The 1,140,000-nt window shown below is 42.5% G+C and overlaps 7 protein-coding genes and 14 long non-coding RNA genes across 26 annotated transcripts in view; 8 read left to right on the plus strand and 13 right to left on the minus strand.

Annotated features, from left to right (window-relative positions):
- NOVA1 (NOVA alternative splicing regulator 1) overlaps positions 1–1,691 on the plus strand; it is a 151,715-nt gene extending 150,024 nt beyond the window's left edge. The window contains exon 5 of the mRNA XM_082240468.1: positions 50–1,691. Coding sequence (XP_082096594.1) covers positions 50–169 — 120 coding nt within the window. The 3' untranslated portion in view covers positions 170–1,691. The remainder of the gene's footprint in view (positions 1–49) is intronic.
- A 121,578-nt stretch (positions 1,692–123,269) lies between these two features.
- On the minus strand, positions 123,270–803,825 carry LOC309542848. 3 transcript variants are annotated; one of them, XR_014224465.1, is made up of 3 exons: positions 803,777–803,825; positions 802,371–802,460; positions 123,270–123,326 (listed from the first exon to the last, which is right to left on the minus strand). It is a non-coding gene; the product is annotated as an uncharacterized lncRNA (long non-coding RNA). The 3 variants fall into 3 exon arrangements; XR_014224466.1 differs by lacking the exon at positions 123,270–123,326 and adding an exon at positions 769,074–769,180; XR_014224467.1 differs by lacking the exon at positions 123,270–123,326 and adding an exon at positions 773,784–774,032.
- Positions 302,650–306,168, minus strand: LOC309542716. The gene is made up of 3 exons (XR_014224388.1): positions 305,689–306,168; positions 303,631–303,723; positions 302,650–302,883 (listed from the first exon to the last, which is right to left on the minus strand). It is a non-coding gene; the product is annotated as an uncharacterized lncRNA (long non-coding RNA).
- Positions 426,320–746,723, plus strand: LOC309542857. The gene is made up of 2 exons (XR_014224471.1): positions 426,320–426,611; positions 746,595–746,723. It is a non-coding gene; the product is annotated as an uncharacterized lncRNA (long non-coding RNA).
- LOC309542578 lies at positions 503,096–507,843 on the plus strand. Its single transcript, XR_014224298.1, has 3 exons — positions 503,096–503,250; positions 505,883–506,233; positions 507,581–507,843. It is a non-coding gene; the product is annotated as an uncharacterized lncRNA (long non-coding RNA).
- Positions 571,033–582,308, minus strand: LOC309542696. The gene is made up of 2 exons (XR_014224379.1): positions 582,172–582,308; positions 571,033–573,718 (listed from the first exon to the last, which is right to left on the minus strand). It is a non-coding gene; the product is annotated as an uncharacterized lncRNA (long non-coding RNA).
- On the plus strand, positions 582,417–693,685 carry STXBP6 (syntaxin binding protein 6). Of its 2 annotated transcripts, none has more exons than XM_082241169.1 (6): positions 582,417–582,609; positions 607,778–607,965; positions 663,076–663,206; positions 665,258–665,423; positions 684,623–684,780; positions 689,129–693,685. In XM_082241169.1, the coding sequence occupies exons 2-6, from the start codon at positions 607,812–607,814 to the stop codon at positions 689,150–689,152; spliced, it is 633 nt and encodes a 210-aa protein (XP_082097295.1). In that variant the 5' UTR covers positions 582,417–582,609; positions 607,778–607,811; the 3' UTR covers positions 689,153–693,685. The 2 variants fall into 2 exon arrangements, with proteins under 2 accessions (XP_082097295.1, XP_082097296.1); XM_082241170.1 differs by lacking the exon at positions 582,417–582,609 and adding an exon at positions 582,983–583,221.
- Positions 758,376–761,149, minus strand: LOC309542898. The gene is made up of 2 exons (XR_014224483.1): positions 761,083–761,149; positions 758,376–758,890 (listed from the first exon to the last, which is right to left on the minus strand). It is a non-coding gene; the product is annotated as an uncharacterized lncRNA (long non-coding RNA).
- LOC309542816 lies at positions 774,151–801,248 on the minus strand. Its single transcript, XR_014224455.1, has 3 exons — positions 801,144–801,248; positions 774,811–774,927; positions 774,151–774,288 (listed from the first exon to the last, which is right to left on the minus strand). It is a non-coding gene; the product is annotated as an uncharacterized lncRNA (long non-coding RNA).
- A 35,403-nt stretch (positions 803,826–839,228) lies between the features above and the next one.
- On the minus strand, positions 839,229–843,431 carry GJD2 (gap junction protein delta 2). Its single transcript, XM_082240950.1, has 2 exons — positions 843,314–843,431; positions 839,229–841,639 (listed from the first exon to the last, which is right to left on the minus strand). Exons 1-2 carry the CDS (start codon positions 843,382–843,384, stop codon positions 840,796–840,798), a joined length of 915 nt encoding a protein of 304 aa, XP_082097076.1. The 5' UTR covers positions 843,385–843,431; the 3' UTR covers positions 839,229–840,795.
- Positions 843,432–844,248: 817 nt separating this feature from the next.
- LOC309532586 lies at positions 844,249–859,586 on the plus strand. The gene is made up of 3 exons (XR_014219943.1): positions 844,249–844,375; positions 849,990–850,261; positions 856,221–859,586. It is a non-coding gene; the product is annotated as an uncharacterized lncRNA (long non-coding RNA).
- Positions 859,587–866,346: 6,760 nt separating this feature from the next.
- ACTC1 (actin alpha cardiac muscle 1) lies at positions 866,347–877,191 on the minus strand. The gene is made up of 7 exons (XM_082240815.1): positions 877,053–877,191; positions 875,636–875,784; positions 873,251–873,575; positions 871,711–871,872; positions 870,531–870,722; positions 866,863–867,044; positions 866,347–866,690 (listed from the first exon to the last, which is right to left on the minus strand). The coding sequence occupies exons 2-7, from the start codon at positions 875,762–875,764 to the stop codon at positions 866,547–866,549; spliced, it is 1,134 nt and encodes a 377-aa protein (XP_082096941.1). The 5' UTR covers positions 875,765–875,784; positions 877,053–877,191; the 3' UTR covers positions 866,347–866,546.
- A 6,749-nt stretch (positions 877,192–883,940) lies between these two features.
- On the minus strand, positions 883,941–895,744 carry LOC309542602. 2 transcript variants are annotated; one of them, XR_014224309.1, is made up of 3 exons: positions 895,589–895,744; positions 892,100–892,239; positions 883,941–884,306 (listed from the first exon to the last, which is right to left on the minus strand). It is a non-coding gene; the product is annotated as an uncharacterized lncRNA (long non-coding RNA). The 2 variants fall into 2 exon arrangements; XR_014224310.1 differs by lacking the exon at positions 883,941–884,306 and adding an exon at positions 885,482–885,841.
- LOC309542889 lies at positions 885,848–889,047 on the plus strand. The gene is made up of 2 exons (XR_014224480.1): positions 885,848–886,431; positions 888,523–889,047. It is a non-coding gene; the product is annotated as an uncharacterized lncRNA (long non-coding RNA).
- Positions 895,745–898,780: 3,036 nt separating the features above from the next.
- Positions 898,781–904,475, minus strand: LOC309542594. 2 transcript variants are annotated; one of them, XR_014224306.1, is made up of 3 exons: positions 904,252–904,475; positions 902,426–902,492; positions 898,781–899,518 (listed from the first exon to the last, which is right to left on the minus strand). It is a non-coding gene; the product is annotated as an uncharacterized lncRNA (long non-coding RNA). The 2 variants fall into 2 exon arrangements; XR_014224307.1 differs by lacking the exon at positions 904,252–904,475 and adding an exon at positions 903,532–903,891.
- An 815-nt stretch (positions 904,476–905,290) lies between these two features.
- On the plus strand, positions 905,291–945,181 carry LOC309542768. Its single transcript, XR_014224412.1, has 2 exons — positions 905,291–905,513; positions 944,952–945,181. It is a non-coding gene; the product is annotated as an uncharacterized lncRNA (long non-coding RNA).
- On the minus strand, positions 913,976–970,996 carry AQR (aquarius intron-binding spliceosomal factor). The gene is made up of 35 exons (XM_082239317.1): positions 970,802–970,996; positions 968,515–968,571; positions 967,976–968,016; positions 966,827–966,862; positions 964,766–964,886; positions 962,105–962,245; positions 960,934–961,002; positions 960,528–960,628; positions 960,002–960,078; positions 958,225–958,289; positions 956,218–956,334; positions 954,948–955,061; positions 953,854–953,957; positions 953,006–953,108; positions 949,972–950,092; positions 949,338–949,479; positions 948,787–948,965; positions 947,166–947,333; positions 945,762–945,931; positions 939,732–939,973; positions 938,483–938,623; positions 935,448–935,517; positions 933,912–934,022; positions 932,129–932,238; positions 930,412–930,547; positions 929,331–929,540; positions 927,944–928,081; positions 926,984–927,055; positions 923,043–923,230; positions 921,752–921,923; positions 921,101–921,271; positions 919,163–919,248; positions 918,316–918,490; positions 917,533–917,646; positions 913,976–914,446 (listed from the first exon to the last, which is right to left on the minus strand). The coding sequence occupies exons 1-35, from the start codon at positions 970,910–970,912 to the stop codon at positions 914,180–914,182; spliced, it is 4,440 nt and encodes a 1,479-aa protein (XP_082095443.1). The 5' UTR covers positions 970,913–970,996; the 3' UTR covers positions 913,976–914,179.
- An 11,459-nt stretch (positions 970,997–982,455) lies between these two features.
- ZNF770 (zinc finger protein 770) lies at positions 982,456–985,673 on the minus strand (the record flags this gene model as incomplete). The annotated part of the gene is given in 8 exon segments (XM_082239013.1): positions 982,456–982,635; positions 982,638–982,774; positions 982,777–982,792; positions 982,796–982,846; positions 983,171–983,277; positions 983,816–983,960; positions 983,964–984,085; positions 985,556–985,673. Coding segments are annotated over 8 exon segments (876 nt in total).
- A 13,578-nt stretch (positions 985,674–999,251) lies between these two features.
- Positions 999,252–1,011,831, minus strand: LOC309532072. The gene is made up of 5 exons (XR_014219582.1): positions 1,011,636–1,011,831; positions 1,010,313–1,010,472; positions 1,008,132–1,008,212; positions 1,001,972–1,002,054; positions 999,252–999,555 (listed from the first exon to the last, which is right to left on the minus strand). It is a non-coding gene; the product is annotated as an uncharacterized lncRNA (long non-coding RNA).
- A 14,038-nt stretch (positions 1,011,832–1,025,869) lies between these two features.
- Positions 1,025,870–1,140,000, minus strand: part of DPH6 (diphthamine biosynthesis 6) — a 245,867-nt gene continuing 131,736 nt past the window's right edge. The window contains exons 13-15 of the mRNA XM_082241429.1: positions 1,094,287–1,094,529; positions 1,075,063–1,075,468; positions 1,025,870–1,028,455 (exon numbers count right to left, since the gene is read on the minus strand). Coding sequence (XP_082097555.1) covers positions 1,028,337–1,028,455; positions 1,075,063–1,075,468; positions 1,094,287–1,094,529 — 768 coding nt within the window. The 3' untranslated portion in view covers positions 1,025,870–1,028,336. The remainder of the gene's footprint in view (positions 1,028,456–1,075,062; positions 1,075,469–1,094,286; positions 1,094,530–1,140,000) is intronic.
- Positions 1,063,286–1,071,029, plus strand: LOC309542835. Its single transcript, XR_014224462.1, has 4 exons — positions 1,063,286–1,063,357; positions 1,064,003–1,064,137; positions 1,069,090–1,069,196; positions 1,070,211–1,071,029. It is a non-coding gene; the product is annotated as an uncharacterized lncRNA (long non-coding RNA).

Raw genomic sequence — 1,140,000 nt, forward strand, 5'->3', positions numbered from 1 at the left:
TTAAGTATCTAAAAGTTTTCCCTCCTGGAATCTGTTTGTTTTCTCATAGGCATTAATATACATAGCTAGCTGCAGTTGTATGTCAGTGCCATTTACACGATTGGTAAGTATTATGTGCATTAAAAACAGCAAAACATATAGCATAGACGGTTCATTCACGATACTTTAAAGTACTAAATATCAATTCATAGAATACTAGCATATCACCTATATCTTACGAAAACTCAGTGCCACGAACTGAATTTGCAGAAAAGGTACAGATCAAAGCAGTTGGGTTTAGGAGGGGAAATGTCATATTCAACAAATAATATTACTGGATTGAGAAATAATTGTTTCATTGGTATTTGGGGGGGGGAGTATTCAGTCTTGTGTACTTAAAAAAACACACATGTTGTGCCATATTATTGTAGGACAGTTGTCCCCCTATTACAATTGTAAACATACACTGGGGAATTTCTAGACGGTGTTAATGTGAAAGCCTAGACATTTTAATAAATTTAAATGGGTCTGAAGCATATATAGCAATCTATTTTGAGAGTGCTCTGGAGAAATACTTATTTGTATTTGTTTTATAAATATACACATTTATTTTTTATTTAAATTATATAGAATTTGTAATATAAGGAGTATATAATACCTATTTTCACTTTTCAGTTTTATGGAAGAAAATTAAATTCTTCATAATCCAGCTCCCTGTTCTGGACACTGTGCTCCAATGTGCAGATGGAATGAGTTCATCTTGTGTGCACATTCTGTGGCATATATGTGGTCCATTGTAATGAATGGGGATGATCAAGCAGGTAAGAGCCTGCCAGTGCAGTGCTATACATGTTTAGTCGGACGTAAGTCCCATTGTATTCAGTAAGACTTACTTCCATATCTGTGCTGATAGATTGCAGGATTTATGTTTGAAATTGCATGAGCCTATGATCACAGTATCTCTTTCATAAAAATGAACAGTGAAATACGGTAAGCTTTCATATTTGTTTGAGAAATACCCTTCCATATTGCAATTAAAGTTGATTGCTCTGGAACCCAGAATGAAGAAGTATTCTTATTCTTTGGAATTCTAGAGTAATAGAGAGAAAGATAGGATCTCACATCTTCTATGACATATGCTCTGCCCATTGCTCACAAATGGTAAATAGGGATGTTCCAGTAATAAACGACATTGTTTGCAATATTATCAACACGATGCAAAATTCTCCATTACTGATTGCTGACCTTAATTTTTTAAAAGGAAAAAAAATGAATTGTTTTGCTGTTTTATTATTAGCTGCCCTGGGCTCCTTTGGGAGAAAGGGCAAGATTGAAATTTAATAAATAAATAACCCGAAAGGGACAAACCGTCCAAGACCAAGGAAGTAATGTAAATGAAAATTATACTCACTGTCAGGGGGGCATTGTGCAATATAAACCCTATTTGTAGTAAACTATGAATATAAAGGAGTCTTGCTATTTTTCTATATCATAATACTAATATGATCATAATGAATTTATTTAACATGCCATGTTGGAAGTGTTGCCATTTTAAACCATGTCTATGTTATGTAATGTGACTAAGTTTAATATTTGCCATTTGCTTGGGAAGGAAAAATTAAATGTGTAACTGATGGTGGCGGGACCATGTGGCACTTTTAAGCAGTGATCATTTGTATGAATCTACATATTAAAATAATCTTTAATACTGATGTTGCTTGTATTAACTGTTCTTTTCTTCTTTTTTCTTTTCTTTGCACAGGAAAAAAGCATGCTAAGTAATCAAATGGTTGTTATTCTAAATGAGTAGTCCTGATCTTAGAAAGATGCACAGAAGTCTTGAAATCTACTGCTCAGTATTTACTGGCAGATATATCATCTTTACAGCCCCTCAAGGAGATTTCTTTCTCTTAGAAAGCAATTGTAAAGATCAGGCATGTCATGAGAACCTATCACACCAGGGATGTGATTATCTGACCGTCATATCCCATATTGTCTCTCACACATCAAAAATTGAGCTCAGCTTCATACTTTGATTTAACAGCGCTTACAACACCTTTTTCTAGAGATTTGCTTTTAAACTTAACTGATTTTTTTTTTTAAAAAAACAACCTCATCTTAATATTAGACAATAAAGCAGTAAGAAAAGACAAGTCTAATATTCTCTCAATGTTGCATTTTTATAATCTTAATGGAAGCATGGTAAAATATACAAAATCTAGATCTGCAATATGATGGGAAATTTAGAAAACAGTATTTTCCCCATTATCACCTCAAGTTATAAAATTAGTGGCAAATTTAAGATAGAAATATGTTCATTCGTTGCATTTCTGTCCCAGCTTTTTCTGCAGGAAACTCAAGGTAGCATACATGGTTTCCCCCCTTCTCAATCTCCACAACAGCCCTGTGAGGTGGGTTAGGCTAACAGGCAGTGACTAGCCAAAGTCACCCAAAGAGCTTCATGGCCAAGTGTGAATTTGAACCCTGGCATTCCAGGTCCTAGTCTGACACTCTTAACAGCTTCACCACACTAGCTCACAGTATTAATACCACAATAATATCCAGTGTCACCCTACTAGTGAATTTCATTCCTGGGCCTGCTCCAAGGTATCTGGGGCATTCACTGGGTTTCACATACCACAGTTTTATCTCTATTCTACGTGCAAGCAAATATTAGTCATGTAGTGAAAAATTACTGTGTGTGCATGCAGCATTTTCTTTCAGACTGGAGAGTAGGAAGTCCTTATGAGATCATGTCCCAAATGACATACAGTGAAGATCACTGCATTATAAAATGATTTTTTTAAAAAATAACTTAATTGAACTAATGAACTTTTTAAAAAAAAATCTTAAAAATTAAGACATATGATTTTGTATCATTGGGCATTGCACTACATATACCATACTAGATTTAAATCAGGCTCAGAGCTGAAAGATTTGCATACAATCCCCAATTTAAAGCATTGTTTACTTTTATTTCATTTTTGGCTAGTTAATATGCATAAACTGCATTGGATCTGTGCTTTCATCCTTGCCTAATTTGTTCTTTGAGAAATATAAGTCTCTCATGCTTTTCATTTACAGGCACAGGACTGTAATTTTCAAGCTATTTATTCCAGAATGACCCTATTTGCGTGAACTGGCCTATCTGAAAGTAAAGACGTGTAGGAGTGTCACCTACTTTACAGTGTGCTAATGATGGAGACTAGAGCAGTGAAAGGAAATAGAAATGGGAGTGTGGAGTGCATGACAAAACTCTTGCCTTTTTCCTTCAGGAGATGTAATTTGGTGGTATGAGGTGGGCAGACAAGTTGGTTCTAAAATATTATCCAGAAGAAATGAAAAGATGTAAAGTATTTTTTTAAAAAAATAGTAATTTGCAGCAGATAGTGATCTCTTGTTATAATGTAATCCAGCAGTATCAGTTCAAATATCTGTTTGAACATAGTAATCATGAACCAAGGAAACAAAAACAAGTCTACTTTTCATGGCATTTTTTTATAAGCCATTGAGACATTTTTCACTGGTAAGCAAATAATAATAATTTGAGCTAATGTCAGCAATATATTCCCTTAATTATGTGTAGGGAATCCATTTTTTGAATAAAAATACTATCTACTGTAGGAAAATCTGTTGACTTATTTAGACTTCCTTCCTCATTTGTAAAAGTTGGGTTTTAAGGACCTGGAAAAGTTTACTATTCATAAACTCACAAGGCGAAATAGCCGTCGCTACATTGTCCCTTTAGGGTTTTCCCCCTAATGTGTGTGTTTGTGTGCGCATGTGCATGTGTGCAGACATTGGAGTTGCCACAAGTGCGCTAAAGCCTCCCTTTTGTTTCTTAGTTGTTCCATTTGGTCTACAACTCTGCTAGCACTCACCAACTGAGTGCAATATTCAAGGGTGAGAGACTCTTAAATGTTATATTTTTCGGGGGGAGATAATGGTTTAAAGGACCCGCTATATATTATGATTGTGCTGCAAAACAACAACAAAAAGTTAGAAGAGCATCTATGGTGGTTTTAATGAACAAAAACAAAATCTGCCATGCTTCCACAAGGATAATTTCTAGACAGAAAGAGAGGTGAAAATCTCCTGCCAGACCTGTTTCCTAAACAGCTTTTAGTAAGTCAGATCCATCTTGTTCCATGGTTATTCCAAAGATATGTCCCAGAAACAGATGTAGATGGAAAGCTGGTGTTAAAAAAATAATAATAGCAAAGCTGCTTTCATCATTCCCTTAGCTGCTTTCATCATTCCCTTCAGCTAATTGAATATTTGACAATATGCTATTCAGCGGTTGCCCTTCTAAATCTAATCTCTTAATATCAATAGATGTATCAATAAAGACAAACATTAAAAATTAAAAGCTAAATTTCTAAATTTAACCAAGATATTTTTTTCCATGAGGAAAAACAATTAAGATTTTTGGGAAAAGTTGACTGAAAGGGATTTATAGTGTTTTCCCTTTTTTCAACGTGAGTTACATTGGCATGAGCATGAAAGATTTGATGAAGTTCTATACTTTGTGTTAGTATGTACAGTTACACTGCTGAAATCTCCGTGGGTTGAAAAACAAGGGAGCAATTCACCAGGGTCCTTAAACCCCCTCCAATCAGTGCAGGCCCCATTAAAACAAATGGGAACTGTACTAGAGCACAATAGTATTTCCTTTCACATCCTCTGAGGATCTGTGCAACATTGGAATGAATGAAAGTGGTGCTGGAGAATGGTAGCACTCTTTCACCACTCTCATTCATTTTGGAGGGGTGGAGGTTGCTCAGCAGAACTTCCCAAAGGTTTCTACCTAAATTATATTCATTTCTTCTGTTTTGACAGTTGAGCTATCTTTCTACAATCTTGTATTCCTAAATGTCACTAACACTTCAGCCTTTTTTGTTTGTTATAGATCTTCAGCGGAAGACATGGTGCGCCATCTCTGAACATAACTGTTATGGTGGGATTTATGTTCACTGGGGGTGGTAGCAGTGGGTATTACGGAGTAATACTACTGTTATTTGGCTTCAGATGTTTTACTATAAGAATTAATTGAATTTTTGAATTAAAAAAGAATCCAAAGATTTAAAAAGTTGACTTATTTTCAACACTGATATTCTTACAAATAAAACCGCTATGTGTGTATTAGAATGCAATCTATGCCTATATGAGTCTTTATTTAAAAAAAAACCAATTATTTGCCCTATATTTGATTATAATATTTATTTATTATTTCCTAAATTTATATCCCACCCTTGCTTCCAAAGGAGCCAGTGAAAACAGAGGTTTAATTATAAAGCTCAGCTCTAAATCTAAACCACCCAAATTAGTTTTGAAAGATTTATTTGAAGTGAAAAATAGAAGAGCATTCCAAGGAATGGTTTAGACCACATACTCAGCTTCTTGCATTCATTCTTCTGGACCTAAAGCTAAATAAATAAATAAATAAATAAATAAATAAATAAATGGAAAGGAGAAGATCCACATTGAGCAGCAACATATTTCAAGGTCCTCAAAAACCACAACAATGTAACATCTCATGCAATTTACTACACATTTAGAAAAGTTTGGACCCATGGAAGACACAGCAGGGGTCAAGTGAAATTACTGTCTACCTAGAATGACCCAATGGAAATGCATAACAGACTCGGAGAGGCCCTTGAAGCAAGGCCTAGCACTACTTAAGTATTGTGTAGGGTCAGTCTCACGATGTGAGAACTACAAATCTGGAAGCAAAAATCTTCCCAACTTATTAATTCAATACTTTGCACTACCCTGACATTGCCATAATCAGGATACAGCAGGTACATATTCCCATGGTCTTGTCTCCTAGGCTGATTGCTCCCAAAACAAGAAAAGACTTTGCCCCCATTTGTTGTGTGGATCGGAGAGACAGAAGGAATATTCAGTTTGGTACAAGTCTTTCTACAACACTTGAGTTACGCTTGGCTTGTGAATGCCAGTGTTTTGAGTGTGTGAAGATACAACAATTGAATCAACACTTTACATATAAAGTTAAAGTACTGAATGGATGTCTGCCTGCAAGACTGAATCCCATGGGTTCTGACTGCTCAGTTTGTGTTCAGTAACCAATACACTTGTTATGGGATGTATTTGCCTTTCAGTGCATGTTTCCATTGAGCCATGTTGGGGCCCTTTCGAAGACTTTGCTATGTCTATGTTAATAATTCTCTCAGTGTCTGAAAATCAAACTGAGCATGTTTTGAAAAAGTATGAAGACACCCACTGCAATAAACAAATACAATATGCAACGCTATAACTTCACCAAGTTGCACTGTTTAGATTTAAGGAAGATGAATGTGTTAATCAGGTAGGTGTTTGCCGTCTCTGTAACCAAGGAGATAAATTGTGATCAAATATAAAGAAGATTAATTTGGAAGGCCCCTTTAAAGCATTTTATAGAAAATGGCATTCTTAATTACCTAATCAGCTATAAGGGAAATTGTAAAATTAGGTAGAAGATTAAAAATCTGCCTGATCTCAAACTATCCATGTATGTCCTGGTTTCTCACAGTGGTCTTGCTTAACAGCAAAGCGGGATTCAGTCAGAAAGCAAAAAGCAAAACATGATTTGGGGCAGCACTGTGGGCAACTACAGCACTTCTCACTAACGGGGAAACAGGTGTCTAAATTACTTGCTGGTTTCTCTAGCTGACATTATGAACACAAGTCAATCTTCTGTTAATATATATTTGATGCCCACTTTTTTCCACACAGTGGGCTGGATCTAGACTACCTATGACCCACAGGATACTTTGCTGATTCTTTTTTTTTTAATGATATTTATTGAAAAAAAGAATTTTTTTTTAAATTACAAGGAAAAAAGACGAAAAAAGAAAACCATCATTTTCAAATTCTCCACTTTCATTACCTTCTTTCCATGACCTCCTCCTCCTCCCATCTCTAGTATCTTAATTAATAATTATCACAGCAAATCCTGTTCTGTGTGTGTTTGCGGAGCGAGCAAGACAGTGTGGAGGCAGTCCACTTAAATCTTGAAAAGGTATCATGGGTAGACTCCAAAGTAGGTCTGCTGTTATTTGTGATAAATTTAAATCAAAGTTTAAAATAATTTTACATATCCATGGTTAGAAATATGAATATTGTTGTATTAATTTTATTTATTTAACTATTTATTTAATAAAAGTTACGCACCACTTGACTGTAAAGCAGTCTACCAAAATAGTCACATTTGTAATGTTGCAAAATTTGTATGTAATATTACTAATATATTTACTCATAGTACACTCATAATGTGCAACATTGGTAGGATAATTCATAGTTTTAATTATTGGCTTAAGCAAACGTTTTAGCAATTTCAAAGAGCAAATACAATGGATTGTATCCAACACTGCAGTTCTGTTCAGGCTACAGGCACAATGGAACTTCCTCTTTGTCTTGCTCTTTGTTTGTGACACCACCACCACCCCACACCAACAAAATCTGTTCCACAGAATTGGGAGACCCTTCAAAGCAGATTTTGTGGGCACACAAGAAAGGGTGACAAGAGGAAGGTCCCATTTCATGAGCAGAAATTTGTACAGTGTTGGATGCAACCATTGACCACAAATAATAGTGAAAGGCATTTAAATGGCAATGCCCCTCCATTTCATAATTGCCTTATGTTATTTTGAGGGAATAACCATAAACAAACTTGCTTCTCCTGTGCTGAGATCATCATCTGGCACTATTTTATAGGTGACCCAACCGTCTTAAGCAGCAGGAATGCTTGGCCAATGTCTTCCTTGATGCCATTTCAGTGACCCCCTGTAATAGTTGTCTGTAGTCTGTAGATCCATTGCACTTTGTTTCTAATACAATCCCTTTGTCTAGACACCTAATATTCACAACTATTCTGTGGTCAGGTCAAAATGAGACAGCAGTAGCCAATAATGAAATACAGGTGCTTTGTTTTTTATGTTTTTTTTAAAAAAAATATGTTTTATTAATTTTACAATATTGCTCCAGTAGAAGCCTCATTATAACAATACCAATTTTATCCAAGTAATACAATTATTAATGCTAATTATTCAAATGTCAAATTATACAATTTAATCAAACTGGCCTCCCCACATGCTAGATTTGATGGCTTCATTCTACATTTTTTCTGCGTTCCAAAGTCTTAATAATTTCCATTCCATTTCATTCAGATACAATAATTCCATATATAACAGCTACAATCTTCTGATTTCATTTGTGTTGGTATATTAGGTAATTTATAAAGTTTCAAGCGAGGAACTCTAACTGTAGTCCTTATTCTTTCCTCCATGTGACCATTTCCCCCCATGATGTTTTCCCATCCATATATGATGTTATATCCTTCATTCCTACAACTGTTGGTGGTTTCCTTCATGCCTCAGGAGAGGCGGTTATCTCACAATTTCCAAAAGTTACTGCGCTTTGTCCTGTGATTTGGCTTCTAGTAAACAAGCCATTTTTGCCATTTTTCCAGCCTAGTAGAACGGTCTGAATCCAGACTGCAGATAGTTAATCCAAAAGCTTCTATTCCTGCAGCTGGTAGACTCCTTTCCACCCTGCCACTGATTTATGGCCAATTGTCCTCATCTTGAACACATTCCTTTGTGGATAAACACATTCCTTTGTGGATAATGGAGGTTATGGAGGGCTTTGCTCTGTATTTTCAAAACGTAGCATCCCCTCTTCCCTCTCCGTTCCTTTCTATCATACATGCATTTCCAGTTTTGTTAACTTCCATATTTATATCCCAATTTCTTCCATCCTCACTTGTATAGCTACTTTCTTAATAAAACTTGCATTCCGGGGAGGGTTGCCATATCATAAATGTAGAGAAAAACTTTAATATAAGGAAATTGTGGGCTCCCCTCGCCCCCATCATCTCTTTCACCAAATGAAATCCCCTCTCAATCCAAACCTTTTAAATCCTTGTAGCTGGGTTGTTTTTGTAGTTTCTTATCTCATCATCTCTAGCATGAGCCTGTAGTTTAATACAATTAAAAAACCCCAATTAGCAGGATAACCTGTGCTTCCAGAAACGGGATTGGGGGGTCATGGCAGCCAGAGTGCTCCATGCACCCAGTGCCTTTGCCTGCCCTCGCATTCCATGGGGAAATGAGTGCCAGACTGCCAGGCAAACAGTGGGTGAGAGCCAGGTTCCTCTTCCAACTGAAGAGGAATGCAGAAAATGCAATTTCTCCCATCATTTTCTGATTATCTCCATCTGTCTCTCTCCACAGTGTTGGGAGAGGCATCCCTCCCCTGGCACACAGGAAACAGGAAGTGAAATACACTTGATCTGTGGCATGGTTAGAATTCAGGCATGGATTCATAGATCCCCTGCAGCCTACTCCCATTTCTAATCTCTTGGCAAAAAGGAATCGTATAACAATACTTGTGTAATTTATTTTCAAAGACTTTGAGTTTTCATCTAGAACAAGGGTAGCACCTGGACAGAAAGGCTAGAGCTATACTGGAACTAGGAGTAGAGGAATGAAAGAAGAGTTAACTAGACAGATGAAGGTGTGTATGGCAGCAAATGGTGGATACCAGCTTCTGGGTCCTGATTTCTGGAAGCTGCCAATATCTTACCAAACTTTGCCTGCAAACATGAAATCTGGATACTTGTCACATTGTTAAAGTCTCAGAATGCCATATCCTCCAATGAATGTGAAATTCAGTGTCTCTACAATGGTCCAAACTGGAAGCAATTATCAAAGTGGGCAAGGTGACTATGACAACTTACCTTTGCAAATTTCCGGGGCTGATATAACTAGTTGTTTTTGTATGTGTTACCACAACTGCTGTGTTTCTCATGCTTAAGAAAACAGGGATATACTTCAGATTTCAAAGTGTATAGAAGAAATTGATTGTATGTTCGAAAAGGAAAGTCATAAAGTGACATAATACAAAGTTTATATGATGGGGCCGCATGGCTGCATGTGCATGTTTTCTAGGCACATCCTCCTCTCAACATAAAATGGGTGGGATCATCAAATCCTAAAGAAGAAGAGGGACTTCGCAGTCCCAGTCAACATCTGAGAGAGTTATATATCCGATACACGCTGGAAATTATGGGAAACAGCTTCATTCAACCTCACACATAAGCTACAAAAACTCCCCATAGGATCACTTATTCTAGGCCAGGCATTCCCAAGCTGTGACCCTCAAACCATCAGGGGGGCACAAGCTTCATTCAGGTAGCCCACGGCATGTCTGTAAAATTACAGTTAAAAACCATACAGCACCTACCACAATGCATTACAATTGCTACAGCAGGCAGAAGCATTGTTAAGCAGTGCACCAAGACCCCCAGCAATTTTCAAGTGCTCTGTGGGGAGGGAGGAACTTGGGGAGCTAATATTGGGCTTTAGGAGTGTCAATGTGTTAACATAGCATAGTAATGCCCTCTCCTGGTAGATATGCCCCAATGTTTACATGTATAGAGTGTCTTTCTGGAAAACCATCGCCCTTTCCTTAGTTAAAGGTAAAGGGACCCCTGACCATTAGGTCCAGTCACGGACGGCTCTGGGGTTGCGGCGCTCATCTCGCTTTACTGGCCGAGGGAGCCGGCGTACAGCTTCCGGGTCATGTGGCCAGCATGACTAAGCCGCTTCTGGCAAACCAAAGCAGCGCACGGAAACGCCGTTTACCTTCCCGTCGGAGTGGTACCTGTTTATGTACTTGCACTGCATGCTTTAGAACTGCTAGGTTGGCAGGAGCAGGGACCGAGCAATAGGAGCTCACCCCGTCGGGGGATTCAAACCGCCAACCTTCTGATCGGCAAGCCCTAGGCTCTGTGGTTTAACCCACAGCGCCATCTGGTGATAAAAAGGGGCACACAATCCAATCAAAATCCAGCCCTCTTAAGTCCCACTTATTTAAATGAGGTTAGATCATATACCTAAAAGAAATGAAAACCCCCGAAATCATTAGAGTGTCCCTGGATCACTGTTTGCTTTGGCAGGATTTTGCTCTTTGTTTATTTTTTTTTTTATATAAAATTTTTTATTGGTTTTACAAGAGTTTTTATAACAAACAAACATAAAAGAAAAACAGACAAACAAACAAATATACTTTCAAAATGTCTTTTCATAAACTTCTTTCCTCGGACTTCCCCATACCTCCCCTTTCTGCATCCTCATGTCCAAATTTTATAGCAACTTATACATGTTTTTTCCGATCTTAATTCATCATAGTCCTTTCTTAATCTAGTCTTATATTACTGCAACCCTTTCTCTCTGTAAAATCTCGACATTCTAAACTTCATCAAGTTTATAATAGTTCTTAAGATAAATCTTAAATTTCTTCCAGTCTTCTTCCGCAGTCTCCTTTCCCTGGTCACGAATTCTGCTCGTCATTTCCGCCAATGTCATATAGTCAATCACTTTCATCTGCCATTCTTCCAAGGTGGGTAAATCTTGTGTCTTCCAATACTTTGCGATCAATATTCTTGCTGCTGTTGTTGCATACATGAAAAAAGTTCTATCCTTTTTTGGCACCAGTTGGCCGACAATGCCCAAGAGAAAGGCCTCTGGTTTCTTAAGGAAGGTATATTTAAATACCTTTTTCATTTCATTATATATCATCTCCCAGAAAACCTTAATCTTCGGGCATGTCCACCAAAGATGATAAAAATTACCTTCAGTTTCCTTACATTTCCAACATTTGTTATCAGGCAAATGGTAAATTTTTGCTAGCTTAACTGGAGTCATGTACCACCTATAGACCATTTTCATCACGTTTTCCTTTAAAGCACTACATGCCGTAAATTTAATACCAGTGTTCCACAACCTTTCCCAGTCAGCGGACATAATATTATGACCAATGTCCTGTGCCCACTTAATCATAACTGATTTAACTGTTTCGTCTTGTGTATTCCATTTCAACAGCAAGTTATACATTCTTGACAAATTCTTAGTATTGGGTTCTAGCAATTCTGTCTCAAGTTTTGATTTTTCCACCTGGAAGCCAATTTTCCTGTCTTGTTTAAAAACCTCCATTATTTGATAATAGTGGAGCCAATCTTGTACTTTGGGTTTTAATTTTTCATGGCTCTTTAATTTCAGTTTCTCTCCATCCTGTTCTAAGATCTCACAATACTTTGGCCATCCGACCTCCATATTAACTTTCTTGTGGGCCTTAGCCTCTAAGGGTGACAACCATCTAGGGGTTTTGTTTTCCAACAGATCTTTATATCTCATCCAAACATTAAACAACGCTTTCCTTACAATATGATTTTTAAAGGCACTATGCACTTTGATTTTGTCATACCATAGATATGCATGCCAGCCAAATGCATTATTGAAACCTTCTAAGTCCAAGATATCTGTATTCTCGAGGAGCATCCATTCTTTCAGCCAGCAAAATGCTGCTGCTTCATAGTACAATTTTAAGTCCGGCAGGGCAAATCCCCCTCTTTCTTTTGCATCTGTTAAAATTTTATATTTTATTCTGGGCTTTTTGCCCTGCCAGACAAATTTCGCAATATCTTTCTGCCACCTCTTGAAACAGTCCATCTTGTCAATAATCTGCAAAGTTTGAAATAAGAATAACATTCTAGGCAATACATTCATCTTAATCACTGCAATTCGGCCTAACATTGACAATCTCAGATTTGACCATATTTCTAAGTCTTTTTTAATTTCTGACCAACATTTTTCATAATTGTCCTTATACAGATTCAAATTTTTAGATGTTAAATTAACCCCTAGATATTTCACCTTCTTAACCACCGTCAGACCTGTCTCTTCTTGAAACTTATTCTTTTCCATATCTGTTAGGTTTTTCCCTAAGACTTTAGTTTTTTGTTTATTCAATTTAAATCCAGCCACCTGTCCAAATTGTTGGATTATTTCCAACACTCTTTTTGTACTAGTGTTTGGCTCCTGCAAGGTCAAAACAAGGTCATCTGCGAACGCTCTTAACTTATAGTGTTTGGTTCCGACCTTTACACCTTTAACCTGCTGGTCGTCTCTAATCATGTTCAGCAGCACCTCCAGGACCAAAATAAAAAGCAATGGGGAAATTGGGCACCCCTGTCGTGTTCCTTTTTCTATCTTAAGTTCCTCAGTTATTACATTATTTACAATCAACTTAGCTTTTTGTTCAGAATATATTGCACCCATACCATTCTCAAATCCTTGTCCTACCCCCATCCCATGAAGATTCTTTTTCATAAAACTCCACGAAATATTGTCAAAGGCTTTCTCCGCATCCACAAATATCAAAACTGCTTTAGTATTTATGTTCACCTCTAATTTTTCCAAAATGTCTATTATATTCCTAACATTGTCTGAGAGGTGTCTTTTTGGGAGAAAGCCTGCTTGGTCTCGATTTTGCTCTTTGTTTAGATGCTTCATGGTGGGACCCAGTTGATGCCCTCTGATCCAACAAATGCCATTGCTAACAGAAAACAAGAGAGACTTTTTGCAAATTATTTCTGCACCAAGCCTCCAGCCTGGTCTAGAAGAGCCCTCAGCTCCCTGGAGGCAATTTTCAGCTACTGCTGGGGGCTGCAGGGGGCATAGGAATCAGCAGGAATCGCCACTTCTCTTTTCATCAAATGGAGGCATCCACTGAATAAAAGCACTTCCATGAGTGCAAGGGCACTAACTGAATCCCACCCCTTGTAAAAACTTTTTCTTAAAAAAATAATGACTTCTCTATCATAACAGATACTGCAAGTCAAAATTGTACTTAGTTGCTTTTTCTGATGTTGAAATGCTTGCCAGCAAAGCATAGATGGCTAAATATGTTTTCCACCCATTTTCCTTGTCATCTGTGAGCAGAAGAAAGTAGAAGATACACACAAACAGTGTCCCACTTGTGCCACCTCATCACTGCAAGACAGTTCTGTTCACAGTTTTTGAAATGGTTCATTATTGCTTTCATCAGTCAAGGTCTTAGATTCAAAACAGGAATGGGGAACCTGTGGGCAGCCTTCCATATGGGGAATAATAATAATAATAATAATAATAATAATAATAATAATAATAGCTGGATAACAACTCTCCTCTTCCCTGATTGCCATGCTATCTGCGGATGACGGGCATTGGAGTCCAGAAATGTCTGAAGGGACACAGGTTGCCCATTCCTGATTTAAAAGCTTACGTTTTCATTTGCTTAAAACCTATTGTACACAAATATAGCACAAAATATTTGCGTACAACCTTTATTTTAAAACATACCTGCACAGCAGTTTCCTGTATTTTCCATTGTTGCAAGCCTGGAAATGCACACTGAAAAAATGCTTTTCCCCAAACCAAAAGTATGTCTCTGAGCAGTGCCATGTTGATTACTGGCAATGTATCAAAGCACCTGAAACCCCAAGAAGCAATGCTTCCTAAGCGCAATAGTTAGGAATTGTGTATTTTAAATTGGGTAAATAACTATGAGTTCATAGAATCACTTTTATCCTAATACAAGGATCTGCGGCATATGAACAGGTCCATCATGCATTTTGCAAGCCTGATTTCAACGTTTTCTGAAGGGGTCATGGATGGTAAAATACTAGGACTTGAAGATCTCATATGCCAAAATTTGGTGTTGTTTTTATTATTGGGTGGAGGGAATCTAGAGTTATATCCCAAGCTTGAATGACTGACATGTCATTAGCACAACTGATGCCCCCTCTGTACCCTCAGTTCCCTGCACCCCTTGAAACATTAAAGGAGGGAAGCTCTAGTTGCACAATAATATTATTCCCCAAATTGAAGGTTTTCCCTCTCTCACAGCTGTCCCTGTGTCATCCAAAGCTGCTCAGAAGAGGCCGTAACCTCCCTGAAAGTGGGGTGTTGTTGTTTTTTCTCCAAATGGCAGCAGCAGGGAGGAGGGGAGGGGAAAGATCAGTTGTGTACCTGGTCTTCTGCAGCCTTTGGGAACAACCCATAGTCTTTTGAGGATTGAGAGTGGGCCTTCAGATTAAGTGATGGGGCTACTACAGATGTAACTGCCCCCTGGTAAATTGCACTTCAATTCATTTCAGTAATCTTTTGAATGTTTCAGGCTTCTCTCTGTACATCATACGGCTAATTAATCCAAACTAAACATCATCTACACAAGCCCCTTGAATTGTTTCAACACTTATTGGCTGTTTAAAGATGATAAAAGAAGAGTGTGTAACAGGTTAGGGAAATTAGCAACCATATATACTGAGGATCACAACACAGTGTCCCTAGAGGGCAAGGGAGAAGGCCTTATTCCTAATTCAGGATAAAGGATGGTCAAAAATCCGTTTAAAAATATAGCTAGGGCATTTTCAAAATACAAAGGCAATAACAAAGTAAAATGTTATTGATTCCATCTCCAGACCACAGTCCTATAACACATTAAAATATTTCAAACAATAAAAACTACAGAATCTACAGTTCCTGATGGAAAATTAATTTCACTGCAAGCTCCGACATTGTGAAGTGTTTCAGAGTGCAGTGATGCGAAAAACTAACTTGGCTGATTTCAGAGGAATTGACCCAATATTCCTTGGCAGTTTACATTCAGTGCCATGGATCAGTCTAAGACAGCCTCAAAGATGAAACAAAAAACAAAAAAAGCTAGCCGTTTCCCCTTGAGGAAAACACTTGGCAGTATGGTTGAGACTACTGAAATTTAACCTACCATACATATCAGAGTCTATTCTTTCCAAGCCTTTGAAGATTTCCTTTGAGTAGGCTGGAGTAGCGTTCTATCTTCCTTTTTGTTCTTTAGATCCTGGGACTTTGCATAACATACACAAATAAAACTCGTCCGTCAAATTAAGCTGCATTTGTAGCATTTTGCTGCCTAGGCTATATAGTTCATTCTCTTCATGTTTGAAATAAAAAACTTTCAAGAACATACGTTTTTGAAAGAAATAAAGAACATTCTGAGGAACTAACCCAATAGGTTTCCTTCAGCTACTACTACCCCACCTCACAGATCTGAGCACAGAAAGTAATCCACATATCATGAATGACATCAAACCATTTTCAGTGAGAATGAAATCAATTTCAGTTAGGTTATTATTTTCATTCTACAATTGGAGCTAAATGTATTTAGATCAGAGTCTTCTAAAGAGATATTAGAAACTGGAGAGGGAGCTATGTTTAGCTGCCCTGAGCATTGTCACACCAGATGAAAGAAGCACTTAAGGATGTCTGTTGTCTTCTGGACATTTGGAAAGATTACAACCAGTGGCCTAGTTTCAAAGCACCTTCAAGACAAATAATAATATATTCTAAACCTATGTCTTAGTTACATGAAATATAACTTGCTAGGTTCTCTCATTTGTTTTGCAGCCCCTTGCTGTATAGTTTCCATTCTGATTCAAAGGCTATATTAAATGCTAACAGTCCAGGCCTTACATGTCTATTTGGCAGTAAGACCCTTTGAGTTCAATGTGGGTATAGGATTGCAATCCCCAAAGCAGTCTTTACTCTGGCCAGACAGTGATGGATGGCATAGCTACCACTGCATCTGCAGGCCCATTCCTCACACAAGCCAGGACATAAGGTGGGAGGGGCAAATAGTCATCAAGAGGCAGCAATGGGGTCAAATCCAGATCCAGTGGATCCTGGGCCAATGGGAATGCCACCCACCCACATTTTCAGAGAGTGGAGCAGGGTGCTCTGCACTAGAGAAGTGGCATTGGCATCACTATGTGGGTGAAGACTGGTAGTCCTTTTATGGGCTGGACAGAAAGAGACCTCTGCCCCACCTAGAATGACCACTCTGAGCCTGGCAGGTCAGGTGCTTGGATTGCAGCTGAAGTTCTCAGCATTTTTGTTCCATCTTGTCCCTTTTGATTCACAACTTGGCTTTCCGCTGAGTTGAAGTTTGTCCTTCCTTTGGCTCTCTGACAAAATGTCCCTTTACACTGACTGTGGCATTTGGATGATCTCCCTTAATTCTTTTCCCAATAGAGTTGATTTGCCAACTCCACCCCATATGAGACATTTTTGGCATGGCTAAAAGCCGTTTTCAAGTTCCACAAAGTGATCAGTACTACTTAGCTGACACAGAGCCCAAGACGTCTGAATGATATAAATCAAAACAGACAGGAAGATAGGGTTGCTGCATTTTAGCCCCTTGAAGGAAAATGTGCAAGGAGGAATTCAATATTGCCAGATGGAGCACTATTCTGGGGGTACTCTTGACACCCCCACAACTAATTTGGGGGCATGGGGGGAGGAGAGGGAGTCCAGCCCTTGAATAGGCTTCCAGTGATGAGACCTATTAGTTGAATCCCACATGCACACACCCTAATAACCCCTAAAAGACATTTCAATGTCTAATATAGTGAGGAAATGTGGGTTTTTTATGGCAACTTTTCCACATTTACTTCATTTCTTGGTTTGGCAGAGTGAACGGGAAGGTCATGCAAATCTTAGTTCTTCTTGCCAAACCTATTAGCTCTCTATTCTAAAGTGAGCACTAAATTCTTCGATAATGTATTTGCAAAATACTAAAGTAGGCTACGACTTTTCCCTCCACGGTGAGAACTCTTCCTTATTTGGTCATCACATTTAATATCTCAGTCTTGTATTGGAATCTGACACATTAGTTGATCAAATGTGATTGATTTCATGTCAGTCTAATAAAGTATAAGCTCTTACTCCTTCTATTCATTAGCGTAGGTAAACTCCTGCCAAACACCACTACAGCCTTTCCTTCTTGACAGCTTGCTGAACTAAGAGGTATCATGTGATGCCATTTTCCTCTCAAGAGATGATTTCACTTCTTAGTATTATACTTCATTATCTCTTCAATTACATTATCCTCCCTGGTATACATTGTGGACTTTAAGTACCCTATGTAAGTGAATTGTTAATACCATCTTGCCAGGAAAATAATTATTGACCCACTTCAGCAAAGTTCAATTTTGGAATGTTAAAAAAAGAAATGCATCTAAGTGCACAGGCAATAAAGCTGTGTTTGATTTAAAAGTAAATGTTTAAACTTTGTTCAGTTACATCTTTCAATAGGATCCTATTGGCAATCCTACACTACTCGGTTAACACTAACTGGAAGAATTTTAATTCAGTGAATTACAAAATAGGTAATAGGGTATAATTTTGGAGCAGGCTTCAAAGTAGTGTCAAGTTTTTAGATTAAAAAAAAAAGGAAAACAAATTCATATATATGACAGCCTGTGCTTCAGATGTTTAGTTCTATTTCAATGTGGATATCCTTAGTGGTTGTTTGGTTTTACAGAACGAGATTATACAGTTCTAGTGTACAGTTCTAGGACTGACTGACTGACTGGATTGGTCCCCTGCTGGACTGAGAACCAGCTCAGTGTTGCATTGATGGCTCTGGTTGGGAGATTAAAAATTATAGTCTTACAACCATATACATGGGCACTGGTTTTTTTAACACAGTTAAGAGAGGGTTGCTTCAGTTCTGATCCCTTGCAAGTACTATCAAATAGGATATAATCTACTGTTTAGTGATAAACCATATACACATACTTGCAGCCTATTTTTATGTGACTAGATCTAGGATTGGGGCTTACATGTTGTGAGACTTTTCAGGGACCAGGATGACTCAAGTATTCAATTGTGTTAGGGTGTTTGACTTCTCGCCTAGAGAATGATAATATCAACTTCACTGCTTCTGCAGCAAAGCATCTGCACGAGAGTTGACTATAAAACATATAGGTGATTCAAGTTAATAAATTCAAGAACTGCAACTGTAATTGCTAGACTATTAACATTAATACCCGCACTAATTACTGGCATTAGTCTAGTAATTATGTTAAGGAAAAACATTCACAATAAATGTTAATTTATGGTTGTGTAAAACCTGCCCATTTATTTCCACAGAGTTTCTCGGATTATGCCTCTATGCTATTGATACATGGAAAGTTCAGAGGGCATCTACAGTTGCCAATGTGAATTCTGATAGACAGTCAGACTTTGTTAATCTGCCCCCCCCCCATTCTGCTTAGTTTGCACAAGAATCTGTCCATGCAGTCTCCATTTTATCCTCATTACAGGAAGGAAATTGACAGAGTTAGGGCTTAGCAACACTTAACTTCCCTTTGCTCTGTCTAGACATGGTCTGCACTTTAACGCTCCGTGTCTGGAACTTTCCACATGAAAACCTGCCCTTTAATGCTCAATCGGAGCAAATCGGGTTCTCCCTTAAAGAGGGCAAGTATTGCAGTGAGATCTGGAAAACCGACGCCCTGTGTTGTGGGTGGGTATGATTGGTCAGCCACAATACCCAATTGATAGGTCCCTCGAAGCTGGGTGCAATCTGGCCAATGGGACGCAGTCCAAACGGTAGGTCAAGGGACCTATTTATGCCCATGCACGTGACCCAGAGCTTCCTCTTTTGGTGCATGCATTCGGAACACCCGCCACTCTCTGGGTGGCGGAGATAGCCTGTTCCTGGCTTTCCGCTTATCCAGGTGTTCACCCTTGGCTGACCTATGCAGGAACCCTGGGTCAGCACTACCTGCATGACAGGGAGCTAGTCAAACCAGAGCCTATGCAACCATTCACTTTCTGTAATCAATAAAGTTGTGGCCTAAATTCTGCCAAAAACCAAACCAAAATTTGAGTCAAGTGTGAATTTATTTAGGGGGGAGGTTTCTGGGTCTGAACACGCAAAAAGTAATCCATGGAAAACCCGAATTGACGTTTGTTCGGATTGAGTGCTAAACAGTGGGCTTTCGTGGGGGGCAAAATAACAATAACAACACTTGGACATGGAGCTTTTCAACACAGACCTGTACCTGGAAAAAGCAGGGTGAAAGCAAAGTGTGGACACTACATCCTTAGACAGAAGGAAGGTTTGGCATGATTGGTAGCAGGTCAACAGTATTGATGTCAGACCTTGCCAATTGTTATGGGTAGGAAACCTTTTTCAGCCTGAGGGCCACATCTCCTTCTGGGCAGCCATCTGGGGGCCACATGTCAGCAGTGGGTCTGGGCCAGAGGCAAAAGCAGGAAGGGCACCAAATGTAACATTAACATTTGTACGAGAGGCTAGATTCTTTGCACTCACACATTCCTCCCTATTCTACTCCCAGATAAGCAAGATCTGGAATCAGCAAGCATTATAAGAGTTTAAGGAGATACTGATGCCAGGCAAAAACCTTCAAGCAAAGCAGGGCTGGTGAGAGGTTTGGCTCAGGAGAGTATGAGGCCTGTGGAGAGTCCCAGAGGGCCAGACAGAAAAGTCTGGGGGGACCACATCTGGCTCCTAAACCTAAGATTCCCCATCCCTGTGGCTATCTTTGTGTGTTATCTATGTGGAGATTACGGGGAGCAGTGCTGCCCGACCTACCATGTGGCAACAGTCACCTCAAATATACAGTATGCAAATGAGCACCTATATGTGGCCTGGGGAGAGGAAGTGTGACTAGTCAGGACTTGTGACATGGGGAAAGTCCTGATAAGGAGCCCCCCTAATTTGTTATGATATCTGAATGTAGGCCTGGCCCACCCATGAGACAAGGTGAGGCTACTGCCTCAGGCAGCAGGATCCACAGGGCAGCAGATTCAAATGTAGATCTTGATTTATGTACAGTAGATTTTCACTCACCCCTTCTTCCTTAGTTAGGTGGGGGAAACCATTTTGTGGTTCATCTCAGGTGCCAAAAAGCCTTCATCTGGCCTTGTCTGAATGCATCTCTCTTCAAACATAAAGGCTTTCATTTCAGCAAGTGGCTTAAATAGCTGTAGAAGATTTGTTCAACCAATAAGTGGTTTGCGAAAGAATGTACAGCTTGACTCTGTTCTAGCCTTGGAAATGAGCCCACAGAAGTAAATCACTTTCCAAAATGTTTACCAGCCTGCTGAGAACTGGCTGATGAGAACCAGAGATACACATTCATTGAATTCACTGTGACCTCCACACCATCCCTACCAGGCCGCAAGCTCAGCAGGAGTCCACAAGACGTTGTGTGGGATCTGACAACTTCCAAAAATGAACCCTCAATAGTTATAGCCAAGTCTTACAAAAGTCCACAGATAGCGGCAACAGTGAGAAGCAGTTGGTCTAATCTAGCAAAATCTACCTCCTTGGACTGGTGAAAAGGGCACATCTATCCTGCCAAGTCACATGATAACATATATGGCCTAAGGTTGCACCAGGGCAACTGACACTGACAGAGCGATGGGGAACCTGCTGCTCACCAGATGTTGCTGGACTCCCTTTAGCTCCAGCCACCATATCCAAAGGGCTGGGATGATAGTTCAACAACATCTGGAGAGCTGCAGGTTCACCATCCCAGCTCTAAGGTGATGCTACTGCATTTAACTCCCATTAATAGGTCTTCGTTGTCACGCTGGCCACGTGACCCGGAAGTGTCCCCGGACAGCGCTGGCCCCCGGCCAATAAATGTGAGATGGGCGCACAAACCCCACAGTCTGTCAAGACTGGCCCGTTCGGGCAGGGGTACCTTTACCTTTACCTAATAGGTCTTCGGAGATACATTACTATCCAACATACGGTGGTAATAGTTACTGTGCCACTGAGACAGCTGGGTTTGGTTGTGATGCCAGCACAATAAAAGTGCAGCTACTATGGACCCCATTCCTTTTATGCCTTATTTGCTGGTGCAATAATTCATGCAGATTGGGCTATGATGAAGAAACACAACATTGATCAGGCAAGAAGATGAGTGCCCTTGAATCTGAGTATTGCACTGGCAAGGACTAATTCCTTTCCAACAAAGCTATTGTTGTCTTTTATTTCATTTTGTCACATATACATAATTTTACATTTTGGTTGCCTTTTATCTTCAGACATAACTAACACCACTCTGTTTATTTGTGTGCATGATCCCCACATTCGGAATAAAATAAATTGTAGAAAGAGCCAACCAGTATCCATGAAAGATGTGTTTCTACTAATTGGGTTCATTTGGACTTTCTACAGTCTACTGAGAAAACTTAATTGATAATTAACAACACTTTCAGTTTCATTGACTTGTGGGATTCTTAAAAAACATGAAAATCTGAGCTCTCAGCATCTGGCGTTAGAAGGTGAAGAAAAGTGAATACAATTAAACAGAGAAAATCTTGATTGGCTATATTAAAGCTTGCTATGTGGCACACAGATTAATGAAATCTGTTACAGGAAGATTTCTTTTAATGGCCAAATTAGAATCTAAGTACCAAATATATTAATTCTCACAGCCCTTCAGTGCAGCACTTTATGTTCCTAACTAGCAGAAAGCAAAGGGGAGTGACTGGTGCCAACTATAGTGGCAGGCTAGAATCATCACTTGGCCCTGAATTACGATTTCCAGCTGCACATTTCTGGATCTGCTGGCAACAAATCATAAACCTACTATATAAACAACCAGAGAAACATTTATTATTTGGTATTTGTCCCGTCACCACCACAAAAGTGCTCTCCCCTGTTACTTCGCCCCAGATGCAGGCATTTTTCTTTTAGAGAGAGAGAGAGATTTTCACTTTTCTACATATCAAATTAAACATTTTTACAAACTTTGAAACATTCAATGACTTCTCTTCTTCTCCTTCCATGGTTCATATTACATATCATAGTTTCCTGCATATTTTACTATAACCATTCAAATCAATCTTCCATTTTTATATCAATCAAATATTATTTACTCTGTTGAATTTATTTTAAGGCATTTTTGTTTTAAAAATATTTGCAAATGTTTCGATTGCCCCCAACCTACTTTTTCCAGCAAGAAAGCTAAACACAATACTAGTCTACTTGCTCTCCAGTGTAAATGAAAAACAGTAGTAGATGTGAAAACAACAACATTCTAATTGCTATGGTTGCTATTACCAGTAAATTGGATGTTCACAATGGGCTCAGTTGTGCAAGGATAGACAACATGGTGCTGTTCAACTGTTGGTGGAGTTCAACTCCCATCATCTCTGACCATTGGGCAAGTTGGCTTGGGCATTTGGGAATTGTAGTCCAGCAAATATCTGGAGGGACCATGTTGGCCAACCAAGGCACAGGGGTTTGCAGGGCTCCCGAACAGTTATTATGACTTATCCTTGGTGCCTTATTAATGACCATCAATCATAAAGAAGGAGCTGCAGGAAGTGCAGTGTCAGGTGACTTCCTTCTGGTGACAGAAAGAGCAGAAGGAACTCTCAGTTCTACACAGGACTGGATCCTAATATTGCTGCACAAGGCACTTGCTTGCACAAATAGGGGGTTGCTGGTTTTTCCTCAGGCAGCAACACACCCCATCTTGAATCTCTCCAGAATCTTCCCAGCCCTCTGGCATGATGCTGGGGGGTTATATAAGGCCTCCAGAATCAGAAAAAGTATACTTCTGAACACCAGTAACTGGAAATTGCAGCTGGGAAGTGCTGTTGCTTTTTTGCTTCCTGAGGGCATTTGTTGGCCACTGTGAGAACTAGGTGGCTCTTTGGCCTGATCCAGAAGGCTCTTTCTATGTTCAGCATGAAGAAATGTCTACAACGTTTTTCTCAAATTCAGGGGTCTTTGAATGCCATCCATAATTTTTAGGACTGTTGGGGACAGGTGGTGTTTTACCATGTTCAGACAGAAATGCTTAATAATAAATAAGTTTAGATTGAAGACATCTTATAGGCCTTCTACATAACTGATGTGGAGGCTTCTAGTAATATTTAAAAGAGGGGAAAGTATTGTTTCGGTGGGGGGGGAGGGAAAGCAGCCAACCTTTCTGCAGTACTGCATGTTATAATCTGAAACAAGGAAGTGAGTGTGCATATAAAGTACTTTTATGTAAAAAAATCTCAATGCACACATAAGAGAGGGAACATATATAGTGCTCAGCATAAATGTAACATTCATATGCATTCTCCATCCTCTTTTTTAATGGAAATTGGGAAATAAATTCAAACCGCACGTTCATTTTAAATTCTAGAGTCTTTGCCTGGAGAGTTTGCCCTGACTTTAGAATGGGTTACATTTCATAATACTTTTTACTAAGGTCATATTTTGCAAACACTGAAATCTGTAGCTGACACTGTGTGTGGATGTGTGAAGCGATCGTTAATGAGAGCTTAAAAGGACAGGCCCTTCAATCACCAAACCTGGTATTCTGTAAGAGTCTCAAATGCCTGTGTAACCCTAAATTGTTGCCTTGCTATTAATTTTTCAATCTGCAGATCGCATGATAGCACAGAGAGAAGAAAATGTTTCCAAGAAACCACTTGTTCTCAAGAAGGCAAAATAGCATTCAGGCTGATTACAGACACTGGAGCTGAACAGGGATGAGAGATGTAAATCCATTAGCAAGGCACTACTTGCCTTCATTTCTGTTTAATATTTCTTTAAGCTATAAAATTGCATTATGTTAATGTAACATACAGTCCAAGTGATAAAAGTAGCTAATGTGATTACCTCTTGCTGTGCTATAAACCTTTCAGTAAAGACAGCATTCAACTGTTTCTTATGATGGTGCTGTTATGAGCAGCGGATTACATGTTGACAGCCCTTTCTGGATGTCAGAACATGCCTAAATGAGACCAGATCTACCTGGGCACTGGGATAAAGCACGAGAGACAATCCTTTCTTGTATAGCATTAATTTCATAAGCTAGGCCCAGGGGACCATGCACTCCTCTCCACACAAAAGCAGAAGTGAAGGCAGCAGTTTAGCAATGAGATAATGGACGATTTAAACAGGCCTGGCATGAAATATGTGAAGAATCTTGCCGATGGACAGCCAGCCCAGAAGCACTCGGGCAAGGAAGAATGGTGATGGCCAAAGAGAGAGAAAAGGTAAGAAGCCCTCCCCTGCAATCGTGGCAGGCCTCTCGCCACCACCCAATGTCATGAGTCACTTTGCACCAACCAGCACCCTTGTCCTGGGGGGCTTGCTTGTATCTCACCATCACACAGAGTTGCTGCTTTACCACAGTTGACTGTAAACAAGCATTGCACTGGTTCACACATCATCATCATCATCATCATTTTTAATTTGTATATCATCTTTCTATCTTACAATACCCAAGGCGGTTTAAAAGCTGAAGAAACAAAAATTGTACATCTTATAACAATCTAATGCAATACAAAAATGTGATAATAAAACAAACTTTAAATAGGCAACCTATATCAAAAAGTAACATTCAACAATCATTAGAATAGTATAAAATAATATCAACATATAAAAGTTAAAAGGGACACGGGTAGCGCTGTGGGTTAAACCACAGAGACTAGGACTTGCCGATTGGAAGGTCATCGGTTCGAATCCCCACAACGGGGTGAGCTCCCGTTGCTCGGTCCCAGGTCCTGCCAACCTAGCAGTTCAAAAGCACTCCAAAAAGTGCAAGTAGATAAATAGGTACCACTCCGGCGGGAAGGTAAACGGCTTTTCCGTGCGCTGCTCTGGTTCACCAGAAGCGGCTTAGTCATGCTGGGCACATGACCCGGAAGTTGTACGCCGGCTCCCTCAGCCAGTAAAGCGTGATGAGCGCCGCAACCCCAGAGTCGGTCACAACTGGACCTAATGGTCAGGGGTTCCTTTACCTTTACCTTATAAAAGTTAAACAGAAATCCACTCAACAGTTTCAATAAATAATATTATTTTAAAGCAGAGACATCACCTTGCCAACAAAGGTCCATATAGTTAAAGCCATGGTTTTCCCAGTAGTGATGTATGGAAGTGAGAGCTGGACCATAAAGAAGGCTGTTCGCCGAAGAATTGATGCTTTTGAATTATGGTGCTGGAGGCAGTGGCGTAGGGTGGGGGGTGCAGGGGGGGCTGGCCGCACCAGGCGCAACATCTGGGGGTTAGGGTTAGGGGGCGCAAATCCACAGGTTAGGGGGCGCAAATCCATGGGTTAGGGGGCTCAAATCCATGGGTTAGGGGGCGCAAATTACTTGCCTTGCCCCGGGTGCTGACAACCCACGCTACGCCACTGGCTGGAGGAGACTCTTGAGAGTCACACGGACTGCAAGAAGATCAAATGCATCCATTCTTAAGGAAATTAGCCCTGAGTGCTCACTGGAAGGACAGATCGTGGCCACCTCATGAGAAGAGAAGACTCCCTGGAAAAGACCCTGATATTGGGAAAGATAAACTCTGGTTTATCATGATGTGCAAATGCAGGCCTTGTTTCAAAGTTCACTCAAATTTGGTGAAACACAAAGTGCAGAGGAAGGAGGCTGGAAGTCCTGAGTGGTCCAGAAGAACCAACAAGGATTTGATCCATCTGTTTCATTTCCCGGCACAGGTCATCCAACAGGATAACCAAGGCTGCTTCTGGGTCAAAAACCCTGTGAGGATACAGACTAGAAATTATCCAAATAATCGCTTTCACCCAAGGATCCCTAATGCTGGATCTTCACACATGCTCAACCACCTTGCTTAAATGGCACCTTTGGGACAGGATGGAAATTATGTTAAGCTGGCAGCACCAAGATAGGACTTCTTACCATAGACGTCTTAATAGAGAGGCCTTACCACAGGGGCTACCAGATGTAAAGTCCAAAGTCTCTATCCAAATCATCTTCAACCACACACAAAAACCGAAATAAAATACCTTCATTTCATCCAACCTGAACATTCCAGCATCTTTCAGAAAGCAAGGATTTCCCACATTTGGAAAAACTAGCATGCATAAAGAAATTAGAGGAAATTGGAGCTCTCAACCCCTGTTTTATGGACACAGATTAGAGACAAAGATTAGAAATAACTGGTCCTTTATGAGACAGACAGATTAGCTTCTTTCCTTGTTCCTGCTTTCCTGACCAAGTACACACACACTAAATGGAGCCCTCTTGGCATATAAAATGCACAAGATGCACAGCTCAGATAGTCTCAGATGTTGCCATTTGGGAGAGATCTGACATAAGAACACAAGAAGAACCAACGGTTGCTCCAGTTCAGCATCCTATTCTCACAGTGGCCAAAAGCTGATGCCTTTGGGAAGCCTGCAGGCTGCAAAGTCCAATAACATTACCTTTTTAAAGAAACATACTTTTGTGTGGCTGTGTAAATGGGAATATAATATTCTGTGGGCTAGATCAAAAGAAACACCCACAGAAGTCAGCAGGAAGTTGCCCCATCAAAGCTTCTCCTGAGGGTTGAGAGACCTTGCAGAATGTGGTCGACTGTGGTGCAGGTGGCAGAGAGGGAAGGGGGACTGGAAATCAGGGGAAGGAATCTTCCATGGGATGCCCCACAGGCCCTCTGAATCCTCTCACTGCCCTCAGGAGAGGCTTTCCAGGGACCTAGAAAGCTGTTGGGGGAGATTAGGGGAGGAAAGTTCCCTTTAGTCCACCCCTTCCATGGGCATTTCTCTGGATCCAACTCTATAAACTCACAATTTACAATATACAAGCCTGATTCTATAATGGAACGGGGAAATCCCAACCTTTTCTACATATGGTGCAGTGGTTAGAGTGCTGGACTAGGTTCTGGGTTCAAATCCCCGCTCAGCCATGGAGCTCGCGACCTTAGTCCAGTCACAATATCTCAGCTTAATTTACCTCACAGGGTTGTTGTGGGGATTAAATGAGGACGGGGAGAACCATGTATGCCACCTTGAGCTTTGTGGAGAAAATAGTGGGATGTAAATGCAATAAATAATAAATTAAAACTGCAAGTTGCATGAGCAGTCAAAAAGCTGTTTTGCATAGCGTGTGTGTTTATATATACACACAAACACATATATATCCACACACACACACATATATATGTGCCCCACAAGACAACATCTGAATCAGCCCATAGCACTCATTTTCTCTGCAATTCTTTGCTCTGTGCTTTGTATACATTGAAGACACCCCAACTGGGATATAGGATATATGGTAATGTTTTTGGACTTGGCAGGTGGAGGAGTGCTAATTTAATTATGCCTCTGGTTGAATCAGGGTGATTGCTAACAATTCCAAACCTTGAGCATTTTGCTGCTTTCTTCTCCCCTCACTCCTGTAAACACTCTGAGGTTATATTTTTCAGTAGTGCCATAGACTGCTCTATTGAGTTGCCATGGCAATGCAAGTTTTCACTTACAGTTACCTTCACTCTCGAGCCCTCTACAGCTGTCTCGCATTGCCGTATTACATGCACACAGTCTGCTTTCAGACTCTCACATTCAGCTCAACTAAGTTAGCATTTGTTAGCATTCTGTCAACAGGGACCAGAGGTTTGTGAGACTCTGCTAATGGCAGCGCCAAGTACGTGCGTGTTTTGGAAAAAAAGACGACGTTGCTAATAAAAGTGCAGAAACTCCGCTTTGCATGGTGTAAATTTCTTACAAACGAAAGAGAAGGCTGTTTTTTGATCCCTGAAGAGTGACCACTCTCACAAAATGGGAAGATTAACAGCTTATGGTTCCTGGTGGAGAAGGCAGAGGCTTCTGTGCCAGTGCTGACAAAGCAGCAGTAATTTGTCCTTCTCCTGCAGTGCTTGCTACAGTCACTCTGGCATCCAGTCAAAGCTGCTTTGATTTATTTCAAAAGTGGAGTGGCATTGTTTATAGTGGCATCCAAACTGGTGGCAGGGGTGTGTGTGTGTGTGTGTGTGTTTGCGATTCTTTCACCTGTCCCTAAACACGATGATTTGGAAATGGGATGAATGGAGAGCTATCAGATCTACTTCCATGAGCGCGTTTCTGGAAACACTTTCTGGAGCACTTTTCTCCAAGGAGGAGCTATGAGTGACCAGGTGTTAGTTTCTGACACACTTCCAGACCTCATTTAGGGACACCTCTTTAGGACCTCTTTAGGGGCACTGCCTTCTCATGTCATCCACCACACTCAACCCCCTTCCCCACCTCATTTGAATTACCTGCAATAGCGAAAGGGTCAAGAGCAGGGATGCCTGAATCTATCAATATTGATTTCTCTCCAGTCTTAAGCTCAGTTCTCCACATTAGTTTGGAATGGTTTTTGTTTTTAAATTCATCAGCATCATAGTGTTCATTTCTCTTAATATACACACATCTTTATGAATTTTTCCCTAATAAACTTTTTTTTAAAAGCAATTTAATGTAATGGTTTTTTGTAATTTCACTGATAACTGCATTTTAATGCACACATTAACCTAGTATATGCATTTTTGAACATATTATTTAGTTTAAGCAGTGCACTGCAAAATTTGGAGAAATTTGAAGGAGGACTATGTTTTTCAGAACGTGTGAGTTGGGTGTGTTCACCTTTAAATGCAAACTGAACCAAATGCCTCCTTTAGCCCTAACTAAGAGGGCGGATAGTCAACTGGAAAGCTACAAGCACCTTGCCCACATTCTCAGTCCTCAGAAGGTGAAACTAATTGCATGACACTAGACTAGACACCTCCAATGGGCATGTCTCAACTTGTGCTGCTGTGTCAAAATCTGTCCTCCAATTTCTCAAAAGTTTGGATCCCCTGACAAAGTGGCTTCTATTGTTCTGCCTTATCCTCAGAGCACTTGAGAATTTATTTAGAATTTCAGTGGGTTGGAGTTGAGGTTACTTTAGTTTTATGAGGTGGTGCTCTCTCTCTCTCTCTCTCTCTCTCTCTCTCTCTCTCTCTCTCTCTTTTCCCTCTCTCTGTGTTTTGCTTTCCAGTAAACATTACTCCAGCATTCTGCAGCCTCCCTATCTGCCTGCGCTTCCTGATCTGGAAGTGAAGAGAAACACATAGGCTTTTCCTTATGACATCTTCCCTGAAGTGCAGGCATCCAGGAAGGCTGCAAAGTGAGATAAAGGACATTCACAAACACTTTCACAAAAAGTAAAGAACATTCACAAACACTCCTTGACCACATCAAAGGTAACGTACATGCAACAAAATCCCTCCACCTCATTCATTATAATCTCATTTGCATTTTCTCTCCTTTGATAATTTTCAAATGCAATTTGTCCTCTAACTGACGGAGAACTGTATTAAATAAATAAATAAGGAAGGAAGGAAGGAAGGAAGGAAGGAAGGAAGGAAGGAAGGAGACATTTTTGGCACTAGACAACTCTAGTCTCAGGAATCCAAACCCACACAAAGGTGAGCAACTTCACCCTTAAACCGCTTCGCAAATTTGTTGGAGTTGACATCGGAGGGCACCAGACTCCCACAAGCAGCGGTAGATGTTAACGAAGCTTGAACCCCTTGGGATAACTATGCAAGAATGCAATGGACTAGCTTCTTTGCCACCCTCACCAACACACAGCAGCCATGGTTATATGCTCTAAAAATGCTGTTGTCTTCATGATGGATTATGTGGTAGCTGAGCTCTAGTCATCCAGCCTGTTTCATTGTCCATGAAAGCAGAGAGCGATGCGGGCTCCGCAGCAACAGAGAGGACATTCAGAGTGTTGTCCATTCCAAAATAAGACCACACCCTCACTAGAGTTGCCAACTCTATGCCCAGAGCATTCAGGAACCCCTCAGATTTCATAAGTCTCCATATTGAGTCCATCACACCTACCGGGGGAAAGTGCCACTTACCAGGCAATGAGGCATACCATTACTACCATGTCACTATGACTACTGCCTCCCCCAAACCCAGACCATCCATCTGGCACCTCAAGGCAAAGATTAAATCAGGGGTAAGTAATACAGTGGTACCCCGGGTTACAGACGCTTCAGGGCACAGACTCCGCTAACCCAGAAATAGTACCTCGGGTTAAGAACTTTACCTCAGGATGAGAACAGAAATCGTGCGGCGGCAGTGGGAGGCCCCATTAGCTAAAGTGGTACCTCAGGTTAAGAACAGTTTCAGGTTAAGAATGGACCTCCAGAACGAATTAAGTTCTTAATCAGAGGTACCAATGTATGTATGTCAGTTAGGGTATTCTGAAGAACTTAAGAAAGGCCTGCGGCATCAGGCCAATGTTCCATTTAGCCGAGCATCCTGTTCTCACAAGTGGCCAATCAGAAGCCTGTAGGAAACTCTCGAGCAGGACCTGATCCCAGGAACACCCTCTCCTCGTGCCGTTTCCAGCAAATGGTATTCAGAAGCATTACTGCATCCAATCATGGAGACAGAGCATAGCCATCATGGCTAGTAGCCATTGATAGCCTTATGCTCCCTGAATTTGTCCCATCCTCTTTTAAGCCATCCAATCTGGTAGCAAACACTGCCTCCTATGAGGTCGGTAATTTGGGGAGTTTAAACAGGCCACAACTTTATTGATTACAGATGCCATGAAATTGTATTGTTGGAAGGGGCCACTGGGATCATCTAGCCCAGCTCCCTGAAGTGCAGGATTCTGTCTCTCAACGTTGGGCTCAAACCCACGACCGTGAGATTAAGAGTCTTATGCTCTGCCAACTGAGCTAGTAGGCTTTGTTGCAGGCATTGGGTGTGTAGCTTGTGTCATCCAGCCTGACTGCCCCTGACACTGCTGTAGCCAGCTCCAGGCTGAAAAAGCTCCTCACTGATTATAATAAATATGATATAATAAATAATAATAAAATTTTATTTATACCCTGCTCTCCCCAGGCAGAGCCAGGCTCAGGGCGGCTAACACCAATAAAATTACATTAAAACATAGTGCAGGGGGGGGGGACAGGATGGGACAAAGAAACAAAAAAAAAACAGTTTATTAAAATATGGGCAGAACATCTCTGTCTTGCAGGCCCTGCGGAAAGATGTCAAGTCCTGCAGGGCCCTAGTCTCTTGTGACAGAGAGTTCCACCAAGTCGGGGCCAGTGCTGAAAAGGCCCTGGCCCTAGTTGAGACCAATCTAACCACCTTGCGGCTCAGGACCTCCAAAATGTTGTTATTTGTGGACCTTAAGGTCCTCCACGGGGCATACTAGGAGAGGCAGTCCCGTAGGTATGAGGGTCCTAGGCCACATAGGGCTTTAAAGGTCAAAACCAGCATCTTAAACCTGATCCTGTACTCCACTGGGAGCCAGTGCAGCTGGTATAGCACTGGATGAATGTGACCCCGCGGCAAGGACCCCGTAAGGAGCCTCGCCGCGGCATTCTGCACCTGCTGGAGTTTCTGGGTCAGCTTCAAGGGCAGCCCAGCATAGAGCGAGTTACAATAATCAAGCCTGGAGGTGACCGTCGCATGGATCACCGTGGCCAGATCAGGGCGAGAAAGGTAAGGGACCAACTGCTTGATAAGGCAGAGATGGATGTCAGCGGTCCTTATCTGTCCTGAGTCTTCCAACATTTAGCTTCACATATCCCTCAACTGTCCTGGAATTATAGAAGCTACCCCAGCTTCTGCCTGGATCCCAGGATGTCCTGTTTTGACTCCTGCTAGAGTACGGCCCCAAAAGATGGTCGGTGGGGGGGGGCGCTGCTCTTGCATGAGTCATCTGGCTCCCATGAGAATGAAGCCCCAAAAGACACATGTTTGGGGGGTGACTCAGGTGGGAACATGGCCCCAAAAAACATGCATCCCAATTTTCCTCTGTGGCATGTTGGAGGGTATGGCTTCATTGGCTGTCCTTAAGTTCTAGTTATCTAGTGTATCCAGTTTTTCCATGCCAGGTGTAACTTTATAAACTTCTAACATTTTGCCTCTTTCTCAAAACTAAAAAATCCCAAATGCTGCAACCTTTCCTCATACAGGAATCACTCCATTCCCGCAACTGCTTTGGTTGCCCTTTTCTTCCCATAGGGCTCCCCATGGGCCTCTGGTTGGGTTCGATGATCCTGCAGGACTCTTTTATGTTCTTATTTTCAGGAGATTTCTTGAAACCTCCAGCAGTAGAAACCTTATTTCATTGCTAAGCTATCTCCTAAATGTCTGTCTGCATGCTAAGGTTTAATTACTTGCCTACAGTTTAAACCTATTGATGAAGGTGATTGGAATTCAGAGGCTGGAATGACTTCACTTTTAATTCTTGCTTATTCTCTTGTATAAGACTGCATGACCAGTGGGTCTGGATCTTGTTTGTACAGTTTTGCATGCTATGGTCCTATAAGCAGAAGAGCAATGATTACTACCAGTGCTTTTTTTCTTTCTTAAAAAATGTTTCGGGGTACTCTCATTTTGTTCAAGAAAATCACCATTTTATAGTTCAAATTGGGAAAAATAAACACAGTAAATGGACAAAAGTACAAAGATTCAAAAAATGTTTAGGGGTTTGCATACCCCTGCATCCCCCCAGAAAAAAGCACTGGTTACTACCAATACTGCTGTTGCTGCTACTCTTATTGCTATTACTGCTTATTGTATTTATTGATAAGGTTTAGTTTGTGCCTGCTAAGGCTTTTTTAAAAAGACACACACAATCAAGCAGTATATAACTTTTATGAAATAAAGAATAAAGTAAGTAAGTATGTGTCGGGGAACTGACATCGGAGCCAGAGGCGGAGGCAAGGCTCTCAAGTGATGTTGGAGAGGGACCCAGCAGGGAGAGAGGTAGCTCATCAGCGGGGGGAAGGAAATCAGTGCAAAACCAGGGATAAAGGGGGGCTGATGGGGGAATCGGCGAGAGGGCTCCAGGACTCTTCGCTGGACACCAGCAGGAAGAGCACGGGTCCTCCGCTACCCACACCCTCTCTGCGCAGAAGACTTCCGCGCAGGGAGAGTTTGACTTGGCGTCAAACAGCTTTTATGCTGGAAAAGGTTTAAGAAACGCCCACTGACGGATTCTGCTAGCGACTGAGGCAGCCACGAAGTGAAGGGCTGTCCAGACAGAAAAGGTTTAACAAGCCAACTTAGCCAGGAGTGGCAGCAACTTACGCACGAGTAACCCCTATATTCATCACAGTATGGTATTCTCTTATAAGGGTGTTCACGGTCCTCTCCTCATCTGACTTCCTGAGGCATGATACACCAAGCAAGATCCAGCAAAATGTTTAGCACTTTGAAAATTACTGATTTCAAGGGGCAACTTAAGCAAGTGCTTAACTTTCACCCATTCAAGATCAATAGGACTTAAACATACAGAGTGTTGGCTGGATTGAGGCCAGTACCTTGAAACATGGGAGCAAGTCTTTTCAATATCTTATTAATGATGATTAATTTCTTTGATATTCATTCTCGTCACCGTAATCATGATGAATTCATTTGGTGGGAACGTGGACAGAGCATTTCAATTCCTTTAGCATTTCAGAAGTACCCAGTTTAGATGAATAATTGGAGAATAATGAATAATGGAATGGAAAGGAGTTAGCATGTCAGCCATAAATTGTACTATAAAATAGCATACTCTGTGAGCACTTCAGTATAATACAACTTTAATGAATAGTAGTTCCACCCAGATGCAAGTATCATGTGAATCTATAGTATTGATATATGGGCAAAGATAAGCTTCTTAGAAAGAAAAAAAAAGAAGCCTATGAATTCCTCTGTTTTCATTCTCACAATGAGCTATAGCGGCATAATAGACCAGAGGTGGTCAAAAGGTAGACCTGGATCTGCTAGTAGATTTCTGAGTACAGTCTTACCTTGGTTCTGGAACGCCTCGCGACTCGAATGTTTTGGCTCCCGAACACCGCAAACCCGGAAGTGAGTGTTCAGGTTTGCAAACATTTTTTGGAAGCCAAATGTCTGACACGGCTTCCACGGCTTACAATTGAGTGCAGGAAGCTCCTGCAGCCAATCAGAAGCCTTGCCTTGGTTTTCAAACATTTTCAGAAGTCGAACAGACTTCTGGAATGGATTCCATTCGAGAACCAAGTTATGACTGTAATTATAAGTAGCCGAGCAATGTTAAAAGTGTGGCACTTACTATAACAACTTCTTTTCTACAAAAAAGCACTGAGCAGCAGCCAAATGATTCCTCTCCCATCCTGAATAATACTGCTGAAATGAAAATTTGGGTGTGGATTTTTGAGTGGAAAAACTGCAGTCTTCATTCCAGTCTGATACTCAAAACAATTTCCTGGGCTCAGAATCTTTTCATTCTAAATATATGGCTTTCTCACCAGGCTCTAGTAGGTGGATCCCAGGGTTCTACTAATAATAATAATAATAATAATAAATTTTATTTATATCCCGCCCTCCCCAGCCGAAGCCGGGCTCAGGGCGGCTAACAACAATAAAACAGTACAAAGGTACAACATAAACAACATTCTAAAATCATTCATTATAAAAATTAATTAATTCAAGCCACTAGCAACCATTGGGCCAGAGCTCTGCGAAGATTGCCGAGGGAGGGAGTCAGGCTGTGCCCTGGCCAAAGGCCTGGTGGAACAGCTCTGTCTTGCAGGCCCTGCGGAAGGATGTCAAGTAGATTTCTAGATTTCGCAAGCTTGAAGTCTTCCCATCTCTGTAACAGACCAATAAATAAAGTATTTTACGTATATGATTAACATCATAGGACCCAACTCCTAGGGGACAATTTTCCTTCAGGCCCCCATAAAATATTTGAGCCCCCCCTCCCCCAAGTTGGTGGGCAATGCCATTCAAATGTGCACCACATCTTGTGATTGATTATGCAGGGCAAGGCTTACCCGGCCCCCCACAATATTTTATTCAAGTTGGCACCCCTGATCCAAACATCAACTGAAACCAACAGGACTAACCAAGTGTGGGCTCAGCTCTGTGTTTTTGATTAAAAAGAAAATTCCATCACTGATTTTGCATAGGGTTTGAAGAGAAGGAGTATTGAGAAACCAGCCAACAGCTTGTGTGCCCCTTATTTGATGGGCTGCCTAAACTCATATAGGTAAAAGGGTAAAGGTAAAGGATCCCTGGACGGTTAGGTCTAGTCAAAGGCAACTCTGGGGTGTGGTGCTCATTTCCCTTTCAGGCTGAGGGAGCTGGCGCTTGTCCACAGATATCTTTCCGGGTCATGTGGCCAGCATGACACAACCGCTTCCAGCACAATGGGACTCCGTGACGGAAACCAGAGCACACAGAAACACTGTTTACCTTCCTGCCACTGCAGTATCTATTTATCTACTTGCACTAGTATGCTTTCAACCTCCTAAGTTGGCAGAAGCTGGGAGAGAGCAACGGGAGCTCACCTCGTCGCAGGGATTCAAACTGCCGACCTTCCAATCGGCAAGCCCAAGAGGCTCAGTGGTTTAGATCACAGCACCAACCGCTCCTCCTTTACCTTTACCTTATAAGCCCACTCAAACTTGGTATATATCTACACAAACTGAAGCACTGGCTTGAAGGTTGCTCCGGCATGGGTCATTCATGTCATGTTATATGCAGGGGAACTCAAGTCACTATTCGGCATACAAAGCCTGCACATTTACAACCTATGCATGCATAGATTTCATTCACAGGCTTCGATGAGCATGTGGAGGACACTGGATACAATCCTACTTCCCCCTTCACACATTCATGACTGCATTCACATTATACATTCAAGACACATGGCTTTCCCCCTCCCCAAAGGATCATGGAAATTGTAGTTTGTTATGGGTGCTGGGAGCTGTGGCTCTTGTGATGGGCAAACTCTGCAATTATTTGAAGAAGTCATGTGCTTTGAATGTGCTTCCAGTGTGGCTGAGCATACACCACATATTCAAAGCATATTCAAAGCACATTGCTACCCTATAGAAGAAACCTGGGAACTGTAGTTAACCCATTGCAGAGCTACATAAAAGCATATTTAAAGCATGGCTATAGCACATAGCCACCCAGTCAACGCTTGACAGTAACAGACAAGCAGTAGTCATCAGTACTTGACGATATCTGGCCACAGAATTTAGAGAAATAATCTAATGCCAGTTACTAATTCAATCAAAAATCTCATTAGTCTTCATGTTAATCAGTGAAATTAACACAAACACCTGGATTTTGAAACCTTACTCCAAAACTGAGCATTTGCCCCATTTGAGCACCACCAGAGTCAACATTTTTATTTACTTGAAAAAAATACAGGCTTAGAAATGTAAGAATTTGGTAGATTACAAATTGGCCTATAACTTCAGAAGTTTATTGGCGACGCATTTTAATTTTATTCGGCTTCAGCACACTGTTCTGCATATGTCTGCATAGCCCAGTTCTTTGCCTGAGTCTTGACAGCATATAATCTAGGGTGGTGACTGTTCACAGCAAAATCTCCAGTTCACACAATCACGGAGAATTTGGATGGCAAAAAGATAGCTAAAGTGAGTCATTACAGCAGAAGCTAGAGACTGCTATTTCAGAAGGGGATATGAAGACTACTGGTATTTTATGTTATTGTAATTCTACTGCACAAAACATGCTACAGGGTATACCCTGTTTTAATGTTGCCATGGCAATCAGGTACTTCATATTTTATTGAAAACTGTAAGTCTGAAGTTGATTTTCTCGCCCATGGAAAGAGTCTGCAGTGCGCTTTAGCTCTTTCTGCCCTGGAACTGATAGATTGCCTGGTAGGCATGGTGAATAATTAGCTTTCATCACCTCCAAATCCATATTATGTTATTCTCCCTCCCTCCTCCCCTACATATCTCTCTCTCTCTCTCTCTCTCTCTCTCTCTCTCTCTCTCACACACACACACACACACACTCTTTAAAAGTATGCATTTGGGACTCCCTTTGTTGTTTATATTGAAAAAAGGTTGAAATAAATCCCCCCCTCCATTCGACATGCACCAAAGAAATTACCTAACAAATTCAAATTACATAAAATTATAAGATTTAAGAGAGAGAGAGAGAGAGAGAGAGATTCCCATTGTCTCTGGACAATCTGTTGAAAGATTTAATGAAGGACTTCAAAAGCTTGCCTTACTCAACTGCCAATCTGTAGATTTTTCCCCACCCACCCACCTACCCTTAATTTTGGGCAATGCTGGCTCATAAGAACAGATGCAAAATTAAATATTCTAGCTATGCAGAGGGAAGGGGAGGGGGAGAAATCACAACAACCTACATTTCCTTGCAGGATGGGGTGGGGAAACCTAAAGCAGAGTGCAAGAACAATTATTTTTGGTGCCTGTTGTTACTTAGCTCTTAAACTAAATAAGCAGTTTATATGCCACAGAACTCGTCAATTCCTAGTTTTAATCTCATATTCCATCTGCTTTCAGATTAACTGGTAAAAGCAGGCGGCAAATGAGTTCTAATCTTTTCTTCAGGCCAGATTTTGTTGGATGAGTCATTCAGAAGTAGACTGAAGAACTATTTGCAAATAATTGCTCAACTGGAGAAACACTGCAATTTCCAAAGAATCTACCGTACATAGCCTTTGTGATATGGTTACCGCTACAAAGCCACGCCTCTGCAGTTGCCTTCTCACCCCGAACTGCAGTGGGGAATTTGTATCTAGCTTTATCTTCAAAAAGTGGTTAAGAATAAGAACATTATACACACACACACACACACACACACACACACACACTGGTACCTTGGGTTACAGACGCTTCAGGTTACAGACTCCGCTAACCCAGAAATAATACCTCGGGTTAAGAACTTTGCTTCAGGATGAGAACAGAAATCGCGTAGCAGCGGCAGCAGCAGCAGGAGGCCCCATTAGCTAAAGTGGTACCTCAGGTTAAGAACAGTTTCAGGTTAAGGATGGACCTCCAGAACGAATTAAGTTCTTAACCCAAGGTACCACTGTACACACACACAAAATACATATAAAAACCAGCCATGTCATGATGTGGTAGGCTTATCGGATTGCATGGGTAACACTCACAGTCATGGCAGCCAAGTCAAAAAGAGCCATACTTCTTCACACAGTTCATAATTAAACAATGGAACTTGCTCCCATCGGAGGCAGGGAGGGGCCACCAACTTGGATGGCTTTAAAAGACAATTGGACAAATTCATGGACAATGAGGCGATCATTGTTTACTAGCCATGATGGTTATGCTACACCTCCACTCCTGGAAATAGTAATGCTTCTGACTGCCAGTTGCTGGAAACCACAGGAAGGGAATGTGCTCTCGTGCTCAGGTGATGCTTGAGGTTTTCCCACAGGCACCTGATTAGCCACTGTGAGAACAGAATACTGGATTAGATGGGCCATTGTGTCGTAGTCCAACCATGGCAGAGCTCAGTGGAGGGAGAAGCTAGCCAACCAGCCGAGTCTCAGGGGGGGGTACCTGCCTGGAGGCAGAGTCCATATACAAGGTCCAGTCCAGTCCTAAGGTCAGGAGTATCTCAGTTCATGTAGTATGATGATCTGGGGGTCAAGAAAGCCAAGGGTCCAAGGTCACAAGAAACAAGAAGCAGCAAGGTCTGGTCAGGAATGACGAATGTTGATTCCACCAAATGACTGAGGCTGGAAATCCTGCTTAAGAAAGTTGGAGCCAGCTGGTTCTCATCAGGAGCAAGAAGGCTGATCAGCAGTAGGTGGAGTCACTTCGCTTTCTGCTCTGTCAGGCTGCTGATCAGCAGGTGAAGCCGACTCCTGGCCTGATCCAGCAAGCTCTTCTTCCATTCTTTAGCAATATGGTGTAGAAGTCAACCACATGGTAGCAAAAGTTTTGCATTCCTTGCATATGACCCATAGCCTAGTATGGCCACCTTCTCACTCACAAAGCAGCATTTGCAGGGACATAAACACTAGGCTGAAGGCTGATGTTCCTGTAGCCTGCTCTATCTTGGCTGAAATGCTTTTAGTACAGTGTGAGAGTTATTTTAGCATCATGCAGCTATACCTATGGGCTCCCTTTCTCGGTTCCCTATCAATTTTGCGTGAAGTTGCGACACTGAGTTCATATTGCCCGTTACCTTCAGGAAGCAACAGAAGCATAGATCCCCCGATTACTCGGGACTCTTTGACCTGATTTTTATTTACTACTTGGCTATGTAAAGAAATCTGAGCATGAAGAGCTTGGACATCGCCTTATCACACACCAACAGTCCGCATAAACAAGCTTAAGCTCACATGGAAGAATCACCTCCAGGCCATGCAGCTGTGAAGGGCATCCGATCAATCACACAGGGAATATCAAAGGCAACTGGATGTTTAGGCTGCAAAAAGTGGTGCGTGTTAACCAAGCCGCCTTGATGAAGAGTTTGCCACCCTACCTTACATAGTCCTTTCGTCCAATAGACAACCATTTTGGGCACTACCTTTCCTTATCGATATCATCGGCTTGTCCTCAGCTTCAAAGCATCAATCACTCTTATAATTCCATGAAATATGGAGTGCGCATGAGATATATACCGTGAGACTGCGAGGTAGAAAAATCTGTGCTGTGCCAGACTCCTCTGACATCCTTATTCATTGATCTGACGGCCTTAGTGTGGGCTAAGATTGGCGCAGCCTAAGGGCAGAAACCATGCCAGGCTTCCAGATCAAAGGGTTTAGCTCTCTGCTCACATAGGTGCTGAAGCCATGGCTTACATCCAAGAGAAAGCGCCTGCAGCAATGTCAGCTAATTACAGGTTGTGTTCTGCTGTTTCCAAACAGGGTGAAAGTGACAGAAGTTTAACTGTGAATAATTACACACTTGAATAAGTATGTGATTAGCCTTATTTGTTGTGGTTGGAACTAGAGTGACAGGACAAGAATGGAATGATTGCATTATTTACAGCTTAATTGTAGACAAGTAATTACTTTTGTAAGCTGGTGTGGTGGGGTCAGGGAATACGCACACAACAGAGGAATGCAGTTTTAAGAAGAACTTTGGAGATCCGACTTCGTAACTCGTTCAGTAGAAAGATAAATTTCTTGTGCTTTGAAATCTTCTTTTCACGGTCATTCCCTCTGCCCCAAATTAAAAATGCCTCATAGAGCTCAGTGTCCTGTTCTCCCTACAATCAGGGATCCGCTGAAATATTTCCGAAGCCAGAGCTTCCAAAGTAATAAATCACAAATGCCACCTAGTGGTTTCTGCTTTCCAGTGAACGAATTATTCACACATGTACAATAAATAAATAAATAACAGCCTTACGACCAGTAGCATGTGTACATTGCTGTCCTTCCTGCACAGTGAAATCACAAAATCAAACCTCACATGATCTCAGTTTGCCTAGCTGTCTCCCAGATGTTCCTTCAGTGAGAACAGCACCAAACATTCCCAGCAAACTTGGGACTTAATTCGTTTGATAATTTCATCCATTCTTCCACCTCTAAGAGATGAGTTATATGAAGTATGGGAGCTGGCAGAGAGTTTTGAATTAATGGAAATGTGCATATGAACCTAGTAAATAATCTAGAGAGGTTTCTAAAACTATCAGGCTCCCTTTTTAGTCTCCTGAGAATCCGGCTATTAAGAGGTACAACATTTTTCAGTCTTCCAACTAATTCAAAATGTGCCATGTTGTTCTGATGATTTACATTTTTTCTGTGTGTGTACCAAGGGTGTATTGCCCTCATCCTAATGGTGAGGCACTTTTCAATATAGACGTAAAAGCAAAGGGTCAACTACCCTTCCGGAAATGCATGAAATGTTTTTGATTTTGATCCACCAAACAGAAAGAAAAGCAGAGAAGGCTACAGACCGTGAACACCAGACATGGCATCCACAAAGTTCCAGTCAAGAGACATTTCAAAAGGTTCCAGCATTACTTTTCTCCACTGGAAACAAAACAGAGAGAAAAAGGGAGATCACAATTTTAAAAGAAACTTGCTAACCTTTTAATTTCCTTATTTTGAAGGTCTGGCCCATCAGAGCCCTATGGACCATAACTCTATTCCCAACACTTCTTTGAACATAATGGGCAATCCTTGGCTATATACCAGTGGTAGTCAACCATACCCTCCAAGATGCTGTGAACTACACATCAACTCCAATGACTGGCAGTGGCTGTCCAGGCTTTCAGGGTCATCATCATCATCGTACTCCGCCCATCTGCCTGGGTTTCCCCAGCCACTCTGGGCAGCTCTCAACTGAATATTAAAAATATGATAAAACATCAAGCATTAAAAACTTCCCTAAACAGGGCTGCCTTCAAATGTCTTCTAAAAGTCAGATAGTTGTTTATTTCCTTGACATCTGATGGGAGGGCGTTCCACAGGGTGGGCACTACAACTGAGAAGGCCGTCTGCCTGGCTCCCTGTAACCTCACTTCTGGCAGTAAGGGAACTGCCAGAAGGTCCTCGGAGCTGGACCTCAGTGTCCAGGCTGAACGATGGGGGTGGAGATGCTCCTTCAGGTATACTGGGCCGAGGCCCTGTATAATTCCTAGCTCTGCTTGAAGATTCTGAGGACTGAACCAGCAACCTTTGGCATGCAAAGCTTATGAGCTGAAGAGAAAGATAAATGAATGAGCCAGCAGATTCAGGGATGCAGCAGGCCTGACACCATCTTCTAACAACAAGGTGTGGACCAGCCTGCCAACGTCCATTTGCAGGTTCAGTAGAAAAGGTGGGGACAACAAGAGTGGAACACACATATGAGTCCCAGATAGCTTGAGTTGAAAGCCAGCAGTGTATGTGTATGTGTAAGAGAATGTAAGTGTATGACTGAGGAGAAGGGGCACACCCACAGTACATAAATCTTCTCCTGCCCATCCTGCACACACACAACCACCCCAGCAGATAAAAATATCTGGTGCACCCATATTGCACAAAGACCTGAGTGGTTTGGCACCAGGTTACTTAAAGGACTCCACCTGCATCTGCACCAGGCTGTCCATGCCTTAACATCTGTCTCTAAAGCTTTACTGAAGTGCCTGCCAGCAAATCAAGGTGGGCTGGGAGGCACATTGGCCAGGACATATTTGGCAGTGGGCCCCACAATGTTTTCAAATGAACCTTAAAGACCCATCTTAAAATAAAATAAAAACATTTCAAATGGCTTCAGGATTTGGATGAGGGGCAGAGGGATAACTGAAGTCCCAGAGCAAATGCAGAAGTAAAGGAAAAAACAAGAGGCTTACTTCATTGTAAGCCAGAGATCCAACAGGACCCACCCAGACAGCCAAGTTCTCCTTCGAAACAGAGCAAATTCCTTTCAGGCCAGGAAGGCCAGGCTTTTAGCTGCCAATTCAAGGTGCGGACATCACTATGAGGTCTCTGCTTCTCATGCAAAATAAGGCAAATTGGCACTAATTGCTCTTAAACACTGAGCCATTAATTAGACTGAGGAAAGATGCCCCACAGAGTAGTCTGACAGGAATAAGAACATTGCTCTAAAGCACCCACAGGACACACCAGTGGAGAGCGCCTCAGTTAGCTAGTAAAAATGAAAGGGGGACAGGAGGCTGAGGATTTTGAGCTAAAGAGACTGATACATAAATTAAACACAAATGGGGGATGGAGAGATTTGGGTCTTTGAAACATAGAGTTGGTCTGTTTAAGTTAGGGGTTGCCAACATATGTGGCAGCACATGTGGCCTCAGATGCCCACTCTGGCACCTGCAGGACTCCCTCCCCGGCTGAAATCATTGCTAACAACAACAACAACAACAACAACAACAACAACAACAACAACAACAACAAATTTATTAGTTGCCCTTCACCAGCTGGTCATAGTGCACATGACTTTTCACTTGCCATTCTTCCCAGCTTTTGAAAAAAGCCCTCACTTCTCCAATCAAGCAGCAGAAAAATATAATGTTAATGTGTTGACTCAAAGCAGACTGTCAATAGCCAGTGCAAATGGGCTAGAAAATCCCACAGGCCCACCACTGTTTGTTCAAAATCATTATGTGAATAATTAGATAGAACAAATACACTAATAGAAATCAGACTCTATTTATGAACAAAGAACAATCAGAAATGAATAGATTAAAAAATAATAATAATCAAGAATAATGAAGGAAATAGGCCGGTTAATTTGGCCATCTCTAAATGTCATTTTCTGTTTTTATTTATTTGAAAGTTTTTAAAAGGGATTAAAAAAAAAAAAACCATTACTGAGAAAACCTTAAATTTTAAGACACTTTCTCAAGGGCTTTTCATCAATGGCCTTGGCTACAGAGAGACTCAGAGTCAAATTCTACCCTGCCCATGAAACAAACTTGGTTGCTCTGAGTCTACTCATTCTGTCTGCCTCATCATGATGCTATGAGGACAATAAACAGTAAGACTTTTGGATCACTTCGGGTATTGGGTTGTACTACACAAATGTTGAAGATCAGCGCTGGCTCTCATGTTAAGAAAAAGCATTTGGTGTTTTTGACATGAATCCATTCTGCTGAGATTCAAAACACAGATGTTTATAATCAGGCTTGGCTTATAAATGGCACAGCTGGGTCTGGGACCTGGCACTTTAATTTCCCACAGTGCCCTGGGGAAAATACTGTGCAGGTCAGCTGTGGAGCAAATGCTTTTATGAAAAAGGTCTCAGTCCCTATCATCTCCATACTGGATGAAGAAAGTCTGATGAAAGTCTGACTCTCATAGAATCATAGAATCATAGAGTTGGAAGAGACCACAAGGGCCATCGAGTCCAATCCCCTGCCAAGCAGGAAACACCATCAGAGCACTCCTGACATATGGTTGTCAAGCCTCTGCTTAAAGACCTCCAAAGTAGGAGACTCCACCACACTCCTTGGCAGCAAATTCCACTGTTGAACAGCTCTTACTGTCAGGAAGTTCTTCCTAATGTTTAGGTGGAATCTTCTTGCTTGTAGTTTGGATCCATTGCTCCGTGTCCGCTTCTCCGGAGCAGCAGAAAACAACCTTTCTTCCTCCTCTATGTGACATCCTTTTATATATTTGAACATGGCTATCATATCACCCCTTAACCTCCTCTTTTCCAGGCAAAACATGCCCAGCTCCCTTAGCCGTTCCTCATAAGGCATCGTTTCCAGGCCTTTGACCATTTTGGTTGCCCTCCTCTGGACACGTTCCAGTTTGTCAGTGTCCTTCTTGAATTGTGGTGCCCAGAACTGGACACAGTACTCCAGGTGAGGTCTGACCAGAGCAGAATACAGTGGCACTATTACTTCCCTTGATCTAGATGCTATACTCCTATTGATGCAGCCCAGAATTGCATTGGCTTTTTTAGCTGCCACGTCACACTGTTGGCTCATGTCAAGTTTGTGGTCAACCAAGACTCCTAGATCCTTTTCACATGTACTGCTCTCAAGCCAGGTGTCCCCCATCTTGTATTTGTGCCTCTCATTTTTTTTTGCCCAAGTGCAATACTTTACATTTCTCCCTGTTAAAATTCATCTTGTTTGTTTTGGCCCAGTTCTCTAATCTGTCAAGGTCGTTTTGAAGTGTGATCCTGTCCTCTGGGGTGTTAGCCACCCCTCCCAGTTTGGTGTCATCTGCAAATTTGATCAGGATGCCCTTGAGTCCATCATCCAAGTCGTTGATAAAGATGTTGAATAAGACCGGGCCCAAGACAGAACCCTGTGGCACCCCATTAGTCACTCTTCTCCAGGGTGAAGAGGAACCATTGATGAGCACCCTTTGGGTTCAGTCAGTCAGCCGGTTACAAATCCACTGAGTGGTAGCATAGTCAAGACCGCATTTTACCAGCTTCTTTACAAGAATATCATGGGGCAAATCTTTAAAAATGTAGTATAAACACTGACAACTGGGAAACACTGGCCTGCAAGCGCTCCAATTGGAGAACAGCCTTTACCAAAGGTGTCATGGACTTTGAAGACACTTGAACTCAGGACGCAAGGGTGAAACGTGCTAAGAGGAAGGCACGCTTGGCAAATCCACACCATGATCAACTCCCACCCAAAAACCTATGTCTCCACTGTGGAAGGATGTGTGGATCCAGAACTGGCCTCCACAGTCACTTACAGACTCAGTGTTAAAACCATATTCATGGAAGACAATCTTACTTGGCTACGAGTGATTGCCAAAGAAGAACGCTTGGATGAAGAAAGTCTGATGTGATTTGGCCTAAGGGAGCTTCCTATGTTCCTAGATCAAGTGTACTGTGTGAAAATAAAATGGTAACTCCTAGACCAGACTTCCTCAACCTCGGCCCTCCAGATGTTTTTGGCCTACAACTCCCATGATCCTTAGCTAGCAGAAACAGTGGTCAGGGATGATAGGAATTGTAGTCTCAAAACATCTGGAGGGCCGAGGTTGAGGAAACCTGTCCTAGAGCCAGCCCCTAAGTGCTACCTGCCAAGACCACCACCGCTACCAACTTAGCTAGAGACAGCCTATCTATGTATGAAAAGGCCCATCTGAGGGAACTTTGCTGAGGAACCCCTCATACTTGGACTAACACTTGTTCACATTTCATTACATCTATATACCACATATACCTTGAGTCTTTCCATGCTTGTGTTTAGGTAGCCAAAGCAACACCAATGATGTAAAAGGGGGAAGCACTGCCATACTCAGGATAAACCCAATGTACGGAAAAATGGAGGACAAAAAGAGCAACAACCAAACATCCCCATAATAATATCACCGAATGTTGAAAGATCATAGAATCATAGAGTTGGAAGAGACCCAAGGGTCATCTAGTCCAACACTCTGTGATGCAGGAATCACAACTAAAGCATTCATGACAGATGGCCATCCAACCTCCGCTTAAAAACCTCCAAGTAAGGAAAGTCCATTACCTCCCAAAAAGAGGGGGAAGAAACTAGGTAGGAGGAAGAAAAGAATGGAGTGGCTGGGACAGGATGTCTGAAGGCTTTTGTCCAAATCTCTCAGTCCACATCTCTCTCTGTTCATGCTAAGAAGCCATTTTTCACTGTCTCCAGGGCCGTGCTTGGAATGGTCTATTCCAGTTGAACCAAGTTCCCCGAACCAGTTCAAAAATCTCTGACCTACACTTGAAAGTAGTTCCTGTAATTCCCGGGTTGAGCTAGGTATGAATTAAGTTCATTTGGGCATAGAACTTTGATTGATTTCTAGTTAATCTTCATGCTCATTCCCTGCCATCACCTCCAGCCGTAAGTCAATCAGTTAGAAATTTAAAATGCACTCCTCTGCACTCAGGATAGGAAGTGAGCAAGTGAGCTTTCAGAAGAAGGAACGCCCCCCCTCTAGGCCAAGCACAGCAATGCAGGAGGCTGGTGCAGGAAGGATGGACCTCTCCATCCTTTCTGTGCTCCCCCTAGCAGGCTTGTGGGAGAAATAAGACCCCAGACAGGCTGCCCTATCACTACTAGACAAAGTGAGGCAGGTAGCTCAGGCAACAGTTGCCAGGGAACAGGAACAGTCCTCTCACTATTCCCAAGTCCTCTCAGCTAGCCTTGGCACAGCTTAGGCTACTGGGCTGCCTTCAGAAATGGAGGTGGTTGTTGTCCCAAAATCAATATTAAAGAAATATTCCATTGCCATTGCAGCCAGACTCTGTATGTGCAATTGTGGCCAGGGGCATCTTTTCATCCTTCCCCTCAGTTCTGTAAAAAAAAGCAGCAGCAGCAGTTGAGTAATCCTTGCGAGTTTGTTGAGAAGGCTGCCCACCTTTGTCCTGAGAGAGGTGCATCAAGCTAGATTATAGTTTTTAGAAAATGGGTGACCAATAGTTTATTCCAGCAAGCCTATGGAAATCAACTGATGCCCGGATTAATTTTCTTACTTGCCTGGGAGCTCCAATGGCTTTGGGTTGTTATAATGCCGCCACTTGCTGCTTTTTCTTTGGGGTTTTTCCCTTTGGCTGATTTTGTAGTTAGCTTTTTAATATGCTGAATTGTTTTAATATGCTGATTTCTTTTTTTAAAAAAGATAGTGGTGTTATTGTTTTACGTTTTGTAAGATTTCTCAGAGGCTTTAAAGATTTAAAATAAATATTTAATCAAATCATTTAAGCCAGTCTGGTCTGATCTGTTATTGAGGGAGGGGGAAAATATAAGCCTTTGCTTTCTATGGAAGCTAAACAAAGGAGTCAATGGAAAAGCAAAGCCAAATATGAAAGGATTCTGCCTGGAAACTTTATCTTGCTTATTGATGAATTTTAGTCCCTGGTGTGCTGTGTTTTTTGTGTGGAGAATGTGTTTCAGTTCCTTGTTGCATTTCAGCATTAGCTGTAAATAACATAAAATAAAAAGCTTTTTCTCTGGTCAATTTTCTATAATGCTGTTTTTTTCCCTCACACCTTTTGCATTCAGTGGGAACAGAACTGCACAGGTATGTCACAGTTTCCTAAGCACTGATTGACAGATATCTCTTTGTGGCATTTTTTGCCTTTATCATCGTCAACACCTTAATAACTATGTTCAAATAGAAATGCCCAAGTCTGCATTATGGATTCTCTGTATTCAATGGCATTTATCCTTTAAAAAATGCTATAGTCTAACCCAGTGATTTGCAGAAGATTCAGGGGCGAAAATATAACCAGGAAGCTTGTGTGCCTGTACACAATAAACCAGTTATTTTAATGTATTTGAGTGAGACAGACATATTGAAGGGCAGGATATTGTAATGACTTTGGGGTTAATGGGTTTTTGGGGTCCTCTCCAGCCCTGTGGTTTTATAGCCGTAAGATTGGATTCTGCAGAAAAGGAGTCTGCCAAAATGGTCACATCAGTTTCCTTGTTAAGTAAATGGCCCAGCCAGGTCTGTTAACCATCTGCTTTGGAATGTAAACCAGGGCAATGAGTTGTCCAGCAAATAAATAGATGAAGACTCTTCTGGAAGATAAACCAGAAGGGCAGCCCTCCCCTGGCTGTCTGAAAGAGAACAACATGATGTACATTTAGGGACAGGAGCTGGGAAGAGCCACAGAGCCTCATTCGCTCTCTTTGCTTGCTGGTTCCAGAGCTATGGCACTGAGGAACCACCAGAGAAGCCTATCGTGAAAGCAGGATTTGTGAGATTAGTACTATCCATATTATGCATAGCCTGCATATGTGTGTAAATAAACTCTACATCACTGAAAAAGCCAGCAGAAATCCAGTGACCTCTATTCCAATGAAACCTACCATTATTCATGTACTGTAACAGAATAATTTGCAAACCACTTTGAGGTTTTTATTCTACAATCAAGCAGTATATAAATTTTATTACCTCAATCAGTCAATAAGCACTGTTTGGCCACTGTGAAAATCTGATCCTCCTGGCCTGATCCACAAAGATTTTCTTATGTTCAAAATAAATGTCCAATAATGTCTTTCCCCCCACATGATCCTGATGTATGCTTGTGTGTGTTTAGTCTAGCAAAACTCCAACGTCCCGTTCTCTTCAGAATCTGTCATATACAGTGGTACCTCTGGTTACAAACTTAATTCGTTCCGGAGGTCCATTCTTAACCTGAAACCATTCTTAACCTGAGGTACCACTTTAGCTAATGGGGCCTCCCACTGCCGCTGCGCTGCCAGCGCACGATTTCTGTTCTCATCCTGAGGTAAAGTTCTTAACCAGAGGTACTATTTCTGGGTTAGTGGAGTCTGTAACCCGAAGTGTTTGTAACCCAAGGTGTTTGTAACCCAAGGTACCACTGTAGAGATGAGCAAAGCATGTGCACGCTTGAACTAACACAGAAAATAATACTTCCCCTTTGGGACATAGGTGGTGCTGTGATCTAAACCACCGAGCCTCCTGGGCTTGCCGGAGGTCGGCGGTTTGAATCCCCGCAATGGAGTGAGCTCCCATTGCTCTGTTCCAGCTCCTCCCAACCTAGCAGTTCCAAAGCATACCAGCGTGAGTAGGAAGGTAAACGGCTTTTCCGTGTGCTCTGGCTTCCATCACGGTGTACCGTTGAGCCAGAAGTGGATTAGTCATGCTGGCCATGTGACCCAGAAAAGCTGTCTTCAGACAAACACTGGCTTCCTCAGCCTGAAGGCAGAGATGAGTGCTGCATCCTATAGTTGAATTTGACTGAACTTAACCATCCAGGGGTCCTTTAACTTTACCAATACTTCCTCTTGGTTCCATTCTGTCTGACAGTGACCCAGGAGGAGATGATTTTAGTGACATGACAAAATAATAATAATAATATCCCACCTACCCCACTCAATGTGAAAGGAATTGCACTTGTCAGAAGGGGTGATCAATTATCAGATGGGGAGATAAAATTGTGGATGTGGAGATGGCCCCCACTGCTCTGCAAAGCTTAATGACAACTTCTAAGGAAAGATGGTTGGGAATCACATTGCTGAATCTGGCTGGAGGGATTGGTGGGCTTCAGAAGTAATATGCCCCTACTTTCAGGAAGTTTAGAAGCTCTGAATTGGTTCCAGCTTCAAAAATGAGGAAGACCCTGGAGTCGATGGTGACAACTTATTGTTAAAGAAACACATCTCAGGTAAGAGTGCTTTCCTGTCTTGCATTTATAATGGATGCATTTATTATGGGTGATGTACAGTATCACATGCGACTGAACTTTTCCTCTTTTGCATTATAACTTCAGTCCCTTCTCCCCACATCCCCAAATCTCAGGAGTAGATCTGGGACGGGTGGGGTGGAAATTGAGGGACTACATATAGGAGAGAAGGATGGGAAGTCCCACTGTGTGATATCTAAATAAAATAACTGTCATTGAAAATAAGTAACTAAGGGTCCTATGTTACTTAAACAATGAATGTATGTGTTTCACATGACAGTTGGTTAATTTTGCTATAATTTCCCATGACAATTATACTGAGAATTGGTGAAAGTGAAATGCAAATTGCCATGACCTCTTTCCCCTTTTCTTTGGTTCAACTACAGATTCTTTAATTCACTTCTTCTAAAAACGGGGGAATATTCCATTTTTCACATCATTTAGGTCACCTTCCTAAAGGAGTCACCTTAACAGTTTAGAGTCTTCTGTTTTGTTTCTGAGTTATCTCAGTGATTCAGCATAGCTAATGTGCTGAATTTTAGTATAAAACCTCCTAGTTAATCCATGAGGATTACTCGATATTTTCAGGTAGTATTAGAAATGGGACGTTTCCCCCACATTTCATTTCTTTTATTTTTACAAAGCTTTCGGAAGATATCTGTGCAGAATGTTGATAACAGTAATTGTCCCTTGTAAATCTTGGTGGTCTTTGTTGGAGTTCAGCATATTCATTTCCCTATGCTTCCTTATCGTTCACAAATCAGAACTGTAGTAATTGACGGGATAAAAATCAAGGTAGCTTCATCAAATCATGAGTAATAGTCTAAAATCTGGATCCATCCACAAATGTTTGACAATATCATCATCCTAGTGAGTCAACAGTGTGATGCAGCAGCAAAAAAGCTAACACTATTCTAGGCTGCATCAACAGAAATATAGTGTCCACATCAAGGGAAGTAATAGTACCACTCTATTCTGGCTTAGTCAGACCACACTTGGAATACTGTGTCCAATTCTGGGCACCACAATTTAAGAAGGATGTTGACAAGCTGGAACATGTGCAGAGGAGGGCAACCAAGATGATCAAGGTTCTGGAAACTAAGCTTTATGAGAAGCGCTTGAAGGATGTTTAGCCTGGGCACCCACAGTTGTAGGGGCAAGCTGGCGCCACTGCCTCCCACCCTGGGAGAACTTCTCTTACCTGTCTCTCACATAGGGTCCTTTGTCAACTATCCATCACTGTCACCTGCATGTTAGCCACTCTTTAACCCTGAATAGAGGATCACCAAAAATACAAAAGACCAGAGCTTGGCTCAATCCAAGGGGATTGGTCCCAGATAAGTATGTCTAGTGGTACCTTGGTTCTTGTCAGGGAACTGACATCGGAGCTAGAGGCGGAGGGAAGGCTCTCAAATGATGCTGGAGAAGGGCCCAGCAGGGAGAGAGGCAGCTCCGCAGATGGGGAAGCAAATCAGCGCAACACCAGGGATATAGAGGGGCTGATGGGGGAATCGGCGAGAGGGCTCCAGGACTCTTCACCGGACACCAGCGGGGAGAGCACGGGTCCTCCGCTACCCACACCCACCCTGCGCAGAAGACTTCCGCGCAGAGAGAGTAGGAGGAGACTGGGGGTCAAACAACTTTTATGTTGGAAAAGATTTAAGAAACGCCCACTGACGGATTCTGCTAGCGACTGAGGCAGCCACGAAGTGAAGGGCTGCCCAGACTGAAAGGTTTAGCAAGGCAACAAAGCCTGGAGAGGCAGCAACTTACGCACGAGCAACCCATACACATTACAGTTCTCAAACTTAATCCGTTCCGGAAGTCCATTCCAAAACCAAAGCGTTCCAAAACCAAGGCATGCTTTCCCATAGAAAGTAATGTAAAATGGATTAATCCGTTCCAGACTTTTAAAAACAACCCCTAAAATAGCAATTTAACAACTGAATTTTACTCTCTGATGAGACCATTGAACCATTAAATGAAAGCAATAAACAACGTACTGCAGTCACACAATCAATCAATCAGTAGCTGAACTGGGTTACACATATTCATAAAAACAAAACAAAAAAGAGCTACAAAAACACAAAATAAATAGCAAAAACAGAAGACCTTAGTGTAATACTCAAAACAGAAGTGTGGCACTCAAATCGGAAGCGTAACACTCAAAATGGAGCACATTTGGCTTCTGAAAAAGGTTCACAAACCAGAACACTTACTTCCGGTTTTGCGGTGTTCGGGTTCCAAGTTGTTTGAGTATCAAGGCATTTGAGAACCAAGGTACAGGATTGTCTCTCTGACTCTCTAGTTTGGTGGGGGTGAGGATCCCACACTCCTCTGCCTACACTTCTAAAGCCTTCTTGCAGCTATGAATAATAAATACATCTTAGAATCTTGGCTTAAGGGATTTTCTGATTTAAGGGAGTTTGAAGTTTTTCATCATCCCCTAATTAAACAGACAACATATAAAAAGTGCTCTTGGTTTATTCTGCTTCCCTTCATACACAACTGAAGTCAGATCCTGACCCCATTCACCCATTTTCCTGCCACAAATAGCATTTATTTTATTATTACGCTGGGGTTGTGTGTGTGTTTTAAAAAATAAGCTTCCGAACAGATTAGCAGCTCATGGATCCATTTCCATCCCTTCCAGGAGTCTTTATTCATCACAAAATTAATGAAGGGTAATTATTAAAGATTTTTTTCTTCACTCGTTGTAATTAACACTGCACCTCAAATTGGCTCAGTGCAGAGAAAGTGAGACATTTCTCATTCTGCATTTCCCTGGTGATGTAAACTGGCAGGAGAGATAACAGAATGCCTTAAACTTGTTACTGCTAAATATCCAAATCTGGATACAAATTAGACAGAGGTGCCATGAAAACCATTAAAGCTGTTGTCTCTAATATTCCATTGCATTGTCTCCTGGTTACACGTGGTTGGGTTTGCTATTAGTGTATGCAGACTTCAGGCAAGAAATTATTCATAGTCTGAATATCAATCTGAGCAAGGGTTAAGATACCTTAAGCAGAATTGCCAGATATTTAGTTCTTTATTTATAAAAAAACTGATTTGCTAGTGTTTATTGTTTTAAAATATTCATTTTAATGAATTGATGGCCTTGTTGTGTGAGCCCTGAACTTCTGTTCAGGTGGAAAGAAGGATGAACAAACCAACAAAATGGTAGTAGAAAATCTGGGAATAAAAAGCGTTATGATAGAACATAAATTATAAATGTGCCATCATAGTGGGCTTACTGATTAAAATAACTGCCAATACTTATAAGACGACTTCCTTTTGAAGGACTGAAGATATGCATTTTACTTTATAAAGTAAAGGTAAAGGTAAAGGGACCCCTGACTGTTAGGTCAAGTCGTGACCGACTCTGGGGTTGCGGCGCTCATCTCGCTTTATTGGCTGAGGGAGCCGGTGTACAGTTTCCAGGTCATGTGGCCAGCATGACTAAGCCGCTTCTGGCGAAACCAGAGCAGCGCACAGGAATGTTGTTTACCTTCCTGCTGGAGTGGTGCCTATTTATCTACTTGCACTTTGATGTGCTTTTGAACTGCTAGGTGGGCAGGAGCAGGGACCAAGCAACGGGAGCTCACCCCGTCGCCGGGATTCGAACCACTGACCTTCTGATCAGCAAGGCTTGGCTCTGTGGTTTTGACCACAGCGCCACCCACATCCCTTCTCTATTTTACTTTATAGTTTGCATTTTATTTTATAATCTGGTGTCATTTTGGAAAACATACAGCTTCCAGTATAGCACCCATTAAAAAGGTAGCCTTTTTCTTGTTTTTCATTTTTTTGATTATATCAATTATAACATTGCTTTCATCTGTAACTCTTGGAAGGTGGGATGCAGTTTCCGATGCACTCTGACCCAATACTTGAACCAGGTGGCATAGGAAATTACAATTCCCATGCATCCTAGTGGCAGTGTATGTTCCTGTGCAACACATTACTCCCAGTATTCATTGAATTGTATCAGGAACAACTAGGATTTAAGCACAAGTCTACAACTTATCTGGCCCCTCTTCCAGGGATATTTGCTTGAGGAAATAAGGAGGGGTATCAGGAAGTCCATTAGGAGATGAGGCTGAATTAAGAGGGAGTTTTGAATCAGCTCTTAATGGGCTCATGAATTCTGAACTGGAAGACTTCCTTTCTGAATGTCTGAAGAGTTGTTCAATATCCACATCACGATTAAGAGCCACCATAAAACTCTTGGGAACACTTGGACATCTGTCTTGAGGTACTTCAGGATAAAGTGTTCATTACTATTCTTCTTGGCTCGCATACTCAACAGATGCAAGCATCCCCCCCCCTGTGGTTTAAACAAGGTACAAGTCATTTACAAGTTGTGCCTCAATGAAAAGAGTTCTATAGGTTTGGCACACAAAAGAACACCATATCAAGAACGTATTTGTCTCCAGAAACCTTTCCACCATTAACTAACTAGTTTTGACCTTGAATGGATCGCCAAATTCTCTGAAGTATACTTCTTTCTTTGCATGAACTAACTTGGAATGGCTGTAATGTCCATGCAGATGACCAACTACATTTGTATTATTGATTTAATATTGAATTCCTCATTTCGTTGTTATGTAAATTCCACTGAAGGGTGACACATTTATTAGGGCTCAGTGAATTGATGTTTCTCTGGCTATCAAACCAACCCGTTTATCAATTGCTGAGTGATACTCTGTCTGGTCCACTGTTCTACTAGTAACTGTGGCATTATTTTGAGTTATACCAATCAAAGGGGTGCCACAGCCTGTCACCTTTCTCCATCGTGTTGCCCTTGTAGAACTCAGCAGGAAGGACATTGGTGACAAAATGGGAGTTAGTTGTCTCGTTGTGTCATTGGCTACAGTACCTAGGATTCTCTGGGGGAATTATATGCATTAAATATACAGTGTGCAGTGCTTTTTTTCTGGGGGTACTCAAAGGTATGCGGTACCGGCACCTTTTTTTCCTAGAAGAAAAGCACTGATGGTGTGTATGCAGCTAAAGTAATAAGGATGATGTCAAGTTCTGCAAAACTCTTCACCTGGTGGATGCTGAGCAAAACAAGGGGTGGAGTGTGGGGAGGAGGACAAAGTATTTATGGCAAGGGTCACTTATAAAGTGACTCACCTGCAGGGTGGAACCCAGAGGTTAGAAACACTGTGCCCTATTTTCAGGGATTTCTGAAATATGATGTTTAATGAATGATACCTATAAGCATTTAAACTTGTTAGTTGCTTGTTCTCCTGCACTGACTTGTCCAGCAGTTATTAGCCCTTCACTTCTTTTCTCTTCTGTAATACAATCCTGTCAACTGTTTGCAAATAGCAGCTCTACTTTAGGCCATCAGTAGCTGTTCTTTGCTATCAGTGGAAGAGATGCAGGGAGTGCCATGTATTAGGCCCTGGGTTATCCTTCCTGAAAATGAAGCCAAAGTTTATTTGTGCTGGGGAAGTGGAGTAAACGTCCAATATATTAACAGATGACAAATAACTGGCCGCTTAAATTTGATTGTCCTTCTGTCCATCAGATCGGGGCAATGCTTGATAAGAGATGCTGGAATTACTTTCCTCTTCTGTTCCTTTGTCTATAGACATGGAGTTACACGACAGCCTGCGGGCAGAAAATGAAATGCAAAGGTGAAATACGTGGACAGAAAGCAAACCTTGCATGGAGCCAGTGGAGGCTGGTGCAGCAAGGCCATTGGCTGGGATACAGTCCTCCCAAAGAGAATGCCACACATTTTTTTTTAATGTCCCCCAAATCTGAAATCCACACACTTCACTGTCCCACACACATTTTATATTTTTATTTAAATTCGGAGAAGCTCTGCAAACATTTTTGTCTAATGTTTTCTGGCCAATAAGGTCTCTGCAGCACTCGGTATCACTGCTGTTTCTACCTGATCTTTGCAACTACTTTTAACAATAATTAAATTTCAAGTGAACTGGAAATAAAATGGGGTTTGTCCCTAAAACTGACTTCAGCAGAACACCGGGTTGTGGGGTTTTTTAGCTTTCTGGTCAGCTCGCCATTTGATCTCAAAGTCAAATGGACTAAAATGTGATAAAATGGCATCTTTTCCTAATTTGTTATTGGTATAATTTTGGAATCAATCTTACCAATTCAGGCATTATTCTGTGTTTAAAGAACTTTATGGGGGTAGGGGGATGAGGCCACACATGCTGACCTCATTGACAACATCCTGTAACTTGACTTTCCTGCATTTAACACTGCCCCCACTCTGGCCCAGTATACCTGAAGGAGTGTCTCCACCCCCATCATCCAGCCCGGACACTGAGGTCCAGCACCGAGGGCCTTCTGGCAGTTCCCACACTGCAAGAAGTGAAGCTACAGGGAACCAGGCAGAGGGCCTTCTTGGTAGTGGCGCCTGCTCTGTGGAACGCCCTCCCTTCAGATGTCAAGGAAATAAACAAATATCTGACTTTTAGAAGACATCTGAAGGCAGCCCAGTTTAGGGAAGTTTTTAATGTTTGATGTTTTATCATGTTTTTAATATTCTGTTGGGAGCCACCCAGAGTGGCTGGGGAAACCCAGACAGATGGGCAGGGTATAAATAATAAATTATTATGATGTTGTTGTTGTTGTTTCACTCATTCTGGATAAATCCTTCTGCTCAATCTTCCTTGTATTTTTCTTTTTACTACCTGAAATCATTGGCTGTCATTGTCATCCACTTGAAATAGAACCGAAACAGTATTTATTTAATTTTTTTTTAATAAAACAAATAAATCTGCATAAAGTTGGATGAAAGTTGCTTATGGACTTCCTTGCATTTGTTTCTTGCCCCTTCCTTCCACAGTGGCTTCTCTTCCTATTTAACATCTGTGAGTGGCTGTGGTGTTGAATTATTAACATGTTGTTGCTCTTTTAGAGGATCCCGTCACAGTTCACTTTAGGTTAAAGGAGCCCCGAGAGCAATAACAAGACATCATAATTAGGTTGTTAATGCAACAATATCTTCATATTTCATCTGATCTTGTACATTCCCCCAGAATAAAATGACACACTTGACACTTAATTTTGAAAATAAAAGAGAGCGAGAGAGCGAGAGAGCGAGAGAGAGCCACAGTAAAAGAGGTGTAAATGCCACAAGGAGCATAATATCTAACTTTCTCCCCTTCTTATTAAGACAAAAGAGGTTTCTGATTCAGAAGGCACTTCCTAATGAAATGTGTGCGGTTTGATTTTCGATAATCCAGCCATACCTACAGGTATGATGGATTGTGTCTTAGACACAATGCATGTTTGGAAGCAGTGGGGTGAGAGAGACAGGGAAGAATATACAGATGAATTGGTACAAGGGCTCCACGCTGTGCCTTATGCATTAATCATGAAGCATCATGCTTATGCAAATGCGAAAAAGCCCAATTAGGCATACAGCACAGAGCGCTGGGAATCATGTTATGGGCTATTGGGCTTTTGAAATACACTCCTTGGCCAAATTTTTAAAAAGCCAAGCAGATTTGAGATACCTCTTTCCTCTTTGAAACAGGTGTACAATTGTCTTCTCGGTGCTTATTTCATGCCTCTGCCCTTAAAATATAGCTTTATCTCTGTTGGCATGACTTTCCCTAGTCGTTGAAGAGCGGCGGTGCAAGCTCTAAAGTCATTGACAAGAAAATAAAATGTTCTTTCAGAATGCAGGCGTGCCAAGAATCTTCCAATGTTTCCCAATATCTGGATGCTTGCGCTGTAAAAACACCCCGTGTTCAGAATATACTCCAATTCCACTAGACTATTTCCACAGTCCCTCTCCCTTTGCTACTTAATCAAAACAGTCTGATTTACCAAAATGCAAATATACTGAATATTACGAGCCACATGTTGGAATGTGCTCTTACATTAGAGGCAGACTAATTCATATTCTTGTCTAGAAAGTCCTGCTTTTAAGAAGCCTACCAGTGTGTGTTCATTTCTTTCAGAAGCTGCTTCTCGGGGCATTTTCACATTTATCAGCGGGACTTGGTTAAAAGGCCAGGCAGGCATTTGTTTATCTTTTCAGACTGCTCCTTACAAAAAAAGGCCATTTAAAAATGGTTGCTCTGGTGGAAACCAGAATTATTAATAGCTCAGCTGCTTGTCCACTGAGGCACAAATATTCTATTGGTATGAGACAAAGGAGAAATAATTAGGATTGTCTACCAATTGAATAATTTTTAGCTGAATAATCACCTGTGTTTTAACCCATTAATTGATTAACAAATTGAATTATTTATCTTATTGCAAAAGTCTCAATATAGACACTTTTGTGAGATATTGAAGAAATTGAGATAGCATGCAGTTTGTTTTTCAAAACAACTGCCACTCATTGTCAGAAAAATAATCCATATGTTCTTATTATCTTTGACATTCACTGTTGGAGATTCCTAGTGATCAGAAAACCTTCCTGATATGTTGTTAGTATAATAAGTTTCTCTGTTCTCTTGAAACTCCTTCACTGTTTCTTCCAGGCAAGAGTGTGAAAAAGCACCTCCAAATTTTGTTTTAGGAAAAAAATAGGTAGAAATCCTAATTCCGTTTTGTTCACTGGCTGGATCCCCCCCCCACCTGAAATTCCAAACAGGAAATCCATAGCTGGGGAAAAGTTGACACATACAATACAATGCCTTGGATCTCAACTACTGTAAGGAGAAGGGAGTTAATGCTGGGAGACTTCTATTCCCAATTCACACTACATTGCCCTCTGCCCCTGAAAAATCAGGAGGGTTGGCAGAATATACTATTGAACAACATGAGATAGGGCATGGGTGCCTACTGGGAGAGGGGGCGGTGCCACAAATTGGGTAAGGGCACTTTCACAAAATACAGATTGCGTTCCTTCCCTATCATCCCTGCTGCATCTCATCCCATGCTGTTTAGGAGAGCCTCCCAACCACTTGGGCCAATTCAGAGGGTTGGGAATGGACAGAAGAGGGGACTAGGAAATCTCCTTTCATGTACAGTATTTTGTTCCTTTTAGAGTAGTGAGAATCTAAGTCTGTCAGATGAACAATCTGTTTTGATGCTTTCTGTGACTCCAAAACAGATATATGTACAATGTCCATAAGAAATGTCATTAGTCTTTTGTTTTCCTTGAAATTCCTTGGGAAGATCTTCAGTATTCTCCCTCCTCCCTCCCAAAAAACACCCCTTGCCAAGAAGCCCTAAATTAGCTTCAACTTTTAGTTGTAAGTGAAATCTAGTTTGTAGGGGGGAAATTGGTGGGAGCTTCAATTATGGGTCCCTAACTCTACAGCCTACAAATTAGAATTTGTCATTATAATGGACCTCCACAGATTAACCAACAGAGTTTTAAAGGTTTGCTTTAAAGCTTGTAGCCCTAGGAAAGTACATGCTAATTATCTCGAAGTTCTGAACAGTTTCTGAGCGCTTGGCTTATTGGACTTCCGGCAAATGGATTGGTGTTTGCTTTTCTATTTCTAATTTGTTGCTTGTTCCGAAATTCAGAAGAAATCATCTGTGGACGCCGTGCTGAAATGGATGGTGTTGTTTAGGTGTGAGAAGGAGAAAGAAAGACTATAATCTCTGGTATTTGAAACAAATGTCTGAAGATCTCCTGGAGGAGCAAAGAAAAAAAATGTTGACCTTTTAACAAATGTATCTTTACACATAACTATTTCAAAATGCTCCCAGCTGTGGTGACTCATAAGTCACTGAAGCCCTGGTATATACTATAGTGGAGCCTATGTTGTAATACAGCGAGAGAGACAGTATCCCAAAATCACCAGTTCCATTAGTCAGACAAAGGCCTCTCTACCTCTTGTGTTTCATGATACTGACACCATTTGTTTGACCATGGCAGTGGTAGGGAGATAATCAATGGATGCCAATGAATGGGAACTGCAACTACATTATTTGATTTCTAAAGGGCAGGTTTCAAAAGAAGCTAGAAAAAGCTAGATAGAGTGGAAGGTTGGGTTAGGGGCTTTATGTGATTGAATACAAAGGCTAGTTAGAAGTACTCTAAGGGAGAACATCATTCATAGTTTCCCTATCAAACTCAATCAAAGGACTCCTTTTCCTCCTGGCAAGGAACAACAGCACAATCCTATGCATGCTAATTCAGAGGTGCATCCCATTAAGTTAAATGGGACTAACAGGTAAATGTGTATTGCCTTAAATGAGAGATTAAGAACAATAGAGAGGCTCGGAAGCATGTGATCCCTCCGTAGAAAAGGCGAGTAGAAAATACATGGGGGGATTCAATATTACACAGAATATAAAGGGCAAATAAATTAAGTTATAATAAATAAGAAGTAAAGAGAACAAGCAAGGCTTGGATTGTTGTTGAAGGACAGATAGGGAGGAGAACACCTGCTGTCACAATACAGGAGTCTATATTTCGGTTGATAGTTTTGGTTTGCAAATTACTTGGCCAGGTTGATCTTCCAAGCCTTGGATTCCAAGGCAATATAGATATTGTTAAAAGGGGCTGACACAACCCTGGAGAAACATATACTGACCTTATATCTATCCATTAAGAGGTTCTGCTTACAGGCAGTCCCTTCTGCTTAGCAGAAGCTGAAATATCTTGTATTCTTTATGAGTTTCACCAGACAGAGGGCTGTGTCCAACCAAGTTCTGGCCATACTGTGGAATGTTTCCTCCTTTCCTCCCCTTGTGCACCCCACATTTGCTCTGTGGGTTACTCCAACTACCTGGAGCAGATCTGGGATGGCACAATGGCAGGAGAGGAAGGGCAAGTTCCATTTCCTGAGTGGAAGTCACTCTGCACTTGTAATAGTTTTATTGGATTCAACCCAGAGACTAGAGCTATAGAAATTCTTATCTGTTCAGGTTTCTGATCACCATCATTTCAGGAGCAGGACCAATTCAAGGATTAAAGGTAAAGGGACCCCTGACCATTAGGTCCAGTCGTGCCCGACTCTGGGATTGCGGCGCTCATCTTGCTTTACTGGCTGAGGGAGCCAGTGTCCAGCTTCTGGGTCATGTGGCCAGCATGACTAAGTGGCTTCTGGCGAACCAGAGCAGCGCACGGAAACGCCGTTTACCTTCCCGCTGGAGCGGTACCTATTTATCTACTTGCACAGTGCTTTCGAACTGCTAGGTTGGCAGGAGCAGGGAGCGAGCAACGGGAGCTCACCCCGTCGCGGGGATTCAAACCGCCGACCTTCTGATCAGCAAGTCCTAGGCTCTGTGATTTAACCCACAGTGCCCCCCAAGGATTACCTGCTACCAAAAAACAGTTTCTCTGCAGTGCTTCATGTAAAAGTTTGCACTGGGGTTACACAATCAGTCACATGAGATTTCTCCATGCCAGGGCCAGCTAAATACAATGCAGTTACTAAAAACAAGGCAGGTTAAATCACAACCAGGCAAATAAACACATCAATACTGGCATCAGATTCCACTAAAAGCCTGGGCAAATCACCAGATTTTCAGCTGACATCTCAAACTTAAAAGACTGGTTGCTAGCTGCATCACAAAGGGGAAGGAGCTCCAGAACTGCATGAATTCCTGCAACACCTGGGATGTTTGCATCTTCAATGTGACAATTCAAGCTTTAGAAGTTGCTTTGGCGGCATGGCTCACAGTTCTGCCATTGCCACTTGTTTGTACATCTAAAGCAGGGCACTCTCATTTCCCATCTGGTCTGTGTCCTCTCCTCCTCACCACAGTCCTCCTCCTCGGACCCATCTCCTCTTCCTTTCATCTGAATAAACTGCCCTAAGAAGAGCAGGAAACTCTGTCCTTCCCACAACTGCTGGATGCATTCCTGCACTGGGCGGGGAGACTTTAAAACCATCCAGGGTATTACATCAGAAAAATGTCAACAAACCTAATGTGGAGCTTCATTTGCTGGCACGAGACAGAAAGGACCCCATGTTAATTAACAAATGAAATTCAAAAAAGTAACTTGGGAATAAGATAAGCAATAACTGATGGGTCGTCTTCTTTTTTCTTTTAAAGATGAGAATATTAAAGTGAAGTGTATCAAAAGCTGAGAACAAGCAAGAGAGCTTGCTCTTCCACTTCACAAGCATAATGCTTAATTATACTGAGCTAATTTAATTCTGCTCACTTAAATAATGAAAATGAACAACATAAATTTCTTGATCTGTTGAAAGTCACTCTGATTTGTTTCTTTGAACCAGTCACCAATCAGGCTTTGGAATGAAAATAGCTGGCACAGAAACTGATTCCATGACTCATATGGAGTTATATATATAAAACTTTCGCGTTTCCTGTTGAAGGAGCATCAACAAGAGGAACAAAAGAATTTCATGAATTCTGAAGATCATCTGTTTTACACACACACACGATCCTCAATACATGCAATTGCACACATTAATTCCCGTTGGGATATGTTTGGTAAATGTATAAGCAGCCCTTCAGTATAAAACTCCCAGGCTGCTATAGAAGACATAGAACAATAAAACCAGCTACAATTCTAACCATTCCTCCCCACTGCCAGCAAGGGAAAACTGCTTCCATCAGGGGTTAAGCAAGTTACATCTGAGCTCCCTTCCCTCTAAGCAGGGCCAGCCTCACCATTAGGTAGACTGAGGTGGCGGTCTCAGATGATGGATTTTGGGTGCTACAAGAGGTCAGCAAATCCTTATTCATTTAATTTATTCTTCTTTGTATTTTACTTCCAGGGAGACGTATTGGTACATGTGGGATTTTCTGCCTCAGGTGCTAAAATACCTTGGCTGACCTTGGGTTCTAGGCACCTTGACGTGTGACATTTGCTGCTCTGCCTCAGGTGGCAAAAACATACTGGACAGGTCCTGTCTGAGAAGACCTTCTGCCTGGCAACTGCCAGCAACTAGAGAATACTTCCATTACAAGCTGAATGAGTTCCACCTGCTCAGCCCCACTCTCTTAGCTCAAGGGCTCTTGATGGGAGCTGCTGCCTGGAATGACACCAGGGATGAATGAAGATGAGAACCTGAATAATCCTGGTTCTTTATGGGCACCATGTAATTTTTGTTCCTATACTAGACTAGAAAATCTTTTGCAAGACACTTTGAGAGCCTATAAAGCAGGACTGAAGGGTGCTAAATGGAAAAAAATGTCCCAATGAGTGCGCTGACCAAAGAGCTCGAGAGGTTGCCATTTGGTTTGGAACAAACCAAATTAACCATACAAAAGATGTTCAGGTAATCTGAAGGCAAAGTCTTTGCATTGAAGGATCCAAACTGAATTTTCTGAAGTTCACGTTTCTTAAGTCCATAAGGAAACTAATTGGCTGTGCCTTATTCCATAGTCATTTAATTGTCCTCTTTGACCTTCTATTACAACCTCCGATTACTTAGAACTCCTTCTAGGTCTAAACCCTGTGAGACAATGAGAAAATTAATTTACTAATGTCCACAACACTGTTTGCCAGGAATGTATCCCCAAGCATCCTCTTTTGCAAATAGTCTCTCCTTGAATATATATGTAGCACTGCAAAGATTTGGTATGCAATTTGTTGAAACACTGCCTCTTCATTTCTAACACAAGTGAGTGAGTTTAATGTTCAGGGTTTACAGAGAATGGTGCAGAGAGAAGGGACACAAAGAGGTTATTCCCTATTACAACACTAGAACTTAGGCTTGTCAAGCAAAACCGATTCTCCTGAACCTACCGTACATGTCAGAGCTGGCCCAATATATTTTGGCACCTGAGGTGAACCACAAAGCCTCTCCTCTTCCTAGAGGGGAGGTGTTGTGAGTGGGAGCTGTTTCCCGCATTAGCAGGGGGGCATGTTTGGCCCCCTGCGTCACTTCTCAGCTGTCACACCGCCCCTTTTAGGCTGGCCAATAGGGTTGACATGGGGGCAGGGTTTAACCGCTTTCGAGTGGATGCAGCAGCCCCCGAGCCTCATTTGGTTCTTTGGTGGTGACAGATCACCCTCCCTCCCTTTAGGACAGTTTTGCTCTTGACCTTGCTATGGACATCAGTTGGTTGCCCTGGTTGTCCAGGAGGACTGGTAGGAATTTTTATCCATTTGGCACATTGGCACCAGCCTCTTGGTTTTTCGCCTACCTCGTAGCAAATCATCACAACTTTTCTGGTATTGGCAGTTAGGCACTGGACTATGTGCTGTGTGTTGATGGGTGGGGTGTGGCCATCAACCCCCCCCCCACACACACACTTGTCGGGTATTCCGTTAAAGAAATCCGGTGGTTGTGGATCCTGTCCGATGCCCCCTGGTGACATCAGGGGAAGCTTCCAGTTGTATTTGCATCAACAAGCTCCTCCCACTGCTTGTTAACCAAAATACCCCCCCCCCCCCGCAGCGCGGGGTGGGCTCCTGTATAGGTTGTGTGATCCAATGCCTAAGCCAATACCACTCACATGCTGTAACCAATAAAGTTGTGGCCTTTTTTAGCCCATTAACTTTAAATACACGTGTCCTTGTGTCTCCTTTCTCTCCATGCGGGTGGCGGGTCCTCGACTCACAAAATGGTATTCCCCTCCCCACCAGGGAAGAAGGGGTGAGTGAAGAGCTACATCAGGTACAAGAGGGGGAAATATAGATACACATCAGGATCTGCTGCCCCTGTGGATCCTGCCATCTGAGGCAGTCGCCTCATCTTGCTTCATGTGTGGGTCAGTCCTGCCATAGGTAGTGGCAAACAATAGACTGGGCTTTAAGAACTTCCTGGACTGGGTGGAGAAGCCTAAGACAGAAGAGAAAAGGGCCAGTTAGGTAACACAGCCTGGCCTCTTCAGATCTAGCTCTCACAAGACCTGCGAGTCCTATGAAAACTAGAGTCTAGGAAAAGGGGGAAAATTTGATTCCGTTTGCATTTAAGTGTAAACCTGCCAAGGCTTCGGAAAGCTATTCCTTCCCCGGTTGCAGCAAGAGCAGAGAAAACAGGGAGAGTCATTTTTAATGAGTTTTATTCAATCCTAATAGCGAGAGACAAAAGAACGCAACAAGCCTTAACATGGCATTGCGCCAAACTAGACTCCTCCCTCCCTCCTTCTTTTTTATATATATATAAAATTTTTTATTAATTTTTCATTAATAACAATCCAATATAGACCACATCAATACAATACCAAACCATAATTCAATTAAAAAAGCCAATTGTCAGGGACCAGTAAGATGTGTGGGGTATAAATAGCAAAATTATCATTATGGAATGGGACATCCCTATTTTCCTCAGAGAAAATCCCCAGTCCTATCTGGACCTTCTGCACCAAAAAACGTTGTTGTTGTGTTGTTGTTGTTTTAAAAAATATAACACCCTTCATCCAAGGATCACAGGTCACGGGGCACTTGACAGTATAGCTGTACCACTAAACTATGATCCTACCCTTGTGTAGTCCCTGGCACACATACATCAGGAAGAGCCAATGTGGTGCCCTCCAGGCATTACTAGACTACAACTCCCATTGGCCATGTTGGCTGGAGCTGATGGGAGCTGCAGTCTTGCATACAGCCTGCCCCATCCTAGTGGCAGTTTGCGGTGGGGATAGATTACACTCTCCCAGCACCTAGGGCTTGCCATCGAAAGGTTGGCGGTTCGAATCCCCGCGGCGGGGTGCGCTCCCGTTGCTCGGTCCCAAGCGCCTGCCAACCTAGCAGTTCGAAAGCACCCCTGGGTGCAAGTAGATAAATAGGGACCGCTTACTGGCAGGAAGGTAAACGGCGTTTCCGTGTGCTGCGCTGGCTCGCCAGATGCAGCTTTGTCACGCGACCTGGAAGTGTCTCCGGACAGCGCTGGCCCCCAGCCTTTTAAGTGAGATGGGCGCACAACCCTAGAGTCTGTCAAGACTGGCCTGTACGGGCAGGGGTACCTTTACCTTTACCTTTAGTTTATTAAAATTTAGTCCATCAACCTGTGTTTATCTCGCAACATTTTCTTTAGAGTACTGCAACCCCTCATTATTCTATTAATACTTGAATATAATTCTGTTTTACAGAGGAATGAATTAAATGCCAGCTTTCTCCAGTAAGTCAGAGGTCCTGTGTTACGATATTTTTCTCACTCAAAGTATTTGTACAGGTCTTTTGCATTTTAAGAGACTCCACCCACCCCGACTTGGAAATTATGGAATATTCTTATATGACCTTTTGAAGGTAGTTTTTTTTAACCATCCCTGGAGGGAAAGGACATTGGCCAGTGTGCTTCATTTGTAATGTTATCAGTGCTCAATGATTTGAACAGCTGTCAAATGTACCCCACAGGTTTGTGGAATACCTGCTAAAAGGAGCTGTTTTGCACTCATCTAGCAGTTACTTAAATGTGTTTCTCACTGCATTAAGTGGGTTAATTCTTAAAACATTGATTCAAACCCTTAAGGGTAGACTCTGATGTGAATTATAGATAAGTGTGAATCTTACTAGGGGAAAACCCGCCTGTATCTGAAAAAGGAAAGCAGAGTTGGTGAAATTATGCTACTCCTGAATTTAAAATGCTTATTCTTCCCAGCACTTGACATTGATTGATTTGCCATTCATTGAAACTTCCAGCAACCCACCAAACTGGATTTAATTTTTTTGGAAGATTAGACTATTAGACAAGAGACACTAATATTAAACAAGGGAGGCTAGAGGAGCTTTACCTAACCTTGAGTCCCCAGATGCTAGACTTCCATTATCTCCAGCCAACATAGCCAGTGGTCATGAATGATGAGATATTCAACAACCTTTGGGGACATGAGTTTAAGGAAATGTAGCCTCAGAGGTCTGATATTTGCTACACCTTTCCCAGCCTGGATTGCCCCTCCCTTCTCCCCTCAAAGCCATGAATAACTACATGAGAAATATGGGGAGCAAGCCAGCTCAGGCAGCCGTGACATGAATAGAAGCATGCTGAGGCCTAATTTGTTTGGAATTGATAGATTTGGGTGAATTAATTTTGAATCTTTTAACCCATTTCAAAGTATTAATTGTGAACTGTCAAACTGCTATTGCATACATGTTTCATTTAGTTAGATAAGTGGTCTAGTGGGGGAGGGGGGATAGGACAGCACAACCCTGCAACATTTTTTTTCAGAGCAAAAGTGATGATGTAATCTGCCTGGTGTAACTGATGGACCTTCTTTGCTCTGGAAAGCCAAAGAGGTAATAACAAGGCTTTCAAAATTGTTTCTGGGAGATTGGCATAGAATAAGCTAAGGTGATGTATGGAAGTGAGAGCTGGACCATAAAGAAGGCTGATCGCCGAAGAATTGATGCTTTTGAATTATGGTGCTGGATGAGACTCTTGAGAGTCCCATGGACTGCAAGAAGATCAAACCTATCCATTCTTAAGGAAATCAGCCCTGAGTGCTCACTGGAAGGACAGATCCTGAAAGTGAGGCTCCAATACTTTGGCCACCTCATGAGAAGAGAAGACTCCCTGGAAAAGACCCTGATGTTGGGAAAGATGGAGGGCACAAGGAGAAGGGGACGACAGAGGACGAGATGGTTGGATAGTGTTCTCGAAGCTACCAGCATGAGTTTGACCAAACTGTGGGAGACAGTGGAAGACAGGAGTGCCTGGCATCCTCTGGTCCATGGGGTCACGAAGAGTCGGGCACGACTAAACGACTAAACAACAACAACAAGCTAAGGTGGGCTCATTCTTTTGTTCATATATTCGTTTATTCTCTCTTTCATTTGTTTGTTCCTTCTTTCCTGATGTGGTTTCTACTGCACGCTAGTTGTCTAAATAGCAACACTCCTTTACAAGATTATTTACATTTCTAATTAGCAGTTAAAGGTTGCATCCCAACTGCTGTAGATCTTTTGTTAAAGCTTGGTGTGGTTGACAAATGAAACTGACATTGTCAGTAGAAAACACCACTAAATTAACTGAAGATTACCCCCAGGTAACTCTGCGTAAAAGCTATCAACTCTCATTGAGGGTGCAGCTATAGGGCTGTCATAACGAGCACCCACACTTCAAAATCTACCACTACACCTCTGTGCATATGCAAAGCAGACTGAGAAGCTCCACCCTCTATCATCCCTTTTCAACCAAATTTTCCCTCAAGTCAATTTAGATCCAAAATGATGGCATCTGATATATCTAATTAATATAGCATATCCATGGCCAGATGAGAAACCATCGATGATCTTAGAGTGAAATACACTGGCAGAGCTAGGAAAACTGTCTTCAGGAGCCACCTTAATAAATCTTGCAAAAAGAAAAATCTGGAGATTGTATATGTTTAGCCCATACCAAAGAGAGAGAGGGAAAGAGGCCTATAAATGCTCCCCCTATATAGGCTGGCTTTATTATATATCTCAAAAGCAATTTCAAAAGCTTCTGAATTATGCTCCTTTTCAGCTTCTAGGAGAACTTAGAGCAATAAAAGGAGAAAAGTAGCCTCCGAAGTTCATTTTCATATAGATTTATAGGAAAACTGCTTTGATGTCTTCTGCATTCCCTTGCCAGTTAAAGGAGGAACTTCTATTAAATTTAACACCACCTCCCTCACTCCTTTTCTCTCTGCTTCTCCCGCTCGTTTTCGGCTCCCCCCCCCCTTTGTGCTTCAAACCTCATTTATCTTTTATGAGTACTGGGCATCGTGCCATAATAATGCTGTGAATAATACAAGACTCCTGTAACCATTCAGACTTTTTACTTTTCTTCCCCCAATCAACACATCGCATTATTGACTTTCTCATTCAAGGAGGTGCCATGAATGGTCCAGTGCTTATAAGCACTGCAGTGTGCTATTCAACACAGTGAATAGACAATGTGATAACGATAGCCAAACTTTTGGGGATGCATTATGTGCTATGAATGCACAAGGCAATTCCTCCCACTCCCAGTGATACCAACACAGGCATTTAAAGGTGCTGCAAACCCTCTGCTTCTGTCAACTGCAATGGAAGCCCGCTGCAAGGTTCTGAACTCCTGAAATTAGGTCACCAAGAGACACACATTTTGTTGCTACTTTCCAGAAGTTCAATGGAATTTGCATTTCTAGGGCTCCAGGAAAGAGGAGTAAGAAGTGCTGATAATGCATTCAGTCTTTCTGGTACTGTGGCCCATATCTATTCCCTTTTAAACAAAAGGAAACATGTGGCATTGCTTTCACTGAATGTGCTGCCAATTCTTCTCTATTATTATGAGTGTTGGTGTGCCCGTGTGTTGCACAGATCTGATATTTCTGTGCATGCTTTTGTGCATTTTTATCTGCACATGGATGCTTTCAGGTTAACTCTGTCTTGATGTTTCCCATCCACATTAGCAGGTGGTGCTTGGTGGGGTGTATTTGCACAGTACATTTTACCTCTCCCTCAGTTACTACTTCCCTACTCTGCCAAAAACCTGAGGTCCATTGTGGGCATGTGCCCAGGTGTTTGTTTACTTGCATGGAAGCATCTTTAAACAAAAAAAGTTAGTGGAACGGCATAATAACAAACAAATAGCAAAGCCAAAAGTTCAAGCATGTTTCACCGTGGGCAAGTTGGCCATTTTTGTGTCAGAAATAGGCTGACAACAGGAAAGCTAAAACAATATGAATATATTTTTTGACACATTTGTGTTTCTCATATGCCGAACTTAACCTGTGAAAAGAGGATAACAGTGGTGATGGTGATTATGATAATAAATTGTCACAGTGATAAGTTGTTGATGATGCATTGCAAGGTTTTAGGGTAAACAAAGGTCTTGACAGTTTTTTGCATGGAAGACTAATAGTGCAATCCTAAACCACCCTTACTAAGAGGTAAGCCACATTGTGCTAAGTGATACTTACTTCTGAGTAAACATGCTTAGGATCGTACTGTCCATCATGGAGTTTGGATGTTCAGAGGCTGGTCTGCTTTCCCACATGAACCTGGGAGTTAGAGCTTCCATCTAGGGAAGGAAGTGTAGATACATAATTTCTCTCTTTTTCTCTTTTGGAAGGCAAGGGCTGATTTACTGTTCAGTTTTCAACACCATGCAGAAAACTCTTGCTGAATGATCACCTTGTTACTATTTCTACTGAGTCAGCCCATATACTAGGTTAACTCACATTAACATTAATGGGAGTAGCGAGGCTTCAGCTGAGGGCCTCCCACAGAAAATGTATGTCACAGCCCTGAAGTATTTGCTTTGATTCTTATTTACAGCTCATACCTGTTATTTGGTGCATGCTTGTGGGCGAAATAGATGTCCTATATTTTATCTCTGGGATTTTCAACATTCCTGTTTGTTTGTTTTAAAAAAATGGGTACTTGGAAACAGAAATAATTAATGTCCAGTTTCCCAGCGATCAACACAATCCTATGCATCTCCACTTAGAAGTAGATCTCACTATTTCCAATGGAGCACATACGCACAGATAATACTTTTAAAATATTCTTTATTATTTCACTCCCTTTCATACTGCTTCATTGTTGCACATTGGATGTATAGAAAGCAATGCAGGGCTCAGACTGGGCCACAAGGCAGCTTGCCTAAAGAGCGGGTTGCAGATACATCATTGCTTGTGGTTTCCCCATGGGCAGCTGACAGAAGGAGGTACAATAAGGCTGCTGTCTGCTACATGGAGGTCGGGGGGGGCTGTCACCCTGGGTGCAGTTTTTTTTGGGGGGGAGGCGCAGGGTGTCGTGAGCCGCTGTGTCCTTCTCAGCTGCCCTCCACCTGAGAAGGATGCAGCAACCCAGGTGCTCCAAGAGCCCAGCTCCGCTCACAAAAGCAATGCAGGGCTCAGCTTGCAGGGCACCTGAGCTGCTGCCTCCCCCAGCCACCTCCAGCAGCTGAGAAGAACACAACAGGTGCACGCCAGCCCTGCAAGCGGGGCTGGGCTTGCAGGGGGGAAGAGCTGCCACCTACCCTGCTTGAAGGTCCTGTGTTATTTACCTTGGACTGTTGCTGGGCTCAGCCTCTGGATCACGTTTTGGACCTAGCTGAATCCCCTGTGCTTGAATAAAAAAATTCCTTCCAGTAGCACCTTAAAGACCAACTAAGTTAGTTCTTGGTATGAGCTTTCATGTGCATGCACACTTCTTCAGATACACAGGACGTGCATGCACACGAAAGCTCATACCAAGAACTAACTTAGTTGGTCTTTAAGGTGCTACTGGAAGGAATTTTTTTATTTTGATTATGGCAGACCAACACGGCTACCTATCTGTAACTGGAACCCCTGTGCTTGGTCTTTGCTCATTGAGGCTATGCTGTACATCAAACCACACTCTTTTGGTCCATTTTTTACCTCCCAAGACTGAGACCTGAGCTTCTGAGAACAGCCCACTGGAGCAAGGCAGCCATAGAGTGAAAGAAAAAGGAGTAAAACTGGAAAGAGGAAGAGAAGACAAAATTGCATCCCCAGTCATGGCCAGTGTGGTGGCACAGAATTGCAGATCCATTCTTCTGACCCTAGAATTATCTCGGCTGACTGGGCTGGGGGAGGCAGCAACAGCAGTTAGGATGGGGCTGTGGCACTGCTGGAAGCACAGTCCTGATGTTGCTGCAGATGCTCTGCCTCAGTCACAGCCCTGGAAGGCTAAGTTGGCGGGGGGCACCAGAGGCCTGCCAGACCTACGCTGTCATGCAAAGAACACACTGTGCTCCTAATGGGCAAAATGGCCATGGGCTAAATGCAAATCCCTGTCCGTATGCACTGCAAGGCTTCAACAGTAAAGATCTGGACCTGCATTACTGTATACTTGTGCACTAGTGTGTAGTGTCAGATCAGATTAGGCGGTGGTGCCATGGTGGCGCATCCCATGGACTGTGAGTCTGTTCAAGCCACATGCCTTGTGTCAGCATTATCTTGTTAACACAATAGGGAGTTGGACTAGATGACCCTCAGAGTCACTTTCAACTCTACAATTACATGATTCTATGATTTCCCATGTCTGAATGTAGCCTTAGTTGACAAGTCATGGGAAACCATGGCTTGCCATGCATAAGCCAGTCACCTTCACTTCACTCCTCTGTGCTCTTCCACGGTTCCTGGCTTAGCATTACATCTAAACCAGAGGTCATAGTTCATTTCACTCCATACAAACCCAAACGATACTCCTAGGTTTGTTTTTGACGTACCCATTGTGGTTTGTTTCAGTGAAAACAAACCACAATCCCTGGTCCAGCTTTGTTTCCTCTGCATGCTGGCTGTATGAAGAAAAACAGCCCAGGTGAAACTGTAAACAGTGTTTCAGCGTGAGACATGAACAGGGCCAGGGTGACAAAGTGATGCAAGTTCTAGTTACAAGAATGACACAGTACAGTGGTACCTCGGGTTAAGAACTTAATTAATTCTGGAGGTCCTTTCTTAACCTGAAACTGTTCTTAACCTGAGGTACCACTTTAGCTAATGGAGCCTCACGCTGCCGCCATGCCACTACCGTGCGATTTCTGTTCTCATCCTGAAGCAAAGTTCTTAACCCGAGGTACTATTTCTGGGTTAGGGGAGTCTGTAACCTGAAGTGTCTGTAACCCGAGGTACCACTGTATAAGCAACGCTCCATTTAGTTGTAAACTAACATGGCTTAATGGTCAGATTTGCACCATTGTGTTGGAATTAGATGGAGATGCATCAGTAGGAAACTTGGATTTCTTGCTGATTTCGATCACTATTAAAATCACCAATTTAAAGCAATCCACTGGGCTCCCTGGTGAGTAGGTATAGGATTTGCATCCCGAATCCTGCTAATTTACCACCTCATGCCATTTAGTTTGATGTTATTAACTTGCTATTGTTATGTGGAATAATTCCAGCAACTTTCTATCTTATGCTCCAGCTGCTTTCTGTCTGCCTATTCCCCCCCACCCATCCGCTCCCTGGCCTGTCTGGCACCAATCTTCGGTGTGAAATTGATGAAGGAAAATGGAAGGCACACAGCTTAGAAATCGCTTCCACTTTTAGTCCACACATTCTCCAATTTGTTTGGTTCTTACAGACATGGAGAATGCCTGTCAGCGAGCGGGTGTTTAAATGCAACAGGTGTTTGCCACCTGCAATTTCTTTTTTGCTTTGCTTTTCACAGTGATCAAAAGGGGGAAATTGTCGATGATATTTTAATTTCATCTGTTCGAGAAGAGGGAATAGTTTCTTTTTCAATGACGGGAAAAGTGTCAAATTAATGAACCAGAGAAGCTAGAAGAAGCCTCAAGGCTAGCATTCTCCAGCCAACTCTGCAACCACCTTATTTAGGTGCATGACATGATTCTGATGGGGTTTCAGCTCACTCTGATGCAAGGTCACACTATTTTAAATAGTGTGATTCTCGAGATCAAGATTCTTCTGCTGGGTGTATTTACTGTTGTATTATTTATTTCCAATATTTATATACTGCTTGATTGTAATAAAACCTCAAAACAGTTTACATAAAGAATAAAACAATGAAATCATCATTGAATAAAGGGTTTGAAACAACTATTTAATTCATTTAAAAATAATTGAAATCAATGATAAAAAACATGTCAACACTCTAAATGTCTGGATAGGCTTACCTCTACAAAAATATTTTTAACTGAAAAAGAGTACAGCAAAGGTGTTTGCCTAATATCAATAGGCAGGGAGATCCAAAGTTTGGGTGATGCCACACTAAAATATTGAATTATTACACATGTAGAATGAGAATGTTACACCTGTAACAGTGTCAATTCCACAGATCAAAGTGGTCAGTTGGGCATACATGCAGTAAAGTGATCTTGCATGTATAACCTAGCCAGAGATACATGCTTTTAAAGACCCGCTGATTTCAGTGCTGGAGAACTAAACACATGCTTAGGTCTCCTAGTTAATTTCAGAATTTTCTGGATGAAAGCAGAGACACTCCTGTGAGTGGCTAGAATCTAGCAGCGCAGAAATGTGACTTTACAATGAGCAATGCTGATGCTTCACAATCCAAACTCAAGTGTGACACAGGCACACAGCGGAAACGAACATGAAAGCAGGAGGCTCCAGATGACAAAAGCATAGCTGTCAAGTGTCCCTTATTTGAAGGGACAGTCCCTTATTCCAGCGCCATGTCCCTTAAATGATGTCCCTTAAATTTCAAAGGAAGCAGCTCCTCTCCCTCCCTCCCTGCCGGCCAGGGAGGAGGGAGGCTCCAACTGTGTTGCTTGGCTGTGTTGCTCACCCAATAAGAAGTCTAAGAACGACTGGGGGGGGGTGGAGCTTGCATGCCTTGTGTGTGGCTAGTTAATACAAGCTGAGGGGTTTTTTGAATGCTGGACGCCATTTTGTTGCACATGCTGCTGCAAACTTTGCAGTGCAAAGCCAGGCTGGGGAGCCATCTTAAGTTGAGGCTGCATAGGCCTTGTGGTGCATGTGATTCAGATTCTATTCAGTTGAAGCTCTGGTTACAAAGTTGGTTGGACAGTGTTCTCGAAGCTACCAGCATGAGTTTGACCAGACTGCAGGAGGACAGGAAGACTGGAGTGCCTGGAACAGGTGAGGCTGCAGGTCCCTTATTTTGGCTGCTGGTCCCTTATTTTCAAATCTGTAAGTTGACAGCTATGCAAAAGCAGCAGCAAGGAATGCCACACATGACATTGAGAATTAAGTTCCTAAGCTGCATATATGCACTGTACTGATTGCTCTTATTCCACCTACAGAGTATTGGCCCATTTCGCAGCTAAGGAATACTGCAGCACAGATTCTTTACAGAGCTTTTGAACAATAGATCAGACCAAAGGTCAAGACAAATATAAATAGGCTCTGTACAATTCTACTTAGAATCACAGACTTGTAGAGTTGGAAGGGACAAACGAGGGTCATCTAGCCCAAACCTCTGCAATGCAGGAATCTTTTTGCCCAACATGGGGCTCAAACCTCATTCTCTACCAGCTGAGCTATCATGTACGTAACATCAATCTTCTGTCTTCAGAATTTAAGAGATCCTGAACTTCAATATATAGTTCTAATACAGTTTCCTTTGTCAGATTTAAAAGCAATAGAAGTTAATCGTGTGCAACTTTTGTGTGTTAAAATTGCATCTTTTCTCCAGCAATGTAAGACATAGTGCATCCACAACTATAGTGCATCCACAACTAAGATCACAATCCTGTACCCACCTAGCTGGAAATAAGTTCCATTGATCTCAATGGATCTTACATCTGAATGGATGTGTTTCTTAAAAGTGTTCTTGAAGTGCCTTTCAGCAACAGATAGTGGTGATGTTGAATATATTTTGCTCTTTTGGAGTGATATCACTTTAGATCTGAAGCTAAAGAGCTTTATATCAGGATGTGCTCACTTCTGAAGTTAAGGGACTCATTTTCTGTAAAGATGTAGAGTTTCTTATCCTTTTGCATGGTCCATATAATTCTAGCCTAATCTTTCTGCTGGCCTAATGTCCCATTTGGCCAGGCCTTCTAATGGATTCATGATTTGCTTGTGGTTTGGATTAATTTCTGTTCTCTGTGTCCACATGCCAGATCAACACAAGGCAAATTGTACCAGATGCAGTTTAGGTGCTCCTCAAAGGAATACTAGTATAATGAGCAAATGGAAGCTGGTCAACTTTACCCCTGTCACGCTATTATCAGTTACAGATAGGTAGCCGTGTTGGTCTGCCATAGTCAAAATAAAAAAATTCCTTCCAGTAGCACCTTAAAGACCAACTAAGTTAGTTCTTGGTATGAGGTTTCGTGTGCATGCACACTTCTTCAGATACACTGAAACAGAAGTTGCCAGATCCTTCTATATAGTGAGAAGGTGGGGAGGGGTATTACTCAGAAGGGTGGTGCGAATAGGAGATTGGCAGATAGCTGAGATGAGCCTGTTGACGACTCTAGCTCATCTCAGCTATCTGCCAATCTCCTATTTGCACCACCCTTCTGAGTAATACCCCTCCCCACCTTCTCACTATATAGAAGGATCTGGCAACTTCTGTTTCAGTGTATCTGAAGAAGTGTGCATGCACACGAAAGCTCATACCAAGAACTAACTTAGTTGGTCTTTAAGGTGCTACTGGAAGGAATTTTTTTACGCTATTATCAGCCTCTCTTTTTGCTTGAGGGGACAACAGGTCCTGGCAGGCATGCTAGAAGAAGGTAGCAGCCTGAAGAATAAGCCAGGATGGCAATCTTTCTTCTTCTTCATCATCATCATCATCATCTGGGACAGACACAGGCCAGATCTGATCAGGCACAGCTCCCAATTTGGCCCACAAACCCGTTTCTATTTCCTAAACCATGCCCTCCTGCACCACACTTGATGCCATATGTCAATCTTGCAGAGGATTCCTACAGAAAGGTGGCTTAAAGTCAGCTGGTGGGTGGTGAATTTAATCCTGCTGGATCAACAGCACAGCCGTGGGAAATTCAACTGTGCAGGTGATCATTGGAGAAAGCAGCTTTTCCAGATGTGGTTTCTGAGTGCATGACCACCAGATGAGCATTGGTTACTTAAGAGCTGCTGTGCATGGAAATTTTATAGGTGGGTGGGGCAGCCCATCAGTCAGTCTTCTGATGATATAATGACATCAGGTGACTAACAAGGAGGCTGTCAGTCAAGTGCATCTGAAGAGGTGGTGACCAATAAGAAACTGACCCTCTAGGCTCAAAAGGTTCCTTACCCCTGCAGGTTTCTCTACAGGATAAGTACAGGCTCTACCACTGAACTTTGGTCTCTGTCTTTGTAGAAAATGTACATCCTTTTTTTTTTTAAGGTAAACAGAAATAATGCAAGATGAATCATTTTCCTGTTGTATTTATTAGCTATGTTCCCCTTATGTTCTGTGCCAAACAGCTACGGGATAAAACAAAGTTAATATCTGGTACGTAGTGTGTGTAAAAAATGATAAAGCTCTTAAGAGGCTGTTTGGCTTCTGTTTTGGGATGTTGACAGCTATTGGATTCTTCTTTAGTGGTTCCAGATTTAATAAGGCCAAATAAATCTCTAAGAAAACACTTCAAACTAGCAGCATTCTTCTGCTTTATTTTTCTGTTCAAAGTGAAAAGTCTTCCTCCTTTGCATTTTCTTCCTCTCTACAGATTTCATGGCATTACTTGGACAAATGAGAGGCATTCTGACTTAAAAGGGGCTATGGGGAAGAGTGCCTTAGCTCTGCCCCAGTTTGCTTCATGGTCCGCTAAGTGGGGGGCAATCCGGGGGAGGTTTCCGGCACATTTTAAAATCCTGATTTTATTATTTCTGTTCAAGTCTTTGACATATTATATTGTATTTCATTTTTTATCTCTTTGGAATGTTTATTCTTTATATATATATATAAACTCAAACATTTATCTGCTATTTTGTTTTATATTTCTTTATCATTTATGCATTTTCTGCTTTTAATATCTCTATAAGCTTCACTGAACAATTTGTGAAGAGGGGAGATGCACTGAATAAGCAAACTCTGCTTTAACTAGTTCAGACTTCCCAAACGGGTTCCCTCCAGATGTTTTTGGACTAAAACTCCCACCAGCCCCAACCAGCACGATTTCTAGCCCAAAACACTTGGAGGGACCAGTTTGGGGAAAGTTGAACTAGGATAGCTTCAAAATGTAGTTCTGGAATTGGGACACATGTGCAGCTTGCTGCAGCTTTTATTTATTTCAGCTCATTTGCCCACCACCACTCAGTTTATTTAAATGTGTATTGACACTGATGGTGAAACAATGCAAATGGGTTGTATGAATGTTGTATTTTAATGTTTTGTTGGAAGCTACCCAGATGGGTGGGGTATAAATAAGAAATAATAAAAGTGGCGCTGTGGGTTAAACCACAGAGCCTGGGACTTGCCGATCAGAAGGTCGGCGGTTTGAATCCTCGTGACGGGGTGAGCTCCCGTTGCTCGGTCCCTGCTCCTGCCAACCTAGCAGTTCGAAAGCACATCAAAGTGCAAGTAGATAAATAGGTACCGCTCTGGCGAGAAGGTAAATGGCGTTTACGTGCTTCTCTGGTTCACCAGAAGTGGCTTAGTCATGCTGGCCACATGACCCAGAAGCTGTACGCCGGCTCCCTCGGCCAATAAAGTGAGATGAGCGCCGCAACCCCAGAGTCCGTCACAACTGGACCTAATGGTCAGGGGTCCCTTTAACTTTACCTTTTACCCAGATGGGTGGGGGTATATTATGATGATGATGATGATGATGATGATGATGATGATGATGTAGCATCAATATTGCTTTTGTCTGGTTTTCATATGCCCTGGGAAGCACTGTGAAAGATTCTTGATACGACTATACATAGCACTACATCAAAATTGTTTTTATTTTTTTATTGTTTTATCAGTGCATATCAGGCATGTCAACAGAACACCATACTACAATAATGTTGATGGAGGTTATCAAGAAGCAGTTGACTTTATAGAAACTTGGTACCTCTCTGCTACCTGCTTGATGGACAATAGTGTGACATCCTCTGCACACTCACGTAAAACTCTGGAATAACAACATATTTCACTGGGGTATACTGTATTATAGTAACTTGTTACTCCACCTTCTTATCTGCTTCAGTTTGAAAACTATAAAAGACCATTGGTGCAACCACATGTCTGATCACAGCAACGGTGTTTTGTGCAGTATTTCACTGATACACATGTCTGCTTCTGTAAAGTGTGTGTGGGAACTGAAAACTCTTGTGCATGCAGTGTGCTGTCCAATTTTTTGAGTGGGTGGGAATCGGAACAGGGATTATTCAAAATGCTTCACTTTCACTTTGAAGACAAGACCAGGCAATACAGAATTCCCAAACCCTGGCAAGTGTTGTGAGACGTGTGGCATTGGTTACAGGGAGACAACCTTCTCAGTGCTTAGCACCCCAGCAGTGAAATGCCCTCCCCAGAGAATCCCAACCTGGGGCCTTATTTCTGCTCCTTCCGGCACCAGGGGCAGATTTTGTTTTATTCCCCCAGACCTTCTCTAGAACATCTGTGAACATTTTGCAACACTAGTTTTTTACGGACCATGTATGTTCAGTCATTGCATGAAACTAGTTTTATTTATTTTTCTCGCTCTGTTAATTTTTATGTTGAAGTTTGTTACTTTCATGCTTTTATAATTTAACCTTGTATCTTATACTATTGGGCAATCTGGAAAAAAAGAAGACTGAAAATATCCAGATGCAAAGAATATCAAAAGTGTCCCTTCGGCTAACTTATCTAGTTCTGATGACTTCTAAAGTATGAACACTTTTCTTGGCTCTGTGGTAGCTTGGGTGGAGTAAACCCACAGAAATTAATGATTAAGGCGCATTAATTCCAATGAGGAACCCTTAGCTCAATACCACTACATTTTATTCCCTTTTCTGCTTTCCTTCTTAATATGGTATTTAAAGACTTGCACGGAAGGAGAGAGAAAAAATGTTAGAGGAGGATAAAATCTTTAAATCTGGGAAGCAGTGGTGGAATCTTTACCCCTCCAGTAATAAGTTCATAGCAGTTCTCTAATTATAACAATAGTGGTGCTCACATATCCTACGGCAGTTGGGGGGGAAATAGTTTGACTGGTATTCCATCATCCCCCCTCCGACTGCTAAATCTTTAATAGCATTTGTAATCTCTCCTGTCATCAAATAAGCTTCCAATAATAATTTATCTTTAGTTCTCCTCATAGGGCTCTGCCTTGAGAAGGTAGTAAGAAATGTGCAGCACACAGCTAAATACCCGAGCAGAGCTAGCTCAAGAGATGTATCCTCTCTAGGCTTAATTATATCAAAATTAATACACCAATGCATTAAAATTAAATGAAAATTAATTTTTTATTCTAGATACGTGTGGTATAAATTAAACAAGAAATTGATGACAGAAACTCATTCTTTGTTTGAAACAGTTTCAGCAGTATTAATATGCCTTACCTTACTTCTTGAATGCTAATTCAGAACTCCTCCTGAGCAGTGTTAGATTTTTCTGAACTCGTGAGAAGCCAAGGCTCAGTATTTATATTGGAAGCTTACAATCCTGATCCTGATTCTGATGGATCATGGTCCATCTAGTCCAACAACCTGTTCTTACAGCAGCCAACCAGATGCCTGTCAGAGGTCCAGAAGCAGAAACAGAGCACCCAAGCATTCTCTCCTCCCGCAGCTTCCGGCAACTGCTATTCAGAAGCGTTACTGCCTCCAGCAATGGCCAGTGTGGTGTAGTGGTTAAGAGTGGTGGACTCATAATCTGGTGAACCGGGTTCGCGTCTCCGCTCCTCCACATGCAGCTGCTGGGTGACCTTGGGCCAGTCACACTTCTCTGAAGTCTCTCAGCCTCACTCACCTCACAGAGTGTTTGTTGTGGGGGGAGGAAGGGAAAGGAGATTGTGAGCTACTTTAAGACTCCTTAGGGTAGTGATAAAGCAGGTTATCAAATCCAAACTCTTCTTCCAACCGTAGAGGCACAGCATAGCCATCATGTCTAGGAGCCGTTGCTCAGCCTTCTCCCATCACTAACTGCTGGGGGAGAAAATACCATAGTTGAAGCATGGGCTTTGTAAATAAGTACTTTCTTTTTCTACAGGGTAGCTCAGTCAGTAGAGCATGAGACCCTTAATGTCAGGGTTGTGAGTTTGAGCCCCACATTGGTGAGATTATTGTATTTTTATTTAAATTATAGTAATCATTTATAAATAGGCATTATAATTTAGCATATTCCTTTATTTATTTATTTTTTTGCAAATCTGAACCTTCTTTTATCCACTTTTGCAATATAAAATACATGGATGAGCCTTTTCCAATGATGTCACACAGGTGCATTTTATACTCAGGGACCTCTACCAGAGGAAACCATCCTGAGCTGATTTTCTAGATTGTTTGAATCACAGAAAAAGTAATTGGATCTATACAGTATCCATTTGTTTTGTTTTGTTTTGTTTTGTTTTAAACGTTATTGAAATATACACACCCTTAATTCTACAAAAAAGAAATTGCCTATGTACAAATATTCTTCTATGAATTTACAATAATCAAGCTTAGGTTAAATTTGTGCAGTCTCCTTTTTCCTATCTTTTTACTAACATAAAATAGCCTTCTATCCTTACCCGAAGTAAAGTTCCTTTCTACTGTTGAATGTACTTCCTTGTTACCTTATTCTTTCTGTATTTTCTAATACGTTCTTACAACAGTTTGTACCCTTTACCTTAGCTGTCACTTTAAACAAGGGTCATTCGAATGCTGCCATAGATATTGCACCACTATTATATTTCTGTATGTAACTCTTATACATTTCCCATTTTTGGAAAAAAAATGATTGTTTTGTATAATAGTATTTGTTAATAGACCTCAGTCCTGAACAGGCATTTGCTTGAACACACAAGGGCTAAAAAGCGGATGGGAGCAGGGTGAACCTCCAAGCCCTGCCCTCAGTGGTGCTGGTTGTGCAGTGCTTCATTAGACCTTCATGTATTTAGCATCGATTGATTTCCCTTAAAAATCCATTGCAGCCCACTAAACCTGTGGTCTAAAGAGGAGTCCACATGCCTGGGGACACTGGGGACAGAACTTGCATGCATGGACCCTAAAGAATTGGCCAGTCAAATTACTGTGAATAGGAAACATAGGCCTTGGGTTTTACCTGAAGTGTCTAGAACAGAGGCTTTATGGTTATGTGGAAATCTAAATGGGTATTTTTCTATGAGCAACCTCACTAATATACAATATTTGTATAACACTTCCACATTTTGAAGCAATAGCAAAATATTCAATATGACATAGATTCATGCTGAAGGATGAATTTCATTAGCTATTTGTCATCATGACATCTACAAGATATCTGCTAAAAGTTACATGACAAACTGATGATAGAAAAACAATTCCATTTTCTGGGGTCTGCACCTTCGCTGCGATGTCAAAAGATTACACAGCCCTCCCCTCCTTTTTTTTGCCCTAGATTGGTTGCAAATGTTTGCCTCAGTTTAATCAGAGATGAATTATCCATGGGTTTTGCAGAAAGGCTTAGATGTAGGATGAAAGAGGAAAAGGAAAGCGGCCTGATAGAAAGCCAAATGTGCCAGTTTGGTTATGTGTTTCCGATGCCAGCCCAAGTCTCACTGTACACAGCAGCAAATGAGCTCAGCTGAGAATTGTACCTTCAGTGTTCAGCTTGTATACAGTGTATAAATCTTTTGTTTGGTATCACTGAGGGTTCTTGTTTTTAAAAAAACTGTCAGTCATAACTATCTTTCCTGTGATCCAATTCTAGCCATCTGGATAATCTTGTACAGTAAAAGAAAATATTTCCCAAGAGAGCTTGTAATTAGTGATTTAATTTTTCTTGTTTTTTGTTCTTTAAAACCCTAGATAGAAAAAGAGAAGCAAGAAAATCCAGAGGCTTTTAGTGTTTGCCACAATGAATTTTGTGGTTGTCTAAAAACACATACAAGTAGTGGCTCTTTTAGATAAAGAACTGAGACTTGGGGCTGTTAAGAGTTGTTGCGACAGAACCCCTGACTTTGGACTTTGTGCAGAGTAGGAATGAATGCTCTACACCACAAGAATGAGTTTCAAAGCTTCACTGGAAAGCGTTTTAAAATAGTTACAATTAAATTTTGTAAAATAAAAAATAGCACATTGCACCTAAACAAGCAATGTGCCCAAGTCTTCCTTTTAGTCCTTAATGCAGTTCAATTAACTTCCCTCTTTCTGATCCCAGAGAAAGATCCTATGCAAGCGTCTTGCTTGATCATCATTGCATAGTTTAGCCACTATTCTGACATGCTGGGGGCTCTTTCTCCCCACGTGCTGCAAGAACACAGAGACACTGAGTTCTTGGGTTTCATTTCCTGCTGATAGGCGCTGCAACCTGCCAACAGTTTGACCTCACTTGCAAAGGCACACTCATAGAATCATAGAATCATAGAATCATAGAGTTGGAAGAGACCACAAGGGCCATCGAGTCCAACCCCCTGCCAAGCAGGAAACACCATCAGAGCACTCCTGACATATGGTTGTCAAGCCTCTGCTTAAAGACCTCCAAAGTAGGAGACTCCACCACACTCCTTGGCAGCAAATTCCACTGTCGAACAGCTCTTACTGTCAGGAAGTTCTTCCTAATGTTTAGGTGGAATCTTCTTTCTTGTAGTTTGGATCCATTGCTCCGTGTCCGCTTCTCTGGAGCAGCAGAAAACAACCTTTCTCCCTCCTTTATGTGACATCCTTTTATATATTTGAACATGGCTATCATATCACCCCTTAACCTCCTCTTCTCCAGGCTAAACATGCCCAGCTCCCTTAGCCGTTCCTCATAAGGCATCGTTTCTCCTCCATTGTTTCCCAAGACAGATGCATGCCAGCTATATAGGGACATAGGAAACTGGTCCACATTGCTCAGTATTGCCTAGATGTTTTGTCTAGCCCTACCTGGAAATGTTGGAGATTAATGTGGTGCCATCTGCAGCCAGAGCATATTACTCTACCACGGAGCTACAGCCCTTTCTCCAAAGGACAAACATCTTTATAGTAGCAGACTTCTCATAAACATGAGCTGTGCAAAGAAGTTTGGACTGCAGAAGGAAGCAGTGCATAAACTGTTGAAATAGTCAAAGCTAACGAGTACATTTCAAAAGGTGAATATGAGCTTCTGTCATGGCCTGTTGGAACAGGTAGAGCGGAGGTATACAAAAATCCATGGAGATTTTAATAACATCAATATCCTGGTTAAGAAGAGCTCTTTCCCCCTACAATCAAGTGGTATATAAATTTTATTAAACAAAACAGATTTTTGTGTGTCTTTGTGAAAACCCATGATTAGGTTTGGCTTATTCCTAGGAATGCTATATATTAATATTCATGTTGCATTTGCCTCCGAAATGCTAGTTTGGTCTGAAACTTCTCTTCAACCCCATGAGTTGGCTTTAAGAATGCAGATAGCTTAGAGGTGTGTGTTCCTCCTCCTCATATTCATGAACCCAGCTGCTTTATTTATTGCATCCTACTTTCATATTTCCCCCCTCTTATGGTTCATCTCACTTGGGGCCCTGATTTCTAGTTTATTTTTCCAGTTCATCTCTCAGCGGATTTCCTATCAAAGCTGCTATGAAAATGACTTGGGGAAGAAAACCCTTAGGATATAGAATTGCTCAACTAAAACTATTCATTGCTCATGCTAACTGCATGAATATATGAGAAATTCAGAAAAATAAGAACCAAAAGTGTTTTTTTGGGTGGGAGGGTGTTGTTTTTCCTGAGTTGCAATGGGACTTTTTAAAAGAAACTTGTTTTGGTATAGCATGTGGGTCCTTTCTCCATCAAAAATAACAATGTTAATTTTTTAAATTATTATTTAGAAAAGTATCTATGACCTACCAAGTCATACATTGCAACATGACAGTTGCTGTAGCAATATAAACAATAAAAAAGAAAACAGCAAAAAAAAACCCCAAAAACCACCCAGCACAACAGGAGCATTAAAATGACAGAGGGTGGCGCTAGGGAAGGCATTGTCGCCGCAGCACCCCTTGGCGTGTGGAGTGCCACAGGGCGCAATCCTCTCCCTGGTGCTCTTTAACATCTTTATGCACCCTCTTGCCCAGCTTGTTCGGAGTTTCGGACTGGGTTGTCATCAATATGCTGATGACACCCAACTTTATCTGTTGACGGGCATCCTGATTCGGCCCCAGATACACTGACCAGAAGTTTGGAAGCTGTGACTGGATGGTTGCATGGGAAGCTAAATCCTTTAAAGACAGAGGTCCTCTGGTTGGGTCGAGACGACACGGGGTTGCGGGGGGTAAATTCCCATCCCTTGCAGAAGCACAATTAGTGCCAACACCTTCTGTTAAGAGTTTGGGTGTATCCCTCGATGCCTCCCTCTCTATGGAGGCGCAGGTTACAGCTACAGCAAAGGCGGCATTTTTAAAGGCGCTGTGTTAAGCAGTTGGTTCCTTATCTTTCTCGCCCTGATCTAGCCACTGTGGTCCATGCAATGGTCACCTTCAGGCTTGATTACTGTAATTTGCTCTATGCGGGGCTGCCCATGAAGCTGACCCAGAAACTCCAGCAGGTGCAGAATGCTGCAGCGAGACTACTTACGGGGTCTATACCAGCTGCACTGGCTCCTGGTGGAGTACAGGGACAGGTTTAAGGGGCTGGTTCTAATCTTTAAAGCCTATACGACCTGGGACCCTAGTAGCTACGGGACCGCCTCTCCTGGTATGCCCTGTGGAGGACCTTACGGTCTGCAAACAATAACATCTTGGAGGTCCCGGGCCTCAAGGAGGTTAGACTGGCCTTGACCAGAGCCAGGGCCTTTCCAGTACTGGTTCCGACTTGGTGGAACACTCTGTCGCAAGAGACCAGGGCCCTGCAGGACTTGACATCTTTCCACAGGGCCTGCAAGATGGAGCTGTTCCACCAGGCCTTTGGTCGGGGCTCAGTTTGACCCCTCTCCTTTTACAAGACCCTGCATATAAGTGGCCTCTCTTACTCTTCTCACCGGCTCATACAAATAGTTGAGCCTGGTGAGTACTTAAGGTTCCCAACCCCTATAGTTATAGTTATAATTTGCAGGTAGCCATGTGATCTTATTTTGATTTTAATCTGATTTTAAGCTGTATTTCAGTAGATTGCTGAATTTTATGTCTTAATGTATTGTATATTTTGATGTTAGAAGCCTTGAGCCCAGTTCCCTATTTCCCAGAGATGTCCCTGACTTAGAGAAGCCGTCCCGGTTTCTGATTTGATTCCAGAATGTTCTTCATTTCCTTAGGACACCCGTTTTTATTGGAGAAATGTTGGAGGGTATGGAGTTATCTGACCTCCCGAGCCATCTGAAGGCAACCCTGTATAGGGAACTTTTTAAATGTTTTATTATGTTTTTATATATGTTGGTAGCTGCCCAGACTGACTGGGGCAACCCAGTAAGATGTGTGGGGTATAAATAGTAAAATTATCATTATGGAATGGGACGTCCCCATTTCCATCGGAGAAATGTTAGGGGGTATGTAGTCCTTAAGGTATCCTTAATGTTGTATAAGCTTGCTCTGATTCCTAAAAGTGACATGAGTTATTGGGTGGACAAACAGCACTTTTCTTTGCTTGGGAACAGAACTGGAACATTCATTCATTCATTTAAATCACCTCTGTACTGCTTCCATTTTTTTTCCACTTAAAACAATCTCAAAGAGGTTTACAACCTATATTAAAGCATCAAATAAAGCATTATACAATATCAAAATAAAACATCACAAATCTAAAATGCACATTTAAAGCAGCACGATTAAAACAAAATATTTTAAGCTTCACTCTCATGCATTTCCACTTGTAACTAATTGCCAGCTAACCAGTTATTGAAGAGCAAACACTTGAAGAAACACACTGGAGAAATGGCAAAGAGGCTCAGCTACGAAGTGGCAAACCTTTGATTCAGTTATTGCCCATGTCGTTGGGTGCCCATACAGTTAAAGTTCCTGTCAAGTTCAGATCACCATCTGCAATGCGGGTCAGGTTCCCTGACTTATCCAAGTGATGCCATTCATTGCCTGTTACCTGTTGCTTCTTTTAAGGTATATTAACGTTCACTTTGATTGCTATGAAGGTGGGAGGCAGCTGGATTCAGTCTACTCGACTGCAGGCAGGTGAATGGTGGTGTGTGGAGTTTTATGCTTAATGTAGATCCTCCCATTGCTTAGGTGGTGTGTGTCTGTGTCTATCTGGGGGGTAGGGGTGGACTGCAATAAAAAAATTGTGAAAATAATAATACCGATCATTTACTTATCTTAAAGTAGGACTGTGTATAACTAACAACCTACCATTGTGTGTCTTTACTTGGAAGCAAGTCCCACTGAGTTCAATGGGTGTTACTTCCAAGTAAGTGTGTATAATCTTATAATCAATCCTGGGAATTTTATTCAGGGATGATGAAGGCATTCTACTTTATCTAGAGCCCTCTGTTTTCCCATTTTCTTGTGTCCCACTGTTTTATTAAGTCCATTCTGCTTCCCCTCATTTATTTTCTTATGTATTATTTCACTTTCTGATCCCCTGCCTTGCATTTCATATTCTCACTTCTTATCCCAGAAGATTTAGAAAGGGGGGGGGAGCCTCCGTGTAGCTCTGAGAAAATAGCTTGGGGAGAAGGATCCCTGGGGTGACGCCTCCGGGATGAGAAGCAAGGCAGCTTAAATATAGCAGTGAATTGGACATGGAGATGGTATGAATATAGTTAAGAGAAGAGCATTGTTTGTTTATCTGATTGTTTGCCTGAATGGTGATTCTAATTTTGCCGTGCCAAATAACATTTTGATAAGCTTATCGAAACAGGGAAATGCCAGAGAAAATGCTTCAGTCTTAAGTTAATTAAAGCTGTAATTTCACTTGAGAATCCAGATCTGTTGACTGGTCTTTCTGGCCAGATTTCAACAAACTTCGCACAAAATAATCGAGTCCTGGGGTATTACAGCAGCTCACATTATCAGGAAGATTATGGATGACAGCTGGGCTGGTTGATGATAGCTGAAGAAAAACAAGTTTTGCTAGCTGGAGAGATTATTACTGAAGGCCTCCCAGTGGTGTAGATGGTTAAAAAAATAATAATAATCAAATATAGACTATGCCTTTAGCTATTGGAGCTGAAATTCAGATGATCTGGAAATCTACATATGGAAATCTACATATGGAACCTGATGGTTTCATTTCATTAGTTCTTTCTTTCTACTTCTGAATACTGATTCCAGAGGAAATCTTTTTATGCACTGGGGGTATGTAATTGATGCAGTATTTGTGGTTTATGTTTTATTTTGTGCCTTGCTGAAATAATAGAAGATGCTATCAGTGACAATGGATGGAATGTTATGCTCCATCTCATATGTGGATTTATTACCAATGCTTAAAAAAACACTAGCAGGCTGATGGTATGTGCATACTATATGTGTTTTTAACCCATATGTATGTACTTTAGCTGTTGTGGTGCCAGCAGCAGTTTCTGCTACAGAAAGACCAACACATTGTAATCTGCCTGGCTTCCATAACAATCCCTTGTAGCTGTGCTGAAAATTTACTCACAATATTTTGATATGTCTGCTTCACCCTTATTTCAAGAAGTTCAGGATACATGGGCTTCTCCCCTCTGCCCTGCTCTGCTCCCTATGAGGTTAGCATAGATTGCGGAGAAGCATCTCGCTTGCATTCCTACTTGTTCGCATTCTAACCATTAGGCCACACTAACTCTCAATATATAGGTAGCACCTATCAGAAGCAGGTTGGCACCCAGACAGATATTCCTGATGCATTATTACATTTTCATCCCACTTTGCTCAAATGCATCCCTGTTTCTTTGTCGTAAGCCACTTTGAGAACGGTTTTTGTGCATGGAAAAATGGCATACAAATAAAATGAATGAATCAAGGTGGCATACATGGTTCTCTCCTGCTATTTTACCCTCACAAAGGTAGCTGAGGCTGAGATGTAGTAACTGGCTCACCCAGGGACCTTCACAACAGTGGAGAATTGAACCTGGGTCTCTCAAGTCCTAATACACATTCTAAAGAGTACGCCACTCTGGTCCTGTGACTGTCCAGAAGAGCTAGAGCAGCAGGAAACAAAAGAGAACACAATTGCGAAGAGAGCCTGGAAAAATCTGTTACATCAAGGGCAGATCCAGGATGGAATCAAGGCAGGCTGGCAAAAGAGGAAGAGAACCAAGTTAGAACCTAGTGAGTTATGAGAATAGCCTGGCAGAAGTTGAAGGCTAATGCAGGGAACTCTGGCACAAGCAGAACCTGAGTGCAACAGCACTCTCCCCTTGTGCAGTTTCTAACAACTGCCTCTGACATTGGAGGCAGAAAGTTAGTAGCCGTTGATAGCCTTAGCTTTCATGAATTTGTCTAACTCTTTTTTAGAGTGATCCAAATTGGTGGCCACCATCCCATGTTGTGCAAGCAATTCCGTAATTTAACTATATGCTCTTACCATGTTTTTGTCAATATTGAATCTTTCAACATGCAGCTTTTTTCAGTGTCCATGAGTTCCGGTGCTACAAGGGAGAAAAACGTTTCTGTATCTGCTTTCTCCATGCCACACATAATTATATACAGTTCTGGATGGCCATTGCAAACGCCTTGGGCGGCCATCAGTCATGGATGCTTCAGTTGAGATTCCAGCATTGCAGGGGGTTGGACCAGATGGTGCTTGAAGTATTCTCCAACTCTCCAATTCTATGATTCTATCATGTTTCCTCTTACTCTTTTCTCTAAACCGAAAAGGCCCAAATGCTGTAACCATTACACATTGGCTTTTTGGATGGTAATAATTATATCTTGATAGAACAACACTTTTGCTAGGCAGACCACTAAAATATATCCAGAGGCAGAAGCACGAACGGCAGCTAGTATGTCACCACTTTGGTCAGGGACAGCAGCCCTGCCCAAAGGAGCAGGTGGGTTTGTCCCCTTGCATGTGACTCAAGAACATTTTTGCTTACTTGTAAGTTGCTTGCAGGTGGCGCTGTGGGTTAAACCACAGAGCCTAGGATTTGCCGATCAGAAGGTCGGCGGTTCGAATCCCCGTGACGGGGTGAGCTCCCGTTGCTCAGTCCCTGCTCCTGCCAACCTAGAAGTTCGAAAGCACATCAAAGTGCAAGTAGATAAATAGGTACCACTCCGGCGGGAAGGTAAACGGCGTTTCCGTGCACTGCTCTGGTTCGCCAGAAACGGCTTAGTCATGCTGGCCACATGACCCAGAAGCTGTACGCCGGCTCCCTCAGCCAATAAAGCAAGATGAGCGCCACAACCCCAGAGTCGGCCACGACTGGACCAAACGGTCAGGGGTCCCTTTACCTTTAGTTGCTTGCAGGTGCAGCGTTGGGTCAGCTGGTACGATAACGGGGGCAAGGGAGAATAAGAATGTAACTAGGGGAAATATAATGTGAGAAGCAGTGAATGGGCTGATCCATGTCTTATACAATTGATGTTTTACCTATGCTGTATAATGAGTTAAATACTTCATCCAGTTATTTAAGTTCCTGAATTTGATTATGCTGCACAGAGTGTCCCTTACACAGGAATTTGATTCTTGGTATTATATATTTGGTGGCAATTAGCCAGTCTGGAAACAAGGTCCTATTCTATTTGCATGGTAATGAAGCATTCGTTGAATGAAATCTAAACACTAATGAGATTTTATTCACAACACCTGATGGTTGACATTAATCAGAAAATGTGGAGAAGATGTTCATTTGTTTACATCAATATTCCTGTGGGTACTAGGCCAGGGAACATGTTAGTTTGTAAAGTAAAGGACCAAGGGTGACGTGTCTTTGGGGCTTCAGGTCCTTTCGTACCGCAAATAATCAGACCCAGAAAAAGAGAAATCATAAAAGGAAAGGTATTCATAGAATCATAGAATCATAGAATCATAGAATCATAGAGTTGGAAGAGACCACAAGGGCCATCGAGTCCAACCCCCTGCCAAGCAGGAAACACCATCAGAGCACTCCTGACATATGGTTGTCAAGCCTCTGCTTAAAGACCTCCAAAGTAGGAGACTCCACCACACTCCTTGGCAGCAAATTCCACTGTCGAACAGCTCTTACTGTCAGGAAGTTCTTCCTAATGTTTAGGTGGAATCTTCTTTCTTGTAGTTTGGATCCATTGCTCCGTGTCCGCTTCTCTGGAGCAGCAGAAAACAACCTTTCTCCCTCCTTTATGTGACATCCTTTTATATATTTGAACATGGCTATCATATCACCCCTTAACCTCCTCTTTTCCAGGCAAAACATGCCCAGCTCCCTTAGCCGTTCCTCATAAGGCATCGTTTCCAGGCCTTTGACCATTTTGGTTGCCCTCCTCTGGACACGTTCCAGTTTGTCAGTGTCCTTCTTGAATTGTGGTGCCCAGAACTGGACACAGTACTCCAGGTGAGGTCTGACCAGAGCAGAATACAGTGGCACTATTACTTCCCTTGATCTAGATGCTATACTCCTATTGATGCAGCCCAGAATTGCATTGGCTTTTTTAGCTGCCGCGTCACACTGTTGGCTCATGTCAAGTTTGTGGTCAACCAAGACTCCTAGATCCTTTTCACATGTACTGCTCTCAAGCCAGGTGTCCCCCATCTTGTATTTGTGCCTCTCATTTTTTTTGCCCAAGTGCAATACTTTACATTTCTCCCTGTTATTCAGCTATTACGTATTTCATACAGATAGTGTAGAATTAAAACAAAAATATTTCCCCACTCCATGTGCATGCAATTAACGAGTGGAATTCAACATTGTGCTATTACAAACATTCTGTCTGTGCAAGCATGTCAGCTTTCCAGATGGAATGATCTCTTTTCCCTCCCTCCCGCTGCACAAAGTTTTGGGGGGTTCTTCCAAAAGAAACCCCAAGAACCAATTTTCAGAGGCATGGGGGGAGAAAATCCCAGTTGTAAGAGCAGAAACTCTTGATCAGGGCTTCCACTGGAGGGGTTTGTTAGGTGACTCCCTTCCAATGATTTGAAATCTTCAACACTTAGTGAATTTCATATCTGACTCTTCAGGAAGCATCTTGTTTTGTGGAGCGTGGAAAGTATTTGAGTCAAAAATGTCAGGATTTCCAGAACCATCATTTCATGTCTTATGCAGAAAGGAAAAGGGCAAAGAGCTTTTCATCAGATTGGACAAAACCTAGAAGAACCCAACTTACAATGAAAGTAAAGGTACTAGCATTTTCAGAGCACCAGCTTTTTCTGTGCCTGTGGCATTGCTGAAAATGCCTCATGACCCAGAGGTGTGCTTACTGTTGCAGCTCCAGGTCTCTGGAATCAATTTGCATTTATTGTATATTCTTTCACTTTTTATCTTCTTGTGCACCTCTTCAGTGGCTTCAGGCTGTGAAGTGGTTTAAACATTTGTAACATTAACTAATTAAATTAATAACAGCATGCCGTGTTCAAATAGCACTGAAGTCCCTCACGTCTGTGCTCTCCACCAAAATGCCAACTCAGTGGGGACTCACCAGTGAGTTGGCAGCATAGCCAGTACTGAAGTAAAGGACTTTACCGCTGAAGTCAAAATACGGATGTTGATAGTTCATACCGTTTATTGTCTCCTCTCGCTTGTATTGAAGCAAACAGATTTGTTCAAAATCTAGATTGGTTAGGCTGGAAGATGCTGGCCTGCTTGAAATGTAGAGAAACTAGAGGAGGAAATAGCAGGGCAGAAAGGGCAGAGCTGACACCGTAAGGATGCCCCCCAATAAAGATTTTATTGTGCCAACTCATTTTGAAATGTATTTCTTCTTCAGGGAGACTTTAAAACACAGCTCTGTATTTTATAGTATGCTCAGTACCCATGTTTATGTGTCTCTCTGTGTGTTTTCCTCCAAGTGTTCAGGGTACCTGATCATGTGGCAAAACCCACACATATCCAGCTGAAGGCACATGGCTTCCCCGGGCATAGACTTCCACCCAATGTGCAAAGTTCTTTGAGTAGAACCAGTGGGGATGGGGAGAGGTAGTGCAGCTCCACTCACCCTCTCCTCTGAAGTGCCAAATCAGAACAAGTTAATGAATACATTTATTTTGCTCCGAGCTGCTGGTTTTTTTAATATATAAATATTTATTAAATCTTCACAAATTATAAAAACACACACAATACACCATACAAACATACACAAAAAACAAACAAACACGTATAATTTCAAATCCTTTTTTTCTTAAAGCTTACTTCACCGACTTCCCCATACCTCCCCTTTCTGCATTCCAATTCCCAAATTTGTTCCAGCAAATCCTCCCCTTAATCTTTTTTTTTTAATTTTTATTGGGTTTTCACATTTTATATAAACAAAAACAAACACAAAGACAAACACAGAAAACAACAAACATGTATAATTTCAGAAGATCTTATTTTCTAACCCTAGTCCCTGACTTCCCCCACCCCCTCCCTTGCATCCCTATTCCCAAATTTATGTCAGCAAATTGGCATTTCTCCTCTTATCCATCTTAATATTAGTCCTTTTGTAGAGAAAAGCAAAAATAAATTTTTTCTAAGTTGGACCCCAATTCCCTTCCATCGATTTCCCATTTTGTCTTGAATAATAATCTTATTAACTAAACCCCATGGTCCTGAGTGTTGTTAAAATTAAATCCTTCCCTCCCTCCCATCCCCGATTTGCGTCCCTTCCCGAAACATGTCCAAAATAACAGATCTTAGCCTGGGTTCCTCACGTCTGAGGCTCTCAAGTCTCTTTCAGTCCCTCTCCGCCGGTCTTGTTGGTAATCCTTTATGTCGGTCATCGAATCTCGAAATAATTCTATCACAATCAGTCCATAGTCTCTTCCCATATTTAAAGACAGCTGCTGAAGAATTTCCACAAGGCATGAATCTTGAAAGTAGTCAAAGTCAGAGTCTATGTGGAGGCCCCAATTATATTTCTTTATTTTAAATTCCTGGATTTCATAAACTCCCAGGGCCTCCACTTTCGTCTTCTGCATCTTTCGTAGATTTGTAGTAGATTTAATCCAATAGTCTCCTTGCTTATATTCCGCAGGTGTCAGCTTCTGGTTAGTGTTTTCCAGCTTCACTTTTTTTCTTTCTTGTTTTGTCTCTTCCTCTTCTTTAGTTATCATTTCGGGTTCAGCTGTGGATTCTTTCTCATTCAGGTCCTCATTACATTCAGCAGAACTACTTGTTTCAGAAGTCAAGGTCATCAATTGTTTGCTCATAGCCGAAGTCTGCTCTTGTAAGATTTCCACCAAATAAAACATCCTTTCGATTTCCCCCAGTATCTTTCCATCCACAGCCATTGTAATTCCACAGAATTCCCCCTAGAGGGAATCTGGTTACTTAGTGTTCTTTTCTCCAACAATCCTCTATCTTATTGTTGTTTCTTTGTTTCCAACAATTTTAGTTCAATTGTAACTCCTTTTAATCCAGAGGAATTTTAAGTAGCAATTTTTCCACTATAAACTGTCTGTTTGACAGCTTTGACAGCTGTCAAACTCTGCACCTCTTACACAGGCTCCAAAACAGAACGCTCCCGGGCCCGGGAGGGAGGGTTGTTTACAGCAAAAGAAAAAACTTCCAACACTCCACTCTCCTGCTCAAAATTACTTTTCCAAATCTTGGAAGTTACTGTCTTTTTAAACTCACCCTTTACAGGGTAGGCTCTTCAGCTTAGTTCTTATATCGTTGCTCTAGATCGTCTGCAAGGGGGGGGTGCGGACTTCCTTTTAGCACACCCCCCGATCGTCTCAAATTCAGAAGGAAAAATTCTTAAAATCCAATTCCAGTTTACTCACGGGTTCTTCTTTTCAGTCCGAATTTCAAGGAAGGAAGTCAGCGCTCTCCAGTCATGGCTCGCGGCTTCACTCAGCGGAGGTAGCGATCGACTCTCAGCGCCACACCGCCCCCTGTATCCTCTCCGTAGCCTTTAAAAAGGCTCTTCGTGAATCAGGGGGGGCGCTTTAGGCGCCCACCGAGTCTTCAGTCCACAGGCTTCCGCGCCTGCGGTTTTTAAGGGTCCCCGTGTCGCCGGCACGGCAAAGACCCATCCTCCGCTGAGCCGATTCCCTCCGGAGCTTGGAGGGAATCCGCCATTTTCAGATCGCGCCAACCCCGGAAGTCTTCTCCTCCCCTTAATCTTATCCAATTTTTCCTTTCCTTTTCTTTTACTTGATCTTTTACAGTTGTAATCCCTTACTTTCTATAACCACAACATTTTAACACTCATTAATTTTACAGTTTTTCTTAAGGTAAATTTTAAATTTCTTCCATTCTTCTTCCGCCGTCTCTTTCCCCTGGTCTCAGATTCTGCCAGTCATTTCAGCCAGTCCCATATAGTCTATCACCTTCATCTGCCATTCTTCCAAGGTGGGTAGATCCTGTGTCTTCCAATACTTTGCGATAAGTATTCTTGCTGCTGTTGTAGCATACATAAAAAAGTTCTGTCTTTCTTTGACACCAATTGGCCGACAATGTCCAAGAGAAAGGCTTCTGATTTCTTAGGAAATGTACATTTAAGTACCTTTTTCATTTCATTATATATCATTTCCCAGAAGGCCTTAATCTTTGGGCACGTCCACCAAAGGTGAAAAAAAGTACCTTCAGTTTCTCCGAGCTGCTGTTTTCAATGCTTTTGTTGTAATTGTGTTTTTATTCTTTAGTAAACCAGTCTGATTGTTTCACATCTGTGTCTTGTAATTCTTACAGATGATGATGATGATTTTATTATTTATACCCCACCCATCTGGCTGGGTTACCCAGGAGGCCTAGGTGGAGTAGCCTCGGTTAGAGCTGCCTGGTGAGTTCACAGTGAGAGCTTGAATAGGAAACTTCAACTTTCATAGCTCAGACTCTTCACCACTGCATGACACCTGCCTGGATATGCAAGTTCAAAGATCCATGCGCATTTCTGACTAGTAGAGAAAATGAGACACCTATTCCTTTTCTGATCATTGCTGAAGTTGCTGGAGGGCGTGAGCTACATTTGTTGTCTCACTAGTGGCCTGATCTGTGCTCCCTGGCATATTTGCCGAATACGCCATTGTCCTTGAGGCATGAGCCATCAGGCTGTCGCGGGAAGCATGCTAGCGACTCTGATTACTTAATCGCCTCTATTCGTCCTGTCATAGGAAGACTATAATAACCATTCTAATGCTGAATCATATTCAAGACGTTTCAGCAAAGTGACACAAGGTTGCTGCTGCCTTATGCCGCTTAAGTATGGCAGGGTTTCTATGTATCTGGGGTATGATCCTTTGCCTTATTGGATCAGGGAGAGCATTGCCACAGGGTGCCTGGACAGCAGAGACTGACCCAGACTGCAGATGAACAGTGTAAACTGGGGCAAGGGGGGCATTTACATGACACTGTCTATCATCTCTTTCTGGAAGTTGCTAATGACTGCAGTTGCTTCTCAGGCAGCCTGAGGATGATGCAGTCCCAGAGATATGCTACCTTTAGCCTGATTCAGAAATGACCTTGATGAGCAATAGCCATTAGAGCCTTATAGAATGATACACTGGGGGGGGGGAGAGACTGACTAAAATTCTCTTCTCTCTATTCACAATGCTTCCTGCATTGACTCTCTGACTGCTACACTATCTTTAAAGGCATCTGAAAGCAGTAACAGCCTTACAGTACAACATGGAGTTCAAAGGGCATTAATCTCAGAAAATCTTCACTTCAGACTCAATTACAATTGGAGAATGAGTACTGATTTCTTGTCTAACAGTAGTGTGTTCCTTATTTTATATCTCTGCCTATTCTATATTGAAATTCTTTTTTTATTTTCCCCCTTATTTTTAATAATATATTATATTCTATCTTTCAGCATTTATTACAAGGCTGTTTCTCAACATTTTAAATTTTATAAAGGGGTCCTAAAATATGCATTTTAATGCATTTTGACATATATTTTTTAAAGCCGAGAACTGTATTGCAAAATTCAGAGAACTGTGAAATCCAGATGATGATTATGAGGATAATAATTGGGAGGTGTCAACTAGGTCAGTGTTAACACAAATTAACCTGCAGTATAAAGTAATAAAAAAGAGAGAGAAGCTTACCACCTCCATGGGCATCTAGAGGCCAGCAGAACTGTGCACAACATTTGTCACATACTTTACTCTGCCATATTTGATTTTTTGTCAGAAGGTACTGTGTGTGGGGGGGGGGGAGCTGAGTCAGATGAGGACTATGGGGTGGAGCTTGCCAGGATCCTGATCATGCCCACTATTCATGATAGGGTAGTCGTGCCAACAGAAGCTTTCTTACCATTATTAATAATGGGGTCAGCGATTTTAGTCAGGATCCCAGTGGGCAAATGGTTTTAGCTTCCCTCTCTTCAAGATGTGGTTGTGAGATGGGAGCTGTCATCAGTCCCTACAGTTTTGCTATTTTGACCCAACTGGACATAAGCACAGGTGGGATGGGAGAGTGACAGTGAAGCTAACAGCACACTTTCAAACACACTACAGGTGCAGAAGAGGCAAGTGATGGGAGCAGGAGAGCAAGTTGATGCTGAATGTTACAGAGAAGGGCAAGAGTGAAGCTAGCACAAAACTAGGAACAGGAATAATTAAACAAAGGAGCAAAGAAAATTCTGGGAAGGGAAATGGAGACATAAGGTAGGAAAGACAAGAGAGGTCAGGGTAAAAATGCAGTAGTAAGTCTGTGTGCTGAAATTAGAGTCATAATTCAGAGAACCCCTCCAGAAATACCCTTGGACAATAAGGATTCCCAACTTCTCAAGGACTGAGGGACCCACTAGGCAAAGCTTGAAGTAAGGTAATTGTTTTGGGCTCTCTTATTAGAGGAAACTTGACAATGGTCTTAAGTGAACCTAGACCCTCTGGGCTAATGATTCCTTTACAAACAAACAAACAAACAAACAAACAAACAAACCCCTAGTATATTAGGTGAACACCAAAACAAACATCTCATCTAGTTTGGCCTTATAGCTCTGACAAATGTTGGTGTTTTGTTTTATTTTATTGGAATCCTTGAAATTGGGGCCTGCAGTATTTTAGTCACTGTGGGTCACTTAGTTAGCTGACTGAAGCTGTTCTGAAACTTCTAGGCTTTTATATCACAGACTTAATGTTTTCTTTCTGCTTGTAATGATTCCTTAAGCTGTTTTGTTCTCGCCACAGCACTGTTTGATTTAGTTCTTCAGAGACATTTTTAATCCATGAGCAGCGCAACCAAGGCTGCATCAAGACATACGATTTCGTATTTCCTCCCTCAAATGCATGCAGCACCACAGGGAATCTCTCAAACGAGAACTGAAGGGTTACCATTTCACTGGATTTACCAAGCAAGTTGGTCTGTGTCTTGAAACCCTGAAGTAAACATCAATGCTTCTCTCTTTCTTTAAGAGAGATTCTGCTGCACTTTCAGAGAAGAAAAATTACTCTCCCCCACCCCAACCTAAGCTTTCTTGATAATGCCAAAACGTTGAAACTTTATGAGCTCTGTGTTCCCGATTCTATTTTTTGATAACTAAGAAACTGCAATTGTTGCAGCGAGGTTTCTGTGCGAAAGAATGCGAAGGCTTTGATTTGGGCCTGCACTTTTATCTCCAACTTTAATCAGTATACAGTGCAAGGTTTTCTCTGACATTTGTAGCAGCATTCCTGAGATTGATGTTGCCGCCCATTATACAGGAGAACATTTGATACTAAAGGTTCCCTGAGCTCCCATCAGCTTTCTATAGTATGTCTGCTCTCTTGACATTTAATGTCCCTAAAGCCTGATATGGTCTGATAACTTCAGCGTTGCCGTGTGCTTTTTCCGAAGGGGCAGTGGGAAAAGAAAGAGCTGAGGTATCTCTGCTATTCCATTCAGATTGTCACTATCTACATTCACACTGCTTAATTCTGTCACTACTTTATTCAATTAAAAAACACACCACACAAATCAAATACAAATGAAATACCGTATGCTGCTGAAAGAAATGTGTCTGTGAGAACAGAGATTAGAGGATCACTATTTGAAGCGAAATAAATTTGGCCCCTGAAAACTCTTCTCAAAATATAGATTAGTATTTTGTTGTTTTTAATGAAATCCTGTAAGCTGGCCTGGAAATACAGTTTATTGAACGGAAGGGCATACGTGCGTTAAACAAATAGATGAATGCATAGAAACACACGGATCTGCCTTAGTCAAAGCATTGGTCCATCTAGCTCAGAATCATCTTCAGCAGGGGTGGGGGGACCTTTTCAGCTCCATGGCTCAGATCCTTATCAATAATCCTGATTTTAAAGCTCCTCCTGCTTGCCTTTTAAGCTTGGAAACTTAATCTTGGAAACTTAAAAGTGAAGTGGGCTTGCAACAGACTTTGTGAGTCTTTCCTCCCTTCCACTTTCTTGTCCAGGATCTTGTTCCAGTCTTAAAGGGGGAGGGCGTAGGGCTGTCATACTATGGCTTTCCCTGGACATTACTGGGAATTTACTCCTGGGGGGAATTTCTAAGAGGCGACGCTTTGTCCTAGATCTTAGGCAAGTTTTTGGCATTTTTGAATAAAAAAGCTCAACAACCTTCGGGGTGTCCTGGTTTTTATTTTTTTAAATGTGGCAACCCTAGGAGGGAGAGACTCACTAAGGGTTTTGCAAACCACTTTCCTTTAAAGTTCCCACTTGATAGTGACTGGTCAACAGCTGTTCAGGGTCTCTGGCAGGCTTAGGAGCCAACTCCTAGGGGCTGGGGTCACTTCGCCTCCCTCCATAAAATATTTGAAGGGTTTGGGTCACTACCCCAAAGTTGACGGGCGTTGCCATTCAAATGGTGTGTGCGTGTGGGTGGGTGTGCCGTATCTTGTGATTGATTATGCGGGGCAGGGCTTACCTGCCTTCCACAATATTTTATTTAAGTTGGCATTCCTGCTGGCAGGGGTGGTTTGCAGCCCTACCTATGGTTCCCCAAGAATTAAACCTGAAATACAGCCCATCCCTAATAATTTTGCAAGTATGATGCAGTCTACATACTGCAGGTGTCCATTTCAATGTCATCCATTTCATCTTCCTGTTAGTGCCCAAATCCTTTCTGCAATTTAGCCTAGTACCCCCTTGCAGTGCCACACACACACACACACTGGTGGATATGTAAAACCATCTCCCTGTTTTGGTTAAACTGAACACACTGCTGCACTGTGTCTTGTGTGCTTGTCGTGTCTTCTGTATCTAGAATATTACTTACATTTGGAAACCTTTCTTCTCTCCAAAGAGCTCAAAGCAGGACTACAACAGACCTGCAAAATAAGATAAGGCCAAAAATTAGCAAAAAAAATAATAAAAAATGTTAAGCATGCATAATGTTTCATAACAAGTTCTCCACAGAAAGACTCAAGACTCTTACCACTAATTTTCTTACTGCTATTTATACTTATACACATGCACACACAATATTTAGAGAACTTGATATAAGCTTATATAACACAGTGCCCAAGTTTTCAATTCCTTGCGAATTTACTGTGCTTCCCCCACCTGCTCCCCCTTAACTTGCCTTTACAGAAGGTGGGCTGTAATAATCATTTTGGCTGTGTCTTGAGGGTTCAGCATGAGCTCATGGGTCACCGATTTCATTTATCTAACTCATCACAAAGTGCAGTGACAGCAAAGTCACCCACTGTGCCTCCTTCTACCAGAGCAAATAACATGGAAAAGCTACATTGGTGTTTTGTTTGGGAAAAGTAGTGCCAAAGTTATGAGCCGAGAGAGACTAGTTTGGCTTATTTGGCTGCTCACTGCCTTCTTGTAGTCAGGTTTTGTTTTGTTTTTTTTTTTGTTTTTTTAAAAGGACAGTTGCAAAGTTTAGTTGATCAATAAAATTTTTTGGGATTGTTTAGTCCCAGGTTATGGAACAAATTATTTTCGTGACAGAGATATGCTGAAGGTTGGGATATAGTACAGAGCAGCATCATGTTTTCAGGGTGATCATATTGTACACTTCATTCAAGTGAGAGAATTGTCCTGTACCATGAAGACAAACTAAAGTGATCAAAGTAATCTATAATGTAAGGGATCTCTGGGGAATTATTTTTTTTTAAAAAAAGGTTGTCAAAATGTCTCTTTTAGTTAGGCTGTATACATGCCTGCACATTTAAAGCACATTCTACAACAATACTGGTCACTGGAGTTTGTTAAGGTTTGCTGCTGGGAACTCTAACTCTGTGAGTTACTATAGTGCCCAGAATTCTTTGAGGAAAAGAATGTCCTTTAAAGGTACACACAGGCAGAGACTGCTGGTGCCTAAATAATATTTGCATGTGGTCTTTAAAGAGAGAAGTGAAACTTTTTGAGACTTTGGAAATGGATTGCCTCTAGATGAATGTGTATCCAAAAATACAAACCTTATCTACTAATTCATTTGGATACAACTGAAAATGAGGGTGGGTTATGCTTATAGGCCCCACCTCCAACCTCTATGTTGCTTATGTCAATTGTGTATACCATTGGCATGGATCCTAAGAGTGTACACTTCTGTCTAAAATATTTGATACCCTGACAAATAGAGGGTATACGATGGCACATACAGGATAGGAGTACACATATGTTCTGATGTTATGTGCATAGGATCCATGTGAATGCTAGATGTAGAGAATTTCTTGTCCGCTTTTCAATTAAAGCTAATTCCTAAAGGCCAGTGGCAGAGCCGTCTCAATGCATTTCTTTTGTAACCAAGTGAAAATAGAGCAACTAACATATACCCTTCATGCAGAGATTGGCCTTGTAAACATCATTAGTAAGACTTCTACCTGCTTCTGAATCATTGTTACGGAGAGAGTTCAGAGTGAAGACACCTTCATTGACATGCTGGATAAATTAAAAAGCTTTTAGCAGAAGGTGCAGGCAAATTAATTGTATAATTGCCATGCAACGGGGTGGAGAGTTGGGATCACCATATAGCAGAAAGAAATTAACTACTGCAAATTAATTAGAATGTGGAATAATGAAAAAATGCAGAACAATGCTCTAAGTGGCAAAACAAAATAAAGACCTGTTATGGAAAACATATATTGCGTAATTTAAACAACAAAATAATAATAATTGTCATGGTCCCTTCACAATTCCACAATGTTCCTGGATCAATGCTTTCCAAAATATGTCAACCTCTCTTTCAACAGTAAGGCACTTCTCCCACATGATGGCATCCATGCTGAATCTAGCTTCAGCCTTTACACCAGCACTAGCAATAGTGGAAAACTAGGCAGGGCCAGTTCAAGACATTTTGGCACCTGAGGCAGCCCACAAAATGGTGCCTCCTTCCCAGGAAGAAGTGGCAAGTGAAGATTGACAGCAAGAACAAAGGGGAAATAAAGATCTGCATTGAGATTCGCTGCCGCTGTGGATTGGGGATGGTTTGAAAAAGAGACTAATTTAATCTTCCCTATTGTTTTGTAAGCAATTGGTATGAAAACAGCATACACAAATAAGATGCCCCTGGGGAAAAAACTTGCCAAATTTCAGAAGGCTAGATATGGAACTTTTGGTGCTAGGCACCTGTCCTGTAGCCTATAGGACCGCATATTGTGTACCTTCTCAAGGAAAATATAAAGCGCAGCTGCAATTCTCTCCTCTGCTTTTAGAAGCAAAACTTCAGTTACTTTGTCCAGGCAACCTTGAGCAACTCCAGTCACTCAGGAAGTCAATAATTGACTACAACTAATGCATTTGTGTAATGAATGGTTAAAGAGACACATTTGGCTTTAATGGACCTTTTACTTCTGCAGCGAAAGATTTCAAGACTGGAGATTTACCTCTGGCATCTGGTACAGCACCTGTCTCTAATGGAAAGCTACAACTCTCTCTTAAAAAGTGTTTCTTCCTCTCATGGATGCCCTTGTAGAGCTATTGGATTCACCTGTGCCTATTAAGAAGTTTGTTCCCTCAAATCTCATTAAGTATCCACTTGTGTGTCAAACTTCCTTATGCACACCTGCCTTTCATGAAGGATAACCTTATGCTGAAAAGGAAGGTGATTTTTGTGTGTGTATGAAGTAACCTTCTGGCTGTTGAAGGTAGGTTTGTGTTCTTTAGAGGACATCAGAAAAACATACAGCCTGGCTGTAATATTTCCCCCTCACATATACTGGGTTTGTAAATTAATTATTACCAGGGCTCTCAACTATTTAAAGATTTTTTTAGTTGATTAATCACCTGCCTTTTAACCAATTAATGAACTGATTGCATTTAAACATATTTGCATATTGCCAACACCTCAGTATAGGTGCCCTTTTGAGCTATGGAAAGAAGGGTATGCTGATCTACAGTTTGCTAAATAAACATTTCCACTCACTGGAAGCAAACTCCATCTTATAGAATCAAAGAATTGATTGGTAGAAACCTCAAATGAAGGGCCCACAGTCTTCTGAGAGAGACAGTCCCACTGTCAAACAGCTCTTACCATCAGAAAGTTTTTCCTGGTGTTTAGCTGGAATCTTCTGTTTTCAGTATGTTGCTTTCTTATTATCTAGTTTCAATTATTCAATAAATAACAAGAGTGCTTTTAATTAAGCACAATCAGAAGGCTGGATGTCTAGATATAATCCTTGGCTTCTCAGCTGTGTGGAAATCAATTTGAATTTTTCTTAAGTAGATCAGACAAATGGCAAGAATAACTCGGAGAGCTAAAATAGGTATTTCACTTGCCTCATGCCACCCAAAAAAGCCTCTCTGTGGCATGTGATCCATATCCCATTTGTAAGATGGGTTCATCTTTAAATGGGAGTTGAATCTAATTTCTCCCCCATTCTTAAGCAGATCTGGATCTTTTTTGCATCTTGGTCTGCACAATGGGGCTAAAAATCCTAATTTCACATTTGCTCTAACAGGGGTCTGAGCTGGTCCTGACTGACCAGGAGAGAGATCTTGAAGTTGTGGTGGGTATCTCAGTTAAAATATTGACCTAGTGTGCAGCAGCTGTGAAAAAAAGGCAAATAAAATTCCAAGCTAAAGATCATCAGGACATTATGCAAAACCATGGTTACCTCGCTTCATAAAGAATATTGTAGAGCTGAGAGCGGTGCAGAAGAAGGCAAAACAACTGCCCAATGAGAAAAGGCTGCAGCATTTGGGGCAAGTTAGTTTAGAAAGAGAGATTGGTAGAGCTACTGTACATGGCAGAAGTGTATAAAATTATGTAGGGTGTGAAGAAAAGGATAGGAAGACCTTTCCCTCTCTCGCTCCTAATACTAGAATCTAGGGTTATCCAATAATGCTGAGAAATTAAAGATTCAGGATGCTCTTCAAGAAACACAGTTAAACCATGGAATTTGTTTCCACAACACATAGTGATGGCCTCACACCTGGATGGCTTTAAAGAAGGTTAGACAAATTTGTGGTGGACAAGGCTTTCAATGGTTATTAGCCATGATGGCTTTGTACTATAGTATGGGAAGGACTATGCCTCCCTGTAGCAGTTGGTGGGAATCCCAAGTGGGGAGAGGGCTGTTGCAATTGGGTCCCACTTGTGGACATCCCAGAGGCATCCAGCTGGCTAGTGTGGGAACAGGATGCTGGACTAGATTATCTTTGACCTGATCCAGCAGAGCTCTTCTTACATTTATATTCCATTAACTTGGTGTGTTTGTTGCTGGAGTAGTGGGACTTGATATGTATGTCTGCCTGAAATGGCATTTGTTGCTTGGGTTTCTTATGGCTTTATTTCTCTATCTTCCTAAAGCAACTTGTGTTCCATGGCATCAGCATGTTATTTTGAAACAACACGGGAGGAAGCAAGGTAAGTCTCTTTGTTAGATGCTTTGACATTCAGCAGCATGTTATGAAAAGTATTAATCAGTTCTTGAGATAAATCCAATGAAAACAATGAAATATTTAGTGCATATGCCACTCAACAAATTAATGCTGAGGGAAATCAGCTTGACTCTCATTGACCCCTCCTTTGCTGCAGATGAATTTGTGAAGCCTCATTCACAATGCTAATACCCAAGAGGCCCCAAGACTAGGTTGCAACCAAAAACACACAGCTTGTTTCTAGACCTAGTGTAGCATTTTTTATCTTCTGGACTTCATAAAAAAGTGACACACACACAGGTATGGTAAGCTGATAAATTTGTAAATAAAAGCAAAGAATCTCACAAGTGCTATAATTGGGTCTCTAGTGCAGGGATGAGGGAGGAGTGGAACAGAGAGCATTTTGAAGAATAAAAAGCCCGGCATTGAGCCCATGGGATAGAGAGAGAGATAAATAAAGTTCTAATAATAAATACACCTCACCCTGGGACTGAAAATATTCAAGGAAGAGTGGGTTATAAATACTGTGAATAAATAATAGTTGTGGTTGGCACCACTCATGAGAGGCATATTATATAATGACCACAATTCATTATTGCATTATTAAGTATTTTAAGTCCACTGAAATCAATGGGCTTCAGTGAGTTTAATTTATGTTGGAATAAGGCCAAAGTGCATTCATTTGGAAGGGCACCACTTAGCTGTTCCCTGGCCCTGTGTTTCTTATCTCATGTGGTTATTTCTCAAGAGCGTCTTATCTCTGGCTTCATGTGGTTTAAAAATTACTTCAGCTAGCTGATCAATTCTTTGCATGTTTATTTATGTGTATAGGACTGCAGCTTAATACACTGATAATAAGCAGGATTTTGTTTTTGTTTTGCCTTGTTTGCTTTACAGTTTAAACTTGACTATATATACAAGAACAGGCCTTTGGACTTTGCTGTGAATCTTGGCTCCTATCCCCCTGAAATTTCTTGCTGTCGTCATTGAAACCTGAAGTAGCACTCCTCAGTATGTGTTGCTAAATCCAAAATATTTTTTTCATACCTTTAGTTTTTTAATCGTTTTTCCAACCAGCAGTTCAAGACCATTTAAATACAGTGACCATATCTTTTTTTTTATAAATAATTTTTTATTAGTTTTCACACATATTTTCCAGCATAACATCCTTTTAAACATCATTTTGAAATTTATGGCCATCACAGCCTGAGAATTCCTTCAACCTCGACTGATGGTTTTCTAAAGTCTTTCTAATTATGCATTTTGTTACTATATTGCTATAAACTCAAATTTCCGATACATCTATTCTTAATTCTCTTCACAATAATTTATAAATTACTTCTTACAAAGCTTCTTTTAACCCTACAAGTGATGTAAATTGATTACAATTGCTTTCCAGATATGTCAAAAACCTTCCATCCCTTTAGGAAAGTCTGGTCCTGCTGGTTCTGAATTTTCCTTGTTTGTCTTGCCATCTCGGCATAGTTCATCAATTTCTCTTGCCGCTTACACTGGCCATATCTTAGCTGCCTTTTGGTTAACAGAACTAAAGGTGTTATTCATCATAGGCTAGTAGAACAAGTGATATCTACAACAAATGTTACATTGTGCTCCTGTTCAGGGTTCCAGCCATCAACTACATCCTCTTCCAGGATACCCCATTCAATCTCCCGCTGCCCTCTTTTACAGACAAGATTCAGTTAATGAGTCCCATCAACAGAAGCCATTGTGCAAGAACTTCTGCATGTGCGGCAAGGCTTTCCCATCCTCTCTTCCTCCTGTGCTCCCCACAGCCCCCCAATTGCCTCAGGGGTGGAAGATGTGCTGGGACAGCACATGGGTGGGGGGAAGAGAGTGGGGTCATTTTGCTTGGCAAATCAAAATGCTCGCCCTGGTGGAACAGTGTTTAATTCCTTTGTGTGTTCCCCTCACCTTCGAACAGTCCGAAAATATTTTGTGGCCATTGTAAATGCTGAGTCTTCAATTAGTTCTGTGTAGATTATTTTTATGCCCTCAAATATTTTTTGTACTTATGCAAACCTTAAGATTTTCTCTTCCCCGAAGCCTGCTGATGCCACCACCCTTGTAGATAGATTTTGCTATTTTGCCAGTGTGGTGTAGTGGCTAAGAGCAGTGGACTCGTAATCTGGTGAACTGGGTTCGATTCCCCACTCCTCCACATGCAGCTGCTGGGTGGCCTTGGGCCAGTCACACTTCTCTGAAGTCTCTCAGCCTCACTCACCTCACAGGGTGTTTGTTGTGGGGAAGGAAGGGAAAAGAAGATTGTTAGCCGCTTTGAGACTCCTTAGGGTAGTGATAAAGCAGGAAATCAAATCCAGACTCTTCTTCTTCATAAGAACACACACTTGGAGAATGAGTCATCTACTAATATATAGGGTGTTTTCTGAGAATAACTATTACTATGGTGCTCCTGCCATGAGAGGAGATGAATTTGCTCCAGCACCACCTGTCTTACCTAGAAGAGACTTGGAGTAGAATCTCCAAGGGTGAGCAGGGGAGGAAGTCATCTGGGACTAGGTGACCAATCATGGGGGGGGGGGGAGCGAACTGCACCAGTTTAGGGCTGATCTTCCTCCTTCTCAACATCTGACAGCTATTGCTACTGTTTGTCAAAGTTTGGGGTGGAGGGAATCTGGTGATTGCCTACTTATTCTGTGCTCTCTTATTTCTGCAGTGGAAAGCTTATAGTATGCGTCATACACTCAGTTCATTTCAAGCTTGTGCCTTTAGTTTCTTTAAAGGATCAAATTACCAGCATTACCATACTTGAATAATCTTGACACCTCTATCCCAACTGATAAACACATTTCTATGAGAAGCATAGTGTCCGTCATGGATGAGCGCAACTACATCAAGATACAATTTAGTTTGCTGAAATGGCATCGGCAGAAGCAGGAAAGATCTCACAGAAGCGATTGGAGTCTCCTGGCAGCTTTACAAACTACAACACATCTGAGAAAATGTTCATAACAAAAATCGCCAGGGGGATGTCAGATTCCCCTCTAATGCCATGATAAATGTGCAGTTCACCCGAATGAGTATTAACTGTATTATATTCATAGGAAAAAGAAAATTTGCCAAGTTGGATATAACAAGTTGACAGGATTCAGTACAATTCTTGCAAAATGATAAAGTACAAGAGGCTCAGACTATAAACATGTTTTGCACATTTACATCTTCAGTCTCAAAATGTTACTTTTATATTTATCCATGTGGAATCCATTTCAATCAATGCTACAAGCAGGTTAGAACTAAGACTGACTGAAAATGGACTCCTAAAATTCTCCATGCTACTTGTTGGTGGTGAAATGGGGTGGGATTTTGCTGAATATTATCCAGGGAAGGGCTGAAATTTTGGGACAGTTTGGGAAGAGCTAAACTGGAAGGGATTCCCCCCAATATTTTTATCAGATTTTTTTTTTGAGGATTTTCAGCTTTCATAATACCGATTGAAATGCTGTTGTTAATTCATATTGGTGGTTTAAGAGAAGGGCTGGAAGATGTGCTCCTATGGGGAAAAAACAAACCCAAGCCTTCTTAAAATGTATTGCACTCTCTTGCTGATTTAACTCACAGATGACAACTAAAGACAAGTGTGTATAGAATAACAGCTGGAAAGTGCAAATAATGAGCTTAACCTTGATTATTTGAAATGTTTGAAAAACATTAGAATAATATTTATCTTAAGAGTGTTCTCTTTACTTAGTTTATCCGGAATTGGATGGTAAAGGTACCCCTGCCCGAACGGGCCAGTCTTGACAGACTCTGGGGTTTGTGCGCCCATCTCACATCTATTGGCCGGGGGCCAGCGCTGTCCGGAGACACTCCCGGGTCACGTGGCCAGCGTGACAACGCTGCTCTGGCGAGCCAGAGCCGCACACGGAACGCCGTTTACCTTCCCGCTGGTAAGCGGTACCTATTTATCTACTTGCCCCCGGGGGTGCTTTCGAACTGCTAGGTTGGCAGGCGCTGGGACCGAGCAGCGGGAGCGCACCCCGCCGCGGGGATTCGAACCGCCGACCTTTCGATCGGCAAGCCCTAGGTGCTGAGGCTTTAACCCACAGCGCCACCCGCGTCCCTGGAATTGGATGGACCAAATGTCAAATGAAAACCTTGTGTGAAAGGAATTTGGATTCAATGGTGCAGTTTAGGACTGATTCTCACTTTGCATCTTGGAATCCAAATCTTTGTTCTGCTACAAATATACACATCGTGAAGTCAAGTATACACTGACTTCCTGATGTGACAGAATAACTACATGGCTATTCCTTGAGGTTCTGCAGTCAGCCATGAGGAAAAATAGCAGCTGGTGGAAACACCAGTAAGTGAGCCTTGAGGTAAATCAAACCTAGCCCAAGATCTTTAAATGAAACCTAACAAGAAAGGGAAAAGCAGTGCATGATGGGAAACGTAGCTTGTGGTGAGCACTGACTAAACTAAAAAATAAAAAATAAAACAATACTTAAGATGACACAAAGTCAGTTAAATTGAATCTTGTAAATGACAGGAAGAAATATGAAAAAATCTATGAATTTTCCTCCCTTCGGAGGCTCCTATTTTCCTCATGAAATTCAGAATTTAGTCTTTATTTGTGTTGCAGATACATTTTCACATAGCCTTCTATGAAAGTACATTGCAGTATCAGTGAATATGGTTTTAATAGTGTCAAATAACTGAGGAACTGGATTTCCTAGTTGTTTAAATTGGGGATAAATTAAAAGTGTTGTATTTAGGTTTTCACTCACTCAGAACGAGTTCTCCCTATCTCACTCCCTATCTCCCAACCTGAAACCTGTCTAACATCTCAAATCAAATCCTATCCCTCTTCTCAAATCCAGCCCTATCTAACTCCCTCAGAAAGCTGGTCATTTTTTCCCACTCCCCCAAAGTGCTGTCCTGTGGTTAGCTGACTCCATAGCCAATCAGAGAGAGTTTCCAGCATTCTGGTGGAATTTCAGAGAAACTGCATCACAAGACTCTGGTCTGGCTCTACTATCCATCACAGAACGCTATAGAGTACAGTGGTACCTCGGGTTACATTCACTTCAGGTTACATATGCTTCAGGTTACAGACTCTGCTAACCCAGAAATAGTGCTTCAGGATAAGAACAGAAATCGTGCTCCGGCGGCGCGGCGGCAGCAGGAGGCCCCATTAGCTAAAGTGGAGCTTCAGTTTAAGAACAGTTTCAGGTTAAGAACAGACCTCCAGAACGAATTAAGTACTTAACCCGAGGTACCGCTGTACTGCAAATTCTGGATCCAGCAGATGTCTCTGACCCATTTTACTTCAGCTTTCCCTCGTTCAAAATCTAAGTGACTAGGCAGCATTTAATATCTGAGATTGTGTAATGCTTTCACTTTGTTTTTCCAGCATCTGAGAAATATTTGTCAGTTTTCGTTCTTTTTCCTCTCTCTCCAAGTCATACTCCAATAAAATAAGAAAATACAGATTGCATCATACCCTATTACTCACTGAAGTGCTGGTTTTTCAGTAAATATTATGGTGGAAAAACACATTCCAGAACTTAGCACAGAAATGAATTTGGTTGAAATTTCAGCCTCATTCTTCGTGGCAAAACAGTAACACAATAGTCACTGATGTATGCCTTACACACTCAGATCTGTTGGAAAACTCATCTTCTGTAATAAATACAATGAAGGATCCAGAAAAGTTCACACATTCACACACATCTAAAAGGTTCTTCAACTGCCCAAGGATTAGTATTCCTTTGGAACACATTAAAATGTATCCATCTCATTGTGAAAATAAATAATATACAGCAGTACCTCGGGTCACATACACTTCAGGTTACAGACACTTCAGGGTACAGACTCTACTAACCCAGAAATATTACCTCGGGTTAAGAACTTTGCTTCAGGATGAGAACAGAAATCGTGCTCGGGCGGCACAGAGGCAGCAGGAGGCCCCATTAGCTAAAGTGGTGCTTCAGGTTAAGAACAGTTTCAGGTTAAGAACGGACCTCCAGAACAAATTAAGTACTTAACCTGAGGTACCACTGTACAAAGAAAAGATCATTAAGCTTCTAAGGAATTTTTTTATGTACTCTATGCTACTTTAGAAACAAAATGTAGTAAGGACAGGAGGTGTCAGGTTATCGACCCTCCGTGGTTTCTCCAGTGAACTACCAAGCTGGGCTGGAACTAGTGGAAAGATGGCATAGGTAAACTGGAAACCTTTCATTAAGCAATTGGTAAGAGGCAAAAGTGTTGGCTAGTGAGGATTTCTGAACAGGAGAGAGAGGAGAAACTGCAGGTACAGAACTGGAGACAGGAAGCCTGAGTCATGCTTGGCGAGCAACATTCCAGCTTCCACTTAAGGGCCAGAGCTGGCCTCCTGGAAGGAATATCTTTAGGTGACTTCCATTTTGCACCATTGATGTAGACCTCCCAGTAGCAATATTATCTGATAAGCTCACAAAATAATAAAATATAGTATTAAAATACAATGAACATAAAAACAGACAAACTTGTAGTATAAGAGTGCCTGCAAGCCAGTTTCATAGCATAGCTAAAAATACAGAAAAGCCAAGCAGTGGGTTAAAATTAAGACCAGAGATTTGAGAAGGCATGGGTGATTTTTTTTTGATTTTTTTTAGTATTCACCTGGCACAGAAATGGGCTTAAATAATGTGTCAGATCTCTGGGGAAGATTTCCAGAACTGGGGTGCCATTCTGAAAAGGCCCTTGCCCTAGTACTGGTTCTGTGATTGTCTTTGTACTTGCTGTTATTGCCCTGGCTATTTTATTGCTCATTTTTTACAAATGGGGGAAATACACAGTTTTAAAGGTCTGCAAATATAATTATAACACAATATTATAGCAAAACTGCAAAAGAATAGCTTGGCATATCATTCACAAAAACACAAGTTCATCTCTAACATTTCTGAATTAGACATTCTCAGCCAAATACCTGACTCAACTTCCAACTTTTTTACGGCAGCTTCATGCTTTTGCAAACTCTCCATTAAATCACTTAATTCTACCAATTCCAACTGTCCCCAGGTTTACTTTTAACAAATCCTTCTTACCTGACCTTTAATTGTTTGATGTATTATAGTATTTTAATATTCTTTTGGAAGCCGCCCAGAGTGGCTGGGGAAGCTCAGCCAGATGGGCGGGGTATAAATAATAAATTATTATTATTATTATTATTATTATTATTATTATTATTATTATTATTATTATTGCTTTCTCATGTCTTAGCAAACAAAATCTGCTTAAGTGTGTACAGGTTCTGTTCTTGTTTCTCCTTTGGGACATGCATCTGGGACATTTTAAACTGAAGAGCAATATAGTGCTTTAAATATTTATTAATAAATATCTCAACATATTGCTGGCAGTGACTGACTGTGGTTTTCTGGAAGCAATATTATAACGGAAGTCATTCTTCAGATATCACTTGTAATATATGCAAAAATTAGCTGATTGTTGAATGCTTTCAATAATAAGAAACAAGTGTTTAAAAATATGAGCTGGGAAAGCAAACTGAATTGCTCTCAGCAGTTTTTCAGGGCATCTCTGGTCCTTTCTTCCCTGTTTTATATTTCTGGCATGGCATCTGCATTATCTTTCTTTCTTAGTGCTCCCAAGCAGACACAGATTGTTGTGCCAAAGTCCCAGAAGTATCAGATGTGATTGCTATCCAGTCTGAACACCTTTTCATTGTATCAAGGTGTGATGCAAAGGGCATAATTCATGTATTAAGGATGGGTGCTAGCACAATACCACAAGGTAAATTGATATTGATTCATCTTCTCTGAGCAAACATTTTTCTGACAGTGCAGAGCAAAGCTAGGGAGAGATGTGATTCTAAATACAAAGGCTAAAGTTGAACAGATTTGCATTTAAATTAAAAAGTGTTGGTGGTTGAAATCAATAATAATAATCAAGGCATTTAGTTTTCAAAACAGTATGACATTATGAAATTATTCAAATTCAAAACTGCTGCCCTTAAAGTACATGAAACGACCATAGAGAAGATGCATATTATCAGGATTTTAAAAATACCACCAGCACCATCTCTCTCTATATATACACACACAGTGCTTTCTTTGTGATGGTACTCACTAGCATGAAATACCATCCTCTCTTTCCACTCATGGCAGCTAATTTGTGATGGCAACCATAGCATTTTTTACTGGGTACCAGCATCTCATTTTTCCAAAACAAACAAACAAACCTTGAAAATAAACCCAAAAGCATATGCCTGCTTTAACTTGCCCAGTTTAAGTTTTAGCCACCTATTCTAAGTTTGATTTTTGTTTGATAGCTTCTGCTATGGCATCCCTAATTTGTGATAATGTCAAGGCCTGAGTGAAGTGGTTCGTCTTTAACTCCAAATAAAAATGGACAAAAGATTATGAATGATGGACCTCCAGGGGCAGGGAGTTCCACAGGGTTGGTGTCAACACAGGACCCACCCAGCATCCTAAGATTTCCTTCTGATGATCTAAGTGGCTGGGCTGCACTGCCCCCCTTTTAAAATGCTAGGAGTAGACTGGAGTGAAGCCTCATGAAACAGTCCGCTCCTATTGCCCACCCCCCAGCCGCCGTGGATTGGCTGAATTTGAATCTGGGTTCAGCAGGAAAGCAGAACCCACTCTGACAGCTGTAGGAGCACAGCAACAGCTCAAAGAAAATGGTGCGGCCCCAGGAAGATGGGGAAGCTCCGTGCTGGGTCGCAACCTTTGCCCACCATGGGAATAGGTGAGCAGCCATTTTGGCCAAGAGCCATTTAGTGCTTTAAAAGCGAATGACTCCTTAGATGGAGTTTGGAATTGCATAGGCTGAAGTGGAGATGGAAGAAAATAATATAGTGGTTGCTGCCGCTATATAATTAGGCAGCACCAGTTGCAGCTTCCTAAACATCTTTCAAAAGACTTCAAAAGGCTATAAAGTAGATATGAACCATATAGATTGCCATGCCCTGTCTCCTGCAAGAATACTGTGATTAAATATCCTTGAATATATGATAGCTTGTATCTGTAGAGATAGTTGTTCTATTTAAACTTGATTGAAGCAAATGTTTGTGCAACAAAGTCTTGACTGTGCACCCCATGCACTTTAAGTTTAGTGGGGGGAGTGTATCATCAGCTATGGATGGTCATTCATTAAGCAAGCGCTTTAAAAAACCCCATGTATTTTATACAGGTTGTATGCACATACAAGACAGCAAAACTCAGTAGTGTGTATGCACCTGATTCACACACACATACCCCCCATAGATACATAGACACATAAATGTATATTGGACTTCCATCTACTTCCTTGAAGGTACAGTTTCATTCATAGAGTAATCTGGAAAGTTATCAATGTACTGGAGGAGGAATGAAACCATCTGAAAAAGAATGTCAGATCTTCTCAAACAATGCCGGTCTGACACATTTCAGAAAGAGTCTCTGTAGTTCAGATGCCCCATTTCTACTCTCTTCCACAGTAGATTGTTGAGATACAGCCCCACAGTGGGCCTTCAACCTGAGGTGACCAAGCAGAGATTTCTCTAATGCCAAGTACAGTAGATTTTCCTTCTGCATCATATTCCCACTGTCCTGCTCATACAGCTATAACAGCCACAGTGGGTGGCAGCTAAGAGGACATTCCCCACACAATGCTTATAATTTTAGGTTTATTTTTTAAAAACTCAGATTCTGGATCTGGACATTACCATTTTCATTTAATTCTCATCCTTTCCAACTTTCCCCTCTATGCTTTCAATTTGATGAGTTAATTTTGGATTAGGATATGGTGCTAAAAACAAACAAGCCCTGTCAGTCTTCAGTTTAATATTGTATAATCATGTGGGGGGAATCTTTGGCTGTCCTGATGTTGCTTCCTTCACACCTGGCCGTTGATCATGCTTGCTGGGACCAGTGGAAGTTGTCATTCAGCAACTTCTGGAGGGCCAAAAAAGTTCCCCCACACCTGATATAAAACTATAGAGGTGTACTTTCTAATCCTCTATTTCTATTCCTGTTGAATATATTACAGGCTAAGTAGAGAGCTCTTTGGAACCCCCATCTGTTACATCATCCAGCTTGCTGTGGGAACTGTGGATTGCCAGGAAGTAATCAACATGCATTGTGTCCATTACTTTCTTCCAGTACTATAAGCCCAGGTGTGTTTCAATTAACTAATCATTGTACAGTAGGGCCATTTGGGGTTGGATTCCAACTTAGTCATGAAATCAATGGTCCTTAAAGTAGTTGTTATGTACTTAAACTCTTTGATTTCAGTGGAATATCATACACGACTAAGGCTGCAATCCATATTCTACCTACCTGGGACTAAGCCCCACTGAATCCAAAAAGATTTCTGAATCTGGATCCTGCTTATATTATTTTCTGATTTAACTGCACACCAGAACTCAAACTGCAAATTTAGGCAGAACTGGCCAGTTTCACTCCTCCTTCTTTTAATTTTTCATACACTATTGAGTTGACTTTGCTGATTTTTTAAAAAGCCATTATATTTTATCGGTGATAAAGCAACAAAGGTTTTACAAAATGTGTTCCACATAATCATCTGGTTTAGCAACAGTAGCTACAAAAATTTAGACAAACCTGTGATGTAAAATGGAAAATGAAACTTGTGAAACATGCTCTCAAGTATTATATCAAATGCTTGAACATGCTCTTAATTGGCAGAGCTTTAATGCCATTAGGAGTTATGCATATGCTTCAGCTACTTTTTATGCAGAGGAGAACAAATATCAATATCCATCTGTCAAGTAAGTGGAGCCCATATGGTACCACAAGAGCTTCATATAAGTCAGGTATGGCTTATATGAATCAACTTGCTGTTGCCAGCTATTGCATGATAAGCAGGTTGAGGGATTTGTTCACTCTGAAGTAGTTCCTTTATAGAATACCCAATACGACAAAACTTTACTTGAGTTTTGATCCAGATAATAAGCTTGAAAAGTAAGACCTTTTCTACATCTCAGAAGTAAGCAGACCCCTTGAATAGAAACAAGTGAATTCAGTAAGAGGAATACTTTAATTGGATCAAATGACTGGATCAAGTCTACTGAAATTTGCATGGAAATAACTCAGTACTACAGTACACTTATACAGATCTACTCAGAGAGTTTGGTTGGGCAGAAACTAAAATGTTTGCTTGTTTGCTTCTTACTTAGTTGGTCCAATAAATGGTGGCATGCTACCTTCTTTGGATTGTTAATGACTTTTTCTGAGAGATCCTCAAACATAGGTTTTATGGGTGTGAAGTCAGGATAAATATGGATAAGGAAATTCAGAAACTTATTTCTGACTTATAGACTACCTCTCTAAAAAAGAAATTGGATAACTTGTTAAAGGGTCACAAAGATTGGCAGGTGTGTGTGGGTATTCATACCAAGTTCCACAAATTGGAATTTGGGGGCATTTGAAATACAAGATTAATCTTCAAAAAGCAATGTCCGAATGCATTAGTCTTATATACTTTAATCTATGACACTGGAATGAAATGGAATGAGTGTACCTCTGACTATTTAAACAATAATGTTCAAGGATGGGAGATGAAGAGCTCTTGCTGGATGAACATAGCAAACAGTGGGTCAGATAGCAAATATCTGAAGATATTTGGGGTAGCTTTTGGCAGTACAGCCACTTGTATACAACTTTTTAGATGCCACTTATACATGGCATTGGCCCTCTTTTACATTACACATATATGGAAGTTAACCTTGGTCTTTAGTACCATGGATGCTCTCCCATAAATTTCAGAAGCCTGATTTTCCAGAATCCCAATATGTGAAGGGAATTACTACGAATGGACAAGGTTCCAACTTCAGACAGTTGCCTTCTGTGCGTTGGCAAGCAACCAAAACAGGGACAGGGGGCACAGACGAAGTATACTTGTTTCCACTTTCCACCATCACATGCTCACTTTCTCATGAGTATACTGCCTGACTTTTCTAAGAATGTATAAAATGTTCTACATTCAAAAATACATGAGCAGTGTACACATATAGAATATAGCAAGGGAAAGTACCGCAGGATGGTTAAGTTCAGTCAAAGGTGACTATGGGGTACAGGACTCACTACACTTTTCAGGCCGAGAGGGCCAGCATTTGTCCACAGACAGCTCTCCATGTCATGTGGCCAGAATGACTAAACAGCTACTGGCGCATGGAGGACCATAACGAGTGCCAGAGTGCACAGAAATACTGTTTAGTTTAGTTTAGTGCCACATGCACTGGTATATAGAATATATATAGAATTATATTTAGAATATAAAACACAGTGCAAATAATAAAAACAGTGTTTAGAACACTGAGATTACAAAGCCACACACAATAATTAAATACTGCAGGGGGGGGATGAGCTAATTCAAGAAGGCTTGGGTGGGAGGGGAGAAAAGCTTTCAATAATGGATTGAAAACATAACAATATGGGGGCTTGCTTCATTTCTAGAAGAGAATTCCGAAGAACTGGTGCAAACAATGGTAAATTCATGTGCTCTATTGCAGATCAGCAATATGGTTCAGAGGGGTTCAAGGCTCTTCAGGAAGGCTGGCTCCAACCATGTGCTTTATATAAGCACCGTGTAGTGAATGTTTCCACATATTTTATTGTGTGTTCAGTGCAAGAGCCATCCAGTGATCAAAACTTTCAGGCCCATCATGGAATCAAAATAATGCTCAACATGGTGGCACTCGGGGCCAGTTCTTTATTCTTTTCAACATGTGTTGGGGTGGGGGGATATGCATGGAAGTAAATGGAGAAATACGCTTAGTAAATTGTGACCTAGTGAAGACTCCTTCATTTCATGATTCTCTGTATGCATATCCATTAGACTGATGGGCTGGCAAACACACAGCATCATGTAACTGGTCCTTAATTCTAATATTTTTTCCTTCTACTAAAAAAGGGTTTTTCTAAGCCATCATTATTTTCTTCTTCAGAGAGCAGATTTAGTCTTTCAGAACCACATCTGCAGTCTTGGGGGCCAAAATGGCAAGGGCTATTAATTGTGCTGGAGGACATAAATTAATCATCTGCTGGAGTCTAGAAGAATTTTCCCTGTGTAGTATTTTTGTGTGTGGTTTGCAAGCTTCTTCAGGATTTTCCTCTTTGCTTTTCTCTGAAGCATATGGTGCAAGTCTCTGCCAAATGCAGGATTTTGTGTAACATGGAATCCACTTTAGGAAGGCAATTGCTATGTTGAAATAGGATGATGGGCATCGGGCAGCCCTTAATCTGTTTCCATTGCAAAAACACAGAGGTAGCAGCAGATGCTGCCATGGCTAAAATGAGATTCCATGTCTTGCAAGTAGACAGGGTCACCCAACTCTGCCCCACTTATCAGGCAACTGTCCCAGGTAATTAAAAAAGGTTTTGTGTTTTGTGTTTGTTTGTTTTTTTAAATGCTTTCACAGTTATAATGTTGCAAGGAAAATCCATCTTTTGACATTATATATATGTGGAAGTTAACCTTGGCCTTTGGTATCATGGATGCTCTCCCAGTCATGTTTTTGCCAGCTGCCTGCATCTCTGTTAAACTGAACCTTTTAAGAGACAGAGGTGTAATCTAGACACATATAAAAAAACGTTGTGAAAATGCTTTTTAAAAAAGTTTTTTAAAATGTATTGAATTTGCCATAAGCTCACAATAGCCATCTAGTGTCACAGTTGTATAATGCACTTAAACGTTATATTTGCAGCTGTATAGCTGACTCCAGAGACTCCAAGTTACCAAGAGTGACCAAGGCAGGAATCAAGAGGTAAAGCTTTTCCCAGCATGATATTTCCATGCTGCACCTGCTGAACTTCTGCCTCTGATATCGCTGCCAGGTGCGCTCCCTCCCTCCCTCCCTCCCTCCCTCCCTCTCTCTCTCTCTCTCTCTCTCTCTCTCACACACACACACACACACATATACTTACTCACCATCCTTCTCCAAGCCTGCCTAAACTAATTGTCAAAAGCTGATCAGATTTGCTTGCTATGTCGTTAATAGTGCGAGTGCCATTTAGGGACAGCAATCCTCCCTCCTCTCACGTCTCGAGCCGCAAGCGATTATTCCGTCCAGCCAGTGCTACACACTGAGAGACCATTATTAAAAGCAATTAAATGGAGCCATGTGCGAGGTGTGCATGTCAAAGGGATAAACCCCGGTGCTTGAAACATGTTGCTATAGCTATAATAGGCATAACAAAGTAGAGGCTCACAAAATAATATGCACCTTTTTTCTATTTTAACTTTAAATGTAATCTTGCCCCTCGCTGAAATCCGAAATGGCATCATTGCTGCATTGTTGTTGTTTTTTTTTAAAAAAAGAACAGATATACACACGTGTATGAAATGTACATGTGTGATGCATGAACTAACAAAGAAAGAAATTGAGCAGGCTGGTTTAAGACACTTTTCATTGCTGACATGACCTCAAGCTCTTTTCCTCTCTCTCTAACCAGAGGGAAAGTTGCTGTTTTATTATAATGATCTATAGACTTCTCCCTCTGCCTTTGCACTCAGGGTTTGTTTCATGTTCCCAATACTTCATTCATAAAGAGTTCTTCTGAGAGGGCTGCAAGCTTTAGCAAACATGTCCCTTTTGGGTAGTCTTCCCTGCCTGACTTTGCTGCAGTGGACTAGAATTGCAGAAGAATGAACTGTCAGCAGCCACTGATTTATAAGAGTGATTTACCTTCTGGAGAGTGTAATTATGTTCATAGTTAAGAATTAATCAGGTGAGAGAATTATGGAATAATCACACTCCTGACTTTGGAAGGACAAAGTAAAGGGAGACCGTTTCAGCACCAGAGGGCCCACTCCCTAGACAGGTTGTGCCTTGCTCTTGAATGCATACAGGAGGACAGTTTTCTATAGGCTGAAGACTATCATCTTCATTTTCAAAGAGAGAAAATGGTTGTGAAGGAGCAGGTGAGAAAGGACAGTTTGCAGAAGCATAGCTGTCAACATTTCCCTTTTTTTAAGGGAAAGTCCCTTATTCTGAATAGGATTCCTCGCAAGAAAAGGGAAAAGTTGAGAGCTCTGTGCAGAAGTAATAAATAAATTAAAAAATAAATAAAGCCATATTTTGTTAGCCAATTTTGGCATCTTGAACAGAGGAAAATCTGGATGTTTCTAATAAGTAATTATTGTAATGAGTAAGTATTCTAACAAGTAATTATAAGTATTCTAATAAGTAATTATGGTTGGATAGTGTTCTCAAAGCTACAAACATGAGTCTGACCAAACTGCGGGAGGCGGTGAAAGACAGGAGTGCCTGGCGTGCTCTGGTCCATGGGGTCACGAAGAGTCGGACACGACTAAACGACTAAACAACAGACAACAATAAGTAATAGGGGAAGTGTTCAGTTCTTATTTAATATAAGACAGGGTTAACACACTTTGTAAGCCAGAACAAGTGGTTATTCATTGATAAATGAGTTCACATGCAACTAGATAGGAAAGTGAAAGTAACCACAAGAAACCTCAATTTCTGGGGCTAATGGTTAATGTTATACCACAGGAAGGACTGTCATTCAGTGGTAAAGCACATGTTGGGTAAGCAAAGGGTACCAGGTTCAATTCTCCACATCTTCAGGTATGGCTGGGAGAGAACCCTGCCTGAAACCTTGGAGAGCCACAACCAGTTAATTGTCCAGTGGTTTGATTCAATATGAAGCAGCTTCTTTTGTTCCTAAGCGTTTGAGATACATTCTTTGCTGAGGCTATGGGTGTTTCCAATTAAAATAAAGCGACTGAAGCTGCTCATCATCAAAGTACCCCCTCTCTCCTTGTTGCCATATTGATTAGACTGATGCCGATCATAGTTAGGTAATAGGTCTTTTAACTTGCAGGAAGACCCATTACAAGGCTTCCATTTTGGTTTATCGGCATCTTAATTCCCAGAGTGTAGGTGGTAATGAAAAACAGGATAATGTTTGTATGACAATGATGATGCCACTTTCCTCACAAAAATGACCTGAAGCAATTTACCAAAAAAACAAACAAAAACAAAACAGCACCAAGTAGAGCAACCAATAAAAAACTAACCTAACCTAACTTAATGTAGAGCAGGTCTAGGTGTTTTGTGGCTCTCCAACTCCCTGAAAGTCCAGGCAGCAGGGCTGATAGTCAGGGATGATAAGAGTTGTAGGCCAGCAACACCTGGAGGCCAGCAGGTTCCTCTGCTTTAGCAAGTGATCTAGGATTGAAGCTCACCTTCAAGGTGCATTGAGCCATTCCATTCCCAGCCTGTGCTGCAGCAACCCTGGGGTCTCCCTTTGCAGCTGAGGCTCTGTGATCCAAAGGGTGTGGTCTGAAGGCAAATGAAACCAGCACCTAGCTAAAGTTAAATGAGGACCTGGGTCTGGTCAGTTTATGGGTGGGAGACCACCTGCAACTACCTGTACGGTTCCATAATGGAAGAAAGGCAGGATAACAATGTAAGCAAATGAGTAAACAAACCCAGTCTGTCCCTCTGTTGGATTTGAAATCGCTTTTATATGTGGAATTGTTTTTATTTATTTTTTTATTCCTGAGTCCCCCCCTCCCCATGAAATCACTTCAAGATGTTTTATGGGAAGTGATTCATAAATTGGATCAAATATATAATGGCCCTAATGACCCTGTCTCTGATAATATCCCTTCTGAGACAGGCTTTAGGAGAGCAAGGAATTTGACACTAATATTACTAATGTTAAAGTCCTTATTATTGATCAGGACTGCTTGTTTGATTCTCAGATTAAGCCTTGTTTGATTAATCAGATTAATTAAACCTATCAGATTAATCTGCATTCATTAATCTAAGCAGATTCTGGCACAGGAAATAATCACTTCATTCACCCTCCCTACACTTGTACAGTCATAGCAAATATAATGTGAGATCGAATTTTGCTGATGGAACTCTTACACCGCAGTGGGAAACAAGGATCCGTCCCTAAGTCTAGGGAAATACATTGCTTTTTTCTGGCACACCATGAGTTTTAACTTTTTACCGATATCCTTATCTGTTTCCGTGTGGGACATGCATTATGTACTAAATCCCATTTAATTTTAAACTGTGTCTAGCCTTCAGCAGTTTTGCATAGTTATGAATTTTATGTAACTGCAACAGATATTCTGTTTTTCATATATTCCCGTCAGCAAATCTAATGGGTGAAGCTTCTGTGTACTGCAGCCAGTCGCAAGATTTGTAATGGAGAAATGAAAAGGCACATGACTGGCACACAAATTTTGCTAGCTAACTGAAAATCTGAAAAGACAAGGAGGTATTCACCGAGAAGAGAAGAGGTTTGCAGTTTCTTGATTGCTTCTTGTAAATTACTAGGTGATGAAGGTCAATAGTCACTGTCATTAATAAGGGAACTTGGTTGGTTGCTGAGCTGGGAGTTAGGGAACAGCAAAAGCAGAACCTTCTTTGCTTAATTAATTTTTATTGGTAAGCCACTATTCAGCTCATATACTTAGTATTACCTTTTCCTCTCCCCCCCCCCCAAGAGCTGTGATCCAAGGCTACACAATCATGATAGAATAACCCCTCCAAAACCCCTCCAAAATGACTAACTCATGGATCATAATTGACTGAAGTAGGAGGTCTCCAAACATCACACAATTCGGCCCAGAAGCTAAATTACTCCAGGAATATCATACACAATCTCTCTATTCCAGCAACCTTTACATCTTCCAGGCAGTATACATTCTGAATATTTGGAGGGGATTGTGCCCAGAGGCCCCACCCACTCTCAGCAGCTGTAGAGTCCATGCAATCCACAATCCTAAGCAATCAGGGTTGATACCCACATGGGGGACCTACGTACGCACACAGAACCTCTTTCAGGACCTCAGCTGAATAGCAGAGGTTGTGGGTGGTGCTACTAGGCATGAGCCCACTGTCCCTCTGCATATTTAGTCTACATGTGGTGGGAGGCAATAAAGGGGCTTCTCATTCCCATTCTCACTGGCCAGGTTTCTATCTGTACCAGTGGCAGTTCAGCCATCCACCAGCCTTGCTTACCATTTTGCTGGGTGCAATCAAAGGAAAGGCTGAACGGGGGTTCATTAAAGAAGAAGAAGAAGAGTTTGGATTTGATATCCTGCTTTATCAGTACCCGAAGGAGTCTCAAAGTGGCTCACAATCTCCTTTCCCTTCCTCCCCCACAACAGACACCCTGTGAGGTGAGTGGGGCTGAGAGACTTCAAAGAAGTGTGCCTAGCCCAAGGTCACCCAGCAGCTGCATGTGGAGGAGTGGGGACGCGAACCCGGTTCACCAGATTACGAGTCTACCACTCCTAACCACTACACCACACTGGCTCTCAGTATAGTATATGATGGGGAGCTATGGTTAATAATCCCCAGAACAGAGCTTTCCAAACTCTGTGTCTCGACACATTACTGTGTCGCCTGCAGGGTGTAGGTGTGTCGTGTGAATGCCCCCTGCGCTACACCCAGAGCTGGGAAGGGGTTAGTTTAACCTCTGGTTTGCTAATAAAACTGTGTCGTGAAATGATGCATGTCTAAAACGTGTGTCCCCAACATGAAACGTTTGGAAAGCTCTGCCCATGAAAGTTGAATTAGAGCTGAATGACTTCTGCACTAGGCAGCAGTGTTTTGGGACACTTCAGATAGGAATGGCTATGACTGAGTAATGGTTAGGGGATAGGGAGAAAGAACCAGAGATGGCAGCATGGTTTCCATGATGGAGATTGGGGAGCAGCTAGGTTCTAAGTAGGACCACAAAAGAATGACCTCATTTACCTTTATAAGGGGACAGGAATGAGCACAAAAGTGGGCACTTACACATTACCTCCTCGGCACACTGTTCCGGTGCAAACTATTGGTGGGCAATTTCAAGCCCGCTGCTTCCCTTTCTTGTGGATTTTAAGCTTTAAACCAAGCAGCCTTTCAAATTTGAGGACTCCTTCAAACAGAGGACTGTCCTTCCATAGCCCTTCAAATAGAGATCTCTCTGCTGTAAAGTAGGACGCGTGACCCATCCTTATTGGGACATCAATGCATCAAGTAAGGCTGGTCATGTTCAATGTCTGGGGGGGAAATACATTTGCTTTTCAGCCAGGACAAAGAGTTCTAAATTCTAAAAAACCTGCCAGAAACTTGCATGATTTTAAGCCTAGAGTTTATGCATTGATGCAGTTGTCATGACAGTTAGGGATGGGATGAGAACCGAAATAAGGGATGCTCATCTATTTGAGTAGCCCCATGGAAAACACAACTCAGCAGGGCACAGTGAGCAGGCTACCCATCTGGATTCTGCTCATGCCACACTGCACTCTGCCACCTGCCCTTTGGGGACGTGATATCAGGCAGTGGAGGACTGACAAAGACAGGATTGTTGACGTTTAGTCGTGTCTGACTCTTCGTGACCGCATGGACCAGAGCACGCCAGGCACTTCTGTCTTCCACTGCCTCCTGCAGTTTGGTCAAACTCATGCCTGGTAGCTTCGAGAACACTGTCCAACCATCTCGTCCTCTGTCGTCCCCTTCTCCTTGTGCCCTCAATCTTTCCCAACATCAGGGTCTTTTCCAGGGAGTCTTCTCTTCTCATGAGGTGGCCAAAGTATTGGAGCCTCAGCTTCACGATCTGTCCTTCCAGTGAGCAAAGACAGGATATTTCTCCTTTATATCAAATCAAATCCTTTGGGAAATAATGGTCACAGCGTTTTCTACCACCCCAAGGGAAATGATGCTCAGAGCATCATTTGCAGCCTATGAGAGAGCAGAAGTCTTCATTGGACCCCTCAGCCACTTGTGCTGTCTGCTGATTGGTGGCTACAGCAAGCCCATTTGAAGATGTGCAATCAGCCAAGGACTTTACTAACTGCCCCATCCCACGCAATACCCTGCTTTCAGGTCACCAGCACCTCTCAAAGGGCTAAAATGATTTTGGAGAAAGCACCAAGCTTCTCACCTATCCTGGATAACATTTGCAATATTGCCTATAATTTGAACATCCTAAAACATTGGCATTACATAAGAAGGGCTGTTGTCCAGCGTTTTTCTTATATAAATTGTCCCCAGCATCTTCAGTTAATACAACTAATGGATTTTGTGGATTGGACAAGGAAGGTATCAACGATGGTTTTCTAGAGATTTCTAGAATAATAAGCAAATATGGGTTGCAGCAATTCTTTCCCTATGTTGCAAAAACATGAGGGGGAAAGATACAAATTCTTCATATTGCTTGCTGGTTTGCTTGTTCTCTTTGTCTGTTGTGTCCTGTTTTGAGTGACCCTGCCCCCCTGGCATGTGTTGTAAGTGTTGGAGGTTTTTTTGTATTTTGTTAAAAGGATAAAAGATACTAGATTTTATAAAAGGAGAATTCTCTGGATGCCTAGAGCTAAGTTTGGGACAAGGACTCTGGTGAGGGAGCCCCAACAGAGATTTGAAATCACAAAACATGCAGCAAAGTAAAGCCAACCTTTAAAATAACCTCTTCTAAGTTGCTTCCAACCTTCTCCACTTCCCTTAGCATAGAAAGAGACCACATGTTTGGTAAGTTAAAAATGATTTACTTATGAACCATTCAACTGTCAGATTCATGCTTTTCCATACAGCAGAAAGAGGTTCCAAAATAGTGAATGTTTCAAAATTATTCGTATAGAAACATAGAGAGGTTCACTTAAGCCATACACTTCCTTATTTGCTGGGTTCACATGATGGAAGTGAGCAGTGCCTTTTGCGATGGCACAGGGGTATGCATACCCCTAAACATTTTGTGAATCTAAGTTTGGCTTCATTGAGGGACAGTATTTCAATATGAGTAGGAAAATGAGAGTACCCGTAAACATTTTTTTTTAAAGAAAAAAAGCACTGGTAGTAAGAGAACAAAGAGTTTGGTAACCCTTTCTCCTAAGGTGAGGGGGAATGACCTATCTGAGGCTGGCAGGACAGCTTACTCTGTGATCTTAACCCCTCTGCATTAACTCTTTCATGCATTAATTAGACATAAGCACGTTGATTATATGAGGCTGATTTATCCTACTAATTTACTGATAGGTAAGTTTTGATATTGCTTTGGTCTAAATGAGATATTATAAAAGCTTACTGAATAATCATGAGAAATGTAAGGGCCATAGCCGTTGTTAGTCATATTCAAGCAAGGCCCACTTTGTCTGATATCATCCTAAGACTGAGATCAAAAGTGATATACAGTATTAGCCATATTAATATAAGACTTGCTTGAATCTAAAATGTTTTATGTTTAATGGGTTTTAAGGTTTCTAAGATACTAATGTTGTCATTTTTAATATGTTTAGATATTGTTTATGATGTGACTGTGTCATTGTGATTGTGGTGGTGTATTATTGATTATCTGCAGAATAAATCCATATTTTAAAATGCATCAAAAGCGCTGGGGGAAAGGCCTTCAATCTGTCCTATGGAGCAGCACTGGGCTAAGTAAACCAATGGTTTTATTCAGTATAAAGCGGCTTCACTATTCCTGGGACAAACACGTAAATCTGATGTAATTCACAGTCCTTACTGTGGCCATGATTTGGGCATCTAGAAATCAAATATTTATTTAGCTTCACTGTAATCGCCTTCCCTTGGAGAAATTGTTTCAACATGGAGAAACAGTTTTGGAACTTGCTTCCATTTTAAGCTGAGATAGAGAAGGGGAAAGAAAAAAAAGAATTTCCATAAATCCACCCGTATAATTTCCATAAGACAGAGCTGCTGACAGGGAAGGTGAAATTTCTTTTTCTCTATCAAACAGGCTGAACTTCATTTGCCTTCCCTGCCTTGTTATGTCTCCTTATCCCCACAGCAGATTATTTTAAAACAGTGTTTGAAAAGTCACCTTTGGGAACAGACAAATTATCCATTCTGTTATGTCATGTTCTCAAGGAGACTCCGCTACAGCACTTCATTTGGGCAAGAGAAGAAGCCCTGTGCCAAAATAAATGGTCTGTTATTTACAGACATATTTCCCTAGTGCTCCTCAAAGGGCTCATTGAAGCTGAAATTCCATCTGTCCCAGAGGTTGCAAAGGTGCAGCATCCCATTTGCAGAATGACGCAGATGAGTATTAAAGTAACAGCCTGCATATCATTATATATAATTGTTAACTATAATTATAATACTTTATTTCTCTATCTCTCCAAATTGCCACCTGCTATAATTTTTATTCTGGCACAATTTTAGTCATTTTAGAGGTGCAGATCACCTGTGCAGAATAATGCATATGCCTGCGGCAGGGGGGCGGGGGCTGGGGGGGGCTGGGGAACCACCCCAGGAAGACTGTAATAATGGTTGCCCATTCAGTACACTCATATTGGGAAGTCACCCCTGCCTGCATAAGCTAGTGTGAATTGCTGTAAAAATGGCTTCCAGGTACTTACAGCTGAGTGTGCTTTTAAAAGAAGAAGCTGCAGAAGGAAATTATTATACAGTGGTACCTCAGGTTACAGGCACTTCAGGTTACAGACTCCGCTAATCCAGAAATAGTACCTCAGGTTAATAACTTTGCTTCAGAACAGAAATCACGTGGTGGCAGACCGGCGGCAGTGGGAGGCCCTATTAGCTAAAGTGGTACCTCAGCTTAAGAACAGTTTCAGATTAAGAATGGACCTCCAGAATGAATTAAGTTCTAAACCCTAGGTACCACTGTATAAAATATTACGGGACAAACAGCTCCACATCAATTTCAGAATTGCCTGAAACCTCCAGCGGTGAGGAACCCTTTTGGCCTGAGAGCCAGTGTGGTGTAGTGGTTAAGAGCGGTAGTCACGTAATCTGGGAAACCGGGTTCGTGTCTCCGCTCCTCCACATGCAGCTGCTGGGTGACCTTGGGCCAGTCACACTTTGAAGTCTCTCAGCCCCACTCACCTCACAGAGTGTTTGTTGTGGGGGAGGAAGGGAAAGGAGAATGTTAGCCGCTTTGAGACTCCTGAAAGGGAGTGAAAGGCGGGATATCAAATCCAAACTCTTCTTCTTCTGAGGGTTGCAGTCATTGGAGACCTTCTAGTGGTTCCATGCCAGCTGTGGGTGGGACCAGAGGCAAAAGTGGGTGCTATAACCCATGCAAATTTTATCTTTGCACAATAGTTGACATTCCAGTCCAAGGTTTCAGCATGCACACCCACACAGCCCTCTTCATTCTCCATCCAGGTGTGCAAGAGCCATTGTGACAGTTCAGTGACATGTTCCAGCCAGGCCAAATGCCTTGAAGATTGCAGAGCAGGGCTGGTAAGAGATGGGCTTTGGGAGTGGACGAGTGGCCTTGGGAAGGAGCAGGGCTGGGGAGTCCTGAGGTGCCAAACAGAGAGGCCTGGAGAGCTACGGTTGTTGCATGGGCCTGAGGTTCCCCAACACGCTATGCATTTAAGGCACTATGATGTCACGTGAAACTGTCATGGCTTCCCCCAGAGAATCCTGGGAGCTGTAGCTTGCTAATGATGCTGAGGGTTGCTAGGAGGCCCCTATTCCCTTCCCAGAGCTAGAATTATCAGATTTAACAACCAGATTGGTTTAACAATCTTTCTTCACAGAAAACTTCTGGAATTGGAGCTCTGTGAGGGGAATAGAGGTATCCTAAAAACTCTTAGCAAACTAAAGCTCCCACAATTCATTGGGGGAGCCATGACTGTTTAAAGTGGTACCACAGTGCTTTAAATGTGTGGTATGGATGTGGCAAGTCAGTCAGTTGCTAGGCAACATTTGGAGCTCGCAGCATAAAATTATCAGCATCCAGTTGCCCTTCAGTGTTACAAGTTACTTTAGTTACTAGCATGCTGGTTAACGGATGCTTGTGCCTACTCAGGGCTGTTTGATATTTGGCGCTAGGTCAGGTTTGTATCATAGAGGAAGGGAAGCTTTAACCTTTTGCCCCTGCCACAAACTGAATCAAAATTTCCTCCTCCCCCCCCCCACCTGTTATTTGCAAGTTAGATACATCCCTTAATATACAAACTGTTCCTAACTGCAAAATGGCTACCCATTCTTTCTCTGCATATATGGATTCATTTTATTTTTGGACAGAATCTTCCACTCCCCCCCCCACTGTACCCTCCCCACATCTTGAGCAAGCTCCATCCTGTCCATCTATGTAAATCTTACAGCAGGAATCTCAACCATTTCTGTCTCTCTTCTGCATTTGTTAATTAAATCTCTCAGTCTTTTCTTTTCTTTTTCTTTTTTCATTTCCCCCCGCCAGTTTTAAGCTCTGCTGGCTGCGTGTGAGGCTCTTGTTGTCAAATGTAGAGAAAGAGGAGGGATGGGTAAATGTGGAGAGCTGGGATAAATGCAGACCCCTTTTGTGGCTTTTAATGGTCTGCACAAATAACTGCAAAATATGTCCATGGGACTAACACAAGGCAAGCTTTCAACATAGAGATTCTTCCCCCCTCACACAACACATGACAGATGTGAAATCATCTGTCATGTGGCATCGTCAGTGTGCATGGTGTGTAACAGAATACAAGAGGAGAGGCCCCTACCCCAAGGAGCTTACAGTATGGCATTTGATGCTTGGGAAACAATAGAAGGCGGGGAGGTAAGTGGACACGGGGCAAAGGGGAAAGCAATAGGCAGTTGTTTCAGCTCTCTGTTCTCAGGTTTACTTCAGGCTGCAATTCAGCAAGGCATGCCTGCACACTTTATGCTTCTGAGCAGAGCAGTCCTATCGTTCTGCTGCCACCACTGAGACTCTGTGGAGTGGCTGAAATACCACCACACCCACAGCCCAGCTGCTCATGGAGGCAGCAGGAGTACGTGGGTGGGGCAGGTAGATAGCACTAGTTTCAGGCTGGGCCCAGATCAGGCCCCCTGTCTGCCAGCAGTGGCAGTGAGAACAGCTAGGGATCCAGTGGATCCCAGGCCAGCTCAGCCCCGCTGTTGGGTTGCCCTCTTGTAGGGACCAAGCAGCCTCCACTGGCAGGGATACCACTTTTGTTGGGTGGGAGACTGCAGTCGAGGCTCCTGCTTGCCTGTCTGGTGGCCGGCCAATTGACCTGGCTGGAGAGAGCGAAGAGATGGATACCTTTGTTCAATCCAAAACCCTGACGACCTTGTTTAAGGGGGGACTGGATTGCAGCTAGGCAGTGAGCAGTACTCTGTTTGAGATGCATCCTAACAAGGCTTCTGTATCAAAGAAATAAATACCTAATGATTTCAGGCTGCACATATAAGCAACTATGATATTAGTCATCCCTTTGCTTTTTGGAAATGTGTTTGCAGATCATTACACCCAACTGAAACACCAAAATGTGAATAAGGCAGGCTCATTTATGAGGTTCCTACTACTCTGCGGGAACAAATAGACAGCTAAACTAATAGAAGACATGGAGAAGGATGAAGAAGCACCTCCTGGTACTGTTCTATTTTCACATCTGGAAGACAACATGTTTATCATCATTATAGTCAGAAAATTCCACAGCTTAACATCTCAAGACCGGCGTTCCTGTTCTTTCGTTGGAAAAGTGAGAGAAAGATGAAGAACCACAGTGGAAAACTTGACTGCCTAGAAGCAAATGTCTCAAAGACCATCAAGCCACCGCCAAGGTCTCTGTTTCTGCAGGAGAGCCACCTTGCAGACCCTGACGGTGTTATCCCCATGGCTTTTAATTTTCCACTTTGGATGACTTGATTAATCTCTCAGCTGGTCATCCTTGGACACAAACTGTGCAGAGATCAGCAAAGATTGTCTTAGTCTGTTAATACTGAAAAGTTTCTAGATATTAATTATGCTCCTCAGAACCAGCACTGCTGGGCTCCAAAAGCTCACCCTACTGCTTTTCAGCCCCTTTCTTTCTTTCTTTCTTTCTTTCTTTCTTTCTTTCTTTCTTTCCCTTCCTCCCTTATTTCTTAAGTCACCCCCTAAGGAAGTTAATAAACAATTCTATTTGGAAAGAATTGTCCAATATTTTCAGAAGTCAAGCCATCCAGTTTTTCCCCACTAAGGCAAAGCCTGCAGATGCCAAGTAAATGAAACCTCCACTATTGAAAGGAAGGCAGAACAGGGAGGAATAAAAATGCAAGAAATAACAAGCAAAGCACAGTTGCTGGTTCCCTTGATGCAGTTCCTTCAGCTACTACCAGGAGCAACATGGATGCAGTCAATACCATACAAGAGGAACTTCCAAACTGTGGCTAGCAAGGCATGAACCGGCTAACAGCCCCTCCTGTAACAGTGGTGGGAATATATAGAGGATGAAGTACAGTACTTTTCTATGCACTGTGAAACTTCATTCATTCATTCATTGCATTTCATAAATTACAGAATTGTAGAGTTGGAAGGGACCATGAGAGCCATCTAGTCCAACCCCCTACAATGAAGGAATGTTTTGTCCAACATGGGGCTCGAACCTATAACCCTGAGATTAAGAGTCCCAGTCTCTACTAACTGAGCTATTCATTTCTCATCTGTTTCTCCAAGGACCTCAAGATGGCAGGCATGGTTCCCCTCCTGCTCATGTAATCTCCACAACAGCCCTGTAAAGTAAGTTAGGCTTGCAGGCAGTGATTGGCCCAGTGTCACCCAGCAAGCTCCATGGCCGAGTGGGGATTTCAACTCTGGTCTCCCAAATCCTAGTCTGATGCTCTAACCACTACACCACTACTAGGGCTTATTATGACCTAATGGATTGACAGAGCCATGTATTGGTTATCATAGAGATCCATGGGTAGGTGGACTGATTAGAGCAGGCTTTCCCAAACTTGGGTCTCCAGCTGTTTTTGGACTACAATTCACATCATCTGACCGCTGTCGTGCTAGCTAGGAATGATGGGAGTTGTAGTCCAAAAATAGTTGGATCCTCACATTTGGAAAACCCTGGAATAGAATGTGGGATGTGGTAATTTTTTTGATATGTCAGGGGTCTAGCCAGATGGTGGACACTGGGACATCAGGGTGGAGGGAGTCAATAAATCCCCCCTCCCCAAAAAACCCACAAATTCCTGACTCAAAATGACTATTTTGGTTTTTTAGGAAGATAGTTTGAATTGGAAGCCCCAAAAACAAATTCCACCCCATACACTTCTACAATAAGACAGAAAGCTTTTTGTATTTCAGCATGTGTTTGGCTGGACCATTAAGGTGTCTGCTGCTGTGATTTGTTTTATAGAACTGTATTTTCTTATATTCCTTATTACTCTTGATAGCCTTCTATTGCTATCAGTGCCTCTACTATCCCTCCCTCCCCTGTGTTATTTTTCTTCATTGCTAGCCATAGTTAAGATTGAAGCACTTTCTCCTGTAGTGCAAATACCTTGGAACTGCAGTGGAAGTTCTCCATGCTATTATTAGGAGGTTGAGAGACCTCTCGCTTTACACTAAAGTTGTAAAAGTGGTCATAATAGATGTTGAGTCCATTTGTCTGGATTGTCCGGCATGATTTGTAATCCTTTGGCAGGAATTGTTATTATATAAAATGGTTGTATAAATCTGTTCCATGACTTAGGGAAATAAGAAATGTAAAAATACGTCCAGCTTCTTAGTTCTTGACAGAAGCCCAGGAACAAAATTAGTTTGGGGGGGGCGTTTTCTCAGCTGGCTTTGCATCCAGATCACAGTGTGAATCTACAAATCTATGCCAGTTCTGCCTGTGGGATGACTCCATGCCCATAGATTGAGAAGTGCACAGGCAGTTTTATTGGCCTGAACCATTTTTTATTCTTTTGATGTAATTGTCAAGTGCAACCAAAAGATCCAAGTAGTGCAGCCCAGTCTAGAACCCATCAGGGGTTCCTGGTAGCCCCTAAATTTAGGGAACAGGGTTTCTGTTTTTGGAAATCTGACCATGTCCCAGTATGTGGAGTGTTTCACACCATCCGACCACATGGCGATCACCACTCAAGTTTGCTGCTGCAAACTTTGTAGAACGATGCCACAAGAAATGGAAGTGTGGAGCAAACAAACTTTGTTTAATCCTTGTTTAATCCTGAGCAATGTTTAGTACAACTGGGGGGTGGGATCTCAAAACGCTACTCCCCCAACTCATGACTGCTTATATAATAGAATTTATAAAAGCAGAAAATGACCACTAACAGCTGATTTGTTTGTTACTTCAGAATTGCTTGCACTGTTTCCAATTCTTGTCAAAACTTTGTATGATTCCCAGACTAGCTTGAAAAGCTCAAGCTAATTAATTCAGGATGGCCATATCCACAATCTGATGTACCATTCTCTTGAGCCTAGGTATATGATTTGTTTTCCAATACTTTGTGCAAACAATTCTAGCTGTCATGATCATATAAAAGTGGAGAGTCTCTTTATCCCTTTGCCACCTGTCTTTTATCATACATTTGCAACAATACCTTGGGGGCAATGGAAATTTCTTATTAACTTTCTTGTTTATTGCTGTTAGAATTTATTTCCAGGAATTATTTTGGTTTGTTGACATCACCACCAACAGAGGTGTCACATTTTCAACAGCTGTCAGAATAAGCATGCAAAGTCTTCAGTTTCTTACTGGAGTTCTATACCATTGTACCATAAGTGTTTCCCCCCTACATGTGGTGGCCATTTCACATAGGTTCAGTGTGACCTGGGAAGGCGTTAAGTGTATGTATGTTCTGTTGAGCATCCTGATGTATCTTTAATAATGAACTTACTCAACCACTATCCACAGCCATCTTGCTTGAGGCAATATTGCAACGGAGCTACCCTTGGATTTTTGTGGTTTCATTCCTTGTGGAAATGGGAAAACAATGTCCCTCCAGCTCCCTCCAGTCCCAGCTAGCATGGCCTCTGCGAAAGGATGATGGGAACTGTAGTCTACCAACATCTGGAGGGCCACAGATGAGTCTTTGAAACATGGGGGATTGGGTGGGGCTTGGCAGCACACTCTGGCTGCCCCCTCACACGAGTGCTATCACGCACAGAAATGAAACAACCAAACAAGGCTAGTGAATCGTAAGAAGGACTCTATGAGATCAGACCAAAGATCTATCCAGTTCAGCATTCTTTTCTCACAGTGGCCAATTGGAAACCCACCATCTAGACATAGGCACAATAGCATTCCTTCTCAGGCAACAGGAAATTCTGAACCGTCTGCTTGGAGTGCCAGTAAGTCTGTCACAAAATTTTGTATCTAATCTCCTTTACTAAACAAGGGGATTGCTGTAAATTATTTTCACTTCCTGCAGTTTTGTTGGCGTTGCATGTAATGGAACAAAATGAAACACAACGACCCCGAATCTCATCTTTGTCTTAGCTAAACCTCCCTGGAATATAGATGATTTCCTCTGACACATCCTTTTACTATTACAGAAAGTAAGATTAAGGATAATTTATGTTCATTTTTGAAATAAGTAAAACTCGTCTGTAAAATTGTAGATGCCTCTGAATGTACCTCAAGGAATGTGACACCAGCAGTTATATAATTTTATTGCTGATGTTAACTCTGTGACAAACTCTCAGCTACAGTTTGTAGAGAACGTCAGAAAATGAACCTTATGAATTTTAATGTCTTTTAACTTTGGACATTGATGTATGTTTTGTACAGCTGCACTCTTCTTTGTGCTGACATAAATAAAAGGTATCCTTAATCAAACATTTAAAGAGTGTTGTATTTTCAGAATGTTATTTTTTAAAGAAAAAATCAGCTAGAGGTTGCAATCAGCCATAAATATTTAGTGTGCCTGCTCTAATCTCAATCATTTAAAAAAATATCAAAGAGGCCAACTAAAAATGCTTGTATGTCTGGCTGGCAGGTCAGAACTGGTGTGAAAGCAACTCTTGAAAGCTGAACATAATGAAAGCAAATTGCATCTTCCCAGCTAGTAGGTAAGTCTCCCTAACGATAATGCTCAAACTGCTTAGAGGTTATTCAGACAACTGAATTGGACTGTTGAGAATTTGAGCAGAGTACATCCATTCTGATTTCTATACAAGGTGAAGTGGTCATAGCGAGCTTACAACTTCACTGACATTTTTTGCTCAAGTGACCTTTGGGAACTCTTTGATAAATGATCTGCAAACCAGGTTTAAAAAACCCCCAAAAGCACAAAGCTACTACTTTACCACATGCCAAACACAGCATAGTCCCATGCACTCAACATGCCCATTTTACCAAGTGAATTATCACCTTTAAATTAGAGTAAGTCATGTGCTTCTTTGAAGTAAGTGGCCGGAGAACTGTAGGTGCGGGCTGCATATGGGTTTGTGGTATTTTTTGCAGCTAAAAAATGAAAAGGACATTATAGGGTATTCCCCTCACAATAAGAGGCTTCTCCATGAATACACCGCTCAATAGTATTTGACGTTTCCCTAAACAGAAGATGTAAGCCTACTAAATATAGACTGTAATGCTATGCATTCCTTCTTGAACTGAACCGGACTTAAAAAGGTAAAGGGACCCCTGACCATTAGGTCTAGTCGTGACCGATTCTGGGGTTGTGGCACTTATCTCGCTTTATTGGCCGAGGGAGCCAGCGTACAGTTTCCGGGTCATGTGGCCAGCATGACTAAGCCGCTTCTGGTGAACCAGAGCAGCGCACGGAAACGCCATTTATCTTCCCGCCGGAGTGGTACCTATTTATCTACTTACACTTTGGCGTGCTTTCGAACTGCTAGGTGGGCAGGAGCAGGAACCGAGCAACGGGAGCTCACCCTGTGGCGGGGATTCGAACTGCCAACCTTCTGATTGGCAAGTCCTAGGCTCTGTGGTTTAACCCACAGCGCCACCCCGTATCCAAATAGAACTTACTTCTGCATAAATGTGAAAGGTAATCTGAGCCTTTCTTAATCTTATGTGAATTTACAATCTGCCCTTAAACTTATTGTTGGTTAAGATGCTGCTGTCTCGTGAAATAAATGAATAAAAACAAGTAGGACTCTGGGAAAAGAATCATAGAGGGAAGGGGCAGGTTCCAGGGTAGCTAGGAAGGGATTCTGAGACTCTTGACTCCAAATTTGTTGGCATATATTTGTCTTGAATGACAATGGGATGCACCTCTGGGGGCAACATCCAACCTATCCTGTACTTTGTTACAAAATCCAACTGTTTGATGCATTGTTTCTCGATCGAACTGGAGTTCTTAAGCTGCTCCTAATGCATTTGTAGGTAAGGGGTAAACAACTTTGCACAGGGTAAAGATATCCTGGCTGGTCAACACTCCTTGGGGTGAACCCAAACAGAAACTAATCTGACACTAACAAAGCTGTGCTGATGTGAACAGCTGGAGAGGAAAGAATTGTACAATGCCTGAGCTGAGAAGAACAACTGCACTGTAAGGTGGTAATGTGAACAGACCCTAAGACCCCAAGAGAATAGCAAGAAGGTAGACTGGACCCACCGTTTAAAACAAGTAGGTAGGTTGGGCCTGCCACAGTGGCCTCTCCAGAATTCCAACCCTGCCTATATGCTTCTCTATCAAGTAAGTTACATCAAGATCTGTGTGTTAAGGGTAGAGACACTGGCCCCGCCTGCCCCAGCACAAAATTCTTCCCTTTGCTAATTCGGAGTTGGGACAAAAGCTGTGTTGCTCTTGCTTGCTGTGGTGGCTCCTGAATTATTGGGGTATGATAATGGACCACACCAAATTTTCCAGGGAGGGGAGAAAGGCTCTCAAAGTGTCATCTTGGCCCAAGAGGGCTCCTTTCACAGCTAGATCTTTTTCAAGTCCCATTTTAGGCCTCTGTTAAACTGCAGAATAAGTATTTTTGCACAACTTCCTTGGCTGGAAAGTAAAAAAAAAGACCCTCTATAGGACCGGGCAGTATGGGTTGTTCCTCTCCTTGTTCATTTACAGCATGACACTTTCAGTCTGAAATGGAAACTTTTTAAAGGATTTTAAACTAGATTTTTTAATTATTATTTTAAAAACATTTTAAAATATCTAATATAGGAAGCTGAAAGATGCCATAAGTCATTGGGATTTTAAGTAAGGGGAGGGGTGTAAACCATGTAATTTTTTCCCCTTCCAAGAAAGACTCGTTCTTGCAGTTTCTCTATATGGCATTTTAATTTAGGTGTCTTTTTGTGTAGTTTCAAAGAAACTGCTTTCATCTAAAGATAAGGCAAAGAAGAAAAGTGTATTCATTGAACAAGCACCCAATTCTTGTTATTACTAGAAAGGAAGCATTATCAAAATCTAACTTGGAAAAAAGGAGTAAACAAAGATATAAGAACAGTAAATTTGCTTACATTTTCAGTGATGAAACAAACAGTGAAGCTCGTGAAAGAATAAAAGAGACATAATCAGCATTATCATGTAGGTAAGACAAATGAAATAAAGGATAAAAGCTTTCCTTTCTTCTCTGCGTTTGATAATGTGAAGAGGAATTTTCAGATATCCTTGACAATTTTCCTCCTAATTAAAAAAAGTAATAGAAATGAAACAGATGGAGCCAATTTTCATAGTTGAGATGGAAGCTAAGGAGGTGATATTAATTTATGTAGGAACATCGTTTCAATGGATGTGTACTTTACATAACTTGGCTTATGTAAACTTTTTGATACAGGGCTGCTATTCTTTTAAAGAGCTTTTTGCCCACAACTGAAAAGCATTCCTAAATATGTAAGCTCAATGCAAAATTGGCATGTCCTTATTCCATGATGATACAACATAAACCCTACAGACTGTATCAGAGGCAAAAACAGATCTGGCTACATGATTATTATTATTAGATATAGGAGGGTTATTTCTGTCCCTTTACAACTATGTAGGTAAAGGTGGCGTAATATTAAAGTTTGGGCTTCTCTTGTAAGTTTCTTTCTTAAATATCCAGCCCCAATCTTCCAGGTTGGAAAGTTTTCAGTGGTGCTACCCAGGAGACGGAAGAAACTGCAGATAATAGGACCAGGGAAAGTCTGCTCCCTCTATAGCAGGCATGAAGAACCTTTGGCTCTCCAGAAGTTGTTGGACTACAACTCCCATCATTCCTGGCCACTGACCATCTTGGTGGGGCTGATGGGACAGCAACAGCTGGAGGGTTAAAGGTTCTCCATGCCTGCACTTTAGTTTTAGAGCAGGATGGGAAATCTGTGACTCTCCAAATGTTTTGGGATCCAACTCACATTTATTATTTTCTTTAAGTTCCTTCAAGGGAAAAGCCTCTCTGCAAAGCTAGGACATGTGCCCCCTTCCACATGCTTTCAAAATTGAAATGCCATAGAAAATAGTGTTACATGATCACTTGACATTGTTTCCAAGGACTGTGGGAAATCTGGCTTCATGCTGTCAATGTGCAGCTTTTTTTCTCTATCCCCTGTACAGCCCACAGAAAGAATCTTATAAGATCGCATAGCACCATTTCCAGGAAGGTTTCTGGGATAGTTTTGAAAGTGTGTGGCATGTCGCAAACTACTTATGAACCTCCCTCAGCTTCAAAAGTTGTTTGCCATACAAAATATATTAAAGGGAGTGGCAGAATGTAAGGTCAAGAAATAACAACAAAACCAAATGTTCTCTTAGATGCACACAGTGATTGATTTTGGATTGGATTGGGATTTAGTGAGAAGAGGTGCATAACTGATAAATGCTCTTTCTTCTTATATGTTTAAATATGTATTGCAGTGTTGAGAGAAGATGTTGGGAATTGTTGTATAAAATCCTATGGTGTTAAAGATATGTGTTAGAGATATATGTCCTATTCCTGCCTGATTTGTAATGGATTGTGTATATATGTGCAAGCTCTTGTGCCTAATCTGGATGTAGTGGAGAGGAAATGACGGGGGGGGGGGGGAGATAAAAGATCATTGAGGACTCCACTGGGTTTTGGACATGGAAATGACCAACCTGCTCCATCTGCCCAGAAATAATGATAATGTGGACTTCTGAAGGTTCAAACAGTGACTAATGTAAGCTCCATCATTATGATAGTAGGAGATATTTGGCATACTGCAGAGGAGGACAAAGGTAGAGTTTGACGCTACAGGCTTTATAATTAAAAGGACATAAGGAATGATTTATTAAGGCCAATGAAATGACAAAGGAAGGGAGGAAATCAGCAGTATAGAAAGTCAAAACAAGGATACAAAGTGTGATAATTGAACACAATGGAGAGATGATGATGGATCTCCATCTCTTACTGTGTGATAGCATCAAAACCAAGTTGTCCATCAACTTCATCTCATTACCAACCCAATATTTGAGTTTCCACTTAATATGTTAGGCAAACATAACACTAAACCTATCATTAAAATTACAATGCATGTATAGTTACAGAATTTCTCAGAGACGGATTTAAGGGAGCACGATCAGTTCGGTCACACTGGGTGCAGAGTCTCAGGGGCACCTCCAGGGACACTACAAGTATTACTTAGAACGGACTGTGAGAGGCAACAATGCGCACATGCTGAATTTTGGCATTGTGCAGAGTGCTGCTAAAATTTGAGGCTCACCTTGGAGTTCCTCCAAACCCACTAAATTCACTATAAGGAATTCATGGTTTCCAGATATTTGCGACCCACTAGCCTAGTTAGAGCACTTGAATTCAAAATAATCTAAGCCATCCTCAGGCCTAGAAGTAAATAAGTCAAGGGTCAGGTCTGTGGCAAGGAGCACCCTAGCTCCATCCTATCATGTAATCAGGGTTCTGAAATGCCAATGAGGGTGTGGTAGGGGCAAGCTGGGGCCCTACTTAGAGGGCATTCTTGGTGGCTGCCAGCTGCATTAACTGACCTCTTAGATTATGGTTTTAAGCCAGGCTAGCAACTCCTTCCAACACATCTTGTGTGATCAGCAGCTGGATGAGGTTGGGGTTGCTTTAATCTGTCCTGTGCACACCCAGCCACTGAGGAATAACAGCCAATAGTTAATTCTCTATTGACAGAAGTGTGATGAAGTCCTTATGGAGTCATGTGTTCTGTAACTTGCTGGAACTGTGAGAAGCTGGAACCGCATTGTGATGCATTCACATATTGTACAACAGAGAGGGGGAAAGGAATATCCCTAATTTAGCAAGGCCAACTTCAGGAAGTGCCAATTTGAAACCAAAGAAGAATTAGTGAGTTTTATTCAGAAATGTGTTGTTCTGCATGCATCCTGTGATGCGCCCTTAAGAACAGAATAGATAGTAATAGTCTGTAGACTCAAAATCCGCTAGCCCCAAAGCTCCAACACAGGGGTTAGCAAAGTTTTTCAGCAGGGGGCCGGTCCACTGTCCCTCAGACCTTGTGGGGGGCCGGACTATATTTTGGGAAGAAAAAAAAGAACGAATTCCTATGCCCCACAAATAACCAAGAGATGCTGTCAGGGGTTCAGGAGCAGAGGCAAGGGCAAGGGAGGAAACAGAGAGCGAGGGGGAGGAGGCAGAAGAAAGGATGAGTGATGACGACGACCCGAGATCTCCGAGTCTTTCCAGTGAATCAGAAGATTCACAGAAAGGAGCACCAGTGGCCAGGGCAAGGGGGGAGCCTAGGGGGACACCCCAGGAGGAAAGGGCCAGAGGGGGCTCAGAGGGGAGCAGTTGGAAATCGGGACCAGCGTCACCAACAGAGAGCAGGGGAGAGGAAGGGCGTCAGGTATCAAGCGCAGGCAGCTCACAACAGGAGGGAGGGCACGAGTCAGGAGTGGCCACACCTCCATCGGGGAGCGAAGAAACGGTCAGACGGAAAGTGGAAGGTTGGGCGCGCGCGCCAAGTTCAAATGCACAGGAAGGTGACGCAGTAAGCAGCCCGGAAAGGGAGCCAGGTCCTAAAGCCCGGCGCAAGGAGGCAGGAGGGTCCGGGGGGTCGGCGTCAGAAGAATCCAGGAAGGAAGAGACCCCGGGGGGCAGAGGGACCCAGAGAAGAACAGTCAGGCGGAAAAGGTGGAGTAAGGCTAGGATATTAAGTTGGTGTACAAGGGGCGGAGACTCAGACGGAGCTTCGCCGGTCTAACCCATAAGACGTAGAGTTGCACGCAGCAGCTGGAGAATGGAAACTGTAACTCAATAAAGACTTTTACAAAGTGATTGCTGGCTAGCGTGATCCTCTGTGAGCTAGGATCTGGAAGCAGCTCTGACAGATGCATTTTAAATAAAAGGGCACATTCTACTCATGTAAAAACATGCTGATTCCTGGACCGTTCATGGGCCAGATTGAGAAGGCGATTGGGCCGGATCCAGCCCCCCGGCCTGAGTTTGCCTATCCAATGCTATGTGCCAGCTTCTGCTAGTGCACCAGCTTAGCTGAATCTGGCCCCAGGCTGTTTTTTATTTTTTTGTGTTTTAGATATTCAGATATTTCAGAGATATCCTTTGAGTGCCTACTCAGAAGTAAGCCCCATTGAACTCAATGCGAATTACTCCCAAGTGTGTATAGGACTGCAGCCTTAAACTACCATTATGTTTATCAATATTGAAAAAGTGCTAAGCATCATATATACAAGGCCTGCATTTTTTTAAAAAGTTGTAGCTCTTTTCAAGATCTAAAGGAAGTTATAAAGAGATTATGTTTCTACATAGACCCAAACCTAAGGATTAGCAAGCGAAGACATGAAGTAAAAGAGCGTCTGAAGTAGAAGATCTGAAGGTGGTTCTATGGCCACAAGACATCATCTACTACAGTCTGTGCTGCATAGGGTGTATATATATATATATATATATGCTTTCGTAGATTTTCACGGGTACAGGAATGCAGGTTTTGGTGTCTTCGGGTGTCTTCCCGTGTAAGAGTCGGGGTGTCTGTGCGACGTTTCGACGAGGTCTCACTCGTCATCTTCAGGCTGGTGCTTTCGGCTTCTTGTTACTGGAACAGAGCAGAGTTTGGTGTTTGAGTTCCTATAAATACTGTTGAGGGGTGTGGTGTATAGCCTCCAACGTTCTGGGCAGAGAGGAAGTTCCTAGATTAGTGTGCCTTTTCTTCTTTTGTTCCTTAATTACTTGAGGGATATCTTGGGTGATTTCATGAGTGATATTCTGAATATCACTGGGTGGGTCATTAAGTGTAGATTAGTTGCTAAAGCTTTCGTGTCTTGACCTCTTGAGCTTGTGAAGAGTTTTTCTGAGAAGATGGCTGTGCTGCATTTAGTTGTGCTCTGGCTTGGCTTCGTGTATAGGGGCGAGCTATGGTTTTGTGCCTTGTGCCAGCCAGATCTGTGTAGGGATTGCAGGGGGGTGCAGCATCCGGAGGTGCCACTATAGTTTGGCTACTGGATGGAGTCTGTAATATGTCTGTGGAGAGGGTCTGGGTTTGGGTCTGGTGTGGTTGATTGGTGACGGCGTTCTGTGTGCCTCTGGTTCTGGTGTCGGTTTTTGTGGGGAGGGCTAATTTCCAGATGTCTGGCAGGCGGGACGTGTCATCACGCTTGTTCATGTTGTGAGGGTGTTTCTCTATCTCGATGGCTTCCATGATTATTCTCTTGTGGTGATGTTCCATGTTAAAGAGCAATTTGGAATCTGCAAAATTAATTTCGTGTCCTGTTTCTTTCATGTGTTGGAAAAGAGAGGAAGTTTTTTCTTCTTTTTTGACGGCATTCTTGTGTTCTGCGATACGTGCATTTATTCGTCTGTTTGTTTGTCCAATGTACGTGGCTGGGCAGACTTTGCAGGGTATTTCATAGACCCCTTGGTTTTCCAGCTGGATTTTGTCTTTTGGGTTTCTGAGGATATTGGCTATTTTTTGGTTGGTGCAGAAGGCTGTTTTGATATTGTGTTTATGGAGGATTTTGCTGATTTTGTCTGTAGTGCCCTTGATATAAGGAAGGAGGGCCATGCCATTGTTTTCTTCTGTGTCTTGGTTTTTGGGGGGTGTTTCTTTTTGGATTAGCTTCGTAACCCTGTTTTTCTGGTATCCATTGGCAATTAACACATTTGAGAGATTCTGTAACTCAGTTGTCAAGTGGTCTTTGTCAGCCAGGCGTTTGGTTCTGGAGATGAGAGTCTTGGCTACGGAGTTTATTTGTGCAGGGTGGTGGTGTGATTGTGCATGTAAGTAGCGGTTGGTGTGTGTTTTTTTCCGGTAGATAGTGTGTCCTAGGGAGCCATCAGGTTTTTTGTAGATTAGGACGTCAAGAAAGGGGAGTTGGTTGTTGTCTTCTATTTCCATAGTGAATTGTATTTTGGGGTGTAGGCTGTTGAGATGTGTGAGGAAGCTATCTAGTTTTTCTTTCAAGAGGTCAAGACACGAAAGCTTTAGCAACTAATCTACACTTAATGACCCACCCAGTGATATTCAGAATATCACTCATGAAATCACCCAAGATATCCCTCAAGTAATTAAGGAACAAAAGAAGAAAAGGCACACTAATCTAGGAACTTCCTCTCTGCCCAGAACGTTGGAGGCTATACACCACACCCCTCAACAGTATTTATAGGAACTCAAACACCAAACTCTGCTCTGTTCCAGTAACAAGAAGCCGAAAGCACCAGCCTGAAGATGACGAGTGAGACCTCGTCGAAACGTCGCACAGACACCCCGACTCTTACACGGGAAGACACCCGAAGACACCAAAACCTGCATATATATATATATATATATATATATATATATATATATATATATATGCTTTCGTAGATTTTCACGGGTATAGGAATGCAGGTTTTGGTGTCTTCGGGTGTCTTCCCGTGTAAGAGTTGGGGTGTCTGTGCGACGTTTCGACGAGGTCTCACTCGTCATCCTCAGGCTGGTGTTTTCGGCTTCTTGTTACTGGAACAGAGCAGAGTCTGGTGTTTGAGTTCCTATAAATACTATAAATATATATATATCCCCTCAATTTTGAAATCTCTTTGACCAGGGTATCATAGTAGGGCTAAGCGATTATTTAGATGCACTCCAAATTTTGGTGAAGGGAAATGGGGATTAATCCCTACATTGCAGCATATAATTTTGTGCTGGCACTTTAATGTGCATTAAATACATTTCACACATGCTATGCTTATTTACTTCTGATAGTCCTTTGAAGCGCACTGGAAAGAACAAGAAATTATTAGCAGGTTGCAGTACAGTAATGGTGAAATGGGAGGTTTCCTGCAAGTACATTTAATGCCCTACAGATTCTTATTTTATCAACTTGCTTGCAAAGTACACAATCTGAAATTATTCTCCGCCACACCATTTCTTTCAAATCTCTTTCACACCTGTCTGCTCTTTTGTTTGAGCTTGAAAATGTCCCTGATCATATCATGCTATCTCTGATTTCGCTGTTGTAATTGTAATAGTATGTTTTATTTGTAAAAGAAATGTAGCAGGACTGGTGCGGTACCCATAGCCCTTCACGTTTTGTTGGACTCTAAACACTGATCCGGCCCTGCCAGCATGACCAGTGGTAATGATGGAATGATAGAATCATGGAGCTGGAAAGGATCCCATGGATCATCTGATCCAACTCCCTGCAATGAAGGAAAATGCACCCTTAGGGGATCTGCTGTAACCAACTGAGCTAACTAATGCATGATGGGAGTGGTAGTCCAACAACATTAAGAGGGCACCAGGTTCCCCATTCCTGCTATGTATAAACACACACACTGAATGCAAAATATTTCCAGGGTGGGTGCACTATTTAGACCAGGCATCCCCAAACTCGGCCATCCAGCTGTTTTGGGACTACAATTCCCATCATCCCTGACCACTGGTCCTGTTAGCTAGGGATGATGGGAGTTGTAGTCCCAAAAGAGCTGGAGGGCTGAGTTTGGGGATGCCTGATTTAGACAGTGATATATATTTCTTCATTTTCTTCATAATATGATAAGCCTTGCTGTGTTTGAGGGCTCTCCTGCTCATTCTGCTGCAAGGTTCCTTTCCTAACAGCATCACTGAATGTAAAAGTTATTGCTTACTTCGCAATTGCTGAAATGGTGAATCATAATATAACCCCAGCCATTTATTTGGGCTTTGGATAAGGTTCACAGGCTGCAATTGTGAAAATACATACTTGAACACCACCTGTGAAATCTAAAGTGATTTGGCCAGCAATGCTCTACCTACTTGCCTGGGAGTAAGTCCCACTAGATTCAGTTGGCCTTACCTCTGATTAGACAAATATACGATTGCGCTGTCAGGTAACCAGGTTAGTAAAGAAAAAGAAGAACCAAACTTGCTAGTTATGTGGATGTGACCCAGTAGCCTGTTCTTCAAAATAAAAGCTGAACCCTAAAAAATAAAATAAAATGGTGCCTTGTGCCAGAACGTATCTGCAAAATCTGTTCCTAATCCTAGCACTGAGTCCAAGAACATCTGAAGAAAAATGCTTCTAGGCATGCATATGTAAAATGCATCTTATTTTGCTTGCTGCTAAGCAATTGCAGTTTATTTCCTACCTGTATACTAGGGTAGCACTGGCATGGGATTGGTAGGGGGGAAAGCAATGAGGGATTACAGATAATATGTTGCTTTTGATTCCATAAAAAGGTAAAGGTAAAGGTACCCCTGACAGTTAAGTCCAGCCGCAGACAACTCTGGGATTGTGGCGCTCATCTCACTTTACAGGCTGAGGGCGCAGCCGTTTGACCGCACAGTTTTTCCAGGTCATGTGGCCAGCATGACTAAGCTGCTTCTGGCACAAAGGAACACCGAAACCAGAGCAGCACACAGAATTGCCGTTTACCTTCCTGCCAGAGTGGTATCTATTTATCTACTTGCACTTTGACATGCTTTCGAACTGCTAGGTTGGCAGGAGCTGGAGCAACGGGAGCTCACTCCGTCACAGGGATTCGAACCGCTGGCCTTCTGATCCCAAGGGGCTCAGTGGTTTAGACCAGTGTTTCCCAACCGGTGTTCCGCGGCACACTAGTGTGCCGTGAGACGTTGCCTCGTGTGCCGCGAGATGTTGCCTGGAGGGAGGCGGGCGAGTCGGGCGGCGAGAGGCGGGGCTGCGGCGGCGAGGAGAGGCCGCGCCTCCTGCTGCTGCCTGGCGCTCCTCCTCGCAGCCGGCAGCGCTGCCTGGGCGCCTCCGTGCGACTCTGCCTCGCTGGGTTTGGTCTCCCAGCAGAGACGGGTCACACGCGCACCTCCCTCCCTCCCTCAGCCTGTGCGGAGGGAGAGCCAGAGAGAGGCATCGCTCCTGCGCGGCGGGAGAGGGAGCAGCCGGAGTGATGCCCCAAACGAACGCATGGGACCGGAGGGGAAATCCTCTCCGAGGAGGATTGAGCGCAGCCGAGAGAAGCCTTTCGAGGAGCTGCCGTGTCCCCTGGAAACCCCCTTCCCAGCTCTGCCTGCCTGCCTGCCGTGGGGCTCGTATCGCCCTTTAAAGGGCGCGGGAAACTAGAAATGTGGGGACTTGGGGTTTTCCTCAGGCTGAATTCCGAGCCTTTTCACAATCTGGTGGCGGGAGAGAGGGGAATCAGCTGCGAGGGAGGAAATAAAAGGAGCTGCTTGCCTTTCCTATGGCCAGGCTACACAGCTGCTGTTTGCAGCCCCGTCTGAACGCTGCCTCGCCAACCCCGTTGATGGTTTCTTAGGCACCCCCCTCCCTCCAAACCTGCTTCGCCCTGGGACGTGCCTATAACTATAACTCGTGGTTCTGATGTCCCAACGCTCCCACGGGGCACATTTCATTCAGGCGGAGGAGGGGGTCGTTGGCTAACGGCCAACAGGCAGAAAGGACTGTCCAACAATGCGATTATCCACACATACACATCTGATCCATGGATTAACATCAAAATCCTTGCATTAAAGCTCACTCCTAAGGAACCAGTAGGTCATTAGGCTTTCAGATGCACTTTGAACAAAGAGATGTTCAAAGGGAAAGCTGCTTTTAATAACGCTGCTTTTGCAGGTACTATTGGTCTGGGTCTCATCCAGCATCTTTTCAGTACACCCAGTTAGGATTCAGCAGTCCAGTTGTACACTCTTGGGTATTCAGCATTAGCTTAAGGCGTGCAATAATCACATGCCCACTTTTGCAGCATCTTCATAGCATCCCAAGTCACTCTTGAAATGCTCTCTTTATCATACTCTCCAAGTGTTTACTTGTGTAACACACCCAACCATATCTTGCAGAGAAGCACTTCAGAGAGGGCCAAAACCCCCCACACTTGGTGCCATTTTCATCTACACATGCAGCAGAGTAAGTTGACCCAGAATAGTACCAATTCAGATGGCAGATGGGAGAATGACAGTGCTGAATGCTTTCCCATGTAGAACAGTCCCTGCAAATAAAAACCTAGCATATTTGGAAGAGGGATGCTAGCCTAACCATTACCTTCTATGCTGTTACTATTTTTTTTTTTTTTACATAAGTAAAAAGTGACCTTTCCCCATCTGGCATGGTGGTGTGCCTCGAGATTTTTTTCATGAAACAAGTGTGCCTTTGCCCTAAAAAGGTTGGGAAACACTGGTTTAGACCACAGCGCCACCCGTGTCCCTTTTGATTCCATACCTCTGGGGGAAAAGCCAACAAGAAGTTCTGCACAAGTTGCTTGACATGAATGAGTCTACACAAAATGACTTATCACCGATTTGCTCTCATTGCATTCATTGAGACCCTTCTTGGTGTTTTTATGGTATTAAAAATAGCATGGTAGTGGAGGAGGAGGAGGAGGAATGAAGGGGAACTCCATGACTGTTTTTCCCATCAGAGCAAGGGGTAACTGAGGGACTTTCCTTGGTCCAGCTAATGAATGAGGCAATGATTAGCTTTTCAAGTTTGTTTCTGATGCATTAGCATAGAGCGATTAACAGGATAAAGAGAATCATCAAGCAGAGTTTGGATACTTCCTTCTCTTTAACTTCACGCTATTAGTTTGAATGGCAACACTTCTTGGCAGGGTTGTTTGCACTTCTAATTAAAAGCTAAAGGTTGCATTTCAGCTGATAAAGATCTTCTGTTAAAGCTCAGGGTGTTTTACAAGTTGAACCTATGCAAGTCAGAAGTAAGTACTACTGATTTCAAGGGAGCTTGTTCCCAGGAATCCATGCATAGGTTCCTAAGGAATTGGACATTGTGCTGTGTCCTGCTGTTCTTGGGATTTGGGGGGAGGGAAGCCTCATTGCAATCCTTGTGCAGGATTTCACTACTGTAGTAGGAGCAGCTCACTGAATGTGGTCTTTTATGTCTATATTAGATTTGTCCAGGTTAACAGTATAGCCTGGCCCAAAATTTCTGGGTACAGTGGTACCTCGCAAGACGAATGCCTCGCAAGACAAAAAACTCGCTAGACAAAGGGGTTTTTTGTTTTTTGAGCTGCTTTGCAAGATGATTTTCCCTATGGGCTTGCTTTGCAAGACGGAAACGTCTTGCAAGTTTGTTTCCTTTTTCTTAACACCGTTAATACAGTTGCGACTTGACTTCGAGGAGCAACTCATAGAACGCAGTGTGGTAGCCTTTTATGAGGTTTTTAAAGACTTTGGTGATGTTTGAAGCTTTTCCAAAACTGTATTTCCTTTTTGAGAAATATATTATTTATTTATTTTAATTCTTAAATTTATTAGACAGCTGTGAAACTTGTTGTGAAAGTATATTCCTAGTTAATTGTAACATATAGTTCCAGCTATTTTCTACTGCATCCTGATATTCTGAAAACGGGGAAAATGATATAACAACATTTCATTCAGTTATTGTTGTTACCTTTGTTTAAAATGGATAGTTTTCTATTTGTTATCAATGTGGAATTTGGGCTTAGAAGAGAGGAAGAATGGGGTATTAATTATTGAAAGGAAGTTCAATATGTATTTAAGACCTCAAAATTCCTATCACAGTATTTAGGGAGCTGGTCACAGCAAATAATACAGAGCACTTGCATGACTCATAGCAAATTATATAATTTACTTTAAAACTTCGCCAGTTGTGTCACAGTCTGATTGAAGCCAGACCCCTTAAGATCTGATTCCAGTTACTTCCTGGCCTGATTTCTTCTTAAGTGTTAAATGTTTAAATTCTTCCAGTGTTTTGATTAATGTTTTCCATGTTAAGAACATAATGCTTCTGTATGGTAATTGTTTTTTCTTCTTCTTCCAGTACTCTGGTGATGAAGACAATGACCAATTGACCATTGGTTAAAAAACATACACATACTACTTTATTAAAATTAGCCTGGGATAGATTTTCTGTTATATATGATCATGTGGGCATGGACTTCAGTGAGGCAAAGTCATTTTCACCAGTTGTGGATATAACTCATTGTACCAGGTCACATGCCAGTTTTAATTATTTTAAGGAATATACTACCAATTGAGAAATAAGTCCAGCTGTTATTGGACCAAATCCAAATTCAGCTGAGCAATGCTCAATGCAGGGAACATCATATAGCCTTTAGCTCCTCCTGCTAAACTGTACATATTTTTCAGTCTCCACCACTGTGTCATGGTGTCCAATTGATTCCCCATCTTGTTATCTCAGAGGGCTATTTCCAGGATAGCTCTCCCCAATTCCTTAATATTTCAGGCCATTATCTTCACCTTTCCTTTGTATATTCTCACCTTCACATAATTCCGTGCAGAAAATAGCTATATATGGCAAAGGAAAAAGGAGGCTAGGGATATAGGGTGAATTATGGAATGTAAGGCTATGGTATTATTATATTTATTAAATCTGTATACTGCCCTATACCGGGAGATCTCAGGGCGCCTTTCCCCAGGATGCCTTTGCCCAGTGGCTCTGTGGCCCATACATTGCAGCAAAATCCTGCGCAAGGTTTTGCCCAGTACCTTCTCTGTGTGATGTGCTCATGGGAAAAAGCTGTCCCATGAGCCCTTGCTGCAGAAGTGAGGGGAAAGCCTATATAAGGCTGCTTTCTCTGGAGCTGACAGCCATTTTGCTTTGAGAGCTTCCTGCCCATGCTCCCTCAGGTTAGAGCCTTCACCGAGCAATTTGGGGTCACTGGTTTGGATCGATCCAAACCCAGCAGATCCATTCCATCAAGATGGGGCTTGTGGAATGATGACCTGATCCTGGGACCCAATGCCATGCCAACTCTTGCCCTTGCCCTGTCAATAAACATTTGGCCTGATTTTATCCCATCACCATTGTGCAGTCTGGTTATTTTGCTGCTCTCATGGGTCACACAATGCACCTGCCTGGGCAAAAGAATATTCTATCAGTTGCTACAGACATCTTGCAAAAACATGTGGGGTTTTTACCCAGTCTTTCCCTGACCCATAAGACTGGACCATGTTATTACTGAATTTCTGTTTTTATAATACTGCTTTGCTGTTTTTATGGTGCTATTTTATTGCTTTTATATTGTATTTTTGCACACTGCTCAGAGATTTTTAAATATTAAGCGGTTTAGAAATGTTTTTAAATAAATAAAATAAAATAAACAGTGTGAGGCTGAAGTGGCTACTTCATACTGTTTATCAGTTTCTGATGTGATGAGTTTGCAACAAAGCTAATTTCATCCTGGTAGTTAAATTACTTTATAATAACCTGGTCTATATGTATTAGAAAGTGTGCATTCTTGATGGGAAAATGTACTGCCCAACTATCAACTAAATAAATGGAAAAACATACAATAAACAATAAAGGGGCTACATGGGAAAGATCACCCAGGTATGCCACAGGACAATGACATTCTGAAGGTTTATGCATTGTATTCTGGATCAGAAAACAGACCTGGGTTGTGGGAGAGTGTGATAAAACTCTAAGCAATTCACCAGAGTGCTGAACAGCAGTTAAAAAAAAAAAAAAGACCCCCCAAAGCAAACCAAATTACAGGAAGCATGCAGCGGTGACAAGCATTAATAGTACCATTATCTCGAGATAATGCTGCACTGATAAAATATTTTACCATGGCCAGGGTCATTATTTCCTGGGGAGAGATGGGCCTCGATATGCTACAGTCTATCACAAAATCTCAAGGGAAGCTACGCAGGATCTCTTGATGTATAAAATGCATGAGCTCTGCCGCTATAACTGAAGGGAATATAATTTAGAGGGCATTATTCCGCCGCGGTACAAAGAGGCGAGGCAGGTTGCACACTTCAGGATTGCAGCGGTCTTGATCGCTCCTTTTTTATCTGACGATATATTACAGAGATCCATATATTATGGGAGGCAGATGAAGGCGTGTGTCGTAGACACAGCTGCTTCTGAGCCATCTGCGCTATCACCTTCGCAGCCACAGAGGAAATGTAGGAGCAGTTTTCAGCTTGGAGATGGAGGTGCCAGAATCACCATCTATGCACATGCTCTTGCATCTGTTCGGAATTGCCTGTTGTTCTGCCATATTCAGAAGAACTAAGTTCATGCAGGGGGGATTTTTAAAAAAATGAATTAATTATTTTAACATTCAGTTTCTCCTTTTGCTCTAGGTCTGTTTACATGGTCTGTTTTTATTGTGAGCCCTTTAAGGGAAATGGGCCCGTATAGATAACGAAACTGCCATTGGGACAGTGGTTCCCAACCTTTTTTTGGTCATGTCCCACCTAAGCATTTCTAAAAACCTGTGACATATAATTCTTATTATTCAAAAAGTGAACTCCTATTCACATGGAGGAAGCCTGAAAGGCCATTAATTGTTAATAACACATTCTCAAATTGCCCCCCTTAAAAATCAAATTGCCTCCCATGTGCCCCATGTTGGGAATCCCGGCTTTAGGAGAAAAAAAGGAGATACCGGTAGGTCCACACCAATACAGCCCTCTTTGATGGCCCTTAGACACAAGACACCGGGACTTATTTATTCTCCCAGTAAATTTGGGAATTAAATGCCCAAGGACCCAACAGCTGTAAATGCGAGACTGCCATTTTATAAGTGCACATTTTTTAATGGAACTTTGAACTGTTTTGTGAAGTTGGTTTTAACTGCATTACTGGGAGGACGAACAGTATAAAAATCAAACAAATCCATCATTACATATTAGGGAGGAAATTTGTCACTATCTGGTTCATAAGAATTTAAGTACCTCATAATGCTCGGATATATTACAAACTGAGCATTGACTTCCCAAGAGTTCCCCTCCAGCATGGAAGGTAAAATGGAACCCTCCACATTTGTATGTTACCACTGACCTGGCTGTTTTGTAGGTGTCTGCTGGAAAATATTTGCCCCATAGTCACAGTGAAGTGAAGTGCTCAGTGTGAAACTGTCATTGGATGCTGTGAGCTACATCCAAGTACCAACCAGATTTTTGTTTGATTGATAAACTTTTATTTAACAAAATTTGTCTACAACAACAACCACTCAGTGGTTTGCATGAAATATGAACTCTACATTAAAATTATCGATAAAAGTCAGATATTACAACCATGTTGACCTGAAGAAATTCAACATATAAATAAAATCAGTAGTTAAAATTTACATTATAAAATAAATTTACATATTTAAATACTTGTCAATTTTACATGTGTAATAATCTATCATCTATCTATCTATCATCTATCTATCTATCTATCTATCTATCATCTATCTATCTATCATCTATCTATCTATCTTTCTATCTATCTATCTATCTATCATCTATCTATATCTATCATCATCTATATTATTTGTTAAATTTATATGCCCCCCCCTTCCTCCCAAAGGAGCCTAGGGCAGCAAACTGATGAAAACATATTTAAAAAATGACTCTGACTACCATTTGCTGGTGAACATAAATGGGAAGAGTGCTGCTCTGCTTTTGTCCTGTTCATGGTTTTTCCAAGATCATCTGGTTGGCTGCTGTGAAAACAGGAAGCTGGACCAGCTGAGCCTTTGGTATGATCCAGCATGACTCTTATTCTTTTCTTTTCTTTTTTAAATGTAGGTGGGGGGGATGATTGAATTCTGAAGCAAGTTTTCTGCCTTGGCATATCCCAGAAACTGCAATTGCCAGAGAGCAAGACAAGTTTCTTGTACATGCCACCTAATTACACTTGCCAAAGCACAAGGTAGAAGAGAACTTTCTGGAGCAGATTTTTAAAATAGATCTAATTGTAAATTGAGCTGAACAGACTACTGCCACTACAACCATAGACTTACTTACATGTTGTTGTTGTTTAGTCGTTTAGTTGTGTTCGATTCTTTGTGACCCCATGGACCAGAGCATGCCTGGCACTCCTGTCTTCCACTGCCTCCCACAGTTTGGTCAAACTCATGTTGGTAGCTTCGAGAACACTATCCAACCATCTCGTCCTCTGCCGTCCCCTTCTCCTTGTGCCCTCCATCTTTCCCAACAACAGGGTCTTTTCCAGGGAGTCTTCTCTTCTCATGAGGTGGCCAAAGTACTGGAGCCTCAGCTTCCGGATCTGTCCTTCCAGTGAGCACTCAGGGCTGATTTCCTTAAGAATGGATAGGTTTGATCTTCTTGCAGTCCATGGGACTCTCAAGAGTCTCCTCCAGCACCATAATTCAAAAGCATAAATTCTTCGGCGATCAGCCTTCTTGATGGTCCAGCTCTCACTTCCATACATCACTACTGGGAAAACCATAGCTTTAACTATACAGACCTTTGTTGTTACTTACATACATGATACAAAAGAGCTGAATATGGTGCACAAGATGAAAAAAAACTACTTACCTAATTTCCATCAGAGATAGCAATTATTTCAAAAGTATCTGAATTAGGGTAAATTTGAAAGAGTTTGGCAACAACAGCTGCAAGTTTTTCTGCCCTATGAAAGTTAGAGGAAAGAAATAATTGTGCATCTAGGAGACAAATTGTTGGCACTAAACTGAAAGCTAAACAATTAACATTTCTGGAGTGTCTGAATAGCAAATACTTCTTTCTTAAAAATCAATTTGCAGTAATCAACTACTAAACACTTCAGTACCTTGCTCAGCTGACTTGTTAATATGTTTATAATTTGCTAATGTGGCACGGCAAATGCTTCTTCACAACAATAAGTGTTTTCTCAGAAAATGGGGTTGTAAGAAAAATGCAGACTAGCAGAGCAATTAGATACTCTCAGAAACGTCCCACAATGATCCAGGAAACTCGGGCTGTTCACTAGGATAGAGACAGTCAGCCTTAATACCCACATGTCACATGGTACAGAGGGAGCCAATCCTCACTGGCCAAGCCAGAGGTGTGCCCATCGTGTTGCAATGTGTGAAAAACACCGAACACAGGCAGAGGAAGCAGATGCAGCCAAGGCAACCCTGTGGCACACTCTACTAAAGCATAAGTATGCACACACATGCTCTGAGAGTGGCTCGTTCCAATCCCTCCATGTGCAATGTCTCCTCCATTAACCTATATTGGAAGAAGGGCATAGCGCCAGGCAGTACCAGCAAGCCAGGCAAACTTGTAGTTTGCAAAGCAGGCACAAACAGATGTGAAAAATTACTTTCAGGTGTTCTATTGCCATGAAGATCAAGGGGGATGGTATGATGGGTCAATGTTTTCTTCAAATATGGCTTTATCATGATCAAGGATTTTATCACTGTTTTGATACGGTTCAAAATGAGCCATGACTGAGAACTAAAGAAGGACAAAGGAGGGAAGTCATGGAAATATGGACTGAAAGCAATGCACAGTTCATGGGTGATATCAAATATAAGGCTAGATTATAGACTCATCGAATTGTGGAGCTGGAAATGACCACAAGGGTCATCTAGTCCAACCCCCTGCAATGCAGGAATCTTTTGGCCAGTCTGGGGCTCGAACCTACAGCCCTGAGATTAAGAGTCTCATGCTCTACTGACTGAGCTATCCAGAATTCACAGAGCAGTTTATTCCATTTCCCTGATGTTTCCCTAATTGCTCATTTCTGTATTATATTTGAGCTTTCAGACTACATAAAAGCCACTTCTGGAAATACAGTGGACTATTATTATTATTATTATTATTATTATTATTATTATTATTTATTTATTTATAATAATAATAATAACTACCAAAATTTTAGAAGACATCTAAAGGCAGCCCTGTTTAGGGAAGCTTTTAATGTTTAATAGGTTATTGTATTTTAGTGTTTTGTTGGAAGCTGCCCAGAGTGGCTGGGGAAACCCAGCCAGATGGGCGGGGTATAAATAAATAAATTATTATTATTATTATTATTATTATTATTATTATTATTTCCCTTTTTTCCATATACCCCTTTAGTTGTCCTTTCACCGTGTTGTTACAAAATGTTCTGAATGCCTCCCTGGCTGTATTCCTGCTTTAGATGTAGTTTTTTTAAAAAAACAACTGTGTTGTTTGTTTTGAGCAAAGTTCTCAAATTCTTTCCTCCTTCCTTTTGCCTTGCTGTCAGTTCACATAATTCATTTCACTAGAGTTGGTGTTTCTCTCTCTGTGTGTGCATTTCATTTGGAAGAGGCATGCAATTTCTAATGAAAGCCATCTTGTCTTTTATAGCTTCCTCGACTCTGCCCTTTAATGATGCTGACCTCCTCTTCACTTTATTTATACCTTTGGTAATCTGGGGTATACTTTTATCTGCGCTTCTATTTTAAAGTGGTTTAAAATAAGTTCTGAGCACCCAGAAAAGGATTGGCCCTCCTGATTCTTCCTCTCAGCTTTCTTTTACATAATTCAACTCATCTCAGAGAAGTTTTCATCTTTTGAAACTGTAAGAGATGATGCTGAACTTCCTTAATGACTTTCCACTTACAACCACATTGAACTGGCTTGTACCGAGGTCACTGTGAATTCACCCAATTAGGATCCAGTCAAGGACCACCTCTCGTTAGTCGACTCTGTTGTGCAATTATTTCACATATTTATACATGCCATCTTTTTGCCACAACCTGAATGCATGTTTAGCCTGCCAACATGGCAATAAAAAGGTAAAGGTACCCCTGACTGTTAGGTCCAGTCACGGACGACTCTGGGGTTGCAGCGCTCATCTCGCTCTATAGGCTGAGGAAGCTGGCATTTGTCCACAGACGATTTCCGGGTCATGTGGCTAGCATGACTAAGCCACTTCTGGCGAACAAGAGCAGTGCACAGAAATGCCGTTTACCTTCCCGCTGGAGCGGTACCTCTTTATCTGCTTGCACTTTTGGGTGTGCTTTCGAACTGCTAGGTTGGCAGGAGCTGGGACCAAGGAATGGGAACTCACCCTGTTGCGGGGATTCGAATTGCTAACCTTCTGATCAGCAAGCCCTAGCCTCTGTGGTTTAGACCACAGCGCCACCCGTGATAGTCCCCCATTATTCCACCGTTTTCTCCTTTGACTATCTCTCCAACAGAGCTGGCAGCACAGCTTTTAGATTTCCCATTATAGTGAATAAAGGAGGGGGGAAAGAGCTTTGTTTTTAACAGAATGAATTTGGTTCAAAATAATGAGTTGAATTGGAAAAACACAGAGCAGGACTGAAACTGATGGGTTGATTCTCAAAACTACATACACACAAAAAAGTCTAATATTCTGGCTAGTGCAGACCTCTATTAAATGGGCACATCCTAAGGTGATAGCATCTTGGTCAAGACCAAGAGATAACTAAGACTGACCACAATCATTTGGGGATGTGTACCTCTGCTTTCCAGTTTTCTGTTTCTAACGGCAACTTCTTTGGTTGCAAGACAAGTATTCCAAAGGTTCCCCAACTTTTCTGAGTGATCTTTTTTTAAAATGGTACAATGATGAGAAGGGAGGATAAGGTCATATTGTGTGAACTGAATATTTTGTTCATTGGAGTCTGTTATATTCTGGGATGAGAAGGGGCAAAACAGTTTTAAGCATTGGTAGATTCTCTTTTATAGTTCTGTATAGCTAAGTAAAGCTGGAGGTACAGTGCCTAGGAAAGACGATGAAAGGATATAAAGCAAAAGACTGCAATGAAGCTGTTTCTACTTTTTGTTTTATAAGCTCCAGAGTGCAGCCAAAGAAGAGTCCTTGTTATGTGATGCCCCTTCACAGGTCAGAAAGAAAAATTAACAAGCCAGAGTTAAAAGCACAGCTAGAAGAAAGGATCTGGCAGGAAGTGGCAATATGAAGTACATTTGTCAGTCTTGGTGAATGCATATACAGTGGAAGGTGGGATCTGGTTAGTCTCAGCACCACATCATTCTAATGCTGTTTTGATCTTCTTTTTATCAGTTTCAGTAGGCTACCTGTACTGAGCATCCATTATACTTTGGACCGAAATGTAGCTTCTAAAAGTTAAATATTGATTTTTTTCAGATCCTACTGTTCCTTTAAGAACTCATACTTGAAAATTCAGTCTCTAAAAACATAGAATGTCTTTTCTTTACCTTCCTTCTTTCTTTTCCCATAAAAAGTCCTTTCTTTTTCTTGCTTATGGCGACAAGTAAATTTCTCCACTCAGTCACGAAGCCGTCAAAGAGGCAAATCTCCAAGGTTTAGCTTTTGTGTGTGAGATTTTTCACACAGCTCTACATCTAATTATCTGTGTATACCATCGGCTGAGATTCTCAAGGTATTGCTTATTGGAACTGACCTGCTAGGCATCCCAGGCCTTAAGGATGAATGAATAAATAACTTTGCTGAATGCTGCTGAATATGTGATAATGTAATTAGTATTCTTGCCAACTGAACTGAAAATGCAGTGTTGTTCCTCCAGGGACAATTGCACTTTAAATGTTTTTATTCCCTTTTAAATTCATAGGATACATATGAGCTAAGCAAAAGGGTCAATTTAAATTAATACTCCATTATAGTGGAAATTAGTGACTACATTGATCTGTCTTGGGTAGGAAAGGTACAATTTTATTTTATGTTCTAGGTAAAGCTGATTTGAAAATATATGTGAATCTTTTCTATCATTTCCAAAGCCAATATAATTGAGTATATATGTATTGATGTATAATTCATTCACAACTATATACAATTCTTTCATACTTATGATTAGGAAAGTGCCTAGTTGTATCGGGGAGGAAAACATGTCTAAAATAAGTCTATTTATATAAAATTCTATTTAGAAAATATGTATATTATGTTAGGCAACAGTGACTATGCTGCCATAGTTTATTAGAAAAACATTTGAGCATTTAAAATATTATTAAAGTACAAGAGTCCGAGTTTTATTATATCCTCTATTGCTATACTATAAAATAGAATGACTTTAAACCCACGGAAAGCACATGAAGCAGAGATCCAAGCTTGTTAGGAGAAAGGCGAAGAGAAAAAAGCTTACCCAGAAGCCAAAAACATATCTAGCAGTGATGTTCGCCATTATCTGCATATAAAGCAAATGATTATCTCCCATAGCTTTGTTGACAGCATCACAAGATGAGTTGCTGTTAAGGATGAAGAGGCAAAATAAAACCGCAAAGACTCAGCATGCTCCTTCCATGGAAGTACAGTTAGAAGAGAATGTGTCAACTTAGACTAACAGCCCCAGAGTACACCTGACTGCTGCAGAGACTGTTAATGTTGATTTAGATTACTGCTATCCTGTAGCTGCGATAGACGCCAAGGTGGTGCTTACTTCCATAAGCCGGGAACTATACTGACAAAAGTATAGTTTTGTCAGTATACTGACTATACTGACTATACTAAACTATACTGACATCACCGAGACAATCCTATGAAAATGCAGTAATAGAAGCTGCAAAAAACAAAACAAAACAAAACAAAACAAAACAACAACAACAACAACAACAACAACAACAGAGATTCTGAAGCTCAGTGGTAGAGCATCTGCTTCATAGGCAGAAGGTTGCAGGTTCAATCCTGAACATTTCTAGGTAGGGTTGGGAGAAAACTCTGCCTGGAATCTTGGAGAACTGCTGCCTGCCAGTGTAGACAGTACTGAGCTAGCTGGATCAATGGCCTGACTTAGTTTCTTATGTTCCACTCCTGGACCTCAAGGGGCATCCTAAGGATGGCAATTGTGACAATGCAGGCAGCTCTACCTCAAATGGTTCAGAAAGTCATGGATTCCCCCTTTTACAGGCCCTTTCTGCCCTTGATAGGATGATTCCAATAACACTCTTCTTTCTATACAAGATGTGTTCCCTGATTCAGAGATCTTTATGTGGATCAGGATAGATAGGTTTTACTCTCTTCAACCCCCCCTTCCTTGTCTTGAGAACAAAACATAAAATAAGTTAAAGCTTCTATTTTTTTAAAAAAAGTCTATTGAATGAAATCTCAATTCTCTTTGGTGCGTACCAACCCTTAATATTCAGCTCCTTAACTTGATCCCATATAATCCTCTTTTTTTTGTAAAGACCATACTAGGAATGGCAGTGAAGTTCACCCAGTGAAAGCTCTCTAATGAACATTGAAGGCTCAGAAAGCTTTTCAGCTCAGCTCAAAGTTCACACTGTAAGAGAGTTCCTGCCATCCTCCTTCTTCTCCCCTGTTGTCTTAGCCAAGGCTTGAATATGGAGGAAGAGGAGGAGTTAGTTAAGTCTGTGGCCACTTACTACTGGCTGAAGAATGTGACCAGACTCTAGGTAATGAACATTAAGCTGAAAGCCGACCCCAAGCCTGCAAATGTTCGTGGTTATAAGACCTCAGTGAAACCCATCTGTTGCTCATTTCCTCAACTGCATGTGCAAGAACTGCCTTCTTGACCATTGAACCCACTACTGGTCTTGTCCACTCAATCTGCTGGAGTCTGTCTTTGCATGCAGGGGATAGACAAGTCCCTAACTCACCAAGGGTTTGAGAAATATTGGCTACCCTCACCTGGTGTAGCTAGCTAGTCAAACGCATTTACCAGGATGTGACCACCATTGCATGCTGACAGCCACAGGTAAGAGCTGAGTGCAGGGTGGGGGCCAAAGCTGCATGAACTACCCCAGAGATACTGCCCCTCCTCTAACACAAGCATACACACACTTGCTTTCTCTCTACCTCTCAATCACCTCCAGTCTGGTTAACATATTGAGCTTTTACATTCCCACAATGTGCTCTGACATACAGACCAAGGATTTGTTCTAGACTAGACTTTCAGGAAGGTCCCTGTCTGCCTCTCCCATATCAGTCCCTACAGCCACAGCAGTTACTGTAGCTCTACAATGGTTTGGACTTACCCCTAAAGGCACACTTTTCCATTGTCTCCCAAGACAGACAGATGCCAACAACAACTCAATTTGCCTTCAATTTTGTTGAAGGATGATTGTGTCACACTTGGAGCTCTCCAAAGACCTGAACCCCCAGCCTCCTTTGCTCTGGTTGCCCCCCATGCCTGTGGACTACTGCTTGGTGCCAGCACATGACACCCATCTCCAGAAGCCATCGGCATCTGTTCCAGAAACACACTCAACTCCAGCTTGTCTGCTGACAAGTCCTGTGGCATAAGCAGTGGCATCAGGACTGAGAACCTCCTTTCCCCTTCCTTCTTAGGTGTGCTGAATACCAGCATGCTGAGTGGTCCTCTGGGATAGAATTCTCTCAAGGGCTGCTACAACCTCCACTGATGGTGTTCATTTTGCCAAGTATTTTAAAAGGGGAGGGAACCTTGGTTCCTGCTCAGTGGTGTCAATCTAATGGTTCTGCAGACAGTGCAACATTACAAACCTGTCAAAGGCTTGTTGTTTTCTGAAGTATTTTCCTTATGTGGTGGGTTATTTCAACACACACATGCTACACAAGCAAGCAAACACACATATATACTACTTGAATCTGAATTCCTGGAGGATTGGCCCAGTTTTCCTACCTGTAAGAATAACACCCATAAATATTCAAGCTCAGTGGGGAATTGGACTCCCTTCTCTCTGTAAAAACTCTGTAGGTTTTGATTGTTTTATGATGGAATTTTATTTTATTTTATTTTATTTTTGCCTGCACAGTTGGCTTTGGGTTTTTCAATGCTTTATAGACCCTTGTATTTTTATTAGTTCTGTGTTCCCTGTTGATTTTATGTTTTATATACCTGCTGTCACCACCAGCATCTCACTGTAAACAAGAATGTTGTATCTCAGTAGGTTATTTTTCTGTTAATGACCTGTGATACACTATATAAATAAACCCGAGAGAAGTCCACAGGTGCAATTTCTTAGAAATATTGCAATATGACTGGGGTAATATTCGCAAGTTCTTTAAAACTTTCCTGTGCTCTACTTTGGAAAAAAAAGCCAGATTGCAGTTCAGCAGAGTATGGATGAAACAAAATGTACCCACATTCAACTTAATGTTCACTCCAAGATGTCAATAGTAAACCAGCTTTTCACTGGGCAACCCTATGTAGCTCTCTTAGGACTTCAGGAGGCGAATGAAGGATAGAAGAGACAGTGAAACCACTATCTCAGAGTCAGTTAGCCTGTTCTAGAAATTGGGCTTTTAGGGTTGCAACTCCAGCTCTCTGGCTTCAATTACTAGCTGAAATCAGACAGGCACCTAAGAGGATGGAGTTTAGGCAGCCACTGAAGACATTTTTGTTTAGGAAGGCTTTTTCTGAGATGTAACTCAGTCATTTATGGATGATAAATTTTCTGCATGGTGAAATTGTTTCATTGTTTTTAGAGTTTGCTGAACTGATTTTATTGTGTGGTTGTGTTTCTGTGTTTTATTCTGTGTTTACCGCATAGATGGCTTTATGCTATGAAGCAGTCTATTAATTTGTTTAATAAACAAATATGCTGGGCCAATGCAATAGATTGAGTTGTTTCTGTGTCTTCCATCAGTTTGGAAGAAGAGGGAATTGTTTTAAGTGCAACTTCCCGGCTTATAGTGATGCAGTGGGGACAAAAAAAATCAGCACCTCTTCTTTACAATTTGGGTAAATTTACTGGAGCAGTTATGAGCTGAGATGTGGGGAGAGCATGTTTCGTCCATATTTTTGCAGTCTAAGAGTGTTCCTCTCTAATTTGTTGTACCCTATAGGTCACTCAACAAAAGCACAACATATTTGCATGGGTTTTATGGAATCTTGTTAAACATGGGAATTTCTGTTTAGTATTTTTTTTAAAATAAACATGTTTCATGCACATCAACACACAGCAATGATGTTGGGGAAAAGCAGCAGCGACAATGCGACTTTGTTTGCTCTCAGTGTTGTCAGTGCCTATGGAATCTGATTGGTTATGTGCATCCATGACATCATCACATTTACTACGTGATTCCTGATTGGCTAGGATCATGTCATGAAAAAATCGTTTCAGTCATAAAGAATAAAAGCAGCAGAATGTTTCAGGAACAATGGATGTTGTAAACAGGATTTTTTGTTATGTTAAATAAGTATTTTTTAAATAAATCCTTTTGTACCTTGCAAAGTGACAATTTTGCAGTGGAAATCAAATATAATGAAAATTTAGCACAGCAGTACATAAGAGCCCTGTCCGCAAATGATTGCTCTGCAAGCCAATCATGGTCTAAAGAGCCAAGAGTCAGTGGGAAGGACACAGTCAGAACCTTACTACTTCTCATACTACGGGGGTTCTCTGGATGAGCAGCTCAAGCTGACAGTTCACAGAGCCTCAAGGGATGCACAGTTCCGCCTTTTAATTATATCCCTTGGCCAATTTTCATTTTGTTTCTTGTGTCATCTATAGGGACAGATGAATCAACCTATTTCCGTCCTGGGTCAGCTAATCCTAGATGCAAGAACAGGTCCCTGCTGTCCCTTTTACATGTGGATTTAGGGGGGGGGATCCTAAAATAATATCCACAGTTCTGCTAAAATCAAAATCATACAATTAGGAAACAATCCAAGGGGCTTCTTTCTTTCTTTCTTCCTTTCTTCCTTCCTTCCTTCCTTCCTTCCTTCCTTCCTTCCTTCCTTCCTTTCTTTCTTTCTTTCTTTCTTTCTTTCCCACTTAGAGCATCTGGTAACTTCACAGGGTCTGCACAGTTTAAAATATCTTCCTAAAATGAGTCCAGGAATAAAATTTAGAATAATGGCTATACCCATGTAACTATGGGGGCAGCGTGAACTGATAAAGTGTTTAAAAATGTGCAAGGAAATAATACACATTAGTCAGCTCCCTCTTATTTTTTTTTAAAGGTAATAAAGAGGCAAACCACAAAATATTGTGGAGCAAAGTGAATCCCTTTTCCTACCCAAAAGACCCTGGACTCATTTGCCTGAAAGTTGTCAGAAGGGACTCTTGGGCCTTAAAGGTTGTTCACTTTGTCCCAAGAGCAAAAAGTTACAGCCATTTTTAGATTTCCCATTATGGTGAATAAGGAAACATGGAGGTTCATTTTTACAGGCTCCACATTACTCCACAACTTGGTGCCTGCTTGGGAAGTTGGCCACACCATTGCTTTCTAGATAGGGGATTGTGTATGAATAGAAGTTGGTCACAAGTGTTCACATATTTCTCATCCGTACAAGCAATTTTGAAGCTGTCTGGTTGGTCAATGGAACAAGAAGTTTTGGATAGAACTAGTTTTCTACTGATTGGAGGGTTCCCTAAATGGAGTTCTGCTCACTGGATAATCATGCCAGATGAAGGGGAGAGAGGTGACTTCCAACAATTCCCTTTTCTTCCTGCAGCCCCCTGTGTGCCCCAAAATTTGTTCTGTAGGCCTGGGGGACCCTTCAGCATAAAAAGTGGTACAAGGACCTAGAGGGGGAAAAACCCATATATTGCTCTCCCCTTTTTGCTAGCAGGGCCACCCAATGGGTCTCGATCCCATCTGTTGTAAACGGAAGGAGACCTCCCATTCGCAGATGCATAATGATTGAAGCCAATGTCCCAGTCAAAATTTGGACTTTGGGAACTTTCAAAGCATCTCCAAATATCAGGCCATGCCAAGGCTTGTAACTAATTAAGCAAACATGCAAAAGTGAAAAATGAAGTAATATTTTTTTTACTGCTTTTTTTTTTTTAAGAGATGAACCTCTTAAAAGCTAATGAGCCATGATGGACTTACCATTTCTCATTTCTGTTTGCCCATCCATCAAAAGATTCATTCTTTGTTTGGACAAATAAAGGGTCTGAAATTAATCAGATCTCCTTTTGACTCCTGTTTCTTTTAGATAATGTCCTACTGTTTTATACAAATTAAATGTCATTGGAATACCTCTAAAAATGTCACCATGTGAGCAATAATGGTGACAAAAATGCAAAACCAGATGGCACTTTCACAAAGACTATTCAATTGATCTGTCAGTTTTAGATACTGTTAAGGGACACTTGGGGCCAACACAGTTAACCTCAGCCATCTTTTGCACATTGTCTTGAGTACTTGTTTAATAATGGTGATTAATATTTTGAAATGGCAACAACTTTGAATTCTGTACACAATGGCTTCTGTCCTCCTCCTTTGTGAGGAGAAGCCATTGACCAGCTATTTTGGAGTTGAGTCTGAATCTGAGTCTCTACACAGCTATGAACTTTAGAGTCAGGAGGAACTTAGACACACAAAAATTGACTTTCTCATCTTCGTAGGGTTGATGTGAGCATTCAAATAGAATAATCCCTTTTATTTTGTCCTGAATCTTTTGAAGGACAGTGCTATTTTTCTAGAAAAAGTGGTGCTGGAACTCACCATGAACATCTCCTTTGTTCTCTTATGATGACAATGACGCCCACCTGAGAGGTGCTGGAACTGAGTTCCAGTGAGTTCTGGCTGGGGGGAAAAAGTCCTGTTGGAGGGTATATCAGAAGCTAAATCTGTACGAATCCTCTGCTAAGCTTATAATCACACTGTTTTATTCATTGCTATTCATACCTTTGTATACTGCCCTGGTATGTATGTAGATTATGAAAGGCAATTTTGATATTTTAATAAACATATTTTTAAAATACTGTAAAAAGTCACATGTAGGTTATGCTCATATCTTGCATGGAAGGAACTGCCGGGGGAGTCAATTAAAAATGTCTGCCATGCACCCATTGCTCATTTGCACCAGCCATATTCATTGCAATTGATCATTAGAGTAGGGAGGGCAGGGAGAGTTCAGGACTGTGAGCAGACCGCTCCGTTTTTAAGTAAAGGAGTTTATTCCTCTTTCCTGCTGCATATTAATGGCTCTGAATCAGCTATGGAGCCTACTCTATATCCCTCTCTGGATGAGGCATCTGTTGCTGGCCTGTATATGTCTTTGTGAGTGAAAGAGGTTGTAACGAGTGATAGAGCAGGCACATTTGTATGCTTCCTGAGTAGTCTCCAGGCAGTATTATCCATCAGAAAACTCCTGAATGGAGCATTCAGGAGAGCATGTAGATGCCTGTGCTTTACTGCACATCCCAATGCATGTCCCAACTCAGAAGTACCGTATTTACTCAAATCTAATGCTCACCCTTTTCGGCCAAATACGTTGTGGAAATTAAGGCACACATTAGATTCGATGGCACATTTACATTCTCCAGCAAATACTTCTTTTGGGTTCAAGGTCTGAAATCTGAGGTGTGCATTAGATTCAATATGGTATGTCTCCTTGAGTTGAGTGGGACTTACTGAAAGGTAAGTGTGTCCAGGCTTTCTGCCTAAATCCTACTGCCCAAGAGAATATCTTCTGTGTTTGGTGCTGTCGGTTTTGACAGCTTGAATCACCAGTGCAGCAGTGGGAGAGTGTTATCTACAGCAGGCAAGCACATACATGACTGTAGAGAAATATATTTGCAAGCCACAGGGCAAAAAGGCATGAAATGCATAGGGCAGAAGCTGGGCAGTGACAATTCTATGCAAAGCAAAATATGGACAGGAGAAGAGCAGAGAGACCCATTTAAGACAGCACTAGGGAAGAAACTGTGACTATGGTAATTTAGCAGCTAAAGATGTGTGATTATTTTATGTTATGCAAAAGATAACCCCAGTCTCAACTGAGCCAGAGTCCAATAGAATCCAATATGCTAATACAATCTAGCTTTTAACTTCAATGTAATAGCAACATTGGTTTTAATTAAGTTCTGTTGATTTATTTGGGACATAGTTCATCTTTATTGTATATACAGTGGTACCTCGGGTTACAGACACTTCAGGTTACAGACGCTTCAGGTTACAGACTCCGTTAACCCAGAAATAGTACCTTGGTTAAGAACTTTGCTTCAGGATGAGAACAGAAATTGTGCAGCAGCAGCAGGAGGCCCCATTAGCTAAAGTGGTACCTCAGGTTAAGAACGGACCTCCAGAATGAATTAAGTTCTTAACCCGAGGTACCACTGTATACAGTTCTGCAAAGAAATGTGGCCAATCCAAAGCTATTCTGAAAGTTTATGCCACAGTAAATGTGTGTTAAGGTGCCACAGAACTCTTTACTATTTTGGCTTTAGACTTGACAGGTCACAGGAAGCAGGTAAGGAATCATGGAATCGAAGAATTGAACCTTAGGCAGCTAGATGTTCTGCAGAAATTTACATTGAAGCTGTAGCTTCTACGAGGGCCATAATATGTCACACAGATGTTTCTCTCTGCCACCAACACTGTGAAAGCAGAGCTTCTTTCCTCAGCTTTTTAGATATTAAAGCCCACTAAAATTTGAAGCAGAAGAACGCTCTGGGAAATAAATGTACACCATTTAAAATGATTTTAATTAAATTTTGGTGTGTGTGTGTTTAAATATAAATACATCAGCACATCAATTCACCTGATGAGAAATCCAATCTTCAGAATGGCAATCCAGTAACATTATATTTTCGTTATAGTTCTGGTATAAAAATAGGTCTCCACCCGAATGCATTGACTTAAGCCCATAAGAGGCAATGGAGCTTTCTTTGTGATAAATAGACACTAAAGCAAAGCCTTGGCAATCTCCTATATTATTTAAGGAAGCAATGATCAAAGGAAAGAGGGTACAAAGAACTTGCAGCCTCGTATATTTTGCACTGATGCAGAGATATTGTCATCCACGGTGAATACAATTACTACCAAGGAGTGCTGGAGAGATGCTGTTAAACCTCACATTTATAAATCTCTGCTGAAGGTTAGAGGCAGAGGAGTAAAGAAAGAAGCCAAACAACATCCAGGCTCCAGCGACTATTTATGGGGATATATAATTATATCACTTTTTTTTCTTTCTTTTTTGGTAGCTTAGTGATTCTTTCTCACTGCTTTGCTCTTGATGTAACCATTGAACACGAAGTCAATTCCCCTATAATTACACTGCAGTTTTATAACAGTGCTGGGTGCTGATTTTTGATGCAGTGTGTTCACTCTCTGTTTGTACTGAGAACATCTTATCTCTTTCCAGCATATTTTCCCCAGGTTGTTTTTGCTACAACTTGGATCGGGGGCAAGGGGGACGGGACATCCCACTGTTCACAATGTAGTGACCCCCAGCTACTGTTAGACTCCAGCTCCCATCACTCCCAGACAGCATGGCCAAATGGTCAGGGATGATAGGGCAGATCTCCATCCACACCTGGAAGCAACCACATTGACCATCCCTACTGTGACTTTACATCTGCTCACTTTCGCTCAACTCCCCCCCCCATTTTTATTTACTTAAAGGGTTTTTCATCCAGCTCTTCAGCCTCCAAAAGGCTCCCAGAGTTGCTGACAAATCATTCCAAACAGGGCATTTTTGTTGAGTGCAATAGAGCTTCATGCATATGGAATTTGCCATAAGATACCTCCTCTCCCCTGAAAAGGCAGTTGTCTTGCCTGTGCACAAATTTGCCTAGGCAGAAATACCAGCTGGAATTTATCAAGACTTTTGCAGAGATCAACCAATCTGTGGCCATCCAGATGTTGTTGTAGTACCCTAAATCCCATCAGCTTTAGACAGCATGGTCAAAGACCAGGGTTGTTGAGAATACAGGATCTCCATCCCCGATATAGATGATATGGCAATTAAGAAAGGGAGAATATTATCATATTCATACATTACCTACAGTATGGTGGGACTTCTCTTTTCTTGGTAGATGAGTGGACATTTCTTTTTCATCCACCCTACAGATAATGTGGTGTATTTGAGTGTAGGGATTGAATTGCTCAAAGAGGAACAATTCCTGATATTTGAGGAATACCACACCATGCAAAAAAAGTCAGAAACATCAAAAGAACTGCATGGTTTACTGAATATGTAATTGTACAAGAATCAAAATAGAATAACAATCCAATAAAGCAGATTTGAACAAAATACATGGAAATCCCCCCTTATGAGGGGGTTCTGTTCCGCCCCCTTTGTGTGTATCAGTGTGTATTGTGGTTGCAATACTATGCATACTTACGAGTGGCAGTGAGACTTACGTCTGGGCAAACACACATTCAATGAGGCTATGAGACAATACATGAAGCACTGAACCCTTGAAATCAGCTAGATAAATGCTACTCATTTGTGGACATCGTAGCAGCCACACCAATAGATGTCCTTACGTTAGTAATGGGTATATTGTTTGCATTTTACTTTAATGAGCTCTGTAGTTTTTAATTGATAAAGGAGATAAATGATACAGCAAATAAACTGAGAACTGAAGACCATGGAGTCTGCTGGGAAAATTGGCTGCAGGACTAATTTTGGTCTAATTGAGTACTAATGCTTTTTCTTATAATAGAACCCACAGTAAGAAATGTGTCTGACTGATGTTCTCTGCATGTGATGTGTGTCTGTGTTTGATAAGCATAAATTGCATAGCACTACCATAAAATTATTTACTTTTATCAAATCCTACTTACCTCCCCAGGCGATATGAATTACGATGCAGCCGTGATTATTTAATCTGCAAACCCAGAAATCTTTAAGCAGAGTTTCATATTTTGGGGTATTTATGTTTAAGTAATCCTGCCACAATGAAAACCTTGAAAAGCTGGGCTTTGGGGAAAGAATTGTGTTGTAGATGGATTACAAGAAAACTATGCTTTTCACCTGTTGGCGCCATTAAAATACCTATCAGTACATGTTTATATGTAGTTATCATCTATTTTGGAGTCTCAAGGTGGGTTATATAGAGTTCAAAGCAAAAAGTTGACCATGTCGTGGATAACAGCACTAAACCATCAATTAGACCATAATGAAAAGCAAATGAAGCCAGCAGGAACACTGTGAGAGACTGATACTCTGAACTCACCCTCCTGTGCAAAGGCCTATGCAAAATGGTGCTGATGAATCGTATAGAATGATGGGGTCAGATGCTTCTGCATCTGGGGAGCCACCACAGAGGTGGCCTTCTCACAATACCATGCCACAAACTTCACAAGGACAGCAGATCTCTATATGGGAGTTGGCACTCCTTCAGATACCTGGGGGCTGGTATTTAGGATTTTAAATGTCATTTTAATTGGGCTTTAGGATTTTAAATGTCATTTTAATTGGGCTTGGGAGTGGACAGGCAGCTAAATGCACATGTTTAAGAACTGATGTAATATGTGCCCAGCCTGTACGGCCCAGCAGCATCCTGGCCAATGCATTTTGTACTAGTTGTATCTTCCAAACGGTCTTTAAGCGAAGCCTCATATTTACTGGATTGGTGTTGGTTGAGTTAAAAAGGTAACACGGACCATTTTTAAGGTTCTCACACCCAAGTGCTGATAAGAGCTGCACTTGTTGAATCTTAACCTGTCAAACCAGCATTATAGGTGTTTGGTGTTAGAAAATAAGAAAGCATGGTAATGGAATATGAATTCAGCAATGCTTTGCATTGCTCTACAAGCAATCTTGGTTTAAGCTGACACTGTAACTATCGGAGGGCACAAATGTTGGCTAGCAAGACCTGTGAAACTGCCTCCAGGCTATAATAATAAAGACTACCCTGGATAAAGAGAATTGTTAATTAAGATAATTAAAGGCAATATGAATTTAAGAAATCCAGAAGAAATAAGAGTGGTGGATCATCAGAGGTGCTGATGGAAGTCCAAAAAAGATTGTATAAGATGTGAAGTTTTGTTGTATGTATGATAATTAATATGTTAAAATTAATAAAAAATATTATTAAAAAAATAATTATAAAGACTACCCAACTGAAGCATGTTGATGACTTGTGGAAGTCAGCTGATTGTTCACCACACCTCAACCAGTGTGATGTACCAGCAGATGAGGGGACCAAGGCAAGCCTTCAGAGATTTCCTGTTCCCTCCAGACAGCTTCTTCCAGCTAAACACTACTATCTGCTATATACAGTTCTTCCTTTGTCTCTGAAGTGAAGTTAGCATACGTAGAGATCCACTAACACTATCACCATGCTAGCTCATGCTTCTAGGTAAAACTCATAGCTTCTTCCTCTGACTCTCACAGATTCAGATTAAACAGGACAACATCAGTACATAGACATGCAACAGAAGTTAATGAAGGCAATGCCCTGGAGACGATTATACCCGTCTCTACATTCCTCAACCAATGGGAGGGTGAATATACTCAGCAGGTCATACACTCAACCTGGCTCGTGTTGCTACAGTAACCCAGTGCACCTGGCACCTTTATCTCAGAACACTGAGACATGGACGATGTGCTAACTCAAGACATGAGCCCAAGCGCTGTGCAATTTAACTCACTGTTCACATTACACCAGCAAAGCATTGGGAATCCAAAGTAAACAAAAGAAAGAAGTGCATGAAACACTTCTTTGATGCTACCTTCTGAAGCATTTCTAAATTGATTATGTTCTTTTTTGAATGTGATGGTCAAAAGTGAGTGAGTTATTTCCAGATGAAGCCTAACCAGCATGGCATGACAGGCTGAAGGATCTGGGCATGTTTAATTTGGAGACAAGATGAAATTGTGGAGATCATAGCAATTTTCAAATATCAGATGTGCTGCTTCCTAAGGAAAATGTGAGCAGATATACCCTCAACAGTGTTTTGTAAGTAACTTTAGTAGTCATCCAATACTTTTCAATATGGAATTGGAACAAATGCCAATAGTCAACATTTGGATTATACTGTATAGTACATGTGTAGCATGCAGCTAGGTCTTCAGTTTTTCTTTAGTTCATGACAGGCACAAGGGCCCCAATTCTGACTGAAATTGATATGCATGAGGTAGGAAGATATATGCTTCTCTCCCAGTATTGTGACAAGGCTTAGAAAAAAGTCTACACCAATTAACTGGTTCAAGAAAAGAAAAAACAAGAGGTAAGTGTAATATGTAGTCTGGACCTCAGTAAACGTGATTAAAGAAATATTCTTTACAATATTGTGATGATTCAAATTATCTTGCCAAGTACAGTAATAAGTATAATTTATGCAAAGTGAGTTTTAAAGATTCCATAAATGAATAATTTTATTGATTATCTAGCAGCTAGCTGCACAAACATTCACTTTTGCTACACATAATGGAATCATTTTGACAATATGAATTATTAGTTATAATTGCAGTCTACAAACTGCATACACCAGCATATATACTTAGTGAAATCCAATCTGAAATCTTGGAGACAATGACAGAAATAATTATGCAACATACAGTATAGAACTTTAGAGGATGATAGAAATCACTCCAATATCAGTTGTTGTATTACAATGTTTTCAGACTCTCTAGTCATTTGTAATTGATTAACGTTATTTAATTATGTATGCCTCTTTAAAGCAAAACCTCATTTGAAAGTCTTATTAACAGTTTAAAATAACAGGGAATTTCTATGCAGGGAATTTATTCCAATATAGTAGCACCAGATCATACTTGAAATATTGTTATTATTCCCTTGCAAAAAAAGGCATTATCTATCACAGGATAGGAGTCATCCCCATATTAATAAAACACTAAGCTTGGCTTTTGTTTTCAGATGAAACCATCTGATAGTGTTTTAATTGCTGCTTTGAAATCCAAATGTAGCAGGCACTAATTTGTAAAACACTTATCAGATGCCAAAAATATATTTTGTCATTTGTTTCATAGTGTCAGCTGTGAGGGAATTGAAACCCTCGTCCTATTTCTCATTTTCTGCGAAAAACAACGACAACATGGATCAGGGGTTATAAAGAGATTGTTTGCCACCTCTGGGACCATAGCGAAATTCTAGAGAACATGTTTACTATGCACAAGTTCCCAGGTTTAGAGTGCAAACCAACCCCCTGCCTCTCAATGCTAGTGGCTGGAGCATAGTGTGAGTGTCTCTCCATCGTCCACCCCTAGCAGATAGGAGCATGTCTGCAGAGCAGCTTTGTTGTGGTGGAGACCCTCGCTGAACCCTGGTGAGTGGAAAGCTACTCCTTGAAGGAAAGCTATGGGACATTTTGGGGTGGGTTGTTGTTGTTTAGTTGTTTAGTTATGTCCGACTCGTCGTGACCCCATGGACCAGAGCACACCAGGCACTCCTGTCTTCCACTGCCTCCCACAGTTTGGTCAAACTGGTAGCTTCGAGAATCTTGTCCTCTGTCGTCCCCTTCTCCTTGTGCCCTCAATCTTTCCCAACATCAGGGTCTTTTCCAGGGAGTCTTCTTTTTTCATGAGGTGGCCAAAGTATTGGAGCCTAAGCTTCAGGCTCTGTCCTTCCAGTGAGCACTCAAAGCTCTGTGGCTCTCTGAGGTGGGATTGTGATTTGGGCCCTTAGCTGGTGTGGTAAAAGCTAAGGAAGAACCACCACTGCATTCTGCCCTGGCTGGCACAAGCCAGCAGGGCTTGGAATGTGACAGTGGATCCTCTCTTCTGCCTCTCCCCTGCCCCATGTTAGGATTGCTAAGTTAGCCCCTGACATTTTCAGTTCAAAGGATCTCAGAGCACAGGTGAGGGAGAATGCAACAAAGAGCTAGAACAGGGACAGGGAACCTGCGGCCATCCAGATATTTCTGGGCTAGAACTCCCATCATCCCTAAGCATCAAGCATCTTGGCTGGAGTTTGTGGAAGTTGAAGCCCAACAGCATCTGCAAGGTCCCAGGTTTGCCATCCCTGAACCAATGTTCCGACTCAGTAGAAGGCAATCTCATTTGCAGGTTGTCTTTCTGGTACTGCCATCATTCAAGTGCACCTGCCATAATTTTACAAAGATGAACAGTAACTGTGAGTCTGCAGAATCTGATTCATTATTTAAAATAGAATTACAAAGCACACAGCAGAACAAGACTTGCTGAAGAAGGACTAGCATGGCTTCTGCACATTGCAAGCAGAGTTTCAGAACCATTGTAATGCATGTTCATGCACTGCATGATTCCACTGCTGTCAGCTAAACAAGATGCTTGCAGCACAATCACAACTTGATTCTTTCATATCTACTTGAAAATGAGTTCTGCTGATGTCAAAGAGGCTTATTCCAAGGTAAGCAAGTGCAGAATTGCAACCTAAGTCTGCAGTCATAAACCCACTTACTAGGGCATAAGTCCCATTAACACAGTAAGTGCTCATATCTTGGATTGCACTGTTAACAGTTGTGCAATTGTGTAGTATTGGTTATGAATTCACCCCTTCTGTGCTGACTATGATGCAGTGTACAGGGCAGGAAGTAAACATGTTCAACTGTGCACACATATGACAAATCCAATGATATCAATTCTGCTTTGAGAATACAGTGGTACCTCAGGTTAAGAACTTAATTTGTTCTGGAGGTCCGTTCTTACCCTGAAACTGTTCTTAACCTGAAGCACCACTTTAGCTAATGGGGTCTCCCGTTGTCGCCACGCAATTTCCGTTCTCATCCTGAAGCAAAGTTCTTAACCCAAGGTACTATTTCTGGGTTAGCGGAGTCTGTAACCTGAAGCGTCTATAACCTGAAGCATCTGTAACCCAAGGTACCAATGTATAAGATTTCAGGAACTGGAAATACCCACATATAAATCTAAGTGTATTTGCCCCACATCACATTAATTGCTATGCATAGTGAAAGCCTTTTGGAAGCTGCCCAGAATGGCTGGGGCAATGCAGTCAGATGGGTGCATTATTATTATTATTATTATTATTATTATTATTATTATTATTATTCACATGTTCCTAATGCCCCACAACAGAGATATGATTGCAAAAGTGATGGCGAATGTATGAACTGGCTCTCTGTAGCATCCAAAAAAGCCCCTGGTAATCCTTGATATCCCTTTCCAATCATTCTGCAGAATTTTCTCATATAATATTTCAACTGAAGTTGGAATTATCCCCTCCCTGGATCTACCCCTGGTGGAGAGCAGTCATTTTATGCACCCAGACATATGCAGCAGGTTGAGTCAATGTGTGCCGTGTCGATAAATCAGGCCAGCTCCCGTTATCAAAAGTTGACCAAACTTGATTTGTATGCATTACGGAACCGCAGTAATGAAAACCAACTGCTGTTCAGCTTCCGACAGAGCTAAACTCAACACGGTCGGAGGGAGGGGGTGTGCGCCTCCTCCTGGATTGTGAAGCGGCTGTGCTTTTGTTTTCTTTGTGTGGGAGGAGTGTGTGGGTAGCAGCTGTGCTGTGCCTCCAAAAACTCTCTTCTGTTTGAGGAATTAGAGCCAAGGAAAGCTTCGCCGAGGCTTAGTGGAAGACCCAGACGTGTCAAACCTTGACACGGCCCTTGCAGTGCGGCACGTAGCTTCAGGCATTCGCCCTTTCACTGTTCACAAGGCATGACACTTCAGTTTCACTCCTGGAATCACAACCAAAAGGAACTCCTCGGATGATGGGTCGTAGGATCTTTCCACTGTTGCTCCTTTCGAATGCCTTCCACTATTCCCACAATGCATGTCAGTTTAGACAATTGTTGCTTTTGTGATTCCTCACCCCACCCCACTGCACACAGACACACACAGGCACCAGATACCCCCTTCAGCTGGACACTCATCTGTGCTATCAAACGTGAACGCAACAGATGTGGCACTAGCAGCCTCTGCTGGCAGAACAGTTCCTTGTCCCATCCTTAATTAACGAGGGCTGCATCAGTTTCGGGGAAGGAAGAGCACCTGAGATGCTACAGGACAAATGCTCTGATGCTATCAATCAGCATATTTATCAGATGTGGGTTGTGGTAGTTGTTTCATATTAAATGGTCTCATATTAAATGGTGCAGTTCCAAGGGAAATATATTTTTGTTTCTCGGAATACTGATCTAGGTTCTCCCCCTCCCTCCTGCACAGAAAGTAAGGACACTTTTGGAACAAAAGTTTTCAGCTTCCCTCTGGTTTCAGTATTCATGGCAAATGATAATTCATATTCTGCTCTCACTGTAAAATGCTGTGCGGAAAGGGATGAGTAGTCTTAGAATTATGGTCTGTCTCCGAATGCAGAATCGGCACATAACTTAAATTTCTAAATACCGTTCCCATATTCACAAGACGTTCCTGAGATATTTCAGTTGAAAAGGGAGGGGAGAAGGGTGAAGTCCCCCCCTCTACATTATGTTACAAAACTTAATGAAGGGAAGATTGCCTTTAAAAGTAGACTAGTAAGCGTTTTCATCCCATTCCCAATGTTATTTAGGACAATATGTAGCTAATTTGGACCTTAGAAATAATGCTAGCATATTGTCCATCATCACAGCTGGATCTACTGAACTAAATTATCCTAAAAGGTTAATTTGTACTATAGAATCCAAACACTTCAAAAAATAAAATACATAGCTGTAACAAGATATATCCTTAGAAAAAAATCCTCCGAAAACCTAGACCCAGGCCATTTGGGGATCTAAAGTATAAAAACCAGTATTTGAATTTGGTCCAGAAACAGATTGGTATCACAAGAGGTAAGCATCGAATGTATTGTGAGCTGCATGTATATTTCTTAATTTATTTCTAGCCCCTGCATACAATCAGGATCCAATACAGGCCTGAGGTGGAGGTTCTTTTTTTTATTTGGACAAGGCCTTAAAGCACCCCAGATCCATTCTTCATCAATAAGTTGAGGTAATGAAGAAGAAAGGAAAGGAAAGGAAAGTCAGGCAGCTTACGTCCCTTCCTTTGGTTTCTAGGAACCATTCTGAATGGCAACAGACATGACTCCTATCAATGCACAGCATTTTGCTGCCTCTAGGTTTGTGGGGAAGATGAAGTTCAACTATCAGAACTGTTCTTGGAACTTTTGTGCTAGCAAGGTTACATAAATCACACCTGTTATTTGGTTATACATCAGTGGCCTTGACAATGTGTATCCTCGCAAGGCCAAAGAACTATTTAGTATGTGTAAAGCAGTCAACGTCGATAACTTTGAAACCAGCAGATGCTCCTGCTACCAGGTGCCACTGTGGAAGCCTGCTAAGGCTTATTCTAGAGACTTAAATTCCCACACAGTATCATCTCAGTATGTAACCAACTGTGGAAGAATAATATATTTCATAGGAAAACAAGATGGAAACAGAATTAACCACTCAAAGCCCCCAGGATCCACAGGATCTTCGGACATGTGAGCAGCATTGTTGCACACCACCTAAATCCCCTCAAAATCACAGTGGTGTTACTCAATAATTCAGTACACAAGGCGGATGTAGTTTCACATTGGGAAGCCAAAGATAAATCATAACAGGATGCTTAATTGGTCTATGGACTTGCCCAACTCGAGAAATCTTACAGACTGGGCTGGTCCCACCATTAGGCATGAAGGGATAACATTCCTTACACAGCAGATTTGGGGGCACTACTAAAGGCAGCAAATTGTCAGTTTTTAGTTTATTGCTACCATGGGGAGCCATTTTAATTTTTCTGCATCAGGCACCATTGGGCCATTTCTGCTTATAATAATGGTTTGTGTGCCCTTGAGCTTGTGTGCAAGGCAACGACTTTGTGTCATTCTGACCTGTTTTCCTTGGAGCCAGGAGGGCTAATGCTCCTTTGACATTGTAGCTGGATCATTCTCATAATAAATCCTGCTGCATTTGAAGCACAGTCTTTTCTACATGGTCAATCTGCCTTTATTTCATTCCCAGCGCTCTAGTTTAAAGATCAAGTGCCTTGTAAGGGATGCTAGGTCTGCCTGGGGCAAGGAAATGTCAGGCACCTTGCCCAAGTCAGGTTACAGGTGTGGATGGTGACGACTCACCTTGCAATGATGAGCTGGCAGCTCACCTTACACTGATCAATACAATCTGCTGAGTACCTTGTTGGGTCTCCAAAGGGGGAATGTGTGTGTGTGTGTGTGTGTAACCTCAATAACTAAAATAGCTCTGAACATACAGAGTGATTATACTCAACCATTGAGCAGGCACATGAGAATGTAGATAAAGGGAAACAAATTATGCTAAAAAAAAGTAGGAAGTCACGAATTTCCATTGTGTATAATATTTGGAGAATACTTGCTGTTCTAAAAATACTCTCCCATAGTTTGGCCGCCCAAGGACGTTTATGTATAATTCCTTTGCAACCTAGATTAGCTTTAGAAACAGATCTCTATACATGATGTCTGTGGGATAGAGTGGTTTTGCCTTCACAAATGCTATCTGCTTGCATTGAATTATTTCCCACACAGTCATGAAAAGGGGTATTCTTGGCACTTAACTGTGGCATTACCCCTCCTTTTAATAAAATATTAGCATTTAAAATAGTAGCTGGAGCTTAACACATGTCTCTTCCAGATGACCTGTCTATTGAGCACTCATCCTGATTTGTGGGGGGAAATCATACTGTGCTGGCTGTTTATTGAGCACTATTCTGATTTGTTTGCAAGGAGGTTACACCATGTCACAGCAAACATTTGTTATTCCACACTTTCCAGTACATTTCTCCATCACTTTCTTTACTGCTAAATGTCTGGGTTGTTGTTTGTTTGTTTGTTTGTTTGTTTGTTATGACAAATTCACTCTAACTGCAAAATCTGAACTGGCTCTCATGCAACTGAGTTGCACTTGCAAAATAGCAACAGTGTGGAACCACTCATATCCTTATGAATGGAACTTAAGAAGTCTAAAACTCAGGAGTGCAACTAGTGTTGCTGGGGCTCCTTTGATGTTGCTAAAAATGACCCTACAAACTTTGCTACACAATATGTAGGAAAAATCTGGTTTGTTTTGGAACATATCCCCAGCAGACTGCTGCAGACATTCCTTGCTCTCTGTTGAGTGTACTGTATAGTTCACACACTCGTCTCCTTCACACATATACTTTATCTTCAGTGTCTAAAACCATGAGACAGTCCCAATAAAATTGTCCTATGATGCAAGGAGCTGAATGCAATGGTAACTGCCTTATACTGAGGTAGGTTCCACTGTGAGAAGTGGGAGCTGGCTGTACATGAGTGAAACAACATAACAGAAGTGTGCTGTGTTGTGGTGAAGATGTTGAAGATGCCTAACTTCTCTGCCTCTGCTCGATTCCTGACGGAGCCACCCAGTGCATCTTTTCTGTATTATTAAGGGTCTGCAAACATCTGCTTCAGGGAATGGAAGTTTAGACCTTTCAGAAGCCCACAGTGAACTGTCCCCAAGGCAGTTAGAAAATGAATCCGCTCACCTTCATAAAATTATTGATGCCATCCCCACACTCACTGCCATTTCCTGTGAGGTGTCCAGTCGACAAGGTCCATGCAACAATGAAGCTAGCAGTGTGTCTCCTTGACCCGTTCCCCTCCTGGCTTATGAAACCTTGCCAAGCGGATATGATCAGCATCAACATCCAAAGCATCATCTCACACATTTGCACATGACTGTGGTTATCTCCTAACACTCTGCTTGATGCAGAAAAAGATCACAGAAGTTACTGCCTAGAATTATGTTCTTGTTTAGCAATGCTTTTTTTTTAAAAAAACTACTGTATACAAGTTCTAAAAGCTAAAGAAAATAAATAAATAAAGGCGGCCTCGTTTACAGATCTAGGCATAGGGGCATCAGCTCTGCATTTCCAAGCTTAGATTCCAAGGTTGTGATAGATTTCTAAACAGTCTGCTCTGCATTCTTGCTTCATTTTTATTTTTTGGTAGGCGGTGTTATCTGGCGTATTCTGAGCATGGCGACCACACAGTATGAATTGTAACACTAAATGGTTGTGAAAGGCCTGATGATGAAATCAGAGCTGTGCGACTCAGAACTGATTTATATTGCTAGAGCACAGTAATCAAAATTAATGCTACGGAAAGTAACATTTTCAGCAAAATAGCACAGGGGAAGTGCATTGCCCTATTTTACTTATTAACTATAACTGCATTTGCTTTTAGGGCAAGTGTAAAAATAAGGCAGAGATACAACATTACTAACCATATTTTGTGGTAATAATCTCTTTCTCTCTCTGTTTTTCTCTCTCTGTATGTATATATATATATATATATATATATATATATATATATATATATATATGCAGGTTTTGGTGTCTTCGGGTGTCTTCCCGTGTAAGAGTCGGGGTGTCTGTGCGACGTTTCGACGAGGTCTCACTCGTCATCTTCAGGCTGGTGCTTTCGGCTTCTTGTTACTGGAACAGAGCAGAGTCTGGTGTTTGAGTTCCTATAAATACTGTTGAGGGGTGTGGTGTATAGCCTCCAACGTTCTGGGCAAAGAGGAAGTTCCTAGATTAGTGTGCCTTTTCTTCTTTTGTTCCTTAATTACTTGAGGGATATCTTGGGTGATTTCATGAGTGATATTCAGAATATCACTGGGTGGGTCATTAAGTGTAGATTAGTTGCTAAAGCTTTCGTGTCTTGACCTCTTGAGCTTGTGAAGAGTTTTTCTGAGAAGATGGCTGTGCTGCATTTAGTTGTGCTCTGGCTTGGCTTCGTGTATAGGGGCGAGCTATGGTTCTGTGCCTTGTGCCAGCCAGATCTGTGTAGGGATTGCAGGGGGGTGCAGCATCCGGAGGTGCCACTATAGTTTGGCTACTGGATGGAGTCTGTAATATGTCTGTGGAGAGGGTCTGGGTTTGGGTCTGGTGTGGTTGATTGGTGACGGCGTTCTGTGTGCCTCTGGTTCTGGTGTCGGTTTTTGTGGGGAGGGCTAATTTCCAGATGTCTGGCAGGCGGGACGTGTCGTCACGCTTGTTCATGTTGTGAGGGTGTTTCTCTATCTCGATGGCTTCCATGATTATTCTCTTGTGGTGATGTTCCATGTTAAAGAGCAATTTGGAATCTGCAAAATTAATTTCATGTCCTGTTTCTTTCATGTGTTGGAAAAGAGAGGAAGTTTTTTCTTCTTTTTTGACGGCATTCTTGTGTTCTGCGATACGTGCATTTATTCGTCTGTTTGTTTGTCCAATGTACGTGGCTGGGCAGACTTTGCAGGGTATTTCATAGACCCCTTGGTTTTCCAGCTGGATTTTGTCTTTTGGGTTTCTGAGGATATTGGCTATTTTTTGGTTGGTGCAGAAGGCTGTTTTGATATTGTGTTTATGGAGGATTTTGCTGATTTTGTCTGTAGTGCCCTTGATATAAGGAAGGAGGGCCATGCCATTGTTTTCTTCTGTGTCTTGGTTTTTGGGGGGTGTTTCTTTTTGGATTAGCTTCGTAACCCTGTTTTTCTGGTATCCATTGGCGATTAACACATTTGAGAGATTCTGTAACTCAGTTGTCAAGTGGTCTTTGTCAGCCAGGCGTTTGGTTCTGGAGATGAGAGTCTTGGCTACGGAGTTTATTTGTGCAGGGTGGTGGTGTGATTGTGCATGTAAGTAGCGGTTGGTGTGTGTTTTTTTCCGGTAGATAGTGTGTCCTAGGGAGCCATCAGGTTTTTTGTAGATTAGGACGTCAAGAAAGGGGAGTTGGTTGTTGTCTTCTATTTCCATAGTGAATTGTATTTTGGGGTGTAGGCTGTTGAGATGTGTGAGGAAGCTATCTAGTTTTTCTTTCCCGTGTGGCCAAATTACAAAGGTGTCGTCAACATATCTGAGCCAAAGTTTGGGTTTGTGTTCTGACTTGTCTAAAGCATTGGTTTCAAAGTGTTCCATGTACAAATTTGCGATGACCGGTGAGAGGGGTGATCCCATAGGTGCTCCTTCTATCTGTTTGTATCTTTGTCCATTGTGGATGAAGTACGTGTTGGTTAGGCAGTGGTTGGTCAGGTCCAGGATGTATTTGGGGGGGTTGTATTTGTTTTGAATGGCTGTCAAGGCTTCATTAATGGGCACTTGAGTGAAGAGAGATACAACATCGAAGCTCACAAGTAGGTCATCGGGATGTAGGTATTGTTTCTTTATTGTTTCTATGAACTGGAAGGAGTTAGTAACGTGTGAAGCGATGGATTCTGCATAGGGCTGAAGTTGCTTAGCGAGAAATTTAGCGAGATTTTGTAGAGGTGAGCCTATGGAGCTGACTATTGGTCTGAGTGGTGTTCCTTCTTTGTGTATCTTGGGGAGACCGTAGAGTTTGGGGCATCTGGATGATTTTTCTCTGGGGATGATTCTTAGCTGGATTTCTTCACTGATAGGAGAGGCTTTTATTTTGGATTTGGTGGTTTTTTCCAGATAGGTGGTGGGATCTGTTTTTATAGGTTGGTAGGTAGGGTCTTGGAGTAGATTTGATAGTTTTGCTTGGTAGTCCGATGTGTTCATCACAACAGTGGCGTTGCCTTTGTCTGCTGGGAGAATGATTATGTTGTTGTCTTTCCTCAGGTTGGTGAGTGCTTTCTGTTCTTCTTTGTGTAAATTGCTTCTGGGTGGTTTGCTGGAGCAGAGGATGTTGGTGACTTCAAGTCTGATTTTATTGGCTTCATCTGGGTCGATTTTGGTCAGGCTAGCTTCGACTCCGCATATGATGTTTTCCGTGGGGATGCGTCTCGGGGCGACTGCAAAGTTGAAACCTTTGGAGAGTACTTTGGTTTCAGTTGGGGTGAGGATCCTGTTTGATATGTTATGTACTGTTTGTTTCATGGGTTGTTGTGGAGGGTGGCTGGGCTTCTGGCGTTTCTCTAGTTTGTAGAGTTTGTTGGTGTGTCTGTCTGTCTTATGTGAGGTCTCAGTTTCAGCTCTCCAGACGGCTAGTTGTTTGCATTTGTCCCAGAGTGCAGGGTGGATTTTGTTACATAGTTTGAGGTGAAGAGTGAGCAGATCTTTGTTGGTTTGGTTTAGTAGGTATCTTTTCTTATGTATTTCGTTTCTGATTAGGGATAGTTCAGTTCGTTTCAGGATCCTTTCGGTAGCTGGGGTTTTAGAGTGGAATTTAAGTTGGAAGCATGTGGGAGTTAAGTTGTTGTCTCGGCAGTTACGTAGGAACAGGAGATCACATAAGATGGTGGCTCTTCGGATTTCTAGTTTCTCGTAGGTTCTTGTCAGCTGGAAGGTTTCCTCCCCGTAGAGGTGAGATATTTGCTTTCGTAGATTTTCACGGGTACAGATTTTCTTTCCAACACATGAAAGAAACAGGACATGAAATTAATTTTGCAGATTCCAAATTGCTCTTTAACATGGAACATCACCACAAGAGAATAATCATGGAAGCCATCGAGATAGAGAAACACCCTCACAACATGAACAAGCGTGACGACACGTCCCGCCTGCCAGACATCTGGAAATTAGCCCTCCCCACAAAAACCGACACCAGAACCAGAGGCACACAGAACGCCGTCACCAATCAACCACACCAGACCCAAACCCAGACCCTCTCCACAGACATATTACAGACTCCATCCAGTAGCCAAACTATAGTGGCACCTCCGGATGCTGCACCCCCCTGCAATCCCTACACAGATCTGGCTGGTACAAGACACAAAACCATAGCTCGCCCCTATACACGAAGCCAAGCCAGAGCACAACTAAATGCAGCACAGCCATCTTCTCAGAAAAACTCTTCACAAGCTCAAGAGGTCAAGACACGAAAGCTTTAGCAACTAATCTACACTTAATGACCCACCCAGTGATATTCAGAATATCACTCATGAAATCACCCAAGATATCCCTCAAGTAATTAAAGAACAAAAGAAGAAAAGGCACACTAATCTAGGAACTTCCTCTCTGCCCAGAACGTTGGAGGCTATACACCACACCCCTCAACAGTATTTATAGGAACTCAAACACCAGACTCTGCTCTGTTCCAGTAACAAGAAGCCGAAAGCACCAGCCTGAAGATGACGAGTGAGACCTCGTCGAAACGTCGCACAGACACCCCGACTCTTACACGGGAAGACACCCGAAGACACCAAAACCTGCATTCCTGTACCCGTGAAAATCTACGAAAGCATATATATATATATATATATATATATATATATATATATATATAGCTCCTTGTTCAATCCAGTAAATTCATTATAAGAATATAATTTGACTTTGACTTCAAACAAGTGGAAAGAGTTGCCAAAGATTTACAATGAAGCTCCCCCCCCCCTCATCATGGAATCCATCAGGGGGGCAATAAATTGAAAAGTATCTTCCGATTCACTTTTAATTGTATTTATATACTCCTCCACATTTATCCAATTCCTCTGGCTTTTTTTTTCCAGGGGGAGGTGTCAGTAAGAGAAAGTGGGGGGTGGGATACAAACAGGGGGGGGGGATATGTATTTTTAATCCAAGGTCACATTTACAATAGTACGCCTCTGTTAAAACTGCATTTGAAGAGTTACAGTGTTTTCAGCCAAAATTCCATTCCAAGCTGAATGAGATTAGAGGAGTAGAAGTGGGCAGAACAATGTGTTTTGCTGCATTTTTATCTGACGCAGCTGAATTAATCACATGCATACCTCCACTGCTGGAGGCGGAATGTCTCCCAATACCAGCCTCTGGAAATCGCCTCTTGTCCTTCTTGCAGGCTTCCCAAAGGCGCCTCCTGCTTTAGTCGGTGGAACTGGCACTACTACAGATGCCACATAATACCCCCTTCTGCATTTGTAAGAACTGGATCATTTAGTGTGGCAGCACCTATACTTTGGAACTTCTTGCCCATTGATATCAAGCAGGCAAATCAGAAGAGATGACACTCACTAGGGTTATGTGTCCCCCAAATCACAAAACAAACAGGAGCGATTTGGGTGAGGTTTTCACTTCCTAAATTGAATTGCACAACTAGAGTCAGATATGCCCAAAGGTCTCATTTTTAAAGTGACCACTATTATTATTCTCAACCTGACTTGAAAATCACCCTGAATTTGAAGAGTGGGTAGAGAGGTGGGAAGAATTTTTCATTTTGACTGACGGGTCCAGGTTTTTAATTCAAGCAGTTTTCCCCCAGGGCACTCCAATCGCAGTGGTTTGGTGGGCGGATGTATAAACCTTCAAAAGTATGTTTGTTTTCACATGGATGTATTATTTCCCTCTGCTATGCAAGTCAGTGGAGAGATCTCTCTCAGAGAGTGTAGCCTGAATCTCTCAAAATCAGCAGGGAAGGAGAAGAGAAGTCCATGCATCCCCACCAATGCTTGAGGTAACAGGGTCTTGCTGAGAGGGTGATATTTCCCCCAACCTACTTTTCCTGGGGATCCAGGTTTATTTTCCCACCCCCACTCCTATGATTCCTTTTATGCCCCCCCCAAAAAAAATTGGCAAGTCTGCCTTTGTGGGAGAATGGCTGCAAGTATCATTCAGAAGTTTGGTCATTCCTTCCGTTCCTGCTTATTGTGTCAAAAAATGAATTAAATGTGTTCTTGTTTCCTCTTGTTGTATTTTGATATGTTATTTGTTGGTGTTAAAAAGCACTTGTCTGATCAGCGAATAAATTTTATTTACACTTTTGTATACTGTCTTGGAAAATAATAATAATAATGATGATGATGTATACCTCATCCATCTGGGTGGCTCCCAACAGAATATTAAAAACACAATAAAACACATTAAAAACTTCCCTAAACTGGATTGCCTTCAGATGTCTTCTGAAAGTCAGATAGTTGTTTATTTCCTTGACATCTGATGGGAGGGCATTCCACAGGGCAGGCTCCACTACTGAGGAGGCCCTCTGCCTTCACACTCTAACCTATGGCTTGATTCTTTACTTTATGTAGGTTGACTTCAATAATCATAGTTCACATGTTTCAGGTGCAGAGACATCAGGTACAGAGGTAAGGACATTTCCTTCCTGCAGCCTCAAAGTCTAGAGAAATATATAGCTTAGATTCCTTCCTATGCTTCAATTATCTTGAGAGAAAGTGAAACGGTATCTTTTAATGGACCAATTAATCATTTTGAATATTGCAAGCTTTCAAACTACTACTATTACTATTATTTAAGATCTGCATAGGCACTTGTTGTGCGCTGTACAGATCACAAAGGCTTCATCACCCTCATTCTAAGGTCATGCAGTCCACATTAGACAAACAAAACAGAATCATGGAAGGATGAAGGTGAGATTGAAAGTAGGAAGTTAGGAGGAAATCAAGGTGGCAGCTGAAGAGCAAAGAATATATTTGAGGAAGGCAAGGAGAGTGGTTTAAAAGCAAGAGAAGACTCATTGTGGTGGTAGATGTCATAGCAGAGGAAGGTACAAAGGCAGACATGAGCCACAAAGTGGGTGAATAAAGGGGTCAACCAGGATTTCAGACAAAAAAGATGGCCTAGAAATGAGTGGTTGCATTCTGTTCTGTCCAGAATTAGGAATGTCACTACAGATATTCACAGAGAAACTTAATGCAGCCAGACATCCCCAAACATGCATTTAGGCTTCTGACATGACGAAAGGATGATCACGTCATCCACACTAGGCCTCACTTTACATCAACAAAACTGCACAAGAGATATGGTTCCTATCAGATTTCCAAAAGCCTTTATCGAAGTGGGGAAGGGAAATTATGTTTCTTCATAAAAATGCTTGGCACATTTCACTTAAGCTCACCTGAGCAGAGTTTTGTTGTTCTTGGATTTTTCTCCCCCTACAGCTGCATTGATCTTTTCTGTGTGATTGCCTTCCTTTTCATGCCTGAAAAGCTTCAGTATTGATAGGAAGTGGAATCTTCACCATCTACTTCACTGGGCTGGAGAATTTGGGTATCATTATTATTATTATGAATATTATTTTTTAAATTGTATACCACCCTTCATCCATATATCTCAGGGCAGTTCATAACATAAAATTGCAATATTAAAAAAGAGCACATAATAAAAATAAGAACAAAAACAAACCAATAATCACTTCTTATGTTACCTTTGTGGCAAGGGAGCTGCTGCAATGCAGCACTTAAGGAACATGAAAAGCTATATGACCACATGGGAGGAAGCCAAATCGCTGCTCCTACCCATGCCCAAGTTGTGCTAGGTTCCAGGAAGAAAACAAATAGAAGATAAACCACTAAGCCTATGCAAAATGTTCATAAGAGATATGTTTGGATAGAAAAGTGGGTTTTAGGGGGCCCAAATTGTTCACCAACCACATCAAAGTCTTTCATTGCTTGTTTGTTCCTTTGAGCAGTGCCAAAACAGTTTTGATGGCTAACGTCATGAAAACAGGCAAACAAGCAAAGTTGTTGAGGGTTTTTTTTTTGGGGGGGGGGAAACAGCACTGCCGACATGGGCTCCCACATGTCCGGATTTTCCTGGACATTTTGCCGATTTCCACTCAGACACTGCTGCCGACTGGCTACCCTAACATAATTAATGTAATAACTTTAGGACACATCAAAGTCAATTACATTTGGCTATATGACATTTTAGAATGAGAACTGGAAGCATCAGATTCAGCTGTATGATGACATCACACAGTCAAGTCAGAGTGAGGACAATTAAGGTGCTACCATGCATAAGTTAGATGCCACCATGTGTGCTTAGAGCAGCACCTAGGATGTTTGTGGATGCCTTAGTGCCTGTGGCACCAGCTTCAAGCCATCCTTTTCACCACCACATCCCAGTAAGAGAAATTGGAGGTCACATATTGGTGAGGCACAATCAGAGTCTGATCCATACTAGCATCAATTCAGGACTTGGATTGTTGTTACTAATCTAATGGCAGTTCAACCAAAAAAAAAAAAACCCAAGCAAAATAATCTGATGTGGATTTAGAAAGAAGTCTGCCTTTTGCTATAAACACCTACACAAAATTGAGTCTCCATGGTATCCAGTTCTTCTAGCTTTGACACAGTATGTCACAGCAGATGTTGTATTTGAGGGTACCTTGAAACAAAGAAGGACAGGTAGGTTTTGAAGCACCTTTCTAATGTAAGATAAAAACCCAGGTGCAAGTAATAAAAAGGATTTACCTTCTGTGTATCTAATATAGAATATGATTGCACAAAGTCTACCAGCTCCCCTGCTGTTTTCTATCATGCACAAAACTAAGGGTGGGTTAAAGTTTGCTCATCTTATTGGAATTATTCTGGCTTCCCTTGAAATTTGTCAAATGTTTAGCCAAATTTTGTGCAGCAGCACTGGGCAAAGCAGCCCATTTTCAAAGCCTGCTGCTAGACACAGGAAAGACCTTTGAGATTTTGACCTACCTAGTTCTTTACTGGTTACTTGCTGATATGGCATGCATCCACATTTTAAGACGGGAGAAAATGTCATATCCTGTTTTGCCAATGGTGTATGCTTATGGTGTTAGAAGATTATAGTGTTATGTCCAACAGGTAGATCGCGATCTACTAGTAGATCACGGGGTGTTCCTGGTAGATCTCTGGCCCCTCAGCGATCTCCTTACAAAGAAGCAAAAGAAGCAAAAAACAACAACCAACTCTGCCTTTCCTAAAAAAGCTCCACAACTTTGGCTTCCTAAAAAAAAAAGCTCACAAATACTGTGAGTAAATTACAGTCTATTGGGAGTTGGATGTTCCAGGTTATGAGAACCCATGTCACTGCGAGCTGAATTATTCCTTTTTTGAACAGACAAATGACAAAACAGGACAGAAGGAGGTCGAGATGAGCATGAGAGTTTCACAACATGAAATCTCCTGTGACGTTTACTTCTTTTATTTATATTCAGGGCTTCTCTTTAGCCTGAGCTCACAAGAGCTCAGCTTTGGCACCTCTCAGGTAGGTGCCATTGCCATTCTAAGAGAACAAGGAAGAAGTTAATGGTGAGCTCTGACACCTCTTTTATTTATATCTCATCTTTCTTCCATCATGGAACTCAAAGTTAGCATATGATGAGGTGTCCCACCAGGCACTGACCCAACCCAAACCTATGTGGTTTCAGCAGGATTGTGGCCTTGTGTTGTTCCTTCAGACAATACCTGAAGGTAAGGGATGTAAATTATTCCACCTAAGGTTTTGTACTGTGAGAAATAAGACTAATGCTATCTTGTCTGTCTTGGCCCTTTAATCATATAATCTTTGTGCTTCTTATTTCCAAAGTTCCTAAGTACACTGGGGCACACCAGTGCTCATTTAGCGACAGTGAGACATATGGCAAAACAGCATCATTTTACATTCAGAGCTGTATCTTGCTCGACATCATGTCACTGAATGTTCCCTATTGTAAAACTCATATGCTCATTTTGACCTTGTTGTCATTGTTTTGTTATATAAATTATTCAGCTTGCAATGTCACATAGGTTAGACACTCCAGCAACTATCAGGAGAGGCGGGGAAGGAGGAGAATGTCCTAGAAGTTTCCAAATGCCAAGCAAGTTTGCTGCCTTCCTGAAAAGTTTCAGGAGAGGAGATGATGAATTGCACAGTACCCAGCTGAAATTGCTATTGGGATGAATTAAGCCACGCGATGCCCTGTGGACTTTGAAAGGTTCACCTCAGGAGAACCAAGTGGAGTTGAGAGAGGATATTCCCTCTTTGAATATGGCCTAGGGGGCTGGAGAATTTTTTTGCCAGCTTCTAAAAAGAAACTTACCCAAACCTATGTTGAAAGATTGTCCTAAGTTAATGAGATCTTTGAATTTCCAATGTCAGCTTCAGAAGCAACCATTCCAATTCAGTGTTTTACTATTTGTAACAACCTCTGATCTATTAGACATGTGAACTTATAGGATGAACTGTCAGCTGCATTTGGTCACAATGCGCCAGGATACGAATGGTGTAGTACATTCTCCCTGGATCTTCTTCTTTGGAGTAGGGGCAAATATATACGAAAAAGCCTTGCTGCTTATTTCTAGTTTGATTTTATCACTGTAACAAATCATGGCACACACTAAGTGTGAGAAGGCTTTTGGGGAAAAATTACATTGATGATGAAATAATGGTTCATAACATAATAATAATAATAATAATAATAATAATAATAATAATAATAATAATAATAAGGCCCTCGGCGCTGAACCTCAGCGTCCGGGCAGAACGATGGGGGTGGAAATGCTCCTTCAGGTATACTTTAGTAATTCATGGGGGGGGGACCATTTAGCCTCTCTTTAGTCTGGATGGGGATTAGATTTGCTGTCCCTTTTTAATTATACTCTCCTTGCCCTGGTATCTCTGAGGCATTCCTCATAGTCACATTGTTAGCATCCTAGTTAAGGCAAGGAATGAAGGGGTATGTTTAGCTAGTTTAATTGTTAAATTACTCCTATGTTGCTGATGTTAATGACAGTGATGTTGTTTTTAAAATGCTGGAACCCGCATTGGAAATTATTCTTCTGTCAATGAAAAGAATGGGTATATTGTAGGTAGGGTGTTGTAGAAAGCAGCAAATAAGTCTCCCTTTTTGGCTTGCTTTTCATAGGGAGAGCCCAGTCTGTGGTAGGCCAGTTGGTTGCTGTCAGGTCGATATGAACTCGGTCTGTAAAAATGCAGGTCCTGTACTAGGGAATATTAGGAGACTGGTTGTTTAAAAATAAAGGTGGTGTTATTTTTATTTAATTATCATATTTATATAGCACCCTCCGTCAGAGGATGACAGTGGTTCACAGTAAAATACAAACAAACATTAAAATGACTTTATGCATATATTTTGGTATAACTGCATGTGAAATACTATGTACATTTCTGGACATCATATAGCTGGAAAAGGTGAAGACAAGGATGACAAAAACGGCCACATCCTCTTTCGAGAAAAGGCCAAAGCAACTGAGGCATTTTTGGATGATGAATTTATATACTACTTAGTGTCCAAATAAGCTTCTGAGTGATTTAGAAATATGAGAACCACTTGGCAGGTTATGGGTTTGGAACAGAGATGGCAGTGGACCATGAAAGTCGATAGCGAGAGGTTTTTCTTCTTCCCTCACATAAGCTAGCACTCAGGGTCATCTGATGAAATTCATGGGCAGAAAGAACTCCTTGACATAATGCCTAATTAATTTATGGAACAAGCCATGATCATAACTCCTCCCATCATAACTGGTGAGGCCTTGGATGCTGTATATGGTGGCTAGAGCATCCAGGGATGCTGCTAACCATGCAAATAATAGAATTGTAGAACTGGAAAGGACTGAAACTGTCTTCTGGTCCAACCCCCTGCAATGCAGGAAATGCCCCATTCTTTCTCACCTGTCCTCCCTGCAATTGTTTCAGAGTAACGCAAAGGAGAGACATGTCTGAAGAGGTTTTCTTACTTGAAGAGTTGTGTGATGGTTTCTTCCAGCAGCTTCTGCCTTGCTTCTCCTCTTGGAAACATCTCTGTGAGGAGCCTTTAGAAAAGCACTCTTGACTGACATGACATGTGCACTGACATGACATGTGCATTGACAGGCACTCAGAAATGGAAGATTTAACTTAACCACTAGGAGAACCGTAACTGTAGATTCACTTAAATATGACAGATATGTGATACCAGTGACCTCTGATTGATTGTTTGGGTTGTTGTTGTTTCCAATAATAGTCTCAAGTTGTAGTCTTAATTTTAGCTGGGGTTAGCTTTGTTGACATTCGTGAGGCTGCATCTCAGCCATACACTTCATTAAAGAGGACCACACGCTTATTTCCCAGATGAGGATCATGTAGTGTGGATTCTATTTATTTCTCTCTCCAGCATTGCAGACAGATTCCTTCTGGTGCTGAGCACGGAGAGATGCTGATTTACTCTATTTTCAAACATGTGTTTTATCTTCTGGTGCCATGCCTGGGCAGCAATTGTACATGATTGTGAAGCGATTTCCCCTTCAGCTGTGGCAGTCCCTTCATTTGAACAGTTACCAAAACCTGAGTATCTTTTGTGTTGCAAGTTATTTTCTTTGGGCTGGTTTTTAGTGGCCACATATATGCTGGTAGGGGGTGCTACTGGGTTTATACACCTGTCCTTAACAATGAATGTTCAGGAAGGATGTGTTCTCGGGTGTTTAGACAACAGTCAGGCTGCGTCATGAGACAAAGTTAGCAACAAGATAACATACCATATATTAGAATAAGAGTATGCAGTTTACTGCAAAAATAGAAAATTCAGTGGAACCCAAGGGGTAATAAAGACAGGAAGGAACTAATGCCAACCATGGAGAAGAAAGAGTACCAGATGGACACCTGTGGAGCCAAACTGGCATAAGGAGGAAAGTAAGGATGCAACTACATGCTACAAAGCAATACCGGTACCAACATGAGAGTTAAATGAGGATAGAGTAAGAAAGAGAAAAAGAAGCAGAAATGCAAACATTACCCTTTTCTATGTTGCTTCCAAAGTTCTCCACTTCTCTTGGCATAGAAAAGGACCACATGTTTGGTAAGTTAAAAACGGTTTACTTACAAACTCTTCAAAGGTCAGATTCATGTGCTTTTCCACACAGCAGCAAGAAATGGCAGGCAGTAAAACAGGTTCCAAAGCAGCAACAGTTTCTAAATTGTATAGAAACACAAAGATGGCTTACTTAAGCCACTCAGACTAAGCTTGGAGCATCCAGCTTACACCTCCTTACTGGTAAAGTTCACATGGTAGAACAGAAGAACAAAGATTTGATACTCCCAAGGTAAGGGGGAGTGACCTAGCTGAGCAGGACAGCTTACTCTGTGGTATTAATCTCTGTATGCATTAATTAGACTTAAGCATGTTGGCTATGGCTGGATATCCCACATGGTCACCTAAGGGAAGGGTTTTTCAGGAAAAGGGGGAAGAAAAATGATTCCTAGAACACAATGACATGCCCCCTTGCTAGTTCAACATGATGGATGTGAATTCAGAATTTACTTTAAATTAGTCATACAGCCAAATGGTTATATAGAAAGTAATTGTATAAGAATTTGACCAACTATGGGCCCAAGATAATGCTGCAATTGCACTTTCTTCCCCCTCTCTTCTGGTGTTATGTTTTAGTTTGTATTGTGTAAAATGGCTGCTGTGTTTTTAATTTCTACTTCTTTGTCCTTTTGGATTTTTGTAGGCATTGATTTTCTCTCCCCCCCCCCTTGCTTCTTTTCACACAGAGGCAGTCTTGACAACAGAGCATTTACTGCCTTGTTTCGTTAGAGCATTATCAGTTTCGGCAGTGGTGGTGCTCATGAAAGTTGGGAAGCAGAGCTAGTTAAATAACTCGAGCTCCTTCTGCAGCAAAGTTGAAACGGAGGATCCCTCCACCCCATAGCAAATCAAAATTATTGCCTTCTCACCTGCTGCGATTTCCAGCAATATATATTTAGGAAGCATTAAATCTGTCCTGGAGGTAGAGCAGATTTTACTAAAACATATTTACAGGTTTATGATTCTGTAAAATTAACTGCAGCAAAGATGTACAAATGACTCAAATATTCCCTCCTCCTCCTTTTTTTTCTTTTCTTTTTGCACTTCTGTTGTAACATGTGAAGTTGTGACTTACACATTTTCCAAATTGCAAATGTGATTTTAGCTTAGGAATGGGCAGAAGGATGATCTGGGTCTACTAATAGATCTTCCGGTGATTTGCAGTAGATCAGCAAGGGTTTCTGACTCCAGTGTGTGTTAATAGAAGCAACAAAATGAACCCCTGCCCATCTGTCTTAAAGTATACTGCTGAAATGAAGATGTTAGTGCATGGGGCTTCCTTCCAATCTCCCTGCACCCACCACCTGCTTTGGAGGTGCAGGAGAACCTCCACAGAAGAGTGCACAGAAGAGGGGTATCATTGCATCTGGTAAACCTCCTGCTGGTGCAATGATCTGAAGAGCACAATGATCTCCATAATACTGGTCAGCCATTCTATTAGCAAAGGGAGGGACCTTCACATCACTTTTCTGGATCCAGAATTCTACTGAATGATGCAGGGGATTCCCTGAAGGTGTGCAGCCTGGGAGTCATTTTGGACTCACAGCTGTTCATGGAGGCGCTGGTTAATTCTGTGTCCAGGGCAGCTGTCTACCAGCTCCATCTGGGGGACCCTACCTGCCCACAGACTGTCTTACTAGAGTGGTGCATGCTCTGGTTATCTCCTGCTTGGATTACTGCAATGCGCTCTACGTGGGGCTACCTTTGAAGGTGACCCGGAAACTACAAATAATCCAGAATGCAGCAGCGAGTGGCTTCCAAGACCATATTGCAACAGTCCTGAAAGAACAACATCAGCTCCCAGTACATTTCCGAGCAAAATTAAAAATGTTGGTGCTGACCTTTAAAGCCCTAAAGGGCTTCGGCCCAGTATACCTGAAGGAGCGTCTCTACCCCCATTGTTCTGCCCGGACACTGAGGTCCAGTGCCGAGGGCCTTCTGGCGGTTCCCTCACTGCAAGAAGTGAGGTTACAGGGAACCCTGCAGAGGGCCTTCTTGGTAGTGGCGCCTGGCCTGAGGAACGCCCTCCCATCAGATGTCAAGGAAATAAACAACTATCTGACTTTTAGAAGACATCTGAAGGCAGCCCTGTTTAGGGAAGTTTTTAATGTTTGATGTTTTATCATGTTTTTAATATTCTGTTTAATATTCAGCTGCCCAGAGTGGCTGGGGAAACCCAGTCAGATGGGTGGGATATAAATAATAAATTGTTATTGTTATTGTTATCCTGTGGTCCACTGGATATTGGACTCCAAATCCCATCAGCTGCTGCCACTGTGGCCCATGAGCACTGTAGACCAACAGCATATGGAGGGCCACAGTTTCCCCCTTAATCCGTTTCAGGGTGCAAACAGTCCGCAACTAGAGCACCTCTGCACATGCGTGAAGCACGCAGATCGCTTCTGCATATGCACGGGCGGCAAACTCGGAAGTAAACACTTCTGGCTTTGCCATGTTCGTAAGCTGAAAGTCTGTAACTAGAGCGGAACGCAACACGAGGTATGACTGTAATGAAGCTGCCCCTGAACCTCAGTTGTCATGCGTAAAATAGTTATAGGCATAATTATCACAAATGGTCGATGGGTGGAACCTGCTTCACAGCTGTACCAAAGTGAAGGTGGGATCTCGCTACAGCGAATTCACAATTTTATTTTATGTTGCGAGATTAGTCTCTAGTCTAGCGTTCCCCTTGACATGCAAGTTTTCTGTATCTGGGGAGGGGGGGATATGCATGGGGAGTAAATTCAATCTAGTGAGTCTGAAAGGGTGTAGTCAGGAAACACATTCAGCACCTCATCTTTGTTTGTGGAACTGGGCTACTAAATTTCAGCTGAAGTGAAGCATGAGGTTCCTAGTTAGGCAACATAAAACTAAAGCAATTTCTGGAGGAAGGGAGCACTTAACTAGGGATGCTTAAGGAATTATGTTTCTTCAAATTACTATGTGAAATGCCGTGACCTGCAGATCATGGACTAATGAGCAGACTGGAATGTAGTTATCCTTTCAATTTTGCACTCTGTGAATTTTGCGTTTTAGTTCTTTGCTCAAAATGTGTCCCAAAAATGTGGCTAAAATGCAGTTTTGGATGAAATGCATTTAGAAACATGTACAAGGAAAAGGATGGAGCATTTATCCCAAGCTCTCTCTCTGAGAAATTAATTTTGGGGACAGCAGCCTGCATGAGAGTAGAACTGCTGTCAATGAACACACCTATATGTGATTGGTGGGTGGAAGTCTTGGTGCTTGCTATAGTCAGCTTCTGTTTGTAGGTGTTTCTATTGAATCAGGGTTCTCTGGTCTGCTGGCTGTGTATTTTAATAAACTGAGCAGAGTGTAAGATTACGGAGTGAGTGGGTGAATATAATAAAGTTCAGCTTTCTTTTAAGCTTTTTTGTTAGGATGGTTTTAGAGATTATAATTATTTGTAATTGTTTTATTGATGCTTGTCAATTATAGCATATTACTTGTGCCATAACTGTTTCTTGTAAGCCACTTTGGGATTTATTCAAATGGAAAGCAGTATAGAAATGCAATAAGTCCCATCAATCAAAGTATATTACACACACACACACACACACACACACACACACAATAAATTTTAAATGCATTTTAAAACCTATTTTTTCTCAGATCGCCCCACCCCAGTCACAGATTAATGTAGAAATGGGGCAGAAATGACTATTTAATAAATAAATTTATATGGGCCAGAAAGGTTGATCAATACTTTCCTACGAATGTTCATATTTAGATTGCCACCAAATTTTCCCTGTAGTGAAATCCTATGCAAAACTGGGTTGTTTGGAGATGAAAGGCTTTCAAAAGGACCCATAATATTTCTTATGGTTGTGGATCCCTATTGATTGAGGGAGATTTTGAGGGACAACTTATTGGACACTCTCTCCCATCACTGATTATCCTTTCAAAAAAAGTGCAAGTCTGCTGAGAAACCTGAAAGCAGTTTAAAGAAATCGCAGCAAATGTGTAATTAAAAACAACTGTTCTCAGTTTAGTTAACTGTAGCAGGAACATGTTAGCTCTACATATGCTAAATGAAGCATGCTGTTAATGTGTTAGTATAAATATGGTGAATAAAAATAACACCAGCATCAATAGCAATCTGTTAGAGACTTGCTTAATGAAAAACAAAATGTAAATTGGCTACAAAGAAACTTAATACTAATGACCCAAATACCAGACTTGCTATACCAATGAAGAACTGCTTGGCTGGTGGAACATACTGACCAGTGTCACAACTTTGGATTCTGAATATTATTCAACAGAAACCATGAGAGCTGGCTCACATATGCGTGTACATAATCTGATATCTCAGCAGTTGATTATTCAACATTTCGCAACACAGATGAATGTGTATGCTTGGTCAGGAAACCAAGCCTTATGGGGGATGGCTGAAGGAAGTGGGTATGTTTAGCCTGGAAAAGAGGAGACTGAGAGGAGATATGATAGCCATCTTCAAATATCTAAAGGTATGTCACATGGAAGATGGAGCAAGCTTGTTTTCTCCTGCTCTGGAGGGTAGGACTTGAAGCTATAAGAAAGGAGATTCCAACTAAACATCAGAAAAAATCTTTCTGACAGCAAGAGCAGTTTGACAGGGGAACAGATTTCCTCAGAAGCCTGTGGACTCTCCTTCTTTGGAGGTTTTTAAGCAGAGGTTGGATGGCCATCTGTCATGGATGCTTCAGGTGAGATTCCGGCATTGCAGGTAGTTTGACTAGATGACCATCAGGGTCACTTCAGACTACAAATCTATGACTGTGATTCTCCACTGAAATTACTGTCCATGGGGTTATGTCAAAAGTCTATGAGCAGGGTTGTCTCAGTTGCTCCAGTCCCTTGATTATTTCCATTGCCCTTTCCTGAACCTTTTCTCAGTTCTACCTGTAGTTTACCCCTCACAGAGTTACAATTCCCAGCAACCCTTGACAAACTACAGTGCCCAGAATTCTTTGAGGGAAATAACATGCTTTGAATGTGCTTTGTAGGTATAGTGTATACCCAGCCTAAGGGTTGTATCCAAAGTAGTGCTGAGTAGTACAAGGATTTCTGCTTGAACAATGGGACTTCCCCCTCCACCCACACTCCTCCTAAATCTGTTCTAGAAGTTCCCACAACCATCCAGAGTAGATTGTGGGGGGAGGGACAAGAGGGGATTGCACATGTGAAAATCCTTGTACTGATGGGATGAATGAATTGGGGGAGGGGTTATGGGTTTATTTTATTTATGTTCTTGTTTTTCTTGTGTATTTTGTGCTTTTATTTTATATTTTTTATGCTGTGAACCACCCCGTGATCTTGGGATGAAGTGCAGTATACAAATTTAATAAGAATCATCATCATCATCAACAACAACAACAACAGCAACAGGATACTGTCCTAAAAGATCTTGGGACTGGGAGAAATTAAAAGATCTTTAGTGAGATAGTTCAGTCGGTAGAGCATGAGTGTGGCATTCGTACAGAGCCCCCGGTCGTTTCATGGACTATTGACCTGTACACCGCTGCTTTATTATTCTGCTGCCACCAACCACGTTTCTTCTGGTGAAATACTGAGTCTCAGTCAGGTTGTAAAGTCAACAATGAAGATTAAAGTTTATTGAAGAACAAACAAGTTTTAAATATGTTCAGAACGGTTTCTGAAATGCACGCCCTTAACTAGATGTGGCACTATCTCACACTGCCACACTCTTCTCTCTCAGTTCTATTCCTGTCTCTCACTCTGTCACAACCGCTCTGTTTGACTTTTACTCGCTCTGTCTGACTCTGACTCCCCTATCTCCCAATGGTAAAACCCCTGGGCTGAGCCTCAAAACCCAGGTAGGCTCCGCTTCTGAGCTTTCTCATTGGTCAATCTACATTAACCATTTCCATCCCCCTGTACAAACATAATCACAAGGAATGGGCAAACGCCACAATGAGACTCTTAATCTCAGGGTAGTGGGTTCAAGCCCCACATTGGGTGAAAAATTCCTGCATTGCAGGGGGTTGGACTAGATGTCCCTTGTGGTCCCTTCCAACTGTACAATTCTATGATTCTATGAAAGGGTCCCAATTCAGGTACCACGCAGGCCTCTCTGGGGAGAGAGAAGGCCCTCTCTCTAGTAATTCCATACAACACCTCATTAGTTTCTGGTCAGGTAGGCAGTTGCTGACATCTTTATTTAGCAAGCATGCCACACTGTCTCTTAATGTCAGAGGGCTTCCCCCTCCCTGACATTGTCTTTCCTCCCATATCACCAAAAAGGCAGAGAGGGAGACGAATGCATGACAGGGAATGTGCAAGAGGCACTTAGCTGCTTCATCACAATAGGGGGAAAGAATCTGCAGAACAATTGGGAGGCACCTTCCTTTTGAACAAGAAAGGAATTGATTAGAAGGAAAGCAAACACTGGAAGCGAATCTGAGACATAGTGAGGGGGAGCAGCAGAAATGCTACTAGTCAAACAGAGGAAACAAAGAAACTAAGCTGGATACCTGTGGGACCCGAGATAATAAGAACAGCAGGAGAAGACAGAAGGAAAACATACAGCAAAGAGGGGGGAACTTTAAAAAGAAGGAACATAAAAAGGAATGAAAAACCAATTGAGGATACCAGAATATTTGACAGTGAGGGGCAGGATCTGAAGAAACTTCTGAAAGGTTAGGCTGAACTCCCCTACAGGGCTAGGTTTGCTACAGTAAGATACTTACCAAGAGCATTGTTTATACAACCCAAACTCTATATAAAGTGTTGGGGAGGGTGTCAGAATATAAGCAAAGCCTGTATAGTCCCTTCAACTCCTGTTGCAAAATTAAGATGAAGATAATAATGAAAAGCTAGCTAGGTGGATGAATGAGATCGCAAATGATAAAGTGAATGCATGCATGATTGACTGGAATTTGTTGTTTTTCGTTTCTTTTCTAGCATGTAAATCCACAAAACAGCTTGAAAGCTTACTATGTGATGCATTGGAAGGTGGTTGTAATGGGAATTGTAGTTGCTTGTGTGTAAGTCACCGACTTCCCTAAACTGCTTGTTTGTTTAAACCTTTCCCTAACTGAAGCGCACTCCTGTGCGTCTGCTTCAGTCACTGGCAGAATCCGTTAGTGGGTGTTTCCTAAACTTTTTCCAACATAAGAATTCCTTGACAGCCAGTCTCCGCCTAGCCTCTCTGCGCGGAAGCCTTCTGCGCAGAGTAGGCGTGCCCAGTGGTGGTCCGGCACTCTCCCCGCTGATCTCACTGGAAGAGTCCCTGAGCCTTCCCTCCAAAGTGCTCTCATTCCCTCCTTCCTTCTTGGTGTCACCTTAGAATAGAATCATAGAATCATAGAGTTGGAAGAGACCACAAGGGCCATCGAGTCCAACCCCCTGCCAAGCAGGAAACAGCCCCTGCCAAGCAGGAAACCTTGATTCCCTTCCCCCTCGGAAACCCTCTCTCTCTCCTTGCTGGTTCCCTCTCCTGCACTATCGGGGCGACTTCTCTCTCTGCTGGTCTCCGATGCCAGTTCCATGACAGTGGTTATCTGAGGGCGTTCACCACATAGATAAATCCAGCATTTCAACTCCTCTGCAGGGTAATAGATGGGTAGGGATGCAGGTAGCACTGTGGTCTAAACCACTGAGCCTCTAGGGTTTGCCAACTGGAAGGTCAGCAGTTCGAATCCGTGCGACGGGGTGAGCTGCCTTTGCTCTGTCCCAACTTCTGCCAACCTAGCAGTTCAAGAACATACCAGTGAAAGTAGATAAATAGGTATGGCTGCAGCGTGAAGATAAACAGCGTTTCCATGCACTCTGACACTCGTCATGGTCCTCCATGTGCCAGTAATGGTTTAGTCATGCTGGCCACATGACCCAGAAAGTAGTCTGTGGACAAACACCGACTCCCTTGGCCTGAAAGTGGAAATAGGTATCTGCAAGGGAAGGAAGTGGATCAGCTAAAGTCAGTTTGGATTAGTGTATGACTAGTTTGACCAATGTACTGGCATAGTGTTTTATTTCAGTTCTGAGCTGCATAATTGCTATTTCTTCCCTCTTCCTTATTACATATACTGTTTTTGAACAAACTGCTGAACTGGATTTATAGACTGGGCTTTTGGAGGGGTTTCTAAAACACATTCAAGGGCTGGTTGTCCTCTAGGCTGGGAAAGCAGAAGGGGAGACAGGCTGAAGTTGCCAAGCAGTAGACTTGGAATTTAGCAGGCAGTTCCCCTACTCTGAGGAGACCAAGTAAGATAGTGGGAATCTGGGACCTTTGCCCCAGGTGCAATATAAGCATAGAATCATAGAATCATAGAGTTGGAAGAGACCACAAGGGCCATTGAGTCCAACCCCCTGCCAAGCAGGAAACACCATCAGAGCACTCCTGACATATGGTTGTCAAGCCTCTGCTTAAAGATCTCCAAAGTAGGAGGCTCCACCACACTCCTTGGCAGCAAATTCCACTGTCGAACAGCTCTTACTGTCAGGAAGTTCTTCCTAATGTTTAGGTGGAAGTAATGGGTAGGGATGTAGTAGCCACTACAAGAAAGAAATAGGACTACAAGAATAAGAAATAGAAATAGGACTAGACCCCCAGGGCTACTGCACTACTCTATGTGGTTTCTGCCAGAACTGGACCTACCCTAGCATTACAACCATTGTAAATTATGTACTTTAAGAACATAGGCAACAATATTAACATATTTTAAAAGTCACCAGGCTCTTTCCTAGAGGGCAGTTGATGGTAGATCAACTTGCAATGGGGATTTTATGCATTCCCATCCATTTGGGTGTTCTGTTGAGCTTCCACATATCAGCAAAACATCAGTAATGTATGGCTAAGATAACATGGATAGACATCATAAGAAAGGTGCTTAAACAACTGGAAGGTAACAAGAAAAAAAGGGCTGAGTAAAAATCAACTCAGAAGCTTCTAAAAACCTTAAAGGTAAAGGTAAAGGGACCCCTGACCATTAGGTCCAGTCGTGACCGACTCTGGGGTTGCGGCGCTCATCTCACTTTACTGGCCGAGGGAGCTGGCGTACAGCTTCTGGGTCATGTGGCCAGCATGACGAAGCCGCTTCTGGTGAACGAGAGCAGCGCATGGGAATGCCGTTTACCTTCCCGCCAGAGTGGTACCTATTTATCCACTTGCACTTTGAGGTGCTTTCAAACTGCTAGGTTGGCAGGAGCAGGGACCGAGCAACGGGAGCTCACCCTGTCGCAGGGATTCAAACCGCCGACCTTCTGATCGGCAAGTCCTAGGCTCTGTGGTTTAACCCACAGCGCCACCCACGTCCCTCTAAAAACCTTAAGATGCCTGCTTAATGTGAACTTTGAATGTTTGCCATAGTGAACTTCTCTCATTTAATAAGATAGATTAACTTCTCAATTATGCCATTTCTAGGATTCTCAGGAAGGGACTGCGTGGCAAGGGATGAAGCAGTTGAGCCAACAGCAAAAGATGGCCCCAGAAACCAAGATTAAAGATAAGTTCAAACCAAGAAACTCTGCAAAGCCAAGATGAAAGTATTTTCCTCATTGGTACCTGAACTCAGCATCATACCCTAAGGTCTCACAGCAATTAGTAAGGGGTTGTGAGTTGGACTAAGAATCAAAGTAAGGCTAAGTTTAGATACAGACATAAGAAAAGGGCGAGAAAGGTCCTTGGTGCTTCTTGTTTCTGAAAGAGATACAAAGATTTTCAGTCTAGCTTTGGAAAAAATGCTCTAATTTGGAAAAATGAGGAGTTTGATCTGCATGGATGGAAGCCATGCCCCTTAATCCCAAATACGCGAGGAATGGCAGTGGTGATTTTGGGATGAAGGAAATGCATCATGAATGTTATACAATGTATTTTATGTAGACATGCACTCAGTTGTGTTTTTTTCTTTGTTTAAGTCTTTTTGTTTTATCAACTTACTTTTATCATAACACTAGATTTCTTTATACAGTGGTACCCCACAAGACGAACGCCTCGCGAGACGAAAAACTCGCAAAACGAAAGGTTTTTTCGTTTTCGAGTTGCCTCGCAAGACGAATTTCCCTATGGGCTTGCTTCGCAAAACGAAGCTTGCCCCGGGGACAGCGGGTCTTCTCTTTTGAAGCAAGGGGCGTCGGGGAGATCGCTTCTCCCCACCGCCCCTTGCTTCAAAAGAGGTCCGGGGGCAGCGGGAAGCACTTCCCGCTGCCCCCGGACCTCTTTTGAAGCAAGCGGCTGCGGGGAGATTGCTTCTCCCGGTGCTCCGAAGCGGGGGGGGCGGGAACACCTTCCCCCACCGCCCCGCTTCAGAACGGTGCTCCGAAGCGGGGTGGGGGGGCGGGAACACCTGCCCCAGCCACCGGGCTTCGTAGCGCTGCTGCGAAGCCGGGCGGGGGGGGCGGGAACACCTGCCCCAGCCACCCCGCTTCGTAGCGCTGCTGCGAAGCTGGGCGGGGGGGCGGGAACACCTGCCCCAGCCACCCCGCTTCGGAACGCTGCTCCGAAGTGGGGTGGGGGGGCGGGAACACCTGCCCCAGCCGCGGGCTTCGGAGCGCTGCTGCGAAACCGGGCAGGGGGGGGCGGGAACACCTTCTGAAGGCGGGCGGGGGGCGAAAGTCTTTGTCCCCCCTGCCTGCCTTCCCTGGGGCTTTTAAATCGCCCCAGACAGCAGAGAAGTCCTCCGCTGTCCCGGGGCGATTTTAAAATGCCGCCCGCCAGCATTTTAAGATTGCCCGGACAGCGGAGAAGTCCTCCGCTGTCCCGGGGTTTTTTAAAATGCTTGGGGTGGGAAGAAAAGCCCTTGTCCCCCCCCCCCCAGCCTTCAGAAGAGGTCCGGGGACAGACTGTCCCCGGACCTGGTCTGAAGGCGGTTTCCCTAGGAACGCATTAATTGATTTTCAATGCATTCCTATGGGAAACCGTGCATCGCAAGACGAAAAAACCGCAAGACGAAGAGACTTGCGGAACAAATTAATTTCGTCTTGCGAGGCACCACTGTAAGGCACACATTCATTAATCATACACACACACCAGGCAGTGCCCCATTTGTGGAATTCCATCCCTGCGGAAGTTGAATTCATAGCTTTTATCTATACAGGCCTTTGGTTTAGAAATGGAGAGAAGTTCATTAGCTTAAAGTACTGCTGAATTTGATATGCCTGCCACTTCATATTTTTTTAGTTTGAACGCAGATTTTATTTTACTTGTGGTTTTATGATGGCTGCATTTTGTGTTTATTGTGAGGAAACTCCTGTGGGAAAAAGTGGGTGATAAGAAATATTATTATTATTATTATTATTATTATTATTATTATTATTAGGCATGGTGCAGGGAAGTAAGACAGCTTCAGAACCCAAATGGGTAGAAGTGTGAGACATAAATTACATGCATAAAATGTTGTCTCTTGCATAGATCACTCGTTGTTGGAGTTCCTTACTGTTCCTTTGCTCTTGGGAATGTTATCGAAAGAAGATAAAGGACAATACTAACTAGCAAATAATATGGGGGGGCAGAATTACACGTTTTCTAAAATGGCCCAGTTTAACTTTGAGCCTCTCAAATGAGAATGCTCTTCAAAGATAGCCCCTGTTGCCCATCCCACTCATGACACTCTGTCATTAATTATAGCCATATGAATTCCCGCCATTTGACTTCATTTTCTAGTCTTATCTTTTGGATGAAAAGAACCCAAATATTCAAACATTTTAATTAAAACAATTCCCTACAGTTAAATGCATCAGCAAATTTGTGCACCTCTTTAATTTTAGCCTAAATGTTGCAACAGATGCTGCTCTTCTAGTCTCAATAGGGAGCAGATTCCACAATTGGGAGAGCATAATTACAGCAAGCACCAGCTCCTGCTGTCTCAAAGTTATACTTAGGGCACACTAAATAGTCTGCCAGTTTCAGCCTTCAATGGATGGCTGGGGCCTTTGGTGATAAAAGATCAGTGAAGAGTGCATTATGACACTATACAGAACCCTAACAGTGTTGTAAAATTCATAATCCAAGCAGACATATGGCAGGCTTGTACACTGAAGAACAGTTAAACAAATATAATAAGACTAGTAAGCAAATCTAACACAACTAATGCATGGGGGAAACAGGACTGGTGTTCCAAACCCACCTACAGGAAGGATAAATATGCACAGCATGAATTTGACATAAAATAAAAAAAGGAATGTTTTTCTCTTCAGTAAAATTAAGGATCAATTAAAAACCACTGGAAAATAAACATGATTTTTTTAAATAAAAGAAACAGCAGCAGCATACAGGTATTGGAGGCTGTTCTATTAGGTAACGTGGGGCACTGATCCATCAACATCAGTCTCCGTTCCTCCAAGTGCACCTGCCTCCTTACCTAATACAGAGGGGTTTCTGCCTGTCTGCTTAAGGGAGGAGGGTGGAGACAAAACTAGAATTAGTTGGCGGCACTTGTCACCTTGTGTTTGCCTCCCTGCCTCCAATTCCAATGAGCACTGGCCTACAGGGATTTACAGTACATTTTTTGAAAACTTGAGGTGCTTCCGCGCTGCAGTTTGTTTGGGGCTTAATACTGCTCATGCATGCAGGTTTTGTGCAGTGTCCTCATCAAAATACTAACCCCCATTATTTAACCCAGGGCCACCATTTCTGCTGAAAATCCGAAAGGTAAAAAAAACACAAAGCATGGAAATGGTAAACCCAAATTAAATGAGAGAAAAAATGAGATGGATGTTTCACTTCATATTATAACTTTAAAAGGTAAAGGTAAAGGGACCCCTGACCATTAGGTCCAGTCGTGACCGACTCTGGGGTTGCGGCGCTCATCTCGCTTTATTGGCCAAGGGAGCCGGTGTACAGCTTCCGGGTCATGTGGCCAGCATGACTAAGCTGCTTCTGGCGAACCAGAGAAGCGCACGGAAATGCCGTTTACCTTCCTGCCGGAGTGGTACCTATTTATCTACTTGCACTTTTTGGTGTGCTTTTGAACTGCTAGGTTGGCAGAAGCAGGGACTGAGCAACGGGAGCTCACCCTGTCACGGGGATTCGAACCGCCGACCTTCTGATCAGCAAGTCCTAGGCTCTGTGGTTTAACCCACAGCACCACCCGCTCTGTATATATGCACTCAGTGATATCTAGCAAAGAAACCTGCCAACTTTTGTGATGTGGACGTGGGCCCACAAGGTATTAGAAACATGGGGATGTCACCCAAACAGCTGCATCTCTGTAACATGCAGGAAATCATGGGGCTGTGTTTCCACACTGCTGCTTGCAATGGCTGATGGATCCAGAGATATTCAAAATGCATTGGTATCAGGAGGCCACATCAGTTGGATTCAGACTTGCTCATGCTTAAAGCAGACTCACTGAAATCAATAAGGCTTAAGTTAGTGTGTATCTGAAATCCCATTGATTTCAGTGCATTTACTCCAAACATGATAGTAAGAAACAGGAAAGGATCTCAGTAGGAGCCCAAAATCTTCAGAAATAATCCTGATGCTCATAACTTCTGATTTTACCTTGAAAGTGAAGGTCCTGCTTTTTACAGCATGCTTCCATCTTACTGCTTTTAACATTTGGTACAATCACTATTTTAATCATCATCATCATGCCTTTGCATGTTGGCTGCCACACATGTAAGGGTTATATAAGAAAATGTTTGCCGGAAATGAAATCCATTTCCACTAGATGTTTCTATTTCCCCTCCAAGTTTTCAAGCTGTACAAGTTTCTGCTTCTGATAGAAGACTGAAATAAGGAACAAAAACAACTCAAGGATGTTAAATTTCCCATACTGTTTTGGAAAAACTTGTTATTATAGCCCCAAGCCCTGTAGCTTTTGGGACCTTTTGGAGTCATGGGTCAGAATGCATGGATGCTGACTCTCTGAGCTTCAGGTAATAACACTCTCATTCCAGGGATCAAAGAGGTCAGCAGTGTCATCTGTAACCTGTAAATACAACTTCACCATTACTCCAGGCACATAATCTCCTTTGTCCAGAAACTTGCCCCAGATCCAGCAACCGGTTGTCATACTCTAGAATTCTTTAGTGATTCTCATGTTCCTTTGAACAACTTCTCCTGCAGAAAGAGAAGTCCTATATACGATACATCCCAACAGTTCAGACTTTTGAGTAAATTAAAAAACACACCTAAAATAAAATCCACATAATCCAACCAGATGGGCTCATATCCATCCCTTTCATTCAATACAAAAATGTAATTGTAGACAGGAGCGTCCAGTGGAAATCGTTTTTCTCAAGCATCATCTTTAGGGATCTCCCTCTTTGTAACACAATATTTTCTGTTCTTGGGGGTGATCTTGAAAGTCAGAATTAAAACTAGTCCATTCAGCTTTCACTACCATTTTAATATGGAACCAGTGTTCTTTTGAAGGGGCCACGGACTGCATATTGAATTGAGAATGTACCTACTGTAGGAGTTGTCTATGTTGCTCCACCTACTTTTTGCCCCTGGCCCAATCCAGCACTGTGGTCCCCAGAAGGCTGCATGTGAAAAATATGGGCCTCAGGTTTTAAAAGGTCCCTAACTCCTGCTGAATAAATAGTCACATCTCAGGCAGAGATCGTCTTCTGTTCCATTAAACTTGCTTTGCTGTTAATGGGAATGCTGTGCTACTCAGAGCGATTCTTTATTTAAAGCATGAGGAGCGGGGGAAGGAAAATGGCCCAGATAAGATTCAAAATCAGAACCACCACAACAAAAAAAGGCATCTTGAATATTCACAGGGAGCAGCTGCTGGTGAGGTTGTCTAATGAGTAGGAAGATGGCACTGCTGCAGAGCAGCAACTGAGGAGGAGGGAAACTCAACATCATCCTTATTTTTGTTGAGCCAAAACATGTCCTCCAGTTACTCAAACATTTTCTTCCCTCCTGAATGAGGCCTGTTTATTCTGCTTCATTTGCTAGGCACTTCAGAATGTATCATTTCAGTGTCTGGAGGATTGAGTTTACCTTATTCTTGCGAGGTGACCACCAATACTGTGGGGTTCCACCCCCACTTTCTAGTAAATATTCTTCCTATGCTTCCTGATCTGGAAAAGCCTGCCTCTGAGGAGTTACCTCATGACAATCTTCCACTTGGCTTTCCTGAAGGACAGGAAGCTGAGCAGCTTGGCTGCCAGTGGCTGAAATGGTAGCCTGGTTCTGCTTTTAAGTAGGCTTGCCATATTTAAAAAAGTAAAAATCTGGACACAAGAGTTGTTGAACATTTTTTGGCGAAATCTCAACAACAACAAAATGAGCTTTTGAGCTATTTTTAATGGAAATCACCAAAATCTACACTACCGGCATGGGCTGCCTGCCATATGTCCTGATTTTCCTGGACATTTCGGCAATTTCCGCCCACTGCTCAAGGGGGCTGAATACCAGACGTATGGCAACTCTGTTTTAAGGGACGTCCTTCCTTTTACTTTTAAGAAATGTTTCCACATGGAGTTCTTTAAAACTAAAAAGCATCTGGTTTTCATGCTATTTCACCCTGAGAACAGATTGGTAAAGTGGTTTCCCAGCCCCGAAGCATGATTTTGACAGTAATACGCAGGGAAGAAATAATGATGGCAACTGAGGAAAGGCAAGAAGGATCCAACAAAGTCCAGAAAACCTTCACAATCACTTTCCTGCTGGGATGGGCTGGCAGCTGACAGCTTTCCCATCTGACACTCTGCTTTACTTAGAGTAACACCAAGTTGGTACATTGTCGGTGACTGCCTTTGACTGGACTTAACCATCCAGGTTGACCTTTTCCTTTTACACATAATGGTGGGGAGAGTTGGGATGCAAAAAAAGAGGGTAAGGACAAACAGTAGGAAGAGGCTTGGCTGCTTCCTGAGCAACCACAGAAGTCAAGAAATGGCCAACGGGAGTAGAGAATGCTCTAGCAGAAGTTCTGCCATGATGGCTATGATTGGTGCAGCCTTACAGATATAAAGCAAAGCAACCCACTAGAAGAAATAGCAGCTAGATTAGGGAGAAAGGGAAGACCCTGTATGAGGCCTGACTACCCAAAAGAACGTCTGGCAACTCCCCCCATTTCATCCTCACAACAATAGAGAAGTTAGTCTGAGAGCCATCCAGTTTGCTCCATAGCTGAGCAGGGAATTGAGCCTGTTTCTCTCAAGTCCTAGTCTGACATTCAGACCACTGTGCCGACTGATGTTTAGTTCTTTTTTAAATTGTCTTTTATTAAGTTTCAACATTTTTAACATATGCAGTCATAGCAAAGTTTCATCTTTTCTCTTATTTTTGTCAACTTCCCACCTCTTTTTCCATGGAGTTGTTGTCTCTCCCCTTCTGCTGCACCCTATCTTCTATCTATCAAATTGTAACCACAACATTATAATATAATTACGTCTGTTGCTCATAGCTCAAATCCTGCTCTCAAATTCATCATACTATATTTCTTTAAATAGTCTGAAAAAGGCATCTATTCTTCCAAACGATGTTTAGTTCTTTCTGCTTTATTTACAGCTGTTAATAAGCCTGAACATAAAGAAACTCAGACCTGAGGTTTTAATTTGTTTGGCCAGACTCCACAAAGCAAAGTCTGTCATTTAATAACACAAACTTTTCTGAATACTCTTATTCTTCCCCTGATATAGCTCACTTTACAGAAACAGCTTGAATTACCTTGATGCATCGGGAACTGTCAAATACCTTTTTGTGTGTTTAGGTGTTTCAAATATGCAGAAGCTGTTTAATTGGGCACTTGGATTTTTATTTTTATTTTACAAAGAATACCTGGTTAATTAATAAAAATAGATAACATCTTGCAGCAAAGTTTTGACAAAGATTACCTCCTGAAAGCCAGGGTTCTTGAGAGTGGTGGATAGTCAAATTTTATTCTCGTTTGTCATAAGACAGGCTATTAGTGACAAATCCAAAAGTAGAGCCCTTCCAGCATTCCTGTTTTAAAACTTAAACAGATTATTATCTTATGTTACACTAAGACAGTTGTGGTTGTCATATATTCCTGGTCTCCTGGATAATAAAAGTTTTTCAGTATGAATCTGTAGGCAGTGTTCCTCTCAACTATTTCTATATGTAAAGTCAGCACTGTAGCTTACATAAAATAGATGAAGCCTCCATAGATCAACCAACGAGCCACAAAGCTGCTGCATCCCTCAATTAATATCGTTATTTTTATAGCCACTGAAAAGACAGACATTGCTTCTTTCATGACTCTCTTGTTAGCACAATACTCCCACGTACTACCCAATTACGAAGAATCCCTATCCACATTTACATTGCTCTCCAAGTAAGAAAACAGAGCAATTAGGCAGCTTCTGGGGTGATTAAATGTGAGTGCTAGATCAAGCCTAGATTACACAATGTCATAAGAGATATTCTCAGTTCCCAGTTATACCTCCCGATCATCGGTGGCAAGAAACAGCACCTGGCCTACACCCTGTTGAGCTCAAGGGGCACGTCCCCCAAATTTTCCTTAGTTGGCAGATAAAAAGGATGCCGAGAACAGCTATCTGTAGCTAACTCAAACAGATTTTGCGATGTGTGTTGTTACACAATAAGTAACTGCTGTTGTCAGCATGCTATAGAGCACCAGTTGTCAAACTTGCTGTCTGTGGGGAACACTTTCTAAATCAGCTTCTATGTTAAGGATCCACTTTGGAATCCCTTTATTGCATATTGCAGAGGGTTCTGGGTAGGGACGTGTTGCAGATTAGGACGAGGTTCTGGACTGCCTTGAGGCAAAATAGGCTTGCACAAGACACTCCAGAACTACAGCAGGTGATGATTCAGACCACAGCAAACTGCAGACTGGAAAAGTGAAATAATGTTTCTAATCTTGCCATGTAAGGAAAATGCCAGGTGGCTGAGCAGGGAAGGAAGAGCAAACACCAGGGTGGACAGAGGGAAAATGGACTTGTGGTCAAGCTTATAATCAGAGGATATTATTTTACCCAGACTCTCCAGTCCTAGTGTGCGATGAGAGAGGGATGGTGAAGTAATTTGCAGCAGCATGTAGGACACCTATAATGCTATTGAATTGGTTCCCAGTGTCCACCAGCAAAAGGTTTGTGCCTGAGATGCTGGAAAATTGCTGCCAACCAGTCAGGGAAGACAATAGTGAGGTAGATTGGCCAATGGTCTGACCTACCTCTGTGGCTCTATGATTTCTCCTCTACTCCAAGTTCAAGTGAAGAACGGGTGCATTTCATCGGCAACATTTATTCTTAGTGCACAGTATACTCTAGATTTATTAATTAATCAAAACTTGGCTTTCCTTAACTCCTTTGTTATCATACCAAAAATGTTTTAAAAACTCTCTTGCTTTTTCTCCCTATGCAGGAAGAAATTATGCTCCCTGAAGTCTTCAACAATTCCTACCTGCTCTGCTTGCTATGCAGTACATCTCAAATCTCCGATTCTACCTTTACTGGTTCTCTGCATCATTTATTTCAAACTCTGACTTTCCTGAAGGCCATAGCTGTTCATTTTTGCTGGACTGTTTCATTTTCAGACAATTTCTTTTCTGACACCGTGTGCCATTTGCCGCGGCACACTTTATAAAATGGTGTCATAGATGACTGAAAGGTGGAACAAACTTTGCTTAATACTGTGCAACTGATCCTATAAGAACTGGTCTCAAAATGGCTGCTGCTCTAGGTTTCAGGTTTCTGTTTGTTGTTCTCCAGAAATCATCTCCTCTAGGCAGCCACTCATATTGGTTAGTTCAAACTGTGAAAACTGTTCATAACCTCCCTGACCTGGAACACTCCAAACATTTTAGATTCCAACTCCCTTTAGCCTCAACCAGCATCAGAGATTATAGTGGAGTACAAATCGAAAGAACACCAGGTTGGGATAGGCTGATCTAAAATAACACCAAATGTGATGCCTCCTTATGCTGGGATTGCTCAGACAAACAAATGTCAAAATTCCAAAAGGATGGCCTGGAACTGCCAGAACGACCATTTCTGGCATACATAACTTGGCTTCTTCATTATCAAGCCATAGCTTGTCTGTGACTGCTAGGCTGGATCTAGGAGAAAACCTTGTAAATTTAAACAGGGAAAACAGGTAGAGAAAAACAGGACTCCATGTCGCCATCTGGTGGCACAACGTTATATCGCACATACAACGCATATAAACCACTTTTTCTTTACCAGTCTAGCTGAGTCCCTAGCCATAATTTACAGCAATCGATTTGACCTTCATTTCTGTCTTCTCTACAGAAAGGGGTGGGGAGGGAATAACCAGGTACAACCCCCCCGCCCCCGACATTAAACTACTGAACTTTTGGCTATGTGAGACTAAAGAAACAATAGAGACATTTGGAATTTAATGAGCAAAGTCACTTTCCAAGAACCTCTTTCTATTTCTTTCATTCCCAACTATTTCCACTTCCACTCTAGCATTCATTGTGAAAGAATCAGAACGAAACACATATCACTGTCTACCTTTTACACGGCTTTTGCAGTTTGGGGTGGGAAGCATGGCCGACCGGTTCATAGTGCCTTTGAATTCAGCCTACTACCTCTCCTCTGTGGCTCTATCTACTATTTCCATGGGGAAATAAGCATTAGGAAAAAAGGTTCTCCTGACACCAGTGAACTTTCTTCTAAGCCTATGGCCTACACTGGTGTGTGTGTGTGTGTGTGTGTGTGTGTGTGTGTGTGTGTGTAGATATTTATCAGAATATCAGCTAGGAAAAAAAGGGGAGATCTGTTAATAACAAGTTTTAATAACTCGCAAAGAACTATGCTCTGTCCATGCTCATGGTTTGGCTTCCTTATTCACTTAAAAGAAAGTGTGTCATATTTCCCCCTCCTTTGAAGAAAGCCCATGGTGCTGCAGGAGCTCCAAACTGCAGTGTTCCTTCCATGGGAACTGTTGGATAAGGGCAAGCAATAGCTTCCTGCATTGCAGCAAATCTTGTTACAATAGGGACCATCAGCTTTTAGAGCCAGCAGGAATTTTCTTCGGAGCATTTCAATTCATTGATGTTTAGCTTGTTAATTATCATTGATCCACTGAAAAGAATTTTGGGAGACTATGGGTATATATTCACATTAGTGGCTTAAGTTGTGACAAAGCTTCGCCCCGCCCTGCCGAAATTCAAGCCACATTTGCACAGTGCTGTTCACAAGGATATCTTCACAAATGATCTTTTTGGTTTTCTTCCCCTGCAACCACCTCCCTATTCATGAAGCTGTTATTTGCACATGCGCATCTGCACACGCATGGTGGCTTTCTCAAATGTTCATACCATTCTGACTTCAAAGTAAATGCAATTTGAGTTTTCTAGGCATATTTGTTAAGTACAGTGGTACCTTGGTTAGCAACCGTTTTGGATTACAATCGTTTTGGATTACAGCCACGTCAAACCCGGAAGTGTGTGTCCCTTTTTATTATTATTATTACAACCCTCTTTTTGGGGGGATTACAAACTTTTTTTTGCGGGGTGTGTGTGTGAAAGTGTGCCTTGGGTTACAACCTGTTTTGGTTTACAACCGGACCTCCAGAAAGGTTTATGGTTGTAAACCAAGGTAAAGGTAAAGGTAAAGGAACCCCTGACCATTAGGTCCAGTCGTGGCCGACTCTGGGGTTGCGGAGCTCATCTCGCTTTATTGGCCAAGAGAACTGGTGTACAGCTTCCGGGTCATGTGGCCAGCATGACTAAGCCACTTCTGGTGAACCAGAGCAGCGCACGGAAATGCCGTTTACCTTCCCGCCAGAGCAGTACCTATTTATCTACTTGCATTTTGACGTGCTTTCAAACTGCTAGGTTGGCAGGAGCAGGGACCAAGCAGCAGGAGCTCACCCCGTCGCAGGAATTCGAACTGCCGACCTTCTGATTGGCAAGTCCTAGGCTCTGTGGTTTAGCCCACAGTGCCACCCGCATCCCTGTAAACCAAGGTACCACTGTATAATTGTTTAATTGTACACTGAAATTGAAAATAACTCTGTATGTGTACTGCTAAGAGGGTGCCATTGGTAAATTCCATTGAGCTAAACAAAAGAGTCTCAAAGAGCCTGACAGTTAATGATTGACTGTTAATGTATCTCTGCTGCTCTGTCACGAGGTGTTCAACTTAGATCACATGGGGAATTCGATTGCAGATCTCCATTTTGGGTGTGTTGGTAGTCTTTGTTCTGAAAGTAGTTGAAGAGAAAGGACTGCTAATGATTCTTTCCAGGAGTAAACAGCCTCCAGGCTAATGGAGTCTGTGTGGGGAGGCAAAGCTTTGATTTCAGCTCTGAATAGAAGAAATTCACATTTCTAAGATGTATTATGCAACTATCTGGATGTGACGTTATTTGTTTTGCGTCTTTTTGGAGCAAGTTTTGTTAGTAAACCTTTGAACTATATTTTTGGACTGGACAATTTTTATTTCAAAAAGAAATTCATCCTATTGCTTCCAAATGTGCAATATTAATAACCAGAATAAGATTGAAGCTGGTTTGAAAGGGAGGAAAGCACATATAACAGCAGTTATTTGTCTAGAAACTACAGGATCAAGATGGATTGTGGCTAATGTGTGAATGCCGCTTCAAAAACTAGCTGTCTGAGTGTGTTGGATGTCAGTGGCGTAAATGGCAATGTGAGCATACCCTGAATGTGAGACTAGGGGAAACTCCTATTGTTCAAAACATATTTGGAAACCAAGTGCCATTTCACATTAAGCATTTTATCTCATAAGCCATGTTTCATCCCTTCCTCTTAGACTATCCCTGCAGTTTATATCTTAACAGCAGTTTGAATCTTAACAGCAATAACATGGCCCATTCAGATCCTGCTATTTGAGGAAATAAAACAGTTTTAGTCATTTCCCCAGTAAGTTAAACAGGTGGAGACAGAATAAAAACAACACATTAGTCCAGTTCATGTTCATTCAGTGGGATAGCAGATCTTCACTATGACTTTAGACTTCCTAATGTAAATTAGTGGCGTGAAACTGGTTGGGTTATTATAACAAATAGGCAAATTCTGCCTTAAAGGGGGCCTCACCAGTGGCACTATCACCTCTCTGTTTTGTTAAGGAAAAAAGATAGAGATTGTGAGTATGGGCATGAAGGAGGAGGACAGGCATTCTTATTTTTTAAGGGATTTTTGCTACTGACTTGAGGTTAAAGGTTCCATATTTGAACAGGTCGACAGTTTTGGATTTATGAAGGTCTTTTTTTTGGAGTAGACACGCATGTTACTAAAGCATGTTCACTCTTGAACTCATTTTAATAACATACAAGGAAACATATTCTGTCCAGGACAAGCAGAACCTTGATAAATAGAAAGGCAAGATCTTAAGGGGAATATTAATGAATACTCTTCATTTCGTCTCTTTCATTGCTTCAAAATGGCAGACCTGATGTGGCAGTGGAAAAGTACATGGAGTCTGTTACCAAAAGCCAGTATGAGGGGTTGGCAGATTTTATATTCTCATGCAGTAGTAACTCCTTCTCCATCTTTCTTTTTCCTTTTTTTGCCTAAATGCAAATCATGTTGCTAGGAAACAAAAGCACAGCCCTGAAATATGAAGCACATTTTTATATTTGCTTCTGTTAAGTTCAGCTCAATTAAGTTGTACCTCTGGGCTAAAAGCTGTGAACTGAACATTTCTACATAATAAATTATAACAGCATCACAGTGAAATAATGGAAAATTTCATCACAGAGGTATCTCATCAAAACTTATCTAAGGCTATATTCATGAAATGAACAATCAATACGATGACTACATAATCAATGATACAACCACTACCAAATATCTCATCAGGTTTCATTAGATATGGATTTAATAGAGTGTTCTGGAGAGTAATTTTGATAAGACGCATCCATATCTTTTAGCTGTGTTTCAGTCAAATTTTACTATACATTACCTGTGCCATGTAAATGATCTGCAAATCATACTGCACTGGGCAATTATGAACCACAGAACACCTGAACTAGGTACTGGCTTTAAGTAAAGTACCCAACCTCACAGATGTCTATCACATCAGCAGTTTCCCTCATATTCCCAAATACCACATGAATTTCTTATAATGATGTTTAGCACCGAGTACCTGACCCAACCTTATAAAATGGCTCTTCTGGATAATTAGCACATTAGTCACTCTGCAAGATCGAGTTGAATGAATTATTCAAACCCTGTTCCCAAACTGCTGGTTGAGGGCCCTCTGTGTGGGCACATAAAATAAAACCTCTGCAAGTTAAACTTGGGAGCGATCGGGAGAGAAAGGAAGGAGAAACCAGGAAGGGAAAGACATTTTGATAGTTCTCCTGTTTTATGGTAATTGGGAAGACGTAGGAAGGGAGTCTGAGGCCAGGAAAGCTAGGGGGCACATTCTCCAAAAGTCATTACTTACAGCAGTGATGGGACAGAAGCAATACTAGTCACTTTGCTTTAGAGCCCCAGCACAGCATAGGACAGAATGATTGGGTAGGTAGACTAATTAGAAGAAAGCTCTTTCTTCGCAAGCCCCAGGCAGAACACATTTTCCTTGAGTTATAAATTCAGAGTGGGACTCTGGTGATTCTTGGCCTGATTCACACATTCTAGTTTGGGGGTGTACCTGGAAAACGTACATGTAAAATATATTACTGCATATGATAAAAGTAATGTTGCAAAAGCATGTATATTTTACAGGGTACCCTGGGCAGCGAGCTTGCATTGGCTATAACATCCTAATGAGCCTTCGTTCTGGAACAAATGCAGGTCTGTCACCACATAATGTGATATCCAGGAGAGAGGTCTTCATTGCCAAAAGCAACCCAAAGAAGCAATTCAGTTTCCCTTAGCCTCCTCTCTCTAGCTAAGTCTAATACACTAAACTGAAATTCAGTTAGAACTGAGCAGAAATGCATTGAAATGGCAGTTTTTACAATGGAGCAGCAAAAATGTTCATACCACCAAGATTAATGACCTCTTATCCAAAACCTCCACAAAATGGCTGTGGATTTCACAGGAATTCCACACCAGAATGTGATCATAGAAATAATACGCTGGCCTTGTGTACAAGATTGTGGTTCCCCCTAGTGGGTGATTTATCTGAATCCAAAGCTGCAACCCTTAAATAAAACAACAAAAAAGTAAGTTTTATTGAAATCAATGGCTCTTGCTTCTAAGTAATATAATCAGGAACAGATCAATGTTCCAACTTCTTCCACCTCTGGAAAATATTTTCTCCATTGAGATTTAACTGGGAGAGTCCTGTAGCTTCAATTATGACCCCCCCCCCAAGTAGTTGATTTCACATATATTATTTAGAGTCGCTTTGCACATTATATTTTGGGAGTGGGAGTTCCTTCCACAGAACCTGTTTGAATTGTTCCTCTTAAAACCACAAGCTACCTTATACTAGGAATGGGAGAGAAATTCAGTTCAGTTCACAGTGAAGCTCTGTATATTTAATTTTCACTTTCCAAAACATGATGAGACCCAAAACAGCCATCCTACAAAACTTGCACTTTCCCACATTTTGCAATGCAGCTCTCCAACCAACAAATATTTATAAAAATGCAGGTACTGGGCAACAGAGTGCATAAAAATGAATGAAATAGTAAAAATAATATACAAAATATTGGAATAAATTGCTTGCAAAAATGTGTACATATGTCAAAGTTGCTTGCAAAAATATGTTTATCGGAAGTCATTCACATGCAAATTTTGAAGAATATTCACGAGGATTTTTTAAAACGAAAATTCACAAGTTGCTGCAGAAATGTGGAGAAGTTAAATTAAGATTGGAGAAAGGAGGAATTGAAAGAACAAAAACTGACTGATCCATCCATCTCTATCCTATACGAATTCTGACCATTGGTAATGTACAGGGCTGGCCCAAGACATTTTGGCACCTGAGGCAAAATGGCACCCAGCCTACCACCAGAGGAAAAGGGGTGAGTGAAGATCTATACCAGGAACAAGGGGGGCGGGGTAAAGATCTACATTGGAATCTATTCCCCCTGTGGATCCTGGGTGACCTTTCATCATGGGTGGGTGGGGCCAGCCCTGGTAATTTAGCTCAGTAATGTCTACTGGAAATTGCTCTTCAGGGTTTCAGAAAAGGATTTTTTTCCTCCTCAATTCTAGCTGGAGATGTCAGGAATTGTACTTGGGCTATTTTGCATGCTAAGCATGTGCTCTACCACTGAGTCATGACTATCCCATGTTATTTTAAGCCAAGCAAACCTAAGTAAATGACTGCAGCTTCTAGAATTCACACCATATGAATTAAAGAGGACACCGTGCTTGAGTTATAATTATTTTAAGCAACTCTCAAGTCACTGTAGAAACTAAACTGATTGCAAATGCAGTGTATTAGCTATAGATATTGGAAACAAGTGTACCTAATCTAATCTCTTTCTTCTGTATAATAGAATACATCTGTAGCTGCCTTCTCCCCCCTCTGAGCACTCTGTTGTTTCACTGAATAATAACTTGTAAACAAACTTGTAGCCCAGGGTAGGAAGCTCAGAAATTAATTCTTGATCACTGGCTCCTTGTACGAGGCACGTGACCCTTAATTTTGTCGACCGGGTTCTATTAAAAAATGAATAAATGAACTGCAGCAAGCAGGTGAGCTAAAAGGCAAATCAGTGACAAGACCATCCTTTATGTAAAGCTATGTATCTTCATTGTGTAGTCAGGCACTGAACAAAAGAAGAGTCATATTCCTCAATGGCTGGAGAATATTTCCCTCCCACTCAGCAGCTTAATTTCTAATCTTACTGGTCTTACTGGTGCTGAATCATGGGTCTATTCCTTCCAAGTTTGTGTGTATTTTTAAAAAAGAAATAATGAAAAGTCTGTGTTTAAGTTTTACACATGTAAAATTCATGCACTTTCAAAACATAAAATGCACATTTTAAACTGCATTTATCTATAACATAATATTATGTATACATCTTTTAAGTAAAATATGCAAATTTTGTGTGCACTTACTAGACACCAAAAATGCATTACAAAATCCAGAAAAAGTGTGCAATCTGCTTTGAGGTTGCATTTGGAGCCACAAGCAAATTTGGGAGCATCAGCTCAGGCTGTTGTTGTTTAGTTGTTTAGTCATGTCCAACACGCCAGTGTGGTGTAGTGGTTAAGAGCGGTGAACGGAGTAATGTAGTGTGGTGTAGTGGTTAAGAGCGGAGTAATGTGGTGAACCGGGTTCACATCTCCGCTCCTCCACATGCAGCTGCTGGGTGACCTTGGGCTAGTCACACTTCTTTGAAGTCTCTCAGCCTCACTCACCTCACAGAATGTTTGTTGTGAGGGAGGAAGGGAAAGGAGAATGTTAGCTGCTTTGAGACTCCTTAGAGTAGTGATAAAGCGGGATATCAAATCCAAACTCTTCTTCTTCATGACCCCATGGAACAGAGCACGCCAGGCACCCCGTCTTCCACTGCCTCCCGCAGTTTGGTCAAACTCATGTTTGTAGCTTCGAGAACACTGTCCAACCATCTCGTCCTCTGTCGTCCCCTTCTCCTTGTGCCCTCAGTCTTTCCTAACATCAGGGTCTTTTCCAGGGAGTCTTCTCTTCTCATGAGGTGGCCGAAGTATTGGAGCCTCACTTTCAGGATCTGTCCTTCCAGTGAGCACTCAGGGCTGATTTCCTTCATAATGGATAGGTTTGATCTTCTTGCAGTCCATGGGACTCTCAAGAGTCTCCTCCAGCACCATAATTCAAAAGCATCAATTCTCTGGTGATCAGCTGTCTTTATGTTCCAGCTCTCACTTCCATACATCACTACTGGGAAAACCAAAGCTTTAACTATACAGATTTTTGTTGGCAAGGTGATGTCTCTGCTTTTTAAGATGCTGTCTAGATTTGTCATCACTTTTCTTCCAAGAAGCAGGCATCTTTTAATTTCATGACTGCTGTCACCATCTGCAGTGATCATGGAGCCCAAGGAGGTAAAATCTCTCACTGCCTCCATTGCTTCCCCTTCTATTTGCCAGAATGTGATGGGACCAGTGGCCATAATTTTGTTGAGCTTCAGACCATATTTTGCACTCTCCGCTTTCACCCTCATTAAGAGGTTCTTTAATTCCTTCTCACTTTCTGCCATCAAAGCTGTGTCATCTCCGTATCTGAGGTTGTTGATATTTCTTCCGGCAATCTTAATTCTGTCTTGGGATTCATCCCATCATGCAAAAGCCCAGCCTTTTGCATGATGTATTCTGCATATAAGTTAAATAAGCAGGGAGACAATATACAGCCTTGTCGTACTCCTTTCCCAATTTAGAACCAATCAGTTGTTCCATATCCAGTTCTAACTGTCAGCTCAGCCTAGTCCACCACAAAAGGTGGACCAAAAAAATAATAAAAAATAATAATCCTCCTCCATTCTAATGGTAAGAATCACAAACTGGCCAAAGGTAAAATACTTAGGGCAGGAACTTTTGGACCTCCAGATTTGGCTGAACTATAACTCCCTTTAGCCCTAGAAGAGAAAGCCAATACCCAAGGGTGATGGGAGTTATAGTTTCAGCAACATCTGGAGGACTAGAGTTTCCCCACATCTGACTTAAGTGGTGTAAGGACTCATATTGAAATATTTTTGGCAGAAGGTAACTGAAACTATGAACAGAACTGTACGGAACAACCTTACATTTACAGAGCAAAATATCATATTGAATTATATACCTAGCACATGAAGCCTTACAAAAGGACAATACGAGAGAATTCTCTGTGCCTTTACCACAGCAAAAAGACTGATACTGATGAATTGGAAAAATAAAAATGTGGCTCCCTTCTACGATTGGATTGAAGACTTATACAAACTCGCAACATATGAACAACTTGCGTATAAACACAGACTTGCCATGGACAAATTCAACAATATTTGGAATTCATTCTTACAAATACGGTAATAGGTTAAGATCTGGTGAAGTACAATAACAACCCTGTAAAGTATACAGTTTTGGGTTGCCCCCCTCCCTCCTTTATTTTCCTTTCTACACGGGTTCTGTTTCTCTTTTTCTTTTCTCTCTCTTTTATTTACGGTACGTCTCACCATGTTTAGCGCACCATGTTTAGCGTACTTTTTGAACTTTCACTAAAGATGTTTATAATAAAAAATGTCTCTTTGTCTGGAATCTAATGCAAGAAAAACTGCTTTGCTGTTAACTATCTTCTAATAGGAGTCTTCATTTTTGCTTCTCCTACATTAGGGGTGGTGAACCATTTTTCTGCTGAAGGACACAATTTCTCAGGTGCAATCTGTTGGGACCACATGCCTGCAGAGGATGGGGCCGCTGCTACCTCTCCACTGCATTTTTTTCTGCCATCTCACTCTCTCCCCTCCCTCCCCCTCCTTAGAACCACAGAATTGTAGAGTTGGAAGGGACCCAAAGAGCCATCTAGACCAACCGCCTGCAATTCTTACATTTGAGGGATTACGACCGAGAGACGTATTGTTCATGATAGATGTCAAATTTGGTCACTCTGTGTGTTTCTGCTTTCCCTCTCTAGTTTTCCATCCCCACTCTTCTCTCACTCTGCCTACCTTTCCCCCCTCCCCATGAAATCAGCAGAGCCAAGGCCACAGGTTGCCCACTGCTGCCCTGTGCTCTAATTGGAAAATGTATAAATAAAACAAGACACCATATGTCTCCAGTCTTCTCTCATCCAAAGAAAACAAAACCCTGTGGTGCTATTCCTGGACAGAAACATACCTGTATAATAAGACAGAATGGAATGACTTGCATTAGATTCCTCCCTTATACAGCTGTAAGTGGGAATGTTTCTCCTTCGAAAGGTGGCAAAAATTAGGTCAGAAATGAATTGCTTCATCCAGTTAAATGTAAAAGTTAGAAAACATGGGCATGAAGGAAAATATTCAAGGCTTGATCCAGAAGTATGTGCATGCAGCACAAAGCTGCCCATGCATTGCAGTGCCTCACTTTGAGCTCCTAGCTGCCTAACAGATGGCTGAGGAAATAAGCTTTTTAGCAGAGCCAGTCACCTGTCTGGGAGAGATGATGGGCCTAAGTCCAAGTTCTCCTCTCACTTTCCCCCCTAACTGTGAAGGGGAATAAAAAGAAGAATGGTGACTTCAGTTCCTAAGGCTACCAAAACAAAACAAAAAGGAACAAAAAACATTCACTAGTTCACCCACTCATTTGGTGCGCAGGAGATTATTCCTAGGCCTGAGTCAGAATCCTTTTGCACAGTCCCTGCTACTGGATGTGGTCGGGAATGAAAGCATGCTATAGTTTTGTACATGTCCTCATCCACACTACTCTTACAAGGAATCCTGGGAAATGAAGTTTATTAAGGGTGCTGAGCTGGCACAGATACAATTTCAAGTACACCTGGCCAACTACAACTCTTCGTGAGATAGCACAGCACCCATTTTGGGCTCACACTGTGATCTTGACCTGAAAAAACACTGAGCAGGCCTTCTGCTTCCCTCCCTCCGATACATGGCAGAGAACTTTTTAATCCCTCTGCCTTGCTTACTGGGCTCTGGGAAGGACATGTGAGGTCTCCTGTGAGATCTTAGACTACCCTTCTGGGCAGGGGATCCCACTCTTCCACCACTTTTTATTTAAAAAATGGCAATCCATGTAAAGCTGCAATCGCGTAAATGAAATAAGCACAGGATGTGAATTACCTGTATATAAACAGATGTGTCTTGAAGAGCAGCATTAATTTTAGATGCTGTCTTCCTCGGTCCATAGCTATTAATGGGATGGAAGGGATTAATAGGAACTCCTACATTCCAGTTCATTTTTGACATTTATACCAAACCAAACTAGGTCATTTATACCAAACTTCAGCTCTAGTATATGCAAATGTGGAAGACACAAACAGGGAAGGTTTTCTTGCTGCCCTGATAGTTTGAAAAAGAGTGTTGTTTTTAAAAGAATGGAATAGATTTTCACCAGCGTTCAGATGACAGGATCAATACAACCAAAAACTAAATCTATAAACCTAATTTTGTTCTCAAGCCCTAAAAGTTAATCCAAAATATTAAGGAAAACATAAAAAATACTGGGTCACTAACAGCTTTTATAAACGAGTGTAGTGACAGATTAAGTGGAAGAGCCCCATGATTCCATCAAATAAATAAGTCCATGACATCCTTTTAGTCTCTGACTAAAACCATATGCATGATACTTGTAAGTAAAGATATATTATCAATACTCTCTCTCTTTTAATAAAAAAAAGAGAACATTTATGCGAACCGTGTCAACCATGTTTTAAAAACATCTTTCAAAAGACGGGAAGCATGATATGTATAATTAGGCAAGATTGCTTCTCATCTTATAGTTACATTTGTCATTTCATATGTGACAGGCCCGGATTTATAACCTAATTATAAACCGTACTATGCAGCCCAACACAGCATATATGGATCCCAATTGAGTTTAATTCTTTGCTATATTACCACGTTATGCAATATAATGGTGTTTTTGTCCTATTCAGTATAGTTGTTGTTGAACTGTAATGACGTTAATTACCCACCGAGGACTTCTAAACGTGTTGAACTGTAATGACTTTAATTACCCACCAAGGACTTTTAAATGTGTAACCCAATGAACTGTCGCTCAGAATTAAAATGCATGTGTATCCACTTGTTATATGTGACGTTATTTAAGATCTACTTTTAATCGTCCGTACATCATCCAAGTTGTCTTAACAGGACCATCATATCAGAAGTGAAAAGCAGCAATTTTATTTTGTTGCTAATCTATTTATTTATGAAAAAAAACACAGTGGTACCTCAGGTTACATACGCTTCAGGTTACATACGCTTCAGGTTACAGACTCCGCTAACCCAGAAATAGTGCTTCAGGATAAGACCATTTGTTTCAGGATGAGAACAAAAATCGTGCTCCGGTGGTGCGGCAGCAGCAGGAGGCCCCATTAACTAAAGTGGTGCTTCAGGTTAAGAACAGTTTCAGGTTAAGAACGAACCTCCGGAACGAATTAAGTACTTAACCCAAAGTACCACTGTATTTCTGTACTGCTATTCATTAAAAAAAAAACCCAGAACAGTTTATAACAATTATGCATACAACTACACAATAAAAGCCACATTAGAATGTTAAAATAAAATAAAAACTGATATGGAAATACATATTTTGATAGCCTCCTAAGCCTTTATGGAATATAAAAGTTTTCAACAGGTGTTTAGAAGTTGAAACCGAATCAACGCAATAGGGTCATGTATGGCACATTGATTAATGTTGGTGCTATTTGGCAGGGGAAAATATTTTTTGGCCATTATGGGCCATGTTTGAGTTTCAAAACTCTACCTTGAATTTATTTTGAAAATATTATGCTCTACACTTGTGCTACTAGAGATGTCTGATTTCATTCTCTATCCTTCCTACCACAGTTGGGCTCTAGGTTTGAGGAAGGCCTTGGCAAGAAATACTCTTTTCTGTTCAGTATTTAGTGATAATTTGTGACAGGTCTGATATATCCCCAAATTCCTCTAAGCTCTCCTGCTTTCTTTCTCCCCTGCTGTCCCTCCCTTGTACCTGCCTGTAAAGTGTAGTTTTTGCAGGTGTTCACTGTTTAATTTCATTGTGGGTGTCATAGCAGGCTCAAGTGTCCCCATTTAATCAGGACAGCCTGAATTTACAGAAGCTGCCCCGGCTTCTGGTCCCAATCTGGGATGCTTTGATTTTCCCAGAGGCCGTTCCAGGCGGCGCCATGTCTCCCAGCATTGTGGGGTGTAGGGCAACCTGCCCGAAGCCACTTGAGACCACTGAACAAAAGGCCAAAGACAGCAAAGGTATGAGATAAGAGGGAAGGAAGGGGTGATCAGGTGGGCAAGGAAGTGATCAGCAGCAGGGAGGGGGCGAACGACAGATATGGGGGTGGGGGTGCCCCAGATTTTTCTTGCAGAACGTTGGGGCGTATGCATTGGTTCCAGATGGGTCTTGACAAAGAGCTACACTGGGGTGTTGTCTGAGGGATGTAGTTTGGGGTGGGTTGTTGCTGTTGGTATTTTGTATCTTTATTTTAGATTGTGTTGTGATTTATGAGGAAATCGTTCAGTTTGGTTGTGTATTTTTGAACCCGAATGCCGAAGTAGTCATAGTTTATATGAATTTGATGGCCTTCCCAGTTCATGGATTGGAGGTGAAGCTCTTTCAGAATTGCCTATCCTAGCAGCTGTTAGACAACAATAACTCATTTTGTTTTAATTGGGTTTCTCCTCTCCACTTTATAATCCGCTGAGTAGTAAGGGTGTATTCTTAATGGTCTCGTTTGTGGCTAGCCACCTCTACCTAATGATCATGTAAAATATAGCCATGATCCGTTCACCTGCCTGTCTCTGCCTATCTATGTCTATGCCCACTCACTTTTTTTTCAGGCTCTCTGAGTCACTACTGCCATGGACATAGGATAAATAAAAAAATCCCAGCAGATTGATCTCCAAACTCTAAATTTCATGCTCTCTGTGTGCGGAGAATCCTATCTTATATTAGGGAAAGTTTTTTGAATAAATGATCTTTGGGTATCTACCAAGCATATTTTTCTCCTGTTTCTCAGTCAGTTAAAAATCAGACTCAGTTAATCAGTGACCCGCCTCCCACCAAAGAACAAATAAAATAATTCAATCAACAGTAGGATCAATTCATCCAATCGTGTCTCTTCAGTTTTTAAGTCATGAATATAGAATTGATTAATTCATTCTCCAAGGCTTGAAATTTGAGGCTAATTCGATAACAATAAACCAGTAATGATAACTGTTAGTTATCCGTATATTGAGTACATTGTTGCTTAGAGGGCTAAACCTGGAAATTCATGGTGAGATTTTTTTGCCGGTAGCTTCCTGGTATGCAACTCAAGGCACTTCGCTCCTATGCTAGGCACTATAAAAGACAAACGAGATTTATTTATTTGTTGGCTTGCTTGCATATTTATTTAACAAATGATCTGTTTCTTCCCATGCATGCTTGTGCATGAACTTGTAAATGAACAGCTGAGGGCAGAAGGCATTGTTTTGTGTGAGGATGGTGGCACTACAATCTCCTTCTAATCTGCTTGTTTCACATGAGTACTAAAACTGCATTTCATTTTTTATTGTTTCGTTTAGAACTCCGATTACCATGGACTCTGGTGGCCATTTTTATGATCCTGCTGCCCTCTTTGGTTACATACTCTATTGAAAAGGATCCGCTGCAGCTGTGTAACAACATGTTTTATTCATTTCCCCTAATACTACTCATCCTAGCAGGATTATTCATAGTGTTCTGTGGTGATTTCATTTCCAGCTTCACTAATTTTGTCTTAATATTAATTTTTGAGCATATTATTCCTGTTCTACCAGAACTATCAATTTATTTACTTTGCTCCCACACCAACAAAGCTGCTGATTCTCTCTAACTTTTCTCATCTTTCTTTCCTTCTCTAACTTTCCTTCTTTCTTTTTAGCTTTTTTCAATATTGGCTAAAAACAACAACATGGGATGGAAGTTTGCGACGACATCACCTGATGGTTATGACCATTTTAAAATATCCTACTGCATTCCTCAGTGGGCCACACATAGGCCCAGTTTGCACAGAAAACTAAGGCAAGCCGTGACTTAGTGCATATAAGCAAAACTGCAGGATCCCAGACAGAAGATTGTGACTGCTGCCCTCATCTTCTGATCCTGCAGCTGTGCTGCCTGGGACTAAGCCATGGTTTGACCTAGCATTCTCTCTGAACCCAGGCCTGTGATTTGTCTTATTCCAGATAAACCATGAGCTGTAACTACATTACCTATAAGTAAAGCCTTTAAAACCACAGCGAAAGCAAGTGAAAACCCCTAAATGCACGCGCCATTTACTAAATGACCCAGTTCTCACATAATGCTAAGCCATATCGTGCAGGTTTCCAGAGAGAAGATTGTGGTCATTGCAGTTCTTTTCCAGTCCTGCTGGTGCTACACGACATAGGGCCAAGTCTATGTCCGAACCTGGGCTCATGGTTTGCTTCATTTCAGAAAATGCATGAGCTGTAACCAAGTTTGTCTTTATGTACAGTGGTACCTCGGTTCTCAAACGACATCTGTTCCAGAAGCCCGTTCAGCTTCGAAAACATTCGAAAACCGAGGTGTGGCTTCCCTTCTTGCACTCAGCGGAAGCTGCATCATATATTCGGGTTCTGAGGCACGTTTAAAAACCAGAGCACTTCCGGGTTTTTGGTGTTTGGGAGCCAAAAACTGCATTTCATTTTTTATTGTTTCGTTTAGAACTCCGATTACCATGGACTCTGGTGGCCATTTTTATGATCCTGCTGCCCTCTTTGGTTACATACTCTATTGAAAAGGATCCGCTGCAGCTGTGTAACAACATGTTTTATTCATTTCCCCTAATACTACTCATCCTAGCAGGATTATTCATAGTGTTCTGTGGTGATTTCATTTCCAGCTTCACTAATTTTGTCTTAATATTAATTTTTGAGCATATTATTCCTGTTCTACCAGAACTATCAATTTATTTACTTTGCTCCCACACCAACAAAGCTGCTGATTCTCTCTAACTTTTCTCATCTTTCTTTCCTTCTCTAACTTTCCTTCTTTCTTTTTAGCTTTTTTCAATATTGGCTAAAAACAACAACATGGGATGGAAGTTTGCGACGACATCACCTGATGGTTATGACCATTTTAAAATATCCTACTGCATTCCTCAGTGGGCCACACATAGGCCCAGTTTGCACAGAAAACTAAGGCAAGCCGTGACTTAGTGCATATAAGCAAAACTGCAGGATCCCAGACAGAAGATTGTGACTGCTGCCCTCATCTTCTGATCCTGCAGCTGTGCTGCCTGGGACTAAGCCATGGTTTGACCTAGCATTCTCTCTGAACCCAGGCCTGTGATTTGTCTTATTCCAGATAAACCATGAGCTGTAACTACATTGCCTATAAGTAAAGCCTTTAAAACCACAGCAAAAGCAAGTGAAAACCCCTAAATGCATGCGCCGTTTACTAAATGACCCAGTTCTCACATAATGCTAAGCCATATTGTGCAGGTTTCCAAAGAGAAGATTGTGGTCATTGCAGTTCTTTTCCAGTCCTGCTGGTGCTACACGACATAGGGCCAAGTCTATGTCCGAACCTGGGCTCATGGTTTGCTTCATTTCAGAAAATGCATGAGCTGTAACCAAGTTTGTCTTTATGTACAGTGGTACCTCGGTTCTCAAACGACATCTGTTCCAGAAGCCCGTTCAGCTTTGAAAACATTCGAAAACCGAGGTGTGGCTTCCCTTCTTGCACTCAGCGGAAGCTGCATCATATATTCGGGTTCTGAGGCACGTTTAAAAACCAGAGCACTTCCGGGTTTTTGGTGTTTGGGAGCCAAAACAGTTGAGAACGGAGCCATTCCGAGTTCCGAGATACCACTGTAGTAAGAATATTGATAGAATCATAGAATCATAGAGTTGGAAGAGACCACAAGGGCCATCGAGTCCAACCCCCTGCCAAGCAGGAAACACCATCAGAGCACTCCTGACATGTGGTTGTCAAGCCTTTGCTTAAAGACCTCCAAAGAAGGAGACTCCACCACACTCCTTGGCAGCAAATTCCACTGTCAAACAGCTCTTACTGTCAGGAAGTTCTTCCTAATGTTTAGGTGGAATCTTCTTTCTTGTAGTTTGGATCCATTGCTCCGTGTCCGCTTCTCTGGAGCAGCAGAAAACAACCTTTCTCCCTCCTCTATGTGACATCCTTTTATATATTTGAACATGGCTATCATATCACCCCTTAACCTCCTCTTCTCCAGGCTAAACATGCCCAGCTCCCTTAGCCGTTCCTCATAAGGCATCGTTTCCAGGCCTTTGACCATTTTGGTTGCCTTCCTCTGGACACGTTCCAGTTTGTCAGTGTCCTTCTTGAACTGTGGTGCCCAGAACTGGATATGATGGATATGCTCAGTGTTTTTTTTCTTAAAAAAATGTTTAGAGGTACTCTCATTTTGACTCAAGAAAATCACCATTTTATAGTTCAAATCGGGGGAAATGTTGATTAACCAACAACCTGTTGTGCATATAATCAGTAGATGTGCAGATGCTCTGGGAGAACAGTTGTGTGTAGTTTTGAAAAGGACAGCTTCTACAAAAAGGCACCCCTGAAACTGAGCTTTGTTTTCAGGTAAAATTCTGTACTGCAGGCAACACCCAAGCTAGAGCGCCATGTATGCTTTAATGCATGCAAGAATGGTTCTTATGAGTGGACTTGCCCAATCAAATCAGAAGGGTATTAAGAAATAGGTATGCATGAATATTGCTTTGAGTTCAGCCTGTACTTCCCAGCCAGGATGCAGAAGACCTCATGTGTACTGCTTCCTCCCGCCTTTTTCTTTTGTACATGTAACAGAATGTACAGATCTTTTTACCAAATCTGTGTTAAGCAAAGCTCTGAATGATTATTCCACCCAGCTAGCTATTTGTGAAATATGTGCCACTCCTTTTTCATTTTTTTTTTTTAAGGTAGATTCATTTTGCTCTGCAACATTTCACAAATGGTTTTTGAAAACTCTGTGTTCCCTTTAGGCTCTTACATATTGAACAAAATTCAGGTATATTGTGGTTTGTCTGTTCTGGACCTTTAGAGACGCACTGAGGTAAGTGTTTTAAAATGCAAAATAGGCTCAGTCAAAACCTGCACTCTGAGTAGTTTTACTTTGTCCCTCAATCTGCATGAAACCATAGGAAAATCACCTCAGATTTGGGGGTTTGGTGTCACTATTATGTCATTATTATGCAGATGGCACTCAAGTCACCTTGAACTCTTCTGAGAAAAAGCAGAATATCTTAAATAATAACGTGGTTTTCTGCACACATGAGTGCGTCCAGTGAACCAGGTTTCTAGCTTATATTTCTATCCATCTGGTCACCATATTTGAAACAGAGTATGAAAGTTAAATATCACTTCACAAGAATCAAAGATGCTAAACCAGGCCCATTAAAATAACATTAAACAGCACACTTTGATGTTCATATCAAAGATATTTAATTGCTGTTTAGAGTTTAATTTGAGAAGTCCACACACAGAATGTGAAATGCTGATTAATAGTCAAATAGACCTTGCCTAGTGACAGCAAAAAAGTAGGTCAAGGGAGGTAAAGAGGCCTCACTTGTATGTTACAAACCCTTTACTATTAGACATCCCCAAGTGTGTCCCCAAAGGAAGCCAGATTGTGCATTCAAAATAAATTGTGTAGAAATTAATGCTGAATATATTCCTTCTCTGTACATGGCAATGAAACATTTGGATGGAATTTTCCATGTTCACAACTGGCATGCGCACCTGGGGTACTCCACCTCGGTGGAAAGAAAGGGGTTTCCTTTTTGAGGTTCACCCCTGTTCACACAGCAGAGATTCTTGGCCCTAATGTATAAACATTATCATTCTGCAGCATCTGGAATGTACAACAAACCCTGTACATCCCATCAAATTGTGCAGTAGCTGCGAAATGTAAGAAAAGCCTACCTGTCATTTGTTTTTGTTTCTCTCCCCTTTCAAATATATGATCCTTCACATAAAGAAAAGTGAATTAGTTCACATTAGCAGCTATCAGTGGTAAAAACAATGCATTAAAAATAATCACCTAAAACAATGTTTTCTAACCAGCTGCTAAACCAAGTAATGTATTTATTTTATTGCGCATTTGCATAATAGGGCAAACGAGAAAGTCTCTCTAACAGATGTGGTGGTGGCGGGGAAATTTGATTACTGGCCTCTGTTATTAATCACTGCACAAATCTTAAATGATTTGTTTCTACAGTCTGATCAATTTACATCAGAGCACTTGCATTTGTGCACACAACGTGGAGATAAAACATCTGTTCACACCTTCGCTGGCAGCATTGATTTTCTTATCAGGCTTGAGGTTCTGCAGTAAGTGAGGCACGGGAGAATTCACCCAGAGACTGACAACTTTGAAAAGGAAGATTCACTGTTAGCACTGAGAATAATTCATAGCTGAAAGACATTTTACCCAGCCAGTAATACCTATATTGTGCTTATTAGTTGGTCTCTTGAAAGCAGCCACTACAGGGAAGGGAGCTCTATAATTGGTCTTGAAATATCAGCCAATTAAAGTTGGGATATAGAGGCATAGATAAAAAATGTGTAAAATTATGTATGTTGATATGCTTTATTGCTGAATACTTCATATTTCATTTGCTTACACATACATGCACACATATGACAGACTATTCACAGATAAGCATCCATAATATCTTTGGGTGACATTGCAGGCATTTTGTTATATGAAATATCTTTATTAGGTTCTAGGTTCCTTTTAATATGATATTAACATTTTGGAGGGTAAGCAAGGAATGTAACTGTTTGAGGGATTTGATCAATCAGTTGTAATGTGTCCTTATAAATAAAGCAATATTCTAGACAAAATATGCATTTTTCATTATTATTATTATTATTATTATTATTATTATTCAAAATTTATATACCACTTGTTTGTAAAAAGAAAAAAAACTCTAAACAGTTTAGGTAAAGTTAAAGGACCCCTGACAGTTAAGCCCAGTTGTGAACGACTCTGGGGTTGCGGCGCTCATCTCGCTTTACTGGCCGAGGAAGCCGATGTTTGTCCACAGACAGTTTTTCTGGGTCATGTGGCCAGCATGATTAAGCCACTTCTGGAGAAACCAGAGCAGCGCACGGAAATGTCATTTACTTTCCCTCCAGAGCGGTACCTATTTATCTACTTGCACTTTGACATGCTTTTGAACTGCTAGGTTGACAGGAGCTGGGACTGAGCAACAGGAGCTCACCCTGTCGCAGGGATTCGAACCACAGACCTTCTGATCAGCAAGCCCTAGGCTCAGTGGTTCAGGCTTAGTGGCTCAGCGCCACCCTTGTTCTGGCTAAGCAGTTTACAACAATATAAAATTTAAAAAATTAAAATGATTAATAAAGACAGTTACTTTTAATACCTGTTTCATATGTAATAATATGTATATGTAAGGGATACTTTCTAATGTTGATTCATAAATTCTAAACTGAGAGTGGGTATTACCAGAGAGGCATGATGGGAATGATGCATTAGAAGGAAGACAGGAATTTCCTTGATACAGCAGACCAAAGGAGTATCTGGCCTTGTGCTATGGATGCACCAGTGATCTTTCAGGTATTCCCTGAAAGTTCTGCAGGCATAATGTGATGGTCATCTCATTTTGTTTGGACCAATAACAATTACCTTGCTCGAAGCTGTATCACAAGGTTGCTCAAATATACAGACTCTGCTCTTTTTTATGTGCCACCTCCCTTTACCCTATAACTCTTGGCCAAGGAATTGTGGCTCTTGGTCTTCTTGGAGGAATGGAGGCTTGGGAGGGGAGACTGCTGATTTTAAGGATACTTCCTAGGCAAAGAAGGCCCTTGCTATAGGCCCCAACATTTAGTAGTAGACTGAAAGGGAAGGCCTTCCATTAGGGAATGGGTGGAGCTGTCTGATCTGCAAATATACCCTTCCCCGAAAAGAATATTTTCTAGTTTGTTCCTTTCTGCATCCTGGCGTTCCATCCCAAGAAGCAGTTTTAAGCACCAGGTGCAACCTGGATTGAAAACGGTGTCCCGTGCCTAGCAGTTGGGACAATGCCATGCACTTCTCCACCATTTGTCATGGAAAATTGCTTCAAGCACCTTTTTGGCCCTTGCCACTATAGTTAGCATCCTAGTGCGCTGGCACAGTGTCATGCTGCTGCGAAAGATGCCCAGCCCCTCCAGTCAGCCGTTGAATTTCACAGCCAGGCTGATTGTACTCAGCAGCAGATAAGAGAGGAAAGGATTACAAATTATTTCCAGAGTAGCAAAAGCAATTTCAGATTACGAGTTTGTTTTAATATCAGAATGGCTGCTTTGCCCTTTTTGAGGGAGATTACTTTTATTGTGCAATAACGGACTTTTACCATTACTTTTTACAGCTAATGAAACTCCCGATGATGCTATGTCAGATGCAGAGCATAAGTATTTGACGATGTTATTATTTATGTAGCAGCATCAGTGTCCGTGGCATTTTGCAGAGCAGCCTAAGGAAAGAAAGGCAGTTTGCTGGGCTACCACCGATTCCATGTGTAATAATGCCTCACTTGTATTTTCTTCGTATCACCTCTTCGCAGAAAGAGCCTAGAACGTTTGCGAGGCTCCCGTAGGCAAGACCCCCATATAGAGATGGACTGTAACACTGTGCTCTCCAACTTTGGCAGTTGCAGGAGAAAATACAGAGCAAGGCATTCATGTTGGGCTTTGCCAACGTTTTAGTCTATCCAGTTTCAGTAAAAGGACAAATGAGGGAATGGACTGTGAAGAGCTGGAGGATAGTGTGCCGCAGCCAGCCAGCTCAACTCCATTTCGCTCCGAGTCCCAGACCCATCTCCAAAGTCATTAACACAGTAGCCTGCAGTGTCTGCTAAGGTGCCAGATGCCACTCTCCTGCAGCTTCTGTTCTGATAGTTGCCATTTCAGCAGGAGGAGGTTGGGAGCATTGTGCAGAGAAGCAAAGTGTAGAGAGAGCCATCTTGCTTCTAACTTCCATAGGGCACCTTGTTTATTTTATGAAATGCGGCAACTAGTGTTCTCCAGCGTTTGGGGCAAGATCATCAGTTCTCTTTGGTGGGGACCTGAGAGTCGTGAAGTTACTCTCTTAGTTGACTGAGAGAGAAAAGCCACACACACACCCATTCTTTTTATTTCCCCAGTCTAGAACAAGGGGTAGAAAGCACTGTGCCCTTTGGGTGATGCTGAACACCAACTTCCATCAGCCCCAGCCAGTACAGCCAATGGTCAGGGATGATGGGTGCTGTAGTTCTTGGACTACAGTGGTGCCTCGCAAGACGAAAAGAATCCGTTCTGTGATTCTCTTCGTCTAGTGGTTTTTTCGTCTTGCGAAGCAATCCCATTGGCGGATTAGCGGATTAGCGCTATTAGCGGCTTTTAGCAGCTTATCGGCTTATCGGATCAGCTGATAAGCGGCTTAGCGGCTTAGAAAAAGGGGGGGAAACCCGCAGGAACTCGCAAGGCATTGTCGTCTTGCGAAGCAAGCTCATAGGAGATTCGTTTTGCGAAGCACCTCCAAAACGGAAAACTCTTTCGTCTAGCGAGTTTTCCGTCTTGCGAGGCATTCATCTTGCGGGGCACCACAGTACATCTCTCATCATCTGGAAGGCACCATGTTGCCTACCCCTGCACTCGGGTTTGAAGGAGGTTGACAACATTCACACTGTGTGACAGAGAACCGTAGCTCAGCATGCTATAGGGTAAAACTGGTTAATTTGAATTAGCTGAATTAGTTTGGAAACTAAGCCTTACGAAGAACGCTTGAAGGAGCTGGGCATGTTTAGCCTGGAAAAGAGGAGACTGAGAGGAGATACGATAGCCATCTTCAAATATCTTAAGGGCTGTCACATGGAAGAGGGAGCATGCTGGTTTTCTCCTGCTCTGAATGGTAGGACTCAAGGCAACAGCTTCAAGTCACAAGAAAGGAGATTCTGACTAAACATTCGGAAAAACTTTGTGACAATAAGAGCTGTTCGGCAGAGGAACAGACTCCCACGAGAGGTGGTGGACTCTCCTTCCTTGGAGGTTTTTAAGCAGAGGTTGGATGGCCATCTGTCATGGATGCTTTAGCTGAGATTCCAACTTTGCAGAGGGGTGGACTAGATGGCCCTTGAGTCCCTTCCAACTCCAAGATACTATGATTCTATGAAAAGAGCATGTCACATAAGAAAAAGAAAAAATACTTCTAAACATATATGAAACAATACTTTGAATACTTCCTGCACATCAGTTCATATATTAATAATAAATGTTCACTTATTAGCTATAGATGATTTGCTTTTAAGGCTTGATTAACTTCTGTAATGGGTTTAATAATTAATAATAATAATAATAATAAAAATTTCTACTGCCACTTTGAGACTTCAATATAATGCAATTAATAGGATGTTGTTGTTGTTGCTGCTGCTGCTGCTGCTGCTTTGGGGACCTATGGGAAAGTCATCCACAGACTCCCCACCCCCATATTTTGTAAGAAGTAGTACTTCTATGCCATTTTCTTTTGCTGTAACCTGTGGTCAAAACATTAAATACTGACAGACATACTGTCTGAATGCCAGTCGCCGGAAACTGCAGCTGGTGAGGGATGCTGCCTTCAGCCTTTGTGAATAAGTTTCCCAGAAGCAAGTGCTGGAGAGAGGATGTTGGTTCATTAGAAAAGAGGTTGAAAAATAAAATCTGCAATATAATAACAGGTCGTTATACAAACCTATGGTGTGTCCTAACTTGGAATACCATCTACAGAGCTGGTTGCCACACTTCAATAAGGGTATTGTAGAACAGGAAAAGAGTTAGCAAAGGACAACAAGGGGCTGGGACAACTCACTTGTGAGGAGGTTACAACATCTGGGCCTCTTTTAGGTTAGAGAAATGAAAAGTAAGGAGGGACATGGTAAAGGTGTACGCAATTAAGCATGGTGTGGAAAAAGTGAGCAGAGAGAAGTTTTTCTCCTTTCATAATATTAGAATTCAGAGTCATCTAGTGAAGCTAAATGTTAGAAGATTCAGGAGAGAGAAAACAAAGTACTTCTTCACCCAACGCATAGCTAAAAATATGGAATTTGCTACCACAAGATGACGCGATGGCTGCCAACTTTGATGCCTTAAAACAACATTAGACAAGTTAGTGGAAGCTAAGACCACTGTATTTTAATACTGTGTTGGAAGCTGCCCAGAGTGGCTAGGGAAACCCAGCCAGATGGGTGGGGTATAAATAAATTATTATTATTATTATTATTATTATTATTATTATTATTGGCTATCAATGGCAAATAGTCATGATGGTTGTGTATTAACTTTAGTATTAGAGGTTATATGTCTCTGAATATCAGTCGATGGACAGTGGAAGTCAAAAGAGCGCTCTTGAACTCTTGGTGTGTTTGTGGACTTCTCATAAGCATCTATCTGGCTGACCACTGTGAGAACATGATTAATCAGATGGCCCTTTGGGCTGGATCCAGCAGGGCTCTTCCTTTGTTCCACGTTTTATATCCCAAGTCATATGCTTATTCAAGCCTTGCAGCTTGTCAATCTAGCAATCCTTAACCTTCTCTAGTCTAATTCACTACTCTGGAAGGCTGACCACACTTTCCTTGTCCTGATCTGGAGCTACAGGAAAATACATTGAATCTTCTCCAGTAATTCCTGATTGGATTTCCTTGTAGAAACATGTACTCTTGCAGGAAATTCTAAGACCCAACGTATTTATTTATTTATTGCATGTACAGGCAACAAACAATTTACGCATGTCCAGCTGATGCATGACCACACATGTGCACATCACGCCAAACCCAGAACTTACTTTAAAAATGGCAAAAGCAGCCCTAAAAGAGCCCAGAAAAGGCAAAAAGGTGCTAAAACAGCACCTAGAAACCCCAAAAGCCTTTGCAAGTGCAATCCCAGCGACCCTTGAGCTGACCAGTGAGACCTGTGGAGAGTTGGAGCATGAGCAAAGAGATTTGGAAGGAAGCAATTGTGGTGAGTTTGGCAGAGTTGGATGTCTGATAAGTGCTGCTTGTTTTTAAGGGTTTTTTGGGGGGGGGGCTTCCAGAGGTTTAGAGGGTGTTTTCAGGCTTTTCCAATGGTGTTTCAAATATACATGATTTCACGTAAACATGTGGTACCTCAGAACGTAACCCCCACATAAATTGCTGTAGTTAAAAAGGGAAGCATAGCGAAGCGTTTGGGAAGTGTGGCCTTCTAGAGCTGACCTTCCAAAAATCTAAGATGATCATGCCCTAACCCTGGCTGTAAAAATCAAGTTGTAAAAAAGAGGGCTTCTGAATCAACCTTGAAGGCACTAGCAAAAGTTTTATGTGCACATAAAGTTGTTTTAAGGGCAAAACATTAACGCACACAGACTTTCTGCCTGCAAAATATATGCACATCCTCAAGCAGGTAATTGCGCTCTAGAATCTTGCATATGCATGAACAAAATGAGTAATTGCATGTGCAGGCTACTGCTAGTGCGTGAAATTACCTGTTTTGCAAGTGTAAATTGTTGTTTTTGCATGCACATTTACCTGTTTGCTGTGTTTATATTTTGCGGGTTTGAGTTAGCTGCCTGTGTTTGAAAACTGTGGCCCTAAGGATATAAACAAAGGAGTCAAAGCAAAAGATGGAATATTAATTGTGAGTGGGAATGGCGGTCGGGTGGGAGGGGAGGAATACTGCATTATCCCTTCTGCTTCTTTACAGTGCAGTGTGGCAATGTTTATCTCATAGAATATTTATCAAGTACTCTTATTCTGTGCCATTTCCAGTGTTCTCTTCCAAAAATTTTCAACAATAAGGGAGCATTTATCTAGACAGAAACCACTTTGTATAAAGGGAACATTTCTTTGGTTGACAGACCATAGGTTTTCTCTGTGTGGGTTTTGTTTGGTTTTTTTAAGAAATAATTTATTCCTGTGTTTCTGTTTGTCTAGAACTGAGACAAAAGGACTGGGCACCATTGTTTAGTTTAAGCGACTGAGTATGGATAATTCCACGATGAAAGCAGAAGCAAAGTGCAGGCTATGAAATATGTTGGTTTTCAGAATACTATGAATTTAGAACATAATTTATAATCCCCAATTCAGCTATGCATCGACCCTACAATTTATCCATGACATGTATGGTGCTGATAGCACTCATGCAGTTAAATTCTATTCTCCACGGAGCACTGCTGGAGCTAGTTTCCTCAGAGCAGAACAAAATATTAATTTCTACTTATTTTCAGTTTGCCTAGGTGCATATTACTATGTTGGACACAAAAGCTGTGGAAGAAGGGACAGTTGGTACCATACACTCAATGGGTCTCCTAGATTCTCACAATAGCAAGTATTTAATAACAAGCAGGGGCATCTCCTTCACTGGAAGTTTTTAAGCTGGAGTTGGATGGCCATCTGTCATGGATGCCTTAGTTGAGATTCCTGCATTGGAGATGACTCTCAGGGTCCCTTCTAACTCTGCAGTTCTATGATTCTGGGATGCCCAGAGTGGCTGGGGTAACCCAATCAGATGGGTGGCATACAAGTATATTATACAGTGGTACCTCAGGTTACATACGCTTCAGGTTACAGACTCCGCTAACCCAGAAACAGTGCTTCAGGTTAAGAACTTTGCTTCAGGATGAGAACAGAAATCGTGCTCTGGCAGTGCGGCAGCAGCAGGAGGCCCAATTAGCTAAAGTGGTGCTTCAGGTTAAGAACAGTTTCAGGTTAAGAACGGAGCTCCGGAACGAATTAAGTACTTAACCGAGGTACCACTGTATTGTATTATATTATATTGTATTATATTATAATTACATTATATTGTATTTCTGCTGATTCTATTATTCTGCCCTATTTGCTTCCTTGCTGGTGGGACCATAATGACATGATAGTACACAAACTTAATCTGGGTTTGATGGGGAAACTAGAATTCTGGTGTATGGCAAAGGTTGTTGTTTTTTGTGCGGGAGGGCTGCCTTTCACTCTCAAGCATTTTTCTTACCTTTTCTCAGGCATTGTCCCTATTTGCTGCTGCTTCAGCATCCTTTAAAAAAATACTTGAAAGGGTTCATTCACTGCACGATTTCAGATTATCATGGAACAGGTGGGAAACAAGGTGACACCATGGGGTAATATAGCCAATCAGATTTGGTAGCAGTGGGACGGGGGAATATTAGGGAAGATACAAAAGAGGCAAAGAGCATTTCTGTTTGTGGATGGAGAGAAAGCACCTGATGATCCATGATGATGATGATGATTAATAATAATAATAATAATAATAATTATCCCACCCATCTGGCTGGGTTTCTCCAGCCACTCTGGGCAGCTTCTGACAAAAATACTATAAAATGTCAGACATTAAAAACTTCCCTAAACAGTGCTGCCTTAAGATGTCTTCAAATGTCAGATAGTTGCTTATTTCCTTGACATCTGATGGGAGGGCATTCCACAGGGCAGGATCCACCACCAAGAAGGCCCTCCCTATAACCTCATGTCAGAGCTGCCCAAGGCCCCAGCTCACAAAGGACCAATGCCAGTTCGTTGTTATATACAAAAGTCTTTATTGAAGTTCATTTTCGTTTTTACAGCCGCGGCGTGCAGCTCTACGTCTGAAAGTCTAGACCGCTGAAGCTCCGTCTGAGTCTCCTCCCCCCAGAAACCAGTTTAAGACTCTAGCCTTGCTCCACCTCTTCCTCCGCTCTTTCCTCCTCTGGGTCCGCCTGTCAGCTGGGGTCTCGCCCTTCCTAGACTCTTCTGACGCTGAGTCCCCTGAGTCTTCCCCCTGCCTCCGGCGGGCTTTAGGACCTGGTTCCCAATCCGAGCTTTCTGCTGTCCCGCGCGCCTGTACATTTGAACTTGGCGCGCGCGCCCAGCCGGCTACCTTCCTCCTGACCGTTACACTGCTCCTGTCACTGCTTCCCCCTTCGGGGAGGCTAGCTGGACTTGACCTCCCCTCCGTTCCCCCACTCTCCGATAGAGGCGTGGTCAGTCTCGACTCCTCTTCTCTCCCTGCTGGAGGAGACGCTGGCCCTGACACCTGGGACTCTTCCCCCCCACTACGCTCTGGTGGGGAAGCTGGCCCTGATCTCCAGCTGCTGCTTTGGGCGTCCCCGCTGGCCCCCCTTGCCCTGATCATCGGCGCCTCCTTCTGGGAATCTTCTGATTCGCTGGAGAAGCTCATGGAATCTCTCGGGTCACTGCTATACCCCCCTACGCTGCCCTCCGATTCTTCCCCTTCGCTCTCCATTTCCTCTCTCCCCTGTGCCTCTGTTCCTGAGGCCCTGACACCTCACTTCTTGCAGTGAGGGAACCTCCAGAAGGCCCTCGGCGCTGGACCTCAGTGTCCAGGCTGAACAGTGGTAGTGGAGATGCTCCGTCAGGTATACTGGGCCGAGGCCATTTAACATCCCTGATAACATCAGTGCAAGCAAATGGAAGTCTCCCTTTCCACACACCTAGAGTCAAGCAACAAGAGAGTACGTTCTCTTTCCTTGGTAAACCAGGCCAAAGCACCCTGACCTGCCACATTCTGCTACCTACCTTCAGCTTTACACAGGTCTATTTGGGCTAGAACTTGGGTAAAAGTGCACATCTGAAGCATCACCCTCCACTTGTTGGGGAAACTAGTCAATTTGATCAGGGAGAAGATATACATTGACAGGAACATTGTATGTTTCCTCTTCCCTCCCACCTTGCAAAGGGTTTCATGCTTTTTTGCAAAGGTGTATGGGGTGGAAATCACTAAAAGGGGAAGTCAATTTTAGAAGAAGAAGAAATGGCTGTGAAAAGAACCCAGCCCAAGACCATTTTGGATCAGCATTAGTTTTAATGACACAGAAGTCTCCACCACAGACTTTTAATCCATGGAATTTCTCACTAGCAGGATTTATGCTCCACCAATCCTCCCTATCTCTTTTCCCAGCGTAGTCCAGAACAGATGATGTATTGAAAGCCTAGTGTGATGGTGTTATTCCAGCAGCATGATATATATTATAGCTAAAATGACCTCTACATTTTCAAGGTTTGCTAAACCTTAAATTTAAGCTACCTGTTTCACAAAAAGTATCTGAAACAATAACTTTTTTTATGTTGCAACAAACATTACATTTAATGAGTATAGTGCACATGTAATGATACACTGAATCAGTATGAAGCCTCAAATAATGATTTCTGTTGGCACTATAAAAGGAATGTAATTTTTCTTGTTGAAATACCATTTTTCAGTTACTGCATGACTGATGTGGTAATTATCCCCTACACCTGGGATTTAAATCCAATCCTACAAGCCCATTTTCTGTTTGCAAGCTGTCAGGCTGATGCATAGGCTTTGTTCTTATCTGGCAGTAGGCGAGGAATCGGTAATTCAGAAACAACAAAGTCACTGATGGGTCATCATGTAATCTGCACTGAAAATTGCAATCTGTAATGAGATTGGAAATACAGATGAGGTGACTAAAATTGATTACCTACCATAGCTGAAATTTTCAATTTTATTGCACAAATATGATCAAAACTAGTCCATAAGTTTGGGAGATTAGTTGTGAAAGAATAAAGATTACTTTAAAATTAGGCAAAAGGAGAGATAAGTTATTAAAATGTAAATTTATTTTGTTTTACAGCAAGATGATTCATCTCCAAGGTGATTCATATTTTTGCATTTATTTATTTTTAAGCTCTCATGATATCATGTGTGGATCTGTTGCTTGGTGAAGAGCAATATACATATAAACATTTCTCTCCCTGTAAGGAGAATGAATGAACAACAAGGGGGGGGGATCAGTAATGGAAGGTGAAGAACTACCGAAGTCACTAGGCTATATATATATATTGTATGACATGATCATTTGATGCAAGGTTATCCCTTTTTTTTCCCTCAGCAGGATCACAAAAAATGATTTCCAATAGTGTAGTAAACACAGGTCTCTTGCTAATGCCATCTACAAATATAGCTCCTAGGCAACTGCGCACATGTCAGAGCACAATATACTGAATTTTCAGCAGAGATACTGTATAAAAGACAAGAATATCAATGCCAAGGTTCTGAGATAATGCTACCCAAAGCATATATATAACAAGTACTGGTCGATAGTGAGAAGGGTGCATGTGGGCATCAATAACTGAATGTAGCAAGGGCGGGGGGAACATTTCTTGAATATGTGTGGATAGATAGACACACATATGCATCAGTTAGTATATTTTGGGCTGGAGTTAACTACCCCATTCCTCTAGCAGAAGCCAGCACAAGGACTCACCTCTCCCTGCATCCGGCACCCCCGAAAGCCTTTCCAAAATCTGCTCTGGAGGGTTGGGAGAACACCTAGAACATCACAATGTGTCTGTGCGGGGGGGGGGGAGAGAAGATTGTTCCATAATCTTTAAAGTTTCATTTTTTATTTGTCCTTCGTTGGGTGAGAAATGTTAGTGTGGGGCATCTGTGAATGCAACCATGGGCTTCTATTTATGCCTTTCCCAAGGCTGAAAAGTCTCATCCCAGCAAATACATGGTTCTGCTCACATTGCCAGTGACAATGTGTGTGTGTGTGTGTGTGTGTGTGTGTGTGTGTGTGTGTGTAACAGGGATTAGGGTGAGATCCATTCTTCTCACTCCCCCTGAACAAATGTCATTGCCATTTTAACTCTGCTCTGGGTTTCAGCTGCATTTTATATCTTTTAATTTTAATGCTGATGTTATTTTTTAAGTTGATTCTTGCTGCTTTGTGTCTGATGTGTATACAAATAAATATGGCATTTTTCGCCTTCTGCTGATGCATTTCATGCAACTGTCAGTTTGTGCTCAGAACTCCAGAGGATTTCCATTTCCTTTTATTGTTACATGTTCTAAAAAGACACACTTAGTTTTCCTTCATTGGGGGAGGAGGGTAACATGCAATCACAGCTGGTCAGAATCCCCCACTATCAGCACTGCATCATGAATTATGCTTTCCAGATTTATTTATTTATTTATTTATTTATTTATTTATTTATTTATTTAATTTTATTTTTTGAAGCTGAGTAGCAACAGGGAGTCAGTAGTGGGGATGGAGAGGCAAAAGATCCTGGGCCCAAGCACACATGCATATCCCGAGCCTTCCCCAATGATCTGCCCCCTTCCCCCTTTGTTTTGACAGATCAGGGGAGGCTCAGGAGTCGTGGGCAGGTGGGCGTTGCCCAGGAGGGGTGCAAGGTGCATGGTTTCTCTGCCAGGTGCAAAGCCCTTCTTTTGCACCCTGTGAAACATAAATGCGCAGAGGTTTTTTAAAACTGGGCAACGGCTGGCTGGCTGTGACTCCCGAGCCTCCCCCAATCAGTCAAACAAAAACAAAGAGGGAAGGGGGTAGGAGATCTGTACCGCTGGACGTCCCTGGTTTCCCTTCGGCAGTGGTGGTGGCAGCAGCAGTCAGCAGCTCGGAGCCAGCCTGGTAGCGCAGTTGGCTTTGGCTGGCTTCAGGAGCTGCTCGCTGCCAAGGCGCCCACCATTTTTCTTTGCCGGAAGTCCCCATATGATGTGTTGCGCAGAAGACACATCATATGGGGACTTTCAACGAGGAAAAATGGCGGGTGCCATGGCAGCGAGCAGCTCCTGAAGCCAGCCAGAGCCAACTGTGCTACCAGGCTGGCTCTGGGCTGCTGAGGCTGTCACGTTTCCCGGGGACAGATTTGCAAATCTTGGGACGGAATTTGTCCGGGGACAGATTTGCAAATCTCGGGACTGTCCCTGGAAACGGGGGACATCTGGTAACCCTATCATGAATAGTACCCAGAAGAAATGCAGAGAAATTTCAACAGCCACCACCAGAACAGCTGCTACTCAACAACTAGGGCTATCATTTGTCTTTTAACTGAGTAATCAATCAATTCATCAATCAACTCTGTTTAAATACATGACAAGTGCATATGGACAGTGTGAGATACTAATAAATGAAAACTGCCACTCAATGCCCCAGCAAAAAACCAACTTGGTGTAGGGGGTGGAATGCTGACGTAGGATCTATGAGACCTGGGTTTAAATCCTCCACTGAGCCATGAAGCTCGCTGAACAATCTTAGGCCAGAGACTTTCTCAGAATAACTTACCTTAGAGAGGTGTTGTGATGATGAAATGAGGAGGGATACAATGTCTTGAGTTCCTCAGAGGAAAGGTGGGATATAAACAGAAAGAAAGAAAGAAAGAAAGAAAGAAAGAAAGAAAGAAAGAAAGAAAGAAAGAAAGACTTTATTTCCTTTTTATTTCACAGGCTACTTTCTCTATGTACTTTCTCTGGCAGGTATCAATGTGTCAAAGTAAAATTGCAGGGATATTTTTCTTGTGGTGATGAGCCAGTCATTGGGAAGAAACCATATTGCTTCAGCCAAGGAACTAGGCTTGGTCTACTAGCACAACCATGCATTATTTTGCTGGCACAACCATGTAAGATGGTCCAAACCATGTTATGTGATCCGGTTCAGGGAGGGCAGGCAGAACTATTACTGTTCTGTTGAAAAATTGACTGTTTAATTACACTGGTCAACAACAAATTTGTTGTCTGCATTTTTTCAGTTGATTTAGGACGAATCTGATGCGCTGAATCCAAAAATCACATTGGTTTTGCTCAATAGGTCACGTTTTTGAGCTATGGCCACATGTCATTTTTTTACGTTTTTGTTCACATGTACGCTTGTGTAGAGCATTTTAGAAGAAGTTGGTGGGGGTAAAATGCCATGTCAAATAATTGTTTTGGTTCCAAATGATTATTTTAATGACAAGAAGTATTCAGGTCCGATAGTTCTGGGTGATTATGTCGAAAAGGGATCAGTTTGAAGTCATAAAACCTCGAAATCTTCCATAAATTGGTGCGGCAAAGCATAAAGTTGGGGGATCAAAACTAATTTAATCCTGATCTTCAATCAGCACGTCATCCTGTAGATCATTGTGATGAAATTCCAGTGCCTATCTTCGGAGAACTTCCTGACATTAGTGATGAAGATGCCTCCAGTGTTGAAGGACATGAAGAAGAAGAAGTGGTTCTTGAAGATGATGCTCCACATCCATTTTCCCAAAAGGAGTTGAATGATCTAGTTCGTGACCTCAGCTTGTCAAAGGACTCTGCCGAACTGTTGGCATCCATATTGAAGGAAAAAAACCTCCTCTCTGACAGTGCTCGCATCAGCTTCTTCCGCAACAGGCATCAAGAGTACCTCCGTTTTTTCTCGGAAGAGAAGGACTTGGTGTACTGTGCAGATATTGCGCAGCTTCTGCTCAAGCTTGGAGTGCCACAGTACGAACCCAAAGATTGGAGACTGTTCATTGACAGCAGCAAGCGATCACTGAAATGTGTTCTGCTACACAACGGCAACCAGTTTGCCTCTATACCCCTGGCTCACTCGAGTACACTGAAGGAGAACTATGAAGCGGTGAAGTATGTGCTGGAGAAAATTGGTTATGATCAACATAAGTGGTTTATTTGTGTTGACCTGAAGATGGTGAACTTTTTGTTGGGACAACAGTCTGGCTTCACCAAGTACCCATGTTTTCTGTGCATGTGGGACAGTAGGGACCGTGCTCAGCATTACACGAAGAAGGACTGGCCTGTGCGGGAGGAATTGGTGCCTTGCAAAGAAAGGAACGTCATCAAAGACCCTCTGGTGGACAGAGACAGAATACTCTTCCCACCGCTGCACATCAAGCTCGGCTTAATCAAGCAGTTCACCAAGGCTCTGGACAAGGATGGTGACTGCTTCACTTACTTGTGCCAGGCTTTTCCAGGATTGACCATGGAGAAGTTGAAAGCTGGCATCTTTGATGGTCCTCAGATCCGTCAGCTCATCAGAGATCCAGAGTTTGGAAACTCAATGAACGAAGTAGAACTGGAAGCGTGGAAGGCATTTGTTCTGGTAGTGAAGAACTTTCTTGGCAACAATAAGGCCAGAAACTACACAGAACTTGTCAACAACATGCTGACTGCTTTCAGAAACCTGGGCTGCAACATGAGCGTCAAGATGCACTGCCTATTTTCACATATGGACCGGTTTCCTGAGAACCTGGGTTCAATGAGTGATGAGCAGGGGGAGAGATTCCATCAGGACATGAAAGAGATGGAGACCAGGTATCAAGGTTGCTGGGACGCAGTCATGATGGCTGACCACTGTTGGACTCTGAAGAGAGACTTCCCTGCTGCTGAGCATTCCAGGAGTTCCAAGAAACAGAAGTTCAAGCCCTGAAGTTTGAAAAATGGTGAAGCAACATGCAATTTACGTGTACTTACCTTTATCAATGCCCACCATTCAGTTTACAGTAAACCTGACCTGATGGAGAGAAACAGATGCCATTTCCTGATTCAGCAGTGCAAAAATACCCTAAATCAGTTGTAGAAATCTAGACAACATTCAAAAAGTAAAAAATTGTTGCCCAGTGTTATGTATTGGTACAATAAGGCACAGTAAGAATCAAATCCTTACGTTTCATTGGGATTGCTTTGATATTTGCATTTAACAAATTCAAATCACTATTATGTTTTTTTATCCCTCATATATTATGGAAAATAAATAAAGAGATGTGGGGAATGCGAAAAAAGATGGCCTAACAGGAAAGACAGTCAAGTAATGGGGGGACGGGACAGCAGGGCTGATGGAGCAGGAATAGGGGAACCTGTGGCTGTCTAGATGCTGCAGCTATGCATCTGGAAGTTCAGAGGTTTCTGTGATATAGAATGACAGTTCCTACAAAGTTTTTGTTGTTGTTGTTGTTGTTGTTGTTGTTGTTGTTGTTGTTGTTATTATTATTATTACCCCGCCCATCTGGCTAGGTTCCCCAGCCACTCTGGGCGGCTTCCAACAAAATATTAAAATACAGTAGTCGATCAAACATTAAAAGCTTCCCTAAACAGGGCTGCCTTCAGATGTCTTCTAAAAGGAGAAAAGTCTAGAATCTCTAGAACAGGAAAGATGGTCAAGTAATTGAAAAAAACTGCAAGAACAAAATGCCCAATTTCAAAAGGAAATAGCAGTTTGATTCCCCCACCCCCTCACCCCAGCCAGCCGGCCCTATCTGAAAATTAGAAATGTCCACTTACAGGAGATGTGGCAAGGACCATCTCTAATGCCTTGCCACCCAGTCCATCAATATATGCATGAGTTGTTATAGTAATCCTAGTACCAGGGATGAGAGGTGCATTAACATGGAAGCTGACAATGAATACTTAATTACCTTCCGTGTCAGAATGACACGGTGCCTAGATTAATGGCAAGGAAATGAATCTGACTCATCGTGCAACTTGGAAAGGAAGCCGAAATAAAATACAGCCAAGCTACAGGTAGATGCTTATGAGCATCTCTCCGCAAAGCAGCTGAGCCAGCAACCTTCTCTCTTTATTTATAGGCACAGCCTAGGTGTGTGGCGGTTGTTTTACATAAGGGGTTGGAGCCGTTCCATAATGAAGGGTTGGCCTGGTGATGAGCAAGGCAATGAAGTCAGACTTAATGAAAACCAGTGGGCGCTACTTCAGAGATGCTTAAATGACTTCTAAAGGAGCTGATTAAAAAGTCACGCGACAACCATTTGCAGAAAACATGTCAGTGGGAGGGAGGAATTTTCTCGTGACACTTCTGTGATGGTACATGCCCAATGGTACGTACACCCGAAGGTCAGAAATGCAAGAAAAGGGAACAAAACTACAATGAAAAAGATTAAAGAGTTAGGGATTCTAACCTCAAGTATACTAAAATGATTAGTCCTGGAGCTGGTGGAAGGTGGCTAAGGATACAGCCCTATTAAATGTAACGAGACTCACTTCTGAGAAGAAATGTATAGCTAGCATTGTTCTGTAAGGCTGCAGTCCTACAAGCACTTCCATGGGAGTAAATCCCAATGAATGCCACAGATGAGCAACAAGGGGTCTTATGGCACCTTCAAGGCAAGTAAATTCATTTCTTGCTCGTTAGCATACTATTTATTACAGTGGTATCTCAGGTTAAGTACTTAATTCATTCCGGAGGTCCTTACTTAACCTGAAACTGTTCTTAACCTGAAGCACCACTTTAGCTAATGGGGCCTCCTGCTGCTGCCGAGTCACCGGAGCACGATTTCTGTTCTTATCCTGAAGCAAAGTTCTTAACCTGAAGCACTATTTCTGGGTTGGCAGAGTCTGTAACCTGAAGCGTATGTAACCTGAAGCATATGTAACCCGAGGTACCACTGTATTTATTTATTCCATAAAATTTGTGCACTGCTTGATTGTTAAAAAACAACAACCCTCAAAGCGGTTTACAGATGATAAAACAGTGAAATCAAGAAAAAAATCCACAACCCTACTTTAAAACATGCAAAAGTTAAAATAGCAAAAGAGAATCAAATTACCGGTATCTCAGCTTCCTAAGTGTCAAAACATTACAAGACTCTTTATCGTTTGGGCAGCCGCAGACTAACACAGCTAGCCCTCTACAAATAGCTCTCTGAAGCTCGCTTTAGTGCAATGTCTGCATTATCAGTAAACATGGGCCCTTTATGAGGAACAGATCTAACCCACGCAGCCAGCGCCAAGTGAGCTGACGCAGAGCTGTCACTTGGCTGGAGAAGCTAGTTACTACTCTGTGCAGGCTCCCAGGCCTAATCAAGAATAAAGTTTGATTTGCTATTTATTCAGTTTGTGGTGAGGGCCTACATAAACAGCAGAAGATAATACAACTAGAACATTAACTATATTCTTCCAGAAATATCTATCTATCATCTATCACTGTCTATCTATCTATCTATCATCTATCTATCATCTATCATCTCAGAAGAACTTGGGCAATTTGTTCCAACCTGATCCAAGGACTGGTTGAAACTACCTGTCCATCCTCGACAGCCATTCCCTTGCCCAAAGCTCCTAAACATATTTCCTCTTCCTTTCTCCTACTTCAAACCTCTGGCAGTGTCAGGAGCAAGAGTAGCTGCAGTAGTAGTAAAGCATGAAGAACAAGGAAGCTTTTCCCTCCCTCACCTTGATGCACTGGTTTATGAGAGATGTATTTTCCAAGGCCTTGCCCTTTGTTTTTCTAGCAACAGGCCTGAAAGCCAATAAACCAGCCAGTCTTGCCTAGGATTAAACCCCTTTGAGAGCAGAAGTAGCTTTTCAGATCCTAGTCTTTGGACAGCAGCAATTGCAAAACTTGCTGTGGTAACTTTTCAGTAGATTAAAAAAAAGAAAGAACTATGGAGAAATGTCTGCTTTGTTGGGTTTTCTTTCTTTTTTTTAATTGGTCCAAAATCTTGCTGGGTGGATCAAAGAACATCTTTGAATCTTGATTACATATATTGTTATAGGTTTAAAAGTGCTAGAATTTAATTAAGATTTAGGGTGTCAAAGCATATTTCTTGGAGGTGATAGCAAGACTCACGTGGGTATTTAAGCCAGACCCAGTGTATATCGAAGCCATGTGCTAGACCTTGTTAATCCTGTAATTAAGCCAAGTGTAAAAGCTAATTAACTCAGATAATTTACTTTTGAGGTGCTAGCTTGGTAGGGATGAGACATTTAAGTTACATAGAGGATCAAAAGTGAATCTCATCTGCAAATGAGAGTTTCCTCCCTCTCTCAACTGTGGGTTTAGTTTAAAAGACAATGCCAGTGTTTTAGGAAAAGTTTAGAATGACAGTTAGGACTTAAGCACCAGAAGTTACTAAGCAGTGGGCTGGAGAGAGTGATGTACAGTGCCAGATTACCAAACAGGCAGAGAAGGCACTGAACTATGGGCCGCAGACCTCTTAGGGGCCCCGTGACAACAGATCAAAATAATATAGATTTGATCTTTTAAATATTTTTTTACAAGATTACTAGAGCATGCACATGAGGGGGTCCTGAGATTTCGACTGCCATGGGGCCTCCAAAGGGTTTAATCCGGCACTGGTGATGTAAGGTGAGGAGGAAGCAGAGGGCTGGAGAAAGGGTCAGAAAAACAATGCTTATTTGTGTTTTGAAGGCATGCTATGTCTATGGGAGCAGCCAGAATCTCTTGGAATGCAGTGCTGGAAATTCCTCCATTGGCTTCAGGTTGTATATACGCTGCTGCTGCTGCTTCTTCTTCTTCTTCTTCTTCTTCTTCTTCGATCACACATAGCCAAAGATTGTCTTCCATGAACATGATCTTAACAATGAGTCAGTAAGTGACTGTGGTGGCCTATTCTGGATTCACATGCCCTTCTGTTGCAGGAGAACCCACTACCACACTTCCACAGTGGGGACATAGGTTTCTGGGTGGGAGTTTATCATGGTGAGGGTTTGTCAAATGTGCCTTCCTCTTAGCTTGTTTTTTCCTTTCGTCCTGAGTTCAAGCGTCTTCAAAATCCATATACCGGTACAGTGGAACCTCAGGTTACGTACCGTCCTCCTTACGAACACTTTCGGTAACAAGCTCCGCTAACCTGGAGGTAGATGCTGCTGGTAGCAAACTTTGCCCCAGGATGCGAATGGAAGTCACGTGGTGGCAGCACGTCGGCAGTGGGAGGTCCCATTAGCGAAAGCGTGCCTCAGGTTAAGAACTGTTTCAGGTTAAGAATGGACCTACGGAATGAATTAAGTTCGTAACCAGAGGTACCACTGCATATGTCAATAAACCACTTTATCAGAAAGACACCACAGTCTCCACTTTGCCTCATTGTCCAAAAGGAAACACAGACCCTGGGTTAAAGCATGCCTGCATCTCCTGGCTCTTGCACAGCTTGGAGACAGGGGTGGTGCGTAACAATATTTCAGGGTTGCATATATGTAACAATATCTCCCATCACTTTCTACAAAGAAAATTGGTCAAAGCTACGTGCAAAAGCCACCACATCAAGAACCAGTTAAAAACCAGATATGAGAAAACAAGGTCAGATATTCAGAATTCCCAAAGTGCTCATCCGACAATAAAATGAGAAACTCTTCCCCACCCTACTAAAAAATGAGCACCATAAAAAAGGCACCGATCATACCAAGGCATGATTTCACATATGAAATGTTCAACTTTCTGCATAATTAATTTAAATCTACAGGAGTAGTATCCAAACGCTTGGTTCCGGAACATTGCCTCTTTGGCAAGTCTCTTATTTTTGTTTTTCCTGTCCTTTCGATTTGGCTGCAAAAAGATGCCACCTGCAATACTCCTCCTCTAACTTTAGTAGGCCTTGGATTCTGTGCAACCGGCTTCAAAACATGGCCAGCTAATTAGGATGGTTTGCCTCATGAAAGTCAGCAGCAACTTGTCTCCAGTCCAGGACTTTCAGCATTACCCATCCACACATGCAAAACCTCTGAGCGTGCCCTCTGGCATGAATAAACCATTCACACTCTTCTACACATGCTTCCTCGTGGTCTGTACAGTTTTCATTTACACCTGGGCCTCACCTGCAAGACTGCATTTAAATAAGTCCAAATTTTTGTTTTTGCTTTAATGGCCTCCTTTGTGTTTTATTTCGTTCCTTTAAAATTATAGCCCTGGCTGGCTTCTCCCAGTTGCCGATGCAGCCGTTAGATCAGGAAGACTTTGTTTGAAAAGCACAAAGGTACAGCTCAACTCCTAGGCTCACTGAGTTCCAGTGAAGCCTCTTCCTAGCTCTCTGATTAAGTGAAGAGGAAGAATTAAGTGTGCTCAGAAATAAGGCCATTTAGTGCGTGTCTTACATTCTTGGAGGATGTGCCCCGATTCTAGATACAGGATGCCGATGAAATCCTTTCATTCTCCAGGTACCAGTGGTCGCTTTTAATTGGCCCCAATAGTACTTCCTTCATTTCGCTCACCAGAAATAGTAACATAACCAACAAATGTATACTTTCAGAGTAAGCTCTTTATTATAGCAAAACTGCTAGTCTGTACAGACTAAACTGAATTTGAATGAGGCAGTGTTTTAAAAAAAGAAAAAAAATGTCCACATTTAATTAAAGCTGAATATCCCGATTCCCAAACAGTAAAATATGCTGGCTACTGTTTATTAAAACGTCTAGTTAAAATTAGGAGAAACATCCTCTTAAATTAATAATCATTAACTATTTTTAAACCACTAAATTAATGCTCATTAAAACATACAACAAAGAGAAAAGTGGTTCCATATCAGTAATTAGCAAGTTGCACATACAGGGTGGGGGGGGGAAAGAGAGAGAATGGAGGAGGCACGAAAACAAGCAATCTCAAAAAAAGACAATGTTTTGTTTTGTTTTGTGGTGTGTGTGTGTGTGTGTGTGTGTGTATGAAAATCGAGAAAACAGAAACATTCCAAACAATGCTAAGATTACAGTGAAGGAACCACCAGAAGGCCCTCGGAGCTGGACCTCAGTGTCTGGGCTGAATGATGGGAGTGGAAATGCTCCTTCAGGTATACTGGGCCGAGGCCATTTAGAACTGGTTCATACTTCCACTTATTATTCTGCTTTCCTCCAGGAAAATCCTGTGTTTACCACTGAATCAGAACTATCGGTTTTTCTGTGGATTGATGTTTATACCAATTCAATGGCAAATGGTGGGATTTCCCAGGGAAAGTGTCAGGACAAACAGAAAACCTCATGGGCCCGTGCTTTCTAGCACAGGTCAAGCGAGTGTGGACAAGCCCAGTAAAATGGAAGCCATAAGCGCCATGTCTGAATGCAGCCGTAGTGTGCACGCCGCCTGGGTCTAACACATTTACTCTTCTTATAAAGCAATAAGTCTTAATTTCAAAGAAGCAGCCCTCTCTGTTTTGACTGATGGCTGGATATGATTTGTCAGTGATAGACTGTGGCTGTGGAGATGCCAAACAATGTGTTGTCAGTAGGAACACAGATGAGAGGGGACCCAAAAAGGGAGTGTTTGTAAAATACCTTTTAGCTATTAATGTCTGGCTATGAAACATGGCTTGCTATCCAATAGCACATTATGTAATTAGACAAGGCGGCTGCTTTTTTTTTGTCACTCAGCAATGTCACGGTGTAATTTTACCTTTCATGATTTCGAGAGAAAGCGGTGGTTTGCAGTTCATTAGTGATTAATCAAGCCCTCCATTTCTTAGAAAAAGATCTCTGGCATAGAACAAAGGCATTCAGAAGAAACTGGTACTTTTCCTACCCTTAGAATTCTTTCTTTTAAATAATAATATATGGGGGGGGGGACTTGTGGTGAATTTTATAAGAAAATGTGTACCTCATGTAATTTGTCAGGAAAGTGTTCGCTGTGATGACAATAAGACATGCCCCTCTTCCCAGCAAGCTTCATTTAACTATCAAAGAATAACAATGCCTGCGAGGGATGAACGGAACATTCTTACCATTTTTCAACCCTTGTCACACTCTTTTATGTTTTGTTCATAATGGCAACTGTCTTGCTTGATGTATCACACTGATGTTCTCACCTGCTTGTTGTCATTCAGTCGCTAAATGAGGAGAATGAATATGTATAATTCTTTCAAAAGTACATTATAATGACCCAGTCTGGCATATTTTATAATACATCCCACCAGACCCTGATTACTCTGTAAAGTTGGCATTCAAGTTCTACAAGTTAGATGTTGATGGCTCTTGCCAGCATCCTTGGTGCATATAATTAATACGTATAATGAAGGGAGAGGAGGGGTAAAAAACCCTAAGCATAGTTTGAATTGCTTCATTTTATTTATCAGTCATTTGGAGACACATATTAATTTGTGTTACAGCAACATCTCTCTTTTTTCTGGGGGGTGATTAAATTATGCAAGATTTGGAACCAATTCTTAGAGGAACTACTTTTTCAGCTTTTTATTGCTAAACAGGGACCTCGATGGTTTTGCTGTAATTAATTCTATATCTTGATACCAGGAAAATACATGCCGTATTATATTTGTTATTCTGAGAGAGTTTTATGGCTTGGGGGGGGGGGAATAGGCCCACTAAAGCCATAATCCTTTTCATTTGCTTCTGAAAATTGAGGTGCTCTCCTCTAATATATTGAAAGAAAATAAGGTCTCTTGGGTGAAGTTCAAAACCACACTGTAATTTTAACAATTCAGCATAACGTTACAGAAGAGCTTAAAGAGGCAAAGTTTGAGGACTAGGAAAACTATTCCTGACTTTATTTTAAAGGCATGCTCACAGTGGAACTTTGGGTTGTATTCAGCTAAGTTTGACTTGTAGCAGACCCACTGAAAGCAATAAACTAAGTTAGCCATGTCCATTAACTTCAAGGAGTCTACTCTGAGTAGGACTAGTGTTGACTACCACCCTCTGTTAAACAAATGGAAGGCTGAAGGCAATTTTGGGGGAGTTATTTTTTCTTCAGACCTCTGAATACTCTGAGGCGTCTGGGGAACCTCTGCAATAGTGTGGAAGACAGTGCTGCAGACTGCAGAGGGAGGAGGAATTAAAAAAACAACTCTACCCCTATCTCTAGCAGGGAGCTTCCTTTGGATCCAATGACTTCTGTGAATGGAAGGAGCCCTTCCATTCATGGAACAGAAAATATGGATCCAGCTAGAATGTGTGTGTGTGTGTGTGTGTGTGTGTGTGTGTGTGTGTGTTGCTGCTTCTACTAGTAGTCAAACAGCAATACAAGCAATAGCACAGAAGTGACACAGAAAACTTATACAGGGGTGGTGAACAGCTAACTCCAGACCAACACCTTTCCAACTGGCTCACCAGCCTCTCATCTGAGACCTTGTCTCTCTTCTCAGTGGTGGTTGTTTTGTCTGCCCTCAGAAATGTGTGCTTGGCTAGTGCTCAGTATCATACCTTCTGATGCTTCCAGTCTCCCCTAGTGCTGGTTGAAGCTGCAGTGCTCTGTCTACCTCCCTCTTGGGTTGCCACTCAGCAAGCATTGAAGAAGTTTAGGAAGCATTAAAGGTGCTTGAGAGCACACATTCAATGCTTCATGATCTCTGCCAGTGGCTGCCATGTTCCACCCTGGAAAGACAAGGAAAGTCAACCGCCCACTGGGGCCACAATCTCAGCTCACCTGAAGTGCCTTGAAGTGATAGTTCTGGAAGAAGCTGATATGCAATGCGGTGGGGATCAGAATAAGTGAACTATTTTTTAAAAAGTTAACTGTGAGCCCCTTAGGTTCAGTGGGTGGTCCTCTCCATTGACTCTGTGTTTTTGGTTGGGGCTTATTTGAGATAATGTTTGACTGCCCCATTTGTCTGTATTATTCTGGGACATTTGCATTCCATCTTTCCTCCAAGGGCTCAGAGCTGTAAAATGTGTATTTGTGTGCACATAGGTATGTGTGTGCAGTGTCACTACTAGAATATGTCAAATATACAATTTATTCACTACCTCTCCAAAGAGATTTCAGTACACACAGAAAATCCCCTAAAAGAGAGGTCTACAGTAAACCCTTGGCTACTATATATGAGCCTTCTTCTTCCTTTCTAGCGCTGGATGTGACTCTGGTGCAGTCAGTTGAAGCTTAGGCCTGCAATCAAGTTAGGAATGGCCTGTGCAAAACAAAAAACAAAAAAACCTCAGACCACAGGTCTTCTATATTCTAATTCTAATTTTTATTTTTTTACTCTGGGCTGAGTGTGAAAGTTGCCCCCCTACAGGTGTTACTATAAGAAGTAGCTTTGAAACTGCATGTACACAAAGCCCACTGTGGTACAGAGTAGCCAAACCGAACTCCCAAGATTCTGCTTCTTTTTCTCTTAAGAAAAGTAACTGATAGCAACTCTCTAGTAACTGTCTGAAAGGAATGGTAACATTGCTAACATTCTCCCCTGTTAAACACAGAGGGCTGTATCCAAGTTTTTTCATAGCCACAGTAGACCCATGGAAATTAATGGGCATGACTAATTTAGGTCCATTAATTTCAATGGGTCTATTCTGAATAGAACTTAGCTGGATTCTACCCAGACATTGCAATGGCCATATAACTTGTGAAGCCCTTCTCTGATAGCAGTGCCTCATTTCACCCTTATAGATGGTAGGTTCTCTCCCCGCCCCCCAGCCGCCTCCTCATAGCTGTGCGATTGTACACAGTCTTGAAATTGCCTTCATATTTGTCTTTGTGGCTTTGGAGATACTCCATTATCTTCAACCTCCTATGCCAGCAATTTGTGCTACAGTTTGACCAATATCTTTTCTGGCTTGAGAGTCACTCATAGTCCAAGGAACTTCATTTTCTGGGTGTCCTGGTACTGTATATTTTCAGGTTTATAGGTATGTACACAGAGGTGGAGCTAGCTGCTCTGGCACCTGGAGCGGCCTGCGGGGGCGGGGCTAGCCACCTGTGGGGGTGCAGTGGTGGTGGAGAGCATCCCAGGGGGTGTGGCGGTGGTGGCACGCATCCCGGGGGGGCGCTGGCATCCAAGGGGGAGCATCCAAGCAGTGGCGCACATCCTGGGGGGGGGTGCTGCTCGTGGCGATGTCACCCCCCCCAGGGATGACACCTGGGGCAGACTGCCCCCACCTTTCTCTGCTACTATATGTACCGAATTAGGGCCTTGTGCGCCTGAGGGTCCCCCCCCCAGGTATTACTATACATAGCAAACCGAGAGGATACCTTTTAAGTGAATTGCCACTGCTGAATTCTAGTATTTAGTTTGTTACGTTGTTTCCACTCTTCATTTCTCCTACTCCCTGATTAAAGTCAGTGGCAACAGGTCCATTAGAACAACTTAGCCCTACCAAGTGAAATGCCAAAAAAATTTTAAAAATCCCCCCACAATCTCAAATCCACACTCTTTCCTGTCCTGCACATCCTTCCACAATCTGTTTGAATATAGAGAGGCTCAGGAAGAGATCTGGGCCAATCTCCTGTTCTCTGGCCAATTGTTTCTCTACCCCACTCTGCCAACCCCAGTCCAAATGCGTTGCTATGGCGAGGAGATCGCATCCATCTATATCTAGGCAGAAAAACAATATGATAGTAAATTTGTATGTTAATGGAGCTACTGGCTCTTAGCCTTGGCTGTACAGTTTCCTCCTCCCTCCTGTTGTCATGGTGGCAATCCAGATGCATTAGCAGGTCTTCTTTTCTGGTGAGTGGGCTTCCTTATTTAGCCACAACTGCACTGTGCACACTCAAGAATAAGGTATCAGCAGGCCCAGGAAAATGTGAAGAATGGCAGAAGTGCAAAATAAACTAGGGGAGGATGGTCATCCTAAGGAAAGGAAGCCACAAAAATGTCCATGTGAGAACTAAACATGCTCAGAAGTCACTGAATGTTGGATGGTTATTTGGGGTGCAGACAGAAAATTGGGTTGGATGTAGGAATTGGGTAGAAATTTGATTCAGCTCACGTTTAAATGTGAATCTACCTACTTTGCAATTCCTGAAGCAATATGAAAGCTGAAAGATTTTGAAATTTTCACTTCTCCAAATTTTCTGGTGCAGTTTCCGAACCATGTAATGTATACAAAAAATGCATGTGCATAAAATATTTATTTATTTATTTATAAAGATTTATTGGTCAAAGTAGCATACAAAAATGCATTATATTTACAGAACTCCCTTTTGCAAAAGAGAAAGCGAGAGGAGAAATTCACATAAAGTGCTAATAAATTTTCACAGGGCCTTTAACAAAAGTTGCAAACTGGTGTGCAAAGGTGGAAAAAAAAACCCTGAACTTAAGCCTGGAAAAATGAGAAAGTGAAGGAAACCAAAATTGACAGATTCACGCCTCCCTAGCTGGATGGGGAATGAATTGGAGGAATGCATGGCTGGTCGGCTGGAACAAGGAGCAGCAGCACTCCACACTGCGACATTTCCTTTCAGGTCTTACTTGCTATTCCCATATTGTAGATGGTGGACTGAGTCTAAGATAGTGACTTGTCCACGGCAAGTCTGGAAACTTGTGGGCTAGATATTTTCAAGCACTCTGCTAGACCAGCCGGTTACACTGGCCCTCCTCTTGTCCTTTAAGCAGCTTGTGGTATATCCTAACATCTAGAACAAACAGTGATTTGCAGAATTAGAAAAGAAAAGCCTAATAATAAATGCCCAGAGCTGCCTGGGTTCTTTATTTCATTTTCAGAATCGACACAGTATGACATTTGAAAGAAAATGGAATCAGTGAGTCCACGACAGGGGAAAAATGAGTTTGGGGGACTGAATGGAAATATAAAGAATTTCTCTCACTCCTACCGCACTTTGGAATAATTAAATATGAAGTGTTGCAGAGAGTTGCAGATGAATCCGAACAGTAATTGAGTTGGCACTTCAACATTACTATATCTGCTCTGCCAAGTTTAAAATCCCCCATAGTTTTTCCTCTCAGCATACATAATATCAACCGCTAATCTAGTTCTCCATCTGATTTTGTAAGCAAGCTGATTAATATTTATTAGGGGGGGAGGTTTACTTCACCTCTCAAATTTCTGAAAGATTTCCCTTTTCCAGAGACAGTTATATATTATGCCTTTTTGTCATAAGCTCAGGCAGAAAACCAAACGATAATATTTCCCAGGGAATAAATAGCAAGGATTTCAGATTGTGAGGAAGTTGAAAAAGACAAAGTGAACAGTGGTAGTAATTTGGCAGTGGGGTTGGCAGCCTTATATTGGAAATGATGAAAGAAAAATTGGGAGAGATATCCCCTTTTACAGCCTCATTTTATGCCCCCAAGGCCTGAGAACCATAAGAGGTTTCATGTACAACATAAGCTGCAAAGAATCACCTTCCAGTCTGATTTTCTTTTTCCAGTTCAGAATTGCAGCTCTGCATTACTTTGATTCATGAACTGTTGCTGTAAAGAGAGCAAAAATTAATATGAAATATATTCTTTGTAGAAGCACTCATCACTTCAAAAGTTTCCAAACAGGAGGCAAAATTCTAATGCACCAGCAATTCAGAATTTACCAAATGGAGGCAGTGCTTATTTATGCATCTGGTCATTTATAAAAATGATCGGAGCACATGGCATATTCCTTACACCCATATTGGAGTAAGCAGAAATTATTCCCATTCTACGGAAGAGGAAAAGAAAATAAGAGAAAGGAGATTACTTATCAATTGCCCAGTCCATTCATGATTAAATGTGAGCTTCCTAAATGGTGGTCTTAAAGGCAGACCCTGAGAACTTTGGATTCAACCACTGAAGCACCAGTGTACTTCTTTGACTTTTACAGGCTAAGACACTTCTGTGGTTGCCCCATGAATATTCTGTGACAATAGGCTACATTCCATGGCCACAGTTCTATTGGGTCTCATTGAACAATAACACCTGGACTCAGTAACCAGTCTATACATGCATGTATAGACTGGTTACTGAGTCCAGGTGTTATTGTTCAATGAGACCCAATAGAACTGTGGCCATGGAATGTGATGACATAATTCTGAGCTGGTTAAATGGACTGTGCCCCTTTCGGTACACTCTTATTCCCCATGTTAAAAAGAGAGAGAGAAATTGCTATATCAGAGACAAAACATTGGGCACACCATTCTCTCTGCCGTTATAGTTTTCTGCTTGCCATGAGATTATTTTGTTTTTACATATAGAAGCATTCAAACTAGCAGGGTGAAGTCATTGATTCCATTTTTGTTTGTTTGTTTATAAAAAAAATCCGTATGCCATAATACAACAATCATATTTATAGAATGAAAACCGTGCAAATCTTTAAAATCACAAATCAGCAGCTAACTGTTAGAGAATCTGCTTTATTAATTGTCTGAATAAGCCTGGTGGCATAGAAAAGTTTTCAACAAACATTTAAAGGCTAAAATAGAAGCCACCTACTGAATCTCTATTACAAGAGCATTCTACAGTATTAGATAAAAGAAGCTCAGTTTCATGTTGATTTCAACTCAGCAGACAACCAATGATACTCCTGCAGATGATCTCAGTGGTCAAGCTGGGATATAACAGTTGGTCCCTAAGATACCCTGGACCCAAGTTTTTCAGGGCTTTAGAAACTAATACAAAGACCTTGAACCTGGCTCAATAGTAGATGAAGATCCCAGTGCAAATGTCGTAACAGTGATGTAACGTGTTAAAAATTCCGTTCTGTTATCTCAAGACTTTCCTGCCCCATTTCAATTTAATTCTGCTCTCTGTATAGATCCAGTTAGTGTTTGCAAGATTACCTGAGATACTCAAGTCTTCTGCCTAGTAACTGAATACCAAGTGTTAGAAGGCAACAAAAATGGGCTGCTACCTTTATTCTCTAATTATGAGCTTCGCAAAGATATTTGGGAGGTTGTTGTAAAAATATTGGATTAGATAGACCTTTGGTTTATCCACCAAAGATTTTCACATGCATCACCAAATGTGGCTGTTCTCTTCTATTCCACTTAGTTGTTTATAAGTTTGGCAGTCCTGATCTATGTGGCTTTTGATGATGATTCTATTGTCCAAATTCAGCAAAAGATTCTAACTGAAGTTCAAGACAATTATTTGTCTTTTACACTTAATGCCATTATTGTGTGTGAAATAGGAAATAACATTTAAGGTTATATCAGACAGGATTGTTGCTTTTTTTCTTCTGAAGATCTTCCAGAGCCAATAAGCAAGATTCCTCAAAACTAACTGTGTAACACATACCACATTAATTCCCTAAGCCTGTTGTTCAGACTGGTTGATCCACATGTGTAAGTGGAAGATTTCAAAAGAGAAAAAAATAATAATTTCACCATGTATTTAGGTGTAGGCAGAAGAAAATTCAACATTTTTTTCAAGCAGGGATATCAGTCAAAATAGCTCATGGTAAAAGAAATTCAAAGCGAGTATTAATCTTCTATGAAAAAGATAAAAGCTCTTTAAAGCCATTTTGTAGAACATTAACGTGGTAAACCATCGTAAAACTTAGCATATGCCTTTTAGTGATAAGCATTGTTAATAAAACACATTTGCAAGTACCAGCTTTATGAAGTCTGGAAATTACAAATTTAAAGAATGGACAGAGGTAGATACATTTCATGGATGTGCTGCCAAAGTCTATTAAATATGGGAGGTAGGTATCTTCTTAGTGCTTCTCTTTCTTCATAAATGGAAGCTACAGTTACGTTCTGTGTTGCATGCACTAAATTTTTCTCACAACTCAGCAGACCTGAAGTGGAGCATCATTTCAGATTTTGGGACAGGGAAGTTGGGTCCAAAAACGTTAATGTGGGGAGCAGATTAAGCACAGCCCACTCAAGGTTAAGTATATTTTGAGAGAACCTATGGTGTTTATTTTCATTTTACACTTCACAATATACATTTATACTTTTTTTTTTAGGTCAAAGGGGTTTATGCATTTAGCTTGTATATAAAGTAGATAGATCCATTTAATGGTTTACACTCAGCAATTGTGTACAGTCAGAAAGCCTTCCAGAGAGGAAGGACTGATAGGACCTACTGTCAGTTCAGAAGAAGGTCCTGTAGATTCTTGGTCCTAAAGCTATGATCTAGCAGAGGTTGTAGTATGCCATTTGTTATGAACAATTTAATTCCATCCAGTCTTAACAGAAGCTCTTTAAGTACCCATAAGTCTATGCTGAATCATGACCTATCTTAACGTGCATTTGTCTCCAGTTCAACTTATTTGTTTGCTGGCACAATGAACCTACAGAATACTCACACACAGTTTCTCTCTTTCAGCTGATTGTCAAACTAGGGTTGAGTATGACATGATAGGATCCATAGGTTTATACAAATTGCACTTCTGTAGCCCATTGAGCACTCATCTTATGATTTCTTTTGTAGGGTTAGCCACTTCAAGTCTACTGCATCTCATGGTGAAAACAAAACTGTCATCTGACAAGGAAACCAGTTGTCAAGTTCACTTAATCAATTCCTATGCTAGGATAAGGGCATCAGTGTGCTCACCTGTCATGCTGTCAAATATGGCAAAAGACTTTCCAGGGTACAGAGCACCTGACTGTTTTGGAGTTTCAAACAAAGAATCACAGTAATGGAGGATTAAAACACACACACACACACACACACAAACACACAAAATACAATTATTTATATGCAACTTCACAAACAGTAGTTTTTAGATTATTTGGTTGTGTTTATGTTGTCCAAAACCAGAACTGATCACCTATCCAAATGCAGGCAATTGGGGGCATCAGGATATTAGGGGGTCGCCCATATATTAGCGGTAGGTTGTAACTAGCTGCAGCACTTAAATCTGCAAATTATGCTAATCAGATTTGCATGTGTACTTTATGAGCATATGAAATTTGTGTAATTTGCAGTGCACATTTCACCTCTGTTCCTGTCATGTATAAAAGAAAACAAAAGAAGGGGCAATTGTACTCCTCAGTTCCAACTGCCACTGAATTCCTAGGTACAAAGGCAAAAAAGCTACAATAAGACAAACCCACCCACCCATCCCATCCCTTCATGCCTTCATTCATCTAGATGCTAGCACAGTGTCCCAGTCACTGATTCAGAGCCTCAGCAGCCATGTACATGCAAAATGCTTGTGTAATGCTGTCTCTCAGCTCTGGGACGCTCTGATTTACCCAATCCTGCATAGAGGTAATTCTGTATACTGCATATTCTAAGAAAACCTCACCATACATTGGAGCAAGGAATGCTTCTCTGCATTAAAGCTTTCACGCAGTTTTCAAGTGTAGTGGGTGGCCTTGGGAACTATACTAGTTTCCTATTTTCTGTGCCACAAGATTTGCTAGTTAGATGAGGAAGCCACAGGCAGTTCAAATAATGATATACAACTGCAGTCCAGAATCTGCACAGGTCCTAGCAATTATGTGACGTAGGAAATCCAGTCCTGCACCTCTTCATTCTATTTGCTGCTGAACCGCCTGTTAGAATTCCTGCTCTGTGCTTGCAGTCATGGGCTTGTTGTCTTTCACATGATGGTGTAAGGGAACTCACAGAGACAGGATGTTTGTGTTACTGTGTTCTGTGAAGTGAGACCATTGTCCTCTGTTCTTTCTCTTTGCTGCCTGAGGCTAGAGAGAGGGAGCCATGTTGCAGTGCTCCATGTGTGTTTATATGTAAATAAAGCAGATTAGCCAAAATGCTGAGTTTCTAAGGTCTGTTATGCAAGCTGCGAAGACTCTGCAAATCCCTAAGTGTGCCGATGTCTGTTGGCATCCGTCGCTGTGATGTTTGGGGCTGAAGAAAGCTTTTGAAGCTCCCGAACGATCGACCAGGAGGGAGGAAACATGCCATTCGGGCATGTGTCTCTGCCAGGGTCCTACTCGAGTGTAGGACAAACTCCTGACACCGCCTCCATCTGAGTCAACACATTGCTGAAGTTACAGATAGGTAGCCGTGTTGGTCTGCGATAGTCAAAATAAAAAAATTCCTTCCTGTAGCACCTTAAAGACCAACTAAGTTAGTTCTTGGTATAAGCTTTCGTGTGCATGCACGAAATTCTTCAGATGTGTATCTGAAGAAGCGTGCATGCACACGAAAGCTTATACCAAGAACTAACTTAGTTGGTCTTTAAGGTGCTACAGGAAGGAATTTTTTTATTTTGACATTGCTGAAGGAAACTCTTCCTATTCCATTCCAAGCTTTTGGCTGCCAAGTTCCAGGAAGCTGAATTTTGAACTAGATGTTTGACAATTACACCTCAAACTTTCTTTTTTCACTGGAGCACTGCAAGGAACGCTCTGAGCTCAGCACGCATCAAATCTGCTCCTAGCTCTTAGGGCAGAATTGGAGGGGGGGGTCTAAATAGGTTCTCAACAAGAGCCCAAAGCAGAACCTTGTTTATGAGTTGGTGAGATTAGTGCAGTTGTGAGAAAAATGGGATTTAGTACTGGTAACAATGGATCAAAGTATGACGAAGGAGGAGGAATGTTCATATGCTTTTATTTTATATTTTATTTTTCATTTCTAATTGTTCTGATCTGCCTTCAGATCCTATCTGGGCCTTCAAAACTCCCCTTCTACTGAGGTGCACCTGGTTCCATTTTTCTCTCCTTTTAGGCTTCTGGTTAAGAGGCATCTTTTTCGGAAGTGTTAGAGGAAGAGGACTGCTGCTGCTGCCACCAATAATGATGGTCATAGAGGGATTTCTTGGTGGTTCTTTTATGGATTTTTATCTATTTGATTTTGTTGCAAACCTCCCTGCGGCTTGCGCAAAGGGCAGTACATAAATCATCTAAATAAATAAATAAAAAGGCAGAGGTGGATATTTAGATAAATAGCATAAACATTTCAAAGTGTGACATATTTTACAGACTGTTTACACAGCAAGAACTCCCTCCTTTCTGGAGTCATCCCTGTTCTTTGCTCCCGGCACGTTATGAGCAAAGCGCTTGGTTAGATGTGTATATGAACAGGTAATCCCACCTGAGTGCAGGGGGATGAGCTAGGTGACTTTTAAAAACCCCTTTGGCCCTTACAGGCCTTATGAAAATTCAAAGAGGTTGCAAGGACCAAGGGGGGGGGGGAATGGTAGGGTGATATTTGCCAACTTCATTACCATCACAAATCCTTTCAAACATGAAACCGTTCCAAGCAAATGTTATAATGCCACTGTGCTTTCCAAGGCTGAACACATTTCTGCTTCTTTCACATCCACAGGGGCCCATTGGATCGCCAATAATTGAAATACCAGTGATCCTCGTCTGTTTGCCAATCTGCAAACTAAACAGAAGCTTAACCTATTTGCGGTTATGCCAGTTTGCTGACATTTTGCTGCGATGCAAGCCAGGGTATGAACCAACCGTGGATTTAACCACTGAAATTAGGTCGAGGGCAACACTCCTTTCAAATCCTAGCAGTGAATCTAGCTGCCTTGTCATTGTACTGGATTCAGGTGAGGAATTTTATTTTGCCCCTTCAGTTCACCCAGACAACTCCTTGGGGGGGGGGTAACCTCATCAAGTACAAGCTGGAAGTAGGAGTGCAGGCTCCAGCAAATTCCTTATTGCAGTGCCTGCCCCACAAATTCCCCTGGGAGTTCTGAGCAAGCTCACGGTGTGGTCCATCCAAGAGGCATAATTAGCCCTTTAAAGAGAAATATTTTTGTCCTGATAGCAGCAGCCAATTATATTTTAGTGGGGGGTGGAATCCTAAGGCAACGGATTGTGGAGACAGGCTTTAGACAATTAAAAGAGAATGCAGCTGTTCCCAAAAGGTTGATGGGATGCAAATGTTGCTTCCAAATGCTGCTAAACAACTCTGTGTATAGATAGTGCCAGTTTTTCCAAGCCAGTTCAGCTGTTCTCTAATTAGTAGTAGACTAACAGCTTGCTTTGTCATTGATACAGTTCTTATACAAATACTCAAAAATGTGTGTGTGTGTGTGTAGAGAGAGAGAGAGAGAGAGGATCCACTTTTATTATTTTTTCTGTTCTAGATTGTTCCTGTGCATTGTTTCAGCCCTTTAAGGAAAAGATGAGAAGGCCATTGCGTGGCGGGTCTTGCATCAGGCAGATAATGTACCATGTTGTCTTCACTGGACCTCCATCTTGTAGGAAGTAGCATAAGTCTTAACTTTCTTACAGCACTATTTATGTGCAGGCTTCAGATTCCTTTGTTTTGTGTCAACGCTTTCCTTTAGTGTAAACACATTGTTAATAGCATCATTAAGAGCTGCACAGATGCTTCATAGATGTTTGTATGCATTTAACCTCCCCCATCAGCAATGTGTCGGCATCCATTTTATTTCATGGAGAGGAAACAGTATTTCCATACGCTTGCTGTGTTCTGAGTTGCTTTCTAACTGAAACCTTGTCCACCTCTGTGGCCATCTTACTATGCACACTCAGCTTAGTCTGCAATCCTTCCCTCCCCCCTTACCTTACTGAATTCAGTAGACATAGTTAGGATTACGCTGTTAGAGATGTAGCAATGGAGACAAAACTAATACCAGCATTTGAATATGATCTGATGGTTGTTGATAAGGTTAGTTAGGTCTTAGATTTTAGGGGAAACATAGAATGCGGTTTAGCTTTGATTGTCTCAAAATGGGAAGATCCTTTAAAAAAATGTATTGATTTTTCATAAACAATGTACAAACTAATGCATAACCGTACAAACAATAACAGAACCGTACATGGAGCATATTCAGTATAAAGATCAAATTACAGAGATGCAGTTACATACAAGCAAGATTTTAAGACAAGTCTATATAGCCCAACCACAATGAGGAGCAAGTCATGGGAGGAATACAGTACTTATATGACTCTCCCTATTGATATGATAACAAAATAAAGAATAGTCTGCATCTTATTACTGGCATCCATCTGTCTCAGGAGACTGTGGAGCAGTATGCCTTTGGGAGTGAAGTCAAACTGTTGGAGAGTTACAGTGCCTGCTGTGGCTGTAGAAACAAATACAGGAGAGACATGTTTTGTGGCAGTTGTGGCAGATGAAGCCATCAAAACTGTCAGATCTGGCTTTGCCCCCAGTCTATCTCTGCCCAGCAATGTTCCATACATCAATAAAGCATTTCTCCCACATAGGAGCTTTTGATTATTCCCAGTAGCAGGTTATTGCCAAACTGGCTGCTGATAGTAACGTAAACATTGGATTTTTAGAAGTTGTAGGAGGATTGGCATCATTCTCTAAAGAAAGAAGACAGAGGGATTTGGAAGCAAAGAGTTTTCCCTGTCAGACTCAGGATCTTCTTGGAGCCATCAACCACCATTAAAGAAGAAAGAATGCTTCTGTGCCTAACCCCCCTTTTGCAAAAAGAAAACAAAAGCATGTGCAAAAGAGACATTATATGTGGTATTGATAGGTCAAGATATAATGTGGGAGAAGGAATCAACAGTAATAGAATCCATTGGGGAATGAATAACCTCAAAGCCAAGTGTAGTTTGTTTGGGGAAATTGTTAAGAACATTGGGTTGGCCACTGAAATCAATGCACAAGCCCAGTGCATTGAATAACATTGGTATAAGCTATCTTATACCAGGCCAATCCATTGGTCCATCTCACCCTGTATACACTTGACTGGCAGCATTTCTCCACAGTTTCAGGAGGTGGGGTGGGGTCTTGCTGAATTGCTGCCAGGGATCGAAGCTCAAATCTTCAACATGCAGTGCAAGTCCTCTACTATGGGCCCTTTATGTCTGAAGACCAGGACCTTCTATCATTTTCAGTGGAGAAGGTGTAATAAGCCAGGCGGCATTGGGCACTAGAATCAGACTATTGTGATATTTGAAATAAATCAAAATTTTCACGATGCAGTTTTAAAACTGGCTTCTAGGGGATCTAGACAGCATCTGATTCACAAATTATTATATGTGGATGGTAGTGTAAACATTTCCAAATCCACAAAATGGGAAATAGGGTAGAACTTGTCAATGAGCACACAGAATGACAACCTTTTAGCAAAGCCAGAAATTCATTATAAAAATTGCACACCAAAAGGACATTAGGAGAGAGAAGCAATGTATAAATGGCAAAGTTGTCAAAGCCAAAATGGCAGCATTGCTGTGTTTGATATTAGAAGAGAATATACAGTGAGCATATTAGAAATCTTGTGGGTAGGAGAATTCCGAAATACAGTTCTTCCTGAATATAATTTCTATGGAAAGTACAAGAGTGGAGGGGGAGCTCCTCTATATGTCAAAAAGAGCACTGGATCCAATAAATGAGAAAAATTAAGAAGAAGAAAACTCTTGAAACTCCTGTGGGTGGAAATACCCAACTTTAAGTATATGTAAATAAGTTTATATTTTAAATATTTGTATCCCCACTTTTTGAAATTAATCAATATTTACAAACAAGCTGTTAATTAAATTATGGGGATATACTATCACACACACATACCCAAAGTTATGAAGGTAAACCTGAGGATGATAGCCAAAGGAGAACATCTTGTAATGATCAGAGGCCTCAGCTCCACTCTCATTTACTGGTCATGAGACATTTGTGTCATAACAAATAGAATTCGTAGATAAGATAAATGACCGTGCGTTAGAACAGCAAGTTATAGGGGCAACTAGAGGGGAGTTAACTCTTCACTGAATCCTGAATGGTGCCAGAACAATTACTGTAACTATAACAAAGCCAGCCTAGAAGAGGAAAGTTGTCTGAAAGGTCTGACATGGTAACATTTCATTTCAAAACAGGAAACTTTTCAAAATACAGGGATTTGATAAAAGCAAAGCTGAAAGGTGTTGTCAGAAGGGTCAACTCTTTAAAGATAATTTTTTGGGGGTATTTAATTTTTTTTTTAAAGGTTCAGATAAAATGTGTACTTCAGGTAAGAAAGGGTACTAATGTCAACATGGTTAATGAGCAAAGAAATTTAAAAAGGCAAACATTCTTCTGTTAAAAAGTTGAAGGTCAATGGAAGGAAGAGAAAGGGGCCCAGACTCTGACCAAACCAATCTAAGATGATAATAACACAAACCAAAAGAAAAAGAAAAGAACTTGAGAAGTATGTTTCTGAAAACATTAAGACAAACAATTTTAAAAGTCTTCAAATATATCAGAAACAGGAAAAGATCCTGACACTGTTGGACTGACAAATAACAAAAGTGAACAAGAAGTATCGAGACAGAAGAAAAAAACACTTAATTATTTGTATTTCTGTTTGCTACGAAAGATGATAAACAGGCCAGTTATCCACACTTGAATGACTTTTTCACAGAGGAAATCTGAAAACTTAAGGCTGAAATCTAGACAGTTACTAGGAAGAAAGTCCCATTAATGCAGTTGGGCTTACTTCTAACAAATCAACTGTCAGTGCCAGAGCTCAACTCCTGCTACTATGCTGCAAAGAAATAAGGTCTTCCTGGGACTCGGACCAGTGAGTAAGCCTGAGCTGAAAGCTTTTGCGTGGGCTCAGTTAGGCAGGGGGAACCTCAGGCCTGAAGGCCACATGCGGTCCTCCAGGTGCCTCTCTCTGGCCCTCGGCCCCCTTCTGCACCCTTCACAAGCCGTACTGTGCACCTTTTGTCTCACCTGACTGTGTTTGTGTACTGTGATCGTACATCTTGCTTCCCTAGCAGTAGAGTAAAACATTATACTAAAAGCAGAGATAAAAGCAGAAATCTAGTAATAACAGGGTTTGATCTTATAGGTCAAGAAAAGCCTGGGCAAAAGGTTTGTCTTTTCAAGATATCCGAAGCAACTGGTGGATGATTCTTGAGGCATGGCAGAGGGAAGAACATTAAAAGTGGGTCTAATGTTGGGGTTAAGTATGGGTTTCGGGTGTGGAAAGCCAATATCAAGAAGACAAATCTCTGCTGGATAGAAGAGTAAATATACAGTATGAGTTCAATGCAGCACAAAGACCAGCAGTCTCTTTGATGGTTTCTTTGATGGGGCACAGGTGCAAGGAAGTGCTTATTAGTGAAGTTTCCATTGGAAAACCTTCAAAAGGCCTCCCCTTTGCTGTTAAGAATCTAAGGCAGCGATGGCCAAACTTGGCCCACCAGCTGTTTTGGGCCTATAATTCCCATCATTCCTGACCAGCTAGGGATGATGGGAGTTGTAGTCCCAAAGCAGCCCCGAGGAATTGGTTGCTATGTTCAGAAGCAGAGCACCGCCATGTTTTGAGCAAGTTTCAAGAAAGGGAGGTTGTACATAAGGAGGATAATATTTACTTATTCAGAGCTGGGGGAGGAAGCAATATCCTCCTTCTTAATCACCTGTGACAACTGGATATTATGTAATATTATGTGATAATGTCATCATGCTGGGTACATGGAGTTGTACTGAATACTAGTCCTACTCAGAGACGAGCCATTGAAAATAATGTACATGTCTAAAGCAGGTTCATTAATTTCAGTGGGACTACTCTTTAATTGGCTATTGCCCTTGCTCCTTAGTTGGCTGGGATCACATAAACAGGAAGAAGCAGCCCTGGGTTACATAAGAAGTAAAAGAACTTAAGGAGCTGCAGGTTGGCCATTGGCTATTCATGAAAAAAGGATGAAAAAGTGATGAAATGGGGGTACAACACCCTCCAAAAGTGCACTTGTTCCACTGAACATATTTACGTGAACATTCAGTATACAGCTCTAGTCTTGGAGTCCATCTAAATTCATGTATACCACATATTTCTTAACACTTAAAAAATAAAGAACTCAATTTACGTCTGGTGACTCAGCCTGATAGCCTGCATTTCTTTCCGATTTCATTCAGGTTGACATTACCGATAAAGCAGCTACATAAAACATAAACCTTTTCTCCTTCTTCCTGAAATGTATGATTTTTATAAGTTGTTGCCCTTAAGTGACATTCAGGAAGAGAGAAAAATAAAAGTCCAATAATTTCCACCCAACCGGGTATTTATCACAGCTTCAAACAGGAGGAGATTCATTTCTATTTATTGTCTGGAAATGTTAGACTAGGCTGAATTAAACATTTTGATATATACCTGCAGTAGTATAAACTATGTTTTCAAATTTTCCTAGTCAAGATTTCTTTTACGTAGAAGAAAATTAGACAGGTGCAGCACACCAAATGAGATGAACTTTGTCCTCAAAGAAAATTGGTTTTTCCTTTTCAATTTCATTTCAAAGAGATCTGACAAGTGTTGCTTTGAACAAACTTTCACAGCACAATATCCTTTGTGTAAGTTTCCCCCTGTCAGCTTTTCTATTCCGGTAGGAACTTAGAACAAAGTGTTTGCTGCCCTTTGAGTTGAGAACTTCATCAGCTGAATGAACACCAGTGTAGTGCAGTGAAATTGAGGGCATACTCTCTCTCCCTTTCCCTCTCCATGAATCTGAACGTTGCCAACTCTCAACAAATATAATTTCTCTATCTTGGAGAAAGACAGGTAATAGCTATATATCCAGTTTCATATTCTTTCCCCCACTCCCCCCCACCCTTCCTTCAATGAAAAATGCATTGGGAAATCCTCCTATTTTGAGACCTGGCTTGGGTTATAGGAAAACAATTTTCCATCTACATCATTCATATCGCGTCTTCACTTTTCATTTCTTTTTCCTGATCATGTAAGTCACATTTTGTCATTTCCCTCATACTGTATATATGTGTGCATGTGTGTATCACTTTATCATTAGGTCAGATCCTCAGGCTGATTTTAGTCAACTTGTGTGAATTCCTGCTGCTTTTAATCTTTCACATTCACACTTACCTGTCGATGGAAATTTATCACCAGATGGCATCATCCATTATTGTAATCCCTGGCACTACATCTAGTACATTGTTGAGGTATGCCGGTAAAATAGTTCGTTATCTCTCTCTCACACACACATACACACACAGACAGAGAGAGAGAGAGAGAGACTGCATGCTTTCTACTGAATGTACGACACTGATGCGCCAGAAAAGAAGGCTTGGTGCTGTGTTATGTGTGATGTGGCTCATGTTATGTGGAAGCAGCAGAAGGAAGAGGCTTGGTCTTGATACAAATCCAAAGCATGGAGTTTCACATGCTGCCATTTTGCTTGCTTGCTATCTATTTGCAAATGTCTTTCACTAAGGTCCAGCATAGACGCAATGTTGACTTCACTCACAAACTGTGGTTCCACCCCATTTTTGAGTTATTCTCCCTTTCGTTCCCTGCAAAATACACAGTTTGCACACTATCTTCACCAATGCAAACCATGTTCTCTTATGCTTACATTATGTTTATAATTTGCAAACTCACTTCAAACCATGGTTTCAACCTCTAATTTATGAGGGTACCATGGTTTGCATGAGCATACCACCATATAAAAACTGGTTCACGTTGTGCAAACCATAGTTTCCAGGGAGCCAATAGGACATTGCTATAGGGCATGGGTAGGCAAACTAAGGCCCGGGGGCCAGATTTGGCCCAATCGCCTTCTAAATCCAGCCCGCAGACAGTCTGGGAATCAGCATGTTTTTACATGAGTAGAACATGCCCTTTTATTGAAAATGCATCTCTGGGTTATTTGTGGGGTATAGAAATTTGTTGATTCCCCCCCCCCCATATAATCCGCCCCCCCACAAGGTCTGAGGGACAGTGAACCAGCCCCCCACTGAAAAAGTTTGCTGCCCCATGGATAGGGCCTGCCCAACTTAAAATCAGGACTATGATTCTTTTCACTCTTCAAAGGCCATTTAAAACTTTTTGTGTTATTTCACTCTCAAACCCAGATTGTGCAAGGCTGTGGTGCCTGCACCATGTACAATATTCCATCTCATTTCCCCATCACCTTCCTCCAATGTTCACAAGAGTTTATTGATTTTTTTAAATACACATTTAATGCCATAAGGAAAGTGGGTGCCAATATAGTGTCTTCTTTGGTGATCACTCGTAGCCGAGTAAGATAGTCTGCCATAAACATGGTTTTAACAATGAGTCCATAAGTGACTGTGGAGGCCAATTCTTGGCCCACACATCCTTCCACAGTGGAGATATTGGTTTCTGGGTGGGAGTTGATCACGGTGTGGATTTGCCAAGCGTGCCCTCCTCTTAGCACATTTCTCCCTTGCGTCCTGAGTTTGAGTGTCTTCAAAGCCCATGACACCTTTGGCAAAGGCTGATCTCAATACAGAGTGTGACTGTTTTGAAGCATGGAGGAAAGAGAAAGAGAAAGAGATAGGAAAGCTCACACAAATGCCTGGGTACCTTGTCTGGCTGCTGACCTGGGTTATAAAGTATAATTTGCATCAGAGTAAGCTAGGATGGCGCTGTGGGTTAAACCACAGAGCCTAGGACTTGCCAATCAGAAGGTCGGTGGTTCGAATCCCTGTGACGGGGTGAGCTCCCATTGCTCGGTCCCAGTTACTGCCAACATAGCAGTTCAAAAGCATATCAAAGTGCAAGTAGATAAATAGGAACCACTCTGGCGGGAAGGTAAATGGCATTTCCGTGTGCTGCTCTGGTTCGCCAGAAGCAGCTTAGTCATGCTGGCCACATGACCCGGAAGCTGTACGCCGGCTCCCTTGGCCAATAAAGCGAGATGAGTGCCACAACCCCAGAGTCAGTCACGACTGGACCTAAAGGTCAGCGGTCCCTTTACCTTTACCTTAAGCTAGGATACCTTTGTACTACCACTTCCATCAAGCTGCCAGTGTGTGAGCAGAAATGTAGCTTCAGCATCACCTATCTACTTGCCAAACATTTGTATTAAAATAATGCTTGCTATTTTCATGTTATTCTAACTGAAGTCTCTCCCCCCCCCCGCCAACACGACTAGTGTCAAATCAGCTTGACATCACGATGTCATGTAGAGTCAATCCGAATGCAGAGAGGGGAGAAAGTTACACGAAATGTCCATGCAAAATTTAATTACAGTATTTAATTAACATATCTTATTGAAGTAGCTGTGAATCTTCTTCTTGCACAAAATACTGCAGAAGCTAACCAGGGCAAATGCATATTTTATTTAAACTCAAAATCTTAAGAACTTTCTGATTAACTAATGTAGACTTCCTACTTGATTAACGATCTCTAAATATCTTAGAATCTTAGAAATTCATGTTTATTGATAAGCTGGAATATTTAAAACATGGAAAGCCAAATTAGCAAAAAAAGAAAAAGAAAGAAAGAAAGCTCTATCCTGACTCTAATGATAATGAAGATGAATGCTAGTTGAAAACTGAAACCTAATGATTGCAATTCAGTGAATCTTTGACATTGTAGAGACTATTATAAATGATAAGCAAGGTGTGTTTAGCGCTAATATGCCTCTTTGAATGACAGGTTGGCTTCAATATGATGTGATGCCATGCTTTTCAGTTGCTATCTATAATTATTTTAATGAAATGACCAAAGAGGAATTGTGGAGCACTGAACTTAAGGATGGAAAAACAAGAAAATGAAAGAAAGATATTTTTTTTAAAATGCACCCAACCCAACCCACTCCCAATTCCTTTAAAATAAGCAGTGCTGCATTTGTGCCAGGCCTAACAGGTACAGTATATGCACCAGACTTGCTTTGTAGTGCTTCATTCTTTTTTGTTTTGTTAGTCTTAGCCCCCTGTTGTAATATATTGTCCTCATTCCCTCCTATGTGTCTCTTTGTCCCTCGCTGAGAGGAATGGCACACACACAAAAATATTTATTTCAGTAATTTTGGATTATTAATATTATTTATGTATCTGCCTACGACCTTTCCTCATAGAAAGTTCACGGTGGCCAATGACAATCTTATTTTTTATTTTCTGCACCTATACAGGCAAAGTATGTGTATTTACGTGCCCGCCCCTTCCGTTTGGCAGCTGTGCTCTGTGTTCTTCACTTGCGCTGGTCATTTATTAGCATTTATACAGCTTAAGTGTCTTTAAGCATCTTTTGGGGTCATTAATTGGATTTAGCAAGAGTAATGGTGCAGCACACTTCAAACCCTGCGACTAAATAAATCTAGAAGTGCAGGATGCATAAATATGCACACTAGCGCCACTTTGAAACCAGCAGGTATCTTCTTTGCATTCTCATTTTGATTTTTCAGGCAGATGGAGAAAGTGCGTTTGATAAAGATACGAGAAGTTAGAATGTTAATCAAAATATTTAACAAAATACTAAAAATGATGTCAAGATCAGTGTAATTTGATTCCTTCCTTATAATGGAAATATTTGGTGCATGCAAGATGACCTAATTATATTCCAAACGAAAAGTAGAAGCCTGCGCTGGTCAGGAGAGCTGTGTGCCTATCGGATTGCCAGCAGTTTTCAGCTGGAGAATTCTCCTCAGGTTTGCGCAAGTAGTAAAGTTGCTGCACTGATCACTATTCCTAGATTACACATGTTATCAATATATTAGGCCCTCACTTGCTATGAAAAAGAATCATTTCTATTTATACAAGTAGACAAATGAATTGTTTCTGAGCACAATTCAAAGTGTTGGTGCTGACCTTTAAAGCCCAAAACGGCCTCGACCCAGCATACCTGAAAGAGCATCTCTACCCCCATCGTTCTGCGCGGACACTGAGGTTCAGCTCCGAGGGCCTTCTGATGGTTCCCTCACTGCGAGAAGCGAAGTTACTGGGAACCAGTAGTGGCACCCGCCCTGTGAAACACCTTCCCATCAGATGTCAAGGAAATAAACAATTATCTGACTTTTAGAAGACACCTGAAGGCAGCCCTGTTTAGGGAGGTTTTTAATGTTTGATGTTTTATCGTTTTTAATATTGTGTTGAAGCTGCCCAGAGTGGCTGGGGAGGCCCAACCAGATGGGTGGGGTATAAGTATATAATAATAATAATAATAATAAGAAGAAGAAGAAGAAGAAGAAGAAGAAGAAGAAGAAGGCGGCAGGAGAGGATATATTGTTTATCAAGATCCTTCCTAACTTGCGTTAGCAAGTTCTATAACATAGCAGAGTTTTGCATTTCCCTTTTAAACACACAGCAGATAGCTGGTTGCAGGCTTGTTTAAGCTGCTCACTATTAGATATCTGGTATGTTCCCTTATATCCCTCTTAAAAGAATAAACACGCCACAATCTTGTGTTAAGTATATAAAAGAAGTTTACTCACATCATCAGTTCACAGTTGGATCCCTGAAGGCAGACTTAGTTACAAAGTTACTTGTGGAACTATCCCATATGGAGATAATCCCAGTGTCCTCTGTTGGCTGAGAGCCAACAGAGCAATTCTAGCTAAATTCTGCTGCTCCAACGAAGGAGTACAGTAAGTCAAAAAGAGAGAGATTGTGCTGTGTGACTTGCCCTTTTGTTACCTGGACAGGTAAGGTCATGCCCACCTCTAGTCACATGCAAAAGGAAGTATGTCCCAACCAGGAGGAAACAGGAACTTTTCGGCTGGCTGGACCAAACATTCCCCCACATGTTCACTCTAGGAAAAGAAGGAATTGTACTTGACTGCTACTTATGTATCACATCCCACATTTAAGTGCAACCAATGAAGTGTTCTTTTGTGCAGAGATGCCCTATATGGGCAGCCACCAGAGCAATGGTTTGGAGCAGCGTTTAGAGCAGGCTGTAGCCTGGCTCCTCTTAGAGAGGAAGAGCTGGGAAAGGGTTTCTGCTGGGGCTGGGACATGGTCTAAACAACTAGCTGTGGTGTGTTTTGGTGACTCCTGGCTTCACCCTCTCAGCTGTAACTCTTCTGGCTCCCCACTGAGGTGTGCATATAGTAGAGGCACCAATTTCTGGAGAAGATTGTGGAGCCCCACGCAATGTCCTGAAGTCACACACCCGATGTTGCACAAGTTCTTGACACCACACATGCAACATTGCGAGGAGCGAGGGGGGGCTGAATGTGGCAGCAGCATAGCCCCAGCAGCCGGTGGCGCTCATCCCCCCCCCGCCATGCAAGGGAAAGACAGGGAAGCTGCCCCCTTCTGGCCCAGCTCCATGTTCACCCGACCCCACCTTCTGAAGAAAAAGAAGAGTTTGCACTTGATATCTCGCCTTTCACTCCCCTTAAGGTGTCTCAAAGCGGTTAACCTTCTCCTTTCCCTTCCTCCCCCACAACAAACACTCTGTGAGGTGAGTGCGGCTGAGAGACTTCAGAGAAGTGTGACTACCCCAAGGTCACCCAGCAGCTGCATGTGGAGGAGCGGGGATGCAAACCCGGTTCACCAGATTACGAGTCCACTGCTCTTAACCACTACACCACGCTGGCTCTGTACAATGGGGGGCATATATGGAACTCGTAAAACTTAGCACCAAACATCTGTTTAGTGCATGCACATGTAAGATGCATATAAACAGCCCACAGAGCTCTGGTGGCACCCTGGAATGGCAGCGCTATATGATGTAAAAAACAAATTCTGCTTGAAATGAGATGTGAATTCAAGGTGAGCAGACTTTTCATCTTAATGAATGCATTATTGGAAAGTTTTCACTGCCAAATGAAAGGCTCTCATTGTGGATCTGTATCAAACATCCACCTAAAGGCATAGCATATGCTCACAGCAAACCCAAATAGGGGGTTCTTCCTCCCCCCTGTTTTCAGAGTATATATTCCACCCCCCCTCCATGCCCTGCACCTTCTTTTGTTTCAAACAATTTCAGATTCCCCCCCAGTGTTCTCATGTGCCCAGCTAAAGCACTGAGCACTCAGTTGCCATAGAAACAAAAAGGACAGAAACCGTTTATGTATTTCAAAAGCCGACAGCCTCTATGCTGTGGATTTTGATAACTGAACCTAAACATTAGCCGCCCTTAAAAATAAAAAAGACAGCTGTGACGTTTGTTTCTCTCTTTCTATTTCTCTATTGCTAGGGGAAATGAGGCATCTATTTGTTTAGCTTTCTTCTCATCTGCTTTACAAATAGTTCAACTTTCAGAGTTAATTTCCCCCCTCCTTAAGTATTTATTAAGTCAGAATGGAAACAAACAGAGAGTGAGTAGGCAAACATTACAAGCATCCCCATAGTTAAAGAAAGGCTAATTGCACTTCTAATCTTCAAGGGAAACCTTGACAAAATGTTGTGTTTTCAATTGCATCTAATGATTATATCTGGTACGGTAACATATAGGGAACAGCCCCCCAATCAGCTTAGCTGTGCAACTTCCAATCACTTCAAAGACGCTATAGCGTAATGGGCGTGCTTGTTTGTGGAAGGAAGGTAATCTCAGTGGTAGATCATTTGCTTTGAATGCAAAAGGCCCCGCATTCAACCCCAAGGGTCTCAGGTAACAGAGCTTGAAAAAGATTTTCCCTGGAAAGGGAAATCTTTAAAAAAAAGGTTTATAGGAAACTGCCGTGTACTGAGGTCCATCAAGGTCCATCAATCAATCTCTTTATTGCAGTCAATAACCAGTATTTACAAAAGATACTCTGAACAAATGTATAAAACATAACCAAGCAAAACAAATTAGAGAGCCCTAATGATAAATTTAGGGACATGGGTAGCACTGTGGTCTAAACCACAGAGCCTAGGACTTGCCGATCAGAAGGTTGGCGGTTCGAATCCCCGCGATGGGGTGAGCTCCCGTTGCTCGGTCCCAGCTCCTGCCAACCTAGCAGTTTGAAAGCGGGAAGGTAAACCGCATTTCCGTGCGCTGCTCTGATTCGCCAGAAGTGGTTTAGGTATGCTGGCCACATGACCCGGAAGCTGTACGCTGGCTCCCTCGGCCAGTAAAGCGAGATGAGTGCTACAACCCCAGAGTCGTTTGCGACTGGACCTAATGGCCAGGGGTCCCTTTACCTTTAATGCTAAATTTACTAGTAACTGTATCATACTATAAAATGTCGAGGGCAGAGAATAAAATTATAAGTTTGCTAAATTAGTCCTTGCTGAATTTTACATGCAACAGCACAATATTTAGCCACCCTGGAAGAGGTGGATGTGTTCTGGTCTGGAACTAAGAAAGCAGAGTTGCATCAGAACTCTCCCTAGGCCACACCCCTTCATTGGTCCTGGATGTTTCTGCCTGGAAAGAACGTGCCCTTGACTTTTGCTTGTTCTTCCTCCTGCAATGGTAACAAAGCATCTCCACATGTTATATTCTGAATACTGTTCTCCATAACACTTCTCTTACTGCACAAAAAAAAAAATCATTTTCAAAAAATCTGAGCAATCTATGCAGAATAACCCTGTCTAATAATGGCCATTTGCAAAATTTATTTTTTCCTAGAACCTTAGGGAGTGCAGCATATCCAAGGCGATACCTTATAAAAGTGGGGAGAATAGCTGCCTTCTTCACTGCTCAATTAATAGCTGGGCAAGATATTGTTGCCCATTACCATAGCGCATGAGAGCTGGGCGACAGATGTCATAGTATTGAACTGAAATGGCAATGTAAGAATAGAAAACAGTTAATCTTTTGGCAGCAAACACCACCTCCTAAAATAGACCTTTTACTCCAGCCGGTAAAACGATGCAGGGTATATTTGAGGAGGAGGGGGAAATCACCGGCTTTGGCTATGCGGCAATAAATACTGCATGTTAATAGCTGCAGCCATAACTCTGAATTGGTCTCTGGGGCATCTTCAAATGTCCATCAGAAAAGCAATCTGGAAGCTCTATGTGGGGATAGCAAGGCTTCTGAAGGCCATGGCCAAGACAGTTTTGGAAAATAAAGAATCCTGTGACGAATAGGTAGGAGAAAGGAATGAAACCAGGTGAACAAAAGAACAAAAAGAGAGCTGTCTCTCAAAATATCATCTGTCAAGGAGAATATCCTTATCATTCTGCACCAGTCCCAGTAGTTATGGGGAGGGTGGGTGGGGAGAAATAACAACTATCCGGGGCAGTGTGGTGTGTTAATCACAAGCTCATAACTGGCAGTAAAGCTGAAAGGACCACGTCTGCCATGGTGAATAATTTCCATGCAGAGGCCCAGAACAGGCAAGCCATGTCATTTGTAACATCTGCCTCGAGAAACTCCAGCCAAAATGAGCTAGTTAGAAAGTTTACATCGCCGGCGCTTTCTTTCTCATCCAGGAAAGTTGGCTTGGAAAGGCTCCGGGGATTTGACATCCTGAAAGCGTTTTTATCAAACAGATAAAATGGAAGGACTTGAATGCTTAAAAAGATGACATTTCTACGCCCGTGCCTTTATCAGAACTGTGTAAGTTTTATTACACAAATAAATTGTTTCTCCTCCACCCCCCAAAGATATGGCATTAAAAAGCCTTGGGAGTTTCAGTTGCTTTATGTTTGGCATTAGCTGATTTACAACTGCAGTGAAATTATGAGGGAAGGTAAAAATAAAAGTGTAAAAGTTTAGCATTTCTCTCCCTCCCTTCATTCCTATTATAAGGATATAAATATGTATTTTTCCTTATAGGGAAAGCTATAATATGCACACATAGGGGGTTGTATTCAGCATTAGCCATACTCAAGAGTACACCTAATGAAACTGCTGGACATGTCTTACCTAAGTAAAGGTAAAGGTACCCCTGCCCGTACGGGCCAGTCTTGCCAGACTCTGGGGTTGTGCGCTCATCTCACTCTATAGGCCGGGAGCCAGCGCTGTCCGCAGACACTTCCGGGTCACGTGGCCAGCGTGACAAGCTGCATCTGGTGAGCCAGCGCAGCACACGGGACGCCGTTTACCTTCCCGCTGGTAAGCGGTCCCTATTTATCTACTTGCACCCGGGGGTGCTTTCAAACTGCTAGGTTGGCAGGCGCTGGGACCGAAAGACAGGAGTGCACCCCACTGCGGGGATTCGAACCGCCGACGATACGATTGGCAAGTCCTAGGCGCTGAGGTTTTACCCACAGCGCCACCCACATCCCAATGTCTTACCTAGGTCATATTAATTTAAATAGGTTTACTCTGAGTAGAACTGAGTTGACTATTCATATTGTCCTATGACGAGTGGAATCCATTGTACAACAGAGACTTCTTATCACCTTCTAGAGCTAGCAAATAAGGACCCAGAGTTGTTACCTGCCCATAATGGAATTGGCTGTATATGGGAGATGCATGAAAGAAAGTCAGTCTCCTCCCTTATGCAGAACAAAGCAAAGACCTGCAATCCAAAGGAAGACCTAGAAGCTTGGTCCATAGCAAGTATCACACAGCATCTGTGGAGTTCCCAGAGGGAAATGCTATCTGGAAGTCATGAACAGACCATAACTCGATGGTAGAACACATACTCTGCATGCAGAAAGTTCAGTTTCTAGCATCTCCAGGTGCCTGAGACATTGGGGAGATGGTGCCAGTCAGAGTAGATATTACTGGGTATATGGATAAAAATATTGACTTGCTATAAGGCAACTTTGTATGGGTCAGGGCTGGAGTCAGGTGTAGGTCAGCAGCAAAATACTGAATCAGCTGAGGCCAGTGAAGTCAATTATTTATTCAAGGAAACAGGTTGTCAGGCTTGAGGAATTCTCTCCCTCCCCTGATGGCATCAAGAAGCAGGGAGGAAACAAGAAAGTTCTTACTTATTTTATTCAGTCATCAGGGTGAAAGACAAGCAATCCAGTCATTCCTCAGTGATGGCGTTGCTTGCACTGAGCTCCACCCCCTTCCCTTCAATGATGGTGTTGCTTGCACTGAGCCTGCCCTTGTAACAACAACACTTGCCTCTATGGCAGGGGTCAGCAAACTTTTTCAGCAGGGGGCTGGTCCATTGTTCCTCAGACCTTGTGGGGGGCCGGACTATATTTTTTGGGGGGAAATAAACAAATTCCTATACCCCACAAATAACCCACATTCTACTCACGTAAAAACACGCCGATTCCCGGACCATCCACAGGCCGGATTTAGAAGGCGATTGGGCTGGATCCGGTCCCTGGGCCTTAGTTTGCCTACCCATGCTCTATGGCGTCTGCCCATGGACAATTGCCTCTATGCCCTTTGTTCTTAATAAACGTCATGTTTGGGAGAAGGGGGGTCAGTTATGCTGTTCAGTAATGTGTCAGCTAGCTGCTCTGCCTCCCCTCCTCGTTCTCCTAACGCCTCATAACTGCTGTTTGCCTCTCTCTGAGCTGTTATCTCCCTCAAGGCCCAGCTGTAATTCAAGACTGCCTTCCTCCTCTCTAGAAGCTACAGTAGAAGGTGGGGTGACCTCCACCATTCCTCCTCCTCTTCAGTCCAGTTCCTGACACAAACCACAGCTCCTGCCTAGTGCTCTCAGCAACTCTTTCTAGAAGGTCTGCGCTGATGAAGCAGTTGCGAGGACTGAATGCCCATGCCTTCCCAGTGTCCACTAGGACACCTGCTCTCCAGGGTCTTCCCCACGGCTGCATCTATGCACAACATCTGCTCCGCTTTCTTCATTTCTCTGCATGTTCTAGGGGACCAGTGGGGAGGGGAGCTGGTTGCAGCAGGAGGGGGAGACTCCCTGGCTTCTGCTTCTGCCTCAGAGTCTGAACTGTGCTGTGCCACAGACTCTTCCTGTTCACTAAACCTTGTCACCGCTTCTGCTTCTGCCACCTTCTCTTTCCAGTCTGCTCCTTCTCCTCTGACCACTCCTCTGTTGGGATGTGTCCAAGGAATTGGCAGGCCCCCAGCTGGGTCTAGCCCACCCGCTGGCAGCCGGATGATTTCCGGTCCTTGGATCAGCATGTAACTGCGACTCGAGCTTCAGAAACCTTCAGAAGCTGAGCACGCAAACCAGCAGAGAATAAAACTCTTCACAACAGAAGGGCAGTTAGAGGCTGTGTAAAGTGTATTTACAGCCATTTTATTCAGCATCAAAGGAAAAAACATGTATTCTTCCTTTCATGTCCAAGCAAGAAGCATAAGCAAAAGCTATACACACAACGGAAGTTCCCAGCAAGCTGTGCTGGAATGTAAACAGACAGGTGACATACAACAACTCCACATATCTGTTAAGGTGGAACAGAATAGCGTAACATCCTCATCATCCCACCACCAATCCCCTGGCTCTGAGCCTTATTCCTCTGAGGGTTCCTTAGGGGCTTCCCCAGCTGGTCCAGCCTCCTGTTCTCACAGTGGCCAACCAGATGCCTGTGGGAAGCCCCAAAGGAGAACTTGAGCGCAGCAGCGTACCCCCATTGTGATACCCAGCAACTGCTATGCTGACATGCTGACATTGACACTGGAGGTTGTGCACAGCCAATGCGGGTAGTAGCCACTGTTAGCCTTATTAAATGAGGAGAGAGAACCTTGAATGCCACAACTTTGAGGAAAAGGTAGGATATCAATGAACCAACAAATAATAAATAATACTTTGGAAACAGATTTCTGTACAGTCTTGCAGCAGAACTGCAGGTATTGTTCCCAAGACTCATGCCTGCACACACTATTGAAGCAACAGAATTATAAAGGTGGAAGGGATCTCATCTGGTCATAACCCTCCCACCCATTCAGGAAATCCATTTGACAGTATCGCTGATCGGCACCCAGCCTCTGTTTTGCAGAGCCCACCACTTCCCATGGCAGTCTATTCTACAGCTCGTACTGTCAGGAGATTCTTCATAATGTAGTCAAAATCTCCTTTCACGTTGCTTGAACTTGTTGGCTGGGTCCAACCCTTGGAGCAACAGAAAACAAACTTGCTTCATCATCTACGCGACAGCCCTTCAAATATTTGTCAATGGCTATAACATAGCCTCTTAATTGTTTCTTCCCCAGGCAAAACATACACATCTCCTTCAGCCTTTTCTCAAAGGACTTGGTCTCTAGGCCCTTCACCATCTGTAAAATGTCAACAGATGGCTGTCAAAATCTGACCAGCCCTGAGCCATTCACTGCAGATAAGCATTAACCCACAAGCATTTTGCTATGCTTCTAGGTCCCAGTAAAGGAAACAGCTCTGCGTGTTTTTAACCTGTCTGGCTACTTCATTGCTAACTGAAGCTGATACCATGCGAAACTTAATTCATAAGTTTATCTCTTGTTACCAAAAAGAAAGAAAGAAATCAAGCTTGCTGTACAGCCCCCATGTCATGATTTGTTATAAAGCTCTCTATGCAGGTAATTACAGATGCAAAGAAATACGTTAATTTTTTCATGTTTGCTTGAAATTTATTAATTTATACAAGAATAAGCATAATTAGTGGAACTAATTAATTTCTCAGATTTAACTTATTTATCCTGAATATACCCACTCTGCAATGAGCAGCTACCCTGGCACTTTAATAAATGTAAATGAAGTGTGAACAAATGTTTTCCTTTTAATCATCTAGTTGCACAGAGAAATATGCATTCCCTGTGACTTTGTTCTGAGTTATTGTCTAACAGCTCTGCAAAGCTTTTAGGATGATTTGGTATCTACTGTTGCTTCAAGTCAATACATTCTCACTTTGAGGAAGCGACTCCATGGCATGGTGATGAAATGCCAGGCAGCGAGATTTTGCAATGGATGGCTAGTTCTGCTAACTATTCCTTGCAAAGCGTTCCCTAAGGAGCTTTTGGGAACAAGCAAAACACATCTTACATATGTTTTTGTGCATCTGCTGCTGTGGTTTGTCTTTCTTCCTGGTTAGAAAATAAAAACCACGGTATAAAAACAGAGGTCTAGCATAGAGCACTCAAAAACAGCGATCCTAAGCATTGTTGATGTGATTTACCTGCTACAAAAGAGACATTGAAGGATGTGCATCAATTTTATTGAAAAAATTTGGACTTTGTTTGTTAATTATTGGAATATAACATTCCTGGATAAAATTAACCTTGGAGGCCACAACAATCTCTGAGTGGTGCAAGATTCCAGGAATTCCAGGCACTTGCTTACCCATGATTTGTGCTGTCATGTGAAAGATGGAGCCAAGTTGTTTTCTCCTGCTCTGGATGATAGGACCTGAACCGATGGCTTCAAGTTATAAGAAAGGTGATTCAAACTAAACATCATGGAGAACGGCAATGTGAAATGTAATGTGAATTTTACCTCTTCCAGCTCTCTTTTCCAATATACAGAAACACACAGGCACCAACCAGCTCTCACTCTCTGGCTCTCTTTCCAGCTCCCTTGCGTCACTTCTCCTTTCTCTCCCTCCATCCTCCAAATTAGGCTCTCACCTTTTCTTCTCAGGTGCACTCCCTGCTGGTGGCAAATATCCCTTGCCCAAAGCACAATACAAACTAAAAATTCACTTTAGGCATCTCTCAGAAATGAAATAATTAATTATTAGCTGAAGATTTATTCGTAGCCTGCTCTTGACATGCCAGAGCTGTTACTCAACGCTGCATTTACTGTGACCACCCACACAGCTGAAGATATCCGAGCCTGTAATGAGGTTTCAAAACAATTAAATAGTATGGGGCAGGGCGGATCTTGGACACAACTACAGCTTTATAATGGGACCTGTTCAGGTTTCAGCCAACTACCCATGCCCTTTGTAAGAATATTCCATTCCATTACCCCTACCCTTCCAGTTTTCTGCCGCCCCCCAAAACAGACAGCATGTTGCAACCAACAAGCTCAATTCAAATTGGGCTCATTGAGGGGGGGGCATCTACCCCTTAGGGTCACCATTAGTACTTATTATATTTATGATAGTTCTGCTTTGTGTTCTGAATAAAATGTAGATTGCAGATGTTGACAACACCAATTTTCTTCATATTAAGGATTAATTAATCCAGAACTATGGTTCGGGCTGTTTTCTTAATTTTTGACGTTAAACTGTTTGCAGAGCTTCAGTTAATTTAAGATTTGAACTATTTAAAACATTGCTGCTGGAAGCTGAATCATCATTATAGATATATTTAATTTCATTAGATTCCATGCAAAAACATTGAATGTTTGTCTCTGCATGATAGGCTTAGGAATTTAGGACCATTTTGAAATAAATCCTTTTAAGTGTATTTTGCCTCCAAAAGAAATTTACTGTAATAATAATCCATTATTGCTAATCCCATTAATGGTTCAGCAGATTATGTTCTTATCACCCATACCTCCTTTCCATCATATATGAGTCCAATTCCAAACATGTTTACTTGGAAACAAGCCCGTTTGATTTCAGTGTGACTGACTTCTAAGTAAGTGTGCTTTGTACATCACAATCAATTCCAATTTCACTGTTGTTTCTTTTCTTTTTTAAGCACACCAAAATCCAATATTGGCTTAAACTTCAGTGGCGCAGTCAAGTATATGGGACTGAAACACAGTCTTAAATATGCTTGCTTTAAAATACAAGCTCACATTGAAATCAGGAGACCAAAGCCTCTTGTGTAGGGCAAGCATGTGTGGCAGGAGAATAAGGATTGTGCTCACTGTCCCAATGATGATGATGATGATGATGATGATATATTTATACCTCGCCTATCTGGCCGGGCCTCCCCAGCCACTCTGGGCGGTTTCCAACAAAATATTAAAAACATGATAAAACATCAAACATTAAAAATTTCCCTAAACAGGGCCACCTGCAGATGTCTTCTAAAAATCAGATAGTTGTTTACTTCCTTGACATCTGATGGGAGGGCGTTCCACGGGGTGGGCACCACGACCGAGAAGGCCCTCTGCCTGGATCCCTGCAACCACTGGTGGAGGAACAGGGGGAAGGGGCAGCGCACCGCTCCCGGCACCATCAGGGACAGGGGTACCATCGCGGCCACCCCGACACGCACTGCACACCCGTCCACCACACCGGGAGCCACACTCTGCACACAGCACCCCAGGATGCATGCCACGCTCCCGCGGGCGATGTGCCACGCCTCCGGGACACTCGCCAGTCACGCCCCAGCCTGCTCTACGCCCCCGGTGCTGGAGCATGCAGCTTCGCCACTGCCTGTAACCTCACTTCTAGCAGAAGACACTTGGAGCTGGACCTCAGTGTCCGGGCTGAACAATGGGGGTGGAGACACTCCTTCAAGTATACTGAGCCGAGGTCTCATTTGCATTATATGTCGTCTTCACATGGAGTTTCCCACCTTGAAATCCTTGAGGTAGAGGATTTATTTATTAAATTCCAAAAAATATACACAATCCATACACTTTCCATGCATGAAGGATACAAACTACACATAGGAAATCAATGTGTATTTTGGTATATGTACTTAGATCCTCTTGTATATGGGAACATTGAAATGTGAGGAGTGAGTAAATGCTAGCATGCAGCATGGAGAATACCACTCTGTATTCATTTCTGGCCCACTGTCTCCCTTAGGTTCAATTTCTAAGCGTGTTTAGGAAAGAACTGTTCAGGAGCTACTATGGTAGAAGGCTTTCCCCTATGCATTGCAAGCAGAGAGGAACTGTGTTTACAGAAACTCTTCCCCACCCATCCTGCCCAATCTCTACTTTGTAACGCCTCCCTTCTGAATGACACAATGGCAAGTGCAGGGCTGGATTAACCATTAAGCAAAAGAAGCACACACTTAGTGCATCAAAGGAAGGGGGCACCACAAATTGCTCAGCTGAGCATTCATTTTCTCAGTTGAAGTACATTAAAAATCCCAATAGAACCACTATGCAACAAGGAAACTGGATTCCTTATGTCTACTAAGTATAGAAGCAGATGTGTTATGTATTATTAGTTTCGAGGATCTGATCAGAGACATGAAAAGTAGGGAGAAACTTTTCAAATATAAAGTGGACGAATACCAAAAGAAACATTATTTTCCATCTTACTGTAGGTTTTGTTCCCTTTTGAAAAATGCAATTTTATTTTTCGGTTTATTATTGTTTATATTTAGATATATATGGGGGCATCAAGATCTTTTCATTGCTATGGGCCTCTAAAGGTCTTAATATGACCCTGGGCATGCACACAGATGGAACATCTGTTTTGGTACAGCTGAAGGGAGCTTACCATGTCAGGTGTGGCACTAGCACCTGTGCAAAGAGATGGGAGAGTTCCTTCCCACACCAGGACCAATCTTCTGTTTTTCACTGGCCCCAAGTTTCCTGTGGGCTCTTAGGAACCTAGGAGACTGCCTTATACTGAGTCATGCCATTGGTCAATCTAGCCCAGTATTGTCTACAATGATTGGCAGCAGTTCTCCAGGGTTTCAGGCAGGACTCTCTCTAAGCCCTACCTGAAGAAGCCAGGATTGAACCTGAGCCCATTTGCATGCAAAGCAGATCCTCTGCCATGGAATCACGACCTCTTCCTTCTCCATGATCTTGGCATTTGTAAGCAGCTAGTCAAGCCTGCTTCTTGGGAGAAAAGCAATGACAAACCTAGACAGCATCTTAAAAAGCAGAGACATCACCTTGCCAACAAAGGTCTGTATAGTTAAAGCTATGGTTTTCCCAGTAGTGATGTATGGAAGTGAGAGCTGGACCATAAAGAAGGCTGATCGCCAAAGAATTGATGCTTTTGAATTATGGTGCTGGAGGAGACTCTTGAGAGTCCCATGGACTGCAAGAAGAACAAACGTATCCATCCTTAAGGAAATCAGCCCTGAGTGCTCACTGGAAGGACAGATCGTGAAGCTGAGGCTCCAATAGTTCTTACATGAAAGAGTATTACCTGATCCCTCACTTTTTGGAAGTGTCTGCCTCTTCTATGTTGTATTTATTTACTCCGAAATAGCTTTTTTCATTTATATAATTTATTATCCTACCTTTAATTGTACATTCATACCTCTTGTTACATTTGCTTCAGGTTTAATCTTTTCAGGTTGTGTCCCGCGGCGACCCAGAAGTACCCGAAAGGGTTACCACTTGCGCGTGCGCGGATGCTCAAAATGAAGTCACGAGCATGTGCAGAAGCAGCAAATCGCAACCCGCGCACGCACAGACATGGGTTGCGTTCTGCTCATGTTGCAAACGGGGCTCCAGAATGAATCACCTTCACAACCAGAGGTACCACTGTAAATGGCCTCAAGGCAGCTCACAAATATAAAAACACAGAATGCCCTTTGTATTCTCTCCTTTTTAGAGTAGAAGTAGGCTTCCACTACAGAGTCATTTTCCTTGTGAGAATAAATACTGGGGACTTTTACTTTTTGGTCAAACATTTACAATGATGATGATGATGATGATGATGATGATTTTATTTGTTGAATTTATATACTGCCCTATACCTGGAGGTCACGGGGCAGTTCACAGATGTATGAAGCGAGTAAGCATCCCAAAAGGCAGACTTTAAGGCAATGTCAGCTTTCTGCAAAGCAAACAGCATCCATCAGCAGATCTCTCCCTCTCCCCTCCCCTCAAGAAAAGACTCAGATCCCTGTTTTCTAGTCTAACTATATTTTAAGCAGCCAAACTGTTAATTTCACCCCCTACTCCAGCTAGTTTGTAGCTCCCAGCTACCAGAAAACATTAAAATTCATTTTAAACAGGTGTTGGAACCTTTGGCCCACCAGATGTTCTTAAACTGCAACTCCCAAAACACCACCAAGAATGGCCAATGGCCAGGGATGAGAGGAGTTGTAGTTCAGCCGCATCTGGTGGTTCTCCACACCGCAAATTAAAGAAACATACATAGCTATACAAAATACTAGTGAAAAGGTCATCTCCTCACTTGACAGCCATGGTATCGCTTTTGTTTCGGACACATGCTGATTATCTAATATGATCTAATTCCAGCTCCTCCAAGGATAGTCCAACTGCTGAGCTCCACCCTCCTCTAAGTTTTTAGCTTCATTTCTACTTTGGAGAGAGAACGTATTTGATGCAAATACATTATTTTCTATACGATAGGGCAGAAAGTGCCAAAATCACTTGGACAACTGGGTTAGATCTAGCAAAGCAATAACTATTCTGGAATTGTATTCACCAGGCAAGGAATCTACAGCATCCGTGTGCTCATGGGCATGCAACATTCATGGCCCACAGAACAAAAATGTTTCCTATCAGATTTCTCTGCAGCTAAGTCTAAAATGTGGTAGTAGGAAAATGCACTCCATTACAAATGTTCTGCAAGAGGCTGGAAAGATTAATGTGGTGCTTGTTCCTAGTCTGTTGTTTTTTCACACAGCATTTTTTCTCGGCGCTGAGATTGAACAAGGGGGTGTTGTGGGAAGAGCTTTGCATTGTTTAAACCTGCTTTATTTCTGGTGTGCCAAACAGAACTTTCACATGAAGGTATGTTAGGAGCATAGCTTGCCTCCATCTCCATTGATGTCACCAACAACAACTGAAAACAAGAACTGGCAGGAAAGTTGCCAAAGTACAGGTGAGGACATGGTGTTCTGTTACCTGTACAGCCCGGAGATTCCTTCAAGAGGCATTTCCTTTTGTATCATTCAGTCAGAAGAAATGTGGGGCTCCTTCACACTTCCCTTTTGGAGATGAAAATGTCATTCCATGTGGGACTTTTCTACACAGTTGCTGCATAGCTCTGGAGTCTTTTAACAGTGTGGCAATTTCCAACATTAATGGTGGAAGAGAAGTCATAGAATCGTAGAATTGTAGAGTCAGAAGGGTCCCCAAGGGTCATCTAGTCCAACCCCCTGCAATGTGATCGCATACCAACAAATTCATGTTACACAATTAACTTCTTGTGCATGCATAGACAAACTCAACCCTCCAGATGTATTGGGACTACAACTCCCATCATCCCTGACCACTGGTCCTGTTAGCTAGGGATGATGGGAGTTGTAGTCCCAAAACATCTGGAGGGCCGAATTTGCCCATGCTTGCTCTTGTGCAACAAACCCAAAAGACCTGTATTTTAACGTCAAGGAAAGTTGGTAGGAAAATGCACTGGGAAGTGTGAGATAACATTTACTTTGATTGCAGCATCTTCTGACCTCCCCACAAATGAATACTCATCAAATTGCCTATGTTACAAGGTGTACAACTGAACCCACATATGTCCACCACATGTACAGACCCATGTACATTACCGAGAGAAATGAAACCTATTGTGTGGAGTTAGGATGTGTTTAAAATATGGGCCATCTAGATTTGTGGGCAATCTTTTTTTTCTTTTTTTAAAGAAGATATACCATTTCATTTTCAAACCTATCTTAAAATATTGTGTGTCATATATCAGGTTTGGAAATGTTCCATCTAAATGTTATCAGGCAATGTTTTCTTCAGATATCCACACCCCTTGGTGAATGCCAGTATTTCTGTTTGGCACCAGGACTTAAAACTGCCACACACACACACACTCACGTAACTTGTTGCCAGAATTTTATATAGATAGCAACATTTACAGTTCAGTTTGCAGTTGCCTTTTTCTTTCCAGTTGCTTCTGCAAGAAGAAAAGTATTTGCTATTTTAAAATTGTTTTGGTTCTGAATAAATACAAAAGACTGTAGGTTGCCTGCGCTTATCTAAGAGGTGTTCTGTCATGAAGTGGTTGTGGAAGCTGCTATAATTGTTAAGTATTAAGAAGACACTGTCATCCTGAAAGAATAGTCAAGGAGATGACTTTCAGTTTCTGTCACACACTACTTGTAAGGGAGGGAGACTTCCATTACATGTCACTGCCATCAAGTGGATGAACAATGTAACATCTATTCCACCTTGAGACTAAATCATTTGCACCCTCCGCACAGCAACTTACCCAATTCCTTTTGAAATATGAGGCCTCACACTCACTAACCCTCATGCAAGGCAGGCCTGCCCAACAACTTAAAATCCACCAAGATGAAACTAGTCCACCAACCACACATCGCTGCCTGACTCAACAGATGCTTCACATCTGCTCTTATTTTGACAATTCTAAGGCAGCAGAAACAAGATTTGCCAAACCCTTGGTAGATCATCATACATAAGAGCCTCTGTTTGTGGTGATACACATGTGTGCACGGCAACCTGTTCTCCCTAAGAACATGTGAATTGCTGGATTGGACCATCTAGCCCAATATCCTGTTCTCACAGTGGCCAGCCTGATGCCCATGGAAAAACTGCAAGCAGGAGCTGAGGAAAAAAGCATTTTCTCTGCTCATGAATTCCAGAAACTGGCATTCAGAGGCATATTGCCTCTTACAATGAAGATGGAATATAGTTGTCGGGGCAAGTAGCCATTGATAGCCTTATGTGCCATGAATTTGCATACCAACATTTCTCAGATGAAAATAGGGGCATCCTAAGGAAAAGTGGGACACTCCAGGATGAAATCAGAAACCAGGATGGCTTCTGTAAATCTGCTAAGTTTCAGGCGCTAGGTTAAAATGATTTCATTTCAAGGAAATTTGCACCATTCTTCTTGTTCCAATGTCCTGTTTACGATGCTTCAATCTCTATTTTAAAGTTTATACATTGCATGCTTTTTTTCCCTATAAGCTGCTTCGAGGCGTATAGTGAAAAGAGGAATATGCATTTCCTAAATAAATAAAATAAATGCATACATTTAGCTTTCCTTCTTGCTTACACTTTTAAAATGTAAAACAGTAAAGGATTCTTATTTGCTGAGATATATTTTTTAAAAAAATAGATATTACAGATAGTTTGGGTTTTAAAAAACAACAACTCCCAAAACAGACAATGTGATTTCCTGGGCTACTTCTAGAAATTATTGTCTTTGTAAATGGAATTATCTCAGAATAGGATTAGCTGTGACATATCCCTTTAAACATAGGCTTATAGATTCAGGATTGACAGCTGTTTGGAAATTCCAGTCTGGGAATCCTGTCATCAACCATCACCCTAAATGTACATAGAGTACAAGCTTTTTGGCTACTTACTCTTATGTCCATCTGTTAAGTTCGTGTTCTGCCAAGTCATAAGAGTTAAGATCTTTCCCAGAGCTGTGGGTGTCAGACTGTGATTGGTTTAGATAAGCAATATATATATAGCACTGAAAATGTCATCTCTTCTGCAAGGTTTTTGGCAGTGGCAGGATTGAACATTTATATTCTATGCCCATATTACGTTTACTATTCTGACCATACACTATTCTGATTATGCCATATAGACTGATTAGGAATAGTTTTGAATTTTTTAAAAAAAACAATGAAACATATGATCCAAGACTTAAAAGTCCAGGTTCAGATTTACTGTTATTTCTAGAACAGCAGCCGAGAGCTCATACAATCAATATTACAGATTACAATATTGTGTACTGTTCAGGTGACCACACCTCAAAATGGGTAGTGTAGAACTGGAAAAGGAACAGGAAAGAGCAACCCAAATTATCAAAGGACCAGAATAACTCCCCTAGGAGGAAAGACTAAAGTAGATAGGGACGTTTTAGTTTAGAGGGGGTGAAGCCCAATAAGTGTGCAACATGTTAAAGGTGTATAAAATTGTGCAAGGTGTCAAGATAGGGAGTAGGAAGAAGTTTTTCAACTTCTATCATATTACTAGAACCCATAGTCTTCCAATGAAGCTGACTAGCGGGAGAACCAGGAAAGACAAATAGTACTTCTTCACACAGTGCATAGTTAAACTATGGGATTTCCTACGACGAAATTTAAAGACACACCTCTTTACTCAGGCATCCCCCTGATCTCTCAACCTGAGGCTCCTGTTTTAATTGCTGCCTTGTTCTAATTGATGTTTTCGCTTTAATATTCATGTACTGGTTTTTAATTCTTTATAAAGCACTTAGAAGCTGATGCTGGCAAATCAGTTTCCTCCAAGAGTGCCTGGAACCTGCTCAAGAACCTTGCCCAAGAAGGGGAGATTAGCAACTGGCTGGTAGTTACTTAGATTTTCTGAATCCACAGAGGACTTCTTGAGGAGTGGTTTCTCCAGTGCCTCCTTCAAGCAGGTAGGAACCACCCCGTCTCACAAGGAGGCATTAAACACCTCCCTGGGCCAGCCAGCTGGGCTCTGCCTGCAAGTTTTTATCAGCCAAGAGGAGCAAGAGGCCAGAGCTCAAGTCGTCACCATGGCCAATCCAAGCACTTTGTCCACGTCCTTGAGCCTTACTAACTGAAAGCCATCAAACACAACAGGACTAGACCAGGGGTCAGCAGGGTTTATCTTGCCTGGGCCAGATCGGTCCCACAGGGATCCCTCTGTGGGCCAGATCGCCCCCTCCCCCCTGTGATTTTTGGCATCTGCACATGCGCAGCCACGATTTTCAGCATCTGCGCAGGCATGATTTTTGGTGCTGCGGAAGCAAGTCCCCACACCACACTGCACCAGTTTAGCGCAGCGTGCGAGCAGGCAGCTCAGTTCGGGGGCTGCTCATTGGCTGGTCAAACAACCTCCTCTGGCCACTGGGCCCCATGGGCCTTAGGTTGCTGACCCCTGGACTAGACTGTGCTCTGGACACCCCGTGAGATTCATCTGCTATAATAGCAGAGCCGAGATCTTGGTGGGTGCAAGCAATTTTACCCTCAAAATGCTTTGCAAACCAGCCACAGCAAGCTGCCTTTGGTTCTGCCACCTCCTTTGGGCCAGACTGCAAGAGGCCCCACATTATCCAGAAAATCTCTGCTGGATGTCATGTTGAGGATGCAATGGAGGCACCAAAGTATACCTTCTTTGCTGCCTTCACTGCCCCTAGGTAGGCTCCCTGGTAGGGCTAGGTAACGGTCCTATCTAAAATGCAAGAGAATGGCTACCAGTCAGTGTAGGCGATGCCGAACTGCCATTTGAAAGACAACCTGAGGGAAGCAGACACATTCCCTGAACATCTTACATGAAATTATTTTAAAGGGCTGGAGTGAAACACAGTGCCTTGTCTCACTTTTAAAACACGGGGCACTGCAACACAGTACATATAGTCTTTGAAGACCAAGACTACTTTCCCTTACAAAATCCATGGGGCTGTCCTTGAAAATATCCTGACAGTGTCATTTTTAGAACAGCAAAGAAAACTGACTTGTTTCTGCACTTGATGCTGGAGTCACGCCTTCACAAGTACAGGCCACAGAAGACTCCCCAAGGAGTCTATTTCTTGCAGGGAGTTTTGGGGAAAGCATTTTTAAAAGAGAATACCAAGTCTCAGCTGTCAGCAAGCAATGGTCCTTGCCTCTTTCTTCCCTTCAATGCATGCAACAGTCTTTTACTGTGGAAGTGATGGAAGCTTAATAATAAGACACTCCCATGAAAATCCATGTCACCGCTAGTGATACGCTCAGCAGTGAAGGAAGTGACAGCTATATGGGAGAGTTTTGTGCCTTTAACTTCCATTTCTAACTTGCAGAAGAGAGAGAGACACACAGAGCCAGCACTCTTCAATTTATTGTTTGTGATTTCCTGGTGTGTGGTTTTGTTTTTTTGTTTTTCATTCTGTCTTTTTATCACCCTCCTTGTTGTAGAAAGCACCAAGTGAACTATTACAGAGAGTGCAAGTCTAAAACTTTCATCCAGAGCTTGAGCTGAATCCAAACTGAATCTCTGCAGATTATATTTTTTCTCATGAATTTTCACTTTGACATGCCTGCCGTTTCTAATAATAGTTGTCAGAATCTGCAGGATAACATGAGCAAGACAGGCTACTCCTGAGGCGTTTCTGGTCTGATTGGAAATAAGGAAGCCTCCCAAGGAACAGTTATCCTCATGAGCTCTACTGCCCATGTCACTTTTGTGGGGCTAACTTATGGAAGTGATGAGTAAAGGTCAAGTGATGAGTCAAGGGACCCCTGACCATTAGGTCCAGTTGCGGACGACTCTAGGGTTGAGGTGCTCATCTCGCTTTATTGGATGAGGGAGCTGGCGTACAGCTTCCGGGTCATGTGGCCAGCATGACTAAGCTGCTTCTGGTGAACCAGAGCAGTGCACGGAAACGCAGTTTACCTTCCCGCCGGAACGGTACCTATTTATCTACTTGCACTTTGACGTGCTTTCAAACTGCTAGGTTGACAATAAGTATACAGTGCTTATTGCTTGTACAGTGGTACCTCAGGTTACATACGCTTCAGGTTACATACGCTTCAGGTTACATACGCTTCAGGTTACAGACTCTGCTAACCCAGAAATAGTGCTTCCGGTTAAGAACTTTGCTTCAAGATGAGAACAGAAATCGTGCTCTGGTGGCTGGCGGCAGTGGGAGGCCCCGTTAGTTAAAGTAGTCTTCAGGTTAAGAACAGTTTCAGGTTAAGAACGGACCTCCGGAACGAATTAAGTACTTAACCCGAGGTACCACTGTATACCCACGGTGCATTCTTTCGGTACTCAACATTTATTTATTTATTTATTTTACAAAATTTAAAACACCGCTTGATTGTGAAAATAACAACAGCAACCAGCTTAAAGCAATTTGCCAAAAAAAGAAGAAGAAAGCAATAGAATGAAGAGTAAAAAGAGTTAGAAACAACTGCTTGAAACATGTTTAAAAGGTTAAAACCAGCAAATGATCTAAAACAGGGATCAGCAAACCTTTTCAGCAGGGGGCCAGTTCACTGTCCCTCAGACCTTGTGGGGGGCCGGACTATATTGGGGCGGGGAATTAACAAATAACAAATACCCCACAAATAACCCAGAGATGCATTTTCAATAAAAGCACACATTCTACTCATGTAAAAACATGCTGATTCCTGGACCGTCCATGGGCCAGATTTAGAAGGCGATTGGGCCAGATCCGTCCCCCGGGCCTTAGTTTGCCTACCCATGATCTAAGACCATGTTAAAACACACATCAGCATTCTACATATCTGGGTAGGCTTTATCAGGTACCAAAAAGAATACAGTGAAGGCACCTGCTCGAGGTCAATAGACAAGGAGTCCAAAAGTGTAGATGCAACTGGAAATAACAACAAATATCTGAAAATACATGCTCCATTCAGATTGCATAGGCTAAAGCATTTAGAACTTGTTGTCTGCCCCCCCCATTTTAATGAATTACGCATCTACCTTTTTGGCATGGGGTGGGAAACACCAAAGAGCCCCTGATATAACTAGTTAGTCTCCAAATTAAGGGCTGAAGGTCTGGGTAAATAAGAATATTTTCACCTGGCCTCTAAAGGCAAACAATGATGTAGCAATCACTACAAGGAATTCAGGATGTAGGAGATGTCACTGCCATTTCTTTCTGGCAGCCATCGTTTTGCTGCTCTGTACTGCTAGATGAATTTCACTGTCCCCTTAGGAAAAATGGGTGAGATGCTTATAAATCATAATAATAAAAATTGTGAAGATTGCAAGCAGCACAGCCAATCACCAAAGAATGAGTCATGTAAATATGCCCTAACACAGATGAAGACTCAGTTTCTTCTAAGTAGCCTCAACAAACAAAGCATTTGTCATATTCAAACCAACACAATGGCCACAATCCAGGGGAGACAGTGGCACACTTACTCTTCCTTGTTTTGAATGGGTGGTATTCAGTGTTAGTTCCTACTCAAAGTAGACCCATTGACACTAATAGCTATAACTAACTTTGGTTCATTTGTTTAGATGGATGTATTCCACCTAGGTTGAATACAGTTCAATGGCTCTAGAGTGAATGATGGGGTACTGTCCAATACTTTGCTTTGAATGCTCTCAGAAATGGTCCAAGGTTTTTTCCATACCTGCTCCTGGCAAAACATCAAGTCATTGGCAGTTACGTACCACCAGTTTTCTATTTAATTAGTTTGCTCTTAAGTTTGAGCCCACTCAAGCTTATAATTAACTTTGAGGGGGAGATTTACCAGCCAAAGCAAGTAACGATTGGTAGTGATGGAAGTTTTGGTCAGTTGGTTAGATGTGCTTTTTTATTATTGTTATTCAGAATATTCTACACTTAGTTTATTGCTCATTCACCCTGCACAAAAAATCCTCTTCAAAGGAGATTCTTTTTTTATATACCCCCAGTCATATATTAGCAACCATGAATACCATTAGTAATTATCCGCTTTGTGTGTTTCTGACTAACTTACAATTGTTTCTCAAAGAAAGCTATCTCTGTCTCATAAACTGGAGTCTCAGGTGAATGCCCCCCTTGTACTGCACAAGCTCCTGTCTCGTGCTGGCTCTCTCATGTGGAATGAACTGGAAGCAAGTTCATCTGACCTGACATAACACCATAAATGGACCTGGAACCTTTTACATCAATTGCTGATTTGTTTTTCTATCATTTTTAGTAGGGCTGCAACTGAACCATGGTGGAAAGATAAAAAGGTCATTGACCGGCTCTCTGAATTACTGTACCTTGTCACAGGAGATTTTCTTTTCTGAATAACAGAATCAAAGCAAAGCAAAACAATACAATTGCACAATGGCTGGAAAGTGCCTGTGATTCAGAGTGAGCCTATTCATATTCATAGTCAGTATTGTCAACTGAATGCCACTTTTCCTGTTCTGCTCTCCTATATTTTACAGATCAACCATTTGCTACTTCAGGTGTTTGCGAGATAAGATGGTTGAGCATGTGGAATACTTTCCCCTGCTGGCTACTTTTGGAAGCCCAGCAGTGTTCTAAAAGTGAAAAACCAGTGTGTCATCATTCTCTGTGGATAGCAGTTCTGTCTTATTGATGTATTACTGTTTCATGGCTGAACTCTCCTACTGTACTACCCAACTCTATGGAAGCAGGCCAATGCCCACAGTCCTTCCTCTGAAATCAAAATTACGAGCCACAAAGATATAACAAAAAATCGAGGCATTTCCAGATCATAATCTGGCAGAAAAGATGAAACAAATTTGCTTCTCTGTTCCATCTCGCGGGTTCTGAAGCTAAGGATGATAAAAAGTCAATAGCAAAGCATGCGGATTTCACTTCCAAAGACCTTGTGAACTACTTGATCTTGGCATGCTTACAATATTAGCAGAAATGGTCAGAGTTTCTTTCCCCAAAGCTCGCATTCAGTAATGTAGTCAGAAGTCAGATCAAAGTCTCAACAGAAAACGGAACTGTGACTGGAAAGAACTAGTCCAGCCTTGTTCACTGCCACAATCAATAGATCATTAGTGGAGTAGACTATATAATCTGTTTATAGTTATACCTATCCCACTGCAAAGTTCAAGGTGAGTTATCTTGTTGGGGAGCATAAGTTAAGAAAAAGAGAAGGGCAAGGCACAGTTATGCAGTTTGTGAATCAGCCACAAATAATGAAGCAGGCACAATACATACTAGATATGGTCTGCAATACATGATCCTAAGAAACTTTACAGGTTCCACTGAGTGTGAAATTTGGACACTTTTTGTTTATGCTAACCTACCCAAAATGCACTTCCTGAACCAATATCTGACCCAAACACACCAAAACCTTTGGAGTTTTCACTTCTCTGGATTTTGCACTGCTTTTCTCCTATTAAAAATGCATATATTAGTGAAATATGTACAGCAATGCAGTGTATTATAGAAAATTGTGTTAAAAGAGTATTGGGAAAAATTTGCAGGACAATGCAAGTGAATTTTCATGCATTTTTTTAAGCAAGCTGATACAGAAACAGAGTGAACTGATGTTAGGATTGCAAAAATGATAACCCGCATTTGACAGATTTGTCCATCCCCCAGGGCAGAAACCAACCAGGAAAGGGGGGTTGTTTCTTTGTTCCTTTTGTCTTTTTAAGAGAGGTACAGTGCTGAAGCACTGCAGCAGTAAGACCTCACTCTGGTCAAAAATTTAGTTTGCCAAAGTGCCACCATGAAAATAAGGTGGGGTGTATTGCCTCTTAGATGGCTTATTCCAAAATTCCATTTTCACCTCTATCACTTCCTCCACAAGACTATTTCATCTCTGTGCTAGCAACTGGTGGAATAAACAGCAGCTCTCAATGATCTGGATTTGGTCCATAAACTGCCAGATTTGCAACTGCAACAGTGGCCATCCAAGATGCTCCTGGGAAGGCTAAAAGCATTGTTTATCCATAGTCAGGTTTACACAGCCTTTTCACTTTTGTTTGGTTTCAGTAGAGAACCCAAATGATCCTGAGATTCAGAAAATCATTATAAAAATCAAGTCCCGTCCTAAAAACTGCACCATGCAGACCTTGCTGGAACTGTGTTCATTACTTTGTTCAAAACTTTGAACAGCTAATTCAGTTAGGCAGGTAAAACCAAGATAAAATGCCCTGTCACTTTCTGGGATTAGCAATGGAAAATCTGAGCTGTCCTGCAGATTGCCTTGCATCAATTTAAGCCCAAGTCTGACACTTAAATTTTCGTGAATTTTGGATAGTAGTACATAAAAAATAGCAGGCAGGATAGCAAGTATACTCAAGGCGGGGATGATAGCAGGATAACCTTTCACATACGGGTCAGTAGTTCGCATCAAGCCTCAGGTTAGTAGTGACTGAAAAACATTAAAATCGGATGGCTGTTCCATGGCCTCTGAACTCCATTTGAAGTATTACAGAAATAAGGTGCTTCAGCTACTTTCTGATATCATGAAATGCTGGACTCTTGGGTCACTTACTGCTCTGCTCTTTTGACTGAATGCCATAGCAATTTTAATGAACAATATATATGTCATTCCCTTTCTTGAAATTGCTCAGAATATCTAGCAATATATGGAAACTAGAGTCCCATGGACTGCAAGATCAAACCTATCCATTCTTAAGGAAACCAGCCCTGAGTGCTCACTGGAAGGACAGATCCTGAAGCTGAGGCTCCAATACTTTGGCCACCTCATGAGAAGAGAAGACTCCCTGGAAAAGACCCTGATGTTGGGAAAGATTGAGGGCACAAGGAAAAGGGGACGACAGAGGACGAGATGGTTGGACAGTGTTCTCGAAGCTACCAGCATGAGTTTGACCAAACTGCGGGAGGCAGTGGAAGACAGGCGTGCCTGGTGTGCTCTGGTCCATGGGGTCACAAAGAGTCGGACACGACTAAATGACTAAACAACAACAACAGCAACAATGTCACAATGCCTTTATGGAAACTTATGGTGAAACCACTCTTTGAATATCCTCTTTAGCATCCTTTAATTTGTTTGTTGAACAATTGCCTCCCTTGCCAGTTTCCTGCTTCTAATGTACCAAAATATTTTATGGCTCTCATATTCCTTTTTTAGTAGCCCTTATTGTCTGCTTGCATTTCTTTTGCCACTGGATCTGTTCCTTTTTGTTCACATTTGGTCGATATTCTGAAGGAAGCCTTCTTACCTCTAATATCTTCCTTGACTGTTGATTACCAATGGTGGTGTCCTCCTGAACTTGGCGGTACCTTTCCTGCACTTACCCAACCTCTGTTACAGTAATTAGAATCAGCCAATAATTAAGCACTTTCCCCTTTCGATGCCTGCCTGCTTTCCTACTCATTGTCTTGCCCATTTCTATCTGGCTTGGAGAAATGACTGACTCCTGCTGCAAATGCTGATTCTGCTGCTCAATGTGTCTACAGACCTGCATGGTAGGGTAATATTTAGGGGTCATTGCTGGGGTCAGTTAATTTTGGAGGGGCATTATTTTTACTCTGACCTTGAATTTTCTTAGACCTTGTTATGACTTAACAGTAGGCTGTTTGACTTTCAGGTAGATCAGGCATGGCCAAGCTTGGCCCTCCAGATGTTTTGGGACCACAGTTCCCATTATCCCTGACCACTGGTCCTGTTAGCTAGGGATGTTGGGAGTTGTAGTCCCCAAACATCTTGAGGGCCAAGTTTGGCCATGCCTGATGTAGATGTATTAATAAATTGCCTATTGTTTATGACTATTTAAATTCTGTTATGCATTGTAATAATAAGTGAATTATGTAAACTGGAAAAGTGGCATACTGTTAAACAATATGAACTCAGTATCAATCTGAGCATTTTGGTCAGAGGTAGCAGTTGTATATCCTGAGTCCTAAATTACTATTGAGGCTTGCTATGGTTACCCACAGCATTCTGTGGAGGAATCAGTCAGCTCTGATGTCCCATGTTAGTTTGACAATGTCATCTTTGACATAAAGAACAACACCCCTAGTACACCCTTCCCTTTCCTGTCCTTCATAGAGAATTTTTACCCAGGGACAATAATATCCAATGGTTCTCCCATCTTGGTTCAAAGATGTAGCATCTAAAACCTATTATGTCATTTGCCAAACGTTTCCGATGTGTCTGTTTTTCCCGACTGTTTTCTGTTGACCCTTATAATGATTGGACAGTGGTCTAATAGTAATAATAATAATAATAATTTATTATTTATACCCCGCCCATCTGGCTGGGTTTCCCCAGCCACTCTGGGCGGCTTCCAAAAGAATATTAAAATACTATGATACATCAAACATTAAAAGCTTCCCTAAACAGGGCTGCCTTCAGATGTCTTCTAAAAGTCTGGTAGTTGTTGTTCTCTTTGACATCTGGTGGGAGGGCGTTCCACAGGGAGGGCGCCACTACCGAGAAGGCCCTCTGCCTGGTTCCCTGTAACTTGGCTTCTCGCAGTGAGGGAACCGCCAGAAGGCCCTCGGTGCTGGACCTCAGTGTCCGGGTAGAACGATGGAGGTGGAGACGCTCCTTCAGGTATACTGGACCGAGGCCGTTTAGGGCTTTAAAGGTCAGCACCAATTGTGCTCGGAAACGTACTGGGAGCCAATGTAGGTCTTTCAAGACTGGTGTTATATGGTCTCGGCGGCCGTTCCCAGTCACCAGTCTGGCTGCTGCATTCTGGATTAGTTGTAGTTTCCGGGTCACCTTCAAAGGTAGCCCCACGTAGAGCGGATTGCAGTAGTCCAAGCGGGAGATAACCAGAGCATGCACCACTCTGGTGAGGCAGTCCGTGGGCAGATAGGGTCTCAGCCTACGTACCAGATGGAGCTGGTACACAGCTGCCCTGGACACGGATTTAACCTGTGCCTCCATGGACAGCTGTGAGTCCAAAATGACTCCCAGGATGCGCACCTGGTCCTTCAGGGGCACGGTTACCCCATTCAGGACCAGGGAATTCCCCACACCTGCCCGCCTCCTGTCCCCCAGAAACAGTACTTCTGTCTTGTCAGGATTCAATCTCAATCTGTTTGCCGCCATCCATCCTCCAACCGCCTCCAGACACTCACACAGGACTGTCACCGCCTTCACTGGTTCTGATTTGAAAGAAAGGTAGAGCTGGGTATCATCTGCATACTGATGAACACCCAGCCCAAACCATCTCCCAGCGGCTGCATGTAGATGTTGAAAAGCATGGGGGAGAGGACAGAACCCTGAGGCACCCCACAAGTGAGAGCCCAGGGGTCTGAACACTCATCCCCCACCACCACTTTCTGAACACGGCCCAGGAGGAAGGAGCGGAACCACTGTATGACAGTGCCCCCAGCTCCCAGCCCCTCAAGACGGTCCAGAAGGATGTTATGGTCGATGGTATCAAACGCCGCTGAGAGATCCAGCAGAACTAGGAAACAGCTCTCACCTTTGTCCCTAGCCTGCCGGAGATCATCAGCCAGTGCAACCAAGGCAGTTTCAGTCCCGTGATGAGGCCTGAATCCTGATTGGAAGGGATCCAAATGGTCTGCTTCTTCCAGGCATGCCTGGAGTTGTTCAGCAACCACTCGCTCAATCACCTTGCCCAAGAATGGAAGATTTGAGACTGGGCGATAGTTGGCCATCGTGGCCGCATCTAAAGATTTTTTTTAAGAAGCGGTTTAATAACTGCCTCTTTCAGCGGGTCTGGGAAGGCTCCCTCACGGAGGGAAGCATTCACCACCCCACGAAGCCCATCGCCCAGCCCTTCCCGGCTAGCTTTTATAAGCCAGGATGGGCAAGGATCAAGGAGACAGGTGGTTGGTTTCACTCGTCCAAGCAGCCTGTCCACATCCTCGGAGGTAACAGATTGGAATTGATCCCACACAATTTGACTAGACAGGACTCTAGCACTCTCCCGCCCCGGCCCTGCTCCCACGGTGGCGTCTACCTCTTCCCGAATCTGAGCGACTTTATCTTTAATAGGCAGGCTGCACACATTTGGTGTTGGGTGGGTATGCATTTCCATGCTCATTCAGGCAAATTCCATGTGTTTAGGCCTATGATTCTATGCTACATCTCTGTAGAACTTGGGGAGGACTGAGACATCTGCTGGCTGACTGGCGAAAGTATAGGCATAGCATATCTACAATGACTAGGCCAAGAACTGCAGCTTCAGCAGCCTGTTGAAAACCCCAGGAAACCAATGATGCTTCACTGTGTCTTAGACACCACTGTTTCATGTATTCCAGTTTGAGTAACTCTTCCCTCCAGGGAAGACAAAACGACTGCTGTGGTAAACTCCTGTGGTAAGTTCTCCCAAGCCCCCAACACTCAGAGCATTTGCAGTCCCCTTTTTACACCAGGAAACAGGGATTAGAACCACTCTTGGCTTCCATATCTTGGACCTAAGAACCCCAGCTCATCAGAGAGCAGGAAAGAGACAGTTTCTCCCTCCCTACTTCCTTCTGGCATAACCACAATCCATTAACCTACCATATAACAAACGTTTTCTAGATATGTGTTTCTGCTTCCTTCTCTTCCTGTTCTCCAGCCTCCTCTCTCCCTGTCCCTCTGTGGCTTATAAAGCAGAAAGAAGACTTCTCCTGCTTTTGTTGTTCTACTCCCACCATCCTTCAGCAAACCTGGGCTTCATTTCACACAGCTGGTGTAGGTGGGAAGACAAACAGCTTCAGTAGCTCCTCCAGGCCATCACAGCTCCCTACACAGAATCATAGAACCATGAAATTGTAGAGTTGACCCTGAGGGTCAACTATTCCAACCCTCTGCAATGCAGAAATCTCAACTAGATCATATATGACAGGTGACTATCCAACCTCTCCTTAAAAACCTCCAAGGAAGAAGAGTCCACCATCACCTTATTTTTGTTTCTGCTCCTTGAGGGCAGCTCATGTGGCTTCTTGACCCGACGCCTGTCTTCTGATGTTGCTTTTGACTCCAGCTATCACTGTGACACCGCTTCCCTTCTCACAGGCTTTGTGAGAAGTGGCCACCTGCTAGCCTTGCCATTATGGGAAGCCTCCATACAGTAAATAACCTTAGAACAATATGAAACTTTTCGCTTTCTCTTCAGTCTTCCACCATTGCTGCTTATGACTAATGCATGCGATGCTGCTACATAACAGCAAAGTAATGTGTGAAAAATGAAATGGCCAAAAGGCAACTCTGAACAACTACATTTATTTTCTCTCATAAAAACAGTTTTTTAAGTGTCTTTATCAGTATCAGAGTTAGTACAATTACTAAGTGAGGAAGGATAGACAAGACTTTACTTGTATGGTTTCTCTGTTCTGAACACAACACTGCCTGCTGACATGCTCCTAACTTCCTCCAAGTCATCCAGTTTAAAATAGCATTGATCGGTATACGAAATATACTTTCGCCATATCAGAAAAGTTGTATCGTTGCACGCAGATTCTAGCAAATGCTCCATTTCATAAACCAAGCCACTTGTCGCAGATTTGTCAGGACTTGTGAGCAGCAGATTGAAGGGAGCCAAGAATCATAGCACTGCGGAGCTGGAAGGGATCCCAGGGGTAATCCATTCCAACCCCCTGCAATGAAGGAATTACAGTTGACTAATCCCTGACAGATGGCTATCCAACCTCTGTTGAAAAATCTCCAACAAAGGAGAGTCCACGACCTTCCGTTGGAGTCCATGCCACTGTTGAAGAGCTCTCCCCATCAGAAAGTTCTTCCTAAAGGTTAGTCGGAATCTCTTTTCTTGTAATTTAAATCCATCGGTTTGGCTCCTACCCTCCAGATATACAAAAAGAAAACAAAGTGAAAAGAGAATGTAAAAATATAAAATGTATAAACTTTGCAAGCCAAGATAATTAAACAGGGAACAAATATAGGTGTGTGGGAGTGGAGGTGCGGCCATCACCTGCCCCTCCATGAATAAGGGTATTCCGGTAAAGGAATCTGGGGGTCCTGGATCTCGTCCAAAGTCCATTTGAGGGGCTAGGGCCATGGCAGGACTACAGGAACCCTGGGGTGAGCTTCAGTTGATTTTCATCGATGTTGCTCCCTCGTTTGGTGTTTACCCTTCCAGACTATCTGCCAGAGAGGCAGGAGTCAGTTATAGTCTGTTGTCCATGCCTAAGCCAAGACCACTGACTTTGCTGTAATCAATAAAGTTGTGGCCTAAATTTTGCCCCTGAAACCAAAATTACATGTCAGTGTGAAATGATTTACTTGGGGGTGAGCTTGGGGGCCTTGCGGCACAAATCCACATGAAATGTATCACATTTCACATTGTGAGACTAGTTTGGGGTTTTCACAAAGGCATGGAACATTGCCGGGGTGCCAAGTTGAATAAAATATTGTGTGGGGTGGAGTTAAGCCCAGCCCTTCATAATCAGTCACAAGATGTGGCGCATGCACACCATGTGAATGGCAATGCCTGTTAACTGGGGGGGGGGGCTAGCTCCCTCAAATATTTTTTCGGGGGGGGGGGCAAAGGGCCCTCAGCCCTAGGAATTGACTCCTATGAACACTGTCAACCTGTAAGAATAAGCACAAAAAATTCATGGCTTGCTACCTGCCTTGTAAATTTTAAAATATTTTATTACTTTAAATTATTTTTGAAAAGGCAGGAGTGGGTTAAAATGATAATTAGAGAATTTGGCTGAGATGGGTCTTATTTATTTATTTGTAACAGATTGGTATAGTGAGTAGAACTCAGTGAGAAAAAAATCTCCAGTCAAAGCAGAGCCCCACATTTGTGAGCAGCACTCCACTAAATTAGTGCATGGACTGACTGTGGGGTTGCTGCTGTTGTTTTTAGCCTTAGTGGCATTGGGAATAGCAATTCCCCCTGCCCTTCAGAGTTCACACCAGGCATCAGAACTAGTTGGGAGTGTGGAACCAGGATGGACTAATGAGCAGGAAAGGTCAAGGTCTGCTACGTTAAATGAGAGTAGATGACTCAGGGTGCAATTGCCCAAGCAGTCCTGAGTGTTGCAGCATCCATTCATTTCAGTAAGACCACAGAGTCTTGCTGCAAAACAACCTCTCTCCTCTCCGATGACATGTAGGAGTGCTGCAGATGCTCATCAGGAACAAACTGAGACTTTTGCTGCCGCCACTGCAGCATTTGGTGGGTTGCACCCGTAGGTGACCTCATCATGCATAGCCATTGCCTTCTCCTCTAAGCGGAAATGAAATCCAATAAAACTTAAGTCAGATATTTTCATATTTCACTTAGTTCAGACAATAGGTATGCGTTTCCCTTGGAAAAGCAAAAGCAAAGAGGCTGACATATTTTAAACAGCTTCAGTAGCTCTGAAGAGTTCTTCTCAGGGTTCACGTTTTGTTGTTTACCAAGAAGTGAGCCCCGAAGGCACAACCCCCCTTAGAATCATAGAATTGTAGGGCTGGAAGGGACCCTGACAATCATCTAGTCCAACCCTCTGCAACGTAGGAATATGCAGTGTTCCATATGGGGATCGTATGGGAGCACCCTAGTTAACCCTCGATTTAGGTAAACTCAGCGAGAACATCCTCACAGTGTTGCTAAGGCCATACAGGGCTGTAGTTCAGTGGGAGAGCAATTGCATTCCATGCAGATGGTCCCACATTGTGTCCCTGTCTCCAGGTACGGATGGGAATGTCACCTGCCTGGAACTCTAGAGAGCCACCTCCAGTTAGTGGAGAAAATACTGACACCCAGTGATTTGACTTGGTGTGTAGCAGCTTCCTTTGTCCTGTATGGGAAGTGACACTGCTACAATCCAGTATAGGGGGTTATATAATATTGGGGACTTGCTTGTTTGTCTCAAATCTGTTCTGCCGCTTAAATCTTGCTGCTACTTATCTCCTCCTCTCAACCTTTCTGAGACAAACGGCTGCCCTTCTATAGGCCAGAGCACTGGATTGCCTTAGGGAGTTTAATACCTGTAATGCGGGTCATTGGCCTGTGATCTGCCTTAACCTCTCTTGGATGTGTGCAGCCTTAACTCTGTGCTTCCCAAGTGCCTCAGAACGGTCTTCTTGCAGCCACGAATATTCCTCTGCCCTGCTCTCTCACCTTTCTGGTATGTACTTTAGATATTGCCAAAGATGGATAGGATGCTTGTCTTTTCAAGCAATTGCTGTTGTTATTCATGATTTTACAGCACTTTTCAAAGTGTTTACAATTCTCACCCTCATTTGTGAATGGATGATCCAAAGAAGGTATACCTTGATATCCTGGCGGCCAATAAAAATGTGAAAGGAAAGAAAAAGAGAGAGAGAGAGAGAGAGAGAGCTCACATCCCAAATCACACCTTGTACATTATGGAATTATATTTTTATTGATGTTGATCAGATCTTCAGATTGCAGAATGCTACTGCCTACAGTATATTTTATGATGAACATGTCTATCCATGTTTTTCTGTGGTCATTTTTTTTCTCTGCGTCAAACCATTACATTTATCCTGTTTTAAATGCTCTGAATTTTTTCTCCATCCTACAGCATTATTATTCATTCTTCTTTCTCCTTCCTGTCAGAACTGTGCTTTTGTGGATCTGATAAGTAAAGAAGGAGGAATATGTAGCTTAATTTTCAGTTAGATGTTTGCAATCCAAAGCCTCATTAATGGCCCTTTCCTTGGTAAAAAAAAAAATTTTTAATGACTGCTGTTCTAACAGTTAGCATGTTGTTCCCTCGTCTCTTTGCCTGCCCAGTATTCTTCACCTCTGCTGCCTTTTCTTTCACTAATGGTACTATCTCACACTGTAGAATGTGCTGAAACAAACAGCCTTGTCCTTCACTGTTTGATTCCCTTCAATCCATCATCTGTAATGTAATGTTCCACACACTTAGTTTTTTGACTCTCCTTAATCTATTGCTTTAAATGGTAAACACTTACTTTTGGAACAGCTCTCCCATCATATATCTGCTTTGATCGCACCGTATACCTAGCCAATGTGTCACACAGGGATGACCAGACAGGTTTAGGGAAAATAAAGGAACTACTCTGAGCTGAGGCCCAAACATAAAACTTTTACAAGGTCAGGATATACAGTATCCTTATGCCTCTTCCTCACTGACACGCATAGCCTTCCTCTCATTTTGAGATTTAGCACCTTTGGCAACCTCATTAGGATATTCTGATGACTTGAAATCACATGGGCTTTGGGACTTCATAGGGCACAGAGAGGGAACAATATATTCTGGATGGCAATGTCTCAGCAAAGTCCCAGAACATGTGTTAGCTGAAATATATTGGCAGTACATCTTTGCACAGCATACATAATTAAATAAGAGCTCACCTCTCCGCATAAAATCTTGGGGGCTACTACCTCTTCGTCCTAAAAATCCACATTGAAATGGATGCATTCGTAATTTAGAATTGTGCTTCCTTCCTGGTAGGATACAAAATTTGCAGGTTAGAAAAAGAGGAATTGACAAGATATTCAAAAGTCCAGAATCACAAACCTATTGATCTGTGATAAGTGACTGAGGCTGAGAAGCATATAAAGCATATTTAAAGCACATCTTGCCCACAAAGAATCCTGAGAACTGTACTTTGGTAAGGGTGCTGGGAATTGTAGCTCTGTGAGGGGGATACTACTTATCCCTTGAGTCTGGGGGGGGGAGAGATGTGCTCCAAAGTTCTCTAAATGTATGGAATGTACATGGGTTTTGTGGTATGCACCAGTGGGTTGTTTACTGCAGCTACAACAGCCTCCTTACATTTACATTATTTGTGGTGTATTTCCATGCCTGATTCCAGTTGTGATCTACCTAATAAGAAGAAAATTGAGGCCAAATATATGTATTTATTTGCTTACATTTCCCACTGACATCGGGCTGGCTGCTGTGAGAACAGGATGCGAGACACGATGGGCCATTGGCCTGATTCAGCAGGCTCGTCTTATTTCCTTACTTATCACACTTATATGCCCATCTTTCCATTCTCCTCCGAAAATCTTATTTTCACAACAACTCTCTTCCTCTTTTAACAAGCCTTTTTAAGTTGAGATCTCTTCCATTCTACATCTGTACTGGAATTCCTGTTAAGCTGTTTTTGTTATTTTACTATTTATTGTTTCCAACCATCTCATCCTCTGTCGTCCCCTTCTCCTTGTGCGCTCTCCATCTTTCCCAGGATCAGGGTCTTTTCCAGGGAGTCTTTTCTTCTCATGAGGTGGCCTAAGTAGCGGAGCCTCAGCTTCCAGATCTGTCCTTCCAGTGAGCACTCAGGGCTGATTTCCTTAAGAATGGATAGGTTTGATCTTCTTACAGTCCATGGGACTCTCAAGAGTCTCCTCCAGCACCCTAATTCAAAAGCATCAATTCTTCGGCGATCAGCCTTCTTTATGGTCCAGCTCTCACTTCCATACATCACTACTGGGGAAACCATAGCTTTAACTATACGGATGGTTGGACAGTGTTCTCGAAGCGACTAACTTGAGTTTGACCAAACTGCGGGAGGCAGTGGAAGACAGGAGTGCCTGGCGTGCTCTAGTCCATGGGGTCACGAAGAGTCAGACACGACTAAGCAACAACAACAACAAAATTTGTTGTTTACCAACCTGGGCTCATTTGGGAGGAAGGGTAGGATATAAAATTAATTTATAAATAAAATAAACCCTGTGAGGAGTTTAAGCTGGTCCGAGGTCTCCTAATGAACTTCATGACTGAGTGCCTCAGTGTTCCCCATTCTCAGCGGATGCTATAACCAGATCAGCTCACCTGTTCTCCTCAGGCCTGCAAGGGGTAGGGACAAAATCACACCCATTCGCCCTATATCAAATGCAAATGTTCCATTTTTCTAAGATACCTTATCTTTGATGCTGACATTATCAGTTGAAGAATTGTTGAAATACACCCCCCCACACACACACAATTTAAAAAAACAACCCTCAGTAGCATAAGAAAGGAAATCTCTACATTTGTTCACATTTGAGCTGGTTATTGATTGATACCAAGGCTCCTGAACACTTGAAATTAAATTAAGAAATTGCTGATCTGAATGCTATTTTTCTAATGGCAGCACTGTTTTAAGAAAGCCTTTTTGACAGAGTTCCACATCGCAGCAGTCCAATTACAATGTCTAAGGTCCAATAATAAATAATTGGCTACAAAACTGCCTCAGAATAATTAAAGACAAAATCCCCAATCCAGCAAGGGTAATTCATGCAAGACTTGGTGGGGTGATCCCTTGGAAATGTTAACAACTTAAATCCTACAAGGGATTTCAAAATTGCTGCTTACCCACATGGGGCAGATGCAGGGCAGCAATGAGGATGGGGCAGCAGAGATGTACTAGTGAGAGGAGCAGATTGGTGGTGGGTGCCCAGCTGATGGAACCATGTAGTCCTTACCTTGCCACTGCTCCATCCTGGTCCCATCCACATAAGCAGCAGGAGATGTCAGGAGGGCAGCTGCTCCTATGTTATTTAGTGGTTTCATTCATTCACCCACTCAATCCTGATGCACTGTGTCATCACAGGAAAAAAACATTATGTAGTGTAGCCACCAAATCTAACTGGGGTTTCAAAGCACATGCCCTCTAGCTAAATGGGGGGCCACGTGTGCAGCTAGGCAGTTCAGACATGTCTCTCCTCTGTCACACGGCAGCTGAGATGGTAGACAAGGAGTCCTTTTTAAAGAATGCTTTAGCAGAGTTACAATGCTCTTCAGGAAGAGGTGAAAGGGGAATTTAATGCAGTTCCCCATCCTTTCCCAATCAGCTCCTCAGTGAAAATTGAGCTTCTTCCTTTTTTAAACATTCTGTGTGCAATCCTAATTGCTTCATGCCTGATCAATTGAGCCACAGTGTGAGTGAGTGGATAAAACACATTCACAAAGGTATGTACACATAGAAATGATGTACACAGTGGAACAGGGGTGGACAACCTAGCAACTGTGGGCACCACTGTATCTGTGAAAGTTTTCACTGGTACCCCTAGGCAGTGCCCCATACTCTCTCTCTCTCTCTCTCTCTCTCTCTCTCTCTCTCTCTCTCTCGCACACACACACACACGGGTCTCTAGCCCTCTTAGGAGGAAACTTATGGGATAAAAAGTGCAGGTGCCTTCTAAACATTTCTGTGAAAAGATTGTCAGGGTGGCTGTCTCTCTAATTTTGTGTCATGCAACACCCCTCCATAGCACCTATTTTGTTCCTGCCACCTCCAGTACTCTCTCAAAATTTGAAACATGTCCGCTGGTCCAAAAAAACCTGGTAACTATAGTCCCAGAATATAAGGGCTTCAATAGTTTTATATAAAAAGGGGGCAGACAATAGGAACCCCGAGAAGCCAGTGTTCAAGTTATAGGGGAAGAAGTTGGGGCCTGTATGAAATCCTAACCCTCTGCTTTCCTTGACATAGATCTTGGCCTTGACATTCTCAGTAGTATCACTTGGCTCTACCTCTTGGGCAATGGTCTTGCCAGTGTGGGTCTTCACAAAGATCTACACCCCAGTTCTCAGACAAAGGACCAAGTTCTCAGACAACGGACAGACTCCTTATGGAGTCTGAGTTATGGCACAGCAGCTCTGGGAAGTTTCTCTTCAGAGAAGAAAAGGCAAAGTTTCCACTGAGAATGGTCAAGCCCTTGGATGTGCCTAGCATAGCTGTTTTGGATTGTAACCAATGTTAATAACAATAACACAGAATACAATCAGGGAAGAAGGCTGCTGGAAATAGAAATAATTTAATGAAGTAAAGAGATTCTTTCCCCTACCCAAATCCCGCTGTCTGTGACATTTAACTGCATACCGATCCAGATAATTAAATGAAACAACCTTTCCCGACGAGAAGGCTAATTTTATTAATGAAAGCACATTTTATTTAGAGGAATCCGAAGGACTCTGAGGATCCCCCATTGGTTTGGAAACATCAGTCCTATAGGAAGCAAGTGCAAATTGAACAAAGTGATTCCACATCTCATCACTCTCTTGAAATTGTTTTGAAATGTAATGAGGGCTACTCTAAAGATGACAAGGGCAGACAGTTCCCTTCCTGAAATCCACCATGGGCTTGATACGCAGCACTCAAGATGTGACATATGCCTTTGATAGCTTTTCGCAGAAGCCACTGTGCATCACTGGAGCCGCTTTAAAGATCTTGCAAGGGGAGCAGGAAATAACCATTATTCAAGAAGATAAAAGTTTGGCAACAAGTAGATACACAAAGCAACTCATTCCAGGTATTTTATCATTATACTTTCCTGCACAATAAATCAAATAAATATTTGGAGTAAACATGGGCATTTCAATCTGGTTGATTTCAGCTGAACATGCTCCCAATAAGACATCATTCACTCACACATGTGGCAGAAATGTCTCATTATTTTCATGCCAGCCTTCCCCAAACATGTACCCCCAAACACCTGGGGGACCCAACTCCCATCTGCTGCTGCCAGCATGGCGATTGGAGGGCACCAGATTGGAAAAGGCTGTTTTATGCAGTCATTTTGGAGGCCATATACATATATGACTAGGTGAATCAGAAGTACACAGGTATAAGCTCAACTATTTCCATAAGGTGGACATAGCAAATGGCCTTATATTGAGTCACACCAATGGTCCACCTAGCTTTGTATTGTCTGTAGTGACTGGCCACCCAGTCTGAGGGCACCAAGTGGAGATTGTTGGACTCCAGCAAGGAAATGTATATGTGTATTCCTGGTGCACATGGTGGAACTATCTCCACACATTGGCAAGCACGTGAAGCTGAAGATGGTTGTGCATGGAGGGAATTTAGCAGTGCCACTGCAAATATGAAACAAAGCTTATTATGCCTGGAAACTCACCCGAAAGCCTAATCTTATGCTGTTATGAGGTCATCTTGGCCGCAACAGCACTCAAGGGCCAGCCTACATGGGATGGGCTGTGGCACAGAGAGCAGAGAAGAGGCATCCCTGAAAACAATGTGGAGGCAACTTACACAAATGGAACTCCTGTTCATGGAGTTTGTGGGGGGGTGCCCCATTCCCTCTCACCTGTGCCATATCCCATTCATCAGGCTCCTTTGAACCATCTGAGGATCCTGTTCAGAGATGGGGGTCATGAGGAAAGATGTGAGCTTCCACCAGCCCCATCATGCATGCATTTCTTTGGATCCCACCAAATATCCCTTCTCAGTAGGTCACCCACCACACAAGTGCACTAAACAAACGGAAAATGGGTGAGACTGTCCCTTCTGGCCAGACATCATGCAACCTGTGGCACCATTTCCCCGATTCAATGTGAGCAGGTTGCATGTGTGCAGGTTGGCTTTGGGTACAACCAGAACTCCAGTTGCACTGGCTTGAGTTGCACTTGCATGAGGACCTATGCGTAAGCCTCCTCCCTTTTTCATAAATCATGCCAAATGCATGGATATTGCATATTTTCTTGAAAGCTGCTAGAAGACATATGATGGAAAGCGGGAAATCATCATCTTCATCATCATCATCGGCAGCGGCTAGCAGGCCTTGCAACACCTGAGGCAGGACCGGTATGTGTTGCATATTAAGCGCACTTGTGGGATATCCATCTATACCACTTCATGAACTAAGGACATAAGAACATTACATAACTAACTTATCTAAACGCACGTACACAATACCTGCAACCAATATTCTCAGCAGCGAGAGAGAAAAGGCAGCGATTGAATTTAAACCCCTGGTTGTCATTTAGATCACTTAGTCACAATACAGGGCAAATACTTCATTCTCTACCCCCCAAATGGTTAATTATGAATAATGCATAAAGTCTCTAAAATAGACTCTGTTTGCAGAACAGCTGTGAAAAAGGACAGAAGAAATTTATTGAAGAAATTATTCCTTGTGAATTATTTGTTTAGCTCTAATTAGTAGGAAGGAACCAGCTGTTTTTATGCTTATTGTACTTGTATTTTATGCCAAAACGTGGTTTATTTGTTTTGCATGCAACGTAGAGTGAGATGCCCTGTTTGTCTCTGCACCCTGCTGTTCCTTGTCAGCGTGAGACCATCCTGGAGGGGAAGATTGTCTGGCAGCCAGAGCAGGGCTCCTCTTCTAAAGAGCTGAAACTTCAAAATGGATTCTGTGCCAGGGGTACCTAATGTGGTGCCCTCCAAAAGTTAGTGTAAGGAATGGTTGGGTGTTATGAATGTTGTGCGTCTCCTCTTCACCTCCATGTTCCACTGTGGAATGTTCCTTTGCCCATATCTGCCAGATATGGCAAGTCATTAACGCTCCTGTAGGACATCTGGCCTATGCAGAAACAGAAGATAGGACCAGGTCTTTAAACTCTACTGTTTCTCACTCTGCTGGTCCATCAGTCTCACCACTAGAGCAAGTGAATGGCATTATCTATTGCCTATCTGGAAAAGAACCTTCTGTCCATCCATAATATGCCTCTATCTTTGCTGGGCAGACATAGAACCTGTCATACCACACAGTTGTATGAACTGGTACTGTCAAATCACCAGGTATTGCAGCTTTTGCCTTCAGCTTTTGAAGCAGATAAGTAAATTCAAGTTTATCATCACAAAATGATATGATTATAACAATGACGATGATTCCTGAGATTTGTTTTGGAAACAGCCAGCTACCATTTTGATACAAGATGATGGACTGAACTGCTTGAAAATACACTGCTTTGGTCAGCTCTGACTACATTGTCACCCAAGTTGTCATGCTTGTTCCTGAGATTGAGAAACGGTGCTTGGTCTATGTCTGGATACTTTAAGGTGCCATTTTGAATCAAGATGGCAGACTGGACCTTCAATACTGCACTGATTTGGACACCTTTGAAGTTATCACCACCAAATTTGACATGATGATTCCTGAGACAGAGGAGTGGCACATGTTACAGAGGAGCAGACTACGTCAGTCGATGGGAAGCCAGAGCAAGGGAATCTGGGTCTGACTTGGGTCGTGGAACCCCAACCTCCTCTGCAAAGTCCAGAGGGTCCCTGCACAGAATCAGGGGGGAGACAGAGTCCAGAGGGGTGCAAGTACTAAAAGGTGCAAATGCGCAGTCAGCTGCCAGATGTTGGAATGCTGACTTGAAGTACAATCACCCCTTGGGAGTAAGTGGTTCCAACTTTTCAGGCAATCCAGAGCAGCTATGCTCTAGGTAGAGTTCTGAATGCTTCACATTGGATCAGTGGCCTAGCTGATCTTTTCTGAGTTTTGCCCTTAAACTGTGCCCGGGCCCTGCTATCCAGTCTGTTTTGAACATTTCAAGGCATTGACTTATTGTCAGCGCACAGTGAGGTAAGAGCACAAATGAATACAGATGTCATCCAAGCACTTTCTTATTTGATATTTTGAATTTGTCTGCTGACTCAAAACCTGTGAGGATATGTATTGCAGAAATATTTGTGAGCACCATGGAGTAGATCAGTGGCAGTATTACAGAAAACAATGGACTTCATTTCTGTGGATATCCATTTTTATTATACAGTGCAACATCCTCTAATGTTCGAACACTGGATTTAAATCACTCAGTGCATTACTTAAATTTCTATACCACCCTTCATCCGAGACTCACAGGGCGGTTCACAATATAAAAGCACAAAAATAACAACACAGTAAAAAACAAAAACAATACCCCGCACACCTACACAGTTTAAAAGGCCATGGATTGTTAATTAGCCAAAGACGTTGGAGAAGAGGAATGTTTTTGTCTGCACCTAAAGATATGTAAGGAAGAGCATTCCACAAATGGGGAACCACCTCAGAAAAGGCCTCTTCTTGCTTTGCCACCCTCCAGACCTCTTGTGGAAGAGGCACACAAAGAGGGCCTTAGATGAAGGTTGTACGGTGTGAGTCATTTGATATGGAGAATTTTTGTCAGTTTTCCAAAAAAAACCAATCCTTATTTCTGAAGTCAGGACAAGGAATATACTCAAAGGTTCAGAGAAAGAGAAAGAGTGCACAAAAAAGAGTTAATTCAAATACTTTCTGTGTTCCTGTTACACATTCATCCAATGAAGGGATCAGTTTTAACCTTTTGATCCCACTGATGTGCAACGCATACTAGCTTCATACACTTACTTCCACAACTCATATCAGCATCATATCTCAGCATCAGATGAGCAAAACATGTATCAGTTTCATGTGCTTGCTCTCACAACCTCAGTCTTGGCCCAACTACATTAATGCAAATAGAGAGAAAGAACCTGTTTTTGTATAACGTAAGATATTACAGTGCTAAACTCCTTATGTATTATTTAATTTGCTCGAAGTTTCTTTCGTGACCTAGGGCATTCATCAGAAAACTTTGTACTCGAGGTTGATAATGATTATTCAGCAGTCCCTTCATTGTAAATTATGCTTGTTATGTATTTAATGCCATGTAGGCTACTTAGCGTGGCCTTGGCCTAGTGCCCCAGGTATAAATGATCTACTTTAATCCCTTCTATGCACAGTGATGTCATAAGTTCCTGCTTCTTATTCACGACGGTGCAATAAATTAGACGCAGGAGAAAAAGACATATATATATATATATATATATATATATATATATATATATATATATATAAACTTGTCTGCATACTGAATCAATCTGTAATCCTGAAATAAGTGGATAATGAAAATTTGGATTCATCACTGCTGAATCATGAACGTATTTCAGACCCCAATCCTGCCTTGCCTACAATTGTGCCTCCTGTTTCTCCCTCCAGCCCCCAACTCCTAAAGGCAACAAGGCGCTAAATAGGGATTTTAATAAATCAGAAGAAGCAGATGGATGCACGAAGCACTTTGCTAAGCTAAAAGAATTGTACGGGCTGTAAATTAAATGTTTATTAGTGGGCTTATCTGCCAAGATTTCTGAATAGCACTCTTGCGCTCATGAACTGTCGCTACATAAAGCAGCTGCATTAGCTCTCAAGGACTTTCCTAAAAATTCAAGGTTGTGCGAAACTAACCTAGAGAATGATTGCTTGTCCAGATGTGATAACAGACACTAGCAGAACAAAAATGACAGTTTGATTCACATATAAATATAAGTCGGTCTTGGATGTCTGGCTTCCTCTTTCTACCCTCTTTTTTTTTTTTTTTTTTTTTTGGTGCTCAGGCGAGATAGATGTCTTTTAAAAAAGCATCAGTGGTGAATGTTCTGTCAGTTTCAAAGGTCAGCCATTGCAAGAGATCAGCAGAAACATAGTTGTACATGGAGCTTGATGGAAGGACTGAAGAGTGATTTCATTAGTCTTGCTCATTTGTTAGAAGTTTGCTTGCTCCTCTGTCCTCGGAAATTAGGATGCTTGGCAAAAAATAATTTGCAGTGCACTGAAAGTCTGAAGAGAATTTGGGGTGCAACATTTTATGTATTCATTTACATTTTTAACTTACAGTGGACTATAACAAAATCCATTATTGGGCTCAAAAGAGCAGAAATCCTCAACAGACTTGCCTTGCCAGTACAATTTCTATTCCCCCTGTCCTGCTTTGAACAGGTGATCTCCAAGTTGTATCACAAACTATTGCCATGTTTCCTGGAGTGGAGGTGGACTGCTCTTCAAGAAAAGTAAGTCCCCACCATGCTGTCCACTACTGAAAGAGAGTTTTGCTTGAAGTGCCTCAGGAACAACAGGTGTTGACTCTGGACCCCAAGAAGATTGCCCAGAAGGTAACATAGTCTTGACAAAAAACAAATCTACAATATGAGAGGTAATAATTTTTGCATTCCTTACAGCAGAGATGAGGAACCATTTTTTTGGACATGATGTCGCGCACACTGGGTACCCATAACCTGGGGGCCAAGTTGGCTCCCCTAGGCTGGGTGAAGGTTCCTGCTTCAGCAGAAGTTGGATTAGATGGGTCCATTCCAGCTATATGAGTATATGAATAAAAGGCATTTCCTCGGAATAGAATCGTTCATCAGCTTTCAACTGTGCTGAGCCCCAAGAGACTACCTAGTTTCAAACAATATAGGCATACAATCTTGAACTCAACTGCATGCTTCTAAATGAGATCAACAGTAGTGATCTTAGTTCACATTCGTTTCAGTAAGCATGGTGTGCTGTATTTCTTGATGAATTGTACCCCTAGTGCACAAGAACTTTGTGAAGAGTCTTGTAAAATTATATAACAAGGACATTTTATTTTATAGGGGGCCTTTATAACAAAATGAGTTTTGCTGCAAAGCGTTAGATTTAATTCCTGGCTATGTCAAACATATTCAGCATGCTCTTTTGGAAAGATTTTACTCATGGTGTCATGTATAGAAAGAGGCTTGTTATTTAAGAAACATTATGCGTAAGTTACAAACATTTATTATCATCAGGCCTATATTTTAGGGTGAAATAGGCCTCCCTTAGACATTAGGGAGATAAAAAAAATGTGATAGAAGACTTGTGGAATGGTTGACATCCATTTCTAAGAGAGTTTAATCAGAATACTTAGGGAAACAAGAAAATATTTAGTTTTAGGACTCTTTCAATTCAGAAAAACACTAATCCGCTTATCCCTGTGAAATTCTATTATTTGTGACAATGTAATATACCAAAGCAACTGCATAATATCATAAATGCATTTCTTTGTGACACTATTATTATACAAATGGGAATATTGGTGACATTCAGACTCTACTTGGATGCCTTTCAACCTGTGAAAGCATCTTGAATAGCAATTGTAGTTAACTTGCAGATGTTTTAACTCCTTCTTCTCATCAGAAAAACAGCAGCTATTGAAATAAGGAAAACACAAAGTGTAGGCCCATGCTTTTGTGTGATAAGGGCTGTGCTTGGTGTTTAGTAACCAACAAACAGAAAACTTCAAAGTGGCACTCAAAGAGTTGATTATTATAGAACAGACTTGAAAGATGATGGAACTGCTGGATTTATAACCCAATCCTTGGAGTTTGGGTTTTTCTTTCATTTCTATGATTGATGAGGAGGATGGGAGGCTTATTGAGACAGCTGATGTTCTTGAAGGTTCACAAAAGAAATGGCTTAAGTCATAGGGCATAAAAGACAGCTCTTAAAAATAGCACATTCTTCTCAGGAAGTTTCAAAAGATCTCTAGCAAGACATCAAACTTACATGAGATACAAACTCTATATTCCATGATGCAACTAATAGAAAATGGAAGTCTTGGCCAAACGATGAGAACAAAAGGGAACACAAACTTTGATGAAAGAAATGCAAACCGACAATAAGGGAAGCAAAAAATATAAATAATCAAGAAGCACATTGTTAAAAACATAAAGACCACTACCACCACCAAAATATTTAAACACATTGGAATCAGGAAGCCAGCTATTGGAAGAGGTTGGACCATTGGACAAAAAGTGAGTCAGAGTTTTGCTAAAGGAGGAAAATAAGATTGCAGAGAAAGTGAATAAATTAGTTGCATCTGTCTTCCACAATGAAAGATGTAGGGCAGATTTCTGTATGTAAACTAATTTTCTCAAGAAGGAAGTCTGAGGAACTGAGGCAAATGGAAATGACAAGAAGAAGGGAAGTGGACATAGCTCAGCCTGGCAGTACCAAAATTATCATGAGGATGGAGAAACTCTGCTGGGAGGAAAGGTTACAACATCTGGGGTGAAAATGTGAGAGGGATGGCATGATAGAGGTGCATAAGAGAAAGCAGACAGAGAGACATTTTCCTCCCTCTCTTCTAATCCAAGAAATTGGGGCCATCCAATGAAGCTGTATATTCAAAGATTCAGAACAGAGAAAAGAAAAAGAAAACATTTCTTCACACAATGCATAGTTTAGACTGTGGGATTTAATTCCACAAGATGCAGTGATGGCCACCAACTTGCATAGCTTTAAAAGAGGATTAGACAAATTCATGGAGAATGGGGCTATCAGTGGCTACTAGCCACCGATGTTCTGCTTACACTGTCAGAAGCAGGATGCATCTGAAAAACAGTCACTGGCAATCACAAGTGAGGAAAGTATTGTTGTACTAAAGTCTTGCATATAGACTTCCCATAGGCATCTTTTCAGCTACTGTTGGAACAGGATGCTGGACAAAATAAGTTGGCAGGGCAATCTAAGATAGGCAGAAAATACCCGTATTCGGGTTCATCCAAGTCCTGTGCATGCTTATGCATAACTGAGTTCTAAGTATGATTGAGTTCAATGGTACTTATCCCCAAGTAAGAGTGCAGAGAATTGCAGCTTTACTTCTGAAGGCTATTTGTATCAGAAATTCAGATTTGCACAGGCAGGCGCATTATGTGACCCATGGGAGCAGCAAAATAACCAGACTGTACAACTGTGATGGGATAAAATCAGGCCAATTCTTTACTGACAGCAGCAGGCAAGGCAAGGTTTGGCATGGCATTGGTTCCCAGGATCAGTTCATCATTCCACAAGCCGCATGTTGATGGAATGGATCCGCTGGGTTTGGATTGCTCCAAACCTATATGACGGGAGTCGGCCAGTGTTGAACCTTGCCGTGGTACAAGCCAAGCAAGCAAGGTCTCACCAGGGTGCAGATACCAACCAGGCAGATACCAAACCCGTACTTGGGTTTGTCATGGTCAATTCTCCCTTCAGGCCCCTTATGGGGGCCCCCCTATACTATGTTGATCCTGCCCAATGCCATTTCCGCCCTCATACAAACAACACTATTCTGCCTAACAAAGGAAAGACATAATTTCACTGAGGGAAAGGCCGGGGGAGGGGGAGGAAATCCAACCAAGTGCCACTCAGGTTAAGAGGAAAAAAATCCTTTCCTGCTCAGTGAAGGCTCTAACCTGAGGGCAGGCGGGCGGGAAGCTCTCAAAGCAAAATGGCTGTGAGCTCCAGGGAAAGCTTATATAGACAGGCTTTCCCCTCCCCTTTTCAGCAAGGGCTCATTTTTCCCATGAGCCCATCACACAGAGAAGATACCGGGCAAAACTTTGCCCAGTATTTTGCTGCAATCTATGGGCCACAGCGCCACTGGGCAAAGTCGGCCCGTGCTTATTGGGCACGGAACAGGGCTTACAATGACATCCATTGTCTCTTCTTATTTGTCTTGAGCACACACAAAATGAACCAGCCAAGTGGTTTTAAGCATAAGTGAACGAAGGAAACGGTTTTTTAAAGAAAGGTTTCTATTTGTCAAATTTAGCTCATTTAAGAGGACAGCAGCAGCTCATGAGGTTATTCTCTGGAGGCTGCCACTATCACTGCTGAGCAGCAGTGTGTGGAAGAAAGCAGCCAGCATCTTCTCCCGAAAGCACATCAGAAGGTGGAAGCAGAGACACAGCATGTTAGTGTTCTGTAAATATATAGTCTGGTAAGACTGCTGGATGAAAGTATATAGGAAACTAGGTTTATTACACATGGCAAACAAAGCCATTCTGAGTATGTGGCCAAGATCATTGTAGACTAGCCTTCCCAGAGAGATTCATCTGGTGACTTCTTTATGGCCATTCTGGTGCTAGAAAATTCTTATTTTTAAATTCTCCAAGACCACTGTATCTATGTTGCAGACCTCCCAAATGTCTCTATTTTCCAGGGACGTCCCTGATTTAGAGAAGCCATCCCAGATTCTGATATGATCCTGGAAGGTCCCACTTTTCCTTAGGATGTCCCTATTTTCATTGGAGAAATGTTGGAGGGTATGGAGTTATCTGATCCCTAAGCTGTCTGAAGGCAATCCTGTATAGCAGCCTTTCTCAACCTGTGGGTCCCCAGATGTTGTTGGACTACAACTCCCATCATCCATGAGCTCTGGCCTTACTAGATAGGGATGATGGGAGTTGTAGTTCAACAATATCTGAGGACCCACAGGTTGAGAAAGGCTGCTGTATAGAGAAGGTTTTTTTTTTAAAAAAAAAATGTTTTATTGTGTTTTTATATGTGGTGGGATATTATATGGTCGGTGGGATGTTTTAATCCTACCTTTTAAAAATATGAACGCTTTGGTTTTAAAATATGTCACTTAGTTTTGTATGTTGCATGGGTTGCACTGCCCAAAAGGTGACTAATAAGTTTAAGAAATAATAACAATTAATAGCATGTTATCATTTTAGGTTGGGAAGCTGCCTAAAGAACAATGCTTTGAGGCAGCATTCTGTAAATTTGGTGAATAACAGCAACAACCGCAGTAATAATTCTCAGTCAAAGAACAGCAGAAATGCAGTTAATTAAGAACATAAGAAGAGTCCTGCTGGATGTGATGAAAAGCCTGATTTAGTTCAGCATCCCATTTCCCAGAGTGGCCAGCTAGCTACATTTTGTGTCAGTGCCTTTTAAAGCATCAATTGATTCTCCACAAGACATTCATTTTTAATTAGACTTTCATTATTGCAAATGTTTTGGTCTTCAGAGTGATTCAGATAACATCAAGGGTACCCAAGAGTACCAAGTGTTCTCATCAGCCCTTGATCCATAGCCTATCCCAACTTTTACTTTCCTATAGCTGCTTCACAATAGCCCCTTTCAGATGTTTACTTATCACTCAAGGGTTAAACTTGTGCAGAGGGCTGGGAATGGGCATTGCAAGCCCTGCTCCTAATGTCTACCAGTGTTGGGCTCCTTTCAGACCTCGACACATTGAGGGTAAAGAACTGAAGATGGCTTCGGCACACATTCAACTGAACACGCTTAGAAAACTCTGCACGTGAACCATGAACTTATTAGGATGGCTAAACTTAAGGATGCCTTTAAACACTTTCAGTTGTATGGAGAAACTACTCTCAGATCTTTGTGCTCAGTGACCATTAGCCATGCTGGCTGTGGTTCATGGGAGTTGGAGTCCAGTGTCATTAATTCCTGTATCGCAGGGGGTTGGACTAGATGACTCTCACGGTCCCTTCCAATTCTACAATTCTCTGATTCTGTGTGTCATCTGGCAGGAATCACATTGGCTACCCCAGTTTAGGGGCATGTTCTTACTGGCCCCTGTCATTAAGCAAAATCAGCACATGACAGACAGGTACAAAAGACTCCATTATTTCCAGGTGATGCATATTACTAAATTATAAGTCTTCTTCTCCGCTAGAGTCATGCCTCCAAATGAGATATTATTTGCCTTTCTAGCAAACCTGAAACTGTTAAGAATATGTAAAGTTGGATGCAAAACTACCAGACAGAGCAAGCATAGCAATATAACTTTATATGGGCAGCACAAGTCTATTCCCAGAATTGGAAAAATTAAATGAATACCATAAATAAAACTTACTAGACAGTCAAAGTTAATGATGTTACACTCAAACATCCTTGCAATGCTGATTGTTTAAATATAGTTATAACAAGATCTGGGAAATTTGCCAAACATTAGTAATTTTCCAAAAGCCATAACCGAATTCAATTGCATGTTTAATAAAAGATGCAGTGCATTCCTTCTGCTGTACGAAATATCGATTTTAGAAGAGTCCCACACTTGCAGCTTTTATCTCATTCAACAGATCTCACTGAAATCAATCAGTCATCCTTCCATAAGGAAATGCAGCACTACATGAAAGGCTCAGTCATATTGGGGTGCCTGTATGGGGGGGAAAGAGGAGGAATCTCTTTCTCCATTCTCTACCTGCAATTGCAAACAGCAGATACACTTCCTTACACAGGCCAACTACCTAGTTGAAATCTACAAAATATAAGATAAATGTACACAACATTTTACATGTCCATAACTTTCATTTTCCCATAATGGAGGCAATGACCATAATTTTGTCATTTCAGCAGCTTCAGAACGTGATGTAATATAATGTTTTCCAAAGAAAACAAACAAACCTGCAACTATAACACAGCAGTGGGAGCCTTCAGGACCCAGACCTAATCAGACCTGGAAGAAGTCCTCACTTGGCCTGAGAGGCAGTTTCCCCTCTCAAACCATACCCCCATCTGATGTTAAGTGTGGGGCAGGAAAAGATGTGACAGCAGGACGGAAATGGGAAGCTGAGGTCCACTCCTGTTTGCTCCTTGACAAATGGGGAAAGACAGCAACAGGGGCGCCATGTCCCGCTTAACTGCTTGGGGTGAACCAGGAAGTGCCTCTTTGCCCTATTGCTGCCACTGCATCTCTGCCACCATAATGTGCCTGCCCCATCCACCACAGCTGGATAAGCACCACCACCATTGGTGCCAATTTGGGGCAAGATCACATTGATTTCCGGTGAGATCTTGCCCCAAATGGCCACAGTCTTGCCCCAAATTGTTGGTGATGGCAGCAGCGCTTCTTCCGTCACTGGCAGCAGCCTCACCTGCCTCATGGCTGGGCCAGCTCTGGACAGCACCAACCAGCTGAGCTGTGCTAGCAAGGAGCCCTACTCAGGTCAGCTGCTCTAAGGAGTCTCCATCTTTGTAGTGAAGTCATTGGGGTGAACCAGCTGCTCAGTGCTGAGAGCAAGCCCCTGTGAAGCTTCATTGTCAGTGCCAATCAGCTGACAGTGATTCCCTTTAAAGTCTGTTTAATTCAAACCATGCTTGTAATTTGACTTCAATGGGACTCGCTGTCAGCCCCGATCAGCTGATTGGCACTGACAGTGCACCTTAAAAGGGGCTAGCCCTGAATGCCAATCAGCTGAACAGCCCCGAGAGCAAGTTCCATGGAAGCTGTCTCCTGATGTCATAATGATGTCAAGTGATTGACAGGTGGATGACACTTTCAAAACTGGCCTGTGGGAAAGGTGAGGATCTGATCCACAGGCTGGATCCAGTTTCCTATCCATGCTATAAAATGTGATGACATACCAATTATCTTAAACAATTATTTTGTGCAGACTTCCCAGTGACTAAGGGGGTCACTGAACAAAGTGGGCCTTACTTACCAGAAAACAGGCATTAGATTGCACTGCTATAGACTTCCTGCCCAGTTTTTCCCTCTAAAAAGAAATGACACTGAATTGTCATTTGCCTTGAAAACTGTTGCGGAATGCCTGGTTGTTACAAACACATCCTGTGTTCCATGCATATCCCAGTCCCCCCACCCAAAAAAATGGGTTCCCATTGCCCAAATCATCTGTTTTTCCATGCAGGTACATATGTTATATGTTCCATGATTTGAACAGCTGCAGCCCAGATAAAATATCCTGCTTGTGAAAGGTCACGAGAAAAAACTTCCACCAACCCAGAACTAGAAGCTGAGCTCCAAATAGCAACTCAAATATTTGTTGCTTCTTGCTTTTCTGTTGCTGCAGGTACTTCTAGTGCCCATGATACAGAGCGACAGCAACATTCATCAGTGTAAATATGCACAAGAACCTCTTGACTCCAATTCTAATGGTACTTAGTGACATCAAGCTTAACATTACTGTACAAGAACAAATGGCAGTATCTGGACTGGACAAAACATGTAAGATTTTATGTAGGAAGAAAAGAAACAATCTACATCTATGACAGTATGGTGCTAATTGTTTCCCTACAAGGCACATAGTGAAATCTGGAAATGGTTTAGGATTGGACTTCAATTTAACAAGAAAAATACACACAGAGCAATTATTGAACGTAATAGTGAGCTGCACACACTGTTCCCTAGGGCTTTGTGCAGCCTGATTTCTTTTAGCAAGGAAACAGCCCCTGATTCAGCACTGCTTCTCTTTTACCATAAAAAACAACCCCCTCTAGATTCAGCCAGGTTCTCTGAACACACAACATTTTTCATTTTGTTTCAGGTGCCAAAGCTGGAAGAAGCGTTTTGTGTTCACTCAAATGTCCACTTTCAACATTGTTACTAATTGGTCCAATAAAGGAGATTGTCTCACTTGCTTTGTGCTTCTGATTTTGTGCAATTAATAATGCAGGTACTATTAACACAGCTGACCTGTTAAAGCAAGCCTCCTGATTCAGCCACTGCTTAAGAGGGAAAGACTCTTACCTTTAGAGTTTGGGAAATTTTCAAATCTATTTGAGCTTTACTTCATCAAGACCTTTTGCCAGGACACCAAATGTAAGGCCAAACTCATGTCCTTTAGCACAGAGATGGGAACTCTTTTTTCTTTTAGCCCAGAGGCTGGATTTCCTTGTGGGCTACCTTCTGGGGTCACCATGCCAATAGTGTATGGGATGTTGGCTGTGACTCTTCTTTGTACAGTAGGCTACAGTTGAGCCTCTCAAAAGTCGTCATTCTGTCTAAGCAACCGAGAGGCATGGCAACAATATCCCCATGGGAGATGAGTCACAGAGGACCTGCAAACAGGTATGACTGCTTTGTGAACACAGACGAAACAGTGCAGGCTCTTAATGCCTCAGCCTCAGATTTTTTTTGGGGGGGGGGCAGTTTCCTAGGCCCTAGGCCTCAGAGTAGTATGCTCCCTACTCCTAACCCTTCCTCTCTGGCAAGCAAGTTAACTTCATCAAGGGAATGATCACCTCCCTCCAGTCTTGAGGTATTGATTGGGTGAGCAGGCCAGACCTCAAGCAGGGCTTCTATCCCCACCCTTCAGCCTTGCTTGAGGACCAGGTTTGAGGATGCACCCCTTCATCTCCTAGAAGGTGCTTCAAGGTACTCACGAATATTTCCGTCATGTCCCAGTTCACTTAAGCCCACACTGTATTTGTCAAATATGGCAAAGGAAGGAAACCTAAAGGTTGCTAAACATCACCAGCCCAACAAACAGATGTAAGAAGGCAGTGATTTCCACTCCAACAGGCATTTGTTACAATCAGCACTGTTTCCAATCTGCTGCAGTTCAGTTTCTGCAAAATAGTACATTATTGGTTTTGTCGAGTGCTATTTTATGTAAGTTACATAGCTACTTGCATACCTTATGGAACCTACTTTCATTTTGATGTAAAGGAATCATTGAAACAATGTAATCCCCACCTTTATATATGTATCATTTGTGGATTTAGGAACAACAACACTGATCTGAACAAATACATATTTGCTTCACTGATTTCTGTTGCTGACCACACAAACTGTGCAGCAATTTCTGCTTCTGATTCCATTTTATTCTATGCCTAGCCCAACATGATGTGGGGACGACGACCTGGAAGATTCAAACCCAATCAGGACCTTGAGGTGGGGGGCAGGGAAATCATACACAGATGCAAAGGAAATTGGTAACCAAGACAAGTTATCACACTGGCTCAAGGGAGGACAGGTAGATTCCAGCCAGAATGCACAGAAAAGAAAGATGAGGTGGTGCCAGAGTCGGTCCAGCCTCCCTCCCTCCCAGCAAAACAAACGCTTTGCATCTGGATCATCTCTCAGGTAGTGGGCTGGGTGCAAAAGGTGCCCACACTTCCACCTGTCAAAGTAGGGGGAGGGAAGGGTGCAATTGTTACTGTTGGAAGCCATATTCCAGTCAGGCTAAAGAACTGGAGGAAGTTGTGGAGCAGGGCCAGTGAAATGTGTGGCCTGGGGAGGAGATGTGACCTGGGGGGGAAAACTACATTTGATCCCAAGCCTGAGGATCCCTACCCCTACTTTAGCCCTTTGTACGACTGATCTATCATTTCATTGCAACTCCTCTCCTACGGAGATAAAACAGCCAACAGGATTTGCATTACTTCTTCCACTGGAATCAAACACTTTTTGCAGCATAGAAGATTTCTGTCAGGTATGTGAGGGCCCTCAGTTTTTATATGAGTCAGGCCTCTGCTGTATTCAGCACCACACAGAAGTGAGCACAACTGAGGCCAAGAGGGGTGCACATTTTATGGCCCAAATGATAAAACCACACATTCTATCCATACAGTTGGAGCTAGTTCACACATGCAAGTATATTTTTCTTATATTTCATCACTCAGCTCTAGGCTGAGCATACTAGCTGTCTCCATTGAAAGGTATTTGATTTGCACTGAGCCTGGAACAAGCTAAAGTTCTATCTGCAGTAATTATTTTTCTTTATTTGTCATCACTTGTTGTTACAGTCAATGTGTGTGTGAACTGGCTATATATTATTGTTAATATCAAGAATGCTGGAGATCCTACTGATGCACAGTTTATCGCTGTTTGCATATAATAATTGCAATTGATTTTTCCCCTACTTAAGGCTGCAATGTTTTTCAAGGACGGCTACAAAGAACCCTTTCCCCTGTTTGCATCATTATCTCTTTCTAATTTTCAAGCATCACCATTTGTTTCCTAGAGTTGATTTCATGCACCTTATGAAAGAGAAAAGTTAGAAATGCCAAAAGGCCTGATACGATCTGAATCTCATTTGGGCAGACACCAAATGAAGAGCTAAAAAAGAAAATGCAAACACTTGCAAGATAGAAACTCCTCTCAACTGTGTCTTCAAAAGCCATTGCGATTCTACCCTGCAGCTTATTCATTCAACTGTTACATTAGTAAAGCTAGACTTTCTCACTTACAAAATTCAAGCAGAGAGTAATGGCATGCCAAAGTTGTAAAGAATATTTGCATAATGCAGACTAAATATTTCAGGGATATGATATGGGCAAAGGGTAAAGCTTTTATTGTAGCTGAATTATGTAGAACATATTTGTCAATAATGTATTCTCATAGTGATATGACCCAACTGAATAAATTATAGGGCAAGTTCTGTTTTATGAGACTTATGGGGGGGATGAAAAAAGATCCGGCAAAAGTGATTTAGGAACCTGCCCTTTTCTTAATTCCCCATGTCAAACTTGTGAAGGAGCTCAGCCTCAGTGCTAAAAAGAAAAAAGACAGCAATGTCTCAGTTGTACCATCAAAAGCATTCTACTTTACCATTCAACTGTTAAGTTAGAAAAGATAGATTTGCCTTCAACATCATTGCAACCTGGCTTGAGACTTAGTAGAACTGCACTCCAGCTTTTTCCTTAAGTGCCAACCCAGGTTGCAAGTACGTAGAAGGATATTTGTATCCTTCAGTGGGATACTGAAGTGTTTAAAATATTGCTTACTATATCTACGTTTGATACTTCATATGGTACCCTACACCAATTAGATGACATGCCTGGATAGTCCTCTGAAGGACTGCCAGAGGACAGTCATCTGTTTAAAGTTGGTCTATATTTGAAGGTCTGGTCATCCAGTTTAAATATTTAAAACCAAAGAAAGCAAGAGCAGCAGGGGCCTTGAAGTTGCTCATCAACATTTAGGGCAGATCCACACCATTCATTTAAAGCACAGGACTCCCCCAAAACTATATTTCTCTCCTCATAAAGCTATAATTCCTAGCATTCTTGACAAATTATAATCCCCAGGATTCTTTGCTAGAAGTCATGTGCTTTGAATGTGTGTTGGATGTGCTTTAAATGTGTCGTGGGTTTCTTCCTTTTTTTGGAGTGAAGTGGCAATGGCAATGCCCATCAACTTGGGGGGGTGGGTGAACCCCTCAAATATTTTATTGGGGTGGTGAAGGGACCTGGGCCCCTAGGATATGGTGCCTTTGCCATACACAGTGGTGTAGTCATCACTGCATTCACAACTTTGTAGCAGATGCATGCTGAGGTGACAAGCCCTTGCTCCATGCTATGGCAGCCTGGAGCTGCGGTAGCAACCAGGCCCAGATCTGACCCAACAGCTTCGAGATATGGTAGTAGGGCCTGATCAGGACCCAGTGGATCATGAGCCAACTCATCTCCTTCCCACCGCCAGTGGGAATCCCAACGTGGTACTTCCATCACTTTGGGCAGGTGAAACAGGGAGCTCCACACCAGAGAAGTGGCATCAGCATCACTGTGTGGGCAAAGGCTGGTGGAGTTGTTTTGGGCAAGAGGGAGAAGGACCTATGCCACTTCCATAGCCTGTTTTCCATGGCCTGTTTTCTCCAGTTTCACATTTAATTGGTAATAAAATAATAAAGGTGCATAACCAGTGTGGAAGCCAGTGTGGTGTAGTGGTTAAGAGCAGTGGACTCGTAATCTGAGGAACCGGGTTCGCGTTTCCGCTCCTCCACATGCAGCTGCTGGGTGACCTTGGGCCAGTCACACTTCTCAGAAGTCTCTCAGCCCCACTTACCTCACAGAGTGTTTGTTGTGGGGGAGGAAGGGAAAGGAGGATGTTAGCCGCTTTGAGACTCCTGAAGGGGAGTGAAAGGCGGGATATCAAATCCAAACTCTTCTTCCTCTTCTATAACAAAGTATAACAAAGTGCCCATGGTTATGGTGTAGCCTCAGGAAGCCAGCAGTGGGGAACCTCAGGCCTGGGGTGGGGTCTGAAGCCTCTCTATCTCGTGTTGAAACTCTCCCCAGGCCAGGCTACTTGAATTGTAATAATGCCTCTTACTGGCCTGGATGAAAAATGGAGTGGGAAGAGTGTGTGTGTGTGTGCGCGTGCGTGTGTGTGTGTGTGTGTGTGTGTGCAGGGTTGGATTTAGGTTTGATGAGGCCCTAAGCTACTGAAGGTAATGGGGCCATTTATATGTCCAGCTGTCATTTGTCAACAACAAATTGTCAGTTTTCTTGTGTAGTACATATGCTAAATGGTAATTTATAGACCTAATAGGTATCTAAATCCATTTGTCACTGTTGCTGTATGTAGGTTTTATTTTATTTGCTTTTTATCTTATATTTTGGAAAGGTACATCCAATTTTTCCCCCTTTACATTTTTTAGGGCCCCCGAAGAGAGTGGGGCCCTAAGCTATAGCTTGTTTAGCTTATACGTAAATCTGGCACTCTGTGTGTGTGTGTGTGTGTGTGTGTGTAAACCTCTGGGATGTGCTCAGTTGGAATGTAGCATATTGCACAAAGGCAAGAAATGCATTCATTGCTGTGCCTACTTTTGCCTCTGGCCACACCCCTCTTGGGGCTCTGGCCACACCCACCACTGGCATGCAGGGAAGGTGGCCTCCAGTCTGAAAAAGGTTCCTTGTACATGGAACAAGCCGTTTATGTCCGTCTCATTTTGCCCTGCAACATGATGCATGGCTGCCTTTCTCATTGTCTGCAAGGCTGTTAAAAGGCTGAGTCCCTATTTTGTAGAGAGGAATTGTCAGACTGCATGATATGGAAACTGTTTTCAATGGGCTTTCTTTTGATGCAAAAGAAAGTGCTGATCTGATTTTCAGACTGTGTGACTGAGCACCACAGAGGCGCAAATTCCCCCTACCCCTTGTTCCTGGTGAAATTGCTGTGCTCCACTTTTATTTCCATAGCTGAAAATTCTAGGCTGACACCTAGCATTACGCACAGCATGTGTGAAAAGCGTAAGATCAGAATAGATTTTAACGAAAATGTGTATGGAAAGTCAGATGTTCGACCCAATCCTTTGGATATTTATTCAGAAGTCACTCTCAGTAAACTCCAAGGCGAAAGTGCTTCCTTGGACCACTTTATGGTCCCATCCTGTGTGCTCTGAGCAGCAGGTGATTTGTCATCCCAATAGCTAGAATTCATCCACTAGGTAGGGTCCAGTTTCTCTAAAGATGCTTTCACTCCAGACGGCAACTGTGGTTCCTTCCTCAAATCATACTGAATTAAATTTAGATGCATCTCAAACCTTCACTATCTCGATATAAATATTGCATTGGCTATTGTGCGAAATAAATCCCACACTAATAATGCCTGCTAACTGATGGCAAATATTTGATACTGACCTTGCTTTGCCTTATTTCATTTCAGGTCGATATGACTGAACTCATCACCTAAAAGATCAAAGCCAGGCTTTAAGTGTGTTTAAAACTACAGGACCAGCTTGATGTAGCTGGTTCATGTAGCTGAGACTCAGTCTGCTAGTTTTCAATCTTCATAGTTTAAAAGAATTCCAATAAAAGTTTCTAAACTCAGCATTAAAAATAATTAACTCTGCTCAGGGATATTTCAGGGAAGATTATATTAGCTGAGCATTTTTTCCACCTTTCTTGTCCCACGAGTTTTTGGGGGGGTTTTTTTGCAAAGAGACATGTTTCATACTGAACAATTGTCAGCTATATTAATTAAGAAAAACTAGTCAAGTAGAAAGACAACTGCACAATAAGTTGGAAATAGTTCAGAGAGATTTCAGAAACATCACCTTAGCATCTTTTCCATCCCAGTGGAAAAGCCTAGTTTCCACAATTCCCCCAAACATCCAACCTTGAAACGTAATACAAGCCTCAGGATAGCCCTCCATTTATGTTTACATTGTGCAGGTCATAGAGTAAGTGCAAAGCATAGTAAGCCAGCAGTTAAACCTCAAAAGTAAGTTGCAAAGATTCTGTTTTCAGAATTCTATGCACTCAAATTATTTAATTTTAATTATAATCTGCTATATATTTTACAATGTTGCTTGCTCGTTTACTGTGTGTTTGGATGCCTCTTCAGAGTTGGATGCCATTTTGAATCAAGATGGCAGTCTGAACCATTTAAAACTGCATTGTTGTTTGGATTTCTGACAAGAATGGATTGGGGGGGCAGAAGTGCTTGCAGGTTAAATGATTATAAGGAAATGTAAGTGCTTATAAAATGCTTAGGGGAATGATTTTCTGAGGTCCCAGTTCTGTTGCCTCTGCTCTCTGTTTTAGTCAACAGAAGACAATACTTCTATGCAGTATTGGAAGGTGGTGGTAGGTCTGTACTCACCTGACCTCCTGACAGCTGAGATGCTACTGCTTACCAGGAGGGAAGCAGGACACAAGGTGGCAAGGATCTGGTGCTCCTCGCCCCACTTCCTCTCCTTCCTGAGAGGGATGCGGGTGGCGCTGTGCTCTAAACCACTGAGCCCCTTGGGCTTGCTGATCAGAAGGTCAACGGTTCGAATCTGCGCGATGGGGTGAGCTCTCATTGCTCTGTCCCAGCTTTTAATGGGAAGCTTTTAATGTTTGATGCATTACTGTATTTTAATATTTTGTTGGAAGCCTCCCTGAGTGAGGGCAGGGTATAAATATATCATCATCATCATCATCATTATTCTGCCAACTTAGCAGTTCAAAAGCATGCCAAAAGTGCAAGTAGATAAATAGGTACTGCTACAATGGGAAGGTAAACGGTGTTTCCGTGCACTTTGGCTTCCATCACAGAGTTCCGTTATGCCAGAAGCAGTTGAGTCCTGCTGGCCACATGACCCAGAAAGCTGTCTGTGGACAAACACCGGCTCCCTCGGCCTGAAAGCAAGATGAGCACTGTCTCCCATAGTCGCCTTTGACTGGACTTAACTGTCCAGGGGTCCTTTACCTTTTTGTGTTATTGTTGTTGTTGTTCACTATTGCTTCTAAGTACCGATGCTCAACATTAGCTAAAGCAACTAACAGTAAAAGGTGGTGCAGAATTTGATAAATGATACAAGCTACTGAGTCCAGTGGAGCTTACTCTCAGGTGGATGAGTATAGGATTGTAGCATTAAAATTTTAAAACAGCCAGAAATCTGCTGGGGACAAGGAAGCTGTTTTCAAAGACTTTTTAAAAATGAACTGATTTTTTAAAGGTGGCTTCAGGACAGATTTGGCTGGCAGTGCCTGAGTGCTGCCTCTGTATGCCAGTATTGGGGTCAGCGGTTCCCGTGTGCCAGTGCTGGGATTTGAGCCTATGGGTTGCTGCCTCAGCACAGTGACTCACCATGTGCCTTAGCACAGTAGCTGAATTGCTGTCGCAGCACAGTAGGACCACTGGTTTTGTATTAGCATTTGTTTTAAAACAATAGACTGATCACTTTGGACTGCTATGTCATTTCATTAAGAGGACAGTGATCTGCTTTCTTTCTTTCTTTTTTTAAAACAACCTTCAATCCTTTTAATAGGAAAATGGATCTGAGTTCATGTTATAATTGAAATCCTTGGTCTTCAGATGCTGGATTAAACTACAAGTGAGTCAAACGCTGACCAAAGATGGGTTGCGCCAGTGGCACTCTTGACAATTTCCTTCCATTGTTGTTGATATTTAGGATTATTTAAGCATGAAAGAGAAGGAGTGAGGAAATATGACAGATGAAGATATATGGTGAGAAATTAGCAGTAATTCCCATGCTGCAAATTGAGGTTAAAGGTAGCATAAGTAAGTAAATGGTGGTTTCAGCTTTGTATTATTTTATGTCCAAATAAGAATAATTACTGTTATTGAAGATATAAATGAGAATACATTTCATAATGTTTAAATAATGTGCTATCAACCTGAAAGGGGACGCGGGTGGCGCTGTGGGTTAAAGCCTCAGCGCCTAGGGCTTGCCGATCGAAAGGTCGGCAGTTCGAATCCCCGTGGCGGGGTGCGCTCCCGCTGCTCGGTCCCAGCGCCTGCCAACCTAGCAGTTCGAAAGCACCCCCGGGGGCAAGTAGATAAATAGGTACCGCTTACCAGCGGGAAGGTAAACGGCGTTCCGTGTGCTGCGCTGGCTCGCCAGATGCAGCTTTGTCACGCTGGCCACGTGACCCGGAAGTGTCTCCGGACAGCGCTGGTCCCCGGCCAATAAATGTGAGATGGGCGCACAAACCCCAGAGTCTGTCAAGACTGGCCCGTTCGGGCAGGGGTACCTTTACCTTTACCTTTATCAACCTGAAAACAAAATCAAGCCAAAATGTTTAATTTTTTTAAAAAAAGAATAAGAATAAGAATAAACTTGCACACCAGCTGCAGTTGATTCTTTCATAAAGAAGTGCCATTAACTTGACTGTAATATATCAGCCTTAACGCCTTCTGATCAGCAAGTGCTAGGCTCTGTGGTTTAACCCACAGTGCCACCCGCGTCTCTTATATCAGCCTTAGAGAGGCACATTTCATCTGTTTTTAAATGTATCACATTTATAATGCTGTGAATGCCTAATTTCTTTCGTTATGCATTTACATGGGTTGCTATTTCCTTGGTTATCTTCTAACCATTTTCCCCATGAATGTGGAACTCCTGACCACTTCAATGAATACCACAATGTGGCTGTCATAAACTCCATCTGAGACCTACACAGAAGTTGCAGTCCACACACACACACACAGAGAGAGAGAGAGAGAGAGAGAGAGAGAGAGAGAGAGAGATTTCAGTAAATAGCATATCGATTTAAATACTCAGGCATATTATTTATTTATTTATTTATTTATTTATTTATTTATTTATTCCCTGCTTTTCCGAAAACGATTTCTAAAGCAACTTACATTATAATAAACGAACAGGGCTACAATTCCCTGTTGCATGCAACAAATTAGCTTCGTTAGAGCAAAGGTTTCCATTTGCACAAGGGAATTTCTCCTCATTCAGTGCACTGCCCCCAAATCTACTCTGGTGGGTTAGGAAAACACCCAGAACAGATTTAGGAAGCACAGAAGGATAGGAGGTTTTGTTGCTTGTGCCAATGGAACTACTTTGTTGGATACCACGCCCTATGAATAAACCGTTTCCTTCAAATTCCCATAATTTGATCCAGCTATAAGTCACCTCTGTTATGCAAAAGTTAATTTAAGAATGCCTAAAAAATATTTTCCCATGGTCAGACCCCCTCATCGCATAAAACTATATTTTACATATTTTAAATTATTTACTTGATCCTATTTCTGCCTACAGATTCTTTATTATCTATTTTTAAAACTTACATAACACTTTCATTTATAATTTTATGAATCTCAAAGTGGTTCAAAATATACATAAAACTATTAAAAACAGTAAATAACAACAGCGAAAGCATCTAGATAGTTATATTATTTCAACAATTACAGCAGCAGGAACAAGAAGAAACAAGAACTCAATATCAGCAGTCAGGAAATGTCAGGATAAACAGAAAGGTCTTAAACTTTCTGTGAAAGCCCTCCATTATCAGTGCCCATCTGATCTCCATAGGGAGCTCATTACACAAAATAAGTGCCCCAATGGCGACAACTTTTCTTTGAACCTTGGGCCACTGAACCTTGGTGTGTTGCAAGATAGTCATGAGAACACCACCTATAGATCACAGGGACTAGTACTTGACCCTGATCCATCTTTCATGTATTAGCTCCAGATTAACACTGAATTTTGGGCGGGAAGGTGGGTCCTGTGGTAAGTAGACTCACTTACGATGGGAGTCTCCACAAATAAAAGTTTTTTGGTCTAAAGTTTTTGAAGAACATTATTAAGGAACCTATTCAATACATCCCCTTGACTGGTACTCCTTTTTTATTTGATAAATAAATGTATATATGTATAAAGAATCTCTCTCTCTCTCTCTCTCTCTCTCTCTCTCTCTCTCTCTCTCTCTCTCTTTAATTAGTGCCTGCATGCCCCTCAATTGTAGAAAAATGGGAAACTTTGCCTGACCTCCATGTTTCTTCTTGGTTGTATAATGTTTGGAATAAAAAGGTAAAGGGACCCCTGACCATTAAGTGCAGTCATGACCGACTCTGGGGTTGAGGCGCTGATCTCACTTTATTGGCCAAGGGAGCCGGCGTACAGCTTCCAGGTCATGTGGCCAGGATGACTAAGTCGCTTCTGGCGAACCAGAGCAGCGCTCGGAAACACCGTTTATCTTCCCGCCGGAGTGGAACCTATTTATCTACTTGCACTTTGACGTGCTTTCGAACTCCTAGGTTGGCAGGAGCAGGGACCAAGCAACGGGAGCTCACCCCATCGCGGGGATTCGAACCGCCAACCTTCTGATCGGCAAGCTCTAGGCTCTGTGGTTTAGACCACAGCGCCATCCACGTCCCTTGTGGGTGATGTGTGATGTTTGGAATAGTGCTCTAGAAAAAAATGACATGACATATGAGTCTTATGTGGTACTGCGAAACCAGCTTCATTTCAAGCTTCATGGTGGGACGTAATTTCATATACCACTGCAGAAACATTTTGACAATCCTTGTCACCAGCTTCACTGGTGGTTTGGAATATGTGCTCCTTATTTTATTTTATTTTTAAGATTTGGAGACACTGTTATTTATTTGGTGTTTGCAAGTACCCCTCCTCTTTTTGTTATATTGCTATATTTTGTATTTAGCTTAGGGGGATTTTTTGCTTTTGAAAACCTTTCCTCATCTGAAAATCAGTTGGAAAGGAAAGGAAGAACCAGAACTGGTTGCAGTTCCCTGTTGAATACACAGTAGTAAACCTGGGTTTGTTGCTATGTAGTGTGTGAAAAATCTCTAAAGCAAGAGTTGGGGAACCTGTGGCCAGATATTGTTGGACTACAATTCCTGCCATCCCCTACCATTGGCCATGTTGACTGGGGCCATAGGCGCCGACTCCATGGGGCTTGAGGGGGCCCGAGCCCCCTCAAAAATTCGTTTGGGGGGGCTCTGCCCCCCCAATAATCTCCGGCGCCCCTCCAGCAGAGCGCCACCGCCGCCCCTCCCCCAGCCCAAAATGCACAGGGTCGGGCTGCATGCCTCCTGCCCTCCCTCCTGAGCAAAAGCTCCACCCAATTTCCTTCGGAGCTGATTAATAGGCGCAGCACGCTCTCCCCTATTCGCTCACGAGGAGGCGGCGCCACTTTATTTGCATATTCATGAGCTTATTTATTATTCATGAGCTTTCCCGGGCCCCCCCCCCAATATTTTTTATAAGTCCGCGTCCCTGACTGGGGCTGATGGGAGCTGCAGTTCAACAATATATTGATGGTCACAGGCTCCCTAGCCCTGCTCTGAAGGATCATGGAACCCCTAAAAAGAAAAGATAATTCATCCTGTAATCAACACTTTACAAAAATTGTGTTGTTTTTCTCTTATAAGTCATACATTTGAGGGTTTATAATTTTGTGGGGATTCCCCCCTCTCCCAGATTATATTCATTTCATTGGTTCCAGGCTGATGGGTGTTGTATCTATAGAACCTGACCCAACTTTGTATTGATGATGCTCTATTGTTTAAATATGTAAATGACATTTGCAGTTAAAAAGAAAAGAAAGACCTTACTGATTCATTATGCATTCAAGAATACATGAAAATATTCACAGAGGAGGAAAAGAAAATAGCTGAGGTCTTTTTTTTGTATTAATTTCATCTGTCCAAGTCTCACATAATCATTCTACTTATAGCAATATTTACTTAAGAAATTCAGTAGCCTCTGTTTGCCCTCGAGGCTTTTCCTACTTGTAGAAGTAGAGAGAACAATGTTTGCAAGGTGCCGCTAATGAACACCAAATATAATTATGATGCAAAAATATGGGGGGAAAGAAATTCAGAAGAAATAAACAAATTTAAAGCCTGAAGCTGATAATTTATGAAATGTAATTAACTCTCTGACTGTTGTTGTTGTTACCATTATTAAGAGAAAGCATAGTGTGTCTGGGACAGGCTATTTTCACTTTATTTATGCACAGGTCATGTCAAGAAACTGATGTCTTGTTATTATAATTCAGTAGCACTCCAGGACTTGCTACATCAAATAACCACTATGATGTTTGGTCAAAAGCCCTGCATGTGACAAGATTAGCAATATATCTAGCCTTTATATCAGAGAATGGTTGATATTATTCGAACAACCTATCTGAAAGAGATACCAGAGAAACTCAGGAAATTGCTCCCAAGACAAGGAGTGGTTACATTGCCATATGGGTCTCTTGTCTTATGCATTTGGGAGAAGAGAAGCGGCTCAGAACTAGAGCAACTGCCTGCCTGCATGAAGTCCCACTTCAGTTTGCTGCATCTCCAGGTAGGCCTGGGAATATCCCCTGACTGAAACTCGGGAGAGCTGCTGTCAGTCATCCATTGTTGACAATACTGGGCTAGATGAGCCCAGTACAAGGTAGCTTCCTAGGTTCCTATGCAGCTGGAGATATACACACACTAAGATCTACTTCCCACTCCTTGCTATATTAGGGCCGACCTCCTCTCTAGGCACCAATATTACTAGTATATATGAAAAGGTATGAGTGGGTGTAAGGTGTAAGGTTCTAGCCCAACTAAGCAACTAACAGGTTAAATTTAGTTGTGCGTTGTGTCTTCTTAAAGTACTATTTCTGAAAGCATTCAAAGTTATTATTTCCAAAACTGAATTAATTTCACTGCAACATTTTGAGAAATAAGAATGTTCATAACGCAAAATAAATGGTGTATGTCTCACTTTATCTGAATACATGAATGACAATGGACTGAGCAGAGCATTACAGCCATATGTTGCAATTAGGGCTGGGCATTGTGATATATTACCAGCTAAACATTGCGATATACAGTGGACCCTCCAGATATGAACTTAATTTGTCCTGGGGGTTCATACTTACCCCAAAAAGTCCGTATCCGGAAGCGCCTTTTCTGCACACACACACTGCGCGATACAGTGCTTCTGCGCATGCACACACGGAGAAACCCAGAAGTATACATTTCTGGGTTTGCCACGTTCATAACTCGAAATTACGTTACCCAAAGGTAATGTAACCCAAGGTACCGCTGTATTACAATGTCTGAAATAAAGATGGAGCTATGTATAGGCATTGGCTGGCTTCACGGTTTCCCCCGCATTGTGAATTTTGCATAGCACACCCACCCACATGAATCATGATTTGTGATCTATTGTCAGGTCAGAAGTGATGAAACTGATATCATGATATTGACTTCAAACCAGTTTGGGACAATATATTGACATATCACCCAGCCCTAGTGGCAATAGGATTTGGGAGACGAAGGGATTGAAAGAGAGATGTTATAGGTCTGGGGGCGATGAATGCCTGAGTTTAGTAAATGTTGGATTTCAGTTAGACTGGCATGTTAAAACAGACCCTTCTGTCTTAAGATAGATTTGTCTGTGTGTGTGTGTGTGTGTGTGTGTGTGTGTGTGTGCACACGCGCGCACGCGCGTTAGGTCATATGTGAGACCTACTTCAAAGCCCATGGAATTAGCATATGTGAAAGTGAATTGTCAGGCAAACTTTGCAAATTGTGTATTAGACACCTCTACATTCTAGAAAATTAACATTACTAAGTGCAAATTAAGTCAGAACCAATTTCTTTGTGAGGTGACTGCCTGGGGCATGGGTAGGCAAAGTACCGGTAAGGCGCGGGGGGGCAAATCTGGCCCAATCGCCTTCTAAATCCGGCCTACAGACCAGGAATCAGCATGTTTTTACATGAGTAGAATGTGTCCTTTTTATTTAAAATGCATCTCTGGGTTATTTGTGGGGCATAAGAATTCGTTCATTTTTTCAAAATATAGTCTGGCCCCGCACAAGGTCTGAGGGACAGTGGACCAGCACCCTGCTGAAAAACTTTGCTGACCCCTGGCCTGGGGGGAGTGAGCCATTAAGATAACAGAAGATGGACACAACAACCCATCTAAGGAAGGGAGGCCCCTCTGTGTGTTACAAAAGTCCAAGGCTTGGGTGGACCTTAGAGGGGGCGTGACCGTTCTTGGAGAAAGGCCAGCTGCATGGCAGGGATGCACTTGCCTTTGGAAGAAGCTGGCACTGCTTGGGATGGGATGTTTTACTATTTGATTTTTTTGACTGCTGATGCTGTCTTGTGAATTTGAAAAGCACCTTTAAAAACAAATCTTAAAAAACCTTTCTCACCTTCTTTGGGAAAGGTTTAATTGGCAAGGTGTAAAGAAATGGGGAGGGCGGTTTGAGTGAGGTGTAAAGGGGAAAAGTGCTTTTAGCCTGCCCAGATGTTTAGAAAGTTTGTATGAGCTTTAATTTGTTTTACTAAACAACAACAATTGAGGTTTAAACCTTCTGCATTTTTAAAATCATGATTGCAATTTTTAAAGTGATAATGGTATTGTTTTATTTATTTATTTATTTATTTATTTATTTATTTAGTAAAATGTTTTGAGCTTTTTTCCATAATCAAGCAGCATATAAATTTTATGAAATAATAAACAGACATGCAGACAGGCAGATAGGTGGGTGGGTGGCTTTGATGAGGAGGGAAGGGAAGAATGAGGTGGCTTTGGCAAGCTGTAAAGTCAGGGGTGGGTTTCCTTGGAGAGTGGGGTTGGTAGGGTTACGTGAGGTTGGCAAGCAAAGCAAACAGAGGCACAACCCATAGTAGGCTTAAATTAGGAGGAAGATGGGGCTGTGTATTGTTTGTTTCACTTCTTTCCTTAGTATACGGAGTGGTATAAAAATAGATTGCCTGGAAGAATGTGATATTCCTATACAGTTTGATAACTGCAAGCCACAATCTAGAAAAAGCATCCATTCTGGAAAACCGCTGGAAAAGGTAACATGCCAAATATAATGATAATTTAATGCCTGTAGTTCAGCAGATTGTTCTTGACCATCCTGTATCTATAGACACATTCAAGACGTTAATTAGTTTTCATGAAAGGCTGTCATTCTCTTGCCATACTTTTAACGTAATTGGCCTCCTTCAACAGCTATTTTCACTGTCTTTTGCTTAGATGTAGACAATTGAATCACATTTCCCTAAGTGTGCAATTTTATTTGGTACTGAATGATTGTGTGGAAATGTAAGGTTTATCTTTTCGATGAGAACATTTCTGTCATGCAGCATTTGGCTTCATATTTTGGAACCGAATCTTATTCAAAGACACTGTGAGAATGCAAGATGAGCCTATATATACAGGCATACCTTGTTTATTGCGCTTTATTGCACTTAGCAGGTATTACTCCTTATGAGGACGTGGGTGTAGCCACCCCTCTTTGGGCTATGTACTGGCTAGGGCTGGAGCTGGGTTGCTGTGTACAGTACACTAGCTCATTGTTTCAGCTAACCAGCCATTCCCACCTCCATTCATCCTCCCACCCAATTCCGCCACTGCCAGCCCTGCCCCCACCCCAAGTACTAGTCAACATTCTGTGATCATTGAAGAATCTTTGAATTATCTCCATATATCTGTGTGTGTCTGTGTGTGTGTGTGTGTGTGTGTGTGTGTGTGTGTTATGTACTGAAGTTCTCACCCTGGGCCAGCAGGGGGATACTGTAGATAGTTTTCACTCAGGTTCACATATGCAAATAAGGAATTGAAAGTGATGTTCAGTGATTGGATAGTTACAGAAAGTTGTTACTGTTGCGTTGTAGTGGAGCTCTATATAAGCAGGCTGGCTGAACCACACTCTAACCAACTGAGCCCTTCAGTTCAGTTCTGTTCTGGGCTGTGAATAAACAAGAGCTGTTTGAAGAATCGCTGTGTCGTCTGATATGTTCACCCACAACTTAACACACACACTCTCTCTCTCTATATATATATATATATATATATATATTAAGTTGTGGGTGAACATATCAGACTGGAAGTTGAGGGACTGAATGTGCATTCAGAAAGGATTGTTTCTTTGTGCTATATTCCAGTGCTTTATCTGGAATAACAGTTTAGTGAGCACATAGAGATGACTTGTGTACCCATTTGTGAGAAAGACAATTATAGAGGTCACCATTATTATTATTTTTAATGCTATTGTTGTATTTTTCAATTGAGAGTTATATTCCTGTCACATGTACATATATTGACTATAAAGAACCACAGAGTGTTATATAAAAATGTCTAAGTAGCTGGTATAAGCCGCTGCATTTTTCTCCAATAGATATTTTGATTTATACCTTTTCCAGCTTCATTCTACATCCTCGAATTAGGCTACATTTACATTTTCATGGCATCCAGCTGCTCTACAGCCATGATTTATCCACATCCAGTGTAATTAAAGTATTTGTTGTGGGCTCACAGGAATTTTTAGTGGTCTATATTTCTACATTGTGGCTCCCTCCGTTTCCTAAATTTATTTTATTCATCAGGCGGCATCTTAAGAAGCAGAAACAATTAACTCCAAAACTTGGCCCCACAAATAAAAAACATAGCCCATTTTCAATTTAATGTCAAAAATCAATGTGTCTCATTTTTAGGAATTATAATCTAAATAAATAAAATAATTCTAAATTATGCTTAAAGAACAAAAGCAAAATTAGGAATTATGGATTGCATTTGGAGTTAGCCATGTAGTGTATGCGTGTATGTTGACCAGATAGAGCAGTAAGGGTCACCTTCTATCTGTAGTTTGTGGAAGCAGCCCAACCTGTTTGTAATCTGCTCTGTGTCATTGCAATGTGATTCATTATTCAGGCCATGAATTTGATCTGTTAAATCTGAAGCTCTATTCTATTCCCATTGGGTATAACAGCAAATCTAAAATGGCTATAACTTTTCATATAAGTGGATGAAATTGGTGGGCAAAGGGCCCATCCATGGCAGGTTGTGCGGTGAACCTTAAATTACAGTGGTGCCTCGCAAGACGAAATTGATCCGTTCAGCGAGTCACTTCGTCTAGCGGTTTTTTTGTCTTGCGAAGCAACCCTATTATCGGCTTAGCGGATTAGTGCTATTAGCGGTTTAGCGGCTATTAAAGGTTTAGCGGCTATTAAAGGATTAGCGGATTAGCGGCTAAAAGGCTCTTAGCGGCTTAGAAAAAGGGGGGAAAGCGAAAAAAATTGGAACACTTGCAAGACGTTTTCATCTTGCAAAGCAAGCCCATAGGGAAAATCGTCTTGCGAAGCAGCTCAAAAACGGAAAACCCTTTCGTCTAGCAGGTTTTCCATCTTCCGAGGCATTCGTCTTGCGGGGCACCACTGTAATATATATATATATATATATATATATATATATATATATATATATACGAAAGCATATATATATATATATATATATATATATATATATGCAGGTTTTGGTGTCTTCGGGTGTCTTCCCGTGTAAGAGTCGGGGTGTCTGTGCGACGTTTCGACGAGGTCTCACTCGTCATCTTCAGGCTGGTGCTTTCGGCTTCTTGTTACTGGAACAGTAACAAGAAGCCGAAAGCACCAGCCTGAAGATGACGAGTGAGACCTCGTCGAAACGTCGCACAGACACCCCGACTCTTACACGGGAAGACACCCGAAGACACCAAAACCTGCATTCCTGTACCCGTGAAAATCTACGAAAGCATATATATATATATATATATATATATATATATATATATATATATATTAAAAAGAAATAGTCTGATGGGGCTGATGTAAGTTGTAGTATCGAACATTTGGAGAGAACCTGGTTGGAGAAGGCTGACCAAGCATCTCACATGTTAGAATTATCCCTAGTTATGGTACTCTGTCTTTGTGTGGAAGCTGTTGCAGCATTAGGATTAACCAAAATAAATTGAACTAAGCTCAAAGCTATGACTGTTCCACCTTTTTAGCAGCATGGTGCAGTCAAGGGTGTGTCATTGTGAAACAATTATTATCAAATAGATTATTTTTAGACATTTTAATTGTAGGTGCAAACTCAAAGAGGAGCCAAATAGACTGTGGAATACTGTGCTACATCTGAGCCCTAAACTCTGCACTTGTATATTCCTGTTATTGCAGCAAAATTCATAAGTTCTGTGGGTTTGGTTGTTTATAGATATATTGCATTGGCCTACTGTTGGCTTCACAGTTCCTTAGCAGAATAATAATTCAGCAGGTTGACTTTAGCCATTGGCAGTGATGGATGCAGTTGATTCATATTTGGACACGATGGCTCCTGCTGACCTGTTAGCTAAAGCCCTGTGGTGTATACCCCCCCCATGCTGACATTTTATCAAAGGCACAGCACTCAGTAAAGGGTGACAATGTGTGCAAACTTTCAAGAGGATCTTTTGTATTTATATATAGTTTTAATTCTATTGATGTTTAAATCTTTTCAAATGATTGCTTCCCCCCATATTTTTAGCTGCTCTTAGTTTAATCCGTGAGCCACCTTGAGTCTCTGTAAGTAATAATAACAATAGAGCATGCATGCCACAGTTCAAAAAGACAAATGTACTGGAGGGGTGTGACATTAGCGTATGAGAGTGCTGGAGGTGAAATTGTTAAACAAGTTACCCAATCAGAACCCAGGGGGTGGAGTCAGAGGGACTATAAAACCAGCTCTGGGAGGGGTGAAGGGAGAGTTTGTTGGGAGTTGGGTGGTTGGTCGGAGTGGGAGTGAATTGGGATAGAGTCTGTGGGTAGGTTGAGTTAGTGTAGCGAAATAAGCTGAGTCAGGAACAGTTAGGAACTAGGAAGACAAGTAAATATCTGAGAGGTGGTTTAGTGAGCGAGAGCAGATAGTGGAAGTTATAGGTCTGGTTAGGCACCCCATGATTGTAATTGACCGATACCGTTTATGAAACCACACGCTTGTTAAACTGCAATAAATAGACAGAAGTTTATGTTCCAGTTTAACCCTGACTGGACTCAGTATTGTACCAGGTAGGGCCTGGGTGGTGGCAGCGAGAAATAAAGTGGTGGCACAGGGATCAATAGACGGTGAAACGTCCGGGGACCCTGTGTGATCGCCACAATGTTTTTCAGACGGCCTGAAGATTTCAATTCAAACCACTCTCCTGACAACCCACTAGGCTCTTCCCCCAGATCTTGATCTTTACCTCCAAGGTAACAGAACTCTTCCCTGGGTCGGACTCCTCCTGGGGCCCCAGATTCTCACTCCCCAGCCTGTTAGGATGCTCCCCCAGGTCAGCCTCCTCTGATACTTCAATCTCTTCCCATTCCTCCTCCTCATCTGACTAACCTCCTCAAGACATCTCCACAGGACGCTTGACAATTCTGAAGCCTGCTCTGATGCAGACTTTCTTGTTTATAGTATTCTAAAAGGTAAAGGGACCCCTGACAGTCAAGTCCAGTCACAAACGACTCTGGGGTTGCGGCGCTCATCTCACTTTACTGGCCGAGGGAGCTGGCATTTGTCCTCAGACAGCTTCCGGGTCATGTGGCCAGCATGACTAAGCTGCTTCTGGTGAACCAGAGCAGCGCATGGAAATGCTGTAGTATTCTACAGACCACTAAAAGAGACTTAGCAATGCTATTCTGATAATCAAAACAGCTTTAATTTTTTTTGTTTAATAATCTTTATTAATTTTCAATTATTAAAGCTCAGTATAAACCACATTTTATCAATGTCAAATTGCAATTCAGATTCAAATATATATCAGTTATAAAGCCAATTGTACATTTTGTGTGACTTCCCGCGTGCTAGATTTCTAGGTGAGATGATTTTATTTCATCCTGCTTCCGAGTCTTGATTAATTCAATTACATTTAGTCTTGATCTTAGTCCTTTATCAACAGCTACAGAGTTTTGACTTCCATTCGAATGAAAACATTCAATATAAAAAATTAACTGCAAGAAGAGTTCTGTATCCCAAATATTTCCTGTGTGCGATGTTTATCTTATCCATGTTGTTTTCATTCTTCCTGTTCTCTATCTGTTCTGCGCAGCATCGCTACTTCCGCTCTTTCACTCTTTCTTTTCCTTTGTTCCCAGAAAATGAGGCTGTATTTTTGACTGCGTCACACGCTATGTTTTTCGTTGTTGTTATTGTTTGAGTCTAGATTGAGAGTGAACTCAGCTTTAATTATTTTTAGTTGTATTCCAAAGAGCACTGGTATACTGTTAAAATTCAGTCACACAGTGTCAGTAAAATGGGCATGGGATGAAATAGCAAATTGTTTTCCCATTTGTTAGGGGGAAAAGTATTAGCAGTATATTGCCTTTTCTTAGACATTATGCTTTCTTCAGCTTCTGCACAGTGAATGTATTGATAGTAACCTTTATCTCCTGGAGCTGTATGAGTCTACCCAAACAGTCTTTGGTTTAAAATCTGGGGGCTGCTACCCAGCATACAGTTAAGTCCCATTGATTGAAATGGGACTTATGTGTGCTTAACTGTGCATTGAATTGTGCTCTAGGACTCCAATGGAGATATCCGTAGAATCATGGGATGAAGCTGAGTATACATTAGAAACAGCAAAGCACAGAAAGGAGAGAATGTGTCACCGAAAAGGCAGGGAGGGAGCCCTTACTCCAAAAGAAAAGTTAAAAGGTTAGGTGTCCAAACAAAACTCTGAACAGTTTGGCTCTAAACCTGTACACTAACAGCCTATATAACTCCCATTAAATTCAGTGGGATTTAAGTAAGATTAACTCTCTACTTGTTCAATCTTTCTCCCTCATAATAGCTGTGTGGGAAACAGGCTGAAATAAATATAGGCTGATTTGCAATAATATGGGAATAGGCAAGTTAACCAGAGACTGAAAATAAACCACAATACAAGAAACAAGGCACAGGGAAGTATTATGATAGTTTTATTTATTTATTTCATAAAGTTTATATACCACTTGACTGCTGAAAAAGACCTGATAATGATAGCCCAGCATCCCAAGGCAGATTACAATAATTAAGACTCAATATTTAGAACAATTTTAAATTACTGAAATAAAGTGGATTTAGATTATCTCAAGTGTCGAAATAATCTTGAATGTTTTTCATTCCTTCTGAAAAGGAGGAAAGTAGAATTGTGTGCTGTTTCAGTTCTGCTCAGGGAAAATGTAAACATCATTCCTGTGAAAGGCAGAGGACCAAAGAGCCCCCTTCAATCTCTTTTCTCCATTTATATACAGGCTGTCACCCATGGTTGCCTGAACAGGTTTGCTGTATTACTTTTGGCAAGAGAGAGAGAAGTGCGGTTGAGGCACTCTGGAGATCAGAAGCAACATGCTGTGCAACACCAGAAAATACAAATGTTTGCTTAAACTCTGGTGCTAGATGGGCAGGTGAGAGTGAAGAATGAACAGCTCTCATGCAGGACTATCTTCTCCAAGAATGGGACTTCATCTTGATTCATCTTTAGATCTGTAAGGAGATGTCCAGGTTGCCAGAGATCTCAAAGAAGGCAAAGGAAGCCACAGGCATTAAAATATAAGTACAGAATTGAGGGTGTAGGGAGGAGGAAGTAGATGGAGGAAGCATTTTTTTGCCTGTAGCACAATCCAGCTGGAGGGATTTTTATGATTTTGACTTACTCCCCACCCTTCAACAAGTTCCCAGGGTGGCTTACTAAAAGTGGGAATGACAATAAAATGAACTAAAAGAAATATTAAAGCAAGAATATAAAAAAAACACTACAATATAAAAGCAACATAAAAGGAGTCATTGTGGAATTAAAAGTGACCGTCATGTAGAACAAAATTGAGAGTGTTGCATTGGATTTGGACAAATCCTGAAGTGGACCCCTTGAGGCAGATTTGGGACCTCTCTGAGCTGAAGCAGGATCCTTCAAAGTGTCTTGCACTGAAGAGAAGACCTCTGAAGAGCTTCAGGGCACTTTGGAGATTTGGATGTTTTTAAAAATGCTGCAGACAGAGTATGCAAAAACTGGAACATTGCTTCCCAAGTTTCCCCAAGAAAAAAATAGTGGTCGGGGAAAGAGGGAAGAAAAGTTCTTTCGTGACAGACAGGTCTGGCTTCTAATCGGAATGAATGATTTTGCTGTGGTTTTCCAATCACAGTGCTTGAGGGGTGGGATGTTGAGATATCACCTTGTTTATTGCTTCTTCTGTCTTGCTAGTTCTGTCAGTCTTGCTTGCTTGGAAAATACTGGAGCTTGACAATGGCATCTTAAGAAGAAAGAAGTCACAACCATTAAAAAAAATAACCTTGTAAAAGTAAATAGAAGAGGCACAAAGGGAGGGATTCAACAAAGTTGTTGCATGCATGGAACAAGAGCCACTTTTCCTATCCCTGCACCTCTTTCCCCTAAAAAATAATAATGTTTTGGGGGTTCAGGAATCCACAGAATAAAGTTAGGGGGTGCATAGAAATACATGTAAGGGTTAAGGGGGGGAAATCTTGTGCAAACATTCCTCATTTCTATCACATATAACCTACTTAGCACTCCACTGAATTCTACCCATAACTTTGATCTTCCAAATCAGGATTTAGATTTGGACCCTGAGCCAAACTACACAGCTTCCAAAGCACCTTGGACCAATTAATGCACACCTCTAATAAAAAGCAGAGGATTAAAATGCATGGGAATTATTATTATTATTATTATTATTATTATTATTATTATTATTATTATTAAAGTCATGGCCTGGCACTGTAGCAACATCTGGGAAAAGCGGTCAGGGTGCCATCACCAAGTGGACTCTCTTGTTGTCGCCACCTGCTGCACTTCAGATGGGGGGGGTATCCAGCAAAAGGTCTCCATTGGAGATATTTGTCTGCACAGGCACACCTGGAGACAAGCAGTCCTTCAGGTATTGCAATCCTAAATCATGAATGTCTTTGAACTGAGTCCACAAGCAAAATGGGAACGAGCGCAGATGGTGATTCACAGGTGTAATGTGATAACACACCCCATCACAGTTAACAGCCTCACAGCTGTATTTTTGGCTAATTATGGTTTCAAAACCATCTTCAAAGGCAGCCTCATGCATAACGCATTAAGGTAATCTAACTGGTTACCAGGACATGGATAAGAACAAGAAAAATAAAGATTCCTTGCAACATAATCACAGACATGCAAGATTGAAAAGCACAAAGGTTTTGCCTTATGAAGCAAAAGGTACATTTCAGAGACAGAAACATTGATCATGAGAACTTTAGAGTAGTCTTGCTGGATCAAAATGCAGATCACTCTAGCCCTACACTCTGCTTCCAGTGTGGACCACACATCCCTCTGGAAACTCACACAGTCAAGTGTGAATAAAAAATTTGTCGTATTGCAGTGGTTTCCAAACTGTGTGTGGTCTCCAAGTGCACATTTCAAGTGAGAGAGCTGTACTTGCGAATTGATTCAGGAAATGCAAATTTGGTGGATTCAAATTTAAAATTTTGAACCAAAGGAATTTTCTTCAGCAAAACCTTTGTGACAAAAAGAGAAAGAGAAAACCCTTGGCCCCCTCATACAAAAATGTGAACAATGGGAGAAATTCACACTAAAATATTGGTGGGGACTCTTTTTTCAAGGGGTGGGGATTGCAAACTGATGCGGAACCATGGAGAATGGAACTTCAGAGTGGGGAAATGAGAAACTGAGAAAAATCAAAATTGACAGATTCACCAGTCCCTGGAAGCAAGTATCACTGCCATGAGGAATGCACACTCGTTTGGGAGCAAGTCTATTTAAACATAGTGAGAACTACCTCTCACTTGTTATGCCAGTTATGCTAGTACTGTGGAAAATAAACTCCTTCTCTCTTTCCTCTGGTTTCTGTCTCGCTACACCCTCTGGTCTCTCTCTTATCACAGGTTACCTTACTTTCACCATTAAGAAGTTCAATTTCTTGGCAAGAAAACTCTACATTTTTGGTCCACAAAGCAACTTTTGGAAGCATGGGGGAGTGTGGGCTAGGGAGACAAAAAGAGGTGTTCTGAGACAGGGTCCTACAGACTTGTTGGAATTTTCCAGCCAGATCTTTGATGGTAGGCCTCTTGTGCAACAACATTGCACATTATTCTGCTCATGCCACTGTGCAATTGGAGTGGCAGCTGACCTTAATCACATAGTTGTCTAAGAGCTGTGAATTTTGGCCAGGCACCAGGAGAGGAAGGAGAAAGCAAAGTAGCTTTAGGAAGCATGATACCCTCATTGGTCACTGCGCTACTGCATTATTCGGAGCTTTTCTCACCTAGGTCCGTCCAGCGTCTCCACATTAAAAATAGAAATGATGTACAACCAGGGCCATTCAAATTAAAAGGTGCAAATGTCAGAAGGGAACATTTCATTTGGCCCTCTTAAAACCTGCTCGGAAGAATACAAACAAGTTGAAGGCTTTCCCAGGGCTCATTAGTGCACACACCACCTTAAACATTATAGTCAGTGTGCATTTGCTAAAGTGCTCCCTAGTGATCTTGCTTGTGTGATATGAAGAAGAAGAACACTGCTGGTTTAACTACTCCAAAAAGTGTTTTGGTTACACCCAGGATGCTGGCTTAGATGAGCCTTTGAGCTGATACAGCAACACTCTCCTTAGGTTGTTATGATTTAGAGGTCCAGCAGCTTTTGTGCTATTTAAGGAAGGTGAATTAGACTGTGGGGATGAGTTACAATCATCCGAGGCAGGATCATCTCAGGTATCCGCAGTGCAATACTCACTAGTGCTAGAGGAACTTATTTACCCTTTGTTTTTCTCTTTAGTACCTTAGTATTATTAATTATTATCATTTTCCTGCCCTTCCTCCTAAAGGAGCCAAGGGCAACAAACAACAAAGAAGTCAAGCTATACAATAACAGAATTAAAAACTTTAAAACTTTAAAAACCTCTGAAACATTTAAAAGCATTGAGAACATTTAAAATATTGGAAATGTTCTTGCTAATCTCCCCTGTCTTTTCTTTGAGTATAATTCAAGCTCTTCTGGATTGTCATCATTGTAACGCTAATTACTTTCAGAGTCTAAAAAATGTGAAACCCCTTTACCTAATGTGAGGGATCTGGTAGGGAAGCATGTGCTGAGACCTACCATGCCCCACCAGGGCTTTTCCTACCACCTGCAGCAAGCTGCTTCCCGCCACACCATTGCTGTGAGCATTTGCTATAATATAATAACAATAATAACAACAACAACCACAATTTATTATTTCTACCCCACCCATCTGGCTGGGTTTCCCCAGCCATTCTGGGCGGCTTCCCACAGAATATTAAAAATACATTAACACGTGAGTCATTAAAAACTTCCCTAAGCAGGGCTCTCTTCAGATGTCTTCTAAATGTCATATAGTTGTTTATTTCTTTGACATCTGATGGGAGGGCATTCCCCAGGATGGGTGCCACTACTGAGAAGGCTCTCTGCCTAGTTCCCTGTAACTTCGCTTCTTGCATTGAGGGAACGGCCAAGAAGACCCTCAGTACTGGACCTCAGTGTCCAGGTTGAATGGTGGGAGTGGAGACGCTCCTTCAGGTATACTGGGCTGAGGCCATTTAGGGCTTTAAAGGTCAGCACCAACACTTTGAATTGTGCTCGGAAACGTACTGGGAGCCAATGTAGGTCTTTCAAGACCGGTGTTATGTGGTCTCGGTGGCCGCTCCCAGTCACCAGTCTAGCTGCCACATTCTGGATTAGTTGTAGTTTCTGGGTCACCTTCAAAGGTAGCCCCACATAGAGCGCCTTGCAGTAGTCCAAGTGAGAGATAACTAGAGCATGCACTACTCTGGTGAAACAGTCCACAGGCAGGTAGGGTCTCAACCTGTGTACCAGATGGAGCTGGTAGACAATTGCCCTGGACACAGAATTAACCTGTGCCTCCATGGACAGCTGTGAGTCCAAAATGACTCCCAGGCTGTGCACCTGCTCCTTCAGCGGCACAGTTGCCCCATTCAGGACCAAAGAGTCCCCCACACCTGCCCATCCCCTGTCCCCCCAAAACAGTACTGCCTTGTCAGGATTCAACCTCAATCCGTTAGTCCCCATCCATCCTCCAACTGCCTCCAGGCACTCACACAGGACCTTCACCGCCTTCACTGGTTCCGATTTGAAAGAGAGGTAGAGCTGGGTATCATCTGCATACTGATGAACACCCAGCCCAAACCTCCTGAAGATCTCTCCCAGCAGCTTCATGTAGATGTTAAAAAGCATGGGGGAGAGGAGAGAACCCTGAGGCACCCTAGAAGTGAGAGCCCAGGGGTCTGAACATGCATCCCCCACCACCACTTTCTGGACATGGTCCAGGAAGAAGGAGCGGAACCACTGTATAACAGTGCCCCCAGCTCCTAGCTCCTCTAGATAGTCCAGAAGAATGTTATGGTCGGTAGTATCAAAGGCCGCTGAGAGATCGAGCAGAACTAGGGCCAGGCTCCTGAACTCAGCACCACTCACTTCTGGAAAAGGAATGGAGAATGTGGCCATAGTGACAGAAGAGGAAGTGGTAGTGGAAGCATACGCAGATTAATGCAAGTAGGAAGGCTAGAATTGCCCAGAAACCTGGAACCAGCACTGCCAGGCATAGGAACCAACTCCTAGGGGCTGAAGTCCCTTCTCTCTCCCAACCCACCACCCGTAAAATATTGAAGCCACCTTCAAGCTGATGGGCATTGCCATTCAAATGGTGTGCAGGGGCTGTGTCTTGTGATCAATTATGCAGGATGGAGCTTACCTTCTCTCCCCCCCCCCCCCATGACGCCCAGAGTTTGCTTGTAGCTTCACTTTCCAGAGGAAGTGCAGCATTGCTTTGCAAACTTGTCTTCCCTTACTTCTCAATAATGAGGCCTGGTGATAAACTTCCAAAGAACCCCCAGGGAGCCCTCTAAGACAATTTGAAAAACAACTGTGAATATAGAAGAGGATTTTTATTTTCATTTTTTGCTGTAGCAGGTGGGGTGGGGTAGAGGAGTTTAAAGACGGGTAATACCCATACACATGAAATCTCACACGTTCGCTTTTTCAAGTGAAAACCAAAATAGTCTCCCAATCAATTATTTCAAGTCCTGTAAAGCACAAATTTTAGAACATTTCATTGCCGTTTGAAATCTGGCAATTACAGCTGCATTAAACAGTAAAAGGAACATAGGTTAGAAAACAGGGGAAAGGGAAATTAATTTAGCAAGTTGTTTTTTCTAGGAAAAGAAATGCAATGATTACTTTTTTATGAAGACACTACTATCTGCTCCAGCACGCATGAAAGGGAAAAAAACCACTCATGGCAGCAATATTTTTTATCCCATTTATAATTAGCAAAAAGTATGTCAGTCTAGAAAGGCAGCATTTCTCTTATCACTAAAAATAATATTCTTTAATGCCACTATTTCTCCTCATCCACATGACTGCCAAATGAGGTCCTCTTGACCTTTCTGAAATGTATGCATTTTTGTAGCTGGACTAATTAGACTTTGACCTGTTCAATGAGGGTGAAGAACTTTCGCCAATAAATGCTTACAGAAGAGAAAAAGAAGAGGAGATTATCTGAGATAGGACTCTCTAGATTTGACAGTTTACTTGGGTGCCCTGTTGGCATTTTCTTCTCCATGATTGCAGATTCACAGATAGTGAAGAAAGATATACTATTTGCTTAGATTCCTCCTGGCTTCTGTGTATCCAGAAGGGCTGACAGAAATGTGGATTTTGGAATCCCTTGTGTGGGAAACTTCCACCCACATGATTCCTAAAACAAGCTATTACAATAGGACCTCTGAAGTCTCCCAGGCAGTGACATATTGGGGGAGGGGGCAGAGGGGCAGTTGTCCGAGATGCAAAATTTCAAAAGAAAAATAAACCACTTTGAGGTTTGATTGTCTTTTTTTAAAAAAAAAATCAAGTGGTGTAAAAATTTCATGAAATTAATAATAAAAATAAACAGCTGCCACTGCTGTCCCCTCCCCTCTTTCCCTCTCCCAGGTAGGAAGACCCTTCTCTACCACAATAGCCTGGCTTCCAAGTGATAGGTGGTATGCGGGGGAACTGTGTCTGTGGTAAGAGCATGAATGAAACACATTGATGGATATTTTGTGGTTTTGCTATTGTTTTGACTGATTAACGGATTAATATAGCATGGCATTTCTCATTCAAACCCAATATAAGGTGCCATTTTATCTGTTGTCTGCTGGCAGTTCACTTGCAACAGAACATTGCCATAGTGTTCTACTCAACGGTATTAATGCCTTGAGTAACACAAAGAGTTAAAACTCCAGAAATGCACTATTCAACTAAAAGCTTTGCTGCTAACTGACTGCATTAGGGCTGAATTGTCTTCTTCTGCTTTACCGCTCCAGCCATAATATCGACTGCTGTGAATCAGCAAATCCGAAAGGAATCTATTCTTTACTTTATTTCTCCTCGTTGCTCTTTCCCCACGGTCCTGTGTACACTGCTCCAAAGCAGGAGGGTTTGAAAACAGCTTTCTCAAGCAAACAACAACTGTCAGGTGGAGAATCAGACAGCAGGGGATATTATGGAAGGAGAAGGATGGCTCCTGTGGTATGCTCTGCCTTGGCAGTTCAAGGCCCTCAAATGTAGAGTCTGTTTCTGAACTGTGAATTTCCCCTGGAGACATGCTAGAAGCTCTTGAATAAACTCAAACATAAAAAGAGGCACTGTGCTGTTGGCATTTGGTGGCTGGTTGATTGTGGCTCCCTGCTACTCCTTCTGTTTGAAAAGTTAGACTCCTGAATGCTACCGAAAATGAATTCCAGAAATGGGGAAATTAAATTATCATCGCTGTTGTCAAATACCATAAACTCAACTAAAGAAGACATGATTAGGGACTGAAGGTGCAAAATGGCGCATTGCTCAAGGACAAAAAGGGAGGTTAGCAGGCAAGATACAATTCCCTTCCTGGGGAAGTGATGTCTTTCATCTTCACTGAGAGGACTACATTTATTTAATATTGTGTTGACTTATCATGGTTGCTGATAGGGAGGTAGAGGGGGTACACATGTACTGGGCCCCTTGTCAACAGGGTCCCCAGACTCTTGTCTTCTTCATCATCATCATCTTCATCATCATCAGTAGTAGTAGTAGTAGTAGTTGATCAGTCATTTAGAAAGGAAGTTATAAAACATAATGTGGAGGTAACTTTAATGCTTTGGCACTCAGCAGGCAGCATCATTGCTAAGGACACTTAATCACCTAATCATTGTTCCCAAGCAATCGGAGGAGGCAATGTTGACCAGTCCCAATTCCAGAAGGGGTCCTCTCTGAGCAGCAGAAAAACCAGGAGAAGCTAGATGTAGAAGGATACCAGGGTATGTTTGTTTTAGCACTTTTCTTGTGTCCACATAATTTCATTCACATTGCAGGCGCGCTCCCTTTACAGGATACAATACAACTAGTTGGCTTTGGTATGTTTACTCAGAAGTTACTCCCTTGAAATAAATGAGGTTTTCTTTCTATTAAGAAAAAAATTGTGATATTGTAATCCCCCACCCATTTGATTTTCCATGTCCCTCACAGAGCCACTACTGTTTGCTTCCATGCAGTTCTGACCTGCTTGCCCTGGTCTAAGACTTCTTCGCTAGGACTCCTGCTTCCAGCCCAGTTGGCCTCAGCTTTCCTGTTGTCTATCTTGAGTGTAGTGGCTACAGCAACTCATGAATTGTTACTAAGCCTATATTTATTCTCTACCTCAATGAATATATATTCCTTACTCTCAAGTAAAAGCCTCTATCATTATGGTCAGGGAGGGAGTCAGGATGCCTGCTTGAAAAGTGAAAGAAGGTTCTCCGGATAAATAGGTGGGAAGATGAGCACTGGGAATCCTTGTCATTGTTTTATATATGTATGTATGTATTGTATATGTATTTGTATATATGTACAATACAATATGTATTGTATTGCATTTACCAAAACAATTAATATAGCATCCTTCATTATCAGATTCTAGGGCAGTTCACTGTTCTGCCTTCTTGAAGGGCAGTGACCATCCCACCAAATAAAATGAGATGGAATGATTTATGGGGATTTCCCCATCTCTATATCTAGGCCAAATTCTTAATATGATAACAATTTTGCAACTTTGGTTGGGATACAGTGTGCCTATTGCAGATAGGAATATACAGTGTGCTGGAATATCTGCAATAAAATCTAATACAAGGGCTTCACTGCAGTGCAGTTTTACATAAGGGCTTGTAGGAGCAGACAGAATGTTATTAGACCATAAAAGCACATCAGGCTGATTTATGGTTTCTGATCAAGGTTTCTGTGAAAATTACTCTGCATCACCAGCTCAAGGTGACTGCTACCATTAATGTGTGGAAAATAAATGAGATGGGGAGGCAGATATCAGAAGAAGTGGCAGGAAGCGGTGAGCCAGTTTATCCAGCACAGGCTTCCCATTTTGTTTTACAGTGCACGGAACACTGTCATCCAAATGGTTGCTTTGGGGCAGAAAAGGCAATTCTTGATAATTAGATCTTATGACATGGAGCTGCTGCTTTCCTGAATCCAGTATGTAACAGTTATCAGGTAAAATGCCTCTCTCTACATGTCGTCATCTTTCTATTATCCTAGGAATGTAGGAAGTGAATTATAGAAAAATGCTGTAATCCTGAAAGTATTTTGCTGAGTGGAAAAAACCCAAAAAAACTCCACCTAAGATTCTTCAGGTTAATCAACAGAAAGACCTGTGTTTGGATATAACTGAGTGTGTGAACCATCTGATTATTAAGTCATTTCATACAATGATAAGGGTTTGTCCAACTTGCATATAGGCATATGAAGTAAAGTAAATTAGATTAAATTAGAAACTGTAATAGAATATTGTCAGCCAGAACAGGGTAGCTAGCACTTAGTGTTGGACTTGAACCAGGAAAACAAAGATTCAGATTCTCGCTCCTCTATGAAACTTATTAGGTCAGTCACTATGACCCACCCTAATCTCCCTTGCAAGGTTAGTGTAAAGATAACATGGAGATGAACAATGTGCATCTGGAAGCATGTAGAAAACTGTTACACACACACAATTTAGGGGCTGCCACCCCTCCTAATCACCCCTGCTTCTCTTGTCAACCCCAACCATCTGCCAAGCTCTTTGCCAATTCCTCTTCCCCCACAACTGGCCAATCCTCCTTCCTTTACACCTGACCAAACCAGATTCCATTTACACATCATCCACCCCTCACCTATCTCTTCACAGTTAGCCCCAGCTCCCAACCACTTTAAAAAGAGCTGGAAGGCGCTTCAGAGAATGGTTTGCCAAACTGCTCTCTGAAGTACTTCCCACCATACCGAAATCCAGCATCACCTGAGCTCTGCGAGTGCAGCTTTCTTCCGATTGGAGTGCAGAGTGTTTGAGGACCGGGACATTCACAGGGAAACCAAAATGCTTCTTTAAAAAGCTATTGTACTACCAACCTGACTATATGCTTGTGAAACATGGACCACTTATAAACGCCATCTCCAACTCCTCGAAAGATTCCATCAATGGTGTCTCCGAAAAATTTTACACATCACTTGGGAAGACAGGCGAACTAATATCAGTGCACTAGAAGAAGCAAAGATCACCAGTGTTGAAGTAATGATTCTTCAACATCAACTTCGTTGGACTGGTCATGTTGTGCGGATGCCTGATAATCGTCTTCCAAAGCAACTACTCTATTCCGAACTTAAAAATGGAAAGCGTAATGCTGGTGGTCAACAAAAGAGGTTTAAAGACTGTCTCAAGGCAAATCTTTAAAAATGCAGTATAAACACTGACAACTGGGAAACACTGGCCTACGAGTGCTCCAGTTGGAGAACAGCCTTTACCAAAGATGTCATGGGCTTTGAAGACACTCGAACTCAGGACGTAAGGGAGAAACGTGCTAAGAGGAAGGCACGTTTGGCAAATCCACACCGTGATCAACTCCCACCCAGAAACCAATGCCCCCACTGTAGAAGGACGCGTGGATCCAGAATTGGCCTCCTCAGTCACCTATGGACTCATTGTTAAAACCATGTTTATGGAAGACAATCTTACTCGGCTATGAGTGATCGCCAAAGAAGAAGAAAAGCCACCACCTATTGGGGGCCATGCAAACTGCAGTGTGACAAAAGCCTTACAATTTTATTACATCGTGTGTGTGTGTGTGTATTTCTGTTTCAAAGGAAGATATATTCTATCTTCCTAATAAACACATTACTAGAAGCTTTTGAAGCATTCTGAGGGACTGCAGCAGTGAGGAAATAAAATAACACTGGCACGGGTACTTGTTCATTTGGACAAGTGAGGCTGAGAGACCAGGATCCCTAATAATGCTCCAAAGAAAAAGGAAAGGGTGTAATAATAACAATGATAAAAACAGATAATTTGCCTAGTGTCATTCATGCTTGTTCCACATTCAGGGGCAAATATTATGTGGATGAGCAGCAGCAAGGATCAGGCTGTATTTGCCTTCACCTCCTTCCAACCTGAGGAAGAAATTGGAAGCATCTACTTCCTTGTTTAAGCAACTTTCTTAAACATCCAAACATCCAAACAGGGAACTCTGGTTATTTACCTATTCCATTTATATCTCACCTTTCCTTCATGTTGTCCAAGGTGGTGAACAGGGTTCTCTCTTTCCCTGTTTTATTATCTCCCTGGTCTCCCAGGTCCTAGTCCAGCACTCTAACCACCACTAGTTCTCCGCCACACCATACTTGTTAGTTATGGTTTGTTGCAACAAGCCAGGATCATAAACCATGCCTTGATCCCGGCTTGTTTCAATTAGCAAACCACAGTTTGTCCTTTTCAGCAACAACAATAAAGTGTGGCTAATTTAAAAACAGGCAGCAAGAGATGTTTCCTATCTGCTCTTGACCAGTGTGGAAGAGGAGAAGGGAAACACACAAGCCCAAAGCTTATTCATATATTGCTAAACTACAATTTAGCATTATGTACATATCAGGCCATTGTTATGAGCTGTATATCATTTTTCTGAGTAGCTTACACACAATGCATGCTGAATGATAATTAATGGACTGTCCAGATGAACACGGAATGTGCAGGTCACGCAAGGTTTCATAGAATCATAGAATTGTAGAGTTGGAAGGTACCACAAGGGTCATCTAGTCCAACCCCTGCAGTACAGGAATTGCTTGCCCAATGTGGCACTCAAACCCACAACCCTGAGATTAAGACTTTCATGCTGTACTGACTGAGCTATTTGGTGGGTATGTAAGCTTATAACCCAAAACCTCTCTCTGCCCTCTTTTTTAAAATGTTACTTTATTTTGAAATAAGAGTCTAATAAAACACACAACACAGCTGTCCTTTTAAAAGGGATAAAAGCAGGAGATTGGGCAGCTGCAATTTCTCCAAGTCTTTCCAAGCACCCTTCCCTGCAGCTATTGTGGCGAAGAGGCTGATGAAAGGACAGGAGGAAAAACAATTGGGAGAAGTTGCAGTTGCTGCATTTCCTCTTTAATCAATCATTTAAATGGGGCAGAGTGCATCCCTGGGTACAACCTGTCAACCTTAGGTCAAGCTGGCCTAGCAGCAGTGCTTTTTTTCTTTTAAAAAAAGTTTAGGGGTACTCTCATTTTCCTATGCATATTGAAATACTGCCCCTCAATGAGGCCAAACTTAGATTCACAAAATGTTTAGGGGTGTGCATACCCCTACGTCCCCCCAGGGGAAAAAAGCACTGCCTAGCAGGATGTGTTGAAAAGCAGGATAAAAATGGAAGGAATAGATACATAGTAAAAAAATGTTTGGGGGGTGGGGAGAGAGAGAGAGAGAGAGAGAGAGAGAGAGAGAGAGAGAGAGAGATGAAAAAGTTAAAAGAGGTGTTTTGAGGGCCAAACTTTATATGATGCTAAACATTAATTCTCATTTCTGTTCTCTCATTTTACAGTGGTACCTCAGGTTACATACGCTTCAGGTTACAGACTCCGCTAACCCAGAAATAGTGCTTCAGGTTAAGAACTCTGCTTCAGGATGAGAACAGAAGTCATGCTTTAGCAGGAGGCCCCATTAGCTAAAGTGGTGCTTCAGGTTAAGAACAGTTTCAGGTTAAGAATGGACCTCCGGAACGAATTAAGTACTTAACCTGAGGTACCACTGTATTTGTCTCTGTGTCTTGTTTTATTTGTCTGCTGTGGTCTTCTCTCTGTCCTATGGGCTAGCTAGCCACATAGTCGACTTCCTATGACTCCTCTCCAGTCTTCATTCCAAAATTCGTGTCTTCAACACTACCTTTCCAAAGGCAGTGCTTCTTTTCTGGCAGTAATGGTACACAGCACTGATACCTTTTTTCTGGGGGGAGAAAAAGCACTGATATCCCCCCACACACACATACACAAAGAGAAAAATCGCTCCTTGAGTTGAATGAGTATGCACAGTGCTTTTTTCTGGTGATACTCAAGGGTATTCAGTACTGGTACCTTCTTTTATAGAAAAAACACTGCCAAAGAGGATATATATTTGCTCAGCTGTTCTGTTAAATATCTGTAGATTTCCTTCCCCTTCCTCTAAATTTTAAAACACGTAATCTATATGTTTTCAAATGTTGACTGCCTTGCCACCCATCTGGAGTCTATCAGTAGCTGCTCACGCAGCTGTCTTGAGCAGCTGATTCCATTATTATTAAGGGTACATTTTCAAAGCGCCGTGCGAGATGAAAATCCATAAATCCCAGTTTTCAGAGATTTGTGCGCATTCCCTCTCCACAGTACTTTAGAAATGGAAACCGTAATGCCCTTGAAGTCTTTCTATCAACTGACCCCCGTCATAATGTGCGCCTCTACAGTTTGTTTGCTTTTTGCCTCCAAATAGGCCCTTATTCCGTAGCCTGCACAGCAGATGTTTGGTAACTGCTGTTAACCTATGAGGTGGTACAGCTAAAAACTAAAGCTATATTTGGAACATGTTTAGCCAGTCCCCACAAAAAGTAGCCGGGCGGGGGGGGGGGGAGAGGACTTTATTCTATGTACCAGGGTAATTAGCTTGTGTTGCTAATAGGGTGGATTTCCTGGTACTTAATTGAAAGCAGGTGGATAATTAAAACAAATATGTATCTAATCAAGAGCCTGGCGTCAGGCAATATGATGCCTGATTCATCTCAGGATAAAAACCGAACCTTCCCCCTTCCTCCCCCAGCCAGTGCACTTTGGAAGCTAATGCGAGAGAGGGCAGGAGAGTTGGATCCTGTTGAGAGCCTAATTAGAATGTATGTCGAGACAGCTCTGAGTTGAAACACAGTGCCGAAGTTTTCATTTGCCGCGCTCATAACCTGCAATGGTATTTCACGCCACCTGAAAGCTGCCTCGAAATAAACTGACCCATAGGAAAAACAACAGCAGTGTACGTTGAAGCCTATAGCCAACTACATTTTAAATGCTGACTTCTGGGCACCTCTAGTAGTACTCCAATATGTTTCGTTAATTCTCTGGCACTCGGAAAGGTTACAGTGAATGGGTGCATAGGAAGCTGTGTGACTGGCCTCATACTGCAAATTATAACATTCAGTTTTCTATTAGCACTCCACATGCAGCTTTGTTAAAAAAAAACCAAAACACTCCAGCAAACGAAGCAATAAAGGCTGCAAAACAAATAATGGTTTCCATTCCTGGGCCTTTATGTTAAATGCAGAATTCTACCCAGTGGCGTAGCGTGGGTTGTCAGCACCCGGGGCAAGGCAAATAATTTGCGCCCCCTAACCCGTGGATTTGCACCCCCTAACCCATGGATTTGCGCCCCCTAACCCTAACCCCCAGATGTTGCACCCGGTGCGGACGGCCCCCCCTGCACCCCCCACGCTACGCCACTGATTCTACCTGATACAACTATGAAGCCTATGCTCTCCCTCAAACATCCTTCTCAGAAGTTGTTTGCTGAGCCTTGATTATTTATTCAGACTCCATACAGGTGCTGGCAGAGGGCTTATATTCAGCTCCCTGGCATGGCTCTGAAAAGCAGGCTTGCAGCAGGATTTCTGTCATTTTGAGGGGAGAAAGGGAAATTAACTCACTGTGCAAGCAAAATTGCACAAGCAGACTGGTGGTCACAAGAGACAATGACTTTTCTGTGGTGGCCCCTTCCCTCCCTATTTGTAAAAGGAGCTTATAGCCCTGGATGTTTCAACCTATTTTTAACTGATGCTGGTTTTATATTGTATCATTATGAGTTGAACAGTTACTAAGGCTTTTTTTTATTTGGAATTCAGTAAGATCATGAAGTGTTCTTACCTCGGTTTCAGGACTGTGATCCACTGTGAAGCAGAGTAATGAAGCCACAAAGCACAATACACCAGCAATTAGATGAGATTAAAGGAAATAGGTTTTATCAAATCAGAAATGTTCTTTTTCACTCTCTGTGAAAAAGGGAAGCGAGCACAATAGTGGTGAAGAATAAATGAATGAGGAAGATAATGTACACTCAGGTTATTTTGAAGCCTTGGCTTTAACAGGAAAAATGAATCTTAAAGAAAATTTGGTTCAGAAGAGACGTACTGTATGCAGGAGTGTGTGTGTGTGTGTGTGTGTGTGTGTGAGAGAGAGAGAGAGAGAGAGAGAGAGAGAGAGAGAGAGAGAGAGAGAGATTTGTCCTCTTCCAATCAGCATAATAAATGGTGCCAGTGGCCTTCCTGGCAAATTATTTTGAATCAATATTAGTCAAGAAGGTGATAGTGTTCCACCTGGCATTACTATATTAGCATGGCACAGGCATATTTTCTGCTCTGATGTAAGATCTGGCTGTACACCAGAGACAGTTATCAAGCTCAATTCTTCGTCTTAATTCCCACTTTTCAAGTACAGTTGGCATAAATGACATCATATAGCAAGGAGCAGACAGCCAAGAGGCTTGGCTCAAAAATTGGCCTCCTATAGCACTCAGATGAAATGGCTGTACTGCTGCCTGGGGGTCTTGCACTGCCTTCCTTTATCCAGATATTAGCGTGCATGCTCACAGACAAAACTTTTCTACCATTTATTGTTTGGTCTCTAACAGCAGTGATCCAAAATTTACTTACCCAGTTCTGAAGATCAAATGGCACAGAAGACTGATAAATATATATGATAAATATATATAGATAGAGCTGTTCTCAATGTGAGAGTCTCTTGCACATCTTCTTTAGCAAGGCTAGTATTCTCACCAGTCCATAATTCTTTTTAGGATCATTCATATTTTCAGAACTCCATCCAGGATAGTTAGTAAGGCTATTATATATGGAGCTGCTTTGTATTAAGGCAGAACTGTACTAGGAAGAAAGATTTGGAGCAACATTATGTATCCTTAAAAAAAAAAAAATTCAACCCAAGCAGTCTGTTCTAGAAGCTGAATAGTGTCATTGTGTTAATTATTTGAACCGCACATGAAAACTGCTGCATAAGCTAATAGATTATCTCTTTTTGAACTCTGCATTTAATCATTAACATGATATGAAAATACAGTTATGCTGCAACTGCAAAAAGCTTCCTGGTATCTCTCTTGTTTTGTCCTATCCAAGGATAGGATGGATGATTAAAGGCAGGAATGGGGAACCTGTGGCGTTCCCAGATTTTGTTGCACTGCAGCTCCCATTGGTTCTAGCCAGCATGGCCCGCAGTGGTGGATGATGGGAGTTGTAGTTCATATGGGAGGGCAGGTTCTTCATGCCTGGTTTAAAGCCTTTTTTCCTGGAAGTGATTTCATCTGGGGTCCAGAATGTATGTTTCAACCAGCAAACAAGAGGAATATACAGTGGTACCTCGGGTTAAGTACTTGATTCGTTCTGGAGGTCCGTTCTTAACCTGAAGCACCACTTTAGCTAATGGGGCCTCCTCCTGCTGCCGCGCCACAGGAGCATGATTTCTGTTCTCATTCTGAAGCAAAGTTCTTAACCCGAGGTAATATTTCTGGGTTAGCGGAGTCTGTAACCTAAAGCGTATGTAACCTGAAGTGTATGTAACCCGAGGTACCACTGTAATAATATAATATTTTGTTGCCATAGAGCACCAATGAACCTTCATTTTGCAACCCTACGTTATCCACCTGAGTCAAAAGTCTCAATTTTGTCTTGAAAGATGAACTGGCAAGGTATAACATATTAGGGCAAAATGCATTTGCGGTGTCCACTGACGTCCTCTGTTGAAATTGTCCTGAGAACTCTGGTACTCACTAATGTTTTATCTTCCTAATCCAATAAAGTCAAAACTGTATCACTTATCATTGGAAAACCCTGAGATCTCAAGTGACCTCTCAAGTTGACTCTGACTCTAAGCGTCCTCCATTTCCCCAAGAATATAACTGTCTTAGAGTCCTAAACCCGAGCTAAGATATATATACTAAGTTGCCAACCATTGTTCACTGCCCTGGCTGAAATCATCATTCTTAGGGTAGCTAAGTCATGCTTCCTTGTGTTTTTCAGACAAAGTCCTCCTAATGCAATTGACTACAACAGCAGCTGGGGGGAAGCTAGCCAGAGCTATACATTTATAGCAATCTACACTCCAAGGGATGCGGGTGGTGCTGTGGGTTAAACCACAGAGCCTAGGGCTTGCCAATCAGAAGGTCTGCGGTTTGAAACCCCATGACTGGGTGAGCTCTCATTGCTCGGTTCCTGCTCCTGCCAACCTAGCACTTCGAAAGCACGAAATGCAAGTAGATAAATAGGTACCGCTCCGGCGGGAAGGTAAACGGCATTTCCATGCGCTGCTCTGGTTCCCCAGAAGTGGCTTAGTCATGCTGGCCACATGACCCTGAAGCTGTACGCCGGCTCCCTCAGTCAATAAAACGAGATGAGCACCGCAACCCTAGAATCATCCACGACTGGACCTAATGGTCAGGGGTCCCTTTACCTTACACTCCAAGCAAGAGGGGAGCCGGAGTTGACAAAGCATCTCTACTCAAATGGCAAACTACCAAGGGAACACTTGAGTAAAGCTGCTGTGAGAGTTCAGCAGGTGAGGAGACTGTTATTCAAATCTAAGACACAACTGACCACGCTTGGCATATTGGGTAGTCATTGCTTTGACTACCCAATCATTGTTGAAGCAATGATTCTTCAACATCAACTTCGTTGGGCTGGTCATGTTGTGCGAAAGCCTAATTATCATCTTCCAAAACAACTACCCTATTCTGAACTTAAAAATGGAAAGCATAATGCTGGTGGTCAACAAAAGAGGTTTAAAGACTCTCTCAAGGCAAATATTTAAAAATGTAGTATAAACACCAACAACTGAGAAACACCAGCCTGCAAGTGCTCCAATTGGAGAACAGCCTTTACCAAAGGTGTCATGGGCTTGGAAGACGCTCAAACTCAGGGCAAAAGGGAGAAACGTGCTAAGAGGAAGGCACACTTGGCAAATCCACACTTGATCAACTCCCACCCAAAAACCTATGTCTCCACTGTAGAAGGACGTGTGGATCCAGAATTGTCCTCCACAGTCACTTACGGACTCACTGTTAAGATCGTGTCCATGGAAGAATATCTTACTTGGCTATGAGTGATCGCCAAAGAAAAAGAAAGACGGGGTAGTGTTCAACTAAGTGGCATGAAAAAAATCTAACTTTGTGTTTATGAGTTGTGTCTCTTTGTACCAGCTGCCTCCATTCTTTCATTTTACTATATCTGAAATTCCTTGTGCTGTTTCTGCCACCACTATGTGGAATATAATTTATTTATTATTTTATTTATTACATTTTTATGCCACCTTTCCTCTAAGGAGCTCAGGGTGGTGTACATAGCTTTCCCTCCACCCACCATTTTTTCCTCACAACAACCCTGTGAATGTAGATTAGGCTGAGAGTGAGTGACTGGCCTTAGGTGGGCTTCATGGCTGAACCCTGATCTCCTAGGTCTTAGTCCAACATTAACCACAACACCCCACTCAATACTGAGCAGGATTCAACTCAGAGTAGACCCACTGAAATGAACTGACCTAATTTAATCACAGTCATGAATTCCAGTGGGTCTACACTGAGTAAAACCTAGCTGAATACCACCCCCCTGCGTACAGTGCTGGCCACTTCACCTCAATAAGGACAACTGTGGATCTGGAAATGGTTCAGAAAAGGGCAATCAAAATTATTATGTGGTTGAAACAGCTCCCTTATATTCTATCTCCTATATTGGGGGCAATATGCCTTTAAATACCAGTTGCTGTGACTCACAAGTGGGGAAAGCGCTGCTTGTGGGCTTCTTACAAGCATCTGGTTGGTGACTATGAGAAGGTGATTCTAGACTAGACAGGTGTTTGGCCTGAACCAACAGGGCTTTTCTCACATTCTTAAGGTTACAGCATTTGGGCAAGTGAGGGAGGGTATGAGGGAGTGTATAAAATTATGGATTGTGTAGAGAATGTGGACAGAGGAAAGTTTGTCTCCTTCTTTCATAACTCTAGAACCCAGGGTCCTCCAATGAAGTTGAACGTTGGAAGAATCAGGCAAAAAGTACTTCTCCACACAGTGAATAGTCAAACTATGGGATTCATTCCAATGGCCACCAACTTGGATATCTGTTTCCAACAGAGAAAGCAGGACACTAAGAAGCACAAATGGGGAGAGTGTTGTTGCACTCATGCCCTTCCCATAGGCATTTGGTTGGCCACTGTGAGAACAGGATGCTGGACTTGATGTGCCTTTGGTCTGATCCAGCAAGGTCCTCTTAAGCATTCAGAAGGCTAACAGCTATGTGCTTGCTTCCCTGTTCCCTGTAAAGGTCAAGCACAGGATTAGCTGAATTAGATTGTGAAATGCACGATGATTCTATTTTTCCACTGCCCCGCGCATGACTTCTTGTCCCACCAATGGGGTAAATGACTACATTTAGTACAACTAAGACTCAGAAATTTGCCGTCTGGATGCCAAAGCAATGTTATAGCCAAGGCTACATAAGGTCAACACACTCCTGTAACAAATATAAAAGGGGATTTTGCCTGTGTAGAGAACAAGTGTGAGCCTTGTAGACTTTATTGCCCACTTTGGGTGACTTTTTTAAACAATTGTGAATCTTTTCTGTCCCGACAGGTAGTTCTTAGTATGTAAGACATTCCTGGACTCGCTCCTTTGGCTGAGTATTGATTATGAATGCGTAATGTGTTTGGGTGACTGCATCACAAAAATGTATAAACAAGAAAAGAATGTAGTTTGTAACATAACTAGAGATTTCACAAAAGAGGGTTCTTACTGATCTATTACGGAGAAAGTTGCATTTTAAAAATCTTGCCCTGAATCAACAAACCTATTCATTCTGGGCACTTCAAATCCATGTACTGAAGTTTTACATCTCGCATACTGCTTACTCATGGCTGTGGGTGATTCTTTGTCTCCCAAAAAGAAATGGGATCCAGCCATGAGTGTTCACATCTGGAAATGATCTGTGAGTCAACTTCCAGTTGGGTTACCAATGTAACTTGAGCTGGATTTGAATGAGGTGAACCTGAGTTTCTTGCAGTGGCCTGAGCATACAGGCACAATGCAGTACTTGATCTTATTCTGAACAAGACTGGAGGACTTCTGCAGAGTTTAAGTACCTTTAACTGTTTACGGGATGTCAGCTTTGGACCTCATCTAGAAATGCTCACCTGCAAACAAGTGCTGCAAACAGCTAAGCAGTAATACATGGAGATAACTCGTGAAGCAGCACTGGCATCGGATGCAAAATATCTATTCACATCTCCACACATAGCCCTGCCTTTCTGGTCTCTCTTGCACAACGGTTGATTATTTTCTGATATGCAGTGACATACAGTCAAGCTATGGCATGGCAGATAAATGAATTACTGGACATGTCCAAGCATGGAATAGTTGATCTAACTGTGCAATTGCTTCACTTTGTGCAGAAGGCAATCATTAGACCAGAGGTTGCTTCCCTTTAGAAAAGCCAAGTGTTGATGCTCCTCAAATTCTTCATATAGTCACTCTTCAAACCCAGAAAAATAGCTGTGATGCAGGAAGTCAGTAAGACAGAGAAGAAGTTTCAGGTGACTAAAAAAAAGAAAAAAGTCTGCTATCAAATAAATGAGTCCATGTTCACAAGTAACAATGCATATACGGAGCATACATCTCAAAAGGGGGAAATTAAAATGTCATACATTATCTTTCCCTCTCATTAGGTGATAGTGATCTTGGTACAAACCAAGATGGGAAAACTAGAATAAAGCAATCCATACATATGTAAGTTAGGAGGATACAGAAGAGCATTCTCTATCACCAGGTCTCAACTAATACAAAGTATCATATTTAAAGGCAGGTTTATATGTATTCCTTTTGTCACTGTAAAGGAACCATTTCTGCAAACATCTGGCAGTGATAAACAGATTTTTCTCAATCATTGGGCCAAATCTGATAGCGCTGTTTCTCCTGATCCAGCCTATTACACAGAGGGGAACGAACATAATCCCTGCCTCTGCTATCCACAAATATGTGCATATGGGTGGAATGTGTCCTCTAATACACTTAAGCTAAAACCACATAGCTGATGACTCCAGAATTTATTAATGAAATCAAGAGATGGTTCACGCGCACTTCCCACCATACTATGAGCCGTATCAGAGGAGCAATCTCGTCCCATTATACTCAATATACTTTTGGCATGAACGGCAGAAGAAATATGAGATATGGTGAAATGAAAGAATGGAGGCGGCTGATGCAAAGAGACAGAACTCCCGTAAACATGCACTTAAGAGTTTTTTTAATACGATAGCTGGATTTGTGGTTATTGCCGTAGGCTGAGGAATGTACGTCTGAGTAGATGTGAGGAGTGCTAAACAGTTTTCCTTCTTTTCTCACAAACGCTGCTTCCTTTTCTTTACTTCCAGGCATAAACACCAGCTCTTACCAGGAGCAGGGAAAGCTTTCTCTTTGGTGACACCCTGAGGGCTGCTTTGCATATTACAAGAAGTGTCAGATAGGGAATGCATGTGTGCACTCACACATCCAGTTTTCACCACTTCTTATAATGCAGGAAGCAACTTCCCTGGTTGTTCATTTTCATTGCAGCAGACTGCTCCATTCCCTCTGGGAGGAGGGCTTTTGACTCTGAATTATCAGCCCCAGTAGTTAGATGTTTGCCTACATAGCCATTACGACTTGTAGGTCCTCACACCATCAGAGGGTTTATTTTGTCTGATCAGCCTACTTGGTTGACCCCCCCCACCCATAACCCTCCTGGCTGATTACTGGTGACCCTGCTGGGAACATGCATCCTATTGTATTCATTATGTTATATATGCTGGTGCTCATATTATTCTGCTTTAATGTTAACTATTTATCTGATTTTATTGTTCTTGCTGGGCTGCTGCTTAGGTTTAGTGTTATTGCTGATTCTGTTATTCATTAATATTACTGCTATGGTGTTTATTGTTTTAAATTACTGATTATCTATTGTTCCTGACACCTCGTACACTAATTTTATGAGGAGCCTAAAAATAGATCTAATAACAAAAATATAAATGTTGTCATCTCGTATGTTGGAAGCAGCCTTGAGAGTGTTGTGTTTGTCTCTAACTTTATTCCACTATCTGTTTCCCAGTCCTTGCTGACATCCATCAAAGAGTCCTAGGAAAAGACCATAGCTGAAGGGCAGTGCACATACTTTGAATGCAGAAGATTCCTGGTTCAATTCCCAGCATCTCCAATTAGGCTTAAGACTCCTGTCTGAAACTTCGGAAAATCTCTGCCAATCAGTGTAGACAACATTGAGTGAGGTGGACCAACGATCTGACTCTGTGTGAGGCAGCTTCCTGTGTTCCTGCATTCTTCAGATGCCAGTTTAATATGATTTGTGGAGGAATGGAGAAGCAGGATTGGAGCAGCCAGCCTGGCTCTTGACTTAACACGGGTTCACTATACTGTTTACACAGTCCCCATGCATCTGCATCTAATACAGGCTTCACCAAACTGGTGGCTTCCAGGTGTTTTGAGCTACCACTTCCTTCAGCCATGCTGGTTGCCACTGATGAGTTGTGGTACGACACATCTGGAGCCAACTAGTTGGTGGAGAATGATCTAGTGAACATGTGCTAGTTAGGATTTAGCATAATATTATTCATATGGATACACAATGACACCCTGTAATGACCCGTGAAAGATCTTTTGTGGTCTTGTTTTTTGTCTTTATTTTAGACTCTTGGTTCTCGTTCTCTCTCTCTCTCTCTCTCTCTCTCTCACACACACACACACACACACACCTGCACACATGCACGCACACACACTTGCACACACACACAGGCTGTGTTGAATATATTAGCAATAATTCATCCAGCTAGGTGCCACTTTTGTCTGCTAACATTCTGATCATGTTATGTAGTTAAGAAACATCTGTCAGTGCATTTTATTTTCCTGCTCAGTCATTAAAAACCATGAAGTGTTCTGCCTGACCACAAAAAAAGACTCTGTGTGGGTGGGTGTTAGAAAGTAATTATGAGGCTTTTATTTCACTAATTATTGTTCAGCCTTTGAAATGTCATTGTAGGTCAAACTAACAGCAGTTATTTCAGACTAGTCTGGAATTTAAATGGGAAGGACAAACAAAATATGAGGGCACAGAGACCTAAGTTCAGAGCAAGCAATTTCACCTTAAGCTCTAGCATAAGATGGAAACTTAAACTTGAGAGTTTCAGAAATTGCAACACAAGGGCATGGCTCACCTTCTAGAAAGAAATAACCAGAGCACCAGGCAGTACATGGAAATATCCTCAGAAGAACAGCTGAAGACAGAGTTAAGCTCAACCTAAGAATGTCCCATTTAATGACCAGTTCATTCCACGTCTTCTAAAATAGATCCTGGATACCAGGTACTAGGAAACACCCTTTTGCAGGAAAAGGAGTCAACCATAGCTGAGTGATAGAACTCAATTGCATGATACTCTTAATCTCAAGGTCGGGTGCAAAATATTCCTTGCATTGCAGGGGGTTGCGCTAGATGACCCTTATGGTCCCTTCCAACTCTATAATTCTAAGATTCAACACCTGCTTTGCATGAAGAATGTCCTAGGCTCAATCCTTGGCATTCCCAGTTAAATGGATAATGTAGCAGGTGGGTGGGGGTGGGACGGGACACTATGCCTGAGTCCCCAGAGAGCTGCTGTCAGTCAAAGTAGATGGTTGGTGGGTTTAATGGTTCAATAAGCCAGTTAGGGAATTCAGGCAAGGGAATTCAGCTTAGCTGATGAAATGATCCAACCTCTTTTCATGCCCATGCACTGTTCTAGGGGCTCCCCAGACCCACACCGGAACCAGTTTTGGGGAGCATGGGGGATGGAGAAGGGGAAAGCTTCACTGAACAAGCAGAACATTGGCAGGACTGATTAAGTGAAACTCCCCCCTAAGTGTGCTTGAAGTTGCTGGAAACCATGGGAGGAGAGAGTAATATTATGCTCATCTTTGGTTTGCCAGTTTCTGCTTGGTCACTGTGAGCACAGGATGCTGGAGCAGAAGGGCCACTGGCTTCATCCAGCAAGCTATTCTTATGTTCTTATGCATGTGAGAAAAGAACTAGAGAAAAGAACTCTAGCTTGGTCAGATGGAACAATGATAATGGGAAGCAAGACCATCCAAATGGAGATACAACCTTAATGTCCAAGTCTTGTAAGATCAGGCCTAGGGTATGTGGCTGCCTAGCCATATGGAAGATAAAGTTGCAGATCAATCACAATAGGGGAAGATTTTAATAATAATAATAATAATAATAATAATAATAATAATAATAATAATAAATAATAATAATAATATTTATATCCTGCCCTCCCCAGCCGAAGCTGGGCTCAGAGCGGCTAACAACAATAAGAGTAACACAGCATTCTAAAATCAATTCATTCTAAAATCAATTCAAAATTAAATTAATGGCAACCATTGGGCTCTGTGAGGATTACCAAAGGAGGGGGTCAGACTGTGCCTTGGCCAAAGGCCTGGTGGAACAGCTCTGTCTTGCAGGCCCTGCAGAAAGATGTCAAGTCCCGCAGGGCCCTAGTCTCTTGTGACAAGAGCGTTCCACCAAATCAGGGCCACAGCTGAAAAAGCCTTGGCTCTGGTTGAGGCCAACCTAACCTCCCTGTGGCCCGGGACCTCCAAGATGTTTTTGTTTGAAGACCATTAGGTCCTCCATGGGACATACCAGGAGAGGCAGTTCCATAGGTACGAAGGTCCTAAGCCGTATAGGGCTTTAAAGGTTAGAACCAGCACCTTAAACCTGATCTTTTACTCCACTGGGAGCAGTGCAGCTGGTATAGCACCGGGTGAATGTGATCCCGTAGCGAGGACCCCTTAAGGAGTCTTGCCGCGGCATTCCGCACCCGCTGGAGTTTCTGGGTCAGTCTCATGGGCAGCCCCATGTAGAGTGAGTTACAATAATCACGTCTGGAGGTGACCGTTGTGTGGATCACAGTGGCTAGGTCAGGGCGAGAGAGGTAAGGAGCCAACTGCTTAGCTTGGCGGAGATGAAAAAAGTCTGTAAAATATTTGACCAGCCTAGACTAATGCAGCCCACCAAGCATGCATGGTGACTCACCAGGAGTTCAGTAACCTTCCTGGGATATCAAAATGTTCCTGGCATTCTACAATACCTGAATGATAGATTGCAAACCGCTTATTTGTACACAAGAAAGGAGAAAAATGATGGATTGTGGAGTTTTATCAACCAGGTACCACATGGGAGTACATAGACATGGTAGTTCTTCAATTTTGTCTGCCAACCCTAACCTTCCTCAATTATTCCAGACAACAACTGCTTTATAGATGCTGTTATTGAATTGTAGGTACACTTTTGTAGTTTGGATATAATTTCTTTGAGTTACTTTTCCAATCAATCCGTTCATTGTTCTTCACTATTTTGCTACAAATGAATATTGATTCTAGCCCATACCAATCTCTGTAGCCACAGCTGCACTTTACACTTAATGCACTATGATGTTGCTTTAAACAGTCATGGCTTTCCCCAGAACACCATGGGAACTGTAGTTTGCTAAGGGTGCCAAGAGTTGTTCAGGACACCTCTCTTCACTTCTTATAGCTATAATTCCCAAGGTGGTTTAACAGTTAATCCCTATTCTCAGAGAAGATGTGGGTGGAGATTGGAGGTCTCCTAACAACTGGGCAAACTATAGTTCCCAGGATTCTTTGGGGGAAGCCATAGCTGTGTAAAGTGGTATCCTAGTGCTTTAAATGTATGGTGTGGATAGAGCTTAAGAGCACATATACTTTGTGAGGAGGAACAGACTGGTAAATGTGGTTAAAAAATAAAATCCTGGGTAGGAATTAGAGAAATTCTGCTAAGGAGAAAGTCTCATTTTGGTGGCTGGTGGTTTCCCCCCTTTAATGTACAGTGGAACCTCGGGTTGTGGGCACAATCCATGATGGAGGCATGTCCGCAACCTGCAGCGTTTGTAACCTGCAGCACTACTTCCAGATTTCCCACGGTCCGCAACCTCAAAACACGTAACCCGAAGCGTTTGTAACCCGAGGTACCACTGTATTTCTAAAAGCAGAAAGTCACTGAAAATGAAACAAGGTTTCCCCCACAACTTTATCAGTCGACAAAAAATGTAAAGGAAACATATGTCCTGGCTACCATCTGAAAACCAAGTAACAAAGGCATTTCTGTGTCAGTAAATGCGTAAATTTTCATTATAGCCATTTGAAGAGACAAATGCATTGACTAAGAAAGCGCAGGTTCTAAGTCTGGGTGCTCTTATAAGGCAGAGGAGTAGCAATGATAAATCCGGCCCAACAGCAAAAGACCAAGTTCAAGAGTCCAAGATTAGTAGCCAGAGTTCTAGGAGTATGTGAGAGCCACAATGCTGTTTCAACAAGTTTCCCTGCCTCTGAGCCAGGCTTTTAAGCCACCACAAATCTTTCTCATTTCATGTGCTACCAATTAATGAAATAGCTTCTTTTTTTTTTTTGTCTCCAAGGCATTTTGCCATCTCCTTCAACTCTTCTTTTTCTCTTTCATTCACAAATCCTTTTAAATGTGTTTGTGGGAGGGGTGCTGGTTATTGGTTTGGATTGTTGTTGCTGCCATTTTTATTATGTACTTTGTGTTTTTATCTTGCATTTTTACACTGTGAACCACCCTGAGGCCTTCAGAGGAAGGGTGGTATACAAATTTAATAAAAAATAAAAATAAAAAATATGTACAGGCACCACCCTTTTCTCTTTACAGCTACTGTCAAACCCTTCATCCATGCTCTGGTTAACTTACAGCACATTATTATTATTATTATTATTATTATTATTATATCACTTTTCACATAAATCTTAATATGATTTACAGTCACAACAAAACCCAACTAAAATAAGTTTTAAAACAATACAAAAAACAACTAAAGGTATGTTAACTATCCAGATAAACACCTAAGGCACAGACCTAAAATAATAATAATAATAATAATAATAATAATAATAATAATAATAATAATAATAAAGCTGTAAACACTTGCAGTAACAACAATATGTTCAATTGTTTCCAGAAAGTACAAATAGTGGCACCTGTCATACTTCAGTAGGGAGGCTGTTCCACAGAACTGGGGCAGCCACATTGAAAGCCCTGCTATGGATGTAAGCTGAATCTGTAACATAAAAGATTTTTTATGTTTTGATGACTGCATACAAGACCTAACACATGTACATGTACATGTATTTGCCTTGGAAAACAACCCTTCATGTTTGGTAATTGTTTTTAAATTTTTCAATGAAGTTTGGGGAGGGGTAAAACGGTCTCAAACTGTTAGTACCCAAACCTTGAATATGGCCTGGTAGCAGACTGGAAGCTAGCACGGATCCCACAAAGTATAGCATGCTGGCAGTAGTCTGTCCCCACAAACAGTCTGATCACTGTGTTCTGAACTAGCTGCAGCCACTACACCAACCTCAAAGGTAACCACACAGAGGGAAAGTTAGCTATGACCATGATAGCAATACTCAAAATAGAATAGTAAGAATTGCTGGTCACATGACCCGGAAGCTGTACGCTGGCTCCCTCGGCCAGTAAAGCGAGATGAGTGCAGCAACCCCAGAGTCGGTCACGACTGGAAAAAATCCTTAAATAAGAGACACGGGGGAATGATTAATGGACTTCAATGTCTGTACACTAATGCGCAAAGCATGGGAAATAAACAAGATGAGCTTGAGCTCTTGGTACAGCAAACTAAATATGACATAATAGGCATCACTGAAACCTGGTGGGATAAGTCCCACGATTGGAATGTAATAATGGGGGGATACAATCTATTTCAGAGAAACAGACCAGACAAGAAAGGAGGAGGAGTGGCGTTATATATCACGGATGTGTATACCTGTGAAGAGATCCAAGATTTAGATCCTCAAAGCCAAAGTGAGAGCATTTGGGTCAAAATTAAGGGAGAGAAGAATAACAGAGACCTCATTGTGGGAGTTTACTATAGATCCCCAAGCCAAACGGAGGACATAGATGATGCCTTCCTGGAACAGATGGCCAAGCATGCAAAAGGAAGGGAGATAGTAGTAATGGGGGACTTCAATTACCCGGATATTTGTTGGACGTCAAACTCAGCCAAGAGCATAAGGTCAAACAGATTCCTCACTGGCCTTGCAGACAACTTCATTGTCCAGAAAGTGGGAGAAGCAACAAGAGGAACAGCCATTTTAGATCTGGTCCTAACCAATGTTGATGACCTGGTTAGTGGGGTTGAAGTGGAAGGATCATTAGGCGCGAGTGATCATGCTCTTCTGAAGTTTACTATACAGCGGAAAGGAGCAGCCAAGCATACTAGGACTCAATTTCTTGACTTTAAGAAAGCCGACTTCATAAAACTTAGGGAAGTGCTGGGTGAGATCCCATGGACAACAATACTAAAAGGAAAGGGAGTTCATGATGGCTGGGAGTTTGTTAAGAGGGAGATACTAAAAGCACAACGTCAGGCAATACCAATGAGACGGAAACATGGAAGGTGCCTAAAGAAGCCAGGGTGGCTATCTAAAGAACTTTTAACTGAGTTAAGATTAAAAAAGGATGTGTACAAAAAATGGAAAAGGGGGGAAACCACCAAAGAGGAATTCAAACAAATAGCCAGCACGTGTAGACACAAAGTCAGAAAAGCTAAAGCACAGAATGAACTCAGGCTTGCTAGAGAGGTTAAAAGCAACAAAAAAGGCTTTTATGGGTATGTTCGTAGCAAAAGGAAGAACAAAGAAACAATGGGGTCACTCAGAGGAGAAGATGGTGAAATGCAAACAGGGGACACAGAAAGGGCTGAACTACTCAATGCCTTCTTTGCCTCAGTCTTCTCCGATAAAGAAAACAATGCCCGACCTGAAGAATTTGGAGCAAATGATTCAGCAAAGGAAACACAGCCCAGAATAACTAAGGAGATAGTACAAGAATATTTGGCTAGTTTAGATGTATTCAAGTCTCCAGGGCCAGATGAACTGCATCCAAGAGTATTAAAAGAACTGGCAGATGTGATCTCAGAACCACTGGCAGTCATCTTTGAGAATTCCTGGAGAACAGGCGAAGTCCCGGCAGACTGGAGGAGGGCAAATGTTGTCCCTATTTTCAAAAAGGGGAAAAGAGAGGACCCAAATAATTACCGCCCAGTCAGTCTGACATCAATAGCAGGGAAGATTCTGGAGCAGATCATTAAGCAAACAGTCTGTGAGCACCTAGAAAGGAATGCTGTGATCACCAATAGTCAGCATGGATTTCTGAAAAATAAGTCATGTCAGACTAACCTGATCTCGTTTTTTGACAGAATTACAAGCCTGGTAGATGAAGGGAACGCAGTGGATGTAGCCTACCTTGATTTCAGCAAGGCATTTGACAAGGTGCCCCATGATATTCTTGTAAAGAAGCTGGTAAAATGCGGTCTTGACTATGCTACCACTCAGTGGATTTGTAACTGGCTGACTGACCGAACCCAAAGGGTGCTCATCAATGGTTCCTCTTCATCCTGGAGAAGAGTGACTAGTGGGGTGCCACAGGGTTCTGTCTTGGGCCCGGTCTTATTCAACATCTTTATCAACGACTTGGATGATGGACTCAAGGGCATCCTGATCAAATTTGCAGATGACACCAAACTGGGAGGGGTGGCTAACACCCCAGAGGACAGGATCACACTTCAAAACGACCTTGACAGATTAGAGAACTGGGCAAAAACAAACAAGATGAATTTTAACAGGGAGAAATGTAAAGTATTGCACTTGGGCAAAAAAAATGAGAGGCACAAATACAAGATGGGTGACACCTGGCTTGAGAGCAGTACATGTGAAAAGGATCTAGGAGTCTTGGTTGACCACAAACTTGACATGAGCCAACAGTGTGACGCGGCAGCTAAAAAAGCCAATGCAATTCTGGGCTGCATCAATAGGAGTATAGCATCTAGATCAAGGGAAGTAATAGTGCCACTGTATTCTGCTCTGGTCAGACCACACCTGGAGTACTGTGTCCAGTTCTGGGCACCACAATTCAAGAAGGACACTGACAAACTGGAACGTGTCCAGAGGAGGGCAACCAAAATGGTCAAAGGCCTGGAAACGATGCCTTATGAGGAACGGCTAAGGGAGCTGGGCATGTTTAGCCTGGAGAAGAGGAGGTTAAGGGGTGATATGATAGCCATGTTCAAATATATAAAAGGATGTCACATAGAGGAGGGAGAAAGGTTGTTTTCTGCTGCTCCGGAGAAGCGGACACGGAGCAATGGATCCAAACTACAAGAAAGAAGATTCCACCTAAACATTAGGAAGAACTTCCTGACAGTAAGAGCTGTTCGACAGTGGAATTTGCTGCCAAGGAGTGTGGTGGAGTCTCCTACTTTGGAGGTCTTTAAGCAGAGGCTTGACAACCATATGTCAGGAGTGCTCTGATGGTGTTTCCTGCTTGGCAGGGGGTTGGACTCGATGGCCCTTGTGGTCTCTTCCAACTCTATGATTCTATGATTCTATGATTCTATGATTCTAATGGTCAGGGGTCCCTTTACCTTTACCTTTATCTCAGTGCATTGCAGCAGCCAAAGAGAGAAACAGACTGTGATAGTGTATTGGGAACAGGAGGCAAACTAGCACTGAAAACATCATATTGTGGTTATAGAACTATCTAGCGTAGCAGCACTTTAAGTCAAATCTGCACAAGTGCGACTCATCAAGCAATTTTTTGCTATCTCTCCAGGGGCTCAATAAACCTCATTGTGTTTCCCCTTGTCTTTTCACAGGTTGCCTGGACTACAAAACAGGGGCATTGTCAATCACAGGCCACAGTACATGACTCAAGGGCTGCGTTGTGTGCAAACGTTTTAAATGAAGAAGATTTGGAGAAGGAGAGAACTGTGTGTGGCTTCTGGACAAGCACAAACGTTTAAAACAATGAACTTTTCAGAACATACCACTGACAACAAGACAGGAGAGGAAAAGATCTTGTTATAAATGTGTGGGGAGTGGGAATACATGTGATCACTCTTTGCATGCAACCATTCATCCAGCAAGCTCAGATATTAGCACATTGTGATGTGCCTTTTATCCTCACCATAGTCATATATGGTGGGTTGCCCAAGGCTGTGAAAAGACAATATTATCTCAGCTGAATGGCTGAGTAGGGAGTTGAACGCAGATCTCCAAAGCCCAGTTTAGTACTTCACACTAATTCTTCAGGGATGTTCGTGCGTGCACGCACACGCACACACACATACACAAATGTTTAGGGGTACTCTCATTTTGACTCAAGAAACTCACCGGGAAAGGAAATGAAGCCGCCATTGGAGGTGGCAACAACGAAACTGACCAATCACCAGATTTTAAAATTTTTAGTTTCTTCTCCCGTTAGATTCACAAAATGTTTAGGGGTTTGTGTACCCCTTTGTCCCATCCCCCCCGAAAAAAGCACTGTATATATATTATTGAAAAAATATCAGATTGGTCTACAACAATTATATATAAATCCATACTGTGTGTGTGTTAAAATCAGAAATCAGCTAACTATTATGGAAAGGTGTGTTGTTAATTGCCTGATGGAATAGATTAGTTTTCAGCAGGTGTTTAAAAGTTGGAAGAGAAGGCACCTGCTGAATTGGCAGAGTATTCCACAAGACTGAGACAATGGCATGAAAGTTGGTTGTCAAATGAGCCTTGCCAATGGGGGGAATGACCAACATTCCTCCTGCAAATGATCTCAGCGATTGAGCTGGGATAGAAGAGTTCAGGTGGCCTCTAAGCTACCCTTGACCTAAGTTGTTCTGGGCTTTGTCAATTAATACAAAGGCCTTGAACCTGACTTGATAATACAGGGCTGCCTTAAGATGTCTTCTGAATGTCAGGTAGTTGTTTATCGCTTTGACATTTGCTGGAAGGGCGTTCCACAGGGCGGGCTGAAGCTTCCAAGCCAGACCCAAGGGTAGGCCTGAATAGAGCGCACTGCAGTAATCCTGCCTTGATCTTACCAATGCATGCACTGCATTGGCCAGCCTAGTTCTCTGTGTGTATACAAATTCATGTGGACACAATACTCACTGGCCCTCTCCTATTTAAATAGAAAGTAGGCTCTTTGGAAACGTTCATTTTAGGAGGGAGGGAGGTGCACAAAACGTTGATAATTAAAAATAAACAGTTTGGTACAATATGCCACAGGAAGGTTTTAGTTATGTTTTTAGATTTCTTCCATTTGATGTTCAGGCTGTCCGTGGGTTTGCAAAGCATTGAAAATACGCAGTTCTAAAAATTGTGGGCAAATTTTGTGGTTCTAATTAATCAAAACAACATTGGGATATATAAATACCAAGGAGCTTGTGCTTCCATATGTTTGTGAATGGAAATACATGTTATGGTTGAAAACTGTTAAGATATATTTATTTTTCCTGAGTGGGAGAACAGCCTGTGGCTCTGATATCAGGTGCACAGAAGCTACATGCCAAAGCAGTTTGGAGGAAAACCAATCCACTGTTTGCTTTAAAGGGCTTCCTGGAATTCTGCCATTTGTTCATATGGAATTATTGGTAACAAATAGATGCCCTTATTACAGGGTGCCGCAGAAATGAAAAATGAAAATACTAGCTGAAAGATCCCAGTGTTGTACAGATCCGAATGTTCTCTTGGTTTTGCATGGATATTCACGTTTCTGCATATTCTGCTGCCATTTCCCACGAATATGATGTTGTAAACAACTTCCCCCTCATTTGATATCGCGGATCAATGAGCACACACCTGTTAACCAGTCAACCAACTTGGTAGCTAATTTTCAGGATGTTTCAGATTCCAAAAAAATGCAAGGCAATAAGCCAAAACCAGAGCAGACAAGTAAATATCCCTTCCCTGTGGCAAATACAGCATAATGGGAATCATAGTTAATGATCTGAATCCAAACCCAAACCTTGTTTTATGGAATGCTCACTCATTGTTAAGCAAAGCCGTTTGGGCATAAGCGCATACTATTGATTTTAAAATTGATTTTTTTTAATAACTAAAGCACGGTTCACAAATCACCGTTCTGGCAGTTGTACTGAAACCTCATCCGTGCTTTTGTTATAGCTTGGCTCAAACCACATAGTCCAGATTTTGAAACAATGTGTTTCTCCTGGCTTAGGCGGGTTCTGAACTCTGTCCTCGGTATCTGCGGACCAAGGAGAATTAATTGATTGATGTGAAGAAAAGAATGTGAACATGAGAAATGATCTCTCTCTCTCTCTCTCTCTCTCTCTCTCTCTCTCTCTTTAATATTCAGTGTTTTCTGCTGCTGCTTTTGAATGTATGACAATTTATATTTCAAGCCTTTCCTTGTAATTATTGTAATTATCATTAATCATCAACTTCCACATGAAATGGAAATACAGAACACTGAAAAGGTCACAGCAATGGAGAACACAACCGTCTTTCAGAGATGATATGAGGCATTAACATTCAGCTGCCTCACTTGTGTGTGACAAAGATTGTAATGAAAACAGCAAATGGAGCAACATTATTCTGCCATTGTAAAAAAGAAAGAAAGAAAGAGTGTTAGGCAAAAAAATACCAGCAAGAATAATCAACTCTCATTGCAGATCAAGTCTTATATCTTCCTTAGGCCTTGGTTTATAAAAGTATTTGTCCCTGGACAGCCACTGGCTGTAATAAATTCCAGCTCTGGGTGGCTAAATTTCACTATACTGTACTGTGAAAACATGCTTGATGTATAAAAGCCACACATTCCTAATGATTCTCTCCTAATTCTCCCACGGTAAACATTCCTTGTACCTGTCAGAGATCTTCCACAGAGTTATAGCTCAGCCTTTAAGCTGCTGGTGCTGTTTTTGGGTGATTATGTGGGATCATGTTGATCCATCGCATGTTACACTGTCAGCATGGAACATCTTTCCTGACAACGAAATATTTTCAGGCTCTGAATTGGGTCTGCCCACCTAGGCTGGCCGTTGGGCTACCCTGGGCACTAAGGGTTATAAAAGGCTTCCTGTCTGACCAATGGTCTTTCTGGCTATAATTTGTTTCTTTGGCTCCAACTTCTGCATTGGTTCCTTGGCTCAGACTCCCTGGCACTAAAACCAGTTTCTGAGTCTCCCACCAAGAGACCCCACATCTGTTATGTTGTTTGCATGGGGGGGGGGCGGAATCTGCCTATTTGAAGTTTTCCCTTTCTTCAGACAACTATCTTATTGTTGCACCAAGTAAATTGAATGAGACACTCACCCAATTTTAGGGCCACAGTCATAAAATTCACCGTAGCAGAACTTTAGTTATCCAGTTGGCCTGAGGAATATCCCAAATGCTGCATTGGCAGTGCTGGATTCATAAAATTACATCCCCGTGAAACTATATTACAGACAATAAATTTTAATAGCCAATGTGCAAGTAGTGAAGTCATTAGCTGTCAAGAACTGCCAGAGCTTGAACTGGGTCTTTGGGTCTGCCTTGTGTGGTGCAAGCAGCAGCAGCAGCCTAGGCAACTTGGTATCTGTGGGCCCTGGACTCACTCCACACCCACCCATGTTGGCCATTGGATCCTCCTGGGTAAGGAAGGACTATGAGGAGGCTTTCTGTTTCCTGTATCCTTTTGTCTCGACGGCTGACTTGCTCATCTACCTGCTTCCTGGCTTTGACTTGTTCTGCAGGCATGGCTGCTGGCTCATCCCATGCCGCCTGACTCCACTGCCCAGACTGCTGCCCTGATGCTGAGTAACGTCTTGTAATCTAGCATCATTGTGTGGTGCAAAATGAAGGGCTCTGGAGCACCCAGTTCCTCAGTAGGCTGCTGATGCTGAACTTCTACCTCTTCTACCTCACACCTTTTGGTATGGCTCCTGGTCTCTACCAGCCCTCCAGCTACAACAACAACAACAACAACAACAACTTATTACTTATACCCCACCCATCTGGCCGGGCCTCCCCAGCCACTCTAGGCAGCTTCCAACAGAATATTAAAAGCACAATAAAAACATCAAACATTACTACCGAGAAGGCCCTCTGCCTGGTTCCCTGTAGCTTCACTCCTTACAGTGAGGGTGCCACCAGAAGGCCCTTGGAGCTGGACCTCAGTGTCCAGGCTGAATGATGGGGGTGGAGACGCTCCTTCAGGTATACTGGGCCGAGGCCGTTTAGGGCTTTAAAGCTCAGCACCAACACTTTGAATTGTGCTCGGAAACGTAATGGGAGCCAATGTATTTAGCATGCCTGCACACCTATTGAAAATGGTCTGTGCACAGCATCCTACATGATGGTGCCCCTAGACTAACTAGACAACCCTGGCAATAAGCAGCCCAAGGAGGGGAAGTCCCATGCATACATCTACTGGAAGCCCCTGAAAGCAACACACAATGGGACAGGTTGATGTCACGTACGTATTGCCAAGTTCTGTGCCCACGGAGCTCACAGTAGCCTGACTGTGTTAGTTAGATAATAACAGTTTTTGTGCCCGTGATTATAATGGCAAATTAATATTAGCCCAGCAGTGCATGAATTGCACAGGTGGTATTTTTCTTCTCCCCCAGTTAGAGGCGCCTGCTTGAGAACACGCACATGTCTTGCATATAAAACTGCCACCCCGCCATTCATAATGAAGTCAGTCAGCTTCTATTACAATGAGGAAAGATGAATCATGCTGCCTTAGTGCAAGAATCTGTTTTGTTGTTTTAATGGGCAGGTTTATAAAACATGTAGTTAGATGGTTTTTACTAAATTATGCTAATTGGTGTTTTAGAAGTCCTTTTTAATCTGTTTTGATCATTCCAGTGTGGAAATTATGTCTGTGGAGTGGCAGCGTCAGAACAAGACTGAATGCCTTTGTCTTTCCCTGCTTGTGAAGGAATTAAATAGGATATAAAAACAAAATGGAGCTGGACAGCCGCTCTTAATGGAAATGATCCATAAACTCTACCACTCCCATGGCAAGAGAGAGAGAGAGAGAGAGAGAGAGAGAGAGAGAGAGAGAGAGAAGAGCTATGCCTATTTCTTTTTGCACATCGTATAAAAGAGTTGTATATCATTCAGAATTTACTGTTGCATTTCAGCATGCCCAATTATGAAGAAACACACACATTTCTTTGCCATTCCTTTCTTTTCATCTTTATTTATTTGTTGGAAACTTCCATTAAAACATACTTATATTGATGGTATGAGTGATAAAGCAAATGCCAGGTTGGAACATGGAGAGGAGGCAGAAAAGAAATTACTGTCAGTTGTTCCAAAAGATTAATTGGTCTCAATGTGAGAACAGGATTGGAGGAAGAAAAGATTCTCGCTCAAAATCCCTATTTAGCTTGCCTGCACAGTCTTTCTTTCCCATTTTAATGTTGGTTAGCCCAGCGTCAGAAAACCCTGCTTTGAAATGCTGTTTTCCTTCCTGAAGCTATTCATTTGCATGAGGAGGATTCCTTTCAACAGCACATAAGTCAGCGTCCTTGGAGAGAGGGGCTGTATTCAGCATTCAGCAGAGGCATCTGAACTGCCTTAGTCTGCCTAATTATTTAGGCCATGTGCATTATGCCATGATACCTAACAGCTGCTGGTGGTAGGATTAAGGAGAAAAATATTTAATTTGATGCAGGAGCACATGTGCTGTGATGATTTTATTTATTGAGTAGCTTTTACCTACTCCCTAGGGTGTGAGAGCTAGATAGACAGCATAACAGAAATCATTTAATTGTGTCAACAAAGTGCAGTGATGTTTGTTTAAAGCAAATAAAAAAAATCAGTTTTGCACAGGAAAATTGATTAGTTGGTGCTTACTTGACTGTCACAGTGGCTTCTGGATTCAAAGTCAAAATTGGTTTGTTTCATCTTTGGTGTAGGGAGGGGGATACCTGAGAGATCAGAAGAAAGAGATGCCATGTAAATTAGGATTAGACTTTCTGTTCTCTAAATCAATAAAACAATTGGGAGGTGGAAGAAAAATAGAATGATTCATCTATCAAAAACAAGTCTGTGTTCCCATTTATGATCCTAGTATGATGGGCACTATGATGGAGCACGACAAGGCTGTATATTGTCTCCCTGGTTATTTAACTTATATGAAGAATTCATCATGTGAAAGGCTGGACTGGATGAATCCCAAGTCGGAATTAAGATCGCCGGAAGAAATATCAACAACCTCAGATATGCAGATGACACAACCTTGATGGCAGAAAGTGAGGAGGAATTAAAGAACCTTTTAATGAGGCTGAAAGAGGAGAGCGCAAAATATGGTCTGAAACTCAACATCAAAAAAAACGAAGATCATGGCCACTGGGCCCATCACCTCCTGGCAAATAGAAGGGGAAGAAATGGAGGCAGTGAGAGATTTTACTTTCTTGGGCTCCATGATCACTGCAGATGGTGGCAGCAGCCACAAAATTAAAAGACGCCTGCTCCTTGGGAGAAAGGCGATTGCAAACCTAGACAGCATCTTAAAAAGCAGAGACATCACCTTGCCAACAAAGGTCTGTATAGTTAAAGCCATGGTTTTCCCAGTAGTGATGTATGGAAGTGAGAGCTGGACCATCAAGAAGGCTGATCACCGAAGAATTTATGCTTTTGAATTATGGTGCTGGAGGAGACTCTTGAAAGAGTCCCATGGACTGCAAGAAGATCAAACGTATCCATTCTTAAGGAAATCAGCCCTGAGTGCTCACTGGTAGGACAGATCGTGAAGTTGAGGCTCCAATACTTTGGCTACCTCATGAGAAGAGAAGACTCCCTGGAAAAGACCCTGATGTTGGGAAAGATGGAGGGCACAAGGAGAAGGGGACGACAGAGGACAAGATGGTTGGATAGTGTTCTCAAAGCTACAAACATGAGCCTGACCAAACTGCGGGAGGCGGTGGAAGATAGGAGTGCCTGGCATTCTCTGGTCCATGGGGTCACGAAAAGTCGGACACGACTAAACGACTAAACAACAACAAATGATGGGGACTATTAGCATTGTTGCACGCAGAGCCAGTCTTGGGGTAAATAGCACCCTGGGGGAGGAGTGACTGGTGCCCATCCCACACAGCTTTGTAGGGCACCCTGAGGGTTTATGGGGTCTGGTGCAGGTATGACATTGGGGTCCCTGCTGCTGCTCCCTGAAAAGACCCATGCATGCATTTACAAGGCTGGGGGGCATATGTAAGAACAGTTGCGTGCATGAGCTACAAATTCTTACTGGCAGCTCCTCCTTGCCCTAGGGTCATGCAGAATGATAGATGTGCTTCATTTTTTAGGGATCAGGTTGTATTTTTCTTGAGCTACTCCTCCAAATTCCAACATCCTTCTGATAGAGCTTCTTTTTGCTTCCTCTGGCTGAGTCTCACAGTCTTTTGGTTGTGGCCTGCTGCTGCCCTTCTTCAGCACTCACTCAGGAAGGAGTCCTCCCTACGCCTTTTCCTGTGGCAACTGCCACATAAAGTTACTCTCCATTGCCACCTTGCCTGGAAATCTTAAGTGACACCGTTAGTGGCCAACGGTATGCACAGAAACTAAGAGTATACCTTTCAACCTGAAGCGGCCCCAAACTGGGACACCATCTTCCTGTGCAAGTCACATGACCTCCGTGAGATCACGTGCCCCCCCATGAGATTTTTCAGGCACAGTGCCCCAAAAGCACCTTTTCGGGGCAGCAATCTTTCACACGGGTTTGGGGACGCCATGCACGGAAAAAGGGCAGCCTGAAATCAAGCAAGATCACAATGGCCATTTGGGCTGCTGTCCTCTTGGGAGATAAAATGGGATGGTGTCCTAGAGCAGTTGACAGGTATGTAGGAGGCCGCTTGTTTTGTGTTGGTCTGGGGCAAATTATTCCAGGTGGACCTGCAGCTTTGCAGTGTTACCAAGCTGTATGGATCGTGCAGGATTGAAAAACAGTCTAACTTTTTTAAAAAATGATTTATTGATTCTTTTGTTCACCAAAGTGTTCTGTTTGGGGTCTCTGAAGGGACTCATAGCAAAGGACTTATGCATAAAGCTCTCAAACATCAAATAGCAGTGCATAAAGAAGGATTTTACATAAATGATGTAATTTACATAAGTGTCCTCCCAAGTTCTGTCTTTCTGATTGTGTCTTTCTGAAGTTTGACCTTTGTGCTGGTTAGAGAGGAAAATGCCTCTTTTTCTTCACCTCAGCTCCACAGTGCTTCTCTCAAACGGGCTGGCACTCAGGAACTTAAACTTGCAGCCCTTTATAATATAAAACATCAATGCACGAGGAACTTACAGTGTTGAGGAAATTCATAACTCAATTTAAAACTTTAAGGGAAACCTCATTACTCAGTTGTTTTTAAGTAGGCAGAGCATTACCAAAAGGAGACAACAGGCATCAGCCATATTATTCTGAAGTAACAAGTTACTTGTCCATAACGGTGGCTGCTCCCTGCCTCAACTCTTCTGCTGAGCATGTGCAGCCTTGTTAAACAGATACACAGCAGTGGGTTTACAACAGCACAGCAACAGACCTGCTACTCCCAAGCTTTCCTCCAGCAATGTGTATGAGAAATGCCCAGATTGAGCTGCCTCATAGCTGCTGCTCTGCTTTCAACTCACCCCTGCTCCATTTGAAATCTCTGCCATGTGCTATTGGTAGCTCTCGAATGACAACTCTCACTGAAATGGTGAAATCGTGAAGTTGTAGGCCTACATCTGGGTCAGCCCCCCTATGAGGCAGTCTGAGGCAGCCATCTCAGCTTGCAACCTATGTGACAGCACACCCATGGGCACCCTGCCTCCCCCTCTTTGAAATCTTGTCAGAAGCTGCCTCACAACACTGGTAAACAAAGCTTTGGCAGCAGGGAGAACAAGGGGCCAGCACTTTCCCATTTCACCTCAGGCAGTGAAAGACCATTGGTCATCCCTGGCCTATATACTTTATTATATTCGGCACACTCACAAGATTCTGCTGCACACTCCCCTCTGTCCTTGAGCTTCATCAGTCCCTCATCAGCTACAAGAAATAATGTAAAGGTAAAAAAGGATAAAGGACCCCTGGACGGTTAAGTCCAGTCAAAGGCGACTATGGGATTGCGGCACTCATCTCGCTTTCAGGCCAAGGGAGCCGGCGTTTGTCCACAGACAGCTTTCCGGGTCATGTGGCCAGCTTGACTAAACCGCTTCTGATGCAACGGAACACTATGACAGAAACCAGAGTGCACGGAAACATCATTTACCTTCCCACCAGAGCAGTACCTATTTATCTACTTGCACTGGTGTACTTTCGAACTGCTAGGTTGGCAGGAGATGGGACAGAGCAACGGAAGCTCACTCTGTTGCTGGGATTCGAACCGCTGACCTTCTGATCGGCAAGCCCAAGAGGCTCAGTGGTTTAGACCACAGCACCACTCTTTTGCAGTGATATAACTAGTCTGAAATGGACAGTCTCACCATATACAGTCTCCCGCCTTCTTCCCTTGCTACTTTTTTTTTAACTTTGGAAATTACCAGTGTCCCAAAATGTAGAGCTGCAGTAACCATGTGACTACACCTAACAGCTGTGTGGTGTGTGTATGTATGCCTTGTAGCAGTTCTTGTCTTTTGATCAGCATTCTTTATTTTATAATGTCCTTTTCCCCCCTTTAAAAATACCGAAACACTTGGTTGCAGGACCACTTGTAAATGAGTAAATCCATTCTTGCATGAGAGGCATTCTGAAATGCCTCCCACCTTTTGCGTGCTGAGGTCCCCCAAAACCCCTACCCCAATAACTCACACATCACACATAATTTTTGTTTAAGGTTTTTGGCATACTTTTGGCCACAACTTTATTTTCATACAAATTGAGAGTGGTTGCTTAGGCATTGGTTATGACTATCTGTCCCCCCCGCCTTGGGGACAGCGCTGACTCCCGTGAGTCAGCGTGTGGAGGAACAAGACCAGGGACAGCTGGGACTGCGACACAGACCCTCAGCTATTCCCTGCTTGTTCCTTGGGAACTTACACGGCCCGCACCCTGCTCCAAGGGTTTGGACGAAGGGATGGTAAGCCCCAGAATTCCTTTAACGGAATTCCCAGCAGCAGCAGCATTGGAGGGGCAGGCACAGCCAATCCATACCCCTCCACCAACCAATTTAACCAATGCCTAACCGCCAACCTTACAAGTTGTGACGATTTGCTAAGCAGTAGGCAAAACCCAAAAGGCACACACTAATCAGCCAATTGGAAAAATTCCTACTGGGCCCCCGCACCAAGGCGAACGACCCCATGACAGGCAGAGCAAGGTCAAGGCGCAAGCCCAAGCAAGGGAGGGCGGGCGGGAGATCCGATGTCCACAGCGAAAGAGAAAGAGAAAGCTGTGGACCTTGCTTAAATAACCACTGATCCCACCCCTAAATTGGCAACATCAAATTTACCCCAGTAACACCATCCTCCAATCTGCTCCAGGCCCCTTGAATCTAATACTGCCTGGCAACCAAGTGGAGTTTTGTTCGGCCCCATCCGCAACACGTGCTCTCTTTTAGTGAGAACACGCTTTGCGTGCTGAGGTCCCCCAAAACCCCTACCCCAATAACTCACACATCACACATAATTTTTGTTTAAGGTTTTTGGCATACTTTTGGCCACAACTTTATTTTCATACAAATTGAGAGTGGTTGCTTAGGCATTGGTTATGACTATCTGTCCCCCCCGCCTTGGGGACAGCGCTGACTCCCGTGAGTCAGCGTGTGGAGGAACAAGACCAGGGACAGCTGGGACTGCGACACAGACCCTCAGCTATTCCCTGCTTGTTCCTTGGGAACTTACACGGCCCGCACCCTGCTCCAAGGGTTTGGACGAAGGGATGGTAAGCCCCAGAATTCCTTTAACGGAATTCCCAGCAGCAGCAGCATTGGAGGGGCAGGCACAGCCAATCCATACCCCTCCACCAACCAATTTAACCAATGCCTAACCGCCACAGAGCCTTAGCTCACCGCCAAACCACTCACAAATGCAACCCTTCCTTCAATCCCAAAGCAACCATAGCCAACCAGGTGTCGTTCCCTATAGGGGAAATATTCACCCTAAAGCTGGCAGCAGCCTTGAAGGTAATCACAGGGTGCAAAATCATGGAACCACCTGAAGCAAAGCCTATTTTACTTTATTATTTTAATTATTATTTTATTTTATTTTATTTTACACTTCCTTATTAACATGCTTCCCGGCCTCTTTGGTGGTAGTTTGTCTAGGCACTGGTTCCTGACTAGCTGCACCTGACCTCAGCAGGGCAGCACTGACGACTGGGCCCCACCATATCGTCAGTACCAGCAACATTGTGGGGGAGCAATGAATCCCAAGGCAATCGCATCCCGCCAGGTGTCGTTCCCCATAGGGGAAAGATGCACCCCCCATCTGCCCCAAAGAGGGGAACAGTCTTGAAGAAAATAGCAGGGTGCAATATCACAGAACCACCTAAAGCAAGGACCTATTTTATTTTATTTGTTATTTTATTTTATATGTTATTTTATTTTATTTGATTTACTTTATTTATTTTATTTTCCACCGCCATATTAACATGCTTTCTGGCCTGCTCGGTGGTAGTTTGTCTAGGCATTGGTTCCCGACTAGCTGCACCTGACCTCAGCAGGGCAGCACTGACGACTGGGCCCCACCATATCGTCAGTACAAGTAAACAGCGTGGGGGAGCAATGAACCAGGATCAGACTCAAGCTCACCCCAAATGCTCCCAGGGACTCTTGCGTGGCCCTACCCCTCGAAAGGGGTTGACAAAGCATGGCAAATCCTTGGTTTCCTTTAATGGAATATCTTTGCGCATTGGAGGGGACAGGTGCTCCAACCCCCCCTCCAGACCACCTTGAACCAAATGCCTTAAATTATTTTGAGTCCAGGGAGAGCTGCCATCAACTCAATCCAAGCCCTCTTGCATGCAGGAATGCAAACTTATGCTGGAGGAAGACAGCAAATCATTCTTGCCCAGCTGTACCACCAGCCCTGCGGGAGGACCTGCACAGGTCACACTCGACCGCACCAAAGGAAGGACCTCCTCCCAAAGCATTCCCCATCTGGACATCCACATGGGCAGGAAGACTGAGATGGCGCCCCAGTCCAGACTTGTCAGCGCGCTTGCCAGCCCAGTGTACAGTGCTGTGGCCCAAATGTGCACCGCTGCTCCTATGAGAAAAGGAAATAACAGACAAGCATCAGCACAGACATCATTGTGACACTTCCTGATATAACCCTTGTCAGCGTCAGACTTCCAATGACCCGTATTCACAATCCTGTCTACTGACAGGCCCCCAGTGTGCAGCCTTTGCAGCAGCCCTATTCGGAAGGAATGAGGCGTGTTCAGTGGTAGGCAAGCCGCAGGCCGTAATAACTGGTGCACGGCGTAAGCACATTAATGCCTGGCTAACGGGAACCCATTTTCATGCACTAGGAGTGGGCCAGCCCCCAGGGGAATGAAAAGCCAATTTTTTCTGGTATCCATAACCGTGCAAGGGCCCTCCTCACCTGTAATGGGAAGCCTGATTGTGGCACTCCTGCCCACTAAGTCTGTTTTAGAGTTCCCAACTCTAATGACAAGCTCCAAAGCAGATAAGGAAAAGTCCTGAAGCAATAAGCCTCCAGACTCTCAGCCCTGTGCTGGCTCCAACAACCATTTCCCCAACCCTTAGTGCCCAAAATGCAATGGAATACTGAAAGGAGTCTCGCCTTGATCTTTTACCAGCAGACAAGTTTTAACTTGTTGCAGATCCTGCCTAGGTAAAATTGACCGACTTCCTGCCCACTGTCCTATGAGGTTGGAGCCTATTCCAACCTTCCAAGGCCCTGCACATTACAAATTTTATGCAAGGGTCTCTGAAAAATAAAGCTTCAGTATAACAGACATTGCAGCGGACTGAATTCTTATAGTTATAACAGGACGCCCAATCTGCGGCAGGTGGACCAAATACTGCAGGATCTGCTCAGAGGATGGGGGCCAGTTCATCTGAATGGCCGAGGACTGCCAGCTTAAGGCTAAGAAATCCATCCAGGCCTTCCCATAAGAGCTAAAAGCAGAAGGGGAAATGGAAGCTGCTGCTCTCTGTAATTACTAATTGTTGTCAAAATGCCACAGGTGGTCTGGAAAAGTCTGGCAATAGCTGAGTCTGGAGCCCGGGATCTGAAGCGCTCCATCTGAAAATGGGATAGAGTGTCAGAGACATCATTAGAGGATCCCGTAATCAGGAGAGCAGAAAGCACAATAGTAAACCTTAAGCGGTGCAGCTCAAAAGCATGAGCGGAGGGGCGGAGACTCTGCTGGAGCGTGAGAACTGTTTAGCCAAGACGCTCACCACTACCTGGTTATCAGACCAAAAGCAGATCCGATGGTCACTGAACTCCTCGGGCCACATGTGAACTGCTACTACAATGGGGAAAACTCAAAAGTTAGGTCACATGATTGCCTCACCATACCGGGCTTGAGGCCATGGCTTTGCACACCAGCAGCCCCTGAAATAAAAAACCAAAGGGCAAAGATCCAGCAGCATCAGCATGAACCTGAAAAATCCCTGTGCAAGTATCCTGCCATGGCCAACTACTATTGCATACATATAGGAATTGCAACCATTGCATGAGATCCCATTGCATGAGAAAGGTAAGGGGACCTCAGGCCGCAGGCAGCCTGGCCTAGTGGGAAGGGAAGGGGCGGCCTGGGGCAACCACTCTGCATGCAAGATTAATTAAGTGACCCAGCAAGATCGGATCTGATGAAGCATCACTTGCTACAGAGGAAGTATTACAAAATAACTTCCTTCAAGGCAGACAGCTTCTCCATAGGCAAGTGGTATGTTTTAGCAACGATATCCAACTGGATCCCTAAATAAAATGGGAATATGGGCAAAAAGTATTGAGGTATTGCTTGCCAGCTTCCAGCCCTGCTTGGGCAGGGGGCATCTTGTGCTGCCATCATAATACGTAAATTTACAGGGCCGACGCTGGCCAGAACCGCTAAAAAAGTCCCGACAAAACTGCCGCCGTGCCAGCTTCCTTTTCAGACACACACTGTGCAATGCAAAAACACACTCCGTGCGGTGCTCACACAATCCATGCAATGCAACTATACTACGTGCGATGCAGCTACACACTCCGTTCAATGCAACTACACACTCAGTGCAAAAAAAAAACACTCCGTGCAATGCAAAAACGCACTCCATGCAATGCAACTACCCTCCATGCAATGCAACTACCCACTCTGTGCAATGCAACTACACACTCCATGCAATGCAACTACACACTTCATGCAATGCAACTACACACTCCGTTCAATGCAACTACACACTCCGTGCAATGCAAAAACACACTCCGTGCAATGCAAAAACGCACTCCATGCAATGCAACTACCCTCCATGCAATGCAACTACCCACTCTGTGCAATGCAACTACCCTCCATGCAATGCAACTACACACTCCGTGCACTGCACACACCCTCTGTTCAATGCAACTACACACTCCGTGCAATGCACTCTCTGTGCAATGCAAAAAAAAAAAAAAACCAAACCACACACACTCTGTGCAAATGCCACTACACCCTCCGTGCAATGCACACACACTCTGTGCAATGCACACACACCCTCTGTGCAATGCACTCACACCCTCTGTGCAATGCGCACAACCTCTGTGCAATGCAAATGCAAATCTCTCACGCAATGCAATGCAAATGCAGCCCGTGCAGCGCTGTGCCCTGTAACGCACAGAGCAAACTGCAGTGCGGGCACACAAAGGTGCTTTCTCCCGCTTGCATATTGCAAACGTGGCGCCTGTTACATCCCTCGCAGTGAGGGAACCACCAAAAGGCCCTCGACACTGGACCTAAGTGTCCAGGTAGAGCAATGGGGGAGCATGCAGCTGTCCCATATAGGGACCAATCCTGCAACCTAGGCATTACCGGCACTATGCGCTGACCAGCTGAGTTATCCAGGATGATCCCTAAAGACCCGGGACAGCCTCACCCTGACCCCTGTAGAGGTCCAAGGTGATGTCTGAATCATGATCCCTGCTCCTCTTTGCCCTCCTCCTGGATTGCAGCCTTCGAAGATGCTTTCTTCTGGAAGAAGACACCTGGGGCGTCCACAAGTCATCCCCTGCAGGAGAGGCAAGCTCTTGAGGCATTTGCAAAAGCCCAGTCATAGTCCGCAAAAACTAAACAATGTAAGGAACTGGTGAAACCAATGCTTCATGGACCACATGGGGACACTATTCAGGCCGGAAACGCTTCCAGGCCATCGAATTCTAGGGCAAAGCCCTAGGATCACCTGCCAGGCCAGGCATAAATGTTTCAGTGAAATAGCAGAGTTGAAGCAGCCCACAGCTTGTCCAGGTACCCCTGCTTGCCCTTTTAGAGGGAAGCACCCCTTCAAGAAACCCAAAGTTCTTTTATGGACCGAACTACCCAGCAACAGAATAGCCCAAAAGGAGCAGTTTGTTTTGTTTTGTTATAACAATGGCTAAGAGGGGGATATGAACCCTGTCTCCCAGGTCCTAGTCCTACACTTTAGCCACTAAACCACAATGGCTCGCCTCTAAAATGGCAGTCGCCACTATCAGGGCAAAACAAACTTAAAGAAAATAAACTTGTTCAGAAACAGCATAGTTCAAGAGCATATACAGAGTGCTCATAGTCATTGGAGGCACAGAGAGCCTCTGCCGCCCTCTGATATACATTAGCAGCAACTGAGCCTGCAAGCAGGTACATTCTTATAGAGAGGTCAGAGACTTAACAATTAACTGCTACCTGTAGCATACTTAGGCTCGGAAGTTATGCCCAGGCCGAATAGGGCTCCATGCCTCTGCTCTTGAGAATCTTAGTCTCATAGCAATATTAAAGGAACTCAAAATAGTGCTCCCGCCCAAGGCTAGATTAAAATTTGGCCAACAGCGCTGCACACACCCAAATAAAGCCAACCTTCGGGGGTGCTGTAAACGAAAGTGATTCCAGCTAAGCTGGGAACAGCCCTGACTAGCCCCACAATTTACAACAGGAGAAATGGGGGAAACCTTTTTGCGAAAGAAAGGCAAGCCACAGATACAGGGAGAATCTTCCCACAGGGCAGGGTAAGGGGTGGGGTGGGAAATTGAACAGGAAAAAGGGGAATTAAATTATTTAAGGGACTAAAGAGGATTAAAAGAAGGGGGAAATAAAGAAATGTAACCAGACAATGAGAAGTTTGCATCACTGTCCTCCAGACAGTCCAAGTGCTCCATGTGATCCGATGTCCACAGCGAAAGAGAAAGAGAAAGCTGTGGACCTTGCTTAAATAACCACTGATCCCACCCCTAAATTGGCAACATCAAATTTACCCCAGTAACACCATCCTCCAATCTGCTCCAGGCCCCTTGAATCTAATACTGCCTGGCAACCAAGTGGAGTTTTGTTCGGCCCCATCCGCAACACGTGCTCTCTTTTAGTGAGAACACGCTTTGTCAGCTCCCTTGTTTTTCAACCAAGGGAGCAAAGACATGAGTGCCCTGGCTGCTGAAACACGGGATATTCATTTGTTGCCTTGTACTACTTCACAGTTTTGAGGGAGATAATTTTATTTTATTTTTACCGTAAATAAAAGCAATTTCATTTTGATCCTTGTTGTCACCCTCAGGATAGAGGCTTTCAGAGCCAATTGTTTAGTTTTCTCTGCTAACTTTGAAATGATGAATTTTAAATCCCAGCTCAGTCTTAAACCCTTTGTATTCGGATACAGCGATTCCAAGCACTCATAAAATGCATACTGTTAAAATAGCCCTCAATGGTGATTTTATTTACCGTTTGATCACTTCCCTTGTAACTACTGATTAATTCTTTCTAACCATTGTAACAGTTGTTGCCTACATTCAAAGTGGTTCCCCAAGGACAGCCGGAGAGAGCCAGAAAATCCAAAGGCAAGAGCGTGAAATGAAATATATGTTTGCCCTTTTATGTGCTGTAGCTGGATATCCAAAATTTATGCTTTAAGCTGTCACTTTAATCAGCAGCTAAAGCTTTCCTTTCTTTGTTTTTTAGCAGTCAAATAAACTCATACTGGTCACTGATTGGCAACACCACTGTAATAGGTCACAGTGGTACAATAAGGCTTGCTAACTGATGGCGGCCTCCTTGATTACTGAGTAAGCAACATATACTGTACTTTGTAGGTAAATGAAACAGCTGCAGGGGCATGGCAAAGAACTTAAAATTAGGAAAATATATGCACCACTTCTGTGGTTTCTTGCTTCATATTCCCTCTTTTCCCATTTCCCCAATTGCTTGCACAGGTGGTCGGATTAATTAAATTGCCGCCATTCCTTGGTGCTCATATTACTTCTACAACTTGGACTGGAACAATTCAGTATATTCCCAACACGCTGAGTGAGTGGGAGCCTGCAGCAAAATGTGGCCTTGTGGACTATTCCTGCTGAGGGTTCCAGCCTTCTAGCCATGTCCTTTCCCAGGACACTCCATTCCATTCTCCTGCCTCCTGGTTTCTTCTCCCCCTCCCAAGTCAATCAGCATTCCATGGCCATTGTGCCTGCCGATTATCCACGCATGTGCCCCTGCTCAGCGCCTGAGGGCCCCAGTCCTGCCACTCAACACCTGGCCTAGGGCGGGGCCTGATGGGCTCTATAAAGGACTGCTGCCACTGCTGTTTTGTTTTTGTTTTTTGTTTTAATTGCTGTTATTTTTTACCTATGTCATTTTAAACTGTGACATTAATGCTGTATTCTTAGTTTTAGATATTGATTTACAGTGGTACCTCGGGTTAAGAACTTAATTCATTCTGGAGGTCCATTCTTAACTTGAAACTGTTCTTAACCTGAGGTACCACTTTAGCTTATGGGGCCTCCCACAGCTGCTGCGCTGCTGGAGTATGCTTTCTGTTCTCATCCTGAAGCAAAGTTCTTAACCCGAGGTACTATTTCTGGGTTAGCGGAGTCTGTAACCTGAAGCGTATGTAACCTGAAGCGTCTGTAACCCAAGGTACTACTGTATGTGGAAATTTTTCCCCCATTTGGTTGTGTATAGCATCTTAAAAAGTAGAGACATCACCTTGCCAACAAAGGTCCGTATAGTAAAAGCTATGGTTTTCCCAGTAGTGGTGTATGGAAGTGAGAGCTGGACCATAAAGAAGGCTGATCGCCGAAGAATTTATGCTTTTGAATTATGGTGCTGGAGGAGACTCTTGAGAGTCCCATGGACTGCAAGAAGATCAAACCTATCCATAATTAAGGAAATTAGCTCCGAGTGCTCACTGGAAGGACAGAGAATGAAGCTGAGGCTCCAATACTTTGGCTACCTCATGAGAAGAGAAGACTCCCTGGAAAAGACCCTGATGCTGAGAAAGATGGAGGGCACAAGGAGAAGGGGACGACAGAGGACGAGATGGATTTGTAACTGGCTGACTGACCGAACCCAAAGGGTGCTCATCAATGGTTCCTCTTCATCCTGGAGAAGAGTGACTAGTGGGGTGCCACAGGGTTCTGTCTTGGGCCCGGTCTTATTCAACATCTTTATCAACGACTTGGATGATGGACTCAAGGGCATCCTGATCAAATTTGCAGATGACACCAAACTGGGACGGGTGGCTAACACCTCAGAGGACAGGATCACACTTCAAAACGACCTTGACAGATTAGAGAACTGGGCCAAAACAAACAAGATGAATTTTAACAGGGAGAAATGTAAAGTATTGCACTTGGGCAAAAAAAATGAGAGGCACAAATACAAGATGGGGGACACCTGGCTTGAGAGCAATACATGTGAAAAGGATCTAGGAGTCTTGGTTGACCACAAACTTGACATGAGCCAACAGGGTGACGCGGCAGCTAAAAAAGCCAATGCAATTCTGGGCTGCATCAATAGGAGTATAGCATCTAGATCAAGGGAAGTAATAGTGCCACTGTATTCTGCTCTGGTCAGACCACACCTGGAGTACTGTGTCCAGTTCTGGGCACCACAATTCAAGAAGGACACTGACAAACTGGAACGTGTCCAGAGGAGGGCAACCAAAATGGTCAAGGGCCTGGAAACGATGCCTTATGAGGAACGGCTAAGGGAGCTGGGCATGTTTAGCCTGGAGAAGAGGAGGTTAAGGGGTGATATGATAGCCATGTTCAAATATATAAAAGGATGTCACATAGAGGAGGGAGAAAGGTTGTTTTCTGCTGCTCCAGAGAAGCGGACACGGAGCAATGGATCCAAACTACAAGAAAGAAGATTCCACCTAAACATTAGGAAGAACTTCCTGACAGTAAGAGCTGTTCGACAGTGGAATTTGCTGCCAAGGAGTGTGGTGGAGTCTCCTACTTTGGAGGTCTTTAAGCAGAGGCTTGACAACCATATGTCAGGAGTGCTCTGATGGTGTTTCCTGCTTGGCAGGGGGTTGGACTCAATGGCCCTTGTGGTCTCTTCCAACTCTATGATTCTATGATTCTATGATTCTATGGTTGGACAGTGTTGTCGAAGCTACCAGCAGGAGTGTGACCAAACTGCGGGAGGCAGTGGAAGACAGAAGTGCCTGGCGTGCTCTGGTCCATGGGGTCACGAAGAGTCGGACACGACTAAACAACAACAACAACATTTATTGTTTATGACTTTTGTAATTATGTAAATCTTGTTATGCTGTAAGCCGCCTTGAGCATTGTTTTTTAACTGTGGAAAGGCGGCATACAAATAAAAAATGGGGAAAAAATGAAAACAAACCCTATGTTAGTTATGTTGGGCCAGGGACTGGCATCTGGCAGCCTGAAATATGGATGCGGCTTACCTTCCCCAAGCCATTGTTCTGCTGTTACAGACCCTGCCAAGAATATTTTCAAGTTTCCGCGATGATCATCTAGTCTAAACCTCTTCAATTCAGGAATCTTTTTGTCTAACATGGGGCTCCAACCCACAACCCTGAGATTAAAAGTCTCATGCTCTACCAGTGAAGCTATGCTTCAGAACATATGTGCACCAAAACATCTTTAGGTAGCATCTTTCTGGAAAATGCATTTATTCATGTATTGTATTTATATCCCAGCTTTCCTCCAAGGAGCTCAAGGTGGCATACAATACATGGCCTTTCTCTTTTTATCCTGACAACAAACTACCTGTCTGAGGTAGTTTAAGCTGAGAGCTGGTGACTAACATCATCCAATGAGCTTCATGGCCAAATGCAGGACCAGTGAACCCCCAAAATGGTGCCTTCCCTGCTAGAGCCGAGGGGCCACTGTAGAGGTGGCATGGATTATTAATTTTTTAGAAATCAAAATTTATTGTGATTTTTAAATGGATAGTGTAGTTTTTGAGTTATGATCTGTCCCAAAAATAAAGTCACATTTTGGTCCACCATCTTGATTCAAAATGGTGCCTGGAATCCAAACATCAACCAAGACTGCTACCATGGGAACCTTCAAGTCTGGCAATGATCTCTTGAGAGGTGACCAAGCCTATGCCAAAAAATGAGTGAAGTCATGCCAAAGTGATATTTCAGTTTACCATCTTGAATCTAAATGATACCAGAGTCCAAACATCAATGCAGACCACCCCGACCTTGGGAACCCCTGTGCCTTATTTCATGAGCAAGTACTTCTGTTTGCACAGCAGGGGTTTACCCCCTCTCCTCCCCCTATGTGCCCCCCCCAATTGGCTATGTAGTAAGTGAGGAGAACCCTGGAACAGTGAGGGGGGCAGTGGGGTTGTTTTGTCTGGCCAGCCGAAATGCTGTTCCTAATGTAACGATTGCATTAGCATGATGTTGACAAAACGAAATATAGACAATACCAACAAGAAAGAAAAGTGGGAGGCATCTAAGGAAACCAGTATGGCTGCATAAGGAGCTTACAGATGAGCTGAGAGTTAAGAAGGGCAGGTATGGAAGAAAATGGAAATGGAAGAAAAGGGAAATCACAAAGGAGTATAAACAAGTAGCCAACAGTTACAGGGAAAGTCAGGCTGACAAAAGCTCAGAATGAGCTCAGCCTTGCAAGAGAGGTTAAAAAGAATAAAAAAGGTTTATTCGGCTATGTCCGAAGGAAGAGGAAGAACAAGCAAGTGGTAGGTCCTCTGTGTGGAGAAAAATGGAGAAATGATGTTGGGTGACAGAGAAAAGGCAGAACTACTGAACACCTACTTTGCCTCTGTCTTCACCCAAAAGGAAAGTGATGCCCAACATAGTGATAGCAGAATAAATAATGTAAGGAGATAGCTGCAGCCTAAGATAGGCAAAGGGGTAGTAAGGGAACCCCTAGCTACTTTAAAAGAATTCAGGGCCTGTGAGCTGCATCCAAGGGTACTAAAGGAGCTTGCAGGTTCAATTTCAGAGCCTTTGTCTCTTATCTTTGAGAATTCTTGGAGAAAAGGTGAGGTCCCTACAGACGGGAGGCAGGCAAATGTTGTCCACATCTTCAAAAGGGGGGGGGGAGGAAGACCCAGGTAACTACCGACTGGTGAGCTTGACATTGATACCAGGGAAGGTCTTAGAACAGAAAATTCAACAGTCGGTCTGTGAGCATTTAAAAAAAGATGCTGTGATTACTAAGACCCACAATGGATTTCTCAGAAATAAATCATGCCAGACCAATCTGATTTCTTTTTTTGGTGGAATTACAAACTTGGTGGATCAGGGAAATGTTGTTAATGTAGTGTATTTTGATTTCAGTAAGGCTTTTGATAAAGTCCCCCATGATATTCTTGCGAGGAAGCTGGTAAAATGTGGGTTGAACGAGGTAACAGTTAGGTGGATTTGTAGCTGGTTGACTGACTGAACCCAAAGAGTACTCATTAATGGTTCATCCAGGAAGAAAGTGACAAGTGGGGTGCCGCAGGGTTCTGTCCTGAGCCCATTGTTGTTCAATGTCTTTATAAATGGATGAAGGAATTGAGGGAATGCTCATCAAATTTGCAGATGACACCAAACCGGGAGCGGTGGCTAACGCCGCAGAAGACAGAATCAAAATTCAAAATGACCTTAACAGATCGGAGAACTGGGCGCAAGCTAAGAAAATGAATTTCAATAGGGACAAATGTATGGTTCTGCACTCAGACAGGAAGAACCAGATGCACAAATATAGGAATGGGGACACCTGGCCTACTAGCAGCACATGTGAAAAGGATCTAGGGCAGGCATAGACAAACTTGGCCCTCCAGAAGTTTTGGGACTACAACTCCCATCATCCCTAGCTAACAGGACCAGTGGTCAGGGATGATGGGAATTGTAGTCCCAAAACATCTGGAGGGCCGAGTTTGCCTATGCCTGGTCTTGGTGGACCACAAGCTTAACATGAGTCAACAGTGTGAGACAGCAGCAAAAAAAGCTAATGCTATTCTAGGCTGCATCAACAGAAGTATGGTGTCCAGATCAAGGGAAGTAATAGTACCACTCTATTCTGTCTTAGTCAGACCAGCCTTGGAATACTGTGTCCAATTCTGGGCACAACAATTTAAGAATGAGCTGGAACATGTGGAGAGGAGGGAAACCAAGATAATCAGGGGTCTGGAAACTAAGCCTTATGAGGAGTGCTTGAAGGAGCTGTGTACGTTTAGCGTGGAAAAGAGACTGAGAGGAGATACGATAGCCGTCTTCAAATAGCTCAAGGGCTGTCACATGCAGGAGGGAGCATGCTTGTTTTCTCCTGCTCTGGAGGGTAGGGCCCGAACCAATGGCTTCAATTTGCAAGAAAAGAGATTCTGACTAAACATTCGGGAAAACTTTGTGACAGTAAGAGCTGTTCAGCAGTGGAACAGACTCCCATGAGAGGTGGTGGGCTCTCTTTCCTTGCAGGTTTTAAAACAGAGGTTGGATCTGTCATGGAGGCTTTATCTGAGAATCCTGCTTGGCAGGGGGTTGGACTAGATGTCCCTTGGGTCCCCTCCAAATCTATGATTCTATGACTCTATGAATTCCTCCCCTTTTCTGTTCTTCTGTAGTATGATTTGCAAAACAGCCTTCAAAGAGACAAAAAAGTACAACTGTTTGTTTAGATGCTGATTTCTAAAATGGCACTTTAAAAAATGCTAGCTTTTTTATTATTATTAACATTCTGCCCTGCATCATTAAGGACCTGAAGAATGGAAAACTAAAGTAAGGGAGACACCATGCCTATAGAGCATCCAGTAAAACTGCAAGGCATTTTTATGATGAGATTAATTTCAACTGCAGTTATGAGGGTTTTGTCTGCATTACGTGATTATGAGCCTGTTGGTGAATGGTTTAGACTTGTTTTTCTTTAACACATAGAGTCACAGTTCTCTTAAGCACATTCATAATGACAGAGACATTGACATATTTTGAAACTGTGCTTCAAATTAGTCGTATCCAAAGACAAACTGCACAGCTTCTGCTGGTCTCACAATGGTCTCTACTTCAAGAACTGGAAGAACACCCCACCAAAGCTAGAATATGCACTGGTCTATAAAGGAGGGTCCATAGCTCGGTAGCAGAGCATCTGTTTCACGTTCAGAAGGTCACAGGTTCAATCCCTGGTATCCCCAGGTAGACCAAGGGAAGGCCCCTGTTTGAAATCCTGGGGAGCTGTTGCCAGACAGTGTAGGCAGCCCTGAACTAGGAATGGATGATTTAGTCAACTGCAGTTTCTCCCTGCTTCAAATTTTCCAATCTTAAATTCAGTTGCCCAGATTTCCACATTCAGCAGCATTTCAGTGTGTTTTTTTCCTAGTTGCACATATATCTATGCTGAATATACAAATATTAGCAAAGCAATTTTCCCTTTCGTAATGCAGTTTTCTAAGCTGTTTTTGCATTGCAAAATTCATAGGAATGCAAGTTTTGAAGGCTAGCTGTTTTTGAATTTATATATTGTTTTAAAAAAGTGTGAATTGCAAAAGTTCACCTATAAATGCAAACTGCATCAAATTTCTTCCCCATCCCTCCAGTGAGCAAGGTGGACCAGCAGTCTGACTAAGCCTAACACAGCTTTCTGTGTCCTTTGGAGTCAACCTACACTTTGGGAATCAACGAGACCCCATAGTGTGGGGTCATGTCACTATGTTCCAGTTCTATTCAGAAAGGAAGGAAAGGATGTTGTTGTTTTGGCACAATTGTTTAGTCAAAATATTATCGCCTTCCACTGCAGAAAACATTGGAAGGATAAAAATCTCAGCCTTAAAAACCCAATTGGGTAAATCAAAACTGTTCCCAACATAGCTTTAGATTGCCTGTAATAACACCATAGGATATAACAGCTTGATACTATACCTTTTTTTATTTTAAGCATTCTTCAGTTGCAACCAATGACCATAGCCAGAAAAGGACTGTGAGCTGTTATCAGTGCTGGCTCACTTACTGGAGTTTGCAGCTCAAAACTGCAGATCTGTGGAATATGTGCAAGGTAGACAATTTAGAAAAGTTAGAAGGGGGAGAGAAATTGTTTGATTTAGAACAGTTTAGACACCTGAACTATTTGCAGAGTATATAAGGAGTGATTTATAGAGAAGAGGGAGTAGAAGATACAAGAAAGATTGCACACATTATAGCAAAGATTGCAACATACCCTACAGACATAACAGATTGAAAATGATCCAAATTAGAAATAACAGACAAAGCACCCTTGTTGCGATATTGATTTTTCTCTCTCCTTCAGATGTTTTTTTGTTCTTTTATCCAAACTTCTGAGAGTTCTTTGCAGCTCCCATATCTATACATAGCAACACTGGTTTGCAGTCAGCTAAGCTATGGGACGCGGGTGGCGCTGTGGTCTAAACCACAGAGCCTAGGGCATGCCAGTCAGAAGGTCAATGGTTCGAATCCCCGCGATGGAGTGAGCTCCCGTTGTTCAGTCCCAGCTCCTGCCCACCTAGCAGTTCGAAAGCACGTCAAAGTGCAAATAGATAAATAGGTACTGCTACAGTGGGAAGGTAAATGGCATTTCCATGCACTGCTCTGGTTCGCCAGAAGCGGCTTGGTCATGCTGGCCACATGACCCCGAAGCTGTCTGCGGACAAACACCGCCTCCCTCGGCCTATAGAGAGAGATGAGTGCTGCAATCCCAGAGTCATCAGTGACTGGACCTAATAGTCAGGGGTACCTTTACCTTAAGCTATGACCAACTTAAATCCATTGATTTCAGTGGGTCACCTCTGAGCATGGATTGGTCAAGTAAAACCCATAGCAGTTACTAGAAGTGGCTGAATAGGTGAGGCAGAGCTGCTCTGCTAGCTTTCCAGCAAGTGAGGTGCTGCAGCTTACCTAGCTAGACAGGGAGGGGAGAAGAGGCAGGGAAGTTAGCACAGGGAAATGCAGGACTGCTGGGTTGTCTTCACACTGATCCTTTTGCCACCTCATCCCTGTCTCTTCCAGTAAGCAGCAGTGATCCAACTATCAGGAGGCTAGTGTAATGGCTCCGCCCCACCCAACAAGCTGCTTTTAGTCTTAACGCAACTAGTCCATTAAGAAATTTCATATATAACATCAAGGGTGGGATTCAATTGACTAGTCCCACTAGCTGACTTCTGTTAGTGCAGTGGGCCTCTGCACCCCTTTCCTCCCCCCCCCCATGCTCCCTGAAATTGGCTCTGGGAGGGTCAGGAGAACCCTCTGAACAGCATGTGGGGAAATGGGAAGGGAAATATTTCCACCTGGAATGCTGAAAAGCTTACACTGATGGAACATTTGCCATAGTGCTACATTGAAATCCTCCCATGGATTTCATAGGGGCAGAGATATGCATGACTAGCTCATTATTTAAAGTGTACAACACACAACTTTTTATAAGATATCTTTGCAACTGTTTGAATGTAAAAGCCTGACAGCCCGGCAGAAATAAGTCATGCCTTATCCTTCAGCCTTTGAAACATTACTTTGATTCTGCTTCAAAATACATTCATTGGAAATGTACTGTAAACACCATAAAACCTATAAACACGCCTCCAAGTATAATACAGCGAAGGCCACCTCAGGTACATTTCTACTTAGTGGTGTTTCTAAAGCAAACTGCTGCATGCTTGTGACAACCAGCAGCAGCTCCTTAAAATCATATTTTGGGGATACGTTTGCAAAGATGACTAGTCCACCAAAGTCAAAATAAAAAAATTCCTTCCAGTAGCACCTTAAAGACCAACTAAGTTAGTTCTTGGTATGAGCTTTTGTGTGCATGCACACTTCCAGAGGTATCTGAAGAAGTGTGCATGCACACGAAAGCTCATACCAAGAACTAACTTAGTTGGTCTTTAAGGTGCTACTGGAAGGAATTCTTTTATTTTGACTATGGCAGACCAACACGGCTACCTATCTGTAACTAGTCCACCAAAGGTTTTACCTATGAATGTTTTCTTGGAAAGAGGTCCTACTTTGTTCATCAAGCCTTACAGGTAAGTGTCCTTAGGACTGTAGCTTTCATCTGATCCTACCCATAGTTACTCAGAAGTTAAGTTCCAGTGGGTTTAAATGGGCTTCCATGTTTGGGGGAATGTGGTGGGTTTAGCCTCTTGCAGAGCCACAGCCACACCTCACATTTTCTGATATGAGTGCACAAACATAAAAAGAGCCTTGCTCATCCAGGCCAAAGACCTGTCTAGTCCAGCATCCTATCCTAATGGTGGCCACCCAGATGTCTATGGGAAGATGTCTATGGGAAGCCCACAAGCAGAACATACAAAGGCATTCTTCTCACTTTTGTGATTGCCAGCAACTCTCTCCACTTTTGTAACTCCAACAATTTTGGGGTAACCCCAATGCGTTCATTCACAAATGATGCACACCCCAGCTGGGATGGATCTTTATCGGGGATGGGGCTGACAATGTGGGAATTATGACAGGGAAAGGCAGGGTTAAAATAGTGGCTTGAACTAATACGGTAACTCTGTGCATCAATGATTCTAATAAAAATTTCCCTCTGACTTTCCACCTGCCAAAGCTGCATATTACTTGCTGGTTCAAGGCTTCTGCTAATGCCCAAGAAGAGGAAGCTGTTGACTAATGTGCAACAATCAAAATAAATGCCTAATGAACCTTGAAATGAGCCTTCCTACTGGAAACTGTCCCCATACCTGAAAATATACCCCTATAGTTCACACACCAGTGCTTACTGTATATAGAATAGAAATGGCTACTGTGTCGCTAATATAAATAACCAATGCTGGAGGAGATCTTCAGTGAATGAATTCGAAAATTAGGCTGTAAAATTAGATTGGCTTTAATATCTCAATGAAGTTTAAATTATTATTATCTGGCAGGCTTGGTGGAAATTGAGCCTGTCTGCTAGGTATTGCCCTGAGCAGATTAAAGTGAACTGCAATAGCCTGAAGAGAGATCATAGAATCATCAAGTTATTGGTTTGGAAAGGACCCAAAGGTCTCCTCTCCTGGTACCAAATGCAGAACTATATATCTGCCTACCAACCATTCTCTTCTTTGCACTGACCAGCCCAGTACAATCCAGATGGCAGAAGCATAGAGGTTGTATTCCAATACACCATATCCAGGTGCTGTTGGCCCACATTTATCATTCTTGACCAATGGCTGCCTAGGGTTACTTGCATCCAACAACATCTGGATTGTACTGGGTTGCAATGTCCATGGCCACTAAACTGTGGGCCTAGAACAGTCTTTCTCAACCTTTGGGTCCCCAGATATTGTTGAACTACAACTCCCATCACCCCTAGCTAGCAAGGCCAGAGCTCAGGGGTGTTGGAAGTTGTAGTCCAACAATATCTGGGGACCCACAGGTTGAGAACCGCTGACCTAGAAGATCATAATATTGAAGAGATTAGCAAAATAGCCAAATTTCATTATTCCTTGGTTTAAAGACAAATCTCAGTGATTGGTATAGCTCCCCTCAGATACAAGATTGTTCACTGTAAGAGGCTGAAAGTTTCTGTGAGCAAGCTTTTCTTCTATATTATTGCTGTTCCCATTTGTGCTGGGCCGATGTCCAGATTTATTCTTCATTAGCTGACATGCATCACTCCTAACTTGAAGGCAAAACATCTGGAGGCAAAAGAATCAATTGGTTGGCTTGCATGTTGAGTTCTTGCACAGAATTTGTCCTGACATATACTAAGCTGAAACAACAACAAAAAGCACAGCCTAGTTTAATTGAACCACATGTTTACTACAATTCCTTATAGATGGGGCTGCTATTGAAGACAACTTTCATTTTTGGGGTGGGAAGCTTTCTAAACTGCTTCTCTTGTTCCTGTTGCGTTTTTGTAGGAAATGCTATGTGGACATGGTGTGAGGGACAGGTTGGTGGGTGGTTCCAACAATTTAGCTTACATGAAGGTATCCAGCCTCCTGCATTGCACTGTTAACATTTGAATTTACTTCCTTGATGCTTCCTTTCCTTTTCTGTTTTGAGATGTGGCTTTCTTAAAAAAAAATGAAAAGTTTTAGGAAAGTGAATTTCCCTTTTTCATAGCAGCATAATATCAGCATTATTAATTCAGGAAGAATGCTGGCCAAATTCTAGGAAAGCAGTGCAGCACGCAAGGCACATTAAGGAATTACAGAACGAAAGCAAGAATTTTACCCCTATAGTCTTCTGCAATGTTTCTGAAGTCTGAGCCAGTGCACACTTAGTCAGAAGTAAGTCCTGCTGAGTTCAGCAGGACTTACACCAAGCACGTGTGCATAGAATTGCAGCCTTACAGTGCAATCCTAAAACTACTCAGAAGTTTAAGAGGGGGTGGACTTACTCCCAGGTTAAGTGGGGTCAGCATTTCAGCCTTAAGTGTGCATTAGATAATTAAGATTTCAGCCTTCATATGGTCTTGGGTAGCTGTTGGGCTATTCACCTGCTCACTGGCCTTTCATACAGATTTTTCTAGGTGAAAGGAATGGGCTGGAAACATTTGACAAAGCAGCCATGAATAGACAAGATCTGGTTAATGGTGGATTTTATTGAACCTGTACAGTGAATTAATGTTGCCAGGATTTTCTGTTATTTGTTAACTACAAGCAATGGAGACACAGACGACTCTTATAAGCAACTTTTTAGTGTCCATTATTATTGCGTCTGGTTTCGTTTTCTAGGCTTTCTTTACTAAAAGAAGAAGAAAAGGAGCTTACCAGTAGTGTTGGGATGGAAAAGCCTAGAATAATTAACCATTGTTGCACAGAGAAAATTTAGGAAGAACTGTTTAGGAAGAGCCAGTGTGGTGTAGTGGTTAAGAGCGGTGGACTTGTAATCTGGTGAACGGGGTTCGCGTCTCCGCTCCTCCACATGCAGCTGCTGGGTGACCTTGGGCCAGTCACACTTCTTTGAAGTCTCTCAGCCCCACTCACCTCACAGAGTGTTTGTTGTGGGGGAGGAAGGGAAAGGAGAACGTTAGCCGCTTTGAGACTCCTTAAAGGGAGTGAAAGGCGGGATATCAAATCCAAACTCTTCTTCTTCTTCTTCTTCTTTGATGTAGCAAAGATTTTATGCCCAAATTCAGGAAATAAGAGCAACTAAGACAATGGGCATTAATATATACTCTTCCAAGCATCAACACTGACATTATACAGAGCTGACAAAGTTGCCAAGGAGTGGTGAGTTCTTCCAAGACATTTTTCAAGTAATTCTGGTGTGTCCCTAATTAGATTTGGAAATGAAGTAAGCTAATTTACTCAATATATTCTTTTTCTTGCATACAAAGACATCTGTAAATTATGTTCTAATGTGATTATGTGTGCTTGTGAGAATGCACTTGGATTCCGCAAAATAAAAAATAATTGAAGAATTTGATATGCAAGGCCAAAGACACCTTGATCCAGTCACCACTTTAGCAGCATGGTCACTAGGTCAGCATTATTATCCCCATCCTGAAGGTGCACAGAGGAGTCCTAAAACTGAGAACAGTGGCTTCCTAGAGAATTCATGGCGGAGGTGACATTTGAACCAGGGACATCCAGGCTCACAGCTCATATTCTCAATCATTACAGTATACCAGCTTGCACACTGAGATATGTCCTTCTTCAGAATTCTTCATTTCAAGCTCATAGTCTTGGTTTAGAAAGGGGGAAAATGGAAAATCATGATATAGTGTGTGAGCTTTTTTATTTTTCTCTGCACTCTATCTTCTTGTCCCCAGTGACTTTTCATAGCAGCAAATGTTTTCCTCCTCGTCTTGCTGTTATTTCACATTTTGAAAAGCCTTTTCTCCATTACAACCCTTCAGGGCATATTCAGGTTTGCAATGAAGGCAGCAAGGCTTTCATTTGAATGGTATAAATCTTGTGAGTTTGGGAAGAGTCTGCTTGCCGGGTTGTGGGTTTTGCTGGTGAATGTTTTACTCATGGGGAAGAAATACACTGTGCTGAACTCCTTTTCTTCTAGCCCCGCCTCCTGTTGTGTTTTAACATCTCTGCGGTACTTGAAGATGCTATTTCTTTAATCGCCCTCTCTTTGGTTGAGAAGCAATGGTGTGTTTCAAGATCAAAGTTCTCATATAAGTCTCTCCTGAGATCCCATCAGTAAACAAAAAGATTCTTTCTTCTTTTCTTTGTGGGCATTGTTCTACAATGCAAGAGATTGACTTCTTTTTGAAAACAGAACTTTATAGGAAAGCCTCTTGTCTACATAGTTTGTACAGAAAAGTATGTAACCTTTTCTTTCTCCGCAGTGCCGTAAGACCTCTATCAGGAAGACAATTAATGTGAAAAATGAATGTTTTATACACTAAGAAATGAGAGAGTCTTTGAATATCAGCCTCATTAAATTCTCATTATTTACAGATGAATCAGTTCGAATTACCCTTGTAATTTTTTTCTGCTTTTCTGTTTCTTCCATTATTCTTATCAGCAACATTTTTTGTCACTTTAAGTGCCCAAATTTATACAAAGTATTTAATTATTTTGACAGTTTATAGCAAAAATATCTGTGTGGAATGGAACGTGGGTTGGTTCATATATCCCATTAACTGAGTAGCAAGAGGAAAACAAAGCAAAACAAAAGCTAAGGAAATGAAATGAAGGACAGAATTGGAGTTTTGGAAGAATGAGTACAAATAATTTATCAAATTAAGGGGAATTACCAGCCAAAAGAATGTTACTTGCATTGTCCTTAATTATTGCTCTAGATGAAGCTAGGCAAAGAATGCCTACCACTCAGATGAAGAGCTTGTTGCCTTCTTTGTAAACCTAAACATGCCCAGAAGGCTTGTAATGAAGAAAAACTGCATTGTTGATTGGTTTTTAGTTTTATAGGGGTGAATCGTTACAAAGAAAAATGTGCACATCTATTATTATTTTTGGTGTAGAAAAAATGATTGTGCCGTGTACAGCTACATTTCAGCTGCTTGTGCTGATAAGGCTATATCAGTTAACTTATGGAAGACCAAGCTCCTAATCATTGTAGCAATTAAGCAGAAAAATATCCCGCCCCCCACACAACATGCTTCTGCTGTTAAATATGTGAATGGAATATTCCGTATCCAGTATTCAGCTGCTGACATCCAAATAGTATGGCTGTTTGACATTAGATAACTGTCAGTGTTGGGGCTATGACATTTGATATTTGATTATCTGACAGTTTTGGAAAATTGATGCACCATGGTATTTTCTATTATTATTTGTTACTTGGTATCTTGCAGTGTTTCAGAGATCACCCATTGAGTCAAGGTGAGCCCAAGCAGAGGAAAAAATGAAACATGCCTCCTATTTAGCTCACCATCCTGTAACTCAGTGTTTCCCAAAACTTGGGTCTCCAGCTGTTTTTGAACTACAACTCCCATCATCCATAGCTAGCAGGACCAGTGGTCAGGGATGATGTAGTTAAAAGCAACAACTGGAGACCCAAGTTTGGGAAACACTGCCAGTAAAATCTAGATCTAGCTTCCTTGTCTGTATTTGGACCTTTCAGCTGTGGATCATCAGGGATATTGGCTGTGGCACCATGAAAGCAACCTGACAGAGAGTGTTAAGGCCTTGCGTTTCCTGTACTTACTAAGGTAGCATGTGCAGCGCTCTCCTCTTTCACAACACAACTGAGGAAAACATTCTTTAAAATAGTGAAAGATAAACTAGTCAATAGCAGAGTTCTCCTCAGGTGGAGTAAGATACCCTCTTGTCTCCTGTTTCCTTTGCTGTAATTGTTAATATCCATGTATCGGTTTTGTTAAGGTTAATCCAGAGACTCTGGTTTATCATATAAACTAAAATCACATCTTGCCATTTGATCTCCTTTCCAGTCCAATGACATCTGTTTCAATATTACTGATTCCAGGAAACAACAATTTGAGGCAGTGGTGTGGAACCTCGAGTACTACATTCACATCAGTTACAATCATCTTTCACGAAAGCAGAAATCCTCATATCTACTAAAATTTGGATAGAGACCACACTGTCTGTTGCTACAGTTGCTTGGTTACGTTGCCATTAGAGTGCCATTAGAGTCTAAGACCCCCAGATACAGCTTTTCATCCATGTTCAACTACCTTCTCCTCTCAGGCCATTCATAGGTAAAGATTCATGCCACCTCCCCTGTAGCCTAGGGCCATGGGCAACCATCCCCTAATCTAGCCTGGTACTGGTAATATGCTTTCCAGACAAGGGTCCTTGAGGTCTCTTGTGTGTTCTGCTGAACCTGAACCCTGAAGAGCGGCTGACAGGAAGTGTTGCATTGTTGACATGGGATGAAGACAAAAATCCAATCCTTTAGTAATCCTGTTAAGAAACGTTAAGGGTATAATGCTCACAGAGGATGTCGAAATTAATGCCAGCTTGCATTAGCTAGAGGTAGGAAAAGATGGAACCACCTACTACTGACGAATAGTGCACCAGAATCTTGAAACTGGCCTAAATGGTGAAAGTAAGAGAGGGAAAAACAAAAAGATGGTCAATTTATTTTAAAATATATTCTCTTATTAATTACTGGAATGACGTGGTTCAAGTTGTAGTGCAACCATACCTTCTGTTTGAGACCAGGCTGTTTTATATTTAAGCAAGACCCACCTAATCCACAATCTTATAATTCCTATAAATGCAAAAGACCAATGTGACCCTTGGCAGTACCCAATTCTAACTTGTTGGGCCAGATTCACCTTTGTCATCAGAGTCTATCAGGGTTGACCTTACCATAAGTATATTATTTCAAGAGCAACAGGACAAGCATGTCCCTGCTACTTGCCTGAGCCCTCACTGCTGTGCCATCAGAACAAGTGTGCCCCCTGCCTGCTGTTACTCTGCCACACAAGCCTCTGCTACCAGTAGCTGTGCCTATCTAAGCACACCACCAAGCCCAGGCCAGGACCCCGCCAAGCTAAGGAGCACCAGTGCCACCATACCCAATTGGGCATTCTGTGAACAGGCTGGCCTCCTGAGGGGCTATGGAGCACAACTGGTGGGTTGCATTCTCCTTTTTTTGAAGTACAGCAGCTTGGCCAGATGGAAGCTGGAGTCCCAGACTGAGCAGTGGCTGCCCACAGACTTGGGCCTCTCCCCCCACATCTAAGTCTTATGAGAGACACCCAAATCTGCTTCTCTAGAGCAGCACAGAATCTGTAATAGGTACTGGCTGTTAGCAATGCAGGGCAGAACAACAGTAGCAGGGGACAGCAATATCAGGCTCCATCACAGGTAACAAAATGGCTCTGGACGCTTTCACTGTGGTGTTGTGAACTGTATGGGAACTCCATAAGTGTTGGCAAACAACATAACAAACCAATGAACTGGTTGTTTTCTCCCCTCTCGAGAGACTGTACAAATGGACATGTTCATGCTGAACAGATTATATGCTGTCACTTGTACATGCTCCTGCGCTGGATTTCCTGTATCAAGTAGGGCAGGCACATCCAACTCCCTAGAGACCATGATCTACTCCCAGTATAAAACAACTGGCAGTGATCTACCCATTGTCATTGGAGGGTGGGAGGCCAACGTTGTTGAGCTTTTTTCAAAGCTTTTTTAAAGGCAGACCAAAGTTGTTGAACTTTTTTTAGGGGGGCAGGCCAAAAATCAACCTGATGGACATCACTGAAGTAGTGGATTCACCAAATGGTTAACAGTCCCTCTCCAGCTCTAAGAATGGCTGTATCTAGTAGTGGTTCATGGGATGGGCTAGAGTTGTGGAGATGTGCCCTGATACTGGCATCACTGCATCTTACCTGAATGGGGTTGGGATGGGGCAGTGGCAAGGTCAGGGCTTTAAGGATACACCAGCGAGAGCACAAGATTTGGCTCTGCTAGCATGCCTGTGCAGCTTCAACTCTCCCACTATTCTTCTCCACTCAAGTCCCTGTACTGTATCTTCTCCTTCACATGGGCCACCACTGGTTGTATCTGACCTGGCCTGGGCATATGCAACTCTAGAGTCTGCTGAGGCCACATAAGAAACTCATGTTTTTGCCAGCTTGAAAATCTGGGCCTTGATCTCTCCCCCTTGCCACAGGTGCACTGGTTTGACATAAGATTTAAATGTCTTATTTAACATTGGCCTCGCTTGCATTTATATCCAGTTTTCTTAGCACCACAAGGGGAAATGGAATCAGAAGCTCCTCCGGCTCATTACAACATATAACCCTATCATAACAATGTTAAAATATTATTTTATTCCCGCATTATTAATAATCTATATTAAGTTTCCATTCTCCCCATACAATCATCTGCCCCTGCAATGAATTTTATGTATACGTTTTGCAGCACTAAAAAAAAATAATGAACCCATTGAGATGCTACAGTGAAATAAGATTATACTCCCTAAATGGAAAATATGTAATAGACATTTGAAATATAGAAAATAAATATAATTAGGAAAAGTAGTTTGGCGAACAATTAATGCTATCCATAATTACAATATGCAAACAAAGAAATCATGAGGGAACAATTGTGCAATAATGAGATTTTAGGTACTGATTGCAAATTCTTCTTTGAAATAGGAAGAAAGTAGCTTTCATAAATAAAAATGGGTTAGAGAGAGGGATAAAAACTTATTCAATAATTTTAGAAATGTTTGCATCATTAGGTGTTCTAGCCAGGATGCAAATACTAAAGTAACAACAAAGTTTCAGATCCAAGATTTTCCTTCCCCCCCAAAAAAGCAGACATCTCCTTTTGCAGAACAATGACACGATCGAGGCAAAATTATGAAAGGCTACAACCCTATGGCCCCAGAGAGAAGGAGCTTCAACATCAGGGATGGAAGTCAGATGCTGAGTCCTCCCTCCCCACTGTAACCAGATTTGGGGCATGCCAGGGCAGGACTGGGAAGCAACTGAGATTCAAAGTTGCTCTGACTTCGAACACTTCCAACAACTAGAGACACACAGTTTCCCCATCGCTGGTTTAAATGACAATCTGAACCTAAGTCTATATATAGTGATTTTTTTCCCTTCATCTACCAAGCAAACAGCATATTAAGCAGAGAGAAAATAATGCCTGATAGAACTGAGAACAGAGGGAGTGGGGACACAAAGGAGAATTTTAGACTGCAATACCAAACAATCTTACTAGAGAGTAAGCTCCATGAAAGACAATGAGATCTCTGTCTGAATAAATGCAGACCCTCCAAGTGTTCCTATTTTCCAGAGACAGTCACGGATTTACAGAAGCCGTCCTGGTTTCTGATTTGATCCCGGAATGTCCCACTTTTCCTTAAAGGTAAAGGTAAAGGTACCCCTGCCCGTACGGGCCAGTCGTGTCCGACTCTAGGGTTGTGCGCACTTCTCACTTAAGAGGCCGGGGGCCAGCGCTGTCCGCAGACACTTCCGGGTTACGTGGCCAGCATGACGAAGCTGCTCTGGCAAGCCAGCACCAGCGCAGCACACGGAAACGCCGTTTACCTTCCCGCTATAAAGCGGTCCCTATTTATCTACTTGCACTTAGGGGTGCTTTTGAACTGCTAGGTGGGCAGGAGCTGGGACTGAAAGATGGGAGCTCACCCCACCGCGGGGATTCGAACCGCCGACCATACGATCGGCAAGTCCTAGGCATGGAGGTTTTACCCACAGCGCCACCCGCGTCCCTTAGGACACCCCTATTTTCATCAGAGGAATGTTGGAGGGTATGTATACATGCCTATGAACATAAGAAAGGCCTGCTGGAGAAGGTCAATGGCCCCTCTAGTTGATCATCCTGTCCTCACAGTGGCCAAACTAATGCCTGTAGGAAACCTGCTATCAGGACCCAAGCAAAAGAGCCAGCCAGCAACTGGTATTCAGAGGTATTACTGACTCCAGACATGGGAGCAGAGCAGAGTCATCATGGCTAGTAGCCATGCATAGGATTGTAATTCTATCTATCAATCTATCTGTCTGTCTATCTATACTTTTCAAGTTTATAAAGGTAAAGGTACCCCTGCCCGAACGGGCCAGTCTTGACAGACTCTGGGGTTTGTGCGCCCATCTCACATCTATTGGCCGGGGGCCAGCGCTGTCCGGAGACACTTCCGGGTCACGTGGCCAGCGTGACAAGCTGCATCTGGCGAGCCAGCGCAGCACACGGAACGCCATTTACCTTCCCGCTGGTAAGCGGTACCTATTTATCTACTTGCCCCCGGGGGTGCTTTCGAACTGCTAGGTTGGCAGGCGCTGGGACCGAGCAGCGGGAGCGCACCCCGCCGCGGGGATTCGAACCGCCGACCTTTCGATCGGCAAGCCCTAGGCGCTGGGGCTTTTACCCACAGCGCCACCCGCGTCCCATTTTCAAGTTTATACATTTCACTAATTTTGCAATCATTTTCACCAGTTCTTTTTTTTCTCTCTGGGGGGACGCATGGGTATGCGTACCCCTAAACATTTTGTGAATCTAAGTTTGGCCTCCTTGAGGGGCAGTATTTCAATATGAGTAGGAAAATGAGAGTACCCCCTAAATATTTGTTTAGAAAAAAGCACTGATTTTGACATTTCAAAACTTGACTTCCTTCCCCCTCTTTCTGTGATTCCTTAAATTTGTTTTTAATATCTCTGCATATCCAAATTAACTTAATTTGCTCATTTATTCATCTTCTTTAAATATATACTCTTATAAAACTGCAGCTTGTTACAATAATCCTGCCAATGTTTTTATCTGTTTATAATTTATCTGCAAATATTCAATAAACCATTTCCATTCTTTTATAAAAGATTTGTTATCTTGAGTCCTTATTCTTCCGGTAAGTTTTGCCATTTCTGCATATTCTATAAGTTTTTGTATCCATTCTCCCTTTGCTGGGACCTCTGCTTCTTTCCATTTTAGATCAAGTAACATTCTGGCCACTGTAGTAGCATATATGAATAAGTTTCTAGACATTTTAGGTAGTTCTGTCCCTATAATTCCCAAAAGAAAAGCTTCTTGTGTGTTTTTTTACAAAGGTTATTTTAAACATCCTTTTCATTTCATTATATATCATTTCCCAGTACGCATATGACCACCATGATAAAAAGAACCTGCTTTCTCTTTATATTTCCAACACTTTGGTTTGATTTAGATTTATACATTTTTGCCAACTGCACTTTGAGCAATTCAAAGAAAAATCATAGATTATATAAATGCAATACAAAAGTTGAAGTATACTTTTAAATAATGTGAAGACACCTAGGAATGTATAATTAATGTGGAAAATATCCAGGAAACTGAATCCTATGCATGCTTACTTGGAAGTATGTTTCAGTGTGTTTTTCAGTAGGTTTACTCCATAGTAAGTGTGCAAAGGATTCAAGAGTTCATTAACTGACATTGGACAAACAGCTATTATTTTCTATTTTTTGGTAAGTTTGGAAATCAATTTTATGTTGTATCTAAGAGCCCTTGATTCAGGCTCATTGCTTTCAATAATGGTTTGCAGAATTAGTTAACATTACTATCCCTCCTAAAAAACAAGTTTATTAGAAATTCCATAAACTCCAAAAGAGGAAGAATTCAATTTGGCAGAGCAATACCATTTGGGACACATTTTAAATATAGTGGGAATAATGAAGTTGTTTAATATGCATATAGGGGGGAAAATAGTATCTGGCTTCACTTTGGAAAGCAATGGAATCTAACAAAAATAAAATACCTTTCACAAAACTGAGAAAAACTAAACTTGTCGGTAAGTCCTGGAAGAACTGTTCTCTGCCTTGCAGGCCTTTTCCCACCTGGCTGGGGAAGATGGAGGGCTGACTGACTCCAGCTTCAAAAACTGAGGCTGCTAAACAGACTCTTGAACTGGAGAATTGTTCAGGGGTTTATTTTTGGATGGGGGAGTTGTTGCTTTTATTTATATATTTTTTGTACCTTTATTTTTATATATTATGATTGAAGATGGAAATTGTTCAGTTTGGTTGTGTGCTGTTTGGTGTGTTCTATTTATTCTTTAGGACTATTTTTTGTTGTATTTGTAAGTATTTTGCAAAAAATAATAATCTTGCAAGCTGCCTTGAGCAGGGTTTTGACTATGGCAATGCGACATAGAAATAAAATGGTGTGTGATGTGTGTATGTACGCAAAAATGTTATCAGAAATTCCACGGAGAAAAGGGAAAGGAACTGCGATTGTAGAAAATCTAGAATTAAGAGTATAAATTAAGTTCATTTCAACAAGGAAAAAAAGCAGAAAGGGGAATAAAATTAGAAAATCAATCATTTTAGTTACTTGCTTGCCTGATTACACTACAATCCTATACAGATCTACTCATGTATATTAAAATGGGGCTTACTCTCACATAAGTAGGTATAGGATTGCAGCCTCACAGTGCAATCCTATAAATGTCTACTCAGAATTAAGTCCCATTGATTTCCCAGTGTATAGATGGTTACAGCTGGACAGAGCAGCCTCACCTACAACCTCGCCTACAAGGGCAGGAATATGTGGGTGGAGGCACCACTCTACCCAAAGCAGAGGCCATATCTAGAGGAGACGGGGGCTTCCTACTCACCCCTCTGAGTGATCCCCGCTCATTGCTTTCAATGAGATGAAATTATGGTACACAAACTGAAGAGCTGGCATAGTTTGCAGACATTGTGGGGTCATGTCTAGGGGATATGTGGAGGTTGGGATCCTAATATTGTACTAATAATTTCAAAATATTTCAGAGTGGTGTTTATTGGGGGGGGGCACATTAATACAAGTTTTAAAGTTTCTATAAAATGGAAATCCTTAATGAAAAGCTAAGAAAAAATAGAGGTAATAAAAGCCTTAATGAAAACCAAGAAAAAATGGAAGTAATAAGCAAAGAAAAAACATAACTGTTCTATGCATATGATGAGCTAGGGGCTGTGAACCTGCTGGCATGGCTTGCCAACCCTGCCTACCTGCCAAGCCCTGCCTCTCCACCTTGCTCCAGAGATTTCCCTTCCCCCTCCCTTTGCACATCGCCCCAAAACCTTTCCCCCTCCCCTTTACACCTCACCCCAAACCATTGAAAAGCCCACCTTGCAATGAACCTTTCCAGCCCACCCACTTGCCTCCATCCTAGTTCCCCCTCCTTACTTGCCCACCCACCCACACATCCAAACTCATCCAAACTGGGCCAGTTTATATTTGAAATGGGTTGTTCCAAGTATTTTAACCTGTGTAAGAGGAGGTGCCTTTGAGATGGGAAAGCTCTCTTTTTCAATGATAGAGCAAGGGTACTTTAGCTTTAGGCTATTCAGGTCAAGCCAGGGGCCACAGATGAAGATATACTAATGTACGTTCAGGAACATTTAAATCCATTGGTTTAACTCTGAGTTGGATTGTAGCCGGGGTGTCAGATTACACGGCATGCATTCAAACTCGGAGACTACAGTCTTTCCAGTAAAGCATTCCAAACAGAAGTACATTACCTACATTGGGTCCCAGTACGTTTCTGAGCACAATTCGAAGTGAAGGTACTCACCTTCAAAGTCCTAAATGGCCTTGGACCTGTGTATCTTAAGAAGTGTCTCTACCCCCATCATTCAGCCCGGACACTGAGATCCAGCTCCTGGGGCCTTCTGGTGGTTCCCTCACTACGAGATGTGAAGCTACAGGGAACCAGGCAGAGGGCTTTCTCAATAGTGATGCCCACTCTGTTGAACGCTTTCCCATCAGATGACAAGGAGAGAAAGGTTACTGTATAACCTTTAGAAGATATCTGAAGGCAGCCCTGTATAGGGAAGCCTTTTAATGTGTAATGTTCTGTTAAGCTATTATGTTGGAAGCCGCCAAGAGTGGCTGGGGCAAGCCATTTAGATGGGCAGGGTACAAATAATAAAATTATCATTGTTGTTATTGTTAGTATTCCCATGGTACAGATAACTCCAGTTATCCCTGGGACATCTGTCAACATGCTGTGTGTGCCCCATTGATCAACACGTGTGTGTGTGTGTGTGTGTGTGTGTGTGTGTGTGTGTGTGTGTATTTGGACACGGCCCTACCATCAGGCAAAAAAGAGGCACCTGCCTCAGCAGCTGGTTTTTGATGTCATGAAAGAGCAAAAATGGTTAATTATTCAGTTTATTGTTTTTGTATTTGTACTGCCAGGGAGGAGGATGTGCATTTCGGGGATATTCTGCCTCTGTTGCCAAAATAATTTGGACACAATGCCCCTTGACTTCGGGAGTGGTGGGAGGAGCTGCCAGTGGGAGGGGCGGGCAAAGGAACACCTGGACCTGTGGCAGTGGTGTTCCCAAAAGGGAAACGAGGAGTCAGTGGGGAGGTAGGCACTGTCTATTCTCTCTCCACCAGTTGCTCCCAGTGGTGCTCCCAGTGCTGCTCTGCCTCAGGCAGGAAAATATTTTAGGCCAGCCCCATGTCTATAAAAAAAAATGCACTGGAATGCTAAGTTTTTCAGTGGGGATGCCGTGAGTTCGTAGGAATCTAGGAACCAACTGTATGGCAGCAACAAACAAGTATTCTGTTTGTCTGATGTAAGCAAGCCCACTCCCCCCCCCTTTTTAGTAAACTCTGTCAAATGTATTTAACACTACCTAAAGGGGATACAAGAGCAATGCCTATAATTAAATACAAGTTGTGTAATTAAAACTTGAAAAAGGAAAACATAGTGATGAGGAAATGCCACGTAAATGCATATTTATCATTATATTAAATTAATCCCATATGTATGGTTAGGAAATGCTGATTTATTTGTTTGTTTGTTTATTTACTCTCACTGTGTGTTCAAACCAGGCGTCTGATTTTGATTTTCCATGGTGTTGCTGCTGGGCTGCCTACTTGTAGGATACAGGATTCACCATGTTTGAGACTTGATGGTTCCTTTTGGTAGGTGGTAATGCCCTGTGCGCCATTTCTTGAGGCTCCAAGGGAGCAAGCCAGAAGCAAACCAGCTACTGATGTTCAAGAGAGGCAAGAGTTTAGAGAATACGAAGGATCATCTGGTGAGGAGATTTCAGCCTCATTTGAAAAAATGCTGGCGCTTTGTCTTCCGCCTAATCCTCTTTTTGTTGAGGTGCTGGATGATGCAGAAGCTGGAGAGTCTTTGGGCTGCGGTGACATTTGACTAATTGTCCCCTGTCTTTCGGATGCTCAAGGCAGGCTTGCACAGAGCATCTGTCACTGATCCCGCCTCCCTTTGAACTCATTGCTGGATGGCAAGATTGTCAATATGTTGTTAAATAACCTGAACTGAGCTTCAGATGTACTATCCAAATTCAGTATTGGGGAAAGTGGGACTGCCAAGCGCAGAAGGTTTGTGAACACTCCGACATCTTTTCCTTGAAGCCAACAGAGAAATGAAGGTGGCAACACAGTAACTTTTCTCTTCTTGGCTGCTTCAGAGGCACGGTGTGTCCTTGGATCTCCCCCCAGGTTGTTGGGGGGCGTTTTTGTTTCTGGAGAGTCAGAGTATGAAGAATGGGCAAAGCCAACCACATGTCCTTGAGGAGCAGAGCCAGAGGGAAAGAGGAGCCAGGTTTCAAGAAGATTTGGGAGCAGGATGGGGGAGAAAATTGGCATCCATTTATCCTTGTCTTCCAGTGAGCTCTTGCCTCAGACTCACTGCATGTATTGCATGGCTACTGGGCTGAATTCAGAAAGCCAGAATAAAGCACTTCCATCAGGTCAATCTGTATAATGTGAAATAAATGTGCAGTAAAATCAATATCTCCCATGGGTTGTTTTATGGGGATGTACTTAAAACCAAGCAAAGCATCTGTTTGGAAATAAATATGGCTTGTGAGATACTGTGACAAATCCTGTCGTTAGAGGAACACAACTCGGGCTTTTTCTATGTGCAACGATATTTTCACACAGAAGAGCAATGGATCGTGCATTTTTGTGCTCCAAAGTAGTCTAATAATCCCTGGCAGGGTGGAGGTTGCTGTATCATGTGATTCTTCTTAGAGCATAGCTCAGTTCCTTATCAATGGGTGGTGCTGAGAAAAAAAGTGGTGACAGGTTCTGAAGGCACCAAATTATCCTCTCCATGGAGCTCCACCTCAGATTCTGAGAAAATGCTTTTCTTCTTTGGCGATTGCTCATAGCCGAATAAGATTGTTAACAGTTTGTCCGTAGGTGACTTTGGAGGTCAATTCTGGATCCACACATCCTTCCACAGCGGTGACATAGGTTTCTGGGTGGGAGTTGATCATGGTAAGGACTTGCCAACGTGCCTTTCTCTTAGCTCGTTTCTCCCTTTCGTCTTACTTCCTACTAATTCACCATGCTATTTTCAGTGTGGCTCATTCAACATCCCAAATTTACTGTCACTTTTTAGCTATTTAAGAACATAAGAGTCCTGATGAATCGTTCCCAGGACCATATATCCCAGAATTATGTGTCTAACAGCAGCTGGCCAGATGTATCTTGAGTGAACCCAAGCAGGTACTAACAGGGGTGGCATTCAATGCTTGCTTGTCCCCTGTACCTCACATTTAGAGGTATATTTTCCCTATATGTGGAGGTTCCATTAAGCTATCATCATAGATAGCATATTCTAAAAGAAAATCACGTCTTCCTGTGCCTATGTTTACGTAGCCAGAAATGCACCAGAAACGCACGTAGAAGTGTAAGCACTGACCCAGGTGAGTGTGAGGGTTTACCAGGGTTCTACAGATGTAAGCAGGAACAGAATTCAAGGCCACAAAAAGTGAAAAGGTGCACTTCAATTTTATTAAGCACAAAGGAAAGGAAAGTGCCACAGGGCACGGATCGCAATTCAGTTCAATTGCCATGAGACATCAGTCATAATTCCAGTGCCAGAAGGTTTCAGCTACAACAGGGGGTATAATTACCATTCAGAGATGGCTCACTGCAACCAAACATCCCTTCAGCAAAGGAGAGTGGCCACTACTCTAATCTCCAGGTGGAAGTGAGTCATGAGCCATTTCCAGTCAGTCCTAGACAAGGCTTCAACAATAGAATAAACAGGTTGTTCTGCAGCAAGATTGTATCAAGACCTTGTCTTGCATTGTTTCTTTAGCTTCTACCTATGGTGCGACACCTGCATACAATGTCTTTGCAAGTGTGGAAGAGGAAGTCTCCCTAAAACAGGCGCCTTTGGGTGTGTGGATATTGCAGACCCACAACTGCCATCAGCCCTAGCAAGTACAGCCAATCACCAGGGACGATGAGAGGTGCAGTTCAGCATCATTGGGAGGGCCAACTGTTCCCTACACCGTCTGTGAAAGAGGAAATGAAGGTTTTGACTGATCACCCAGTATGAACATTCCAATAGACCAGTTAGATCTTTCATCCCACACGCATTGTACCCCCCCTCTAAATACTGTTAGCTCTACACAGCTTTTCTTAACAGCTGTCAACATTTGGATCCATTAAGCTGCATATTGCTCCTGCCCCTATATTTTTGCATCCTTCTAGCATAAGGATAAAGCTTTCCACAGATTCAGGGCTAAAAACTTTGTTACTGTCATGACAGCCTTTCTCAGGTCACAATCTCTGCTTCTGTCAGGCCAACCACTCCAGGCCTTCAGTAGAGAGATGTACTGGCAAACTCTGAGGAACCCTGGTGTTTGCAGAATACCAAATTATCTGCAGGAAGTAAAACCCAAGGTAGAAAAGAAGAAGAAAGAAACCCATTTCGAAACAGCCCCATAATAACGAAATGGATAGGTTTCTTCCTGGTTCATGCTGAGAAGCTATTTTAAAATGTCCTCAGGGTCAAAACAGAGAGCTGCCCCTAAACATCAATAGAGAAATCAAATGATTTGACAAAGCTGAAACTGGGCACATGTGTTTTCAACACATACACCAAAAATTTGAGAGTAAATTCCATTGAAACATAATGGGACTTACTTCTGGATAGACGTGAATAGGATTCTTTTGTACATATACAATCCTGTTTATTCAGAAGCAAGTCTCACTATTGGGCCTTGGAGCCCAAGGTAGCTATAGACAATTACCTGGGTGTAAACACTTTTGGCCACAACTTACTTCTGAGTAAACATATATAGACTTCTGCTGTATTTGCTCTTTTGCCAAGAGATTTCTGCACCTATAGTTTCATCTTTAGCTTTTGCTGCAACGATCAAGCACAATACTTGATTAAAGAAAAGAAAAAGTTGCAGAGACCACATTCTATTTTAGTTAGGGCGATATTATTTCTCCTGAACAAACCCTGACAAAGTTTGCCCATTTTGTCAGGCTCGTAGGTGACTTTTGGTCACCGGCTGAATAAAACATTATAAATAATTCACTCCTGAAGCTGATCAGTCACTCATAAACAACTCAGGTTGTACTGCCAGAGTTTATTATCTTGGCAGAACTCTTAGTGTAAGTTATGACTTTATGTTGAGTTGGCCTATATGGCATTTAGATTTAAGTTTTCCAGACTGAATTATTTACAAAGCTCGCAGCCTGGTCTCTGCATCCTATTCTATCCTATTCTGTTTAATCTCTCTGTGTCCATCTCCCCACATTTGCAGTAAAGTGTCAGTACACTTACTGGATTTAAATGTGATATTGACTCTAATCAAATTTACATGAACAAAATACAGGTGGTGGACTCTCTGTGTGGTCACCATGCACGCAAATGGACCCTGGCAGTCTATGTGTGTCTACCCAGAAGGGAGCCCCATTAAATTCCATGGGGCTTACACCAGGGAAAATGTGACTAGGATTGCAGCCTAAGTTGGGTATACTGTGCTGACATTTGCCTTTACATCCCAGAAGTGAGTCAGCCTTCAACTTCATCACCACTGCAACCAGCTATCTTCTATTTGCATGCCACAGAGAAATTCTAGGATGTTTTCAACAGGAGTATTGATTCCTTTTCTCAGTGGATCAAATGTGTTTCAGATATAGGCCCACTGGAATCAATAGTCTAGGCTCAGGAGGCACCTAGGACAAACTTCATCCAGACTTTAAAATATCAACCTTGAGAAATATCCAACTTAATTTAAGTAGGTGAAAGGGAAACACAAATTGATGCTGCAACCTCGATACACTTGGGAGTTAATACCATTAAATTCAGTGAAATATATACAGGTATAGGAACTATGAGGACTGGGTGGGGTGGACAGGGGGAAGCCAGGGATTCTTCTTCATGTCAGATTTTAATCCAAGCTGAAAAGGGAATCTGGAGGCTTGTAAAGCTCATCTCTCCATTGATGTGAACTTTTTATAGGCCACTAAACTTCATTTCTGAGCTCAGAACTTCACTAGCATTCCTAAGAAATACACTTTCCTCTGCAAGACAACCAGCTCATGTGTGAATTGTCATGAAAGGTTGCTGCAGGTCAGTATAGACTGCACTAAACTACATGGACCAATGTTCTGACTTTGTGTTCTGACTGTGTTTTGGGATCTTGGATCACGTTTTCTGGAAATGTACTTCTAGCAGTCACGTACCATGTATCACAGTTAAGAAATACTTTAAATTTCATATCTGTGGTACATTCTTTAGTTTCATCAAATGCCCTCTGGAAGTGTTGCATTTATTATTTTGTTTTAAAACTTTAGACTAAGGACATATCAAGCTGAAACAGCTCTTCAGATTTATCACCTTGAGGGGCAGAGTGGGGGAGCCTGAGGAGTGACTAACTGAACCTTTCATTCCAATTTTGTTTCTGCAACGTTGATTGGTATTTTATAGATGGGCCTCTTGAATCATGGGGGCTGGAAGGTCAAGAGCAGGGTCTATATGAGGATTTGTGACTGGCTCGGAATTTCAAAAAGAGCAAGATGCTATGGGACTCAAATCCTTCGACTGAAGGTGCGGAGAATATCTTGCCATGCAAATTTAGGGTCAAGCAGAGGCAAAAGGTGGTTGTTTGGCAAAGCCTTTCTACAAATATATATATATATATATATATATATATATATATATATATATATATATGCAGGTTTTGGTGTCTTCGGGTGTCTTCCCGTGTAAGAGTCGGGGTGTCTGGGCGACGTTTCGACGAGGTCTCACTCGTCATCTTCAGGCTGGTGCTTTCGGCTTCTTGTTCAGTAACAAGAAGCCGAAAGCACCAGCCTGAAGATGACGAGTGAGACCTCGTCGAAACGTCGCCCAGACACCCCGACTCTTACACGGGAAGACACCCGAAGACACCAAAACCTGCATTCCTGTACCCGTGAAAATCTACGAAAGCATATATATATATATATATATATATATGGTGGCCTGCAAAAAAGGGGGGAGAGCAAATTCAGGACTTGATGCATTCCATGGAAACAGAATGCACTGTGCCTTTTTACCACATGCTGACATGGGTGGGAGTCTTCACAGCCTTCACACTAAAACGGCACTTGCCCGAAGCTCAGAAGGTCATGTGAATCAAATTTAAAGACTGCTGCATTGCCTGTTTTCCCCCAAGTGTCTTACGATAACGTTGGGTCCAGCTGAAACAAGCCCTTCACCCCTGAGCAGTTTCCATTACCCTTATTGCTCCCCATTTCATGTAAGGCTGCTTCTGGAGCTTCATATCACAGCTCATTCTGCTCACACAGGTCTTTTTTCTTCTCTTTCCTCCCTAGCTTGTGGTTGAGAAGTTGAAGGGGGGGGAGGGAAGAAGAGAGGTTGTCAAAGAACACAAAAGAAAGGTTTTTGTAAATTCCCTATCTCTTTGCTGCTGCAGTAGCCTGATTCACGTGACTGGACTGGATTGCTGCAATTCACTTTGTGTGGGCCTTCCCTTGGGCCTAGCCTGGAAACTGCAGCTGGTGCAGAGTGCAGCACGCTAGGTTGTTAACTGGGGCATCCCCTCAACACTATATAACACTCAGGGAGCTGCATGCCTCCAGGTACGGCTCAAGACTTTGTTTTTAGCATTTAAAGCCCAAAACAACTTGGTTGCCTAAGGGGCTGCCTCATCCTATGTATCCTTGTCAGGCAACTGTGCTCCTCAGATGGGGCACTGCTAAGAGAACCACATGATCCAGAGGTGTTCCTGGCATGCACTAGAGCTTTTAGCGATTCAGCTCCATACCCTCCAACACTTTGAAGCCAAAATCCAGGATGCTATATTCCCAGGCACCATCTCCCCCACCCCCCTTTTTTTTAGTGTGCGTGTGTGAGCACAGGCGCCATTTTGGTTGCTGTAATCACGTGTGATTTGGTGCCGCCGTTCCCACCACAAAAAGCGCTTTTGGGGGCATGGCATGAGAACACAGTCCTGATTCACTGAATGCACAATAAAAATATGGTGTGGATCTGCCCAGAGTGTCGGAATAGATGGAAGGGAAACACTCCCTTAGCAGCTTCCTAAGGACAGACTTGTATAAGCACAAGAAGAGCCTAACAAAGCATATTGCTTTGCAAGCATAGCCAGGATCGGACCAGGGGGAGGCAGGATGGGTGGCTGGCATGGTGTGGATCAGGCATCCCCAAACTCGGCCCTCCAGATGTTTTGGGACTACAAGTTCTATCATCCCTAGCTAACAGGACCAGTGGTGAGGGATGATGGGAATTGTAGTCTCAAAACATCTGGAGGGCTGAGTTTGGGGGTGCCTGGTTTGGATGATGGGTAAGCAATGAGTAGTAGTAGTTTTGATGGTATGAGCTATTGTCATTGTCAGGGAACTGACATCGGAGCGAGAGGCAAAGGGGAGGCTCCCAGATGATGCTGGCGAAGGACCCAGCAGCAGGGGGAGAAACAGCTCCGTAGAGGGGGAAGCCAATCAGCGCAACACCAGGGATAAAGGGGGGCAGACGGGGGAATTGGAGAGAGGGCTCCAGGACTCTTCACTGGACATCAGTGAGGAGAGCCCAGGTCCTCCGCTACCCATGCCTTCCCTGTGCAGAAGACTCCCGCGCAGTGAGAGGAGGAGAAGACTGGGTGTCAAACAACTTTTATGTTGAAAGCGGTTCAAGAAATGCCCACTGATGGATTCTGCCAGTGACTGAGGCAGCCACGATGAGAAGGGGCTGTGCAGTCAGAAAGGTTTAACAAGGCAAATTAACCGAGAAAGGCACCAGTTTACGCACGAGTAACTCATACCTATTACAGTCATGTAGCACAGTGCAAAGTGAAAATGCTTTTGGTGCTTAGCTTCAGCTCACCAAGAACTACACACATCGACACAAACAATCCTGGTTAACTGGGCCTAAGAACCTTGTTTAGGTGAGCAGGTGAGCATCTGCATACAAACACGTGCAGCACAGGTTGCCATGTTGCTGCATGTTCAAGTTGGACTCCTTCATCCTTCCAGATGAAAGAAAAACACAATACCGGGCTTTTCCTTTCTCAGTGAATTCAAAAAATAAAAATTTAAAAAATGACAAGATTTTATAGCTGTATTTGACATCTGCACAGCGCAGCTATGCTATAAATCTCCCACTGTATTCTAGCCCGGCGGGGAGATTTCTCTGCATTTTTAACATGTTGCAGTCATTGTATGGGAAACAGAGAGTGGGAGAGGGAGGGAGGGAGCTCATAACCATTTGTGAAGAAGACCAGCCCGATCAATAGCATTGAATTATCCTCTCAATGAGCTTTTGTCACCCTTTTCTTTTTCTTTTCCCAGCAAATAATTTGATGAAGCTCCTTAGTGTTGTCCGTTAATCTCTGCTTACAGCCTCAAAGATCTGAAAATCAACTAAGACCAGCTAATTTCAGCCACGCAAAGTGAGGGGGGGGGGAGAAATAACAACGAATGCAGCAATGGCCAACTCTAAGCTGACAGGGTGTGCATCAGGAGAAGCAGATGGGTTTCTGGGAGTAAAAGCCTCCACAGCGCTGCAAGGCGGAGATTTTCTTCTTCTTTTACCTGTAACTACTACTACATGATATATAACACCTTCTCTGTCTGCAAGACACATCCTCCAGCTGCCTGGTTACTGCTTGGCTCTAAAAAAAACCCTCTATCGTAAGAGATGTGCTATTTTCAACATGACATTTCTGATCTATTTGTCGAATGTGTCACGTGTTAGTTTCAATGTTGGCTGGATGAAGATCCATTAAGGAGAGAGTCCACAGTCCAGATGGAGAGAGGGATTTTTTTTTATTATTTTAAGGCTCTCTGGTGTCCTTTTATCTTCTCTTGTGCTTCTGTGAATATTTTGCTCTCTCTCCCCGCCCCACCCACTTCCCTTTGTGCTACAGTACTGGAGCGGAATGCTGATGAGATGTCTCTCCACTGCAACCTTAAGCAAACCATAACTTCTCATACCAGCCTAATGTTCTCCTTCTTTCGGTGAGCTGGTGTAACGGGAGGGTTTTTCTTTTTAAAAAAATGTAAGCGATGGTGAGCATCAATACACGAGACGTAGTTAAAGTGAATAGGTGATAAGACATGATTAGGATAATGCAAGGCCAAGTAGACTGACATTAAGGGATACTAAAAGCATTGCACAATATATCTGCCTTGAAGGAGCCTTAAAAGCTCTGGTAAAGGGGAGTGCTTTTCCATCACTTCTGCTTTCTATTTTGCAGCTGCCATGATGGGCTCTGTTTCCTCCTATAAACCAGGGGTGGGCAGACTTCAGGCTGCTTGGATCTATTTTGTATTTTGCTAGTTCTTCAAGGCACACTAAGTGGAGGCAAATATAAAATAGTGGCTCAGGCACAGGGACTGACATAAGAAAGCATAAACCCACCAAAACCTCCAAAGCCATAAAAATCAAACTTCATCAGTTCTAACAGCAGGGATGAATGGATATATCAACTTCTGTTTCTCTCTGCTTCCTTTTTTTCTAGTCTTAGGTTTAGTTTACCATATTTCTACATCACTTGTCAATTTTTGTCCTAGTGAAAATTCATCCGTATTTTAGTAGCATATTTTCCTGTGAAATTTTGCAAGTAAGCTTCACTACCAATAAGGCATTTGTGTGTTATTTTCACTAGTATATGCATTGTCGGGCACATTTTCCACGAATACATGCATTTCCCTGTTGGAGGCCTGCGCCGCAAAATTCAGAAGCACACCTAGCTTCCAATGAAACCAAACTGAATTTCTCCTCCATTCCTTGTTCAAAGGTTAGCTGTTCCTCCCCATATCCAGAATAAAATAAATCCTTGCTTCCCAAATTATGGCCTCTTCATTCTCCCAAATCAATCTTTTTTATCCACATAGCATGCAAGTTCTCTTATTACTATTCATGCAACTCCTTCCTTTTTCCCTGCTCCTTTTCCTGTGCACAGCTTTTCCTTTAGATTGTAAGCTTGTGGGCAGTAAATGTCCATTTTTATTCATCGATGTGCAGCTCCTTTAATATGTTTCTTAGACTCCCAATTCCATACCTACTAACTTGAGAGTGAGCCCAGTTGGGACCCAACGGGACATACTTCAGAAACAACGTGCACAGCATTATACTATTCATTTATATGCATGCATAATTTATACACGCATATAGATACCCTTTCGAGATTCAGTCCTTGCATCCAAGATCAAATGTTGGGGCACATGACCAGCTCTTCTCTTAAAGTCATGTCTGTCATGTTCTGTTATGGCTGAGCCGAGATCTCAACCCAACCAGAACAGCACAATGTTGCCAGACTTGGGACATCTACTGTGCCATGTACATTGCTGTAATATCACACAGCCTGCATACAAATAGGCAGAGAAAAGGCACAATGGGGAATCAGAATGGGACACATCGGAGCCATGCAACAGATATTGTGGCTATCACAGAGCCATGTGCATTTGTGTACATCTAGGCATCTGGTGTGCAGTAATAACCTCATTCACTGGAATTTCAGCAGAGAACCATTATACACATTCTGCAGAATCTGCTAGTAGTCTGAAGAGCTAGAGTTCTGAATTATAATATATCAGACTGGGGTTTAATATTTTTAATGCTCCCCTGTACGAAAAGCTCTCTGCATATATGCAACTCAGGGTGGGTTTATTTATTTATTTATTAAAATTATCTTTGCTGTTCCATTTTATTTCACAAAAATACTGAATATTTTTTTACAAAAAAATGATGCCCTCACCTGTGCAGGCTAACCTTCCACTACTTCAGTCTATTACTTCATCCTGCATAATGTATAAAATGGTTCTCAGGGAAAAACTATAAAAGGACATTCAACCAAGTTTTACTCAGTGTAGACTCATGGAAACTCATAAATAGGGCTATACTTAGGTTTATTCATTTCCACATGTGCACTCTTAGTACAATTTAGTTGAATACCACCCAAGTTCTTAGAAATCATAAAATCACATAACTGTAGAATTGGAAGGGACCATGAGGATCATCTAGTCCAACTTCCTGCAGGAATCTTTCACCCAACATGGGGCTTGAACCCACAACCCTGAGATTAAGAGTTTCATGCTCTACCACCTGAGCTGCGACCTAGATTGGGACCATTGGTAGAGGAGGCAACCTCCCCCCCCCCTGGACACATACACACATTGTTCACTTGATGTAAACCTAGTTAAACCATGGAACTTGCTTCCACAGGAGGCAGTGTTAGCCACCAACCTAGATGACTTTAAAAGAGGATTAGACAAATTCATGGAGGAGGGTGCTATCAATTGCTACTATCTGTCAAGCTTCGGGGAATTGGATCCCTCCTCTGGTGGCAGTAATTAAGCAGATGAAATGAAATGAGCGTTCTTACCAGATGAGTTCTTTAATAATCACAGCAAGAAACAAAGGCATAGCACGCTAAGAAATGATGCTGCTCCCAATAAAGGTTTACCCCCTCTGTCCCCATCAATCTATGTCACTCCTACGTTGGGTAATCTGAGCTTGTTGCCGTTGCACTTTCTGTTCTAACACATTCCAAGCCCTTATAGTTTTAGGTGAAGGGGGGTCAGGAATGCTGTCCAAGGACACTGAATCTGCCAGCTGTCTCTCTTGGTGTTTTCTCTTCTAGCTGTTCCTCACCCAGTATTCCCCAGCTTTTCCCCTTTGGACTATGCCCTTCTGCAAACCACTGTTCTAAATCAATACTGTCCTCCTGCCCTTAGGAAGGTTCAGGAGAAGGGGGTGGGCTACCACCATTACTCCTCAGTCCAGTTCCTGACACTAGCCATGATGGCTGTTGTCTGCCTCCAACGATGGCAGGCAGCAATGCTTCTGAATACCAGTTACTGGAAACCACAAGAGGAAAGAGCGCTCTTGAGCTCATGTCCTGCTTGCAGGTGCTCCACAGGCACACAGATGGCCACTGTGAGAACAAGATGCTGGATCGCGTGGGCCATGGGCCTGATCCAGCAGGCTCTTGTTGTGTTCTTATGTGGGAGAGAGGCAGAGCTCTGCTTCTGAGCAATTTGGGTGCTTCTTCTCCTGCTGCTCAGTCATATGTCAGCTTTCGAAGCCATCCCCCAACCCCAAAACCACTCCCACACCTCTCCAGAAAAAGCAGGGAGTAGGGTAAGATATGCCGTTGTGGTTAAAACACACATAACACATGCCAATGGCTTGAGAGCAGTACATGTGAAAAGGATCTAGGAGTCTTGGTTGACCACAAACCTGACATGAGCCAACAGTGTGACGCGGCAGCCAAAAAAGCCAATGCAATTCTGGGCTGCATCAATAGGAGTATAGCATCTAGATCAAGGGAAGTAATAGTGCCACTGTATTCTGCTCTGGTCAGACCTCACCTGGAGTACTGTGTCCAGTTCTGGGCACCACAGTTCAAGAAGGACACTGACAAACTGGAACGTGTCCAGAGGAGGGCAACCAAAATGGTCAAAGGCCTGGAAACGATGCCTTATGAGGAACGGCTAAGGGAGCTGGGCATGTTTAGCCTGGAGAAGAGGAGGTTAAGGGGTGATATGATAGCCATGTTCAAATATATAAAAGGATGTCACATAGAGGAGGGAGAAAGGTTGTTTTCTGCTGCTCCAGAGAAGCGGACATGGAGCAATGGATCCAAACTACAAGAAAGAAGATTCCACCTAAACATTAGGAAGAACTTCCTGACAGTAAGAGCTGTTCGACAGTGGAATTTGCTGCCAAGGAGTGTGGTGGAGTCTCCTACTTTGGAGGTCTTTAAGCAGAGGCTTGACAACCATATGTCAGGAGTGCTCTGATGGTGTTTCCTGCTTGGCAGGGGGTTGGACTCGATGGCCCTTGTGGTCTCTTCCAACTCTATGATTCTATGATTCTATGAAAACTGCTTGAAAGTTCCTAGTGAAGTTGCCTGTGTGAGTTCTTCATAGCATTTGGAGCCTTACCACCGTTCATATCTGTGGTCAGAATCATGCAAGTGAGAGAGACAAAGGACATGAGCCATGTTTAAGCCCCAGGGGTGAATAATGCAGTCACAAAATGATGCAGCTATGAAATGAACATGGGAACACGCCGTTTTGCATGTCTGGGGTCTGTGAATGCAGGACTCTTAAGATCTAGCCCTGTAGATGTTCATTTATTCAAACAAATGTGTTATTTACTTTCAAGAGAGGGAGAGAGAGGGAGATGATGGCTATTTAAATTTTCTGTCTGAAAGCATTGTGTAAAGTAAATCTCCCCTGACTTGTTACTGTCAGTTGCCAATCTCATTATTTTAAGCTCAGGCTGCTGGACTCATGCTGTGGCATGATGAGTGCTAGGAGAGATATTAGGAAAATAAAAGGAAGTGTACAAAAGTCAGCAGGAATCCCGACTCAAAAAGCGTTCAGAGAAGCTCCATCTGGTCTCTGTGACGGCAAGTCCAAGCCGCTCCAGCAGGTTTATAGCACCTCTTTGTGGCTGCATTATGAAAAGAATATTTTGGATCTTTTTCTTCCCTGCTTTGGGATCCACAATCCATCTTTGGAATCTTAACAAAGGGGAATGAATGTTCGTCTCCCTCCCAACTGAGCAATGATTTTTAAAATTTATCAATTAACAAGAACCATGTGTTGAATGTGGTTCAGTAAATTGAGAGATGGGGGGAAATGAAATATTCCACTGCAGGGAGTCTTTTCTTTTTGCTATGATTTGCTTGTTCGCTGAATGCACAAGGTTAATGGAATTAGTGAGCATATCTTTACAAGTCTTTTCCAGGAAGTAGTAAATGCTCCTGTTGAATTATCTGATCTTCACAGGCTGGTACCTTCCCATGCTTATCTGCACAACCACTGCAGTTATGGCAGAGGCAGAGGTGGTGCTGGCTGTGAGATGGGATTGACACACTGATTGTATGCGGCAGGAATGGCCAAGCGGCAGCTCTCAGCTACCCAGGCAAACAGCTGGTTCTAACCTGGACCTTCCAGCACTAAACAGACAACTCGACTGCTTCTATGCAGATGCAAAAGTCTCTAGGGCACAGGTGGGAAACATGCAGCCCTACAGAGGCTCCTATCCACCTTAGCTATCATTGGCAGCAGTCAGGAATGAAGGGAGTTGTAGTCCAGCAACATTATGGAGGGTCACAGGTTCCCCATCTCTGCTCTGGGGCTCTCCATTGAGTGCTGGGAGTGTTGGAGTATTGCTGACATATTGTCTCAGAAGCAGCATGCAGTTTCTTTCACCAGGAGGAGAAGGGACAATGTTATTTTTCAAGTAGGCAGGAGAGTGAAAAAGCACTCTGATCCTTGAATAGTCTGGCCAGAGAGGATCAAATCAGGCGACGTTATCCCTTATCCTGTAGCATGCCTACTTTAAAAGAAGAGTTTCTTTAATATCATGTACATCTGCCACACTGAGGGAGGCTCTTCCTCTTCCAAAAACCATTATTCTTGTTCTGTAGGCTAGTCTGATTCTTACTGTATTTCATGTATTAATATATATATATATATATATATATATATATATATATATATATATTACACACACACACACACACGTTCAGATTACACCCCCATCATTGCTCAAACAAATCCTGGCAAAAGGGGTCCAATCAAGGGACAAGGGATATGTTATGTACAGAAATAATATGTGCACTGCATAGCCCTGTCATACATAAAAATAGGAAATGGTGAAAAAAAATCCAACCTCAGCCATTCCTAACATGACAATTACTGTGGTCCAGAGCATGCACATCAAGCAAAATTATCCAAGAGAAATATCTGATAGTTCTATAATATCTATCATGTTGACCCAGTGTACAGCAACTGTGAAAAAGGTGAGTGCCATGCTAGATAGGGATCATTAAGAAAGGACCGAAAATAAAATTGCCAATATGGAAAAAGGCTCAGAAAGGGGCAATCAAAATGATCCACTCCCCATGAAGAAAGGTTACAACATTTGGGGCTTTTCAGTTCAGAAAAAAAGTCCAGAAAGAGGATGCACGATAGAGGTGTAAATGTGTCCATGGCACGTAGAAAGCAGACAGAGAAAAGTTCTTCTCCCTCTCTCATAGCACTGGAACTGAGGGTCATGCAGTAGAGCTGAATGTCGGAGGATTTAGGACAGACGGAAGAAAGTACTTCTTCACACAGCCTACAGATTTACTCACCTGAGAAGCAGTGTTGGCCACCAACTTTGGATGGCTTTAGATCTAGACAAAGTCTTAGAGGAGAAGGCTGTCAGGGACTACCAGCCACAATGACTATGTTGCATTGCCACTGTCACCTCTGAATGCTATTTGCTGGGACTCCCAGATGGGGAGCGTGCTCTTGGGCTCCATGAAGGCATCTCATGAGCCTCTGCTTGGCCATAATGAGAGCAAAGGGCTGGAATTGTTGAGACTTTGGCCTGATCCACCAGACATGTCTTATCATTGCTCTCATCCCCCAGCAGTTGTACTCTTAAAAAAAGAAAAGAGTAAAAGACCCCTGAACGGTTAATTCCAGTCAAAGGCGACTATGGGGTTGTGGTGCTCATCTCACTTTCAGGCTGAGGGAGCCAGTGTTTGTCCACAGACAGCTTTCCGAGTCATGCAGCCAGCATGACTAAACCACTGCTGGTGCAACAGAACACCGTGACAGAAGCCAGAATGCACGGAAATGCCATCTACCTTCCCACCGCACTGCACTGGCATGCTTTCAAACTGCTAGGTTGGCAGAAGCTGGGACAGAGCAACAGGAATTCACTCTGTTGCAGAGATTTGAACCGCCGACCTTCCAATCAGCAAGCTCAAGCGGCTCAGTGGTTTAGACCACAGCGCCACCTGCAGTTGTACTGTACCCTATTCTCTATCGTGCCTCCATGCGGCGAGGGAAAATGCATACAGTAGGTCTCGTAGAGTACTAATACTTGCGGCTCTCTTATGAATCCTTTACATTCCCATAGTACCAAGGCTATACCATGACTGCTACTATAAGTGTTACAAGTCACGATTCTGACATTTAACATTCTAAGACCTTATGCAGTTGCAAATTGGAGCCTGGGGTATATGACAAAGATGTGTTTTCAAACTACACTCAACATACTGCAGCACTAGAAGTTTATTTTAAAACAATTCATTTGAGACTCTCAGGCTTTCAGGGTTTTGTTTTGTTTTTTTAAAAAAAGAACAAGAAATTTCTTAGACCACATTGGGTAAAGTTAAATTGTTCCCTGTGTGACAGATAAAGACTTGGACTATTACAATAGAACAGTTGGACATGGGATATGAAGATTTTCATACCATGAGATTGGTGAAATTAAAGAAAAGTTTTAGCAATGGAGGGTAGTCCATCGAGACACTCCCCTACCAACCACAGCTGGCACCACCTGTCTGCCGTCTTTCTTGCTACAAGTCTCAGGGGTGGCGCTGCCTGACAGCCTCCTCCCTCTTAGTCTTAATGTGCCCCATTGTAGAGAAAGGGGCAGAAAGTGGAGGACAAAACCAGAATAATTTGGCTCTGCTCTAGCTCTGCCCAGTGTTATTTTTCTAGAAAAAGAGGTGCCAGAACTCACCATGAACACCTCCCTGGTTCTCTTAGAATGGCAACGGTGCCCACCTAAGAGGTGCAAGTACTGAGTTCCAGCTGAAAAAACAGCCCCTGGCTCCACCTGCTGTGGGTCTTCCTCCTTCCACCCTACCAGACCCAAAGGACATTAGCCATCAACGAGTCTTCATCTTGGGAAGAAATACTATGGGTCAGTGCCACGCCACGCCACCCCCACAACACACAAATAAAGTCCTTCTTCCAAATGCAAGACATTCTTACTGGAAATTCCTGTACATTGTGATTTAGATGAGCATTTATCACTCCCAAAGCTTAAAAGCCCTATAATTGCCTCCTAACCAGCATTTACATATAATGCTTTTGTTAGACCGAGGAGCCAATCTTGCCATTCCCCCTCTCTCCCCATTATTGCAGAGGCTACTCCACAAGGATTATAGCAAATGACAAATATGAAAAGATAAGAGATTTGGGTATTTATTCTAAAGCTTAAGTCAGCTTCCCTACACTTTGAAGTGTAAACCTCTTTTTGGATTTTCATCTAAATATCCAGACAATTTGTGCGGCAGTGACTTAGAAAGCAAAAGGTCTGCAAGATGACCAGGGAATCCAAAGAGTAGTTTTCTGCCCACTGGGAACTTTCCTAATGAAAAAGAATGAAAAAGAAGTCATCAGCTTATTACAGCCATTCTGAAAATTGATCATCGGGTAAGCACTTTTATTGGTATTTTTTTTTATTTGGAAACAATGGCCTTGACGTTGTGTTTTATATTTTTAGCTGTAACTGGGGCTGAAGCAATGGAGTCCAATTTTAATTCTCTTTGGCTGCCTGCTACAATGAGAGCAGAGGCACACGGCCAAATATTGTATCTTCTCTTCCCCACAGAATGTCCCTGTTGCCTGGTAATGGAGGTAGGCCTTAGAAGCTCAGAGATTGAGCAGTTATCTTGAGCCTGCCAAGGCCCCATCTTTCCCTCTGTTGAATGACTTTTCTTTTTCCTCAGCAATCTAAGGCTCAACTGCTGAAAGGCAGCTATTACAGGGCTGTAGCCAGAATGGCGCAGAGCAACAGAAAGACAGGTTTATGATACATTGGTGCAGTTTCATAACACTGTTTTCACAAGCTTGTTTTATTGTGTATTTTAATTGTGGGTGCTTATTTTAATGTTTTGATGAAATTGCTTTATTGTGCTTTTTAATTATGCTTGTTTATACATATTTTTGTAATTGTTTTTGCATTTGTAAACTGCTTAGAAGCCACCTTGCAATTAAGCAGCATATTAATTAATTAATTATAGAATTCAATAAGAAATTACTGCAATTAGAAGGGGTGGATTATTTGGTATCAAGACTGTGTAGCAAGGTGAGTTTAACGGTCTAGGAAAGTTTTGTGGGAGAAACAGTATTTTTTTTTCAAAACAATGTAAAGAGGAGAAAGAAAATCTGCTCCAGGCTTAAGAGGAAAATCTCCTTTGATTCCTGAATGTTGGATCATGGGAGCAGATTGCTGCGCCAATGAATATCAGAAGGGGCTAGGACAGGCATGGAAAACCTTTGGCCCTCCAGATGTTGTTGAACTACAACTCCCATCACCTCCAGCCACTGCAGTTCAGCAACATCTGGAAGGCCAAAGGTTCACCACACCTGCTCTAGGGATTTTCAAACTATGGTGGGATGTATTTAGAGGATGGTAGGGAAACACTTACGTAAGTATGGAGGTTTTCAGGTTAAGCCAACAATCTATAAGCGAGACAACCTGTTGCTCTTGAAACTGCCCTTTCCCATCTCTGTCTGAGATGAAGGCTGGTACAGAAAGAAGAAGAAGAAGAAGAAGAAGAAGAAGAAGAAGAAGAAGAAGAAGAAGAAGAAGAAGAAGAAGCAGCAGCAAGAAAATAATCTTCTAAAACTGCCTGGACAAGCCTTGGTTTCAGTGCCACTATAGTTTCTTCTTCTTCTTTGAGTGTATCCTGCTTTTAAGTCACTTGAGGCAAATTTCATGCCATTCGACCTAACTGGGGCATAGGAGAGTGATTCAGGAATCTGATTCTATGCAGTGCCTCACTCAGTTTTTGTGAATGCCCCTGTCAGATAGGAAGGCAGTAGTGGCTAGTGGGGTGGCACAGATGGGGCTTCTTTGCTTTCCTGGTTTCCCACTACTGTGGGCCACTGCTGCTTACTGAGAGGTGAAGGAGTAGGGGGTGCAGGGAGCTGAGCATGGTGCCTGGAGGTAGAAGCTTTGGACTCACACTGCCACCAAATGCCACACTGCTCCGAGCTCCCCACTGCTGCTGAAAAGAAAACATAAGCAAGGGGAACATATAGCAGTATCCCAAGCAATCAAAGCTTCTGCTGTGTGCTGCACAAGTTGATAGGAAAACATGGGAATCTTGACTGTACAGAATGCTATTGGGTGCAGCTAAGCAATACTCAGTTTTCCCCCTCACTGCAGCCTTTTTCTAATGCTGTTCATTATTGAACTGATTATGCCACCTCGTTTCCATGTTTTGTTTACTTTTTCTGGCTTCTCGGCTGCATTCTGTGATGCTGAGGAGACGAAATTACATGCTAGCCAGTTCCTGTAGAATCTCGTAGCTCTGCTCATCTCGTTGTACCTCATTATCTGTATGCCTGGATGTTTTGTTCCCAAAATGCTGAAGCAGCACGCAACTTTTCATCTGACCTTTTAGCTGCATCTGCTAATTAAGTGCTCATTGGGGAAACTTTTATGACAGAATCTTTCCATGTGGAGAGCTAAAGACATTGGCTCTTCACATATTGATTTTGAGCTATAAATTTCACTCGCCAAAACAGGTTTTTTGAGGTGTGATTTATCTAGCGGTTCTTGCCAAGAACAGCATCCTCGCTAATGACAGCTGTCTAGTATCATAGTTAATATTCTGGGTCAAAGCACATAGCAGGGAGAAGTAAGGCTTGTTAGCTCATCCACTATAATATGTTGCTTTTAAAAATCCAATAGAACTCATTCACGTTGTTGCATGCTGCCCCAATCTCTGAGCAGTGCGAGATCTAAGGATTCCAGGCGTTTACCCAGGGTATGGTTTCCTCAGAATGATGGACAGTGGAGACTGTGGTGTCTTTCATGATGAGTGACTTATTTACAAGATATATACAACCTGAGCCTACGATGGAGGAGCTGACAGTGTTAACACCCCAAGATGGTCTTGCTTCTCCCAGAGCCACAGCCTTGGATTCCAGCAGAAATCAGGCATGGCTCTGTCTCTCAGCTGCCCAACCTATAGCCTGCTTCTTGCTCACACACCTCAACTCTGGCCTTTTGGGGGGCTCCTCTGGCATAGAGTCACTTCCTTTGTTACATCAATGACCCATACTCGGCCATTGCCAATAAGCTGGTCTGGCTATTCCAGCAATTGAATCCTCCATTAGATTCCAACCTTTCGTGGATTCAGGAATTAGAAGGGACTTGGGTATACAGCCTATACCCCCCCACACACACTGCCCAAGCTCACAGCGCTATATTATCTCTGCATTATAAGAGTGGCTTGAAAGACCGCCCTTTCTTAGTAAAACTAAGGGGCATTCTTTCCTCCTTCTAGATGAGGGTGCTTAAGGAAAAGATAAGTTGAGAAATCAGGCCTCTATTCTTTCCCATGCTTCAAGCACATCATATAATGACAACTGTGGCATTGAACTGAAAGGGCAAACACAATTACTTTCTACAGCATATTAATTTAGTATAATCTAGCCAAGCATATACGGCATAATAACAAGATTTTTTAAAAAAGCTGGAGGATGCTATTGTGCCATTGTGGGCTTCCCATAAACGTCACCATGGGCCATTGTGATACCATATAGGATTTTGGTCTGATCCATCAGGGTTCTTCTCATGTTAGGAACATAGGAAGCTCACAGGTACTGAGTCATACCTCTGGTCCAGCTACCTCAGCACTGCCTACACTGACTGCCACTGGTTCTTCAGGGATCCAGGGGACATTCTCAGCAATACCTGGAGATACCTAGGATTGAACCTGAGACCTTCTGCATGCAAATGGGTTTTGCACCCATGTCAAAGGCAGCAACAATGTGAAAAGGTCATCCGTCTCTCTGGACAAGGAATATAGGTAGCTGCCTTAAACTGAGACATCTAGTCCATCTAGTTCAGTGTTGTCTGCACTGACTGGAAGCAGCTCTCCAGGGTTTCAGGCTGGGGTCTCTCCTGGCCCTGCCTGGAGATGCCAAGGACTGAACCCAGGACCTTCTGCAGGCAAAGAGAATATTGTACCACTGAGCTATGTCCCTTGCCCTAACTGTGTTAAAAATGGCTGCTTCATTGTTGCTTTTAAGTTTGCTTTCCTTTGGGAGAATAGCAGCTGAGAAAAGAAGAGGAGGATTATGCTTTGCATATGGTTAAAGATAATCTCCTTTAAGAGGCTGCCTGCAACAGCCGCTTGGAAAGAGCCCATCTACAGTGCTGCAGGTCGTGTGAATATCTCCTTCTCTTGACAAGAGAGAAGCAGAGCTAGGCTGCGGGCAGCAGTCTAGGGTGAGCCAGGAACTGGGGACCAGAAGCCATGGAATGAATGGACCAGCCATCTGTTCTGTTGTGGAAAATGCAAGAGAAATATAATATAAAAATCCTTATTTTTCTGGTTGTTTTCATTTATGAATGAGAACTTTCAAGCTGGATGAAGTTCCCCTTATGTGCACAAGATGGCAGTGTATTCGTAATGTCAATATTATTTTTACCATTGCAAGTTGTTTTTAAAACTATTGTTTTAATGCTGTAACCTGCCCTGGGACCTTAGGGTAAAGGGAGGGTAATTAATAAGAATAGCAATAGTAATAATCTAAAATGGACTGTAACATTTATGGGCAGACTTCATGAGGTATTGAATGGATAGTAAATTGTTCTCCAGATGCTTTTCATGCAGGGAATTAAATCATTCAGTTTTAAAGATTTCATTGTGATGTGTCATTTCATTCCTTATCTTTCTCTCACTTTCTTTTTTCACCTCCTGCAAACATACGTCTCAAAAATCCACCTATTTTGAAGGATTTGAAACTAGGGATACTGGAAATGTTTGATGAACCATTTATATCCCTTCCACTAGCCAGCACCACAAAATACATACACTTTGGGAAAGTTTTCAATTAGTCACCCCACCCCACCCCCACAGTACAAATAGAAGGCATGTCCATAACACACATTCTGGGCTCATCCATTTCTATGCGTTAGTTTGTGTTTATGATAAATCAATTTAAAAAATTTTTTTAGCAAATCCTCACTTGCCCATACTTTCTGAATTTGACTAATCTGGCTTGTGATTCCTCCAATTCAATTGCATTCACAAATATAACCACCCTTCCAAGCTTTGCTTCATGAGTCTTCTCTGTGGGTTGTGAGGGCATTGCCCACAGCAGAGACTCCAGCTTTTTCAGATGATTGAGGGGGCCCAACACGACATTGCAGATGTGACGTTGTGAGGAGCCCACCCCCTTCAAATAGCAGGGCCCCCCAAAGTGCTTTGGTCCCCATGAGCCTATGGCCTACCGTATGTCAGAGACATGGCTCCCCAGACAGCCATGTTGGGGAGAAAGAGGGGAGATAGCAAACTGAAGATCTACCAAGACAGGGATTTTCAGAGCGGCAGTGAGGAAGATAGCTTTCACTCACAGCCATTTGTCTCCAGCCCCCCTCAACCCCCATCGGATTCTCATGTCAGAGGAGAAGAGACAGTTTCTCAGGGCAGTGAACCAGAGCTGGTGGAGAGCCCAGGTGCTGATAACAGGTATCAAGTTGCGACAGAGAGGGAGGGGGGATTCCTCGGGAGAAGAGACTGCATATCCATATGAGTCTGCTTGCATGCGTCGCTTAAAAAGGGTTAAAGAAAGACATAAAGCAAAGAGGGGAAGGAAAGGGGGGAGCTTCTGGAGGATTTCCTGTTGGCACAGGGGACGTAATTTAGATGCTTCAACGTTGTGGTGAGAGAGTAGCCTCTGTGACTGCTTGGAGAACAAATTGCTATAAATGCGGCAGCTAGACTGGTGACTGGGAGCGGCTGCCGAGACCACATAACACCGGTCTTGAAGGACTTACACTGGCTCCCAGTACGTTTCCGAGCACAATTCAAAGTGTTGGTGCTGACCTTTAAAGCCCTAAACGGCCTCGGCCCAATATACCTGAAGGAGCATCTCCACCCCCATCATTCTGCCAGGACACTGAGGTCCAGCTCTGAGGGCCTTCTGGCAGTTCCCTCGCTGCAAGAAGTGAGGTTACAGGGAACCAGGCAGAGGGCCTTCTCAGTAGTGGCGCCTGCCCTGTGGAACGCCCTCCCATCAGATGTCAAGGAAATAAACAACTATCTGACTTTTCGAAGACATCTGAAGACAGCCTCTTTCAGGGAAGTTTTTAATGTCTGATGTTTTATTGTGTTCTTAATATCCTGTTGGAAGCTGCCCAGACTGGCTGAGGCAAGCTAATCAGATGAGCGTGGTATAAGTAATATGTTGTTGTTGTTGTTGTTGTTGTTGTTGTTGTTGTTGTTGTTGTTCCTTGCCAGGGTTGCATGACAGCGACAGTGGTGGCTCTTGTGAGGTTTCATGGAGCACATGAAATCTCATGAGATTTAGGCGAGATCTCGCTGGAAGATCTCTGTCAGCAGACAGCAGAGGAGGCGGCAGAGCAGGGAAGGCACCCACAATGGTAGTTGCCTCTTGGCATCCCACTGCCAACTGCTTCAATCCATCTCATGGACAAACCAGCCCTGCATACCTACTCATTTGCTTGACTGGGGCTTGGTGAGGCAGCTAATTCCCCGCTCGCACTAAGGGGAAAGTCACTCTCATTGTTCTGCAGGAACAATAATCCATATGCAGCCTTACGTTTTGCCATGTGTGTGGATGGAGGCTCTTATTCTAATGCACAAAAGGCTTCATAAAATGTCCTTCGTAGGAATAAAAGCAGATAGCACTTAGCAAAAGGCCTGCAATTCAGTGGAAGCATTCAGCTGATGTAATAAACCTCGAGTGGGGAGGCGAAACATGTTGGTACAAGTCAGCAAAACCCACAGATTTAATTACTGCCAAGTAATTGCAAGGAGGACCATGCATTATCTTCAGCATGCTGTAAAGGGAAAGTTCATAGCCTTAAACTACTTATGACAAATGGTACGCTTTTCATTAGGCTTTCAAATAAAATGGAAATCTGCCGCCTTTTTGAAAACAACTTGAGCAATGGAGATGTCCATGGCAAACAATTGGTTTAAAAAGTATGTCTAGCTGGTGTTCCCATCCTCAGTTTGACAAAACAAAAGTTCCAGGTAAGATGGGAGGGAGAAGTCATTTGATTCTTAGCAGTAGAGCAATGCTCTCCTGAACCCCACACTCCTAGTCCCATATCCGGTTTGGTGGAGAGCTAAAAGTGCCTTTTTAAATCCAGGTTCACCATTTTGTGTGCCTGAATGTGAGACAAAAGGTGGCGGGTACTGCTGTTTCCCCCACTTTTCTTTTTTCTTTACAGAAAGTCCACTGCATTACTCGAATAATAAAGATCAGAATACAATAAATACATTGTTCCATCACTTAGAGCAGTTGAACAAGGTAAGACTTTCAAGCATTTCTTTGCAGAGAAAGAGTGGCGAAGGAGATAAGACTCTGCATTATGTATGTATGTATGTATTTTCTGTTTGTTTGTTTTTAAATGATATTTATTGAAAAAAAATTAGAATTACAAAAGAGAACAAAGCAAAAAAGAAAAAAGAAAAAACAAGCCACATCAAACAATACAAGTTCAGAAAACAAAAATACACCACAAACACTCAAAAAACAAATCCATCATTCTCAAATCCTCAACTGTCATTACCTTCTTTCTTTGACCTCCTCCTCCTCCCTTTTTTTGTATCCTGGTTGTTAATTGTCGCAGCAAATCCTTTCCATATTTCATAATATTCTGTCATTACATTACCTTAATCTATTTTAATCTTATCTTACTATAAAAAACCTTAAAGCTTAAAATTTAAGTCTTATTTTTACCAACTTCTCATAACCATAATATTCTTACATAATTTTTTAAACATTTTTGCTAAAGCCAAGTAATGTCGTTCCAACATTTTTCTAACATTCATCAATGTTTTACAAGCGATTTTCTGAGCTCTAGTTTGCCATGTCTTTGCTTTAATCTGTCTACAAAGAAACGGAAGGCTGACTTCCTGTTTAGACCTTCCCGTTTCAGTACCAAATTGAAGTAAACGTTTAAGTCCAATTTTCCTTTCTGCTCGCAAGTCCTTATTTAAAGTCCAATTGTCCGAGATTTAAGTACTCACAGGTGATTATTTTAGAAGCCAAATTGTCCCAGGAAAAAGGCAGCGCTCTCTGGCAACGGCTGTGCGGCTTCACTCCACGGAAGAAGCAGTTGACTCTCAGCACCGTGCCACTTCCCCCTCTTCGCTCCGGAGCCCATTAGTGGGTTCCTTTGCGGGTTGGGGGGGGCGCTAAAGGTGCCCGCCGAGTCCCATGGTCACAGGCTTCATCTGACTGTGATTTTTGAAAGGGTCCCCGCTTCGCCGTAGTGGAAAAGACCCGTTTCGCGTGGAGCTAGTCCCTCCAGATCAGAGGGAGTCTGCCATTGCCGATGGCACCACCCCAGAAGTCCCTGTATGTATGTATGTATTTTCTGTACCACCCTTTATCAAAATACCACAGGACAGTATACAATATAGAAACACAAAATACTTACCATAATAACAAACAAAAACAATATCCCCCACCCACTCACAGTTTAAAAGGCCATAGAAATGTTAATCAGCCAAAGCCCTGGTTCTAGAGAAACACTTTTGCCCGGTGCCTAAAGATATGTAACGAAGGTGCCAGGTGAACTTTCCTGGGGAGAGCATTCTGCAGATGCGGAGCCACCACAGAAAAGGCCAGTGTCTACTCTTTTTGAAGAAGGAATGGCAGGTTTGTTGCCCTAAAGTTGTTGTCCTACAGTTCCTAGCAGGAGCTGCAAAGTTGTTGTTGTAGTACAGTTCCTATCAAGTGCTGCCAATGTGGCACATGGTCAGGGTTGGTGGTAGCTGGAGATCAGCAACATCTTTGGAGGGTCTCCTGCTCTGACAACATTTTTGTCCTGATTTTCACTTTTTAAAATATAGCAACCCTACTATAGCAGTTAGAAAGTGTTCCCTGTTCCAAGGACACAGGAACAGGGCTAATAAAGAAGTGCCACCAATCCACTGTGGAATAATATGGAATAAGATTAATTTCCTGGACAACAATACCCACAAATTTAATATAAACTTCAAGCTGAGTCTAGAGTGAATCAGGCCCATGAACTGTAGTGCACGGTGATGACATCATCGCCGCATGGCCATTCTTTGAAGCTTCAGTCCCTGTCGTGAAACCTGACAAACACACCATTCCATATAATTTGCCAAGACAATGGGAGTTATGAGGATGGCTCCAGTGAATGCCGAAGTAGAAAACTTTTCTTGCAATTCCAAAATCAGACTCCGAAGCTCCCATGTCCAGCATATCTATTCTATTTTGTAGGCTGCTGCTTCTCCACTGGAAGTCCTGTAATGATCTGCCATTGTAATCCTCCTGCTATAATGTACACAGCAACATGGATTTTCAAAGCTTTTTTAGCTATAAAGTTTGAGACAATGTTCCATTTTCACTTCAAAAAGCTTTCAATGCAATTAAAAATGATGGTACTGGGTGAGGGATGGAGACTGAGCAAGCGTGAACAAAAAGAAGTTGTGAGATCGCTTTCATTTTCTTTTTAAATTATGAAAGGATTAGGAGTGGGATTAGAAGAGAAAGCTTTGAGGAGTTTTGAAGAGGTGGAGAAGAAAATATAGATAGATAGAACTGGCTGACTTTTTTATTTTAAGGGGAAGTTTAATATGAGCAAGAATGGAACACAGCAGAACTTGAAGAAGAGGAAATTGACAGTTTTTTTACAGAAGGAAGGACAGAAGGAAGGAAGGAAGGAAGGAAGGAAGGAAGGAAGGAAGGAAGGAAGGAAGGAAGGTCTTGAAAACTGTGTTTTGAGAGCTGGTGGGGGGAAGCCTCCGGAGTAATGTGTCACTCAAATGACTCACAGAGAAAAGATAGTCCTGAAAAATGGAAAATGGGGGAGTGGACATGTAGGGAAGGACAAATCAGTCGATTTCAATTTCTCTTAGTTTCTCATTTTTCCAGTCTTAAATTCAGTTCTCCACATTTCTATATCAGAATGCAATTTTTTAAACTGTAATAATTTTAGTGTAAATTTTTATTCATATACATATTTTTGGAACCAGTGCAATTTTGCCTGATATACACACCTTTGCAACCAATTTTTGTATATGGCATTTTTCACTAAAATACTGTATGATTTTTTAATGCACTTTCCCCTAATATATACACCGGCATCACAAAAGTCAGAGAAGTGCAAATTTCAAAGGATAGCTGTGTTTGGCTTTGCATATTGTTTCAGAAAGTGTGATCAAGTAGGTTCACATTACAATTTGGACTGAACCAGATTTGTCCTTGTAGTGAATCCACCCGAATAATAATGCGGTGGATCCACTTCCACTAACTGCCCCTATATAGTGCACCCGCCAATTACACAAACTTCTACAATTTACCACAGATTATCTATGGTGGTGGGGGGCTTGTGTGAGGGGAATCTTAATGATTTAGAGTTGCAGGCAGGAGTTGATCAAGCAAACAAGAAAAGTTTTATTAAACAAAACAAAGTTTATGAAGCAAAGCAAACCCAGTCTCACTATCCAAGCTGTGAGGCTGTGTCATCTCACTATGGATAATCTCCATATGTTTAACTTAACTCATAATTAGTTCTACATTTTACTGTATTTTTGGTTTTTATGGAAGCCGCCCAGAGTGGCTGGGGAGGCCCAGCCAGATGGGTGGGGTATAAATAATAAATTATATTATTATTATTATTATTATTATTATTATTATTATTATTATTATTATTATCTCACTCCCTATCACCCAACCTGAAGCCTATCTAACATCTCAAATTGAATCTTGTCCCTCTTCTCAAATCCAGCCCTATCTAATTCTCTCCCTCAGAAAGCTGCTCCTTTTATTCTCCCCCCCCCAAAAGTGTTGTTCCTCCCTCTTTTGTGGCTAGCTGACTCTGTAGCCAATCAGAGAGAGGCTCCAGCAGAAAAACTGCATCACCAGACTCTGGCCTGGCTCTGTTGTCCATCACAGCCCTCCTTTTATTTGGAGAGTTTCCCCACACAATTCCATGCATCTTGACTCAGCTAATGTGGGTTATTTCTTAGTTAAGATTGCAGTCTTAGAGCGTCTCTTCCAATGCTTAACAACCACCACCAAATATAAAACACATACACTGGTCATAGAGCCAGGATGGGCTGGAACTCCCTACTGAGTGTACACTCAGTGAAAAATCCTCCTTTTTCTGCATAATGTGTGAAATAGAGGTGTCATGGTCTTCCAAGGCAGTTCCAGTGGTGGGAAAGAATCATAGTTCTGTGGTAGAGCACATACTTTCCATGCAGACAGCCCCAGGTACATTCCTTGGCATCTATAGGTAAGATTGGGAATTTCACCTGCCTGAAACCCTGGAGAGCCACTACCAGCCAGTATAAATACTGATTTAAATGGTGTGACTCAGTATGGTGTAGCTAAGCAGTACAGAGTTCTTATGAATTAATATCTGTTCAAATTTTTGACCACCTAAACCAACAGCACTTTCCCGATGAAACAACAGTATGACATTATTAGAACACAGTCATCATAAGCAACAGATGCAATAATATATTTATTCCCCTCTCATCATTGAATAATGGTACTGGTGAATAAAACATGAGGACTGAGAGATGTGCAATGCAACCAGGAGAGCTAGAAACAGACTTCTGTTGCTTATTTATCATATTCCCAAAAACTAGCCTTGAGATGTAATGTGTTGTACAACTGATTTATTACATTGCAACTCCAACCCTTGTTCGAAGGAGCTCGAGGCAGCAATCACAATCCCTCCCCCTTTACCTAATTTATCTTCACAGCAGCCCTGTGAGGTTGGTTGAGACGTAGGACTCGGCTTCACTTGTCAATTCTATCGTTATACCTGCATTATAAACACGTGACTGTAGAACTGGCATTATAAACATGGCACTGTAGAACTGTGATCTGTAGCCACTGGGATTTTCCATTAAGAGCTTTATTTCCGCAGCGTTGCTGTTTTGTTTCGCAGTGTTTTTCCGCAGCGTTGTTGGGTTTTTTTATGTGTATAGATCCAGCCATAGTGACCAGCCCATAGTCACCCAAGGAGTTGCAAGTCTAAGCAAGGAGTTAGAACCAAGATCCCTCCAGCACTGTAACCAGGAGCTCCCATTAAGAAATGTGTCTTTAACAACAGTCCCCCAAAGTACCCAATCTTCCAGCTTTCAAGACAACAATAAGCCACTCTTCATACCATTAGAGAGCTGGCAGGAGGTACAGAACATGAAAGCTATTTCCAGCTCTTGAGCTTTTTGCCATAGCAATATGGAGGATAATCATACTTGTCTGCTTTACAGACCTATTGCAAGGTTATTTTTAGACAAGTGCCTGAGTTACATTTCTACAATAGATCACTCAATGTGACATTTTATATTTTAAAAAATAAAACAATAAAGCCAATACAAATGCAATATAAAACACAGGCCACACAAAAAAGAAACAATGCTGAAAATAGCTGTTCATTTAAAGCAAGGCCGATCCATGGCCCGTACCCAAGGATGGAGAAATGCAATTCACTTTAAAGGCAAACCTACCTAATTTGTACTTCCCAAAACAAGACACAAAACAAAGCATATCCATTCCTCAAAATTTGCACTACTCACTAGCCAATATGTACTTTAAGAAATATGCTGGGAGAAAGTGAGCGCAAAAAAGCATGTATTGGTGAAAATAACGAACAAAACTGCACTCTATTGCATATTTGGCAAAATTGCACACCATCATGCATACTGAAACACTTAGGAACTTTCATGTGGACTTTTTGATGTGGAAGTCATAGTCCCACTCTATTCTTAGACCACAAGCTTAACATGAATCAACAGTGTGATACAGCAGCAAAAAAAGCTAATGCTATTCTAGGCTGCATTAACAGAATTATAGTGTGCAGATAAAGGAAAGTAATAAAACCACTCTATTCTGTCTTGGTCAAACCACACCTGGAATGCTGTGTCCAGTTCTGCTTTAAAAAGGATATTGACAAACTGGAACGTGTGCAGATGAGGGCAGCCAAGATGATCAAGGGTCTGGAAACCAAGCCTTATGCGGAGCGCTTGAAGGAGCTGGGTATGTTTAGCCTGGAAAAGAGGAGATACAATAGCCATCTTCAGATTTCTAAAGGGCTGTCACATGGAGGAGGGAGCAAACTTGTTTTCTCCAGCTGTGGAGGGTAGGACCCAATCTGATGATTCCAAGTTACAAGAACTTTCTGACAGTAAGAGCCGTTCAACAGTGGGATGTTCTCCCTTGGGAGGTGGTGGACTCTCCTTCCTTGGAGGTTTTTAAGCAGAGGTTGGATGGCCATCTGTCATCATTGATCTAGTTGAGATTCCTGCATTGCAGGGGGTTGGACTTGATGAGCCTCTGGGTCACTTCCAACTCTACAATTCTTTGATTCTTACTGTGGAGAATTGAACTTAAGATTGGAGAAGCTGGGACAACCCAAAATTGACAGAGTTGCCTATTCCTTATAAGAAACATCCTGTAAAATGTATAGACTAGCAGGGGAGAAATTTGGGGAGACAGAGACTTTTGAATATTATAAATGCAGGAAAGAAATGCTGAGGGGCATTGGTATAAGCTGAGGTACATGGGGATGGAAGACCGCCAGAAGTACATTCTAGATGAGGGACCCCCCAGCTCCACCTCTACAGAGTAGAATGAGTTTGGACGCCCTTCAAAAGCAAGATGAAGCAGAGGGAGGCATCAGAAATGAGAAACCCACAGGTGGAAAATGAGAAACCGTCACCCTAAAAACCTTGTAATTACCGAGTTTCCAAACACTTTGTTTCATTCTCTTCCTTGCTCATAAAGAGGACGGTTCTGCTTTTGACGTCTCCTTTATTCTTTTGATTGCATTGATTTATAATTCGGGAACGGCTGCCAAAAAGACAAGGAAAGAAAGAAAAGCCGAGAAATTTAAACAACATATTTGTTTGGCTTCGTTTGCCGTTTTTGTTTGTTTGTTGTGCTGTAGGGGGTAGAGGAGGGAGGGGAACGAGGCAGTGGGAAGCATGACAGGCAGGAAGCCAGAAAGTGGGAGCTTCTGCTAAACTGCATTAATTCTGCACTGTCTGATAGCTATGAAAAGTGGAAGAATCATAATGCATGATCACATGGGCTGCGCTCAGCAATACAATGCGAGCAAACACCATACCTACTGATAGACACAAATTATCCATATGTGTGAAGATTTTATTGCCGCTCCATACTGCTCCTGTCAAATCAGATAACTCATAACAATGGCTGCATGTAGTAGCACTTGGGATAATTGTTCAAAGGTTATAATTTTTTTGGATACAGAGCTATTATAATGATTTGTTTTGTTTATCTAGTATTCTTTATTCCCTGAAAGATGTCCCACTTCCCCAGGCAGGAATGGGCGTTCTGGGTACTTTAATTCTTCTTCAAGATACAGTACATCTGAAGTGCTGCTTTTTACCGGAGGATTAATCTAACGATGAAAGCGGAATATTTTGTCTCCGGTCATGCAAAAAGCACCACAGGATTTATCAATAGGTGCTGTTTAGAATATAATGTGCTCATTAGCACACAGGGTTGCAGGCAGTACGACAACTCAAAAATGCTACATGCAAGGACCAATTTTGCGGATCACGGTGCCCACAGCCAGCCATTGCTTCTTTCTGGTGATCCATGTATGCAGTGTGTGGGAGAAAATTCCCTTTGTGGGTTTAGTACAGAGGCTCAAACCAGATTCCCCATTAGTCAGGTTTTCATTCAGGAACACACTACAGCACCGAGTCCAAAACAGTCTGTGAGAGCATATCCATTAACATACACCCTATATAGGAAAAGTGGGACAAGGGTGGCGCTGTGGTCTAAACCACTGAGCCTCTTGGGCTTGCCGATAGAAGGTTGGCGGTTTGAATCTCCCCGGTGGGGTGAGCTCCCATTGCTCTGTCCCAGCTTCTGCCAACCTAGCAGTTCAAAAGCACACCAGTGCAAGTAGATAAATAGGTACTGCTGCGGTGGGAAGGTAAACAGCATTTCCGTGCGCTCTGGTGTCCGTCACGATGTCCCATTGTGCCAGAAGTGGTTTAGTCATGCTGGCCACATGACCCAGAAAGGTGTCTGTGGACAAACACTGGCTCCCTTGGCCTGAAAGCGAGATGAGCGCCACAACCCCACAGTCACCTTAACCATCCAGGGGTCCTTACCTTTTTTAAATAGGAAAAATACATCATTCTAGCTGCTTCATCCTCCAGCCAACCACCCCAACACCTCACCATATCTTCATCCAATCGTAGTCCTTGAAAACACTTATTCAACCCAAATTTTTTGCTGTACATGCAGAACCATCCTTGCACCTTTTCTGGAGCTGTTTTTCACTCTAGCAGTCCGTTAGGCTCCCCTATAAACTGGTCCCTTCCAATTTTGTGGTCAGGCTACACTGTTACATACATGATGCTGGTCTTACTGGTAATGGGTTTTGCAGAATTTCTACTTCAAGAGTGAAGATGAAGCTGTATACCCACCACTCAAGTCACATCTGAGAGGCTCGTGGTTGTCTATTGCTGTAGGTAACTCTAGCAAAGGACAGTCCATGCAGCTCATGTTCCATGCACCCTGATTGCAACAATGAAATGTCATTGCCCAGAAGCACAGGAGATGCGCAAATCCACATAATGGAAGCATGTCACTGTATGTTTGTGGCAGACTGCCATTCCAGCCAGTTACCTGCTCCAGGGTCTTCCTTGCTCCATCCCAGTATCCCAATATGATGGGCAAACAGTAAAATGCAAGGCCTGGGAGAAGTGGAAGGACAGCTGAGGGAATAAAACAGGAAAAGAAACAGGAAGAAGGCCAAAGGAGACAGAGTGGTTGAGACTTTGAAGCAGGACTAGGGAACCTGTGCTTTGGTTTCCATCACGGTGTTCCATTGTGCCAGAAGCAGTTTAGTCATGCTGGCCACATGACCCAGAAAGCTGTCTGTGGACAAATGCCGGCTCCCTCAGCCTGAAAGCGAGATGAACGCCGCAACCCCATAGTCGCCTTTGACTGGACTTAACCATCCAGGGGTCCTTTACCTTACCTAGCTGCATGACTAAAGAGTGGTCATGCTACCATGGCCAGACAATGGCCTCATGGTGCTCTTCCAGGAGAGGGTAAGCTTCCTCTGCTCCCAATACCTGGCTGGAGAACAATAGGTCAAAGATCTAGTCTTTGTTTAGTCTGGGCTGAAGCTGGAAGCTGGAAAAGAGACTTAGAGGCTTGTCTTGTTCTGTGCTGAATCCCAAATCCTAGAAATCTAATGGGGAAGCAAGATCTGTTGGAGTGTTGCTGCTGTGCGCCCGTCCATCTTGTCTTCAGGTCATATATATTTGTAAATAAAACCATATATCCTAAAGCCACCACCATCGTCAGTGGCCTTCATTTCGAGGCGATGTCATTACCAAAAAGGGGCCCATCAAATGAGGGTCCAATCACAAGGAGCAAGTATGCTCTGAAGTTCCATGGCAGTTTATCCTAGCCAATGAGCCCAACACTTGTCTAGACCAGGTATGGAGAAACACTGGCCTATAAGCTAGAACTGGCTTGCTCTGCAGATTCCCCTCCTTAGCCCTACCCCTTGGTACTTTCATCCACCCCATATTGACTGTAAGGTCAATATGGAGCCCTGGATGGTTCATTCAAATTCAACTATGAGGTACAGCTCTCATCTCCACTTTCAGACCAAGGGAGCTGGCATTTGTCCCTAGACAGTCTGTGGAGGTAGGTGGAGCAGAGGAGACAGTCATATTCCTCCTATCTAGCAATCTGCTATGTCCCCATGCTGAGAAGGAAGGAAGAAGCTTCACTGGAGTCCCTAGTGGGCACAGTTGCCTTCCACAGATATTTGTGTTTGTCTTGAAAAAGTGATGAGGGGGAGAGAAGGGGTGTGGAAAAGGTGGCTGAGAGAGAGAGAATGGAGACACAGAGAAAGAGAGAGAGAGAGAAAAGAAAGGGTGGCTGAGAGGGAGAGAATGGCAGAAAAAGAGGGAGAGGAGAGGGATGACAGAGAGAGGGATTGGCAGAGAGAGAGAGAGAGAGAGAGAGAGAGAGAGAGAGAGAGAGAGAACGCTGGTGGCTGTGCCCACTGCATAGGGTAGGGGTAGGCAACCTAAGGCCTAGGGGTGGGATCTGGCCCAGTTGCCTTCTAAATCCAGCCTGAGGACAGTCCGGAAATCAGCATGTTTTTACATGAATAGAATGTGTGCTTTTATTTAAAATGCATCTCTGGGTTATTTGTGGGGCATAGGAATTTGTTCATTTTTTTCCCAAAATATAGTCTGGTCCCACATGGTCTGAGGGACAGTGGACTGGCCCATGGCTGGAAAAGGTTGCTGATCCCTGGATAGTGCCTCCAACAGATTACCCCTGAAGGGAAAAAGTTCCCCATCCCTGGTCTAGACTCAAGTACAGGCCACTGACGACAGCAGCATCTGTACAGAAGGAAGGCATTCACGTGGGAAGTGGAATGCAGGAAGCTGCCTTCTTGTGCATCAAACATTTTCTCCATCAGTATTCTCTACTGTGTCTGGCAGTGGCTCTCCAGGGTCTCAGGCGGCAGAGAGGCCTTTCCTATTGTTTGCTGCCTGACATCCTTTTAAATGGAGGGGACAGAAATTTTACCGGGGCCTTTCTGTGTGCAAATGACTGGGCTCTATCACTGAGCTATGGTCCCCACCCCTCCTAATCTGCATCCAAGCCCACTTCAGCAGCAAAACATTTCCTGGATGTGTATCTGCAAGTACCAGTTTCCTCCTGCATTTAGTACACACTACACCACTGGTAGTGTGCCAACAAAGGTCCGCATAGTTAAAGCTATGGTTTTCCCAGTAGTGATGTATGGAAGTGAGAGCTGGACCATAAAGAAGGCTGATCGCCGAAGAATTGATGCTTTTGAATTATGGTGCTGGAGGAGACTCTTGAGAGTCCCATGGACTGCAAGAAGATCAAACCTATCCATTCTGAAGGAAATCAGCCCTGAGTGCTCACTGGAAGGACAGATCGTGAAGTTGAGGCTCCAATACTTTGGCCACCTCATGAGAAGAGAAGACTCCCTGGAAAAGAGCCTGATGTTGGGAAAGATGGAGGGCACAAGGAGAAGGGGACGACAGAGGATGAGATGGTTGGATAGTGTTCTCGAAGCTACCAGCATGAGTTTGACCAAACTGTGGGAGGCAGTGGAAGACAGGAGTGCCTGGTGTGCTCTGGTCCATGGGGTCACAAAGAGTCGGACACGACTAAACGACTAAATAACAACAACAACAACAACAACAACAACAACAACATATTTCACTTATCAAAGCTCATGTCCCTTAGAAAGTTCTCATTTTAGCTTCTTTTTTAAACTGGGGTTCTTTCTCCAGCTCTGCACTTGATCCAGAAGTGTGGTGCAAACATTTTTCAAATGAAAACATGTTTATTAGTACGCTAATATTGCAGTGCTCTTTGTGCAGATCTCGCCTGTACACAAAGGAGAATATTGCATGATGGGGGGGAGGCTAACTGACACACATTTACTCAGCTGCTGAGAAAACACTTTGCTGGTATGTACTGCAAAAGCATACCGTTATAAATAACCATTTTCCCCTGCTTTGCATGTGCACTTCTTTGAATGCTTGAAAGAAGAAAACACCCCAAACTGCATCTACAGAGCCAAGATTACAGCACTGGCATCAAAAATGTATATAGCTCTTGCGTAAAGCTAGCATTTGTCCACCAGAGGGCAGTTGCGCATTTAAAAATATATATATGCTGCAACAGCCTGGCTTGAAATGTAGTACACTACGCTTGTTTCTTTAAAACGCGAGTTTTAAAAATTGCAGTTACTGTGTTTGGGGCTGGTCCCAAGCTGAGTAGGTCCTCAGCACAGTGATGCTAATGCTCCCTCATCGCCAAAAAACGGAGGGACCCTGAATCACCAACACCCATTGGAATGGGTCCTCATTGCCATTGCTCCCAGAGCCAGCCTCCATTTAGGGTCTGTTTAGGGAAGCTTTTCATGTTTGATGCATTCCTGTATTTTAATATTTTGTTGGAAGCCGCCCAGAGTGGCTGGGGAAGCCCAGCCAGATGGGTGGGGTATAAATAATAAGTTGTTGTTGTTGTTGTTGTTGTTGTTGTTGTTGTTGTTGTTGTCCCCAAGCAGGAGTGGTGCTGGCTGCAGGCTCCCTCTAGGTTCTAGATCAGGGGTGGAGAAGAGGGTCAAATCTTCGTCCCCATTGGACAGCAGGAAGGGCACCCCACCGCCACCGTCAATCCCTTGATGCTACAATGACATCAGGCAAACCCTGATAGCTCAGTTGGTAGAGCATAAGACTCTTAATCTCAGGGTTGTGGGTTCAAGCCCATGTTGGGCAAAAGATTCCTGCATTGCAGGGGGTTGGGCTAGATGACGCTTGTGGTCCCTTCCAGCTCTATGATTTTAACCTGTTTCTGCCTGCACACAGTTTGAAACCAAACCTCACAGGCAAAGAGGCAGGCCTCTGCTTTAAAAACACTGGCCATCTGCTGGTTGTTGGGGCTTGCAAATTGCTGTGCTTAGTAGGTGGTACTTGCAAACATAGGCGCCGACTCCATGGGGCTTGAGGGGGCCCGAGCCCCCTCAAAAATTCGTTTGGGGGGGCTCAGCCCCCCCAATAATCTCGGGCGGCGGTGGGCGCGTCCGCGGCTTTTATAGGGCGCCCGGCGCGCACCAGCTCGATAACGGGCACCGGCGCGGCGGGGGGCGCCGGGCCGGGGGAGGGGGGCGGCCGGCCTGTCTCCTTGGCAACCCCATTGAGCAGCGCCGGCTCCCCCGGGAGGGCCATCCCCCCGCGCCGCCGATCGCCAACACCGCCGACGCTGTGGCTGCCCGAGCCCGAGCCCGAGCCTGAGCCCGAGCCTGAGCCGAAGCCCGAACCCGAGCCCGTCAGTCAGGAAGGAAGGAAGGAGAAATGGGGAGGGAGACGAGGGAGGAAAATTGCGCGCAGGGTGAAGAAAGGAGAAGGGCGAACGAGACGAGCTTCCAACCCAAAAAAGGGCTGGAAGACTGGGAGGATGAAGGATCGGGAAAGAAAGTGACGCCTTCCCCGCCCGCGACGTCGCCCGCTTGTCATTGGCAGCGCAGCGGGCGCCCAGAGGGGCTGGGCACCGGCGCAGGGCCGCTCCGCAGCCGCGGAGGACAGCTGCGCGGCTAGCAAGGTGTGCCGCGTAGAGCGCGGCCCTTGTGTGGCCCGGTGGCCAGGCAAGCTCGGGCGGGGACCCCCATGCGAATCTAAGACGAGAGAAGAGGGCAGAGCAAAGGGGGTCCCTTCCCCAACCTCCGGCTCCGAGACTTCCCTGCGCCCCAGAAAAGCGAAAGGATTTTCTCTTCTTCTTTTTTTATAAATATTTTATTAAGTTTTCAAATACAAAGTTAGAAACATACACTGAAGAAAAAAGTAAAAGAACAAGAAAAAGAAAAAAAGAAAAAGAAGAAAAGAAAACCAACCATTCAACACATTTTTTATATAACTAACTGGACTTCCTCGCATCTCCCTTACCCTGCATTCTTTATAATAAAGATATCAGCAAATTATTACCTTGTTTCGTACCTTATTTTGTACTTTTCAAATACTATACCTCTAAATTTAACATACTTTTCATCAGTTACTTATATCTTAAATTAAACATAGTATTACCTTAGATTTTGACCTTTTCTTACTTAAAATATAATTTCCTGTTTCCCAAATCTAATTGCTGAAGCTATAGTTTCCGAATCGTGTAAATTTTTAACATTCATACAACTTATATTGTTTTTGTAAATAGTCCTTAAATTTTTTCCAGTCCTCTTCCGTTGTTTCTTCTCCCAAATCTCGGATTCTGCCAGTCATTTCAGCCAGTTCCATGTAGTCCATCAATTGCGTCTGCCACTCTTCCAGTGTGGGCAAATCTTGTGTCTTCCAATATTTTGCGATAAGTATTCTTGCTGCTGTAGTTGCATACATAAAGAAAGTTCTATCCTTCTTTAACACTTTCTGGCCAACAATGCCCAAGAGGAAGGCCTCAGGTTTCTTGGGAAAGGTATACTTAAATACCTTTTTTAACTCATTATAGATCATTTCCCAGAAGGCCTTCACTTTTGGAAAAGTCCACCAGAGGTGAAAGAATGTCCCTTCAGCCTCCTTACATTTCCAACATTTATTATCAGACAGGTGATATATTTTTGCAAGCTTGACTGGGGTCATGTACCACCTATAAATCATTTTCATAATATTTTCCTTCAAGGCATTACATGCCGTGAATTTCATTCCGGTGGTCCATAACCTTTCCCAGTCCTCAAACATGATGTTATACCCAATATCCTGAGCCCATTTTATCATGGCTGATTTGACTGTCTCATCCTGAGTGATTTTCTCTTCAACCTGCCCTCCATCCTCTTGCAGAAAACTCTTTGCCTGCCCTGCCCGTATCTCGTTTTTGCTTTTTAATTCCACACATGCACCCTTCGGACTTCGTGGCAATCGGGCGCGTGGGTGCGTTTCCTAAGAGAGTGAGGACCCCCGCCTCCTCCCCACCTGCTCCCTCGCCAGCCAGCCAGCCGCGCGCCCTAGCCGGAGAGCCCCGGCCGTCCCCGTCGCGCAATCGGCTGGATCTCCCTTCAGCAGGCCGTGCTCACAACTCCCAGCAGCGGATCTCCGGCTCAGCTGAAGAATCCGGCAACAAGCCCCCTCCTCCCCAATCGCTCAGCCGAAATACGCTCCAAAACCCCCCAGATAGGCCGCCGGCCGCCAAGTCTAGTGGCGCCCTGAGCGAGGGTCTCTCCCCAACACCGCCACCTCGAACTGCGTTCTCCCGGCTACCCGAGCGAACCAGCGGCAGGACCCCGGTATGGGCCCCCCCAATATTTTTTATAAGTCGGCGCCCCTGCTTGCAAACCCCCTTTTGGCCCAGCGACATCTTTAGCTGCCCTACCCATGAGATAGTATGGGATGTCAAGTGTAAGACTCATAGGCATGCACACAGTTTTTCAAGACAGAGGGTGAGATTCACCCAGTGAGAGTCCTGTTAGTGGAAAGTCCATGCAATAACTGCCCCCTGTGCAATGGATCAAGACTCCTTCTATCTCCTCGTCCCACACTCCTTGAAATTAGTTCTGGAAGTGTCATGAGAATGCCCAGAACAGCACCTGGGGGTTGGAGAGGATAGAGCAGTACACTTTGCAAGCTGCAATGCTTATACAGACAAATCATAGAACCAAGTTGAATTGCACCCTATAATTACATCTGTATAAGTGGTGGCCCTTATCTCCCTCTTGGCTGCTGCTTCCCATGTCCACTTGCCCTCTCTGAATGAATGAGCAGTGAGGACCTTCAACTTGTAGACTTGGAAGGGATATTTGAGATCTTCTAAGCCAATCCTGCTGCCCAGTGCAGAAATTTCACAACTTCAGCATCCCTGGCCAGCCTCAACTTCGTTACTTTTTCTATAACTGTTATTAAATTTTCTGTTTTACATTTTAGAATATTCATTTAAACAACCTTAAAATACCAATGACTTCCCTTCTTTTCTTTCCATGGTTGGTTTGCATAACATAAATCCCTGCATATATTATATAAACCAAACCATTCAGTATTCCATTATTATATCCATCAAAACTTATTTATACTGTTGAATTTATCTTAATGCTGCCAGCGTTTTCAGCTGTACACAATTATTTTCCATAAATTCAATAAACGTTTTCCAATCTTCTTTAAATGTATATTCTTCTTGTTCTCTTATTCTATATGTTAAGTCTTCAAGTTGTGCACATTCTGTCAGCTTAAGTTGCCATTCTTCTTTGGTTGGGACAATGAGAGCCAGTGTGGTGTAGTGGTTAAGAGCGGTAGTCACGTAATCTGGGAAACCGGGTTCGTGTCCCCGCTCCTCCACATGCAGCTGCTGGGTGACCTTGGGCCAGTCACACTTCTTTGAAGTCTCTCGGCACCACTCACCTCACAAAGTGTTTGTTGTGGGGGAGGAAGGGAAAGGAGAATGTTAGCCACTTTGAGACTCCTGAAGGGGAGTGAAAGGCGGGATATCAAATCCAAACTCTTCTTCTTCTTCCAGCGAAGGAGAGCTCACCAGTTCCCAAGGTGGGTTTCTTCATCTCTCTGACCATCAGGAAGCTCATACATTGAGGACCTTTCTCTTCATTCTTAGGCACAATCTGCTTCCTTGAAATTTCAAGCAACAGGTCTGTTCCATCTTCTGCTTGAGAAATCATAAGAAGAGTCTACTGGATCAGGCCAATTGCCCACCAAGTCCAGCATCCTGTTATCACAGTGGCCCACCAGTTGCTTGTGGTTATTTGAGGACCACTAGTGTGTCTCCTCTTGAACGTCTCTCCTTTGGGCTAAACATACTCAGATCTTGCAACTGCTTTTCAGAGGACTTGGCTTCCAGACCTTTCATCATTCCAGTTGCCCACTTCTGCTCCAGTTTGTCAACATTCTTCTTAAAATGTGGCATCCAGCATTCGGAGTCCTCTTCCTCTCTCTGTCTCTCAAAGATGGTGCTGGCAGGGCCCTGAGGAAGGAGCAATGAATGTGCCATGGTAGCTGCCATCCGCTGGGGACATCTTGCTCAAGCTATCTGTGATGGCCTGGGATTCGGACTCGGAGGCTGAACCTGAGGAATCCCAGCCTGAATAGGAGTCCCCGCCTCCAGAACCAGCTGAGCCGGGGCTGAGGGTCCTCACCTGTGCTGGATCCTCAGGTGCAGGCACCAGCTGAGTCTGCTCTGGCTCCTGAGGTGATGGAGGACCTATTGCCTGCAGGTGCCCCACTCTCAGCCCCAGCAGGGGAAGCGGAGGTTGCCTCTGGGTCCGGTAACCCTCCAGCCTCTCCTGAGCTGCAGAGGCTCAGGGCAGAGAGGCGGAGGGAACTAAGTTCCTGCAGGAGGAGTGCTCGCCTCCAGGCCAGGAGAGGCGAGTCACCTGTGGACCGGGACCGCCCTATGCCTCGGGGCAGATAAAAGCCAGCCAGCCCAGGCCCAGGTTGCAGGAGCAACATTCTTGGTAGCCTGTTCCTGCTTTCACCCTGTCCCGCTCTTCTGCCAGAGTTCCTGACCTCACCCGACTCCCTGCCTTGGACCCAGCTTCAGCTTTGACGGACAGCCTCCATACCACACCCTTGACCTCGGACTGGACTCGGACCTCGCCGCACGGTTAACCCTTGGGACCAGCACACTATCTCCCCTCCAGGAACAGAAACACCCTAGAACCATTGGCACTCTGCAATGTTTTTTGTATACTCTTAGTAGATTGTTACACTGCTCTTTTGACCCGTCGCTCAGAGCACAATGCATTGTTCTCCCCACTACCCACCTTATCCTCCCAACAGCCTTTTGAGGTAGACTTTATTCATAGAGAGATGGCAAAGGAGAGGGTCATTTTGACCCTGACATCAGCTTCAGCTTTGTATTTTATTCCTTTTTTGGTAAAGGAAAATGGTTGTGAAATGAAGAACTTTGTCCAGAAGAGGGAGCTGAAACTCTTCCTTTCCGCAGCATTTTAGCTCTTGCTAATAAAAAAGCGAGGAAAGTATATGTGTGCTTTTTGTTTTATCCAGACCTCAAAGCTATTGTAAGGCTTGACTGCTAAGGTTATTTTCTGGTTTCTCAGTTTCACCTTTAGCTCTTTGTGGCAGACAGGAAGGAACAGGGACCTATTAAAAAGACAGGAGGTTTTTGTCTGCCGGGAGCTTGATTTAGCAGAGCATCAGCGCCAAAGCTCTTGCAGAATTCACTTGTGCATTCTCATAATAAAGGGAACATTTTTGGAACTTGGGAACAGGGCATGTAAATATCATTGTAAATAAGCAAATGCAATAGAAGGAAATGAATGTAAGGGATTGTTCTCCTGTTCAGATGCCCCTTCCACCAGTATTAAAATGAGAGTTGCTTTGAGGCCGCCTTAGGGCATCTTAGCAGATCTCATCCTCACCTCCTGAATGGCAGAGGCACCTGGTGCATCATCACAAAATCCGCATGCCTTCAGTCATGGATCTGCTGGCATTAAGCTTTCCCTTGGTATTCATGCAAGCTTCTCTGGGGGGGGGGGGTGCTTAGAAAAAAGTACAAACCCTCCCCACATGAGCCCATAACTTTTTCATGCCCTTTGGAATCTCTGCATCAGCAGAGTCTGCTTTTCTGACATCAAGTAGTGCAACTTTCCACACTGGCTTGGATTCAGGCAATACTGGAAGGGTGGCCGGGGTGTGTGTGTGTGTGTGTGTGTGTGTGTGTGTGTGTGTGTCAGCCAAATAAGCAGTTTGCAAACATGCCATTATGTGGCGTGGGCAACCTTTTTTATGTCAAGGGCTATATTACCTCTGGAGAAATCTTTTGGGGGCTGCATGTGGATAGGTCTAAAGACTGAGGTGGGTGGGCCAGGAGCCAGACAGGTGTGGGGCCACCCCATCTCTCTGTTTTTGCCACCCTGCTCATTCACTGTCTTTCCTTCTGCCACCCCTTCCCTCTCTCCCTCCCCACCAAACAGGCTGCTACAAGAGGGGCAGAATTGTTTGCAGAATACTTCTGAAATCGGGACAGTTTAGAAATTGGGCCAATTGGAATTACACTCAGTGATAGAGCGTACATTTTGCATGCAGAACATCCCAGGTTCAGTCCCCAGCATCTTCTGGGTAGGGTTGGAATTTGTGATCCTGGAGGGGTGCTGCCAATCAGTGCTGACAGTACTGAGCAAAATGGACCAATGGTCTAACACAATATAAGGCAGCTTCCTATGTCTCTACGCTCAAAGGTCACATGTGGCCCTAGGGTTGCAGGCTGTCTACCCTTGCTGAGAAGACCAGACCTTGTTCTCCTTGAGCCAGTTCATACTATCCTCAAAGTAGAAGCCCTATATATACAGTAGTGGGACAGTAGGCAGTAGGAAGCCCACCCATGAGGCAAGGTGAGGCAACTGCCTCAGGCAGCAGAATCCACAGAGGCAGCAAATCCCAATGTAAATCTTTATCGGCCCTTGTTCCTGAGGTAGCTCTTCACTCTCACCTTCTTCCCTGTTGTTGAGGCACCATTTTGTGGTTCACCTCATGTGCCAAAACGCCTTGGGCTGGGCCTGATAGACAGACACACAGGCCTATCACCATGTGTCTGAGTGGTATGTATGTTGCAAGAGCATACAAATAAGCCCACCTGCATTTCTGAGGTGTGTCATCAGTTCCAAAAGGTCCATATGAACCTTTGTGCTTGCTCAGTAACCATTCCTTGTTCCCGACATACAAAAGTCACACTGTCTCCCATCTGAGAAGACAGCATGCTGCTGTTAATCAAATGAACTGGCGTGTGAAGAACGGGGTCCATTTGTGACCTTTAAAAACCACACTATTAGCCTAGTTTTCTGTCCAGATCATTATTTTTAATGAAGTAAAAATAGTATTGCTCCCCCAACAGATTCAGGGATTGATTTCAACCACCTCAATAACACATACGAGATCATTCCTTCCCATTGGGTGGCAGACTTCACAAATTTCTTTTAAGAAGCCATGTCACTTTTCTGTCCTGCAAATGTAAGAACCCATTGCGGCCTTTGTTTCAAAGACTTCATAAGGTAAAGGTGAGCTGGGGGAATAAATCACCCAGTGAAGTGCAGAACCAACCTAAAGCTGGAAGTAGGGCAAGATTCTACAAAGCACCTGAGGTTTTGATAGTGTATGTGTGTTTTAATAAAAGAGGTCAGGAGATGGGTATTGATTAGAAGGCTCTTCTGCGCATACAGAGTAGCATTAGCAGGAGCTTGAAGTCTGGAGGAGGTGAACGAGACAAAGGGAGAGGTCAAAAGAAAAGTGCATAAGCGCAGGGAAGGGGTGTGTGCATGTGTGTACCAAGAAGGTTGTGATGAGCATGCTCTAGGTGCTTTAAAGTTCCACTGAAAAGCCTTTTTCTTCCTCTTTATTTTTTTTAATGTTAACATTTTATTAGAAGAATTTCATTTATAAAAAGAGTGAAAAAGAAAAAAGTGAATGAAAACAGAAATATAAGAAAGACACTCAGCTGTATTTGCATACATTAGTGTACAGATGTTTATAGTCTTATTATTCTAGTACAAATATCTTTATCAATAACCTCATCCATTATGTATAAAGGCGTTCCACCAAGAAGCTTTTAAAGACCTCGTGTTCTTTATAAACCTGCTATTGTCTGTGATGATTTTCACAGCTCTGGCAGCAAATCTTAGTAGGATTTTTCTCCAGACCAATGCAATGGAGGAGCTACTGTGCTTATGACAGGAAATGGTTAAATCAGAGGTAGCCAATGTGGTCCTTTCTGGGGGTTGTTGTATGGCAGTGTTGGTTGGAGTTGTAGTCCCACAACATCTGGTGTGCTGTCATTGAGGTAGATCATCTGATAAAAACCAAGATCCAGAATTTATTTAAACAGTTTTCATAACATCGTTGATCTATGATTCTAGGGTGGTTTGCAACATAGGAAACCTTTAAAATATAATGAAAAAATGTATGTGCTTTTTTATTGAAGTAAAAAGAACTTTAACATTGCAACAAGTAAGAGCTTTTTTTTTTCATTTTCCTTTCTCCTCCTGTGATGAGGCTGCATTTTAATATTTTAATGTTTCAATATTTTAATTTTGAATTTTAATCTTGTTTTAAAGTCGTATTCATTCAACTTGTTTTTATTATTGCTTGTTAGCCACCCTGTGCCTGGCCTTGGCTGGGGAGGGTGGGGTATAAACAAAAATTATTATTATTATTATTATTATTATTAATAATAATAATAATAATGATGCCCATTAGCTCGCTCCGTGAAATTTCATTGATTAGAAAGTCAGCCACACCCAGAAGAGTATACATGAAACAACATTGTGGCAAGCGCTTGCATTTTTCAAAACAGTTTCTTCTCAGTAGCTAATCTTTTGTGGCCCTGGGGTCAGATTTCTCTTCAGGGAACGAGGCTGGGGACTCTGAATCGGAAGGGGAATTACAAACAGGGAATTGCCCCCTAATTAAACCCAGTGCAAGGCCCTTAAATTGGTTCAGAGCCCGGACTGTCCTGGATCAGATCATGGCTTCCCCAGCCACTCTGGGTGGCTTCCAACAAAATATTAAAATACCATAATACATCAAACATTAAAAGCTTCCCTAAACATCTACACAATTAAAGTCGAAGCGAAGCCCAAAGAAAAGGCACAACTCAAATGTTCAACAGAATTCCAGAAATATTAATCCATTCCAGGAATACAAAACATAACTAAAGCATCCAGGGAAATTTTGATTAAGAAAACTCACCAGGTACCTCAAGATTGCAATCATGATAAAAATAGGTTTCACCTTCAGCAGGAATACACACATAAATGGTTTAACCTTTAAAGAAAATTGCTCCTCAATTTCCGAAATGTTGCCAGGGACAAATCAAACAACGGAACAAGTGAATGACCAGATAAAAAAGCTTTCTATCCAGATTAAACATTCAGTGTTTTGGCTTTCTGTTAGAAAACCAAGTCTCTTAAATGTTCTCCAGATCAAAAACATTCACCTCCTCTTTGACCTGTTGTAAACATTAAACCTGATGTGAATTTTTATGGTCAGTTGTAAACGGTTTTATGCAGGGAGTTCTGGTGAAAATGCTGAGAAAGATTCACCTCTGGATTGTAAATGACGCTCTCCAAAAGGCGCTTGCATTGAAAGGGGGTGCCCCTGAAAAGCTTACCAGCCATATTTCACTTTAACAAGGAAGAAATATTCACAGGTTGCTGTAACAGCAGGAGCTGCAGAACTGCTCTTTGTCTTCAGTAAATAACATTTGGGGAGAAAACATTACATTGTGGTGCAAGCCCTCATTTTTGCAGAGCTGATGGTAAGACTCCCACTAATTTTAATACATATTTTACAGTAAGTGCAGCTGAAAACAGAACTAGGTGATTCCAAGTACAGCTGTGAAACTCAGGGCTGGGGGCCAAATCCAGTCCTCTAGCCCTCACAATCTGGCTGAAATATACTCGGAGTCGAGAGTGGATTTCATGCTCTTTATTCAGCTCATAGTGGTGAGGAGGAATGGAAGTTCCCCCACAATATCTGCTTTATATACATTATTTACACAATGGGCTGCACGTGATTGGCTAATTCCAGGATTCTCCTGTAGGCCAATCAGGTTGTGGATTCACTTCCACCTGGAGCTGGATTGGGTGGCTCCTGCGGGCCAATCATACTGCTGCATTGTTCTAGGACCAATCAGACTGCTGCATTCTGAATCCTATTGTTCTAGGACCAATCAGACTGCTGCATTTTGGATCCAATTGTTCTAGGATCAATCAGACTGCTGCATTTTGGATCCTATTCAACTCAGTACATAACACTGGACTTCAGAGATTTCCCAGACTTCATCCCAAACGTGTTTGACAAGCTGGAATATGTCTCTGATCTCTGAACTCTTGCTTGTCTGGCTGGAGAATGAAGAGGGGCATGTGTAGAAACTAGTCTGTTTACATGGTAAAATTTAAATCCATTGCTCCCCCTATTTTTGCCACTGGTCCTGCCCACTGCTTGTATGTGGCCCTTCAGAGATCACAAAGCAGGTTATGTGACTCCTGGGATGAAAAAGGTTCCCCACCTCACTTTAAGACCAGGTTGTCATGTTTAGGTGACCAGTCAGAGTTGGTTGATACTATGCAAAATATCCAGCAGTGAAGCGATAGGTAAGCTACAGTCCCCCATATGCTATTTTAATTTTATTTATATATTTAATTTATTAATCATTTAGAATATAATAAGAAATATCAAAAGGGCTGTCATGTGGAGGATGGAGCAAGCTTGTTCTCTCCTGCTCTGAAGGGTAGGACCAGACCCAATGGATTCAATTTACAAGAAAGGAGATTCCAACTAAACATCAGGAAGAAATTTCTGGCAGTAAGAGCTGTTTGACAGTGGAACAGACTCCCTTGGAAAGGAAGAAGAAGAAGAAGAAGAAGAAGAAGAAGAAGAAGAAGAAGAAGAAGAAGAAGAAGAATGGATTTGATATCCCGCCTTTCACTCCCTTTAAGGAGTCTCAAAGCAGCTAACATTCTCCTTTCCCTTCCTCCCCCACAACAAACACTCTGTGAGGTGAGTGGGGCTGAGAGACTTCAAAGAAGTGTGACTGGCCCAAGGTCACCCAGCAGCTGCATGTGGAGGAGCGGAGACGTGAACCCGGTTCCCCAGATTACGAGACTACCGCTCTTAACCACTACACCACACTCCTTGGAGGTTTTTAAGCAGAGGTTGGATGGCCATCTGTCATGGATGATCGAGTTGAGATTTCTGCATCGCAGATGGTTGGACTTGATGACCCTTGGAGTCCCTTCCCTCTCTACAATTCTATGAGTCTATGATTCTATATATAAAGGCAATTACATCTGTAAAGACAATTAAAGCAATTGCATATATATTTAAAAAGTTAAATATAAAAACAACTACAATTACATATGATCAATTCATTTCCAAGACAGCTACCAACTAGGTGAAAGGTTTTAGAAGGTTTGTTGGTAGATCCCCAACTATTGGATGTGCTGAGTGGGGCTGGTGGCAGTGTTGCAGTCCAGCAACAAATGGGGGGATGAGCAGCATTTAACTAAGAGGGAAGGAATCAGAAGTTATTCAAATGTGGGCAGGCATAGAGCCAGTGTGGTGTAGTGGTTAAGAGCGGTAGACTTGTAATCTGGTGAACCGGGTTCGCATCTCCGCTCCTCCACATGCAGCTGCTGGGTGACCTTGGGCTTCTCTCTGAAGTCCCTCAGCCTCACTCACCTCACAGAGTGTTTGTTGGGAGGAAGGGAAAGGCAATTGTTAGCCACTTTGAGACTCCTTAGGATAGTGATAAAGCAGGATAGCAAATCCAAACTCTTCTTCCTCCTCCTCTTCTTCTGTTGCTCCTGCCTCAGAAAGGCAACTAAGCTAGCAGTGGGTTGTGTTCCCCTGAGCTGAAGGTAGACCTCCCCTCAGCCCCAGGCAGCACGGCCAGGGGTCCAAGAAGATGGGAGTTGTGGTTCAACAGCAAGTGGAGAGCCACGGGTTCCCCTGCTGGGAATCTGAATACATGCAGCTACTCACACAGAGTCAATTAGGGTTTGGCAGACAGCCAAGGCAATGTGAAGGAGGAGTAAGTCTGCCTGGTGATACAGAGGCATGGAGACAGCTCGATGATTGGTCAAGCTCTCTCACGGGAATAATGATTAATGGCCTACTAACTGGAATGTGTGTTAGTACTGAGTGTAGGAGTTGGAGGTTAAGAGTTGTGAGTCGTGCATGGGAGAGCTAGCTAAAGATCCGTGTTCTGTTCTGTTTCTGTAAATAGTCCACTGTATATAATAAACACCTAACTACAAGTTCCTGGTTCCTGCTTCGTCCATCCTGTCTGCAGCCAAGCTGCCAATTGCTTTCATGGATTCTGCGTTTACTCTGCTAGGTCTGGCTAAGGTCCTGCAACTAGTCAGAAAGTTGCGAAACACCAAATAGGTTTTGCCAATATCCCCATCCCTGACTTCATTTCAACAAAGCCATAGCACTGGGTGAGCCTTCACTGGGCTTTTAAAAAAAGAAATCACTAAGAAGAGTGATTCTTTGAACTCTTTTCATTGCAAGGAAAACTAAAGCAAAGAGGTCTTACAAGGAGGGTTTTCCCTTTGTGGCCAAACCTGTGTTTTTTAATTGCCCATCAGTATCATCTATTTAAAATGCCTTCATTGTTCAGGACGTTGCGGCAATTAACTCGAGCAAGGGGAATGAGTCAAACTTTCCTTAAAGAACCCAAGGTTCCAAAAATATATTGCCATTGGTTCATCAGAACGTTCCATGACAATTGCTTCCTGGCATTGCAGCATATGTTAATAAACCCTTTGCTCATATGAATAATGATTAGGAGGCTTTGTTCCCACTTTAAGGACATAAGAAAAGTCCAGCTACATCAGAGAAAAGGCCTACTTAATCCAACGTTTTGTTTTCAAAGTAGCCAACCAGTTACCCATGGAAAATCCACAAACAGGATGTGAGCACAACAGCACTCTGCTGTTTGTGATCCCCAACAAGGAGTATTCAGGGTCACCGCTGACACTGATGATAACGTAGCTATCAGGACTAGTGTCCATTAATAGCATTTTCTTCCTTTAATTTGTCTAATCCCCATTCAAAGCCGCATCCAGCATGGCCAAGTGACAGGGATGATGGGAACTGTAATCCAACACCATACAGGAAAGGCTAGGGTAGGTCTATCAGTAGCTCATCATCACATGAACTAAATGGAACTTCCATGTATAGTGGAAGTATACCTTGGAATATGAGATGCCTGTGAACTCTCAGATGGGTGTTGGTCTAACTGAGGGATGCGATCTGGATCTTAATGCTGGGAATGTACTTCTCATTCATTCAGTCCAGGAATGAGGAGGTCTGTCATCAGCCTCATTCAGTCTGAGCAAAAGCACCATGCTCCTTCACGGCACCTTCCCAACCCATATTTTGTTGTTCTGCCTTGCCTCATGCGTTCCTTTGGCTTTTGGGTGCCTCCAGACAATCACTATTTCATGGCAAAGGTTCACAGAGTAGGGATTTAGGGTCTATGCAATTAAGGCGGAATGAAGTGCCCTGTCACTGAAGCACAATAAATCCATTAGGAAAGTAATGGAGAAATGAAATGAAAAGTGTGGGATGGATGGATGGATGGATGGATGGATGGATGGATGAATAAACAAACAAACAAGCAAACAAATAAATAAATAAATAAATGACATGTAAATGTCTGACAAGCAAATCAGGATAAAGGCACATTGTTGTGCTACTGCCTGGTAAACACATCAGAATGAATGTTCAATAAATACATAGGGCTCGCCACACTTGTCCCACACCTAAAGACCATGGGTCAAACTGGTCCTCCATTTGCCTCAGCACTTCCCCCAGGAAAACCCACTTTTTACCACAGAGTGAGAGCAAACGTCAATCCGCAGAAAACCCGTGCTAAAGAGAAGATTTTCCCAGGGAAAATTGGTGGGACAAGTGGAAGTGTAGACGAGCCCTTAGTCTAGCTACCATGTAAGTTGTGTGTCAGCCAATTAGGAAGAATGTTCAATAAGCAGGTTGGCTATAGGAGCCTTGGTCTTCCAGCCTTCCTTTTCTCAGTAGATTCCCTCTGGCTACTTATTTTGAGCAGCACATGGCTCTCTGCATACATCACCCTAGAAAAGTCGTACCCTCAAATTAGAGATCTGGAAGCTTATTGACCCTGACCCTGCCTGAGAACAGGCTTGTCAGGCCTGCCCTTGTGGAGCTTTGAGTCATATATAAATTCAGAACATGGACATTAGTTAACATAATCGACATATGATGGGAAAGAATGCGCTGAGCATAATTGAATGTAGCCATCTTCCAAGCCAAGAGCTTTATAGTGGCAGTAAATTTTGCATTTAGCTAGCTATTTCCATCACATATAAATATAAATTTGTCCATGTAATCCCTCTTACCATCCAGATCACACTGTAAAATAATTTGTTCTGTGAAATCAGTTGTAGTCGTATTTCTTTATGGTGGCGTGGAAGTGCCTATCAGTTTTCAACTAGGTACAGTTCAAACAAGTTAGCCCACAGTGCCTAATATTATAAAGTTAAATTAGGTTACTTCAGAGTATGGTCTTCTAACAGAAGTGATTGGAGTCATAAAATATTTATGTTATTGACATCAGAATCATACAATGCTGGAGGCAAATCTAAACTTCCTAAGCAAAGGTATTAAAGCATTGGAAGGAATAGCAACTGGCTATCGGTCTGATCCATGGTATCAGTTTTGTCACAGGTAGGAAGGAAGGATTAAAATTCCTTCCCCAGGCCCACTGGCTGAAGTCTGAAAACTCTCTGGGCCTTGAAAAACAGTCGCCGTACATCAAAATGGTAATGCTGAGAATCTGCTCAAAACACCAAGATGTTGGGAAGAAATTGGGTATAAAGCAGAGATAGCTAAACTTTGTTGGCCTTTCTGCCTCTCACATATTATCACTGGTTGACCCTCACAGGGCTGTAAGCCAACATGGCATGTGACCACATCACACCCTGACATACACTCAAGTCCCCACCCCAACTCCTCAACTGATTCAATGAGGAGAGACATTGCCAGTCTGAAAACTGGAATACCCATTAAGGCTGTCAAAACTGGTGAGGTTGTTGGTGCGGTGGGGAGACAAAATTGCTTGGCTGGCCTGATCTACAGAGACCACTGGGAAGCAAGTAACGAGGCATCAGTAAAATACTAGATCCACTGCACTTAAATATCCTTGTTTGTTGGAAATGTGAGGCTGCGTAAGAGGAAGACATGGTGTTAGCTAGGAATTATTTATTATTAAATACCACCCCAAGGTCCACAAGGATCATCTAGTCGAACCCCCTGCATTGCAGAAATCTTTCACCTAATGTGGGGCTCAAACCCACAATCTTGGGATTAAGAGTCTCATGCTCTACAAACTGAGCTATCCAGCCTCTTGCACAGAACTGATCAACACAGCCATAACAACCAACACAGACCGTGCTTATTTGTTCATATATTGAGGCTAAGCATGAGATGGAAGAGGCAGCTGCCAGTCTGGTGGGCTTCTGCAAGTGCAGTTGAGGGGAGTGGTCATCTGAGCCTTCATTCGAGGTAGCAAAATGTGTTGGACTGGTGCTGCACTTGGTCAGCAAGATTACAAGGGACCCTTTGCAAAAGTTGGAAACCTCTGACTGTACATTCCATTTCCCTGCAACTTATACTTGAAATGTGCTATGGGATTTCTCCCCACACCCCTCATTACCCTCCATATGTTTATTTATCCAGGCATCCCATCCCTCCTACCAATGGGAGCACCATACCAAATTCCAATAAAACATCCTGTGACACCTGGCTTGAGAGCAGCACATGTGAAAAGGATCTAGGAGTCTTGGTTGACCACAAACTTGACATGAGCCAACAGCTAAAAAAGCCAATGCAATTCTGGGCTGCATCAATAGGAGTATAGCATCTAGATCAAGGGAAGTAATAGTGCCACTGTATTCTGCTCTGGTCAGACCACACCTGGAGTACTGTGTCCAGTTCTGGGCACCACAATTCAAGAAGGACACTGACAAACTGGAACGTGTCCAGAGGAGGGCAACCAAAATGGTCAAAGGCCTGGAAACGATGCCTTCTGAGGAACGGCTAAGGGAGCTGGGCATGTTTAGCCTGGAGAAGAGGAGGTTAAGGGGTGATATGATAGCCATGTTCAAATATATAAAAGGATGTCACATAGAGGAGGGAGAAAGGTTGTTTTCTGCTGCTCCGGAGAAGCGGACACGGAGCAATGGATCCAAACTACAAGAAAGAAGATTCCACCTAAACATTAGGAAGAACTTCCTGACCGTAAGAGCTGTTCGACAGTGGAATTTGCTGCCAAGGAGTGTGGTGGAGTCTCCTTCTTTGGGGGTCTTTAAGCAGAGGCTTGACAACCATATGTCAGGAGTGCTCTGATGGTATTTCCTGCTTGGCAGGGGGTTGGACTTGATGGCCCTTGTGGTCTCTTCCAACTCTATGATTCTATGATTCTATGATTCTATTATCCTCATCATCCCTAAATAAAAAACAGAATAAACAGCAATACAACAGAGTCAATAAAGTCATCAATTCCATCCCAAAAATCTAGATAAATAAAAAACCTTTGAAATTGTACCTGGCCATGGTCAAATAGATAGGGAATAGACAGATAATATAAACATATGCCTGAATATTTTAGACTACCAGCAGAGTCCTACACATGCCTACTCAAGAAGTGAGCCCCACTGAGTGAACCCCACTGAGTTGAATGGGACTTACTCCCAGGATAGTATAACTATATATTACTGCCTAACTGTAGCATTCTGTTTCAGCCAGTACTGTAGTTGGGTAACTCTTTGCCCCTCTAGTAGACACAATTTCTCTAAACTGTCATATGCCAAATTATTTCTTTTTCTTTCTGTTTTCTAAGAAATTAGTGCTCACCCCTTTCCTCTGCACATATACCAATTGCTTCTGTTTTGACATTTAAAAGCTCTAGGCCAGGGATGAGTGAAGACTTCAAAGCTCCCATATAAAAAGATGCAGAGCTGCTTATCGGCTCTGCTATGGGATCTCTTATGTAGTCTGCCAATATTTGTTATTGTGTCTCATTATTTTCTCTGCAACTTAGCAAATGTCTATCCTAACAGACTAATAAGTTGCCAAGGAAAGTGAAACAAACTCTAACTGGGGGTTAAATAAATCACCGTCTGAGGAAAACCATGCAACTTCTCCTTTTGGCAAATGCAGGCCTTTTATCTGTTCTTAAATACATGTCAAGTAGTATAATAAAACTGTTTATTGGGGCAGGGTTGTCACTCATTGGAAGAGCACAGGTTGTGCTTGCAATTCCCAGCATATCCAGATATTGTTACTATTATTATTATTCATTTCATTTCTATACCACTTGGGGGGAATGCCAAATCAGTTTGCAACCTACATTAAAAGATCAAATAAAACATTCCAAACATTACAGAAGAAATGCATTCAAAGCAAGATAATTAACAAGAAACTTAATATGTTATCTTAAAGATTTCAAAACAAAACATTACTAAAGGAAGTCAAATATAGAATACACATTTAAAACAGCATAACTAGCAAGAGAATAAAATATTATCTTAAACATAGAATGTACTTGCTGCTGTTGCTGCCAATGGTGGTTCATGGTGGGTGATGGCTGTGGGATCCTGGGCTCAATGACCTGCACTAAGACACCTGGTAATTTGCAGAAGAGGGACTCCAAAACCATGCCAAGTGAGGGTGAGGAAATGGGATGTGGCCTGTGTGCAAGGGAGAGTTGAGAAAAGGAGGGGGTAGGGAGGAAGGTGAAAATGGGGTGTAAAGGGGGTTATTAAAAAGGAGGGTGTAGGAGGCATGGCATGGGAATGGGGTTGAAGATGAAAACAGGGGCATGAAAGGGTCTGCAGAATAGAAAGGGCTAGGCAGAAGGTGAAATCGGGTCCTCCCTTAAAGAGGGCATGTATTGCGGTGAGACCTGGAAACCAACACCCTGTGTTGTGGGTGGGTACGATTGGTCAGCCACAACACCCGACTGGTAGGTCCCTCAAAGCTGGGTACAATCTGGCCAATGGGACGCAGTCCAAACGGTTCGAGGGACCTATTTATGCTCATGCACGTGACCCAGAGCTTCCTCTTTCGGTGTGTGCATTTGGAACACCCGCCCACCTCTCCCTACTTTTAGGGCTTTGCGCTTCACCTTGCTATGCCATCGTGTGTCATCTGTCGTTGGGACAGGGGCACGGAGGGATTTTCCCCACTTGGCTGATTGGCTGTTGCCATTTGGGTTTCACCTGCCGCGTAGCAAATCATCACAACTTGTAATGTTGAAGGTTCATGTGATACGGATGGGAGAATGCTCTCGCCATCCCTAAGGGAAGGGTATTCCATTAAAAGAATCCAGGGACTCGATGGTTTGGTCAACCCCTGAGAGGGGGTTGTGCCCATGCCTGAGTACAGGGGGGCATTTGGGTGGCGGAGATAGCCTGTTCCCAGCTTTCCGCTTATCCAGGTGTTCACCCTTGGCTGACCTATGCTGGTGCCCTGGGTCAGCGCTACCTACATGGCAGGGAGCTAGTCGAACCAGAGCCTAGGCAACCAGTCGCTTTCTGTAATCAATAAAGTTGTGGCCTAAATTCTGCCAAAAACCAAGTGTGAGTCAAGTGTGAATTTATTTAGGGGGGAGGTTTCTGGGTCTGAACACGCGAAAGGCTGCTTAATAGTTGCAGTGTGTTGAAAGAGAAAGATGCAGGAGGTTACTATGGTGGTTTGTGTGCAAGGGGGAGGCATGGATATGTGGGTATAGGTGAAAACGGGTGCAAAGTGGGGCTGCAGAATAGGGGGAAAGAGTGGCTTCAGAAATGGGGGTAGGAAGGTGAACAGCAAGGTAGCAGCCACATTGGGGTGGGAAGTTGGAGCTCTAGGAGGTTAATGTGGGGGGGCAATGGCAGGAGGTTGGTGAGCGGAGGGAAGAGGGGCACACCCCTAATATCACACACATACACACACACACACACACTTTACCTTTTAGCATAAAAATTATTTTCCCCCCTCTCACCCGCTTTTTTTAATCCAGATTTAGGAGGCCAGATTTAGAAACACAAAACTTTCTGCTAATTTTATATTACTCCATCCCTTCATCCAGACATCTATGCAAATACATAATTGGATTTCAAAAACAACGTTTAATTAGATTGCCTTTTCCTTGTCTCCAGATAAACAATGTTTTAATTTCCTCTGATTTGCATAGGTGTGTATTGGTTCATTTCACTCCTTTCCAAAGAAGCCTTTCAACCTGCCTGTGTGACTCATTTAAGGGAAAATGTGCAGCCTTTTCATCTAAAATCTAATTAAGTAGCCCAGAAGATTTTGCCCTGCTGAGCCTTTCAAAGGGTCCCCACCTCCTTTTTGTGTATCAGAGCGTTCAGCCTCCTTGATGCAGATACATTTAGCATATTAATGAATGCCTCTGTCTAAAGATCTCCTGCTTTGACTTTCTGGATCAGCACCAGGCACCAGCTCTGCTTTGTTTACTTATTTAAGTCATTGCAAAGAGCATCCACTTGCAGATCTGAGTTCCCCATTTTTTAAACTGCATGGAGGAATGTAGCATTTGTAACAGTGACAAACTTATATTCTTGTCAGACAGCTGTCAATCAAGCTGTCAGGCCAGTCAGATGCTTGCTCTGGATAGCAGTAGCTCTTTGCCAAAATCCACCATTAGCTCGCCCAGTATATTGCCCCCTGGAAGAACAGCTGGCTGCATACAGTCTAACACATGGGTAGGCAAACTAAGGCCCGGGGCCGGCTCCGGCCCAATTGCCTTCTAAATCCGGCTCATGGACAGTCGTGTTTTTACATGAGTAGAATGTGTTTTTATTTAAAATGCATCTCTGGTTTATTTGTGGGGCATAGGAATTTGTTCTCCCCCCCAAAAAAATAATAGTCTGGCTCCCCCACAAGGTCTGAGGGACAGTGGACCGGCCACCTGCTGAAAAGGTTTGCTGACCCCTGTGTCTAACACAAGGATTCCCACTCCCATAAGAGATCAGACACAACAAGGAACAATCCCCCCTGGAGCTGGCTTTCTCCATCTCAAGGTATGGGTTAGAACAGGGGTAGGCAACCTAAGGCCCGTGGGCCAGATGCGGCCTAATCGCCTTCTCAATCCGGCCCGCGGAATCAGCATGTTTTTACATGAGTAGAATGTGTCCTTTTATTTAAAAATACATCTCTGGGTTATTTGTGGGGCCTGCCTGGTGTTTTTACATGAGTACAGTAGAATGTGTGCTTTTATTTAAAATGCATCTCTGGGTTATTTGTGGGGCATAGGAATTCGTTCATTCCCCCCCCCCCCCATGTAGTCCTGCCCCCCAAGGTCCGAGGGAGAGTGGACTGGCCCACGGCTGGAAAAGGTTGCTGACCCCTGGGTTAGAACCTCCATCTCTGATGGGACCTTGTTCTGCCTATAACAGTGCTCCAGTCTCTACATTTTTATACTGTTGTGCTGGGAATATGGCAGACAGCCATGTCCCTTTGTTCACCCAGGGGAGGCACAAGAGGCATCATCTACAATTCCCAGGCACATCAAAGTCATTTCCTAGTATGGGAAGCCAGAGGGGCCAATACAGTATGCTGGGAACACAGGAAGCTTAACCCCTACACTAAGTCAGACCAATATAGACCATCTGCACTGACAGCAATGAATGGTCGTGGTTCTCCATGGTTTACAGAGGGGTCTGTTCTAGCCTTACCTGGAGATGCAACACATGTGTTCTGTGTTAGATGCAACACATGTGTTCTGTCTTAGAGTCAACACATGTGTTCTGTGTTAGAGTCAGACAATGGAAATCTCAAATCTGGACTCTTGTGCAGGAATAAATTTTCTTTACTGCAAGGAAAGGTGGATGTGATATTGCATATATATTTTCCTCCATACAAATTTGCAGAGCCAGGAGATGTTGATTTCAGGAAGCCCTCAATAACCTTGCAAAGCTGACATCCTGTTCAGTGAAATGAAAAACTGAGCTGTATTACAATATCAGTTTTAAAAGAGTTCATTTTGTGCTTTCAGACTCTGCAGGAAACTATAATAAAATGCATCTGAATTGTGGCTGAAGTAATGCATAGCAAAAGAAGTCTACTCCGTGGCAATTTTGCTTGCAGCACTTTCCTGAACAATTTAAGGGCTGACTCTTGCTTGAAAGCTCTGTAACAATTCTCTGCTAGTGCAATTTGCTAAAACTGCAAAAAGACCCAACTTTCTACACCCAGGATCAACGCAGGATTTGAAAATAATTCCTGAGAAGCCCTTGCAGGATCTTTATTTTTCATTTAATAAAATTGGAGATTCACAGTTCATAAAAAGTTCTATGACTGTTGAAAGTGACTGAATTTCTAGATCAGTATTTTCTGTATACACCTGCTGGAGGTGCTTCTAATTGCCTTTGCAAGATCATTCTCATTGACTGCCCAATCTTATGCTTGTCTACTGGGATGCAAGGTGTACAGACCTCAACAGAACCTATTTTCCTATTGACATAAGTTTATGAGTTCAGGTAGTCAAGCACTGCCTAGAATCAGAGTGAAGGACTCATTCCATCCATTCAGTTTTAAGCTATGAAGAACCTTAATCTTGGATATTGGTCCGACGACAATTAAATGCTTTTAAATCCTGAAAGAGATATTAAGATTGCAATCCTCTGCCCAGTTTCCAGGGAATAGGTCTCAATGAAGTCAGTAGGACTTACTTCTGATTGGACATGTATGAGATTGTACTGTTAAACAGATGCTGGCATATTAATGGTCAAAACAGAACTGACCATTGAAAGATGGACTGTGAATCTGAACAACAATTGTCACGCTTACTTCATTTAAAGTGGCTGTGCTTTATTATCCTGCAAAGGGGGATGGGGACTTGCATTTTTTTAAAAGCTTAGAATCATAGAATTGTAGAGTTGGAAGGGATTACAAAGATTATCTAGTCCAGCCCCTGCAATGCAGGAATCTCAACTAAAGCACCCATGATAGATGGCCATCCAATCTCTGCTTTAAAACCTCCAAGGAAGGAGAGTCCACACCCTCCCAAGGAAGTCCATTCCACTGTAGAACAGCTCTTACTGTCCAAAAGTTCTTCCCACTGTTTATGACAGATTTTTAAAAAACAGGCCAAAATTGATTTTCTTGAGAGAATGTGTGTGATCCACAGTGTATGATTACAATTGCTCCTTTGCTAAGCAGGAGAGAGCATCATTGAGCGTTTGGTTCTGCATCTGAATTCGAATCTGCTTTGGCAAAAAAAAACCCCAAAGCTTCAATATTCTCTCTCTCTCTCTCTCTCTCTCTCTCTCTCTCTCTCATTTTTATTAGTTTTTCTGTTTTAAAATTTCAAATACTAATTTTACCTCCTTACGATATCAATGACTTCCCTTCTTCTTTTTCCATGGTTCATTTTACATATCTTAAATCCATGCATAGTTTACAAAACTATACCAATCAGTATTCCATTATTCCATCCATCAAAATTTATTTACACTGTTAAATATATCTTAATGCTGCCAGCGTTTTCAGCTGTACACAATTATTTTCCGTATAGTCAATAAACGTTTTCCAGTCTGCTTTAAACGTATGCTCTTCTTGTTCTCTTATTCTATATGTCAAGTCTGCAAGTTGTGCATATTCTTTTAGCAAGTTGTCATTCTTCTTTGCTTGGGACCTCGCTTGTTTTCCATTTTGGGGCTTTCAAAACACGGGCCACAGTTGTTGCATGCACAAATAACTTTTTCTGATACCTGGGGATTTCATTCTGAATTATCCCCAACAGAAAGGACTCTGGTTATTTTGGGAAAGTACTTTTAAAGCTTTTTCTCAGAAAAGAAATGGTGGTGATAAAAAGGACATGCATTTAACTTTTCAGAAAAAGTTAGGGAACATATCTGCTCAGAAACTTAGGGAGTCCCTGATCTGCCTTCTTAATGGCATGACCTGACTCAAGAATGTGAGCCAGTGTAGTACAGTGGTATAGTGTGGCATGGTGGTTAGAGTGTCAGATTAGGATATGGGAGACCAGGGTTCAAATCCTCACTCAGCCATGAACCTCACCTTGGAACAGTCACTGCCTCTCCATCTAAACCACCTCACAGGGTTGTTGTGTGGATGAAATGAGGTGGGGGAGTACCATGTATGGCACTTTGAGCTCCTTAGAGAAAGGGGGGCTGTAAAAGCAAGAAATAAATAATATCCTGACCATCTCATCCAAATTCACTTTGTTATTTGGGTACATACAGAGCCAATGCACACCCACTTACACACACACAGCAACTTTACATGTATTGTGTTATTAAACGTTTAAAATGGCATATAAACAACACCTAACATATCTAACACATCATACCTTCCTTTACCTTCACTTGTATGTATGTTGCATACCATGAGTAGCTGTCCATGCGATCAGCAATCCTTTTTATTTTTTATTTTTTTCTCCCAGGGTTCCCAGTCCCATATACAGTTTGTATGCACACAGACTCTCTCATAAGTTGTGCTGAATGCATTTAGGGCAGCAGACCTGATCCTACTTTCTTTCACTGCTTCACTGGCTACACATTTACTGTCTGCACAGCCCTGAGGAGGACCTGAAAGATGGAGATAAAAAAAACCTGAAGGCATGAAAGAGAAAACACAAGTATTTTGCTGCATTGTTATATAGTTATCCTTCTTTAATTTGAGATCCAGTGCACAAAAGGGATGGGCGAATCAGGATATGTTGATGGAATATATGTCATCATATCATAATCACATAATTGTATAAAGCCTGTGCTTTCTCTAGCTATAGAAAATGTCGTTTATTAACGTTAACTTGCAGAAAACAAAACCTCGAAACTGCCGTTAATGAGGATTTACATTTAGAGTAGCTGTAATTATCAACTCACTGTTCTGAGAATGAAACCTGCATATAAATGCTCCTAAAATGTTGAAGCACCACCTTGACATTTTGATCCTAAGCAATATGTGTGCAGCAGTTCAAAACAAATACTTGCCCTGCTGCAACTCTGTGGGGTGAGGGTACACGTTTGGTAAGAGATCAGTGGACGGCATAGCGTGTGAGAGAGGGAGGCTAGCTTTGAGTAAGTTGTCAAGTAAAGGGAGCAAGAATGCACCTTGTCTGAAAGAAAAGTACCACATCACTTGCAGTGGGACATATGGAAACTCTTGCACTTCCTTTCCCTTTGAGGAAGGACTGTAGCTCAGTGGTAGAGAATCAGCTTTGCGTACAGAAGGTCCTGGGGATAATTCTTGGCATCCCTGGAGAGTAGAGAACACTGAACTAAGACTACCAATGGTCTGACCCATTCAGAGGTGCCACTTCCATGCTTCCATGGAGGCAGTGGGGGTGGGGCAGCTGAGCATGGGTGCCTGTCCGCAGTGGGCCCCAACAGAGGCCCCATGATGGAGGCGGAGGCCTTGGGCCAGTAGTCGCCGTGATGCTGGAGAGCCAGAGGTAAGGCAGCAGGTGGCAGGTGGAGGCCGGGCACCCACAGCTAAAGTTGGCACCAATGGACCCACTATAAAGCAGCTTCCTATGTTCCTCTTCAAGTCTGAAGCCACTAGCGATGCTGCTTAATTTGCGCTGGATGGGGGCATGGCTCAGGATACAAATTTGTCCAGCTTATAATGCCTGGGTATGTCACAAATGCACTCTCTAGAATTCTTCTCCAGCTGGGGTTACAATCTGAGCCAGAGAATATTTCCTTAACCATTTCCCACTTGTCTGGCCTCACAGCAGACAACCCTTGCAGTACCAAAAACTGATATAGGAATTAGGTCCCAGACATGTCTTAATTAAAGGCACATTTTCAAAGTAACAGTAGAAAAGGACCTGTCATCCTTCCTGGGAGACTTTCTTGTTTCAATTCTCCTCTTTCATGTGCCAGGAAAGTAAAATATAATGACCCATCTGGGTCACGAGAAGCAACCTTTCATATAGCAAAATGGATGGATGAAGGAAACATTCTTCCGTCGGGAATATGAGAGATCTGAGTGTGATGTTGAAAGATCCGTTCTTCAAGTGCTGACAAAATTTCCTCCTCCGCAAATATAATTCCCTTCTGGCAAGTGGTTAAAGGGCATACAGAGAACATATATCAACTTCAGGTTTCAGAAGTATTTTAAAAAATAAACTGCACAATGTGCAAATATATTTTGAAATGCTTAGACCTCTTGAAACATCCTTTCTGTAGCAGTTGCTATTTATTACTCCACTCAAAGTATTCAAAAAGCCAGTTCATGTTTTATGGGTGGAAGGAATGATTGGATTCAACATGAACTCTAATGCTATTGCCTTACCTAATGTGCTGCAGCTAGTATCTATAATGTGGGGATGAGGAACCTGTGGCCCTCAATATGTTACTGGACTCCAGGTCCCATCTGCACCAGCCAACATAGCCAGTGGTCTGGGAAGGTGAAATTTGCAATTAAATAGCTCCTGGAGGGCCACAGCTTCTCCATCTTTTCTATACATTTATTTACAATTGCACACATTAGCACCAGACTATGCTGATGAATGGCAGTGTCAGAGGTTTATGTTCTCATCGATGTTCTTGGTTGGAAGCCATGAATAAAGCTGAGTTTAGCTCAATGTTGTACATTTGCATTTTCTGTTTAAACACCACCTTCATTCAGACCACCAAGATTTACACCCACTCCCCCCACTGGTTCTGTTTATTTTTAAATCTCCAGTGCTCACAGAGTAAAGAAGCTGGACAAGTTATTGGACTATAGTTATGTTGTGTGTTTGTATTTCGGTTGCTGTCGTGGCCTTTCACAGAGCCTTGGAACAGACTTTAGAGTTGCACCTGCTCTGTGTTCTCCAGCCAAAGCCTACACAACCAGGTGCTTCAGAAGGAGCATCAAAGAAAGAAGGCCTTCAGTGGCCAGGATGGCATTAGGGATCAGCCCCACTGGGCACCTGCTGCAGCCAGGGCAGACTTGCATCTTTCAGATTTCAGTGGTGCCCTGTGCAAACCCAAAATTCAGCATCCACCCCCACCTCTTGCCTTCTCTTCTTCTAAATTCATTATGTCATCATTGTGACACCCTATGGTGCCCCCTAGGCTTGGCACCCAGTGCGGCAGAACCAGTCACACTGCCCTAAATCCACCTCTGACTGCAGCCCGTGTCCAAGGAGGGGAGCCCCACATCTCCCTGGCCCTGGTCCTCCTTAACCTCTCCAAGCTTGCTATCAGCAAGTAGGGCAAAGAGAAGGAGCCACAGCCTCCCTTGGCCTTGCCCTCTCCTTCTTGGTAGTGGTACAGATTGGGCCCACAGAGCAAGGATGAGTGTCTGGGCAGCAGTGAGGAGGATGGCAGGTGGGAAGGCATTCAGGAAGAGAGAACTTCCAAGGGTATCCTGCCCACCCAACATAAAGTGAAGTCAACCCTTCTTGTTTGCATCTCCACCTGTGGTATTCGTACGGAGCCCCCGGTCGTTTCATGGACTATTGACCCGTACACCACTAATCCGCTGATACCAACCAGGTTCTCCCCAGTAAAACACTTAGTCTCAGTTGGGTTCTCAAGTTAACAATGAAGACTGTAGTTTATTGCAAACACAAATAAACATTAAATGCATTCAAAACGCTGTTACCCTATACCCTCTTAGTCTTATTTTATCCTGTCTCTAACTCTCCTACCTCCCCTCACACAAGAACCAACTGCACAAACTGTCTCTCTATTTCCATTTGTCTTCCAGCTGCTTTTCCCCAACTGTCTAAACCAGTGTTTCCCAACCGGTGTTCCGCGGCACACTAGTGTGCCGTGAGACACCGGCTGGTGTGCCGTGGGAGGGAGGCGGGCGAGTCGGGCGGCGAGAGGCGGCGGCGGCGAGGATCCGCGTCGAGCCGGGGGCGGCTCCGCGGTGGTGGTGCCGAGCGGCGGGGCAGCGCGCGCAAAAGGGAGGAGCGCGAGACAGCGGAGGAGGAGGAGGCCGGCATGTCCGGGCAGCAGCAGCAACTCCCGGCGACGGCTCCTCCTCCGCCCGCTATCGCCGCCACCACCACAACAGCCGCCGCCGCCTCAGCTGCCGCCGTCCCTCAGTCCCTCGCTCTGCTGCCTCCTCCCACCCCGGCAAGGGGAAGGGAAAAAACGTTCACTTTTGTGCGTCCCTCCCGGCGTGACGCTGCGCGCTGACGTCACGGGGCGGGGCTTTAATGGTGGTGTGCCGCGAGATTTTTTTCCGGTAAGCAGGTGTGCCGTTGCCCAAAAACATTTGGGAAACACTGGTCTAAACCTCTGGCTACTAAGCCTTTTTAAAACCAGATAGGCTCCGCCTCTGGGCTTTTCTATTGGTCGACCTATTAACCCTTTCTCTCCCCCTGTACAGACATTTCAAAAAGAACAGGCAAACGCCACACCTCCATTTTCCCTCTGAGGTCCGCCAGCAACACTTCAATCAAGCACGAGGTTCTCAAATATTGTTACTGAAATGGGACTCTCTTTCATTTGCAGATTGCAATGAAGGACAAGTGGAAGGGTGACAGCTTGAAGCAGGGAGTCTCCTGTGTTTGTGGAAGTTCCCTGCATGCTTCAGAATGCTGGAGAGTCATCTCTGCTGAGATGTAAGCTTCACTAAATCACTGAATCAATCTTCTTCCCAGGTGAGTGTACTTAGGTTTACAGTCAATGTAAGTGAATTGATCTCCCAGTATACCAAGCTGTTTCTCCCCTTCTTTCCAGCACTGTAGGAATAACATACGGTACATTTCATACTCACTCCGCTAACTTCCTGCCCAAAAGATAAAACAGTGAAATGCATCATTATAGCCATCACAGCCATTAGTTAACTACAAGTTTTACAGTATTCGTTTGTTCACCAGCAGACTCAGATAAGACAATATAGCTTTAATTACATCTGGTTCACACATTGAAATTTATTTTTACCCACAAGGGTTGATTTATTACTTTCCTAAACAAAAGCTTACAGCTCATTTTATGCAGCAAGGTTTCCATTTAAATGAGGAATTATGCAGCTTTTTACATCACAATGAAGTTGCATAAAGCCATTATACACAGAAAGCAGACAGCAGGACAGAAAACGTCTAGCCATTTAGATGCTTCCAGAATGTAAATTATAATAAGAAGCCAACCTGTTCCTAATCTTCCAAAGGGGATTTAGTGTAAATAAGGACAAGGTTTGCAATGAGGTCATGCGTGGAAGCACTAAACAAATGTCAATTATTAATTGCCCTTTTATTTGCACATCAAACACAGATGCACTTTCTCCAACAGTTAGCTCCACTGATTTTATGGCACTTACTCCCATGGATGAGGCAAATTGCAGGCATATTTCATGTGAAATCACACACTCATGATGCAGATATCCTTAGACACTCCCCAGCAGTGAAAGTAAATGGAATTTATTTTCAACAACAACAACAAGGTATAAAAGATGTGACACTTACATTCCAGGCTGCATGCAACTCCCAATATTGGCTGTGCAAGCCCACCTGTCAATCAGAGCCCACTTAAGTCAATAACTCTTAAAAATGGAATGTCATGAACATTCCTTTGTTCTTTCATCACCTCTAACTGACCCTCTAAGGTGCTATGTTAAAGGTAAAGGTAAAGGGACCCCTGACCATTGGGTCCAGTTGTGACCGACTCTGGGGTTGCGGCACTCATCTCGCTTTATTGGCCGAGGGAGCCAGCGTACAGCTTCCGGGTCATGTGGCCAGCATGACTAAGCCGCTTCTGGCGAACCAGAGCAGCGCACGGAAACACCGTTTACCTTCCCGACTGAGCAGTACCTATTTATCTACTTGCACTTTGACGTGCTTTCGAACTGCTAGGTTGGCAGGAGCAGGGACCGAGCAACGGGAGCTCACCCCATCGTGGGGATTCAAACTGCTGATTCTGATCAGCAAGTCCTAGGCTCTGTGGTTTTACCCACAGCGCCACCTGCGTCCCCTTAAGATGCTATGTTACTCATGAGCAATTGTCAGCCTAAGTGTATGTACATGGTAGATCAGGAATAGCCAGAATGGTGCCATCCAGAATTATGGACCACAACTCCCACCCACCTCAGCCATCATGGTCAATCAATAGCCAGGGATGACGGAATTGTAGTCCAAAATGTTGGGAAATCCCCACATTGACTACTTCTGAGGTAGGTAGACTTCAGATGCAGCTATTGGACCATTGCCTTGACTCTATGTAATGCAGCTTCCTAAAGGAGGAAGCATTGTGTGAGAATCCGGACTGAGCCAGTTTAGCTCGTGATCGAACTGACAATCATTTTGAACTGCCCGAACAGCTCGCACACACGGCTGTCAAGGAACTTTGGATAATGAGGCAGATCCAGTGATGTCTGCCAGACTATGCGACCAAAATAAAAGGTTCATGCGTTGTAAAGAAGGAAAGTGACATTGCAGTGATTCCCCCCCCCCTTCTGCTACCTTTCTCCCCTCTATGCAAGGTCAAGGAACACTGTGTGAGCAGCTGGTTTTTGTGGTTGCCCTAGCTTCCCTCAGCCCTGTTTCCCTTCTTTTAAAGCGTAGATTAGGTTCATTATACAGCAAGGAAACAGCCCCAGAAAGGCATTGATTGTAGCCCTGCTTCAGATATTCAGTGCATTCTGCCTTGATCCCTGCTCAGACAGCACCCCTGCAGTTAGACAGCAACCAATGTCTCTGGCAATAGATAACCAGTAATTACTTTTCCTGAAACCACATTAATGTTCTAAATAATGCAGCAGTTTCTGTGTTAAAGTTTCATGAGGTTGATTGTAATTATTCTTCAGTAGGTGACAGTCTGTGTTGCTTTAGTGTATTATCACTTAAAACGAGGCCTACACCAGTTCTAAAAATAGCCTCAGCTGCGCCTGGTTCCTTTTTCTTTCCCCCTCTTTTTTTGTTTTTTGAGGGGGAAGGGGAAATGGCACAAAAAGCATAGAAATGCGGCTGGCAAGTCCATTTTAAAAGCTATTAAAAAGTCCCCAGCAATGCAAGTCGCCACAGTTCATTTAATCCAGTCTGTACTGTGCTAACAAAAAAAGACACCATTTTTTATTTGCAGATTGCTGTGATTGTTGTTAATAAAGCAAGTTAAAATGGTAATTTGTTTAATAAATTATATACCGATGTAGACATGTTATTTCTATGTGCCTAGTATAGTAAAATATTCCTTTCCTCCTGCATTTTTGGGAATTATTTCTATCTTCCCTTTGCTTCTAAAACAGACTATAAGACCTGTTTATAATCAATCACGCTTCTCTCCCTCTCTTTCACGCACAAGGCTAAAGGTCTGTGCCTGGCACAGATCCTTTTGTATATCATTCCTTACATACCACACTTGTCTCTTTTAGTTCACCTTTAGTTCACAATGATGTGTAAATCACAATGATGTGTTAATCCTCAATGTATAATTAATTGTGTGAGTTTATATAACAATCTAAACATTAGTAAACACCTTAGTCATAACATTATCAATCTTAAGTCATAGGTGGATTAAGAGTTTATATGCCTGTCTAAATACAGCTCTAACATTCTGTCTTTCATGTGCCAAAGATCTATGGAGCTATGTAAGCCCGCCTTACATACAAATGAGCCAATAGGATTTCAGTTTCTTTGTCTTGTATTGAGCCAATCAGCCACTGGCACATTCGTGGCCATGCTTGTTGTAACTTTGAATAAAAGGAGATGCTGTGAGGCTGGAGGAGGAAGAATCTCTCTCTCTCTCTCACCTTCATCTGGCACACACGCAAGCTCTCTGAAAGAAAACATCTCGTTGTCTGTTTTTATTCATCTCTACAAACCCCCAAAATCCACATCTGGTGACCCCTTGACGTGATCCTGAAGAAGGGTAAGTAATCAGATCCCAATAGAGATCCCAATAGAGATCCCTTTAGAGCCAAAAGCATTCCTCATACTAATCCGACTGGGAAAAAGTCTAAAGCGCTTAATTCGTTAGTATGGGAGGGGATTTAAGTAAGGTGCAAAAGGCTCATGCGAAAGAGCTTCTTTCGTTAGTAAGACAGACAATAGACAAAGTCCAAATTTCTCTAAAAGAGATTGAACAGCTGCTGCAGGAGATAAATCATCAATGTCCTTTTTATAAAGCAGAAGGCACATTGCAAATTAGCACATGGGAGAAAATCGGCAAAATTTTATTCTCTGAGCCACGTGCCCAAATCAGCTGCCTACTCACGTGGCAAAAGTGTGCTACCGCCATAGCGAAATTAGAACAATCTTCTCTTTCAATTTCTTCACTGCTGGTAACTGAAGAAATCACTTCCCCCCCGCCATATCCCCTGATTTTGCCCCCTTTGTCCCCTTCATCACCTAGCCAAAATCCCCCTCCCTTTTCTCCTTCCCCTGCTCCAGTTTCGTCTCAGCTTTCTGAGACCCCTCCCCCTCTCCCTGCTGTAAAAGTTGTGGCTCAGCCTGCTGTTTTTTCTGCTGCTGCTCCTTCTCAGTTTACAAATTCCCCCCCCATCCCCCTCGGCCCCCCTTCTCTGCCTGAACAAGCAAATCAGCATGCCTTTGTCCCTTCCTCTTTGTCTCTAGACCATGCTGCTTTGCCAAAACAATATGGAGCCGTCCGTGCTGGGCTTTTACAGGCTAAGCAGGATGGGCTTTTTTCATTGGAAGAAACAGCTGCATGGGCTGGTGAAATGCCATTAATTTTTCCTCTCACTTATCAAAATGCTCCTGGAGGTCAGCAATTACAAGTTTATCATGAAAAATTGCCTTATGCTGTCATGAAAGATCTCAGGAAAGCCATTAGTGATTCAGGTCTTAAATCTTCTTATGTAATGGGAATTTTAGAGGGCATATCTACCTCTTTTACAATGATTCCGATTGACTGGAAAGATTTAATGAGGATGATGTTATCTCCAGCGCAATTTTTAGTTTTTGAAAATGAATTTAAACATGCAGCCATCGCTCTGGCTGATCCAACGCATACAGCAAGCCAGCTTTTCGGCGCTCCTCCTTTTGAGACCCTGGCTGCCCAAGCCGTGTTGTCACCTTCACACCTTCAGCGCACTGCAACTTGCGTGCAGCGTGCATTTCGTAAAATTCCTGTCTCAGGACAGCCACTGAGTTCTTTTGTAAATGTTAAACAGCAGAATACAGAGCCATACCATCAATTTGTGGACAGATTGAAGGAATCTATCTGTAGACAGATTGATAATGAAACGGCTCAAAGTGAGTTGCTAAAAAAATTGGCATATGAGAACTCGAACACAGATTGCAGAAAAATGCTGCAATCAATCGTAAGCCGTTCAACATATTCCCTTGCAGATTTGATAAAAGCGTGTTCGGAAGTAGGGAGTCAATCTCACACAATGTCTTTGTTTGCCAATGCACTTCACGCTTCCGTGATACAAACAGGAAACTGTTATAATTGTCACCGGCCTGGTCATTTTGCAAAACAGTGCAAGGCCCAAGGTGGGACTGCACAGAAGAATAATAATGCAAATACCACGACCAGACCTTCCAAAAAATGTCCAAAGTGTGGGAAAGGCTATCATTGGGCGAATCAATGTAGGTCACAGGGAAACTTCAGTGGGCCCAGACTCTCGGGCCCCAAAGAATAGAGAGTTGTCAGCCTTTGGTTTCTGCTGCTGCAAAAGTTACTAAAAATATGCCTTCTGAATTTGCCATTGATTTGATTAATCAAGAGACCAAAAACACTGCATTGCCTGGTGAAATCATAATCATGGCCAGCCAAATGGCAGGTCCACTTCCTTCTAATATCACAGGTTTAATTTTACCTAAATTTTCTGCTGCAAAACAAGGCATTCATGTCATCCCAGGTGCCTTGCCTCCTGACTATGTGGGCACAATCATGGTTCAATTTTGGAGCCATATGCCCATGCAGTTAACAAAGGGTGAATCCTTTGCTCATTTGGTGATGCTGCCTTCACCACCTGATGTTGTTTATGCAATTGACACTAATCTGCACAAGCTCTCTTTATCTTTTTCCCCTCAGCTTCTAGCTGTGACCCAACGTATTGGAAGAGAGAAACTCCTTCGTAAGTATAAAATCAATGGAAAAATATTAGAGGGTCTGATAGACACTGGTGCGGATGTTTCGGTCATTTCGAATAATTTTTGGGAACAAAATTGGCCGCTTGAAACTTCTCCTGAAGTGTGGGGCGTGGGAGGTAATCAGACTTCTTGCAAAAGCGCACAATGGCTGCCTGTCTCTTTGCCTGATAGCTCTGAAGTTATTGCATATATTCAGCCCTGTGTGCTCAAAATTCATCTTAATTTGTGGGGAAGAGATTTGTTGCAACAATTACAAGCAACGATTCAAATAAATGAGTGAGTTTGTGCTTCCACTTACTTGGAAGTCCACTGATCCTATATGGATTCCGCAATGGCCTCTTACTACAGAGAAATTGATTGCTTTGAGACAATTGGTCGATCAGCAATTATTAGCTGACCATATAGAACCTTCTGTCAGCCCTTTCAATAGCCCAGTCTTCGTAATTAAGAAGAAAAATGGGAAATATAGATTTTTGCACGATCTGAGGTCCATAAATAGCATCATTGAACCCATGGGGCCTTTGCAATGTGGTATGCCTAATCCAAATATGATTCCACATTCATATCAATTGGCTATAATAGATCTGCAGGATTGCTTCTTCTCTATTCCCCTGCATGAAAAGGATCGCAAATTTTTTGCTTTTACAATTCCAGAATTAAATAATTGTACACCATCTAAAAGATATCACTGGAAGGTTCTGCCTCAAGGCATGATAAATTCCCCCACTATGTGCCAATATTTTGTGGATAAGGCACTTCAATCCTTTCGTCTTAAGTACCCACATCTTAAGATTCAGCATTATACGGACGATATTCTTTTTTATTCTCCAGTCCTTCCCCCTAATTGGAAACATGATTTAATAACCAGTTTGTCTTTGTATGGTTTAAAAATAGCTCCAGAGAAGGTTCAGGAATCTCCCCCCTTTCAGTATCTAGGACATAAAATGATAGCTAGTTATTCTATTCCAATAATCCCTGAACTTCATATTTCAAAAACAATGAAATATGTACAACTGCAACAATTGCTGGGAAATATTAACTGGATAAGGCCTTATTTTAAAATCCCTCTTGAAGTGCTAAGGCCACTGTTTTCAGCCTTAAAAGGCCATCAATCTCCAGGTGAGCAAATCACCTTGAACTCTGATCAACTCAAAACTGTTGCAGAGTTGAAAGCACTCATGCGTATTCATTGGGTGGATCGAGCGATTCCTAATGTTATGCCTGATTTGGTCATAATGACGGATTCTGTACAACCTTTTGCTGCAATTATTCAGAAAGGTCCATCAAAAGTTCATATACTAGAATGGCTTTATTTACATCATGCACCAAGAAACACAGTAAACCCTTTAGTGGATCTCCTTGCTCAGCTCATTAGCAAGGGACGACGACGTTGTAAGCATCTTTTTGGTGTTGATTGTAATCAAATTATTCTCCCTATGCCTTTAGAACAATGGGAAACAGCTCTTTCCACTAGCATGGATTTACAGTGTGCGTTCGCTGATTTTGTGGGTCAGGTGGATTGTCATATTCCACCCGATACGCGCCTGCAAATGAGCAAGCAATTCCCTATGTCTTTCTCTTCTATCATTTCCCCTGTTCCTTTGAATGCCCTGACTGTTTTCACTGACGGGGCTCCTTCTAGAGGAGTTGTTGCTTGGCAACAGAATGAGGAGTGGCATAGCCTGTACACTCTCCCACAAAAGTCTGCTCAGCGTTCTGAACTTGCAGCTGCGATAAAAGCTCTGCATTATTTTTCCTCACAACCAATTAACTTGATTGTTGACAGCTTATATGTTTCAAACGTCATATGTAGAATGCAAGGCAGTTATGTAAGTCCTTTATTAGATGATAACTTGTTGAGTCTCTTCCTGTCTTTGCAACTGCTTCTTTCTAATCGTTCTCACCCACTCTTTGTAGTGCACATTCGCTCTCACCAACCCTTTCCAGGTTTCATTTCAGATGGAAATGCAAAAGCAGATTCTTTGCTAAAGATTTTGCCTGTCTCTCCTATAGAAAGTCATGCTTTTCATCATCAAAATGCAAAAGCCCTTAGCCGCCAATTTCAAATTTCATTGGAAGAGGCGCGTGCAATTATTCAGCAGTGTCCTCAATGCTCCAATCAGATTGGCCATCCCAGCCCTGGGGTTAATCCCCGTGGACTGGAAGCAAATCAGTTGTGGCAAATGGATGTAACTCATTTTGCCCCTTTTTCACCCTGGAAGTTTCTACATGTCTCTGTCGACACATACTCTGGCTACCTTTGGGTTACGCCTCAAAGAGGAGAGCAAGTAAAACATGTTTGCAATCATCTTGTTCGTGCAATGTCAGTTATGGGCAAGCTTCATTCTATAAAAACTGACAATGCCCCAGCGTATTGTGCAAAAGGCTTTGCTAAGTTTTGTGAAACTTGGGATATTCATCATCTGTTTGGCATCCCTTATAATTCTCAAGGTCAAGCTATAGTTGAACGCTCTCATCGTACCCTGAAAACTGCATTGAACAGGCAGGAAAAGAAAGCAGGCATTCCAAACTCACTTTCAGAAAAGGAAAGTTGGTTGTCAAGTGTGCTTTTCACTCTTAATCATTTGAATATCTCCATACAGGATCACCAATCTTACACACGTCTTCAAAAGCATTTCCAGCAAAAGGAAATTCTTCCAGCTCCACTGGTGCGCTATAAAATTCTACCCTCCAATGAGTGGAGTGAACCAGTGGAATTAATTACATGGGGTAAGGGTTACGCTGCAGTTTCTACTCCACAGGGTGCTCGGTGGGTTCCTGCACGTTGGATTCGGCTGCACCATGGCGTGGCGACAGGTTCTTCCGGATCCATTGCCTCAATTCAACCACCAACTCCAGATCACCCACGATGTGACGTCCAGCCCCCCCAGGATTCGTAAGCGGGGACATCGCAATCCCCCAGTGACGTGGGGCCAAATAAAATCGCTCTCTCTTCAAGCTGAACAGTATAGGAGAGAACAGCAACTGGAAGCAAGCCCTACTAACCAGCTTCTATCCCTCATTGCTTGTCTTAATATGAATTCCATGATAATTCTCATTTTCAGTATTTTAATTTTGCCTCTCTCTACTTCAGCTCTTCCTACTGGTGATTCCACATCGTTAAATGTATGGGAATCGTTTGCAAGGACGCTCAATGTCTCATCATTTTGCCTTACTCAGCAAGTAGCCATTGGTGATATCCTTGGCTCTTGTCTCATTCCAGTTTGCCATGATCCTCATGACATACAGAATGATACTTGGTTTTTCTCATTCCTACCTCAAAATGATTCACTTCGTACCCTTGGATATAAAGGTTATCACAATTGGGGAACGCAAATGCGTGAACGCCCACCTTTAGCTATTGATTTGACAACACCATATGTAGCCTCTTATAACGCTGTTTGTGCGCGTATGGTCAACTGTACGAAACAGAACTGCGTGAAAATGGGCAAAAATAACTTTAATTGCTCTGATTATGTGAATATTTCTTATATATATAAGTACACAGAACTGCCAGCAGGCTGGTTTTGGTCCTGCCCAGGTTACACTTTCAATTACATTCCGGCAAACATTAGTCACGGCACACCTTGTTGTTTAAGCCGTCTGTCTATCATATTGCCTGAAAAACATCATTTCTCTTACTCTAGACATCAGCGTAGTGTTGAATTGTCTGATGACTGTGATGATCTTGTCTCTCTCCCTAGCAGGTCTGAATACATCTCTTTAGCTGTCTCTCTCTTAGGTGTTCCAGGTTTGGCTGTGCGTAATAGCGCAAATATTAATTCTTTAGCTTGCTCTGCAGCAAAATCCCTGAATATTACGTCTAAGGCGCTCCATCTTCTCAACACAGAGCAAGCTGAACTTCGCAATGGTTTATTAAGGTCGAAATCTACTTTGGACTACCTACTCATGGTACATCATTATGGTTGTGAACAATTCAAGGAAATGTGCTGTTTTAACATCACTGACAATTCTAAGGCCGTTCAAAGGCAAATTTCTCATTTGCAAAATCTCACTCACCACATCAAAGAGGATATCGGATTTTCCGGACTCTGGGATTCCTTTTCCTTGTGGTCGACGGCGTGGCTACCTAATCTCAATTGGCTACGCAATGCCTTTTCTTATACCATTATTATTGTATGTATATTAATTTTGTTTTGTTGCTTTCTCCAATGCATTCCTAGCCTTACAAATCTTTTTTCTCGCCTTCTCTCTCCTCCACCACCACCTAGCGCGCTCCTTGCAGCCTATTATGCGAAATGGCAACGCCACCAGTAAGTAAAAAACAAAAACAAAAGGGGAGATGTGGGTAGGATTATTTTGAGATTTGTTGGCACACCACTAATCTTGAAGTACTTTTGCCCCATCAAGCCTAGCAGTATTATTTCCGGCATTTGATGGCAAACCACTGATCCGGAAGTATTGTTGCTTTATTCACCGAGTTGCCTTACCTCGCAAAGAAGAAAAAAAAGGAGGAGATGTAGACATGTTATTTCTATGTGCCTAGTATAGTAAAATATTCCTTTCCTCCTGCATTTTTGGGAATTATTTCTATCTTCCCTTTGCTTCTAAAACAGACTATAAGACCTGTTTATAATCAATCACGCTTCTCTCCCTCTCTTTCACGCACAAGGCTAAAGGTCTGTGCCTGGCACAGATCCTTTTGTATATCATTCCTTACATACCACACTTGTCTCTTTTAGTTCACCTTTAGTTCACAATGATGTGTAAATCACAATGATGTGTTAATCCTCAATGTATAATTAATTGTGTGAGTTTATATAACAATCTAAACATTAGTAAACACCTTAGTCATAACATTATCAATCTTAAGTCATAGGTGGATTAAGAGTTTATATGCCTGTCTAAATACAGCTCTAACATTCTGTCTTTCATGTGCCAAAGATCTATGGAGCTATGTAAGCCCGCCTTACATACAAATGAGCCAATAGGATTTCAGTTTCTTTGTCTTGTATTGAGCCAATCAGCCACTGGCACATTCGTGGCCATGCTTGTTGTAACTTTGAATAAAAGGAGATGCTGTGAGGCTGGAGGAGGAAGAATCTCTCTCTCTCTCTCACCTTCATCTGGCACACACGCAAGCTCTCTGAAAGAAAACATCTCGTTGTCTGTTTTTATTCATCTCTACAAACCCCCAAAATCCACATACCACTTTTTACCCCACCCCCAAAAAAACCCTGCAAACATGATTCAAAAGTTACTTGTGCTCCAGAATATGTGGGAGAAAACCGAGTGAGCCGTGGGGGAAATAGAATTACAGTGGTACACTGGTTTTCAAACGTAATCCGTTCCGGAAGACCGTTCGAGTTCCAAAACGTTTGAAAACTGAGGCGCAAAGGGCGGTCTGCAAATTTAATAGATAAAATTAATAAAAAATACAGTGGTACCTCAGCGGAAGCCGTTTGACTTCCAAGGTGCATTTGAAAACGGAAGCATTTACTTCCAGGTTTTTGGCATTTGAAAACCGAAACATTAATCAACAGAGACGTTTGAAACCGAGGTACCACTGTAAACAAGTAGGTCTGAGAAGGGGTTGAAGATATATGGTGCTAGCTTGCTGCTGAACCTGCCAGCCTGAACAGCTCTAGGCCATTCCGAGCTCTTTGAAGACAGAGCTTGGATGCTGCCGAATAAGGGTTTATAAGAACTGTCACATACCCTGCAAAATAGTCTTTGAGGATGATCAGGAACATACGAGAGAGTAGATTCTATGGAACTCTGTGGAACTTTCCATACTTTTCCATGTATTAGAGGAGGGGTTTTTTACTAAAAAATAAGGTTAAAAATTTGGTGTCTTATTCACGGATAGTGCATGGGGGGGGTGATTGGCTGCTGCCGCGAGTTAGAGATTGTCAGTGGATATTGGGTGTGCTGTTGGTGGCTGCAGCAAGGGCTGTTGTTGATTTGCTGTTGCTGCGTCAACTGAGCAGGCGGTTGGTGTCTTTTCCCGGATAGGAGACGGTAAGTGGCAAGAAAAAGCTCAACAACCCTGGGCAATCTCTCCCCATTTTTTTCATTTGTAGTCTCCAAAAATAGGAGGCATCTTATACATGGGGACTTGTTATACACAGAAAAGTACGATAGTTCTGAGTAAAAAAGCTTAGGATATCAGTTAAAGGCTACACAGCCTTTGCCCAGTTACCTGGGAGTAAGCTCCATTGAATACAGTGGGACTTCTCAGCAGACAGTGTAAGGTTCCATTTACAATTAAGGAATGAACGCTCCGCATGTTTCAAAAAATAAAATAAAAATGGCTGCCTGCTGAAGCATTGTATTTAAAGAATTCAGAGTGGATTGGTGACGTTTTCCTTCTAAATTATAGGAAGGGCTTTATATGGCAGCTTCGGCATTTCCTTCATTTGGTGCAGAAATTTTATTTTCAGTATAAAAAGGACTCTGTTTTTGCACCTACACACATGCAAAACACTTTTAATTGTTCTGCAAGACGTGGAGGAAAAAACGAAAACCAGGAAAACAAGGACATTCTGTAATTCTGGGACTGTCCCTGGAAATTAGGGACACTTGGGGAGTATGTTGTCAGGCATTAGTAGCTTGTTTTCCTACTCCATATAAAATTATTAAATGACTTTAACAGAAATTCAAGGTTAGCAAAATTATTAAGGCGGATGGAGTCTGCTGGATCAGACCAATGGCCCATCTTGTTCACACAGTGGACAAGGAGATGCTGGTGAGGAACCTGGAAGCAGGACTTGAGCATCAGAACATTCTCCCCACTTGCAGTTTCCAGCAGCTGATATTTCCCACCTCCAACCTCTGGACCTAACAACAACAACAACAACAACAACAACAACAACAATTTATTTCTGGTTTCCCCAGCCATTCTGGGCGGCTTCCAACAAAAGATTAAAAATACATCTTTCACAGGAATAATAATACTGGCTTATTTTACAAGATTGCCGTTAAGATTACTTATGTGAAGTACTTGGAGCATGTAGGGGAAATGCTGCAGTTATGATGTGCATATCTGGGTTACATTTTCTTTTGAGGAAATAAGGATAGCTCCGTCAAGCAGGATATTTAATAAATTACCTTCCAAATTTATCCAGAAATGGTTTTTAGATCTATGCAAGCAGATGTCTTACATTATGATGCTTTCGTGTGGGCGGGAGCATCTTTTGGCAGGAAGAAGAAGAAAATCATTCTAACTACATTTTGTTCTGCATGCTTAGTGACATCAAAGTCTATTCATCATTTTCTCCTGAGCTATTTTGTTCTCTCCATTGGGGGAGATACTTTTAGAAAGCTCAGAGGAAGGGGGCAATAAAAGGCTAGGCTTGGTCCATCCATGAAATCCCTCCACATGATCTCTCCTCACAAGACTTACAATACTAGTTTTAGGTTGTGGTTAAAAAAAAAATATGACTGGGAGGATGTTTGTGCTTCTGCGCCTTTGTGACATCCTCAGGCAATCCCACCCCTCTTTTCATGGCTATTTTTATCATTCTATCTTCCAGCAATGGTAAATATTCCAAAACTGCCAAATCAAGAGGTTGCTTAGCAACCAGCAGAGTCTATTCACCAATGTGAGGTTGAAGAGGCATTTGAGAGTTGTCTGAAATGGAAAGACAAAGGGGATGTAAATCCAGACTTCCACCTGAAGCTTTCTGGTGACGGGGTCACACCCACCAGTCATGACCAGTCGTACAAGAACAACAAACATGTCTGGATGACCTGGGCAGCAAGCAATGATGGCCAAGCTTGCCAGATATGGGAGGGAGGAATAATGGAAGTGCTTAGAAACAAGCAAAACTCTCTCTCTCTCTCTCTCTCTCTCTCTCTCTCTCACAACACACACACACACACACACACACACACCAGCGTGGTGTAGGGGTTAAGAGTGGTAGACTCATAATCTGGTGAACCGGGTTCGTGTCTCCGCTCCTCTACATGCAGCTGCTGGGTGACCTTGGGCTAGTCACACTTCTCTGAAGTCTCTCAGCCCCACCCACCTCACAGGGTGTCTGTTGTGGGGGAAGAAGGGAAGGGTGAATGTTAGCCTCTTTGAAACTCTTTAAGGGGTGTGAAAGACGGGATATCAAATCCAAACTCTTGCTGCTGCTGCTGTTGTTGTTGTTGTTGTTGTTGTTCTTCTTCTTCTTCTTCTTCTTCTTCTTCTTCTTCTTCTTCTTCTTCTTCTTCTTCTTCTTCTTCAGAACACCAAAAATGCTCATTCTGCAAGGAATACCCTATGCTACACCAGTAGAAATGTGTATAGCAGCCTTCCTCAACATGGCCCTCCCAGGACTACAGGTTCCATTAGACCTGCAGCACAGAAAATGATCAGGGATGGTGGGAGTTGTAGTCCAGAATATCTACAGGGCACTGATTTGGGGGAAGGATGGCATATAGACATTTGACCAGGAAAAAGAAGCTGCCTGATGCTGAGTCAGACCATTAGTCCATCTAGCCCAGTATTGTCTGCACTACCTGGCAGCATCTCTCCTGTTTGTGTATGTTTTTAATTATCTGTAGCTAGAAAAGATTAAACCTGAGACCTTCTACATGCAGAGCATAAGTGGAAGAGAGCCAGAAGAGTGGCAGGTAGAAACAGGGGGCTGAGGGAAGGAAGAGGGAATGAGGAAATATGGAGAACGTAGGGCAGGACCAAGTATGAAAAGCCTTAAGAAAAGGAGGACCAAGCAAGAGGCACATTGGAGGCAAGGGTGCCTACGAGGCAAGTGGGTGCTTGAGACAACAGATGGGTGCAAAGGAGCTAAAAGAAAGAAAGAAGGTAAAGCAGAGCAAAGGGGAAATAAATGTGGGGCAAATTTGGCTGTGAGAAGGGTCACATGCGCTCACAGACCTATGATGTGTCTCCATGGACATTCCCTTCACTTGTTGGATATCTCACTAGTTTTATTACAATGACTATCTGACAGACCTGCTCTCATGCCAGTGTAGATCAACTTTTTAAATTCCAGATAGCATAATAAACTTTTTTTTATAGTGAAAGAAAAATTATGCACTTCGTGCAACGCGCAACTTGGCACTGACTGTGCTCATAGTCTTCATTTCAGCTTATCTTTTTATTGATTGTACCTGAAAGAATCTATCTGTTCCCCATTGATTTTCACCACCAGGGTGAGCCCAAGACAATATGCTGCCTGAGGCAAAGGGCAAGATGATGCTTTATCCCATGTACAGACAAGGATGAGGTTAAACATTACCTCAATGCAGATGATAGGGAGTGCAGCCAGCTAGCTGAGGAGGCACAGGACAGGCCATGCGACACACACAACTCCATCTGCCTCAAGCCCCTCAGCATTTGATGCCTGAGGTGACTGTCTCACTCTGCCTAATGATAGCGCTGGCCCTGCCATCTACAACTGCTAACTCAAGCAAACAAGGATTCTCAGTTTTTCACTGTTGTTTTTCATATTGTACAGTAAAATATACATGCAATACAGGCGCTAAACCTTCAGTTATCTGAAAGAATCTTGTTTCAGAAGGTTGGGGGCAGATTTCTTTCCTACATCTTCCTGTGTATTATGCCCAATGTTGTTGTTCTAGGGCTTTGCCCCTGGTTTTAACATTCTAGCCTCTTTCCAGCTTCTTCTAAGTACCTACTCTGCTTCATATGACACTATCGATATATTCTATATATTTTCCAAACTCTTCAATATCCTAATTTAAGCATTTGAAATATATATAAAAAATTCTTCAGTAGCACCTTAAAGGTAAAGGTAAAGGTACCCCTGCCCGAACGGGCCAGTCTTGACAGACTCTGGGGTTTGTGCGCCCATCTCACATCTATTGGCCGGGGGCCAGCGCTGTCCGGGGACACTTCCGGGTCACGTGGCCAGCGTGACAACGCTGCTCTGGCGAGCCAGAGCCGCACACGGAACGCCGTTTACCTTCCCGCTGGTAAGCAGTACCTATTTATCTACTTGCCCCCGGGGGTGCTTTCGAACTGCTAGGTGGGCAGGCGCTGGGACCGAGCAGCGGGAGCGCACCCCACCGCGGGGATTCGAACCGCCGACCTTTCGATCGGCAAGCCCTAGGCGTTGAGGCTTTAGCCCACAGCGCCACCCGCGTCCCTCAGTAGCACCTTAGAGACCAACTAAGTTTGTTCTTGGTACAGTGGTACCTTGGGTTAAGAACTTAATTCGTTCTGGAGGTCCATTCTTAACCTGAAACTGTTCTTAACCTGAAGGCCTCCTGTTGCCGCCACGCCGCTGCCACACAATTTCTGTTCTCATCCTGAAGCAAAGTTCTTAACCCGAGGTAATATTTCTAGGTTAGCGGAGTCTGTAACCTGAAGTATATGTAACCCAAGGTACCACTGTATAAGCTTTCGTGTGCATGCACACTTCTTCAGATACACTTCAGACCCTTATATATAGTGGGAGGGTGGGGTGGGGGTTTTCTCAGGAGGGTAGTAGGAGATGGGTGATTGACTCAATGGGTATGGTAAACATGTTGACAACCATTAACAGCTAAAATTAGTCCTACAGAAAAAGCAAGGGATAGTATGCAGATGATTAGCATATGTAATGAGACAGGAATCTAATTTAAGCATATTGATCTGAAAGCAATCTTGAGTTAAGACGCTAAAAATAACAGGTTTACTTGTCACACCATGCACACCCAATACATGCGAGCCCCCACATAACAGCTGCAATGCATGGACTCTCTTCTGCAAATGGAAATCAATTTTATGGTGCCAATGTGCCATCACAGGATAGCACCCTGTCTTCACCCATACAAAAGCTACCCAAATATATATTTCAATCTCATTTTTGAAAGGTTTTGCTTTGCCCTCTTCCCTAATATAAAGCAAGAATTTCTGGAAATAGTTTTTTCCCCTCCACCAGTGATTTTAAAAAGAGGGTGAGTCATATCTGAAGTAAAGAAGGATAAAGAGATGCTGCAAATCAAAAACTCAACAATCAAGACCACCTGAACTTTTGTGCCAGTTCTACAGAGCATTCAGAAAATGGGATTTTCAAGGGAGGAGGGTGGCATTTCTGTAACTGGAAAAGTGCAGAGCAGTGTCAAGCCTGCCTTCAGAGCTGTTAAATGAAGATATTATTTTCAGTAAAGCAACAGCAATCTGTCATAGCGAGCTAGCTGTTGGGCCTTATAGAATTCATTTTAATGCGTTTGACTTTAGTTTAAATGTTGAAGTAAATGCTAACATAGGTAAAGAATTATTCATTCTTGTCAAAAAATTTGTATACGAAGACTGGTGTGGCGATCACACACAGGGCCCCCGGACGTTTGACGGTCTATTGACCCTCTGCCGCCACTGCGATTGCTTTTTCTGCTGCCACCACCCCGTATTTCACAGGGACACACGGAGTCCAGTCCATTGTTAACATAAACAAATAATCAAGTTTATTTTTAAATGCAGGAACAAGCTTATGGTTACAGTTAATTTTACTTATTCTTAGTTCCTAACAACTCTAAACTGATTATTCCCAACTATCTATCTGACTCCACCTCACAATTCCTCTCACTCTCTCACAATATACCGTATTTTTCGCTCTATAACACGCACCCGACCATAACACGCACGTAGTTTTTAGAGGAGGAAAATCCGTAGGCATGCCACCCGTAGGCATTTCCTCCATAACACGCACAGACATTTCCCCTTACTTTCTAGGAGGAAAAAAGTGAGTGTTATGGTGCAAAAAATACGGTAACTCTACCAACCCACTGCCTTTTCCTCCCTCTTCCTTCTTCAACTCCCAAACCTCGACTCAACTCAACTCAACTCAACTGACTTTCAAAACCTCCCTCTCTAACTTTTATTGCCCCCTTGCATTCTCACTGGCCAATCACATCACACCTATTTTAACCCTTTCCTTATGACCCATCCTAGGAGGCAAACGCCACAACTGGTTTACCGCTCAGGGGATGCTTTTGAGTGTTTGGCTGTAGGACCAACTGCAAATGAGATCAGACATATTTGGGGAGTTGTTGTTTATCATTAGCAATGATGGCTATAAGCAAAGGTGGCTGGTGCTCATTGGGGATGATAGGATGGAAGGCAGAGAGACCAACAGTAAGTGAAGCCAATGGCAGGCACTGTGGAAAGCAATCTTGCTGAACTATAGATATCTTTGGTACAATCCATCAGGAACCTTCTGAAGTTATTACTTTCATCTAATTATTATTTGAACTTACAGTCAACCCTTCACCAAATGGCCCCAGGGTGGGTCACAAGAATATAACAATTATAGTAAGTGCAGTGTGCAATTAAAACCATAGATTTAAATGAAGATTTAGCACCCAACTGCCTAAGGAAGGCTTTTATACCACTCCATTTTCAAATAAGGCAATGAGCTTATATAGCTAAGAAGTATATAAATATGTCAGTAGATCAATCCCTGGGTCCATTACATATTGTTCTGTCTACTTGATGTAGTCCCCAGAGCTCAATTTTGCAGTGGAATCCTCTGGATGGTTCCAGGAAGAATTAATTTTGACAGACAGACAGATACACATGCACAAATTTTGTCAGATTAAGATAAAAATGTGGAAGTCAGTGTCACTTTGTATACAGTAGTGGGTGGTGGGGAAAATCAGAGAGGCTCCTGTGATGCGCTGGAGATAATCTATATTAAGACTTAGTCAAGATTTCAGAGGATAGATTTATAAAGTCCTATAAAAGCTATTTTACTCTTTGTGATCCATTATCCCATGGATGGGAAACCTGTGTCCCTCCAGATGTTCTGGACTCCAACTCCCATCAGCCTTAGCTCTCATAACAAATGTCAGGGATGATGGGAGTCATAGTCCCACAATATCTCGAGAACCACAGGTTCACCACCCTATTAATTAATTTTTATAATGAATGATTTTAGAATGTTGTTTATGTTGTACTTTTGTACTGTTTTATTGTTGTTAGCCGCCCTGAGCCCGGCTTCGGCTGGGGAGGGCGGGATATAAATAAAATTTATTATTATTATTATTATTTTCAGCAAATTAACTGAACAAAGTTTGCAGTACACTATTATAGTGGGATATCATTTTGACAGAAGTCTCTGATCTTTTGGAAAGACCTCTACAGTCTTCTTACATTAACTGAAAGGCAATGAATAGCTGGGGACTGACAGAATATATATATATATATATATATGCTTTCGTAGATTTTCACGGGTACAGGAATGCAGGTTTTGGTGTCTTCGGGTGTCTTCCCGTGTAAGAGTCGGGGTGTCTGTGCGACGTTTCGACGAGGTCTCACTCGTCATCTTCAGGCTGGTGCTTTCGGCTTCTTGTTACTGGAACAGAGCAGAATCTGGTGTTTATTTCAACAGTATTTATAGGAACTCAAACACCAGATTCTGCTCTGTTCCAGTAACAAGAAGCCGAAAGCACCAGCCTGAAGATGACGAGTGAGACCTCGTCGAAACGTCGCACAGACACCCCGACTCTTACACGGGAAGACACCCGAAGACACCAAAACCTGCATATATATATATATATATATATATATATATATATATATATATATATGCAGGTTTTGGTGTCTTCGGGTGTCTTCCCGTGTAAGAGTCGGGGGAAATCTACGAAAGCAAATATATATATATATATATATATATATGTACGAAAATCTACGAAAATCTACGAAAGCAAATATATATATATATATATATATATATATATATATATATATATATATATATGCTTTCGTAGATTTTCACGGGTACAGGAATGCAGGTTTTGGTGTCTTCGGGTGTCTTCCCGTGTAAGAGTCGGGGTGTCTGTGTCGTCGAAACGTCGCACAGACACCCCGACTCTTACACGGGAAGACACCCGAAGACACCAAAACCTGCATATATATATATATATATATATATATATATTGTGAAGAAATACATTTCTCATTTCTTGTCTACTGCTATCACTGTTGTCTTTCCCAACTTCAAGAGTAGCCATCCTTGGACAACGGCCTTTCGCTCGGGTTGGGTTCTGTAATGCAACAATGGTGTGCTTAATAACCATGAAGTTGCTAAACCCAACGAATGTGGCATCTATAGAGTATTGCAGATTTCCTTGAAATCTTGACCATCGTCATTCCTCACAAAAACACAGCATGGAAAAACATGGAAGCTGAATCTCAATGGTAGTATTTGTAACATATGGGAAGGGTAAGCAATCTCTTCACCCACTGGCAAGATCAGACAGCTGCAAATTGCTCGCAAAGCCCCATTTTCTCTGTTTGGCACTGTATCACTCAGTGGCAGACTGTATGCAAAAGGTTCCAGGCTCAGTCTTGGTTCTCCAGTTAAATAATCTCAAGTTGTAGGGCTGAGAATAATCGCTCCTTAGGATCTGGTGAGCCAGTGGACATGTGACCTGAGCCAATATGATGCAGGTTTTGCACATCAATAGTAATCTAAGGCACATGCATTTGACTTGCACTATATTGTATAACTCCACAACAGGCAGCCAATTGTTTACAGATGTTCATAGAGGAAGTTCACATACAATGTTTTCCATGGAATAATTGCAAATATTAAATTATATACCGAACATGTGACTCCTATCAGCAGACTGAGTGCCTGTCTGTGCCTCTGCGCAGCATCTGAAGTCATTCTCAGTTACCAAGGCATGTTTTTGTCTCTTAATCACAAAAGGCAATTGACTAACAGTGGCACTCTGTTGTGTTACCAGCATGCAGAGGGCACATTATTTCCAGCTTGGCTCCTTTTTCTCGGTGATTGTCTTACTGTATAAGAGACAATGGTGACAGATCGTAACAGTAATAGTTTGGCATATTTAGGTTATCAAGAAATAGCTGCAGTTATCTCATGAATGACGTAATTTATGGAGACTCTGAGATGGGTGGGATGACATTCCTATCATGTCTGCTATCATATATCATCACCCTTAGTGTAAGCATTTTCTAAATTTCTATCACCCTTCACCTCCCACATGTTACACCGCTTGGCATTCTTCCACATCTATTAAAAGCTTAACTGCCAGAGATTTCATACATTTCAGATTATTTTAATCAAATACCCATATGGCCTCTAACTTCATACTTGAGATTAAATATATCAAATAGATGAGCAGATAGCTGTATGGATTCTTGATGTCATTACTGGAATTAATGAGATTTTGGAAATATCCTCCATGAGAGCAGAGAAAGAACTGTTTGGCTTAAAAGATAATATGTTCACAGCAGTTGATATGTAAGCACAAAAAAAGATAAATAAGTAGATATGCATGAAAAGGTAGAGTTATTTAAGCATGTGGATCTAAGCACAAGTCAGTTGGAGTTGAATTGTTGGATGGACGTGCTGACAGGAAGCTGACAGGAAGGTCAGAATAATTATTTATTGGTTCAGTTTGTAAGACTACCCTTCATCAGGCCAATTTGCTTCCAAGGCAGTTTCCAACAATGCACAAAATACCATAATACATAAAATATAGCAATTATTAAAACAGCCCAATTAATAAACAAGGAAGCAATGTGTCTCCGTTGACCACCAATATGCATGAGTTGTGCCTTCTTGACTCAGGTGACATTTCCTAAGCAACTAGTGATGGATAACTGGGTGTTGTCAAGAAATCCGAAGAAATTTGGAGTTGGAATTATTTGAGTTTTTGTTTTCTTGTCGCTTATGTTTTATAGGATTTTTAAGCTGCCCCATCACTTCTCAACCTTTTGGCTAAGATCAAGTGTAGTATGTCTTCTGTTGAGGACTATATATTAAATGGATTTTTTGGAGCTGGGAGATGGAATAGGGGCTTGCTCCATCCATTCCATGCATCAACCTGGTACTGCAATGCCTCCAGGAATGGTGTGTGTGCATACACACAGAGAGAGATTTATAAGCTGTCTTTGGGGCTAATTATCCTTACAATATTGAAAGTTAGAAAAAGAACAAGGAACAGCAAAGTTTATTAAAAACCATTGTACAAAATTAAAAAAAAATAGATAAATAAAACTTGATAGTTTTTTTAAAAAAAACACTAAACAAACCAGTGTAAAACCACATAGAAGAACTACATCTTAAAGTTCTTATAGCCAATTGAAATATTATGGCATCTTGGCATATTTTACAGAAAAGCCATCTGGAATAGGTAAGTCATTAGTGCCCACGTAACAGCCTGCAAAGAAGGCACCACTTGCACACATAGTAATGGGACCATTGTTGAAAGTCCCTGCCTCCCTCCCATGCCCACCAATCTACTTGTCAATCAGACTGGCAGGTATACATGGACAGCTGATTTTACAGCGCAGGAAGGCTGGTACAGGGGAAGGTAGACATTCAACTAGCCAGTGAGGAAATGTTATCAGTTCCTAGGGATTCATTTAATTTATAGTCCCAGAGTGAATAGCTATGTACTAAGTTAACTCTGAAACCGACCTCATTCGCTGATCAAGATGCTTTAGAAATTGTTGTTGTTGTTAAAGTGAATTGGTAAATCTTCATTTACTGCTCCAGATCAGGACTAGGTCTCTTGTCTACAAAGTTTATTGCTATACTGGGATTAATGAGAATGGAACTGCCTTTTGTAAAGTCTCCAGTTATCATCATACATCATTCTCTGTTAATTATGACAACCTTGCAGTTGTAAGGATTTTCTGTACCTTCTTCCTGCTGTGCTTATTCGACAATGCAATACTAATGAAATCCTTTTCCCTGTTATGGATCATTAGATACAAGAAACTGACTGTGTAAAACTCTATCACAGTATTTACATCCCGTTCCTGCTGCTTACGCTTTTATTCCCTTCCTTCCCCAGCCCCCATTTTTGGGAGGATGCTGCTACTTCTCAGATGACATCACAGTTCAGCTAGGGTTGCTTTTCTAAAAGCAATTTATTGCAGATGCATACTCTGAGAGGGAAGCAAGCCGTGATTTAATTTTTTTAGAAGTCTGTATTTCCATGTTAAGAAAATCTTCGAGGAAAGTTCCCAGTTTTGTTTGATGCTGTAGCTGAGCTTCTCTCTTTGGCAGCTTCTAATTATTGTGGTTATTAATATTCTGCTTTCAGAAGCAATGGGATGAATAAAAAAACTGATTCTTCTTGAAATAAAAATTGTCCAGACCAAAAATAAGGTTCCAACAATTTACTAACAGAACTTGTTGCAAAACAAACGTACAACAGTAATGATACATCCAAATAGTTACATAAAATACTGTGTGCTTTTCCAAGCACAGGTTCAGCATCTTTAAAAAATGAAATTACTTTAAAGAGAACTGAAATCAAAACTCTTTCTCTCCACACAGACACCATTACCTTCCTGAGGCTGTGTTCTTTCCAGGAGAGAGATCATTAGCACACTTTCTCTCAAGTGGCTTGAGAACAAAGACTAGCTCACACAAAATGGTGCTTTGCAACTGAATATCTTACTCATGTTATCTAAGGTTACTGTAAATAGCACATGAGAGCTAGCAGAGGCACATTCTTAGTTAATTTTCAACCTGTCAGGCACTCAGAGAGCCTCACTTAGCTTCAGTGGGATTTTCCATGTTCCCTTTAGCAATACACATGCAGAGCCATTTTCCATTTCCACGTACAATTAAACCATTATATTTAACACTCATTGGCAGTTTCTTGCAATTCACCGGTAAATTCTACAGTAAAATCGTTGGAAAGCATATTTTAGTGTGAATATCAGTGCAACTTATGTTTCTGAGCTCGTCTTTTGAGAAATGGGTTTGAGGGGTTGAGAGATGTTGCCTTATTATGAGCTGCTGTATGCTCCATGGTGCACACATCTATTTCCTACTGAGATTTTGAAAACATTGCCACTCACTGCATACAGTGAATTTAAATACCCAGTCATTATTTTTTCACATATTAGTGCCTGTACTTGTGTGCATGATCTTTTTATGATTACAAAACATTCATTTTTAAATGAACTTAGAAGATTTATTCCTCGCATCAATTTTATTACCTTGCAAACATCTTGAATCCATCATCTTTAATTGTTGCTTTTATTATTTAGTATAGATATTTATTGCCTTCTCTATATTTTTGCAATTTGTTGATTTTATAGCCTAACATTTAGTATTGTTACTGGATGACATTAAAATCTCCAGCTAATATATTTGAATAAATGAGGGAGGAGGAGATTTGTGGCACCCACTGCATTTGAATTATACTGCCTAACCAAGATTTGAATCATAGGCGTTCTCCTCTGGGATTTTTCTTTCTTCTTTCTTTTTTTACATAATCATTGAATATAATTTTATGCAGTATACTCATTTCTTTCCATGTCTCAGCTAGTTTCTGCTGAAATAGTAATATTTCTATCCTTATCCTGAAATTTTCTATCTTAAATGGTGACAGACCTTTTGCGACAGTGATATAATCAAATCCAGCTCAGATCAAGGTCATAACAATGAGACGGCTAATGAAGGGCTGTGATAATCTCTTTTTTCCACGCTACATCCCACATTGTGTTCATTAATTTTAGTCAAAGGCCTGATAATTCTACTTAATACTCTGGAACAGGGTGTTCTTCAAGACAGAATTGTGAATCTGGACGTTGAGATTAATAGCAAAGGTGTTGCCGGGGTCTTTCCTTGTGCTCTGGCTAACTGGTATTCATTTAAATCAAGCATCTTGTGAAATCGTCTCCGTTTAAGATCTGCTATACTGTTGCATCTCGTGGTCATCAGATTTCATGCTGACTTGCATTTGCATTTTTCCATGACATCCATTGTTCACCAGAGTATGATTATTTATCAGATGGAAGCAACTCGGTTCAATACGGCATTCTATTTCTTCATACATACACAATCCACAGACAGAAAGAAACACACTGTCGTTCACATCTCAGCTTGTGGACCAGGAGCTACATACTGGTGGTCACCTGTTCTTCCAGAGCCTGTTCTTCCCATATTCTCCCTCAGCCTTGCAATATACACATTGTTATGAGACTGGATTGATATGTAGTTCTGAGCAGCATGCCAGAGCCGTAGATTTCAAATGCTGATGAACTGGGGGCAGGTGAGGAAACTGTGATGGTTTCTTTTTTGCTGCCTCCAACAAATGATCTGTATTGTCAGGACTGACTGCACTGAGCATCAGTTGAGTGACTACATCAAACAGATCTTCACACACTAATCAAGAGAAATTTAAGCTGTGGCCTAAACCACTGAGCCTAGGGCTTTCCAATTGGAAGGTTGGCGGTTCAAATCCCGGCAATGGGGTGAGCTCCTTCCTGAGGCTGGAATGCTGGAATGTGTGCAGTGGAGGGCAACCAAGATGATCAAGGGTCTGGAAACCAAGCCTTATGAGGAACAGTTGAAGGAACTGGGTATGTTTAGCCTGGAAAAGAGAGAGGACTGAGAGGAGATATGATAGCTACCTTCAAATATCTCAAGGACTGTCACATACAGGGAAGAGAGAACAAGCTTGTTTTCTCCTGCTCTGGAAGGTAAGTCCTGAACAAATGCATTCAAGCTACAAGAAAGAAGATTCCAACTAACCACCAGGAAGAACTTTCTGATGGTAAGAGCTGTTAGTGGAATGGACTCCCTCAGGAGGTGGTGGACTCTCCTTCCTTGGAGGTTTTTAAGCAGAGGTTGGATGGCCATCTGTCACAGATGCTTTAGCTGAGATTCCAACTTTGCAGAGGGGTGGACTACATTACCCTTGGGGTCCCTTCCAACTTTCTAATTCTATGATTTTATGATTCCATGATCACCAGTGCATCATAAAAAGGTTGTCGGAAGGACCCTTTGTGTCTGTATGTGTTAAGGGTGTGTATGTGTGTGTTTATGTTAAGGGTGTGCAATTGTGTGCATGCCTGGTCTCTCCCACTTTAGGGTCAGTTTTCCATTGGGGTAATGCACCCCCTGCTATAGCCCCTCATAGACCCACTAACCTGGGAGTAATCCGCATTACAAATAATGGGACTTAAGTCTGAGTACAGAATGTGTAGTACTGCAATCCTCCTGTTTGCCAAGCTTACTTTTGAAATTGGGCACTACATACATCTGACAGACACCAGAGGACTCAAAGAACAGTCCTCTCATGCTTTCAGCTTTCTTGGTTTGTTTTAAATGTGAGAATCAGTTTAACGTGAGCAATGGGATATATCATTTGGGAAAGAATGAGAGGGATTAGTTAGGGAGCTATTTTTATTTATTAACCTGATTCAAAAAGCCTTTTTATGTGCTCTCCATTCCTTATTGACTTTCTGCACAAAGCATAAAACTTAAAGTCTTATTTTAAATGGCCTATCACATCTATATCATTTAGAACCTACCTTGTAGATCTTTTAGCCTCTCTGCTCTTTTTTTATGCTGAGTCTGCTGTCCTTTGGCTTTTAATAATTCTCATTTTTATTGCTATTGTTGTTTTAAATTGTTTGAGCTGCTCTGGGAGTCTTTGGCCTGAATATTGGGTTATTCAGTCCTTTTAATAAATAACTAACGGGCTACATCAATTTTCAAAGAAAGCAAAATATTGTTTTCCATTTGATCAAGCACATAGAATACTTCCAGCCCAAACACTACAGATATGCAAAGCAGGTGGAAGAAACAGGAAGATGTGATTGGTGGAGATACTGCTGATGTCACAAAGCACCCCAGTTCTGACTGAGCAACCCAGTATATTGACACAACTCATGCACTAGATAATGTTGTCACCCCATGGCCAAAGCTGAGAGGAAGTGGGGGTTCTGCAGTCACCACAAAATGTGAATCCCACATCAGAGGTAACGTTATGTGTCATTTGATGGTGCATGATCAATCTATTTAAAGTTTGTAATAGCAGTCGGGGGGAGGGGGGTCTAGGCAGATGATCAGCATAGGGTCTGCAGCGTGCAAGGAGAGACCTTAACCCCTGATGAAATAATAATAATAATAATAATAATAATAATAATAATAATAATAATAATGCATATATTACCTTTTCCTTCCCCCTCCTCATTTATTTCCCACAACAACCCCATGAAGTAGGCTGAGAGTCAGTAACTGGCCCACAATCACCCAGTAAGCTTCACAGCTGAGGGGGGATTTGAACCCGGGTCTGCCAGGTCCTAGTCCAACACTCTAACCACTACACCACACTCGCTCCCAAGTTGTTGACATGGGAAGAAGCTGCTCTTGGTGGAGTGGATATATTGTATATTCAGAAAGTGCTAATGGGACAGTGTGTGAGCTTTTCATTATGATATCTGTGTTTCGAATATTCAAAGTGTTTCGCATTGTAATTCAGAAAGGCCCTTTCCTCATTGGTAGCATTTCTGGTTAGGATTCAGAAAGTCTCGGGTTTCTTATCTCTCATTTCCAGGCAAGGCTGGGAAAGACTCCACTCTGAAACCCTGCAGCAAGGGTAGCCCATATCATGCTCTCCTGATATTGCCAGACTACAGCTCCCATCACCCCACACCATTGCCATGCTTGCTGGAGCTCATGGGAGTTGGAGTCCAATGGCATCCGAAAGTCACCACCACATTGACTACTTCTACCCTGGAGCCTTGCTGTCAGTCAGTGTGCAGACCAAACTGAGTCAGGTGGGCCAATGGTCTGGTCTGTTATATGGTAGCTTCTTAGGTTCCTAACTTGTAATAATCACAGCAGCCTTGTAAAGTTTCCGCCACAAAGGAAACTTAAGGCCTAGATTTTTTAAAAAAAAACGCAACACCACCACAAAACCTTAAAAGTCTTACAGGTTTGTTTTTCTCCTGAAATGAATTATCCTGAGTGAAAAACAAGATGTCAGTTCAGGCAGAGCTGTCTTCCCAGACTGTCTTCTTTTTAAGACGAGTAAAATAATGGTGTTCAGCCAGAGCTTGAGGGGATACACTTTATTCGGAAAGGGCTTTAAGGTGGTTTTTCTCTAATTGTCTGCCTCTCTCTCTCTAAAAACTACATCTATCAACATTCAGTCCACTCTATTCTAGGTTCTGGTGTTAAGCACTACAGGCAGGGAATTGTTTTAGAGGTTTTCAGAAAGTACTAGCAGCAATGCATATTTTTATTTTTATTTTTTTAAAGCATTCCGACCATGATTTTCAGCTGGAAAGGCTCCCAGAGCACCAGATTAATTAAAGAAAGACCATCCCTGACCTCAGACAAGCCCCTGAACTATAATGTAGAAGACACAACACAAAAAGAAAGAAAAGCTCTCATAATTACCAATATACAGTTTTATACATTGACCAGTAACAAAGGGCTATGGCTCAGTGTTAGAGCATCTGCTCTGCATGCAGAAATTTTGGTAACCAGCACGTCCAGGTAGCGTTGAAATTGCCCCCTGCCCGAAACTCTGGAGAGCTACTGCCAGTCAGTGTAGACAGTTCTGAGTTGCATGGACCAAGGGTCTGTCTCAATATAACGCAGCTTCCTATGTTACTCATGAAAACAGTTCAGGGAGAGGAGGAGCCAAATAAATAGAGATGGTGTCTCAGGCGAGCTCTACAGCCCCATCTCTTCCCTCTGCTGCAGCCAGATGGAGTGTTGACGAAGGAGCCACATGGAAGGGATCTCTTTGCAGAACCAATGGTGGATCCCTCCTTCCCATCTGTATTTCAGCCTGATGGAATAGCTGGTGCTGGGTGACAGCCTGTGTGTGTGTGCTGGGTTGCTCAACGGCACAGAAACTGTTACCTTTCCAAGGTTTACTATTTTATTATGATTTTATATATGTTGGAAGCCACCCAGAGTGGCAGGGGCAACCCAGCCAGATGGGCAGGGTACAAATTTATTACAGTCGTAACTTGGAAGTCAAATGGAATCCATTCTGGAAGTCTGTTAAACTTCCAAAACATTCAAAAATCAAAGCACGGCTTCTGATTGGCTGCAGGAAGCTCCTGAAGCCAATCGGAAGCTGCGGAAGCTCCGTCAGATGCTCAGCTTCCAAAAGAACATTAAAAAACCGGAACAGTCACTTTTGGGTTTTGATTATTTGGGAGTCAAAATGTTGGAGAACTATGCTGTTCGACTTCCAAGGTACAACTGCATTATTATTATTATTATTATTTATTAAACTGCTTGCTGCAAGGCTTGTTGAACTACAAAATGCAAAAACAGCATAACAGACGTTGTCCATGTATTACCTCCTTAAAAACATCTGTTTTTAAATACATGTTTTTTAAAAAGGATATAAAAGTCTTGTGGAAACCAGTCTGAGTTCTCTGCATAAGCATGTGAAAATCCATCATGTTCAGCAAAATGCCTTGGTGTTTCTTAATGTAAGCAAGTAAAAAAACCAAACAAACCAGACCATAAATACTGTACCATACAAAAATGCCCAGCTAACAGCGCATCAGTAATTCCTTACTACCATGTTCATCCTACTTCCATGTGACTTCCACTACTTTTAACACTTTTGCTTACTTGAAGGAATATACAGGATGATCCACAGATAAGGAATCTACAGTCGGCAAATGGAAGAGGGTGACGGCGCTAGAAACTCAGTTGAGCAGCCCCAAACTATCCAGAATGTACACATAGTAACAACACAGGAAGGGCAGTCTACTCATCCTTCTGGCAGCCGGAGAACTGCTGCCGAACACCCGGCCGTGGATTCCCCATTGCTACCCCAGGTTCCTGTAGGCGAGAATCTTACTGGGGAGCGAGCGCAATGCTCTGCGAGAGGAGAACCAGCTATACATCTTCCCCCACCCATTCAGGATTCGACGCTGGCAACATGTCAGCACATTGTTGGTCTCCTTGGACAAATCACTGACCAGCGTGAGTACGAGGTGCTTTGATTAGGTACAACAGCATTTCATTTGCTTGCCACCACCAAATCCAAAGGGGCTTTTGGTCTGGTTTCAATTGGAGACACATCTCACATAGCCCTGGAAAAGTTCTAGGACATTCTACCAGTTTCCATTGGTGCTCCTTAAGAGGTTCCTCTGGATTTCACAAAGTGCATCAGGGTCTTAAATAACAACAACAACAGCAATTTATTATACTCCGCCCATCTGGCTGAGTTTCTGGGTGGCTTCCAACAAAATATTAAAATACAATAGTCCTTCAGATACTAAAAGCTTCCCTAAACAGGGCTTCCCTAAACAGGGATGCCTTCAGATGTCTTCTGAAAGTTTGGTAGTTGTTGTTGTTTTCTTTGACATCTGGTGGGAGGGTGTTACACAGGATGGGTGCCACTACTGAGAAGGCCCTTTGCCTGGTTCGCTGTAACTTCGCTTCTCTCAGTGAGGGAACCGCCAGAAGGCCCTCGGTGTTAGACCTCAGTGTCCTGGCAGAACGATGGGGGTGGAGACGCTTATTTAGGTATAATGGACCGAGGCCGTTTAGGGCTTTAAACGTCAGCACCAACACTTTGAATTGTGCTCAGAATCGTACTGGGAGCCAATGTAGGTCTTTCAAGACCGGTGTTATGTCGTCTCGGCAACCGCTCCCAGTCACCAGTCTAGCTTCCGCATTCTGGATTGGTTGTAGTTTCCGGGTCACCTTCAAAGGTAGCTCCACGTAGAGCACATTGCAGTAGTCCAAGCGGAAGATAACCAGAGCATGCACCACTCTGGCGAGGCAGTCCGCAGGCAGATAGGGTCTCAGCCTGCTTATCAGATGGAGCTGGTAGACAGCTGCCCTGGACACAGAATTGGCCTGGGCCTCCATGGACAGCTGTGAGTCCAAAATGACTCCCAGGCTGCACACCTGGTCCTTCAGGGGCACAGTTACCCCATTCAGGACCAGGGAGTCCTCCACACCTGCCGCCCCCTGTCCCCCAAAAACAGTACTTCTGTCTTGTCAGGATTCAGCCTCAATCTGTTAGCCTGTTAGACTATTAATATAGTCATTCTCACACATGGTCATGTGAAACACAAAAAGGGGTTACATATGTAATACCAAGAGGCCTGTGTTATCTGGTGGGGCAGCTAACCTTCATACCTTACTGTGTGGGGGGGTCCTAACTAGAGGATCTCCTTCATACCTTGCTGTGGGGGGGGATGAGTTTAAGGAGTATGGTGCACCATTTCTGCTTCTACTGGGCTTGGCTATTTGATGGAATCACAGTCTTATTTGCTGAAGGAATATAACTGACTGTGCAACGCCCTGTCTTCTTGGCAGAGGACGGCATCATGAGAGAACTGCGGGTCATGCGCAGAGAGATGCGGCTTTTGAAAGGTGAACAGCGCCGGACCACTGCCAGAGTAGTCTCTGTGGCACATGCCTTTGAAGCATTCAAGGAACAGTTTCAGTGGCAACAGGGTTGAAGTCACATGATTCCTTCCTATGCATGCACCTTCAGCCAACCATTCAGAACTTTTGGGTACTTCCCTTTCTCCGTGGATGTTGTTCAGCCATGTTTATTAAAATCTTCACCATACAAACTACTGCCCACTTGACTGGTGATCAAAAGTCAGAAGGGTGTGCTTGATGACTGGCTGTCTATGAGTCTAAAAGTCACCCTACTAGAGGTTGGGGGAAGAGTGTATACTTTAGAGTAAGATGCTCTTGGAGTGTAGAACAGATGATTGAACGGGTGGGGTTGGATGGGAAACATGTGCATCTTCCAGTCTACAGTAAATCTCTACTGCTTTCCTACCACTGGATCTACTCAGAAGTAAGCTCCATTACTTCCAGGGGGGGGGAAATCTGTTTTCAATCCTGTTGGCTCCGAAAATGGTGGGAACTTTGTTCTATAATTTCCCCATGGTTTTCATGGATGACACCATGTGAAGAACCTTGAGACAGTATTCTAGCATACAGTTATTTAGGGAGGGGTAGTCCTTCCGGTGGAGGACACATTGTGCTCCTTCTGGGGTAGTTGGTCCACCTTTGGTCCCCACCCGGCACTCAGCTCTCACCTGTGGCTCCTAGAAGCTGCCAGCATATGGCAGTGGCCACATCCCGGGAACAGCTTTGATTGGCTGACTAAACCAGGTGAGGGTAGCCGATGGGTCTCAAACCCTTGGTGAGTTGGGGACTTCCCCAGCATGTGGAGGCAGGCTCTGGCAATTTGAAAAAACGAGGCCAATAGTGGGTCCAATGGTCAAGAAAGCGGTTTCTACATCTGCTGTAGAGGGAAGTGAGGAGCAAACGGGGCTCATCTACCTGGGAAGGTAGCCCAACTAGGAGAACTTAACCTCTGATCCTAAACCTCCGCTGGCTTGCGGTATATCTTCAGGAGAAAAAGAGGATAAGGAGTCAATCCTACACAAATTCAGAGTGAAGTCCCGAAGGCTGTTGGATGGCTCCTTGTATGCCTCCTTACAAGTCTGAAGACAGAGACCACCTGAATGCGGATATTTGTAAGCCACTCTCTTTGGGAACCCTTTTTGGCAGAATAGGGGAATAAAATGCTTTAATAGATTAATGATTCAGGTCCATGTTTTTTTCACATTCTAGAGATTGCTGCTGGTTAGTTTGGTGTCCAAAGTTTGAGAGGGGAAAAAACCAAATAATGGACACTAGATTCCTGGGCTGCCTATCCCACTAATAACTCTAATAACGAAAAAAGAAAGGCATTGTATCTTCAAGAATAACTTCAAAGATGAGTACATGCAACACCAGACAAATAATGACTTTTCTGAGGCAAAGTGGGCTTTGTGATAACCTTGTGATACAGACCAGGTAGAGGCACCTAAAATCAATACTATCAAATCTGCTTAAAATCCTGGCAATGAAAAACAGCTTCCTATCATTTTCTCAGGCAAGTTTTAATGGTTTCATATAAAATCAATGGAACAGAAGAACGTTTTCTTTTTCATTTGCTCATCCTGTCTAAATGTCTTTCTTGGGAATTGGAAAATAATTTTCACAGATATCTTCCATTAAGTGCACAAGGAGAAATTCATACCACAGCAGGGTCACTGTGTCAGGGTCACTACAAGCATTATTTTGCCTACCTTACACTATTAAGGCTGTAGACCTATGGCTATTTAACTAGGAGTAATCTCCGTTGAACTCAGTGGAGACTTGACTTCACCATAAACGAATGCACTATTAATTTGGTTAGACATACTCTAGTTCTCTTTTTGACATGCAACAATTAAATTTAGACTAACACTCTCTAAAGTTGGAAATAATTTTAATCATCATCATCATTTTTTTAAAAAAATAATTGTATAATAATTAATAGGAAAAGTAATGCAGTAAGCCAGCAATTTACCCAGGAGTTACATTCCAGGGATCACGTCTAAAGCCAAAATGGTGTATAGTCAAAACACATTGTGTTCAATGGTGGGTGGGATTGCCAAAGTCTTTTTTTCCCAGACGCCCACGCTCTTTCCATCCCCTTTTTATTTATTTAATATTTATTTATTTTCCAAGCGTGTGAGGCTGAATGTGCACAAGTGAAATGCACATAAGTTGCAGACTTGTGGTTATTCTTATGACATTATGTCTGCATCTCTACCTTATAATTTTTATTGTCCCAACTTCAGAAGCCACTGATCTTTAAAGTGATGGATATTCACTCCATTGCTGGTGTGTGGGTCTGGGGGTGTGTGCTTTTCACTTAATAATTGCACTTGTATTCTGCACTCATTTGTATTTTGTCTCGCTCCAGCAGTTTTGCCATGCTCCAATGGGCAAAATATTTTAGCATTTTAGCGCACTAAAAATGCTAATTAGGAAAAGGGGTCGCTATACATTAGTCTCATTTTACTGAGCTGCATGCTTAAATAAAGGCTGGTGGTCTCAGGCATTGGGATCTGTGGGCAGAATTTTCTTCTCAGTTTTTCTGTAGTAAGTTGCTGACAGGTTGGTGATATAATAGACTGGTACTAGGCCAGTGCAAAACAGGTGTCACATCTGCTGGGGAATGATGAAGTGGCTGTAGCCTAGATGTGCCTTGTGGAATTTAAAGATTGCATTCCTTTTATAGATTTATCTAGCTCATTAAAACAACACAGAAAGCTTTGTTGCATTTGACTTTAAAATTAAAATACTCCACAAAGAGCTATTTAACGCTCACAGTGCTTGTATAAATATTTCATGGAGAAGGGAAGCAGAATAGATATATCAGAATCTCTTACCCCTAGCCAACAGCTTTTCACTGGGACAACTTCAAAGTAACAAGTTGTATCCCATCTGCAAAAGAGAGAGAGAGAGGGAGAGAGAGAGAAGGAGGCAAATTTTGCCAATTGCCCCATCTCTCTGTAGCCCCACCACCACCACCACGGCACCTTCCATACTGATCTGAGGGGGGCCTTGCCCTCAGCAGCATATTTGCAGGACTGCAGGGGGAACTGAGAGCTGTCCCAAATTCCCTCCTCTTTCAATGGTTGCAACTTCTACTGGATTCAACCCTGTCTGTTTAAACCCTTTTATTGGTTGGTTGGTTGGTTGGTTGGTTGGTTGGTTGGTTGGTTGGTTATTTGCACTTAGAGCCCACCATTCCCCAAAAGGTCTCAGGGTGGGTTGCAAACATAATCCAATCAAAAATTAGGGTTGCCATATTTCAAGAAGTAAAAATCCACCCACAAAAGTTGCCCATTGAAAGAACTGCTACTGATAAAAAAAGGTGGTGCTTGTTCATTCATCCAAAATGAATGCTCCATTTTCTATACTCGAGAATATCAATATTTTGGGATATACTCTTTTGTCCTCATGTTGCTTTGCCATGGCATCAAATATGGTTAATTCCTTATTTAAATTTCCTAATAAATATGAAATTCCCACTATAAAGCTATTTGGAAAGGGGTGATTTGTAATTACTCGTTTTTGAATTTTTCTCATTGAAGTCATTATTTCACCATTATAAGTCACAAGAGTGTCCTTTCCCCCCAAAGCACCAGCAAAAGTTGCTGTTAAGCCATTCATTGTAATTATGATAGGAGTCAAAAGTGAAAATATAGATATATGTGAAAAATCAGGCTGTCCATTTTTTAAAAAAATCTAATAAATGAACAAATTATCTGCAGTTATTTTTGGTTTATCTATTGGATGTGCTGCTACACCACAAAGTAGAATGTAATTATGTAATGTAATTATGCATTAAAATCTATATGCTCTAAATGCAGCCACGATCTGTGAGGAGCTGGTTCCACTCAGTTCACATAAGGACACATTAAGAAAGTTGTAATATGGTTCCAATCTCCCATTTCAATAAAAGAAACCACAAAGGCATTCAAGGTTGCTATGAACCTACCCTATATACATTAAGATGGATTCTTTGACCACTGTGTCAGTTGTCATACATTTTCTAGTTTGAGTGATACAGAATTTGTAAAATATAGGCAACCTGGAAGTGATAACAGAAAATAATTGTCCATCTGCACATGTTGACTATCCATTTTGTGTTGCCAATTGTGTTGCCACCAGTTGAGAGTGGACCACACTCATCCTGGTTTGATCTTTAACTTTTTCCACTGGGGTGGGTTTACATTTGAATCTGAAAATTAATGGGTTGTACTTATTGCATTGTGAGGCTTTCTGGCATCACTTCATAATGACATCTCTCCACCACCCCCCTCGCGCCCCATCTCTGTGTGAGCTGTGTATAATAGATAGATGAATACCAGTTAAACATAACACTTCATTTGTCTGACAAACTGTGTGTTGGCCTACAAAAGCTCATGTGACAATTAGCTAATGTGCCACATCCCTCATTGCTGCTTAGGCTCATGATTGTGAATTGCTACTTTAGTAAACATTAAAAAGGGGGGTGGAGGTAAAATCAGTGCTGGTTCCTGATTTTGGCAGAACAACCAAAAACATACTTTCACTGGGTTTCCCTCCCTGAGTAGGCTCATCTCCTCCTCATTTAGGGTTGCCATACGTCCAGAATTTCCCAGAACGCTGTAGTCGGAAGCAGCGTCTGAACAGAAACTACTGAAATGACTGGGAAAATCCAGACATTTGGCAACCAATGTTGGAAGTCAACATTCTGGCAAACTCCCTTAAAAATAGCTCAACATCATTGGACTCCCAAAAAGCTAAAAAAACAGGAGGAGGAGGGCTCAACACTTTTCACTTTTTGAAATATGATAACCCTACCTCATTGCCACTGTTGCCTATCCCTCCAGCCCCATTTCCTGTTGTTGTTTAGTCGTTTAGTCATGTCTGACTCTTCATGACCCCCATGGACCAGAGCACGCCAGGCCCTCCTGTCTTCCACTGCCTTCCGCAGTTTGGTCAAACTCATGCTGGTAGCTTCGAGAACACTGTCCAACCATCTCATCCTCTGTCGTCCCCTTCTCCTTGTGCCCTCCTCCTCCTCCTCCATTTCCTACCTCCCCTCAAAGAATGAGGGCAAGGAGTGTTTCACCTCCTTGCTCCCTCCTGGCTTACTTGGAGAAGGCAAGTGTGAACTGATAGCAACAGCAAGGAGGAGGAACATCAGGGCCAGCAGACTGGATCCACAGCTGCACTCAAAATTTATGAATGGATAAATCTGGGGAGGCCTTTTTCCAAATTTTCTCCAGGGGAATACTACAATTGTCCAACAGTTTAGCAGGAGCTTGAAAAACATTTTCAAAAAATTGTCAGCTAATGACTGTCTGCACATTTTGGGCTCAGCCTTAAAATAATCTAATAATATTTATTGCCTAGGAATAGATTTCTATTCATTAAAGGGTCAACAGATAAAGCATTGGCATTCTCAATATTTCAGAAGTAAATGGTTGATATGTGAATTCACACAGATATTCCTGCAGTGAGAAATGAAATTGGTATCTGGAAAATTTAAATCAAAATGATTTAAACAATACTTTTCATGTGAAAGAGGGTATTAAATATTTGAAGCTTAGAGCAGCACGGCCTGTGGAAAAAATATTGATAAAATCTCTTTTTTTTAATGCTTCCAGCTATTTAGCGTGGAAAAACCAGAAGGTTTCATCCATTATGTGCTAAATTTAAAAAGCATAGCCAAGCAACAAATATAATTCTCGATTAATATTTAATCATCAGGGCCACTGGTGCAGTATCAGAATAAGAAAATACATGAGTTTATTTGGCAAATTGCTTGTTTAATTGGCTCTAGAGATTATTTTTCTCTCTAATCACAGCGTATAGGTCTTTACATGCATGGAACAGAATAGAAAAGGCAGCCACTGAATTGTGCTGCCTTGGTTAGCTTTGTAAACATACTGCTCAATTCAGTGACAGACTAGAAAAAGAATATAATAGATATTTAGGGAATGCTGCAGGTCACGACTATAATTTTCTGGGCCCACTACAAAATACTTATTTTTTACCTTTAAAGCTCTTCAGGGCTTGGGGCCATAGGTATGTTGATTATGAGCCTCCTAATCTGATATGCCTTCAAAATCTACACCAAAAAAAAATTGCTCTGTGCCCTAAACTTAAAGTTTTGTGCTGCCACTCAGAAGTGTATACTGACAGGTTTCCTAGTTAAGAGCCCCTCTACAACCCCAAACATTTTTATATTCCTTCCAAATCAGGGTCAAAGCTGTGTGCTAGTTCTGTGGTGTTTTGTGCCATGCCTTGAACATCACAGGCAGAGGGAGCCCTAGCGACCACCTCAAACTTAATGTTTTTGTATCCACTAAAAAACAACACCAAAGTTTTGGGCTTTTTTGTGCCACAAACCCAAAATGTTAGCTTGGCACTCCAAGTGTGTAATTGGGGTGGGGTGGGCTCCTAGTGAAGACTCCAAACCAACATAATAATATATCTTCTAAATGTATGTCTTTTTTTATAAAAAAAAAGCTTTTTAGGTTTATACATTGCACTAATGTATTTTAACGTTTCAGAACTTGACTTCCTTCCCCCTCTTTCTGCAGTTCCTTAAATTTGTTTTTATTATCTTCTGCATACCCAAATTAACTTAATTTGCTCATTTATTCATCTTTAAATATATACTCTTATAAAACTGCAGGTTATTACAATATAGCTATTGTATATATTGCTACACATGCTGTAAATTTTATCTCTTTCTTGCAGTTTTTCCCATTCTTCCATCTGAATACAGTGGTACCCCGCAAGACGAACGCCTCGCAAGACGGAAAACCCACTAGACGAAAGGGTTTTCCGTTTCGGAGGCGCTTCGCAAAACGAATTTCCCTATGGGCTTGCTTTGCAAGACAACAGCCCATAGGGAAATCTCAGGGACAGCGGGGAAGCGCAGCGCGTCTTCCCCACTGTCCTCGGACCTCCTCCCGCTGCCGGCTTCGGAACGAAGCTCCGATGCCGGGCGGCGGGGGGGAACGCCTCCTCCCGCCGCCCGGCATCGGAACGAAGCTCCGATGCCGGGCGGCGGGGGGGGAACGCCTCCTCCCGCCGCGCGGCATCGGAACGAAGCTCCGATGCCGGGCGGCGGGGGGGGGACGCCTCCTCCCGCCGCGCGGCACCGGAACGAAGCTCCAATGCCGGGCGGCGGGGGGGGAACGCCTCCTCCCGCCGCGCGGCATCGGAACGAAGCTCCGATGCGGGGGGGGACACCTTCTCCCGCCACCCGGCATCGGAACAAAGCTCTGATGCCGGGGGGGACACCTTCTCCCGCCACCCGGCATCGGATGGCTTTCCTGAAGACTTGGGGTGGGAGGAGGGTTTTCCTTCCCACCGCCAACATTCAGAATGCTGTTCTGAATGTTGGCGGTGGGGAGGAAAAACCCTCCTCCCACGCAAGCCCCGGGAACAGAGGGAAAGCGCTGCGCGCCTTCCCCTCTGTTCCCGTACCTGTCCTGAAGGCTTGCGGTGCGGAGAAAAGCCCTTCTCCGCACCGCCAGCCTGGCAAGCGGTTTCCCTAGGAACGCATTAATTGATTTTTAATGCATTCCTATGGGAAACCGTGCTTCGCAAGACGAAAAACTCGCAAGAAGAAAAAACTTGCGGAACCAATTAATTTCGTCTTGCGAGGCACCACTGTATTGTGTCCTGTTAAATTAGCAAAAATGTATAAATCCAAAAAAAGTAAGTGTTGGAAATGTAAAACAACAGAAGGAACATTTTTTCATATGGGGTGGGATTGCAAAATTGTTAAGAAATGTTGCAAAATGATTTACAATGAAATGAAGAAGTTGTTTAAAATAACTTTTGTTAAAAAACCAGGCAAGAATGGATTTACCAAGATCACAAAATAATTTGTTTATATATGCAACTATGGCTGCATGAACATTATTAGCATAACATTGGAAAGAAGAACGTGTCCCAGCTAAAGAAGATTGGCAAATAAAACTAACGGAATATGCTGAAATGGCAAAATTGATAATGAAATTAAGAGGAAGAGACGACAATGAATTTAAGGAAGAATGGAAGGACTTTACTGCATATATACAGAAGCAATGTACACAGGTCAATACATTGGCAGGGTTTAAATACTACTTGTAATTTTATTATGAATGGACAGTAAGTAATTTAAATGGTTAAAACTTTATAATGGACATGTAGCACATTGATATACACTGGAACCAAGGAAAGGATAGGGGAAGTCAATCTGTTTTGCTTTGTTTTTGCTTTTATTACTGTTGTTTGCTTTATTTTTGTTATTGTTGGAAAATGAATAAAATGTTATGGGGGAAAATAAGTGGGATCAAGACTGTGGAATACCTTCAGCGGACAGGCTTGCACAATGCCATTCTTAATATCATTTCAACGTGTATTGCCCATCTATTTTGTCTCTGTTTTTATGCAGTTTCTATATTTTATTAAAGTGAGAGCTGGACCGTAAAGAAGGCTGATTGCTGAAGAATTGATGCTTTTGAATTATGGTGCTGGAGGAGACTCCTGAGTGTCCCATGGACTGCAAGAAGATCAAACCTATCCATTCTGAAGGAAATCAGCCCTGAGACTCCAATACTTTGGCCACCTCATGGGAAGAGAATATTCCCTGGAAAAGACCCTGGTGTTGGGAAAGATGGAGGGCACAAGGAGAAGGGGACGACAGAGGACGAGATGGTTGGACAGTGTTCTCAAAGCTACTAACATGAGTTTGAGCAAACTGCGGGAGGCAGTGGAAGACAGGAGTGCTTGGCGTGCTCTGGTCCATGGGGTCACAAAGAGTCTGACACGACTAAACAACTAAATAACAACAAATATTTTATTATCGTTTTTAATTTACTTAAAAGGTAAAGGTACCCCTGCCCGAACGGGCCAGTCTTGACAGACTCTGGGGTTTGTGCGCCCATCTCACATCTATTGGCCGGGGGCCAGCGCTGTCCGCAGACACTTCCGGGTCACGTGGCCAGCGTGACAAAGCTGCTCTGGCGAGCCAGAGCCGCACACGGAACGCCGTTTACCTTCCCGCTGGTAAGCGGTACCTATTTATCTACTTGCCCCCGGGGGTGCTTTCGAACTGCTAGGTGGGCAGGCGCTGGGACCGAGCAGCGGGAGCGCACCCCGCCGCGGGGATTCGAACCGCCGACCTTTCGATCGGCAAGCCCTAGGCGCTGAGGCTTTAGCCCACAGCGCCACCCGCGTCCCCCTTTAATTTACTTATCCCCCCCAAAAAAAAAAATGTTCTTAAATATTGGGAATGGATAAAGGGAAGCATGGCATTTTTGTGTCTTCTTTTGTCAGCAGTTTCATGTACCTCTGTGATCAAGTGTTTACATGGGAATGAGTGTTGGGGGCGAAAAGAATGTGTCGCTTTTGCTACAGCAAGCAAGCTGATAATCCCTCACCTTGACCCAAGAACACACAGCTGACGAGTCAGGATGGAATGGGGCAAGGGATGCATTTCCAGATATGCATGTGAATCCATTTACAAGGAGCAGCCGTGGAGATGAGCCTCGTGGTTTGCCTTCTATCTATGCATTTTCGAGCTGTTTCTGGGCTCTCTCCACTTCGGTCAGTAATTTGGCTTTAGATCTGTTTTGTATAAAATGAAACTTTGTGTTGTCCTATTCACTATAATGGAGTTAGGGTTCACCCTCCCCCGGTCTTTGCTACAGAAAAACAACATGGCATTGGGAAGGGGGGTTGTTAAGTGCAACTGAGGGGCCTTCTTTGCCTTCAGTCACATTCTGATGGAGCCAAATCCAACTGGAAATAATGTGATGCCAACACGTACACTAGATGATCTCTGACTGGCTGGCACCACATAGTGAAGGAGCCTCTTCTGTTAAGTGCAAAGCAGCTGACCTGGGGAACAGTGAAGCAGCACCAAAAATAGGCAAAATAGTAGAAAGTGAGCATTTAATGGACTGTTCCATTTTCCCACAAGATTTCCCCTGGCCATCTTCACATCTAATATCATATAAATTCAATGCATCACTAAATGAAGCATAAGGGGGGGGGATCCTTATGAAACCTCACTACTCTGAATCAAAGCCCTGTGGCAGACTTTGAGACACCAGCTGTTATCACACAACACATCACAGATTCTTTTGGGTTCTTCCCTTTTTAGAATTTCTCTTTACAAATTTCCTTCTTTTTCAGATTGTGTTTTTCCTTCAATATCAAAGCAGAGCACATGGTGATAAGAGTTTAGTATCTGCAGATAGACAGGAAATTAAGGATAAAGTTATGGGGAAACTGCAGCACACGAGCTGGTTTAGGCCTGTTTCTGTTCCTCTTTTTGTGCACTGATGATGAGAGATGATGTGATTTATTTTTGATATAATCTGACATTTTTATGAATAGCTGATTCTAAAAGAAGCCAGCTTTCTTTTTCTTTTTTTAACAGATCCTGCAGCATTTGTCTAGCCCATTTTATGTTGCCCTTCACCCCATCTCCACCTTCCAACTACACACACACACACACAAACACAATTGCTCCTGTAGAATCAGTGTGATTCCAGCTCACCATACAAACATCTCAGATCACAATACAGTACTACCTTCCATATTATATTGATAATTGAGCGAGAATTATGATGACTTTGTTGCTAAAAAAAGTAGGATAAAAAAGTAGTTTTTTAAAAAGTTGTATTTCGTAGCAAAGCAAAATGAGGCTCATGTGCAAAGTTGCAGGGCAAATGCTAGTCTGAGGAACATTGAGAGAAAATACAGGATTGTATTTCCATAATGCTCCAGAGCATGTCATTGTAACAAATGCAATCAGCATTTTTACAATCATATAGGATGCCCAAATATTGTGTGTGTCCCCCCCCCTTAATGCATACTGATTCATTAAAGATGAGAGTAATAGAACTGGGAAAGCCCTGCTGTGTGTCTCTGGGCAGGTACTAGCCTGCCATTCTGTTGCTTTTGCAGAAGCCTCCCATCTGATCACACTAAAAGGAAAACTCCCTGATGTCAGCTGCTTTTCAGTTCCACAAGTGTTTACTCTCACTTGTTGGTGTCACTTCCCTTTGAACCTTAATCAGCTGGCCATTGCCAGATCCATTCTGTTGGAGGTTTGTTCACTGATTTAGGTTTAATTAGCCTCTGACCATATGGCTGAGGATGAGGCTTCACCAGAGAGGGCTTTAGTTTGAGCAGGGAAAAACCAGTAAACCAGCCAATGCTACTGTCGATTCCTGCAGCTCTGCTGGCTCAGCTCTCCCTTGCCTCCTGCAGGGACCCCGAATCACAAGAGCAGGTGCCAGCAAAAATCACGATGCAGGAAAAATCATGAAACCAGCCAATGCCTCTACATAGCTCCATCCTTATTTCAGACATTGTGATATATCGGTATACAGTGGTACCTCACAAGACGAATGCCTCGCAAGACAAAAAATTTGCTAGACGAAAGGTTTTTCCGTTTTCGATTTGCCTCGCAAGACGAATTTCACCTATGGGCTTGCTTCGCAAGACGAAAACGTCTCGCGACTTTGTTTCCTTTCTCTAAAAACAAAGACATGTTTTGTTTATAATGTTAATTTATTTTCCCTTCAATTTTTGAACTGCTCTTTACAGTATGTGTGACTTTAAAGAGCAGTTAATAAACTGTTGTTGTACCAAATTTGGCTTTGTTTGGACTTTTTTTGATTTTCAATGCATTCCTATGGGATTTCGTGATTCGCAAGACGAAAAATTCGCTAGACGACAAAACTTGCGGAACCAATTAATTTCGTCTTGCGGGGCACCACTGTATTGTGATGTTTAGTTGGTGATATATCACGATGTTGTATACCAGATGTCACCCAGCCCTAGTCTTGATGAGAAACATCCTGCCATTTGCCTGTCACCAGACATTTGTCTGCATTGGGCACCATTTTCCACGAAGCTGCTAACAGGAGATATAGGCACCACAGCATACAGTACAAAAGCTACATGGGGCTGAAAGCAAGACAACCGAGTACAGCAACTCTGGCTCTGTGGTTGTGTCAAACTGTGTGGTTTTAAGGATTCATTGGCTTCTTGAGGGTGTTTTAATGACAGATTAATGACTGGTTGTCAATAGCAGCAGAAGTGCTAATTATGTGCGAGAACAGGATGAAAGAGGGGTTTAGGGGTCATTCTGGAGCACATATTGAACTGAGTGGAACATGAGAGAAAACGTGGCCACAAAAGCAAATTGAACACTGAAGTTAGCAGGGGGAAAGAAAAGATCAACGTACGGAGTAGACTAGACAGCGGCTGAGCAAAATGGAAAGTAGAAACCAACATTGTATGCTATCTGTGCTGGTCCCGGGGGGAGGTTACTGTGACGCGTGGTCAGAGTCCGGTCCTGGGTCGAGGGTCTGGAGACTGTCCACCAAGGGCGAAGCGGGGTCCAAAGTGAGGAGCCGGGCAAGGTCGGGAACTCTGGAAGAACAGGTCTGGGTGCTGGCAGAAACAGGTTTCCAACGATGTTGCTCCCACAACCTGGGACCGGGCTGACTGGCCTTTATCTTCTCTGAGGCCAGGGGCGGTCCCGGCCCACAGGTGACCCGCCTCTCCTGGCCTTAAGGCGAGCATTCCTCCTGAGAGAACCCAGTTCCCTCCGCCTCTCTGCCCTGAGCCTCTCCACCTCAGGAGAGGCTGGAGGGTTACTGGACCCAGGGGGAGGCTCACCTTCCCTTGACAGGGCTGGGAGAGGCGCACCTGTAGGCAATGGGTCCTCAATCACCTCCGGAGCCAGAGTGGATTCATCTGGTGTCTGCTCCTGAGGATCTGGCACAGGTGCAGGCACTTCAGAATCAAGGCCCTGACCCAGTTCAGCCGGCCCTGGAGGCGGGGATTCCTGTGCAGGCTGGGATTCCTCCGGTTCAGCCTCTGAATCAGATTCCCAGGCCATCACACTATCAGCCAGGAATTGGGACCTCATGAAATCTGGATTCATAGGTGTTACCTGCTTCTGGTTGGTTGAGTGAGAACATCACCCTCCTTCCTAGCTGGTCTCTGATGAAGAGGATGGACTTTTCCAACCCTGGTTCCATGAGCATCATCCAGAAGGTCCATCAAATTTTACAACCTCCCACCACAGGTGCCTCACTTTCCCCTCTTGCAGCAACCAGTCACCACCTCCCCTTCAAAGCATTAAAGCATCCACAAATAACACATACCCTACAAATAACACATACCCTACTTATTACCAGTTTTTACGAGGGCAAGAAGAGGATGTTGTGGTTTCAATTGACTGCGCCTGTCTGAAGTGGTACACACAGTCCAGGGAAAGTTTTGAAACTCTTTTTTTTTTATAAAATTTTTATTGGTTTTACAAGAGTTTTTATAACAAACAAACATAAAAGAAAAACAGACAAACAAACAAATATAATTTCAAAATGTCCTTTCATAAACTTCTTTCCTCGGACTTCCCCATACCTCCCCTTTCTGCATCCTCATGTCCAAATTTTATAGCAACTTATAAATGTTTTTTCCGATCCTAATTCATCATAGTCCTTTCTTAATCTAATCTTATATTACTGCAACCCTTTCTCTCTGTAGAATCTCGACATTCTAAACTTCATCAAGTTTATAATAGTTCTTAAGATAAATCTTAAATTTCTTCCAGTCTTCTTCCGCAGTCTCCTTTCCCTGGTCACGAATTCTGCTCGTCATTTCCGCCAATGTCATATAGTCAATCACTTTCATCTGCCATTCTTCCAAGGTGGGTAAATCTTGTGTCTTCCAATACTTTGCGATCAGTATTCTTGCTGCTGTTGTTGCATACATGAAAAAAGTTCTATCCTTTTTTGGCACCAGTTGGCCGACAATGCCCAAGAGAAAGGCCTCTGGTTTCTTAAGAAAGGTATATTTAAATACCTTTTTCATTTCATTATATATCATCTCCCAGAAAACCTTAATCTTCGGGCATGTCCACCAAAGATGATAAAAAGTACCTTCAGTTTCCTTACATTTCCAACATTTGTTATCAGGCAAATGGTAAATTTTTGCTAGCTTAACTGGAGTCATGTACCACCTATAGACCATTTTCATCACATTTTCCTTTAAAGCACTACATGCCGTAAATTTAATACCAGTGTTCCACAACCTTTCCCAGTCAGCAGACATAATATTATGACCAATGTCCTGTGCCCACTTAATCATAACTGATTTAACTGTTTCGTCTTGTGTATTCCATTTCAACAGCAAGTTATACATTCTTGACAAATTCTTAGTATTGGGTTCTAACAATTCTGTCTCAAGTTTTGATTTTTCCACCTGGAAGCCAATTTTCCTGTCTTGTTTAAAAACCTCCATTATTTGATAATAGTGGAGCCAATCTTGTACTTTGGGTTTTAATTTTTCATGGCTCTTTAATTTCAGTTTCTCTCCATCCTGTTCTAAGATCTCACAATACTTTGGCCATCCGACCTCCATATTAACTTTCTTGTGGGCCTTAGCCTCTAAGGGTGACAACCATCTAGGGGTTTTGTTTTCCAACAGATCTTTATATCTCATCCAAACATTAAACAACGCTTTCCTTACAATATGATTTTTAAAGGCACTATGCACTTTGATTTTGTCATACCATAGATATGCATGCCAGCCAAATGCATTATTGAAACCTTCTAAGTCCAAGATATCTGTATTCTCGAGGAGCATCCACTCTTTCAGCCAGCAGAATGCTGCTGCTTCATAGTACAATTTTAAGTCCGGCAGGGCAAATCCCCCTCTTTCTTTTGCATCTGTTAAAATTTTATATTTTATTCTGGGCTTTTTGCCCTGCCAGACAAATTTCGCAATGTCTTTCTGCCACCTCTTGAAACAGTCCATCTTGTCAATAATCTGCAAAGTTTGAAATAAAAATAACATTCTAGGCAGTACATTCATCTTAATCACTGCAATTCGGCCTAACATTGACAATCTCAAATTTGACCATATTTCTAAATCTTTTTTAATTTCTGACCAACATTTTTCATAATTGTCCTTATACAGATTCAAGTTTTTAGATGTTAAATTAACCCCTAGATATTTCACCTTCTTAACCACCGTCAGACCTGTCTCTTCTTGAAACTTATTCTTTTCCATATCTGTTAGGTTTTTCCCTAAGACTTTAGTTTTTTGTTTATTCAATTTAAATCCAGCTACCTGTCCAAATTGTTGGATTATTTCCAACACTCTTTTTGTACTAGTGTTTGGCTCCTGCAAGGTCAAAACAAGGTCATCTGCGAAAAGTTTTGAAACTCTTTATTCTGTTAATTGCATAAACTGCCCCCCTGACATGGCATTCACAATGTTCTATGTCGGCTTTCAACTATGCTGGTAGATCATTCACACTGCCAAGTGTTACTGAAGCTGTCAATCTTACAGTCCCCCAACACAATGTGTGAACGTACATTGCCAAAGTGTTGACAGCATGTCTATAGTTTTGACAGCATGTTCAAAGTATTGAATATTTCCCCCTATTCCTTGCATAAGGGTACCATCCTTTTCAAAGACCATGTCTTCAGTTGCATTCCACTTGATTCTTAACCAGTGGGCAAGGATCATGGCCTGTAATTTCCAGGGTCATAAGTCACAGTGTAGTCAAATAACTGGAAGTAAGAAAGCCACAATTCCTCTCCTTCCTCAATTGTGGGTAAAAGTATATTTTCGTAGTTGATTTTTAAGACCTCCATTGTCTGCTTATTTGAATCACGTTTCTACAATGAAAGTACTCAATGTGACCTACGCTTCAACAGCAAAACCAATATAAAAATGATAATACGCTGACCAAATAGACACATAAAAGCAATTCTATTTTAAGATAAGACTGGTCAATAGCTTACAAAAACCTTACTGAAATCAAGATATGATTTCAGTTTTGAAACTCTTTATTCTGTTAATTGCATAAACTGCCCCCCTGACATGGCATTCACAATGTTCTATGTCGGCTTTCAACTATGCTGGTAGATCATTCACACTGCCAAGTGTTACTGAAGCTGTCAATCTTACAGTCCCCCAACACAATGTGTGATATCCTTATGTTGATTCTATTTTCTATTTGAGCCACAATTTTCTTGGTACTTCATCCTATTCATACTCCCTAGATGTGGGTAGCACTGTGGTCTAAACCACTGAGCCTCTTGAGCTTGCCAATTGGAAGGTTGGTGGTTCGAATCCGACCGATAGGGTGAGCTCCCATTGCTGTGTCCCAGCTCCTGCTAACCTAGCAGTTTGAAAGCATGCCAGTGCAAGTAGATAAATAGGTACCTCTGCAGCAGGAAGGTAAATGGCATTTCATGCACTCTGACTTCTGTCACAGTGTTCCATTGCACCAGAAGCAGTTTAGTCATGCTGGCCACATAACCCGGAAAGCTGTCTGTGGACAAATGCCAGCTCCCTTGGCCTGAAAGTGAGATGAGCGCTGCATCACATAGTCGCCTTTGACTTGGCTTAATCATCCAGGGGTCCTTTACCTTTTCCTTACCTTTACTCCCTTGATCAAAAACTTAGGCAAAATACAGTGGTATCTCGCAAGACGAATGCCTCGCAAGACAAAAAACTCGCAAGACGAAAGAGTTTTTAGTTTTTTGAGTTGCTTCGCAAGACGAATTTCCCTATGGGCTTGCTTCGCAAGATGAAAACGTCTTGCAAGTTTGTTTCCTTTTTCTTAAAACCGTTAATACCCAGGGAAACCGTGCTTCGCAGGATGAAAAATTCGCAAGACGAAAAAACTCTCAGAACGAATTAATTTCGTCTTGCGAGGCACCACTGTAGTTGACCCATTCCACTAGCAATTCATTTGTTGGATGATTACATGAATCACTTCTGAACAAAGATATTCTGACTGTCAGCTGAGCTCTCAGTCAAACTGGGAAGCAGTGACTGTGGCAGAAAAAATAACTCAATCCAATTCAATCCCTTTAGTCAAGAATGTTATAAAATATGGTACCAGCAAATGCATCCCCTGCTGTGAAAAGCTCTCTCTTTTTTCCTTGTTACTTTAACTTGCTTTTCCAGTAGCTTTTACATTTTATAAAAGGCCATTATTCCAATTTGATCTATAGGGGAATTGAAGTGTGCAAAAATAAGCCTATGGTCTAAGCCAGAACATTTGTGAGCTAATCTTTCCTTTTACAGCCGGGAAGAGAGCCTGTTGTGTACTATGAGAAAATTTACCTGGGTAAACACCCCGAAATGTGCCTATCATTTAATGTTTGCTTCAACATTGCTCCAATCCAAGAAGCTACTAAAAGAGAAGTGATTAATCTCGTCTTAGAGTTGGCACAGAGTCGTGCATGATTCTTAGTGAGGGAGACCAAGGAGATTTTCAGCCCCACTCAGTGATCTTAAAGATCTCCAAGTCAGGTACCCTCAGGGTATTTCCTCTGAAACTAGTTCTCATATGATATACTAAAAATGATTTCCTAGCTGAGGTCACTGTGTAAAATTAAAGAGTCTAGAGTTGCAAAGTGCATCACTTCAAATACATGTTTGTTTGTTTGTTTGTTTGTTTGTTTGTTTGTTTGTTTGTTTGTTTCTTGCATTTAAAACTCTGAGCCCAGCTTCGGCTGGGGAGGGCGGGATATAAATAAAATACTACTACTATTATTATTATTATTATTATTATTATTATTATTATTACTACTACTACTACTACTACTACTACTACTACTACTACTACGCTCCCTTCCTCCTGAAGGTGCTCTGGGCAGCAAATGTAGACAAGATAGAACAATTAAAACATCTAAAAACAATTCCAATACAGATGCAAACTGGGCTGTTAGCATATAAGAAGGACAAATATTGATTTTATGTATATTTTGACAATTTCATCACTGTTTTTAATGTCTGCCTTTTTTGCAATTGCTAATGAATATTTTATACTATTTTATACAAACTGCTTTAAGAGATTTTTATTAAAACAAAGTTATATATAAATCTCTCTTAACATAAATTAAATTAGATATAAAGGGTAAATGTGTTGTTGTTGCCAAGGACGCCACTTCACAGAGGGGAGATTATGAACATGTCTTGTGTTCTGCTTGTGGGCTTCCTGTAGACATCTGGTTGGACACTATGAGAAGAGGATGCTGGACTTGTTAGACCTTTCTTCTGATCCAGAAGAAGAAGAAGAGGAAGAAGAGTTTGGATTTGATGTCCTACTTTATCACTACCCTAAGGAGTCTCAAAGCAGCTAACATTCTCCTTTCCCTTCCTCCCCCACAACAAACACTCTGAGGTGAGTGGGACTGAGAGACTTCAGAGAGGTGTGACTGGCCCAAGGTCACCCAGCAGCTGCATGTGGAAGAGCGGATACACGAACCCAGTTCACCAGATTATGAGTCTACCGCTCTTAACCACTATACTGGCTAGCACCACCCCAAGTGAATTCCATCACACCAAAAGGACAATTGATACCTACAGGGAAGCATGTACTTCCTAGGCCCTAAAGGTAAAGGTAACGGACCCATGACAGTTAAGTCCAGTTGTTAACGACTCTGGGGTTGTGGCGCTCATCTCGCTTTACTGGCTGAGGGAGCTGATGTTTGTCTGAAGACAGCTTCCAGGTCATGTGGCCAACATGACTAAGCCACTTCTGGCGAAACCAGAGCAGTGCACAGAAACGCCGTTTATCTTCCCGCCAGAGTAGTACCTATTTATCTACTAGCACTTTGACGTGCTTCCGAACTGCTAGGTTGGCAGGAGCTGGGACTGAGCAACGGGAGCTCGCCCCATCGCAGGGATTCAAACCACCGATTCTGATCGGCAAGTCCTAGGCTCTGTGGTTTATACCACAGTGCCACCCGCATCCCTCCTAGGCCCTACAACACGGCTTATTGGATTTGGGTTTATTACAGCATTTGGAAACATAAAAACAAAAGGGCTCTTCAACAACAAGATGAAGCCAAAGCATCTTACAAACGGGCCAGCAGAGATGGAACTAGGACAAGTGATTTCAGTATGGCGTAGCCTCCACTGCCACCAGATGGAGGAATCATGGCCCAGGAAAGATGGCATTTCAAGGCATTCCAGGAACATATCATGCCATAGCAGCTATAATGCATTTTTGCTCATGGAATTCCCATGGAATTCTGGGTAGTGGGGAATAACAAGTCTTCAGTTTCTCAATTCTGCTTTGTAGATCAGATCCATGTGAAATGGCTTTCCAAAATTGACATGTTAGGAGACCAGCTTATCCTGCCGATCACTTTGCAAGCAGCAAAGTTTAGCATTCCAGATATTATCATTACACAGCTGTGTGTGAGAATGACCTTCTTCTTTAAAACAAAACAAAAAAAAGCTTTGACATCATTTGGTGGTATGAAAGGATCTGAAACTGTGCCAGAAGCAGGGCCTCCGTGTTTAGCTGCTGGTATCATTGGAGATGTGGCAGAGCACTAAGGTCCTAGAGTAGGTCAAACTTGCTAGGAGAAAGGAAATGGACAAAGCAATATGGGACCTTGCATTCACAGCAAATGATGGCATTATCAGAATCCTGGAATTTCACATTCATAAGCTTTATTGTGATGAGGTGGTCCTCTTGTTAAAGGAATACAGCAACATTTAGGTGGATTACTAGAGCACGCGGGACTCCCTGTTAACTGGTTATGGCAGGTGAGTTGGGCTTCTGATCTCCCATGCTGCTTCTGCTTCAAACAAGGACTTGGTCTAAAGGGCTAACCAGTTTTAGGTACCCATAATCTGTCCCTAGGAATTCTACATAAAGTACAGTGGTACCTTGGGTTAAGAACTTAATTTGTTCTGGGGGGTCCATTTCTAACCTGAAACTGTTCTTAACCTGAGGTACCACTTTAGCTAACGGGGCCTCCCGCTGCTGCTGTGCCTCCGCTGCGTGATTTCTGTTCTCATCCTGAAGCAAAGTTCTTAACCTGAGGTACTATTTCTGGGTTACCAGAGTCTATAACCTGAAGCATCTGTAACCTGAAGCATCTGTAACCTGAGATACCACTGTACTGAATACCCTAAGCAAGACAGTAGAGTAGGGTTCAGAAGCCACATTCCTGGAACCACTCTTCCTCTTGGACTCCCTTAGTAGATGGGTGTCACAGAGCGAGCTGGTCAGTAAATCATACAGTTCAAAGTTGAAGTTAACTTTATTAGCCAAAACACAATCTTCACAGACTTAGCTGAATGCCCTGTAGGTCTTGCTCCACGAAATCAGTTGCTAAGACAAAAGGTCCCCACCTCCCAACAACTGTCTATGTCTCCTGCTCTCTAGGGCTTATTCCAAGCAATTGGAGACTGTACCTGCATGCAGACTGCCTTTGCTCTGCCTTTTCTGGTTCCGGGAAACAGTGGGGAGGGGAGCTTGTCACAGCAGGAGGGGAAGACACCCATGACTCTTCACCAGCCTGACTCATCTCTGCCTCTTGGTCTCCCTCCTCTGCTGGAATTCTCTCTACCACAGACTCTACCTGCTCACTAAACCCTGTCATCTCTTCAGCTTCCGACACCTCCTGTTCCCAGTCTTCTTCCTCTGGCCACTCATCATCTTCCCACCACCACTCCCCAGGCTCTGAGCCTTCTTCCCTTGGTGGTTCCCCAGTTCGTTCCTCCCACCATTCCTCTGTGTCCAACCAGTCCATGACAGTAGCTTGGGATTTTAATGTCTGAGAATGTTGTCCTTGGTCACGTACCTGCTTGGCATGCACAGTATCCCAGGTTCAATCCCTGACATCTCCAGGTAGGGCTGGGAATGCTCCTGCCTGAAACCAAGAGCTGCTGCCAGTCAGAATAGGCAGTATTACGCTAGATGGGCCCAATAGTTTGACTCAGTTTCCTATATTCCTCAACCATTCAATATTAGTTTTTAGTATTTGTTTGCTTTTGTGTTTAATATATCTGTTTGTTGTAAGCGTGGCTCTCTTATTTCTCTGTGTGTATCTCCATTTAATTTCGGCATCCTGTCCTCCATTATTGCTGAGATTTTGCTCTCATTGCATTACTTAACTTTAAACTTTGCTTAAGATTAAATTTGGCCTCTATATTTCCAGATTGCAGTCTAATTTTCAGAAAAACAGAACTAAGTAAACCCCCATTTGTCCTCCTCTCAGTGGACTGCAAGATATAATCAAACTGTCTAATAACTCTTTGCCATAAATGAATTCAACGATTAAGCAAATTATGAACTTTAAAGGTACAATCTGCAGATTAATGGCAATTCATCTCTTTTCCACAACACTTCTGTAAAGTCCTCTTCCTAGGTTATAAAATGTTATACTGAATGTGCAGCTATTTTATGTTCATTTATTTTCTGCACAATTTATATTTTATGCTCCTTTTTTTTTACCCCATCTGCATCCCTCTCCCCAACTGGAGCATGGGGTTGCCTTATGTGCTCTTTTTCCAGGACACATCCTCCTTTTCAGGGGTACGTAAAATGAGAGTTGCCATAGCGATCCATAATTAAAAGTAGAAGTCAGCAAATGTCTCCTCTTTTTTGCTCTTCAAAATATGGCAACCCTAAAACCCCTTTCCAGTCCTGGGAAGAGCACGAGCAGCATTTATGCGACACACCTATGTGCTGCAGCTGACAGTTCAGAATTACAACAGGGGTTTGGGGGAGATCACAGCTCAGGGGAAGATGAGGGGAGAAGTTGGGAAATAATGGGAGAGGAGGAGGAGGCAGAGCTGGAGCAGCTGGCTGACACGTTATCACTTGAAAGCATTCCAGACCCACCTTCTCCCAGAACCCGGCGAGCCTTAAAAATAGGAGAGCAAAGGGCTCAGAAGCAAAGGGCCCTCAGCGCCAACCATAAAAGGGATGGTGAATGAGGAAGGGGAGGGGAGATTTACTCAGGGCAACACCATTAGTCCAAGTAGCTGCATTCCCAAGCCTCTCTCTGTAAATATTGAATAAAAAGCAGGTGGTAAGAATTTTTCCTTCTCTTATCCGTTCCTGGCAACCTGCCATGGGGGTTGGTTCCTCTGCCTGACAAATATGCACTGATTTCCTTGACAAACTTACATTGCGATTGCAAATGTTCCTCCTTTGGAGTGCTGTAGGAAGGAAATGCTTCTGTGCCCTCAATTTATATTCTACCCAACATATTTCCCCCTCCTTTGTGTGTGAAACCCATGCAGCACATCAGGCTAGTAAAAAGAGTGGGGAGTTTGGGAGTAGGGAGAGTACCATCTTATTTGCCAGGGCAACTTTCCCCCGTTAATGGAATTTTGAATACCATCCAAGTTCCCTTCTCTGCACATATAGCGACCCTGCTTGGGAGACTTCACTGGGAGACGTTTCTCTGTGGTGGTGTAATTATTATGTTTGCTTGCGCAAGTTATATTCATTTATGCTGTTACAGCACTATAACAGCATCTATTTGAGCAATCTTCCCTTAGGGACAGTCAGTGTGGAAATCTAACTCATTTTATGGTCTGTTGCATAAAAGCTACAGCATGAGTTCCCTTTATGAGCTTCCCTAGAGAGGTATTCCTAACAAACTCCCAAGCGCTTCAGTCACAATATTCTTTGGGAGTATCATGCTTGCTCTGCTCGATCTCTGTTTACGTATTGACATGCAATGTGTTTGAGCAGTTGGTCATTAAGACACTTCATCTTTTTCTAGTAGTGGCATCTGCCCTGTGGAATGCCCTCCTGTCACAATCTGTAAAATGGGGATAGCGTTTCCCCCCAGATACATGGGAGTTTAATATTTGTTGGTTACAGTTATACCCCACTGTAGGGATGATCGTGGGGTCCGGAGGGAGCACACTCCCCACCCGCAGGCAGCCACAGCTGTCTGAACATCGTGCCCGCTGTCTAACCCTTTGAGGTCTCAGTAGTCTGTGGTGCCCTGTCTGTAACCTTTGTCTCTGAGACCTTTTGTCTCCTTCGTCATACACTGTGCAAGGGGAAAATGACGCGGTGGAAACAGGTGCCAAAATAGCTTTGTACCACCCCTTGATCTCAGGACTGGAAGATGTGTAAAGGTCACAGCCCAAAATGTATCTGCTTGGGTTTGCATATTTGTGTCAATAAAAGGAGGCTCCACAGAGCTGGCTGGCAGCTTGCATGCAGCCCACCTGTGCGCAGCTCACCTGCATTATCAACTCCTGCCTCATGTCCATCACTTCACCCCACTTTTGTTCAAAGGAACTCAGGGTAATATTTATGACACATACAGAAGATCTCCCATCCCGGCAGTGACCTAACACAGACCTAGCAATGCCTTTGACTTCAGTCAATGTTGGTACATCTTGTTGCCCTGGACCATAACCTTATAGCTAATAGCTCATCCTAGTGTGGGACCTATTTTATATACCACGTCTACCATTCAAATCAATTCTCATTGCTGATCCAGGTCCTATGAGGCAGTTTACAGATACAGAAATGTTGGGAATATAGTTCTTTGTTTTGAAGAAGATATGATAACTGGGTGGTAGGCAATTGAAATCACAGGAGAACTGCATGGGCGATTAGTAACAAGAATGCAGCCCTCACTGTAGTGAAAGCTAGAATTTCTGTTACTGCCACTGAAGCAAGTTGAAAAAAATTTGCATAATTGCTAGCCACCCATCCACTTGAAAGAAAATATGCTGTGAAGTCCTATTAGCAAGTGTCAGTTAAAATATAGCTATGCTTATAGGATGTGAGTGATTCATCTGATAGACTTGAAATGTTTTCGTTGCTCCAAGGCAAAGGAATATATATGAATATATATATATATATATATATATATATATATATATATATATATATATATGCAGGTTTTGGTGTCTTCGGGTGTCTTCCCGTGTAAGAGTCGGGGTGTCTGTGCGACGTTTCGACGAGGTCTCACTCGTCATCTTCAGGCTGGTGCTTTCGGCTTCTTGTTACTGGAACAGAGCAGAGTCTGGTGTTTGAGTTCCTATAAATACTGTTGAGGGGTGTGGTGTATAGCCTCCAACGTTCTGGGCAGAGAGGAAGTTCCTAGATTAGTGTGCCTTTTCTTCTTTTGTTCCTTAATTACTTGAGGGATATCTTGGGTGATTTCATGAGTGATATTCTGAATACCACTGGGTGGGTCATTAAGTGTAGATTAGTTGCTAAAGCTTTCGTGTCTTGACCTCTTGAGCTTGTGAAGAGTTTTTCTGAGAAGATGGCTGTGCTGCATTTAGTTGTGCTTTGGCTTGGCTTCGTGTATAGGGGCGAGCTGTGGTTTTGTGCCTTGTGCCAGCCAGATCTGTGTAGGGATTGCAGATCCCAAAAACCAAGACACAGAAGAAAACAATGGCATGGCCCTCCTTCCTTATATCAAGGGCACTACAGACAAAATCAGCAAAATCCTCCATAAACACAATATCAAAACAGCCTTCTGCACCAACCAAAAAATAGCCAATATCCTCAGAAACCCAAAAGACAAAATCCAGCTGGAAAACCAAGGGGTCTATGAAATACCCTGCAAAGTCTGCCCAGCCACGTACATTGGACAAACAAACAGACGAATAAATGCACGTATCGCAGAACACAAGAATGCCGTCAAAAAAGAAGAAAAAACTTCCTCTCTTTTCCAACACATGAAAGAAACAGGACACGAAATTAATTTTGCAGATTCCAAATTGCTCTTTAATATGGAACATCACCACAAGAGAATAATCATGGAAGCCATCGAGATAGAGAAACACCCTCACAACATGAACAAGCGTGACGACACGTCCCGCCTGCCAGACATCTGGAAATTAGCCCTCCCCACAAAAACCGACACCAGAACCAGAGGCACACAGAACGCCGTCACCAATCAACCACACCAGACCCAAACCCAGACCCTCTCCACAGACATATTACAGACTCCATCCAGTAGCCAAACTATAGTGGCACCTCCGGATGCTGCACCCCCCTGCAATCCCTACACAGATCTGGCTGGCACAAGGCACAAAACCACAGCTCGCCCCTATACACGAAGCCAAGCCAAAGCACAACTAAATGCAGCACAGCCATCTTCTCAGAAAAACTCTTCACAAGCTCAAGAGGTCAAGACACGAAAGCTTTAGCAACTAATCTACACTTAATGACCCACCCAGTGGTATTCAGAATATCACTCATGAAATCACCCAAGATATCCCTCAAGTAATTAAGGAACAAAAGAAGAAAAGGCACACTAATCTAGGAACTTCCTCTCTGCCCAGAACGTTGGAGGCTATACACCACACCCCTCAACAGTATTTATAGGAACTCAAACACCAGACTCTGCTCTGTTCCAGTAACAAGAAGCCGAAAGCACCAGCCTGAAGATGACGAGTGAGACCTCGTCGAAACGTCGCACAGACACCCCGACTCTTACACGGGAAGACACCCGAAGACACCAAAACCTGCATTCCTGTACCCGTGAAAATCTACGAAAGCAAATATATATATATATATATATATATATGGAAATCCTTGCAAGTAGACCATTGTGATATGGACCTGTTTCTCTCTTTCTTAGAATTAATGTTTTGGGTTTTTTGCCCCGTCATACTTTTCATCCAGGCTTAAGTATAACAAGGAAGTGGCTCTTCAAATGAAAGGAAAATACAACATTGATTATACTGATATGCCAGTGAACAAGGTTATGTCCTTTATGGGGAGTCAAGGTAGCACTCTAAGCTTCAGGCATGGCAACTTCAGAAATTCTAGTTAAGAATGCTGTAAGTGCAAAAGAGCTTAAGGATGTGGTAGACATATGAATTTGCAAAGAAGCACTGGGAAGCTAGGAAGATACATGTGGATTTTTTTAAAAAAAAAAAGTCAACTTCCTTTATATCCTTTGCTTTTTTAATTAGCTTTTACAAAGAATGTACCTTTGACATACCAAGAACCAATATCGTATATAATTATAGCAACTTGGATGTTTTTTTGCAAGATACAGAAAGCTTTTAATAATGCCTAAATTGCCTGGATGGGAGAAGAATATGCTATAATGAGGTAACTAACGCTGTGCCCTCTAGCTATTGTTAGACTGACATTCACATCTTCCCTCCCTGACCAGGTTGGCTGGAGCTGATGGGAGCTGGAGTCCAGCAGAATCTTGAGAACACCAATTTGGCAACTGCTAAGCTAATGCTATTCCACGGTTTAGGGGGGTGAAATGTGTTGGCTATTCTTTTGCTATAATGTCAGAATTAACTAATTGTATATGTACACAAGAAAAGAGGCAGAGTTACAAACATTTTGCAAATTGACCACTTTTGCCATCCACTGGAGAAACAGTATACCCAAAGGAGCATCTCCACCCCTATCATTCAGCCCGGACACTGAGGTCCACTTCCAAGGATCTTCTGGTGGTTCCCTCACTGTAGAAAGTGAAGTTACAGAGAATCAAGTAGAGGACCTTTTTGGCAGTGGCGCTCTTTGGTCATATGTCAAGGAGATAAAGAACTAAAAGATAAAGACCTACACAACTTTTAGAAGACATCTGAAGGCAGCCCTGTATTGGGAAGTTTTTAATGTTTGACATTTTATTATATTTTTATATTTTGCTGTGGCTGGGGAAACTCAGCCAGATAGGTTGGGTATAAATAAAATTATTATTATTATTATTATTATTATTATTATTATTATTATTATTATACAAACCACATACTTCAAATATTATAAGCTATATATTTGAAATGTTATAATTTATATTGTGTCTATTCTAGATTTTATTATTGTATTTTGTATTATTGCCTTTTGTATGTTCTTGTAGAAAACAAAAAAAAAAACTTAATTATGAGACCAGTGTCTACATTTCTCATTTCAAGAGAGTACTAGGGGTGCCAGTCCCAAAATAGATGCAGGGAGAAGGGGGATAACATGACATGACTGCCATGGGGAGTGCAGCATAACACAAAAATGGAGAAACGTCTACTTCCAAAAGCCTTGTGCTTACTGTGGGAAGTCAGCTATGTCCTGCTGGTCCTGAGAACATACAATGATCAACAATCCTTGTTGTGACCATACAATATTGATTACACACACACACACACACACACACACACACTGTTGCTGTCTAACAGCAGCAGTGAGCATTCCTCAGCACCAGGAAAAATATACAAGGAAGACACACCATAAATGTGTCCACATAAATCTCTTGGGAGGAATCTGCACATTTTCCTCCATAACTTTATTTTTAGGAGTACTAGAGACTTAAACAAAAGAAAAGAAAGCTCACAGGCTAGGGCACCAGTAAAAGCCTTCAGCAGGTCCATGGCACCAGGTGACAACCCCAACTTACAAGGTCCTCACGCAAGTAAGAAAGGGAAGAGAGAACACATGTTGCAATATCTAATTTTCGCAACTGTCTCCCCTCCCCTCCCCAGTTGTGAATATTGCACCATCTGCACTGTATTGCTCTAATACTCTAGCCAGCCTTTCTCCACCTTAGGTCCCCAGATGTTGTTGGGCTACAACTCCCATCATCCCTGACTAGTGGTCCACCCAACTGGGGGTGATGGGATGATGGGAGCTGTAGTCCAACAACATCTGGGGACCCAAGGTGGAGAAAGACTATGCTAGCCCCACAATAGTGGGCGACAATGTCATCCGCATGCAGAGAAGTGACTTACCCCACATGCAGGTACATGGCCAACAAAGGAGCAGGACAAGCTGGTATTTGACACCCAGTTTTTCATTATAATTCCTAGTATACTCACAGTCACTGCAATATCTGGCCCATGGGTGAAGAGGCAGAGACATGAGCTCTGGCTGAGCACCTAGTTGGATTTTTGTAAAAATGTTTACCAATTTCCTTCTGAACACACCACGCATTGGATATGGCAGATGTTCTGCTGTCATAGCAGCAGCATGTTACCACTCCCAGCCTAATGTGAGTATAAGATTCCTCTCCTTATAGTGAAAGTTTCTCCTGTTTCTAAGGTCACTCGGGGAACTCTTGACTTGCTTTGTTGGGTTCCTGATTTATAAATTTATTTATTAAAAATATGTATACACTACTATTCATAAAAAAAATCAGAGAGGTTTGCAACAATTCTATATAAAACCACACAATGCAAACTATATAAAAGGTTTAAATTAGAAATCAGTTAGCTATTATGGAAATGTGTCTTCTTGATTGCCTGCATAAGCCAGATGGTATACAAGAGTTTTCAGCAGACATTTAAAAGTTGAATCAGAAGGTGCTTGCTGGATCCAGTTGGTGGAGTGTTACACAATACTGGGCTGAAGACACTAAAGGATTAGTTTCTTCTTGTTGTTAAATGAGCCTTGCTAAATTGAGGAATGACCAATGGTGGTCTTGCAGATGATCTCAGGGACTGGACTCAGATATAAGGGTTCAAACAGTCCCTAAGGTACCCTTGACTTAAGTTGCTGTGTGTTTTGTAAATTAATACAAGGGCCTTAAACCTGGCTTGATAGTAGATGGCAGCAAGTGCAGGGTTTTTATTAAAACTATGGTGTCATCCAGATGCCCTCATTGGCAGTCTGACTGCCAAATTCTGCACCAACTGGAACTTCTGAACCAGGCCCAAGGGCAGCCCCACATAAAGCCCATTGCAGTAATCCAACCTCAAGGCTGGACAACATTTAATTCTGCGGTGCTGTTTAAGGAACTGTTCTGTTATTGTGGGGAGGCAGTGCTGAACATTTACTGTGCTATAATTCTTTGAAAGTGCCTTGGAAATGGTCTGTAAACTAATCTTTGAGAGATGATTATGTAGGAGATGTCAAACAAATGGAATTTGCTGTCATTAACTGAAATTTACTGGACTCAAAATAAGGGGGGAAATGTAGCGTATGCAGCTAACCATAGCATTCTTCTTAGCAGATGATGGCATAAAAAGGACTGGGTGTGTGGGTGACTGTCGCAAGTGAAGCCTCACTGTCTTTTCCGGCTCCCAATTAGGACTTACCAAGCAAGTTCATATTTTTAGTTCTTCACTTTCTGGCTTCAGGCTAAAGAATGTATTTTCTGCTGAGATTTGTTGAACATTCTGTCCTGGTTAAGAGACCTCTGAGAAGACATTTTCTTAAAGGTGCACCCTGTGTGTTTTGCTAATTCTTGCACATGAAGGTCGGGCCTGGATATGAGGGCGCCTGTTAATTCCAAATGGCAAGCACAACAGCACAAAGCAATGTGAGAAGTTTTTGTCTATGGGCATAAGGAAAATCGCAGCTACACCAACAGACAAAGCGTTGACCTTTAAGGCAATGCTACTTGACACCACATGTGAGCATTAGCTTCAGGTTGTTTGCTGCAAACCCTGTAGGGACACTCTGTGCCACAGAAAGAGGGGGAAGGCATAATAGGCCCCATGATACACTCACCTAGCTGTGTGGGCATTCCTTTTCCATGGTTCTACCTCACACAGTTGCATGTGTGTGTATAGTTTTAACCCTCAACAGACTAACAGATTATTTTATCCACCCTTCACCAGCAAGCCCCAGGGCAGGTTACACCAATTTAAAATTCAAAATGAAATTAAAGTGACATTAAAAGTGAAAACAGTGAAAACAGATCACAAGGGGGTGAACTCTGAAAACAAACACACATCTCAGGTGTCAAAGCCCAGGGTAAAGAGGTGTCCGGAACTACAATGTGCCCAGAATTCTTTGAGGGGAAATGTGCTTCGAATGTGGTTTAAAGATATAGTGTGTACACTTTGGCAATTACATGGGAAAGACTCACATCTATGGATTTATTGTATTTGCTGAGGGCAATAATGCTTTCCCACTCACGTTCCCCAGTTAGTGGTGGCATACTACTTCTGATACTGCTGTTCATATATCGCTTATCCTTCACGAATTTGTTTTATCCATATTTAAATCTATCCAGGTTAGCAGTCATTGCTTCATCTTGTGGTAATGTGAGGCATATTTTTATTGAAAAACTATCTTCATTTAAAAAGAGAGAGAGAGAGAGATTTAGTTGTTGTGGCTTCCTGAAAAGAATCCTGGCAATAGTTGGCTGACTTTTCAGGAAGGTAAATGAGACCATATTTTGGTGTCCAGCTCACATGTAAGCCTTATATGCAAGCAGGAATGGGCACCCTAAGCTATGCCCGCAGTTGAAGGGTGATGTGGATGGTGACATAGCATGGAGAAAAGAAAAGAAAAAGATAAATACAATCCTTATCCCTTGACACTCTAGGGACGCAGGTGGCGCTGTGGTGTAAACCACTGAGCCTTGGGCTTGCCAATCGGAAGGTCAGTGGTTCGAATCCCCGCGACGGAGTGAGCTCCCGTTGTTCGGTCCCAGCTCCTGCCAACCAAGCAGTTTGAAAGTACGAAAGTGCAAGTAGATAAATAGGTACCACCCTGGTGGGAAGGTAAACAGCGTTTCTGTGCGCTGCTCTGGTTTCGCCAGAAGCGCCTTAGTCATGCTGGCCACATGACCTGGAAAAACTGTCTGTGGACAAACGTCAGCTTCCTCGGCCAGTAAAGCAAGATGAGTGCCGCAACCCCAGAGTCGTTCGCGACTGAACTTAACTGTCAGGGGTCCTTTACCTTATTTTTATGGAAACTTTAAAACTCACCAGCAGACCCTCCAAGTGTCCCTATTTTCCAGGGATGTCCCTGATTTAGAGAAGCCGTCCCGGTTTCTGATTTGATCCCAGAATGTCCCGATTTTCCTTAGGATGTCCCTATTTTCACTGGAGGATATGGAGATATCCAACCCCCAAGCCATCTGAAGGCAAACCTGTATAGGGAAGTTTTTTTTAATGTTTAATATTTTATTATGTTTTTATATATGTTGGAAGCTGCCCAGAGTGACTGGGGCAACCCAATAAGATGTGTGGGGTATAAATAGTAAAATTATCATTATGGAATGGGACGTCTCTATTTTCATTGGAGAAATGTTGGCGAGTATGCGCCAGTCTCTTAGTGGATTCCCTTCTCATTGTTCCTTCAAGCCTCTCTCCTGGCCTTCGAAAAGTCTCTTATCACTGATATCTGTCCTTGATCTCCAGAACCTCCTGGGTCTGCCTGTTTATAAAGACTCCCCTTGTCAGATCCCTCCATCAGGTTACAGATTTTGGAAGCCTGGTGATTTAAATCTTCTTCCCTTAGACCAAGGGATATGCATATCTGTTCATACACAATGGCAGGTGCCTCTGTGTAGACATGTTATTTCTATGTGCCTAGCATAGTAAAACATTGGTTCTTTTCCTCCTGCATTCTGGGAATTATTTCTATCTTCTCTTTGCTTCTAAAACAGACTATAAGACCTGTTTATAATCAATCACGCTTCTCTCCCTCTCTTTCACGCACAAGGCTAAAGGTCTGTGCCTGGCACAGATCCTTTTGTATATCATTCCTTACATACCACACTTGTCCTCTTTAGTTCACCTTTAGTTCACAATGATGTGTAAATCACAATGATGTGTTAATCCTCAATGTATAATTAATTGTGTGAGTTTATATAACAATCTAAACATTAGTAAACACCTTAGTCATAACATTATCAATCTTAGTCATAGGTGGATTAAGAGCTTATATGCCTGTCTAAATACAGCTCTAACATTCTGTCTTTCATGTGCCAAAGATCTATGGAGCTATGTAAGCCCGCCTTACATACAAATGAGCCAATAGGATTTCAGTTTCTTTGTCTTGTATTGAGCCAATCAGCCACTGGCACATTCGTGGCCATGCTTGTTGTAACTTTGAATAAAAGGAGATGCTGTGAGGCTGGAGAAAGAATCTCTCTCTCTCTCACTTTCACCTGGCACACACGCAAGCTCTCTGAAAGAAAATATCTCGTTGTCTGTCTTTATTCATCTCTACAAACCCCCAAATTCCACATCTGGTGACCCCTTGACGTGATCCTGAAGAAGGGTAAGTAATCAGATCCCAATAGAGATCCCTTTAGAGCCAAAAGCATTCCTCATACTAATCCGACTGGGAAAAAGTCTAAAGCGCTTAATTCGTTAGTATGGGAGGGGATTTAAGTAAGGTGCAAAAGGCTCACGCGAAAGAGCTTCTTTCGTTAGTAAGACAGACAATAGACAAAGTCCAAATTTCTCTAAAAGAGATTGAACAGCTGCTGCAGGAAATAAATCATCAATGTCCTTTTTATAAAGCAGAAGGCACATTGCAAATTAGCACATGGGAGAAAATCGGCAAAATTTTATTCTCTGAGCCACGTGCCCAAATCAGCTGCCTACTCACGTGGCAAAAGTGTGCTACCGCCATAGCGAAATTAGAACAATCTTCTCTTTCAATTTCTTCACTGCTGGTAACTGAAGAAATCCCCTCCCCCCCGCCATACCCTCTTATTTTGCCTCCTTTGTCTCCCTCATCACCTAGCCAAAATCCCCCTCCCTTTTCTCCTTCCCTTGCTCCTGCGTCGTCTCAGTTTACAAATTCCCCCCCATCCCCCTCACCCCCCTTCCCTGCCTGAACAAGCAAATCAGCATGCCTTTGTCCCTTCCTCTTTGTCTTTAGACCATGCTGCTTTGCCAAAACAATATGGAGCCGTCCGTGCTGGGCTTTTACAGGCTAAGCAGGATGGGCTTTTTTCATTGGAAGAAACAGCTGCATGGGCTGGTGAAATGCCATTAATTTTTCCTCTCACATATCAAAATGCTCCTGGAGGCCAGCAATTACAAGTTTATCATGAAAAATTGCCTTATGCTGTCATGAAAGATCTCAGGAAAGCCATTAGTGATTCAGGTCTTAAATCTTCTTATGTAATGGGAATTATAGAGGGAATTTCTACCTCTTTTACAATGATTCCGATTGACTGGAAAGATTTGATGAGGATGATGTTATCTCCAGCGCAATTTTTAGTTTTTGAAAATGAATTTAAACATGCCGCCATCGCTCTGGCTGATCAAACGCATACAGCAAGCCAGCTTTTCGGCGCTCCTCCATTTGAGACCCTGGCTGCCCAAGCCGTGTTGTCACCTTCACACCTTCAGCGCACTGCAACTTGCGTGCAGCGTGCATTTCGTAAAATTCCTGTCTCAGGACAGCCACTGAGTTCTTTTGTAAATGTTAAACAGCAGAATACAGAGCCATACCATCAATTTGTGGATAGATTGAAGGAATCTATCTGCAGACAGATTGATAATGAAACGGCTCAAAATGAGTTGCTAAAAAAATTGGCTTATGAGAACTCTAACACAGACTGTAAAAAAATGCTGCAATCAATCATAAGCCGTTCAACATATTCCCTTGCAGATTTGATAAAAGCGTGTTCGGAAGTAGGGAGTCAATCTCATACAATATCTTTGTTTGCCAATGCACTTCACGCTTCCGTGATACAAACAGGAAACTGTTATAAATGTCACCGTCCAGGTCATTTTGCAAAACAGTGCAAGGCCCAAGGTGGGACTGCACAGAAGAATAATAATGCAAATACCACGACCAGACCTTCCAAAAAATGTCCAAAGTGTGGAAAAGGCTATCATTGGGCAAATCAATGTAGATCTCAGGGAAACTTCACTGGGCCCAGTCTCTCGGGCCCCAAAGAATAGAGAGATGTCAGCCTTTAGTTTCTGCTGCTGCAAAAGTTACTAAAAATATGCCTTCTGAATTTGCCATTGATTTGATTAATCAAGAGACCAAAAACACTGCATTGCCTGGTGAAATCATAATCATGGCCAGCCAAATGGCAGGTCCACTTCCTTCTAATATCACAGGTTTAATTTTACCTAAATTTTCTGCTGCAAAACAAGGCATTCATGTCATCCCAGGTGCCTTGCCTCCTGACTATGTGGGCACAATCATGGTTCAATTTTGGAGCCATATGCCCATGCAGTTAACAAAGGGTGAATCTTTTGCTCATTTGGTGATGCTGCCTTCACCACCTGATGTTGTTTATGCAATTGACACTAATCTGCACAAGCTCTCTTTATCTTTTCCCCCTCAGCTTCTAGCTGTGACCCAACGTATTGGAAGAGAGAAACTCCTTCGTAAGTATAAAATCAATGGAAAAATATTAGAGGGTCTGATAGACACTGGTGCGGATGTTTCGGTCATTTCCATTAATTTTTGGGAACAAACTTGGCCGCTTGAAACTTCTCCTGAAGTGTGGGGCGTGGGAGGTAATCAGGCTTCTTGCAAAAGCGCACAGTGGCTGCCTGTCTCTTTGCCTGATAGCTCTGAAGTTATTGCATATATTCAGCCCTGTGTGCTCAAAATTCATCTTAATTTGTGGGGAAGAGATTTGTTGCAACAATTACAAGCAACGATTCAAATAAATGAGTAAGTTTGTGCTTCCACTTACTTGGAAGTCCACTGATCCTATATGGATTCCGCAATGGCCTCTTACTACAGAGAAATTGATTGCTTTGAGACAATTGATGGATCAGCAATTATTAGCTGATCATATAGAACCTTCTGTCAGCCCTTTCAATAGCCCAGTCTTCGTAATTAAGAAGAAAAATGGGAAATATAGATTTTTGCACGATCTGAGGTCCATAAATAGTATTATTGAACCCATGGGGCCTTTGCAATGTGGTATGCCTAATCCAAATATGATTCCACATTCATATCAATTGGCTATAATAGATCTGCAGGATTGCTTCTTCTCTATTCCCCTGCATGAAAAGGATCGCAAATTTTTTGCTTTTACAATTCCAGAATTAAATAATTGTAGACCATCTAAAAGATATCACTGGAAGGTTCTGCCACAAGGAATGATAAATTCCCCCACTATGTGCCAATATTTTGTGGATAAGGCACTTCAATCCTTTCGTCTTAAGTACCCACATCTTAAGATTCATCATTATACGGACGATATACTTTTTTATTCTCCAGTCCTTCCCCCTAATTGGAAACATGATTTAATAACCTGTTTGTCTTTGTATGGTTTAAAAATAGCTCCAGAGAAGGTTCAGGAATCTCCCCCCTTTCAGTATCTAGGACATAAAATGATAGCTAGTTATTCTATTCCAATAATCCCTGAACTTCATATTTCAAAAACAATGAAATATGTACAACTGCAACAATTGCTGGGAAATATTAACTGGATAAGGCCTTATTTTAAAATCCCTCTTGAAGTGCTAAAGCCATTGTTCTCAGCCTTAAAAGGCCATCAATCTCCAGGTGAGCAAATCACCTTGAACTCTGATCAACTCAAAACTGTTGCACAGTTGAAAGCACTCATGCGTATTCATTGGGTGGATCGAGCGATTCCTAATGTTATGCCTGATTTGGTCATAATGACGGATTCTGTACAACCCTTTGCTGCAATTATTCAGAAAGGTCCATCAAAAGTTCATATACTAGAATGGCTTTATTTACATCATGCACCAAGAAACACAGTAAACCCTTTAGTGGATCTCCTTGCTCAGCTCATTAGCAAGGGACGACGACGTTGTAAGCATCTTTTTGGTGTTGATTGTAATCAAATCATTGTCCCTATGCCTTTAGAACAATGGGAAACAGCTCTTTCCACGAGCATGGATTTACAGTGTGCGTTCGCTGATTTTGTGGGTCAGGTGGATTGTCATATTCCACCCGATACGCGCCTGCAAATGAGCAAGCAATTCCCTATGTCTTTCTCTTCTATCATTTCCCCTGTTCCTTTGAATGCCCTGACTGTTTTCACTGATGGGGCTCCTTCTAGAGGAGTTGTTGCTTGGCAACAGAATGAGGAGTGGCATAGCCTGTACACTCTCCCACAAAAGTCTGCTCAGCGTTCTGAACTTGCAGCTGCTGTAAAAGCTCTGCATTATTTTTCTTTACAACCAATTAACTTGATTGTTGACAGCTTATATGTTTCAAACGTCATATGTAGAATGCAAGGCAGTTATGTAAGTCCTTTATTAGATGATAACTTGTTGAGTCTCTTCCTGTCTTTGCAACTGCTTCTTTCTAATCGTTCTCACCCACTCTTTGTAGTGCACATTCGCTCTCACCAACCTTTTCCAGGTTTCATTTCAGATGGAAATGCAAAAGCAGATTCTTTGCTAAAGATTTTGCCTGTCTCTCCTATAGAAAGTCATGCTTTTCATCATCAAAATGCAAAAGCCCTTAGCCGCCAATTTCAAATTTCATTGGAAGAGGCGCGTGCAATTATTCAGCAGTGTCCTCAATGCTCCAATCAGATTGGCCATCCCAGCCCTGGGGTTAATCCCCGTGGACTGGAAGCAAATCAATTGTGGCAAATGGATGTAACTCATTTTGCCCCTTTTTCACCCTGGAAGTTTCTGCATGTCTCTGTCGACACATACTCTGGCTACCTTTGGGTTACGCCTCAAAGAGGAGAGCAAGTAAAACATGTTTGCAATCATCTTGTTCGTGCAATGTCAGTTATGGGCAAGCCTCATTCTATAAAAACTGACAATGCCCCAGCGTATTGTGCAAAAGGCTTTGCTAAATTTTGTGAAACTTGGGATATTCATCATCTGTTTGGCATCCCTTATAATTCACAAGGTCAAGCTATAGTTGAACGCTCTCATCGTACCCTGAAAACTGCACTGAACAGGCAGGAAAAGAAAGCAGGCATTCCAAACTCACTTTCAGAAAAGGAAAGTTGGTTGTCAAGTGTGCTTTTCACTCTTAATCATTTGAATATCTCCATACAGGATCACCAATCTTACACATGTCTTCAAAAGCATTTCCAGCAAAAGGAAATTCTTCCAGCTCCACTGGTGCGCTATAAAATTCTACCCTCCAATGAGTGGAGTGAACCAGTGAAATTGATTACATGGGGTAAGGGTTACGCTGCAGTTTCTACTCCACAGGGTGCTCGGTGGGTTCCTGCACGTTGTATCCGGCTGCACCATGGCGTGGCGACAGGTTCTTCCGAATCCATTGCCTCAATTCAACCACCAACTCCAGATCACCCGCGATGTGACGTCCAGCCCCCCCAGGACTCGTAAGCGGGGACATCGCAATCCCCCAGTGACGTGGGGCCAAATAAAATCGCTCTCTCTACAAGCTGAACAGTATAGGAGAGAACAGCAACTGGAAGCAAGCCCTACTAACCAGCTTCTATCCCTCATTGCTTGTCTTAATATGAATTCCATGATAATTCTCATTTTCAGTATTTTAATTTTGCCTCTCTCTACTTCAGCTCTTCCTACTGGTGATTCCACATCGTTAAATGTATGGGAATCATTTGCAAGGACGCTCAATGTCTCATCATTTTGCCTTACTCAGCAAGTAGCCATTGGTGATATCCTTGGCTCTTGTCTCATTCCAGTTTGCCATGATCCTCATGACATACAGAATGATACTTGGTTTTTCTCTTTCCTACCTCAAAATGATTCACTTCGTACCCTTGGGTATAAAGGTTATCACAATTGGGGAACGCAAATGCATGAACGCCCACCTTTAGCTATTGATTTGACAACACCATATGTGGCCTCTTATAACGCTATTTGTGCACGTATGGTCAACTGTACGAAACAGAACTGCGTGAAAATGGGCAAAAATAACTTCAATTGCTCTGATTATGTAAATATTTCATATATATATAAGTACACAGAACTGCCAGCAGGCTGGTTTTGGTCCTGCCCAGGTTACACTTTCAATTACATTCCGGCAAACATTAGTCACGGCACACCTTGTTGTTTAAGCCGTCTGTCTATCATATTGCCTGAAAAACATCATTTCTCTTACTCTAGACATCAGCGTAGTGTTGAATTGTCTGATGACTGCGATGATCTTGTCTCTCTCCCTAGCAGGTCTGAATACATCTCTTTAGCTGTCTCTCTCTTAGGTGTTCCAGGTTTGGCTGTGCGTAATAGCGCAAATATTAATTCTTTAGCTTGCTCTGCAGCAAAATCCCTGAATATTACGTCTAAGGCGCTTCATCTTCTCAACACAGAGCAAGCCGAACTTCGCAACGGTTTATTAAGGTCGAAATCTACCTTGGACTACCTACTCATGGTACATCATTATGGTTGCGAACAATTCAAGGAAATGTGCTGTTTTAACATCACTGACAATTCTAAGGCCGTTCAAAGGCAAATTTCTCATTTGCAAAATCTCACTCACCACATCAAAGAGGATATCGGATTTTCCGGACTCTGGGATTCCTTTTCCTTGTGGTCGACGGCGTGGCTACCTAATCTCAAATGGCTACGCGATGCCTTTTATTATACCATTATTATTGTATGTATATTAATTTTGTTTTGTTGCTTTCTCCAATGCATTCCTAGCCTTACAAATCTTTTTTCTCGCCTTCTCTCTCCTCCACCACCACCTAGCGCGCTCCTTGCAGCCTATTATGCGAAATGGCAACGCCACCAGTAAGAAAAAACAAAAATAAAAGGGGAGATGTGGGTAGGATTATTTTGAGATTCGTTGGCACACCACTAATCTTGAAGTACTTTTGCCCCATCAAGCCTAGCAGTATTATTTCCGGCATTTGATGGCAAACCACTGATCCGGAAGTATTGTTGCTTTATTCACCTAGTTGCCTTACCTCGCAAAGAAGAAAAAAAAGGAGGAGATGTAGACATGTTATTTCTATGTGCCTAGCATAGTAAAACATTGGTTCTTTTCCTCCTGCATTCTGGGAATTATTTCTATCTTCTCTTTGCTTCTAAAACAGACTATAAGACCTGTTTATAATCAATCACGCTTCTCTCCCTCTCTTTCACGCACAAGGCTAAAGGTCTGTGCCTGGCACAGATCCTTTTGTATATCATTCCTTACATACCACACTTGTCCTCTTTAGTTCACCTTTAGTTCACAATGATGTGTAAATCACAATGATGTGTTAATCCTCAATGTATAATTAATTGTGTGAGTTTATATAACAATCTAAACATTAGTAAACACCTTAGTCATAACATTATCAATCTTAGTCATAGGTGGATTAAGAGCTTATATGCCTGTCTAAATACAGCTCTAACATTCTGTCTTTCATGTGCCAAAGATCTATGGAGCTATGTAAGCCCGCCTTACATACAAATGAGCCAATAGGATTTCAGTTTCTTTGTCTTGTATTGAGCCAATCAGCCACTGGCACATTCGTGGCCATGCTTGTTGTAACTTTGAATAAAAGGAGATGCTGTGAGGCTGGAGAAAGAATCTCTCTCTCTCTCACTTTCACCTGGCACACACGCAAGCTCTCTGAAAGAAAATATCTCGTTGTCTGTCTTTATTCATCTCTACAAACCCCCAAATTCCACACCTCTGTTTTCAGGGCTATACAGTGGTACCTCGGGTTACATACTCTTCAGGTTACAGACTCCACTAACCCAGAAATAGTACCTCCGGTTAAGAACTTTGCTTCAGGATGAGAACAAAAATCGGGCTCCGGCGGCGCGGCAGCAGCAGGAGGCCCCATTAGCTTAATTGGTGCTTCAGGTTAAGAACAGTTTTAGGTTAAGAATGGACCTCCGAAATGAATTAAGTACTTAACCCGAGGTACCACTGTAGTTCAGTTCCTTCACAGGAACTGAATTGAATGATATACACAATAAAAACAGACTAAAACACACAAATACAAGCTCTAAAAAGAAAAACATCAATTCATCAAACTCTAAAAACCACAAGAGATACACAGTTCACCTTCCATAAATGCCTGGGTCACACCTGAGAGAAAGCCTTCCTAAACAAGAACGTCTTCAGAATTCACAATAGATAAATGGTGTTATGTCTTAGACCAGTACTAATGGTTAGGAAAGGCTCAAGTGAACAATGAAGTTTTTAAGATACGCAGACAAAACAACATGGTGAGCACATGTGTGATTTATTTATTTTTTTAAACAACAACCTTATTTTTCAGAAATATAAATAAATACATAGTTAACAAATACTTACATTGATAACCTATATGAAAAGAAAAGAAGAACAAATAAACCAAAAAATCTACATCACGTGTGTGATTTTTGCGGGGAGATTGGCCCTCTTCCTGAGAGCCAGTTGAATCACTGACCACACCACATGTGCTGTGTTCGTGTGGAATAAATGGATTGCATGTGGATGCACTGACACGCCACATGTGCCAGCAACATGACATGAATGAGAAGCCAGTCATGTGAAATGTAGCTGGTACGTACTTTGAGGTCAATTGCTTCAGGTTTCAATCGGTCCTGAGGCTTGGAGGTGTGGCACTGCATTATATTCTGCCAGAGAGAGCAGCTGTCCTGCAAAGGTTATCCTTATCATTAACATCATGATATATCGCAAAAGACTGATAGCAAATATCCCCCTGCACTTTATTTATTCCAAGATAAATGTAGCCAGTTTACTAGTTGAAGGGTTTGTTCCATTTTCTTTCTTCAAAAAGCATCTTTCATTTACGGCACTTTTTATGTAGACGTATTTAAAAAAAAGTTTAGTAGGCACAGCTTGTGATTATAGTCCATATTTGAATGCAGCTGTGATGGTTGTTTTTCTTCTGTGTTCAAAGAAGCGTATGCTGTAGCCACTATTATAAGCAATTCATCCAGGGCCTGTTCCCTCTCCCACGTTAGTGAGGATTGTCTAAGGCACATTTCCAATTTTTAATGGATCTCCATCGCAAAAGGAAACGTGTAAAGCCTGGGGAATCTTAAACGGAAAAATATGTGCATCTTCTCATAAGTGCTTATTGACAGGACGTTACAGGTTATGTGCACAAATGAGTTTGGTAAATTACCACTTGCTAGATAGTAATCTCTGATTACTCTGTGTGAACTGTTGCTAACCCAAAGCTAAATGAGGCAGCAGCTTAGTAGCCGAGCACATGATCCCTTGCTCGTTCATTAGGTAATCTTTAATAGTCGAGCTAAGTGTGCATTAGCAAGGTACACGGTGTGTATGGGTCACTAAATAATAATAATAATAATAATAATAATAATAATAATAATAATAATAATAATAATTTATTTATACCCCGCCCATCTGGCTGGGTTTCCCCAGCCACTCTAGGTGGCTTCCAGCCAAATATTAAAAATAATACAGCGTCAGACATTAAAAACTTCCCTAAACAGGGCCTCCTTCAGTTGTCTTTTAAAAGTAAAATAGTTGTTTATTACCTTGACATCTGCTGGGAGGGCGTTCCACAGGGCAGGAGCCACTACCGAGAAGGCCCTCTGCCTGGTTCCCTGTAACCTCACTTCTCGCAGTGAGGGAACCGCCAGAAGGCCCTCAGCGCTGGACCTCAGTGTCCGGTCTGGATGAGGGGGGTGGAGAGGAGCTCAAAAGCATGGTTTCATATTCCGTAGTTTCAGCATTAGGACAAGTACCACACATTACCACCAACATGGGTAAGCCTCTGAAAGCAGCAGGCCTGTGTTGAGATTTCCCCTGCAGTGTGTATGCACTGGGGTTGTGGTGCCATCGCAGTGTGTCTTTCCTCATCCCTTCTCCACACCATTACCCCCACATCATTAAAGCTAGCAGGGAAATGCACAACATGATAATGCCACACTAATGGAAACTGGTGGTGCACATTGCAGGGGAGAGGAGGAGTCCTCAACACAGGGGGCTTCATTGTCAGCAGGACTCCATGTCAACGATAATGTCACTCCCTCAGTGTGCTTCTGCCCTAAGGATCACCCCCCACACCATCCACTTTGAAAAGCAATACAGATACTTAATAAGTATAAATGGAGCATCACATAAACAAGAGAACACATCATATCCTGGCTGATACAATAAGGAGGCAGTGCACTGGATTTGGCTGAAGCATAGATCTTGAACTGAATTGGGATAATTTGGGGGAGGGATCCGTTTTCACCCAAGCTGGGTGGAAACAGCCCCAGATCACCCTGGCTCAGGTTGGGCCAGTTGGAGCAACTAAAAACCCAGGTGAATTTTTTATCCGCTCCAGTGTCAGCAAGATTATGATCAAGCTTCCGTTTCATTTATTTTTGTTGCTAGGAGGTCTGGGGAGCAATTATCTTTACATTCAACCCTGAATATGGCAGTTGCTGTAAGGGGGTGCACTTAATTAATTCTCTTAGAAATACCATTACCGCGCAGCATGGCTTTGTATTAAATGCTTTGACCTCTAGGGCTTCTGAACTTCTAGACTTAATTTTAGATAATTAATGTAATCACATAACTGCAGTTTGAGCCCAAACATGTGGAAGGATTACATGCTTTGAAAAGTTCTGCCTGAGACCCAATAATCTGGGGAAAGGGTAAATGGCTTTGAGTGGGGAACCTGGCTTTTAATATCCATTCTATTCCACTTATAAACTTTCATAACAAAATCCAAATATGAAAAGGTGAGGGGGAGCAGAAGTAATGTATCACAAAAATGTGCCATGTATATATTTAATTATACTGGTACAAAAGAGAGAGTCTGAAGGCTCCTACAGAGGAAAAGATTGCATATGTTTGATTAATCATCAAATAATACATGAGACATGCTGAAGGTTTATAACAGATAAAAGGCATCGGTTGCTGGACTTGACTAAATGTCCTAGAAACCAAATTTCAACCTACTTCCTATTATGTTTCAGTGAGGTCAGTGAACTTAAAAACAATTACTCTGAATCACAGCAATAGTCCATTTAGCTCGGTATCCTGTCTTCAGATGTGGTTCCTTCAGGATGTTTTAATAGTACAATATATTATTACATGAACAAAGGGTACACTTACTTAAAAGTACTCTTCCCCTCACCTGCTGGGATTTTTTCAAAAGTGATGCTTTACATAACCCAAGTAACTGCATACATAGCTGCTTAGGCATAAAATCACCCTTGAAAAATGAAATTCTGTGTCTTCCTGGATCTTGGCAAATGGGGAAAGAGTATCAGATCCTGGCTTATTATCGTGGTTTCTTAGTTGACATGAAGCAAGAGTTCAGACATAACAGAGAATTCCGGCTTAATTTTTTTTTTTAAGAAATTTGTTTTTATTGAAGATTTCCTTGTGTAACAAAAAAGGACATGTAGTGTCTCCACTTTCAATTCATAGAGCCTTTTTTACAGTTCATTTACGGGTAGTATGAGACACTTTGTCAAAGACATTATGTGGGGGGGGGGGAGAGGGGGGAGGGGGGGAACGTCTCTGCACCAAAGCCACCATGCAGTTAGAAAAGAGGAGGGTCAAGGAAGCAATGCTTGGCCATGACACTCATTTACATTTTCCTAAATAAGGCATAGGCAAACTCCAGCCCTCCAGATGTTTTGAGACTACAATTCCCATCAGGACCACAGGTCCTGTTAGCTAGGGTTGATGGGAATTGTAGTTCCAAAACATCTGGAGGGCCAGAGTTTGCCTGTGCCTGTCCTAAACCATCATTTCTTGAGCCATCTCAATACAGCATATATAGACAATGCAGTACTATTATTCCAACAATACCTGGTACCTCAGGTTACATACGCTTCAGGTTACAGACTCCGCTAACCCAGAAATAGTGCTTCAGGTTAAAAACTTTGCTTCAGGATGAGAACAGAAATGATGCTCCGGTGGTGCAGGAGGCCCCATTAGCTAAAGTGGTGCTTCAGGTTAAGAACAGTTTCAGGTTAAGAACAGACCTCCAGAACGAATTAAGTACTTAACCCAAGCTACCACTGTACAATATTTGTTGCAAAACTGCTCTTTACTTTGCCAGTGATGGGAATGGGATCACATCCAATGCAATGTGAGCAGAAGGCAATTTGCACAACTAAACTTTCCCTCTCCCTACTGTCCTCTATACTTCCCCAAAAAGGATTCCTCAGAAGGTTGGAGGGACTTAGCACACATTGTCGGCCGAGTCGTATGGGACTGCATTTAAATCACTCAACATCAGTTGGAGAAATCTTGCACACAATGTTCCTGATTTCAGTAAATTCCCTGCTCTCATTGCAGCCCCCATAAGACACAGCTCACAATATTCAATAGGTCCCATAATGTTTATGGGACAGCCATTCCTTAATCTAGGCCAGGATTCCATAACCCTGCTCTGGGCTAAGCATAGGTAAGCCCAGCCCAGTAGGCAGAGAGAGGTAAGTGGAATTCTGCAAGGAAGAACACTGGTCTGCATCTAACTACAGTGGTACCTCGGGTTAAGAACTTAATTCATTCTGGAGGTCTGTTCTTAACCTGAAACTGTTCTTAACCTGAAGCACCACTTTAGCGAATGGGGTCTCCTGCTGCCACTGCGCCACTGCTGCACGATTTCTGTTCTCATCCTGAAGCAAAGTTCTTAACCCGAGGTACCGTATTTTTCGCTCTTTAAGACGTACCAGACCACAAGACGCACCTAATTTTTGGAGGAGGAAAACAAGAAAAAAAATATTCTGAATCTCAGAAACCAGAACAGCAAGAGGGACCGCTGCACAGTGAAAGCAGCAATCCCTCTTGCTGTTCTGGCTTCTGGGATACCTGTGCAGCCTGCATTCGCTCCATAAGACGCACACACACTTCCCCTTACTTTTTAGGAGGGAAAAAGTGAGTCTTATGGAGCAAAAAATACAGTAATATTTCTGGGTTAGCGGAGACTGTAACCTGAAGCATATGTAAGCTGAGGTACCACTGTATAAGCAAGGAAGAAACTCTAAAACAAATAAATTTACTCCCTGATAAGCAGAAACTGAGTCCAGGTTCTTCTTTCCCAGGCTTCTGAATACAGCATTTCCCCTGATCCTCTGGAAAGGTTTTTTGGAAGAGCAAAAGGGAAATATTGGTTGCATAAGCTACCTTGTACTGATGTAGCATTAGATACTGCCCAGGGCTCCTCCAAGCAGCTGATTTATTCTGTATTCAACCTGATTTCCTTTGCCAAAGCTTACATAGTGATTAGGCTGTGGCTGCATTCAGACAGGTTTATTGTGTTAGTTTTACAGGTTATAATACTAACGCTTCTGATTTCTGATGTTCCTTTTACACAGAAATACCTTGTTGTATTGTTTTTCATCAATATACCTTTCCCTAGCACTGAATTTGAAACTCCCATGTTAACAGGGTTCCATTTTTTTCTGGAAACAAGACAGAAATAAGCACTAAACATCTGGATTCCACTAGATTTCCAGAAGCGGCTTTTATGTCACGTGAAAGATCACGGAAAATGCAAACACAAACAGGTAAGGAAATGTTGTGAATAAAGTGTGGTCTGAATTCAGCCTATGCCCAGGTTTTACTGAGCATTTGTTCCGATTTGTTCACAAGGGTGGTTATATGTCAGTGATTTATATGTCAGAAAGACAGAGGTGTGTATTCCTTGGAACTCTTGAACATCTTTCCTTTGTTTCCAAGAATCTCTTGTGGCAACTCAAAGAGTAAAAAATTGTGTGCAGAGGAGGGTGAGCAAGATGATCAAGGGTCTGGAAACCAGGCCTGATGAGGAGTGGCTGAGGGAGTTGGGTATGTTTATCCTGGAAAAGAGGAGACAGAGATAAATATGCTCACCACCTTCATATATCTAGGATTGTCACATGGAGGGCAGAGCAAGCATGTTTTCTCCTGCTCTGGAGGGTAGGACCCAAACTAATGGCTTCAAGTTACAAGAGTAAAGGTAAAGGGACCCCTGACCATTAGGTCCAGTCGTGGCCGACTCTGGGGTTGTGGCACTCATCTCGCTTTATTAGCTGAGGGAGCAGGCGTACAGCTCATGTGGCCAGCATGACTAAGCCGCTTCTGGCAAACCAGAGCAGCGCACGGAAACACCATTTACCTTCCCGCTGGAGCGGTACCTATTTATCTACTTGCACTTTGACATGCTTTCGAACTGCTAGGTTGGCAGGAGCTGGGACCGAGCAACGGGAGCTCACCCCGTCGCAGGGATTCAAACCACCGACCTTCCAATTGGCAAGCCCTAGGCTCTGTGGTTCAACCCACAGAGCCACCCACGTCCCCCAAGTTACAAGAGAGGAGATTCCAACTAAACACTAGGAAGAGCTTTCTGACAGTAAGAGCATTTTGACAGTGGAACAGATTCCCTCAGAAGGCTGTGGACTCCCCTTCCTTGAAGGATTTTAAGCAGAGGCTGAATAACCATCTGTCATGGATGCTTTAGTTGAGATTCCTACATTGCAGGGGGTTGGACTAGATGACCCTCAGGATCCCTTCCAACTCTACAGTTCTATGAGATTCTTTGATTCTAAGTATAATGGCTTTCTTTCTGGTTGACTGTGTTCATTTTGAAATCTAACATGCAACTGTCAGCATCATTTAAAAGTTAAATAAAACTGGAGTTTTTATTAAAAGATTTAAACCAGTTGCCGTTGAAACATTCTTTTATTACTTTATTTTATACTTTTAATGCAAGAATAATTCCATCAGCAGACACATGATAATCCCCTCTTTGCAGAGGAAAGATCTCGAGCTGTCTTTTAAGACTTAATCATTAATCATCCAAGGAGGAAAACAGTTGACTGCAATCTGTTGATAAGGGTCATAGCTACATATTTACAACGAAAATAAAGTGACGTAATATACGGTGGGTATCTTGATGGATTTTTTTTCCTTATAGAAACTTGTTCAATGAGATAAAAAGAATTTTTCCAAGCTGATGGTTTTTGCCAAGGAGCTAAAAGATGTTGTAATTAAAAGAGGATGGAATTTATGGCAACCTTTACAGAACTATCAATGCATTTTTCTTCTCCTTTGTTTTCCAGCTTCTCCTTATACCATGGCACTTGCATTTTTCTGTTTTATACTCTGTGACCTTTAGGGGAACTAGCTATGGAGCTGACCTGTTGAATTTAAATTATCAGTCCGGTTGAAGATTTGTAGGAAATGTTCGATACTCAAATGGAAGGGCGTTTTGGGTCTAGATGCTGGTATGCTGTCAACAGCCCCAACCTGGCCTAGCCGCAAAACTCCTTTTCATGTGGCAGTCACTACAGAAATGGCTGCACTAGCTGGGAGATGGAATCTATTTTCTGGTGTCCAATATGATGTACTTACAGCGTTTGGAAATGCTATGGTCTCACAATAGAGTTGCTCAAGGGGGAACGGTTGGATCCACTGCTACATATGAATAACAGCTGCACATTTATCTAGCCAAAAGGTAATTGTGTGGAAAGGCAATTGGTTTGATTATCTGTATCAAATTATCTTTGATTATGTCAATCTTGCTAGTGTTCTATTTGCTCCTAAACCAAGCAACCAAGCAACTGGTTTTCACTGACAGGTTTTTGGCCATTGGAGAAATTGGAAAGCAAAATTTAATGTGCACCCCAATCGCCAAGGTCAGGAATCCAAGAGGGCTTAGAGAATACCTTAGGTTTCATTTCCTTGGAAGAAAGGTCACTGGAAGCTTGTGATGTCTTTATGATATATGGTTTTATTTGCACATACATCCAGGTGGAGCAGAAGATAGAAGGGATATTAACACTCCAACAGACTTAGATTTCTAAGGGAGCCCCCAAAAGCACAGCTGTAATGGCATATGCTGCCGTGTCTGCCTAAATGTTAACTCTAATAATGCAAAATAGCAAATTGATGGTTGAGGTTCACAAATCAAAAGTGCCCTTCACCATGAGCAGGAAAGCGTCATGAGGAAGTGGCCACAATAGTGTGCATCCACTCACAGCCATATTTGTTTTGTGAACCTCGTGGATTAGCTAGCAGCTATTTGAGAGCATTAGGCATGACTCATAAGACCATAAGAGCCTGTTGAATCAGACCAATGGCATATCTAGTTCAGTATCCTGCTCTTACAGTGGCCAATCAGATGCCTGTAGAAACCCAGAAGGAGGAGTGGGGCACAAGTGCGCTCTCGCCTCCTCAGGTTTCCAGGAACCATAGGCACCAACTCATAGGGGCTGAGGCAGTTTCACACACCTCCCCCATGTATTTTTGAGAGAGCTGGGGCCCCTCAGTTTTCAGAGAGTGTTTTCCTACACCCCCTGACACCTCAGGCTGTCATTCAGCGTCACATCTGGGCCCTCAGTCCTCTGGAGAAGCTGGTGCCTCTGCCAGCAACTGGTATTCCAAAGAAAATCCCATGTTGCAAAACAGAACACTCTAAACAACAACGAGCAACACGTCAGCTAATAATATACTAATATTTTTAAACACTATACGTAAGTGTAGTAGTAGTAAGTGTAGTAAGCTTACAAGTGATTGCTGATCCGTGGCCGTTTGTTGTACCTTTGGGGACAATTAATTTGCTGATGAAGACTTATCATTGAAACCGTTCGTTATCCTGGAACTGTTTGCTGCTGTGCTTGGAGCACCCTCTTGCTACATTTGGAGCACCCGTCATCTCACATTTATAGGATATTGACTTTGGAAAGGCATTCTGCCTCCATTCCATACTGCCTCTATTTAATAGTGACTTATCACTCTTTCCATTCCTGTTCATGGAACACTTATTTGATGTTTATTAGTTTGTGACTCCATGCACATATTGTATATCTTCTGTTTATGTATTTTGACACAGTATAGTGTTATAAAAATATTGTTAGTACATTGTTAGCCTACGTGTTGCTTGTTGTTGTTTAGAGCAACTGGTACTCAGCAGCACCCTGCTTTGATGAAGTAGTAATCTCTTTAGCCTCTAAAAGCTTGTGCCACTGTAAATTGGTTAGTCTTCAAAGAGCCACAGGAATCATTCCTAGAAATTGCTGGCCTGATTACATCTGGGAGATGCCGTTTATTTGCAGCAATTATTTATAATTATATCCTGAAAAACTTGTGAGGCTTGTTCGCTCGGTTCGCTTTGAAACAAAGCCACTTGCATATTCCCTTGGAGGTATTCAGTAGAGACATCTTTGGTCTTTAAATATCCTGCCTCGCAGATGCTCTATAAACCAATGAATTAAATGGAAGGGAATAAATGGAGAGAATTTCACGAAAGGCTGTAACGCAGCAAGATAGGTTTATCCAAAGGCAAGCAGAACTTTTGCTATTTCTGAAAGCCATGCAGGTTAGCAGAGCGACTAGTTAACTTCCTCTTAATACCCCAGCCTTTCAATATATCTATTCCATGGAATCATATTGCTTTGGGATTTGGGGACAGTAATTGCACATAGCCAAGGCTGGACTGAAATATTTACTAGCATAGTAGCTCCTTGAGGGTGGGATTCCTCATGAAGTCATGCCGTCTGGTGCTAATGCTATGATTCTAAATCAATGTCCTCTGTTGCGTGCTGTAGTGAAGTTTAAACTGAGTACTAATAACAAGTAATTAGCCATGTGGAGCAGGATTAATTAGTGCACAATGAGCCTGCAGTACCTTGTCTTGTGGCAGCAGACATCAAAGGAGAAGCTGATAAGCAACTGAAGTCGGCTAATAAAGAATATTGATATGGCTTCAAACAGCATAATACCATTCATATCCAAGACTGCAAGTTCACTAAGTGCCCTTCAGCAACACTGCAGCCTAATTTACCCCTGAGAAGTATTGTATATAGGAAAAGGGCATATTGAGTGGTTGCAGTGGTCTTTATTTATTGTGCTGCTCTCATGATTTATTTCTCCTTGTTAGCGGCTTGGCGTATCTCAGTGTCCATCAGAGTGTGCCTGTTATTATTCCTTGTTTCATTTGTGAACTGCTTCCCATGAGACAGCCTGAAGTGATTTACAAAACGATAAAAACATATACCAAACAATTGCATGTATTCAAATGGCTGAGAGATTTGCATTATGTGTGTGTGTATATGTGTGTGTATATACACGTACAGGGATGTGGGTGGCACTGTGGTCTAAACCACTGAGCCTCTGGAGCTTGCCGATCAGAAGGTCAGCAGTTCGAATCAGCATGACGGGGTGAGCTCCTGTTGCTCTGTCCCAGCTTCTGCCAACCTAGCAGTTTGAAAGCACACCAGTGCAAGTAGATAATTAGGTACTGCTGAGGCGGGAAGGTAAACGGCGTTTCTGTGTGCTCTGGCTTCCATCACGGTGTTCTGTTTCACCAGAAGTGGTTTAGTAATGCTGGCCACATGACCCAGAAAGCTGTCTGTGGACAAACACCGGCTCCCTCGGCCTGAAAGCGAGATGAGCGCTGCACCCCATAGTCACCTTTGACTGGACTTAACCATCGAGAGGTCCTTTACCTTTTACTTTACCTATATACACACACAGCAGAGAGAACAAAAGTTTATATGAATGATTACTAAGATTGAAATCAAAGTAGGGTAAAGAGGCTAAAGTCACATTTCTTTTTCACTGCAATTATTTATCCCTTTATTAATTTACTATTTATTTCTAAGTTTGAGGGATATTATTAAGTTGCAAAAACACTGGCATTCTCCACAGTAGCATTTCATAAATACGGGCTGCATGATACGGTCTTTTCATTTTCCCCGGTTGCTTGTACCCTCGTTAGCGTTTGCCTGTTTCTGTATGTGTGAGTTGGTTGACTTTATCTCCACTAGGGGCTGCTGTTCTATAGAATCATCTGAATACTGGGGATGGTGAAAGGTTAGATAAAGATATTCTGTCACCCAGGAGAGATCTGCATCCCCATCAGAGCACCATGTTATTCCCACCCCAGTATAATCTTTGGGTAGGCAGAAATATTTGCATGAGGTCATCTCCTTGTGAGTTAGATCAATGTGAAAATAAAGCCTTTCTGTGTTTTTATTGTCATACCAGACAAATCGTAGTGATTTGGGTTAATTTGTAACTGATTATTGTATAGTTTTCCCAGTAGTGATGTATGGAAGTGAGAGCTGGACCATAAAGAAGGCTGATCGCTGAAGAATTGATGCTTTTGAATTATGGTGCTGGAGGTGACTCTTGAGAGTCCCATGGACTGCAAGAAGATCAAACCTATCCATTCTTAAGGAAATCAGCCCTGAGTGCTCACTGGAAGGACAGATCCTGAAGCTGAGGCTCCAATATTTTGGCCACCTCATGAGAAGAGAAGACTCCCTGGAAAAGACCCTGATGTTGGGTAAGATGGAGGGCACAAGGAGAAAGGGGCAACAGAGGATGAGATGGTTGGATAGTGTTCTCGAAGCTGCCAGCATGAGTCTGACAAAACTGCGGGAGGCTGTGGAAGACAGGAGTGCCTGGCATGCTCTGGTCCATGGGGTCACGAAGAGTCGGACACGACTAGACGACTAAACAACAATGACAACAATTGTATATTTGATGCTGTGTCTATTTAGAATATTTACAGCACATTTATATGTCTCCAAAAAGGATGGTAATTATATATATTAGTACTTTCACATTTTAAAAATAAAAGAAACGGGGGAGGAGAGGAACCTGTATTTCTTCTGGAAAAAATTCTAGTGAAGCAGTTTAAGATGGCGCTGTAATCTTTTCTACATCATAGTTTAAGATGTAACCCTGTGTCCACTTACCTGGGACTAAGCCTCATTGAACTTGATGGGACTAACAGCTGAGTAGACAGGCATGTGATGGCGATTATAGAGTTATTGGAGAACATTATGCTGTAATCACGTTGTAAGGCTTTTATGTGCACAGTGTTTCTGGTTGAATGCAGATAGAAGTTGAACAAATCACAACACAGACAAGTATTTGCTGATACTAATACATTTGGTTTATGGTAATATAAGCTTTATTCAGGTGTTATTAAATTCCATGTTGCTGTACACAGGAAGAAGGAGTAGGGCTGCCTTGCAGTCACATGTTTCATGCAGACCTTCCCTAGGTGTCCACATACAGTACAAATGAGGGCATATAGTTCATACTATGGGCTGCCACCCCTGCTCACTCGATTTGTCAACCCTGCTTACCTGCCAATCCTTTTGCCAGCCTCCTTCCCCTACACCTCCCCAAGCTCTTCTCCCTGACCAAAAATCCTGTCTTTAAACCTCACCCACTCCCCTTATTCCCTCATGGTTCACCCCAAACCCCTTTTAAATAGGGGTGTCTGAGAGTGGTTTTCTGAATTGTCTCCCCTTACCAGCAGCCCCACGAACTGCAGCGTGATGACAGCATTACATTTTAATGTATATAGGAAGAGAGGCAAAGGTTTCCACAGAATCTGAAACTCAATCATTCAGAGTTCCAGATTCTGTGGAAGCCTTTGTGTGTACAATTATATATGTGAAAGCCACCTCTCTACAGATGCTGTATGTGTGAGCACTGGATGGAGTGTGCAATGCCGGGGGCAGTTTAACTCAGCAGGGCCCCATTCCTTATTCCCATGTACAGCAGCATGGGAGTGACCGTCACTCACTGATGACAGAATAAAGCAAAAAGATTTAAGGCCTTTAAAAAAAAGTTAAGCTACAAACCATCCATATTTTTCAGTCCTTCTTCCTCTACATAAATCAAACAGGTCCAATTTCTTATGTCACATATGACCTTTCGTAAAATCGTTTGTTGTATTATTCCTATAAGTGGTCGAATGTCGGAGGATTCTTAAAGGTCTTAGGAAGAAAAATAATATACTTTTCTAGACAGAGAATGTTTATCAACCAATGGCAGATCTATGATCTACATACGAATCAATATTGGCTGCATTTATTACTCCACTCTAACTTTCAAAGACGCTATATCATTATTATTTATTTTAAAAAGCAGCTGATGAATCCTGAGCTCTGATGAGCCCTTCAGTCTATGTGGTGTCATGTGTCAGGGGCCAAGGAGAGGCAAGAGTGGTTGTTCCCCACTACAACCTCCTAATGTTGAGCAATTCCTCACCTTCCACTGACTTGGTTGCCTTATGTGATACAGTAAGCCAAACTATGGTTAAGGGAACCTTAAGACTGTTGCTATTTTCAGGTGGGATTCACAATGCAGGGGGGAGCATGGCTTAACAACTCCATTCATATGTTATTTCTATTTATGGCTAGTGGGCTGGTCTGGATCTACATGCATGATGGCAGCAACTACCCATGTTGCAAGCTTTTCTCACATCTGCATGGCAAACTACACCTACCAAAATGCCATTCTGTACAACGGTTAAAGGTGTAAGCGTCATTTCTTCCTTTGCTCTGGCTACTCAAATTGCTACTCAGCAACAAGCTGACACATACATCGCTGCTGCATCTTTATAGATGGGCTTGAAGGGGCTGAGAACAGAGACATCCCAACCATAGAGGCAAAACTAGGCAACTGCCTTGGACTCAGAATTGGAGAGCCAACAGTGTCACCTAAGAGGGAGAGAGCGAGTGAGTGAGCAAGAGAAAGAGAGAGAGAGAGAGCACTTGCATTTTTGAAGCAGGTGCACAGGATGAATTTGAACGCTTTCTTCTAATACTATCTACCTGCTGCCAGTGACATAGGGCTTCCCCGTATGATTAGTTTATTGAGCATTTATTGTGATTTGCTTGCATAAAACTTACACAGAATAGACTATGTCTAGCCTTTATTGAACATTGCAAAGTGGTTACAGAACAATGAACGTTCAAGCTGCATTCATCCAGATTTGCTTGCAGGGTGTTTATACATCTTCCCATTAATCATTCATTTATCCCACATTCTTCAAGGCATTTCGCTTCCCAACTGTAAAAGCCTGTTTCTTTCTTTAAAAACAAAAACAAAAAACAGACCCGTTGCACTAGAGTGACAGAGATCTCTAATCCGCTTTGATTGCACAAACCTAAATTTACGTTACACGCTTGAATCCATCCTGCAAAATATTGACAGTCTGGAGGCATCTGTACAAAGAGCGGCGGAGGAGAGGAAGTTAAGCAGCAGCATAACATTAAAAATAGCATCATAGTCATCTCTTTATCATGCAGCTTGCTCTTATTATGCTTCTCAGCCTAAGATAAGACATGGGTGTCTTATCGTATGGGAGCAGCAACACTTTAGTTCATTCTAGGGCAGGGGAATATTGCGAGATGAACCCGGCCAGCAAGTTCATCTGTATACATTAATATGGCTGATTTCCGTGGGGAACCGAACTTATCTCTCCAGAAGACGATTTTCATGCCTCCCAACGAGACCCCGCGAGGGATATTTCCAAGAAAGCTGAAGCGCTTGCTGAAACCTGGTTACAGAAGCAGGCTTTCCACATCTGCTTTCAATATAAACCCAGCAGCTGCATAAGCAGGACTTGGCTGGTATTTTGGCAGTCACTCAAGCCTCTGGCCTGTTCTTCCGAGCGTGTCACTCGGGAGGGTAATCTTGTTTGATTTTACTGCTAATTAACCCCTTTCCTCCCCTCAGCAGATTCCCTAATGCATCACAATCGAGTTCAGTGGCCAGTGGCATCTTTGTCCTTCTCAGACATGGCATTTAGACACGAGAAGGCAGGTATATTTCTCCTGCTCAGGAAAGAGATTGTTAAAGCAATCTTGGATGGTTATTGAATAGGCACATTCATTTCTTCTTGGCAGAGAAAGAAATACCTGCTGATACAGAAAACACAAGGAGGAGGGGAAGCTGGCCGAGAAAATGAAATCTGTAAAACCATCTCCAGGACTCCTAGTCCGAAAAGTAAATCAGTGGAAGTGACAGTCTTTGAATGAGCGCATCTGACTTTTGTCAGGCTCCCTTACTTAAAGACCCAAGCTGAGATTGCAGGGCTGGGTGCGTCCCCCAAATGTTGTGGCATAATGGCTTTGCTTTCCTGCACACGGTCCACTGAACCGTCAGCTAGATTCTTTAGAAAGAGGTATTATCAACCGGGGATGTGAGTGTGGAAGAATTCTCCAATTTAATTGTAGCAGCAATGCACGGTGATCAGTGCAGGGAGCAGGAGAACAGGGCTGAAAGGGGATGCACTATGGACAAGGACCTCCAAGTCCGTAGGTGAAAACTTTTATCTTACAACTACTCCAGGTGAAATGGCAATCCAAGCCTTCCTTGTGGTCTGACAGGTGTCTGGGTCAGCTCTGACATGGCAGAAAGACATGCTATCAGGTTCTTGGGTTGCACTGAGTCTTTAATCCTGGCATCTTGGCAGGCATTGCATATAGGCTATGGGTGATGCCCAACTTAGTAAAGGTAAAGGGACCCCTGACCATTAAGTCCCGTTGCGGACGACTCTGGGGTTGCGGCGCTCATCTCACTTTATTGGCCAAGGGAGCCGGCGTACAGCTTCCGGGTCATGTGGCCAGCATGACTAGCCGCTTCTGGCGAACCAGAGCAGCGCATGGAAACACTGTTTGCCTTCCCGCCGGAGTGGTATCTATTTATCTACTTTCACTTTTGTGCTTTCGAACTGCTAGGTTGGCAGGAACAGGGACCGAGCAACAGGAGCTCACCCCATCGCAGGGATTTGAACCACCGACCTTCTGATTGGCAAGCCCTAGGCTCTGTTGTTTAACCCACAGCACCACCTGTGTCCCTCTGATGCCCAACTTACCGAATGGTTAATGTGAAGAACCATTCAGATCTCCGGCAGAATTTTTTTAAAAATCACTAATAAAATGACCAAGCAAATCTGCATTAGTCTCAGCGGTTACTCTAGTTATACAGCCCAGCCAAACCTTGTTATTTCATTCTGCCGTTGCTTCTTAATCTTCTTGTGCTGCTTCTGTGCTCTGTGGATTGCCTTCCTGCATACTGCTCAGAACGTGATACCTGCTTGCTCCTAGAAATCCCAGGGATGGAATTGATTCCACAGCCCTTGTATTGATTCCTGCCTCAGACGTCTCCTAAATACAATCCTGCTTGCAGGGCAGCCTTGATTCTGGCTCTCAAGTCTTCATGAATCCCTGATTGGTTACATATTTTTGAACTAATCCAGCAAGTACACGTACAAGCAGATTTTTGCAAGTGGATCTGCTGCACTGGGTGCAGAAGAGGCTGGTAGAGCGAGTTGAATTTTTCAGCTTTCAAATTCCAAAAATGAGGGGTGCTAAAAAGCTGTAACATGACTTGGAAATTCCAAATATATTTTGGTTAAATTGATATCATTTACCGTATTTTTCGCACTATAGGACGCACTTTTCCCCCTCCAAAAATGAAGGGGAAATGTGTGTGCGTCCTATGGTGCGAATGCAGGCTTTCGCTGAAGCCTGGAGAGCGAGAGGGGTCGGTGCGCACCGACCCCTCTCGCTCTCCAGGCTTCAGGAGAGCCCCACCGCCAGCCCCACAAGCTCGGGGGACAGCGGGAGAGGCGCAGCGCGCCTTTCCCGCTGTCCCCCGACTTGGTTAGAAGGCTGGCGGGGGGAGAAGCCTGCTCCTCCCCGTCGCCAGCCCCGCAAACTCGGGAGACAGCGGGAGAGGCGCAGCGCGCCATTCCCGCTGTCCCCCGACTTGGCTAGAAGGCTGGCGGGGGGAGAAGCCTGCTCCTCCCCGTCGCCAGCCCCGCAAACTCGGGAGACAGCGGCAGGGGTGCAGCGCGCCCTTCCCGCTGTCCCCCGACTTGGTTAGAAGGCTGGTCCAGCCCTGCAAACTCGGGGGACAGCGGGAGAGGCGCAGCGCGCCATCCCGCTGTCCCCCGACATGGTTTGGAGGCTGGCGGAGGGCTTCCTCCTCCCCCAGCCCCGCAAGCTCCCAGAGCGATGTCAAAGCTGCGCGCAGCTTCGGCATGGCTCTGGGTCCCGTTCTGGGGGAGGGGGAAGCTCGGGCTTCCCCGCCCCAGCCCCGCGCCTGGCGGGGGGGGGGAATAAATTTTTTCCCTTTATTTCCCCCCCCCCAAATCTAGGTGCGTCCTATGGACCGGTGCATCCAATAGTGCGAAAAATACGGTAGTTTTGCTGGGTAAGTAAAATGTCTGCAAAATTGCATAAAGGTAAAGGTACCCCTGACCGTTAGGTTCAGTCGCGGACAACTCTGGGGTTGTGCACTTATCTTGCTCTATAGGCCGAGGGAGCCGGCGTTTGTCTGCAGACAGCTTCTGGGTCATGTGGCTAGCATGACTAAGCCGCTTCTAGCGAACCAGAGCAGTGCACGGAAATGCCATTTACCTCCTTGCTGGAGTAATACCTATTTATATACTTGCACTTTTTGACATGCTTTCGAACTGCTAGGTTGGCAGGAGCAGGAACCGAGCAACGGGAGCTCACCCCATTGTGGGGATTCTATGCAAAATTGCATAGAAATTATTAAAAATTATTGCCAAGTCCTTGCAGTTATATTATAAAAATAAAAATAATAGCAGAATTGAATTCCTCACACCCTAAAGCATATTTTTAAAGATCCCCCTTCTGGGGGAAAAAATAGAAAAACTTAAGTTTCAACCTCTACTGGTACATATGGCTTTTTATATGTGGGATGGAGCATCTAGCAAACTGATACTGCTCTCTTAAAGTGGTGCATCCACATTTCCATCCTGGAAAGTATCAATGATCAAGAGAAACCTGGTTGCAGAGAAAAGGGACTGCAAGGGAATTTGCAAGAGAGAGTCAGTGTCATGGGAGGGGATTTAGCGCACGCACACACACAGCTTCCCAATTTCCCTTTGCAAATTACCAGGCATGCATTTGGGAAATTTGTTTGCTGGTATTCTATAGTTCTCTTTTGAATAGCACGCACTTGCACAAGAAAACACTTGTGGGAACAGGTGGACATGTATTCAGCCCGAACGGCACTGTGACTCCCCCTCCACCATGCTGCCTCTTGATCATTTCCAGATACATGTGGAAAAGAAGGCCCAGAGCTGTGTATTCCTAGAGGAAAGTGTACGGATGGCCTTCAGTACTGCGTGATCCTAAAAGAGTAAGACACAAAGGGAAAGCTAGAGTCCTGAAATCTATTAAAGCAAATATAGTGCACAGGTAAATAAATTACCTTTTCTCTTCCATTTAACCATCTGCCAAACTGAACTGGACAGCAGCACTACAGTCCTTGGAATATCAAAGAAAGAGCTAAGGAGAAATTGAATTGCGAGAACAACCTATTCATTTCTTTAGGAGTCAGGTTCAAATAAAGTGAATAGGTTGACCGGCAAGAAGTGCATCAATATAGGAGCTGCTATCATTAAAAAGTAACAATTAGATTAGATGGTCAGCATTTCCCAAAACAACAACAACCCAATCCACATATCTGCCAAACATATCTGTTATGAGTATTTGGGGGGGGGGGCAGGGGCAGGCTGTATGCCAAGACTCTTTTAATTCCTGGATCCAGAAAGTGTTAAAATCTAAGCAAGGATTCAAATTCCTGGAATAGCCAGGCCAGCTTTCTGGTAAGATAATAGCCTAAGAATGGGTCATTAAGGTAACAAAGGAAGTGGATCTGTGCCAGACAGAAAATGGGTGTCCCCCTCAATTTGCTGGTAGTTAGTAAGACAAAGGCCAGAAGTTACAAGATGGAAGCCACAAGCTGGGCAGCTAGAGAGACAGAGCAATGCTTGATTTCTGTTTAAATCCAAGGATGCTGCTATGCAGGAAGCAAGGTCCTCTTGGAGTGTTAATGCTGTGAACTCCATTGCAGACTCGGGTTGTATGTATGTGTAAATAAACCATATACCATAAAGGCACCATAGTCTCCGCTGTGCCTCATTCCGAAGGGAACACAAACCCTGGGTAAGTGCCTAGAACCCCTGGAATCTCACACTGCTCAGAGATTAGGGTGGTGGTCAAAACTGCAACAATTCAAAAGAATGGACTGCATCTAGTGGGTCTGTACTAGTGGAAAGCACTACGGATTGCCCTACCCACTGCAACTCCTAAAAGAAAACCCTGCTTCTGAGGTTGCAGGGACCCTCTGTGCAGTATGGGATATGGTGCATTGGACTGTAGTAAGGGAGTGGGGGAAATAAAAAATGAGGTGTCCTGCCTTACATAAGATGCTTACCGCTAGCACAAAGTCATCCTTCCATGTAACCCACCACCTTTAACAGTAACACTAAAAAAAATTCAGATTTTCTCTTAGCTGTTGCCTTTGTGTAGCAAAATTTCCCAGCCGGCACAATTCTGAAGAACTCTTTTTTAATTGTCCTATTTTTCAACATTGTTATCAAAGGATACAAACTTTGAAAATAGTACAAAGTCTTCTAACAATCCCACATGGGTGTGATTATTTGATTTCAGCATAACAACTTCCAGTTGGTGGATTGTAGGCCTTATGGCATGGGGGGTGGGAATTATTAGATTTTAGCACCTTTGCAGATGATCGGAAAGATTGCTTAAACAAGTGGCATACCCTTTTCAATTTTAGGAGCTAGTTTGGCTGGAACAATTTTTTTCTGAAGTATTAAATTTTGGATCAGAAAGGACACTGTGTCTTAACAAGGAAGGCGCATCCTTCATTACAGTGGACAGAACATGAGTCCTGTGGGCATCAGAACTTCACCTGAGCAATACATTCTGGGCATTACTTTTGGAATTTCTAGGATATCTGACAGTGCATTCCAACGCATGTTTCCTTAGAAGTATGTACGTGCCACTGTGTTCAATGGGGCTTACTCTTTGGTAAGCATACATAAGGCTGAAGCCAAGTACACACCCAAAGATAATATTGCACCATACAGCCACAGACCTGTCTCCCAGGTCTTCCTAGTTCCACAATACATCATTTTCAGATTATGCAAATATTTATCTGATAAAACACACACTTCTTTATTGCCAACCATTAAAACCATTTTTAAAGGCTGCCTTACTAAAGTCGCTTTTAAGAAATCGATTTTCTGTTCCGATACATGAGCCAAATGTTAGAGCAGTGTTGCTAAAGCTGAATGAGTGAAGAAAAATAAGATACCAAGGCTACAAGCATAAGGCCACCATTGCCCATAGCAGTTGCATTAGGCTTAGAAGGACAACAGCAGATTAAGTAGCTTTTGGCTTGCACTTATAGTTTTTGTTTCTTAAAATTAATAAGGTATTTGAGAATAATGGACTGGATGACTTATATGCAGAGCATCCTTTGGCTTCACTGTTTCCTTTTAAGTAGCTCATTTAAGCTAAAAATCTGAATGACCTCAGATGATGATCACAGGGTCCAGATTGATTCATATAGGGTGGGTCGGTCCATGAGGTATTGCAATCCTGAGCCTTTTAGTAGCTCAAAACCAGCACTTTGAATTTGGCCTCAGAAACTAATTGCCTGCCAGTGCAATCAGGCCAGGATTGGAGCTATATACTCAAACCATCTTCCGCTGGTGAGGAACCTGGCCTCTGAATTCTGTACCAGCCGAAGTTTCCAAACCATCTTCAGAGGCAGCCCCACTGCAGTAATCAAACCTAGAGGTTACCGGAGCACAGATGACAGAACTTAGGCTACCTCTGTCCACATAGGGACACACAACTAGGTCACCAGCCAAAGCTGATGGAAGGCACTCTGCGCCACTGAGGCCAAAAAGTGGCCACTGCCCCCAGTGATGCTCTCTGGATCTGTGCCAATATTTAGATCAAAAGACAATCTGAACTTCAGCCTTTACCAAGTAGCCGGTGGTGAGGAGCATATTCCAGTGTAAGACAACAGAAAGCTTTTTTTTTAAAAGCCACATACATTGGCTATCTATCGGCATCAGGAGTTTAAATAGTTTAAGAAATGAGGCTTTAACCTGTGCTATCTTTAATTTGTTTTTAAATGCTATTGTATCTCCATGTTTGTTTGCATAGTGCTATTTTCCAAGAGCATTTAAGATAAGACAGACAAAAAAAAACCCTAACTAAACCTATAAGAAATGCACATCTGATCTAAATAATAGGAAATACTTGTCCTAAATATCCTCTCTGGTTAATTTAGTGATGCTGAGTCACACTGGGGGAGGGTGGCTGCGTTATGCACAGTGTCCAAATAATCCCTTTTAAAACAAAGACCAATACATTAATTGGAAACTGCTTTGGGTACATTGTGCAATGGACCATGTAGGCATTGACATGCTATTTTACCTTAATATACGACTTAGTCTTAGAGCATATTGTATCTAAGCTCATGCAATTCGTTACTGCGTGGATGTCCTCTGTGCTGACTATGATTATGCCTTGTTAGAGATTTAGAGATTATATTTTTTTATCTCTTCTAGTAGTCCGTTAACCCCTTTTCCCTTTGAAGTTAAAATTTGTGACTATTATCTGACATAGACTGCTAGTTAACGGTAAAGGTCTTGTGAATGGAAATAGCTAAGTACTGTAATGTCCTGCTGCACACCCAGCCAAGGAAGGCAAACAGTGGGTAGTTAATTCTTTATTGATAAAATCAAGCACTTAAAGCATCTCCTATAGGAGCTGTTTCTAGGCAGGGGTGCCAACTTAAATAAAATATTGGAGGCCCAGGTAAGCTCCACCCTGCATAAGCGATCATAAGAGGCAGAGCATGCACACTGTTTTTAAAAAGAAACGCAATGTAAACAGTTTCTGATAACCAGTCAACCGTTGTTTGCTAATAAAGTTGCTGAACATTACCAGCTCTTGGACGTTCAACAGGAGAACTTTGGGTTAGTATTTGGCATTGGCTTGAAAGGTATTCAGTGCCACTGTTGAACTGTGGTACAACAAACCATGGTGACATGTATAAAACTAGGCATGTAAGCAATTGAGAAAAAGTTAATAGGGATGGGAGATTGGGGGCACATGGCAAATTCCCAATCCAACCATGGTTTACTGGACCAGGTATGTGATGTTTGAGCTGGGCTAGGATGCAGTAGGGACATGTGTGGCAAGACAGAACTGCCCTCCTAAACACCAGCACTGCTGCTGCTGATCTGGAGACAGCTGGGACCATGGAAAGGGTGGGGTGACATAGAAGCACTAGCCAGGAGCATCATTGCAAATCTGGCATTCCCAGTGATGTGCCAGCATGGCCCCAACCTCACCACTGCCGGCCTTTAGAAGTTTTAGTTAACAGGCTTAAATTAACCTAGATCTTCAGTGTGGACTTTAAATTTCATAGGAAAATATTCTCTTAAAGGTCACTGAGGAAGAAAGGCAAATATAAAATGTGAGTGGCCTATCTGGAAGTATCCTGATTAAAACAAAAAGAGAGAAAAAGTGTAATTTAGGGAAATAGCTGTGCTGTGTTCTCTCTGGGAGAGATTTTTCATAACTGCCTCCTTCTATCATGTCAAAAATAGTTGCGCAGAGGAAAGGTAAACATCATCATTAAAATAATGACATTGGATCCCACAGAGCAATGCCTGGCAGGATTGTGAAAATTCTCCTGGCTCTCCACATGTTCGCAGCTTTTCATTTCTAATGAAGTCTGAGCATCTCTGTGGAACTGGGTAGAACATTTATTTCATTTTATTATCTTTTTTTCCTTTTGAGAAATCAGGGGCGGCACAGCACACGGGACTTGCAAGCATCAGCTGGAAAAAGTACCGTATTTTTCGCACCATAGGACACAGTTTTTCCATCTTAAAAACTAAGGGGAAAAGTCTGTGCGTCCTATGGAGCGAATGCAGGGGGGGGAGGCAAGCAGGAAAAGCTCCCAAGAGCCACAAACAAGCTTCGCGCAGCTCTTGCGGGCTTTCCCCCAGGAGGGAGAAGGGACTGACGTGGCCAGTCAGTCCCTTCTCCCTCCTCTAGAAAAGCCTTGCACAATCTCTCCAGCCACGGGAGGCTGTGCAAGGCTAAAGAGGAAGCCCGGGCAGCGAGCGTGATCCATCTTGCTCGCTGCCCGGGCTTCCTCTTTTGCCTAGCACGCCTCTCCAGCCGCGGGAGGCTGCACAAGGCTAAAGAAGCCAACTTTTAAAAAATATCTCTCTCTCTACCTCTTTTTCTTTTTTCGTCCTTTCTCCACCCCCTTATTTTCCTCTGGATCAGTGTTTTTATCTAGATTAACATTTTAGTTTGGGGGGGGGATATTATAAAAAAGGAAACTTTGCAGCTTTTATTTTAGTATAGAATAAAAACAGATTAAACAAAATACAAGAGAAGGAACTAGCATAGAAGAAAAGGGAAAGAGGGAAGATACAAAGCCATTTACCAGAGGTAGATCTTAACCCCTGCCTCACCTGGGAGCTTCTCTGGGCAGGAATTCCCTCGGCTTAAGTGGGGTGAGGGAAGAGTGGCAGGTAGGGGGGTACCTACCTAGACAGTGAAGCCACATGTCTCTCCAATGAAAATTGGGAGTGGGCATTGTGTGAAGTGGCTGTGGACCTCCTGCCGCAGAAGTGTAGGACTGTATAGAATTGGGAGGGCCACCCGAGGGTCATCAGGCCCAGCCCCCTCACAATGTAGGAATCACAGCTAAAGAACGCCAGACAGATGGTCCCCCAACCGCTGCTTAAAAGCCTCCAGTGGTGGAGACCCCCAACAACTTCCGAGGTCACAGAATTGCAGGGTTGGAAGGGAACCCCAGGAGTCATCTAGTCCAGCCCCGGTGGACAGCGGGCACGATCCATCCCATTGTGCAAGGCTAAAGTTGCTGCTCAAGGCTAAAGAGAAAGCGCACAGCCTGTCCGTTGCTCTTTGGGGCTGGGGGGGGGGAATAATATTTTTTTCCTTAATTTCCTCCTCTAAAAACTAGGTGCGTCCTGTGGTCCAGTGCGTCCAATAGAGCGAAAAATATGGTAGCAGCTACATACAATTGAATAATTAGTCTACCAGCTCTCCCCTCCCCTAAGCGGCTGTCTTCTGTGGGGCAGATACGAACTTCTGCTTCCAGCCTGATGCCTGATGCCTCACAGCATGCAGGGGTGGAGCTTTTCACAACAGCTGAGGAATCTACTCAGACAGTAGCTCCCGAGTGCAATTATTTTAAGGCAACCCATATACAATAAATGTGCTAGTTCTTCAGTAATTTGTGCTTTTCACAGGAAGAGGCCTCACCTATGGGGACAGAATCCTAGAGGGAGAATTAATGAGCACTGCTGTAGCATCGACTGAACGTGAAAGGCAGTATCTTTCTACTACTCTTTATTATGAAAGACAGCAGGAAATGAAACTTTAAAAATGAACCTAATGTAATTTAAGAGCTAGAAGTCTTTGCAAAATCTAACTCTTCAGACAGCTACATCCAGGACTCCAGCCAGTATCAACACAAGTAAAGCCTTTAATTATGATAGGTACATGACCTTGGTGTTCCCAGCTTCAGATATTAGTAGATACGGCCTTTCTAACTGTAATGAGTTTTAAATTATTTCTCCAACCAAAAGCTGATACTAAGTTCTAGGATTTTAACTGTGCAACACGATTTCCTCTTATTTCCACTGAGCAGTGTGATTCGTTTTGTTCCCCACTCCTCAAAATGTGATAAGAGCAGTGCTCCTTTTCTAGAAAAAGATGTGCTGGAGCTCACCACGAACTTCTCCCTTGTTCTCTTAGAAGAGCAAGGGTGCACACCTGAGAGGTGAGCTCCAGCCAGAGGCACTGACCTTGACCCCAGACTGGGGGTTCCCAGTGTGTGTGCTGGCGCCATAACAGCATGAAGCCACGCCCATGGCTACAGTGGGACCCTGAGGAGGAAACTGAGCTGGGGCCTGCGTGCTCTACTGAAGTGCGAGAAGTAAGGCGACGGTTGGCGGGTGACACATGGCGGTGAAGGGGGTGCAGAGGCCGGGCACCCAAAGCAAAATTTTTGTGTTTGCCTGGGCCTCCTGGGGTTGGCCCCATTGGCTCCAGCTGAAAAAAATCCCTGGATGTGATCAATTCTGAAAAAGAAAATATATATTTATTACAATAAATATTTTCAATGCTACACCATCACTCATCCAGATAGAGCTGCAAACTTCCATAACTCTTACTGTCAGGCATCTGACAGTCTCTGCAGGCAGGGTAAAGATACAGTCTTCAAAGAATGTCTGTAAGCCCCATGCCTTGCGATTGTGGGAGGGCTTCAGGTGAAGTTGGACGATGTGAGATGTATTATGGTGTTATTCTTTACATGGTGATATCGATAGTCAGTTAGCCAAGAGTCCGCTGCATCAGATTATTTGGCCTTCCACCTCTTCCATTCAACAGACTTCCAGGGCACCTTTCAAAGAAGCAAAAACTGCAGTAAAAGCAATTTAAAACAAAACATTAGAAGCAACAAAGGTTTAGAACACAAGCATAAAAGCAATAAGCAAAGATAAAAACAAATTCAAAGCGGCATGAAAGCAATTAACAAAACAAAAAAACCAGCAAACAAACAAAACAAATCAAGCCAGAAAAAAAAGAATATTTTCGCCTGGCCCAAAATATAATAGTAGGGCCCCAAAAATGTAATAGTAGGCATAAGGTAAGCCTTCTTGGCAGCCGTCACTAATAAGGGCCTGAATTGCACATCATGGTTGAGTGGACATCTGTCATGGATGCTTTAGTTGAGATTCTTGCATTGTAGGGGGTTGAACTAGATCACCCTTGTGATCTACAATTCTATGACTCTATGTACAGGAAAGCATATGTGGAAACAGGCAGTTCCTCGAGTTCCCTAATCAGAGGCATTTCTAGGCACTAAAGGGACTTGGGGCACAGATCCAAATTCACATTTGAGAATTTCTATATAGAATTGCCTCTGGGCAAATTAAGCTGGAAGACAGCTCACAAATAAGCAACAACCAAGTTTTTAAAATAAAGGGAAATGAGCAGGAGATCCAGGGTCCAGCACAGGGTTTGCCCTCCTAGGCACCCCATAAAAATGCTCTGATATTGTTGTGCAGGTCGGCTCCACACCACCACCAATGGGCAGGGACGGAGGAAGGGGTTTGTGGTGAGGGCAGGCCGCCCTGGGTGTCACCACTGAGGGGGGGGGGTGACAAAATGCTGGGCAGCACTCACTGCAGGGCCTGCAGTGCACCCGAGCCACGCGTCTCTCCTGGGAGTGACTTCGTGGCTTGGGCACCTGCAGGCTCTGGGCTGCCCCAAACGGCCCACCTACTGCCTCCCCCTCAGCTGTAGGGTGGCTGAGTGGGAGGAGGCACGCAGACTCCTCGGAGGCCCCATGGAGCATCCTGCCCAGGCTTGCCCTGCCACTGCGGTCAGCTAGCCCCGCCCATGGGCACAGGGCATGCATGCCGCCCCAGGCGCCTGATTGGCTTGCTCCGCCACTGCCAATGGACGTGCTATTGGTAAATAATAGGTACACACGTCCAACCCCTTTAAATTTTGTCACATAACTATTATTGCCTGGCCTGATTTGAAGCACCTCAGAGCTTAACACTATATGCAGGACAGAGCAACTGTCAGGGAAAGGGCAGTTAGATGCTTGGAGCATGGGCTTAAGCGACAACTATGACATGACTATTCCTCTTATCTAGCTTTGTTAAAATTATTCCTGAGAATTTTAAAGCACTGCACATTCTTTCTTTGTTTGGAATGGTGGTCTCTCCCTCTTTCTTTCTTTCTTTCTTTCTTATTTATTTATTCATTTATTTTCTTTTGTTTAAGGCATTTATATACCACTCAATCATTATTTGGACCAAACTGTATTACGGGAAACAGTAGGCCTAAAGTGTCCCTATCTATTGCTGTCCGACCTGATTTAAGTTTTTCCTTTAGCTCGTAATGATTACATTCTAAGTAGCCTTGTAAAAACCTTACATAACTCAGTAAAGTCAAAATGCCAGACTTAGAAGGTGTGCTTTTAAATACATAATAATGAATAATAAATCACAGGTTTTTGAAAGGTGGCAGCATTTCTGATAGACATCAAGGCTCTTGCTGTTCTTATTTCCATTTGGAATTATCATTTTTCTATTTCCTTGGGAGTGAATGCTTTGATAATCTTGAAATGATCTGAAAGAGAGAGAAACTTTATTCTAGATATTAGACAATCAATTAATGTTTTTCTTTGCCCAAAGCTCTGTAGTACACTGAAGTTTTTACCTTACTGTTTACAAGCAGGGATGTTGTTAGTAACTTAGTAACTTAAACTGTTGTAGTCCATTGCACTACATACACAACAGTAAATCACACCACAAACTATATAGGCTGGTGGGAGGGATCAGTCTACAGTGAATGTGGGTTCTTTGGCCCTCCAAGTGATCTTCAAGCACAAGCCTAACTTAAGTCAAAAGGGCCAGCAGGGTGGAATTTACATTTATCAGGGTCAGGTACTTCCATTCAGCCAGTCATTTGCAATTAGCCTCTCCATGTGGCTAATATAATAATTACTGGATAGTAATTAACAGCAAGGCATGCCAGACAAATGACACATAATTTTATGTTGTGGTTCTCTTGCTTTATTAAAGCACCACACTAAAATTTACGTGGTCTGCTCAGGTCTGCGTTTATTACACACCAAATGCAGCCTACTAGCCGTGGATTGTGGCCTTTCAAGCACTTGGTAACCCCTCATCTTCCTGCAGTATTAGGCAGGCAGCAAAATCAACTTTAAATCCAAGATGGGCCTCCACTCAAAACATGGCTGGTGCACTGCCTTCCATTTGTTGGGTTAGAAGCGGTGCTTTATTCTGGGGGAGACGCAGAGGTACGCATACCCCTAAATATTTTGTGAATCTAGGTTTGGCCTCATTGAGGGGCAGTATTTCAATATGAGCAGGAAAATGAGAGTACCCCTAAACATTTTTTTTTACAAAACAAAGCACTGGTTAGACGTCATGGTTCAGGCTATAAACAGGATTGTACTGGCAACTGATGATGTGCATAAAATCACAACCATGATTTCTGAATTTGTTACACAATCTGAAGTACGATCTGGCTGCTAGCTAAGCCAGGTTTTCCAACAGCTAATAAAATTACTTTGAAATATCCTATTTTTGGCAAACTGCCACAATTTACCAGATTTCATATACCTCTCCAAATCTTATTTCTCCTCCTCCTCCAGATTTTTAAGTAAGAATCATAGAATTGGAGAGTTGAAAGGGACCCTGAGGGTAATCTAATTCAACCCCCTGCAATGAAGGAATATGCAGGTGGCCAGTATGGGGATCAAACCCACGACCTTGGCGTTATCAGCACCGTGCTCTAACCAGCTGAGCTAACTGAGTCAAATGACTCTGGTTTCCCACAACCCAGAAGTCTATTGTATTACCATATGCCAGCTGTTTTACAGGGTTACACCAATGTTAAAACTACAGTGAGTGATACACTGGACACATTTTGAGACTGGCCATCAACCTGAATGGAAGGGGAATTAGACAAATTCATGGAAGACTAAGGTCATTGGTGGGTACTAGTCATGATGGCCATATTACCTCCACTAACAAAGGAACAGCAGCAAGAGAATGCTAGTGCCCTGCTTGTGATTATCCGTTGTGGGAAACAGGATGCTGGACTCTAGTCGGCATAATACTGCAATGTTGTTCTTGTGCTCTTCAATTTGCACCCAATATTCAGATTGCTGCTGGGGCATCTCCAGTTAATTCCATTTAAATTTGACTTAGTGCAGTTCTTTGACGTTTTGGCGCTAGAAAAATACTTGCTCTGATTATAAGGGAAGTCCCTGCTGCTGACTATACCCCATCTTTATCTTATCGTGACATGAAGGCTGGGAGGAATGTAGTCCTCTCTAAATGAGGGAACTGGGCAGTGGGATGGTGAGAGAAAGGCTGTCTATTTCATGCACCCTTCGTTCTGGAGGCGGTTGGAGGACGGATGGTGGCTAACAGATTGGGATTGAATCCTGACAAGACAGAAGTACTGTTTTTTGGGGGACGGGGGTGGGCGGGTATGGAGGGCTCCCTGTTCCTGAATGGGGTAACAGTGCCCCTGAAGGACTAGGTGTGCAGCCTGGGAGTCATTTTGGGCTCACAGGTGTCCAGAGAGGTGCAGGTAAATTCTGTCTCCAGGGCAGCTGTCTACCAGCTCCATCTGATACTCAGGCTGAGATCCTACCTGCTTGGAGACTGTCTCGCTGGAGTGGTGCATTCTCTGGTTATCTCCTGCGTGGCCTACTGCAAAGTGCTCTATGTGGGGCTACCTAGAAACTATAACTAATCCAGAAAGCGGCAGCTAGACTGGTGACTGGGAGCGGCTGCCGAGACCACATAACACCGGTCTTGAAAGACCTACACTGGCTCCCTGTACATTTCCAGGCACAATTCAAAGTGTTGGTGCCAACCTTTAAGGCCCTAAATGGCCTCAGCCCAGTATATGTAAAGGAGCATCTCCTCCCCCATTCAGCCCAGACACTGAGGTCCAGCTCCAAGGGCCTTTTAGTGGTTCCCTCACTGTGAGACGCGAGGTTACTGGGAACCAGGCAGAGAGCCTTCTCGGTAGTGGCGCCCGCCCTGTGGAACACCCTCCCATCAGATGTCAAGGAAATAAACAACTATCTGACTTTTAGAAGACATCTGTACTTGTCAGGAATCTAAACCATGCAGGAAGCCTGCATGACTGAAGCAGGGTGCACACTTTTCACCCTTCACTGTGGAGGCCAGCAGGAATGCGACAGAAGGTGGGACCAGCAAGTGATTCCCTACTCACAATTCTGCATAGAGCTCCCATCAATCTACTCTCTTCCTTTTGAACATACCTTTAAACATTCACTCTCTGAACCCGGAAAGAGCACACTTGTCCTGTTCACCCAAATAGTACCACACTGGAGGATCAAGGCTGCAGCCTTGTGTGAGGGCATTGATACACACGTCAGTTTAAAAAAACACCCCAAACCCAAGCTTGTCCTGAAGTGTATCTTTGGTAATAGTTGTGCATTATTACACCAAAAGGGGGAAAAGGCATGGTCCCCCTCTTCAGATCTAATGTAAAGGTTTTGGAAGGCACTGCCATCTTGGCTTGGACATTTAAGATTACCGGTACCTGTGTATGGGTGTTACCCCCCTTACAAATAGACTCCTGGCTGTCATGGTTCTCTAGCCATATTTTGTCTGCTGCATGTAGAAATATCAAGAATGCAGCTTTCCCCAGCATTAAGCCTTCATCTAGGAAAACACTGATCATACTGGATTAGGTACCCCACCACAGCTGCCAAAGTCCCAAGAGACATGACAGGGAAAAACCAAGACACAATAAATAGGTGGAGAATTTTCTTGAATAGTGCTTTCTTTTATACTCTGTGGGTAGTTCCAAAGAATGCAATCAAGTATAAAAACGGTGTCCTTGGTATATTAAGATTCTTGCTGATACTGGAATCTACTGAAGTGTCTGTCTTCTATTTTATGATGCTGTCAGACCAGATTTCCTTGACTGAATAGCAGTCTTGTTTTACATGGCTGCTTATTTGCTACTGACTCTGATATAAAATTGCACAACAAAGAACATGCCATGCTCTCTGCAGCACTATCATTTGTTTGTGGATATGCCTTCTCTGAAAAGTCACAAGCCCACTGTGAAAAAAGAAAAGAAAACGAAACTCCTGTGAACCTGAAAGAATGATGTAAGAGCTGAAGTAAATTTGCACAGCAAACATCATTTTCATTATGGGCGTTGCCCTTTATCCAATAAATTTATTACCATTTGTGGGGATATGTGAAACAGCCCAAGTTAAGCATGTTTACAATACAGTTTGGTGACCCACATCTATTTGAAAGTATATGCTACTGAGTTCAGTGGCACTTAATCCTAGGTTAATGAGTATAGAATTGCAGCTTTAGATATGTGCATACCTAAATTTGGGTGGATCATGCCTAAAAATATATATTACACAGTAAAAGAGGAAAGTTTAAATTAAGTGTTTGAATCAGATTGTGTTGTGACATTTTTAGTGTGATCTTTTTATTGTGATGTCCAGTATGCATTTCAGTTTGGTTTTTTAAATCTGGTGAGTTCAGGACCTGCCCTGAACTCCTGGAATAAAAATCCAAAGCAAGAAACATTCATTGCTTAAGCTTGCTTTGTCAGGTGATCTACCAATGAAGAAACTTTGTCAGGTGATCTACCAATGAAGAAACTTTGGTGGACAAAGAGCAAACTACAAAGTGATATAGCCCTTCACAACTTGGTAGTTGTTCTGCCATCTTAAGGGTGCAATGTGAAAAAATTAGTACAGGCATTTTTTCCCCCCCATTTTAACAAAATTTATATAGTTCTTGTCTGTAAGAAAACCTCAAAACAGTTTACAAAAATATAATCACTTTGAATGTTTTTTAATGCTGCCGTTTGCAACTCTAACACTGTTAGTTACTTCTTATCACTGCAGCAATTTTTCTATACTAAGTTCTGAATGGTTGCTTTTTGAATGAAATTTCAGTATTTTAATAAGACTACAGTGGTACCTCGGGTGAAGTACTTAATTCATTCCGGAGGTCTGTTCTTAACCTGAAACTGTTCTTAACCTGAAGCACCACTTTAGTTAATGGGGCCTCCTGCTGCTGCCGCACCGCCGGAGCCCAATTTCTGTTCTTATTCTGAAGCAAAGTTCTTCACCTGAAGCACTATTTCTGGGTTAGCGGAGTGTGTAACCTGAAGCATATGTAACCTGAAGTGTATGTACCACTGTACGATAAAAAAAAAAATCTGCCTCCTCTTCCCTTTATTGCACCATCAAAACCAATTACCGTATTTTTTGCACCATAACACTCACTTTTTTCCTCCTAGAAAGTAAGGGGAAATGTCTGTGCGTGTTATGGAGGGAATGCCTATGGATGGCATGCCTACGGATTTTCCTCCTCTAAAAACTACGTGCGTGTTATGGTCGGGTGCGTGTTATAGAGTGAAAAATACAGTACGTACATATTGAGGTTAACTGTCCTAAAAAAACCACAGTCCAAATTATCAAATACTAACCTCAGTTACGAAATTCAGTAGCCGGATTAGTCAGTTTAGTGTGTGTGTTTGTAACCCTGAGAGTGAACAACCTGCCTTACCTTGTACTTATGTCCTTATCCGTAAATTATGCTTCCTTACCATACAGGAGAGTTAAGAGATAAACACTTTCCCCTTTTATTCTAAAAGCAGCTTTAGAACAGTTCTTTTAGAAGAGAGCAGTGTACACAGAATATAGCACTTTGGATAAAGGTGGATGGCTCTATGGAGCTTCCAAAAATTTGTGTATAGGGCTGGTTTGTAAAGACCTGTACACTACAACTGAATTCCATTAACTTCAGCAGAGTCTAGATTTCACCATGAAAGAGCAAAGATATTCATACAACTAAATATGCAAGAGCAGGCCATGGGCATGGGCTAAACTGTAGCAGGGAAACTACAGAATAGATCGCATATGTTCATCTGCAGTGTCTTCACTGGTCAACTTTTTATCAAAAGGACAGGCTAATTCCCTACATATACATGAGCCACATTGAAAACAACTGGGACGCGGAAAGTGAAGTGTCATCAGCCTCTGAAAGATCAACTATTTAGCTACCATCATATTGCGTAATAGCAATCTTTTAAACCTTATTGTATAGGAAGCACATTAAACCACTATGTGCTGTGAAATATCAGACAACCTTCCAAAATCTAAACATTAACCTGAAATTTTTGCTTTTTTAAATCTGATCTTTTAACATGAAACAAGGAGCCTGATCCCAAGCAGCAGAGTTTGGCATACTTAAGAACTTGGACTGCAAACCCATCACAGAATTCAATGGGGCATACTGTACTCCTGAGTAAGCGTAGGCACAGGCTGTGCTGATGCCATTTGAAGTTCAGCAGGAAAGGACCTACTCTGTGGTGGTGCCCTGACTGCAGAATGCTCTCGTCAGATGTTCCTTCCATGTCCAACGCTACCCTCCACTACCCAAAGTGCGAGTGATGAGGCAGTGAGAGGGCTAAGGCAGCTGTCTGCAACTCTGCCTTCTCCGTGAGCCTATCCAGAAAGTATGACAAAGATATGGAAATAAGAGCAACATTGCCATCTCTTACTTGCATGGCTCCCATTCCCACCTAGCAGAGCCCAGGGGAGGTGGTACAGTCTATATATATGTGTGTGTGTGTGTGTGTGTGTGTGTGTGTGGCTTCCCAGCGGTCTCTTCCCAGCAACTTCCCAGCCTCAGTTCAAGGTCTTAAGAAGTAATGATGCCACTCTGTTTTGTTTTAGTCAAGGACGGGGGTGGCAGTGGTGGCAGGTTGTGTCCGACACACATCAAGGGGGAGCTCAGTGCCACGCATGGTATGTTACACACATGCATGGCGGTGGACGGGGTGCAGAGGCTGCTCGATGGGAATCTTGGGGGGCGGGTGCACCTGGGGCAACAGCCCTCCTCGTACCCTCCATGCTAAGCCACTGGGGCGATGTGGAGGGCTGGCTAGCCCACGAGGCACCTGTTAGAGAGCTCTTGTGAGATCTCGCTGTCACTGCTTCACCTTGCTTCTCCAGTGATGTGGAAGGGGGCACTCACAGTTTTCTGGCACCACTGTGGGTGCCTCCTGCCACCAGAGAAGCGAGAAGCAGCTGCGTTTGACAGTACCGGTGGTCTGGAAACTAAGCCTTATGAGGAGCGCTTGAAGGAGCTGGGTATGTTTAGCCTGGAAAAGTGGAGACTGAGAGGAAAAATCTAAATTGGAAACAGAACTGTTAGAACCTAAAGTTAAGATCTTGTCAAAAATGTATAACTTGCTGTTGAAATGGAATACTCAGGATGAAACGGTTAAATTGGTCATGATTAAATGGGCACAAGATGTTGGACATAATATTATGTTTGCTGACTGGGAACAGTTGTGGACCACCGGAGTGAAATTTACGGCATGTAATGCCCTAAGAGAGAATATTATGAAAATGATATACAGGTGGTACATGACCCCAGTCAAGCTTGCAAAAATCTACCATTTGCCCGATAATAAATGTTGGAAATGTAAAGAAACTGAAGGTACATTCTTTCACCTTTGGTGGACGTGCCCAAGGATTAAGGCTTTCTGGGAGATGATATATAAAGAACTGCAAAAGGTATTTAAATATACCTTCTTGAGGAAACCAGAGGCCTTTCTCCTGGGCATGGTCGGCCAATTGGTGTTAAAGAAGGATAGAACTTTTTTTATGTACGCCACAACAGCAGCAAGAATACTGATCGCAAAGTACTGGAAGACACAAGACCTACCCACTTTGGAAGAATGGCAGATGAAGCTGATTGACTGTATGGGATTGGCAGAAATGACTGACAGAATCCGTGACCAGGGAGAAGAGTCGGCAGAAGAAGACTGGAGAAAATTTAAGGACTATTTACAAAAATATTGCAAAATTAAGGAATGTTGAATGATGTTGGATTGGAATTAAGTGGTTTCAAGCTGTAACTATGATAAAATGGTTTTCTTTTTCTTTAAGTAAGAATTTGAAGTTATAATAATTTAAGATGTTGAGATAAGGATTTGCTATATAAACAACTTGATCTGGGGATACAAGAAGGGGAGGTACGAGGAGGTCGGGGAAATAAGCTATAAGAAAATAGGCTGTGAAATTTATTTATTTTTCATATTTTTATGTTTGTTTTTTTCTTTTTTGTTTGTATAAAATTGGAAACTTTAATAAATATCTTATAAAAAAGAAAAGAAAAGTGGAGACTGAGAGAAGATATGTAAGCCGTCTTCAAGTATCTTAAGGACTGTCACATGGAAGAGAGAATCATAGAATCATAGAGTTGGAAGAGACCACAAGGGCCATCGAGTCCAACCCCCTGCCAAGCAGGAAACACCATCAGAGCACTCCTGACATATGGTTGTCAAGCCTCTGCTTAAAGACCTCCAAAGTAGGAGACTCCACCACACTCCGTGGCAGCAAATTCCACTGTCGAACAGCTCTTACTGTACAGGAAGTTCTTCCTAATGAGAAGAAGCTTGTTTTCTCCTGCTCTGGAGGGTAGGACTCGAACCAGTGGCTTCGAGTTGCAAGAAAGGAGATTCTGACTAAACATTCAGAAAAACTTTCTGGCAGTAAGAGCTGTTCAGCAGTGGAACACTCACGAGAGTTGATGGGCTCGCATTCCTTGGAGGTTTTTAAGCAGAAGTTGGATGACCACCTGTCATAGAAGCTTCAGCTGAGATTCCTGCATTGCAGGGGGTTGGACTAGATGACCCTTCCAACTCTTAAGACTCTTTTGCCTCAGGTGGCGGAATGTGTTGGGCCCCCCCTGACCAGAACCAAAAAATCAGAAGTATTGTTTTGGGTGACATTCCTCTGTTCTCCTATTTCCTTCCTCCTCTTCCTGTACCTATTTCTCTTAACCCTTTTCCTTCTTCTATTCCTTTTCCCCCGCCATCCCCTTGCTCAATCCTTTCCCCCCTCCAAAAGTTTTGCTCCCAGAGCTGAACTCCCAAGTGTTCCTTCCTGGGCAGGAAGCCCGCCCGCCTACCTACCTACCTGCCTGCCGACTACTTCTGCAGGGCGCTTCCCTCACCTGAACTCCAGCCGGCGACGTGGTCACATGGGCCCGGCCGAGAAGGCGGGCGGGTGCGTTGCATTTAGGAGCGGCAAGGCTCCGAGTCGCCCTCTCGCCATTGGCCCCTGCCCGGGCACGTGGCGCTCCCCTCCCGCCTCTGGCTCACAGCTGGGTGGCCTCGCCGCCGCCGCGCTGCTCCTGGCGGCGAAGCAAAGCAGCCGGGAGAGCCGCTCCAGTGAAGAGCCTGACGGGGCAGCAGGAGCCGGAGAGTTTGTGTTGCCCGCGCGCCGTCGTTCCCCGCGAGGAGCCTGAGTGCGCGGCAGCGGGGCGCCTCGCCTGTAGCTTCGCCCGGCAGCTCCCAGCCAGCGCGGGAGCCCTTTCGCGTTCCCACCCCGCGCTTAGAAAAAGCCAAGCCGGGGAAGAAGGCGGCTTGAAGGGCCGGGCAGCGGCGGGAAGGTAGGTCCCAGTCAGTGCAGGGGGCTGCAACCTCCAGCTGCCTTCTCCTCCTCCTCAGGCGCAGCAGGGGCCGCCCTGCCTTGGCCGCCTGCCGCGGTAGTTCTTCGGAGCGTCCCTCGCGCTTTTCCCGCGTCGAAGTTGTGGGTCGCTTCGGAAGAACGGCAGCGGAGAGGAGCTGGCCGCCGGGGAGAGGCGCCGCGCCCCTTCCCGCCGCTTCTCCCTTCGCCTTCTGGAGCCCAGTTAACCATAAGCCCGAAGAGGAGGTGGAGCGCCTTGCGTCCGGCTCTGGTGGTGCTGGAGGAGGCTCCTCTCTTTGCGCCATGAGGCGAGAGAGAGAGAGAGAGAGACTTGCTTGGGATGGTTCGGCTTTATACAGCTGGAAGCGTGCTTTGCGGGTGGGGTGCGTGCGCCTAAAATGGTCCCGCTGGCGCGATTTCGTGGGCGAGGTTTGGATCAGGATCGAGACACGCATTCCAGAGCTTTTCAGGCTGTAGTAGTTGTTGTTGTTGTTGGGTGTGTGTATCTGCTGTCAGAAAAAGAAAGGAAAAGTTCGGCGGGCTGGCCGAGTTTCCCAGCGGCTTCTAGGGACGTTGGAAAGGGTTTCGCTTCCTGGTGCTTAAAACCGGGGGTGGTGGGGTGGTGGAAGGGCGGGAGGGAACTCGAACCCGGGAGATCGGGGCTGGCCCGGCTCCATTTTCCTGGGGCCAAATCGACGAGGCTTTCGTCTGGAATCCGGCCACTCTGTTCATTCCTGGCCGGAGGGGGTGTGCCGCTGGAGCCAAAGGTGCACAGAGCAGGCTTCTTAACCCTTTCCTAATCCTTTCTCAGTTAAGCAGAAAGTTGCTGGGGTTGGGGAGCTTGCCCGTGGGAGCCTTACTCAACTCTTGGAAGAAGTTGCATTTCGTTTTGGTCGACTTCCCCCGCATATGTTTTGTCCCTCCACAGTCGAATGCATTAGTCAGATGCTGGACTTGCAGCTTAGAAGACAGTTGGGAATTGGTCCAAGAAATTCTTATGCAGTCTAGAAATGGATGCTCTCCCCCAGTGCTTAGATTATTCGATGTTTTGCTCCTTGCTTTCAAGCCAAAGATACTGAGGACGTTTGTAAGCAATCAAGTAGATACGCTGGGGTCTAAATACACAGATCGCCTGATGCTGGTCGTCTTAAATCCCACAGAGTTCATCTTGTGTTTAGGATTGTAGCTCTGTAGGATATATTGACTGAAGCTGATAATGTTACCACACTTAATATTTTTTCATTGCATGTGCTTTGAATAACACAGCTACAAATCCAGCATGGATATTTTTTAAGAGCTAAAGAGTATGCTTAAAGTGGAGCAAAAGTCTATGCCTTAGCTAAACATACATTTAATTAAAACATACACAAACCTTCATTTATCTCTCACCCTCTTCCATTAAAAACAAAATTTTCTTCATGTGTATCTCTCTGACTTCTTATACCATCCGTTTATTTTTGAGACCCAAGCAAGTTGCTGTCATTTTTTTTAGCTCAAATAGCAGCAAAACCAATGTACCTTTGCCATTCAAGCAAATACTTAAAACTCTCATCGGAGTTCTAGTTGGTGACAAGAATGATTCCGGCATGTATTCTGAAATACTGTTCTGCTTCACTGTGAAGAATGGGCCTCTAGTGCACCATCCTGATTTTCTTCAATAAGGCATAGAAGCATTTCTTACAGTAGTCACCTTTTAGGTACTCGCAAGTAGGAAGAGTAGCATTAAGAATAGAAGTATAAGAACTACAGTATGTTGGATCTTCAGAACACCCAGGAGCTTTCATTTGCATGGTCTCTTCCATTTTCCTATATTGTCTTCTGTTTTGTGCTGCTTTAGAGTTTTAAAACTGTCTTGCAACTCTAACCTTTTATTCCCTTTGTTTCAGTGTATCTGAAGAAGTGTGCATGCACACAAAAGCTCATACCAAGAACTAACTTAGTTGGTCTTTAAGGTGCTACTGGGAGGAATTTTTTTATTTTGACTATGGCAGACCAACACGGCTACCTATCTGTAACTTTTATTCCCTTTTTGTGATATAATTGCCCCCCTGACAGAAACACAGCTATGAAACTATTTTCTAAAAGGAAGGTGACCTTTCCCCTTCTCTTTCATTCATTGGCTGTTTGGAGTGAAAGGGAAGTGTTTTGAAGAGCTGGGAAGTTGTATCTTGGAGTTCAAAGGAGATCCACTAAAAGCTCAGGAAAAAACCCCTTTTCAATTAACTGAATTGTTGACATAATTGGAGCTTAGCCTAAACTGAGCAAAACTTTTGGCAGGGAAGCATTATTTACATTAGCTGGCTGCACCTCTCACAACATGTGGACTTAAATACAAAAAGAAAATTATTGGACTGGGAATTCCTTTTATTTTCACTTTGTACTGTGGCATGGCACATTAATTTCAGTAAGAGAAGTTATTAAGGAACAAGATCTCATTGTGCGAACTTGATATTTTCTACGTAAGCTATTTTTCTGTTAATGCAGAAGATTGGTAGAATGTGATTTTTGGCTTCCCAGATTTTCAGAAACTCTTGGTTTGTGTGATGAGGACAATACACATTGGTGTGACTGAGGTGCATATTTTTAGTTTGTGCATTTTCTTCTCCACTTACCCATCTCGGTGTTCTTTGATTAACCAATATACTCTGAACTTTGGGGTGTGTTGTTTGTTTGAAATATCATTGTGGATAATGGCAATTAAAATGCAAGGAAACTTGCATCATAACCCCCCTGTTGGTTTTGTGGCTTCTGTCGCCTTTCAGCTCTGCTCCTATCAGCCCAGGCTTCATTACAGTGCATCTTTTATTGCTGTTTTAAAAAATACACACACAGACTCACCCAATTTTTAATGGCTTTATTTGTTAGTTCTCCTAGCTTTCTAAAGCATAGCTAACTAGTCTCCTGTGTGTTTCCAGCCATATTGCCTAGATATTGCTGTATTCACCCTGTCTACTGAACCAAAGGAGTAGGATTATGACAGGTTGCTAGAAGTGCTTGAAGTTTTTGCTAAATGTAGCTGAGAAACAGCCTATCTTTAGGGCAGGCATAGGCAATTGGCCCTCCAGATGTTTTGGGACTACAATTCCCATCATCCCTGACCACTGGTCCTGTTAGCTAGGGATCCCAAACATCTGGAGGGCCGAGTTTGCCTATGCCAGCTATAGCGTCATATCTTACTGTAGGTTCTTGTTAAGATGCTCATGGGCCATTAAAATTTTATTTTAACTTACAAATGATGCTTTTGTGTCACTAAGGCATCCAGGTATGCAGAAACCACTGCTTTGTTTCTGGGTGGGCCTGTTTCACTTCCAAAGTGCTAGACTTGGGACCACCCACTATGATACTTGGCATTTGCTTTTGGGTGTTTAAAGTGTTTCACGTATGTCATCTTTGTGCAGTGCTTATGGCAACCCTGTAACATATGCCAGTGTTATCCCCATATTGCAGGTGAAGAGCACTGAATCTGAGAAAGTCCTAAGGCCACCTACTCACTGAGTTTTAGCTTCGCAGCCACTACCCAAAAATCGTAACCTTATTTATAAGTCACACATTTCAAGTAGCTTTCTTTGTGCTCTTGATTAGAGAAATGACTGCAATTCATGTACGCCGTAGCCTTTGGGATCAGTTAGTATCTTAGCACTACTCACAAATGTCACCTACTGCCTCCTGAATAAAAGAAGTAAAAAAGTAGATTAAGTTAGCTCAAATACAGTTGACAGTAAAGTGTCATGTTCCAAATAAATCTCTAGGCCCATGGAAAGTAAACAGAAAAAGGCACAAATGTTTGCACATTAAGCAAACCTACTATACCAGTTACAATATGAAACAGGATCAGGCATATATATCTTCCTGTGATGCCATAGTCTCTAGCATGATTTATACTCCAGTAGGGTGGATGCCCTTGTGATTTCCTGTCCTCTGAAGTTTGCGAGGAATGTTAATTAGCTTTAATTTCTTTGGGAATGTCTCATGCAGTGCAGTCTCTGAATCCCTCACCAGTCTAACTATTGATATAGCAAAAGCACATTGACTGCAAATGCTCAACTTGAGGGGCTTGCTTCCTTACTATAATGTACTGAGCAAACATCCTTGTTTGAGCAGCGTGATTTTAGTGTGACATTCTCCAGTGTTCACGTATATTTGTGGCCAGCAATAGGCTTGTATTTTTGAATTGTGCAAGAGTTGAAGGTCCAAGAGCATTGATTACCCCTTCCTCTGAGCTGAGACACAGGCAAGGCATTCTCTGTAATCTGTTCCAGCATGACAGCAACAGAAGGAAAGCTTGGCATGCTCCCTTTAACAGTCACCTTGCCTCTCATTCTGAAACACAGACAAAAGGCTGGTAGAAAGTGTCTGATGCCTAAAGTAAGGTCAACGTCCTTGAGAGCAGCAGCTGTGTTAGGAGCTGGATAGATAACTGGTGGTCCAGAGTTTCCCTATATTTAAACCAAATGATTGGTTGCTAGAACTTTTTGTTATGTCACTGGATTGTATGGTTCTTACATGATGATACAAAGAGCTAATGATGAGGTCTTCTGGTTTGCAAGAGAGACTTTAAGGTGAATAGTTAAGAAGGTCCAAAGTATAATGAATAAGTTTGTAATTAAAATTTTGCATAGATTTTCACCAGGCTTCCACCTGGTATTCCAAATAGCTTTCTCCCCCATTAGCTCATCACTTTGTTTTCTGTTGCACCACTTGATTTCTGCAGTCATTCGCACACCCCTGCCAATACTGCCCCCCTTCTTCCAATCTTGCCATTACTGAAATGTTTTTGGAGCCACTGATAAGGGCCTTCCCTTCATACATTTATAGTCCTACATAATACTAGCTGAAGGCAAATGTTTTCCATTTTTTTTACTGATTCTGTGTATGCTTTAGCTGGTCACTGGCAAAATAACTGACCAATTTCCTGTTACGTGGGATGTGATGATGACCTTAACTCACCATCCTCAATACCTTTAGCCCCTTCAGGTTAAAATGAAGAGCACAAATCACAGTACACAAAGGTACAATTTCTCCAGTGTAACTTACGCAGTCAGTCAACAGTCACATTTGTTTTCAAAAGGGGAAACATCCCCCCCAAATGAGGAGATTGGTAAAAAGGAAGTTGAAAGGCAAAATCAAGAGGGTTGGATCATTCCAAAATGTCTTGAAAGTTGTTTGAAAACACAAATAGCTGGGATAGCTCAGTTGGTAAGCATGAGGCTCTTAATCTCAGGGTCGTGGGTTCAAGTCCACATTGGACAAAAGATTCCTGCATTGCAGGGGGTTGGACTATTTGACTCTCGTGGTCCCTTCCAACTCTACAACTCTGCAATATTAGTTCAACTGGAATATATGTGGCAGATAAGGAGAGGTACCACAAAGGCCAAGAGGGTGAGAGTGTGGTTCACAAGCAGAGTTAAAAGAAGCTATTGGAGGCAATAAGGCTTCTTTAAAAAGTAAGGCAGGGGGAATCTTGTCCAAATGAAGAGAACAAAAATAAAGTTCAAGCTAGACAATAAGGTATACTAAAAGAATAAGAGAAGCACATTTCTAAAAACATGAAGACCACCAACAACAAGATTTTTAAATATAATAGTAGCAAAGGACTCTTTAGGGAGACTGGACCCTTGAATGACAAGGGAGTCATTAGTGTGCTTAAGGAGGTTGCAGAGAAGCTGAATGCAATCTTTGCATCTGTCCTCACAGTAGAAGATATAGAGCACATCCCTGAAGTTTTAAAAGAGGGTAATCTGAGGGACTGAGGCAGATAGTGGTAGAAGAAATGATCTGATCATCTCAGCCAAATAAGACAAAATACAGTATTTCAGATCACCAGGTCTGGATAGCATCCACCTGAGAGTTCTGAAAGAACTCAAATATGAAATTGATTATCTTCTACCAAAAATATGTAACTTGTCCCTCAGGTGAGCCTCCATACCTGAGGATTGTAAGATAGTCCAGTGTTTCCCAACCGGTGTTCCGCGGCACACAAGTGTGCCGTGAGATGTTGCCTGGTGTGCCGCGAGATGTTGCCTGGAGGGAGGCGGGCGAGGGCGTTTGCTTCCCGGAGGACTTGTGGGAAGCCGCCCCTTCCCTGGGCGACGCGCCGCCTCGTGACTCCGGAGTCAGTCCCGAGGGCTCTCGGAGGGACTCGCGAGTGACGGCGCGGCGGCTCCGGGGCGCGCTCAGCCGGGCCGCCGCGCGCCCCCGCTGCAGCTGCCCGGCGTGGAGCGCGACGCGGAGCCGGCCGGGCTTGGAGGCGCCCAGGTAGGGCTGAGCCGGGCGGGGGTGGGGAGGTCTCGGTCTGCTGCGGGCGCAGGAGGGCGAGCGGGAGAGGGGGAGCCGTCGGGTCTCCTGGAAGGAAGCGAGGCGGCGGCTGAGGGGGATGCAGCCCCGTCCCCAGCAACAGGCGCTCCTCGAAGTGAGGCCACAAGTCGGGGCTCGGACAGGGCCTGGAAGCAGCGGCTCTGGCTCTTGGGAGCGGAGAAGGGGACTTCGAAAGCGGCCTGGAGGAGAAAAGCCCCGATGCAGCGAGAGCGGGGAGCGTGCTGCCTTGTCCAGGCCTCCTCGCTTTGTGCCGTCCACTGCCGGGAGCAGGACACGGGGGCTCCTCGTTCGCATGCTTTCCCGGGTGATCGGTGAGGGTTAGGGTTAGGGTTAGGGTCCCTCAGTCCCTCGCTTTGCTGCCTCCTCCCCCCCCACCCCCAAAGCTTGGAGGTTCCCCGGCAAGGGGGAGGGGAAAAAATTGAAAACTTTCACTTTCGTGCGTCCCTCCCGGCGTGACGCTGCGCGCTGACGTCACGGGGCTGTAATGGTGGTGTGCCGCGAGATTTTTTTCATCAAACAAGTGTGCCTTTGCCCAAAAAAGGTTGGGAAACACTGAGATAGCCAATGTATTGCCATTTTTTAAAAAATGGACTGGGGTGGAAGACCCTGGAAATCACAGACTAGTTAGCTTATCATCTGTCCTGGGTAAACTGGTGGGAAAGCATTGTTATGGATAAAATAACCAAGCGTATATAAGAACAAGCCTTGTTGAAGCAGAGCTAGCATGGCTTCTGTAAGGGCGAGTCCTATGTCATGAATCTTTGAGAATGTCAGCAAGCTTATAGACAGAGGTGATCCAGTTGACATAGTTGACAAAGTATCTCACAAAAGGCTCCTGAGTAAGCTTATCAATCATGGAAAAAGAGGAGATGTGCTTTTGTGGATCAGGACTTGGTTAAATAGTAAGCAGTGAGTGGGAATAAATGGACTGTTCTCTGAATGGAGAGGTATAGAAAGTGGAGTCCACAAAGGACTCTAGAACTGGTAGACATCCAATGGAGCTAATTGTGGAAACGTTTAGAATAGATAAAGGGAAGTTCTCCTTCATTTAATGCATAGTTAAACTATGGAACTTGCTCCCATAATCACCTCTATCACCCCTATTATACGCTCATAAATATCATTCTAGAGATGTTTTCCTCAACTTTAGATGATACGGGACCGTGGGGAAGGTTGGCTGGCTCAGGTCAGGAGATTTTTCTGCTCGCCTTCCAGATACTTCATAAGGATTCTTTCCCCACTGTCTCTGTAGTCAGCCATGTTTGGTAGCATCAGAAAGTAAAAGAAAGGGCACCTGGTACGGAAAATGGAATGTGCCCCCCCCAATGTCCGATGTATTTTGAGATGAACAGTATGACGTAGGAGCAGTGTTTATAAAGGACACAGAGTCTTGCTTTGGGGGGCAGTAAGAACTTATTTTCGTAGAAGGACAAAACCCAGCACTAATTTGAAAAAGCTCCAATAAATCCAGGAAATATTTGCTGCCAAAATGCTCTCAGGAAATATTGGATCGGTCTTTCCATTATCCCCTTAGCACATGTAAACAAAAAAGCTTGGCTTTACAACATCATCAAATAAACTAAGTCTCTTTTATTGTTCCACTGCAGTGAGAAAGAAGGAGAGATAAAAACCTGGGGGAGGTTGATGCATGTTTTCTCAGATGGTGTACTTTAGTTTTGTACTTGTTGCACCACATAATACGTGAATTTCTTTTTCATATAATTGTTCGCAAAGTTCTGTTTGATTTAAGAGTTAAGCAGTGAATAGACTCTTTAGTCTTCCTTGCCTGGGCTGATTGAATGTTTTGAGCATTTAAAATTGATATTGCTTGTAGTTGGAAGATGTGGGAATTGATTATAGAAACATATGCACACACCTACCTTTGAATATCAAAGTTATTATTGAGATTAAGGCTTTTAAAAATATTTGAATTGGAATACTATAAAGTGAATTTTACATTCATCTTTTGTTGATCCAAAAGTGCAGATAGTCAAATCTATTAGAAGTTGTTGGAATTTAAAACTTTGGACTCCATTACATATTTGTTTGTTACTAGGTTTTGGAGTGTTGTCCTTTTGGCTCACCCTTCAAGCCCCCTTTTCTTTAGTCTGAGGAAGCGTAGGAGAAAAAGCTACAGGAAATATTTTCACATTGTTTTGCCATTGACCCTTTCTTCACAATGCTGTTGGGTCTGCCTAAAAGCACGGCATGGGTGTGAAGACCAGCAGTAACCTGTGGAGAGTGGTGGGGCTAGATTGAATGGAGTTTACCACATGTACACTGCACACTTGCCTATTCGTCTCCAGGGTCAAGCTGTGTTAAATTAATTGTTACAAGTAAATTAAAGTCAAGTAAAAACCCATCTGTCTAAAAATTTCCCTCCACGCCCTCCCTCATACTTCCTGGAGTTAAACTAAAGCTGCAATCTTACTTACATTGCTAGGCAGTAAGTCCTCTGGACACGCTTTCCCCTGCACAGGTGGAAAAACCAGAGCAGGGGAATAGCTGAAAGGCTTAAGTATCCCTTCTCCCACTTGTCTTCATCCTTTAGCTCATCATAGCTGCATTCCAGTGGTGTGGCTTTTTAAGAAAGCTTTCCTGTACTAGGAGCATAGGAAGCTGCCTTATACAAGTCAGGCCTTTGGTACATCTAGCTCAGTGTTGTCCATGGTGACTGGCAGAGACTCTCCAGAGTTCCAGATGTGGTTCTCTCCCAGCTCTACCTGAAGATGCCAGGGGTTGACTCTGGGACCTTGTGTGCATGCAAAGTGGATTTTCCTGATGCCCTAGAGAGCAATGGAGTTTAGCACAGCGCAACTTGTGTAGTTGGCATCAATTTTTTGTTGCTAATGAACTTACAAAATGGAAAGCTTTCTGTGGGATTAAAAAACAACAACACAGCTCTGGAAAATTTTCTGTTTGGGCAAATTTTCTGACACTATTACTGCTTCACTCTATTATTAAAAAATGAAAATAAAAAAATCCTGATACATCTGCAGCAAATTCTTGAGAGAGGGAGGAAGAAGAGGGAAGTTAAATGATACTGCCTTGGCTGTCTGGGGAGTTCTTTTTCTGCAGAAGTTATTTTCCTTCCCCCCCCTAACATTTTTATGTACATGAATATCGTGTAGCCAGAGCTGTTCCTAGCACTTACGTATTTGCATTTGAAATGTGACAGGTGGGATAAATGATATAAGCCGCCTACATCCTTGGCTTATATGTTGATTCTGGAATAAATAAACGTTGTGGTATAGTGGTATGTGTCTGTTTTTGTAAGGACTCGTTTTTGAATAATAACTGATTGGATTAAGCTCAGTTTTCCCTTTGCTGATTATTTAAGACACAGTTCTTTGCTAAAAACCTCTGGGTCATTCCACGCCAAATCACCTGATTTTAATATTCGGCTGTGCTCTCATGACTCAGATTTTCTTCCAGGTTTTTTTTTTAATGTATAGATAGATACCTATGAGATAACCTCAAATTAATTCTTTTAAGGTTTTATTTGGTTCAAAATTGGGCCCAGGTCCAAAAAAGCTGACAAAAAAGTAATATTTTTTTTTGTCGAAAATTTACTTCAAAATCAAATTATTTTATAACCACAAAAAACACCCTCCTTATTTTTAAAACACAACAAGTACATGGTTAGCCCATTCCTCAACAAAGTATGATACATGTGTTAGTCGTGGTTTGTGCGCTATGGCTTATGGAACTTACCGGGGGGGGGGAGGGGAATGACAAAAGTTCACTTTGAATGGTCGGTGACCCTTTTCTGTGGCACTTAATACCATTTTTATACCTTATTTTGAAAGAGACCACAATTAGCTTTATTTTGATACCAAAATAACCCCAGTTGGTTTAAAAATAAGCGAAACAAGATTTTTTTCTAAAATGACGCAGAAATTGCATTAGCCTAAATCGTGCGAAAATCAAAATTTTCAAAAAAATCTCCTGGGTCCAATTTTGGACCAAAAAATCTTTAAAAATTAATTTGAGGTTATCTCATAGGTATCTACACATATCTCACTTGCTTGAAGCCTCAATCCTTTTGTAAATAATAATAATAATAATAAGAAGAAGAAGAAGAAGAAGAAGAAGAAGAAGAAGAAGAAGAAGAAGAAGAAGAAGAAGAAGAAGCAGCAGCAGCAGCAGCAGCAGCAGCAGCAAGAACAGAGGGTCAAGTTTTTCAAATCCACCTTTTGTGACACGACTTATCTGTATATGAATTGTAGTTCTGTTAGAAGAGAAAGAAACACTGATGAGAGAGAGAAGCACTAGTGACCTGGTTATCCACTCTTCCTTAAGTGTTTGTTCAGGAAAGAAATCACCTATGCCAGTGGTTTTCAACCAGTGTGCAATGGCACCTTGGGGTGCCTTGAATGATGTTCAGGGGTGCTGTGGGTAACACTGGCCTCTGTCCCTCTTTTCTTCCCTCCTTCTTTGGATGCCCTCTTGCATCTCTGCCTCCCAAAGCCCTAGCTACAAGCTCCCCAGGCAAATTGTGCCTCTAGGTCTGGCCAGGGGTTGCTTCCCAGGCCCCTGTCCCTACAGTGTGAGGAAGCACCTCTCTTTGGGGCAAGGGAGGCAGCTCAGAGACCAGGGGCGGCAGCTGCAGTTGCAGCTGCCCAGAGGACTCCCAAGGAGAGGGGAGAGAAGAGGAGGCTGAGTGAATCCTCCACAAGGGAGGATGTTTGATAAAGGGTGAGAGGCTGCCAGCTCTGCAGGCAAGGGGTGACATAACTGGGCCTCTGAGCTTCACAGGGCTGCTGCAGAAAGAATGTAGTTGGTCAAGGGAGCCATGGACTGAAAAAGGTTAAAAATCTCTGACCTATGCTCATTCCTGTCTTTGTATGGTTTTGGTACTAACAGACATTTAGAAACTTGGGAGCTTTTCTTTCCGTCTTGAGGACAGTCTATCTCAAGGGCAATTCAGAAGACTGTTACAATGATTAATTAGCCGCTTTGAGCATAGTGAGAAGGTAGGATAAAATGATTTTAAAATTTTGTGCTGAGGATGGAAAATATTTCAGTTTTATAAGTACTAGCGCCATATTCTCTTACAGCCTGCACTCATTTTTTAGGATTGCCAAGAACTTGGTCTTTGAGATGCTTTACCTTGGAACTGGTTCATGCATGCGAAGGAGCAAAAAAAATAAGCAGTAGGAGCCATTAGCAGTTTAAGCTCCAGAAATCTTAACAATAATCTCATTGATTTCCCAACAGGGTAGAGATGCAAATCCTGCATAATGCAGGAAGTTGCTTGTGCTACTTTTACCATGCAGAAACAGCTTTCCAAGTATGTTTGGGTGTGCAAGCATGCACTGTCTCACACCTCATGCCAAACCTTGGATTCTGATAGCTGTGATGTAAGTACCCCCATAGTAGTTTGAGCTTACATCTGGTTTAGAGACACTTTTGTCTGCTTTTCTTTTCCGTCCCTTTAGAATGAAGCTTCCCATGTTCACTCAACAGAGTGCAACAGCCTCTTGAGGCAGAACAGTAGCTCTAACTCTAATTTGTCATTTGCTGTAAATGCAGCCATAACCTCAGGTCACGTGGCGCAAACTGTGTTTTGCAAAGCAGCTTCAAACAGTGCCTCACAAAACAGTTCAAGTTCGGATATAATGCCAAACTATAACTTTGCTTGATGTCTCTGAACAAGAGACAGGGAAGTAAGGTAGGAAGAGGTGGCGAGAGACTTGAGGAAGCTTTGTTGTACGTTTGGGAGAAATTGGTATGGTGGGTGATGGGAGAGATAGAAGACGAGTCAGCAGGAAGGGCAAATGCCCCCAAGTTCTATTGCTTGTGAATGTACCATAGAACTATAGACTATGTGGAATTGTTTACTGCCTTCACTTTTTAAGTAATTGAGCTACAAAGTGGAAAGGTAATAAAAGCTCACTTGGATCCAGTGGGTGTTAATGTCGATTCTCGCCTCAGGGATACTTTAATTTCATCTTTTCGTTTTCACGGCAGCTATTTCGTACAGGGTTCCACACAAAAAACCGGCAGAACTAGAAACTAGTTGGAAGCCTTCCCATGTTTGGCATGGCTTTTAATGCATGCGAAGGTTTGTGAAAAGGATCCATCATCCTAAAAGGTTTACCTATTTTTAGATAGTCACAAACTGGGGCTTATTGGAAAAAGGAATTATTCTCAACTGAGATTCATGAATCTTTTTCTTATAAACGCTGTGTATGAGAAAGTGACTGAGACAGAAGCTGGACAAAAAAATCAAACCATTACTGAACCATGTTAATTTATTACTGCAGCTTTTCTGAGTGTTTTGAGCAACAGCTTCAAAGGAGAAAATTATGTTGGTTGGTACAATTTATACTTGTGTTACAGATCAATTGCTAATGGCAACATTAAAAAGTTATTGCCATCTTAGCTTAATGGTAATCAGCTTTTGTGCATCATAATGAATGGTTTTTTTATACCCGTTGCCATTGCTAAGTGTTACTTTTCACTGTTTTCAGAAGATAAAAAGGTATTTGAATGGACTACTCAGCTCTTTTTATTTTTAAAAAATGTTGCAAGCTTTCAACATCAAGTAGTGCATAACTGCTACTTTGTAGTTTTACTTTGTTGAGGTGCTGTGATCAACTTATATTGATGTTGTCGTGTTTTGTTTTTAGCTTTTGGTTAAATTTTGTTTCAATGTATATGTAGGCTCTGCCCTGGGACCTTTGAGTGAAGGACAGATCGTAAACGTTCCTAATAACCAAATGTTGCCGGGGGGGGGGAGAAAAAAAGAGTGGTATTCAGCAATAGTCCTATTCAGAGTAGACCCATTGAAGTTATTGGACACTACTGACTTGGGTTCATTAATTTCAGTGGGTCTGCTCTGAGTAGGATTTAGTTGAATGCAACTCATATTCTGTAACTTAACTAAATTGATGGTTTCATGCTTGAAGTATGTTAGGTAACAGGCACATGTGAATCCATGCTGATTGTGAATCCATACTGATTCTGTCATATTAACCTATTAGTCTCCCTCATTTGCCATCATTCATATGACAGCATTACATACTTCCTGCTGAGTTGTTCGCCTGCATTGTCATGTGACTTGTGAAATAGCTGGATACATTCTGTTTTCATGAGGTCACCTCGCTTTCCTCATCACAGCAAACGTGTTTGTGCCATGATTGATGCAACACAAGACTGCAGAAAACATGACACTAGATCTGATGGCTGACAGTTTATCCCAGTGACCCACATCTGTGCACAGCACAACATTCTCTGTTCATAGCATAGAGAATTGGCATTGGTGCTTTCCACTCACCTAGATAGAACCATCTACAAGCAGGGTTGTAGAGGAAAGACACTTCCATCCCTTTGTTTAAAAAGGCTGATTTTTCTCCCATCTCCATAGCAAAAGGAATGGAAGGACTGTTTATTACCTTTACTTTGGAACAAAGGGGCTACTGTAGCCCTGTAGGGAGTTCTCTCCTGTCCAGTGGGTTACCCTCAGCGGAAACTCCTTTGACAGTCAAGAGAAGCACTCATAACTCCATGCTTTAATTTTGTCTCCTCTGAATTTGGCTTCCACTCCTGGAAAATCGGGCATTAGCTTTCTACAGTATCTCTGTGTTGTGCTCAGGAGACTGGTGGGAAGTAAAGTAACATTCCAGAGTTCTGAAACTTCAGAAGAAGTGTGCGTAGTAATGCCACAAAAGTACTCCTCTCTTGTAGACTCAGTAATGGAAACTCCTTCATTCCTGGAATATTTATTTTCAATGGGTAAAATAGCCGGATATGATCAACAATTACTTCTCTGTCCACAATACCTTTCAATATTTGAATGTTCATAATATATTCTTTTAAGTCATCCTTTCAGCGGGTTTAGAGATGTATTTCCAAAGTCTCATGACTTGCCTTCTAAAATATCCATTTAGTTTCCCCTGAATCATTCTTTCTAATACAGTGGTACCTTGGTTCCCAAACGCCGAAAACCCAGAAGTAAGTGTTCCGGTTTTAGAATGTTTTTCAAAAGCCAAACGTCTGATGCAGTTGTCAGCTATTGTTTCTGGAGCACTTGCACCAATCAGAAGCTGCGCTTTGGTTTTCGAACATTTCTGAAGTCAGGCTGACTTCCGGAAGGGATTAAGTTTGGCGCTTTTGTTTTTGCCATTTACTTTGCGTTTTTGTTTTTAAGGCTTTTTCAGTTAATTTGTTTTTGTGGCTGTGTGTAACCCAGTTCAGCTACTGATTGATTGATTGGTTGATTGTGTGACTCCAGAAATGGATAAAAGCCCCCCATCCACACAATGACTATCATCAGTGCAGGTAAGAAAAAAAGTTACCGTATTTTTCGCCTTATAGGGCGTACCGGCCCATAGGGCGCACCTAGGTGTTTTTTTTTTGGGGGGGGAATAAAGAAAAAAAAATTATTTCCCCCCAGGTGCGGGGCTGGGGCGGGGGAAGCCCGAGCTTCCCCCGACCCCAGCCCCCAGAACAGGCTGCTATCCGCAAGCCTTGGGAGCCCGGTGGGAACTCCCGCGGGCTCCCCTAGGCTTGCGGATAGCTTCCTGAAGCCTGCATTCGCCTCATAGGATGCACACACATTTCCCCTTCATTTTTGGAGGGGGAAAAGTGCATCCTATAGGGCGAAAAATACGGTAATTTTATTTTTTTATCATCTACAATATTGTTTTATTTATTTTATAGTACAGTACATTGATTATTGCTTTCATTTTATGGATCAATGGTCTTGTTAGATAGTAAAAATTCATGTTAAATTTCTGTTTTATAGCTTGCTTTTAAAAGTCTGGAACGGATTAATCCGTTTTGCATTACTTTCTATGGGAAAGTGCACTTTGGTTTTGGAACGGGCTTCCGGAACAGATTAAGTTTGAGAACCAAGGTATCAGTGTACTGGCCTTAGTGGTCCCATGACTATTGGTTTGCCCACAAGCAGAGCCACCCACAAACAAGGTGCTGGTTTCTATATTCTCAAGAGGGCTTCCCAGATACACAGTAGTAGAAATAGAGAATTTTATTCAATCAGCATTTTAAAAATTGAACTGATGTGATTTGCACGTTCCTGGATTAGTATATGTATCAGAACGTAATTATTCTTTGGATTTTTTGTGTGATACAGTTCTCCAAAAAGTGGTTTAGAAATCATTACTAGTGTAGCCTGCCTTGTGACAAAATTTGCATAAATATATATAATTTAAAATCACAGATGAATGCATAAATGGGACAGCACAGGCTTATGAATGAATATGTGTGAGAAGTTCAGATGTATATTCATTTGTAAATTAAAAGAGAAGAAAAACTACCATCACCAAAAAGCGTGATAACCAAGCATGCTCTGTTAAATTACTAAAGCTATGAAATGTTGAGAGGGGTGAAGAGATAAATAGGGAGGAATTGACCTGCTAAGCTCCTAACAGTAAATAGGAAATGGAGATTTGGAATGTGTGCCATGCACATGAGTTTTTAAAAGTCCCTTCCCACAGTATGTATGAAGATGGTTTCAGAGGATAAAAAATGGGAGAGCCCTCTGTTTATCCCCAGAAAATGCAAAGCATTTCCTGTTTTATGTTGCCTAGACCCCTGGACACAAGTACTCCTGTTAGGGACTGGGGATAATAGCAGCGTTTTGTTGAGAATCCCCACTTAAGACCAGCCATCTGGTCCAGCATCCTTTTCTCACAGTGGCCAACCAGATGCCTATGGGTAACCTGCAAGCAGGATACTAGTTTGCCAGTTCTCTCCCCACTTGTGGAGGTGTATGAGTTCTAGTGTTATGAATGGCAGCTTCTCTCTATCTGATGTCTCCACAACGTGCATAGTTTAACACATTTCTTACACATCTTTTCTCTAAATTAGAAAGCCTCTAATGTTGTAACATGGGATGTGGGTGGCGCTGTGGGTTAAACCACAGAGCCTAGGACTTGCTGATCAGAAGGTCGGCGGCTCGAATCCCCACGACGGGGTGAGCTCCCGTTGCTTGGTCCCTGCTCCTGCCAACCTAGCAGTTTGAAAGCACGTCAAAGTGCAAGTAGATAAATAGGTACCGCTCCGACGAGAAGGTAAACTGTGTTTCCGTGCGCTGCTCTGGTTCACCAGAAGTGGCTTAGTCATGCTGGCCACATGACCCGGAAGCTGTACGCTGGCTCCCTCAGCCAATAAAGCAAGATGAGTGCCGCAACCCCAGAGTCGGTCACGACTGGACCTAATGGTCAGGGGTCCCTTTACCTTTAATGTTGTAACCTTGCCTCCTAAGGGAGATTCTCCATTCCCTTGATCATTTTGGCTGGCCTTTCCTGAATCTTTTCCAGCTCTACAACATGCTTTTTGAGGCGAGGAAATCACAGCTGTACACACTATTATTCCAAACATCTTTGCACCATAGCTTTGCATTAACAGCATTATAATATTGACAGTTTTGTTTTCAATTCCTTGCCCGAGGATCACTTGCATGGAAATTGCCATTTATTCCTACCCCTGTCTCCTTTTCTTTATCCAGTTACTGTTCCATAAGAGAACCTGTCCTATTATCGCTTGACCACTAAGTTTACTCTGCAGTAATTGCTGAGGGTCTTTGTAACTGGTCAAAAAACGTTTTAAAAGTCTTAAGTATACGCAAGGGCGACTGGATCACATCCTATGCTTACTATCACACTCAAAGAATTCTTAAAATGTTAGGTAGGCAAGATTTACCCTTGTGGAAGCTATGCTGGTTCTGCTTCAGCAATAATTGTTCTATACTTGGTATATAGGGTGGGGTATAAATAATAAAAGGTGGTATATAGGGCCAGATGGACGGGGTATAAATAATAATTTTTTATTATTAATTCTTTTATAATTATTTCCGCCAGTTTTCCAGACTAGATCATTATAGAAATAAAAATACACATTTCTCTCTCTCGAATAGAACAGAAAAATGCATTAACATACTTAATAAACTTTGGCCAAATAATTGAATGATTAGAGCAGAGGGATCCTGTTCCTTCTTAAACAGTCCTTAAGGAATGCAATTTGAAATGTAGTATTACATACTGAATACAAGGCATCACCTACTGGAAACTGAGGAGTCCATGTTACTGCAACAGATGACTCAGCAGTGCTGGCTATTAGATCCATACCATTTTATCCTGTAACCACCACTATCCCATATACTACTTGCTTTTTGTAACTTTCGTACGCTGGCAGGGATGTATTTAGAAATGCCTCTTTCCCAACCTTGGTTGGTTAGTGGTTTGGATTTGCAAGGAAGTACTCTTTTAAAAAAGGGAAACAATGCCTCAGCTTCACAATGATGCATTGAGAAACTCAGACAAGTAGGATTGCCACTTTATTGTGGTATTTTCTTGTGTAAAATGAGGAAGGAAGTCAGGTCGGATAGAAGAAACAAGCAGCTTCAGGTGTCCTGGGGGGCCACACAAAATGAGGTTGTGGGCCATGGGTTCCCCAGCTGTACTATAGTTGGGAATGGACAGACATATTCCAATGGCTATAAAAGCCAACTAAAATGGATAGCTTGGAGCACCTATTAGAGACCTGTCTGCAGTTGAATGCCTAAGAATTTTGTTTTTCTTGTGCGATTTTAATGTGTCCTTTTTCTGTGTTGAATTTTCATAGGATGCCTTTAGTGTACCAAGGTTTTAACTGCATTAAAAAGAAGAAGAATAAATTATTTAACCCCCCCCCCCCAAGAAACTGCATTCCCTCAATAGTCTTGTTTACTGGTTTCTATTCTGTATTTGTTACTTGATTGATTGTATCAACCCTTTTCAGAAGTGGTAGCAACAACAACAAACCCCTAACATTTGCTACTTGCAAGGTATGAATAAAAAATTATGAGCTACAGTGTGCCCCGCAAGACGAAAAACTCGCTAGACGAAAGGGTTTTGCGGTTTTTTAGCTGCTTCGCAAGATGAATTTCCCTATGGGCTTGCTTCGCAAGACGAAAACGTTTTGCGTTTTTTGCAAGTTTGTTTCCTTTTTCTTAACACCGTTAATACAGTTGCGACTTGACTTCGAGGAGCAACTCATAGAACGCGGTATGGTAGCCTTTTTTGAGGTTTTTGGTGATTTTTGAAGCTTTCCCAAAACTTTTCCGACACCGTGCTTCGCAAGACGAAAAATTCGCTAGACGAAAAAACTCGCGGAACGAATTAATTTCGTATTGCGAGGCACCACTGTATAAGGAAATAGCACTTCATTCAGAGAGCCATAATATAGAGATTACTGGAGCTTGAAAGCTGGATTCCTTTTGTTGACCATTCTCCTGTGATTGTGGAAGAGAGACTGGCATTGCTGTTTGAAGTGGGGAAGAATACGCCAAATTATCCACTGTCAATTTTCCACTCCCTATCCCACATTTGATGCTATGAATTGCATTCCATTTGGTTTGAGTGTTAAAGGGCAGGTGTTACATCCTACAGCCAAGGACCAAGTTCGTGAGTAGCTTCTGATACTTAAACTAAAATTGGCATGGTGCAGGCATGGAAGTGATTTTATGGGCTGTAATATAGTCCAGTCTCCTATCAAAGTAGGATTTATTTTTGGTTTCTTAAAGTCTGTCATATTGTGCTAAAGCTGATTTTATTGTAGTGGTGTATTTTGTTTTGTTTTTTTAGGTCTGTTCTTGTTTGTGTTTACAAAAGAAATAAGGAAGCGGAGATTTAGTACATTTAATACAGCAAATCTGCATCTTAACATGCATTTGACTTGAAATGGGATTGCTCAGTTGGTTAGAACGTAGTGCTGATCAACACCAAGGTTGCAGCTTCGATTCCCATTAAGGGACAGCTGCATATTCCTGTATTGCAGGGGATCGGACTAGAAGATCCTCAGGATTCCTTCCAACTCTGTGATTCTGTGATTTCAACCATACGTGGTTGAAGGCGGTCTGGGGAGGGAAAGGATCAGAGGTCCTGGGCAAGGCCTGCTTAGCATACTCTTTGAGCATGGCACCTTTGGCCAGCAGCTCCGTGGCTCTGGAAGTGGTGGGGATTTCCCATGGGATCTCTTGAGAGCTAAAGGCACCCTGCTCTCAGGGTGCACCAAAGTGGCTTTGTCTGGGGAAAACAGTCAAGACCCAGCACAAAATGAGTGCTCTTGTGAGAGCATTCACACAACTCTCAGAGCCACTGCACTGCTGGCCAAAGGTTCAGGCGTGCTGCGTGGGACTTTTCTCCTCACTTACTGCCTTATAGAAGGCAAACAGGCTGGCTAACTGCATGGGCATCTCCAAGGGTTATTTGGGCTATACAGTGGTGCCTCGGGTTACAGACGCTTCAGTTTACAGACACAGCTAACCCAAAAATAGTACCTCGGGTTAAGAACTTTACTTCAGGATGAGAACAGAAATCGCATTGTGGCAGCAGCAGGAGGCCCCATTAACTAAAGTGGTGCTTCAGGTTAAGAACAGTTTCAGGTTAAGAACGGACCTCCAGAACAAATTAAGTTCTTAACCCGAGGTACCACTGTATGCAGTTTTCATGTATACGTGTAACCCTGGGAATCTAACCGTCACACAAGATGCAGTTCCCCTGTATTGCACATGTTCACTCACAACATTGAGAACTATGGCTTCTACTCCAAAAAAAAGTTTTACTCAAGAGTAGATGCATTGAAAGGAATGGACCTAAGTTAGTCGTGTCCATTAATTTCAGTAAGTTTCTTCAGAGTAAAATTTAGTTGGATGCAACCCCATGTGTGCAAACTGTTGATGTGGCTGCTTATGAAACTCTTCGCAAGCTTATAGTGGTTAACCTCGCACAATGGACAACATAACGTTTCTTGCATTTCATGTTTCAGTTTGAGAGCTTGAAGTGGTTTTGTCCAGACTTTAACTGCATTTCTTGAATAATGCTGCAAGGATGATAACAGCCTTCCACACTGTATTTATTCTTGCAAGACAGGGCATTATGTATCTAATCAAATATTGCTTTCAACTTCCTGCAATTCTTTATTATATATAATGATAATGCCAAATGCATTACAGTGCAGTCCTATTCATATTTAGCCAGAAACAAGTCCCATTGGGTTCAATAGAACTTACTCCCAGTTAAGTGTGTATATGAGACTGAAACATTAGACTTTTTTTCAGAGTAACTTTCTCATGTATTTGACTGGCAATTAGCATGTGATCTCATAGTATAAAATGTGCTCAAAGGATAACTGAAATCATAGTTCTGCAGTATGCCAGCCATATTAATGTTTTTTTGTCTATCTGTAATATGTAAATTTCACAACAATTTTTTTTAAAAAAAAGATTTCAGCCATTGATTCCCTTAGACTCCTAAATTCTAACAACATTATTAAACTTTTCAGGACAGCCTGTTCAAGATAGGAAGTACCATTTAAGATAAATGGTTAGTATGTAATGTCAGTTGATGCAAAACACAGAGGATCATGACAGTATTGCAGACAGGTATACCATGGATTGAAATTTTCTTTGTCCAAACATTCTGTGTGTGGTTCTCTATGGCATGGCAAAGAAATAATAGATCACTTTCTTTTCCTAATTGTGTGATCTAGGGAGTTAATTTCTAAATTTACTCTCACATTTTCTTTAGTGGCTGTATGTATAGAAAGAACAGTATTCTTGTAAGATCATTTTTGTTCTAACTCAGTGAATGTTTAAATCTCTGAATGCCATAATATTGGCACTCCATGACTCCTCTATTTCAGAAAAAGAAAATTGAGTAATTAGATTGGGTATCCCAGGTTGGAATTCCTCAAAGTATACCATTCCTTTATAGCTATAACACATTGAAATGCTAGAGAATGTTCAAAACCTTCACATTCAGGTGACATCAAATTTTATCTATTATGGATAGACCAGATCAATAAATTATTACAATCCTTTCTGATCTAGTATTTTCTGATCTCCTACATGGAAGGCATTTTTTTTTTAACCTATGAGCTTAAAACGTGCCATGATTATTCGAGCAGGGTGGGGAAAATGTATCTGATAGTTTGCTTCCCAAGATGTTGCCTAGAAACATTCACTACTTAACCCACTTGAAAACAAACTGTTCCTTGAGCCTCAAGGCCAAAGGAAATGTGTTGCAAAACAGTTAAATGTTTTCATTGTTTGCAACAGTGAAATCTTGCATATATGACTTTTTTAAAAAGAATACTTTTTAACGTTTTAGACTTTTGAATGTAAATATTAAGCAAACAGTATGGGACATTTAATTTGGGGCTAATCTTATATATACAGCCTCTTGACTTTTTAAAATAGTTGGAGAGTCCACCACCTCTCGTGGGAGTCTGTTCCACTGCTGAACGACTCTTACTGTGAAAAAGTTCTTCCTGATGTTTAGGTGGAATCTCCTTTCTTGTAACTTGAAGACATTGGTTTGAGTCCTGCTTTCCAAGCAAGAGAAAACAAACTTGTTTCTTCTTCCACGTGATAACCCTTGAGATATTTGAAGATGGCTATCATATCTCCTCTCAGTCTTCTCATATCCAGGCTAAACATACCCAACTCCCTCAACCATTCCTCATAAGGCTTGGTTTCCAGACCCGTTGCTCTCCTTTCCACACGTTCCAGCTTGTCAATATCCTTCTTAAATTGTGGCACCCAAACTGGTGTGGTCTGATCAAATCAAATCAGAATAGAGTGGCATTCTCAGTGCTATATTTCTAGAAAAAGAGGTGCCACAACTCACCATGAATGCCGCCCTTGTTCTCTTAAACTGACAATGGCGTCCCCCTGAGAGGTGCCAGAACTGAATTCTGGTGAGTTCTAGATGAAACAAAGCCCTTCTCTTACTTCCCATGATCTGGACACTACTGTTGATGCAGCCTAGGATAGTTAATGCTCATCTGTAAGATGAGATTTTCATTTTCATCCTGCTTCTTTTCAAAATGAAAGGTACTAGCATTTCATGAAGAAGATCAAGACTGGTATATTTACTTCTCTCTCTCCTCCTCCTCCTCCTCTGCAATCTTTATCTGGACACAGTGAAACCCTTCCAGAGAAAACAAACAAACATGCATACTATATAATTGGGAGTGAATTTGTCTAACTGCCAAGACTTTGAAGGTAATCCATTAAATTGTTTGGAAAGGGGTGTTGATACAGGAACAAAGGAACAACACCTGATGCCAAATAAACCTTCACTGCCTGAAGCAGGTCTGAAGTCAACCAAGCAGGGACTGAACAGAAGCAAATAAGTTACCGAAGACCCAGAAAACAATAACATTATTAAAAAGGAAAATTAATTTTCTCTTTTGCATGTATATAATTTGATACTTGGTCAACAATTATTTTAAGGGTGCATATTAGTCAGTGGAACACAAGTCACTTTGAAAGCACTGCTTCAGAGAATAAAAAAGTACAAATGATGAGGTTAACTACAGAAAAGTAAAATGCCCATCAGCCCCAGCCAGCATGGCCAGTGGTCATGGATGATGGGAACCGTAGTCCAGCAACATCTGGAGGGACCATGGGAAAGGGAACTGGTCTAGAGTGTGATCTTGTACATGTCATATAGGAAGACTATGTGATATACTGTTGTGTCAGAAAAGATTCTCAGAATCCTAGGTGGCAGCATGAACATTGTAGGCGTTTGAAGCTACATGTGCATAACTCATGTGATGTAGATGTTGGTGGATCCATGGGATTTCCATGTAACGCCTGAGAAAGCCATCAACTCTCTAACCAGGAAATCGAAGCAGATTTTGTTTCATAAACCACTTCGAGGTTTTACTGCAATCAAGTGGAATATGTAAATGTTGTTAACTATCATTCAAAGAAATTAGAGATGGAAAGTAGGTGCCGAAGCACAAGGTTTTGAAGCAGTAACATGCAATTCTGGAGGCTTAGACTGAAGGAGTGCTGTTTTCCTTACCTATATTTTTACGGCTGCATTCGTCTGTGGCCTAGTTTGGATATTCCTACTGAGGGCAGACTTCTGCTGAGGGTGGTCATAGTTTAGAACTCTTGTTTCAGTTAGAGATCTGAGAAGTTGAGTGAGGCAAGAGAAATGTTTGCATGGTGCTCAGAATGCCGGTTTGGATATTTAAGATGAATGAAACCTCATAGCCCGACAATTGTTAACATGTGTAAGATTTTTGAAAACAAATTTCCTGTACTAATTTTGCAGTAGTTTCATTTTGATTTAGAGTTTTGTATTCCTATAAAACTAATTTTAAAAACAATAATTTCCAAGTAAAGCTTTTGACTCTGGTTTCAAATGTAAAATTTTTAACGCCATTAAGTGTATGCTGTAACTTGCACACATGCATCCCAAGTCAAGTATTTTGCTACAAAAGTATTTGAACCTTTTGAGTACTGTAGTTGAAACCTTTGAGTCATTTACAGGGTATAATCTTGTGCATGTATATCCAGAAGTAAGATTCATTGAGTTCAATGGGACTCATTTCCAGGTAGTTGTATATCAGTTTGCTGTCTTTTACAGCATGTAAAATTAACATGGTGTTCGTTTGTTTTTAGTTTTGCTAAATATATCAGGCATGCTAAATCAGATGCTTGAGATCATGTCTTAACCTTCAATGGCTATACAATACTTCAAAGAGCTTAGGATAGTTGGATCACGTACTAAAGTTGTCTTGTATTCAGAGCATTTGGCATCACATGAAGAAAGGCACGTCTGCCTGGAAATACACCAAAAGATGACAAATCATTCAAAGATCAGTATAGCTGAAAGCAGTACAATACCGATCTTTTAGAAGGCTGCTGGAAGTGCAGCTTTCCATCTTGCACAGAAGAGCGTTTGTCAGTGAACAATAACCAGTGTCCATGCAGATGTAGCTTGCTACTGTAAATGGGAAGGGCTATGTCTGTTGATGTTACCAGTGTATGATGTAATCACATAATACTGCAGGGCAAGAGGAGTTACAAGGCAAGCAGTGAAGTTTGGGAGGGAGGAATTTGCAGTAGGAAGTAACCAGGAAGCAATGATTTATATATATTATATTATATTATATATTATATTATATTATATTATATTATATTATATTATATTATATTATATTATATTATATTATATTATATTATATTATATTATATTATATTATATTATATTATATTATATTATATATATTGCTTCCAATCAACCCTCTTGTATGTTGAAGTAACTAATTTGTCTGTGATTTAGGAAAGAATAGTTTATTGGTTGCTGCAAAAACAAAGAGTCTTGCGGCAATTTAAAAAAAACCCACACAAACAAATTAGTTAATATTTTTAAGGTGCAACCTGACTTTTTACTCTGACTGCAAACAGGAGTCTTTATAGGAGTCTTTAAATGGAAAGATCCGAGTTAAGCTGGTTTACATAAAAGTGAAATGTCAATAATTGATCCTTATGTTTGGAGTGAGATCCATAGGACATGCATTTGCCACATTGCTGGTGAGCCTGAATAACAGAATCACTCAAATGTTTTAGGAAGACCTGAGATATAAATGAAGGAACCTGTAGCCTTATATGCCTAAATAAGCCTGGAGCTTATATGTTAGCCCCCCCCCCCCCGCAAACACCTGCTTCCTGCAAGTTGCAGTTTTTTCTGCTCTGAGAGGGAATGGTGGTTTGGTGAAAAAAATAATACTTAGTCCATGGAAAGAGTTTTTGTTGTCTCATCCTCTCAGCATGACAGATAATGGATTCTGAGAGGGCATAAACTTGATGGCAGTTGCCATGATGACAGTAGCAAGGATCTTGTTATACTGTTCGGGTTTAATCCTTGACCATATAACTACTTTTGTATTTTTTATCTTGCATATGTTTTTGCATGTACTTTCTATTGAAGAGTAATGGAAATCAGTATACTATATAAGTGAAGGGTAATGGGAATCAGTATGCTGTATAAGTGAAATTAAAATGTACCATATGAATTTTATTCTAGGAACGCAATCCGTCTCCTCCATCTCTGATCTACAATGAGTGCCAAATCCACTATCAGCAAAGAGATTTTCGCTCCGCATGATGAAAGAATGTTGGGAGCAGTCCAAGTAAAAAGGAGAACGAAGAAAAAGATTCCTTTTTTGGCAACGGGGGGTCAGGGCGAATATTTAACTTATATCTGTTTGTCAGGTAAGAAAAATGATTTTGACATCTAGCTGTCCTTTCAGTTTCTCTTTGTAGTTTGATTAACTGATTAGATATTGTGATTGCTAAAAATAATCCAGTACCATGAATTTTAATCAAACAAGTAGATCAACAGTATGCTTTGTCATTTGATATTCATAGGTTTGACTACATAAGACAAAAGTATGGATGTCTACGGCAATTATATGCTGTAAGTGGCAATGTTGAACTGTCCTTGTAATTTCAGTGATCTTTCTAGTGTTTGACAGGAAATTATAGAAAGATGAATTCACTTTGCCATTCATGTGCTTGGAAGGAATGTATGTGGGTTTCTGGTGTTGGCATTCAGGGATTTATTTATTTGGCACATGTTTTATGCAGATTTAATTTGCTTCCAAATATCCACTGAGCTTCCCTGGGCCTAGGGATTCACTTGCTGTATGAGATCAAAGTTCCATTCTGCCACCATTAGTGGTCCATTGGTTGTCTCTGGAAAGCTCACAAGCAGGGTGTGATGGAGACTATCCTTAACTTTGTCCTGCTATGCTGTTCTCCCATGAAATTTGTCTAATTATTTTCAAAGCCATATCTGATTTTTCAAATTTTAGAGGAAATAAACTCCACTGGTAGATTTTGATTTATGTGAAGCAGTACTTTGTTCCAGTTGTAACTCTATTTTACAACATGTACCAAAAGGTTTCTACATGTACCAAGAGTGACTGGCCTCATTCATTCCACATTGTCCAAGAGGGTAACAAGGCAGCCTGTTTGCTGACATAATCTAGACATCTCACAATGTCATTAGCGTTTTTACTAAGTTAGCAGTGCATTCTGCCGTTCATCCTTTTGTCAAATCAGGTTTCCTATTGTGAGAATCATTCCATCGTTTTATTTGCATACCGCCTTTCCAAAGTCAAAACCATGTTCAAGGCAGCTTACAACATGTAAAAAATTACATAATGACAGACATAACAAAAGTAGTAAAATAATAAAACATCAAGAAGTACATATTGAACAATTTCAACATAAATTTTAAGTTCTAAAACAAACAAATAATAATAACAGCAACAACCCCCAACAAAAACACACCCCTAACAATACCTCAGCCCAATAGTCTGTTCAAGAGCTTCAACTTTTGTAGTTGGAGTCAGTCACGGCCAAGTAGAAAAGGGGTTTCAGAGCAGGGAACTGGTATTCCTGGACTCGCAGCAAAGATGGTCCCTGCTAATCCACCCTACTCATCCCTGGAGGTAGATCATTGACATGAGATCATCTGAAAAACAGCTCCTTGTCCTCTCTTCTGCTATTGGGTCACCTTGCTCTGTCTTTTGAGGACCTTTTACTCCAGACTTGAAGTTCTTTGGAGAGGAGCTCTCACAGAGGTCTTCTAAATTCACATCTTTGAATAGCTATGTCCTGCTTCCTTTAGTAGCCAAATAGAAATCTAAGGGTAATTAAAATGGCTGTATGTTTAAAAATGAGGTAGATTTGTTAACTATCCACAAATTAGCTTTAATTTTCAACTTTAAATTTTAAGCTTCGCTCAAAACTTGGCTTACCTACCGTTTCAGACATTTTCTTTGCAAAGGTAGGGTCACAGCACATATGCTGCCTCGTAGTTGGCCAATACTAATAATTCAAATTTGGCTATGATATAATTGGGTAACACAGATGCAATAATAACTTTTTAAAAAGAAGATAGAAAAAGAAGGCTGTTTTTCCAGGTCAAAGCCAATTTTAACAGTCCTTAGAGATAACTGTATATTGAGCTATGAAGGAGCTTTGGAAGTTTGTTCAGTTGATTATTGCACTCCTTTAGCTTGTGGGATCCACTTTTCTCTCGTCCTTATTCTGCTGTTGAAAAGCATACTGCAGAGAACAGGCAACGTTTGTTAGACTGCAAAGAACTCAATAATATAGTCCTGTAATTGTAGGCTAGCAGTATTGAGAATTTAGAGTGTAAAGCTGAGCTGACATTTAGGTCCAAATGTCATGTTGTGTATTTGCAGTCCTCAAGTGCAAAGGACAGGAATTATTGGCGAGTGTACACCGCAACCTGCTGTGTCAAACTGGGTCTTAACTTGCTTGTTGATCCACTGGTTTAAATCCATTGCTCTTATTTAATAAATTTTGTATTTCAAAAGCTCAGGGCTTCTGGAAAACCTTCCTTACAATCTGTTGTCTTCTGGTTTGAACAATTAAAAGCAAAAATAAATTACCCTTTTACCTTCACTCCCAGTGGAATTGACTACATGTAAAAGATACTGGGAGTGGATGAGTTCCCCTATGAAAATGCAGAGTAGAATGCTTCCCTTGTCCTTCCTTCTAGAAGAGAGGGGTCCCATCCAGCTATTTGGATAGTGCGCACCCCGGAAATGATCTCTTTCAGCTTCTGCCTTCTGGAAGAAGGTCCAGGGTTATAAAGACTAGGACTAGCCGCCTGAGAAACAGTTTCTATGGTATTTAATTATGGGGTATTAGAGTTTTTAGGGGCTAACCAGGCTGGGATAGTTGGGATAGCAGGCTTGTTGGATTTTGAATGTCTGATGTAGATTTTTCAATTTCGTTGTTCTGTATGGGACAGTGACAATAAAGATTATCGTATCGTATCGTATTTGAAAGAATGGCAGGCTAGGGCTCCTACCTGTGAATTCATGTAGCTTGTAAATTCTATGCTTCTATTTCAAATACCAGAACCTCCTTTTGGAGAAAGCAAAGAGGTTCATCAGTAAAGAGGTGTTGGCTTATGGGATGTGATGCAGATTGCACCAACACTTGTTGATATGTCAAAATGCAACTCCACCCTTACACCTGATTTTATTGGGTTTTTGTTGTTGTTAATATAGTATTTTTGTACTTCTCTTTGGTTTTTTTAGATGGAAGTCTCCTGAACTTACAAACCAATTTTGGGAGGTACTGCTGGGGGGAGTGGGGGGTTGAAAAGCCCTGCTGCACTATCAGAAGCCCTTTGTGCCCCATTTGAATCTTGCCCAGAGATCCATATCAGGGTTCACCATGATCTCTATGTGATAAAAATTAAAAACACAGGAAATCTGATCATGGATCTCCATCAATCTCTTATCATTTGACCCTGAATAACCTGGAATGTCAGAGAGAACTAACAGTTTTTTTCTTTACTTAGCCATTTATTGTTATTATTTCCTAGTTGTTCTGAGATTCTTATAGATCTGTTTCCAGAGTTCTCCTCAACTTTTCAGCTTGGGGACTTACAGGGAGGAGTCGAGCACAGTGTGGGCAGTCTTTTAATTTCTTTAAATCTGCCTTCCTACCCTGAGTGGGGGGCATTACTCATAAATATCATCAGAGAACTTTTAAAAAAGTTAAGCCACTGTGGGATAACTTACAGGTAAGAAACCCAGTGGGCTGTCTTCTAGCCTGTTAATTGATTCCAGTCTTGTCATGGGTAGCGTAGCAATAGCTGTGAGTAGTCCAGCACTTGCAGATTCAGGAACAGCTGGAAGAGACTGACTGCTGCTTGGAGGCATGTCAGTCAAACTTGATATCGGGTGCCAAAATAGCTTCTGTCATCGCTGTCTCCATTCTAGCAGCTGATTAGCAGCAGGGTGTTTGCTCACTGCTCTGGTATGCCTATTTTTAATTTTCTCAGAAAACAGTTTTGGAAATTAAAAGAATCCTTAATTTTTTCCTTCTTACTGTGAAATGTAGTCTCCTACTCCCCAATTGCCATGGGTTTCTAAATAATAGAAAGTGGTTCACACACACACACTCTTTATTTATTTCCAGTTTTTCTCAGTGGATGCACTCAAACAGAGAAGGCAGCTGTGTTGACACTAGCAAACTTTCAGAATTCCTGGTGACTTTTAGACTTCATTTATTGCCATACTGTAAAGCTTTACGTGGAATGGATTACCATAATAGTAATTCCTTGTGGTTTGGCTGATGACCTGTGTGGCACTTGATGGTGTGATTTTCTTTCAAAGCATTAAAATACGACATTTTGTTCTAATTAAAGAAAAGGTGTTGCATACTCTTAGCCTTTTGTTTCAGGAGGACCTCACCCATGAGTTCACAATTTGTGGTAAATGTTTGATCATGATGAAAGCCATTTTAGATGTGCAACTAGATTATACATTGTGTATTGCCAATTAGCCCTTAAGTGAAATCATAAAAGGCAGCATCGGTAAAGATAAAATTGCATTGTATATAAGCTCTTGTGTCCATTTGAAATAAAGAGGTGTGGTGGTGGTTTTGTTGCTAATGAACCCTCTAATGCGTTTATTAGCTAACATTAACTTCAGCTATTTTTAAATTATTGCTTCTAAAAGCATGACGTCATCATGGTGGACTGCATGGGGAAAAGTCATTTATTTTATACGAATGTGATTTGCACAAATAAAATGGTTGAAATGGAGGGCTCTGATCCAGATAAGCCCATATGTGAGCTTAAGTGCTTTTTTGTACATACGAGTGTATGTATCCATTTTCCTTTCCATTTCAGCAACTATCACTGTCTTCCACTGTGGAGGGTTTCTTCTGGGACAGCATGCCAGTCAGTTGATCAGTCAACTATTGTCGATTGACCATCTGCTTGAACACTTTCAAATATTCCATGATCCCAAGATTATTACTTGTAGCTAGCAACTTACTTTCACAACTACTTTTAAAATTTTGATTTGTACTATTAATTGCCTTCTTTCTTTCTTTCTTTTTAGAAAAATCATTTAAAATGCATACAAAAAACTGCAGGCCAGCTGGTGCTCCAGTATAAGAGCCAAGCAGATACCGTTCAGTAAATTGTTCACACTAACCTATCATCATTAAAAGTAATTATAATTTCCATCAAGAAATTAATTTCATTATAGTGGAATCATGTCTTATGCACGGGTTAGGTTCTGGAGTCAGCATGTCAGGCTAAAAAATTGCTTATAATCAAAATTACAATCAAAATCTTTTGACACACTTTCCCTCGCCTGTCAGGCTGTGAGGCACAGCTTGTTTCTGAGCTGGAGCTGTATGTATTGGTAGTCCAGTCAGAGGGGATTTCCTGCCCACTCCTCCATTTGTGAGCCTGGAGGGCAAGGATGAAAAGCAGAGGAGGAGGCAGAGAGGGAGAGAAAGAGAAAAGGGAGGCAGGAGAAAAAGGCTGGAACAGTTCCTTAAGCTGGTGGATGGGATCCTAAGAGAGGGAAGGAGGAACAAAAAACAACAACAGGGTTCCTTGCTGCTTTCTCCAAGGGTGGCAGCTGCACATGACCTGCTGTAGAGCACTTTTTTTCTTTCTCTTTGCCAAGCATGCATGGTTGAATTTGTATAAGTTAAATGCAAGTACGATGCAGCTCCACTGTATTTCAGCTCTTTTGTGGTTAGCATATGTACAGTTGGTGATTTAAGAGTGTGTGTGTGTGTACACACACACACACACAGAGAGAGAGAGAGAGAGAGAGAGAGAGACAGACTGCTCTTTTTGGTAAAAGGTGGGGTGCCAGCACTCACTGGAGAGCCAGTGTGGTGTAGTGGTTAAGAGCAGTCGACTCGTAATCTGGTGAACCGGGTTCGCTTCCCCGCTCCTCCACATGCAGTTGCTGGGTGACCCTGGGCTAGTCATACTTCTCTCTGAAGTCTCCTAGCCTCACTTACCTCACAGAGTGTTTGTTGTGAGGGAGGAAGGGAAAAGTGATTGTTAGCCGCTTTGAGATTCCTTAGGGTAGTGATAAAGGGGGATATCAAATCCAAACTACTCCTCCTCCTCCTCCTCCTCCTCCTCCTCTTCATCATCATATTTGGGGGGAAAGTGTTGTGGGTGCCAGCACAAAATGGCTGCCATAAACAGCAGCACCTTGATGATACTCTGTACTAGTGAATACCGTTTGTGTGTGTAATTGTTCTAATACAGGTAATGGTCTCTGAAATAGCTTTTTTGGTAGGCCACAGTGGCCAGGGGGAAGACACACACTCTCCAAGGTCCTGTTATGTGAGAACAGAACCCCACATGGTGCCCTTTATCTTCTGGCTAAAATTCCTTAAATGTAGGATGTGGCTGACTGCTTTCTCTGTAGTTTGCCTGACTAATACTTTATGGGTGGTGTTGTTAATATCTGAGAGGACCCAAAGTGTGAAAATAACTGTCTCCTGATGATTTTTGAGGATAGTGTAATGTACATGACAACTTTTCAAAGCCAAGCAGCTGTCGACCAGATGGCTTCACTGTCCTTGAAAATGAAGAAAAGCTACTGAAATATACTCAGAGCTACAAAACCCAAGTCTTACAGAATTCATTTCCAGTAAGATTAGATCTACAGGGTAATAGTTGTCTATGAATGTGGTCAATTATATATATAGTGAACTGACAAACTGTGTATTGGCCTTGTTCAGATGTAAACAAGCCTCAGGCTCCTGTGTCCTCCTCTCAGCATGCCCTCTTCTTTCTTCCCCACTTTGTAATAATTTCAGAATACGACATAGTTGTACAGTACAAGTTCCATACAGAATTGCCTGCCTACCTTCCATTCATTTTTGTAGCTAATCCTTCAGAGGGCTGTAGAATTGAACCCATTTATTGTAAAGATGCAATATTGTGGAAGAACATGATAGTTCTCCATATTACATAAGAACTTTGCAAGTTGTAAGAATGCTTTGAATAAAGCAGATGTTATATTCTGATTCATACAAAATTCATCTTCTGTTAAGATACTACGCCTATTCCACATATAAGATTTACCATACACTGCAGTCCTGTGCACACTTACTTGAGAATGGGACTTACTTCTGAGTAGACATGCACAGCACAGCACGCTATGCATGTAACAATATTATAGGCCTTAGTTCTCTGCAGGGTTTCACCAATCCCTTGTCACTATTTATTGCCATTCTTTCACATACTTTTTGTGAATAAGATTATCTGAGGTTTTTTAGAAGTACATGGCAGGTACTGAAATACCTATTCTCAATCTGGAAAACCCCTGAGGTGTTAACACACAGAGCTGACAATGAAAACACTGGAAAGACTAATTACTTAAATTAGTGGGATCCTTATTTTGCATTCTGACACTCCCCCCTTTTTTTCATTAAAAGATTGAAGTTTTATTCATACAGCCCATTATATACGGAGAATTGTTCTGCAAGAAGTTTCTACCTCAGTTTGTTGCATGATCAAGTGATCTTTTTAAAATGTGCCCTTTCAATAAAATTACAACCTGTGATGTTTAGAAACATTGAACAAATGGATGCCATTAAAATTGTGAAGGCAACCTAGTGAACAGTTTTATGAATTTGAGTTGGCATTGACTGCAGAATAAGTTATGTGGTGGTGAGAGTGGTGTCAGGAGTATTGGATCACACCCACAAAATGTGGTTCTGCTCTCCATCCCCTTTTGGCAGGAACACACACACCAATTGCATTTGGGCTGCCCTTTAAGATCTGCTTATTATTTCAGTCTCTCCAAGCTCCTGGTCTCACCTTTTCACTTCCTTAGATCAACTGTCCCAAGATTTGTTGCTAATGATATGGCAAACCTTTTTTGCTGACTTTCATAAACCACTTGTGTGGCATTGTCATTGAACAATTAGTGACGAGAGGCTGGCATTATATGTTGCTGGTATATGGATGGTGTTGACTTTTTCCTAGGGAATGGTACTGACTAGTTCATTGGGTGAGTGGCAGTATTTAGATGGGCAGGTTCGGAGGAAAGGGTTCATCCTTTCTTCCCCAGCTGTGATAAACTGAAAACTCACTGCCCTTTACCACAATTGGGCTTTTGAAATCAGCCTTAAGTAAAATACGGTTAGGCTTAACAAAGCCACCGAACAGAAGAGGGGTGTTCCCATAGAGGCTAGATGGCCATGTGTCATGGAGGCTTTAGTTGAGATTCCTGCATTGCAGGGGGTTGGACTAGATGACTGTGGCGTTTGCCCTCCTAGGTGTGTGACATTATACTGGGTCATAAGGAAAGGGTTAACTAAGTGTAAAATGATTAACCAATAGGAACCCAAGGGGAGGAATAAAAAAATTCCTTCCAGTAGCACCTTAAAGACCAACTAAGTTAGTTCTTGGTATGAGCTTTCATGTGCATGCACACTTCTTCAGATACCACTTCTAGTAGCACCTTAAAGACCAACTAAGTTAGTTCTTGGTATGAGCTTTCGTGTGCATGCACAGTTCTTCAGATACCAAGTGTGCATGCACACGAAAGCTCATACCAAGAACTAACTTAGTTGGTCTTTAAGGTGCTACTGGAAGGATTTTTTTTATTTTGACTATGGCAGACCAACACGGCTACCTATCTGTAACTGGAACCAAGGGGAGGAGTTAGAGTTAGAGTTGTTAAGAAGCCAGTCTGGAGTTAGAGAAGGGAGAGGGAGGATAAGTCTGTGGGTTGGGCTAGTCTAATGTGAGAGAGTGAGAGAATCTGTTAAGAGGAGTCAGTCAAACAGTTGAGATAATCAGTCAGAAGGTATTAGGAAGGTACAGACCGCTAAAGGAACTAAGGTTAAGAAACTGACAAGAAAAATTATCTGAAACTATAAACTTGTTAATGCTTATAAAATAATCTTGTTTATTTGGTTTAATGTTAACAACTGTCTGGACTTAGTGTGTACCCGAGAGTAATGGGTTGGTGGCAGCGGGGAAGCAAGCACAGTGGTGGCACAGGGATCAATAGACGGTCAAACGTCCGGGGACCCTGTGTGATCGTCACAATGACCCTTGGGTCCCTTCCAACTCTTAAGATTCTATTATTCTAATCCAGAAAGTGGGAGGGGTTGCATCTTGGGAGGGGAGCGGTAAGCTTCCTTTCCCAGCTGTGACCCCCTACTTGTAAAACAGCTTGCCAAGTGTACAATGAATCAGCAAAGGTATTGCACAGTCTTACTGAATGTGCCCTTCAGATTTACCTTCTTATATTCTTTAAACAAAAAGATTTAATAAAATTATTATTTGAGACAAAACCAAAACATAGCAGCATGGCATGCATTGGCAAAACCATAGAGATGTAGATGATAGAGGTCAGGGGCTGGATATTCAAGCTCAACAGAGCAGATTTCAATTTATTTTTATTTTTGAGTATGTTAAGTATGGAATGGAGTTACTGTCACATTGACTACTGTGATGGTAGAACTAAAAAGGCTCTGAACCTCAATCACTGAGAAACATTAGCTACTACATTAACCAAAAAAAGTTACAAATCTTGCAGAAATGCATATTTTCACTTAACATTATACCATTATGAAATATACAAATTTCAGGCTGATCTTGTTGTTCATACAGCTCTTGTGTACCAAAGCATGGGCCACTTGAGAAGAAGGGAAAAGGCCTGTATTTTGCTAAAGAGAAGTAACTGCCTATGCCAGGTGTGGATTATCCTCCTCACTCCCCCAGCCTCAGAGGCAAAAAGAACAAAGAATTTGTATTTTATGGCTTTTTATTCAGTCATCTGGTTGCAAGACAAAAGATCCTTGTCTCCACGCATAGGAGATGTTGGCCAGTGTGGTGTAGTGGTTAAGAGCGGTAGTCACGTAATCTCCACTCCTCCACATGCAGCTGCTGGGTGACCTTGGGCCAGTCACACTTCTGTGAAGTCTCTCAGCCCCACTCACCTCACAGAGTGTTTGTTGTGGGGGAGGAAGGGAAAGGAGAATGTTAGCCGCTTTGAGACTCCTGAAGGGGAGTGAAAGGCGGGATATCAAATCCAAACTCTTCTTCTTCTTCTTCTTCTACTCTGAGTCCCTCCTCTTCCGTCTCCCACAGCATCCTGGAAACCTATGGGAAGTCACAGGAGTCACATCCCTCTATATTCTCTGTTCTTGAAAGGGATGCGCCTTTGGACTAGGAGAGTCTCCCATACTCTCCAGGGAGGTCTCTGCTGTCTGCTCTCTAACTTCCCCCTCCTCCTCCACCACCACTATCTTGTAACTTGGGATTTCCTCATTCAGCTGTACATCATTCCTGTCTCCCTCTCTGCTGAAACTGCTGGGGGGGGGGAGGCGAAACTTCCCATTCCCCCTCCTCTTCTGAGAGCAGTCGATCAGACCAAGGGCTCATTTCCCATTCCTGCTGTTCAGTCCAGTCCCCGACAGCCCATGAAGCCATGCTTTCTGACATTTGCTACGCAAAGCAGTCATGCGCATCTTCACCTCTACATAGTTCCATCCTCATATCAATATATCACAATGTTTAGCCGGTGATATATTGCGATGTTGAAAACCCCATATCACCCATCTCAACTCAACACATCATGACCATCTGCTAAGGCTTAAATACAAACATTCTGAACTATTTTTGAACCTCTCAAATTTCTTGAAGACCATTTGCTAATAAAGACAATCCATTTGCATCATACACCTATGTTTGCAGACTCCCTTTATGGTTGCCTCTGTCTCTTTCCATGAGCACTGAACACAGAACAGGTTTTTGAGCCATTTTCTGAGGGAAGGCTAAGCTCCAGTTCCCATAATTTGACATCTTGATTTGACACCACCTAACCCCTGCCTGTAATATACTTTTTAAATGCCTAATTTCCTTTGTGCTCTGTCTAAAACAGTTGCATTTTTCTTTTAACCAAACCATGTAATTATTGCTCAGAATGAGAAATGTCTAGCAGATAATGAACAGAAGTTCTCTATTATTACCTGTTCCTAATGAGTTGGTTGAAATATATTATTTTATTTTTAGAAAGCAAGGTCTAGGTATATAGGACATAGTCTCATGTAATGACACAGGGATAGGCATGACAATTTGGAATATTATTATTAACTCTCCTTGTCCTGCTGTCACCATTCTCCTTTTAAGCATGCTCATAGTTTTTTTCCTTCATGAAAAATAGTTGAACTTGAGAAACACAGGGAAGAAAAATCTCTTATTCGGACTCCATGGTAGGTTTATCATAGATAGCCAATTTTGTTAAGGCCATCTGTGGAAGACAGGACTACACATTTAGGGCTTTGAATTATCATAATAACAAAGGTTTACATTTTATATAGAGCTTTTGAATTGTTCAGAGTGCTTTATGTATATTATCTCACCAATCCTTAACAATATCTTTGTAGGGATAGGCAAATCTCATTCCTATATTATAGGGAAGGTGAAAGTGGTTTGCCTAAGGCAGGGGTCTGCAACCTGCGGCTCCGGAGCCGCATGCGGCTCTTTTACACCTTTGCCGCAGCTCCGGGGCGGATACTAGCGAGGGGAGGAGGCGCATTGTGCGCCCTGACACTCCCCACTGTGGCGGGCACTGTACTGGCTGTGATGTTGCATGGGGGCGGTGTGTGCGTTAGTCACGCACCGTCCCAACGTCACCTTCCCGCCCGCTGTCAGATCGGAGGGCAGCGGCGCGCATGCTTTAAATGTTGCAATGGTTTTGCGGCTCTCAGGTTTTTTTTCCCCTTCGGAAACGGGTCCAAGTGGCTCTTTTTGTCTTAAAGGTTGCAGACCCCTGGCCTAAGGCAAGAGAGTTTGTGGCTTATGTGAAATTTGAAGCAGGCGGTAATCCTAGGTTTCTAACCTTTCTCTACTAAATGGAAATTTTTATTTGGAGGGTGGGGTGCTAATTGAATCACTGAGGTAGTACAGTAGTGGAATTGTTAAATCATTCTCCCCACCCCCACGCCACAGTGCTCATTTTCTGATCTAAATTGTTTACTCCAAAAATACAGTTTCCTCAGTTGAGCAGCTAGGATCAGGAGGGGGAAGGGTTTAAACATTTGCGTTTTGGCGCTGCTTTTTCAAGAACAGAACTCCCCTTAGACCAGTCATGGAAGGAATAGGGAAGAGAGTCCGATGCCCTTCCCTATACATTCCTCTGGAGAGAGTGTTTCTCTCCAGAAATCCAGAATCTTCAGGCATCCAGAAGAAGTAAGGGGGCGGGGGGGAGAGACTACTCTGTGATTTCCTGTCCCCATAACACAAATAAGTGATTTCCCAGTTGCATATATTTCCAGTAGGCGAAAGCAAGAATTGTAGGTTCTGCAGAAAGAATGTTAGAGAATTAGAAGCCTTGCAAATGAATCACATCAGTATGAAGATCCTGTTGATATGGCAGTTGTGTGTGATTTTGTTCTGATGCAACCAAAGAATTTGCACATACACGTGTGTGTGTGCGCGCGCACACACATGCACATGCACACACTGTTAAAAGCACACCCAGCCCCAGTCACCAGTAGGATGTGTAAGGTTCAGACCCTTCTCTCTGAACTAAGTTAGAATATGCAAAAATGTGGAATTCATGTTCCTCTTCTCTCAGTTCTGTGTGGCCTGGGTGTATGCTGTTCTGCTTTTAGAAAGGTGTTGAAGTTGGCAGAAATCTCAAGATAAGCTGTAGTGAGTGTTTCAAGACCTGTGCAGTTTTGGAGTGCCACAATTTGTATGAAATTAGTTATTTGCAAAATGCTTAAATAGATACTACCTTTAATAAAGTCTCTTGAGACACTGGGCAGATGGCAGCCTAAGGCCCCAACTGCACCATACATTTAAAGTAGTATCATACCACTTTAAACAGTCATAGCTTCCCTCAAAGAATCTAATGCAAACATACATCTTTACCCCTTCAACAAGCCTTTCCCACTGATAATTGGATTTAGTCTAAAAATGTTCATGTCCTGGGAAGCTTCAACATCTTTTCCCACAAGAGACAACTCAGTCACCTGGCTGTGAATTTTGAATTGCCAGAGAGCTCTTGTGATCCCCTTGTGGGAAGTTTGTATTGATAAGTCTGATAGTAATTCAGTGCTTATGTTAATTGCAATTCAATTATACCTTCAGTTCAGAACTAACATTAATCACGCTTTGTGTCTTAGAGCTAAAGCCTTGCCAGGATGCTTCATTCCTATAACTGGATATCTCCTCCAGCAGCTTCTGCCCCATGGATTACTCCACATGTGATTACTCTACATATAAGACCTATTACAGTCGTTAAGAGTCGTCAACAGGCTCATTTCAGCTACCTGCCTATCTCCCATTCCCACCACCCTTCTGAGTAATACCCCTCCCCACCTTCTCACTATATATAGAAGGATCTGGCAACTTCTGTTTCAGTGTATCTGAAGAAGTGTGCATGCACACAAAAGCTCATACCAAGAACTAACTTAGTTGGTCTTTAAGGTGCTACTGGAAGGAATTTTTTTATTTCCACATGTGAAATACTTTTATTCCTCCAGGAGGATGCTCCATGCTCCTCTGTTTTTTAAAACGGCCCTAATCCTGTGAATGGCTGTAGAAACAACGTGACTTCCTTCGTTAGATTCCTTATCTCCTCTCTCTGCCTCTTAAGCAGTGTTTTGTAATTTCTTCAGGTTAGTCAGGATCCTTGTAGGAAATGCATGTCAGTGTTATCCAAAAAGGAAACCTTTTTCTATTTTTGAACTTCATTTGAAGGCACTTCTTGTTCCCACTTGACACCATTGGGTGCCCTTTCAGAAAGTGGAGGTGATTTATAAGCTGTCAATGTAGTTTGCTGAGGACAGAGTACCAAAATCAATTGAACCAATGCTAGGAACCCCAGACTCAGCCATGGCAACCTACAGTGAAAGTCAGGAAACCACTCTGTCCTTCCTTTCTCTGGACAAATCTTGTTTCTCCCTCCTATCTCTACCTTTCCTTATTTCCCTTATTCCTTATTTCCTGGGCCTCAAAGGCTTTCAACCTTGCAATATTAAACTTCAGTCATTTGCATCTGAGCACTCTTTCCTCCTCCACACATTGCATATGGACTTTGGTTGCAACTCTGCTGGTTCCCTAGGCAGTTTCTCAGTCTCCATCTATCTTTGTGGAAGGACTGTTGTCCTTAACTATTATAGTAGTAGCAGTAGTAATAATACCCTGCCCATCTGGCCCATTTAAGCAATGTCGATTTGAGTAGCCTGTGTAACTTGTAACAACTAGCCATCTTGCCGTTTTATATTTGTGCATTAGGACTTCAAGCCACAAAACCACTTTCCTCACTGTTTGCCATTTTGTGTAAATATAAGTATTATAAGTATAGTGACATTTGCTGTTCTTGCTTATTCCCCCAAACCTTTCTAAATTGGCAGGAGCAAGACCATAGTGCAGTAACCTCTGCCAAAAGTTGTACTTCTTTGAGCATGCGTGACAGGTTCGCATGTAGGTGTGAATGGAAGAACAATCTGATCCATTAATACTCTTGCCACACATTGCACCCTATTGTGAAGACAGGAACAATCCCCAGTTTCCCTTGCCAGCTCCAATTTTGCAGCTAGAGAATGTGATGGGAGCTTGTTGTTTTCCCCTTTCTTTAAAAGAATGGGCATCTGACCAGTAAAGTACTTATAGGTTGCAGTCCTGTAGTTTCTTACCTGAGAGTATGTCAAGCTGAATTCAGTGGGACTTGCTTCTGATGTAGCCATGTTTAGAATTGTGCTGTTACTCACCCTGACCTCTTTAGTAGAAGGTTGCATGTTTGGAAGGTGTGGGGGTGTACTCAAACTGATCTCGCACCATCCCCAGGTATTGCATTCTGCTAGTCATAATTTTAAAAAAATTGTTAGTCGAGTCAGTTCAGGAGAGAAGCACCACTTAAGACTTCAGAGAGCAAGCCCATTCCAGAATCACAGACGAGCTGCATTACAGGAATGCAAAGAATCTTAAGATTACGTATTGGTATGGTCTATTCAGAGTGACTTAATATGCTGGTGATAAGCAAATGTAAACACTGTTGAGATAAGTAAACCATACTTTAAAATAGAACACCATTTCCTTGATCATAAATAAGGGCTGTGGATCTTGGAAATATTGCCAACTAAACTTAAATGAAGAGTTTGGATTTTACAAAAATATTTATTCCTCAATATGAGAAAGTGGAAAATTGGATTGAAAATATGACTTCTGGTAACTTTGACTGTAAAATATGTCTAATTTAAGGTTTACTTCCATATAGCCTATGTGTATGGACTTGAGTTGTTATGCTAATATTTCTATTTTGATTTTTTTTAAAAAAGAACACAATTATAAAACCACATAAAAGACTTTAATTAAAAATAGCTGAAAATGTAGATATATTTTAATTTTTGCTTATTTGAATACCCATGGAGTTAAAGATGTTGGGGTCCTACACTAAAAATGCAGCCAGCACTCATAGGTTTCACCTAAAATGGTACTGTTGAGCCAATTACCGCATTTTTCGCTCTATAAGACACACTTTTCCCCTCCTAAAAAGTAATGGGAAATGTGTGTGCGTCTTATGGAGCGAATGCAGGCTGCGCAGCTATCGCTGAAGCCAGAACAGCAAGAGGGATCTCTTCGCTCAGGAGGCTTTGCGTTGCTTTCTTGTTCCTTGTTTTCCTCCTCTAAAACCTAGGTGCGTCTTATAGAGCGAAAAATACGGTATGCAGTTTGCCTTCGGTTCAACTGTTTGTCCCCAGTTTGTAGGTTTACAGGCCAGCCTGCATGAGAAACTTTTCAGCCCTCCTTCCCAATGTTACAGTGGAAGCTAAAAGAGGTGCAAGTGATGTGCACATCTCCTTCCACATTAGAAGGAGTTGGACTCCAGGCTTAACAGGAAATTAATAATAATTTATTTATTTATTTATACCCTGCCCATCTGGCTGGGCTTCCTCAGCCACTCTGGGCAGCTTCCATCAAAATATTAAAATACAGCAGTGCATCAAACATTAAAAGCTTCCCTAAACAGGGCTTCCTTCAGATGTCTTCTAAAAGTCAGATAGTTTCTTATTTCCATGACATCTGGTGGGAGGGCATTCCACAGGGTGGGTGCCACTACTGAGAAGGCCCTCTGCCTGGTTCCCTGTAACTTGGCTTCTTGCAGTGAGGGAACTGCCAGGAGGCCCTCGGCGCTGGACCCAGTGTCTGGGTAGAACAATGGGGGTGGAGATGCTCCTTCAGGAAAGGCGAAACATTGCCTATAAATCCTCCTAAAGGCTAACATTGTGGAAACGTTAAACCTATTGATGAGTGAATTTTCAAAGGCTGAATATTCCGAAAGAGCAGAGTGTAAATTCCAAGCCTTTTCCTAGCTGAACTCTTTATTGTCCTGTAAATAAGCAGTTTTACTTCTCAAGGGACTCAGGCATCCTTCTCACAAATGTAGCCGAAGATATGGGAAACTTGCATTTTTCCCCCTCCAAGGACCCAAACAGTGTCAGAGGGCTGTCAGTGTTATGTCTCATCCTCTTCCCCATCATTTCCTTGTAAGAAGAAAAGGTTTAGTAGCTGAATGTCCCTGCTGTATCAATTCAGTGTAAAAGCACTCACATAGTATTCCAGCATAAATACACTCCCTCTGCTTCTGCAATGCTCTCTTGTTTTGCAATTGCCTTTCCGTTCCTTTGTTTTGTTCAGCTTAATTCTACACAGAGCATTTCCCGCATTCCAGCACCAGGGTGTACATAATCTTTTTTAAACAATGCTGAGCAGGCTAGGCTGTTGAAAGATTGTTAACCCACATTTCAGCACAGTTCTGCTGTGCAGAGAGCAGGATAGCCTGCTGATGGATTGGGACTAGGTAATTTAGAGTAGCTGCAAAGGGTGGTATTCAACATAAGTTTTATTTCGATTAGACCTATTGAAATGAATGGCCCTAACTTAGTCATGTTCATGAATTTAAATGGGCCTATTCTGAGTAAAACTTAGTTGAATCCCACCTTTATGGCTATTATTATTATGGCTACTGTTGGGACTTTCATGTTGTGTTACATTGAACCAACTTGCTTTGCTCTGAAAGGTTGAAATTCTTCTTACGTAAACAGAATCTAGGTTCTATATGCATCTTGTATTAACATCCGTAATAGCTTTTGTTTATGTGTTTGACCTTCTCCTGTAAAAATAATAATACTGAGTGCTTTGAGTGTTTAAAATATATATTTTTTATTTTCTCATGATCAGTGAAGTGTTTTTTACACATTAACTTAGACTTACTCTATGGTGTGTGTGTGTGTGTGTGTGTGTGTGTGTGTGTGTGTGTGTGTGTGTTCCATCCCATATGGAAACTGCATAAATTTAAAAAGGAACGAATAGGTTAGATGTTTGCATATAGAACTATGCAATAGTTGTGTGCATCTGTGGCAAAACCAAAGAAAATAGTTATTTGCAAATGAAGATAAAAATGCCAAAATGTGACCTATTATCTGGCTAATTTCAACCTCAACATGCTCTGCTCTCCAGGTGTCTGATAAATATTTATCTACTATTAGGAATAAAGAAAGATCTTTTAGTGTCATGTAGGAGAGGGAGCATTAGAACCCAGCTAAGAGAAAGAGAAACTGAATTTGTAACAAGCAGTATAAGAGTGAACCAGGATATCATTTAATATATATTTCAACATCCATGCTGCTAAGAGGGAGAGGAGTATCATCCAAGCAACTGAAAATCAAATGGGTCTGTTTTGCTGTGATTCCATGTATTGGGACCAACAGTTGGCTGATTTGTACTGAAAAAGGGCACTGAATTCTTGTTGCTATTTTATATTTCTTTAAACTCTTCAACCTTTTCACGTGTTTCTTAACCCAGCTCTCAACAACCTCTCGTATCTAGTCATTGAAAAATTTTGTGTTGTGTCATAGAACTGCTGTGTGGCCTCATTGCTCCCTGTTCAATAGGGATAGTAGAAAAGATGACAAGTACCCTTTTACCTTCCCCAAACTGGTACCTTCCAGATTATTCTCGCTCTCCTTTGCAACCCCCAAATGGACCCCACAAAATTGGGAGCCCTCAAGAAGAAAGGTGGTGTTGTGTGGGGGCCACAGGAAGAAGGTGAATTAACAAAAACCTCATACCCTGCTTTTATCAGAGCTGTGTCCATTGGATCAAAAGTCCCCTTGTGAACACAGTTGGATTCCACCCAGTGTATTTGCTCACTTGTTTTCCTGTTGTTGTTGTTTAGTCGTTTAGTCGTGTCCGACTCTTCGTGACCCCATGGACCAGAGCACGCCAGGCACTCCTGTCTTCCACTGCCTCCCGCAGTTTGGTCAGACTCATGCTGGTAGCTTCAAGAACACTGTCCAACCATCTCGTCCTCTGTCGTCCCCTTCTCCTGATCTTTCCCAACATCAGGGTCTTTTCCAGCGAGTCTTCTGTTCTCATGAGGTGGCCAAAGTATTGGAGCCTCAGCTTCAGGATCTGTCCTTCCAGTGAGCACTCAGGGCTGATTTCCTTAAGAATGGAGAGGTTTGATCTTCTTGCAGTCCATGGGACTCTCAAGAGTCTCCTCCAACACCATAATTCAAAAGCATCAATTCTTTGGCGATCAGCCTTCTTTATGGTCCAGCTCTCACATCCATACATCACTACTGGGAAAACCATAGCTTTAACTATACGGCCCTTTGTTGGCAAGGTGATGTCTCTGCTTTTTAAGATGCTGTCTAGGTTTGTCATCGCTTTCCTCCCAAGAAGCAGGCGTCTTTTAATTTCATGGCTGCTGTCACCATCTGCAGTGATCATAGAGCCCAAGAAAGTAAAATCCCTCACTGCCTCCATTTCTTCCCCTTCTATTTGCCAGGAGGTGATGGGACCAGTGGCCATGATCTTCGTTTTTTTGATGTTGAGCTTCAGACCATATTTTGCGCTCTCCTCTTTCACCCTCAATAAAAGGTTCTTTAATTCCTCCTTACTTTCTGCCATCGAGGTTGTGTCATCTGCATCCTGTTACTTTACCTTTTTCAATTCCTGTCATCATCAGGGACTCAGGTAATGAGAAATACTTCTGTCTGAGACTTTGAAGAGCTACTGCCAGTCTGAATAGATATGGGGCTTGTTTTACCTAACCAAAGTTAAGATTAATCACACTTTCCATTAGGCTGACTTGCTAAACTAGGAATGGAGAACCTGTATCCATCCAGATGTTGTTGGACTTCACGTCCTTAATTAACCCCAGCCACCATGGCCGATGGTCAGGGATGATGGGCGTTGTAGTCCATCAACGTCTGGAGGGCCACAAGCTCACCAATCCTGTTCTGGACCACCTTTAGCTATAAAATAGAAACAGAAATTTCTGATACCCCTTGTTCTGACTTCACCAGAAGAGAGGTAAATGGGAGCACACAAGCCTAAGGATCATTGATGTAATGCAAAAACCATGGTTTACCATTGCATCCAAATTCTGTCATCCAAAACACTTAGGATGGTGAGTGTCATAGATTATAAATCTGGTATGGTGTAAAAGGTTAAATATTCTGTTGCATAAGAGTATGTTATCCCATTCTAGCCGAGAACACGTTCTTTTTGTTTGAAATGTGGATTCTGAGCTAAAATTATCCTGCTGTTTTATTTCCCTCAGCTTGCCAGCCCTCGTGTCAGGTAATAATAGACCCAGTTCATTCTGGAGGGATTTGCAGTTTCACAACACTGTTCTTACAGCCGGTGTTACAACTTCAGTGTTACTCAGAATTCTTGTTAACAGACTGTGACATGAACTCCCACATAGAAGGCCTGTCATTTTAAGAATAGCTATAACATGGTGGGACTAGAGAAGATCTGCCCAAGGAGTGAGGACTTGACCATATGAGTGCTTTTGTTCATTCCCTGGGCTGCTGATCCTAGAATAATGGAATTCTAAAGCTGGTAGTAACCCAGAATGTCATGTAGTCCAACCCCCCGCTGTGCAGGAATCACAGCTACCTGAGATATCTAAGTTTCCCTGTAAATGCTGGAAGAACTGAGACACTTCCTTCTTCTCTGCCTGAGATAACAACTTTATCAGTTGCTGGAAGCCACAGAAGGGAAGACAGCTCCTGCTCATGGGTCTTGCTTGCGGACACAAGCATCTGGTTGGCTACTGTGAGAACAGAAGTCTTGATTAGATGGGCCATTGGCCTGATCCAGAAGGCTCTTCTTATATGCTGCCCTTGGCAGAGTCTCTTGCATCAGGGGGCATAAAAAGCTGGCACCCTTGGGCAGCAGGCTTGCCTTTGCACAGGTGACACCGAAGGGAGTCTATGGGAAGGGGAAAACAGGCTTGTGAATCCCCTTTCAGTTTCAACCATGATGGTTGGGTAGGTTTAAAGCATGTGTTTCTCCTACGCAGCGTAGGAGCCTTTGCAGTGAATTGTCTGACAGAAGAAAGTTGCCAGATGTCCTCAGAGTGGGAGTCTGTAATTGGCAGAAGGTTGGCCTTTCCTGGGTGGGAGCCAAGGTTGAAGTACATGTGCTTTTGTGTGGTCGGGACTGTGTGGATCGTGTGCTTTTAGTAAAACTGTTCTAACCTGTCAGATATCTTCTGGGATAATTGGCTGATTGCAGTAGATATTTTTTTTTGTTGGGGGGAGGGTCTGTTGTTTACATTATGTGCATGGGAGTAGCTGTTTTGCAAGGGTGGGACATTGGTGATGCCACCTCAGTTTCAGTGAACATGTGCAGGGGATACACACGGATGTGATAAGTCACCACGGAAGGAGAGAGCAAGGCTTATTTACACATTGTTCCTTGCTCCCACCCCTTCCGTAGTTGGGTTCCTAGTTTCTTGTGACTACCAGCCTATGTGTCTTGGTGTTTAATGCCAAATTGGCATATCATAGATTCATAGACTCATAGTTGGAAGGAAAGATCTGGGGTGTATTACTGAGACATATTTGATCCCGCTGTGCCCATCCAGATACTCATAGGCTGTGGGGTGGGGTGTGACTGTGGTCCACAGGACTTCCATCTCCATTAAGAGGAAACTTCTCTGTCTTGGAGCTGACTTTGAGGACCTGCACCTGGTATCAGGCCTAGGAGACAGGAAACTAGGGTTCCTGTGATGTACTCTCAATGCTGCTGTCAGCAGCTTCTGTTACCAAGCTGGTGGAGAAAGTTTTGGAGGGGTAGTGTTGGAGTAATTCAACTTGCATGATGAGTCTGCCTCTAGTATTCTGGCTCAGGACTCCATGATGAGCTGGTGGATGGGATATCACCCCATTGTCATGGTCAGTCAAGTTCCTGGTGAACTTTTGACTTATGACTCCAATCCCCACCCCTACCCCCTTGCAGGGGTGGTGGACTGATTCAGGGAATGGAGATTTTGAATTTTAGGAAGCCCACTGTGACTTGTTTGCCAGCCACTTTGACAGTAGGATTGCCTGCCTCCATATCAATTTTGACCCCACATCCATATAGTGTTTCGGGTAGCTAACCTTATCCTACAGATGCTATAGGACCACAGCTGCCATCATCCTTGACTATTGGCCATGTTGACTGGGGCTATTGGGAGCTAGGAGTTGAGTAAAAACTGAAGGATCACATGCTATCCACCCCTTGCTTAAGTAATGGTTGGTAAGGTGGGGGAGATGGTTTGACTGGGGAGCTGAACTGGAATGTGTCCTATTCCTGGATAGGTAAGTCATAATCATTTGGAAGTTCACTGTCTACCTAGTTTAGACTAACTAGGAATGAGTGGTAACAAGGCGAAGGACAGTTTGCAAGTGGCCTTCCCTCAGGGCCATCTCTGAAAATGTTGCTCTCCAGCTCCACACAGAGCCATTAAAGGAACACTACAGAGAAAGGGGGAGTAAAAGAAAGCATAGTTTAAATATAGAAACTGCGCTGCTGCTTTTTGGTATTTTATTATTCTGAGGATATCCAGTTCCAGGACACCATTGCATCTCATTTTAAGAAACTGTGTGTCTTTATGTATCCTTTCTAGACTGCATGAGAAACATGCTTCAATCCCTCAAATGATTTATTCCAGAAGAGTTAATGGTGAAGTCAGTGGAATTCTTATTTGGCTTCTGTCAATATATTAACTGAGAATTATAGACTTGGAAGTAAAAAAAACTTCATCCGCTACAGACTCCTTTCTCAGACCTGTCTCCCTGCATCTGACGTATCCTAGATCTTGTGAAGCCTTCTGCTTAAGCCCCAAATCTGCTAAGACTCTTAACTAGATCCTGCAAGAACACTGAATACTTATCTCATCTCTGACTAGTGCTGTGCATAGTCAGTGTGATTTGTTTCACTGCTTTCCTAAGGACTCTAATGAGCAGACCATTGAAAATAAATGGAGAGTGCGGGAAGATGTAGATAGAGCTTGTATGCATTGCTGTTTTTCATCCCCCTAAATGGAAGGAGGCAAGGAGAGCATTTCCCATGTATTCATTGGAAATGCTTTCAGGACTGTATTATTGATGCCTCATATCTACCCTTTCTGATAATTACACCACATTAAGCCATCAAAAAGATGACAGGACTTAACAGAAATGAATATCATCATAGTAAACAAGACAACACATGGGTGAATACCCTGACTGGAGGAACAGATGCCTAAAGTAAACCTGATTATAGCATAATGATCATTGGATTTTCATTACTTCAGAAGGTGATCCTCTTTTCTAGCTTGAACACACTATTGTGACATAACCGTGTGACATGCACCCCTCTCAATATTTCTGCATCCAGTGGTAATAAATCACATTTATTAGCTGTGATTTTGTTTTAGGTTTTCTTGATTTTTAATAAAGAACTGTTTGTAACACCTTTCTCTGTTCATAGACAATACATGTTTATGAACTGCAGAAATAATTATTGTGATAATTCCAATATGTAAGTAAAAGTAATAATACTCTTGTCAAATAAATGTCTATAATTCTTACGACTGCACATTTGTAAAAATGTCAAGTTACTTGCTTCCATTGCTAGCTTTCTTTATTATTTTTCTACTACATATTTATTTTGTTTGGGTTTTGGACTTCTCTCCCGGTGGTGAACTTCCTATCCAGGTTGGATGTTGCGTGGCACGTCATATTTAAACAAACCAACTGAAGACATTAATGAATGCCAATATGTTCTTAATACTTCTTAATTCAGAGTAATGCAATTTTGATATCCTACAGCAGGGTTGGCTAACCTGTGGCCATCCAAATGTTGATGGACCCTAACTCCTATCAGTTTCAGCTGGCAGGGCCAATAGTCTGGGTTAAAGGGAGTTGTAGTTCATCAGCATCTGGGGAACCATAAATTAACCAACCCATCCTATTGATTACCAGCAGCACTTCTGATAGCCAGGGGTGCATGTTTCCCTGCAGCTGATATTCAGAGGCATCTAGTCTTTGATCTTGGTGATAGTGTATAGCCCTTGTGACTGTTAGCACTTGACAGCAGTATCCACCATAACCTTGTCCAATTCCTTTTTAAAGCTATCATTGTATCTTAGTGTTGTCATTACATCTTGGGGTAGCAAATACATGCAGGTCCTGCTCTCCAAATGCTCATACAAAAATTTGCTTATTGAAACATGAGGAACTAGTACTCAAACCTCACTACACAAACCACAGATTCAGATATCCAAACAGCTGTACCAGTATGTAGGACTGTAAACAATTAAGCAGCCTTAAACAACCCTTAATTTTTTGTGCTTCACAGATCCATGGCATGTATTTCACCAGAAATCATGCCTTTTGCAAGGTTTCAGAGGGTTTCCCAGGGTTTTCTGTAATTTTGGGGTCAAAATTCTATGGTCAGGAGCACATTAGAAATTTCACCATAGGAATCAGTGGAAATCATAAACTCATTATGTGAACACTTGCCTAACAAACAATTTCCTGAGAAAGCATTGTGTTTGGATAGCAAGACCTGTGTGTACAATAAATTATATGCTGTTAAAAGTAGTACTTCCTTCTGTCTGTATCTTCTCACCATTAGTTTAATTGCATGATAGAACAAAGTTCAAGATAAAGCGCTAAGTCGTGGTACTAGTGAGTTGTACCATGCATGTGAAATGGAAAGCATTGAGTACAATGGGAAAATGAGAAGTTGCATAATTTACTCAAATGTGGAATAACCAGGCACCAGGAAAATCCAGGCAAACATGTTTGAATCATAGCACTGACATGCTTGTTTAATGGCTGATGTTATGGCTGGGGAAAGGATTTTGAACACCTGAGGACCTGCAGCTTATCTGCCCATTTTCTAAATGGAATGAATTATAAATATAAAAACTTCTGTTTATAATTCATGCAGTAGAAATTTAAAGTGCCCATTAGTTAAACCATAACAATTATTGCCATTATTTCTGTTTGAAATCCTGTGAAAACCAGTGCCGTATAATTATTCATTATTTAAACTTTAAAAAATAGCTCTGCCTGATAATTTGCTTGGAAAAAGGAAAGGAAAGAAAGCATATCCACACCTCTTGCTGGAAAAAAGCCTTTAAATTATGTTTTAGAATTGGACAGCAGGAGAGAACAGAATTGTTTGGAAATTGCTGCTGCTGGGGTTTTTTATGGCATTCTTGTAAAATCCCCAACAGTATTTAAGAGAGATTTATTGCATCTCTGGGTGAAAGTGTCAACTCAAATGACTTCCCTTTCTTCCTAATGTGTGTCCTGCTATGTGAATGTTAATAATAGCACCAAAGCTTGAAGGTGATCATTATCTCTCGGAGGATGCTAAAACCACCACTGGGGGTTGGGGGTTGGTGGAAGACTGTTTCTTAAAAACAAAAACAAAAAAATTAAAATGTCTTAAAGCTAGACATAACTTGACAAATTATAAGGACAAAAAAGGCTACTTCTGACAATGTAGTTTTTAAACCATAGTTCTCTTAATAACCTGTGGTAGTGGGATGAGAGAAATAAGGAGAGCTTGACTGATCAGATTCTATTTAATGAAAAATGTGTTTGTGTTGACTATCTTGCATTGCTCAGGGAGTGTGTGATTGAGCCCTGCCTGAAATAGCCAACCAGTAGCCCTCCAGATGTTGCAGGACTACAATTCCCACAATCCCTGGCCATCTGGTCATGCAAGCTGAGGCTGATAGGACTGTGTTGTTGTTTAGTCGTTTAGTCGTGTCCGACTCTTCGTGAACCCATGGACCAGAGCATGCCAGGCACTTCTGTCTTCCACTGTCTCCCGCAGTTTAGTCAGACTCATGTTTGTAGCTTCAAGAACACTGTCCAACCATCTCGTCCTCTCTCGTCCCCTTCTCCTTGTGCCCTCAATCTTTCCCAAAATCATGGTCTTTTCCAGGGAGTCTTCTCATCTCATGAGGTGGCCAAAGTATTGGAGCCTCAGCTTCACGATCTGTCCTTCCAGTGAGCACCCAGGGCTAATTTCCTTAAGAATGGATGCGTTTGATCTTCTTGCAGTCCATGGGACTCTCAAGAGTCTCCTCCAGCACCATAATTCAAAAGCATCAATTCTTCGGCGATCAGCCTTCCTTATGGTTCAGCTCTCACTTCCATACATCACTACTGGGAAAACCATGGCTTTAACTATACGGCCCTTTGTTGGCAAGGTGATGTCTCTGCTTTTTAAGATGCTGTCTAGTTTTGCCATTGCCTTTCTCCCAAGGAGCAGGCGTCTTTTAATTTCGTGACTGCTGTCACCATCTGCAGTGATCATGGAGCCCAAGAAAGTAAAATCTCTCACTGCCTCCATTTCTTCCCCTTCAATTTGCCAGGAGGTGATGGGCCCAGTGGCCATGATCTTCGTTTTTTTGATGTTGAGTTTCAGACCATATTTTGCGCTCTCCTCTTTCACCCTCATTAAAAGGTTCTTTAATTCCTCCTCACTTTCTGCCATCAAGGTTGTGTCATCTGTTGTTGATATTTCTTCCGGCAATCTTAATTCCGGCTTGGGATTCATCCAGCCCAGCCTTTCGCATGATGAATTCTGCATACAAGTCAAATAAGCAGGGAGACAATATACAGCCTTGCCGTACTCCTTTCCCTATTTTGAACCAATCAGTTGTTCCATATCCAGTTCTAACTGTAGCTTCTTGTCCCACATAGAGATTTCTCAGGAGACAGATGAGGTGATCAGGCACTCCCATTTCTTTAAGAACTTGCCATAGTTTGCTGTGGTTGACACAGTCAAAGACTTTTGCATAGTCAATGAAGCAAAAGTAGATGTCTTTCTGGAACTCTCTAGCTTTCTCCAGAATCCAGCGCATGTTTGCAATTTGGTCTCTGGTTCCTCTGCCTCTTCTAAATCCAGCTTGCACTTTTGGGAGTTCTCGGTCCATATACTGCTTAAGCCTTCCTTGTAGAATTTTAAGCATAACCTTGCTAGCATGTGAAATGAGTGCAATTGTGCGGTAGTTGGAGCATTGTTTGGCACTGTCCTTCTTTGGGATTGGGATGTAGACTGATCTTCTACAATCCTCTGGCCACTGCTGAGTTTTCTAAACTTGCTGACATATTGAGTGTAGCACCTTAACAGCATCATCTTTTAAAATTTTAAGTAGTTCAGCTGGAATACCATCACTTCCACTGGCCTTGTTATTTGCAGTGCTTTCTAAGGCCCATTTGACTTCACTCTCCAGGATGTCTGGCTCAAGGTCAACAACCACACTACCTGGGGTATATGAGACATCCATATCTTTCTGGTATAATTCCTCTGTGTATTCTTGCCACCTCTTCTTGATGTCTTCTGCTTCTGTTAGGTCCTTACCACTTTTGTCCTTTATTATGGTAATCTTTGTACGAAATGTCCCTTTCATATCTCCAATTTTCTTGAACAGATCTCTGGTTCTTCCCATTCTGTAGTTTTCCTCTATTTCTTTGCATTGCTCGTTTAAGAAGGCCTTCTTGTCTCTCCTTGCTATTTTTTGGAAATCTGCATCTTTCACTATCTCCCTCGCATTTTGCTTGCCTTCTCTCCTCCGCTATTTGTAAGGCCTTGTTGGACAGCCACTTTGCTTTCTTGCATTTCCTTTTCATTGGGATGGTTTTAGTTGCTGCCTCCTGTATAATGTTGCGAGCCTCCATCCATAGTTCTTCAGGCACTCTGTCCACCAAATCTAAATCCTTAAACCTGTTTCTCACTTCCACTGTGTATTCATAAGGGATTTGATTTAGATTGTATCTTACAGGGCCAGTGGTTTTTCCTACTTTCTTCAGTTTAAGCTTGAAATTCGCTATAAGAAGCTGATGATCTGAGCCACAGTCCGCTCCAGGTCTTGTTTTTGCTGAACTGTGTAGAGCTTCTCCATCTTTGGCTGCAGAGAATATAATCAATCTGATTTCGATGCTGCCCATCTGGTGATGTCCATGTGTAGAGTCGTCTCTTGTGTTGTTGGAAAAGAGTGTTTGTGATGACCAGCTTGTTCTCTTGGCAGAACTCTATTAGCCTTTGCCCTGCTTCGTTTTGAACTCCAAAGCCAAACTTGCCAGTTGTTCCTTTTATCTCTTGACTCCCTACTTTAGCATTCCAATCCCCTATAATGAGAACAACATCCTTCTTTGGTGTCAATTCTATAAGGTGTTGTAAGTCTTCATAGAGTTGGTCAATTTCAGTTTCTTCAGCACCAGTGGTTGGTGCATAAATTTGGATTACTGTGATGTTAAAAGGTCTGCCTTGGATTCGTATCGAGATCATTCTATCGTTTTTGAGATTGCATCCCAATACAGCTTTTGCCACTCTGTTGTTGACTATGAGGGCCACTCCATTTCTTTTACGGGATTCTTGCCCATAGTAGTTGTCAGGGGTTCAGGAGCAGAGGCAAGGGCAAGGGAGGAAACAGAGAGCGAGGGGGAGGAGGCAGAGGAAAAGATGAGTGATGACGACGACCCGAGATCTCCGAGTCTTTCCAGTGAATCAGAAGATTCACAGAAAGGAGCACCAATGGCCAGGGCAAGGGGGGAGCCTAGGGGGACACCCCAGGGAGATAGAGCCAGAGGGGACTCAGAGGAGAGCAGTTGGAAATCGGGACCAGCGTCACCGCCAGAGAGCAGGGAAAAGGAAGAGAGCCAGGGATCAAGCGCTGGCAGCTCACAACAGGGGGGAGGGCATGAGTCAGGAGTGGCCACACCTCCATCGGGGAGCGAAGAAACGGTCAGACGGAAAGTGGAAAGTTGGGCGTGCGCGCCAAGTTCAAATGCACAGGGAAGTGACGCAGTAGGCAGCCCTGAAAGAGAGCCAGGTCCTAAAGCCCGGCGCAAGGAGACAGGAGAGTCAGGGGGGTCGGCGTCAGAAGAATCCAGGAAGGAAGAGACCCCGGGGGGCAGAGGGACCCAGAGGAGAACAGTCAGGCGGAAAAGGTGGAGCAGGGCTAGGGTATTAAGTTGGTGCGCAAGGGGCGGAGACTCAGACGGCACTTCGCCGATCTAGCCATTAGACGTAGAGTTGCACGCAGCAGCTTGAGAATGGAAAATGTAACTCAATAAAGACTTTTACTAAATGATCGCTGGCTAGCGTGATCCTCTGTGAGCTAGGATCTGGAAGCAACTCTGACAGTAAGTCCCGTCTCTTTAATTGTGGGCACCTACAGCCTCGAGGAGAGGAGAGAAGCAGGTGCCTACTAGCGAGCTCACGAACGGCAGACGACATGACGGCTGAGCAGCAGATAGCGGAACTCAGAGAAGCAGTGTCACAACTGAATGCCGAGGCTCTCGCATCCAGGAAGAGAGAGGAGGAGGCAGCTGCCGCCTGCAGGGATCTCCAGATCAGGTTGGACATGCTTACTAAGCAAGGGCAACTGACACCCAAACAGGAGGGAATTGGGTTGGCGAGACGAACAGGCGGTCTGGTCTCTCACTTCGATGGGAATCTGCAACAGTACCCCAACTTTAGAGCAGATGTAATGTGTGCACTGCAACTGCTGAAAAGAGACTTTAGAGATGAGCAAGAAAAAGTAGGATTCATCATGTCTCATTTGCATGGAGATGCCAAAGCATGGCTGCGCAATTTGTGGAGGGATGGGGATCCGGCGCTCCAAAATGCGGATGCCTTTATTAAAGCGATGGATGGATGTTTCTTATCAAGTATTGACGTGGATCTTGCTCGGCAGCAGATACATGGATTGAAACAAGGGAGGGCCAGCGTAAGGCAGTATCATGCACGCTTTTTCGCCTTGGTCAGTGCCCTGGAATGGGACAGAGATTCGGCTCCGGTAAGAGACCTGTTTTGGGAGGGATTGCACAGCTCGGTTAAAGATGAAATTGCGAGGGGGGAGAGACCCCGGACCACGCAGGAGATCGTTCAGAGGGCGCTGGCGGTGGGGGTGCGGCTGGAAGAACGTCCGTGGAGCAGGGACGAAGGGCGCAGCGGGCGCGAACCAGCCAGGGGCTCCTCCTTCCTTCCCAGAGAAGCAGCGCGTGCGCAATCCACGCCTCCAACAGGGGGAGGGGTGGAACCGATGGAGGTTGGGAGTGCAAGGGCTCAGTCAGCAGCCAGAGCCCTAGCACCGGCAGCAGTGAAAGCGAAGCCTCCTAGAGGGAACAGGAAGTGTTATATCTGCGAGGATCCAGGGCATATGGCGAAAGAGTGTCCCCGGAGGCTCCACAAGCACACTGCAGCCTCAGCAATGGTGACTGCAGCAACGCAGCAAGGAGAACCACAGCAGGGAAACGACGATGTCTGGCTGGAGGAAGAGGCACTGGGGCCCAGCCAGACGTGTCAGTGAAGCAGTCCCCAGGGATTTTACCGCCCATGGACCCCCTCCCGCCCAAGCCAGTAGTGAGGCTCACCGCATCGCTCCAGCTACCCAATGGAATCACCATGGACGTGCCAATCACCGTCGACTCGGAAAGCAATGCAGACTTCATAGGGCAGGACTTTGTCGACCGGCATGCTATACAGTTGCTGCCTGCCACGCTGCCCCTGCAGGTTGTCACGGTGGATGGCAGGGAGCTGCTAGGGGGGCAAGTGGTGAAGCAGACGCCACCTATGGTGCTGCGGCTTGGAAATCACAGGGAGATCATCAGCTTCAACGTCACTCAACTGTCGGACACGCCTATTGTATTGGGCATGAGTTGGCTGGACAAGCACAGCCCGACGCTGGCTTGGTACCAGAGGCAGCTGACCTTCGGCTCTTCCTTTTGTGCTGAACACTGCATCATGCCCCGGCAGGAAGGGGAGCAAGAGGAGTCACAGCTGATGCTAGGCACGCTGCAAGCGATTCCCCACAAGTACGCAGAATTTTTGGAGGTTTTCTGCGAGAAGGAGGCAGACAGGCTACCCCCCCACAGACCATATGACTGCAAAATTGACCTGCTGCCGGGGGCGGCGCTGCCTAAAGGGAAGCTGTATTCCATGTCTGAGGACGAACTGCAGGAACTCAAAGAGTTCATAGATCATAATTTGGAGCGCGGTTTCATCCGGGAGTCCAAGGCAGCGGGGGGCAGTCCTGTATTCTTTGTTAAGAAGCGGGACACGCCCAAAAAAAGGCTGGTCGTGGACTATCGCATCTTAAACAGTGTGACCAAGCCATCGGACTTCCCCATGCCCCGAATCGACGACCTCCTCGCAAAGGTACGGAAGGGCAGAGTGTTCACCAAGTTAGACCTGCGGGGGGCGTACAACCTCATTCGCATGCGGGAGGGAGATGAGTGGAAGACAGCCATGTTCACGCCACTGGGCACCTACGAGTATAGAGTTATGCCTTTTGGATTGCAAAATGGCTCCCACGTTTTTCAAGCGTTCATGCATCACGTGTTGGCGGGGCTACTCTACAAGACGTGCGTCTGTTTCTTAGATGACATCCTGATCTTTTCGGAATCGCAGCAGGAGCATGACAGACACGTCAAGGAAGTGCTGACCAGGCTGCAGCAGCATAGGCTCTACGCCAAGCTGGAGAAGTGCCAGTTCGACGTGACGGAGGTGGATTTTCTGGGCTACAAGTTGTCTGACAAGGGGCTCGCCATGGACAGCGCCAAGGTTCGAGCGGTGTTGGATTGGAAAAGCCCGCGCAACCAGAAGGAGGTCCAACGATTTGTCGGCTTCGCGAATTTCTATCGCAAGTTCATCAAAGGCTTCGCTATGCAGACAGCGGCCATCACGGACACGCTTAGCTCCAAGAAAAAGAAGTTCATCTGGACGGAGCAGGCGGAGCGGTCCTTTCAGGCACTCAAACGTCTCTTCGCGTCGGAAGAGCAGCTGCTGCATGTCGACCCCAGCAGGCCGATGAGAGTCGAGACAGACGCCTCGGACAGAGCCGTGGGAGCAGTCCTGCTGCAGAGAGACCCGCAGGGGGTTTGGCGGCCGGGGGCGTTTTACTCCAGGAAGCTCAGCAAGTCCGAACAGAACTACACCATCTGGGACAGGGAGTTGCTGGCCATTCATGCAGCATTCAAAGCGTGGAGGCACTTCCTGATCGGCGCCAAGCACACGGTGCAGGTCTGCACGGACCACAAGAATCTGGAGCACTGGCGCACGGCACAGTTCCTGAACCAGAGGCAGATACGTTGGGCTGAGTTCTTTGCGAACTTCGACTTCCGAATAGAGTATGTCCCGGGGGACACCAACATCATGGCGGACGCGCTCTCCCGTAAGCCACAGTATCTGGAGGACGCCACGCCAGCGGCCGCCATGCACATCTTCGCACCAACAGTGTGGGCGTGCGCTGCGGCGACAGTGGACCTGGAGGCGGTGCGACGAGCGTTGCAGAATGACTCCTTCGCGCAAGCAAAGATGGCAGAGATGCAAAGGGGCACGGCAGCGACCGACGGGTTCCAGCTGAGAGATGGATTGCTCATCCGTAAAGGGGCCATCTACGTGCCGGGAGACGAACTTCGCGCCAAGGTACTGCATCAGCTGCACGATGCGCCCACTGCCGGGCACTTTGGCAAGGAGAAGACGGTGGAATTAGTCGCCAGGGATTTCTGGTGGCCCGGAATGAGAGGGGAGGTCGTGGACTACGTGGCGAGGTGCGACACCTGCCAGAGGGCCAAACCAGTGCACAGACCGCCGGCCGGACTGTTGGAACCGCTGCAAACTCCGGTCGAACCATGGGAGAGAGTGGCCCTGGACTTCGTCACGGATCTGCCCAGCTCGAGGGGCAAGACGGCCGTGCTGGTGGTGGTGGACTTGTTCTCCAAGATGGCACATTTCATCCCGTGTGCGAAGGTGGCCACGGCGGAACAAACCGCCAAACTGTTCATAGACCACGTGTTCAAGGTTCACGGTCTGCCACGGTCTATTCTGTCCGACCGCGGGCGGCAGTTCATCTCGAATTTCTGGCAGAAGCTGATGGGCTTCCTAAACGTCAAGATCAACCTGGCGTCGGCGAGACACCCGCAGACCAACGGGCAAGCGGAGCGGGTCAATGCCATCATGCAGCAGTACCTGAGATGCTATGCGAATCAACAGCCTGCGACGTGGGTGGATTACCTGCCGCTCGCCGAGTTCGCCTACAACAACACGAAGCATGTGTCCATGGGGGTCACGCCGTTCTTCGCCAACAACGGGAGGCACCCCAGAACCTTCCCGGGACTGGAAAGACTGGTGGAGGGGGAGCCGCAGACAGCAGATGCGTTCGCGTCGGAGTTGCAGGAGGTCCACGATCAGCTGCGGCGGCACCTGGAGCTGGCCAAACACGCATACAAGGTGCAGGCAGACAAACACAGAAGGGTTGGTGAAGAGATCCATGTGGGAGACTGGGTCTGGTTAGCAGCCCACGCAGTGCCGGCCAGGTCGTTGGCCAAGAAGAAACTAGGGCATAAGCAACTGGGGCCCTACCAAGTCGAAGAGCAGGTCAACCCGGTGGCTTTCAGGCTGGCGCTTCCGGAGGGTTCCAGAATGCATCCGGTGTTCCACAGATCGGTGCTCACTCCCTACAAGGCACCGCACAGGTTTCAGGAACCCGGAACGGCGCCGAGTCCGCTCAGGGAAAGAACCGGGCACGCGGGGTGGCACAGGAGGAGCGCATCAACGAAGTCACGGAAATTTTGGACTCCAGGTGGGGGGAAGAGGGAGTAGAATACCTTCTCGCCAAGGAGGGCACCCCGGCCAGTGCGAACAGCTGGGTGCCGGGCTACGCCTTGGATGAACCTCTGCTCAAGGACGAGTTTCATGCCCTCTTCCCGCATAGACCAATGCCAGCAGACCTTTTCGACGACTGGCTTTTCACTCCCACACTTTCTGCAAGCACGTTCCGGGGGTTCGACTTGGAAGAGGACCCGATACGAGATGCCCGTTCCCCGGAGGGGTCACCCTCGGGATCTGCCTCAGAACCCTCGTATTGGTGGGACGATAGACCAGAGGAGCAGTGGCGCAAGAGGTGGCTGGAAGGTCCCGGACGAGCAACGCCGCCAGGAGGCAGTGAGGGAGAGACGGACATGGACGTTTTCGGGGACGACCTTGGTTTTGAGCACGGCGGCACAGAGATGGACGCGGAGGTGACCGTCGTCGACGAGAGCAGGGAGGAAGAACCGGGAGACTTCAAATGGAGGCCCACCACGGGAAGCGAACGGTATCCGACGTTCGTCCCTCTGCCGCAGCAGCACCCAGCTCCCGCACCGGAAGGAGGGGAGGGGGGAACGGGGGGCTTCGAGGGGGGGATGGATGTCAGGGGTTCAGGAGCAGAGGCAAGGGCAAGGGAGGAAACAGAGAGCGAGGGGGAGGAGGCAGAGGAAAAGATGAGTGATGACGACGACCCGAGATCTCCGAGTCTTTCCAGTGAATCAGAAGATTCACAGAAAGGAGCACCAATGGCCAGGGCAAGGGGGGAGCCTAGGGGGACACCCCAGGGAGATAGAGCCAGAGGGGACTCAGAGGAGAGCAGTTGGAAATCGGGACCAGCGTCACCGCCAGAGAGCAGGGAAAAGGAAGAGAGCCAGGGATCAAGCGCTGGCAGCTCACAACAGGGGGGAGGGCATGAGTCAGGAGTGGCCACACCTCCATCGGGGAGCGAAGAAACGGTCAGACGGAAAGTGGAAAGTTGGGCGCGCGTGCCAAGTTCAAATGCACAGGGAAGTGACGCAGTAGGCAGCCCTGAAAGAGAGCCAGGTCCTAAAGCCCGGCGCAAGGAGACAGGAGAGTCAGGGGGGTCGGCGTCAGAAGAATCCAGGAAGGAAGAGACCCCGGGGGGCAGAGGGACCCAGAGGAGAACAGTCAGGCGGAAAAGGTGGAGCAGGGCTAGGGTATTAAGTTGGTGCGCAAGGGGCGGAGACTCAGACGGGACTTCGCCGATCTAGCCATTAGACGTAGAGTTGCACGCAGCAGCTTGAGAATGGAAAATGTAACTCAATAAAGACTTTTACTAAATGATCGCTGGCTAGCGTGATCCTCTGTGAGCTAGGATCTGGAAGCAACTCTGACAGTAGTAGATATGATGGTCATCCGAACTGAATTCGCCCATTCCCGTCCATTTTAGTTCACTGATGCCCAGGATGTCAATATTTATTCTTGCCATCTCATTTTTGACCACATCCAACTTACCCAGGTTCATGGTTCTTACATTCCAGGTTCCTATGCAATATTTTTCTTTACAGCATTGGACTTTCCTTTCGCTTCCAGGCATATCCGCAACTGAGTGTCCTTTCGGCTTTGGCCCAGCCACTTCATCAGCTCTGAATCTACTTCTACTTGTCCTCCGCTCTTCCTCAGTAGCATGTTGGATGCCTTCCGACCTGAGGGGCTAATCTTCCAGCGTCATAACTTTTATATGCCTGTTGTCTTTGTCTATGGAGTTTTCTTGGCAGGGATACTGGAGTGGCTTGCCGGTTCCTGCTCCAGGTGGATCACATTTGGTCAAAACTCTCCACTATGACCTGTCCATCTTGGGTGGCCCTGCACGGCATAGCTCATAGCTTCTCCGAGTTATTCAAGCCCCTTCGCCACGGCAAGGCAGTGACCCATGAAGGGGGATAGGACTGTAGTTCAGCAATATCTGAAGGGCCACAGGTTAGTCACTTCAGCAATAATACAAGGAAAGCGCAGCTGCAGAGAAAACTCAGTGATGCCAAATGATTCAAACCACTGTGTCTTAGCCTAACCTACCTCACAGTTGTGAAGATAAAAGAGGAAGCCCCATACATGCCACCTTGTGCTCCTTGGAGGGAAAGCAGAATATAAATAAAATTTAAAAATGGTGAAGAAATGCCCTGGCTTTTTTACTCTTCCCGGCTCAGAGCAGCTGTGACTGTCTTCTCAGATCAGGAGCAAAAGCAGTTTCCGTTTCTGAGCAGAAAGGGAATGACATGGCACTGTATTTTTCTTTGGCTTGGGTGGCTGCAAATATGTGGAGTCCTGGCTTTCATGTCAGCCATCCTAATTTTGGAACTGATTTTGTGGACTTTTATATCTCATCTGTGCAGGGCAGTTAAAGATGCAGCTGATCACCAGTGCCTGATTGTAGGTACAGTACTGTACTAGCAAAGCTGTGATTGACAGGGGTGTGGCCTGTCAAAATGGCTTGCAGGGCGTCTGGCCCGTCAGCTGGCAGTGATCCCCTCCCCATGTGATCACCCACCTTCAACCCACATCCTTTTCGGTGTGTTTAAGTGCTGCCAGTGATTCCTTCCCCTTCCCCCAGTCGTTCAGTTATTCAGACAAGATGGGTCCCTGGCTTCGTGGCCACTTTTGCTGGGAGCCTAAGCATGCCATGCATTGTCCCAACACAGAGACCCTTCTGCGTAGCGTCTTTTGTATATTGACAGTGGGTTGAGTTCTGAAAAGGTTTCAAAGCCCCTGGAAACTTATTTGCTGCACCAGCATTTAAGTGCTTAGAATGGGATGCAGCACTCCCTATTATTCCCTTAAACCTGGCATTACATCAGTACTGCAGTGTCTTAACACCCGGGGGCAAATGTTTTTAGGACAGGAGTTTAATAGCATCTCTTGAAATCGTACTTATCCTTTTAAACAGTGCGTTCTGAAAACTGTAACATTTGGGTATCAACTAGTTATTGATGTTGCCTGGCTGTTGAAATAGTGCAGTGGGGGGAGGCTATTTAGAGGGGGGAAGGAATTGTGCCAAAGCTCCTTGTCTTGTATTCTTCTTATCTTGACTTGGAAGATTGTCATGCCATTGCTGCAGGGCTCAGATAGGAAAGGAAAGAGTTCTGAGTCTGACCCCTGCAGACAGTCGTGGCATGTAATACAAATGTGCAGTTCAGCCAAACCCTGACAAACAGTGATAAATTGATCTAATCCTGCGCTTCCCTTCCCCACCTGCTCAGATTGGCCTCTTCTGGCCCCTGTTAGGTGATAAATAAGGAAGGCTACTAATAGAGAAAGCTGAGGCAGAGGAGACGGATGCTTCACTCAGTGGGCAATGTCCTCTAGAAGAATTGGAGCTACTCCCACCCTCCTGCTTCAAAGGAAATAAAAATGCTGTTTGACACCATATTAGAAAATGCGCTGAAATGCATGTTAGAAAATATGCAGCACACAAGGTACGAAAGTGATAAATCCCACCCCTTTTAAACTATGACTGTCACTTTGCTAAAATCAGCAGAACAAACAAACAAACAAGCTTGAATTAAAGAATTATGTTCCACAAGTCAAGAGGTTACATAGCTTAAGCGGCAAAGAATATTGAGCTGTGACCGAGGAAGTTCTTGGTTCAAATCTTTATAGATGGTCCTGCTGATTCCTCAGCTCCCCCCTCCACCTGCTGTATGAAAGGTTATTTTTTCCACACTTTTCTCTCACTTTCTGCTTTTTTGCAGGCAGGCAAAAGCTGCTCTTTTCCAGAGGGCATATACCTTGACTGAATTTTAAGCCTTATTGCTGTGTTTTTAGTCCTGCATTTTACTGGATTGCTGTTGGATTTTCCTGGCCTGTGGTGTTTGGGACCGTTTGTTTCTTTTGAGCTCAGTTAACGCTTCATAGTACTGTAGTACTCCTCAGGCGTTCCTCCCCTCACGTGATTAATGGCAGTGAAGGGACTGCAAAACCCTGCTCACTCTTGTCACAAAATTGTTTACTGTGTGAGGGAGTAGGGGACTAGTTTTCCTTGTTTTCTTACATCAGTCTCCTGCCTTTCTTCTGTGAGGAAGGCAACATACATGTGTTTCCCAGACTTGATTCGCTTCAGCAAATGGTGGTTCAGGTGCCTTTGAACCATACATTGGGTTTACTTTAACGACTGCTTTCAGCAGTTTTTCTGCAGAGTAGTATATAAGTTTTAGTAGCAGCAGTAGCGATAACGTATTGTAGAGTAGTTGCAATGCTATCCAGGTGTTCCTCAGTCTAAAGGAGCAACAGCTGTACTAAATGGCTGTGGGGCCACTAATGTTTAGCTGTGCCCTTGAGTACCCCACATCTTCTCTCCACCTCAAAAGTTGAGGGATAACTTATGAAGAGCTAGTGGTATGGGCTCTCTATATGATTTAAAATACTGCTCTAGGAATATACTACATGGGGTGGGGTGGGGTGGGGTGAGGTGGGGTGGGGTGAGAAACACAGGACAGAAAAGGTTCCCCACTTCAGACATTTCCCCTGAATATCCTTGATGTGAAAGGAGGTACAGTGTACATTGGGGGCAGAGCTAAACGCACAGCCCTGCAGCCCCTTTGTATCATTTGTGCCTCATCGGCACAAAAGTAAAGTTCTTTGAACACTTGAAATATACAAGAAATTCTTAAGCGACTCTTTGTTATGGTTTAGTATTACTTGGTTTTTGCTAATGGAAGAATTCATTCCCATTGATGTGATATTCTGAGATACTCATTCATTACTTACAGCAGTGGTGGGGAAATTTTATCCATCTAGATCAGCGTTTCTCAACCTTTACTCCGCAGATGTTGTTGGACTACAACTTGCATCATCCCCAACCACTGGTCCTGCTAGCTAAGGATAATGGGAGTTTGTAGTCCAACAACATCTGGTGACCCAAGGTTGAGAAAGACTACTCTAGATGCCACTGAACTACAACTCATTCTACCTCAGGAAGCATGGATAATGGCCAAGGATGATGAGAGTTGTAGTTCAGCAACATCTGGAGAGCCAAAGGTTCCCCACTCCTCACTGACAGCCTAATATGTCTGTATTACATAATATGGCTGTACTTTTGCTATGGCCAGAAGTCCTTGCCTATAAAAACAAGCATTTTCTCATTTGGATAAACTCTCTTTCAAATTTCCATAAGGCTGGGAAATGATTTTCCTTACCTGATAATTAAATCACCGTGCATGGTTTGCTAGGCCGCATGTGTTTGCGAATTTATTCAATTAAAATGTGCACAACTGCTTACCTTAATCAAGGATCCACACTACAAAAGAATCCCTTGTTAATCAAAGTAATTAAGCAAATTGGTGTTTTTCTTGCATGAGCAAAGTGGAAACCCCTGGTAGTTGGAAGGGAAAATAAACATGACTACATTTGTCTTGTGGTGTCTTTTTTATTACAGATTCTAAAAAGAACATATGTCTTGGGGTTTGCTGTCTTGATTGAATATGATCATGCCTGGCGTATCATCAAGCCAGAAGGGTAATAAATAAATGCAACAGGTTGGGCTGCAGTTTTCTGCTGCTTCCTCTTTCCAGACCACTGTGCCCCTGAAAAGTTGCTCAGGAAGATTGGGGGACCCTCCAGAACAGTGTGCGAAGCTGCAGGAGGAAGTGAAAATTGGCTCTCTGCCCTCTGCTGGATCCAAGTTCTCTCTAAGCACAAGGAGCCCTTCTGTTCACAGAAGGGTAAATCTGAGGGCCAACCTGTTATGTTTCGAGAAAATTTAGTTACACAAAGCAGCCATTCATATTCAGTCGCACAGCTAGTGCCTGGTGTAGATTAGCCACAAAGGGAGAGAATCCAGCAAAGTTTTACTCAGTGTAAGGTAAAGGTAAAGGGACACCTGACCATTAGGTCCAGTCGTGACCGATTCTGGGGTTGCGGCGCTCATCTCGCTTTATTGGCTGAGGGAGCCAGCGTACATCTTCCAAGTCATGTGACCAGCATGACTAAGCCGCTTCTAGCGGACCAGAGCAGCACACGGAAACGCTGTTTACTTTCCCGCCTGAACGGTACCTATTTATCTACTTGCACTCTGATGTGCTTTCGAACTGCTAGGTTGGCAGGAGCAGGGACCGAGCAACGGGAGCTCACCCCATCATGGGGATTCAAACCGCCGACATTCTGATCAGCAAGTCCTAGGCTCTGTGGTTTAACCCACAGCGCCACCCATGTCCCTTACTCAGTGTAGACCCATTTAAATCAATGGATCTAAGCTCATTCCCAAATGAAGTTCTCAAGCATTGACTATGGGTGCTTTGAGCCAATGCACACACCAGTTCAGCTAAGCTTATGTGGATTACTCTCCTGTAATTAAAATTGTGTCATTGGGGCTATTGGAATCAAACCAACAAACACCAAGTGCATAATGGATATGGATTGTGCTGTTCTTCACACTGAAGTCAGTTTTCAGAGGGGTTGCCATGCCAGGAATTGGGCTCCAGTCCATGAAAGCTTATGCCATAATAAAACGTGTTAGCCTTAAGTTGACACACAACATGTTTTTGAAATCGGTATCACTAATCATGGGCACTTTTCTCTTCCTGTGCTACTGCTGCTGCTGTTGCACTGCCAGAAAACAAGCCATGGTCCAACATAGTGTTAACAGAGTTGCATGGTTTGTTTCTCTCCAAATGGACCAAAAGTTTGGTTATGGGAAACAAATGTTTAGCAAAAAAAAGATTTAGGTAACTGGATGTTTGATGCAAACAAACGTTTTTAGAGCTTTTGTTGCAAATCAATGACAATAAAGCCATAACTAAAACAGTAACTTTCTAAGACATTGAATCATCATTTATTTCACTTTCTTTTTCATTAATACTGCCTCCCACTGCTCCCACCAGTTAGCTTTGTATGTGTATGTGTTTTTTATGGTAACGTTATGGTGTCTTCCATTTTACAGAAACAGCTAAAGTGCAGAGGCGCTAGAGGAAAAGATAGCCCTTTCAGAGAATTAAAGGTGACAGAGAGAACCATTCTTGCCTAACAGGCACCATTCATCACATGGTTGCATCTGGTCATAATACTTCCATAGTGCATCAAAAACCTGCAAAATGTATTTGGTCAGAGATTATAAAATGAAAGCATGTGCTGCCAACAGTCATCATTATCTTCTTATTTGCATGCCACTTTTCCATAGAATTATCAAATGAACAATAAACATGACTAATCAAAGCCACATTAAGAACACTTTAAAAATAATCATGATGTCAGTAAATAGAGAAAATGGATCCATGCAGCAATAGATATAGACTAACATTGCATGTAGAGTAAGCTAACCTATTTCAGCGGCCTAAAACTAAACTCCAGAATAATGCCTAACACTGAAATGAAATGGCAGGGTACAAAAATTATGTCCGTATTATGCAGACATTTTTAACCCCTCTTTAAAACTTGTCTCTACCAAGCAACACAACTTCAGTTGCATAAGACAATGTTCATTGGAGATAGTGCCTAACTGGAATTACTCAATTCTTGACTATTCATGGTTGTTAATTATTAGTTTGTCCAAATCATTCTCTCTCTCTCCCCCCCCCCCATTTTGCTTTTTTCCAGCTGCAGTAACTGCTTCCACCTGGAGCACATACTTACTAATATTTTCCTTTCTATTTAATTCTTCTTACTGCCACAATACACAGAATCCTCTGCTGAATAAATGTGGAGGTGGTGTTAGGAACCACTGGTTGTGGTTACTCTTGCATAGAGTTTTTAACTACTGTGCTGTCTTAGTACAGTATTGTATTATTGTGCCTTACATTTCATTGAATCTAACTGAAGGTTTAAACAGTGAATGTGGCACAAATAAGGCATTTTATCAGAAAATGAGAATGTTTTCACAAAGGACCAGAATGAACTGATAAGCCGTTACAACTAACTGTACAGAACAACTACTAAGTATTTGTTCAAAGCAGAATGCAAAGATGCACAAATAGAATTAGCAAGTTTCTTTCCTAATATCCAGTTCAGTTACTAAAAGGAGGATGAGCTGTCAAATGAACTAAAATTGATTTGGCATGTGCACTTCGTTATGGTGAAATTTTAAGTTTTGGAACCTCTTCATGATAAATCTTTCCAGACGTATGTGTGTTGAAATTCCAACACATTTGGAAGTTAACAAAATGAGAAGCAAGATGTCAAGGAGAAGGGCCTCGCATGAGATTTCTTATGTTGCTCAAGGAATGCAGAGTTGTTTACCTGTCTCATTTACATCCTTGGAGATTTCATATCTAAGTAAATTCTCTCTCTAAAAAAGATGTGTGTCAAAATATGTGTTGCAATTTGAATTTATAATATAACGCCATTACACTGTGCTAGACAGGCAAGTGGTCCAACTTTCTATAGAGATGCTGCTGCTGCTGTTTCCCTGCCCCCCCCCGTGTGTGTGTACGCACACAAAAGGAAGTTACATAAGTTTCTTTTGAGACCTTTCCCTGCAATCTCCCTTACCCTGCTTGTAACAGGCAACATGTGATATAGTGCTCCTAGACATTCCCAGTAATGCAATGCGCTCTGCCATAAAGTTATCCCATAGCTTGTATACTGCCATGAATATATTCAACACTCTTTGCCTTGCCTACATTCTTTTCAATCCTGTTATACCACTGAACTCTTCATACCTTTTCACTGAATTGGTGTCTTCTACAATCAGTGTTGCGTAATGTCAAAACATTTCGTTTTAAACAAGCACCTTGTTATTATTCCGGCATGTATCGTGGAAAAAAGGATAATAATATAGCCTGTGAAATGAATTATTGATGTCCATCTATCTTCACTATCTCATTTTTCCTTTTGTAAATTTTTAGTGCCTGCTAATAACCTCTAGTGATATTATGGGAGACTTGATTTTATTTGTCATTTAACATACAGGCCTGATACCCAGATGTCTTCTTTTTCCTTCTCTCTTTCTGCTACCTCCCTCACTGTCATAGGCACTTAGGAAGCTGCCTTATACAGAATTCAACTGACAGTCCATCTAATTCAGCATTGTCTACACAGTGGCTGGCAGTAGCTCACCAGGATTTTAGGCGGTCTATTGAGCAGATTAATATTAAGCAGGCAGCAAGCAGGGCTGAAGGCTTTCTTTTGTACTAACCCACAATACCTAACTTGGTGCATACATGTAGCTGTTTTCTTGCCTTCCCTTTGCAAACTATGCCTGTGATGCATGCATTGCCTTCAAAAGTGATATTATCAAGTTCTGTGGTGCCTTGGGCAGATTAGTTAACATATCAGCCTCACTGTCTCTGAAGTGCGTGTCAGTGTGGGAACATCTTGAATGACTCCCCACCCCTCAGCTGGTGACATTTTCCTGGCAACTTCCCTTTGACAAAAGATAGATATGTGTCCATAAGATTTTGCTGACAACAAAACTACAGTATCTTGGGCTCTTGGCAGCTTTCTAACAAATCTATAGTATGCAAGTTAGCAAAAACCCTCGGCTACAAATCCTAACCAGCGTTTCTGCAGCATAGCATTCAGTCTCACCTTTAAAATATTTCCTACTTCTTGAACCATTAATGTAATGCTAAACCAAACAATGGCTTAGCACAAATGCACATGATTTTAGTGTTAACCTTGACCCACAGCGTTTTGATTTGCCAGAAACCTTTTTCTCTTAATTTAGATTTTAGCCATATTGTTAATACTTTGCCCCTCCCCCCCCGTCATTAAAAAAGAAGTAAATTTAAAAGAATTTCCTTAAGGAAATGTTTCCGCATCAGCAATTTTTTATGATTATCCATTTTCATGTAAACAGCCTAAAGCAAAGGTATAATAACTGTGTGTTGCAGGACAGGGGACAAAAAAACTTAATAGCTTGGAAATCTAACATTTCAAGCAACTGCATGCTAAAACTACAGTGAATAGTAGGGTATGGTTCAGTTTTGGTTAAAAATGAATCTTTTCTCCCTTTTTGAAAGGAAGCTCTTAAATTATTACTGATACCTTAGGTCTCAAGTGTTGTTTGACTTTATTCTGCAGTTGTAGGCTATGTTTTTTGTGCTCAATCTGGTTGAGGTGTCTCCTTATGGTCAAGGTGCTGATAGCACTCTTTAGTAGTATATTTGGGGTTTTTATTGCTATATTTTGTTTTTATTGTTGTGTAAAATGTATACCATGCAGCTCTAAAGCATTTGATTTTAAAAAACAAAACCAGATTTTTAAATGTTGAGTTTCAGCTTCATATTGCCCATCTCTTGCTTCTGCGTTAATATAACTAAGCTTCACCTATCCTATAAAAACACTAACAAGTTTTTTAATGTAATAAGTGCTTTTTTTCAGGGGGTACTCATGGTTACTGCCAGTACAGTACTGGCACCTCTTTTTATTGTTGTTAAAAAGTGTGGCACTTACTGTAACAACTTCATGGTGAGTACCAGCACCTATTTTTCTAGAAAAAAAGCACTGACCCAAAGCAACACTTCTTGAGCATACACACCATGTCCAGTAAAAGAAAAAGCACAAAGCGCCACATTTTTCTTCATTAACTCAAGCATTAGAAAGAGAGACCACCAGGGGTCAGCACAATTTTTCAGCAGGTGGTTGGTCCACTGTCCCTCCGGACTATTTTTTTTTGGGGGGGGGGGATGAACGAATTCCTATGCACCACAAATAACCCAGAGATGCATTTTAAATAAAAGGACATATTCTACTCATGTAAAAACACCAGGCAGGCCCCCAAAATAACCCAGAGATGCATTTTAAATAAAAGCACACATTCTACTCATGTAAAAACACGCTGATTCCCAGACTGTCCACGGGCCGGATTTAGGGCCCCGGGCCTTAGTTTGCCTACCCATGGACTAACTGATACCTAAGTATGAGACTATTATGGAATTGGATCCTGTGATGCAGGGCAAATGTAGAGTATACCTGGGCGATATATCAGTATATCGCCCAGGACCAGTATGAGGAGCAGACCACGATGTCTGTTTCACTCAGCAGTATATCATTGGTGAAACCGCCACCACTTCTGAGTCCCTCTGCTAGCAGCGTTCTTCTTCACACAAATAACATGTAATGGAGGGGGTTACACTCCTAGTATATTTTCATATGTTATCGAGTAGAAGATGGCTTTCTAGTTGCTCTCTCTAATTATGAGCTTCTTTTCCTAAAAGGTAAAACAAGGTCATCGTCTTGGAACTGTGGTAAATTAGTAGCGGAAAAGATTGAGCAGCACATAATGCCAAACATTTTGACAAGCAATTAAATAATATTACTTTGTACAATTGGAGCAGCAGGGGAAGAATAGTAAGGAAGCAAATTTGTGCTGTTGATGGAGACATCAGGCACTAAGAATTAAAGTAGCATGTTTGTAACCTTTCAAGTAGGGAAGAACTATTCTTGAGGAAATGACCAAAAGACAGTGACTTTATGGTGCATATTGTATGACACCACAATTGCCAGTATTACTGGTGTTCAACCTTTGGCACAGGACTTTGTGGCACACCTGGATACCAATAGTTCTGCCCTCTAACTCCCTAGGGCACCATATTAAGGCATGAAGGTCTGCATGTGTACAACTTTAGAATAATGCTGTCTCATATTTGGACTTGATTTGTAGTACGCTTGATTTGTAGTACACCACAATAATTTGTAGTGCAAAACGTGCAATTATTAATTATAGCAAGTGTGGCTAATCTGTGGTTGTCCAGATGTTTTTGGACTAGAGCTCCCATTTACCCTGATCTTTGGCTATACTTACTGGGATTGGTGAAACTTGGAGACATACAGTAACAATCGTGACTAGAGATTGTAAAAGCTGGAATTTAAATTAGGAGCTGCCACTGTTGTATAGCAGCTAAGAGCTTGTTGGAGAATTGTATCTCTGTGCCACAAGTACGGTAACTAACTACCATTTTATAATTTGCTGCGATAAATACCTACTCTGACATTTTGTGTGCTTCAGGAAGAGAACATTGGTTTGCCAAGAAAGAAGAATCCCTCCAGGCTCCAGCTGTTTCATCTGTTTCTTTGCTGTTTTAAATTTAATGACACTTTTGAATCTGGTTTAATTGCTGGTTTGGAAGCAAAGCTCCCTTATACCTCCCAGCTCCCCTAGTGTTTCTAACCTCAGGCTAGCCTTATATCTCAAACCTGAGCATGCTTATCTCAGGATTGAACAACAACAACAAAAACTGTAAAATTGAGCTGAATATATTGCCCAGGAGTTGTTGCATTTAAATATAATTATGATATGGCACCACCTCATGTTGTCTAATGAGTGTAAGCACAGCTGAGGATTCTTTGTGTAAAATAAAAACGATCCCAGAATCTGAAAACACACAGATGCGGAAACCTGTTTCAGTAGCTTGGATTGAAGTAAAATAGGAAGGTGAAGAGGAGAGCTGTGGCATGGATGAAGGGAAGGAGACAGAATGCTCACTTCCTGACTATATGAAGGTTACTTTCTGATTTCTGATCTTCACTTTGTTATACATGCAGTTTCGGCCTTTCTCCAAACAGATGGTGGCAAAGTACAGGGGGGAAAGGAGAGGACTGAGCTTTGCAAGCAAGAAGTCTCAGATTAAATCATTGATGTCTCCAAGTAGGACTGGGAAAGACCTCCCCCCAAACCCCAGAGAACTGCTGCCAATCATTATTGACAAAATTGAGCTAGATGGACCAATGATCCAAATTGGTACAAGACAACTACCTGTGTTCTGTGGGTTATTTTACTCTCTCCATCCACCCTGAAAGAGAGTGATTAGGCCAAGTCACAAGAGTGAGCTTTATTATTGAAGGGTGTGTGGGAGGACATGTGAACAATTGTTTCCCTCATCCAGCTCAAGAGACACTGTTTGCTACACCAGGGGCAGGCATATCCCAGGCTTGTGAAAGAGACTCCTGCCCCCTGTCTGCCCCATGATCCTGAGGGAACCAGAGCCTCATGGAAAAACCATTCAATTAGAAGGAAGAATTATGAATTCATGGGTTTGTTTTGAGTACCAACTGAGCTCATAGTCCTTCCACACAAAAACCCGTTCCTGGGCACGTGTGTTTGTCATCTTGTTGCAGATTGCCCAGAGATCTACTGGTAGATCCAGATATAATAAATTAATTTCCAGCTCTTAGGTCTTCCCACACCTGTGCTATAGTACAGACCACCATTGCTCAAACTTTTCCACAGCTGTGAGAGGAAATGTTTTGTCTTCTTTAAAAAAAATAAAAAAAATAAAAGCTGATATTTCTCAGAATGGCAGATTCTGTCGACTTTGGATAAGAAGAGAGAGAGAGAGAGAGAGAGAGAGAGAGAGAGTACTATCTCACTCAGTACATAATTAACTTATGGAAGTCACTAAACTGAATGATGATAGCTTTAAAAGGCTTTAAAGGGGGAGGGGAATTATGGAGGGATGGGTATCTAATTGGCTATTGATCATGATGGTTATGTGAAATCTCCAAATAAAGAAGCCACATACCACAAAATACCAGTTTACCACAAAACATGTTTCAGGCCCTCCTCCTTAGCTTCCCTGAGGCATCTGATTGGCTTCTGTGGGAAGTAGGTTTCTGGGTTAGGTAGTTTGATCCAGCAGGGCTCTTAAATTGTTTTAATCTGTGTGCAGTGACATCTTCCAATTCATTACTGCTGCTCTTGTAATGAGAAGTCCTGATTATAATTTGAAGAACGTGACTAAAGTGTTTGGCCAATGCTGACATGTCTTGCCTTGGTGGCTGCATTGCATTACTTGAACATTATCTCTTGCGCCTGACATGTGTTTCCATAGGCATAAATCATAGATCATAAAAGCACTGTAATTTTCTGAGATTATTATAAATCAAATCTATATCTATATTCCTTTTAGGGAATGTGGTTATGTTTAAATTCACAAGCATAGCACAACAGGGGTGAGGAACCTGTGGTCCTCCAAATGTTACTGGATTCCAAGTACTATCCATCGCAGCCCAGTACGGCCAGTGGTCAGAGACTTCTTAAGGACCATTGGTTCTTCTTAAGGACTATGGTACTAGAGAGAATGTTGGTTTTGCCCTTTACATTTGAAAACACCCAAATGCCATGTGTTTAGTTGATGGAAACAAGCCAGTGTTCAAAACTCCCATTGTTTTAGGTGCATTTTGCGACAGGGAATTTCATCAGCATGAGCAGTTTCTGGTCGCAGTAGTGCACCTAAGATTTCTGACTAAAGCTGCAGAGTGGAAGGAAGGGACGACCTTTTTCTGCCTCCCCACTTCGTGCTACTCTCTGAAGACTGGAAAAGAGACCCTCTTAAGAATATTAGGGACATGGGCAGGGGAAGGACTAGACCATGTGAAAAATGGACATAACATTTTAGTTGCAGTTCATTCATTTTCAGCTTTGTATTCTTGTTATAAAAAAGGTGCACCTAGAAATTCCATTGTTGCGCCCACAACCTAGGTGTATGGTGCCATTTAACTCCTAGCTTCAGTTTCTCTGTTTCTAACACTGAAACAAGCAAAGAGCTCTGGCGCAGACACCAAAACAGAGCAACAGCTGCAGAGAATGCAGCATGGAAACATGTCTTGGAGAGTATAGATTTGTTCTAATGTCGTTTGTCTGGAAGGCTGTGACTGTGGGAATTAAAATGTGACACATAGATACCAGAAAAGCTACATGTGGAGTGTCAGGGCATAGAAAGATTAACAGGGATGTTTGTTTTCAGCTGTACCGTTGAGAAGGGATGTGGAAAGAAGAATGCTAAGGTGTTTTGGCCGGTGCTCTCTATAAGATGTTTTCACATCTGTGACTGGAATTTCCTCTATTCTCCAACCTACTCCATGGAACTGTATTGCATTCTTTCTTCTTTACCTCTCCGCTCCTAAATAAATATCAGCCACTGCTTTCTGTGTGGGTTAGCTGGTGTTTGTGGATGCTAAATTCAGTCATTTTGCAGTATGTGCTAGAGTTTGGGTAGGTTTTATCATTCGCTGTGAGACTGAGGATGTGATGGATTTTAAATCCATTGCTTCTTTTGCATGGCTGAAATATTTTGGCTGAGTTGAACTTTAGGAATGTGTGGAATTTTGGGGTGGGACTCGGAAGTTACTGGTTACAAGGTGGCTTCATTATTTATTTCTTCCTTATGCAAGCACTTGGCTGTCATTTTCACCCTCATTAAAAAGGTAAAGGGACCCCTGACCATTAGGTCCAGTCGTGACCTTCCGGGTCATGTGGCCAGCATGACTAAGCCACTTCTGGCGAACCAGAGCAGCGCACAAAAACGCTGTTTACCTTCCCACTGAAGCGGTACCTATTTATCTACTTGCACTTTGACGTGCTTCGAACTGCTAAGTTGGCAGGAGCAGGGACCGAGCAACGGGAGCTCACCCCGTTGTGGGGATTCGAACCGCCGACCTTCTGATCGGCAAGTCCTAGGCTCTGTGGTTTAACTCACAGCGTCACCCTCATTAGCACAGCGTAAAACAGCATTTTTTCCTCATGAAGCATGATGAGTAAAAATATTTGCCACATCTTCCGTTTGACAGTTTTCATGATGTCTAGTACTACCTCTGCAACAGAATGGCATCCTGATCATAAACCACACCTACCAAGATGCTAGGTAATAACCTTTAAAGTTGGGAGTCTGAAAGAGATAGAGCCCTCCTCCCTATGATATTTCAATTCCTTCCCCTGACTTTCGATCTCTTATTTGAAAATATTACACTGGTGAAGCACTCCCTCCCCATTTTAAAAAAAGTTTTTTTTTATTGCCTACTCCAGTCAGCTACAGCAAAAAAATCTTTAGCAGTGCTCACACACATTTCTCTTCTACCTCAAGTCCGTGCACAATTATGTTTTTTCCCCATTATTAAGACCTCAGAAAACCATGGTGGGCGAAGAGACAGCCAACCCCCCCAACCCTTCACAATTTTACTGGCTGTTCAAAATCTGTAAAAGAAAGATACTGAGGTTATAGGTTTCACAGTTTCTAATAAATATAGTCACACAGAAAATTAATATAGATTTAGGAACTGATATTCAAACCTTAAACTTCAGTTGGCCCGGGGGGGGGGGTGGAATTGGGGCAGTTAAGCTATTAATTATGTGGCTGATATTATTAGGACAACTTGTTTTCTTAGATGTTAGGCCATTTCAAAGCACACATAAATGAAATATGGATACATTATAGGATTCTTGCTGGAGGTGAACCCAGGCTGTGGTATTGCTCTGTAGTCTTTTGATTGTGCAGCCTGAGTCCAGCCTCCCAATTTTACACTGCAAATAGGGTTACCCTGATTTTCCAATCATATATCTGCCAGGGAGGGAACAATTCAGAATATTTGGAAAGTTATGTCTCTCCTCCACTGGAGCAGAAGAACCCTACTCATCTGCTTTTCAACAGCTGTCTAGCAAAAAATATATTCCTAATCTCTGCGGGTAAATCTGAATGGTCAATTGCATTTTTCTCTTCCTCATCCATTCACATGATTTATCATCCCTTGATACTGCTGTCAGCTACAATATAACAGAAGGGCTTCTTTGAGGTTGGTAGATTATCTGAATTCAGCAGATATAGTCAATACTGGCATCAAACAGCTAATATAATGTTGAGATTTCAAAATGTCGCCCCATTTTGTTGCAGGGAGCTTCACCCATACATAAGGCATGCTAGTTCTCATATTTTTGTTTTAAAGATTCCTGTTGCATATAGGCTCAGTTTTTTTGCATCATGTTTAAACCACGGGTTAGCAAAACATGCACAAGCAGCAAGGACTGGCAGTGCGCCCTGGACTTGTGTGCTCTTCCCCCCTCTGGGTGGAGAACTTCAACAACTTCTCATTTTGCTTTCTCAGAAACGTCGTCTTCTCTGGGCCAGGGATAATGTTATGACGTAATTTGAAGTTGGCTTGTTTTGAAACTGACTGCAGTTGGTTAAAAACAAGTAAACCTATTTTCTAAGCACAACAAACAAAGAGGAATTATGTTGCTTTTAAGTACTGGTGCAAAATGGAGTGGGGTTCAAAATTGTGAGATTATTTCAAGTATTGTAACTATCATTTAGAAAATTGAAGTTTTAAAATTACCAACACTTAGAGAGAGAAGAGAGGGAGAGAGAAGTCTCTGGGTGGCACAGTGGTACCTCGGGTTACAGACACTTCAGGATACAGATGCTTCAGGCTACAGACTCGCTAACCCAGAAATAGTACCTTGGGTTAAGAACTTTGCTTTAGGATGAGAACGGAACAAATTAAGTTCTTAACCCAAGGTACCACTTTATTCACCTGAGTTGGGCTCAGAACAGACTTATTTAAATTAATGTTTCTAACTTTGTCATGTTCATTAATTTCAGTTGATCTACTCTTGAGTAAAACTTAGCTGAATATTCTCCTCTGTCATCCCTGCATGACAGATTTGTCATATGGTTTCTGAAATTTGCTAACAGGCACAGACATCAATTAACAAATTTGGGCTAGTTTGTTAAACTAACAGGTGGTTGCAGTTGACACTGATCCTCCTCTGAGTCTTTGGCAAAAACAAAGTGTGCAAGGGAAAAGCAAAGAGTCATATTTATGCTACACATAATAGTATGCAAGTAATGTGGTCAGATGACAAAAGCAGGTTGGGTTGTTCATAAGTACCACAGGGAGGTGTCTTCAGAGGCAAAGCAACATTCATGTACAGATATGATACCTATTCCATGAACTTATGGTAATACATTTAAAGGGCCAAGCTAGTAATGTCTAAAAAACACCAAGGAATAATGCTAATTTGGACTGATGAGAAGGGAGTTAATCCTTCCTCCCTGTGCAATTCAGTTTCCTAGGCTGTCATCTGACCAAATTGCTTTGGGGACATGGCGTATGAATAAAGTTCAGTTTCTTCCCACCCCCACCCCAAATAAGATGGCCTCATCATGATCTATGCCCTACTACATTTGGGGACATGAATCGTTAAATTCTAATATCAAGATTAATTTGGCTCCGAGTTTCGTCAGACAGAACAAGTAGAACCTGCAGCAAAATGTTGCAGCATGCAGTACTCTGGTCCCAGGCTCCATTCTATTCCCCCTGCCCAATGGTTTCGTACTCTTCCGCACGCTCCAGTGATGGCCATTGCCACTGAGCATGCGCAGTCCTCATTTGACTGTTTCTGGAGTTAGGTTCCCCCCACCCGTTAGTTTTTGTTTGTTTGTTGCTTCTACAAATGCTGGGGTACCTGCTACTACCTGCCTTGTCTGTGGATGGTGCTGTTTGGCCACATCAAGATCAAAGGCTCAGAGAAAGGATTCCTTATTACAGTGGTACCTCGGTTTAAGAACAGCCCTGTTTACGAACGATTCAGTTTACGAACCCCGCAAAACCGGAAGTAGTGTCCTGGTTTGTGAACTTTACCTCAGTCTAAGAACGGAAGCGGTGGAAAGGCACCAGCGGTGGGAGGCCTCATTAGGGAAAGCGTGCCTCAGTGTAAGAATGGTTTCAGTTTAAGAACAGACTTCCAGAACGGATTAAGTTTGTAAACCGAGGTACCACTGTATAGCGTGGTATTTTTCTGAAACCAATGTAGAACTACAGAAAGTGCCCCCTCTAGTGATCAATGAATATCGCATTAGCAAGCAGTGCCTTTTACATAAACTATGGAAAAGTAGGTTTCGTGATTTTTTTTAATCTAACAGGTATTTGGGGATATTCTGTTTGAACTTGCTGATCAATGAAATCATTAATCAGGTGGCCACATGACTCCATCCTTATGATTGCATTGTCTAGAAACTGAATCTGAAACTGACAACAGGGAGTTGCTGTGTCTATTTCTTACTACAGCTACTGTTATTCCAAGATACGAGGTGGCCTAGTCACAGTAATGCATTATAATGCAACTTAGAAGTTGCACAGTCTAGTTTAAATCTTTCTGTGTATGCCTTGCATGAACTGATGTAAAAGCTTTCTTTTATCTTTAAGCAACCAAGTAGTGGGCTGATTTCTTTGTACACATGGAAAATGGAATACAGACATAACTGCAGTCTTGATGTTTCACCCCCAGTGGGGAAGTTTCCCTCATTTCACAGTTCAACCGAAAAGTCTTTTGGCAGCTAAAATGTAAACAATTGTGTAGTAATTATTTCCTTCTTATAACAGCTCTGAGACATCAAACACTTAATTCTATGCACCAGTTCACATTTTGATGCCTTCAGCAGTTTATAAATATATAGATGGCTTTTCCAGAGAAGCAATCAAGCTGTTTGTCAAAAGATTTCTGATTACCAAAAGAATTTTACAGTTCGACATTGCTGGCTGTTTAATTTTCAACCATCTTTGTATTTGAACTTCTCGGCATTGGCTTGGGTCCAAAGAACACGTGGGCTAGTGTGGGCCTCTGAAATATATTAAGAAACTTATAGATAAAAATAAGAATATGAAGCACTACCAGGTGTGTTTGTTTATTTTAATTGGCTTCACTGTGGGAATAAAGTCAAGCTTTTTGATTTGCCAGGTCAAATGATCTCTCCTCTTACCCCCCCCCCTCCAATCTTGCTATTCTGGAAGGCTTCTCCTGAACCTCTCCCCATCACCTGAGCCAATTTGTGGAAGGTGCAGGGCAGAGAAGAGGGAGGGAAATCTCTGTTGCACAAGCAGAAGTCCTTGCACAGGGCTTTTGCTGATGGGTATTATTAGTAGAATCCCATCTGTGTAGTTTCTGCCCATCTCACGACAGATTCATAAAGGCTTGCTACGCACCTGAAATACATTGGTGCAGCAACTAAGCATCAGAGAAGATAATCAAAGTCATTCCTAAAGAACACTTTCTTTCATCCTAATTTTAGCGATATGGTTTCTGAACATGACAATATATTGAACTTCTTAAGAACGGTGAAAAGCTCCTCAGTGCCTTTGGGAAAGAGTCTTTTCTCATTTCTTGCCCAAAGCAGGTGCTGTTAAATCAGCCTAAAATATATTGTTTCTGCTCAATATGAAGATCCAATTACTTGTGTGTTAGTAAAACCTAACCTTGTGTTTAAACCAATGGTGATGTCTAGCTGTTACAAGTGTTCTGGGAAGAAACTTCCAGAATTGTACACTTCAAGCAGTTTATATTCTCTCCTAATACATGCAAACATGTAGCACCCTGATTTCTTGCAGGCATGTCCTACCCACTGAATAATGAATATGATCACCCCTACTGATTGATTTCAATCTTGAGCATGTTTTCATTTTTCTTTATTAATTCATTTAGAAGATAATCCCAAATATGGAGTTACGCTTGGCTGCTCACTGCTGGCTATCTAGTACCAGGAATAGATATCCAGCAATATACCGGTAGTTTTGTATAAATTATTCTTGATAAATAGAAAGCAATACAACTGACGAAGATAGCTATCTGTTAAATGGAACAAAGTAATCTGATAACCATATCAGAAGGACAAAATGTCTAGTGAGATTGCAATCTTCAGTTCCTACTCAGCTGCACCAGCAAAGACATTTTTTTTAATAACCAGATACCAATCTGAAGCCCGCTTCTAATATGCATAAACTTTTTTGTTCTACCAAATAATTAATATAGACCTAATCCCTCTTATCTGATTGATGTTGGAGCAGTAAAATGGTGATTACTCAGTGCCTTATTACTGACCTGCATTTAAATTGCTTTGATAAGCATACTTTGATCAAAGAATAGAGACTTGGGATTTTGAGTGTATTTAAAAACTAGCATACTTTAAAGTATGACTATTATTTTAGTATGCTACTGGTATTCTTATAGGGTTGTTCTAAAAATAATAATTAAAATGGATTTGCATGCCAAGATGTTCATGTGCTGCTTTGAAACATAACATATGAAAACAAAAAGCACAGTAAGTCAATTGCCGTATTTCTGTTGCTATTACATGCACGGGGAAAATATTTGGATATCAAGAAAAAGAGTCCGTAACAGGATTATAGTGACAGTCCAGCAACATTAAATAATCAAGCTGTTTCATATCAGTACTAAAAGCATAGCCATTCAAACAGTCCAGCAATTTAATGGCATTTAGTAGGATAGATAATAAAGGATTTAAGCAAGTACTAATCCAGCCTACAAACAAATTAAATTGGTGCATAATATTTTAGTTTCAGTGAGGAAAGTGTATGTAAATCAAATTACACCCAAGTACTCTTCTGGCGCATAATATGTCTATAGACCAGGTCACTATCATATTGTTTTGTTTTATGTTTATTAAGCAAATGGCTTGTAAAGCGTTCTTCAAAATATACATGATTTTTCTGAAGAAAACAGATCATGATGATTGAGTCATAATGAAGTAGACTCAGTTTTCTGCACTGCCTTTCCTCATTTATAATAATAAATATACAAGGCAGCTTAAAAAAACAAGGCAGCTTAAAAAAACAACAGCTTCATGCAGAAAAGTTCAAGCAATGGGCAGTATCCATCAAAGTAGTTCCATTAGCAAAAGGATTTCTAGCTGTGCAACAGAACAATCCCCTCTTTCCTCTCCCTGCATCCCCCATAAATGCATTCTGGGGTTCCCGCCAACCCTCTGGAGCAGATTTAGAGAAGGCCTGGAAGACCCATGGGGAGAGGAGAGAGAATGCAAGCTCCTTTACACAAATCCTTGCACTAACAGAATTACTCATTGGAAACCAACCAATAAAAGCCGGCCACAAATGTTTTCTTTTTTTTTCTTTTTAAAAAAACTGCACCATAAATCAGAATTAAAAATCAGACTACACAGCCAGGGAGACATGCAATAAATCCAGCCTCTAAAGGAGGGATGTGGGAACCTCAGGCCCGTGTATATCTCAAGGTCAAAGATGAATTGAACTAGCCAGCAATTGCAACATCACATGGGACAAGAACATTCAAAATTATTTTGAAGAAACTGCAGCAGTATAGTCATTATATTGTCATTAAAATTGTGAGACTTTAATCTTATCTGTAAGTGCTGTATATACTACTTGTCTTAAGACATTAAAAGGTTTGTACTCCTTTTTGACAATGCCATTTTAAATCTTCCCTGTGAGAAATGAAACAACAAAAAATAAAAATAAGAATGCATGCCCCCCCACACCCCTTTTGTATGAATATACATTTCAGTATAAGTGTTGAAAGCAACATTTCCTTATTTGAAAAGCTGTTTGTTGCTGAAGAAACAAAGGTACGCATTCTAAATACCCTGTTCCATGTGCAAAAATACTCGTGAACAGTCTCAAACCTCTTTGGATCCAGTCATGGTAAATGCATCAGGTTTTGGGGGCCTTCTCTGATGCATCAGAGCAGTATGAGCAAACTGGATTTTGTACTTGCAATGCACCCACAAACTCAAGTCTAGTGCAGGTAGTGTGGTACCTGGCTGTGGGTGATGGGAGTTATAGTCCAAAACATCAGCAGGGCACCATGTTGAAGAAGTCTGTGCTGGAAGTAGGATTAGGCTTTTTGTAGGAGAATAACCACACTGCTTGCTGTTCAGCGGCCAGGACTCTGGTTATTTTATTTTGCGGTTGCCTGAAATAGGTTGAGGTCATTCTTGCAACCGGGGTGTGAGGAACAGGAATCTAGGTTTAAATATGTTGAGGCACGCTTGTCATGATTTATTGGAAACTGTCAGGTCAAGCCTGTTTGCAGTGATAGAAACCCTTCTGTATGCTTATACATGGATTTCTTTGTGTTATGTGTACAGTGACAAACAAGAAACCTGCACAGGCATCTATTACAAAAGTCAAACAGTTTGGAGGTTCCACATCTTTTGTCCGAAGGTCGCAGTGGACGCTTGAACAACTTCGCCAGGTTAACGGAATAGACCCTCATAAGGTGAGTAGTGACTCGTTCCCATTTAGTGATATTCTGTTTGTGTGATTCTTCATATCTTTTATTCTTCCTGTTTTCCAAAAGAAAAAAATCACCCATTTGATTTTTTTTTTTTTTAAAGAAAACCATGTCTTGTCTTGGATTCTTTTTAAGTGCAGCCCTTCAGGACCTCAGGTATAGATTCCAAATGCTTTGATTTCCTTCGTAAACCTTTCTAGATTTCATCACTTTTCTATCTGTTCACCTTTTTCTATTTTAGGAAAAAGAAGTGTTTGGAATCCCATTGTGTGTGAATGAACTTATCCTTACCTTGTAGGCTTTCATGTTCTCTGCTGCTGCTAACTTCCTCTTGTAATAATCTGAACCATTATTTTGCCCCAGTGTTGCATTGGGAATTTAATTAATATATCCAGGCAAGAAAACTTGTCCTCTTAACTAAACATTTATCTTTATGGTAAATAACGCTAAAAGCAGTCCAGGATAATTAAAAACTGAAGATTTCAGCAAGGTGTACCATTTTTAACCCTCATTTTTCCTGCTGTCTCTTTTCTTTGTACAGTGGTACCTTGATTTACAACCTTAATCCATTCCGGAGGTCCATTTATAAACCCAAAAAGGTTGTAACCCAAGATGCACTTTCGCCAATGGGGCCTCCCAAAAAAATTGGTTTGTAATCCAAAAAATAAATAAATGGGTTGTAATCCAAAAAAGGTTGCAAACCAGGACACGCACTTCCGGGTTTGACGTATTTGTAATCTAAAATGTATGCAAACCAAGGTACCACTGTACATGGGAGACAAAGTGATGTCTGACCCCATGCCTACTAGAGAGTGATGATCCTGCTGATAGCATGCTAGAGGCACAGATAGGACCATCTACCTGCTGCTTCAAAGCAGCACTGGCCCAGTGTGGCACCTGATGATGGATCACGCTACTGTAGCTTGACAAATGGTCGTCACAGAACCAGATGGATTCAGTGGCCTAGATTGCATGCAGCATTCAACCACAGTTCAAAACAGGGATGGTCAATGTTGTACCCTCCATAATCTTCAATCCCCATAATCCCTTGCCATTGGCCATGCTCCTGGGGCTGAAAGGAATTGTACTCTAATAACATCTAGAAGGCACCACATTGGGTACGCCTGGTTTACAATTAATTGTTTTTCTTCCTCCACGGCTGACCGTGCCATGTGAGGGAAGGAGGAAAGAAACAACAATTTTATTTGCCTTGGTGTGTGATCCTGGAATCCTGGTTTGCTTCTGGCTAAGGTTTGTTCTTGGCTTTAGCATACATGACTTGTTTGGAGAAAACAAATGACCAGTCAGGTTTACACTCTTAAGTCAGACTATGGCTCATTTCATCCCCTGTACAGTGGTACCTTGGGTTACAGACACTTCAGGTTACATGTTTTCAGGTTGCGCACCGCGTCGAACCCGGAAGTACCAGAATGGGTTACTTCCGGGTTTTGGCGCATGCGCAGGAGCGTCGAATCGTGACCCGCGTATGCACAAATGTGACACTGCGAGTTGAGAACGTGCCTCCCGCACAAATGTGACACTGCGAGTTGAGAACGTGCCTCCCGCACAGATCACGTTCGCAACCCAAGCTTCCACTGTACATCACAATTAAGAGCAGGAAAGAGCAAAGCACTTGTGAGCATTATTTTTATTCCATACGATTTATATACCATTTGATTGTTAAGCTGTGGTTTAATCAGGGGTTTGTTTGTTTTTTCAAAATATGGCTTAACTGTAGGTGTGAACTGGTGTTTGACTCTTCGTATTAAATGGGAGTGGAGTTAGCCAGGTTAAACAATCTCATGACATCTGTTGCTGAATTTCCTTTAGCAATTTTGCTGACTTTTGTAGTAGTTCTAGTCATGATATTCTACATTATAATATGGAATTGCATACATGACATACGTTTTCAAAAGTTGCAAGAAGTTGGGCTAGATATAATAAGTGTACATCATTTTCTTTAACATTTGCTTTGGTGTTGTTGTTTTTTTAAAAAATAATAATTTCTCCTGTAATTCTAATATTATTCCTTCTAGGATTCCCCAGAATTTGATTTACTATTTGAAAATGCTTTTGACCAATGGGTAGCAAGCACAGCCTCTGAAAAATGTACATTCTTTCAAATTCTCCATCATACCTGTCAGCGGTACCTTACAGACAAAAAGCCAGAATTTATTAATTGCCAGTCTAAAATTATTGGAGGTAAGTCTTTGTGTTTTGATTTGAATTGGTGGCTCAGCTCATTTCAGATCATTATACTAATGAATTCTTCTAATGTGTTATGCCTAAAAATCTGCAGTGGCTGAGGCAATCCGTCTGGGTTTCAGTGATAGTTGTAAATATAGCCGTTTACATGAAATTATCAAAATCTGAACCAAATAAAAGCTTTTATAAATTGATCTGATGGGTCTTAAGCCTAGATTTCCCAGATTTCTAGCTACTTGTATGTAGTACCTCTTGTTTCAAAACTGCAATTTACCTTGGAAGAAATATTTCCTATATAATTATTTCTTTCCTAGCTTTAATCTGTGGTGCTTTAGTGCATGAGGATACTGCCTCCAGTTCGTGTCTCACTTCTTTCAGATATTGATTTAAAAGGCTGAAAATTTAATTCCTTTCTCTGCTGATTTTGTTCTTTCCCATTTAGCAAACATTGATTTTGCCAGTGTTTCTTAAAGAGCTAAATTAGAAAAGGTGTTGTTGAACAATAGCCACTTTCATTTATGCACTGCTTTATTATGCCAAAACATCTTCGTTTGTGTACCAGCCTTATTGATGTCAGCAGAGCATGCAAGTGCAGCCGTGCATGTTGTTGCTTCAGATAACAGAAATCTGTGTGTTACTCTCCCAGGGTTTGTGATATATGTGTTCCAATATCTTCTGGTTGTTTCCAGTGAAATCCCTTGTAGTTAGATTTGCTAGCTGTTAACTAATTGAATTGGCCATTGAAGTCTTTAAAGCAGCTGGAGAAAAACATGCCACCCATAAACTTCTGCACCAAGTTTCCTTCTTATTTGCTGTCTCCTGGTCGCCAACGAGAATCTGACAGCACAATTGAAAACTGCTCCAGAGCTGCTTGTAATTTAAGATCAAATGAACTTCAGAGATCCAAAATGACATACTTCGTAATGCATTATATAGTTTAATTCTTCTTGTTAAAGGTACCTCAGTTTTCAAATGCCTCCATAGTCAAACATTTTGGAACTCGAACACCAAAAACCCAGAAGTAAATGCCTCGGGTTTTGAACACTCCTCCAAAGTCGAACAGGAAACGCGGCTTCCTTTTTGAGGCTTCCGCTTTCAGTGTTCAGTTTTCGAACGTTTCAGAACTCGAAAAGACTTCTGGAACGGATTACATTCAAGAACCAAGGTACCACTGTATTATATCTTTAAATCCATGTGACCAGAAAAATTAGGAATATTTGGTGGTGGTGGTACTGCTATGGTTAGGTTATTATTCATAGTCATTTTTGTACTCAAGTTCTCTGTTAAAGAACCTCTTAATGATTATCTCTAGAATTGTGGGAAGCAAAGGGAAAGGATGGTTGGATTGAATTATACTAAATAATTGGCTTCCTGGGTTTCACTTGATGCCAACTATCCAGAGCAAGTACTAGATCCGCCAAAGGTCTAGTGCCCTGAATGCCTTCTTCCTTGCTCACGTGAGAGCCATGGGCACAAATACACGCTGGATCTTCAAACATGAGGAAGTAGCATTGGCATCTACGTTGAGAAATTAGCCTTTAGTGACATCATTCTGGAGCAGGATCTTTTGTGCCTCCTCATTTCCTCTTACAATGCTTTTGGCATGTAAGATAATATGGGCAATATCAGTTCCAGAACTGCAATGCATACTTCTTAAACATTGTCTTTTGTTCTTTTCCATAGTCCTACATTAGATTAAGTGGAAAGTTGATAAAGAAATGGGAGGGAATGGTAATAAATGGGGTGGTAGAATGTGTAGGGAGGTTTTGGCTTGATTTTCGTGCTTTGATGTCAGAAATTATGTTGAAAGCTGGGGCACAGTGATTTGCCCTTTAACTTGTACTGAGAAGACAGAATTCATTCAGTTTTTCTGCTCTCTATAGTATCCTCCTCTAGCACATAGCTGAGTCCCTTATCATCCAGAGTTCCAGCTGCTTCCCTAGCCAGTAGGTGATGTGATGGACAGACCTGGGGGTCATCCTCCTGGAGACCTTGTAGGCAATCATGGTAGAGTGGTGAAACAACAAATCAGGAATGGGTAGAGAGTAAAAAGGTAGAATTTGACAGTTTAAAGGGCCAATAGTGCCTGGCTAGACAAGCAGCTGGGAGGTTGAAGGTTTGTTAGGCAGGACACATTGGTTTAATTCGGGAAAGGAAGAGATCCTTGAATGGGGCTAGAGATGGGGTTTTTTTAAGAAAGAATTTGATTTATTGGAAATAAGTAAAGTTCTTAATTGCATCTGTATAACTAAGTACTGTACCTTTGCTAGCAAAATCACTAAGCTTTATCCCTCATAGAGTGCTTTACAGTTTTGTTCCCATCATGCCCTCATATTTATTTTTGCCCCAGTTCAGGAAATAAATGGTGATAGGAAACCCACAACAATAAGAGTCCTTGTTGCTGAATTGTAGTAAACAGTTCCACAGGCACGTAATCTCTTAATTCAGATTTTTTTCTGATAGGGATTGTCTTTAAACCATTCAGGCCCAGTAACGTAACCTCGCTCCATCCTTTACTAAGGGAGCTTGCCACAGTTAACCTTCTTGGTTTTAGCAATGTGCTCCTCAAATGCTCTTTTAGTGTCCCTTATTGTATGATTGCGCATATTTTGCCTAGAAATGGTATCCATGTGCAGTTAGATTGTTTTTAAATTAGGAAATGAGAAGACAGTCTTCTTATTTAATGAGCCATTACCTGGTGTGTAGACCTTTGGAAACCATCCCGGTGCACATATTGATTTACTGAGTGGCCCTGGCAAAGTCACAGTTGTCAGCCTCTACTCACTATCTGCAGTAGGGATGTTATGACTTATGATATAAAGCACTTGACAAATTGAAGTGCTATATAAATCCCTAAACAGACCATTAAGTTGTGAGCATTGCAGGCTCACGAGGCCCTGCCAAGACATCTCTCATGGCACCAACAAGATAAGATTTCACAGACTTTGCTTACAATTGTTTGGTGCTCAAAAGCAACATTTTCTGGTTTAGGAAATTTCTGTAGTAAAGCAGCTATTTTCTTCCTTCTTTTGACTGAGGCTTGGTGTTGAGGAAGGTGTATCTCTGCTTGAAATGCAGTAGCCTTTTAAAATGTGACTGTTCCTCTGCAATGGAGCATTGATCATTAAATAAAAGAGCGAATTTGTTATTTGTCCATATTGTTGTAGATGGTTGCTTAGCTGTCAAGAAAACATTTCTTCATAGTTTTGAACTTTGCCTAAAATGTTGGAAATTGTGCTAAGGAAGTTGCTGCAAAATAGAAATTAAAACTTATTTGAAGTATGTCAAATAATGGTGCTGTCCAGTAGATCCACTTAAGTATTCATTTCAGTGGGTCTACCCTGAGTACGATGTGGTGGGATATCTCTCATCATGCATTTCTGACATTAACATTGTGGCTTCCCTCTTGCTGCTTACATTTTAGGGCTATGTGAAACTGGATAACATTGGTGATTATTCCCAAGGTGGATATGGATTGCTGTTAAAGCAATATCTTTGCTGGTTGCTGTTCAAGACATTTTTCTCTTGGCACATCTACCATATAAGTAGTTGGTGAGAATACAGCAAGACAGGAAAATTAGCAGCAAGGCCCACATATATCACACCAGACTCTAAACTGAAGTACTGCTTTTTCATTATTTGCTGTATTTCATCCCATTGTAGTTTCAGGTTACTTATTCCTATCCGAGTATATTCCTGCCATCATTTTTAACTCAGAAATGAGCAAATCATGAAGCTTTTGCATGTCTCTGAAGAAAAAAATGCAGTTATGGACTATTATAGTCATGGTTATTTAAGCTAAAAGCATGATACTAGTGTTGATTACTTGATTATTATTTTTGTACCGTTCTGGCTAACTTTAGGTCAAATTGGTGTAATCAATAATTTTACATTACTTCTGTTCTAAGAAAGCTGATATCTGTGCTATACTCTTAGAAGCTGATTTATTGTGGAAGGATGTTATAGCTCATTTGAGGAGACTGCCATTAAATCGTAGATGGTAAGAAAGGTTCTCATTCAACAATATTTTCACCAGTAACTTAGAGTTTTATGTGCTGCTATTTCAGCATTATTTTGCATAGCTTTCCCTAAGGTCCAAGAACTGTAGCTGATATTAAAACTGGCACAGCATCACTAGTAATTTTCCTCTCTCGTAGAAGAGGGGTTTTATAACCAAAATACTCTATCAGCATATTCTGGGATGAATCCCTCAAATTTGGAAATGCCACTGTTACAGTCTGTAAGGAAAGTCAAGAGCCTTTAATTCTTTCTGAACTGATGCCCTTGTTCTGCAGTAAAATATCTACTTTTAATTATTATTTTGGGCCCTCAGTTTCTGAACATAACAAATCCCCCGATGTTTCCAAAATGTACATTTCCCTAGAAAGCACCCAAAGCAACAATCCTCAGTGTTTATAGGCAGACGTAAATCCCCTTTAGTTCAATGAACCTTATTCCCAAGGTGTTGTATCCCACAAAGCTCTACTCAAAGTAGACCCATTGAAATTAATGCACCTTATCCATGTCTATTAATTTCAGTAGGTCTACTGTGAGAATAGCTAACGTTTAATATAAGTGAAAGTCCCTTTCCAGAATAACTTACAGCTGTTGCCAGATCAACGTAAATCACATTGGGCAGTTCTGGAGTGCAAATTTATTTTCCTGAACTTCAGCGTACATTGCAACAAATTGCTTGTTGAATACAGGTGGTTTTGGGGGTGGAAAACAGAATGTGGATTAACACCAACCTTCCAGCTTCATGACCTTGATTCAGATCAGGGACCCTGTGACTGCTGTTCATTAAAGAGAGAGAGAGAGAAATCCCAATCAGAAGTTGCATGGAGTTTGACCCAATTTCCTATTTACACTTGGATTGTTTCAGTAAAGGTAGCTAGCATGTGAGCTCCTGAAGAATACAGTTGCTGACATCTGCAGGCAAAGACTAGGACTGCAAAGTTTTTTAATGGAAGGTGGGTAGAAAAGTGAGAGAGCAAAGAACTGGGAGGTGGTAATTGGGATTCAGCAGTGGGCTGCTCACTCTGCTTCCTGCTCCCAGGAGAACATCAGTTTTCCTACTAAATTGCAAGAACTCACAGGCTTAGACTCTGAGAATTGAAAAAGCACACCTACCTTTGCTTCCTGTAACCTTTTTATCCTGGACAGCTGGCTGGAGTTACTAATCGATTATCCAATTCTATTTCCTTGGAGGATGCTTTGCCACTGTGATAGTTAATGAGTCATTTGCTTTTCACCAGCCAAGTATTGGCTTAGATTAGCAAAGCATCCTATAAATAGCCCACATGGTGATTCTGATAGTTTCACAAAACACATTTTTTAAAAAAATCCATTTGAATTTTCAAAAGTGCATACACACACGTTTGTTTTTTTAATTTTTAACGAAGAGCAGAAAATTTATTCTACTAATCTTACATGAATCATAGAATCATAGAGTTGGAAGAGACCACAAGGGCCATCGAGTCCAACATGCAAAGAAACTGAAAGCAGACTGTGATGGGATGATGAGCTGCTTGTGCGTAAAATCGTAGTCCCTCAGAGTTTGTTCAAGTCCACAAACCTCTGTCTGTGACGGAGCCCCTCAGACATGGCTGCTCTAGTCACTTGCAGATTCCGACAGTGGTTGCTTTCGGAATCGCTTCCAGCATAAAAGCTCCTTAACGGAAACACGTCTTCTGGACTCGCGGCGTGACAGTTTCCGGCGAGGCATGGGTCTCCCTATGGGAGGCTCAGAAACCTCCCCACTGTTCTCGCTGGACCTGTCCCTGAGTCCTCCCTCTTGCTCGCTTTCCCTCAGAGACCCACCTCTCCCCCTGCTGGTTCCTGCTTCAGCTGCTGGGTCTCTCCCAACCTCCGTGAGCCCTTCCACCACCTGTTCCTCCGATGGCAGTTCCCTGACACAGACCTTGGAGTTCTCATCCCATTCATGTGATAGAAGCAGGGTGAGACTTACTGCAGCTCATCCCAATTTGTTCTAGTTTAATGTGACATGCAGCCATGGGAAGTACCGTAACTCTCTCCTAGGACCTCCATACACACTTCCCAGGCTTGCATCCTGGAGATGTGACTTCATTGTTTCTAACACAGTGGTTTGACTTCACCCTTGAAGGAGCACTCCATTGTCTCTCGAGACAGATGAATCCCAACAAAAACACGTTACTAATGTGTTACTTTACCAGCAAAGGTTTTTTTTAGTTATTACTATAAATATTCTTAAAAATATCATAATTGGTTTACTGGGTGAGAAGAGGTATAAAGACCCGTAAAATCTGCCCTAACGTTTACTTCCACTGGAACATGCTGTTTCCACTGTAAGTAACCTAATACAGTATGTTTGTGTTTGATAGTGATAACTACCATGTTAAAAATGAGGAGGTTGAATGTTACAGTAGGCATATAATACCATCTACGATTCAATGTAGCCTGACATCTTATTTAAAGGGATTTTTGCCTATGCATATTCAGCATGCAAGCAGTGCATGTTGGAGGTTTTCCTGGCTGGTATTCATCTACACTAACTTGCTGTACCAATAAGGCAGTGCAGTATTGGTGCAGCATGATAAATGCCTGCATGTCTCACAGTGAATACCCTCTTTAGAGGAAACATCTCCTGCTTGCACACTTGCCTGAGTTGCCACATCACCCCAGCAGGTGCCATTGTAGAAGAGGCATTCCCCAAACTGAAGAATTCAAGATCTGCTGACCTTTACAAAGTATTGCCTGAAACAGCCTATTTTGCATTGCTTCACTGCAGGGCTAGCAAGTTCTAGTTCCTTTCGCAGATAAATCACATTAAGAGGAACTCCAGTGACCAGGGAGTGGGAACACATTTCTGCCACTTCTCACAGCACAAGGTACACCTCTAGCCCTGTCTATAGTAGTAGTAGTAGTAATTATTTTAATATATTTTATTTATTTATTTATTTATTTATTACTTATACCCCGCCCATCTGTCTGGGTTTCCCCAGCCACTCTGGGCGGCTTCCAACAAGAGATTAAAAATACATTAAAACATATAGATATAGATATTCAAGTCCTTGTTAACATCCCTTGTTTTTGTATGTTCTGAGTCGTCCCCCCACTGTTGGCCAAAAGGAGCAAAATATCTCACAGGAGAGCTGTCTATACAGAAACAGTTTCTCAGCAAAATTTGCTTTCATGTTCATTGTAAAACTACTCAATCCTCTGATATTCAAGGAGGTTAAAGTGTTCATAAAGCACTGCTACTTTAATTCAGACATTTGAGAAGCTTACCTGATGAGGGTCAAGGCGATTTCCCCAAAGGAATAGGTATGTTATTTTCAACTTAGTTTGCTCTGGCAGGTGCTAAGCAATGCATCCCACTGAAGCTTCCTTGTCAGAAGCTGAAATTTTTGCATGTCAGAGTTCGTAAGTTTCATTGCTCTTCTCAGTAGCACAGAAAAGCGCCTTTTTAGAAAGTGGTTAGGCAGTTTACCATGTTTTTGGTTTTCTTCCACTTACTAACTTAATGAACCAAAATGAATAATCTAAATATAGCTGTTGTCTCATTGTTAGAGCTAAGAAGTGCTATCAGTTGCCATATTATGGACATGTTGTTTGTGAAGTCGTTGGAAACCAAAACAGGTGGAGACAGGAGCAGGGCCACACCCCCAAATCTCAGAAACAATATGAGGCCAAAGATTTCACATACATGCTATCCTGGTAACCTGTGCCTTCATTATCTCAATTCAGGCATTGCCTTTCCTGGTTAAGCAAATACCTGTGAGCAGGAGAGCAGATAGAAGCATGCTACCTTAGCCCTGGCTCTGTTGCCCTCCATGTTTTCAAAGAAGTCTGTCCGCAATGAGGAAAGCCTCTTGTACTCATGGAGATTTCTCATGTGATTTTCCATGAACTCTGATTTTCCAGAATTTTGAGCAGGACTTTTTTTTAGCGGGAACTCAACAGAACTTAGTTCCCGCACCTCCCAGGTGGGCTCCATTGCCATTGTAAAAGAACAAGGGAGGGGTTCGTGGTGAGTTCCGGCACCTCTTTTTCTAGAAAAATAGCAATGGTTCTGAGCCACTCAGAAGTCTACATGTTCACAGGAGGCTTCCCCTATTAGTCCCCCTTGAACTCATGGGTGGAAATGGGATAGAGGGTAGTAGTGTATTCTTTCTCCCTCCCTCCAAAATGTATTTGTTTAACCAAGACATCAGTAGATGTCTGAATAGAGATATTGGAATGAATGTTTCTACTGTGTAAATGCTATGGGCAAGAAGTGAGAGGTTAGAAAATAAATAGTGTTTCAAACTCTCATGAATTTTTGACCAGGAACGCTCTGTGAAGTTTATCATCAGGGCAAATAATAAAGCCCTGGCATGAAATGAGAGTTCAGGCCTTGGTTGGATGATGGTATTATTTGGGTTCATGATATGGTTGTTGTTGTTGTTGTTTTATGCCCCACCCATCTGTTCAGTCTGTCATTTCAACTTGTTGGCCTCCTTTGTTTATTTTGCCTAATTGGTTTTGGATATGGGGGATTTGTGTGTTTCATTCTTAAGAAAAGTTACATGTTCTTTCTCCAGGAAGGTGAGAAGACAAACTTAGAAAATATTGAAATGTTGAAGTAATGTCTTCATTTATCTAATGGCCACAGGTCTATGCAGAGTGCAGCCCTTTGTTTGCCTTCATAAGTGGGTACAAACACCCGTTTCTCTGATTAAGGAGCTATCTGTTAGGATTTATTCATATGGACCTTATTCAATTTTTATTCAGCTTAGTCTTGTAAAACTTTCATCTGTGAGGAATACATTCAACCTTGTGTTTTATCATATTTTGTTCCTTCAATGCTATTGCTGCACCTTTCTTTAAGCTTATTCATATTTCTTCAGTAAAGGTTTTAAAGCTCTTATTATTCTTGTCTTTGTCCTTCATTGATTCAGTCCCCTCTAGTATCTTTTTCACTGTAGTTTAGATAGCTATTGGCAATAGCCTGAATTCAGAACCATTCCTACTGTGTCCTTTTGAAGATCATAGGACAGTTTACAATATAAAAACACATAACATACTAAAGAAAAAGGGGGAGAAAGACACATACACTGCAATTTTTTCAGAGCTATTACTGATAAAGCTGTCCTGAATAATTGTTTTCTATTAGTTTATTCCGATTATTTGTTGACCAAGTCTTTATTTTGACAATAAATAATCTAGGAGTCAGAATTCTAATATTTGAATTGCTAACCACATAACGAAAATGCCCGGGCAATACCTTTGGTGCTTAGAATATTAGTAATTACTTTCTGGAAATGGACAAGAACACCACTGAGATGTCCACTTATAAACGTAAGAAACCTTTATTATTACTATGAAAACATGGTTTGTAAATCTGTTTCATTATTTCAGTCCCTGTTGATGAGAGAAACGTGGGCTAGCTAGTGAAATGCCATCTTGGGCGTATGTGTTGGGTGTGTTGCTCTCATCCTCTCCAGCTCAGGCTCCAAGGCTTAGGCTCATTGTGAGAGGCAGGTGTGCCCTTTGTGCAGGTCCTCTCTAAACTTCCTGGTCAGCTGAGTGAGCCTTTGTTGTCTGCTTGACTCATGTGGGCCTCAGAGCTGAGTTTAAATGCCTTCTCAAGTACAGATCTGTTAGGTGGCTGCTATCACTTGTCATTCAGCTTCTACCTCCAATCTAAAAAATGGGAATTAACCTGCCTTCCATGATCTACCTTCCTTACAAATTTGTTACAAAGGTAAACAAGCTTATAAATGAAAGTCCTATGTTCTCTTTGCATTATTGAGGGGTAATGTTAATTAAATTAATGGTTTAACGCTCTAAATGTCATGACGCAGCATTGTAGCAGCTCTTTCCAAGACATAGTCCCTCCTGAGTTCCACTGCAAGAAAGACAGAAAGGTGAGACAGCTACAGTGTGGTTTCAGTTGTGCGTAATTGTAATTTTGTGGGAATTGCTGCTGTGCTACATGACTGTTCAGTGCAGGCAGTACTGAAGCACCTCTGCTCTTAAATTGTCTCTGAAATGTGTGCAGTGGAGAAAGAGAAACCTCCCTGTAGCCTTTATTGTTTGTACTACTTGGCTTGGGCTATTTGATACCTACTGCAGAATTAATGAGAGAATGGCGGCACTGTGGAAGACCTGTCAGTTGATTCCACATTATGGAGAGAGAATGAATTAGGAATACAGCCAGTGTGTGTTTAAATGGCTCTACTTGAGCATCACTAATCAAATAATAGGACTGCATATTAGGTCATATTATATGTCCCTATAAATGCATAATTTATTTGCTTGCTTATTTAACAAAATAATACATGCAGTGACTGTTTTGCATGGGGGGGTTGCATAGTGTGGCTTGGCATTTTTCTAGATATACCCTGGCTGTTAGTTGGACCTTAGCCCATTATCTTGCCAGATAATGCATTTCAGTATACATAGATTAAGTCTGTTTGGTTTTATCACCACTAGTTGGTCAACAGTTCTAATTTCTACACCTGCCATATTAACAGATGTGATTTTGTGGAATGGTGTTTAGGAGCCTAGGGATAACCAAACTACCTCAGGATAGCTTAGTCTTATATGATCCACACACAAGGCACAGGCATGTGGTAAAATCAGCATTGGGTAAATAACAAAAAACTTTTCTTTAAAAACCACAAACACACTTGGAGCATTGATTAAATAAGTTAAGATTTAATGACACACTTTCATGTTTCTCCTTGCTGTCTTTCAGTCTGTACCCACAGTTCTGTCTGTTAAGGACATTATCCGACTGTTAGCAAGTGTTAGATGCATGTTACCAGATATATAAATGAACAGCTAGGATGAAAATAGAATCTATAGCGATCATTTAAGTTCAGTTAATTGTAATAGCTAAAAAGCAGTGTATGGTTTGTTTCTGTCAAGCTAATTTCACATTTCATGTAATATGCCGTACAATTCCCCTGTTCCACTTAGCTCAGTTAGCATTTATATCTCAATTCATGTATGTCTCATTGGCTGCTCTCCTGTACACAGCTATACTGCTTAAATCCCTCTTAAGTCAATGTGAATCAACCAGCCTAACTGTACACTGGGTTGCCGTTTTCACCTTTATAATATTAAGCTGTTAAGGCTTACCCTATGTGCAAAAGAGCCCATAGCATATAGCAAGCACTTTATTTTCCTTAAAAAACACATTTCAGAAGAGTGTACACTTGTTTCACCAAGTCTTATATCTCTTTCTTAGCTTAACTGTTCTCTTGATGGATTGTGTGCCTTATTGTTCTCGTTTGCATGTAACATTAAGCAATAGTTAATGCTAAGTTATAGTTAATAAACCATCATTAAAACCAAGGTATCTCACATACAGTCACCCAAACCATGGTTTGTATATCACAGAACAGTTTCTTTTTCCTCCACTGTTGAATTTTAACCTGTTCTACACTAGTAGCTTTGGAGCAGTGACAGATCCTTAACCATAGTTAAGAAGAGAGGTCCAAGTTCACACATAATACTAAGCTATGGTTAACGTTAAGAAAAGGTTATAAACTGTGGCTTAATGTTAGATGATCAACTTTAACTTTAGTTAAATAAACTGTGGCTTATAAGCTGTGGCTGATTGTAATTTGTGAACATGGTCAGCGTAGCTGTTTATTAAACAAAACAGAAGGTATCATAATATCCTAGTACTAGTAGAATGTGAGAGTTTTAAAGTTCATGTATAAGAACTTAAAAATATGTACACAAGGAAATGTTTAATCCAATTTGCATTACAAAGCAAATAACCTACTATGATAGACTGTTACATCTGATGATGCATAAACATTAAAATGACTTTGCCAAATACAGGGAGTTTTAATTATGCTTATGTAGATTCATGCAAATCAGCTTTTTCTTATCTATAGTGCTTACCTTTGTTTAAAAAACTACTTATCTGTTTCTTAGTTAAGAACTACGGTTTGAAGTTACAGTTTGGCCCATCATTAAGTATAACCACAGCACAGAAGACTGATTTGTACAACTCTGTGGGTCTCTTTCCACCCCTTCTGCTTTACCAAATGCATAGCAATATAATGTACATTCTTAATCTAACACCACGTTTTTAGTACTAAATTTGAATTAGATTATATGTAAATGTCTCTATCTGTCCTGATCAACTATGCTGGATCGAAACTTCATTACATCAAAGTAAGCTATGTCATATCAGTACATGCTACACTGCCTATGAATTTGACACCATTTTTCCTAAAATGTGATTGCTCATCTGCCTTAAGCCATTAGCAGAGTAACTGCCATGTCTTAATATTGTGATTTGAGCTATGCAAGACTATTGAAAATAATTTAAGCCCCTATAGCTAGAACAAACCCTTATTTGACCTACTTGTACTTTTTATATGGTGGAGCATATGGCATCTCTACTTCCATTCATAATAATAGTACAACAAGAGCTGCAGCATTTGTTCCTATTTTTTTATCCTCAAGTTATGATTGCTTTCCTGAATAGTTGCATTTTCAGTCCAGAAATATTAAAAATTTCTCTAACTCTTATCTTCCCAGCAACACAAGTCACAGGAGAGCCATGTGTATTTCCTCATAACTGTAATACTTTCCTTCCCTTTTAATTAGGTGTGGTGGTGTGTTATGTTTAGTTGCCAGTGTGTTGTGTTTAGGAAGTATAAAACCAGAAACTTCCTTAAGTGAAGCTTAGTCTATCATTCATGTTATGCAATCAGTTGATAAAAGATGGGCAGAATTTAGAGACCAGCTGAATATGTGAGCCCTCTTACAGATAATTAGGTATTTACTAGAGCTGTAAGTTAAGATTTCAAATATTGATTAAACCACTTAATCAGAAGAGAGACCATCAGCCATCATCACTTTGCTGTTTGGTAGAAAGCTCTATCTCTTGAATTTTTGCTTGCTATGCAGCTGTTAAAAACACAGAAATCAAAGAGACAGGTCAGTTCTGTCTTTACACAGGTAAACTTTGTTCCTGCTTTGTGCACTGAGAAACTTTGAGTTCTTCGCTGCTGAAATCATTGCCAAGACCGTATTTTTTGCAACTCCAAAAATGCTTATAAAATTCAAAGTCCTTAAGAAACATCCCTTTCCACACTTCATTTTGAAATACCATTTCTGCTACAGAAATTTAATGATTGATAGCCCACTTTATTCATAATACAACCATAAGAATTCCAATCAGGGACATTGTAGGAGCAAAGAAATGGACACTTCCTCCCTACTCTTTGGAAGTGAATTGATAGGGTGTGAGCTGAAATGTTCAGGAATCAGTTGCAAGGCAATAAACAGAACTGATTTGCTAATGAGTGAACTTTTTGTTTAATAGCAGACTGTACTCACTTTGAAATGAGACACCAGTTCTCAGACTTGTTTTTATAGTAGTGCCAAACTCCTGATCAAACCAAACATGTTTGATTTACAAATGAAACAGTCATTTTTTGCTGAGACAGTCATACACAAGCAGTGGGATGGGGGCAAATAATAATAATGATTGTTTCCTGCTGACAAAATCAGTTGATTCTTCTTTTAAAACTACAAAGAGAGAGATAGAGATTTGCTGATCAATTCCATTGCAAGACCATGGCCTTTCTCAGAAAAGTGTGGACAATTTCTAAATTCATTGCATTGTTAGACCACAAGCAATGCAAACACTTAATAATATATTTTCAATACCAAATACTTTATAACACTACAGGTATGGAATGTATGAACATCAAGCCATTGATCCGAATGTATGAATTCTATATTTTATGCCACTGGTGCATTTAAAATTGCATCAGAAATTCAGTTGTTTACCAAAGTATATATAGAATTCTCACATTTTGAAAATTGACTTAGTTATCCAGTTGTCAGCTGAAGCAAAGCAGTCAATATTCACATCAAATGGATATCAGACCTGAGAGCAGAAAGTCAAATACAGTGGTACCTCGGGTTAAGAACTTAATTCGTTCTGGGGGTCTGTTCTTAACCTGAAACTGTTCTTAACCTGAAGCACCACTTTAGATAATGGGGCCTCCTGCTGCCGCTGCTCCGCCGCCGCACGATTTCTGTTCTCATCCTGACGCAAAGTTCTTAACCCGAGGCAATATTTCTGGGTTAGCAGAGTCTGTAACCTGAAGGGTATGTAACCCGAGGTACCACTGTATCTCATCTACAGCTCAAACACTGGCAGAAAACCACACAAGCAACAATCACACCTCCAGACATTTTAGGCCACAACCCCCAATCATTCCCCACCATGGGATATAATGGGCAGAGGCTGGTGGAAGTTGAAGTCCAAACAAACTTGGAGGGCATCAGGTTGGGGAAGACGTAAGCTGAGAAGAAAAAGAACATGTACCAATCTCAGCTTCATAAAGTGATATTTTTCATCAGGTTTGTTTTAGCTTTAAAAAAAATCAAAAAGGTATTTGGGAACATGAAGACTTGTTTAATTTTTTTCTTTTGAGACATGGCTAGAATCCTATACCAAGTACCTGGGAGTAAGTCCTATCCAACTCAGTTGGACTTACTTCTCATCCAGACATGTATAGAATTTCTCTATTTATTCCAGGAAAAGATGGCAAAGCTCTGTTCTGTGAGTAGAACTCCACTCACGAGTCTCATAGGTTGAAGAGCATTAACTTAGTGGTGGGGCCCCTGCAGAAAGTCTCTGGTTCAATCCATGGCATTTCCAGGTAGAGCTAAAAAATGGTGCTTGATGAAGCACAGGAGATTCATTGCTAGTCATTGTGGACCTGTAGTCCCTGACATCAGACAACCCTCCTAACTGTTGGAATTCTGCCTGGGTCAGAGGAATGTGCCACAGCGTAGGCACCGGCAGATATTCCTGTCGACCTCCCCGCGTCTCCACTCTGCTGATAAGCAGGCGAGGTCTCGGCAATTCATCTCAGATGTGTGAGAGGAACACACCGTTCTTCCTCTCTCCCCTTTGGTGTCCCCCAGAGAGGGGAAAGAAGCAGACAGAAAACTATTTACATCCTTTATTTCTGTCTCTCATATCAGTACAGAGAAACACGTCTGCACTCGACAACAGCAAGAAGAAACTCCTCCCATGTACTTCCAGTACAGGTCATATGACACACACTCTCTGAGCTAACATCCGGTGCTCAGTACAGAATGGACTGCCCCTTTGTTTCCATGGCAACAGTCACAAACATCCTGTTTGGCTTTCCAGCCACAAGCAGCTGACTGAGCTGCTGAAGCCTTTGCTTGCTGCAGCATTGGTGCTTTATGGTAACATACTCCCCCTAAAGTATCAATGCGTGCTGCGAGCAAAGCGTCATCCAGAGAAGAAAACAAACAGTTGTCACAACATTCCCCTGTTGTTTCAGTTCCACCCTTGGAACTACCCGCCACTGGTTTAACCAATGTACCTCTCTGGTTGTGTGACTTCATATTTCCTTGGTTAACAACTCTCTGTTGTGCCTTTGTCTCTGACTCAGACACAGTTTCAATTTGTCCTTGGTCGTTTACAACAGCAACATATGCTAGGTTAGCAAATTCCTTTGAATACCTCTTGGGTGGTACACCCTTCGTTGCTCTCTCAGACCTACGTAAGAGCTGCTGCTCTTCTCTGCTTACTGGTTCAGCCTCTGAACTCTCTGGAGAACCAGTACTAAGCTTAATCAGTGGTTTATCCTCCTTTTCTGAGGGTCTAGTCATTATTTGAGATTTCCTCTCAATGACTGTGACAACTGAGCTGTCTGAGCTATCAGTGTCATCATCATCAGTACCACTGAACTCAATAAGATCAAACTCATCATCATCATCATCAGAATCATCTGTGGAAAAAGTTTGAACAATCACTCTCTCTCGTTCAGGAGCACTCTCTAGAAACTTTGTGAGAATCACCTGACCAGATTCAGACAAAATTACTCTGTAGAGACCTTTTTCATAACCTACAAAGATGCCTCTGGCATTCTTTACCCCACTTGGAGCTTCTGTTCCCACATGAGACCCGAAAACCTTGAAATAGGCAACAGAAGGTTTTCTATTAAACAGCTTCTCAAAAGGAGAACATCCCAACTCTGTTGAGACTTTTCTCAACCACACATGAAGATAGGACGCTAAAGATTCGGCCCAATAATCATGTGGTAAATGTGAACTTAGCAATTGCGCATGCATCCCCTTTTGCAACTCTTTGTTCACCCTAACACAGACACATTTCTTCCATGCTTCTTCGGAAGTAGCAAGTTTGTGTCTTATCCCTTTTCCATCCAGGAACCTCTGGAAATCCTGTAAAAGAAAAACTGGCTTGTCATCTGTGAAAAGACAATCAATGTTAGCATCATGCATACTTTTAACCTTGTCACAAAACTCCTGAAACTTTTCTAAAGTTTCCTGCGGTTTCTTCATCTCATAAACCCAAGAATAATTAGTGTAACAGTCAACACACACAAGGTAATATTTTGCACCGCCTCTAGATGGTTCTAAAGGACCAATCACATCAGCATACACCCGCTGAAAAGCTCTGTGGACCTTCTTGGACACCTTCCTGGTGCTCACACTGGTCACACCTGTAAGAGAAAATTCGTTAGAATCAGAAGTATTACATTTCATGTAATCACTTTGATCAAAAGTCAACAAATACAGTCCATCTTTCTCTTTGGCAGTAAGAAACAGTTCTCCATCTTTGTAGATCTTGCATCTTTTAGCATCATAGTACAGTTTTAGTCCCTTCTTTGCAATCTGCGAAGCACTCAGCAGACTAAATTTCAGTTCTGGAACCAGATAAACATCGCTTATAGTCAAGTTCAGACTCTCAAGATACACAGTTCCAATCCCGGTCGCTTCCAGTTCTTGACCGTTGGCTTGTTTCACAGTGAAGCTTTGCTTCTTCAACGTCGAAAACAGTTCGCTGTGTGGGCAGAGATGCTTCGTGGCGCCGGTATCGATTATGAATGTGTTTCCAACATCTGGCGTGGTTCCTTTCGCCATCATAGCCTTTGCAGTTTTCACCTGGCACTTGGTACGGCTTTTGCTTGACGCCTCAGGCTTCGTCGAGCTGTTCTTGGCTCCTTTTGACTGTCGTGGCTTCTTACAGTTCCGCTGTAGATGCCCAGTCTGTCCACAATTGTAGCATCGGACGGCACTCAATGCTACGGCATGCTCTCCAGTAGCATCAGCAGTGGGAAGATTTGAACTCTGTTCTTGCCTCCCTCTGTCTTTCACTTCCAGTGCAGCAAGTCTGTCGTGTTCGTTCAGGACGATGGCACATACTCTTTCCGCGGTTAGCTGCTGAGCAGGTAGCGAACCAAGCTGACTGGCAACAACCTTGTAGGTGCGGTTCAGGCTGTTTATCATCATGAAGCAAAACACTTCCTCCTGTAGACGGAAATTGCGTTCCACCATCTGTTGACGCAGGTACTTCATCTCTGTCAGGTGCGCTTGAACATCTCCATCAGGCGCTAAACTCAGATTTGTCAACTTCTCAAAATACAGCAACGCTGAAGAACCAGCATCTCTCTGATGCGTTGTACGCAGCGCGTTCCAAACCTCTTGCGCAAATTCCAAATGCTGTATATGCACAAGCTGCTCATCTGAGACACACAGAATTATAGCAGTCCTAGCCTTCACATTCTGTGACTCCCAAGCACGCGTTGGTGCTGCTGGGATGGGATTTTCAATCACCCCAAACAGTCTCTGATTCTGCAGCAGGGCCTTCATCTTTACAGACCAAGATGAATAATTGTCATTGGTCAGGAGGGGTGGAGAAGGCAAGCCTTCCCCCTTCTTGGCATCCATTTTGAGTCCTTGCATTGACTCTAAAACACAAGCCTCTAAAATCCAATAGCTGGCTTGTTTACACTCTTGACACCTGGCAACTCTGACACTGGCTGCGTTGGAAAGTCCCTTCCAGCAGTTCGTGAGGACCTAGTCATAACAAACTTTGTTTTCGCCTCTCTGAAGCATAATCTGACTGTCCAGCCCTCTCGAGTAACTTTCCATTTCTCCTCTCTGAGGCACAGCCTTCTGAAGGACGTTGCGTAGCAACAGCGCATTCCTTTCCTCGGACAGGAAACCACAAAAATGCCTGGTATGCAGGCCTCTTCTAAGTTGGAGCTGCTTTCCCACACACGCTCTCCGTGAAGCAGAGAATGAATCATTCTGCATTCACACTTTTAAGCCCTTAAAAGTCTCATACCTTGAGCATCGGCTTGGCTGTCAGCTTCTTCTGGTCAGCTTCTGGCTGCAGAGAATCAGCCTCTCAAATCAGGCTTCCATGGAGCAGAGGAGGACAATTCACCAGCCTCTCATCCAGAGGTCGATGGATCGAAACCATCCTCTGCTACCACTGTTGGAATTCTGCCTGGGTCAGAGGAATGTGCCACAGCGTAGGCACCGGCAGATATTCCTGTCGACCTCCCCGCGTCTCCACTCTGCTGATAAGCAGGCGAGGTCTCGGCGATTCATCTCAGATGTGTGAGAGGAACACACCGTTCTTCCTCTCTCCCCTTTGGTGTCCCCCAGAGAGGGGAAAGAAGCAGACAGAAAACTATTTACATCCTTTATTTCTGTCTCTCATATCAGTACAGAGAAACACGTCTGCACTCGACAACAGCAAGAAGAAACTCCTCCCATGTACTTCCAGTACAGGTCATATGACACACACTCTCTGAGCTAACATCCGGTGCTCAGTACAGAATGGACTGCCCCTTTGTTTCCATGGCAACAGTCACAAACATCCTGTTTGGCTTTCCAGCCACAAGCAGCTGACTGAGCTGCTGAAGCCTTTGCTTGCTGCAGCATTGGTGCTTTATGGTAACACTAACATGTTGTGTGGGTAGGGAGAAAAGGAGAAAGAGTGTGTTTTGGTTTGGGACGATTTACCTGTTGGTGGGGGGGGGTTGCTTTCATTTGTGTACATGTGTGTCTTTTATTTTGTGTTGGTGTAGGTGTTTTGCCCATTTTGGAGAGGATTTTGAGCATCATCAGCTGGGTATTCTGTAGTGCCCATGACAGCATGTTAGATTTCCAGATGTGTCCAAGTGTGGGTCTCCTGGTGCAGGCAATATCGAGCCAATTGGAGCAATGGCCTAATAGAAGATAAATTCCTGTTTTCCTATGATCCAACCTTGTTTGTTTTATATCAGAGTTCTGATATTAGAAAATGTTGAGATACATTTGATCATGTCATTCACAGTTCTCACATACGTTTTTCATTTTTGTTTCTAACAATTTATTTTTATTTTATTTTTTAGGAAATAGCATATTACATTCGGCTGCAGACAGTGTAACCAGTGCAGTACAGAAGGCAAGTCAAGCTTTGAATGAGCGTGGTGAAAGGTTAGGTCGAGCAGAGGAAAAGACAGAGGATATGAAGAACAGTGCTCAGCAGTTTGCAGAAACTGCACACAAGGTATGAAATTAATAAAATGCAGCTTAAGGAAAAGGACAAGAAATCCTTAATATGGTAATAACTTCTATGAGAAGCAGGTTGCTAGGAAACCCCTAATATTAATATTCAACCTTGTTTTCACATATTGTTGTCATCTGTTTAATCTCATCAAAGCGTACCAAACCCTTGTTGATAAATGCTGGCAAAGGGGCACATTCTGACCTGGTAAGTTAGCGCTGGCATTTGTTTGTTTGAAAAATATGCAGCCCACACTTCTAGTGCCTGCATATAGAGGTGGGGCAGGGGTGTTTTACAACAATTAAGTAAATCAAATAAAGCACAACATTCCATAAAATGATGTAATACAACAGAGATGGGTTCAACAGATACAAAAATATCAGATAAAAAAAATTATATACCCCAATAAAACATATGTTTGCTGGAATACAAAAAAGTTTTTACACTCTCTTGGAAGATTCTGAGGAAACCGAGAATATGTGTGAAGGCTAATGTTCTGCCATGTGCATTAACTAAATCTGAGGTAGAGCCTTCTCAGTAGTGGCACCCACCCTACGGGTGGTATCCTGCTAAGGCTGCAATCCTAACCATGACTATTTAATTCAATGTGGCTTACTCCCGGGTAAGTGGGGTTACCATGTCATACTCTGAGGAGACCCAGAGAAGTCAATGCCAGTGAGATTTTTTTATTGTAAATAACAAACACAAACAATCCAATTGTAAGTTAAAAAATACTAGTTTTCAGAGCTGCAAATTAACAAAACATACAATTATAAAGTTCTCCAAATATTTTAGATTTAAAAATCGCCATGACAGCCAACAGTTTTCATCTGACAAGCTTCTCGCTTCTAGCATATACAAAGCAACCTCATAAATAACAAACTTATCTTTATCAGCCAATTTTGAAATCCTCTGTTTGACCTTCTAAAAAATTCTGGAATGAATTTTTCCTGCTTGGCAGGGGGTTGGACTCGATGGCCCTTGTGGTCTCTTCCAACTCTATGATTCTATGATTCTATGAATAGAAGGATCTGCTCCTATGAAGGGCAATAAAGAACATAGTACACAGTATCTCCATCTGACCTCATCCACTTACACAAAAATGGTCTTTTGTTGGCCTTTTAAAGAATGTACTGGTTAAATATTCTGTTGGCATGGTTTGAAAAGCTGAGCAGAGTAACACATATCTAACAAGGGGGGGGGGAGTTCCACAGATTGCAAGTGTTGCATCAAACTATGCAGCAAGACCTGACAAAAAGAATATGAGGACTTGCATTTTCCATCTCCCGTTTTCCTTTGTGATACAGTCAGGACCAGGAGAGGAATGTTGCTACCAGCAGTGCAAAATACATCCTTTGGATTGCATTGTAGCATTTTCCCTATTATACATTTACACTTAAGTCTTGTGCTGCCCTTGGTATTACTGTGGCTATTCCTTCCATCTTCCATCTTAAAAAGGAGCTTATATTTCTAACTGTGCCTACAAATACTCTTACTTTTTACCCGTAGAAGATGGGTGCTCACTTCACCTCAGAGAATGCATGTTTTTATGTTTAAGTTAATTTCGAACTGCTCCCATCACCCCCAGACACCACGTTGGGGAAGGCTGAAAGCCTTCTCTTAGAATATGATTAAAACAAAAGTGGCTATCTTGGTCTTTGAATCTTTATCCGTCTGGCTATAACTCGGCAACTTCCACTAACAATTACTAGCAGAGGGCTATCTGGACTATACATACACATACGCTTCTGTAAATGGAGTTGGAAGCAAATATAGACCATCCCTGACTACCCTAACAGCTTGTCTTCCCAGACCTTTGTTGCACTGCATCCATTCAGCCCAAGCACCCCCTGTCCTTGGGGCAAGTCTCTTTTCAAACAAGCCTGATCTGTTAACCTTGCCTGCGATCTAGACTAGCACCCTCTGTCTTTCCCCACATAATTGGCTTCTTTGCTAAGCCTTCTGCTTCCCCTTAAATGCTCTTCATGGTGTTCTCAAGACTTGGCATCTCCTGTATTCACAGCCTTTCTCTCACACTCCTCTATTGTTATATGCTACAAGGACTGACCATCACCTTTTTGGTTCATAATACCGTATTTTTCGCTCTATAACACGCACCCGACCATAACACGTACGTAGTTTTTAGAGGAGGAAAATCTGTAGGCATGCCACCCGTAGGCATTCCCTCCATAACACGCACAGACATTTCCCCTTACTTCTAGGAGGAAAAAAGTGAGTGTTATGGTGCAAAAAATACGGTAAATATGGAATTGTAGGGCGTGTATGTGATGCAACTTTCAAGAACTCTGGACAACCTGGAACATGACTCTTCTTCCTTTTCTTTAAAAATATATATATATGAATATTTCAAGCATCGTATCACGCCCCTAGAAACTACAGGAAAATCTTGAAACTTATTCCTTTAATCCTCATTTATTTATCTTGCATTTATGTTTTTCTGCAACATTCGGAACTGAATACTAATGAGCAATACTGAATTCCTGTGTTGCTTTCTCCCACTTTTGGAAGTAGTGAAACAAACTAATTAATCTGGTTTGTGTTTACTTTTAAACTCTTTGAAGTGACTTCACAGAGTCATTGTTGCAAAGTCAATTATTTATACAAGTTGCTGGTTTATGTGCTTTGTGCCCAATACTAATCTGTGCCGTGCCTGAAATGTAAAATAATCCTGCACTGGCAAAAATCCTAATGATGACGTCTATTAATGTAAAAAAGAAAAAGAAAGAAAGAAAAAAGATTTAAGTAAATATCTGTGTGCCATTCAGCATCTTCATTTTTAAGGAACATTTCAGAATCAAGTCAAGGATCTCACTTAAAAGATGTAGCACAAATGCTGTGACAGTTCGTCAGCTCCTGATATCACTATTAAAATGTTGTGATTAGATGGCTGAGGTGGTGTCCAGGAAGTGGCTACATGTCAAATTAATTTCTGTATTAAGTGGATAAGATGTGGAGAGAGAAGCTTGCTAGCACATCACATGAAAAGGCTTTTCTGTGTGTATCCCAAAATAACCAGATATAAGTGCCAATATGAGAGCTGATATTGAAAGATGCAGCTGTGTTCTTGTTACCTACTTTTAAATGTCTTGAGTATTGGGGCGGGGGGGGGGGGAATCATTTATTGAAACCCAAGAGATTTGTTGCCCGTCAGTGTTGCCAACAATAAACTAGATGGACTGGTTCTCTGTTAGCTTCCTATGACACAGATTTGTTCAGTATTCATAAGGATAACTCAAGAGGTCTGCACTGGTTACCAATTTGCTACTGGGCCAAGTTCAAGGTATTACTATCAGCATATAAAGCCCTTGACAACTTGGGACCAGCCTTACCTGACATGTATCCATTCAACCGCTTCAGTCGGTGGAATTGGCACTATTACAGGTGCCATATAAGACCTGTACCTAATTTGTAAGAACTCGATCGTTTCGTGTGGCAGAGCCTACACTTTGGAACTCCCTCTCTACTGATATCGAGCAGCTGAATTCACTGACCTCTTTTTGGCAGCTGCTAAAAATATTTTCTTTAGACAAGCCTGCCCAGATGCTTTGAAAGTTAAGGTGATTTTAATCTGATTTAGTCCCAACCGACTCCAGCTACAAAAGGTGAGACTGCTGAACAGACTCTTGGCTGGGGTACTGGTTAGGGTACCATATATATATATATGGTCAACTTAAGGTGTTCATATTTAAGAACACCCCCCTAGCTTATGCAAACTATATGCTCTATATAGAGGATCACAATCAAGAGTCTCTGTGTGTTTCCACCTCCCTTGTAGATGGGTCTTAATTCCTTACATTTTAGTATAAATCAAGCCGCACTTCGTTGTGACATCAGGTCCCCTGAACAGTGGTTTGAGCTATCCCTCCAAACTAAGATTGTAAACCATGGTTTGATTCTGCTTTGGAGGGATCACTCAAGCTACCGTTAGTTCTGTATTTGCAATGAGGAGGGGAGGGGTTTGATATGCTTATATTTCCTTTCAAAGCTTTCTTTAGAAGTTAGATAATCTCATTAACATTGCATGTGATATTTGTAATTTAAATAAAGTAATTTTATGGTGTTTCTTTTTATCTTGGTTGGATTTCAGCATCTTCACCTTGAAGTGAGTGAAAACAACTAAGTATCTTCCTTCTGTATTGATTATATGGTCTGTGAATGTAGCAAGCAATATAAACTCAACAGGAGAAAGTTTTATTGGGATTTGCACCCAATATATACATGCTTCCATTTTGTCTGCAGCACAGGAACTAAGCCTAGTTCATAAATGTCCAGCCATAATTGTAAATAAGTCTTAATGCATCTCTCACTCTCTCACACATTTTCCCTCCAGCTTGCCATGAAGCACAAGTGCTGAAAATGCCTACTGTAAAGATCTTTCCAAGAGGAACTGAAAAGCTAGATTCATCATTTTTTTACTGGAGATACAACCACATGTCTGCTTTTTTCTACAGTTCATTGAAGCCCAGTTATTCCAGTTACTATGTAGGAAATAAGTTGTATTCCTATCTTTTTGTATTGCTAAGCCATTCTGCACTTTTACCATATATATTTTTTATTATTTAAATTAAAAGATGGTGTTAACATGGAAATTGGACCAAAGGACATACTGAACTGCATTGATCTTCAACATCACACTTTTCCCAGTATTAAGAAAGAAGAAATAAAACTGCCTACGGGGAAGATTACCAAATGAAAATAAAATCCAAGGAATTTGGTTTACAATTATCTCTTTGAACAATTTTTAGAGCTACATAGTTTATGCCTTCGATCACTGAGCAAAACGAAATGAATTATTTGCTATGAAAAAGCAGCCTTCTCATTTCTGCCAGTATTAATACTCATATTTTGCATGTGCCATCACCAGCACCACAGTGCAAATCTGGATTCGAGAGGTCAACTTGTGGTCAACACTACATTTTCAAAATAACCTCTTCTTTTTTACTCTTCTGATTTATTCTTTGGACTGTATAATACCACCGAGAATTCACACTTGAGATGTTAAGGCTAAGGAAACTCTGATGATTAAATTTCCAAATGTCTCTACATTTAGTCTGGAATTTAGCAGTCAAATTATAAAACAGAATTTTCCCTTTGTAAATGAGATTTTTAAAAGAGAGAGAGAGAGAACATTCCAAATCCACATTATACAGGAATCATTCCAGCATTTTTATGTGTCCACAAACACTTACTACACTTGCTGAAGCTGCAGTTCTGCTTAATGTTAAGCATGCTTCAATTTTAGTGCTTTGAGTAACTTTGGTACATTTATTCCCAACACTGCAGCCTCGCCATCCTTGGCTAGGAGAAGCTAAGGTTGAACTGCCCTTGCACTGAGTGGTTCCCAAGGAGACTCATAATTTTAGAGTGACTAAAATTAACCTTGCATTTTGTGGAATACTTTCACACACACAAATTTCGTTGGTTTTGAAGCTTTTGCTGTTTGATCTAACAACATGCACAAAAGCCTCTTGGTTGAGTTTGGGATCTGGAGCTGTGCATGGAGTTCTTGGCACTAGAGCTCAGCATCCAGTACCTAGGGTTCGCAGTTACTCAGTTAGCTTGCAACACTTGATCTATAAGCACATCCATTGCACATGAGGTCAGTTCTGTCTGCTTTGTCAGCATCAGTACCAGACCATTCTTACCTAACTTCCCTTCAAGAGATGATTGAGTCGTGTGGATCCAACCACACCCTTTCCTCTGATAGCACTGAATATTTGCTAGACATAGGAAGATGTGTGTGCAGAAAATGTGAGGGTCTTTCCATGACTCTCCAGAACAACCCTGCCTCCATACGTTCCAGCAAATGTTTCAGGATTTCTGATATATTTTGCATTTTCTTCTCTGATTTTCCTCCCTGCTTTGAATTTTTAGATCCAAAGTGATATGTGAGCAGAATTTCATGTTATTTCACTGCTATTGCATTATAGATTACGATTGGAACACAGCTAATGGTTTTCGAGTAAGGCAGCCCAAGAGATGAGAAAAACGGTTTGTAGGTATTGGAGAGTGAAATTTCTGCATTTTTATTTTATTTTTGTTTGCACAAACACCAGCAAAACAAAAGCAGCTTTTAATGTAGATGAACCTTTAAATCAAAACAGAGAGAACATCCATTTAATTAGACTTAACTACCCATTAGATTTGTTTGAAGTTGTAAGAGAAAAGTGGCTTTGTGGACCCCCCCCCCCTTAGGAGTGACAACAGCACAAGCCTGCCAGTTAGACATGTTCCAAATCAAAATAAGGTGGTTAAATGTAATGCCTTCACTGTTCATCCAAGGTGCATTTTGAACCATTGGCTCCACCTGACGCACCTACTGCTCAGGAATTAAATGGGCCAGCGAAATATCCAGTAGATCTTTGCCCTTTGGAGTTAGACTAAAGTATACAGCGTTTTCCAAAGCAATTTTGTTACCAGTTTTTCATTACTGTTTTTAATAGGCTTGGGCAAGGTAGGGGTTTCAGGATTAAAAATAATAATAATAAGTAATGAGAAATACAAGCTAAAATACAGTTGCAGTGTCAGTTTTGCTGAAGTTAGTGGACGAAACGAGATCGTCACAAAGGCAGCCTGTGGTACCCAACAATGTGGGTACCACCTTTCTGTAATGCTGCCCCATGCAATGGGCTATGCATGAATAGTGCAGCTATGTAGGCAGAACTCATCATAGGGATCTTTCCCATGCGATCTTTCCCACACACACCAAGTGCCCTGGACAAGTAGTCACATCATTCATAGGCGGTTCCAGCTCTCTGAACTGCATCATGTAAAGCCAGCACCAATGTGGCCATAGCTGAAAAGGACGTCAGTTGGAGATTAGATGAATTTACAATTAACATGAATGAAGTGTTAGGTAATACAGTGTGAATGAGGATGCTGTTTGCAGTTGGCCTTATCTGATTGGAGGACTACTGCTAAATTCCAGATTTTCCATTGCTTGTACTGTGAACCATTATTCTGTATGTTATATTTATTTTGCACATTTTTTGCATTTCAGATCAATGATAATTTTGGCTTCTTGTCAAATTAGGGCTTGTTTTCAAACTGCCAAGCAACCCCTGGTGATTTTATCACTTTGATGTATCAAAAATTAGATCTTAATTTTTATTTCTGCTATTGAGTAAATTTAAATTTCATGGTGGCTTTTTTTTTTAGGATAATTAGAAGCAAATATACTGACATCTAGTACTGAAGGTAAACATTATAGTGTTAAAAACGTCCTCCTGAGAATAGTGGTAGTATACAATTCTAGTATTAGATATTTGAGTACACAAAGTATACCGTAATTCAGGTTAATGTTTCATATTCAAGAATGTATTTGTAAAAAGTAACAAGAACCATAGTTTCTTTATCAACTTTTTAAAAGTTCTGCGAAGAATAAAAAATGTATGTTACTGGACTTCAAACTGTTATATCAGTGAGATCAGTCTTAACAGCCTATTTTTGTGGCTAGCAAAATGTGCATTAATGTGAAAATGTTAAAAGAACTTGCTCACTAAATAAGTGATCTTAAGTTTGTTGTGCTTTAACATGCCAAAATTGTAAATTCTTGTTGATATGATATTCTTTCTAAGGATATAGGAAAAATACACCACACCATTCTACAATAAATGGGTTCTTTTCTAATCCTGGTTTTTGTCATTCAATAAAATATGCTGTTCTTCCAGATTATTTGGTGAGAGAAGGCATGACTGTAAATTTAACCGTGTAGAATGATTTTTGTTATTATTCCATACCTCCTCTTTTGCTCTTAATCCTTTTAGATGACACTTAAGGGCGCTTCCAGTAGACCTGCATTTTGAGCATTCATCCTGATTTGTTTGCAGGCAGATTAGACATGGTTAGCTGTTTTACTGAGCATTCACTTTTGTTTGTGAGGAGGCTAGATGATGTAGCATCCCACACTTTCTGCTACTTTTTCCTTTCACTTTCCTTTTTTGCAAAAAAGAGAAAATTATATTTTGGGAAGCAGGTTTGATGTGCAATATCTCTAAATCAACTTTAATTGTGGAACTGGAATTTGCTGGTATGTGGATGTCTATCACCCCAAAATAGTGACTTTCTCAAGGTGCCCCAAGTCTAAAGAGCTCTGTGGGAAGCACATTTTGAACTGGGAGCTCAGCAGCGCCTGCCTCTACCCCTCAGCCACACCAGCAAGGGCTTATTTACACAACTACTTTATGGTGGTTACCGGAACACTTAGCCATGTTCCCCCCACCCCTTATTTCCTCCTTTTGTTGCTGGCAGAAGTGCCTAATAAAATATTGCATACTAGAGATCCATAAGGAATCAGCCATTCAAAATAAAGATTTCATGGCTCATACTTGTTGTATATATGCCTTAACTAAATGATTTACACAAAGTTGGCCACTGATTTTCATATGTATTCCAGACGGATAAGATTGCCTGCAAAGAATGTGACACTTGTTTTGTGGCCTGAAATGTGTGCAGAAGCTGATCGCTGAAGACCGTCATCTTTTGCATCACATCATTCAGAATTGTTTTGGCTTCTTGTCACACCTGTACTGTAAATATTCACATTACTAAAAGGTATATTTACCAATGTGCTACATGCACATTACGAAGTGCTACTGGACCGATCCATCCTCTTGAAGAATAAAAAGCACCATGGCTCTAAACGCTTACGGTGCTCAACTACATTGCTGAATGTTGTGAATGCAAGTTGCAGTTTGTCCCTTCAATAAATAGCTACTTCTCTCTTCGTCAGGGCATAGGAATGTCTAGGCCCTTGGAATGAGATGTTGGCCTTGTACAAAACTATAATCTGGCAAAATAGAATTCATTGTATGTATTGTTCTGTGTGTGATTCACATAACTGTAAAATGACAATTTTGTTTTCATAATAAAAGTTTTAATAAGTATATGAACGATGACTTTTTGCTTTTATATTTTGGGATGCCCCAGCTATTACAAAAGTATTGTGAAAATGCTGGCTTTTGCCGTATGCCTAGGAATAGAGGGTAGAATCCAGCTGATGTTTGTCTGCTGGAAAGCAGCCATCAGCTGAATGGAGAAATGGGAGCAGTTTTTGGCTATTCCTCTCCCACACCCTCTACCCTACCGCTTCTCAAAATCTCTAGAGAATTGGGGGACCCTCTTGAACAGATTTTGGGTGCATGGGGAGCTGTGGCCAGGGGAGGAATTGCTGGAAATGGCCACAGTGGTGGGGAAACTTCTGGAGGTGGAGAAGGTTTGGCCGCTGCTTCCCGGCTTCCCGCAGGCATCCAGTTGGCTGCTATGAGAACAGCAGGCTGGACTGGATGGGCCATTGGCCCAATCAAGCAGGTTCTTATGTAGGTACACAGGTAAGCAGACCTGAGCAGGCAGGTAGTGCTAGATTCATAGGAACATACTGTATTTTTCGCTCTATAACACGCACCTGACCATAACACGCACATAGTTTATAGAGGAGGAAAACAAGAAAAAAAAATTCTGAATGGAACAGTGGATGTATCATTTTGGTGCTTCATGCTGTGGCCACAGACATGTGATTTGACGGTGAGTTTGGGGTAGGCCAATGCAAAAATTCTGAGAATCCATGTGGATCTGTGCTTTGTAACCACAGCAACTGAAAACAGCTTTTACACCTTTGTAAACAAAGCAACCGAAAACAGAAGAGGGTGGGCAATAAGACCCTGAGGCAGAATGCAGGAAAGCAGCAGCCTCCCCTCTGCAGTGCGCGATCTGATTTTTGCCTGATTTTTGCCTCTGCACTCGGGCCAGTCGGCTCCAGGGACCGCACATTCGCTCAATAACACGCACGGACATTTCCCCTTACTTTTTAGGAGAAAAATGTGAGTGTTATAGAGAGAAAAATACGGTAAGTTCTACAGCAGCAGCATCTACATTGCAGCTTGTAACTCTCCCACTGGCTTCTTACAAACTTTTCCCAGGCTTTCTTGCCCTTGTGCCTTGCAGACCTGGAAAAGCAGCTTCAAGGCCACCTTTCACCATGGAATGTGAAGGAGGATGGGCTTCACTGATTGCCCATTAGCATTCATTGTGACCAAGCCCACCCCAAAGCTCAAAGGAAGGCTTTTGGAGAATAGGCCAGCAGCGGGGCTCCGAAGGTATTTATTACGAAGCACTTTAAATGTGCTGCATTTCCATTCCATTCCCTTCTGTTTCTCCTTTTTGAATAACTGCCTGCAGCGAGCAGTTGTCAGCATTACCTCTTCTATTCACAGGTAATCACTTGGTTCAGAGTGGTTCTGGCCACCTGCTAGAATGGAGGCTGCATTTAAAAGAACCCCCTGTACCTGCTCATTTGCAAGGGTTGATTTTAATGGCTGTTATCGGAGTATCTCATTCTGAGGAAAAGGAGCAATGAAACGGCCAGCACTTTTTATTAGACTGAAATATATGTATCGAGGAGAACAGCTCCACGCACAGAAATGCTCTATTTTTAGCATTGCTGCAAACTTCCATGATAGAAACTCAATGGGCAGAGAGGCATAGACTATTCAATATTGCTGTGCTTTTGTGGTCTCTAGAGAAACACAGAGCAAGCTTGCTTTTTGCTGACTCCCAACCATATCGTTGGCTGCTTTGTGATCTTGCTTGCTAATTCAGACACCTATTGATCGTGGGCCATGTGGCAAGATGGAAGGGGACCAATGAAACTGATCCTGAACTAATTGAATACTGTTGTGTCTTATAAATATCTATCAGGTGTGTGTGCTGTACGTGTTTCTTCACCGTCTAGATGTGAGCTGCTTTTAATTGGATTGCAGAAAGAGCCCCTCAAGCCACTCCGAGGAACATACAGAGCTGAGTGTGCCAAGAAACTAACTCTCCTGTGCTTGGTCTTTTTTCTCCCTAAGGTGGTGATCTATGGTGCGCTATGTTGAGCATTTTTCTTGCTATTGTTGCCTTGTTCCAGAGAGATGATTTAGGTTCTAGTCAGAAATACAGTCCTAACTAGAAAAGAGAAGCATAAGTACAGTAACACTAGACCCAGGACAGTTGTGTCCATGTATAAAATAGGTGCTAAAGTTAGCTTGCTAAGGGTGCAATCCTAACAGCTGCTTCCCAGCATGGTTTAAAAAAGCAGTGTGCCCCCCTGTGCATCTTCAGTCATGCTTAGCATGTTGGTTGAAGTGAACTGGAGGGAGGAAGATTGCTGTTCCAGCCTAGAGCTGGTGCAAATATTTGACCCAGGTCAGATTTACATCAGCAGTCATAAATTTGACACACATAGGACATCAGTGTTAATCTCATGATTCCTGCCCTTGCCTCCCCCCCCAAAAAAAAAACAACAACAAACAAACATGGGGCACCTTTGGGATTTTTTAGAAGACATTATTGTACTTCAAAAAATCCAGTATGTTAAAAAATGTGTTTCCTAGTACGGGATTAAAAATAGCATTGCATGCAACCCACTAACCTTATTTTAAGCATTTTTAAGCAAGGCTGTTTCAGTCACTACCTTCTGTTGGTGAGGAGTATTGTGTACATTGAACACTGCACCTGTCAAATAATGGCAGTTACTGAAGGATCGATCCAGCCATTGTCTGGAAGTGTGTGTTTCTTTGTAGGCATCCAACTGCTGTCAGCTGTAATGGTGAAAAAGAAGGCAGTCAATTTTTATGGTGGCAGCCAGTCCCCACCCACAAGTTCAAGAAGTGCCTCAGAAGAGGGCTTTCTGAGGAACACAAAATGGAGGCCGTTCCAGGTCTTGCCCCCAGAAACGATTTTACCTCATTTCCAGTATATCACAGAAACAAAGTTGCCAACTTTTTTGTAGGTGGATTTAGTTCATCCCTTGTTTCATAGATTGGGCTAAGAATGCCCTTTAGACATGTGGCACATACTCAGTATGGCTTATACAGGCACTGGCTTGTGGTTCTCTTTGAAAACCAATGTTTTCTCCTTTAGTCCAGGTGTGGGGGAGCTTTGGCCTTCCAGATATTGCTTAACTACAGCTCCCATTACCCCCAGCAAGTGTGGCCAATAACCCAAGATGATGTATAAGTATAAGCTTTTGTGTGGACACGAAAACCTATACCCAGAACAAACTTAGTTGGTCTCTAAGGTGCTACTGGACAATTTTTAAAAAATTTTATTTATTTCGACTGCGGCAGACCAACACACCCTACCTACCTGAATCTACAAAGATGACAGGAATTGTAGTTCAGCAACACAAGGAGAGCCAAAGTTATTCCACACCTGCTGTTGCCCATCACATGTGAAATCTACAAAGCTGGGCCCTATGCAAAGCAAATGTATCTCCAGTTTCTGTCAACCAGAAGATATTTTGCACTATTCCTGCAGTTTTCATGGGTCTGTTCTTATGAACATAGCTGAGCTTTTAGGGCTCTTCTATCTTTAGCTCTTGCAAAATTCGTGACAATGAATTCTACAAGCTAATTGTGCATGAAAAATGCTTCCTCTTAACATTAGGTCCAGTAACTGTTCACTTTATCCAGCATTTCCTTGTTCCTGTGTGTATTAAGGAAGTGTGAATAGCAACTCTGGTTTCTTTTCTCCACATTATTAATCATTTCGGCCAGATTCAACAAAACAGTTGAGCTAGTGGGAGCCAGTACAATGCATCCCGCCAGGGCAACTACCACCTCCCCCTGCACCCCCCGATTGACTAGTGGGGTGCCTTTAAGAACTCCCAAAATGGTATATATATGAAATAATTGTTTTGTCTGGGTTGAGAGATTTATCAAAAAGCATGTGGCATATTCCCCCTCCATGTTTTGAATTTTTGTACCCCTTTTTAAACATCGTGTTACTCCCAAGTATTTACATTTCATCTTCCCCAAATAGCTTGTGATTATTCTCACATTTCTATTGTACTGCTAAATTTGAGCATTAAAGACACAGGGAGGAATTCAGTGTCACACTCCTATTATTGTTCTATCTGCAGAAGCATCATGTCCCAGAGGGTCCCCCAGCTCTGAGATCTCCGGGTATAGGGCGGTATACAAATTTAATTGATTAAACAACAACAACTCTTGGGAGCAGCTTTTTGGGTCTTTGTGGGCAGAGGGGATCAGCAAAAAAAGGGTGCTCCCATTTGTGAAAGTGGAAACACACTTCATTAAGACAGAGTCACCACTGAATTCCTCCTAAGAACATGATTGGTCCATTTGGTCTGTCTGTCTGTCTGGTGAAATGAACACTCCCAACTCCTGCTTGGATGAGCTGCCTCTGGCCATCACTGTTGGCATCCAACTCCCATCATTCCTGAACATTGGCCATGAGGCTGATGGGAATTGGAGTCCAACAACATCATGAGCGTCACAGGTTCCCCATCCCCGTTTGACAGGATTTTAGTACCAAATATTTCCAGTGAACATCAACCAATACAAGATTAATGGTTTGGGATCCCTGGGTTCTTTTTCCTAGCACGATCTGGGAACGGTGAGCATCTTAACCCTTGAGGGGGCAAATTACTTTCCCCCGCTGCATTCCATAACATTTTCATTCAAAAGGACGCAGCAACCTTTCCTGTGACACTGTTGCATAGCAAAGCAGAACATAATAAATACGCCGTCTGCAGCCTTGCGTGCAGGTCTGATTTGTTTCCCACATGCCATCCCTCAGCCTCTGAGACGAGCTGCAAACAGGTCTGTTAAAAGCCGCAGCACTCTCAACCCTCTTGACAGCTACTATTCTTCACTGAGGCTGTGAACAATTGTGGAGCTGTCGGTGTCTGACTGAAATAATAGCTGTACATACAGGATCATTTGTAAGACAGATGGCTCAGGCAGGTACAATTTATCTGCCAACGGCACCTTCATCACTCCAAGCCCTTCCCTACAGGAGGAAAGTGTTGCAGAAATATTCAACCTCACTAATTACCACGTAGCATTAGCAAGGATTCATCAACATTCCGTCTTCCTAGGTTAGGCATCTGCAGAGTCCATAAATGCTGGATGAGGAGGAGGGATGGACGGACAGCTACAGCTGGGAACATGTTGGGTTTTACTTTTGCATGTCAAATTAATTCCTCTCTTTGAGTTTTTTCTTGCCCCCTCTTGACAAGGCTGAGATGGTTTAAAGCTTCTCCCAGTGTCCAGACTCTTGTCCTTCCAAGATGCCCAACCCTCTGAGCCCTTCATGTTTCACAGTGTGGGTGGGATCCTGATCACCAGGCATGCAACTTTTGCCGTTGACGAATGCTTCTAGGAATAAAATGTCATTCTCTAGAGGATGATCTAAAGGGCATCTTTTTTTAGCCCACTCAGTTTTTGTAGTGATGTTCTTTTCAATGACCCATAGTTAAGCCAATAGTTTCTTTTCTCAGACGTATTGGGTGGTATTCCGTTTTACACAAGAGTAGGCCCGTTGAAATTAATGAATATGACTTAAGTTACAGCCAATCATTTTAATGTGTCAACTGTGAGAAAAATGTAGCTCAATACCACCCATTGTGTATAGGGGCAAAAGTTTGCATAAGAACAAAAGAAGTGAAATATATTCTCATTTTCCAAAGTGGAGAAAAGGCTAAAGCCCCCCCTCAAACATCTATGATAGAGTTTCTCAAACTTGGGTCCCAATTGGGACTGCAATTCCCATCATCTCTAGCTAGCAGGACCATTGTTCAGGGATGATGGGAGTTGTTCAGGGATGATGCATGTCATCTAAGCAAATGCACTCCCTAACACCCACCACGTATTGCCATGATAACATGAGGTCTGGCAGAACTGAAGGGTGCTTTCATCCCTCCTGCTCCTGCCACTTCGGCCTCCCTCCACCCCACCCAAACATACCTGAGGCAATTCCCTCTCACCTATCCAGGTTCACTTCTGGTTTTATAATCCAGTGGAGACAGGAGGCTTTCAAACTGACCTGGTATGCGTTCTCCCATGCAGCCACGCCAGCTACTCTCCTACAGGTGTGGTATGGAGGAACATGGTTGGATCTGTGGCAACATTAGAGATGGAGAAGTGGCTGCAGGGATAGCCCCAAACAGGCCTTAAGCAAGTGAAGAGGTGGAGGTGGGAGTTGGCCCCTCTCTGAGAGGGAAGAGGTGGGAATGCCTCTTATCTTCAAGGTGTACAGTCTTTCCGAGTGTTGTTATTAACCTTTTAAAGAAAGCAGTTGTGCCCCATATGTCCAGTCCCTCAACACGCTCCTTACACTTCCTAGAAGGTCTTCAGAGCAGTGCAATGCAATAATGATGTTACATTGCTATGGTGCCTCTCCGTCAAGGGGGGCAAGCCAGCTTTAATGCTCAGTTCAGCAAACACATCCAAACCCTTGAGACAATAGGAATGTAGCAGTCTTACAAGATATTTTTTTTACTCCAGTGAGATCCACTTATCTGAGAATATACTTCCATATTGATCTGTTTTCCATGGAGCCTTCCCATGCCTTTCCAATTTCCCCCTCCCACCCTGAAATAAGCTCTTTGTGTGCTGTTAAGCCTTTCATCAGGCACTAACCTGCTTAAGTAATGTAAAGTTCATGTTTTCCAAGAGACACAGAGTGAGGATTTTCCTGGATATAATTTTTAATGCCATCAAAACAGATCCTAAGCCTTCTTAATTAGCTGTAAGCTTTTAAACGTGTCATGAGTGCCTGCTCTCACCAGCTTTTCTCATCCTGTGCCATAGAAACACAATTTGGTCTTACTCAGATAGTCAGAGTACGCCAAATGTTTGTATCCTCTGGAGATGTCTGTCAGCAAGCATGGTCACAAGATGAGAATCGGTGCACCTCACTGAAACTGTATTATCTCAAATCCTTTACAGAAGGAAAACCTAACAAAGAAATCAAGTGGCAGAAAAGATGTTAATGTTTATCTCTAGAAACAAAATGTTCCCGCTTGGATAAAAAATGGAAATTTCAACATCAACCAGATGGCTTCCATTTTTAAAATCTAATATACCTACAATTGATAAACGGTCACCCAGTAAGGCTTTATAAGTTTATCCACAATGTTTAAAAGAACAAAAGGTTACATTTACAATTGTGGAAGAAGAATAAATAAAGCTAATTGGAAAGTCAGAAAAATCTTCTACATTTGTATTGGACTGTTGAGAAAATGAGTCCTCTTGAACTCCAGCAGAGGCCTCAGACTGGAATAAAACGTTAACTAAGTCAGGTTCTTCATCTGACTTAGTTAAAGATCCTGACATGGAGAAGATTGAGAAGGCAGTCCACTGTGCAAGACTATTTCCCTTCTAAAAAAAACCTTGAGAGAGAACAAGGCAAAGCAAATTCCCTTCCAATGGTTCTCTCTTTCTCCCCATTGCTTCCAGAATATATCTAAACAATTCCTCTCCTCACTTTTTAAGATGCTCTCCTGAGCAAATGCCTGCCCTTTAAGCTATTTTATTGACACCAAGAGACTAACTGGCTCTTGTTTCTGGTTATGGCTACTTTGATTTCAGCTCCCTCCTGCAGTTTAGGAGCCAAAAAAATTAATGATCTGCTGACTAATTGCCTGGCCTCCTGAGAGTCACTTGCTCTAAAATGGCTCTAACAAACCATCTGTTCCACAGCAAAACACTCTATTAGGGACACAAGAAGTTCATAAGCCAATAAATCTGAAAGGGATTTTTCCTCCTACCGACATTTTGTTGGGTAACATAACAAAACAAAAATAGTAGACATACTTTTGTTGTTTCTGCACTGCTGGCTTAAATTGCTTTGACCGCTGTTTGGCTCCCAGTACATTTCCAAGCACAATTCAAAGTGTTGGTGCTGACCTTTAAAGCCCTAAACAGCCTCGACCCAGTATACCTGAAGGAACGTCTCCATCCCCATCGTTTAGCCCGGACACTGAGATCCAGTGCCGAGGGCCTTCTGCAAGTTCTCTCACTGTGTGAAGTGAAGTTACAGGGAACCAGGCAGAGGGCCTTCTCGGTAGCGGCGTCTGCCCTAGGGAAGTTTTTAATGCTTGATGTTTTATTGTGCTTTTAATTATGTTGGGAGCCACCCAGAGTGGCTGGAGAAACCCAACCAGATGGGCAGGGTATGTACATAGCTGTCAACTTACAGATTTGAAAATAAGGGACCAGCAGCCTTGAAAATAAGGGACCAGCAGCCAAAATAAGGGACCAGCAGCCAAAATAAGGGACCTGCAGTCTCACCTGTTCCAGGCACTCCAGTCTTCCTGTCTTCCTGCAGTCTTGTCAAACTCATGCTGGTAGCTTCAAGAACACTGTCCAACCAACTTTGTAACCAGAGGTTCAACTGAATAGAATCTGAATCACATGCACCACAAGGCCTATGCAGCCTCAACCTAAGATGGCTCCCCGGCCTGGCTTTGCACTGCAAAGTTTGCAGCAGCACGTGCAACAAAATGGCGTCCAGCATTCAAAAAACCCCTCAGCTTGCATTAACTAGCCACACACAAGGCATGCAAGCTACACCCCCCAATCGTTCTTAGACTTTTTATTGGGTGAGCAACGCAGCCAAGCAACACAGTTGGAGCCTCCCTCCTCCCTGGCCGGCAGGGAGGGAGGGAGGGAGAGGAGCTGCTTTCTTTGAAATTTAAGGAACATCATTTAAGGGACATCCATCAATAAGGGACAGCAGAGGGACATGGCGCTGGAATAAGGGACTGTCCCTTCAAATAAGGGACACTTGGCAGCTATGGGTATGTATGTATGTATGTATGTATGTATGTATGTATGTATAAATAAATAAATAAATTATTATTATTATTTCCTTTCCACAGAAAACCCTGGGAACTGGAATTCTATGAACAGGAGTAGAATATACATAGGTAAAGGTAAAGGGACCCCTGACCATTAGGTCCAGTCGTGGCCGACTCAGGGGTTGCGGCGCTCATCTCGTTTTATTGGCCGAGGGAGCCGGCGTACAGCTTCCGGGTCATGTAGCCAGCATGACTAAGCTGCTTCTGGCGAACCAGCGCCGTTTACCTTCCCGCCTATTTATCTACTTGCACTTTGACGTGCTTTTGAACTGCTAGGTTGGCAGGAGCAGGGACCGAGCAAAAGGAGTTTACCCCGTCGCGGGTATTTGAACCACTGACCTTCTGATCGGCAAGTCCTAGGCTCTGTGGTTTAATCCACAGCACCACCTGCGTCCCAAAATATACATGTGTGTTTTTTAAAAAATGAAATACAAAATGTCAAAATACAAAGAAAGATATAACTCTATTACATCTGTTATACACAACCTTAACAGACAGAGTCTTTACAAAAAGCTCTGTGGGACATGGGCTATTTCAACTCAAACAAATATGTAAATATGAAAGGAAACTGTGATCAGGAATGTTCCTTTGTTTAATTTCTTTCTAGGCTGCTTAATGCATGTAAGGCTCATACTCTCCAACATTTCTACAATGAAAATAAGGATGACCCATTCCACAATGATAATTTTACTATTTATACCCCAAACATCTTACTGGGATGCCCCAGCCACTCTGGGCAGCTTCCAACATATATTAAAACATAATAAAACATTAAACTTTTTTAAAAAAACTTCCCTATGCAGAATTGCCTTCAGACGGCTTGGGGGTCGGATAACTCCATACCCTCCAACATTTCTCCAATGAAAATAGGGATATCCTAAGGAAAGGTGGGACATTCAGGGATCAAATCAGAAACTGTGACGACTTATCTAAATCAGGGACATCCCTGGAAAATAGGGACACTTGAGGGTATGTATGCTGAAATGTCCTTGTGAACTGGAGTCCTGAGCAAGCATATACACCACAATTTAAAGAGCACACCCCGTAGAATCCTGGGAACTGCAGCTTACCACTCACAGAACTAGAATTCCCAGCATGCTTAACAAATTATAGTTCCAATTATAGCGGTACCTCGGTTTTCAAGCATCTCGGAAGCAGAATGCTTCGTTTTTTGAACACCAAAAACCCAGAAGTAATTGATTTCATTTTTAAATGCTTTTCGGAAGTCGAATGGCTTCTGCTGTGTTTCTTTCAATTTTCTCAATTGACTTTGCTGACTGCCCTTTGCGCCTTGGTTGTCAAACGTTTCGGAAGTCGAAAGGTCTTCCAGAACGGATTACGTTCGACAGCCAAGGTACCACTGTATTATTATTTGGGGATGGGGAGGGAATGTGCATGAAATGTATAGTATGTACACAGTCTTGTTGTCCTTACAAATACAAGAGAGCTGGTGTAGTTCTATAGACTTTGTTAAGAGGTAACTCCAACCATCCCTTATTTCTCTGTTTCTGCCTACTTTCCTCTTCCTACATTCTCTCCAGACCCCAGCGCTCTGCCCAATTTCCTCCTGATTCCTCTTCAAGACAACGTCTAGACAATTGAACTGATTAACTGGCCAGATGATTCAGCCTGAGTACCACCGTTCAGGTCTGTTCAACGGAACAAACTGCAGGGAGCTCAACCAGACCCAGGGACAGCTCCAGAGCCTGACATGACTGGGATTGCCAAAGCCCTTAACCACTGCCCTAACTTCCCCACTTGGCATGGAGATCAGATGCAGCCAAAGATAATTCTCAGCTTTCAGTTCCTGCACCTTCCAGTTTTGGTGGGCCCACCCAGCCTGCTATGCCTGAGGATTCTCAAACTCCTGGAGCCAGAGCTGGCCAAAGTACAGCAAGCAGGCTAGAGTGAGGCATGCAATATTCCTGGGTTTCTAGTAAGGCTTCCCAATCAGGCTTCTTCATTTTCCTGAGCAAACTCTAGGCCCTTTTAACATTATAGCTTTCTGTCTTAGCTACACCTCACCTTGCTTACTCCCATCTTGGCTGAGGCCATCAAAACTCTTAAGATCACACACACACCCGTCCCCCAATTCACTGAGAAGAATGTGTAAGCTGCAATCTGTCAGCCCCAGAGAAATGATGCCTCATATCTGGTTAAAATCCACTTTCTTCATGGACCAATCTTATTGTGCAAACTAGGCTTCTCGGTTACAGACAGGCCTCAGGAATAAAATATGGTACAACGTTGGGTTTATCTTTGGTGCCGTGGTAATGCACACAGACAAGGATGCATGTTTAAATTAGCAGCAGTTAACGCAGGGCTGCACATTATGAATGGAGCTTGTTTGTCTTACAAATGTACAGATGCACTTTCAGAAATGGGGTAACTCAACATCCCTGCTGCTTTGTGTCATTCAGCGGACCCCATATGTTTTCTCAAAAAAAAATAAAAATATGGAAGCCTTTCCATTTATTTTAGCACACTCTTAATTACTTTTTAATTGCAGCAGCTGTTTTTGATGTGCACTAGGCAGAGTAGATCAATCTCCCCCTCATACACATTTCCCTTTTCCTTATGCTCTGAAGATTCCCACCACACATCATTGGTGCGCTAGAACTCAGAATAGTTGGCCGCCACTTCCCTGTAATGTCCAAAAAGCCCAGATGAGCCACTGCTATGAAAACACAGGGAGAGGAAAACTAAAACAGATGAACCAGATTGAATAAACATCCCATGGTATTTACCATCTCCATGGCATTTTTTTAAAAAAATACAGGCAAAATATGATCTGCAGGCAGCGCTTTTTTCTTGGTGGACCTCAGTCCCGATATCGCTCAGGTGGACGCCATTGCCATTCTTAGAAAACAAGGGAGACGTTTGTGGTGAGTTTCTGGCACCTATTTTTCTAGAAAAATAGCACTGTCTGCAGGTATACCTGTAACAAGTATAACAGTGCTATTCTAAGCATGTTCACTTAGAAGGAAGTCCAGTTGAATTAAATGGAGATATACTCTTGAGTAAGTACGCGCAGAATTGTAGCCAAGTTGAGCATTCGTACAGGATTCTGCTACCACTTCCTAAGCTGTGGCCAAGGCAGGGGGTGGGAATGAGTTATCCTATTACTCCCCACACACACACACACAGTGGGAGGGACTTAACTATGCCAGTTCCAGGGCTGCTGTAGTTTAAGAACCATTCTGGGTGTGGGGAGGGTTAGAATCATGCAGTGCTACAGCCTCCCCCCACAGGACCCATTTTGACACCCCCTCCACCCCACCTGCAATGCACAACTGCCACTCTGCATCACCCAAAATATGTGAAGGGGTGCATAATCAAACGGGAGGATGCAGAAGAGACAACTTTGCATGGAATTTGAAAGTGCTAAGTTATATATATATAGGTTAAATTTAGAAATAATTACCACAATGTGAATTGAAATACCATACATAGTGAGGAAGCCCCATCGCCAAGGCTCAGTAGTGGAGGCTTGCATACACAGAAGGGTCTGGGTTCAATCTCCAGCATCTCCAGGTAGAGCAAAGAGCCACTCTAGCCTGAAATCCTGGAGAGCAGTAGCGAATCTGTGTGAACAATATTGGACTAGATGGACCAAAGGACTGACGCCATACAAGGCAACTCCCTGTGTTCCTATGACCAGATAGCCTGTGTGCTTGCTCAGTTTGCTGTCTGGGTGTTAAGGAGCCGGTGGGCAAGCTCAGAGCTCCTGAGCTCCCTTACCTGGGTAGCTCAGTTGGTTAGAGCATGGTGCTGATAATGCCATGGTTGCAAGTTCGATCCCCAAATGGGACAGCTACAAATTCCTGTATTGTAGGGGGTTGGACAAAGCGGGTTCACCTTCATGGAGAGCACGTGTTGCGGTGGGGGCAACCATGACATCCCCTGTTGCTGGGCGGGTTAATATGAATGGCCACAAATTCCAATTGTTGCTGGGGGAAATTTAATGTTGCAAAATTGTTTGATTGATGGGGGTGCTATTTATTCCCTTTTCACAGCATTGAGCTTCCTTTTTTTCACTGCGCACATCGGATTACCCGCGCACCCTCCCTATATTTAGGGTTTGTTCGTGCTGACCTTGCTATGCCTGTCATGGAGTAGTCTGCTTTTGGAGCAGGGGCCTGGTAGGAATTTTTACCATTTGGCTGATTGGCTGGTGCCATTTGTTTTTTTGCCTACTGTGTAGCAAATTGTCACAACTTGTAAGGTTGAGGTTAGGCATTGGTTAATTTTGGTTGGTGGAGGGGATGTGGTTGCCTGTGCCTGCCCCTCCAATGCTGCTGCTGCAAGGGTATTCCGGTAAAGGAATCCAGGGGCTCGCCATGCTCTTGTCCGAACCCCTGGCAAGGGGCTAGGGCCACTCAAGAGCCCCTGGGAGCATTTGGGGAGAGGTGAGAGCCTGGCACCCAGCTCTATTCTCTCCCCAAAAATGTTTACCCTTACTGACTTCCGCAGGCTTGCAATTGTCAGTTCTGTTCCTACCACTAAGTGGGAACAGATAGTCGCTAATCAATACCTAAGCAGCCACTCACATACTGTAATTCAATAAAGTTGTGGCCAAAATTATGCCAAAAACCAAAACAAAAATGTTGTGTGAACTGTGTCTTTATTTGGGGGTGTCCTGGGGGGCCTCGACACACAAGATGATCCTCAGGGTCCCTTCCAGCTCTATGATTCTATGAAAACAAGATTCAGTCCAAAAGCCTTTCGCATAGAGGATTGTACCCTCTAAAGCAGAACTAATGGCCACCTGACGAATGCATCATGAACAAGGACGGGACATGCATGCATCTTCCAGAGCAACTCAATATCCCTGATAATAGCACTTTCAGCTCCTGTGTTCAGTTCCACCCTGACTATTGCTTGCTTGTTTCGAAACTGGCAGGCCTAGATGCCCCCCCCAAAAAAATCGCAGCTCTCTTACTGTATTTACCAGGTGGCTGACTTTCTGGTGTCACATCAGTTAAAAGCACAACACAATAGCAGGCAATCTCATGGTTTTGTTCTATTATTAGAATGCAATTACCATCTGGTGTTGTGCTGCTGGGAAGTGTTATTTTTCTGTGTCAGCAAACAAAAAAAAAGTGTAGCAATTTGGTGAACACTCCGAGGTTAATGCTCAGAAGCAGAGAAATGGTTGCAATGATATCTTCTTGAGCCAAGAAAAATGCTTGCATGACTGCAGATTCCCTGGCAAGGAAAGATAACCTAGTAGCTGGTGAGGTTGTCTGTTTTCTGTTTTGCTGCTAGCAATGAAAAGCAAGAGAAGTTTCTGGCATGGAAAAATCATCCGCATTCGGGCTGTAATGTTCAGCTGAGGTTTATGAACCGCAAGCTGGTTCTCCTGGAAAACATGGAGGGAATTGTAATTGGTTCTCACCAAATCCTTACCAAAATATGTAGGAATGGATATATTGTTTAGTTATTATCCTTCCTTGCTCATATTAGTGAGATCAGCAGAGTGCCATCTTTTGCAGCTTAAACTTGGAAGCTAAGACATCCCATTTCTTATTTATTCTATTTTTAACCCATTTCTCCCCCTTAAAAACAACTACCACACGCACACTGTTTGGTGAAGAGGTAAAAGGAGTATTTGCTTACACAGTCTAGGAGTGGACCTACACTCATGGTTATGGAAGGGTTGAGTTAAGGAATGGTTTTCATAATGTAGATAGACACATGACGTTCTACTTTTAATGTTCATAATGTGTTATTAAAATGTGACACCAGAGGGCGCTGTAGAGCAACCAGGAGCCAGCAGTACAAAAACAGTGTTTTTACAAAGGAAACAGCTAAGAAACGTTTTAGAACAATATATCTAATATTGTTCTAATAACGTTAAATAGGTCAGTGTAGATCCAGCTCAGATCTCAAAGCGGCAATTACAGTAGCAAAATAAAGGCAGATTTATAACTACTATCTAAATTACAAAAGCAGAGCTCAGACGTGCATGTGTTGAAATCATGACAAAGAAAGAAAGAAAGAAAGAAAGAAAGATGCCCAGACGGGAAGGAAGTATGCAGTGTTACAGCTTCCTGCCAAGGCAGACAAAGGAAGCGATCTCACAGAGTTCTCTCTAGGAAATATTACAGGGAAGCTCTCTGAGCCTCAGACACTTCATGTGCCCATCTGGCAAAGCCTGAATTTTTCATTTGGCTGCAATAATGTCCCACAAAACAGCCATCTTATGCTCATCTGTTTCCATAGATAAATCTGGGTTTTAATTTTTAAAAATCATATCTGAGTTTGCAGAGTGATTTAAAACCAATATAAAGTTGTACACTCTACATCTTTGAAGCACATCAAAGCACATTCTTTTTCTCAAGGAAATGAATAAATGAATGGACATGAACTTTCTTGTCATTCATTTCAATGGAAGACTCACCTTTTGCATACATCTTTATGCTGCATATGACCTGTTAATTTCCTTGGCTCAAATAATATGTCCCTGGTGACTGAATGTGCTTCAACATACATCCTTCCCTGCTTCCTGAGGTTTTTGAAGGAAGGATATGGGGATAGAAGTATAAAAAAATAAATTAAAGCAAATAAGCTGCACTACAGATTAAAATGTTGTGCATTGGATCAAAAATTTGGGTCGCTATTTGCCTAGTGTATTGTATTTTAAAATTTATTTTAAAGATTTATGTACCTCCTTTCAGTGAAAAGAACATTTTCTGAGTGGCTTACAATGTAAACAATAAAGGAACAATTTGAAAGCATCAGTGAAGACAGCCTAGTGAAGATTTTTAAAAACACCAGTGATTTAAAAGTGTGTGTGTGTGTGTGTGTGTGTGTAGTCTTTGTCTGGCAAGGGAAATAGATAACTATAGGCACAAAATGAGCCTTGTCTTGTGCCTCTGCATCAGCACAACTGGACACCTTCGTCTGCGCCAACTGCAACAAAACATGTCTCTCCCCTATTGGTCTCTACAGCCACAGCAGATGCTGTGACACTCCAAGAGTTTGACTTCGCCCTCGAAGGCACACTCCTTCATTGTCTCCCAAGACAAGGCAGATGCCAACAACAGACATATGCTTTCACCACAGACTTGCAGCAGGAATGGAAACCGTTTTCTTGATTCAAGCCTAAACAACAGAAACAACTTCTTAATAAATTCTAATTCAGCATGCTGGGTTAATTTCATGCCGGAGTCTCCTCCTTTTGTTGAAGAATGGCAACTTTTGGGTTCTATTTTTTAGTTCATTTTGTTATTGCAGTTGCTTTATTTCAGAAATGTCACTGACAATCATGTGTTCCATTTTGTATTATATATATTATGTATATGAAATATATATACATACATACAGTATTTAATGTTCACGGCAACCCAACGGTGACCTACTTAGTGAAAGAAACCATGGTATATATTTGTGACTGGCAGGGAAGAATTGTAGTGATGGAGTTGACCTCTGCTCTGCTTCTGCTAAGCCCAAATGCACGTCAAATCGCCTTGAAATTAATTTGAAAATGTGGGTCAATATTGCTCAAAAACCTCTGCTGTGCTCTGAATCCCTCTCCGCTCTGCAGCCCACAGGTAATCACAAAGGATAGGGCTTCCATTTTGAAACTAGATGCTGCCTAATTAATGGTGTTGTTTTCACTGAGTTGGTAAAGCTGTTCAGAAGTATGGATTTACTTGAACTTATTTCTGTAAGAGCATAGGAAGAGTCCTGCTGGGTCAGACCAAAGGCTTACAAGCATCCTGAATCCAACAAGCATGTAACTATCACATTCTGTGGGCATTTATCACAGGTTTTCCTTTCATAGGGAAGAACACCCCCAACTTAAACACTTGCATTTCAAGCAAATCCACAGGAACCTATTTCTGAGGCATTTCGTTCTGGAGATTGGAATAATTTAACTTTGGTATACACTGGCAACCCAAAGCCAGTCATTTCATTAGCAAGTTCAAAATTGAATTAAATAAGATTAATTGCCACAGAAATCAATGGCCTTAAATAAGTTTAATTCTGTGTAAGATGGAAGCTTGAGTCTGGCTTTAACTTGCAGCATCAACCATCATCAACCAGGTTGCAACTCTGACAAGCAAAGTATCTGGATTTAAGGTGATCTAATCTCATTGAAGTAAGTAGCACAAAGCAATTTAAATCCAAATACTTCAATTTGATTTTGGGCAGTGTGTTCCCATTTGCAGGGCACAGTTTGAAGCACATAACTGTAGCTATAGAAGGAGAATCTGGGGCTTAATTGGGCTTTTTTATTTTATTTTACTACAGCTATACAGCCAAAGGTGTGGTTGGTTAATAGCTATTTCAAATCAATATTGACACTTCAGCCTCTGTCTCCTCTGCGGCTCTAGATTGTGTGTGCATCTTCTCTCTGCCCCTTCCCATTTCCAGTTTACTTCCCTCCCTTCTTCCTTCCTCTCTTCAGATGCTCTTGGGCTGAATAGCTCTAATAACGGCTTTCAGAGACCCTAAGAAGCAGAGTATATCCACCAATAGCAATCAAAGGTTCTTCTGACTACCTGGCCCTCTGTGATGGGCAGGCAACTACACCAATCAGTGTCAGAAATTTAACCACCACCACTCACTCAAAAATCATCTAGCACACTGCAATATAGATTACAGGTAGCATTTCACTTAAAGGAAGCTCAGTATTAAATCAATCTTTTAAAAATAGAGCTTTTAATCATCCCTTCGCATTTCCCATTCAGGAGCATAACAGCTGATATCTCCACATTAAAGTTAACATACTGCAGAGGAATACCATGCAAAACTATTTTTTCATGCTTCTTTAAGACATACAGTATGTGTCCTGAAAACAGCAATCTGCAAGATGAATAGTGCTTTCAATTACTGTGCTTCTATTAAAAGAGGTCTTAAGTACAAACTATTTGTGTGTCGGGGGGGGGGTGCTCTGTACAAAACATTGTAAATTACAGTCAAGTTTTTGAAACAATATTCCCCCGTTATTCCCCTGCTGCCCCCAAATTGGGTTTCCCTTTGGCTTATTTACCCTGCAAAGGATTGTGTTTTTGCTGTGGTTCAGAAAATCCTATCAGAGAGCAGATGCACTTTCCTTAATTTCCTCAAGACCTTTTTTTATGAATTAAACTTGGCACGGCCATGCCTGCTTTTTTACGATCAAACATTCCAGACAAGGACTGCAGTTTATTTACTACCTCTCGAGCAACCATGTCGAAGTGCATTATACAGACTGGTGGCTGAGGAGGCATATCTGCTATCTGAGCTTGACAGGCACATTTGCACATTCATGAGCTCCTCTTTGAAATTCATGAGCCACCCTCCGCCCTGACTTTTTATTTTGTTTCCTGCAAAAGTGGATTCAGAAGATTCCATTGTAGTTTCCTCTCTTCCTAACCCAAGGTTAGGAACAAACAAGAATGGGTGCATTCAATGCGCTTCCTACTTCCTTTGTTTTCTCCTCCTACGCATTGTCTGCACCTCTTGCTGAAGCCAAGTCCATGCATAAAACATCTGCCAGCTCTCCCCTCTGTTAGCAGAGGCTGTCTGTTTCTTTAAGGCTGCCCTTTGCAAACTACTGGTAGTTCCATTTCCTGTTGTCAATCGCAGGCAATATGGGGAAGCTGCCTTATAACGAATCAGACCCACTGGTCCATCTAAAGCAGTATTGTCTACACCGAATGGCACTGGTGAAGTGCAGGTGGGCTCCCACGAGGCAAGACACAATGATAACAGCAAGAACCTTTATTGAACCACGTGACTGGGAAACAGGGGCAAAGCAACTGCTTATAAACATTCCTGAAAGCCTGGGCCACTCCCACTCCCAACATAATTGGCTGTCTAAACTCCCAAGCTGCGAATCACAACTCAGAGTTCAAGGGCCAATGGCAGAGGCCCAAATCCTGAAATATGATTGGACATAATGTATCAAATCAGAACACAGGGGCTCAGAATCCTTAGTCCAGACTCAAGCTCAGGCAAACACAGACCACTGAATACATAACAACTGGCTCTCTAGGGTTCCAGACAAGGGTTTTTGTCCCATGGGTTACTGGAGATGCCAGCACTTGAACCTGCTGTTTTCTGCAGTTGATCTAGCACTGAGTCACAGCCCTTACGTAACCTGAATTGGAACGGGGAGGGGGGCATATTTTTATGAGGTTTTGTTGGGTGGAGGTGTACAGTCCCATCCCCCCAAACACATTGTGCTGGCCATGCCCTATACAGTGACAGGCCTGAGGTACCCCATACCCATGTTAAAGTAACTTTGGTGGACAAGTACAAGATGTTCCTTCCTCTCCCCCTCTTTTTCTCTTTTGTTCACAGGGAGTTTGCTTTACTCTTTCCCATAATTTGTCCCTTTCTGTTGGCATGAGGATTTGTAACCAGCAAAAGCAGTTTAGGCTATGGAAAGATCACAGGACAACATTGTATTTCGCAGTCACCAATCAAAAAATATTACAGAATCCAGAAAAAAGTCTGGAAAGCTGGAAACTTGGAGGAAAAGCCCACAAGCAAATTCAAGATGCTGTTCACAGCATTAAAAAAAAGGTAGTCTTTCTCTTGGCAAACTTTGTGTGCATCCACCCAGAAAGGGCCAATCTTCTGCCTTAGAGGTCAACGGCTAGGCCATTTAATCATGTGGGATTGCCTCCAAAGTCTTGCTCCTGCTGCCCCTGCACTGTGAGCTGAATTTAACACGGCAGAACTGAGACGGCCTGAGGAGAGAATTCTGAAATCCCTTTCAAATTGGCAGCATCTTCAGTGTTCACAAAGGGCAGAGTTAAAATTAAAATGAATGGCATCCCAATGCTTGACCTATAATGGTGTGCAGTTTGCAGACAGAAGTGTGGAGTTCCAACTAGAAAAAAAGCTAAGGCATGGAACATGAATTTCAGATCTGCCTAGCTCCATATTGCCGTCTCTGACTGACAGCAGCTGGGCTTCCCCATCACCTTTGTGGGGAAGGGGCATAGCTTAGTGGCAGATGATCTGTTTTGAATGCAGAAGGTCTCAGGTTTGATTCCTAGCATCTTCAGGTGGGGCTGCGAAAGAGTCTGTGTCTGAAACTCTGGAGGGCAGCTGCCAGTCAGTGAAGACAATACTGAGCTATATGGACCCAATGGTCTGACTCCGTATGAGGCTGCATCCTTCAACCCAATCCATTGAACTGAATACTATTGTTCTTGTTATTTTCATTTATGAATCACTCCCTATGAAGAATCTCAAAGCGATTTCACAATACAATAAAAATATGCCTAAAATAATTGGATATCTCAGAAGCCCATTCCACAACAGCAGAGCGGGGATTTCAGTGGGGTGCCCGAGTTATGTGGAACAGCATCTCTGTTCAGTGGCGTAGCGTGGGGGTGCAGGGGGGGGCAGCAGCACCGGGCGCAACATCTGGGGGTAAGGATTAAGGGGCGCAAATCCATGGGTTAGGGGGCGCAAATTAGTTGCCTTGCCCCGGGTGCTGACAACCCACGCTACGCCACTGTCTCTGTTGAGATACGACAGGTGCCCACAATCTGTAGTTTGCAGAAGCAAATGAAGACATTTCTCAGCTAGAGGAAAAGTTATCCGTTTTTGGTGTCCATTTTGTAGAGTTTTTAAAACACATATTTGAGATGGGGGCTGTACTGTAAAAAAACAAACAAACACCTATTTGAACTGTTTTTTGTAAAATTCCTTGAGATCTATGTAAAAAGCTATTTATTATGACGATGATACAGTTAACACAATTGCGCATATAAAAACGATGTAAAAAACATTGTTATTTGTGTGCTGCCTTTCCAAAGTTAAAGCCATGCTCAAGGTGGCTTACAACATATAAAAAATTACATAACTATGAGCGTGACAAAAGGAGTCGTAAACAATAAACAAAACATCAAAAAGTACATTACCAATGTACAATTTCCACATAAATAATAAGATGCAAAATAAAGATGCAAAAAAATTACAGCAACAACTCCTCCCTGACAAAAACCTCAAACAATACACCAACCCAAGATTATGTTCAGCCACCTCAGCTTTTGTAGCTGGAATCAGTCCTGCCTTCCCAGGCCAGGTGGGAAAAGGCCGAAATGGCCTGCAAGGCAGGGAGCAGGTCTTCCAGGACTCACATAAAAACAATGTAAAAACATTACGTATATTAAAGCAGTTAAAGACAAATATATACACATATATATCCTTAGCTGTGATTCCTGCAATGCAGGCGGTAGAACTAGATGACCCTTTGGCTCCCTTCCAACTCTACAGTTCTATGAATCTGTATTATTATTATTATTATTATTATTATTATTATTATTATTATTATTAAAAAACCATTTCAAATCCAATACAGATAAAAACTGGGATGAAAATCTCCACTTATTGAAAGAAGAAAGGCCTTCTGCATGCAGAGCATGTCAAGCTGTGGCTCCTCCTGTAGCATATTATGAGCTATTATGGGTCCCCAACCCCATTAGCCACAGCTCAGCCTCAGAGTTTAATGCCTCCATGGCCATCAATGTCTTTCTCACTGGCAGGGCCGTCTTAAGCATATCCGGCACTGTGGTGCAAAGATCCCTCCGGCGCCCCACCCTTCCCCAGAGTTGTCAACCTTTTTCCAAGCCTCTGTGGGGATCACTCTCCTCCCGCAGAGGCTTGGGAAGGAAGCTGCACGTCGGCCAGCCATATAGTTGGCGGGGCGCAGCTTCCATCCTAAGTCTCTGCAGGGATCGCTCTCCTCCCGCGAAAGCTTGGGAGGCAAGCTGCATGCCTGTCTGCCATATGGTTGACGGTGCACAGCTGGTGGGTGTGCAGGGAAAGGAGAGGCAGCCGGCAAAGCCGCGCAGCTCCCCCACTCACTGAGGCGCCCCTGAGAGGTCAGCGCCCTGGTGCAATGCGCCAGTAAGCCCAATAGGAAAGACGGCTCTGCTCACTGGAGTTCCTCCTGCCAAACTACCTTTTACACTCTGAATGTGTGTTGAAGTTAAAGAGCGGCCTGGTGATTTGCAGGAGAAGGTTGCTGAAGTGGAAGCTGGGAGAAAAAGCCAGCTGTGGACACAGCTGTGGAGTGGAATAATGATCTTCTTGCAGGACACGTGACATATATCCTCTCTGCTCCAAATAGATGGCTGCTTTCACTGTGTGATATTGTTCCTTCCAAATAAACCCGTGCTAACTAGAGGGCACTTCATTGAAAATAAGCAGTCACAAGTTTCTGGTGCACATCATTTATGAGGTTTTGAAGCAGCGAGTTTTTCTTAAAAGCTGCCAAGATCATCATGGAGCAAACATGCCCTGCCACGTATTGATCATTTTGTAGTATTCACAGGCAATTTTGATATTCATCACACTGAGAACGAAACAGCAGTTCCAAATTCTGGGAGATTGACTGAGCCTTGACTATAGTTCATTATTTCACTTTTAAGTCGACCAGATGTATTGCATAGTCCCTACCTGCAGAATCTCTTGAATTATCCAGAGAGCTTTTCTGCATAGCTTTCATATTCTTTTGAAATCTGACTTAATACATTTTGGCAAGGACCCTGTGGGCCATTATTAAGTAAGGTAAAGCAGGGGGGAAAGATAAATAAAAGTAGTTGCATATGTTTAAAGTTATCTTTCTTTCGGCCACAGAAGGAAAAACACAAACAAGGCAATGCACTGCACAGAAGAAAATAAAATACAAAAGAGAAATCTATTTTTTTTTATTTCATCAATTTTATGCACCACTAGATTGTAAAAAGCAAACAAACAAACGGTTTACAAACAAAAGCGGTTTACAAAAAAATTAAAATTAATAGCAATAGAAATACAAGTTATATATTAAAATATTCAATTCTGGGACTGTCATCAAAAATAGGGACACTTGGACGGTATGGACAAGGGTTGCCATATTTCAAAAAGTGAAAATCTGGACACAAAAGTTGTTGAGCTATAAGCTATATTTGGCCAAAGTTGTTGAGCTATTTTGGGGGAAATTGCCCCAAATATCAACACTTTCAATATGAGCTTCCATACGCCGGGATTTTCCTGGACATTTCAACCAATTTCTGAAAATTCAACCCGGATGCTATTTTATGTCCAGGAAATTCCAGTCTTATGGCAGCCATAGTATGGGCATATAGATTCTGCACACCACTCACAGCTATATGTATAACTTTCAATGACAACTGAGATGCATGTGCAACAGTAGGCCCTGATCACATTTTTTGGCCAGTTCCAGAGTGTTTGGTCTTGTGGGCCTAGGCTCTTGTGATGGGTGACAGTCTTCTTCTTTAGCGATCACTTGTAGCCGAGAAAGATTGTCTTCCATAAACACGATCTTAACAGTGGGTCCGTAAGTGACCATGGAGGCCAATTTTGGATCCACAAATCCTTCCATTGTGGGGACATAGGTTTCCGGGTGGGAGTTGATCACTGTGAGGGTTTGCCAAGCTTTTGCATTCCTCTGTAATATACACTCCTTTTAAATTATGATCTAATAAAATATTAGAACTTGGCTTTTGAGGGTGAAACAATGCACCTCATTACCATCTCTCCTCCACACGAACACAGTCCTCATCCAACATTACCTATCTGCCTTTTAAATAAACATTTCATTTCCTATAGACAAAGTAAGACAATATTTTCAAATACTGTGCCACACCACTCCAGTTTTGTGTCCAGATTTTCACTTGCAATTATAGAGTTTTGTCTGCAAGTTGGGCTAATCACACAGTAGAAGCTGTGTTGTCAAACACTATGAAAATATTTCACCATCAGTAAAGTTTCAGAATCATATTTCATGGCTTGGGTACCATTTCTTTGACTAGCATATCTTGTTTGCATCATACAGGGAAAGAAGCCCTGTTCCACTCCTTTGAGCGTAGCTGGAAATTCTGCTACCGATGCCTGAAGGTGACCTTCAAGTAGAAAAGCCACTGCATGCTGCTGAGTCAATTGTTGCCATTATCAAATATTGGCTGCAGCTTGGAGCAGTGTTAAGACTATTGTCATCGCTGGCAGAATTCACTCTTTGCTTTTAGCCTGCAGCGCTGACTACAAAAGTTGCAGAAAACAAAGAAGGCTGGAAACCCAGGAAAACTTGTTTTTAATTTGCTCAGTTCCCTAGACTCATTAAATTGACCGAACGGCTGGATTTAGAATATTTGGGCTGATGTAATCAGTACAACATTCTCTGGGAAAGCTTGTGCCAACATCCTCCATTGATGCTTTATATAAATCAAGCAGGCCTGTTTTTCCTGTGAAATACTGTCCTCTTGTGTATGTATGCTGCATCACACTTGCAAGTTGTGGGCCTATGGGCTGAAATGGAGTGAAATTATCACCCCTCAAAACAAGAACATTCCATGAAATAATTCCATTGTTTTGCACCAAGACATGTAAGGGAGGAGGAAATAGTGGCACTATTTATTTATTTATTTATGAAAGATATCTAGAGGAAAATAAAAATTTAGAGGAGAAAATCTACACTATTTATAGCTCAATCCTAATATGACTATGTTGGTAAATAAATGTATGGGTTGTCTAAAGGTAAAGGTAAAGGGACCCCTGACCATTAGGTCCAGTCGTAGCCGACTCTGGGGTTGCAGCGCTCATCTCGCTTTATTGGCCGAGGGAGCCGGCGTACAGCTTCCGGGTCATGTGGCCAGCATGACTAAGCCGCTTCTGGCAAACTAGAGCAGTGCACGGAAATGCCATTTACCTTCCCGCCAGAGTGGTACCTATTTATCTACTTGCACTTTGACATGCTTTCGAACTGCTAGGTTGGCAGGAGCAGGGACCGAGCAACGGGAGCTCACGGGATTCAAACCACCAACCTTCTGATCGGCAAGTCCTAGGCTCCGTGGTTTAACCCACAGCGCCACCCACGTCCCTATGGGTTGTCTACCTTCAGGTAAATTATTTGATAAACAGGGCAATTGATAAAACAAATCTTTCTGAAAGACTTCATCCTCAAAGACAAACTTTGTCTTGAACCATAACACTCAAAAACCACACCAGCACCATAAAAGTTAGGGTATTAGGCCTAGAATAATGTCACTATGTGAGACCACTGGTCCACAATGTTCAGTATTAAGAATATGAGAAGAGCAAGCTGGATCAAACCAATGGCCTATCTAGTTCAGCATCCCGGCAGGCCAAATGCCTGTGGAAAACCTGCAAGCAGGACCTGAGCACAAGAGCATTCTCTCTTCCTGAGGCTTCCCGTACCTGGCATTCAGAAACATTACTGTCTCCATCTGTGAAGACAAAGCAAAGCCATCATGGCTGGAAGCCCTTGATAGCCCTCTCCATCAGTTTGTCTTAATTCTCTTTTAAAGCCATATAGGTTGGCAGCCATCACTGCCATCTGTGAGGAGAAGTTCCATAGTTTATGTGCTGCAAGAAGAAGTACTTTCTTTTATCACTCTTGAATATTTCAGTATTCCGCTTCACGAGTTACATGAGCAGTGGGGAACTTGTTTGAGTCCAGGGGCCACATTCGCTGTTTTGCAACCTCCCAAGGTGGGGCTGGGAGCAAAACTGCACAGAGCAAGAAATATAGAGTTTACTGCTCTGCTGTACGCATGTTTCAGCACATACCACTGTATGTACCTCAGGTTATAGACGCTTCAGGTTACAGACTCCACTCACCTGGAAGTAGTACCTCAGGTTAAGAACTTTGCTTCAGGTTGAGAACAGAAATCGCGAGACAGCGGCAGCGGGAGGCCCCATTAGCTAAGGTGGTACCGCAGGTTAACAACAGTTTCAGGTTAAGAACGAACCTCCATAATGAATTAAGTTCTTAACCTGAGGTACCACTGTGCCCATACACCACAGGCTGATTTAGAGGAGTGGGACTGGTTCAGTTGCACAGAGTGCAGAGCCTCGGGGGCACCACAACAATTATTTAGACTGGAGCCCCAGAGGCTGGGGTGCAGAATTTTGGCGTCACAAAGGACACCACTGACAGACCTCCAAGGTCTGTCGCTGCATACACCCTCTCTCATGCTGAGTTTTAACTGATGTCAGTATTGTATTTTAATATTGTTGCAACTTTCCTTGGGACCTTATGGTTAGGGGCAGGTAAGAAATCCCAATAAAAGCAATATCTTCACTAGTGCTCAATACTAACAATGCTGCACTAGCTAATCACCTAGGCTGCTTTGGAATTGCTTATGGGAGACATGTCATCTCCCCACCCCACCCCAGTTCAGGAATGTACTACAGGTGCAAATGTACAAAAGGTCTGGTACTGACTTAGCAGGGGGGGGGGCGGATGAAAAGGGCAAAGATGGAAATCGTGAAATTGAATAGAGCATAAAATGGGAGTAAATTTATCCACCTTTTTGGACTTCAGGATATTATACTATGAAGACAGGCAGCCCAGTATACCTGAAGAAGCGTCTCCACCCCCATCATTCTGCCTGGACACTGAAGTCCAGCGCCGAGGGCCTTCTGGCAGTCCCTCACTGCGAAAAGCAAAGCTACAGGGAACCAGGCAGAGGGCCTTCTTAGTAGTGGTGCCCGCCTTGTGGAACGCCCTCCCGTCAGATGTCAAAGAGATAAACAACTATCTGATGTTTAGAAGTCATCTGAAGGCAGCCCTGTTCAGGGAGATTTTTAATGTGTGACATTTTAATGTAGGTATTTTTAATCTTTGTTGGAAGCCGCCCAGAGTGGCTGGGGAAACCCAGCCAGATGGGCGGGGTACAAATAATCTATTATTATTATTATTATTATTATTATTATTATTATTATTATTATTATTATTATTTGGAGATGACTAGGCAGCAAGAATATGACAAAGCTCAGAAACAAGCAAGATGCCATGCATAACACACACACACACACACACACACACACACACACACACAAGTTTAAAAGGCCATAGGTTATTTAATTAGCCAAAGGCCTGGGAAAAGAGGAATGTTTTTTCCCAGCACCTAAAGATATGTGACAAAGGTGCCAGGTGAGGATTCCTAGGGAAAGCATTCCACAAAGGGGGAGCCACCACAGAAAAGGCCCTTTCTCATGTTGCCACCTTCCCGACCTCTCACAGAGGAAGCACATAATGACTGCAGGTTCCAGGTCGATTCATATGAACACTTAAGTGAGAGCACAAAAACTTTAGGACAAAAATTGATCTCTTGAAGTTCCTAGGCTCCACAAGTTTTTAATGTCTGATGCTTTATTATGCTTGATATATGATGCAAGCCGCCCAGAGTGGCTGGGGAAACCCAGCTAGATGGGGTGGGGTTATAAATTATAAAATCATCATCATCATCATCATCATCATAAAATATTGGCAACCCTTGTTGCAAGTAATGTTATTCCATATTCAAGTCTAAATGAAATCTAGGATGTGCACATTTTTCATTCAAAGTCTCTGCTTCTGTTCTAGATCTGAGGGTCAGATACCACAGACATTCAAACATCAAAAATTTGCATTTGGGTAGCGTTGCAGAGGTCAAAGCAACCCAGCACATATTTCCCCCTCCATGTTTCCATTAAAAACATGTTATTGAAATAAGACTTGATTTATAGTTTAATTACTCATGCTTAGTTGCAGAAGATGGCGTGAGGCTGAGCCTCAGTAAACGTGAATAATTACACCACAGTTCACATCCTGCCATGCCTTGTTGCCTAATTAATGCTGAATTATGGCATTCTTGCTGAGGTGCCATAAATAAGACTCTGAGCTCCATATTAATGCACTATTTCATGACGATACATAATTTAGAACAACAATTCTGCATTGGGTTAAAATTATGGAAGTCTTATTCAGAAAATTAAGATCCTAGATCTGACATGAATCCTCCGAAGGAATAGACCTTCCAGAAGATGTAAGCTGAGACTTCATTGTTTTGGGGAAGTCTAAGCCACCATCAATCAGCTCACCTAACAACCAAACAACAAATATCAGGAAGTGAAAGCTCCAGCCCAGCTTAGACATTCTGCTTCCATACCAAGCCTTCCACCAGGGAGTTAGAATTTAGGTCTTATCTCATTTTCTCCTTATAGGAACAATGAGATGTATGCAGGGCTGTCTTAAGAATATGCGGCACCGGGGTGCAAAGATCCGCGTGCACCCCCACCCCCAGGGTGCCCAGTCCCAGGTGTGCAGGAGGGCGGAGCTGGCCGGCTGCTTCAGCGTCTTGCTAGCTCAGTCACCCCCAAACTCATGGCGCAGAGCTGCCCGCAGCAGAAGAGCCTGTCATGGCGCTCTGACCGATGGGCGGGCTCTTCCCCAGACTCGACTCTCGGGCTGGCACCCCTGAGAGCCCGGCGCCCAGGTGCCCCACACCCCTAATGCCTCTGGGTAAGATGGCCCTGGATGTATGTCAGGTTTGCCAAAAGTCAGGCATTCATGACTATGTGGGATATGAATATGGGCTTACCCTACCCAAGGACAACAATTCATAGTATATCTGCTCGCTACTTTCAGTCTGTGACAGAGCAGGAAATTTTGAAACAGAGCTTCAGGCATGTGGCCAAAACATTTCTCTTCTCCTAGGCCTTCGGCTAATTAAACAATCTATCACCTTTTAAACTGAAGGGGTATTTTTTTCCTTTGTTACTATGGCCTTGTATTTTTGTGTTTCTATATTGTAAACCGCCCCGAGATTCTCTGATGGAGGGTTGCATAGAAATCTAATAAATAAGTGAGTAAAACTTACCCCATGCATCTGATCACATGGCACCAGCGCATTGTAATTTGGCAATGCAGGTTGACTTCTGTAATGCATAGGCTGCACATCAGTGCAGTCATAGAACCAGGCTCCTCTCCGTGTTGACCAAAGCACACTTTCTCTTCCACAAGACCTGTGCATACTGGGTGATTGTGGTGGTATCTGGCTATGAAAATGTGCTCTTTTAAACATTTTGCAGCATTTTAGCAGCACTCCAGCCACCCTGTGATTGTAGCAAGATGCTGTTAATGTCACAATGCCCTACTTTCATATTTGGGTTTAATTTATATATTGTAGTACTCTACAGATTTTGGGTACTATTCAACTAAGGTTTACAAACTATTGAAATTAATGGAACCATATTAATCATGTTCATTAATTACTACTCTGTGTAAAGGCTCAAAATATCACCTTTGATGTAAGCCACCTTGGGAGAGCTTTTGCATATATTGTTCACTATGCTTCTGGTGCAAGCTTTGGGAGGGGTTTGTTCTAGAGGGACATTTTTGTGATGCATGATTTTATTTACACATATTTAGAGGTGCAAAGAAATACAATCCTAGGCTACTGGGATAAAGTAGTGATGGCTGCCTTACCCATTGTTTGAGGAAAATAAAGTCTGATTTGTAACAGAACTGGACTGGAAGTGAATAAAGGGGTTCAGTCTCTCATAACCATATTTTAAACCCTGTCCATGTTATATTAAATTGTGGTCTATGAGCAGCAGTCTTAAGACTATGTATGGGATCCCATACTCTGCCAGTGTGGAAGCAGCATGGCTTCTTCCTGTGCTTTTTGGCAGCTCCTCCCTGTGCCCATGTTGCACCCTCCCAGAAACTGATCATGCAAGTGTGGGAATGACCTACAGTAGGGATTTCTCCACGTGGTCAAAGTCTGCTCACGCCAACCTGAAAGAAGCCATGCTGCAGCAGCCGTGTTACCAGCCCAGCAAAGGAGTCTATAAGGCATCACAACTCAGGCAATGTATGGCAATCTATCCAGAAGATAACTGTATTTCGAGCAGTTAGTGATCTAACATGGTTAACCTTCCTGCTCCTCTTCCATCCATCTCCCTGAGAACAGCCTTTAATGTCCTAATCTGTTGGAAGGAAGTGATAGTGCTGGGTACCTTCTGACCTTCTTTTGATGTTGGACATCAATGATGGAGGAAGTGTGGCATTGGGAGAGGGTGGCTTATGAATAATCTGCATGTAGCCAGTCGAGCAAGCCATGCAGGCTAACAGGCTAGCTATCTAGAAATCAGATGGTGTTGGGAGAGTTTTTGAAGCTTGTGCAAACTGAGGCAACCTGGGGAGTTGCTTTGCCGCTTCTTGAGGCTTTCCAAGTGGCAGATTGAAGTGTGCTGGCATGGTATGTATATATTGCTTGCTGTTTAGAATAAAATCTTTGTTCTTCTCACTCACTTGTGTTTTGCATTGCCTCTGAATCTCATCTTAAAAGAACCATCTTGCATTTGGCAAGACAGGAAAGAAGGCCCAGGCTACTGGCCACACATTCTGTTCAGGTACATCATTGCTATGCTAAACAGAAACCAACCAGAGACTGAGACTGTAGTCCTGAACATGGCTGGGATTGAGCTAAATCTGAAAGGGTGTTCAAACAAACCCCTTTACACAGATATTCAGGACGTGGAAGGGGAAGTGAGACACAGCACCTCTCCAAAATGTCTGCACATCTCCAGGTCTTCCCGCACCCCACCTGATATCCTTGCATTTGGCACAATGTCCAAAAGGGGAATCAATATCAATTAGCTGTATGCATGTAATATCTCCATGCAATTAGAAATCCTGCACCATTGGCATAGCTGATCACACACATAGATAGCCTGCATGAAAGAGAACATACCTGTGTTTCATGGGAAAGCGAACAGAGCAACAACTTTCAAAAGACCTGCTTATGTGCAAGGATTTAAGATAACGTGAATCAGGTTGCAATGAGAAGTAAAGCTTTATGATGGCTTCTGGATTTGTGTTTTCTTGTAAAATACTGCAGAGGGCACTAATGGTACATATGAAAGCTGTGAAACGAACTGGTCACCACTACCACCCCTGTCGCCAAAAAGATATATATGTGAATAAATAGGACAGTGTTCGTCTGCAAGTCTAAATTTATTTATTCATTAGGATCAGAGCTGTTTGGTCCTGTTGCATGGTATGACAATAGGACCTGATGAAACAGCTTTCTGGATTATGTTATGATGCATCCGGTAAGGTGATGACTAAAAGAAATCAGTTAGTAATGAAAGGTGGGAAATAGGTTGATGTTTTGAAATTGTAACAGTGATTACCTATTGCTGCATTCTTACATCAGATATAAGATGGCTGGCTGGGTCATCAGCATTTACATACCAGATGATGTAATCAGTTGCTTAAAAGTGCAAAAACTGTATTATTCACATTCATATTTACAGTATATAGACTATAATACTCACTATACTTGGAAATAAATCCCATTGAGTTCAACAGCATTGTCTTCTCTGTAGGCAAGCATAAGACTGCACTATTAAAGGTATGCCTACGCTAGCCATTTAAAAGAAACATCTTGGAGGTCATGCACACCACTTTTGGATACAGATAAATTGATCGCTGCTTCTTGCTCTGATAGCTTCCGGATTGGATCATTGCAACCTGCTGTACTTAGATCTGCCCGTGAAGACTACTCTGAAATGTCAACTAACCAAAATGCATTTATCCCTCATATAGCCCTTATTTTAAAACAGCCAAACTGGTTACCATCACATTTCTGGGCCCAGTACAAAGTGCTCATGTTAGCATTTAAAGCCCTAAATGACTTGGGTCCCAAATATCTGAAAGGCTGCTTCCTTCCCCACCGACCCTCACTACAGGCCGACCTCAGCTGAGGTAGCTCCACCACCTTCAGAGGTCCAAGGGGTTGTGGGGGCCCAGAAGTTGGCAATCTCTGTGGCAGCCCCTAAGTCATAGAATTCCTTCCCTACAGAGGTGTGTCTGGTACCTTCATTGCATAGCTTTTGTTATATGATGAAGATGCAATTCTTTACCCTAACCTTAAACACCTGAGATATGTATTTTTAAGACTCATCCTTTTCAGATTGTCAGTTGTTTTAATGGATTTTAATCTTGATTTTTTATATTGTTGTTACCTGTCCTGGGACCTGATGGCAAAGTGTAAGCAGTACATTAAAATACTACTACTACTGCAGGATGTGGGTGGCGCTGTGGGTTAAACCACAGAGCCTAGGACTTGCCGATCAGAAGGTTGGTGGTTCGAATCCCCACGACGGGGTGAACTCCTGTTGCTTGGTCCCTGCTCCTGCCAACCTAGCGGTTCGAAAGCACGTCAAAGTGCAAGTAGATAAATAGGTACCGCTCTGGCAGGAAGGTAAACGGCGTTTCTGTGCGCTGCTCTGGTTCGCCAGAAGCGGCTTAGTCATGCTGGCCACATGACCCGGAAGCTGTACGCCGGTTCCCTTGGCCAATAAAGCGAGATGAGCACACAACCCCAGAGTCGGCCACGACTGGACCTAATGGGCAGGGGTCCCTTTACCTTTTTTTACTACTACTACTAATACAAATACAAATACCACCAGAGGCAGCGTGCAGCATGAGAGAGCTTCTACACTCATATTCTTCTTCTGGGTTTCCCAGAAACATCTTGTTATTCACTAGCAGGAACTGGATGCTCTACTAAGAAGGTATTTTCTCTGACCCACCTTATTATATTCTCAAGTGTGAACTGATCCACATATATATTTTCATGTAGGACATAAGCCACCTTTGTCTTGAGCAGTACAGAGTTTTTTAGGCCCCTTTCCCCCCTGCTATTTAAACACATGATGCTGACGCTGGATCCTTAATGTGATTGTGCCCTTTTTAAAAACAAAAACAATCCTATTTACAAAGGCTGCTCTGAATCTTATATAATGTTTATTTTGTACAGTTGTCTTCTACTTGCCATTCATAAAACTTCCTGCACCTGATATTTAAATAGCTGCTTACCAGCAACACCATGCCCTCTAGCGTCTCTGCTTAACGTTCTGTTCTTGTCCTATTTCCAGATATCATCAGTGGCTGAGAATATTTTTCCTTCTAGTTATATACTGTCCCTGTACCATTGACAAATTCACAGTGAATTCTCATATATTCAGGGGGGTGGGGAACGACTTCATTAGCAAAGCTAAATATGTATTTCATATGGTTTTTATTCCTGCTCACTTATTTTTTATTATTCTTTCGTGCTTACAGGGAAATAGCATTATACTAATGACATTCTCTTAATTTCTTGCAAACACACTTCACCTCCATGGCATTTTTAAGAATCTTAGAACTTAAGAGATTTTAATGTGAAGCTTAAATTGCCCTTGACCCTCTCTTAAAACTATTTACTGCAGAAGAGAAAGCCGGGGAGTGGTGGCTTGTAATGCGAAGGAGCATTCTAGTCCTTGTAGGCTTTGAGTTACAAACCAGATTGAGGCTTTAAGTCTCATGTGTGAATGCATGCATAAAATGGAGGGCATGAAGAGCACAAACGACCCAGTACAACTATATGAAAAGCAGTTTCTATTGTGGTTATTAAAATTGCGCATTTGGCAGCAATAGGAGGAATAAAAACCGACTGATTTAGGTCTCCCAAAAGAAGCATTCTGGGAATGTAGTGGAACCAGAACCGAGCAAGGAGAGACTTACACCTGTTCCCAGCAGAACTTAACATTGGCAAAAAAATAAATGGTGGTGTAAATCAAACTCTGTTTTAATGGTTTGTTTAGCCTATGCCAGGCTTGGGTCAGCTCAGCTGACAGTTCCCTGCTCCTGAATTGAGTTTGAAAGAGGGGGTAACATGAGGACCGCCTCATCCATGAGGTGGACTGAGGCAGCCGTCTCAGATGATGGAATCCCATGGCTCCCCATGCGTGCTGCTGCCTCCAGAGAAGCGATGGTAGTGTCTGGTGAGAATTCATGGAACTCTCACGAGATCTCGCAGAGATTGTGCAAGATCTTGCTGCCACCACCACTTCTCCTCACTTCTCCTGTGGCAGCCTCACCTCCTACTGCCACCACCAGAGAAACAAAGAGAAGTGGCTTCCAGGTTCTGGCAAGATCACACAAACCTCTTCTGAGATGTGCTGGGCCCAGAGGTAGCCCAAGCCACACGGTCCAGGTCTGGTCCGAAATCCAAGGGTTCTGCGAAGAGTCAGTCCGACAGGACACAAGGCAGGAAACCAGGCAAGGTCAGGCAGGTTCTAGCAAACAGCAATGTTGCTCCGCAACCTGACAGCCTTTTATCTTTGTCGGAGTAACGGCCGGTCCTGATCCCCCGGTGACTCACCTCCCTGTCTCGCCTGAAGGCGAGCACTCCTCTTGCGAGTACTCAGGTCTCTCCTTCTTTCAGACCTTAGTCTCTGCAGCTCGGGAGATGTCAGTGGGTTACTAGACCCAGAGGCCGCCTCAGCCTCTCCTGACCCAACTGGTAGTGGAGCAGCCATAAGTGATTGCCCAGCTGAAGGCAATGAGGTAATCTGGAGCCAGGGCAGGCTCAGGCCTCTGACTCGGCCCAGCTGGTGCTTGTTGCAGGGGAACCTGTGCAGACTGGGGCTTTTCAGAATCAGGCCCCAGACATGGTTCAGACACCGCCTGAGGCAAAGGATCTGGTGCGGACTGAGACCCCTCTGGTTCCGAGTCCGAGCCCGAGTCCCAGGCCATCACATGAGATCTCACCAGAAGCTGTAATCATGCGACCGTGGTAAGCAAGGCTTTGGCAGTAGGGCAGTGGGGTCGGCGGCGCTGTCCTATTTCACATCAGATGGCAAAGCAGGACAGGCTGCCCCTTGGTAACATACCCCCGCTTAACTTTTATGTTGGTGTAAATTATGCCTGTTTCCTATACGTAGAACATAAGGAGACCATGCTGAACCAGGCCAAAGGCCCACCTAGTCCTGAATCCTGTTCTCACAGTGGCCAACCAGATGTCAATGGGAAACTCACAAAGCAGTATCTCAGCACAAACACTCTCCCCTCCAGCAATGGATTTTCTGAGGCATTTCTGCCTCCAAACATGGAAACAGAGCAGAGCCGTCATGGCTAGTAGCTGTCGGATTACTCTGTCCAGCACTGTAGTATTTTCTGTCACTTTAAGTATTGTGTATTGGATTTCATCAGATATTAAGTTGTTAGGCACCACCAACACCCTTTGGAGTGGAAGGGTGGATTAAAGATAAACAAGCAAACAGATACTTAATTTTTAAACACATGCAACATGGTGGATAATCATGTTGCAGTCGAAAACGCTTCTGGGGGAGGAACATGGCGGACTGAAAGTCTTCTGTTGGAAGATATAGAAGTGGGTGCGGACTAATGAATGCATAATAAGTAAAAAACTATGGAGTATTATTTTAATTTGTGATCACTGTGGAGAGATTGTGTGGGGAAATATTGCCTAACAGAAATTAGATCAGCTGGGTGTCATGCTAGAGTGAATAATTTGAATAGTTTCTTTTATGTAACTAACAGACGGAAATTTTTCCCCCTCTTTTATGTGTTCTCATATTTTTTCATATGTGTTCTCATATTTAGTGAAATGCATTTTCAATATGATTATTATTGCTGTATATACTGCTTAGTGCCAAAATCATCTTCTAAGCAGTTTGTGAAGTATTAAAACTAGTTACACAAACTTTAGGATATAAACACCCATAATTAAAACACCCATTAAAACAATCACATTAAAACAACACAGCAATTAAAACAGGAGGCTCAGGTCAAGAGATCAAGGGCTGTTTCTTCATTCTGACTTGTCCGGTGCTAATTGAAGGGCCATTTTTTTGTCAATATAATGAACAAATAAGTTTTGTTTATCTGTCCATAGATTGTTCACAGACAGCTTAGCCTTAATGGTAGATAAGGAGTATTGCAAAATCTGCACACATTCAAAGAATCCATGACCAAATACCTCTCCCAGGCTATTTCTTGGCCATGGTGGCAACCCAGTAAGTTCTGAAAGCACATGAATAAGCTCATTGTATTTGTACAGCAATGTTGATCTTGAAGCATGCTTGCTACATCCTTTGTAATAGCATGTCTTTTTAGATTAATGTTGCTGTTGTGTTCAATAGTGTGTTCTTTAAACAAGGCAATACTATGTTTAGGAGTAAAAATTTATCTAAACTGGCTAAATGCAGCAGAATTTGGATTGTGCAGTGGAACACAAACATAAGCGGCGAGGAGTTAGTTATTTCTAAATGAAATAAATCAGTTTGTAATGTATGCTTTCGTTCCCCAGGGAAACCTAAAGGGAATGGATCATATTCTGGGCTAATGGGCTGCAAAATTTTAGAGTAATGGCAGAATTTTGTTTCTGGCAGTTTGACAGAATTTAGCTATTTTGGGAAAAGCTTCGGGGGTGCCCTTAATATAAAGCTAAGGTCAAGTCCAGTCAGATCATTTTTAGCAACTGAGAAATAATGATGGTTGCTTGGCAACCACATCTGCTATATGCTGGTGTTCTCAGGTGGCTTGAGAGACTTCTCGCTGAGCCATAGCAATGGGTGGGTCCATTTTCGGATTTAGTGAGCTATGGCTGGAGTGCTAATATAGTGGTAGACATTTATTTGACAGCTGGGTTGCACAGTGTAGAACCTGAGCACAGCCGCTCACAGGAGAGTCCTGGTGCCAACACAACAGCACAACCTACAAGCGTCTGTTGTATTAGTCTTCATTAATTTATATCACTTAATTGCCATGACAATTCTAAACAATTTGCAAATTTAAAACCAATAACAAAAATATAAACATACCTAATTGAAATACACAATAATGCAATTTCATCATAACATGAAAATAGACACAATTAAAATGTAGACTGAAACAAGCCCATTAGAGCAGCACAACAATTGTTGTCGTTGTTTAGTCATTTAGTCGTGTCCGACTCTTCGTGACCCCATGGACCAGAGCACGCCAGGCACTTCTGTCTTCCACTGCCTCCCGCAGTTTAGTCAAATTCATGCTGGTAGCTTCGAGAACACTGTCCAACCATCGCGTTCTCTGTTGTCCCCTTCTCCTTGTGCCCTCCATCTTTCCCAACATCAGGGTCTTTTCCAGGGAGTCTTCTCTTCTCATGAAGTGGCCAAAGTATTGGAGCCTCAGCTTCAGCACAACAATTAGAAGAGTTTAAACAGCAATTAAAGCAATTAACACAGGAAGTTCAAGTCAAGACGTCATGAGAATGCTTGTGTAAACAGGAATGTCTTCAAGAGCCAGTAGAATGCCAATGCTGATGGGCACGCCTATATTTTAGAAGGGAGGGCATTCCTTGACACTGGCGCCTCATAATATTTTTAATGTATTGTTGTGTTTTTTGGAATACACACCCAGAGATCTAGGGATCAAGGGGCGGAATATAAGTACAGTGGTACCTTGGGTTACAAACGCTTCAGGTTACAAATGCTTCGGGTTACAAACTCTGCTAATTCAAAAGTAGTTACCTTGGGTTGCAAACTTTGCCCCAGGATGAGAACGTAAATCGTGCACTGCCGGCGCAGCGGCAGCAGGAGGCCCCATTAGCGAAAGCGTGCCTCAGGTTAAGAACAGTTTCAGGTTAAGAATGGCCATCCAGAACAAATTAAGTTCATAACCCGAGGTACCACTGTAGTCTGATGTGATAAATAAACATGGCTCACAAAGTCCTATTTTTGATCAAGTTGATGATCTACAGGCTGAAATGTTAATGAAAGAGAAATGCGTTGTTTCAATCAAATGATGGTACAAAGTTCAAAATATCAAGTCATGCACTCTCTTCCCTCTATGAAATCTCCCCATGTTCAACGCTAGGTATGTTTTCCCATTTCAGCACACTGGCTTGCGGCTCTCAAATTGTCACGAGACACTATGAGTGGGTAGCCAGAGGTTTGAAGTTAACAAAAAATGGCAGGGCTTGTATCTGGGATTATGTGAAATAAGATAAGGTCAACTGGTTTTAAGTAACTCTGCTATTTATAGATGATCCTGCGTTAAAATTAAACACTTGCATCTAGAAGAATGGGTTAATTCATTCAGTTGCCTCTTGTTCGCTCTTAACAAGTGGTGGAAAAGAGAAAGAATGAATGGGATCCTTTTGGGGTCAGTTTTCTTTTCTTTCTTTCTTTTTAGCAATAGTTATTTTTCCTGGTTAAAGTCTTTGGTTAGAGTGGAATAAAGCACTGCCAGGCAGGGGCAACAAAACATCAAGATATATAGAACATTTGTTTGTTTGTTTGCTTGCTTGCTTGCTTGTCTGTCTGTCTGTCTGTCTGTCTGTCTGTCTGTTTGTCTAGGAACAATTTATACCCCACCTACTAACCAAAGTTCCCAATGTGGCTTTCTGTATATAGTCAAATAACAATTAAAATAGACAGTGATTCAATAGTCACTACAGCTGAATGGTCTTTTTCAGCTCAGTCTCTTGGCTCTTGCAGAGGCTGGATGTCAGTCCCACACAGGCCAGGATGTCCTTACTGGGCGGCTGCTACTGATGATGATGACAATACTAGAAACAATTTCTTCATTTTTTCAGGCTGAAAAATGTCCCCCAGCCCATTATAGATCCAGCCCAAACCAGTGTTGCCCCTTCCAGAAACTGTAGCAATGTTGCCTTGAAAGACCCCATGGTTTGAAATGTCTTCCATATGGCCTAAGATGGCTAATGCTACCAAGGTTTTTCTGGGGAAAAACATCCTGCCATAGGTTCTGTGCTCCTAAAAAGATGTCGGTTGGATCTGAAAGCTGAGGCTGTTATTTTCTGTGCCCAGTAAGATTTTGCAGCATGAAATTAGATGATCTGATGAATGGCAACACTGTGGATATGACAATCCCTTTTTCTTCTCCTGATATTCCATGCATCTCAATTTTTAAGACAATTAAACAACTCTGTTTCACTATACATTCTGACTTCCCTGAGAGCTTCTAAAGTGCATTTTCATTACCAATAACCATCACACATTGCTTGTGTTGTCTGATCAATTCACTGTAAAAAATTTTTAAAAAACCCTTCTCATTAATTATCTTTGAAGAGTTGTTCATTTCTATGTATCTGATCATTATTTGAAATGAGTTGCTGAAGGAGTTGTGTGAACATATTTTAGCCTAGAGATCTCTTGCAATTTATTCACTATGACTATTTCTTTGAGTGCTTGGTATTAATAGTAAAAATGACTGTTTTACCCACAGCCTCCAACATTCCTCAGTTGCAGATAGGGACATTTCTCACTCCCCTCCCCCAACTGACCCTCCTTGACTCCCCATTTTTGTCCCCCCCCTCCTCAAAACACTTCCTATCCAAGGAAGGGCGAGTGCCCCCAACACAACACCAATGTGGCACAGCACAAACATCCTCAGAAAACCCCTGAATTCCAATTTTATTTTATTCTTTGGTAGATTTACAAAACAAAAAACACACACCAATAAAGGACACCCACATTTCTCTCACACACCGCTTGGATAACTGTAGCTCTCAGCACCCTTGACAAACTACAAGTCCTATAATTCTTTAGGGGAAGCCATGACTATGGTGCCTTCAATGTATGGTGTGATTGCAGCCTCAATGAAATGTGGTATACCTGCCTCTTGCAATAGAAGTTCAACGCCTGCTCACCTCCAGAACGTGTTTCAGGTGGATTGTAACATGATACCTCTTGTATACTGAATCTAACATGATACCTCTGGTATACTGTGCTTTGTTAGCCACTGTAAGGAATTGTAATGTGTCAAAGATTTGAGTCGAAAACTTGAGCAGAGATGCTGTAGCAGAGATGACCTTGGGATGAGAAAGATATTTTACACTGATGGGCTGTCATAGGTTGTGTTGGAGTGATGCCTAGAGGTGGCATGCAGGAAAATGAATGTCCTAAATTTCAGAGCATGACAGCTACATGGGGGATCACGAGCTTCAGAACATCCTTTTTTGAGAAAGGGAAAGGGGGGGCGTTACATGAGCACACAACAAGAATGGGACTATCACCCTCTGCTCCTGAATGTTGCATTGAACTGAGGGAGAAGAGGGACCTGCAGCAATTGTGACATCCTTCATAATATTAAGCGATCTCAAGTATTTTGACCCAAGTATGGTGCACTTATTAAATATACAAAAATAAAATAAAATCATCCCCAAAGCCCCATGCTGTGTTTGGACAACCAAGGAAGAAAGCTAGTTCTACAAGTGACATCTGCAACAAAATGTTGCAGTGTGGAGCGCTGCCGTTTAGGGTGACAGTCAGCCAGCCAGTCTATCCCCCACCCACCCACCCACCCTGGATCTCTGCTTTGTAACCTCCAACAATTAATCAGCACCCCATGCCCAATGGGCATGCTCAGTCCTCACTGAGTTGTTTTGAGTTGCCCCTCCTAAGGGTTTTGGGTTTGCTTGTTTTACTTCTGCAAGCCTTGGGGTTGCCACATTCCTCTGAGTTTCACTTAGAGATTGAGTTTGCTATTAACATATACAGGTAGCTTGCATCTTATGCGGAGGTTACAGGAATAGTGTGTCTGTGCAAAGATGTGTGTGCTGAAAGCGCCCCCTCAGAGCATGCACATCCCTGCTCTCACAATATCTTGGATGGCCCCGCAAGATCTTGTAAGGGCTTCCCAGAGCCCATTAAGCAAGTCTGAGAGCTTAAAAGTGCCTTTTGTGCTTGGAAAACATGTACAAAAAGATCTTTTAAGCTCTCAGCGTTCCATGCATTTAATTTGTGTGATTTCAACCAGCTGGCCTCCGATTTCATAAGGTTGAAATTGCGCATGCCAGACATGTGTAAGTTGCAAGTTACCTGTGTTAGATTTGTCATCAAAATTTGCTTTTCAAACCAGGAAGATTCTTTCCTATGGCTAGAAACTGGTGACTAGGAACTTTGTGTTCACACTCCTCCTCTCAGCATAGTTTTTCGCCTCTAGCCTCCAATCATGCAGATAGAGCAGTGTTGTTATAGCACACATAGCACTGAGGCAGTACTAGGTGTTGACATTTTGTGCCCCTAGCAATTTTATACCCCATGCTATGCCTCTGTTCTCAATACTGCACATCACTGCCTTTTACCAAGAGGGATAGGGTGAGGCAGTGTCTATAAGGATCTCAGTGCAGTGCGAGTGCAGCAGCAGGAACATCAGATTGGCTTTGCCACTGTATCTACACCACACTGACCTGCCTTTTGCCTCGAATCTCCTCTTCTTGGTAACTAGCAGTGATGCACCATGTTGGGAAGCCATATGTGCAATGCTGCCCCTCCCTCACCAGCCAATACTGAGGGTGGAAAGTAGGGGGATTGGTCATTTTAGATAGCGGCCCTATACCAACATGAGTTTGTTTTTGCCTTGAAACAGCTGCAAGTTTGGGATGAAGGAATTTGTATCAAAAACCCACTGATGTAACTCCAGACACTGGAGAAGTCACTCCCCCATCCCAAAACACTTCATTGACTATCCTTAGATAGATGCATAGATATTTCCAGGTATTCATTTCTAAATGCAGAAATGTTTACATTTACATATGTGGTTTCACAAATACTTATTTTCTAAGTTATAAATTTATCCAACTCATTTCCCCCCCCCCAGGATTATTCCACCCATTACCCCAAGGATACAACATTCTTAATAAACCCTTCCATTCTAACTCAACCTTTGTCAGATTCTGTAATACTTGCTTCTAAATTCAATATGCCTATTAAATACACAAATACCAGCAAATGTTGACCCTGCATTTCCCGAGTTCACTTCAGCGGATCTTGTCTGGGAGAAGTCCCTGGAGCACTTGAAGATTCAACATGATATGGTGTTAAAGTATGCCTGCATTTTAATTTTCTTTTAATAGGACTGCGTGGAAATTATTTGAACTGCCTGGTTCTTGAACCTGCCATATTTCTCAATACACAAATTTCTGTTGACTCCTTGTTGCTATTTATTTTAATGGATTGAAATCACTGCAGCATGTTGAAGAGGCGGCCAGGGTTTTCTACCCTGGTATCTGAAGGATTGTCATGTACATGCCACTAGTTTAATTATCATCATCTTCGAAGGGGCAGCGGCAGTGAGACTTGAGGTGACATTTTGATCATGCTGCATAAGACGGTGTCAGCATGAGTTCTTGTGATTTGCACAAAACATTCTGCAGGAATTAAGAGTGTTTGAAAAAAAATATGAGCGATGGCTTTGCTGTCACGATAGCTGATGGTTTTCAGAAGATAAATGAATGTGTTTTATAATTAGATCCATGGACAGGGAAAGAGAGTATATAAACTCCCATGACAACAAACACATAATTCCAAGCCGTTACAAATCGCAAGAAGATCCTTATGAATGTGTTCTGCCTGCTACGTTGTGTGAAAGAGATCATTCTGCTACACCACCACAAAATAATGTGCCTTGATTGCATTCTCTGTCTGGTGTTCAAAAAAGGTGCTTAATAAAATTAAAAAGCAAACAAGAAATTTCATTATGAATATTGTTGTTGCCAGACAGCAATATTCTGTGTCCATCTTGCATTTCCCTCCCAAGCATTTTGGCTTCAAAATGGCTTCCCTTTTGTCAGCTCCAGCAAACTAAGGCAAAATGAACCTGAAGTTCCCCACGGAAGCATCTCCATGCCCTCCAACATTTCTCAGATGAAAATAGGGGCAGTTTTCACTCGCCCTCCCAACTGACCCTCCTCGAACCCCCTTTTTTGTGTCCCCCACTGAACATTTCTTATCAGAAGAAGGGCAGGTGCTCCCCCCCCCCATGCGCCAATGCAACACAGCACACATGGCCTCCACTGTGTAGTTTTATTTTATTCTCTGGTAGATTTACCAAAAGAAAACCACACACCAATATATAAATTTTAGAAAGGGGCAACATTAGATGCAGACGCACAAAGCATTTTTAAAACTAAAACCAAGCCAAGACTCCTCGCACTCCACTCTGCTCCCGCTTGCAGATACTGCAGATTATTCTTGTGCAAATATGCAGCAATTGGCTATATGGGGCATTTAGAATTGATAGGTAGGTAGCGATGCTCAGAAGACTGTGAGCTCCTGGAAGCAGCCATACAAGAAACAGCAATTTTCCCCATCTGGTTTTCTTCCATTGGAAACAGGAGGCAATTATGGATTCAAGCCAAAACAAACAAACAAACAAACAAACAAACTTGGCATACCATGGACATTAATCTGAGGAATGGGTGTAACAGTGGAGTGCTTGACAGAGGTTTTCAATCACGCTTCAGATTTCTTTAAGATAGCCAGGGATCCTAGAGTTAATGTGTGATTAACATCGCTATAAAAATGCTGCACAGTTCGGAGGGAAATGAAGCAAATATTTATTTAGCAAGTTGAGAAATTATTTAAATATATTGAATCTTTCAAATAAATAGTGAGTAAGTTGCCTACCAGCCTTCTGCCTTCCCACATCTTTTATTTGTTTTGAAACACTGCGGTGCCAAATATAGAATGATTACTCAGCTGCAAATGCTACCATCCAACTGTCAATCCTAAATGGAAAGCTTGTTTACAGAGGAGAGAAAGCATTCCCATTTAACATGGCTGAAAGTAGACCATAGACCAAAACCTGCTGCCTGATTTTGGGAACCCTCACACCCAATTGGGCAATGGTATCTTGGTGCAGTTCAAAACATTCGGATCCACCATATTGCCTCAAAATGAAAAGGTAGAGGAAAACCAGTTCCTCCACCTGAGGAATTGTCACACCCAGCTGGGTGACAATATCTCAAGAGGTGTCCAAATGCATGGAGAATAGACATAGATACAAGCCATTTTCCAACAGAAAAGAAGACTGAAGCAGTTCTGCACTGAAAGAGACAGCCATCTAGCCCATTGCTACTCACTGTCTTCATTTACGTGTAATGCTAAATTATACCAGGATTGTAGTTCTGGTCTGTTTCACTCCTTCCCACTATTGCATGGAGGAAACAACCAAGACTTAGCATTATGTACAAACCAGGGATCATTGCTGTTTCACTCTCAACAAACCACAATCAGTAGCCAAAGGTTTGTTCTTGACTTCTCATTGTGGTTTATTGTACTGCAACAAACCACAATACATGGTTTGGATGTGATGCTAAGGCAGGGATTATGCTTTGTCTTCTCCATTGCAACCAGAAAGCAGCAAAAGAACCCTGACAGTTATATTCACACTAAACCATAAACTATGATTGCCAGCTTGTTTCCAGACTCAAGGTTGGAAGCCCTAAAAGTACTGAGGCCCCAAAGACGTTCTCCATCCATCCAGACTGTCTCAAGAATCAAGATCAGCAGAAGGAGCTCTCTTGATAATTCTGCCACCATCAAAAGTGGGGGAAATTGCAGCCCAGAATAGGACTTTCTCTCTGGCAGCCTGTAAATTGTGCAACTCCCTACACTGAGTTCCAACAGTATTCAGTTTCCACTGTATGATGAAGATACACATTTTTACCTTTGCACTTCGTTAGTTAAAGTAATTTTGTTGGGCCCGCCTCTTCTGTTTTGTTTAACCTATACTGTGCTGATTTTGTTTGGACTTGTTTTACTTGTTTATACTCATATGATTGGAACGCGGGTGGCGCTGTGGGTTAAACCACAGAGCCTAGGACTTGCCGATCAGAAGGTCAGCGGTTCGAATCCCCGTGATGGAGTGAGCTCCTGTTGCTTGGTCCCTGCTTCTGCCAACCTAGCAGTTCGAAAGCACATCATGTGCAAGTAGATAAATAGGGACCGCTCTGGCGGGAAGGTAAACGGTGTTTCCGTGTGCTGCTCTGGTTCGCCAGAAGTGGCTTAGTCATGCTGGCCACATGACCCGGAAGCTGTCTGCGGACAAACGCCAGCTCCCTCGGCCTATAGAGCGAGATGAGCACGCAACCCCAGAGTCGGTCACGACTGGACCTAATGGCAGGGTTCCCTTACTCATATGATTAAATTGTTGTAACCTAGCTGGGATTTTTATGGTGAAAGGTTAGTGGGAAATCACATAAAATCAATCAATCAAGTTAATGTTTTATCACAGCAAGAAAACTGGGCCACTGAAACCAACAAATGATAATCATGATACAAAAAGAATAGGACTTTCAGACTTCACAGCATTTGCTTAAAAAAAAAAAGACCCCCAGAAAACAATGCAATGGACAGAATTGTGAGCACTTTCTGTCTACATTAATTTCTGAACATTTGTCTAGAGCTTTTGGGTAATTGAGCAAACAATGCCCCTGACAGTAGTTTCCATTCAACAAGAGTAAGAAACAAGGTAATTAATTAGAGGCCAGAAGGGGCTTGTTAAGTGCCAGTAATGAACCACTATTGAAGAAATTACTGCTACGGGACTAATGCTATGAGATATTGTGTGGAAGAGTGAGCTAATGGACAGTATAAAATGAAGTGTTTCTGGTGAATCATATTGGGGAGGGAAAACACAAACTGCTTCAAGCTGGAAAATGAGGAGGTATTATTATTAATCTTGACAATGGTTTGAAATTACACGACAGAATTTCCATACTTTGTCTCATCTAGTAGACAGTTAGCTTGGAAAGTATTAAAAGTTCCATACACCTCACGAGAAGTTCTCAAATTATTTCAGTTAAAAACTAGAACTCCTGTTCTTGATCAGGGCCTGCTTCAGCCTATTTTCAAAGCACACCTTTCTGGTCTCTTGTTCCCCATTAGTCCATTTAAATAGTTTCATGCCCTCCATTGATTGGGGCAAGACAGCCTTGTCTCTGCAAAGGCAGTGCTGCCATAGAAGGAGGAATGGGTCACAGAAGCAGACTAAAATGGAAATTCTGAGCCTGTGGTCTTCTTCTTGATGACATTTAGCAGGTCATTTGGGGAGGGTGGCATGCCTACCTAATCCAGAAGGGAGCAGCAGAATAAAACGCACACCTGGTTCATTCAGATTAATTCAGATCACTCATCCTCTACTTTGTTTCTCAGTTCTCCTTTTCTGCACTTAGTGAAAGTGCCTGTGGATGTCAGCTGGGGGCAAGGTTTAAACACTCCTTCCCCATTCTCTGCCAGTCAGGCATCCCTGCAACTGCAATTTTATTGTATTTCTTAACCAGCACATTACTAGGATTCCCACAATTAATGCCATGCTTTGGGCCCTGTTTCATTTGTAAGATTGCCTTTACCCTCCCCTTTGTCCTGCAGTGGCCTTGGGGTGTGGAACTGGTTCCCATCTGCAGATGTTGTTGGACAATGAGCCTTAAGGCAGCGTGGTCAATGGTCAGGGATGATGGGATTCAGGGATCATGCTCTGCTAGGTAATGCTCAGTTGGTAGAGCATGAGACTCTTAATCTCACAGCTGTGGATTCGACTCCCACATTCAGCAAAAAGGTTTCTGCATTGCAGAGGGTTGGACTAGATGAGCCTTGTGGTCTGTTCCAACTTCATGATTCTGTTCTATGATTCCTAACGCACTTCAAACCCTACCAATCCTTTAAAATGTTATGTCACCCTCCAGCCCAAAAATTCCAATTTAGCTGTTGGTTGCACTGGTCTTTCATATATGCAGCCAGTTTCAGAAGAGCCATTAGAGTGCTTGCTTCTCCAGCTTTGCCCGCTAGCTGTATAATTTTGTGTTAGTGATTTTATCAGAGAGCTGGGAGACTGAAGGATACAGCCACAATCAGTTTCTAAAGACTTCTTGCATCTCCTTATATAATTCTGCCAATAAGTATTGTGAATCTGGACCCCCAAGAAACTCCTATTATTTCAGAAACAAAGGGGACATTGCTATGCACACTTACCTGGGAGTAGGCCCCATTGAAAACAGTAGGACTTACTTCCAGGTAAGCACGCATAGGCTCAGTCTGCATTTCTGGTTTGTATGTTAAGTGTAACTGAGGTCTTAAGCCTTAAGGTGCTACAATAAGAACCGTGTTTCCACATTTAAAGTGCCATGTACACCTGCACTGCTATAAAAATCTAGACAGCAATCAGAGGATAAAGACCATTGGGTTGGTATAGCTATGAAAGTGAATTTTCACAAATGGCTTTGACTTAATTGCGACAGTTCAGTACACAACACATCATACAGAAAACGGGCTTAGTTTGGGAAATCTGCTTTCATCAGGATTGTCTAGACAACTGGCCTTCAGTTCCCATAAAGCATATTCAGTAGAAAAAACAAATCGTGGATTAGCCTTATTGGAAATCTTAATCTGAAAGTGATATTAAATGGTCAAATAAAATATCCCTGTTAGCAAATTTAACAGTTCATAGTTACATTACTTGAAATGGAAAGGCCTTGGGTTATATTGATGTGTATGAAGTTGTGTTAGTGAATTAGATACAAGACTGTAAAGGGAAGCTTAGGTGTGCCTGATTTATTGATTAGCCTTTCCAATTGGAAATTCTGCATGTCTTTTTAAAATAGATTAGCAAAGACAAACATGGAATATTTTAAGACATAGTCACATTTTTAATGGTTTTATGTTTAGCTCTTCCACAGAGTTGAGGGGTTAATGGTATATGCTTAAATTGTACCTATTTACAAGAGAAAATACCAATTTCTTGACTGCCATCTTAAGAAAATCGTTGTCTCTCTTTTAGGAAAAACTTTTTAAAAGCATGCCAGTCTGTACCCAAGAGTGATGCATTATCTTTTCTTCCACTCCTTCTCCAGATATTGCTGAATGTGTTTGTGTTGATGTTAGACTAGTCTTGATACCAAACTAATTTCTATTTGTAATGATTTTTAAAAGGGGAATCAGCTATCTATCTAACATCCTCTTACACACACCCACACTTGCAGTATGATGTGATATAGCCCAGAAACATGTTTATTTCATTTGCTATCTGCATGGACTAGGTCATGGAATGTACCATTCAAGGAAGCCATATAAGGGCAGCCGCATGACCCATTACTAGAGATGGACAAGTCTGTCAAGTTCAGTTTCTCTCAGATTTTCATTTTTCCATGCTTCAATTCCACTCTCTACATTTCTGCAGCAATTTGAATCATGGAAATTCACCAGCATTTTTTGTGCAAATTTATGCATCAATTTCCCCCCATCCCTTCCCTAGGGGCAGAAGAAGGGCGGGTGCAGTGGAGGCGGGCAGCCCCAGGTGTCACCACTGAGGGGGGACAAAATTCTGGGCTGCACTCACTGTGGGGCCTGCAGTGCACGCGAGCCACGTGTCTCTCCTGCCCCAAACAGTCCGCCCACCACCTCCCCCTCAGCTGGAGGGCAGCTTGGATTGGATTGCTCTGCCGCTGCCCTGCCCATGATGTGTATAATCCACGACTGGATCCTGCATGATCAATAAAGGGGGGGAAATGAGGGTCATGCTTTTGGAGGAAGAATTGCACTGTAAAATTCAGAGAAGTTCAAATTTCAAAGAATAATTGTTTTGATCTCCAGATTGTTTTGGGAAGACTAAATTAAGTAGTTTCATGAGAAAATGCATACACCCCCTCACTATTCCTGCCCAGGACCTAAAACTACTATTGTGAATTGTAGCTGTAGGGGGTGGGGAATAATTGTTATGAGTCTCATAAGAAGTGCCTGCTGGGTCAGGCTAAATACCAAGCTTGCCCTCAAGCAGAAAAGCACTCTCCCCTCCTGTGGGTCCAGCAATTGGCATTCAGATGCAATGTGGAGGCAGAGCATAGCTATTGTGGCTAGTAGCCGTTGATAGAGATATTTGTCTAATTTGTTTCCAGATAACTAACAGTTCCCAGCATTCTTTGGAATAACCCATGACAGTTAAAGCGGCGTTATAGCACTTCAAATTTATAGTGCGGATGCTGCCTTAGATAGTTCAGAATGCACACTGTACTGTTTTATGGGTTTTTGAAAAGCTTCACTAGCTTGCACGAAATGTTTTCTTTCTATTTTTTTTATATCGTTAGCTGCCGCATCACCTGCTTCATTTTGCATCGCCGCTCATCCTGACATAAAAGTTAATGTTAATCTGCCGACTCATTCTGATTGGATTGCTTTGGAAGTCACTCCAAAGTCACAGTGGCTAAATGGGATGAAGCTGTAAGACAGAAATGCATTTCGGTTAATACCTCCACTGAAGCTAAGCCGGTGCCAGTCCTAATTCCCAAAAGAAAACAAATCCACAATAATCCATCTTTTAATTCTGAACATAGTGGCACGGTGCCAAATAATATGGAGCGTGCATAACTTGGTCAGAATGCTGCATCTGATTTCACCACAGTTTCCTCAGCCTTGACCTTTTCATACATTCCTTTTGAGGTCAGCGAGCAGCATGAATGTAAAGGTGTTATCTCTACCAACACCGATGGTGTGTGGCTATTTCCCAAAATAGGTATATTGGGAGAAACAGAGAGAAACGTGTTGGTGGTTTATTAAACACTGTGACTCAGTTGAAATGACAACAGATGCTTACAGAAGAAACATATGTTCCAGTGGCCCCTGAAATACTCCTTAGTAATTTTCTTTCCTTTTAGATGCCAAATTTATACGCCACCCTTCAAAACATATTATCTTCCCAAGGTGCCTTACAACATACATATAAAATAATGACAAACCATATGGATTTCAAGCAGTGCACTAATAATAACAGCAGTCGTAAAATATTTCAGTACTTCTAATCAAATTCCACTGGATGCCCCCCAAACAGAGGACCCCAATGTGTGCAGTCAATCAGCTGAGAAGGAATTGGTGTCATGAGGTCTGAGCACTGAGACCCTGTCAACACTTTTGTCAATTTTAGGATACAGGGCAGGATTCAGCTGAGTCCCATAAACAAAAACCCTATGCAAGGACTTTCTCTTACACTTTTCCCCCTTCTCCCTCTGCCCCTCCCAATTGGCTTTTGGGGGTGTCAGTAGAACCCCCAGAACAATGTGCAGAGGGAGAAAAGGGGATCATTCCATCTGGAAAGTGGAAATGCTTCTCCTGATGGAACAATTGCTTTAGTGCAATGTTGAATTCCTTCCACAGTATCTAGAGCTCTGAAAATTAAAAAGCTAAAGTGACCACTGTATTATCACTCCCTAATGCTCTGATTCTATAAGCCACTGTTGTTGCTAAGAGACACAGCTCTGCCACCATTCTGAGTGTTTCCACAGCACCTTGACTGAAAACCTTAAGAGACCTTCAGCATGATGTCACTGGTAGTATCCAACCCACCCCAAACCCATCTTCCACACTTCAATGTACTGTGAAACTCCCCCCCCCTCCTGTTGTTTTTGTGGCCTCAGTGGTGCCAGCAGTAACATCACTCCTTGCCCTTCCTTCCAGGCCCCCAGACAGCATTTTAGTGGTGGATGTCTGCTGCTGCTGCTGCTGCTGCTCTTGGCTCTGATCTATGGTGGTTGCCTGCAACCTAATGCAATGTAAACTATAGATCTATGAAACTATAGATCTATAAACTATAGATCTATGAAATCTTCAGATAACAATAGATTTATAGTCGTACCTTGGTTGACAAACAGAATGCTTTCCGGGAGTCCGTTTGACTCCCAGAACCTTTCGAAAACCAAGGCGTGGCTTCCGATTGGCCGCAGGAGCTTCTTGCAGCCAAGCAGAAACCGCACCAGACATTCGGCTTCCGAAAATCGTTCGAAAACCAGAACACTCCCGGTTTTTGATTGTTCAGGAGCTGAAACGTTTGACAACTAAGCCGTTTGCCAGCCAAGATACGACTGTATATAGCAGAAATCTATAGTTCTATGGGATCATTTAAGCACATACCTGTAAGTTTGCTTAATAATGTAAAACTGGTCAGGAAAAGGAGATACATGATAGTTACAAGAGTTGGCCACACTACAGCCCCTTCAACTGAAAGTGGGAAGAACAGGTGGCTTCCCCTAAAGTTGTTTCAGGGAAGGTTGTATGGCTGTACGAAATGGGACACATGTGGTTCCAAGTTATGTGCTTCTGGCACCCTTAGAATCATAGAATCATAGAATCATAGAATCATAGAATCATAGAGTTGGAAGAGACCACAAGGGCCATCGAGTCCAACCCCCTGCCAAGCAGGAAACACCATCAGAGCACTCCTGACATATGGTTGTCAAGCCTCTGCTTAAAGACCTCCAAAGTAGGAGACTCCACCACACTCCTTGGCAGCAAATTCCACTGTCGAACAGCTCTTACTGTCAGGAAGTTCTTCCTAATGTTTAGGTGGAATCTTCTTTCTTGTAGTTTGGATCCATTGCTCCGTGTCCGCTTCTCCGGAGCAGCAGAAAACAACCTTTCTCCCTCCTCTATGTGACATCCTTTTATATATTTGAACATGGCTATCATATCACCCCTTAACCTCCTCTTCTCCAGGCTAAACATGCCCAGCTCCCTTAGCCGTTCCTCATAAGGCATCGTTTCCAGGCCTTTGACCATTTTGGTTGCCCTCCTCTGGACACGTTCCAGTTTGTCAGTGTCCTTCTTGAATTGTGGTGCCCAGAACTGGACACAGTACTCCAGGTGTGGTCTGACCAGAGCAGAATACAGTGGCACTATTACTTCCCTTGATCTAGATGCTATACTCCTATTGATGCAGCCCAGAATTGCATTGGCTTTTTTAGCTGCCGCGTCACACTGTTGGCTCATGTCAAGTTTGTGGTCAACCAAGACTCCTAGATCCTTAGTGTTTGTAGGAAGGCTGCACCATATCAGAAATAACGCACAAGAACTGACTCTTAAAGAAATGAAAACAAGGAAAGCCAGTGAATAATAGATCTGATACTTGAAGTGTAAATAATATATCCAGCAGAAAGAATAGTCCACATACAGAATTAGTGCTGCTAAAGTGATTCAGGACCTTCTGTTTCTGCCTCTGGTAGCTACAGTTGACATTTTCATGACAGATTTGGTGTTCCTTAGCCAAGGCCTTGATATCCCTGCATCTGCTTTGGAAGGAAGGTGTTTTCAGATGGTTAAATACCAACTACAGGGCCATGTACAATGTGGAAACTTTATGTAATATCTTTGTGACATTTTGGACCATTTAATCGCACGTATGGCATAAACAAAAGAAAATTTTCGCAAGAGCCCAATGCAAAGGAAGTGATTTTGTGGAATAAACAGCCCCAATGATGGTGATAATTTCTGTACAGTGTGAGTCTTCTGCCTTTATATTAATTAGTTATCACTTCCTGTGTGCAACCACACTTGCACACAATCAAAATCCCTGCAGGGAGTCTAATCTCATGGAAGCCCATGCATGAGGAGCTACTCCTAGTATTTCTCAATGCAGACAGTCCACAGCAACATGTAGGAGTACTCCCAGTAAAGTAATATATGAATAAAATGGACTTAAATTAACACTTTATCTTTATGCAATAATATATCTTCTCTCTCTCTCTCTCTCTCTCTCTCTCTCTCTCTCTCTCTCTCTCACACACACACACACACACACACACACACACACACACAGCCCAGTAGATTAGAAGATGTGTGCTATCAGATAGGTTCAGAGTGTATAATGCTTTTGTTGTACACAAAATCTCCAGTAACAGACCCTGCAAGTGTCCCTATTTTCCAGGTATGTCCCTAATTTAGAGAAGCCATCCCGGTTTCTGATTTGATCCTGGAATGTCCCACTTTTCCTTAGGATGTTCCTATTTTCATCAGAGAAATGTTGGAGGGTAGACAGTAATGTTCTGAAGAAACAATTTGACCACAAGTTTCCCATGAAGTCTAAAATGAGAGGGACTAGAAATAATAGCAGATTCTATTTTTAGGAATTAATTCAGTTTCATAAATAGACAAGAGATAATTAGAGCTTTGTTTTGTTCCACAGATCCCTCTATTCCAAACCCTGTCATGATAACCAATTAATTCAGAGGTAGAAGAATCACACTATATGGAAATCATCACCAGTCACTGGGGCTGTTTATTCAGGGGAGAAGCTCCGTGCTGCCACCCCTTGTGGAAATTCCTCCTTAGCTTTCTTGCTAATGAGTACGTATCAGGAAGTGAACTCCTATGCAGGTGTCCCAGCTCTCTGTAAGCCAAACACATGTACCACTTGAGCTATAGAGGCATCCTAGCAAATGAAGCAAAGTTAGTTACCTGTTCCTCCACATGGCAGAAATTACCCAGTTCTTTATGTTTCACCTTGATCGTTGAGATATTCTGATCATTGAGATATTCAGTACAGTGGTACCTCAGGTTACAGACGCTTCAGGTTACAGACTCTGCTAACCCAGAAATAGTACCTCGGGTTAAGAACTTTGCTTCAGGATGAGAACAGAAATTGTGCTCCGGCGGCGCAGCCGCAGTGGGAAGCCCCATTAGCTGAAGTGGTACCTCAGGTTAAGAACAGTTTCAGGTTAAGAACGGACCTCCAGAATGAATTAAGTTCTTAACCTGAGGTACCACTGTAGTTCTCCCATGCCCCTGAGATTTGGTTAACCTTCACCATGAACGACAACGAAGCCTAAAGAGGCCTCCAGCCTATTGAATGGTTTCTTTAAATGTAAAGGTTCATCATTGTTCCACCCGATGTGTATGTCTTTAAGGGGCCAGAGCAAAATAACGAGACCCAGCTTTACAGCTGTGAAACATAGCAGGTGCTGCTGAGTTGTATTGATTAAACTGTGTGAGCAATTGGGTGTAGTATATAAGGAGCAGCACCTAGCTCTCCCATTACCCTGGGGGATGGGTTGGTGGTTGGGTCTGGTTTGTTGTTGATGTATTTAGTGTATAAGGAGTTTTTGTTTTTGTAATTAAAACCTTCTTTAAGTTATTTTTGAGTCCCTTTTTAATGCATGGTCTCCCCAGCAAGCTCTCTGCAGCGCTACCATACTGCAAATAGCCAACACTATGAGTGGAGTCCCTTGTCCCATTTATCCTTTCCCAAACCCCATCACTGGCAACAGCTCTTAGACTGAAAGCAAATAATACTTTAAGACATGGGCAAACATAGATATGAGAGATAGTCACATAGGGCTGCTCTAGCATAAATTCAAATCCATTCAGCTTGGGCTCTGGTCAGTTTGGTGTGGAAGCACATAAGAAAACTAGTGCTTTGATCAACCCCAGATACCCTTGTGCTGCACAGCTGAGAATCCAATGAAGGCAAGGCACAAGCTTGGGGAGAGAATCACCAAGTACCCTGTTCAGGGCTCCTCCTGCCAGAGGACACAACCCTGTAATCATCCTCTGATTCAGGGAATGAGTCCCATGCAGTATCTTTGTTTCCCCAGCCTTGCAATTTAACCAGCTAGCTAGCTCCATCAGAGAAGTAAACCTAGCTTGCTTAGCCTACAAAAGGCCTTGGTTGGCTCTACTCCCAGCAGAGAAAATGTTTCTTGTAGCTGTCCAAGGTTTGCTTGAATCGGATTGGTGACTGGACACTGCCTGCTTCCCTGCAAGCCTCTAGCAGAATTGGATATTTGGTAATCTGTGAGCTTATTCCAGGAAAACGTCAGTTCTTTGTCACACTAGCACCTACTTAATAATCTTCTCCTTGAAGATCACAACTGCCTAGTTAAGAAACTCCTCATAGCCACTTCAAGAGCTGAACCAGGAGGGATCACAACCTTGTGTAAAAAAATGAAATTATGTAGGTATATCCAGGTAAGAAGATTCTTCATATTCCTGAAGTGTCTGCTCTGTTATACTCCCATTGTTCCTTCTCCCTGCCTCATTCTTCTTGCTTCAATGGATATTTCAAACATATTTCAGTGGGTGAGCTATTACATACTGACAGTAAAATTGAGCTCCTGTCTGCCATAATATTGTTTATGTATGAGTTACTGGCAACACTGGAAAACAATCTCTTCTGCCTAGTCTATCTGCCAATAGTGAAACACTGCCATGATCCTCTCCTTGAAAAACCATCAGCAAGTAATCAATAGTTAATATCTTTAGAAGAAGCCCCCACCCCAATTTTTCTGCATGGCCTGCAAAAAAAAATCACAACTAGTTTTTTCATAGGGGAAAAAATGCAGATAATAGTCATCTTTTGTTGTTTCTGTGATGCTGTTTGGTGTTGAGATATAGTTTTCATCAAAGGAATAGGGAATATTTTTAGCAAACAGTACAATAAAGAAGGTTATTAAAAGTTTAGCTTGCTGGTAATGTGACAAATAGATGGTAGGTAGTTGCCAATTAAATAGGGGAGGCCCTGTTTAGCCAAAGAATAGTAAAAGGGAGGGAATACAGATGAGACATTTAAACAATCACATTCATAGAAAAGCTAAATAAATAGCTGAAGGGCCCCACAGTGCTACATGCTAAAAATGTACAGTATTAAGCAGTATATAAATTATTTAAATAAATAAAATTTAAGATTAGCTGAACACAAATGTCACCAGTGAGCTTTTCAGCTGGTTTTAATATTCTTTCATTTCAAGGTAGAGTTGGAATGATTTAAGGTTCAATCCATGTGAAACCAATCTGAAACAATAAACTTGTTCCCCTCTGTGTGACATTTACATTCCTGGTGACCAAAAGGAAAAGGCTTCTCAAGGAAGGTATATTCTTTCAGGCATGCTAAAATGATATTGTATCATCTTTGTATTTGCAGTGCTCACCTTCACAGTTGCTAATCATTTCCATGAATTCAGTCTGCCCTTTTAAGCTTCTGAACAAAAGGTGATATTCCTATGTTTTATTCTAGATCAGAAGTGGCTAAAAATGGTTTTTGAACATCGCAGAAAGCATTCTCCTGCACTAAGCTGTTCAGGGGTCATATCCCCACTGAGTTGTGGATAAGGTTCTGTGGCCAGGACACAAATTTGCCTCTGGAGAAATTTAAGATGGCAGGTGTGTAATGTGTCACTAGCATAACATTCTCTCCTTCATGGATCACTGCCTTGTCATGGTGAAGGGGCTTGAATAACTCGGAGAAGCTATGAGCTATGCCGAGCAGGGCACCCAAGATGGACAGGTCATAGTGGAGAGTTTTGACTAAACGTGATCCACCTGGAGCAGGGACTGGCAAGCCACTCCAGTATCCCTGCCAAGAAAACTCCATGGACAAAGACAACAGGCATATAAAAGTTATGACGCTGGAAGATTAGCCCCTCAGGTCAGAAGGCGTCCAACATGCTACTGAGGAAGAGCGGAGGACAAGTACAAGTAGATTCAGAGTTGATGAAGCGGCTGGGCCAAAGCCAAAAGGTCGCTCAGTTGTGGATTTGCCTGGAAGCGAAAGGAAAGTCCAATGCTGTAAAGAAAAATATTGCATAGGAACCTGGATTGTAAGAACCATGAACCTTGGTAAGTTGGATGTGGTAAAAAATGAGATGGCAAGAATAAATATTGACATCCTGGGCATCAGTGAACTAAAATGGGCAGGAATGGGCGAATTCAGTTTGGATGACCATCATATCTACTACTGTGGGCAAGAATCCCGTAAAAGAAATGGAGTGGCCCTCATAGTCAACAACAGAGTGGCAAAAGCTGTATTGGGATGCAGTCTCAAAAACGATAGAATGATCTCGATACGAATCCAAGGCAGACCTTTTAACATCACAGTAATCCAAGTTTATGCACCAACTATCGGTGCTGAAGAAACTGAAATTGACCAGTTCTATGAAGACTTAAAAAACCTTCTAGAAATGATGCCAAAGAAGGATGTTCTTCTCATTATAGGGGATTGGAATGCTAAAGTAGGGATTCAAGAGATAAAAGGAACAACTGGCAAGTTTGGCCTTGGAGTTCAAAATGAAGCAGGGCAAAGGCTAATAGAGTTCTGCCAAGAGAACAAGCTGGTCATCTCAAACACTCTTTTCCAACAACACAAGAGACGACTCTACACATGGACATCACCAGATGGGCAGCATCAAAATCAGATTGATTATATTCTCTGCAGCCAAAGATGGAGAAGCTCTATACAGTCAGCAAAAACAAGACCTGAAGCTGACTGTGGCTCAGATCATCAGCTTTTTACAGCAAAATTCCAGCTTAAAACTGATGAAAGTAGGAAAAACCACTGGGCCAGTAAGACACAATCTAAATCAAATCCCTTATGAATACACAGTGGAAGTGAAGAACAGGTTTAAGGATTTAGATTTGGTGGACAGAGTGCCTGAAGAACTATGGATGAAGGCTCGTAACATTATACAGGAGGCAACAACGAAAACCATCCCAATGAAAAGGAAATGCAAGAAAGCAAAGTGGCTGTCCAATGAGGCCTTACAAATAGTGGGGGGGGGAGAAGGCAAGCAAAATGCGAGGGAGATAGTGAAAGATACTAGAAATTGAATCCAGATTTACAAAAAATAGCAAGGAAAGACAAGAGGGCCTTCTTAAACAAGCAATGCAAAGAAATAGAGGAAAACAACAGAATGGGGAAAAACAGAGATCTGTTCAAGAAAATTGGAGTTATGAAAGGAACATTTCGCACAAAGATTACCATAATAAAGGACAAAAGTGGAAAGGACCTAACAGAAGCAGAAGAGGTGGCAAGAATACACAGAGGAATTATACCAGAAAGATATGGATGTCTCGTACACCCCAGGTAGTGTGGCTGTTGACCTTGAGCCAGACATCCTGGAGAGTGAAGTCAAATGGACCTTACAAAGCACTGCAAATAACAAGGCCAGGGGAAGTGATGGTATTCCAGCTGAACTATTTAAAATTTTAAAACATGATGCTATTAAGGTTCTACACTCAATATGCCAGCAAGTTTGGAAAACTCAGCAGTGGCCAGAGAATTGGAGAAGATCAGTCTACATCCCAATCCCAAAGAAGGGCAGAGCCAAAGAATGCTCCAACTACCGCACAATTGCACTCATTCCACACGCTAGCAAGATTATGCTTAAAATTCTTAAGCAAGGTTAGGCTTAAGCAATATGTGGACTGAGAACTCCCAGAAGTGCAAGCTGGATTTCGAAGGTGCAGAGGAACCAGAGACCAAATTGCAAACATGTGCTGGATTATGGAGAAAGCTATAGAGTTCCAGAAAAACATCTACTTCATTGACTACGCAAAAGCATTTGACTGTGTCGACCACAGCAAACTATGGCAAGTTCTTAAAGAAATGGGAGTGCCTGATCACCTCATCTGTCTCCTGAGAAATCTCTATATGGGACAAGAAGCTACAGTTAGAACTGGATACGGAATAACTGATTGGTTCGAAATTGGGAAAGGAGTACGACAAGGCTGTATATTGTCTCCCTTCTTATTTAACTTATATGCAGAATTCATCATGCGAAAGGCTGGACTGGATGAATCCCAAGCCGGAATTAAGATTGCCGGAAGAAATATCAACAACCTCAGATATGTAGATGACAGAACCTTGATGGCAGAAAGTGAGGAGGAATTAAAGAACCTTTTAATGAGGGTGAAAAAGGAGAGCACAAAATATGGTCTGAAGCTCAACATAAGAAAAAACTAATATCATGGCCACTGGTCCCATCACCTCCTGGCAAATAGAAGGGGAAGAAATGGAGGCAGTGAGAGATTTTACTTTCTTGGGTTCCATGATCACTGCAGATGGTGACAGTCATGAAATTAAAAGACACCTGCTTCTTGGGAGAACAGCAATGACAAACCTAGACAGCATCTTAAACAGCAGAGACATCACCTTGCCAACAAAGGTCCGTATAGTTAAAGCTATGGTTTTCTCAGTAGTCATGTATGGAAGTGAGAGCTGGACCATAAAGAAGGCTGATCGTCGAAGAATTGATGCTTTTGAATTATGGTGCTGGAGGAGACTCTTGAGAGTCCCATGGACTGCAAGAAGATCAAACCTATCCATTCTTACGGAAATCAGCCCTGAGTGCTCACTGGAAGGACAGATCCTGAAGCTGAGGCTCCAATACTTTGGCCACCTCATGAGAAGAGAAGACTCCCTGAAAAAGACCCTGATGTTGGGAAAGATTGAGAGCACAAGGAGAAGGGGACAGCAGAGGACGAGATGGTTGGACAGTGTTCTCGAAGCTACCAGCATGAGTTTGACCAAACTGCAGGAGGCAGTGGAAGACAGGAGTACCTGGCGTGCTCTGGTCCATGGGGTCAGGAAGAGTCAGACACGACTAAACGACTAAACAACAAGCACAACATTCTGCACTGTGTCTGGCCACTTTTTTCTTTTAATGGTTTAAAAGTGGGGGGTGAAGGGTCAGGAGAGCTGGGACCTCGAATAAAAGACTCAGGGCTCAGGCTACCCGAACTACCCCTTAATCGCTCCTCTGACTACAGCCCCACCTCAAGATCCTTTTGCTCTAATAACGAAATTATTGTTTTCCAATGTGCTGTTTCCTTCAGCATTGGTAAACTACAGTTTGGTTATAACTGATGGCTTAAGCATTTAGAAATATCTAGCAATGAAATAAAGAAGAGGGCTATCTGACAACCATTCTGTAAAAGAAAAGTGTGGTGGATCAGTGTGCATCTGTGAGACCATAAGAGTTGCTGCAAGGAAAATAAACTCTCTTCCTCCTCCGCTACTTCATCTTGCCACACTCAACTTTAATTTCATTTTCAAGCAGAGCAGCTGATGTCAGCTAAACTTTAGGAGGCTGCTTTAGGAATTTTCCCGAGGAAACTGCAGCAACACACATTATTCTCCACATATTTCTGCAGGGTTATTTAACAAGAGTAGGAGCAAACAACTTGCCGCTTTCAGACAAGGGGGGGACACATCCTCATTCACCACAGAGCACCTCCCAACTGTCGCTGGGTTGCAGGATTCAAGTGAATACAGAGAAATTTAGGTCTGTGCAATTAAAGTAGGTTAAAGCGCTCTGCTGCCCTTGTGCAACAAACCTACTTTGCAAACAAAATGGATCTTTTGCAGTTAGGAAAGTGGTGAGGGAATGCATTGAAAAGTGTGGAATTACAACAATGATTTACAGGAAGGTGAACAAACACTATGCCAGCACATCAAGATGAATGCTCAATAAATAAGTAGTATGGAAGAGCCCTTTGTTGGCCAAATTTGGCAGCAGAACCCAGGTCAATTTACTGACACTGTGAAATCATGGCACATGCAGTGCTATGATTCTCACAACGGGCATGGGTGGTGTCACATGCTGTATGGTAGTAACTCCTTAAGATATTTGGCTTCAGAGTGGCAGACCTTGACTTTTCTGGAATCCCAGAGACATATGGAAGACCGCCTTCTCGTAAACCAGGTCCTTGTACGGTTAAGAGCCTGTAATGCTGCTTCCACCAACCTGATACACATTCCAAAAACACCTGGGGGGCTTCAGCAGACTGCTATGGTAGATCTTTCCAAGTGAGCTCGCTATCAAGTCAGGGCAGCTCATTTAGATGTGGCAGCCATTTTGTGTTAAGGCCACACACCCCACAGAAGCCAATTTGCATGTCGTGCCAATGGGACTTCCTCAGTATTCGAGACGTGCTCCTTGGCCTCAAAGAGGTTGCTGACACCTGGTGAACTGTTAAATATAAGACTGTTTTCCCTTTTTAAGTGTACAGCAGAAATGACATGCCAGGGGTGGAGTGCAGATTGGCTGTACCAATCCCCACCACTTCACCCCTCTCCCTCTCGGTATACAGCAGCAAACCACTCACTGTGAATGTAGAATAGCAGCTGCACCCCACCCAGTAGGCTGATTCTGGTGTATACTTAAGACATCTTAGGTGTGTACCATTTAAGATCTAATGTGTAAAGAGGCTCTTTTTTCCTGCCACTCATCTGTAGTAAATTTGGACTGACAGCGAGACTTGTGCAGTTAGTTTCCATTTCATTGTTAAGTCTAGATGTGACTTTCTCTCTTATTTTCACTTCTGAAACATCTAGATCAGAAATGACAAGAAAGGTAGATCGGTAGGAAATGACAAGCTTCCACCAAGCACACAAGTCAAATTATCTCCCCATTGAAACATACATTTACTTATAATCAAGGGTATTCATCTTTTTTAAAAAGAGAGAGAGAGAGGAGAATTATGAACATAACTTAGATTCTGTCCATGTTTATAGTTCTGCCCAGGTAAATTTGTGAACATCCTTCGGCTCCTCCATTATAATATGACAGCAACAATCTCAGATAACAATGGCTCTCAAAGTGAATCATTCACAGTGGGATCAGGTGTTAAACAGAGTTGTGTTATCGCCCCAAATCTATTTATTATTTTCATTGCCATGATCCTACACTTTGTCAAAGGGAAAGTCCCCATTGGAGTAGAAATCATATATCAAACAGATGGAAAGCTCTTTCATCTGAGTAGGCTGAAATTAAAGAGTAAGGTTACCATAACGTCCGTCATAGAGCTTCAGTATGCTGATGACAACGTAGTGTGTGCACACTCAGAGGATGACCTCCAAACCATCCTAAATATCTTCACAGAAGCTTACGAGAAGCTTGGCCTATCGCTCAACATCCCCAAAATCAAAGTAATGCACCAACAAGCACAAAACAACCACTCTGCAGTGCCACAAATCCAACTCAATGGTGTAACATTGGAAAGTGTCAATCACTTCTCCTACCTGGGCAGTTTCTTTCCACAAGGGCCAACATTGATGCTGAAATCCAGCATTTCCTGATCTCTGCAAGTGTGGCTTTTTTGTGATTGCACTTCAAGGACCAGGACATTTGCAGGGAAACCAAAACACTTGTTTACAAAGCTATTGCACTACCAACCTTACTGTATGCTTGTGAAACGTGGACCACTTATAAACACCATCTCCAGCTCCTCAAAAGATTACATCAACGGTGTCTCTGAATTTTTTTACACATCACTTGGAAAGACAGGCAAACTAATGCCAATAATTAATAATAATAATAATAATAATAATAATAATAATAATAATAATTTATTATTTATACCCCGCCCATCTGGCTGGGCCTCCCCAGCCACTCTGGGTGGCTTCCAAAAGAATATTAAAATACTATAATACATCAAACATTAAAAGCTTCCCGAAACAGGGCTGCCTTCAGATGTCTTCTAAAAGCCTGGTAGTTGTTGTTCTCTTTGACATCTGGTGGGAGGGTGTTCCACAGGGAAGGCACCACTACCGAGAAGGCCCTCTGCCTGGTTCCCTGTAACTTGGCTTCTCGCAGTGAGGGAACCGCCAGAAGGCCCTCGGTGCTGGACCTCAGTGTCCGGGTAGAACGATGGGGGTGGAGACGCTCCTTCAGATATACTGGACCAAGGCCGTTTAGGGCTTTAAAGGTCAGCACCAACACTTTGAATTGTGCTCGGAAACGTACTGGGAGCCAATGTAGGTTAATGCACTATATACATAATAGTAAATAGATCATCGGGCAGGTTATACAGTGGTACCCCGCAAGACGAATGCCTCGCAAGACGGAAAACCCGCAAGACGAAAGGGTTTTCTGTTTTGGAGGCGCTTCGCAAGACGAATTTCCCTATGGGCTTGCATCGCAAGACGAAAGCCCATAGGGAAATGCTGGCGGTCGGGAGCAAAGACTTTCGCCCACAGCCGGCCTTCAGAAGAGGACCTCTTCTGAAGGCCGGCGGGGGGCAAAAGTCTTTGCTCCCCCCGCCTGCCCCGGGCGATCTTAAAATGCTGGCGGGCGGGAGCGAAGCGTTCGCTGCCGACCCCCAGCATTTAAAAATCTCCAAGGGACAGCAGAGAAGTCTCTGTCCCGGGGAGATTTTAAAATGCTGGGGGTAGCTGCCGACCCCCAGCATTTTAAAATCTCCCCCTGTCCCGGGGAGATTTTAAAATGCTGGGGGTCGGGAGCGAAGCGCTGCCGACCCCCAGCATTTTAAAATCTCCCCCTGTCCCGGGGAGGTTTTAAAATGCTGGGGGTCGGGAGCGAAGCGCTGCCGAACCCCAGCATTTTAAAATCTTCCCGGGACACGGGGAGATTTTAAAATGCTGTTCCGAAGGGGGGGCGGGGACACCTGCCCCAGCCGCCCCACTTCGGAAAGCTGTTCCGAAGTGGGGAGGGGGGCGGGGACGCCTGCCCCAGCCGCCCCACTTCGGAAAGCTGTTCCGAAGTGGGGAGGGGGGCGGGGACGCCTGCCCCAGCCGCCCCACTTCGGAAAGCTGTTCCGAAGTGGGGAGGGGGGCGGGGACGCCTGCCCCAGCCGCCCCACTTCGGAAAGCTGTTCCGAAGTGGGGAGGGGGGGCGGGGACGCCTGCCCCAGCCGCCCCACTTCGGAAAGCTGTTCCGAAGTGGGGAGGGGGGGCGGGGACGCCTGCCCCAGCCGCCCCACTTCGGAAAGCTGTTCCGAAGTGGGGAGGGGGGGCGGGGATGCCTGCCCCAGCCGCCCCACTTCGGAAAGCTGTTCCGAAGTGGGGCGGGGGGCGGGGACACCTGCCGCAGCCGCCCCACTTCGGAAAGCTGTTCCGAAGTGGGGCGGGGGGCGGGGACACCTTCTGAAGGCGGGCAGGGGGCGAAAGTCTTTGTCCCCCCTGCCTGCCTTCCCAGGGGCTTTTACATCGCCCCGGACAGCGGAGAAGTCCTCCGCTGTCCGGGGCGATTTTAAAATGCCGCCCGCCAGCATTTTAAGATGGCCCCGGACAGCGGAGAAGTCCTCCGCTGTCCCAGGGTTTTTTAAAATGCTGGGGGTGGGAAGAAAAGCCCTTGTCCCCCCCCAGCCTTCAGAAGAGGTCCGGGGACAGACTGTCCCCGGACCTGGTCTGAAGGCGGTTTCCCTAGGAATGCATTAATTGATTTTCAATGCATTCCTATGGGAAACCGTGCATCGCAAGACGAAAAAACCGCAAGACGAAGAGACTTGCGGAACAAATTAATTTCGTCTTGCGAGGCGCCACTGTATGTGTACTGAAAGAAGCAAAGATCACTAGTGTCGAAGCAATGATTCTTCAACATCAACTTTGTTGGACTAGTCATGTTGTGCTGATGCCTGATTATCATCTTCCAAAACAACTACTCTATCCTGAACTTAAAAATGGAAAGTGTAATGCTGGTGGTCAACAAAAGAGGTTTAAAGACTCTCTCAGGGCAAATCTTAAAAAAAAAGGTAGTATAAACACCAACAATTGGGAAACACTGGCCTGCAAGTGCTCCAATTGGAGAACAGCCTTTACCAAAGGTGTCATGGACTTTGAAGATGCTCAAACTCAGGACAAAAGGCAGAAACATGCTAAGAGGAAGGCACGCTTGGCAAACCCTCACTGTGATCAACTCCCACCTGGAAACCTATGTCCCCACTGTGGAAGACCATGTGGATACAGAATTGGCCTCCACAGTCACTTATGGACTCACTGTTAAGACCATGTTCATGGAAGACAATCTTACTCGGCTACGAGTGATCGCCAAAGAAGAAGAAGATAGCAGAACACACTCTTTACTCATAACTAAGGAGAGTTATTTTGAGATCATTACTAACACTGCACAAGCACACACACATGCACACACACAGCAGTTTGCCATATAAGTCAACCCCCCCACACTTAGTCTCCCAGATCCCCCCCCCGACACTCCATTTAAACATTATGATTTAATCATAAAATGTGAACAGGAAGGCTGAATAGCATTGCAAATCAAGGAATGGGAAGAAATAATTCAAGATGTGCACTGGGGCTTGGGGAACTGCATACTCTCTGCCTCTAGATAACATGAACCAATTCAGCCTCAACCTAAACAATATAAAGAAGCAAGCCTGTGCATGTGCCACTCAATTACACAACTCAATTGCAGTTTTTCATATTTCCATTTACTTTTCATTGTCCTCCGTTGTCCTCAACCCATGCTCACTTGCACAAACTATTTTCCTTTCTTCCTCTCAGATCTGTGGATTGTTCCTTATCAACCACACTTCTATAAAATCACAAGGTGTTTGTGTGTGTGTGTGTTTTGGAGTGGGTGTCACTCCCTGTTGAAGTAAGAAATAAGAAATAAGTAGGAAACAATTACATGCTGGGGAAAGTAGCAAATTATTATGGAGCATCTTATATTTCCTTTTCCCATACTGAACCTGCTGCTAGTAAATACCGTTGATTGACTTTGATTCTAGTGTTACGAGAGAAAGATGGCAATCTATATGCTGCAGTAAACTAAAATGGCAACGCTTTTGCAAATTTCATTCCAATGTCTTCCTATACACAGGTGGTTTGAGCTTTCCCTGTACAAACTCTCATGAGTTGAAAAACTGTGAAAGAGTCTTGATGCCCCCAGACATTGGACTCCAACTCCCATCATCTCTGACCATTGGCCAGGCTGTCTGGGACTGATGGGAGATGTAGTCCAACACTACCTGGGGACCCAGGTTAAGGATAGCTGGTGTGGAAGTGCTGTTGCAGACAGATGCTTCTTCTTTTAGTTAATTGATGAGTAAGCATTACTATATAATGAGACTTTACTGTGTATTCCATGCTTTTCTTGAATAAATGGAAATATTGCTTGAAATATTCTTTCTGCCAATATAACTTCTATAGTGGAGTATGTTCAAGTAAAAATTATTATTATTACCTCAGTTAAAGCACAATATAAAAATGCAATGCTACACGACAGTTCAAAATAACTTAAAATGACAGAAATGAGTTCCATATTTATTGGGACACAGTCCTGACATTCCTTTCCATTTAACAAGATTCTGCAGCTGGAGGAGGAGCAGAATGGGGCAGGGGGGAAATCAGACCAGGCTTTCAATTTTTCAGTGTGGTAATGAGAAATCCATTTAGAGTCAAGCACTTCAGAGCCCATTTTTAGATACATTCCCTTGGGCTGCTCTTTGGCAAACTGTCCTCTCACAGAATTGCCTGTGCTGCCTCTGTCACTGGCATAGATTTAATGCATTTAAACTTTCCAACCTCTCCACATGCAGTGCTGGTTGAAAATGACTTGTCTTTTCTGCTCACTGCATTTGTGAAATTTGCTCAGTGAAATCTCTTCCAAGATACCATAAATCTGAAGTCATGTTTTGGGGAGCATTACTTTCGTAGTGCACAATGTGAAACTTCTACTCCTTAAGGCCATCCAGGACCTCTCTGGCTTCACCTGAGCTTATTTCCAAAGATGGAACTTCTTTAAGGCCTGGTCTGTCACTTGATATCTAGTGGTAAAGAAGGGGGAAAGGGCTGAATGCAGAAACTACCTTGATGGTGAGGATGTATTTATTTATACTCCATCTTTTTCCCTGACGGGACTTGAGGTTGCTTAAAATAAAAATAAGGACTGCTAAAAACATAGAAAAATAATAATTAAAAAGCAAATAAATATTAAAAAAACAATTAATTTGATAGCCTAGTGCTGTAGATAAATGTGTTGTGCCAGTATCACAAAGTTCTCTGGGACATTGCAATGATGTGGCAAAGTGATTCATTTAGAAGAGTGACCTCTGAAGGTCAAACTGCACATTACACTGACTGTATATTATCATTCGTAGACTGTGTAGTGGGACAGAGACAGTTTCCTGACTTCCCAGCAGGTGAGTCGCTGCTGCTCTCTGGAAGAAGAGGCGTGGGGAAGCAGTGAGGTCTGTGCAGTGCAAATGCATCAGCAGAGCCAATCTGGTGCTCCAAGGTGCAGGGCAAACACACCACTAGGAGCACCAGATTGGCACTGCTGATGCTTTTGCACTGCACAGACCTCACTGCTTCCCCACTCCTCCTCTTCCTGGTAAGCAGCAGCAACTCACCTGGAGGAGATATGCCACGGTGCAAGACCATCCACCACTGAATAGTGTTTTCCTTAGAATAATTGCATCCATGGGCAGGGATTATCAGGATCGCATCTTGTGAGCAGTGGAGGTTTACTCCTCCCTTCCCAAGAATATACCTACACACACAGCTGTGAGGCTTAGAAATTCTCACCATTGAGAAGAAATGAGGAAGACATTATTCAGTTCTCATTTTAATGCAAAATTATTTCACACTCTCCACATCAATACAGTGATACCTCGGGTTATGAACTTAATTCGTTCCGGAGGTCCGTTCTTAACCTGAAACCGTTCTTAACCTGAGGTGCACTTTCACTAATGGGGCCTCCTGCTGCCACCGTGCCACCGGCGCACAATTTCCATTCTCACCCTGAGGTAAAGTTCTCAACCCAAGGTACTATTTCTGGGTTAGCGGAGTTTGTAACCTGAAGCGTTTGTAACCTAAGGTACCCCTGTATGTGAACCGGAACACAGCTCCCTTTCATGATTTGCACTTCTTGAATTTTGTAATGTACTATGCTGATTTAAAAAAATGCATACAAGAAAGGGATATCTTAGGGGAGTATACCAAAATGTGTATATTAGTGCGGGGGGGGGGTGCACAATATTAGAAGAAATGGCTTGCAAAAATGTGTATAAACAGAAATGCACACAAAAAGTGTGTGTGAATTTTTCATGCAGGGTTTTTTTTTAAAAAGTGTTTGCCAAATGTGGTGGAAAGGGGGAAGCTGAACTTAAGACTGGAAAATGAGAAAAAACAGAATTGACAGATTTGTCTATAACTATTGTTATAGGACTTCGATCCTACATCAAATGGAACAAACTAGGAGTAGAAGCAGGGACTATTCTAAGTTAGGAAACAAATTCTTAAAAGGCTTCCTTTGCACTATTTGCTTTCGTTTCCTCTGGTAGCCAGGATGCTTCCACGATCATTGCTTTGCATTCAGCAGCCAAGTGGTTCTCCTCTTCATCTTCCCACTGAAAGATTCCTCACTGCCCTCTCTTTATTTATGAAGACATTTTGTGCCCATGTCCCTGTCTGATGTTGCCTGTCTGATGTATTCTGTAGAGTGCCTGAGGGGAAATACACTGTTTCCCTCTTTAAGACTGCTTCTTTCACAAAGGCACACCCACATTACTATTATTGGTAAATAGTCACTTGAAGGTTGTACTATTCCCAGCTTACTTTGCCCTGAGCTGGGGAGCTGATTTGCTAGTGACAGCATTTCTATTATTGGTTTTTTGGGCAGGGAAATTCTGCTTGTTCACCACTTTTCCCGATATTGCTTCCTATTCACACGCAGGCATCATTCAAAAATTTTGACAGGCTATAACAACCAAATGCAAGGCTGACCTCTTTCTTGTTTTGAAAGAAAGCCTCGGTGGCTGACTTCCTGTGGCACTATACAAAATTTTATCATATATTTCTCTTTAGCACAATGTGTGGGATTGTTGACTCTGAACTTCTGATACCTCACAAATGCATTCAGATTGGCCAACAGCAGCAGCAGGCCATTTGAGATTTATTTGGGGCCTCAGAAAAGCTGCAACTCACAAGGTTCTACACCTTAGCCAGCTTTCCTCACCTCCGCTAGACTTACTGTGAAGCAGTCACTTTGAAAGATTCCAGAAAGGGTACCATTTCTTTTCTCCAGCTCCCATCATTGAGCGCTAGTTACAAATCGTGATGTGTCATTTGCACTGTTTGCTTCAGATGGGAAGATGTCTAGGGCTGGCACTAGACCTTCAGCTCTGGTTCAGCTTCCTCTCTTCTGGGCTGTACAGAGAAGTAAGGGAAATTTCGCAGTTTCAGCCTCCGCCAGCCTGTTAAGTCAGCCAAGGACAATGCCACAATCCCATTCCCTTATCTGCTCTTTCCTATTCTATTAAAACAGTTTAGCAGCAGAGGAAAGAGTGGGAGGACGTCTGGATTGGGTTCCCCGGGGAGAGATATCCTCTTCACAAATTATCCCTCACCTTTCCTACCCTCCAAAGAATTAAGAATGTTTCTAAGCCTGGTTCAGATGTGGTGATTTGGGAACCACAAAATAATATTGCAGTTGTGTTGTGGGTGCGTGGATACATTTGCTCTGACTGTCTGAGGTATTAAACCAACCATTACTCCATGATTCAAGCACTCTCTATTGTTTTATTTATTATCAAATAAAGAATAGATTTTTGCTGCACCAGCCAATTATACCTTTGTGTCAACTGAGAACAGGACATCCACATGGCAATGCTTTAGTCTGCTCTGTCAAAATGTAACAATATAATATATTTGGCATTTTCTGCCCCAAATTATCCATGCTGTGCTATTTTAAATCTTTTTTAATCCATGTTTTCATATGCTTGAAGAGCTTTGTCTAGATTGTTACTATCCAAAGAAGAAGAAGAAGAGTTTCGATTTGATATCCCACTTTATCACTACCCGAAGGAGTCTCAAAGCGGCTAACATTCTCCTTTCCCTTCCTCCCCCACAACAAACACTCTGTGAGGTGAGTGGGGCTGAGAGACTTCAGAGAAGTGTGACTAGCCCAAGGTCACCCAGCAGCTGCATGTGGAGGAGCGGAGACGTGAACCCGGTTCCCCAGATTACGAGTCCACCACTCTTAACCACTACACCACGCTGGCTCTTAAGATCCAAAAGATCTTAAAAGTCCCAGCCTCCTCCTGAGAACTGGTTTAGTATAGAGGCTAAGTCTACTGTCCTTTCCCATAGCTTTTCCCACACAGGCAGGGCCACACTGCATGTTACACTTACTTTGTGGCCCAGTAGCAGATGCCATGGTGGGGCAGCAGCACACACCTTACCTCCCAACAGCTGAGTCACTGCTGCTTACCAGGAAAGAGAGGGGAGAGAGTGAGACAGTAGGGAGGTCAGTGCTAGGCAAATTCACTGGAAGATGTGTCAGATTTGTTCCAATGGTGCATATGAAGTTGTGTGACCCCACCACCAGCTCACCTTCCTCACTCTCCTTGCTGGTAAGGAGCAGCAACTCAGCTATTGTGAGGTCAAGTGAGCACCACCACCCCCACTATACTGTCCACTAGTGTTGTTGTTCCTTCTTCAAGTTTTGTTAATTAAATTACAAGCAGAGAGGACACAAACATGATCAAACATGAGTTTTCAAGAGCAATTTGAGGAAGAAAAATAGCTGGCACCATGTACTGGTAGCTGTTCTGGGTGGGCATTCCAGACATTTGGAATAGTTACGAAGGACAAGGCTTGTCAATATTCTAATTCTTTGGGAAACCAACTTTTTCTTTTTCTTTTTAACTGCTTTCAAGTCATCGGTCTGAAATTCTTTCTTCACACTTTGAAACAGAAAGCTTTCTTTGTGCTTTAGCAGTAAAGATTCCTCACTTCCCTGCAGGCATGTAAAAGAACACTTAGAGTGCTCTGAAGAGCTCCAAGATAACAATAACAATAGGTTTTAGATTTAGCAGGGAGGTCCCAATGGGACTCCGGCCAATCGGAACTCACAGCCTAGTGACTGTGGCATTGTTCATGGAGCAAAGTGGAGGAAGCTGCCTAATGGATAGTTGAGTAAGGTGTCTACTTGCATTAGACATGGTAGAGTCTAGGGGTGAATTAAGAACTTACATTTATGTCGGGAGAAACAGTTAACTCTCATTTTCCTCAACACTACAAGCCATCTGAATCAGGCATTCCTAGGTTTGGAGAAAAAAATAAATTTGGTTGGCATTTAAAAGCGAATCCATCAAATTTTCACTTTCCAAAATAATATCAGCATTGAAACACATCCGTCATTTGAACTTGACACATCCAAATTTTGTGATGCAGTTCTCCAACCAAGCAATCTTTACAAAAAATGTACATAATAAAGTGTGTCTAGAAATGCACACATTCTGTTTGTTCAGAGAAATTCTCTCTATAATGCTGGTGAATTTTCTAGAATACACACACACCCGTATTTTTCGCCCTATAGGACGCACTTTTTCCCCTCCAAAAATGAAGAGGAAATGTGTGTGTGTCCTATGGGGTGAATGCAGGCTTTCGCTGAAGCCTGGAGAGTGAGAGGGGTCGGTGCGCACCAACCCCTCTCGCTCTCCAGGCTTCAGGAAGCTCTGCGCAACCCTCCTGAGGGTTGCACAGAGCTGCCTACAGTCCCGGGTTCGCGCAGCTCTGCGCAGCCCTAGGGAGCCCGGTACAAAGTTGCACCAGTTTCCCGAGGGTTGCGCAGAGCTGCCTGTGTTCTGAAGCCTGGGGCGCGCTGAAGAGCGTGCCCGGGCTTCGCGCAGCTCTCCGCAAGCCTGGGGAGACCAGCGCGACTTCCCGCCGGGCTCCCTAGGCTTGCGGATAGCAGGCTGTTCTGGGGGCTGGGGTCGGGGGAAGCTGAGGCTTCCCCCGTGCCAGCCCCATGCCTGGGGGGGGAAATATTTTTTCCCCTTTATTCCCCCCCCCAAAAAACTAGGTGCATCCTATGAGGCGGTGTGCCCTATGGGGCGAAAAATACGGTATATATATATTTGAAGATTTGCAAATTGCTGCAGAAATGTGAGTTTAACTCTGGAGAAACGGAGAGAGCAGAAATTGACAGGTTCTTCCCTTCCTAGGTGTTCCTATAGCTGCACTTGTCTAACATTTAAAGCAATGGGAGATCTCACCACGGGTCTCTGTTTTCTCCAGTAGTTTGGCCCTCAGACAAACAGTTAAGAAGATGAGGTTCACAGGGAAGCCAAAAATATCATTTCTCAGTAGTAGTGGGTCCCTGCCAGACATTAACAGTGAGAAATCACTAATACAGTGGTACCTAGGGTTACAGATGCTTCAGGTTACAGACTCCACTAACCCAGAAATAGTACCTCGGGTTAAGAACTTTGCTTCAGGATGAGAACAGAAATTTCGCGGCAGCAGCACAGTGGCAGTGGGAGGCTCCATTAGCTAAAGTGGTACCTCATGTTTAGAACAGTTTCAGGTTAAGAATGGACCTCTGGAACAAATTAAGTTCTTAACCAGAGGTACCACTGTATACGAGACTTTCCCGTGCTGGTCTATTAAAGTCATGAAACTGCAGGTCATGTGGGAGGCCATGTACACTTACACTGGGTCAACCATTGAGGCAGAGCACAGGCACAGCCATCGTGGCTAGTAGCGACTGATAGCCTTAATATGCCAAAAATCAGTAAAAATGCACACACAGAGAGAGACTGGGACAAGTCACCTGGAGAAAAAACACAACTGCTACATTTTGTATCAGGTCATTATTAAAGGACATTAACGGTATAGAGATCAAGTTGTTCAAAGGACAGCATGAATCTGCCTCTGCTTTAGGAGAGACATTGAAGATTCTGCCCATTAGACCACCTTTATGATTGTTTAGATTGATAGCACTATGAGCAGGGCCATAGAATCATAAAATTGTAGAGTTGGAAGGGACCCTAAGGGTCATCCAGTGTAACCCACTACAATGCAGGATCTCAGCTAAAGCATCCATAACAGATGGCCATTTAACCAATCACAACTAAAGTGTCCAGGACAGATGGTATTTGCAGCGTTGGTTCCCACTCTGCAGTCTTCCCTCCCAAAAGTTATATGATCAGCCCTTTCAGTCATGATATTTTTTAAAAGGTTTAAAAATGTATCTCTTTGGAGCTACTGCCTGCATCCCGTTTGAAAATATTGCTACCTATTTCTGTATGTTTTATAGTTTCTAAAAGTTTTTTATGCAATGTAATTTAAATTTTCATGTTTTTATCATTGTTCGTAACCTTGAGAGAACTTTGTCCAGAAAGGCAGTGTATAAATATTTAAAACAAACAAATCAATCAATTAAACATAGCCTGGGAGACAGTTGGATTTGCAGAATTACATAATGGGGGCCTAGAAATGAAACTACCACTGGCCATGCTTGCCGTGTTGCAATGTCTCAGCTCCTTTTCTTCTGGTTCCCAGAGTCCTTGCCAGTTGGAAGAGCTTGTGATCTTTATCCAAGATCATGCAGAACTTTTTTGACAGCCCCTGTTCTAGATTATGCATCAGGGTCATAGGCAGGGCACATTCCTCTGTTGATCCTGCAGACGATACTTGAAGTGTACAATCCTGCAGCGACTTGTCAGTTAGCATAATGTTAAACTGTCCCGGAGCACACAACAGCCCTGTTTCCCAAAAGCCAGAAAAGGAGATTAATCCATTCTAAGAACAGGAGTTGCCATTGGTGAGCTTAGTGGGCAAAATCATAACCTAGGAACCAGATGGGGGTGGGATAAGTTACCTCCTCAATGTTTAATTAAACAGTAGCTCAATGGAAGTGCTGGAAACGGAAAATGTTGAGGGTCATTATCTGAGCCCTCTTCTTGAACATATTGACACTAACATGAACCAATCAAACTTCAGGCCAAATCAATCAACATTTGGGACATTTAATAGGTGATGACAAGGAAAATCTTGGCAGAGAAAAGGGAAGAAAATAAAAAGTATTTCTCAGCCCGAGACTTTCATCTTGGCAGATATGGAGATTTTTTGTTATTGAACAGTGTTAGTTGAGTTAGATGTCTTCAATTAACAATCAGTGGTGGTGTCATGAACTAGTTCCCTCCCTCATTTGTTGACTTTTTAAAAATCATTCAAGTGATTGTAACATTTCTTAGAAAACGAATTTAAATTCCAACAAGTAAACATGTGTATCTTAAAGAACAAAAAAATGCTACAATTACCTGAATGACTTTTTAAAAGTAAATAGCCAGAGTCCGATCTGGATTGTGACTGCATCCTTTACACATCCTTTTGTCATACTTCTTCAGTATTGCCTGTCTTAGGATCTCTGCCACGGAACCCATTCATCTCTTCCTCTTTTGTAACCTAGTCCCTTCCAAAAGTTCCCACAAATCCATATTTCACAATGGAAATGAATCAAACCAATTACTCTGTTTTGCACAATATATTGTGATTGCAGAATTCTGGTTCTCTGGTTATAGATTGTATTGTTCTTGGCACAGAAGTCAAGATCCGCATCCATCTCACCCCTTGATAAATAAAACATGTACCATTGCTGTGTGTGGAAATTCCATGGGCAATGTGACCTTGATATCCGTATTGTGTCTCCCCCACACCCTTAATAAAAAGAACATTTTGAATAATTCAGTTAAATTTAGCAGTAGATGCTGCTGTGAAAAGGCTCTGGCACTGGCAAGCATCCTAAAGTCGGATTAGACTACTGGCCAGCTCAGACAATGCTTGTGGGCATTGAGTATGCATTGCAGATTCAGTTTAATAAGGTCTGATTAGATTACTTTCTCTGGTCAGTTTCATGCACAACTGGCCCACAGGATAAATAATCTCTTCGCTCTGCTCATTGTCTTGCCTGAGTTGCACATCTAAACACTGAACATATTTAAATGTTATGAAACAACTTGCTCTCGACTTGAATTATGAGAGTGTGTGGCTTCCTTTTCCTGCTGAGTCCAATTTGTGAAGGATTATTTCTCCATTGCTTGGTTTATATGCATTAGCCTGCTTATGAAATAGTCCCTAACAATTTATTCATTTTAAACTTACCAATGGTGAAGGCAGAAGCAGATTTAGAACTGTGAGACCAGTTGCCCCACACTGGGTGCCAAGTCAAGGGGGACACTGCAGGGTGCCCCAACTATGACATACAGTGGTACCTCGGGTTACATACACTTCAGGTTACAGACTCCGCTAACCCAGAAATAGTGCTTCAGGTTAAGAACTTTGCTTCAGGATGAGAACAGAAATCGTGCTCCGGCGGCACAGCAGCAGCAGGAGGCCCCATTAGCTAAAGTGGTGCTTCAGGTTAAGAACAGTTTCGGGTTAAGAACGGACCTCCAGAACGAATTAAGTTCTTAACCCGAGGTACCACTGTAGTGAATTGAGCAAAATGGAAAATGAGAGGCAGGGGTATATCGAATTTGAAAGTTTGAAAGACTAAAATCTGCCCCTGGTGAAAGCTGTCTGCATCTAAGCTTTGTTTTACTTACTTATGAAGGACATTAATGTTTCCTCATCAGTGATAACAGCACATTCTGTGCATCCCCAACCCCATTCGTTTCTTATGGTGTCTCAAGGAAATAGTAAACTTCCCAGAACACTTGAACCCAGTATTTCTCAAACAGTGAGCTGGAACCCACGGGTGGATGTTGAGTCACTTTCAGAAACAAAGCAAAACTAAATCCTTCATCCCAACCTTACCAATTTGGACACACTGAAACCTTAGATGCTTTATTTAATTTCTAGTCTCAAATTTCCACAGGCAGGAAAATGCGGAATGAAATAAGCACTCTCAAGACATCACACATATCAGCTGATGATCCTTTCTCATGTATGGACAGAGGGAACCTCTCTGAGCAATTATTTCAGGTGTCTTCCTTAGTGGTCACTGATGGTTGGAAGCCATCCACGTCAGCCCAGCAAATGTTACTGGGTAACAAAAGGCAGATTTCCAGCTGGGAATGCCAAGTTCTCATTAAAACAATTGCCATTACCACAACCTATTCAAAAGCTTGACTGGAATTTTTCTAACAATGCCTAATACTGAAATTGTGATGAAATTATTTTAGCCTTACTCACCTTAGCCTGTCAGAAAAATATAAATGAAGGAAGGAAATGCTCAAATGTAGGAAAATGCCTGAAGGAAATGAAAGACCTTCCCTACACAGAGGAAGAGGCTCCATGGCAAAGATACGGTACCTAAGAAGTGGTAACAATCAATTTTATATAAAGAGACTCTCTGTCCTTATTCACTGTGGAAAGATGATGGTAGAATGAAAGCCAATCAATTAGAGTTACATGCCTGAGGCCTTTTTGATCATATCCTGGCATGCTAGTTGTACAGGCATGGTCCACAACTAAAAGCAAGTTACACAGGTCACATTTACACCAGACATATAAAGTAAATGGCTTCATCCCAATAATCTTGGCAGCTGTGGTTTGTTAAGGATGCTGGGAATAGACGCTGTGCAAGGGGGAAACTACAGTTCCCAGGATTATTGGGGGGAAGCCATGAGCTTTTTAAACACGCTTTAAGCATGTTGTTTTGTTACTGCTTATTTCCATGCTGCTTTGGGGCTGAAAAATGCCACCCAAGGTGGCTCACAAAGAATAAACATGGAAATTCAAATTATAAAAATTCAAAAGAAATTATGATGGTATTTATTTACATCTCACTTTTTCCCAGGCTCAAGGCAGCTTACCCTAATGTTTCAAACACAAATAACATACCAAAGCTAAAAACATAAAAGAGAATCGTTAGAAAGTACAGTGGTACCTCGGGTTACAGACGCTTCAGGTTACAGACTCTGCTAACCCAGTGGTACCTCGGGTTAAGAACTTTGCTTCAGGATGAGAACAGAAATCGTGTGGCGACGGCGCGATGGCTGTGGGAGGCCCCATTAGCTAAAGTGGTACCTCGGGTTAAGAACAGTTTCAGGTTAAGAAAAGACCTCCAGAATGAATTAAGTTCTTAACCTGAGGTACCACTGCAATGAAACTCTAATAGAATTAAAATAATGTAAAAATATATTAAAATACAGATAATAAAATCAGCACGGCACTATTAAAGCCCTTACCTTAAAAAACAGCTCCCAAAGACCAGTCAGAATAAAACAGCCTTCACCTGCTAGAAGAAGTACAACAAGGAGGGAGCCAGTCAAGCTTCTGTGGAAAGGGTGTTTCAAAGTCTGGGAGCAACCACCAAGGAGGCCCTGAGAATATTAGCATTTCAAAAATAAACAAAAAATAGAGAACTAGGGAAATGTGCACACAGCTAAGGTAGGACTTGTGGAATGTGCCTATGCAAAGGGGAAGTGGCACTTCCACAGCTTCTCTGTGTAAATGCAGGTTTCTCATCATGACCATATCAGTATTGAAGGATCCTAGTCCAACACACTAATCACTACATGACACTGGTCATCTTTTTGTCCCAATCTAGGTTAGCAGGGCCAGCCTGATGGGTGGCCTCCTGACAAAGGTTCAGGGAGACCTGGCATGATACAATATCTAGTAGTTAGCTTTGGAAAATGTTGGCAATTTCCTTCAGAGGGGAAAGTGCATGAACTGGGCATCATTGACTGGCACGAATAGATCACATTTACCAGAATAGCTGAACAAAATTGAGGGAGTTGGTGAAGGGCTAAAACTGAGAAAATATAAGCTGATACCCTACAAATACACAGTTGGCTTGTATCTCTTTCTAGGCCCAGCACCAGGATGCCCCATTCTTAGGCTGCAACCGCAGTAGGCTCATCACCCTTTTAATTTCCTTATGCTGCTCTGGGACATTGTGAGAAATAAAAATGGTAGCCCCCCCCCAGGGTCTGGGTGCCCCCATTTACATTTCCCTCTGCACCTTCAGAACATTGCTACTTTGAGGGAATTGTGGGGTACTTTGTGCTTGATGTTGCTTCTGCCACCAAGAGGTAAACCCACCAGAGGAGCTCCCTTTCATAGGAAGAAGCCCAGAAGAGAACAGCATGGCAAGGGCTCTTCAGTCCTGGAGCCATCGCTGTCTTCTGTTTATACCTAGCGACACTGCCAAAAAAGAAACTCCTTAACTTTTTTAAAATTAATGTGAACTAATGTAAATTTTTCAAGCCATGACTGTATTTACTTTGCCCTCAAATTTTACCAGAGAGCAATAGCTTTTCCTGTATGTATAATTCAAAATAAGGGTCTTTATATTTAGCTTGAATGTAATCTTTAATTTATAGCGAAGTTTAACCTTTAGTCTGCTGACGTCAGCCAGCAAAACAGTCCTCCATGCAGTGCTACAAAACCTGGCAAAAAGGTTTTCCGCCATCTGCATCTTAGGCAGACAAACTCAGTTTGGACATAGATAAGGGTAGCTTTGTGCATTAATTCTCTCTGGGGTTACTTTTTTGGAGGGTAGGGTTGTGTTTGCATCCCACAATGCAGAGAATAAGTGAATAGAAAAAGATATGCAACATTTTTATTTTATTTTATTTTATTATTTTATTTTATTTTATTTATTTCATTTATTTTGTTTTATCTAAAATGCATCTCTTTACAATGCCAACTAGCAATACTCGAAATGGTATTCAAATCAGCTGCAAGACCCAAAACGCAGGTCATATACATTTCTGTGACCTAAATAAGATCAGTCATCATATGACAATATTCACAGATTCACTCAGTTGCAGCATCGAAAAAGATAAAAATGTGTGCAATGCATGTTGATCCAAGTCTTCCTCAGCAATCGTACTAATAAAACAATATTTATAGGCAGATTCTCAGAGCAAGATAAGTACATGTTATCTCTGGCCTTAGTTTATGGCTCTGTAAAATCAGTCATCCTGTCTAAATGTCTCCCTTCAATCACCTGATTAGATTTTAAAGAATTTGTCTGTGAGGTTTACACTATCCTTCACAGTGTCAGAACAACAATGTAGAATTGTATGTTCACACAATAACGATCAGTACAATTAGAAAGGAGCAGGAGGGGGACATATCCTGGCCCTTCTTTTTTCAATGCAGTGAGCAAGAGTGTGGCATCGTAGGAGAATTCTGGGTTAATTCTCTTAAGGTCATCCAAAGGAAGTGAAATTCAAACAGGGCGGATTTTAGTGACACATAATCGGGGAGAAATCAGGATAAATTGAGATTGTCTCACGTCTAATCTGATTTACACTATGAGGTTAATTTAATTTTAAAAGGTCAGAGTTTAATTTGATAAAAGCGCTTGTGGCTTTTAAAAATATATGCCAAAGGTTAAGTGAAAGGGAGTACACTCTCATATTAAGGTCTATTCTGGGATTTTCCTGGGGTTGGGGGTGCCATCTTTATTCCCGAGAAAGACTCTGGCCATTCTCACAACTGTGTGTAAGGCAGAAGTCAAGAGGACCTCTTCACTTTCCTTGCTACTGCATCTTTGTGCTGGACAAGGTAGCTGCTGAATTCTGCCCTTTCCCTTTCATGTTGCTATTTAAGGTACATATGCTATATCATCTTATGAAAACTCAGTGGACAAAGGGCATGGGGAAGCCAAGAGAAGGACGAGGCTCTCTGCCTTGGATGTTGATCAGTGGAATGGGCTTATGGACAGGCCTTTCTTAAATAGCTGAGGTCAGCACACACAGCCATTCAATCCAGGCTGAGATGAGATAAACCAGATCCAGATTTGGCCGTGAATAAATTTTGGGGTGGAGCTAATGTTTATCAAACCAAAATTAAATGGGGGGGAGGAGATACTGCATCTCTCCCCTCCAGCTGCATGGAGAATAGGAGGTTTAATCCTCCTGGGTGCTGCTTCTCAAGCACCTTCTCTGCAGGGTGATATGGGGTTGTTGCCACCCAACTTAGCTGATGTCAGGATCTCTCTGCCCAAATCAGCCAAATATGGGTGAAGCTTTGGGCTTCAGCCAAATTGAGGGCACAACCCAACTTTCTTACAGAAGAATTGCCTTTCCTTATTCTGTCGCTCAGATTTCGAGGGGGGACAACTGGAGGATGCAATGTGAGAATGTTATTCTCCTCTTCCATGTAGTTGCAGGATGAGTGTCCATATTGGTTGTTGACCCAAAATATGTTTCATACTGTAAATCGATTCTCTGGAGAAGGTCCTAGCTGAGCTACACTGCAGGCTGTAGTCATCTGAGGTTCAGTATACATGTGGTGTTAAATGTATCTAACATGCAAAGCTCTATTCTCTGGGGCTCTATTCCCAGACTGGAAGGTGTTCTAAATTGGGCTGCCTTTAAAGATGGCTCAGAAACTTAAACTGGTATAAAATGCAGCTGCCCAGGAAACGACTAGGACATTGGAGCGTATTACACCTATATTGCACACGTCGCACCAGTACCCAATACAAAGTGCTTAGCAGTGACCTCTAAAGGCCAAAACAGGTTGGGATCAGGTGACATGAAGAATCACCTGGACGCATATCCGCTGCCCATGTCTTATGATCCATGTAAGGCAGCATGCTTCAGTGCTCACCTTCAAAGGCAATTAGGTTGGCAGGCAAAGAACAGGGCCTTCTTAGCAGTGGCCTCACAATTATTGAACTCAATCCTGCATGGTGTTAGGCAAGCCCCATCTTCTGGTGTAGGAATTAGGTCTTTAATGTGGTGGCATTGACCCTTTTGAATGCACTCCTGTTCCGTATCAGACAGACCCCTTCTGCAATGCCTTTGTGGCACCTATTGAAGAACATCTTTTTTCATCATGCCATTAAATATAAAAGTCAAGGTACCACTGCCATCCATTAACGAGTCAATAAACACCAACTAAAGTTATTCAGGAACCCCTTTAAAACACACGACTCTCTCACTCTTATTTCTTTTCCTTTTCTTTCCTCTGATGGAACAGGTTCTCTGCTTGCAGCAGTTTTACCCCTATAAAAATTAATCAGAACACTTCTGCTGCCTCTCCATGCTGTACTTAGAAAATAGACAGAGGGCTTTTCCAGTAGTCAAAGGCCTTAGATCAGATAGATGTAAAGTTGCCCTTAAACTTGCTACAGGCACCTCAGTCAAACTGCCAGCATCTGTTCTCATTGAATCATTTTGTCAAGGTATTGTTTCACTGGAGTGTGAAGGGAATAAAGTTATTCCAGTTCATAAAGGTTGTACAGCTGCAAATGTGTGTTGTTTTTTTAATTGGGTTTTTTTCTGTTCTCCTTGTTACACTGCATAGCATAAATACAGAGGACCATTTAATTTATGATCACAGGGAAGGAAGTTCTTTGGCACCAAGAATGTGGCAAGCTGAGGGTCCCATTGTAGCCCCCAAATCACAGGGAAAGGGGAGCAAGGAAGAGGTAGCCCCTTGGTGCAGCTCAGTTTGCCACAGGGTAAGAGTCTGTAGGCTCCTCACACAGCTAGAGCTGCTCGGTGTGACTTGTAAAAGAGCAGTCCTAAAGCTGTGCAATGTGTCATCATTTGGTTGGCTCCTAGAATATGTAGATTTCACTTTGCATCCTCCAAATGCCGATATTTCAGGATGAATCATCATGTTAACACACACAAAGACACAACAAAATCAGAAGCCAAGTTAGTCCATAAGGAAAACCCCCAAATTTGCAGTCAGGCAACACTGTTATTAGGAAAAAGCAGAAGGCCATAAAACCATGAGCAATTTTCCCAGGTGTTCATGAAACTGGATGTTAAGCAAACTGGGGGGGGGGGGGTTGGAGAGGAGATGGGCAGGGTGGGGGAGAGAGGGAGATAAGCTACGAAATCTGCATTTAATTTTCCATTTATTTCTAAAAACTATTTCTTAAAGAACCCTTCATCCAAAAGATTCCAGGGCAGTGCACAAAAGTATGGATAGAAACCCAATCATGCACGTTGTTGTTGTTGTTTAGTTGTTTAGTTGTATCCGACTCTTCGTGACCCCATGGACCAGAGCATGCCAGGCACTCCTGTCTTCCACTGCCTCCCGCAGTTTGGTCAAACTCATGCTGGTAGCTTCGAGAACACTGTCCAACCATCTCTTCCTCTGTCGTCCCCTTCTCCTTGTGCCCTCCATCTTTCCCAACATCAGGGTCTTTTCCAGGGAGTCTTCTCTTCTCATGAGGTGGCCAAAGTATTGGAGTCTCAGCTTCAGGATCTGTCCTTCCAGTGAGCACTCAGGGCTGATTTCCTTCAGAATGGATAGGTTTGGTCTTCTTGCAGTCCATGGGACTCCCAAGAGTCTCCTCCAGCATTCAAAAAATTCAAAAGCATCAATTCTTCGGCGATCAGCCTTTTTGATGGTCCAGTTCTCACTTCCATACATCACCATTTGGGAAACCATAGCTTTAACTATACGGACCTTTGTTGGCAAGGTGATGTCTCTGCTTCATGCACATATACTTCTAAATGCAAAAAAAAACCCACAAAAAACTTATAATGTGCTCCAGGCCCAGAGTAACTTGTGAGCCAGCGGTTCCAGGAAGGCAAATGATAATTGCACATAAAGACCTGGACGATGCTATCAATAGCTCTGCTGCTACAGCTAGAGGTAGTAATGTTCCTAAATACCAGTTGCTGGAAACCACAGGAGGGGCGAGAGCACTTGTGCTAGGGTCCTACTAGTGGCCTCTGGTTGGCCACGGTGAGAACAGGATGATGGGCTAAATGGGTCATTGGTCATATGAAGCAGCTGCCTCAGGCAGCGGATGCTAGGGAGCTGCAAATAAGCAGCAGGATTCTGGAGAGTCAGGTGTGCCCTACATCCCTTAAAATCAGCTTCTTTCTCTCAGGTATAGCATAGGACTTTCATGAGTCTTGAAGTAAGAATTAAGTGCTGCTCTGGCCAGCTTCTGCACATGGGAAATGACATGGTCTGATCCTTTATCCAGCCAGCAAAAAGTTTTGAGCTGGCCATTGCTCCTCACTTGTGATCTCACAAATGCTGAAACCCGTCAGCAATTGTTTCATCGTTTCAACTTTCCAGCCACGCACTGAAAGCTTTTCACACTGCGGCGAAGGAATGTGATTTTGAGTGAGCCATTCTAGATTATGATAAAAGTAATGGAAGTGGTTAATACTTAATCTTTCCATGCAGACTACTAAAGGAGGCTCATAAATTATTCCATTATTATGTGATTTGAAATGCAAATCCTAGGGCTAAAATTAATTTTTAATTTTTTTAAATTAAAAAATGTGCTTACATTTCTATCATTCCATTAAGGGAAGGCACTGAAACTGCAAATTCTCATTCTCTCTCTCTCTCTCACGCACACGTGCACACACACACACACACACACACACACACACACTTGCTTTCTTCAAACGCCCAAACATATTTAGAGAATCTTTAAGGACTGGCACATAGCAGGTACATAAATGTGTAAAACCTGCCATACCTAGAATTTGATTTTTTTGGGTATTTTTTTGAATTTACAACCAACACAAGACACATCTCTCTTATCAAACCACCCTAACTGATGTTTTTATGCCCCCCCCCCCATTGCTAAGCATATGCTTGAGATGAACAGGGCTGTTAGATGGCTAATACTAGTGCTACTCCTAGATTTATATAATAGCGATAATAATAATTTACTTCTTATACCCTGTCTGTCTGATTGGGTTACCCCAGCCACTCTGGGTGGCTTCCAACATATACAAAAACATAATAAAACATTAAACATTTAAAACTTCCCTATACAGGGCTGCCTTCAGATGTCTTCTAAAGGTTGTATAGTTACTTATCTCTTTGACATCTGATGGGAGGGCGTTCCACAGGGTGGGTGCCACTACTGAGAAGGCACCTCTGCCTGGTTCCCTGTAACCTCACTTCTCGCAGTGACAGAACCTCCAGAAGGCTCTCGGAGCTCGATCTCAGACCATCAAAAACTGTATTACAATTTAAAACAGAGTGTAATGACAGCATTTGCTTCAAAAACAAGATCAGATCTAAGTGCCTTCCTTGTCTTTTCTTCTCTTTCATTTTTCAACATAGCCTGTCCATAAATTTCATAAGGCTGAAAGCTGCACGTCTCATATGATTTGTTGTATGCCAGCTCTTTAAAACATTAATGGCATTTTGAATAAAACCTTAACTATGCATTTTTAAAAGAACACAGCAGCTTCTCGATGTCCCTTTGCTTACAAGCAGCATGAAAACTTATTTCGGCCATTATCACCTTCAGTTTATTTATTTGAATTAACATCCGAAGAGCTAATTCCCTGAAAGTAAATGAACAATAGATAAGAGATGATTTTTCCTTGCCATAAACACCCTACAGGGAAACTGACCCTACTTTGACACATCATTTATTTTTAAACTCCACATATAAATTTGTGAGCTCTGCTGATCTGCAGTGTCTGCAGCATTCGTACATCGCTGGAGAGCAAGGCCTTTGGGGAGCACCCACAGCCAGGAAACCCAGTTGCCAGAGCTTAATGAGTGGTGTTTGGAGGAAGTGGCCAATGCAAATTAAATGGAGGAAATTTACCATTTCTAATGGAACTTGTTAGTATTCAAGTCAAACCTACTTTCTGAGATGCGCTGATTTTAAAACACACAGGGCAAAATTCAGTGCCACACTATGATGAATATTTAGACAGAATGATCCCCCCTCTCTGCCCCCTGTGCTCTATTCGGGGAGGGGCTGTTTTCTGACCCTTCCCTGAGCCAATTGGGTGGGGATGCCACATTGCACAAGTGGAAGTCCTTGATCAGGGCTTCTGCTGACGTGGCTCATTAGGTAAAACCTACCCAAATACACAAAATGGGAAGGGCTACCTAACATATTTATATTATGCTTTGATGCTGATTAAAAAAATATAAAGATGATGATTGGTGATAATAATCCATTTTATTGTGCTGGCTTATTCAGTTAGTTGAATTTCCCATACGAAACAGTCCCAGGCTACATTTTCAGCATATTCGGCAAAAATAACTTCAAGCAGCTGGGCTGGAAAAGATCACTGAGAGCTAGTGTGGCATTGTAGCTAGAGTGTCCTCTTCTGGTTCGACGGAGCAAGGCAGGTGAAGTGTGGCAGCACCATGGAGAGCTCCAGGAGAGCGACTCACACCAACTCACTCAAGCTAAGTCTGTGACCCCAAGTCTGTCTTTCCTAAGCTCTGCTTCCTTTTTGAGAAGCAGAATTTCTAAAGGGCCAATGCTCTGACTTGAATACAGTTGTACCTCAGGTTACAGACGCTTCAGGTTACAGACTCTTCAGGCTCCGCTAACCCAGAAGTAGTAGCTCGGGATAATAATAATAATAATAATAATAATAATAATAATAATAATAATAATAATTTTTTATTTATACCCTGCCCTCCCCAGCCAAGGCCGGGCTCAGGATGAGAACAGAAATCGTGCTCTGGCAGCGCAGCGGCAGTGGGAGGCCCCATTAGCTAAAGTGGTAGCTCAGGTTAAGAACAGTTTCAGGTTAAGAATGGACCTCCAGAACGAATTAAGTTCTTAACCCGAGGTACCACTGTACAGGCATTTTCTTGTACTCCATGTGCTGTTGAGCTAGCAAGGTGGTTTGGGAGGCACACGGTTCATCAGGCACAGGGGAAGGCACCCATGAGGGTCCTGACTCTGTCTCTACAGGTTCTGAGGCCATGGGAAGTGCTTCAGGATCAGATAGAGTAGTCTCCTGATAACTAGTATCAGGCTCAGAGTCAGGAATTGAATTTGGCTCAGCCACTGACGTGGGAGCCTCTTACTGGTTCTGCTTACTGGGGTCATAGAGTGTTAAAGGCCAGAGAGGCCCAGGTTCAAATTCACACTCAGCCAAAAGGTTTATGGAGTGAACTTGAGCCTGTCACAATCTCTCAGCCTCACCTACCTCACAAATTTGTTGCCAGCTCTCTCCCCCTCCCCCTCTCCCCCCACCTTACTTGCCTCACAGGGTTGATGATAACATGTGTAACAGAAATAATTGTTTTATACTATTATGGGTTTCTGGTGAGAAAGTGGAAGATAATGCAATAATAAAATAAAGGTGGGTTATCTATTTCTGTCACCCCTGCCACAGCAAGCTCAGGGTACCATCTATGGTCATTTCCCACCCCTTCATTTTACCCTCACAACTGCCCTGTAGATTAGAGGTAGATTAGGCTGGGAGAACAACAGGCCTACAGTCACCCAGTGAACATCATGAATGAGTAGGAGTTGGAACACCAGACTCCCTGGCCCTAAACCAATGCTTTATCCACTACACCACACAGACTTACTGAAAAGGGTGTACTCGCTTTAAGATGGCTATAGGCTCAGGACACTGTTTACTAAGTACTGCCTTTTTGAGAGCCCACCTTCATCCCAGTATTGTTGCACGGCCCTCTGGACCACACACAGCACCACAATAAAGCCTATCATTTATTTATTTTTCAAACTATATTCACCTTATACTGGTGACTCTGGACCAAGCCTATTTGTCTACTAAAAAGGACAATTCAGATACTTTTTTTTTTTACTTGTACAAGCACTCCCAGTAACCCAGGAAACCCCTTGCCTACAGACCATGAGCAGTGTAATATCAGAAGACCTAGCTTCAGTGTAACTTTTCCTTTGCAAAGAGAACCCTCCAGATCCTGGAGCATGCTCTTATCTCAGAGTGCACCTGACACATCCCTCGCTTCTGAGAAAGGTCAGGACTCCTACTGATCATAAGGTTTCTCTTGTTGGATCTTTAAATGGCACTCAAGTGAATCCCAAGCATCACTGTGTTTTTTGCCCAGTCCTCTTCTCCTTTGTATAACTTAAATCCTTTCTGCTTTCCCCAGTTTTTTCCTCCGTTATTAAGCCTTACCTGAACAAGTTTCCCTTCCACCTTCCCTTTTAAGTGATTCCTTTTAAAGCCCTAAACGGCCTTGGTCCTGTATACCTGAAGGAGCGTCTCCACCCCCATCGTTCAGCCCGGACACTGAGATCCAGCGCCGAGGGCCTTCTGGCGGTTCCCTCATTGCGAGAAGTGAGGCTACAGGGAACCAGACAGAGGGCCTTCTCGGTAGTGGCGCCCGCCCTGTGGAACGCCCTCCCATCAGATGTCAAAGAGATAAACAACTACCTGACATTCAGAAGACATCTTAAGGCAGCCCTGTTCAGGGAAGTTTTTAATATTTAATGCTGTACTGTTTTTAACACTTGATTGGGAGCTGCCCAGAGTGGCTGGGGAAACTCAGCCAGATGGGCGGGGTATAAATTATTATTATTATTGTTGTTGTTGTTGTTGTTGTTGTTATTATTCCATCTTTACATTGTTAGCCCTGCATCACTCCCAGACAACAATTATGCCTGTTGCTCCTGATGGATCTCTTTTTTACACAGGCATGGTATGTGCCAAAACCTCTCCCCTTTTTAGCTATAGTTTATTAGGGGTTTCACATCATTATAATAAAACAGTACACTCTCTTATTCCCTCTGCTCCCTACCTCCCAGCCCAGCCAAGCCAAGCCAACTCTCTACCGCCATCTGCCCTCATGCCTACACCCTTAACAGCTACAGCATTTTCACTTCTGATGTTCAGTTCTTTGGTGTGCCATGCAGGGCTCAAGCTCACATGCTCAGATAAGAGTTAGGATCGATGAGTGTCAAATCTGCATTGGAATCCCAGGTTAACAACTTAACAATTGTTTTGTTTCTAGATGATGCCATGGCCTTTGGTTAGTGCAATAAAGTTTATGACTATGAACAATTGTAGAAGTTTCCATCCCTGCATTGTGCCTCCCACTTCTTCTGGTTGTGGGTATTACTCAAAGAATTGTAGAGTTGGAAGGGTCACCTAGTCTGATGCCTTCATATTGGGATTCGCAGGATACTGAGTAAGTCTGCAGGCTTCAACAGGCTGATGCAATACTCTGTGAAGTGCTGGGTCAGAGTGACTCAGCAGGAATGTGATTAATGTGATTGGCTATCACCTGTTTTAAAAAGGAAAGCCTGTTCAACAGTAATTGTGGTGGTTGTGCTGTGGTGTGGTGGGGTGGTGAGTATTCGTTTGCCTTAAGGAGCAGGTACTCTGTATGGACTGTTTTTGTAAATACTTGTATATAGCTCACATTAAAAAGACTGCACTGAAAAGAAACCTGGGACTCTGAGCGTTTTGCTAAAAAGCGCTGCAAGGAATTCGCGACACTGCAATGCAAGAATCACAACTAAAGAATCCTGGACGGATGGCCATCCATGCTCTGCTTAAAAATCTCAAAGGAAGGAGAGTCCACCACCTCCCAAAGGAGTCTGTTCCACTGTTCAACAGCTCTTACTGTCAGAAAGTTATTCTTAATATTTAGTCAGAATCTCCTTTCTTGTAATTTGAATTCAATGGCCCTACACTCTAGATCAGCAGGAAACTAGCTTGCTCAGTCTTGGTGAAGAGTTCTAAAAATGGACTCCAAATATCTTGGAAAATTGAATTTTTGTAGTTTCTGCAGCTCAATTTTCTTATGGGTTCCTAGTTGCAGGATGTCTTGTATACAGTTTTCTGCTCTTGGTGTGGCTTTCCAAAGTTGGAGGATTATTCATTTTGCTGCTTGCATGGCTCAATGGAGCCCTCTTTCCTGACTTTTGGATAACCCCCTACCTGGCAGGTTTGTAGCCAATTATTATGTTCCCACCTCCTATTAACACAGATTTGTACAGGACCGTCTCATTGTACCCCTTCCAGTCCACCCATGTTTATAGATAAGTCAAATGTGAGAGTAATGTCAAGGCTACCAAGAGCAGCTCACACGTGACTTCTCTTCTGTGAACAGGAAGTATGCCAGTTGTGATTTTTGTGTGTGTGTCCATGAAAGAGAAGTGGCCACTAAGTGTGAGCGCATACTTCCGAAGTGGCATTGCTTATGCAATCAGGCCACTCACATATGCTGTTAAGGTGTGGAAGCTAGTCAACCATAGTAGTATCTGCATGCTGCTGAGTATGCACATATATGAGTTGGCATAATGTGGAATTCAGGAAATCACAGCCCTGCCAGATGGTCATCCAGCTTCAGCTGCAAACCCTCTAACCAAAGAGAGTCCACCATCTTCAATTGCTTGCTGAAATCTTATTTCCTATGTTTCAAACCTGTAAATTCAGGGCCCACTCTCTGGAGCAGCTCAAAACAAATTTGCTCCATTATCTGTGTACAGTGGTACCTCGGGTTAAGTACTTAATTCGTTCCGGAGGTCCGTTCTTAACCTGAAACTGTTCTTAACCTGAAGCACCACTTTAGCTAATGGGGCCTCCTGCTGCACCGCTGGAGCACGCTTTCTGTTCTCATCCTGAAGCAAAGTTCTTAACCTGAAGCACTATTTCTGGGTTAGCAGAGTGTGTAACCTGAAGCGTATGTAACCTGAAGCGTATGTAACCCGAGATACCACTGTAATGGCCCTTCAGATATTTGGCGATGGCTAATATATCACCTTTTAATTATCTCTGGATTGAACATGCCCAGTTCCTGAAATCTTCCATCACAGGACTGGTCTCTAGGCCATTCACAATCTGTTTTACCCTCCTCTGGGCACATTCCAGTTTGTACTTTCATTGGACACAGCACTCCAGGTGAGATCTGACCAAAGCAAACAAGAGTGGAATCAATACTTCTTGTAATCTGAACATCATATTTCTGTTGATGTCATCTAGAATCTCATGAGAGCCCTTTTTTTTTTTTTTTTTGCACACACAGAACTGCTGACTCATATTTAGCTTGCAATATACTAAAAAAAAAACCAGCCACCCAGATCCTTTTCACATGTACTGCTGACAAGCCAGTTGTCACCCATTATGTGCTTCTTATTTTGCCTACCTAACAGCAGAACTTTACATTTAGCTCCCTTGAAATTCATTTTGTTAGTTGTGGCCCAGTTCTCCATCCTGCCTATTGCAGAATTCACCAGTCAGGTTGCTCACCAGGGCAAGACAGTTTAAGCGTATTACATTGATCCTGGCCTGACAACACAGGCTGTCAGTTAGTTTTCAGGCCCAATTCAAAGGGCTGGTTTTGGCCTATAAAGCCTTAAATAGCTCAGGACCACAAAACGTCAAGGACTGCCTTCCTTCTATGTGACTCTATCCAGACCCTGCAAGCATCCTCTGAGACCTTTCTTTGTGTGCATTCTCCATGAGAGATCCAGAGGGTGGCAACACAAGAAAGGGCCTTTTCTGCAGTGGCTCCCCCTTTGTGGATGCTCTCCCTAGGGAGGCTCTTCTGGTGCCTAATATATCTTTAGGCACCAGGTGAAAATGTTCCTCTTCAACCAAGCCTTTGGCTGATTAACATCCTACAGTGGTGCCTCGCAAGACGAAAAGAATCCGTTCTGTGATTCACTTCGTCTAGCGGTTTTTTTGTCTTGCGAAGCAAGCCCATTGATGGATTAGGGGATTAGCGCTATTAGCACTATTAGCGGCTTTTAGCGGCTTTTAGCGGCTTATCTGCTGACCGGATCAGCTGATAAGCGGCTTAGCGGCTTAGAAAAGGGGGGGACCAGCAGGAACTCGCAAGACATTGCCGTCTTGCGAAGCAAGCCCATAGGAAATTCGTTTTGTGAAGCACCTCCAAAACGGAAAACTCTTCGTCTAGCGAGTTTTCCATCTTGCGAGGCATTCGTCTTGCGGGGCACCACTGTATGTCCTTTTAAATGTGTTTGTGGCCGGGGGTATTGTTTTGTTCTTGTTTTTATTATGTATTTTGTGCTTTTATCTTGTATTTTCATTCTGTGAAACACACTGAGATCTTCAGATGAAGAGCAGTAAACTAATTTAACAAATAAATAAATAAGAAAGAAGAGGTTGTACTGGAGGAGGAGTCCACAGTGTCAAATTATGCCTTGTTTACAAATGCAGAGGTCCAGGTGTTATATGTTCTCCTGAACTGTATCACTTTACTCTGCAGGTGGAGTATCACAGAAGAGCACTGAACCATGTGAAGCTCCACCTGCACAATCAGCTAGCAATTCAGAAAGATGCCATTAAAGTTTTGTATGTGCAAGGACATTGACTGCCCCTTGAGAAATGCCTCCCCACCAAGAAGGTGTTGCACCAATGAAACACATCATATGGGTCCTATAGCCAGAACCACTTGCTCTTTGGTGCATATTGGATATGGCAATGGTTTGTCCCAATCCCTGGGCAGCCCAGCTTTCCCACACAAACTGCTCAATTCAGCTAACCAGGTGGGCTAATGGAAGCCAGCCCAAGGACCTGCACTAGAGGAAAAGAATTTTTCCTTCTCTCCTCTCCCACCGACCTCCTCCAAATCCAGTTTGGAGGGTCAGGAGAACCCCCAAACAGCATGCAGGAGAGGAGTGGGGAGATGGTTTTGTCTGGCAAATGGAAATGCTTGTGCTGACAGAACAATATTATTAGCGCACTGTTGAATTCCACCCAAAGGCTGCTTTTACTATGCCTTAGATGACAAAAGCTAAAATTTCCCTCTGTGTGTGCTGGCTATGTATTTCCTTTGCTAATAAGCTCCTTTGGCAAAGAACATTTCTTTTACAGGGTCAAGCACACAGTTGGTGTTTAATACACAATAATTAATAACAGCCATTCTGTGGGAATGAGATGAACGTCATAGTGAGAGTATTAGAGCTATTTATTGCCATAGCAGATACAATTTGCTGTGGCCCGGGGAAAGCCTCACCCTCCTGTCTCTGGCAAGCTATTCCGTGGTGCACTGTAGACGTTTCTCAGCACAGGTTGACAAATTAATCCCCACCTCAGCTGTGTGTGTGCATCAATCACATTTCCAGGCTCACGGGTGAAGTCAAGACACCCGCCAGACCATACTTTGCATGTTATTATGCTAGTGGAAAAACTCTGCAGCTCAGATCATAGAACGCAGGCTGTGCCTGCGGAGATGCCAGGGGGAATATTCAAGCACAACATCAAACTGGAAAATAGGAGCTTGTTACAAATGAGTTCAGCTGTTGGGCTGCAGTGGTGCAAAGAGGCAGAATGAGCTCCGGGAGATGCTTGCAGCTCCAAGAGGACAAAGTGCTTGCAAGTGAAGGCAGGAATGTGAAGTCACTAGGAATAATTTTAAATGGAAGGAAAGGTGACATTTCATATTTAAATAAAAAGTCACTGCTGCCAAGACATTAGGAGCTTTGGGACCACTATATATCTTCCCATGAAATTCTTCCTTTCTTCCTTCTTTCCTTCCTTCCTTCCTTCCTTCCTTTTCATTGTCTTGCTTACACATTGCACAAAGCCCGCTTTATATATTATGTGTGCTGAAAGGAAAGCATTTACTCATGCAAACATTCCACACATACCCTTTATTTGTTTAAGTGTGCATGTTACATTCATCAGCCAGTGTACATATGCAGTAGGGTAGTGGAAAATTCATAAGTGCAGGTTCCCTTCATAACAGTTACAACTACTCCCACTCAAATGCATGCCCCTTCTAAGCATAGACAACTTTCTAGGATTATATAATAATCTTATAATTAAAGAATAATAGCAATTTTGCAATGATAAATGCAGATCTCCTTATTTTGCCTTTCAGATCTACTATTTTCTGTGCACATACATGGTAAATGTTTTGGAGTGTGTGTGTGTGTGTGTGTGAGAGAGAGAGAGAGAGAGAGAGAGAGTGTGTTTTGTTGTTTTTTAAAATTGCAAACCTAATAAAAGAAAGAAAACAAAGAATCACAAATGTGTACTATGAAGCATCACAGCCTGGAAGGACAGAAAGACAAAGATACCATACAGCTCAGAAAGGATTTTTAAAAAGTATTAACTCATGCAAAGATTCCTCCAGTATCTTCTTTGGGAGTGACTTAAGTTATGTTTTCTGTGTAGTTCCATTGCAAGGTGACAGAACTTGCACACCAGTCTGTTGAAACTGAAGGACCTTATTTGTGTGTGTGTGTGTGTGTGTGTGTGTGTGTGTGTGTGTGTGTTCCTAAATGTTTAGCTTGGAGCATGAAGTGGCTAAAAAGCTTCCCTTTCATGCTGATTGAGTGCTTTTAGGACACTGGAGACAGGGACCCTGCAGGGATCCTAGAACAGAAATAGTAACAGGTCTTTCACCCCTCACGACCCTGGTCCACTACCTCATGGTCATGCATATATAGCATGCCAGCAACTGATAACCCAAAAAGGCATACCATGGCAGGCTAATGCTATAGGTTTTGCTCCTGATTAGTGCATTTCAACATGGCAGGGCACGCATAGAATGAGTATGAACATTACCTTCTAGAAAAATAGGTGCCAGTACTGCGTACCCTTGAGTACCCCGGGTGGGGGGAGCACTGCCTTTGGCCCACAGATTGCCACTGTGTATTGTTTATCTTACTGGAAGCCTGTGATGCCCGAATGGCACTGAAGGTGACAAGACTTCTCACGAGGCCTTCTCGGTGGTGGTGACTACCCTTTGGAACGCCCTCCCATCAGATATCAAGGAGATAAGTAACTATACAAGCTTTAGAAGACATCTGAAGGCAGCTCTGTTTAGGGAACTTTTTAATGTTTAATGTTTTATTATGTTTTTGTATATGCTGGAAACTGCCCAGAGTGGCTGGGGCAACCAAGTCAGATGGGTGGGGTATGACTAGAATAAATAAAATTATTATTATTATAATACTGAGCTCTGTGCTATGTGGTTATTCAATGTGCCTTTGTTTATGTTCACTTCTCCAGTAGTTTTTTGCTACTCTTTCATCAAGTGTATTACTGCCTTGTTTCGACTGAACTGCACAGTTCACAATGTCCAGAAAGCTCCATTTACACTTTGGTTTAATTAAGTTTAAACTTCTGGGTTTGGATTCAACAGCCTGCATGTCACATCCTCTCACACAAGAGGATGCCCCAGGTTTTGCAGATTCCTACCTCCAGCTGTGTTTAGAAAAACAGATTATAAATAAATAAGCACATATACAATAAATTTGTGCACCTTTGCTCTGCCAAATGCTAAATTATATGCAGACTGTTCTTTGAATTAGCCCTGAGTCCACTAATCCCTGAACATCTGGGATGACATTTTCTAAGGTTACACCTGGATTACAAAAACATGTTGTGTTCTGCCAGCTTGTGTTATATGTTCCCAGATACAATTTGTCTTATATAATTTATCGCTTGTACCTGCTTCTGGACCAGGTCTTAAAGATGACATGCATAACTTATTGTCTACCTTGAGGGAATTGATTCAATTCCCGGGCTTTTGATTGCAAAGCTGCACAAATCAGCTTAACGATTCCATGAACAGTGAATAGAGAATACATATTTTGGCCTTCTTGGGGGGGGGATATATTATTTTGTTGATCACACACTCTTTATTTTGGTTATTTCCTGTGCCCCTATTGCTTCTGCACTTTCCAAGTGTCTCATCACCCTGCCCTAGCTTTTGGGTACATCCCCTCCCTTTCTGTTGCTATAGTAACTAGGTTTACTCTTAATGTAGTACTATTTTTGGCCAATGGCCCAATTCATCAGCAAATCCCCTGTTTACTTTTTCCTTGTTATTGCTTAGTAATCTAGCATCAGAGCTAGATTGGAGAGAAGTCCAGCACTTTCACTAACAAAACTATTAGCATTTGCAAAAAGAAGGGCGGGGGAGGAAATCCCATTATATACTGTAGTGTAATCAGAAGATGCCAGAGCCAATGCAAGCTAAGTGATACTTCTGGACATAATTTAGGCAGCATTTCTTAGAAAATAAGGACTGACCCTGATTTTTATTTATATATATATATATATATATGCTTTCGTAGATTTTCACGGGTACAGGAATGCAGGTTTTGGTGTCTTCGGGTGTCTTCCCGTGTAAGAGTCGGGGTGTCTGTGCGACGTTTCGACGAGGTCTCACTCGTCATCTTCAGGCTGGTGCTTTCGGCTTCTTGTTACTGGAACAAGAAGCCGAAAGCACCAGCCTGAAGATGACGAGTGAGACCTCGTCGAAACGTCGCACAGACACCCCGACTCTTACACGGGAAGACACCCGAAGACACCAAAACCTGCATATATATATATATATATATATGCAGGTTTTGGTGTCTTCGGGTGTCTTCCCGTGTAAGAGTCGGGGTGTCTGGGCGACGTTTCGACGAGGTCTGACTCGTCATCTTCAGGCTGGTGCTTTCGGTTTCTTGTTACTGGAACAGAGCAGAATCTGGTGTTTGAGTTCCTATAAATACTGTTGAGGGGTGTGGTGTATAGCCTCCAACGTTCTGGGCAGAGAGGAAGTTCCTAGATTAGTGTGCCTTTTCTTCTTTTGTTCCTTAATTACTTGAGGGATATCTTGAGTGATTTCATGAGTGATATTCTGAATACCACTGGGTGGGTCATTAAGTGTAGATTAGTTGCTAAAGCTTTCGTGTCTTGACCTCTTGAGCTTGTGAAGAGTTTTTCTGAGAAGATGGCTGTGCTGCATTTAGTTGTGCTCTGGCTTGGCTTCGTGTATAGGGGCGAGCTGTGATTTTGTGCCTTGTGCCAGCCAGATCTGTGTAGGGATTGCAGGGGGGTGCAGCATCCGGAGGTGCCACTATAGTTTGGCTACTGGATGGAGTCTGTAATATGTCTGTGGAGAGGGTCTGGGTTTGGGTCTGGTGTGGTTGATTGGTGACGGCGTTCTGTGTGCCTCTGGTTCTGGTGTCGGTTTTTGTGGGGAGGGCTAATTTCCAGATGTCTGGCAGGCGGGACGTGTCGTCACGCTTGTTCATGTTGTGAGGGTGTTTCTCTATCTCGATGGCTTCCATGATTATTCTCTTGTGGTGATGTTCCATGTTAAAGAGCAATTTGGAATCTGCAAAATTAATTTCGTGTCCTGTTTCTTTCATGTGTTGGAAAAGAGAGGAAGTTTTTTCTTCTTTTTTGACGGCATTCTTGTGTTCTGCGATACGTGCATTTATTCGTCTGTTTGTTTGTCCAATGTACGTGGCTGGGCAGACTTTGCAGGGTATTTCATAGACCCCTTGGTTTTCCAGCTGGATTTTGTCTTTTGGGTTTCTGAGGATATTGGCTATTTTTGGGTTGGTGCAGAAGGCTGTTTTGATATTGTGTTTATGGAGGATTTTGCTAATTTTGTCTGTAGTGCCCTTGATATAAGGAAGGAGGGCCATGCCATTGTTTTCTTCTGTGTCTTGGTTTTTGGGGGGTGTTTCTTTTTGGATTAGCTTCGTAACCCTGTTTTTCTGGTATCCATTGGCGATTAACACATTTGAGAGATTCTGTAACTCAGTTGTCAAGTGGTCTTTGTCAGCCAGGCGTTTGGTTCTGGAGATGAGAGTCTTGGCTACGGAGTTTATTTGTGCAGGGTGGTGGTGTGATTGTGCATGTAAGTAGCGGTTGGTGTGTGTTTTTTTTCTACCGGAAAAAAACACACACCAACCGCTACTTACATGCACAATCACACCACCACCCTGCACAAATAAACTCCGTAGCCAAGACTCTCATCTCCAGAACCAAACGCCTGGCTGACAAAGACCACTTGACAACTGAGTTACAGAATCTCTCAAATGTGTTAATCGCCAATGGATACCAGAAAAACAGGGTTACGAAGCTAATCCAAAAAGAAACACCCCCCAAAAACCAAGACACAGAAGAAAACAATGGCATGGCCCTCCTTCCTTATATCAAGGGCACTACAGACAAAATTAGCAAAATCCTCCATAAACACAATATCAAAACAGCCTTCTGCACCAACCCAAAAATAGCCAATATCCTCAGAAACCCAAAAGACAAAATCCAGCTGGAAAACCAAGGGGTCTATGAAATACCCTGCAAAGTCTGCCCAGCCACGTACATTGGACAAACAAACAGACGAATAAATGCACGTATCGCAGAACACAAGAATGCCGTCAAAAAAGAAGAAAAAACTTCCTCTCTTTTCCAACACATGAAAGAAACAGGACACGAAATTAATTTTGCAGATTCCAAATTGCTCTTTAACATGGAACATCACCACAAGAGAATAATCATGGAAGCCATCGAGATAGAGAAACACCCTCACAACATGAACAAGCGTGACGACACGTCCCGCCTGCCAGACATCTGGAAATTAGCCCTCCCCACAAAAACCGACACCAGAACCAGAGGCACACAGAACGCCGTCACCAATCAACCACACCAGACCCAAACCCAGACCCTCTCCACAGACATATTACAGACTCCATCCAGTAGCCAAACTATAGTGGCACCTCCGGATGCTGCACCCCCCTGCAATCCCTACACAGATCTGGCTGGCACAAGGCACAAAATCACAGCTCGCCCCTATACACGAAGCCAAGCCAGAGCACAACTAAATGCAGCACAGCCATCTTCTCAGAAAAACTCTTCACAAGCTCAAGAGGTCAAGACACGAAAGCTTTAGCAACTAATCTACACTTAATGACCCACCCAGTGGTATTCAGAATATCACTCATGAAATCACTCAAGATATCCCTCAAGTAATTAAGGAACAAAAGAAGAAAAGGCACACTAATCTAGGAACTTCCTCTCTGCCCAGAACGTTGGAGGCTATACACCACACCCCTCAACAGTATTTATAGGAACTCAAACACCAGATTCTGCTCTGTTCCAGTAACAAGAAACCGAAAGCACCAGCCTGAAGATGACGAGTCAGACCTCGTCGAAACGTCGCCCAGACACCCCGACTCTTACACGGGAAGACACCCGAAGACACCAAAACCTGCATTCCTGTACCCGTGAAAATCTACGAAAGCATATATATATATATATATATATATATATATATATATATATATAAAAGGCGGGAGCATTTGCCACCTTTGCCCCTGCTACATGACTCCCCTTGGGTTGTATCCAAAGTAGAGCTGCACGGACAGCGCAGGTATTTCTGCTTGCACAAGGGAATGTTCTCTCCCTCTCTTCCCTCCTTCCTGTTCTCGGGCTCTTCCAGCCCTCTGTTGTATGTGCAGGGGGAGAAGAGAGGGGAAGCAGAAATCCTTGCCCTGGTGGGCTGAACTAGTTGAACATTGCCCATGGGCTCTTCAGAAAAGCCCTGCTGGACCAACCCAAATGCTCATCTAGTCCAGCATCCTGTCCTCACTGTGGCCAACCAGATACCTATAGGAAACCTGCAAGCAGGACATGAGCGCAACAGCATCCTCCCCAGTTGGGCTCCACCGAATCTCGCATTCAGAGGCATACTGGCCTTCCTACTGGAGGTAATACACAATCATCATGGCTAGAAGCCATGGGCAGCCTTAAGCTCCATGATTTTTTTCCTAATCCCCTTTTAAAGTCATCTAAGTTGGTCATTACTCTATCGTGTGCTTGTGAATTTATTAATACTACTACTGCTACTACAACTGAATCTACATGTGTATCAAGGTAATTTACAAACATATAATGGAGGCAGCTAAAATGGTTTTAAAACACAACAACAACAATGCATAAATAACTGGATAGGTTTAAAAATTAACTATGGGCTGGCCGAAGAAGTACATCTTCCAACCTTCAGCTTCTTTTGAAGACCCCAGGTTCTAGTGTTGTCACTAAGAGAATGTAAGCTTCCCGATAATCCCTAGAATTTATCTTTTTGCAGCTGACACACACTGGTTTGACAGTTTCATTGAGCCATACACAAGATCTGTTTCCTTCACCACCAGTTCAGACCCCATAAGAGTATAGTGAAGCTGGGAATATTTTGCTCAAATTTACTTGGCCTAGTATACCTGAAGGAGCATCTCCACCCTGATCATTTTGCCCAGACACTGAGGTCCAGTGCCGTGGGCCTTCTGGCGGTTTCCTCATTGCGTGAAGTGAGGTTACATGGAACCAGGCAGAGGGCCTTCTCGGTAGTGGCACCCACCTGTGGAATGCCCTCCCATCAGATGTCAAGGAAATAAACAACTATCTGACTTTTTGAAGACATCTGAAGGCAGTTTAGGGAAGTTTTTAATGTTTGATGTTTTATTGTGTTTTTAATATTCTGTTGGAAGCCACCCAGGGTGGCTAGGGAGGCCTGACCAGATGGGCAGGTCATAGGAATAATTTGTTGTTGTTGTTGTTGTTAACACATGTTTACATTGAATCACATCTGCCATTTTAATGCCCATTTACCAAGTTTTGAGAGATCCTTTTGGAACTCCTCACAATCACTTTTTTTCCTCGCCACTCTGCACAATCTGGTGTCATCCGCAAACTTTGCCACATCACTGCTCAACCCTAAACTGAGATGATTTAAGAAGAGATTCTTTAAAGGCCTCTCAGCTGTAATTTATATCTGTCTTCCATCATCTCCAGCCGACATGGCCAATAGTCAGGAGTTATGGGAGGTGCAGTCCAACAATGTCTGGAGGTCCACAAGTTCCTGACCCTGCTCAAATCACTATCAGTTTATCACCAACCACTAAAATTCAGCACAATTCAAAAGACTCAAAGCACTTTGGGAAAACCCCCAGGTCTGCAATGCATAGAAAAAGAAGATTCCATGACTGCAGGTTAATGTTCTTCGGGTGTTTGTTTGTTTGTTTTGTATAATGCCATTATCAGACATAAAGCTTTAATTTAATGGAGGCAACTAACAAGATCAATCCACATTCCCAATTATTATGCTGAAGTCTCTGCACTTAAACCAATTTAGTCCCATTAACGTCAGTAGGACTACAATGGCTTAAAATCCTACTATTTCACCTTAGCTGGACTGTGGATCTGACCTTGAAAATGCTTAATGTAATTGTTACAAAACACAGCTGAACCTCCTCCTCTGTCATATAGATAGATAGATAGATAAGGTTGGCACATTCAGAGGAGATACATGGTCTTTGCAGACAGTATGTTAAGTGACTTATGTGAAATACTTATATTGTACAGCGGTATTTCAGACAGTAGCAGCTACAGTAATCTAAGCAAAACCAGAGCCAAAGGAAGATTAATCCATCGCAGTTAGACGTTCTATTTTAAGCAGCAGGAGCAAATGTCTAGTGGCTGCACACACACTAAGCTTTCTGCAACACACTACTCCAGTTTGGTGCCTGATGAAAAGGAGCCCTGTAATGAATCTTAAGATTGTAACTCACGCTGTGCCTGTCACACTGGTGCTATTGGCATGCAGAGACTGCAGGGAGGACCATTTGGTTTTCCCTTATTATTCTACAACACTTAACTATTTTTAGGAACTTTAAAAATAAGGCAGGATCCCTCCTTCCACCTGTGCAAAAGATGCAGAAGGCAATATTCCCTTCCAGAGCCAGACCCTTGCATTTCGCAGGGTGCCATTCCGGAATGACCCCTGACTTTACGAAGGACCTTTTTCAGAGGTGAGGGAGGAATGCTTCTGGAGGTGAAAACACCTATTTATATGCATAAATGCCACTTCCGTTGCTTTCCAGATTATGCTGATACGTCCCCAAATTCTTTGTGTTGGCGTCTCCTATGTCTGAAATATGCACATTTCACCAGTGCTTTTTTAAGGTACAACATGTTTCATTACTATTGTACACTTGGCCCTCTTTGTCATGAGCATGGAGCGGGTGGCGCTGTGGTATAAACCACTCAGCCTCTTGGGCTTGCTGATCAGAAGGTCGGCGGTTCGTATCCATGCAACGGGGTGAGCTCCCAATGCTGTGTCCCAACTTCTGCCAACCTAGCAGTTCAAAAGCACACTAGTGCAAGTAGAGAAATGGATACCGCTGTGGCAGGAAGGTAAATGGTGTTTCCGTGCACTCTGGTTTCCGTCACGGTGTTGTGTTGTGCCAGAAGCAGTTTAGTCGTGCTGGCCACATGACCTGGAAAGCTGTCTGTGGACAAACATTGGCTCCCTCAACCTGAAAAGCGAGATGAGCACCACAACTCCATAGTTGCCTTTGACTGGACTTAACCGTCCAGGGGTCCTTTACCTTTACCTTTATCATGAGCAGTTTTTGTGTACCCATGCTCCACCCTTTGCTGTGGCAATGCTTCTCACTTTGAAAAGTAATTGAGTATAAAATGTACCATAAGCAGTGCCTTTCAGCCTTAGAATCACGGATCATGATTGAGTCAAATTTAGGCACTTTAAAGTGACACTGTGTTCAATAGAGACACAGAAAAATGCCTTAGACCCATTGTCAGGGAACTGACATCGGAGGAAAGGGAAGTGGTAGGGCTCCCAGAGACTGGGAGAGAGTCAACAGCCAAAGCAGGGACCAGTAGGGGGAGCGCGGGGTCTCTGGAGGAGGATCTCAGTAATGCTGAGAGAGACGCAGCAGCCCAGGCAGGAAGCAGAAGGGGAGAGAAAGGGGTGAGAGACACTTCGAGCGAAAATAGCGGGGAGGTGTCAGAAGCAACTGCAGGGAGACCTATGCTTCGCCGGAAGCTGTCACGTCGTGAGTCCAGGAGACGCGTTTCCGTTAAGGAACTTCTTTGCTGGAAGCGCTTCCGCAGACAGCCACTGTCGGACTCTACAAGTGACTAGAGCAGACATGTCTGAGGAGCTCTGTCACACACAGAGGTTTGTGGGGTCGCACAAACTCTGAAGGGGCACTATTTTAAGCACAAGCAGCTAATCATCCCCTGACAGCAGTCCGACAGTCTCTGTACGCTGCCTGTGCAGGAGAAGGCATCATGAGCGACCCAGCAGGAGCCGGAGCCGCAGGGGGTGGAGCTGGTCCAAGCTTGGAAGACAGATACCGAGCATTGGAGGTCCAACTTGCGCTGCAGACGGCGAGGCTCGAGGAGAGGAGGGCTCAAGATGCAGACAAGAAGGGGAGAACCACTCAGTTCCCCAGAAAGGTACCAGGATTAGTGCAGAAGTTTGGGGGGGACCCCAAGGATTACCATGCCTTTAGGACTGAAATGCAATATGCCCTGAATGTGCAGTTTGATGAGTTCCCTGATGAGGAATCCCGAGTTGCTTTCGTAATTGGGCATCTTGAGAAGGGGGCGCGAGATTGGGTTCGACCCCTGATGGCAACGCACAACGATATCCTGAAGGACACTATGAAATTCTTTCGTGCAATGGATATCATGTTCTCCAGCGATATTGAGGAGGGGGTAGTGCGCAGACAGCTAATGGCTTGCAAGCAGGGAAGCAGATCTGTCCGTGAGTACTGGACTGAATTTACCATGCTGATTCACAGATTGGGGTGGGATTTATCGGCAGCACCCATTCAGATGCTATTTGAAGAAGGTCTTTCTTCAGCTGTGAAAGACGAGCTGGCCAGGAGCCCCAGGGCGGTGTCTATGGATCAGCTGACCAAATCTGCGCTGACCATTGGAGCGCGCCAGGAGGCAAGAGCCTTGGAGAGGCGGGAAGGGAGAGGGGAACGTTGGAAGGAGTTACGCATTCCAGACATTCCTGAGCCAGCGTTCCCGCCGGCAGAGCCGATGGAAATCGGAACAGCCCGAGCGCGCGCAGTTTCAAAGCCCAGTGAGGGGGCGAAGAAGGAGGGAAAGGGACCCCGGAAATGCTATCTCTGCCAACAGCCAGGCCACTTTGCCAGAGTCTGCCCCCAGAGGAAGGAATGGCAAGGGATGGTGGGAACTGTTGAGGGGGAAGAGCAGGGAGAAACGGAGCAGGTAAAAGCCAACGCCTGGTTGCCAGCAGGGCACTGCAGCCAGGCCAAAGAGCAGTGAAAGTGCCCCTTTCCCAAGTGCCAGTGCCAGAAGCTCCTCGACCTGCTCTAGTGATTGAAGTGTCGCTAGAGTTGCAAAATGGACACCCCCTAAAAATAAAGGCGCTGTTGGACTCAGGCAGCTCCTGCAATTTCATGAGCAAGGAGTTTGCGGCTGAACACCAGATACAGACTATCCCCTTAAGCAACCCCCTGCAGGTGACCACGATCGATGGCAGAGAACTGTTGGGAGGAGGCGTCAGCTTGCAGACCATCCCAATGATAATGAGGGTGGCAAGGCACACAGAACTGATAGCGTTTAATGTGGCCACCTTGGGAGGCGCTCCCATTATTTTGGGAATGAGCTGGCTAGCCCTACATGATCCGCTGGTGGGCTGGCATCAAAGAGTGGTTTCCTTCGGTTCCGCACATTGCTTAGAACACTGCAGGGGGGAAAAGGGGTCAGCAGGGGCCCAAGCCACCCTAGCAGGGACGGAAGTGATGGAGAAGGGGAAGGTGCCATCACAGTATGCTGATCTCAGCGACGTGTTCAGCGAGAAGGAAGCTGACCAACTACCCCCGCATAGGCCCTTTGATTGCCAGATCAATTTACTCCCTGGAGCACAGCTTCCTGTAGGCAGGTTGTATGCCATGTCAGACAGGGAGATGCAGGAGTTGCGAGCGTTCATTGACAAGAACCTGAAGAGAGGCTTCATCAGAGAGTCCAAGGCAGCGGGGGGTAGCCCAGTGTTTTTTGTGGATAAAAAGAACACGGACAAGCCGAGACTGGTATGTGACTTTCGGGCCCTAAATGCAGTGACAGAGCCGGTGGCTTTTCCTATGCCCAGGATTGATGATATTTTGACCAGGGTGCGAAAAGGAAAGATTTTTACAAAGCTGGACCTAAGGGGGGCGTACAACCTGATACGTATAAGGAAAGGGGATGAATGGAAGACCACCATGTTCACCCCTTTGGGGGCATTTGAATATCTCGTTATGCCTTTTGGATTACAAGCAGGCTCCGCGTGTTTTCAAGCCTTTATGAACCATGTACTGGGGCCTTTGCTCTACAAGAATTGCGTGGCCTTCTTAGATGACGTGTTGGTGTATTCGGAGAATGAGGAGCAACATGTGAGAGACGTCAGAGAAGTGTTGAGCAGGCTGCAAGCCAACAGACTGTGGGTGAAACTGGAGAAGTGTCAGTTTCATACCAAGGAGGTGGAATTCCTGGGGTACCGCTTGTCAGACAAGGGGTTGGCCATGGACCCCGGCAAGGTTCAAGCGGTGCTGGAATGGAAAACCCCCAAGACTAAGAAGGATGTGCAGAGGTTCCTAGGGTTTGGAAACTTTTATCGTAAGTTCATCCGAAACTTCGCTCACCTGACGGCGCCCATCACGGACTGTCTCAGCAGCAAAAAGAAGTTTGTTTGGACGGGGGAGGCGGAGCGAGCGTTTGAGGAACTGAAAAAGGCCTTCGCCTCTGACGAACAACTTCTACATGTGGATTTACAAAAAAAGCTGAGGGTCGAAACAGACGCTTCTGACAGAGCCATAGGGGCGGTGCTTCTTCTGCAGCCGGGGAAGGAGGGGTCCGAGTGGCGACCGTGTGCCTTCTTTTCGCGAAAGCTGAACAAATCTGAGAGAAACTACACGGTGTACGACCGGGAACTTCTTGCGATTTATGAGGCCTTCCGGAGATGGAGGCACCTACTAATTGGTGCACAACAGAAGGTGCAAGTACGCACGGACCATAAGAATCTAGAGTATTGGAGAACTGCGCGAGTGCTCAACCAACGGCAGTTGAGATGGGCCCAGGAGTTCTCCAAATTTAACTTTGAGATTTGTTACGTACCAGGCCAGGAGAACGTTAGGGCGGACGCTCTATCACGCAAACCTGAATATTTGGAGGGAGAGGGTGCACCCGAAGAGACCCATGTCATTCCCGAGGATCGCTGGGTGTGTGGGGCGGCACTGGTGGGGCTAAGGGAACTGATAGAGGGAACGGTGCAGGATGAATATGCCCAGGACAAACTCAGGGGTCTCAGGAGGGAGGGAGACAAACCCGGGGGTTTTGAGGAGAGAAACGGGGCGTTGTACTACAAGGGAGCGTTATACGTACCTGAAGGAGAATTGAGGGAAAAGGTACTCAAGCAACTGCACGATAGCCCCACAGCAGGGCATTTTGGGCAACACAAAACCATGTGGCTGGTTACCAGGGAATTCTGGTGGCCCAAGGTCAGGGAAGATGTGCGGGAGTATGTGAGAGGGTGTGACCGATGTCAACGAGCCAAGGGGGAGAGGCGGGCACCGGCAGGTTTATTAGAACCACTACCCACGCCGGAAAGACCATGGGAGGCAGTGGCAATAGATTTTATGACTGATCTGCCCAGGTCCAAAGGGAAGACAGCCATTATGGTTGTGGTAGACCTGTTAACCAAGATGGCCCACTTTATAGCCTGCTCACATGCGGTCACAGCAGAAGAAACCGCTAAATTGTTTGTGGAAAATGTGTTTAGATTGCATGGTGCCCCCTTGAGGGTGGTTTCGGACCGAGGGAAACAATTTACTTCCAGGTTCTGGAGGAAGCTCATGAGCTTATTGCATGTAGAGGTGAATTTTTCCACTGCCCGCCATCCAGAAACCAACGGGCAGGCGGAAAGAGCTAATGGTGTCCTCCAGCAATATTTGAGGTGTTATGTGAATGACAGAGAGAATGATTGGGTGGAGAAGCTGGCGTTGGCAGAATTTGCCTATAACAATGCGGAGAACGTGTCCACGGGAATGAGCCCTTTTTTGGCCAATCACGGGTGTCATCCCCGAGCCTTCCCAGGGGGGGAGGGGGAGAACTGGAGCGTTCCAGCCGCAGAACAGTTCGTTGAAGAAATGGAAGCGATCCATCGCCAGCTCCAACTTAATTTAAACAGGGCGAAGGAGGAATATAAGAGGCAGGCAGACAAAACCAGAAGGGAAGGAGAAAGCATTAGGGTGGGGGACCAGGTGTGGTTGTCCACCCAAGGGTTACCATTTAAAGGAGGTTGTAAGAAGTTAAGACCCAAAAGGCTGGGACCATTTGAAGTCACGCAACAGGTCAACCCAGTGGCTTTCAGACTCCGGTTACCTAACCACATGAAGTTGCACCCAGTGTTCCACAGATCATTGCTGTCACCGTATATAGGGGACAGAGAGGGGAGGGTCAATAGGGGACCAGCTATGGAGGAAAAAGAACACAGCTACCATGTAGCGGAGATTCTCGATTCCAGGTGGAGGGGAGAGCAAGTAGAGTATTTGGTAATGTGGGAAGGGGAGCCGGAGTCGGAAAACACTTGGGTCAGGGCAGAGGATGTAGATGACGAGGTTTTGATTGAAACTTTTCATCAGAGATTCCCTCGGAAACCCCAGCCAGTGGCGAGGTTCCGGAGGGAATACTTCGCCACCACCGACGAAGAAGAAGAGTTGGAGGGGTTCGCTGATTCCGAGGTGGAGGAGGATTCAGCGAGTCGGAACGAAGACCGATGGAGGGAAATGTTCGAGACGTCGGAAGATGAAGAGGATTCTTTTAGGGGTTTCAGCTCCTCACCGCCCAGAGGAGAGAGTAGGGGCGGGGGAGAGGGGGGCCCTGGAGGGGAGGTGGATGTCAGGGAACTGACATCGGAGGAAAGGGAAGTGGTAGGGCTCCCAGAGACTGGGAGAGAGTCAACAGCCAAAGCAGGGACCAGTAGGGGGAGCGCGGGGTCTCTGGAGGAGGATCTCAGTAATGCTGAGAGAGACGCAGCAGCCCAGGCAGGAAGCAGAAGGGGAGAGAAAGGGGTGAGAGACACTTCGAGCGAAAATAGCGGGGAGGTGTCAGAAGCAACTGCAGGGAGACCTATGCTTCGCCGGAAGCTGTCACGTCGTGAGTTCAGGAGACGCGTTTCCGTTAAGGAACTTCTTTGCTGGAAGCGCTTCCGCAGACAGCCACTGTCGGACTCTACAAGTGACTAGAGCAGACATGTCTGAGGAGCTCTGTCACACACAGAGGTTTGTGGGGTCGCACAAACTCTGAAGGGGCACTATTTTAAGCACAAGCAGCTAATCATCCCCTGACACCCATAGTCCATCCACCTCAGTATTGTCCACATGCACTGACAACGACCTTCTGGTATTATAGACAGAGGTCTCTCCCAAACCTATTTGGAAATGGCAGGAAATGAACCTGGGACCTTCTGCATGCATAGTGTAGGTGATGCTCCACAACTGAGCTACAACCTTTCCCTGTGTGGTTAACATAAGTTAACCAAGTAACTGAACCTCTCCAATGGGACCAAAGAGTGCTTGACTTCAGCTGGATCGTACTCATAGCTTGTAGCTAGCAGTTATGTAGGAGGATATGTTTAGAAGTTGTTAAAGATAGACAAGGAACATCTACAGCCCAGAAGTTCTTGTAATGAAAGCAAAGATCAGAGACAGGGCCATTAGCAATGTTCCATCCTTTTGCAATGGAATGGATGCCAGCAGCGATGTATGATTAATGCCCTCAGACATTGGAGGGTTCTTTCTATTTTGAGGTAGTTACTTTAAATGTAAAGCCAGATAGACAGTGCTTGGATTGAGTGTGTCAGGGCTATGAAGATAGGGGAGAGGAAGATAAGCGGATTAAGGTGGACTTGTGACCTTTCCTTGCACATATTTAGGGAAACAATTGTGAGAAAGTGTGTAAAAAAAAATTGTATAAACTACCGTAAATAACAACTGGATACTCCCCCAAAGCAGTCAATAACAATCATTTGTAAGAACCTTTATCTAGATTATGTGTGTTATTTCAAAGCCAAATATCAAATTTAAAGGAAAAGGCAGTTGTGGTCATTGTGGTAACATTTGTAAACATAGTAAAACAGCTGTGTTGTGTTCTGATAAAGGTTGGGGGGGAGATATCTGGATTCAAAACTTGTAAGTGGCAGATGCACCTGTGAACATAGCTTTGTTGTTGTGAAGGTCTAGTATAAGGCTCCAATTTAAAGGCTGAGATACTTTTGAGGGAGTTGTCTTCCCACGGCATCCTAAGATCCATTTGGGTGGTCCAGCTGAAATGGTAAAGTCAGCCATTTACTCTCCTCACAGGGCTGCTTCAAGGGAGTGTATACCACCGCAAGCTCCTCAACAAAGAGCTGGGTAAAATTTTATTTCTTCGAGTTAGTTTGCAACCTTCACTGAAATCCTAGAGTCATAGAATTGAAGAGCTGGAAGGGACCCTGAGAGTCATCTCATACCCCTGGAAAGACACATCTAGAATTGTGCTGCACTTTCAATTGCCCATTGAGAGCCAGTGTGGTGTAGTGGTTAAGAGCGGTAGTCTCGTAATCTGGGGAACCGGGTTCGCGTCTCCGCTCCTCCGCATGCAGCTGCTAGCTGACCTTGGGCCAGTCACACTTCTTTGAAGTCTCTTAGCCCCACTCACCTCACAGAGTGTTTGTTGTGGGGGAGGAAGGGAATGGAGAATGTTAGCCGCTTTGAGACTCCTTAAAAGGAGTGAAAGGCAGGCTATCAAATCCAAACTCTTCTTCTTCTTCATTTCTTGATGCCAAATGTGAGCTCCTTAGAAAGTCATGAGGCAGTCACGCATCGCTCAAAAACAGCCAAATGGCAACCCTGCTAATACTCATAGCAGTATGGTTTGACTCTGTTTAGAAAAAACTACTTTATGGAGGAAATTAATACTGAGCAGAAGAAAAGCCCAAGCACTGCACACCACATCTCTTCCTTAGTAAGCTAAGGGTTAATCATGCTAAAGGAGCTGAGAATGGAATTCAGCGTCATGCAGGAAGGAGGGGCAAAAAGTTCTGCTCTGCCTAATATTGCTTGCTTTATCTCTGAAGGGAAGAGATCTTTCTTAGCATTGCTATTAGTCTGACAGCACCGCTAGAGGGACCAACTCATGTTTAAGAGCTAGATGTAATCTGAATTGATGAACTTGACATGTCCCAAATGATTAGTCCAAAGCACAGCATCCAATATTCCGAGTTCATCTAGCATATACCATTCTCTGTCTCTTTACCCCTGTCCCTGCCAGCCGCCATTTCCTTGCTAATTCTGTCCAAGGTAGGACCCCGCTCCTGATATCCATCCTTCACAGGATATGCAGAAGTCTTTGACATGCAGCAGTGTTACATTGTCCAGATAGAAAATAAATGAATTGGTTTTGGTAGTACCAGCAATGTACTTCGCAAATATCTTTTTAAAAACCAAGAAACCAAATTGCTTACTCGATGAGTGTTCTCTTCTGCGTAGAAATGCAATTAGAGATGCATTAGGACTTGTTTAGCAATGTGTTCCCTTCATAGTTTAGACTCTGTGGGATAGTCTGTAGTACTTTCAAAAAGAGCAGCTTACCCTGATATCTAGTCTGTACGTAACAGGTAGAAGGAGTCCTGTTGCTGTGGGTTGAGGAGTCAGAGCAGTGGCTGGAGGGGTCATAGAGTGACTTTGGGCAAATTGCCATCTCTAAGCATAATGCTGCAATCCAATGCACTCTTATCTGGGAGTAAGCGCCACTGAACACAGTATGACCTACACTTGAGTGAATGCAATGGTGCAGCTGCAAGATTTTAGATGGCCATGCATGCTGCTTCAGTTGTGAATCACACACTTGACATATCCCTCCCCTCCCCCCCATTCCCTGCTTTACATCCTTATTCCCTTCTTCTGCATTCCTGATACATCAGAGCACAAAAACAAACAAACCAAAGTTGCCAGCCCTGATAGAAAGAGAAATACTCTGACCATCTGAAGTTGCACATTGTAAATTCACTTACATCATAGCACCCATCATGACCACAGGAACAAAATGGGGCTTGCTTCTGCTGTCCTAATGCGGAACACATTCATTTGGAAATAAGTGCCATTTTGTTGTAGAAAAGGAGAATATATTTTTCAAGGCGAAATAATGAAATGAGTGCGTGTAAACTGTATACATGCCTGGCCAGCTACCCCTCGACTGTAAACACTTCTGAAATTAAATTTCTGAAAACTGATAGGTCAGTGGTCTGGTTGCACACTCTGGTTTTCTCCTCCCTTCTCCCCATTGCACCCCACAGTTGTAGCATATAGGAGTGAGTTTATGGATACAATCATAAACTTAGAAAGGTAAGTACTACTAAAACAAATACTTACTTCCAAACATGAATACGTTGGAGGGTTCCAACACTGGGTTAAGGCAGGAGTGGAGACCCTTTAATGCTCCAGATGTTTTGAACTTCAGCTCCAACTCCCATTAGCTCCACCCAACATGTCTAATGGTTAGGGGGAAGGGAAAATGGAGCCCAGCAAAAGGTTCCCTGACCCTGATCTAAGATCCTGGTGATGCCCTTGGACCTTTCCATCAATCTAGGCTTAATGCTGGACCATACGACATTGCTTTACGCCACTGGTCCATCGAGTTCAGAAGTATCTACATCAATAGGCAACAGCTCTCCAGAATTTCAGATGGAAATCTTTTTTCATTCCTACCTGGAGAGACCAGAGATTGAACCTTGGACCTTCTATAGGCACTGGATGTTTTCTACCACTGAACTCCAGCCCTTTCCTGCTATAACTATAGATGTTGTGACGAATGATTGCCACTGCACAGCATACAATGGGGCCAGGATGGGGTTGTGGGGTTCTGGTCTAGCAGCATGGCATCCTAAGATCCATTTGGGTGGTCCAGCTGAAAATTTGTTGCCACAATTGTGCCTGTTTTGTCACCCAGTAATTTAGAGTTTCACAGTTCTGCTCCACTTGGCATAATGAAAATACTTTAAGGGCTGCTATGCAAAGCTTTGGTATACATAAAGGCCATCTTTGAGCTTGCATGTGTATGTGATTTTAGGATTCCTGCATAACTGTGCACAAGGTTCTATCTAATTACTGCTTCTACATCAGGTTTGACCCTATCTGACAACATAAATGAGAGTTGAGAGAGGACCTATCTTTGCAATATTCCATCATAGAACTGATAAAAATAACACAGATGGTTCAAAGGTGTCGTTTTTCATATTTACCTGAGACTGTGCCTGGCATTCATTCCAGCTCATGACAAATAATGTTCTTCATCATCACAAGTGCTCCCACAGGAGAAACATTAAAGAAAGCTTGGTTTGAAGATGAAATAAATTTAAGTTTATATGTAGAAAGAAATAGAGAATTAAAGAAGACATGGCAACTCCAAAAAAAAATGTCAATTTTATGTTACAGATTCCAGTTGTACCTTGGAAGTTGAACGAAATCTGTTCCAGAAGTCCATTCAACTTCCAAAATGTTCAGAAACCAAAGTGTGGCTTCTGATTGGCTGCAGGAAGCTCCTGCAGCCAATCTGAAACCCCGGAAGCCCCATTGGACGTTCAGGTTCCAAAGAACGTTTGCAAATCTGAACACTCACTTCTGGGTTTGCAGCGTTCGGGAGTCAAAACGTTCAACTTGCAAGGCATTTGGGATCCAAGGTATGACTGTATTAGGAAATGGAAGCCTCCAAGTTAGGGAAGGCTGCACCTGATTATACTGCAAGCAGCCATCCTATGCTTCCATCCAGTTCATGCAACAACTTTCTCCCATCAGCAAATAAGTCCAAACAGTTCCCAAGGTCTTGAGTGAACACAACAAAACCACAAAATTTAAATAGGAGGGGAAATGGGCAGAGAAAACAGGCAGGGAATATACTAGTAGCAGCCTGTGTGTTGAGGCAGAGCCCCCTTCCATCACCTCATCACTGCAGCTTACCTGGGCAGGGCTGGGGTTGGGGTTTTGGTGGGGTTTGGGCACTGTGGGCACACCAGTGGCATTCCTATTGTTATGCCCATGCAGTCCCAACCTCAGAAATGTCCTGCCCTTCCCCAGCCACATCCTGATAAGTTGCATTGATGCTCCATATGGACTATTACTGGAATATGTATACCAGTTATGAATAGACAGATTGACCTGAAGCTTCCACATACTGTGTAAATCTTCCTCACAAACTTCATGTTTAACATTTATAATGCCAACAGCTAAGCACTTTGAAGGGTTTCGCCTTCACCAAATGCCTATGAGGCACAGTTATTATTATGGCTACCTGAAAGCTTCCCATTTTAAAAGATGACAGACACCAAGAAGATACAGTGGTACCTCATGCTACATACGCTTCAGGTTACATACGCTTCAGGTTACAGACTCCACTAACCCAGAAATAGTACCTCGGGTTAAGAATTTTGCTTCAGGACGAGAACAGAAATCATGCTCCGGTGGCGCAGTGGCAGCAGGAGGCCCCATTAGCTAAAGTGGTGCTTCAGGTTAAGAACAGTTTCAGGTTAAGAACGGACCTCCGGAACAAATTAAGTACGTAACCCAAGGTACCACTGTATTCAATAAATAAAGACACAAATACACTACAAAATGAGCAGCGTCAACAAAAAGTGTCGCAGCACAAGCTGACCTTTTAGTACTTGGGTACATAAAGAGCTGCCACAGATTGTTTTTGTTACCGTTCTAATTTAAAATGAATGATTAGCAGGGGGAGGAGGAGAAAGCCAAGCTGCCTTCCTCCATTCTTCACTTGCCATGCAGTTGCCAGGCCAACTGTGGTGACAGCTGATTGGCTGGCCGCCCAGTTCTTCTATCTTCTTTAGTCTCGTGACTGACATGGCATGGTGCGAAATGTTGTTCCATGAGCAGCTGGCATGAAGTCCAAAGAGGAAACCCCTTAAAGATGGCCTAGACAAGGTGTGGGGGTGGGAAGCATTGGTGGAAGTTACATCTGTCGTCTGTCATAGTAATATGTCCTTTAAAAAAATGTTACAAGCGAAAGCTAGTCTAAATGAACTTCTAAAGGTTTATTCATACCACATGATATATTAGAATAGTCTAGGACACATCAGTATATTCTAGATTTTACCACACAATTGGCTGTTGGTGTATTAGGACCTCTAAAATCTAGTTTGATGCAGGGGCCTCAGATCTGCATTTCTCAAAGCTATGGGTCCAAGAGTTGGGTTTACCCTTCTTTGGACCTGTTTTTTTAAAAACAAAAACAAAAACCCCAAACTAGATGTGGCTCAACCTGTGTTTGACTGGTTGCTAAACAAATAAAGAATTCTTGTCGTTTCACCTGGGTTAAAGGGAAAGTTTCACAGACCTATAAAAGGTTAGCTCTGAGTGGACTTTTTCCATATTCCATCAGATTCCAAATTTACCTCACATCTACCCCATGGATATCTGCTGGACACCTAACAATCTAGCATCATCATCATCATCATGGCTTCTGTATCCACTACCTAATGGCATCACTTCAAAATACATGAGGGCTTAAGGCCTCTGCACCTATAACTTGTGCAGCCTCTTACCCCAAAGCCCATATTACTTTTCTGAGGTGGGAGCAGCAAAGATTCTTTCCAGATTTCGGGGGGTGCAGGTTGTACAAACGCCTTTGATATTCCCCAGGCACATGTAGTCTATTCAAGGCATCATGGAAATTGCTAAGCTCAGGAGTCCTTGATCTTCTGACAAGGGTAAATGAAACCCAGATAAACATGAGAGTAGCCCAAAGCCTTGTTCACACTCTGTTCAGTTGGAAAGGAAAAGGCAATCTGGATATGGTGGCGGATTTTTCACTGGATTCTTCCTAGGTGATCAATCAAGACCTCACCTCCTGCTATCTGCTTTCTTCTTCTTGCCATCTGTTTATATGAATGTGCATGGCACCAAATTGCCTAACTATCCTGAAAGGCAGTTTCAACAATGCACATGTCTCATTAATCACTCAGAATGAAGGTGAGGGAACTGGAAGAAAGGGTGGCAAACAAATAAGAACAAGGGCACTGATCTATACAATATTTACAAAGTTATTGGTGACTTGTGCAAGTAATATTGAACAGTGCGGGTCCATGCATGCCCCTAATATCTACACCCAAGCTGAAGATATAATTCCAAGAAGACTTCATATCACATCAGCGTCTGCCCTCCCCGAACTTCTAATTAGGAGGTTAAAACACTGGTGGCTACACATGTGTTTCTATCAGTATGATCCTTAACACCAGCTGTATTCCAACAGTGAGGTTTCTGAGCACGTCATAGCCACAGCTGAGCCACACAAGGATCAAGGTTGTGCTGACACACTGATCTGTTTTTAGAAGGGGAAACAATGCGTTTACTCTTCTGACAGAAAATAAAAACATGTGGGGAACAATGACTGGAAAATTAGGAACGTTTAAGTCCCATTAATTTCAGAGGGAGAGTTAAATTATTGTATGTGTTGTCTGTTACATTTTACTTCTCCACTCTGTCTGCCTAAGGGAGTAAGAGCAAGATTTTTTAAAAGGATTTAAATAAATACATATATACATGCCTAAAACTCTCCCATTGAAATCAGTGGACTGCAATTCCAGACTCTTAGGCTTTGGTAGGGCATGTCTAAATATTCAAGCTCAGGGTAAAGAAAGGCTTGGCTCTTTCCTGCAAGTTCATTACTCTCTATTATACTGGACGCAAGTGGCAAGTGCTGACAGGATTGATGCTAAAATGAGGCCACTAAGAAACAAGAGGGTGGTCTCAGAATCCTCAGGGGAAATTGGAGTTTGTGAAAGTACAAACTATTTTTTTAAAAAAATAAAAAGTAAGTGTTAGGAAGAAGAAGAAGAAGAAGAAGAAGAAGAAGAAGAAGAAGAAGAAGAAGAAGAAGAAGAAGAAAATGAAACATCTGGAAACTGCCTAGTGGCATGCTCAATAACCACAAAATATTGAATTCCAATGGAAAAAGAAAAATATAGGAATGCCATGCTTGAGTTCCTCACCCTTACAGAATCTTGAGAAAGGGCATGGCTAGAATCCCTGGCCAAAGCACAATGGATACACTGAAACAATTTGTTGCAGGTACAAATTGCGTCTGTCTAGTTGTCAGGAAGCATGTATGAATCCAGTTTAATTATTGTATGGCTTTGGCTACAATCCTCAAAGCTCAACCAAAATTCAGATAAAATTTAATTAGTTAATTCAAATGAGGACACTGTGATCTCAATGGGCAAAAAATTATTTTTAAAGTCATTAATGGGGAACATTTCTCATTTAAAAGAAAATACCTTAAAAGTTAAGCACATCAAAGCAGGGCTGTATTGTAAGCTTTGCTAAAACAGAGACAGAAATCTTAGCTGCCCAATATTTTTATATTTTTTTTGCTTAGCACTAGCTGGATTTTGTCAGCTAGGGCAGAAAACTGCTGACATTCTGCTGCAGAAGCTAATCCTTTAAACAAAAGAAGGTGAATAGCTTGGTTTCCTGGTCCTTCCTAGAAGACTCAGCATTCAGAAAAGGGAAGAGATGAATAAGCTTTCCATTTGCTTTCTGTGAAGTGAAGTTACCATCCGTGGACTAAAGTTACAGGGGGTTTTTTTTAGGTTTTTTTTTTTTAAGGAGGAAAAAGGAGAGAGAAAGCTTCCTTCCTTTAACTCTGCTGATGTAACAGCAAACCACTTAGCAAGATATTGAGCCAAGATCTGCAGCCTCCTGCGCTGCTACCGTAGCTTTCTGTAACTACAGCACAAACAAATAATGTCAGGGCAGCAATTCATCTTGTGGGCCTGTTTCTGCTTACTAATCACTGGGGAAATCTCCCTGTAACTTTATAATCTGTATCTTGAAAGTGTTTAGAGAAATGATTCAGTTGAATTTTCTGCTTTGGGGCAACACTATTTCGTTATGCATTATGGATTCCCATGTGTATTAGAAATAGAATTGTAACCGGGACTCTACGCAGTTCAGTCAGGTAATCCTGTCTATCCTTGTTTACTTCACCCCCAAAGGTACTCTCCTCCATTGTCTCCTAGGATAGACAGATCCCGACAACAAACAAACCAACACCAACAAATTAAGCTCAACTCAATCCCACCTGAATTCGTTCATCCTTCCTTATAAGCCATATTTTACCTTCCAGAGCTCCACTGTCTGAAATACTAAACACAACCAGGGCTGTCTTTACCCGGGAGTGCAAGGGGTGTGGAGCACCCGGGCACTGAATTCTGAGGGGTACCAGGCACCCGCCGCTGAAACCGCCTGAGCTCTTAACTATCAACCTGCTATGAAATAATAAATAATTTTAATCAAGTTAGAAAAACAAAGCACATATATACAGTGATACCTCGGGTTAAGTACTTAATTCGTTCCAGAGGTCCATTCTTAACCTGAAACTGTTCTTAACCTGAAGTACCACTTTAGCTAATGGGGCCTCCTGCTGCTGCCGCCGCGCCGCTGGAGCACAATTTCTGTTATCATCCTGAAACAAAGTTCTTAACCTGAGGTACTATTTCTGGGTTAGTGGAGTATGTAACCTGAAGCCTATGTAACCCGAGGTACCACTGTACCTAGGTATTACCGAAATGTATACCTACTTTTTCACTACAGGACTTTCGACTTTGTGCCCCCATTTACCAAAAACGCACCGCACCAGCGGCGGCGCTTCTATTTCACAACGGTGGTGCTTGTCAGACTCAACCACGGCGTTTGTCATTCTCACTGTGCCATGCACGCAAAATTAACTAAATTTGGGGGCTCTGGGTGGATCTTTGTACCCCGACGGCACATATGTTAAAGACGGTCCTGAACACGACACACTGTACATTCTGGGTATGAAGAGCAAAGACAAATGCCTGATTGTCATTATATTTTAATTGCCTGGCACCTTCCTTCCACCACCGAGCAGATCGCACTAGTACCAGTAACATTTCTTCTCATAAATTAACATGCATAAATGTGACAGGAGATTTTCCTTTCAGCCTCAGCTGCGGGGACATGTATATATATTGGAGCAGGAGGCTCTTTCCACCAGGGCTTGTCTACTTTTGCAGTGCAAGAGAACATGGCATGCTGCAGATCTTCTCTCAATTACTTTGGGAGATGTTACCTTAGATATAACTCCTTATGACTAACCCCATTGGGAAATGTTATTGTCAGTTCACAGGTAATCCATCCTCTCAGCATACTTGCCAATGCAATGGTAACAAGGGCCAAGAGGTAAGAAAATAATGAGAGAATCATCTCACTGCAGCTCTCTTGCTCTGATACATCCTTTGCAAGGTAGCAGAGTTTGGATATTCATCACGCCTAATTAAGTCCAATTTTGTCTCATGGCCTCTGATACTAACTCAGAATAGCTCAGCAGGCACTCTAGGCTAAGGATGGGGAAGAAATATGAGTCGGTTCACATTGAAAGGCAAACCTGCCCAATTCATACTTTTCAAAACAATATGCAGGCTGACACACCACCATTCTTCAGAATTCATGCTTATCTGAATCTTGCAATGCAGGTATCAGGCTCCTGGGATTTGGCTCCCCCACCCTTTTTTTGGCCATAGATAAGCAGGACAAAGCGAAAAGAGTCCCTTACCATTTAAAGAGTCTTTAATGATCACAGCAAAAGAACAAAGCATCTATTCTTGGAATTAAGGTGTTCCCAATTAAGGATTCCACCCACTCCCCCCCCCAGTCACTTCCATCTTGCAACCTGGTCTCACAACCACCCTGCTTTTTGTGTAGCCCCCTTATCTGCTCTATGTGACCTTGGACTGATAGGCTGAAATCTTTCCAGTGAGAGACAGTCTGTTAGCTCTCTCTCTTCCTGTTTTTCTTCATTTTGCTGTTCACCCCCCAGTTCTTCCCAACTTTTGTCTTCAGAACTATGCCCCTCTGCAAACCACTGTTCCAAATCTATACTGCTCCACTCCTCCTGGGCAGCTTCAGGATCCTTGTCAGCAGCAGCAGGAGGGGGAGGTTCCTACCATTCCTCATCAGAGCATTACTCCTCAGCCTGGTCTCTGACAGCAGGTCTGCAACCAAACAATGTTTACAAAAATGCATGTATTAGGGCAGGGATGTCCAACACATTGATCACGATCTACTGTTTGATCCATGTGAGGTTTTGGTAGATCGTAGTCAATTGCTGGCCCCCTTTCCAGCCACGGCCCCTCTCCCTGCACAGGCCTCTATTGTTGCAGAAGGGAAGCCGGAGTTTAGAAACGGAGGCTGTTATCTGCCAACGATCGTAAGGTTAGTGGCTGCTTATATTTGTCCCTCAGAAGAGCTGCAAAAAATCCCAGACCCCCCAAAAAAACTTTGAGATTGCAGTCTCTCAGGAGTTGGCCGCCCCTGTATTAGGGGAAAGTGTGCATAAAAAATGAATATATTAGAGGAAGTAATATACAAAAATGCTTCGTGTTAGGGAAAATTGCTTGCAAAAAAATATGTATATCAGTCAAAACTACCTACAAAAATGAGTTTATTCTGAGAAATTTGCACTACAAGGCTGGTGGATTTTCACAAACATTTTTAATGAAAAAAATCACAAATTGCTGCAGTAATATGGAAAACTCAACTTAAGACTGGAAAAAATAATATCCTTTAATTCTTAGCCAATCCTGTTTTTGAACATTGGTTGCCAATTTACTTCCAGGCAATGTGCTCACAATAGTGCATAAAGCCCTAAATCAGTGGTTCCCAAACCTTTTCAGCCGACCACCCCCTTGGTTCCATAAACTCATCCTTCATGCCCCCTACCCTACCCTATAAAAAGATAGGGGTTTTTTGTTGTTGTTGTTTGGTGGGGGGAGGTGGAAGTGAAGTTGAATAAAGGTAAAGGTACCCCTGCCCGTACGGGCCAGTCTTGCCAGACTCTAGGGTTGTGCACTCATCTCACTCTATAGGCTGGGAGCCAGCGCTATCTGCAGACACTTCCGGGTCATGTGGCCAGCGTGACAAGCTGCATCTGGCGAGCCAGCGCAGCACACGGAACACCGTTTACCTTCCCGCTAGAAAGCGGTCCCTATTTATCTACTTGCACCCGGGGGTGCTTTCGAACTGCTAGGTTGGCAGGCGCTGGGACCGAACGACGGGAGTGCACCCCGCCGTGGGGATTTGAACCGCCGACCATGCGATCGGCAAGTCCTAGGCGCTGAGGTTTTACCCACAGCGCCACCCGTGTCCCATGAAGTTGAATAAAAGTGCTTATCAAATATCTCCCTCCTAACTCACTTCAGGAGCACATTTGTCAGGTATCCCCTTCATGTTCTATAATATGCCCAGGAAAGGATATAGACCATATGAACATATGTCATTGCAGGATACATTAAAGGTCATCTAGTTGGGAAGTAGAGAAGGTTGGATCAAGAATTTTACTTATTATGGATTTATTAAATTTCTATACTGCCTCTCATCTGTGAATCACTGGGTGGTTTATGATATAAAAACACAAAAATGCACAAACAAAACCAATACCTGCCCACCCCAAATGCTGTCAGCATGAACCATACTGAAAGGAACCACGCAATCCGCACCTGAATTTGGATGCAGCTTTGTGTCATGTGCCTAGCATTGTTTTGCCCCAATCTCTGTGTATGTAGAAACCCATTTTGCTTCAGAATGGATTAGCAAGCATATTGCTTGTTTGTTTTGAAATGAACGTCACTTCTGTGCCACCAGTCCCACGCTGTAGAAATTCTACCACTCAGTGAATGAATTCTTATGCTCACTTACACGGGAGTAGGTCACCCTGAAGTAAACTGGATTTACTTCTGAGTATGCGTGGTGGTGGCCAATTGGAAGCCTTTGCGATGAAGTTCCTTCATTTTCATGAAACATCATTTGGCACTGCAGTCCTGTACAAGTGCTTAGCAGTAATCAGGGCCATGGCATGAAAAATTGCAGTGATTAAAGATGATTAAAACTAGAAGCATTGTTCTTTTCCTTACTGCCATTGGTTCTTTGCATTGCAACCAGAGTGCATGTTCCACTGTATCACTTTGGCTGTGATGCTGCTTAAACTGAGTCATCTCAGGTGATCTATATTTAGCTGTACTGAGAAAGAGAGAGGGAGGGAGGGAGGGAGGGAGGGGGACCTATTGCTGTCTTTGAAGACAATAGTTAAAATACTATCAACAGCAGTGCGATCAGGATAAGACTGATCATTTGAATTGCACTTCCATCTGGTTTGAAAACAGATTTTTAAGAATCCTTATGTGTAAGCACTGGAATATCTCATAAGGCCATTTTACAGACAAAGATTCACATCTCTTTCTGTTCTGAATCAGCAATTTTCTTCCTTTCTTTCAAAAAATGTTACTTTATAATCTGGAGCTGCTAAGAAGCTTATGCTGCCCTCTTGTTTCTATGGACCACCTGCTAAACTGAATCTGGATTTTATATATTACTTCTCTCTCTCTCTCTCTCTCTTTCTGATTAAATGCTACAGTATTCAATCTAGATTTCATTCACATAGCTTTCTTCCTTGTTACTATTTACATTACAATAAAATAGTTTTAAGTATTTTGCTTATAAAATATCTAAAGATACTCTGTCCACAGAATACAATAAATAAAGCAGGTTTGCCATAGGCTTGCAGTCTTTAAGAGATGTAAAACACAAGGAAAGGTGGTGGTTCTGAAATCTTCCTTGGGTACCCCTTCTATTTTATGAACTTTTTATTTAGAGAAACAAGCTAAAGATGTGGGAAAGTGGCTTCTGTAAAAAATAAATAAATCCCAGCTTCAGAATGAATAGACAGACAGGACAGTTGATAAGATGACTGCAGACTGATAGCCTTATGTCATTGCTGTTTGTCTGTTTTGTTCTAACCAATATCTTTGGTATATTTTGTTTTGTGAGCTGCCTCAGGGACCAAGGGGGGGATTTAGTGTGTAAAAATGAATTTAATTTAAAGAAATTCAGGGAGCAGCACAGGTCTCAGTAAAACTCTGTTCCTCCCCACAAGCACCACTGGCTGTGTCCAGTTCTTGACATACATTTATTTATGTTTCCATCTAGCATAGGACAAACTGCCTTGTGGGCCCAGGTGCAATGAGCCTGCCATTGGCAAGACCAGGGTTTGAGAGATGCAGTAAACACAGGTCAATCATTTTGGATGTAAACAGGCCACAACTTTATTGATTGCAGATGTCAGTAGGTTTGGGCGTAGGCATGGGGGTATTCACCCTGAATCAGCCAGCCCATCTGTCTGCTGATTGCTGTGGTAGAGTCGATCATGAGTTATGACATACATTGGGGCAACCCCTGCACAATTGCCACCTGGGGGGAAGCATTTCCCCCTGGGCCCCTTTAATGGGGTAACCCAATTCATTGGTGGGGGATCCCCCAACTCCCACCCTTGGTCTGGACTAAGGATCCAACCCAATGCCTTATCCACTGACAGGTTGTGATAATTGCCACAAGGTAGGCAAAACCCCTGAAACTCCAATGATTCTGGAGGAAAAAATCCTGCTTGGCCCCAAATATGGTGACTGAATGTTTCATTGGGCAAGTCGAAACATAAATACTGTATTGGGTGGGACCCGCTTTGACTGAGCTGTTGGGGCCAGTCACCACCCTTTCTTGGACCAAACCAAAGACTGAGAGCAGGAGTTTTCCCTCAGGTCCACCCCCCAGACCCTACCCAATGGCCCATCTGTGATTGGTTGGGCTGCGGGCAGCTTCGATCAGCCCCCTGCAGCCACTAAAGGAAGACATGATGTCCCCTGCCGGCCGTGTGGGACCCCCCAAGGTGCAACTGCCACTCCCCCAGAGAAGAGGTGAGCAGTTTTTATATATAGACAGATCAACAGCCCCTATAGCTCAGCATTGTCTACACTGATTGGCAATAGTTTCCAGACAAGGAATCTTTCCCAGCCATAACTGGAAATGCTGGTGATTGAAGCTGGTACCTTCTGTATGCAAAGCAGATGTTCTACCACTGAGTTACACTTCATTCCCGAATCCCCCGTTACATGTGCACTGAAACACTCCAGCACAGACCAGGTGGTAAGAGCATAAGACGAGTCTGCTAGATCAGGCCAATGACCAATCTAGTACAGCGTCCTGTTCTCACAGTGGCCAGCTGGATGCTTGTGGAAAACCTTCAAGCAGGATCCAAGCATTCACCCCTCCTGTGGTCTCTACCAACTGGTATTCATAAGAATTGCCGCCCTTGGCTGTGTAGGCAGAGCATAGCCATCATGGCTAGTAGCCATTGATAGCCTCCTCAAGGTCTTTATGTGCAACTGTCATTTGCCCTCTGCGGCCCTTTGCCTCACAAGTTACTCTTGGCCTGGAGCACAGAGAGGCCAGTGACAGCTGTGTGAGGACACAGGAGGTGCACAGGAGGTCCCGGACTGTGTTATGGATAGCACACTATGCTGTGTATATAACTGTGCATGTGCGCCAAAGGAGAGCAGGAAAAGAAGAGGGCTCCTTTTCCTTTCAGCATAATTATTGTTTGCATTTCAGCATACAGACCCTCCAAGTGTCCATATTTTCCAGGGACATCCCTGATTTAGAGAAGCCGTTCCTGATTTGATCCCAGAATTTCCCGCTTTTCCTTAGGACGTCCCTATTTTCACTGGAGAAATTTTGGAGGGTATGGAGTTATCTGACCCCCTGAACCGTTTTAAGGTTTTAAGGCAATTCTGTATAGGGAAGTCTTTTTAATGTTTAATGTTAAAGCTGCCCAGAGTGACTGTAGCAACCCAGCAAGATGTGTGGGGTATAAGTAGTAAAATTATCATTATGTAATGGGGTGTCCCTGTTTTCATCGGGGAAATGTTAGAGGGTATGAGTATAATTTATTATTGTTTGCATTTCCTTACTGCTCTCCTATCATGGGGACCCATGGAAGTAAACAGCATAAAAATGCAATCCAGAAATAACTGAAACATTTATACAATGCATCTCTAACATCTGATATAAGAAGGTGTTTTTAAAAAGATTTTTCCCCAAAATAATGTTAATAAAGAAATTTCCAGATGTCATTAACAATAAAAATATTCCATCAATTCTGATTTAAATGTATAGATTAATATCAGCAATCCATATGTCCAAATAGGTATTCAAACAAAACTGATGAGTATAAATGATACCTTAAAATGTAGGGAGGTGTCAAATCACACATAATACAAGACTTCTTGGGCTTTCTACACTTTTGTAAAATATTACTTTAAACTTTAAAACAGATTCTGTAACCTGTGTTATCTCCTCTTGCCTCCTACACCTGGTACAGTGGTACCTCAGGTTACATATGCTTCAGGTTGTAGACGCTTCAGGTTACACACTCCGCTAACCCAGAAATAGTACCTCAGGTTAAGAACTTTGCTTCAGGATGAGAACAGAAATTGTGCTACAGCGGCAGCAGGAGGCCCCATTAGCTAAAGTGGTGCTTCAGGTTAAGAACAGTTTCAGGTTAAGAATGAACCTCCAGAACAAATTAAGTACTTAACCCAAGGTACCACTGTAGTAAGTTGGGGCCGGGATATTACAGGGGGAAATAGTTACTCTCCCAATTCCACTTGCACCAATAAAAGAATCAGAGCCCTCTGTGCCTGCTTTAAAAAACAAACAAAACATTGAGATATCTAGTCATGGACCTTCATACATGTGACAAGACCCTCGGTTCTGAACCTAGTGAGGTAAATAGGTTAGAACACACCATAAAATTAACACCCATCCTGGGAAACACCATGAGAGGTATAGAGTTTGGGGACACATTTGCAACCATGCGCCACACTTGGATCCAAACAACCTGCGCAGTGGTAAGGAGGAGGAGGCACTGGCCAGTGTTTTCTGCTCTCTTGTGCTATTCACCAGGCGGATGAATTAGTTGCTAGATCACATGTGTGTCTGCCCTTTTAGCTGTTGAAAGTTTCACAATGATCATTGTTACTTAACAAAGTTGCAGCCAATCTTTACTCACCTTGGCGTGTTGACTGTAGTTCATAGAATCATAGAATCATAGAATCATAGAGTTGGAAGAGACCACAAGGGCCATCGAGTCCAACCCCCTGCCAAGCAGGAAACACCATCAGAGCACTCCTGACATATGGTTGTCAAGCCTCTGCTTAAAGACCTCCAAAGAAGGAGACTCCACCACACTCCTTGGCAGCAAATTCCACTGTCGAACAGCTCTTACTGTCAGGAAGTTCTTCCTAATGTTTAGGTGGAATCTTCTTTCTTGTAGTTTGGATCCATTGCTCCGTGTCCGCTTCTCCGGAGCAGCAGAAAACAACCTTTCTCCCTCCTCTATGTGACATCCTTTTATATATTTGAACATGGCTATCATATCACCCCTTAACCTCCTCTTCTCCAGGCTAAGCATGCCCAGCTCCCTTAGCCTTTCCTCATAAGGCATCGTTTCCAGGCCTTTGACCATTTTGGTTGCCCTCCTCTGGACACGTTCCAGTTTGTCAGTGTCCTTCTTGAATTGTGGTGCCCAGAACTGGACACAGTACTCCAGGTGTGGTCTGACCAGAGCAGAATACAGTGGCACTATTACTTCCCTTGATCTAGATGCTATACTCCTATTGATGCAGCCCAGAATTGCATTGGCTTTTTTGGCTGCCGCGTCACACTGTTGGCTCATGTCAAGTTTGTGGTCAACCAAGACTCCTAGATCCTTTTCACATGTACTGCTCTCAAGCCAGGTGTCACCCATCTTGTATTTGTGCCTCTCATTTTTTTTGCCCAAGTGCAATACTTTACATTTCTCCCTGTTAAAATTCATCTTGTTTGTTTTGGCCCAGTTCTCTAATCTGTCAAGGTCGTTTTGAAGTGTGATCCTGTCCTCTGGGGTGTTAGCCACCCCTCCCAGTTTGGTGTCATCTGCAAATTTGATCAGGATGCCCTTGAGTCCATCATCCAAGTCATTGATAAAGATGTTGAATAAGACCGGGCCCAAGACAGAACCCTGTGGCACCCCACTAGTCACTCTTCTCCAGAATGAAGAGGAACCATTGATGAGCACCCTTCGGGTTCGGTCAGTCAGCCAGTTACAAATCCACTGAGTGGTAGCATAGTCAAGACCGCATTTTACCAGCTTCTTTACAAGAATATCATGGGGCACCTTGTCAAATGCCTTGCTGAAATCAAGGTAGGCTACATCCACTGCGTTCCCTTCATCTACCAGGCTTGTAATTCTGTCAAAAAACGAGATCAGGTTAGTCTGACATGACTTATTTTTCTCTAGTTCTCTGCCTAGAAATCCATATTGGATGCACATCTAACACATGCACTTCCTGTCAGCAAAAAACAACACAAAACCACAGGGGGGGCCGAGGGGGAGTCAAATGCCACTGTGTAAACATCATGGCATGTGCATAAAACTTCTCTTTTCCTTGTAAGGCAGATCTATAGCTAGGTGTTCTACACCTTGTTTTTACCTCCTGGTACGATGCAACTAACATCCTCCTGCCCTTGAAGTCAAATTACTCTCTCAGGGATCTGAATTTTGACAACACACTTTAAGGACATCATTTTGGCCTAGTTTACTTCTGGCTGCCACACTGCTGAATTCAATAACATTAAAAAAAAGCCTTAAAGGAATACAAAAATCGATAGATAGCATTGATATTTCTCTTGTAAAGTGTAAGAATAATGGTATAGGGATGAATGCAGTCTTCATGAGGGATGGCGCAGGCTTACCAGGGACATTTGCAAACCTCCTCCCCCGTATTTGCAGGACACGAGTCCCCAAACTAGGGAAGTAGGAACAGAGTGTTACAGGCCACCCCAATCCCTGCTGAAGGGGTCTTGGCCCTCACCCAGGGTCTGTGCTCCTTTGGAGAAGTGGAAATGCGGCTGTCGTAGCTTTAAGAAATATGACTTCTTCACATATTTACACCTGAATTTAGATGAAGAGAGTCCAGATCTTACAGCATGGTCATCTCAAGAGGGGCTTGTTCCCCACAGCAGTGAAACACTGGAGACCAAGGCTTCTCTCACAGCCTGCCCTGCCCTGTCTATTTTGTTCTCATTTCTTCTCCCCAGCACACCTTGCTAAAGAGACTCTTTTCCTGCCATCTCACACCCATGGGTGCAAATCATGCAGATGGGTGCATCATTCAAACTGAGTGCTCTCCCTCTTGCCCAGAGTTATTTGCAAAGGCACCGTTTCTCCCTTGTTGCTAGAAGGTCATAGTGTGCGGAAAACAGGAAGAAACACTCTTTTGCATTCCCAGTTTGCTAACGCCATCTAGAAATAGTGTTGTGCCAAAGGAAGAAGAGGTGACTTTGCAGGTAAGCCAAGGGCTTTCCTCCACATTGCAGTGCTGTGACAGGGAGGAGAGGAAATGCTGTCCCTTGCTCGCCAGAGATCATTGCTTGATCATTCTGTGACAGCATTCCCTCTCCTCCTCACAGCAGTGCTCTGTGTGAGTTGGTGCTCTGTGCATGGTGAGTGTGTATGTGTGTTTGTGTGGACTGTATGTGTGGCATGTGGTCGTTACGTGTGTTGTATATGCAGTGAGCTTGTGTGTGTGTGTGTGCAGATACATGTACATTTGTGTTGGTCATTCCTACCCCTGACATTTGAACCTCAGAATCTGCTTATTCCCCTTACCTGGGCTGCATTAAGGATAATGTTAGGAGAATGTGCTTACTCAGATTGTATTAAGAATGTGCCAAGAATTTCTGCTGGGGGAGAGGGGTGTGGACTCTGCCTTGAGCTAGCCTGATACAGAGTAGGCGCCCTATTCTTTTCCCTTGCTTTCCTCTGAGAACATGACTTAATTTCTACACATGTGCAAAGCTAAGATGAGGGAATGCCTCTATGTAAGCCTTTGTGATTTATATGCCCATTGACTCAACTTTTGTGGGTTCTCCTGTGTGTGGTCATCTCAAACATCACAGCGGTGTGTTTATTAAAGAAATCCACAGTGGCCAATTGTCGATATGCTCTTCAGTCCAAAATAAAAATTAGCCACCTTGGTATAACAGACCCTCCAGCAGGTTTGTTTGTTCTTTTATAAAGAAAGCTACTTCAGGAGGTGACAATCTAAAGTGAAGAACTAGCTGGGAGGGAAGCCGCATTCTTTCTCCATCTACTGCCTCTCCTTTCCTTAAATACCATGCTAAGGCCATTTGCCACCTAGGAGATTCAAATATGTGTTTACCGTCACAAACATGTATTTGGAACCTCACAGGAGGGAGATATGCTGGGGGTGGACAATATCTTAGTAGAGAAATAGTTGGCATAAAACTGGTTAAGCAGCCCCTGCTACAAACCACTTCTGTGCTCTGTGTTGCCCCTTCCTGAAGCTACTTGCTTCAAAAAGGAACTGTCATTGTGGGTTTTATAGTACATGTTTGCATGCGGTGATTAGTTAAGGCCCATATAGTGTTGTTGTGAAATTAAATTGAGAACTGTAACCAATTTGTTTACTGAAAGGACAATTACTTCTATTTGTCTTTTCAGAAAACAAGCTGATTATAGTTCTCAATTCAACTTCTAAACAAAAACAGTTCGTAATCACTTCTGTATTACGCAAAAGGTAGATGTTAGATGTGTGGCTGTTTACCTCTTGTACTTCCTAAGCAAATGCAAACAGAAAAGGCACACGGTGTTGACAAAACAGTTGTTATTGCTGAATTGGTGATTCAAAATCTGAATTAGTTTTTTTGTTGCTTTTTTAAGAAAAGCACTCAGACCTTCTGCCCGCAAGATATCACTGGGTTAAATCACAAACGTTCTTCAGCAGAATGGCAGGTTTCCAGGCTGACAGTATGCGGCATCTGACAGCGCCTATTCTCCTTGACTGTGCCGTGGGATAGAAAATGTTCATGTTGTTCCCTGTGGTTTTACATTAAAATGAAACAAGACTTAGAATTTAAATAGCTGCTGAGTTCAGCAGGATGAGGCTCCAAGCTTAACTGCCTTGATTTTTACCACAGCAATGTCAAAGCAGCAATAGAGAACTCCACTGACTGGATTTCAGGGGATAAAGACTGTGTGCTGTGCATGTACCAAATTTGTCATACCTGCTTCTGCCTATTAATACTTTAAAACACCAATGTTCTTTGGGAGCCCCTGACCATTTATTCCTTACCCTGTCCATCATTTGAGACCATGCAGGCCAACAAACAAACCCTTACTATCTTAAACTGCAGCAAGGGGTTCTAGAATTCTGCCCTTGGGTTGTGCTATCTAAGTGCAAGATGATTTATACATTTGGCAGAATCAAGTAACAACAATTTGCCTGAATATCATTATCTCAGACTGCAGGTAGGAAGAGTTGCAGATCTGAACTCTTCTGCAAGAAATAAATTCCTTGCAAGAATATACTGTTTCGTTGATATCCCTGGTCTGAACCCCTCCCAATCTTTGCTGGTAGGTTTGTTTTTTTCCTCCCACCACAAGGGAAATTTCAGCATGTAAATTTTCCTCCTGCAGCCTGAAGTAGTACAGACCAGGGAAAGCTGTACTACTTAATTCTTCTGGGCTTCAGAATCAAGTTCTTAGGTCAATAATGCTGAAGGGGTTGGATTTCTGTAGTGCTGCATGTGTTAGGTAAAGGTAAAGGGACCCCTGACCATTAGGTCCAGTCGCGACCGACTCTGGGGTTGCAGCGCTCATCTCGCTTTAACTGCTAGGTTGGCAGGAGCAGGGACCGAGCAACGGGAGCTCACCCCGTCGTGGGGATTCGAACCGCCGACCTTCTGATCAGCAAGTCCTAGGCTCTGTGGTTTAACCACAGCACCACCCGCGTCCCTTGCTGCATGTGTTACATGGGGGTAATTACTGTTTCTGTGTGTCTGAGTTTGGGCTGTTAATCTCTAAAAAGTCAATGAATTGGCATCAACTCATAAACGCATGAGAGTAAACCTAAGCTAATGTTCATGTAAGGTCTCCCCCGTGGGCAATTAGGGCAGCCATGTGTCCTACTTTACAGAGGACAGCCCTCTATTGAAGTGAGTCTTCTGTTTGAAGGACTGTCTGGTCCAAGATTTTAGTAATAAATGACCACATGAAGGGAGAACAGGATGAAGTTGCCCATCAGTAGTTAGAACCTGGATAGTAGACTAAGCAGGCATACAGATAACTAGGTCAGTCTTCCCAGCTATAGTGAAGTGGTATCAATACATATAAATAAGCACATACAAACCTATGCCATCTTTTGTCATTTTGGGTGAAGAGTAAATAGCCCATGTAGCCCAAGTTGCAGAGCACACAGTCACTCAGCCCACTTCTGGAATCACAAACCCAGCTCTAGAATTTTCAAATGACATATCTTTACCATGAGCAGTTCTGAATTTGGGCAAAATATGTAGTCAAAGGAGCTCTTGTGATCATACCATTCAGCCTTAGTATTTGAATATGAAAGCAAAGCCTCCAATAAGTTCAAGAGAAAGAGCAGATAAAATAAGAAAGCCAGAAGGAAAAGATTCACCTTCAGAGAAATTCATTATCTGGAAACTGTTCCCAAAGGTGCGTATTTTTTGGTTAATTATATGTGACAGCAAATTGGATTGCAGCGAAAATGTATCAGCAGTTTTTATTGCACTGATGCCGAAAGCTTAGCTCCTCTCTGTATGCAAAAAGGCAAGGTGGGTTTGTAATGCTGGAAACTGAGCAGATCCTTTTGATACAACTGGGTTCAATAGAATTCCAGTCCTACAACCTGGGAGGATTGTATACTCTGAAACCAGATGCACGCAATCTGGATCATGCAGAGTTTTCAAATCCCTCCAGTACTATGATAACATCACTTTAAACATAACAATATAACTGAGGGGCATCAAATCAGCTACCCCTGATCTAGAATATTTCCGTTTCTTCAGTGGGCTATTAATGACTGTACAAAACAAATCTAGTCAACAGGACTTTTCAAACACATTTAAGAAGGAGCTTAAATACTTGCAATAACAGGCCATAGATGTTTACATGCCAATGTAACTGAAAAAAATAATGTTTCTTATGACAGCTCCCTCAAGTAAAAGTACAGAAGTATTCCTTATTTATAGATGAGCTTACATGTCAACACATTTTGAGTTGAAACTTGGTGTATTTTTTCTTTTTTCTTTTTACTATGAACAAACAAATCTTGGAGAATAAATTATGAATGACATTTGTAGCTATTTAAAGAAGATTTGTTTTGCTTGGCTAGAATTCTACAAATTAGCCCTAAAATGGGTTGCTAGAAATTAGTGTTATTATTGGATACTACTGGGTGTTGTTATTTGAGGGCGCGGGGAGGTCATATAAAGATAACTGTTCCCTTGGTCGTTACAGAGAAGGAGAAACACAAAACAGGCAAAATGGCACATTTAGGTGGATCAGCCTATTTTGGTGAGATGGTATGCAGTGTTTTGCATATTTGATGAAGCTATTTGTAAGTTAAAAGACTGGGCATAATTCAGTCAAAGTTAAGCTCCAGGCAGCCGAGTCTTGTGCATATCTAGCAGTGTTCAATGGTACTTCCTTACAATAATAATAATAATAATAAATTTTATTTATATCCCGCCCTCCCCAGCCGAAGCCGGGCTCAGGGCGGCTAACAACAATAAAACAGTACAAAGGTACAACATAAACAACATTCTAAAATCATTCATTATAAAAATTAATTAATTCAAGCCACTAGCAACCATTGGGCCAGAGCTCCGCGAAGATTGCCGAGGGAGGGAGTCAGGCTGTGCCCTGGCCAAAGGCCTGGTGGAACAGCTCTGTCTTGCAGGCCCTGCGGAAGGATGTCAAGTCCCGCAGGGCCCTGGTCTCTTGTGACAGAGTGTTCCACCAGATCGGAGCCACAGCCGAAAAAGCCCTGGCTCTAGTTGAGGCCAGCCTAACTTCTCTGTGGCCTGGGACCTTCAAGATGTTTTTATTTGAAGACCGTAGGTTTCTCTGTGGGGCATACCAGGAGAGGCGGTCCCGTAGGTACGAGGGTCCTAGGCCATATAGGGCTTTAAAGGTTAAAACCAGCACCTTAAACCTGATCCTGTACTCCACCGGGAGCCAGTGCAGCTGGTATAGCACCGGGTGAATGTGATCTCGTAGCGAAGACCTCGTAAGGAGTCTCGCTGCAGCATTCTGCACCCGCTGGAGTTTCTGGGTCAGTCTCAAGGGCAGCCCCACGTAGAGCGAGTTACAATAATCCAGTCTGGAGGTGACCGTCGCGTGGATCACAGTGGCTAGGTCAGGGCGAGAGAGGTAAGGAGCCAACTGCTTAGCTTGGCGGAGATGGAAAAATGCCGCCTTTGTTATAGCTGCAATCTGCGCCTCCATGGAAAGGGAGGTGTCGAAGATTACACCCAAACTCTTAACGGACGGTGCTGGCACTAATTGCGCCCCCGCAAGAGATGGGAGTTGCCCCCCCAATCCCATATCGCCCCGTCCCAGCCACAGGACCTCTGTCTTCGAAGGATTTAGCTTCAACCGGCTCCCACGTAACCATCCAGCCACAGCTTCCAAACATCTGGTCAGTGTGTCTGGGGCCGAGTCAGGATGGCCATCCATCAACAGATAGAGTTGGGTGTCATCGGCATACTGATGACAACCCAGCCCAAAACTCCGAACAAGCTGGGCGAGGGGGCGCATAAAGATGTTGAAAAGCATCGGGGAGAGTATCGCGCCCTGAGGTACTCCACACACCAAGGAGTGGCGCGATGACAATTCCCCCCCAAGCGCCACCCTCTGTCCCCGACCAGAGAGAAACGAGCGCAGCCATTGAAGGACTGTGCCCTGGATCCCCACGTCGGTAAGGCGGTGGTCCAAAAGTTCGTGATCGACCATGTCGAAAGCTGCTGATAGATCTAAAAGAATCAGCAGCCCTGACCCGCCTCGATCCAGCTGTCTACGAAGGTCATCTGTTAGGGCGACCAGAGCCGTCTCGGTCCCATGACCAGCGCGGAAGCCAGACTGGAATGGATCCAGAGCCAATGTTTCATCCAGAAACCCACCAAGCTGTTCAGCAACCGCTCTCTCAATCACCTTACCCAGGAACGGAAGATTCGAAACCGGGCGGTAATTGGATAGATCTAAAGGATCTAATGATGTTTTCTTTAAGAGCGGGCGCACCACTGCCTCCTTCAGTTCCCCTGGGAATGTCCCCGTGCCAAGGGACAAATTGATGATATTCCCCAGGAGGGCCCGCACCTCGTCTGGACACGCTCTAATCAGCCAAGACGGGCACGGGTCGAGAGGACAAGTGGTGGGCTTTCCAGCTCGGAGGAGTCTGTCCACATCGGCTGGGGATATCTGGTCGAAGTGGTCCAATACTGGACCCGAGGACAGTCGAGGGGCCTCCAGTTCCTTTATTGTATCCAAATTGGCAGGGAGGTCATGGCGGAGCGACAAGACCTTCTCCGCAAAAAAGCTCGCAAATGCCTCACAGCCGTGTGTCAATTTGTTATTTAAATTTGGCTGTCCCTCAAGGGACGTTAAAGACCTGATTATGCTAAATAATTGCGCTGGGCGAGAGCTAGCGGATGCAATGGAGGCCGAGAAGTATGACTTCTTAGCAGCCTTCACCGCCATCTCGTAGGTTTTCATAAAAGCCCTATAAGATGTTCTTGAGGCTCCGTCACGGGCACCCCGCCATACTCGCTCTAGCCGTCTGAGGTCCCGCTTCATTTTCCGAAGCTCCTCGGTAAACCAGGGAGCCCGGTTTCTGCGGGGTCGCAGAGGGCGCTTAGGTGCGATCTCATCGATGGCTGCCTGGAGCTGGGCATTCCAGCCCTCAACAAGCTCAGTCAATGAGTCGCCAGGGGGAGCAAGGTCCCGCAAGGCTTGGCGGAATCTCTCGGGGTCCATCAGCCTCTGCGGGCGAGCCCAAATTGGCTCGCCACCTAAGCAGGGTGGGGGTGGAAAGTCAATCCTGGCTTTCAGAGCGTAGTGATCAGACCATGGCACCTTCGTCGGAGGAGACATGATCACATCTATACCGACGCAAAAGATCAAATCCAGCGTGTGGCCTGCTTGATGTGTGGGGCCCGAAACAAACTGGGAGAGCCCTAGTGTCGCCATGTAAGACACCAGGTCCAGAGCCTGTGAGGAGGGAGTGGCATCGGCATGGATGTTGAAGTCCCCCAATACCAATAGGTTAGGGAACTCCAAGGCCCAGCCGGCCACCGCCTCCAGCAGGCCTGACAGGGTGGCTGCTGGTGCGCTAGGTGGCCGGTACACCAGCCAGACAGCCAAGCTCTCCTCGGAGCCCCACACTAGGCCAACACATTCAATGCCGGGGATCGATGGCGATGGTAGAGCCCTGAAAGGACAATCTTCCCGGATTAATAATGCCACCCCTCCCCCCCGGCCCACAGTCCGCGACTGGTGGAGGACAGAGAAACCCGGGGGCGCCATCTCTCGTAAGGTAACTGTTGCCCCTTCGCGCACCCAGGTCTCCGTCACACAAGCCAGGTCGACCCCCTGCGAGATAAAGAAATCTCGCAGGGTGGCGGTTTTATTGCCTATAGACCTGGCATTGCACAGCACCAGTGACGGAGGTGAGTAATCCTTGCTCACCCTACCCTCGTCCCTCGGGATGGGGCGCAGATTGGAAAGGGTACGAGCGTATCCATATCTCGATCCCCTTCGCCTGTAACATCTGCCCCCACCGCCATACCTCCCTCGCCCCTCCACGGTAGCAATCCCAGGCCTCATAGTGGCCTCCATTGATGGCAATTAATATTATTCTTTCGCAGCCTAGAACAATAAAACCTTAAAACAGTAAAAACAAAAAACAAAAACAACCCAGAAAACAATACAACAATACAAACAAAAACTGCTAAAATTACAAATTCATCAAAATCTAACAAATTCCCCAGCCCACCCAAACATCCATCCCACCCCATATATAGAATCGAAAAGGAAAGGAAATATTAAAAAACAAAAACAAAACAAAACATGTTAAAAAGGGCTCTGCACTCCTCCGGGTCCTCCTGGGCAGTAGCAGCATCAATGGCAACAACCATCCTTGTGAGGCCCCACCCTGGGCCAGATAATAAGTGGCAGGAGCAGTCCTTGTGAGGCCTGTCAGGCCCTCCCTAGTGTATGTAAAATTACACATATTTTAAAGTCACTGTGATTCATCAGATTGAACACTGTGTTTGTGCTCGTCATAGGTATACTGTATAATGGGAATGAAGTTCATTTCCTGAAACAAGAAAAAAGGGGAGGGGGAATTAATAGTTATTTTCAAAGAGGCTATGATCTAATACATTAACTGTCTGTATTCTAGAAAGCAAAGATAGAATTCTCACATGGGCAGAATTCTATCCTAATTTATTTTTTCTACTCCTTATTCCCAAAGTTTGACAGAGCACTACTGAACTGCCCTAGAGACAGCATCAAAGTAAGGTGTAACCACATCAAAGAGGGAACCTGTAAGACAGCTATGTCCTCTTTTGGCAAAAGACAGCAGCAGATTCCCAGCTGGTTCGACACTGTCATTAAGAACATGGAAGCTGTTGTCGCTGCAAAGCGCAAGGCACTTGTGGACTACAAGTACACGTCCTGTGAGAAGACACTTGCTGCACTGAGAAAGGCTAGGAGCAATGTCCAGCAGATTGCCAGATAATGTGCCAATGACTACTGACTAAGGCTGTGTCAGTGCATTCAGTTTGCTGCTAACAGTGGCAATACTTGCAAAACGTACAAACTGCACCCCTAAAGGAAAAAGAAAAAAAAGAGGCAGAATGAAAAAAGAGGTGGAAGAAAGAAGGAGATCTTCATGGTCCTTGCTTACTGTGGATATTATTAAGCAGATTATGACAGAGCAAACAATGTCCCTTAATGGAAAAAAGAGGCGCTGTAACTCTCTGTTTTGACTTTACACCCAATGGCGCAGTCTTCCTTTGTCTCTCAGGACAGTCAGATACCAACAACCATTTCCAAAATGGAAATGTCGGTAGATATTTTCATTTCTTTCTATCTGCCAAGTGAAAATTCCCTGCCCCCAACATTGGATAGTTATTTCCAGTTGATAATTGCTCTTCTCCATAGGAAGGAAACACTTTCCTTCATGGATCCAGAAAGGAAACTACACATTCCCAGAAAAGAATTTCCAAAGAATTTACCGCTGCTAATAGTAATAGCAGAGCAGGAAAAGCCACTGTGCTTACGTCGTGCTGCCTTCTAAACACAGTAATGAACACGTACACTAGGACACAGGAAAGCTATATAGAACAATGTGTTGATTATTTGTATTTGTATGGTATTTAGACTTGTTTGTCACTTGCTATGCAGAGGTTTCCATAAATAAAATGCATTATAACAGCAACACATTAATACAAAAGCACATTAGTGTATTTTTGGTCTTTGTGGAAGCCACCCAGAGTGGCTGGGGAAACCCAGCCAGATGGGCGGGGTACAAATAATATATTATTATTATTATTATTATTATTATTATTATTATTATTATTATTATTATTATTATTATTTAGATGTAGATATAGATACACACACACCAAACAAACATGCCACGTACATATATTTTATGGGGCAACATACATACAAGTCGTAAAAACAATTCAGAAATAAACTAAGACCAGCTGATTTTTTTAACTCACAGGCAGCCTCTTACTGAGACCAGTGAATTAAGTAGTTTTTACAGGGTTCTTCTCATTTTCTCAACTAAAACATGAATTATATTAAAGCGACACTTTTCCTCTGTGGTAATGAACATAGCATGGCATCATCCCTCACATGTGTACATTCGTTAAGCTTTCTAACACCTTCCACTAACACTCAGCCTGCTGAGAAGCCAAGTGCATTAATCAGGATGAGAGTTCTTCATCCTTAAGTGCGAAAAGGCTATATTTAGGTAAAAGACACAAAAAAGAAATTAGAATTTCACTTGAAAGGAACAATTCGCAAATAATCTGTACAGTATTTTTTTAAAGATCAACCTTTCCGTGTGTGTGCTCCATTTAGAAGGCTTCATTTGAGGCATAGCAGGCGTGAGGGGGATTAGGAGTGAGTGCTTTGTGGATTGAGCTTTTAAGATATTAGTGGAAAACAATTGGGGTCTGCAGCAAAAGATTGCAGTGTTGCAGTCCTCCTGTTCTGTGTCCTAGTCACTCAGCCATGCCTTCTTGTACTGCACTGTACTCCATCCTACCTAGGGTAGGCATGTGTCCTACCTTACAGCCACCTGAAAAGCTGTCAAAGGACCTCCCACTATTTAAAATACATTTCCCTTTGAAGGGATCTCAGTTTCAGGTCTGGTTTAAAGACAAATAAGTGTAAGAAGGGAGAGAAGAGGCCTTGATGTTGCCCAAAGGAGTTAGCACTTTGACAGCAGGGCTGAGGAAGCACATTTGCCATAGTCTTCCCCACTATGATATGCATTGTGTTTCTAATTAATCCAAAGTGAGTATGTCTAAATTTGCATCTTTACACATAGATTATCGGATGCATGTGTCAGTGCAAATCTGATTCCTTTCACCCTCCTTTTTTAAAAATAAAAAAATGATGCATTTGCTCTTTGGGGGTGATACATATAATAATAATAATAATTTATTATTTATACCCCGCCCATCTGGCTGGGTTTCCCCAGCCACTCTGGGCGGCTTCCAAAAGAATATTAAAATACTATGATACATGAGTAGCTACTCCAGGTTGTTCCTCATTATGGTTCCCCTCCCCAAATATTTTTTGTACTTTTGCTGACACTTCCCTCTTGTGTGGAGGTAGTGCTGTTTTGGATACATAAGAATCCATACCCATCTCTAACCTGCAGAAACAGAAAGAGAATGACTGGTTAGTAGGCCAGACTCTTCCTTGTCTATTGATCCTCAGATGGTCAATAGTGGCAAGAGACAGGAGCTGAGAGTCATATTATGGTGTGCACATCAACAGAATGGTATAAATTTGGAGTCTTAAGAAAAGTGGCGGGGGGGGGGGAGAGAAACTTAGGACTCTCAAAGGTGTGACTGGAAGTCATAACTGAATGTCAGGAACGTGCCTTTCCAAAGCGACAGCGAAGACTCCAGAGAAGAAGGGTAGCCGGCTGAGGGGAGTGGAGGCTTGATATCTTCCCACATTGAGAGTGAGGTGAGCCCTTCCCACTCAGGAATGCAGGCTATAAATCCCCAATACAGCACAGGGTGGGCAGAGCCTACTTCAGAGGAACAGCCACTGTTAGATTCAGCTAAAGAAGAGGAGGAGGGGGCAAGCTGTTCCCAAATCTCCTCTTGGTAGGTGAAAGAGTAGAATACAGGCGCAACGCCAGCCCAGCAGGAGGTGGGGCAACCAGTGGAGGATATCCTGCTGGCGATGGCGGAGTTACCCAGTGGGTCCAACTGCCTCATCAGGAGAGGATTGAGCCAGGAGAGCTTGGACTGAAACTACTGTGTAATTACTAAATAAATCTAAGAGTAATAAACCTGCCAGCTTGCCGTGTCTTGGTGTGAGAGAGACATCGTAAATCCTGACACTGAAATTGTGTTGTAAGAAATCAATTTACTTTATGTAATCTGTTTTATCCTTTGGTTTTCCTCTTCTTTTCTTCTTTCTTTGTTAACTGTTTTTTTTTCTTTTAATAACTAATAAAGCAATTTTAAACAATCAGCTGAAAGTATGAGGGAGTGGTTACAACAGGCCTCTGTCATTTCAGATTTCTTGGTGTCGAGCCTCTGAACAAGAATATTGGAACACATCAATTCTTATTTCTTGCAGGATCTCTCAAATAAACCTACTGGAGATGTAGCCACCATACCATTTTCCTTTGTCCCATACAAGTCAAAGGGGTGCATTCGCCCCAGTGATTTGTATGGCAGAAGATAAAATAAGCCTGTAAAAATAATGTTGCAACAGAGGACCTCGACATTGCCTTCTCAGCAACAGATTCTGGTGGCTACATGGAACCAGATTTGTTTCACTAACACTACTGAGGTTAAGAAAAAAACAGATGAGTCTTCCATTGAGAATATATGGTACACCAAGGCTTCTTATTTCAAGCACCATGTACAAAGCACATTTTGTGCTACAGTCCCAAACTTTACACTGTTCTAGAGCCACAGCTATGTAATGGCATGTGCTTGGTATAAACACATGAGAACTAGAAGCAGCTCACCCACTAAGGTGGAAACACATTGCTAGAATCTGGGCAGGTGTGCCACTACACTTACTGAGTGGGTTCGGCCAAAGGGGAGGTTGATGTGGTGTGGGTGCACCAGCAGGAGTACCACATTGGCTCCACCACTGCACTCCTACTATCCTGACTTCCCCACAACCTGTCCCTCCTGGTAAGCTGCAGCAACACATCTGCCAGGAAGCTAGCATTGTGGCTGCATCCCACCAGACAAGTCACTGGAACACAACATTAGCTGGTCTCCATAATGTGTACAATCCACTCTTTTAATTCTCCTTCTCCTTCTCCTTCTCCTTCTCCTTCTCCTTCTCCTTCTCCTTCTCCTTCTCCTTCTCCTTCTCCTTCTCCTTCTCCTTCTCCTTCTCCTTCTCCTTCTCCTTCTCCTTCTCCTTCTCCTTCTCCTTCTCCTCCTTCTCCTTCTCCTTCTCCTTCCCCTTTTCCTCCTTTAGCACTTCTTCCTCATAATTATTTAAGGATAAAATCTAGCAGAAGAAATTTACAGGGGCACTTCAGCAGACTAACAATATTCTAAAGTCTGTCATGCACTAAATGTTCAAAAGTACTAATTTAACTGCAAGACCCTTGTAAAGTCGTACTCCCTGTACTCCCTTATTGGTGGCCCTTTGCCAGTGTTGTCATTCCCTGGCATTTATTCTTATCATGAGGGAGGCATTGCAAGAAAAGGCAGGGGAGCTTTTGAACCTAATCAGTTTTAACTGATTTTGAAATATTGCACTAATTTGTAGTGGAAATTATCAGCTTGACAGTGAAATATCAAGGAATAATTGTATTCAACTTAACACACAGCCCAGCAATTTGAATCCATGTGTGACATTGATAGTAGTAGCAGCTGGACTGCCTGGTCCACAGAAATACTTCATTCCTCACTTTTAATGCAAAGAGTTTGAAATATTAATTAAATCAATTAAATTTCTCAGAAAGCATTTTTACATGACCGGGGATCTCTCCAAACAACATTTAGCCATCTTTACAGAAGAAAGCAACATTTCAAAGTTTTGCATCAACAGCCTTCAAGCCCTGGATTCCCAAAGAAACTGAAACACCATACCATATATGGAGGTTTGATGGGACAAAAGTCATACACATTTATCACATTTGCACTCTGTACTTCCTCTAGGCAGAATGCATACCCTCTCCCGCCAAGTAGAAGCCAGAGCGGTGGAACCAGCCTTAAGAACATAAGAGCATAATACAAGCCAGATGGATCGGGCCACTAGCTCATCTTGTCCAAAATTCTGTTCTCTATCTATTTCCTCCATGCCATGTATAATTTATAAACTTTGATCACTCACCTTTTCTCTAAATGAAAAAGCCCCAAATGCTGTAACATTTCCTCATAGGTTCGCTGCTCCAAATTGTGTAATGTGTTTGATTGATACGAGACAGGATGGAGGGGGAAAAAACAATATATTATGTTACTGCCTTAAATAACTCTTGGAAGATACTCTACTGCAAACTGACATTATTTGCCAGAGAGATGCCACTGGCTGAGGCTACTTCCTGCATTGACAACAGTGCAAAGTTGCTCCTTTGTCCCTGATCATGACACCCTTTGGCCTAGACACTGTCCGTTGACCCAAAGATGCCTTGTGGTGGCTGGTCATGCCCTGGCTGAACTTAACACCCTCCTGTCCTTTTCAATTCTCTGATCTGATGAATCCATGAAAACTGGATAACAATGTACAGTCACCCAGACACAGAGTCCTTTGTGAGCTTTGAAGTGCACACAGAATTTCTGTCTAGCTTGGCACACACACACACACACACACACACACACACACACACACACCATTTCACCCTGTTCTTTTTCCAGTGGGGGTTACTCTTGCCTGCAAAGTGATTGGTGAACTATAGCAAACAAGTAACCCCATTTCATGGGGATTCATTTGTCTTTTTCATTTTCTTTTATCATCTTATTTCTCTATTCTCTCATCATGTTTTACTGGGCAGGGTTCACCTAACCTGGGGCCAGCCCAAGACATTTTGGCACCTGAGGTGAACCACAAATGGCATCCCTGCCCCACCAGGGAAGAGGAGGTGGCTGAGCCAGGGGGCACAAAACAACAACAACAACAACAACAACAACAACAACAACAACAACAACAACAACAACAACAACAAATTATTATATTTATATGGTAAGGTGAAAGGTAAAAGACATCTACTCAAAGTACCAAAAGGAATTATTGTGAAAATAAGGGGGGAAGGGGGGCAAATTTTGTCCTCACGCAGAGTGCCATACTACCAAAGTCCACCCCTGCAATCTTTCCTCATAATGGGGTAGAGCTCCACCCCCCTGGTCATTCTGCTTCACCTTTTCTACACCTTTTCCAGTGGCTAGAGAACTGGAATGTTTCACAATGCTGTGGTCCTATATTTTGAGGCACCCACCGTTTTGTATGTGCTAAAGCTCCCATTCATATCAATGGAAGTGGCAACCCCAAGATTACAAAGGCACACATGGAATTGCCTTCTCTACTGTAGGAAATGGGGTGGTGCCATTGTGTCTGCCTGCCAGCCTGCTTTGTGCTGCTTGGTGTGATTGCAGGCCAAGAGACCCTAGCTTAGCATGATCTTCTCCCTGCCCCCCAGATCTTTAAAACAAGGGGGGGGATCAGCTCACAGATTCATTGTGAGCATGAATGAGATAAAGCACTCTTCATAATTAAAAAATGGATATACAAGTTTCCTACAAAAAAAAATAGAAACTGCTTTAAAAATAGGCAAACAAAAATTGCCACATAGATTCGGTCATATTGTGCATAATTATTTAAGCCCTATTTAACACAAAAACTAGTAAACCAGCTGGTTGCACTGGTTTGTAATCACTGGAATTAAAACACACACAACTATACAATGCAGAACCACAGCATGGTCAGAGTGTAACCTACATCATTCCATGTCCACTCCTCAGTCCTACCTAACAGGATTCAACATAATCTCTTGAACTTCATTGATCCTAAATAACCAATAAACACTCAGCAACGTCATTTGTAAGCAAAGTTATCTAAGCATTGACAGGTCTGATAGATGCAGATATAGAGAGATATTAGATTAAAACTGTGGATTGCTTTGAAATCATTGTAAACACTTTTATACGCTAATCCTCTTCTGCTCATCAGATTTCATTTCCTATCAGTTTCTGCTTCCTTCTGAAACAGAATTTCACTTAAAGATAAGTGAGATATGACCCGCTTTCCTTAAAACCTAAGAGATAAAATTGCTAAGGAACATCTAATTAGTTGCAAGGGAGGGGAATCAGACAGACCGAAATTGGTTTCATTGAAGTTCCATCCTTCATGTTTGAAAATATGTGCTTACTCTGGTTTCAAGGAATTTGTTTCTCTTGCAAATGCAATGCTCCCTTTCCCTAGCCTTTCAAAGCCAATGTGACATGGAGCTCTTGCATCAATGGGCTTCCATGTGAGTGGGGTGGAAATCTCACTGCCTTTTGTATGTACTGAAGCTTGCCCTTCATCTGTTTGCTAGCAATAAAAAGTAGCATAAAAGAAACTATTCAGGGAAATTCCTATGCAGATATGCCATCATAAACAACAAAGACAGACACCTCAGCACAGACTTTGGTGTCTCTGAAATCACCAAAACCCAACAAATGTTTTCATCATGTACCAGGAGTGTCAGCTTGGCCCTGTGTCCATGGGTGCCCAGGGCCATGGGTGCAAGGCCCTGGCACCAAAATTTGAGGGTGCCTGGCCCCTTCATGGGGAATTTTGTGAGTGCTCAGGCACCCAGGGAGTTGGCACCTATGTCATGTACCCAAGATGATGCCAAGCATCACTGTCAAATTTGCAAATGAGTTTTGTATTTCTGGAAAAGAGGGGATCTATCTCCAGCACGTGTGTTACCAAGACCATAACTTTCAGTTGCCATTCCTTTCTGATTTATGACAAAATAGCTTTTCTTCTGTCTGGGTGCTCTGTGAGTTAGTTACAGAACCAGAATGCAGTTAGAAAAGACCACAAAGCCCTGTAGTCTAAGCCACTGCACAAATATGAGACTCCCTCCACAAACTCTCCACAGATTGAGCATAAGTGGTTCAAAACATAGGTCCCAACTACACAAAATGGTAGATCGTGACAGTAATATGTAAATCTGTGTTTATTTTATTTAGTTTTGCATGTGGGTTGTTTTTTTCATTGATGAATTCATTGTTTACCTTCTGTTGTGCTCCTTTGGAAGAAAGGTGATTCATTCATAACAATGGTGGTGATGTTTGGAATCTTATGAGTGGAACACACCACACAAACCTCTTCTTTAAAATGCAGTCAGGCATTTGGAGTATGTGACAGGGAGAAAGGGGCCTTATGCTTTCCCCCATGCCCAATATAGATCACCTCCCACCCCCCACAAGCTTCTATTAGCAGCAGAAGATGGAACACACAGACATACAATTGTGCCTTTAGGTTTTCTCTTCTGTGGCTTATCGCAGCTTCAAAGGAGATTTAAATCAGGCAACTGGTGCAGGGACAAAGGGCTTATCCCTGCACTGTGGCTACAATTCCAATCTGTCTCTCTGTCTCTCTCGTTCTCTCTCTCTCTCTCTCTCTCTCTCTCTCACACACACACACACAGCAGCTGATTTTCAACAAAGGAAAATACGTACATTGGGAGTTACAGAAGTCCATCATAACATGCCCTTGGGCCTGTGGTGGCAGAAAAAAGGTCCATCATAAAATGCCTGCAGAGTAAATCAATCCAGGTGACTCAAGCAACCTGCATGCACAGAAGAACTGTACTGTACCAGGATGCCCCAAGTGATGGTTAAGATGAATTTAAAGCATTTAATCACATGTAGAACTTCACTTAGCAAAGGTAACAATGTTTGCTTTAGCGGTCAGTAAGAACAGGATAACAGTAGAAGCCAATTTGCAAACTCCCACCCCACTCTTCCAAACTCCCCATTCAGACTCTGGTGTAGTCTTCTGAGACCTGGTGCCTTCCAGATCTTTTGCACTACAGCTCACATCATCCCAAGACTGATGTAGCCCAAAACCTTTGGATGACACCTGGTTGGAGAAGGCAGAGTGACCAAGGAACAGGATCCAGCTGAGCTGTAAATAAGAGTAGGATTGATTCTAAAGTACAAGGGTCAATGGAACTACAAGGAGAACAGGTTGTCCCTCGCCCTCGTAGTGTCCTTCAATTTTGAACTTCTCCCATATAACTGAATGGCTGCTACTCACTTCAGTGGGGTAGATATCAAAGCTTTGCACTTCATGACAATTTGCAGGGAAGGCACAACTGGATGGGACTATTACAATGTGTTCTACAGACAATGCGGAAACTTCAACAGGTACCAAATGCAGCAGTCCCCTTAGTTCCCAAATAACCGAAAGACTGTCTCCATCCATGTGGACCTTTTTAGGGTGTTAAGATCTACAGAGGATCTCTTGGTGGCTCCACCACCCTCAGAAGTGTGGGAATGCCAGCCTGGGAGGGGGCTTTCTCTGTGGCCCCCAAATAGTGGAACTCCCTCCACCATGGAGATGTGTTTAGTATCTTCCTTGTACAACTTCTGACATATGCTGAAGATAAACCTCTCCATCTTGGCCTTTAACAATTAAGATATTTTGTTTTATGGGACCTACCTCTTTTATCAAATTTAAACTGTTTGGTTCTATCTGAAACAGTTTTTCTTGCTTTCTAGCAGTAATGGTTTTATCTTGTTTTCTGTTTTCCTATTGCAATCTGCCCTGAGACCGTATTGTTAATTAACTATACCTGGAACTTCACTCCTGTTCATGGGTGGACTGCTTTCACATGTACAAATCGGTAGGGCAGCAATGTGTGTCTGTATGCAGAGGACAAAGAGATGTGCTGCATTCCCACCTCCCTGCAAAGGTCCCCACACACTACCAGTCATTGCAGATAATACTGTGGGCTAGATAGACTAATTGGTCTAATAAGGCAGATTCCTATGTTCCATGACACATTGGACCTCAACCTCTAGAACAGTGTTTCCCAAACTTGGGCCTCTAGCTGTTTTTGGACAACAACTCCCATCATCACTAGCTAGTAGGACCAGTGATCAGGGATGAAGGGAATTGTAGTACAAAAACAGCTGGAAAGGAGAAACAAATTTGGGAAACACTATTCTAGAATCACATTTGGGGGGACTTGTTTTTATAAGTGGCCTTAAGGGCTCTCTAGACCAGCGTTTGGAAACCTGTGATCCTCCAGATGTTGGACTCCATTTCCCACAAGCCCAAGACAGCATGGTCAATGGTCAGAAATGAAGGGAGGGAGCTTGTAGCCTTAACAACCTCTGGAGTGTCCCAAGTTGCCCAGCCTCAAATCGGACAATAATGTAATATAATATACAGCCCTGTCTGGGAAGTATGTGCACAACTTTTGCCAAATGACATTCAAAACAGTTTTTCTTATATTAGAGATAATACAAGAATCCTTGTACAGTTCCTCACTAATGTCTGTTACGACACAGGTTAATGTCTAACACAGATAATTTGATGGAGGTCACGAAAGCAAGGACACTGTAAAGACAAGTCAGCCCATATCCTGTCTGCTTTTCTTTCTTCCTTTTTTCCCCTTAATACCAGCAAATCCTTCTTTCCCCATTTTGATATTTTGTAAATTTCCTTAATCTTCTTCTCATCATAACCCTTCATCCTAATACATTTTCTGCAATCCTGACCAATTTTCAGAGCATCCAATTCAAAACACAGTACTATTATTGAATAATAAATGCATGAGATTGTAATGCTTTGTTGTTGTTGTTGTTGCTTTATGCTACTTAATTGTAGTTAAAGGCAAAATTAGTAAATCCCTGACAGGTTCCCAAATAAAATTAGCTTTAAAACAAACAACACAAGCATTTATCAAACAATAAATGTTTATCTGAAATTTGAACTCCTCTCTAGTTCAAGAAGCAACCTCTCCACCCCCACCCACTGCACACATTTTAAGGTTTTCATTCAACAGAAATGTACCATAAGCATAGCATCAAATCTGCTTAGAACAGATTTGTATTAAGCTATATTATGAAGCCTCCTCAGAGCAGGGAACGTCACACTGAATGTAATGAATGGAGGGGGGAAATGAATAGATCTATTTTATTGTATTTTGGTATGGTAAACTTTTGAGTTAACTTTACTTGGAAGCAAGTTGTACTGATTTATATGCGCTTTCCAAAAATTGGCGCTGAAGCAGCTGTAACAGAGCCTAATACCCTAACTCTTTCCCCCCTTGTGTTCCTTCCCTCCTCCTTCCTTCCACACAGGCACCCCACCCTTCCTATCACAGTTTACAAACTAACCACGGTTGGTGTTATGTGGGTATTTACGGCCACCATGGTTAGCTTAACCCAGAATTTCCAAATCTGCTTCTAATCCCAGCTGCAACTTGCTATTGATTCTGCCACAGAAATAAGATTCTGTTTTTGTTATATACATATGTATTTATTGGAGTTTTTAGCAAAATTTATGGGGTTGTGAGTTTCCATGAACAACAATACTGTAGTATTCCATGCACGCAAACACTTTTGCACAATTGGCTCATGTTAATATTCCATTTTATTCCCATCCATTTGCATGTTTCCATTCTAGTAAAGAAGATGTGCATCGCCTATATAAAAGCTGCTGTAGTGAAAAATAAAAGTCACTGGCATTGCTTCTTAGTATTTACCCTTTTTGTGCTTTTCACTAAAAGCATTGAAATGTATCGTCTGACAGGTTTCAAGGCATGCCTTCACCATTATTTTCTACATATACTACCGAGAACTTAAAACATGGACCTAACACTATGGAATCTGTACACATTTAATTATGCTGAGCATGATCCAGAACTAGTGAAATCCATTGGTATTTAGCCACTGACATCAGTGAGTTTAAGTAGGTTCTTTCTACACAGCCTATTGTTTATTGTGCATTACTGTTTACTTATTATTTTTACTAATACTATTACTACCACTATTACTGTGGCTAGTGTTGCTTCTGTTAATACTACCACTACCACTGCTGCTGCTGCTGCTACTACTACTATTACTACTAGTACCAATAATGTAATTCCCATGTAAAGGAGCTGTTTAAGGTTATCCCAGTGGTGTATAAAAAGAAAATCAGATTTGCCTATGTATAAAAAAATATTCTTTAGGAGTTTGTTATACTACCGATGGAGATCTTTAGCTGCCATGTTTGCCTTCTAAAAATAACATTCATGCTCTGCAGTTACATATTATTAGATAGTAGGAGTATGCAGTGAAACAGTCACAAGTACTTTCAAATGGAGGGAGGGATCCATAATCAATTAAAAACCATTCATTTTAATGAAACGATAATGAAAAAGGCATGTTTTAAAGCAGCCCATATCCTTCCTCTACCTCACATGTTGACGTAACCTCATGATGACCATTATTTATAAGAGACAGAAAGGGTTAAGCAGCAAATTGGCACTGCAATCCTAAATGCACTTTCTTGAAAGTAGCACAAGCTGATTAGAGTGGATGACCTGATTCACACATGCACCACTTGTTGACTGGCTTGCATGTGTGAATAGTTCATACAACATAACACAGCTGCTGGGATGTTTTAATACCACTTCAAAGCACAACACTTTTCAGTGGAGTCGGCTTCCAAACTGGTAAGTAGCCAGTCTTCAGGTGTACAATGTCCACATGTAGAAAAGCCAAGGGGCATACACACATGTGTGAACCAGCCTGGCGTTACATCCCAGCAAGTGTATTTAGGATTATCAATTTCAGACTCAATCCACCAAGTGCTGCTCCCACATTAGCCTCAATGAAGTAAGAATGAGTTGCTCACAGACATTGTTCCATGGACTGGAATCCAACTTCAGTACATCATTCACAGCTTTAGTCTGATAGAAGTAGCTGCCTACAGTAAACAACTATGGCATTGAGTGGCATGCCCTGAATTTTCCAAGCATTTTCACAATAGCAATGACATCTCTGCACTGAAAGGTGGTCAGATTTTACAAGTGTAAAGCACAATACAGTGGTCAATGGGGTTTTGCTTCAGAAGTCTACAAAGAAATGTACATTTAAATAAATCCAAACTTACTGCCAAAGCTTGTCTGTTTCAACAGGCAAGCATATGTCCATGTAAAGTGAACAATGAATACCATCCTAAAATGGAAACAGCCTTGTTTTCATCAATAACAATAAAATGTGTTCAGTCTTAACAGTTTCCTATCTGTTAGTTATGGATTACCTTGGTTCAAAGCTCAGTGTGCACTGAGCAGCTCAAGTTGCCTTGAACATTTAAGGAAAGACAGTGTATAAATAAATAAACAATAGCCCTGTGTAGTTAGTTACACATGGCTAGTTGCACCAAAACGCGGATGGAAATGGCCGCATGTACATTCTATTGAAAGCAGACAACATATCCATATTCAAATCTGATTTTACTCCCACCCCAATCCAGAGGAGGAGATTCCTTGATATGGACTGGGCTGGGCCTGATTTTAGGATGGCAGACTAATGTGGATATGAAGGAAACCTAGATGTGGGTTAAAACCAATTTCACTCGGATTTCAAAAGTGTTCTGTCATGGAAAGCCTGGTGTGTCAGGGATAGTTCGTATGAAAGGTTGAGAATTGTGTGTGCCCACTTCACACATTACAGTAGAAGCAGGGGGGAGGCAAGAAGTGTGAGGTACTCCTTCTCCTTTCCCAACTCCCAGGCAATTTGTGAATTGGATCTCAAATCCAGATGATATGCACAGTTACTGCAATGCACCATGCATTTGATCATACAGACAACCCAGTGAAAATGGTCTGAGCCTTGAATAAGTGCCAATTTATCCAATTAGATTGTTTATGGGATGGCCTCCGTGACCTATAAAGTCCTGGTGAAAGCAGGGGAGGGGATCCCATTCACATATAGGGGATTTAACATAATGCAATCAGTACTTAGAAATATTACGGTTTCTGTAATCTAAATTTTCCAGGCTACTTAAAGTTGGTTTCAGTGACATTTTGGGTTCCCAAAACAAATTCCTATGTGTTTGTGTACTTGAATGCTTTAACCAATTTTTGTTTGTGTGTGACTGTGTGACTGTGTGTGTGTGTGTGTGCGCGCGTGCAGACAACACTGCCAACGTCCAGGTAGTTGAAATTATATACTTGAAAAGCATACTTCTCTGTCCCTGAAGGGCTCACATTATGAAAAATGATAAGGAAGTTAAGGGTAGAGAGAGAGGGAGATTATATATAATATTCACACACACATGCATATACACACAAATAGTAAAACCTGCATTTTCTGGATCATGCTGCATCTCCTACTTATCCAAATTCATTGCCCTACTATAGCACCATGTCATTGTAAAAAACAACAACCCAAAATCATATAAATGTTTCATATCCAAATGTTTTGGATATTATCCAGGCCATGAATATAAAAGAGGCTGTAATATAATAATACCTATGTTCTAGATAGATATCCATATAAATTTCATCTTCATATAACAATGCAATGCTAGTAATATATATTTATATATAGTATGTATATATAAAAGAAAGTTAACTTTCTATTTTACAAAAAGGCAATTATTTTATTATCAATATAGTTATCAGCTGCTTTTTTACACCACTGCAGTAACTAAAGGAAAGAGGAAAGGGGAAGCTTGATTAAAATAAAAAGTAGATATAAAACCCTGTGGTTTCAAGTTGGGATCCCTTGCCAAGCCTTTGACTAAATACAGTTAAATTCTTTAACTTCAAGTATGGCACTTATATAAATAAGAGCAAAGAGGCGGTGACATATATTCACAGTTAATAGCGATAAATTCTACTCCTTTGGTATATGTGTCCAAAAAACAACAACAACACACAACCTGTTGGTAAATACATAACTTGGCTGAACTTTAGATCAATCATTTGTATGCATATAGCAGGGAGCTGTGGTTTATTTATTTGTTTATGAATTTGGTAGATCACAACTAGCATAATAATGATTAAGGTCTCTGGTGTAAGTAGGCAGGCAAACAAAAAATAAATAAATGGCAAAAGTATTTTCAGCACTACTGTTTCTTGTGTAGTTGGTTTTTGTACAAAAACAAGGATAGAAAAATGCTAACCAAACACAGTAATCAACTGTGTGATGCTGACCATGTAACGTCAGGCATCCATCAGATGAAGCTCATGGATGTACTAACAGGCTTTACAGTCGGATGCCTGGACAGTGCAAATCTCTCCCTCGGCTTTTATAGACATGCTTGCAATTGAATATTGCTATGACCCCCTCCCCAAACCCTCCCTCGAGAAATGGCTCCCTTGCCGTTTTTCAATATAACATTCTAGACACATTTCCCATCAGTTAGGAACATTTTCTTGTCCTCACGACGGTTGAAAAGATGCACCAGTCAACAACCAGCAATGGACCACTCGGGGGAGGAGATAACTGAGCTGTAAGGCCAGATTGAAGTTGTTGTATAGTTGTTCTCTTCATCAGTCTTTGATTTAGCACACAGTTTTGTATCTGGTTTAGAAAGTGCAGATCAAGTACCTTAACGGCTTTCTTGGTGGTTTGAGGAAATGATTGCTTCAGCAATGTCCTTTCCCTAACGCTAATAGTCAGTGATCCCCAGCAAAGTCTTCTGGTTCTGCTACAGCCTCACACGTAAGCAGAGTCACTGGACTGAGTCCTGCCAAAGTTAGGCACACTCATACGTGGCAGGTCTTTGTTTCTGATTTCATAAATGGATTTCCGTTTCGCTTGCACTCCCCTCACTGCCATTTTTATCTTTCTCCAGCCCAAGTGGTTCAGTTCGGCCAAATTGAGCACCACACAAATGCCACTCACGGCAAACATGAAGACCAAGAAGACTGTCTTCTCAGTGGGCCTGGAGACGTAACACTCCACTTCCTTAATGCAAGGATACCTGTCACATTCGTACATGGATGGGACATTGAATCCATACAGGAAATACTGTCCCACTAAAAACCCAATCTCCAGGGCATTTCTGAAGACCACCTGAATGATATAAAACCTAGAGATGCCTTCTTGCCGCCTCATCTTTGACTTGGTGGTTCTAATGGCTGGGTTGGGAATTTCCTTTACTTCCAAGCAGTCAGGTTCTGCCTCCTTGGTGGAGTTCTCCGTGTTCTGCAGCACCCCATTGACAATGGTATTCTTGATCTTCTTGCTGTCGTCCCTCTTCATGGAGTCCTGATCCCTGTCCAAAGTGAGGAAGACAGTGGAGTACCTCCTTTCCCTCTGCTTGGCAGATTGGTGAACAGAATATGTTATAAAGCAGAGGCTAGGAGTGCACACCATGATGATCTGAAATACCCAGTATCGGATGTGAGAAATGGGAAATGCTTGGTCATAACATGCCTGGTTGCAGCCTGGCTGCAAGGTGTTGCACACAAACATAGTCTGCTCATCGTCGTACACAGTTTCTCCTACAATGGCCACAATAAGAATCCTGAAGATCACCACCACGGTCAGCAGAATCCTATAAAACAAAGGTTAGATGAGTGCACATTTACAGGGCAGAAGAGGAATACTGAAAAAAATCACTACTATTTTAAAGAAAGCACATAAATGGAGTATCGCTCTGCTGGTGGCCACTAGCCAAGCTAGTCAGAAGCACAACTTCTGTGTTCAGAGACAGTGTGATTATTATATGGTAAAACCATAAAAGTCATGATGGGTGTCATAATCTTGCTCAACTTGCTCCTGTCTGGCCACAGTCAGAGATATCCATTAGATATGCATTAGATGCCCTAGAAGGCATTGCTGATGCCCTAGAAGGGGTTCAGCAATCTGCCTCTGTATATTCTTCCCACAAACAAGTGTAAATATTTTTATTTGCAAAGACCTCTCCAGGATATTACTTGTTATCCCCCCCCCCTTTTGCTATTTTTATTTACACTTTCTGTATGGCTGTGCACTAGCTTTTAGGAATCATTTTTATTCTACATTAATTTGGGCACTTTTAAAGTAGTGAACATGATTCACAAATTTATAAAATAACCAAACCGATGCACCATCGGTCAAATCCAGCATGGCATTTCTTATATTCTTTGAGCTTAAAGAGGTTAAGAAAACGCAGGCTATTTTCAATCATTATGGGGAGCTGTCCAGTGCTGATCTTGTATCTCATTCAACCTTCTCAAACTTCTCAGCTTTTCTTGAGTGGCTTGACCAAACAAAAAAACAAAAAATGATTGCCTAAGCAATGTACTGTACTTATCCATACGGATGTTTACAGCAAACAGAAGGAAATGCTTGCTTGGTTTATTTGAGCACAAATCTTACTTTGGCTTATACAGGGGAGAATCTATAACCACAATGACAGTTCTAAGCAGGCAGTTGTGTGCGTGTTTTTCTCCTGTACCTCAAGTGTCCGAAAACAGATGTTGGTCAAATAAAAGAGAGTGGCACCTCTCCCACTTTCTATGGTATGCAGCATATTGATCAAACCATAAATGAGAGGAGGGAAGCAAATCAAAGGTAAGGGAGCTCACTTGTCCTTACTTTACCCTTGCATTTTGCCAGCTGCAATCACCAGCTAGATAATAATATGACTCTTTGAAAGTGACTCATTCTAAATATTACTATTATTACTATTATGCTACCTAACAGCAAACATCATCCACATCTACTGTCTCCTTTAAATGTGCATTCAGTCATTCGCTTTTCTTTTTTAATGAATAAGCCGACGGGGGTGGGAAGGGAAGTGGGGGGGGGGGTGGATTATATCGAAGGTTAAGAGAGTCCCGTGCACTAGCAGTGAACTCTGAAACAAAGCAGAGAAGCGGTTTAGAGGGAGGGGGGAGGGAGAGAGAGCGCAGTCCTGTGCGGTAGCAAGTTTGCCAAAGAAATAATTGGGAATGTCGAAGGGGGTTGGGAATGGGGGTTGCTGGGAAATCCGGTGCTTCAAGGTGTCCGGTTGGGCTGCGGCTTCTTCCCCCCCCCCCCAACTCCCCCTTCCTGGAAACCGGTCCCGCAGGAATCCAGGGGACTTCCTTCCAAGGCGATGGCATTTAGGATGGCGGGCAGGGAGCGCGCGAGGGAGCGCAGGGGAGCGCAGCGTCCCCGTGGAGCTCCCTCCGCCGCAGGAGCCCGGCAGGGTCAAAGAGGGCGACGGGGAGGGAGGCGCGCCGGGAGCCGTCGAGCCGCTTACCTCCCTATCATAGTGGAGTGCTGCTGGACAGCGGCTTCGAGGAGTCTCTCTAGGATGGTCCATTCCCCCATCGCGGTTCATCGGGAGGCGAAGGCTCGGGCAGCGGCGGCGGCGCAGGAGCGGCAGCGGCGGCGCTCCGTCAGCCACGGCGGCGGAGACGCGCGTTCCCGGCCCGAGCCGCCCGGCGTGCGCAGGGAGGGACGCTGCCCCACGGCCGGGCGGGCTGCCTGGCAGGCGGGGCGGCTGCCGGGAGCCAGCCTGGGCGGCGATCGCCTGGCGCAGCGCAGCCCAGGCGGAGGTCGCCTTCAGTGTCTCGCCGCCCGCCTCCCGGCCGCCTTTAAGTAGGCTCTGCTTGCGTCACGGCCAGGTTGGAGGGGAGCAGCCGAGCGGCGGCGCCACAGCCCGAGAGGGATCGCCAAAGCCGACCCCCACACAGCGCCGCCGCCGCCGCCGCCCCCGAGGACCCTTCCAGCGGGCGGGGTGGCGTGGGGTGGGCGCCCATCTTCCCCACCCCGCCGCCCGACGAGAGCTGCGCCTTTGGGGAGGGGACGGGCAGAGGGATGGGGGCCCCCGACGACGCGCCTCGCCATCCACGGAGCAAGGAGGAGGTAATGAATGGCGCGGAGGGGACTGGGGCCTCAGGGGATCCCGAGACGCCTCGCCAGCCTCCCCGGGGCCGGATCCGGGCGCCTGCCTTTCTTCCGGGCTGTTTCCCGGGGACTTGGCCTGCGCCGCGTCCTTGACAAGGGAAGGCGTGTGGGGAGGGAGGGAAGGAGGGACGCTTTCCTCGCTCGTCGCCAGCCCAGCTGGACGGGAAGAGGAGGCGAGTCGAAGGCGCAGCAGCATCCTTCGCGCCGGAAGGGAGGGGAAAGCAAGGCTGAGGCATCGGATCCCCGCAGATCAGGAGCTGACACCCCCCCTCCCTCCCCACGGACCTCCGCTGGGGGCGATCGCTGCTCCGGACGCCAGGTCGGGGGGTGCCCTCGACGCCGAAGCCCCCCTCCCCACGGAGAATGGCGCCTCTGCTTCCCCAGGCTGGGCGCGTGAGAAACCTCTCGCACGGTAAGAGCGCAAAGGCCGCCATCCTTTCCTTGGTCTTCCTTGGCTCTTCGCTGCAGCAGCTCTGGCAAAGGGAGACCCGAAGAGGACACGCGTTGAATGCGCAAGGAGCCCTCCTGCCCTGGGACTGGCTTGCCAAGTGGAAATGCCAGTCGCCAGCACCATCTGGGCACACCTGCTGAGGCTCCAGCAGCTAGGAAGGCCCACTCAGGAGGCCTGGAGAGCTTGGGCCCCACTTGGTTGGAGGGGGTGCAACCTCATCTGCAACTGGCAAGTGAGGGCAGGTCCACACCTTGCGTTTTAAACGGTCTTTAACAGATGCTGCGCCCCCCCCCCCAAGAATTCTGGGCTCCATAGTTTGCTATAGGTACTGAGAGTTGGGAGGAGACCCTCACAGAGCTACAGTTCCCAGTACCCTTAACAAACTACAGCTCTCAGGATTCCTGGAAGGGGAAAATCTGTGACTGTTAAAGTGATGTAAGGGTACTTTAAATGTGTATGGATGTGAACTGAGTTTTGGTGGCTACAAAGAATGGCCCAATCAGCCTGGATGTCGCTGAGCCTTCTCTGCACCACCCAGAGGGAGAGCACAGGTGAGCTTGAGAAGCCTCAACATCATAAGAGAATAAGGCAGCTGGATCAGGCCCAGAATAAGAGAATAAGGCTGCTGGTCCAGCATCGCGTTTCCACAGTGGCCAACCAGATGCCTGTGGAAAAACCTCTTGATCTTTCACCCAATATAATGGAGACTGGCCCATTAGGACATAGGGGCATTGCCTTACCAATCTCAGTCAATTGCCCGCCTTCTTCCTTACAAACAGGCCAAGGAGTGGCACTGCTGCTCCGCTTCCTCCTCCTTAGTCTCAGTGTTGCCCCTTGTAGAATTCAGCAGGGAGAAGAATGGGGACATGGCCTGTCATTGCTTCTGACTCCACCGACCTGTCCAGGTGTGGACACCAGCTGCAACTGCCTTGGCTGCAGGCAGGTGGAGGGATCAGTCACGGTTTGCCTCCCTCTCCCTCTGGGAGGTTCAACTTGCTCACACCCTCTGCCTCCCTGGGCTGGGCTGCATGGGCAACAGGGCGCAGCAGGCTGCGCAGAGTGAGCAAGAGATCACCTGTGTAAAAGATCTGTGGTTGCTTCTTGCACCTCCTCTGGAGGAGGTGCCAACATCTCAGTTTGTTTACCATCTCCCTCTGTCTCTGGCTGGCATGGGGTGGGTGAGGACTGAGGGCTGCGCTTGCTGGGCCCAGTTTGCATTCCTATGCCACCAGAAGGAGAGAGCCCATGTATGCTAAGCTAACAAGATGGTGGACTGGCTGCTTTGGGCCATTTGTGCACCTGCCTGCTCTCTCCCTCCAGGGACCTGCTGCGGAAAGATTAAAGGGAGAGCAGGTGGACAGAGCCTGCAGCTAGTGCTCTTATATTCTCTCGCTCTCCCTCCCTCTCTCTGCAGCGCCACAGGGCTCAGTCCCCTCACCCCACTGCCTAGAAAAAGGAGGGAGGAGAAAGCCACCAGCCTCTGTCTGGTGTGAGGAAACCTGGGTCCACTAAGGGGGCAAGAAGGAAGCCTCCATAGGCCAGAGAGAGAGCCTGGCAGACAATCATTTCTTCAGGTCCTCTTCCAGCTAGACTACCCACATGCCACCTACTATCCTGTGGGGAGGATTCCAGGAAAAAGGGGCAGGGGCATCATTGTCTCACCCCAGGGTGATACATCATCCACTGCCCCATGGGAAGGATGTTTTTTTTAAATATCTTAGTTTGTTTATTGTGCTGTCCAAATATGCAATTGACTGTTACTTGTAAGCTGCCATGGTAGGATTTGTATCCTGAAAGGTAGGAGATACATAACTGTAAGAAATAAAGTAAAATTAAGGTTCAGCTAGCTCATAGCAGCTTCTCCTGTCCTGTCTCTTCACACATCGTATTTCTAAGCATGCACACCTCTTTTAGGTGCACATTTCTAAAGAGGTGCCTAAAAAGGTAAAGTATGAATTCAGTAAATATATGTTTTGCTCAGTTACACTTCTCACAGAGCTGTGATTGACTGAAGTTCCCTCCTGAGTGGACTTTCATTGGCAAACCCAGGATTGTCTCTTTGATGTGTGAAATGCTAGGGGCCAAAGAATCATTACTGAAACAGGTCTGCTGCCATCGTTAATATATGTGTACCTCGACTAAATTAGGTAGCCAAATAATATGTAAAGCACAAATACAAAGACTTAGATGGTATCATTTCAGTGTCTTTTAATAACTTCATTCTTTAAAAAAATTGAGGTTGGTGAGCTTCAGATTAGAGAATTACTCAGTGTACTCCATTTATATGGTACAGCTATTTGCACTACACAAAATCTAGTAATTATTTGCAAAGGGGGCAGTTGTTTGTCCTTACAGGAGTGCAAAATGTATCTCACTAAGTCATTAGTAGTACAAATGCAACTAAGGGCGCATTGCAAATGCCATATTGTAAGTTTGATATGTACATAGCATGTACATATCTATGGGAAAGTGGCCTCATTTCATAATGTACTAGAGTGATGTGACATTGTTCCTTGTTATTAATGAACTCTCTCTGTGTGTGAGAGAGATTACTATATATCACATAAATAACAAGAAATAATATTACAATGCTTATCATTCCAGGACATTAACAAGTACAATTTTTTACAAAAATGTTTGCAATTATTTTCCACATAACATATGTGTGACCCTCCTTAATTAATTGCATTTGCTCTACTAATGCATATTTATTTTCTACATCCCCTTATTACTATTATTACTTATGGGAGAATTCAACATAGTGCATAGCTGTCAATTCCCTTATTCCAAATAGGATTCCTTGTAAGAAAAGGGAAAAGTTGACAGCTATGACATAGCGCTAAGCAGATTGCTCCATCAGCGAAAGCGTTTCTGCTTTCCTGATGGAATGATCTGCCCTCTCCTCCCCCCCTCTCCCCCCCCCCATTCTGGGGGTTCTCCCAAGCTCCTGCCAGTTGGCGGGGTGAAGGGGGCGCACAAGGAAGGAGAGAAGGGAAAGCCCTATAGAGCTAGTAGAAGTCCTTGTGCAAGCCTCTACTGCCAGGACTCACCAGCTGAATCTCATTCTTAGATTTCTTACCCACCCTTCCTCATGAGGTCTCGCTATGTGTCACAACTATTTAAAAATACAGTCTTTTAAAAAGTTAAGGGTAAGAGAAATGGGCGAGTCATTAAAAAAATTGAGTCTTGGGTTGCAAAAATCCAGCATACATCTTCAGCACCTGACCAAAACTGAATAATGAAGGTTCCAGGTTCACCTCCCGGGGGAGTGAATTGCACAGTTTAGAGGCTGCAACAGAGAATGCCTTCTTGTCATCCCTCAAACTCCTGAGGGCAGCAGAACTGCCAAGAAAGCCCCCTCGGCTGATCTGACCCTGAGAGTCTGGAGGGAAGGATCAGTCTTTCTGATATTTGGGGACTAAGCCGTTTAGGGTGTTAAACATGAATGTGAGCACCTTGACTTGGGCCTAGAAATGAACTGGCAACCACCTTTCTTTTCAACTAACTCTTTGAAGTCTGTAGCCACTTGGGACAGTTTGTGGCCTTTATTACCAGTGCTGTTTTTTCTAGAAAAAGAGTACCAGAACTCACCATGAATGCCTCCCTTGTTCTCTTACAATGGCATTGGCACCCACCTGAGAGGTGCCAGAACTGAGTTTTGGTGAGTTCCAGGTGGGGGAAAAGCCCTGGTTTTACCCATCTGTACAGTGGTACCTCGGGTTAAAAACTTAATTCATTCTGGAGCTCCGTTCTTAACCTGAAACTGTTCTTAACCTGAGGTACCACTTTAGCTAATGGGGCCTCCCGCTGCCGCCGCGCGATTTCTGTTCTCATCCTGAAGCAAAATTCTTAACCCGAGGTACTATTTCTGGGTTAGCGAAGTCTGTAACCTGAAGCGTCTATAACTCGAGGTACCACTGTGGCTCTTTTACATGCTTGTGGTTTCTCAGCTGGTTCCTAGTTTCACCTATTTACCTAATAGCACTGAACCACACACACTAACAGACAATACAAATGAGTAAGTTACAGCTGGAAAGAAATGAGGGAAATCAAGTCTAACAGTTTGCCGCAAAGACGCAAAATCAAAACTTCATTAGTTCTGAAAACCAGAAGCGGCAGATTATACTGTAAGCAGAGCACCTTGAACTCTACATGCCGGTTCCTACGCCATGGGGTGAATGACTTTTAATGCATAGCCTTGCAGTAATTAAACTTTATGGAACCTAACGGAAGGCCTTTCCAAAAAAAAATCTCAGATCTTTATAGCTTTAACGATTAGAAGAATTTAATGTGCATTTTACAATACCTGTCATAATTAAAATCCCATATCTGCGCTACATCAATGCACCAATATACCAGTTCATTAACTTCATTAATTGAAAAGGTTTCCCTTTTAAAAATGTACGGCTGCGGATTGGCTGGAGTGTGTGCAAGTAGACAAAAGGGGGAAATGAGTCTGCTGCAAATTAGGCATTGGAGTGAGGGTGTATTCCTGGGCACGAGACAGCATCAAACAGACCAACTGCCATATGGGTCTCTGTGTATCTGAAGAAGTGTGCATGCACACAAAAGCTTATACCAGAACAAGCTTAGTTGGTCTATAAGGTGCTACTGGACAATTTTTTATTTTTATTTTTGCCATATCAGTGGTAGTGGAAATGCTAAAAAACACAGAGCACAGTGGCTTCAGGGCACCCACAGGGCACCTCTGACTGGCAATAATGGACGAGCCATGCAGGTGCATAGTCTTATCGCTGGTCTGGAATGTCACTTTCTGACCATGAAGTTTTTAGTCTTTGTGGCTAACAACAACAATGTGAGGATTAATCAGTTTGCTGAATACTGTTAGGCTACGTGTCTCCTTGGGACGCGGGTGGCGCTGTGGGTTAAACCACAGAGCCTAGGACTTGCCGATCAGAAGGTGGGCAGTTCGAATTCCCGCGACGGGGTGAGCTCCCATTGCTCAGTCCCTGCTCCTGCCAACCTAGCAGTTCAAAAGCACATCAAAGTGCAAGTAGATAAATAGGTACCGCTCTGGCGGGAAGGTAAAAGGTGTTTCCGTGTGCTGCTCTGGTTCACCAGAAGTGGCTTAGTCATGCTGGCCACATGACCAGGAAGCTGTACACCGGCTCCCTCGGCCAATAAAGTGAGATGAGCGCCGCAACCCCAGAGTCGGCCACGACTGGACCTAATGGTCAGGTGTCCCTTTACCTTTAAGTGTCTCCTTACGGTTCAGCAGTTCTCAACCTGTGTGTCCCCAGATGTTGTTGGACTACAACTCCCATCATCCCTGAGCTCTGGCCTTGCTAGCTAGGGGTGATGGGAGCTGTAGTTCAACAACATCTGGGGACCCACAGGTTGAGAAAGGCTGGGTTAGATGAATATCATTCTTAGGGGAATCAGTGCCTTTTCACTTGTTCATAATTCTGGGTGGAATTAAGCCCCCAAAATGGAATTGGTCACTCTTTTATGTCTCTTATAAGACCTTCAGGTAAAGAGTGGATGATAAATGTTTTTAAAAAGAAAGAAAAAATGAATAAATCTATCAGACGTGCTTGTGGTTTTCTCCTTTCAGATGTGGAATCCATTCCACGTATATGAGGGTTTCCTTGTCCAGAGCTGCCCTCTCATTGCAGGGAATGGAAAAGTCTACTCTGACAGGAGCTTTGTATGCATAAGGACTTCTAGGTTGGAGCAAGACAAGGTGTAAGTTCTACATAGCACAGCTATGGAAGCCAGACTAGGTCTGGAGAGATCCAGGTTCAAATTCTCCACTTTGTCATGAAGCTCAACATTGCTCAGCCCAACCTAGCTCAGAGGGTTGTGTGAAGATAAAATTGGGGCAAGGTGAGAACCATGCATGCTACCTTGAATTTCTTGGGAGAAAGGGAGGGCATAGATGCAAATAAAGAAAATTAGAGAAAGTACGGTAGGAGTTCCTCCTCAATGTCCTTGAAATGAAATGCGACCTCTTCACATTTATGTTTTAAAAAACCCCTTTAAGAGTCCCTCCATTTCCTTGAACACAAGGAAACTGATCCACCTCTCAGACCCCCCCAAAAAAAAAAAATAGTGGAAAGGGGGTGGCTGCTTCTCAAGTGGTTGTGGGCTTCCTTGGGAAGCAACCCTATTGGCCACACTGTAGGATTGATGTGGAAGGGTGGACTGGATAGAAGCTCTTGATTCTTGAAAGCTTCATAACTAATTCATAATAATTATACAGTTTTAGAAATAGGTTTGTTGCCTTTTGCTTGCCGCAGTATGTAGCCCATTGCATCTCAGAAAACTTTCGGTTGTGAAGCAGTTTATAAATCTGTAAATAAGTAAAAATAACTGTGACTTTTTTAAAAAAACAACAACACAGCCTTCTCATCACATGTAACTGAGTCTCACAACTTGACTAGAGACATCCAGCTTATGATGTGGCCTTCTTGGATAAGTACTCTTGCTTGTCATAAATAAATAAATAAATAAATAAATAAATAAATCCTTGCTCATCTGGCTGGGTTTCCCCAGCCACTCTGGGCGGCTCCCAACAGAATATTAAAAACACGATAAAACATCAAACATTAGAAACTTCCCTAAACAGGGCTGTCTTCAGGTGTCTTCTAAAAGTTGGATAGGTGTTTATTTCATTGTACACCAAACACATCCTTGCTGCCTAAATCAGTTCAATTCCTAATTGAAATCAGTTCAAAGGGGTGTGTGTGTGAGAGAGAGAGAGAGAGAGAGAGAGATGACATGGTTCAAACACATCCAGAGGAGTGCCAGATTGGCTCTGCCAATGTATTTGCATTCAGCCTTCCTCTCTCCTTCCTAATAAACAACAGCTGTTGGGAGGTCAGGTGACCTGCAAACCACTACTGGCTAGTCCAGCCTCCAGGGCTCTATAAGTTTATCATTGTTTCTTAAATCATTGGCGTACATTCTGCAAGGACTTGGTTTAAGTTTGAATGTATCTGAAATCCACAATAAAATGGGAGTCAGACTGCCCTGCTCTGCAAGCTGCCAAGGTGAAAATAAGGGACTGGGAAAGGTGTAAGGCATGTGCAGAACGGAAGTGTCTGTAAGCTCTCCATGAGGATTTAGCAGCCTAAGAGCCCAAAGTTCTCCAACCTGCTGTGCTGTCCAGAATGTGTGCTTTGCTGAATGTGGCACTTTTGTCAGTAAATCAGCCTACATTTTATTCACAATCCTCTAGGATTAAGGTTAGCTTGATCTTCTCTGGCTTACAACGATCTGTTTCTTAATGAAGAAGCAATATTGTTTGCAGGGTCAAAGCCGTCCCTTTTAACATTTTATCAATTGTACTCATGCTGTTTAAAAGTCAAATCCTCCTTTATGGAGAGGGAACTGGCTCTGGTAAAGAAAAGGAGTGTGTGAGTGTGAGTGTGTGTGCATGTGCACACACACTGAATTTGTGTTCCTTCCCAGATATCCAGAAGAAAGTGTATGTTTTGAATGTTTGTGATTCACAGAGGATGCCCAAGGGATTAATGATTATTTCTTTTTAGTGTGGATACCAATGAGAAGTTGCTTTGTCTCTAAGGAGTTATGGATCAACCTGCTTCAGATTTCTGGCTTATTTATGCTATCTTCATCAAACAGCCCTGTTTAGGGAAGTTTTTAATGTTTTATTGTATTTTTAATTTATTTTTTTTGGAAGCCACCCAGAGTAGCTGAGGAAACCCAGCCAGATGCGTGGGGTATAAATAATAAATTACATTATTATTATTATTATTAACAATTTTAGCCAAAAAGCAGCTGAAGATTCCCCCAACCAATGGTGTCAGCATGAGAGCAGATCTCATAGAATGAATGAATTTTCCAAAGCACTGACATGAACATTTATTTCCCCCAAATTTCACACATAAATGGCACCTTAAGCTGTTTGTGGTTCTCATGGCATGGAGAGGCTTGTATAAAAGGAAAGCTGTGACTGAAGCACAATGTCCTTTGCTGTCGAGCATCACTGGTATTTGGGTGATCCAACATTGCAATGCTAAGCTATTTGTAGCTTTGAATATGAGTGGGCTTTGTAGAAAATGAGAAAATCAGAATCTCTCTCTTGCACACATGCAGAACCTCAAACGGCAGCACGCGATCTTTCCCAAAGTATTCTGATTTTGTGTAATGATTTCAAGTATTACATTTTTTGAAATCACAGGAGTGTCAAAGAGTGAGTATTAGGGTCTAGACATGACAGGATCCTTCTGTGCACCTTAAAAGTTTGTTAGCCTGCCCTACCATCAAGGTTGTAATAAAAGGTACTAGATCCTTCAGTATCCCGTATTCACATCAAAGGGGAGAGGAAACCCCATACATGCACAGGGAAATTCTATATGTGCAGAAGCTCTGTGTGTGCAAGCACATGGTGTGTTCATGGGATCTAGATCAGAACAAATGGCTTTAACCTCCCAAATGCCTAACAGCTGCAATTTGTAAAAGTCATAGGATGTTATTCCTTTGTTCTAAACTTCTGCTGGACCCAATGTGCTTTATTTCAACTTTACCCCCTCTGAGGCTTTTGTTTGCAGTTATTTAGCACTTTGTGAAAAGGTACAAACCCTTTCCAAATATAACCCGTGCATTTCTTTCCTTATGCTGTGTAATTGCACTTGGGTGCTTTAAAATAGCACTTCCAAGTGCAAGACATGAAGTGTTTTGATGAACTTTCTTTCAAAGACTAATGCTAGCAGCTTTGCAGACAGTGTTTGGTTTAATCCACAACAGATAAATAATTAGCTGCTGAACTGAAAACACCCATCTAAGATCTCAAAACCATCTGCTCTGCTGAGTTTTCATCTGGTGCCTGCGTGTGTATTAATGACATGATTGCATCAGATTGTACCTTTTATTCATAAAATCATATGAGGACATCTGCTACTATCTGTGGGATCTCAGTTCTTGAAGAGAGCACACTTCACAACACACAATGTTTCAATGCACAATGTTACTTACCTTGCAGAGAACCTGAGCAATTTATTCTGTACTCGTGAACTCTACTCTTGCACACTAATGAGCTTTGAAGAACCTGAGCTGATAGCTCACAAATGAACTGTTGCAACAGTTGCGTTAACCTTTGCAACATCGGAGCTATTAGTAGAGAGAGGGGAGAAATCTGATTCAGTTTGCACTTAAAGGCAAATTTACCTTATTCACAATTTCTGAAACCATATGCAGACCAACACTCAACCATCCTTTGAAATGTGCGTGTCTTCAAATTTTGCAATGCAATTCTCCGGACAGCAATATGTACAAAAATGCACATATGGGCTGAAGTGCACACAACCTTAATTAAAATAACCTACAAAAATGCATTATATTAGTGGAACGTGTGCACAAATGTGTAGATAGGAGTAATTTTTACTAAAATACTAAAGGTTTTTCAGGACGGCCTAAAACAATGAAATTGCAAATAGATATGGAAATGTGGGGAACTGTCTTGCCAAATGCGAGGTGGTTCTTTAAAAAATATATATTCATAAGCAATACAAAACACAAGTGGCTGAGAAGAAGATTTTATTCCTAAACAGCAAGTAATATATACATACCAGGTATGCACTTCTATCTGCCACTTGGAAACCCTCAAGCAGTAGCCAAGTGACTCCCCCAGGTAGCCTTAGACTGCACAGCCCTGTGGCCAGTCAGTCCATGCACAAGCTTCTAAATCACTCTGCCCAAACCATCTTATTTTATAGATAGCCACCTCCTCCCAATGCCTCACTTTCCAATAACAATTTCCAACATTAAAGAAGGTTCCCAGCACTAACCTCCCAGACTGATTAAGGCAGCTGGGGGGGGGGCTTCACCTCCTTCCAACTGATTAGGACAGGCATAAAATGGCGGAAATGACTGGCAGAATCCGAGACCAGGGAGAAGAGTTGGTGGAAGAAGATTGGAGGAAATGTAAAACTTATTTACAGAAATATTGTAAAATTTTCGAATGCTGATGACATTGAAATGAATTGAAGGGGTTCTAGCAACAAGGTAAAATGTAAGATGGGAATTGATAATAGATAAACTAATAGGACATGAATTTGCTGAACCAATTTTTAAAAGGGATGCAAAAAAGGGAGACGTGAGGAAGTCAGGAAAATAAGTTAACTAAAGATGAGAAATAAAGAAAGAGGGAGTTTTTGTTTTCTTTTATATGTGTTTTTTCTTCTTCTTTTTTGTGTTTAATGTTTGTATTTTTTGTATTTTGTAATTTTGTATTTTTGTATTTTTCTGAACTTTTCTATGGATAAATAAAATATTACCAAAAAACCCCAAAAAAACTGATTAGGACAGGCATAGCCAAACTTGGCCCCCCAGCTGTTTTGGGACCACTGGTTAGCTAGGGATGATGGGAGTTGTAGTCCCAAAACAGCTGGAGGACTGAGTTTGGCCATGCTTAGATTAGGACATCAGAGGAGGTTTTCACACCTTCAGTAATAATAATAATAATACCTTTATTGTCATTGTACAACCTGTGTACAATGAAATTAAAGGAGCCTCCCTCCCATAGCTGTCAACTTTTCCCTTTTCTTGTGAGGAATCCTATTCGGAATAAGGGAATTTTCCTTTAAAAAAGGGAAACGTTGACAGCTATGCCCCCCCCCCCCAACACTCGGTCTGGTTGCACTCTGTGTGCTTATCAAACAAGACACCACCTCGCAAGACAATTTCACAATGTTATTTTCAAAAACTTAACAGCTGCCAGGGAGGGGGGAGGAACAGAGGCAGGAAGGGTAGCCATATTAGAATCACTACTTCCCCAATATACAGTTGGTGTTCTGGTTGGATTTCCCATGCAGGAACTGAATTTAAGACTAGAAAAATGAGAAATGGAGGCAGGGCTGGCTCATCCATTAGGTAGACTGAGGCGGCTGCCCCAGGTGGCAGAGTCCAAGGGGCACCCCTGGGGATGCTCTCCCTCTGCCGCTGCCTCCAGAGAAGCAAAGAGAAGAGGCAGCTGTGGCTTCCAGGTTCTGGCGAGATTGTGCAGAGGCCTCCAAACGACCTGTCAGGGCTCTTGTGAGATCTCGCCAGAACTGCAGCTGTGCAACGCCAGTAACCACAGCTTCGACGGCGGAAGCAAGGGAGGCTGGCGACATGCAGTGTGTGTGCAGGGCAGCACCTTCCCGTTTCACTTCAGTCGGCAAAATGGGACTTGCTGCCCTGGCCCCAGATGGCTTTGGGCCACTCAACCTGGCCTGTAGCAATCCGAGCCTGTCTCAACTTGACCTTATCCCGCCAAATAGGCCCGAATCTGTTGCACGGTCCTCAAAAATAATCCCATGGGTCATGAAATAGCATTTTAGAAGGGATATTGTAAGAAAGACAGACCTATTCTGCCTGGCCTTCAGTTTGAATTAGCCTGATCCTCTATTCCCTTTTCCCTTTCCTTTTCTATGAAAAAAAACCCTTCTGGGACCCCACATTTAAACTCTTCCCTGGTCTCCTTGCTGGCCCTAGTAGGATCAACTTGGCCAGTTAGCCCTGGTGATTATTTGATGTTTACTGACTGCGGTCCCCCCCCCCAATGATCCCTGAATTTTTGAATTTTATTGACATTGATGCTGCATTTATGTTGTATTTTATGCTGTTTTTAAGTTGCATTTTAATCAATGTTTTATATTTGCTGTTAGCTGCCCTGAGCCCAGTTTTTGAACCGGGAAGGGCGGGGTATAAATAAACATTATTATTATTATTATTATTATTATTATTATTATTATTATTATTAAGCATCTGTAATACTTACTGCTTTGACATATGGAACAACTAACTCTTTTTATTTCACTTTGATGGACCTCTCTCTCAGCATTGAGCTGAGAAAGCACAGTGAAATGTGAGAAGACACGTTGGGATATTTCAGTATGAATTCGTTCACACACAGCATTGCTTTTGGACCTAGCGCAATGCCCTGTCTCCTTTTGTCTTCATTCAAATGCTGAATCTTGTACATGCTCCAGGCAGTTCTTACTTCAATATGCTGATTTAGGGCAGTGCTTCTTTCCCTTGGTTTGATGGTAACACTACCATATGTCTTGGGTATTCCTGGTGCCCTCTCCTCTATCCCCACATCTCGCTTATCACCAGTCTCAGAAGGAGAATTCACATTACATTAAATTGCAAGGCAGTGCTGAAGCAGTCCATTGAAATTACTAGAGCCACACTGCGACTGATTTGAAAGTGAAACATCTGTGGTGAACAAGGAGGGTGGAAATCAGCAGCTCAGTAGGGGACTCAGTTTTTGTTTTATTTTTAAATCTCTATGCTGTTCAAGGCCCTGGGGGGTGGAATTCTGCAATTCAAATGTAAAGGAGCAGAAAAAATGTCTATTTATTTCAAATGAAATCTATGTAACCCTGAAACACATGTATATTGGGGTATGTGTACGAAATGATGTTTGACGGACGAAAATAAAGGGAGTGTGTGCCTTTAGCTGGGTCTAAGCAATACAGCACATGATTTCATCCATGATCCCTGTTTGGCTAAATGATTGTTGTTTGGTAGATAATTGGCTGTCAGGCTCTTTAATAGAGAGGAAAATCTCTAAATTGGTGCCTGCGGTAGATGCAATTCCCCCTAGGAAAGCATTTCACTTAAACTGGGGCTGGTGGACTTTTATTCTTGTATTTCTGTGAGGGTTTTTCTTTTTAACAGAGCTCAATCGTATTTCATATATTTCACAATTTAATTCTATTTTATCTCACTTTCACCTTGCTTTTTCTCACTCAGTTAACTGAGAAACTTATTGGACTGGCAAAGAAAACAAATTTTAGTAGCTGAACAGATTTGACCACCTAGCTTGTGTGTTCACATCTGTTTTCCAGGAAGAAGGACATGGACAATCACTCCTTGCACCTTCTTCTTCTGGGGCACACATCCTCTGTGTATGGGTGCAACAATGCAAAAAAATTGAGTGAATGAGAATTGGGGTATCTTTATAACTAGAACATCAGTCTGCAAAGGCTCCTTCTCACCCCTTTAGATGGAAAACTGGAGACCTTCCCATTTAGCAGCTGCGCCCTGGAAAACAAGCACATGTCATTTGTTGGAACCTTTCTTCTGGTTTAGAACTACTGGCCGGTAATAGCTTCAGCCAACCATTTCAAGAGGTGAGTTAGAGACCTCCCCGTGGTCATATGTTCTATCATAAGAAAACACACCAGGTAGCCATTTCAGATATAAGGTCAAAGTGTTTAATTTAGTGAACTCACAGTGGGTTGGGTGGGAGGTGAAGAGCTACAGCCTTCAGGTCCAGCCTTTCCCTAAGACCATAAGAAAAGCCCTGCAGGATCAGGCCAAAGGCCCATCTAGTCCAGCATCCTGTTCTCACAGTGGCCAACAAGATGCTTATGGGAAGCCTGCAAAATAGAATCATAGAATTGTAGAGTTGGAATGGACCCTGAGAGTCATTTAGTCCAACCCCTTGCAATCTCAGCTAAAGCACCCAAGACAGATGGCCATCCAACCTCTGCTTAAAAACCTCCAAGAAGGAGAGTCCACCACCTTCCAAGGGAGTCCATTGCAATGTCAAACAGCTCTTACCATCAGCATATTTTTCCTGATGTTCAGTCGGAATCTCATTTCTTGTAACTTGAATCCATTGGTTCGAGTCCTACTCTCCAAAGCAGGAGAAAACAAGCTTGCTCCATCTTCCAGCCCTTAAGATATTTGAAGACAGCTATCCCATCTCCTCTCAGTCTCCTCTTTCCCAGGCTGAACATACCCAGCTCCTTCAAGCGCTCCTCACAAGGCTTGGTTTCCAGACCCTTGATCATCCTGGTCACACTCCTCTCTCTGCCCCTGTTTTATGCTGTCCTTAATGCAACACTTGAGAGAAGGGAGTCAGAAGACTATTTTCAACCCCTGCCTATGATAGAAGTATGACAGAAGCCCTGATTTCTTAATGTAACAGTGTAAAGCATGCACAAGCTGTTTAGCATCTTTCATGTATTTTCCTTGAAGGCCGGCTCTGTTATGTACAACTGGTGTTCAAAGCTACCCTGTTTTGTAGTAGAGTGGCCCATATAATCTTGTATATGGGTTGCTCGGAGGCTGAATTCATTTACACATTTCCAATGCAAATGCGCCCTCAATTTTTTAGCTGACTGATGAATTCCTTGCTTTGGATATAGAAACTTTCCATTTTAGATGGCTTTGAGGTCTTCCACACTTCTCTATAAGAAACCAGCAACTCCTAATTTATGACAAAAATAGCTGAACTGTGGATTCTATTTTTTTAAAAAATGAACACAATCACTCTCCTGATATGCCCCCTCCTGGCAGACCAATCATCTGTCCGGTGGTACTTGTATTGTTCTCAAACCGGGTTGTTAGATTGGAAAATAGCTACTGTTATTTATTTCTTTACATTTATATTTTGCATTTATTCTGTCTTGGTATCTTAGGAGTCTAGGACAGGGTACATGTGGTTCCCTGATTGTCTCCCAATCAGGAGACAGAGCCGGTTAGTGTCATCAAGATGGATCACAGCCTGGGACTAACTTGTGATGAAACTACAAGGGATAAATGTCAACCTTTGGCTTCTCCTCTGTGCCTCTGACACTTAGAAACTTAATAAACCTTCATGGCATCTGTTAAGCCTCTTTCCAGGCATTCATTGAATGTGTGGTGGGAAGGGCAGTGAGACTGTGGCTGAAGTCCCTGTTTCGGACCAAAGTGAATTCCTTTTGAAGAGCTCCATAGATAGACCTATGAACTGACTTTCAGTTGTAAATAGGTAGGACCTATGGATTCTTTCAAAACAAAAGCACATGGGTTAGGAGAGGGTTGCCACTACAAACCCACTCCTTCCCCCAAGTGCATTCATTAAACATTGGAAGGGGGCTTCGGGAAATTATTTTAATATATTTAAATTCTAATAATTTAAGGTGGTGGAAAGGCATTGTATGGTTCCCGAAGGGAAGCATTTGTTTTCATTGTTCCGCATTACTACTCAGACAAGCCCAATGGAACAACCTTATAGGATGCATTGTGACAAAGTAGGGAAGCCCCAGGATATACTCCCCAGTCATTTCCTATCATGTCTACGTATGGAAACCAACTTTGAAAATAGATCCCAATTTTATCTAAGGTACAGAATCTCTTGTGAGTTTAAAGAGAAGAGCCTGATTTGTCCATACAAATATTATTGATGAGATTATCGTATTCCTGGGGGGGGGAAGCATCATTTATTTAGATCCTTTTTTAAAGAAAATCCATGGGATGTGGCTGCCCACCTACTGCATCCCAGTGCTTTTCTTATTGTCCTCATGTGTTTTTTTCAGGCCTGAATTGAGGTTGGGCTTTTTTGCTTGTTTTGCTTAAATTAGCTAAGATGAGTTATTATTCGACTTACATAGTTAAAAACAATAGAAATGCAAACAAACAAAAACCATCATAAAAACTATACAGTCGTCCCTTGGAAGTTGAACGGAATCTGTTCTGGAAGTCTGTTCAACTTCCAAAATGGTCAGAAACCAAAGTGCGGCTTCTGATTGGCTGCAGGAAACTCCTGCAGCCAATTAGAAGCCGTGGAAACCCCATAGGACGTTCAGATTCCACACTTCCAGGTTTGCAACATTCGAGAGACAAAATGTCTGAATACCAAGGCATTTGGGATCTAAGGTACTACTGTACAATTAGAAACAGCAGCAGACAATATAGTATGTTAAAAGCCAAAGCGCAGTGTGAAGACTAGGGAAAGGGCCAGTGAACCACAAATCAAAGGCATGCTGAAATATCCCCCCCCCCAAAAAAAGCAGCAAATGCTAACAGAGAAGAGGACCAATATAGATCTCCAAGGGGAGCGAGTTTCACAATCTTGGTGCCATCACTGAAATGATCCTGTCTTTCATATCCATTTGACTAATGTCACACAAGGATGGGACCAAGGGTAGGGCTTTTGAATCTGACTAAGAGGGGAACTCATGAAAGGGCAAAAGTTTCCTAAGCTGACTTGCCCCTAAGCCATGTATGGTTTAAAAACTAAAATCAACACTTTGAGCTAAGCCCAGAAATGAATAATGTGCATTGATAATTGGGTCTTAGCCCAATTTTCACACCACAAAATGATAAAGGGTTCTTGTAAGAGAACTGATGCATCCATCTTTCATAAATATGACCAGCTTCATCCTCTAAGACAATGGACAATGATTCCAAATTTCGGCCAACTCTGACAGAAAATTAAAAAGTTACAGATGTTTTCTTTCCTTGGAAAATAAAATTTAAAGGTTCTCTGCACACACAAAAACCTACTGATGGATGTGGAGACTCAATCAACTCTGAAGGGGCTCCTTTGCCTGAAAATTTCACCCATTTATGCTGAAAGGAAAGGAAAATATGGCCATTTTTTATTCCTTATTACAGTGGACGCTCGGGTTGCGAACGTGATCTGTGCGGGAGGCACGTTCACAACCCGCAGCATCCGCAACCCGCAGCGCTGCATCTGCGCATGTGCGGGTTGCGATTCGGCGCTTCTGTGCATGCGCAAAGCATGATTTAGCGTTCTGCGCATGTGCAAGCACTGAAACCCGGAAGTAACCAGTTCCGGTACTTCCGGGTTTCGGCATGTCCATAACCCGAAAATGCACAACCTGAAGCATCTGTAACCCGAGGTATGACTGTATAGTCATTGGGGACACAACAGAGCTTGGATTTAACCAATAAAATTTGAACCTGAATGGAATTGGAACACACAGCTGATCTGACACAAACTGAGCTGCTTCCAAACACTGCAGATACAAGGCAAATATTGTGGTTGCTGCACACGCCATACTACAGCCTGAATTCCATGGAAAATACCAAGCTGTGGAGCATGTGCATTTTATGCTGGCTTGGTCATGTCCACAGAATAGAAGATGGCAGGATCCCCAAGGATGTGCTCTACAAGAAGCTGGCTTCGGGCACCAGGCCCATTGGCAGACCAAATCTGTGTTACAAAGATGTCTGCAAATGTGACATGAAGACTGGCAACGTCAGCCCCACCATGTGGAAATCCCTTGCAGATGTCTGCAGTGCCTGGAGACAGACAGTCAGATTGTGCATCCATGACAGTGACCAGAGGAGGAATGAGCACTGGGAGGAGCACAGAAAGAAGAAATGCCATGGTACACCTGCAAGAAGAAGAAGAAGAGTTTGGATTTGATATCCCGCCTTTCACTCCCTTTAAGGAGTCTCAAAGCGGCTAACATTCTCCTTTCCCTTCCTCCCTCGCAACAAACACTCTGTGAGGTGAGTGAGGCTGAGAGACTTCAAATAAGTGTGACTGGCCCAAGGTCAACCAGCAGCTGCATGTGGAGGAGCGGGGAAGCGAACCCGGTTCCCCAGATTACGAGACTACCGCTCTTAACCACTACAGCACAATCAGACACCTTCAGCTGCCCCAGCTGCAACGAAACATGTCTCTCCCATATTGGTCTCTAAAGCCACAACAGGTGCATTAATCCTCCAACAGTTTGACTTCACCCTTGAAGGCACACTCTTCCAATGTCTCCCAAGACAGACCGATGGCAGCTGAGCAACTGATGCATTTTGTCTCATATTTACAGTTTTGGCATTTCTTTAGGAAGAGTGGCATATGCATATTTATAAATAAATGAAAGGCGTAAAGGAATTTTTGTCTGATCTGTACCCTAGTTGTGCACTGTTTCCCTAACACAAACAATTCAATGGAACTGAAATAACCCACCACCTTTAGACCAGCCTGCCTAATCTCCATGTTGTCCAGCCACAGTATGTCAGTGTGTTTACTTAGTGCTGCTTATGGCTGCAGGGGGGCGGAGGGAATGGGAAGCTCAGAGCAGAGATCACATTGAGAGCTGAGGAGCTGCTGCAAGCTTTATCATTAGGTAGAAAATGCGGCATGACAGACGTTATCAGGCCTTCCAAGGAAAGGCAGCCACAGTGCCGCAAATGTGCCTTAAGATTTCCCTTTCCCTTACCTTTCTCCTAGCAATGGACAGAATTCCCAGGGCAATGATTAAGTTAATGTGCTATGAATAACATAGCTGGAGAGAGGCTGCTGCTGAATAAGAATAAATACTTCATGCCAGATACATCAGAGAAATGTCTGGTCTGCTCCAACATTTCCCCACCTGTAGCAGCTTTGCAGAACAGAACCCCGTAGCTTTTCCAGCATTCTGCTCAATGGAGAACTTCAGTGGTTTACAGTTAGAAGAAAAGAGATCTGTAGGAATCTAAAGGGAGCAGTTTGAACACACACACTGTATACATACAGCATACACATTATATAGTGTTGTGCACAGCCCAGTCTTGGGGTGGTGAGAAGCTTCGGCTGTGCAAGTACCTAGCAAGACTTCCATTTTCTTGGAATGAAGGTCAGTAGAGGCTGTTGTCTCATTAGGATATATGGCTTAATTTACACATATATACAACCTGAACATAGTATGGAGGAACTCCCAGCAGTCATTCTCCACAAAACTTGTCTTCCCATTAGGTTCCCAGGGAGATCCTTGAGCTATAGCTTTGGGTCCAGCACAGAGCAAAGCAAACCTATGCATCTCCAACATCAACCAAAACTCTAGTCTCCTTGGTACAAAATTTCAGGTCAGGGAAGAACCCACTGACCCCCCTCGTCCCTCAGTTGCTTCTTTGGGGATTTTAAAAATTATCTCTGGCTCTTTTTTGTGTGTATCAAAAGAACATGGCTGAAATTTGCTGACATTGGTTACTACTCTGCCAGTGACAATGTACTAGAAGAACTACACCCTAAGTCTACTTCAGTGGAAATTTTACAATGAAAAGTGCACCAGGGATGTAATTTTACCCCCAGGTGTAACTTAGGGATGTGCAAATCAGTGTCCTCTCTCTCTCTCTCTCTCTCTCTCTCTCTCTCTCTCTCTCTGCATAAGTGGCCACCCAAGGAAACACCAGTATAACCCCAATGTAGCCATGCAAACACAAAATTTCCAGATAATTGTGACATGACTGTGCAATAGTGTGTAAAATACTTCTGCTACTTAAAGCAAAACCAGAAAAGATGGTGGAGATCCAGGATTGGATCTTTCATTTATTTAAATACTGTTTTTAAAAGGGGAAAAAAGCTCTGGTGAGCCCACATCAGATTAAGACTGCAGTGCACTGGGAGTAAAACACTTTCCCCACTGATAGCAGTATAGGTATGTGTCTGATAGGGTTAGATCCCCTCTCCTCCAACACTATGGCCCATAGTGTTTAAACTCTTTCTAATACAGGGACGAGGTGGAGCGGCTCTGTGTTTGGTGTGGAGAGAACAATCTGGCTCTCAATACGGCTAAGACCAAGGAATTGGTGGTGGATTACAGGGAAAAAAAGGCGGACATTCAGCCCTTGTATATCAACGGGGAACGGGTGGAGAGGGTGGCGGAATTCAGGTTTTTGGGAGTGACTATGGATCAGGGCATGACTTGGAGCGCAAATACCACTGCTCTGGTGAAGAAGGCCCAGCAGAGAATTTATTTCCTCAGACTTTTAAAAAAGAACAATCTGAGTGAGAGACTGCTGGTGTCCTTCTACCGAGGCTCCATAGAGAGCATACTTACATATTGTATTTGTGCTTGGTTCTCCAGTTGTACAGCTAGGGAGAGGAAGGTGCTCCAGAAGGTCATAACCACAGCCCAAAGGATTATTGGTCAACCTCTCCCACCTTTGGAAGAACTGTACGGTTCCCGTTGCCTTAGGAAAGCAAACAACATCCTGCGGGATCCATCTCACCCGGGATACAGTCTGTTTGCACTACTGCCTTCTGGCAGGAGGTATAGAAACATCAAGTCTAGGACAAATAGACCGAAAAACAGTTTCTATCCAAGAGCTGTGGCCTTTTTGAATGCTGTAACTCGATAGTGAGACCGGGGAGTTTGATGGGTGTGGGTGTGGGTGTGGTTGGAAGGTGGTTTGTTTGGTTGTTGCTGTTGTTTTGTTTTTGTTGTTTTTAAGGGTTGGCATCCAATTTCGTTGCACTTGTGCAATGCTGCACTAGTGTAATGACAATAAAGAATCTATAAAATTGCTATCACCCACCCTGCGGCCTTTTGATGAAGGGCAGGTAATTTATAAAATAACAATACTGTTGTTTGGGGGAGTTTCGGAAGAGGGAAATCCCCCCTAAACCCCAAAAATAGAAGAATCTATTACAGTGGTACCTCGGGTTAAGTACTTAATTCGTTCCGGAGGTCCGTCCTTAACCTGAAACTGTTCTTAACCTGAAGCACCACTTTAGCTAATGGGGTCTCCTGCTGCCGCACAATTTAGGTTCTCATCCTGAAGCAAAGTTCTTAACCTGAAGCACTATTTCTGGGTTAGCGGAGTCTGTAACCTGAAGCGTATGTAACCCAAGGTACCACTGTATTATAATCTAGCTAATATTTGGGATATTGTAAGGGGAAATGCAGGCTGCAGCAGTCCTGGGTGTAGCCTATGCAAATGAGTCTGGATGGGCTGGTCTTTATGAAACAATTGACAGTCCATAGCAGTTCAAGAGGAATCCCTCAGGTCTGTGCAAAACCGGTGACCAAGGTGATGGGGAGGGGTCTGAGGAAGGAGGTTTGGGTTTTAAAGCAAGGTGTGCTTTGGCAGAAGAGGGAGGGAACAAAGAGGAGTCCTCCATGGGCTGCTGGAGAGGCCAGAACACCATGCGTGGTCTGGAAAGACAGAACCATCTTGGCAGGCTGGCTGAAGGCAGACTTAGGATAGAGGCCTTGGAGTCCAGTGCTGCACTGCTGTGGGGAACAGACCCCTCATGAGATGACCATGCTGTAAGATCTGGACTGTCTTCATCTGAATTCAGGTGTAGATATGTGAATAAGTCATATTTCTTAAAGCTACAACTTGCCTTGATTCTCAAGGGAAACATGAGCTCCTGGAACCCCCCGAAATCTTTATACTGATCTGCAGAGGTTGGCATCCGACTTTTGCAACAACAACAATAATAATTCCAAATTTCACACAAACACCTGTGTTTACTAACATTTAAAGGTATAGTAGATCTGATTGCTGATCTCTGTAATCATCTCCAGTTCAGCCTCAGCTCATTTCAAAGGCCTCCCTGTCCCTAAGACTGATGGTGTCTCTAGGTGAAACTCTACTGATGACTGCTAAAACATTTGTGTGCTGTCCCTTGTAATCCCAACAGATTGTGAGTCTAACATGTGGAACAGGAGTGTGGCAACTGTGATTAAAAACAGTATATAAAGTGTTGAAAAGCATAAAGAAATAGCCAGGCCTTTCACCACCTACTTTTGCTATTTTAATAGCACCCACAGTGGGGCGGAGAATTTCCTGGCCTGGTGCCAGACAGGAATAAGAACTGGGCTGTAAAAGCACCAATAACATTTTGTTTAAAATTGTAACTACTCCAAACGTTTGCTTCAGCACATCCAAGCTTTACAGTTCTTTCTTTCAGGGTTTGGCGTAGGCTTGAGAAGGTAGGGGAGGGCAAGTTGTCAGAAGAGATTAGTGTTTTCCTTTGCTCTGTCTTGCCCAAAGAAAATAATTGATGGGTATTTGAAGGATTAAGAAATCAACCCAATTTATTATAAATAACTCTCTGATCATATTAACATAACAGAATTGGGTTTGCTGAGCAGTGCTTAAGCTTTCAATGCTTAGATTACGCTGAGCTTTACTGGAGGAGAAAATTTTCCAAATCTAGTGATTTAATGCAAAACAGATTGTCACTCCTGTCCTATATATTTTATTTACCCCGGGCCACTGCTTTTCAAATATTAGCATCAAATATTTATCTGTTCAAGTTTCAAAAGGAAAGCAAAAATACATAGACAGATTGAATTAATAGGAAGAAGCTGAGCTTCTTGTTCCACCAAACAGGATCACTCTGGAGGACAATGATGTCTTGAATGCTAAGTGCCACAAATATATATATATATATTACTAATCAGGTTTTGGATGTCCACACAAAAGAAAACAGCCTGAAGAGCATATTTAGGTTGCAAGTCCCAGATCATGTTTATTTATAAAGCAATAAATATTCAAAGAAGCACAAATAAATTGCACGGGTGTGTGTAAACAAACTGTACAATAACTGAACCAAGTTCAGGAAGGATTACTGGAAAAAAAGACTTCAAGAAGCATGTTGTCATCCTGAGTGGGAGATGAGTGGAGGGGGAGGGCAGGGAGATGCTTAGAAGCACTTGCGGTGGACAATTGATGGGCCAGCCTCATCGTACTCCTGTTTGCTGATCCACATCTGCTGGAAAGTTGAAAGAGATGCTAAGATGGAACCACCTATCCAGACAGAGTACTTCCTCTCAGGAGGGGCAATGATCTAAAGAGAGGGAAAGAAGCAAGGTTCTCAGTTTCCAAACAATATAACTGCTTGCATAATTGTTTCTGCTGTCCCATAAGACATCGACACACAACCTTCATACACATTTTCAGATTTGGGTAAAGTTGAAATTACTCTGATTTTCAGTTTGGAACATAAAAGATGTGCTCACCTTGATTTTCATGGTGCTGGGAGCCAAAGCGGTAATTTCTTTCTGCATACGATCTGCAATACCAGGGTACATGGTAGTACCACCTGACAGTACATTGTTCGCATACAGATCTTTACGTATGTCAATGTCACACTTCATGATGCTGTTGTAAGTAGTTTCATGAATACCAGCAGATTCCATGCCTTGGAAAGAAACGAAAATGTGTAGTCATTGAATGATGAAGGTAGAGGAAATTTTATGAAATGCTGTTCGTAAGCAGAAAGCTACATAAGAGAACTGAAAATGCAAAAAGCCATTTTCTCATCAAGAATTTGCCATAAAATTGGGTAAAAAATTTTTAAAAACCCTAATATCTGGGTTAATAAATAAGGCATGAAAGGAAAGGAGGCAGGTGGAATAGTTTTTAATAAAATATAATAATAGTAGTAATAATAATAATAATAATAATAATAATAATAATAATAATAATAATAATAAAAGATTCAGAATGTGGCATAATGCCAGTTATACCACAGAAATGTAGCTTGTTCAGAACTTCACAGGTGTCACTGTGTGACATTTGGCTATACATAGGGGCTGTGGAAACACAATCACTGTGTTCACAGAAATGGTTGTTTACTGTGTTGCACTGATTCGTTTTTACATTTCTCAAGGCAACTTTAGCACACCAAAGCTTTAAAGCAACGTTCCAGGGAATGTTAAGATTGTTTGCATGAACAACAAAAAAAGTGCTGTATGAACTGTTTTTGTGTCAGCATGTTAGATGGATATGCACAGCACATGTCCTCATAAATTTATACACAGCACAGTTTTTTTTAATGACTGGGCTAATTTGATTTGACATGATGCAATGTAAGACTGATAGCCCACATGGTGAGAACTTCAAGGCACAGTGGGCTATGCTAGCAATTGCATTTGAAAGTGGAGAAATGCAGAGCCTGTGTTTATGAAGGCGACAGATGATGAAGGTATGAGCAGCAGCTTAGCTGTGAGCATGGGGAGAAAATACATCAGAAGTAAGAATTTACGGGTTACGTTCCAATGTATTAGTTGACAGGTGGCTGCTTAAAGTGAGCTGAAACTTGATCCTTAACGAAACGGCAGCTGACGAGCAGCTGCATTTGAACACACAAAACTTACACTATAAACACTTGCTGCATCCATCAGATTTATTTGGCAGAACAAGGGGAGATTACTATCGCAATCAAATCAAAGGTTGGTTTTAGGAAATAGGAATCTACCCCAGCCTTTCTGGAGCTTCAAGTTATCTTTGGGGCATTTACAGGGTGCAGTTCTCAGGCACTGCTCTGGTAGCATCTCCACTCATTTCAATGGATCTTATGCGGAGTTGTCCCTGCAAACTCTATTGAAGTGCAAGGAGGTAAAACCTCTGCAACACGGGGTGCATCGTGTCCTTTGTCTAAGGTATATAAACCCTCATAACTATGGCTCAAATAAAACTCACAAATGCAGTCAATCAAAACCACAATGCCAAGCTACTAACACACAGCCTTTCCTCAAGCATATTACTTTCCTTTATTTGTAACTCGTCACTTTGACGTTACTAACATACTGGATCTGGCATAATCTGGAGTGCCATTCTATATTTAATAAATCATTGTTGTTGTTGCTGCTGCTGCTGCTGGGCACTAGAAGGATCAACAATAAATTAGCCATGGATACAAGTTTCTGCAAGGCCAGAAGACCTGCTCTTTATTGCATTCAAGATTCAATTGCCAAAGAAAAAATTGCACTTGAGGAGCATTTATTGTGATTATTTTCTTTTGTTGAACATCGCAATGTGATTGGCACAGGACAACCACTCTGGTCTTTAAAGTAAATGGTGTTGTGCCTTTGGCATTCATGCCTGCGACACAGGCACATCCATGGCAATAGACATTCGGCACATAAAACTAGGGAGCTAGCCAGATATGTAAATATTCCTAATGGATGTCTCCTCACCCCTCCCCAACACCCCTAGTGTAATTAGTCATTTTGCTGATGGAGAGAAGCCTCACACGGCTGGATAATTTAATTTAATTAACTGAGAAGAATAACCAAGAGGATAAAGTTATTAGGCCTCAGACGCACATGTTTGTTGGACTAGATGCAGTAATTCTTCGGGATACACATGTCTCCTCCCCCCCCCCAAAAAAAGAGCAAACTCAACAAATGAGGATTTTTGCTGTGTGGTGAGAACATGTGCCAAAAAAAAGGAATGCTGCAGCAGCTGACACTCAGTTCCAATGCTACATTTTACTCCTTTAGTGCCACAGTTTGCTAGACACTATCTAAACAAAGCAATCCATCTCCTTAGACTTTGTTATCACCTGCTAAATACAATAAAGCCCCCCTAAACTGGTCCTTGGTCATCAACAAGGCTCACAGTGGGGATGGGATGCCATTCCACAGAGACATAACAATGTGGTAGAGCCAATGTGGTGAAGTGGTTTTTTGTCAGACTAGGACCTGGAAAACCACACTCAGTCATGAAAGCTCACATGAAAACCAGTCATTGTCTCTCAGCCTAAACTACCACAAAGGGTTGTTTTGAGGATAAAATGGAGAAGGTCAAAACCATGTATACTGCCATCTTGATTGAGTACCTTGGAATAGGGGTGGACTTTGGTAATATGGCGCCCTGAGTGAGGTCAGAATTTGGCGCCCCCCACCCCAATACTACTTATTTTCACAATAATTCCTTTTGGTACAGATGCTTTGTTATGGATGTTACTAGTAGCTACCCATGGTTGTTGTTGTTGTTTTGCACCCCAGCTCAGCCCTGTGTGTGAGAGCCACCCGCACCACCCTAAATCCAGGAGAAAGGTGGGATAGAAACTTTATCAATAATAACTCCCCAAAGCATCTTCAACCCCAAAGGGGTTAGATTTCTCCATGAAAGTATTTTAAGCCATTGTACACAGCAGCAAAGTTGTGTATAGTATTTCAAAGCAGACATCTAAGCAGATGAGGACCTACACAAATAGGGAAACTATGATTGTGTATTTAAAAAATGTACTCGGCAAGTGCCACAAACAAGAAATCCTCCTTTTAAGGAAGATACCACTTATTTCTTATGTAGTAGAGCCGGTCTATGGATAGTCAAGAGCAGGTGCCTATTATTTTTTGTGGCTATAAAGTATGTGTTGCATGTAACTTGTATATTATATACAGTGGTACCTCTGGTTACAAACTTAATTCATTCTGGAGGTCTGTTCTTAACCTGAAACCGTTCTTAACCTGAAGTACTACTTTAGCCTCCCACTGCCGCTGCGCCGTCACCGCACAATTTCTGTTCTTATCCTGAGGTAAAGTTCTTAACCCGAGGTACTACTTCCAGGTTAGCGGAGTCTGTAACCCGAAGTGTTTGTAACCTGAGGTACCCACTGTAGATGGTGCACTAGTTGTTCTGTAAGTGTGAAATGCCATTGTAATCAGTGAGATGCTTTCTTCCTTAACTGATCTTGTTGGGGGGGGGGGCGGTTTGTTACCAGAAGTTTTAGTTCTGTGATTGAATCTGGCCTAACTATCCCACTACCTTCCCCACCCCCCAATCGCCACACACACTTCCTTCCATCAGGCACTTGTCAGTAGTAATGATCCTAAAATTTGTGAGGGATTCTGTAACACAGATGAGTTTTGCATGTTGCATGCTTCAGGACACTTACCAATGAAAGATGGTTGGAAGAGAGTTTCTGGGCAGCGGAAACGCTCATTCCCAATTGTGATGACCTGGCCATCAGGCAACTCGTAGCTCTTCTCTAGAGAAGAGGAGGAGGCTGCAGTAGCCATTTCATTCTCAAAGTCCAGAGCAACGTAGCACAACTTCTCCTTAATGTCACGGACAATCTCACGTTCAGCTGTAAAGGCAAAACCAGAAATTAATGGCAGAGAAGAGGAGATAAAGGCTAAGGAAAGACAAGTGGGAACCAAGGCGAATGAAAGTGTATTGAGGAAAGAAACCATCCCTTTCTCTGAGAGGTTCCCTGCACTCAAACAGGAGTATAGAGATCTGTCACATCCTGGAGGTGCCTACAGCATCACTCAATAAACTAGATGGGTTGAAGAATTGTAGGAGAAGCAGGATTTGCACAAAAGCAAAGTCTTGCAGGGTAAGAGGAGAAAATGGTAGTGGGGGTGGCCCATGTGGAATCTGGCAAGAAGCACAGTTCCAGTCAGAGGATTAAAATATATACCATATTTTTTGTTCTATAAGACTCACTTTTTCCCTCCTAAAAAGTAAGGGGAAATGTGTGTGCGTCTTATGGAGCGAATGCAGGCTGCGCAGCTATCCCAGAAGCCAGAACAGCAAGAGGGATTGCTGCTTTCACTGCGCAGCGATCCCTCTTGCTGTTCTGGCTTCTGAGATTCAGAATATTTTTTTTCTTGTTTTCCTCCTCCAAAAACTAGGTGCGTCTTGTGGTCTGGTGCGTCTTATAGAGCGAAAAATACGGTATTTTTTAATCCATTTTATATGACTTCGGCTATCATTGAATTTAATTCTACCGAGTTGCTATTTTCAAGTCTTCTAAAAGTGGTATGTGTTCATGTAGAATGTAGCAAAACTCATGTTTTAAAAGAAAGTTAAGCAGAATATTTTTGCATGAAATGTGCACATTTTATAATCAACATGTTTGGGGAGGGTTTTATAATAAAGCGGAATTAGTTCACAGAAATACCTTTTAATTGTGGTGACAATGTAGGCAACGTATTTAGTATGTTCAACATTTTGTTGCCGTGCTTGTGTGTATGTGTAGTCAAAATCTTCATGGACAGATAGAAATATATATTAAAACAAACCGTTGCTCCCCCCACCCACATTTCCAAGTGAGCCTGAATTGTGCTTACCAGTTGTCACAAAGGAATAACCACGTTCTGTTAGAATCTTCATGAGGTAGTCGGTCAGATCCCTGCCTGCCAGATCCAGGCGCATGATGGCATGAGGGAGAGCATAACCTTCATAGATTGGGACATTGTGCGTAACACCATCCCCGGAATCAAGGACAATACCTGTGAGATAGTAATGGCCAAGAACAGATAAGCCTCTACGCAAACAAACCTATAGCAATGTTTTCAGGAGCGATGGGGCCTTTCAACAAGCAATTTAGCAGGTCAGAAGAATTTGTATGCAAATAAAGACTCAAGTGGTATAACAAAAATGACTGAGGAGGAGAGCTTTCTTATTTCAAATAGTTCTCAGCATCATGCCACAGACCATAATATCCAAGGCAAAGACTTCCTGAAATTCATCTTCAGCTTACCTTTTCTACCAGTAATGGTACTGTCTTCCATTGCAACTATGGTAAGATATTTATTTTTTTAATACTGAGAGTATTTACTACAGATTGTTTCCCCCCCAGCATAGCGTGCCCATGCTGTATTCACAAAATGGTGTCATTTATCCCACAAAGCTGCTATAACATATAAAGGGCCAAGAGCACCTGATCATCATCCTTCATCTTGGCTAGGCAATGGTCAGGTGAGAAGGAATCACATGATTGGCCTGCCCATATGGTAGGAGAGCCTTCTCTGAAGTGGTAACCCCTTTATGGAATCATCTTCCCTTCTTTGTGTTTGTTTTGGCACCCGCTGAAGAGCTTTCTGTTTACCCAAGCCAGGCTTCTTAAATAATTTAATCTGGGCCTGAGTCCCTGTTTCTTAAAATCAGTTTTTAATTTTGGGAGTTTTGTTGTACTTCTGCAGTTTGTTGTTGTCTTCCTTTTCAATGGCTTTATGTTTTACTTTGTATTCCAGGTGGCATTTTTTACTTGTATATTGTGAGCCACACAGATAATTTCATATTATGGGGTGACATTCAAATAAATTAGAGAAATCATAAAGAAAAAATGGGAAGGCGCCAACTGCAGGAAAAGAAGGGAGGAACTTCCCAGGTGCTCCTAAATATGTTTATTGGGCCCTTTGGTCTCCAGCTTGGTTGGTCTCCAAGATGGCGCCAGACCCTATGGGATTTGGGATACATATATTGATGCCATAGTGTTTACAGGGCACCACTTAGAATGGCTATTGCCATGCTTGCAAAGGGAGAAAAAGTTTGGGGTCTCTAATGTGCAATACAGTAGAGGCTGGGCATTATTGTAGGAACTACAGCTTTTTGAGAATCTCGCTCAGGGTTGGGGAAGCTATGGCAACTCCAGATGTTGCTTCAGCTACAACTCCCATCATCCCTGATTACTGCCTGGTGTTGGTTGGGGCTGATCCTAGTTGTGCTCCAACTTCTGTGGGGCTGATCCTAGTTGTGCTCCAACTTCTGTGGAGTCGCATGTTCCCCATCCCTGATCCAAATTTAATGCAGAATACAAGGAGGGAGTGAACTTGGTTGACTTAGGTGTAGAGAGACTGCTAAGCCAAACAACCAGTTGCTTTTTACCTGTAGTACGTCCAGAAGCATAAAGGGATAGAACAGCTTGGATGGCCACATACATGGCAGGCACATTGAAGGTCTCAAACATGATTTGGGTCATCTTTTCACGGTTGGCCTTGGGGTTCAGAGGAGCCTCGGTAAGCAGGGTGGGATGTTCTTCGGGGGCAACACGCAGTTCATTATAGAAAGTATGGTGCCAGATTTTTTCCATGTCATCCCAGTTAGTGATAATGCCATGTTCAATGGGATATTTCAGGGTCAGGATACCTCTCTTGCTCTGAGCTTCATCACCTACATAGGAGTCTTTCTGGCCCATACCAACCATGACACCCTAGAGGGCAGAAGAGACAAGAAAACAATGCCAGGCATTGTGAGACAGTGTAGCTTAAAGGACAAAATGATTAACTTCAGTGTGAGACAAGTGGAGGAAAGTTGATGAAAGATGGTGTCAACAATTCATCATTTAATTCATGTTATTAAAAGGTCATTTTCTTCTTTCGCTTGGTTATGGAACAGGTATAAAATGTGGGTGAGTGAAAGCTAATATATAAAATGTATTTAGGGTGCATTTGCATCACCTGTCATTTAGTAGTAGTTTACTAGTTTGTTCCAGCACTAACTACCACAGTAAAAAACAACAACAACAACTTCTCTAGTTTCCTCACTGGCAGCACAATGTGGACATTACTCCTGTACAATATTTCCACGTACTTCCCAAGATGAAGTAATTGATGGTTGGTTACTGTTGAAGTAAACTACATCTGTTTGGCAAATGCAGCCTCAGAAATTTAAGGAACAGCATTAAAGCATTTTGAAGTTATACTGATGGCATGCTTCAAGTTCTTCCACTTGAACTGGATAGCTGGGTCTGGGTCATGCCTGTTTTTCATTGCATCCATGAACCTGAATGGGCCAGCATAGTTCAACACATCACATTTGTTAGCAAATACATCCAATGTTATGTTCCAGAAATCATGCCAAGTTAAAGTTTAAAAAGTTAAAGGTGATCCCTTTCTATGGTTATGGGGAAAATTGGTTTTTTAAGACTTTTACAAAATTTGCAGATCAAGAGTAGCCCTTCAGAGGATGATGGACTACAACTCCCATCATCCCCATTCAGCATGGCCAGTAGCCAGGGATGATGGGATCTGTAGTTCAACAATGTTGTGTGAGTATAGAATAAGGATTGGCACTGCTACTACTTATTTGAGGAGACCCAAAAGTCATGTATTTATCATAGATATTAGATTGTTGCCAATCAACATACAAAACTTTAAAACTATTTTTCAACGGAAAGTGAATAAGAGAAAGTAACAGCCTGGGAGGTAACGCAAAAAGGAAAGTAAGCAAGAGAATAAGATACAAGTGAGAAGTAAATACAGGATAGAAAAGGGGAGAAATGGAGCAGAGGATTAAAAGCAAAAGAAGCAATAGAATGGAAGTTTAAGGGGCCATGGAGTAGTAAGAGGACGATGATATGGGTGATATGGAAAAAGTCACTATTTCTGATCGTAGTCCATCTCACAAGTCTGTTGTGAGATATGGAATAACCCCATTGACATTGACCTAAATTCCTTGGAAGGTGATTGGAATGCAAGTGAGGAAAATAGGATTATAGAAGCAGGGCATGCAAAATTGCTTTGCAGCCGCAAACAACTGGGGGAGAAGGTTGCTATTAATGAGCATTTATATAAGGTGCCAACTGTACATTGTAGGTCCTACAACATGAGGCACTGTGGAAGTGGCATTGTGCCAGACGGGAAGGTTTAGTTATGTGCAGCAACTATGTACAAGACAGGAACGGGAAGACCGATTTATATTAGTTTTGAAATCACTTCCAGTTTAAAAAGGTGGAACTCACCAATGGGGAAGAGGAATAGAAGATCAAAGCAAAGGGGGGGGGGCAAGGAATTGAAGTGTCACTAGCAAGTAAATGAAGACGGAGCTGGGATTGGAATGTCAAAAATTGGAACATGAATTCAATCAATCTATTGCGGTCAATGACCAAGTACTGTAGAAAACGAGTTTGAGGAGCGTTGTGTCTCTTTATGCCCAATGCTACAAGTTTATGATTTGTGGAGGCACACAAACTGATCTGCCAAACAGATAACGAAGAGAAAAGTTTGCGGCAAGGGGAGGGGGCGATTCACTGCAGCAGGCTGAAGAAGAGAAAGTTAGAGAAGAGAGGATTGCTGGGGGAGAGGGAATTCTGGAGAGGGAAAGACCGGAGTATACAGTGGAGCTAGGACGGGTTTTAAAGGAAAAGGGGGAAAGGACGCGTGTTCGCGTACACTGCACTTGTATGCATTTGTTTGACAGTCCCCCGGGCTAGACAAAGGAAAAGGCTGGTCTCTCCTTGTTCTTGGGTGTCGTCAGGGGTGGAAAGTTTACCTGGTGCCTGGGGCGGCCGACGATGGAAGGGAAGACGGCGCGAGGGGCATCGTCTCCGGCGAAGCCTGCCTTGACCAAGCCCGATCCGTTGTCGCACACCAGGGCGGTGGTCTCCTCGTCGTCACACATCTCGGGAAGGAATCAGGGAGCTGAAAGACACAAGATCGGCAAGTAGGGCGCGTCGTCGGGGCCGGGGGCCAGACCGAAAGCGGCGGCAGCGCTAAGCAGAGAGCCCCCGAGGCTGGGTCGCTTCGCCCCTCCCGATCTCAAAAGACCCTTCACGTCTAAGCACGAAGAGACAAAACAAACAACAACAAAACTCCAGCCAACCGAAAGTTTTCCGCTCGGGCCGGTTCCAGGCTTCAGGCAACGGGCTTCCTTCCCCACATGCCACCCATGATATTCCTTGGCTGCGCTCCTCTAATTCATCCGGCGGGGCTCCAGTTACAACAGGTCAGAATGCCTTCGCGCCACGGGAGACCCGACCGTAGTTGGCGCGGTCTACACATTGCTTAAGCAGGTGTCGTGTTTGGATCGCTTTAGGGAGTTAGTCCCTCGCGAATTCAACGCCGCCCGCCTCAAGCAATTTGTGGATCGCAGCGCTCTCCGTTTTCTTGTATTGCCCTGTCTCCAATCCCGGGACCCTCATATTTTTGACTGAATGCAAATTTGGAATCCCAGTAAGGTTGGTTTTTTTTTGTTGGTTTTTTGTGTTAGTACTTTCAAAAGTCGTTATTTCTTGGCATTCCCCTCCCCGCAACTGTAAAGGTGGGGAGGGTGAAATGTAAAGTTAGAAATAGCGCGAATGTGGCGGCTAAGAGAGCAAACACAACATTTCTTTGTTATGTCTCGGGCAGCGCGCTGCAAGCAAAACAAAACCACCGGTGAATTTTCCGAGGGAGACCAAATAGCTCAATCCTACACAGTTAACTCTGAGAGTAGTTGAACTTAAACCTGTTACTCTCTAGCCATCTCTTCCCTGCGCGCAAGCCGCGCAACGCACCCCAAAGGCGATCCACAATACGAATGGGAAGAGTAAATTTAAACCGATCTTGCCTGGCGCTTCATTGGCTGAAAGAGCGCGATCCTAACCGTAAGTAAGTCCTATTGGATGGGGCTTACCCCCAGGTGAAGCGGGGCTAGGATCGCAGCGCGAGGCTGCAAGTGCGCACAGCCCCATCGAACAAAGTGTGACTTGCTTCCAAAGGTAGATCCGTGCGCAGGGTTGCGCAGCGGATCCAATTCACTGCTTCGTAGCCCACCCAACCTCTCTGGATCGCACAGTCGCGCAAACACACGTCCCGTCGAAGGCAACCGAGGTGCTAGGCAGGGAGGCTGCCCCGAGGATGCCAAGCGCGGCTCCTGCCTTGCCGCATCCAGGCTTAGACGGCCGGGCTTGGTCAGCTGCGCTACTCACCAGCTCAACACTTATAACTGCGCGGGGGTCCTGAGTACCAGACTGGGTCCCGACTCGCAGGGAGCGCCACCCATTTATACTCGGCGGAGTGGCGGTGTCACTCTCCGGCTCCTGAGGGACCGGCCAGGCACCTTGTCCTTATTTGGTCGCCTTCACGCCATTGAGGAGCAGCGAGGCCATTAATGGAGTAGGGAAGGCAAAAGTCACAGCCCGGGCGAAACACTCGGGGCCCCACAGCCCATGTAAGGTCAGCCGAGGGGGTTTGTAGTCCAGCTGCTAAGGGGGATGGCCAAATAGGGAACCCTTTTGAAGGGGAGGGGGGCGAGTCTGTGTGTATGTGGGTGGGTGGGTGGGGGGTGGGAGACTCATGCCAACCCACTTCTGGAGGCAAGTTAAAACACATATGCCTCCTCAATGAATGGAAGTGGCTTTCTCCATCTTGGTGCGCTGCTTAAAGAATCTCAAAGCTGTGGAAAGATCAATGAATTAAGCTCTCGCTGCCACAGTGTCTGGCATGTGTCACTGCAGGGGGTGGGGGTGTCGGCAACTAGGCAGGGGAGGGAGAAGCTTTCAAAGGGCAGGGATGGATTCCTTCAGCAAGATGCAAGGAGCGTCCCCTCCCCCAGCCCAGGCCCCATTGCCTTCTGTGTGGGTTCCGAGACCACACATCATCTCTCCCCCCCCACCCCGATTTTTGTCCCCACTGCACAACCCCACCCCATAAGGGGTTGTTCATCTATAACATTCCTTAAGCCGAAAGGAGGTTTCACCAAAATCAGTTTCTGCACTTGGGGTGATCAGCCGGCGAGAGAATGTTTCAAACTGTCTCTTAGACTGTTTGCACTGTTTTCAGAATGCTTTGGGGAAAGTTTTATTATTTATGTTTTTGCTGCCCTGCGTTCCTTTGTAAGGAAGGGTGGGGTAGAAATTGAATAAATACCTATAAGGAATGAATAAGTGGGTTCTGCAGCTGAATGTTTTCAGTGTTTCCATTTCTCTGAGATTGCTCCGTTCCATTCCTACTCTACTTTCTGTCATTGTCCCCATCCAGCCCCCAAACAACCAACCAGTACCCCATGCAGGGCTGTCTTAAGCATATGCAGCGACAGGGTGCAAAGATCTGTCCAGTGCCCCCTCCAGGTTGCCCAGTCCCAGGCGCGCAGGAGAGTGGAGTTGGCTGGCCGCCTCAGCATCTCATTGGCTCGGTCGCCTCTGAATTCGCGGTGCAGAGCCGCCCACAGCAGAAGAGCATGCTGCGGCACTCCAACCAATGGATGGGCTCTTCCCCGGACTTAACTCTTGGGCCCCAGACTCTTGGCCTGGCACCCCTGAGACCCCAGCCCCCAGGTGCCCCGCACCCTAGTGCCTATGGGTAAGACGGCCCTGACTACATGGCCACTGAGCAAGGTTTGTTCCCATTGGGCTGTTTTCAGGGTTCCCTCTCCCTTTGGGTCCCCCCCCCCAGCACTTTTATTTGTACATTTGCAAACTTTGGGGATTCCCCAGCCCTGCTAACTACATAAGGAATGGCCCTCACATCCTGAACATTTGAAACATATTGACCCATTAACAAAATGTTAAATAAGTGCAATTGAGTATTTTATTTTGATTTTGTATTGTAAACTGTCCTGTGATCCTTGGATGAAGGGTGGTATAGAAGTTCTATGAATAAAAAAGTAAATAAAAAGTGATGAATCACAAGTGGCTAAAATGCAGGTGAGTTATTTCCATGACCATCTGTGTTCCCTTGCTATTAAATATTTCTGTCTCAGTGCGACATTTTACCTCATGGTGCTGGGCATTCCTGGCATTGTGGCAATGACCCACCCAGTGAAGTGGGTCACCCAGTGGCCATTAGAGCCAATGGTAAGTACATATTTGAGAGCTGATGTAGGGCCATGACTTTTTAGTGCATGGTTCATTGGTTGAAAAGCCCCTGCTTGAAACTTTAGGTCAGCCACAGATCCAGAGGCTGGCTTTGTGCAAACTAGGATGTCTCAGATCCAGGTCTGCAATAGAGGAGTGATCATCATATTGCTTTACCTTGTTATAAAGTTGATGAGGATGATGATTAGGGTGGTTAATGGAGTAAAAGGCTTCATTGGCTTCTTATCTAGACCAATTTCCTATTCAGCGATCACATCCATACAGGAAGCTGCATGTAGTTTGTCAAATGGGACAGATGAAGTCATGAATTGATAACGTTAATTGAAAGTTTTGTCATGCCAGAGTAGAGTTCCATACTGGAAATTCTGTCTTATGTGCAGCAGCTCATGGAACTAGGAAGTCCATAATCTAAGCAACAAGCTCATTCGTCATAACTTCGCAATGTGTACAAGGAATTCATGAGGAAGGGAGAACAGAACTGTTTCACTAGCCTGGTCCCCAATGCCATGTGTCCCTTGGTGCTGCCTCTGACCTTCATGCACAGAGTGAAAGATCTGAAAAGTGGTGTGGACAGAGGTGATTTTTTCCAGACCTGTGAAAAGGTCATCAGGGTGGCATATGATGTCAGAGGTGGTGCCAGTAGCATGGCCAGAGTCCCCTCTTATCCATCTGCTTATTATGCACACGGAGAGAAGGTCTCAGCAAAATCATAATGTATTTGGACTGTGAGTCCCTTGAGGACAGAAGTGTCCACATTTGGAGAAACTGCTGTAAGCTGCTTTGAACCCAGGGGACAGAACAGGAGATACATCTAATAATTTTTTAAAAAATGTATTGCTAGATTTCAGAAATTTACACAGGATGTTTTCAACAGTACCATCCACAATAAATAACCTTTCATGGGGTTCTTTTAAAAAGAAAGAAAGAAACTGTGTTTTGGAACTCATCAATTTCTTTCTTTTTCCTCTTTCTTTCATAGCCAGCTCTTATTCAGTAACAGCAGGTGAGCAGGCTGATTACTGAGACTGTCATGAAAAAGTACCTAACTAAGAGAGAAAGCAGCATATGTTTCTGACACAGAGTGCACTAGAAGTGTCTTTAAGCTTTGATAAACACGGGAAGAAAAATGCTTGCCTCCTGTAATTTGGCAAATAGGCAAGATGTGTGTGGCGGGGGCATGTTTCTGATGGATTGGATTGCATTAGCACATGTTCATTTAACCTTCCAGTTTTTGTCCTTTTTTGTGCACGTTTGATTGTTACTGCATAGTAATGCACACAAGGAAGATGAAACAGCTTGAACCACAAACAAACAAACAAACAAACAAACAAACCAAAAAACGAGCTCTGGTATTAATGAAATGTTGCAGTTGCTTCCCTGCTCAGTTGTTGAAACATCTACATTCATAATTTGCTCCAGCGGTGGAATCTCAAAGATTCATCCCAACAATTTAAGGATTTTTTGTTGTTCTTTAGTTAAAAATAGAAAGACCGGAGAGGCAGTTGTTGAGTGGGCTTCGCTTGGTATGCAATGGCCCAGATTGTCAATGTGTATCCTAGAGGAACTTCATTATATGGCAGAGTACAATGTCCTTTGGGAACTCAGACTTTAAATTATCCAGACATGTGCATGTCTATGTGAGATATTTGGAAAGCAAGCATCAGGAAGGGGGAGAGGAGGACTCTGCTAGCTACTTCTAATTAAAGGTGTATGCCACAATGCACTTGTATTTTGCTGTTTTATCAGCATTTCCCACACAAAAATCTTATGTACACACCAGATGTTGCAAAGCGGCGTGTGCTGTCATAAAAGAAATTACAAAACTTGCACCTTTTCCAGATTATTTTCTCTGAAATACAGTCTTACTGGGAACCTTAACAACATTGTTTTTGGGGTATTGTAACCAAATAGGGGAATTAGGTGTTCTTTGACCTTATAACAGATGAAACACTGGGTGTGTAAATAGTCAATGAGGTATTTAGCTCAGGATGCTAATCCTGCTTTGGTTTTCTCCTCAGCCTATTCTCAGTGTTGGAGCTAATAACAATTTGCAAAGTATTAGAGAAGTTGTAACAAAACCCCAAGCACACTGGCTCCCCCTCAAAACAGAATTGCATGGAGAAATGTTTTCTGTCTCTAGAAATATATAGATACCAAACTTCCTCTCACCCCAAGAGAATATAAGCAATGGAGCCTTTCCACAGCACACAAAGGCATTTCTGTGGGTGTGTTATGGATGGAGATGGTGAATTTGAACTTTACTGAAAGGACAGCAGAAATCAAAACTATCCATTTATTACCTTCAAACCCTTGGAAGTATCCACTTATTGAACCATTCGTTATAAAAGCTCTGTTGAGTAGAATGGTAAGTTAATGTGTGTAAATAAAAAAATGGCATCTGCCCCATTACAGCCTTTCCCAAAGAACCCATTCCTATGGCCAAAATCCTACTGCTTCCCATAAAGTGATGTTACAGTGGCTGGTGAACAGGAAACAAACAAACAAATAAACAAACAAAAACATTACTTGAGGGTTACATAATGTTGGGATCAAAAAGGCACTGGAAGAGTCAGGTTTTTCAACTATGTTGTTGCATAGTTCCTCTAACACAACAGGGCTTTTCCCCCCCCTTTCCTCTCCTTACCACCCCCAGGGCCCCCCTAAATTTGCACTGGAGGGTTGGGAAAATTCTAGAGAACGTTTAGGGTGCACGCAAGGGGAGGAGACAGTCCTGTCATGCAAGCAGATCTTGTTCCCCTCGAGCACACCCCATTTAGCGCTACATTGAATTCCACCCTTTGTTTTCAAAAATACCAGATCAGCTCTTGCCAATTCAGCACAGAAGAAGTTAACCTGATCATAAGAAGGTGAATGATTAGAGATTGGAATGGCCTGGAACATCTCCCAAAAGAGCTGCTAGGCATTTGTAAATAAAGTGCACAACTAATGTACAGCTTCCCTTCTTCCTGTGAGTTCTGAAGTGACAGATATCCACAAAGACAGCTGTTTTATTTATGGAGCCATAGGGCCTCAGGTGCTACCAGAAGCAAATCTTCTGTTCCATGGGAAATGCAGAAAAGCTGACGGCATACATATTCAAACCAACTGCTTTGACATGTCTGTATTCAAGAGTACATGATGAGGTCATGGGGTTTTGTCTACAAGGGACACTTTGGGGCATTTCCACTTGGATATCAGTATGAGAGTGTTGTATTGTCCATATTGGGTAAAGCAGTCATATGTGGTGCCCAAAAGTTCTCCAGTGCCTAAGAAATCCAGCCCCCTTTCCCTGACACCTTCTACATGTTGAGGCCCCATAGCTCTGCATTAGTTCAGCTAATCACCTGGCACAGATAGCATTTCTAAGAAAGCTATCTTGGGGATTCTGACTTTCAACTTCCTACCTAGCCACCTAAATTTTGTTTCCAGGACTGTACGTATATCTAAATTACCCTGCCCTGTCATTGCTAATGTGCACCTTGACTGTTGACTACTGCTCGGCCTACCTTGATGGAGCATGGCATCTTGAACCTTCACATCAAGCAGGCAAGTCAGCAATGCAGTTTACATCCCCCTATCTCACATAAAGCTATATGCCACCCCAGGCTCCTTTGTGAAAAATGGAGGGGTATAAATTAAATTAATAACAAATAGATGTAAATAAATTGATTCTTCTAATGATCCAATCACTCACTTCCAGGAGCCCCTAAATCTCCACCTACCCACCCTCAGAAGCCTATTCTAAGCATGAGACTCACTGTCCCTTATAAGGGATTATTCCCCTCTTCCTTAGAGCGACACTCTCCTTCTATGAGACTTTCATTCTATGAGACATTAGATGAGTTGTCATCTTGGGAGCGGGGTTCCCGGAGGTGCCCTCCACAAACCTCTCTCATCTTTTCCAGATCAGCTACCTTGACGAAGAGTTAGGAGTTCACTGCACTACTGCAAGACACCCACAACTTCTATCTAGATAAATTTCTTGTTAGACCAACTTCAAAAAGACACCACATCTGGCTTGGATTTTCCCTGCCTCTAGTTCTCATCCTTGCCATCTGGGACATTATTTCAAGACTGAAGGTAGAGTAAAGACTCACAGCATGATTCAAAAGGGCCTACTCTCATGTATAAATAAGATCAAATAGGAGGAAATGGTGTATTTTAAGATGACTTGTTATTATGGCAGGGAAGGGGAATCTGTGATCCTCCAGATGTTGCTGGACTACAACTCCCTTCTTCTCTGACCATTGGCTACACTGGCTGGGGCTGAAGGCTGTTGAAGTCCAATAACACCTGGATGGGCAACAGATTGCCAATGCTTGACCCACAGTCTGGAACACAGGGATGTCTCTCTCCCTGAAATGGTCCCCCTATAAAGTATAGGAATGCACAAATTCTTCTAGATACTGGCATAATCTCTAGCCCAGTTCAGGCATTTCCCCTCGCATGATTACAAGCTTCCAGGGATCTAAGAGCCTTAGTTGAGACTCCAGCATTGCAGGGGGTTGGAGTACATGGGCATCGAGGTCCCTTCCAGCTCTACAATTCTATGATTCCATGAGCTTTTGTGCTTAAAGCAAACTCTCCACTGCAGGTGGTTTCCTTAAAAGTCATGGAGAGGTGTACTGATCGGGCACCAATGATGCACCTGAGAGGCATCAGGAAATGTGTTTGCATCATGCATTTGTAATTGTGAGTTGGATTGGCAAAATAGGGCTTTCCAGTCCCCATAACTGGGGACTTGTACAATTTAGGGATATTGAATTTTCAGGATTTGGACCAACATTTACCCTTGTCTCTAAATTACTAAAAGGGACTCAAGCACAATAGAACTGGTTAATTGCAACACCAACAACCAGTAAACAAGTTACACTTCACAGCCGGCATGTGTGCTTGTGAAGACCTTTCAGGGTAGGGTCCTAGTTTTTAAGTTATACTGGTTAGTATATTTACATGCCAAAAGCTAAAAGGATGGGTAAGGTAAAAATATCATAACGCCACTTTTATAATGAATTAAGTACTTTTTAATGTGAATGGTCAAAAGAAGAGATACAGGTGGACTGTTAGTGCTAAATACATATAAAGGATGCTTGTGAAAGAATGGAATGCTAAAATGCTGTGAGATCTTTTCTTCAAATGATGGGCTTGCCAGTTCTGATGTTCTGAGCACACTCTCTTCCCAAATTTACTGCTTGCAGCAAAGATCCAGTGGCATCATCAAATCCTAACAGGGTAACCATTGGTGATGCAAATCCATAAAGGGCTGCCAGAGCCACACTCAGGGGCCAAGCAAAAGAAACCAACACAGCCAACCAGATGATACTCCACAGAAGACAGCAGTAGTGAGTTGTGGGTGGTGGTGCTGGGCTGGCATAATAAAGAAACAAAAAGATTTCAGTCAGAAGCATTTTAAAATACATTTCTACACTGAAATCATGTAGCATTTTTTTTCTTTTTTCTTAAAATGCTCCAGCAATGAAGTTTTTCTCAGGGTCCACACAATACCCATCCCTATCAAAATGCCATCCCATATTTCCTTCCCATTTAATCTGGGTTTACTATTTCCCAGGGATGGACAAATCTGTCAATCTCAGTGTCTCCTTTTTCTAGTTTTGAGCTCAGTTCTCCACATTTCTATGTCAGCTGGCAAATTATTTTTCTTCATTAAAAGTCCTCATTAATTTTTTTCAGAATTTTAGTTCAAATTCTTCCTGCTATGCACATTTTTGTGTGCAATTTTCCTGATATATATGTTTTTGCAACCAATTTCCCAAAATATAATGCATTTTTGAATGTCACTTTCAAAAATATGTGCATTTTTATACACACTGTCCCTAATATAGCATTTGTATAGACATTATATGGTTGAAGAACTGCACCCCCAAGTTCAGAAAATTGCAAACTTCGAGGTATAATTGTGTTTTGGTTTGCTTATTGCTTTAGGAAGTACAAATTAGGAAGCTCTGTATTAAAATGTAAACTAAATCTAATTTCTTCCCCACTCCTGCCACTTAAACATGTTTCACTAGTTGGCATGAAAATGGCAGGTTCTCTTCTTGTGTTTCTCACTTCCTGGATTTTCTGCAGAAATGGTAAATCTGGATTAAATGGGAAAAGAATGTAGGATGGCATTTTGATGATGACAATGTCACATGGACACTGCACAAAGCTTGCATCCACAAGCAGCACCAAACCTACCAGAATCTGCCATGTGGAAATGCTCAATGTCTCCAACAGAAGCTGGTTGTACAAAAAGATATCAACCCTCCCCTTTTACCAGTGTGGAGCCAAATCTATTACCAGTGTGGAGCCAAATCTTGTTGCTTTTGGCACAGTCCACACAATACTATAATGTATTGTAAAATATGTCCTCTTATGCACACACTAAAATCCACTTTGGTATTGATCAATTAAAGCATCAATAAGCAAATTGCCCATCTCAACTGATGATGTCTTTGCAAGAGTTTAAGTTGCAGTGGTTAGATTATTTATATAGTGGTGAAGGCTAAAATGGCGGATAGGTAAAAATATCATGAAACCAATTTTATAGTGAAATAAGAACTTTTTAATATAGATGGTTGAAAAAGAAGAATTACAGATCAGCACTCGTGATAAGATACAGGTAAAGGGAAGGGACACCTAATGCTGCGAGATCTTTTCTTCAAGCAATAGGCCTGCCCATTCTGACGTTCTGAGCACACTCTCGTCCCACATGTACTGCTTGTAGCAGAGACTCACTGATATCATCAAGTCCTATTAGGGTAATCATGGGTGATACAAATCCATAAAGGGCTGCCATAGCCACACTCAAGGGCCAAGCAAAAGCCACCAGCACCACCAACCAGATGATACTCCACAGAAGGCAGCAGCAGTCCATTCTACCAGCTGGCGGCTGTGGGGTGCTGACACAATAAAGAAACAAAAAGATTTCAGTTTGAAGCAATTTAAAGTACATTTCTACTGTGATTTCACATAGGGGGGGAAACAAGTTTTCCAGCCAAGAATACGCAAACATATTATCAAGCAGATGAACTGCTTTTCCAGCAGATTCAGACGATTCAAAGTTAGGATTCCTTTTGTAGTCTGCAATAATCTGATTTAAAGCGACTTCTTGATAGATCATCAGTGTTTTGCCTCCATGAATTCCAATTGCCTTGTTCCTCCCTCCATGTTTTATTTTAATTATATTTCCATCCATCATTTCTTCCTATGATTTTTCCTTCCTTCCATATTACCCTCAGAACAATCCTGTGAGAACAGTTAGGCTAAGACAAAGTAGTCATCATTGCCATGTGATCTTCATAGCTGAGTGGAAATGTGAAGCCACAGCCACAGCAATTCTTCTCTGATACTCTAACCACTGCATCACACAGGTATATGTGAAATATATGGGCTAGGAAGAGGACTAGCGGCATTCACTTGACACAAGTGGTAAACTGTGTTTGGGCCCAGGTCTCTTCCCAACTTTTATAATGCTTCCTGGGACTTCCGGGTTGGCGCCATCGCCGAATGGCGGACTCCCTCCGAGCTCCGGAGGGAGTCGGCTCGGCAGGGGCTTGGTCCTACCGCGCCGGCGACGCGGGGACCCTTAAAAACCATGGGCACGGAGCCCGTGGACATGGTGACTCGGCTGGCACCGTTAGCGCCCTCCCGACTTGTGAAGGAGCCTTTTTAAAGGCTACGGATCGGGTGCCGGGGAGCGGCGTGGTGCTGTGAGTCCTCCGCTTCCCCTGCCGAGTGCAGCCGCATGCCATTCGGCGGAGAGCGCTGGCTTCTTCCTTTGGAAATCTGGACATTTGGCGATAACCCGTGAGTAAATTGGGTAACCGGGTACAAAAGGAGAAAAAAAAAGGAATTTTTTTCGGATTTGGCACGAGCGGGGGGGATCCAAAAAGGAAGTCAGTCCCCCCCCCCCTGATTGTAAACATGCTAAAACAAGGACTGGGAAACCAAGATCGATTCAGAAGTTTATTGATGACAAAAATTATTAACTCCACGATGGGAACTACAAGAATTGTGCTGGAGGAGAAGAGTGGAGGGTGAGAGGAAAAAAGGCAACCCCCCCCCTGGGAACCGGGGCGATTCGGAGAGCCTGGCGAAGAGAGATGGAGAATTTGACAGCTGCCAAAGGAGCTGTCAAAGCTAGAGAATATAAAGAGGATTTTGTTACAAGTATTTTGCTGGTCAATTTTGTTACAATTTGACATAATATGGATATAAACTGTCGGGGGAAAAGAAATAACAAATCGACTTTTGGATTAGAGGATACAAAGTTATTGCAATCCCCCTAGAGGGGTTTCGGGACATTACAAGTGTCGTATGTGGAAAACTACTCTGGGATGTGCACAGGGCTTATCTCCTGGGAAAGCTGTAAAACTGGAATACTATTTTGTCTACAGAGGTGACTATAATACAATAGAATCTTCTATTGAAGCAAGGAAGGAACTGGACGTAAGTCTTTGTCCCTGAATAACAAACCTCTGTAGAGACACTAAATCTTGGAACAAGAATGTTTTAACAGCTGAACAAGACAGAAACCTAAGAAAGTAAGAAATAAAAGAGCAAAGGACTAACTACGACACGGAAAGAATAATGGGAGGAGCAACAAACGATTAAGGAAAATCAAAGGCCTCTATCAGACTGGACTTTTGAAGTTAAATGCTACCAAAACAACCAAATTTAAAGAAAACCGGCAAGATGGATTGAGAAAAATTTGGCCGTGGACTTAAGACCTCCAGCCCAACAACATACAGACAGATGGACATGGGGAATCTAAACCGGGGAAGGGAGGGGGAATCTTAGAATCCAAAGGGTATGTAACCAACTTTTTGAACTTTCCTATATTTTCTACCTTATATTCTTTATAACTTTGATCTTACATGTTTTTGTTTTTGTTTTTTTTAAGAAAGGGGGAACTCGTGGAAGGAAATGAGAACTGATCTTGGGGGAAAAACTTTGTTCTATTTTAAGATGAGGAGTGTTGTTAAGATTGTGTAAATTTAAATTGGCTTATGAGTAAAATGTATTAGGTTCTAATTGGGAATGAGAGCTTGTGGAACCAACTTAGGGAAAGGGGAATACAGTCGGGAGGGGAAGGAGGGAGTCCCAGAAAGAAGGCTATGAAAAGAAGGGTATAAATTTGTTTCTCTCTTTCTTTCTTTTCTTTATCTTTTCTATCTTTCTTATTCTGTTATTATTGGAAATTTTAATAAACATGAATATATATATATATATATATATATATATATATATATATATATATGCAGGTTTTGGTGTCTTCGGGTGTCTTCCCGTGTAAGAGTCGGGGTGTCTGTGCGACGTTTCGACGAGGTCTCACTCATCATCTTCAGGCTGGTGCTTTCGGCTTCTTGTTACTGGAACAGAGCCTGTTCCAGTAACAAGAAGCCGAAAGCACCAGCCTGAAGATGACGAGTGAGACCTCGTCGAAACGTCGCACAGACACCCCGACTCTTACACGGGAAGACACCCGAAGACACCAAAACCTGCATTCCTGTACCCGTGAAAATCTACGAAAGCAAATATATATATATATATATATATAATGCTTCCTGGGCTGCCTCAGGTAAAGTTCAGTTCTGCATTGCCAAGGCAACCAGGGACTGCGCTCGGCTGTCACAGTAGCTCCTTCCCATCTCTGTTTCTTGGTGGCTCCATCTTCTTCCGGATCAGGGCACCTGTCCCATTTGGCAACTCAAGGGTCGAGAAAAAGTTTAAAGAGCCTCTGTAAGGCCATGCCCTGGACACATTATCTAGGAATGCCACCAAGCTGAATGTAGCTCAGGGTTGCAGAATGTCTGCTTATAAGGGTCAGTTCTGGCAGAGACTCTGACAAGCTTCAGAGTTTGGCTCATGATAATAAAGGGGCTGTGCAGAAGATTGTCTCCATAAAAAAAGATGAGCCTAGATTGTTCCTTTTCCATTTTAAGGAGGGCATAATCACGCAACATCAGGGAAGACCCCATATTCAGATAACGATGTTCACTTATCTACTGCTCCTTGAAGTGAGCAGGGTCCTACCATGTGGGCAGGGTAAGGTGTGGAGAGGAGTCTGGCTAAGGGTGCAATATCATTACTAAGGTGTGTGTGGGGAGAAAGGCTAAATTGATTATTATGCTTGAAGATGTTTCTAGGAACTGATTTCCCTTTATGTCCCCATTGTCTGGATTTGCTGGAGTGCTAAGAAGCAGTGCAGGCAACATTCTGATGATTCTGAACAGTGAATTGTTGTCCTAGAGAAAGTAGGTTTGTACAGTTACACCAGCCCTTGTCTTTTGAGAGACAGAAATGTGTGCTTCCCCAGGTGACATGATCTCTCAGGACCTACCAGTTCAAGAATTCTAAGGTGGCCACTAGATACTTTAATGCCACCACACAAAAAAGAGGACACTTATTTGCATCAAAGTTGCATATGGTGATATATATTCACAGATGCAAATTCTTAAATAATTGCAATAATTTAAACAGAAAAAGAGTATAGTTCTTTGGACAAGACAATCCTTCAGAAAGAAGTCACTAAAGAACCGGAAAGTAGGGCAGAAGGCCATTCTACAGTGTTCCTTGTGCACAGACAGAAAGGCAGGACAAAGTGCCATAATAATAAGGGTCACTCATCAAAAAGACCATAAGAGCCAGTGCTGCTATAGCCTGCCATCATTCTGCTAGGGGGGCAAGAATGGCTAAACCACCTATTTTGTTTTGTTTTTAGATATTTCATGATTGTGCAGTGGGAAAATGCTTGTGTTCATATTTGTTCATTAGAACAAAACAAAATAAAAGCCTAACTGTTTTAAATATATATATATATATATTAATGTTTTCATTACAGCTACACAATATTTTCTTTTAAAAAACCACTTAATAATATCACAAAAGATATTTGCTTGTGGAACATATAATAAAAGAAGAACCAATCAAGCAAAGTTTTCCGAGCAGATACACCTTTTGCCATCATCCTTGACAAAACATTGACAGGACATTTATTTATTTATTTATTTTGGACCAGCCAAAAGTTACAAAATAGTCAGCAAGGGTTGCCGAACTCTTCTTCAAGCCAGGTTTTCTTTCTTTTTTTAATTAGCAAAAAGAGTGTGGTGTTTTGTGGGACATGGTTTACTTTCAGATATGCGGAAGATGTAATTTTAGAATTTTAAAATATAAACTTTTCGTTCCTGTGAGTAATGAAATTCTATGTATTGGATGGAATCATTGTTTGTATCTAGGAGGGGACCCACATTACAATTGTGTACTGAGCCCTCTAAAATGATGCTTGGATCATGGCAGTGAGGGGATTGAAAAGGAGGGGTGGCAGATGTGACCCTGAGACTCAGTCCGAATCTCTCTCTGTGGGACAACTATGGCTAGTTGCCCACCTACTGCAGCATCCTCTTCTCACAGTGTCCAACCAGATGACTATGGGAAACCTGCAAGAAAGACTTGAGCATAGCAGCACTCTTCCAATATCTTTCCCATGAATGGAATTCAAATGTACAAGGGTAAATCTAACAAGAAATGCTGCTATTATGAGCAAGTTGCTTTGTGCAGGATTTATTTATTTATTAAAGCCATTTCCTTGAATTTTATCAATATTAAGCCAAAATAACATTTTCTATCATCGAACAAAGAAAGGCACACAAAATACTGGAAGGTACCAAAGTTTTAACTAGTATTTTATCATCTTGACCATTCTTCAAGTTATGTTCTTTTTACATCTTGGACACCATGTTCAGCATACACACACATCATTATGCATTTTTAGCAGATTTTTGCTGCTGCTTCTCTTTTCATAGCACATTTTCATAGAATCATAGAATTGTAGAGCTGGGAGAGGGACTGCGAGGGGTCACCTAGTCCAACCCTTTGCATCGCAGGAATCTTTTGCCCAACATGAAGCTCGAACCCACAATCCTGAGATAAAGAGTCTCATGCTCTATTGACTAACCGAACACAGTGAGACTCAATTCTTAGTAGACATGCACAGCTTTATATAGACTACTCGTTATTTCTCCCTTTGCTTAAACATAGTTCAGAAATGGGATCCAGGTAATGAGAGTCATAGCCCAATTCTATGCATGATGAAGGTAATTAAGAATGTAAGAAAAACCTCTGCTGGATCAAGCCAGTGCCCCATCCTGTCCTCACAGTGACTTATCAGATGCCTGAGGCAAACCCACACACAGGACAGTCTCTGTCTGCATTTTCCAGCAACTGGTATTCAGAAGGCTGTTGCCAACTGTGGAGGCTGAGCACAGCCATCATGACTAGTAGGCATTGCTAGCATTACCCTCCATGTATTGGTCTACTCACTTCACTGATGCTTTCTCCCAGCTCATAGGATTGCAGATTTTGATCTACAGTTTATATCACATTCTGCCATTTCCTCTAGTAATCCAGGTAACATGTAATATGTACAGTGGTACCTTGGGTTATATACGCTTCAGGTTACATACGCTTCAGGTTACAGACTCTGCTAACCCAGAAATATTACCTCGGGTTAAGAACTTTGCTTCAGGATGAGAACAGAAATCGTGCTCCGTCGGTGTGGCAGCAGTGGGAGGCCCCATTAGCTAAAGAGGTGCTTCAGGTTAAGAACAGTTTCAGGTTAAGAACAGACCTCCGGAACGAATTAAGTACGTAACCAGAGGTACCACTGTAACTTGTCTAGAAGTACTAAGATAAGAACTTTATTTATATTCTACAGTATATACCTTGCAAATTATACAGTCTCAAAATGTCTTGAACCCCCACGGAAGTCAGCTAAAAATGAGAAACTCGTTTTCCTCTCCAGCTGCTTAGGTTTCCATCAGTGCAATCTGATATATGTCTACTCAGAAATAAACCTCACTGAGTTCAATGGGACTTACCCCAGGTACATATGGATAGAATTGCAGTTTAAGGCACATTTGCCATATATAGCTCTTTGCCAGGAGGTATTAGTAGAGCTTACTCCTGAATAAACATGCATAAATTGGCACTGTAAATCCTGAAGACATGGCATTCTGATTTGTCTTGAAAATGTTTTGAATATGGTACTTACCTTCTTGCCTGAAATATATTGTTAGATTAGGATTAACACATCGTTCTGTACATGAAATGGAATGCATGAAATGTGGAGATTCTGTACCAAAACTAAGAGCCTATACCTTGGAGCAGGTTCAGGTTCCTTAGGCAGGAGTGATTCAGCAGCAGCTGATTTTGGCTCGGTAATGTCCTCATATGGGTCTCCCTCTTCTCCTTCATCATAAGCAGACATTGCTTATCAAGCACGCTCCTTTCAAATATGCTATTAGTGAAACCAAATTTAAAGCAGCGTTAGTTCCAGATGAAAATAAGGTGTCCAACCTTTAAAAACATACTATTGCTATCCGTCAGAACATTCCTGCAAATGAAATTATATTGTGAGAGGGTTTATACAAACACATCAACCATGTTATCTGCATCCTTTCTATCCCCTTTCCCTGCTTAGCATGATAAATAGACACTATCCTTCTTGACCAAGTGACCCACACTATTTCTTGATAGTTTTCTTTGGGGGGGGGGGTTAGTTAATGTGAATTATGGAGTGGAAAGAATTGACACTGCATAGTTTGATAGCCAGTGAATTCTTGTAACTGGCATTATATCTGGGCTATTGCAATGTTTTGTACAAGAGGCTGCTTTTGGCAATGGTTTGGAGATGACCGCTTGCTCTGCTTGGGGGTGGGCAGGGGTGGCTGGTTGTGGCTCCCCACTGTCCCCAAGGGGTGAAAGCCAGCCAGACCTCTCCCAGCCAGCAGCTTGGGCTGGCAGGATACCCAACCACCCTGGAATTTTGAACTGCTTAATCATGGGGTGGAACCTAGCTGGCAGATCGGAGTCAGGAAGTCTTTACTATGGTCCGCCTCGGAATAAAAGCTGGCTGCGCCTGGGTCACTCCAGTTCAGGACCATGATGGTCACATGAACAATGCCACATCAAGTCTGACCCTAGGTAAGGGGAAGCCATCCTTCTGCAGGATTAAGGCACTTGAAAAACTCCCAGATTATACTTCTAAACAATCTTTCTGGGCTGTCTTGCCAAGATGGGACTCAAGAGGCATGGAGTTAACTTTGCTTGGATCCTTTTTGAATGGTCGGGGGACTTGACCTTTGGGATGACTTAGGGTTCTATTTTGTCCCCTGACATCTTTTTGACCAGATTTCTTTTGACATCCCTGTGAAACTGCTGTAAGAAGCCATCTGGAGCCTTGGGTTAAAATGTCAACTATGTGGATGACACATAAGTCTACCGTTCATTTACATCTACCAAATCCAGGAGACTGAAAATTCTGAATGGAGGCATTTTGGGATGGACCATGAGGGCAAAGAAGTTGAAACCTGAGCCAGGTATGATGGAGGTATGTGGGTTGGCAAGCCAATTTAGGCAGTGGTTTGCAATTGGTTTTAAATGATGTTTCATTCCCTATGAAAACCCAAGTTTAGTAATTTTGGGGGGTTCCCTGTCCCCCACCCCCCAGCCTTTTTCATTTTTCCATTTAGGTCCTTATGGGGGGAAAGGATACACACACAAAATGGCAGAGTTGTTGTTATAGGGCTTCACATCTCTCTGTGTTACCTCTCTGCCTTGCTAATGTTGAAATAAAATGTTGGGACTATCATGTTCCTTCAAGCTTATGGTTCCCTAAGCAACTATAACATTCATGCTTGCTGGTCTTTACAGTTTACCAGGTTACTAAATCTCACCAGGTCACTGCTGGAAACAGGGTTACTATATCTATTATGAAGGGCACAACAGACTTGCAAACCACTTTGCCACTATTTGTTCTTATTCTTTACTCGCCCATTTAACTCAAAGTACATTTCTCGACTTCCGGGTTAGCGCCATCGCCGAATGGCGGACTCCCTCCGAGCTCCGGAGGGAGTCGGCTCGGCAGGGGTTGGGTCCTACCGCGCCGGCGACGCGGGGACCCTCAAAAACCACGGGAACGGATCCCGTGGACATGGTGACTCGGCTGGCACCGCTATCGCCCTCCCGGCTTGTGAAGGAGCCTTTTTAAAGGCTACGGATCGGGCGCCGGGGAGTGGCGTGGTGCTTTGAGTCCTCCGCTTCCCCTGCCGGGCGCAGCCGCATGCCATCCGGCGGAGAGCGCTGGCTTCTTCCAAAGAAAATTCGGACAATTAACAACAACCCGTGAGTAATTGGGTAACCGGGCATAAAAGGAGGAAAAAAGAAAATTTTTTCCGGATTTGGCACGAGCGGGAGGGGATCCAAAAAGGAAGTCAGTCCCCTCCCTGATTGTAAACATGCTAAAACAAGGACTGAGAAACCAAGATCGATTCAGAAGTTTATTGACGACAAAAATTATTAACTCCACGATGGGAACTACAAGAATTGTGCTGGAGGAGAAGAGTGGAGGGTGAGAGGAAAAAAGGCAACCCCCCCCTGGGAACCGGGGCGATTCGGAGAGCCTGGCGAAGAGAGATGGAGAATTTGACAGCTGCCAAAGGAGCTGTCAAAGCTGGAAAATATAAAGAGGACTTTGCTACAAGTTTTTCTTTGCTGGTTAATTTTGCTACAATTTGACATAAATATGGATATAAACTGTCGGGGAAAAAGAAACAACAAATTGACTTTTGGATTAGAGGATACAAAGTTATTGCAATCCCCCTAGAGGGGTTTCGGGACATTACAAGTGTCGTATGTGGAAAACTACTCTGGGATGTGCATAGGTCTTATCTCTTGGGAAAGCCGCAGAACTGAAATATTATTTTGTCTACAGAGGTGACCATAATACAATAGAATCTTCTATTGAAGCAAGAAAGGAACTGGACGTAAGTCTTTGTCCCTGAATAACAAACCTCTGTAGAGTCACTAAGTTTTGAAACAAGAATGTTTTGACAGCTGAACAAGACAGAAACCGGAGAAAACAAGAAGCAAAAGAGTAAATGACTAAATACGACACGGAAAGAACAACGGGAGGAGCAACAAAAGATTAAGGAAAATTAAAGGCCTCTATTAGACTGGATTTATGAAGTTAAATATTATTAAAACAACCAAATCTGAAGAAACCGGCAAGATGGACTGAGAAAATTTGGCTGTGGACTTAAGATCTCCAGGCCGACAACATACAGACAAATGGACATGGGGAATCAAAACCGGGGAAGGGAGGGGGAACCTTAGAATCCAAAGGCTTTGTAACCAATTTTTTGAACTTTTCTATATATTCTATCTTATATTCTTTATAACTTTGATCTTATATGTTTTCGTTTTTTTCTTTTTTAGAAAGGGGGAACTCGTGGAAGGAATGAGAGCTGATCTTGGGGGAAAATTTTGTTTTATTATAAGACGAGGAGTGATGTTAAGATTGTGTAAATTTAAATTGGTTTATGAGTAAAATATATTAGGCTTAAATTTGGGGATGAGAACTTGTGGAACCAACTTAGGGAAAGGGGAATACAGTCGGGACGGGAAGGAGGAAGTCCCAGAAAGAAGGTTATGAAAAGAAGGGTCTAAGCTAGTCTCTCTTTTTCTTTCTTTTCTTTATCTTTTTTATCTTTTCTATTCTGTTATTATTGGAAACTTTAATAAATATGATTATAAAAAAAATAAAATAACTCAAAGTACATTTCTCACCAAATAAATAAATGGCTTACCTCGTATATATATAAATATCCCACAATTCTCTTTTAAAATGGCTCATTTAGTTTTCAGGTGTTCACTGTGATCTGAAGACATCAGCAGGCTTTTGAAGAGAAGGACTTTACAAAAAAAAATCCAGGCATCCCCTCATAGAATGCTTACAGGCTGTTCAAAGCATCATTGTTTCTAAGTAACCAGTATGATGTCACACTTAGGGAAATCTAAAAGACTAGAGTACCACTCCACTTCTCCTGTTCAGCCTTACTAGGGCACCTGCTCATGACAGATCAGAATAGGTAATTATGTAAGATGGGGACTAAAACCGAGAGTAATGTGTGTAACTGAGGTGTGGTGTGTATGTGTGCATTATGTTACCTAAACATCTTTCTGCTGCCAAATATTTGGAGGGGGTTAAGGGAGAGGCAGGCCTTATAACCCCTCTTTTTCCTTCCCCAACCACCCCCCAATTTTAGCCAAATCAACACAGTAGCTGAGGGAAGCAGGTACAAAAAGAAAGGATGTCTGGAGCCCTCTGTCTTCTCTATAATCTAAGCACGGTCTTGAGAGTTATTTTATTCACATGAACACTGGATGTTGTTGGACTCAACTCTCATCAGCTCCTGCCAGCACAACCAATGACTGGGGATAATTGGAGTTGTAGTCCAACATCTGGAGGGCCAAAGGTTTCCTATCTGTGCCTTACTCTGCAATGTCATTGACTTTTTAGAGTGGGCTGTGTCTCTTTTCCAGGGGCGCTTGGACAAACCTCCAGTCATGGGTGACTTTGGGCCAGTCCCCATCTCTCAGCTTAACCTACTCATAGTTGCTGTGAGGGTAGAGTGGGGAGCGGGAGAGCCATGTACAGAGCCTGGAGTTATTCAGAGGAAATAAACTGAACAATAAATAACTAAAAATATGTAGTGGAAATTTCAGTATGTCATTTGACTTCTGTAAATTAGATGAACACAGTCCATTAAGACATTAAGACTTCATGCTCTCTTAAGCTGTCCTGAAATTCTGTTTCCCTAATGGTTCGTTTATAATGATATACTTTCACATTTATTTATTTAATAAGTTTTTTTCCGAGTTGCATTTGTCATTTCAAATAATCTTTTTTTTTTTACCTAAAGCTTATTGATGAATATCAGACCAATTAAAATGAGAATATGTGCTTTTATTTCCCAAGGAATGTGAATTGCACCCAGAGTAAATGTTTTTTTCTAATAGTCAGAGATCACGCCCATTGTCCAAAAGAAGAAATATACTGCTATATGCAATCTATTATCTGTCTAACCTTTTGATGTTTCTTTTTGAGAACATTCAGAAGAGGGTTAACACTGCTGGAATGGCTGCACTATGCCTTCCTCTTGAAACTTCAGCCTTATCTACACTATACTTTAAAAATAGTAGTATATTGCTTTCAACAGTCGTGGCTCCCCACAAAGAATCCTGGGAGCTGTAGTTTATTAAGGGTGTTAAGATTTAGGAGGAGAATCTTATTTCCTTCACTCAGGTATAAGTTCCATTGTGGTTTATCAGTCAATCCCTCTTCCCAGGAAACTCTGGGAACTGTAGCTCAGTGAGAGGAATAGGAGCATCCTAAAAACTCTCAGCACCATTAACTAGTTCCCAGGATTCTTTGTGGGGAAGTCATGAGTTTAAAGTGGTATGATAGTGCTTTAATTGTACAGTGCTTTAATTGCGCTTTTCAGTGACAGGGCAGAGAAAGGAGAAAAGTTGTTAAGTATTTAAATATTTATAAACTGCACTTTCATATAAAGTATAAAGGTAGTATATACAGTTCCCCTGTGTCAGCACTGCAAAAAGTGTTAGCATGGAGGTAGAATTAATGACATTGTTTTGAGAACAGCTGCATTAATATTGGAATGCACATGCAGATTGAAGTGATGCCTGACGGGAGGTCAAATGTAATAGAACTACCTCTATAGTAAGCATGTTGTACTATCAGGATGCATAACCTGGAACACTACCGTTGGATAAGCAGGCTTTGATAGGGTCCAATAATATAGTTTATCAGCTTATATGTGATACCTTTTCCTAGACAATCAGAAGCTTGCAAAAGTTAACCATGCTTTACAATTTCAAATTATGTGTTCTGTCATGTGGGGCTCTCCTTGAAGATAGTCTGGAGGCTGCAGTCCAAAACCTGCAGCAATGTCCAAAAAGCTCTAGCCTGGCTTTTGGCAAGCATAGGCAAATGAAAACACACTGCTGCTCAACTGTGCTAGCTACTCATACGTTTTCAGACAGTATTCAAAGTGATGTTGAGAACTTTAAACCCCACTGTCATCTGAAGACTACACCAGATATCACCTCTCCCCATATAGGCCCATCTATCTGCTGAGGTCAACTTCAAAAATTCTGCTTCAGGTTCCCTTAGTTTGGTTATTAGTTTGGAGTATTAGAACTTCTGCAACAAGAAGCAGAGCTTTCTCTGTATTGCATTAATGTTATATTAAGGAACAATTCCTGCAGATTGTATATGTAAATTTATCTCCAGCTTTAGAAATTTGCATAAGCCTCACATTTTTGTGAAGGCGTATGGATTGGAGAATCTTGTGGAGGTTTGGTGGTTATATTGTTTCAGGTTCTTCTTTTTGTTGTGCTGTTCTGGTGATAGGGAGCCCTCCAGCTGGTGCCTGACATGCAACTCCCATCAGCCCCAGCCAGCATCGTCAATGATCAGGGAAAATGGGAGCTGGAGTCTGGTGAAACCTGGACAGCCACAGATTCCTCATCCCACCCCCTTTGTGATTATAGTTTTTATATAAGAATTTATATAATTGCTTTTAAACTATGTTGGGCGCTACCTTGAGCATTGCAATTTTGCTTTATCGAAATATTATAAATAAGATACAATATGTTATGAAATGTCCCAATTCCTATTTTAGCAGGAACATAAGCTAGAATAACCATTGTTTGTTCTAAAAGGTCAACAGACTGGGTGACAAATAAGGAAGAAACTCTCCTCTGCAGCTTAGCAAGGGACACAGAAAATATAAGAGACAATCTGATAACATTAACCATGATCTGACATAGATAATGGCTTCTGAGCTGATCATCTTGTGTTTAATGTGTTCCTCCAAGATAAATAGAATGTAGGCCTTTCATATTATTTAGTAAATACTGTAAAGGTTTATCAGCAACAACAGTAATATGAATTTAAAATGCAGTGTGCACAAACAGAAAATTCAGGTAGCTTTATTATGTCTTATGGTGTTAACATACCTAAATAATTACATTATAGAGAACTGAAACAAAAACAATGGTTTCTAAAGCATATTCACAATCAAGTATAATAAACAATTAATACAGGCTGATTTATACATTATTAACTGTATACACAGATGCAAAATTCACTTTAGTGAGAGACTCAATTTTAAACCGTAGATAATTTATGGCACGAAGCGAAAAACACAAAACTAGAGAAATACAAATCTCATAACTCTCTTTCTTTCTGATTAGATATTTGCAAGCTGTTTGCATCCAAGTTTCTGAACATTCACAGTTTGAGAATCTGAGGTTCTGATTCAGATCTCTCCAGTTGCAGTGCATTACACACAAATGCAACATACATAGGAATTGCGTTTCAAATACAATTTGGGAACTTTATACTTTACTGATGAAAACCAAATATTCATATAAAACCTAATTGCCACTGGACAACAATACATGCTGGGTAATTATGGTAGTCTCGTTGTTAACAGAGAGGTTTTCCACTGCGTACATTAGTAGCACACACTTTCCCCACATTCACCCCCTTCAACAAAACTTCCCCAACATCATCTAGACCTATCAAAGTAGTTAAAGGAACTATAAATCCATACAGTCCTCCTAAGAATATGCTTATGGGCCATCCAATAAAGTACAGTATGATGAACCAAATTATTCCCCAGATGATACAGAGACAATCCATCTTCACCCTAGTAATACAATTAGTGGAGTTAATTCAATTAGTTTTGATACAAAGGCATTTTATTTACTAGACTATCAGATTATAGATTAAATTTCCTTTAATATTTCAGCATCTCTACAAAAATACACAGAACTATAAAGGAATGTGTTACAAATAAAATCCAATTATCAAAACATGAAAATTGAATGTGTAAATATATAGTTTTTGTATATGGACAGAATGGAAACTGGCATGTAGACAGTCATCTACTTTAATAAAGCTAGGATATTATAAAATAGGGATTTTTTTGTATACACTCACATTAGGAGGGCATACATCACCAATAGGCAATAGTACCTAAAACCACTTTTATGCTGTTTATTAGCTGGTTAAAGGACAACAAAGACTCCTCCTCATATTTATTTTAACTTTTATTTTCAAAATACCAGATTGCATTTGAATAATACTAGGCATAATACAACTTGTCTAAGAAGTGATATACAAGCTCTTTCCAAGGGACGAAAATAAAAGCATTTCACTCCACAGCTCAACACAACTTGATTCCTACAAGTTTCAAATGCAGTGTGGGTGGGCTTCCAGTTTAAAATGGACTTCTATAGATAGCTGTTATTATTCCATTGATTATGCCTTTGGGGTCTGGTATCATGCAGGGTTGCCATATGTCTAGGAATCTCAAACATGTACTCTTTTTGGGGGGGCTACATGCCAATCTGGGGGATTTTAAAAATTTAAAGCAAATGTGCTTGTTTGGGGGGGGTTAATTTTTGTGTGTGCATGCTGGCAGCTCGGGCTCAGGCTTGGGTGTGGGCCTGTCTTGGGCTCTGGCGCAGGCAACCCAGGCTCTGGCTTTGGCTCAGATTGCTCAGGCTCGGCAGATAGCTGGGGGATGAGCGGGCAATTGCTGTCCGGATTTTTACCTCTGGAAATATGACAACCCTGCTCTCATGATACTTCAGTGTTGTGGTGCATAAATTTATATTTTCTTAGTACACCTGTGATTATACATAAGACCACATTTAGAAATGATTACTGCATAGGAAGACCCATAATTATGAAAGCATTTCGAAAGCAAGCATATATAACTATAAAGGTAAAGGTAAAGGGAACCCTGACCATTAAGTCCAGTCACAGACGACTCTGGGGTTGCGGCACTTATCTCATTTTACTGGCCAAGGGAGCCAGCGTTTGTCTGCAGACAGCTTCCAGGTCATGTGGCCAGCATGACTAAGCCGCTTCTGGTGAACCAGAGCAGTGCACGGAAACACGGTTTACCTTCTCGTCGGAGCGGTACCTATTTATCTACTTGCACTTTGACGTGCTTTCAAACTGCTAGGTTGGCAGGAGCAGGGACCGAGCAACGGGAGCTCAACCTGTCGCGGGGATTCAAACCGCCGACCTTCTGATCGGTAAGCCCTAGGCTCTGTGGTTTAGACCACAGCACCACCCGCGTCCCTATATATAACTATACCTTTTCCTAATAATAATAATAATTTATTTATACCCCACCCATCTGGCTGGGCTTCCCCAGCCACTCTGGGTGGCTTCCAACAATATATTAAAATACAGTAATCCTAGAGTTACTTTTTTAGGAGGAGTCAATTTAACAAACTCTTCTTGATGCCAGCTCAAGATATCTAATAACAGAATCCAAAAAGTGTTACTTCAGTCCAGGAACAACATTAACTTTTGCAACTATGGAACATTATATCCAATGTTTGGCTATCTTTGAATCAGGCCTGGAAGTTAATTGACAATCCACACTGTTTTTTCATCAGGGCAACCAAGGCTTATTTAGACCTGAACCCAAACTCAAGTAGGTCAAAATAATCTGTTTCATCCAAGAGCACTTGCAATTGCTGCACTGAAATCTTCTCAATCACCTTTCTTAAAAGGGGGTATTTTTGACTTTGTGGTAGTTGTCACAAACTGATAGGTCCGGGTGTGCTTGTATTTTCAGGCGTGGTTGGATCACTGCCGCTTTCAAGATGGCCAGGACCACACCCTACTGCAAGGATGTGTTGACCACACCCTTGATCCATCTGGTCATACCTCCTTGGCAAACTTTAATAAGAGAGTCAAGGGTTGAGGAAACAAATGGTTGGCCACACTGTTGCAAGCACCTCATCCATATCTTCAAGCCAAATCTATGGAAACAGATTCCATGGTGTTACAGCAGATGTTGCACTGTACACCTCATTTGAGACTTCAGTGAATGTGGATGTGGTGTCAAGATTATTAATTAACTTGAAAATTCCAATCTGGATGAAAAGGCCAGGTTTAGATACAATTATTTTAAAGAATAATATACATGAATGAAATCTTTAGGCAGCTTTATCATCATGAACCTAAGCCAGAAATCCAAGGATATATTCATAAGAATGTATTTACTTCAATGAAAGATACATTCTGGAAAGTCTGAGTAAGTTAACCTGGTTGTCTCCTATGGAGATATGAAAGGTCGGGGGGGGGGATAGAGGCCAGAAGGTCTGTGTATGTGTGTGTGTGTGTGGGCAGACTGATTTCTATGAAATACGCTAACAGATAAGATCAAGCATATTTTTTTAAATACATTTGTTGCAAGAAGGCATAAACTTTAGTGGGCTCTGAACAATCACTAACTTTTTTATTATTTATTATCTAAATGTCTCTGTTCTTCCTAACGAATCCCACTACCAACTCACTTCTTTGCTCTCTGAGAATATCTGATTCAGCACAGATGACACTTGTCTCAAAAAAGAAACAATTACTACCACTGCTGGTGATGACTGAAATATGTACTTAGTAAGGAAAATGTGATTTATTTATTAAAATAGGAAAAAAGATAACCAGCAGATAAAGTTAAATGGTCCAGTAATAAAATAAAGTATTCTGCTTAGCTGTTAAGTGCAAATAATAATAATCACCCCAAACTTACCTTTATGTTGTATGGAATTGTTGATTATAATGTCTTTGAAAATCTGCCTTATTTTTCCAAGCAGTTACTAAAATAGAAGTAAACAAGCAAGCTAAGGCAACACCCACAAGCAAAATACCAGAAATATGTTTTGTTTTGTTTTTACAAATATGTTTCTTTCTCCTCATGCAAGTCAGCTGATTTGATCAGCAAGGCTATGCTAAGCAAAATGAGGTCATACACTGTAGTTTTCAAGCATTTCTAGTTGTAAGAAATGTTATGGAAATGCTGGCAACTACGTAAGAATTAGGTACACACACACACACACACACAAGCATTGTTCTTAGTTATTTGAGTTTGTCTCCCGTATTCATGTAAAAATACACATCTCTTTTCTCCATTCTTAGCACATTTGGGTCTTGTTAGCTTGATCTTATTTCTCAGTAACACCCCATATCCATCTCATTCTCCCTTGCCGTCATTTTCATGCTCTAGAAGTTAGTAGCTGCAGCTGAATTGAACGCATGACAAATCCCGATTTCAGTCCCCATCATGTTCACAAGAAGCAAAAGCAAAGGAAGAAAAGGAATACTTCCCTCCCCTCCTCTGTTTAAAGACTTAATTCCCCGATACTTGCACTATTTGTGTGGATGTTACAGAAGCAGGGCCCGTTATTTCTCTCATGAAGGAGTGTGGATTTGCAGGTTTGTAGAGATGAATAACATGTCTACAAAGGAGCCTCTGTACGCTGAGATATCGAGATGTTCCAGAGGAAAATAAAGTACTACTGGACTCCTGTGCTGAACGATGTAAAGAGCAAGTACACTGAATAATAAAAGAGTCTGTGCCATCCTGGTTAACTGCTTATATTTTTGTTTATATCACATTTTTGCAAACAGCTCTCTTCCCCGAGTCAATTATTTTGTGTTGCCTTCTCCCTTCTCTTCAAATCCCATTACCTCAAAGACAGGCCTTTGTTTAATTCTCCTCTTGCCCGGCAACCGAGGAGTCTCTCACAAATCATACCTGTCAAGGCATCCTCCATCTTACCTGTCCAAAGCTTGTGTTAAAGTCAGGCGCTTTTGTAACGAGCTTTTGCTTTATTTGTTTATTATTATTATTTTTACCGCAGGTAAACACACAAAGAAGCTGATTCTGCAGAGAATTCCTGCCCTCAAAGAGAACACGTGGCAGGCTGTGTGTGTACAGGCTGCAGCTATGAAGGACGTTCCTTCCCTCAAAAGATTCTGGGCCCTGTCGTTCACCCCTCACAGACTCACAACGGTGCCGTTTCTCTTGGCTCTGCCAATTCAAAAGTTTGTGGCTATAAATACGAAGGGCTGCAGGGACAATGGAGACTGGGTTGCCTATCCTCCACAGTAAAGCTTATTAAGCCGGTGCAGGAGGACATTAGTATTTGTAACGGGCTCAAAGTGTTGCTAAATCAAACACAGGCCGTCATTTAGAGTCAATATAGAGGCTGCTGCCATTACCCTGAAGAAACAAGAGGCCTCCCCTCAGACTAGACTGAAGCAGTCCACAGGCCCCGTCTCACTCACTTATCTTAGGCCTCAGCTAAACACCCTTAATTTGGAAATATTCCTAATCATTTGGCTGATCCTGGATACAAGGCTAGAATCTGAACCAAGAATTTAGGTTTTTAATTCTCTCTTCCTCTCTGCAGTCTCCTCATAGTTTTGGTTCAGGCCACATGGTGCAATTTTAAGAACAACTACTCTCTTCCTACCCCCTCCGTTTTGCTCAGTTTTTTTCAGGGGAAATGGTTGCAAAAAATAGCTTTGTAATTCCACACACACACACCCAATGTCATAGAGTATATAGAATACCTCTCCAAAAGTGAAAGGAAAATGAAATTTAGGCTCACAAACATATACGCAGGAACAGGCCACATCATTTATATCAATTGTGGAGGAGGAGTGGAGGAGTTTGGATTTGATATCCTGCTTTATCACTACCCTAAGGAGTCTCAAAGCAGCTAACATTCTCCTTTCCCTTCCTCCCCCACAACAAACACTCTGTGAGTTGAGTGGGGCTGAGAGACTTCAAAGAAGTGTGACTGGCCCAAGGTCTCCCAGCAGCTGCATGTGGAGGAGCAGAGACGCGAACCCGGTTCCCCAGATTACGAGTCTACCGCTCTTCACCACTACACCACACTGGCCCTTGTGTACAAATTAGGCCCTCAGTGATTTGATTCAGACTGCAATCCTTTGCACACTTACTTGAGTAAAAACTGTTGATGATAGGATATACTTATGAGAAATTATGCATAGGATTGCACTGTTGGCCTATGGTGCTAATACTATAGAAGGCAACTCCACTGAAACAAATTTGGCTTCCTCCAAAGAAGATTCAGGATTGGGGTGTTATACATTATGAAACACAGTATGAATTCCTTGTTTCATTTTTTGAAACCCACTTCATTCTCCGATTCCTAGTGTTTCTATGCTGCTGCTGCAAATGATGATGATATTAGTATCAAAGAACAGAGAGGGGAAAATAATGTGAAATCTAAAATAATACTTCTATTGCAATAGGGGAGAGAGAACTCTGCCACCTAAAACATTTTTTCTGTTTGAAAAATTGCCGTTTAACATTCACTGTCCCCCTCTTTGAACAGCCCTCAGCAGCTGAAAGTTAAAAACTGCTTTACTCTATGCTTATTTGCAGCATCTTTCCAGGAAGTTGTTAAACTGCCAGAGGTCACCTACACTGGGAAGAAAGTCAAGAGAGAGTCCAACCATACCGACAACAGATTTGTCAGCAGTCAGGGCAAGCTCAAACTTGCAGCTTCACTATCCTTCTATTACAGAATAGCATAAGAAGGTTGCAGAACTGCACATTTCAGTCAGAAAATGCACTCACACCTTGGCAGTAACATTCCAGTTTAGTGTTTTAAACCTGCTCTCATTCTACCACAGAGAAGCTGGAATGAAAAGGTACTGTAGAATGATATTCTAATGCTCTCTTTAAAGATCCTAGAACGCAGCTTGTGTTTGTCAGCATGGCTGAGTTCCAGGAAGGTTTTGCTGCAATGTCATTGACAAAGTCTTGACTCCAGAAGTTCTTTATAAAGGCATGCAAGTGAAAGGTAGGGAAATATTTTCCAAAGCACTCCTAAAAAGGATTGTGTGAATAGAGAATAGAATAGAAAGGCAATTTGCACCCTCACATCTGGCAGTGTGTTCATATATCCTCAATTTGTGCCTCAGTAGGGACCCCAAATTAAGAATCCATTTCTTCTAATTAACTCTTTTACCACACCTGTTTTTTATGAGATGCTTCCACCAAATTCAGTCTCAGAAATTTACAGACTCAGGTCCGCCACTCGTTACATATCCTATGTCAGGTGCATATTGGGAATGGCAAAGACCAAGACTTTGAACATAAGAAGTGCCTGACTCCGTTTTGCTCCTGGATGAAATAATATCTCCTAAATCTAAACTGGGAGGGTGAGTTTGTGTAAAGCAGCTCCAGAATATAAACAGAGTTCAAAGCAAAATACAATTAATAAGAAAATTTCCCCAGATTATCACACCCACTAGAATTCCCAGGTGCTCCTTATTCTAGTGAGCACGTCACAATTCATTTGAATATCAAAGGGGTTCCAAATTCCAAATCTCATAATACTTTAACCATAATATGTAGACATGGCAATGATAATGTCCAGTTTTAAATGTGGGTGGCTTGTCTACATCTTCTGTGCTTCCTGTGGAGGCATATACTATCTGTCACCCCATACTATCTGAATTAGGAAGAAGATGAGGTGCTAGTGCCTGGGGCTAGAAATGGACTGGCTGTGTGTTTCAAGTTCCTAAGTCTGTTATGTGATGAGGCAGCCTGTTTTGTATGGAGCTGCACTTAACAGGAAAGACCCCATGAAAGTAGAGTGCCTACTTTCCAGCTATGACTGGTTCACCACTTTGTTGCCTCCTGTTCAGAACTGTCTTGGACACTTACCCCATGCTTTGTTAACCCCTAGATTAGACTATTTAGAGCTGCAGAATATAGAAGCCAAGATAATGTCTGATATTGAGGGAGGACCCCAAGGGCCACAAAAATTGATAGTATATCGCTTTAAGAAAATGCTATATTGATTTATGAAAAAGCTATGAAACTGTTAAGAATGCTAAAGCTTTGAAACTGCTGAGAATGCAAAAGGCCTTTCCCATGGGAAGAGAAGAAGCTAACATTTTTATCACAGAACACATGCAGCTAAACGCACAGGTTTAGAAAGCACAATCAGCTCTGTGTAACACAATGTATTCCTGTATGAAGGCCATAACAGACACGGTGGGAATCAAAGCCTAGGCAGCAGAAATGGCCAGTGCTTATTGTGCAAGCATACTAACCTGAAATGTATCCAACAATTAGGATGGGGTAATGTGAAATACTTCTATGATTGGATGAAATTAAAGGGCTTTGTGTAGAAACTTATAAATAACCCCCCTAGACCGCTAGCTGGGGGATTACAGTTCTTGCGGAATGATCTGACTGTAACCTATTGCTTCCTAAGTAATAAAATATTCGCTGGACTCTATCTTCTCCCAGCTCCTGAGTCTCGTTGGCCAAAGACTTAGGAGTTTTTATAGGGTTTGACCTCTTGCTACAATATGACTGCAAGTACTCTTACTGCACTTATTCTGAAATTTCTACCCAAATTGTTAGTGTATAAAGCCCTAAGTGTCTTTAATATCTGGAGGAGTGCTGCTACTTTCCATAGGCATCAGTTCATGTACAGTGGTACCTCGGGTTACATACACTTCAGGTTACATACGCTTCAGGTTACAGACTCTGCTAACCCAGAAATAGTGCTTCAGGTTAAGAACTTTGCTTCAGGATGAGAACAGAAATCGTGCTCCGGCGGTGCAGCGGCAGCAGGAGGCCCCATTAGCTAAAGTGGTGCTTCAGGTTAAGAACAGTTTCAGGTTAAGAACGGACCTCCAGAACGAATTAAGTACTTAGCCAGAGGTACCACTGTACTGAGATCTGCAGATGATGCCTTACTGTTAGCACTATCACCTTCAGAGGTCCGGGGAATGGTGGCTTTTGACAGGGCCATCTCTTCTGTGGCTCCAAAACTGTGCAACTCCATCCCCAGAGAGGTGCACCAACCACAACACTTTACATCTTCCATTAGCTACTTAAGTTGCACCTGTTTACCCTGGCCTTTGGAAGTGAAGCAAGAATGTTGTAGTTGTCCTCCCAGTAAATGTATTATTAGCTGTATGTGTGTTATGCTTTTATCATTTTTTAGGTTTTTGATGATTCATTATTTTGTGATTGTATTTTAGTTTATCTAACCCATACTAGTACCTGAGAGCGAAGGGTGGGTAAGAAATAGCGGAAATTGAATAAATACACAAATAAATAAAATACATGTAGAAACAGGAAATTCAATAGATGCTCCCTCGGCCTATAGAGCGAGATGAGCGCCAAAGTCATCCGCGACTGGACCTAACGGTCAGGAGTACCTTTACCTTTAAACTCTTAAAAGAAGCTATATGCCTTATCAGATTCTAAGTGATGGATTAAATGAAGATTTGCAGCTTTACATCTCAATAAGACTTTACTACAGTTCTGTATTCACAAAATGCTTAAAAACTGGTATATTAGTGGACTACAAGTTATGCTAAATGTGTAATTTGGTAATATGTGATTTATTTACTTTTGGAAACTTCTTAGCCACCTTTCAAAGCACAAAAAATTCCAAAGCGGTGTAAAAATATGAAATAATGTCATTTTAAGGTACTAAAATAGAAAGATCTGTATAACCATTTGATCTCAAGCCAGCAATCGCATTATAAAATACAAAACCCTAATTCACAGCCATTAAAAACAACATACATTAACAGAACCATTAACTCCTAATTAAAAGCAAATTGCAATAACTGTTTTTTAGGACCAACCTGAAAGGAAACAGGCAGGAAGCCAATTGTACCAAAGAGGAGGCATGAGGGAGGCAATTACAAAAATGCAAAGGAACAGGGGGTGGATCTTGACGGTGTCATTGGTTAGCTATTTGAAGGGAGAACGAAATTGAATTTCTCATTCTCTTAGAAGCGAATGGATTCAATGGGTCATCTAAAAGCATGCTGGCTGGGCCTGATGTCATGCCAACCTCATCATCTCCCTCCCCGATAAATAGCCTGTTGCGCCATTGGAACAACATACAGGTGTTAAGGTAACAACTGGATATATTCCAAACTGTGTGTGCAAGAGGCTTCAGCATCAACTCCAGCAAAAATGCCACCTTCTTTAAAACATGTAGGCATACACAATGGGGGTGGGGAGATAAGCACATTTGCATGCCCCTAGGAAGCCACCCACTGTTCCTCGGGTTTTCTTACTAATAAGTCTACATCAGCAAACTTACTCGGTTCATCTAAAAAATTATAGTAACATTCTTTTATAGTAAGGCTGGGAGAGAGATGAGTCAGAAGGAGCAGCTGTTGTCAACGCCTCCTTTTATTGCATAGTTTAGGCTGACAGGATGCCAGTGGGTGAATGTTGTATGAGTAGGGAGTAATTTAGGACAAATGGCTCACCAATGAAATTTGACCTGCATTTATAATTGAGACAAGATGAAGGCATAGTATACACATTACTAAAAATATTAAAAGGTAAGGTGGAAATACAACAGGGAAGACCAGAATCTCCCCCAAATTAATCTGTTTAGGTCCATTAGTATCTATAACTGAATGAATATAGTTCAGTGAGTAGTTATCAAGGATGAATATTATAGTTAGGAGTCCCACAAAAAAAAAAAAAGATAGCAACAGCAGAGATTATTGTCAACCTGGCTGCACTTTTTCAGGTTATAATGCAACATGGCAGCAGTTAAAAGGGCAAGTTCTCCCACTGTGACAATTTGACTTCTCTTTAAAGGGTCACAGGAGAGTGAACAGTCATTAAACCATTTTTACAATCCCTTGATTTTCAGCCATCTGTAAGTTACACAGGCTGCAACAGGACCAAAAGACGAAGGCTGCTGCTCTAGCTGAAGGTTGTGTGGAATTCGGTTAAGCTTTCTGCCATTAGAATGAGGAAAACTATGGGGGGAATTAAAGACAGAGACATACATCATATTGAGAGGAATTAATTTTGGCAAAACATGGCTAACAGGCAAAACAATTACCATCTATCCCATGCATGCATAGCACTTAACAGATTTTTCCCCATGCAAATTCAATTATTAGTCATGCTAATGCCTACCTGCTAATTACATTCCCAGATAAAAACTGCTTGTGACACTCTAAAAATACCCATTAAGAATACCTCTCCGGTGCTAATATGTGGTGCACATAAGGATGCATACCCATCTATCTACTTTATATTTTAGAAAATGGTCTGTCTGCCTTCTGTGTGTGTGGACCCCGCTCAAGATAGCATTGCCAAACTCAGCATGAGGGTTTGTGAGGTTGGGGCAGCAGCCTTCATCAATGTTTGGACACTAGCCACCATTTTGTATCAAGAAGGCGATCTAAAAAAATCATTTTGGTGTGACTTTGCCCATTTTGGGGCATAGGTTTGGTCACCTCTCCAGATATCATTGTCAAACTCAGCATGAGGGTTCCTGAGGTCGGGGTGGCAGACTTTGTCACCAATTGGAAGTCAGGTGCCAGTTTGAATCAAGATGGTGGACCGAAGTGTGACTTTGGTGTGACTTCACCTAGGTTTTGGAGTGAAGAGTCCAAACTCAAAAATTACACCATCCATTTAAAAATCACAAAACTTTATTGGTGTCTACAAATTCCCAGACAGCACCGGGCACTCTCCACTGGTATTATATATGCCATATATGTGAAAAGAACACACACCATTGATGTTCTATCTTGAAAAGGGACAGTGGAGAAGTTATTCTTCCCCAGCCTTGGGTCCTCTACATGTTGGACTACAACTTCCAGAATCCTTGACCATTGCCCATGCTGGCTGGGATGATGGAGGCTGTTGTTCACATATTTTTATTATTAAAATAGATAAGTAAAATATATAGCATGATAGTCAACATTAGGCCTACTCAGAGTAGGCCCATTAAAGTTAATGAACACGACTAACTTAGGTTCATTAATTTCAGCAGGTCTCTTCTGAGTAGGAGCTAGTTAAATACAACCCGCAATACCCAAGCATGTTCAGAACTGGAGTAAAGGGAGCTCAAAAAGTCAATTACATACGTCAGCACTGTTTTTTTTAAAAAAAAAAATTATTAAAAATTTTCTTGTTTTACAGAAGTGTAATGTCTCTCATATTTTTTCCGTTTCATTTGTTGAGACATTAGGGGGAGGGAAAAAAAAGAAGGGGTGGAGGGAGGGAAGATGGGTGGGGGTGGGGTCGGGTGGCGATGTTTCTATTTTGCTTAATGTATGTAGGGTTTGGTGTCAGCGTTGCTCGTGCTGTTCACTTGTGTTCCTTTGGTTGTGAGAGAGGTTGGGGTTGGCCTTGGGTGTGGTTGTTTGTTTGTGATTGGCTGTGGTGATCTTTGTTTTCGTGTGTGAGTGGGGTGGGTGGGTGTTTTGGATCAGGTTAGCCATATTGATTTGTATGCTGTTGATGGATTATTGTCATTGTCTTGTTGGGCTGTGTATGTGATAAAGGGGAGCCATACCGGGGTAAAGGCATCTTCTTCTGTTTGTCCCCGTGTCAGTTTCAGTTTATTGGTTAATTTTTCTAGTTGGGCTGTTTCCCATACTATTTGGTACTATTGGTCCATTCTTACTCCTGACAAGTCTCTCCAGTGTCTGGTTATGGTGTTTCTGGCTGCTGAAAGTAGGTGGGTTATCACTATTGTGGACTAGGAGAACATCTAGCATTGTGCTGAGAAGTGCATGTTTAAAGGAAGCTTTTCAAGGGATCCAGCAGGGTGCATCACCTCCACGAGGCACAGCCTCAGGGTAGCATTTCTTAAACAGCAGCCATTCACTTACATAGAAGAAAGTAAAGCAGCAGTAAAAGGGACCCCTCTGGGGTGAAAACTACATTTGCTTCTTATCCACCAAGAAGCAAGGATGTGGCCATCTGCACACTGCATAGCTGTCAATGTTCCCCTTTTTTTAAGGGAAATTCCCTTATTCCGAATAGGATTGTGCACTCTCTTTGGCTCTCTTCCTTGTTCACAATGGAAACTTGGCAAAAAAGAAAATATAACCAATGTAGTGCACCAGTCCTCGGGTAGATTTACTTTATTTAAAATTTCTTAACCTCTTATGCCAACAAGGCAACTTTAGTTAGGATATCTGTTGCTGTTAACACTTCACTTTAAGAAAGTCCCTTTTAAACAGAGTTTGCCCTCCCACCAGAACACTCTTAGAAATGCTAAAAAGGAACACTCCCTCCTCACAGTCCATTCCTTTCCCTGTACAGTAATTAGTAAACATTCCATGTCCCCAGACTATCAATCTAAAAATAGCTCTCCTGACAACAGAGATGTCAAATTTAAGCAGCAGGATGCTGAAGCGCCTTGCGACACATAACAGGACTGCTCCAACGCGGCTGCTTGGTAATTCAGGAATTTATAGCTGATAAATGGGCCCTGTCACATTTATCTCCAGTAAAGATTGACGTGCCAAGACTTTTATTATCAGTTTCCCACCTGGATGGTGCATAGTTCCCCGTAATCTGAATACCATGGTTGATAGAACATCGATGACCGGGCCAGTTTTCAATTTTAGGATCCATCTTTGGATATTCTATATAGCAGATGATGTACCTATAAAACACTTAATAAAATTTCCTGTTTCCAAGCGGTGCCTTTGGGCACTTTTCCCATATCCCTCACAAGATATGCCCACTTTACCAGCTTGACAAATGCCAGTGCAGGCACCTTCACACAGCTCAGTCCAAGAGCTGGCCCCCACACTTTAAGAGGTACCCATTGCCAAAGGAATCTGCAAAATATCACCAGTTGCTTATTGCACTCATTTGGGCCATGTACTCTTGCTATTGAGACTCTTATCCCGGCACCAGGTTAAAGTATGAGCAAAAATATCTCAAGTTGCTTCATTAAATACATACAAACTACCAGCAGCTGTTCCTGCCAGTGTTGGGATTTATTAAAAAACAAAAACAAAAACAGCAGAAATAAGTTGTTAGATACTAGAATATTTTTAGAAAATAGGTTAGAAAGCAGACGATCCTTAGCTGAGCTGGTCACATGTTGCCTGAAGGCCTTGTACCATTCATCCCTGATTAAACATATGAATGTTAGTTTATGAAACTGTATCACAGTGTCTCTAAGCTGTGCACCATTAGGTCTCTCTCAGTGACAGGTTAAAAAGCTGCAGTTTATTTTTGTGCATGGTGGAACCTATGGAACCACATATTTCCAAAGTAATTTTATTTTCTTCTGGCAAGGCAATTCAAGAATGTAAATGAATAAGTGTCTAAATTAGCAAGTGTAGATTCTGTGCAATTTACAATGCAAGGAAGACTGAGAACAAATTGATTCTCATTAGCTGAAGATATCTCTATCCTATATCTGACGCTGTGAGGAAAAAAAATATTATGCTTATTTTTGTATGCGGATAAACTGCACCACCAGAGGCAAGGCTAATGGAATATATCTAATATAGCTTGAAGATTGAATGCTATTTTAATGATCTATATATTTTTGTAAAGCAATCCTATTGGCAACTTTACAAGCAAATATACAACATTGGCAGCAAAGAACGTGAAATTCGGATGATAGTTAACTTTGAAACATACTGCTTGTCCAGAGGATTTATAGATGTAAAATGATCTGCCAAGATGATTTCTCTCAGTTGTAAATTTGGAAATTTAAAGAAGGGTGCTCAATCGAAAATGATTCTAGAACACCTACTCTGGTAGAATTTTACTGATCTATTTAACATTTTGCCTGTGAAATCAAAATCAAAGGCATATTTGCTTTTTTTCAAATTTATTCTACCGTTACTCCCACTAGCTACAAACCAAAGCGTTGCAAGACACCCTGTTGTGAATAGAGTCATGAACCTCACAAGGCAAATGTAATTATTAGATTTTGGAAAAAAAATTGGGTCTAGTTTTCTTTTGATGTAGCAGAACTATCACCAGCTATCTAGAAAATCCAATAAAAAACTGCAAATAGTGTTTGTTTTTTTTAATAGCGCTGCGTCAATAAAGCATATAACTGTGAGCTTATGGCTGGCAAGATGCTGGACTGGCTGGGCCAAGAGCCTTACCCAACAGGGTTTATGTTCTTATAACGTCATCCCTCCCTCTAGCTAAAGTAACAATTAATATGTCTTAAATTATAACCAGATCATGTGATAAAACTTCCTGGGGTGTACCACTTCAGATGAAAATACTGTACAGGACATGACTGCAAGCTTTTCCAAATAAAAGACTCCATTGCTAGCAGAAAAATGGGGCAACCCTGAGCTAAGTTGTACAATCTCTGCTGTTCTTTTCCAAAGCATCAAATCAGGATAAGGACCAAATATTGTGGTCTATGCTCACCCCAGCGATCTACATTGTATTTGATTAAAGAAAATACTTGACTGGAAATCTCTCCAAATTGAACTTTATAGTATCAAAAAAGGGGAGTTACACAAAGGATTGATAAAAAAACCCACTTTACTAAATACACAATACAAGTAAAAAAAAACCCTCATTTGCTAATGATATGTTAGTCATAAATGATACTTAAAAGTATCATTAATATTTACTCTTGGTTAACAGTTGCTTGTTTTACCGACTAACATGTTTTGTGGATATACATATGATTAGTCATCTCTATGTGTCTGCTTGAAAAAGAAAAGTTCATTTCTCTGTGCCTTCTTCAGTTTCACTGTCTTCACTATCACTGTCTCTTCCAGGATGCTCAGGCATTTTCCGATGTTCCTCCTCTATTTCCTCTGCTACCTTTTGTTTCTCATTAAAAACTTTCTCTTCTGCTATTTCCATTGGTGTGGGTTTGACTTCAGTTTCTGTTTCCATTTCAAGATCTTTGCTCTGAACTTCTTCACTTTCCTGAGATTGAAGTGTTTCGATTTCTTCAACAAGTGTTGGAGGAGGCAGCAAGTTTTGCTAGTAAGAAAAATAAACAATTCATTATGAAAATGCCTGCTTTTTGTTTTATGAACAGACCCATATTTGAATGCAATTCAGGACAACCAAGGCATCCTAAATCGGAAGACTTCAATACAATTCAATAATGTGAATACAGGTGTTGCTGCTCAAGAATTCCATGTGTACTGCTTGCTGACTGTAATTACAATTAATCTACTTAATAGCTTACTGTCATTGGTTATAAGATATGTAATAAAATATTCTTTGATGTGAGATTCTACAAGTGAGAGATGCAATTTTAAAAAGGCTAGCTACAAATGAGGTGATTCACAGAAGTCTTATAAAGGAATCTGATTATTAAAAGAATATTTAAGAATTATTGGAGAACAGATGATGTCCCTGCAGTCTGGAGGTAGGAAAATGTCCCCATCTTTAAAAAAAAAGGGGGGACACCTAGGTAACTACTGACTGGTCCTAGAATGGATAATTAAATGGTTGGTTTGTGAGCACTTAGAAAGAAAGGATGCTGTGATTACGAAGACTCAGCATGGGTCTAGGAAGAAGTAACAAGTCGGGTGCTGCAGGGTTCTGCCCTGGGCCTATTGCTGTTCAGCATTTTAATAAATGACTTTGATGAAGAAATCATCGGATTTTCAGATGACACCAAACTGGGATGGGTAGCTAATGCCGCAGTAGACAGAATCGGGATTCAATATTAGTTTAACAGATTTGAGAACTGGGTCAAAACTAACAAAATGAATTTCAATAGGGACAAATGTAACATTCTACACTTTGGCAGGAAGAACCAGCTGCACAGGATCCATGGGTCTTAGTAGATCACAAGCTTAACATGTCAATAGTGTGATGCAGCAGCAAAAAAACAAGTGGATGTTATTCTAGGCTATATCCAACAGATGTATAGTGTCTTGATTGAGTAATACTCCTGCTCTATTTTGCCTTGGTCAAACCATGCCTACAGTACTGTGTTACTGGGTACTACAGTGAAGAAAGATATTGACAAGCTGGAACCTGTGCAGAGGAGGGCGACCAATATTATAAACAGTCTGGAAATCAAATCTTATAAGGGAATTGGGTATGTTTAGCCAGGTAAAAAGGAGACTGAGAGGTGATATGACAGCCACGTTCAAATATCTTAAGGGCTGTCACATGGAGGAGGGAGCATGCTTGTTTTCTCGTGCTCCAGAGGGTAGGTCCTGAACCAATGGCTGCAATTTACAAGAAAGGAGAGTCTGGCTAAACATTAGGAATAGCTTTCTGACAGTAAGAGCTGTTCGACAGTGGAATGGACTCCCTTGGGAAACCTCCTTACTTGGAGATTTTTTAGCAGAGTTTGGGTGGCCATCTGTCATGGATGCTTTAGTTGCGATTCCAACATTGCAGGGTGTGGACTACTAGATGACACTTGGAGTACCTTCCAACTCTACAAATCAATGACTCTATGTGGGGGGTGAGAATGGTGTAAAGAATTGTGTTATTTTATTTTACTTATAGTACTTTTGTGAAGAGAATGCATGGCCTGAGAGTTTACATTATCTCCCATTGAGTTAGACTTCCTCCCTGAATTGTGCTTTTGCAGCAGGAATCCCACCACTGTGAGACTCCAGAGATGTTACCCCCCCCCTTCCATCAGTACACTGACTGGGGGAAAGTCCTGGAGTTCACAGTTCCTGCTGCCTCCTTTCATTGTATGTAGGAAGTTGTATGCTAGCTCTGGAGTTGGCACAACTAATTTCTTCTCATAGTAGTCAAAAGAAAAATGGTGCCACAATGAAACAGCATGGCAGTAGATGTGGCACTCATTCTGTAGGCTGATCGCCAGGGTCTTATCCCCTGACCCAGGTATAAATTTGAGTTAGAATTGCTCTGGCCAACTAAGAACAGACATATCCAGTAGAATTCTAGTATTAAAACACTGTTATTGTTGTTTGTTTGGATTGTCGTATATGTGTTGCATGTATTTATGAAATAACAATGGAACTTTTTTAAATAAAAAAATCCATTTCCAACTCTGGAAAGATAGCAGAGAACCCCACCCACCTTCCTCCACATCTCTTCCACTATTCCATTTCGTTGTTCCAATGAGCTCTTTCACACTAGCATTTCCGCACACTATTAAACTGAAATTGCATCTGCTATTAACTCATGTTTCTGACAGCCATGTCATGGAGAGGAGAGATTTCAAAAACGACACTCAAACTTTGAAATTACTATATCTGGATCTCTTAATATGTGGCCAAAATGCTATTTTGGGGAGACTAATTATAGGGATTAAGGAAAGCTGAATCTCTCAAATAAGGGATTCCTTTGTCCCTGGAAAAATATATATTTCATGCTGCCGGATACAAAATGAGGCTCCTTCTGCGATGCAGCTGGTATCCATGCATGACAACGGTTATTCGATTCTTTTTGTAAGTATGGACTAATGTGATGGTAAAAATAACATCTCAGTAGTGCTACAGAGAATACATACCAGAGCATTTGCTGCAAGTCTGCATGAGTTATGGACTTACAAGGTTATCCAGTCATTGCACTATAGCCTGTAAGTGTTCGAACATAAACTGAGCATGCAGACTGTTCTTCAGAGAATGTAGCCAGTGCAACTCCTGTTCATATCAACAAGCCTGTTCTAGCAGAACAGTAGAGCCAATATGCAAAAGGTGTTTTTCATGTCACAGAATGATCAAGGGCATCAAGTGTTTATTTTTCTCCCAAGAGAATATTTTAAGACCGCCCCCTACCTCAGAAAACTATCCAGATTTATATCAACATAATCAGCCAGACTTCCAAATGAATGGGTTTTTTTGTTTTGCTAAACACAAGGACATCAAGGCCGTGGTAAGGCCTTATCATCCTGTTTTATAAAAATAGGTTTGAAATTGTTATGCTTCATGAAGACTCAAATTAATGCTGAAGGTATGAAACCAATCATATGGCAGATTTCAGAAACACTGCTTTTGCAAGTTCAAAGGAAGAGGTCAGACGTTTACTAACTTACATGTTATAAAAAATTCGTTAAGAGTGCTTTCACTCAAAGCAGTCCCAATTTTAAAAAGTACATTTTCTCAACTTTCAGTAATATTTACCTGTCTGTGCTGGCGTGTATTCTGTATCATGTGCATATACATGTTGTACACAAAGTTGGCCATCTGAGGCATATTCTTTATAACATGGACTTGGTGAGATGGGTGTTCTCCATTCTAGAGGAGGGGAAAAAGTACTATTGAGATATTTAAAGCAAAAAAAATGAACATAAGAGCACTTTTGTAGTAAGATAAAATATTCAAAATCCAACCAATGAAAGCTATGCCTTAGGAAGGAAAAGGCGAAGCTCCCTTATACTGAGGGAGACCACTGGTCCACCTAACTCAAGTTTGTTTACACTGATCCCTATGAGTTTAGGCAACAGGCATTCCTAGCCCCACCTTACTTAAAAATATATATACCACTTAACTGTAAGAAAACCTCTAAGCAGTTCACAAAAATATAAAACAAACTATTAAAACTCTTGAAGAAGTTAAGAACAGGTATTCAAACACATTCAAAAGATGAAAAAAGATGACGATAGCTGAACAATGAAACGTGGTCTGCATGCAAAGCACATGCTCTACCACTGAGCTATACTCCTTTGGTAGCATGCAACCCCCTGTGCTGTTCAGACAACCAGACTTCCACTTGTGCAATGAAAATTCATCTTTTTCTCCTCCCCCTCCCGCCACCGGTGCATGCTCAAAAATTGCTCCAAAGGATTGGAGATTTTGTGGGAGCAGAAGGAGGGGAAGTCTTGTTGTGCGAGTGCAACTCTGCTTGGATACAACCCACTGTTTCAATCGGACTGTATTTACGTAATTCAAGACAGCTCTCCATACCTGCCGGGCTGCTGGAAAATACTCCGTAGGGATTATATGCAGTTGAAGAGGGCGAGCAGTGAGCTGGCTGAAAGCTGGAGTCAGCTCAAAACAGTTCTGGAAGAGTGATACTCGGGCAAAAATATAAAGCCCAAGTCTTGCTCTTGACATAGCAACCACCAAACGCCGAACATCCCTTCAAGAAATAAGAATGAAATTGACACACTGTTAGAATCAACTACAATTGCTACAAACTTTGCAGAGCTCCCTGAATGCTGAGAATTAAAGCTAGGATCTCCTGCATGCATGGCTTGTGCTCTACTCCTGAGGTCATGGGGATAATATTTTAAGCACCATTAGGTTGCAGTTTGATGTGACATAGGGAAATCTGCAAAACATTTTATTTCCTCTTCAACTGTTAAAGGTACTTAATGGTCTGCCTCCCCACCACTGCACACTTTCTCCTACGAAGCTCTGGAGATGCCATTGATGACAATGACCTCACCTTTTAGATACAATATCAACAACTCCAATTATTATTTGTGGATCCCTATGCATATTCACATACCACAGGAATGATAATTTACCGTTATGGGGATTATCGTAATCCACATCTCACTAAGGCATAGGTTGATCAGTCATCCTTGCAAGAGTTAATTCCAGTTGAGGTTTAGCACCAATGATACCCAATTAAATTTATCACAAGATGGAGTGCTTATTAACGAAACTCACAAATGTAGCGGATGCAGTTTGGAGGATTCTACATGCAGGAAAATACATTCTGAATAATGAATGGGTGAGAGATCTTTATGACTACTACACGACACTACTTGGACTCTGCCCTTTGCAAAAATACGTTATTACTTACCTCAAGTGGCCAACCGCTTTAGTTCGCACAAGTGAAAGGATGATATAATCATTTTGCTGACCTTGAAACCGGTCCACAGTTGTCACCTAGCAGAAACATGGAGAGTGTTAATTCACTGGCATTCCAAAGAACATTTGGAAAATTAACTATGAAGTACAGCTTCATAGGCTAGTGAAAGCAAGCTGGCCTTTTGGTGCTAAGCTGAAAGGCTTCTTTCTGAGAAGATGGTGGAAATTTACTCCATTGCAAACAGGAACGGGGCAACGGGGAAAACACCCGTCTTCGTAATGGAAACTCCCAGACATAATCGGAGAAATCCTGATGACTGTGCATGCACAAACACAGCTTCTGAGTTAGGGATGGAGGAAAATTTTGTTCGTCTGCATTTTTAAGCAAACTGACCTGACTTATACCTCCCAGAGTAAGATACAAATTAGAATACAGTGGTGCCCCGCAAGACGAATGCCTCGCAAGACGGAAAACTCGCTAGACGAAAGAGTTTTCCGTTTTGGAGGTGCTTCACAAAACGAATTTCCTATGGGCTTGCTTCGCAAGACGACAATGTCTTGCGAGTTCCTGCTGGTTTTTTCCCCTTCCCCCCCTTTTTCTAAGCCGCTAAGCCGCTTATCAGCTGATCCGATCAGCAGATAAGCCGCTAAAAGCCGCTAATAGCGCTAATCCGTCAATGGGCTTGCTTCGCAAGACGAAAAAACCGCTAGACGAAGAGAATCACAGAGCGGATTCTTTTCGTCTTGTGAGGCACCACTGTATAATTATTTCTCACTTTTCTGAATTTTTCCAAAATGTCTATTTTGGGATAGATTCCTCAAGAAATGTGTACACTGGGACAAAACACATATTTAAGTATGCACTTCAATACAAATCTTGTTTATTTATTTTAAAAATCCACATATTAATGAGGAAATGGGATGTAAAAGATTTATGAATAAACAAATGTGCATGTCTGGGAATCAAGGAGGCTGTGGTCCCTGCGGATTCTCGAACCCCAACATATTACCAGAAAGCATGTGCAGAGGGAGGTCCACAGCATCCTACAGTCTCTCAATGGCCTTCCTGGGGATCAAAGGGTTGCCTGAGAACACTGTCACCATTGTTAGATCCAATGTTTCCAAAACTACGCCTGATAAACTGGAGCTTTTAGTTGGTGACATATGCAGTACCTGGTACTGTTTTATTCCTGGAATATATGCACCGAAGGCCATTTATGCAATAAAAATGATGAAATATGCACTAAAACCAGAGATGTGTGCCTTAACTACACTGTTTTCGGAATACAAGGAAAATGCATACTTCGCTTATTTAAAATTTAATGTTTTCATCAAAAAACATCTGTGCAAAATTTAAGAGGCGCCATATATCATGTTCTTGCATAGTAATGTGATTCCTGAAATGTAGCTACTAATGGTTACAGTTTTCCTAATCTTAATTGATGTTGCTTATAAATACCGCTATGGGGCAAGCCTTGGCAAAAGCCTATGCAATGTAATTAGCCATTATAACATCTTGTGCTCTATTTCCGGGCTTATTTTTGCTTTTGAACAAGTCTTGAATAATTAAAATATTCTCCTTCAAGATACAAAGCTATGCCTTTTGTGAACTAATGACTCAAAAATCCATTTGCATATAAATCTGACATCTAATTATAATTTGCTAGATTATCTCCTGCAATTCACCAGCTAGGATCTCTGTGCCTAATTTGCTTTTTGGGCTCAACATTAGACAGGAAAAACAACAAATGACATAGTGGCACATAGTGACATAGGCAGCAATCAGCTCAACCAGTGAACAAACTTAAAATCCTACTAGTAGGCTTGTTTATAAATATTTGAAAGGAAGGAAGGAAGGAAGGAAGGAAGGAAGGAAGGAAGGAAGGAAGGAAGGAAGGAAGATGCAAGTGAATAGTATCTGGAACATTACCTTGTTTGGTCTTCCAATCAACGGGTTATTCCCACAACGCTGATTAATAATATCCCGAATGAGGTGTTTTTGGCCATTATAGGTTGTCAAGATGCTTATCTTCTCTGCAGGGTATCCTAGCAGGCACATGTACATGAACAATGCAACAACATATTCTGCCTCACCAAGATTCTGCAAAGGAGAGGAACTTGTTTTATGCACTTGGTCAGATAATATTCATGCAGCTAGGATAGAGCAAAACCACCACCTGGGAGAACATGACTCCTGCCTATTAAAGACATTTCCTTGCTATGACTTCCTGAGAGCAAAAAAATGAAATTTAAATGCTATTGGCATCTGTACAGCGGCATTTTTTTAAGACGCTATGGTAGTATACAGATGTATATGCACACATATTTACATATACCTCTCAGAAAGGAACATTCCCACTTCCAGCCAAGTGGCACAAACTGCAACTGGTCTCCATCACCCGCAACCCATAAGATATATTTTTTCTGTACAATGGGGTGGTAGTGATGGAGGGAAGATTTGTATTGCTCAGTGCTTGCAATTTAACTTAATATTACAAAACTAAAACTTGCATTCTGTTTTCATCGTAAGTACACACCCTGATGTGAGTACCAAAACTATTATGAATTGTTTCCCTCTTACCTGATAAAAGTAAGGATTGGGTTCAGATTCTCCTACGCCATGGAAATCTTCTACATTTATGAGCTGGAAGTCATACAGGAAACCAGCATTTGCTGTTCTGAATTCTGGCAAGAGCTGCACATGTGGCAAGTTACCCAGGTTCTTGTAACGCCAGTTGTAGAGATTGCATAAGCTTTATGGGAAATAGAGTTGAAGACAATTATTGTCAATTTGTCAACATGAGTGAATATATTCCTTTACTATTTCTCCATGTCACCTTTAAAATTAAATCTCATGCATGAAAAGCAAATACATCATTACAAAACATGTTTACTGGACCACAGTGAGGAGCAAGGAAGGAGAACAATTCTGCAAAATGAGAATCACAATAAAAGGAGAACACATTTAGAACAACCAGACTCCTGTAAGGTCTGAAATATTTAAATTGCTATAGGTAATCACCTACACTTGGAATTGTACCAATAAGCAGAATGAGATGCAACACAGATGTCAAAGCACTTAAAGGGGTTTGCAATGAAACAGCTGAAACAAAGGAGGAGACCTTCCTTTAAGCAGCATCTTGCCTGCTTGTGCTTTGAAGTCCCGACTTTGGGATTTCAAAGCACCAAATCCCTGAATTTCATTTGTGACACCATGGGATTGATAGGTGGGTGACCCTGCCCAATGGTCAAAATCTGGCCCCTGTGCGAGTGCAAGGATTTATGCTTGCTCAACAGAACTTTCACTCTATCCTCCCCCATACCCCCCCCCAATTCTGTTCTGGGGGGTTCACACGACCCTCCAAACCAGAAGGTTTCAGGATGAGGAGAGAATGCTCCATTGCACAAGCATGAATCTTTGCAATAATGGGTTGAGTGCACTGGGTACTGATACAAAATTCCTTTCAATGTTTCAGGGGTCTTTAAAGAACAGAACTGATAGTCATTATTCACCCAGAAACAATGTTTACTTCAGGTTGATACCACTGCGTATCACCTGAGTGAGTCACTGAGCACAATTCACAGCATGCTCCTCCTCCATCATTATAGCCTAGAGAAGTAATGCATGATCTGAAAAGGCTTATTTGCCTTCTTCAGTTCATTCAATAACCTTAGCATTACAATCTGAACACTGTAAAAGGTGGAGTGGCTACTGTTATGAAACTGACAAGAGAGAAAAGTCCATCGCTACGAAAAACTTGTTATAGTAATCATTAGGCATACATAGCCTTCAAGACAGGCTTCAATATCTGTATGGATAGTTTTCCTTCATACAAGACCTCCTATAATTTTTATTTTTCCTGTTGCCTTACCTTGCTCTTGCTCTTCCTTGAGCGTCCAAGTCCACAGTTGGCACTCCCACACGGACAAAGCGCGTAAAAAGAGACTGCTCCATGTTTGAATATTTTTGAAAAGCCATGTTTTTAATGACTGGTGGCAACTGATGATGGTCCCCAATCATAATCCACCGCTTCAGTCGACTGAATCCATCCTGGGGATTCTATCGAAAACAAGCAAGATTCTAGGGTTGAAATGCTAGAACTATTAGGGACCACTATTTTTGAGCTCTACATTTACTGTACTGTGGTAAACATTACTTTCAAAGCTAGAAAAATGTATAGCTTCATCTTTATTCTGTATTCATAAATGAAGAGGTGCAAAAAAACACCTGTTAGGAAGAATAGATTCTTCTGTACTACAACACTTGTCACTTGCAGTCTTTTCTTCTATGGCCACTGTGTGTTAAGAAGCAAGTAATGTGGTCTTCTTGCAAATCATTCCTACATAAGGCAAATTCTTGACATAAATCTTATTTAAATCCAGATGAGCCCAGCTACATTGTTAGGTTCCTGATATTGTTCCTTATTCGTAAGGCTTTCCAACGTTCAGAACAAAGGTATCAATTGGAATGTTTCTTTTTTCACGCATGGTAAAAAAAATTAATGTTATTAACCAATACAATCTTAAGGACAAATAGTAAAACAAATTTGTCCTTGTTTCTATTTGACTTGTTTCTATTCTGTAAATGGAGGTTGGTTTGAGGCTTGGGATTGCTACCGTAGTGGGGCGAGGGAGGTATGGCGGTGGGGGCAGATGTCATAGGCGAAGGGGATCGAGATATGGATATGCTCGTACCCCTTCCAATCTGCGCCCCATCCCGAGGGACGAAGGTAGGGTGAGCAAGGATTACTCACCTCCGTCACTGGTGTTGTGCAATGCCAGGTCTATAGGCAAAAAAACCGCCACCCTGCGAGACTTCTTCACCTCGCAGGGGGTTGACCTGGCTTGTGTGACGGAGACTTGGGTGCGCGAAGGGGAAACTGTTACCTTACGAGAGATGGCGCCCCCAGGTTTCTCCGTCCTCCACCAGTCGCGGACTGTGGGCCGGGGGGGAGGGGTGGCATTATTAATCCGAGAAGACTGTTCTTTCAGGGCTCTGCCATCGCCATCGATCCCCGGCATTGAATGTGTTGGCCTAGTGTGGGGCTCCGAGGTGAGCTTGGCTGTCTGGCTGGTGTACCGGCCACCTAGCGCACCAGCAGCCACCCTGTCAGGCCTGTTGGAGGCGGTGGCCGGCTGGGCCTTGGAGTTCCCCAACCTATTGGTACTGGGGGACTTCAACATCCATGCTGATGCCACTCCCTCCTCACAGGCTCTGGACCTGGTGTCTTCCATGGCGACACTAGGGCTCTCCCAGTTTGTTTCGGGCCCCACACATCAAGCAGGCCACACGCTGGATTTGATCTTTGGCGCCGGTATAGATGTGATCATGTCTCCCTCGATTAAGGTGCCATGGTCTGATCACTACGCTCTGAAAGCCAGGATTGACTTTCCACCCCCACCCTGCTTAGGTGGCGAGCCGATTTGGGCTCGCCCGCAGAGGCTGATGGACCCTGATAGATTCCGTCAAGCCTTGCGGGACCTTGCTCCCCCTGGCGACTCATTGACTGAGCTTGTTGAGGGCTGGAATACCCAGCTCCTGGCAGCCATCGATGAGATCGCACCTAAGCGCCCTCTGCGACCCCGCAGAAACCGGGCTCCTTGGTTTACCGAGGAGCTTCGGAAAATGAAGCGGGACCTCAGACGGCTAGAGCGAGTATGGCGGGGTGCCCGTGACGGAGCCTCAAGAACATCTTATAGGGTTTTTATGAAAACCTATGAGATGGCAGTGAAGGCCGCTAAGAAATCTTACTTCTCGGCCTCCATTGCATCCGCTAGCTCTCGCCCGGCGCAATTATTTAGTATAATCCGGTCATTAACGTCCCTTGAAGGACAGCCAAATTTAAATAACAATCTGACACACAGCTGTGAGGCATTTGCGAGCTTTTTTGTGGAGAAGGTCCTGTTGCTCCGCCATGACCTCCTTGCCAATTTGGATACAATAAAGGAACTGGAGGCCCCTCGACTGTCCTCGGGTCCAGTATTGGACCACTTTGACCGGATATCTCCAGCCGATGTGGACAGATTCCTCCAAGCTGGAAAGCCCACCACCTGTCCTCTTGACCCGTGCCCGTCATGGCTGATTAGAGCGTGTCCAGACGAGGTGCGGGCCCCCCTGGGGGATATCATCAATTTGTCCCTTGGCACCGGGATATTCCCAGGGGAACTGAAGGAGGCGGTGGTGCGTCCGCTCTTAAAGAAAACATCGTTAGATCCCTTAGATCTATCCAATTACCGCCCGGTCTCGAATCTTCCATTCCTGGGTAAGGTGATTGAGAGAGCGGTTGCTGAACAGCTTGGTAGGTTTCTGGATGAAACATCTGCTTTGGATCCATTCCAGTCCGGCTTCCGTGCTGGTCATGGGACCGAGACAGCTCTGGTCGCCCTAACAGATGATCTCCGCAGGCAGCTGGATCGAGGCGGGTCGGGGCTGCTGATTCTTCTAGATCTGTCAGCAGCCTTTGACATGGTCGATCACGAACTCCTGGACCACCACCTTGCCGACGTGGGGATCCAGGGCACAGTCCTTCAATGGCTGCGCTCGTTTCTCTCTGATCGGGGACAGAGGGTGGCGCTTGGGGGGGAATTGACATCGCGTCACTCCTTGGTGTGTGGAGTGCCTCAGGGTGCGATTCTCTCCCCGATGCTTTTTAACATCTTTATGCGCCCCCTCGCCCAGCTTGTCCGGAGTTTTGGGCTGGGTTGCCATCAGTATGCTGATGACACCCAACTCTATCTGTTGATGGATGGCCATCCTAACTCGGCCCCAGACACACTGACCAGATGTCTGGAAGCTGTGGCTGGATGGTTACGTGGGAGCCGGTTGAAGTTAAATCCTTCGAAGACAGAGGTCCTCTGGCTGGGGCGGGACGATATGGGATTGAGGGGGCAACTCCCATCTCTTGCGGGGGTGCAATTAGTGCCAGCACCGTCCGTTAAGAGTTTGGGTGTAATCTTCGATACCTCCCTTTCTATGGAGGCACAGATTACAGCTATAACAAAGGCGGCATTTTTCCATCTCCGCCAAGCTAAGCAGTTGGCCCCTTATCTCTCTCGCCCTGACCTAGCCACTGTGATCCATGCGACGGTCACCTCCAGACTGGATTATTGTAACTCGCTCTATGTGGGGCTGCCCTTGAGACTGACCCAGAAACTCCAGCGGGTGCAGAATGCCGCAGCGAGACTCCTTACGGGGTCTTCGCTGCGGGATCACATTCATCCGGTGCTATACCAGCTGCACTGGCTCCCGGTGGAGTACAGGATCAGGTTTAAGGTGCTGGTTTTAACCTTTAAAGCCCTATACGGCCTAGGACCCTCGTACCTACGGGACCGCCTCTCCTGGTATGCCCCACAGAGAAACCTACGGTCTACAAATAATAACACCCTCAAGGTCCCAGGCCTCAGAGAGGTTAGGCTGGCCTCAACTCGAGCCAGGGCCTTCTCGGCTGCAGCTCCAACCTGGTGGAATGCTCTGTCACAAGAGACTAGGGCCCTGCGGGATCTGACATCTTTCCGCAGGGCCTGCAAGACAGAGTTGTTCCGCCAAGCTTTTGGTCAGGGCGCAGCCTGACTCCCTCCTCTGGCAACCTGCACAGAATTTTGTTTAATCGGTTGCCATTAATTTGATTTTAACTAATTTTTATAATGAAATATTTTTAGAATGTGTTATTATTTGATTGTTATTTGATTGTTGTTAGCCGCCCTGAGCCCGGCTCGGCTGGGGAGGGCGGGATATAAATAAAATTTATTATTATTATTAAAATAATTACATTGAAATAATGGTCATAAACTGAAGTGCTGCAAGTGTTCTTACCTGTAAGAGGAGTGGTATAAAAGTTTCAATCTCCAGTATCTGAGCAGCCTCTTCCATTAAAATGTTGTCATACTAGGAGGTTAAAGAGAAATATGTTAAGTTTTTGTTTTAATGCAGGAATGATTAGTTCATATCGGAAGCCATTTGCTTACTGGTGTGCACACAGCATCTGATAATTTATTAAATAATATAGTATGTGCATAATGTATTTTGCTTATAGTAAAACTTGTATAATTTGAGTAGTGGTTTCTCATTTTTTTGCTTGCATAACAGAGCTACTTGAAATATATGAACATGTCTAGTCAGGATATAGTGAAGCTACACCAAACTCAAACCTGACAGGATGTTGAATGCATCCAACATTTGAATACATTTTCTATGTCTTTGACACGTATGTTCTTGGCTTGGTATGCCTGTAATTAGACTTCACAATGTGTGTGGTACCTGCTAACAGATCCTGAAAGCAATTAGGTAGGGAAGAGGAGCAGGCTCATAAATTGGCGACTATTAGAAGGTATCTTGGCACAAGAGAACATTTCAGAGTTGGGCTGCTCTGGTAAGTTTCCCTCCAGGATGGTGAAGGTGTGAGACATCCGGGAGATCTGGGTGGCTTCTGGGTCTACGACCAGCTCTTTACCTATCCATATGGTGTAGTACAGAGCTTCATGGCTGAGGCTTGAGCCATGGTACCCAAGGGACAAAAGAGGCTGGACAGGCAAACCGGTTCCACACTCCATATCAGGTAGAATAGTACTGATCTTCTGCTACAGTGTTCCTATGTGTATGACATAGCTAAGTAACTAAATAAAGCTGTGGCCAATTGAATCCAGCATCCATCCTTTTTGCCAATTTGCAACACATTCCTTCTCCTACCTGTTGCCTTTATAACCCTCTTAACAGCAGCAGATGACACACAATTAATACAAGGAAGCCTTAACATTTTGTCCACAGTGGCGTTACCTTGAAACCCAACTCAACCAAGTCATGGCGTTTCAAAGCAGCATGCGTGCAGGTCATGGCAATGATCTTTGCTTCCTTCACAAGCAGGTATTTGGATCTGTCCAGTCCACTGCGAAGCAGTTCAAACGCTCGGAATTCCTACAGAAAATAGGCGACAGCCACACTTCTGTGAAACAATGCAGAATACTCACGCTTACAATAAAACTGTGTGACTTTCAACTTGCCACCAAAGAAAACAGTTGCAAAATTCAGGGGTCTGTGGGTGCTCTGAAGCGCAGATGGAACTCACACACACATATTTTCCCATTCATTTGAATGTCAGAAACAGATGTTTGGGCATAAAGTTCTTCCTGACTTTCAAATCAATCGCAGGGTTCCACAGTTGGGCATAGACAACCAATCTGTCTTCCTGTATATTTGTCTTTATGCAGAATTTCAAAATTGGCACATTTGGGAAAATTAGGAGAATCCCTAATCAACAATGATCTATTGATCCCTGATCAACAGAAAAACACCTCTAAGCACAAGGACAAGCAGATCAATTTTCTCTCCCCTCCCTCCCAGGTTTTATTATTAATTTTGAGATACATTAAAAACAAGTATCATAATCACAATACCACCATGACAGGCTTTTTGAATGCCCATGAAAACAATAACATAAGACAAAATACGCAAACATGCAGGATGTTCCAGTAACATTTCATCATAAATGGATTTAAATATTGCTTGATATATGCTTTCTAACCTGCATCTTACAAAAGGATCTTAGAAAAGTTATAGCTTCTTATTAAGCTCTGCCTACTTTGTATATATGTTTCTAATTTCATTCATTTAACTGAATAGCATAATCATTTAATGAAAAAAGATATTTGCTTTTAGAAGCAAGCATCCCACCAATTGTTGATTCTATTTTTGCATATGGTTTTTAGTATTTCCAAGATTACTGTTTTAGGCTCCATCTTCCCTTTGTTCAACCCTATTCTTCAAATAGTCTTTATTTTTTAGGACAATCTCATCAAAGTAAAAAAATATCTACTTTGCTACTGCTATATCTCCAATGACTTACATTTTTAAAAATAAATATTTCTAATCATTTCAGGTGTTAAAACACTCCTGATAGGATACTTTACAGTAATAGAATTTAACACACACAAATGCAGCTGGATCTTTTCTACAACCGTTTCTCTTCAAAAAATTGCAACCCCAAGAAAGTTTCCAAGTTTACATTATTTACTGTTTGACAAGTTTCAGTTTACAGGACCTTATGAAAATTCAGTATACATAGTGTGTATAGTATGTGAAGTGCTACTCATTTCATTATCAGAACTTTCTTTCCCTCTCTATAACAGAAAAAGGAATGCCACAGTTAACTTCTTAGAAACCTTACCTCGAGCTGAGTGAATATCTTTTTAATATGCCTAAAACATCCTTCGGCAATTTCCATATCTTCATTGTAAGACCTGCCTTTAAAAATTGGCTGAGGGGCATTTGCAAAATACTGATGGAAAGGAAAGAAGCTGCAGATATCAGCAACATCTGAAGGTTTGCTACCTTTAACTTTCACTTTGCTCATATATTCTTCCCAACGAGACATTACCTGGAAAAAAGTGATCACATTAACATTGCTATTTTGCAATCTCGTATTTACTATGGCCAGAATCCGAAGCGTTTTGCACAGAACACTAGGAGAGCATTAGGCCTTTTTCTCCATGCTCTACTGGATCATCTAAAGCAGGCATGGCCAAACTTGGCCCTCCAAATGTTTTGGAACTACAACTCCCATCTTCCATAGCTAACAGGACCAGTGGTCAGGGATGATGGGAATTGTAGTCCCAAAACATCTGGAGGACCGAGTTTGGCCATGCCTGCTCTAAAGTCTCCCCTTTCTAGCGTGGGACTCAAGACATCCAAGGAGATGTAGCTGGAAGACAGAAACAAGCAAATCCATTATGGACATGTGAAAGTACCTTTCACTTGTGCATCCCTGGACCCAAGTCTATGAACACAAGATCAACATTTTAAATTACCATTGTAAGTCCATATTGTAACATATCTACAAATACACTGAAATAACTTTTTTCTTTAGGAAATATGAAACATCTCACCGAGATCCCCTGCAAATAATAAAGAGTATTTTCTTTTCTTTTAGAATGTTTCTCTCAACATTCAAGGTGGGTTACTGCTTATATAATATATAATCAAGGCAGAGAGGGTACGCCAGTTCAGACTCCTTGCCAAAAGTCACACAAAGCAAGAACATTGGCCTTTCTAATTATGACTCATCACACACAGGGTGGAAACAATAGGAACAAAAAGAAGTAACAGCATAATTATAGCTTCAGTTGCCATTTGCATTTGAGAGTGAAACAACGGGTTCTTCAGTCCAAGTTCTGAGAACTTCATCCCAATTCCCCATCTAAGTTCCTTAGAATGCTATGTTCACGCCTAATCTTTATTTAATTTCTTACTTGATATAAGAAGAAGTGGCCAGCTGTTTCACAAGTATAGGAAACATCACCAGGGACCCCCAAACTCTCCTGTAATCGGCCAACTTCCCGCAGAAGCTCCAATCTCCGTGCTAGAACATAGTTTACTCTTCCATACCTGCAAATCAGATTAATACAGTGAAGAATGAGGTACATGGTTGATTCAGTTTTGCTGACTACCAATTTGATTCTGGACTGTGAAAAAAGCTGCATGGATGCAAACACACAAAGAACCATGTGATTAGTGTTAAGCACCTGAGGAAGATTTGAACTTTTGTTTCACAAACAACCACCTTCCAAAGTGAATGGCAAGTCACTTCTGAACAAGGGAGTTCCTTCATAGTTTTCAAAGTTGCATTGCAGTTTAAGAACACAAGAAGAGCCAAAGGCCCATCAAGTCAGCATCTTGTTCTCATAGTGGCCAACCAGATGCCAATGGGGAGCCCACAATGGGACATGAATCACAGAACTATAGGACTGGAAGGTACCATGGGGGTCATCTTAAAAAGCAGAGACATCACCTTGCCAACAAAGGTCCGTATAGTTAAAGCTATGGTTTTCCCAGTAGTGATGTATGGAAGTGACAGCTGGACCATAAAGAAGGCTGATCGCCGAAGAATTGATGCTTTTGAATTATGGTGCTGGAGGAGACTCTTGAGAGTCCCATGGACTGCAAGAAGATCAAACCTCTCCATTCTGAAGGAAATCAGCCCTGAGCGCTCACTGGAAGGACAGATCGTGAAGCTGAGGCTCCAATACTTTGGCCACCTCATGAGAAGAGAAGACTCCCTGGAAAAGACCCTGATGTTGGGAAAGATGGAGGGCACAAGGAGAAGGGGACGACAGAGGACGAGATGGTTGGACAGTGTTCTCGAAGCTACAAACTTGAGTTTGACCAAACTGCGGGAGGCAGTGGAAGACAGGAGTGCCTGGCGTGCTCTGGTCCATGGGGTCAGGAAGAGTCGGACACGACTACACGACTAAACAATGAGGGTCATCTAATCCAACCCCCTGCAATGCAGGAATCTTTCTGCCTAACATGGGGCTCAGACTCACGACTCTGAGATTAAGAGTCTCGTGCTCTTCCAACAGAGCTACCCCAGCTACTTGAGTACAACAGCATACTCCTGGCTTGTTGTGATCACCAACAACTGGTATTATAGAAGCACACTGCCTCTGATGCTGGAAGCAATATAGCTATTGTGACTGGTAGCCACTAAAATTCCAACATAAATTTGTCTAATCTTTTAAAGCTATGCAAGTCAATTACCACCACTCATTCTTGGGATAGTAAATTCTGCAGTTTAACTAAGCATTGGGTGAAACAGTTTCTTCTTTCATTTCAATCTCCCACCACTCAGCTTCACTGGATGACCCTGGGTTCTATTATTGTAAAGTCGGGCGAGCAGGGATTAAATCCCTTTTGTGAAATGGTTTTGTATTTGGTTTTTTAACAATTATTCACAGCAACTTCCCTTATATATTCAAGGGAAACAATCTATAGGAGTCCCTCTGCTTCCATTACTCCTGGAGCTTTTGGACAGGTTGCAGGACTCAGAAATAAAGTACCCTTCAGCTGTTCAGAGAAATCAAGCCACCCAACAGAAAACCACCCCCATAAAAACAAACAATTATCAGGTCTTCTCTACCCTTCTTCCTTATTTTACATGGTTCTGCTTCTTATGAGCTATCAGCTCACCTGCTGAAATCTTTCTCTGTCTCCAGTGCTTCCTCCCCATGACCAAGGCGCAGGAGGTGGCGCTCATCAATGTCGAGAGCCATGATTTTCTCAAACAGCTGGTTCAAGGCCTGGAGAGTGACAAGAGCAACAGGAAAGTAGATTTTAGTAATCCAGATGCTATTACGGGGAAACCCTGGATGTTAGAAAAACCATTCCTATTTTGGTAGAAATTGAAACGAAACAAATATGAAGAAGCTATTTGCACTTGGGAACCCTAAGGAAAGCTTGCTGTTTGATTCCAAAGGACCCAACCCCTCTTTCAATCCAACCTGGGCCAAGCATATACCTATGTACAGTCATACCTCGGGTTACGAACGCTGCGGGTTATGGACTGCGCCAAACCTGGAAGTACCGGAACGGGTTACTTCTGGGTGTTGGCGTTCGCGCGTGTGCAGAAGCGCAAAATGATGTCACGTGCATGCACAGACGCGGCGCTTCAGGTTACGAACGCTGCGGGTTGTGAACGTGCCTCCCATATGGATCACGTTCGCAACCGGAGGTATGACTGTATTAAGATTTAAACCTGCTGATAAAAACCCTTCTAGAAAAGAGCAATGTTCCTATCTAGTCCAATGCCTATTGACATTAGACCAGTACCCTCACTATATTGTTTTTAGACACCTGCTGTTTTATTTATTTATTTCAGCAAGCCTACTCAGATACATAATTTAGCTATTTATTTTATCTGTGATTTATTTATTATTATGTATCATATAAAACGATAGTTAAGCCACTTAGCAGAGTTCACACATAATGCCAAAACCCTGCTAAGTGGCTTAACTATGGTTCATTTACTGCCAACAAACCATGAGCTGAGCTGAAGCTATGGTTTGTTGTTGGCTTACAAACCTTGGTTTGTTTTAATGATTAAATGTAAAAACAGGACCCTTTCTTTATCACAGTTTGTTTTGACCACCTAACCACAGGAGTGGGACAATTTGTGGTTGACTCATGTTTTGTTTGTTTGTTTGTTTGTTTTAAAAAAGCAAACTATGGCTAAGTGATATATGCAAACTGGGCCTCTGGTGTGTTTCCCCCAAGTCAGTGATGCAGAATACATGTGAAGACACCATACAACATGATGGCAGCATCTCTATGTGGCATGGAGATGCTGTCTTAAGGCTAAAATCTTGAGTCTAAAATGCAGTACCACATGGTGCTTGCTGAGACTTTGCTCAGCTTCACCAGAGCCTAAAGCCTCCCATTCCACAGTGGCACAGAAGGATAGCCAGATAAAAAGGTAAATGCAGGGACGCGGGTGGCGCTGTGGTCTAAACCACTGAGCCTCTTGGGCTTGCCGATCAGAAGGTCGGTGGTTCGGATCCCTGCGATGGGGTGAGCTCCCGTCGCTCTGTCCCAGCTCCTGCCAACCTAGCAGTTCGAAAGCACACCAGTGCAAGTAGATAAATAGGTACCACTGCTTCAGGAAGGCAAATGGTGTTTCTGTGCGCTCTGGTTTCTGTCACACTGTTCTGTTGGGCCAGAAGCAGTTTAGTCATGCTGGCTACATGACCCAGACAACTTTCTGTAGATAAACTCTGGCTCCCCCAGCCTGAAAGTGAGATGAGCACCGCAACCTCATAGTCACCTTTGACTGGACTTAACCTTTTTCTTTTTCTTTTTTAGTTAGATAAAACTCTTTCTTTCTTTGAAGGACCGCCTGCAAGCTGCATTATATGTTCTGAAACTGAAGTGAGGAACAGTCATAGGAATAAAATAACAGGGCACAACGTTCATTTACCTGATTGGAATGTGTAACAATCAGGGTCCTCTGTTCAGGGAAGTTGTGATAGAGATTAGAGATTATCTGCACTGCCACGTCAGTTTTGCCTGTACCAGGAGGCCCCACCACCTACAAAAAGGAAAGGAATTTCTCATTGGGGGACAAACTGCTGAGAGAGTATATATTAGGCAAGAACAGAGCTGTAAGTGGTTTTTTTAAAACAACAACAACAACCAACAACACTACCCATAGGTAAATGGGAGTAAATACAAACATACATGTGAATGCATGTGAAGGTGAGAAGAAATAATTGGCAAGGAAATCCCAAGGACCTGAATGATAATTAAGTAGATCCTGGCCAGCAGGGCATGGGCTGTATACAATATCATGTTGAAGACACATTTAAAGAGTTTAATGCAGGGGTGGCAAACAGCATACAGCCCACTGGCTGGATCCTGAGCATCCCCAATGGGCCACCTGGACAGTTGGCTGGGCCATGCAAGCCCTGCTTTCAGCAAGCATTGGCAGAACTCCTTAGTGTACCCAATAGCCAAAAACAATCAGGAGTATACTTTTAAAACTGCTGGTTCTACATATGGCAGGGTGTGGCTTAGGGAAAATAGCCTCCTAGGGCAAATTTGGCCAGTAGGCTGGAGGTCCCCAACATCTGATTTAACGGTTCTATTGTGAACCTGGCTCCCAGTACGTTTCCGAGCACAATTCAAAGTGTTGGTGCTGACCTTTAAAGCCCTAAACGGCCTTGGTCCAGTATATCTGAAGGAGCATCTCCACCCCCATTGTTCTGCCCGGACACTGAGGTCCAGCACCGAGAGCCTTCTGGCGGTTCCCTCGCTGCAAGAAGCCAAGTGACAGGGAACCAGGCAGAGGGCCTTCTCGGTGGTGGCACCCGCCCTGTGGAACACCCTCCCACCAGATGTCAAAGAGAAAAACAACTACCAGACTTTTAGAAGACATCTGAAGGCAGCCCTGTTTAGGGAAGCTTTTAATGTTTAACAGACTATTGTATTTCAATATTTTGTTGGAAGCTGCCCAGAGTGGCTGGGGAAACCCAGACTGATGGGAGGGGTATAAATATTATTATTATTATTATTATTATTATTATTATTATTATTATTACCTGAATCTCCAAAAAGGGAAAACCCCATGGAAAAACCAAAGGGAGGAATTTGCTCCCATAAAAGCCATTAAAAATGCTTTTGATCTAATAAAGCTATTACTCTGATTACTGAAACTCATATTGGCTCCGCCACATGAAACAAAAATTTCCAGTCAAAGGAAATGTTTTGGTCAGCTTGTAAAGCTTTATTTTTTATGAGAAAAAAATCCATTTCCCCCCTCTCCTTCCCCACTTTAAGTGTCTAGTAAAAAATACAAATCTACTCAATGTTAAGGAGCACACCAAGCTTTTGGCACCATTTAATTTTACACAGTAGGCAGAAGAAATAAGAATTGTATGTACTTCAGAGATTAGCCAATATTAAAAAACATAATTTGTTAATAAAAGAGGAAACATGTAATAATATGCATCATTACCATTGTCAATCCAGGTTGCATTCCTGCACGTATAGCTTCAATCTGTGTATGGGTAAATTGAATTGTATTGCTGAAAATTGAATTAAAGTAAATTCAGTTAATCCAGAGCATGAGACAATAAACTGAAGTTATATGAATTTATTCAATATAGTCTTCATGAATATTTTCCTTCATGTTATTTTTCTTTGCAGTCAAGGAGACCTGAACTTGCTTAAAGAAAATATGCTTTTTACATTATTTGGGTAGATGAAGGAATTCACAAATATCAAGAGAAATCAATTTCTGCCTTTAGGGCTGAGATAACACTACAGTACTCCAAGTCATTACATGACTGTTCTGAAACTATTAAGTTACGGTTCATCACGTGTAATTTAGATATTGCAAAGCCATTGACCAAAACAGCTAATTTGATCAACGTCAGAAGTCATATTTTATCACTGAGCTTGAAAGGACTAGATACTTACTGCTAAATGTCATTTTAACATGCATGACTCCATACAAAACAAAAATACACCAACAATATGTTGAGGAGCTGCTCACTCAACAATGCAACAATGATAAGAACATACTCTTTACCAACAAAACTGACTTAGCTGTATAAATATGATTTGCACATCTGAAGATCACTTTAATACTCTGTAAGCAGTAAATTGTGATAACCCACTTGACAATTACCTCAAGAAAATGATTCTCCTCATTTGAATATGAATATATATATATATATATATATATATATATATATATATATATATGCTTTCGTAGATTTTCACGGGTACAGGAATGCAGGTTTTGGTGTCTTCGGGTGTCTTCCCGTGTAAGAGTCGGGGTGTCTGTGCGACGTTTCGACGAGGTCTCACTCGTCATCTTCAGGCTGGTGCTTTCGGCTTCTTGTTACTGGAACAGAGCAGAGTCTGGTGTTTGAGTTCCTATAAATACTGTTGAGGGGTGTGGTGTATAGCCTCCAACGTTCTGGGCAGAGAGGAAGTTCCTAGATTAGTGTGCCTTTTCTTCTTTTGTTCCTTAATTACTTGAGGGATATCTTGGGTGATTTCATGAGTGATATTCTGAATATCACTGGGTGGGTCATTAAGTGTAGATTAGTTGCTAAAGCTTTCGTGTCTTGACCTCTTGAGCTTGTGAAGAGTTTTTCTGAGAAGATGGCTGTGCTGCATTTAGTTGTGCTCTGGCTTGGCTTCGTGTATAGGGGCGAGCTATGGTTTTGTGCCTTGTGCCAGCCAGATCTGTGTGGGGATTGCAGGGGGGTGCAGCATCCGGAGGTGCCACTATAGTTTGGCTACTGGATGGAGTCTGTAATATGTCTGTGGAGAGGGTCTGGGTTTGGGTCTGGTGTGGTTGATTGGTGACGGCGTTCTGTGTGCCTCTGGTTCTGGTGTCGGTTTTTGTGGGGAGGGCTAATTAATTTTTGTGGGGAGGGCTAATTAATTTCGTGTCCTGTTTCTTTCATGTGTTGGAAAAGAGAGGAAGTTTTTTCTTCTTTTTTTGACGGCATTCTTGTGTTCTGCGATACGTGCATTTATTCGTCTGTTTGTTTGTCCAATGTACGTGGCTGGGCAGACTTTGCAGGGTATTTCATAGACCCCTTGGTTTTCCAGCTGGATTTTGTCTTTTGGGTTTCTGAGGATATTGGCTATTTTTTTTTGGTTGGTGCAGAAGGCTGTTTTGATATTGTGTTTATGGAGGATTTTGCTGATTTTGTCTGTAGTGCCCTTGATATAAGGAAGGAGGGCCATGCCATTGTTTTCTTCTGTGTCTTGGTTTTTGGGGGGTGTTTCTTTTTGGATTAGCTTCGTAACCCTGTTTTTTCTGGTATCCATTGGCGATTAACACATTTGAGAGATTCTGTAACTCAGTTGTCAAGTGGTCTTTGTCAGCCAGGCGTTTGGTTCTGGAGATGAGAGTCTTGGCTACGGAGTTTATTTGTGCAGGGTGGTGGTGTGATTGTGCATGTAAGTAGCGGTTGGTGTGTGTTTTTTTCCGGTAGATAGTGTGTCCTAGGGAGCCATCAGGTTTTTTTGTAGATTAGGACGTCAAGAAAGGGGAGTTTTAATTTTGCAGATTCCAAATTGCTCTTTAACATGGAACATCACCACAAGAGAATAATCATGGAAGCCATCGAGATAGAGAAACACCCTCACAACATGAACAAGCGTGACGACACGTCCCGCCTGCCAGACATCTGGAAATTAGCCCTCCCCACAAAAACCGACACCAGAACCAGAGGCACACAGAACGCCGTCACCAATCAACCACACCAGACCCAAACCCAGACCCTCTCCACAGACATATTACAGACTCCATCCAGTAGCCAAACTATAGTGGCACCTCCGGATGCTGCACCCCCCTGCAATCCCCACACAGATCTGGCTGGCACAAGGCACAAAACCATAGCTCGCCCCTATACACGAAGCCAAGCCAGAGCACAACTAAATGCAGCACAGCCATCTTCTCAGAAAAACTCTTCACAAGCTCAAGAGGTCAAGACACGAAAGCTTTAGCAACTAATCTACACTTAATGACCCACCCAGTGATATTCAGAATATCACTCATGAAATCACCCAAGATATCCCTCAAGTAATTAAGGAACAAAAGAAGAAAAGGCACACTAATCTAGGAACTTCCTCTCTGCCCAGAACGTTGGAGGCTATACACCACACCCCTCAACAGTATTTATAGGAACTCAAACACCAGACTCTGCTCTGTTCCAGTAACAAGAAGCCGAAAGCACCAGCCTGAAGATGACGAGTGAGACCTCGTCGAAACGTCGCACAGACACCCCGACTCTTACACGGGAAGACACCCGAAGACACCAAAACCTGCATATATATATATATATATATATATATATATTTTAAATAATGACATCTGAAACATATGTAAAGAACGACTTACAGAGAAAGCAAATCCAAACCTATAAACATGATTTCATGTTTTAAAAAACTGTTTCACTGACAGACATTTTGTAACGGAAATGCGCTCAACACTGATCCCTTTAGAAAGATGTACATGGATATTACCGTTTGGGTTGATTATATGGGTACGGTCCTCTGTTGGGGATGACATGGGGCTCAACAATCAATGTTTTTGAGCCATCAGTTTTTTCTTCATCACACTCTTTCCGTTTCTTTCCTGCTTCACTTCTGACTGGAAATGTTATCCTAGTGAGGGAAATCATTGTTCTTCAGCTTCATGTTATTTCTTACATGAGACTGTTCTTCCAATGAACTATTTTCCGCCACAGACTAGCTAGCCCCGGTACCCTCAAACCTTGACCTTTATAACAAAATGAAGATGACAGCATGATGCAGGGAAGATTAAATCTGAGATGACTGAAACCCATGAGAACACAGTATGGTGTGTGTGCTTTCCTTTTCTTAATTTAAGAGTTGTTGTTTTTTAGGAGAGAGACTAGATAAGGAGACCATTTGATATACAGGGCAGCAGTTGCTGCAGGCAATGGCAGGACAGGCATCAAGATATCAATAAAGCAGATTTCTAGAGCCATGAGACAAAGGCAAAAAAATAAGAACAGAGACTACATACAGTGGTACCTCAGGTTAAGAACTTAATTCGTTCTGGAGGTCTGCTCTTAACCTGAAACTGTTTTTAACCTGAAGCACCACTTTAGCTAATGGGGCCTCCTGCTGCCGCTGTGCTGCCGCTACACAATTTCTGTTCTCATCCTGAAGCAAAGTTCTAAACCCAAGGTAATATTTCTGGGTTAGAGGAGTCTGTAACCTGAAGCGTATGTAACCCGAGGTACCGCTGTACAATACATTAAAAATTGCAAAGAAGGAAATAACTGTTAAACAGCATTCCTAAAATCATGAGGGAAGAGATGGAAGATGGAAGGAACACTGCTTTACAGCGTTTCCCAAACTTGGGTCTCCAGCTGTTTTTGGACTAAAACTCGCATCATCCATGGCTAGCAGGATCGGTGGTCAGGGATGATGGGAACTGTGGTACAAAAATAGAGAGACTCAAGTTTTGGTAACATTGTTGTAAAGCTACCAAAGTCAGGAATTCTGTCAAACAGAAGATGGCACCTTATGAATGAGCAGTGTGAAAGAGCCCTTCTGGAAAATTCTGTGTGGTTCCCCCCCCAGTGCAACACATGCAAATTCCACAGAAACGTAAGCTGTCCACCATTAGCATGCTATTCTATGACAGGCATGCCCATGCATAAGAAAATGAGAATCAGATGGGAGCAGGCCTGACTCGGAATGAACATGAGAAGTATTTGAGAGGTGGTGTTTGTTAATTCACCTGAATGGAGGAATCTGCATTGCAGGGTCTTCAACTGTAACTTTAATGCTGTATCCAGGAAAGCTGGCTCTTAAGTGATCAATGGAGAGGAAAGTATCATTAAAATCCAGGGAGGCGATCTGATTTGGCATTTTTGAATAGTGAGCACTACTTGGGTCTCCATAACCGAGGATAATGTCATGTAACCAATCAGGAACCACACAGTCGGTGTTCATCAAATTCCTTATAGTCTCCAGAACAGCCTAAAATAAAACAGGACATGATTTAATGCCAGTTTTGTACTCTGGTTTCAAAGAGATTTGCACTCAACTTCACAAGCTATTTCAGCCTTTCCGTGTGCTTCAGAGAAAATAAGTTTTCTTCCAATGACAGGTGTTTGGTCAGACTGAATCAGTAACTAGATTTTCAGCTGACGTCAGCCCACAAAGAGCTAGTTCAGCAAGACAAGAAGTATTTATGGACAGCCTCTAACTACATGAGAATCAGCCTAGGTGAGCCTTATGTTTGGCCATGCCCCCTTGTCCTCCAGCGGCTCCATGAGGAGACTGGAAGCTGTTTGCTTAACCTCACTTTAGCATCCTATGCTTTAGCATCCTAAGTTCTCCTGTTAATTAGAGCTTAATTGGACTAAAGTACAGGCGCGTGCTAGAAGAGCTGAGATCACAAATTGCGGAACAGAACCAACTGCAAGGTCGTTAAGGTTTGAATTTGAGAGAAGACTTCGTTCAGTGCAAAAGACGGTGGGGGCAGTGGAGCCTACAGTTTGGTTTCCTCTCTACATTTATGATTTGGCAACCCTCTCCTGAATGTTAGTTCAAATTATACTTGTACAAGTGAGGATGGAAGAAATTGAATTAAAAATATGGATTATAACATCAAACAGAACTGTGTTTGTAAAGAAGAGAAAAAGGAAGGGAAACTCAAGAGCTGATTCTTTCCCATCCTTTATTATCTATGAACTGAATAACGCTAAAGGACTTGGAATTTAATTTAATTGGAAGGATAATTGGCCATATATATCCAGCTGGAAGGATGAAAGGAGTCTATGTGCTGCCAAGGAACTGACAAAGTTTTCTTATTGAGTCATCTGTAGTTTGACAGACCGCACTTCCTTCCAGGCTGAGGGGGGGGGGAATGGTGACAACAGTTTATTTGCTGGGACAGAGTGACTTTTGCAGCTATTGTTAAAAGTTCTTGGTGCAAAACAACAAAGCATGGGATGGAGTGATGGAGAAACTTGTGGAACAACAATGGGATATCAGCTCCGCCCAAGGCATGATGGATAACAGCAACAATCAGGAGAAAGACATAACATCTTACAAGGACAGGAAGAAACATGACAGCCAGAATAATTGCTACATACAGGAAAGAACAATGATAAAGTTTTTAGTCCCTCATTTTATGTTTTATAAATCACTTAATGTGTCGACACAAATAAGTTATTAATATTTCAGTTGTTGTATAAGGGATTATTACGATTACTGGGATGTAATTTTGGCAATCTTCACAGAACTCTAGCCCAATGGTTGCCATCAATTTGATTTTAATTAATTTTATAATGAAATGATTTTAGAATGTTGTATTATTTTATTGTTGTTAGCTGCCCTGAGCCCGGCTTCGGATGGGGAGGTAAAGGTAAAGGTACCCCTGCCCGTACGGGCCAGTCGTGTCCGACTCTAGGGTTGCGCGCTCATCTCACTCAAGAGGCCAGGAGCCAGCGCTGTCCGGAGACACTTTTGGGTCACGTGGCCAGCGTGATCAACCGGCATCTGGCGAGCCAGCACCAGCGCCGCACACGGAAACGCCGTTTACCTTCCCGCTATAAAGTGGTACCTATTTATCTACTTGCACTTAGGGGTGCTTTTGAACTGGTAGGTGGGCAGGAGCTGGGACCGAACGACGGGAGTTCACCCCGCTGCGGGGATTCGAATCACCGACCTTGCGATCAGCAAGTCCTAGGCACTGAGGTTTTACCCACAGCGCCACCCGTGTCCCTCAACTGAGGAGAGCGGGATATAAATAAAATTGATTATTATTATTATAACTGTAACTAGTAAGATTTTGGAATGCGGAAATAAAGAAAACCGGAAAGCCATCAAATCTAGCACACAGGGGGCCACTTTAATTAAACTATATTAATTGGTATTTGAAGGATTAGTATTAATAATTGTATTATAAATTTGCATTGTTATAATGAGGTTATTATTGGAATGTAATTGAAAACTAATTTTTAAAATTCTACAAAATAATAAAGGTTGTGAAATTCAAATCCTAATCAAAACAGACTACTTTGTCACTTTCACCCGGATCTGATTCACAGAGAAACCATTCCAGCTTTAGGGCACAGCTGTGCAAAGGAAGTAATGCCTGAGCAGGATGTTCATAAAATACAGCAGCTGCTTCCTAGCAAAGACATACATGAGTGCAATGACGGGGGGGGGGGGGGAATGTGTCAGTGCAATCACGAGTCACCACCAGAAAACAGTGGCTTTATTGGTGGAGACACCAGGTCAGTCAAAGCAGCCCCAAGGCCATTCAGTCCTCCATGTGGAGCAATATATACAAACATGGCCTGCAGTATTATTACCATGTTATGAAATACAAGACAAATAACGAATACTCTTTTTAAAATGTGTATAGACAGCTGCACGGATGTTACTGGCCCAGAGATGGAAAGAAGATAAAATTCCTACCAGAGAAGTATGGCATATGAAGTTAATGGACTATGCTGAAATGGCTAAAATGACCGGAAGAGTCAGAAATCAGGAAGACCAAAATTTTAATAAGGAATGGGGAAAATTTATAACAGGCTTCCTCAACCTTGGCCCTCCAGATGTTTTTGGCCTACAACTCCCATGATCCCTAGCAAGCAGGACCAGTGGTCAGAACATCTGGAGGGCCGAGATTGAGGAAGCCTGATTTAGAACTTATCTTAAAGACCACTGTAAACAGTTAAGATCGTTAGTAGGACTGGAATAGCACTTGTAGTTTAAGGTTGATTCTGGACACAATGGAAGAAGTAAAGGGTTTGGATTATCATAAAAGATGCGGGAAGAACTGATTAATAATAGGATCCACATAGGGGAGGATGGAAGCCCAGGAGATTCCCTGGATTCCTTGTTTTTATGATCTATGTTTGTTATATCTCTGTAAAATTATAAGTTGAAAAATCAAATAAATAAATTAAAAAAATAAAAATGTGTGTACATACTCTTTAAAAAAATCTATTTACCTGCTTTATAGCAGCTAGCATCCCTCCTTCCCTGGTGACAGTCCCTGCTCAGCATGACATGAGAAGCCTCTCTCAGGAAGGGGTCTTCTTATACCATGCAGAGCTCTGAAGCAGGCAAAAGCAATGCAAACTGCTTCTGCCTGCTCCAAAACTCAACAAGAAGCTCTCTTCCACCCAGCTGCATGGAGACTGGCCTGCTCTAAAGTCCAATATGCTAGGAAACCCCCCTCGGCCTGAAGTCTCCTGCATATGGCAGAAGTCAGTAGGTGATCCCAGACTGTAGCCGTCTAGTAAGCAGAGGCAAAATTTGTGGCCTCCTATGAATTATTTTTTACCTCATAATATTCTGGAAATGTCTCTTTAGATATGTACAGAATGACACTGTTCTATCTAATAAACAATAGTTTGGGATCTTCATACTTAAAAACAGCTTAGTTCCCTGTCTCCCTTCCTAACTGGATTAAGTTGTGAAATTTCTCTTAAAACAAAATATGTGGCCTCGCATCTGAAGGATGGCTCCTTTACTTATTCCTCTGCATTGAGGATATTTACTAGTTCTAATGTGTAAGCGAAGAGCAGGACATAAAAAAGAATGTCCACCTGATCTCTTGCTGATCAACATACAGTTAAGCTTGATCCTGAAGTCAAGACCGGTGCCAGGTTTGTCAGGGCACCTTCAGGGTGGGCATCTCTCCTCTTACCGTGGATGTGACTAGTATGTGTGCCCTGGCAGGGCTTTGTTGATGTTTTCACCTTTGCTACAGCAGTGACAGTGGCAGCCAAGGGGAGCAGCAAAAACAGCAAAAAGAAAAGCAGTCAGTCTAGCCAGCCAACATTACTGCTGGCGCCTGCCATTTCCTCACAATACTTCTGGAGCCCCGAGGCCATATCCCTCCTAAGGAATGCCAACGAGGTATTGTGGGGAAATAAAAAATGGCAGCTGCTAGCATCAGCCACATCTGTCTGGGCTCCAGCCAACATTTTGGATCAGTGATGGGCTGCTCCTAAAGTCCTGGGCCATTGGGAAATGCTCAACTCTGGATGACAGCCTTGCAAGTAGTAAGACACAAAAATTGTCCTGGGCATTAGAAACATAGGAAGCTATCTTACACCACATCAGGTCACTTGTCCATCTAACTCAGTATTGTATACTAGCAGACAGCAGCTCTCCAGAGTTTAGGACAGAAGTCCTTCCCAGTAACCTTGATCTCCAAATCGTTTCAGACTTAGACACCCTTTATCTCATAAAGACCTCGGTGAAATTTGAAAGCTTCCAGGCTCTTACATGTACAGATCCAAATATATCACCTTATCTTTTCCGAGACTAAATGCAACTGTGCTGCCAATTATAAACTAATTAATATTGGCCGAGTACATGTAAAGGTACTCGGTACAAAAGGAGATTACAGGTAAGCCAAAGCAACCAGGTTTCTAAAAATTGCACCAATAATTGCAATTTCCCTGCTTCTTCTTTCTAGAAAGTCCAATCCATTTTTTAAAAAGCACTAGGCATTAATCTTCGTTTCACCAATTCAGGACAACTGGCAACTCCAACAGTAAAACAGGTTATCTGCTCAGCTGATAAAACTCTTTTAAGTGCTGTAGCAGATGGACATCACCTCATGATCAGACAGGAAGAGTGGAGTTTTGCATGGATTTGCATAATACCTGATCTTGCCAATCGATGAAGCAGCAGCTGTATTTATGACACACAAGGTTATTTGAGGTGATCGGTTAAAAATGGCAACATTCCGTCTTTGAAAAATGTATTTATTCAACAGATGACTAGTATAAAGGGAAACAAACTCCAAAATACTAATATTTCTTTGATGTAGTGGCCACAAGCAATAAAAGGCAAGAGGGCAGACCTACCATGGCGAAGTGCCGACTGTCATATTTAGCTATCGCTTTATGTTTGTGCTTCTACAGCTGTCATGTTTGCTTAATTTAGGAGACTACATAAGATTTTTGCATCTTTCTCCCTACAGGCTCAGCAGAGAAATCAAGCTGTCTGCTATCTGCTTGACACACTACCAACATTTGTCATTAGTGAGAATGACTTACCTTATTTTCTGTTATGTGAGCAAGGAGGCATAGAGCAGATAGGGATAACCTATCCTCCGGGACAGAGCAATCCCAAGAAGCAGGCGGAGCCTCATCAATTGGTTTAACTTTTAACATGAGGGAAATGTGAAATTAAAGAGACACTGCCAAATCATTTCTGTATTATCTGGTTGTCTGACTGTCCTTTGCTTGCAAATAACCTTTTAAAAACTTGGAAGGCAAAACTTTTGTTTTCAGCAGAACACTGAGCAGTCTTTTCAGCAATCGATACAGATTTAAACTGTTACACTCAAGGGGAAAACCCCAAATACCAGCATGATTCCTACACTGCTAGCAACAGAGGCAGATGCCCTGGTGGCATATTCTTAATTTAACCATCACTACATTATAGCTTATAAAGCAGAACCACCTTGCTTGCAATTCTGAAAGCTGATGCACTAACCATCTTTTGTCCAAATTTAATGTTTTTTTGATAATAAGGTGACCTACGCTGTGGATTCCATCTGAAACTTGGTGAGTCCAAAATCCAATAGATTCATTTGGAAATTTACCTCTTTAGGTGCATGAAGTTTCACCATGAATGGGTTTAAGATTTAAGAAAAACAACTAAACAGTGGGAGGAGGGCAAGGACCACACATTTTTTAATGGACATATGGCCCACATTGACACAAGATCCAAAAAATACTCTGCTTTCAACATTTATTTTTAAGCAGAAAATTGCACTGTGACTTACTTTAAAGTTGTTTTCTTTTGGCTTTCTCCTCATAATTATGTTAAATGTCTCATAGACATCTTCTCTTCCACTTTGGATGGTATTGGTCATGTCCTGTTGATACTGATTGGGATCCAAGAACACTCTAAACGTTCTGGAATCACCTTTAAGTCTTGGTTTCGGTTCTGGTCCTGTTTGCATTGAAAGGCAAATAAAGTTCAAAGTTGTTGAAAGATAAACTAAACAGAAAATGCCTTGCAAAACAACAACAACAACAACTTTTGAGTAATCTGTTCACACCACGACCAATCCTCTCCAACTGATTCCAACTTTCCTTACCCCTTTCTCCTCTCCTTGCCCCTGCCTAACAAGGCTGTCCCTTCCTGGCTCACATCTGGTGATCCACTCTGCCAAGAACAGGTGACTGGCATTGGGACTATTTAGGTCAGCTCTACATACCAGCCAGTGTCACTGAATGGATCAGGTCAACCAGCTCTGTTCCTACCATCTCTAGAATAAGCACCGCTACAGCCTGGCAAGAACTGGCATATTAGGGTGTCTGAGCTTGCCCATCCTAGCCAGGCTGCTACAGGGACGGAAACATTTACCACCTTAGAGCCACAATCAGACACATGCTGTTAGCAGGGAAATTATGCCTACCGTTAAGTGCAATGTAGATTTTGCCTTCATATTTCAACTAAATATATTCAGTTGTTCTTTATTTATTACCCATCCTTTAACCAGCTGCTCACAGTTACAATGATTTAAAATTCAAAATTTAAAGCAGTTAAATCCGATCACAAATCACAAGAATAGGCTGGGCTCTGCAAACAGATATCTCAGACACCTTTGCCAGGGGCAGAGAGGTGTGTCTTCAGCACCCACCAAAAGCTTTATAGTGAAGAAGGCAAGTGCACCTCCGTGGGGAGGGAGCTTGATAAATTATAAAGGTAAAAGGTAAAGGGACCCCTGACCATTAGGTCCAGTCGTGACCGACTCTGGGGTTGCGGCGCTCATCTCGCTTTATTGGCCAAGGGAGCCGGCGTACAGCTTCCGGGTCATGTGGCCAGCATGACTAAGCCGCTTCTGGTGAAACCAGAGCAGTGCCCAGAAACACCATTTACCTTCCCGCCAGAGCAGTACCTATTTATCTACTTGCACTTTGTGCTTTCGAACTGCTAGGTTGGCAGGAGCAGGGACCGAGCAACGGGAGCTCACCCCGTTGCAGGGATTCAAACCACCGACCTTCTGATTGGCAAGTTCTAGGCTCTGTGGTTTAACACAGAGCACCACCCGCCACAGCAAATGCCCTCCTCCCAAACTTCTGAGGCAGCTTGAACTACCAAGAGGGGCCCCCTCTGCTGATCTTAATAGTCAGGAGGGTCTGCAGGGAAGGAGACGGTCTTTCAGATATTATCGACATACCTTCTTCAATGACGCGCCCCTTATCATCCAGCATTCCCTGGATTTCGCATCCTCTCACATATACCAGGCCTGTCTGCTCAACGAATGGCTGCCTTCTGTCAAACTTCGTACCATACGGCTGTGTGGGTCGGACAGTAATTAAAAAGCAAACATCGTGCTTGCGCAGACCTAAAAGGGGGGGGGGAATGTCAGTGCGATCTGATCATTTGCAGGTGTAGTGGTTATTTTATGCTGTAGCTTCATAAAGTTGGTTCCCCACATGGCTCAGATCCAGAGCTTGTAACAATTAGCTGTGCAATCAGTGTAGTGGGTCCAAGCCTGGGGAACCCCCTACCAAGTGAGATTAGACAGCCACCCTCCTTGCTGAAGTTCAGAGATATGATCAATACTGTCTTGTTTCAGCAGGCAATTTAAAGTAGTGTTTGGTTTTGGGATACATTTTTACCGTTTTACCGTGCCATTTTCTGTGTATTGCTTTTATGTACACAGGTTAGAAATGCAAATAATTAGGTGGTATATAAATGTCTTGAATAAATGAACAATTTAGGTCAGAGAAAAGCAAAACGGAGATTGTACAGAAGCCAGTAGCAGCTTTATCTCTGTTCCCTGTGCTATCATTAATATGTGATTATCTTATTCGTATTCATTTGTAGACCTTTTCCAAGACAAAGATCTCCACTAGGAATGTAGGAACGTAGGAAGAGAAGCTTATCTGAGGCTTGAAGCCAGGATCCCAATCCAAACAAATGTTTTAAAAATATAAAAATTCACAATACTTTAGTGCATTTTAGTGCAGGCTCTGCATTTTGAATCAGGACATGCAACCAAAAGGATTGCACAATCCCATCATATTTTAAACACGTCTGTTGCTGAATTTCTGAACTAGCCGTCAGTGTCCCCCCAAGCATGAATAGTTGTTCCTATGCATCTTGCCAAAAAGGTCAATCCAAGTATAATCCCCCAAGCAGCAAAGCATTGCCTTGAGATAATACACCAGGGAACACAGAGAAGACTGTAGTGGCATGCAAGTCCTGACAACACACAGAAACCCCATCAGAGAAATGGTCATTTCAATTAAGTCAGAATCTTTCTCACCTTTCATATCTACTACCCAAGTAGACTTAGCAGGATCAGACTATTTATTTACTGATGCCCATTGATTTACAGAACCGCAGCTCTAAGTAATATTCCCATTTTAAATGACTGGCATTTTGTAGATATAGGAAAACGCGGTGGATGGTGACACAGAATGAATATTGCATATTGTTACAACAGTTCCAGATCAGTCTCACAAAGGGGGTCATAGGTTTCTGAGTCAGAATATAAGGCTCACACCCAAAAATTTCTCAAGAGGAATTAGCTATCCCCATATCAACCTTTAATCACTCCTGTCATAGAACAGCTAGACCAATAAAAGAATGCTTTCTTCCCCCTTTCAAAAATATGGAACTAGGAAGAACTGATGATCCCAAACTATGTGTTACTGAGAGCACTAGCGTTCTTTCTTTAAGCAGCAGGACTTAATGCATTTTAAACACAACAAGCATACAAACACTTAACATTCACCCCACATAACCGGGGATGTGACGTCACACTGCTGTAGCTACACACATATACATACCTTCCCATTCATCTTTGATGTTGTCTCTAACATTCAAGTTAATTGTGACATCCGCTCGGACTCTCATGGGCCAGTTTTCTCCAATGTTGGGCTTTGCCACCTCTATGACCGTGAAAGAGACAATGGGCTGTGCCATTCGAGCCCACCCACCAAAGACAACGCCTCCATATTCAGACTGCCTGAAGAGCAAGATCAAAACAAGAGACTTTTGCATTCAGATCTCTAACACACACCAAAGCTAATGACATCATTGCAAATATATACAAAATTATACCATTGGAAGGGACCAAGGGACCGCCAATCCTACAGCTGGGAATTGCAATTTATCCAGGAAATTCAGCCCAAGGGAAATTGTTTGCCATTAGCAAGTTAGCAAATAATCTGTCCAGAGCCTGTTTGAGACTATAACTCACCCTAGGGAATGCTCTATTAAACCCAACACCTCTCTAATGGCCCCAGAAAAACCAGGGTAGGGAAGGAGTAGAGAAATCACACACAGAGGAAAGTTTTTCTTGATCCAACAGCTTCAAGGTTATAGTTGCATTCATTACCATGGTTTCATCCTACTGACACTATCCTCAATGTCCTGCCTGATTTCATAAGTAGACTCTAGGCGGAAGAGGTTGAAATTTCTCAGGAGGTAGTCATGGAGAGTAAGAAACTGTAGATTCAATTTCGGGAGGGCAAGGCAGCCTAAGGAAAGAAAAAGGGGAGAGGAGGAATGGTTTGTTTATTTATCACGTCAGACTTGTTCAGCCATTAGTTTTATGCAATTACAATCGCATGGAGCAAGGCCACACTTCATTAAAGGGCACTTGTGTAGAGGGGAGCCTACTCTACACAAGCTTTCCTTTTCAGACCGCCAGCCCCAATCAAAAATTACATAGCTAGCAGGAGCTGGTTGGTTAAGCCCCATGCTATTCTTCTGCATCAGTATGGGAACTTGTGGAAGCCATCTCTATATACAATATTTGCACTAGTCCATCACTGTGCAGCCCCCACTGGAGAGATTTTTAGCACCACATCACAATCCTGGATTTGTATAAAGACACAGTGCAGCCTCCATGGGAGGTTTTAGAAAGCATCATCACAACTACTCCAATCACGTCAACTGCACCAATCCATGATTAGGCAGAGTGGCAGACCAGAAACATTTAAAATTTAAGCATTTTCCAGAAAACATACCTTCACCAGAATAGTACTCAGTTGGGACTATATTTTCATCCCAAATAATCTTCTCGGTGGGATACAGAGGCATTTGATTGAGCTGTTGAATTTGAGAAATTCGACATTCATGCCGGGACACCTAGAAAAGACACAAACATCTTGTCATGTGCCCTAAACAAAATTACAAATATTTATAGAAGGATACTCAAGAAGACTGAAAAGACACCAACTGGTTTAAGAGGTAAATTGCAAAGAGAAAGTTAACCTTTTTATTTTACGCTGAACATGCAAGTTTGGTTCACGTGACATGATAAGCCAAACAAGAACAAATGTGGACAACCCTAAATGAGCATCGGGCTTGCGCAATCCTGTCCCATCCCCTCCTCTGATGCAACCAAGAAGACACTCTTCATCAGAATTTAGTCTCACTTTTAAAGGATCCTGGCTGAGCTTTACAGTCAAACCAACGATCATGGTTTAAAACATACTCTATAACTTCAAATCATGGATTATGAAGCTGCTGGCTTGCTAAACTAACCAGTTTGTTTTAAACTAGGAACCCCAGTGACGCCCTCCTCCACATCGCACAAGGGGATAGCATATCAGCCCCTCACTTAGCTTGGGTTTGCTCAGCTTCATCCATACAGCACCAAATCATGTTTTAGTATTATGTGGCCACATTGCCAATATCTAGCTCTGAATATATTTTTATAAGTTTGTTGAAGCCGCTCTGATTTGTTGTATTGTTTAGTTTTCCATTTTCGCCAGGACACACAACAAAATGAGAAATTATGCCCGATCACCACACTCATAAAAAAACACCCTGTTGGCGGGTGAAGAACCTTTGGCCCTCCAGATACTGCTGAACTACAACTCCCATCATTCCTGGACATTGGCCATGGTTGTGGGGCTCATACAAGCTGTAGTTCAGCACCATCTGGAGGGACAAAGTTCCCCCTCTCTGCTGTAGGTTCATGAATTGTTTTACCTTGATGCAGGCATTCCCTCTTCTCTCTTAATTTTGGATCCAACAATGGTTAGCATTATATGTGCATTAGGTTGTTTGCTAACCATGGTTATTGAAAATGTTAGGATACATACAACCCAGTTTAGGGAGATTTGAAACTGAAAGGAGGGTGATGTTTATGGGATAGGAGACTGTGTGAGCAGCACGGAAGTCTACAATGCATTCTAAGTTGTCTAACTATGGTTAGGCAGTTGGGCAATGTGACATTTGCACCAGGCTACACACACATTCTACAACCTAAGACCCAAAACTTGTGGAATATAAAAAAAAACCCAGATACATTGCTATACACGACTGCCAGCACCCAGTTATGTAAGTCTAAAAAGTTGTGATGTAATTGGGACATTCACAGAATTAACAAAAGCCTATCTAGGCTGCATATTACATATTTGGAGGAGGGGAAGAGGAAGGGAGTCCTGAATAACAATTTTAAAATGTATTTCTTCCCCAGCAGTCCACTGGTCGGCTGAAAGACTACACAGCTTTGAATACAGTTTTGAACAGAGCCTCAGAGCACATGGCACACATCCAGTGACGCATTAGCAACATTGCAGAGAGCTTGAACCACCACCCAACACAAGTAAATCTTCATGGCATCACACAATAGTTAGCAGCGTGACCTCGTTGTGACACAAAATGCAAAGTTCAAACCAGACATGTTAGGATGTTGCCTCCATCTGTTTGTGAGTCTCTTGAGAGAGAGACACACATGAATAAATAAACGTAACTGCAAATTAAAGTTCAGTAGCGCTAGCTGAGTGGGCAACTAAAACAGAATGTAAAGACTTGAAAATACACAAGCACTGCTGGAATAATGTTGACAAATTAAGAAGTGTGATCAGCACAACTTCACTGAACAATTTTCCCCAAGCAAGTGCATTTTTAAAAACTCACAAGACTGATATTTAAGATGCTTGGGTAAGATCATATAATAATTAATACCCTTCATACTAAAAAGGTCTTAATGACCATTCAGTTAGAAGGAAGAATTTATTAAATAGCTTAAATGTCCATGCTATGCCGCAAATATAAATCTTTAATGCAGTGTTTCTCAAACTTGGGTCTCCAGCTGTTTTTGGACTACAACTCCCATCATCCCCAGCTAGCAAGCAGGGCCAGTGGTCAGGGATGATGGGAACTGTAGTACAAAAACCAGCGAGAGACCCAAGTTTGAGAAACACTGCATTAATGTGTCAACTAAAGCCCCATTCACTCCAACAGTGCCCAACTCTTGACCATGAGGTTATGACTCCTTTAATAATATCAGAAAAAAATCCTTGCTAAATGGGAGATTTTTGAGGGGTAAAGGGGGGGGGCTGAATCGAAGGAAATGGGTCAGTTAAAATTTAAAAATGGTCCATAGGAATTAAGTTTCGCCCCCCCCCCAAATCCCTGCTCTACATTTATGTTTTCCCCCCAATTACTACATTTTAATAGATGTGAACACAAAACAGCAAAGTTAGGCATAAATCTTAACCTAGGAGGCCTATGCATGCCTATACCCAGTGCTTTTTTTCTAAAAAAATGTTTAGAGGTAATCTCATTTTCCTACTCATGTTGAAATACTGCCCCTCAATGAGGCCAAACTTAGATTCACAAAATGTTTAGGGGTATGCGTATACATACCCCTAAAAAAGCACTGCCTATACCCAACCCTAATTCAGCTAATTCTTTTTAGTCACATTTGAAATCTACTGTGATAAAATAAGTTGTCCCCTTTCTCCTTTCAGATCCTAATATATAACTTATTGAAACTATGAATTCATGTACTCTTGACATTTCTTTGTGCTATTGGCAGGATGTGAAAACACAGTGCATAGGGTTTGGAGCGCACCCCAGGGATTTGCAACCCAACCCAGACTATGGTTGAGTCTCTGGTGCAGAATTTGAGGAAACCCAAGGAGCTGCAGGCAGAAGGGGAAAAACCCCCGGCCTGCCCTCTGATGCCTTGATAAAGAATCATGGTGTCCTATTCATCATCACAAAACAGCTTGACCCAGCAAACACAGACACAAGGCTGTTTACCAGCAGCTCAAGCAGAAACTCTTTGTCATAGCTTGTCTTTTCCTCTTCAGGTAGGGCTGGCAATAAGCAGAGATAGGATGCCACCTGGTGGAGTGTTTCTGGACTGAAGAAAAAAGAATAAAGCAAAAGTCACATAGCACTTGAGCTTAATAAATGGAGCTGTTTGCTTTGAATTTCTGTCAGTGTCCTCCCCCCCCAAAAAAAGTACAATAACTATTTGTGTGGCCTACTGACCAAGATTTTGATCTAGGCCATTGTGCATTTTAGCTAACACTCTTTGCTCTTATGCAAGGAACCTAACACTGAAAGAATTCTTGACAGATATCATTATTCATATTTTTTAATTAAAAAAAACAACCTACAATCAGACAAATTCAACAACTTCTTTTGACATATGAAACCCCCAAACAGTGGAGTTAAGGCTGTAAACCAGATAGTCTTTACACATATACTAAGAGACATTGCCTTTCAGAAGCTGCCTTTGTTTTCCCTCCCTTCACCCCTCTTAAAATTCTGTTGGGGAGTTATTATTTGGATAAAGTAAACAAAAGATCACTCATGATTCTCTGAATCATAGTTTTAAATTTATCTATTGCTTGATTACTACAGGTGGCCACTATTTCTATTTAGGCAAACATTTCAGGGTTTATTTAGGCAAAACATTTACTAGAATAACCAAGCCGTGGTATGTTGTTGTTGTTGATGTTAAAGGGGCTTCCAATACTAACTGTTGCTCAAACAATCAGCAACTCACTGTGAACTTGTGGGATTTCCTACTCCCCACACCAAATCATTGACACCCAGAAGAAGCAAATGATGAGAATAAAATAAATTAAAATATAACTTACCTTAGAGGCCCAAAAAGTTTTATGAGGGAGTCACGTGTGTCTACAGCAGATACATTTGAGAGGGCAAAATTGTAGAGTTCTGGGAAATGTGCGAAAGCAGCTCTCTAGAATCCAACCAAGAACCAGGATGAGAAATCAAATGCTGTCTTTACTCGGTAACGTGACTTATGCAACACTCTGCAATTTAACAGGCCAAGTACAAACCCCCACAAATAGCGTAAGGCTAGCTCACAGCAAGGTCTACCAGATATTTTGGGGGGGGGGCATTGTTAGTGGATCTGAGTTCACACATGAGAACTGTGTCACACTTCCATATAATGGGCTGTAACCAACAAAGTTGTCCCATTAGCATAAGGACTTCCACTTGCACAACGAGACTTCAACACTCTCTCTCTCTACTTTCTGTGTGTGACCCCCAAATCTGCTTTAGAGGGCTGGAGGAATTCCCAGAACAGACTTGGGGAAGCGGCATGCAGGAAGTGGTGAGGCTATCCTGATATATAGGCATGAATGGGGCAACTTTGTTAGATGCAACTCAATGATTTCCATTTTTTTCTGAATATTGGTTAGGATTGGGTGGTTGATAAGAAAACAGTTGGAACAAAAAAGACACGGCAGCTATTTTAATTCTAACAGAAGCTACAAAGATGACAAGGGAGAGGGGCCAAATATTTCAAACCCTACTGTATCTGTATGTATGGGCTGCCTGCTATGTTAACATGAAGCTTAATACAAACATCAGGAGAGGGATAGCAGACCACATTGTGGGAGTTGGGGAATGCCAGCATGATTCAAATTCCACCCTGCCTGGACAGACTGGCTATCTGCATAGGGCTTTGGCAGCTGACTTTCAGTACTATCCACTTACTAAACCAAGGACATGCCCCCAAACATCAAAGTTTCCTGAATGATAACTTATTTACCAACAGTACTTTATTCATATTAAGAACAGACATATCCACCCATGAAAGTGGCACTATTTCCAGGCTTACAAATGAAGTGGTTTCCCCCCCAAGTCTGTCGTCACCCCTTTTCTGACAAGCAATCTTACACCTATGGCAAAGCCTTCAGTTACACCGGAGGCCGTTAAATACCTGGAGGGAAGTAATTCTGTCATAGTGAATAGTAGTCATCTCATTCTCTGTCAATGCATTTCCAGTCTGGTCATTAATTTCAAAACCAGTGTAGAATTTGAGCATGTCTAAAAGCTGAAACAAAATGGTGCCAAATTAGATATTCAGAAAGGTGGGGTCTTCAACCACCACATGGGGCCCAGTACTATAAAGTCAAGGGATATTTCATTTTATTTCCAAAATGTAAAACAAACAAGTTGTATCATTTCACTGCTTAGAGAAGGAAATTTCATTTTTCAGTCCATTACAAGCCAGCTGTAAGAGAACATAGTGAAGAGAAGCTGGACCCTTGCTCCTCATGTTTTCTCTCACCCTTCCATTTTTACTCTCCCACTATCAAAAGGGAAGTAAAGGATGTATTATCACGTCCAGAATATACACACACCTCATGAGTGAGCCGACATCCAACATTAGTCATACATACAGTAAACATTTGTTTAAATGTATTCTGACATTACACTTCTGTGTGTGTGTGTGTTAGATGAGGCCCAGCAGGCCTGATTGTTATCTGTCCCCACCCCTGCGGGGCAACCCTGACCTGACAACATTAAAGCACCAGAAGATGGACAGGTGGGTTGCCCGTTGCCCCTACCAAAGTCCCTTGCACTGAGCTTCCCAAGTGTTCAAAAGGAGGCTGGTTGTCAGGCACTGAAAGCATAGCATGAGGGGCTTTGCCGGCCCTAAGCTCATAGAGCTGGCAAAGCTGCTTTGTGCAGGAATCAGCTGCACAATCAAATTCCCCAAGAGGAACTCAGTGATGCAGCTGATCCAGCCACATCTGTACCTGCTCCTTATGATCTCAGGTATTGGCAGGTGGCTATGGTTTGAGGAAGATGGCCTTGCAGGTAATATCGAGAGCTGTGTCAATACTTGCCCCTAGTCTAGGTGCAGTTCCCTAAAGCTCATCCATACTTTTAAAATTGGCTTTAGCATGAAAAACCCAAATATAAGCAGGCTTAACAAAATTGCTTCAGCCATAGTTGCTCTCCATCTAGTGCACCCCCCACAAAGTCAGCAATGTTTAGCCACTGTAGTTGCACTATGCTGCCTTCCTGTATTACATGCTTCTCATTAAGCAACACAACAGGGGCTAACAGCAAACAGTGGTTGCCAACCATCTCTTTCTAGCTGTGATGCTGTATTTTTTTTGGTAATAATGTTGTGTTGCCTTGGCTAGCGAGGATTTTGAGGTGCTGAAAGAAGTGCTCTGCAAAATCAAAGCGAGTCGTACCTGGCAGAAAAGATGACCCTCCTTGCCCCTTTTGGCTAGGCTGGATAAGTAACAATGCACAACGAGGTGGGAATCATCAAGTATTGTGTTAAACCAGCGTCGTGTTGGAAGTAGGGCCTATAATAATAATAAAATAAACAATCACATATATGTCAACATTTGGGAGGATGTTAGTAACTAGAAGACTGGTTAGAATTCAGTGCTTTCTAAAAAAAAAGTTGGTGGTAGTATCCAAAATATCCATTTTAATAGTAGCATCTGTGCAATGCCCACAGGTCTTGTCCAATGGGCTATCTAATTTAAACAAAGATCAGAAACAAAACAAAACCAAAAACACAGAAGTCCCATTGAACTCAATGGGATTTACAGTGGTGCCCCGCAAGACGAATGCCTCGCAAGACGAAAAACTCGCTAGACGAAAGGGTTTTCCGTTTTTGCGTTGCTTCGCTAAACAAATTTCCCTATGGGCTTGCTTCGCAAGACGAAAACGTCTTGCCCTTTTTTTTTAAAGCCGCTTGAAGAGGCGCAGTTGCAACGGACCGTGCTTCGCAAGACGAAAAACATCGCAAGACTAAAAGACTTGCGGAATGAATTCTTTTCGTCTTGCGAGGCACCACTGTACTCCTGAACAGCCATATGAAGAATTAAGCCCTTTCCTTCTCATTTAAAAAACTTTAAAAAAATTAATTCTTCATTAATAAAACATTACAAAAATGTTTCTTTTCTTTAAAAATCCTCCTAAAATATCTCCTTGTCAGATGTCAAAAACCGCAGCAGAAACTGGGGGTCAACAGACTATTGCAATACAGCTATTTCAATCATGTAATGCTGCTGCTTTCACAGCTCCATACTACAAAAATACATGAAATAAGAAATGCAAAATAACTTACATGGCCATAACTGTCAAAAGGTTTTAGACAGACAGAGCAGTTAATGGCGATGAGAAGCCTGAACTGGTTAAAGGGGGGGGGCATATTTATTGCCAATAAAAAATGAACTGGTGGGAGCACATGGCTCACTTCCACCAAAGTCATGCTAATCGCTGAAATGCTCCGGCAGTTTAGCCTCAATCACAATATAGATGTAACCGAATACAAAACCCTGAAACGCCCTGGGGGAAGAAAAGGGATCTTAAGTATAGGTAAAGACACTCCGTTCAGATAGGACAAGCTACAGGAGAACAAATGTGATGGCTTTTTATAGCCGATTTCTGGTTTGCCAGTTCCAATCAGCACAACAGGCTTCAGAAACTATCTGAACTCCTTTAACTCTCCTGTAATGCCCTTAGCGCAGAATGAACCAACATGAAATGTTCTGATGCTTGGCATTTTGGCTACGATCCAGCAGCATCCCAGCTGAATATCTTGCATACCCTCTCTCTGGGGCCAGAATCCTGTTCAGAGTGGATAGGCTCAATGATACTAGCCATGTCCCTCCTTGGAAACGTTGAATTTTTAGCAGAGCAAACAAATATGAGAACATATCACATTTCTATCAAAGATTAAAGCCGTGGAGCTTCGTAGCTAACTGCATCTAGAGTGGGTGACACAGCCACACTTTTTTACAGAGTCTCTCCTGCTGAAATAATTTTACACATCTTAAAATAAAACAAAGGCAGTCGTATGTGATATGATTCCTGTCAGTTACCGATGCATGAACTAGTTCGCTATTCAAAACGAAAATTTTCAGGATATCCGGTAGAATGCTGCTAGGCATTTAAAAATATAACAACAATTTTGAAAGCCTTGCTAGGACCTTCTCACAATATAGAGACCATAGGAAGGCTGCTTCCAGTCAGCGTGTAGACAAACCTGAGCTATACAGACCGATGATCTGATTCAGTTTAAGATTTGATTCAGTATAAGAGGACTTCCTATGCTCTATGTGCGAGTTAAACATACTTCAGTCAGCTGCTTCAACACTAGGACTAACGCAGCACATATTTTAGTTATTCAAGAGGCTTAGATGCTACAGTAGATCACTATATTTATCCCATATTTGGCATACCTCTAGATCTATCATGAGTTCAATGAATCTTTCACTGTAATGCACTTTATCCATAGAGAGAGGACCTAGAAGTAAATACAGGTAATTAAAAATGTAATCCTGGAACTTATGTATAATGCATCCAAATCAAATTTTGCTGATGCTTAAGAGTTATTTCAAGACCCTTGGTTCTAGGCAGAGATGGCCAAACAATTTCTATTTTTGTGCCTCAATTGCAGTCCAGTTTGGCAAGGAAAATGCCTTTTTTCCCTTCTTCTGGCACATCAGGGACTGCCACAACTATTTTTTATTTTACTTTTTTCATTGAATTTGTATACCGCTCTTCATCCGCAGATCTCAGGATGGTTCACAGCGTAAAAATAAAAGATAAAACCACAAAATACATAATAAAAACAGAAGAAAGCAAAAACCACCCCTCCCACAAACACGTTTAAAAGGATATAGGGTGTTGGTCAGCCAAAGGCCTGGCTGAAGAGGAATGTTTTCGCCTGGTGCCTAAAGGTGTCTCCAGCTGTTTCTGGACTACAGCTACCATCATGCCTAGCTAGCAGGACCAGTGGTCAGGGAAGATGGGAATTGTAGTACAAAAACAGATTGAGACCCAAGTTTGGAAAGCCCTGGTGTATAATGAAGGTGCCAGGCAAACCTCCCTGGAGAGAGCATTCCACAAATGGAGAGCCTGAAGCTGAACAGAGCACCTTAAGACAATGGTACCCAATGTTCCAACTGACCTGGTATTTCCAGAAGGGAAGGTCAGACAGGGTGAGAGTATGCAAGGTTGGGAGCAGGTACCTGAAGGTGCACAAATCACCTTCAGGCGACAGCTTCTAACACTTTTCCCACGTGATTTTCATGCTGTGAAGCCGAAAGGCTGGGCAGGCAGTGAAGAGAGGTTTCTTAGGGCTCCTCAGCCAAAGAGGTCCCTGGCAGTCTCCTACCTTACTTCCATCTCAAAAGCTTAGGAGGTGGCAGCGGCCACAAAACAGAAGAATTATTATTCCCTGTATAAGTAGAAAATATTAAGGCCAAGTTTGTCTATTCTAAAAATAAACCCTCAGTGGAGAGATATCCTTGAGGTGTTGGGTCTTTCAGCAGGAAGAGAAATCCTGGTGGATATTAAAAAATAATCACCAAATAATATTTAATGCGAAGCCAAGTATGTTTAAAGTAGAGAGCTAATTTGCAGTTGGGCAAGCACAGACTCTTAAGTTATGCATGAATAAGACTTGCCATTACTTCAAACTTACAATGTGACGCTGAATTTGAAAGTAGTTTTCTGAGAATTTACAAGTGACCTATTCATTTGAAGAACTGAATCTAGTTTTAAAAAAGACAGTTCCCTTTCGATATTTAGCAAATCTGTTTGACTGCTTTACAACTGAATCACTTCAAAAGTAAAGTCACTACATCAGTCTAGCAAATTCTACACAGTGCAGCAAGAACAAAAAATCCCCACAAAAGGGTTCAGAGAAATCTCCCTTTGTTTTGCATCAGAGAAACAAAGTTGTGTAATGAGGAGAATTTTTCAAATAATGTGTTCTACAGAATAGAACTCCTGTGCATTTAATAGCATGGTGATTTTGCTCCCATTCTGGAGCTGGCGCTCAAGGCAGGAATGTACTTGCATGCCCTCCCTCCAAGATACCATAAGCTGCAATAGGCTGAAACAGGATAAATCACATTTTCATCTGGGATGCCTAAATTTGGGCAAAGGGCAAGGTAAAAGAGAAGAGGGTCTCTTGCATAAGCCCATACACTTACAATTTGAACTACATACCTGAAATGGGTATTGATTTTAATACAGAGATGAATTTCTGGATCAGTTGCGAAAGGAATCTTCTTTCTTGAAATGCCCTAAAAAACAACAACAACACATGATTCCACATCCTGCTTATGAACTTCCCAGATGGATCTGGTTGACCATGGCAGGAAGCAGAACGTTGGACTAGATAAGCTTCTGTTCTGACCCAGCAAGGCTCATCTTATGTTCTCACATAAGCAGTTGTCTTTCAACCTGGCTTACTTGGGAAAGGTTCCTGGTCAGTCTATTTAATATGTCAGTACTGGATGAATAAACCAAATATGCCAGTATAATATGTAGGAACATATTGTGGTACAGCTGCACTGTATCACATCCACTATCCACTATACCCAGATGGCAAGCAGATGTGGGGTCTTAGTCAGCCCAACTCCTGCTTTCCCCAAGCAGCATGAGGTACAAATGGGCCTTTGCCAAAACAGCTTTTCTTCACAGACAGCAAATTACAATCCCCACAAATGATTTTTTAAAAAGCAATACTTACTGTGCCCGAGTATTTTCATCCATTTTCTCGTCATTCTTCTTGATCAAATTCCAAAATTTTCTAAGCTTTGATGTCTTTTTCAATTCGAGTGCCAGACGAGCCTAAAAGGGTGACAGGATGAATTCTTAATAGTATGATGAGCTAGATCTCTAGTATACCCATCCATCTAATTTGGGTGCCCCAAAGGTAATTTCAAAACCCCAAACTGAACAGGAACTTATGCTTGCCCATTGTAAAGGCAGAAGATTTTAAAAGTCTCCAAAACCGCTGATTAAAATAGCAATAAATCTCTGACAGCAGAAGCTGTCATGCAATGGTTCATTAGAATACAGCAGAAATGGTCCAGTGAACCTCCATGTCCACATGATGCTTCAAAGGTTCCCTGCATTCTTTATGAAATACTTACAGGCTGCAGGCCCATCCACATGGGCAGGGAGATAAGCTGCTGGACTTGCCCTCTGATCAAATCCACTTCCTGTTGCAAGAAACAGAACAGGCTATTAGTATGGTTGTGAGGCTTGGATTCAAAACTACAGTTGCACAAATGGAAGGCGCCTCTAGTTGCACAAGGAGGAAGGGGTGTCCCCAACTTTTGGCAATTCCCTTCCCACTACAGCCTCAACATGCCACCTCCCATGCTCTACTGGGAGGACCCCCAAACCCTCCAGAATGGCTTTTGGAAGGCTGCAGTGGTAAGTCAGGAAAGCTCTATTCCATGAGGAAAGGGGAAAAAATAATCTACAGCTGGCCAATATCGTTAGTATTCCATCAAACCAAACACGGCCCGTGTGCCACGAATCATGGCCTGTCAGTTCTCCAAAAGCAGGAAAAAGAAGAAAAATCCCCGCTAATGTACTTCGTTTGGTGGGTCAATTTTTTTGCAGATCTGATGTTAAGGGGTTATCATCTGGGTCTATATAATTTTCTGTGCAAGGAGTGGCTTCCGAGTCATAACCTCCCTACTCTGGAGAGGCCCAGGCTATATAAAGCCTCTATAAAGCCAAATGCTAACCAAAAGGAAAACTTAACTGTCCATTTGAAGAATCATATATACTAAGAGCAAACAAATATGCAGAGTTCTATCAGCTATGTAGCCCAATGTGGCTACTGAGAAAGAAAACATCTATGGGGAAGAGGGAGGCTGGAGTAGCCTGAAAGAGGACAAGACTAGCAGGAACACTGATCAAAAGTTACTCTGCAATACAACACTTTCATGCAAGTCCCACTACTAAATCCTAGGGCTTAGCTACTGAATATTTGCCCAGTGAAAGAGGTCTTGGAACACCTGCAGAACCTGCTCAAACACAGGCTCTGATTTATCCTTAAGAGAAATACAATCTCTAGTTGAGGAGCAGGCATTGGGAATGGCTCTAAATGGATCTTTGGAATCCTAGCGTAATAAATGCCACTTAAGAGGACCCCTTCAAAAGAATACTGTGACAACTGAATGTGGAAAGGCACAGCATGCTAACAAGAAGAGGCTGCTCTAAGTAGACAGGACTATGGACACTACTGCCATATTTGCCAAACACACCATAAATGACAACAATGACAAATCTCTGAAGAATAAAGCTTACCAGACTGTTGAAGCAGTGGTCAAGGAAGAGCAGGAGTATGGTCTGCTCCTGCAGAGAGAACTCGCTGTCACTCTCAGCCAAGGAAGCATCCAGCACACGTTTGAAAAAGAACGGAAAGTGCTCTGGCTTCTTTTTGAATGTCTAAGGGGAACATAAAGTCAGCAGTGAGCTCACATGGAACATCTTTTCATATTTCTATGCTGTGTGGATGCATAGTGGGGGAATGCACTCACTGGACATGACAACTGTAAGCTGTTGGCAAGCACAGACTGGCCATTTGCTCATAGGTTTACTGCCGGAACTAGCTATGTAGTAGGAATCGTAGCATTGTAGCATTTGTGCTTCACAGTAAGCAATTTGGTGATGAACACCAACAGAACAGCTGTATCTTTGAACAATGCAAAAGACAATGAGTGATATTCAATATTAGTTATACTCAGAGTAGATGCACTGAAACCAATGGACTAAAATTATTTAGGTCTGTTAATGGGTTTCCTCTTATTAAACACTGGATATAATTGCTGAAGGGACAGAAGCGGGAGTCAGACCAATCACTTCTATCCTCTTGAGGAGAAATAGTTGGGTAGTACCCAAATACAATACCCACTTCTATACCCAGCTGAGGGGTAAGCACAACATCTTTTTTCTGAATGTACAAAGGATCACAATGGGGGCAAACTAGCAAATAACAGAAGTGATTCACTCACAACAGACCTGTGTCCTGCAGCATGATAGAAACTGGGTTATCAGTGAAAACTCAAAAAGTAAAAGTAGAAATAGACCGTGTACAGAAAATTGAAGGCTTTTTATAATAAATAAATAAACTGAGACCCAAACAAGATGTGCTGACAGAAGCTTTTCTTGAAATGCAGCTTCAGAGAGGCATTTTTTAATTTTAAAAAATCAGGAATATGACAGGGAAATAATTAGTTAAAACTTATTACTTCCCCTCTGGAACTCTCAAGGCTACTACTTACATAACAAAACCGTGTATTATCCAACTTCATCTCCTTTGGCTCCAAATGGAAACCAAGACCCCATTCCAAAAATCCTAGCAGTATTGGGCGCTCACTTGTGGGGTGCCTCAGGGTTCCGTCCTCTCCCCCATGCTTTTTAACATCTATATGAAGCCGCTGGGAGAGATCATCAGGGGGTTTCCATCAATATGCAGATGATACCCAGCTCTACCTTTCTTTCAAATCAGAACCAGTGAAGGCGGTGAAGGTCCTGTGTGAGTGCCTGGAGGCGGTTGGAGGATGGATGGCGGCTAATGGATTGAAGTTGAATCCTGACAAGACAGAAGTACTGTTTTTGGGGGACAGGGGGCGGGCTGGTGTGGAGGACTCCCTGGTCCTGAAGGGGGTAACTGTGCCCCTGAAGGACCAGGTGCGTAGCCTGGGAGTCATTTTGGACTCACAGCTGTCCATGGAGGCGCAGGTCAATTCTGTATCCAGGGCAGCTGTCTACCAACTCCACCTGGTACGCAGGCTGAGACCCTACCTGCCCGCGGACTGTCTGGCCAGAGTGGTGCATGCTCTAGTTATCTCCCGCTTGGACTACTGCAATGCGCTCTACGTGGGGCTACCTTTGAAGGTGACTCGGAAACTACAGCTAATCCAGAATGCGGCAGCTAGACTGGTGACTGGGGGCGGCCGCCGAGACCACATAACACCGGTCTTGAAAGACCTACATTGGCTCCCAGTACGTTTCCGAGCACAATTCAAAGTGCTGGTGTTGACCTTTAAAGCCCTAAACGGCTTCGGCCCAGTATACCTGAAGGAGCGTCTCCACCCCCATCGTTCTGCCCGGACACTGAGGTCCAGCGCCGAGGGCCTTCTGGCGGTTCCCTCATTACGAGAAGCGAAGCTACAGGGAACCAGGCAGAGGGCCTTTTCGGTGGTGGCGCCCGCCCTGTGGAATGCCCTCCCATTGGATGTCAAGGTGATGGACAACTACCTGACATTCAGAAGACATCTTAAGGCAGCCCTATTCAGGGAAGCTTTTAATGTATGATATTTTAGTGTTTTTGGTTTCTGTGGAAGCCGCCCAGAGTGGCTGGGGAAATCCAGCCAGATGGGCGGGGTACAAATAATAAATTATTATTATTATTATTATTCCTTCCTCTGCCTCCACCAAGGTCACTATGCTCCCACCCCCTGCCCAAAGAACACTTCATTGCATTACCACAGGCATGCCTCTTAATGTAAGGATGTCTCTTAGTATTACTGGAAGATGGAGCCATGGAGACTGGAAACTATTGATAATGTAAAATGGCCCCAAAGCAAACTTGTTCTCCAGTTTCCAATAAAGCTGTCCTACAGAAACGAGCATTTCTCTTGCCATTATCTTTTGACAGCACAAAAAACTTCACCATTAAGTGCCAGACTTTGTCAAGTCACAACGCAGAGAAAACACCTCCAATCACTGAAACAATTCTTTTCACATTTCTCCTGCTTCCACTGTGAAACCTTTCAACTGTCCCTTGCTATTCTCTAACAGGAGCCTGCTGTTGTTTTAAAAGGCCACGGCAGACGACTTCAGACGAGGCACAGTGACAGCCGGTATTGCGCTTTCTGACATGCGACGACACTTTAAGTGGGCAATATAAAAGTTGCAAATTGTTGCTCAAAGTTACTGCAGGCTATAATTGAAGTCTATTACCTCCCATGCGGGAACGTTCTCCCTGAACTTTTCATTCACCATACAACAGATTGACATCAAATAAGCCTTGCTGGACACCTCAGGAGAATAATTCATCCACAAGTAATTTTCAAGGTACTGGCTGTGAAAAGTGAAAAGACAAGAGAGTTACCACCCATCTAATATGTCATTCATCGGGGGACAAGAAACATAATGATCTTTTTTAAAAACTAAAAAAGTCATCTATATGATTTGTACGTAGCTTCCAATGTCGCCTCCAACACAGGTCACTGCAATAAAAGTTACCAGGGCCATTTAAATCAATCTGAGTGAGGACAGCACATGAATTAGCCCTCTGGAACACTCTGTTCATTAAAGAAGTTTTACATGTACTTGGTACAAGCACTACATTAGTCTGAACACTAATTCATGCTGATTTTGTAAGGAGAATAAGAATAAGCATCCCTCCTACTTGCGACACGCACTTCAGCGGACGTTTGCTTTAGTACTCAAAGGCAAATGCCTCCTGTCTCTTGAAATAAAAGCCATCAGCCTAACATAGAAAGGCTTTAGGAAAGTCATTACTACACCAAATAAAACATGAATTGTGGAAAAAATTGAATCGACAGGATGGACACTTGCGAATGCGCTAAAAAGCAGGACAACTTGGCTTCACAAACATAAGCAAAATCAAAAACCTATTTGGGAGTTGAGGATATTCAACCTAGAGTGGCCACAAATAACTTCCATGCACTCCCCATCCTCCCTACAGCATCTTATAACTTGCTTCTTCCTAGCCCAGGGTTTCCTAAACTGTGGTCTGTGGACCACCAGTGATCTTCAAGTGTCATTCAGCTGGTCTGCAGCATGTCCCCCTTAAATATTCATACTGATTTTTAAATTTTATTCATATTGGGGTTTTAAAATTTCCTATATTGTATCTTATTGTATTATAATTTGAATTCTTTGGAATGCAAGTTGTAATACATTGTATTACAATATAATAAACAGAAGAAGCAATAACAATACCACTGCCTCTATCCCTCTGCATTACGCTTGCCACTACCAGCAGAAAAATATTTAAGTGGTCCACCAGCACCATCAACAATTTTCTAGTAGTCCATGGGAGAGGGGTAAGTTTGGGAACCACTGCCCTAACCAAAACAACAAACCTTTTCTACATCTAGCTCATGTCGAGGCTCCTCCAAGCCCCATTATGAAAATTTATTTGTGTTCCATCCAAATACCTATTTACCCAGCCCATCTCCATTCTTCCAGCAAAGGATCAGAGGTTTTTCAATCTAATTGGGCAAGGATCACATTCCATTAAAAGCTTATACATTACAGGCTCAGTGCAAAAACAAAGGTTTCAACAAAGTTACATAAAACACCCAGAGTGTCATCACTGCTTACAGGAAAAAAACGAAGCAGGAGGAAGCTTTGTTTTCTCTAAAAGTTTGGAAGAGTTAAACAAAAACCTATACTTTAGCTGGCCTAACATTGTATTTCCTGTAGTTTCAACTATACAGCTTATGACACACTGGGATATGGCCAGGTGAAGGAATGAGCTACATTATCTTTCCAAACAGCTATGGTATTTCATCCTTGCCTCAGTAATGGTAAATACAAATATTATTTGTATAGAAATTAGAATGTTTGAAGCATTTCATACAAATTATGTCAGCAATCCTTATAACGACCCTGTAAGATATATTCAGAGATAGAGCCAGCATTGCACAGTGGTTCGTGTTGGACTAGGGAGCCATGTTCAAATCCCCAGGCAACCATGAAGCTCAGGGATGATCTTGGACCAGTCACTGTCTCTTGGTCTATCCTCCCTTACAGGGTCGTTGTGACAATGCCTTGAGTTTTCTGGTGGGCTATATATGTATCAAACAAACAAACAAAATTATCATCTCCATCTTGCAGATGGAGGATGTGGAGATTAAGCTGGGATATAGTGGATTGCTAATAACCAATTAGTAAATTTATGGCAAAGGAGATTTTTGAACCAGTAAGACACTACCGCACATGGCTCAGATTATCATTTTGAAGTGCATTTCTTTCTCCAAAAACACTTACCTAAATTCCAGAAGCATGATTTTTCTAATCGCAAATCTGAAATCACAGGCAGGGGGAAAAATTAACATTTCAACTCTTGCCTAAATTAGTTTACCTTATGTTGTATAATTGAACTCAAGGGGTATTGTGCTTTGGATAGCAGATTCCTTATGGTGCTGATGATGGACTTTTGATTGCTCTTCACATCTCTTGTGATATAATCTCTTGTGATATAAATCACTGCTGGGTTCTCTGCTGTCTCCCATGCTATGTAACATCCAGCAGAGGCTGGTCTATTAGAATGAATGGACCATCAATATCAGTCTGCCTCAACCAGCTCCCACCTGTCTGTCCCCATTTACAAATAGTTCAGCAGGTGGCATTGGCTATCAACCTTCTCCTCCTTAGTCTTAGTGTTACAGGGAGAAGGATGGGGAGAAAACCTGAATTAGTTGGTTCTGAATATTATTGTCTATGGCTGGTGACCTCCTTCCCTTCTCCCCTACCAGTTGTGATGGGCACCAGCTTTCACTGTTAACATGAAACTGCCATCAGAGATGTCATCAGAAAACTAACAACTCCCAGCTGCATTTCTCTTTTTCATTCAGTCCAGATGGCATTGGGATATATGAAGGTTGCAAGTGTTATATTATGGTTTTAAACTGTATTTTTCTCTCTTATTGTATAAGCCAACTTGAATGAGATTTACAGTGGTACCTTGGGTTGCAGACGGGATCCATACCAGAGCTCTGACCAGATCCCAAGGTTTCCGCAACTGGAGGGACCATTTCTGGGCATGCGTGCACGGCAAAACCCGGAAAAATACTTCCAGATTTGCCACGTACGTATCCCAAAGGATATGTAACCGGAGGTGAACACAAGTAGAGGTACCACTGTACTCAAAGAGACAGAAAAAGACTATAAATCTTTTAATTAAATAAAAATTCTAGACAGGTGCCCATAATCAGTGGTGAGATGCACTGGTCTATGGCCTGTATTTCTTCTAAGGAATAATAAAAAATTGTCCTTGCAAGACAATTTATGCAAGAAAAGCATATACATACACAGAATTCGGACACTTATTTTATGGAGACTTCACTGTTTGAAAAGTCAAAAATGTGTCTATTATGATACTGATAATGGATAACAGAGAAAATGCAGTATACATACTTGGACCTAACAATTTCTTTTCCATACACATCTTCAATAACCTACAACAAAGAAAGAGACAGGGTTTTTTGAAAAAAGAAAAAGATATGCAGCACAATTCTTGCTCTCCTTGATCTCCTCTTTTCAGTAACATGCATTTTCAGAGATGAATTCTTTAACACCATCAACACAGTAGCATGGTCTTAAAACTACAATAATGTTTCATGTTTTCAACAAATGAAATCAGAAGTATTAAGAAGACTGTGCAGGGAAGGAATAATAATCTATGCACTGAAATCAATTTGGTTTTTAAAATAAACTTCAAGGAACCTTTGGAGGTTTGACAAAATATTCCATTATATAAGCAGCAAATATAGAATAGACTGTAAAAGCTGCTGTCAGGGTGGCTTATTTGTACAGTTTTAAAGAAAGTGCTGAAATCAAATCAACATTCTTCCTCTTCTGTAATCCAAAATATTTTTTTTTACTTTAAATACGAGTTTCTAGGATTTATTGCACTACCAATTTAAAATAGAACTAACAATGTTTTAAGCATTTACCTTCGACTCAAAAGGTAGCCTTTTCTTGACATGTGGTGCCCAGTACTTGTTTGCCAACTGTAAGATAAAAGGTCATTCCATTAAAATATACAATCAGAAGTCCTAGCCTACTCTAACCAAACCTCCATTCTATAGGATAACATGAGAATATTTCCATACTTTCCCTCTGTGTACAAAAAGGGTAAGGATGCAAGGTTTTATACAGTCGTACATTGGTTTTCAAACAGCTTAGTTCTCAAACATTTTGGCTCCTGAACGGCGCAAACCCAGAAGCGACTGTTCTGGTTTGTGAACTATATATGGAAGCCAAATGTCTGAGGGGGCTACAGCTTGGCTGCTTCCTGCAACCAATCAGAAGCCGTGCTTTGGTTTCCAAACGTTTATAAATAATAGTTTAATAACTTGAATATTCAAACGCTGCTGAGCCTTTGCCCTCTAGATGTTTTGGCCAGTGCTAGCAGGGGCTGATGGACATTGCAGTTCAATGTCAAAGGCACCAGGTGGGTAAAGGCTGAACTAGCTACTCATTATAGGGCCAGATTGCAGTAAGCAAGCTGTTTCCTCTGGGTGAATGGCAGGCACACCAGTTTGTTGAAAACTATTTTTTTAAATAATGAAAAAGGACTGGCAGACATTCTTATTTTGAGCCCTGATTTATAAGGCAAAATATCTTACAAGTATAATGGGCTGCTTTGGGGGCACAGTCCTAATCTCTCCCTGGTGAGTATAGTGAGTATATCCTCTGTGTGTGGTCCAGCCATTCATTTTATCAGTCAGCAAAATGAAGGTGCCTGTCAAAAGGCTTAGTGCAACTATATGCAACCGCAATCAACAGATCATAATAATGACCTTTCTTCATGGTGTTAATTGTTGTCCATGGGTATTTAGAACAATTGCTTTCCTTTATTATTAAATGCAAAGTTCAGTGCTGGGAGAAACAAGTCATGTGTGCCTAATGGCCAATACACCTACAAATACAATACTTTTGACACTGAAGACAGAAAGTCTTTTGGAAGCATGACGTTTTGCAGGAAACATGGTTGAGGTATGCTGCCTTAGTGTGATCATCAACAAAACCTCCGTGTTCAGGGGCAGTGCACCTAGTCTAACTATACTATTGATTCCATATTTTACCAACGCTTTCCCAGAGGCATCTATCCAGCTTCTGCAGAAAACAGGTGCTGGATTAGAATATGAAATGTCTGTCTGATTCAGCAGCACTGTTCCTACAAGAGCATAAAAGGAGTGCTGCTGGATCAGACAAAAAGGCCAATATAAACCCAACATCCTGTTCTCACTGTGGTCAACCGAGTAGGTGCCTTATGGAAAACCCACAAGCAGGACAAAGTTTTAATTTGACCAGTGTTTAACTGCTTTTAATGGTTTCTCATTGTTCTTATTTTTATCTGTAAGCCTCCTTGAGTCCCTGTCAGGGGAAAAAGCGAGGTATGATGAAATATAACAACAACAACAACCACAACAACCCAGATGTTTAGAAATGCCAGTGCAAATTCTAATCTATTTTAATGTTTTAACTTCTTGTATACAGTGGTACCTCGGGTTAAGTACTTAATTCGTTCCGGAGGTCCATTCTTAACCTGAAACTGCTCTTAACCTGAAGACCACTTTAGCTAATGGGGCCTCCTGCTGCCGATTTCTATTCTCATCCTGAAGCACAGTTCTTAACCTGAGGTACTATTTCTGGGTTAGCGGAGTCTGTAACCTGAAGCGTATGTAACCGGAGGTACCACTGTATTTCAACGCACTGTAAACTTTTCCTGGTTTTATCTTTTCGTAAAGGGCTTCTGAGGTGTTTTCTTCTTGGAATCAACCAACTTCATGAAACAAACAAACAAAAAAGCAAGAGGACAGCACTCCTAGCCATTGATTACCCAGAGACGCAGTGCCTCTATGATCCTAACGGTGGCCTAGTGGTTAGTGAAAGACCGAAAACCTGGGAGACCAGGGCTCAAATACTTTCCTGGGCATTAAAAGCTCACTGGGCGACCCTGGACCTCCCACCTTAGCCTACCTCGCAGGGTGGTTGTTTTTTTTGGGGGGGGGTTAAATGAGAGGCGAGGGAAGAACCTCCTTGGAGGGGGGGGACGAGAAGGTGGGAGACAAGTGCAATCAAAGGGATCCTCCCTAGTGAGGGTGGGGGGGCTTCCCTCATGAGCCCCTTCAAAGGGGGAGGAGCCCCCCCAGATCTCTCTCCACCTGAGCCCAGCATCTTCCGGATCCCTTTGCTCCCTTCGGGTCTGAGGTGGGGGGGCATGGGGGGGCTCACCTGCGTCACGAACTCGGCGTTGATCTGCGACACGGTGGGAGCCACGATCTTCTTGGGCGCAGGCGGCTCCTGCTGGGCTCCCGCCGAGGAGATCGCCGGCGCTGCTGCCATGTTGCTTCTTCCGCGCAGCAGCCCCTTCCACGCCTCTCCCACGAGGCCAGCCTCCCTGTCCCCTCTCTCTCTTGAGAACCACGCTTGGTATCGCCCGTTCTCTCCCCCCCCCCGTAGTATGGTTTCGCCCGCCCGGACTGAAGCCGAAGCCGCCGCCGCTCACGCTACTTCCGCTTCCTTTACAGATTCCGTTCGCCTCTTCCCTTTCCCCTCGCCTTGAGAAGCTGGGGCACATAGAGATAAGAAATTATAGCATGACGTCCACTCCCTCGAGTGACTCCTTGAGGGTTCCATTCCATGCACACTTAGCAAGGAGGAAGTCCCATTACACTCAACGGGGTTTACTTCTGAGTGGGCAGGCGCACCACTGCCCTGTGTTTAGGATCTGCAGTATACACTTGGAAAGGTTGAAAGCGCAAGGTGTCTGCGTGGTGCGTGCAACCGAAGAGTTGAGAAGGGAGGGGATTTATCTAATTTATTTTTTATTTTTGCTGCAAACAGAGTGGAGGGAGGCTTTGTTTTGTGTCTTGATTTCCGCTTTCGGAGAAGTGGCCGCGTCAAAAACGAGGAAGAGGCTTGTTTTCAATAAGAGTGCAACCCTGATCTGGAAGCAAACCCGAATTAATTTAATTTAATGACAGCAGCGATCCTGCGCGCGGTTACCTGACAATAACTCACGTTTAACGTGAAGTTAGGGTGAAAGTTTCTGCTGCGACAAGAGTTACAGCGCAATCCATAACCTCTCTACTCAGAAGTAAGTCCCAGTGAATTCAGTGGGGCTTACTCCCAGGGAAGTGGGGTTAGGATTGCAGCTTTGTTAGGATAGCTTTCTTCGACTGCAGCCCACTTCCTCCGGTGCAAGAAGTGTTATCCACAGCTGACCAAAGTGTGCGCGCGTGTGCATGTATACACACATGCACACATTACTGTACACTGTTGGTATGATTTCTATACTGCTTTATGTAAACAGTAGACTGCTAAGAGCTGCAAGGTAGCTCGCTTCATCTGCATGACTTAAGCGCATCTTCATAACGTGTGTAAGGTGTGGTATTGTGCGGCAGCTCCCAATGCCCTTGCTTCGCTCTACCAGCCCCATCCCCAAAAATGTAGAGATCATCACAATAGGAGCTTTGAGCCACAGCGTGCAATTGTTGTTGTTGTTTAGTCGTTTAGTCGTGTCCGACTCTTCGTGACCCCATGGACCAGAGCACGCCAGGCACTTCTGTCCTCCACTGCCTCCCGCAGTTTGATCAAACTCATGCTAGTAGCTTCAAGAACACCATCCAACCATCTCATTCTCTGTCGTCCCCTTCTCCTTGTGCCCTCCATCTTTCCCAACATCAGGGTCTTTTCCAGGGAGTCCTCTCTTCTCATGAGGTGGCCAAAGTATTGGAGCCTCAGCTTCACGATCTGTCCTTCCAGTGAGCACTCAGGGCTGATTTCCTTCAGAATGGAGAGGTTTGATCTTCTTGCAGTCCATGGGACTCTCAAGAGTCTCCTCCAGCACCATAATTCAAAAGCATCAATTCTTTGGCGATCAGCCTTCTTTATGGTCCAGCTCTCACTTCCATACATCACTACTGGGAAAACCATGGCTTTTACTATACGGACCTTTGTTGGCAAGGTGATGTCTCTGCTTTTTAAGATGTTGTCTAGGTTTGCCATCGCCTTTCTCCCAAGGAGCAGGCGTCTTTTAATTTCGTGACTGCTGTCACCCCTTCATGGATCACTGCCTTGCCGTGGCGAAGGGGCTTGAAGAACTCAGAGAAGCTATGAACTACGCCGAGCAGGGCACACAAGATGAACAGGTCATAGTGGAGAGTTTTGACCAAACGTGATCCACCTGGAGTAGGAATCGGCAAGCCACTCCAGTATCCCTGCCAAGAAAACTCCATGGACAAAGACAACAGCGTGCAATTGCTTCAGCCTAAATGATTTAAACAGGAGTCCTCGCTGCTCCCCTCTGCTGGACGTTGGATGTAACAGCAGTATAAGTACGGATTTTATTTCGTTGCTTTACCAGGGGTCAGCAAACTTTTTCAGCGGGGGGCCGGTCCACTGTCCCTCAGACCTTGTGGGAGGCAGGACTACATTTTTTTTTGGGGGGGATGAACGAATTCCTGTGCCCCACAAATAACCCAGAGATGCATTTGAAATAAAAGGACACATTCTACTAATGTAAAAACACACTGCTTCTGGCCGGATTGAGGCGGTGATTGGGCCAGATCTGGCCCCCGGGCCTTAGTTTGCTTAGCCATGCTTTATTCAGTCATTACTGTATATAATTTCCTACTTTACATGCACCACAGCATTTGTCAGTGTATATTTGTAATGAAATCCCCCCTCCCATCACATGAACCTGCAGCAATGCTTTCAGGATATTTTGGGACCAGGCCATATATGTCTGCTATCCCTGGAACTGGATTGTGTGGGATATAAGGCTCTATTTATTTATTTAAAATGTAATTAAACATATACAAAAAGAGCCCAACTGGAATACAGTATTGTTATGTACTTATGTTCTCACCCTGGGCCAACGGGGATTCTGTATATAGTTATGCAAATGAAGGATCGAAAGTAACGTTCTGTGATTGGATAGTTTGTATGCAAATGAAGGATCGAAAAGTGACGTTCTGTGATTGGATAGTTTTAGAAAGTTGCAACAGTTACAATTGTTCTGGAGCTCTATATAAGCAGGCTGAATGAGTTCAGTTCTGTTCCAGCTTGCAAATAAAGAGCTGCTTTGGAAGAATCGCTGTGTCATCTGATATGTTCGCCCACAACTTAACAAGTATTATCTTTGCATAATTGTTATTGACCATGACACCTTCAGGCAGCACTTAATCGTATGCTGGTATTCTCTTGTCAGGCTGGGACATTCCTTCACTCCACAAACTTCTACTGCATTGGTAAACACTTCCTCTGCTTGCCTGGAATGTGATGGGAACATAGGAAATGACCTTATTTGGCCCCCTGCCACTGGCTTGGCTTGGTCAGGCAGAGGTCCTCCTCGTCACCTGCTAGTCCGTTCCTTTTTCAGAGACAGCAGACTTGTGGCCCTCCAGAGGCTGGGTGCTTCCAGACAAGCTGCTTATGGAGCATTCACTCTGATCTGTTTGCAGGAAGGTTTGATGGCATTGCATCACAGCAAGTGTAACCCCAGGGCATTTCCCCCATTACTTGCCTTATTGCAAAAAGTCCAGCCCTTTGGGGAAATGGGTTTGTTGCACAATGCCTCCCAATCTGCTATAACTCTGCAAGTTGAATTTGCTGCCATGCGATTGAATTCCAGCTGAAAATTGCCACAGTCTGGAAGTACCCATCATTGGACAACCTCGCCCTCTGCATCGCCTCAGACCACTGGCCAATGCTGGCTTGGAGTTGGAGGCCAGCACAATCTGAAGGTTCCTGGTCCCTGTTTAACCAAAGATGCCTGGGACCGAACCTGGGATCTTTTGCATTTAGAGCATGTGCTCTACAGCAGGGGTCAGCAAACTTACTGCACCTCGGGCCGGTGTCTCCAGCGCCGATTGCGTGGAGGGCGGGGGAGTGCGTGCCAGCATGTGCCCCATGCATGTGCACACTCTATTTCCGGCACACTTCTGGGTCAGAGGAGCACTGCTTGTGCGCATGGGCCTCCTCCGACCCAGATGTGTACTGGAAATAACGCTTGCACATGTGCAAATAATGCTTGCACATGCGCACTAACCATTTCCGGTGCTCCTCCAACCCATAAGTGGGCAGCTGCGGGAGTCACTGTGAGCCAGATAAACGAGTCCCTCGGACCTTGGTATGGGGACCCCTGCTCCACAGGCTGTTCTGTAACTTCCATTCTGACCAGAAAGGGTTTAAAGATGTTTGGGTTATCCAGACGGACCTTTTATGGTTCCCTTTCCTTCATTTTCCAGTGGGAAATTAGTGGCAAGAAGAATTTCATAGCCTGAAACTTTGACGGACTATCTGGATTACAATATGATAATCATGGGAGACATGAATGGTGTAGTCTCCACAAATATGGACAAGGCACAAAGACTGACAATCTCCAATGAAGGGAGACTTCCGAAGACTTTTTTTGAGATGACGGAAAATATGGATCTAATAGACATATGGAGAACAAGGAACCCCCTGGAGAGAGAGGGAACCTTCTTCTCCCAAGCAATGATGACCTGGACCAGAATTGATCAAATTTGGATCACTAGTGGGATGGCTCCAAAGATCAAGAAAACAGAAATCTGCCCAAAAACTTGCTCCGACCATAATGCCTTGAAGATGGAAATGAAAATTACAACAACTGGTCAATTCAGATGGAGGATGAATGACACCCTGTTTCGAGATAAAGAGATCCACATGAAGGCCCAAAAAACTTTAAAGGACTACTTTGAAATAAACCTAAAGGCCGATGTGGAAAAAAGAGTGATCTGGGACGCAAGTAAAGCGGTGATGCGAGGATTTCTGATTCAACAAAACTCAATTAAAAAGAGAAAGCAGAGTGAGAAGAAGGAAAAGATTTTGGAAAAGATAAAAGAAGGAGAGAAAAAACTAAGATCAAAACCGAAGTCTCAGGAGATCTTGAGAGAGATTAAGTTGTATCAAACACAATATATGGAATTGATGAACCAAGAGATTGAATGGAAGATAAAACAAATGAAACAAAAGACATTTGAATCGGCGGATAAATGCGGCAAACTTCTGGCATGGCAATTGAAGAAAAGACAGAAATTAAATACAGTTACAAACCTAGAAGTGGATGGAAAGAACATATCTAAACCTAACGAGATCAGAAACTGCTTTTTGAGTTATTTTAAAAAACTTTACTCTCAAGGACCACAAAATCAAGAGGATATAGACAAATTCCTTAATAAATATGGATTACAAAAGATCTCTCATCAAAGCAAGGTGGATCTAAACCTGAGAATAACAGAACAAGAGATAGAGGGTGCCATTCAAGACATGCAACTGGGCAAATCTCCAGGGCCAGATGGATTGACTTCCAGATATTACAAATCTCTGAAGGAGTGGCTGGTTCATCCGTTAAAGGAAGTCTGTAATGAGATCTTAGAGGGGAAAAGGGCACCAGAATCGTGGAAAGAAGCGTATATTTCACTCATACCAAAGACAGAAACTGAAAAGACTCAACTCAAGAACTACCGCCCAATATCATTACTTAATGTGGATTACAAAATTTTTGCAGACATTTTGGCAAAAAGGTTTAAAAGAGTGTTGATGGAGAAGATTCATAAGGACCAAGCAGGCTTTCTCCCAAAAAGACACCTATCAGACAATGTAAGGAATATAACAGACATTTTGGAATTGCTAGAGGTGAAAATTAATACTAAAGCAGTGCTGATTTTTGTGGATGCGGAGAAAGCCTTTGATAACATTTCTTGGAGTTTTATGAAAAAGAATCTTCACGGGATGGGGGTAGGCCAAGGATTTGAGAATGGTCTGGGTGCGATATACTCTGAACAAAAAGCTAAGTTAATTGTAAATAATGTGGTAACTGGGGAACTCAGGATAGAAAAAGGAACACGACAGGGATGCCCTATTTCCCCACTGCTTTTTATTTCAGTTCTGGAGGTGTTGCTGAATATGATTAGAAATGACCAGCAGGTTAAAGGTGTACAGGTCGGAGATAAACACTATAAGTTAAGGGCATTTGCAGATGACTTAGTATTGACCTTACAAGAGCCTGACACTAGCACGAAAAGGGTGTTGGAGATAATCCAGCAATTCGGCCAGGTAGCTGGATTTAAATTGAACAAACAAAAAACGAAAGTCTTAGAAAAAAACTTAACAGCCATGGAGAAGGAGAAATTTCAAGAAGAGACAGGACTGACATTGGTTAAGAAGGTGAAATATCTAGGGGTTTATTTGACATCAAAAAATCTGAACTTGTATAAGGACAACTATGAAAAATGTTGGTTAGAAATTAAAAAAGATCTAGAAATATGGTCAAATTTGAAATTGTCAATGTTAGGCCGAATTGCAGTGATAAAGATGAATGTATTGCCTAGAATGTTATTTTTGTTCCAAACTTTGCAGATTCTCGACAAGATGGACTGTTTCAAGAGGTGGCAGAAAGATATTTCGAAATTTGTCTGGCAGGGCAAAAAGCCCAGAATTAAATTTAAAATACTGACAGATGCTAAAGAAAGAGGGGGATTTGCCCTGCCGGACTTAAAATTGTACTATGAAGCAGCAGCATTTTGCTGGCTGAAAGAGTGGATGCTCCTCGAGAACACAGACATTTTGGATTTGGAAGGTTTTAATAACGCATTTGGTTGGCATGCATATCTATGGTATGATAAAATTAAGGTGCATAGGACCTTTAAAAACCATATTGTTAGAAAAGCATTGTTCAATGTCTGGATAAGATATAAAGATCTGTTGGAAAACAAAACCCCTAGATGGGTCTCACCCGTGGAGGCTAAGGCAGTGAAGAAACTCAATATGGAGGTCGGATGGCCGAAGTATTGGGAAATCTTGGAACAGGAGGGAGATAAATTGAAATTACAAAGCTATGAGAAAATGAAACCTAAAGTACAAGATTGGCTTCAATATTTCCAAATAATGGAGATCTTTAAACAGGACAGGAAAATTGGCTTCCAGGTGGAAAAATCAAAATTAGAAACTAAACTGTTAGAACCCAATATTAAGAACTTGTCAAGAATGTATAATTTGCTGTTGAAATGGAATACACAAGATGAAACAGTTAAATCGGCTATGATTAAGTGGGCACAGGATATTGGTCATAACATCATGTCTGCTGACTGGGAATGGTTGTGGAACACCGGTATTAAATTTACGGCATGTAATGCCTTAAAGGAAAATATTATGAAAATGGTTTACAGGTGGTACATGACCCCAGTCAAGCTAGCAAAAAATTATCATTTGCCTGATAATAAGTGTTGGAAATGTAAAGAAACTGAAGGTACTTTCTATCACCTTTGGTGGACATGCCCGAAGATTAAGGCTTTCTGGGAAATGATATATAATGAAATGAAAAAGGTACTTAAATGTACTTTTCTTAAAAAACCAGAGGCCTTTCTCTTGGGCATTGTCGGCCAAGTGGTGTCAAAGAAAGACAGAACTTTCTTTATGTATGCTACAACAGCAGCAAGAATACTCATCGCAAAATATTGGAAGACACAAGATCTACCCACCTTGGAAGAATGGCAGATGAAAGTGATGGACTATATGACACTAGCTGAGATGACTGGCAGAATCCGCGATCGGGGAAAGGAGACGGCGGAAGAAGAATGGAAGAAATTTAAGATTTACCTTAAGGACTATTATAAACTTGCTGAATGTTAGAATGTCGAGGTTTGAGTAAGAAAGGGTTACAGCGAAATAACATCAGATGAAGAAAAGAGTAAGAGGACAGAGGACTGACAGATGTATTTAGAGTTGCTAAAAACTTTTTGGTCATTGGGATGCAGAAAGGGGAGGTACGGGGAAGTCGGAGAAACACGGTTTATCAAAAAAGGTTATGAAACTATACGTTTTTGTATGTCTTTTTATATGTTTGTATTGTCCTAAAAAATCTGTAAAACCAATAAAAAATTTTATATAAAAAAAAGAATTTCATAGCCACCCTGATCCCAATTTTGCAGATCTAGTCCTGCCAAGAACCATGGGAAATAATCTGTTTATTGTTGCATCAAATCAGCCAGTAGTCATGCTCCAACAGTGAGTTGGAAATGCACAAGTGCATCCACAGCTCTGCATACATCTGTGTTAAAGGACTGAAGGCCATTACCAAATCCGTAATTCAAGTCTTTCCAATGAGGCCAGGTATGTGGAAGTTGTCTATCTAACCAGAACATCATCAGATCTTTTTCTTGATTGTAAAGACTTGTTGTGTATGTTTTGTTTTCATTAGCAAACTATTATGCTAGTTGGCTCTATTTCTTGGATTCAGCCGCCTCAGATGAATTGGATTTGTCGAATGTAGTGGTGTGTATTTCTTTCTTTTTCTTTTTTTTACATAGCAGAAGTTCCTTTCTTTGTTTAGCTCATTAAACAGTAATGATTGGCTGTACATGATGCCTCAGTGTAGTAACAGATGCTTTCTGAAATATTCAGGACTTTAAAAGGAGCCTTCTGTGCTGTTCTGGTTTGTGTATAAATATTTATTCAGGACAACTTCTGAAAAATGTTCTACCGTCTATGTCTGTAAGTAAAATGCACAGTAAACTTTGTGGAAGATTTATCTTGGACTAAGTAGGACTATGCAGGCCATATTCTCAGGCGAACCAGTTACCTCATTTGAGCCCATGCTTATACGGTGGGCTGAGTGTCAAAGCTGGTTCCCCCACCATTTTTCTTCACACCATCCAAAGGACCTCCCAGCACATGTGTCCAATGTCCAAACTATATTCATAGAAGTGAAGCCAACACCCCACCCCTAACCAAGCCAGCCCTCTATCTGGCATGTGAGAATTCTCCCCATAATACGATGCCAAGAGGAGCAAGACTGATACCATGTTGTGGGAATAAAAAGACAAAGTTCTACATGTACTGGGTGTCCATCAATATGCAGATGATACCCAGCTCTACCTCTCTTTCAAATCAGAACCAGTGAAGGCGGTGAAGGTCCTGTGTGAGTGCCTGGAGGTGGTTGGAGGATGGATGGCGGCTAATGGATTGAGGTTGAATCCTGACAAGACAGAAGTACTGTTCTTGGGGGACAGGGGGCGGGCTGGTGTGGAGGACTCCCTGGTCCTGAATGGGGTAACTGTGCCCCTGAAGGACCAGGTGCGTAGCCTGGGAGTCATTTTGGACTCACAGCTGTCCATGGAGGCGCAGGTTAATTCTGTATCCAGGGCAGCTGTCTACCAACTCCACCTGGTACGCAGGCTGAGACCCTACCTGCCCGTGGACTGTCTCGCCAGAGTGGTGCATGCTCTAGTTATCTCCCGCTTGGACTACTGCAATGCGCTCTACGTGGGGCTACCTTTGAAGGTGACTCGGAAACTACAGCTAATCCAGAATGCGGCAGCTAGACCGGTGACTGGGGGCAGCCGCCGAGACCACATAACACCGGTCTTGAAAGACCTACATTGGCTCCCAGTACGTTTTCGAGCACAATTCAAAGTGCTGGTGTTGACCTTTAAAGCCCTAAACGGCCTCGGCCCAGTATACCTGAAGGAGCGTCTCCACCCCCATCGTTCTGCCCGGACGCTGAGGTCCAGCGCCGAGGGCCTTCTGGCGGTTCCCTCATTGCGAGAAGCAAAGCTACAGGGAACCAGGCAGAGGGCCTTTTCGGTAGTGGCGCCCGCCCTGTGGAACGCCCTCCCACCAGATGTCAAAGCGATAAACAACTACCTGACATTCAGAAGACATCTTAAGGCAGCCCTGTTCAGGGAAGTTTTTAATGTATGATATTTTAGTGTTTTTTTGGTTTCTATGGAAGCCGCCCAGAGTGGCTGGGGAAACCCAGCCAGATGGGCGGGGTACAAATAATAAATTATTATTATTATTATTATTATTATTATTATTATTACTTACTTCACCTGCTCCTTTCTTTACCTCAGGACTGGGGAAACATGTGGCTCTGCAGACATTGTCGGTCTCCCAATTCCCATCAGCCACCAACCCCCCAGGGATGATGGGGTCATAAGTCTGAGCAACATCTTGAGGGCTCCAGGTTCCCCATCCCTAGAGGGAGCCATCCATTAATAGAAGGCTTCCTCAGACTAGGCCCTCCAGATGTTTTTGGCCAACAACTCCCATGATTCCCAGCTAGGAGGACCAGTGGTCAGGGATGATGGGAATTGTAGTCTCAAAACGTCTGGAGGGCTGAGTTTGAGGAAGCCTGATTAATAGGCTGAGGGCTGTATTTTGAATTTAAAATATCCAGCTCTGATTAGGTTAGTCTGCTAGCATGTTGCAAGTGGTCAACAGATTGACACGGAACAGTTACAAGCACACTAGTCCAAAGGTAGGCTACAGTTGGTGGAAGAACAGTGATGGCAGCTGCATAAACAAAGAAGACTTGAGGTGAGATTTAGGACTAGGATGGTTCGGCTAAGCTTGAAAGCCTGTTAGAAGAGCTTGGTGAAGACTCGTACCCAGGTGTAGGTCAGGATAGATGCACTAGTGTGCACCACAATCTTTCAACATGGTTGGGCTGGTATCAGTGAAGGCTTGGATTTAGTTTTCAAAGTGAAACTAAACACACACAAAGTTCAAAAACTGCTCAATAAAAGGAACGTTCATTATAAAAGGAAATATAGAAGCTTCATTCAGCAGTAAAATATTTAACTCCAGTGAAGAAAATGTGATTTTTGAGGGAGTTTTTTAAATATAAACCTTCATTAATAATCCGAGATTAGGCAGATATGTGATGCAGAGGCACTTGAAAACACTGGGGGAAAATACTAATACATGTAAGTACACTTTCAACAGGATTACCTAGGTATTTTTCTGACACCCATAGAAACAAACTCACCTCTGGCTCATAGAAGTGAATTGGGGATATGCTTTTGAGAGATTTGTTAAACTCAAGATGGAAATGATCTCTTGATTTAACAGTAGGAAGGTTGCCACTAATCCGTAAATCCCAAGGAATAATAATTTGATTGATGCCGCAACCCCAGAGTCGGTCACAACTGGACCTAATGGTAAAGGGACCCTTTAGGCAGGAAACATATCACTACAAATGTTAAAAAACCATAATTTGTAAACTGATGGTTTACTAATAATCCAGAATGATAGGCTGATGTTTCATCAATGGGAGTTAATGACAGATGTTCTCCTGGTAGCCAGGAACCCAACTTTAGCTTTTGGAATATGATATTTCATCAGAGTTTGAGGATTTGAAGGCCCTTCTTCAGTTTGAATGCAGAGAAAACCTAGATTGTACGAGCTAGCAGAAACATCATTGGGATCCAGTTGTTCTCTGTAGGATCCTGATGCAGAATTAGCACTGCTGCTAATTAGCCCAGGAATCTATTTGTCCCTACCAATGTAGCAGTCACTAGCCATGGAACAGCTTGACCTTTCTCTAACCATCAAGCCAATTCAGCCTCTTCTCCTCCCTTGGCATAGGATATTATATGGTTCATTCCACAGCTTACATCCATCATTGAAGAATGTACAATTGCATAAGCAACTAATTTTGTACAATTATATTTCCAAGAATTGTTTGACTCTGACATACCTGAATTGTCGTCTTCTTCTTCTTCTTCTTCTTCTCTTCTTCTTCTAGATAAAGTGATGCCTTCTCAAGTAAGAGACTCCCCTGAATATTTTGTCAGAAACAACATTCAAAATGATTCTGCTTGGCATACTTTAATGGCGTATTTCAAGTTAAAGGGTGCTTTAAATGTCTTAAAATGGTATTAAAGCCTCTTTAACTTTTCTGCTTCGCTGGTTTATCTTGGACTTCACTGGTGGAAAAATCATCACTAGCATTTTGCTTCCTTTCCAACCCTTTATTATGCAAATAGAATTAAGTTATCTTTGCTATCAGAGTCCAGCCACAAAGTTCTGTTTCCAATTTGATTTCAGTTACATGGTTTGACTGTGACTCTCAAAAGTTAGAGGACCAAGGAGGATGTCTGAAAATAAGCTGAAGATTCAAATTCAATCTCCCAGGCAAGCAAATTCAAATTTTCACAGCTTCTACCTAGGCTCTTTTCGGTATGGGTGAGCTGATGTCTTTTAAAATGGGCCGACTGTCTAAATGCCTTTCTGTAACGAGTACAGCCAAAGGGCTTCTATCCTGTGTGTGATAATGTCTTTGAAGCTTGGAAGAAGGAGGAAAGGTTTTTCCACATCTGTCACATTGGCATACTTTATGTCTATTATGTATATTTTTACTGAATGCTAAAAGAGTGCATTGAAGTGCTTCTGGTTATCAAAGAAACTATCATCTCATGAGCCATAAAGTGAGTCATCTTTATAATGCATAGAATCATCCATGGTGGACTTTCACAGCATACCTTTCTGATTAATTTTTAAATAATGGCTTTCTTGAGGGTCTTGCTAGGATAATGCCAGAGCAAACATTTTTTCCTTTGGATTGTTCTTCCAAATGTCCAAGCTTCCTGGGTCTAGAACTCTGCTTGATGGAGCCAAACTGTGACTTCTAAAGTGCTGCATTTTCCCATTTTTTTCATGTATGAAAAGGGAAACTCAGAGACATTTTCTCCACATGTTTGAGTTTCCTCAAAGTCTGGTTTTTTTTTTTTTATGTGGGCTTCACAGTGGTAAAGCAACTCACCTGCTGTTAATACTTGTGAGTTCTTATACTTCCTTCACATTTGTGCAAACTGCACATCTGTCCTCTTTCAGAACATTGTTCGCACCCAGAGCACTGCTACAACATAAATGCAGTGATGACGACCCAGTTGATCTCCCTAATGGATGTCATATGGAGTAACAGTTTCAATACATTTCTGTGCACTTTCCAATGCTGTCTGTAGCATTTGGCTCCTAAGACTCTCTCTCCACTGCAGTAATGTTCGGAGCATAAAACTGTTTGTGCTCCAGAAGTTTGTTCTGGGGTTTAAAACCCTGATGTCAAAGAGAACATTCAGAAGTATTCTCTTCATTGGGTTTCACCTCTTGATATTTTCTGGTGTGTCAACTGGCAAAAAGATTTAACACATACTTAAATGACTTTTGGGCAGTGTGGATGTGCAATAGTGTGGATGTCTATTCAGCTTAGATGGCGCACGAAATATATCGCCGAGAGTCTCACACATATGCATGCTCATCCCCCTTCTGGCATCATGCAGATAATCAGATCTGGTGTGCAGATGCTGCACACCCTTCACTTTCTCTGTAAAATGTTTTGGGCAAAGAGAACATCCCATGACCCAAGTCTCTTTTGTCTCTTTTGCTTGGCACTCTTTGATCTTTCAGCTAGCTCAGCCTCACCCTAGATGTTCTCACTGTGAAGCTGTTGATGTCTTTGGAGTGCAATTAAATGTTTGAAGTTTTTGTGACAAATGTTACACTTGAAAGGGGCCTTATGGGTGAGCCAATGTCTCTCCAGATGGACAAACTGCCTGTAAGTTTTGCAACTAGCATGACATTCCTATGGCTTCGGGCCAGTCTCTATAAGATAACACCTAGATCGTTTGGATAACGTTTCAAACTGTTTGTAGCAGATGTCACATATATATATGGCCTTCCCCCAGATATTTGGCTGGTTTTTACACCCTGGTGAAATTTTAGCATTTTGTACATCAAGCTATATGATTCATATTTTGTCAATATCTTTGGCAAAAATAAAGCTTTTCAGCTGGAACCACCAACACTCCACTGGGTCTTTCTAAACAGTGCAAAGAAAATGTTTTAAATATATGCTTTGTTTTCTTTAAAATTGTGACATGTTAGTCTGCCACAGGGGTGGAAAGACAGAAAAAACAATGCCTTTTTTCTGCCCCCTCTCCCTGATATTTGCTGTAACATGAGCAGAAATAAGACAGCTTATGGCAGGACCCATGAATAAAATGACCTGTGGTTTTGTGAGATACTATCCCGCGATGGGACGCGGGTGGCACTGTGGGTAAAACCTCAGTGTCTAGGACTTGCTGATCGTGTGGACGGCGGGGTGAGCTCCCGTCATTCGGTCCCAGCTCCTGCCCACCTAGCAGTTCGAAAGCACTCTTAAGTGCAAGTAGATAAATAGGGACCGCTTTATAGCAGGAAGGTAAACGGCGTTTCCGTGTGCTGCGCTGGTGCTGGCTCGCGAAGTGTCTTCGGACGGCGCCGGCTCACGGCCTCTAGAGCAAAATGAGCACACAACCCTAGAGTCGGACACGACTGGCCCATACGGGCAGGGGTACCTTTACCTTTACATTTATCCCGTGACGGGGTGCGCTCCCGTTGCTCGGTCCCAGCTCCTGCCAACCTAGCAGTTCGAAAGCACAAAGTCCAAGTAGATAAATAGGTTCCGCTCTGGCGGGAAGGTAAAAGGTGTTTCCGTGTGCTGCTCTGGTTCGCCAGAAGTGGCTTAGTCCTGCTGGCCACATGACTTGGAAGCTGTACGCCGGCTCCCTCGGCCAATAAAGCGAGATGAGTGCCGCAATCCCAGAGTCGTCCGCGACTGAACCTAATGGTCAGGGGCCCCTTTACCTTTTTACCAGTGTTATGGGTGCTTTGAATTATAACAATGTTAACTGATGTTCCGTATGACTTTTTCCTTTATAGTATAATGCATTTATATTTGTATTTTTAAATGTAAGTCGCTGGGAGACCTTCTTAAGCAACAAGCTACTAACAAGCCCAATAAATAACAACAACAACAACAACAACAACAATTGTTTCATGTACCTTTGCAGATGCACCAAATATGTGGTTTTTTTAACCTGCTGGCCCCCAAACTGGAAAAGGCAACAAATTGTTCCTTCAGCTCTCTTCCCGTTGTGAAACCCACATATCCAAGTGCCCATTTCTAGATGTGTATGCAGCAGTGCGCATGCAGAAAAGCAAGGAAACACATAAAGCTTCTACACTCCACTCCTAGAAAGAGAAGGAAGCACCAGTCGCATGCTTACTGGAATAGTCTTTCCTTCTTCACCAAAGGCCCCAGGCCCTACGGGAAGCAGAACATGGTCTCTTCCAGGGCGCTGCTTCATTGTGCGCTTGTGCAGTACAAACCTGCCCATGCACCTCAGCACTTCTTACTGCAAGGCTCAGTCTTGTGGAGCTTGGTGCGTGTTTCGTCAGAGAGAAAGTCCTCCCTTTCCTGTTTCAGTGCGGCTTGCTCCCAAGGCAGACGGTGTTGGTAGCACTTGTCTACCATATCGGCTTTCAAAGGCAGCTTCATGCAAGTGTTCTTGGACTCCTATCAGCCTGTGGACAATGTTCAGGGATTGTGGAAGTTGTACTCCAGGAACATCTAATCCAGAACTACAAGTAATCCAGAATGTGGCAGCTAGACTGGTGACTGGGAGTGGCCGCTGAGGACATATAACACCAGTCCTGAAAGACCTACATTGGCTCCCACTACATTTCTGAGCACAATTCAAAGTGTTGGTGCTGACCTTTAAAGCCCTAAATGACAAAGTATACCTGAAGGAGCATCTCCACCCCCGTCGCTCAGATGAGGTCCAGCTCCGAGGGCCTTCTGGCAGTTCCCACACTGCAAGAAGTGAAGCTACAGGGAACCAGGCCTTCTCGGTAGTGCCTTCTCGGTAGTGGCGCCCGCCCTGTGGAATGCCCTCTCATCAGATGTCAAGGAAATAAACAACTATCTGACTTTTAGAAGACATCTGAAGGCAACCCTGTTTAGGCAAGTTTTTAATGTTTGATGTTTATTGTGCTTTTAATATTCTGTTGGGAGCCGCCCAGAGTGGCTGGGAAAACCCAGCCAGATGGGCAGGGTAATAATAATAATAATAATAATAATAATAATAATAATAATAATAATAAAAATCTGGCAACCAATCTTGGGTTTCAGATAGTACATGGGTAGATGAATCTAAAGAGCCCAGGACACAAATTTTCACAGCCCTGTAGCCGCTATGGTAGCTCGTTTACCAGAAGTAATGAATTTAGCGTTAACTCTGGAAGCATATATTCAGTTCTGACCAAACTAAGCCTCCCACCCCGCTGGTTGGGACAGTGAAATAATTTGCAGTGCCTGAAAACTTATGATTGAAGTGTCTTTTAAAGAAATAAATAAGAGGAGCACTTTTTTTGGGGGGGGGAATCCAATCTTAAGATGTGTGACAGCGCAACACAAGTGCACTTTTGATGCCTTTTTGAAATTGCTGTGAAAGATAGAATAGATATGCTCTAACAAGTGGATTATGAAACCCTATTAGCTCTTTCAACTGTTATTTATTACACTGTGGCTTGAACTTAAATCTCTTACTTAAACAGCAGATTCCTTGCTGATCCAGTGAAGATTCTCCTACAGAAGGACTGCAGCAGGGTCTGACCCATAGCGTATATCTCACCTGTGCAGCATCACTTACCCTTTATTGATGCCAACCATCTGCAAGAGGAAGTATTAAGAGGAGTAGCATCTTGTCCGGCAGCAAAGGATTAATCAATCAGAAGCAACGCATAGTTTGATTCCCATGAAATCAGGTTATCCATTTGAGAGCTTGCTCAAATACCTTGCAACAAAGAAATAGCTGAAAATACAGCAACTGTACTCCCAGTTATTCTCTGCCCTTTGTTAAGAGGGCACAGGTGTGCTGTTTGCAGCTAGTGTGTGAAAATTCACAGTAAGAAAGGGAACAGGAAATCCTGCAGGCATAATTTACAGGCCTAAGCATATGATAATCATCTTCAACAAAATTCAGAAGTCACATCTCCCGAGGACTGTCCTTAGCAGGTGTTCGGAAAGCATAGAATTTATTGCCTCTGCGTATCCACCATTCTTTAGTTTGACAGTGCTGGAAATCAAGTCAGATCCTCTTGTTTGCAGATATCCTAAATAACGGCTAGTGCAAGGTAGCAGAACATACATCAAGCGACAACACTGCCATCCCAAATTTATTTGCAGAAGAATTTAAATTAGCAAGAAACACAGCCAAAAAAATATTTATGAGCACTAAATATAGGGAGTGTTTTTTGTTTGGCTTTTTCTTTTTTCTTTTTTCTTTTTTACTTATTCCGCTGCCAGAAGCACAGGGATTTAGAGGGAGGAAAATCAATGAGAGCTAGAATCCCTATCCAAATAGTGAACTGATGAATTACCATGCAGCTTACCATGGGAAAATTTAAGCACTCTGATCAAATGATATAAGCCTGTGATGGAGAGTTTGATGGGAGCAGTGGAGTGGCACAGTGAACCTAAATAGTTTTGGCCATGCTACAAGATGCAGTGATTTATTTCACGCAGTATGGAGGCAGCTAGATCAAAAGATGGTGATCATGCCAACTTCTTGCACAAACCACACCTATGCATTGTGGTGACATCTTTCAATAAGGTTTAGGGGATGAATTCAAGCCCCTGTGACCGGGGTAGGCAACCTAAGGCCCATGGGCCACAAGTGAGCCACAGGGGTTGTTTAACCGGCCCCCAAAACTGAGCCACCCGCTCGGTGAGTCCCCACCCGCTGTACTAAACCGGTGCGGTGCGGTGTGGGGACTCGCTTCCGCAGTGCCGGAAATCGCGTCTGTGCATGCTCAGATGTCGGAAACTGCATCTACGCAGACACTGGAAATTGTGTCTGTGCAGACGGAGACACCGAAAATTGCGGCCGTGCATGCTCACGCATGTGCACGATCTGACCCATGGAGGGATCTCCAGTGGAGTGAATCGGCCCAGGTGAGGTAAACCTTGCTGACCCCTGCCCTATGAGATAACAGATGTCAGTAGGAGAACGTATGGAGCAAATATAGCAAATATGAGACTATAAAAAGAGTTGTTGGGTAAATACAAATACTGTTCAGGAAGATGCTTAAGTATTGTTGTTAGCCGCCCTGAGCCCGGCTTCGGCTGGGGAGGGCGGGATATAAATAAAAATTATTATTATTATTATTATTATTATTATTATTATTATTATTATTATTCTGCCAGTTGGTTGCTAGCAACGCCAGGTTGACACCTCTACACTATTATATATTGATGATGCTGACTCAGTTCACATGTCACACAAAGCCAAATCATGGCTTAGCATGAGCGTGCAGGCTCCCAGAGAGGAGATCATGCCTTCTTTACTCATCCCTTGTCTTGGTTGTGTTGTGCTGTGCCAAACTAGGCTTAGTTTTAATTGATAATTTATGGTTTTATTTTGGTCATTAGTTGCCCTGAGCACTCTGAAGGAAAGGTGAGAAATAAACGTTTGAAATAAACAGTGACAGAGTCAATAATTTATTCACTTCATAAGTTAAAATTCCACAAAGGGATCATAGAGTCATAGAATTGTAGAGTTGGAAGGGACCCGAGGGTCATCTAGTCCAAACCCCTGCAATGCAGGAATCACAACTGCTTGAGATGAGATCTGGCACCAGGTTGGGCAGGTGGGCATTTGTTTCTGGGGGAACAGATTTAGCCCACAGGTTCCCCACACCTTGGTTACATGGGTTTTTTTGTGTGCATTTTTTTTTTACTTCTATTTTTTTTATTAAAGATTTTCTTGTTTTACAGAAGTATGTGTAACATCTCTCGTATTTTTTCCATGTAACATTTTTACAAATCAGTTTCATTTGTTGAGACATTGGGGGGGGGAGATGGGGGGGCTCGGGTGGCGATGTTTCTATTTTGCTTAATGTATATAGGGTTTGGTGTCAGCGTTGCTCGTGCTGTTCATTTGTGTTCCTTTGGTGGTGAGAGAGTTTGGGGTTGGCCTTGGGTGTGGTTGTTTGTTTGTGATTGGCTGTGGTGATCTTTGTTTTCGTGTGTGAGTGGGGTGGGTGGGTGTTTTGGATCAGATTAGCCATATTGATTTGTATGCTGTTGGTGGATTATTGTCATTGTCTTGTTGGGCTGTGTACGCGATAAAGGGGAGCCATACCAGGGTAAAGGCGTCTTCTTCTGTTTGTCCCCGTGTCAGTTTCAGTTTATTGGTTAATTTTTCTAGTAGGGCTGTTTCCCATACTATTTGGTACCGTTGGTCCATGCTTACTCCTGACAGGTCTCTCCAGTGTCTGGTTATGGTGTTTCTGGCTGCTGAAAGTAGGTGGGTTATGAGTTCTTTGTGGTGTAAATGGGCATTGTTGTCTTGGAAGGTGTTTACGCGGTTGTACTGAGACAGAGGAGACCAAGGTTCAAATCCCCACTCAGTCATGGCCCACTCACTAGGATCAAATGGAGGTTAGGAATGCCAGGAGCACTGCTTTGAGATCCTTGGAGGAAAGGCAGGATATCAATGCAGTAAATACTGCCTGAAAGAGGAGCACATTGCCTGTGATGGATAGGAGCACTGGGTAGCCTGTTTAGTCTGTTGCATTTGGCTCTAATGGAAGTCTATTTCCAGAAGGAGGTCTATAGTACCTGATGCATTTTAATGTGTGGCATCTGTCACAGACAGTTCAACTAACAGTCCACAATCAACAATTTAGTTGCCATGTCTGTTCCGTTCTTGAAGGAAAAAGCAGAAGCCGTATCCGTTAATCGCTAGAATCCCTGAAGGGTTCCTGCTTTGAAATTAGTTGCAGGCACTATCAATTATATCTGTTTAAATGGACACATTTAATTACTACAGAAGAGAAATTGATTTTTAAATTACCACTGATGGTACTGTGGGTATCTCAGTGTTCCCAGGTACATCCAGGCTTTCAAGTGTAATGAGTGTATTAATTAATCTCCCATTGGCAGTAAATGTGATAAGTTTCTCTAGCGCTCTTCTCCTGCATCCATTGTTTTCTGCTTAAAACAAATAGAGAGTACTATGTGGCCCTAGAATCATTGAGCTGGAAGGGATCCAGTGGTAGCCCTTTGCCCCAAGAGAGGATATCTTATATTCCTGCCTGGTGCCTGGCCACAGTTTTTGCTTGTTGAAGAAGTCTCTGCTCGGATTCTGCCTGATGAACAGTTCTGTGTTACTCAGCACAGAACAACACACCCCTATTTCAGCAGTCATTTGCCTAGCATAACACATCAGCATCACATATTGCTTATTTTTTTTGGGGGGGAGTATAACAACAACTAAGTACAGTGGTACCTCGGGTTACAAACACCTCAAGTTACAGACACTTCAGGTTACAACTCCGCTAAACCGGAAGTAGTACCTCAGGTTAAGAACTTTACCTCAGGATGAGAACAGAAATCATGTGGTGGCAGCGGGAGGCCCCATTAGCTAAAGTGGTACCTCAGGTTAAGAACGGTTTCAGGTTAAGAAAGGACCTCCGGAACGAATACCGGGATGGCCAAATGGATGCCCATGGGAAGCTCACACAAGGCTCTGAGTGCAACGGCATTCTGTACAATGGCACTCTCCCCTCCTGTGGTTCCCAGCAACTGGTATTTCGATGCCTACTACTTCCAACCATGGAGGCCAATCATAGCTATCATGGTGAGCAGCCGCTGATAGGCTTATCCTCCATGAATTTGACTAATCCTTTTTTGAAGCCACTTGTTATCACTGCCTTCTAAAGTACCTCCTAGTCATAGGCATCTAGGGTGGGACAGTTGAATGGATTGATTGTATTATGCTGGATCAGGGATGCAAATGGCGCTGTGGTCTGAACTACTGAGCCTCTTGGGCTTGTCGATCAGAAGGTCAGCGGTTTGAATCCCCGTGACGGAGTGAGCTCCCGTTGCTCGGTCCAGCTCCTGCCAACCTAGTAGTTCGAAAGCACCCCAGTGCAAGCAGATAAATAAGTACCACTGTGGGGGGAAGGTAAACAGTGCTTCTGTGCGCTCTGGTGTTCCGTTGCACCAGAATTGGTTGAGTCATGCTGGCCACATGACCCAGAAAGCTGTCTGTGGACAAACGCCGGCTTCCTCGGCCTGAAAGTGAGATGAGCTCCACAACTGCATAGTCAGGTGTTCTTTGCCTTACCTTTTACCGTATTGTGCTGGATAATTTTAATTATATGTTGTATTTTGTTGGTCTGGTTTTTTTTTAATTGTTGCAACACTTCATGAGATAATTCCTGATGAAGGGCAGGATAGGAATCCAGTCAATCATAAAAATTATTGTATGTATGATTTATGTAAGTGTGCACTGATCGTTATCACTATGTTAACTGGGCTCATGGCCCCAAAATTAGTTTGGCAGAAAAATGCAAAGCATATAAGCAGCTGAAGAACATTCCATATAAAATATTCCTGGGGCAACATTTGACACTAGAGAATCAAATAAGCTATTTTTACCTTTCTTTCCTCATAATACTTTTTAGCTCTAGCAATTTAATTAGTCCATGCCATCAGTTTCAGTCCTACTTCATAATGAGACCAATTTGTCAGTGTTTAATACATAAGGGACTGTTTTTTATGATCTATACCCAATAACCACAATACCTGAGTTGACTTGCCAGGAGGGGTTTCATCATTCTGTTAACTGAAGTGTATCATTTGCATGAAATCTGCATAAGTCTATGTTTTCATTTGCTTTGCTTCAGTAATTTAATCATTTCCCATGGTTGTTCAAGTAGTATGTAAAAAGGAGAAACTCTTCTATTCAAGAGGGCTCTGGATCTGCAACTACTACCGGCTATGAAGGGGTCCTGGGTGCTGTGCCGCTGTGAAATTTGGGGTGTTTTGTGATGTCACACAACTGTGTGTGCTTGGGCTGCCTCACTAAATTTCAATGGAAGGATTTGATATGTGCAGATAACTTGAACCTAAAAAATAAAAGCTGCCTTCTTGGATTGGTCCAAAGTTTATTTAGCCTAGCATTCTGTTTCCGACAGTGCTCAGGTCAGGCAAGCATCTGGGAAATTCAGCAGTGATCTGACCCTCTCCTAGGAGAAGAGGGGAGGAGGGAGGAAAAAGGGGAGCAGATAAAGAGTGAAAGAAGGGCTGTCCTGCCCCATACTGGATGTGACCCTACCTATGGCTGGCATCCAACCCTTGACAGGTCCCTGACCCCAAATTTACGGGGCGAGAAGAAAGAGCCTCATACCGACACAGTTGAGGTTTTATAGGCAACAGCAAAATATATGTGGTCCTTCGTGGTAGCAAATTATAAGAGCAAAGGGGTGGATTTTACTTTGTTACCTCCCCCCACCTTAAAAAAAATAATATTTTTGATTCTTAATTAGGACAACTTTCAAAGTTTGGTAAGTGGCCATCAAATTTTATAAGAGAAATTTAGCTTCATGTTTAGATAAGCATGTAGAAAGTGACACAACATTGAAGGAAATTTTAATAATTTTATGCAGCTTGGCAAACAATATAAAACCTGCTAATCACAGGGAAAAAAAGATTTTATTTTCACGACATTCCTAACCACTCATGGAGTACTTACCAAATGTGTCAGACAGACTGAAGCAATCCACTTAATGACTTAATGGAGGAGTTACATTGTTACAAAATTCAATTACTCCGTTCATACCTAAAGTGCTAAGGTTACGCCGGCATTTCCATTACAAGCTCCTACTGAAAGAGGTTTATGTCACTCGTGTAAAACTCAGTCTTGGTATTGAAGGTCACTGTCTAAGGAAGTATTTTTTTTTAGTGAGATGCTGTACTTAAATTACCATACACCGTCCCATTCCACTTGTGTGATTGTATTTGATATGAGAGCACTCAAAATCTATCAAATATTGAAGAAACCCCATCTTTGCACAGATGCAGGTTCGTCCTGCAGATGCTCAGCCCAGTGGCGTAGCGTGGGTTGTCAGCACCCGGGGCAAGGCAAGTAATTTGCGCCCCCTAACCCGTGGATTTGCGCCCCCTAACCCTAACCCCCAGATGTTGCGCCCGGTGCGGCCGGCCTCCCCTGCACCCCCCACGCTACGCCACTGGCTCAGCCAGTGTGGTGTAGTGGTTAAGAGCAGTAGTCTCGTAATCTGGGGAACTGGGTTCGCGTCTCCGCTCCTCCGCATGCAGCTGCTGGGTGACCTTGGGCCAGTCACACTTCTCTGAAGTCTCTCAGCCCCACTCACCACACAGAGTGTTTGTTGTGGGGGAGGAAGGGAAAGGAGAATGTTAGCCGCTCCTTAAAGGGAGTGAAAGGCGGGATATCAAATCCAAACTCTTCTTCTTCTTCTCTTCTTCTTCAGGTATATCAGTCTGACAGAACACTTACGCATGTGCTTGGCTGCATGGCTGTTCATATTTCACTTCAGGTTAGGTGCTGCTGTTGAGGAAGGTCCTGTTTGAGGTCAGCAATGAAAATCTGATGTATAGGCTAAAACAGGGTTTCTTATCCAAAGAATACATGGGAGGGAAATCATTGACTTCACTGGAGCACACGGCACTGATATCCCTTTGTTTCTCTGATGTCCCTCTTGCTGGGCATGCCAAGACATGGAGAGGCCTGCTCAACAGGCCCATTTCTCTAGTAGTGGTTATATCGCTCAATCTAGTGTTGCTTGTGCAAAGGGTTCTTGCATGAACAGAATGCCCTTTTGTACTGCTCATACAAACCATTAGCATATAAAAATATTTTAGTGAGCTTTGTGACATAGGCCATTTTACTTGTCTCTTTTGCGGCATTCATCAGTCTCTCTGAGCTTTCTATCAGCAGTTACATAAACTGAGTATCTGTATCGTTTACGGTACCTAATTTTTAAATGGCATGGTCTTGTCTTTTCTGTTAGAAATATCCTACAAAGCTGCCAACTTGGCTAGACACCGTCTGCATTACCATAAAGCTTCTTATGTTTGAGTATATATATTTGTATATCAGAGGAAGGCTGTCTGAAACAATGGCTGCATGGGAGATTCCCATGACAGATTTGCACTGGGAATGTGACTGTAATCATAAAAGACGCTTTGTCTTCACTATAACATCTCCCCACTCCTCCATATTCAGATCAGCTTTTCCAAAGCAAGATTCATTCAAAGGAAAGACCATTGGAGTGTTGGTCCCTGTGACAAGATGCTGTCTTTGTGAAAAATCTGCTTCTGTACTGAAATAATGCCTCCAGCTTAGTTAAGACCAAAGGCAGGTAGGTAGCTTGGGGAGAAAGAGGGATGTGTTGCTCTCACCAAAATCTGGATTTCTGCAACCCTCTTTGAAGTGATGCTCAGCTGAGTGGTACTGAAATTTTCAGGGAAACCAGTGGGGAGCATAATTATACCACCAACCTGGATTCCTGCTGGCTTTCCCATACTCAAAGACTCGCTATGAAACAGAACATGTTTTCCAGCTGAGCATCAGCTTCAACAAGGCAGGTGTGGAATCTAATTCCTCCCCCCACCCCTTCTAGCTAATTCTTGGCTTTGGGAGACAGGTAGGGAGCCCGGTTCTGCTCTGCACACCTTCCTGAAATTGACAATCAGCTCAGAGGTATGCAGCTTACCTAACTGACCTAGGCCTCAAGGATGGAGGATAGGAAAAACCAGTTGTGCTTTATCTCATCCAAAGAACAGTTTCTGGATACTGCTGGGAAATATAGAAACTGCATCAATAGGAATATAGATACTAAAATACATTTTTTTTAATGCAAGTAAAATTGATCCCCTTAAACTTTACAACAGAGTGACAAAGATTGTGTTAATACTTACTTATCTGAAATGTTTTCGCACTGCCTTTTCTCATAAGATAGCTTGGACGCTTGCATTTAAAAACACACGCACAGAGGGAGTTTTCTTCAATGTCATCAAAATCCAGCAACAAAAGCCAAATAGTGTTAAAATAAACTATCCACACCAGTAGCAAAAAATTAGGTATGTCCAGCTCCAGCAATGCCCAATCCATGTTGCACCTGGGACCCAAAAGCTTTGCTGACCCCTGATCTAAGTGAGTAGAAAGTTTCATATGCGAGAAGACAGTCCCTGAGGTGTCTACACAAAGTTGCAGAAATATTCAAGAATGCAGAGTGGAGGCAATCGGGCTAGGTGTTGCCCCTGTTGTCCTCACCCTCCAAATAATGGAGGGCAAAAGAGATGAAGCAGGAGGCTCCTGTAATCACTGTGAAGGGTCATCAACTGTGTGTGGAGCTTCCACATTTAGAAGGTCACTGAATTAGTTCAAGCGTCTCTGAATTAGTTCAAGCGTCATCTGTCCTCCCAGTTGAACGACGTGGCCCAGGGATAGAGGGGAAAATAGTGGAAGTGAACAGCTGGCTTCGCAAATGGTGTAAACAGGAACGGTTTGGATTCTTAGATCACGGACTGCAAGTGATGGGCTGCACCTCACAACGGTTGGGAGAAATGTTTTTGCCAAAAATCTCAGAAACCTCATCAGGAGGGCTTTAAACTGACTAATGTGGGGGAGGGAGACAGTGCTCCTGAAGGTAGGAGTCTATCAATTAATGAAGATGATCATCCAAATGTCATAGACCAAATGGAGCAAACAGCACGCGGACCTAGTGGTGGGAGGAAAAAATCCTTAAATAAGAGACACGGGGGAATGATTAATGGACTTCAATGTCTCTACACTAATGCGCAAAGCATGGGAAATAAACAAGATGAGCTTGAGCTCTTGGTACAGCAAACTAAATATGACATAATAGGCATCACTGAAACCTGGTGGGATAAGTCCCACGATTGGAATGTAATAATGGGGGGATACAATCTATTTCAGAGAAACAGACCAGACAAGAAAGGAGGAGGAGTGGCGTTATATGTCAGGGATGTGTATACCTGTGAAGAGATCCAAGATTTAGAACCTCAAAGCCAAAGTGAGAGCATTTGGGTCAAAATTAAGGGAGAGAAGAATAACAGAGACCTCATTGTGGGAGTTTACTATAGATCCCCAAGCCAAACGGAGGACATAGATGATGCCTTCCTGGAACAGTTGGCCAAGCATGCAAAAGGAAGGGAGATAGTAGTAATGGGGGACTTCAATTACCCGGATATTTGTTGGACGTCAAACTCAGCCAAGAGCATAAGGTCAAACAGATTCCTCACTGGCCTTGCAGACAACTTCATTGTCCAGAAAGTGGGAGAAGCAACAAGAGGAACAGCCATTTTAGATCTGGTCCTAACCAATGTTGATGACCTGGTTAGTGGGGTAGAAGTGGAAGGATCATTAGGCGCGAGTGATCATGCTCTTCTGAAGTTTACTATACAGCGGAAAGGAGCAGCCAAGCATACTAGGACTCAATTTCTTGACTTTAAGAAAGCCGACTTCATAAAACTTAGGGAAGTGCTGGGTGAGATCCCATGGACAACAATACTAAAAGGAAAGGGAGTTCATGATGGCTGGGAGTTTGTTAAGAGGGAGATACTAAAAGCACAACGTCAGGCAATACCAATGAGACGGAAACATGGAAGGTGCCTAAAGAAGCCAGGGTGGCTATCTAAAGAACTTTTAACTGAGTTAAGATTAAAAAAGGATGTGTACAAAAAATGGAAAAGGGGGGAAACCACCAAAGAGGAATTCAAACAAATAGCCAGCACGTGTAGACACAAAGTCAGAAAAGCTAAAGCACAGAATGAACTCAGGCTTGCTAGAGAGGTTAAAAGCAACAAAAAAGGCTTTTATGGGTATGTTCGTAGCAAAAGGAAGAACAAAGAAACAATGGGGTCACTCAGAGGAGAAGATGGTGAAATGCAAACAGGGGACACAGAAAGGGCTGAACTACTCAATGCCTTCTTTGTCTCAGTCTTCTCCGATAAAGAAAACAATGCCCGACCTGAAGAATTTGGAGCAAATGATTCAGCAAAGGAAACACAGCCCAGAATAACTAAGGAGATAGTACAAGAATATTTGGCTAGTTTAGATGTATTCAAGTCTCCAGGGCCAGATGAACTGCATCCAAGAGTATTAAAAGAACTGGCAGATGTGATCTCAGAACCACTGGCAGTCATCTTTGAGAATTCCTGGAGAACAGGCGAAGTCCCGGCTGACTGGAGGAGGGCAAATGTTGTCCCTATTTTCAAAAAGGGGAAAAGAGAGGACCCAAATAATTACCGCCCAGTCAGTCTGACATCAATAGCAGGGAAGATTCTGGAGCAGATCATTAAGCAAACAGTCTGTGAGCACCTAGAAAGGAATGCTGTGATCACTAATAGTCAGCATGGATTTCTGAAAAATAAGTCATGTCAGACTAACCTGATCTCGTTTTTTGACAGAATTACAAGCCTGGTAGATGAAGGGAACGCAGTGGATGTAGCCTACCTTGATTTCAGCAAGGCATTTGACAAGGTGCCCCATGATATTCTTGTAAAGAAGCTGGTAAAATGCGGTCTTGACTATGCTACCACTCAGTGGATTTGTAACTGGCTGACTGACAGAACCCAAAGGGTGCTCATCAATGGTTCCTCTTCATCCTGGAGAAGAGTGACTAGTGGGGTGCCACAGGGTTCTGTCTTGGGCCCGGTCTTATTCAACATCTTTATCAATGACTTGGATGATGGACTCAAGGGCATCCTGATCAAATTTGCAGATGACACCAAACTGGGAGGGGTGGCTAACACCCCAGAGGACAGGATCACACTTCAAAACGACCTTGACAGATTAGAGAACTGGGCAAAAATAAACAAGATGAATTTTAACAGGGAGAAATGTAAAGTATTGCACTTGGGCAAAAAAAATGAGAGGCACAAATACAAGATGGGTGACACCTGGCTTGAGAGCAGTACATGTGAAAAGGATCTAGGAGTCTTGGTTGACCACAAACTTGACATGAGCCAACAGTGTGACGCGGCAGCTAAAAAAGCCAATGCAATTCTGGGCTGCATCAATAGGAGTATAGCATCTAGATCAAGGGAAGTAATAGTGCCACTGTATTCTGCTCTGGTCAGACCACACCTGGAGTACTGTGTCCAGTTCTGGGCACCACAATTCAAGAAGGACACTGACAAACTGGAACGTGTCCAGAGGAGGGCAACCAAAATGGTCAAAGGCCTGGAAACGATGCCTTATGAGGAACGGCTAAGGGAGCTGGGCATGTTTAGCCTGGAGAAGAGGAGGTTAAGGGGTGATATGATAGCCATGTTCAAATATATAAAAGGATGTCACATGGAGGAGGGAGAAAGGTTGTTTTCTGCTGCTCCGGAGAAGCGGACACGGAGCAATGGATCCAAACTACAAGAAAGAAGATTCCACCTAAACATTAGGAAGAACTTCCTGACAGTGAGAGCTGTTCGACAGTGGAATTTGCTGCCAAGGAGTGTGGTGGAGTCTCCTACTTTGGAGGTCTTTAAGCAGAGGCTTGACAACCATATGTCAGGAGTGCTCTGAAGGTGTTTCCTGCTTGGCAGGGGGTTGGACTCGATGGCCCTTGTGGTCTCTTCCAACTCTATGATTCTATGATTCTAACTACATCTGAAAGTAGTTATCACAATTGCTGGGCAGGCTGAATGCGAATTGTTTGTGGTAAAATTTTCAACGATTTCTTATTCATCGTCAATGCCAGTGTTGTACACTTTTCTCTCTCTCGCTCACTCTCTTCAGACTCTTTGGGCCTTTAAGTTTAAAAATGGTGATTGCTGAGGGAAACAATTCCAGCAATTCACATTGAATTCTATGTGTATCTTAATGTTTTCTTAGTCTTCTTAGGTATGTATTTCATACTTCAACACAGCAGCTAGTAGTATTCTGAATGCTGGATTTTTACTTTTTGGCCAAAGACCATTTGGATGAACTTGAACTGAACTGTGATCCAAACATGAACCAAACTACAGTCGTACCTCGGATGTCAAACAGAATCCGTTCCGGAAGTCTGTTTGACTTCCAAAACATTCAACTTCCAAAGTGAGGCTTCTGATTGGCTGCAGGAATCTCCTGAAGCCAATCGGAAGCTGTGGAAGCCCTGCTGGATTTTCGGCTTCCAAAAGTACGATCAAAAACCAGAACACTCACTTCTGGTTTTCGATCATTTGGGAGTTGGAACGTTTGACTCCCCAGGCGTCAGGAGCCGAGGTACGACTGTACTAACATGAACTATAATTAGTTCCTTTTTGGACACGATGGACAGACGTTTTTAAAAACGTCCAAGCTCTTGAATAAATTCCCCACATAAACCTTTGGCCTTCATGAGCAGGGTTAGAGGGGTGGACAGAGCCTAGTAAGCCCATCCACACTCTGCCTGCTCATGTGTAGATTTCACTTGCATTCAGAATGTCTGTATAGGGTTCAATGTGCAAAGTACTGCGTCCTGTTCTTAGTCACGTAGTCACTGAAGCCAACCAATGAGAAAGCGAATCCTCCTCCCAGAACAACCTATGGATTAAAGAAGATTTTGGGGCGTTTATTCAGTGTAAGCGGAGGCTGAGAGCCATGCTCTCCAAGGCAAAGCTGCCATGGACCCTTCCCCACAAAGGGCACATGGCAGCATAACTATGCAAGCGGTGTGTGAATGCCACCTGGGCTGCCCAGATGAAATCATTTATGTACTAATCAAGGACCATAATAGATAGAAGCAGCAACTATTAGGGCACCTGGGAAAGAGGCAAATGGCTCACAGAGGTACAATCAGCCTCAGAATCTAATATAGTAGGAAACAGAGAAAACTTGAGAATGCCATTAGGGATTAATTTCCCATTGCAGAATGTGAAGGTTCACTTTTAAATTAATTGCACTTTCCTCCATCCCCATTGTAATTAAAGCAAGTGAAACATGGCAAACATGCCACTCAAGTCTCAGGCATCTCATAGAATCATAGAATCATAGAATCATAGAATCATAGAGTTGGAAGAGACCACAAGGGCCATCAAGTCCAACCCCCTGCCAAGCAGGAAACACCATCAGAGCACTCCTGACATATGGTTGTCAAGCCTCTGCTTAAAGACCTCCAAAGTAGGAGACTCCACCACACTCCTTGGCAGCAAATTCCACTGTCGAACAGCTCTTACTGTCAGGAAGTTCTTCCTAATGTTTAGGTGGAATCTTCTTTCTTGTAGTTTGGATCCATTGCTCCGTGTCCGCTTCTCCGGAGCAGCAGAAAACAACCTTTCTCCCTCCTCTATGTGACATCCTTTTATATATTTGAACATGGCTATCATATCACCCCTTAACCTCCTCTTCTCCAGGCTAAACATGCCCAGCTCCCTTAGCCGTTCCTCATAAGGCATCATTTCCAGGCCCTTGACCATTTTGGTTGCCCTCCTCTGGACACGTTCCAGTTTGTCAGTGTCCTTCTTGAATTGTGGTTCTTCTCAGAGCTGTCCAGGTACTTGCTACTCATCCTACTCATTTTTTTGTGGGTTCCCCCTCTCAGTTTTTTTTAAATATGAAGATCAATCCGTGTATTCATAAATGTAACCCATAAGTGCCACAATTCCGTTGGGATTTCCCCCAAGCTTTATTTTATGCCCGTAGGAAAGATTGCAAGAGGAACCTTTCTTTTGTAAAGTGATCTTCTAATTCTGTTCAATATCTATCATTTTCAAGGCCAAGTAATCATATTTAATAGATCCTAAATTATATTCTGTCAGGCAAGGACTCCCTTGACAATATTAACCAGTGCAGACAGACTGCAGGGTGTAAAAAGAATACTCTCTCTCTCTCTCTCTCTCTCTCTCTCTCTCTCTCTCTCTCTGTGTGTGTGTGTGTGTAGCCTGCAAGAACTTTCGTTGAGTGGCTCTCCCAAAAAGGACCCCATTTGTCTTTTTTTCCTACTTCTCCTCCATCTTCTCTAATGAACAACAATGATCATATAGGTTGCATCCAACAATGTTGTTGTGATCCTAGAATGACTTGTGTTGCGATCCTAGAATGACTTGTGTTTGTGCAATGAAAGTTTCCTTCCCTCGCTTTCTCCTGTGCCCTTCCCCCTAAATCTACTCTGGGAGGTTTCAAACCTTCCAGACAGAAGGTTCCATTGTTTGAGTGGAAGATTTTCCTAGAGGGCAATGCCTTTGTTGGATGCAAGTTAAAACCCTCAATCTTCAGTGTTGATGAAGGAATCCACTGGGAGCGGCTGCCGAGACCATATAACACTGGTCCTGAAATACCTACATTGGCTCCCAGTATGCTTCCGAGCACATTTCAAAGTGTTGGTGCTGACCTTTAAAGTCCTAAATGGCCTTGGCCAAGTATACCTGAAGGAGTGTCTGAGGGCTTTCTGGCGGTTCCCTCACTGCAAGAAGTGAAGTGACAGGGAACCAAGCAGAGGGCCTTCTCAGTGGTGGTGGCGCCCGCCCTGTGGAACACCCTCCCATCAGATGTCAAGGAAATAAGCGACTATCTGACTTTTAGAATACATCTGAAGGCAGCCCTGTTTAGGGAAGTTTTTAATGTTTGATTCTATTTTTAATATTCAGTTGGGAGCTGCCAAGAGTAGCTGGGGAAATCCAGCCAGATCGGCGAGGTAATAATAGTAGTAGTAGTAGTAATAATAATAATAATAATAATAATAACAACAACAACAACAACAACAATAATTTTGAGCTGTCCTATCACTGGCTGCCACTGGAGTTCTGCAAGACTTTGCTGGATAAACCCCTGGGATTGCCCACACTGGAATAAAATGTACCCCATCTCAGTGTTGCCCTGGAACTTTCCATTCTCACTTTAAATGTGTGGGGTTTTTTTTCTTTTTCAGACTTTCCTAGGTTTGAAAAGCTCCTCATTAGAAGGGAGAAATGTATGGGACAACACCGGGATAGGGAATACATACTGTGGAATGCATACATACAGTAATGAGGAGACAGGCTGGTGAGAATCCACATTTTGCTTTGTTGTGGACAAGCCTTCTGAGTCTTCAGTATCAATGATGCCCTGTGGAGTTATAAAGAGACAAAAGCATTTTATCTTGATTGATAAACTACACTGGAGAATTTCCTCTTCTAAATACTAGCATATGAAATGGAGCAGCTCCAGGTTAATACACTCACTGCTGCTGAGTCCCATAACTGAGGGGCATATGAAGTTCTTTATATAAGGTGAGAATGCCACCTGTTCGCACCAGCTCTGTCATTTTAATCAAGCAACTGATCCCAAGATCACAAAGCGTCTTCCATCTCCTGAGGAGATAGGAGGAATCCAGTCTTCAGGAGTGGAAAATGATTTTGTGATAATTCTGTTTGTCAGGCTACCGCGGCTCTTCACCTATCATACACAGCAGTATCCTGACAGGCAGAGCTTTGTCTACACCTACCAGCATGCAAGAAAGCAAAAAAGAAAGGGGGGAGGGTTGAGAGAATGGTTAATCATGACTGACATGAAAGCTTTGGCAACTTCTGCATTGGAAAATGTCCAAAGCAATAAAATCCAAAGGACCAATGACAACTGTATGTTGATACCCCCTCAAACAGGGATGGTTGGGTGGTGGTGGTGGGGGGGGAGAAACTTGCAAGAGTACAAGGTGAAGTTTCGAAGCTGAGAATTATAAGAAATACAAGCACTGATAAGCAACTATTCTGCATCCCTCACCTCTTTGCTTTCTTCCTCTAATGGGCACTTTGACAGACTATGTAAGGTATGATAAGCACTCATAGTCATGCCTCTGCCTTGTGGCTTAAAGTTCTGCCTTACCTGAGAGGCTGAGGAACCGCTCAGGGTGTCAGGGATCAATATACTTGCAGGGGTTGCCTATGGCAGCACCTGCAGGTGCCACTGTGCCCACCAAGACTTTCTATGGTGTCCACAAAAGGTCACTGTCCCCTCATAAATCCACAGTGCACGAGAGACCATTTGCTTTTTTTGCCCAGTTCCCTTCTGCGCTGGCTTGGCCTCTCCTGTATTGAACACCACCTACTCATAAACAGGCCTACATTTCACTGGATGCCAAAACTGGACAGAGGAGCAGGGGAAAGGTTTGATTTGGTTTGTCACTTTCCCAGCAATCCAGCTGAGCTCAAAACGGCTCACAACAACAATAAAAAAACAACTTTTTTCAAAATCACTTCTTAGTACAGTGGTACCTCAGGTTACAGACGCTTCAGGTTACAGACTCCGCTAACCCAAAAATAGTACCTCGGGTTAAGAACTTTGCTTCAGGATGAGAACAGAAATTGTGCGGCCACGCGGCAGCAGCGTGAAGCGGCATTGGCTAAAGTGGTACCTCAGGATAAGAACAGTTTCAGGTTAATAACGAATTAAGTTCTTAATCCAAGGTACCACCATACAAAACAAAAATACTATAAATACTAGGAAAGTACAAGAAATGATCTAAACAATATAAAATAAGGGGGAGGGAAAAGCACAAAATGCAAATCAATCACATTGGATCTATGTTAGGAACACCAATCAACAAAAAGCAGAAAAACTATCACTCAAATTGTTCTCACTTAGGAGTTTCTCTTTGTGAGTGAGTATGGCAGTGGCTGATTTAGGTGCCCCCCCCCTTTGATGGGTGGGTGGAGGGTATTCCTGTCTGTCTGTTTTTATGTTTGATTTTGTGGTCTTGTCTCTTTTTTGCTCCTTTATATGCTGCAGCCATTTTGTATTATGCCACCCATCCAATGACATCCTTTTTATGACTGGCAGGCAGAACATTCTCTCAAAATACCAAACATGCCTGCTGGCCTAAAAGGGTTGGCAGTCCTATAATATGGGAAGTTGTCCAATAAAGAGCAGAGAAGGGTACAGACTTGCTACAGCACTTGCTAGGCCCCAGTTGAGGAGTTTTACAGCTGGTTCTGCTGCCACACCCCTTTCTGGCATGTCAGCAAGTTTCTAAGTTAAAGCACATAAGAAGAAAAGCATCTTCATCTTGAGTAAGGAACAAGGATAGAAGACCTCAGGTTGGCCACTGTGCCTTTGATCCTTGGGGTAATTCTGGAAGTTCTGGAACTGGGAATTATTTTCCCAAGTGGTGGTTGGAGGGCAGTTGTTGTTCGAACCCTTGAGCCCCATAAATACTACAGCCAGCCACAGGGTCATATTCTTCTTCTGATGTCTTATCTAGGTCTGTGCTGTTATTGGCACACAACAGGTTGTTGGAGAGGTTTCTGGCAGTCTAGATGACACAGCATCTGGGTTTTGCTCCAAAGCTTCTGCTTCTGCTGCTACTTGCAGCCATGGGGCCAGAGGGTAAATCTTAGACATTTGTGAAGACAGGCTCCAGTGGATTGAGCAAACTAGACCAGTAGTGGGCCTGAGGGTAAAGAAGACTGTTTCTGCAGGTGTTGTAGAGGGAAGTGACGGGTAGATGGGGCTCATCTTCCTGGGAAGGTAGGAGAAGGAAAAGCCTCATCCTAAACCTCCACTGCCTTGCGGGACATCTTCGGGAGAAGGAGAAGAAGAGGAGGAGGAGGAGGAGGAGTTTGGATTTTATATCCCTCTTTATCACTACCCTAAGGAGTCTCAAAGCGGCCAACAATCTTCTTTCCCTTCCTCCCTCACAACAAACACTCTGTGAGGTGAGTGAGGCTGAGAGACTTCAGAGAGAAGTGTGACTAGGAGTGGGGATGTGAACCCGGTTCACCAGATTAGGGGTCCACTGCTCTTAACCACTACACCACGCTGGCTCTAAAAGGCTAAGGAGTAAGTCCTACACAAATCCAGAGTGGAGTCCCTACGAACTCTCTTGTATGCCTCCTTCTGGCAACTCTTTAAGCCAAGCTGGTGTCAAACATCTTGCTCTGCTTTCCTATGGACCACATCTGTGAGGCAAAGAGGGGGGAGGTGGTCTTGTCTACTGGGAAGCCCAGGACTTCCATTCACACGGCTCAGGCTTGCACCCCAAGGAAATCATTTTGGTGCTGCTAGTGCAGCAGTTTGACTTCATTCCCAGAGGCACACTCCATTGTCTATCAAGACAAATGGATGACGACAACAACAACAACATACCCACAAGGTCATTGGGCAGGTCTGGATTCACCCTCCCATTGCTGGGACCACCTACATCTGTTTTCAAATGCACACAATGCTGAGTAATGCAGAATCAATTTGCACTGAGGTTTTATCTTTGGGATGAATATAATGCCATTTGTTCACCATTCATCATTTATCATTCTAAATGACTGGTTTGGAAAGATGAACAATTCCAGCCAAAACAGGACTGGGCCTTGCGGTTCTTTCATCGGACAGCCCCAAAGTAAATTTTAAATAGTATAAACCAGTTTCATCCAGTTGAGCACCCATATTTGGTCACATGAATCTCTCTTGGAGACTAAAATAGGTGAAAAATGTAGACCTGTCAGATCACTACAATCTTCAGAGGTTGCACAACTTGCAGTATTCCACCTTGTGGCAAAACAGAGGTGGGCACTGCTGTGTTTCTGTCGTTCATTAAAAAGATACCTTTTGACCCCGGTGGTCCCCTGACCATTTTAAACTGCCTTCTGTCTCATTGATGCTTTATTGTGCTGATATGTCTTACCATTATTGCTTTATAGTATTTATATATTTTCCCCATGATTGTATTCATCCACAGTAGCAAACTGCTTTGGGGTTTTTTTAAAAATGAAAACCTGCCTAGAAATGTTTTTAAAGCAATTAAATAATAACAATAATAAATTTTCTCCACAGTGGAAAAAGAAATAAGATTTCACCCAAATATTGAAAAAAAAAGAGATGTTCCAAATCCAAGAAAGGGTGATATCTCAGTCTCTCATTGTCTCATCTGAGTTAAACTTTAGTTTAATACCACCCTAGGTGCTTTTCAATTTAGAGAAAAGGTGACATAGTAGACCATGCATGGCATGAAGAAAGTGGATAGAGAGAAGTTTTTCTCCCGTTCTCATAATATTAGTCTCCAATGAAGCTGAATATTGGCAGATTCAAGAAAGACAAAAGAAAGTAATTCTTCATAGAGTGCATTGTGGAATTTGTTCCCACAAGATGCCCTGATGGCCACCAATGTGGATGGCTTTAAAAGAGGAACAGGCCAATTTGTGGAGGAAAAGACTAATCCTGAAGGTTATGTTCTGCCTTTTCTGCCAGAGCAGAGGTGGATTTAAGGCAGCACAGCCAGTTCTGCCACACCGGGCACCGAACCTAGGGGGTGCGGCAGGACGTCAGAACAGTGACATAGTGAATTGAGCAGAATGGAAGGCGAGAGGCGAGGAGGCACTGAATGTTGGCTTTGCACAGGGCACCGCTGAAATCTGAAAGACCAAAGTCTGTGTCTGGTCAGAGGCAGTATGTTTTTGAATACCAGTTGCTGCAAACTGCAGGGCAGAAGAGTGCTGCTGAGCTCTGGGTCTGCTTTTGGGCTTTCCATAGGCACCTGATTGACTTCTGTGATAACAGCATGCTGAACTTGATGACTCACTAGTCCAGACCCTCCAAGTGTCCCTATTTTCCAGGGACAGTCCTGGATTTACAGAAGATGTCCTGGTTTCTGATTTGATCCCAGAATGCCCCAGTTTTCCTCAGGATGTCCCTATTTTCACTATTTTCATCACAGAAACGTTGGAGAGTAGCTGGGGAAACCCAGCCAGATGGGCGGGGTAAAAATATATTATTATTATTATTATTATTATTATTATTATTATTATTATTATTATTAAGTTATCCTCCCCCCGAGCCATCTAAAGGCAGCCCTGTACAGTGGAACATCGGTTTTCAAGTGTCTTGGAAGCTGAACAATTCGGAACCTGAACATCAAAAACCTGGAAGTGAATGCTTCCATTTTCAAACACACCTTGGAAGTCGAAACGGCTTCTGAGGCACGTTTCTCCATTTTCCTCAATGGAATTTGCCAATCGCCCATTGCGCCTCAGTTGTTGAACGTTTCGGAAGTCGAACGGTCTTCCGGAATGGATTCCGTTCGACAACTGAGGTACCAGTGTATAGGGTTTTTTTTGGGTTTTTTAAATGTTTTATTATGTTTTCATATATGTAGGAAACTGCCCAGAGTGGCTAGGGCAAACCTGTCAGAAGGGTGGGGTCTAAATATAATAATGACAATGATAGGATGTCCCTATTTCCATCAGAGAAACATAGGAGGGTGTGCTAGCCTGATGCAGCAAGTCCTTCCCATGTTCTTATGAAGGATTCAACATGCACATGCTCAGTGGCGTAGCGTGGGGGGTGCCAGGGGTGCCGGCCGCACCGGGCGCAACTTCTGGGGGGGCGCGCTCCCTGCCTCCGGAGTCGCCGAAGAGCCTCGGGCGCAGGCTGTAGCGGAGCCGCATGTCTCGCAGCGCCCGGCTGAAGGCGCCCGGCAGGCAGCGGCTCTCAGCGCTCGCCGCGGAGGACGCGCCAGGCAGCCCCTCCTCACAGCCCCGCCTCCGCCGGTGCTGCTGCAGCTGCTGGGCCGTTGCATTTTCCTCGCCTCTCTGCCCCCCCTCCTCCGGGCAAGCGGCGTCGTTTGGGCAGCAGCGCCAGCGGCAACTCGCAGGTTAGGGGGTAGGGGGGGCGCAAATTACGTGCCTTGCCCCGGGTTAGGGGGCGCAAATTACTTGCGTTGCCCCGGGTGCTGACAACTCACGCTACGCCGCTGCACATGCTATTTCAACCACAAGCATTTCACTATCAGGATTGACCATGCCCAAGCACGGAGAACCTCCACGAAACACACAGCTTCCCTCTCCCTGCCCTGATTTGGCTCCCATAGAGACACTACAAATTTTAAGCTGGTTTCCGTTGCCTTCAGTATTGCTTCCCTTTTTAAAAAAAAAAGCAAAGGAAATAACATTATTATTACTTGCAAAAAAGAAAAGAAAAGAAAAAAGATCCTGTTATAAACCTTTGCTTTCTGCCAGAGGAAATAGGGGTTATGTTTTTTCTTAAAGAACAAAAAAAAAGTATTGTGGCTGGATATAAGAGGAGCAATGGTATAACCTGCCAAATGTATTTTATTAAGCTTCTTAAATCTTGCTAATAAGACAGAAGAAATCAGTCCTGGTGATTTATGTGTTGTGCAAAACAGGAAGGAAGCCAAAAGGCAATGGCTGGCAACTTACTAGAGTGTCCCTGGCCTGTAGGATGCTCATAGGAAATAGCTGCTATTATGCTGTGTCTCCAGAGGGCATTTTTCCAGTACTCTGTGGGGGAAGAAAGCACTTCTGGAATCACTTCTTTCTGAATCATCTAGCTGTAGATCAAATGCAGTATATACATCAGAGCTTTAGTGGGAATTGCTGGTAGGTCACTGATATGCAAAGCTAAACTTTAATCGTCTTCAAATGTTTCAGGGCCATTTAGATTGCAATTCTGAGAATCCGGCAAGTGGGGGTGGGGGGAGAAGGGGGGGCGAATCGTGCAGGGAGGTTGGTGGGGAGGAGGGGAAGGGCAGTGTGTGTGTGTGCGAGTGAGAATCGATGGGCCTGATTCACAAGAAAGTTACAGATCATTTACATAGGAAAGGAATGCATGAAAAATCCTTGACTGCTTGCCTCCGTGATTTATGAAAGCCCCTTTCCTGTGCAAGCGATTAACTGCACTCCAAATGCTGTGGGAATCCAACAGAGAGAAAGTGGCTGAAGAAAAAATGGGGACTGGACTGGGATGGCAGGTGGGGTGGGGGAGAACTTCATAACCTATTAACCATGTGTCCTGAAGCCCACATCATCACACATCAGAAGTATTCTTTCAGCTCATCCTCCCCACATTTGTGTCTGTGATGAAAGGGTTGAACCCAGTTCAGATTGCTGTGAGGAACTGCGTTGTGAAATGCCTTCTGTGTGTTAAAGAGCCAGAGTTGTGTAGGGTGAGAGTGTTAGGCTAAGGCCAGGAAATCCCAGGTTCAAACCTCCAGGTGGCCGTGACAGTTATTGGGTGACCTTGGGCCAGTTGCTCTTTCAGCCCAACATACTGTGCAGGGTTGTTTTATGAGGATAAAATGGGGGGGGGGAGGCAAGAGGAGGAGAGACCAATGTTTGCTGTCAATGTTTTATTTATTTTACAAAGGTTTAAACTGCTTCCCAGCCTGAAAAACAAGTGGTGGGACTCATTTAACCAGCCCCATCAGTGGAAGCCCTGCATGAGGACGTCTCCTTGCACAATGAGGCTTTACCCCTCTCTCCTCCAACATGTGCCCCTTGCACTGTGCAAAATGGGCTGGGGGGGCTGTTTGCAGAAGCTCCAGAACATGGGGGTTGGAGAGGGGGGAGCATTGTTCCATCTGGCAAGCTGCAATGCTCAGATGGAATAACTGGAAGAGCAAGGCATAGCATTCCACCCAGTATGAAATAAAATACAATAAAATTTCCACGAAACTTAGAAACAATAAAAAACATTTCTACAAATGGAGAAAAGGCAGGATAGTAATGTGGTAAGTAAGTAACTAACAACACCTTCCCTGCATGTAGAAAACAAAGATTATGTGGAGTAAGATTCCAGTTTAGCCCTCTTCCTGCTGTGCTCCTTTATGGTGTGCATGGAGTTCCATTCCTATGAGGAAACATTCAGACCTGCAGCTTATGCCTGCAGTTGGAAATGATGATCTCTCAGATGTATTTTACCACAGGGTTTTGCGGAATGTGTGTGGATCAGGCCCTAAACAGGGTGGACTTGTTTGAAAAATGTAGGATTGCCCTGAAGGGAGCAGACTGGATAGTGATGCCTCCATGCTGGTTTTTAAAATCCTCATGGATGGAAGATGAGAAAGGATGCAGGGTGAAGAGGTGGCCCTGTTTTTTTCTGAAGAATGGCTTCACCTCAGCTTCACACCTGCTTGGGGTGGTTTCTGAAAACCTACCAGAGTACCTTTAAGATTTAGAATAATTTGTTTTTTAAAAAACAATGTTTACACTGGTTTTGCTTAGCAACAGCCATGAAGAGAGTGTTCAACGGGGAATGCCCGCTGCTTAGCTCATTAAAATATTTAGAAGGAAGCACATCTTATCAGAGCCCCTGGGGCTGCCAAACCATGCCTCTCATTGTTCCAGAAGGCAGGTTGTTTCTCTGCCTGGTTTCCCTTTTCTGTCCTTGAGTGAGCTGACAGGGAAGCTCTTGTTTACAAGCTACCCCTCAGTAACCTGGATCACAAACAGCAGTTCTCCAGTGGTTTCTGAACAGAAAGTACAAAAATGAGTTTTCCTTGTTCACAAGTTTGTTACTCACCTCTCTCTACTTTTCCACAAGAGTTTACACACACACACACACACACACACACACACAGTTTTCCTCCAGATGATTCTTACCATTCTTGGCTATTGAATAAGTCACTGAATACCACTTGGCCATTTTCACATTCAAAAGAGGTGGTTCTGTGACCGTTTTTCATCATTTCAACCACAAATGTAATCGAGGGGAACTTCAAACTTTATGCCCGCCTGTGAGTCCCATTGAGTCCCATTGTCTCTATTCAGGCCGAAATGAAAAGAATGAAACCTCTTGGTTCCAGCAGTTCCATTTGCGTGTTGAGTTCCACAGTGCCACCCCCCAAAAAATTCACACTTCACACCAATTTTTTGTTTAAGGTTTTTGGCATAATTTTGGCCACAACTTTATTCAAATACAAAAATTGTGAGTGGTTGCTTAGGCACTGGTTTGACTATCTGTCCTTGCCCCCACAGGACAGTGCTGGCACTTCCGGACTCCACCGGAAGCCAGCGTGGGAAACAAGTATTGGGTGAGAAATGAGGCTGGGAATCAATCCAACACTTCTCACCCTCATGTTCCGGTGGGGCTTGCACGGCCCAAGCCCGGCTCCACGGACAGGACGAAAGAATGGCAAGCCCCTGGATTCCTTTAACGGAATTCCCTTTCCGCATCATTTGGAGGGATAGGCACTTATCCCTCCAAGAACCAATTTAACCAGTGCCTAACCGCCAACCTTACAAGTTGTGACGATTTGCTACATAGTAGGCAAAAACCAAGTGGCACAGCCAATCAGCCAAATGGCAAAATTCCTACCAGGCCCCCGCTCAAAGGCGGACGACCCCTAGACAGGCATAGCAAGGTCAATAAACCAGAAAAACCACCCTATAAAAGGGAGGGGGGGCGGGTGATCCGATGCAAAACGGCCAAGAGGACGGCCCATCGTCTTGGCACCTATATTTATATACTCTGACTCCTCCTCCGAATTAGCAACACTCAAAAATCCCCAGCAACCCAATTAACCCTTTAAGGGTTTGGGTTCCACCAAAATTTGCCTAGTCATGAAGCAGTGGCCTGTTCCCCAACCGCAACACGTGCTCTCTCCTAGTGAGAACACGCTTTCTGAACCTCCTACTGAAATTCCTTTGTCCAGCAGTGATCACCTTAAGATCAGTAGCAGAGTGTTCTGGCCGACAGAAATGTTCTCTTACTAGACAACATTACGCAGTGCCTGAATGACGATTCAGACCATTAGAAACATTGCAAGTAGAAGTATTTCTCAGTTAGAAACAGCCCTCGGAAGCAGTCCACTTCAACTCTAAAACTTCTACCCTTTTTGCACATCCAGTTTAATTACTTTCAGATAAGATTTCAAATAGTTGGTCTGTGTCTTTCTCATCTGTTCTCGCCTTAAATTTAATTACCAGAATCACACACAATGGAAGTTAAGCCCCAAGTTTCTTTCCACCTTCATCACTTCTCATAACTGCAGTTTGGTGTGTGCGCTCTCGCCATCAACAGTAAGATCAGAGCAGTGTTTAGAGAACTTGGAAAACGTTGCTGTCAAAGAATTCTGTGTTCTTATCCATATAAAGCATTGTGGTAACTTCCCATTCCATGCCCAAGCAATCTACTAGGAATTCCTTTTTGAAAGATTCAGTATAGCATGCACTTATTTCTTTATATTTTATGTATAAGCCTTTCCTGCTGTTCTGAGTCTTGCTAAAACTAACTAAATCAAAGATGCAAAGAAAAGCGATTAGAACTTCTGCAGGGTGTTTCAGTTCTAATACTTACCAAGTAGGAAACTGTTGTTGGGTTTGTAAAAGCAAAACCAAACTCTTCTTTTGCTTTATTTGACAGAGAGCATGCAAGGTAGAGCCAAATCACATATCATGTGATAGCCCATTGGTTGGCTGGTTGGTTATTTATTTATTTATGGCACCATTTGGCAGAAAGATGGGCTGCACATTTAACAAGCAAATAAAGTAAGTAAGTAAGTAAGTAAGTGCCAGGAAGGAGCATTTTCACTGGGTATGAAAAGATAATGTTTAACCCCTATCTGCCCTTCCATTGTTCCCAGTGCAAAATCATACATTTTCTTGAGATTATGTCAGGTAAGAAAAAGCACATGGTGTCGATGTATTGCTGTCACAGGCCCCTGCATCTGCTACCTTTTTAAAAAACAAAAACAAAACAGAAACAAAAAAGCCAGAAAACTGACAGACTTCCAAGTGATGCAGTTAGCACCACAGGCAGTATAGCTAACTATCTGACCTCATGTTGAATAAGCTAGCGCGGCTGATGCAACTACATAGAAAGAAGCTACAGGATGAAGGAAACAACTGAAAACAATGAGAGAATGACCTAGATGAGGAATGGGGAACTGGTGGCCCTTCAGATCTTGCTTGTCTCCAAACCCCATCAGCCCCAGGCATAATGGTTAGTTGTTAGGGATGGTGGAAGCTTTAGTTCAACAACAGCTGAAAGTTCATAGGTTAGCCAGCCCTGACTTAGTTCCTTTTTCAGAATGCAATCCATAATCCAGTTGGTCTAGAGCTAGTTGGCTTAAAATTGAAGGAAATTCTTTAAAATAATTGGGTTGTAGGTGGTGGTCTTCCTCATTTTGTTGTGCCTGTGGCAGTAAATGTTGTTTTTAACTCTTGTTTCTCCGAGTATATTAAGTAACTCACAGCTGATATTTTTACATGGAATATGAATTGCATTACCTCACAAAATCCAAATTTTCTGACCATAAATGGGTTTATTCTAGGTCACACGAGTGGCACATTGTTAGGGCAAAAACAAAGTGCACTTTTAATAACATGGGTGCCAGAAACAAGCATTTTAATCATTCCGAATCGGCAGAGAATGCTGACATGAGGCAAAGTTTTCTGAGCAACTGTTAAATGTGGCCTTCTTCACCTTGAACACTTGGAGGCAGCATTGCCCAGTGAATGCTTCAGAAAGCAACCAGCACACCCAGGATTTGGAAATAAAGCCAAGATTATGAGGCATACGAAGCACAGGAACCTATGGAAATTTCAGTAGCTCTATTTGAGTAAAAAGAATACACCGTGAGGATCAATTTCTATGACTGATCTTTTCAATCCTTGATGTGTCTTCAGAGCGGGGCTTGTGATTTTTCTCCTGAAAGAGAAATAAGAAGCCATGGGGGGGGGGGATTGGGGGGGGTCATTCCTTTCTGCTATCAAGTGTGGCAGCTCAGTCAAATTCCCATTATGAAGTACTGCCTAGTCAGACATGTCAAGTTGTGTAGCACTCCTTCTCCACGGGCAGAACTCCTATTTGCTCCTAAGTCTGACACCTAGATAAAGGCCAACTATTTCAGAGTTTGAGGCCCAGTGTAGCGTAATGGTTAGAGCAGGGGTCCTCAAAATATGATCTGCAGGCCACATCCGGCCCGCCAGGCTCATAAATCCGGCTGAAACGCTGCGCTGAGTTTACCTCAGCACGTGGGGACTGACTGAGGCCTTGAATGGGAACAAGCACCTCAAGTGGCGTTGGCTCTGACAATGAAACACCGCACTGGGTTGCATAGGAATTCGTTCATATTTTCTTCAAAATATAGTCCAGTCCGCAACAGTGTCTGAGGGACAGTGAACCAGCCCCCGGTTTAAAAAGTTTGAGGACCCCTGGGTTAGAGTGTTGGAGTAGGGCCTGGGAGACCAGGGTTGAGATCCCCACTCGGCCATGAAGCTCACTGGGTGATCTTGGGCCAGCACTGACTTCTGGCCTAACTTGCCTCACAGGTGTACATCACCTAGAGCTTCTTCTAGGAAACATAGGATATCAATGTAACTTAGCCATGTTCATTCATTTCAGTGGGTCTACTCTGAGTAATACTTAGCTGAATCCCATCCCTTGTGTTTATATTGGGTAATTTGGACTCATGTGGTTTTTTATTTATTTATGCCCTTCTTTTCTCTAGCAAGCTCAGTGGGTTGTACACAGGATTCCCAGGCCATCTCCCATCAGCCAGACCCAAATTTCAACAGAATTGCTGCAGCATAAGTGTTCAGAGTACACCCCTGGGCTTACGCTGCAGATTCACTGTTTCCAGTTAAAAAGGGATGCAATCAGATTTTACGAAGAAGAATGGTGCCATTGTGACTCCAGATTTTGGTGATGATTTGGAATGTATCCTTACCACCACCCTTGGCCAAAAGGAAAAGGAAGTTGTAATAACTGTCCTCTAAATCCCCAAGGCTCATTTGGGTACATGCTAACAACCAGCAAACTTGGTAAGGCAAAGGGAGAGCTGTATTGGAAGCAGGTTTCAACAGTCACTGTTTCACATCTGAACCACAATGCAGACGCAGCCCCTACTGAACAGTCTGAATATACACATTTAGATGAAAAACAGGATATGCATTTCCCCACCCGGTTCTTACAGAAGATCGGAGCTGAATTGGAGCCAATGTGCCTTAGCACTGTTCACAGTGCATTAAACTTTATGGTTCTTCAAATTCTGAATGCGTGTATTTTTTTCATATATACATATGGAGGTCCTGTGTATGTGTATTAGCACATATTGTTACATACTTGAAACAGTCAAAATCAAATGTGGTTAAATGGCCCACTAAGTGGGAGCTTATTTTGCCACCTCCATCCATGTTTTACCAGAACACCGCGGGGAATAAGTTACTTTGCCTCATTTGTGTATGGCTTTATTCGGCTATATTTCCTTTGCTTCCTTCTCCTGTCTCTTGCCCCTAGGCCTGTGCCAGCCTTGCTCTCTCAAACTAGGGTTGGTATATTTCAAAAAGTAACATTCCTGACACCCACAAAGTTATTGAACCTTTTTTAGGAAAACCCCAAAATTGTTCACCTTTTAAGCTTTTTGAACTGTTTTCACTTCTTTCCCCATCACATTGCCATTTTTACACCCAAAAACCTGTCAGGAATTTTCCTGCTGTATGGAAGCCTACCTCAAACTGACCCCCCATCAGTTTTTAGACTACATGATTGCCTACTCTTAGGGTTGATTCAGAAGCTTGAATTATGATTGTTGAGCTTTCTTCTTTTCTTTTTTGTCCAAAGTTGTTGATCTTATCAACAAAAATGAGTTTTTGAGCTATTTTTTAATGAAAACACCAAAATCTACACTACCGATTTTCCTGGACATTTCAGTGATGTCTGGCCAGCCACTGCTTAATGGGGCATATGGCAACCCTAGCTTGAATACCATATTTGGAATTCAATTTCTGCCTTATTGTGGATCCTGGCTGCCATTTGCCAAGATACCCCATTGTAAAAGGGAATTCCAATCTCAACCCAATGCATATTAAGAGCTAATTTTAAGGGCCCCACCCTGAAAGTTCCAGCTTATCCATTATACATACAAATGAAATTCTTTGTGTAGGTTTCTCTCCCCCCCCCCGGTAATTCTATGTTGTTTAATGTACAGCACAATTCTATGCCTGCAACAGGATTTACTTCCAAGTGTGCATAGCAGGAGCAGTGAAACACTGGCTCTTCAGATGCTTTGGCATGACAATTTTATTCTCCCTTTCCATTGGTCATGCTGGCTAGGGCTGATGGGAGTTGAAGTCCATTTGGAGGGCTACGTTTGAAATCCGCTAGGCACATTTTTCACCTGGCTATCGACCACTTGTGACCAAGTGAAGGTGCCTAGCTGCCAGGATGGCGCTTGATGTCTCCATCACCTGGAGGTGAGTGCCTGAGGATCCTTGGATCTTGACTGTTTCCACACACTAGCAACACATCCTGTAGAATCCTATCCGCTATATTTTATCTGCACAAGTAGAATGAATTTGAGGAACTAAAGAGTCATATTGAAAAATATGACTTTTGAGCCGTCTGGCCCCAAAATGGCAACTAGGCATTCCATTTTGGCAACTAGCTTATATATCTGAGTTTCTAACACTGGCCACAGGTGTATAATTTGCTCCTGGTGTATACGATTGCAACCTTCAATATCTTTTCAAGAGTCCTTTATCTAAGAAAAGAGAGCAGCCCTTGCTTCCTTCGCTTGGTATGAGTGCTTGTACCCCTGGTTAGGAGAAGAAAAGTCTGCACATATATGAGGCAGGAGGGAGGGGAGAGAAAGCATTTAATAATGGAGTTGATAAATAAAAGTTCCAAGAGTTTGTGCATGAGCTTGGGAGAGGATGCAAAGGGGAGGGGGAAGATGAAAAGAAGAGAGTTTAGTATATGTAGCAAGAAGCAAAAATCGTGAAGTCCTAAGTTAACTCGCACAATGCTTTCAGGAATGGGGGGGGGGGGGAGAGACCCAACACTGTCAAAACACAACATTAGTTTTCAGAAGCCTCCAGGCAAGATTTTATTTATTTAACGTTAGCTCCTATTTTAATAACAAAAAAGTGGCAGCATATTCTACATCAAAGAAAAAAACTTTTCCTAATGTTTCCATTCCTCTTCTGAAGTGCAGGCACTGAAGTAATGGAGCTGTCTGTCTCGAAATAATTACGTGAGTGGCAGGATCTCAACCCCAGGAAAGCTTTTTGTCTGCACTGGGGATTGTGCTATAAAGAGTGTCGTGTCTTGCACTGCAGAAACCAAACACCAATGGGGGGTAACTGGTTTAGCTATTGAAATAGTTATATTATGTAGATAATTACCCCCACACACCTGAAAACAGAGTAGTGCTAAACGCCTGGCTCTGAAAGCCACTATCTTTTATTCCTGCATCAATAACAGAGATGCTGTCATGGACCACCATGTGGAGATTTCCATGCTGTCATCAATGAGCTAATTTATACCGTGCCTTTTACCTTGCAAGGCAATCAACATTATTAAAGCAGCTTTTCAAAGGGAGGAAACACTCTAATGACTCATTTGAGGTGTCCATGATTACTTTCATTTATTATGATCAGTGTATTTGGCTGCAAGGTAAATATTCCCACATATTCTTTGAGATTGTGTTAAATGAAAGGAATGGCAGCGAGTTACCTGCCAACCACTCAAGAGTGACTATACACAGCAGATTTGGAGGCCCCTTTCTTGAGGTGTAAACAGCAGGACACGAGTTAATCAGACATGGAGAAGGAACTCAGAGGAATAAAGGAAGGTGAAAATGCAATTTAAGTCCCACTTCAATATTAGCATTTTTGATCGTGCCATATTGTATATGGTAAATATATCCAAGAAGAAGTTCTCTCCCTCTCTCTCACTTTCAGAAAGTGAGAGAAAGTGAGAAAGCGAGACATAGAAAGTCCCATAAAAAGCACCAGGTCCTTCTTCTGGAGCAGAATTCCTGGAGTCAGAAGGTCCATGCTGCTTTCAGGTGAAGTTGGCACAAAATGACAGCACAGGGTGGCCCATGAAATCAACAATGATATCAAATTGAATCATAACCCAGCCATGCGAAAACCTATCTTTAAATATGAAACTTCCAACACATTTCAGTAATTATTATGGAAATTATCCCCCTCCCCTTCCCAAAACAGCCCAAGGCCACAGCAGCAGAACAATAAAAACAATACAAATATATTTTAAAAGCCATGGGTCAATGCCAGCGGATCAGCACCACCACCACCAATGGGGCCTCCCCTGGTTATCATAAGGTGATCGTGAGGTTAGGAATATTTTAAGTATTTGGGTCCCTAAGTACAAAGCCTCTGAGTGGCTAGGACCCAAGTCCCTGTACTAACACCCTAAATTGGGCATGGTAGCTCAATGAAAGCCAGTGTGGTGTAGTGGTTAAGAGTGGTAGACTTGTAATCTGGTGGACCGGGTTCGCGTCTCCGCTCCTCCACATGCAGCTGCTGGGTGACCTTGGGCTAGTCACACTTCTCTGAAGTCTCTCAGCCTCACTCACCTCACAGAGTGTTGTGGGGGAGGAAGGGAAAGGGGAATGTTAGCCGCTTTGAGACTCCTTCAGGGGAGTGAAAGGCGGGATATCAAGTCCAAACTCTTCTTCATTTTTTAATTTTTTTAAATACTTTTATTTTGCTTTAAACAAATACATATAAATATAGACAACCAAAATTACAAAAGAAAATTCCTTAATAGTAATAATAATGGAAAAAGCAAAAAAACCTACAAAAAATATCAAAGTACATGGCATAAAACATAAGCCATTATGGGAAAGAAAAAAGGAAAAAGGAAAGGAGGAGGATGAGAAAAAAGAGGGGGGGGGGAGAGGAAGATGAACCAAAACACAAGAAGGCTCATCTATTCTTCTTCTTCTACTGTCCTCTCATTACATGGTTCTCTCAAACGGCCACACTCAACAACCTGGGCGCTGCATTCAGCACTTGGTGCAGCTCCCAGATCATCTTCAAAGGCAGCCCTACATAGAGTGCATTAAAGGCATAAGGGAAGCATATTGAATCAGGCCACTAGCCCATCCAGTCCAACATCCTGTTTCCACAGTGGCCAACCAGATGCCTATGGGAAGCCGACAAGCAGGATCTAAGGGCAAGAGGACGCTTCCCACTTGTGGTCCCCAGCAACAGCTCTTGGCTTACTGTTTCCAGGGGTGGAGGGAGAGCACAGCCTGTTACGATATAGAAGCAATGCGGCAGCGAGCTGCAGCTAGCTGGAAAGCAAAACATGATGGGAATGTTGGGACTGCACCGTGGGAACCAGAGGGACAGTCTATTCACTGTTTGGAGCACCGGAATTAGCTCAGAGTGTAATATGAGCTGCACAGGAGGTACAGAAGGAGGAGTTTTTTACTCTCTTGGCTGTTGGAGTTTGAGGAGAGCAGACGTGTTTTCTGTAACGCTGCAAGGACAGAAATAAAGACATGTAAATACATTTCTGTCTATCTCTTTCCCCTCCCTGGGGGGAGCAGGGAGCTGAGGAGGATCGCCGATCGCGACCTAGCCTGTATCCTGCCGGGAAACGCAGACAGGGAGGTCAACAAGGAGATCAACCCGGGTGCCTGGAGAGTGGCCAGATTCTCCTGATAAGGCTTGAATTCCTGACACAGGCTAGCAGCTATTGCTAGCCTCGTCCTCCGTGAATTTGTCTGATCCTCTTTTAAAGCCAACCAACTTGATGGCCCTTGCTACCTCTTGTGGGAGCAAATTCTAGCATTTAGCTGTGTGTTGTGTGAAGAAGTGCTTTCTTCTGATTGTCCCGAATCTTCTAATCCTCAGCGTCATGGCCTTGAGTTCTAGATTTGTAGATGGAAGGGCTCACAAGGGTCAACAAGTCCCACCGCCTGCAAAGCAGGAATCTTTTGCCCAAAGTGGGTCTCGAACCCACAACCCTGAATCTCGTGCTCTTCCTACTGAGCTGTCCCAGCAAGTATTGTGAGGGAAAAGAACTTTTCTCTACCCACTTTCACCAAATTATGCATAATTTTGTATGATCACTGGATTCCTGGACATGAGAACCACCCACCCACAGCAGCTCCATCTTATCAGGATTCAGCTTCAGTTTACTGGCCCCCTATCCATGAATGATTGACCCCAAAGTAGTGTCTTTTCATATCACACATCTTGCACTGGAGGAGAATGTTAGCCACTTTGAGACTCCTTTGGGTAGTGATAAAGCGGGATATCAAATCCAAACTCCTCCTCCTCCTCCCGGTGGAGTATAGGGTCAGGTTCAAGGTGCTGGTTTTGACCTTTAAAGCCCTTTGTGGCTTAGGGCCCTTATATCTACGGGACCGCCTCTCCTGATATGCCCCGCAGAGGACCTTAAGGTCCATGAATAACCATAGTTAGAGGTCCTGGACCCTAAGGAAGTCAGACTAACCTCCACCAGGGCCAGGGCCTTCTCAGTGATGGCTCCGACCTGGTGGAATGCTCTGTCCCATGAGACTAGGGCCCTTCAGGATTTAACCTCCTTCTGTCAGGCCTGTAAGACAGAGCTATTCCACCTGGCCTTTAATTTGAATTTAGCCTGATCTTTTATTTCCACTCTCTTCCTTCCCCCTCCCCTTTTATGAAGATCACCCACTCTGAGACCCCACAGCTAATTCTCCCCTGGCCTCCTCGCTGGCCCAAGTAGGACCAATTCAGCCAGCTAGCCCTGGGGATTATCTAATTGATTTTTGAATTTTATTGTTATTCATGTTTTTATACTGTATTTTATGTTGCTTTTCTAATTAAGTGTTTTAAAGTGTTTTAAATTTGTTGTTAGCCGCCCTGAGCACAGTTTTTTAACCGGGAAGGGTGGGGTATAAATAAAATTTTATTATTATTATTAATATAGGATAGTTAATATCCACTTTTTGAAAATACACAACTGTCTGAAGCCTATGAAAGCCTGTTAAATAGATTTTAGGGGGAAGAAGTACTGAAGCAAAAGAGAGAAAATCTATTAGAAAATAGATAAAAATCAAACAGGTGTCTTGTGGTGCAGGTAGCCTAAGGAGGCTTTTTAAAGTATGGAGGGCATTGCTGAACAGGCCAGGGAAATGAACGAAGGTCCTAGGCCAGGGGTAGCTTATACAGACCCTCCAAGTGTCCCCATTTTCCAAGGACATCCCTGATTTAGAGAATCCGTCCCGGTTTCTAATTTGATCTTGGAATGTCCCACTTTTCCTTAGGATGTCCCTATTTTCACTGGAGAAATGTTGGAGGGTATGAAGTTATCCAACGCCCAAGCCGTCTGAAGACAATCCTGTATAGGGAAGTTTTTTTAATGTTTAATTATGTTTTTATATATGTTGGAAGGCGCCCAGAGTGGCTGGGGCAACCCAGCAAGGTGTGTGGGGTATAAATAGTACAATTATTATTATGGAATGGGACGTCCCTATTTTCATCAGAGAAATGTTGGAGGGTAGGTTGATGTGGTATCCTATAGATGTTCTTGGTCTAGAATTCCCATCAACCCTAATCAGCATTGCCAATGAGCAGGGATTATGGAGGCCAAGAACAATGGGAAGGCATCACCTTCCCTCTTCCCTAGGTATTGCCAATAAGCAGTTCTACACAATTCAAAGAAATGGAGAAAGAATGACTTGAAAAACAACAATTGACAAAAATCCACCCCAAAACCAGAATAAAAGATGAAGGAGTGTATTAACAAAAAAAGGGGGGGCATTTGCATGTAACATAAGGGTTCATTTCTCAGGTATCCAGTCTTTTTTTTTGTAAATTAAAATTTTAAATATGTGTAAAAAATTCAGTATTCAGATGAAAGTAAGTTATATTTTTTTTCAAAAAAGCTTTCAAGATCTCAAGTCTGTAGTTTGAATGCTTAGCTAATACATCAACACTGGCTAGCCTGCCAAAAACACTAAAATACACGGAAGAGATCATAAATTAGTAAATTGTCAACTCTTCTTAATATGAATCTCCAGTGCCAGACAGAGTTATAATAGTAAAAGCAGGTTACCTAAAAATAAGTGCCAGAGTCTAATCAAAAAGCGGAGGGCAGTTTTTATTTTAACTGGGTTTGTAGAAGTAATCTCGATTGTAGAGAGGCCGCCATGATTTAACTTGGACACTTGAAAACCTTGCACATTTCAGATTTCAGTGTTCATCTGGGGAACTATAATACCACACAGTAGAATCTTTATTAAATCAGTGCATTCATTTATTTGAGATAAAATGTTTTATTCAATCATTGTATTTTGATAGAGTAGACTATAGCACACCAACGCGAGATAATGGATTGAACAGAGCATCCTTGAAGGAGAATCGCTTGCTTCAGATCACCTCTTTTTTCCTCAGGAGACATTCCGCTTCCAACACCCGCACAAATTCCAAAGCTTGGGCAGAAAGATGCACCAGTGATACCTGGTGCAACAAATCAGATTTTGATTCACCTCCCTATAAAACTCGGGGAGGGGTGAATCAAATAATCCCTGCTTAAAATACCACAGTGTCATCTTTTAACCTATCTAGGAAGATCGGCTCTGGTGCTTTTATGGCAGCTCAGCCATGTGTACTGCAAAGGCTCGCTAGCATCGAGGCTATCATTTCGACAGCTTTCAGGAAGAGGGAAGCAGAAAGTTATATTCCACTAGTTTTCCTCCTGTCGTCCTGCTTAATCATTCCGTTTAATCTCCTTTTCTGTAATTAAAGACTTTGTAGCACATGCTGATGCATGTCTACTCAGAAGTAAGTCTAATTTATATTAGTGGGACTAAACAACAACTCCTCCCAGGTAAGTGTGTATAGATACCACTGCAACTTTAATCATGCAAGAAGTTTATTCAGGTCGGTTACTGATTACATAAATTGTTTGTATGTAATGGTTGTTATTATTACTACTAATATATTGTCTTGATATTCATCTCTTGATACACTGAAAAAGAGACACAGACAGAGAGAAAAGAAAGAAAGAAAAAGAAAGAAAGAAAGAAAGAAAGAAAGAAAGAAAGAAAGAAAGAAAGAGAATTTCCAGGTTGCATACTGTTAACACAGATTCCCTTTTGGATTGAAGTGCTCTTTCTCTCAAGATTGCATTTGCAGCATTGGCGTACCTTGTGAGTCATAACATGAATAAATTGTAAATTTTCCTGAGGGTTTAATACAAATCAAGGAAACCGAAAAATTTTCTTTTGTTTGTATATCTATTTTTTTAAGCCCTGAAAACTAATGTCTTACTGTGGCATTCGTATTTACACTCCTGAGATCAAAACCTGTCTAGGTAAAATCTATTGCACTGTCAATCTGGTGTAGCTTTTTGTTTTTTTAGCATTTATAAATTTCAAATATTAAACCTCTTTACTCCATTTCTCCTCCCACGTCAGAACACACAATCTGGTTACAAAGAGACCAGGAGAGAGAAAAAGGGGTGCTGTTTGAAATTTCTCTCTTCCAGCAGGCCAGGTAGTTATGATGAAAGTATTTCAGTGTTAAAAAAAGATAAAAAGGTGTTAAGACGCTTTGTTCTGTTGTGTAAGTCCCGGGTCTCTAAGTGAAGCAGCACCTAACTTGCATATCAATATTGAACAAATTGCCTTGTTCCTGTTTAAAAACTCAGCAAACCTGGCTGATATACAACAGGGAACAAATGTGAAATATTCCAAAGACAAAAAGTCAGTGTTATCAGAGGGCTTCCCATAAAGTTTCCTTTATAAGTTTCCTTTTATTCAGTTGTCAACCCCCCAACCCCTGCCTAGACCAGGTTTTGGTTTTTTGCATTCAATATAAAATTATAAGTGGACATTAAAAATGGTTGCATAAGTGTTGAAACTTAAACAGTAGGCATTATCATTTTGAAAACAGCAACAATAACCACACCACATATTGACATATTTGAAAGACTGGCATCATTTGTGCAGGTAATACAAATAAATAGTACGTTGATACCTTTCTCTTAAAATGAAAGCAATATTACAAGTAAGAGGAGGAAATATGCTTGAAACACTTTCCAGGCTCCTCAGATGTGATGGAAACCACTGAGCTATCCAGATACACGCATGGGGTGCAATCCAACATAGGGATGTTACTCAAGTGATGTGGGAGATGCAGAAGTGCAGCTTCTTCCTGGACCACTGGGGTAACACGCAGACCATAGGGCATTCTTGCCCATGATGCAGCTTCTTCCCACATTAGCAATGCCCTAGATCTGGGGGAGTTGAAGCTGCTGTGGCAAGGAACTCCTCCCAGTTCCTTTATGATGCTCCCCTAGAGCTCTTTGATAGCAATTGCTGCTCTGTTCTTTTCGGTGATTCGCCATTCTGCATCTGCAGGAGGTTCCCCAAGATGGAAATGAAGCTGGCTTGTGCAAAAAAAAAACAGGCCCCATCTGCAGCATACATTTAAAGCAGTATTATACCACCTTAAACAGCCACGGCTTCCTCCAAAGAATCCTGGCAGCTGTATCATCATCATCATCATCATCATCATCATCATTATTATTAAATTTATATAACGCCCTATACCCACAGGTCTCAGGGTGGTTTACAAGATAAAATTACAAAACAGCCCTCCACATACACAAAAAGTTAGAAACAATTAAAAACAATCATTATTATTATTTTAAAAACACACAATTAAAAAGCAGTTTAAAAGAATGTAACCAGTATTCTCTGCTGGGAAGCAGCAGCTGTCCTTTTGTAGTCTATCAGTCCTAGGCCTGGTGGAGAGAGGCAGGAGAAGGGCCCTCAGACTTTCGGCAGATGTAGCAGTAGTTTGTTAAAGGTACCAAGAGTTAATAATCCATCTCTTTTCTCAGACACAGTGGTGCCCCGCAAGACGAATGCCTCGCAAGACGGAAAACCCGCTAGACGAAAGGGTTTTCCGTTTTTGAGCTGCTTCGCAAGACGATTTTCCCTATGGGCTTGCTTTGCAAGATGAAAACGTCTTGCGAGTGTTCCGATTTTTCCCCGCTCCCCCCCTTTTTCTAAGCCGCTAATAGCCTTTTAGCCGCTAATCCTTTAATAGCCGCTAAACCGCTAATAGCGCTAATCTGCTAAGCCGCTAATAGGGTTGCTTCGCAAGACGAAAAAACCGCTAGACGAAGAGACTCGCGGAACGGATTAATTTCGTCTTGCGAGGCACCACTGTAATTTTGGGAACTGCAGCCCTCTGAAGGGACTAGGAGTCCCCTAACAACTCTCAGCACCCTTAACCAATGCTGCTTTAAATGTGGACCTAGTGCAGATCACAGTTCTGGATTTTTCAGGAGTACCTGTGAGCCAGCTCTGACACACTTAAAAGCTTTGACCTTCATCCCATTTTCTGTTTGTTAACTTATTGCTTGCTCACTCTTTGTTCTGAAGCAACAAAAGATAAAAACATGCGATTAAAACTGTCTTGATAAATATAAAGCCTGTATCATTTGCAAAATTATTTCAGTGCCACAAGATATGAAAGGGGGTGGGGATAAACAGAGAGAGAGAGAGAGATGCTAGGGTTAAAAAGTTTAACTAACATACCCCAGTCATTTGCCAGTTATGAAAAAGTTGTAGAGATTAAAATAAATATTGCTTATGACCGATGTGCCAGTACATTGGCTGACAGCACTTTGTTGTTCAGTAAAAAAAGAAAGAAAAAGAAATATGACTTCCAACATTCAGGCTGTGCTGGGACAATTTTTAAGCACGCCTATGCCTTCCTCTTTCAAAAAGACTTGTCAGTAGCACACATGAAAAGGATATTGGGATTATAATCAATCACAAGCTACAATATGAGTCAGCTATCTGATGAGGCTGCAAAAAAGTCTAATGCGATTTAGGTATCCATTAATAAAACCGTAGAGTGGTATCCAATTATGGCTGGAATCTGTCAGAGGAAGTGGGGAGGCAATTTTTGCCAATTTCCCTCCCCCCTTGTGATTCCCTCTGTATCTGTTCCACAGTGCTGGGGGTTGCCAAGAGCAGATTTAGGGGGTATGTAGGGCACTATAGGGAGGGGTAAACTGGAAATTGCCTTCTTCTCCATTATGCTAATGGATTCCCTTCCATCAGCATATGATCACCACTGGATATCACCCATAGATTTCCAGTCCTGTGAAATAGAGTACTGGACCCAGTGCTGCACTTTCAGGCATATTGGAACGGATTATGAGGAGGGCAACGAAGATGGGCTATAGAACAGAGAACGAGGCATACAAGAGGCTTAAGGGACTGTGCATGCTTGGTCTAAAGAAAAGAGGACTGAAGGAAACCATTTTTATTTTATTGGGTTGTCCTTGCTTCTATTTTGATTACGTATTTTGTGTTTTTATATTGTGATTTTATCCTGTGAACTGCCCTGAGACCTGCAGGTGGTATACAAATTTAAACAACAACAACAATAACAACAACAATTTATTTTATTAAAATGTTGAAGTCCTGTACTCCCATTGCAGCAGCACCATGCAGGCTCATAACTTAAAATATTACAAATCTGTGAAAACAAGTATAGAAAACACATAGATCAAGGAGACAAAACCAGCAGTCAAAATGAAGCAAAAAATGTTATCTGTCACATACCAGAAAAGTCTGCTAGAATGAAATGGTCTTTAGTAAACAATGGAAAACAGTGAGGGAGTGGGGGCAGCCATACCTTGTGGGGCAAGTAGTTTCATAATAGAAATTGAGCCATTGAGATCTGTCTTATGCTACCTAAAAATGCTTTCATCATAGGTCTTCAAATACTTAACAGCTCCACTAATGCAAGCACTTTTGGCTGTGCAACCCTGTCTCCTAGTGAGCCCCCTAAGTAAGTTCTGGGTCCCCCCCCCAGCCTTCTGGAGCAGGAACACAGAGGGAGTAAATAGGAAGGCGAACTTCCGCTGTTCAGGCAAAACTGCCTGGATGAGTGTTTAGCTGTATTCTGCCCTGGATAACATTCTGCCACATAGACTAGGACAAAGTCTAGATTGAATGGGCCTAAGCTACAGGAGAGTAGATTTGGGTTGAACATTAGGAGAAAATTCTTGAAGGGATCAGAGTCTGACAGCGGAACAAATTAGCTAGAGAGGTGGGTCCTCTTTCTTATTGGACATAAGACAGAAACTGGGCAGACATGTGGGGAATTTTGTAGCTCCAGATTTACTGCACTGAACTAGTGGGTTGGACTTGATAGCCCACACAACCCTTTTCTAACTCTACAATTCTGTGATGTGCTGGAAACTTCTCCATGCAAAGAAGTATAAAGAGCTGCTTTGCTGCTTTCAGATGGAATGTCCCCATGCCATAATCAATATGGGAGAAACCTCTTAATACATTCACAGCAGCAGGGCAGAGCCTCACCGAAACCAAGTGGCTTTCAGCTGTGGGCTTGTTGCAGATACTGGCAAATTAAGCCTGCGAGTATAATTCACTCACATAAATTTTCTAGGGAACATCCAGCCCTCAACAGTTGGCTGTTGGGAGTGAGGAAAGGGTTGCTTGTAAAATGCTGTAGAACACAGCCAGAAGCTCAGTTCAAAGCAGGATAAATTTAATCAGAAATTTGCACAAGGCAAAAGTTTTATCTTATGGCTGCAGGAAGATCCTGGCAGCCAGATCCATAAGAAAGTCATGTAATAATGCATTAAAGGCAATGGAAGCAAAATTCAGACCTTGGTTTAGCAAAATGCTTCTCTGTGGAATTACTGAACAGAGTGGCTTCCATATTCTGTAACCGCACCAAGTGTAACTCCATTTGCACCAACTGCAGTCCAGAATTGTCCAAATGACTTTTGAGAAGTTAATCCCTGTCTGAAGGCATGCTGCTGGAAGGTCTAGTTTCAATGGCAGACATCTAGCTGATGATGCCGCCGCCCCCCCCCCCCCGGCAGAAGCTGTTGCCTGGGCATTTGCTGCCACTACCACCACATGTGGCAAAGGGTGCAGCGGAGGAGGAAAAGTCCCCGAGTCAAGAGGCTCCATTTGGTAATCCCAATCTAGAGATCTGCCACCAAGCCAGGAGGCTGAGTTGAAGCTGCCACTGCTGCCTGGTAAAGCTCTCCCATCTTGTCTGCAATGCAGGAGGTGACCTTTTGCAGATGCCCCTCCCCAGAAATGTCTGTTTAGGGAAGGCTGTACCAGTAATGCTGAAGCTGCGGTGATGGATTTGTATTTGCATGCTATGAATACTAATAGGCACTCTCTGGAGGCTTCATTTTTTACAACAAATTGGCAGTGGATCCATTCTGAGTACTCAGTTAGGTTTTCCTACAGTCTGCTATGGGGCATGAATGAGCCCCTTGAGCTTTGGCAGCTGTTTTCCTCCCAGAGCTAATGATGGGATCCTCATGTGTGTACAGGACTCTGGATCTCAGGCAATATGGGGCCATTTACTGTACTTATGACAGTACAGTACATTAAGCTTAACAGGGCTGTGTCAGCATAAATAGTGCATTCCCTTGAAACAAGACTCTGATCAACAGAAGGTACACCAGTATGAGGAAATTACCAATTAAAGGCAACATGTTGAGAATCTTCCCCAAAACTATCAAAGGATGTATAAATGTAATTAAGGGATTTTCCACGTAAACTTAGGAGTCTTCCATAAAGGTTATGTTAAAGCAATGGAGTGTGATCTGATCTTGGTTATGAAAGATACAAGGCAGGAGAGATTATGGAGTTATCGATGTGACATTTAAATTCCCTGTCAGATACCAGATGATATTGCAAAACTCCCATGGTGAAAAGTTGGGAAAACGGTATCTTTTGCCAAAGTTTCAGGTACAGACAGGCCTGCTTGTTAATGTGCCACCATCATTTTCAATATAGTCACGTGATGTCTTCTTGCTTTTATAGTGGAATGAATAGGCCAATGCTCAGTGTTTAGCTACTGGCTGAGCCAACACACTATGTGAATAATTTTGTTACCGGGTAAATCCATCACAGGTACCATAATTAGAGCTGGTGCTTTCCTGCCCATTTGCTCTTCGAGATGTCCTCGGAGTCCTGCAAGATAAATAAACAGATCCACTGATACCTTTCAACTCATTTAAGCATTCAAAAACAACATAACCACATGCTGCAAATAAGTGTATTTGTCTAAAAAGAATGAAAAACAGCCTGATTAAAATAAAGAAATCCCTTTGGTATGATTCAGCACAGCTCCTCTGACATTTTGATGCAGAAGTTCAGATTGCGGCTTAATGCAGGAGAGCTTTCCCCACAGTTTCATCCTAGTTTGTTGGTTGAAAAGCCAGGAACTTGGTAATATCATAATTTCCAGTATTTCTTTTCTATAATGTGCTATACATAGAAACCGCCTCAACCACACAAATGGTACTGTGATTTAATAAATAATAAAATAAAGACAACTTGGAACCTGCATGTTGGTTCCAAATGCAAGCTGTTTATGTAATTAATGTAGAAGTAAACAATCCTCTTTTATAGTTCTTGTCATCTGATTTTTTTAAAGCACGGACAGGAGACTGAGACATGAGCTCTGGCAGTAGACAAAAGCAGTCAACTAGCTTTGATGCCAACTAGCATTTATTTATGAATATTCTCCTGTTTGTGTACTGTGTATTTTTAGTACTCTGCTTTTGTTCTTATTTACTGGTTTATTATTGGTTTCTTTAAATATGTTGCATTTCTATATGCTTAGGTTTATGTTGATAATACTTGTGTGCAAGTCTTTTATTATTAGGCTGGTTCTCCTATACCAATCCAGTCACGCACTGAGATCTTCTTCCGAGGCTCTTCTATGGGTACACTCATCATTACCAGGGGCCAAATACTATTACTTCAGAGGCAGGCAAATATTTTGCTAGGCTTTTACCCCTTTCCAGCAGATTTTGGTTTTTATTCTGATTGCAGTTTTTTTAAAAAATCTTCTGCACCATGCCACTGTTTCATTGTTTTCAGGTGTGCTGTGTATGTTTTCAGAATGAGACAAATTTTGTATTTTTATTCTTCTTGTCAGTTATACAAGGAATGCAGATTAGTAATGAAGGTGTGGTGTATCCAATTACCGCATTTTTCGCTCTATAAGACGCACCAGACCACAAGACGAACCTAGTTTTTGGAGGAGGAAAACAAGGGGAAAAATATTCTGAATCTCAGAAGCCAGAACAGCAAGAGGGATCGCTGCGCAGTGAAAGCAGCAATCCCTCTTGCTGTTCTGGCTTCTGTGAATGCAGCCTGCATTCGCTCCATAAGACGCACACACACTTCCCCTTACTTTTTAGGAGGGAAAAAGTGAGTCTTATAGAGCAAAAAATACGGTAATTAATAAGGAAGAGGGAGCAAATAAGGCAGTACCATAATGCAGATTTATCTTTAACACTCACCTCCAAAGAAATAAGACAAGTTCCAAAAAAAAATCCTCCTAGACTTTTTTTACAGTGCAGGCATGTGCCTGTTTAGCAGTAACCCCCAATGCTCATTGGAATTAATTGTAAGTGCAAATAGCACTGCAGCCTCAATATGAATGTTTCTTAAATGTGTAGAAATGTGAAATGTCATTTTGTCAACAGTTAAATAGGTGTTATATTGTATTGCTTCTTTTTTGTATTGTTTAATAAACTTTTTTTTAAAGAACTCAATTCAAGACTGTTTTTCAACAAATTTATTTATTTGCTGGCAAATATGACTGCCCCTCCAATGTTTCATGATGCTGAGATCCATAGACTAATTAATAGATTTCATTAGCTTTACCACAAATCCAGCTCATTCAAATAATGTAATAATTTAAGAAAATGATGGAAAAATAATTGCAAGAAACACTCCTTTTCTTAATCAAGTCATAATGCATCCTTTTAAGGAAAGTGGTAGTTACTAAGCCATGTTGCATTTTTGTGGCTAAAAATGTTTTCTATTTCTGTGCAGCAGAGCACAAATCTGAAGGACACTGGGGAGGGGGGAAGATGCTAGATTTGGCTTTCAACTGGTCTCCCATTGTCAGATTCTACAATACTGCAATTGTAGTAATGCAGTGTTTCATAACATTACAAAGCTTAGCTACATATACAGAAAATGTTATTCTTTCCCTATGATTTCAGAGCTGTCAACAACCTGTGCCATTCAGAGATGATATGCTGATGCTGGTGATTATTATTTTACTTAACAGCTTTACAAGACTAGAGCATTGTCCAAGGCCTTCTCATGCAGATATTGCATTGCTTGGAAGGGGTTAACAGATGGAAATGGTTGATGTTAGAGGTGACTATTGACTGAGCTGAACCCAAGATCAATAGTTGCCTCAGAAGTCAAAAGGACTTCATGTTCCATGTTTAAAACAACTTGGTCTATGTTTTCCAGCAATGTGCTCATTCAGGGTCAGCTAAGCACCATTGCAATCAGGCAACTGGAAATGTACACGGCAGCTACATTTGCTCACACTTGTCAAGTGGATGAGAGGCAACCCATTGAGAGCACAAACCAGCAGAAGCCTTGCCCAATGAAATCACTGGCACATAAGCCTGCCACTGTTTTTTGAATTTCCGTTGCTTTCAGTGGGCTTTCATTGGACTGGGATTGAAGATGTCAACCCATGCTTTTATTTGCATCCATTTCTCTTCCTTGAATATGTTGAAACAGAGTTCCACTAAATTTAATTTTTATCAATCAATTAAGCAATTGCCCAACACTAAAACTACATCAAAAAAGTAAAGTATTTTATTTCCTGACAGAATATTTGGCAAAACCACTGCAGCCTTTAGAAACCGAAACCTATTTAGAGCACGTATGAGGATAGGAAGAAAGGGGGGGGAGGAGAGAAATATTTTTAAGTTCTGATATTTAAAGTGCACGCTAATCACAAATTAGCTACTTAAGTGTTCCACACTAGAAAGGAAAAAAGATACACACATATAATGTCGTCCTGATGGCATTTATGTAAGCTAATTCAGGCAGAGAGCGCCAATATGCTTTCCTGCAGATTGCTCTATTAATATTATACAATGGCTGTAGTGCAGTAAGCTGTTGCTTAAGTGCAAGTTTAAGTCAAATCTATGCCTTAGCTTAGAAACAAGGCTCCTGCCATTGGCAGCTATAGCAGAGAAACTCAAGGACTGGTCTCTGTCCTCTGAAATGAAAACAGAGGAGGGACATTTTCAGAAAGAGCACAATTGTAGGCCAGAGTACTAGATATTTTTTCTTCATTTGTCCCTGCCATGCTCCTTTTGCTACCTTTCCTCTCTGTGTTTTAACCAAATACACTGTTATATCACTTAGCGCAGGTCTTTAAATCCCAGAGCTAATAAAGCTCCATTGCTTCAGCTGTATGGATTTGACATGCAGCATGTGCTTTGAAGAGAAGCTTCACAGGGGATCAGGTTCCTAACAGTCGACTAAGAGTTTCAGTCCCCACAGAGGTGCCCCTGGCGTGCTGAGCACTTAACCCTTCGACCAGTACCAACATGACTGTTCACAAATTATTGATGTCTCTAAATCCCTGGCAGATTGCAGACAGGTCTTGTCTCCCTTGAAGCCCAAGCATATGGCCACTAATGGGATGGATTAAGAAGAAAAAAATACATGCAAACACTCAGCCTTTGCCACATGAATGTAAAGCCACAGAAACAGGAGAAGGTGATTGAACTGGACTGAACACTGCTAAATACATGATTAGCCTCTTGTTATGGATCATTTCCATTGATCTATATCTGGTTTTGCAGCACAGTTTAATTAAAGCTGTCTGGAACAAGCCTGTCCCCTAAATGATCAGCTATGCAATGAAAACGTGAAACTTGAGGAAGCTCGAGGCCTCTAAAAAAGCCTCACTGACTTTGTGGTAAAATAACAGTAGCAGGAAGGGAAATATATTTTCTGCACAAATGAACTGTTTTGTCGCAGCATCTCAGGTTCCTGAACGTGGTTTTAAAAACACAACAAATCTTGTTTCCTTTTAAGTTTGTTCTTAAGGTGGATTGCTTTTCACTCCCAAATAATTCTCTGGAAGCCAATAAGCTTACTTGCAAGTTAATTATTTCCTGATAAAAGGGTCTAACAGTGCGTCCTAAGCACGTCTATTCAGAAGTAAGCCCCACTGAGTGCAATAGGATTTGCTCCTAGATAAGGCTGTACAGTACAGGATTACAGCCTAAAATGGGGGGTGGGATCCAGCCCGCAGAAAATGGCCCGCCAGCCCCAGGAGCTTTATCTCCCAATCTGATCAGGACACAAATCACTCTGCCTGCTTTTTACAGATCCTCCCATCGCAGTGCTCAACATCGCAGTACTAGGATTGCAGATAAAGCCGTCTGTCTGCTCTTTAAGAGCAAAAGGCAGCACACAAGGCAGCCTCTCCGCCCCTGGTGCTAGAAAAGCTGATTGTGTGTCCCTGTGTCTGCATGCACTGTTTGTGCATGTTTGAGAAGAGAGAGGGAGTGTGTGCTGTGTACCTGCATGCCTGCTGAGAGGATCTGCTGTACATGTGGTGATTGCACATGTGCGGTGCAAGTGCACATGTGCACACACACATATACACCTTAGCCACACCCAATGGTGGCATGTTGTCCTCAGAGGGGTGGCTGTCTGTCAACAAGGCGCTTGGGCCAAAAAGAGCTTTTCAATTTTTGATTTTACTTCTAAGTCACGTTAGAAAGACTTACACTTAAACATATTTAATATTATTGGAACTGAATGGGTTTGAGACAAGCGTCTCAGGGTGGTTTCAGATTGCAGCCTGTCCCTGTAGCCGTAAACAGGATATACAAAATTTACAAAAATCACATAAGCAGGCCCAACAAGCAACAGATTAACCGTAAGGGAAACTAGCAAAACTACATTGGGGACAAAAATGTACACTTCCAATTTTACCAAATACCTAGTTAAAAAACAAATGGAGGTCATTCTAACGGATTAAACAACCAATGGTCCAAGCGACAGTTCTCACCCAATTTTTCACTTATGGCAGCCCAATCACTTTCCTTTTCTCTCTCACACAAGAGGGCCATACTCTGTGCCCACAGACCCTCACTTTGGAGGAAGTTAACACCTTTTAGCCACACCGCCCAGGCTCTTCCAGTGGAAGACCAAAGCTCCACTGGCCAGAGAGTTCAATAGCTTTGCCTGCCCTCTACAACAAAGAGAAGGGAAACTAATGCTTTTCTTAGGTTTGATAAATAATAATAATAATAATAATAATAATAATAATAAGTCACCTAACAAGGTGCCTCTCATTCCGTTTCTCCAGTCATGAACTTGGTGGCAATGGCCGGGAAGATGTCCAGCGTTTTCCATTTCCCACAATGCCCCAGAATGATGCTTCATTGGCTCTTTAGGGCACTGTGAGAAAGTGAGAAGGCAGGGTGGTTTGCCAGATGTACTAAGCGCCACCTCATAGATCCTCAATGGAGGATGGGCAGATGGGTCAAACAGGTCAACAATAATGGGTCCTGGCAACACTGTGTCCTGCTCCCAGCCCTGGCCATTTGATAGATCTGAAGCCAGAAGACACACTGTTGGAAGTACTTGAGAAGCTCCAGTGAACCACCCACCCTCCTGTTCAGTATTGACTGCTATTAGTCTCTTTTGCACATGTAAGTGACATTCCTCTTCCTGGAAACCAGACACAATTGGGTTTCCAGGCAGACCTTCTGAGCACAAGGGAGTCAGTTGGGGAATGTAAACTTTAGTTCCTTTCTTTCTTTGTCTGGACAGCAGGCCAGGCTTCATTGAAGGTACCCTCAGTGACCTCCCTCAGTCTCTAAGACGTGCAAGCAGAACTATCTCATGCCCTTTAATAGGTCTCAGCAAAGGCCTTATCTTGCTGTCCTCTGACCCAGAATGGCTTCTTGCAGTTCAACTGCACACCTGGTTTTTGTTCCAGAATAAAATCAAGGCTCTTCTGTTTCATCCAAGTTACTAAAGGAGCAAAAATGCAGAAAAACTGGAGTCACTGTCTTTCTGATGAAATGCAGCAAGGCCAGTAAGGTCAGAGAGATCACACAAGCCAGAGAGGACATACTCTTCTCAAAAATGAGAAAGATAATTATTTGTTTCATTTTAAATATATTTTTCATCCTGCCTTTCCTTTTGTTGTTGTTGTTGTAAAAAAGCCTCCAGTTAAAAGGCAGCAATAAATATAGATAAACTATAGGCGATAAAGCCAATTCATATTTATAAGCTTTCAGGAACCGAATGATTATTGAGTGTCAGGTGAATTCCACAGCTGGGGAACCACCACAGGAGAAACCACATATCTCTGTCTCAGAGAGTCAAGGGCAGTGGGGCACCCCAAGAAGGGCCTCAGAAGATGATCTCATTTGGCATGCAAGTCTGTAAGGGAAAAGACAGATACTAGCTCCCATAAGGACTGGAGGCCAAGGGTATTGTCATGAGTAGGGAGAGCACTAACATTTATGGCAATTGTGCTTTCTAAGAGCTGAGTCATTTGCTGAGGAAATGAAAAATTCTTGACTTTCTTTTAAAGTTAAGTAGATGGTTACCATTTCCCCCCAGAGCCTAATAAATAAATAAAAAACCCTGTAAAGCATTTATGTTATTTTTAGAGAAGGTTCAATTATGGGCCTGTCATCGTACACAGTACATCCTTTTATCAGGCCACCATGCTAACTTGTTTTTTTCCACAGTAAAGTTTGCTTAATGACCAGTTTAACAATAGATTTTTCACTGTAGGTGTTAATTAGAGCTTTGTGGACTCTATAGGATTTGTGCTCACTAAACCCTGTAATTCAAGACAAAAGAGGTAGGAGCAGACCAGCCCCCTTTCTCTTTCCATGAAGACTTGACGGTGACTAAACCAAATCTAAGAAACAACAATCCCACCGCCACACCGCCTTCTCTTTTCTATGGATACCCAAAATCGTACCACACCGCTTCAGAGCAGAAACGATAGCAAAGAACCCTTCTTTTCAGACTGCAGTTTCCGAACTAAAAAACCAAGCTCTACCATCACAATAGTCTTTGATACAGATGTCACAGAATGTTGCTGTCTCCTCAAGTTTATTGTGAGAAGTATCTCTTCTTAGTTGTTTGGTGTCTTTGGACAGTAAATCAGCCTTGAGTCTCATCAAAATTATCCACATGAAACCACTCCTCACTTAAGAGAGCTTTCAGTTATACTTGCTGAGACAAAAGGGCTGATTCACATACTGTTGTGGAGACAAAAAACCCCTGTATATGGTGTGAGGCATATGCGGCTTACATAATCCCTCCTCATGTGTAGAGCATAATGGATTACATACACTTTATGAGGCCTCACAGGATCCTTTCCAGCCCACCTCAGTTAAAGGGCGCAGTTGTCTTGGATTCTACTCAGCATGCTTCACATCCTTAATAAATCAGTTAATACAGTGGTGCCTTGCAAGACGAAATTAATCCGTTCCGCGAGTCTCTTCGTCTTGCGGTTTTTTCGTCTTGTGAAGCACGGCTATTAGCGGCTTAGCGGCTATTAACGGCTTAGCGGCTTTAAGAAAAAGGAAACAAACTTGCAAAAACTCGCAAGACGTTTTGTCTTGCGAAACAAGCCCATAGGGAAATTCGTCTTGCCGAACGACTCAAAAAACGGAAAACTCTTTCGTCTTGCGCGTTTTTCGTCTTGCGAGGCATTCGTCTTGCGAGGTACCACTGTATAAATCCAATATGGTCTTTCTAAAAAGGAAAAGTTTGCAGCCAGTGCCTGAAAAACAATAGTGATAGGGCCTGGCAAAAGGACCTGGGAGAAATTCCAAAACCTGGGTGCCAACACTACGAATGCACCACTGACTCCATTAAGATTGAGCTGTATGTGCTGTTATTTTGGACTTGTGTGGACATGCTCAGCACAATCAAATATGGCTAGTTGAATGAAGAATTAAGAAGCTTTTCTTGGGTGGGTGTCTAGGGGAGAGAAGAGTTCATATTCATGACATGAATCTTGCATTAACCTAGAATTCCTCTGAAAGATGTGTATAAACGATAATTAGAGGACAAAGACTAGGCTTTAACTTTTGAGATGTTGTCTGAGTCACACCCAGAAAAGACCTACTGAAATAAATGGATTTGAGTTAACTGTTCCCATTGTATTTAATGAGTCTACTCTGAATGTAACCTACAGTGCAATTCTAACCATCCCTAGTCAGAAGAACGTCCTATGGAACTGAATGGGTCTTACTCCTAGGTAAGTGGGGTCAGCACTGCAGTCTTGGCTGAATTCAACCCTTTGACTATAAAATTACACTTATTGACTCAAAGTACACACTTCAGTGGAATGGTGTTCATGAGTCCTATACTTCGAAGACCAGTCTCTATGATTACTAAGAAAGTAACACCAGTAAAACACCACATCCATTATTCATCAAATGATTGATGCAAATTCCCCTACACACTAGTTCTATGGGGCCTGAGTGATATTTGAGACTCTCAAGGGTATATGGCTACTGGCATGTAAGCTACAATTCTGAATTTTGGAGGAGTGGTATTGATGTGTTGCAAGTTGAGAAATACAGTATTATATGGATAGATATGAGTGAGCCAGAGCCAAGTTATTAACGAGAGGTGGGGGGGGGGGGAACCTCCCTCCTGCTATTCCCACACATTTCATTATATAAGACGTTGACCTGACCTGTAGACGTTGCCACTAATGCTTCCTTCTGTGGGTTTGCACTTGTAATTAGTTGTGCCATGCTGGCAATGCAGATTTCTCCCCAGTGAACCTGCATATACTAAATTGTATCAGCTTGAGCAGCACATTTGGAGGAGACACAACCCTTTGCCTTTTCTTTCCTGTGACTGATTTACAACTGCTTATCGCGGTACACAATCCCAAAGCACTAGCTAGTATTGAGATCACCTGGCAGTGATTTGCAAAATCTGAGAGGTGGTAAGTAAAGCCTTCAGGTGAGAGCTGGGAACTTTGCTAGGGCAGTGTTTGGAAAGCTCTGCCTGTGCCTTCTGTAAATCAATGACTTTTCTCCAGGGCCGTCAATCTGGCACCTTTCACAAGTGTTAAATTCACTTAAATATTTCCCCCCCTTAAGAAGCTGTCATGAGACATACTGAAGCAAATATGTCCTTTAGTGGATACACATGGACTCTGTTGTAACAGTGTCTGTTAAGTGAGCTGACATCCAGGATGATTTAAAAAATAAATAAATTCAACATTTGTTGGGTATCATCGCACTCTCTATGCCAAATAGTTTCAAAGCTGGAAATAGCCGAATGAAGATAAAAACAACAACAATGGAATGCTGACCAATATATGCTTAAAAGAAATGGAATACTGTTTGCTTTGACCATAGATGGACAAAATCTATGCCATTTTTTGGCACTTTACAAGCTGCAGGTACATCATGTTGCTTGTCCTCAGCACGTGTTGTCCTCACCTTATGTTGTCTAGAGATTCTAAGCGGAATGATGCTAGCATAAGTCTCTGACTTCCTCTAGAGAAGAGAATGATTCAGAGTGACATTGTACATGTGTGCCTGAATTTATCCTCTTTGTCCCCAAAGATTTGACAACTTCATGTTCATAACTCTTTAAGATTAGATTTTTTTTTTATCTGGTGTGTGGAAACCAATATATTGGGGTGGTAAAGAGTGTGAGCTTCACATCATGAAATTCTCGGTTAAAACAATTTCAACTACAAACTCCTCACTGGATGGGCTTAAATAAGCTACTCTCTCTATCCCCTTTATGCTCCCATCTGCAATATGAGAAAATAAGAATACTTTAAGACTTTCCATGGTGGTTTCAATTATTGCCAAAGAGTTTTGAATATCCAAGAAAACACAACTGTGTATAAATGCTAAGCTCATTATTCCATATACTATAGATCCATTACACAGAAGGGAAGTAGAATTATTTGCTTAGGGCCACTGAGGACCCTAAACAGAGATGAAATTAATTGTGCCTTTACATTTATTCTGCACCTCTGGAGTGTGGGCTTATAATGAATGGAGATCACAGCAGGCATGGGTGGCAGTGGCTGCGATTTAACCTTTTGTTTCCCTGCTACATTCCTGAGGAAAATGCCTCTTCCACAGCAAACAACAGCTTCAAAAGATTGCACCAAGGGAAGAAACAGTTAAATTCCCATCCACACCTGCTGTGATCCTAATCATTATAAGCCCCTGTTCGGCCTGAGTTCAAGGCTAAGCTGGGATCTAAAGCTAAACCATACCTAAAGGCGTACATCTCTCCAGCCTCTATTGTTGAGAACAATAAAGAATTATGTTGGAAAAGCTACTGAGAACAATGTTAGAAGCAATGGGTCTTACCAGTTATTTGCATTTCATGTTCATGATTGTGTCAATACATTACAGTAAGGTTAAAGGTAGAACTGCAGCCATAAAGTCGTAGGATTAAGTCTTCCCCAAGACTGTAAACCACATGCAGTGACAAAAGCACCAACCACCACACTGAACATGCTAAATATGATTCATTCATTGTAGATCATTTCTATTGATCCAGCTTTGACTTCTCAGAACAGTTTAATCACAGCTGCCTGGAAGAGGGTAATGGATGGCTTAGGGGATTGGTTACGGGATACACAGCAAGCCATTCTCAGGTCACAGGTTCAATCCCACAACTAGTTTGGCAATTACCAGAAGTCGTTATTACTGTATCTGGTGACTTATGTGAAATAAACTAGTGGAATTTCATTTGAGTCACTCTCGAGAAAAAATACGCACTTGCACACCCTTCCTAAACATCATAATCAATACCAAGGGTGTGCAAATCAGAATGTTCCTTGAGCCATTTTTGTAGGACAGTGAGTGGCAGTGACTCCATCAAATTTATTTTGCTAATAAATTTGCAACCATACAAATGCAAGCGTACTAATTTGCTTAGGGCAACCTCTCAGAGGTTTGGCATCTATGACACACAATGTGCATATGAATCAGTAATTATTCAGCACCATGCTAGTTTACTTTGTGTTTACTATGGAGAACAGCACTTTGATTGCTGAAGCCTTAAGCCACATCTGCAAAGAAGGCTATAAGCAGAAGTTGGCTCTAGATGATATTGGGTTTATTAAATGAAGGGCGCTGAGAACGGAAACTGATGTGACGTTCTAATCACTTTTGAGAAACATGAAGGGCTAGTGATGGAGAGGTGACCTTTATTTCAGCAAGGAAGATATCCCCATAAAAAAGAAGGCCAAGCTGTGAGGTACAGTGAAACACTGTTGTGATTTATTCTTGTACCTGTTTCCGGGAGGGAGGGGGAGCCCTACTGTGACCCATGGCCACAGCATCCAGTTTTAATAATCTTACAGCACTGCTAGAGGGAAATAAAACATCCAATAAGAGGTGTCAGTTGCAAAATGAAGCAAGATGCCCACTCTCTAAACCAATCTGTGGTCATCACTGGTACTATATATGCCATAGGCCCTAACTTGTCAGTGAATATCAGACCCTCTTCATTAAAGTACATGTCAGTGAAGAGGACAGGGTCTAATGGAGGCTCAAAAATCTTTCCCAGTAACGTCGTGAATTCCAGGGGTCCAATAACGAGAACAGTTATTTTAAATAAAAATTAGATTAAAAAATAAATAGGGTGTTTTAAAGCTACTATGATAGTGTTATGGGGAAACAGAGATCCCCCAGAGTGCCAGATTTCCTCCTCTAGATTTTTGGGTGCTGGGATTTAATCAGAGTGCTGATAATTAAGGTGAGTTGACAGGCTGAGCTTGTTTTTCTGCCAGATAGAGAGGCAGAGGGAGATGATGGCCCTGTCTAATTAACCCACAGCAAAAGTCACCAACAAGACAAAAGACCCTACCGGGTAACCAAGAGGGAGGCTGCCAGGCCAGGCCAACGTGGGTGTGATGTGACACAGAAAAAAGTTGTCCTTTTATACAGAGGTTTCTGACAAGTGTTCTGGGAATGGGGACGAAAAATTGGCAGAACTCCATGTGCACTGGCTGGTAGAGACTGGGGGCCATGGCTGGCTGCTGCTTTCGACTCAAGCTTGCTGAAGCTATGACAGGAGCAACAAGATACATTCTTCAGGTGTAATGTTCTGCACCCTCTCCATTTAAGGCTTCAGCTGTAAACAGGTGTGAATAAACCATATTTCCTAAGACACTGCAAACTCCTATGTTCCTTGATTTTGCAACGGAAACACAACTATGGGCGAGAGTCTGGAATCCGCTGGAACCTTAGTACAGTACTGCTTGGCAGAGGTTGAGGGTGGTGTGTATGGAAGGCGGTGGGAAAAACCCTCCAGTGGGGTAGAAGGCTTGATAGATTACTTCGCCAGAGCATAGTAACACCAATTTTATATCAGAAGAAGAAGAAGAAGAAGAGTTTGGATTTGATATCCCGCCTTTCACTCCCTTTAAGGAGTCTCAAAGCGGCTAACATTCTCCTTTCCCTTCCTCCCCCACAACAAACACTCTGTGAGGTGAGTGGGGCTGAGAGACTTCAGAGAAGTGTGACTGGCCCAAGGTCACCCAGCAGCTGCATGTGGAGGAGCGGAGACGCGAACCCGGTTCCCCAGATTACGAATTTACCGCACTTAATCACAACACCACACTGGCTCTCAGCATGCTTTTTTATTTAAGCAAATTAATTCACTTGCTTAAAATATTGGATCCCATCCTCTTTGAAACTAGGGCAAAACTTCCAACAACAAAATAGTAACAATATGGATGTCAACAAGAATCCATTAAGAATAAGACTAGAATACCAAAACTTGGTTCTGCCATATGATTCTCTCGGGTCTCTAAACAGTCTCTGAAGGGTCTCTCTGTTGTGTTTTTATATGCAGTGGTACCTCTAGTTACGAACTTAATTCGTTCCGGAGGTCCGTTCTCAAAATGAAACTGTTCTTAACTAGAGGCGTGCTTTCACTAATGGGGCCTCTTGCTGCCGCTGCGCCACCGGCACACGATTTCCATTCTCATCCTGGGGCAAAGTTCTCAACTCAAGGTAACTCTTCCAGGTTAGCGGAGTTTGTAACCTGAAGCATTTGTAACCTGAGGCATTTGTAACTCAAGGTACCACTGTATTATCTTGGAAGCCACCCAGAGTGGCTGGGGCAACCCATTCATATGGGCTTGGTAGAAAAAATGAATTACTATTATTATTATTATTATTATTATTATTATTATTATGACAGAAAGTATTGGGCAGTGACTAATGGGGATTCCAGACTGCAGCTTAATCTAGCAAAGAGTCATTCAGATATCGCAAGCAGGTTGTGGGCAACATTTTCTTCTTTTAACATTAGATATCTGGATAAAATGGGGGAGCATGGACTGGCATTTTGATGTAAATAATGTCATGTGGATACCGCAAAAAATATGCCTGCATGAGTAGCACCATTCCCACAATCAACACCTGTTTGGAAGTGCCCCAAGAGTGTGACATAATAATTTGATTCAGTGCTGCTTATTTGTTCAGCATTTTATGAATTGGTGATGTTTTAATGCCCTTATGATATGATTTGTCTTATGGTTTGGCAGTTCAGAAATATTTTTTAAAGTAAATTAATAAAAAATAAAATTACACATACATTCACCAGTTCAAAGCTCACCTGACTACAAGCTCATCAACACATAAAGGTCTTTAATTGTTTTTATATATGAACTTGTTTTATATATGCTCTTATTGTATTGTAAAAGTGCTTTGAGAAGCAATTCATAAATGAAATAAACAACAGCAGCAGCACAATTCTAAACATTCTTACTGAGAAACAAGTCTCACTAGGTTTAACAGGATTCACTACCTTCGCAAGTGTGTTTAATGCAACAATCCCATGCCAGAATACTTGGGAATAAAGGTAAAGGTAAAGGGACCCCTGACCATTAGGTCCAGTTGTGGCCGACTCTGGGGTTGCGGCGCTCATCTCGCTTTATTGGCCGAGGGAGCCGGCGTACAGCTTCCAGGTCATGTGGCCAGCATGACTAAGCCGCTTCTGGCAAACCAGAGCAGTGCATAGAAACGCCGTTTACCTTCCCGCTGGAGCGGTACCTATTTATCTACTTGCACTTGACGGGCTTTCGAACTGCTAGGTTGGCAGGAGCAGGGACCGAGCAACAGGAGCTCACCCCGTCATGGGGATTCGAACCGCTGACCTTCTGATCAGCAAGTCCTAGGCTCTGTGGTTTAACCCACAGTGCCACCCGCGTCCCCATACTTGGGAATAACCTTCACTAATTTACCACCAAGCAGCAATGTATAGCATTGAGCCCACAACAACCCTGTAAGGTAAATGAAGCTGGGAGGCAGTTTGGCCCAAGGTCATCCTATTAGCTTCATGACTGAGTGGGAATTTGAACCCTGATGTCCACCACACTGGCTCTCATAATGTTGCAATCCTGAGCACACTTAACAGAGAGTAAAGCCCTTTGATCTCAACAGCTTACTCCCAAGTGCCATTAGCATCTTGTCACTACCTAAGTTCACTACCTGTCAACCTTCAGTGACTCCATTTCCCTAACCCTCACATATGCAAGATAATAGTCCTGGTTTTACCATACAGGGTTGTTGTAAAGGTTCCTGAGATAATGTGCACAGTGCAATTTGAACATCTGAAATGTGTTGGAGAAACAGTATGTATTATTGAAGAATTTACAAGGGTAAACAGTAAAATATAACCCCCTACACTTTGGTATTTTATTGTATAAGGAGGCAGGGGGAAAATATAGAAAAGAAAATCACTTTACTATATAATAAGGACATTAAGTTTACTTATTTTGTGGGATAAACCAATCTTTATAATGGGTTATTTAAAGTTTTAGCAACTAATTTAGGTAAATGTTGTATTTTCGAACAATCCATAGCTCTGTATCGTGATTCCAAGTTATTGCTTTCTACTTCTAGCATGAGCTATAAAGCAAAATATTAAAGCAGTAAACTTTTTTCCCCTGGATATACAGTGCATAGTTATTTATTTGCCTATATTCCATTTCTCTCCAGGGAAATCTGGAAGTTTTAAATCCATTGATCCCCCACACTTTCAGTATTTGCCTTCTTCTTGGCCTCTGAGATAGTTTCTGTTTGCCAGTCAAATTTTAGAGATTTGTTTGCAAATTATAAATCCTATTGTGGTTTCATCTTTAACCAGTGACCAGTATTTTATTTAAAGGTACCCCTCTCATAAAGTGTTTTATTCTGAAGGCACGGTAAAGATTTACAATATGCTAAACCGGGCAAAAACTCTCTAGTAATCAGCAACAATACATTTTACACTCTATCATAATAATTTTTTCTGCCTCCACGTCGATAAAACTTTCCCTCCTTTTTACAATGGTTTACAACTTAAATAATTTAATACAACAGTTGTTATATTTTTATTGCAGGCTTATAAAACTTGTGCTATAAGTCTCTCCTATGCAATATATTAACCAAAAAATGACAGAGTAGACGGGTAGCTACTGATTACTAAACCTATAATTCAGGCTTGAAGTTCTGAAGACGTTATAAATGGCTTTTACTTCACTTGCACACTCTAGATGTGTCTTTCAAATGAACTGCCTGCCTCTTGGCATTCAATCTTTCTGCATCCATTACTTCCTTGTGTATATATTATAAACAAAAAAGGCGTTCACATTTCAGACGACACACATTGTAGCACAATAAACTGCTTCTAGTCAACGAGAATAAAGGATTGGTCAGGGAATCACAGGCACAATCTAATGGGAAACGGTCTTGGAGCAGGGCTTATTAAAACACATGGAAGCTGCTCTGGGGCAAATAGTTCATGCAAATCTTATTCACGCCCACAGCCAGCACCTCCAGATGGGCAGCCTCTCCATATGCTCCTTAAGACAGCGGTTCTCAACCTGTGGGTCCCCAGGTGTTGTTGGGCTACAACTCCCATCATCCCTGATCTCTGGCCTTGCTAGCTAGGGGTGATGGGAGTTGTAGTTCAACAACATCTGGGGACCCACAGGTTGAGAAAGGCTGCCTTAGGATGTGAAATGCACCTCTATCATTTGAAATGCAATACACCTGTCCTAACTGATGACTTGGAGGTGTCTCAAGACAATCTATCTGGGGAAAAAGCTCTGTTGTGTTTTCAAGAAAGCACACGTTGGACTGTGCTGCATGACATCAGTGTGTAATTTGGTTGATGATATTGCAAAAAGCTTCAGGGACTCCTTTTCTCTTGAGACTCCTCCCCCCTCAATATGGTAAGTAGGGTGGGTGGGTGTTTAAGCACTGATGAAAAGTAAACCTTTCCTCGCACTCTTTAAAATTCATTTTCACAGGTGTACTGGGAATTCTTTCTCTCTTTTTGCTTCTAATTGTAAGATGAGGACAACCTCAATGAGAAGGGATAGGGAACCAATGGCATTCTAGATGTTGTTTGACTCTAGCTCCCATCAGCCTTTGCCAGCATAGCCAATGATCAGGGATGATGGGAGTTGTGGTTCAGCAACACCTGGAGGGCCACAACTTCCTCCTTTCTGTTCCAGATGGTATGTTAAAGTCTAGGCTTAGTCCCACATTCTTCATCACCTATGACCTTGAAATTTATCTCCCTGCCACAAACCTATGATTGGCTCTACTTAAGCCAGGGATCAGCAAACATTTTCAGCAGGAGGCTGGTCCACTGTTCCTCAGACCTTGTGGGGGGCCAGGCTATATTTTGGGGAGGGGGGAATGAACGAATTCCTATGCCCCACATATAACCCAGAGATGCATTTTAAATAAAAGCACACATTCTACCCATGTAAAAATACCAGGCAGGCCCCACAAATAACCCAGAGATGCATTTTAAATAAAAGGACACATTCTAGTCATGTAAGAACACACTGATTCCTGGACCGTTCATGGGATTTAGAAGGGAATTGGGCCGGATCCGGCCCCCGGGCCTTAGTTTGCCTGCCCATGACTTAAGCTGTAGTTCTTTGCATGACTGCAATTTCTGTGCACGGTTTTCATACCTTCAAAGCTGCATTCACACAACTTAACATCACTTTAGACAGGCATCTGACAGAATCGAGGGACAGTCTAGTGGCCAAGTCCTTTGTGTGTATCCCAGAATCAGGTTGCCTGCTATATTTTTGTCTATGTTAGAAATATTGAGAGACATTAGATGGCAACACCTACTGCAGAAATGGCAACATGCTGCCCTCGTTTAGTAAACGTATCTCTTAACAGCTTAATAAAAACCATGATCCTTACATAGCCTTTCTATCAAACTTTCCAGGAAAAAAAAATGAGAATACTAAATGCACCAGGATAGGGAAAGGATATGCTCCATTTGCTCTGCAATGATAATCTTTTACAAAAGAGGATTTTTATTATTAATTCTTCGCCTTCTGGGGATATTATAATTTCTAGAATGTAGAAAATGCCTTAAGCACAAGCAATTTGCTGAGCTAGACTGAATTTCAAAATGTTTCAAATGAGCTGATAAACAACTGCATAATTAGCCATTATTAGATCAAGACCGCACAATACATATATCCAACTGAGACAGCCAATGGATAGGGAAATTGGGGATATTGTTTTAAAAAACTAAAAGCCAGTGTTCTAGTTCCACTTCTTACATTTTCTTTAGAAATGCAGATTATTCTATCAACTAAACCCTTGGGGTCTTAATCATTAAACACATACTTCTTGTATGAATAATGAGCAGTTTATGGGCTGAATATAACCCATACACTAAAGTGATTAGATTGCAAGCCTTCTCTCTCCTCCCTCTCTCACACAACACAACACACAGTCTCACTGCATGCAAACATTTCTCTCTCTCATTATATCCAATGTTCCTTCTACCTTTTGACCTAGTGACCTAGATTCAATTGCAATGTCCTTAAATTCTAAGGCCTGTTGCTGTGATAACTGGCTTTACATAAAAACAGGATGATTTCCTTTTGAGAAGGAAGAGTAAAACAAATTAAAATGCAGGGCTGTTTGTTTTTTTTTAAAAAACATACTGCTTCAGACATTTGGGGCTTTATATATCATGGCTGCATTTCTGTGTAAGAACACCCTCTCTCTCTCTCTCTCTCTCTCTCTCTCTCTCTCACACACACACACACACACACACACACACACACACACAAAGAGAGATAGACACCAATGTCACAGGGTTATGGATCACAACCTTTTAATGTAGAATGGAAATTGGAGCCAATTGTGTGATTGTTTTCTTTGCTAACTTTAGAACACTCCTCAGGCATGGCAGGACCTGAATGTATTGTTGCAGTGATGATCTCATTATAAGGCACTTGGGATGTTTAAGTGTATTAGTATTTTTGTAGCTTGACATGTAGAACTTTTTCAAAAACAGTTATCTGCCATTCTGCAAAATTCTCCCCAAAGACACACTTAGCTGCATCAATGGGATTCAGTTTTAAATTCACCTGGTGGGCTTACAAACGATGGTATAGTTTTTGTGGCAGGAAAAAAAAAAGCCTTTTAATTAAGGTTGCATTACCCCAGGACCACAAGCCCATGAAATTGGGTGATGATTTTGCAAACAGAGCACATTTCACATTACCCCTGTCCTTGGCAATTGCCCCAAAAGATGGAGAAATGTATAAGGTAGGAATCAACTTACTTGTCCCTCCACCAAGTTTTGAAAGACAAGGTGGGGTGAGCTCACATGACATAACTCTTGCCGTAGGAGTCTGCCATGCGAGCTCCATCTGAGAAGATGCACCTGATCCCACCCATGAAAGTGGTACCCGGCGAGGCGATTGTGTGCTCCCCTTTTGCCTCCAGCTCCACCGCTTCCTGTTCAGCCCTTGGATGTTTAAGTGCCCCACTGCTGGATGAGTCGCTGTGCTCTGCCAGAAGGGTGGAGAAGAGCCAGCAGATCTGCTTTTCTCTGTCTCTGACATCTAGAGAAACAAGGGGAGGACCTCCATCCTTCATCCCTGGGTGCCAGCCTCCCAGTTCCCCACCTGCTCTTCCTCCTTCCTCTTCCTGGTCCATCTCCAATGTAGACACCACTGATTTGTATGAGACTTTCCCCCCCACGTTAAAACACTCAGTATTGCCACCACCTATAATCTAGCTCTCAGCACTACTGAATATTGTGACATGAAAAGTTTTGTCAACAGTTCGAAACAGAACTACAGTGCTGATAGACTAGCACCTCAGCCAGTCACTTAAGAACCTAACCAGATTAAGTCGTATAAAGGTGTATAAAGAAAAGCTTATTATTATTTCTTTAAGTTGAATAGGGCAATTTCCCAATCAGAGTAGAAGGATGGGGCAGAGATCGGGAGCCATCTTGTTATCCCAGTTAGATTCACCTCCCCTAATGTTTGAGTCCTACTGCTGTGTCAACTCAGAAGATGGTGGCAGCTAGTGAGTCATCAGATTATTTTAGGGTAGGTGAAGTCTAAATTGTAAAGTTGGGACACCTAGTCAGTTTAAGGAAGAGAGTAAGGACTTGGTGGCCCAGTTTGCACATAATGCTAAGAAGAACCATGGCTTAGCTTCAGGTAGTGTGGCAGCAGCAGGACCAGTAGAATACTGTCCTGAACTGTAGCAGATCTTTCAATAACCCCAGGCTCAAATCTCTTTGCTTGTAGCCATCCTAGGGGGCAAATTTTGATCAAACCGTTGGGACAGGGCAGCTATGGCATTACATATGTTGTGAGACTCTTAACTCTCAGCAGCTCCAGCAGATCTGGTCAATGCTCTGGGATGATGAGAGTCCAGCAACATCTCTGTTGTAACCAATTAATCATGTTGATGAATGGATTAAAACTTGCAGCCTTATTGAGCAGGGTTTTCTTCCCTTGAGAATAATACATGTTAAAAAGAAAGGGGGGAGGGGAAACCCTATACATTAAAGCAATATCATTACCCATCACCTGTTGCCTGAAATAGTTAAAATCACAGTGCAGAACACTGCTACATTATAACAGACACTGCTTCAGTTATAATAATACCATCTGGCGGCCAATTAGTCCCTAATACAATTTTATTCTTCATGGAATTTTGTAAGTAAAACGTAAAACAGTCAAAATAGTTAATTGGCCTACTGGGGGGAAAAGCTGCATGGCTGATCTCTTTAAGTCGGGCGAAAAATGGCTCTGGTGAAAGAACTGTAAAAAAATTCATAGAGAGATTTATTTTTTTTAAATCCAATGCGAGTTTAAATATTTATCTTGCATGGAAAATGCAAAAGGCTAAAATGTGAATGTTTCAGAGTCCTAACCTCTCAGCAAGTTTTAGGCATATCTAATTCTCTGGACAGTTGATGTTATTTATGACAAAAGTGCAATTTGATTGTGGTTTCACTCTGTTTATAGTTTGATATTTCCCCCCCCCTTTTTACATCAAGCAATCAAGTATCAGCAGTGTTATCTCAATTACTCTGAATAACAAGCAGCTGTAACTAAGGTTCAAGTTCTGTCTGCTCGGTGTCAATCATTTTAATAAACTAACAAAATGAAGGACAAAAACCTATGAAAGAAGCACTTTGAATAAATGCCCTTGAGCACAATCCAGGTCAGGTCACACCTCTGAAAATCCCATTGAAACCAACTCTTTCTTCCTATGAAATCAACAGGACATAAGGGTGATCAACTTAGGCTAGACAGTGTTTATTACTAGGATAGAGCTAAGGCCCGGTTCATGTGATGCAGCCACATGCTAAGGAGTCCTATGGCACATGGCGCTGTTGTATTCACAGAGTTACAACACTCACAATCTCATCCTCTTATTAAAAATTTACAATACAACAACAACAATAATAAAGGCACGACACAAGCCCTTTCATTAAAAGTGGTCAATTCTGCGAAGCTTATTGGAACAAGAAAGTCTTCACCTGCCGGTGGAAGGACAACAGGAAGGGAGCCAGTCTAACTTCTCTAGGGAGGGAGTTCCAAAATCCGGGAGCAGCCACCGAGAAAACTATAGCAGCCAGGCTGTTCCTGTCCAATAATGGCCATAGCTTGGCAAGCCACCTGAAAGTGATGAAAGGCATTCCAAGTCATGGATTGCCCCAGGACTCTACTGACATAGATGGTTCCATGAGTACGCTTGGACTACCAACCTACTCATATTTCAAATTTCTGTGCAAAGGAACCACCCACTCACAAACCCTCTGTCTTGTCAGAATTTAGATTCAGCTTATTGGCCCTCAGCCACCAGTGATATGGTGAGTAATGATAATCTTTGCCACACCATTTTGACTTTCCAGTTGTACAAAACTGTTTCAATCACTATGCATATACTAAATGTTCATTTGAGCAACTTTGTAATGGAATGAGCTTTCAACCCCCCCCCCCCTTTCCTGGAAGTAAGCTCTGAGACTTTCTTCTGAGTAGACCTGTATAGGACTGCACTGCTCAGAGCTGTTTTGTTAACGCATAATGTTTTAAACACTGAGAAGCATGCTATATGCAACATGGCTGTTCCTTTATGTGATTATGGACCTCAAGCTTTTCTGAATTAGAGTCCCCCTGAAAGAACACACCTGGTATGTGATGAAATGATAATAAAATATCTTTATGCACTAATCTCTTGCTTTATTTATTTCCCCTAACAAGGATTTCTGGAAACCTCAGTATCATTAATGGACATATTTCTTCTCTCTGATACATCCATTAACTGCCACAGATAATTCTGATCTGTATAAAGAGTAACAGTTTAAAGCAACTAATTCACATATCAAGTACTTAAGGGCTGTACAATGTTAAAGACCTTGCATATTTTTACACACTATCCCTTGACAGGAGATAGTAATTGAGACCTTAAAACAGTAGATGGATCTTCCCTTGTCGAACATAGGAGGGGAAATAAATGCTATTAGACCAGACATATTGCCTAGGAAAATTTATCACAATTTTGCTCAGGATACAGATAAGAGGGTAGCTTGTTTGTTTCAACCAATTCTTACCTTACCTGGCCCCGTTGTACCTTACTAGGATAGTACTTCCAATCGGTCAGAGAAAACTGTGCAATATGCAGTTCTGCTATTTGTAACGGTCAGTGCCAATCCTTAAGTTACTAGGCCCAGTTGTGTCTCACTGCAATGGGGCTGCAAATCCTGGTGTGTGCCAGGTATGCTTGGAAGACCCTACCAAACACACATGACCATATCCAGAAATAAAACTTTTGTTTTAAAGACAAGGTTTGGTTTTTGTGCACACATAGCATCAGAAACAATCAATGCTGGGAGGTTGTGTAAAATTTTGCTGAGATCATAATAATCACACATTAGAGAACGGGGCTAAAAAAATGAACTGGTTATTTCAAACTGATATTTGGCATATTTTTTCCTCTGCCTTGCTGGCCTTCCTATTCCCCTTCTACTCAGCTTCAAAAATGCATGGACTTCTGTGAGCTTGCCCCAAATCCACATTTCTCATTGCTCCTTCATATGATCAGCTACTTCTTTCGCCTTGCCTGCACAGCGGTACACACAGGACTGGGCAGTAAAAATCAGTCTCATCCTGTACTATTACTCCTTATTGCAGCCTACTTCAACCTGATGCCTTCACGATTGGACTACAACTCCCATCACCCTGAACTATTTGCCATGCTGATTGGGGCTGATGGGAATTGTAGTCCAGAACACCCGGAGGGCACCAGGTTGAGGAATGCTGCCGTTTTCCCTCCTCCCATTTTTGCTTTTCCATGAGCATTTCTTCTTTCCTCATGATTAATGCAGCCCTCGGTTGGTCTAATTCCCTTGTGTATTTCTTGTGGCAGCCGGATGGAACCACTTCAAGTAAAAGTACCACCAAGAATTCTGTGAAGCTGAGTGACTGAAATGCTTGGCAAGCAGATGGCCTTAGGAAAATGATTAATTTAGAAAAGCAATTGCCCTTGTGAGCCTCTTTATATTGATAATATACTGCATAAAGTGAAGAAGACCTATTTTAAGCCGTATGGCAAATTTGCTGTGTGGACTTTTTCAATTCTGCTTAATGCTATCCTCAGTTAATTTGGGCAATTAAAACAGGCCTGTGGAAATAAGGTGTGGGTTTTTTTGTGTGGGTTTTTTTTAAAGAGAAGTACAATATTTCATATTAAAAAGAACAATTTTGTTGCCATTTTATACAAATTGTCTCATTTCGTCACCCACATTTCCTTTCTGTGTTCTACGTTTCAGTGAATTCTCATCTCCCACTGCTACAGACTATTAAACAGTGGAAGGAAAGCTCAGTTAAGTGAAAAGGTAATGAAACAGGTAAAATCACACAAAAGAAAGTTAAATGGTTTGCGGCGCTGCTGCAAGCTTTGCTGTAGGGGGATCTGCCACGGTTGCTCATTAAGCGGCCACCTATGCATGCTTTACACATCCAAAAGGTTCTGAAAGGAGCATCCAAAACATATCAAAGATGGGCTGAAGACTTCATGCACTTTAGAGAACAGCCATTGCGTGATGTTTTATTGGAACTGGCTCAAGTTATCACCTTTGAGATCCAGAAAGCAAGCGGCTTTAAGTGACCCAGAGTATCAAATTCCAGTTCACAACTGTGAGATGGTGCTGGAGGGCTGACTAAGAAAGTACCTTTAAGATCCGATTAAAACAACAACAACCCCCCACCCCCAGCTGCCCGAAGGCCTGATGAAAAATTAATGAAGCAGATGCAATTAATATCAAATATGCAGAACATTTAGCCTTTAGGTGGGGATACCATTCAAGCCTTCTGTGAATACGTTTCTCAAATATTTTCCGGTTTATAGCATTACATGACTCCCACCAAATCTCTTGCCCTGCACTGATGAAGGCTAGAGCCTATCTCTTGTTCTCCCCTTACTTTGATCACAAGGAAAACCACTCTGTTTTATCACATAAAGGTAGCTCAATACAATGTTATGAACCAGAGCATCTGACTTATGGCTATTAAGTTTGTGTAAACCCCACATATGGTTTCCGAAAGCCCAGTTCAACAAGCTCAGTTTCACCTGCGTCAGATTGCTGTCTTGACTTGCATGGTCTCTCTCTACCGCTATGGAATGACTGTGCAACCAGTGACTGTGTGTATTTTGTTTGCGCTTCTCATACGAAACGTAAGTCCACTCTTAGATTAGCACACAGGGGCACACATGAGAAGATGGGCATTTATGCGAGGAGCAAAGCTCACAACCCTGACATCACAACATAGTCTCATCTCCTAGAGAGATCACACATGCCACTCTTCCAACAGATATGACCATCTTAAGCTTGCCCAATGCAGTGAATCCCAATATGCTAATATTTACCGTGCATGCCTTAAGAATGGCTTTTAAATTCTGTTTAGAACCTAAGGATGGGTTGGCCTTGAGAATGGGCTCCTTTACGAAACTGACTATAGAGCAACATTATTATGGCCAGCCTGGATAGCTCAGTTGGTGAGAACGTGGTCCTGATAACGGCAAGGTTGCAGGTTTGATCCCCGTGTGGATATTCCTGCATTGCAGGGAGTTGGACTAGATAATTCTCAGGGTCTCTTCCAACTCTACAATTCTATGATTCCATCATTTTCAGTATTCAGGAAGCCTTCATCCACACCACATGCCCAACTCAACCAAATGAAGCCCTATGGTGCCTATCATAAGCAAGCAATTGCAATGTGCCTTTGCCAAATTTTGCTGCCAAGCAGGCTCTCATTAGAAAACATGGTACTGAAGACAAGAAATTCCTAACTAAATTGGGAAACAACCCTGAGAGTTACAATGGAACTCTGATGATCTGCAAATTGGGATGGATGATTTGCAAATTGCAAATTCCCACTGATGTAAATGGTGATGAGGAATGATAAGCAGTGGTGGTGGCAGAGGATGAGTAGGTGATTGGATGAGTGGCAGAAGGGGAAAATTGAAATTGCCGGGTGGAATAACAAGAGGGGCAAAGCACTTTTCCCGCTTCCTTTGATCCTTCTTCCCAACAGTGTGGTGTGGTGGTTAAGAGCGGTGGACTCGTAATCTGGGGAACCGGGTTCGCGTCTCCGCTCCTCCACATGCAGCTGCCGGGTGACCTTGGGCCAGTCACACTTCTTTGAAGTCTCTCAGCCCCACTCACCTCACAGAGTGTTTGTTGTGGGGGAGGAAGGGAAAGGAGAATGTTAGCCGCTTTGAGATTCCTAAGGGTAGTGTTAAAGCGGGATATCAAATCCAAACTCTTCTCCTTCTTATGTGGTTTCCACTTGTTTCTTTTTCAGGTTTGGCGACTGCCTTTCTTTGCCAACATTTCAAAACCGGTGTGCAAAACATCAACACAAAGCCAGGAACAGTATTGCAAAATACTGCCACTAGAGGTATTTAAAATGTTATAAAAATCTCAAGAAACAGAGAGTAACTTTTTACTTTCCATCTAGAATGACATAGTCAAAACAAAAGCTCTCCCCCGCCCAACAATGTTACACACTCCTTGAGAGAGATAAGTGGGATCCAAATGTGGCTAAAGGCATTCTAGCTGTCTAAAGTGGTAATTGCAACCTTTTTCGTTCTCACTTCGTATCATAATTGAACATAACTGCACTTAATGCAACTACAGGCACTAAGACATGGCAGAAGACTAGATTCATCCAAAGTCATGTAAGCACTAGAGACGGGGTAGCTATTTGAGTGGAAAAGTTCAGAATGCAAACTCATCCCCTTGAACAAAGTGGCCCCAAATATGGTTCAAGAAAAGCCATTTTGATCTTAGCTGGGCTAAATGGCATGCCACCAACACCAGCAGCATTTCCATTTGCAGCCATAGGTCTTAGATACATGCCCCATGATCTCTTGTTGAAAATGATGCTCCGCAAGGTCTCCAGCTGTGAATGATGCATCAATTGCAGCTGGAAACCATGAGACTTGTATAGAAGCCTCATGATCTCTGGTTGCAAAGGAAAATAAAAATAATGCTGTATAGAGTTGAGAGCTCCTGCAGAGCCTCTTTTTGGCAGCACACAGCATCACTTGCAGATCAATCCCAGGCCTCTTCCCCCTTCCCCAACATTTGGAATTTAGGGCTGGAATCGATTTGATTTTATGTCGTACACCACCCTGAAGGGATCTAAACCCCAATATGATGAGGCGATTCAATATGATAAAAAATTTAATTACAGATAAATAAAAACAAATGACTGCTATTGTTTGGACAGAAAAAGGGGGGGGGAATGGTAACTGAAAGTGCTATAATCCATTGAATGATAGGCCTGGAAACCAGTTTGAAGAGGATAAAAAGAGATAATAAACTGTTGAAATAGTACACAAAAGAACATGTTCAAGAAATTGAAGAACAAAAGGAAGATTAGATACAGGATAATAATTATCCAAAAGTAAAGGCTCAATGCATTTTTATTTTTATTTTAAATTATGTAACCTGTGTACAATTTATTATTTCTGTGCAGAAATTGGAATGACCAGAAGTAGGAAAATGCTGAAAGGGGCAAAAGTCAGTTCTACACTTTAAACGTCCACTCATTTCCAAGATGATATTACATTCTGTTGACTGACAACAGGAAAAATTTTCCTGGCAGAGATGGGAGCCAGAGGAGATCCGTGTGCAGACTTTTAAAATTACAATACGACCACTTGAATTTCCCATGTCTATTGTAATATACCAAACTAGGATAAATCAAGCAGACTTTCGTGATGTTTTGGGGGTGGGAGAGTAAAGCACGCTATTTCAGACATTTTAGACTCCTTCTAACCATCAATTTCCAAATGTACTGTCTGTACTAAGTCGCCATTAGAAGAAGTAGCTGCACAGCACAGGTGTTTCAGCTCACGCTGGTTGTACAGAACGTCAGGCCTGGGGGCTAAATGCAGCCCTCCAAGTCTTTCAGGAAACTCACTAGGCCACAACCCCTCCTCAGGCAATGCCCCTTTGCCCAGACCATATCACTCACTGGCCCTGCTCTGTGCCCTTCCTTGAGTGCTTTTGTCTGGCCAGAATATGACCTTGACCTGTGATCATGCAGCCCTCAGGTAGAAAAAGGGGTCTGATACTTAAATTACACTCTCCTCATGGTGCCTGGGAGTCTGCTATGGTACCATAGATATTAAGCAAGAGAGGTCGTTTTACTATGACACTCTGATTATATAAGTTAGCCAGGAACTGAACTCAAGAGGTCTTAGATCAGGCAAAGGGTACATAGACCAATCAAGCACTTCCTACAGAGCTAGATACCGTGCAGTATCATTAAACTCCCATTCATTTCAACAAGGACGCACGAAGGAGTACCCTTCATCAAACACAACATGCAGCAGAAACCTCCGTTATGTTCAGAGTAAGTTCCAAAAACACTTTCAAGGTACAAAATGATGCTCTCCACTCTGGCATTTAGAATGTAAATCTATTTGAAAAACACCAACACCAACAGTCGCTTATTCTCTACCGCACTCCAAAAGTTATCATCTCTGAGGATAACAATGCTCTCATTTCTGTCTCACCTTCCCACCTTCTCCACAGTTAAGACCTAAATGCTTGTACTTGCATTTGGGTGGGGGGACCTATGGATTTACTTGAAATTTAAGATTAGACTTTAAGCTTGAGTTTTAATGTAGCAGGTTAGGTAGTGTGTGTACATTGAAGAATCTGGAATTCATACATTTTGCTCTTTTACTCAGTCCACATTTAGAAAGGATCACCACTGCATCAATAAACAGACATTGTTTTTTCTCCTTCTCTCATCAGCTTCCTGGAATTTATTCCCCCTACCCCCCCCGCCCCGCTTTTGATTGTAGGATGCTTTGTTTGAATTCTGACAGCAGGAAGGTGTTTACATTTTGTGATTGATTTTGGCCACATGCTGTTTGCTGCAGCAGCAGATGACTGATCATGCATCCTTCATTTTATCTGGAACCTTGCTGGATATCATGTTGTCATTAAGCAAGTACAAGCTACCGATTACCCAGGCTTACATCCTTGTATTCCTGCAGTCAGTAAATGCTACGAGATACCTGTGATTTAAAAAGTGGGGATAATGGGTTTGCATGGGCTATGGGATTCTGCACACTTAAGTTGGAAAGGGCAAGTCTTTGTTGTGTAATGTTGATGAATGTCAGGTTTTAACCATGTTGATTGGGGTTCTGTTGGTTTCATCACTAGTGGTAGCTGATCTCCACGATGGGGCAGAAAGCAGGGAAGTGAACAGCGGGTGGAGACATCTGCACTAGTCCTTAAATCCTTTGTTTCATTTGGAAAGCCATGCACTGCCTAGTCTCAGAGGCACAGGATATGTGAGAGAGTCTGTTTGATTGGACTAAGCCCATGTCAACTGCGGAATGCACTTCACTGACATTATCTCAATAATCATTTTACCAGCTCTTCAAGATAAGTCAGTATTACCCTCATATTGCAGGTGGGGGGCACAGCAGGACGCGAGGGATGAACTGAGGGAAGAGCGAGAAGGACATCTAGAGAATTTATGCCTGAGCAAAAATTTGAACCAGAGGCCTAATAATTCACACTCTTTCATGACAACCCTGAGGAAGATTTTGCTACTTCAATAGTGAAACAAGCCTCACTATTTCCAATAGTGTATATACTTCAAGGTAATCGCGCCAAAATTACACCATTAGTACTACGCTACATGAGCTCCCCATTGAGATAGTTTAACAGCTTGTGGGCTTTAGAACCACAAACGCAAAGTGAAATCGGATGGAACCAAGTCTCATATGTTCAAGTTAACTTAAGCTGTTTTCCACTTGGATTGTTCTAGGATTCCAGTGTGCGGAATAGGAACCAGGCTACAAACATCCTGATTTTCTAAACGTAAGCCAAAGACACTTTTTTGGAGAAGAAAACCAACAAAGCAGCACAATAGTAACACCCGAAGGAATTAATAACCTGTGATTTGACCTATTTATAATAATTGTCTAGGAATCGTTCTTTGGCACTGACATTGATACTGAAAAAAGCATGAGCAGCAGGGACAAATGTAAAAGATATCTAAACTCAATCATGTGTAGCTCATATGCCCCTGAGAGGTTCCTGTTGATTGTGCAGTGAGCGGGACTTCAGAGGTGATTATGGAATGAGTATGCCATACCCACTGAAATATCTGAAGTGGAGAGCAAGGGGGTCACATATAAACAATGCAATCGGGGCTCTTTGGTCTGACTGCAAATCTGATACTGACCATCACTGAATATTTAAGTCCAAGTAACTTTAGGCAGATGATAGAGAGCTCTGTTCTCCACCAAGAAAGCATGTAGGTGCCCATTTTCTAGCTTATCTCAATAGACATTGATTAAACTAACTAAAATCATGTGTTATAAAAGTTTAACAGTTTCACATTACATTAATAGTAAATGTGAATCATATTAAACTTGCTTCCTATTACATTCACTGGTGGTTTCTCCGATATTCATTGGATGTTGAGCGTCAGCATGTTGTGTGACAGTAACTGATTCTTCCATATATTAAATCGATCCTCTGCTCATTTATTAATTGGGAAAACCTACCCCCTCCTTTTCGGTTCCAAGTATAATTTGTATTGCTCCATCAAAAATGTACAAATTATGTGCATACACCATGTATTCATGTTAGCTTTTTCTCTAAAAGCAGCAATCCCATAGATTGAGAACCACTAATATGCCCAGGGCCTTCTATGACTTGCTATATAATAGCTTCTTGTTACAGTTCTTTGTTGTCCCTAGGCTGCTCTCATGCAGCTTCCTTTGGGTGTGATCCCGTATGTGGTATGTGTTCACAACGAAACCTTGTGCATGGAACTGATTCCATGGTTTATTCTCACGTGACTCGCACCTTCCCTCTCTGCTGAATAGAAAAGTCCCACATGATCTGCATCACTCATGGACATGTGGAACCATGGTTCCCAGGCCACTGAAGCTCTCTCAGAAGGAAATCACATCAAATCTTTGGACTGTGGAGCACAATTATGGCATTTGGCATACTGGCTGTTAAAAGTTGCATTTCTGGTTAAAACACGTAAGGAAAATTCAAGATGGGTTTGTTGCTAAAGTTAGGCAAAATTTCACATATATAACCGGGTCCTTTGTGCTTTGCATGTATCAAAAGCAGCTGACAATAACATTAAGAGCTGCACTACATCTTTTATAGCACACCAGATGTCAAAGGCAAAACTTAAAAAGATTAAAAAAAATTCTCTCCTGAACTTTTCTTATAGCTATATAAAACTATCTCTTTGGGGTTTAGAAGTTACAGAGCAAGTGGCAAAAATGTTTTCCCCCCCACTACACTTTTTTTTTTTTACCCCTGTAATGGCTGCATTTTTAAAAGATATGTGAAAAGGAAAAAGAAAACGTTAAATGGGTGGTAGGTGGCAGAACAAAATTGCTACACTTATATGAACGGTAAGCACAGTTTCCATAAATCCTCTCCTTCTGAGTCAGAGTATGCCTTTCAAAAGGTGCTTCAATAAAATAAAAACCCCGACCACCCACATAAAAAGCACAGTGGCACTTGGTTTGTCGAACTTGAAAACAGGCAGCATATTCTCACAAAGTTCTGCCTTGAAGCAGATGACGACGATGGCAAAATCAACAGTGTGCATGCACACGAAAGCTTATACCAAGAACTAACTTAGTTGGTCTTTAAGGTGCTACAGGAAGGAATTTTTTTATTTTTCCTCTGAGGAGTTCAAGATACCATACGCAGTTGCTCATCTTCATCATCACCAATAACCCTGTGAAGCAGGATGGGCTGAGAGATGGTGTCCCACCTACTGGTCACTCAGTGTGTTTTTCAGCTTAGTGGCACTTTGAACTAGATTCCCTTCCAAGTCTATATATTCTCTCATAGGGGATTTTTTTCCTGTCTGATGTTTGCCGCTTGCTTTCACACCCGAGGGTGAAATTGGATTTTGCAAAAGGGTAACAATTATGAATGCTGAAACAGTTTGGGAAGCTTTGTATCGGAAACTTTTGTATCCAGTGTGGTTGACAGGCTCAGAATATGCAAACCACATATTCCTATTTTTAGACCGTTTCGGTTCACCGCGACTGACTGAGTTACAAATCCATGCAATGTTCAGGGAGACTAATCAGCATCTCATGAATTCATTGGGGTTGTCCATACTGGTTAATTCTGAACAAGTTGAAAAAAATTAGAAAGATCTTATGCGTGCTTCTGATATGGGAAATGTTATTTCTTACATTTTGCATGGGAAGGTATTTTTTCTATCGTCACAGAATTTACCACAACCGCGAATTGTCCATAATGTGGGGAGTTCTGTGATTTGTACAGGGGATTGATTGAAGATTTCATACCACACACAGAGAGTGTCTATAATGCCAGCAACACACACCTATTTTCCTATTCTTGGCTGTGAGCCGTGGAAGACCTGCTCCCTGCCTTGCAAGCCTTTTCCCACCTGGCCTGGGAGGGGGGGGGCCCTGACTGACTCCAGCTACAAAAGCAGAGGCTTCTGAAGAGGCCAAAGGCCATATTGGCATAGCGCAGACCCAGATCCTCAAGCCTGAGATTCCACAGCCACTGGTCACCAGGAACCACCATTGGCAGGATTGGCAGCAACGGCAGCAACTTAGGTTCCAGGCTTATGGTAATATTTTAGTCTCTTGTGAATTATGCCATTTTTAATGTACATTTTATATCTGACTCCCTTTAGTAATGCTTTCTTTTGAAATGTTTTGATTAATAATAATAATAATAATAATAATAATAATAATAATAATAATAATAATGTGGTACCACAGGTTACATATGCTTCAGGTTACATACGCTTCAGGTTACATACGCTTCAGGTTACAGACTCTGCTAACCCAGAAATAGTGCTTCAGGTTAAGAACTTTGCTTCAGGATGAGAACAGAAATCGTGCTCCGGTGGTGCAGCGGCAGCAGGAGGCCCCATTAGCTAAAGTGGTGCTTCAGATTAAGAAAAGTTTCAGGTTAAGAACGGACCTCCGGAACAAATTAAGTACTTAACCCGAGGTACCACTGTAATAATAATAATTTATTATGTATACGCCGCCCATCAGGCTGGGTTTCCCCAGCCACTTTGGGCGGCTTCCAACAAAATATTAAAGTATAATAGTCTGTCAAACATTAAAACCTTCCCTAAACAGGGCTGCCTTCAGATGTCTTCTAAAAGTCTGGTAGTTGTTGTTCTCTTTGACATCTGGTGGGAGGGTGTTCCACAGGGAAGGTGCCACTACCGAGAAGGCCCTCTGCCTGGTTCCCTGTAACTTGGCTTCTTGCAGTGAGGGAACCACCAGACGGCCCTCAGAGGAGGACCTCATTGTCCGGGCTGAACGATGGGGGTGGAGATGCTCCTTCAGGTATACTGGACTGAAGCGCTATATATATACACAGTATGTTGTTAAATTTACTGCGTTCTGTAGTTGACCTCCTTTGTAAGGCTTTGTAAGGCTTTATTTTAAAATCTTATAAGGTAATATTTTAGTTTCCTGTTAAATTATGCTGCTTTGAATGTATACTTTATATTAGTCTTTCTTCAGTAACGTTTTATTTTATTTGTTTTATTTGATGTTTTAATGTGCTTTGAGCTCTCCCCCCTAAAAATATAAAGTGGTATAGAAATGAAATGAATAATAATAATCATGCTGAGCCTGTCACCCTATATAGCAGTGAGATTTTGGGTACAACCTGTATCACATTGACATTAATGAAGAAATTCCTGTTTACTTTAATAAAAAACAGCATATTTCCCATCAAGGGTCAAAGATGCCTCATTAAAAGCCATCTTTGAACCTTGATGGGAAATATGCTGGGGTTTTGTTTTTTTTTTGGGGGGGAGAGAGAAACAAAATATAATCTGTTTGTGTGTCCAAGCTGTAACATAAAGCTTAGTTTTTGGATCATGGCCTATTCTTTCAATTTTTGAAAATATATAAAATTTAAACACAAAAGTTTGTCTTATGAAGAAAACCCAAAAATATGTTTTTCAAACTTGCACTAATAATAAAACATGTAACATGAGGACACAGCAGCAGCTAGCAATAATTTCTGAACAGCTTTTATCAGCAACATGTTTCTAGAACAAGAATAAATGGCCTAAACTCAAGCTAATCTGATCAAGGAGCAACTCAGCAAGGTGTTTATTTCATCTAAAATCCCAAATTCCAAACTGTTTATTTTTAAGACTCTGTAGTCCTCTCAACTTCTGAGACGTGTATGTGTGTCCATTTTTCAGCTATGGCATCTGATCTTTTACCCAGAACAGCGTAAGGCAGTTGGATACATCTGGAAAGCAAAGATGCTTAAAGAAAGAACAGAGGCCACTAAACGAAAAATGACTCAAACAGGCCCCAAAGTACACAGAAAAAGGGGGCATACGCACACATGCCTGTGGGGACAGCTATTAAAAATTGCCAAAATAAATAGCAACAAGGAAGCAGATAAATTATTTCGACAGAATTCCTGAAAACAAGACACGGGACTTTGTGTGATTTGTTCTATACTGAGGTCGGAAATTGGTAGCCTCCCATACACCGCTGGAGAACACACGTAATCTCTGACTACTGGCAATGCTGACAGGGCCTGGTGGGAACTACATCTGGAAAGTCAACGGTTCCCCACCACTGCCCTACCCATATCAGCTCTCTGGTAGAGAAATGCCCTGTGCAGTAGTTCCAATATTACATTTTCACATTCCTTTATAGAGAGGTAGAACTTTTGGGAAGGGGAAAAAGTGAGGAGTCCTAAGGTGGCATTATAGCAGTACAGTGGTACCTCGGGTTACATACACTTCAGGTTACAGGCGCTTGAGGTTACAGACTCCACTAACCCAGAAATAGTACCTCGGTTAAGAACTTTGCTTCAGGATGAGAACAGAAATCGCACTGCGGCGGTGCAGCAGCAGCAGGAGGCCCCATTAGCTAAAGTGGTGCTTCAGGTTAAGAACAGTTTCAGGTTAAGAACAGACCTCCAGCACAAATTAAGTTCTTAACCCGAGGTACCACTGTATAACTGAAGAATAAGGTAAATAATACAAATTGCCATTCTATTAACCACCATTCCACATATAGGTTTCTGAATGGGCATGGTATTGGCAGGGTTTCTAAGCCTCTTCTGTGGCAAGGAGCCCAGTTTATCCACATGTACCCTTTTAAAATGTCATTACAACACACCGCAGTGAATCAAGGCACTGTTCCCTAATTGGTTACAGGTATCATAATTTTATTCCTTTCCTCAAGTACCAATTTTGCCAGCTATTAGTTATTTATTTTTTTGGAACAGCAGCAAAGTTCTGCTGCCTGAGCTATTACATTTGGCACTTTTTGTATTTTCCTTAACAGGAAGCCCAAGGAATTAAAATGAAATTTCCACCTCTGTACATTTGGCATTGAGGTCCATGGTGTTTCCATTCAGCCTAAATTACAAGGGCTTTGGAGAAAATCACAAAACACAACAAAGCCAAAGTTAAGTCCTGTTGATGTCAATGGGAGAGTGAAGATGTGATTCAGTCTGGAATACTATACACAATTTCCTGGGAATAAGTCCCATAATGAGTTCATCGTCTTACTTATTTTCAAAGAGACATATATCGTATTGTGTTGCATTCACTCTCACTTAAACAGATTAAAATGCTTTAACTTTGGTTGGATCAGTTTTCAAAGTTCATTTTAGCACTGACACTTCTTTGGACTTTCTTTCTCTCAGGATGCAAACCAAACTCACCTGGGTGTAACTCACATTGAACATGGACTTACGTCTGAGTAAACACGGGCAGAATTACATTAATGCTCACAATAATACTTGTGCCCTCTTCTGTGAACATTGTGAAAACTAATAAGGTGCGATTATATAAAATCTTCTGGTGTATTTTAATTTATGTAAACTATAACTATTATAATAATAATTATTAATTAAATTTTTAGTTGCTTTTTTTTGCCACGGCAATTCAAATATCCCATTATGGAAAAAGGACATAGATAATTAAAAGCTAAAAGATTGACAAAAAATGAATTATTATTTTTTTGCCTGATGCCTAAATATGTAACAATGCCTAAATATGTAACAATGGCATCAGGTAAACCTCCCTGGGGAGAACATTCCACAAGCAGGGAGCCACCACTGAAAAGTCCCCTTCTTATGCTGCCACCCTCTAGACCACCCATGAAGAAGGGCCTCAGACAATACTGCAGGGTATGAGTCAATTCATATAAGGAAAGGCGGTCCTTTAGGTATTAGGGTCCTAAGCTGCATAAGACTTTATAAGTGAAGACCGACACTTTTAATTGGGCCCAGAAACTAATTGGTAGGCAGTGCAGTCAGGCCAGGATTAGTGAACAACCTGGCCATGGAATTCTGACCAGCTGCAGTTTCTGAATTGTATTCAGTCTTTCTTATAATGCATTGCAGTAATCTATCCTAGAGGTTACCAGAGCATAGACAACAAAATTTAAGCTATCCCTATCCAGATAGGGGCAAAGCTGAGTCTCCAGTGACAGCAATGGGCCCAGAAGTATCCCTAAGCTATATACCTGCTCCTTTAGAGGCAGTGTTATCCTGTCAAGAGCAGGTAGCTTCCTATCTATTCAGTCTAGGAAGACACCCACTAACAGTGCCTTATCTGGACTGAGCTTCAGTGCACTGGCTCTCATCCAGTCCATTACTGAGGCAACATATCGGTCCAGCACATCCACTGCCACACCTGCAGATGTAAATGAGAAACAGAGCTGTGTGTCATCAGCATATTGCAGACAAGGTACTTCCAGTCTCCGGATGATCCCACTCAATGTTTTCATCTAGATGCCGAACAACATCAAGGATAAAATTTATCCCCCACAGAACCCCACATTGAAGGCTCTGTGGGGCCAAATGACACTCCGCAAGCATCACCCTCTGAAAATGACCATCCAAGAAGGACTGGAACCACCCACCCTCAACTCTGACAGCTGCTACAGAAGGACATCATGGTTGATGGTACGGTAAGCTGCTAGGAGAATTAACAGGGATACATTCCCCCCCCCAATCTCTCTCCCAACAGAGATAATCACACAGGGTGATCAAAGCAGTTTCCGTACTAACACTGGGTCTAAAACCCCTTTGAACTAACTAGTTGGCAATGTGTGCACCAAACAGTGAGAGTTTGAAATCTACAGCATGGTCTCATTTGTTATTTTTTGCTCATAATTTTCAATATGTGAAAAGGGCACATGAAGTGCATTAGGATAGTGGTATCTGATATCAGAGCGGTCCCTAATACTGCACTGAGAGTGCCTTTACTTTAGTGCATTTTCTAGGGGGTTGGCTGTTTGGACTGGGGTGAATGTCCCAGATAAAAGGTCTCCCAGATAAAAGTATTTTCAGATGCCTCTCAACTTTCTGGGCAGGCGATTTGAGCAAAAAAATGTTGGGTGCACACAGAGATATTATAGGCATCCAATCACTGCTTTCATTCCATTTTGTCATTTTCTGTTTTGTGACTTCTGAGGCCTAGCTGGAAAGTAAGAGCTGTTATCTGGCTTTTGCTCAAGTGTTTAGCAGCAGAGGAGGGGCGGGCCACTGCCACTGGTGAACAGGACCTTGAGAACACTCCTGACCTCCCACAGGATGGGTCTGAAATTAATTCTTTTTAAGAACTGAAGGAATAAAGACATTTACAGTGGTGCCTCGCAAGACGAAATTAATTCGTTCCGCAAGTCTCTTCGTCTTGCGAGTTTTTCGTCTTGCGATGCACGGTTTCCCATAGGAATGCATTGAAAATCAATTAATGCGTTCCTAGGGAAACCGCCATCAGACCAGGTCCGGGGACAGTTTGTCCCCGGACCTCTTCTGAAGGCTGGGGTGGGGTGGGGGACAAGGGCTTTTCTTCCCACCCCCAGCATTTTAAAAAACCCCGGGACAGTGGAGGACTTCTCCGCTGTCCGGGGCGATTTAAAAGCCCCTGGGAAGGCAGGCAGGGGGGACAAAGAATTTCGCCCCCCGCCCGCCTTCAGAAGGTGTTCCCGCCCCCCCGCCCGGCTTCGGAGCAGTGTTCCGAAGCCCGGCGGCAGGGGCAGGTGTTCCCGCCCCCCGCCCGGCTTCGGAGCAGCGTTCCGAAGCCCGGCGGCGGGTGGAGGTGTTCCCGCCCCCCCGCCCGGCTTCGGAGCAGCGTTCCGAAGCCCGGCGGCGGGGGCAGGTGTTCCTGCCCCCCGCCCGGCTTCGGAGCAGCGTTCCGAAGCCCGGCGGCGGGGGCAGGGGTTCCCGCCCCCCCGCCCAGCTTCGGAGCAGCGTTCCGGAGCCGGGGGGCGGGTGGAGGGGTTCCCGCCCCCCCGCCCGGCTTCGGAGCAGCGTTCCGAAGCCCGGTGGCGGAGGCAGGTGTTCCCGCCCCCCGCCCGGCTTCGGAGCAGCGTTCCGAAGCCCGGCGGCGGGGGCAGGTGTTCCCGCCCCCCCGCCCGGCTTCGAAGCAGCGTTCCGAAGCCCGGCGGTGGGGGCAGGTGTTCCCGCCCCCCCGCCCGGCTTCGAAGCAGTGTTCCGAAGCCCGGCGGCGGCGGGAGGAGGCGTTCCCGCCCGGCCGCCCGGCTTCGGAGGAGGTCCGAGGACAGTGGGGAAGACGCGCTCCGCTTCCCCGCTGTCCCGGATATTTCCCTATGGGCTGTCGTCTTGCGAAGCAAGCCCATAGGGAAATTCGTCTCGCGAAGCGCCTCCAAAACGGAAAACCCTTTCGTCTAGCGGGTTTTCTGTCTTGCGAGGCGTTCGTCTTGCGAGGTACCACTGTACTGCTTATACAGCTGGGACCGAAGAAGCTGTAGTGTTTGGGGAGTAGGGACTGCTAGTCTTGGCAAGGAACACAAATTGCAACATACGAAAAGAACACTGAATTTAAGGGTCCGTTTTCAAAAAAAAATTTCCATAGATAAGGTGCCACAGGAATGTGTCATCGTAGGCTGCACAAAAGGCAGAGATAAATCAATCTGAGTGATGGGAGATTTGGGGGGGGGAGCTTGTTTTTAGGACTAAATTAGACACAGGATCTGTCTACTTCAGTATCCTTTTTCCGACCTTGATCACCTGGTTCAGTAATGCGTAAGGGCTAGAACCAAAAAGTGTATTTTTAAAGGCCAAGTAAGCTAGAGGCAAGATATTATTTTTATTCAAGGCTGAGTTTCTGTAACCTTGAGGGGTTTTTTCCCATTCAATCATTTTTGTGGCTAAGAGGAAGCCATAAGAAGATCAAAAGTGATAAATTTTTCTCACAAAAAATATCTCAGGTTATAATTGGAAAGGACATGTTTGGGATGTGAACTCTGAATTAGAGGTTTCAGTGCTAATACTATTTTTTATTTTTAAACCAGAGTCTTCACATCAATAACAGTGCAGAACATTTTCCAAGACATCTTGTTTAACCACCAGGAGGATTGTTTCTGGAAATATTTCTTTAAAATGAATCAATCCACTTTTTTGTGGGACTTAGAAATCCTTTATAAAACAGTTCTAAGTAATGGTGTAATGCCCATTTAAAGGTGTGTTCAACATGGATCTCATCTTCATATCTGATGATGGCACAGTGGAATAAACCCTCTCTCTGTGTGTGCACTTTTTCAGGTTTCATGTTATATTAGAAGGGATAACACAGCATAGGAACATATAAAGGTTTTTGCGAAGCATTTGAGCATGCAATGCAAATGCTGGATCAGGACCCTAATTTAATCTTATCCTGAAAAAATGTTTTCACCCAGGGTAAAGTAAATCATAAAAATCCTCCTCTCAGGTCGGACCACATTTTGATACTGGATATACAGCAGTAGCTCAGTCCCATGGTTTCACACCATCTTCCAAATGTATAGGCAAACAATAACTTTGAGCATTCTAGTCTCCAGCGGCATCTGGAAATAGAGCAAACCTGGATCTAACTCTAGTTTATCAATTCAGATATCATACCAAACCACAGCTGGCACAAAGCAAGATTGGAAAATCCATTTCAAACAATGATGTCTGAATCTGGTTTCTGAACCAAGGTTTAGAGTGAAGTGTGAACTGAGTTCTCATGTAACACCAAACCTCAGTTTGTTTATGTGGTCTGTTAGTATGTTGAACCCACCATGGTCAACTAACTGTGGCTTGTTTTGCAGCCAACAAAACAGAATATGAAGCCATGGTTTGAAGCTGGCTTACAAATCTTGGCTTGCATTAACTATGGTTTCTTATAATGCCCAAACCCACTGTTCTCTCTTAATCCTGATTTATTTAGGCAACCGGCCCCAGACGCTCACCCTGTTAGAGAGGAGTGGGGCAAGAATGATGAGAAAACAAAACCAGCATTAGGTGAAGGGAGCTGTGCTCACCCACAAGATTGATTCTTGTCTGTTCAGCAAATCATAGCATAGTGTTATGTGCAAATGAGACTAGAATCTACCCTAGAAATTCCCAAGGCTTATTACACTTGTTAAGATTGTGTGCAAGTATCCTCTTGAGTTTATTATCTATGAACTAGTATAGAGGCATAGAGATGGGCCTTCTTAATGACTGCCTTCAACGGCGGAATTCCTCTAGAGATTTCCCAAACCCTGATTTTGGGCATTTGGGGAACGTATTATTAGACCTTATAAAAAATGATGCCTTCTATAGAATGGGATTGAGCTGGTATTGTTGCTGAATTTTAAGATCTGTTCTATTTGCTTTACCTCATCTTACGTAGTAGCTTATGTACTCCTTTTGAGGTTCTGTTACTCTGCAGATGATTTCACAGTGGTGCATGATGATAAATCAGATCGAGGAATAGATAGCCATTTTATTATGTTGCCTAGTATCTGCTCCTATGCTTGTGATTTGTTTCTCTTTTTTTAAGGATTATGTAACGAGAGATTTCTTTCAATCCCTGTTAAATATTCAGAGACATTTTTGCATACTTTGTACGAACGAGGCTCGCAAAGTCTTAATAGTGAGAACGTTCACATGCTGAGGAATAACCTAGTTGTCTGGATGGTACAGGCAAATCATCTCAAACTTATTTATATTAATGTGCTATGGAAATGAGAATATGGAAAGAAATGGTCAGAATTTATGCTAAAGCCTTCTAAAGGCGTAACAGCATCCTACTAAGTATATATGTCAGCTTAATCTAATCCCCCAGCTTCCGACACATCCTGTGGTCTCAGCACGGTGCCTATAATGCTCTCATATGTTATGAGGGATTGCCTCAGAGAAGTTCACCATCAGGACCACACTTGGTTCAATAAAACTTTACATTTCATCTTAGGCTGACAGAAAGCTATCTTTCTCACATTTGCATCACAAACCTTTAGCTTCTCCTGACATCAATAACATTGGCTATAATACTACCACGTAATCTGTTACAACACATGGAGAGCACATATTTTCAGCTCTCATCTTACTTTGTCAGCTGCAATGGGCCGCTCTAATTTACTTGGACTTGCCTAAATGAACATGGAAATTCTTTGTGACAAAAGAGGGGAAAATACATGCTTTTAATTAGCAGCTCATTTGAGATTTGTGGCAGAGTTTCCTTTTCCCCGCCCCTGATAACTTCAAGTTCTACTACTTAAGCAAAGCATCTTTCTTTCCCCTTCATGTGTGCATTGAAGAGAAGAGCTGCAGGAATTTTCCTATGTCTTCAGGGGTGGATACAGATCAAAGAACAAGAATAGATCAAAAAATATTTTTGTATTTCAATCTTATATCAGGAAAATCTAACTCATCTAATTAACCGTGCATCAATAACTTACTTTGAGATATTTTGCTGTAAGACATCAGTCACGTCTAGGTAAATATTAATGTAACATTGAAACATATAGACATCTGAACCCAATTTAAGGTTTCTGTTTGGTTAAAATGAGCACCATTGTTTCTTGCTTTGTGGGACCAAAATGGCTACTAAAGCTCTGATCATTTTGTTGTTGTTAACTGGTGTTTGTCTTTGTTCCAATTTCCAGCGGAGACTGTTGAAAAGCAGGGCTATAGAAAGCTTTCTTGGAATTATTATAGACAGGATAGGGAAATAACATGCTCAAAATACTACAGGCTCCACCTAACTTAAGAGGTAAGGCACAATATACTAAAATAAAGAAATAGCACATGGAACATAGAAGTCAGCCCATTGATCCATCTAATTCAGTATTGCCTATACTAAAGCAGCTAAAATGGCACCTGAAAGATCTTGTGGACCACAATATCCATAATCCCTGACCAATGGAAGTGCTGGCTCTGGCTGATGGGAATTGTAGTCCATAGCATCTTGGCTGACTCCATACAATGACTGGCAGCTGCTTTCCAGGCTTTCAGACAAGAATCTTTCCCAGCGCTACCTGGCAATACCAGAGATTTAACATGGGGACTTTGGCGCACAGCGTGTGCAGTTTACAACTGAGCTACATCCATTGCCCAAGACAGTGAAGTTTGGTCTCAGGCATATGACTGATTTTCTGAATATGGCATCCAATTGGTAAAGCAGAACACATTACAAAAGTCAAACCATTGCAAAGCCATCATGCAATGAAGTGGTTGTGTGAATTGGCCCCTAAACTAAGGACAAACCTAACCGAGGCTTGAAATAATGCCAAAATGAAAAATCCACCCCATTTAAGACCCAGCATGGTAAACAGCTAATCTTTTTAATTTTATTTTCAAGCCGAATTAGCATGAAACATATAAAGTAGAAACAGGAAAAAATAAAATCAGAAGTGTTGATGTTAAATTAACATAAAAGCAATTTACACCATCTAAATATAAAGCAGGCAGTAAAAAGGTTTGGAAGTAATAATTAATATAAATATATAAATATCATTTAAAAATACTTAAAAAGAGGTTTTCAAGGGAATATGCAAAAAAGCTCTGACATGAAGGTTCTGCCTTGATTTTCTAACCTAGGATGCTTTTTTTTTTTAACAGAAGATTTCTGAAAATTGTTTTAAGGTCATGTTATAATGAATTCAAAGGCTTAATTTGAATAATACTGACATATTCCTGGATGTGTACCACCAATATATCAATCGCCTGAATACCTTTGGCTGTTGTGGCACAATACATATCTATTTCTCTGTATTATCTGCTATAGGTGAGGTTGTGCAGATTCTAGACATGTCTGGATGCAGTGAGAGGCCTGATTAGAACCAAAAAAACCTGAGACTGAATTCTGACAAGATTTACAAATCTGGGAATTGGGCAGGTTACCTGCTGCCCTGAAAGAATAGGTATGTATTTTGAGAATGCTGTTAGATCCAGAACTGTTGCAGGTGACTCGTGGCCCCTATGGCTGAGGTCACCTTCAATCAGCTCTAGCTGGTTTTCATGCTATGACCGTTGAAAGCCTGGTCATAGATTATTGTAATGTGATCCATGCAGGGTTGCTCTTAAAGCTGGTCTGGAAGATGCAGTCAGCACAAAATGCACTGGTGGGGCTGCTATATGATGCAGCCTACCAGGAACACATTAGCACCAATTCTGAAAACTGGCTGCCAGTTTGCTGCAGACTAAGTTCAAGGTGCTCATGTTGACTTACAGAGCCATGTACGACTTGGGGCCTGGAAAACCTTCACTCATATAGACCTGACCATGAATTAAGATCTACAGGGAGCACCATAACCATCTGAAATTGATTATGTAGGAGTTACCAAAATGGTAAAGTAAGGAAGGAGGAAAGGTTACAACATCTGGGCCTTTTTCATTTATAAAAAGGGGAGTAAGGGAGACATGAGAGAGAGATGTATGATTTTGCATGGTGTAGAGAAAGTGGATACTAGAACTCAGAGCCATCCAATAAAACTGAATGATGGAGATTCAGTACAGACAAATCACTTTTCCACACAATACAGCGGGCACCAGTACATTTCTGGCCCCCACGTGCGTCAGCGGAGCACACATAAGCCCACCCTGCCCTGCCATCTTCCAGGCCCAAAAGAACCTGTGTGTCAGCGGTGGTGCATCAATTGGACATGCGCAAAATGGGTCACCACCTATACACAGTTCAGCTATGGAATCTGCTCCCTCAAGACATAGTGATAGCCCCAATTTTGGATTGCTTCCACTTCTGGCAGTGTGCCAGATTCAACTAATGAGTCCCACTAGTTGAAGCCTGTGCAATGACTTTGACTAGAGCAATGTGGCTTTAGCTCCCTCCCCTCCCCCTCCCCCTTGAAATTGGCTTGTGGGGAGGGGTTGGGAGAACCCCCAGAGCAGCTCATGGGGGAGGAGAGTGTTGGGATGCAGCCAAAGAATCGGGGGCAATTGGCAGGCCCCCAGCTGGCCCCAGCCCACCGGCTGGTGTGCCGGGGGATCTCCAATCCTTGGATCAGTGTGAAACTGCGACCCTAGCTTCAGAAGCCTTCAGAAGCTGGGCACGCACACTCAGCAGAGTAAATAATGCTGCACAACAGAAGTGGCAGGGAGAGGCTGTGTTGAGCATATTTATTCAGCATACATCAGGACAAAAGGAAAAACATGTCTTCTCCCCTTCATGTCCAAAGCAAGCAGCATAAGCAAATGGTAGTTCCCAGCAAGCTGTGCTGGAGTGTAAACAGACATGTGACATACAACAGTCTCATGCCTGTACCTTAAGGTGGAATGGAATATCCCAACAGAGAGGAGGGATTTATTCTGCCTGGCAAACTGTAGTACTTTCACTTATGTAATGATTGCTGTAGCACTATGTTGAATTCTCCCAGCATACTTCTGAATGCCAGCCATAGGAGGGAAGAGCACTGCTGCTGTGATAACAAGATGTGGGATTAGATGGGCCTTTGGTCTAACCCAGCAAGATTCTTATGCTCTTATGTCATTACTGAGGGTCTTCTCCGTAATAGCACCCAGGCTGTGGAACTCCTAGATGCAGCTGACATACCTCTGCACCCGTGTGTTTGCTGATCATTAATGTCTGAGTCATTGGTTTATTATTGCGTTGGTTTTCTTTCCGTCATACGCATTGTATTTGAACTTTTTAACGTACCCCTCTCTGGGACTGCTGCCGTACAGGAGAGCAAATAATAAATGTTTTAAATAAACAAAATTTAGCTGCCCCAGATAGAACAAATTTACAGGATCAAGTTTACCTATTCATACCCTTAGAACTACTGCAAACTAATCTTTCTTCCTTGTATACTTACATTTTTAAAAAGAAAAACCTATTGTCAAATGTAAGAAAAAACTATATAGCTTATTATCAGAACCATTATACATCTCTTGAAACATTTGGGATTTGCAAGAGAAAAGATGATAACACAATTTGCAAGCTAGATGCATGTTCTATCAGCTCTTAAACAAAGCACTGCACAATAAATAATATTCTGTCAGGCTATATGTTCATTCCTTGCTTCGTGCATTAGCTGTGCTTATTCTATGCCACACTTTTATCGCTTTCTATTTTTATATTTTAAATCTATTAAGCAATGTCAACTTGAATTTCCTTTGAATAGTGCTGCAGGTTAGGTTTAAAAAAATAGGACAGTACAATCTTTGAGGGCTAACATTTATGTCAGCTAATTAATATGGATCAGTTGAGTTTTGCAAATATCTTTTAAAAAATGTTTGCGCATATGTGAGTCACCAATGGAAGCCTGATCTCTACTCACAAAGACAATGACAAAACTCTGCTAGCTTTTGTAAGAATAAAATGAGATCTGCAGCTATTTTGCAGCCCTGGCATATAGGTGTAAGAGGATTCTTTCTACAGCAACAGATCCAAGTGGTGGATCCATGCTGGACCACTTTGTGGGTTTCTCAAACCTGCTATCACACATTCAAGCAGGGGAATTAATGGGAAGAATTTTCCAGTGTCCAGCTAATGTCTTATGAATGATAGCATTATGAAGATCATGGTTATTCTGCCCAAAATACTTGTTCCTACATGCTCATCCTCTCTCTTCACAAGAAAGAACACACCATTTTTTTTCATGTCATGGGATAAGAAACTCTCCATTATATTCTGAGCTACTACCAATCTTAAAGGATTATGTCTGTGGAAGCAAATTCTTCACACAGAACTTGTCTCCTTTCTCTAACACAATTTCTACTCATTAGCTCACCATGATGATAAGTCTCACCCTTTCATGTGTTTAGTAGTAATTTTCTCTAACTGCCACTAAAGTTTATTACAAGCAGTGATCCTGATCCAGTTAACTGTTGCATACACATACATGAAGTATTGTATGGACATTAGAGTTTATTGTGGTTTGCTGATCTTATCTTCTGGTAGCCCTCCTGCTACCTTTATCCTCTGAAACCAAAGATTGGGGGGGGGGCCTACAATGACATGGCAACTGTTCTTCCTTGACACATGTCTGATAACTATACAAATAATAATAATAATAATAATAATAATAATAATAATAATAATAATAATTATTTATACCCCGCCCATCTGGCTGGGATTCCCCAGCCACTCTGGGCGGCTCCCAACAAAATCTTAAAATACAATAATTCATCAAATATTAAAAGCTTCCCTAAACAGGGCTGCCTTCAGATGTCTTCTAAAAGTTAGATAGATAGATATTTATTTCTTTGACATCTGATGGGAGGGTGTTCCACAGGGCGGGCACCACTACCGAGAAGGCCCTCTGCCTGGTTTCCTGCAACCTCACTTCTTATAGTGAGGGACCCGCCAGAAGGCCCTCGGCGTTGGACCTCAGTGTCTGGGCAGAACGATGGTGGTGGAGATACTCCTTCGGGTAAAATAGGCCGAGGCTGTTTAGGGTACAGTCTTAGGGTGGAATCATCACTGAAGTCCATGGGCAGCTTCTTCCAATTTAATGAGCAAGATTTCTGTACTATCATCAAAAGTCTACAACCACAAAATGGGTCCGATTTCTTTAATTTCTACATATTGTATTTTAGCCAAAATCCAAAATAAATCTGTGATTAAATAACCAAGCATTTGAAACACTCTAAATAAACGTTTCCAAAAGCCTACTTTAAATGTGATGTTTCGCTGAGCCTGTTTCTGGAGCTAAGCCATTATGCCCTGGCACAAATGATGACCTGATCTGATGGATCTTTCACTTTTCAATATTCCATGAGAAAAGGTCAGAAGTATGAGCAAGCCACAGGCAACAAGATTTATGGTGAATAAACTTCTGGTGTCAGATTTGTCCAATTTTTGTCCAGATTTGTCCAATCTGATTTTTATGTGGGTACTGGCCCGTTATTGGTTCCCCACCTGAGATATATTGAAGGAAACTATCTTCATCAGATGGGCTGTAGATTCTTGATGACACACTGGAGTGGTTTTAGGCACAATATTATTGCATCAGAAATGGCAATACTCAGAAACCAGCAGTTCAATTTACCAGATTACTCTGTTACTGACATGAAGGTTTCCATACTTGAACAACAGAACTTCAAAAGAAGACTTCAGCATCAAACAACCAATGAAGAAATTTAATACTATGCATTTCTTGTCATGCTACAAGCTACAGGTATTTTTTTACACAGTCATCTCTGATGCACTGAGTAAAATACTACCAATCTGCTGCTGTAAAATGTTGCTAGGCCTATAGACTATGCATTTAAGTTCTAGCTCAGTTATTATATTATTGTACTTTTTCATCTAATTGCCATTCAGTACACATACAGATTTCTCTCTGTACATCTGACAAAACGGGCTTTAGCCCATGAAAGCTTTGGTTAAATTGGCCAGAGAGACTAAATTGATTAGGTCTTTAAGATGCCACAAACCTGGTATCTGAAGAAGTGTGCATGCACACGAAAGCTCATACCAAGAACTAACTTAGTTGGTCTTTAAGGTGCTACTGGAAGGAATTTTTTATTTTGACTATGGCAGACCAACACGGCTACCTATCTGTAACACAAACCTGTATGTTATTTTTGTTGCAACAGGCAAACAGTGCTACCACTCTGGAAATTGGTATTTTTTCGAGACGACTACAAATATGTATGTAGACAAGTCAGAAACTTACCTGCTTCTAGTGCCTCCATATCAAAGATATTCTTTCGGTAGAAAGTTCTAAAACCCAAAGGAGTTGTGTCACCATCTCCTGACAGCTTCTCTACTGCTTGCTTAAACATTTCCACCACGTCATGCAGGACACTGTCTAAGCTGATTGTAGATGTTGATGGTGAAGTCAGGTTTAAGGACACGGAAATAGCTGCACTACAAGATGGACAGGACTGCACAGCTTCACATTCGATTTGGAAGTTCTCAAGTGACCTCAGTAGCACAACCTTCTGCCTTTGCTGTTGCTCATCTACTGCTGCAATGACATGCCATTCAATAGAGGCAGCTCTGGGAAGGGAAGGTACCACTATCACAGCCAGTTCTCCATATGCGGCAGGCACATCGTTATTCATGTCTTCATCTTCTGCCTAGAAATTAAAAGAGACCTGTCAGGGAACTGCCATCAGAACAGGGGCGGGAAACAGAGGGGCAGTTGTGTTGCAGGGAGCCTCCAAAAATCTTGCGAAGCAGTTCCTTGTCCGGTGATGAGGAAAACCCCACCTCCAGTGGGGAAGAAGTGAAAGGACCAGAGGATGCTTGTGGGAGCCTCAGCACCACTTCTGGCAAAGCCTGCCAGGAGGGAAGCACGCCCTCTCCGTTGCCCACCCTGCGCAGAAGTCTAAAGCGCATAGAGGTAAGGAAAAGGCTGGGCGTAATGAGGCTTTTATGCTGGAGGAGGTCCAGGAAACAGGCACTCCTGGATTCTGCTAGCGATTGAGTCAGACATGAACTTTGGGGTTCTACACTGTAAATAGTTTGCACCTAAATAAAACCTTTAAAAGACAGGTCGGAGTCCTGCCTGGTTACTCGTGAACAGCCACCCTTGCCATGTGACAAGACTACTCTGAGTATTTAAAAGCTCTAGATTTTTTATTATTTTTTAAATGCTCCGCCTGCCCCCACAGAGAAAGTGCTTGGCATCTTGCCCAGTCCCAAGATGTCTGAGCTCCTTCCCCAGACAAAGCAGGCTCCAAGGCTGATGAATCCTCTGCCAACATGCCTGGAGAACTCACTGCAACCTTGAGTAATAATGATGGACTGCGTGCTGGTCCCTGATTTGAGAGTACAAGAACAAACTCATTCACACAATGCCCATAATTCACCCAACCTGGTGGCCACATGTTGAGATGCGCTGCAGGAAGCCACAGGGGCTATGGCGGGGGTGAGGGGTGGGGGGTGAGTGTTGGCTTGCTGGGGATCTAAGTTTCTTGTAAGCCAAAGGAGCAGGAAGGCCTTGCAGCCTCTGTTGCCACAGTGATGAGAGGCTGCCCTGTCTGTAGGGGTAGGTTGAATTTATTTACACATACATCTTGTTCTCCTCCAGTTTTTTTTTAAACTTTTATATTCCTACCTTTTCCTTTCTTTTGCATTTCTTGAGAGAAACCACATGCTAAGCAATGTTAATATTAAAAACTGAGGCTTCCTTTTGCCTGTCCATGTATTGGTAGCAACTTTTTGATATACCAATTTGCTTACATTGCAGTTCAGAATAGTAAATACGGCCCATTGTCTGACCCCTGAATGGAAAAATAATTACAAGTTAAAACAGTAATTTTACCTGGGGTCGATAAGGCCATAACACTCACTCTGCTTTCAATTCACATGCTCAATTTTCATCCACTCACTCTTGACTTCGAGAGGAAGGAATAATGACAGGTTGCAGACACTTTATTTCAAAATTCACTCACAAAGTTATTGACAAGCATTTTTCCTCCACAGCAAAGTCTCTGCTGCTTGACCCTCGTGAGCTGTTTACATGAAAAATGCACTTACATCTAGATTAACGATAGTGAAGTCTAATTCCACACCAAAACTTGTAGCAATTTCTTTAGCATGTCTGTGTTTGATATGGGAACAAAAATAGGGATAATTTGCCTCAAATTGCAGTCACTTCAGTCATAATAAAATCTCGCTGAGTAGTAGTACTGTTTGCTTTCAGTAGTTTCATTAGGTAAGCTGGGGCTGTTATTAAGGTACCAACACATAAATGTTATATTAGCACTTAACAGTAGCACAGAATTCTCCCTCCAGGAGATGAATTCTAACCTTGTCAATATAATTCTGCTTCCAGTACTGCAGAACAGTTTGAAAAGATGAATACTGGAGCTTTATGGTAGAGAAAAAAAGTCATGCTCATTCAGGCTTAAAGGCCACTTGGTTGGCCCAAGGTGCTGAGGTACTGTTTAGAAAATAAGTCTTAAAAAGCTGTCTCGGGTCAAGTCAAGCATTGAGACAAAACTTTCCGACTTTCTTGTACTTGTCTTAGGTTGTTAAATCAATTACTTTGTATTTCTGCTTGCCTTCAACTGCCATTTAGAATATGGAAAGAAATACACAGGAATTAGGCCAAGGCAAAAGTACAATTTCAAACTCAAACAAATGATCATCATTGCAAGTGAAAGACCGTGCACCATGCGCCCACATATTCATGTAAGCGCACATTTTACGGAGGCCTCAACCTTTAAAGTATGGATTTGTGTATGGAGCTTCCAGGAATTTAATTCACCCCCACCAGTGCTGCAGAAACTCTTAGTCAAATGGCCTCCAACTTGTTTTTAAAAACAGAGAGGCTAGTTTTGCAGAACAGAGAAATGTTTGAGAAACCGTTTCCAATTATAGCCTGTTAGATTATTTTATTACTGAGTATCTCGGTCTCTCTCAACACAGAAATCATCCAAACCATGCCTTAGAATTATGTAACTCAAGAAACACTGCAAGTGCTACCAATGTTGGTGGCATGAGTACCAAACCTGACAGATGTACATAATGATGCTCTTGAAAGGACAGGGATGGGTGCTCATGTTCTCATGATATTGCTTGTGCGTTTTGCAGAATTTGAATCCTGCCCCTTTTTCTTCCGTGCAAATGTAATGACAATGAATACATTGTTCAAAGATTGCAATTGTGATGTGCATGGGTACAGTGACCACACCCACCTCCTGCCATTCTCACCCTGGTCCAGTGGTCTCTGGTCTTAAAAAGGCAAGTACAGCTAAGGCTGAGAAAATGATAGCTGACTAGGCCTGATTGGATTCCAATGGCCAAAAATGCTCTCAAGTACACCTGCATTAAGGTTGCATCATTGATCAGGAATGCCTTTTACCAGCTTCACCTGTTGAGAAGGTTACAACCCTTAGGGAGAGATGCCAGAGCTCAGTGGTAGAGCACAATAGAAGTTTCTACCCCAGCATATCTACTTAAACCATCTCAAGGAGGGCTGCGAAGGACTCCCTCTCAAGACCTTAGCTGCTGCCAGTCAGAGTAGACTGAGCTATATGGATTCATGTTCTGTTTGGGACCAAAACATGAATTATCATCCCCTGGCATGTAGGAGATTATTATGTATTACATTCTCGACTACATGAAACACTATTCAGATGCCATGTCTGATGTACAATGTGGTTGGCTGATCTCATTACTTTCTCTAGTTTTCTAGAGCTTCCCTCGCTGCGAGAAGTGAGGTTACAGGGAACCAGGCAGAGGGCCTTCTCAGTAGTAGCGCCTGCCCTGTGGAACGCCTTCCCAGCAGATGTCAAGGCAATAAACAACTCTTTTACTTTTAAAAGACAACTGAAGGCAGCCCTGTTTAGGGAAGCTTTTAATGTCTGATGCTGTATTGTTTTTAATATTTGGTTGGATGCTGCCCAGAATGGCCGGGTATTATTAATAATAATAATAATAATAATAATAATAATAATAATTTTCATTTGCCTGCTTGGCACAATCCAAGCTGCTTCCTTAGGCCTCAACGCATAAAGCTTCTTCCTTAACTAGCTCATATGTATCTTTTTTCTTCTATTTAAGTTTTCACAATACAGTTGAAAGAACAAGCTAATCTTCAAGAAATAAAGAAAAGAAACTCATTCAGAATTGCTGCAACCTGCCAGGAGCAGTCACGATAATAATACCGAAAAAGGGCAGCGGCTATACACCTGATATCCAGTATATGAACTTGGGCTGCTTCTTTAAAAGATCACAGGTAGTGTTAATCGAAAGAACCTTTCCCTGGAGGTCTGTGAAAACCTCAGTTGTGCAGTATCTTCACAGGTGTTTTAAAACATTTCTGGTTCTGCAAGCATTAGACTAAAGGGTGATATATGAATAGACTTCAGTAAACTGGGAAGAGGCATGATATAATTTAGATTAAAAAGTATACAGGTCAACATTATTTTAATACTCCCCTGCATTGCAGGGGGTTGGATTGGATGACCCTTGGGTTCCTTCCAACTCTTAAGATTCTATGATTCTGAGACTCTGAATGAGTCTGAATTTGAGATATGCAAGCAAGTGGTTTCATATGGCCTATAAAATTCCTGTTCTTAATCAACACCTGGAGAGGAAGAGTGGGATCACACCCACCATCACTGCTGCTGACCTCCACGGGTTCACCCAAAGATCTGGACAGAATTTACATGTACAAGCTGTATATGCACAAACTCTTTTAAACCTTTGGATCCCTGCCTGGTAGCCAGGAGCAAGACAAAAGAAATCCTGCCTTATCTACAGTTGGCAACTGCACGAACAGTGCTCTGGCAGATTTATAAACAACCCTACAAAATTAGATTCAGGTTGGTATTAAGTAAGCAATTCCTTTTTTTTTTAAATACAGTGGTACCTTGGGTTAAGAACTTAATTCGTTCTGGAGCTCCGTTCTTAACCTGAAACTGTTCTTAACCTTTGAAACCTTAATAAATATCATTTTTTAAAAAATGAAACTGTTCTTAACCTGAGGTACCACTTTAGCTAATGGGGCCTCCCGCTGCCGCGGCTGCGTAATTTCTGTTCTCATCCTGAAGCCAAGTTCTTAACCCGAGGTACTATTTCTGGGTTAGCGGAGTCTGTAACCTGAAACATCTGTAACCCGAGGTACCACTGTATCCGCTTGGAACTTATGACCATCCTGTCATTAATGACCATCGTTTTACATGAAGATCCTAAAAATTACATGAGAGGTGGCTGGGACACTATTTTGCTTCATCTTATTGGAACTTGTATGTTCAACCACTGCAGCTTCTTGTACCATCAGCACTTCCACCAACTGATCCCTTAGTACCTATTTTCCAAATTGTGACTGAGTGCAATTGATCTCTGCAAGCTGAGGACTTTGTTCCGCAGCTGCTGCTCACAATCAATAAAACTCTGCTCTCAATAAAACACTGTGCCATTCGCCTGTGCCCTTTCCTTGAATAAGCCACAACGTATTTGTATTAATTTACAGATTATGAATGTTTCCGTTTTGGAAACCAGCAACAGAGCCAAGAACCTAGCGCTGATAAGAATCACCCAGCCTCCCCCAGTTTACAGGTTTATGCTATATTTTTCAACTGCTTAGTCTTTCTGTAGACTCGAGTTCAAGTAACAGTAGTGAGAAGAGCAGTGAAATGCTAGCTTGGATTCTTTTTCGTAGTCGCTTCTTTGCTAGGATGACACAATTGGTGCAGGAAGACTGTTCCCATGACAAACCCTGCTTTTAGCCAACCATTATCCCCCGCCTCCTTCCTCCTGCTTTCTAGCTATATGGCTCTTCAGTCCTTGTTCCTCTTGTACATAATGGTAGTATCATCCTTTGAAATTCCACAGCAAATGTTAGATAATATGTTCAATTATTTAAAAGAAAACGTCCAAATTGCACCACCAGCTAAACTCAACCATAGAATTTTACTCACGGATATACAATAGCCTTGTTTCAGCAAACAACCTCAATGTATAACACTTAGCCATGTCATTTTTTTAAAGAGGAAGAATCCTTATGGAAACAAAATCTGGCAGCTTGCAAAAATGAATTCAAGCAGTTTCATGTAATACCTGCTCCTTAAGGACCCAAGGAAATGTTTATCTCTTTGCAATCAGTATTTCTTATTTGAAAATGGGAAACAACAGCATAACTACCTACATAATAAGATAGATTATAGAAAATCTGCTCTCAAATTTATATAACAGACCGAATGAGAAAAACAGCTGGCGGCTTCAATCTCATGGATTTTATTTCTAAAACACTAAGCAATTTAAGAGCCCAATCCTACAGCTTCTGCTATTCAGATAGACTGCTGTACACAGAAGAAACCTCTAATCAGGTGATCAATGGAACTAATAAAAACCGAATGCAGTGCTCTGAAAGGTCAGGGCAGGATTGCGAGTTTTAAACTTAGTTGCCTTTTCATTTGGAAAGCGTGACACCTGCTTTCAAAAACAACTGAACTTGGGAACTGTTTTCAAATGGCACAAACGGTTATTCTATATATTGCAGATAATTTGCAGAAATGGTAGGATAATGTACTTTCGGGATGCTTACAAGACAAGCTTGCAGATGTGACTACCAGGCAGATTCATACACTGGAATAACCGAAACACTCAAGGGATTTATATGGTCCATTGATATAGCTGTGAATAAGCCGAGTTCTCTTTCTCTTTTCTAAAAGACTTTGACTTTTTCCTCTGCAGTTTTCCTAGTGGAATCTCTACTTTGCAAGTGACAAACCTATTGTTGGTAAGGATACTTTGTTCTGAAGCTTAAACCGGTGCACTCTTGTTATGCAGACACTGTGAGGAAACTTTCAAATGTATAATTTATAGGCTCATTAATCCTGTCACTATCATAATCAAAACTGCCACTGAAGATTTTTTTTGAAAAACTGCAACTCCTTAAGGTAGCATTATCTTTCACTTTCATGATCCCATCACGTTCTTTATAGAACTAGCAATTCAGTATTCATTTTCTTTAATTTAGAATAGACCAAATGACAAAGAATCTCCATTTCCTTGGACAGCAAAAGTAGCAGACAGGTAATCTGTGCAAAAAAAAAAAAAAAAAAAAGGAATGGGAGTAATTATTTAACAATCAAATAATTGTAAGCAAATGTAAATTCTGGCCTTTTAGCTGCCAAGAAAGTTTCAGGACGGGTAGCGTAGAAAAAATGGCAGCCTTATTAAGTTTCCTCAAATTGCTTCCAGTGGCAGCTAACTCTATGAAGCAAGAATTTTTAATAGATGAGCATCTCCTCATATGTACTGAATACTACTGTAAACTTTTTCAATGCACAAACATTGGGGAAACTCCTGGATTTGCATTGCCACCATACACAAACAACTTGCTACCAGGAAATTACCGTACTGCCGCTATGCAGTGGCCATTTCTGAGTACAGTCAAACCTCGGTTGTCAAATGGCTCCGTTTCTGAACGTTTTGGCTCCTGAACTCCGAAAACCTGTTAGTAAATATTCCGGTTTTCGAAAGTTTTTCGGAAGCCACATGTCTGATGCAGCTTCAACTTTAGTGCAAGAGGCTCTTGCAACCAATCAGAAGCTGCGCCTCGGTTGTTGAAAGTTTCGGAAGCCGAACAGGCTTCTGGAACGGATTACGTTCGACAACCGAGGTTTGACTGTAATAGAGGCTGGGGCCGGTGGAAGTTGTAGTCCAAAACACCTGGAGAGCACAGAGTGGGGCCTAAAGGTACTGGGCCTAAAGTTCACTTGCGTTATGGTAATAATAATAATAATAATAATAATAATAAAATTAATAAATTTTATTTACACCCCACCCTCCCTAGCCAAGACTGGGCTCAGGGCGGCTAACACCAGGTATAAAAACAATTGATTAAAATACAACTTAAGACTAAAATACAACATTAAAATGCAGCCTCATTTCAGTAGAAACTCATATCAAAAACTTTTTGGGGATGAAAACGTCAAATCTTCACCAAGGCCAACTATCCAGACTGGTCCTACGTGGGCCAGATAAAAGCCAGGGAAGTCCCCAAATAGGAGTTCCATCACAGAAGGAGAAAGGAAAAAGAAAAGAGGGGAAGGGGATCAAGTTCATTCCAAGCCAAAGGCCAGGCGGAACAACTCTGTCTTACAGGCCCTGCGGAAAGAAATCAGATCCTGCAGGGCCCTGGTCTCATGAGGCAGAGAGTTCCACCAGGTCGGAGCTCTGGTTGAGGCTAATCTGACTTCCTTAGGGCCCGGGACCTCTAGGGTGTTGCTATTTATGGAGCTTAAGGTCCTCCATGGTGCATACCGGGAGAGGCGGTCCCCTAGGAACGAGGGTCCATAACTTATGTTATGGTAGTGGTGCCAGGGCTGGTGCAGGATCATCTAGTCCAACCCCGGCAATGCATGGATATGCAGCTGGCCCATACAAGGATCACACCTGCAACTTTGGCTTTATTAGCACAAAGCTCTAACCAACAGAGCTAACAGGAAACTTACTCATATAATTAAATGCATACATACATATCACATACAGAAAAAATTAAAAGTCTGCAAATATATCAGACTAGTAGAAAGAACACAAATAAACATACTGTTTGCAGAGCACTAAAATGTACATCAAACTGTATGTATTAGCCACTCGCTATCCTTAATCTTTTGAGTTCAGTGCTTGAACTTTGAAATCACAAAAAGCAGACGGCAGCCACCTTACTCATTACAGCCTATAATCTCCCTTGCTGACAGTCTTACATATTAAAATGGTCCTTTGTGCCGCAATCCTTTTAAAGTATTCTCAGTGCTACAGAAATAATTTTGGAAGCAAAATATCTAAACAGTAAGCATAATAAAAATGAAACAGGTTAAAGCTTATTAGCAGCAGGAAGCAAATGTGGTAAAACTCTTGCCAGTTCCCCTACATTTCTTCCCCAGCAGGGACTTTCTGTCAAGCTGTGAGTTAGTTCTAGAGTATAATGCAGGCTGCTGTTAACAGCAATTGCACCTTCCTACACCACAGCATTGTACTAAGAATTCACTTTGATTTTTGATTTCTCCCTTTGTAATAATAATGTTTAAAATATTTCCTGCAGAGCTAAAATGTAAAGTCAAGTATTGTATGTCAGTGAAACACAAGGATATGAAAATATGAAATTGATAAGAAAATAATTGCCATATTGAAAGGCTATTTTTCTTGCCAAACTATGGGTTCCTAAGACAAGATAAGAATAATGATTAAAGTTAAGATTCCTTGAAATACCTCTCAAACATACATAATTCAATATATCTGTTACAATGTGGAAGAAGCATAACTATTTAAGGAACAAAGCCATAAATTGATAGCAATATAAAGTAGAAGCAGATCATATCTGTCGCATGGAATCTGATCACAGACTATCAGTCTCCAAGTTTTATTCTGTGTGGTGTCAAAAATACACTCTTTTGGAGGGAGACTGCTAAACTGAGTTAAGGGAGGGGTTTAAGGCCAGAAAAGGTCTAAATAATAAAAAGCAGATGCAAAGGTATGTTCAAATGATAAAAAGAGCCAACTTCACAATATTTAATGGATATATTTCATTGAAATGCTTTATTTCAATCCAGAGTGGAATTTTTTAAGATATCTGTAAAATGTCTTTGAAAGTCTACTTAGCCTTCAAAGAGTGAAATTCATCCAAAAGTTGAGAGTTGAATGGCTACAATAAAATCTTTACTGCAATCTTAGGCTTCCCATAGAAACCAAGAAGGTAATTACCATATGTTAATACTAGTGCTGAACCAATCACTTCCGCTGCCTTCTTCTGGTCATTTGCAGCAGAGACATGCCTTATACCTGCTCCAGGTGCCCTGCCATACTTTCCCCCCTTCTTTCTAAGCTTAAAACCAGTGAGAAAAAAAATCCTTGGTCCCTTTCTTTGGTATGGTAAACCAAAACCTTCCATAAAAAAAAGGCTATGGGTTTTTCCTACCCCACGGGGAGGGAGATTTGGTTCAGCTTTAGCTAACATGTGGCATTTTGTTACTCCAGAAGTTACTCCAGGCAATATAGTGCAGGAATTTAATATTTATTTTTCTTTTCTTTTAGTAGCCCTTAGGATGGCAGAGAAAGAGACATAGTCACAGTATTATGGCTGAGAGTTAACGCTGGCCATTTGAAATAAGAGAAAAGCAATGCCTTTGATTTAGAAGGCCAGTAGGAGAGGGTAATAGTGCATGGGCAGAGCACCTGAGTTGCATTCAGGAAGCAGCAGGTCAGTCCCCAGGATCTTCAAGTAGGGCTGGGAGAGATCCCATCTGAAATCCTTGAATGCCTCTACTACTCAAGGCAGACAAGACTGAGCTAGATGAACCAGTGGTCTGATTCAGCATAAGGAAGCTTCTCATGCCTGAATTCATGGGGCGGGGGTGGGGAGAGGTCATTGTCACACTCTCGGATATTCAATACAGTGGTACCTCAGGTTAAGTACTTAATTCGTTCTGGAGGTCCGTACTTAACCTGAAACTGTTCTTAACCTGAAGCACCACTTTAACTAATGGGGCCTCGGAGCACAATTTCTGTTCTCATCCTGAAGCAAAGTTCTTAACATGAAGCACTATTTATGGGTTAGCGGAGTCTGTAACCTGAAGTGTATGTAACCTGAAGCGTATGTAACCTGAGGTACTACTGTACTTTCTCAAAAACTAACAGATATTCTATGACAAGTGAAACATTTATTGATATACAATTTTTTCTGTGCATAAGATTATTTGTTTTTTTACCAAAAAAGTATGTTAAAAAGTTGGGTGCATTGATGGGAGGGGAGATTGTGTGTAGCCGCGAGCAGATTTGTAGCGGTGCTAGGGCGAGTGTTTGTTTGCTGCGGCAAGGGCTGGTGCTGTTAGTGTGTTGCTGCGGCAATTGGGAGTGCGATTGGCAGCTGCTTGAGTTGAGCAGGCTGACGATAGGTTTATTCAGGTATGCGTGCGAGTGTAAGCGTCGGCCCTTTGTGTGAGCGATTTTTGACACCCCCCAAAAAAAGCTTAACAACTCTGGGAAATCCCCCCAAAGCTCAACAATTCTGTGCAACCCCCCCCCCCCCCCAATTTTCTTAATATTGAGTCTCCCAAATACATGGAAAAATATGGTAACTAGTATAGCAATAGTCCAAATATGAAGTTGCAGGAGCAGCTTAAACTTTGACAATAGGGGACGGCCCAGTCTTAGTACCACCACCATGGTGGACGTGAGTGGGGAGCCATCTGCTTCATGACACCACTTCCGAATTGTGTGAGCTGTCAGTCTGCCAGCTCAGTTCAGAGAGGTGGAGCAGCAAGAGACAATGGTACAATAAGTCAAAGTTCTGCCCATTAGCTGCAGACAAAATTTCATCACAATAACCAAGTTTGCCATAACTCAACATTAAGTTCCTCTTCTAGTCTCCTGTACTCCCACAAAAGGAGAATTCTGAAATACTGGGCATTACATACAAAAAGAAAAGAAAAGCAAGAAAAGCTGTGAAAGGGCTATATCCTTCCACATGTTCATAACTCTGACATCTGCTGGATAGTCATAAGGGTACCTAGGGGTGCGACCACAGCAACTCTTCTCAGTCTGGGCACAACCTGCCATTAGTGTGCAAAGGAAAATCCCACACCCACTCTCTAATAACAGCGACGTGTGGCTGAAGGTGTGGACAATCAGCTACAAATTTGCTCTTAAAAACTTTGGACCAAGCAGCAACTATAAATGGTTGGCCCAGAGGGAAGGTCCTTGGGTAATTAACCGCAACCTCTCACTATCACCAGCTTCCTGCCAGGAAGGAATGCAAGCCCTCAAAAGGAGTGCCAAGAAAGCTTGCCAGGTCCATTGGTTGTGACAAACACCCATGGTAGCAAAGGCTGCCGAAAGAGCTAATAGGCTCAGCAGTTTCCCATGTCAATCTCTAGACACTGGAAGCCAACATTTTAATTGCTCAACTGCAGTTAGTGTAAACTGAGGTTCCATTGACCGATGATTAACCTATTGCAATGCTAAACTCAACATGCGTCAGTGCTATGTTACTCGTCTATTAGTACTTAAGTGGACAACTTTTTTTTAACAACAACAAAAAATACCTGTTAGACTTTATACTGAAAACTAAAGGCTTGTTGTTATAAATAACCAATTATGAGTACTATGCTAATTTTTGCAGGTCAACACTGTAGATCTATACAAAGCAAAATCTGCAGTTCTAGACTTACTTATCAGAGAGAAAGCCCAGCTGAGCTCAATAGGACTTCCATTTGAGTAGATCTGTTATAGGATTGCACTGTAAGGCAGATATATATATTCTCTTATTTTTTTCCAGACAGACCCACACACACAAGAGTGAGTGGTGAGTGGGGGTTATGAAAACCCCAAATCACAAACAAGAGATCTGACAGAGTGCTATAAGAATGCATTATACAAGCCAAAAGCATTTATTCTGCTTCATGGATGAAGAAGAAAAACACAGAGCAGTTAAAGTGATTATTCACTGCTGAGCTGGCATACATGTTGCTGGGTCAGTGGCTGGCACTGTGTGCTGTGTGAAAGTTTAAAGCAGCATTAAAATAGCAGTAGTTCACATTCAAGTCACTGTAAGTATCCAGGCCTGAATGAGAGCAAAACAAAAAGGACCAGATATACTACTTTTGTATCTCACATTTCCAAAGCCCAATTATTGGGCAGTAAGCTCCTTGGAACTCAATGTGGCTGACTTCCAAATAGAAGCGTTTTTAGTCAGGGTCCCTGGCATTTCAGAGTGGCAGGTAAAATTGACACAGATATAATTCAAAATGAGTAAATTAATAAGGTAAGCGGACATTGAGCACTATAAATAAAGGAACAGAACATACTGAGCTCATGGGTAGGCAAGGCTGTGGAACTGTCTCTGGGGGGAAAATCACCTTGAACTGTTCTCCCATGGCCTGGACACATCTTTTCTATTCCATAGCAAACATTATACAGACATGTTCTTACAGATCTGGGCAGATTCTCAGTGGGAGAGCAATGGTCTCCTTTCTTTGAAGCCCTTCAAGACCTCATTTCTTGAAATGGCAAAGTCAGGTGGTGAATGTTGAAAGAGGTAAAGCCATAACGGATAAAAAGAGAGAGGTCTCCGTATTTTCACTGGAACTCTGACGACTGCAAAACTGCAAACTTAAGGGAGGATTTCTCAAAACACACCAGTGAGGAGTGGGCATGCTCAGTAGCCAATGAGTGCCAGTTTGGGGCGACAGACAGAGAGTACGTGGTGAGGGGAATAGAAGGCCTTGCTTCCCCTTGCTAGAGTAAATATAACTGTCTCCATTTTAGCAGGTATCATGGAAATATTCACTATCTAAATAGGGTATGGGACCCTCTTGCTGAAAGATGTCCTGGAGGCAAGAGATTTTCCTGCTATGACATTTTACAGATGACACCATGCTGAAGGTACCTATTTTCAGCACTTCCATATGAACAGAGCATCACTGAACTTGTTTTCTGTACTAGAAATTGGCAGACCTGCATGAACATGTGAGATTCGGAATGGGTTGGTCCTGAATTGGTGAGGCCTGAGGGCTCGTATGTTACCACTGGGGCAGGGTTTAAACATTCCCCTGCAGCCTGAGTCCTTCCCATAAATCCTCTTTCTTGGCTTAGCAAGAAACTTCCTTGCTATGCTCCCTCTCTCCATGCTCCCATCCACCTGCCACGAGCATGCATAATGGCACCATTCTGGAAAGCAGGACCTTGCCACAGGTATACCCTCCCCCTTTAGTACTATTGCTCAGAGTTCCACCTACCCACGCTGCCCTTCAGGATACAATACAGTATTTATTCATCCTGGTAATAATGCGTTTTGTTATTGTTTTGTTTTCTTTATCTGGCTTATCCTTAGTCTACCTTAGGAAAGCAGGGTACAATTAAAAGGTTCTTACAATAAAAATAATACTGAACTAAAGATGACACAAATGTGAAAGGGGAGTTCGAATCAATCCTCACCTTGTTCCCGCCAAACACTCTCTTCTGTCTCTCATGTATTAATCTCATGCATTTTTATACATTTTTTCAAGGCTATAGTTAAAGCCATTTAAGCCATGTCCTTCATTGTTCGCCATTTCATCGTTCTTTCAGTGACTATGTTCAATTATAAATGCTGCAATCTATGCAGGTTTCTCAAAATGTATAGCATATTTCACTGACCTATTTCCCCTGATTATTCTTATCTGTTTGCTTTTTTAAAAGCATTACAATCTTTTTATGTTCCTTTGTGGACCAGTTTCAAAAGGCACAGCAATTCCAAAGACATTTAGAGTTCTATCTAAGTGTGACCTGTGTTAAATATTTACGTTATAATTACCTCACAAGAATACAAAAGCGGGTTTTTTTTAATCCTGGCCCTTGGGAAATGAAATTTGTAAGACACAAGATGAAAGTCTCACCCTTACTGGATGTTTTGTACAGGAATCTTCTTTTTAAATGCTAAAGTCAATGAACATTCACAACATTTCAATGCAGAATAAATGCCACAATCCTGATATGGCAGAAGATACTAGCTAATTATATCTATAACTTTTCAACTGGATTTATACGGGACCTCATAGAAGCTTATAGCAATATCTTTCAAACTAATTGGTTTCCCCTCAATAGCATGACCAGCTACATTAATATAACCACAAGAGATTTTCTAAAAAGGAGAGCAACGTGATTAATTTTTCTGTTGCTGTTCTGTGATTCTTCCAAGGATACAGTGATTGAGTGGATGCAATGCAAAGTCTAGGAGATCCACATTGTGCCCAGGAGGTCCTTGTAGTTTCAGGTGAAGAGATGGGCCTAGCCTTTTTCCCATTTCCTCTTATTCTTTGGTTCCCACTCCCTAGCCATCCCACCCATTCACCACCTGCCCAATTCCTGGTTCTACTATATTCCTATCCCCACCCTAGGCTCCCCCATCTTGATTTGGTACATCCATTTCCCTCCCTGCTTGGCTCCTTCCTGCCTCATCCCTTCCTTTGCTTGCTGCTGCTGCTGCAGCAGCCAATGTATACATTCTCTGAGGCCAGGAGAAGCAGCAGTTCAGCTGGAAGGTGACATTGGGATGGGGATAAAGGGAGGTAGGAAATAACTTCCAACTTATCCAGGCTTTCCAGATATAGTGGAATGCACTTCCAATGCCACCACCCCAAATAATCACCACTGTTTTCTTAGTGCACCACTTTTCATGCAAAAAGAAAGCCAATACTTTTGGTTTTAGTTACACTCTATGTGACAAAAGCAGAATGATCTGACCTGGCTTTTGCGCATCATATAATTGTAGAGTTGGAAGGGACCCTAAGTGTCGACTTGTTCATCTCCCTGCAATGCAGGAACCACAGCTAAAGAATCCCTGACCGATGGTCACTCAACCTCTGCTTAAAAACCTCCAATGAAGGAGAATCCATCATATTCTGTTCCACTGTCGAACAGCTCTTACTTTCAGAAAGTTCGTTCTAATGTTTAGTCAAAATGTCCTTCCTTGGAATCTGATTCCATACAGAAGCGCTTGGTGAAGCAGTTTTAATAGTATGACGTGCATTATAATTGTAATTTGAATCATGCAAAAGTTTCTGATAAACAGGATAGGCAATTGCTCAGTGACTGGTGCAAGAGTCCCCAGTGAGCGTCATTATTTGACGAAGATTATTTATCTATTGATTATTAATTTTTAAAAATAAACTAGGTAGCTTTTCCAGACAACGCCCATCCAAAGCAGCTGGTAAATGAGAAGAAAACAATAAATAAGATTAGAACCACTGCCTTCCAGATCAAAACCAAATGTTATATTTATTGCAGCCTATGTATGGTCGCCAAAGAAGACAAAGATAGAATTTATGCTACACATTTGCCTATGTGTGAAACGAGACATTTCGTGTGGCATCATCCCCAATGAACCATGTTTTGTATCATTACACATTGTGTGATGATGCTATCACACTTAGCTTCTCTGCCATGAACTTCATTTCATTAGCTGGTCACTTGTCTGGAAAGGGCAACGAGGAGACAATTAGTTGAAGCTGGGGGACAAGAGCACCACACCTAGGAATCTTGGGAGTTTTTCATAGAGTTGCCCTTTATGTAACACAGCTCTGCAATGTCCTTAAAGAGCTGTTAGTAAATGATAGAGTTCAACCACAACTCAATAATATGCCTGAGCGAATGAGAATGAACTCTTGCAACTAGTTGCTGCTATTTCATTATACTATAAACATTTGGAATCTTTCCATCCATCAATAATGCCATCTGTCCCATCCAAAATAAGTGGACTACAACCCATATGGTTTATTTTCTTTATATTGATAATTACAGGGAATGAGTTAGCAAAAATCACTCATAATATCATCATGCTAGATAATGACATTGTTACTTCTTTTTCAGTAGAGGAAAATGCAAACCATTTTTAAGAAGAGAAGATTCTAGGCCTGGGACAGGGCTCAGGAAGCTGCCTTATAATGAGTCAGAGCTTCTGGCTCACTTTTGTCCATACTGACTGGCAGCGAGTGACTCTCCAAGATTTCAGGTGGAAATCTCCCTAAGCCCTACCTGGAGATACCCAAGACTAAACCAGGAACCTTCCAGATACAAAGCAAATGCTCTACCACTGAGCTATCAGAGCCCCTGCGAAGAAACACGTCACAACCCTATAAAGAAAACAACATTCACATGGATATTAGGGTCTTCTGCTGGTTCCCTCACTGCGAAAAGCAAAGTTACAGGAAATGAGGCAGAAGGCCTTCTCGGTAGTGACACCTTCCCTGTGGACTTGTTCAGATGTCAAGGAAATAAACAACTATCGGACTTTTAGAAGACATCTGAAGGCAGCCCTGTTTAGGGAAGTTTTTAAGGATTGATGTTTTTATTTTGTTTTTAGATATGTTGTAAGCTGCCTGGAGTGTCTGGGGAAACCCAGCCAGATGTGCGGGGTAATAATAATAATAATAAGAAGAATAAGAAGAATAAATGCAGGTTCGTGAAAGGAATACAGATGGCTATCTTCAATGCTGTGTTTATTTTTAAATTATATTATACTGAGTAGGATTGATCTAAGAGCCTTGCAAGCTGTGAATACCTGATGGACATGTGAAAATTAACTCAATTTCTGGGATTGGGATCCTGAACTTTCTTCTATTGCCCTTCTCTCTCTTCTGTGAATATGCATGCATCTCTCCAGGTTGACTGTTATATGCGTCCATTGCCAAGGGGATACTCCTAAATTTTCAGTATGACCATATGCATCAACACACCACAGGACAAAAATAATAACAGAAGTAAGCTCAGTAACTGGAGCACTTTCTAAAGATTTTCTGGAAGTTTATTTTAGAAACCATTTTTCAAAAATATGACGACATGCACTTGATATCTTGCAGCCACTTCTAAATGACTTCATCTTAAATAAATAAATAAATGGAAACACTAATTTTCTAAACTCTGTAAATCTAAACTTCATGAGATGATCCTCAGCTTACTTTTCCTTTTACAGTGTATTTGACCATTATTTAAGCTGAATTGTTACTGTGTGCACACACACAATAGTATTGGGAAATGTACTGCTATTTTGCTAGAGCAGTTTTCTGCTTGTATCAAGTAATAGTAGTTACAGCAAAATGATGATGATGATGATAATTATCTTTGTTGTACTTGTTTCCTCTCCCATCCCAATAAGTAATTATGATATGGCAGATGTCAACAAGAATAAAGACCTGGGTGGATTGAGCTTGTAGGTGATGGAGACAGTCATTTGACAGCTAAAAAACTGCAGATGAAACTGAAGAGATGATCAGGTGGCAACAACTAAAAAGAAAAAAATGGCTTTACTATTTCAGCAAACTTTATCTCAGAGTCAAGCCCTTTACAGGTGCAACAGGGTTGGCCTAGAGCAGCGATGGCCAAACTTGGCCCTTCAGCTGTTTTGGGACTACAATTCCCATCATCCCTGACCACTGGGCCTGTTGGCTAGGGGTGATGGGAATTGTAGTCCCAAAACAGCTGGAGAGCCAAGTCTGGCCATCACTGGCCTAGAGAATGGTGATGGAGGAGAGGGCTCTCCACAGACTTTCTAAAATACATGGTCAAATAAGCCTGAAAGGAAGCTTTAGGAGCAAAATAAACTTATGTGCAACAGGATGGCGTGTGTCTGGGTTGTCAGCAGAGACTGCATTCCAGAAAGCTGTAGAGTGATAAGTCAGGCAGTGTATCGGGAACAGTGGGGCTCAACCTCTGATGTTCAAAGGTGTTGAGTCAGAGCATCTCAACCAGCTAGGAAGAATAACTCGGCTGGGAAGATGAATGGCAAGATGAGTGAAAGGAGGAGGTAAACAAATAAGGGTGATGATGATCACAAGGTCCAGGTTGGTTCATATTGGGAGAGGAAATGCAGTCCTGAGCTGTTTAAGGCTTTATAGGTCAAAACCAGCACTTTGAACTGGGCCCGGCAACAAACTGGCAGCCAGTGCAGTTGGGACAGGTTTCGAGGTATATGCTCAAACTGTTTGGCCCTGGTGAGCAACCTGGTAGCTGAATTCTGCACCAGCTGAAGTTTCCAAATTATCTTCAGAGGCAGCCCTACGTATAATGCCTTGCAATAATCTCACCTAGAGGTTACCAAACCATAAACAACAGAAGCCCCAGTCTTATCTGGTTTGAGCTGCAGTTTACTGGCTCTCATCCATTACTTGAGACGAGACTTTCACAATTGGTGCCAATTCCTTCAACTGCAGCCTCCCAGGAGTATAAATGACCTTCCAAAGAGGCTTTTGAGGAACACAGGAGGCTCCAAGGGAGAAGAGGGATGTGGAAAGATGGATTGCACAATTGTGTTCTGCTTGCACAACCTTTGGATCCAACCCTCTATATCTACACCCAGTTGTTATGAATGTCATAAGATTCAATCTTAATAGACTGAAGGGGCAGAGATCCAGTACTGAAGGAGTTGTTGTTTTCATTGATTTCCCCTTCCTGATACAGACCTAGCCTTTGACCCACGCCATTCCAGAGGGATATATAACTGTGATACTTACTACTTTAAAACTTCTTCAGAATAAAATGAAACGTTGTTAGCAAAAGATAAACTTTGAAGTTACCTAAGTAAATAAGTGCAGAATCCATAAAGCATGATGAGAAACTAAACTACCCTCCTGAAGAAAGGGATATGGGCACATTGACTAAATACTGTACTTTTCAAAAAGTTTCCAGCTGGAGTTGGTTCTTTCAGTTATTGCTTTGGGGGATGAAGACAAACTTGGTGATGAATATATCTTTCTATTAAGCAATTTTCTGTTTCAACCGTGCACAGCCACTTATGAGCCAGAACAAAACAGCTCAATCAAACCTTATTATATCCGTCTTACTTGAACCCCAACGAAATGCACTGAGAATGTTCTGATATGACTTCAAGTTAGGAGGAAAATAACAAACTGTTATTTTCAAAGCAGGTGGGGAGGGGAACGAAAATTGATATTACATATACCTTTTTAAGTTCTCTTAATTTCTTCTGCCAAGCAGCTTGAGCGACAGGAATGTACTTGCTGTCAGTTACATAACAGTTTGCCATAAGTACATGGTGGAGTTCAGCATTGTGGTTCATGGCTTTGAGGACTTTTTCAACGTGGCTTAGGGAAACCAAGGCCTCTGCTTCTACGCCTGCGCTGACAAGCTGCAGCGTACACGGCACTAGGGCAATCTGCCCTGCACAATAGAGAACATCTCCAACCTAGAAGAGAGGAGAAATAATAGGGGGAAAACATTAAGAAAAGTGGTGAAATTGTCTTCTACATTCACCGTGAGAGGATATTGCAAAATCATCTCTTAACATTCGTACAAAAGAAGCAAGAAAACCAGAGTAAAGGTCATTTCTGACAGGGATTTAGCTGCATCATAAAAAGTACAGCACTGTAATAAGCTGGAACTGGAAAGTTAATACATGGAGGTCCATGTATGCATAATCACCTTCAGACAAATCAGCAATGAACTGAACAGGTAAGGCTAGAAATATGGAAATTTAACCTCTCACAAAGTCACAATATTTCCAAGGTATCAATAAAAGATTGTGTCACATTTCAAGCAAATTTGTTTACAACCTGTCAACTCGCAAGTGCACAAAACAGGGGGTAGGGTGAGGAGGTACTGTGACATGTTCTAGTCAGCAACAATTCTCATTAATTTAAGGCAGACACACTAGGGTCACCATCATTCCTTGTGATACGTTGGCTCCAAACAGTAATTCTTCCCCTCCCTTCCCTCAGCGAATAAGACAATCTCACAAATATTTTTTAAAGAGCCATTGGTTGTGTTTAGGGTTGAAAAGTTTTGCAATGCTAATTTGTCTGTGATTTGTGTACTTTTTATACACATATATTGCAACATTTGCATAAGATTAAGCATTACTTTGCATTTAATTTAAATGAGCTATGCAAATTCCATTCACACAATATTCATATGGACTGAGGTATAAACAAATAACATTTCACTTATTTTTCTACCTTTACTGCCTTATCTGACAGGCTTGAGGCAGTTGTAGTATAGCCCAACTCTTGGATGCCCATGTTGTGGTAGCGATGATAACAGCCTAGAGTTTTTGTCATTGTTTTATTATCCTATATACCAACTACACCCTTTTCTGGAGAAACTGGATCTGGCATCAGTCACTTATGCCTTGGCCACCTCCAGGCTTGATTAATATATTGTAATTTACATAGATTGCTACTTCTGAAAACGGTATAGAAACATTCGTTGTTTCAGAATGCAGCTGCCAGGGCTTTCACCAGAGCCAAGCTATAATGCTACATTGCACTGATCCTTCACCATCTTTACTGGTTACCAGTTCACTTCTAGACTCGATTCAGGGTGCTTGTTCTCCTGTTGTTGAACTCAAACTCCCATTCATAGAGTAAGAGTCCCATTAAACAATAAAAATGAGCCTCCCTGCACATGGCTATCGAGAAAATCCTTCGCCATGTCCCCATACAAATGGACACCAGGGGAAGACAGAATAGGTAAAGGCCTCCGTTAATGGCCAGAAGGTTCGTTTGTAATAGAGCCCTTCACAAATTATGGTCTCAAGCCATAATGGGCTATAAAGATCATGATCAGCACTTGGAATTGTATCAAAATACAAATTATCTTAGCATAAATTATTTTGGGGGAATTATTTGCAGAATGTGTGTGTGTTAAAAAACACACAACCTGATGTCCTCAAAGACATGGCAATCAAACCATGTGACAAACTCATATGCAACTCCAAATCTGTCCTTATAAAACTGCCTCTGTCTCACAGAAGACTCACACATGTAGCTATTGGAAGAATATGTTAAAACTATTTGGCAATCAAATTCTATGATTAGCAGCTGAAGAGGGGGAGGCAGCGGGAAAGAGAAAATATAATAGATCAACTGACACCCATCAACTATATTTTTAAGTTGTTTAAGATGTCTAAAATATTGTTTTGCATGCTATATATATCCCCAAAAATGGAAGAGAACGAAATGCAATTAATATTTTTGTTAAAAAGAACAAATGGTCTTTGTATGTGTGGGAGTGGGGAGGGAGGATGTGTGCTATTTAAAAATATGTGCCATTGAACAAGGGAGTCCAGCCAGCTATCAAGTGGCATATTGACAAGATGAGCAATGAATCCAGGAAGAAATTATTTGGAAGGGTGATATATTTCTTAAGAAGGGTTTTTTTCCAAAGTTAACTCAATAGACAAGGCGAATCCCCAGTGCAGGTCATTTACATTATTCCACTAAAAAATAACTTCCTGTTTGACCTCTATTTTAAATGCACCCCCAACCCCGAACATTAATTATCAGTTTGAAAGAGCTGTTCAACCAGTTCATTTCCCCTATTCTTGAACAGATTGTTTGAGACATAATATGAATACTAATTACTGATAAAATATCTGTCAGTGTTTTGAAATATGTACCAAGATAACACCGTCTTAAAAATCTCCTGGATACTTCTGGTAAAATTAACCCATATAGTTGCCCCCCCCAAAGTTGTAAACAAATCTTAAGAGCACTTTGAAGAAAACTGGCAAAACTTTTGGCACCGATTCTGCGATATCTTCCTTGCTTTCTGAAATAATACTTTGTCTCTTTACAAATTCTAAGATGGCAAAGTGAAAGGTAACAGAAAAGCACACAACTCAGTGGTTTGGGTAAGAAAATGGCATTGTCTGACCGATAGTCTGTTGTAGGAGCAGAGCTGCAGTTCTGGACACAGCCCAGAATAAGGTATAAGGCCAATTCAGATTTCACTTTAGTTTCCCCATAGCAGCCATTTTACAAAATGGCTTCTCAGGTGTTACAAATTGACGCTAGGGGGTGCTGTTTCCAAAACATGCACTATTTATTTATTTCACCTATATATGTATACCTTCTTCTAAGGAGCCCAGAATAGTCAACATGGTTTTCCCTACACTTTCAATCCGTGCAACCACCAAGCAAGGTCAGTAGGATGAATATTATGTTTGCTCTTCGTTGAGTTGACTATAGAGAGGTGAGGTGGTGGTAGGAAGTGGTTTTGCCCGAGTGTGAAGATGGAGGGGAGGGTGAGAGGTGTAGTGGGGTTGTCTTCAGGGAACTTTATAGGCACATCCTGGGAGAATGTGTCTGGGAGGGAGGCAGAATGAAGGGTGCCCACCAGAAATGGTCATGCCATTGGCTGGCAGCAGGTGGCATGACTGAGGAAGGGTGGGATGATAAGGTTTACCTGGGTAGGAGAATTGGGGAAGGGGCTGACTTGATCCTGTTCTGCCTACATGGGTGCAGCACCAGCCTAGACTCAAGTGGTGGAGGAGACATGTTGCAATAATCCATCACGATTAATTCTATTAGCACTAGGAAATTGCTCCACCTAGGGGTGGTTCTACAGAGCCTACATTTGTGGTTGGGTTATGGAGACAAGTTAGGGAGGCTGTTGGTGTGGTGCCCACCTTGTTGCCCAGCAGCCTCCCTGAGCTGGTCAAGGTGATCTCCACTGTGATATTAGATCACTCCAGTAGGTCTAGCCCAGTGTTTCCCAACCTTGAGTCTCCAGCTGTTTTTGCACTATGACTCTCAACATCTGTAGCTAGTAGGACCAGTGGTCAGGGATGATGGGAATTGTAGTCTGAAAACAGCAGGAGACCAAAGGTTGGGAAACACCAGTCTAGTTGACTACCTCAAAGCAACCTGAGACTGTCTCAAGATGCTGGTGGCCTGATGCGCAGACTTGAATTTTCCCAGTCTACAGCGTTTCCAACCCTATACCATGCTGGCTTTCCAATTTAGCTGTTGCAGGTGCCAATATGTTTTGTAGGTGCTTTGCACATTTTGACATATCCTTTAAGGTGGACAGCAGAGGAAAGCCTCTGTAAAGTAACACTGTCATAGCTGCGCTTCAAGGGCCAGGGCACACACAAAGTGCTAACAGCCGGCTACGGCGCCAGGCTAAAATTTGCCTAGCCTTGAATCGGAAGCATTCCTGGAAGCAAAAGCAGCATTTCACTCACAAAACGACATAAAGTAAATAAAGGACTACTCTCTCTCAGAGCTGACAATGGCCATTTAGAAACTTCCCCAGCCAATGTGGCTCAGCCTGCCAACAGTCCCAGAGCTATGGGGAGAAAGGCAGAGATCAGGAGTGGTTCTCCACAGACAGCTTCATTTTAAATATATGCAAATTGTATGAGTAAATTTATCAGCTTTGACACTTTTTTCAAGCAGACAAGGTCAGGCTGGTCTAAAGGTAGCATTGTTAACCCTTCCAGAGTTGGCAAAAGCCTTGGAGCTCTTGCGACGTGGCTTATTCAGGGGAGTAAGACTCACAATTAATGAAAACTCTTCCCTTTTCTCATTCTTTACACATCATGGCTGGCTACATACAGCCACATCCCTCAAGCTTTGCTAGTTTCCTTAAATGTGCCCAGTGCTCACTGCCCATGACTCCAGCCTAACTCTGTCCAGTCTCAAAAGTTCTCTCTGGAAGCCAGCATTTGCCTCCCTAGCTTTGTTTTGGCCAGGTGAAGACAGACTAGAACAAGTTCATTCCCCATAAAAGGCAGAAGGGTCCTTTTGGGGGATAAACCACAACTAGGGAGCTCTAGTGTGCCTTGGGGAAGCTGGCAGAGTATACCAATAAATTAATCAATGAACTTATATCAACATGCCTCCTTCCAAGCAGCACCCAATGGCAGCAGCCTGTCTCTCTGCCTCATAACCTGAGCATTCCAATTGTGCTTGATGGTGTCTCCACCCTGTCTCTCTGAGAGTGCATGCCCGCTCCCCATCAAAATGGCATGGCCAGTGCAGCATCTCACACTAAGGCACCTCCACATGGGCACTGTGGAGTGTGTCCTCAGACAGGCAAGATCCGAGCTTTAATTCAGGAAAAAACAGTGTGCCTCAGTTACTGGTTTAGTCCAGAACTGGCAATCCATGCTGAGTCCAGTTAACCAAGCTATTCCATCCACCTGCACTAGAGGTCAGGGCAAGGTACTGTGGGGGAACAGAAAGCTGGGGAAAGGGGGGGAGGCAGGTCAGACTGTCAATGTCTGGGAGGAAGCAAACAGAAGCAAACTCATTTGAGATTTGGGGACCATAAACTCAAGAGTACACTTCCATAGTTGTTGTTTTCTCATTTCTCTTCCCTGCCTAGCTTCACCAGTCCAAGTAGATATTCTGGGTGGACACTGCCATGGAGACTCCAGGCTGCCAGGGCTACCCAATCAACGAGCATCTTTCAGCCATGAAGACTTGCATGTGGAGGCACTGCTGGGTGGAAGGGTTTCCAACTGCCTCCCATGTTGGGACAGCCACATCCCTTGGGGTATGTCAAACTGCCTACAGTGGACTGGGCATCCGAAACAACACTATTGGCAAGGAGGTAATCCCAGCTTTTACGGGGGTAAAAAAGAACTTTCTGGTGAACTTCATACAAAAGGAGTTATCACAACATATTGTGCCAAAGAACTTAATAAATAATGCTAGGTTTTCAACTTTTCCTCTGTAGCCCACACGTGAAGGCAAGCAGCCTTCTTAACGAGGTCTGCTTTGCCAATATTTTATATCCAGCAAATGTATCACCAGCATATTCTCTATGGAAACAAACCACAAAGACTCATGTTGCTCACCTGTGTGCAACACATGCTTTTTCAGCAAAACATTTTCTTCTCATGCCTCTTTTTATTCCATGAACATAGCTCTCCACATCAGAGCTTTCCAAACTTTTCAATGTTGATGATACACTTTTTAGACATGTATCATTTCATGGCACAGTAATTCAGTTTTACTAGCAAACCAGAGGTTAAAGCAACCCCTCCAGCCCCGAGAGAGAAGCGCAGGGAGCATTTGCACGACACGCCGGCACACCAAAGTGTCGCGACACACAATTTGGAAAGCTCTGCTCTACATAGTTTGGGCCACATTTAAGACCTAGTCATTAGTAGTAATGGAAGTTTCATACTCCTTGCTTCTTGTTGACACATTTGCCTGGTTCACACATAGACTATGGTTTACAGGCAATGTATTAAAATAAAGATGTTGCTTCTGTAGATTTGGCAAGTAATATCATGGCAAAACTTTGACTGTGTTGACCACAGCAAACTATGGCAAGTTCTTAAAGAAATGGGAGTGCCTGATCACCTCATCTGTCTCCTGCGAAATCTCTATGTGGGACAAGAAGCTACAGTTAGAACTGGATATGGAACAACTGATTGGTTCCAAATTGGGAAAGGAGTACGGCAAGGCTGTATATTGTCTCCCTGCTTATTTAACTTATATGCAGAATTCATCATGCGAAAGGCTGGGCTGGATGAATCCCAAGCCGGAATTAAGATTGCCGGAAGAAATATCAACAACCTCAGATATGCAGATGACACAACCTTGATGGCAGAAAGTGAAGAGGAATTAAAGAACCTTTTAATGAGGGTGAAAGAGGAGAGCGCAAAATATGGTCTGAAGCTCAACATCAAAAAAACGAAGATCATGGCCACTGGGCCCATCACCTCCTGGCAAATAGATGGGGAAGAAATGGAGGCAGTGAGAGATTTTACTTTCTTGGGCTCCATGATCAGTGCAGATGGTGACAGCAGTCACGAAATTAAAAGACGCCTGCTCCTTGGGAGAAAGGCGATGGCAAACCTAGACAACATCTTAAAAAGCAGAGACATCACCTTGCCAACAAAGGTCCGTATAGTAAAAGCCATGGTTTTCCCAGTAGTGATGTATGGAAGTGAGAGCTGGACCATAAAGAAGGCTGATCGCCGAAGAATTGATGCTTTTGAATTATGGTGCTGGAGGAGACTCTTGAGAGTCCCATGGACTGCAAGAAGATCAAACCTCTCCATTCTGAAGGAAATCAGCCCTGAGTGCTCACTGGAAGGACAGATCGTGAAGCTGAGGCTCCAATACTTTGGCCACCTCATGAGAAGAGAGGACTCCCTGGAAAAGACCCTGATGTTGGGAAAGATGGAGGGCACAAGGAGAAGGGGACGACAGAGAATGAGATGGTTGGATGGTGTTCTTGAATCTACTAGCATGAGTTTGATCAAACTGCGGGAGGCAGTGGAGGACAGAAGTGCCTGGCGTGCTCTGGTCCATGGGGTCACGAAGAGTCGGACACGACTAAACGACTAAACAACAACAACATCATGGCAAAACACATGGAAAGACCTAAGACTATTTAAGTGCAAATAGTATTTGCTGGATTTAATGGAATAGAGCCCATTGATATACACTGGGCTATATGATCAAAACATTTTTTACATTATGAACAGTGGCTCATCACTACCAGCATTTTAAAATAAATAAACTGAAATGAAAGTAACCAAGGCATTAAATGACAATATATATCATTTGCCCAGTTCACCTGTTTCTAAAATAAAAAGGGGGCAATATACAATAAACTAAACCTTTGTTCTTGCACGCTGCTATCTGAATGACTGCTGCACTTTAAGAGGTTAAAGTTCACAGAAGATTCAGCAGTACTGATTACCCCCTCCCCAAAAAATAGCCCTACATTACAGTTCAGTCAAGGTAAATAAGCACAACTGACAATGTGTTAATTGGCCGCCTCTGGTCAGCCATGTGTACCTCTGACCTTATAGAGGGTTTAAATCAATTAAAACTTCAGGCAATAAAGACCTCTTGCTGATTAAGTTAGATAGAAATTATCTTTTCTAAAGGGATTACAGCTTTAAGGTGGTGAGCCTTTAATTTAATATATGGTAATTCCTTCTTCCTACGTCCCTCGTATTTAGCTAATGGCAATGAAATTGCATTTGGTAATGTGGAATCTTTTATTGAACTTTCCAGGGCAAACAGAGTTTTCAGAAAGTTTTTACTTAAATAATTGGGGCATGTTCAATAATTTAAGAATGTGTGAATCCGTTTTGCCATTGTGTTTTGTTCTGCTTTGGGGGGGTAGATGTACAGATTCACAGCATGTCATGTGCAGGCTTTGTACTTATGATATAGGAACTGAATAATATCATTTCTCCTCTCCCTGTGAAATAGCCAAAACAGTCCTATATTTGGAAAACAAGGAGATTGTTTTTCATTAGACATGCAGTATAAAAAACTGGTTTTCTACTAAATAGTTTTGATTCACATCTGTGGGTCAGTTTGTATGAAATGTTTTCAACTGGAAAGTGCTGATGGCCTGTTAGGACCCTTCTCCTCTGCTTCAATTCCTTCCCTTCCTAGATTGTTACTGCATTTGAACCAGGCAAGCACTGATCTGCTTAAAGAAGAAACAGAGGGAAGGAATCTGAGCATGGGAGTGGGGGACCCACAAGAGATCGTTCAATCCTGCAGTGTGCTCCTGGTCCTCAAAACCATGTTACATGTGAATTGACCCAATCATCTGAGCCTCTTTTGATATGAAAAATATGTGTTTCAGTTAAAATTCATGAATTAAATTAACTCACATGAATATCCCTGAATCTGAATTAAGAGTGACCAGAGCTGATTGTTGTAGTGATATGTGGTGATCCTGGGAAAGCAGTAAGTGCACAGAACTGTTCTATCAGAGGTACAACCGGCTGCTGCATAAAGGAAACCCAACCTACATGCAGCACCAAGTGTGAGTATCCAAAGAGGTACATGCTCAGTGCACAGGTAAACATTCCAAAAGCAGATCCAAACTCAAGACACAGTGTGGCTTCCAGTCATACACGTTAATGCTATTCAACCTTACTCCCTGGGTAACTCCTCAATTAAATTTTGATTCATCTAACAATCCAATTCTTTGTGGATCTGGACTGCAAAAGTGAATTCCATAAGTTATTTCATGCTGACAGGGTGATCTTCCACCATGCCTGGCTGCCATTTTATTCCCTTGCAGGATTCCAAACATGCTTTTGTCCCTATATGGAACTCCTGTGGAGGGCTGGAGAGTTGTAATGGAAAAACAGAAGGAATTAAATACCACCACCCACACCCTGTTTCTCCACTCCTAAACACCTGTTAAGAAGCCGCTGTTCCTTAAAAAAGCCATCAAGGTGCTGTTACATATATCTGCATGGAATGTGCTTTAAGTTGCTCAGCTGAGATGCACCAAATCTTTCTCTGCCAAAACATAGTGACACATGACAGAACAGTGAGAAGTCATTATTTCAAAAAAGCAAGACCACTGATCCTATTCACTTACTAAGCAACCTGACTTTAAACACTACAGAACCAATTAGGGCAGAATCTATAAACTGTCTAAAGTTTTAAAGCATAATTAGGGCTGTGTGTATTTCCTCCTAAAGGATCTGAGTGATATACAAATGAAAATAAACATTAATTAAAGTTTCAGTCTAAACAAATAAATAAATGTGTCCAATTTCTAAACAGACAATGAAGACTGAGAAGAGGAGTACCAACTACATTAAGGCATAAAGAATTCAGTGTTAGAAATAAAATAGTAAGCTAGTCAGACTTGACAGCACGTTAAGATATAATTCTGGAACTAATGAGTAGAAGAAATGCAAGAGCTTCTGGATTTTAATAGTATATGATACAATCACTGAAGAAAATAATTTAAATCAGCATGGATATAAACATTTTTTAACTAGCCAGGGGAATAAGAGAAGTTTAAATGAAAAATCCCAACATATTAACTTGGGACAGGAGTTTAGTGGGGTGCCGTAGGGATTGATGCTAGCTCTGATTTTGTTTAACATCTTCATTAATGCAATGGAAGATGGGATTAGCGGCATACTAATGAAATCCACAGAGCACACTAAGTTGCAGAGTGTTATTAACATAAATGAGAAAAGAGAAATAATACCAAAGGCTCTAGACAGGTTAGAAATGCCAGCTGGAGACAAAAATATGAGATCTGATGGGTGAGCGCAACAAAATCCAACTCCATAAAATTTCTGAAAACATGTAAGGATGGAAGAAAAACTGGTAGAAAGATGAAAGTGACCTATAACCATGGTGATAACGGACAGCAATCTGGCCATATTATTACACTGGATTACTGGTTTTATGTTTAAGACATCACAATAAAAAGGAGGGAGGTGATGGACATAATAGATTACAGCCTCCAGTTTTGGAGACTTCAAAACCAGATGATGTTGGAGAGAATTTATAACAAAGGAACAAAGCAGCCCCTGAAGGTCCTGAATGATAAGGAAAGGATTTTAAGAGGAAAGCTAATGACTAAGAGAACCTAATAATGACAATCATATTTTGAAGATGTGCCCAGTATGGAAGGGGAAGGGGGAATTACAGAGACAAAGAAGTGCACTGAATGCTGTGAGATGTCATCATTATCATTTACTGAATTCATGTTTGCTAACAGAAGAATACAGACAATATGGACCATTGCCCAAGGGAAGCATATATCATATGAACTATATATTCTGCAGACCTTATGTGACTTCCATCAGGTTCATTTTAAGACAGATAGATGTGGTCTTGTGAATCCCAAAGTATTACAGAATTTAAAACAGAGAAGGTGGCATCATTTATTGGTAAAATGATTATGTGGGCTACCCAGAATGTGCATAGGGAGAATGAAAAAAACAGGTACCCTCAGATTTATAGGACACAACGTCTAATCAAATATATTTCTTTTAAACAGGGGTAGATAACCTGAAGCACTTTAGGTGTTGCCAGACTACAACTCCCATCATGGCAACACTGACTGAGAAGGATAAGCGTTGAGATCTGACATCTGGAAAGCCACAGCTTCCTCACCCCTGATTTAAAACACTTCTAATTGAACACATGATAATGCAGTCATTTTTCTCACAAAAAAGTTACTCACTATGTGCTAAGAATGTCACATTTAGTTATGAAGATTTGTACTTTGTATGTCTCCCCAGAGTCCTTGTTGTATACAGTGATACCTCAGGTTACATACACTTCAGGTTACATATGCTTCAGGTTACAGACTCCGCTAACCCAGAAATAGTACCTTGGGTTAAGAACTTTGCTTCAGGATGAGAACAGAATTCGCGTGGCGGCGGCGCAGCAGAAGTGGGAGGCCCCATTAGTTAAAGTGGTGCCTCAGGTTAAGAACAGTTTCAGGTTAAGAAGAGACCTCCAGAATGAATTAAGTACGTAACCTGAGGTACCACTGTATATGAAAGATCTAATATTATCACAAGGCATGTATGATTCACCTGTCACAATAAACCTTGGGATCAAAATGGGACTGTATTCTAAAATTGTTTTATTGAATGTGTGCGTCCTCCACAAGATGTCCAGAGGGCGGTAACATAAGAATGGGCCTTTTCTGCAGTGGCTTCCCGTTACTGGAATGCTCTTCCCAGGGAGGTTCCATTGGCTGGTGAGAGGCTTGTTTTTATCATGTATTTTGTGTTTTTATATTGCACTTTTATGTGGTGGACTGCCCTGAGATCTATGGATGAAGGGCAGTATACTAACTAACTAACTAACTAACTAACTAACTAACTAACTAACTGTGTCAACTAACAACTCACGAAGGCTCTCTTAGCTTCCACTGATACTTGAGAACCTGAACATCTAGTTTTTTCAAAGGTTTCTAGGCCTCACAGCTAGCAGGAGACACTTCACATTGCATAAGTTTCTTTAAAAAATACAGAAACCAAGACAAAAGGAGGTTTGTCAATAGCTTATTCAGTTGCTTCCTGTGGTCTCTAATTCTTCCCCTTTGTCTCTGTACTTCGCTTGATTCATATAGTATTTTGGGTGCAGCAATGCTGACATAATCTGTTGTGGAAGCAGGTTTGCTAGCTGGTGTGTCCAGCAGTCCTAGATTCTATGTTGAGAGACCAGTAACTCAAGAACCTCCATAAAAAATATTTTTATATTGTACAGGATGCAATCCACCTTGCACTCATGGAAGGAGGTGTCTGACAGCAGAAGAGGAGGCAAGGAAGTTCTTTCCAGTTCTCCTTCCAAACTGCAGCCCACACTGAAAATAAGTGCCAGAGAGTTGAGGGACCCTACAGAACAAGGTGGAAGGTGGTATGAAAAGTTGTTGTGGTGTAGAGCAAAACTGGCAAAAAAAAAAAAATCACCTCCCTTCCTCTTCTGTTTGTGGATGTCTCTGCTGGATCAAAAGCCCTTTAATGAGTGTTAGTGCGCCAATTGGGCTCAACTTCATTATTTTCCCTGTTTTTATACTGAACCAAGCATACAGGAAGTGAAACAAATAATAGAACATGGTGCAAATAATATTTAGGTGTTGGCTATTGAACTTTCATATCAAGAATGAACCAGGAAATATATAAATGCTCATGGCATGAAAAGAATACTATACTATATTCTGTATAGGATAATAGTTTGTAAAGAGAGATGTATATATACTTTAGCTTCTCCCATTCATACATCTCATATAACTCTGTCACTTGAACACTAAAAATTACTTCTAAGAAAACTTTGGCTTCTTGCGCCGTATATTAAAAGCTTTTCTTCAGGATTGTTACAATAAAACAGCCAAGGATAGCTGACCAAAAAATTCTAAACTGAAGTTTCCATTGACACTTCCATTCAAGGCTGTGACATTATACAGGAAACTTGGCATTCAAGGAGACTTGAGATTGCAGTCATAAAATTTAATGAAGAATGAGTTAGATTTTTGCCATTCCCTACCTGTCTTTACTCTGCCAACTATCTCCCTAAATTAGTGTGATTATAAACAGAAGAGGGATGGCTGGGCAGCCAAAATATTCTGTAAGAAAGGTGAAAGCAGTACATCACACCACAGTAATTCACAGTGTATGAAACACATTAACAGTGTGACACTCTATTCTCATAGTCAGATGCTCTCTCCCAGCAGACACTTGACTCTGTAAGCTAACTCAAGAATCTGTCTCTCGCAGACGTTACTTCTTTCAAAATGCTGACTGGGGAGAATGGTGAGACAGGCAGCAAGCTACAACTTTAGTAAACAGATGATCAACAATAGGACAATCAACATTGACTTAATTTCAGATTAACAATAACTTTGTGTGACTTTAAGGTTGACCATTCCCAATCCTTGAATAGATTCGAGTGGGGAACAGTTCCACATCTCCATAGCACCCAGTACAGACAGAATATAAACTAAGGTCAGTGCAGGTTAAAACACGTCGTGTTAGAAGTGGTTAGATTTTGATAAATATCATTTGGTAACACTATGTCTCTAAGGAACATTTTCAAATTCATACCAGCTGGAACTCTGGTTTCCTCTATGATTCTGTCAAGGATTAACTAAATTTTAGAACTCATCCAGATGGGAGAATTCCATGCAGCTGGTTCAGAACGTTAGCACAAATCCCAGAGTGCCAAAAGCAGTCCTAGCAAAAAGACAGTACACTACTTTGCGCAGAGCTTTCTGTGCAACATTCCTTAACACGGACCGCAGACTTGTGCTGACCCCTTGTTCCCTTCTCTGCTGTTTAGACAGGTGCGATAAGGAAAAGGGGCTGACACAGTTGCCAGCTGTTTAAATGGATGCACAGATGCCGCAGTATAACAAAGAAAGAAAAACGAATAGCTGGGAGAAAGGAAGTCCAGAATTGACCTTGAACCACCAAGCTCTAGAAAATATGCATGCTGAGACACCAGTTGCTTCCTTGATTGTTAAGTGAGCTGTAGTCAATGACATTTCATTTAATTTCTCTGCTGCAGACCCAGAGCACAATTTGTGGTCTCTATGCCTTACAAACTGAATAGTGAGAACACAAGAAACACTGCTAGATTAGAAAAAGTGTCTATCAAGACCAGCATCCCTGTTCCCACAATGGCCCACCAAGATGCCTATGGGAAGCCCAAAAGCAAGACATGAGTGCAAGAGCGTGGCTAGGATTATTCAGCTTCGTTTAAATGAACACAGTAGCCTTTCTTAGGGAAACTCAGGTGCAAGGTTGTTTAAGCAGAAAATGTAAGTGTAACAAAACACACACAGGTGGTCTTGCTGCTTTGTATTTGCCACTAACAATTAGCTCAAGAACTACCTACAGGAGCAGCAGAAAGACAGAACACAATTCCCCTTAGGATGCTACACTTACACAAAGCTATGCTTTGTATTTTGAAATCCAGTGACAATAATCAGTTATTGCAGTATTGTTCTTCGGGGTCTCCATTTGTAGCTTGTTGTGAGCAGAAAGTTTACTTTATGCATCTCAGGTGAGATGGGGGCTACGCCTAATGCTGTCATGGAGCTTTTGGGCCACATTCCTTTTTCTTTCTAAAGTATGTTTTTATTACATTTTAACAGTAAGTACAACAAACATCACGTTTCTCAAACACAGCTGTAAAATACCAAAATGGTCAGATGGATATATTTTCCTAAAGCCAACAGATTGTGAAGGTACAGGGAACAACAGACACAAAGCCCACCACCGCTACTGCCACACTTCCAAGATCATTAAAGGAATAAACACACTGATTACAATCCATAGTATATAATGCATATGAGACATCTATCTCACTGTATCTGACAACATTGGCAGAAGAAGTGTAGGCAAATTTACCTGTCTAGAATTTGAGCAAGGGCTTCCACATTGGAAATAAAGAAGACCATGGTGCTGTAAAACTTTTTTTCCCAAAATGAGGATGATTCATTTGTTTAAGCCACCTTTCATCAGCCTTCCTGAGTATGTTTGTACATAAACAGCGCCGCCCAAATTTTATAACACCAGTGCTCTTTAGATGGTTGTGTGAAAACCTATCAATCACGTACTATGCAGAACTTTACTGCAATATACAATTGCTTCAGAAGATGTTTATGCAGAAAGAATTTGGTTCCAAATAATGAAGCATCATAGCTTTGGGAGCCATCTGCAGTCTAAAGTGGAGAAATTCATGGAAGGAATCAGCAACCACATTTCAGATCTCCTGCACAGTTGGCCAATGCCCCCAGAGGGGAAAGTGCAAACTACCCTGTGAATGTGACTGTGAATGCAAATTAAGGTTCTGCATTAATCTGCACCTTTGGCATTCAACTATTCAGGACCAATTCTCACTTTATGCTGAGTTTCCCCTGTCCCATCCAGCTGACAGAATCACCCCTGCAATCCTGAGTGATCTAAATCCATCTGAATTTTGGTACTTGTGGCATCTTGGTATTTTCACATTTCTATTAACAAAAAAGGAATTGGCATGGACAAGATTTATCAAGGTGTACAGAGCCACTTGCTTCTTCAGCCTATTGAGATGAGTAAGAACACCTCTGTCTTCAGCCTTTAGAAGTAGATAAAGTCAACTCTGTGTCACAAAAGTTGTTAACAAACATTTGTCATCGTAAGTGGTTCCAATAACATACCATGATTTTACTTGGTATTGGGATGATTTTGCCTAGATGGTAATTATTTTAGAATAAACAAACCAGGAATTTTGACATCCTAATTATAAAAAAGAAATGAAAGCAATGATGGGGTACAGGGAAACACCAAAACATAAATGTTCTAGGAATTACAGTTGCTAATTAATAGAGTGATATGATTGCTTATTTTGCAATCTATTCATTCTGCTTTTGTAAATCAATAGCTAAATTAAAGAAAAGACTTGATTGGTGTCTTCATTTAACTGGTGCTTGAAGTTTTGCTATGGGGAATTTTTAAGCAGGTGAGTGAATGCCTGAACAAGAAATGTATTGTATAAAACATTGGCATGTAACATATATATGTCAATAGCTCAGCAGCTTACCCAGGAAACTGAGAGTTAACCTGTGTATCCCATATATTTTTAAAAGGTGGAAATAAATCTGCTATGGGGAACTGGTTTGATAGACCTTTGAAGGTCTTCAAAACACTTGGTAATATGTTATTCACTAAAAATATTCCCACAATTCTCCCATCTCCCATCATTCCTTGCCTTAAGATTCAACTGTCAACTTTGATGTGCCTTTTAAAGTACCCCTCCAAGCCTGAAAAACCATGACTACAGACCACAGAAGAGAACTCTTTGCTTTGAAACTATCTGATAAATCAGAAGATCATTTACCTGCAAGCATTATTTGGTGAAGCTAAAGCGGCACATCAACCAGGAGCATCTGAAGGCTGAGGCAGCAAAACGTCAACAACAAATTGTCATTGGCATTACATTTATGAACCTTCAAACAGCATCAGATCTTTTCCATGGGAAACCAGATCAGGTCAGACTGGAGCTGAATATTTCTTAACAAGCTAACCATCAAAAGAACTTACGTTTTGAATAAAAAGGCTATCATTTGTTGATTTGAATATCAAAGGGATACACTGCAAACTCCCAGTCTAGAAAAACCTCCCTAAGCTACACCAGACAGGTGTTTAATAATCTATTATTAAGGCACTATTTTAGGTTACTCAGAATTATTAAAAAATAGCTGTAACTGTGAAGCTGCAAATGGGACTGCACAAAGAAATGAATGCTATTAACATACTATTAACAATTCAAAAGAATGAGTTGACATACCAATCAAACTTGTTAATTGACTGTCAATGGCCTGTCCCTGAATATACAACATGACTGCATTATATATTTCAAATGCTGACAGGAAGACAGTTTCATTTGCATTAACTTCATAAACTGATCAACAACCAAACTGCCACATACATTTATAATGGGAAGCTGAATCATTTCAATATTCATGGAGCTCTGTAATTGTAAATTAGGTACTGGCAAACAATATAATACTGTATGTACTCTAAAATATCCTAAATTTCCCTGACCTAGTTCCTTTGTTATTCTAAAAGAGCAGTGGGAAAAGTTCTGCATCTCAGAAATTATTTCCACAGTAATTTTTGGCCTTATGAAAAACCCGTTTGCTATTTAGTTTGCAGCCAAGGTTTATAACTCCACACTTGCATAACTACGCTACAAACAGACAGACAAGGTAGTATTCATTTTTCTGGCCTTAGTTCCAGGATCTGTAAATGGCATTAAAAATAAGCCAAAATGAAAAACAACACTAGTTTATGCTTCCTGTGTTTCAATATCAAGTAAACACTCGTGGCCAGCAAATAAATACCAAAGCAAAAGGAAGCAAAGTATCTACATGGCATATTTGAAATGCACTTCCCCACATTTAATTATCTTGAAAACCTTTGTGTAGACTATGGAAAATATCTACAAGTTATCGACACAAGTTTAGGCACCCAAGTAGTAACTACTGCTGCAATCCACAAACCCAACTAAACTGACACCATTTCCCTTTTCAGAGCAGGACAACCAAGCAAGCTCCAATGAAGGCCTTGAAACTACATGGAGCAGTTGCAACAGTTCCCAAGCAATGGCTACAACCTAGGGCAATTCTATTCTTTCCACAGACTATCGGTGTAGTGGGGCTTGGATACAAGACAGTGAAATCTTCTGATATCTAGGTACAGTGGTACCTCGGGTTACATACACTTCAGGTTACATACGCTTCAGGTTACAAACTCTGCTAACCCAGAAATAGTGCTTCAGGTTAAGAACTTTGCTTCAGGATGAGAACAGAAATCAGGCTCCGGCGGGGCGGCAGCAGCAGGAGGCCCCATTAGCTAAAGTAGTGCTTCAGGTTAAGAACAGTTTCAGGTTAAGTATGGTCCTCCGGAACGAATTAAGTACTTAACCTGAGGTACCACTGTATGACTAAAATTTATCGGTCACCTATGCAGAGGCACATGTAGAAGTGACCACGTGCTGCTAACAATAGTAGTTATTTAACATATTTCCCCCCACGCTATTTCACCTGTAATGTTAGCTCTTGCAATTACAGAGAACATACTTCTATCATTAGAAGCCGAAAAACACACATTAAACTTTGATCCCTCTCTTAAGCATGTTTACTTGGAAGTGCTATGACGTCGAGAGCGTTTGTTTTCAAGTAAATGTGCTCACGGTTGCATTCTTACTGCCAGCAGCATGTTTTGCTGGAGTTGTTCACAACTTGCAAGTGTACAACAGGCATTTCTGCAAACCCAGCTCCATCCTCCAAACCTTATTCCTCTTCTGGGTGACAGTGTTATTTATGTTCCCAAGCCACAGTGGGAGGAGATGAAGGGCAGAACTCCATTCCAGTCACATATCAGCAGTTAGATGCCACACATTGTACATAAATAAAATTTGCATTCTAGTATTTATTTCTTCTCCCCACTCCTTGCAGCTTGATAACTTTTTGAATTGTAGCATTTATGCCTTGATTGGCTCTTTGCTAGAGAGCTGTCTGCTGTTGTTAAGGCAAATTTCAAAGTTTGACGACAAAAGGGTTCCATTTTATAGCATCTGCTTGTCAGGGTGTGTTGGACTACCTGTGTGCCAAACTTCAACTTTTTATGGCTTGGATTCATGGGTGCACAAAGACACAACTGCTCGTGCACCATCTGCGTGTGTGTGTCTGATTTGTTCTTTGTTAGCACACTAATGGAAAGGTATTTTCTCCTGAACCGGGCATTACGTTTTACATATATACAACAGCTAGAGCCTCTGTGTTAATTTCTAAAGGTGCCCAGTAGCCATCATGTGACATTCTATCCTTTGAGGAAGCTATCAAAGCTAATATCTCTAATTTGTACCATGTGTAATCCTCCCATAATAGCATTTCAAGATGATTTGGTATTATCATCCCAGTGATTTACTCTCTTCAGATTTTGCAAAGGATTTATAATTTTTGTCAGTGCTTTTCACTTTACATATTAATTGGTAGAACAATAGAAGTGATTATTTCTCTCTGTTGGTATTATATTTCTATTACAGATAGCGGAGTGGTATTAGTTCAGCTGTGCCACTGTCCAGAATTAGATTGAACTTGCAGTTACATTAAAGCTTGCAAATTGCTTCTTGGATTGGTGGGTTGAAAGTAATAAGACTTAAGATTTAAAACATTAACATTTTATTTTAGTGTTAAGATATCTCTTATTCTAACTAGTGCTTGCTGGAATTTAAAGGATTATTCCCAATTTCCCAAATGTTGCCTTCATACAGAAGGGGATCTTGATTCATATTCTTACATTCACGTTGATTCTCACATTTGTCAAACTTTCCTTACGACTACTGCTATTTTAAATTTTTTTTAGGGGGCTGAAATCTGAAATACAGACATTGCTTTGCAACCCCCTCTTGTCCTTGGTTTTCTTTTTCCTTCCCCATCCCTTTTCCTTTTTGTGCCATGCCTTTTGTAGATTTCAGTTTGAGAGAAAGGACTGTGTTGTTTGTATTGATACGTAAGCTATTCTGAGAGCCTTTCTGAGTGGCGACTGGGATATAAATGCTTTAAATCGGGGATGGGGGAGACTGTGTCTCTCCTGGTGTAGTTAGCCTCTAACTCTCAGTCAGCAGGGTCAGTGAACAGGAATGATGTTGTAGTCCAACAATCTCTCTATGGAGGCGCAGATTACAGCTATAACAAAGGCGGCATTTTTTCATCTCCGCCAAGCTAAGCAGTTGGCCCCTTACCTCTCTCGCCCTGACCTAGCCACTGTGATCCACGCGACGGTCACCTCCAGACTGGATTATTGTAACTCGCTCTACGTGGGGCTGCCCTTGAGACTGACCCAGAAACTCCAGCGGGTGCAGAGTGCCGCAGCGAGACTCCTTACGGGGTCCTCGCTGCGAGATCACATTCATCCGGTGCTATACCAGCTGCACTGGCTCCCGGTGGAGTACAGGATCAGGTTTAAGGTGCTGGTTTTAACCTTCAAAGCCCTATACGGCCTAGGACCCTCGTATCTACGGGACCGCCTCTCCTGGTATGCCCCACAGAGGAACTTACGGTCCTCAAATAAAAACATCTTGAAGGTCCCAGGCCTCAGAGAGGTTAGGCTGGCCTCAACTAGAGCCAGGGCTTTTTCGGCTGCGGCTCCAACCTGGTGGAACGCTCTGTCACAAGAGACAAGGGCCCTGCAGGACTTGACATCTTTCCGCAGGGCCTGCAAGACAGAGCTGTTCCACCAGGCCTTTGGTTAGGGCACAGCCTGACTCCCTCCTTTGGCAATCTTTACAATACTTTAGTTTATGGTTGCCATCAATTCTGATTTTAATTAATTCTTATGATGTTTTTATAATGTTGCACTATTTTAGTGTTGTTAGCCGCCCTGAGCCTGGCTTCGGCTGGGGAGGGCGGGATATAAATAAAATTTATTATATTATTATTATATTATTATAACTGGTGTTCATGGCAAACTGGGGCGGGGGACGGGGGACTTCTACATATTCTTCATTTAGGCTCAAATGCCTGAAGATGCCATATATCACTGTGATCTTTGGATCAAAATACGTGCTATTACTGCTGCTAAGCACTTGCACAAATGTATTATGTAAATGTAACGGTGGCTTGATTCACTAACTTTGGCTTAGTGCAGGGGTCTGCAACCTTTAAGACAAAAAGAGCCACTTGGACCCGTTTCCGAAGGAAAAAAAACATGGGAGCCACAAAACCATTGTGACATTTAAAACAAATATATCTCCGGAGCCACGATCTGACAGCTGGCGGGAAGGTGACGTCGGGACGGTGCGTGATTAACGCACACACCGCCCCCATGCGATGTCACAGCCAGTACAGCACCCGCCACAGTGGGGAGTGTCGGGGGCACAATGCGCCTCCTCCCCTCGCTAGTATCCGCCCCGGAGCTGCGGCAAAGGTGTAAAAGAGCCACATGCGGCTCCGGAACCGCGGGTTGCAGACCCCTGGCTTAGTGTGAACACATGTGCTCCGGGAAAGAAGCTCACATCCACTTTCCTCCCTTTTTGCTGGTGCCCCGAGCTTATCATGCCAACCAAATCCAGGTTCTTAGTTTAACGCTGTCCACGTTAACCATGAGCTGTAACCAAGGTTACGTTACGTGGTTTGGTTTAGCGTGACATGTGAACTAGTCAACTGAGTGGCACCAACTTTTGTTAAGTGCCGTATTTTTCACTCTATAAGACGCACCAGACCACAAGACGCACCTAGTTTTCGGAGGAGGAAAACAAGAAAAAAAATATTCTGAATCTCAGAAGCCAGAACAGCAAGAGGGGTAGCTGCGCAGCCTGCATTCGCGCCATAAGACGCACACACATTTCCCCTTACTTTTTTAGGAGGGAAAAAGTGAGTCTTATAGAGCAAAAAATACGGTACTTTGTTTCATTTGCATGTCCTGCCCCCCCCCCCCCGAGTAATTTCTCAAGGTATTAAATTGCTCTCTTTTAAGTGTCAAGAAGTCATCTTAGTGTAACCATGGTAAAAAAACAACCTACTTACTCACACAACTATTTTCCTTGCTACTGTAACTATGATTGCATGGCTGAGCTCTGAAGCATACTTATTAAGGAGTTCAATGGAAATGGTCTCTACCTGAATTTTTTTTTTAAAGTGTACCAAATCTTGATAGAAAGCTCCATGAATATCAACAAAATATGCTCTATTAATAATTTTAGCCTAAGTGTGCAGAAAAAATATGTTCCTCCATGCAGGTATCTTATGCTCACAAAAAGACTGTTTTACACTACAGAACTGTCAGAAGAAATAGAAGCTTAGGGTCAAGCAAACATGCTACAAGGAGTTATGTGATTTGCCCTCAAATGAAGTAACTTGTTTTCACAAACAGCTAATCCAGCTCAAGATGCTAGCAGTTATCTTAATTCTGCTTGAAATTCTTCAGATCGAACAATTCCAGCGCATTCCCACCCCCCCACCCTTTATGATTATTATTATTTTACTTACTGGGAAATATTTATCTGGAATTTGCTACTCTACATGAAACAGAAAGATGGAGCTGCCTCAGTTCACTGAGGCCTAACTGGTAAGTCTTTCAGCACTTCTTAAAACACAAAGAGGTGATCTGACAGAATCTTTTGCATGAGGGAAATGGCAAAGCCTGAAAATGGGGAAGGGGGCAGAGGAAGAACTGTGAAGTGTTCACGCCAGACATTCGAATGCCTCTTCTTTACAAGAGAAATGCATGGCTGCCAAATCAGTAAAAAATGTTAACACCAAATAAAACACAGTTCTCTCTTCCTAACTTCGTTATGTTTTTTCACCCGGGGACCAAGATCCATCTATCATCTAAGTGCACACACATTTGTCAGAGTTCAGTTGGCATGACTAAAATTCCCTTCTTTATTGAAAATATATGAAACAGAGAGCAAAAGTTAACTGGCAGATAATAAAGCTTTCACGTGCCTTTTAAGTGTCTGCCAGAAAACAACTGACGTTGATAACCCGTATTAGATGAACAATGCTCAATATAAGTTTTGAAAAACAGATTCCATGCCTTCATTCTGGACATTCAGTCAGTTGCCATCCGCACTAACACTACTATTATTAAAATTCTGAACTCCGCAGCAGTTCTCATCTACAGATGGAATGAGTCAGAGGAATTTCAAGGAGTCGTATGCTTGTTTAATTCCTGTTTTAATGGGTATATTAAAATTACAAATATGGAACTGTGTGATTCTGAACATGTTCTTTTAGCAGCACAGCTCACTCACAAACACTACAGAGTGAGCAGATTTTGCAGACTTCTAATGTCTCCTGAGCTTCTCCTAGACCCCCCTTTTTTTTGGGGGGGGGAAGAACTAGAGTCTCTTAAAGGGCCAACCCACTGGCTTGAAGAGGGTTTTTCCTGTGTTCCATGACCTCTTGCACATTCTGCAATGCTCAAACGACAAGGTACTGTGGGAGAAGCACTCTGTTGCTCAAGCCCACGGAAAAGTGTGCCTGAAAGGCTTGGCTCTGGTTCTATGGGCCTGGTGTTGGGGCACCTAATTCAATGGATTCCTGCCTGCCAGCCTCAGCATCAGAAGCCCCCTGATCACCACCTTCAGGCTGAGAGACAGAAACCTAGCCTGCCTCCTTAGCCGGTGTTCCTGTAGCAGGCAACTGCTGGACTCCAGGGTCGTGACACCATTGCTTTTGACAACTGACAATGATGTGTTGCTTTTGAAAAACGGTCTTCAGCTGATTAATATTTTTTTCTGGCTTAATCTGGTGTTTTATTTTGATGAAATTGTTAAATCTCTTTTTGGTTTTTACCTCCTGATTTTGTGATCGGGTTTAATTTGGGTATTGTGATTGGTTTTGTCTCTTTGAGTTCCCAGCTGCCTTTACTTTATTTTAATTAGGTGGCATATAGGTCTTTTAATCATAAAAATTAAATAAATAATAATTAAATCCCCACCAGCCATGGGGGAGAGACAGTGCTGAGGTGGGTGGTATACATGTTTTCTCATCTCCAACCCAACTAGTTGCAAATTTTGAATATTAGGACACATCAGTCCTGCATACACACAGTGGATCTGTATGGGCAGAGGGATGGGGGTGGGGAGAAGGATCTGCAACTTCTTATTTAAGGTGTCTGCATACACACTACTTTAGTGCCCAAGTAGATCCCTACATTCCTATCATAACTAAATTCTGTTTATCTTGTTCAGGTAAACTACTATTTCACGTACACTTCCCAGGCAGTCTATCCATGAAGGAATAAGGAGAATAAGACCATAAGCAGAGCGCAGCAGTATCAGGGGGCAAAGGCCCATATAGTTCAACATCCTGGTCTCATAGGGGCCAACCAAATGCCTGCTGGAAGCATGCAAGCAGGACCGCAGTGCAACAGCACTCTCTCTCCTTGTGATTCTGAGCACCTGGTTTTCAGAGGCATTCTGCCTCCCTACAAGGGAGCTAGAAAGTAGCCATGATGGCCAGTACTATTGGATGAGGGTGGCGCTGTGGTCTAAACCACTGAGCCTCTTGGGCTTGCCGATCAGAAGGTTGGCGGTTTGAATCCCCGTGATGGGGTGAGCTCCTGTTGCTCTGTCCCAGCTCCTGCCAACCTAGCAGTTTGAAAGCACACCAGTGTAAGTAGATAAATAGGTACCACTGCAGCGGGAAGATAAACGGCGTTTCCGTACGCTCTGGATTCCGTCACGATGTCCCGCTGTGCCAGAAGCAGTTTAGTCATGCTGGCCACATGACCTGGAAAGCTGTCTGTGGACAAACGCCGGCTCCCTTGATCTGAAAGCGAGATGAGGGCCACAACCTCATAGTCACCCTTGACTGGACTTAACCATCCAGGGGTCCTTGACCTTTACCTTTACTGGATTTATATACCACCTTTTTGCCAAGGCCTGTAAACATGTTCACAATAGCATGTTGATGGCCTTACTGCCCATGACTGGGAATAGATATGTAGAAAATAAAGGGGGAAATCTGTTCCTCGAGACAAATTATATATATAAAAAATACAAAATGTAGCTACAGACAACATGGGCAAAAAAGGTCTCACTGGCTTCTTTGCAAGAACAAAATCCCTATTAAGAGTGTTCAAATATATTAAAAAGGCTAGAATCCATAACTAAGTTATCTGCCTTCTGCTTTGCTCTCTACAGGATTGTACATTTCAACCTGCACTTCCCCATTTCAAAAGGGCTGGCAAAGTATTAGAAGAATTTAAAGATTTAACTTGAGAATGTGGTTCGCATCTGCCACAGTACAGGGCTGATTCCTCACAGTCTACTTTGATAATGCACTACCTGCTCCGCTGTTTATCTGACCAGCTTACTTCCTGCCAGGCTGGATCTCACTCACCAAATGGCTCCGAATTGTCACACTCTTTTTAAAGTTTTCTCCCGAGTTCTGTTCACATCAAAACACAGTTCCAGCTCTGCTTTGATTGCAAAACCACCCTGCCATGGGCTCTAATTACATATTTACGACCTACCATTCATTGCATTTTATGCTGAAAATTTGAGGGGAAATGCATGAGATTTCCTTTACTTCTAACTCAGACTTAAAGAAACACATTTAAAAGGATTAACATCTTCCAAAGCTCACACAGAATGGAACTAAAACACTCAGAACTGGTTTACAAGTAAGGTTATATGACGTTTGCTAAGCAGGATGGCTGGGGGTGGAATCCAACCTGGCGCCAAGTGATCGTTCCATCAGCACAAGGATTTCTGTTTGCGCAGCAGAATGCTCTCCCCCTCTCCTCACCCATGAACCCCCTAAATCTGTTCTAGAGGTTTCCCCAACCCCCTGGAGCAGATTTGAGGAGGACGTGTGGCACACAAAGGAGAGGAAAGGGATGAAAGACCTGCTGTGCAAATGAAAATATTTGGGTTGATGTGACCCTGTAGCTGAATACCACCCCATGTGCCTCAACTTACAGAGAATGGTCTTCTGTTTGAAGGCACCTATTCTACCCATTACGGCATCAGAACATATGGAAAGGAAAGATGGAAGGAGGGACATTTGATGTCCATTTTCCTGAACAATATCACTCTTCAGAAACACATGTACTTTTGCACACACTTGTATTTATAAGCACTCACCCACTGTCTTCCACACACTTCAGCTGTGTTCCTATTCTCCCCCACTAACACTATCTTCATTGAAATCCATGCTCAGCAACCAACCTAGGGGTCACATACGCTCAGAAGCAGGAAAGGCTTGCAATAATTTCTATGCTGTTATGTGCCTAGGGAAATTCATTAGAGAAAAACTCCCTCTTCGCTGCATATTGCTGGTAAGATCCAATGACAAGGCTGGGAGGAAGCAAAAGTCAGCACAGGGCCAAACTAAAAGGAAGGCGGAAAAATATATAGGGTGAAAATTCCACAACTGTTTTACTGAAGCCTAAGGGACGCGGGTGGCGTTGTGGGTTAAACCACAGAGCCTAGGACTTGCCAATCAGAAGGTCGGCGGTTCGAATCCCTGTGACGGGGTGAGCTCCCGTTGCTCGGTCCCTGCTCCTGCCAACCTAGCAGTTTGAAAGCACGTCAAAGTGCAAGTAGATAAATAGGCACCACTCCGGCGGGAAGGTAAACGGTGTTTCCGTGCGCTGCTCTGGTTCGCCAGAAGTGGCTTAGTCATGCTGGCCACATGACCCGGAAGCTGTACACTGGCTCCCTCGGCCAATAAAGCAAGATGAGCACCACAACCCCAGAGTCGGTCACGACTGGACCTAATAGTCAGGGGTCCCTTTACCTTTACCTTAAGGGCCAAAATAATATTTGCATATGCAGGCAATGCTGTTTCACTGTGTTCAGACAAAAAGACGCTGCCTTAGAATGAGTTTCCAACTAACTCTACTATAACATCCATTAAATACTTCATGAGTGACAGCAGGAAACACAGGTGAAAGAGAAAGAAAAGAATGATTGGGAGCAAATGAAGGAATATTTTGGTGGATAAAATTAAAGACAGCTAATCATTACCTCCAAAGTCCACACACACACAAAAACCTTCCACTTGGGTCTTTCAAACCACAGAATGAGTTTTGAAAGGTTGCCATCATTAAGGAAAATTAAATATCAACATCCTTTGATTGAAAACTAGATGCCCAGTATTAGATTACACAGTATCATTTGGACAAACAGCATTCTCCAAACAAAACCAAGATCAATTGTGTGATAGCATATATACATCTCTGGGTACTAACCAATAAGGAAAATGTATCAAATGTGCAAGAGCGTATTGAAAGGAAAAGCTTGCAAAAGCAGGACAGCATTTCTCCACAATCTTAAGCATTCTTGAGATCTCATTTGCTGTAAGTTATGGGATAGCTAGTTATTGCATCATCAAATCTCTGCAGCTCTTTTTGAGCTGACAGGGTCATATACTCATACAGATAAACTGGTCAAGAGCAGAACGTAGTTTAGAGAGGAAGGCCATGTCGCACTGAAATAGGACTCTTACAGGATATTGTTCTTTTTGAATGCTTTTATTTAACATTCAATCTCTGTTAAAACTCCTACTTTATTGCTTCATTAGCATCTATGAGATTCCAAGTGAGTTCAAAAGGGGAGGGGGTGGAGAGAATAAGCACATTCCAAATAGACTTTATTGTGTGATGTTAACTCCAGACTTATTAGACTGTTAACACATCTGAACATTAAGAGGCACTTCAGACATTAACCATGTAACAGGCTAACAATAAAAGCTCACCCTCCAAAAAAGGTTTTCCCAACGCCTGCATGCAAAAACCAGAAAACTGGCACAGCTACACCTATAAACTAATTTGTATTTCAACTGCCTGTCAAAATCACTAGTTCCTGAATCGGTATATCAAATTATGGTAGATCATACATAATTTGGGCGCACACCATTTAAAAGGGTAAAAAATAGCACTTGATTTTCCAGGACGTGAGAAACTTTTCTCAGTTCTTTGGTGTGAGTTACGCACATGGCAATGCCATTCTGGAGCACAGTGGAGCAGGACTGTTAAAATGGGCTGTTTGACATTTCTATAGAATGATCACGACAAAATATCCTAGTAGACTGTGCTCTTCTTACTTGACGTGTTTTGCCATTTCACCCACATGGACGGCTTTGTCTCTTGTTCAAGAACTTCTGGAGTCCCCACCCTTCAAATGTACCAAACATTCTTAAAACTTAGCGGGGGGGAGGGGGGAAGACACCAATTCAACATCAAGTTCTAATGACTCAACAACTTCAGATACCAAAACCAGCAGGATGAGCTTTGTGCGAGTGTAACAAATAATAAGAAAAAATTGGCTGATTCTGCAGTCCGCTTCCGCAACTCTTGTTAAAGCACAGCAGTGGGTAATTTTCTTTTAAAATCAAAAGCTTAATTTCAGCTACACTGCTCCCCTTTAACAAAAATCTTGAGAGCTCTTCAAAACTCTGTAGAGAAAGTATTACACTTAAAAGACATAACCAACCACCAAAAGGAGAAGGCTGGTGTGAAGCTGTGAAGTTTTAAAAGTGTCTAAGCAAGAATACACCCCACTTAGCCACCTCTTAATTATTTTAAGGTATGAAACAGCAAAATAAACCCCAGCCCCTCCACCTCAAAAATGTGAAATTTATATGAATTATAGAAGAAGGTGATTTCCTTTTATTCCCCCCACAAAAGTCCCTGGACCTATTTACCTGCAATTTGGCAGGGCTTTATTGATTTTGGAGGAGCTCCTGTGCATTTCATTCACTTTGGTCAAAATGGGGAAACAATAATACAGTGGTGCCTCGCAAGACGAAATTAATTCGTTCCGCGAGTTTTTTTGTCTAGCGAATTTTTCGTCTTGCGAAGCACGGTGTCGGGAAAGTTTTGGAAAAGCTTCAAAAATCACCAAAGTCTTCAAAAACCTCAAAAAAGGCTACCACACCGCGTTCTATGAGTTGCTCCTTGAAGTCAAGTCGCAACTGTATTAACGGTGTTAAGAAAAAGGAAACAAACTTGCAAGACGTTTCTGTCTTGCGACGCAAACCCATAGGGATATTCGTCTTGCGAAGCAGCTCAAAAAACGCAACACCCTTTCGTCTAGCGAGTTTTTCGTCTTGCGAGGCATTCGTCTTGCGGGGCACCACGGTAGCTGTTTTTAGATTCCTCATAATAGTGAATGGAGAAGACAGAGCTTCAGCAGTGTGACTCAGAACCTGTAACACAGATCTAAATGGAGAGAGCACAGTGCTTCTCAAACACTGGATTTTTTTATATAAAGAAAATGCACACAGAATCATAAAGTTGTAAGGGGCCTCAAGGGTCATCTAGTTCAGCTCCTGGCACTGCAGGAATCTCAGCTTAAGCACCCAAATGCAGATACAGAGTGAATCTTGGGGCCCACTCACACTCCTAATAACTACTTCATGTTCAGCTGAAGTCTGATGGGAACAGAGAATTCAATTCGGGTACCTAAAATAAATAGGTGGAGCAGCTCTCCAGTTGCTGCACACAGGTTGGAAGGGATCAAAAAGACTGTTTCTAAGTCTTTAGCTAGTAAGGAAGGGGCAGAAATGAACAACCAAATATGTTTTGACATACAACATAATACTTTATTATCCTTCTGCCACAGCATGCAAGCATTGTCACTGGACTTTTGCTTTTGGCAAATCTCTGGTTTTGTAAGCTGGAACGATTGGCATGTTGCCTTTTGTTTTTTTATTACACTACTCAAATTCACGAGCTTTCAACTTCAGCATTTAGAAAAGATAAGAAGGTACATGTGATCTTTATCTACTAGACATAGTTGTCCCTTGCTATATTTTATTATTATTGTTTTTTGTCTTCCTCCAAGGGTGAATTATGACCCTGGCTGCAGAGACTAACCTGCTGCTTTTTATAGTGGGCTGGCTGACTCTTTCAGAATCAGATTTATTCACAGGACATCTTTGCAGCCTACAATGTTGAACAGTAGGCCAGGCCGCATTCCTCATGGATAGATCTATTTGTAAGAGTATCAGTTTGTCTCTCTTTAAAGCAGGCTAGGCGGCTTTCCTACAAGGGTATCCACTCATAGAAAATTTCTCCCAATTGCTATATTTTCATAAGAGGCTTTGGTGACAAATTTGAAGCCTGTTTTCACTATCATGACTTGAGTGTTTGTTTGGTTTTTTTGCATGATAATGGAAAGACGATGGGTGGGCATTCCACCATCATAAGGTGGTGATGCAGAAATGAGACCTTGTGTATATGGTGGTAGAGCAGGGGTTGCTAACCTGTGATCTCCAGGTGTTCTTATTGTTATTTATTAAATTTATATCCCAACCTTCATCCCAAGAGAAGCCCAAGGTGGCAAACAGATGATAAAACATTATTGTTGGGACTCTAGCTCCCATCAGTCCAAACCAGCATGACCTAGGGATAATGGGAGTTGGGGAGTCAACAGAGGTCATAGGTTGGCCACCCACTGAGCTCAAGGGCGCAAACATTTCTAGCATGCAAGGAGGAACTTGGGCCGGTTGGCAATTTTTGTCAAGGGCTTTTGGAAGATACAAATATGCACACACACCTCATCGGTGTTTGCACTGAATGTGTGATGGGAACACAAACAGCACACTTGTCCTGACTCATGACCTAGAGACAGTGCAATGCATGGTGGATGACTGTGATAATGACGACGTTCAGGTTACATAGCCCTGCAACCATTCTCTGACTCATAAAGAGTCCTCTTCTGTGTCTGTTTTTCACGTTTCATAGGTGCCAATGGCTACCAGATAAGGCCATGGTCTTTTAACTAGTCAGCCAGCTCCTCCAGGGAGGCAGAGTCTACAAAAGTTCACCTTGTTGTTCAACCCCAGCTGAAGAATCAGAACAATCAACAAGTGAAGATATGGCAGCTGGGGGATCCAACATTCTCCTAGAGGAAATGCTACAACAATTTGCAATTTTGAACAAAAAAGTGGATGATCAAACTGCAAAAATTGACTTAGCCACATCTTCAATTACCAAACTTTCTGAACAGGTGGCTAAGCATTCACAAGACATTGGAAACCTAAAGGACGTTGTATCCGAAAATCGAAAATTGGCCGAGGCTGCGAATGAAAAAGTAGAAGCAGTAACTAAAGAAGTGGAGGAATTGAAAGGAGAGGTAAGGCCGCTCCATAAACATATTACTGACCAGCAGGCCTATCTGTCTTTGGTGGAACTGCGAAACAGGGAAAATAATTTGAGATTACGCTCTATCCCAGAGATTGAGAAAGAGGACTTGATTGGCTTTTTAACAGCAGAATTTTCTAAATTCTGGGGTATAAACGAAGACACAGACTTCAAAATAACAACTGCATTCAGATTGGGAAGGGTTGCCGGGAAGGACAGGCCTAGAGACTGCTTGATTATTTTAAGGACTAAGCAGGAGAGAGACAAGATACTCGACCTACATTTTAATAAAGCACTTGTGATCCAGGACAGAAGAGCACAAATTTACAAGGATATTCCTAAACAATTACTGGATCTAAGATCTAACTATACTGACCTAGCTGGACTTTTGAGAGGTAACGGAATACCTTACAGGTGGGAGTTCCCACAAGGCCTCTCATTCAAATACAAAGGAAAGAAGATAAAAATCAAAACGAAAGAGGATAGCCAGAAGTTCCTACACGACCACGGAGAAGACTTGCAGAAAGGAGCGGTAGCTATTTGGCCACCACCAGAGTCAGGAAAAGAGTTACCACCCTCGGATTTGGACAAAAAAGAAGACACCCAATAAGAGTAACAACAGATTGATACAGGATGTCTCTGCAGCTGTATAGTTGGAACATTAACGGCGCGAATTCCCCAGAAAAACGCAAAAGGATCTTCCATATCCTAAAGAAAGAGAATTTGGATATAATTTGCTTGCAAGAAACCCATGTAACCAGGTCACACAGGAAGGTGTTAACAAATAAAAGATTAGGTCAAGAATTTATTTCATCAGATAGAGTTAAGAAAAGAGGCGTGGTGATTTACGCCAAAGAGAATCTATCACCAAAATTTCTGTTTAAAGATGAACAAGGAAGAATCCTGGCTATTGAAATTTCGACCCAAGGAGAAAAAGTTTTGATATTAGGAATCTATGCACCAAATGAGGGGAAATCAGAATTTTATAAGAAGCTGCATGAGACACTACTGGACTATCTGGACTATTCCAACATCATTATGATGGGAGATATGAATGGGGTCGTCTCTACTTTGATGGATAAGTCACAGAATCAGAATCTGACTAAAGATGGAAGACTACCAAAAACTTTCTTTGAACTAACTGACAATATGGACCTAATTGATTTATGGAGGACGAGAAACCCCCTAGGTAAAGAAGGAACTTTCTTTTCTGAAGCCCACCTGTCATGGACAAGAATCGACCAAATCTGGGCAACTAGAGGGCTGGCACCTAAGACTACAAAAATAGAAATCTGCCCAAAGACCTGCTCCGACCATAACGCTTTGAAAATGGAAATGAGATTTACTACTGCCGACTCCTTCAGATGGAAAATGAATGACAACCTGTTAAGAGATCAAGAGATAGTAAAGAAGGCCCAAAAAACTCTAAAGGATTATTTTGAAATTAACTTGAATACCTCGGTGGAAAAAAGAATTATCTGGGACGCGAGCAAAGCTGTTATGAGAGGGTTTCTGATACAACAGAATACAATCAAGAAAAAACTTTGGAATAGTAAAAAAGACAAGATATTGGAGAAGATAAGTGATGGAGAGAAAAAATTAAGAGTGAATCCAAAATCAAAAGAGACTTTAAGAGAAATCAAATTTCACCAGTCACAATATGCGAAATTGATTAACCAAGAAGTGGAATGGAAAATCAAACAAATGAAACAAAGATCTTTTGAATCTGCGAACAAATGTGGGAAACTGCTCGCTTGGCAGTTGAAAAAGAGACAAAAATTAAATTATGTCACCAACTTAGAAGTTGAAGGGAAAAACATTCAGAAACCGGGAGAAATTAGAAGGTGTTTCCAGAAATATTTTAAAAAACTGTATACACAAGAATCCGAGGAAGCAACTGAGATAGAACAATTCTTGAAAGATAACGGCCTACCAAAATTATCTCAAGAGAAGAGATCAATCTTGAATTGTAAAATAACACAACAGGAAATCGAGGATGCCATTCAGAATATGCAACTAGGCAAATCTCCGGGCCCTGATGGACTCACCTCCAAGTATTACAGGATTTTAAAAGACTATTTGATACAACCATTAATGGAGGTTTGCAACCAGATTATGGGGGGAGGGAGGGCACCAGATACGTGGAAAGAAGCATTCATCACACTGATACCTAAAGTGGAAACTGAAAAGACTCAACTCAAGAACTACCGCCCCATCTCACTCCTAAACGTGGATTACAAAATATTTGCGGATGTTTTGGCTAACAGATTTAAAAAAGTACTAAATGAAGTAATCCATAAGGACCAAGCAGGCTTTCTCCCAGGTAGACATTTGTACGATAATACCAGGAACATTATCGATATTCTGGAACTTTTACAAACAAATATTAACACCAAAGCAGTGTTAATTTTTATTGATGCGGAGAAGGCCTTTGACAACATTTCTTGGAAATTTATGAAGAAAAACTTGGAAGGGATGGGAGTGGGAAGGGGGTTTGAGAACGGAATAGAGGCAATCTATTCAGAACAAAAAGCTAAGTTGATAGTGAACAATGTGGTGACAGAAGAACTTCACATTGAAAAAGGAACACGCCAGGGGTGCCCCCTATCCCCTCTGTTGTTTATTTCAGTCCTGGAGGTTTTGCTGAATATGATAAGGGAGGATCGGCAGGTACAAGGAATACGGGTCGGAGCGAAACAATATAAACTGAAAGCATTTGCAGATGACTTGGTTTTAACATTACAGGAGCCAGAACATAGTACAAAAAGAGTCTTGGAACTGATTCAGAAATTTGGTCGGGTGGCGGGTTTTAAGCTGAACAAACAAAAAACTAAGGTGTTAGGGAAAAACTTGACGGTTACTGAAACAGAGGGGTTTCAGAAGGAAACAGAACTAAACATTGTTAAAAAGGTGAAATACCTGGGGGTCAATCTGTCCTCCAAGAATTTGAATTTATTTAAAGATAATTATGAAAAATGTTGGTCAGAAGTTAAAAAAGATCTAGAAATTTGGTCAAGATTGAAACTATCCTTGTTAGGCCGAATTGCAGCTATAAAAATGAACGTTTTGCCAAAAATGTTGTTTTTGTTCCAGGCCTTGCAGATTGTGGACAGAGTGGATTGTTTCGGAAAGTGGCAGAAGGACATTTCTAAATTTGTCTGGCAGGGCAAAAAGCCCCGAATAAAGTTTAAAATACTAACTGATGCAAAGGAAAGAGGGGGGTTTGCCCTGCCGGACTTAAGGTTATACTATGAAGCTGCGGCCTTCTGCTGGATGAAAGATTGGATTTTATTGGAAAACACTGATGTCCTAGATCTGGAAGGCTTTAATAATTCGTTAGGTTGGCATGCGTATTTGTGGTATGACAAGGGGAAAACACATGGAATGTTTAAAAACCATATTGTCAGAAAAGCAATATTTATGGTCTGGAAAAAATACAAAGACTTATTGGAAAGTAAAACTCCGAGGTGGATTTCACCAATAGAGGCCAAAGCTCGGAAAACATCCAATATGGAGGCATATTGGCCGAAATATTGGGAAATAATAGAAAACATTGGAGGTAATTGGAGGCTGCAGAGCTTTGAAAAATTAAAGGATAAGGTGCAAAATTGGCTACATTATGCCCAAATTAATGAGGTTTTTAAGCTAGATAAAAAAATAGGATTCCAGGTGGAAAAATCGAAACTTGAGACAGAGTTGTTAGAACCAAAGACCAAGGTAATATCGAGAATGTACAACTTGCTGCTTAAATGGAACACTCAGGATGAGACAGTTAAATCAGCCATGATAAAATGGGCTCAAGACATTGGTTACAATATTATGTCTGAGGACTGGGAAAGGTTATGGACCATCGGTATGAAGTTTACGGCATGTAATGCCTTGAAAGAAAACATTATGAAAATGGTATACAGGTGGTACATGACCCCAGTCAAGCTCGCTAAGATATACCATTTGTCTGATAATAAATGTTGGAAATGCAAGGAGGCTGAAGGGACATTCTTTCACCTCTGGTGGACTTGTCCAAGATTGAAGGCCTTTTGGGAAATGATCTATAACGAGTTAAAAAAGGTGTTTAAGTACACCTTTCCTAAGAAACCAGAGGCCTTCCTTCTGGGCATTGTCGGCCAGAAGGTGTTAAAAAAGGATAGAACTTTTTTTATGTATGCTACAACTGCAGCAAGAATTCTTATCGCCAAGCATTGGAAGACCCAAGATTTGCCCACACTGGAGGAGTGGCAGACGCAATTGATGAACTACATGGAACTGGCCGAGATGACTGCAAGAATCCGAGACCTGGGAGAAGAGGCAATGGAGGAGGACTGGAAAAAATTTAAAGACTATTTGCAAAAGTATTATAAGCTGTATGAAACATAAGACGTCGTATGATTTGGAACGTTAGCCCCAGCAATGAAATTTAATTATTTATGAAATTGCTAACATTTGTGAAAGAATCAAAGTTTAAATGGGTAAAAATGATATCATGTTATATTTTTAGAGTAAATGGAGAATAAGAGATTTAAACTTAAATTGCAACTGAAAATATAAAGAAACACACGAAATAAGGGTATAATTTGCTGATGACTTTATTATCAAGAATGCATTATGCGGGAGATGTGGGGAAGTCCAATGGAAATTTGAAATAAGCTGTTGAAATGGATGTGATTTTCTGTTCTTTTTTCTTTTTTTCTTCTATTCTGCTTTTTTTTCTGTTTTTTCTGTAATTTGGAAAAATGTAAGAAAAATTATTTAAAAAAAACAACAACAAAAGTTCACCTTGTTGTTGTTGTTGTTTAGTCGTGTCCGACTCTTTGTGACCCCATGGACCAGAGCACGCCAGGCACTTCTGTCTTCCACTGCCTCCCACAGTTTGGTCAAACTCATGTTCATAGCTTCAAGAACACTGTCCAACCATCTCGTCCTCTGTTGCCCCCTTCTCCTTGTGCGCTCTCCATCTTTCCCAACATCAGGGTCTTTTCCAGGGAGTCTTCTCTTCTCATGAGGTGGCCAAAGTATTGAGCCTCAGCTTCACGATCTGTCCTTCCAGTGAGCACTCGGGGCTGATTTCCTTAAGAATGGATAGGTTTGATCTTCTTGCAGTCCATGGGACTCTCAAGAGTCTCCTCCAGCACCATAATTCAAAAGCATCAATTCCCATATAATCCTGCAGTTGGTTCTAGCTTGCTGGAAAGACAACTTCTCTTGCAGCTGTCCAAGGTCCTGTACCCTCCCTACTTGACTTGGACTTGAAACTGGACGTTGCTTGCTTCCCCTGTGAGCCTGAAGCATCCACAAAATTGGAACCACTTAGAACTAATGGTTAAATATCTGGCCTTAAGTAAGGGCAGCTCAACTGTGAAATACAAAGCTTGCGGGGAAAACTTTTCAGAAGTACACAGAAACTGGCAAATACACAAATGCAATGTTTAAGCAAAAGTACAAACAGATGTAATGTCTTTTAACACAAAAGTACATGCTGTTATTTTTCTAGCTAACACAGAACTAGTACACAATTTCAAAGAAATAAAACATAAGTACCCTGAGTCATTAAGACAGGAAATGCAACTAAGCATCAATGGAAGTTGATTAAATAATTCATTGATCACATGCTGTGACTGACTGATTATATCATGCACCCAAATTTCTTTTGGTATTACAAATATGTAATGAAAATATAGTTATATTTTCACTGACTGGAGGTTTATCGGCAAAGGCACTGATCTAAAACATTATTGCTTTTTAGCATGAGAAAATGCACAGAGATTTTTTTTCATTCCATAGCTTTCCATCCTCTTCTATTTTCTGCAAAGTTTGTACTAGAAGGAATATACAGTACATTCATCATGTGAACAGCACTTTTAGTTTGCAACAGCTGCATAATCACTTCATTCATTGTCAAACTTATAATGCAGGTCCACATTATACCTATCTTATGGAGAAAAAAATGTGGGCTGGAGTCCTGTTACCCCTCTTCATCCCAAACCAGAATGTTCCAATGTGTTTTTATCACAGTGCTTATTCAGACAAAAAATATATTCTGGAAGATAATGGTTAAATAATGCTGAAATCCAAATTATTCTGCAGCCAAGGGTCTTTGCGGCCAATTCTATTGATTAATAGACAGACAGACAGATTTGTACCTGCACTGCTATTATGATACAACGTAACACGGCTCTGGGTTTCATCTGTCAAGTAACACTGTGCTTATTAATTTAAAATGCTTAAGAACCTCCTGCAGCTTCAGTGTGGAAGCAAAAAATGCAATGTGAATAGATGTTAGTATGTACTTCTTTTGACTAGAAATGCAACAGGTGTTAGAAGTTACAGGCTTTTTGGTTCTACCTTAAAAAAAAACTTAATACTTTTTTTCTAAGAAAAAATAATAATTATGTAATCTGAAGTTCAAAACACATTGTTTTGTGTAATCTATGGCTCATAGCACATTATTAGAGCATATATGATTAACAATAAAGACATGTCACAACCTAATTAAAAATATTTCACACACGTATGAAAGTATGTTATCTTGAGACTTTTACTAAAATAATATTTATTCTGGAGTACTGCCACACAATTCACATCTCCCTCAAGCCTATAAGTTTTCCCAACATAAATGAAAACTATACTGTTGATAAAGATAGAATCAATATTAGCATTTTATAAAAAGTCTATTGTAAGGGCTACTTTGCAAACAAAAATTGATTTATAATGGCCTGAACATTATTAAAGTCCACTTCTATGGTGCACAATCTAATAAATAACAAGCTAACAAAAACTTTACATAGTTCTTCTTGATCTAGTTCTAATGGCACAGCATTATTAGTTTCTCATGTATCATGTTCCCAGATACAGTGTGTTGAAAGATTTATTCATCTTGAGTTGTGCCCTAAGGTAATTGGGTTTTTAAAGAACCTGAATTCTACAATTATATCCGTACCAAAAAAAGAAAAGAAAAGAAAAGACAGAACAGCCATCCTTTTTAAACTGACAAGAAACACTGAATCCCACGATTTAGGAATTTGTGTTTTAAAAGCTATTACGTTTATTTCCATCCTTTTTATTTCTATTTTTTTTGTATTAGCCCTTCAAATTGCAAATGCTCAACTGTCACAAAAGATCAGTGTTAGTGAGCCGCCAACATTAATCTTTTGTTTGAAGTGTATGAAGACAGACAAATAAAGGAAACATCACTAAATATCATCCCGAAGAAGCAGCAGCAGATATTGAAATTGTAAACAACAACCCATGAACACTAGTTGCAATGCTATTGGGTAGAAGAAATTTCTAAATATCAAAGATAGCGGCATCATCGTCAGCTGGTCCATAAACAAACAATAGTCAATTGACAACATTGGACCTTTTCTTCCTTGCTATACTACTGTAAATAAACATGCTCCCCTTGCCTGTCTGAATTCTACATGCCCATTTTCAGAAATGCCGCAGCAGATAAGTAACACTGTCATGTCCGTTTTGTCAAGTACATGCTGATGATCCTTTTCGATCTGCAGTTTGGGAACATTATCAAGGTCAGGAGCAATCGCTCAGAAAAGCCCTCCTGATGTGCATATATCTAGTAATTTCTGCAAGAAATAAATGGCACAATAATAACGCACAGTAAATCAAGTGCTTCTCTCTCACGCGCACAAAAATTCAAAAGGCTCATTTTAATAAAAACCTTTCACATTGCACAAGGAAGGCATATGGAAGGCATCTAGTCAAATGCGTAGAGCGCATTTGTGTATATTATGCATGTACAAACCGTCAACATCAAAATTGTTTACAGTGCCACACTTTGGGTTTATCTTCCTGAAGTCAAGCTTCTCTACGTGTTGGGCAAATGCCCACCTCTTTCAACTCCTCTGACCTCCACTTGTGTGTGTGTGTGACAAATTGGTTGTGAGGCATTTACAACTGATGCACATATCACAAAATTATTTCTGCCAAGCTTCCTCCATGACCTGCCCATGGGACATGACATGCTCTGAGACGCATTGCTCTATCAAACCGAATCTTTCCAGGACAATGCAAATTATGACAAATTCCATCATCCTGCATTATGCGCTTCATGCTAATCTTCCTAATTCGAGAGAATCGGGAGGGTTTGCTGTTCCGCTGAAGGGCACGTTGTCTGATTGAATGATGGTGAAAGAATGTTTGCAAACCCACCCACCCCCCATCTTCTAATCCCAGCTGTGGCCACCTCTGCCCTACAACCACCATCCAACCTTTTCTGCTATTGAATTTCCTGCTCAGAATTAATTCAGGATCCATGTGGTCCTTTTTGTTGTTGCTTCAGCACATAATAAAATATCGCCAAGGATTATGCTGTGGTCTCGGAGTTAAAGGGTATTTTATTTTTAGAACAGTATTCTGAAACAAATGTTGCCCACTGAGTCTTCCTGCTGACTTCTCCTAGGCTGTCAGGCTGTCACATTGGGAATGCAGCTTTGCTGATAAGTTAAACCGTCTCCCATAGTGGCTTTTGAAGCAATCATTTCAATGATAGGATTCAGGCGATTTCCAGTCTCAAACACTTTTGACTTTGGGATGTTATGCTGCTGGCTCAAAGCAAACAGTCAACCTGCAAGGCATTTCTTGAAAAAAGTCTCCAAGAAAACATGAGCCTCAGACAATTCCTCGTCGATTCAGAAGGTGGCAGTATTACTACACAAAAGAAGCTGGTCAGACATCATATTCGAATCCCATCTAGCAGAAACAAACATATTTAATTCCCAGAGATACATATATTTTATCCCATGGCATAATTTACTTATAACATTAAAACTCAAAAATGAAACCATTTGCAGCAATAACCATGATTATGATGTTAGTGGCATGAATGTTACCGGCCAGATTAGACTAAAATATACCTAGAACCAAAGATCAGGGGAATTTTATTATTTATTTTTAAATCATTAGCAACATCATCACTGGCAGAACTTGCACGCCTTAAATGCATCATCAGCTGGAGGTGGGTGAGAGAAGAAATGGTTTGTTGGGACAGAAAGACTGAAATTACACTGTTTGTATACACACACACATATATACACACACATACACAAATATATATACAGTATATATATATAGAGAGAGAGAGAGAGAGAAATGTGCAACATATTTTTTCTAAGAAAGCAGCAACAATGAAAATCTTTCCTTACAGCCACACGGGAAATAAAGACAAAAACACCAAAACAACTGACGTACCTAGAAATGTTACATTGTGGTTAAAACTGTCCTGTTCTTTAAACAAACTATCCCTATTACAAAGCTGAATTTATTATCATCAGAATTCTAAAACAGCAGAACTCTACAAAACAATCTAACTTCTTAATTACTTCTTCATTAGTGATCGGTTTTATTTCAAGCAACACTCTTGTCCAGGTGAAAAATGAACTTCATATCGAGTTTATTTTTTGTTCGGTAGTGTAAAAGAAGGCATATAGAAAACTAGAAGCCCTCAATATTTTAAGCCACGAGGAAGAAACGAACATTTCTCTTTCATTAGCCAGTGCAGCTGATGGTGAAGGTTTGTTCTGAATGCCACAGATATGATTCCTCTTGGGCTGCTACTTTAAATCTGAGCTCAACGACTTCTTCCGAAAAATGAAGCGCAACTCATACTTCCTCTCTAGGTGAGCAAGCTTACAAGACACGGACTTGAAGCAGCAGCTCAAATATGGGCAACTTTTGATTTAGCATTTGCATGCCAGGCTTTAAAGGGAATCTTGCGTAATCGGTTTGATGTGTTACTGAGTCTTTGTACATGCCTAATAAATACATAGCAGAGAGCCACATTAAAGTATTAGTAAGAAGAGACAGGGAGATCTTTAGCTTTGTACTTCATTCCCAGTGAGGCTCAAACCCTCAGAGGTAAATGACTATGTGAGCACCCTTTCAGAAAAGGCACCGGGTACACCCTGCGCATGCTGCAGCTTGTTGACATGAAGCAGGGCAGGCAGACACCAATAATACATGAAGTGTGGTTCAGAGGCAATTAGGATCAGTTGTCAAGGCCAGGCCATTAATGAAAGAACATGTCAGAGGAGCTGGAGACTTCAATGGTTGAGGGCAAGAAGGCGATTTAGTGTGACAGATCGAGTCCTTCCAATGTCCTCAGTGGTACATGCTAATACCAGCCTTAACAACCTTTTGTGGCAGTGTATAATGCGACTAACATGGACTTTGATTCAGCAAAATGACTGCTGCCACTGTTAGTCTGTCTCATTCCAACAACAGTAAGAGCACTGCTTCAAATAATTACCCACTTCCTTCTCCCTCCCCTTTCTCCTTGTCTAATGCAGTGGGCTTTTATGCACGCCATACAGTTTTTTGCTAGAAGGTCACAACACTTGTCCTGCTGTTTTCTGCTTGTTTATGCAGTGTTCTTTCCTTTTTAAAAAAAGAAGAAGAAGAAGAAGCTGAAATATATTTAAAAATGCTGCCTTGGATTAAAATAAAATTAAGAACTCAGCCTCTACTGGCTATGGGCGAAGTCAAGTGCAGGAAATCAAAGCAGGAAACACTGCCCTATCTGTGCAATCCATGGGGCAAGGAGCAAAATGTTACTGGCAACATCTTCACCCGGTCCTTGGGATTAAAAGCAGGAGGGAAGTGCCATCCTTATCCAAATGAGATGCTGGATCTGTGCCTCTGCACTGCTGCCCATTTTGATCATAAATGGAATCAAAACCGAATGCAAATCATTTAGAAGGAAACGTACCTTCGTGAAAAACTGTTAATACTTCTTGCAAGGACGTACTCAAAGTAGCCATATTTTAATATGTGTGGAATGAAAACATTAAAAGCAACTCAAATTATTATTTCGGGCCCCTTCTTTCTTTTTTGCTGTTTTAAAATCATAAGACTTGTCTCATTTCTCTCCACAGTTTAAACCTATTACCCCATTCTACAAATATTGGTTTCTTTTCACTGCCCAAATATGCTCTTCTTATGTTTTCCTGCCTAGCTTATCCCACATGTAATAATCATATAAAAATATACTAAAAGGCAGTAGGTGTGCTGTGAAGTTATTGTAACAGGTGAAAACAAAACTGTGTATTTGATGGAAGTGGCCATTCCTTGGCAGGGTACATTCAAAAAGCCAAGCATAGAGGCAAAAGACAAAAAATAAAACTCTCACATTGATCTTTCTTCTTTGCTCCTCTCCCTTCTTTCTTTCTTACCTTTGGTCAGATGGGCCTATTTCTATCACTTTTGTCATTTAGCAATGCCTTGACTGACCTTTCCAGAGGCAATACTTAGTTATGAATGACAGGAAAGGCTGTTTCTGGTGGGATGGTTTTGCTCCCCCTCTGGTTTATTGTCACAATACCCTGCCTTCTTTCGTTTTTCTCTTCCTGTAACTTTTCTTTTTCTTCCTTTAAGAAGTATGTGCACTCCTGAGGAAGTTTCTCAATGGTAATTTAAATACACAAAAAGTAAAACTGACCTATAAACTCACAGATGCTGGGTACAATCCAGAATGAAGCTCATATGCATTTTCTTAAACACCATCCTTGGATAGTAGAAGATTCATTCCATTTGATAAAGTGAATGAGGACATTCTATTAATTCCTACTTACCTATGGTGAGCAAGGGGGCACTTTGATTTTTAGTGGATAGTATGCAATGAATTGATGCTTTCAGGATAAATAATCTCTTGACTCACCCTGGAACCTACAGGGTAAGTAGAATATGCATATTCACTTCACTGAATGGAATGAATCCCTTTCTGAAGCAATGCCTTGCCCCAGCTCTTATTTTTATTCCTGTGTGCAGTTTCACTGATGCCAAGTCTGTGAGACTTATTAAGAACACCAACACTACATTCATACCAAACCTAGCAATTCAGTATTAAGAGTATAATAATGAAATATCTGAAAGGCTGCTGTATTATGTTCAGGATAAGTGATGCATTCTACTCACAGGTCTTCAAAATACAAATTCTCAACTCTGCCCCACCCCACCTATGTTGCCTCTGGGTCCCCCTCCCCCCGCCAATATATGTTAGAGGTAGAGGTAGATCAATGCCCATGGCTGGTAGACTTCCAGCCCAACAATGTCTGGAAGGGTAACAGGTTCCCATTCCAGTTGTAAAGGATTTCCTCATCGCTCTTTCCTCACAACTACATGAGCTTTTCAGCAGATCTAGAACCAGCTCTTGGTTCCCAACTGATTCTACCAACTGTCAGTATCCTCTTATTTCACCTTCATCTTTTGAACTCTACAGAATCGCTTCAAGTGGGCAAATGTAGAACTCACGTTACTTGTTTGGATAACATAGAGCCCAAGACCGCAGATCACCTTCAACAATTGTTGAATACTACTCTATGTAAGAAAATGTTACTTCAGATGTGGGTGGTAATGGTTTGCTTGATCCACCGGAGTTTGTTATTATTATTCTATCTATCTATCTATCTATCTATCTATCTATCTATCTATCTATCTAGAATAGGCTATGTAGTGCCATTCATGTGTCCTTGGACTCCTATGTCCCATCAGCCCCAGCATGGCCAGTGGTCAAGGATGATAGGAGCTGTAGACCAGCAATATCTGGAAGTCACCTCAGTGGCTACTGCTTATATACTGACTCAGAGTAAATCTACTGAAATTAATAAACATGCCTATGTAAGGTCCATTAATTTCAATGGGTGTTCTCAGAGTAAAACTTAGTTAGACACTACTCAAAGGCCACATCTGCAGCTTTCATTTACATTTAAGATGCTTCTTACAGTGTTGTACCACTTTAACTGTAATGGCTTCCCCTCTCCCCAAAGAATCCTGGGAAGTGCATTTTGTTAAGAGAGTTAGGAAATATCTCTTCCCCTCACAGAGCCACAATTCACAGACTGAAGAAATGATTGTTAAACCACTCTGGCCATGCTCAGGGGACTTCTGAGATATGCAGATGTTTGAATTTAAAAAGTAATTAAAGGAGGGGAGGAACTTATGGCTCAATGTGGACTGAGGTTGCTCAACGGAGTCATGTTGGAAAAGAAAGCTGGAAAATGGGAAGAGTGAAGGAGTTGTATTGATTAAGCACTTAAAAGCTTATTACAGTGATCTGGAAGAGACATGCCTGTCCAGCTAGACCCCAGAACTGACTCAGTCCTGGGGATACACAATATCCTTTTGTTGCAGATCCTACTTGTTCTTTATATTTGGGAAGTTTTGCTCACATCTGGGGCAAGTCTACTCTCTCAGCTTGTTTTTCTGAATATTCGCAGGAGGAGCATATTTATTAATTATCTGACTCAAGCCTGTGTAACACTAGCAACTGCTTCATCATTGAACCTGCCAGCTGAGTGCTAGTGTTCCAGTATCTAAAATGCTGTGCTATTCCTTCTTGACATAAATGTTCCCAGCAAATGCAAATTCTTCAACTTTCATTTAATGGCATAGGTACTATTGCTTCCTTTTGTAACTAAGCATTTCTAAATTGTATTCTGCCTCAATAAAGTCAAACTTAAAACAGGGCTTCCTAATTTATTAATTCATGCTTTAATAATATGTTGCTATGCGGATATGGCAATAAATATCATTAAAAGCATTAGGATCAAAGATCCCTGGATATATAGATGGCAAATGAAATTCATAAAAGGCCTCATACTTGACTAATATAAAAATATATATCTTACTTTAGAAATAGTTGTGCTTAATGAGACATCTTTCCTTGTAATTATCTTTTCCCACAAAAATGAGCTTGTTTTAATAATAAATAAATGAATACATTTTTCAAACCTAGTAGTACAGAACTGAATGCAAACACAACTTTATTACAAATAACATCCTGTGCAGCAGTTCAGAATTGAAATAAATGAAGTAGAATTAAATCTATTATTTTAATGCATACCGACAAACAGGCACACACAGTGACCCTCATGCCAACTAAAACACCTTGAAAACTAAAACCACCATAAACGCTGGGTGACACCAGTTATGCTGAACAGAAATAAACTGTGGGACAAGGGTGGAGAATTATGTGGTAGTCATTTTTTCTTTATCCCCTTTATCCCCAATGTAAAGATATAGCTAATACATGTTTGTTTTTCATAAATTCTTTTACAGGGAGCGAGATGATTCAAGGGGGCTTTAAAATGAGTCAAGTAAATGGGATTTATTTTGTGGGAGGGATCTACGAGAGAAATGAGTGTCTGTGAGTAAATTACACCAAAAAAGGGAATTGATTGGAGGGGGCTGGTGTTTCGGGCTCCACCTTATACAGTGGTACCTCAAGTTACATACGCTTCAGGTTACAGACTCCGCTAACCCATAAATATTACCTCGGGTTAAGAACTTTGCTTCAGGATGAGAACAAAAATCGCACGCCAGCAGCGCAGCGAAAGCAGGAGGCCCCATTAGCTATAGTGGTGCTTCAGGTTAAGAACAGTTTCAGGTTAAAAACAGACCTCCAGTACGAATTAAGTTCTTAACCCGAGGTACCACTGTATCTATTTTGCTATCTTGGGTAAGACGCTTATTGCCATCCAGTCCCGTGATCTGCATCCAACAATAACTAATCCAATCTTTCTGGGAACTTACAACCAGCGTTGGGCAACAACATCCCTCATTTGTCCTATCCCAGCCACTTGGTTGTCAAAGGTTGTCTGAAAGAAAAGACCTCCCTTCTTCCCTTAACTCGCTCAGGCGTTGAGAAGCCTTCTTGGTGGTTCTGCTGCCCTCAGAAGTTTGGGGATGGTGGTGGCGGCCTGAGAGAGGGCATTTTCTGTGGCAGCCCTGACGTTGTGGCCTTCCCTCGTCACAGAGCTGCATCTGGCACCTTCGCTATATACAACTTTCAGCAGATGCTGAAGACACACCTCTTTACCCTGGTACTTGATACCTGAAATGTGTGCTTTCAGGACCCACCCTATTTCTGTGACTGTGTCAAGGTCTGGTTCACGGGCAAACAAAGCCCCGGCAGGGAACGTCAGGACCGGGGGCAAGATGGCAAGGTGGGAGCAGGAACGGGGGTCCAGAAGCCAGGAGTCAGGAAGCAAAGAGTCCGAGGGTCAGAGAGCCGGAGTCAAGAAGCAAGGAGTCACAAAGTAAAGGGTCTGAGGATCAAGAAGCAAGGAGTCATGAAGTCAGGGGTCCGAGGATCAAGAAGGATCAAGAAGCCAAACGCAGCAAGACAGGGAACGTGTTGCTGTGGCAAAGAGCCAAAGGGAAAATGCTGACCTTATATCCCTTCCCAACTCTTGCCACCAGGTGCTGTGAGTTACCAATCGCCTCACCTGTGTGGCCACGCCTTGCCTCTTGAGAACAAACTTAGGAAGGCCCCAGTCCTGCAAAGTCCTATTGGTCACAGGGCCTGGCTCCTGCACGCACACCTGACAGACAGTAAATTGTTTTTAATACGGAGTTTTAAAATGCAACCTGCCTTGGGAACTGCTGGTGAAAAGTGGGGGGCGGCAGCAGCAGCAGCATCAACAATAACAGAGAATAAGCCAGGAGTCAGGACTGAAGAGCTATTGGAATCAGAGGTAAAACCAGAAGACGGGAAAGGACTGTGATACTATAAAA

This window comes from Podarcis vaucheri, assembly GCF_965113315.1.
Source record: "Podarcis vaucheri genome assembly, chromosome: 1".
Taxonomy (NCBI): domain Eukaryota; kingdom Metazoa; phylum Chordata; class Lepidosauria; order Squamata; family Lacertidae; genus Podarcis; species Podarcis vaucheri.

Bases quoted from the DNA above. Each gene is read 5' to 3' on its own strand.
- STXBP6 (XM_082241169.1), top strand. From the start codon at position 607,812: ATGAGTGCCAAATCCACTATCAGCAAAGAGATTTTCGCTCCGCATGAT. The intron at 663,207-665,257 runs GTGAGTAGTGAC...TATTCCTTCTAG, and splicing joins ACGGAATAGACCCTCATAAG to GATTCCCCAGAATTTGATTT. The intron at 665,424-684,622 runs GTAAGTCTTTGT...TTTATTTTTTAG, and splicing joins CCAGTCTAAAATTATTGGAG to GAAATAGCATATTACATTCG.
- GJD2 (XM_082240950.1), bottom strand. From the start codon at position 843,384: ATGGGGGAATGGACCATCCTAGAGAGACTCCTCGAAGCCGCTGTCCAG. The intron at 841,640-843,313 runs GTAAGCGGCTCG...TTTGTTTTATAG, and splicing joins CACTCCACTATGATAGGGAG to GATTCTGCTGACCGTGGTGG.
- ACTC1 (XM_082240815.1), bottom strand. From the start codon at position 875,764: ATGTGTGACGACGAGGAGACCACCGCCCTGGTGTGCGACAACGGATCG. The intron at 867,045-870,530 runs GTAAGTGTCCTG...TTTCTTTCCAAG, and splicing joins CTTCCAACCATCTTTCATTG to GCATGGAATCTGCTGGTATT. The intron at 866,691-866,862 runs GTGAGCACATCT...CCCTCTCTTTAG, and splicing joins CCAGCACCATGAAAATCAAG to ATCATTGCCCCTCCTGAGAG.
- AQR (XM_082239317.1), bottom strand. From the start codon at position 970,912: ATGGCAGCAGCGCCGGCGATCTCCTCGGCGGGAGCCCAGCAGGAGCCG. The intron at 939,974-945,761 runs GTAAGTCACAGT...GTTTTATTTTAG, and splicing joins CAAAAGAAAACAACTTTAAA to GCTGTTCTGGAGACTATAAG. The intron at 928,082-929,330 runs GTAAGGTTTCTA...TATTTTCTGTAG, and splicing joins AGATATTCACTCAGCTCGAG to GAATTCCGAGCGTTTGAACT.